Source organism: Anthonomus grandis, chromosome 13 (assembly GCF_022605725.1).
Source record: "Anthonomus grandis grandis chromosome 13, icAntGran1.3, whole genome shotgun sequence".
NCBI lineage: Eukaryota > Metazoa > Arthropoda > Insecta > Coleoptera > Curculionidae > Anthonomus > Anthonomus grandis.
In genome coordinates, this window is record NC_065558.1 from 17826241 (window position 1) to 18852848 (window position 1026608).

Sequence of the window (1026608 nt, forward strand, 5' to 3'; positions counted from 1 at the left end):
GAAATAAAAACTTATTCCAGTGTCCACCTATGCCGTGTAGAGCTTGGCATTATAGATCAGCCAACTGGAGAGATTTGAAACAGTTCCTCTCTTCGTTTTCTTGAAATCATGCCTGTGTCAGGACCGATGATTCTTCATTATGTGCGAGCGAGATTTCAGAGGTGATTTTGACAGGTAAAGAGGCTTATATTGCAAAACCCATAAAAAGCTCCTTAGATAGCAAATCGTGGTTCGATAAAAAATGCACCAAGCCGGTCAACAACAAAAATGCTGCTTATCGCAAATGGCGCTAAGACCCAAGCTTTGCAAACAGCGTAAACTTTGTTGCCTTGCAAAATACGTGCAAGCAGACGATCGATATCTGCAAAGAAAAATATTATGAGAAAGTAAAGAATAAACTTCTCAATGGTCCAAATGGATCAAGATAATTCTGATCTATAGCAAAAGCAGTTGTTCAAGGTTTCTGTAGGTTAAAAATTCCACCATTGACTAGGGAAGATGGTTCCATTGCAATGACCGCAATAGATAAAGCAAACTTGCTGGATCAGATATTCGCTTTAAACTCTACCGTGAACCCACAAGGTAAAACACTACCAGCTTTGCCAAGAAAGTCTCTAATGCCTCTATCTCTAATGCGGAATATGTCTTTTACTTCTTGAGTAATCCATGGATTTTATCTTTTATTTGTTTTAACTAATAAGGCAAATTTATGTAGAGCTTTCTAAGTGTTAGTAATAATCTTTAAAAATAAATAGCATTAGTACACCTCAGCGTTTAGTTTAATAATTTTTTCATGATAACTCATAATTGGAAAATCTCTTACGGCCTTTTGCAAACTAAAGTTATTAGTGATTATATAATTAATTAAGGTATAACAAATTTTTGTTATTCTTGTTTCTCTTGAATTTTTATTTCAGATTAAGATCACTGTAAGCCTCAAAACAGTTTAGGAATGTCACCCTAACTGGAGATCTATATAGGAAGTTCTATATAGGAAGATCTCTTATATATATTCTAACTACAAGTGTGCCTGCTATTTGAATCACAACATATACGTAATATAGAATTCAAATGAATATTACTTAAACAGTTGATCGAAGTTAGTTTTGAGACTGTAGAAGAAATGAAATGCTGGATATACTAAGAACTCTTTCAGTAGCACAACAATATTCATTTCATTTCATAACTCTGAAGTAGGAAAACATATAAAGTTCGTTTCACTTATCTCGAGATAATAAAATTCCTACTGAGTGTTGCACATATAATGCACCTGTTTCGTTCTGGATGAAGTCACAAGCTTTTTTCACGACTCCAAGGCGTGATTAGCTCTGCTGCCAAAAATCATTTTATTGACAATGAATTTAAGTTGTCACAAAAGAAATTATGAAATTATCATCGGCAAAATCTCAGTAAACGTTGACCGATAACATTTTCTCGTTAGTTATTTATATAAAGCAAAAACATGACTGGACCTAAAATAGATCCTTAGAGACTATCGGGCCAGATAACCCAATTAGCAATTTTTCGACGCGACAACGTTGCAAATTGCAACTGCAAATTGCAACGCAACTTAATTTATAGACGGAACATAGTTTACTGTAAAAAGTTATTATTTTAGCCCTAAATAACACGCGCGCCCTGAATTTATAGCGGATTTCAAAAAAAAAAAAATAAGTAATTTTTTTTATTGGTTACATAAGAGACCCGCTGTCGTTGTCCCTGGTTGGCCTAAAGCAAGAGGAAGATCGGATGGACCTAACCTAACCCTCACAGTACCGAGATAAAAAAAAATGAGTTTAGGGTTTATATTTATTTTACGCCGATAAAGTTGAGTCAAAAGGTACGGAAAATTATTTTAAATATTCGAAAGGGTTAAGGGAGGGATTTAGGGGTACACAATTGTGTGTCTAGGGAGCCAACATTAGAAAAGCACAATTGTGAAACAAAATGTATTACTTTGTATGGAATGAAATAAAACAGTTTTTATCTTTGGTTAAACAAAGAAAAACATTACATTTTAGGCAACGCATTCTGGACCAACTTTTGCACCCTTCTAACCTGCATTTAACTGGGTTCTTCATTTCTTCATTCTTTGGTTTGTCTGCACAGGGCAAACTGGAAGGCATTCTTCTCTTTTTTATTTCATTTCCTTCAACGCTAGTCTCTTCCTCTATATTTTCTTGGCATTCTGTTTCCTCCAATACACGCTTCTTAGTACCAGCAATCAGATATTCCCCAAGATTAAGTCTAAATTCCAAAAGATTCATAATATCTTTGCTTCGAAGGTTTTGACTATAACAATCCTACTACTATTCCTAAGTCGAACAAATGTAGGATGGCTTTAAGAGTCCATTTCCGGGTTCGAAAGAAAGATCGATAGTATTCCATCATTTGGGCGCAAACATCTACACCACCCATGTTTTCATTGTATGATTTAACAACAGCTGGGCAATGCCTGAACGTTTTTTTTTCTGTTTTATTCCATCTTTGCACCTCAGTTTCCGGCTGTCTTCCAGAAGCTGTGGATATCATTAAAACAGATTTATTATCTTTCCACTTTGTAATGCAAAGTTTATTATCGGTTCTAACAACTTCTTCTGACTCTCCCCTATTCATTAAACTGTCTTTTTTAAAATCAAACCCTTTCACTCTGTTGGACATAATTGTAGCAGTTGCATCAATATTCAAACTCGTCAATTTGTTAATCAAAGCAATAGTTGAAAAGTATCTGTTAAAATACAGTAACTATTTTGAGGTAATGTTTCTGCTAGACGCAATATTATTGAGGATCCCAAGCCTAAATCCCTATCTTTTAGTGGGGTAGTATTGCCCTGGTAGATTTTAAAATCCAATACCAGTCCGTCGGATGTCGCAAGAACGAAATTCTTCAGTCCCACTGGTCTTGGTTTATTTTTAACAAATTGTCGAACTGGACATCTTCCCTAAAAAGGAACAATTTGTTCGTCAATAGCAAAAGCTGTCTTTTCTTTTCTTTCAATGGCTTTACATCTATTGCGAACCAAATCAATTCCGGCTGTATTCTCCACAATCTATTCTTTTTTTGTTCCTCTTCTGATACGCTAAGATTGTCAATGACATGTAAATTTACACGTATCATGTAAAACCTTTGTCAGGTCATGACCCCAATCAATTAATGGGAACTTATATTTTCCATTCCAATACATATGTATCCTTGGAAGATGAATACATCCCATCAAAGCATTCATTCTGAAAAATTTCTTTATTTCTTGAGAGGTAAAGTTGTTTTCTTTTGCATTTTGTTGCAAGAAATACTGGGAAATGAAATTTGCGGCTGACTCAAAAAAATCATTATCCAAATATTTAGCAAAATATTCGTTTAGAGTTTTTACGATGGATGGAGTATAGTCCTCTTTTACAGGAAAATCCTTGCTTCTAGAGTTTCCATGCTTCCACTGGAGGAAATGTATGAGGGGTAAATTATCTTCTGAATTTGAAGAGCTATCAGCTTCATTTGGTGCTACAATTGGGATCTTTTAGTGAATTTCAAACTCATCTTCTTCATCCTCGGACTCTAAATCCGACCCAACTTCATCTAAAAGTTGAAACAATGCCTCCTCGTCACCTCTTAGATGGTCCAAATCAATAATTTCCTTACTTCTTCCTGTAACAAAGAAGTAATTGTATCCAACTTAATTAAAACCAAACCACGTTAACTCCCGTGGCTCACAATTGTGATATACATAACAAAACCATTCTTGGAATCAACAATTTTAAAGATATTTTCAATCTCTACAAACAATACACTTAATTAAAGTTTATTATACCTATTTAATATTAAGCACTTAATTTTTCCCCTAAATTCTATAAATAAATAATAACTTACTTCCACGAGCCATTGTTGAAAATAATCTGAAACTTTTCAGGTTATGACAAGAATGCACTCCTGGCAAAATAAACGATTTGCGCATGCAGACTTATAAAATGCACTATTCACAATCATGACGCACGGTTCTCTTACCTCTTATCTACCCAGATTAACCATTTTTTGATCCTTATAACACTAGTAAATAAGGAAGTCACAATTGTGACATCGGGTAGCATAAGGGCTAAAATTTTTATATTTTAATTATTGTTTGCAGTTTGTTGCGCGTATGCAGCACGTTTTTTTACAAACTTTACCTTTTCACTGCTATCTTCCGCCACTTCCATTGATTCTACATAATCCATATCAACTTCAGGTAAGCTAGTTGTAGGCATTTTTGCTTCCATTGCAAGTTTTTCTTGCGTCTGTAGTAAGTTGCAGAATATTTAAAGTCTTTATATCTCTTCATTTTTTAAAGCAGAAGGAAAATAATAAATCCCAATTATTCCAAGCAAAAAATGAATTATAAAAATAAAAATATAGATTAAGTAGGTTATGTTGAATTGAATATTTTTTCTTCCTCGTATTCTCTCTACCTTTGTTTTTCATCTTCTTCCTAAAACTCTTAACATGTCAAAAAGCTCCCTCTACAGCGAAAAATGCTTAACACAGACGATCAGGCAATGTAATACCCATTCGCTAACGATGAAGTAATGTTGTTCTTACTGTGTTTTTGATTTGAAAAATTGTACACGACTGCACGTCATTGTTGTAAGTGTAAATTACTACTGCTACCATCCATAGTAAAAAAATACGTTGTAAAAAGAGCAGAGTTTTACAACAGTTGCGATACAGGTGCAATACGTCGAAGTTTAGTGGAAAATAAATGTCGTTGCCAAAACCAACTAAATTTTGCACTGAAAACAACGTTGCAACTAGTGAAAATAAAAGAAATCTCAACTTAGGTGACTGCAAATTGTTACTTGGGATGTATCTCAAGCATATTTACAGCTTGTACATTCATTCATCATTGAATGGTATTCATTACTCATTGTGTTACATAAACGACATTGGTCTTTCTGATGACAAACTGGAGCTTTGCTTTGCGTCCTAGATTTCTAACATTTGTAATATCTAAGAACTTCTACATACTCATACACTAAATATAAATTCCAATCAAAAAGAACTCTTTTAGATCTCTCTTCAATGGTAGATAGTGATAGATCAGATATGTCTATATACCAAGTAGGATTGATAAATAGTCAATGTTTTAAATTTAGTGAATAGAAAAGCCCCAAAAAGTAATACTATTACTGACGGATCATATCGGATCTATAAGGAGGTGTAAATAAGTGTAGGATATTGTAGATTCAAAAGAAGGAACTTTAGAGCCTCTCTTACGAGACCACTTTATCTTTTGCGTACGGTTTTTTATCCAATAAACAGAGTCAAGAAGAGAAGAACCGAAGATTGATTGAAGGTGATTGGGCTTGATGGTAGAAAAGGCCTTTGCCATTCATACTGTAAATACTTACTTATTCAAACTGATCTAATTGAATATTGATCATTTAAAAGTCAAACACTACGAGGCATAAGGTTTCATTGAATTATTTAGAGTTATATTGGGGTTAGCATCTGACTTAGACATTACGAGTCAGAGCAGCCTATATTGGACAAATAGACTATATTGATTTAGACAGTAATTAATTTAAAAATTATATATGTATAATATTTATTGGCTTTTGAGAGTGATTTCTTTAAGTTGGAGTAGCAGTACATTATTCAAGAAGTAATCCAGGAATGGTAGCGTAATCGTTTGGTTACCAAAAGCTCTAGCAACATAAGGAAATACAAAATTGTAGGAGTATCCTTTTGTCCTAACGTAATTATGTAATTTTATTAAACAATAGTTAAAGGCAAAACAAGCATTATCAAATATTACAGATTTGCATCTTACAAAGAAACAAATTCTTCATTTCTTACTTCCTTATTATAGAAATCATACAACAAGTTTTTTTTTTTAATTTCATTTATCTAGTATATTACTAACAAAAACGTTTAAATGTTTTTTCGACATATCATTTGGTCTAGGATTCTTCAAACCTTTAAATACAACCAAGAAAAAACAAATACTAAGCATTAAACTATTTATTACCTACATCAAAACAACATTTTTGCCTACTCTCCTCCTACTGGCGATGTAGCTTTATCAGCACTCTCCATATCTCCTCCGCCTTCTTCATCTCCCTTTTCCTGACCCTCTCTTTTAGCATCGCCTTCATCAATTTCTTCTTCGTCGCTTTCCTGTTCCTCTTGGGCAGCTTCCTCAAGTACAGCTTCAGTTTCCTCAGCGGTTGCTTCTACAGCTTCGGCCGGTACTGATTCAACAGCCACTTGAGGCTCTCCGTCTTCTAGATTGTCTGCTGTCGGTTTGAATTTACCTATTTTAACTACATAAAAATATTAAACACAATTCATTTGCTAGGTTAACAGACTTACGTTTACGTTTGGACTTTTTCTTTAAATAAGTTATAATTTCGGCTTCAGGTGTATTATATCCAGGAGGGAAAAAGTAGGCGCAATCCAACTCTCCTATATCGACATCTCGACTTACATAGGACGGTCCTAATTCCATGAATTCCAAGAAAATATTCGGGTCATCTTTGACCAATTGGATAACGAGTTTTTCTTCACTAAAATAAAGTAATTTTCATGTTTAATATATTGTATCAATATGTGATTTGGTGAGATCATGGTATTCACGTGACTTACTAGGTGACAGGGGTAGCTCTAGCCTCATATTTCTCAGTCGTCTTCCCCAGTAGCTTTGCTTCCCCTGGCATATCGCTACTAAAGTAACCAAAACTCATAATTTTTCCTGGGTATTTGGTTGATAACTCAAATACTTCTTTGGCTTTAAGAAATAAAGTGTTATTTCTACGTAATAAAAAATAACTTCAAATTACCTTTAAAGGCATCATAAGCCACAGCAAGGTGTAAAGGCTGTTCCTTCAAATCAGGCATCTTAAAGGGGGTCGAAATGCTAGGAAAGAACAATTTTAAAACTGTTGCTTTATTAAGAGAGTTTGGAGGAGCCCAAATACCTAAAAACAAAATACTGGAATATACTTCATCTAACATAAATCTATGCTTTTCCCACCAAGTAAAACATTATTTTCCAACGCGTTTAACTCCTCTTCAGATAAATTTTGCTTCAAATCCAGCCAGTCTTTTGGTTTACCTCCGTCGATCCAAAGTTTCCTTAACTTCATTGCGGGGGATTTATCGTCTCCTGGCGGTTTTCGAGAATTTCCGTACACCATTTGAAGAACCACCTCATCTATATTTCCCGTTAAGTTTTCATTGCTGCGTTTGAACAAAAGAGCGAAAGACAAACGGTTGCTACCAAAGTCTTCGATGGTCTTTGAAGGAAACTTCACTTTGGAAAAGAAAAGAAGCTCTTCCAGGAGTTCAGGTAAGATTTTTACCTAAAATTAGGTAACAGTATGAGGAAAAGAAGTTTAAATTTTATTTCTTCAGTTTATTTTATATTTTTAAAGCAAATATATTAAATGTAACGTTGTGATACAAATTTTGAAATTATTATTTCTTTTTTCTTCAAAGTGCATGCTAATTAAAAAAGAAGCAAAAGCAACTAAATAATAAAATTATATTATTGGGATAATCCCTTTTTCTATTGGTGAAGATATAAAATCTTAATCCTTATAATATATCCGCCATCAGTGGCTTCTATAACCTCCTTTGCTTAGTTGCTTTAAGAATAATTGTCACCAGTCTTCACCATTGCATGGCTGCTTTCAAAGTATTGCTTCATCTATCTTGCTTTATGATAATTTTCGAGAATTATTCAATAACAGGTATAAGCTACTAATATCAAACTAAAACTAATATTTAACATATTGTAAGATATTTTAAGCACCGAGAAATCCGTTTCGGTTCCGAGTTCCGGAATAACACAAGTGGCACACCGCACGACGTCTCGAAGGTTAGCGAGAATCTTCCGGAACAGCGTTCTGCCAAGTATATAAGGAGCTGCATCGCCGATAGTTGTCAGTTCAGTGAAGTAAAGTTCGGAATATTGGCGCGAGATTTAAATGAGATATAAATAGTCATAAATAAATACAGTAGAAATTAATATTTCCAGTAGTCGTGAGTTATCGTGTTTTTGTACTGTAAGTGTGTAAATAAATTAGTTGACTATTTTCGAACGGGAAAAACCGCTACGTTGGTGTTAGGTGTGGAGTGTGAATTTGACGTCAGTCAACTGGACATTGAGGAAAACAAATAATAGTTAATTAAAATAAATCGGACTAAAATGTGTGAAAGCTAAAATGCCAAAGCTGTTGGATTTAAAAGTTATTGTGCTGAGTGAAAAGGAAGCGATAGGACGGGCAATAAAATGGTCTTGCAGGAGGCCATTTTACGCATTACTTGAGGAAGGCTGAGGAAACCCTATCGGTCGAATGTTGCAAGGTCTGGAAGATAAATTGCTAAAAAATTCCGCTAAACTAGAGGCTAAATTGCTGAAAAATACTGCAAAACTAGAAGAAAACTGTGTCACACTAAAAGAGAATTATCCCTTTACTGAAAGGGACATTCATTCATTAATGAAGGACAGAATCCAGGAAGTTCAAAACAAAATTGCAACATTAAACGTCAACATTGTTGATGAGTTGCCCTGTAGACATTCGGCAGTGGACCACAAGAACAAAGCTTGTGACAATACGAAATCTGTTGGACTGATGAGCCTCAAGCCAGCTCAATTTGATGGTACTACATTCTAAAATATTCATCAATGTCAGTTTGAAGCGGGTACAAATGCAAATGTGTGGTCGTTTAGGGAGAAGGCCATTGGCCTTGAGAAGAGATGCTGCTGCTATCCTACAAAGAATGTCCCTTGAAGAACAAGCCTACAACCACGTAGTGAGGCATTTGGAGATGTGATATGGCCAATTACATCTAAAATATGTTTACCACACGCAGTTGAAAAATTAATGCCAAAAGTGAGGAAGTTAAAGCTGCCAAGAGGCCGGTCCGGTGAATGTTCAACGTGTCCGGTGAATGTTTCCAGCAGAGAACGACTTCAAGGAATCAAAAGGTGGCAAAGTTAAGTGCAGCATTAGGGAGTTTAATGGAGGATGTAGTCGCCAGGACCGGAAGTTGGAGTGTTGGACATCTGGCAAAGCAGGTCACATAAGAAGACACTGTGTAGAAGGCGCTAGTTCTACTCCCGCCAATTAAAAAACTAAAGAAGGTCGACGCGAAGGGGCGATCATCGACCTGTATTCAGCAATCTCAGTAAAAGTAAATACCGCCCACGTTTCCTCACTGCAGCAACAGTATTTTCGTCCACGCGTGTGTGGATGGAACCCTCCGTACTGTGCTGCTGGATACAGGTGCGACAAAGACAATTATAAGACTCGACATAGTCCAATCTGGAGCTAAGAATCGGCAATTAAAATGGCTTTTAGAGCAGTGGCGGGGATCGAGCAAACGTCTATAGTAAAACAAACGTGACGTTCACCATACTTAGAAAAAGCTACATTTGAACATCCTATGATAGTGGGTAAGATTGAGGATAAGGTGATAATCGGAACGGAAATTATGAACACCCAGGGCTTCGAGGTAAGCTTTACAGGGAATCCTGAAGATAAACGATGAGGAACTTGTTTTACATCGTGAAAGGGTTACAGTGTTCGAGTCCTACTTCCGGAGGCAGCTTCGATACCAGAACGGAGCAAGATCGTTCTAGAGGGTTGCGTTGTGAGAGCAAGATCACAAATGATGAAGTAGTCATAGTCGAGCCTGCAATGCATGACGAGGCTGTTGGTCAAAGCATAGCACTCGAAAAGACTCTTATACGTGCTAAAGGGAGTATTCCTGTGAGGGTTGTGAATGTCAATCATTATTCTGTGCTGTTAAAGAAAAGCACGGAGTTAGGACACTGCTCTGCAGTTTGAGCCATACTTCGAGAAGTTGCGGATGTGCATATCAACCAGGAAGCCATTTTAAATGAATTAGAAGAGCTGGTATCGTCGTCGCGCACCGGTTTAAAGATCGAGGATCAAAGAACGAGGCCGATGTATTTGGTCCATAGATATCGAGACGTTTTTGATACTAGAAAGAAAGGAAGGACCAACATAGTTCAGCACGAAATCAATACAGGAAATGCTTGTCCTATTCGGCAGACAGCTCGAAGGCTAACAATGGCCAAGAGAGAGGAGACTGATAAAATCATTGTGAGTATAACCAAAGAAGGCGCCATAGAACCATCTAGCTGTTCATGATCTTTACCATTGGTACTGGTTAAGAAAAAAGACGACTCGACCAGATTCTGCGTAGATTACCGTGATGCCATTTCAACTGGGCAATGTTCCTGCTACTTTCGCTGATGGTAATGATTTTAAGTGAACTGTCCAGAAAGACGCGCTTGGTTTACCTCTATGACATTATTGTGGTAAAAAAATCATTATAAAAATCTAGAAGAAGTGTTGCTGAGACTACGAGTTCTGGATTCAAGTAGAGCCCAAAGAAATGTCATCTTTTTTGAGCTGTGCAGTTTTTGGGTCAAATCGTTTCCAGTCATGGAGTTGCAGTTGACAAAACAAAGATACAGACTGTCAAAAATTGGCCAGTTCCCAAAGACAAGCATGAGCTACACGGCTTCTTGCGATTATGCACTTACTACCAATACTATGTGAAGAGATTTGCGCAAGATTGTCGGGAAGCCTTCGATCACCTAAAAGAGGCTCTGACAAGCGCAACACCGAGCGAGTACTGTGGGCATAGAAGCCATCTAGGTCAGAGCGTAACTATTGCGTCACTTGCGAAGAGTTGCTAGCTATTGTCAAGGCGATGGAGCCCTTCTACAAGTACCTCTCTGGGAGGCAGTTCCTGCTGCTACTAACTAACAGCTTTAAAATAACTAATTCAGTTTAAAAATTCAGAGGGTCAAGTAGCAATATGCATAGAGAGGCTACATGAGTTTGACACTTAACACTGAGCAGGGTGAATCCATGGGAATGCGGATGCTTTATCAAGAAGACACTGTCCAGAGGACATTACCAAAGCGGGCAAAGCGGGAAGATGCTCAGTTGTTAGCCACCATCGCCAATGATACTTGGCAAAATAGGGATCTTATAAGAGACCAAGAGGAAGATTCCGATATCTAGTTAGTCCTAACTTGAATAAAAGAAGGAAAAAAGCCAACGCGGAAAGAAGTTATAAAAAAGCTTAGTATTCTCTCAATGTCAAGTCATGTGGAGTTCAACAATGGAACTCCCTAATTTTGGAAGATAGACTCTTGAGGCGGAAATGGTTGAAAAAGGAAAAACGGCGAATCGTTGTACCAAAATATCGGATTTCGGAATTGCTAGAGAAAATCCATGCTGATATGTCAGGAGGACACCTTGAAGTTACAGGGACCCTGGGAAAAGTGAGGGAAGGACTTTACTGGGTCAATAGCAAGATAGACCTAGGGGACTGGTGTAGGAAATGCTTTGTATGTGCGGCAAGTAATGGTGCGCAGAAAAAGCAGAAGACTTTGATGCGTCAGTGCAACGTAAAAAGGCTACAAAAATCAAGTCTTAATTTTTGTAGACTTTCTTAAAGTTTTTAGACTTTCTTAAAACTTTGTAGACTTTCTAGAATCTTAAATCAGACATATTTCCATTCAAGATGCCAGCGATCGGATGAAAGACGCGCATATGATGTCAATGCCAAAACGTAGATGTATGGCAACGGTGACTTGATTTGGCTCTATGACCCTAACAGACAGGAGGGTCTGTCATTGAAACTTCGAACATATTGGGATGGGCCATTGAAAACCATACTAGAAGCCATCAAAGATGTTTTTTACGAAATACAAAAGCTGCGAAAGAGTAAAGCTCGAGCAATTCACTTTAACCGACTAGCTCCTTATTGTGGAAACCACGAAGAGGCTGAGCCATGAGGCTGAGATTTGACATTTAATAAATTCACGGCCCATTCCCATCGTTCTAATGGCCAAAAAAATCGGTACAGCCACCGGTAAAGAGCGGCAAGGTTTGTTTACTACTCCAGCATTATATGCTCTGGCAAGGCGAAAGATTTAAAAATTTCCTAAGATACCTATAAGAATACCTGAGAGTGCAACAGAGTCGAGCAAACACTCAAGATAACCGATGAAAAGACTGGTAGAAAGATCTTCTACCTGGTTATTAAAGAGGCGTCATATCACAAGCCAATATATATAGGTGCCAAAATGCACAAGAACATTTGGGACGCTTTGTGTTCTATAAAGGAGGAGTTGCTTCCTCAGGATCGGAGAAGCTTAGTATTCCCCAAACTAGTATGCGGACTCGATAACTGGAGGGTAATACGCAGCCTGTTTAAAGTGGCATTTACGTCTATAGACGTGCAAGTTCTGGTGTGTTGTTATACTTTCCAATATCGTTCTCTGGAGAAAACCGTTGATTGTTATTTCTACAAGAGGTCTAGTTGCAAGAGGACAACCTTTTGCCGAGATCGACAATACCATCTTTGGCATCATGTGGGGATCAAATGCGCTTAGGGAGGATGCAGTTTAACGATATTTTAAACACCGGGAAAGTAGTTGATTCTCCGTTATTTCGAAATGATACAAGTGGCACACCGCACGAAGTCTTAAAGGTTAGCGAGAATTTTTCGGAACAGCGTTCTGGTCATTATGTAAAGAGCCGCATCGCTGATAGTTATTGGTTTTGAGTTCAGTGAAGTAAAGCTCGGAATATTGCCGCGAGACTTAAATCAGACATAAATATAGTTGTATATAAATATATAAAAACAATATAAACAAATATTTCTAGTAGTCGTAAGTGATCGTGTTTTCGTAGTGTAAGAGTGTATTTACACTTATTTTATTTATTTAAATTAGTTAACTATTTTCGATCATTTTACTTTACACCCAACGAATCTGAAAAAACGGTACAATATATTTCAAGATCCTTCTAAAAATAAAGCTAAAGCAAGTAAGTAGTTATTATTCAAATTAACGTATACAATAAAAAATATTCTGGAGCAGGAGACGACTTCACTTCAAAAGCAAAAGTAATGAAGTCAATATTATTAAAATTATAATAAATAAATGTAAGACAGTTATTCTGGAGGAGGAGCAGATCCTATTTCACAAGCCGTTGGTTCTTCAGGTACTCCTTCAGCACTTCCTGCTACTGCTGGAGATATCAGGTCTTGACTTCCTTCAATAGGTACTTCACCCTGTTCGGCTTCGGCTTTTTGACATACAAGAACTTCTTCACCATCTTCACCTTCCTTCACTTCACATTCTTCAGCTTCTTTTATTTCATCATCTTGATTTTCACTGGCTACTATTGACGGAAGTTCACTACCAGAACCTTTGAAAAAGATTTATTGATGCTAATAAAACAAAAGTTGCAAGAAAACCTCTACCGAGAGGCGCTGATGTTTCTGCTGTAGGTATTTGTTCTGGTTCCTCCTCTTCTTCTTCTTCCTCCTCCTCGGATTCACCCTCATCATAATCTTCAGGAAAGAATTTCTCGCATTCTGATTTACCCTCTTTAGCGTTTGGGGACATGTACAACGGTTCCAGTTGGGCCAAGGCAAATATACATTCACTTTTTTGTTTGGATACTTGAAGGACAAGCTTTTCTTCACTGCTGAGATAAAGAAGATAACCACATTTTTTTATAAGATGAGTACTTACTAGTTTCGTTCTTTTGGGGGAATTTTTTCAAGTTTCTTTAAGCTTTTGGCTACCACTTGGGCATCCTCAGGCAACTCGCTGCTGAATATTCCTTGCTTCATTATCATATTAGGGAACTGGTTGAGAATTGGTACAACCTATTAATGTTAAACATAGAGTATCTAGAACTGTTGATCGCTTATCAATACCTCATCCTTTTTTTTAATTGGAAAGATAACGGCTAAATGCTCTGGCTCAGGAGGTGGTTCTTCTATAGTGAAATCTGCAGTAACTTTTGGGAAATACATTCTTAAGGCTGTAGCTCTTATTTGAGGTGTTAAGGGAACCCAAACTACATGATCATGCTTCCGTGCTTCTATTAATATTAAACCGTTAGCAAATATCGACTTTTATTTTATTATAAACCTTTCTGTTCCTGTTCCTCATCTTCATCTAGAACTTTAAGCAGCTTTTTGGCAAAACTGTCAGGAGCTCCCGGAGGCTTTTTTGTTTGTCCGTAAATCATTGTTAAAATAGCATCGTCAATATCTTCAATGTCTGTTCTAGGAGCAACATTAAAAAGGATCATATGTGCTTCATTGTTGAAAAGCTCTTCAATAGCTTCTTCTGAAAATTCTTCTTCGACTTGAGAAAAAAAGCAGAGTTCTTTTATGGATGTTTCATCTAAATTGATCTAGGAGGTGGATTGGAGGTTGGGAGAAGATGGGCGATGTTAGGGTGAATAAGTACCTTTTCTGTCTGATTAATGTTAAGACCAGCTTCATCAAGGATTTCATTGAGGACCTCCTTGTATTTGTCTCTGGCAGAGGGAAAGACTAGGGCGCATCCATAATTAGGAAGGTTTGTCAGGATTTGTTCACACTCCTTTGTGCGCCTCTCCAACAATTCTTTTGCTCTTTTTCGGTCCTCTTTTTCTCTAAAAAAAATGGTAAGCCTATTCTTCATTTTTACTAACATTTACTCACTTTATCTGCTTTTCAATAATCTCTTTGGCATCGTATCTTACTTTTTCTTCGCTGGCCAAGTCAGTTATTTCTAAAAGAACACGATCTGTAGTTTGTCCATCGTGCTGGGCCTGCTCCTTTTTTAGTTCTTCCAGAATCAGCCTGGTTAGTTTGGGGGCGTCTGCTCCAAACATTAAGTTTACCATTTTGCCCTTCTAAAATATATAGTTGCAGATTCTTATAATGAAAATTATATGGTACCTACCGATACAAACATCCAAGTTGGTTCGCTCTTATTACGGAAGCGCTCTAAGACAGTTATCCCATCAGACTTGGCCTGCAACTATTTGTATTAAAAACTTTTTTAAGAGTCTCAGTCAGACATACCACAGCCAGATGAAGCATGTCTCCTCCCACCTCCAGCTTAATTTTTTTTAAATTGGCTTGCATACCCAAGCAGGGGCCGCACCAATCAGAATATACATCAATCACGATGAGTCCATCTTTTTGTAAAAGCTTTTCCCATTCGTCATCGTTGGTAACTTCGATTTGTAACTGTACTGGTTGACCTTTTTTGGCCATGTGTTCTCTTTAGAAGTTATTTTTTATGCCACAACACGCGCAATGATGATTTTTGATTGCGTAATGCCAAGGATTCTTAACCTTTTTGTGACATTGATATTTAAGTTGCTAGGACTGGTATCGATCAAACGTATGGGCCTAAAAATATATCAATTTGCTTATTAGCTCAAAAGAAGTTATTTCAAAATTATAATGAAATAAAATATTGATCCTAATATAAATTAATCTCTTGCAAAATAACTCCCTTGAAAGGCACTCTATTAAAGAAACCCCTCCTATACAAATTAATATAATATAAAATATTAAATTTCCAAGGTTACCTTTAATTACTCCCTATCGTATAGGGATCGATCAAATCCCCAAATTTCTGGATAACAGTGTTCTCCAGACTTAAATAATGAGATTTTGATTCCCCTCTCTCTCATAGCCAGCATGAAAGATTCTAAAGGGCAACTTTTTATTTTTTACTCGTTCTGGGCGCCCTTCGAGAAGATGAATGAGGTTATCAAGGTGAGCGGTTTCCCGAAGATCGTTTTGCAATATGGCCGATTGAACAAGTAGATTGTCGATTTTTTTCTCGTCCTCCTAAATCACAAAAAATTAATATTTTATCATATTATCTAGTATATTATATTTCACCTCAAAACTTCGCTTGATTTCAGTCAGCTCACGGTGCATATCAGTTTTTTCTTGAATGAAACTCTCAATACTTTTATCAATATCATCACTTATTCCTATACTGTTTAATAAATCAGCCCTGAAATATAGCACTTAAAAAACTACTTCATACGCTTAAGCTACAATTATTACCTATTGGGCACTTCCAAAAACTTCATTTTACTCTCCACACGCTCTTTTACTCCATTACCCTCTTTGCTCATTATACTACTATGAATACTATTGCCCAAATCACTAGTTTCTAAGGCAGCAGCTGCCCCTATGTTGCTTAAATCATTTATTGAATGATTCAGCTCTGACATATCGCCTAAATTACTGTCCATATCTAGAAAGAAAATATATTTTGATGCAATAATTATACAAGTCTGAAATGTCACCTGTTATGATAAGCTCCATCATAAGCGACAACATATTATCTTCTTTATTGGCATGATAGTCCTGAATTTCACTAGCCATCTGCCTTTCAGTATCCACATCTCCATCGCTTGTTTGAAAATTAAAAACTGGAAGATTTTTATCTTGCATAGATTCATCAATTCCATGTTTAAATGGTAAAGTATCGTATTCATGCATTAAATGCTTGGAATTGGTGGTCTTGTAGTTAATCTTTCTTAGCAGATCATCTTGTGTTTCTTTGTCACTCAGGCTGCAATATTTTGAGTAGCTGATGATGCCTAACAAGGCCTTGCTCTCGGGGTTAACTGGGTTAATAAGACTCATCATTTGCTCCTTAGAAGGTATTTTAATATCTCTGGCTCTTTTGTAGTAGTTTGACTCTGCATTTTCTATGAAACCTTCCACACTCTTTTGGCACACTATAGCGCTTAACGAAGTTTCTTCTTTAACGTTGCACTTGATTTTTTTAATCTGTTGTCGGGATCGAGTCTACAAAAATATAACAAATACTAAATTATCCAAAACCATTGATAAAACTTACTTTTTCCAGAATACCGCTAGAACCTTTTTCGGTTTCATGACAAAAGGTATTAGAAAAGTATGTCTGGAACCATTACATACATATATAACACTGAATCAACATAAATATTTTAAACTTACCACGTCTGTTAATACATCCACACATTCCTCAATATCATCGCTATCAGATATAGAGGCTTCTATTAATTCACTAGTAGTTTTATCACTAGGGTCATCATAATCACAGCTTTCACAAGTTATCGATAGCTGTCTGGTAATTCTGGATATCCTCTTAACCGTCCTGTTTTGTTCTTGGTAACTGGGCATGGCTTCGTCTATTGATATGTCATTTAAACACCAACCAAATTGGTTGTCCTGCGGGTGATCGTGATAGGTACCGTCTGTGTTATAGTAACGCATATTGCTGAGATCTGGAAATGTAGATAAATTAAGAATTATGTTTTATGATTACAAATGCTTAAAGTTAAAAGTTTAAAAACATTTTTGAGGTCAACCAACAGATCCGTTGTCGTTCTTCAGACAGGAATATCGTATTTCTATGTAATAAAAATCACTTTTTGAGTTAGTAATCCAAAGGTGGAAATAAATAAATTTAAAATTTATTTAGTTGGCTAGAATCCCAAGGGTGAATATTAAGCTTAAATGCGATTGGAGAGAAACTGAAGTGTATGCATATTAATAATATAACTGAATACTATGCATATTTTGGTTGTCGCAGACTTAAAAACCGGTTTCGTTTTTCATATGCTGTCATTGAATCAGACAGACAAGCAGCTATTGAGAATACTCTCAATATTTTAGGCGGAAGAGTCACTTATGGCTTCTTAAGACTACAAGACTAGTCTTGGTCTTCAATTAATATCATCTCATCAAATCATATCAATACCATGTTTATAGTTACCTTTATACAGGGTGTTCATTTGAAAACTTCCCACCACGGATTTATCGAAAATCACTGTTTAAAAAAAATGCTGAAATACGTCAAAAGGTTTGTCAAGGGGGACAACTTTCTAACCTAAAATTACTTCACCCCCTTTCACCCTCTGCTAATTTTTTTCCGCATTCTTTTCATAAGCGAACACAGATATCATAAGCGAACTGTATTTATTGTTATACCTGCTTAGTTATTTATAGTTGCTAATGAAAATAAAGAATTTATTTTGCCGTCAGTTACATTTGTGACAGTCTTGGAATAGTGAAAATTTATTTGTTGAATTGAAGATTTTACTTCCAAAATGGTTTACACAATAGAAGAGTGGAAATTATTCTAATTTATGGTGCCCAAAATCAATGTGCTCGGCAAACTGCCGTCACGTTTAACACCAGACATCCGGGGAAGATAACTTCGCATAGGTATGTTTTGGACCTTGTTACTAGGTTTACTGAAACTGGATCTGTTGCAAATAAAAAACGTGATCATCGGCGAATTTTGGATGAAGCCGCTTAAGTTGAAGTTTTGGGTCATTTTGGAATAAATCCTAATACTTCATTACGCAAAATTGTTGCTGCCATTGGTATTTCATTAGGCTCTGTTCACACAGTTACCAAATTTCATAAATTTCATCCATTCAAAACCAAAATATTGCAAGAGTTAACCGAAGACGATTTCGATAGGCGAGTTGAGTTTTGTGAAAAAATGAGTGAAGCGATTAATGATAATACTATTCATGTAAAGAATATCTGCTTCAGCGATGAATGCACATTTTTCCTAAATGGATTTGTTAATAAGCATAACTGTAGATATTGGAGCAATGAAAATCCACATGCATTTGTACAAGGGCATTCCCAGTACCCTCAAAAAATATATGAGCAGGCATTTTAGGAAATAAAGTGATTGGGCCATTATTTATTAACGGAAATTTAAATGGAGACATTTATTTGGATATGTTGGAAAATACCATCAATCCGCTTATCACTGAATCCATTGAAAACCAAATCGATGATGATGGAAACCCTATACTTGATGAAGCTGAAATATATTTCCAGCAAGACGGCGCTCCTCCTTACTATGTTCTTCCTGTTCGGCAATGGCTAGACGACGAGTTTCCAGATAGAATGGCCTGCTAGATCTCCTGATATAACGTCGTGAGACTTTTTTCTATGGGGTCATTTGAAATCTATTTTGTTTACTCCCCAACCTGAAAGTTTGGATGAACTTCGTCAACGCATCATCGAGTTTTTCATAATGGCACCAAGAAAAGGAGCAAAGGATAAAAACGAGTTAGATGAAGATGAAACACTACCCCGAATTCAAAATCTAGTAAGAAAGAGGGGTATGATTAATTCAAAATTATCACGTTTATTAAACGTTTATTTTAATTCTTTAACGGAAAGTGCTAATCCATCAATAATTCTTGAAATTGAATTGAGGTTGAAAGAAATAGAAACAAAATTGCTTACAGATTTTTTAGAGATTCATTTTGTACTCGAAGGTCTAGATCCTGATAATTTCACTAAACAGAACCTAAATAATTTTGAAACTTTATATTTTAAAAGAATTGCTGATATTAAACAATTTTTTTCAAATAAAACAGCTTCAAGTGATCAACAAGTTATACACGATGAATCCATTCATTCTTTACCACCCCATATTACATCCTTACGACGTCAGGTCTCTGTTAAAAGGCAAAACACAAAATTGCCTGTCATTGAATTGCCTAAGTTTTCTGGCCAATATGATAAGTGGCTGGAATTCAGGGATTTGTACACTTCTATAGTTCACAAAAATAATTGCCTTGAGCCAATCGAGAAATTTCAATATTTAAAGGCTACACTAGAGGGTGCGGCAGCACAATCAACTCAGGCTATTAACATCACAAATGAAAACTATGATTTAGCATGGGACATTCTTAGTCGAAGATTTGAAAACAAAAGATTAATAGTGCATAATCACATTAAATCCCTATTCAATAGTTATGATATAAGACCGGATTCTGCCAATTCATTTCGCAATGTACTAGACATTATTTCGAAAAATATGCGCTCTCTTAATAATTTAGGTGTTCTAACGAACTCTTGGGATTCATTAATCATATGTTTAGTAACCAGTAAGCTAGATGTTAAGTAAATCCGGGAATGGGAACAATCAGGCTTTGCTGAAGAACTGCCCTCTTTGGCAGAATTATATGATTTCCTGTCATCTCGTGCAGATTTCTTAGATAAGGTAGCAATGCATAAGGGTAAACCACGCAAAACCTTCATTGTCAATCAACCGTCAACTTATCAGAGTTCTAACTTATGTTGTTTTTATTGTAAACATCAGCATGCAATCTATCATTGTCCTAAATTTACTGCTCTTTCAGTAGATCAGAGATGGTCTACAATTAAATCACAAAAATTATGTGTTAATTGTTTGCGCAGTGGCCACAAACTAGATAAATGTCGGTATGGTCATTGTAGACATTGTAAACAACGGCATAATTCATTACTTCATAAACAGCAACCTTTAATTCCAGTTGAAGATGGCCACCTTGTTTCAAGTAAAGAAACTACTCAAGGTCAAGTTGCCTTATATAATTCAATTAAGAGTCAAATCTTACTAGCCACAGCAGTGGTGCAAGTTTTCGATATTCATGGTAAAGGGCGTTCATGCAGAGCCCTCCTAGACAATGCTTCAATGTCTAATTTTGTATCCCAAGATTTTGTGAATAAATTAGGCATAACACAATACAAAATTAATTCCTCAATCCTAGGAATTGGGCATTCAGTGTCTAATATTAACAAATCATGTCGAATTCAAGTCTTGTTATAACAACTTCAATGTTTCATTAGATTGTTCATTCCAGAAATCACAGGTGATTTACATAACACATATTTCAATCCAGAATGTCTAGATATTCCAACTAACTATCATTTAGCTGATCCAGCATTCTTTGAGCCCAATCACGTTGACTTACTTATTGGAGCTCAAGTATTTTGGGATAATATTTCTGCGGAACGCATTACTTTAGGCCCCAATAAGCCTATTCTGCAGAATAGCAAATTGGGTTGGTTGGTGTCAGGTCCCATAGGCATTCCTAACTCATCAAAGAATACCCTTTGTCATTTCTCAAAAACCTTAGATATTCAAAATCAGTTTCAAAAGTTTTGGGAAATTGAAGAGTTTTCAACCTTATCGCCAATCCTTTCAGAAGAAGAACTCTTAGCAGAGAAACATTTCATCGAAAATGTTGAGAGAGATTCAGATGGCAGATTCATTGTAGGGATTATGCTAAAGAAGTCTTGGGAGATACAAAGGTTCAAGCAACACAACAATTTTTATCCTTAGAGAGAAAATTACATAAAAATCCGAAGTTGAAGCAAATGTTTCAGGAATTTATGTCCGAATATCAAAGTTTAAATCATATGTCACCATTTATACCTTCTAATGATCAAATTTGTTATTTTTCTTCCCATCACCAGTCAGGACGATTTAGTTTCTATAATCTTAATATCTCGACAGCATCAAATCGTTTCGTCAGCAGATGTTTGCAAGATGTATAGGCAAATACAGGTAAAGCAAGAGTTTCGCCCTTTACAATTAATTTTATGACGAAGCGATCCAAAGGATGATCTAAAGGTTTTCGCTTTAAACACGGTCACATATGGTACGGCTAGCGCCCCTTTCTTAGTTACACGGTGTCTTAAACAGTTAGCATTAGATCACATCTCATCACACCCTCAGGCGTCAAAAATCATAAGTAAGAATTTCTATGTTGATGATTTGCTCGCAGGAGCAGACTCAGTGGAAGATGCAACTTGGTTATGCCTCGAAATTTCCTCAATTTTAAAGTCAGCATGTTTTGACTTACGAAAATAGAAGTCCAACAGCAAAGATCTTTTATCAAACATTGCACATGGAAGTTGTACTCCTGATTATTTCTTCGGGTCTTCAGAAACAAACAAAACCTTGGGCATGTTTTGGTCTTGTGAAACAGATAACCTTTCATTCCATATCGATATCCCCTCAAAAGTTGGGCAATTCTCAAAACGACTTATTTTGTCCGAAGTGGCAAAGATTTTTGATCCCCTTGGTCTTTTAAGTCCAGTTGTCATTAAAGCGAAAATACTTCTACAGATTTTATGGACACTAAAACTTTCATGGGACGAACCGTTCCAGTTGACATAGCCAAGAAGTGGTTACATTTCAGATCGCAACTGTTTAATTTAAATAAATTACAAATTTCAAGATGTATTTCAGTAAAAAATCCAGTCACTGTTCAACTCCATGGATTTTCGGATGCATCAAATAGTGCATATGGAGCATGTATCTATGTTCGAACTGTGGACGAATATAATAAAGTTCATGTCGAACTTCTTACATCCAAAACTAGGGTGGCGCCACTTAAGTCTTTAAGCATTCCATAATTGGAATTATGTGACACTTTACTTTTGGCACAATTGTATGTCAAGGTCAAATCTTCTTTAACTTTACAATTCAGTGAAGTCTATTTTTGGTGTGATTCGACTGTAGCCCTTGCGTGGTTAAGATATTCATCCAACACTCTACAGGTTTTTGTGGGAAATCGCGTTTCCACTATACAACAAATTACTTCAATTGACTCATGGAGATATGTCTCTACGGATCAGAACTCTGCAGACATTCTATCAAGAGTAATGCTACCCAACAACAATTCAGACATGTGGTTTCATGGTCCATTGTGGCTTCGTAAGCCATCTATCAATTGGCCCTTAGATATTTACATGCACAAACCAATAGCTGTTACAGAATTGCCAGATCTTCGCAAAATAACCCAAACATTTGTGGAAATCGAAAATCAAAATTTATTTCCTTTCCACAAATTTTCAACTTTCACTCGTATTACTCGAATTATGGCATTCTGCCTTAGGTTCATTTTTAATTGCCGAATTAAAAAATTCGATAGGCATTTTAGGCATTTGATAATATCTGAACTTCGCAATGCTAACGACATGTCAGTCAAACTATCACAGCGTGAGTCATTTTTTGATGACTATCAACAACTGTTAAAATTTGGGGTACTGTCAAATAAAAGAAGGCTACTCAGTCTCACTCCTTTTATTAAAGAAGGAATTATTCGCAGCAGTGTTATGTCCCAAGCATCACCTAACCAAGTTGATTCTTCAGCATGAATACAAAGTGCTGATACATTGCGGCTCTCAATTATTGCTTGCACACATCAGAGGTAATTACTGGCCTATATCTGGTAAGAATTTAGCAAAGCGAATTATCAAAGAGTGCCTCATTTGTTTTCGTTTCAATCCCACTTCACCTAACCCTATCATGGGTAATCTTCCAAGTTCCCGAGTCAGTCCTCGAATTCCGTTCTCTGATGTTGGCATTGACTATGCTGGACCTTTTCAAATAAAGGATCGAAAGGGACGTGGTTGCAAGATCAGCAAATGTTATTTAGCACTCTTCATTTGTTTAAAAACAAAAGCGATCCATTTGGAGCTGGTCACTGAGTTAAGCACGTGGGCCTTTCTTGAAGCTTTTCAGAGATTTATTGCAAGACGTGGTAAACCATTGAATGTTTATTCTGACAATGGTACTAATTTTGTAGGCGCATGCAACTATTTAAAGGAACTATGTACCTTCCTAAAAGGCAATTCACCAACACTTAAGGAAAATCTAGAATTATCTTTTGAAGTTTCATGGCATTTTATTGCAGCATATTCTCCTCATCATGGTGGTTTGTGGGAAGCTGGTGTTAAAGCGGCCAAACATCACTTAAAAAGGATTTTACTTAACACAATATTGACTTTCGAAGGTCTTTACACAGTAATTACCCAGATAGAAGCTATTCTAAATTCACGACCTTTAACGCCACTCTCGACAAATCCAAATGATTTGCAAGTGCTCACCCCAGCACATTTTTTAATTGGGCGATCACTTCAATCTGTTATTCACCCTGATTTACAGAATACTGCTATCAATAGATTATCTAATTATGAGCAATTAGAACTTCTAAGACAACAATTCTGGTCACGCTGGACCAAAGAGTATATTTGTAATTTGCAAACTAGACTTAAATGGAAGAAGAACCAACCGAACATTCAATTAGGGAATATGGTTCTTATTAAAGACAATCACTTGCCATCGTTTAAGTGGAAATTAGGTCGCGTTAATACCCTCTATCCAGAGAATGATGGTATTGTGCGCATTGTATCCGTGAAAACTATATCGGGTAACATTAGATGCACTGTTACCAAACTGTGTCCGCTTCCAATTAGTGACAATTGACATTTAGCAAAGTTGACATTGTTTAAAATAATTTTAATTTAGTAAGTCTCCATTATTAATAATTATTAAGTTCATTTTCATTTTTACTTCATTTATTTCAACTAACCTGCGTATTTTCATTTTTTACTTAGGTTAAGTCATGTTTTTTATGTTTGATTTGTATTCCTCTAGTTTTCATTGAAAGTATTTTTATTCTTTCAAGGTGAAGGGCATGTTAAGGTTTACGTTAATTAAAACACCTGAATCGTTTTTGACAGAAAAAAAAGTCATGTTGTTGTCAACTATTAACTAACGACGTCAAATAAGCCCTCCACTTTCTTTGCATATTAAGTGCATTTTTTAAATAAAGAAGTGGTTCACGATGGACTTGTTTGTTTAATTCAACTATAAAAAAATACAGTCCACAATTAACCCTTGCTGTTCCCAGCAGCAGAGGCACTACACAATTTGGTGATCCAGCAGCGGAGCAGCAACAAAACACAAGCTATTACTCGATACCCCTTGCTATTTAAAATTTTTAAGGGGATGATCCTGGGGGCAATGGGTGAAAGGGGGTGAAGTTATTTTAGGTTAGAAAGTTGTCCCCCTTGACAAATCTTTTGACGTATTTCGGCATTTTTTTTTAACAGTGGTTTTCGATAAATCCATGGTGTGAAGTGTTCAAATGAACACCCTGTATAGTTCTCTTTTGAATTTCACGAAGGAAACATAAATTATTCATGCTTTTTTTAATTAGTTATATTCTTTATGTGTGATCAAAAAATTATAATAGTCAAGAAGAAGACCAAATAGTTAAATTTAAGAAAAAATTGCAAAATTCAATTGCAAATTCCGTTCAAATAGGTTAGAAGCTAACGAAAATCTTTAGAACAGTAAAATATATTACGGTTCTATTGTTATATCTTATGAGAGTATTAGAAGCGATATACTTTCTTTAATTAATTCCATTTTTATTTTTCCAATAATTCTACTAACTTGCTAATTCTACTAATTGTGTATAAGAATTAAGAGTTTTTATGTCAAGTTTGCTCAAGACGTTTTAACATACACTTATATAACAAATATTTAAAATTATACATTGTTCCTAAGGCTTTATAATAGAAATTAATGATTTTATTGCTTAACTTAAAATTAAATCAAATAAAAAAATTAATTCTTGTCGATATTTAAATCCTTAAAATATGAAATAAGATACTTAATTTAATCCAATTTGTATACTTAAAAATCGGCGATGTTACTTACATATTTTTATGTCGTAAATAAACATAACGATTTTCTTTTTACAATGAATAATTTTTCTTTCAGTTTACTTAAAAATGTTATATTTCCCCTGGTAAAAATGTTTTACTTTGTACTGGACATTTTTTATGCTAAATTAAAATGTAATTTATTTATCTAATAAATAAAAGCCAAAATAACATCTTTTACAAATATATGTTTTAAAGTCAAATTTTTAAATTAAGATAGGTTGTGCCCTGTTCGACGGATAAGTTTTGTATTCCATAATTCTCTTTATGTTCCAGACAATTCACTGCTTTGTTCAAAATCTGTATCACTTTCTGATCCACTATCAAATCCATTTACATTAATAAGAAGCTGATCCACAACAATATCTACTTATGGTTCTTTTGAAATATTTCCATGTTAATTTTTTTAAGCATGCGCACAACGAGGTTTCCATTTGTCGGGTGAAAATTTTTTAAATTAAAAAAAAGTCATTACAGTATTCCACAACTTGCTTAAAAGTACAGTTTGCGTTCTTGTTTGCCAAATATCTCTTTAATTCAGCCCAAACAAACTCTTAGACTTAGATTTAGATGGTAAATGGTGGTAATCGTAACACGTCATAATTTTTTGCTTTAAAGACCTCACCTTTGGCTAGTGAAGCTTTATTATATTATATAATTTTAGCTTTTACATAGATTCATCATATGAAAATCCATTCTTGCATTTTCAAGAGTACATTTTTTACCTGTTACAAAATACAACACATAAAAAATATGTAGTGAATTAAGAAAATTATATATTGAATGAAAAATTAGAAAGTCGATTTGACATCATTGTCTGAGAGATGGTGAACTCAAACACCTCGCCTATGGTTTGCAGCTAGGCTTATTCTAGGCATTCAATGTTCTAAGGGTAACACAGTCAGTCAATTATTACAATAATGAAAATAACACCCTAGGTGAACACGGTGCATACTCTCTTATTAAAAAACTTATTACAACCCCTTAGTACAAGCGCCAACGCAAGTGGCATAAGGGAATAATTTAGCAAATTGTTTTTGGACGTTTACAACAGATTGGTATGCTTGACTAAGCTCACATTTGCTCAGGAATAGTAAAACTGCCATTTGCATTTTTTTTATTAGCCTCATCTTCCAAAACGAATTAATTAATTAAGGAAATTCTACTTTAGCTTTTTCTGAATTATTGAATAAAGAAAGAGTAAAATTCCTAAATTACTAGTTTCTGTTACTGTTATCAGCTTTCTAAACCAGATTCTTTTTCAACCAATACTGCTTTAAGTATAATTTTATATTTTTTTAAAGAAACTGAAATATTGCACTGGTGTTAAGAAAAAAAATAAAGAAAACATCGAAAATAAGGTCGCGGGTGATTACGAGTATATGTTTTTTTAAGAAATTTCTCTAAAGTGGCCAGAATAGATTTCTTCTAAGCCACGAAGTATTGTTGTTAAACTGTTTGACTATTACTCGGAAATTGCATGGTGACTGTTTTTGATGTTACTTTTATATTAAAATCAAGTAATGACCACATGACATCCTCATAAAAATTCATCAATTACATCTTATCGCAAACCATGATGCCTAACTAAAGGTAATAAAATAGAAACTAATAAAATAAGGAAACGTTAATTAAAATTGGTGAAAAATGTAATAGCTAAAACCCTATTGTAGTAGGTATGTACATAAAATATATACATTTTTATAGCTTTCGTACTCCTAAGCACTTTGCACCATACTTTTCTTTTCAAATTTTATTAGAAAAAGTTAAAAATATATATAAAGACTTACCTCTAAATACAGTAATCGCCACCAAAACTATAATTTAAGGCACCAAAACTCAAACCTGCCCTAACACAATAAATTCACCCAAACAACTAAACGTAAGGTCAAATGCCAAATATCACAGACATAGAGGGACGTAAACCGACCTCTCTTATCTAATTAATTTAGCACTCTTATTAGGAGCCAAACAAATCCGTCCTTTTAACGGCTTCGGTCGGGGGAAGGGCTGGTAAAAGGGTACTAAAAGGTATACGAGGGACGGTTTGAGGAATTTCCGAGGTAGTTTTGGGTAGTAGGGCGTTGTTGAAAGTTTAATTTTAGTTTGAATTTTAAGTTTAATTGGTTACACAAAATAATTATTTGGATTCTGAAACACACCTAAAAATTATATAGGTAGTTCACCTAATGTATTTGAATGATTTAATCTTATCTTAATAAGGTGCGATATGCAATTTTTTGGTGTTTTAGTTAAATTGATACTGTTTATGGAACGAAAGCTTTGACATGTAGTATATGATCAGAGATATTATCGATAATGTATGATTAGTATTTATTGTATATTTAGCTAATGGGAAACTTTTTACTTGTTTTGTTAGCATTGAAGGTAAATAGGTGAATACATAATTACACGTATGTCAATAAAAAAGAGTTCAATGTCAAAACTTACATTGTTTATTACTTGAGTACCTTTAGAACTACCTAAGTAATACCACGTCAATGTAAAATCGACTCTTAATAACGAAATAATTACTTACTAGTAATAAGACACTTGCCCAACTTTTGCACTATTAAATAAATTCGACAAATTAAACCATCTAGGTCTTTACCAAAAAATGTAACGCCTATGGTTTATTGCCACTTTATGGGTATCGACCCTTTCTTATGCCCCTATGCAATAGGAAATGGATTAAAATTCAGACCAATATTATCAGGAAAATTGAGCAACGTCAATGGTAAAAGTCTTAGTTTAAATTTAAAAAAATCATATAAGCGAGCGATCCTTATCAGGTATCTTCTAACTACATACTTGCCACTGCAAAAGTTTTATTGTCTATATTAATAAGAAAACATTTGTTGATTATAAGTAATATTCCAAAAAAAATCGATTTATATTAAGAATATTTCAAGGATCTAATTTTGATCCACTCCAAAATTATATATTCCAAATATATCAAGATGAACATCGCGTGCCACTATGTTAAATCTGCTTTAACAACTATATTAGAGGGATCAATTCTAAGCTAAAAAATAATTTTAAATTGTTTTGGAAATAAATTAACGATTAACGACGGAATCATAGCGTACTTAATTTTCTATTTTACCAAGACTATAAATATATATATATATATATATATATATATATTATAGTCAGTTTATCCAATAATGTTATTGAAAATTTCATCGGCATAAGGGTACGAATATACCAGCAATGTCGTGATGATCATTTACAAGATGTCTTGTTTCATAATAATAATAATAATAATAATAATAATAATAATAGTACTTAAGGGTTAAACAAGCACAAAGAATCGACCATCGGACCATGAAAGAAGAACTTCTAGCAGAATTTCAAAAAAGAATGAGACGGGTGCTGAGTACTGGACTTAATAGCAAAAATCTTTCTAAGGCAATTAACACATAATGCCTGTTTAGTGCTGGGCTACTCATTCGGTGTAATTACACGAATGGAGTAGAACGGATATTGCGAACTTACAAAGGAAAATGAGAACCCTTCTTACTAAGTACAAATACCATCATCCCAGAAGTGCAGTTGCGAGAACCACGCTACCACGATGCGATGGAGGAAGAGGATTTATCGATCTAGAAAAGCAATTGGATCAACAATTTTTTTAGAAACTCTGTGGATTCATCTCTCCATGCAGCTATTTGCCAAATAGAGGAGTTTACCCCACTTAAACTGAACAATAAAGAAAATGTAATAAACCATCAAACAACAAAACACAGAACTGGAAACGGAAACCTCTGCACGAAAGACATATTAACGAGCTCATGCAAGAAAATGTTGAAAAATGTGCGTCAAACTATTGACTGATGGGCTCAGGACAAATGTTTCCTGAAACAGAGGGTTCACTCTTAGCCATCCAAGAGCAAGTTGTTTCAAGGCGTAATTATCTAAAGTTTATAGCAAAAGATCCAGCTATTGAAGATCACCGATGTAGATACGGATGCCAAACATCTGAGACAATGCAGCACGTAACAGGAGGTTGCCAAATATTTGCAGAAAGTGATGCTATTAAATACAGCCCGAATTGTAAGGACATTTCTAGGAACCAACAACATTAATCCTTACCAGGAGCTCGATAACCTGGTAAGGGCCCCCACAGAGCTCATTCCCTTTGATATTTGAGTATTTGGCATGAATGAAGTTTCCCCTCTGAGAAAGTGCGAGCCATTTTGGCTGAGAAACGTAATATTAATAATAATAATATAAATAATAATAATAATAATAATATAAATAATAATAATAATAATAATAATAATAATAATAATAATAATAATAATAATAATAATAATAATAATAATAATAATAATAATAATAATAATAATAATAATAATAATAATAATAATAATAATAATAATAATAATAATAATAATAATAATAATAATAATAATAATAATAATAATAATAATAATAATAACAATTCAGGTTCAGATCACGTTCAAAGTTACTGGATTAAGAAATTATGGTCAACACATCAACAACTGACCGACCTTCTAAACGACGTAGTTACGAATCCCCAGAATATGCCCAATTTTTCATCGGAAGGAACATACTTCTTGTCCAAGGACTACCAAAACACTCAAGATCCGGCTAAACATCGGCCAATAACATGGTTACGCATACTCTATAAACTAATAATTACATCTTGCATTACACGACGTATTTACAGACATTGTGACCAGAATAACATCATAGCGGCTCAACAGACAGAATGTACCAGAGGTGCCATGGGGTGTAAAAAACAGCTAATTATCGACTCCGTATTTCGGGCATTTAACAACCAGAGAAACCTTTTCGCAGCATACATTGACTACCGAAAAGCTATTGATAAAGTTCCACATAAATGGCTTATAATAATAATAAGTACAGTTTTGTACAAGTACTTAAATTGTACAAAAGAGATAAATACATAATTTCATTTTTGGAATTTACTAAGGCATCTTGGCGAACATCAATAAAACTCCAGGTGCCTAAAGATAACTGCATTGGAACTAATATGATTCCTATTCATAGGGCTATATTCCAGGAAGTTTCATTAAGTCCACTTTGGTTTTGCCATAAACCCACTCTCTAGCCAACCCAATTCAAATAGGTAGGGATTTGGCCTAAAAAAGCATAATAGAGAACTAACAAGAGTAATTGAAAAATTCTTGCGGCAACACGAAATCAACTAGAACAGATGCTTAAAATAGTGGAAAGGTTCTCTGATGATATAGGAATGACCTTTGGATTGGATAAGTGCCGAACTGTGAACATTATTAAGAGTAAACTACAACCAGGTGACTTTCAGAGAGAAAACGGTCAGATAATTAATGCTATGGATGAAGAAGAATCCTATAAATATCTAGGAATGAAGCGGGCGTAAAAAATAGACCATAGAGAAATATAAAGAATGAGCTGACTACTAAGTTCACTACAAGAATGCGACGACTCCTTAAAACAACTCTTAATCGCAGAAACTTATTTAAAGCTATTAATACTTATGGAGTCAGTTCAATAATTTACTCTTTTGATAATATAGGATGCACTAGAATGGCCATCGACAACTTGCAAAGAAAGGCTAGAACACTCCTAACGAAAGCCAATAAGCATCATCCGCGCAGTGCCCTAGAACAAACTACGCTACCTCGACATGTGGGAGGAAGAGGAATGGTCGACATAGGGAAGCAGCTGACTCAGCCAATTAGTAACTTGCGATCATTTTTCTTAAGAAAGGCTAAAGCATGACTTTACAGACGACATTCATCATGCCGTATGTAAAGTAAATGACTCAACACCACTTAAACCACAGGAGCTTCAGCTGCCCATATACCATCGCACCGAGCAAGAAAAAATGCAAGCTTGGATGGGAAAACCACTACATGGAAGGCATGTTCACGAGGTTCAACAAGAGTATGTTGACAAAGCAGCGTTGAACTACTGGTTGACTTCGGGATAGCTTTTCCCCGAAACTGAAGGGTTTCTTCTCGCTATCCAAGATCAAGTAATACCATCAAGAAATTATTTAAAGTTTGTCGTAGGTGACTAGACAGTACAAAGTGACAGATGTAGGTGTGGATGTGAGACAACGGCATTTATTCGGCATGTTATCGGTGAATGTCAAACTTTTGCACCAACGGAATATAAAGAACGACATGATCTAATTGCAAAGATACGGCATTAAGAGCTAGCGGAAAAACTAAACCTTTTATCAGTAGCCAAGGTACCATATTATAACCGTAAGCCGGAAGCAGTTCCTGAAAATGAGCAATAGAAATTGTAGTGAGATCGCATTGTACTTACAGACCAACCAGTAAGTAACCATAGGCCTGACCTAATAGTAATCGATAAAATTTCTCTAGGAAGACAACCCTTATTGATGCAGCTATTCCTAATAATAACAACCTAAGAGCGAAATATAATAAAAAGATTACGTACAGATAACTAGAATACCAGATTCGAAGACAATGGGAAATGAGAGAAGTGCGGACAGCTCCAATTATTATGTCAACAACAGGAGTAATACCAAGGAGCCTGATCGAAAACATAAAACTGCTCAACCTTAAGGAAAGCATCTATAATCAACTGCAGAAGCAGACGCTATTATTCACATCTCGAATCGTCAGAAAGTTCATTGGAAACGCAGATAATGTCAACCAGTTTAGAAAAAATATGTAATTTTAGTTTAAGTGTATTTGTAAATAAAGGTAAAAAACAGAGTCCGATAACATGGAAAAGACTCCATCAGAGCTTCATCCTTCTGATACCTAATATATCTGGGATAAGTAAACGATTCCTCCTTCCCCAGGGGGGAGTGCGATTGCCGTTTGGCATGAAATCTGATAATAATAATAATAATAATAATAATAATAATAATAATAATAATAATAATAATAATAATAATAATAATAATAATAATAATAATAATAATAATAATAATAATAATAATAATAATAATTGGAACGATCAAAAAATTATTAGAAAGACAGTCCATTAACAAAAAGTAAATACGCTTTATGGATAACTGACAGTATAAAGTTTCTAAAATTACTAAGAAACGAGCCAACAATAAAAAACTTGATTATACATAGAAAACATATAGAACGGAAAACCTAAAAAAAAATATAGGTTAAGCAGTTATTAGGCAAGGAATTTGGGGCCGAAAGATTACAAGTATGAACAGACCTCAAAGTTGCTTGGTTCTATTAATTTTTACTAAACTTAACGAACTAAAATGAAACGCACAACGTTGGGTCATATTTTGTAAATAACTCTGTAAATGCCTAGGCTTAATGGCACAATTTCAAACATTACTCAGCTACGAGTTTTAATTAAGGTTCCTTAAAGTTAATGCTCTGACCGATAATCAATAACAACGAGTAAGAGTAAAACTGAGACTTTTTATTACTTACCGACAGAGTTTTATTTAAATAAAGTAATTATTGACTTTAATGCTGTTAATTAAAAGTTAATAGATCATCAAAAGTTAATAATTAAAACATTTTTCTATTCCAGGATTAATCTACTATCATTATTAGATATAATTACAATATTTCCGTGGCAGATATAAAAAAGCTATAAAGTGTAATGAAGGTAATCTAAAATATCCAACTCTACTAAACTAAGCCAATATAAATCATTATAGTCCATTATTCCTCCATCTCTCATTTAAAATTAAATGGGCCTAATAAAGCTAATAATACAATTTTCTGGTGTTAAGTTGACAAACTCAAAACATTTTATAGTATTAGTTACACAGGATATATCTATACCATATTCTCATATTTAATGCCAAAATATACATTAAGGAAGTTTAAGGGGCATTTGCTAAATTGTACATTCAAGCGATAGATAATAAATTCTTCAATCACCAAAGTAATAGTTTTATTCCATTGACAGATGATATCACGGTGTGGTCAAGGGAAATCTTCAATAGGCTCATCTATCTCAATGGATCAGTAAACTATTAACACATGGAATGTGATGCCAATTATTTAGTATAATAATAAAAGCAAAACTGGAAACTCTCTATATTGGGAGTAATTCTGTTCAGACTTTTGACGTATCAAAATTTTAGGGTGTTTGAGGTGAACGGTAACTTCAGTTTAAAAAACACATTGCGGAGTCGAGGAAATTCTCTGTCTTCTGATTGCTATGTAATAAAGGTTGTTAGGCAGGCACTTGCTTAAAAGATGGCTAGATTAGTTTTTTTTAATTTAATAATAATAACAATGGCGATAATGTTTATTTAGAATAATTTCAAATCCATATACAGCCAAATACATAAATAAACATAAATAAGCCCTGAAATTTTAAGCTTGTTAGGACAAGCAAAAATAAATAAAATCCGTAAAAAGTCCATGTAGTGTATAAAGTCACATTCGGTTTAGCGGTCATATTTTTCACAACTTTGACATGTCACAATCGATATTTCTGGTCCATTTGGGGGTTTTGCACAAGTTACAGGCAATTTATTTAAATAATTAAGTAAAAGTAGCAACAGTTCATCTTGACTCAAAACATGTAGTACATACCTACATTACAAACACAGTAATGGTTGTTCAAATTATTTTAAGCATGTTTCTACTTACAAAGCATATGCAATATTTGTCAATCTTTTTCAAAAATCCAGTTTTTTAATTTTCTTTTAAATGATCTCTTATTAACTATTAAGAGTTTTAGAATTTCTGAAATTCTGGAATTTATTGTAAAATTTTTCTGCTAAATAAGAAGCAGATTTATGGCCAATTTCTTTTTTTTAATAAGGAACCATTACACAGTCGAATAATATCGATAGTAAAATAGTAACTTTTAATAATTTAATTCAAACATGCTCCTTTTAAAAAAGCAAGAATTACTAAACCCCATCTAAAATATCTGAGGTACTTCTTTTTCAAAAACAACGCAATGAGGCATTAAGGAAATTAAAGGCAACAAGGGATATACAAGATTTGAAGAATTATACATTTCTGAGAAATCATACTCTGGCTACAATTAAAAGAGAAAAAAAAAGCATCTAAATCTGTTGTGTAACGAAAATAATAAACGTCAGCTTTGGTCGTCACTAAAAAAGTTTAACATTTGTAGAGATAAAAATAATACCAATATTCCGGAACACCTGTCTGATCAAATTAACACCTTTTTTTCTCATTTTCTCCAAAAATGTTAAGGTATTGTAGCCCCTTTATTGACAAGTATATATGCCACATAATAAATTGTTGTATAGAAAGAAGCTCACTATTTCCCCGATCAATGGAAAATTTCGATTGGTAAACCCTTATCAAAAGTTGCTAGCCTAGAAAAAAAAATTATAACGACTTGCGCATTATAAGTATACTTCCAGTAGTTTCAAAAATATTTGAAAAGGTACTTTACCATCAGATGGTTTGTTATTTTTTTGATAATGACATTATTCCGGCTACGCAATGTGGCTTTAGGGAGAACTTTGGTACCTCTGTAGCTCTACTAAACGTACTGGATGATATAATGGACGCTATTGATAAGCAACAAATTGCTGTTCTGGCGCTTTTAGATTTCTCTAAGGCGTTCGCTACAATAAATCATGCCCTTTTACTAGCTAAGCTTAAATATTATGGCTTTTTAATGGATGCTATATAGTTCATTGAGTCTTATTTGAATAATAGATTTCAGACAATATTTACAAATAATTCTTATTCCAATCAGGATCACATTTTGTCTGTAGTGCCTCGGGGTTCTATCCTGGGACCTCTGTTTTTCCTCGTGTATACAGCAGACATTCTTAAGTCCTTAAAAGTTTGTAAGGTGCAAGCGTTTGCTCATGATACGCATATATATACAACTTTCAAACCTGATAATTTTAACGAAGTGAATAAATCAATTATCTAAAAACCATAATTTAAAATGAAATTCCTCAAAGTCTTTCTTAATGGTTTTTGGAACAACATATATTAAGTGTAATAAATGTTCATGTGGAGGGCTCTAAGATTTCGGTTGTTGAAACTGCCAAAAATTTGAAAAAGCATTGTGATGTAAGTTGATTGTAAGTTGAGATTCAAGAAGCATGTTAAAAAAATTGTTCAAAAATCGCTTGCAGCTTTAAAATGATTTAATGATTGTAAAATGCGCATACAAAAAATTCAGAATGCCTGTATCAGATTGGTTTATGGCTTACGTAAGTATGATCATATTTTGCAATATTTTAAAACAATTAAATGGCTTAAAATAGACAATCGTAGAAGCCTTCACTTTTCCACTTTTTTGATAAAAATCATTATCGGCCCAAAGGCACTTGCGATTATTATTATTATTATTATTATTATTATTATTATTATTATTATTATTATTAATTGTCATAAATTGCAAAAATCCGGTTGCTCGAATAAGTTTTATTTTTTATGTAAAGGACTTTAGGAATTCATTTCTGAATTACAACTAAGTTTTTAAGAGAACAGTCTCTCGCACTTCCTCGACCAACTATTCCGTATTTTAACACATATTGCACTAGGGCATAAAAAATTGTTTTAAGCTTATCTACTTTAACTATTGGTTTTAAATTAGCAAATCTGGTAACAAGGTATCTAGTTTTTATAATTACATAGTTTATTTATTGGTCCAATCTTAGATGGCTATCTATCATAATGCAGAGATATTTGACATCAGTTTTGGGTATTGTGACGTTTCCATTTCTTTCTAGGGTGGAAAAGTTTGGTAAAGTATGAGAATAGGATGTAAACTGCAAAATTTTGCTTTGTGCTCATTTAGTGTTACTGCCTCAGAAAAAACTGGTGGAAATTCCTGATTTAAAATTAATTGGAAAGCTTAGTTAATTTCTTCCAGATGTTGAACCTCACAATTTGTCAATTCTAGTTGTTCTATAGTAAATGATTCGCCGTTTACTATAAGTTTTTAAATAATTGTTTCTATTTCTGGCTATTTGAAGATGTTTCAGTAAAACTTTTTGCTGCTCTCTGAGTTCAGGTGTTCTTTTCGTTTTTGGCAATTTTTAAAAATTTCTTCCTTTTTTAGGGTCCTTACAAATTCTACCAAAATTTGTCTTAGTTTTTTCAAGTTATCTTTACACAATCTACATAAATTACTAATGTCGGATTCCTCTACTACAACTTGTAGTTCATCCTTGCACAGCATTTTGACAGCTTTTCTTTCTACTTTTCTTCCTTTCTGTGGTGTCCTCTTCAAATCCAAAAAACAGTAACATTTTTCTTCTTGGCTTTTAATTCAAATGATGCTAGTTTTTCCTTTAAATACGTATTTTCTTCCCGCAAATCTACTACATTTTTCTCCAGATTCTTTACTTGTGTTCCTTGTTAACTTCCTATCTGATTGCCGCAATGTCTACATGAATATGATTATTTTCTAGTGTAATACTATTGCTTTGCTTGAATTGAATTGAATTGTCGAAACAGTGGGCTGCCAAGGCAGTTATGCATATAGGTCGTCTAATGGAGCCGTCATGCCCCACCGGGGGTTACCAGAGTCCAACGGCCTTAGAAAAACCGATAAGGCTCTCTGGTCTGAAGGACTAAAAGTCACTCGGTACACTGAAAGTGTTACTTAAGTATTTGAACCTGGCGCGCGTGAGTGCTGGGCACTCCCCGACTACATGGTCAACGGTTTCATCCTTCTCACAGCACCATCGGCATTCCGGGTTGTCCGCAATACCGATAGTATGGAGATAACTTCTTAAGTTCCAGTGACCGGTTAAAAGACCTGTCACTAGCCGAATTTCGCGTTTTTTTAGGCGTAGTAGATTTTTGGTGAGACAGGCAGATGGCCCACCTATGTTCGCTATGGACAGTCTCATACCAGGGGACTCAGTCCATCTTCGGTGGGTCCACTTGTCCAGCAGACCCTTCATTGACGCGACCGCAACGCATTTGGCGATACCAACTATGGGTTCCAGCCCCATCGGCACATTCGCGGATCCCAGTCTGGCAAGAGATTCCGCTTCCTCATTACCTGCATGGCCTGCGTGGCCAGGTATTCAAGCGAGCTGGACCCTGCAGCCAACCTGCACCAGTTTTTTCAGGACTTTTATGCACCCTAGTACAAGCTTGGAGGTTACCTTTGCGGCCGTGATATCCTTAATGGCAGCTCTGCTGTCCGAGCATATTGATACGACTGTATTGCGGTGTCCGCAGCTTAGGATTTTCTGTCCGCATTTTAATACAGCGAATACTTCGGCCTGGAAGACAGTGGCGTGCTCTCCCAGCGAGTATGCCCTACTGGTATGTGGGATCCCACCACAAAGCCCTGATCCAGCTCTGTTATTCATTCTGGAGCCATCTGTGTACCAAATGGTCCCCCTATTCAGCAATGCAGGTCTGTTGGAAAGCTGCCACTCCTCTCTACCTGCAATGTGCGTCACGAATCCCTCGCAGTCCACAGTCACTGGAGCCATGCAGTCACTGCCCATCAGAAGGAGAGGACATTCCTGTATGGCCCGTGACCAAATTTTTGCGTGACCGGTCTCGCCAGCACGTAGTTCGCCGAGGACGTATAGCCTGTACGCAGTCCTCATTGCCTCGAATTGCACAACGAGGTCCAGAGGCGGAGGACTTAGCAGAGCCTCGAGCGCTCTAGTTGGCGCCGTCCGCATAGAACCCGTTATTCTGAGACATGCAAGACGTTGGACTCTGTCCAGTTGAGCACGAATCTTTGCTTTCTCCGTACATGGCCACCAAACGATAGCCCCGTATGCGAGAAGAGGTCTCACAATGCGCGAGTAGATCCAGTGGAGGATCTTAAGAGACAGACCCCAGGTATTGCCGAAAGCCCGCCTGCAGGCTCATAGCGCGCAGGCGGCCTTCTTCATTCTGGTGTCTGCATGATCGTACCAGGAGAGTTTGGAATCTAACTTGATTCCCAGAAATCGAACTGTCCTGGAGTAATGCAGCTGCACGCCACCTAGAGATATAACAGGGGGGGTGCCAAAGTTCCTCACGTCTCCTCGTGAATAGTAGGAGCTCTACTTTTTTGGGGTTATTCCTGAAACCCCCCGAGAGGCACCATATGTCCACCATACGCAGGGCTCTCATCATAGGGCCCCGCATTGAGACGGCGTCTTTCCCCGGGCAAAGGATTACCAGATCATCAGCGTAGGCCTGTGTATATAGGCCAGCATTGTTTAAAAGATTTATCAGGCTGTCGACCACAAGGCACCACAAGGTAGGGGACAATACTCCTCCCTGCGGGCAGCCCCTAGCTGCCAACGTTTCGACAATCTCGTTGTTGAGCGTGGCAAATACATGACGTTTCGAGAGCATGGTCTCTATCCAGCTAACCAAACAGGGTTCTGAGCCGCGGCTCTCGAGTGCTTGGCAGATTAATGCGAAAGGGGTGTTGTCGAACGCCTCTTCAATGTCTAGAAACGCACCCAGACAGGCCTTGCCACTAGCCAGAGCACCCTTCACCTTCCTCACAAGGTGGTGTAGGGCCAGGTCCGTGGATTTGCCCGCCTGATAGGCGTATTAGTGCACTTTGCTTTCTAATTTTATTTGGGTATTATTAAAAGATCACTAATTGTTATTTGTTTTTCATGCATTATTTTTGAATAACGGTCGATTTAATACATAGTAGGCCCAGTAAAGCAGACCGCCAGTAGTACAATGCAGTACCTGATAAGCAAAAATCCATTCTGGTTTTTGTTTTGCACTTTTATGAATTAAAATAGGAGTTTATTGCTACTTACATGTAATAGATATTATTCTAGAAATCTGCCTTATCACTTTTTATGAAAATATTTGCATTTTAACTAGTGAAAAATTAGACACTGCTACAGAGAAGCACGAAGCACACTTTGCTCGTACGACCATAGAAGATCATTTTAAAGCACATGTCTATTGTGGAATACCATTTTGGCAAGCAGCACAAAATTTGCAATACCTGCTATTTGTGTTGCAAAAAAAGTCATTTGTGTGTTGCTGACATCAATAAGAGGACAATTCTTACAAATAATTGTATAATATTTTTTGATTTAATTTTAAATAGGCACACTTTCGTTTCTCACAAAACACTCGAGTGAAAAACACATTGACGTTATTTTTCTCTTGTCGAACACATTTGGGATATGATGGGTAGAAGGACAACTTTGAACACATACAAGAATTATGCGTCTTATTAAAAAAAACTATTATGTCAGATTTATTGAAATACTCAAATCAAAAAATATGAAACAAAAACCATAAACGATGCACTTAATTTTTTTTTAAATTATTGTTTTATTTATGAAAAGAAGTTATTTCAGACTTTCACTGCGAATGTTATTGTGACCTCATCGATATGTGTATAAATGCCTTTATTGAATTACCACAAAATCAAAAAATTCCATAAAGTTAATAATAATATAGAAATGTACCTAGACAAAATAAAAATATAAAAAAAATTACTATTGGCTTACTTTTTCCAAAAATAGAATCGGCAATAAAAGCCATGACATCTTATTTATTCACCTTAGATAATCTCGAGTTTTCGATTGATACTGGCTTTTGCGTGCCTTAATAATTCCTATAAGATAGATAACAAAGACAATAATTAGATCGGCGAGATAAAGATAATACCGAAAACAAACACCTGCTTTTTGTAGAAAATGTCGAAATCGAATCATTACTGATGATTGGTCTCGAAATCCAAACGCTTTGAAAATGGTTTTTCGTGTTTGAAAAACATGCTGGAATTCGAGACCTCAATCAGTTAGGTGGCTTTTTTTTCTTATCATGGGGGTTGAACCACTTTTTTCGACCCCGTGGTTATTTTTTTGAAAAAATAATTATATTTAATCGATATCTAACTTATCGCTGATGGTTAATTTTTATTTTTTTTTGTGTGGTGCGTGACTGCGTTTCTATTGTTTCGACTGGAATGATATATTAATATGTTAAAGTAAAACCTAGTAGTTACGTAAGTTATTTTTATAAATGCATTTCCTCTGTAAATAGGATTGTTGTCATTTTAATATAATTTGCCTAAAATTAACAACGTAGAGGTATAAGATCCAGCAGACTATAATTATATAAGATAAAATACAAGTATTATTACGCGCTTTAACACTCTTTTATTAGGTCGGGTTGTATCAATCAAGTGTATGTATGTATGTATGTAATGGAATCTTTGAGCTTAATTTTCACTGGTTTCTAAAAGTCTGATCAATTTAAAACTTTGCATACGTATCAAGGATTTGTCAGAAGAAATCCTATTGGTTTGTATAAAATTCCCACTTCTCTATACTTTTGTATGTTGTGTTAGAAATACGACAATCTATACAGCTTATTTTAAAACGGCATATCAATGTTATATAAAATTATAAAATACAATTTATTTAGGAGTTCTCTTAATAGGACTTCCAACTACTAATCAAATTTAATCGAGTTCTCTCCAATCTTGAAATTTTATCACCAAATTATCAGCATTTGATCAAGTTTATGTTCACGATTGTAAATACGCAAAATTCATTAGTGGTTTATAAAAAATTCAAAAATAATTCATTACAATCCTGTCCCTAGTACGAAAATAAGTAGGTGGTATGTGATTTTTACACAAACAATTTTCGATCCGCCCTTACTTCAAGATTAATATCAAGCGGAAACAGTAATAATTCCATATCTGGATTAATATAGAGGCTGTTTTATTAATATTGCGAAAAAAAATCCTATAAATCTATGTCGAGAAATGTTTAGATTCGTAAAAGTTTTTAAAAATATACCGATATTTAAATAAAAATTTGTTCGACATGCGAAATTTGAATGTGCTGTTAGTAGTTGTAACTACCTACATGGATTTTTACTTATTAGTACGTCATAACTTTGTTATGCTACCTTGAATTAAACCTTTAAGAAAAAAAACGAATTTTCCCCTATCATTCTCACGTAAAAAAAGATCTGTTGGTAAAAGCCGCTACGAGCCATTATTTTTTAAGTGTTTGGACTTAAAATAATAAACGCATTAGATTTTAACGATTCGGATTCAGGATATCAGCATTTGCATTCTAAATTTCAATATGTACATGCATTTTTTATTTTATTATTCAACGCACTTACAATACAAAATAAGTTATAACATTTATCCAAGATGTGCACCTCTCTCTATAGTGTAGGCCTTTATCCTACGACGCATCGATTGCCGAACTCGTTTAAATATTCCGGGTGTAAGCTTAATTGCTTCACAGGATGCGATAATGCGATTCCGCAGTTCTTACACAATGTTTACTGCACTGTAAAAACTTCCTGGAAAAATAGGACAATGTTCCTGTAAATTTACTTCTTTATTACTGGTCATGCTATGTAAATTTCTTTATTTACGTAAATGGCTTTTAATTTTTCTGAATTATGTAAAATTCGGATCTAAATACCATGAGATATGTAATTTTATGTAAACTTTACCTACTATAATAATAAAATTACGCAAAAACTACGATAATATCGTAAAAATACAACCAAACTACGAAAATTTGTAATTTTACGACAGATTTGTTGTAAATATACCAACGAATAGTAATGAAAAGACGCGAAAAAAGATGTAGTGCCATGATGCCGTCCCATACAAACGCAGAATTCGAGCCAATCGACAGGTTGCAACAATAGGATGTCCAGAGGTTTTTTCGCAGGGGATTTAGTAGGTGTTTACTGTTTAATACCATCAAAAGGTGAAATTTGATGGCTCTTGATGGTGGTGATTACGTGAATGTAATATATTGTACTTTTGTTTTGCTGGGTAAGTAAATATCGATATTGAATTATGTACAAATGTAGATAAAGAGTTGTATAGCAATGAAGGATATTCAACCTTCACTGAAGCTTTCGAGTTGTGTTTTTCTCTCTACTATATTTTTGGTGTAAAATTCCCCACACCAATTAGCACAAGCTTTGAACTAATTCAACAATACATCCTCAATGATCATCCGGACATGGGAACCAAATCGCAAAAAGCTACTTCGTCAAAAAAAAGTAATTGCGCTAATAAAACATTTGGCTGCAATTTAGGAAACTGCCAAAAAAGCAAACCTTTAATTGATCTGAAAACCCTAAAATTGTACTAAAAACTTTAGTTCTTTGACTATATTCATCACGATATAGGCACATATTATGCAAATGCATACTGTACTTATATTTAAATTAAAATGTATGGCATAGAGTTTCTTTTTTAGTTTTTATTTAATTCAAGATAAATTTAATTCTCTCAGAATTTTGATCTCACTTTAATTACTTAGGTGAATATACCATAAAGTTTTTTTATAAATATTTAAATTCTCTTGTAGGACTGTTATATATAAGTATCTTTTTTTAAAATAATTTTTATTTTGTGATAAATTCAGGTATTTTTTCTAGCTATGATAGATATAACTATCAGTAGATAAGTTTAGGTTATCTTATTTGTTTGCTGTTTAACTGTTTTGTTTTCTTTGTTTTGTAAGGTAAGGTTTTTTAGTATTTATATTTATAAACCTTGTTTAGGATAAGTGTACCTACATACTCGTATATTTATTGAAAACTTAGGTATGAGAGTACAATTAACAAAATTAAATATAATGCTTAAACGTTAATTAATAATAATCAGTTTGGTTAATATTAAAAATTATTCTTTTTACGTTTGCTGAGAAATAAAAATTTTAAGTTTCATAAACAACAGTTGTATTTATTATACATTTTAATATACATAAGTTCCTATTTAAAATGACGTTTTATAAAATTTGTTTAAAATGCTTGAACTTACTTTAAGGTGCTTACTACTATACTTACTTACTATCACTTATTCAAAATTTTCTAAAAGCCTAATTACTTGTTTGCTTTAATTTTATAGTAAACTGGCATCAATTTTACGAAAAATTTACAGTAGAGTTGTGGTAAAAAAATATTTAATCAGTAAAACTTTACAAGTACAGGGTTGTATTTTTAAAACGAATTTACGACATCTAAAGTAAATTTTCTTCTTTTTTTACAAACATTTTACACTGTTATCACAAATAAATTACAGCAAATTTATAGTAAAAAAGCATTTAGTTAGTAAAACATTACAACTTATAAAATTGTAATTTTACAATATATTTACGATATTCTTACAATATCTGCTGTAAATTTCCTGGTTTTTTGTCGAACTTTCAAAATTCAAGAATTTTACACAATAACTATCGTAAAATAAAGTATAACCAGTAAATCTATTTTCACATAAATGGCGTAAAATTACAAGTAAAAGTAAAATCGTCACAATTTTTAATAAATGTTTAGTTCAGTTCCTCATCGACCTACCCAACGATTCGAATACACTGCGTTCAAATAAACTAAAATGAGATGAAGTATACCATACATGAAGTATATTTGAAATCTCAACTATATCGAATATCATTTAAAAGTATAGGTAGTTAATTTTAAAGAAAACGACCATAAGCTTTTTAAGTAAGCTTTCCTCGGTGACATTTACCACTTCATTCTCAGTAAGTTTCATGCTCGGAATGTCTTACCATAAATCATATAGAAGAATATGGTCCGCAATATTGTCTGTTGACCCTAAAAAGGATCCTGGACCTGATGGAATTTCTTAAATTTTTTTAAAATCTTGTCCTAGTCCTTCTGAGCCATTGCATTTTTTATTTAATTAATGTATATTAAAATACAAATTTCCTATAGTTTAGAAAGTGGCCCAAATGGTACCTAGTTTTAAGTCTGGAGATAAAAGTTCTGTGACGAATTATAGACCAATTTCCTTAGTAAGTTGCTTTTAAATAACTCTTCTTTAGTCCTATGGTTGGAACCTTTAGTGTGACACTCAAATTACGAGACTGTTTTATCACTAACCAAAACTTTTTATTTTTACTCACTCTTTTTTTTTAAATAAAAGAGGTAATTGATGTCAATCAACATGCTTTTTTCAGAGAAGATCAGCTCTTACTAATTTGATATCATTTGCTCAGAACATAAACCAAAAAAAAATATGGAACAATGCCTCGAGACATGCGCGGTGTACACTGATTTCTCATAAAGATCTATTTAACTAATCGCTCTTAATATGTTGTAATAAATGGTGAAAGTATTGGCGTAAGTTCAGGAGTGCCTCAAGGATCTCACTTGGGTCTGATATTATTTTCTGTTTTTTTTTTAAATGTTGAACAGTGTTTTTCTATTTGTAATTACCTCTTGTAGGCGGATAACTTGAAAATATATGTATAAAGCTTTTAAAAATCAAATAGATTTTCAAACATTGCAGTCAGACATTTCTAACTTTGTACATTATTGCACTTTAAATAAATTATTTATTAATCTTGAGAAATGTCACTGTATACTTTTCTCTAAAGAAATCACCGCAAGTACAGAACAAATGTGATGTTTATCTTGATGGAACTTAATATGGATTGTATTAAGGATTTGGGTGCAACCTTGGATTCCAGGCTGTTGTTTGTCTTACATCAAGAGAATTGTATTCATTGAGGGATTGTAAATGTAGGATATTATAACTCAAATAACTACCGGTTTTAGTAAGATTTAGTCATTGTTTTTATTATATTATTCGTTGGTTTGGCCTATCCTTGAGTATGCAACAGTTGTTTGGAGTCCGATTTATCACAAATATAAATCAGTGGAAGAGTACAACGTAAATTTCCAAATATATTTTAGATTTAACCGACCTAAATTGATTTCTCGGTTATAGTGAAAACTTTACAATCTTACGGTATGGAGTCTTTACAAAAACTTAAATATTTTTTTGATCTAATTTTGTACATCGCAGAGGCTTGCTGTAAAAAATATTATTACTAAAACGACCAAGAGAAAAACCTGGAACAGTTTTTGTGAATTTCGATATTATACCTAACAAAAAAATATTTAATCTTTAAAATAGAGGAAAATCTGAAACTTTTTTGTTTGACAGTTTTTGACTCTTCGCTCACGAGTGGTCGCTTTAAGACTCATATTGCAGTAAAGATCCCAAGCCACATCTATTCTAAGAGCACTTACGCTGTTAGCAATTTTTGTTAGAGCAGGAACTAACTATTTAGAACAGTATTCAAAGACATTTGTGGAAGTGCCCGTAGGCTTATATAGATGAACTAGTCCTGCACCATCAACTACAAGTTCTTGGCACTTTATTGGATGTTCAGATAATGTAGTGTGCTTCTCAAAGATGCTCATTAGATCTGCTTTATTTCCAGGATGAATTTCACCGTATAGAGAGAGTGCAGGTGGATATTTTTGATTTTCATATTTAAAAAAATCTCTTAAGTCTAAGTCGCGAGCTGTACTTTGTTTAAAAAAGAACTGTCCTAGAATATTGATCGCAATGGTACATAACAATTTTTTTTGTTAAATTTATTTTATGAAAATAAATCAGGGAGTAGCCACCCCCTTTTAGGGGTTAATAATTGTTTTGACTGCTTTTAAAGATTACTATTACCGTTTTTTAACACCTGATCGTAATTTACAATGTTTTGAAACAGAATGAAAGCTGGTTTACTGACATTTGGTGAATAAATACATCTGAATTTTAAGGGGGGTCAGAATGGTGCTTCCACTCCTCCCCTAAGGGATGTATTTATAGGAACTTCGGGTAAAAATAATTATTTGAGTCTATAGTACATGTGTACCAAACACCTTGCTTGTATCACAATTTGCGGTTTTTTTGTAGTTATTCATGTGTACCGCTTCCACTATTATGCTTTCATCACATTCTTGGTTTCAGTTTTGACCTCATCCAATTGTTGCTTTAAAGAGGTAACACCATCCTCAACTTCGAATAACTTCTTTAGTTTACTAGCATATCCTTTACACATATATATGGTATAGAGCGGCTCACAGCAGCAACCTAGATTTATTTTAAAAAACTTTCAATGAGGTGGGTCTGATTAGTAAATTATAATATACTGACACTACGCTACCCCAGTATATTATAATTTAAAATAAGGATTTAACTTTAATTAAATATTATTATATTATAGATATATTTATTATAGTATGACCCTCTTATAAATACTGAATTATAAAAAAAAGAGTCAATATAATCCTGAACAGTTAAAGATTTTGTTTGTACTTGTTACTCTGCCCAGTAAACTAAAATTGCTGTCCATTCAAGACGTCAGTCCTGGATAACCAAAGGGCCAGATCCCATTTTCTAGGAAATAGGCAATCATCGTTTGTTTACTGACATAACTGTGTACACTCCTGATGGAAATCACGACAAAACGAGTTCTGCTCGCTTTGCACAATAACTGTGGCCCTTGATGCTTTTACCTTCCACATTCGTTTTTCGATCCTTGACTAAGGCTGGGGTATTTCGGATGACATCTCTTTGTACTGACTTATTTCGGCCAATATTTATACTAGACTATTAGTAGGTTGTAGGTTAATTTTAAATAATATTGTAACAGGTAATAAAAAGTCACAAAAGATGAGGCTTTTAAAAAACAATTTAATTTCAGTGGTTATACTGTAAACGAAGTTAGCAAATTCTTTCTAGTGGAAAAATCCACGTTAAGTGGTAAGTAAAGTATTTTGATGAAATGTTGAAACCTTGTACTATATGAATTCTATACAAAAAGTTTGATTCCTCTAGGACTAAGGAGAGAAATAGGTGTCAAAAGCAACAAAGAAAGCAGGATTGGAATTAATTGGAATGAGATAGTACTAGTCAATCTAGTTCGGCACAACACCAAATAATTTTAACATTCTGTGAAAGAAAAGCGTTACAAATTATTTATGTGACTACCGAATATTAATTTTATATCTGATACAGAAACGGATCAAAGATTGATGAATTTGAAATACAATGGAATGTTTATTTTTGGAAAGTCTTGGTATTCTAGACAGATAGTCTTGCAATATTCGATTACTGCAAGGGAAACAACCAAAGAATCTATTTATAAAAATAGGCGGATATTGTCAGACAGCCACGAATCAAGACACATCAGAGTTTCTGAAAATAGAAAACTTGATAAAGTTACAAGAGGATCTGCATTGGACCTGATCATAGTGGGTGCCAAAGAGATATATGCGTAATTTAATTAATCTGCGGAAAAAATAACCAGAATCCCAGAGATTGGGTGGTATGAATAAAAATATAGTACCTGCTAAAACTAGAAGTATTAGCATTTTCTACGAAGCATGTACTTCAAATCTAACAAAAAAAAATTTTTTTTTCGGTCCTTGCTACATCGAGTAGTATTTACCAAAAGTGTTTACTACCATTTGAAGTACCTACTAGATGCTACGATTTTCAAGAAAAATGTAGTATGTACTTAAGTTTTGCGAAGTTGCTATAAGTACATCTTCACTAAGAATACTACGGTTGTCTGCTTGAAAATGGATGGACTACGCAACAGAAAAATATATAACGTAGGACGTTACTACGATAATGATATTTTATACCATAAAATATTTCGGTAATTTACCAATAATTTATTATTGCTTTTAATTATTGTTTAAATTCTTTATTCTTTTAGGTTTAGTAGGGAAAACGTGGCTTACCTAGCTAACATATTTCTGACCGAAGTAAATGAGACTCGAGGAGGTGCTCTTACGCACATTCAACGAATGGAAGTTTTTTTAAGAAGCCTAGGTATGTTTCAGTAAAAATTAAATAAAATAAGGTAAATAATGTAATTTTGTTATTTTTGTTTAAGGAGACCCTTGATTTCAGCTAGGCGTTGGCCTTGATGTTAGAATTAATCAATCAACTGTTTTAAGAATTATTAATAAAGTGTCACATAAAATCTGTCGCAAGAAAAATCATTGGATTAAATTTCCGGCTACCCAAAATACATTCAATACAGCTAAAGATAAATGGGCAGCACATAACTCAATACCTTATATCATCGGTGCCATTGATTGCACTCACGTTACAATTTTAAAACCATATGTACCTACATGGCGACGAATATATTAACAGAAAAGGAGTTTCTAGCATAAATGTTCAAGCAACATGTAATAGTGCAGAAATTTTTACTAGTGTTGATGCTCCCTGGCCTGAATCTGCCATGATTCCAGAATTTGGTACAATAGTCCTACTTACCCTATTATGGTTAACAATGAAAAGAGAATTTGTCTTTTGGGTGATTCTGGATATGGTGTAACTCCTTGGATGTTGACACCATTTAAAGATCCCACAACAAACACTAAAAAATATTTTAATACAATACATGCAAGAGAACGTGTTATTATCGAAAGATGCTTTGGTCAGTTAAAAAAAAGATTTCCTATGTTAAATTACACCATTCGACTTAAAACAGATAGAGTAGGTATGTCGATATATCATGGCTTGATTTATTTTACATAACTGTGCAAAAATTTGAACCGATCCAGATGAACATTTTGATGAAATTGATATAGCAGAAGAAGTAGTTATGCCTGAATTATATGCTGAACCAAATAACGCTTAAATAAGACTCCGAGGTATCCAGTTTCGAAATGAAATTGCAACACTGATCTGCAGACAAGGTTGAAACAGTAAATATTTTTTTTGTTATTTAAATTATATATTATACATACAGGGTGTCCCACGACGAACTGTAACGATCGATTTCTCGAAAAGTAGGCTTTGGAAAATTTTGAAAATTTGGCAGCGTTGATAACAATTAAAATCTGCCAAAATCGCCGCAGTTCATCGTGAGACACCCTGTATATTATATTTAACTAGCTTATACCCGCGGCGTTGCCCGCGTAAAATATGTTTTCAATATTATTATTGTAATGTAATAATATTTTCTCTTAGGATTGTAATTTACCTGCCAATTTAATAATGTTATTAAATTAGCTTGTAGCTATATAAATGTAAAAAAATACAAATACATATGTTTATATATATTACTTATATATTATCCATACATTAATAAAATTAATAGTAAATACATCCATTTTTGTAGGTACCTATAAATTCTAAATAAATTTAAAAACTCTCCTGATGTCACGCGAAGTAATCCTCTACAAATTGCTCTACAGCTCCTGCTGCCTTTTCTACAGCTCTAGCGGCTTTTTCTTGAGCTATAGCAGCTTTTTCTTGAGTTACGGCAGTGTTGATTTGTTGAAGTAATGATTTTCTTTGTAAATTCACCATAAATTATTTATCATTACCAACTCCTTTATCAGCAAATTCAACGTCTTTACTAGTGCCTGCAGTTACAGCTCCTAAAACGATACAAAGTCAAACCTAATTAAATAAAAAATATTATATATAATAAGGCTTTTACCTGGCACTTTTTTAATCACTGGATTCTTACTTCCATTCCATAAGTCAAACAATTTTTGTTGCCACTGATTTAATTTCTTTCAAGTTATTTTTTAAATTTTGCTTTTCATATTGTTAACTTTTTGTGTTACTGTTATAAGTATGTGTTAGGTCTTTAAGGCCTCTATCATTGGTAGCCTTAATTTAGGGTGTCATTCTTTTGTCCAAAATAATTTTGTAGTCTTCCAGCATGGTGACAAAGGCTAATTGCAAATCTTCATTTTGCGACTTCTCTTGATCAGGCATTTCTTCGTCGGAAGACATTTTATATGCGTATTATACCGTACAATACCACAACGTAAATAAAACAACAAAATCTTGCAAGTTTGCCGAGTTATCGAAATGAGGTGATGCTAATCAATTGAAAGCATTTACTTCGAAATAAAAGTAGATACTACAAGAACAGTAGTAGATACTTCGACGTTCAGCAAATACTACCGGAAGTGATTAGATACTTCATATCGTAGTATATACTTCGAAGTAGATGCTTAAAATTGTAGCATAAGCATTTACTTCATTTTTATTCATACCACTCACTAAATAGCTTTAATCCCAGAATTAAAATTAGCTGACTAACTGAAAACAATATATATACCAATTAAAGGACAACTAAATAGAATTGAAATGTTTAATGAATACTTAATACTACTTTACTGTTCGTAAATTCTACATTGTAGAAACCTGTAATTTGCATATTCTGAACGCAGAAGGACTACAGAAGTACAGTAGATTTTTCGGATTGCGGACGAAACCAAGTGATTAAAAAAATAGAGGTTGTACTTCCCTATACTTGTTAATGCTTATTGACTTTTTCAACACAAGGCAACTACTATACAAAGACTTCAATTAGGACATTCATAAATACCTTATATCAATTTTAACCTTAACATCGTCTTCACTATTAATTATAAGCTTGTTACAAAAATAAAAAAAGTAAAGTTTCTCGAAAAAAGTCAACATATAGTCTCGAACATGAGCATTTATTATTACCCCACCTAGATGTAAAACGATCTATTTGAGGTAATATACTCATTTTTGTTCTAGCTACTGTCGACTACTTTTATCAGATGCAATCACCCAATGCACTTTGCAAATTATATCGTTATGAAAAACGCAATCTAATCTCAAAACTATTTCAAAAAATATCAGAGCGAAGTACGATTAGTAGTATATCGACGAGATTCTAATTCATTAAAATTTTTGCCATTTGGGGCAGCATAATATGTTTGATAATAGATTGGTACTTGGATGGAATTTGAAGGTTTAGAACTGAAATTACTTTGATATAACCTTTGTATCTAGTTGCTCCTAAAAGATATTTACAAACTGTTAATCCAAACTCGCTCAGTTCTGGGTTGGGCTATTGTAGGTTAGGGTTAAAAAAAGTACCGATATTGTTATTGATTACATTTATAATTAATGGATTCCCTTTGTTCCAAGAAACAATTTTTTATTAGATTTGGATGTATTATCTGTAAATAGTACAAATTTGGTTGATAATGCAAGTTGTCGGTGGGCTAGAACATCATTCAGGCTATTGTAAAAACTTATAATAGTTTGAGTGATGTTCGAGACTCCTCGATGACTTTTTTCAAACTCACTTTTAAATTTCTTAAGTTGAAAGGCATTTAAGATATTATTTAAATTTGTAAGTTTGCTCCACATAAAGAGTCAAATGGCTTAAGTAAGGAATGAAAAAATATATTATAAGCTCTACTCTACTCTACAATCTCTATGTATAAGAAACACACCCTTTTTATTCTTAACCGCAATTTACAATGCTTTTACCTCATTTGCGAACACTGTCTATTTGCCTTTGAATTGTTTTAAAGTTAAGCGAGTAAAATTAATTAAAACGCCATGAAGCTTCGTTCCTTCTGAGGATCCATGGAATAATTTCAAAATGCGTGCATCATTTTATATTGTTTTGGGTGATAGGGACCAAAGTTAAAGCAAACAATTACAAATGGTACCTGAAATATTCAAACTGCAAAAACTTATAGCAAAATATACTAAATAACCTAAAGTTGAATCCAAATAGAGCCATCAAACTGGATGAGCTACTAAGCACTAGACCCTATAGGTCAAACTTTTTGTTCTCTTATAAAGTTGGGCCCACCTGAACCATGATAAGGGGCCAGTTGAACGATGTTTTCGTGCAATTTTCATCTTCATTATCAAATGTTGGTGAAGAGACGAAAAATATGCCAATAATTGAGGGGGTCAGAAGCCAAGGGGTCTAAGTGACATTTTTTCAGAAATCGATCTAAGTGTAAAAACTGAAAGTTTTTACACTTAGATCGAATTAGATCGATTAGACTGAAAGACTGTGGAAGAGGTTAAGTTTTGCAAGTTTTTACAGTTTTTAAGTTGTTTTAAAATAAAAGTAAAAAGTTTTAAATAAAAGTTTTAATTAAATTTTAAATAAAAGTAAAACGTTTTTTTAAAATCAAAATGGTTACTTCTGATGAATACCAAAATGGTAAGTTCTCAATGTGCTATATAAGTTGTTAAAATATGTTTTTCTTGACGCTATTTTTTTTTTAAATTTTAGTTCCGTTTAGTGATAATTCCGATGTTGATGTGGACTATGTCCCAAATCAAAATAGTTCACAATCTTCTTCAGATTGAGAGCTTAGCATAACATAGGAGAACCTCAAGCAGGTACATCCAATAAACAAATACGAAAAATAGCACAGTGGAAGCGATCCGAAGCAAAACTAAAGCGGAACTCTGGCAAAAGGTACGTTGGACGGCGGGGTAAAGTTCATGAAGCAAAATCAGTTAAACCGTACAATCACATTTGTAGATACAAATATAATGAACATTTTACCGAAGAAGTGCGCATGTCTATATTTTCAGATTTCTGGGATCTCGGAGAGAAATAAAATGGTTGGGACTTGCAAACTTCATTCATTGTTTCATGTGTTTCTAGCATATTCCTAAACGACCCAATCGACTTGCAGTTTCTCAAAAAAACGTCAGCAAAATCATAACGTTGAAAAATTATCGCGTTTGTAAGCAGTTTTTTTTATGTACGTTGGATATTTCTCAAAAGAGGTTTCATAACGCTGTCAGTAAACATAAAGAAACAGGAATCGCCCATACAGATCAAAGAGGTCGTCATACTCCTAGAAATAAACTAAGCGAGGACACTATCAATTTAGTGAAAGAGCATATAAATTCCTTTCCTAAGTTTTTTAGCCATTATACAAGAAAGGATAGCCCAAACCGTAAATATCTATCTCACGAGGAACAGATCCTGTAAAAATTAGCAAATACCCTGATATTTTTAACACTCAGTTTAACCTTAGTTTTTTTACCGGCCTTACATCGACACTAGCTCAACCTGCGATATTTTAAAAATCAAAATAGATGCCCTAGATCCAGGTTCTGAAAAAAAGAGAGCCTTACTCCACGACCACGAGAATCATTTAAGGAAAGTGTCTTCTATTAAATCCTTGAAGAATTAGGCCACTACCTTAGCTTTAGCTAATTCTTTAGAATTTCCCCAAACTCGTCGTGCCATATGTTTTGACCTGCAAAAAACTCTATCGTCTCCATTTGTTACATGCTGCAAAGTGTACTATTTACGTCAACTTTGGATATACAACCTTAGAATACATGATCTTGCTACTGGTACTGGTAACATGTATACGTGGCATGAGGGAATGGCAGCGAGAGGGTCTCAGGAGGTTTTATCAAGTCTAATCAAATATATTAGATGTCTGCCACCAACTATTACTCATATAGACGCTTTCAGTGACAACTGCGGCGGACAAAATAAAAATAAAAATATAGTGAAATTCTGGACCTATATTGTGCAACATACCCACATCAAAAGCGTAAATCATCAATTTCTTGTCTCGGGCCATTCGTTCATGGAGTGCGACCAGGATTTTGCCCTTATAGAAAAATCAAAAAGGAAGCGTACAAACAGATTTACTCCTGATGATTGGATCCATTTTGTGGGAGGCGTTAGTCGCAAATTTTTTTGTGGTTAAAATGCAGTCTCAGGACTTTAAGTCAATATCTCCAATGGCGAGCTACATGAAACCAAACATAGTAGGCCTTAGTAAGATGCAATGGTTGCATTTTGAAAAAGCCGAACCTTACAAGATGTTTTATAGAGTCTACAACCAAGAAATCGCATTTAATATAATAGACCTAAAACAAAACAATACTGCTGGACGCCCAAGGAATCAGCCAACCACTGTAGCATTGCCAAATTTGCATGTTACCCCACCAAAAATCAAACTGGCCAAGTATCAGAATCTCTTGCAGCTACTACCTTTTGTTCCGTCTGTCCATCATAAATTTTACAAGAATCTGTTATATGAAGGAAAAACCTCAAGGCTTCAACAACAACAAATTAGTGTCACTCAAGAAGAGGATACAGACACTTACAGAAATTTTGAATCCTATGATGATTAATATGTTTTTCTTTACATTGAGTTCATGTTAATTTCTCCATTAGAATAAACATTTCTTTATTTTGGTAAAGTGTTATGTATTTTATTTTTAAGGCAAAGGGGTTTAAGTGACTGGCCTATGAGTTTTAACTCGCAAAAAAGCCTTACATAAACCAAAAAATGATATCTAGAATTTATGAAATGCATTTTTAAACATTAAAATTACAATATTTAATAAAAACAGAAATATAAAATATCACCGAATATTTTTTAATGACCAAAAACTTTAAATCAAACATTCTCAAAACTCCTTATTTGTTACTTGGACCCCTTGGCTTCTGACCCCCTCAATTATGGTTGTATACAAGTATTTTAGGTAATTTGCTTGGAATTTACTTCGATTCTCAATAGTGCGATTTAATCTTTTAACCATTCGGTTAGACTGAAGGTACAGCGAGGCTGATTGGGTCATATTGATTCCAAATAACTTGCATGCTTGTGACTCAGAGTTCCTTCCTTGGTGTGAATATATTTCTCTGGGGCACCAAATTGGCATATCCAATTCGGAAACAGCACTTCAGTCACTGTGGTTCCTTCTTTATTTGGAACGGGATAAACCTCAAGCAATTTAATGAAATTATTCAATAGCAAGACTAACAAATTGATTTCCGGAGCTGCTTATGGGAAAAGGTGGGATCATGAGACCAATCTTTTTTTATGCGTATGGCATTCCGCACCACAGGAATTATAATCTCAATGCGGTAGAGAACAAATATCTTGTTGTTTCAATTCCTTTTTAATACAATTTTGGTATGTTTCAATATAGGGTTTCAGGAAAAATAGGTAATGAGCATTTCGGTTATGTTTACCTTTTTCATATTATATTGTTAAGTTATATATGTCTTTTAGCAACCTTGCTATTTATCGTTTAGGCCTTCTAGTCTAATTAAATAATAGTTTATCTCAGGCTTTAATAACATTTAACTGGAATAACTTATTATTTGATCGCTATCTTCAAATTTGACGGTTCCAATTTCAGCATTACTGGCATGATCAAAAATATAGCGGGTTGAGAAGGGCATGAAGACTTTTTCCCACAAATTAAAATGCCAAGTCTAGAGTCATGCATTTCGATGAGTTCACTCATCACCATCAGAACTACATAGCTGGGATATTTACTTGAAAAACGTTTTTACTACTTAAATCATGATGCCACCAAACCGATACATCCTACAGCATAGTCCACACCTATACACATGTTTTTAAGACATTATCATAGATTAAGCCATCTGTTTTCAAAAACTTCCTTTTGTTGACTTTGTCTTTACATCACATACAAGCAATCTCTTCCATGTTTGTTTCAAGAGATCCCCCAAGGGATCTCTTGAAAAAAACACCAAATTCGAAGAATTTTGCTAAATTTTGGAGGAGGAAAGAACTAATGGCCCCATCAGCTTGGTGAGAGCTGTATATGGGCAATACGAATAGTTTGATAAGCAATATAAAATCTCACAGACCAGAGTGCTTAATTAACATTTTTAAGGCTATTGGCCTCTGTTAACCCTCACTGAGGCATAACCTTTATATGCAACAACCCCTCTTGAATGCCCATTCTCCTCAAAATTTAAATTTAAGCAGTGATAGAACGAAAGCCCTCGGACATCTCCAGTTGTGTTAGTAAAGAAAAAGGATGTATCCACCAAATTTTGTGTGTATTATAGGCGAATGAATGATATTACCAAGAAATGCCCCTATCAAGAATTGAGAAAACCCTGTACACGTTATCGGGGTCATAAAGGTTTTTACCGCTGGATCTGAAGAATGCATGTCAGCAGGTAAAAATATGCTCAAAAAAAAGAGGCTGCGAAAAGGAACTTTGGCAGTTTACAGGCATGCTCTTTGGGCTCTGTAATACTCCAGCTACCTTCGAAAAGCCTAGGAATAAAGTTACGTGGAATGGGTCGGGAAATAACCCTAGTTTATCTCGATGATGTCATTATACGGAAATAGTATATTGTATAAGTTTTGAAAAAAGCGCTTTGCACACAGGTGTGACTGTTTATTGTCGGAGCCGTTAGGCGAGTGGTCACCCGAGTCACATGTGGATGCAAAGTGCCGATTTCAAACGCGTTGCACCCTATACTTTTTCTATGACTGCACATTGCAAAATAACAAACATTCTTTGTAACTTTATTTAATTTTCCAACAATTAAATAAATATTTTAATTTTTTTATTTATTATTTGATAACAATAACAGTTGAACAATTTTTCTGTTTTCCTAATTTTTGAAATAACAATAAAATTAAATTACTTATTAAGGTTACAATTAATTCTAACTTATTTTCATAATTTTCAGTAATATTTAGAGAATATTCGGACGAATATGGTTGATTCACTGAGTCATTTATTTGTAAAGGCTGCAAAGGGATTTTTGAGGAAATATTGGATGACAACGGCCTCAAAAACTCGATTATTCCGATTTGAGAACTTAATTTTGCTATGATTTCTAAATTTGCGTGAACTTATTGTCTTTTTATTTTTCTTTATATTTTTTCTGATTCAAGTTATTATGTATTGAAATAAAAGTAGGTACATATAATATCTAAGGAGTAGGTATATACGAAACTGGAAAAATACACATCTTTTTAAAAAAGCTAAAGAGACTACATATCAGTAAACTTAAAATAAGTGAGATGTATTGACCTAACTCCGAAAAAATAGTAATAGATGATCATACCGTAGTTTACAGAAAAGACAGTCGACAACAGAGAAACGAAGTAGCAATAATGTCACAGACGATGAAGAACAACTCACTCAAACAACTCGAGAGCTTTTATAATGATTCAGTTCAGGTACTAGCGTTGATAAAGGGACACTAAATAATCATTGTTATGGGCGATTTTAACGCCAAGATTAACAAAGAAAAATAGGAAAATATTAAAGGACACTATAACTTGAGTATACGTAATGACAGACTTCTAACGCTTAGAAAAACAACTAAAATTACCAACACGTTGCTAAAACGCCGTCTATATACATGGAGGTCTTCTGCAGATTCACCTAAAGAAATTGTAAGAAATAAAATTGATTTATATTTGCATCGGGAAGAGGTATGCCAACTCTCTTCTGTCTACAAAAGGTAGAAAACTACCTACACTGGTAGGAAAATTAAGTTTGCGTTTTGTGAAAGTCAGGAAGCCCAACAGAACAACTACACTGAGTAGAGACAAACACAAACATGAGACCAAGAGAGTAAATATAACAAGTATTTAAGAAGAGGGAATGAAATCCGTTCAAGAGCAAGATGGTGTGGAAGAAATTAGGAGCAGATCTGGAAACATATTGAAAGAAGTACAAGAGAGTGAATTGAGGGAGATGAGAGGAGGAAAAAACAAAGACTCGTCCAGCTTTGTTGATGACATTCTATACCTTGTGAATCAAAAACGTTAGAGTAAGAATTAAAGCGAGAAGGAATACGACAGGATACACTGTGAAATAAGACGCTGAGCCAGACGATCAAAAGCGAAGCTGTAATGCTAATGAATGTAAAGAGATTGAAAACTACGAGGCAAAACATGACTTATCTAATTACCATAAAAAATAAAGCAAGTTACCATCAGTAATCGACTGACTCTAACCCACTATCTAGAAGACCAAGATAGAAACAAAACAAGAGGTCAACTACTTGATAGATGGAAATACTATATTAGGGAACTTTTTGATGATGCAAGATCTGAATATGATATGATTGGTGTTATGTTAGGACCATTAATTACTAAAAGCGAAGTAGAGAATGATTGATAAAACCCGACAAAAATAGGAAATCAATTGGATCTGATTATCTGAGCCCTAAAATCTTAAAGCTGTTAGGCGATAAAGGATTTATAGCCCTAACAAAACTCTATCTACAAGACCGGAATAATACCGACGGATTGGGTGAAATCAACATTTGTCATGACCCTGAAGAAAAAAAAGAGCAACAAAATTTGAAGACCATCGAACAATTAGTATAATGAGTTACGTCTTAAAGATATTTTTGAGAGTGATACATGGCAGGGTATATAAGCTTATGGAAAGAATCGGAAACACTCAGTTCAATTTTCGTAACGGCCTAGGAACTAGAGAGGTATTGTTATTGATAAAGTACGCCATGACAAAATGCTAATTGCAAATTCTAAAACCAAGAAATATAGATGGAAAAGATATCTGGCACCAGCCAGTATCGATCGTATGCTTGAACGCATTTCTCAAGACAAGAAAGTTGCATGGTTTGCAGGGCTTGGGTCTTAGCGCCATTTGCGATAAGTAGCATTTTTGTTGTTGACTCTCTTGGTGTAACCTTTATCAAACCACGATTTGCTGTCTGAAAGGCTTTTGAAGGTGTTCGGAATATAAGCCTCCATACATGCTAAAATTACCTCTAAAATCTCGCTCGTATTACAATACAGCGTATTAGAATATAAGGTTGGTGAAGAGCCGTCTCTTGTGGATATCGCTGGGTGGTCTATACAGGAAGCAGAAATACTCTGTGGAGCTTTCAATTGTTATTTTGAACCACATAAAATCAAACACTGGGGGTTCTAGACCCTCTTCTCGCTGGCAAGATATGTCGCTTCTAATGAAGACGGCTAGTCCGAAATTGTACCTAAATCGGGTATGGAGGTCGTATCCAGGATACAACATGTGAACCTAAAATGTGATACTTGTTTATTGACAGATGCTTATGTTCGTCCGGATGAAATTTCTGTAGTGTAATCAGGATTGGATATAGCCGATCTAAGTAAAAATATTGGTCTGGCCGTTAAAAACATAAAAACTGCTATACTCAAACTAAAACTAAAACTGAGTTGATCTTATTTTTCCTAAAAGATCTCAATATAGGTATCTTGGTCAGATTTGGTATAAGATTCATTGCGTGGACACCTGTCTCAACATTTTTGAAAGTTTTACTTTACCCCGGACTTACTTGATATTGTACAATAAATTTTGTTTTTAACGAGATCTCCTATTATAGCTTTGTGTTGTGGCAGCTTCGATAGGTTGTAGGCTTGATATTAATTTGTTACTACTATATTAATACTTCAACATCCATTTATGTTTTAACAACGTTATTTTGGATTGTGGTAACTGTGCTAGGGCTTATGAAGTTATAATTCAACAGAAGAAAGTTATTCGCACGATGATCTTTATACCTAGAATATCATCCTGCAAGAGATTGTGTTTCAGCTAAACATATTGATATTTCCTTCACTTCTTATTTTAAATAGCGTAAATTTTATTATGACTGATTTTCACCTTCTAGGCCATAACCGTAATAACAGTAGTCATGCAGTGCCGGTTAAACATCAACTATCAAATAAAGAATTTAGCGTCAAGCATGATTTTGAATCTCTATTCAGAGAAACTGAGGCTCTTACTAATGAAACTCAAAGAAACAGGGTCAACGTAAATGATATACCGATGATACATTTATTCTCACAAATAATGAAGAAGTTCTACAAATCCTAATGAAGAAGATTACGTTACTTGTACACAGTTTGGCTTTAGACTCAATATCATGAAAACAAAATATTTTATGTGATTATTGGGGATGATGGTATCGCTGTCCCGTTGGAGAAAGTTCATAGATTAGTGTTTCTAGGAAAAACATCAATGATAAGTGAAACTCAACTGTGGATATCAAAACGAGAATAAAAAAAGCTGGGGCCTTTTTTGTGAACGTAAAAAGAACGTTAATCTAACCATTTGACTCTGGAGTTGTGATTGAAGATGGCTGCTATATCTTTCCACCGAGATAATGCTCAAATGTCTAAAATTATTCGAGATGTCATATTGATGAATGCCGTTTTTATACCTTTTAAGTTTTCCTAACCCTAAACAACCTATGCATAAACAATGGCAACGTGCACTCGAGACTAAAATCTCGGATAACCAAAGGACTAATAACCCTTTTCCTATTTTCCAGGAAACAGGCAATCATCGTTTGTTTACCGACATAACTTTGTACCCTCCTGAAAGTCACAAAAACAAAACGAGTCACGTTAGCTGTCATTTACAATAACTACGGCCTTTGATGTTTTTACCTTCCAAATTCCTTTTAGAGGGCCCTTTGGAGGGAGAGACTGACGTTGGATTCCCGGCCTGACCACTCTCAATTGTGTAACCCGTATTCAATTATTTTAGATAGGGCGACATTCTTGCGGAGTCGGATTCGTTGGCGAATTTGAATAACCTTAATTAAGGTTTATTTAACTTTATTATTATAGAAGAGGTGAATAGTAGAAAGACAACTTTTGGATTAAGGGCAAGACGATGTATAGAAGTTTCAAGTGTTCTAAAAAAAATCGTCGATATTTAAAGAAAAATTAAAAGAAATTTATTAACCAAAACTTAACTTTATTAAATTAAACTTATATTTAATAAAATAACTTTAAATACAGGATGCATCAAAATAAAGGGAAAACAAAAAACTTCTTTCCTTTTAAGCAGAAAAATGTATTTTACGTAATTGTATTTTATATGGATTTTACGTAAACGTATTGACTATTTTTTGACGTATTCAGTTTTTTGTTTGAAGGAAAATTGTCCTATTTGTCCTAATTTTAACTGGGATACTGGATTAAATTTTTAACTTTTTTGAGAAAAAAGTGATATTCTAAAAATTATAACATTGCCTGATTGGCCATTTTTCGACATATAACATAAAAAAATAATATTTTTAAAATTGAAATATATTATTAATATGCCCAGAATGTTAAATTGGCGTTATATATCCATTGACAAAGATTTTGATTTTTTTATGACCTCTGCGTAAATATTCAAAATAAGTAAATATGTATTTTGGGTATTTAATAATTTCTTTCAGTGAATCCTAACATTATGCTGTAGGTAATGAATCCACGTAACTATAATTTCGAGAAAATGGCGCGTTAAGTTTTGATTCTACAAAAATATCTTACTTATATCCATAACTTTTGCACGTGCGGGATTTCCAAAAGCGTCAAGCCACTCTGCTAAATGCTAAAACCTAGAAAAAGCAACCTAAAACATGACTATTTTGTGAAATAGCTGTAAATGTGGTTATTAGACCACAAAACATTATTCCAACAATAAGGAAGTATCAGTTTATTGTATCCATAAAACATTACCTTATTAAGCAAACTTGTCTTACCCTAACTTTATACAACCCAGCACAATGCTAACTGGGTACAGTACGTTAATTCTTTGTGTTTTTAAACCTTCAGTCTCACCTAAGTTATACTTAGTACTTAGTGAAAGTGAATTATCATTTTACAAGCAAATACAAAAATAAAATAATAATAGTTTTTAATTGAGTTTAATAGCAAAAAATTTTTGGAAATTTTACAAAACAAATAGGTAAACCACCACCAATTTTAATTATAATTTTATATTAGTCTGGGATTTCTAGTTCACTGTCCGAATTACGGTTTTCTTGAACATTATCTTCAGGGGTCAAATTTTTATAAAATTCGTGATAGGTTGATGGAATGCTACCATCTTGACAAAGGTTTAATAGGTCCCTTAGTTTAGTTTGCTCTATTTTTGGTTGGGAGCAGTACAATCTTGGTACTTCTATAATGGCAGATGTATTTCTACGCCTTCTACGTTGAATATTCAGTGACTTAAAGTCATTGGCGCTTAATCGATACTTATAATAGATAGTTAGAGGCTCGTTTTTGCGGTACTGGAACCACTTTACTTTTATCCATTTCATTACTTCACGATTTTCCGATTGAGTTTTCTTCGTCATTACTTGACCACTATATTTCTTGTAATCAAGGAAGTTTGTATAATCTAATTCCACAACCTTGTGATATGGTTTGTTTATTTTTGCAATACGGGCGACCATGTACCATCCTTCTGGCGTAAAAACGTCAACTTTTCTTTCCGGGCATCTATTAAAGAGTGCACAGAATCGCACTCCATTTTTGAGTACCCCGATTCCATAAACTTTTATTGTTTCGATCGGTAATTCTTGTACGGCTCTTAGGAACATTGTAGAAATAACTGAGTTGCGATTCTGACTTGATGCTGTATCTGAATAAAGAGTCACTTCTTTCTTGGGTCCTAATGAAACTAAAAGTTTCCACAAACAAGTAGAAATTTCTGAAGCTCTTTTTGTACCTGCACCTTCATGCCACATGTAGTTTGTCGCTTGTTTAGTAGCAAGATCATATACCGTAGAATTGTCTTTAGCTTTCTTTTATAATATAGCTGCCCTACTTGCAAACTTGGCGTTAATAATATTTTTTCTAGGTCCATGGTAAAACAACTAACAGTCGGATTATTAACAGCTTCAGTCTTGCCATTTTTCTTATGTTCTCTAGCTTCTTCTTTTCGAATCAAATGCAAGTTGTATTCTTCCTTACACTTTTCTTTTTCTTTATCTGGCTTATTCTTGTGTTGAGTACAATAGTCACATTGATTCTTTTTTGGGGTGTGAAGGCCGTAGTTGAATTCTGAGACAAATATTGATATATAAAAACCAAGTTTTTCTGGCTGGGCGACGTGCTCTTCACAGTAATCCACGTAGTCTTGATAGATACAAGCCTCACTTAAACTAGCTGGCAAATATTTTCTTTTCGTGTTGCTTCGACAGTAGTGAGAAGCAACTACTGGTAATGATTTGATGTGATCTCTGATTACATTCTTAATGTCCTCTGACTTCTTATTGGAGGGTTCCTTGTGACCCCTGTGATCTATTTCAGTGATACCTGAAGCGGCTAACTTTTTTAATGCGGTTTCAACCTTTTTGCCGGAAATATTGTAAGTGGCCAGAAAATTTTTTTTGCACACTGGCCATTAGACATCACAGTGTATTGTAAAGTATGTGCTGGTTTCGTACAATCGCCACTGTACCTTCTTTTCACTGGAATACGGTTTGTAGTTCCTGGAACATTATCAATATCTTGCTGTACAATTTGCTCGATCTCTCCTTGTAAATCGGAAGCATCGTAAGGCGAACGGTTGAAGTTTTTAACTGGTAAGCTTTTAAGGGTATTCTGCAGATCCGAATGAAGTTCTCTGCCAGTTTCCATAGAATATGGGCTGTCAGTGACCGGTTCTGGACCGGAAGGAAAATTCTCAAGTTCTTCACATTCGAATGCTATTAAGGAATAGTCGGTAGTCCCTTGAGTGTTCTCCTTAAATTCTTCATATACGGCCATTGTCGGCTCCACATATTTTCAATATTATTCTGATTAAAATTAGGGTGTCTTTTTATTAATATGGCTTTTAAATTAAAATATAGTGCTGGAGTAGTTGATGTTGGAACTGATGTCCGATGTCTGGAAAATCCGATATTAAGGAATAAATTTTGGAAAGAAAGAAACGTAGCCGGGAATAAATAAACTGTGAATAAATTGAGTTTAGGGGAAAGTTCTTTGGAAGAATTGGTCGAGACCCAGGCAACCACAGAATACGTTAAAAGATGTCAAAATATGGTCATTTAATGACGTAGTCAGCAAAATGCCGTTTTTGTGACGGTAAAAAACGCACTTACATTAATGTTTCTAGAATGTCAATTTTGACCTATAAAAAATGGTCACTGATATCAAATGAGTTTTATTGTTATCAAATGATTCACTCTTTAACAAATCAGTCAAAGCCATATTTACATTTCTAGTAGTAGTATAGAAGTAAGAATATATAGAAGTATAGAATCGACCTGCCTTTTATCGGAATGGCGTCCGGTGTTGCCAAATTAGATATTTTCTGGCTAAATCCAGTGTATTTAATTTTGATTTAGGATAGTGTGGCGTGTAGTAAAAATATCATTAAGCCTTGGACAGGTTAAATTTATGAACAGAATAAATCATTCCTGCAAAAAAATTACTAGTAAGTAATTATACTCCATAAATTATCAAGGTTTGAAATTGATGAAATTGAAGTGTTGGTAACACTGCGCCTTAACCGTGTCATTTGTCGATGTCGATCATCTCAGTTATCGTCACGTGCTTTTCTGTTTGTAGATGGCGTTCATGATGGCGGCGGCGTCGTTGGTGAACTTGTGCATTTTGGTGCAAATTGGTGTTTTGTGATATTTATTGCAGTTATGCAGTACACTTATACGGGTAAGTAAGTATAAATAATCTGATAATATTGATTTATATCTTTCACAAGATAACTTTCCTTTATTGTGATGTTTTTTAATCTATTACCACCATACTCTTACAGCATTTTCGTCTGGCAATTGATAGTTGCCGGTTTGGGTTTTCCAGTTTTTTTTATAAAGCAGGGTCCAATCGTTATAACCTTACTTTGATATTGGTTTATTCATTTTATTATATTTTATATTGATTTTAGTACCTTTTGTATAAATAATAGTTGGAACGAGTATTGTATTTAATTTTGTTTTAGATTAATGTTTTTATGATTTCTTACTTTTCTAACATGTCACCGCATTGATCTCTAATAGCAAAACCTCTAGTCATGAAAGTGTTACTTGTTTAACTGCTATTGAAATATTATCAAGAAGTTGATGTATGAATACTTAAAAAAAGAATAAAAAGTGTTTAAAAAGGTTTTTTTGCATTTTGATTGTCAGTAACTTAATTTAAAAGGCCTTTTAGGCTCTTTAGAAACGCAACATTGAAAGAGTAGGTAAGTCAAAGTAACTCACGTTATTTTGATGCAACTTATTAACATGATTTTTGTAGTCATCATGGCGTCATGTCAAAACGTCATTATAGTCATTTGTTAACATTTTTGTCACGCTTTTGAAACGTTATTTGGTTGCCTGGGGATTGGTAACCAGCGGCGGACCACTGGTTGGGTGCTTTTCTGAATTTACCGGTGGACACACCAGAGCCCTATAACACAAACACTACAATTGTTACAAGTTTACAAGTTACAATTAATTTATCGTACCTACAAGTCGTGATGAAATCAGTAACACATCAGAAACAACTACAATTGTAATTTTTTTACAATTGTAGGACTACGCGTACATATGTATAACAGACTTGTTAAAATGAGTTTAAGCTGTTTAGGATTAAAAGTTATGGGTTGTTCGTTAGTTTGTTCGTTCGTATAAGCGATACGGTGAGAAGGCTGATTTCAGTTAGTAAAAATGTCGTCTGAACAAATTATTTTCGAAAGAAAAATGCAGTTATTGAGAAAAATTAAAGAAAACAAGGAAATTCCATTTGGTGCTTTCTCAGATAGACTTAAAAAGCAAGACAAAGTCGAGAAATAGAAGGAAATAGCCCAAGTAGCCCAAAGTATATGGTTAGTTTCAGTAGAGAAGGATTGGACCTACGTAAGAGATACTGTCTGGCAGAATTTGAAGAAATCTGCAATGGTGAGTCTTTCGTTATTGAGCAATCAACATAATTTATTTACAAGTAATTCTGACATTGGGTACTAAACCCATTCTAGATAAAATATACACAATGACATAATATACTATTTCGCATTTTGGCTTAAAATAGACAACGCGAAAAAAACAGGGACTGGTGGGAAAGGCATGTTAACGGAAATAGATAAGATGATTTTGGATATTGTTGGAAAGGAATCTCCAATTATTTGTGGACTTGGAGTCTCTGAGTCGTTCGAGGTAGCCCAGACTCAGTCAACTGTCCACCCAAGCAGACATGAATGTGGACCATCTACTTCAAGGAAAGCCAGTAAGTCATTCGTTATTATCAACTCGTATAGACTAGTATATGGGTTTTATGTGTCTTTTAAAATAAAAAGTACAGTAAAATGCAAAATTTTATATCAAATCCATTTCCAATCCATCCATCTATCCATTTCTAATTTCCACTTTTCAATTGTAGGAAAGAGAAAAGTTGTCGAAAGCACGGGTAAAAATGACGATAAAAATGAAAAGCTGAAACTACAAATTGAACATATAAAATTACAAAACTATAAAACCAAGCTGGAAATATTAAAATTAGAAAAGGACCTCGGGTTACCGTTTTCTGAATTTACCTCGCAGTTCCAAAATAACTTCCAATCAGAAAACGGCAAGACCTATTTATCTTTATAATAATTTATCTAGTACCTATAGTTTAGATATAGCTTAAATCCTTCGTTAATAAAAGTTGTTAATAAATGAAATAAATATTTTCGTCTTTATTTTGTAGATATATATATTTTTGAACTTTAGTATAGAAATGAAACACGCTTTTAATAAATTTTAGAGCACCCTATATACATATTTTACTACTAGAGTTTGATTAAATTTTTGTTATATTAAAATAGTGTAAAGAATTTAATTTCGGAATTGATACGCCTCTGGCGGCGGCAAAACGCTTTGTTATTTTCTGCACCTGTGTGTTTTTCGAATTATTTAATTCAGAAAATGCATATGATCTTATAATATAATTTAAATGCCAATATTTTCTATTAAACACGCGGTCGAATTTATCTTTAAAACCAATTTAAAAACAACTAAATTTTCTTTTCTTTAAAATATTAAAACAATAACAATTTATTTATGGTTTTTTATCGTAATACGAAATAAGAATCTGCAATTCCTGAATATTAGTCCGGTAAGCATTTTTAAAAGTGGGTTATGGCATTTATTGAATTATGGTAAAAAATACGGTCTTTAGAAGTGACGGTTTTCTCATCGTCAGGGTGAAATTATGTAATACCATGACTCGCTAAAAATGTTTTCAGTTACAACTTTCCAACGAAAAGTAAAAAGACAATGATTGCAAGATTTCTTATCCTCTTAGTATCACATTATTTCTACTTTTTGACTTTTAAATTACTGACTTAATGAGGGAAAAGAAAAAATAGGGTAAAATAAGTCATCATCTCCTTATACTTATCCTACTTAATTCAGTTCAATAATTAATCAGTTCGCCTAATCTAGCTTGCGCTCCAACAGGGGGATTATCATCGAGATGTTCATTATTTTCTTCATTGTCTGATAACTCTTCACCATCGTCTACCATGAAATCATCCGCATCCCCATCACCTTTTGAAATGTTGCATAAAGTGGCACAGCATTTAAAAACATTTGCAGCAAAAACAGGGCTCACGCGTAGGTAGTTCAAACAAGGAAATTTTTCTTTTAAAATCCCAAACGCATTTTCTATTACTCTTCTTGTTCGTTTGTGAGCTCTGTTGATCCTGTTGGGCTTGATTTAGTGGTTTTTCATATGTTGGTGTATTCAACCGTTGTTTTAGCGGATAAACTGAGTCTCCGAGAATCACCGAATTAGGATGGGGTCTCCAACCATTTTCCATTTTTCGAAATAAATTACTGTTACGAAGTACTCTTGCGTCATGAACACTACCGGGCCAGTTAGCACTAACATAATTTAATTTTAAGTCAGGACCACAAACAGCCATGCAATTAATTGAATGATTACCATGGCGATCTACAAAGGCTGGCTCATCTATAGTCGGGGCATTTATATTTATCAGTGTTCCATCGACAGCACCACATACTTCGAGAAAACCGGCGATGCCATGAAATCTTTAAATAATATCCAATGTATTTACACGATTTAGTCAAATTTTATATCATTTACCGCATTAACAGTGTCATGTACGCATCGGCACACAGTCATTTTTGAAACTCCATGCATATCGCAAACGCCATGATCCTGACCTCCATTTCCTAGCCAATGTAGAGCAATTAATATCTTCTGCTCTGGAGTCAATCCATACCACCGAATTGTGTTATTATTTAGCGCGGCTCCAATATCCCGAACAAGACTTTGACATTGCTGTCTGCTAAGACGGAACCTTTCCTTGAACTCGCCATCGCTAAGAAAATTAAAGTTGTCACTTTCCTAGTCACTTGACCACATACCGAGAACGAAAACTAATGTTCACCGTGAGAAAGTTGATATTAAAATACTGCGTTTACCGAATTTACCCACTGATATAAATGGGTAGAACATTATTTACAATTATTGTGGGAAATACTTTAACACAAATATACAAGTGCTGAAGTTGTGTTACAGAATACGTCTACATATGTAAAAAATCTTTCGTAATCACTAGAGCCGCTCAGGTAATTACAAGATTGTTCTGTTACGGAAAAATTACAAGTGTAGAAAATATTTTTACAATTGTATAACTTGTAGTGGTTGTATTACAGGGCCCAGGTTGTACCGGCAGTAGCCGAGGCGTTTGAGAATTAACCCGGTACAAAAAAGTCCCACGTTTCAAAATTAACCGGTGAACTCAGCTGGTTGCGACCGACGCGATGAGGCAAAGGATTAACCGGGATTTTAAGGTGGAATCACGGTCAATACGATTCTTCCTAAGACTTCTAATCTAATTTTGTCTTTTTGGCGGTTTAGTTTTTGTACATTTGTTGTTGCTCATTTTTTATTTTCATTTTTTGTGGATATTGGTAAGTTTATTTTAATGGTCAAGTGAGAATGGTACAATGATAACATAAAGCTTTATTATTTTTTTTTTAATTTTGTTTGTTTATTGGAACCGACAATAAGGAAGCATTGCAACAAAAGCTGGGACCCTTACAATAGAACCGAGTCATTTTCGTTTGGCTTTTAGTTTTTTTAACATCAAAACAGTGGCAACCTTTTTAACATTTTCCATAGTTTGTTTGGTTTGTTAAAAAAAATTAAAATATAAACATAGTCAGAAATCAATATTATTGAAACTGCCAAATGTCAAACAAATCCTAAGAGAATCAACCAAAGCTTTTCCGAATGTTTAAGTAACCAAATGGCAACCTGAGATCTACCGAACATTTTTTTGTTTAACCAGTTAATTTAACCGGTGAATTAATAGTGAATTTTGAAAAGTGCCCGTTGGTATCTTTACGGGTCCATACTTTAGCATAATTTTATTGGACAAATTTCATTTTAATTGATTGCTTGTATTATCAAAATATGGACCGAAAAAATAATAGAGATTCTCCGACATATATATCAACTTTAGTTTCCCCGAGCTTAAATATCTAGTTTATAAATTAAGAAACAACTCTTTGTAAGTGTACAAGGATAAACCTGCGTAATCCTCTCTGAGACGATGGCAAAATCATTATTATTAAATACTTGTCTCTTATTGGACAAATAGTTCTAAATCGGTAATTCAACCAATACAAAATTTCGTATCCGTATAGGAAGGTATATGAAAATTCACCTAATTCGACCTTGTAACCGAACAAATCAGGCCGTTCTAAACTTAATAATCTTCTACTGATACTATGCCAGCTATTAAGTGAGCTTTATATAAAATAAATTTAAATCTATATATTACCTGCTTTATTCACCCCCTTTTCACTATAACACTGATATATTATATACTACAATAAACATTTCAAATTCGCCCTTCCCAATGTCGATCATCCCCCACTGCCCTCCGCGCCCCTGTTGTCATCTCTACCCCGCCACCCCCGTCGCAAAGAGAAACTCTCACGTGGCACATACAGCCGACAACGTCGCGACGATGACGCGCCTCGACGCCAAGAGACGCCGCTCGTCGCAATCGATATAGAGCCGTCGCGTTGCGCGATTCGCTCGGCGTAAATTTACAACTATACAACCGGGAGGCCGATTCTAGTAGAAATTGCTGGTGTCGGTCGTGCCTGTCTGTTGGCTGTATACTGTACCATGTACATATCTTTGGGGAAAAAATGAACTGTATGTGTCCGCGAGTGACTGTAGATTAGCATGATTTAATCGCGTGAGATGAGACTGAAAGAAGGGGGCCCCGGCCCCCCGACGATAGTGACTTTTGTGACTGTATTAATGTGGTTTTTGGTTTTGGGGTGCCTCGGGGTGGTGCGTGGGGATAAGAGCAAGTCTTGTAAGTATATTATGCATGTATGACCTAGATGATGGTAGTTAAGTTCATTCAGGTGCGGGATATCAATGAAGTTCAGAGTTTTTCCAGTCAATCTGGAATTTGAAATCGGACAAATTTTAGAAATTTATGATTAAATGAAAAAAAAATTCCAGACTATTTATAGTTTTTTTGAGCTTTAGTTGCTGTATATTGTTATCGAGCACAAATACACCATATGATAATGTAAAAAGAGATCATATTGCAGTGATATCCAATGAATATGTTCAATGTTAATAAGGAAAAAACGTAAAAAACCGAAAACTAAATAAAATACTTTCTAAATATCGTCAACCGGGGTTATATCGGACGATATTTTTAATAATCTGTCTGTATTTCTTTTATTATACGAAATTAATGCTAACTAATGCATTCTATAATAAGAAGTTAACCTGGTAAATTTAATTACATAAAAAAATATTTTAAAAATTGTCTCAATTATATTTATTTATTTTTTAAGTGCATCCGATATAACACCGGCTTTGGGTGAATATCGGACGATTCCATTTTTACGTTAAAAAAGTACGCGTTGAGCCTGGTATCCGGTATAGGTTTGGTTAAAAACATTTATCAGACAATTAAAAAAAAAAGTTTTTGGCCATGTAGAGTTAAGAATACAGGGCGTTGTGGTAAAAATAAAAGTAAAAAACCAATAAAATGGAAATAAACGTCTTTATTCATAAAACAAACTTGTAGGCACATAAAAAAAAAACAGAAAAACTTCAAACGTTAGATAAGAAACGAAAAATAACATTCTGAAAACGCAAGTAGGTAGTTATACCTACTTGATCCCTTAAGTCTGTAACTGCAGACCTTCAAACACAAAAATACCGCGATGGATTTTAGGCGCAGTTAACACTGTGGACCTGTTTACGTTTGATCTTGATCTTGTCTTCAACGTCGGAAAAAGGAAGGAATCTTTGTGACCCTTATAGGATGAAAACATCTTGTCGAACTTGTCAACTTATCAAGTGTAAACTCTGTTACACTTGATAACGGTTGGAGATACTTACCAACCGAAACGTCGTGTTACATTAAATAAATAAGACAATGCAAGTTCGACAAGATGTTTTCACTGTACCATTGTCTACCACCTTCAAAAACACCCTTATAGGATCTAAGGCAATTCACATCAATATAACTTTTTGGAATCTTTTCAATTTGCGCCACGAATTCTTTGGTTGCTTCTTTCTTGGTCCATTCATAGTCACTAACTATAGCAAAACAGTCTTCTTGTGATGTATGTTAAGGTACTGGAAGTGTAATGTTGGATGCTTCCGATGGAGATTCATCATCCGGTACCTTAGACGAGAAGTCGTCGTTAACACTATTATTTTCTAAAAAGATCGCAGAGTTTGTAGTATAATCTTATAATGATTGGCATTTTGTTGAGACTTTAATGCGTCTTCTTTAATGATATCTGCTTTAGAAATAGATACAATTGTCGTACCACCATACACTTCGCATAAGTCTTCAAGATCCACCGATTTGCCAGCGGGGACGTTAATCTTCCACTTACCTTTAGCTGTAGTCGTGGTTTAATCCAAAGGAACAACAATCGGGTTCATCACTTCTGTAAATGATGCTCTCATTGCATCATCTGTGCCTCTTGCTGGTTGTTTCCGAGACATTTTCAAAACTTGTTCTGGATCAAATGGGATTATGCCGCCGGATGCTCGGAAACCAGACTGTATATTATTTGATATGCTATCCTTTGATTTTTCCAGCAGCGAAGGAAATACAGATTTTGGCACAACTTGCCAGGTTGTCGTAAATACGAACCTTCTCGCCCTCCTTTCGTCGCATGTATCGAAGGGCTGTTTTGAGGAACCAGTCCTTAAAACAAGGAGTATCGAACCATCCACTTAGCGTTCTGTCATATTGCGTGTTTTCGGTACCACCTTCTATCTAGTCTGGGTAGAGGTTTGTACTTTTGTACACAACGCATGGAGGTAAGCAAGTGCCATCTTCAGCCGCAGTAAGCATAACAGACATTGACATTTTAAAAATATCCATTATCCTTCGCGCATGCTTCTCTTCACAAGAAATAAAAACGAGTTTTTTACCGGAATCATCTATTAGATTTGTTTCATGCATATTAGCAATATTTCAGGTGAGACTCTCTCGATTGTCTCGTTCAAGTGCTCAAAATATTCTTTAGTCATGTTTTCTGTGATTTCAGCTTTCATTTATTTAATATTTTCACAATTACGGAGTGATAACTCATAAAGTGTTCCAGCCAGTCATCACCAGGTCTATTATCGCTAAAACATTATATATTTACGCTCTTACTGTATAATATACTTGCGCACGAACTTCTTGATTGCTTGCCTCTCAAAAGGATATCCGAATTTTCCTGCAGTAGTCATGGCATCTACTATCCAACGCTCTTCACTCACTGACAAAATTGGAGGCCTCCCGAGTTTGTCAGAATGCTCACCTCTGTAAATATCGTAAAGGGTGCTTTTTGACCCTCCGTGCATTTCTGCTGCCTGTTTGAATGAATATTCACCATATAATACGGCCTTCAATGCTATTTTCATGCTTTCTTAGGAATATTCGTGCCGATAAGGCGTTCCCAGCTTATGAAGGTGTTTTTGTGGCATATCCGTTATTATCTATGAAAAACATATTTTCAGTTAATTTCGATTTTATGCGAAAAAGAAAAACGCAAAATAAACTTTATGGTTATGGGGAGATTAAAAACAAATATTAATCCCATTGCCATGTAGCTATCATGCACAGGGTTCACAGGCCAGAGGACACTAATTGGCTGTCTCAATTTTAACGAAAAAAGTGACTCTAATAATTAATTTTTGTGAGATTACCTTGATTTTCTGATTGATCGCAAAGCACATGTACGGCTGATAGGTTATCTATTAATCTAGGGATATTTTTGTTTAGTAACCGAACTGTCACCCAACATCTGTAGCGCGCGCAATTTAAAGTACAACCACATCATCCGATATAATCCCTGCCGTCCGATATAACCTTGGTTGACGATATATTAAATATTACTGATTCATTTTGAGTTTATTCGTACAAACTAAGATCTTCACAATATCAATATTTTTGTATTGACATAAATGGTTAAGTCAGAAAAATCTGCAAAGTAGTATTAAAAAACATCTTATATTTCTATGTATAATATTCATAATATTTGACTGAATTTTGTAATAATTAAGTTTTTTTAGATAATTACTTCTGAGGCTTCTCTCTTTATTTACAGTAGAGCTTTTATTATTTAACTTTTTTTATAACAAAATATGATGGATCAGAGTCAACGACTGCGGGGAGTAGATAATATTACCACGATGATAAAATATAACGCTAATAGGCCCAAAGTTAAGTTGGCACTATTGCTAACTTCGTTATTATTGGAGCTACAAAGTCGGTTAAATAGACAAACTAGTAGTATATTTTCTGCTAATTACAATAGTGAAATTAAATAAAAATCGAAAAACGCGTTCGCGACTTATGTGCCAAAAAGTTCAATTTTTTTAATGGGGCATCCAGTGAGCAAAATTCTTAATCGACAGTAAATTGAATTCTAAACAAACGCTGTTATATGACCTTTTATCTTAAAATAAAAAATAATTGACAGATTTATAAAAATTTCAAGCAAACATGTCAACAACAATGTTTCTCGCTTATGAAAAGAGAAATGCGGCTTTCGCGACACCTTGCTACTTTTTAATGAAACTAAAGATGCACTAATTAAATATTTGCCATAGCTATCTTAGTTTTTTTGCTACAGGAAGATTTTGAAAAAATCTACTTTCAGGCATGCCCTGTAGCTTTGTTATTGTCAGATATTAAAAAAGTAAAAACTGATATTTGTAGATTTTTTTGCTTCGAATACAGTAGCGTATTTAAATTTTATTTACAGATTACCGTTTTTAAGATCTTGAGATAACTATTTTTTTAAAGGTACACCCTATATATGTTTCTAAAATTGGTTTCCGCTTGCCAAGAGCTTTTCAAAAAGATCGTATAGTTCATATTTAATTTTATAATTATTAATGTGACAAGATTACTACCTTACATAATTCTACAATTATTTACATTGATAATAGTGGATAGCCATGGGCAACCATGGTAATGCAAAAAACAAAATGATTAACGTTGTGTCATTATTTACATTTGATTTTTGAAGTTTCTGCTTCTCGAAAGTTATTCCGGGTTACATTTTCTCAAATTTAATGCTGATTTTTATGGTTGTTCGTTGTTTTTGTTTATTGTTATCGTTCTTGTTCTTACTGTTGTTGTTAATTAAATATTTTTTAATATGGCTCAAAACCAAAAATTTGAAACTTGAGAAATGTGATGTGAATACCTGCTTTATGCTATTGAATGAAAACGCAGACCAAGTATTAGAACTCTATCTAAACAGGTCGGTTAACCTTAGTCATTATCTTATTTAGTCATATACAGGGTGTCTCACTTAAGATGGATACAAGCCGTACGATTATAGTTATACATAGACGTACGTGTTAATTGGGATTTGATATTTTTCTCCTAAAGGTAAACTGCCCTTAGGACTTTTATTTATTTGAGATCTGTTAAATTATATTGAATCCTTATCCTTACTCCTTACCCAAGATTCTTATTAAGTTTGTTTTGGACATTTTTATTATTATTATAATTTTTTTAGTACATACTTTTGACGCCACTGGATAACAACTCAATAACTCTTTGACCAAACCACCATAATCTCTAATACATTTTTCATAAATCTTCCTATTTCTTAGGCAAATTTTCTGTAACTCTTGTCTAGAAAATTCTTCACATGCTTGTCTCATTCAAGTTTTCAATTTTTCTAATGTTTATGGATGTGTTTTATGTAGTTTATTTTTGTTAGCACCCCACAAAAAAAATTCACTTATATGGAAAATTTTCATTAAGCCATCTTCTTACAGGTACAGCATGGATCGGAGCGTCATTGTAGCATTTTATTTTTATATTTAATTTAATTTTTATTGTAACAAGGCAAATGCCTCATTCATTACTCAACTGAATCATAATATAGACTATTTTCATTTATTAGTTAAATAACGTAACAATTTTTGATGATACATATAACTAAAATACATTTTTATTGTTCATCTCAAATTTATAAGTAGTACCGCAACGCGAATTTATTAATGTATGGGATTTTGCTCTCCTTGCTTCCATTGTCCATGGGTATCTGACTTGACGTTTGTCTGCTTTGGGTATAGAAGGGGAATCTTTCACTTGTCAGGATCGGTATCGATTTTTATTTTCGACCTTGCCACTAGTGATGGGAAAAATCGCATTATTTCGATAATCGGATTATTGGGTTATGAATGAATTCAATAATTGGATTATAATTCGAATTAAAAATCGCTCCTCTGTATATATTGCAACATCGCAAATCACAAGACATATACAACTTAACCCCTATAAACTGTTTATCTATGGACATATATCAGCTGATCAATTTGTGACAAATAATTTTGTATTTTTTTGTTCCTTGATCATTAAACTGTTGCTGTTTCTTAAAAAAGTATATTTTAAATCTTAATATTTTTAGCTTTAAATTATTGATAAACTGTGAGAAGTCAGTATTCCTGTAAATAGTAAATAATGCTTACAATGAGATCCGGAATTTTAAAAAAATCAGTAGTTTGGCATTATTTTCAAACAAACTCGATGCAAAACAAGCCGTTTGTCACATGTGCAAGAAAATTTTAAATTATTCTTAGAATGATTTTATATAACCATTATTTACTAAATAAAATATGTTTATTTCTATAAAAAAAATAAAAGATTTTAAAAAAACTAAAAGAATTAATTATTTTATATTTACTTTTAGGGTAAATTACAATCTGAAATTGTATCTAAAAGTTGCGTACTTTCGTCCTACAGTATTTAATATCAAAAAATAATTATGTTTATTATTATTAAACACTGAATATTTTATAGAAAAAAAAAATAAATAAAATCTATTACTATCAATCATAAAGAATTAAAAAGAAAAGACATGGCAACGACTTGCGAGTGAACAAGACGTATGACGATTATATTTCATTTTTTAATTTTAATCTTTCCATCACTCATGCAAAATAATCGAATTATTTTTCGATAATCGGATGCTACCGATTATTTTTATAATCGAATTATGAATGATTTTTAATCTGAATAATCCCATCACTACTTGCCACTGATTTGGTTCCCGTGTGTTGATAGCAGCACACGTAAATTTTACACCCGCCCAGAGAGGGAAAATGGTGCAGGTCGTCTAAACTATGGCTTCCCATTTATTTGTTGGAACCCCTTTTCACTTATAAAGCCATAATTTGGTAATTCCATAACAGGATGATCGAGATTTAGTAAGAAACTTAGCGAGGTGAGTAACTGACAATTTCTTTATTTGCACCGGCGTGGTGACATTAAGATTTTTATTATCATTGGAAAATTTTATCAGGTTTTTTTTCCTTTGTCGTTTTCTCATCATTTCGATTACTTCTTATTTTTACCAGTGTCTTGAGGGTCTAATGGTTTAAAGTTCCACGACGTATTATCTGTGACACCAGCCTGGTTTCCAAATTACATGGACTGTGCAGGATTCTAACCCCATTATCGGCGGTTATGAGCCCCATCTAAAGAACACTTAAGACCGTCCAACTTATCTTAGTGAGGCTCCATGTGTCAGTGACTGCAAACGGACAAATTCATACCAGCTATTTTTATAATTCCTTCTTTTATGCTTACTTACTTTTATTATAATTAGTTTTACCCTTATCACCTTAACATTTTTTTATATTTTTAAATCATTAATACTTGTGTAAAACTGGGTATAATTTCTATTTTTAATAATACACACGCTTAATAAGGATTCATGAACTTTCCGTGAATATACAATATTATCATTTTGGAAAAATTAATTACATTTTATAGATTATTTATAGATATTTGCCTATAAAGAACAATAATTTAGTTTGTTACACTAAATAAAATGTAAATAAAATGGGTTATTGTTGGGAACTGTTGATTCTTCTTGCCATAGCATAGTCCAAATTTTTTTTACAGGAATTAAAATATTTTATGTTTCAACATTTTTTTAGTTTTAACAAAGCTAAGTGGCGCCTATTTTTTTTTTATTATTCTTACTGTGACTCATATTAAATCCTTACCTACGAACGCCCAGCCTCCAATAATTCTGAGCTACCATCTGCAATACTTAAGTGCAATTTTAACATTGTGCGATACATTATCGCTGAATATTTTCAGAATTCAATTTACAAGAAAACCAAGAATCTGGCAACATTTAAAATCGTATTGAAAAAGAAGGGTCCAATAATATGGTCTTACGTATATAATAATACCATACATTTACTTTATCAGAATATTGGTTTTTGCAATTAATTACCCAAGGGAGGATTCTCATTACTCCTATATCTAATAATCTAAGATAATACTATATCGTTGGTAAAAAATTTCGCCTCATCAGTAAATAATATTTTTTTAAATAGACTTCGTAAAATTTAGCCTGTATGGTTAAACAGTATTCCATTCTTCTCTGATCATCACCTTGTTGTAACGTGTGGAAAAACCTTGGTTTTAACGGTTTAATCGAAGTTCTTTTCAAATATCTTGAAACTGTACTCTTCCGCCTACTATCAAAGCTTCTTAAACTAAATGTTGGATTCAGCCGGAAGTGATTTAAAATTCTTGCATCCTATTGATGATTTCTTTGCCGTCTTACTTTCTCCTGTACCACCAAACCCCGCTGATTAAACATTCGATTTATTTTGAGGCACCGTGGTGTACGATATAAGTGACAGTTTCTCGCACCACTAATCTCACTATTTCTAATTTTTCTGCTAGACTCTAAAGCATATTCATACTGCGCCTTGGCTGAGGGATAACTGATGATATAATTGAGGCATTGGATCATGGACTTGAAAGTATTCTTGTACTATTAGATTACTTCAAGGCGTTTGACACTATCAGCGACTCTTGTTGGCAAAGCTAAGATTTTAAGCTTGGTTTTGACGTCGACTCATCACTTATTGCATCGTATTTCTCCAACAGGTTCCAAAAAGTGTTTGTTAATGGCGTGTACTCGAAGTCTAGTGCCATACTATCAGGAGTACCTTGGGGCTCTATCCCTAGTCCTCTTTTCTTTATTATTTATACGTCTGAACTTATAAGCTCTCTTCATGTCGGAAAGATACAAGCTTTTGCTGACGATACCCAGATGTGCTATCACTTCTCTTCAAGACTTTAATATTTAACTATTAATCATAAACTAAATCTAAATCTAAAGATCTCTCTAAAAAACACGGCCTAAACAACTATATTCCAACAGAAACCTTTTAAGTAGAAAGTTAATGGCAATTTTATGTGAAACTCTTGTACTTCGACTTCAACTATGCTGATTTTATTTATGGCTCTTGTCTTCGTCATGCGGATTAATATCGTATTCAAAAGATGTAGAATATATGTATTCATCTAATTTTTTATTTAAGAAAATCAGATCACGCATGACATAAAATTAATGAGTTGAACTGGGTCATTATGTCTAACCGTAGAACTCAACATTTGGGTGTTTTTATGCATGGTTTAATTACTAATTTAAAATTTATATCTAAATCTCTAAAAAATAAATTTAAAACCAATTTGGGCGTCCATGATATAAATACCAGAAATAAATTTAAATTTATTATTACTTGACATAATAGGTACAACACACAAGAAGTCTTTTACTTATAATGCGATTAAAACATGCAACTCCTTGCCAAACAATGATTTACTACTTCATAATTTAACTAAGTTTAAGTGAGGATTAAGGTTGTATTTGTTTAGAGAACTGTTGAGCTCCTATTTTTTAGCTCACTAGTATGGTGTGCTTCAGAGGTAACATGATGGTTGTATACGATTGCATACAAAGGTATTTGTTTGTGTACAATCTTGTTTTGGTGCAGGTTGTGAGTCTTATTTCTTCCCCGTGTTAAGTTTAAAGAAGGTTATAAGAATTTTTTTAGTGGGAACAATTATTTCTTTATAATACGTCATCTTTATATTATTTTTCTTTTTATTATTATGTATGATTACCGATATTTATTTATTATTTATTAGGGTTAAGTTTGAGTAGCCTTAGGCTAGATTTCGCCCTTTTTTCTTCTTTTTCATTTATAATATTTGTCAATACTGCATAAATTTTATTAGTCTCAACACCTAAATAATCTTTGAGAGATATTTAAGGAGAATTTATATATTCACCTAGATGGCGCTTCGATCCATAATGGTGCACCTGTGAGAAGATGGCTCCATGAAAATTTTCAAGATAAATGGATTGGTCGCAATAGCCCTTTTGTAGCATGGCCTCCTAGGTCTCGATTTTTTCTGTGGGGTTCTATCAAAAATATAGTTTAACCCATCCACCAACATTAGAAGAATTGAAAACTAAGAAAGATATCTAAAAACTTAAATTGATTATTATGTTGATATAAGCCAGTTGTTTATCCAGTGGCATCGTAAGTATGTACTTAAAAAAATAATAATAAAAATAAAAATGTTTTATTTTAATGACATACTCTGTGTCATTAAAATAAGTACTTCAGGTACTGGTTAAATCACCAGGTACAAAACCTTAATTATTGTTTTAAAGAATTTCTAGTCAATTTTTATACATTTGATCGGTTTTCCAATGCATTTATAATTGCTCGTATTTCGAATTTGAGAAGAATATACCTATTTCGTTCTGAACGCAATAGATTAATTTGCAGAAAGGTATTTTGCAGTGATATCCAAAGATCTCAAAATGGATGTAGCTGTTAGTGATAGATATAAATGGAATATATAGTTAGACTACTGTATTTAGGTAAAATATATCTTTATGAGCCGAACACTTTCCATTCCTATACTATCAGTACTAAGATTGATTGTGATGATACGATAAATTTCATATTTATGAGATATTAATTGAACAACAGCTAAAGTTTTAATAGTTATCTTATCATCACTTATCATTGTTTCTTCTAATAAGACGACAAGGATGTGAAGACACGAGAAGACGGACTTAAAATGAATGGATTTTAAAATAAACTCACCTAAATTCTAAAGACAACCCACATCAAACAGGCTAACCCACCTGATCTTTGGAAGAAGAAGTCGCTTATATTTTTTAAAATATCTAAATCTTAGGCGGGCCACACATCAAAGAAACATGAAATGTGAAACAAGAAACATGAAATATATTTCTTAAAATAACAACACACTGTCTTAAATAGGAAATTGCACATCGGCGTAATGCGTTTCATGTGACGTCATGGAGAAGCAAATCTCGTTGAAAGTTGTTGCATGAAATAGATTCTGTTCTAATTTTTTTTTAAGTGTTTACATATATTTCGAAGGTCTTTTCATATTATTTGTTAATTTGACCAAACATATATGAAAACAGAATGAAAGACGACGAAGCATTTAATGTGATGTTTGTGTTAGTGATTGAAAAACATGAGGTTCTTTATAATTATAAGTTGGAGAAGTATTCTAATAGAAACGCCAAGGAATCAGCATGGCAGCAGGTGGCTATTGAAGTAAAATATACAGGTGAGTGTTGTAAAAATATTTTATTAGTTATTTAGTGCGAATACATTTTAACTCAACATTTTAAATTAAACACATACTATATTTTGTCATGGTAAGGCCACTTCAATATTGGCATAATCTATTCCTTAATTGAACTGCTGCGATTGTTGGTCGACCACATAATTGTGATGAATATTTATAAGGTTTTGGGGTAATTGCATAGAAGTATCCGATAAAACAAATACTCCATCGTGTTTTCGGATAAAGTTGTATAGAACACATGCAGCTTTTACAATATTTTCAGTTTTATCCACATTGCATGTTATTGGTGTATTAAACACTCTAAATTTAGAACAGAGTTTTCCAAAGGCGCACTCAACACTTTTTCTCGCTTTTGAAAGGCGATAGTTAAAAATTCTTCTGTCATTATTTAAGGTTCTTTGTGGATATGGCTTCATTATTTCTTGTCTTAACGCAAATGCTTCATCTGCAATGAAAAATATTGGAAAAGGACCACTATTATCTCCAGGAAGTGATCTTGCCGGTGGAATATTTAATTTATTTTCATTAAGTAGCCTACCAATCTGGGAATTTTTAAATACTGCACCATCGCTGTTTCTTCCAAAATCACCTACTAATATTGCAGTAGAAAGAGAATCGGCATCAGCGATTGCCATTAAGACGATCGAATTGTATGATCTATAATTATAGAAAGCAGAGCCACATTTCGGTGGAGCTTGGATTCGCATATGTTTACCATCTATACTACCTACACAGTTAGGGATATGCCATAGTTCTTCATATCTCTTACCAATTTCCAGCCACATATTTTCTGAAGGTAAAGGCATATATTCTTTTTAGAGGTATTTCCAAATTGCTTTAGCTGTCGTTCACTACATATCCTATGGTAAAACATCTTGTCGGACTTACATTGTCTTATTTATTTAATGTAACACGACGTTTCGGTTGGTAAGTATCTCCAACCATTATCAAGTGTAAACTGACAGCAAACTACTATTCTATAGGCTTATATACTAGATGTGTGCAGCGATGTGGAAAGGAAAGTCATCCGTGAGAAGAGTTGGGAGGGAGGACACGCCTCTCTCTAGATCCTACACTGTCCTGAGAATAGAGGCTTCCAGATGTTGGGTATATATATAAAAAAAACATATCCTATGGTAGTTTCTCCTCTCATAAAGTAAAAGGATAGCGCTCGAAATGAACAACCCGTAGCGAGAAACCTGCAACAAACATAAATAGCATTAGTATATTTCCAATATAAATATCATGAATACATGATATTATTTGTTTCATTTCAGTTGAGGAATGTAAAAAGAGGTGGAGCATGTTACGAATTAGTCTCCTAAGACATCTAAGAGAAAACAAGAAAGTAAATGGCAGTTCTGGAAAAAAGAAGAAACCATTCTATTTAGAAGATGCAATGAAGTATTTGATACCATATACGAAAAGCCGACATCAAACTGGAAATGCGGAGTCTGATGAAGACGAGGTATGTGATAATCATTCGCAAACAGTCAAGCCTATGGCAATGAAGAAGAAAGTGTAGATAGTTCAAATATTGAAAACAATGATATTGAAAAAGAAGTGAATGAAATAGGCACTTCACACGCAGAAACGCAAAATTGAAAGTACTCAAAACTGGGAAAATTCAGCTGTAAAATATCTTAATGCCTTGAGTAATAAATATTATGTATATATAGAAAAGAAAGAATTATCCGTCGAAGAAGACGCCGACTTACTTTTCCTGAAAAGCTTACTCCCTGATTTAAAAAAATTAAATGATGCTCAAAAGAGACAGTTTAAAAAACGAATTTTTGTTCTTTATGATGACATCTTAAATGAAGACTGTGCGCATAGTACTGTACATATACTTTTTTAATCCCCCTATTTTTCTGCAGTATCAGTATCTTCTTATGACAGCAACATACAATATTCAACTGATAATGGAAAGCAATATGCGGACCTTGTTAATGCAACTGTTTTTCAATAAAATAATATTTTGAATTTTGTAACCTGCTTATATTAAAATATATGTTTAATTTTATTTTTTACTTACCTCAAAGTAATTAACAACTATTCTTCAACTCCTAAAGGCAGTCTGAAGTTCGTATCCTTTTTAAATAAATGAGTGCCGACCACAGAAACTAATCTAGTAAATGTCAATGCAAAGACATTCTATAAAATGATTGAAATTTTTCCGGATGATCATTTAATTCTCTTGATACTACATATGAACCATGTTAAAGGTTTATTTTGTTATACGGATGCACCCAATAACGTCGTTTCTTTTGTTTTTTATTATGTTTTGATAATAATAATATGGTAACAACAGCAAGTATTGCGTCGTCCAAACTATCATCGCTGTCCATTGAAAACTGAAACTAATGTTATTTTTGATTCATTAGTTTGTGTATCACCGAAACAGTTTCGCGTTGCGTATTTCATATTTCATGTTTCTTGTTTGACGTTTCATGTTTCTTTGATGTGTGGTCCGCCTTACACTACTGGCGAGCTAACCACCAAGCCTTAACACAACGAATCTCTAAAAACTATATCTACCCAACCATTAGCAGTCTAATTCCTCTAATTCTGGCAACACCGACCTACTAGCTATGATTAGAGGGCCAGATATTCAAGCAGTTAGACGACACGTTTGACTGTTGCTACTGTGAGACGATTTCTTAAGTAGATTTTTGTTCTTACTAATTATCGGTAAGAAAGTTACTTAATTCACATTTCATACAGAACCTCAGAGTCCTGGAGTGATAGCAATTGTGAATGGCACCTCCGGCACTTGGTATTCAAAGTACTGAGTACTAAGTACCAACTTTATTTTAGAAAGACATATTATATTCATGGTCTATATTCGAGTGATCAATGATGCTGCTTTTTAACAAAATTAATTTAAATATGATTCTGATACTGATAAAAAGATGCTTTAAAATAATGATATTATTGTGTTAGCGCTATTCAATCAAAATTATTGTCTGCTCAGTTTTAAAGGTTTCAACGAGTTATAAAATCAAGGTGGAGATTAGAAGGCCGAAATATTTTAAAATATTTTAACACTTACAAATTTATACAGATACAAATTTAGCATTTCTTTCCGATACGGGAGATTTTCATTGAATAGTAATAATAATTGGGTATTGTTCACTTATTTTGATGGAAAGAGCTCAACTCGCTTGAGAACTACTTGATCGAGCCACAGAACTAAATGTCCAAAAACGTGTAAAGTTGAATTACCTTTAAAGCCACACAACTACAAGATTTTCACAAATTTAATGATTTAATATTTAAATATGAAATCAAACTTACTCCTTCATAACCTAGAAGCTGACAAAGGATTCCATATAGAAATTCTAGGAAATGAAAACGGACCGACTCAGCAGCGTTGACATTAAGTTTGGGTGACATATTCTACTGATAAAGAAAACCAACAAATCAGACAAAACTGTTGAAGAAAATTACAACTAATACAAAGTTATTACCGTGGCTGCAAGTCTGTTTCATTATTATTGGTATTATATACCTAGGTATTATATACCTAGTATCTGAGGTTTGCTAATAAAAAAATTTTTTCTAGAGATTAGGTGGATTGCTCGAAATCCATCAATTTTTGGACTTCCTGCCTAAAGAGATATTTGTTCAGGATAACAATATATATAACATATCAAAAATTCATGAAATTTAACCGGTATCCAGTTTATATTGAATTGGTGCGGGGTAGAAGAAGAAATCTATAGGGTAGTTTTGAAAAAGCAGCGTCCTATAAAGAATCCTTTTTTAAAAACAAACAGTCTATGGTTAAATACATTTTTGAATTCCCCGGATATTTGCATGTTTTTTTATTATATGCTTAAGATGTATTCGGAAAATTTACAGTTTCAGAGATAAATTTAGTTTTCTTAAAAATTTAGCATTTGCAAGCACCCGTATGTCAAAAGTAAATAAAAATAACTGGTATAAAAAAATTACAATGCATTATATAGGGCTTTTTGGATGATCAACGTTACATAAGATCTTCGATTCCGTTATAGTAGAGACATTCTGTGTTAATCGTTGTAAAATAGTATTTTATTCCTATATTATCTATTATATCATCCAAATAACATTGTTTAATTATATATTGAATAATCTTTACCCTGCATGCATTTACCAAAATAATAATCTAGCCAGAACTTACATAACAAATTGAATATTTTTACTGCAAAACACTACTTTACTGAATAAAAAATATTAAATCCACTTTTATCTTATACATACAGGCTAAAAGGTTAAAATTACTCATGCAATATCTCGTGTAACCAATTTAAATAAACATAATAAGAAATAAATTAGAGAAATTGTTTGTTATTTATAAGTGGGTAATAGATATAATTTTTGTCGTCCTTATTGGGTTTGGCATGTTGTGATAACTATGAAAGTTATCTCTATAAAAATATTTAAATTAAAAAAAAAAATATAAAAATACATCGTATTTCTAGCTACTGAAAAGTCTACACAAAACGAAACCCTAAATACCATCTCTTCAAACGGCACAAAATTTATACGACCCTATCACTGTATTCATTGAGATTTATGAAGACAGATCCGAAGTCAGCGCTAACAGACTATATGTATGCTAATGCTACACTGATGGCGAATTTTTTCCGTATTACTGGAAGCATCGATGTATCGTTTACAAGGAAACAACATAAAAAACTTCGATGGTTATTAGGTTCAGAAAATTGGATTTATTTAGTTTTTTACTTTGCAATGACAACTTGACGATGTCAAGAAAAATGCACCCAGATGTTATTGAATATATTGTATTATTTTCAAATACTTGCTAAATATTTTATTGAAAAAACAAACAGTAACTACTATAACTTACCCATACTTACTTAGGTCTTAAGAGTTGGCAAACTTCTCAATTATTCGAGCAATTTTACTTTCTCATTAATTATTTAAATTCTTGTATCTTAAATTTTACAGGTTTATCCAGATTTAAGTTAAATCAAAAGTTAAAAGAAAATCTCAAATTTGTTAAAGCCCAAATTTTTCACTTAAATAAAGGTCTAGGGCGTAATTAAAAATTATCACAAAAGGGAATAAAAATACGGAAAAAATAAAAGTCAGTATTCCAATATGTTTACAGTCCAATCATATAATGTCATAGCACCTATGTATAGTGGAAATCATAGTATCAATTAATTTATTAATTGAACTGTTTTATTTACTACATAGTGGCTCACCCAAAAGTACATCTATAGTCGGATTACCGAACAGATGGAGTAAATGATGTGCGCGAAATATAGGCCCGCCCATCGATGCAACCTTGGCAGATTTAGACGAGGAGAATTATGCCTACTTATTTTAAATTATTTTACCGTACAGCTTTGCTTTGTAAGTAGCTTTTTTTAAAATATAATACGGTCGCCTGTAAAATGGGTCCAAACCGATTTTAAGGTGGTGCCAGGTAATGATATAATAATCCCTTTTAAGTATTTTGCTATGCAAAGTTATGTTAATATATTGGGGTTTACCGAAAAGGGATAGATAATCCTTTTAAGTAATCGTGCCAGGTCAATCATTTAGGGTGTAATTGGCCAGGTTCATCAGAACCGAGCGCTACCTGAGCGCTGGAAGTTTTACCTATAATAGTAAGGATCATTAAAAATTGTCATACCTGAGCAATAATTGAGCGCTCAGGCAGCGCTTTTTTCTGATGAACCCGGCCATTATAAAATATAATTTTATGATCATAATTATAAAATTGCAAGCTTGATATAAAAAAAATAATAATATGCTAAATTTTATTTTTTAATCAAGCAGGGCTGGATGCCAAATGGTCAAATTTTAACCACAACATTTTTTGTCATTTTCACGTATAAATTCGCTTATCCTGGGACACACTGTATAATAAAAATATTTATTACCTGCTGCTTCTGCTGTAAACTGGATTTTTTGCACTTTGTTGTATGCTGGATGCTCGTTATCACATGCTTTATATATGTTCATAATCACTTCCTTTTCAGCAATGATCAAATGTTTTCGTACTCTTTTCTTGGGGGGTGACAATGGGGGCGTACGTGGCGCGTGTGCCATTATTTGTTAACAAACAAATAAACACAATCTCAACTTTTTAATATTGCGAAGATTCAAATATTCGAATAGCAGAAAATTCAACCAAAACGATCTAAAGCCGCTCGACTAATAAAATTAAATAAAACCCCAGTCATGAACCCTATCGAGGCTCTAGGCCACACCTCCGGCGCAGAACGATCACGTGACCACTCCATCTGTTCGGTAACCCAAGTATATAAATAGGTTGCTGGCAAACGACATATGCTGCGTTCTCGATTTTGGTTGCTGGATATCGATCGGACGCTAGCTTCACACACATGCAGAATTTTTAGAAAAAAAAGACAAAGTGGCAACATTGGATTGTGGCATTGTAAAAATATAAAAGGTATTCTACGTTGCCAAGTTGCTTTTTTTATTGAGTTTTTTGTTAAGAAAATTATTTTATTTTAAAATGTTTGTTAATCAGTCTCAAAGTATATATTATTAGATAGCAAATAAAAGAAAATTTTAAAGAGTACATTTTTTAGCTGTTACAAAATACAACACATTAAAAAAATATTTAGTGGATTAAGTTAAATATATATTGTATGAAAAATTGGAAAATTCGATTTGACACCATTGTTTTAGAACTCAAACACCTCGCAATGTTCTAAGGTATCCAATATAGTGGGTTTAGAAGAACATTTATCAACAGGCAGAACTTAGAAGCCTTTAGACCTCTAACACTTGAAGGTAGAGAAATTTTGTTGTTGGAAAAAGTTATATATTTACGGGTTATACACTGGACTCTAATTTAAGATAAAACCAATAATTAGAGAAAATAGTCAAGTGTTTGAAAGATGACTAATGATAGACGAATGTATGAACAAATATATATATCAGAGTAGTGTTACCAACCATTAGGTATGCAGCTCTGGCTTTATTTCCAAAGACACTGCAAATTACAGCAAGACATAAGCTGAGTATAATACAAAGACTAACTTGTCTGTGTGAAAACTGGATCTACTTTACGAAGGTCTACTACGAGAACCTTGCTACTTCGCTTGATTATTGAAGGCAAAGCCAGACTGTGACTACAGCGAATGGGACATAACAACAGAAAACTCGATTTGAAAGAATTTAAGCAATCAGTGTGGATAAAATATTAGAAATGTTGTTGGATCACATGACTTCTAGATATAACTTTCATTCACCTTTCGACAAGTCAAAAGTGAAACGACAGCTAGGTTAAGATTTGTGGGGATTAAATTAAATACGGGTCAAAGACCGATAAAAGCGCAGGCGTTGCAACTTTTGTAAAAAAAGTCAAGAGATATTCTATCCAATTATGAATCTTCGATCTTTCTTTCAGATACTTGAAAGAGGCAGCGCTTAGCTTTACATCTTTAAGTTGCAGAGACGAATCACAGCTGCATATTGACAGACCTCATAAAAGCTGGGTGTGGTTTAAAAAGAAAGGCCTAACTCCCTGTGTAAGGATATGCCACATACAGCAATTCAATATTAAGGGCTTATTACGTCATTTGACTGGGAAAATTGGATAAACCTCGGTACAGTATTGATGTAGAAACAGATGACTCTGATTTGTTCTTGTATTTGAAAAAATCTCCGGGCACCACCATAAATAATGACGACGAAGACCATACTGAAATGGTTATCTAATTAGGTGATAACATTCTTGGAGGACTGAATATACTGTCCTCCATGATGTTTCATTAGGTCAGAAATATCTAAAAATTATGTCGAGTTTTTTTAAAAAATATCTGCTTATTTTGTTTTAATTTACAAAAAGTAATTACCTTAAAAACACGCCTTCATATTATCAAGGTCGTTAATATACAATGTATTAACAACCAAAAAGGGCTCCAGTTTATACAACAGTTCACTAATTTAGGAGATCCTTTAGTACATTACACAACCGATATACAACTACCAATGTGATAAGTATAAAACGATCCTATAAGTATGTGTTTAGAATTATTATACAATATATTTAACAAATATTTTATAGGTCTCTTATAACGCAGTCAAAATATAGTTTAAGATTAATTAGGCATCATGGTGGATCTTCTGACCCAAACAGGTCAGAACTATTCTAAGTCTACATTTCCTCTCTACTTATCGTAGTTCTGCACCGGACTGACGCGCCTTGGGCTATTACACCAAATATATAAAAAATCGAGCGGAGGGGGAAATGCTGCGCGTGGACTTACAATACTTCTGCATCCAATAAATATGGCTTCAAGCTATTATGTAATGTAATAAACGCATTTTCTCAAAATTTGGACTTTGGACAATAGTTCTGCATTGAGGCGACGATGTGTTCGTTCAATCGCTGTATAGCATAGAGTTCTTTCCAAATTATCTTCTTTTGAAGTATTTAGGAATATCCTTAAATCTGTAGGAAGAAGATTAGGAATAGTCAGATCATTTATTTTTTTTCATTAATCATTTATTTTTTCGTCATCAATTATTTTGAAGAGTTCGCTTAATGCAGATCGATTTATATTGAATAAAGTTGCCCAAATCTTAAGTTGTTCTTTATTTTATTTTTTTTTCAATCTCAGAAAGAGGGAGTATCAAATTTTTGTCGTCAATATCTGCGTATTCTTTATTTGCACTGCTGATGTCACTTTCTTTTTCCTTACCTTGTGCGATTTCGTTTGCTGCTGCTTCTTTAATATCAGCGTTGGCAATTGGGTCTAAAATTGTTGTTTCTTCTAAATTACCCACGTTGTTACACTAAAAAGAATTACCTGTGATTTCACTTGAAATTGAGAAATGCAATTAGTCTTAAGTAATATTTGGTACTTTTTTTACTGATATTTTAAAATGGCTACTCTTTTTTAATTGTTTCCTTAGTTTCCACTGAGACAATGTCGAGTTCATTTTGTAAACGCAACTGAGCTATATTTATGAATTCTTGTATTATTTTAGATATAAACCAATTTTATTAAACAAAACTTTAATCTAACAAAAGATAAATTTATCCCATGACCTCTATTGTAGCTATACAACGATTATAAAATACTTTCATGCTTATTGTGTAAAGGTTTTACTTTTGCAAAAAATAAGATTCTTGTTAGAGTTCTTAACGAACTTCAATACAACCAATCAACCATTTACACAACTTTTATTACATTTAACTTTTAACGGTGCTATTAAAAGTAATAAAATAGCTATGCAATTATAATATAATTTGCATAAAGTTCTTTTAAAATAATTTTAAAAAGGATTATATAAGACGTTATGCAATTATTATGCAATAAAATTTAGATCCTTACAGTATTCCCTTATCCTATAATATGAGTTGTAAGAACATCTATACAACAGTATTACAGAAACCTCTTTATTTTGTGACAAAATTGTCGTAATGATACGCTTTATAAAACAAAATGGTTCTTCAAGGGGCGCTATACGATAATTTCAAAATAAGTTCGTTATTTTAGGGATCTAATTTGCTAGTTGGGTTGTTTATGGCATTTTTCATTTAAACCTTTTAATTCATACAAAATAACATATACAGTGGTGGCCAAAAAAATTAGAGTGCCTGATTTTATTTGAATATTCCTTATAATATATTGTGCTACATACAGAAAAAAACAAAAACGATTTCATATTTGTACAACATATGCCATCGGTGATAAAAAATAAATACAGGTTATTCTTTGCCAGTTTAATTTGTAATTATAAATAAATAATTTGTTTTTTACACGTTTTATAGTGGACAAAGAAATAAGAGTACTTTTTAAAAATGGCCATAAAAAATTATAATTACAATGTACCGCAAAACAAACGACAGCATTAGATAAGCGAGTCAGTACTTGGTAGAATAATCTTTATTCTTGATGACGGCTGCGCATCTTCGTGGCATCGAATCGATCAACTTTTGGCATGTTTCAACTGGGATGGAATACCAAGCTTCCTGAACTTCCATAAATCTTGCTTATTTGTTGTTTTTTTACAAGCGACTTGGTTTTTCAGCTTCTTCCAAAGGTTTTCATTAGGGTTTAGGTCAGGCGATTGTAATGGCCATTCCAGATCCGAAACCCTATTTTGTATGAACCATTGTTTAACAATCCGTGCCGTATGTTTAGAGTCGTTATCTTGTTGATACACTCACCTTATAGGCATGTTTTCTTCGGCATATGGTAGCACTCTATCCAAGATATCCAAATAGATTTCTGTTGTCATGGTCTCTTTAATCCAAAATATGGGACCTACTCCATTGTGGGAAAAACAGCCTCCCAGTTTGATATGTCTACCTCAGTGTTTAACTGTGCCTATTGTATTCCTAGGATTATATTCCTCATTCTTTCTCCTAACGAATAATCTTTCATCTGATCCGAATAAGTTCATCTTCGTCTCATCACTAAAAAGAATGTTTCACCAATTTCTTTGAAAATTTTCATTAAAATTATTCCTAATAAATGCCAGTCTTTGTTTTATATTCTTTTTGCTTAGAAATGGGACTTTTCTGACCATTTGACCATATAATTTTTGGTCTTGCAAACGTCTTCTTATCGTCCTAGTGCTATTGCTTAGGCTTAAGTTTCGTTTTATAAATGTAGATGTGGAAAAAGGTTGTTTACTAACTTCGGGTACAATAAGCTTATCAGTCTTCTGTGTGGTTTTTCTTGGACGGCCTCGATTTTCAGGAACATTTTTCGTTTCATTTTGTGTATTTAAAACTCTGGAGATTACACAACAAGGCGATCTTTTAAGCATATTTGCAATAAATGCATAGGATTTATTTTGACTCCTCAATTGCAAAATTAGACGCCTTTCTTCGCGGCCACAATGCTTTGCGCAACCCATATTTACCAACGCGATGCAACGATTTTATTGAAACTGTCTTGTATTTATGGAACATATCACAAACAAATCCTTTATCTGAATAAACAGAGACCAAATAGTTACAATAAAGAAATACTCTTATTTTTTTGTCCACAAGATTTTCAAACAATAATGAAGAAAACTTGCTTTTAAAAGATAAGGCTTTCTTGGTTTGAATTGAATTGTCGAAACAGTGGGCTGCCAAGGCAGTTGTGCATATAGGTCTCCTAATGGACCCGTCATGCCCCACCGGGGTTTACCAGAGCCCAACCGCCTTAGAAAAACCGATAAGGTTCTCTGGTCTGAAGGACTTAAAGTCACTTGGTACACAGAAAGTGTTACCCAAGTATTTGAACCTGGCGCGCGTGAGTGCTGGGCACTCCCCGACTACATGGTCAGCGGTTTCATCCTCCTTACAGCACCATCGGCATTCCGGGTTGTCCGTAATACCGATAGTATGGAGATGGCTTCTTAAGTGCCAGTGACCGGTTAAAAGACCTGTCACTCGCCGAATTTCGCATCTTTTTAGGCGTAGTAGATTTTTGGTAAGACAGACAGAGGGCCCACCTATGTGCGCTTTGGCCTGTCTCATACCAGGGGACTCAGTCCATCTTCGGTGGGTCCACTTGTCCCGCAGACCCTTCATTGACGCGACCGCAATGCATTTGGCGATACCAACTATGGGTTCCGGCCCCATCGGCACATTCGCGGTGTCCGCAGCTTAGGATTTTCTGTCCGCATTTTAATACAGCGAATACTTCGGCCTGGAAGACAGTGGCGTGCTCCCCCAGCGAGTATGCCCTACTGGTATGTGGAATCTCACCACAAAGCCCTGATCCAGCTCTGTTATTCATTCTGAAGCCATCTGTGTACCAGATGGTCCCCTATTTAGCAATGCAGGTCTGTTGGAATGCTGCCACTCCTCTCTACCTGCAATGTGCGTCACGAATCCCTCGCAGTCCACAGTCACTGGAGTCATGCAGTCACTGCCCATCAGAAGGAGAGGACATTCCTGTATGGCCCGTGACCAAACTTTTGCGTAACCGGTCTCGCCAGCAGTTAGTTCGCCGAGGGCGTATAGCCTGTACGCAGCTCAGCAGAGTCTCAAGCGCTCTAGTTGGCGCCGTCCGCATGGAACCCGTTATGCTGAGACATGCAAGACGTTGGACTCTGTCCAGTTAGCAACGAATTTTCGCTTTCTCCGTACATGGCCACCAAACGATAGCCCCGTATGTGAGAAGAGGTCTCATAATGCGCGAGTAGATCCAGTAGAGGATCTTAGGAGACAGACCCAGGTATTGCCGAAAGCCCATAGCGCGCAGGTGGCCTTTTTCCTTCTGGTGTCTGCATGATCGTGCCAGAAAAGTTTGGGATCTAACTTGATTCCCAGAAATCGAACTGTCCTGGAGTAATGCAGCTGCATGCCACCTAGAGATACAACAGGGGGCGTGCCAAAGTTACGTCTCCTCGTGAATAGTAGGAGCTCTACTTTTTTGGGGTTAATCCTGAAACCCCCCGAGAGGCACCATATGTCCACCATACGCAGGGCTCTCATCATAGGGCCCCGCATTGAGACGGAGTCTCTCCCTGGGCAAAGGATTACCAGATCATCAGAGTAGGCCTGTGTGTATAAGCCAGCATTGTTTAAAAGATTTATCAGGCTGTCGACCACAAGGCACCACAAGGTAGGGGACAATACTTCTCCCTGCGGGCAGCCCCTAGCCGCCAACGTTTCGATAATCTCATTGTTGAGCTGAGCAGATGACATGACGTCGCGAGCATGGCCTCTATCCAGCTAACCAAACAGGGTTCTGAGCCGCGGCTCTCGAGTGCTTGGCAGATTAATACGAAAGGGGTGTTGTCGAACGCCCCTTCAATGTCTAGAAACGCACCCAGATAGACCTTGCCACTACCCAGAGCACCCTCCACCTTCCTCACAAGGTGGTGTAGGGCCAGGTCCGTGGATTTGCCCGCCTGATAGGCGTATTGGTGCACATGCAGTGGTTTGTTGACCAGGATGCTTTCCTTAAGGTACCGATCAATCAGCCTCTCCATCGCCTTCAGCATAAAGCTGGTAAGGCTGATAGGTCGGTACGATTTGGGATCTTTCTTGGTTTATTTATAAATTTTATCAAGTAAAGAGATTAAATTCTGGAAGAAAATACGTAGTATTTTATTTGCAAATTCTAACATATAGCGAAGCTAATTCAGTTTGATTTGAAATTTGGTATGCACTCTAATTTTTTTAGCCACAACTGTACATACGCATCCTGGATACTTCGACATATTTTTTATGAGACGACGGGATACATCAAGTCTTAAAAATATATACTAAGAACTATGGCTTAAAATTTTTCAACTCAAAATTTTTCAACTCAAAATTTTTCAGCTCAACTCTTCTATTCATATTCGCATTTTTTTCATGGCAACTGATGGCGCTGGGCGGGTTACATCCCGGAATATTACTTCACATCCCTTGCCTAAAGCTAAGTTCGTCGAACGCCATTATTTTTAAGTGTTTCCCGAGACTTTCTCACTTTGCTCACCCTTTAAAAGCCTCAAGAAAAAAGGGATAATGTAAGTCGCAGGTTGAAATAATCAGGTCCCCTTAAATTTTATCTTCGTTTACTTTTTTTATATCATGGACAAGATTATTTTTTAAGCCGTAAACGGCTTAATGCTTTAAGCATTTTCCCCATAAACAGTTTACAATAATGCTTTGTTAATTAAAATTTAATGTAATTACACAGCGTAGGCACAGGTTAAATTCATATTATGCTAAAGCGTGTACAGGAACGGTATTATCTTCTACAATAACTAAACTCTCTAAACAATTCCTTTGTTTCGTTTATTTAAGAGTTTTGGTCTGACGCATAAAAGTTTGATGTCAGTTTGCTCTTGAATAATTTAAAAGGCTTTGTGCTCTAAACTAACATAACAGTCGTAAAGCCATTTCAAGCGTCAACCATTTTTGCTTATAAGTTCTTGAACCCTAAAAACTTATTAGCATCAGTTTTTAAAATAGTATAATAACTTTTATTTGTGTGGCCAAACAAAAGTAAAAAACTCCAAGTCAGGGCCTCATTAAACATATATATATATGTTACGGCTAAAACACGAATATTGGATAATATTAGAATTACCCGGATAAAACCCGAACTATCCAAGCAAAATGGATAATGTCCGAAATATCGTTGTATTCTAGATTTATCCAGTTAATACTAGTATTTCCCAATGTTTCTTGGATAAAACTGTATGATGCAATTTTATCCAAAAAATTTAGGCAGTTCGGTTCCAGATAGCGCAAGAGAATAAGTGTCTTAGAAGTATCTTCGCATTTTAAGACGAGATTTAATGACATGATTCTTGAATTGATGTCACATAAAGATTTAAATACATCTTGTATGAATTCTATGCAGTATAGTGAGTTTTTGGAGTCTGTAAAAGCGGCGAAGGAAGTGAAATGTAAATCGGCATTACAGTATCGTCGATTGAAAAGATTTCACGTTTGTGTAATTGATGGATTTGGAAGACTTAGTGTGGAGGGTAAACCAAGTATAAGGTATTTTGTCAAATCCGAAGATATTTTTGATATTCTACATGAGACTTACGTGGCTATGGACATGGCGGAAAGCACCGTATGTTAAAAAAAAGTAAATAAAAAAAAATATAAAAATATATTGCAGGAAAGAATAATGATATACCTCAAATGTGTGTGTGGCATGTCAAAAAAACAGAAATCTATTAAAAAGGGTCTTATTGTCAATGGTGTTTTCAAAAATGAATAGTTAATGCCATGTTGACTTGATTGACGTGCAGTCAAATCCAGACAAAGGGTTATAGTCTAGACAAATTTCTGGAATATTTAAGTTCTAGAATCATTTCGTATTACTTTTTGGCAAAGAGTGTTTTTTTACTAATTTGACTCCGCTCAATCCAAACATGCCAGTTGCCAAAGCGAAATCGCAACCGGAAGTGAGATATGCAACATGGCGTGCGAAATGGCCTTAAAACCGTTTTTTTGTCGCTAAAACTCCATTGTTTGAGGTTGGGACGCGACCAAAGTGTTTTTTTAATATGTTTTCAGACATAAAGAATGCAAAAACACATAAACTAAGCATGTTGGTTAAATATATTTTCTTAAAAGTACATCACAAGCGGTTAAAATTGCACTTTTTGGCTTTTAGCAAACTGTGCAAGTATACTAGGACTAATGTTAACATTTAAAAAAATAATTATTTGTGTAAAAAAACTGTTTTTATTTGTTTAAAAAAAAAAAAGACTTAAGAAATATTTATTGTGTGATTCCAGAGTTTATGCAAGAACGTTTACAAGGAGTGCACAGTTTGAGGCAAGACACATTCGCCCTTCGGCAACTGCAATTTTTTGTATTGCAATGTCATTTACAATAACAAACTATTATTTCCTCGCACTTCTTTGGAATGGGATCCAGAATCATTAAAAGAGAGATAAATTGTTCCCTCTGCACAATCCAGCCACAGTCCTGTAGCCTAGGGAGTGACCTGTTTTTTAAAATATAGTTTATTTTTGTCAATTGTGTTTTTGGTACGCTTACCTGATAGTTGCATCTTTTCATATGCAGACGAAGTGCATCGGTCTTTTTGACAGCTCCAAACAAAAAATTCTGGGCACCGTTTGAGTTTGTTATGGTGGGATCCACCTATATAAAAACAGATTTTCTGGGTGTAATTTATTTTAATCTAGCTGAAAAATGTTGTATGTGCATTCTTTTACCTTATACAGTTTGACGACAAATTTCTCGATGTTTTTAAGGACGTCCTCCTCCAGTGGACACTGTTCAAGGCGTCCCAGAAGCTCGCAATTTGTCCCATAAAAAGCTTTCCATGCTCCAACTTTTGTAATAGACGCCAACTTTGACGTCTAATAGCAGCCCGTTATTGAGTGGAAAGCAAGAAGATGTGAAACTTGCTCCGGCATAAGCTTCCTGCATATATCATGTACAGGAATGTACTTAGTATCACGTGCAGTACCACTAATTACCCACAAATGCGAGCACTTCATTTTAGCAAAGTGGTAGATAAGAAGAAGCATAACGTCTGTATTTTTCGTCATCACAACAATTTCATCAGCAGTGCTGTGAAAGGCATGAAGAACCATGCGCGTGTCAGCTTCTTCGTGTGATGATTTCAGGTAGTCAACATTTCGACTCGCATTTGTAAATTGGACATGTTCTTCTTCAGTAAAGCCCCCGGAGGTAACTACTTCAAGATCGTTAAAGCTATGCTTCAGATTTCTTTTGGACAAAAATCTGCATAAGTCAGCCTTGTTTTCGGATAAAAACAAGAAGTTACTCCAGTCCTTTGGCAACGGTACGTTACAGTCTGTAATATTTCTGCGCACAGGAGCACAACCTTTTGATCTTTTTTATCTGGTTCCACCTTTAACTGATTGTGCACGGTATCTATCAAAGACTATGTGAACTTCTTTATATTTGTATCCATAATATAATATTCTTTTGATGAAGTAGGCAACATATTCACCAAAGGTTTCAACTTGATTTGGACGGCCCAAAGATAAGACAAATGTCATGCCATCAATTATGAGAACAGTGCCTGTTTTATCATTTTCAGGCAAATGTTTTGGGCACTCAATCCTTTTTACTAATTCTTTAACTAATGACACTTTTTCAGCTGTTCGAAGTTCACCATTCAACGAAGCTAATAAAATGGGCACCTTGAAAATTTTAAACTTTGAAATTTTGAAAATTTTAAATTTCAAAACAAAAATTTTGAAGCACGAGCTCTGGCTCGTGCTTCAAAATTTTTTTTAGGTCTATTTTTCTTCCGCCGTCATACGCAGATATTAACAGTCGGAGAAAGTTCTATCGCTATCCGCTTTCAATACATGCTTCTTATTAGCTTCCTGACTTATCTTTTTGGTGTATAGATTAGCCAATGTAAGTGTATTGTTTTTATGTAACGTAGCATGATAACTAACTGCAGTCTTGCCACTTTCAGGACTTTTGACAAGCCTTTGACGAACGAACTCTCGAACTAATTCTATGCCTCGTTGCTTTGAAGTCAAAAGGGCATTAGAAATTTCTGGTGTAGCTACATCTTTAGTCGCAATATTGTTTAGCACATTTGATTCATTTATAGTGGCAAGGTTATATGTTTCCATAACCTGTAAAATTGAGTTTTCATCATGTGCATCTCTAGAACGTCTTCCACGTATTTCTTCTTTATGACATATTTCACTTGGGGGTTTTTTAAATAAATTGTATGTTTGCTCCGATATTTTGCTTCTCCAGTGAAGAGACAGAGCCCATCGCTGTAGTGTTCTGATGTGTTGAGTTGAGTTATGTGAACTAAGTTTATTCTGTGTTTTTAAATTACTCATGTTATGTCTGAAAACATAAAAAGACCCTTTGGTAGCGTTTCTACCTCGAACAAAGGAGATTTAGCTGAAAAATTCGGTTTTAAGGTCATTTCGGACGCCATCTTGAATATCTCACTTTCGGTTACGATTTCGCTTTGGCAACCGGCATTTTCGGATTCAGCGGGGTCAAATTAGTAAAAAAACACTCTTTGCCAAAAAGTAATACGAAATGCTTCTAAAACTTTAACAGGGGCCGTTTTTAAATTTTTTTGTGACTAGACTATTAGGCTTATTATGGTCTACCAAGACCACTTAACAAAATTCGTGCAAATTAGGCCTTTACAAAGATGACTAAAGTAGTTGCAAAAAATTTACTAGATTTTTTTTTTGTATATTTGGAGCACCGTCCATTTTACAGTCAGATAACGGTAAGTAAAGTCATTTCTATGCAGGTAGTTTGGTAATTAATAATTTTTCTATTTATCTAATATACTTTTAATACTTGCGATGCTGCTACTTATACAAAAAAGTATTAGTCATTTTAATTTTAGTCACTTTGATTTTTTACTATATTCCGTATAAAATGTATAAGGGTTAGGTCTTTTACCATAGTAAGAAAATTTTAAAAAACCTTTATGTATCGTTCTGGATAAATCCATCACTGATCATCAGTCACCCTAAATGTTATTTTTTTTTAATTAAGTCGGGAATTTGCTAAGCGGATTATTGAGAAGTTGTGCTTAATGTGGGACGAGCTGAAAATTGTTCATGGTAAACCTAGACACAGTCAATCTCAAGGAAGTGTGGAGCGAGCGAACCAGGACGTCCAAAATATGCTTATGACTTGGATGAGCCACCAAAAAACTACTAGCTGGTCAGAAGGACTAATATTCGTTCAAATAGTGAAAAATCGGGCATATTATTAAGGAATTAAACTTTCACTGTATAAGGCAATGTTGGAATCTGAAACTAAAGTTGGACTTAAGTCTTAGCCTCGCTACCTCGAGAGGTAAAACGTTAATACTGGAATACATAATTTTAAATATATTTGTGTAATTATTAGAAATTATTTGGGAAAATTAAATATATTTGCAAGTTGAGTTGAGTCAAATATTTTAGCCTAAAATATTTTTATCTTTCCAGCCTACCAGTGAGAGAGGGTATTAAAATTGTCAAAAATTTTTTTGAGATACCGCCGATAATATGGTGTTTTTTTTAGCGTATTTTGACGTAAAACGAAATGCTATTGCTAAGCACAAATAATAATTATAGTGTTTTTGTATCTACATTTGAATTGTACCGTTTTATCCAATGGCCACTGAAAATATAAGACACACACGAAGTCATTAAACTTATTCGCGTTTTACCAAGCTAAATTGGATAATACGCAATCTAACCGGACAAAACTAGGTTTATCTAATTTCGGCTTCTAACCGTAACATTTATAATTGTTTAAAAAGCTAGACGTGTTTCGCTCCTATCGGAACATCATCAGGCCTAGACATACACCGACACAGATCACATTACAACTTTACTTTTAATGAGACACTGAGACTTGGAGTTTTTTATTTTTGTTATGTTTTTTTTGTATGGTCTCTTGGAGACAGAATAGATGGTATGTTTCTATTGATTTGTGTCGTTTTATACATATAAATTGTTTAAGTAATGTTTAAGTCAGTTACGAATAAGAAATAACATTAATTTACTTACTATATATGGCAAATAGGACAAAGAGTATTCAAATAATTATGTTTAGAAGTGCAGTTGCATGTAACAAAATTTGTCATATTTATTTATTAAATCTTGTTTTTTTACATATGAATTAGCAAAAAAAGTATAAAATTTTAAGAGTACGCGTAATTCATATTTAAGTTCTAAGGGATATTTTAAGCTAGCATTTATTTAACATATTTCATGTACACAGTGAATGAGGCAAGGAGTTTAAAACTATGTTGTCTTATGCAAAGCCGATTTTAAATCAGGAATACAAGAAATATTTAAGGTGTTAACTTTTTAAAAGCACAAAAAATTATAAGGTATTACCTAATACTAATTAAGTCACCATTAAAGTGTAAGAACTAACTTTTAATCTCGACAAGATTAATTTAATTAAGAATAAAGCTTTTTGCGATAACTGAAAACTCTAACCTACAAGTTCTTGGCTAATTGCGGCTTGGCTTACAAATGGGTATCCTTTTGACCAAATATTTTTTTTATTGTATACATGTGGTAGTATTGTATACAATAAAATGATTTTGTTTGCGAAATCAGCTGATTGCTTAAGGATCCATTTGGTGAATTCTTTTCGCTGTTCACGGTCTGCTGGCTGAAGTTGTTGAGTCAGTTAGATTTTGTAGGCATGCAGCTGCAAATCTTCGCTGAAGATTGCCTGTTATAATATCCAATTGCGCCCGATAACGAATTGACGTCTCTGACCTTTCAGTTACACTCTCGCGAATTCCTGTGATGTTTCGTTCTGGACGACCTTAACGAGCTCTTATCATGTGTTTCAAATCACTAACCGAACCAGTGCTTTAAAATTTTTTGATTATTTTGTTTACAGTAGAAAATTAGGAACATTATTTCGACCGAACATTGGACGCACTTTACGAATAGTGGTAATTAAACTTTCACAATTTTAATAATAATTTTTGACAATTAGGACGCGTTGTTCTACCATGTAATGCTTCATATTTATTAACTCCCATCTGTGAACTTTCGACCTGCCGTCATAATCATTATCACTGTCAAACATGGCGGGCAATTCAAATCTCATTGAAACACTCCTTAATTATTTTATTGACGAAAACAAAGGAAACACACAATCACGGTCTCACAATATATACTAAATGGCTACACGTGTTTTCCGAAACCCGTGAAACCCGACTATGACTGTGTGTTGTCTTTGTTTTCGTCAATTTTGTATGTTGGTCTCTTTGAGAAGAACGGATGAGATTTTTGTATATGTAAAATAATTTGATTTTAAATTTAATTTAGAATGGAATCAGGAAATAGATGAAATCATATTTTAGCATGACTAAAGCAGTAAATAAGTGTAATAATAAATACCATGTTTTTTTATACTTTGCCAATTTGAGGCCTTAGATACATCCAAAGTTTTGCTACTTATTGGTGAGATTGACCGGTCAATCGCAAATTATATGTGCTTCATTGTCTACTCTTCGTGGTTGCATGCCCTGCATAGGGGCTCCAGTAAAGACATCTGTTACCCAGCGTAGTTTCTTTCTAGTCAGAGACATTTTGTGAATTGCCTCCAATTTGTTTTGGTAGCTGAGAACTTAAGGTTTTGGTGCAGTGTATGCCACAGCCTAAGCCGGTTTGGGAATAATCTTTACAGATATTAGTGAGGCGTGCCATTCGCTTAGTCGTGCGTATGTGTAAAAAATATAAACCGTATCTTTCTTGCAATTAAACAACAACTAATCTAAAATTTATAAGATAGTCAGCATTAAAAGCATTAGAATAATAAAATCCTTTAAAAAAAAGTGTATAATAGTTATTTTTGAAGCAGATGGTAGACAATCCCTTATATCACTGACGTAATTAAAATAATAAAAATGTTTAAAACCTAAAACTCAACAGAAATAAGGTGTAAATAATAACATGATTTACAGGGTATCCCCGAAAATGTGGAATATCTTTCGGCTTCTGGTAGAAAATAAAAAAATATTATAGAACGTTGCTATAAAAAAATTTCCTATAGGCCCTTCCTACGAAGATACGGCCCCTTAAAGACGCCGCTGGAAATCGGTTTTTCTCGAATAACTTTTGGAGTAGTTGGTATAATTTAATACAATTTTTTCGTGATTAGCAGTACTAAAGACTTCTTAAAACGGAGTCCTTAAAACACATTTACCTTGTTTATTTTACCAGGGGCGAACTAGGTTGTATATTATAATGCTTACATTTTTAGCACTATGTGTAATAAAGGCTCTGAAATAATAAATATGAATAGCTTGAATCTTAAACTAAAGAAAAGGTACTCTTATTCATTATCGATAAAATGAACCGTTTTGGAGAAAAAAGTAATTAAGGAACATTCTTTTTAATAAAAAAGAACCTTGATATGTTCTTTTTTTAGCAATGCGATAGTTGTTTAAACAACAGTTGTTTCATGATTAGTGTCCCACTACTATCCAAACTATCATCTACTTCTTAACTATTCCATGATCTAGGTATAGTTGAGGAGTAATTGCATTACAGTTTAGGGTAAACTAACTAAACTAAATTTTATATTACGTGCAAAATAATCGTACATAAATCAAACAAAATAAAATAGGATACATATCATAATGCTTCTTTCTCTCTCATACTAAGATATAAAATTCTTATACTAACCTAAAAAAAGAAAACTTATTAGGAACAATAACAATATTTAAAAAAAATACACAAACAATATATTGAGAAGACAATATCCTAACTAACTAAATGCATTGAGATATTCTGTGGTGTCGGAATGATTTTTCAATCAAGATTGCAAGGCAGTCGGAACTATTCTGACACCTCTTCAGACATTGGTATGCTGGCACTAAAATATCTCTATGTCGAGTATTATAGCCCTGGATTTCCCTATACACCCTGTATGAACTCACATTGGTCTTCATGTATAAGATTATTAAGGATGTATTGGGATGGAGATGTCAAAATATTAAGACTTCTAAAGTCTTTTCTGTAGTATGCAAAATCCATACTACCTTCCTTTATAACCCACAAAATTCTTCCAGAGTGAGCATGACTCCAGATCAAGATGGATATGACATAACAAAGGGAAATAGGGCATGATATGCAGTTCTCAAAACATCAGGGGAAATGCGTTCAGATAGAGTGCGGAGAGCAAACAGAGAGCTACTAAGTCTCCTTGAAAGTTTTTCAATATAAAAATCCCATTTAAGGGTAGGGTGTATATACACTCAAAAATTTCATACAATTAAGATCCTCATTAATAACCCCAGTTTTCCTTCTATAACCAAATAGCATCTTTTATGTCTTATCATTGTTAAGTAGCAACCTGTTTGTATCAAACCAGGCTTTTGCACTCTCTTGCGATCATCAACCTCTCCATAGCTTCTTCCTGCGAACTGGTCGACAAAGATACGGTGATTTTATTCGCAAAATAGCTATAGCTCTCACCTATGATGTTATTAGGTAAATCATCTATGTAAATTAAGAATATGACCATAACCCTTTCTGCAGAAGACAGTCCTCCTCACAACCTGTTTGACTGAGTCCTGTTTGACAGATATGATTTTATTAATGCTATGCTTTACTCGGTAAATTTAGAAAATGCAAGCTTTTTAACGAGAATTTGATGGTCGACACAGTCGAATGCCTTCGACAGGTCGCAAAACAGGACAGCATTGTACTGTAGATCCTCAAGTCATTTTGATTTATTTGATTCGAAACCTAAAATACCCGGAACAGAGCTACTCGCCCTGCGGAAAAAAAAATGGACACTCCGTCAACATCCCACCAACCTGAAACAAAGTGACAATCTTCAGTACTATTGATTTCTCAGTAACTTTAGATATTACTGGTAGTAAGGAAATAAGCCTATAATTACAAACATCTCCCCGATCACCTTATTTAAAAAGAGGTACAACAACTGCTTGAAGTATACACAACAAACAACTGCTCGTTTCATATTACCCAAAAGATGTAAGTTCATGGTTAAATCAAGAACTACATCCTAGTTGACTATTTTTTGTTAAATAATTTTTTTGAAGAAATTATTGAATATCAAAGGTTTTTAGCACAAAGACAATTCTATCAAATATTTAATTTATATTTAGGTGTTCAACATTTACAAAATCAAAAAAATTCCTTTTCGATGGGGTTATAGAACTTAAAAATCCCTCCTTGTGTTATACGCGTTAAAATTGTTGATTCTGTTTGTTGGTTATTAGACTCTCCAATGGGATTATGAATTACATTATTTTTGTTTTATGATCTGATATATTCGCATCAAGAATTGAATATTCAGGTTATCTGGAGAAAAATGTATGAAAATGTTTTCAAGGCAGGAACTCACCCTTGTAGGCTCAAAGATGGTCTGTTCAAAGCCTACGCTGCCCAGTATATTTCCAAGCTCGTTGGCTTCTCTATTGAGCTTATTAAAAGGTCGAATCGAAGTCACATCGAAATCCCCTGCTATTAAAGTTTTATGATATTTCTTAAGGATGTGTAGAAGATTCTCCATGCCAGCTAAAAAGGAGTCAAAATGGGTAAGAGAACTTATAAATAGTTTTTATAAGCAGATTTAAACATGATATGTAAATACCACATGCCTTAATGTATTTTTAAATATTTACATTTAAAATTGAGTCAACATTAATGCAATTAAAATTATTATAATTATTACCAAGTTTTTTATAAAGATGGCTACAGCTCCGCCCCTAAGGGATGATCTTGCAAAATAGCTAATACAATTAAAATTCTCTAACCAATCAGTAGAGCGGATTTCTTCGTCCTGCAGCCAGTGTTCAGATAAGTAAACCACATGTCCTAAGTCCCTCCCTGCTATAAATGCTTCTATTTGTCCTCCTTTTTTCCTCAGTGATCTAATATTACGATGTAGAATGTTTATGGGCTGATTAGGTGTCAGAACTCTTACCTTATTTAGGTGGATTTTGGTGGCACCACATTCCTCAAAGGCTGGTTTACCAAGTGTCTCTGTAGGTTTAAAAAATGGTTTAGTGTCATTACTTTAGGCCATAGTTCTGGTTTCATCACTTCAGGTTTTCTTCCATTTGGTAGAAAAAGCTTTTGTGTCTATCACTTTTAGTTTTCATTTTCTCTCATGTTACACCCTTCCTGCAAGTTTATACTTTTAAGGTAATCAATTATTTGAGTGGCCTCTCTTTTAGGATCCAAGCCCGATAGAAATATCGCACCTTGCTTTTGGGAAAATAATAAGTTATCAGAGTTTTTGCATTTTAGTGGATCAGGTCAATTTTTCTTTTTAAAACAATGTTTTTTGTGGATACCACTGTCGAAGTTTTATTTATCTCATTTGTTTGTAATTTATTGATATTTTTGTTTGCTTCAGGAGCAGAAGTGACAGCGTCGACGTCGACGGGATCCACCTTGCCAGCTGGTTTGGACGTAGGTCATAGATTAGCTGGCGTATTTGGAGGGCAAGCTTTATTTACCTCCTGAAGTTTCCTAACCTTAATTTTGGATTTTCTTGCAGTTACTTCAATTTCCTGAAATTTTCTGCTAGCTTCGGCCAATAGACGATTGTTATCTTGCAACAAGGCATTCTGCTTTTCCCGAAGTACTATGTATTTATTGTACAGTTCGACAGGTTACTGACTTTTGAGTCGCAGATTAAATTTAACACGCAGAATGAGAATTTCTATACAGTTCTTAGAACTCTTTTTATAATGCTTGGACTGTCCAAAGCTTTTTTTATCGCGAAAGTCGATATTTTCGTCAGGACGATCTACGGGAACGTCATGACAGGTCGCCATATTGCTTTTCTGAGGGTAAAATATCCAGCAATGATCTAACATGAAAACTTCATCAGAAACATTACAAATAGGAATACAATAATAACGTCGTAAAGCGACTTACTAATGGTTTATTGCCATGTCTGCTGTGCGTCGTGTACTATTATCAGCTCCATACTATGCGACTGGTCCTATTCTATCAGATCCTTGTTGGGTAATAGAGTTTCAGTATCCACTGGCCAAGAAAATGGTTTTCTTTTACACATCACTTTCCAAAACGAGTTTCGTTGTAAGGTCCGACGTACAGAGCTGCCATAAAGGTTGGGCTTATAGCCTAAATATACCTAGGTTGATTATTAATGGAGAAACTAAAATTCGACCAGTTAATGTACTTAAACCTAAGATCTTAGTTTGTCTTATCCAGAGTTCTTTGATGTACTTCGTCTTCTTGTATTCTGCATAACATCAAGGCGGCGGCATAGCCAAAGCGACTCTGCTGTGAAAAAGATTACTTGATGCACAGCCTTTTCCTTTGCAATGTCTTTATCATCAGTAATGACATATCACCGTGGTCGCCACATCTTGCTGTCTCATATAAATATATCCATAATCAGTTAATTTATTGGGTTTTAACAGGTTTTTAATAATGTTATGTAGAATAGTTTTTAATAAAAATTCATCTATTATTGAGGACGACACCCATGTATACACAATATTTATAATATTAATATAATAATAATAATATTTTTTTCCCAATTAACAACTTTCCAATTCCAAAACAAAAAATATTTACAATTCCAGAACACAATGCAGAACACCCGGCATTTTTCCAACATACTGATTGTATCAAAAAAAATAGTACCTACGTACTTATCATTATTTACTAATAAATAATAGACTTACATATTCTGGAACACAATTAAAATATTCTCCATTTTGATTGATAGCAATCGCAGCCATACAACATATACCCGACACCGGTGGTATGGATCTCTAAACACTTTGAACAGAGAATCAGAATAATGTAAACGGAGAAATCAAAACTGGGTTCATTTTTATCACATTCCTCTGGAGAATTAATTCTATTAAAGGGATTAAATAACACTCGTGGAACTCACAAATCACAAACTACGTTTAAGGCAAATCATTAAACAAACAATTCAAGAAGGAAAATGAGAGGCTATCGAATCGATCCTAAATGAAATTTACTCCCTTCGGCTATTGGTCGAAGTTCGAAGCAAGTGTTACCACGTGACGTTTCCGTTCTACCTTTAACTGGATCCAAGTATAGCAAATATCGTGTGAAATAATTTTCATCTTGCAGAGAATGAAGATATAATTTAATTAATCTGTTGTGCATTTGAAAAAATGTTAATTAATTTCGCTTTAAAAAATTAAATTCTTGATAAGAAGAATTCATATTTGTGTAAAGGCACTTAATATATTTGTGAGAACATTATATGTAATTATAATAACAGAAGCTTGCAATTGATTTAACTGAAATATTTTCCCAATGTTGAATATAGCTTCTTCTTGAACCATTACAAATTTATTTTGATTTAAAAAAAAAGGAGTTACTTTAAATTTTAAGACAAGCATACATTTGAAAATAAGATTAAGGTTTTCTTATCTCAATATCGATACATTAAATTTAAACATGAGTACAGTTAATTCAAGATAATTTTTTTAGAGTGGCTTTAGTTTTAAATATAGAATAGGATTTTTTTTGTGTGTAATTGTGTTAACAATTGTTTATATTATTATACTGAAAGCACCTTAACTAATCAGCCACTAAACAAATATATGTCGATCTTAATGAACTCGAGGCTTACAGCCCTTCTTAAAGGTCTTTGACAATTTTTTTTTTAAGTTAAAAGCCTGTGATATATAATACCTACCATTAAAATAAAAGTTAAAACACCGTCTGGCCTGTCGTTCATAACACGGTTATATCCCATTATAGATCCCGACTATGATTTTCCCTGTTTCCCTTCCCACAAATATTCCAATGACACCTTTTGATTGGCCCTTCACTGGCGCCCCCCTAATATCGATCCCTTGTAGGTTAAAGGATCCTTTCCAGAAGAAAGTTCGTTTAACTTTCAGCTCGCACCTCTCGAAATCCATATTCAATGAAAATTGAGCCGACCTCTTTATTGGCGAACACGAGATGGAGATGCTGATATAATAGCCTATTGCTGCTGAATTGAGATATTCACTCAATACAATACGGAACAAAGTTTTCAAAGAATCCTCGATATTTCCAGAGTTTTTATACACGAAGAGGCGTAATGACTACTTTTTCCCTTTCGCGTTGTTTCTTCGGAGGGTGTCTTAAATTAAAAGCGAAAATGGCGGCTATAAATGCCGGAACGAATTACAACGGCACAAAAGTTGACGATTATAGCCGGCCTTAAAAATAAATGTTTGAAGACAGAGCCGGAGTTTTAGCTTTCAGATAATGGCCGGGTTTTACAATAAAGCCGAGAGGATTACAATATTTTATTATCTGCTGTTTCCTTAATATTATCCAATATTCTCTATGGAATAGTAGTAAGGCACGGCAGAGAAAGGAACACAGAGATGTAACAGCATAGTAAAATTCTTTGATGTTTTCGGTTTTGTTGCCTCAAGAGCGTTCTGTGTACCAAATATTTTATACAGCAAAAGAAAACTAAAAAAGTTGATGCAAATAGTCACATGTTATGCAACTTTTCATAGGTATTATCTAAGATTTTTTGATAATGTGAAGGTTGGTAGTGCCTTATTATCTATTAAATTAAGTAGTGATATCCTATTTACAAAGTATATGATTAAAGATAGCTACATATAGGGATTCTGACGAAGCAAGAATTGTAGAAAAAGATAGAAGAAGTTTATAATTTTTATGCTGTTTTTCGGATCTTTTAGCTTTTCCTGTCAAATGACGGCCTGCGATTATTCTATTTTAAATAGTTTCTGATTCCTTTTTGCAAAGACTAAATAGCAGATGTCCCGTTTAAAGCCCTATAATAATAATAATAATAATAATGACTTTTATTTCCAACAAATACATAGATATCAAAATAGTAATAAATTTGTCATAGATTACCTAAATGTGGCGCAGTCTAGCTAGTAGCTACTCTACTGTACCATACATAGGAATCCTAAATATTAATTAATTATTAACTAATGTACAGTAAATTTGTTATAATATATACATATATAATATATAATATAATATATGAGAGTAATGAATATAATAGCTTGAAAACTAAATTATTACCTAATAATAGTAGCACTTCTAACAAACCACCTAACAACAAATATAGCGATATCGTTAAAGCAAATTCTTCTGTCTTAATTGTTAAAAGTAACAACGAGAATACCAAGCAGGATGATGTTTTAAATGACATTACACATTCCGTTAATCCGGGTCAGATTAAAGCTTGCATAAACAATACAACGAAAATTCGTGGCGGAGTTGCAGTACACTGTCAAGACAATAGATCGCTGCAAACATTAAAAACTAGTTTAATTGCAAAAATGGGCAAAAAATATAATATTGATCAAGCTAAAAAATTTAATCCAAGATTAATCATAAAGGGAGTGCGTTTAGAAGGGTTAGATACACCGGACCAAATAATAGGCAACATAACGTCTTTAAATGATATCTCAGATTTAGCATCTGAAATCAAATATATTACCAAGTTAAAGCAACGCAATAACAAAATTGACCTTGTGATTGAAGTTTGCCCGGCACTTCGTAAGCGCCTTCTAGGAATAGGATCGGTTTTTGTGGGATGGAGCAAGTCAGTTGTGGAGGACTATCTGCGTGTTATTAAATGTTTTCGATGTTGTGCATATGGTCACATCGTAAAAGACTGTCGCGAACAAAAAGACACTTGTCCCAAATGCGGAAAAAATCATAAATTGAAAGAATGTATTTCTGAAGAAAAAATGTGTATTAATGCTGTTAAATTAGGTTCTCATAACAAACATAATGTAAAGTCTATCTCTACTAACCACTATAGCTTTGATAAAGATTGTCTTTCCTATCAGAAATATCTTTTAAAGCTTGGATCTCAAATTAATTACGAATAACTTTTTTTACTGGGATAAATAGCTATTTTTATAGTTTATTTTATATTTATAGTTTATAAGAAATGGCTAACAAACAATTAAATTCTTATTTAAATGTAGCCAATTTAAATATTAGATCTTTATTGCCAAGTTTTCCGGATTTTCTCAATTTTGTAAACAATAAATATGATATTTTGGGTATAAGTGAAACGTGGCTGAATGAAAATATATTAAGCAGTGCGGTTTCTATGCCAGGTTATAATTTTTTTAGAAAGGATAGATTAGACAGAGTTGGGGGTGGTGTTGGCATCTATGTCAGGTCAATGTTTCAGTGCGAAATTGTAAATATTAATGTTAATAATGTAAACTTTGAATTTATGCTCCTAAATGTTAAAATTGGTATTCACAATATTGCAATACTTATAATATACAGGCCCCCTAAATCGAAAGCGTTTGAAATTATAAATTTCCTGGAAGAAGTTGTTCCACATCTTTTAGTGACCAATGATTATTCAGTAATTCTCGGAGATCTAAATATTGATATGTTAAAACCTAATTCATTATATTCTATGCTTAACTCTTTTGGGTACGTACAATTAATAAATGAACCAACTCGTATAACAAATACTACTGCAACATGCTTAGATCCCATTTTTATCAATACTAAAGATATTTGTCATAAAAGTGGCACCGTTGTTTCAGGTTTAAGTGATCACAATCAAATACCTTTCTGCACTTTAAAATTAGTAGTTAAAAGACAAAAACAAAAATTTATAACCATCCGCAATTTTAAACATTTCAATGAGATATATTTTAGGATCGATTTATCACAGATTTACTGGGATAATATTTATTATCTTGAGGACATAAATAAAAAAGTTCAATATTTAGAACAAAATATTAATTATTTATTTAATATTCATGCACCCTACAGAACTATAAGAGTCAGTAAAAAGCCAGCTCCCTGGTTGACAGACACCTTAAGACTTATTTTAAAGGAACGTGATAAGGCTTTGACTAAATACAAAAATCACAAGTGTTTAGGAAATTGGAGATATTACACGGAGTGTCGTAATTTTGCGTTGGCATCAATAAGACGAGAAAAAGCTGCATATCTTGCAAGCTTGGAGAGTGACAAAACTGGTAAAAAACTTTGGAAAGGTCTAGAAACTTTAAATATTAAAACAACCAAGAATAATAACGAGCTGCCGTTTAATATATCTGATCCAAATCAAATAAATGATTTTTTTGTAAGTGTTTTTAATAAATCTGATAAATGTGTAAACAAAATTAACTTCTACTCCAGTAATAAATTTACCGAGGATAATTTTCATTTTTCTTTAGTAGACCAAAGTACTGTCGAAAAAACTATAAAAAATATTAGGTCCAATGCCTCTGGTGTGGATAACATAACTCGACGTATGTTACACTTATGTCTCCCTGATATACTGGATCATGTCACTCATATTATAAATTGTTGTTTGGAGGTAGGATATTTTCCTACGGCCTGGCGTGAATCAGTGGTATGTCCGATTCCCAAATCCTCCAGTCCTGAAAGTATTCAAGATTTGCGTCCGATAAGTTTGCTTCCCGTAATCTCCAAAGTTCTCGAAAGAATAGTCTATATGCAGCTGTCATCATTTTTAATGTCAAATAATATCCTCCCTTCCCATCAATCTGGTTTTAGGAAACATCATAGTACAGCTAGTTCACTTCTAAACGTCACCGATAATATCATGCGAGCTCTTGACAAAAAGATTTCAGCCATTATGATAGCCCTTGATTTCTCGAAAGCATTTGATGTCATCGATCATGATTTGCTTGTAGCGAAACTGAAATATTATGGCTGTAGTGAGGTTGTTTTGTCCTTTTTTTTAAATTTACTTATGGCGTAGAACCCAGAAAGTGAGGGTGAATAATGAATATTCTGCTTCGAAAAACATTATTTCTGGTGTCCCACAAGGGTCGATCCTAGGCCCATTATTATTTCTTATATATACTTCAGATTTACCCGGTCTAGTTGAAGATTCTGAAATACATCAGTATGGTGATGATACTCAATACATACATTATTTTGACTCTGCTAATTTTGATAACGTGGCGGATACTATTAACGCTGATCTGAACGTAATAAATCAATTTTCAAAAGAGCATAACCTTGTCATTAATCCTAATAAAACAAAAATGGTTTTGTTTTCCAACCGAGGATCACATAAAAATATAATGGAAACTGTTCACATTCAATTGGATAACGAAACTATTTTGTTCTCTAATACTGTGAAGGTTCTGGGACTTACAATAGACAATTCTTTAAGGTTTAAGGAACATGTTAATACTCTTCTGCAGAGGTGTTATTTACGCATGCGTATGCTTTATACCAATAAACACATTTTAAATTTTAAAACTAGGAAAAAACTTGTAGTGGCTCTTGTTTTATCTATTCTAAATTACTGCCTTATAGTTTATTATCCTTGCTTAGACCAAATAAATTGTTACCGCCTGCAACACGTGCAGAATACTTGCTGTAGATTTATTTTTAACCTCGGAAAGTTTGATCATGTATCAGACTCTATACTTCAGTTGAGGTGGTTAACGCTACCTTACCTATTCAAATTCTTCACTTCTACTTTTCTTTATCGATTATATGTTAGTCAAAGACCTGAATATCTTTTTGAAAAGTTAATACCAAGAAACCATATCAATATTATCTCAATCATTATCATCATTATTATCTTGTTATGTTTAATGATAATAATGATGAATAATGATTGTCTAATATTTGAGATCATTATTATGATCTCAAATATTAGATACAATATCTTGACCATGCCGCACCATTCCACGGCTCTATTCGAGCGATCTTTTACTTATAATGCCGTTAAGTTCTTTAATACTTATAAACCAATATTTAATACTTCGTTAAATGTGTATAGGAAATATTATAAACTTTTGTTTTTAAATCAATCCAGAATATAGTCTAGTGTTCTAGAAGATAAATACTTTATATATACTTGTTTCTTTTTTTGTTTTTTTTCTCGTTTTCTCCATTTAAACTGTGAATGTTAGGAAGGTTAAGAGTTAAAGAGTAGCTTTAAGCTAATCTTCGCCTTCTTGGAAATGTAGTATTAAGTAATATTGTAAGATTAATATTGCTTTTTTTTAGCTTTTTTAAAGACATATTATTATTATTATTATTATTATTATTATTATTATTATTATTATTATTACATATCACATATTATAATATATATTTAGCCACATAATATATTATTCTACAGAGTATCCACTGTTATATTGCATCCATCAAAATTACTGATGGCAACCATTAACTCAGTCAGTAGGTACCTATACTATCTAATTATTCTATATAATACAATAGCCGCTCTAATTCTACAAACAGATTAATATGTCCCTTAATGCGTTTTTTAAAATTAACTAATGGCAAAAAATTTAGGTGTCGCGGATTTGTTATAAAGATTCGCTATGTTATAACTAGAAGATCTTTTAAAAGTAGTTGTCGTGTGAAATGGAATTGTAATGACACTTGTATTACGAAGATCTAAGCTATGTATTTCAGAGCGAAACTTTATTTTTCGATATAAATAATCAGGATATTTTCTCGCAATTATCTTGTGAAATAAGACGACTAAGTGGAAAATACGTCTCTCATCCATTCTAAGCCATTGTAACTCCCTCAATTTAGCCGATACCCCTCGCTCCCGACCACGTAAACCTCCAATCAACCTCACACAGTGATTTTGAATCAGTTGGATTCGGTATATATCTCTTGCTAACAAACATGGTGCATAAATTACATCTGCAAAATTAAAATGGGATAGTACCAAAGAATCGCAAAGCAGTTTTTTCAAGGGAACTGTAAGTAGGTGTCTGTTTTTAAAAATCAGTTTTAAGTTTGAAAAAGCCTTCCTTATGCACATACTTACATGTTCACTAAACCTTAAACTCGAATCCACTATTAAACCTAAGTTCTTAGTGCAGTCCGTAAAGTTAAGTCTATTATTATTTAAAGTTAGTTGAATATCATGCAAATGTAAATTTTTTAACTGAGCTCTACCAAAAAGCATAACCTGGGACTTCAAGGGGTTTAGTTCCAAACAATGTTTATTAGAAACTGTAAAGAGTGTCTCTAGATCTTGATTCAATTGATTAACCCCTTCTACAATTTGATCTGGTCCAAAGGATTTATATACCTGTGTGTCATCAGCATATAAATGCACGGTAGAATATTGCAAATGCTTTACCATCTGAGAAGTATATAATATAAAAAGCAAGGGCCCTAAAATGGATCCTTGTTGAACCCCAAATAGCAACTGTTCAAAATCTGAGACTTTGCCATTGACCTTCACTTTTTGGCTTCTACCCTGTAGATAACTTTTAATTAGTTTAATCGAGAAATCAGTGAACCCTAAATATTTTAAGATTGCTAGTAGAAGATCGTGATTTATTTTATCAAACGCCTTTGAATAGTCTAACAGGATTAAGACAGTTAAATTATTGTTTTCGATACCATGAATTATATCGTTCGTAACTTTCAAAAGCGCTGTTGAACAACTGTAGCCTCGTCTAAATCCGGACTGTATTGTGGGCAATATGCTATTTTGTTGGACATAATCACGGATTTGATCGTTAAGGACCCGTTCTAAAATTTTTGATAGAGTAGGAAGAATACTTATAGGGCGCAAATCTTTTAATTCCATAGGTTTATTTATCTTAGGCAGAGGAATAACAAGCGAGCACTTCCAATCATCTGGAAAGCAAGATGTCTCTATCGCATAGTTTACTAAGTGCACAATTACAGGAATAATTCTGGGATAACAAAGCAACATGTCAATACCAATGTCATCACATCCGGTGGCCTTGGAATTTATTTGAAATAAAGCATCTTTCACTTCTTCGGTAGTGGCCGTCCTAAAACTGAAAACACACGAGTTCGATAAAATATTGTTCTAATAATAATTTAATAGCTAAGGGTCTGGGTTAATTTGTGGTATATCAACAAAATAATTATTAATGTCATTTACTGACCAACGGTCGATTGGAACTACCTTTTTAGATTTAAAAAAAACATTAAGATCCCTCATAAGTTTCCAGTTTTCTTTAGAACCATTTCGTTTAATCTGACTATTAAGGAAAGCCTTTTGTTCCCGTTTATTTGTATCAGAAACGTAATTCCTCAGTTGCCTATAAGCTTCCCAATTTTCGGCAGTTTTATTTTTTTTATATTTGGTTAAACATCTATCTCGAAGTGATATTAAAAATTTTAGATTAGGGCTTTTTTTTTGTAATATATATCCATGGGCTTTTCTTTTTTGTAATACGAGCCGTCCTTTTTGGAGCATAAGCATCAAAAATTTCAATTAAAATCGTGGTAAATGCGTGAACTTTCAAGTTAATATCCGGTAAATAATAAATTGTATCAAACGGAATAATATGTAGTTTATCAAGAAACTTTGGCTTATTAAAATTTTTAAAATCTCTACGAATAAAAAAATTGCTTCTAATCTAAAATCTAATTCACATTTTACAAAAAAATGATCAGAAAAGTTAGAGTTTTGATCAACATTGAACGAACAGATTAAATTATCTCCTGAACATATAACCAAATCCAACAGTCTGTCTCGAGGGTCCATGGTGGGTAGGCTGTTCGACCATTTGCTTTAGGCTTAAGGAATGTAAAATGGATGAGAAACGCTTTACATCGTTGGATAGGCTTGCCATATTTGCATTAAAATCCCCAATACATATAAAATTATCACATTCTGTTAACAACATAGAAACGTTTTCCTCAAACTCATCAAGAAAATTATTAAGATTATTACCAGGAGGCCTATAACAAACTTCACAAATATACACATTATGTTTAATTTTGTATTTTATCCATAACTGTTCTGCATGATTTTTACTTATACAATCAACCACTTCAAAATTAATACAATCCCTAAGATAAAACATTACCCCTTCACATCTATTTGTACTTTGATCGCTCCTAACTAAGTTGTAACCCGGGATTTGAATAATCTCGTCAGGAATTTGTTCAGTCAACCAGGTTTCTGATATTCCCACAATATCAAGATTGTCGTCTACAACGTATGTCTTAAAATTATTATATTTTGGTATTAAGGAACGAATATTAATTTGTCCCACTATTAACTTGCCATTCATAATCTAGATTTTAGTATAAACAGTAACTGCCAAATAAAGCTAGATAAGAGGAAAAAAAAAACAACAAAAAAAAATCGTTGATCGTCTGCTTAGATCATCATATTGTACATCTCTGCGAGTCGAGTTAATCGGCCTTGAGGATTGACCCAGTGACTTACGGCATGCTGCCGTAGTACAAGCATTGCAATGCCACGGTGACTTATTCTCCTTCATTATTCTGGCTTCTAACTCCGATATGTTACCACATGCAAGATGGGAAAAACCATTACATGTTCCACATTGCAAATTTAACTTTTTGCCGAATGCTTTATTGCACCGTCTACAATTTTTCGAGTGAGTCATTTTATTTAAATAAAGAAGGAAGAAAAAGTAAAAATAATTAACAACGGCAATTGCGCTTAAGGTTGATTCGCAGAATAGCTTCGCTTCTAATCACTGGCTTTAAGGTACAAAGTACAATTCACAGATTATTCGCTTTTTTATTAACTATAAATGTGCGTTTAAAAATAGTTCAGGTCTTATTTACCATCAAGTTCCATTGCAATACCATATACTCCTACTGGTTATACACATAAAACTATTTTATTTATTACACAACAATCCTAGTTCTTCAAAAATATTGGAGCACTTTAAAAACAATATATATAGCATTCAACGCAACGTTGCCAGCTCTCAGCTTTTTTTGTGAAACTTTAATAATTATTTCTGGCTATTTTTTAGTTTATTGAAAACGTTATGAACATGACTGCCCCTGTACAACCTATTTATTATTTAGATTAGTATTTTCTTTTGTATGCTACTTTTTGATACCTTTAATGTAGGCTCTCGTTTAATAAAGGTACTAGCAGCTCTTGTTCCAGTAAAATCATTAACTTTTTTATTTCCTAATATAATGGCTACGTTGTACCGCAACATAAATTGTACATGACTTCCCAGCTTCCATATAATATCGTAATGATCACTGCGTTATCTCAAGTTACACACGATATATTTGGGCTTTGGATAAAGATCAGGCAACTGTTTTAATTCTCTTAGATTTTACCAAAGCATTTGACATGGTGAATCATGAGACAGTCATACCTTTATTACATTATCGAGGATTTTCTCAGTCGGCCTTAACACTTATGTTATCTTTTCTTTCAAACCGCAAGCAAAGAGTTTTGCTAAATGGAAAAATATCGGAGGCACTTGACGTTATTTCTGGTGTACCACAAGGTAGTATTTTGGGTCCATTGCTATATACAATATACACATGGCAATTAACAAAAAAATTAACTAGATGTAAACATCACTGCTATGCAGATGATACCTACATTTATTATTCATTTAAATCCAGTTATGCTCTTGAAGCTAACCTTCATATTAATATAATTCTTAATAATATTTTTGCTGAAGTTCAAAATCTACTTTTAAAAATTAATCCAGCCAAATCTAAAGCTATTCTTTTTTGTAGTGATGCTCACCGGATTGATATTTTAAATAACTTAAGACTTGAAATGAATAACGATGTTATACAATTTCAAAATTCAGCCAATAATCTTGGGCTCCTAATAGATCATAAACTAAAATTTAGGGAGCATGTTACACTTAAGCTTAAAATTGGATACTCTGCTTTAAAAACTATATACTCGCAGAAGAATTACTTAAGTACTAATATAAAAAAAATGCTTTGTGAAGCATTGGTTTTGTCACCTTTCAATTTCTGCGACACTATCTATGGTCCTTGTCTTGATTGCTCAGATGCCTATCGGATACAAAAACTTCAGAATTCGTGCCATATTTCCCATAAGCTAAAGGATGCGGACTGGTTAAATATGTTCAATCGACGAGTATTACGTCTTATTTGTTTTTTTTTATAAATTTCTTAAGTGGAAGACTCCATCATATTTGCATAGAAAGATTAGATTCCGAACGGATGTACATAACCTAAATATTGGACGAAAAAATTTGCTTACTATTCCGGCGCACAATAAGGAATTATTTAAAAAGTCATTTTCATACTTGATTGCACACTATATAAATAGGTTTTAAATAAATGATTTTACATTGACAGAAAAATTTTTTAAAGTTAAACATTAAGCTGCTTCTCCTTGGTTAATTATGTGTATGGAAAGTCAGCGAAACTTGAATGATAGTAACAAGTTTTTTTCATTTTTTGAGATTAAATTATGAAATTATTGGTTGATTTCATTATTAAAACTTTAGAACTTCAAACAATAAACTTGCAGTTGAGATTGACAATATATTTTACCAATATATTGACCAAATATATTTTCTTGAGTGATGATCATTAACTAAACTTTAACGCAAAGAAAATCTCCTCTGTAGCTAATATTAATTATTTAATATACACAAACTAGAGTTTCTAATTATAATAATCTGTGAAACATCGGACCTAGGGAAGCTAAAAATAAGACTCTCTTGTATCTTTTTAAAAAGAAGTTCAAGAAAATCGAACGTAAGCCATAACTTTTAATAATGAGCCAGGGCAAGCAATTATCAACTATAAAGACTGTTATAAAACTTCTTAATACATTTTTGCAACACAAGTATCTAAAAGTTGGATCACGTTGTTGGATATTGCTGTGCCGAACTGAAAGTTTTCGGTTGATTTTTTTTTTAAATACTTACATAGGAATCTTGGAATCTTCTTTGGTAATCGATGACATGAAGTACAGCTTATAGTAAATATCAGCAATTGATATACAAGGTTTCCAAGACAATAAACCTAAGCGTTTTTTTAAGCGTATTTACAAGCCGTTGAAAAATTTTAATGACTTGCTAAAATATTTTTTGGTACAAACAAAAGTTTAGCAATATCGATTTTATTTTTTTTCTGATTTTATATCAAAACTAATAACACTTTTTTCTCAAATCTTTTTTTTTAATGTTTTTGCGTATAATATTTTTCATGATTTTGTTTCTGAAAGGCTTTGAACGTTGCCATAAATCGTTATACAATTTCCTCAATTTCTCTTCCCCTCATATTTTCTTTTATATCCTGATCCTCTTCCCATGCTCCCGTCAGGTATGTTCTTTCTTTTTCAGTAGAATATTTATTATTAATTTTTTTAATGATTGTTTTTTTTTATTTTTTTTGGCCTCAACAGAATTCAGGGAGCCTTCTGGGTAAGAGATATCTCTGTAAACCTGCAAATTATGGCCTGTTGGTCACCTCGCATTATTAGCTTTTTTATTTAGTTCGATTTTTTTTTGTTATTGGTAAATGGTGAAATACCCAATATTTAGTGGAATTTTGTGATATTTGAAATTTTGTAAAAGTGAATACACCTACCTATTAGTTTTATTCTTTGTGCTTAATTGCTGTGATTTCTTGGTGACTAATAAACTTATTATTCTTCTATCTTATTATATTATTCTCTATTATTATATTATTCTATCTTTTGTCTTGATTTTTTTTTCTAAAAAAAGTACTCTGGGTACTTGAAATTTCGAAGGGTGACTTCAAAGAGTTTGAAAAAAATACCTGCCAAAATCACCTCTGAAATCTCGCTCGTACACTCTTTTAAGGATCATTGCTCCTGAAACAGACTTCATTTCAAAGAAATAAAGCGAGGAACTGTCTTAAATTTCTCCAGTTGGCTGATCTATAATGCCAAACTCTACGCGGCATGGGTGGATCCTAAGTTTTTTATTTCTAGTTCACATGTTGCGGTTCCTAGTGATGCATATATGGTAATATTGTACCGAGAGAGTCAGAATCCGTCGTGAGAAACAGATCTAAAAGGCTAGCAAAGTTTTCCTGTCTATCAGGAACTCTGTTTCGTGGCCATATAAACTGCGTTAGCCGTGCTGACCGTTTGAAACTTCTTCCCGCTGGTAACATATGTTGGAGTCGTACCTAAATTGGGTGTAGTGGTCGTATCCAGGATGCAACATATGAACCTTGATTATTTTTGAGTTCGCTTTCATCTCTGCTAGAGCTAAACTGTAATATCTGTTTATTTGAAGATTGTGATGCACGGCGTTTATGTTCGTGTTTAGACTTCTTAGATTACATAGATATACTCTTAAATGTTTTACGCCTGATGGATCTCCAAGATTAGCTTAATCTTAAACCCAGAGATCCGAAGGGGGGGCTATTTTAATTCCAGAATATTTTGATCCAAAAATAGTACCATGACCCTTATGATGCTATTTTTCTTTACCCTGAAAACTGGATCATGGCGACGAAACTAGAGTTTCGTAGGGCCAATTCACGTCGCATAAATCCGATGCGCTGGTATCTCACCAGTCGATGTGTATGAATCACATCTACCACACATCGATTGTACCAACATTGAATATCATCGACTTTCATATTTGTATTCAACTTGCTTATATATCTGCATATCCTAATGTGCTACGTTTAGCTTTTTTTCTTCTCCTCCTATTCCTTCGGGGCATCCACGTAGTGAACTTACAAAAAAGTTATCTAGTAAAGGGAGTTTCACTAAGAGTGGAAGATTTTAGTGTTCAATAAAATATGGGTTTCTGTAGCAAAGTATTGAAATTTATTGTTTTAGAAGATATGAATTTGGGAATTATGCATAAAATAAAATACCTTGTAAATAGCCGCCTACTGTAATATGCGTCCCCTTCTGACGAAATTTTTAATAACGTTATTGTATATACCTGGTGGTATTCACTGATACAGCATCTAATTTTAGCTGTCAATACTTCGATGTTTGCATGCTTATTGTCATAAACCTGTGACTTCAGATAACACGCAACCAGAAATCTAAAGAAGTTAAATCGCAAGAGCGTGGAGGCCAATTCTGGTCACCAAACCAAGAAATGACGCGACCAGGAGAACTCGTGCAAGATCGTCAATGTTTTACGGGCTGTATGCTGAAACCACATGTCGTCAATATCAATAGCTTCCAAATGAGGCCAAAAACTACGTTATCATATTACGATAACATTGGCGATGATTGAGCAATTTACTATTATTATTAATTATTGATTAAGCCGATTATTTTTAGATTTTTTTTGATATGTTTAGGAAGCTTATCTTCAATTTATAAAATTAAATTAAGAATTTTTTTGGATGAGTCATTTCTTAACAAAGAAACATAGAAAATCATAATTTATATACAACATAAAGAAAATTTATGTTTTGCTGAATAATCACTTTTATATTGATCTAAAATACGAGTATGTTTACTTACTTTCTTAAAGTTGTTTACCAAATTGCCTCCTTTAATTTAGGAACTCTGACGTTTAAAACGAACTCTTAAATTATTGACTATTTAACATACAACTAATTTTGGAGAATCAAACTTATTACTACAGCATTGCCGCATTGTGAAGCTATTATGGTATCGGTATGCCATGATGATTCTTAGGCTTCATTCCTTATATTCCTTATATAATATATGATTACATAATGGTATCAGGTCAGAGGGTTTATTTTGTTTAAAGGTTTGCCTTGTCGATTTTTTTATACTACCTTTATTATAGGACTGTATAGTAACTTGTGTCACCATCTAACATTTTGTGTTGGTTTGAGATGGTATGGTTTCGGTTGGGTTAAACACATACCAGCCCCTACACTCTTAAATTTTACATGTCAATAGAGGCATCCTTACCAAATTAATTAAAAAAATAATAATTAAAACTTTTTTATTTGGAAAAATATATATAAACAGTATATTAGTAATACAAACATTGAGCAATATAAAATTCATTTACAACTTGTAACTTACACGAAATTCCGAGTAAAAACCGAAATTTATTCCTTTTAATAACTTTGGTAATAACTGCCGACTTTTTACTAAACTTTATGAACTGTTATCAAGTACGACAACACTGCCATATATTTTTGTGCAAAATTGACATATTGGAGAGTTTTTGTATAGCAATGCTCTGAAAATGACTTCAATTAGTAAGAAGGTATTTTTATTTTTTCGTGTAAAATATGGTTCACCCAAAATTTTTTTTGTTTTAAAATGTTCTATAAACCGTACTCTTTCTACCAAACAAACATATTTTTGAAAAATCGTTGGGTCTTTAATTGCTCAAGCACCACGTTTGCCATTTATCGTTACTCCGTTTTCGAAGAAAAACGGTCCAATTATTCCTTCAGGCCAAAATGCAGATGCATTGCTTTCTAATAAATTATTCGTGGATTTCTTAAGCCCTTAAGCGACAGTCGAGGTGAAAATAAACCTCATCACTGAAAATTATTTCGTTTGCTAAATCAGAAGGTTGCTTAACGATCTAATAGGTGGATTATCTTTGCTGTTCATGGTTTGCTGGCAGAAGTTGTTGAGTCAGTTGAATTTTCTAGGCATGCAGCTGCAAATTTATTAGTGTGAATCCGCTAAAGAGTTGTTGAAAATGAGCGTGTTGAAATGTAATTCTTCTGCCCAATGACGAATTAACGTCTGTGGCCTTTCTATTACACTCTTGCGAACTGTCGTGATGTTTTTTCTGAACGACCTCTTCGAGCTCGTATCGTGTGTGTCACATCATTAATCGAACTAGTTCTTATATATTGTTATCCTTATCTGTTATCTTGAATATATAGATTATTCTTTTCACAGTAGATAAATTAGGAACATTATTTTGATTACATTGGACGCACTTTACGAATAGTGCCAATTAAACTTTCACCAGTTTGATAATAATTTCTGACAATCATGATGCTTTGTTCTACGGTGTAACGTCTGTCTCTATGTTCACTAACTCTCATCTGTCAACATTCGATCTGCCACGTCATAATCATGTAATTTTATGACTGTCAAATCTGGCGTAGAATTTAAATCTTTTGATCTTATTGAAACATCCTTTATAAATCCAAAAGAGAGCATTATAAAACAGAAGATAGCCATTGCCCAACTAAGTAGTAAACATTTTAGCAAAAAATTTTTGAAAGATTGTTTAGGCTTTTACTAAATTGCTTTTAATTAATTTTAATTCTCACTACGGTGATTATAGATAATAACAATATGAACAAACCGATAGAACCTCTAAATAAGAAGGAACAATGACATTATTAGTGAATTATTGATTTGCTAAGTGAGAATACAGAATATTCGTTCAAAAAGTGCATATCTACCTAATATGTATGCTTTAATTACAAATTTTGCAACGTAAATATCACGTGGTTAATATTGCCGTAAAAGCCACCTGATCTGAATCATACCATGTTATATGGCCTAGGGACTGTTTACAAAACCTAAGATTATTGTTCACTGGAAGGTCAAGAATACTGGTGTGTTTAATATGGTTTGAATATTAGATTTTTGGGGTTAATATCTGTGACTAAGAGATTAAAGTCAACTAAATGAGTTTTTAATACGTTTCATGTCATTTCACCTTTTACAACCAGCCTATGTAATAAGATCAAAGAGGGGTCAAAAGTCAGCAAGGAGAGAAATTAAACAACCGGCTTGCACATCAAACATTTAATCATGCTTAATAACGATAGAAAATATAATTTTTCTTTGCTTGTTCGAAAATTAAATACGGAAAAGACCGTAAAAGCGTAAGACTACAAAGCAAAAAAGAAGGGCGGAAGTGATGGGGCGACGGGAGGGAGCAAAAATCCCTTCATTTGGGGTCGACGTCGTATTTCTCCCGAAGACCAGGACCCGGAGTGGTAGTATCAAGTGGGCTTAGAAAAGTCTGGGTCGCGTAAAGCCCTCGCTAACAAGTCACGTGACTCGCGGGACAGATAGATGCCCGAAACGTGAGGAAAAAGTTTGGAGGGGGAGGAGGGAGGGATCTCCTGATATGCTACTCTATCTTTTTCAAGTTGATGAGCTGACGCTGATGGTGATTTGCATATAGGGGGGTTAGTTTCATATTACATGAAATATGGGGACTGTTGGGAATATGTATCCCGACTGGTTCTTATTTTTTCTTTTCGTATACTTTATGTGATTAAATGATACTCATGCTCACTGTACTTATTTCTTTATTTTATGTTAAAGTGATTATGCAAACTAAACTGCTCGATAAGAGTTAGTAGGATATTGCTGTAAATTATAAATAAATTTCAATAAAATAAAGTTTTCGTGATCAGTTTAACAGAAAATAGACCCATATACTTACTTACCTTGGTAATTTGGTAAAGAATTGTTTTTTCTGAATTTTTTGTTGCTATTTTATTAAAATGAAACAAGTTGAAGAATTTATGGTTTATTATGTCTTTGGTAATATTGTAGTATGTATATCCCTTCAATATAATAATGCGACGTAAATTAACATTTGAAGAAGGAAATCGGACTATCGGCTCCAAAGTGGTCTTGTTCAACAAGAAGTTGCTAATTTGTTTAATGTATCATAAGTAGATTAGATCATCGATTTAATGACACTACTTCTGTGTTAGAAAGACCAAGGATTGGTGCTCCAGGAAAACCACAGCCGCACAAGACAGATTTGTTACACTAAGTGCGCAGAGAGAACCATTATCCACGTGTAGATAAATTTCGCAGCGCCTTTTTTATGCTACAAGAACAAGTGTTTCAATTGAAATAATAAGGCGGCGATCAAATTATGTAAATTTAAGATCCCAACGTCTATTAAGGCGGGTTCCACTAACCCATGACCACATGCGGCAAAGAAAAAATTGGATCAATGAATGAAGGTCTCAAGTGAAGTGCTCAATGGAAACATGAACGCAGAGCAATACATATGACTTGTCATTAATAGCAATGTACCACAATTTCATGCTGCTATCGGTCCAGACTTTAATTATTTAGAATTTAGATGATTATGCCAGACCTCACAGGGCTAGAGCTATTATTGATGCGATAGAAATGAATCGAATTCCTCCATGCAACCTCCAAAAATCAGCTCTTATCAGTTTTGAAAACCAGCGGATCATTGATCAAAATCCTAAATCATACCTGGTTCTAACTAATCGTAAACGTACAATTATCGAAATTTTTAGGTGTCCATATTGATTCCAAGTAAAGATGGTGCCGTCATAGTGATTATTTAGCCTACACCAATAAATAAATTTGCAATAAATTAGCCTCCTCATATTTTGCGGTATCTAAATTAAAAAAAAGTTAATTTAAATGCAATTCTTTTATATGTGCACAAACATGTTATGAGTCGAGTCTCCTATGGTTTTATTGTGTGGGGATTATCCACCGAAGTCAATAGATTACTCTTATTGCAAAAACGTATACTACGCATAATAATGGATGGTGCTGAGTGGACAACTCATGCCGCTCCCTTATTTGCTAAGTTTAATATCATGTCAATCTCCTCGCTTTACTTCTATAAATTACTGATATTCATTAGAAAACATGAAAACTATTTTAAGAATGATTCTCGTTACAACATAGGAATTCAGACTCGTTATGGGCTGGACCTTAGCATTCCATCACATACGAGTAATGTATCTTGTTTGAGAGTTCACCAATGCTCTGGGCATTCAAAGCATACAAAGCACTTCCCTCCAATATTAAAAGTATACACAATTTTAACTAGATATTATATACATATACTTTCAGAGTATATATAGAGATATTATACCGGATGGTGCGTCGCCGAGCGAAACATAGGAAAACCCATGTAAATTTTAAGGGGGTCAATTATTGGCTTCCCTGTACATTTTATACAAAAAATGTAACATAACTTTTTGAAGAGACCAATCTGGCAAACCCTTGTGCAAAGTTTCAAAAAATTTTAATAAGCGAAACTTGAATTATTCAATTAAATGTAATTGCAAAATTAGCAAATTTTCGGTTTAGGTAAAACCAAACGGGCACCAGTTAAATGAATATTGTCACTGACGTGAGGAAAAGTTTCAATAAATCAGTGACAGTCGATATTTGAAAACAAGTATGAATTATTCAATCGACGAAAAAATAAAGTCGAAATTATACCCATTTGTAAATACGTCATCCAGGTATTAAGTAATATTTGCGTCATCCAGTCACGTATGGTGTAGATATTTTTGCCAATCAATATTAGGTTAGAAACTTTACCATCGCCTTCAGAAATTAATAGTCTGCTATGTATTTTTATACGTTCAGAAATTAACAAATGATTTATTTTAGCAGCATATTATTATATTTTTATATTCGTGTATATACTTTCATTCCCAAAAAATTTAAAATAATCTTGTAGTATTTATTGTATTATTAACAAACTTAACAATTAACAAATATTATTATAATTAATCATAAATAATGGGACATAAACAACAAGTCCGAAACGGAATTGCACTTTAAATTGAGAATGTGATAGAGCGAGCCGCAGATGCAACAAAATTGAGCACAACAACGATCGCAAATATAAAGAAGAATAGGATAAAATTAGATCAGGATTACGCTGCTCATATATTTTCCAAGCAAAAGACCGCAAAAACCAAATCTAAAACATATTTGAAAAGTAGAATTCGGCACGAGCAGTAGACGTAACAAAAACGAGCTTACAAAAATTGTGAATAATGGTATAAAATTATTTTAACTCACTGGGAAAAATTTAAATACTGACAATTTAATTTACTTGTTCATGAAAAAAAACACATTAAAATTAAAATACCATTCCAAAAAATAAAACATACAAAGTCAAAAAAAACACGCCATATTGCATTACCAAGTTAATGAAATTGCAACGATATGAGTGAATACTTAAACGACGATCATAAAATAAAATTTGCTAGAACAAAAAAAGCTTAATCAATCTCGTCAGTATTGTCAGAGTCAGAACTGAAATCAGAGATATTGTCTTCGTCAGACGTAGTCACAAGTGGCAGAGTGTCATAGGCATCACACACTTGTATTGCCTCCCAAGCCTTTTCAATTACCTTTTCTGTATGAAAAACATATTTTTGCTAATGATCTATAGAAATTTCGTTTATTACCCTTTCCCATGTAGTCAGAACTTCTGAAGGTGACCCCTTAAAATTGGAAATATATTGATCATATTTTCGTTTACATTCCGACCATACCATTTCAATTGCATTAAACTGGCAATGATATAGTGGCAGTCGGAAAATTTTGTGTCTTAACATATTTACTAGAGCATTGTGGTTTAATATATTTACTAGAGCAGTTTCTGCGTGCAATACTCCATATTTTATCTTTCATGGCTTTTTCTGGAAAGCCAATATTCTTTTTCTTTAACCATTCGGTCAGTCTCTGCTTTGTCCAAGATTTTCTCGGGATTTCTTCTAATAACCCAGAATGGTAACTTGCACTGTCTATAATTATTAAATGACTTTGGGGGAAGACTTGGAACCAGCTGAGTTTTAATCCAGTTTTCGAAGTTTTTCCTGTTCATATTGTCATGATAATCTCCCGTCTTTAATCCACTCTTGAATATTAAATTTACACCCTTCATGAAGCCATCTTTGGTTCCGGTGTGGACCACGATATAACGATGACCTTAGAAATAAAAGATAATTTAATTCTCATCTTTTAGAAATCATTCTTCCAGAACATAAATTTAATATAATTAATAAGTAATGTTCAATGCACATACGAGTAGTGTATGGAGTTAAATTCCCTCATATTGTCTTAGAGAGAAATTATATGAAACTATAAAATTATGAAGTTAGAGGGCCCTTATAAGGGCAATAGTTTTTATTAAAAAAAATCTAAAAAGATAACCAGATAATTTTTACTTTTTACTTTGACTGTTTTTCCTTGAATCTGTGTGCTTGGTGTCATCTTGCCAGCTACTACGAAATGATCCCTTGCTAAAAATCCACCTCTCATCAATGAAAACTGGAGTAAAACCTTCCGGACCTACATTTCTATTTTTGATATACTCCCTTAAAAAATTGATTCTTAATATCTTATATTCTTAATTCTCAATATTTGGCAAGTCTATCAAATATTTTCTGTTATTTGATTTTTTGCACTTGAAGCCTATACTATTGATCCATCTTCTTAAGGAGGCAATGGAAAACTCAAAATATTCAATTTCTTCTCTGAACTTTTCTCTTATTGTTGCCAATATTACATATTCTTTTCTGGCGTACATAGAATAAATTGTCTCCCGAATTCTATGTTTCAAATATGTTGTAATTTTGGTTTTGCTGTCTTTTGCTTGAAAGATATACGGGCTGCGTAATCCTGATCTGATTTTATCCCATTCTTCTTTATATTTGCGATCGTTGTTGTGCTCAATTTTGTTGCATATGCGGCTCGCTGTATCACACTCTAAATTTGAAGTGCAATTCCGTTTCGGACTTGTTCCTTTTCCAGTTGAAAAAAAGCCAATATATTTAAAATCATCAGCTGCGATTGTTCATTTTTTTTTTTTTCAAGCACAAGAGGAAAATCCTATGTCACTCTTGGAGTGGTGCTTGCGCGAAGATATGTGGGCATTTATCTTGAATTGCTGTAGGTTGTATGCGTCGGGAAATATGTGAGGTGAAAGCCAGTTCCACAAAGAAGATGTTCTCCAGATGAATGAGTCCCGATACAGCGACGTCCTTGGGGTAGGCAGGTGGACTCTATGTTGATGAGCCGCAAATGCTAGACGCGTCCTTCTTGCCGGAGCAGCCCTGGGTGAAATCAGGCCTGCCAGCTCAGAGGAGCACTTACCGTGATAGTAACGGTAGAATAAACAGAGATCAGCCACCTTTCTCCTGTGCTCCATACTATCCAGACTCTTTGTCAGTTCTGGTTTGTCGATAAAAACAAATAGCTCTCTTCTGTATAGAATCCAGCAGGTTTAAACTATGCTTGGGTGCAGAGCTCCAGATATGCGAACAATACTCGAGGGAAGGGCGTATTTGAGCCTTATAAAGAGTCAGCAGCTGTTCTGGTGTATACAGTTTTTTCGTTTTGAAAAGCACTCCGAGTTTTTTGGAAGCCGCCCTGGCTACCTCATCAACGTGGCATGCCAGGACACACTGTTGGTGACCTCGACTCCTAGAAGATGTAAAGAAGATTTCATTGGCAATGTTTTCCCTGCCATAACCAGCTCCGGGCCACCAAGATTCGTCTTCATCGTAAATACTGCAGCCTGCGTTTTTTTAGCGTTAAAATTGACCAAATTGTTATCGCCCCACTCCAAGATTGCTCTAATATCGTTGTTGGTTGAAGCTACTTGTTGCTGCCTAAGATTCTGAGAACTTCCGGCTATCGTTGGTTTGGCGGACTTAAATGTGGAAATAAGTGTGCTATCGTCCGCAAAGCTGTAGATTGGATTGACAGTGGTTCCTAGCAAATCGTTGATATATACCAAGAAAAGGGTGGGGAATAAAATGCATCCTTGAGGGACTCCAGCGTTAATGTTAAATTTGTCGGAGAGGTATCCATCGACGGCTACTTGGATTGTTCGTTGTTCAAGAAAACTTTTGATCCAATTTAAAAATGAGTTTTGTATGCCGATAGAGGAGAGCTTGGTTAGTAGTCCCTTATGCCACACTCTGTCAAATGCCTTGGAAATGTCAAGAGCGGCTGAGCGGGACTCGCCGTGCTTCTCCATGGCCTCCGTCCACAAGTGTGTGACGTAGGCCAGAGGATCGCTGGTGGATCTAAGCTTTCGGAAGGCGTATTGATATGATCGCTGATTAGTCCAGATATCTTAACAGTTGTTGGTTGACTGCTTTCTCCATAATCTTCGATATTCCTGGAACTAGTGCAATCGGGCGGTAATTGGAGGGCATCGTCTTCTTCCCCTTTTTGGGTACAGCTTGCACTCGAGCAGTTTTCCAGCTTGTTGGAAATTGGCCCTGCTTATACGATGCCGTGAACAGTCTACATAAGGGAGGAGTCAATTCGTCTGCACAACGTTTTAGTATGAGGGCTGGAATTCCATCGGGTCCAGAAGCTTCGTAGGTGTCTACGATTTTAAGAATTTTATTTATAATTCGTTGGGGAAACGAAACTTCTCCCATCGATGAATTCACCCTTAGCAAATATGGCGGTGTTTTGCCTTGCAAGTGCAGAGTAGAATTGGACGCGAAGAGTTTAACCAGTAAGTTGGCTTTTTCCCTTGCTGTTACCGCGATAGAACCATTATCTGCTGTTAGGGGTGGCAAGGCCTACTTAGCAAATCCTTAACTAACGGCTTTCGATACCGACCAGAAAGATCTTTCCATTTCGGCACTTATTATTATACCTATTATATCTTTTTTTAGGCATTATCTAACACTTTTCGAAATAACTTTCAAGAACAAGTTGACAAACCAATATTTTTGATTGACAGTGACGGATATTTCCCATAACCTAGTATATAAAAGATGAATAATCATCAGACACCAATTTTTTTCAAAAGTTTGTTATCGCCGTTGTTTGGATTATGCTAAACAAAGATAAACAAAAATGACGTCATTACAAATGGGTATAATTTCGACTTTAGCCATAATTAAGTAAATAATTAACCATAATACAAGTTTAGATAAAAAAGTAATGTTAACGTGTCTTACTTTGAATGTATGGTTGTGAGATTGATAAAACGAAAAAAAAAAATTTCTTGTATTCGGCTGTACGTCAGATTTAACAAAGCCTTATAACAAATTGTTTGCTGGCGTCTGGTTTTACCTGAACCGAAAATTTGGTAATTTTGCAATTACATTTAATTGAATAATTTAAGATTCGCTTATTAAAATTTTTTGAATCTCTTCAAAAAGTTATCTTACATTTTTTCTGTAAAATGTACAGGGAAGCCAATAATTGACCCCCTTAAAATTTACATGGGATTTCCTATGTTCCGTTCGGCGACGTACCACCGTTGGGGTATCTTTCATCATCAAAGGTATCGCTGACATAGGAAGCAAAATACAATATTGGTGGAAGTAACTATATCAACGATTTGAAAAAATAGTTTTTCACCTTCATCAGCTCGAAAGTGAGATTATATATTTCCATACAGAATCCTAGATACATATAGTCAGTAAAAACATGTTTTATTTTTCAATTTAAGGATAAAACTATGATTTTGATTAATTTTAAAAATATGATAGATACATTTTTTTAACTAGATATCCTTTCTGAATAAGAACAAAGTTAAATTTAGTACTTGATGAATGAATTGAAATTTGGATAACCTGTTAATACAAAATTCATACAACTTTTAATGGTGTTTGAAAAGTTTTCCCCGGAAATTCAAATTACATCTGCTTCGACTATACACCTAAACTTTGACGGATTCCATTCCAACTGGTGGAGTAATATGTAAAACTTTTGAAATTAGTTTCTGTTAATGCAAATAAAAGTAGGAATTCTCGATTAGTTTTTCAGCATGTGGCCAAACAAGTAAAATATCTGGGAAATATGGTTTTCGATCGGGACTCAGGACTAGTAAATTATTTTTTTATTAAAATTACATATTTTTACCGTAGCCAAAAACTATTAGAAATTAATATATTGGGCAGAACATAACCGCGATGTCAAACACAATCCAAGAGAAAATCCCCGTCTCCTTCATGGAAACTGATGTGGAACTAAAGTTCGCCAACCATCATCGAAACTTTCCAAGAAAACGTGTTTGCATCGCGGCCTAAAATCCCCCATTGTCGAGGAACAACGGCGAAGTTTTGAAACTTCATATTTTGTTCCGTGTATTTCCTTTTGTACCAACTCCGTTTATTAAGAATTCAGCGGTATAATAGAGCTTACAAATAAAAGTTTATTTTATTATGCGCCAATTTAAATTTCAAAATTGTATGGCACCGCTAAGTGGTCTCTTAGGGGAGAGAGCGTTTATAAAATGTCTTAATAGCACTTTATGTAACACAGTTTGAGGTTTAGTTGGCTCATTTTCAACCATTAATAATTTTAAGTGGTTGCGATAAGATCGGAGAATAAGGTTAAATTTTAGCGAAAACTTTTGAAAAAATCATATCTCTAATTATAGATACAATGAGAGATAGGTCTACGTCCGAAAGCGCTTCTTCTTAGTACGCCTTCTTCTTATCGAAAGGTGGCGATCCATCTGACTTCTGTAAATTTTGGGTATTTTAAAATTAAACTTACATGAGCATTGACAATGCAATTCATTCAGCGAGCTCCACCATGTGTACAGCAAAAGATTGAGAGTACCATGAAACAAAAATGTTTACCATTTACTGTACTGACCCATCTAATAAAGATTAAGTTTACTCACCAGGAAACCTTGGTCCCCTTGATTCAGTCATGCCAACAACCATCAATATAGTTACTTTATGTTTACTAATAATTTACATATATATATATCTTGTTTTTTCGACGACTAGCTATTGTCCCCTAAAATAGTTAAGGCTACCCCAGACGCTCCACTGCCGCTAAGCTGTAATCGTCTCAACACTCGACAACTAAGGTAACATATACCGAGATCTTAGAATCCAAATGTGTCAATCGAGAAGATAAGTGATGGCCCTTAATAACTCACAACACCAACTCGAAGGACCTGCGTGCTCAGAGGGCATCCCTGTCGATTGCTACACAATTGACCACAACCTGGTAATACCTCGCTAAACAGCGACAAACTCTGGTATACCATAAAACTCTAGCCATGGACTAATACAACAACAATATAAAATATTACCCACATGTCGACATAATTAACCTGTGCACAAAACAATCACAACCATTTTAATATCCACCTAGTGGACAAACACCACCACACCTGGTCATCTTTGACCACTATACATGGCTCTTTATATGCCGAAGTGCTAGCACTCACTGACTCTTTTACTTCTTTGGGTCTCTCTCAATCTCTGCTTATATTATTATTTATGTTTAGGGTATAGATTTTCAAGGATATAAGATAATTATCGGGCGGTTGAGACACTTATAAACGAATACAAGGTGTTTATAAAATATACGTTTATTAAATATATTAAATAAAATCTTAGGATATTTTACACTTCTGTCATTTTCCAACTGATCCTTTGCCTTGTATCTTTCGCTTAATTATCACCCTAAGATGGTCATATTTTTCACCTGGCATTACTTGCCCAATGTAACTGGTCTTCCTTTCTTCAATAGCAACGAGAACTTTGAGTGGTCTCCTCTCTGTAATTGGATCGAGGGTTTCTCGTTCACACCCATACAATAAAATAAAAAATACATAGCATATAACCCGCACTATTTCATATTTATGAAAACGTTTCTCGCTTGTCCAATTCGAGCTTTTTTAGACCCATTTATTTCAAGGTTTTAACTTGCACCACAGTGCATCCAATAAATTTTAAGTTGTGAGGCATTGGAAAGGAATAACTTTTGAGATAAGAGAAACATCGTTTGCGCTAATTACTATACAAGGTGTGTACTATAAAAACCGCCAAACTTTAAGAGTTGATTAAACAAGTCATTTGCAACAAAAAAGTCGTATAACATTTTTTCGAAAAGTTGTTAGTTCTTCTCGTATTTAACATTTTTTGATTTTATCCAATTTCTTTGTTTTTTTTTCATATAATCAAGAATATCTCCGTTATTTTTACCACCACATAAAATTTGGATACATCATCTGAAAGAGAATTAAATTTTTTAGAAGATTGATATATTTAAGTTTTTGAGTAATTTTTTATACCGGGTGTTATCAGAAGTTAAATGTAACATTTGGGAAATGTGCAAAATTAGAGGTATCTTCTTCGTTGTCGTTTTTCTAAAATTTAGTAAATAAGGACATATTTTTTTTTCAGCAAAGACTACTGCATTTAATATGCTTTCCAATGATATACTTACTTTTGTGATAGCTATTTGTTTTCACAGCAATATCATGGGCAAAAGAAAGAAAACCACAAAAATTGAAAATTTTCAAATTTTATATTTCTTGATTGACCAAAATTAAAAAATCAAAATTTCATTAAACAAACCTAAAATTATAACAATTATTCAAAATGTCTTCCCTGTTGTTCAATACAATTGATGTACCTTCTTCTGACACTATCAACAAAAACGCGTTGAACTTGAACGGGTTAAGTTTAACGCGTTTTTGTCGCATTTCATTGCAACACACTCTAATTCGATTAATTAGTTCGTCCCGAGTATTAATGTTAATACTATACATTAGATTTTAATGTGCCCCAGACATAAAAGTCAAGGGGCGTAAGGTCAGGGCTTCTGGGCGGCCATCTTACCAGACCGTATCTTCGGATCCATTTCTTCCCAAAGCATTGATTCAAGGAATTTTGCTAAGCGGCTAAAAGGGGATTTCTTCCAGAAAGTCAACAAGGTAATTATTTAATAAATTTGAAAAGTCATTGGAATTGAGGCGATCAAGAGTATTACAGGCCCGAAAAGGCGACCTCTCATTAATCCTATCCATACGTTGACCCTTATTTCATGCTAAAAATGTAAAACAACAGTCGCATGAGGGTTTTCTGTATGCCATATATGGTTATTTCTTAAATTCATTATTCCGGCTCTTGCAAATGTTGCTTCATCTGTCCAAAATATTTGATCTGTTCCCCACTCTTGCAACTTATTCAAGTACCACCTACAGAATTGAAGCCTCACCTCACCATCCACTGGCAATAAATCCTGGACTTTTTTTAAATGAAACGAATGCAAATTATTTTTTTTAAGAACTCTATGTACAGTGGAATGGTGAATCCTTAATGCAGCACCAATGCGGCGAGTACTTCTAGATCTATCTTCTGTAACAGCTCTCATAATCGCAGGTTCTTGTCTTCAGCGTCGACCATTTTGACCACTTTCTCTAATCCGCAAACTTCGAAAGGAACCAGTTTCCCCACAGCGTCTGAAAACTTCTAAAAATATACTTCTATGGGGTTGCCGTCTATTAGGAAAACGAACCGCATACTCTCTTGCTGCCTCCCGCGAGTTTGCATTTGCGACACTGTAAATAAATAGTCGAAGTGAAAACTTAATGACTGTTCTTGTTAAATTGTATATATTTATACTTTTGTTTTAAAATTAAGTAATACATAGTTTGTGAATTTTTTTCTTTTGCGGATTCATTTCCATTTACTTTTGTAGTATGTCAATGTTCTAAACTTCAAATCTGTTTTCAAGAAAATATACTCACTGATATAAGAAGCGTTACAGCCAAAGGAAATATTTTTTTTACCGTAATTTTTTCGCAATGAATGTTAAAAAATTTACCAGAATTTCTAAAGACAAGGATTTGACAAATATCTCAAACTTTAGGTCATAGGACCATTAAATAAAATTGTCCGCTACAGATAATTTATTGATACCAAAGATATGTAAAATAGAATGTCAAATGAACAGTAATTTTTTCTCATCTATGATAAGTCCAAATAACTACGAAACAAAAAAATCCATGCAGATACAAAAACGGATCGTTAAATAGTAATAACTTAGTTCTCATTTTAAACAGGTCTACTGGAATTGTCCAATGTCCAAATGGCTCTTAATGATTGTTTGACCAATGACTTTTTATTTTCATAAGACGTCCAATATATTTATTAAAATGAAGATACAGTCTTCGATGAGAGATTGATGAATCTAGAAAAATAGGAGTTCAGTGGCTTTTCTCTTTTGTTCGCTCAATGGCTTTTTATACATATATTTTTTTAATCTATGGGCTTGAAATTTACCTAAATCCATAGATTGTCCCATATGTTTCTTAAGAAATGATAAACATCTGAGGGATCTATGAAAATATGAGTTCAATGATTTTTCATAAGTATTTGTCAAATGATTTCCTATTTTTTAAGTAGTGGAATTAAGAATTTTCCTAATTTCATGATACGTCATGCATATTCATCAAAATAAAGAAACCAGTAATAAATGTACTTACAAAAATATGAGTTCCATGGCTTCTCAAAAAAATCCATTATCCATTGAACTCAGGTAAACAAAGTATACTTTTTAAAAGATCTTTTGAGAGGCCAATCAAACTCCATTGTATAAGGATAATTAAAAATTCATTGCCTTATACGACATTATTATACAAAGGGTGTTCATAATTAATCCATGGACATTTCCACCTGGCTTGGACGAATGCAGGACATCCATTGATGTATGTATGCTGTTTGGGTAATAAGAAAAAAATTATTAATATATTTGGTGACGATGATGATCGATGTCTGCTTGTTGCACCTCATTCTAAGCAACTCGAACTTCGTGGATTAGCTGAGTCAGAGTCTGTGGCGGATGGTGCGAAGTGATTAGTCTCCACCCCATCATAACCCACACATGTTCACAAAACAGTAATGCCTGCTTTTTGAAGAAAGTCCGTAATATGACAAGCAAGATGGAGACGTGCGTTATATTGCTGAAAAAGAATCAAAAGGACCCTTTAGATTAGGTAGTAAAGTGGTTCGTAGGACATCATCAACATAATGCGCAGTAGTCATATTGCCTCGAACAAAAAAAAAAGGGGTAATCGACTACTATTCGGTAGGTGTCGATTACCCGATTAACCGATTACTAGTTCTCTACGGTAGCGTCTTACCCTTCTACAGCCATAGTGCGTACCTAGACAGAATTAAAAATGACATTATGCCGTTCTGTCTCCCAATGTTGCCGTTTTCTGCGTCAGTTCAAACGCTGACGACAGTGGTCGCAGTCAGGAGAAGCACTAACCGTGAAAGCTATGGAAAAAGTCCAAAAGCTCGAATGCGACGATAGAGTGTACGCATAGTAACAGGTCTACCTTCTTCTCCAAACCATTGGTCAGCCATTTGACACGTATTAGGAAAACAGTCTTGTGGGGTTAGTTGTTTAAAGCGACTATCTTAACGCTCTGTGCTGGTACGCATTGCTTGACCAGTTGGCCTTCTATCTTCTTCTATCTATATCCAAGTCACACACATTACCGTCCTACAGTACTATTAACACGGCGGCCAATTTCGCGATAGGACAAACCAACAACTCTGTCAAAATCGTTAACATGGTCATAATTTTAACGTCTTCGAACTCGAAGTATTTTGTTATGCTTAACACTAGTAAATGGACGAGCAATAATATAAAAATACCTGTACTAATCAGCTCGGACTATGCTTTCTTCACAAAAATTAAGAGGTAAGATTTTAAGAATTGTAAATAAAAAAAAAGATAAAACATTGTCGTTGTTACCATAGCATGATTTTAACATAGTCATTATGTTGCCGAAAGATCAAGTTAAAGAAATTATTTTTTCTGGGTGTAAAACTTCTTATGTTAGTAAGTATAGTTTCTTAATGTATCGTCTCTGATCTTTACAGCTTTCTTTTTGTTTTCATAATTATTTTATTGTTTTCATCTTTCAAAACATGCATACCTGCATCGTTGGTTGGCATTTCTTTAACTTTTCTGTATATCTAAAATGTTCCAAATACAGTGTTTTGTTTTGACTTTTCCGATATCTTTTCTGGACCAATAAAATTCTATTTACATTACTTGCACTTTTCCAAAATATTAGATCGTATCTTAGTTGATATGTAATGTTGGATGGCATCTACACTCGCATTTTTAGACACCACTTTTTAGGCACTATTCACATATGCTCTCCAATATAATCTACTAGCGACATTGAGACCACAGAAGATCTTAGCTATCGTTTAAATACACTATTGTCTTCATTCTGAAATATTTAAGTAAAAATAATTTTCTGGATAATTTAAAAACTTTGTTTACTGCGTTTGTTAATAAAAGTTGTTTATCTTTTTAGAGAATATTAATATGGTATTATCCGCATAGAAGTTGCCAAATTATCAAAAAATCCATGGACCGTGATACACCGTGTATTTAAATAAAATAGTAGAAATAATTATTCAAGCAAACATGCAACAGAATGTTTACAAGTTTAGCCAAGTTATTTATGGTAACGTATTTTTCAAATAATTTTTATTAATTAAAAAACAATAGTCCAAGGATAAAACAATATATAATTTGCTTACGCTTCTTATTTTTAGCAACGATTTTAAAGTATCCGCAAAGTCGAAACATCTCCATTCAAAAGCCGTTCAATTCTTTAATTAGTTTGGAAGTTTTCAGGAGATTCTTAAACTGAAACGTTACCCTGAAGAACTTTCAAAGATCGTTTAATTTTGTATGCACGGCGGTAACCTGAAAACTTACCTTAATTACTTTCAAAAATTGTTTACCTTTAAAATATTCAGGTTTTCAGTTTTAAGATGATATTTTTGAACTTTTAAAGTTTGCAGTTTTAACTGCGAGAGTCAAAGAAGTAGAGTTCGCTGAATTATAAGGCGAGCTGGTAGACTGAATAAATTGTTCAAAGCAATGTTAAATACTGTTAACGTTCGATGACTTTGCAATCATAACTTAAATTAAAATATTTTAATGAATCCTTTTAAGAAACTGTATATTTGTATGATCATCAACAAATTTAATATTGGCTCAAAAATACCCCCAAATCTTAACTAAGAAGATATTGTCATCATTACTTCAACCAAAGTTTTCTTAGTTGTTCATGCTTAACGATAATAGTTTTTTTCTAACTTCAACAACTTGTTCGAGGGTATATTCGTTAATTTGTGGAGATTGTAATGTCGGTCAGTCGGGTAGTAAAATATCTCTGTACCTCTTTGCCCAAACACGTAAAGCTTTACATGAGTGAAGTTGTAACATATATAAGTCTCCTGAAAGCAGAGTTTGGGAAGGAGTTAATGATTACTAGAGCCAAGAAAAGTCCTACACTTTTGTGTGTTAATAACGTTTAGTTTCTGTTGACAATGAAAATATTGTACTGTGCTATTTTTTTTTAATTTTCTGCTAGGTAGGCCTCTGTCTATTCGGCTTGATAAACATTGTTCATCCTCTTTAGGAATTCCGCAAGGGGTCTTCTAGGGGTCAATTTTATCTCTACTTTTATATACAATTTACAGCTTGTTTTTCATAACTGTCTTTTAAATCGATGTTCGACTTTACGCAGATGACACATAAATTTATTTAAATCCTTCCACAGGATTCTAGTCAATGTTGTCGAATGCAATTATACTATAAACTTAGAATTAAATTATTGAAATCAACTTCCTTACGTTCAATCAAAACGAATTTAATGCTGTTTGGGAAGAAATACCTATATTTAAACTGCTACTGCTACTAAATTATAATTAACCTACGAATTACTAAGAGTTGCCTTTATAAAATAATTTAATTTAGTTATATGAAATTTAGGATTGAGTGAAACTACCACATAGAAATGGTCAATCTCTTTAAAGATCACTTGTTCTGAGGCCTAGCCAGTGGTGTTTCCTGATGAATAGAAAAAAACATATATTATTCATCCATTTAAAAGTATTTCTAAAATAATTTTTTTGTTAAGAATTGAAAGCACTCGAAGCAAAGAAAATTTATTATAATCTTGTAAATATTAAATTAAATGATATTGTTAAGTTAGCTTAGGCACCACACATGATTAACATGGCGCTACGTCAGCACTTTAGATATTTACAAATAACACTCCTAGACCAGCAGAATCCTAAACAAAATAGAGGTGTTGACATAGACTAACTTGGTTCAAATAATAATAGCAGTAGCCAAGTAAAAGCAGATTCACCGAAACTTAAAAAATTGCAATTTAAATAAAAAATAAATAAAAACAAATTACAATGATAAAAAAGTGATAAAAATGACTCGCCAGAACCCTCACTTAGTAGTATTGCCGCATTCAGTACATACAATTTACTGACTTTTTAATGAAGGAAGAAAATCTTAATTATGGAATTAAAAAAAAAAATAATTACGATGAAAAATCATAACATAATTCCGACAAATAGTTCGTTGTGAAAACGAGGTTACTCATTGAGCTATATAGAGTAATTTCATCTGATCTGTCTAATCGCTTCCCATTTGCCTACGCTGCCCAATAAGGTCACAGGCCATTGACAAAATATAAATTTTGCAATTTAAATGTGACTTTTATAGGTTCAACTTTAACACGTAACTTTCCGATAATTTTCTTAGTACATGTAATACCTGATTATTCAAATCCACAACCAAAGGTTTGTTTTTAACAATATTACAACTTTTAAAAGGTCTAATAAAATAAGGACTACTTATCATTCTTTTATCAATTGCAGAAAGAATATCGAAAGAATTCTGCACTACACCTTTTTTAAAGCCGCACTGGCTCTCAAGGATAAGTTTATTAGGTACAAAATAGCATTCGTAGGTACAAACAACTGGTTAAATAACATCTTTTCAAATATTTTTATAAAGCTATTAAAATAGTGATTATCCTTTAATCGTTAAAACTAGAATGGTTAGTTGTTTTTGGTAAAGGCTTTCCTATTGATAACTTCTATGAGACCGACATATTGTTTTTCAATAGAGTAATTAATAATATGATAAATATATTTATCAATATACGGACTACACAAATTTATTATAAAAGGGGAAATTTCATTAACAACAGTTGCATTACTTTTAATTTCATTAGGATATTCATTTACTTTCAGGATATTAGCTAATGAAATGAAAAGTTTATTATATTGTAGCGATTTTCCCGTTCGTTAGGTGTGAATTAAAATAATCAAAACTTGTTAGTTTATTTAGACCCTTACACTACGAAACTCGATCATCTACACCTACTAGAAATATTTATTTTTTACTGTATTTGTTTACAACTATTTAGGTCCAATTTAAATCTCGCGCTAATATTCCGAACTTTACTGCACTGAACTGACAACTGTTTCACAGCAGCGACACGGCTCCTTATATACTCGGCAGAACCCTGTTCCGAAAGATTCTCGCTAACCTTCCACGCGTTTCGAGAGATGTTGTGCGATGCTCTCGCTATTGTGTCATTCCGCAATGACGAAGAACAGGTGACACCAGCGGCGTTGCCAATATCGTTTCACTATTATTAAAAAATTCTATTATAAAACCGTTTTACTACAATCTGAGATCACAATCTGCCGATGAAACTCACTCCACACCACAGCAAACCACCACACTTCTACATACTTCCCAAAATACATAAGAAGCAACTCCAAGAATTTGCCAATATCCGAACTTTCTAGGTTTTTGTTGAACATCATTAGACCAATGTAAGGGAACACAGAATCCATCGTCAAAAACTCAATCCACTTCGTCAAACTACTTCAGGCCACCAACATCAAACATGGTGACAGTCTAGTAAGCTTTGATCCTGAAAGTCTGTATACGAATGTATGCATCGAGGATTCCTTGAACAATATTAAGGAAATGCTCAGATATTACACGGTATAGCATGCAATAAAAAGTTCCTTGAAGAGCACGCTATAAGAACAGCATATTCTAAACCCAAGATGTGGTTTCGCTACGTAGATGACACATTCATCATCTGGGTCAAAAGTGAAGCGGACCTAGCGAATTTTCTGGAATACCTCAACAACATTAGACTTAACATTTTACGATGGAGTTGGAAACTGAGTCAACCCTACGCTTTTTAGACGTTCTTGTGAGAAACGATAACGGGCGCCTTATGACTTCAGTCTACCGCAAACCCACGGGAAGAAACCCCTTTGCAAAGGGCGGACACAATATGCAACAACACTGATGACTTTAAGACGTAGATAAAAAATATCACCAAGGACCGTCAACAAAGTGGGTACCCACTAAAGTTGATAAAACCAACAACGAAAAAAGCAGCGGCAAAAAAAAAGAGAATCACAGAGAAGATCACAAGAGCTACAGGAATCTTTAGGATTTTTAACGATCCCGTACATCAGGGAAACTTCAGAGAAAATCAGGAGAATCGCTAGGAAGTTCAACGTGACAACTGCCTTTACGTAGAATACAACGATACGAGGTTTAGTATTACAAACCAAATCAGAAAGCCTAGTGGATACCAAGAACTCTATAAATCAAATAACATATGAATGCGGAGAATACATTGGCGAGACAAAACGAGCCTTGAAAGTTAGGAAAAAGAAGCACCATATTTAATACCGAAGGTGCCGGGGATAATACCTTTTGACATAATGACATTTTAAATTTAGGGGGTATATGATTTTAGAATTTCCCACACGTGCTGGTCGGTTTTCTATATTCAGCCGCCCATTCTGGAAAAACAGTCGCTGTTTATAGTCGCTCATTTTGAATTAAAAATTGCTATTGCGAGTTTTTTCTGCAGATAGTATTTTATTTTACTCCTATCATCCATTGTATGTTCCCTTATCCGCCACCTGGAAACCTACCCTATAGGGGTTTCAGGCTTCCCCTTTATGGGGTATATTATATTATAAGGGGGTACTTAAATTATAATTCTCGTACTTATCGTGAAATTACATGATAAAATATGGTACGCACTCGTACTTAATAGTAATAGGGACGCAACGACAAATCAAGATATAGGGTGGCCCATTGAAAACAGTCCAGCAAGGTTTGGAATCCTTTTTTAAAAAAAATTAAAAAATGCTCGGACCCGTCGATTTGCGATTTTAGGGAGACAATTTTTTTTAACACTTTCAACCCCTTAGCATCAACTCCTTGGCGGGGGTTGCAACCACCCTCAAAATCCTAAATAGAAGTGCCAAGTTTAAAATTGTTTACTTGAGTTTTAGCAGTATGACAGCTTATCAAAGATACAAAAGATACAATACCATTAGTTAATACTTTTAGCGCTAGTTTTTAGAGGTTCTTGATTTACAAAACAAAAACGCTCGCACCCGTAGATTTTAATTTTAGAAAACCGATTTTTTGTTTAAATTCTTAACCCCACAACTTTAATTCCTTAGCGATGGCGACATACCCTTATTTTTGAAATAGGAAGGGGTGTGTTGTGATACATCTTTTGATAGGGCATTCAATTTTCTTTACAACACCGTTTTGTTTTTTAAATTTGAGATTTATTAAACGCATCGCCAAGCAATAGAATTCTAAACATTTTACTGGATATTGTAGGTGTACGAGTAAAAAATTGTTTTCAAACTATCAAAAATTAGTCAACATTCCGACTTTATCTTCAATAAACACGTTGATGTGAATTAGTTAAATCTGTGCTTTTTTTGCGATTCGATAAAAATGGTTTATTCTATTAAATGTTAATGGGTATTGCGGACAAAGTGGCAATTATTGAATTATACAGGGTGCGGTACAAAGAGCGAACTTTTTTAGGACAGGTAGTGGATTGGTCATTAGGGAAGGAAGGGGTGTGAGTCAGATTTCATTCGGTGCCTTCACTCAAAACATTTCAATTTAATTGAAATTCGGCTTGATAGGTCCCTATTTTTTTTAAAGAAAATGGGATTACCGTTTGAGAAACGTCTGAACCTTATGTTAATATGGTAAACACCTTCTTTATCCTCGACTTAGAAAGAAGATTCAGCAAGATGGAGCCACAGCATACACCGCTAGGGCATCCATGGCTGTTCTTCGTCCTTTGTTTGCCAACCATTTAATTTCAAAATTAGGTGACGTTTTATGGCCTCCTCCATCCCCAGACATATACAAGTGTGATTTCCTTTTATGGGGATACCTCAAGTCGCGCGTCTATGAAAATAATTTTCGTATATTAGATAACTTGAATGATGCAATTTTCCAGAAAATTAATAAAATCAATAAAGATTTATTGCAAAAAGTCGAGGCTAGTTTCTGCAAACGCCTTCAAAAATGTGTTGATGAAAACGATCGCTATATGCCTGATATTCTGTACCACAATTGAAAATCCATCTGAGTATTATCAAATGCTATGTCTTTGTGTATGTTGGTCTACCAATAAATTTTCACTAAAGCAAAAACTAATGATTTTATGATTATTTCAAAAACCTCCTATTCTTCTGCCACATCTATTACTTTATAAACAATCAATGTGCAAGGCTAAAGGCAACTTTATTTAATGAGAGACATGCAGATAAACAGGTACATCATGGTTACATCCTAGAGTTAGTAGCAAAATTTCAGGACACTGCTTCGGAGGCAAATAAAAAATCGAATATTGAAAATCCAGCGAGAAATGAGGCAGTAGATGTCAGTGTTCTCGGTGAAGTTAGTATGAATCCTACATTAAGTACACCAGAAAACTTTCTCATGTAACAGGAGTTTGGGTTGGTATTTTTACGTACTTTTACGTTTGAAATACGTACTTAGACCTATTGAAGAATGCCGTTAACCCAGCATTGATTGAAATTATGAAAAACGACCAACGCTACCATGAAGAAAATGCGATAATTTAGCAAGACGGGGCTCCTCCCCATTATGCATTATCAGTACAAAAGTTTCTGAATAAAACGTTTTCTAGGAGATGGATTGAGAGAAGGAGTGCTATCGAATGGCCCGCGAGATCACCCGATTTATCTCCTCTTGATTTGTTTTTGTGGGGACATCTGAAATCGAAAATTTATGCCACCCAACCTGAATCGTTAGAAGATTTACGGAACTGCATCATTCATGAATAATATAACCAACAAATGTAAAATGAAAGTCCCATGTTTCTTGGTTTAATGACTTTTTATTAATAATCATTCTAGTCTTACATTCGGTTTGATTTGAATATACTTTTTAACAGTTCAGCAATAAACTGGTGTCATCGTATTCAATATCCTAGGAAAGTTATTACCCCATTTATTATAATGCTTACTAAACTAATTGAAGGTAAATGTACTTATGGTAACCTAAACCTAACCTTGCAATATTTCCTTACAAATAAGACCCGATATTCTTCACGATTTTCGGGAACACTTTGAACAGTTACTGTACTGTTGTATGGAGGTAAACGGCGGATATTATTAATATTTATTAAGATAATGTGTAAGTACTGATTAATAAAATTAAATTAGATTTCTCTGGAACCCGAGTTCAAATTTGAAAAACACAGCGCTATTGTAAAGAAAATTAAATACGAACGAATTGAAGATGAAACGATGTATCACAACACACTCCTCATTTAAAAAATTAGGGTAAATGTCGTCCCCGCTAAGAGGTTGAAGTGGTGGGGTTAAAAATTTAAACAAAAAATCTTTTTTCTAAAATCAAAAATCGACGAGTGTGAGCGTAAATCAAGAACCTTTAAAAACTAGCGCTAAAAGAATTAAACAATGGTATTGTTTCAAATTCTTTGACAAGCTGTTATACTGCGAAAACTCAAATTAGCAATTTTAAACTTGGCAGTTGTAACTAAAAGAAAAAGACCTTTGAAATAAGCTATTACTTGACCCTCACTCCTAATTAAGATTTTGAGAATGGTTGCAACCTCCGCCAAGGGGTTGATGTTAAGGGGTTGACAGTATTAAAAAAAATTGTCTCCCTAAAATCAAAACTCGACGGGTCCGAGCATTTTTTAAAATTTTTCTAAATAAGGGGCCCTAACCTTGCTGAAATGTTTTCAATGGGCCACTCTGTATAAATGAGATCGCAATTTGTGCATATGTTATTTGTATTATCGCAGTAAGTAATAATTTTTCCAGTATAACTAATTTCTAAAAAACGATTTACTTATAATGTCAATAGGAGAGGGCTTACGACCATTTCTTAAGAAATACCAATCACTTTAGCACCATTGCACATAGAGATTTGCACATCCTATTTTTTATTAGGAAGGTAGCTTTTATATCGTGGGATTTAAGCTTCACTAATAGAATTTTCTGGTAGCCGATATCAAAAGCTATTGATAAGTCTATAAAGATTCCAAGTTGTTAAATCATTATGATTGGAAGAAGTTTGATAAAAATTGGCTAAAACACTTTCGGATACTTATTAAAAAGGTAGTTTTTTATAGACTTCTATCTCTCCCTACAGCTAACTTAAAAATAAAACGAATATTGACATTCAATTATGACATCCTATATTTCTCTCAAATAACAATTGATCTAGTATTAGACGTTTTACTCGCTTTAGCAAATAATCATCCAACTAGAAATCCACTTGCTCTTATCCAATCGGTTTCACACAATATTAATTTTATCTCTAGCATTAAATCGACCTGGATTGAATTGGATTATCTGAATTTGACCAAATAATCTAGTGTTCCCGCTCCTAATTCGATAGAACTGAAACCATGCACTCTAATATTGATGTAATGGCAAATATTCCCGTGTGCATCCCTGCATCGAACAATTATTATTAAATCTTGCTTTGTGGTTTTAGCTTGATTTTAAACTAGATAGTTATAAAATTAACCAATTCCCCTTCACATTCCATTTAAAGATAAATATTAATGATTTAACTTAATTAATTCCGTTAAATGGTATTTTATGTAACGTTGGCGGTAAGATTAAATCAGGATTTTTACATTATTTTTTTTTTGTGTGAGTGAATAGCTTTTACCAGATCAGTTCTAGAACTTCTCTCTTAGTACCCTCTATATAAAAACCAACTTGGGTAAAGTCCTATTATTGAAATTTGCAAATTATTATGGGCTCGCTGTAACTTACCAAATTAATTTAACTATAGGGATATAATTCACTATCAAAATCAGCCCATCAAAAGAAACCCCCCTTCAAAAAAAACACATAACAAAATAATCTTTTTCGTATTTTCCGGGTCATTTCGTAGTCAATATCGGCCCCTTGCTGTTTTTATCGCCTTTACTGCCGGCATTATACCCCGGACTCGATATTCCGGGCACGGAATTCACCACTCTGGATCCTTTTTTGGCGTCTGGTCGGCTATAGCAGCTACATATACTCTTCTGTTGCGCTTCGAACTCCCTCGACGGCCTTAATAAGACATTACAATCCTTTCCTGACTGATTTTCAAGAATGTATGTTTAAGGGATTGAGATGGTGGTTTTAAAATATGCATTTACCTGTACTTAAAACAATATTTTAGTTTTAAAGTGGCAATATATAGTCATTTTACCTATTGCTCAGAAATAGGATTAACAAATTTAAAATGTATGTGTAGATTCCAACTCGCAACATTTGGATTTCCAAGAAAATGCTTTAACCTCAGGTCAGGTTAACTAAACCAAATATATTAAGTTAACTAAGTCGCAGAAACTAGATTATTGAATAATTTTTATCAGATAGGTAACTCGATGTAAAAAACACCTTAAAATATTTATTTTTTTGCATTTTGTGGTCATTTTGTAGACAATTAGTAACGCACTTGCTCTTTCGTATCGCCATTACTACTATTTTATCTGAAGAATTATGTTCCGGACTCTATATTCCTGCCACGCAATTCACCACTTCGGCTGGATTTCGGCGTTTGGTCGGCTTTTGCGGCCACATATAATTTCCTTTTGTGCCTCGAACCTGGGACCTTAAAAGGATTGAAGTTAGGAGAATGCTTTTGGTAATACATTTTCCTGTGTTATTTTAATCGACCATTTTTTTTTCAAATTTTGCCTGTAATTGAGAAGTTTACATCTTTTTAAATCGAAAAAATCCTTTAAATTTGAGAGCTTTTAGAGGCACTCGATAGCGTCAGTGATGGCATTTTGCTAAAGAAACTTTATATTATTGCTATTATTTTAGATGTGCGTTAACGTGGTTCTCGTTATTCTCCTTTAGGATTCGGCTTTCGACCGACTCTTATTTCTGCTTTTGGTGGATGATCTTAAAATCTCGTAGCATAATCAGGATACTCTTCTGCTTCATCAGTCTGTATTGAATGAGATTATGTCTTTAAATGTTGATTTGAATCCTAATTTTTTGGAGTTATATTCTAGAAGTTGAATATAATTTCATTCGGAGTGGAGATCTAGGGGTAGCTGATTCTGAGATTAGCAGCGAAAAGAGACATTTTAGGCCCACTTGCTGAGCTTTAGCTTTTAAATATAATTATTTTATTACAGATTCTCACTAACACAAAAGAATGGAAACATATAGCAGCTGACTATGAGAAATTGTGGAATTTTCCGCATTTTTTAAGACCGCTAGATGGAAAGCACATTATGATGCAGTCGCCAATTAATAGCGGTTCCGAAATTTAAAACTATAAATATTTCTTTAGCGTTGATTTAATGGCCTCGTCGATGCGAACTACTGTTTTACTTTTGTGGATTGTGGTTGTCAAGGTAGGCTGAGTAATGGAGCTGTTTGGCGGAATACTGAGCTGTTCAAGAAAATTGAAAATAACGAAATACGTTTTCCTCCAGACGAACCAATTATCGGCAAAGCTTTGCCGTATGTGTTTGTAGTTGACAATATGCTGAAACCTTTTCCCGGTACCCATACAAAGGAAAGTATGGAAAGAAAATTTAATTATTGTCTCTTATTTTTTTATATTCTTATAAATTTAATTATGTGCGCGACGAACTGTGGAGAACGTTTTTGGGATAATGTCGTCGGTGTTCCGAGTATAAAGGAAACCAATGCTTTTACAACCAGACAAGGTTACCCTTATCACACTAACTTGCTGTTTTCTACATAATTTTTGCGCGAAAAAGTCGAGTTTCACGCTCAATTTATTCATCAAATGGAACTTTCGATTCGGAGATAGAAGGACAATTTGTTCCAGGAAATTGGCGCAGAGACCAAGAGAATATTACTTCGCTATTACCACTACAAAAAATACCAAGAAATTCAAGTATGGTTGCAAAACATATCAGACAGGAGTTTGCTGAATATTTTATGAATATGGGTAAAGTTTCATCGCAAGATGAATATTGTTAATACGCAAAGGTTATAAATATATGTATATGTATCTAAATAAACAATAAAACAGAACTTACCTCTGAATTGATCATATTTCTTGGTGTATCGTTCAGGTAGGTTTATATAAGTCGTCAGTACTTGCGCCACTTTTTTCACTTTGTTTCACTTTGGTCAAACAATTTCTGAAAATGGCCATTAGAGATTTAGGAAAAGAAATAATTATTTCTTTCTTATAAAGGTCCAAAAATTTAAAGGTTACCTCATTAGACCACTCCATCATTTAAAAGAACGTGCCATATTTTACCCAAAGTCGCCAAGTAATGTGGCGCGAAGAAAAAGATTTGCCAAGTTCCATACTTGGCGCCTTTGACATCCAGTGATTTAGCGACTCCGAACGGCAAGTACAATTAGTTGCCTACTGAGTTTCATGTAGTCTTCATATACACTACTCGACATTTGTCAAGTACTTGTCTAGTATCGCGTAGTGAGTAGCCGGCTTTAGGTGAAGTTACATGGACAAGTATAAAAACTAAAAACGTTTAGCAAGCGGCGTTTTCTTTATAAGGCATGCATATAATTTTTGTTTCTCTGGCTTATATCGTGGGCTTAAAGGTAAAACTGACCAAGTCAAAAATATCGATTTTTGGGATATGCAATTTTAAACTGGACCATAAATTTATGTCGTAATTATGAAAAAAGTTTGATTTTAAAAAAGTTTTACTTATGCGTTTATTTAAAATAAATTATTATCTTTTATTATATCCCTCAAAACATTTCAAAAAGCAGCCATTGATATTTTTTTTTGTCAGTTATGGCATTTTGCTAAAGAAACTTTAAATTAAAGCTATTATTTTAAATGTGCGTTAACGTCGTTCTCGTTATTCTCCTTTAGGATTCGGCTTTCGACCGACTCTTATTTCTGCTTTTGGTGGATGATCTTAAAATCTCGTAGCATAATCAGGATACTCTTCTGCTTCATCAGTCTGTATTAAATGAGATTATGTCTTTAAATGTTGATTTGAATCCTAATTTTTTGGAGTTATATTCTAGAAGTTGAATATAATTTCATTCGGAGTGGAGATCTAGGGGTAGCTGATTCTAAGATTAGCAGCGAAAAGAGACATTTTAGGCCTACTTGCTGAGCTTTAGCTTTTAAATATAATTATTTTATTACAGATTCTCACTAACACAAAAGAATGGAAACATATAGCAGCTGACTATGAGAAATTGTGGAATTTTCCGCATTGTTTAGGATCGCTAGATGGAAAGCACATTATGATGCAGTCGCCAATTAATAGCGGTTCCGAAATTTAAAACTATAAATATTTCTTTAGCGTTGATTTAATGGCCTCGTCGATGCGAACTACTGTTTTACTTTTGTGGATTGTGGTTGTCAAGGTAGTCTGAGTAATGGAGCTGTTTGGCGGAATACTGAGCTGTTCAAGAAAATTGAAAATAACGAATTACGTTTTCCTCCAGACGAACCAATTATCGGCAAAGCTTTGCCGTATGTGTTTGTAGTTGACAATATGCTGAAACCTTTTCCCGGTACCCATACAAAGGAAAGCATGGAAAGAAAATTTAATTATTGTCTCTTACGTGCGCGACGAACTGTGGAGAACGTTTTTGGGATAATGTCGTCGGTGTTCCGAGTATAAAGGAAACCAATGCTTTTACAACGAGACAAGGTTACCCTTATCACACTAACTTGCTGTTTTCTACATAATTTTTGCGCGAAAAAGTCGAGTTTCACGCTCAATTTATTCATCAAATGGAACTTTCGATTCGGAGATAGAAGGACAATTTGTTCCAGGAAATTGGCGCAGAGACCAAGAGAATATTACTTCGCTATTACCACTACTAAAAATACCAAGAAATTCAAGTATGGATGCAAAACATATCAGACAGGAGTTTGCTGATAATTTTATGAATATGGGTAAAGTTTCATGGCAAGATGAATATTGTTAATACGCAAAGGTTATAAATATATGTATATGTATCTAAATAAACAATAAAACAGAACTTACCTCTGAATTGATCATATTTCTTGGTGTATCGTTTAGGTAGGTTTATATAAGTCGTCAGTACTAGCGCCACTTTTTTCACTTTGTTTCACTTTGGTCAAACAATTTCTGAAAATGGCCATTAGAGATTTAGGGAGAGAAATAATTATTTCTTTCTCATAAAGGTCCAAAAATTTAAAGGTTACCTCATTAGACCACTCCATCATTTAAAAAAACGTGCCGTATTTTACCCAAAGTCGCCAAGTAATGTGGCGCGAAGAAAAAGATTTGCCAAGTTCGATACTTGGCGCCTTTGACATCAAGTGATTAAGCGACTCCGAACGGCAAGTACAATTAGTTGCCTACTGAGTTTCATGTAGTCTTCATATACACTACTCGACATTTGTCAAGTACTTGTCTAGTATCGCGTAGTGAGTAGTCGGCTTTAGGTGAAGTTACATGGACAAGTATAAAAACTAAAAACGTTTAGCAAGCGGCGTTTTCTTTATAAGGCATGCATATAATTTTTGTTTCTCTGGCTTAATATCGTGGGCTTAAAGGTAAAACTGACCAAGTCAAAAATATCGATTTTTGGGATATGCAATTTTAAACTTGACCATAAATTTATGTCGTAATTATAAAAAAAGTTTGATTTTAATAAAAGTTTTACTTATGCGTTTATTTAAAATAGATTATTATCTTTTATTATATCCCTCAAAACATTTCAAAAAGCAGCCATTGATATTTTTTTTTTTAAAAGTGACTTGGTCACTTTGTCCTTTTTATTAAAATTGTTAAATACAGAATTGGTTAAACAATAGAATTTATTAGAATTCTAGTTATTGGTACCATAGCGACGAGCTCGCTAAAATCCTTTTCCCAATTAGTTATGGGAGTTTTTTAAACCAAACACAGGATTTTTTACAAAAGAACTGATTTATACATAGTAAAATTAAATTTTCAAAAATTTTAAGTAATTAAATTAAAAAACTCACTTAATCTGAGTCTGATTCTGTATCACTCTCACTTGCTGTAGGTTTTAGGATGGTATTTCTCTTTTGTTTCTTAACTGGTAGAGCCTGGTACCAATTGTGATATTCTGGAGAAATATCGTTTTGAGTACAAAGCTTCAAAAGACTATTTTTTTTCTTCTCAGAAATACCTAACTGAGCCTTGTATAATTTTGGAATTACGTTGGGAATCGCATTTAAGCGACCTCATCCAATCACGTTAATCCTTTTAAATTCTATTTCGCTATAGTTATATTTAAAGAGAATTTGGCCCGGATTTTCTTTCTGGTAACGCATAACTTTTATTTTCAGCCATAATACCTTATCTCCGTTTTCATCTTTTAATCTATTTTTAAAAAAAGAACTTGTCAATGATTTTAAATCAAGAAAATCTGGAAACCTTAACTGCTTACATTGATAAGGCTCACTCTTTTTATTTCTAAGTCGCTTAGAACAAGCCAATCGGAACACATTAAGTAAATCATTCATAGTGAATATAGCAACATGTTTCCTGGCAGACTCAATAGCACTATGCATAGAGTCTACTTCCATGTAAGAGTGGCCCTTCTCCAAAAAGTTGTATATGGTCAGTAAATGCGTATTTTGAACAAAGTACAAAAATAAAGCGGCTATGTACTAACGGCGGTTTTGACCGCTGCAAGTATCTGAATACATGCTCATCTCTGTTACGTCTTTTGGAATTGTTCTTACCCACTCAAATAATGCAGTTCCGATTTCGGAACTCCCTCGTTGATCGTTAGTCTCCGTCCACGCGTAGCAATATGCGTTATTTGGTGTCGCTGCTTCATAGACAGTTAAGTTAAAAGCACATAATTTTATACTGTAATAAAACTGGGATATATCGGAGAAAGGAATTTGCAAAACGCATTGCAAATCAAACGTGATTCTAGTAAAATGCTTATTATTAGAAGCTCGTACCTTATCCTGCATCTTGGCAGCATTAGCTTTATCGCGCCGACGTATGTGTTCTTGATAATCCTCAATAGTTTTTTATTGTTCACAAGTGGAACGTTGATCTTTTTTAGGCTTGAAAAAAGCCAAATTATATTTACTGCAAAAAATACGTCGATACGTCGCTTCAGAGACCTTTGGCTCGTTATTGCTGTTACATGCTTCTATGTATAATTGATACATTTTTGTAATTGATAGGCTAGGGTCCAAGTACTTCCAATTATTAGATTTTCTGCAATAATGGGATTCAAGGGTAGAAAAACTTTCGATGTGGCTTTTAACTTTTTCTTCTAGCTCCTGGGAAGTTTTATTACCTGGTGCCTTATAACCACGTTGATCTGGTAAGTTAAATAAGCCATGCTCATTTACTCTAGGCATGGTCAACTGACCCGTGACTGATGCTTAGAGTGTTTAAAAAAAACTTTTTGCAAACACGGATTTCGTGAGCCTCTCTTTAAAAAAAATATGATCTGCCTGCTTTCTTTGCCGGTCTAGTTTCAGTTCAAGACTTCCTACACTTGGGTTTAACTGATTTTCCAAGGGCCAATATGTAATCATAATTTAATTGCCAGTAGATAGCACACATTTTTCAATCATCCAAATATCGTTTTTATTTATGGCTCTTTTCAACTGATCAAGGTATGATTTTTTCCACCTGCTCTTTTGTTTAGTTGTAGTAGATACATTGTTGTGCTCACCATCATGATTGTCTTCATCGTCAGTAGGATTATACTCGTCTGAACTACCTTCTTCAAATTCTACCACACCCATAGGAGAGTGCGGATCTTCATAAAGGTTCGCCACAAGATCACATTTTATAACTAAAAATAAAACGCAGTAATAACTAATTAAGTAATTTATAAAAAATTAGAACTAAAATAGAAAAATTATTATCAATTTAATATAAAGACCTTAATTTACACGTATGAATTCAAAATAGAAATAGGTACAAAACACACTTAATGCTCTTAATTTATAAGCACTAAAAACATATTTTTTAATAATACAATAGAAAAAAATTATACACACTTATAATAATTTAATAGTTTACTAACTTTTACTATTTTGATCAATTTTACGCTCTATTCTATGATGGGCTTTAAACATTCTAATCAATGTTTTTTTTTAGTTTCCTGAGGATTTGAAAAAAGAACATTCCTATTCTTTTTAACCGTTATTCAGGCACAAACTTGCACAGGATAATTAAAAAAAACAAATCCTAACCTATTTACTTAGTTATACGTATATAAAAAATAATAATACTGTATACATAGAACATAACAATGTATGTCCATACAGAAGAAGCTATACTTAACTATAGCAAAGAAAATATTTTTTATTTAAATTATTACAAGAATATTTACCTTCAGATACTGCTGGGGAAGAAGTTGAGGTGTTTTTATTTACAGGGGCATCCTGTGATGCTATAATGGGATTGATAACGGTTTCTCAATGACCCAAAACATTAGCAACATTTGATATTTCGTTAGTTTGGCCTATTAATTCCTCATACAGCGGGCCTAGAATTAAACAGTTTTATTTAAAAAAAAGAATATAAAAACTTTTTACTGACCTAACCTATAAAATGTAAAAATCTAATTATATCGATACAAAACTTACCTTCAGCATCAATATCAACAAGAGTTTTTGATTTTTGTAATACCAATTTAGCAATATTAGTCCGGGGAATCTGCACTTTTTAACAAAAAAATTGCAACCCGCAAACGAACGACTGGATATGGTAAAGGGGTTCATAAGAAACATAAAAAAAATAAATTCATACCTGTGGTAGTTGCGGGGTGGTTTTGCGGGGGTGAAAACTGAAAAAAAAACAGCTGGAGCATTTTTCTATCGAAAGTTGACGCTCAAATAAAAAGTGCTTAATGGCAAAGTTGTAGATAATATAAAAATCTATAATTTTTGTAGAGGGCACTTTTGAACATAACCTCAAAACGTTTAAGATAAATGCAAAAATTGCGAAAAAAAATTTTTTTTTCGTTTTTTATTTTTCATTTATCCAAAAATTATGCAATGTTCATAAAACTTGGTATAAATATACTCTTTAGTATTCTATATAATCTCTATTTTTTTTTCAGTACTATACAATAACAATTTTTCAAGAAATTCAAGTTTTTCGAAAAAATTACTTTTTTTTTAAACGAAATTTGTCCTTCAGAGAATTGTCCTAGGAAGTTCATATGGGGCTTATTTTTCTTGTTTTTATTTCTACTTTTTAATAAAATAAAGACAGGTTATACTTCCCATTTGAAAATAAGCCAAAAAATGCAAAAAACTGAAAAAATTTTTTTTGCAACAATGAACTTTTTATTAATTGTTAATAATTTACTAAAAATTTTTAAAATGTCAAAAAAGTAATAACACCACTGAATTCTACGAAAAAAAATACATAAGAAAATATATATTTCATCATGTAAAGTTCAATAGATTGTTTTATGCAGGAGACAATTCAAGCTTACCCCCCAGTATGTATCCCGTGCATCGACGCGTATTCTGTATATTACACTAAATCAGCCATATAAATCGATGTCGCTATATAATTATCGAAGGGTAGAATCGATTTTTCGAACTTACCAATTCCAAATCGATTTTATTAAACAAATATTGGCTACTTTTTGATCGAAATTAGCGGTTTTTACATTTTTCCATAAAAAATATCTAATGAAGTATGAAATAATTGTACAAAATTGATTAAAACTTTACAAAATTGCTGACAATTTATTGCAGTATTTGATTTTATGAATACATTATACATTTTATGATACAAGAAAATTTTTTACATTATGTACAGTTTATGTAATACGACGTATTGTTTTATTGATTTATTAGTCTTTTTTTTATTTACATGCTGTGAAACTTGTTCATGGTCGGACTCTCCAGTACAATCTGGTTCTTCAGCGTTTTCCGCATCTTCATAATCGCTGATATCAGAGTCTTCACATTCTTCATCATTTTCGGCGTCTAATGAGATTCTTGGAAGTTCAAACTCAATTAAAATCTCTTCCGAGTCACTGCAATCTTCCTCTATTTCATCGATATTAGAGCAGTTGCCTGTATCTTGGCAATTAGTGCACAATGATGTGCACGATAGCCTATGCTTCCTACACCCACATCGATTTGTACTGCAATTACCTTTGCAGGTGCAAAAGATTTTTTTGAGTAACTCTTCGGGTATCATCGTGTCGCTTGTGTATCGAGGCATAAGAATTGTACTATTATTTACGAGTGACTCTTTCCATCCCCACATGGTTGCACTTAAGTTGTTACCAAGCCACATTTGAAGTTGATGATATACTATGAAACAATTCAACTGTACTCTGAAAAATTAGGAGAGGGGATCTATGAGTGTATAGTACATGCTGATGCGTTGATTTCTATTTAACTGCCGTACTTAGATTATTATTTGCCTTATACAGACATTATTCATCTGCAATTCAATGATCTTTCGAAGGTAATCTCTTTCCGAGCTGCAACATCAATACCTATAATAAGTAACCCCAAACAGAAACGGGATATTACACATCAAAAATTTACACACTATATCGCGTTTTAATTTAGAGGTCCTGAAATATGTGAAAATCGCCGATTTCGATAAAAAAGTGCCAAATTGAATTGAAAAAAACCTATTTGGGATTGATAAGTTCGAATTAATTCTGCACGTCGATAATTATATAGCGACATCGACTTATATGGCTGATTTAGTGTAATATACAGAATACGCGTCGAGGCACGTGATGTATACTGGGAGGTAAGCTTGAATTGTCTCCTGCATAAAACAATCTATTGAACTTTACATGATGAAATATATATTTTCTTATGTATTTTTTTTCGTAGAATCTAGTGGTGCTATTACTTTTTTGATATTTTAAAAATTGTTAGTAAATTATTAATAATTATTAAAAAGTTCATTCTTGCAAAAAAAATTTTTCAGTTTTTTGCATTTTTTGGCTTATTTTCAAATAGGAAGTATAACCTTTCTTTATTTTATTAAAAAGTAGAACTAAAAACAAAAAAAATGAGTCCCATATGGACTTCCTAGGACAATTCTCTGAAGGACAAATTTCGTTTAAAAAAAAGTAATTTTTTTGAAAAACTTGAATTTCTTAAAAAATTGTTATTGTATAGTACTGAAAAAAAATAAAGATTATTTAGGATACTAAAGGGTATATTTATATCAAGTTTTATAAAAATTGCATAATTTTTGAAAAAACGAAAAATAAAAAACGAAAAAAAAAATTTTTTTGCAATTTTTGCATTTATCTTGAACATTTTGAGGTTATGTTTAAAAGTGCCCTCTACAAAAATCATAAATTTTTATATTGTCTACAACTTTGCCATTAAGCACTTTTCATTTGGGCGTCAACTTTCGCCGGAAATGGCGATAGATAAATGCTCCAGCTGTTTTTTTCAGTTTTCACCCCCGCAAAACCACCCCGCAACTACCCCAGGTATGAATTTATTTTTTTTGTGTTTCTTATGAACCCCTTTACCATATCCAGTCATTCGTTTGCAGGTTGCATTTTTTTTTTTCATGAAATATGGTACAGATTCCCCGGACTATATATCGAGATCTAGCACTCATTATAATAAATAAATCACAAAAAGCGGCAAACTTCACAGCGCAAAATTAACAAAACAACTGCAAACAGTAGTATATCAATGACTAACTATATCAAATCCATATGCAAAAATGATAAATTTTTGTCAGGTTACAGTGACCATGTCTACTTGGTCATATTAAAATCTGATATGCTATAACCAAAAGTGACTAAGTAGAGATGGTCAATTTAAGCTGATTTTAACTTTCACTTTAGAAAACTTGATCATTATTAACTTATTTTATGTACCTGCTTCTGAACCCTGGAGTGACTTGGTCAGTTTTTCCAGACGCCACTAAAAAGCACCCGATTCCCGTCAGCATTCGACTATCTCCGACTGTCCCATTCGGATATTTAAATATTATGTGAATGGTGGGCAACCAACAAAAGAGCAATGTTTGCTGCTAGAAGCAACGGTTTCTGGCAATAAGAATAATTAATGTAAATAATAATTAATGGAATAATAATTTAATTAAAATAAAAAATAGCGTTTCTAGAATAATAATAATTATTGATTCTTTAAATAAATTAAATAGAAATAAAGGATGCAAACAAGAAAATTGAATTAATTTTATACATAATACCCTAATTTAAGTATCAAAAAAATGCAGTTTGGTTGAACGATCCAATGGAATGGAAATTGAATTTTTTTTTTGAATAAATATTTTTAAAAATTTCTTTGGCCGGACATGGATTTATTTAATTTTGGATATTATTTAAAATTACTATAGTTTATTTTTAAGAAAGTGTTATTTGAAAAATTAATTTTTCTACTACCTTATAAGAAAATTTTTAATTTTATTTCCCTGCATAATTGAATTTTTTTATTTGACTATATCTTGCTTATTATTTTTTATGAAATTAATTTTTTACATTAAATTGTGCTTATTAATAAGAATGAAAGTAGAAAATGAAGTACTGTAGGAGCAGTGTCATTTCCTCACTGTGGATGCTTTTGCTGGATCAAACTTCACCCACTTAAGGAAATTATGCACGTTGCTCCCTTTTGTTATACAAATAACTATTATTTTTTTAAGTTCTCTATATGTGGACATATCAAAAGGAAAAGCCCAACTTAAACAACAGGGTATTGTATATTTAGAAAAAATAAATAAATGGAAAACATAATTCATAAAATATTGTAGTATTGTACTTTAATTTTAATCTTAAATATATAAATGTTATTAATCTTTTTGAAATAAGTACCTATTTTTTTAAATAACTTTTATACCTAGGTAGAGAGGTAATTTTGGTAAGTGAAAGCACAATGGATTTAATTAGTTATACTGTTATATAAATGTATCATATATTAACAAGTTTTATTTTATAAATGCTGCAAAGACATGTATATGACTGATTTGAAAAGAAACTTAATTATTTTATGCTAAAATACTAATTTACAATTCGCAGTTTCGATTAATACTCATAAGAAGAAACTGCAAGAAACTTATGAGACAGGTGATGTTTTTTCAAATATTTGCCTAAAACTTACATAAAAAATTATAATACACATATACATACATATATAGTAAACCTATAAAAATATACCTACTATTATATAAAAAAAATACTGATAAATAGAAAAAAATATACAATTAATTATTTTTATTTACTGCTCCTTCTTCTTCTTTGATGGAAAATAAACTTGTTTGTCCATTTTTCGTTTACTTGTATTTGTCTTATTTATCTGTTCCATTATTGATGTCAGTTGTCTCATGCACCTAGACATTTACAGGTATATGTTAATATATCTTATATAATTTTATAAAAAGATAACTTACTTATCATAAGTTTCATCATTTAAAGATCTTAAAAAGTTTGATACACTTTCAAATTCAATTTCTCTTGTTGATGGCTTGTTCAATCGTTGTACTGCTACTTGTTGATTTTCAGTCGTCTTCTCATTAACAAATGTTTCAATTTCTAGACTTTGGCTAGCTTTAATATTATTGAAAGAACATTCCCCAAGGAGTTCACTCAAAACAGAATCGCTTCCCTTCCTTTGCTCACACACCATAATGAATAATTGAAATTGCTACAAATTACCTCTAAAATTGCTGCGATTGCAACAATATACTTTTTCAATCTTGTCTTCAATTTTCCTTGTGCGAACAAGTGCATAGTTTGTGCTTATTTTATGCTCTCTTAACCATTCCTCAAATCTTTCTTCGCTGGAAAAATGGAAAGTTGAGGACTCTATTTTGATATCATGACTTAACCTGTAAATGAGCTTCAAGTCTTTGATAAGTCTCACAAGAATACTTAGTCTCTTTGCATAAGGGACAAGAAATGTGTGACTTTGGGTTATCTGGGAGCTGCTGCTTATGAATAACCTTAATATGTTTGTTCTTAGCTAAAATGGAAGAAAACATTTTACTGCATAAGTGGCACAAATTTTGGTTGATAGTTTGGTCCCGATTCTGATAGTTTTGAGTAGGGCCGTCCATCTTTACAGCTAAAATCGCTGAATTGGAATTAATACAGCTTTTCAGGTATTATTTTAAAACACTATAAGCAACAATATGGTCAATATTTCACAAAGAAACAAGTTCAGTATAATCGCAATAAATGATCAAATTAGTTGGAGCTTTTTTACGAAAGTAAACAACTAACAAACGCGGGAACATTCGTGTCGTTATTCTTGTCATTCACGTCAAACGACCGAATTTTTCTCCGAAGATACACGATCACCGCCTATCACTATATATTTGTGTTCTGTGATCACCGCCGGGAATCGGGTGCTTTTTAGTGGCGTCTAGTTTTTCCAGGCAAAGATATATGATTTTTTAGAGAGTTGGTCAAAAAAACAGAAATATGGCGATTTTGGACTTGGTCACTTTTACCTTTAAGCCCACAATATACATATACTCCTATTATATATAATATATGTTATCTAGTAAAAAATGACATTTATAAATAATAAAACCCAATACAACTTAAAATTTTACTTATATTCGTTTATTTTAAAAAAACAATTTAATAACAATAAAACGTATAAAATAACAGCATTTCCTATTTTTGAGCGCGCGACTCTGTTTCACTGGCTAATTTTCACGGCTCGTTCACAATTCAATCCCAGCAGCATCGAGAGAATCTCGTATCTTCGCCTGTTTCACGGTATTCGTGCCGAACTTGTCTCTCTTTATCTGACAAATATTAATTGTTGAACGGGCCAGGGTGCCGTGGAACGACTACCGTAAATATATACGGGAATCGATCATTAAATATCGTAATATATTTTGCAGTTTATTTTAATGCGTATATGTTCTATGTTGATTGTATTTTATACATACTCAATTTTGGAGCTTGACCAAGTAACTTTACCTAAACTATACCTTGTTGGTGAGTGATATTGCACACCTAAGATTATTATTATTATTATCACTATTTATAAGGTTTAATAACATTTTATTTATCTAACAAGTGCAAATATACACATACACACAGGAGTGCTTAAACAAGTCGCCTAAATTACTTGAAAGCCAGACAGGAATGCATTGCAATGTCATTTTAAGAGTCTCAAGAGATTTCGAAATGTAAAAGAAGAGTGTATGTAGCCTTCGCAGCAGACTAGACGAGGAAAAAGAGCCACAGTGGTGAATTCCGTGTCCCGAATATCGAGTCAGGGCCATAACGCCACGGATAAAACCGCAGTAAAGGCGGTACGAAACAACATGGGGCGATATTGACTATGAAATGAAATGGATTATTTTATTCTCTTTTTTTTTGGAAGAAAATTTTCTTTTGAAGGGGTGATTTTAACTAAAGTTAAGTTAGTCACCTTTTTGATATAAATAATTAAAAAATTTGCGGTACACGGTATCAAATAAAGAGCAGACTTAAAAAATCGTATAAAAGTATAAAGAGATTTATTTATTAATCAGAAAATCACACCTATTAGATTTTTAATATAATAAAAATCTTGGACAAGAAAACATTTGTATACCTAACTCTCCCATTGTCATTTTTACACTTAGACATAAGTGTAAAAAGTTATTACCTAAAATAAACAACTACTAAATTTCATTAACTGATTAAATTTTTTTAGGACTTAAATGTACTCTTTAAGGCCGAAACATAGTATCAAGTAAATACAGAAATCCAAAATAATATTTTATTTCTTGTATAAAGCTTCAAATAGGTTTCTGCGTACAACAAAAGTTTATTTTCGTTTTAAGACAAATTACGCTGACCCAGATCCGAAACTCTGGCATAAAAGCAAATCAATTTCTGCAATCTTGAGAAAGGGCTCTCAAATAAAACGCATTAATGGTAAACATACTGGCGTAGAAAAATCGTTTTTTTTTTTAAATTGGATAAGCATAACCCATGTTGTTACCATTCTAGTGATGGTACAAAACCATTCAATTAACTATAAATCTAAACGCGATCCATCTAAACTAAGTAATAAACAAATAGGTGCATATAACATGCGAATAAAATAAATCTGAAAATAAGCGAGCGACGCGACCTATGCAAACGTAGCATAATTATATTTCTTTCATGAAATCGAGTTCTAGAATATGGGATGTTCTAGTATCTAATAGTAATGTGGATTCGACATATTTGTTTCGGACATCGGTGTTTGAGAGTTATTTGTGCTTGATAATAAAGCTCTATGACATCTCTCTTAAATTTGATCTTTTATTGGTTAATTTATCATCCTACTGTGAAATGACGTTTGCTTACAAAATTTATATGCATCGAAAATAAATCTGGCAATTCACCATGTACGAATCTGTGTTTCTAATAAACTTTTATGAGAACATCGACGTGATATGAAAAATAAACTCTCGTATTGCGGTTTTACTGCCCTATAAGTAATAGACCTATAACTGATGCCGAATGTGGAGTTCATAAAATTCTTCACGGTATCCTATATCTATATTTATATTTATATACTGTGACTATAGTAAATGTATTTGAAGAAAAATTCCTATTTTTTAATGTAATTTTTAGATTTAGTAATTGTAATTCCTTATTTATCTTTGTCCGAATCTAAAGAGAAGAATAAAAAATGCGATAAAAGAACGAAGCCCTTTTACTCGACGCGCTGTCATTTACAGTTTTAAGGATAAAGCGTCGAAATTACTCACGATATCGGGTTAAAATTTTCTAATTTACTTTTAGATTTCATTTCATCCTCTGTTCTTGCAAAATTGCGGTGCTATATACTAGAATATACTATATATGAACTATATACTAGGTGCTATATTCTATCTGTACTAGATTTGCAGAATCTGTCGGTCAAGTTTGATGCCGTGCTGACAGTTTCAAAAAAGATACAGATATCTTTTTTAGAAGATGTCTCTTGGCCGGATTATTTATATCCAGTGTATAAGCTAAATAAAATGAATACTATAATAAATAAATAGAAAAAAAATTTCGGACACGTATTCTTAAATGTATTTTTTTCCAACAAATCTTTTTACATTTACAAGTTCTGTCATAGAATACTAGCTTTTATATTTTATATGCAATAACCTATACAGGGTGTTCATTTGAAAACTTCCCACCACGGATTTATCGAAAACCACTGTTTAAAAAAAAAAACGCCAAAATACGTCAAAAGGTTTGTCAAGGGGGACAACTTTCTAACCTAAAATTACTTCACCCCCTTTCACCCTCTGCTCCCCAGGGTCATCCCCTTAAAAATTTTAAATGGCAAGGGGTATCGAGTAATAGCTTGTTTAAAAGGTCTTTTGAAGTCTTTTATTTTGACGGTTGATTTTTTAAATCGGTCGATTCGTTTTCGAGAAAATTAGAAAAATCTTTGTTTATCTTAATTTGTTCAGATAGAAAACAAAAACATGAAAATATCAGTTTTTATTTCAATAAGTGTTCAAAATGTTGCCTCTACCTCAATTATATCCGCCCTATTTAGAAGTTCGATAATTTGATTGAGAGAATTCTTAATGTCTTCCATCTTAAATAACGCATTACTGAAGATGGTCTGCCTGGTTCTCTTTAGTGCTCTGTAGTCTCGTTCTCCTCCATGCATAGTCTGCATTCGGTGATTTTGCCAAGTCAATCCTATTCATATGGTGAGGTAGTCTGTAGTGGCCCGTAGGGCTTTTAGGTATTCCCTGGTAAGTTCCCTTATAGTATCTATTACCTTCTTTGTTGCGTCCGGTATGAAAGCCTTCTCATGATTAGGTCGTGATAATCCTTCCCAGTAGCGGTTTGCTTTATTATAACAATACAATACAATACAATACAATATATTACGGAAATTTTCACAAATACACAATCCAATTTATAGACACAACTTAAAAGTTATAATATAATTCATAGTACTAACTATAGAGATTTTAACAAAAATTAATGTGATTCTTATTTTTCATATTATCTCAATTAAAGAATAAATCCATTAGAATGAATCGAAAAATTTTGCTAGACCACAAATTAGGCCTGTGTTCAAAATGTTTCATTTCCTACATTGATACAAAGACAAGAAAAAAAGTTTTTGTTTCCATTGTAAGTAAATAAATATGTTATTCTACTATAAGGAGAAGAGGAGTGGAGGAGGCACAAGTAGTAACTAGGAGGAAATGAAAAATTCAAACAAAATTGCAAAACAAGTGAATCGACTTTCAGGGCATTATATTTTATGACAAATGGCAACTACGTAAACTGATAATCAAAAATAATTAAAAAATTCGCTTTAAATTACTTTATTATGAACTTTTTAAACTATTATAATTTCATGTAATAAACTGTGTTAGGTCAATATTTAAATATTTTTAGTTATGACTTTTCTCAATTTTTGTTTTTAAATTTTGCGGTAAAATCTTAAGAATTTTCGGAAGCAAAAATAATATATTTCTTTGCAAATGAGATTTGTTAAAAAATATTATTATATTATATTATTAATATAGTTTTCAAAGTTTTTTCACCATTTCGATAGCGTGCTCATTCCAGCGAAGATGTTGATCAATATAAAAGCCTAAATATTTAATTTTATTCGTTTTCTGTATACTTGGACAGGTACAAGTAGTATTTAATAAATTACAGGTTGTAGCATGAAATATTATATTGCTCGGGTTGATCGGCAGCCGTTAATGAAAATGATATAAATTTAGTATTTACAACGTTTAGGCTTATTTTATCGCTACTTATCCATTTTTGTAAAACCCTAAGGCCTTGTTCAGCTCAGAAAAATACATTTTCCCAATTTTTGTCTGTAAATGTCACTGCACTGTTATCAGCAAAGCAAACAATCGAGTCATTCTTTAGCAATTGTCCCAATTCATTATTATAAACTAAAAATAAAACTGATTTCAGGACTGTGCCTTGAGGTACTCCAGTACCAATGACCGTCCCGCTACTTAATGTATCATTACATCGCACTTTTTGGATACGATTTTTTAAATATGATTAAAAAAACACACGACCTCTCACCCCAATACGATTCAGTTTTCTTAATAGCAAGTAGTGAGAGACCGTGTCGAATGCTTTAGCAAAATCTATATAGATTGTGATGCATTTTTTATTTTGCTGCATTTTAGATAGTATATCCCGGTACCAACAAAATACAGCATCCTCATTGCTTTTGTTTTGCCTGAACCCAAACTGTTTACTATAAATGAGAATTTGTGATTCCTATGTTTAATGGAATTAAATAACCCTAAAGAAATCCAAGGTTTAATCCTAGTATATTTTTGTTTAGCAATAAAAGATTTGGTAGACAAATTTAAGTAATTTTCCAGGACAACCATAAATTCTTGATAAGCAGCCTGAGCATCGCTTTGACTTGTACAAGTTTCCCAAGTCTCTCGGGATAGGTGCCATTTCAATATTTTGTAATCTATTTTTTTTATAAATGTGACTTCCGGCTTAGTAATTTTATAGTTAAACTTCAATTTTGTAAATAAACCTGTCATATAATGATCTGTTATATCGGTTTAATAGATAAAAGAAGAGATTTTAGGCATAATTTGTTTACTGTAGCAGACAAATATATGATCTATACAACAGCTCGAAGAATCTGAAGTAACTCTGGTCGCTTTATTCAAGCTGGAATAAAAACCACTCTCGTTCATTAAATTTAAATATTTATTTGTTTTTAAAGAAGAATCATCTAAAAGATTGATGTTTATATCGCCTATAAAAATATCTAAATTATGGGTGCGCCAATTTTTTAAGTATTGCTAAGTCATTTAAAAATATATCCAAATTTGATGAAGGAGGTCTATAGCAATAAGTTATAAAAGCATCTACCTTGTTTATTTTAATACATATTTGAATACATTTAATCTCGAAGAAATTTATTATGTTTGCTCTATGTGATAATTTATTTTTTATATATACAATTACCCCGCCATTTTTATTAGTGTGAATAACTGTAAGTTAGTTTAAAATCAGGTAGTTCAAAGACACTTACCTCATGTTCTATAGCTATCTATTTTCACAGCAATATCATGGGCAAAAGAAAGAAAACCACAAAAATTGAAAATTTTCAAATTTTATATTTCTTGATTGACCAAAATTAAAAAATCAAAATTTCATTAAACAAACCTAAAATTATAACAATTGTTCAAAATGTCTTCCCTCTTGTTCAATACGTTTGATGCATCTTCTTCTGACACCATCAACAACCCGTTCAAGTTCAACGCGTTTTCGTCGTTATTCGTCTCGAGTATTATTGTTAATACTATAAACATTAGATTTGAATGTGCCCCAGACATAAAAGTCAAGGGGCGTAAGGTCAGGGCTTCTAAGCGGCCATTTTACCGGACCGTATCTTCCGGTCCATTTCTCCCCAAAGCATTGATTTAAGAAATTTTGCACAATGCCATTATGGGCTGGGCATCCGTGCATTTGAAACCAAAGTTTCTGTCTAGCGGATAAGGGGATTTCTTCCAGAAAGTCAACAAGGTCATAATTTAATAAATTTGAAAACTCATTGGAATTGAGCCGATCAGGAAGTATTGCAGGCCCGAAAAGGCGACCTCTTATTAATCTTATCCATACGTTGACTCTTATCTCATGCTAAAAATGAGAAACAACAGTCGCATGAGGGTTTTCTGTATGCCGTATATGGTTATTTCTTAAATTCATTATTCTAGCTCTTGTAAATGTTGCTTCATCTGTCCAAAATATTTGATCTGTTCCCCACTCTTGCAACTTATTCAAGTACCACCTACAGAATTGGAGCCTCATCTTACCATCCACTGGCAATAAATCCTGGACTTTTTTCAAATGAAAGGGATGTAAATTATTTTTTTAAGAACTCTATGTACAGTGGAATGATGAATCCCTAATGCAGCACCAATGCGGCGAGTACTTCTAGATCTATCTTCTGTAACCGCTCTCATAATCGCAGGTTCTTGTCTCCAGCGTTGACCATTTTGACCACCTTCTCTAATCCGCGAACCTCGAAAGGAACCAGCTTCTCCACAGCGCCTGAACACTTCTGCAAATGTATTTCTATGGGGTTGCCGTCTATTAGGAAAACGAAGCGCATTTTCCCTTGCTGCCTCCCGCGAGTTTCCATTTACGATATCGTAAATAAATAAGATGTCCCGATATTCAATGTTTGTGAAACTAGGCATTATTTTTTTAAGCACGTTTAAGTCAAATTACTTATTTAACTACTTTAAGTCGAAGTGAAAATTTAATGACAGTTTTTGTCAAATTGTAAATATCTATGCTTTTGTTTTAGAAATAAGTAATACATGGTTTGTCAATTTCCTTCTTTTGCGGATTCATTGCCATTTACAAAAGAAGGAAAAACTGCCTTTTTTCTTAAAGAATGAATATCCCGATATGTTATTTGTTTACGGTTCCTCTAATGGAAATTTGTGAAATTGTGTTGGTGCTCAAAAGATCAAGATATATAAAATCCGAAAATTTTCAATTTTTGTGGTTTTCTGTCTTTTGCCTATGATATTGCTGTGAAAAAAAAAAACAAATAGCTATCACAAAAGTAAGGATATCATTGGAAAGCATCTTAAATGTAGTAGTTTTTGCTGAAAAAAAACATGCCCCTATTTACCAAATTTTGGAAAAACGACAACGAAGAAGATACCACTAAATTTGCACATTTCCCAAATGTTACATTTAACTTCTGATAACACCCATTATAAAATATTACTGAAAAACTTAAATATCTCCATCTTATAGTAAATTTAATTCTCTTTCAGACGGTAGATCTAAATTTTATGTGATGGTAAGATTAACGGAGATATTCTTGTTTATATGAAAAGAAAAAAAAGAAATTTGATAAAATCGAAAAATGTTAAATACCAAAAGAACTAACAACTTTTTGACAAAATGTTATACGACTTTTTTGTTGCAAATGACTTGTATGATCACTTCTTAAAGTTTGGTGGTTCTTATAGTAGACACCCTGTATATACCATGTACAGCCCCTACAACCGTAAGATTATGTTAGGCGTATTTAGTTTTATGGTTGGATAATTAACAATCATTTTGTTGTGTGGCGCATACCTTTTACCGATGAATCCCCATTTACCCGTGAATAATAGTTACAACTTTCAAGTATGGTCAGACGAAAATGGAAACGCAACCGTCGAAACTAATTTTTAGCACAAGTTTTTGGTAAACATGTGGTGTGGATAATATTTAATTAGCCTACACATTTAAAAAAACGTCTCACAGAAGAGAAACTACCTATTTATTTTTTTTGCTAAATGAGTTAAAATCATTATTAGAGGATTTTTCCCTTCAATATCAGACTGCAAATGTATTATCAGCACGATGGAGCTCGTGCAGATTTAGTTTGTCAGATCAAGCAATATTTGGACAAAGAGTCTCCGGAACCATGGATTGATCGCGGTGGTCCCTTTAGTTGAGGAAGATCATTAGACCTCACACCACTGCACTATTATTTGTAGACCTGATTTAAAAAGTAGGTAAACAAATCGACAGTTTCCACTCCAAATACATGGATTTGTTAATAATGTGAACATGACATGGTGGTTACGACGCCATCTAGTACTAAACTTTTTTCACTTTACCGATTTCACTTGCGTAATTCTCACATGGCAGCGAGGGTGTCCCGTGAGCAAAATCAGCTGTTTTGTATTGTTGAACAGCCAATTGTCATTCCAAAATTGATAGCAAATTTGCGAATAAAATCATGCGAATAACCTTCTGAGGGTAAAGAAACTGATAATAGCTTCGCCTTTTGCTAAATATTGTAACGATATTGTAAACACAGAGAAACCAGCTGATTCTATATGTCATTCCGAAATGACACAATTGGTACACCTCACGACGTCTCGAAGGTTAGCGAGAGTCTGTCGGAACCAACGTTGCCAGATTAAAATTTTACTAAGCAGTAGGACCAGGGTAAAAAAAACAGTAGATTTGCCTATTTAAATGTAGAGATTTTATTGATTTAGAATACAAGTGTAAATTAAACAAAATACCAGTTTTACAGTAAAAAAACATAATGATATATTTTAAAAGGAGTAAGAAAAAATAGCCAACCTAATAATTAAAAAGAGTAGGTATTCTTAGTCACTCTGAATCACTAGAGTCGGCAAGTTCACAATTTTTTTTATACATTTGGGAATTGTGAAGCTTTATTACTTCTTTTGTTTCTGTGAAACATGATTTCTTGAATGAAATGAAACATGAAAATTGAAACATGATTTCCCTTTTGATTTTAACAAATAAGATTTACTATGAAGTAACCCTACAATACTCGTTGTTGACAGCTTATTGCGTTGAGAAGTCTTGATTAAATTTATTTGGGAAAAAAGCCTCTTAACATTGGCAGATGAGTGCGGCAAGCATAACAAATTTAAAACAAAGTTTAACAAAGTAGGAAACATTGGAGAATTGTCTTCAAACTTAATTTTGTTTACAGAGCTCCAAAATAATTAGTGCTTGATGGTGAATCAAGTTTTGTATTTCTCAATAGCCTTCACTCATTATCTAGCTTTTGTAATTCTGGTTCTTTGATCAAATTTGGAAAGTGCTGCGCTAAAGGAACTATACTAGGAGTTGTTCCTTCAATTATATTTAATGGATCTATAATAGCTAGTTTTTTAAAAACTTCATTATTAAAATCAAACCTTGAATTTATTTGTGTGCAACTTTCAATAAAAAAGCTTAAACATCTGGTGCGTAAAATATGTTTTTCTTCTTTTGTTAATTTTATTTCAGATATGGGAATTTTGGCACCCAAATATAAGTTCTCTAATGGTAACAAATTTTCGGGATTTTTAAAATTTACTTTTTCAGGAGGCATGGAAAGTATTATATCTCTTTTAATGAAGCATTCTAGCATTGTTTTATAGATAGTACATAAATTTGCATGTATTTTATGAATTTTTGGATCAGAAGATTGCATTTCTTTAGTCATATTATTAAAAAAATGGCAACACAAATTCAAGAAATTGTAAAAAACATTTTGTAAGCGGATCTTTTAATTTTATTAGAATGTTTTCCACCGTAAGAAGTCACTCAGTAGTTACTGCATCTGTAAAGAATAAAATTAGCGTGTCATATTGCTCAAGTAACGTTAGTACAGCTGATGAGGTCTTGTATTTGTGAAGTTTTGAAATTCTTTAAGTAACTCCACACGTTTAAGGCTATTGGAAAAACATGTATATATCTCTAACTATATCTTCAACCCCTCGGGGTAATTTTTCACAAGCAGCTGAAGCACATAAGTGAAAACTGCGATATATAACGCATTAAAAAAATATTTTCTACGTCTTCTTGCAATCTACTTGTGACAGAATTGTATTTTCCTATCATAATATTTGCTCCGTCCGAATCAAAGTCGATTAGATTCTTCTTATATGGTATTTTATTATTTTCAAAATAACTAATAAGTTTTTCATAAATGTTTTGTCCTCTAGCGTCTTTCAGGGGTATCAAAATTAGGAAAATGTCGCAAATCCTAATTTTTTTTAAAATTACGTTTAAGGATAAAAATATTTAATTTAAAAAACTTACTTCATACTGTCGTCATCAAAATACCTACAATTGTTGTTGTACAAACAATTGCTAAATGTTTTGTACACGATCTGTCGGTTGACTCATCGATAATTATCGAAAACTTGACATTTAAAATGTTTATTATATCCAACTCATTTTGTTTACCAATAACATTTTTTACGAGCGACCGCATTTAATTTGTTTAGTAATATCCGAGTCAGGACAGATCTCTCTTAATAAATTTGGCAAATGCTCCATCGCATTATAAAAGATGTTATGTTCAGCAACATATGCGGCTAAATGTAAATCAGCTTTCTTAGCGGCATTTTCAAGAGGTTTTGCCTTTTTAAAAACGCTCATTGATGATATAGTTTGCCGTTTTTTAATAGAATTTGCCAACTTAACGTGAACAGCACTTTCTTTATAACGCAATAGAATTGCTTTACCAGTGGAACTAATATTGATGGTTTTATTGCACACCGAACAATAGGCCTCATGATTTGTTTTACCCGGTTTAATCCAACTTGCTAAATCAGGATCATTTTTCCAATCCTGTTTATATTTTTGGGAATATTTGATCCTTTTTTTTTTGAAGGTTTACTAGTCGTGGAGGACGTACCCTCCTCTCCCGATAAATATAAATCTTCAGAGCTATAAATAATATATAACAATTTGCCAAAAATTCCGTGGATGATTAATTTAATAAGATTAATTGCCTGCTCATTTTAAGCCAAACTGTTGTTTTTTCAACATTTTTTTTGTTCCCTTAGCATCATCTTAAAAAAATACTACATACTTTCTTTTTATTTAGTTTACTTTAATTTTGAAAGAATATTGTTTATTAATTATTCTAATTTATTTATGTTAATCTCGGCAACATCGCTTTCGGAGGTATCCGTAATTTAAACAAAGTATGTACTGTGTGTTGCCTAAAAGCTCAAGGGGCTTTTAAATAATTAAATGGACTCTTGAAGTACTTTTAATTTATTTCAACATCATTAAACCTGTTTTTTATATTGTGTTACATATTTTATTATTAACAACACAGTTTACGTTTGTATTTAAGTATTTTATTATCAAAAAATGCATAAACAAAATCCAGTCTAACTTGACCTTGCTTTAAACAATCAGCGCATATCGATCTTCGGGTTAAGGTTCAGAGTTAAGGTTCAATATGGCTATTGTGCTGGAACGGAAAAGCGGCTGATCTTATTATTTTCAATATTCAAAATGAATTAAAATCATTATCATTATTGATTGAGAATCATATCATTATTGAAGGATTTTGATAGGTCCTGGTTTATGTTCTTTAGTCGTATATAATTATTTATGTAAATTTCCTAGCAGCTCTATTCCTTTTCCTGGTAAAAGGTACGTTGGCAACAACGGCAATGGTTCGATGGTAAGAGGTCACCAAGCACCAAGGTGAACCTTGATGCCCATCCATCTTTCTTTTTGCCGTGCGACCGAAGATCTGACAAGTCATTCTAATTTTGCCTAGAAAAAAGGGCGAATCAAGTAAAGTTTTCCATTTCGGGATGTGTTAATATTTTAAACTTACTTATTTTTCGCACTGCATCTACCGATGTAGTTTTCCTTTTGCTGACGGGCGTGGTTTATCTGATTTTGTGATTTTTGAGTTTTCCCATGACATCACGTAAGTACCACGTGGTTCCTTTGTAAGTGTCTTTAAATCAGGTATTCCTTCCTTTATTTAGAAATTCCTTCGTCCTGCATTGCTGCCCACTTTTCGATGATCAACTTTCTGATCAACTTTAACGAAGGTTGATAATTCTACGCCACAAAATATCTTTGATTGATATTTTTGGGGGGTCCTTCTTACTTATTGCTTAGTCCTTAGTCCTTATGTCATTTTGTCTACTTTTACCTGCCCCAACCACGTGATTGCTGCCATACCGCCTGACGCCAATTTCGACGCCGAGCCCTGCCTTCAATCTTTGCTATTGCTGCCATACTGCTTGACGCCATTTTCAACGCCGAGCCCTGCCTTCAATCTTTGCTGATAGCTGTCATACATTTGACGGTGTCATACATCACGCTCAAGGCCGAGTCAACGCCTTGACGCCATTTTCAACGCCGAGTCCTGCCTTCAACCCTTGCTGCTTCCAGACTGCTGACCTTCATCCTCATCCACCTAAGGCCATGCCTTCAGGCCTGTCAATCGCTGGATAATGCTTCCCTAGCATTCCTAACGCTGAGCAGGAAGTGTTTAAGCTGCGTGGCGGAGTTGGTAAAATTTCATCATACTTATATGAACTTGGTTTAATGATTTATTTATTCTATTTTGATTGATTGTGGTATTTATTTTTGTTGGTACACATATTTTGATTTATAAGTAGCCCTGTGCGTACTGTCTATTTAATCCTTTATTCCTGCGCAGAGAATTCATGAATTTTCCCCAGGTTTAACGTCATATAATTAATGTCATATTCCCATTTTAATTTAATATAAACCCATAGAGCTACACGTTCTCTTTGTGATATTTGAGTGTTACTATCACTATTTTCAGTATCTTTTTTATCCATTTTTTTTACCACTATCACACCACTATTTGTAAATAGTTGTAAGTATTTTATTGACCACACGGAATGCAATGTTTTAGTTGACATCTAGGGTATAAAATAAATTTTGTTAAAAAATTAAAATAAACCGTTTCACTTGAAGTTGATACCAGTCCAGACTATTGCTTAAAAAAAAACATAATTAAGTTTCTTGATTTACTTAATTATAAACAACATCTTTAATTATAAAATTTAAATAAACTTTAATTAAATTAAGTGGCGTCCAAAGATGAAATCAGTAAGTATAAAAAGGGAGGGATGATCTGCCCACCACCACGCTCACCAGACTAAAAGCTGCCGTGCATTTATGAGGCAAAAAAAATATCCATAGGGTAGAAAAATTGCCACACTGTATCAAAAAGTCTTTCAAATATCAATTCTTCCATCAGCTGTCGGTAAATAGGGATGAGCAGCATCAAACGCGTTAAAATAGAAAATAGAATAAAATATTAAAATAAAATGGAAAAAATAGAATAACAAGGGTATTAAAATAATTTATTTTATTTTTACATAATTTTTGATAATGTACTTATATAATTTAAACAGTAGATTTTAACGTAAAAACAGTAGAGCAGTAGATTGCATCTAAAAACAGTAAAACTACTGTTAAGACAGTAGGTCTGGCAAAACTGGTCGGAACAGCGGTTGTTAGATCAGTGAAGTAAAGTTCGAAATATTGACGTGAGATTCAAATAGTTATAAGTAAAAATAAATATCTCTAGTACTCGTGAGTGATCATATTTTCGTAGTGAAGTGTACCAAACAAAAGGGAAAAACGCTATAATATGTTAGCTTTTCAGCATCTTCTACCATGCGAGCGGAGCCGCAGGTTTAAGCTAGTTCACTATAAAACTACCACAAATAGCCTCAAAAATAGCTCAAATTTTGATAAATTATCCTAAAATAGATGACCTCGTTATTCTGGGACTCTCACAATCTAATCTTTAGCTTATATTTCATCTTTCTTTTAATAACAAGCAAGCAATGTAACAAATTTACCTTTCAAACATTATTAAATTAGGTACGTATTTTAAAAGAACGCCTTAAGCCATAAAGATGCTATTTATCCAAGTTATTTAGAGTTTAAATTTATGTTTAACTTTTGCAGGTGTTCCGAATTAAAGCGATCCAAAATTCAAAAAGCTTCCGAATAAATTCCGTAAATTTCGAATTTCAAAACTAATTAAAGAATCGAGCCGTTTGCGTAACGAAGTTGCCGGAATGAAGTTTTCAGAATAAATTTATTGTTCGGATAACTAGTTGCATTTTACTTAATTTATTTTACTGCACTAAATAATTTATTTTACAAATATTTGTTTGGTTCATTCAATAACACCTGTGCGGTTTAAACTAATTTAACCGTACTCGCAAACTAATTAATACAGCCTTCTACTCTTGTGTATAATAATGAAATGGGGCGGAAACAGCCTAAATCGCCACAAATTAATTATTTGAATTATTGATAGTTATTAACATATTTTGCAGAGCCTTAAGGAATAACGTGTTCTAAAATTTAAAAGTCTTCTTTTTTTATTTTTTTTTAAGGGGAAGATTTATCATGTAAACGTATACGCAAAATAACAATAAACTAGTTTTATTTTAATATGTTTTAACCCTGAAGAAACCAATAAATGCCAGAAATTGGCATGAATACGGATTTCTTTTTGAACTAACTAAGATTTAATAGGTAAAAAAATAAATAAAATATTTTATTAGTGTAAATAAATCCAATCGAAATATATAGAAATATTAATATTAAAAAACAAAACACCCTACTTAGTATACAGAATGTCCCGGTTCATGTGGGAAATCTCTCGGATCCAGGTAGAACATCGACAAATAATACCGAACGTTCCTATAAAAAAAGTTCCTACAGGCCCTCTTTACGAAGATACGGCCTCCTAAAGGACGCTGCTGGAAATTAATTTTTAATAAATTACTTTTAAACTACCCGGTAGAATTTAATGAAAATTTTAGGTGATGAACACTATTAGGACCTCTTAAAATGACATCATTAAAATACATTAACCTTGTTTACTTTACCAGGGGCGGACTAGGTTGTACACTTTAATGCGTATATTTTCAACACCCTGTATGTTAAAGTCTAAAAGAAATAAATTTGGATACCTTGAACCCTAGGCTAAAAAAAGGTACTCTTGTTCATTATCGATAAAATGAACGGTTTTGGAGAAAAAAAAAAAACGAGTCAATGTTTTTTTTTTATTTTTTTTAAATGAGATAAGTACGCCAATTTTTCAAAGACTAGAAAATTTCTATGTAAGTCATTTAATTTAAAAAAAATACATGTTTACAAAATATTTCTTATTTATTGTACATTTATTTCTTTTTTGTTATTCTTAACCAAAAAACTAAACATTAAAAAAACTAAAAAAATAATGTAAACCAATTGTATTGTACCTGACTTATTTATCGAAATTTTTGCATTTTTGAACGCATTATTGTTACAAACGTTGCTATACTCCAAATTTAGCATCATTTCAGCATACCTATCATTTAAACCTAATCTTTGTCAACATCATCTTTCATTTATCCTTTATTTGATAATATTTTTTTAATTTTTGTATTTTTTGGTGACTTTTAATTTAAATTACGTCAAAATATGGAGTTTACTTTTATTATGTATGCAGATATGCATCTTATGTATGGTCTGGCGTCTTGCAATGCATTGGAAGCAAAAAGATTGTACGAAGAAATATTTGCCAATCGTATTATTCCGGATCAGAAAACATTTTAACGTGTTGATCAACGTCTAAGGGAAACTGGTAGGTTTCTGTTTTCCACTTAATGAGGTAATACTATTAAATTTCCTTAATGCAATTTTAGGATGTTTTGAAAAAATAAAAAAGAATAATGGTGGTCGGAGGAGAACAGCACGTACAGTGCAATTGGAAGAAAATATTTTAGACGCTGTAGCTGACACTCCTACAACGAGTACTCGAAAATTACCGCTCAGCTTCATGCGTCCAAAACAATTGTACATATGGTACTTCAAGAAGAACTGTTGTACCCATATCACTTACAAAAAGTGCATAAACTACTGCCCAGAGATTTTGGTCCTAGAATACACTTCGCAAACTGGCTGTTAGATCAGCAGCGAAATAACCCTAACTTTATCAGCACGATTCTTTTTACGGATGAAGCAGGGTTTACCAAAAATGGAATTGAAAACTTACATAACTCGCATGTATGGGCTGATAAAAATCCCCGAGATACTATTATTTCTCATCATCAACATCAATTCCAATCAATAAATATCTGGGCAGGAATTATTGGCAATTTTTTGATTGGGCCATTTGAACTGCCACCACGTTTAAACGGAGAACTTTATTTGGAGTTCCTCCAGAGCAATCTTCCAGATTTATTAGAAGATTTGCCCCTTGCAACCCGCCGAGATATGTATTTTATGCATGATGGAGCCCCACCCCATTTTAGTCTTGCTGTAAGACACCACTTAAATAATACTTTTGAAAACCGTTGGATAGGTAGAGGAGGACCTGTTGCTTGGCCTCCTCGGTCTCCCGATCTAACGCCATTAGATTTTTATCTCTGGGGTCACCTCAAAACCTTGGTGTATTCCACCCCAGTCGATACTCGGGAAGAACTGCTCCAAAGAATTACATTTCAGTGTGATAATATAAAAAACAATCTTGGGTTATTATGGCAAGTACAGCAGTCCTCGATTCGTCGTGCCCTCGAATGTGTTAGAGTTCACGGAGCCCACGTCGAACCTACTTATGAAGTTTTTAATAATTAATTGTTTATTGCTCGTATTGAAGAATTTAACTTTTGTTTACATATTTGGTTTTTGGCATTTTTTTGTAAGTTGTTTTTCCTAATTTAAAAACATACACTCATCATAGGTTCTTTTTAAATTATTTTGTAAAAGTATTTTTTAGGATACTACTGTATTTTTAGGAACATGTATTGTTTGAAATTAAATGACTTACATCGAAATTTCTCCGTTCTTTAAATAACTAGCGTACTTAGCTCATTTACAAAAAATAAAAAAAAAAACATTGACTCGTTTATTTTTTTTTCTCCAAAACGGTTCATTTTATCGATAATGAACAAGAATACCTTTTTTTAGCCCAAGGTATCCAAATTAATTTTTTTAGACTTTAACACCCTATGGTGTTGGTGTTAAAAATATATGCATTAAAGTGTACAACCTAGTCCGCCCCTGGTAAAGTAAACAAGGTAAATGTATTTTAAGGATGTCATTTTAAGAGGTCCCTAATAGTGTTCATCACCTAAAATTTTTATTAAATTCTACCAGGTAATTTAAAGGTAATTTATGAAAAACCAATTTCCAGCAGCGTCCTTTAGGAGGCTGTATCTTCGTAAAGAAGGCCTGTAGGATTTTTTTTTTTATAGAAACGTTCGGTATTATTTTTCGATGTTCTACCTAAATCCGAGAGATTTTCCACATGAACCGGGACACCCTATATATAGCAGTACCAAATAATAGTTTAGATATAAAAGCTACAGAAAAATGTAATAAAAATCAATATTCAACAAAATACTTAGCAGATAATGCAGTATAGATTCAACTCATACAAGGTGTTCATTAATTAAGATGATGTTAAGAAGAAAAGTTTATATTTACATATTTCCTAAACCTCTTAGTTTTTAAACAAGTTAAAATTTAAAAAAAAAAGTAAGTTTTTATTTGCTGCGAAATTTTGTATACACTTTTTATGATTAAGAAGCAGTTTTTGGAGTGAAAGATTTTTTTTTCAATTTTCACCAGTGAAGACGAAAGGCAGACAGGTGAGATTTAATTGTCCAGAAGACATAAACAGTCACCTTTATCGTACTTACCTGATGATACTTACCATATATCACCGTCTAACCTACCATCCAAATAGCTATAATAATAAAGGCTTATTTGTAAAATATACCTAATTGAAAACGACTATTAAAGAATAATAAAACGGTTGTTTAAGCTTTTATAACAATACCATACAACATAAATCCTTCTACCATCGAAGAATTATATAAATTTTCCCGACCCAAAAACTTCTAATTAATAAACTCTGACAACTCAACCGATTCAAACGCTCCATACAGGAAATAAATAATCTCTTTTCCTTCCTCAACTCTATTTTCCCGGCAATTAATTAAAAAGTAAACGTGCCAGCTGGCAAACATGTGAAACATTATATCATACGCACCCCTGCACAAATTGTGTTGTCCCAAAAAAAAAACTACGAAAAAAGGGAAATTAAACAGATGAAAGTCATTAATTAAATTATAACTGCAACAGTCAGTGAACCATCCCGCAAGCTACGCGTTTATTAATTTGCAATTATTAGGCGTCGCTGTTTTAAAGTAAATTTGTTTTTTTTTGTTTGACATACCAGCTATTTTTAAAATTATCAACTTTGCGACCTCTTTTTTGTTATATTATTGGAAAATAGCAAAATAAAGCCGTTGTTAAAAAAGCCTTGGCAATTCCAAGCCAGACGGAGCAGATGCTCTTTAGTTTTAACGCTTCGTGTAAGAAACTGAAAATTAAAGATAAATATAGACAAAAGACTTCATTTTGTTCTTACTAAAATAATTGCCTGACTGCGAATTACCCGGAGCTAAAAAAACCTTTTGTATTATGTAAGAGCGGTATTTAATTTTGTTGTTTATATAACAGTCAGCCTACTATTTTATTAAAAATGTGTATTTTTTTATAGGAGTGGTTTAACTCGCAAGTAGTTTCATAGTTTAAAAACTAACAGTTATAAATTAAAATGTGATTAAAAACGAAGCAGCATTTTAAAGAAAATGTAATGCGCTATCAAAATTTGAACTCATATATACCATGCTTTCATTTTAAAACGACCCGTCCTTGCATCCTTCTTTATCTTTTTTAGGTACCTATCCATTTCGGATGTTAGCAAGCATCTTGGCAATTATAACTTTTTTTGTAACAGCTCGAAACAGGTCTACTGAGATTTTTTCAAACCAAGTCCGAAGTTCTGCGCAATCATGATTGTCTTATTTTTCCGAGCCTTCTTTTACCCAATACCTTGCAGTAGGGAGTATCGATCTTTATTTCTCAAAACATGCCAGCTATTCTTCTAGATCTTTTTTTTTATTTTTTTAGCACTTCTATGTTTGTAATGTGAGCTGTCCATGGTATTCTGAGCATTCATTTTGTGAAATACCTATACTACATTTTATTTCTTGTGCACTGCATCACTTATGCTAGTTCTAAGGTGGCAATATTGTTGAATATGTTTAATTTGAGTTACGTTCACATAGTGAGTCATCTCCATTCACTGTATCCTTACATCCGAGTAATGCAGTTCCCGTAGAACCAGCCTGAATACTATAGCAGGCTTTTTTTATATCGTTGTCTAAACTCTGATAATTGGGGTTGGATTTCAGAAAGGCATTCAGGATACTGTAGTTAATGTAAATGTAAAATAAATTAATAAACTGGCATCAGAGAAGAGAAATTTTTGACAACTTTTAGATTTACACTTCCACGACACACAACCAAAATCTTACGGCTACAATAGGTAACACACGAAAGTTATATGGGTTATTATTATATGGGTTAAAAACATTATTTAACCCACATCCTAAATATTAATATTTAAGGTCGCGTCTCGGCCTAAACTAAACGTAAATATAACAATAATCCCCGTCGGAGTTGGTTATATTACTTGTCGTTTAATACGCGATAAACCGTCTTTTATCCGTATTTCTTTAATTAGACAGGTCTTGCCAAAAATGATTAATATTTGCCTCCTTCGCCGTCTGCTACTTAAATGCCAATATAATCAACTCGACTAACTCGACTCAACTGCTCCCGTCGCACCTTCGCGCACGCATTGCTGCACAACGATGGTAACAGAATTGCCGTATCCGGCCAATCACATTATTCAATACCTACGCCTTAAACGAAATCTTGCGCTTTGCGCAACACTTGGTTGTTTCTTGGGATTCCAGTGGTAAACCAGTTATTTTCAAACAAATTTAAATAAAAATAAGTTAAGTAAATTTGCTTAAAAATTGAAACTAATCTTACATTCGGCCATCCCTGACTACGAATCCGACTCGTATTCAGTACCAGTCTCGATCCATTGTTGTTGATTCTGTATTCTGCACATGTAGATGTGTTAATTGGTCCCTCGTGACCACCAACTTTAATTAGATCATATCTTTCTTTAGGTTTCACCTTGACAATCTCGTAAGAACCTAGATATTTTTTATTTTTCATAGACTTCTTTTTCTAAAAGCTCTTTTACGTTCGTAAGGTCGTAAGATCTTCCTTAGTTCTCATTTTAGTTCCTATTAGACCTTCAAATAGAGTTGCTCTAATGCTCCTTTGCACAGTACAATTTAAAGCTCTTTCTTCGCCATCCAGATGCTTATACCACTTTAAAGGATCATCAATGGTTGCTTTTGTTAATACTAGGATTATTATTCTATTATTCGTTTCAATTTGTCCATTTCCTTTGTGGTAGTCGTAATATGTTCGATCGTTCTTCTTGGCAATAATCGCTAAACTCTTTCGTAGTAAATGCGGTACCTTTATCCATAATAATCCTATAGGGATTTTCAACATTTTTTTGTTGCAGCCTAAATTTATCTAAGATTTCTTTAGCAATCGTTGATTTAGTAGCATACAACCACACAAATTTTGAGAAATCATCTATTATAGCTAATATATGCTAAAAGTTCTTATTTGTAAAAGGTAATGGGCTTTAATGGTCAGCATGGTATGTATAAAGCGGAATATCACTTTTAATGATCGGATGCAATAAACCTTTTTTCTTGCCCTCTTTTTTGCTTCCAAGTATACAGGCAATACAATTTGCTGCACAAGATTGAATTTTTTCTTTTAATTTAAGAATTAAACAACTTCCTCAGTTTTCGGAACTGCAAAATCACCTATTTCATGCAATCTTCGAATAACTTCTTGTTGCATATTTTTTGGCACAACTATTAGTTCTAATCCATTGTCATATTTATAAAGAATATCGTCCTTTAAAATAAAATTTTGATATTCCTCTTCTCCCACAATTTTTCGTATAGCCTGAATGTACCGTCACCGTCTTTATTTCAGGCTATTCTAAATCGATGCATGATCCCATCTTCTTTTATACTTAATATAGCCATGACACTTGGATATCTGCTCAACGCATGAACGTGAGCCATACGATTTTTATATGAGTACTCTTCTAGGAGTAAAGCCCATCGAGCTACTCTAGTCATTAAGTCCCTTTTACTGATTGTGTCTTGAAAAGCAGAGCAATCTATTATGATTTTAAAGTGTCTACCCAGAAGGTATATTCTAAATTTTTTGACGGCTTCAATTATCGCCAGGACATCTAACTCATAGCTACTATATCGATCTTTGCTGGCATAGTCTTTTTGCAGATCTTTGCATCGAGCATGCACCGTACCCGTGCATACTTCCATGTAGTATGCAGTTGTGTCTCACCGTCCTGCCGGTAAATATAAAATACTGGTGCACATGCCAACATTTCTTTTAGTTTTAAAGCACTCCTTTGTTCTAATCAATCAACATCTTAGTTATGATCTCTGCAAACTTTGTAACTCGATTGAAGTGTGATAAGTTTACTTTAAGTCGAGACATTGTATACTTTTAGAGGCATCATTTTGTCCAGGACACTCCAGGATACCAACTTGAAGAGTGTAAGAGACGATCTTTAATAGAACATATTTTTAATCCTCATTCGCAATTCGATAAAGGAGGTTGTTTGCAGATTATGATTCCCTATGTGAATAGCTTAAGATACTTGATATATCTAGAAACCGAAGAAGAAAGAAAGAGTATGAAACAGAGCTATATATTAGGAAGATTTGTTCTCACAATAGTGAGGGTTCTAGCAAATAACATTATTCAAGATAAAATCAGATAAAAAAATTAGTCGAAGATATTGAAAAAGAACGAATGGATAGAGTGCTCAAGAGAAAATATTAAGTACTTTAATAGATGTTCTACTAGAAGCCTGAGAAAATGAAGTTCGTAGAAGAATAAATAGGAAGGGACTATTGATAGGGCAAGGTTTAGCTGTAACTTTACTGTGTGTTTTACCCGATCATGTTCCATAAGGCTGTCATGAAAGAAAAAGGGACGTCACGAATTTTAAAGGAATAAAATAAAATTAAAAAATTAATCCTTGACTGACAAAAATTGGAAGGGATTTTTATGTGATGTGTTATTCCATATTTTTAGTTCGTACATAATCTTCAATATTAATTCCTGTGAAAAAAGATGATATTTGATATTGATGCAACTTTTGCAATCTCAACTTTATTACTGCTTCCTTTGGAATATGTCGTTTAAGGTTAACTTTGCGGTTAAAAGTCCAAATTCAAATATAGATTCTTTCATTTAATGTTAATGTAAAATAAATTAATAAACTGGCATCAGAAAAGAGAAATGTTTGACAACCTTTGGATTTACACTTTCACGACACACAACCAAAATCTTACGTCTACAACAAGTAACACACGAAAGGTACATTATTTAATCCACGTCTTAAATATTAATAATTAAGGTCGCATCTCGGCCAAAACTAAACGTAATTATAACAAGTATCTTTAGTCCGTGGGGACCAATAGTACTTTTCTTACTTTTGTTAGAATTCACAAAAAAAAAAATTATCAACAATGATCCAAAAGATACCTTGAAAACGCGGTGGGGAAAAGACCTGCTAAGGCTCTGAGTTCAAACCTTAGCCTCGGTATGGTCTTCTGTCCAACTTTTTTTTTATACTTCGAAAAAATAGACACCTATAGTAAATACAGAAAAAAAAGGGACAGTTTTATTATATATTATCAGAAATAAACTTCATTTAAATATTACTTATGTGTTACAATACGCTCCGCTCTCAAGTTATAGCCAATATTTAATAATTACCTTCTAGCTTTTTATTTTAATACGTTAGTGGCATCTATAATAAATATGCTGAAACAGACTCATCATTAAATTCACTGTGTTCGGGTAAAAGTTATGGAGTATTCACCATAATATAAAGATAATAGCTGTTTTCAAAATAATTCTATTATCGTTTTCAAATTATGCTCCAAATTCAAAATTTCTTTTTATTCCTTCAAGGCCATTCAAAAAATTGATAAGTAAATTTTAAGAAAAAATAAAGAAAAAAACATTTGTATGTATTGTAGTAAGAAATTAGTGTCTAAGGATCTAACCGAAGATTATTTAGCACCGAATAGTTCTAAACAAACAAAAAAAATACGCATGAAAATACGAAATGTAAAACACAAATTGTAAATATGAAAGTAGGTTAATTAAAAAACGCGTATCTTCTCTTAACAATAAATACATGTGACGAATTAATAAAATGCACAAACAAAAATTATTTACAAGTATTTAACAGAATTAATTACTCTTATGCTCCAAATGATCGTTTCTAATCAAATGTCGACATTTTCGTCGCATGTCTGTAGTGGATACGTCTAGCCTCAGTTTCGCCTTTATTATTTCTGCTGCTGCGTTAATTTTTTGGATAAGGTGTTCTCGATTTAGGATTTCCTTATTTTACACCAGTTCTTTCATTCTTCTTTAAACATGGTAGTCGAAAGAAGTCAAATCGGGAGATCTAGCTGGCCACAATATCGGTCCATTCGGCCATTCGGCCTGAACATCTATTGCGAAAATGGTTGTTAAAAAAATCTCTTACAGTTATCCGATAATGGGCGGGACATCCATCGTTTTGGTATATGATTTTGAACTTATATCCAGAGGCACTTTATAATCGGGTAAGTTATTTCTTCAACTTTCTGGATAATTTCACCATTTAAATTATCTGGAAAAATATATGGACTGATTAAAACTCTCCCTATTACACCTGCCAATACATTTACATTAAATATTCATTGAAATAAAATTTGCTTCTTCATATGAGGATCTTCGCATGTCCAATAATGTAGATTGTGAAAAATTAGTAATTCCCTCGTGAGAAAAATTGGATTTATCGGTTTACAAAATTCCCCAATGTGTTATCTACTATGTCGGAACTTAAAATGATTCAACAAGAAGGAATTCTTCGAACAGAGAGCCCTTCCATGGGGGTATAATGGAATGGATAAATTCATTGTCTCAGAATGCAGAACTGTGCACACTTTCCATGGAAATATATGCAATTGATGCGCTATTTTCCTGATGCTAGTGGTGGGATCTCTTTCAATTTCATTTAAAATTTGCACTTAAAAAATTTTCATTTAAAAAATCCACTTCACCTGGATGTTGCTGGTTGTTTGCTCTAGACTCTGCATGATTTAAATTACCAGTTTCGTTTAATTTACAGTAAGTATTAGTGAAGACTGTACCTACATGAGTACATGAGGTACTCTTCTTTAAGGAAATCTTTTAGCATAAAATCTTCGAGCAGCTGCTGCGTTGCCCTCCGCTTTACCGTACATAAATACTATATCATTATTTTCAGCATTCGAAAAAGCAGCTATTGTAATGCACTCACAGATATACCGTTGACTCCTACTACCATATTTCAATTAGACTATTAAGCCCCATTGTCCAAGGTTCAACCTTTTTAAGAGGTGATAAAGGGGAACAGGGTCGGTTGAAAATGATTCTAAATGAAACTTACTAATAAAGAAGAATATTTTATTAGAAAAGGTTGATAATAATTAATAATATTACTTATTTTCGTCTCCAACTTATGGCAAAGTAACGAGATAGTTAAAAAATATTTATTTATAGCAGTATATAAGAGGAAATAAAATAAATAATAAAATAAAAATATTATATAGAATACAAAATAAAACTATGTCTTATAAATTCAAACATTGTGTGTTTTTAGTTAATAACTTATTCTAGCTTACTTTCAATTTAATTCTGTTTCACTGCTACTGTCATTGTTTAAACTTATTATTAAATGCTAAACATTGGTGTTTATAATATTTACTACACTTTTTAATAATTCCACTTGAGATGCATTTAATGTTGGGCAAGTACTATTTCTTCGAATATTCAATTTTACTTGATGCTATGTAAAATCAATGGAATTAAAAACACAATAATACGGAGGTAGACGCAATACTCTATGCCCATTTTCCATTGTCAGTTTATCAAACACATCTACACCTTATTTATTTGAAAAGCTGTTAGTACTAACTTGACTACTTGACGATTATGGTAATATAGGATATAGATAATAATAGCATTGTTCATAACAATAACACTATTATCTGGAATATTTTTGAGAAGCCAATATATAAACCAATCTTCAAAAAGTCATGAGTCAATGTCTTATTTTGCATTTACTAATCGTCTTATACTTAAAACCCATTTTAGATAAATTTTTCTTCTTAATAGATTCAAATCACTCTATTCTACACATTTCAAGAATCCGGAGTCGCTTTGCTTTCTCCTAGAAATTGTAGATTCCTCTAATATACCCTTTACAAAGGTGTTTTTCGCAAGGCACACTCTCGCCAGAGTTAAAATTAATTAATAATAAAGTTTGGTACATCGCAACCCAGCTAACAATGACACGTGAAAATGTCGTTATAATAAGGTCACCAAATGACGAGTGACATCACGAGAGTATGACGTGAAAATGACCTCCTAATGTCTCAGACAAAATACGTCATATTGAACACGTCACTTTAACGTATTTTCATATAATGGAAAATGACGTCATTACTACGTAACATTTTGGGAACATGAACAAAAATTAAAACAGTACATTTATAAATAAATGTATATATTTAGAAATATTTAACAAACATATAACGCAAAAAATTTAAATAAAACGACGATTAAAACAAAAAAATAAACAAAATATTAAAACATTCTAAACTCCAAAAAATTTTCTTTCACATTTGCTTCTAAAGCAACTCCGTCCAAAACATACCTGAACTATAAGTACTGTACATTGTACAACTCGAAAATAATGACGTTCAAATTAGATTTAAAATTCTTAAAACAAGCGCGAAATTCTATCATACAATAATTATTAATATTGTAGGTATTACATCAAATATATACACTGAAAATTTAACAATAAATTTTGTTTTTTGTTTACCGCATTATACTATGTATAATAGGAATAGCAACACAACTTTTTGCCTAAATGGTAAAACAAAGCATTTGCCAAAAATGTCATTAATTGACCAGATTTTAAAGTCTGACAAATGGTTTACAGCAAAAATAGTTAAGTGGTTAGAGGGATAGGGGTATGAATATAAATCAGAATAGCTAATAAATTCTTTTCCAACAACATAAATGTTATTGTCATCTGCTTTTAAAATGTTATATATTTCAACAAAGGCCTGATATACTTCTAAATAAATTGTTATACTATGGTTAAGACTTTACCAGAACCGGAATCTGCTCTTAACTTAGGAAAGCAAGGAGGTCTTTTTAGTTTTTTGCTAGGCTCCTCATGCGTAGAATCTGGCAAGCATCTCTTAGCTTTTAACCTTCTTTTTACAGGTAATGTTTCAAAGTCCGACTCTGAAGATTGTACCATATCAAAATGGTCTAGGGAACACATACAAATATGTTAATATTTTTGAGAAGATTGGAAATAAGTTAATTGCAATTTTTTTACATTATTCGAATAAAATAACAATATAATTATTAACTTTTTTTTGTAGATTATAATTTACTCATAATTTAGGGCCCAAATAAAAATAAAGAACAAAATACCATTTATTACTGTTTATTAAAAAAAATTATATAAATAAAAATTTACCAAATACAAATTAAACTAGTAGCCAGATGGTCCACCTCTATTATTAATAACACTTTGGCATCGCCAAGGCATACTTAAAATTAAATTATTAATTAATTCTTGGGGCAACTCCTCCCAAACATGTGTCACAGCAAGACGAAGCTCCAGAGCGCTTTGAAAAAAGTCAAATCGTTGATAAAGTTGCCTTTTTAACCAATCCCAAACATGCTCAATTGGATTAAGGTCCGGTGAGGTAGAGGGCCAAGGTAGAAGATTGATTTGATTTTCCTCAAAAGCGATTCGTACAAGCCGTGCTCGATGTGGTGGGGCATTATCTTGTTGCAACAACGAATTTGGGCCCATTTCGCGTAAATATGGAACATTTACAGGCAGTAGTATATTATTCCTATAACTTATTCCAGTCATTGTATTTTCCACAAAAATGAGGTTCGTTTTTCCGTCAGGTCTAATGCCACCCCAAAACATTAGTGATCCACCACGTTGCCTAACTACTTCCCGGGCATGACGTAAACGACTTTCATTTCCTTCCTATCTCCAGACACGAATTCTACCAGAATCAGGATAAAATGAAAATCGAGACTCATCCGTAAAAAGAACTGTGGCCCATCTTTCTTGATTCCAAGTAACATGTTCTTTGCACCACGTTAATCTTGCACCTCGATTTCCTAAAGTTAACCGAGGAACCCTTAGGGGTCTTCTGGCATGAAGTCCTCTCTCATGCAAACGGTTTCTAATAGTTTGCACTACAGTACAGCACTCGTGAGAGCTGCTGAACCAAAACAGAGGCTGTTACCGTGGGATTTCTTTGAGCTTTCGAAGTTATAAAACGGTCTTGGGCAGGTGTGGTAAATCGCGACGGGTCTTAATGCCGTTCTCTACATCATTTGTCTCTATATCTTGTCCACAAACGGTTAATTACACTGGGAGATGTATCCAAAGCTCTTGCAACGTCTCTTTGACTTGTTCCTGCCTCAAGCATTCCGACTGCTCTTAGCGTTTCCTCTCGAGTTAAATGTCGTCTTTCCATTTTTATTGAATAAAAACTAAATCACAATTGTTCGGTTGGAACCACAGAAAATGCGATATTGCGTTAGAATTTAAAAATTATAATCTGCGTTATTTCGACAAAATGTGCAAGTAGCAAAAAACGCTGTTCTGGCATGATATTTTGTACCCAAATATTTATTTTACTTCGTTGTTATTTTATTATTAAAGGTAGTATCTATTCCGTATGAAAATATAAATATATAAAAATTTATAAGGCGAAAAAAACTATTTTTCTAAGTGTTCCTTAGACCATTTTGATGTGTAATATCTGAAGTGTCCTCCTACTTCTTTAGTTTTTTTCTGGCCTTTTCCAGGTTGTCTAAATTAAATATACTTTATCACTAACAAAACATATGACAATAATTAAAAAACTAAATGTATTATCATGGTACAAACACCTTTTTTTGTTGGTTTTGGGGAACAGGCAGAAAACTGTTCTCAAAAATATTTTTAAATACTTATTGAACACATATACTGATTTACTCATGCATACATAACAAATTAGTAGGTTAACAAGTACACACCACGGTAAAAAAGCAATCTTTTGATAGGATACAACTTCCAAGGTTCATTAGGTTCTTCGGCATTAGTAAGAGATTTATTAAAAGGCTCTGAAGTTTTATAAGGGAGCCAAAAAGTATGCCTTTTTGTAGGAGTGAGCCATTTTGAGTGAACCAGAGCTTTTTCACTATTTTCGAGAAATTCTACACCTGCGTAAGCCTCCATATTCACTACAAATAGAAATAGAATATTTTAACAGAAACCAGTTTTTGCTTTTATGATATTGTTTGGTTGTGGTTTTCTTGCCAATAACAAACCCTTATTATAACCCCCCTTAGAATATCGGGTTCTATTTATTATAGAAAAGAAAAAAAATTTCATTATCTAAATTTAAACTTATAAGAATATTTAAATTTTCTTGAATACCCCACCTTTTGATTTCAAGTATTTTACTGGTCAAATTTAATCAATATTAGTTATTGTTATATATACTTGATTAACACTAAAATTTAAGTTATATTATACCATAATAATATTATTCTACATGATCCTATAAGAGATCATACACTAGGCGTTAAAGCAAGGAGAAAATATATAATGCAAAACCATAAAAGATTAAAGGTTATTACAGAAATAAAAACTTACCTTCGTAAGTTACACTTATATCAGAACAACGCAAACAACTCAAAATTTCAACCTCAAACCGACAAAATGCACGGAAAGAACAAAAAAAAATGCTTTATACTGATGAACAGGCTGTCAATGACAAGGGACAAGACATGTATTGCCAACACCACGAAAAAGAAACTTTAAAAAATAAAAAAACGGACTCATGATGGTATTGATTTGGCCGAATTGCACTAATTAGTAATTTGGCTAGATGTTACTTCTAAACCTAAATTATGTTCTTAAATAATTCGTATTTCCTGTCGCCATATAATTGCAATAAATATATTTTAATTGATTATAAAAAAGTTACAAATGTGTATGCATGTACTGAAGTCATGGCGTGTTTAGTTTCTCGCCTAGACTGTTCGATTGGTCCAGTCGCTTAGCTTGTAGAATTGCATTCTAAGGGTCTTGGGTTCAAACCCCCCACAATAGCAATTTTTCTTGTGATTTTTTAAGAAGGGAATAAAAATAGTTGAGCCAAATAACTAAATAATTGTATGTGTCAGTAAATTTTGCTGAAAAATTGTCGCCGCAAAAAGAGCTTTGAATGTTTTTTTACATAATATGCGTAATAGTTTATTTGTACCTAATGTAAAATAATTAATTTCATAAAGTTTTATGATAGGTAAAAATGACAAAAAACGTCGTCAAAATATCATAATTTAAAGTACGTCACTCTGACGTTATTTCCTTGACGTCATTATCTCGTGTCTTTTTAGTGATTTTTAGACCACTGACGAGTGGTCACGGCTTACCACGATTTAATGACGTTAATCTGACGAGCTCTTGCTAGCTGGGTAACTTAAATGCCTTCTTCTAAATGTGACCCCGCACATTTTTGCGCTATAATGCCACAAAAACATAATTTGCTTAAATCACTTGGTTACAATAACAACTAAACTATAGAACTAAATTGTCACACTCAATTTATTTTCATTTATATTAGACCCTAAGTATGTATCAACAGACGTAAATGTAGGTATAATATTTACAGACCTTAATTCACAAGTTTTAATTCGGACTAAACTTAAGTATACATATATACACATATTCACATTTGTTGCTATTAATTGTACCTACTTAATATTTTGCAATGTAGGTAAATATTAAATTTCTATGCTCTCACCACAGATATGATAAAGTTGGGTCTTTTCATGACACAACAAATAATTGGGGTTTTATTGCGGTCAAAAGATCAACGGTATATCTTTCAGTGAACTATAACAAAAATATCACAAAATAGGGGCAACGGACAAAACAATCCTACTAAGGAGCAACATCAACAACAAAAATAAAATTTTTAAAAATTCTGAACCACATCTTTCAACTGGTCTCAGTAAAAGAGAATGAGCATTTCTTGCTAGGATGTGATATAACAATAAAAAAACCAAAGATAAAGGAAGTTTTTAAAAATACTTGACCAAATATCTTATTTACACACTTTGCATATAAACTCGAAAATAAATACTTCGGAAATTCGTTTTGTACAATCAACTAAGTCATTTTTTTAATCATAATTATGTAGTATTCAATACAAGTTTTATATCATTGAAACACACATTCAAATTTACAATAAAAAAACAATTAATCAGATAAAATAATTAACAAACGGTTTATTTTTATGGATCCATCACCAAATTCGAAAAAACGATGATATCTCGAAAACCGTAACACTTGGTATTACATTATAAAGGATTAAATATGTTCAAAATAATCTCACCTATCACCCCCATTCTTATATACGTCGGTAAACCAAGCAATAATTGTATATTATATTTTAGTATTCAAAAACTTTCTAAAAATACACAATACTTTTTAAAAATAAATTAATACATAATATAATTATATTTTTACAACAATAAAACGCAATTCTTCGTATTTTTTAATTTTTTTAATTATTATGTTTTATATAAATTAAAAAAAATTCCCAAAGCTTATATTTAATTTTGATTAAATAAGAGACGTAAAGGATATAATTTTTAAATAATTAGGACAAAACCATTCCATATAAATAAATTCACTATTAATTGCCTAGCAAACATAGCCACTTCTGGTTAGCTACGTGACATTAGCATTTAATAATTTAACGTTCGTTGTCCAATAATTGTTTCAACATCGGTCTAAGGCAGTTTATCGCACAAAATTACAGTTTCTCCTACATCTCTCAATCTCCACAAATAACAAACCTGTATGTTCCATGGCAATAATCTTGGAACAAATGCAAATATCTTGCGGCAGTAACTGCAAACCGCCGTAACACGAGTTCGGATCCAATTAGCATCAATCAGAAGGATTCGGTGGTGTTAAAGGGCGCTAAAGCAAACATGAACGAGTGATGGGAACTAGACAGCCTTAAGCTGGTTTATACCGGTATAAAATAGGTTTCGGATTCGCTAACCTAATTAGAATTTTCTTTAAGAGGTATAAGGAAATCGCCATTACTTATCAGATATTTTCTCCGCACTTAATTTTCAGGGTTTTTCTTTTAATTACCAAAGCCTGCTCTAGCCGCAACAATTAAAAGGAGTTTCCCGGCAATTTCATAAAACTCTCTAAGAGCTTCGTCGAAGGGCATTACGCGAAAATATATCGGGGAGTGGAAAGTAATACTGCCACTAATTTCTAAGAAAGTGGTTTTCTTTGCGGATCCATTAGTTTTTTTTTAATCCGGAACTTTCGCGTAACTAAGTTAGATCTTCCGTATTTGTAAAAAAAGTTTTTTATATCTAGGTCCTAAATACATTAGACATAATGATAGAGCTACCCGCTTGAAATCTCAACTATTAGAAATATTAGCTAGGAGAAATAATAATATTATAATATTTAAGTAGATTTTTTCTCATTAGGGTTCATCCTTAAGAACTATAGCTAAGGTTCTTAAAATCATCGGTGCATTGCCATATCTTTCTTTTAGCTCTATTAGTATCGAATTGCATTATTTCTCCAAGAGACCACACAAAACAAATTTTTTTTTTCTATTAGTATCTTTGTTGTTTTTTTTTGTCAATATGCATTCGCCATTCTGGGTCATTTACTGTTTAACCCTTTCCGGCCCAGTGAGTCCAATTGGAATATAGTCGAAATCTGTAAATCAAGAGAATTTAAAATCACAGGTAGTATATTATAGTCTATAGATCACAGATGGCATAACAGATCGTGAAATATCAATTGACATTTCGATTTTTAGGTTAGGTTTTAAAATTTACAGAATCGTGTGTGGTATTGTTGTTTTCCAGTCAATAAAATCAAGGTAAGTTTTTTATTTTTATGTGTTATATTAATAAAAATAACATTAATAGATCATGAAAATTATGCTTAGATTGAAATCATAGTAAAAGTGTTGAGAATATGGGCTTAGACTATTATAACTCCAAATGGCATCAGTGGGCAGTTATAAACTGCAATTTTTATAATATTTTCAATTTCAGATGCCGGTTGGGCTTTCGGAAAAAGAAGAAAAACATTTGCTGTTGTTGCTAGAAGGGGACGAGTCGGATTTAGACGTGTAGTGTGTCTAAATGTTACGTGTAATTTTAATAATATCGAATGTGTTCCCACTATGGTAAACTTCTGGGCTTAACTGACAATTAGCACTGATGATGGCTCATACGCCGAAAGCGCTCTGCTAAGCTTTTTAAAATAAAAATTGCTCTGAATACATCTGGTTTGATTGATTCGAGTTTTTATTTTGGCTGGAACAATTATCCAACCAAATTACAATTTTTTTAAAATCTCTATTGGCCAAAAGAATAGCATAAAAGGTAGAAATAATCTCATGCATTGACCGTCCTGCAATGCCCTCATGCCATATGACAGCCCATGGATTATAGCTGCTTTTGGTCCCAACAGGAACAAAACTTTCATTGAAGTCAATGAAACGTGGGGCGAATATAATTTCCTTAAAGGTGTCCAACCGAGGCAGCATAATTAGCTAAAAATGTTAATATTTAGAACCATTAAAATATAATTAAAAGAAGCCAAGCTACACCTTCTGAAGATCGGCAGATACAATCAGTTCCTCAATGTTTTTTTCTCTTTGTGCATTACTGTCATATTTTTTCCGGCTTCGCAAGCCTTTTCTTTGTGTTCATTATACTTTGTGCAGGTTTCACATCCATCGGAATCACTTTCAGGGTGAGACACTAACTCTTTATGGATCCGAAATTTTTTACAACTCCATTCTTCGTTACCTAGGTTTGCAAATGAAATGTTCATTTCAGCAACTACTTTTCTATAAAGTTTATAAGAAAAGTTGGCATCGTATTTATGCTTAAAATCTTCATACATGTGTTTGATTGAAATGTCACTTGATAGGTATTTATGGTTTGGTGCATGCTCCCTGCGAAAGTGGGTGCCCTCTTTTATCAGCATTAGGTTTTAATTGAGAAGGATTAACGCTTCTTACGTTTTTTAAAATTCTGTCATTTTTTCTGAAAAACCAAGAGTTTTTAATAGAAATACCTTGCACACATTTATCGCTTCACCATTATTATTTTTTTAAAAATAGCTATATGTGTAAGTTCTTTTTAAATCATTATATTTAGCTCTATGCCTTTTTTTGTATTGATTTTTTAATGCAGCCGCTAACAAACAAGTTTCGTTCATTTTTCGACATTTGCCAGAATTGCTCATTAATATATTTTAGACTTTCATAAGTTATGTTTTTATAGCATTTTAAGTGACATTTACAAGATCCCTGAACAAAATGAGATGCTGCATACTGCTCCATTTAATTTTTTTTTCGCATCGCAGGTCCTTCATCATATTTTTTTCTTTTTCGTAGCGAGCCATCTTTTGTGTGAGTTTCCCTCCAGTTTCCCTCCCCTAGCTATTAATTGCATTGTCAATTATCTCTAAAATTCTCTTAATTTTGGTTTATCGAAATAATCATCATTTATATTAATTTTAGGAGGAATTTTAACGTCATCATCAATAATTGATTTTGATGGAAAAGAAAAATCTGTATCACTATCAGATGATTCAGAGATGCAATCAGGAAGATATTCTGGATTGTCGTCAGTATTAATTTTAACACATTTTAGTTTTCTTGAGGCAGACATCTTATGTTGAAGCTGTTTATTTAATGACAAAGTTAACGTAAGCATCGATTTGGTATTACCACTACTGCAACTGGCTCCCGACATCTATAATAATAAACATTTATAAAAAAAAAATTCGATAATACTTAATAGTAATACTTAAATTTTAAGCTATTTATTACTTATTATATAAATATCTATTATTTAATATATAAATATCTTACTCGTTTACACTTACTTATATGTAACTATTTGACATTTAACATTTTGAGTAGGTATAAATCTGTCAACCGTAAAAATAATGATCATTGTGGGTTTCTGTTTGTATCTTGCGACCTTCTTACTTTAGGAATAAAATCACAAGTTTCGGCTCAATTTTACAGCCTTTATTTCGTACTTTTAGGGTACGTAAAGTTTACAACAACAACAAATCGAGTGTTAACATTCCAATTTGACGTGATAACTTGGGCAATTTGCAGTTTTTAATAAATCGAAGACAATACGCAGTTACATTGACTAATTTATTGTAGTCGGAAAACTTGTCAAATAAGGAGTTTCTTACAACATGGGTGGAAGCAAGAACTATTGATTTGGGATTTATTTCCAGAATTTCTGGATCGTTTGTTTTACGACAAAAATTAGAAATATGGTCATCTTTGGGCCAATATTCTGTCGGCTTGGATAAAAATGATGGACCGTGCCACCACAATGAAGAATTTTTTAAATCTTTGGGACTGGTGCCCCTGGAAATAATATCGGCAGGATTTTCGCCTGATGCTATATAATGCCAGTTATTTATCTCAGTGAGATGCTGGATTTCAGCTACTCGATTACAGACATAAGTTTTTAATTGGCGGGGTTCTAAAGAGTGGAGAGTTCTAAAGAGGGCAAAGGCCTATTGTCGAGTCAGTATAGAAGTGAATTTTGTCAGGGTTGCAATTTAAAGCATTTATAGCCTTGTTCATTAAACGGGATAGGATTAAAGCTCCACATAGCTCAAGGTGAGGTAAGGTTACGGCCTTCAGGGGAGCTACGCGACTTTTAGCGCATAAAAGATTAACAAAAATATTGCCAAAAGAATCTAGAGAACGTATGTAAATTGTCGCTCCAAATGCATTTACTGAGGCGTCACAGAATCCGTGGAACTCAATAAAAATGGCATTTTTGATAGTGACTTGCCTAGGGATTTTGAAGTAATCGACCAAAGACAAATGGTAAGTGAAGTTTTTCCAGATTCGAAAAATATCGGGGGGAACAGGCTCATCCCAATCTATTTTTAACAACCACAATTTTTGAAGAAGCAGCTTGACCTGAACTACTATTGGCCCTAGGAGGCCTAGCGGGTCAAAGATTTGGGAGATTAGGGAAAGTATAGTTCTTTTGGTTACAGGCTTAGAGTTGGATTTGATGGTTGATGTATATATAAATAAATCCTCTTTGGAATTCTCTGATTGTCGGAAAGAACTACATGGGTGTCACCTTCAAGATTTATGTCTGACCAGACATCGGGTTCATTTGAACAGAATTTTCTTAAATCGTAACCAAAGTCCTTGAGCAAGGCAACAAGGTTTTTTCTGAGGGTAATGAGTTCCTCTTTTGTATTCGTTCCTGTAAGGATATCGTCAACAAAGCAGTCTTTTAGTAAAACTTGACTTTCATGGGGATAGTCCTGTGCTGAACGATCAGCTATTTCTTTGATACATCGAGTAGCCAAGTAGGAAAAACTGGCCATGCCGTAGGTAACGGTATTAAGCATGAAATGTTTAAGGGTTTCATTTGGGTTGTCCTGCCAAATTATGCGCTGTAAATTGCGCTGGCTGGCTTCCAATAAAACTTGGCGATACATTTTGGCGATATCACCAATGAGCACAAAGTCGTGCTTACGAAATTTTAAAATAATTGAAAAGAGATCATTCTGGACGTTGGGTCCGACCTTAAGTATGTCGTTGAGTGATAGTCCGCTACTGGATGCGCAAGAAGCATCGAAAACAACTCTCAGACGGGTTGTAGTGCTGTCACCCTTTTCAACACAGTGGTGGGGTAAATAGTAGGATGGATATTGACAACTAATGGGTTGTTGATCTGGATTTATTTCGGACATATGATCCATAGAAATATATTCTTTTATGAAATCGGTATATAGCCCTTTGATTTCAGGGGATTTACTGAACTTTCGCTCTAGGGAGAAAAAACGTTTTAAAGCTGGTTGTAATGAGTCACCTAGCTCAAAAACACTGGGTTTGGTAGGAAGGTTTACCATAAAATATCCTGTAGAATCAAGCTGAGTTGTGGCCTTAAAAAGCTCTTCACATTCGAGCTCTTCCCTAGAGAGAGTCGCACAAGTACCTTTAAATTGTTCTGTGGTTTCCTCAGTCAACCAACATTTTTCTAAACTATTTTGAAGTACATTGGTAGAGAAAAGCGACTGGGTTTGGGTGTTAGGATATGAAACATTGGATAGTAGCGATATTGGACCGCTGATGACATATCCAAGTTGGGTTTCTTGAAGAATAGGCCCGCCTCTGGATGTTTTTATTTGTTCGGAACCAAAGAGTTCATAAAACAAACCAGCATCAATCAAAATGTCAATTTCTGATGTGTGAAAACTGGAGTCGGCAAGAATTATATGGTGGGGAATTTTTAAATTAGAAATGTCAATAGGACACTGGGGTGTGAGCTCTATGATTTTGTCAATCACTAAAGCGGGCATTTTAGTTGAGAAATTACTAACTGTAGATCTAAATTCAAGGTGGGTTCGTTTGGTTAAGTCCGTCATGTCTGGGCCTATACCAGAAACTGTAATTTAAATCAAGAATTTTAAATAATTTCTTGCTGATAAAATTGGATTGGCTGCCGTTGTCCAAAATGGCCCAATGGGATTATGATTTTTGTCATATACATATAGGGATGCCGTAGACAAAAGGACAAAAGAATTTGGATTTTGGCTTGTGCAATGCAAATTCTGTGTATTTTGACTCATATTAGCTGCGGTTGAATATTCAGATTCATGAAATTGACCTGTGGCTTCATCAATAGGGTTAAAATTTGTGGCATGATGGCCTAAATTAGAATTTTCATAGACAGTGCTATGATGGGTGGCATGGTGACTTGGATTATTAGAATTAATAGGTGCAGCTCGAGAAGGGCTTGGTGAATTGGCATTTTGGCCTGGATTGGTGCTTCGATGATTTAACGAATTGTGGAGCTTAAAGATAGTACCTCGACTGGGCTGAGAAGGGTTGTGAGGCATTGACCCTGAGTGAAGTTGGTGGTGAGGCTGAAAAGAGGCATTACTGCTACTGTTATTATTAACATTAAAGCTAGCTGCATGATTAGGTTCTTGGTGCAAAAGTGTATGGTGTCTGCCTTGACATCTGCGGCAGTTATGGATTGACTGGCAGTCTCCTTGTCGGTGTCCTGGCCTCAAGCAGTTAGTACATAAATTTCCCTTTTTAGCCTCCAAAAAACCTACCTGATATAGGCAAATCTGTAAACCTTTTACATGCATAAATAAAATGGTTATTTTTGCAAATAGGGCACAATGAATTTGAATTAAAGTTTTGAGACATTAAAGTTTTATGGGTATAAGATTTTTAAAATTTAATTTGAGGTTTTTTTGTGTTTAATTTAAAATTTACAGATTTTAAAAATCTGCAGCGTTGGGATAAAAATTTTATAAAATCTTGAGTAGTGGCTTTATCAATGTCTTTGGAATACATTTCCCATTCTGTACGGGTCTTAAAATCAAGTTTAGTATTTAAAATATAAATTAATAGAGTACACCACTGGTCAACAGGTTCATTTAGGTTTTTTAGGGATTTAAAATGATTTTGAAATGAATCTAATAATTTTCTTAGTTGGGTGTGGCTTTCGTCTTTTATTATAGGCAAGTCAAAAATACATTTAACATGTGAATGTACAATTGCCTTTGGATTGTCATATCTTTCCTGCAATAAAGAACATGCAGTAGAATAACTGTGCTCTGTAGCTGCTAGGGAGCTAATTATTTGAGCAGTTTCACCCTGTAAAGTCGATTGCAAATAATAAAACTTTTCAATGGTTTAAATTTTTATCAATAAGGGAGATAAAGGTGTCCCTAAAGTTGCTCCAGGACTCATAGGAACCATTGAATTTGGGTAATGGTATGGGGGGCAAGCGTGGACCATATTGACCTCCAGATTGAAATAGGGGTAAAGAAGCCACTGAGTTCGGGCTAAACTGGTCACTTAGAGCTGTCACATGTGACTTAGTTATTTTGTCTAAAATTAATTTAGCATTGGTTATGGTACTATAGAATAACTCTTCGAAATCAGACCTCTCTTGATCTTGTTCTTTTGTTTCTTCAAAGTCATTTCGAAGACATATCTGTTCAATTTCCAATTGAATAGTTTCAAACTCACTAAAAATAGCTTCAATCCTGCCTAAACGGGTGGTTAAATCTATTTTTAGTGCAGGATTTTCTAAAACGTCACATTTTGTTTCTAAAAATTGTTGAAACCGACATATTTGGTTTGTTAAAGCGTCACGGTGACCTACTAGTTTGTTATAAGGCTCTATTTGTTCAGCTATTTGACCTTGTTCCGAATCATTTAGGTTAGAAGCGCTTTTTGACTTCTTTTTAGTCATTTTCGAAGTTTACGAGAGGCGTATGGCTTGTTTAAAAAATACAAAGGGATTGTATGTGGGTGTCTATGGTTAAATAAAATAAAATTGCATTAAAACATAAACACACTTGCGTCGTGGGCGGGTAAAAATAGCATAAATCAGGGCGATATAGCTAAAATATAGGTTAAAATACGTAAAAACGCAATAAAACATAAAAATGTGGTTCAAATAATTTCAATATTTTGATAAAATGCACGGGGCAATAAAATGGATAGGACTGACCTTAAATGTTAAATTTGTAATCTTCAATTTTGCAAGTCTTTATGAAGCTTATCTAAGCTCTTCAGAATCATTGTGCTACGAACTAGCTGGATTTATAAATAGAAATTGTAGTAAAATATAGTAGAAAAAGAAACAAGAATCGATAAAATACCAAACAGCAGTTCATTCAAAGAAAATATCCAAAATGTTTTAATCAAATTAGCGTTATCGCGAACACAGAAATAATACGTTTTAGTAACACGAATCCACTGGCGACATTAAAGGTCTGGAAATTGCCCCCGCGATGCCCCTTTTATTGCCGATGCCTGAGTGGGCGAGGGTAGCGTGACTCTACCCGTCATTTGCATTTTTAAATGACCGCCATCTGACTCAGCTGTTACGGGTTTCTTTGTGGAGAAAAATACGGAAGCCAGATACTATATCGGACAAATAGGCTCGCGAGGGCGATTTTTTTTTTAATAAAGTTCCTCGAAAACACATTAATCCGGTTTCGGCAGGCGGCTGACGTATTATTTGTAAAGCTATCTAGTTACACGGTTTTAAAAATTTCGAAATCTTAAGATTATACCCATTTCAAGACGATAATCACAATCCTAATTTTTTTAAGCTTAATTTCGAGAGGTCATTTTTCCATTTTAATTACAAGGCGTAATAAGTCTATTTTACTTTTAATTAATCTTATTAGTTTCCTTACAATTACTTTAAAGAAATATTGTAAAAGACCCCGCTCGCAGCTTATAGAAATCTTATTTTCGAAAAAAATTTTGATATTGTAGTATGTTGTATATTCTCAGAAATATAAAGCCGTCCTCAACCCTAAAAATCACCCCGATCAAACCAGATACTGCGTAACCCACTTAGCTCTAAAAACAAGTATTTATTGGAATATTTCACCTAAAATATTCAAATTTTGCCCCACACAATATCTAATTATCTATTAATTAAATTCAAAAATTGGCTATTTAACTAACTTTACAAATTAGAATGTTGAAGTACTATAATTAGAAAACACCAACTTTGTTTGAGTTTAAATTGTACACAGGGGTAAGGGGGGTATTTTGTTTACAAAAATATTCATCGATTCTCTGTTGTCAAGTTTTCACACACATTTTCAAAAGAGGAAATTTTCAGCTAGATATCAACACATATAATAATGTTAATTTAACTTTAAAGGTGTTAGATTTTGGATTAAAAATAAAAAATAGAAATAAATATATCTTATTTTAAGCACAAAAAAAGGATTTTTAAAGCAAAAAAAAAAATATTAACATTGAATTGTCGAATTGAATTGTCGAAACCTATGTCGCCCACCTATCTGCGCTTTGGCCTGTCTCATACCAGGGGATTCAGTCCATCTTCGGTGGGTCCACTTATCCAGCAGACCCTTCATTGACGTGACCGCAACGCATTTGGCGAAACCAACTATGGGTTCCGGCCCCATCGGCACATTCGCGGATCCCAGTCTGGCAGGAGAGTCCGCTTCCTCATTACCTGCATGGCCTGCGTGGCCAGGTATCCAGACGAGCTGGACCCTGCAGCCAACCTGTACCAGTGGCGTGCTACTGGTATGTGGGATCCCACCACAAAGCCCTGATCCAGCTCTGTTATTTATTCTGGAGCCATCTGTGTACCATGGTCCCCTTATTTAGCAATGCAGGTCTGTTAGAATGCTGCCACTCCTCTCTGCCTGCAATGTGCGTCACGAATCCCTCGCAGTCCACAGTCACTGGAGCCATGTAGTCACTGCCCATCAGAATAAGAGGACATTCCTGTATGGCCGGTGACCAAATTTTTGCGTGACTAGTCTCGCCAGCACGTAGTTCGCCGAGGACGTATAGCCTGTACGCAGTCCTCATTGCCTCGAATTGCACAACGAGGTCCAGAGGTGGAAGGCTCAGCATGTACCGCGTAACTCGGTTCAAACCAATTTATTTCCAACTCGTGTGAGTCATACCTACCATCCAACCACAAAAAAAATTACTAAGTCCAGACAAGCAAATTTTGTTTTAAAAGATTCAGAGATTTGGTGGCCGCCAGCTTTTAGACAGTGGAGAAGGTAGTGGGAGAAATTTTAATAAGAGCGCCACTCGATTTAAATATTTGACACCAAACCCTGATATATTATGATGGTAATATAAGCCCCCCTTAATCAAGAAAATGATGACCTATATTTATGCTTGTACCTAGATCCTAAAAGCTGAAAATAATTTGGGAATAACTCAAATAACAATCCATAGTTCCACCAGATTGTTATATTCATCCAAGAATTTACATAGTCACTTCCATTTGTATTTTGTAAAAAAAAATTAAATTCCACTGAGATATTTAAATTTAGATAATTATTCAAAATGTAATACTGTAGTGATTTTAAATAAAATAAAAAAATTGATAAAAGAACTAAGACTTACTTGAGGTATGCTTAATACGAGGAATTAGAAAAAAAAAACAAATTCGCACTGAACTACTGTTCAAGGGGAAAATCCAAAACGTGATCACGTGTTGTTTACAAGAAGTATATGTTTGGAGCCTAATTCACAATACCTCACTGGCCCTAAAATACCTTTTACAATCTCTAGTCAAGTTACATTAATCTAAATAAAACTTTTAAATAGTAAGGTTCGAATTTAAAAGCCTATTAATGGTATGTTGGTGCAATAAAACCTATTAACCAACAACCAACACTATGACTAAATATGTTATTTGTAGCAAATAGCCGATCCCTTACAAGGTGATCCAAGCTCAATGTCAAGATCAATTATGTCGATGCTCGACTCAAATGAAAACCCTCAAGTTAATGTTAATAGACTTAGCAAGAACCCCTTAACGTTTTTGTTTTACATAAAAGGAAATAAACCCAAAAAAAATAAAATAAAATGTGCAAAAACTTGCATGTCCTCTAATCTCTTGTGTATTTTGACTAAGGTAGCTTAACTCGACAGCTCTGGCACCAGTCGGCTATAACCAGGGTAACGACCACATGGGCAAGTCGATTTCAGGCAAGTTCCAATCCAAAATCGCAAAGCCACAGTACAATGCTCAGTCCAGGCTGTGTTGAGGCTCACTTCAGCCGGTTGCCAACAGTGTTGGGATGACCAGAAGAAACCAGAGAATAGGAAGAGACCAGAGAATAGGGGAGAGAATGAGAAAAAGGGAGAGGGAGGGGGAGGGAGGCCTCTAAGGTGGTGAGCGAGGCCTAGAATCTCGTTTTGTGGTTAGAAAATTTCAAAATCCCATAAATGGTGTGGGAGCAGCCGAATCCAAAAATATCAGGTCAATCTGAAATCCTCTCGGCTACAACTTCCCACTAGACGTTCATCAAATTAAACCCCAAAACTTGGGAGGAATATTTTTCCATTTAACCGAATTCCCGGCAAGATGAACTTAAATTTTCCTTAAAACCACAAAATGTCGACTGTTCTTTCTGATAACGGGATGGCTACAGGCTGGACAAGGAACTGACGTGTGTCAACAGTGAAGTGTGTCAATAGTCATTACTGTCAATCACAGTCACTGTCAATCGGCTAGTAGGGTTAGAAACCAGATGTCAAGGCATGTTTATTTACTAAAACTTAACCTGAAGAATTGAAGGGAAACATAGCAAGCAAAACTGGGGAGGCCAATTTCAAATTAATTAGGATACCTTGCCCAACATGATTCCGCTATAGAAGAAAGTATTTGTAAGTTTTCCTACACTAACGGATCACCATCTAAAAGGTCTTATTTACTCCACTCATAGCGCAATCTGTGGCACAACAGCACCCTCTAGAAGTCCCTCCATACCCCAGACATATACCGGCCTCGTAGAAACTCTTGACAAATAAATGAAAGGTTAGAAAATTCCCAACACCAGGTACATGAATAGGGGCGAAGGAAACATAATACGACCAACTCCACAGAGGTGTACTGACAGGATAGGGTAGGTAAATACATTCCTAAAAATAATCAAACCCCAAAAGCCTTAAAAAAATAAATTGCATTGCTATTAAACCCCAAATTCCATTTATAAAAACTGTAAATCACACAACCCTTCCAAGCCGATACCAAAAACCATAAACTTTTGCCCGAATTTATATGAAATCCCATGTTACATGCTTAGGGCAAAATCTGCATGTAACAAGCAGAGTCTCAAGCGCTCTAGTTGGCGCCGTCCGCATGGAACCCGTTATGCTGAAACATGCAAGACGTTGGACTGTGTCCAGTTGAGCATGAATTTTCGCTTTCTCCTTACATGGCCACCAGACGATAGTCCTGTATGTGAGAAGAGGTCTCACAATGCGCGAGTAGATCCACTAGAGAATCTTAGGAGACAGACCCCAGGTATTGCCGAAAGCCCGCCTGCAGGCCCATAGCGCGCAGGTGGCCTTTTTCATTCTGGTGACTGCATGATCATGCCAGGAGAGTTTGGGATCTAACTTGATTCCCAGAAATCGAACTGTCCTGGAGTAATGGCTGCACGCCACCTAGAGATATAAGAGGAGGCGTGCCAAAGTTACAACTCCTCGTAAATAGTTGGAGCTCTGCTTTTTTGGGGTTAATGCTGAGACCCCCCGAGAGGCACCATATGCCCACCATACGCAGGGCTCTCATCATAGAGCCCCGCATTGAGACGGCGTCTTTCCCTGGGCAAAGGATTACCAGATCATCAGCGTAGGCCTGTGTGTATAGGCCAGCATTGTTTAAAAGATTTATCAGGCTGTCGACCACAAGGCACCACAAGGTAGGGGACAATTCTCCTCCCTGCGGGCAGCCCCTAGCCGCCAACGTTTCGACAATCTCCTATCCAGCTAACCAAATAGGGTTCTGAGCCGCAGCTTTCGAGTGCTTGGCAGATTAATGCGAAAGGGGTGTTGTCGAACGCCCCTTCAATGTCTAGAAACGCACCCAGACAGGTCTTGCCACTACCCAGAGCACCCTCCACCTTCCTAACAAGATGGTGTAGGGCCAGGTCCGTGGATTTGTCCGCCTGATAGGCGTATTGGTGCACATGCAGTGGTTTGTTGACCAGGATGCTTTTCTTAAGGTACCGATCCGATCAATCAGCCTCTCCATCGCCTTCAGCATAAAGCTGGTAAGGCTGATAGGTCGGTACGATTTGGGATCTGTAAAATCGCTTTTTCCGGGTTTTGGAATGAAGACGACTTTCACTTGACGCCATAACTTTGGGACCCTGAGCAAGGGACGTCCTGATTAGTCTGACTATGTGTGGGGTTAGTACTTCTAACCCGTTTTGCAAAAGGCATGGATATAATCCATCCATGCCCGGAGATTTGAAGGGGGGGAATATCTTGATTGCCCATTTTACCCTCTCGTAGGTAATTATTCTTCTAGCAGTCTCGAACTCTAAGCGAATCGGAGCCCGAGAACAGCTAGGAGGATCGCGAGATGAGTTGGAGTCTGGGAGGTGAGTATATATATTAACATTATTATTCATAAAACCGCTTCTAAAACATTTGGAATGGCATAACCGCATGTCATTTTGTCAAACGGCTTTGTGTTAACATTCGGCATTTGTGAAGTTCTGCGTTTTTTTTTAGTTTTTGGTTGGAAAAGGAAAAAGATCTCATTTGAGTGATTTTTGTGAACTATTATGATGGTAAAAACTTGTGCCGTTTGTGCTGCACCATAGAAAAAAGGCAATTCATGTTGATCTTTTCACAAGTAAATACCTATACTGTCATAACATCATGATACTGTCATCATAAACGTAGAATAATTAAAACTTATTCTACTGAAATGAAAAACCACAACACTTTGCCCACAATAAGAAGATATGACAATAAACAGCATTCAGTGTTTGTAAACCAACCTTCGACCAAGACCTCACACATAATAGAATCTTATTGCAATTTTCAGATCAACACTGGCCAAGGTAAATCAAATGAGGATTTTTAATAGTATTCAACTGAGCTATCTAACAAAAATATTAAACAAAATCCTAGGTTTACTTTTCTCATCGGATAAGGGTTTTCCTTCTGTTTCAGATCGGGTGTGTGAGGAGGGCTACAGTCTCTATCTATTTTTCAGAATATATTGGTAATTGAAATTCGGTATATTTTCAGAATAATGTATATTGAATTTAAAATAAATTGTTTAAAACTATGCTCGAGATTTACTTTATCCTGACAAAAAAATTAGCTAATAATATTTAACATTTATCTTTGAAATTAAAAAAAAATGAACATGAATATTATATTTTTGTTCTAAAATAAAACCGTAATAACAAAAATTGAGAGTTTGCTAAATATACCTTAAATTATTGAAAAACGAAATGTATTAGTAGCAAAAACTGTAGAGGGGCATATTTAATGTCGACTGTTGCTTCCACATGCCCGAAAGATTGGTTGCATTCTTCTTGGTATGCCTAAAATTAAGTGACGAATGTATTATTGAGTTAATTAATTTTAGGTTAAAGGAATAGGAACACGACTTCGAAATGTTCGTCCAAGAATTTTCAATTGGGTTTGCATGTGGAATTAACACTGGCCGCTCTAAGACAGACATTTTTATATCATTTAGGTAGTCATTTCATTATTATTCTCGCCATTTTTTGCAGAAGAATAACATTATTTCCAATAAAATCAACATAACGCATAACAAAAATTTGCGGAAATTAATTAATATACCAAACAGCAGTTAAATAAGATTATAAGCACGCGCAACTCTATACGTGGCTCTAGAGACATTTCTACACCTTTAGTCATCCCACTTGGTAGCCTACACTAGAACTAAAGGTACATTATGTGGAACAACCTTGTGGTCTTTGCCATTGCCATACTTTTTTATAACCATCCGTGCTTTACAACCAACCGACCCGACCGTAGGCTAAATCTCGACTCATCAGTAAAAACGTATGTACATAGTTATAATACATAAAAATAGCTTGATATACGTTCAATAAACTAAAATAGGATAAACAATATTAATCAGTATATTAATCATACGTATTGTTCGCTTGTCCCGTTCAAATAAAGCAAACCATACACCTAGCCGATTTACGGCGTTTTAAAATAATTAAGAAAATTAATATAATTTTTAAGCAATATAGTATGGAAATCAAAACATTGCTGGAGCTGGTCCAAAGTTTATGGCAAAGCAACGAAGAAATTAAAGATCAAATAGGCAATCAACAGAAAGCTCTTACAAACGAAATAAAAAGCCTAAAGCAGGAACTTATTACGACCGTTTCTGAGATCAAAAAGGAGAATATAGCACTTAAGGAGGAGATAAAGGATTTAAAGAATTAGTTGGAGAAAGTTGAGCGAGAATCGAAAAGGTTTAAACTGATTGTGCACCGTCTTGAGGACCACCGTCTTGAGGACCAAAGGGACGAGGTTTCTGATCTGCGAAGTTGTTTAGACTTAATTAACAATAAACTAGGAGTTGAGTGCCGTTTTGGCGAAATAAGAAACTTCTTCCGATTAGGCAGATCTGTACCAGAAGAATATCGACCAGTGTCCTTAAAGCTCAATAACTATTTTTTGAAAAAGGAATTGATTTAAAAAAAAATAATAAGAGGTGGCGTGCCATTTTTTTCATCAAAAATATTTAGTTAACCTTACACGAACGTCACTGGTACAAATAAAAATTAATAGTGAGCCTCAGGAAATGCCTTTTAATGCATACCAAATTTTATTAAAATATCTACAGGGATTTTACAGGTATTATAAAAAAACATGTATTTTTCTTCAATCTTTACCACCCGGTACCTCCAATTTACCCTGAATTTTTTCGCATCTATTTATTTACACCCTGTATACTAGGAAACCTTGGTGTTCGAAATTATTTTGGCTGACTATTAATTAAAAAGCCGCAATAGTTACATTTAAAATATGTGGAACCCGGGGTGGAACCCAAACTCGACATTCTAAAAAGAATGGTACAAAATAACTAGTAAAAAAAAATTTGGTAAAAATTCAAAAATAACAATAAAAATCAAATAGCACAACGGACCAAAAATACGCAATAAAGTTCGAATTAACCAATTTCTATCCGTGTTTTCCTTCACGTAGGTGGAACCTTTTGGGTCTCTTATTGGCTGATAAAAATCACGTGGTTCCAACGGATCCGTTATTACGTATCAATGTGGACTTAGGCTTATATGGGTTCCGGTATATACAAGTAATCCAGAAAATAAAAAAGCCGATGAACTTGCAAGAAAAGGCTTTATGGCACCTTACATCGGACCAGAAACTGCACTGGAAGTGCCAAGAAGCACACTCGCAGTAAGATCAGGGACTGGGTGAAAAGAAAACATTAAGCTAACTGGACAGAAATCAGATTAGAAGAGAGAAAACATGTTTATGAACTTTAAAATAGACGAAAAAACTACTAGAGGCCTCATTACATTTAGGAGGAACAAACTCAAATCACTTATAAGTATCAGAACTAGTTACATGGTCGTTAAAGAACACCTGAACAGAATTGGAGTGTCTAATGGAGACCTTAACTGCCGAGAACCAGAAACAGCCCCACATGTAATGTGCAATTGCGAAGCCTTGTGCCGCAAAAGGCAACAACTATTTGAGAGAGATACATTGGACCCAGAAGCATTACCCAGCTACCACAGCAGCAAAAGACCTGTACCGGCTGGTACAGGACACCGAGGTGCTAAGAAAGGTAGAATAGATGTATATGGGGTTGAGCACAATTGGCATTTAGGCTGAGGTGTACTCGGGCATAATGGACAACCCCAAGAGGAAAAAAAATCAGATATAAATAGTAGTAAAAAGATATGGCGAAAAAATATTTCTAGTAGTCGTAAGTGATCGTGTTTATTAGCGTAAAGATGCTATATTACTATATTAGACATTAATTTGAATTTTTTGTGGTTACTTTCCTGAAGGAAGGTTATATCTAAATAAGTTTAGATTTGAATAACCATACAATATATTTACCACTTTTTTATAGTAAAATATCATAAATTTAAGAAATGTGATAAATAGCAAAACTGAAGAGTGCGACCGGTCCTATATCGCTGTCACCCGCAACTCCCGGAATTTATCCCGGAAACCGGAACAGAATGGAATCGGGGATGCAGCAGCATCCGCGGCAATTTTAATAACCTTTGCATATTCATGTCATTGACGGTGTTGTGCGAATAAAGCCGAAAGTTATGCGCGCTCTTCGCCCCCGTTTTTGGATGTGTGCAACGACGGTTATTGCCCATAAACATTTCCGTACTGCAGCATTGTTTTCGCTTCCCACTCCGCGTTGCGAGAAGGAATTTAAATTTATCGAGAACTTTTTCTCAGTTTCAGGTAAAACAAATATTAACTATGACGTTTCATTGCGATAAAATATCCTTTTAAAAGGATTGGATTATATTCAGCCTATCGATTTTCTGCCTAGCAGGACTGATTATATTTAAACCTATAAGAAAGACCCTCGCTGCTCCAGTTTCTCAAAAGGGGGAGATTTTAGTCCCTAACTGTAGGCCAAAATTGCAATATTATTACAAAGAAAAGGATACCTCTTTGGGTCAGGTAATAAGGTATACATCTTTAATACACAGTAAACATCTTTATCTTAAATTCTGTCACTATGAAGACAAAAAAAATATCTTTAGATGACCTAATTTTGGTTCCTCTTTTTATTTTCCCCGAGTCTTTCACAGCACGTCAAGTTGTAAGTATAAAAAATGGTTTCACGTTGATTAGGGATCTGTCTGGACTCGGCAAGTAAGAATTCCGGATTCAACCGGCCTGCCATGCAGGATAAGCCGATTTAATTAAGAAACTGTCATGCTGAGATGTGTATTTATGGTCTGTATTTTTTACAGGCATAAACTTGGCCTAAGAAATTCTAAACTTTACCGGCCAATATGGACGATATGAAATTAATAGCGAAACTTCAACCTTTCTAGTTCAGATAGGGCTTGTTGTTAATGACCCTTTAAATCGGAACTTTGGAAACCAGATACTGGCCTTTAATAACGAATTGCCCGCTATAACATCCGGTCTTTAATAGTGTTAGAAGAGGATATCCATGCTAAAGGTTATATTATAAAATAGATCTTTATAAAGATAATAATTTCTTAAGTGAACAAAGTTTAGAAAAAAACATTTTACGCTTTCTGTACATATTCTTGTAATTTTAAAGAAATCTGACCATATAGTATTAAATTATGCCTTATAAAAAAGGTATCTGATAAATAAAACAGCTTTAAAAGAATCTATTCTAAATATGCTAATTAGACATTAAAGGTCAACTGATGTTACCCAGAGTTAATTTCTCGTAGAACTAATAATTGATTTCTCAAGTAGGTTTGGTGTCAACTGGCGATATCGCTTCAAGCGTAGTTTCCAACTTAAAGTGGAGAATTGCGAATATAGTTTAGGCGCTATCTATCACCCGATTACATTCGGGTATTTGTGCATTTAAGTGGCCATATATAGATTTATGTTTGCATCTTTAATAAATGTACGTAATAATACTTTCAATGTTGGTGATGCGCTAAAGGTGGCGCAAGAATGAGATCCATAAAATATTAATTATTATATAGCAAAATGTAATTCATTTTTTTTAAGGGTCCTAAAAAGAAATTTTATTTAACAATGTGTGAGATGTGTTTACTTCGACTCTGAGCAGGGATGGGGTGTACAAATAGACCTGCTGCTACAAGGTAATAATGAAAATACCTTATCTTCATAAGATTTAAAGTTATAAACTTCAAAATCTTGCAACAAAAGTATTTATAAATATCCTTAACGCATCCTATTTTTTTGCACTATTTCATTTTATACTATTTTAGGCTACTATTATTGTTTCGAAATACTTAGCGGGGTGGCGACGAGTGTTTGGTTTGCAATGCAGAGCTGGGTTGTTAATGGCATAGGGTGTAGAGAAAATTGCAAAAATAGCTTTATCAGTTAAAATTTTCTTTACATTTTCTTCTTTGAATATATTTCAAAACGTAGTACGTATATATCAAAATAAAAGATGCATATCCTACGAATAGAGACATTTATAGGATATTCACACGAGGTAGAAAAGAACTTTAGGTACCACATCACAGACATGAAAAATGTCAACACAGGCCTAATTTTTAAGCAATTAGATTTTACAATAAGACATCAAGAGATGTTAGAGCTCTTAATCAAAAAAAAATTATATATGTAATTAGTATAATATGTAAGGCCTATTCTTTTTCGAATTCTTGGAGAAACGATATTTAATTTAAATGAAATACCCAAAAATTTTATTTTAGTTTTATCTTAATTTCAACTGTAATATGAGCCCTTTTAAATAATTTCTGGGTTACATGATTTATCTTGTAGTAGGTTATTTTTTTTTAATTTCATATATTCTCATATTTCGTTTTTAGTGTAGAAACCCTAATTTTTATCTGTTATCTATATAACATTTAATGTATGTAAGCTATTTATCTGTATTAAATAAAGAATAAATTAATAATTAAAAACGCCGTTATTTTTACCTCAAGGGAAGATCAGCTATGCTGTTAACCTAACTGAGCATTTAGAAAGACACAATAAGTCAAATAGAAAAGTAATATAAGAAAGGCAAAAAAGCAATAAAAACTTTAAAATATTGTACTCGTACAAAGAAAAATAATTACAAATATGTACATAAGATTAAAACTAACTTAGATTAGAAGTTTTAATCTTTCCTAAGATGCTAAAAAAATTACCGAAACACGTGTCTAGAATAAAATAAAGAGTTTTTGTTAGTGGTAAAACTGTTTTGTGAACTAAGTTTCACATTGTGTAATTAAAAATTACAAAAGTTTAGGTGACACAAAACCAGCGCTTCGTAAATTTTTTTTTACCTTAAAGTTAAGAACGTTTTCTAAACGTTGCAAAGATTATAATACGCTTTTAAAGATTATACCCAAATTTTTTATATTCCATAACAATTGGTATTACTAGGACCAAGTTTTAAGATGCTCAATCTTTAGCTGGTCCAAAGTAGATTTTGGATGATTTACTAGGATTCAGTTTCAATCATGAAGAAGTTTTAAAAACTTATAGTAGTAGTAGTAGTAAGGATGAGAGAGCTAGAGCTCGGCAGGTAGGCCTAAACAGTCCCTTTTCGGCAACCCCAGAATCACTCCCAATACGCGGTCTTTACTGAGTCGGCCCGTCCTTTTAATAAAGGTTTGCACGTTATCCCAGTCCAGATCTTTAAGATCTTCCCATTGAAGTGTCGTTGCTCCGAAAGTTTTTCTTCTCAGGCGATTCCACCTATCACAGATACGTAGTATGTGATATGAAGTTTCCTTCCCTGTACCGCAATTCGGACAGAGTGGGCTTTCTTTTACATTAAGAAGATGTAGATGCCTGTTTAGACTGTTGTGCTCAGTCATGATTCCCACCAAGTCTTTGATACTCTGTCGGGTCTTTGTTAGCAGTCGCCTTGCTTTATAGCCGTCAAGGTCTGGTATCATTTCCTTGGCCTATCTACATCCTTCTGTCCTTCTCCAATTCTTCCTTGTTGTTTCGCAGGCCCAATTATTAAGTGCCTGAGAGATTTGTTTATTGCTAAGGCCGAGACAAGGTTCGGGGCCTACGAAGGGGTCAACAGAACCCTGTCTTACCAGTTCGTGGGCCGCTCATTGCCCTCGACACCCTGGTGTCTTGAGACCTACCTCAGTCTCACTTCCCTGCGTGCTGCAAGCCTTTCCAATGCATCTCTGCATTTCTGGACTAGCGCTGAGCTGGCTCTGGGTTTCTAAATCGCCTTAAGGGCAGCTTGACTATTAGAATAGATGCAAATCCCCCGTTACCTTCCAATCTCTCTCGTTTGTTTGCTTCTTCGAGTATAGCAAAGACCTCCGCTTGAAAAACTGTGGTGTGTTTCCCTAGCGGAAACGATTCCACTGTGTTCGTTTCCATCCTGTACACTTCGGCTCCGGCTCAATTGGTGCTTTTCATCCATGATTCATCTATGTACCGGGCCTGAAAACCTGGAAACCATTTGGTTCTTTAATTTGGTTCACCGACCATTCTTCCCTTGTCAAGATTTCGACTTGAAACCCCTTCTTTAACCTTAGTTTGCCACTTTCGGTAGTCCGAATTGGTATGTTCTTAGATATCCTGAGAGCAATCGTCATATGGCCTTGTCCTAAGTGAACATTGCGCCTTAAAAACTTATAAACATTCATGAAGACTCCTGGACGCCTCAATTTCATCAGAACTGGCAAAAGAAAGGTGAACCAGCGTATCATCAGCGTATCTATGACTGTATATCACGAAAGCACTTCGACATGTTAGGGATACCAAAAAAACAAAGGACAAAGTAATCATTGAGGGTCTCTATCTACATAAAACGGCTTGCATTTAAGCTCATTATTTGTAACCTACTACGATCTCTCATGCCATTAACTGCGAACAAGCTGAATAGTTTTAAGACTAAAACCAAAGTAGAAGATTTTGCGCACAACAATGCCTGGTTCAGGATATCGACGGCCTTGCTAAAGTCCAACAACAACACCGCAGTTTCACCCCTATCTGCAGCCAAAAGAGTGTCATCTAAAAACTTTAACAATGCCGCGGCAGAACTAAAGCCTTTACAAAATTCAGATTGCAACATAGGTAATAAATTATTATTAGTGAAGTAATTAATGATTTGCCTATAAATAAGCTTTTCAAATACTTTAGACAGCACTGGTAGTGTACTAATTGGCCCGATAAGAGACTTAAGGCTATTAATTATTGGTAGCGGCAAAACCTTAGATATCTTCCAATGCGCAGGGTAAATGCTCTTTTGTATTACCATGAGAGTTAAGTCAGTCATCAAGGAAGCTTTTGAGGTTTTTCAAACTTAATGGATTGGGCTTTTTGGAGTTTGATTGGTTATTTACACTGCCGATGCCTTATCGAAGTTTCTAGGATATTTTAGGGTTAGTTATATCAGGACAATGCTAATTATGAAAAATATTTCAGTAAGTTTTGGTTTTTGAAGGACATAGTCATAAATCCAGCAGTTCACTTCGTAGAATGATCTTTTATAAATCTAAATTGGTAGAGTAGGCTTTATGAAGTGTCAAATTTGTCAATGCAAGAGGCTAATTTTTTAAGGTTATATAAATTACAACAAGTCAGGTTACTCGAGCGACTCTAAAAAATGCCCCCTCCTGCCTTCGTTCCTCGCTTTACCATGCAAGCGGTCGGCTTGAGTTTTCGCACATACCTTAATACGCCCACCTGGTGCAATACGTTTCTTAAAAGAATTTTTGCATGTATTTTTTTTTCAGTATATTATAATATAATTATATTATTATACTCCATATACTTTCCTTGTGCATTTAGTTTTAGTTTTACATAAAAAAGTAATAAGAAACGATCTATTCCACCTCATTTCAATAAAAATGAATTCTCTCGCGTATAAAAATAATCAAGTGTTCCTGAATTTGATTTCATTGATGATCCCCCGTGCGCAGCACAGCTAAAACGGTTGAGATTCAAGATCATTTTCACTTTAACATGGACTGCATAGGAAGTGGCCTTGTTGTAATCTATAGACGGTGGTTATATTAGGCTGACTTAAATAATGCTTCTTATGATATCTATCTGACTTATACAAAGATAGATTTTGTATAGATAATTATAGAAGAAGCCAGATTTGGTGAAGAAGAATAATGCAATAGAATTTATGAGATAGATCTATGACTTAATTGCAAAATGCTTTCACGTCCATTGTTGGAGTTAGGCCTTCTCCTAACGTCTCCAGTTCTCTTTCTCTCTGGCTCTTGCAAGCCAATTTGTCACTATTCTCTTCAGATCATCCGTCCATCGAATGGAAAGTTTGCCTCGGCTACGCTTGTTAGGTCGTGGTCTCCATTCCAACAGTTTTTTGGCCCATCCATTGTCCTCCATTCTAGCAATGTGCTTAGCCTATTTCCGTATAATGGTTCATTGTATAACGTCATGTACTCTGGTACATCGGCGTATCTCTTCATTTCTCACTTGATCCGTGAGGGTCAGGCCAAGCATTGATCACTACATTTGCCTATGTATTGCTCTTAGTTTCTCTGCTCCATAGAACCGGCAATATGCATTGGTTAAATGCTTTTTGTTTTAAGCGAATTAAGATATGTTCTTTAAGGATACTCTTTTTTTCCGTACGCTGCCAATCCAAGGTAATTCGTCTGTTTAGTTCTCAAGTTTGATTGTCTTTGGTTATTCTAATATTATGACGCAAATGTACATACGTGTCATTTGGAACCATTTTAGTCATGATTTTGATCTGTTCAACATTTATTGTCGCTCCAATTTCTTGTACTATATCGCTGAGTTCTTGAAGCATGTCTTTGTCTTCTCCTAGATGGTCTAAAAAAATAAGGATGTCATCGGAGAAGCGTAGATGATTGATGCATAATATAATATACTTTTTGTTGTTATGCTAACCTTTTAAATGCATACTGAAGACAGTAATAAACAGCTTTAACAACATAGTGTCGTATTGCCTAATTCACCTTTTCAAATATCTTGTTGATTGTAGGGTGTAGACTTACAGTTGTTGCTGCATTTTCATATATATTTTTTAATATGTCGCAATATCGGTAGTCGACTCTAGTTCTACTACATTGAGAGCCTTTTTAAAGTTAATAAATATCATAGCTAGGGGGCGGATATATGTAGTGGTCTTTTCTATCACCGTGTTCAAGTACTGCAGGTGGTGGTTTGTACCGTACTTTGAGCTTCCGTGGCCGATAGAAATCAAGCTTTGCCTCCAATCTATTTATTATAATTCTTGTGTACAGTTTATAAAGATGATTATGAAGACTAAATGGTCTATATGTTTCCAGGTACATTAATTCTCAATTCTTATGCAGAAGCATAGTTATTGAATTGTTCCATTTTGTTGGGTAAATCAGATTCTACAGACAGGGCTTAAAGAGTTGTTAAATCATGTAATTATTTTCTATTATTTGGTCTTCCTATCTTTATTAGTTCTGTGATTATATCGTTATCTACTTAAGATCTATTATTCTTTATATTTTTCAAAACAATATTTATTTTATATAGAGATATCTTCGAAATATCCTCAGAGCCCTGATTTTAAACCCTTCTTGGCAGATATTCCTCTGGAATTACTAGAATTATAAGAATATTCTTTACTGTATTAAATTTCATAAAATGATTGCACAATTTGTAAGAAATGTTCTCTGTTTGATGGGACATTGTCATATTTGTTCTTGAGTTTGAAATTCTTTTTTTCCACTTGTTAGTTTGCCTCTCGTAGCTTTCATACTTTTACTTTCCTCGATATTTTTGATGATTTTCTTGTACTTTCTTAAGTACAAACGTCACTTTTCAGTGTTTTTCTCCGTTTCATTTTGTGGAGCGTTTCCAAGATGATCTTTTCTTCCTTTGGGGGTCTATTATTGCTTCTACTATTGTATCGTTCAAAGCATTAAAATCATTTGATAAAAGTTTATTTTGAAGTATTTGGATGAGGTAATCCTTAAATTCTCGTTTATCTTTGGGCGTGTCTATGTCTTTGTTAGTTCCTTTTTAATCGTTTTGTGTCGTTTGTAGCTAATATTTTGTTCTATAGTGGCTCTTACGATTTGATAGTCGCCTTGTTTTGTAAATATATTTAAGAATTTTATATCCCTTAATAAAGGTCTTTTGTCAGTTATTAAGTAATCTATCTCATTTTTTGTCCTTCCATCTGGCTTCTTCCAGAACCATTTGCGCTAAGGTTTCTTGCAGTAGAAGTTGCTCATTAGAAATAATTTTTTCTCCAACAGAAAATTTAAAAGTGTTGCCACGATCATTTCGATTTAGACTGCCAAAAATACTAAAAATAAATCCTGTTTAGAACTCAATTAAATCTGAAATCTGCAAACACTATGCTAAACTTGACTTCATAAATTGTAAACTAAAATTGATTTATATTGACCTGTGTAAAGGCTACAATAGTAAAATCTTAAGACATTTGCTCAATGATATACAAGACTTGATCCTCACTAAAAAGAAAATAAAATACAATATATTGAGACAAAAACTGGATAATCTTATCAGTCATAAGAATTTTCTTCAACATAGGAAGGAACAAAATTCTCACAAATTCTCTTCATTTGTTTTTCATGATAGGGTAAAAAATTTGTCTAACGTTTATTTTGATAGAGCCGAAATGGACCTTCTCAAACTAGGCTTAAAACATTGTTTTATTAAAGAAATTTCCCAAATTGATTTACTTTAATTTTCAATTGAGCTTGATACAGTTATTAAATAAGTTTCTAACAAAATAAATTTAAAAATATCTCTTCGCAACTACCTATTTAGTATATTGCATAAATTTAAATCTAATTTTAAAAAATCAAAATCTTACTTAAACTCTCCAGAGAGTCCTAAAGTCCTAAAATCCATTAAAAACCAAATAAAAAACTATAATTTGGTGATCTCAAAAGCATGCAAGTGAAATTGCTTTGTGATTATGGAAAAAGCATTTTATATATCCAAAGTTGAAACTTTTTTAACTGAAAATTTGTTTAAACCACTAAAGTCCAGTCCTTTTAACAACTTTGTCAGAAAGACCTCCATTCTTATAAAACAATTTGACCATTTTTTAGAAGAACATAATGCCCAATCCAACCCAACCCCACGTCTTTACGGCTTACCCAAGTTACATAAAATGGGCATTCCAATAAGACCAGTAGTTAGTTTCAGCAACGCTCCAATTTCCTTTTTATCCAGCTTTATCCTTAAATTGTTAAAAAATTTAACAGCTTTCTGCTCTAAATTTTGTGTTAAAAATTCTACTGATCTTCTAAATAAAGTAACAGACTCACAATTGCCTAATAATTATCTATTGGTTTCTTGATGTAACTAATCTTTTCACTACAGTACCTAAATCTGAAAGTGTGAATATCATTAAAAATATCTTGAAGGACAAAATAAAAAACAATAACCTTATTTCCCTAATAACATTACTAAACAACTGCCTTAAAAATTTTATAAGCATTGGCAAACTTTATAATTTAAAAGTTTGCTTTTACATCATTAAAGAATAACAATTTTCTTATCCGAACAAAAATTCACTGTTGTAGTCTAATTTGTGCCACCAATTTATAACCAACTCGCACTACCGCACTTCATTTACGATAATAACATCTAGACCGATCCGTCGCTACTACCACTCTGATAAGTTCGCATATTATTGATTTTAAAGTGAAGTTGACTGTAGGTTATCCTAATTTGACATAATATTTTCCGCCATCTAAAAACCACAATAAAATATAAACAAAATACAAAGGAGACTAACGTGCTCCCCCTTTTTAAATACTGTTCGTCCTGTTTAGTGTTCTGTATAGTCTTAAGTGTGTCTAAATAAAATGTTAATTTTCATACTATCAAATGTGTTTCCACTATGGAAAACTACTGGGCTTAGCTGACAAGTGAGTACATTCCATTCGTTCACCTTTAGCTAGAAATGTTTTTTACGCATAAAACACTCAACGCATTTTCAGTTAGCACTGATGATGGCTCACACACCAAAAGCGCTCTGCTAAGCTTTTAAAAATAAATTGCTCTGAATACATCTAGTTTGATTAATTTGTATTATCCTTCAAGCAACACAGCCACTTCCCTCTTCCAAAAATAAGAGCTATTTCTAATGGATTTTTTTTGGTTCCTATTTTGACATTAAAACAGCCGCATACATCGATGAAGTGCGTAGGATTATTTAAGAAAGCTGCACTTACACGTTTAAATCATATCTGGTGCCACACTAACTTTTTGTTTATGAAGAACCCAACACCTCCCGCTGACTAATGTTGTTGTCAGTGGTAGTAAAATAAGTGACTGGGTTTTAAGTTCTCATGACCTTCAACAACTCTGACAATATCCCATCTTATGTTTTCTAATTCGCTTTCTATTTTAAAAAGACCTTTGTCAGAAAATAGAGTTTTAGTATTTAGAGTTGCAATTTTGAGAATTTTTTGTTTGTTTGAACGTCTCAATCTTGTAAAATTTGTGTCCTTTCCAGAATCCTTGAGACAAACTAATAAATTAATGTCAGAGTACCTATTCACCTGGGTTTTAGTTTCGTTTTGAAATTTGACATTTGTAAGGGTTTACGACCAAATACAATGCCACTGCGTGTTGGCAAGCTTTCATTTCAGCCGCCCAATTTGGGAACAGACGCTATTTGTGGTCGCCACTCTGGGTCAGTCTTTTATTTAAACTAACATTTTTTTTTAATTAGTGACTAATTATTACAAAAAATAAACAACCTAAGTCAAGCCGAAAGTAACGATAACCCAAATAAACCTAATAACTTTTGCGTAAAACTCTAACGTACTAAAGTACGCTAAACTTTTTGTTTTTTCATTCCACTCATTATAAAAGCTTTTGAGTAACGAGTATCCTATTACGTAAATCATCCCAAAAGATTTCAGAGAAAATTTTAACATTCTCGCCGACCCCGCCTCGACCTTTAAATTATCCAAGGTTCAAATCATATTTAATAAGTCAGCATTTCATTAGTGTACAGAGCGAGTAAGGCAAGGACTTATTAAATAATTGCTTAAGTGGGTATAAAGAAAGTTTTGAATTTGTCTCATTAAAATTACTTTTTTTATATGTTTTTCTATTAATATACAAATTATAGAAATTAACCAAAAATTATTTTAATTTTTGTCTTAAATTGTATATTTACAATAAACTGATTTTTAATTTGACTTGCTTCAAAATAAATTTAAATGACCTCTATTCCAAACATTTTTTTATCCATCGGCCATCCGCAAACCTAGCTACACGCTCAGCCCAATTCGATTTTAAATTTGGTATTCTTCCTATCACATCAGTAACACCTATCATTTGCCGTAGTTGGTTATTAGAGAATCTGTTTCCGAGAGAAAAACCCAGCAGCGATTTTTCCATTCGTCTTTACGAAATACGTATTTTATTTATAAACTGTCTTGTGAGTGTAAAAGTTACTGCCTTGTAGCTACTGGAAATACGCATTGAATAAAAACTTTACACTTTAGGCATGTAGGGATATTTGACATATCTTAATTTGCCAAAAGTGCCCCATGTTATCCTAATTCTGCGTTTTAATTTACAGGTCAGATTGTCTTTTCCAATGTATATTTCCTGGCCTAAATATTTATATGATCTGTTTTGTCTTAAAAAAACTACGACTCAGCGATATGCCTTTACTTATTACGAGACTGGTAATAAATTTTGTTTTATTACTATTTATATTAAGCCCCACTGTTCTCGACGCATTCTGTTGTCTTCGTAACATCTCTCTAGCGTAATCGATATGATCTGTGATTAAAACTATATCATTAGAAATTCGCAGATAGTTTAATCTTTCGCCGTTTATGTTTATAACCATTACTCCGAAATTAATTCTTTAAAACATATACTCTAAGAGTTATGGTACTCTTATACTTTTGGCGATAGGCATCTCTTCATTCAATGCGAAAGTCTTGAGTCTTTTTCATGTATTTTTATGTTGCATTTTCAAATTTGTTTTGAATTATATTTGTAATCTGTGGTCAGCTCGGTATACTGTAAGAGCTCGTACCATTTTCTTTTGACTTATAGTATCAGATGCCTTTTCATAGTCAACAAATACCAAGATAAGGTGGCTTGTTGCATTCCGTACATCGTTCGATGAGAGTTTCAAGTTCTCCTTTCTTATGGAGAATAATTATAGTGGCTCCATCTCACTGGGAGGGAGTTGTACCATTTAACATGCAAGCGCTTAAAAGTTTACAAATAGTTTGATGAAGAGTTTTACTGCTTTATAGCTTCAACTTCGATTTCGTCTTCACCTGCGGTTTTCTTATTTTTGACCCTTGGTTTTGAATTTTGGGTTTGTCAGTACCTAGTATTTGCTCTCTTGGTTCTCTGTATAATTCAGCATAAAAAGTCTTGGTGATATCTAGGATTTATTGTAGTTTCATCGTTTTACTGATATACATTTTCTGCCTTCTGAGAAGGTTTTTCGAAGGGACTTCATACTTTTAAGTTAGTCGCAATATAAACAATAACAAGAAACTTTTCGATATTTGCGAAAAAAACTTTTTAAATCTCTCGTTGAAAGTATTCTAGAATACTATTTGAAAACTTGAAATCCTTCTTGCATAACTATAGCGGAGATGATTATTTTTAGGCGAATTAAGATCACTTTTTAAAATTAATCTTTTGTTAGTTAAGTTAAATCTCGATGTTTATGTAGAATTAATAGAGTAATCGACTTAAGAATATACACACAGTTTCGTATGTCTTGAATATCATGTTGAGAATATTTAAAAAAAAGCGAATAGTTACCATATTCTGGAATCTCTTATATACCAAGCAACACCAAACCTATTTAATCCAGTAAAAAATTCTTGAATTAAAAGCTATATGTAGACCCTACACCTAGTTAAAATCATGACATTTGGTGCTCTAGAACTGGAGTTATTGCATTTGAAGTGACAATATGTATGTGTTTCAAGTTAGTAAACTTGTTAGACAACAATAAATTAGTCCACAACGACAAGAAATTTCTCAAAATTCAAGATTCAAAAGAGCCAATATGACCATTAAAGTAAATAAGACCAAAATTCAAATTTTATTATGATCCAGAAATCAAGCGCCAGATTGCCGAGACAAAGCCACCAATCCAGTAGTTAAAAGTGAAGACAATACTGATTTGTCCTGACAATTCCAATGTAATTATCCACAAATCAATAGTTTTACCCGGTCAATCCAGTACTTCAGTTTTTAAAGCATTTAGACCACTATCAATAATATTGCGAGAAGTTAACATTTGCGTAAATATAGTGTATTATCTCATCGGTCATTACTTGTGTAAATATTAAAATGTAGTCCTTTGGTTAGAACTTTTGGTGTGACACTCAAATCACAAGACAGTTTTACCACTAGCCAAACCTCTTTATTTCATTCTCGATATAACTGTTTCACCAAAGATGTTAGCATTGTTGGAAGAAGACTAGGACTAAACTAAAACTTCTTATTCATATTTATGACTTTGCTTTGCTGGTTAGTACAGTTGTCTATTTCTTTAAAACATGTTTAGCAAAACCTGATTTTTGAACTCTTACATATTTCACACGAACTATTTGTTCATTAAATCTAATATTTATTGATCTTATTTTTTATTCTATGTAGTTTTTATCACAATCAATTTACAATAAATATCATAGATCAGACTTTCCATTGATTCATAAAGGAGCCAACCAGAATCCCTGAAAGACAGGAAGACTAGTAGCCTCCTAGCAAAGGATCTGCTTCTCGCGACGGATCCCAACTCGTAAAACATTACTACACCTGTGCTACCAAGCCCTACAAATCGTGTCAACCTATCTGCAAAGAAAAATATGATGAAAGAGTGAAGAATAATTTTTTTAATTGCCCAAATGGATCAAGATGATTCTAGTCTATAGCAAAAGCAGTTGGTCAAGGTGTCTGTAGGTTAAAAATTCCACCCTTGACTAGGGAAGATGGTTTGATTGGAATGTAAAAGGCAAACTTGCTGCGTCAGATGTTTGCATCAAACTCTACCATAGATCCACAAGGCAAAACACCATCGAGTTTGTCAGGAAAGGCTTTTTCGAAGCCAGAGTCTTCCACCACAGATATCTTGAAAAAGTTTGCAAAGGCTTAAACTCTAACAAGGCCACTGTCTCTGATTCAATACCGCTACTAGTATTAAAATCAAGGTGATCATCTTTCTGCTCTGTTTCTCTTTCATATACACGAGGTCTCTTTTCCGGAGACTGGAAACTTGCGCGGATCAAACTGATACTCAAGAAAGGAAAAAAGACGGTGCCCATCAATTACCGTCCGATAACTTTAGTTTTTAGTTTTAGTTTAGTAGTCGGCATTATCTAAAATAATGGAAAAACTTGCAACCAGCAAATTTTAAAATATCTGGAGAACGCCAACATCTTTAGCGACCGTTAATATGGTTTTCGAAAGCACAGATCTACTGGCGATCTGTTGGCCTATGTCACGCATGTTTGGACCAAAGCGATCGAGAAATATAATATTTCATGCAATACCTTTGGATATTTCAAAGGCATCTGATAGGGTCTAGTATGAAAATCTTTTAAAAAAACTGTATTTTTATGGTTTGCCACCAACTATGGTTGCTTGGCTTGGAAGCTTCTTCAAGAAGCGATTTATCCACGTTGTCGTTGATGGATACATCTACGACGGGTTTTAAACTAATGCTGGTGTTACTCAAGGATGCATCTTTTTCCCTACCCTCTTCCCATTATACATCAACGATCTTCTTGGCAAGATTTAATGCCCGACATAATTTTGGAGTGCGGTGACTGCAGTCTGATTGAGTTTAATGCAGCTAAGATTTAGGCCGATTATTTACAAAAAAGGTTTATCTGCCGTCCCAAGCCTTATTATATTCGGGCGTACTTTAAAGCTGCCTTCGTCAGTTCGCTTGGTGTAAAGATTGGAAGTAATATGTCTTGGTATGATCATGTAGCGGGAGTAGCAAAGCTAGCATAAATATCGTGTGCATCTGCAGACGCCTGGAACGTCGCTATATAGGAACTCCGTTTTATGGAGGAAAATATGGGAAAAATAATTTGCTTATTAATAATTATCGTCATAACCATTGGCCCTATTAATTGTTTTACTTGAAACAATTAGTGAAGAATTAAAAAGTCATGTTTGGCTGAACAAGTATTAAATACTGACCACTTTGTAGAAAAATATAGATAACTTAAAATTATTGAAACCAGTTAATAATCGAAAATTAGATGCGAACGAAACTTAAGCAATATTCAAAAATGAAAAAGCCATTCTTAACAGTGATAAAGCTCCTATTTTTAAAGTCAATTGTAAAGTTGGTCAAATTTTAATTATCCACCACATATTTATCTAATTTGACACAGTGTAACTTTAACCTTTTTGATAATATGAATTTACCGACGAAAGGAAAGTATTTCGAGGATGTAAATGCGATTAAGACTTGCGCTACCATCAAATAAATATGTTTTATTAAAGAAAATTACCATTATTTTAAAAAAGATATATATACTTTATAATACACTTAGTATATTTCATAGAGAACGTATTTAACCACACGGAATGTATAATATTTCTCTCAAAATAAAAGCTTTTCAATGGATCAATTTCCCATACACAATAATCCGGATATTTCTATACCAAAAAATCACAAATTCCTTTGATGCAATAACAAAAGCTCACATCCAAAGAACCTCCTGTAAAAAAATCCTCGTATCGGCCCCCTAAATCAAATCAATTACAATAGAGCGGAGCCATAATAAAAACTTAAGCTCAAATTGCCGGTATCCGGTTTCCAGGACTGTGGAATGCCCGGGATTCGTTAAAGCACTCGCGATAAATTGCCTTTTTTATTATTGGTCTGGCGTGATTTATTTTTGGATAATAAAATATTTTTTTTTTATATTTGTTTCAGACTCGATGCAAACCCTATGCAAAAATCATTTCCTGCAGCAACTTTATAGAAAAATTGATGGCGCGGTACTTTGGAGCCAAAACGAACGGAATCTGGATTGCGTGATTACTTTTCAAACGCATTCGATTCTGCAGAGGTTTATGCTGAGGTTTGATGGATTACAGCTCGATTGTAATGATCACTTATATATTTATGATGGCGCACATGCTGTTGGGACATATAAGGTAAAAATTTTGAAGTTGTTTAAATATTTTGCTAGGAAATATATATACAGGGTGTCACTGAAATGGTGTAAAAAAACCCAGGGGGAAAAAAGTATAGGGCGGAAAATGAATATTAAGGGAGTTACGGGCACTAAAAGGATGATTTTAAAAAAGGTTTCTTTTTTAATTGTTAGCTTAAAAAACGAGGAAAAATTTCGGAAAAAGATCCTTTGCCATAAATTTTGACCCTAAATCAAATAGTGATACTGAAAGATTATTTGAAAAATCGAAAAGGGTAGTTTTTGCAAGGATAGGGCGTTGTTACATGAATAACTTTTTTGAAGTAATTTTTTTTGCCACGTGGGTTAATTTATTAAAAACTACATACTTTCCTACAAAAAAGGTACTCTTGTTGCACATCGCCCATAGCGATGGTTTTCGAGAAAATTGATGGCAAAGAGTTTTCTCTGTTGAGTTACTAACTGGTTAATCAACATAAATTTATGAGAGTTATGGTATATCAAAAGTAACCAAATAGTTATGAAGAAATTAATTGAAAAATCAAAATTTTATGATTTTTAAAACATTTATAGGCATTCCTTAATTCATTTATAATAAATGTTCAAAGTGACCACCATTTACTTCAATGCTCTTTTTCTCCACGATCTGCGTACCCTATGAAATATGCCTGGTGTCGTACGAATTTGAATGGAATAGTCAACAATGCGTTATCGTAGTTGCTGTTTAGTATCAATCGGCACTGAGTAAACCAAAAGTTTTCAAGTGGCACCCGAAGTATTAATCTAGTGAATTAAAATCTGGTGATCTTGTCGGCCAAACTTGTAGACTACGTCATATCCAACGCTTCTCAAAAACTTGGTTCAAATGATTCCTCACCGCTAGCGGAAAATGAGTTGGTACACCATTAGGCATAAAATACATAATCTGCCTCTGTGCTATGTGAATTTGTCCACAATAGCATAAAGATTTTCATCGGACCAGTGAGGTGTATTGTGGTAATTAAACATTCTATTTCGTGTAAGCCCAGATTCATCCCTGCATAAAACATTTACCAAAGAAAGGAGTTGTACCAGTTTTTTTAATAACCATAATTTTTGGTGGTAGATGTTGTCCACTTGCATCGCCCGGTTCAATACGACCACATAGGACTTTGAGGCGGCGTGAAGTGGTTCCATGGTCACGAATTTGTGAAACTCACACTTGAAACTCACGTTTCGCCGCCATGTCGATGTGTCCGGTTTCCAAAGGGGAAATGGAGAAGAAAAGTAAAGGCATGATGGCTCCCTCATGACCAAAACTTTCCGGAGGTAAACTCGCCTCCCATTCGGATCTCCGGGCGATGGCTGGTCGGGGGGGTCCATCAGGCGGATCAAAAAGCCTAAAAACCAATTTCTGCAACATCAGAGGCCTAAACACCAATATTAATGCAGTACACCAACACCTGCAATCAAATAAGCCTCACATTCTGGCATTGGCAGAAACAAAGGTGAAACCTTCAACAATAAATGTTCACCTCATTTATCCTGGATACGACCTACACACCCGATTTCGAATAAACTTTGGATTGGCAGTATTTGTCAAGGACGATTTGAGTTGCCAGCGGGAGGAAACGCTTGAACCTGCGGACTTCGACGTCATGTGGTTCAAAATAATAGCCAGTGGTGCCACGAAATTTATCTGCTGTATCTACAGACCCCCAAGCGACACCCAAAATAGACGGCTCTTTTTGAACCTGGTTGATTGCATTAACCATCTGCAAATTGACTACCCAAGCGCAGAAAATATCATCATGGGTGATTTTAACGTTCACAATATCACCTGGCTGCGCTTCTGCAACAAGAACGACGATGAAGGACGGGAAGCTGAGCTATTTGCCACCATATGCGGGCTTACGCAGCTTGTGGAGGAACCTACCAGAATTTCCGATCGAGACGGCGAGTTCGCGAGTCTCCTAGATCTGGTCTTGGCTTCAGACCCTGACTCGTACACAGTATCAGTACATGCCCCGCTAGGAACATCGGACCACAAATTGATAACAGTCTCTTGCCAGTTGGAGGTTAAAACGCAGGATCCTCCGATGCCGCGGAAGGTATGGCACTATAAATCAGCAGAGTGGAACCATCTTCGGGAATTTTATCGCTCATTCCCTTGGAAAGAAGTCTGCTTTAAAACCAATAACATCTCAGAATGTGCAAACCAAATTACAGAGACGATCTTGGCAGGAATGGAAGCTTATATCCCTTTTTCTACTAAATGCGGATTAAACAACAAGCAATGGTTCAACGTGAATTGCAAAAAGGCAGTAAACACTAAAAACGCAGCATATCGCAAATGGCGTCAACATCCTTCCATCGAAAATCGGAGGAACTTTTTAGCCTCCAGAAATAGCTGCAAGCGAATTATTGATGAATGCAAAGAGAGTCACAACAACAGGATCAGAAACAAACTGCTAAACTGCCCAAATGGAACAAGATCTTTCTGGTCGGTATCAAAAGCCGTTAGTCAAGGATTTGCTAAGTCGGCCTTGCCACCCCTAACAGCAGATGATGGTTCTATCGCGGTAAAAGCAAGGGAAAAAGCCAAATTACTGGGTAAACTCTTCGCGTCCAATTCTACTCTGCACTCGCAAGGCAAAACACCGCCATATTTGCCAAGGATGAATTCATCGATGGGAGAAATTTCGTTTCCCCAACGAATTATAAATAAATTTCTTAAAAGCGTAGACACCAACAAAGCTACTGAACCCGATGGAATTCCAGCCCTAATACTAAAACGTTGTGCAGAAGAATTGACTCCTCCCTTATGCAGACTGTTCAGTCTGAGCATTTTTCGAGCAGTTTTCCAACAAGCTGGAAAACTGCTCGAGTGCAAGCTGTACCCAAAAAGGGTAAGAAGACGATGCCCCCCAATTACCGCCCGATTGCACTAGTTCCAGTAGTATCGAAGATTATGGAAAAAGCAGTCAACCAACAAGTGTTAAGATATCTGGAATCATCTGGACTAATCAGTGATCATCAATACGGCTTCCAAAAGCTTAGATCCACCGGCGATCTTCTGGCCTACGTCACACACTTGTGGACGGAGGCCATGGAGAAGCACAGCGAGTCCCGCTCAGTCGCTCTTGACATTTCCAAGGCATTTGACAGAGTGTGGCATGAGGGACTACTAATCAAGCTCTCCTCAATCGGCATACAAAACTCATTATTGAATTGGATCAAAAGTTTTCTTGAACAACGAACAATCCAAGTAGCCGTCGATGGATACCTCTCCGACAAATTTAACATTAACGCAGGAGTCCCTCAAGGATGCATTCTATCCCCCACCCTTTTCTTGGTATATATCAACGATTTGCTAGGAACCACTGTCAATCCAATCTACAACTTTGCGGACGATAGTACACTTATTTCCACATTTAAGTCCGCCAAACCAACGACAACCGCAAGTTCTCAGAATCTTAGGCAGCAACAAGTAGCTTCAACCAACAATGATATTAGAGCAACCTTGGAGTGGGGCGATAACAATTTGGTCAATTTTAACGCTAAAAAAACGCAGGCTGCAGTATTTACGATGAAGACTAACCTTGGTGGCCCGGAGCTTGTTATGGCAGGAAAAACATTGCCAATGAAATCATCTTTACATCTTCTAGGAGTCGAGGTCACCAACAGTGTGTCTTGGCATGACCACGTTGCCGAGGTCACCAGGGCGGCTTCCAAAAAACTCGGAGTGCTTTTCAAAACGAAAAAACTGTATACACCAGAACAGTTGCTGACTCTTTATAAGGCTCAAATACGCCCTTCCCTCGAGTATTGCTCGCATGTCTGGAGCTCTGCACCCAAGCATAGTTTAAACCTGCTGGATTCTATACAGAAGAGAGCTATTCGTCTTATTGACAAACCAGAACTGACAAAGAGTCTGGATAGTCTGGAGCACAGGAGAAAGGTGGCTAATCTCTGTTTATTCTACCGTTATTATCACGGTAAGTGCTCCTCTAAGCTGACAGGTCTGATTCCATCCAGGGCTGTTCCGGCAAGAAGGACGCGTCTAGCAGTTGCGGCTCATCAACATCGAGTCCACCTGCCTACCCCAAGGACGTCGCTGTATCAGGACTCATTCATCTGGAGAACATCTTCTTTGTGGAACGGGCTTCCACCTCACATATTTCCCGACGCATACAACCTACAGCGATTCAAGATAAATGCCCACAAATATCTTCGTGCAAGCACCACTCCAAGAGTGACATAGGACTTTCCTCTTGTGCTTGTGTTTACCATAAAAAAAAACCAACAACAGAAAATGACATGAGCGGGATAGTCTGTTAGAGCCAAAGGTTGTACCTTTTGGGTGTGATATGGATACAGGAGTTAAGTACGAAGAGTCGTCCACATAGAATAGAGATTCCCTTCACATGTGCTAAAATGCGCTCTTCAATATCCCGTATATGTACCGTGAAATAACGGCCACGGTCTTTGGCTACCCGGTTTCTGGTTTCAAATGAACCTGTGTCTCTTGGGGCTGATGAATTCTCCCAAATATCGGTAATAAGTTACCCTACGATTTGGCTATTTTTGACATACAGGTGTTTAGTCAAAAGACGGTTTCCGTTCACTTTTCTATAAATAAAATGCATATCTGCCAGTTGATGCAAAGTGTATTCCATAATTTGTCAATATTTACTTAATTTTTTAACATATAGATGAAAATTTCCTCTTCTGAATATATGTGTAAACTTGACAACAGAGAATTGGTGAATACGTTTATAAACAAAATACCCCCCTTGCCTCTGGGCACATGTTGAACTTAAACGAAGCTGTTTAATAATTTTAGCCTTTCAGTGTTCTAAGGATGTTATAATGACATTTTTTCGGAGTTCGTATATTTTAGCCTATTATTTACAAAGTCTATTACTTATTTATTTTAAGTTATAAACTATGATGCCTGATTTAGTTATTTTATGACAATATTCTTAGCAGATTCTGGTAATTTTATTTACCGCAGTTTTGGTGTAACTAAAATACATTTGGAAAAAAATCTACTAAAAATCTACATCTTGTGATCTCTTCACATAAAGAACGCATTCTCTGATGTAAACTGACAGCAAGGTTGGTATATTAAGTTTTATGAATGCTATACCCCATACCCCTAATCCCTATACCCCAAACCTTCCAAAATTCTTACAGCTTTACGCTGCAACCTAAATATTCTGGCTGCAGAAGCTGATTCACCCCAAGCGCAAATCCCATAGGTCATGACCGAGTGAAATCTGCCATAGTAGGCATTTAATATTGTACTCTGAGATACACAATCATAGAGGTTTCTCAGCAAGAACACACTCCTTTTCAATTTTTCGGACAGATGATCATATATGAATATCCCAAGTGAGTTTAAGATCCAGATATAAGCCCAGGAATTTGACCTCAGACGGATTTCTGGAATCTTGAGTATTTTTCTCTCTTGAGTGTCTTTCATTGAAAATATTATTTTTTGAGTCTTATCCTGGTTAAGTTTAAGTTTGTTAGCATTAAACCAATTTATGGCCTCCAAATGTTTTTCACATGTGCTTGATCTCCAATTCAATCTATTGATCATGAATAGTCCGCGAAAATGTAGGAGGCTACACTAATGAACCTTGAGTTACACCTAGTCTAAAAAGACCCTTGGATGATAAAACCCTCCCAACTCTCAGCTTATGTGAGTACCCGTTTTGTCGCCCTTTTATGTAGATTTAATTTTTAAATATCTTTATATTAGCAAATAAACGTATGTTTATTTATTAGTTGATCAAACAAATAAAGCGGAAGTCAATACATAAAAAAGTATACGAAAACGATTATTTATTTAATAAATAAGACATTATGACTTCCTATTCCGCTGTTATTTAATCTACAGATTGATGAGAGTAAAGGATTCTGAAATTATTACGAAAAATATATAATTTTCTTTGTATATCCAAAATTAACTCGCTAGGTCATCTACTAAATTGATTTAAAAATTAAAACTGAGATCTTCAATTAATTTGTGAATATTTTATAAGTTAGTCTAAAACAATCATAATTATTTTAAATAAACTGTAAATATACATATATTTTAACACTACGCTGATTCAAAAATGGAAAATAAACCAAACGCTCATATTTTGTATTATTAAACGAATTAAATTTCCATTGCCTAAATAATAAATAGGTTTACTTAGGGCAAATTCGGTTATTGCAATATTTATCATATTTACCTTGATTGCATTACACGTTTGTGCGTCGATTTCGATAATACGTAATAAATTTAATATAAATTTAATTTTATATGAAACAAATAAATGAATATTTACGAGGAATAAATTGGAAACTTTTAAACGAGCACGGTTTACTAATAAGCGGAGAAATTAGAGCCTTAAGGATCGAAAATAACGCCCTTTATTAGTTTTTATCCTTTAAAAGAGCAAATTCCAATAAAAGTAGCAAAACGGGTATGAAATTTTAATCAGAAATGCGCGAGTGCCGCTCTTCTATCTGTTTTAAATGAAAAATTTCATTTCAACGCCGTTTGTAAATAAGATAAAAAGAAATTTTGCGGGAAATATAATTGAGGGGGTTATTAAATTCGACGCTTGGTAAAAACCTTTGACTAATTTTGTGGCATAAAATAAATAGTTTTAAAAGGATGAAAAATGAATTAAAAAGTTTAATGGATATATTTATTTCAATTGAGAAAATAAAATTTATTACCAAATACATATTAAAAAAATTAGTAAAAAAAATCGTAAATTTTATTTTGTTTTGTTTTATTTACGCCATTCAATAGAAATACATCCAATTACTGAATGGAAAAAAAATACATTTATAATCAATAACAATAAGGAAATGCTTAAAAAGAAAAACAATGAGAAAAGTAAAAGAAAAAAAAAACACTTTGTTTTATCCCAACACCAAGTTTTACTAAGAATAGTGTACTTTTTTGATATCTGCTATGCTACAGTTAAATAAGTCACATTGACCCTAAACAGAATTATATGTGTTACAGGCTCTGCGTAGTGGAGAAAATTTGTTTATGTTAGTCCTTGGTCTAGGTAGGTAAAATGTTTGTGAGTTTCTGGCTGATATGCGAGGTATGTGAAAGTTCAGTTCTTGTAATAATTCTGGCAAGTCGATTAAGTTGTTCACTAATTTATGTAGAAACTGTAAATCAGCAGATTTTCTTCTATCTTCTAAAGAATGAAAGAAAAATCTTTCCAGTAACCGTGCATGTGGAAAACCGATTTCTGGGTACACTCCATCGCATTTATAGCAAAGGAATTTTTAAATTTTCTCTGTATACCTTCAATCTCATTTATATGGTTTTGGTAATAAGGGGACCAAACTTGAGAAGCATACTTAAGTATGAATCTGACATATAAGAAGAATAAGATTTTTAGGCTGAGGATATTATTAAAATTATGAGAGTTACGTATTACAAAACCTAGCATTCTGTAGCTACGTTTGACAATATCTGTAATATGTGGCTGAAAAGAAAGAGAGCTATCAAATGTTACACCTAAGTCATTCAAAACTGTTGATCTAGGGACTGTGACATTGTCTATGGTATAGTCATAAATAATTATTTTTTTCTTTAAACTGAAAGAAACAACATTACATTTAGCAGCATTTAGAGGCAGGTTATTACTTTCACACTATGCATTAAGTTTGTTTACGTCACTTTGAAGTAAAATACAGTCCAAAATGCTGTTAATTCTATAAAAAACTTTTTTATCGTCCGCGTATAATAGACTATTTACAGAAAGTTCATCAAATATTTTATTAATAAATGAGTTGAAAAAAAGCGGTCCCAAAATTGAGCCCTGTGGGACTCCAGAGGCGGCAACAATCTTCGCCGAGCTTCGACCATAGCATTCTACGTACTGGGGGCGGTCACTCAAGTAGGATCTAAAAAGATTCGTTAGGCCGGAAGAAAATCCATAAATTCGATCGAAGTTGTTACCGAGAATGCCATGATCGAGTCGGTCAAAGTCCTTAGAAAAGTCCGTATATATGACGTCGACTTGATTTGTTGTGGTAGACCTGCCCTTCATAAAACCGTGTTGTCTACTGTCAATCAGATGTTTCATTGGTGGATATAAAGCAGTATGCAGAACACGTTCGAAACATTTAGAAAAGTTATTAATTATTGTTAGAGGGCGATAGTTTTCTATAAGATTTTTGTCACTCTTTTTGTGTACAGGGATAATTTTAGATATTTTCCAAAGATAAGGAAAGCTTTCTTGTTTTAACGCTAAATTAAAAAGGAAAGTTAATGGTTTAACAAAAGCTATGGCACAATCATAGAGAAGGAAAGCAGGAATTTTGTCGGGTCCAACAGTTGCTTTTGGTTTAATCGTTTTAAGAGCTCGTAATACTTCATCTTCCGTGAATCTGGATATAATGATGGTATCTGCAAATATGTTTTGAGCATTGTTGCCAGGTTGTGTAGCAGTGGAAGAAATATATGCACTTTTAAAGAAATCTGCGAATGCGTTTGCAATAGCTTGAGGATCAGACATAATCATTCCCTGTTGGTCAGTCACATTTTGAGGTAACAAATTGTTATTTTGTGAGCTTTGAATTAGCTTCCAAAAATTGTTTGGTTGGGAAAATAAATTATTTTCAAGATTAACACAGTATTGCCTGTGTGACAGTTCAATATCTTTTTTGATTTTCGATCGCAGCTCTCTAAATTTAGTTAAATCATATTGTTGATGAAAACGCTTATATTTCTTCCACGAGCTTTGTTTATTTCTAGTTGATTCAATAATTTCAGAGGTAAACCTGGGTGGATAGGATCGTTTGCGCCTGGCAGTTTTAGGGACACAGTTATCAAGACAATTATAAATTTTATTATATCTCGTCAGAACTGACAATGATTTGAGAACGTATACATTTATTTATTAGTTTACTGCAACATTACTAACTTGCGATTTGGCTCCCAATGTTTTAGGTTTAAAACAGCGTGTATGTTGTCATATTATTAAAAAATTTAAAAAAATATGTAGAAACTATCGACAGTGGGGACGCATTATTAGTGGGGTTAAGGTTTGTTGATAATAAATCGTAAAATGGCGTTCGGTTGCATCTCGGGAAGTATTATAGTAAATTTATTCTATATATCTAGGCTCAAACATCTATCAAAATTATTTCATAAATAGTATCCTAATAACACATAATCTGTTAAACAAACTTGAAAAAAAAATCCACGTTTTAATAAAAACGTTGAAAGATATACCGTACAGTAGTGGAACTTTAGCAAACATAAGTGATAAACGAGAATTTAGAAAAAAAACAAATGAAATAAATTATTTATTTAGTTTAGTCGTCTCTTAGTATCAAATTGACATAAACACCACAAACTTTATAAAAATAAAAGAAAAGGTTAAAATCATGTTTATGTCTCTGTCGTCACATTTTTAATTACTGTTCCTAGTTCACGTTTATCAAACCTTGCTACAAATTCTATCTAGTAATACCACCCTTTTTGCATTTGAAAAAACATATTTTGGGTGATAAATAGATTTATGCAACAGACTCCTTTTTGATAGTTGAATAGAAGTCCATATTTTGTAGGAGAATGTGTATATAAAGATTACAAATAGGGGAAGTCTTTATCTCCAAGAAAAATGCATGTAGGTCACTTAGGTAAATGTATTATGCATTTCGGCTATGTAAACAGCCATCATCAAATACTAAAATAAAATACAGGTAATTCAAGACAGTTTTAAAAAAGAGCTTATTCGCTATAACAATATAGATTTAGAACTTACCAGAACATTACAAAAAACATATACGTTCATCAAATAAAACAAAAATTACCCGTTATCAGGAAAAAAAAAACAACAATAAATAAAAGAATTAAAATTAAAAACATAGTACAATTAGGACATCTACGATTCAAAATATAAAATTTATACTTAGGACGATACAGATTTCTACATATTAAAGGAAGGTACTATAAGGAACTATTGTATATTAGCGTTGCGTTAAAGAAAAGATTTTAAATTTTGACTAATACAAATGTTATAAGGTGAAAGAGTTAAAAACAATAAAGGTAAAAGTTATTTTCAAGAGCTAATTGAATCAAAAAAGCGTAAACTATCAAACTTAGTTTGCTCATTAATGCATGTGCAGTCTGGGGAGTTTATGGTCCTATTTATTTCAAATGCTTCCAACAAGTCCAATTGTAACCCTTTCTCACAAACATGCAGAACCTCAGTGTTAGGTCAAAATCATGCCCAGACTCTAATATGTAATTCGCAAAAGGAGAATTGGTATTGTTAATAAAAGTATTTTTATTTCGCGTAATAAGTCTTAAATGTTCGTTGACTCTGACTTCAATTTTCCTTCCGTTTTGGCCGACATAACAGGTATCACATAATGGGTGGGAACAAGTTAACTTGTAAACTCCAGATCGGTGTGTTATCGGTGTTTTATCTTTAGTGTTTACTAAATATTTTGCCAAGTTGTTTTTGGTTTTAAAATAAATATTAGGTTTAGTGACAAATTCATTGAACTTAAAACCCTGTGCGACACTAGAAGAGACGTTGCCAAAGTAAGTAATAGATAGATAAGATCCGAGGGTGTCGGATTTACTGAGTAATGGTTTATTAAGTTTTTTGAAAAAATGTTTGTTGTATAGCTTCCTAATAACATTTATAGGATATCCAGTGTTTAGAGAGATTTGTAAAATTATATTATATCCTTGTTTGAAACTCATATCGTTTAGTGGAATATTGAACAATCTATGAAAAAAAAACAATTAAAAGCGACAAATTTTTGGCTAAAGGGATGATAAGAGGTAAAGGTTCAGATAGTTTCATCCTCGTATTCTTAATTTGTCCAATAGTGCTCTTTCTAACCACGAAATACATCTTTTAAATATGGGCCTAAAGTTCAACTTACCACATTTTGATTCAAATTATGTTTCTGAACAACTTATAATTGAAGCTGAAAAAATTCTAAAAACCAATGAACTTTACAAACCAGAGTGTGTGGGAGGGCAAATATCCTTTAAAATCAACAAATATTTGAAAGATAAGAACATTGATCATCTTTATAATAAGAAAAATAACACAGTTTTAAAACAATTAAAAAATAAGATGGCCAAAGATAGGTTAGTTTTAACAACAGCCGACAAGGTAAACTGTATTGTTATAATGAAAAAACCAGATTATTTATCTAAGGTTACTCAATTCCTAAATTCCAATAATTTTTGCAACCTAACTAACAACCCCATGAACAAGTTTATAGCCCTATTAAAGTTTACTCTTAAACAAAGCCAGTTGACTCTTGATTATTTTTCCATCTCCGAAAGAAAACTCATTCCCATGAATCCCTCCACTCCTCTCCTTTACTGTCTACCGAAAATACATAAAGCTAATTATCCTGTTCGTCCAGTAGTTGCCTACATGAATTCTCCTGCTTCCAGACTTTCTTCTTGGTTATCTTCTATTTTACCTTCTACGTCAAACTTCAACAATCCTTTTTCTATAAAAAATTCTTTTGAATTAACTGAACATTTATTTCCTATCCAGATACCACCCTAATTCTGGCTTATCTCTTTTGGTGTTACTAACTTGTTTCCGAGCATATCTCCGAGTGATTGCATTTCAATACTCAATACAATAATAAACTAATATAACTAATTACAATACTAGAGAATTACTTTATACTAACACTAATGTACCCAGTCATTTCATTTTGGATTTGTGTTTTCTAGTCAATTGTGTGCTCCTTCAAAACTTTTTTCAATTTGACAATAATTTTTTCGAACAAAAAACTGGATTAGCAATGGGCTCTAATTTGTCACCTTTTTTAGCCGAACTGTTCATGTGTAAACTAGAACAACAAATTTCGGAGCACCATTTAGGGTACTTCGAGGATAGATGGCCCAGGTTTTAAACTGTCATGATAACATTTCTATATGTTGAATTAGAATTACTGTTAATTTTTTTAACGAATCTTTATTGAGTTTATAAACATGTATTAAGCAATTAAATGCATTAAAAATAAAACTTATAATTCACAAAAAAAATAAAAATAGTTTACAAAAACCATCTCCCCCACGGTGCTGAGGTGAGATGGCGCAACGAAAAAAAAAGGTGTTTTGGCCAAAATGTCACTTTGTTTCGCAAACAACCACACCACAGTCGTGGCAAAAGTTCACAAACTTGGAGCAGAAATCGTGAAACCATTTGGAGCAACGCAAGCAATTAACCCAGTCGTCAGATTTTGTGGTTTGGGAATATATTTCGTCACAACCGGTGCAAGCTTGGTCATCGTTGTCCATATCATCTGAAGAGTCATCCAATGTCGGTGGCTCTAGATCTTTGTCTGAGGATGAGTCGCTTTTGGCAGCTTTCTCAATTTTCTTTTTGATCACTTTTGGCTTCTTCAAAACTGGTTTTAATTTACTGATCTTTATTTCTTTCTGTCTTTTTTTAAACGCTTTGTTCTTTTTTTCGCCAATTCTTAACTCTGTAGTTCAAATTTCCGCCAGCTGTTTGCTTGTTTTGCGAACCGAATTAATGTTAGCGGAAACAACTGGACCGGGTGAGATTATATCTAGCATTTTTCCAGGGGTACTTTTGACAGGAGTATTTGCATTAGTTTCTGTAATCGATTCATTTTGTTTTTCTGGTACAGAATCATCTTCAGTCTGCCAACTGCAGCAAGGTTGTTGATTATTATCAGATAAAGCTTTGGTAAAACTTTAAGAACTACCATCTGGAATTTTATTTTTAACTGCATCGGGAGCCTCAAGTACGATACTATTTTTAGTCAAATAGGCGTCATCTGGGATAGCAGAAGGATTAAATGACATAATTCCCGTAGCCTTGAATGCCGAAGTTCCATTATTTACAGTTGCAGACTTGTTCCATCCATCAGCAAGTAACTTTCCAAATTGTAATCTAGTGAGCTTTCGTCCTGGATTATTTTTAATATATAAACTGCAAGCTGAGTAGTAGTTTAATTTTAACGATCTAAAAAAACATCTATCTAGTGGTTGTAAAAATTGGGTCGTATGACTTGGCAAGCAAAGCAGTATGATGTTGTGTTCAATACAGTATTCTAGCATCTCAACGTTATTGCAGTGTGAAGCATGACCATCAAGCAGTAACAAAACTGTCCCTGTCGGCTTTCTCGGAACGAACTGATCTTTGAGCCAGATCCTTTCTTAACAATAACATGCCCCGGCCTATTATTAAGTTGTAAACCCGTCTCATCCATATTGTAGATGTGTCTAGGTTTATTCATAAGATCATTCTCGGTCATAGTATTTTTTAGCAGGTGGAAGTAAGTCTCAACATCTTTTTTGTTCATACCCAAGGATCGATAAATGGAGACCCCTTCTGCTTTTCTCACTGACAGCCTTGGGTTTCTCTGTAGAAATAACTGCAGCCACGGATAACCAGCTAATCTCAATACCTTATTAAAATTATGTTTAATACCCAGCTGTTCCGGCAATCTAAAAGCCATACTTCGCACATCAGTTCGAGTAGGAGAAAATCAATTTTTTTGAAGTTTTAGGATATGGCCAACTTTTTTTCAGCAGCTTCGCCTAACGTGGAGGAGGGTCCAAGAGGACCTTTCTTTATATTGTCTGCCAATTTTCTTCTTCATAGAGTGGTTGCCGGTACCCCAAAATTATGAGCAGCCTCATTAACTCCCATTCTATTTTCATTAACGGCTTGAATGGCGTCGGCTAACTGTTGTTCGGTCCAACTAGCCCTGGAACAACTTCCAGTACGCTTGTATTTGGTGGGCATACTGAAAAGAAAAATAAATATTAATGAGCCATCTTGCCTCAAAAATAAGTGAACCATCTATCCTCGTTGTGAGAGGAGAGATAGCGCACCTCAAAAACTAAACACGTTTTGAAATATGCCCTATTTTGAGGTTATATAACAAAACTTAAATGTTTTTACTTATCTGACACGATATTGTGAATCAAATTATTGTTACATTTAAAGCTCACTAGCACAAAGAAGGAATTCCGACAAATATTTTTGCACTATATGGATCACGTATAAATTGATATTGCGGTAGACATTTAACCGATGAACACAAACGGTGCGGTGGCATGCCTGATATGAACTGAAGTACCTCAGGGCACAGCCGCTCCCCTTTAACGTTAGCGGCGGCGCCGTAAAACCATTGCGCCATCTCACCTTCTGCGCCATCTATCCTCGAATTACACTATTTAAAAAATATATAAAAACATGGGTTTGCTACGTAGACGACATTTTTACTATTTTTAATGGAACCAAAGACGACCTAGAAAACTTTGTTGATTTCATTAATTCTGTTCATCCCAACATACAGTTTACCTATGAGTTAGAGAAAGAATCAAGTTTACCATTTTTAGACATTTTAATCACTAATCACAATAACCATTTTGAATTTCAAATATATCGTAAACCTACAGCAACAGATACAGTCATACCATTTACCTCTAATCATGCCTTTAGCCAAAAATTTGCCGCTTTTAATTGTTTTTTTTTTCATAGATTGTTTAATATTCCACTAAACGATATTAGTTTCAAAAAAGGATATAATATAATTTTACAAATCGCTCTAAGCAATGTATATCCTATAAATGTTATTAAGAAGCTATACAATAAACAGTTTTTCAAAAAACTTAATAAACCATTACTCAGTAAACCCAACACCCTCGGATCTTATCGATCTATTACTTACTTTGGCAACGTCTCTTCTAGTGTCGCACAGTGTTTTAAGTCCAATGAATTTGTCACTAAACCTAATATTTATTTTAAAACCAAAAACAACTTGGCAAAATATTTAGTAAACACTAAAGATAAAACACCGATAACACACCGATCTGGAGTTTACAAGTTAACTTGTTCCCACCCATTATGTGATATCTGTTATGTCGGCCAAAGGGGAAGGAAAATTGAAGTCAGAGTCAACGAACATTTAAGACTTATCACGCGAAATAAAAATACTGTAACAATACTAATTCTCCTTTTGCGAACCACATATTAGAGTCTGGGCATAATTTTGATCCGGGACCTAATACTGAGGTTCTGCATGTTTGTGAGAAAGGGTTACAGTTGGACTTGTTGGAAGCATTTGAAATAAATAGGGCCATACACTCCCCAGACTGCACATGCATTAATGAGCAAACTAAGTTTGACAGTTTACGCTTTTTTAATTCAATTAGCCCTAGAAAATAACTTTTACCTTTATTGTTGTTTAACTCTTTTATCTTATAACATTTGTATTAGTCAAAATTTAAAATCTTTTCTTTAACGCAACGCTAATATACAATAGTTCCTTATAGTACCTTCTTTTAATATGTAGAAATCTGTATCGTCCTAAGTATAAATGTACTATGTTTTTAATTTTAATTCTTTTATTTATTGTTGTTTTTTTTCCCGATAACGGGTAATTTTTATTTTATTTGGTGAACGTATATGTTTTTTGTAATGTTCTGGTAAGTTCTAAATCTATATTGTTATAGCGAATAAGCTCTTTTTTAAAACTGTCTTGAATTACCTGTATTTTATTTTAGTATTCGATGATGGCTGTTTACACAGCCGAAATGCATAATACATTTACCTAAGTGACCTACATGCATTTTTCTTGGAGATAAAGACTTCCCCTATTTGTAATCTTTAGACACCTTTTTATTATTTATTACATTCGAGTAATAAAAAAAGGTAATGGAGCATATAAAGAGTATTCGTTAATCATGTAACAAACTTCTAGGGTAAATAGAAAACTTCAAAAAAAAAAGAAATGTTCGTATGAACGTGGGTCCGGATATGGTTCCTCAGGGAGCTAGAGCTCTTTGAAGATAACCTTTAAAAACTAGTTTTCGTTTTATAGCTTCGGAACTACTTGAGCTACCGCAACTAATTTTGAGACATAAAATATTGTTAATACGTTTATTTTTCTGAACCTACTAAACAAAAATAATATTAACCAGAAACGTGGAAACCAGAATATTTGGTAAATTTAACTCTATTTCTCTAAGACATCAATTTCTGCCCATTTAGGTATCAGATTATGATACTTCTACGCGTTTTGCATAAAAAAAATCACTAAACATCACCGTTTTTGTCAAATTTACTAAAAGTAAATTAAGATATAGCACCAGAATTAATTATTTTACTAATAATGCTAAAGTTGATTTGCCAAAAAGCGATAGTAATAGGATGCGTCCTTAAATACAATTTTGTTCAAATTTACCATAAATTGGTGAATAACTATTAAAAAGTATTTTAGGTATTATTTTCATCGGAGTTATTAAAGTTAATAAACAAAAAAATAAAAAAAAACTTGTAAATTACGAAGGCTCGTCAGAACTGACAATGATTTAATAATATATGCATTTATTTATTAGCTTACTGCAACATTAATAACTTGCGATTTGGCTTGCAATGTTTTAGGTTTAAAATGACGTGTATGTTGTCATATCATTATAAAATATAAAAAAATGTAAAAAAATATGTATAAACTATCAACAGTGTGGACGCATTATTAGTGGAGTTAGGGTGAATCGTAGACTGGCGCTCGGTTGCATCTCGGAAAGTATTTTATTAATTTTATTATATTTAAGCTCAAACATCTATCAAAATTATTTCATTAGTAGTATCTTCAATAACACATAATCTATTAAACAAACTTGAAAAAAAAATGCATTTGTTCATAAAAAAATTGAAAGACTAAATAAACGGTTTGTACCTCTATCCTCATATTTTTAACTTATTTTCCAAGTTCCATTTTAGCAAATCTTGCTACAAATTCTATCTAGTAATACTATCTGCTATTTTTTTTTTGGAAATTTGTCACACCCGGCCTTCTTTAAGACCATGGTGTTAAGTCGTGGAAACTTAGAATCCATTAGAAAAAGCATTTGCCCAAGAATATCAGAGCAGCAAATTTTATCAGAAATTGATCGATGGTATGTTTGGTAAAATAGAAGAAGCACTTAAAGAAAAGCTAAAGAAAATAGAACAGGAACTTTTATCGACGAAGAAGACGTTGACGATTTGCGCATAGTTAACAAAACGTGACTACGCATGAAAGAATCCTAGGAGCATTCAACATGCCGTAATGTGCGCATCTTTGAATTTTAAAGTCCCCACGAGGAAAGGAAATCAAAGTTAAAGCAAAAGATTTCAAATTTTTTGCAAATACAAAATATTAACCTTTGTGAATCAAATATTAATAGATATTTTCACATTAAACAGAATATGAATGATAAGCCATCAATCGTGATGGCAGAATTTTTTAATGTAAACATAAACGATGTTGTGTAAAAAACTGAAAATGTCTGAAAAATACGGGTGTAGTTGACATGTTACCAAATTAACATGGACAGATGTTATTCAAAAGTGCTGTAAATACATTTTTAAAACAAAATCTGTGGTATCTACATGGTTATACCTATGTTAAACATCAGAGTATTATGCACAGCGTGCAACAGGATTAAGGCTTAAATTCCAGTTACGCAAGCTACCCTTTGGCAAATTATTATATTAATTACCATAAATTTATAGTAAAAATTTTTAGGATACTATAATTTTTTTGTTTGCTAAATTTTTTCTCTTGTTTTTTTTATTCTAATTCCATTCTTACTAATTTGCAATATGTAATAATGCCTATTTGCCTAGATGTGAACCTCTAACGATATACAGGGTGTCCGAAAATTACGCGTCAGGATTTCGGTGGGTGATTTTACATGAAAAATAAGGAAGATACAGATGTTAAAAAACAAAATTTTTTTTCAAATTTTTTTTAATAACTTTTTTTCTAGTGTATTGATTTTCGCTAAATTTTGCATGCATGTTACTAGTTTTTTTTGTATTTACTTTATTAATTTGACACAAGTCGTCAATGACAAAAGGCCTAAGCTCTCCTTCGCCTTAGGAAAATAACTTAGAACTTTTTTGTTTTAATCTTTTTATACATTTGGATGTCAAATTAGTAAAGAACATCAAAATATCTTTTAAAAAGGTACTTTTGTTGCATCATCTTAGAATTAACGTTTTCCGAGAAAAACGAATTTAAACATTTACGTACGTTTAATTAGAAATTTTGAGTTTTAAAATTAACATAGTAAGCCTTAAAACGAAACGCTTTAGTTTCCATGGAATGAGTTATGATATTCTATTACAAATTTTAACAAGTAATATCTGCAATTTTGATAATTTTAAAATCATTAAGATTAAAAATAAGATGAATAATAATATGTATTCCAATACAGCACTACATGATATACATTATTATTATGGTGCAGCTGGAGGATGTGCGGTAAGAGCGCAACGTTTGTACAGAGAAGCATTTCCGAATAGAAGAATACCACGATCGCAAATGTTTAGCACTATCCATCAGAGATTAGGAGAATTTGGGGCATTTAAAATTAGTCGACATGATGTGGGCCGTCCACAAAGAACTTGAACTCAAAGAACGGAACTCCGTGGTCTAAATGAGATTGAGGATAATCCTACTCTTAGCTTAAGATCAATTGCAACTGGAAAATATTCCGAAAAGTACAGTTTATGAAATTTTACAAGAGCATCCCTTCATTACCAAAAGGTTCAAGCTTTAAACCCAGAAGATACAGTGGCTCGACTTTGTCGAATTTTTGTAGGACCATTAGAATCCTTCATGACGTGCGACGAAAACCCTTATGTAGTTACAGAACAACGTTTTCAGAATAAATTTTCCCACAATGTGTGGGCCGGTATTGTCGACAATCATTTAATAGGGCTACCTTTTTTTCCGCAAAGGTTAAATCGTGAGGTCTACTTAAACTTTTTAAGAAATGAGTTGCCCAATCTACTGGATGATGTTCCTCTTTCAATAAGGCGTGAAATGTGGCTGCTACAAGACGGCGCTCCATCCCATTATAATATCAATCAAATTTATATCAAAATCTCCCTGAAAGATGGATTGGACGCGGTGGGTTTGTGCAATGGCCTCCCACATCGCCAGATTTAAACGCTATGGATTTCCTTTTGGGGTAACCTAAATCTCTCGTTTACAAGGTTCCTGTAAATCACCGTGAAGAGCTGAGACAACGGATTCGTTGGAACTTCCAGAGAAAAATTCTTCTTCAAAATTTCTTCAAAAATTTTTTATGAAAATAATACTTTAAAATTAAATAAAGTGTGTTATCGTAAATAGTTATATTGTTTAACAAATTACCCTTTAACAGTCTATGCTTTCAAGGCTTGCTGCGTTAATTTTAAAAACGAATTTTTTATTATTAAAGGTACGGTTAATGTCTAAAATCGTTTTTCTCGGAAACCGTTAATTCTATGATGATGCAACCTTTTTAAAAGATATTTTTATGCTCTTTATTAATCTGATATCCAAATTTATAAAAAGGTTAAAACAAAAATGTTCTGAGTCATTTTCCTAAGGTCAAGGACAGCTTAAGCCTTTTATCATTGACAACTATCATCAAATTAATAGGGTGAATACAAAAAAACACTGCACTAAAAAAAAAGTTATTAAAAAAAACAAATTGTATCTTCCTTAATTTTGAGTTTTCGAAAAAATTATATAGAAGTTTATTGCATTAATTTTTCAAGTAGAAGCGCCCACTGAAATTCTGACGCCTAGTTTCCGGAGACCCTGTATATTTTTTTAAAAATGCTGAGGTATTATACGTCTATTTTGCCTTAAAACTCTAATACCAGGATCAAAGAAACTTTTCTGCATTTTCGTTTTTTTTATTTCTCTTAGTTTTTATACTTTCATATTTCTCTCAGCTTTCATACCCATCTTTTCTTGTAATTTTTGGTCACTTAGGTATTACCAGGGCCGCCAAGAGAAAAACCAGGACCGGGTCTAAAAATTTACGAATAAACATTCATAATTTACTATACGAACATCCATAATTTCCTCAAGTGAATAAAACAAATCATGAAATATATGTATTAATTATGAAGGGTGTCTGATAAAATAGCCGACACAGGGCAACGGCATATTCTTCGCTCAAATGTATTACGATTTGATCAAATTCTTTATGAAAGTTTTTTATGAAAATCTCACCTTTTCAATTAATATTACTCTAAAAAATGATATCTTTGTCGAGTCGCTCAGAGAGACCCTTTTCGAGATAACTGAATTTTTATTTAAGTCATTTACGATTTGTATTTTTTTCTAGGGAAATTAAGTTTTTCATTTATCGAGATATGAGTACGCTGAGTACGTGTACTAGGCATGAAAGAGAAAATCTTAGCGCAACTTAACGAATCTCCTTCCATAAGTACCCGAGCTATAGCGCACTCGTTGCGAATAAACCATGTTCGGGTATGGTTTTTCGATGGTTCGGTTCGAGGTTTCACACTTCTGACTGAGGATTATCCCGTCGGATAGAATTTGCTTAGTGGTTTTTACAACAAACGAGGCGTGACACTGAATTTCCGTCCTTAGTGATTTTTACGGATGAAGTCACCTTTACCCGCGAAGGGATTTTCAACAGTCGCGACAGCCACGTATAGGCTGAAAAAACCACCACGCTATGCACTTGCACATGCAATCAACATGGTTTTCAAAAATGTATGGTGAATGCTTGGGCAGACAACAAACGCTTCCCGAATTGATAGAAAATATTCCCCTGAATGTCAGACAAAATATGTGGTACTAACCCGACGGGGCTTCAGGTGCCCGTTACCCGTTAGCCGTAATGGAACATCTGAACCAGGCATATCATGGAAGAGCAATTGAAAGGGGTGCACCAAATGCATGGCCTCCACGTTCACCAGACCTACATTTTATGGGGTCACATGAAACGCTCGTGTACAACACTCCGGTTCTAATAGAGGAAGAGTTAGTAGAAAGGATTGTTGCGGTTGCTGCTGAAATTGAAGAAATTCCAGAAGTTTTTCAACGTGTGCAGGAGGAAATGGTACGAAGCTGTCACGCTTGCATTGAAGCGGGTGGTCAGAATGTTGAACATCTTTTAAATTAAAACATGTTTTTTTTTAATAAACTCTCCCAAATATTCCTTGTGTTCTTATATCATTTGCTATATTACATTACACTGCGCGGACTTTAATGCGCTATTATCACTGAACGCATGCGCATGCGACTATGGGTTAATAAGTAAAAAACGTTTAAAATATCTACTCACTCTTACATTTTGGCACAATAGTTTCAGAACACCCTGTATATTTCTCTAATTAAATAATTTAAAACTGAGTTGGTAAAATAAATTTAGAAGTTCTATAGTTATTTGTCCATTTAGTTTTTAGTCCATTGTTACTTATTTTCAGCTTAAACGGCAGATTTTCAAACTAAAATTTTTTCTATGGAGTTTCATTTATCGCTATACTAATATTAATTTTGTGTGATCAGCTCTTTCGCATTGAATTTTAGATTTAATAATAACGTAATAGCAAACAATCAAGGATTACGTTCTTCTATTTAAACCAACCTAGAAATTTGCTTTAAAATAAGAAAATCATAGTAAATTATTTTCTACAATAGAAATTTAATCCCAGTTATCAAATCGTAAATTTCCAAAGTGGGACAACGTTTTACTACAATTTCGCCTGTAGTTGAACGTCGTTTATCATATTTAATGTGGGGCCTTATCGCGGCCGGCCTGGTCGGATGCTTAAATTTAATGGTAAATATTGGATTTTGTAAATTACCACTTTTTGCTTCCAGTGCCATGGTGGGTTATACGGAACTCGGTAATTTATCTATTATATTTACATTATACCAAAAAAAAAGGAACTGGGTTACTATTTAATGGATCAACAGATTCACCACGATATAGAACGACGATATAGAAATTATTACTATTAGATTCGATTATTACCGTTTTTATAGATTCTATTGTATTTTAGAATTTATTTTTTCTCTTATTTTCAGTTCGATTTGTCCTGCAAAAATACGAAACAAATGTTGGGCGCCATGTTTACACGTACCAATTACGTCACATTGAAATATGTTACCGATAGTTGGGGCACAGACACTAATGGATTTAAACTGGTTATTACTGCAGTTAAAGATCCAAGTAAGTTTTATTATAATATTATTTTATATATGGAGGTGCAAGAAATAATAAAAGAGCCACATCAAACTCCTTAACTAGAATTACGAACTGTATTTATGAAAATGCGCTTAGTTTTAATATAGAAAAATATTTTTGTGAGTCTCTGGTATTTTCCATATTAAATTACGGCTGTACTTTTTATAACCCTTATCTGGATGTTGCTACAATAAATTGCATTTAGCGACTGCAGAGAATTTGCGGTGAATTTGTATTTAACATTAAAAAATACAAAATTTACGTTGGTTGCCAATGTCAAAGCTTTGGGAATTACAGCTTTTAGTTTATAGTTATCATTTACTCCTGACAGGTGTGCCCAAGTACTTAAGACAAAAGATTTCATTTCGTTCTGACATACATCAAATACCTGTTCAACGGCATAATACATTTGCGCTTTCTAAATTTAAAAGCTATTCTTTTAAAAGATGTTTTTCATATGTCGGAGTGAAATTATGTAATATGATTCGTGCCTCGCTAAAAATGTGTTTAGTCACAAGTTTTAAACGAAAAGTAAAACACCAATATTTGCAAAAATGTTTATCCTCTTAATATCACATAATTTCTAATATTTTATTACTACATGTTTTATACTCTATAAAAATAGATAAATGGCGGATTTATTGAGAAAAAAGAAAAAATAAGGTGAAAGAAAAGCCTTAATCTCCTTATTGTTATCCTACTTAATTGTGATAATTTTTAGTTTTTTTATGCAGTTAATGAATAAAATTCTTTATTGTTGAGCTGGGTACATAATGTTGTAAGCATATACAGTGTGGTGACCTTAACTAGAATAAATTCAGTTAAAACTAATCAAAATTTATCTCGCAAAATTCCTGAGATCCGTCAATTTTTGTTTTTTTTTACATTTCAAGATAGTTTTTGTATTTTTTCACCTACAGGGGGGTCCAAATTAACCCCAACTTTTTTTTTCAAATGGAAAGCCACTTTTTTTAAACTCTCATTAAAAAGAGCCCTTTTTCTTGATTAAATTGCCCTATTTACTTTTGTGATTATTGAAAGGAGAAATACGAAAAAAAAAATAAAAACCATTAAATTATTAAAAAATGCGTTTAATGTATAAGATGCTCAAAATGAGCACCATTTACTTGTTGGTAAAGCCCAAAACGATAATAAAATTCGTTTCTGATATTTTCTAACACTTCTGGAGATATTTGTCGGATTTCTTGCCTGATACGTTCTTTAAGTTCATCTAGGTTTCCTGGTTTGCTCATATAAATTTGACTTTTCAAATGTCCCCACAGAAAAAAATCAAGTGGGGTGAGATCGGGAGAACGTGCCGGCCACTCGATTGCAACCCTTCTACCAATCGTGAGAGAATTGTCATCTAAATACTGGCGTACATTACGGGCATAATGTGGGGGAGCACCATCTTGTTGCATCCAGATTCTTTCATCATACAAATCTGGATCGAACTGACTCGGATATAAGGCACGTAAGACTGGAACTAGTTCATGTTAAAGAAATTCTAGATATCTTTCCCCAGTTAAAGTATCATTGAAGAATATGGGCCCTATAACTTGCCTGCCAATTATGCCAGCCCAAACATTAGTTTTCTGGGGATATTGTGTATTAGTTTCCCTTACCCACTGTGGGTTCTCATCAGACCAGTAGCGACAGTTCTGCTTATTAACATGGCCATTTAGGGAAAAGTAGCCTCATCAGAAAAAAGGATCCACTCCGAAGATATGCGATTTTCGTCAATGGCGTTCATCATTAATTCACAGAACTGAACTCTGCGATCTGGATCGTCTTCTAATAACTATTGAACGGTTTGCATTTTATAAAGTCGTTTGTTTGCACTTTTTAACATTTTTAGCACAGATTTAAGATGAATAGAGTTTTCGCGAGCTACTCTTCTGGCTGCAGTTACCGGATTTTCTTCCATCGCTAACAATACATTTAATTGGGTGTTTTCATCGATTTTAGAAGACCTTTGTCTTTAAACATCCCTCACGTGCCCAACTTCTCGAAATCTGCTTTTGATTTTACTAACCGTACCTTGGTTAATAGGTGGCAAATCTGGATATTTCTGCCTGAATAAGTGCACAACCTCTAGCTGAGTACGACTTCTCTCCCCATAACCAATCATCATTAAGATTTCAATCTTGTGGGATTCGGATAAATAAGGCATTTTTTCAATATAAGTTAACTTATTTAACAACTGGTTGAAATTCACTTTAACAGTGACACTACAACAATGTCAGGAAATGTCTCGATACCAATAAAATAAAGCAACACGCCAAAAATTTACCAACACAAAATATTTCGAGACTTTTAATAATTTAATGTTTTTTTTTCGTATCTCTCCTTTAGTTATCTCTCCTTATAATCACAAAAGTAAATAGGGCAATTTAATCAAGAAAAAGGGCTCTTTTTAATGAGAGTTAAAAAAAAGTGGCTTCCCATTTGAAAAACAAACTTTTGGGTTAATTTGGACCTCCCCTGTGAAAAAATACAAAAACTATTTTGAAATGTGAAAAAAATAAACAAAAATCGACGGGTTTCAGGAATTTTGCGAGATAAAATTTTATTAGTTTAACTGAATTTATTCTAGTTAAAGTCCCCACACTGTATATTGACATGCACGGTTGACGGAACTGTTAATGCGGAGAAGTTCCTAGAGTTTATATTTGGTAAATAAATGCTATTGTTCTTACTGTTTTGAATTTATTGACTTTTGACGTTTTTTTTTTAAATTCTTTTATTCTTTCTTTCCCTTATAATTGTAATTTTTCTGAAAACTTATTTTTTTTGCAGGTAACCTGAATGTCTCAGTAACAGTAGTATCACCAAGTAGCACCTATTTGTATAAGTTTGTATTTTTATTTTATTTCAATAAAAAGACAATTTACTATTAATATTATTACTTGGGGATCTGCTTATTGAGGACGATTGAAGTTCTTTTTTTTTATTTGAGAGACATGATCGTCAGCCTATTTAAAAAGTGGTTTATTGATCAATTGCTTTAAGTAAAATTTGTATTGTTGTGACGAATTCATGATGAGTTACTTATTTTGTTAGGTGTTAGGTACGTCACTTATAGTAGAAATCAATTTAGAAAATACTATCCCATACGCAACGTCTATTTTCTTCTTTCTATTTCTTTCTCCGTCCTGAAGAAGCCACAAAGCAGAAACACGTGTCGGCAGGTACTTTACTTGTTCTGCTTTCCATCTCACAAAACATTTCGATAAAACTATACTTCTAAAGTATTACTTTTGGCTTTTATTTGGGTGTTCAATTTAATCCCAAACAAAACAGTAGGTCACCGATGCAAACCCTTTGAAACCTATCTGTTAAATATGATTTAATTAGCCTTAATGCCATGTCAGACAACCCAATGTACTGCAGTACTGCCAACAACAGTTCATGGTTTAAAGTGTCAAATGCTTTAGAGTAGTCTAGCATAATAAGAACAGATGCATTTTTTAAATCTAATGATTTAAATATTGAATCAGTGACCTCAGCAAGAATTGTCTCACAACTATGCCTCTGTCTATAAATAAATTTATAAAATTATATTAAGTATTATTATTAAATATAAGTTATAAAACCGAATTGTTGAATAGAAGTCCATATTTTGTAGGAGAATGCGTATATAAAGATTACAAATAGGGGAAGTCTTTATCTCCAAGAAAAATGCATGTAGGTCACTTAGGTAAATGTATTATGCATTTCGGCTGTGTAAACAGCCATCATCAGATACTAAAATAAAATACAGGTAATTCAGGACAATTTTAAAAAAGAGCTTATTCGCTATAACAATATAGATTTAGAACTTACCAGAACATTACAAAAAACATATACGTTCACCAAATAAAACAAAAATTACCCGTTATCGGGAAAAAGAAACAACAATAAATAAAAGAATTAAAATTAAAAACATAGTACAATAAGGACATCTACGATTTAAAATATAAAATTTATACTAAGGACGATACAGATTTCTACATATTAAAAGAAGGTACTATAAGGAACTATTGTATATTAGCGTTGCGTTAAAGAAAATATTTTAAATTTTGACTAATACAAATATTATAAGATAAGATGACACAACTAAATATTTACTTTTATTTGTCTAAAAAATCACATTAATCCTTATTCTCCATCCTCGTCTTTTAAACAATAGGAGCATACTACTGTTTTAGAAATTTTAATTTCTGACTGTGTGGGACAAACAAATTTTTGACACTTATCATATTTTAAGGAATATCTGTTATCATTTCCCCGGCACTGAAAAAATCTACTTCTTTTTGCGCCCGCGTGGAGATTTAACTACTTCTTTTTTACTGGAACTCCCGTAGTTCCATTAGCTTGACACGTAGCCGCGGAAAACCCTCTACCATCCTCATAAATTCTTTCTGCTCGCCGAACAATATTATCATGGGTCAACATGTTACCTAGTTCTTCTAAAAAAAGTTTTCTTCTTATTTTCAAGTTACCATTAGAACTTTTCTAGTCTGGGTTTTTTGTAATCCAGATGACAAATGCATTATATGAAGCGACATTATGCCAATTAAAAAATAAACGTAGAGGTCATCTTCTTGTACATCTTTTGGAAGAGTACTCACGTACAATTTTATCCAAGCAATCGACGTCACGTTTTGTCTCATTATAGGAGGTTATTACATCAGGTTTAAATTTCAAATCCTCCCCCGCAATGTCATGTTGGTGATGCATTGAAGATAGCAGTACACATTTTTTGGGTTTCGTAACGTAGGACACTAAAGTAAGATTTCGTGTGAAAAGAAAATGTGAAGAATACATTGCTCTTTCACGAATATCCAGTAGCACTTTGGCAACTCTTTGCGAGTTTTGCGGACCGTCCCCATAATTGTTAGATTCTGGGACAAAAGATCTTCTGCTTATCAGTGGTTATATTTCGTTTACTACGATACCAGAGGCTTGCTAAAGTTTTAACAACTCGAGGTCCTTGATTCTTTTCTACTATTCCATTTATTTTTCCTAAATACACTTCAAAATTGCAGCAAAAAAATGTTCAGCATCACAAAGGGCCCATACTTTTATACCATATTTGCCCGGTTTACTTGGTATGTAAACTGTGAATGAGCAACGACTCCAGAAAGTTACCAATTGCTCATCAATAGTTCCAAAAGCTGAAGGATTGTAAGATTTCCTACAATTCTCAGTAAATATCTCAGTGATCTCACGAATCGGAGCAAGTTTATCCTCTTTTTTTCTCTCAGCCCTTGTAGATAGATCACCGAAACGAAGGTGACGTAAAATGTCAGTGAACCTATTTCTGGACATAGTAGCCTGATAAATAGGCCTGGTGAATGCGTTGTTTGTAGTCGACCATAAACTACGTACACTTTCTTTTGATTCTGGAAATCTGCCAGTAAGAATAAGGATTCCAAGGAAAGCGAGAAATTCTGTAGTGTCTACCTCAATCCATGACTCCATCTTGACTTCATGACTTTCATTATAGGTGTTTATAAAGTCTTTAGCTTTTTTGTTTGTGTATTTTATAATAATATCTAATAAATCATTAGAAAAGAACAACTTGAAACAGTCAATGATAGAATTTATATCTTTGCTTTTATCTGTGAGACCTTTATTTTCTTGCAAGATATTGCATGTTCTGAATTTTCCTGTTTTATGTGCAACAGTATACGATGTGCGATTATCAACATCGTATGACTGTTTATTGCTCCCAGTTTCGTCTTCTAATGGATCAGGTAAATGTATTTGTTCTTCCTCTAACTCTTGAAATGAAAGATTGCCGTCATTTATATCAGGCTCTTCATCCGAGGTATCCTCATCATCTGACAAATCACTAAATGCCTGTTCCAAGGGTATTTCGGTTTCGCACTCGTCATCTGAAGAATGCATCAATATTTCTAATAATGTATGAATATTTCGTAGAGTTCCTTGTCGGATAAACCCTTATTTTAAACCACATGGCACTTTACTATTTAATATTGAAAAATAAAATAATCCTCTCACAGTAACGTTCGACAGTAAACTGAACAACAAAGTAATAAATTGGAAATATTTGCAACTTATCTTGTTTAGATCTGTAAAATAGGGAGTTTTAGCAAATACCTATTTATCCCAAAACCGGGTCGTCGGTGGCCGATCCATCATTTTTTGAAGAAAAATATTGTTTTTTTCTTAAATTTTTACTAAATAAAGCATTGTTATGATAAAATTTGAGAATTCATGGACGCTCACTGAAAAAAAATCAGGGAAGCAAAAGATATTTCAGAATTTTTAAGTTTCGGGTAATCGAAGACCCATATGCGGTACAGCGAGGGTTAATTAGATTAAGACGTCAAAGTTTAAAACTATATAATGGTTTAATATTTTTCTTTTTTGTTTGAATATTACAAAAGATTAGGTATCATTGGGCGAGCGTTTCAAAAATTATTAGAAATAAGATTGGAGACCGCACCCCATCATAAACAACCCAATAACTTTAAATTGACTTCTTTTTATTTTATAATTTTTCTAAACCTTAGCTAATCGGTGCCGATAAAAATCTCCAAATACTCCAAAATCCAAGCCATTCTTCGTCTAAAATTGCCATTTTAATGGCCGAGATTCGCACATATTCCTACGATAATCGTGCACAATTCGCGAACCACGTCCGGGATCATAAAACATCAAGCGGGCGTGCGTCGGAAAGGCAACAATTTCGGCTGTCGCGACTGATTTACAGACTTTATAATTATCAAGGGCCTGTAATTCAACTTTAATTGCCCTCGAACCAACCCGCCCTCGGGCTCATTAAAGAGTCGCGGCATTTATTAGTAGTTTGGATGGGGGCGACGACGGCCAACCACACACATTTTCAGATTTTTTTTTAATAAAGCTATTAAAACTTCAAGAACTTGCAGAACAAATTAATTTAATGATAGAAAAGTTGAGTACGGGAAGTCTTTTCTCCACAAATAAAATGCCCATTCTAATGTCAGGAGTGATGCATTTTGGCAAGTGTTTCTTGGCATCAATAGACTCTAAATTATATTACAAACAGTTCAAAAAACATTTACGATCATTTTTTAAAACAGATGATTTTAAAAAATCAAGACTAAAATGATAAAATTATCAAAAATTTATAGAAAGGTACTGTATTTGTCTTTACATGTTCATAAACAATAACAAATAATTCTCGCATCTCTGATTATCAGATTTCTACTGAATATTTGGAGCGAGTGAGAGAGAACCATTGGACTGTGGTGTTACCGGGTCAAAATAAAAAATAAATATCTTTTAAATATTGGACGAAGAGTAGATCAACGGGTCACTCGATAAATACTAAATTTTATTATATGGGTAAATATTTCATATGGTGTACCAGAAATATTAAAATCTGGTCAAAAATAATTTTAAGAATAAAAAATTATTTATTGAATTTTTCGACAGGATGCAAAATATTGGGTCCAAGGCTTACTCGGGCCAGATATTTTTTTGCTTTTTTTTCAATCCTGAAGAAATACCGAGCACAGGAAAATTACAAGACTCAGGGGAGTTACTATTTTCTTCCAGGGTAATTACATTTTTAAGATAAGTATATAATAAAATACAAGATTAAACAGCTAATATCCTTTATTTTTCTTTAATAAGTAACAAAACATACTGAAATTCTTAAAAACAAAACATTATTAAGGTTTTTAAAAAAATAAAAGAAGTTAAAAATTTAAATTATAACATATTTGGTTTAAAAAAAAAATAGATAAGTTAGTGTTCAAAAGCGTCTACTGGTTAGGAAAATTTGTAAAAAGATATTTTACCCTTTAATGTAATGGTAGGCATAGGCAATATTGAAATAATTTGCTCAATATTAACAAAAGCCACATCCTTCTCATTTAAAAAAACTCAAAAAAGTCAAAAAAAGTTTATTACCGAAAAAAATAGTTATAAATATAATTACATGAGAAAATAAAATTTGACAGTTTTTGATAAAAGGAACTGCTTCGCGATAATATAAAACAGGCCTTAACAAGAAAATGACATTACAGATCATCATATTGAAAGTAAAAAGAATTATTGAATATTGAAAGTAATTTACAATGTTCAATACAGTTATGCATATCCGCAATATAAATCGAAAATAAAAGAGGTCCCAATATGGAGCCCTGAGGAACACCAATTTTCAAGTCAAGATACTTTGAGTGCTCCAAACTTCCATTGTTGGTTTTTAACATTACCGAATGTGATCTATTTTTAAGATATGAATCAGAAAAAGAAACCGTGGATTGGGAACAATCAAAATGTCCTAACTTTGCAAGGAGCATTGAGTGATTTATTGTATCAAATCAAGCACCGCCATGCAAGTACTTTGTTTATGTTCTTCGTTAAGTCTTATATTATCTAACATTCCCACCAGACTAGTAGTTGTACTATAATTTCTTCTAAATCCCGATTGCGTATCTGGAAGTGTACCAAAATTATAAAGTTTTGGTGAATATGCTTTTCTAGAATTTTAGAAACTACTGATAAAATACTTATATGCCTTATGTCTTTTAGTTCTTTTGGATTAGAGATTTTTGAAATGGGTCTTATAAGTGCTTTTTTCCAGATATCGGGATATATGTACATTTGTAAGAATGCAAGTATTTAAAATATTTAGAAGTGGTTTTTTACAAAAAGGTAGGCAAAGCTTGATATCATTTATACAAAGTTCGTCAGCTCATATAGCATTTGATTTTATGGTTTTAATCATACTGTTAATGCTTTCTTCATTAAGAAGACTTACATTTAATTCTTGATTACTATTATTCCATTTATTTTCATTATAAAAATTTAATTTGGTTTGTGATATATTATTGTTAATTTGGTTAACGCATTGAGAAAAATAATTATTTAGGACTTCTGAATAACTAAAATTACAAGGCAAATCGGCATACTTTGATTTAGTTAGATGTAGTTTATTAGCATTTTTCAAAAAATTGCGGTTTGTTTTTTGAAGTGTGTCAAAATATGATATTTTTTCCCGCTGAATAGTATGTTTTGTATAGTTTCGCAATTATCTATAATAGTTTAAATTTAACTCAGTTTTATTTGTTTATATTTTTGCAGTGCCTTATCTCAAAGCCTTATAAGCAATTTAATATTGTGAGTTATCCAGGGAGTAAATGGTTTATTTTTAATAGTTTTAGTCTTAATTGGCGCATGTTTGTCAACTAAACAAAGTATATTGTTGTTACATGGCACAAGTTTATCGTTAACGGAATTTATGTAATAGATACTATCCCAATTAAGTCTAAAAGCGTCATGCTCAAATAAATCTATATTATAAGCACTCTAATTCCTACATTTCATTTTAAAATGTCCCTCTTTACTTTTAGGAAACTCAAGACAACAGTATACTAAATTGTAATCACTAATGGTTTGTGGCAAAGACAACGAACCGACTCCATTAATTGGGAAAAGTTGATTTATAATAATGACATCAAGTACGGTACTTGTATTGTTAGATATATTCCATCTTGTAGGCTCGGGTATTACTTGATTTAAATCAAATGTATTCAAGACTGCTAAAAATCTGTCAGAAAGTCTACACTTCTTTAGTAAATTAATATTAATATCCCCCATAAAAACCACATGATCAAATAAAGGAACAATATTTGTAAATAGATCCTCAAGGGAATCAAGAAAACTGTTAATATCTGATAAAGTGGACGATATAAAACGGTAAACAAAATTTTTTTGCTCGAAATCTGAGTTGTTATGCTTAAGAATTCGAAGTTCTGTGGCGAGTTGTGAATCAGATAAACTTCAAAATTAACATATTTTTTATCATAAAAACTGACCCCACCGCCACGCCCTAATCGATCTTTCCTGACGAAATTATAACCCTCAATTTAATGTGCCAAGTTAAAAGTTATAGCAGTAGAAGCCGTCAACCAGGTCTCAGTCAATCCCAAAATGTCAAAATTATTATCAGTTATATAATTTACAAATTCATCAAATCCAGTATTAAGAGACCGAATATTGAGATGACGACATAAAAACTTTTTATTGGATTTTAATAATTGATGCGTATTAAGATCAAACTGGCCATTTCCGCCATTATCACCTATTACAAAACAAGTTCAACACAAGTTCCTATTACCCTCTGCCAGCACCCTACGCCAATGTCATGCCCCTGAAAAATAACTAGCTAACCTAGCCATATCCATAAAAGATAAAATTAAGAATAACAAAAAAAAATGCTACCACACATAAAACTATGCTAGGCATATATCAAGAAATAAACAAAAATGAAAGTAAATCCCTAATAGAGTCAGGTACTCCAAATATAAATTTAGTTTGTATATAACCCATTAAAAATGTTAAGCTTCAACCTTATAAACTAGTAACTGTATTCAATTTTCTTTTCAACAACAGCCTTCCTACTATACTACTTACTATGCTATTACAGATTGACAAAAAGAAAATTAATTGGCTTCTGCCAAAAAATTAAAAAATAAAGTAAATAAAAAATAGCATTATCATACCTGAAATGTCTTTTTATTTTAGAAACAAATTTTAAAAAATGTCACATTATTAATTCATTCTACAATCTAACAAAAAAAAACAAAAAAACATATCAGACCAAAAATAAATTAAATTATAGAAAATTAATCGCAAGAGCACTCTTACACTATGCCTTTTTTTAGATTTTCATGGTAGATTCAAAAGGCAAATCAAAAGAAATGAGAATTAACAGCGCATAGCCAAATAATATTTTATATTAGAGGTAATGTTTTTCTTAAATTATAATTAGCATAATATGGTTACGTTATAAATCTGCATTGAAAAGGAAAAAAAAATATGTGCACTGCATATATAAAAAAACAATAAAAATAGTACCTACTTGAAAATATACGGAAAGTATACGGAAAGTAGCACCCTCACTTATAACTGCACTCTGAAGATCCGCTTCCGAAGAAATTTCCACCTTTTTGTTTTCAGAAGACACAAACACTTTACCGTTTTTTGTTCGACAAATAGAGTACCAGAGTTTAAAAATTACATAATTTAATAAATGTAACTTTTATTTTGCCGTCTTCCTCATCCACTTCCCCAGAACATATCCTGTATACCCCTTTTGATTTTAATTCAACAACACATGGTCGGTCACCCAGCAAATAACGGGTTTTATGTATTCCCGATCCACCAGCAACAGGACTTTAATTCTGTACTCTCTATATACTCCCCGACTCTATATTCCTAGTAAACTCTATGTTTTCTGTGTTAGATTCATTTTCTGAGTTTAAATAAACCTCATCTACTGACAACATAGGCTTAATATTAAAATTTGAGGGTGTATAATTCAGTTCTCCCAGTTAATAATGTGAACATGAAACCTGATCACAAAAACAACTAAGAGGTTTCATAATAATCTTATTAGGTAAATAAATACTGCCACAGACTTGATAAACTCTTAATGTACCAGAACACACTAGAATATGTTTCTCGTGCTTTTTTATTATTAAAGCTATTTCTTCTATATTAGTGAGTAGAAAAGTTTTTATGGAGGGATAATTTTTTTCAATAACTTCACCCAAGAAGTAAGCAGTAAGGAAGAAACATCGTTACCGAATGAAACAAATTTATCGGCTGTTTTTTTACAAACTGCTCCTACACCATCTGGCGTACCTTTGCCATGACCGACTCCATGAAAATTCATTCTGTAGCAAGAGAACCTTAAGAACCTTAATGTTAAGACATGTTAATAATGTGTTTGCTGTGTTCGACAAAAGCAAATGCAATATTGATAATTTTGTAGAACAACTTAATAAATGTTTTCCATCTATTAAATTTACCTTCAAACAAGAAACAAATACTTTTAGATACATAACTAGTGACTCTAACCATTATTTTCAACATAAAATGGCTAGCATGCATTTCTTGGTACATCGTTTGGTCTCATGTCCTCTAAGTAATAGCAGATTTAATAAAGAAAAAGCAACATATAAAACAATTGCTAGGGTTAATGGCTATGATGATAAGATTATTGATAAGCTGATTAGAAAACATAGGCTTGAAGTTAATCTTAAAAACTACCACATTTCAAAAAGATGAAAATAAGCGAACTTTTGTTGCAATACCATACGATCCTATCTTGACGAGAGGCTTTGATAGAGTTTTCAAAGACATGAGAAGGTCTAAGAATGGTATATCAAAGTTCGGCCAAGTTACGAAATCTTTTAGGAAATCCAAAAAATAAAATAAAGATCAATGAAAAGTTTGGGATCTATGAGATCAATTGCAACGATTGTGATAATTAGTACATAGGACAAATCAGAAGATTAATTAGTGTCAGATTTAAAGAACATGTAGCTTATGTGAAATATGGAAGAGTTGAAAAGTCAAGTGTGGCTGAACATGTTTTAAATACTGGTCATTTTCTAGGGATAGACAACTCAACATTACATAAAACCAGTTAAAAACAATAGAAAATTAGATGCATACGAACGTTTAGCAATATTCAAAAATCAAAAAACATTCTTAACAGGGAAAAAGGTTCAATTCCTTATAGTCATAATTATATAGTTTAGTTAGTGTTTAAGATTTGTTTGGTCATGCTTCATTGCTTTTTCGCTTCGTTGCTTTTTCCGATATTAGTTACACCATTAGTATATAGGAAGTAGTTTGTAAGTAGTTTTAGTTCAGTTTTAATCTTCTCACGAAGATGGTAACATTACGTTAGCGAAACACCTGTCGATATTAAAAATAAAGAGTTTTGCTTAGTGGTAAAACTGTCTCGTAATTTGAGCAAGATAACCGTCATCCCCCGAAAATATAGGCGACTAATGTGTTGACTAATTTGAGCTCCCAAAATGAAATGCCTGAATTTATATACTATATTTTTCATTTTAATTTTTACTAAAGTCCATATGAATGACACAATCGTGTTCTGAAAGATTTTCTTTCAGTATTTCAATTAACTTTATACTGATGAACTATGTTTCTTTGGTGGCTTAGTAATTTATCAAGATTTTTTCTAACTGGAAAACAATATCGTTTGGGTACATTTTTAATGATTTTTTTACTTATTTTCTAATTTTTCGTTAGTTGAGTTGTTATCAATGATAGTTTCGGTAGCAATTTTCCACACAATTTTAAATTATATCTGTTACGATGAGTTACTTATTTTATTTGGTATTACGTCACTTATAGCAAAAAACAAATTAAATTAAAAATATAAACCCATTATGAATTCGTCACAACAATATAGATTTTATTTACATCAAATAAATTCTAAAAATGGATGATAACAAGAAAACGAAATTATACCCCAAGAATATAGAGCTTGTCAATTAAAATTAGAATGAACACAAAGACGTGTCTCGATATGCGCTTTTAGAGTATTTAACCCAAAATGGGCATAATCTACAAAACGTTATCGTATCGTTTAGCTTAGATTCCGAATATAATTTAAAGTATTTCTTATGTAAGTTTTTTAAAGTATCTAGCAATACCCGTTTTTGCTTTTTTACTCTTTTTCTGGTCACATAATCTCTTTTACCAGGGCAAATGCAAGAATTACTATCGTCCTGGAAAAATCGTTGAACACTATGTTTAAAAACGTTATTTATTATAGCTTTTCTTCGTTTTCGGTTTGTTGATTCTTCTTTTTGAAATATTACCGATTTTTTTGGGAATATTATATTTTGTACTATCTTACCAGTTACTACGTGCGTAAATCTATCGTTTTCTTTTAAAGAAATTAGGGTAGAAATATTTTCTTAAAGCTATTGTTTCATAACTTCTCCAAATAATAAAGTTCTTGTTACAGCTTTGGCTTCAGGAGGGAAACTTGTTACTAAATGCTGAACTTTGGTATTTGGGCTTAAGATATTTATTTTTTTTATTTCTTTTTTTATACGTTGTTGTCTTTTTTAGTTGTTGTTTAAGTTTAATAATTTTCTTTTTCTTTTTATCGAGTTCTCTATTGCGATTTTTTCTAATACGTCTGAATCTCTTCTTTGCTTCTAACTGTCGATTATTTTTGGGTCTTTGAACCTGAAAATAAATTTTAATTTAATTTTAGTTATTTTTTAATTTGTTTACTTACTTACTCTCTCATAAACTTTTGAGTTTCTTTTGTTAGAGTGGCATTCCTTTGACGAAATGCTATAAAATTGTCGCGCCAAACGGTTTTCCCTGGGAATCATGTCTTTTGCAGCTTTAACTTGTCGGATTCTTTTTTCTTTTCATATTTTATTTTGTTTTTCTGTTTTCTCAGTTCTGTTGGCATATCATGCTCTTTCTGCTTTTCTCTTCTTTTCTAATGTTTCTTCTCTTGACAGCTTTTTTACGTTCGTAATTTCACAATAATTGAAATAAACTGAAAATAGTTATAGAGTCAGATGATTTAGGTATTTGGTCCAAAAATTGTGTTTATGTAATTCCTCTGGTATTTAAGTTGCCAGGGAAATTACACCAGGGGCATTACAATTCGACCAATAAAATAGAATAATTCACTTATAAACAATTTTAAAATATTTTTAGTTAGTTAAAGTTTCAGACGTCTAATAATAAAAGAAGTTTTTGTTGTTAAAAAAATATATACTTACTCTTTTTTCTTTAAATACAATACAGGGGAATTATCAAGTGTCTGAAAAATACACGTGTTTACCACTGTTTACCACTGTTTACCACTGAATGTCACAAATCAACTAAATTCTGGCCAAGTATAGCATTTCTTTTAAATCCAAAAAAAACTTTATGCTATACTATTGCCAGCTATACAGGGTGTTTCAGAACTATGGGATCAAACTTCTAGGGGTTGTTCAATGCAACAGTAGAATCCATTTGAGTATAGGAACCCATGTCCGGAAATGTGTCACTACGCCACTACGGCCCTAAGACGCGTTTAAATTAGAAAATTTAGAAAAAATATTAATTACCTTAATAGTATCTGATGCATTTATTTTTCCCTTTTGTATATGATACCATCACAACAATTGTTCAAAAAATCTTCCTCCAACCTCAATACACCGATTTAAACGCCGCACATGATTTCGGCGGACTACACTAAAAATTTGATCCTCGTTTTGAATTATTTCAAATGCTGCTGTTATTCGTCCAATTAAGCCTAGCTCTGATTCTACTAGAGTTTCGTAGACTAAAGACTTTACATGTCCCCACAGGAAAAAATCGAGCGACGTTAAATCGGGTGACCTATGAGGCCAAGTGCTCCACCTCTGGCAATCCAACGGTGCCCAAACCGCTGAGCCAAATACTCGCGTACTTGTACAGCAAAGTGAGCCGGCGCTCCATCATGCTGAAACCACATTTGCTGTCTAACGTTTAGTGGAACATTTTCAAGGAGTTCTGGGAGAACTTCCTCCAAGAAACCCAGATAAATATGTCCTCTTAACCGTTCCGGTAGAAGGTATGGCCCAATTAAATAATAATCAACAATGCCTGCCCATACGTTGACAGACCAACGATTCTGATGTTTTCTTGGAAAAATTGCATAAGAATTTTCTTCTTCCCAAACATGGCTATTCCTACTATTAAAAATACCGTCTCTTGTGAAAGAGGCTTCATCGGTCCACAAAACATATCGTAAAAAATTTGGTTGTGCAATGATTTGATCCAGAAGCCATCGATAAAATTGAACTCTAGGATGATAATCGGCTGCAGTCATACCTTGAACTTTCTGGAAGTGGTAAGGATGGAGTTGTTGCTCGTGTAGTACCCGCCAGACAGAAGCGTTACTCGTATTCATATTCTTAGCCACGTCACGTGTGCTATTTGGTGGTTAATCAGCAACTCGCTGAAGAACCTCTTCTTCAAATTCGGCCGTTCTTACGGTTCGAGTAACACCAGTATCATGCATCTTGGTCTTAAACATGCCTGTCTCAGCGAGCCGCCGATGAACCGCAATAAAATTTTTGTATCCAGGATGCTGTCGTTCAGGATAACGTTCATGATACAACCGCGATGCTGCTCGTGCATTGCAGTTTGTTGCTCCGTATGCCAAATGCATATTCGCCAATTATTCTTGATTGGTAAAGTTTTCCATTAGCAGTAAATGTTTAAAAATTGTAAGCTATAAAATTTTTAAACATGACATTGAGAATTGACATTGATAAGCGTTGATTCTAAACAATTGTTGTTATGGTATCATGTACAAAAGGTAAAAATAAATGCAGCAGATCCTATTTAGGTAATTAATGTTTTTTATAAATTTTACCGCGTCTTAGGGCCGTAGTGGCGTAGTGACGCATTTCCGGATATGGGTTCCTATACTCAAATGCATTCTTCTGTTGCACTGAACAACCCCCAGAAGTTTGATCTCATAGTTCTGAAACACCCTGTACAGTAAAAGCATATAGATTTTTAATCAACATTAAAATACGAGGCTCTTTATAAGTGACAGGAAAACGTAGGACAAAAGCAATAAAATATATTTTTAGGAATAATTTTAGTTTTTTTTTTAACTATTTAGTCTTCTTATGCAGACACAAATACTATGTTTTAAATAAAAAATATAAGGCTGTGGTTCCTTTTGTTTGTTTAATATATTGTTTAGATTGTGTAAGTAGATCATAAAAGAGGATAAGCCAAAGTAATTACACTTTAGCATTTAAAAATTAATTTTTCAAAGAAATATTTTTTTTAAACCATTTATGTAATGTTGCAACTCTTATAATAATAATTCTTACCCACTAAAGTTTTCGACTAATGCTATTCGTGTAAAATGAATTAAAGCCTAGGACGCACCGAAACTTTCTTATTGAATATTTACCCATATACAGGCTCGGTTGTTATCGACATAGCAAGGGGGCAGACCATCAGAAGTCGCTGAAAATGTGATATATAAGGATAGAGGGTTAAACTTGTAATTTTTTTATGAAAATGTATATACTAGGTGCTGTGCTAAAAATTTGCACCAGTATAGGAAATGTTAATAGAAAATAGGGAAAAAAATTGTTAGAAGTCTAGTCCGAAGATAAAGGGTGGTCAGAAGTCGCTAATGTTTTCATGCAAATTGTTGCAAAAATTTTCGCAACAATTTTGTCAGTAGATATAATTCTGATTTTTTGCATACTTGATAATTGAAATTAAAGATACGTGAAAATCATCAGAAGGCTAGGTGAAAGAATAACGGAATTATTATTAGTAGAATGGGTATCTAATGAATATACAAAAAAAATCAGAAGACTGAATATTATATAAATATTCATAAATATTTAAATTATTTTATGCTTCCTTTATATTATCCCATCATTGTAACTAATTTATTTAATTTCAGAACATGCATGTACAGAATTTCGATGCAACCTGCGCGAGTTTTGCATCTCCACTGACCTGGTGTGCGATGGAATCAACCATTGCGCAGACGGGTCGGATGAATCGTCCAATAATTTATGCCAAAGTAAGAAAAGTCTTGAACTCTAATGGATTAAAAACTAACTCTTTTCATTATTTTCAGACAACGATACAAATACCATCCTAGGACTAGAAATGACCTGGTTCGTGGTAGTGGTAATTAGCACGGTACTGGTGGTACTCGTACTGGTTGTAGCGATATCAGTATGTGTATGTAGGAGAGGGTCGTGGCATAATCGACATGGAAATTCTGTGCAGCAACAGAATGCATCATATTCCTGTAAGTATTAATGAAAAATATGAGCAGAAGATCTAAGTTGATTCACAGAATTTTAATTCCTTAAAAAAGGTTGGCACAATATTTTGAATTATCATCAGCCTCCTCCTGTCATACCAACTGCTCTTCTACTGTGTTCAAAATTGATAAAAGTTGGTTTTTACTAATAATATGTTTAATAAGCTTTGAAATGCTATTTTTCATAAATCTGAAAATCTATTAACCACAGATTTTTTCAAATATATTTCAACTTCAGTTTTTAACCCTTTGCTATGTAATTTTATTAAAGCACCCCAAATCTATTTGTTTTTTCGCCTATGTGGTAAACGCATGTTCTTATGCATCATTAGTAATATTCGCCGCCGCTAACATGGTTTTATTATTTTTTGAATCCTTTAAATCCTCGTATATAATACATCTGTTTTTCAAAGAACGCCATCTGGTTGAGAAAACAAATAAACTAAATGATTGTTTAGATTGTTCAATTCAATTTTGAATTAAGCAGCTTTGCTTATTCTATAAATGATTTTAAAAAATTAAGTCGTTTATTATTATTATTATATTTGCTTGGTAGTATAAATTATAAAATTATGTGTGAAAGCTAGTTAGGTGTGTGTTTGGATTAAACATTCATGGGGACATTGTTTTGAATTAGAAAAAATGGCTCCAAAAAAACCACTAGGCTGATCAGTAATTTACCAATTAAAATATTGTTTATTATGAATCCGACCTTAGAATATCGAAAGGCTAGAATTACCATTGCCGTAGAACTATGGGCAATGTGTTCGTTGGCAACATCTCTAATGCAATAATGCCAAAGAACACCTTATAATATCAAGAAAATTTGTCACTTATTTTAATAGGCACAAAAAATATGACTGTTCCCCTTTAATAAAATATGAAGTATTTTTTTAAATAAGATACTCTATGATGAAGTGAATATTCAAAGTTAAATGAATTTAAGTTACGTATATTAGAGGAAAAGGCAACAACATCGCAACGCCGCTCGATTGTATTATTGATTCCACCGACACAAGAAATCTCTATCAGTGACGTCGTCCAAAAATATTTACATAATTATAAGATTGGTTGACTTACCTATAAGGAAGATCAATCTTAATTATTCCAGCATCGGAGTCCTTCTATGAAGCTATTGGTAGATCTCATTTTATGGCCTATCGACGCACAGATGTTTCGAAGAATTCGTAAAACAAACAAAGCCAAAAAATCTCTCTTTACCTGCTAACCCTAACTCAGTTCATTATGTGACACGGAAAATCGCATCAGCACCTTAGGGAAAATCCCAAAAATAATAATTGGGTGAGTGGGCCCTATCATAGAAGGACTCCGATGCTCGAATAATTAAGATTGATCTTCATTACAGGTAAGTCAACCAATCTTATAATTATTCATCGCATCTCCGTCCTTCTATGAAGCTATTGGTAGATGTTTGTAGGTAAGAAAAGCGATTTTTGTGCAGCAAAATATATTACTCCTAAAACCAAGTGTTACCAAACATCCCATAACAAAAAATTAAATTACTATATTAATTGAACAAACAAAAAATTTAGTCTATGATAACCTAGGTAAGTAAGACTAAATGATAATATAAGTAAGGCTAGATATGCTTATATAATAAACAACATTAAATTAATAACATATATTTTGTGTAATATCCTAAGTTGTTGATAATACAGAATTTGTAAAACTCTCAGGATTTTGTGCTAAGGGAATATTATAAAACATATTGAATACCATCGACTTCGTAGTCCAACCTGCCGTGTTACGGATCAGGTCAATATCTAAGCCTGCTTTGGCAGCTGCAGAAGTCGAAACATGTCTTATGCTATAACCTTTAAATATTGTCGTATCAATATTGCTTTTGTTAAGAACATCCTTTACCCATCTACTTATTGTCTGTCTAGAGGCAGGATGAAAGGGCATTTTAAAAGTTAAAATAAGTGACTCCTCTTGTAAGCGGTATTGAGACGTAATTTTTAAGTAATGTAACCTAGAAGCTACACAAAGTTCCGGTTTATTTTTAAAAAATGAATAAACTAAGTATGTGGTTTTTTTCTGCCTCTACCTGACGTCTTTAATCTAGCAGAAATTCGAATTTCTATCTTGTCAGGACTATTTTCGATATTACCTACTTCAATCTTCGATATTGTTTGTACCCTCTGACCCGATGTCAATAATAATAATGTGACTAGTTTTAAGGTAAAGTCTTTTATTGATAATTGAGACGAAGGAAAAAGAGATGTCAAATATTCTAAAACAAGGCTAGGGTCCCATGTTGCTGAATATCGGGGAGCATTAGGTTTTCTATTAAAAATACCCTTAAAAAATCGTTTTAGTATTCTTTCATCTTCACCTCCAAAAATAAAGATCAATGCAAAACCTGCTCTATATCCATTTAAAGATGAGTAAGGAAGACCCCTGTTAAAATTTTCAAGAAAAAATTCCAAAATGATATTAATATCACCATTATATGGATCTAATTTTCTTTCCAAACAGTAATCCCACCATTTTCTAAAACAGATATTGTATTGTTTTAAGGTGTTTTCTGTTATCGAATCTAACATAACCGGAAAAGCAGAATCCGTAATTCCCTTTCTTTTTAATGATTCCCGAACAATCTCCCTGCCACCAGGGAAAGAATCTTGTACAGAGGGTGTTTCTCTCTGAAAGCAGAAAAAATTAAGTTTTTATCTGGACCAAAAATTAAAGGTTCTTCTATTAAAAGTTCCAAAAACAAAGGGTACCAAGATTGAGTCGACCAATTAGGAACCCCTAAAATATCCGTAGTTTTATCCTGAATAATCTTTTGAATAACTTTATCAATTAATAAAAAGGGAGGAAAGGTATACAAATAATACGAACTCTAAATAATAGTGAACGCATCTACACCAACACAGTCTGGGTCAGGACCCCAAGAAACATAATCGATACATTTTTTATTACTTTTTGAGGCAAATAAATCTATATCAGGTCTACCAAAAAGTTGTATGATTTTAGAAAAAATAAAATTATTTAACTCAAATTCTGTATTGCAAGATCTATTTCGAGACAATAAATCTGCTTTTGTATTTTCAGTAGTATTAATATAAGAAGCCGATATTATAATATTTCTTGACTCGCACCAGTTCCATATGAGACGTGTTATATTATTTAAATGTGTATATGGAATACTACCCATCCGGTTTATACAGGCAATTGCTGTGATGTTATTTATATGGAGTAACATTTTACAATTTTTATTAGTTCTTGCTAAAGATTTAAGACCATAATATGCAGCACATAACTCCAGCCAATTTATATGTTTTCCTACTTCATCTCTATTCCAAAAACCTTTTGCTTCTATTTTCTCAGAAAATGCACCCCAGCCGGTCTCAGATGCATCCGAATAAATCTCGAAAAGAAAAGGCTGTGGTTTTATTAACTTTGAAGCTTTTGGAATTTTACCTAGCCACCAATCAATTTCTGGGAATATGTTTCTGGGGATAATCATAACTTTATTGAAATTGTGAAAATTCTTCTAAAGGGCTTTTTGTTTAGCAATTTCAAGAGGTTTTAAATGTAACCAACTGTAATCTAACGTAGGGGAAACCGCAACTAACTTTCCTATTAATGATGCAAAATATCGGATCTTTTTCTTCTTTTTTTAACTTTTTGCAGTAATTTTAAAAGAGCAACTACCTTTTCCTGGGGTAATGTAAAAACCATTTCATCTGAATTAAAAATAAAACCTAAAAATTGAATTTCCTGGACAGGAAATAATATACTTTTATCATAATTTATTGTAAGTCCTAAATTAGTTAGTTTTTGAGATTTTAACTACCGATTCAAAGCAAGAAACAAAACTATTTCCAAGAATCAAAATATCATCCAAATAAATAATAATTTTACAACCACTTTGCCTTAAATAGCTGGTTACAGCTTTTAATAACTTTGTAAAGACTAGGGGAGCTATACTTAACCCAAAAGGTAAGCAATTAAATTGATATAACCTATTTTCAAAACGAAAACGTAGGTATTTTCTATCTCTCTTGTCAATAGACAATAGATAATATGCATCTTTAAGGTCTAGTCTAGTCATATAACAACCACTGGAAATTAATCTTAGAGCGTTACGGTAATCCTCCATTTTAAAATGACGATTAAAAATAAAAGAATTTAATTTCTTTAAATTAAGAATAAATCTATAAGATCCATCTGGTTTTTTTGATTAAAATATGATGAAAGAAATTGACCCCTACTAGCATGATATCTAGATATAACTTCTTTATTTAATAGTTGATGAATAACTTCTTTAAAATTTTTTAAATTTTTATTTGAAATAAACGGATCTGGTATTCTTTGTTGGTGGGATTTTAAATTAAAAGGTATTCTAATTCCCTTAACCCACTGTAAAATCTGACTATTTTGAGATATCTTTTTCCATTGTTCTAAGGCATACTTAATTCCTCTTATAGATTTTGGAATTCTAGTTACCTCTAACGTTCCTGATAAAGTTTCCTGTTGTGTGGCCGATTGTACCTCTCTCCTTTTTTAAACTCTCTCCTCTGGCCCTTCCATTGATAGTCGACTCTGCTGGACGATGCTCTTCTCCCCCTGCTCTCTTCTTTTATCCTGGTCTTGGGATATGAGCGCTGGTAGTGGAAAATTACTTGTCGATGGTTTTGAAGGACCAGGCTTTGCAAGGTCAACTTTCTTGGAAACTGTCAAGTCTTTTCCAGCTTTTTTCATCTCCTGGCAAGATTTGACCTTGGAAATAAATTCCTTCCCAAAAAGAAACTCATCAATAGCAATTTTATTAGCTGCCATTCGGCCCTCTTCATTGATAAAAGGAGTTATTTCAAATTTTCTTTTTAAAGATATAGCATGATGAACATTGGACATTAATTGACCCGCTTCTATCAACTACTGCATTATATCTTTCGAAAAAACCTGCTCCGGGTTTTCAATTTTCTTCGATATAATCGTTCCTAGGGCTGATAGACTAGCTCCTACTTGAGTCTGTATTCCTGATAGGAAATGGTCATTTTTTAACGTCTGAGAATCGGTTTTAGTTAATTAATTAGAGCATTAATTGTTTTGCAGTTCTCTGGAGTAAGAAATTTTCGAAGTAAATCCTTCCTTACTTCAGCCGCTAAACCCTTCCGCACATAACAGGTCCACCTAACAGCTAACTCCTCATGGATCTTAGGACCAACACTTTTTTCCTCTAAAGGATTGTCCTTAAAATACTGTTCGGCATTGTTAATCGCCACCGGTTCTATAATTTCACTAGAAGTGTTGTTTTCCGGTATATTACTGAGGTTACCAGCTATTGGAGGGTTATTAGAGCCTCTATCACTGTTACTCTCCTCCGTGTCAGAACTGCTCTGAGAATCTGGCAAGTAAAGAAAAGTCTATATAATTATAAGAACTTAAAACATTGAACATAAATAAAAAAGTGTGTTATAAATACTGTTAATAGTCAAGACAACTAATACAGTATTTCTAAGACAAAGAAGAGTTAAAACAACTCTTTTTGTCTAAACTCTCGAAATATTCCTAGTCAAACCAACTAAGGATAGCGGATAGTACTGTAAACAAAAACATATGCAAAAAATCAGCAGAATAAGGTCAAACCAACCTTAATTATCTTGTAAATCAAAACATTTAACAAGAAATTAATATCTAAAAAAGGCATAAGATCAGAACAACCCTGCCTTATTACTATCTCTTATTAAGAAAAACAATTAATAAAAGACCTAATATTTTGTAAAAAAGGTATAAGATCAAAACAATCTGTAACCTCATTACTATTGTCCAAAGCATCCAAAAACTTTTTAGACCTCCAAAACCTATTTAAAATAAAAATATTATTAGTCTACCAGAATAAGATTATGAAGATGGACTACTCGGAGGCAAAAGCCTCTTCTCTAGATGAGCCAAAGTCGCCTTAATATCATCCACATCCCTGAGAAATTCAAATAATTTTCTTTTCTTTCCTTGAACCTTCGGCATTGCAATCGCACTATTATTTTTATCACCGAAAAAATTACTCACAAATCGGAATATCTGCACGCGACGGCACATTAAAATGAACTGAGTTAGGGTTAGCAGGTAAAGAGAGATTTTTTGGGTTTGTTTGTTTTACGAATTCTTCAAAACATCTGTGCGTCGATAGGCCATAAAATGAGACCTACCAATAGCTTCATAGAAGGACGGAGATGCGATGAATAATAAATATTTATTAATAATAGAATATGCTTTAAATATAAACAATATTACCGTTTATAAACTCTTTATGTTTTTTTAAGGTATTTCATTAGAGTCTAATAAAAAGCATTCTTATGGAAATATTTTATAATTCTTATAGATTTCTAAATAATTTATGTTTTATGGTACAAATTTTTAACATTTTAATATGTCATTTTTCTGCCAAGACAACAGAAAAATATAAAATCAGTCATAATAATAAAACCATGAACAAAACTGCAGTTTTTTATTCTTTTTAGCCTATTAATAGTATTTAAAAAATATATTTGAATTTAAAAATATAAAGATTCTTGTATTACACACACACTTCACATTCAAGTCTTTAAGTTCACAAAAATACTCAATTAAGACTTTTTTTCTTTCTCAACCAAAAAATAAACAAAACACACAGAACTTCACAAATACTGAATGTAAAAACAAAGCTGTCTCTTAAGATGATTTTTCGCGCATCGCTGAGCATTTGCTTGCAGTGTTGTCATTCAAATTTTTTAGAAGCAGTTTTAGGAATGAAAATGTTAATAATCTTATATTTTGGTTTGAAGATGATATTCTTGCGGTTAGAATCGGATATATATATATTTTTACTTTTTATTTTTATTGCAAAATTCAACACAAATAAGTTAAATTATCATAATTATACATTTGTGCTATAATTTCAAAACGAACCACCAATTAATAACTTTTTTCACCATTAAAAAAAACAATATACATGCTCCTAAATAACCTCTCCTTAGCGGGAAAGGAGCGTTAATCCCAATATATCTAAAGTCCCAAAGGTCCCTAAGAGTCACGTCAAACTGGGTTACAAAATTCAACTATTTTGCGAAAACTAAATAAACATTTCAAAAGTACAGAAGGATAGATTGGGATTAGTGATTTTCCCCAAAACAACCAAAAGACTACCGAGAACTCACAAGACTCCTCAAGGAAGAGAGAATGGAATTCCATTTCCTCTTCCTTAAAGAAGACAAAAAATGAAATGTTATCCTGAGAAGACTTGACCAAAACTTTAAACTGGAAGAAGTTGAGAAGGAGCTCAGAATGATGGGGTTCGAGCCGGAGGAACTGGCTTGGTTTAAAACCGGCCCAGGCCGTAGAAGGCCCACGGATCTCATCAGGTTCCTCGTCCCAATAGATCAAGAGGCTGTGTTCAAGCTTGAAAGCCTTTTGAACATTAGGGTCCGTGTCGAGCCTCTAAGGACTCACACCATCGATAACATGAAGCAAATTGGGCAGTAGCATCGATGCCAAGAGTATGAACACGTCATGAGCAATTGCAACGCAAAGCCGCGTCGCCACAAATGCAAGGGTAATCACTTTTATTCTAACTGTGATAAAAACAGAGCGGCCCCGGCGGAGTGTTGCAATTGCATCCGGTGAGTTTTTGGCGCTCCCCAAAAAACCCAAACCTAAAAAATCTAAACAAACAAAAAACCGACACCGACTCTACCACCAGGAGGGCAGAGCCAACGGCTGGCACTTCAACACCACATATGAAACGTCCCGAGTTTTCTATCAAGAATACAAACCTCTTGAATTTACTAAGTTTGACTGAAGGGATGTTAGAAAAAAAAATGACAACCTGATGGCAAAATTAGAAAAGCCAAACTCAAACCCGGCAATCAAGTTTCTTCTAGGAGTCGAGGTATAAGTCCTAACAGTATGCATTTCTTTTCTTCTTAGTTTGTTCCAAACCCAAATTCCATCCGTACCAACTACTCCAAATATAAATCTCACATAAAACCCAAATCACATGCCAAATAACCAAAAACAAGTACTAAAAACACCGTAGAAGACTAGTTACGTTCACACCTCCATCCGACCGTTTCTCATCAGCCAAAAGTTCCGCATACTGAGGGGGCCCGTAGGCTCTCGTCCAATAACATCACACCCAGACCTTATAAATACATGCAACCAAACCTTATCCCGTTTAGTCGATTCCTATGTTCCAAGCGCCTAGATGCGACCCAGAATTATAAAAAGATGGCGCCAAATCTCGACGACAGTACGGTCTCAAAAGACCGGCAAGAGCCATTTGATGCTAGCCCGGAAGAAATATAGTGCATAACAAGAAATGTTCATACTAACTTCTTCGAGAAGACCGACTTCTACTGCCTTTTTTCTTACTGGATTTTCAATATTCCGTTTTTCATTTGCCACCAGTTTCCCGAAATTTTGCCAACCTGTATAAGAAGGGCTATTTTAGTATTAGGAATTAATATATATATTTTTTTATTTGCCAATAACAGTGAATTAGTTATCTATTATTTAATTATTATTATTAATTGTTATATTTTTCTTATGGTTAGGATATTTTTAATATTGTCATATTTTTTTGAAAATATATAGGACATCCCGTAAATAAATATAAAAATTTATAATTCTTTTCTAATCGTTTTCTTTCCCTTTTTTTCAGTAGCCCAAATGTACGGCTCAAACGGTCATATGGCCGTAAAACCAATGAGCGGTACAGGAGACAGTACGACGAATCTGGCGGTGGACGGTGGCGGCACGACCACGTTGCCGCCGGGAAACTGGTGCCGCCCTGCGGGCCCGGGTGGGTTCCGCACGTTGCTGGCCCGGGGCCGCCTCTACTGCCTGGCAGAGTAGCCGCGCCGCCTCCTTCTGCGCCCGCCCCCCAAAACGGGGGCAGCGGCGATGCGCATCAAAATAATGCGCAGCAGAAGGACGAGTGGTTCGTCTAGCAGTAGGTAAGCTTAACTATGAATTGATGTAGAAATAGATGTTTGAAGATAGGTATGCTAATCTGTTATAGATTGCTACAAATTCCTAATGCAATTCAGAATTCCTACACTCATTTGAATACTCATGAGCCAGTTGAATTAAATCTAATTAAGTTGATAAGGTGGTATATAAATTTAAACGAGAATAACTGATATCTGTTGATTTTCATGGGATGTGATAATAATAATAATTTTTTCATCAGACTTTTGACAATCCGCTTAGTTCTTAACTTTATCAATATTAATTTTTTTTAGGTTTATCTTAAAATTCTGCAGTTGTCTTCTGGTCTAAAGTGAAATGTATGTTTGATTTTGAAACAGTCAAAAATAGCACCTGTTTTGCACATATTTTTGGCGCCCAACGCGGGGCCAATTAGTTTTTTGTTTGTGGAACTTTAGTTTGAGTTAAAATTTTGGCATAAAACTTTGAATTTTTGTTGGTTTGGTTGAGTTCTGCGACTGGTTCTGCAGTAAAACAAGGTTCATAACACATTTAATTTATTTACAGAGACTGTGTCCGAGACAAAACAATCCACCCTAAAAATCTTGAAAAATAAATTGTTTAGCCCAAAACGGCCGAACACGTCAAATTTAAAATTGAGGGGCCGACATTTGTTGTCATTTTGCATGACTCGTCGTTGAACGACCTTACTTGCGGGTAGATATTTTAGGTAAAGGGGTTTTAGTTAGATCTTCTTGATTTAGGTGCTTTACCATTGGTCCATTGGTGATTATGGTTGAAAGCTAATTCAGTCACTCACCCTGCGCCTCGATACTATCTCCAACTCCTAGTGTAGCAAATGGGCAAAGGTATTTAAGCAAAGGAAGTTGTGACATACCAATGGATTTTTAGGATCGTACTCGCCACTTCAAGACTGTTGTTATTCCAGATTATTCCCTCGTATTAATTTTAGGTACAGATTTTTCGACAGCCATGGGTTTTGTACCCGATATTAAGTGTGATGAATGGTGGTTTTCTGATTTGGCTGAAATTGCTTCTTTGAATATTTAGACCGATGATTACATCTGTTTTAAATAAGAACCAGGAGTATGGGGTGAGTGAGCTGTTGGATGAAAGTTTTGCCAAAATGGGTATTAAATTGGGTTGCACAGATCACGTAGAGATCAAAGAGCGATGGTATTGTATACCGTGTAAAGGATCAGTTTTAGCATATTGAGAAGGTCCTTGGGCATCCTCTGTTATTAGTATGATTCAGTCTGCCTCTGTGTAGACTATCGCAAGATTAATGCTGTCTGTGAGTGCAATAAGTATTCTTTTCCCCGAGTGAGTGATAATCTAAACAAACTTTCTCAGATCAAGTACAGTTCGACCTTAAACATCAAATCAACTTATTGGCAGATACCAAATTATGTCGTCCCTATATAGCTATTTATGGTTTCAAATCGCGGATTTTTCCAATTTAAGAGACTTCCGTTTGGCTTACGTAATGTTCCTGCTACTTGGTAGAGACTTATCGACATTGTTCTTGATGCTAAAAATCTCACAGAAATCAGGAGAACTATGGGAGCTTTTTCGTGGTACCGTAGGTTTATTAAAGACTTTTCAACTGCTATCGCTCTAATCACCGGTTTATTGTGGAAAAATCATAAATTTGAGTATACGTCTGACCGTGAAATAGTCTTCAGGAAGATGAGGAAATCCTTAGTTAGCGCCCTCGTTTTAGCTTCTCCTGTTTTTTATTTGGATTGCGTTGTTCAGTGTTATAGCTCTGGTTATGGTCTTGATAATCTGCTCGTTCAGCCTTATCCTTATGGTACTGAGCCGGTTATTAGTTACGTAAGTAGAAGTCTGACGAAACAAAAGCTAAAAAAGGGAGAGCATTGCAGGTTTATAGGTCCTTTCGAAAATTCCATACTTAGTTAGACATTGTTAAGTTTTTCGTGATTACTAATGGCCAAGAAGACCCAGATGACAAATTTAACTCCAGCAGTATTATTATCCCTAATTCATTGGGCCAAGAATATGTTGTATCTAATATGCTTTCTAAGGTCCTGTCTAAATTGGATATTCTGGATTCTGTCACTCTAAAACCTGTTATTAATAAATGATGTCGTGGTATGGTCGAAAAGGCTAACTCACATTCCCTAATATTCTCTGGTTGGAGAGAAATTAATGATGTAGGCTGTAAAAATATGTAAAATATTTGTATCCTGACTTAATTCTGGAGGTTAATAATTGGAAAGAACTAATTCCGAAGAAGGAGAAGTCAAAAATTATTGCTGAAGTTCATGAACCTCCAATTTCTATTCATACATTTGTGTTTAGTACAAAGCTAGTTTCGTTAAGTGTTGTGTCATTTGTCTTTAGCACAAAATTGATATTGGTTTACCAAAAGTAAAGATGGACTGACCAATCCTAAACCTCAAAGACCTTTAAAAGTAGTTTCTACACATCCTCTTAATCCTATGCCAAATATAAACATGGTAACATCTTTTTTCTAGCTGTGACCAAATATTTGAGCAGGTTTGTACTTCTTCATCCCCTTCCTAAAGCCACTTTCGAATCCATTAGGCTTTTCATGAAAATGCAAGTGTTTTTGCTATTTGACGTTCCTTCCATCATTCTGTGTGATCATGGTCCTCAACATCATGGTGCACCATTCAGAAAATTGGCTGAGAATTATAAGGTCTAGTTAAAGTCTCATGGCAACTATCACTGAAGGGCAAATCCCACAGTAAGGATTAATCGAACTATTAAAACTATTCTTAGCATGTATCTTTCTGACAATCATAGTGAATGAAATATTTATTTGGATAAACTTGGTTCTGCTATCTGCACATCTAACTATGATACCAAAAAATTTAACCCCTTTTTCATTAACTTTGGTAGGTGTATGATTTTTCGATGTGAAGAGCATAACAAGGATATTCCACTAATTCTTCTGAGATTGATCTACAGAGTAGTACTGAATTGATAGGTAATATGATAAGATAAGACGTCATTTAGAGGCAGCTAGAAGGAAGAGCGTTGATAGGTATATTTTTTGTTGCCGTCACGTTGGTTGAGTACTTCAGCTTACCCTATCAGCTGGTATATCGGAAAAATGATTCTTTATCAGATGCTTGTCAATTTTATACGAGGAACTTGGCTTTTGAGTATTTTGGACCTTTTATTCTCCACAAATGTTTGTCCCCTCAGACTTACGAGCTACGTGATAAATTTGAAAATTCTAAGGGTAGTTCCGATGCAAAAGATCTGAAAGAGTTACATCGAGTGATGTTTAGTAGGATATGTTGATCACAAATATCATAAATTTCTTTTCACAAATACCATCGTGATTTGAGACAGACAAGAATAATAACTATTTGGGCGATTAATAAAGTGTGCCCAACTGCTGGTACCATTAGATAATGGAAGTATCAAATCTCAAAAAAAAATTAATACCATTGATTATTTGAATTGATTTTTATTTTTATTTAAATTTGATATAAAATATCTTTTGCGAATTCCCTGTTTACATCAGCATGTATATTGTTTTTTGTTTTCAATTTATGACTAGTTATATGATATAGAGAGTGTAAAAATTTGATCCAACACTATTCTCTATTCAATTTAATGATTATGAAATATCGATTCTCTGGTTTTATTACAGTAGCAAAGTTTATTTTAAAAAAGTCTTAAAATTCAGTTCCCTGTTTAAAATAAATGAAACCACGAAACTATTTCCAGGAGGTCCCGGGTCGTAGCCTGCAGGGTGAGCCGAGTTCGTACCGAACCCAGCACTCGGCCGTTAGCACAGTTTTCTACGATACCGACAATCCGCGACATCTACCGTGAGATTGTTACTCTATTTTATATTGTCTTGTCGTTTTAGCTCCATTACGTGTGGACTCTTGAATTTTTACTATTGAGTATGTGAACGACGGTAATTCTGATTTTTAATTGTAAATGAAAGTGTGATGCCTGATTAGTTAAAAAAAAAACCTTTGTCTGTGTTAATATTTTATTATAAAATGATATTGGTAAGAGTTTGCGTAAAGCGGGAGTGTTTTTTTTGTTATTAAAAATGTATTAGCCCAACAAAAAACAAATTGAGGCTTGGGAAAAATTTTAGTTTAAATAATATTAATGCGAATCATTTACAGGTCATTCCACGACATAATTTCATGCTGTATATTTAAAGTTAAATATGTATGGCATAAAGCCGTCAACTTATTATATACACCATGCTAGTTGGAAGATTTTAACTATTAACAAATATATGATTTATATGATCTCCTTTTAATACATCAATAATAATAAAACACTCTTGCAGTCATATAATAAATTTATTCATCCCCCATTTATCCGACTTTATACAGCATCACCCGACAGACGAAGAAAGTTTCCATTCCCGAAAAATTCTTTTTTAATGAGTCTAAAAGTTTCATTCTCGGCGAGCAAGATCATCCCTCATAAAACCGTCCGCCCAGACGAAAAAATCCCGGAAAAATCCGGGGGTGCACTTTTAAAAGTTAAAAGTTTCTTGAGAGGCGTGCATGTATGGCCCGGAAAATATGTAGCGCACCAACTTTTTAATATTATCGAAGTTTGGTGCGGATGGGACATTTTTCATGCCCGGAAGGACGGGGTGGATGTTTTTCTATTCCGAAAGGATAAAAATATGTAGGTCGAAGGAATTTTATTGTTCTTACGTTAACTTTTAAGAGGGTTAGCACGAATTCGGAAGTTATTAATTCGGGATAAAAAAAGAGAAAGGCTGATTCATTTATATAAAATTAATATGTTTTCAATAATATATGTAAATTTTTTTTGTAAAAGCTAAATGTTTTTTGAAAGCCTTTAAAATATTGAAGGATTTAAACAAGTTATATTTACAATCTTGATGTTTTCCTGCTAGCCCAGAATAGCCTACGTAACTGGTATAGCTGTCAACTACACTGCCAGAAATATGATTCTATTTCTACTGACATTTAGTCTATTTAATTAGTCATCCCCATTATACATAGGTACAACAAATATATTTAATTTTAAGCCTTGAAACATTTAAGTCAGCTTCTGTACAAAAGTATTCCTCCAAACTTTTCGGTTTTTTAATGTTATTTAAGTGATAAAAGCGTAAATGTTTTTCAAAAGAATTCGAAGAGATTCAATATTAAAATTAGTGCTTACTTAACCAAAAGTAAAAAAAAAAGTTTTATATACTTAAAGTGGATTAGACTAATGGCTTAAAAAAATGATTTAAACTTTATTTAAAAAAATATCTTTAGATTTATTATGAAGAAAATTCATATTTTACATTATGTCAGCAGTTACAACTCCTTCAGTAGTTGTAGTAATAGCAAAACTTAGCTTAAATTGAATTTCAAATTTAAAAATTGCTTATTGGTATTAACATAAAAGCTGCAGAAGAAAAATAAAGCTAAAAACAAAGATACCTACTAAAACTATCCAAAGTATACATTTTAAAAATAATAATAAAAATTAAAATAAAAGAAAATGTGGGCTGTAACATGGTAACATCAGAAAAGTGTATAAAGGTAAAAAAGAATACGTAAATAAAACTAAAATGTGGCCAAAAATATAAATACGGACGTTTTAAAGGTTACGCTCAAAGAATTCGTTTAAAGTATCGAAAGCTTCACTCAGCAACAGCTTTTTCATCCCCTTGCTACTAAATCTAACGTCACATTAAATAGTTCGCAAATTTAAAGGTAGGTGGTTAAAAATCTTTTTGCCTCCATATATAAAATCCGCTCTTAACTTTTCAGTTTTTGGAATAGGAAGAGGCAGAAAGGAGGTATTGCAAAGGTTGTAGTCAGATAGATGATGAAGCTCATATTTATATTTTTTATAAACTATAGCAGCGGTGGTCCATTTAACTTAAGACATCGCAATATCTCGAAAACATGTATCCAGAAAATGTTTCATGTGAAATTTGAATGGTTTTCAGGGGCCATAAAATGACGTCAGTGGTTTGATCTTAAATGGACGTCTTTAAGGTCAAATGAAGGTCAACTTCACTTTTTTGCATAGAAACCTCTATTTTTTTAAATACTATCTGATTTTGCGTTAGAAAATAAGTTACTTTCATCTGACATTTTTTTACATGCGACCTCTCCTTTTCAAGATATTAATTCTTGATTCTTTTACCAATTTTTTCCTTACAATGACATTTGCCCTTGTAGGTGGTATCTGATGATATATCAAAAGGAGTGAGAGTATCTTATAATAGAATTTTATTATCAACGGAATCAAAAACTTTAAAATAAAAGGTACAAAGTTCAAATAAGAAATTGAAACAAAAAAAGTCAGAAAATTATTTCAATAAATGTTTAAAGTATTCACCTTACACTTCTATACATTTTTCGACTTGCTTTCTAAACGATCGATGAACAGAGTGCAGCATCTGTGGAGTTATCTGCCTGCAAACCTCCGTGATTCGCAGCTTCATATTTTCGGGAGTCGTTGGTGGATCGCGATATACGATCTCCTTGAAATAACCTCATAGAAAAAAATCTAAGGGCGTCAAATCAGGTGACCGTGGTGGCCAGTGGACTGCTCCACCGTGACCTATCCAACGTCCATTAAAGTCACGATCCAACACTTGGCACGCAAAGCGTGAATAATGTGCAGGACAACCATCATGCTGGTACCACATATTTAGTCTCAGACTTCTTCCAAAAATACTGGTAGAATCTCCAGCAAAAAATTATGGTATTTTTGGCCTGTAAGGACACCATCAATAAAATAAGGTCCTATGAGTTTATCATTGATGATGCCACACCAGACATTCACAGACCATGGCCGATGATATGATGCGCGCATGTTATGACGATTAACTACACCATAGTTTGTAAATGAAGTGAATAAGACGCGCATAAAGAAATTGTTATTTTCATGCAACTGATTTTGGGCCCATTCACAAAAAAACACTTGATTTTGGAAATCATTCCTGTGGAGCTCTTGATGTAACGACAAGTGATACGGATGAAACTTGTGGCGTTTCAAAACTCTCAGGACACTTGTTTTGGAGATTCCAGAAGCAGAAGAAATTGATCGTGAACTGACTCCGGGATTATGGGCAACTGCAGCTAAGACTGCAATTTCATTATTTTGACTGGTAATGCTTCTCTTTTGTGATCGATTTATCGTTCTCACACTTTCATCTTCTATAAAGTGGTTCACTACCCTATAAAATGATGCTCGCGATGGAAGTCGCCGTTGAGGATGTCGCATGGTATACAGTTCAATGGCTCTATTAATATTCCGTTCAGATTCACCATAAATAAGGACCATTTCAACTTTTTCATATATTGTTAGGCACTCCATAGTCACTTAACAAAATAGTCAAATACTTAATAACTTAGCGAATACTGTGAACCAAAATAATCTCTTATTTACCTTATTCATTAGTATTTATTTACAATCGCCTGAAATACCTGGAATAAAAACGTGAGTTCTGTTCACTATAGAAAATTTTCGCATCATAACAACTTGCATTGATCATTGATCAATAATGCCTTGTCACAACAATATTGAAGAATTGCTGAAGCAAAGCTATTCCTGTTTCTAATGTCATTGTCAGGGAAAAAAATCGTAAAAGGATCAAGAATTAATATCTTGAAAAGGAGAGATCGCATGTAAAAAAGTGTCAAATAAAAGTTACTTATTTTTTAATGCTAAACAAGATACCATTAAAGAAAAATAGAGGTTTCTATGCAAAAAAGTAAAGTTGACCTTTATTTGACCTTCAAGAAGTCCACTAAAGGTCAAACCAATGACGTCATTTTATGGCCCCCTGGAAACAATTCAAACTTCACATGAAACATGTTCTAAATACATGTTTGGTTTTCGAGATATTTCGATGTCTCAAGTTAAATGGGCCACCCTGTATTAACAGCTAATAGAATGTTTTAGAAACAGATCACGGCAAGGAGTATAAAATGGGACTCGACACAAAAAACAAAAAAAGATAATAAAAGAAAATAGAGTTATTACTTATTTAAATTGTTACGTGTAATGATGATAACAATATGCTATTATTGTGAAATCAACATGTAATATCGTAATTATTGAACTACGTACTACACAAATTTAAAAAAAAAAACTAAAGTTATATTTCTGGAAAACTCGAGAAGGATCTTACCGTGCTCATCTGAATATATGACAAAAAACTGTCCTCTTTGTCTGATAACAATACAAACTTATCAGATTGTTTAGATGGACCTTAAACACCACAAAGATAATCGTTAATAGAGATATTTAGTAACTCGTTCACCCAATAGAAGAATTTATTCTAAGTCATATTTAAATACTAGAGAGTCCCTGTTATAACAAATTTATTTTACTAGGTTTAGTTTTGGTGATACAATGGGATATTTGAAAGCTGAAATAAGGGGTTGGAATAATAGTTGTAAGACATACTGGTAGATGCGTGTTTAATTTAATCCCAATGTCCGACACAGCAATGCTACTCCGAGTAAAAGCTCCATCCTGTAAATATGAACATAGTGCAAATATAAGAAGAAGAGAAAGTTGAAAGTCTACTAAAGAAACCAAAGCACGACTCCCAACCTTTTGGTTTGGGAGTCGTGTTAAAGCGGACATTGAATCAGATTATATATCTCTAGTAGAAGTTGTAAGAGTGAAACTGCAGAAAGCTAAGAAGAAAATGATTCTTCAATATGACATGAAGGGTCTAGAGCAATCCCTTATAAAACAAAAAGCAATAAGTAAACGCAAATGTAAAAAATTGAAAGAGGTGAATGACATGTAGACGGAAATTAACGAATTCACCAAGATAATAGATTCAACAAAGAAAGAATTTTTAAAACTAAAAAAGAAATTTTGGATAACCAGTGAAATCTTAAAACTAATGGAACAACGAACAATACATAAAGGTGATGAAAAAGAATACAAAAAAACCCATACACATATTAAGAAAAAAAATAGAGAAGCCAAAAAAAGAAGCAGCAGAGAGAGGTGCAGAAATAGAAATACTACATACTAGACAGGACAGGAACCTTTAACAAGCGACGAGCTATGAACATCATAGAGATAAACGTAAAAATTATTATTGTCAAATATGATCTGAAAAATAGGTGAAAGTCATATATAGTAAAGTTTTTGAGAGAGGTACAGTACTACAGGCACCCATACTAATCCACGAGGTAGAAATAGCAATAAAACAAATGAAAAACAAAAAAGCAGTGGGAGTAGAGAATATTAAGGCTGAATTTCTAAAGTTGTTGGATGATGAAGGAATGGCCTGAACCGACATCTTCAACAGAATCAACAACTCTAGAAACATCTTCGAAAAATTTGCAAATTTTGGTTGCAATCAGAATTTATAACGTTGCCCAAAATACCTTGACCAAAAAAGTGTGAGGAATATCGGACCATCAGTCTGATGAGTCGTATGCTAAAATAGTTGTTAAAATTATCTACAGAAGTATTTACAACAAATGCAAAGAACAGATATCCGAAAACCAATTTGGTTTTATAAAGGCAGTCGGAACCAGAGAGTCATTCTTTGAAGTTTAAGCCCTAATGCAGAGATATTACCTATGATGTATGCGTTTGTCTAATCGATTATGAAAAAGCACTTATTTGCATTTCACATCATAAAATGATCAATATCCTGGAAGAGCCCGGTTTGGACGATAAAGACATCAAATTAATTTGAAATCTCTACTGGAATCAGCCAGCATGCTTAAGACTTGATGGAGATCGGACGGAACAGGTGAAATTACAGCATAAGATCAGACAGGGGTGTGTCTTCTCGCCTTTGATATTCAACTTTTGTTCCAAAAAAAAAATTCATCGAAGCCCTTAACCATCATAAATGAACAACGGAACAGTGCACAAGAAATGAAATGTCGTATAGGAAAAACAAGGATGGTATTTCACAAAATGTTTGCCATATTCAACAACAAGTTACAACATATCTCTTAAAACGCAAGTAGAGCACTTAAAATGCAATGTGTTTTATTGCATGGTGTAGAATTCTGGATAGTCACAAAAGCCACCACAAAAAATCGGATAGCATTTGAAATGTGGCTGTATAGAAGAATGTGCAGGATACCATGGACAGCTCACGTTAATACAATAATGAAAAAAGATCTACAAGTCATGTACACCATTAAGAAAAGAAAACTAGAATACCTGAGCCTGTTCTGATAAATAAATACCGATACTCCTTGTATTGTGTTACTGCAAACCATTCTTCAAGGAAAAGTCTCGAATAAAAGACAGCCTGGAAGAAAAATAACATCATGGTTGCGACACCTACGGACTTGGTTTGAGAAAGGTTTGTAGAACGATTTCGAATTGTTACAAAAAAAAATATACTTGCCAACATCATTGCCAACATCCGAAACGTCAAACCTCTTATAAAACAAAAAGCAAGCGAATACAGTAAACGCAGATATAAAAAATTAAAAGAGGTGAATAACATACAGGCGATAATTAATGAATTCACCAATGAAGCAGATAGATTCAACAAAGAAAGAATTTTTAAAACCAGTAAAGAAATCCAAAAATGAAATCTTTGATAACCAGTTAAATTTTGAAACTAATGAGATAACGAAGAATACATAAAGGTGATGAAAAAGAATACAAAAAACCCAGAAACATATTAGGCACAGAAGTAGAAATACTACATACTATACAGGACAGCTTTAACCTTCACAAAAAAGTAAAGAGATAACAGAAATATTTAACAAGCGACAAGCTATGAATATCATAAAGATAAACGGAAAAAATATTATCATCAAACAACTCTAGAAATATCTTCGAAAAATTTGCAAATTTTGGTTGCAATCAGAATTTATAACGTTGCCCAAAATACCTTGACCAAAGAAGTGCAAGGAATATTGGATCATCAGTCTGATGACATATGCTAAAATTAGTTCTTAATATTATCTATATAGGTATCTACAACAAATGCAACAAACAGATATCCAAAAACCAATTTGGTTTCATAAAGGCAGTCGGAACCAGAGAGTTTTTCTTTGAAGTTTAAGTCCTAATCCAAAGATGCAGAGATATTAACTATGATGTATACGTTTGTCTAATCGAGTATGAAAAAGCACTTAATTGCGTTCAACATCATAAAATGATCAATATCCTGGAAGAGGCCGGTTTGGACGATAAAGACATCAGATTAATTTGAAATCTCTACTTGAATCAGCCAGCATGCTTAAGACTTGATGGAAATCGAACGGAACAGGTGAAATTACAACATAAAATCAGACAGGGGTGTGTCCTCTCGCCTTTAATATTTAACTTGTACTCCAAAAAAAATTCCAAAGAAGCACAAAATTTCACGATTATTTCACAAAATGTGTCCCATTTTCAACAAAAGTCACTGTAAAATGCAAGTAAGGCACTTAAAATGCAATATCTTTTCTATTTTATTATATGGTGTAGAGTTCTGGACAGTTACAAAAGCTACCACTAAAGATCTGATATCATTGGAGATATCGCTGTATAGAAGAATGCTCAGGATACCATAGACAGCTCACATTACGAACATAGAAGTTCTAAGGATAATGAAAAAAGATTTACAAGTCATGTACACCATTAAGAAAAGAAAACCAGAATATCTGGGCTAATGTTATGAGAAATAAATATCGATACTCCTTACCGCAAACCATACTTCAAGGAAATGTGGCGAATAAAAGAGAACCCGGAAGAAAAATAACGTCATAGTTGCGACACCTTGACATAGACATGGTTTGAGAAAAGATCAGTAGAACGGTTTTGAGTTATTACAAAAAAAATATATACTTGCCAACACGATTACCGAAACGAACGACCGATACCAGAAGAAGAATAAGAAGAATGGGATATTAGTATTATCTGCAAAAATTAATTAATTGAGGCAACTCTGTGGAGAAGGAAAATTATGGACATACAATAAATAGAACCTATAAAGAGTTTTTGGTTACATCACAATTGGACAGGTTGAAGGTCTCTGAAATACCAACTTTCTGGAGGATATTTGATATCGATGAGTTAATAAATGCAAATCCAGAAATAAACCATAATGTCTCACTTCATCAGCACTAGGATGCTTTGACCTCAGAGTGAAGTGCACTGATCTTTATTTTAAGCATTAAAAGATATTTAACAGTCAGGTAAGCTTTTTATCTTATTTTAGGGAAATTAGATATTTTTTGAGCAATAAAGTCATATTTTCTATCCTAAAATAACTGAAGAGAAGAGAGTGAATAATTTGTGTAGGATGAGATCTTAGGATATTAATTCAGAACCCTTTTATCGCAAGAATACGTTATTTGTTAGCCAACTAATCCAAATAATCAGGTTATCTCTTTCAGACTGCAAGGCATATTAAAAAGTTAATTAGGGATTAATTCTTGTTGCATTGTCGAAGTAGTTTGGACTATTTCACTTCTTAATAGTAAAATCAGCCTAAGGCAAAATGACCTGCAATTTGTATCCATGAAATAACAAAATGGATAGCCCCTAACTCAAATTTTAACAGATACCTATAAAATATAGAAAAGTAAATTAAACCTTTTATCTTATTCTAATAATTAAATGACTAGTAATCATTTAAACTAAGTAACAAAATAGTTAGGAATAATTAGTAAGATAGTTATGTCAACTCAAACCATAAGAGCTGATCTAAGTGAAATTAACCAAGTCTTTATTATTACTAAGGACGAGATAGTTGGCGAGCTACTAAACGCTGAAAGCGTAAAAGATTATTAAATTCAAGATCAAGTAAAAAATTCAATATTATTTCATAGATGGTTTAATAATGAGAAAACTGAACCTGATGTAGTAAAAAATATTTAAAAAAGAAACCATTTTCTGAAGTAAAAAGATGGCAGTCTCTAGATTTCAAGTTAAGTGATTCCCATGCTCAGAAAGTTAATAGCCAAATAAGGGCGAAAGAGTTGGAAGTTAACAATGATCTCTTGTTTATAGGATAAGGTAGTTATTTCTATTAGATTAAGATTTAATTCATTTATCAGAAGTATTTCAAATCCTAAACTATTAACCTCTTCTCTTGAATTTTAATGCTAAACAAATTGTTAATAGATTATATACATATAAATAGCTGATAAACATTATAATTGAACATTAAAAAACCCAAAGACCTGGATTCTTACATATAGCATCAGAGATTATCTAAGTCGTAAAAGATCATTGAAAGTCAACAGGTTTTCAGGACTATCCTAAGAACATGATAGTTGGTAGCATACCTAGTCCAGATACAATTTAGTCAAAGTTTTACTTCTCGTCCAAGGACAAGGTCATTTTTTCTCTTACTTTAACTGTAAGAAATCTTTAAAAGCCATGGAAACCTTTTATTTTATTCTTGAAACGAGGTAATTGAGGCCTTTAGTTTGACCGTATGATTAGGCAGTAATATCATATTTTCATCGTTTTACTTTAACTAGAAAACGCCCGTAAATTCTATAGGTTTTTATAATTTTTCTTCGAGGCATCTTTTTAAGTTAAAAAAGAGGAAAAAGTCATTAGGTGTCAAATCTGTCTAATAAGGTAGTAATTCAAACCGCAACCTCTTCATATTGCAACTGTGAAAGTGTGAACTCAAAAACATTGACTTAATGAAAAAGAACTTTTTTGGACCGCAAACGACCAAAAAGTGTTGCATTGTAAGTCTTCTGTAATTGTTTTATCTTTCTGTAAATCAATTAATCTATCTAATGTGTTTGGAATCCCAAAAAATAATGAAAATAATGGTCATAATCTCTGCAGTCGATAAAATCTTTTGCTCTTTTTAGCAACTTCTTATCCGACGTTATTAATTGCTTTGACTGTCCATTGCATTGCTGATTCGACTCAGGAATATAGTGATGTGTCCATGTCGCATCCATAGCTATAAGTCTATTTGATAACATCAAATCATCGATGAATACTACCCAGTATTGATCTATAGATGATTTTGTTTTCAACAATCACGGCACTCATGGGGCACAAAGTTTTGTGATACACAAATGTTGCTGCAAAATGTTTTCTATAGTACCGATTAAAATGGCTATAAATTCAGTTATTTCACGAATTTTTATTCGTCGAGAATTGGTAACAATATGATATATTTTCACAATTATTTTTGATGTAGTTACTTTGACTTTCACACAGACATGTTCTTTCTCTATGAAATAATTAACTATCAGAGTGACTCAAGTTATCTAATATCCCAAATACCTTTCCATATATCTCAGCGAAATTTTCGAAATTCTTATTTGTTTCCAGTGTGTTTGTATAGAATCAATGTAGCAAGGAATTCGCCGTTAAGTCGTATGCTTTCCTTATATAATTTCAAATTTTTTTCTGTAGATTTATTTTGCCGCTCTCTTTCTATGTTTAAGAAGAGAATAAGAGATCCTTGTTCTAATTAACAAGAACACAGAATTAGAAACTTATCACTTTATTGTATTTCTGCTCTTGTATTATTTTTTAATTTTGTATTAGCTAAGTACACCTGAAACCCTTTGTAATTTGTGGATGTTCCTTTGGGTTTCGGCCTGTTAACATCGTCATTTGTCAAAATTAGTTTATTCAAAAATAATACTATTTAAAGTCGGTAAAATACAATGAACAGCATCCAATTAAGTTTTAATCTGGGTCGCGATCCACTGTTTCAGAGAGAAATACTGCTCGAAACTCTTTTTTTTCCCATTATTAAAAGTAATAATGCGTAATAGAGTAATAATAATTAAAGCTAAATATGGTGTGACGGCCTGCATTAAATAACTGTCATACCGAAACTAGAACATTGGATCTTACTGTAACTTTGTAGAGCTTTCTCAGAAGAATATAGCTACTTGTATGAATCACCCATATGTTCATCGTTGTTGTTATTAACAAAATGGCAAAATCGGGTTTGTCCTGGGGATGACTTATGAAATAAACTAAACATCTATATGCGGAGACTTATATGACATTAAAACCTTATTTCCTGACTCCAACTAAATGACCTAACTCAATTATTTTAAACTCATTAGCAGTCTTCTTCTGTCGGGTGCCATATTAAATGGAAGACAATACCTCTCATCATTCCTCACATTGCTTATCATGTAAATTATCAATAAATATAAGGTCTGATTGATTCACTTATGGCAAAGACTGATCGGCGCCATATTTAGACGTGTAGTGACGTCAGAGTCAGCTTTTTTGAACTGCCTGAATATTCTCTGGGTACAACCAAGAACCACCCTTCTCCGGTGTACCCTTATGATTAGAAAACTAACGGGAGAATGCTTGTTAAGAAAAAAAAAGACGCACACAGCCAACTTAGACAAATACACTATTAAATGTTGTAGGAAATATATAAATGTATAATACACTAAAAATCATGTTATATATTTATGGGCGAATCTCTTAAGAAAGTCTGTGGTCGAAGTTTCAAATTTAAAACAGGGTGCCAAATATCGTATTATGTATTTGCTTTTAGTTTGCACCAATAAATAAGGTCAAATAGTTCACATATCTTGCCGTATGGCGATTAGTCAAATTGTTGGGTCTAAGTTACACATATCAATTAATCACAGGGAAGCAATAATTCGTTCATATCTCGAACCACAGATTTTCAGCAAAACATTAATTGTTTATTTTTATTAAGTTCCAAAGGGACTTACTAACCTATTCGACTAGACTTAAAAAGGATAATAAAAAATGCGCGTTTTCGAGCAAATTCTATTTGTCTAATGTAACTTTTGACTTTGTATATGTATAGAAGATGAATATTTTAAGTCTCTACTATTCTAAGCTCTAGTTCTAGTAAAATTTTCTATGTCGATTTAAATATATATTGATTGTGTGGGGCACACGCGATAAAATTTTGGACGTTTTATTTTATTTTAAAGGTATTTGTAATAAAATGTTGCACCCATCAAAAGTTGCATTAATAGAAGAGTAGTACAGCGAAAATAATTTGCGCCTATAACCTTGCATTACCCGCGGGTTCCCATTAGCACCATTATTTGCAGGTGAGCACTATGCTCACTTATACTTTTCACGCCATATTTGCTTAAAAAATATATCATTGGGCAAAATAAATAAAATTTGGTTACTAACAAAATATTTTATTTTTAAAATTAAAAGAATTTTGGTACATAAAATACAACAAAAAATTAACACAAAGTCAAAATGCTCGGGTAAAAATGTTTAGGCTAATTAAACCTGAACTAACCTGATTTAAAAACTTAAAAGCTGACACAAAGAAAACAAAATATAAATGGAAATCTTACATACTGCCAACTTATTTTTAGTCAGAGTTAGATTTTACACATTCCGTGCATTAAGTAATAGTATGTTCTTTACAAATTGCTTTTAGGCACTTAGCACATTTCGAACTGGTCTTGCGGTTTTTCTTTCTTGGACAGTAAGAACATTTCGGTCTGGATTGAGGTACCTCCGGTTCTGTTATATCTAGTTTTTCTGTCAAAGGTAGGTTTATATATTGTTTAATTTGCAAGCTTAGAAGATATGGCAATGTTTGTGTTTCACATCGCATCATGTGATGTTTTACAAGCTGTTCTGCCAAACATTTCAGATATAATCGCCTTGGGTCTTTTGAATTCAGACTGTTGGATCTAAATATGACAAACCCGTTTATATCTGCAATATTGAGGACTGAAAAAAATACTGTCATAGGCTACCTGCAAGTGATTCTGGATACAGAATAAATGCTTTTTAGCTGATCTACTGTATCAACTCCTGATTTATTTCTGTTATATTCAGTTATAACTTTTGGTTTAAATGCATCACCTGATTCAGGATCAATTGTATCATTTTCATGAAATGTAGATAACAGCAAGACATTTTTATTTACCTTCGGAACATAGGACACTAATAAACAATCTCTTCCAAAAGCAAACATACTGCTACATATCTTTCTCTCTTTAGTTGCAACAAAGATTTGTGGAATTTCACGCTTGTTTTTGCGTATGGTTCCAATCAAAGTTAATCTTTTATTTTTTAGGAGGTCTAGAGCTAAAGGAACTAACGTAAACCAGTTATCATATGTTATATTGCGCCCCGAGTTTGCTATATGCTCACACAAATGATGTACTAAACTGGCTGGGCTGTTGTCAATCATAAATGGACCCTCTGGTTGTTTGCCAGCATAAATTTCCATTTTTATTGTGTAAAATAAACGGCTGGCCAATTGGCTCTTCCAATGCAATGCAATGCAATTGCAAAAATTTTTATTCCGTACTTGTTGGGCTTGCTTGGTATATATTGCCGAAAGCTACAACGTCCACGGAACCCTTCCAACATTTCGTCAATCGTACAGTTTTCCCCTGGAGTGTAACAAGCCTGGCATCTTTCTTGAAACTTTTAAAATATATCTCTTACTGGTGCAAGTTTATCGATTTTTCTTCTTTCAGCTCTGGTGGAAATATCATCAAAACGTAACGAGCGAAGTAATAAATAAAAGCGATTTTTGGACATTAACAGCCTAAAGAATTCAGGAGCTGTTGCATCAGTAGCCCAGAGGTTATTCAGATTCGTATGTCTTGATTTTAAAATGCCTGCCATGTACGAGATAACAAAAACAGCTTTAATTTCTTCAGCATGTGTATCCACAGCATCCCTCGGACGGGAAAAATTCTCAAGGATACTAGATAGATAAATATTTGTACATCGGACAATTTCGTCAATAATTTGATCCGGTATAAATAAATTCCATGTTTCAAACGACGTTCCGGTAAATGCGTTATTATATTATGGCGTCTAGCATGACTAGTTTTAGGCTTTCTGTTAACTTTCCAAATTGTTTTTCTGTCTTTACCTATATAATTTGGGCCATCTTCAGACCAACGCGTAGAAGACACAGAATCATCGGAATCGTCCGCGGATAACTCAGAGTCAGTATTAAAGTCCAAATTATTTTCGACACAGTCTTCGTCACTCTCTACATTTTCTAGTGGTTCTTCTGGAACTCCGTGTTCTCTAGCAAGTAGCTCTTCTTGCTCCAGCTCTTCAAAGATTTTTAAAAGTCTTGCTTCTTCTTTAGCATCCATGTTTAACTCGCCCACCTAGAAAACCATAAAAAACACAACATTACTCCGCAAAAACACAAAATAAAATAGTTCGTTCTTACAGAAATATCTGACAAAACTGACTAACACCGGTACTCGCAGGTAAGCAATTCGCTCACTTTCCGACACGCACGCACTAAGGATTCATGTAGTAGAACTAAACACAAGACCTTAAGCAGCCACGGTCACAAAATATAATTCAGCTGGCAAGGAGCGCAACGTTGCCGTTATATTTACAAATAATGTTTTGGCCTATTCACGTATATTTTTTTTTCTACCCGAAAGTTTCTCTTTATTTGAGCAATAGGAGCTACACCACAAGTGGTAGATGCTATGGTAACAACAATATTATCTAGCCAATTTACAAATATAATATCGCCATTTTTGTCAATTTTTGAGGCAAAATCTCCCTTTCTGGCATTTTTTGAAAAAGTTTTTTCATCAGACAAAATTTTTGGGAATCGTAATGGCTCTCATTCTTTCGGTTTCATCATATCCTTATTGTTTTAAATTAACAAGAAATTTTTACGCTTGTGAATAAATTATTCATATAAAATTGATACGTAAGATTTTCTTATTTTTAGGAAACTCTCTGAGCATATTTGCTAATGGAGCTGTAACTTTTCCGAAAGTAATGTCATCTTCTTTGTTTAAGTTTGGTCCTTTGCTTGATATAAGTAAAAGCTAAGAAGATATCAGAGGATAAATTTAAAGACATATTAAACCCAAATTTGATGCGCTTTCCCCATAAATTGCTTACTTCCATGATGGCCGTAGTAGCGTATCATAGATTCATCGTAATCCAGACTTTATTCTGTAATAAAGTGCCTCAGAAAATTGCGTTTCAATTTATTTATAAGTGGACATAATTTATACATTGGCATTGTCAGCAAAATTCAAAATTGAATAACTTAGAAAAACCGGTTTCTCCTCGTAACATCTGTCACCATATCGTTTTTGGAATTCCATTAAAATGTCTTTCCTGGTATTGTATTGTATCTGCTTAAAATTAGGATAGTCCATGACGGCCATTGTAAAAACACAAAAAATACAACACAGAAAAATATATTATATGTTAAAATGTACAAGCATTTACACAAAGTCAAAAATAACACAAAATATCTTAAATTAATACTAGGTATAAAATTCTAAATAAACCTAAATATTTTTCAAATATATGATCTACTAAGGGCGTAAAAATACTACATGTCTAAGACTCCAAGTTCATAAAACTCTGAAGTACTATAGGACGCCTTTTTAATTAAAAATCTGTTTTTGAATTGGTTAGGGAAAAGTTCCTTAGCTAGTGAAGGTAATTTGTTAAAGAGTCTGACACTCAGCAAATCAGGTTTACCCTAGTACCTCTCCAGTCTGCTATAGGGTTTAAACATATTGAACCTTCCTTTAGTATTGTGATTATGGACGTTTTAATAAGTTTTGTATTTATCCCTATTATTTTTATATAAAAAAGATTTTCCAGGATATATGTATCAGCAACAGTTTATATACTTCACTGTGTAAAAATAACCCTGCAATCTTCTCTATACCTTAGACCCCATTAGAAACTTATACCTTTTCTCTACAGCCCAAAAACGCAAGTCGAATGTGATGAACCACCCCACTCTAAAATAGCATAGGTCATTTTACTATGGCAAAATATGCACTTTTCAAGGTTTCCTGAGATATATATCCCACTAGACCCCTCAAGGCAAGAACTGCAGATCTAGGCTGACCACACAAACCCGTAATCTGAAGCTCTTAGATCAACCTCGAATTCAGTTCCACACTAAGAAACCTAACAGATTCGCATTAGTTACCATTGAATTCTCTTAATGAAAAGACCATCCTTTAATCCGTTCTGCTAAATATTTAAGCACAAATTTGACACCTTCAAAACTAAAAGGAAGATCATTCATAAAATCAGAAATGGGATTGGACCCAATATTAATCCCTGCGGTACCTCAATATCTAAAGTTGCCTCCGCAGATAATATTGAACAACTGTGTCAATGTTATTTTTGCTGAAATTATTGGACTTTTCTAAAAAAAAAAGAGTGGGTGACACATTCAAACGCTTTGCTGAGATTGCAGAAAAGGGCACTAAAGAAGTCTACGCACTTAAATGAGCCAATCGCCGTATCCACAAGATCAAGAATCCCCATAACAGCGGTCCTCCCCTGAAGGTCTAAAGCCAAGCTAACGGTCACTCAATAACTTGTTGTTTTCGAAGTATTGAACAAGTTATCTTAACATGATATTTTCACATATTTTTTACATAATGGGCAGCAATAAAATTGGTCTGTAATTTGTAACTTGGTCTTTGTCTCCCTTCTTAAATACAGGTGTATTAAGAGCTCTCTTTAAGACCCTTGGAAATACACATTCATGGATGTACCGACTAAAGAGCTTTATGAGAGGAATGAGAATATTAATATATCTGCATCCTTCTTATTTTTTAGTTTTGATATTGCGTCTCTCGTTTCATTATAACATGTTTTTTTATGTTCAAATGTATGTTAGACATAGAAGTTACATTTCTCAAGTATTGAAGTGGTGGAGTGGCAGAAGTTGTAATATTATTTATTAAGTTATGAACTATCTCTGCAAAATAACCATTGAAATCTTGGGAAGATATATCACAGTCAACAGCACGTTTGTTTTTTGACTTACCTTATTTGGAATTTATAATTGGTTACTGGAAGAGTCTATTCCTCTATCATTAGCTACCATTTTTTTATTTATAGCAGTCCTATTTCTATTTTTAAATCTTTTGAACTCTATCCAATCACTCACTGCATTACTGCTTTCAGACCTCATTCAAGAAATTCAGACTCTTTTTGATACCAATCTTAAACAAATTAACCTACTGTGCCGTTAATCAGATTTTACAGGAATTTCTCTTTACAGAAAAGATTGTAAGTACGCAACCTCTAGGAGATCCATTAAAACTTCAAATTTTTGTTCGATATCAAACTCTATATAGTATCAATGAAATCCCAAGATACATTTTCAATGACTTTGAGTTAGAGTTTGAATGATTCTTTTTCAAGTAATACATTGAGTTTAGATGTACTAAAAAAACTGATTTGTTGACCCAAATTATATAAAGATGAGGATTTAATATCTAAATTGAGAGTGAGTCAAACTTAAAACTAACAAACATGTTGTCTAAGCAAGCCTCTACACGTGTTGGCTGAAAGATTGCTTGATATAGACCGTTTGACTCCAAGAGATCAAGAAGTGTAAGAGTGATATTCTGACTGGTGTTTAAAGGCATGTTGAAATCTCCAACCAGGACATTGTCCCTCGCAGAGAGAAAAAACTAATATCATGGTACCTCTCTCAATACTATGTACTCTAGTTGAAAAAGCTGCAACTTTATATTGCTCCAGTTTAAAAGCGTTTACTTCATTGAACTTTAGCAAATGTCCAGTTAGGCACAAGAAATCAAAATTTAGTTCAGCTATGCTTCGAATTAATGCATTTTATTTTTAATTGACTGGATGTTGTAGTAAGATCAGATTAATTCCAAAAAGATCGATTCGTTGATTCGATCTGTCAAAAAAAAGTTCAAATAGTTCTGCTAGCGTTTTATTTATATATTCGGAGTAATCTGGCTTTGATTGAAAAATCTCTATAATATCGTCTCGATATCGTCTTTTATGTATGAAAAAGATGCAATCGGTTAATGGCTTCATGAATATTACTCAGTTGGCTCAGTTAATCAATCCTTTCATGATTTCGGGCAGATCATTTATGTCCGCTTCGTTATTTTCATCGCTAGATTCTTCATCGATAAATGTTTTACTGTGAGAGCATATTCTCTAATATAGAGCCATGTCTATCAAATATCAAAAAATTAAACTTACGGTATTAGAAAGAAAAATACTGCATGGCACTATGATCACATAGAACTTTGAACAAAATTGACGTAGGAAAAAAATATAACGATACAAATAGGTAGTATATTAGTCTGGCGTTATCATAAGGTAACAAAGAAAACAACCTAACCTAATTAATAAAGTTTTATATGCGTTATAGTTATCAAAAATATGATACAATATCACAAATTCTATAATAAACAGATAATTTAGTACTTACACGAAATGAAGTTCTACTTTACTAAAGGGGATGTCCATGAAAGACGTCCACAGACTAGGGGGGCAGGGGAGTAATCAAACCATGTCAAGCGCATACGAGAACTTTTTGAAACTCCCGCCAATTAATGACTTCCCTATAAGACGTCCAAGAGGAGAAGGGGGACCAAAACAGCCTGATTGCGATTTTTTATCGGCAAAATTCAAAGAAAATAATTGAATACATATACAACCATACATATTCGACAATTTATGTCTAGTGCCATCTATGAATTTTAACGTTACTTACAAAATTAAGCCTGCTTTACATAAAGTCTTCAATATTCAGCGCAATTTAGATACATTTAAAGTATTCTAATTAAAAGTAACGAATTATTATTTTTTATTTGGCGTACAAATTAAATAGCAATATATTCCAAATAAATCAGGGGAATATATTCATATTATTAATATCAGGTTAATAAATGCTTATCAGATTGTTTCATCCAATTAGGTGCGTCAATATAAAATTATTATTTGTAGGGGCATTAAAAATTAAATTATTTAATGTCAATTCAAGAGGCAAAATGTTCATTATTAGAAGATTTATTAATTTGGGACCCAGCTACGCCATAAATATAATTAGGTTTGCTTTTATGGTAAATTATGTTTTGCTATGTACTTAAGTTTATTGAAACATTTAAAGCTAAATATATTACAAGACCATGTTTTTAGTTGGGAGCGCACACTGCTATATTGGGTAGAATTACATAAAATACGCTTCAGAAACATGTTGCGTAACAAAAGGGGCATATTCGAAATTTCTAGTAACTGAAAATATGGTTAATAATATATATATTTTTTTAATTTATAAGATTAATTAATTTTTGTTGCATTTATTTATATTAAATTGCATTTCGATAAACAGTTATTGGTACATTAAAAATTAAAGGCTCACAATTAAAATATTCATGTAATGGGTAGCTTTTATAGGGGATATGGTAGGTCAATTTATAACATTAATGCACATATCTATACGCTAATATTAAACGTTTTCAATTTAATTTAATTTAATTTAATTTAATTTAAATGAACATTTATTAGCATTAAATTCTAAAATTCAAAGATCAAATTTTTTGTTTAATCGGCGAGTTAGTACCAGTTTATAGAGATCTTTTATTGGGCGCATTTATAGGATGGACGCAACGCGATGTTATTGACGTATAGTTTACAGGTTTTATTGGCTGCTATATTCTATCATTAACGGTAATCTTATTTATAATATTGGGGCCGTTAAATCGTTCTCCTATCATCCGATAAAAATATATTAACAGGTGGTTTTAATAAATTGCTTTCTCCCTGGATAATTAATTATTAATTTATTGCCGCATAAAAAATCACAAGTTCTACTAGCGACTGGCATTTTATATTGAGGATCTTAAGATTTCTTCGTGCCTATAATATATCTGCTAGGCACTTAGCTTATAGCCCAATGAATCGGGTAAATATATTTATATTAATTTCAGGCTACTAAATGCCCAATAGATTGTTTTCACCAATTTGATGCGTAAATATAAATTTATTATTTATGCGCGCGTAAAAGTCATATTATATATAATAGCTGCTGTTGAAAGTCCAGTATTAGAAGATTTTTGTAACTGCCATATAAAGATTACTGATCATGTTTTTAAGTTAAATTATATATTGCTATGTACTTAACACTTTAAACCACATAGACCCTCCACCAATCCACAATAGCCACCGAGGTGGAGTACGGCTAAAACTAAATGTTCTATAAGGATAATGACGAAAGGGCAGGAGGTATTGATTTACTTATACCGTAACATGGGGATACTTTGATCAATTTTTTTCTACATTTGGGATTCTAGCTACTCTAATATGGTTTTACAGTAATTAAAAATAACCTTAGCAATCGGTTTTATTTGATAAACATGCTACAAATAAATAAACTTTGAAAAACTACATATTTTCGAGAAAAAAAATAAAAAATTATGTGATCAAAGATATATTTAAGTTGGGGATACTTTGATCATCAATTTATTTTGTATGGATTTGTAAAGTAACCCCTTTTAAAAAGTGCCTTGAATTAATAAAATGTTTTTAAATTGTAGATTTAGGCTATACAAAAAACAAAAACTTAAAATAAGACCATTTTATTAATAAAAATAGTTTTCTGTTAATAAATAATAAAAATAAAAAACTCGCTTTACTTATGAAAAATATATTTAGCAGTTACATATTATTGAGCATAAACCATGTCAGAATTATTATCATTCATTCGAAAACATAAACAAAAGAAAATACCACTTCGAAAATACATTAAAAAATATTATCTAAACTTCAACGACAGGAATGCTGGAGGAAAATTCATAATAAACATTCAGATCTTCGTCTAATTTTGCAATAATATCCTCATTTTTGATCACAGAAATATCATCCGGCACGAGTTTAAATTTGGTTTTGTTTGTACTAATAGCTTTAAGACCGGTAACTAAAATCTCGGGATCTATTTCAGTAATCTTACATAGATATTTGTAAGTTTTTTTGCCTCTCTGCGAAAAAAATTTTGTCAAAATATATTGGCCAACTTCATATATATCAAGCTTTTCTGAACGTAAAGGCTGTTCTGAACTTTTATTGATTTCCTGTCGAAGCTCCAACAAGTTCATGTCGTCTTCGCTGTCAGAAATATTATTTAAGACTGCTGTAGGAAAACTATATCCAGGTGTAATGTTATCTTTCTGAGCTTTTACTGATGCCGTAGATATACTACAACCAGGTGCAACATCTAACCGTTTCTTCTTCCTTTTTGGTTGATTCGGATCGCCAAATCGCTGCTCCTTTAACATTGTAGTAAGGGCGCTTTCTACGTCAGCAGTAGGATCTATGGCATCGGTATCCCCCCCTGGTATCGGTTATCGGGTAATTTTGTAAAAACTTGTTCTCGGTCTAGAGGGTAAATACCAGAAGCACTAAATGAACTTATTAAATTACGTTTGATCGCTGATTTTATTGAAGTATCAGACTTCTGTCGTGGAAGTCTTGCATCCATATAGTTCAATGTCTTATTTAGAAGTTTAGCAAATGTGTCCTTAGGAACCGTTGAGAGTCTTAAGTTTTGCAACTTCCATTCTGAAAGTATAGCTCTCCAGGATGCTTTTAATGGCCTGAAAAATCCGACGTCAAGTGGTTGACAAAGATGAGTCGAATTTGGAACGAAACAGATGAAATCAATTTCATTTTCTGCACACAACTTCGTAACTTCGGGATCCATATGGGAAGATAGGTTATCACCATTTAAAGCCTTACGCCCATCTAAAGGTTTTGCATGGGGAAGAAAACTGCTTAAAAACCAATCACGAAATGTTGCCCCATCTAACCATCTACTTGGTGTTCGGTTAAATCTAGTCCCTAGACTGCAACATGGCTTGTTTACAACATGGGAGTCCTTTTGGGCCACCCTTTTTCCAGGAGTCATATAAATGTAGACTTTTAAAAATCACGTATAGAGGTAATAGAGTCCCATCAGCGGACCCACATATCATAACGGTAGTGCAACTTTTTGAGTGGTTCATAACTTTCTCAGGGTATTTTACGCCATGCCTATAAACACCACGTTTTTTCCCTGGATCATCGGAAAGATTCGATTCGTCATAATTAAATATATTTGCACTGGGAAGATCTCTTATTTCCACTTCTAGATTATCATAAAATATATTTAAAGTTTCTTTGGACACCGCAACCTTCGCCCTTTTTATGTTAGTAGCTAATCTTTGCCCGTAAGAGTCTTTGTGCCTGTTTAGAAGACTATATGTCTAATCAGCACCAGGAATATTGTTTTTAAATTGATTAACAACTTCACCCTTTTGGTCTAAGTAATACTTGGCCAGCATCCTTATGTCCATGAGACTTAATGGAAATCCCCAGTCTGCACATTTTGAAGCCGCCTTCAGTATTGCTATTTCCTCGTGTTTGATAAAAATAGTAGGACGACCTGGTTTACTAATATGTTTTCCCTTGTACTTATTATAGAGAGTTCCAAAAGGAATATTAAATTGCTTTGAAGCTTCTCGTATTAAGCATATACCATCCACCACTACTTTCAATGCATGCTCCAGCTTTTCAGGAGTATAATTTATATAATGTCTGCTCCCCAGCACCCTTTTATGCTCGCGAGGCATTTCTGGAAAGAAAAAAATAATAATAATTTAATAATTTCTGGAAAGATAATTATAATATATGTTAATGGGGCAACTTTGATTAAGCGATCAATGTTACCCTATAGCCCCGTGGAACAAACATGGTTCTATAAATAACCCTTAACTTAAATTTCACTAAAATCTTTTTGAAATCTACTAAGTAATACACATTAAAGTTAATACAAGAAAGAACATAATGGTAATATATGTACTTACCTTTATAGCCTTGAAGTTTGCTGACTTACAAAAACAGAGCAAACCACGTGTAGACTTTATGATAATATTTTTTAACATCGATGCACAATTACGGCGGTGTGCGACTCTCAACTAACTGGCTTAACTAATGAACCAAGCAGATGTCCAGGTTCATTGTCGTACTGTGGGAAATGGTGGGGGTATGATGGCGCAACTATTTTAGGAAGTTTTGATCAAAGTTTGACCCGTAATTAAAGTATCCCCATGTTACGGTCCATAAAAAACATACCGAAAATATCGAACAAAAAGGAGTATAATTTTAAGAATCATTTTGCATCTTGAATTTGAACACAAAACATAGCATTAAAATAATTTAAATTAATACATTAACAATTGATTATCCAGACGAAGAAGTCAAAACATTTTATGAAGATCCAAACGAAGCAATTGGGCAGTCTATCACAAAACACGTCGCGTCGTAATTATTGGCCACTTTAATTCCAAGTTAGGACACGAAATAAATAAAACTGAAACGGCATTGAGCTGTTTCAGTCTATCACAGATATCGACAACGAGTTAGGATGCTTTTCAAAAAAATGGGTAACTAGAAACGAAATAGACTTTCTAATTACAAACAACAGAAATATGGCGCGTGATGTGTCGTTCCTTAACGACTGCTGCAATAGGAAGTGATCATAGCCTAGCCAGAGATAAGATCACAACAACTCTTAAGAAAATCAGAACTAAAACAATAAACAAAAAGCATCAAATAGGACTCCTATAGAAAATACGTAGTGTTATGAGGAGACTGTTTGAAATAGTCGTGAGGAGGCAGATTTAAAGAAAATGAACAAAGAAACAATAAACTATTGCCTGTTAAAGGAGGTAAAAAGTGCGAAGGAAAGGAAGATGAAATCAGCAGAGGCACAAAGAATCTTATGACGTTAGAAACTTAGAAACGTAGAGAGCTGAAGAATGAAATCGACACAAGCAGTGACGAACTAAGACAGTTAAATAGAGCTATCAATAAGGCTAACAAGATACGTAAGGCACTATAACACCACCTAACCACTGTCATTAAAGGAAACAAAAGGTTTAGGGGGGAAAAGCTTAAGAAGAGTTCTCGCTACGGACAAGAGAAATATGTCCAAACTTGCAGAGAGGACAAGGACAAAAACATTAAATAAGATGAGGTCATGAAGACCGTGAAAAAGTTTTACAGAAAGCTGTACAAAGAAGCGAATAGAAACGAAGTTGAATGTTAAGATCAGGAAAGGGAATCAAAATCACTGAACGAGATGAAGAAAAAGAATGACCAAATTATTATTGAGGCAGTTAGGGTAGGAGGTCAAACCTTACTAAAGGTGCCTCTTAAATGCAGCAGCACCGTCCAAATTGGACAAAATAGTAATAATAAAAATGCATAAAAAAGGGGATATGACTCAGTTGAGCAACTGTACGCCGAATAGCTTGTTAATCCACTTGAACAAGCGATTTATGAAAATAATCGCAAACGGCTAATATCAAAACTAGACTTCTACCAGTTTCCTGAACTAGCCGGTTTTGGAAAATATGGAATAAATGATCACCTACAAGCCATCGAAACGCTGATTGAATAGTCTATTTATACAATAAACCTTTGATCTTGGTGTTGACTTTGAGAAAACTTTTAATTCTGTCAACCAAAAAGCAATGGCTTAGTGTATAGGTACTCCTCCCTCACTGAATATATTCTGTAACCATGCTACAGCTTGTGTAAGGCTTTACGAGGATACCTTCTATTGAAAGATCGCGAGGTTCGCCAGGGAGGCACTATTTCTCCAAAGCTATTCGCAGTCCTGGAATAGATAGACCGGAACAGAATGGGTATTAATACAGACGAAAATTTTTTAACTAACTTCAAGTTTGCCGACGATATCGTACTTATCATAGACAGGTTTGACCAGGCACAGACAATGCTGCAAGAATTCTTCACTACTGCAAAGGGGGGTTGGATTCCAGATAAACTTTTCTATAACTCAAATCATGACCAACCTAAAAAACCACGCCAAAAATATCTAGTATAGTGAAATGCAAGAACATCAATCCAGTAACTTCCTATACGTATTTGGCCCACGTGATGAAAATCGGTAGGGATAACCAAACATGCCAGTTAATAAGAAAAATAACCCTAACTTGGGCTGCATTTGGAAGACTGCCAGATCTTTGTAGATCAAGTATTCCAATAAGTCATTTCCAAAAGAAAAATGTTTGATCAATGTATTCTGCCTGTAATTCAATATTGTGCAGAAACTCTAACGTTAACAGAAATAACGATTTCCAAGTTACCCAAAAAGCAATGGAGAGAATAATGTAAGGGACATCGTTGTATGATTGGATTTTTAATGCCACCATCCGCAGGCAATCAGAAGTAGCAAACTTTGTTGGATAACTACCCTAAACTGGACCTGGACTAGCCATGTAGCGAGAACAAACAATGACCGACATAAAAAGATTGATAATTAACTAGATACAGTCTAGATACAGAATGTATAAGATTGGGGAGCATTATGTAAAATATACTTTAATAAATATATTTTTTATTAACGTAATAAAAGCCATTTACCTAATGCTAGAATTTTCTAATAACATGGAATTCAGTATTATATAATTTAATTTTTGGGCGCATTATATCTTAATTCATAAGATAAGTTAATTATAGGTATTTATTGAATTAATTTATGTTAAATTGCACTTTGATAAGCAGTTAATGGTTCATTAAAAATTAAACACTTACTATATATAAAATGCTCGTTTAATTGATAATTTATTATTGTAATTGATATCTTTTATTGGGCATATGGTAAGTCAATTGATAAGATTAATATATGTCTATAAGCTATTATTAAAGGTTCTAAGTCATATTAAAATCTAAAAATTAACAGATTTTTTGATTTTTAAATATGTGTCAATAAATTTATTTATTTTGTTAATTTAAAACTATTTTAAATATGTTTTATTGTGGTTTTCTATTTGTAATATTTAAGCCATAAAATAGTTCTACTACCCCTACAGAAATAAACTAACAGGTGACTTATAAAGTAGCTCCTCTTTGGAATATTAATTTATGGGCGCCTCAAAGTTCGCATGTTTTCTGATATTTTTTTTATCAACATTCTTAATATTTACCAAGGAGAAGTTTTAGAACGTTAAGTCTAGCTTAAGGGTTTGAGCAACTATTTTATTACAAATTCCTTTACGTACCCTAGAAATGATGAAATTTTTGCAACCATTCCTTACTACTGTAATAAATCTTATTCTTGTCTCGCCAGTTATAAGCTCCGTTACTCTATAAAAATAGTTATTAATTAAGGTTTCATACAATTTTTTACTGCAAACAGTCTATACATAAAATACTGTAAGTTTGTACACATATCTTTTAGACCGCTTAGAAACTGGAGTATTTATATCATAAATAGGCATGGCTTTGTCTCAGCGTTAGCTTTGAACTGTATAAAGTGTTAGGAAATAAATGAAGAATGGTTGCTAAAAAGCATCTTTTAGCAACCAATTTTCACGAGGAAGTTTTAATTTTTTGCTATCAAATTGTTAGAGAAATAAAAATTTTAGATTTAGGATCAACTTTGGCGGCTTGTTTTTTGTTTTAATATGTAAAACTTTGCAAAAATAGATCTCATATTAAAATAAAAATAAATATATAAAAAAGCACGTAAATATGTCCCTGGATGTTGTCCCTAAAATATGTATCTGCTAGAAAAATTTGTAATTAGCGTATGTACTATTGAAAGTTTATATAAATTTGCATATGTTAGGTAAATTTGTTTTCTTTCACATTTTTCAGCTTGAATTTTAAGAAATGACAATATTATTTAAAAAAATTGATGTTTTTTTATTAGCATATTTACTTCCAGATTTATCTACAAATAATTGTATTATCTCTTAGTATATTTTTTGCAATTATACTGACTAAAACATGACATATTACGTTAGAATCCATATCACTCCAATAAAAAACAAACAATATCCGATAATAATTTTTAGGATCTACAATAAAATTTTGTTGAGCAATAATTTTATAGGCAATTAGTTTTTTATATGAATCTTATAATTTTAAAATGGATCATTTGCAACTGTTGACCAAATGTTAGAAAATTTTACAGTCCTTTAGTAAAATACTCATATGTGTGTTCTTGATAGAGTACAGAAAATGTTTATTTAATAAAAAATACTTAACTAATGTATGCGTTTTATTTATGGTGCCCAACAAAAATTATTTTATTTGATTCATTTTTATCTGCAAAATAGTATTTTTTTTGTTTGTATTATTGTTGATTATTAATTATTAATAAAAATAGTTTTATGACGCATTTATGACAATTATAGAATTTTTATTAATAATGTTTCTTTGGATTTTTATAGCACTAATTAAGACGTTCTATATTTTGTACCTATATTTTTACGAGGGTGTTGTTTATGTTATTAGCAGATATTTACTTCGTTAGCTTATAATACGAACCAAGGCGCCAACAAAGTTGCGACCTATAGTGTTTTAAATGCTTTTGTAGCCTAAAGGCAGATTCCCATCTAACCAGCATCGAGCAGCGCGCCACAGAACAGAGCAGCGCAGCACGAAGCAGTGTTTTCTGGCATCAATTCCCACCTAAGCAGCACGAGACAGTATACACAGTGCAACGCAGCACAGAATTTTCAGTTTTTGGTTTTCTTATTCAGGTCGTCAAGATATCTTCATCAGACGATTTTATATTTCTTGCAGTTGCTTTATGCGATGAATTTAAAAGGAAAAAGAGAACTAAACGAAAATATTGGATCCATGACATATTTCGTGCAAGATTGAATGAGGGCGAATTCCATACACTTTTCGGGCGTCTCCAGCAAGATGAACAGAAGTTCTATAAGTACTATCAAATGTCCTCAGAAAAATGTAATGAACTATTCGATCTTTTGCGCATTTCTTTGACGAAACAAAATACTAAATTTCGGCAGAGCATCAGTCCACAAGAGAGGCTAACTGTTTTTCTAAGGTAAGCAAATGATTGATTTAATTAGTCCAAACATTTATTTTGAAGTGATATGAAAACATAATTTTTTATTTAACGCAACAAAATAAACTGATTTTATGTTTGATAATATGATTGTAAAAATAAACACTAACTAACAAAATAGTCCTAAGAAAACACAAAGAAAAAATAAACTAAAAAACATATCTCTTCACAAAAATGGGCAAGATTAGTGAGGTGTCTATGAGTGAGGTAATTGAGTTGCGAATTGTGAATAGTATGTTTTCCCGAAAAATGTAGACGATTTATCTTGTACAGAGATGTGTTGTTGCACTGGCGGTCAAGTTTGTACAGATGGTGGATTCTGCATAGGTGACTGTATTTGCATTGGTGGCTGAAGTGGTACTGTCTCATGAATTTGGGATGGTGTCTGATTGTGACCCAGTATTTGACTCTCACTAGAAGTTTCTGTTATTAAAGAGGAGGAATTTGATAACATTTGCAATTCGTATGAATTTACTATTTGAAATACTTTATTTTTCACGGTAGCTTGGCACGGTTGCTGCTCTCTGGAAAGCGTCTCTTAAAGTTTTCCACCTCTGCTTACAAACCTCGGCTAAAAAAATGTGTAATAGTATTTAACTATACGCGGAATATAAAAATATTTATTTATTTAACAAGGGCACGAAATGAAAATTCGCACACAAAGTTGAATGTATTTCTCGCACTAGTATTATAATCAGTTAAAAAACAAATACTATTTTTAACAGTTGTAAAAAAATATATTTTTATATAGAATACATTATTAAGTATGGTGTTCTTTTTCAGGTTTTTGGCAACAGGGGCAGACTACCAGACACTTTCTTTTAACTTGGAGAATAGGACACTCCACAATACATAAGATTATAAGTTATACCGCCAATGTTATTTGGGAGACTCTAGGAAATATTGTAATGCCACAACCCACAACAGAGTTACTTCGGTATTGTGCAAACAAATTTGAAAGTACTTGGAATTTTCCTAATTGTATGGCTGTGATAGATGGCAAGCATGTTACTATACAAGCACCTTCCAGAAGTGGATCCTTGTATTTTAACTATAAGAAATCATTCTCAGTAGTGTTATTGGCGATGGTAGACGCACAATACAGGTTCATTGCCGTGGATGTTAAATTGTACGGTACAAATAGCGATAGTGGAATATTTACTGATTCGAATATGGGAAAAAGTCTTAAAAATGGAACATTTGGAATGCCTAAGGATCGACCAGTTACTATAAATGGGGAACCTTTACCACATGTAATAGTGGGAGACGAAGCGTTCCCTTGTAAAACTTATTTAATGAGACCTTACTCAGGACGCGGATTGTCACAAGATAAAAGAATTTTCAATCATCGTCTCTCCAGAGCTCATAGAGTCTCCGAAAATGCCTTTGGGATTCTTTGTCAAAAGTTTAGAATATTCTTAAATATAATAGAGATTCACCCAAAAAATGCAGATAAAATAATTTTATCTAGTCTCTGTTTGCATAACTTCCTTAGAAATGAGAATGTCTTCTTGACCGTACTAGAGCAAGAGAGAACAGAAAATGAAGCACCAGTTTTTACAAGTATATCTAACATTGGTGGAAAATGCTCCAATGGAGCAATCAAAATAGGAGATGCATTAAAGGGATATTTTAACTCTGATTCAGGGGCAGTTTCTTGGCAAGAAGATGCAATTAATATAGGAAATGCTTAAAAATGTTAAATAACTAACTGTAAAGTCATTTTATAATTGTATGGTAATACATAAATTACCCGTTACTTAAAAAAAAATTAGTTTTAATAATAGTGCCTATAACGATAAGTTTATCAATTTTTTCTCCGTCCATAGTTTAAACCACAGCATAAAGAAACCAGCAGTCGCACTTCAATAAAAATACATTGGCTTGAATAAGCGAGTTCGGTGCATGTGTACTAACGCAGGCGAGGCATTTTTGCTTATAGTAGGGATGCCGCTGACACTCGCTACGGTCCACGCGGCTTTTGCCTTGGCTAGAGCCGGACTTAAACATTTTTTTAGATGTTATTATCTTGTAAAATAAAAATACCTACATAGTACAAATATTGATTTTTTAATATAAATAAAGTTCATACATTAACAAAATATTTAAACAAAAATAAACATCGCATTTCTACATCTAACAACGACGATATAGAAGAATACGTGCAGGAAGTTAATTAGGTATGTACCATAAATTTAAGAGACCATTCTTTGAGTAATTTTAAAACACAAAGTTCATATAAACATATGTCCAGAAATTCTTCGTTCTCAATATACAGGGTGTTAAAATTTAACAACAACTAAAATATATGCCACTGACTTTTGTGCAATTTTTATTATGTTCTGTGGATTATACAAATAAAACTTTTCTGTCTCTTGAATTTTTTTCGTATCTTGCTTAGTTAATAATAAATTCCAAATGAAACTTTTCCCCAAATTCCTTGTGTGATCCAGGGATATGCAATTAAGTGGACTTTTTTTTTTTCGAAAAATAAGCGAGATACGAAAAAGTTGTATTTGTATTTGAGTAAATCAAATAACATATTAAAAATGGCACAAAATTCAGGTGCCCCAATTTTTTTGCCACAAATATTTCTTCAGGTCCCGTTCGAGATTACACTGAACCTAATAAATTTAATCATGTTAGGGGTAAATTAGCTCCTTAATGTTATAAATAACACCGCCAGAGAACTTGCGGACCTATGTTCATATGAACTTTTTGTCTTAAAATTACTCAAACAATCGCCTGTTAAATAATTTATGGTACATACTTAATTAACACCCTGTATAGTAACGCTTTTAGATTAACATCTGAGTAGTTTAAGGATAACTAATTATACAAATAAAGTAATATTTCAAAACAAATAGAAACTCTTAGGCCAATAAATAAAGACAAATAGTTGGCAACAATTCAAAACAATTCTAACATCTGCGAATTTTTGTTATATTATTAAGTACCAACTAAAGTAAAAGTATACAATTTTGCAACTCTTTTAAATATGGCAACACTGTTAAAATTGCAGAAATATAAATAATGTCCTTAAAAATAAAAAAAAAAATTACATTGCTGCAACTTTAATTGATGCTTAATTATGTTATTTAAGCCATACAGCCAAATTTGCAGCTATTAAAAACTTTGGCAAAGTCAATTATTTTGCTTCATTAATAATTTTTGACAAACCCCTCTTTTAATACAAAAGTTTTTATAAAAAACGCTACGCTTTGTAAAAATGCTATTAAAATAGTCACTAAGTACGGCGCTGAACTAGGCGATACACCTATGAACACAGTTCGATGAACAGTGAGCTCGGCATCCGGAGAACATGGCTGCGGCATGGCTAAGGATGCTATTAGTTCGCTTACATTTTCGAGCGGAGTGAGACTGCTGGTTTCTTTATGCTGTGGTTTAAACTAAATCACTTCAGACTTTTAAGAAATAAAAACAAACAAGTTGGAACGAATTGCTGCCTGCGCGCGAATCTTCCAATTCCCACTTGTCCGTCAATAAGCAGAGCGGCGAGTTTACGAGCGACATTCTGCGTGTCAATGCTTTACGGATATTAAAATTTTGCAGCGCCGCGCTGGTCTGTTCGGCGCTGCAACGCTTTGCGTAGGTAGAAACGACCCCATTGAATTAGACGTATCCAATAATTGTAAGCAGCATTTTGCTGCTCTACGTCGCGCCGCTTGATGTTGCTTAGATGGGATTTGTCCTTTAATCAAGTTTTTTATTGGCGTAAATTTTTTAAAACGGTGAATTTCTCTACCTCTCTTTTGGTTAGGTCACAGTGACTCAATCATTATTGGTGCATAAATATTTATTTATGTGTACATTTTCATATGTCAATTACATTGGTAAAAATTAATATGTGTCAATTATTAGCATATGAATTTTAAATTTTGATTATTTTTACGGGAATTAAAAATAATATGTAAATCGTAAATAAGAAAAGTAAATAATTACTACATGATAGAAAGAAAACCTTGTGCTCATCAATTATATTTTATCTAATTAATAAAAAAAAAGTTATTTTATTTGATTAATTTTTGTCTGCAAAATAGTATTTTTTTGGTTAAATAGAAGTCCATATTTAGTAGGAGAATGCGTATATAAAGATAACAAATAGGGGAAGTCTTTATCTCCAAGAAAAATGCATGTGGGACACCTAGGTAAATGTATTATGCATTTCGGCTGTGTAAACAGCCATCATCAGATACAGAACATTACAAAAAACATATACGTTCACCAAATAAACCAAAAAATTACCCAATAAAATAAAAATTACCCAGGGTAATTTTTTGGTTTATTTGGTGAACGTATATGTTTTTTGTAATGTTCTGTATCTGATGATGGCTGTTTACACAGCCGAAATGCATAATACATTTACCTAGGTGTCCCACATGCATTTTTCTTGGAGATAAAGACTTCCCCTATTTGTTATCTTTAGTATTTTTTTGTTTGTATTATTGTTAATTATTAATTATTAATAAAAATAGTTAAACGCATTTATGAGAGTTATTGAACTTTTATTAATAATATTTTTTTGGATTTTTATAGCACTAATTAAGACGTTCTATATTTTGTACCTATATTTTTACGAGGGTGTTGTTTATATTATTAGTAGATGTTTACTTCGCTAGCTTAAAATACCGACCAAGGAGCCAATAAAAATGCGATTTATAGTGTTTTAAATGCTTTTGTAGCCTTAATCAAGTTTTTTATTGGCGTAAATTTATTAAGACGATGAATTTCTCTGCCTCTCTTTTGGTTAGGTCACTCAATCATTATTGGTGCATAAATATTTACTTATGTGTACATTTTTACATGTCAATTACATTGGTAAAAATTAATATATGTCAATTATTAGCATACAAATTTTTAATTTTGATGATTTTTACGGGAATTATAAGTAATATGTTAATCGTAAATAAGAAAAATAAATAATTACCACAAGATAAAAAAAAAACCTTGTGCTCATTAAATATTTTTGTTTTATAAAATTATTATGTCTAACTTATTAAATTTTTAATAGAAATTCCATTTATAAGGTATATATCAAAACAAATATTATTTATCTATATTTTTTTTGTTGTATATACCGATAACATCCCCATATTTTTTAATTTCAAATAATTAAAATCTACATGAGAGTAAAGAAATTTCACAATATTATAATGTGTGCTCAGTGAAACATTATTTTTGACTGCAAAAGTGCAAATTTTCTTGTGGCGTCTTTAGCAGATATTAGCAATTATAGATAAAGAATGCGCCCATAAATAATAATAGTCATTAATATTTTATTTAGTTGTATTATTCATACAAATTTTCAAAGATTTTAAAGTTCATTGCTCGTCTTAAAAAACTGTTTAGCGCATAAAATTTCAGAGAGATACTGACTACTGGCGTTTAAATAGGTAAGTTCAACTTATTTAAATTATATATATTTTTTATAAGACTAATATTGTTTCATATGGCATTTTATAATTCTAAAACATTGGTAAGTTATTTGGAACTATTCATCCAAGATCAGATAATTTTGTAGTTCTATAGCAAAACATCTCGTATTGATATAATAACAACTAATACAATAAATGCTTTTGTTGTTGTATTTATTGTTATTTATTAAATATTAAAATATGATATATTTTTACATGCTTTGGTTCTTTATGGCACTAATTAGGACGCGCATGTAATAAGTGTATATCTATATTTTATGAATATTTTTACGTGGGTACCGTTTGTATTGTTAGCAATTTTTTTTTATTAACTTAAAATACGAAAACATGCGCCATATAAAAATGTGACACAAAGTTAAATCCTTAGTATCAACCAATCTTTTAATGGACATAAATTTATAAGGGCAGTAAATTGATCGTCTTTTTTAAGTATTGACTTATTATTGAGTTATTTTATTTGAGCCTTGAGTTTAAGTCCCAAAATTAGCTAATTTTTGAATGTTCGACAAGTTAGAATTAATCTGAGTGGCAGTCGATAAAGCAACTCGAGCCTAAAAAAAAATATGCGCCCGTAGAAATGTTACAAATAGTATTTAACTCCTTTCGCTGTATTAACCAATCTTTTATGGATGTAAATTTATTAAGGCAGTAAAATCCTTATTACTACTTTTTTGACAAAATATTGCCAAAATATTGTCAGTTTCTCAAACTGACATAGTTAAATTTTTGTACATGCTTATGTAAATTATGACCATAACAATTTATATGCAACGGTTATTGGCTTAAAAATGTTTTATAAAGTTTTAATAGGAATTTTTACCAGAATAAGAAATATATGTGATTCTTATATAAAAGTAACACAAAACGTTAACACTTTGCACATACTTATACTTTAGACCAAGGCAGCCAGAACACCGAAGGAAAATAAGCAATCGCAAAATTAAAGGGTGTTTCAATAAGATCGCAAGATTTGAATTGCGCGCCATGTTTGACAGTCATAATGTCACATCATTATGACGTGACAGATCGAAAGTTGACAGATGGGAGTTAGTAAACATAAAGCATTACACAGTAGAACAACGGGTCCTGATTTTCAAAAATTATTATCAAAATGATGAAAGTTTAATTACCACTATTCGTAAGTTGCATCCAATGTGCAGTCAAAATAATGTTCCTAATTCATCTACTGTTAAAAAAAATAATCAAAAAATTCGAAAGTACTGGTTCGAGTTAAGCTTGTGAAAGTACTGGTATGATATAAGCTTATAGGAGGTCATTCAAAACAAATCATCACGGCAGTTCGCAAGGGTGTGGTGGAAAGGCCAGAGAAATTAATTCGTCATCGGCTAAAAGAATTCGACATTTCAACACGCTTTCTTCACCAAGTTCTTATTAAATATTTTCAGCTGCATGCATACAAAATTTAACTGACTCAAAAACTTTTGTCAGCACACTATTTCAATCCTTGAACAACCTGTTTATTTTTACCTCGATGGCCTCGTTAGTAGGCAAACTTGTCGCATTTGGAGCTTAAAAAACCAATGATAGATTTATCAGAAAGCAATGCATCCACGACGTTGCTGTCTGGTGTGCATTAGGTCTAGACGAATAGTTAGACCGTTTTTTTCGAGAACGAAGAAGGTAATGTAGTAACGGTTAATCACAAATGTTATCATGCTATGATAACACAGTTTCTTGTGCCTCATTTGAAAGCTATTAATTTTGATGAAATGTGGCCTCCACAGGACGATGCCACGTGTTATACTGCCCAAAAAACAACGACAATCTTGTACGAGCTTGTTCCTGGTCTTGTCATTTCCCGATTTGGTGACCAGAATTCGCCTCCACGCTCTTGGGATTTAACCCTCCGTTGGTAACGTTGGTAATTGTCACAAGATTGGTAAGCTGGGGTATAGCATACCCCAATAAAAAAACAAACATGTTTCGAATATAAACTAAACATTTTTGAAATATTATCAATAAATAATGTTTTTGTATTGGTCTGAAAGTAAATAAAAATAAAACACATGACAAATAACCAACCAAAAAAAATATTAAACGTTTATTTTCAAAAGACCTACATTTTTACAAAAATTTCAAACAAGACGCAACCAGGTATTAAAAATATATTATTATTTTCAAAATATTTACTTAAAAATTAATTTTCGATTAAGTATATACTAAAAATAACTAAAGAAAAATATAAACTAATACATTGCTTTATGTTTTATGTACTATCTATAGAGCTACAGTTGTCGCATGTTTGCGCTGCATGACTCAGGCAAACAAATTTATTACAGGCCCTACAAGTGTAAAAAGATTTGCGATCTTTATTTCTTGGACATATATAACACCTTCTGGAAAATCTTTGCCTTTTTGTGTCTTCTCCAACTGTTGTTAAGACAATTTCCCCCTATATATCGGAAATCTTACGTCGCACTGCTAGACTTATTCGAGGATTTGCAAAACTCATTTGGAACGGTTTAACTAAACTCAAAGATAAATCTTTTAGAAAAATGTGCCGTTTTAGATTTTCATTCGTATTGCAATTAAAAATTACAAAAGCGTTTATAGCAGCTGAGTTTATTTAGGAAAAGAATAGAGTTAGTGGCCACCTGCGGCTATTCCTTGATACACTATAAGTGGCAGACAATTGATCTACCGCAACTACTCGTCCTTTTATCATGTTGTAAAACATTATTATTTCTGGTTTATTTTGGTCCCTAGAATCGGGATCAATTGTGTTGTCATGATGGAGAGTTGATAAAAGAAGAAAATTTCTATTTTTTGTTGGAATATAAGAGACCAATGTTATGTCTGATTGAAATACAAATTTCGAACTTCTTTCTTCTCGCTTTGTTGTGAATAATTCGCCAGGAATTTCTCTTTTATTTTTTCTCAGCGTCCCTACTGAAGTAAGTTTATATTCTTTTAGTAACTTCATTCCCAAGTCGTAACTTGTAAACCTATTATCAAACGTTATGTTTCGCCTTGTTCCCCTAATTGGTTCTACCAATCGCAGAACTATATCAGCCGGTTTGTTGCTAAGGGCGTACGGACCTTCGGGCTGCTGGCCTACATATGCTTCTAAGTTTAGTATATAAAATGTCTTTGAGTTTACAAGTGCAAATACCTTGAGGCTATATTTAGCTGGCTTGTTTGGTATGTACTGCCGAAATCCGCACCTACAGCGAAAAGACTAAAAGTTTTTCGTCTATTGTTAAATATTCCGAAGGTACATAAGCTGCTTGAGAGTTTTCCACAAACCGATCAAATATTGCCCGAATTGGAGCTATTTTATGAATTTTAAGTCTTTCCTCCCGAGAATCTTTATTGTCGAGCCTCAGGCAGCTTAGTAGGAACCTAAAACGCTTTAGGGGCATCGTTGCTCTAAACATGTCTATACCGGATCCATCGCTAGCCCAAAGCTCATCTAAATTTAACCTACTAGCCCTAAAACGACCACACATATACAATAGTAGTCCAATAAGGGCTTTCATTTCTAAAGCTGTTGTTTGTTGTACGATCGATTTGTCATTATAGTTTTGGTCCCGGAAGATGGATAATAATATTTTCCTGACATGTACGCACAGCCTTATTTCCTGGATTAGCTACTCATTTAGTTTTTTTTGTCAACTCCCCATAAATACCTTGACTTTACTTCAGGCGAAAACTCCTCGACAATGTCATCTTCTAATATTTCTTGCTCAGAATCAGACTCCTCAGAACGCTGGCTAACGTGGTAGTCAAACTCGTCCTCAGAGCCGGATTCAATGGGCTCCTCATCAAGTATTTCAAGTACCTCTGATGAATTATCCGAAATTTCCCAAAGCCTCAACAACTTTTCTTGCTCTTTTTCATATGACCATCGAGCAGACATAATATCTACAAATGAAATTCAAGGTAAACAAAAAATATCAATAGAGTAATAATAATAATTATTATTATTATAGGTTTATAACATATTAATATTATACTTAATTTGATATCTAATTATATATCATTTATATATAATATGTCGTACTTACCTCTAAAAGAGTCAAAGAATTAAAGAAAAAAAATTACAATAGTAAGCTGGGGTATGATATCCCAAATCACTTTACTTGCATCGATCAAAGCTCACACGCGACTGACGCGCTTTAAAACACGTGCTTTCTATTACTTAACATTATATTTAAAGGTACTTACGAGATGGCACTACGTATTTTGCAACGGACAAAATTATAGAGATATTAAATAGGTTGGGGTATGATATACCCCACCTTACTAACGGAGGGTTAATGTCTTTAGACATCTAACTGTGAGGTTATCTGAAGTCATAGCCTTTAGATGGTTACAGGCTTTTAAAAGCCGAAATTAGATGCTGCATCAATAAAATACCACCACATATATAGAACGGTATACGTTATTGAAAATTTCATCAAAAATATACGCATATGCCAACAAAGCCATGGCACCCAATAAATATTTTAATACTTTGCTAAAGAAAACCATGTTTCATTGAACACTGAAATCTTGCGATCTCATTGAAACACACTTGATATATGGGATCATGGACAAGAACGAATAATCAATTTATGTAATCAGTTCTAGTGCCTTACGTTTTGGCGTAAAAATATAACACTGAAGAAGCATAAGCTGCTCGTGTGATATAACCGGAATCAATAGAATTTTTAAACAAGGAAGTTAGCATGGAACATTAAATAATTGAAGAATGGGTTATTCGGGATATTCGGGAGTCAAAAGGCCGAAACCTACAATAGTATTTCTCATTAATAATTTAATTAATTTTTAAAAACATACTACTTATTACTATTGTTAAGAGAGTTTCCTAAGCTTCAGTTATTTATTGCTAAAATGTTCTGTTGTTAAAACACCTTATTTAGGCTAAAAATCAAACTTATATTAAATGAGAAAAATAAGGCATCTCTTTACAAAACCATTTTTTGCTCGAGAGAGAGGGAGTGAAAACTGACATATCATTTTTAAGCAACCAATGCTACGAAGGCAACGTAGTAGCGGGTTTTAAAAGTAATAAAATTGGATGTTGCCACACTGACTTAAATTAAACATTATTTTGTCAAAACACAACACAAGTTACTAACAACTAAACATTTTACGCCTATACAATTTTTGTTTATTCGTCCCTGAAAAAATTGACAAGATATTTGTTTCTGCTCAGGCATCTGTAACGTGCGGAGGATGCTGCAAACAATACGCGCCTAGGTCTTAATAGCGACTAGTGAGGATACCTGTTACCTTCTGATCCGAAATAAATTGCGAGTTGTCCTTATAACTGAGAAGCTATTTTTTTGCAGTGATGCAGCAAAGATATGGGGGTATGTTTTGATTAGCTCTCTGATGCTCGTTATAGTCAGACCCACGAAAGGCTCCGACCCTAGTATCTTAAGAGCAGCGGAACTGGCTAAAAAATCATCTGAGTAAAAAATAGTGATGCCTATTATCCGATTGATGGCAATGTCCTGGATTGTGTAAGGTTTTTTTAATGCAAAGATTTGCGAAGCAGAGCTTCACACTAGCCTTTAGCAGAGAATGCTAATTGCTTCTCGCCAGAAGCCCACTCTTTGCAGGCCAATCTCCGCATTTATATTGATTTTAACAAAGCGGAAGCGAATTATTGTGGGCAAGACGACCTTCGTGGCACAGAATTATCTCCAAGGCTCTAATGTTGAGGCATGTCATTCTTTGAGCATGGTATAGTTTCCGACTAAAGCTTTCTAGTTTTTTTCTGCTCAGGTATAAAGCAATATTTTGTGTGTGATAGTGACAAGTCTTAAAAAGTGTTTTATTATCGATTACGCGACCTTAATCCGCTTGACTTTTATTTTTAGGATCACCTAAAGACTATGAGGTATATAACCGAAGTTGCGAGTGAACAAGAGATAAGAAATTGAAAACGTGCTACCCCCGAGAAAATTCTACTGCACCCTATTTTAGATCATACGTGTCTCGTGAGTAATTATGTATTGAAAATCATCGAAGAAACTTCGAACAGTTACTATGATAATTGAATGCACATTCAGTTTCATAGAGTTTAGATTTTTTTGTTTTTATTTCAAATAGTTTGTTAACTCCGTAAATAAAAACTATTTTAATACCTTTTTTTTCATTTTTAGTCATTATTTATCATTCACAATCATTTTCCAACTTTATGCATATATGTTAAGAATCACTCTGTATATTTGATTCGACGAACTATTTTTATATTTATTTTAAGAGGCGAGACGTTACTCTTATTAGCATTATTACACTTGATTTTTATGTCGAAACTATTGACACAAGAAATAGCATTTAACTGCAACAATGGTGTACAGCACAATTGAACGTGTAGAAACGATTTTTATTTATGGTAAAGATAATTAATGTTGGTTAAGAGCAGTTAAAGTATTTAACTAGAGGCATTCAGAAAAATAAAACTTTCGTGTACATTCGCTAAGTAGTAGCAACATTTTACGAATTTGGTACTATCGCAAATAAAAGAAGGGATAAACCAACATTACTAGATGAAATACTCAGACAGCAATAAATCCTACATTAGCAACCAGTCAGGCAGCTACAGCGATCGTATCATCCTGCGAACCTGTAAGAAAAGTACCTACTTAATTCAAATTCTTCAAGAATTTGATTGCGATGGAAAAAGAATTTAATATTTTAAATTTGTAATAGCCAGAATTACTGTATACCTCAGCTCAATAAAAATAGTTGCTTTAGTGTTGAATACACCTTCTTCCATATTAGTTGATATATAAGGAAATGCAATTATTTGTCCGTTTTTTATAGAAGAAAATTGAAATAAGGAAATCTATGCTGATATTCTAGAAAGATCTATCAAACTTCTGGTAGTTTATGAATTAGACAGTCAGAGAGACGCATACGGCAATTTCTCTTTAGTAGAAAATTTATCTCATTTTCAACAAGCTGGGGAATGTCGTCATTATATAGTTCTAACTTGTTTTTGAAAGTGGTAGACAATGGTAATGTAAAAACGGGTAGTTGGACTGACATTTTCTTTATAAAGTGTTTTTAAAGTGTAAACTGAGTGTAAACTGAGTTAATCAGTTTACACTTAATAACGGTCGAAGATACTTACCGACCGAAACGTCGTGTTGTACGAAAACAAAGACAATGTCAGTCCGACTACCCGTTTCTATAGTTCCAACTGTTAGGGATTGGTTACAAAATTATATTAATCAATGGATTTATATGAGGGGTTCTGTTAAATGGCCTTTAAGATCTCCGGACATATCAAGTTTTGATTTCTTCCCCTGGAGCCACCTAAAAATCTGGTCTTTTTAAAATGCAACCTGACTTAACAAGGCAACTGACTGATCCAGAAAAATATATTATTTGCAAATGTGTACGTCAGAGATTTTTCATTGTCCTAAAAAAATGGAAATAATTTTTCTTAAATAAATAGTATAAAATACAATTTTAATTTAATTTAGTAATGTTTTATTAAATAATTCAAAAACTACTACATCGAAGGTAGCTTTGTATGTTACTATTGGAAAGCATTTTTGAACGCTCTCACAAGCTGAGGGTGAGGGCTGCCATTTGGGATAATAAAATTGCGTTACTGTAAGTGAAGGGGTAAGTAAAAACATGCAAGCTATTATATTATTTTGTTTTCCCTTTCCTACTGTAAAAATTTATAAGGCATTTCTTGTTATTTTTTCAGATATAGGCATTGTAAGTTTTCAAATTGTCACCCTGCTTGTACTTTCCTATATATCGATGATAACTTTTCGTAATTTGTAAGTCTTGACATTAAAAGAAATTCATTTTCATATTTTTAGCAGCCATAAGATATCGTCTTTATAAAAATGATTTTTGATTACAAAATCATTAATTTTATTATTGAATTTTAGTGGTGATTGGCTTAAAGTATTGTGTTAATATTTAAAACTTATGATTTATCCGAATCTTAGTACTAATAATTGCCTTAAACATACGATCTACGATACCCATAAAAAAGTCAATCAAAATATTACGGTCCCTTAGCAAATTACTTATGTTTATTCTTTATAAAATACAAAAAAGAATTTTTTTTTTAAAGTACCTTTTTGTAGCAAAAATACGCTTCTTTAAATTAATATACAGTGCTGCTCTTAATTGTCCCCCACCCTCTTCTTTTTTGGATGCGTTTATATAAAAATTTAAAATTTAGCACACATCATTATTAACTAAATACTACTTTTTGGTTCCTAACTCATTTTGCAAAATTATAAAATGGCGGCAGGATGCCATTTTGAAAAATTATATTAAATAGAAAAGGGGATCATGCAACACAACGTTTAAAAGCTCCCACTAAATGCTTTATGCTCCTACAATATTAAGTCATTACTTCGACCCATAGAATCTTAAATCTCAATTCTCAAATCTTAATTTTTTTCATAAATACCTAATATTTTTTTAAATTGTGGCTTGTATTTTTGAAAGATTTTATTAAAATTTAATAACAACTTTCCTATGTGTTTTTAATTGCTTATTAAAAAATAATGGAGAATAATTATTAACTCAAAGACCATTAGAGAAAGGTGAAGGACAATATTATGAAGAAAAAAGATTCAGGTAGCAATTACTTGTTCAAATTTAAATATTAAATATGGTGCTACTTTTTGGTATAAGCGCTGCATTGGTAAAAGTATTTTAGATTGTTTGATCAGAAGCAACTATGTTGCTAAATTTTCAAAATCTGTAAAAATATTTTTTTTTTAACACATTTAAGACTTATACTCGCAATTACAAAAACTTTTCTTGTAATTTTTTTGTAATAGCGTGGGAAAAAATCACAAGGTTTTAGTTTGTATCTCTCAAAAATCGGTTTTACTAAAAAAATTATTTATTTGCAAAAGAGTAAATTCTATTGTACTATATAGGAGTAAAATATAAATCCAAAAAAAGTATCTATTAAATTATTGATTTTTAAAGCAAAAATATCGTTCTACTTCTTTTTTAGTAATTGGTGTTCCTAATCTATTCCATTAATAGATATAAAACTCTAAGCAAGTACAAAAGCAATTAGAGTTATACAAGTACATGTGCATACTGTAGAGAAGAATGATCAAGAAATTGAAACTTAGTTGGTAAGTTAGAGTTATTAAATTAATTTTCTCAAACTTGCGTTTCCACTATTTTACACTTAAATGTTGATTATTGAAAAATTTAAATAAGAGCGTGCCATAGCCATTTAGGTTATGCCTGACACCAGCGACCACAATGACCACAAACCGGAATAAAGAATCACTACCTACAGACATCCTTACACAGAATTTTTTTATTTATAGAAAGTATCATATTAATATTTTTTTAATTTTTTTTTTGTTTAATTTATTGACCTTGTGCTCAGCACATTTAGTCACGAAAAACCTCTATATAATAATTTTTTAGTACTTAAACTAAATCGGACATCACAAACGACCATGCCAAGTCTGGGACCCACCGCGCTGCCGGGGCCGGCTTTTTAATTTTTAACTTGGAACTATGAATAATATGTAGTCAACTTGAACAAATAAATTAAAGTATTTTTCAGTTTATTTATACTATAATTAATATGAATGGAATTAATTGCAATGAATATACAAATAACTATCATAAAAATATATATCAGTTATCCAGACTTACACCAAATAACGAACAATGATGACACTTGCCTTCTTACCAAACACATCATCATTCAAGTTGGATTTTCTCAAAAGGTAGTAAAATGATCTCAATGGAACCAATTGCAATGGATCTGAAAAAAAAATCCTTAAAAATGATGTTAAGTCTACATTTAAGGATTTTCTAGTGATCTAGACTTAAACCAAATAATACACTATAACGTTTCTTTCATTCTTACCAGTCAGCCTTCTATTTTTTTTACTTTACTAAAAATTATATTTGAAACGCACTTCGATTAAGTAAAGAGCAAGATTAAATGTTCTAATTGGTATAATAGGTTGGCCTGTATTTGGCGTGCTGAAGCGCGTGCTTTCTTGCCTTTTTTAACTCTACTTATGATTTGATTAGATTTTAATTTATTTTAATTATTGAAAGTGGCTCAAACATAATTGAATATCTTATGATTTACGCTCATCAAAAGTCGTTTATAAAGATATAACTTTTAACTGCAATCTAAATTTTTTTAAACTTTTAAAGCAATAATGTGTAAGTAAAACTTGTTAAAGAATGGGACTGAAATTAAAAATATTTTAATAAATCATAATATTTTACTGCTTTGATTATTGCATTTATTTTTTTTAAATGCTACACATGCATATTGCAGAAAGTTATTGAATATCAAATGTTAAGCAGATATGTTTTTTCTAGCTTATTACTTTATTAAATTTTTTTAAGCATTTAATATTTTATTGCCTAATTAAATACGACTAGATGCTTACAAAAATTAGCAACCCAGAAATCGAAAAAGGAAAAAATCTTAAATGCTTTTATGAGTTATATTTAAGGTAACTCTAACCGAAAAACGAAATTGAACGTTCAAGAAGGTATTATGATATTTAGATCTTTAAGGTTTCGTTTCTCTAAGGAATAAAGAAACAAAAAGTGGATTAAAGAAACAAAGGGGGATAAGGCCGTCGCTAAACTGTAATCTCTAAGGGATTAACTCCGTGAAACACAATATTTATATTACCGTTTACTTTTCGTACAGTAGTTAATTCGTAGGGGTTCATTTTGGGGTTCGAAATGAATGGTTCGTTAATATATTACATATCAAGGAGCAAAATGCGGTATTTTCTAAGAAGTGTGAAATTTGTTACCGGATGATACGAGGGAGTAGCTCTTTACACGAATTATTATTCAAGGCCTTATTTATCACTTCATGGGACATAAGTAACTTTCAAGTAGCTTATTTCTATTCGACTTAATAAGGATTTAGCGTATTCGCCCCGTTTAAGAGATGTTAAGCATTGTTGAAATGTTTTATGAAAAAATTATGAAAAAATTGTTTCAATCTAGGTTACGTTTATTAATAATAAAAAATTGTATGTAATACGACTCTTTGATATGGAATAACTAGTTAAACTCAACTTGACAGTATTTAGTCGCAGTCTGTTTTTAGCACATTAAACCTCCAAAAAGTTCAGACAGCTCTAAAGAAATAGGTAAACATTAATAGTATTTACATGTGCATCAGTAAACGCCAATCTATAGCATTTAAGTGAGATAAATAAGTAATTATTAAATAAAATATATAATAATAGACCCAGGTTTAAATCCTGCTATGAGCAGTAAAATAGTTCGATTTAAAGTCCTGCTGAACTGCTTAAACTGATATGCTTTAGTAAATAGAAACAAAATAAAACCGGTAACCCAAATTGAGAGATCATACTGGCTTAATCTAGTAAAGATAGTACATTATGATATATCCGATCAAAGCCTTTTTGAAAATCAGTGTAAACATGGATCTAAGTATGAGCATTCATTGATTCACAAACATGACCAGGCAGAGGAGAAAAATTTGGAAAACAAGATTGTCAACTAGCAAATCCATGCCGATCGATGGAAATGTTACTAACACAAAATAACTTTTAAAAATTTCAGTATTGCATTAAGATTGGCCTGTAATTGGTTACCCGATCAGAATCACTGACTGGGTGATGTATTAGCAATCGTCCCGAGTTTACACTGTTGCTAGTATTAAGTTAAAAATGTGGGTCAGCTAGGACACCAATTCAATTCAAACTAAAAAAACTAGTTATAACATCGATATCAGATGTCAGTATATTTTTTAGTGTAATATCGTTCGAAACCTTTTGGGTTAGTATAAATTTTATTAATAAATTAAGTATTAACTTTGGAAATATCAAGGTAAGGTAAATTTCCCGAAATCAAGAGTTGATTGACGTCAATAAAATTAACGACGGCGGCTACAGATTTTCCGCGAATGAATAACGCAACAGCATTTAGTATGGGTTGCGGTTCTGTGATAACCGTATTATTCCACGAATTTTAGACTGACTGATGTAAGATATTACTTTCAGAGTTTAATATATATGATTTATAATTATCATGTATTTTTAGTTTACTGATACGTCTAAGAGAAAATGCTATTGCACATCTACTAAGAGGTATCTTTCTTAGAAGTTCTGTTACTTGCTTTTAAATCTATCGCTTAAGGCAAGGCAGTCTTAAGGATGTCCTGCCCAATTTTTCCAATGCATTTACGTAGAACATCTGTCATTGTTTTTTCTTTCTCTATGCGTACACCGTACTCTTATGCATGCAGCCTTGCCAGGCCAATCTTATGCATGCGTATTTTAGTCTGGAGTGACCACTATAAACTTCTATTAGGACTATTGAGTATTTCTTACCTAATCTTTGATTTTGTTGTGTTATATGCAAAGTCTAAAGTTGGTTATGGACCTACCTAAGGTCAGTTTTGGCACCAGACTTCGCTCGGATGCCTCTTTATTCCCTTCGGATTCAGCTTTTCCCAGTTTTCATATGCATGATTACTCTATACTTGCTAATTATGCCATCGGAAACCAGTCTCTACTCTTAAGTGAGTCTTAATGCCATTAAGGTATATGCGAATTTTGGACTTTTTTAGCAAAATCTTGCTTTATTTGTTCTTATTTTTCTGCCAGGTGTGGATCATCTAAGATATTATGTATGTTTTTTGCATTATAATCGATTCTCATAACACCATGACATTTGTTGCCATATACAGGATGTTTCAGAACTATGGGATCAAACTTCTGGGGGTTGTTTAGTGCAACAATAGAATCCATTTGAGTATAGGAACCCATGTTCGGACATGTGTCACTACGCCACTATGGCCCTAAGACGCGTTTAAATCTAGAAAAAATATTAATTACCTTAATAGGATCTGATGCATTTATTTTTACCTTTTGTATACGATACTATCACAACAATTGTTCAAAATGTCTTCCTCTATGATTTCGGCGGACTACACTAAAAATTTGATGCTCGTTTTGAATAATTTCAAATGCTGTTATTCGTCCAATTAAGTCTAGCTCTGATTCTACTGAAGTTTCATAGACTAAAGACGTTACATGTCCCCACAAGAAAAAATCGAGCGACGTTAAATCGGGTGACCTAGGAGGCCAAGAAACTGCTCCACCTCTGGCAATCCAACGGTGCCCAAACCGCTGAGCCAAATACTCGCGTACTTGTACAGCAAAGTGAGCCGGCGCTGCATCATGCTGAAACCACATTTGCTGTCTAACGTTTAGTGGAACATTTTCAAGGAGTTCTGGGAGAACTTCCTCCAAGAAACGCAGATAAATAGCTCCTGTTAACCGTTCCGGTAGAAAATATGGCCCAATTAAATAATCGTCAACAATGCCTATATATCCTCAAATGGATACGTTGACAGACCAACGATTCTGATGTTTCCTTGGAAAAATTAGGTAAGGATTTTCTTCGTTCTAAACATGGCTATTCCTACTATTAAAAATACCCTCTCTTGTGAAAGAGGCTTCATCGGTCCACAAAACATATCGTAAAAAATTTGGTTGTGCAATGATGTGATCCAGAAGCCATCGACAAACTTGAACTCTAGGATGAAAATTGGCTGCAGTCATACCTTGAACTTTCTAGAAGTGGTGAGGATGAAGTCGTTGCTCGTATTCATATTCTTAGCGACGTCACGTGTGCTATTTAGCTGCCGATGAACCGCAATAAACTTTTTGTATCCAGGATGCTGTCGTTCAGGATAACGTTCTTGATACAACGGCGATGCTACTCGTGCATTACAATTTGTTGCTCCGTATGCCAAATGCATATCCGCCAATTCTTGATTGGTAAAGTTTTTCATTAGCAATAAATGTTTAAAAATTGTAAGCTATAAAATTTTTAAACATGACATTGAGAATTGACATTGATAAGCGTTGATTTTAAATAATTGTTGTTATGGTATCATGTACAAAAGGTAAAAATAAATGCAGCAGATCCTATTTAGGTAATTACTGTTTTTTATAAATTTTAACGTGTCTTAGGGCCGTAGTGGCGTAGTGACGCATTTCCGGACATGGGTTCCTATACTCAAATGGATTCTTCCGTTGCACTGAACAACCCCCAGAAGTTTGAACCCATAGTTCTGAAACACCCTGTATAAAACAGCTCTTTTAGTTCCATTCTGATCAGTTCTATAGCTAAATTTCCATTTGATACAGTATAATGTGGTATTTTATATTTACATTTGATCTTTGTAGTCTTAACCTATAGGTAAGCATGCAAAGAAATTAAATCCTCCATGGTCGTCTGTACTAGTAAGCAGTAGACAAGCCAGTCTTTAAACTCTTTTTTGTGCTAACTGCAAATCTATTTATTTTATCGGTATGAATTAAATGAAATTATTAAATTTATTATTCTAACTTATTAAAGGATTAGGATAATACATTTTTCTTAAGCACTGTTTATTAGGTTCACATTACAAAAGTAATTTTGACGTGCTTTCAAAGTATCTTTTTTTAAGTTTAAGTAAAAAAAGTGTACATTTATGCTTTTTAATAGTATTTGGCTTTGAGTGCTGCTTGAGTAAAAGTGTAATATATATAAGGATTTGAAAAATCATATACCTAGAATCGCTTAACTTTGATAGGTACCCAATAGGCTGTACATTATTCACACACGATTCAGGACGATAGGTACTTTAAAAGATACGAATGAAGTGGAAAGTGGCCCTCTTCTTATTACAGTGATTCTAGAAGTCAATATACTGCCAAATAACTCCGTAGACGTTTCTCGAATATTAAATCGGCCTGGAGATCAGAAATTCAGAGATCTTTTGGCTTAAATCTTGTAGTCTAAAGTTTCTTATTCTGAGGTGGTGTTATTATTGGTCTCTTTCCAGAAATGTTTGTTCTTCAGCAATAAGTAGGAAATTTATTAGGACTAGGAAGAAGAGGATAATGGTTAGACTAACTTTTGTCACCTGAATAGGTCCATGGCTGATTTTTTTTAAATTTCTTTGTCAAGTTTAAAGGATCATAAGACATTCTTAAATTCAGGTCAATTATTAGGTTGAGCAGCTCAGTGTAGTAAAATTTGTTTTTACTTTTATGCTAGATTTTAATTTCGAAGTCCTGGATGTGTATAGTACAGCTGGGGTTGAGTTCTAAAACAAATATAGTTTTAAAGAACATAACATTGGTCTGCACAGCTTGGCAATTTAAAGAGTGTTTTGAGTACAGCATCTAAACTTTACATTAGTTTTCAAATAAACTACAATGGAGCTATTTTCTTTACAGATGTATGTTTCTGTAGTCACTTCTCGACATTTGGCATTAAATAATATGAATAAGTGTTTGCTTAAGAAAAGATATTGGTTTTGAGGAATGATTATTTAATATTTGAAATTTAAGGATATATGTAGAAGCAGAGAGGACAGAAATTTAGAGTTTTACAATAGATAACTTTACAATAACAATAATTTTATTTTTCCACATGTAGTCCTTTATTTTGATAATTAGTCCTTTTTTTATATTATATTTGTAATGTTTTTTTTCATTAGAAACATCTTAGAGTGAAATAAGGGATTTTTTTTAAATTATTTTATTTGAGATCAGCTACAATACCTTCGGGAGCAGAGGGAGAGGTTGTTATTTATTATTGTTGTTACAATATGTTGTGTAAGTATCACACCAAAGGTTTTAATCATAGGACTATTTTTAAGTCAAGAGTCAGTGATTCTTACTCACAGGGTAGGTGCTCTGATGGTACTCCTTTATTTTGCCTGAATTTATGTTCTTCCGTAATTGGTTATCTTCATTTTCTAAAGGTACTCTCTCTTAATGTCCTGTAATGTTAATTATCATTGTAATCTCTTTTTTCTGTAGATTATTAAGTTTTTTCATCTATTTAAGCAAGTAAGATGTGAGTCTTTTTACCTGTCTCTGCCAAGATGTATTTGCTGCTCAATGTGACCGTTTCTGCTATATTTTCCATATGAGTTTTTTTATCAGGTGTCCTAATGAAAGAACTCGACAGAATGATTTAGTCTCACAGAAGATGGTCTGAGCTCCATCTCTGACAAGCTGGTCAGCGTCAACAAATTCATGACCTCCGTCTCATGTTGTGGTACCTTGTTAGGAAAAGTCTATTAGCCAGGAGTTAATTATGAAGAAAAAAAGCGCTTTTAGGGCAGCTTGGCTATTTAAAAGCATATGAATCTGTGCATCTTTTAGGCATTTTTAGCACATTTGGAAATGAATATATTGATATAACTTTTATATGTTAACTTCTGCGTGTAAGAGGGTGGCAATGTGCCCTAGGGATGCGGATATTTTGCATATAGGTTCGTAGATTCTTGCTTCGACTCCTTCGTTCATCTTTAATTTATTAATATATTAGATTAATGACCCGCTTTCTAATGTTTAAGTTCTTATTCTGCATTGTGACATCCTTCAATCACTACTTTTAAGGAATAATCAAAATTAAATTTTGATTCCGTTGTATCTGTTGATTATATCCTGGCCTCCATTTGTCTGTTTTTAAGAACCTTAGTGTAATCTAATTATCTGACTTGAGGTTTTATGTTTGACTGATGTGCGTTGTTGCAAGCCTCCTTTTCTAAGTCAACATGCCGTCCACCATACAAATAAGTATATATTATAACTAGGCATAGATTAGACCTCATATTTCATTAAAGCGAAGTTGGCATATTGTGATTTCTTAATAGTTCTTTCTATATGTGAGTTCCGCGTTAGTTTGTGGTTAACGATACCAGAATAATCTCAAACCTCATCAATAGCCGCCCGCGTCCACTAATATTAATTAGCATAAACCTAATCGATTATTTGTCCACTTTTTAATTATTTTATATAAGACGTTATCAAATGCTACCTCTATTTCTAGAAAAGTGGCATACAGTGTCACTTTGCTCTCAGTCTCTTTCTATTTCGCGTACGAGATAATATAGAGTAAATATGGTGGATTTTGATGGTTTGTAGGCAAATTGCCTTGCCTGAAATGGAGGTGTTAATATAAATTTACTCCTGAAGTTCCTATGGATTATATTTTCTATCTTTTTAGGAAGTAACGAGGGTAGGCTAATTGGTCATCTTCCAATCTGTGATTTAAATTCCACCTTAACTTGCCTTCACATTTTTGGAATATAGCTCAGTAAATATGGAATATAACTAAAAAAGTAAGTGGTCATTACTTTTCTGTAGCAAAACCAGGAATATATTATCTACTCCCGGGGGTCTTTAAACCCTTTTTGTGGATTGCATGGTGGTTACAGTGGGTTCTTTTTCTCCTTGAGTTAGCTCTTTATTAGAAATTACCGTCGATTTAGAAAAGTGTTATAGTTAAATTTTAAAACTTTTTTAGAAGTCTCAGCATTTTGTATTATTGGCAGTATCTTTAAGCAAGCCGATTTCATTCGTGTATTCGTTGGCAACATCTTTTTGAAGTTTTATGGCTATGGTTAGTTCATATATCCCCTTATAGAAGGATTTCAACATGCTTCCCTTAAATTTATGTACCTCATATTAATTGATAATTATTGCCTTGCTGCATTGGGGCTAAATTTTTTTAAAGCATACTCAAAAATAACATCAATTAAATTAGGGGCTTGGTATATGAATATAATTTTAGGCCACGTTGCACTAGAGATGTTCAACAATCCCTGGAAAATCATTATCAGATTAGAATGGCTCGCGATAATATTGCTATAAAGCCTAATGCTAATTTTCTTAGTTTTTTTACCTATTAAACATTTAAGACATTATATTTTTACTCAATTATAATTTTCATAGATTAAAGTCGTGTATTCCACATTTCAAATTTTTTAGAACACCCGAATAATTAATATTTTAAGCATAAATCTTAAACTAACTTTATTTTGTCGTTTTTCTTTACACAACATTAGGACTAGGGTATTTAAAGTACCCAAAGCTCGAATTCTATTTTAATCTCAGGCTTTAGACATCACCAAGTAGCTAAATCTAAAATTAGGTAATTATAAAATACTCAAAATCTAAGGCCACCTGTTACATGCATAGCGCAATTATTTCGAAATTAAGTAACACTTTAAAAACTAACCCCTTTCTTTAAAACTAAAAATTTATATGGAGAGGTCATCGTGCTAGACACAATTTATTTTTACGTACGTATAAACATAATACATAACATGGCTACTTATAATATAAATAAAAGAAATAATTAACAAATGTATACAGCATTAACTTCTATGTCAAAACAACATATAAAAAAAAGAGACCAATACTCATATTGTTAACTAATTAATAATGATTGCAATTTGTAGTTAAGTAAGGAGAATTTTGAGTTGTATCTAAGTTCTTGTTTTAAGCATTGCATCTATTTGCGCAGCTTCAGTTTTTCAATGACATCTCACAAAATCTTTTTTTTGATTGATAGTCTTTAGCAATGACAGTTCTTAAGGTTAAATTTATTTTGAAATATTCTCCATATCTGTATAAGCCTATGGTCAGATACTTGAAGTTCGTTTCTTGCGTATAATTTTCCAAGTATACCCATATTTTCTTCTTTCCATTCCACGTTTCTTGGTATAAAACGCCCTCTGCCTACATCTGGAATTCTAATCAAAACTACAGGAGCAAATTTTTTATTAGACCTTGGATCCCTCGCGTATCTTTATTTTTTTAAATGGAAAACATACATAGTTTTCCAGTTGCCCAGCACTAAACAGAAACATAATAGTGAATATTTTGTCTACAAAATATAAATAAAAAATTATTTGAAGATTTTTCTATATCTAAGTTGCTAAAGACGTCTGCATTAGAATGGTCATCTAGTTTATTTTTAAGCATTTATTTTTCCAGTAATGGTTTAAAGGACCCATATATGGATAAACTAGATCATTTCATATGCAAACTCTACCTCATGCAGACATGTGGTTATACCTCTATGAAAGGCTCTTTTTTTTAACTGGAAAAATCGTAATCCGTTAGCAGAATAAATGCTTCTGATAACTGCCTTCCAAGATGCTAAAATATTCTTAAGCTCCAGGCTTGCCTTTCTGTATTTCCCTAGCTTCGAGAGTGTCTTGGTTTACCATGAATTATTCAGCACGCTTGTTTAACCCTTATGTGACTGGAAAGGTACCCGGGTACCTTTTCAGTTTTCAGATATAAATATCTTTTTAACTCACCTTCGATGAAGCTTGTAGTTTTGTGACATTTTTTATTTTGGTTTTTTTAAGTTATTGTTAAAATTTGAAATTATTTTTTTTTATTTTTAAAGTAAATAAGGTGTAAAAAATGTTCACCCATAGTTGACTGGATGGTTACCCGGGTACCTATACTAGGTTTACAATACTAATAAAATTTTTAAGAGTTAAATTCATATGTTTTATTATATATACAGTAATAAGAAGTCATAGAAAATTACAGTGAGGTACAAATTAACGCAACATAGCAAACAAACACTTAAAAACACTAAAAAACATTACTTATGAATTACAGTTTTGACAAATAGTTTGAGCCACTGAATGCTCATTACAAACTGGTTTGGAGCACGATTTACAGGCTTTATGAGTTTTTCTCTGTTTATGGGTTTGCTCTCGGCATATTTTGCAACTTTCAACCACCTTTACACATCCAGATGCATCTCGTTCACAAACTGCTAGTTCTCTAACTGGATTATCTAAAGGAACAGGCATTCGTCGGTGAAGTACCATTTCTATAGCCTGATGAGTAAAATGATTACCAACAACTTTTGGAATTTGGGATCTTATTTGGATACTTGACAAACACAGCTCATTACCAAGATCTTTTAAAAATCGCCGACGTTGATCAGTAGCTTTGAAAGAAGGATTAGGTTCCTTGTATATACAATAAGAAGCTAAACTAGCAACGTCAATTATTGAAAAAAAATGCTAATAACCAGCGATTTGTTCTACGTTTGACAGTATATTCACATAGCATTTGGTCCATAGTGTCAACACCGCCTTTAGTTTTGTTATAATATCTGTTAATTTCAGGCTTTGCAACAGAAGTATTATCTACTTCGCCTGTTGTATGCATAGTTGATAAAATAATTACTGCCTTGTTTTTTTTTGGAACATAAGAGCACAATGTAGCATGTTTGTTGAATGAAAAAATGGTTGAATTTATGACTCTATCTTTTTGTGCTTGCATATTGGAAGGTAAAACCGTTTTATTTTTTCTAACTGTTCCTACTAAAGTCATATTCCATGAATTTAAAGTACGAGCAAGTTGCAAACTTGTAAAAAAATTGTCTGTTGTTATATTTCTTCCTGATCCCTTATAATGTGCAACTAAGTCCAATACTGTTCTCTCACCAATATTTGCATGACGTTCAACACCTGGTGGCTTTCCGGTATATAGCTGACCCTTTAGAGGATAGGAATTTATCGCATCACAAGCCCAAAAAACCTTTATTCCATATTTCGCTGGTTTCGAGGGAATGTACTGGGTAAACTTAGTGTGTTCTCTATATGGAAATAATTGTTCATCTACTGTAATACACTCTGTTGGCCGATATTTTTTTGCCAAATTTGAACTCAGCATAATCCAGATATCTCGAATTGGAGCTGCTTTATCTGTCTTTGCACGTTCTATACGCGTATTCTGGTCATCAAACCGAATAAATCTTTTGAAGTGATCACGAGGCATAGCTGCGCGAAACAAAGGGAGCGAATCCATCTTCCACATTTCAGAAATATGTTCTTTATTGAACCTATGTAAACCAGCAGTAATTAGAATTCCGAAAAATGCATCTAGTCCTACATCAGTAAATGGAATAAATACTTTTGGAGAAAATATTTTCGGTGGCTTAGTTGTTGCCAATACCCTTTGGTTATATTCCTTCCTAACTCTATTCCCTTTTTTATTGCTATATTTTAGAATCAGGGTACACATATCTGGGAATATAATAGTTTTGAAAATGTCTTTGGGCGTATATAAACAACTTAAGGCTGGTGCACCACTTTTTTCACGCAAAATATTTCGACCTACCGTTTGTCGTTGTGGTGTAGGTGAGTCATTCCACTGAGTGCCATCTTTACTAGTTCAATGGAATTGTGAAGCTAAATCTGGATGAACATCATCATCATCATCATCAGACTCCGAATCTTCTAGCTCTACAACAGGATCGTTTTTAACATCAGAATCCTCGCCCTCTCCATCTGACAGTTGTGGAATATACTCCTCTTCATCAGAAGCAATAAATGGCTCTTCTTCTTCCTCACTTAGGTGTTCTAAGGCTTCTTCTAATTCCGAATAGGTCAACCTATTATAATATTCCTATTATTACTTAATTTACCTCCTTTTGTACTCTGTATTAACTTTGACATTTTACCTATTATGTAAAAATAATAAATATATTTGTTTTACCTTATCTTCCGCCATCTTCCTCTTGCACTATCGCTTCGACTAGGACCGGCCTCACTATCCGACATTTTAACGTATAAAAAATACTTTAGATTTAACGAAATTCAAACTCTACTCAAGTAGGTACAACGCGTTACGGACGAATATGAACTGATCTTGTGCAAAAACATAAACAGTCCGAGGCGCCAGAGATAGAAATAAATCCACACAGATGTGCATGTTTATAGTTAAGGGTAGAAATTCACAGAAAAAGCCACGGCCACAGATGTGCAAGTGCAAGTGCGAAGTAGCACGTATGCGCAATAGCACGTGCGGAGCTATTTACATCTGTGCCACGGCTCTATATAAAATACATAGTAGGTACCCGGGTACCCACGCGGTCCTTAGAAGCAGGGTTGCCAGGTGCGGCGCATTTGCGCCAAAGTGGCGCTTTTAAATTTCAAATGGCGTGTAAAATTTTGGTACATGCGCCGGGCGCCTAAAGTGGCGCTTTTGTATTTTGTATCGTGCACCTTGATTGTAAACTAGTCAAAAGAAGCATTGGTTTTGGTTGGTTCTTAATACTATTAATTTCATAAACAAATCCAACTACCAAAAGGGATCGTCTGCCATTCGCCTTTGCATGAGCGTGAGCTTAAGCTGGACTTTAGCACTACAGATACTTATGACAACTTTGCTCGTCAACCGTCAAACCGTGACAGTTGTTATGTTGACAGTTGACATGGCGGCAACATTATTGTTTGTGGTTTGTGTTTTGAATTGAGATATGATTGATTTTGCTCTATATAAAGGATGTTTTTTTTTGTTAAATATTTTAGAATATTTAATTTAGAAATATGTAATATTTTTGTTGTCATTATTTTTATGAAAAAAGTTATTTTGTAGAATTCCCATTTATTTTATTCCTATATTTTTTTAAAATAAAGTATATGAGTATTTAAACACATTTATTTCTGATTACAAAAAAAAAACAAATTAAAATTAGTTAATTACTATTAAATTTAATAAAATAATAAATATGTATTACCTTTTGACAGGACACAAAAACTATTAAAAAATTAGCGGGAGTTTCAAATATTGGACAAATGTGGATTTCCTTTTATAGTTTATTAGTTTACTTTATTAGTTTCCTATACCGGGTGCCGCATCTCATTACGCACCATAGGAATTACAATGCAAAAATAAAGAAATAGAAATTCCTGCTTTCCTAATTGCTTTAGCTAAAAAGTTTATAGGACCTTTTTTGTAGCAAATTAATTTTGTTATAAGAAGGTATTTTTATAAAACAAGATATTTGAATCGTGGAGGCAAAATTGTCGAAAATATTCTTTCCCTTTTGTCTTTCCATCACCTGTTTGCTAATTAAGAAACAAACATTACCTTTTTTTAAACTTTACAGTATCAAATTTCTAAAATGATTTATTCTATACAGGAAAAAGTAGAGATGATAAAACTTTATTATTCTGTAACTAGTACACGGGAAATAAGTGCTTTATTTATAAAATAGTTATGAAATAGTGTTATTATTAGTTTAAACTTTGTACAGTAGTTTATTGCAAATAAATATTGTTGTTATTACATAATATGACAGATTTTTGAAGTTTCAAAAAAGGTAATGTTTGTTTCTTAATTAGCAAACAGGTGATGGGAAGGGAAAGAATATTTTCGACGATTTTGCCTCCACGATTCAAATATCTTGTTTTATAAAAATTCCTTCTTATAGCAAAATTAATTTGCTACAAAAAAGGTCGTATAGACTTTTTAGCTAAAACAATTAGGGAAGCAGGAATTTCTATTTCTTTATTTTTGCATTGTAATTCCTATGGTGCGTAATGAGATGCAGCACCCGGTATAGGAAACTAATAAAGTAAACTAATAAACTATAAAAGGAAATCCACATTTGTCCAATATTTGAAACTCCCGCTAATTTTTTAATAGTTTTTGTGTCCTGTCAAAAGGTGGCGCTTTGGTGGCGCATTTTAGTGTCAAAACTGGCGCGTGACAGTTAGTAATACCTGGCAACACTGCTTAGAAGGTGTTTTTTTTCCCAGTCACATAAGGGTTAAGGAAGCTGCTGTGAACTCGTTTCCATTGTCGCTTTGGAGGATGCAACGAAGACATATTTTATATATATGTCTATTCATACATAGAATAGAAGACTCCACAGCTATTTTATATTCAAAAGATTTTAAAACCCCACATTTTGGCTCTAAAAATTTATAATCTTTTATTCCGGTTCTGCTTGCATTCTTTGCATTTTCATGACAAGTTTGCATTAATTTATAAACGCAAATACAAGAGCGCTAGTAAAACACGTGTCAACACAATTAAAGCATTGACTACTGACACTCCATGCACTATTCCGCAAGATTTTTCGCGACAGTTTTGGTCGTTTCGTTCCTTAGATTAAGCAAAAAAAAAACGTTCACCATTTTTGAGCTTACCGCCCAAAATATACAAAAAACCTTTTAAGATCTACCCTTAAAGAAAAGGGAAATTAATATCTATTAATATAAATATTTTTTTAAGAATAGGTTCTTTTCTTTTAATCTTTCTTTTTTTTTTGATTTGCACAAAGTGCATTTACCTATGAAAATTACTTCCTAAATATCATTTTTTTGAGAATTTATATACGCGACTTTAATCTACGAAAATTAAGATTGAGCCAAAAAACGACCATTGGTTGTCAAATTTATGTTTGAGCCCTTAATATTTATACAAGGATGTTAAAAAAAAATTAATTTTTTCCTATTTTTTTATAATAACTTTCTTTTTGTATTGATTTTCGCCAAATTTTGCATGCATGTTACTAGTTTTTGACGAAAGGCTTAAGCTGTCCTTCACCTTAGGAAAATGACTATAAGTTTACATATTATTAACTTTATAGGGAATAAATATTTTGCAATAAAGGAGGTGACATGTTAAGAGGTATGCCTTTTAAAACATTTATTATTTACTAAGTGTAAAAAAATATTTTATAAGATTTTTTATAAAAAGAAAATAGATTTTTTAGGTACCATTATGTGACAATTTAAAGTCTTACAGCGGCTTTATTTAAGGAACTAAAAAAATAAAAATTTCTAAAACAATTTTTATAACAGGAATGAAGTACCTGACTGATTTTCACTTAACTCTTCACCTGAAAATGCATTGAAAATACTTTTCAAACGTGCCCTTTAAAGCTACCTTGAATGTAGCAGTTTTCTTGTTAATTAAATATAACGTTTATAATAAAATAATTAAATCAAAATTATTAATCTTATTAAATTATTTTCAGTATTTTCAATATACTCAATAACAAAGTATATTTTCAAACTTACTTGTAAAAGTACTGACGACAGTTACAAATATTTCTCTGGTAATAGCTCCACATTCTTAGAATATTCTTTCCTTTAGTTGCCCGGTTGAGGCAGACTGAGTCTTGGAAAAAACAAATTTAAGATGGCTCCGAGGAAGAAATCAAAAGATGATAGGTCCGGGGATCTAGAAGGACCTTAAGGATGATTATTTTGAGGAGGTGGAACATTCTGTTAATAATGTAGTAAATTTTCTTCTTGAGATAAATTGTCGTGTGCGTATCTCTAATTCTCTGATACATGAAATATTGGAAGTCTGATACATTTCTCTAGCGTGTCAGCATATATTTCACAAATCATATTTCCTTCTATAAACAATGGACCAATAATTGCAACTTTCAATATACCAGCCCAAATATTAATTTTATGGGAGTATTGATTTGTTCTTGATTCCAGTCATTCTCATCATTCTAGTGACGAGAGTTTTGTTTACTTACATACCTATTTAAAAATAGGTCTACAGCAAATATTTTTGATTTTTTAAGGTTTCTTTAGTAATTCCAGCTATCATATTTTTACAAAATTCAATTTTATCGGGGTCATCGTCACCATATTGTGGAATAATTTGCATTTTCAAAAATAATATTTGTATTGCTTCGTTCAGTACTCTTGTGGTATTAACTTTATAGTATTACTATTTTGCCAAGAGTGCTCATAGTAATACTGTAAAGTGCGATAGCTCACAATTATTGGAGGCTTGGGATTGTTCGAAGGTTCACTTATGACTGGCTATTAAAGAATCTAAACTTGATTATAACTATTAAATAAGAGGGCGCCTCTTAGTTTTTTTTTATATTGAAAGAAAACTAAGAAAAAGACTTGGTATATAGGTTTCAATTAGTAATTAAATGATCCTGGATAAGGTAGATTTAATAAGGCAAAAAAAATATCTTACAATACAACCAAATTATATTTACATCAAAGATATGTATACACCTCATGTTCTAATCTGTTAAATGTTATTAATTTATTATGAATTAAAATATGAATAATATTGATATGATTAAAATAAGTTTGTCAAAAGTAACATTTAAATTATGATTAAGCTACTAGGTAGATTTCAGCACTTAAAAAATAAATTGCAATAATTAAAATTTTTAGTATATATTTGTATTACGCAGGAAAAAGTTCATGAACCTTTTTACCTAAGGCATATCAGCCTTAACCGTGTTATATCTACTTAATTACCAAAAAGGGTACTGAAAAATACTGAACAAAAATAACTAAAATGATAGATAAGAAATTGACATATTAAATGATGATATTGATTAAATATTTGTAGCAATAAATTGAAATTAAAGGTATATTAAGTCAATCAAGACAAATCTATGGTTAGTAATATTTAAATAAATGGAATAAACTGGCCTGTATATTTCTCCAAGAAATGAACGGCTAGCCTTCAAAATCGAGGCTGTAAATGTATCCCATTTGTAGCTTAGCTATCCGGACTGGAAATCTCTAATACTAGCTCTAACTCTGGCTCCAGCTCCATCACTTTCAGCAATTTCCCGGGGAAATCAAAAGTCTGCAGCCATCAACAATTAAAGAAGAATAAAGAGGAAAACGGAAAAGTAAAACCCGAAAACAACGGTTGCCATTGTATTCACTGTCCATTAAAAATGAATGGCGTTAAAAAGGTGACACACTCACCTTGCTAAGTTTCATTTTCTATCCATCAAAATCTTGGGCATCCTGCACCAGAATTATGAATTAAACGGTTCCCTAAAGAAACAAGATTAAGGACTATAAATTACAAACCATATTGGCCACTTCCTACTTCACAAACTTCGGAAATAAAAAACTGGCCTTTTACGTGTGCTCCTACCTGCGACACGGGAACAAGTTCTCGAAAAATGGACCAGTACCGACTAAATCAGTAACGACCTCACCTCTCGCCTGAGCTGTCAATATTAGCCAATCAGAGAAAACATTAATTAAGACCAATCAGAAAAGTGACAGACCGTCAACAGAAAGCATGGATAATTAAACCAGGAGAGTAATGCGTTACAGTAGTAATGTGTCATTGACAGTATGAATTTAAAGAAATATGAATAAAAGAAGTTGACTAAAATTATTAATGTAATTATTGAAATTAATGAAATATCAATGGAGCGTTAGTAAACATAAGGAGTAGAAAAATAAAACGCTACACTCTTGAACTATCACCTTTTATTTGCGACAGTACCAGTTTCTTGAATTTGGCCGCTAGTTAATGTGCGAATGTGCGCGTATGAGTTATAATTCTCTTCGGCCTCTGGTTAAAAACTTGAGCTGTTCTTTGTAAAACTATAAATATATTTTTCAAAACCGAATATTAATTATTAACTATACCTAGTACTTGTATTTACGCCTAACAAAGCACTTTTTAAACATAAGTAGCTGTAGCTAAAAATTTACTATTTGGCACTATTTGAATTTTGGTTGTCAATAAAAATTTTGTCGAAGTTGTAGCTCCTGGATAACCGGAAATTTTCAGATTAAACTGCAAAATTTTTCAAATAATAAGTGAACATTAGATCAATGGATTGCTAAATAATGACAAAAACAAGAAAGTAGGTACTGAAAATTGCAATTTATTATTAAATTACTTTAACGTGTCGTTATTCTCAGAATAGTTTATACTGCGTATATAGTTTTGTAAATAGGATCGTATCAAAAAAAAAATTATTTGTAATTCTTAGTATTTAGTCATATACCTAGTTAATATCGAATTTCTACCGTTGACTTGTATCATGTAGTTGTATCATGTTCTCTGCTTTTTTCGTTCTTTTTATCAGTGAATACACAAGATAGGAACTAGCTTGTAATTTTTAGTATAAATTAGGTTTAGCTGGTAAGTTTTGAAAAATAAATTGTTTGTTTCTTTTTACAGTGGATCTGATGATGCCTAGTATGGGCGAAACACGTATAATCCTCTGACTTTAATCTAATAAATTTGAGACCTATGACTTAGTTCATTACTATTTAATGTAAGCCGGTCTCTTTGAAAAAAGATTGTCTATTTCTTGGAATAGTTAATATCGACTTTATAATATCTGAAACTTTCCCCTTTATACAGGGTGTTTCAGAACTATGGGATCAAACTTCTGGGGGTTATTCAGTGCAACAGAAGAATCCATTTGAGTATAGGAACCCATGTCCGGAAATGCGTCACTTAGCCACTACGGCCCTAAGACGCGTTAAAATTTATAAAAAAACATTAATTACCTAAATAGGATCTGCTGCTTTTATTTTTACTATTTGTACATAATACCATAACAACAATTGTTTAAAATCAACGCTTATCAAGGTCAATGCTAGACAATACAATTTTTAAACATTTGTTGCTAATGGAAAACTTTACCAATCAAGAATTGGCGGATATGCATTTGGCATACGAAGCAACAAACTGCAATGTACGAACAACATCGCGGTTGTATCATGAACGTTATCCCGAACGACAGCATCCTGGATACAAAAAGTTTATTGCAGTTCATCGGCGGCTCGCTGAGATAGGCATGTTTAAGACCAAGATGCATGATACTGGTGTTGCTCGAACCGTAAGAACGGTCTAATTTGAAGAAGAGGTGCTTCAGCGAGTTGCCGATGAACCATCAAATAGCACACGTGACGTCGCTAAGAATATGAATACGAGTAACGCTTCTGTGTGGCGGGTACTACACGAGCAACAACTCCATCCTTACCACTTCCAGAAAGTTCAAGGTATGACTGTAGCCGATTATCATACTAGAGTTTAATTTTATCGATGGCTTCTGGATCACATCATTGCACAACCAAATTTTTTACGATTTGTTTTGTGGACCGATGAAGCCTCTTTCACAAGAGACCGTATTTTTAATAGTAGGAATAACCATGTTTGGGACGAAGAAAATCCTTATGCAATTTTTCCAAGAAAACATCAGAATCGTTGATCTGTCAACGTATGGGCAGGCATTGTTGATGATTATTTAATTGGGCCATATCTTCTACCGGAATGGTTAACAGGACCTATTTATCTGCGTTTCTTGGAGGAAGTTCTCCCAGAACTCCTTGAAAATGTTCCACTAAACGTTAGACAGCAAATGTGGTCTCAGCATGATGGAGCGCCGGCTCACTTTGCTGTACAAGTACGCGAGTATTTGGCTCAGCGGCTTGGGCACCGTTGGATTGCCAGAGGTGGAGCAGTTTCTTGGCCTCCTAGGTCACCCGGTTTAACGTCGCTGGATTTTTTCTTGTGGGGACATGTAAAGTCTTTAGTCTACGAAACTCCAGTAGAATCAGAGCTAGACTTAATTGGACGAATAACAGCAGCATTTGAAATCATTCAAAACGAGGATCAAATTTTTAGTGTAGTCCGCCGAAATCATGTGCGGCGTTTAAATCGGTGTATTGAGGTTGGAGTAAGACATTTTGAACAATTGTGATGGTATCATATACAAAAGGTAAAAATAAATGCATCAGATCCTATTTAGGTAATTAATTTTTTTTCTAAATTTAAACGCGTCTTAGGGCCGTAGTGGCGTAGTAACACATTTCCGGACATGGGTTCCTATACTTAAATGGATTCTACTATTGCACTGAACAACCCCTAGAAGTTTGATCCCATACTTCTGAAACACCCTGTATATCAGAAATTTATTTTTCTTTCAAATACATAATAAATCACGAGGTTTGTTGTGAACGTTGAACATCGTTTAAAACACATAAAACAATAGTCATTAACTAGCCAAAGGTACAAACGCTATCCAGGCTTCTAAATACTACAAAAAGATATTTTTTTGCTGCAAAAAAGCATATACTGGGTGTATATCCATATAAAACCAGTCCCTATGAGAACTATTTCTGGTACCTCACCATCATCCGGCGAAGACAAAAGCTAAATCTGTCTTGGCGTACGTCCGCCGCCTTCAGTTCGGTTTCGATACGACGAGAGGTCTGTACCGGGTCGAGAAACAACCTCTCGAACACGTGCGATAAAAATTACGACGAGAAAATACTGTTTTTTTTCTTGAAAATGTAGTAGACTATACGGAGTATGTGAGGATAATTTATTGATTTCAGTGACTTATAAAACAGTGAAAATGCATTGTGGGAAAATTTTTGTTTTGGTGCTTTTAGTGGTAGTTAATTGGGTAGGAGTCGAGGGTAAACAACATAGGAATAAAGGAGGTGGCAAGCATAGTAAGTGGAAAAAACATATGATTTTTTTTTCGGTCAAATATTTATATAGTTAAAAACAGTGAGTGATCCATGATTATTCTTAAAAAATCTATAAATTTTATAGGTTTTGAGAAAATGAAATGCGCACTTTGTATTTGTTGTTTGATGATAAATAAATAAATCGATTTTAAATACAGCCTGGCATCTCTTAGGAACTAACTTGATCTCTTATAGGGCATTATTAATTTTATCTTTTTAATATCTTAGTAGTAGAAAATGAAATTCTTTAAGAATCTTTTCATATTACCATTCCTTTTTGGCGCCCAACGCATCTTCAAAATATATTGTTTTTTCTAATGGTTGTAATAAAGAATACGTATGCCGGAGTTAGGCAAAAAAATAAAAATTTCAACTTTACACAACGGTTATAATTTAATTAATACTTTCATCACCCTAATAATGAAATCATCCAAAAATCTAATTCTACTAATTTCAGGCTACTGAATGAGACAACGTATGGTCTAATATCACCAATACTACTTATGATCTAAACAAAAACTACTATGGTCCATTCCCACACGCAACCAAAATGTTCATATGGATATATTTTAGAAATAAAAAAATTAGGTTTATTATGGCTTGTAAAGCCTTGGGTATATTGGCTATTAGCAATCTTAAACTATATGAAGAAAATATTATTTAAGGACCTCAATCTGAGAATGGAATTTCAACTTTAGACAACGATTATAAAATAATTAATACTATAATCATCCTAATAATGAAATCATAAATTAAATGAGATCATCCAAAAGTCTAATTCTATTTATTTTAGGCTATTAAAGGGGACAACTTATTGTCTAATACTATCAATACTACTCATGATCTAAACTAGCACTACTATGGTCCATTTTCTATATATTTAAAAAATAAAGAAATAAGACTTGGGTATATTAAGTATTAGTAATCTTAAACTATTTAAAAAAATATTGTAAGACCTTAACCTGAGAATGGAGCTTCTAATTTTTAATTATAGTTACCATTTTTTAAGGATTTGTTTTCAATAAATCTTCACTAAGTAGATCACCTTTTCAAGATCGGTACAGTGTCCCGAATTTCAGTGTCCAAACCTTCCCAGCACATTCTGTGCTTCGAATAATGCCTAATTTTTTTTATAACCATATATCGAGAAACACTTATTTTTTGAAACACTTTAAGGTTTTAAAGGTTACAAAAACGGTTTTGAAGTTATAACTTTTTTATTGCTTAAAGATTCGGTAAACGGATTGATGAAAGATTTTTTAAATTTTTTATCAATGGTATCTGTGCGAGATTTTTAATTGAAAATCCTCAAAGAAAAAAGAGTGGTCAAGCCTCATTATGGTCAAGCATGAGGCCCACAAAAGAATCCATTTATTAAACCACACCAAACATTAGCAGAAAATTCTTATTAAAATGCTCTAGTACATGTAACATGTGGGTTCTCATGGCTCCAGATTCGCAAATTATGGTAATTCAGTTACTAAGCTGCTTCGAGTCAACCTAGCTTCGTAACATCGCTTGTCCATAATTTTTTTCTCATTTTAAGTTCTCGTTTTACTCTACTTGACACAAAATTTAGTTACAAAAACTGGCGCATTTATTGGCATCACCAGGTTGTAAGTCTTGAACTTGCAGCATCTGAACTTTTTTTTGTGATCTCCTTATAACGCGATGAACCCTATTTTAAAAAGTAAAAACTGCGTTGCCATAACACGTCTATTATAAAAATTATACAGGGACGTGCCCTGTCTTCACCCTTGATTAATTTATATTCAGAAGCAATTTTTTAAGAAGCATGAAAAGAACTGAAGATAGATATAAAGGTTAATGGAGGCAGGATTCAAAACATCTGTTATGCTCAAGACGGAGTTTTGATTGCCAAAAAAAATACATGATCTACAACAACTAGTCAAGGTGGGAGGTGAAACAATAGGTCTAAATGCCAACACCAAGAAGACAAAATTGGTGATTATCGTCAGGAATCTAAATGCATTTGAAAACTCCAGCATAACTTTTAATGCAATGCCCATAGAAAGAGTGTAGAAATTTAAGTATCTCGTGAGTTGGTTGTTTGAAGACTGGACATCGGATACCGAAGTAAAATATCGCATTGAACAATTCCGGTGAGCATTCCTAAAGATAAGGAAGGTGCTTGCCTGCTCCAAGTTTGACCTTCACTTGCGACTAAGATTCATAGAGTGTTCGTAGTTGTTTGGTCGGCGCTTATCTATGTTATGGAACTTTGAAATGTGGGTGTACCGCAGAATCCTTAAGACACACTGGATGGTAAAACTGATAAATGAGTAAATTTTTAGACTCGTCAAAAAGGAACTTGAATTATTTGAGATCATTAAGAAGAGAAATACGCGGAGTGAGAGATACCAATTCTTGAAAAAATAAATGAAGAAGAGCAATTGGAAGAAAAAACATGTCATGGCTGTGTAACATCAGCTAGTGGGCAATGGATACATAATATGTAGTCACTGATACACGCCGCAAGGGTAGAGAAGCGATAGAAAATATTATCGCATCAACATCCCTTATTGGAAGAAAAAAAAGTTGTACATTTTAAGGTACTCTTCGAAGACTTAATATCCTATCGTTGTCAAACATATTTAAAATTACGTTCTAATGACGTTAATTTCTTGGATTATTTTTAAGTCCAAAATTTCTGAATATTAAATGTTTTAATAAAAAATTGTTTGTAAGGTAATCTTCTAATTGGGAATTTTCGTTGGCATTTCCGTACTGCTGCATTTCCTTTACATAAATCATAAACGAAGTAAATATCAGCATGCTCAAAGTTACTGAATAGCACCATATTCAAATCTCTAATGAGGCCAATACCGAGCCTTTGAATAAACTGTAATGTACCTAAAGTGTATTTACACTAAAAGCTTATGTGTTTTACTCTAAACACATGGATGAACCTAGCAACTTTTTTACAAAAATGCAACCCTATTAAGATTTGACAGTAGAGCATTACTACCTACTGAAATTTTAAAACCAATAGAGGAAATTTCAACTACGTTATAATAGGAATAGTTTTTATTTTTTACTTGATGATTGACTCTTCGTACTTGCAACGTACGAAAAAAGGCAGGGAAAATAATATGCACTTTTGATAAAATTTAAACAAATCTGACAAATCAGAAAATGCTATTAATATGATATGCCAAAAAAATATCACTTTATATGTCAATAGAGTGAAACACAATGATTAATGCGACCCCTATTGACAAACACAAAAACGAACTTGTGTACACCTTGATAGCTGGAATACTTAGGCATTTTGAATGAACATTTCCAAAATAATTAATAATCTTGTGTACTCAGATTTAATTAAATCATTCATAAAATAATATTACTTTCACATAAATCTTTCATTGCAAAATTATATTAAGTAACTCTTTTAAAACATTGCAAAATGTTGCCTTATGAATATTGCGCTATTCTTAGTTAAATTAAATACAAGTCTTGAAAAAATATAAGATAGGAGAGTGATTATTGCTTATCATAATTCTAGCATTCTATAAGTAAACTGTGATAGGAACTGATGAAACTATTGTGAACAGTTTTAGTATATTATTTAAAAAGCTTATAAAGTAAGATATTAGCCACTGACAGTAGTAAAAGATGTATAGAGTATGTTAAAATGGAAAAAAGGTTAATCCTGTTTATTTATATGTTATTCTTTTCCCAAAATTTTAATTTTAAGTTATGAAGCTTATTGATCACAATATCGGCATTTTCTTACTAGTACTCTTCCGGTGAGAAAAGAAATTAATGGAATAAAGCTTAATGATAAGGAAAGCACTTGCGAAGCTCGTACAACAAATCAACGATAAAAAAATACATACATAGCACTAAAATTAAATTTTATGCTATGGTGAAAATATATATTTACTTTAATATATTTATTTAGTGATTAAGAAAACCGCGTAGAAGAAATACGTAAAGAATTCTTCTTCTTATTTCGTCCTCTCCTTACAAAGGTTGATGATCCATATACCTAACATTGACCTGGATACGGCAGCTCTAAAAATCTCCTTCGAAGTGTACGCGAACCATCTTCCAGCTGATCTTCTTTCCTGAAAATTTCCTTCAATTACACCGCCCAACAGCATGTATGTTGCATGGAATATTTTTATGATTCTAGGCTTATTTTTAATGCTGATATTAAATAATGTCATCAGTTTATATGTGTCAGCTCTAGTTTTTGAGTTAAAAGGAGGGAGTATTTTTTGGGAATTAAAAATACACTCAACGTACAAACATTTTTAACTACAAGAACTATACACTCAGGAATTGTCTTTTATATGATTTTCTACTAGTTTTGAATGAACTGCTACTCTGAATACTCCAGCAAAAATCGGCCAACATATGTGCATCCCAGCGACCCTGAAATCATTCCTCCATGGTTCGAAGATCTTGGTGGAATCGTTCACCCTGTTCTTCACTCATGTCACCGAGATTTTCAGGAAAATGGTGTAAATGGCTGTGTAGGAAGTGCACTTTGATGCTCATGTTACATCCAAGTCGCTGGAAGTGTGACAACATCTCTTCGACGTGCGCAATGTAATCATCACCCTTCCTATTACCTAAGAAATTTTGGATAACCCAAACAAAGGAATCCCATGCATTCTTCTCAATTTCTGACATTGAGCTGGTGAAATTAGGATCGTTTACCAACTTGCGAATTTGTGGACCATCAAATATACCTGCCTTGAGTTTTTCTGAACTTAGACTTGGAAATTTCCTTGAAATATATTTGAAACATTCACCATCTTTATTTAATGCCTTAACATATTGCTTCATTAAACCTAGTTTAATGTGCAGGGGTGGCAATATGATAAGATCTCGTGGCACTAGAGGTTCATTTATAACATTAAGACTACCTGGAAGTAGTGCTTCCCTAGAGGGCCATTCTTTTTTTGACCAATGTTCTGATTTTGCTCTACTATCCCATAAACACATAAAACAAGGATATTTAGTGTAGCCTCCTTGTTGTCCTAAAAGGAAGTTCACCATCTTAAGATCAACGCAAATCACCCATTTATGATCGTTATATTTGATTTTGTTCATGACCAGTGCTATTGTGGGGTATTCTTCCTTAACTTTAGTTGAATGTGCTATTGGTATGGAGCCTAGTTTATTTCCGGTGTGCAATAGTACACACTTCAAACTCCGTTTTGACGAGTCAATAAATAAACGCCAATCGATTGGTTCATATTTCTGCAAGCCCATGGCAGTCATTAAACCAGAAATATTAGTACAAAATACAAAATTATCCTCCTCAGCGAAAAAGGGAAGTAAGTCTTTTTCTCGAGTGCGGTAATAAAAAACTTTAGTTTCTTTAGTTAAAAGATTTCTCTCTTTTAATCTGGAGGCCAATAATTCAGACGAAGTTTTGGATAGTCCAAGGTCTCTAATTAAATCATCAAGAGCACTTTGATCGAATGGTTTTGGTTCAAAGAGATTTTCTGGAACAAACTCGTCATCGCTCATGCTACTCAGTTCATTCAATTCATCAGAACTTTCTGTAGATGTAGATGGTAATGGTAAAGATGTATCTTTTGAGCTCCTTACAGGCCTCACAGCTGATGTTGATGTGGGGTAAATCCATTTGGAGCGGTTCGTCTTGTTGATTCCTTTTATATTAACAACGCAAAAATAGCAGTCATCGTGATGATTTAAAGGTTCACGCCAAATCATTGGGGATTGGAATTTAAAAGAGAGTCAAGTTAGAGTAAAACTGACGACAGATTCGAAATCAGATGCCTCGAATTAGTAAACAACAATAAAAATATTTCAGTCAACATAAAATAACCTTCGATTTGTTGTGCAGTGTTATCAGCGTCAGTAATTCGTATTTTTTGCCTCTCATGATATGGCCTATGTATTTTCTTTTTCTCTCTTTAACGATGTTTAATACCTCTTTTGCCTTTTTCATTCTTCCTAATACCTGTTTGTTTGTAACTCGATGAATCCATGATATACGAAGCATGCGACGACATACATACATCTCAAAAGCCTCGATCTTTCTCTCAGTTATCGGATCAAAAGTCTAGCCTTCACAGCCGTTTAGTAAAACACAAAAGATACAGCACCTGACAATGCGCATTTTGAGCTCTTTATTCTGGTTAAAATTTTCCTGGCTTATTCTATTCTAAAACATATCTCCCGCTTCCGATCACACAGCGAGTTGATTATGGTGCCAAGATATTTGAAGGATGATACCCGTTAGAAATTTGCTATTAATCAGAAGCGTTACGGTCATATTTACCTTGGAAAAAACAACTAATTTGATCTTGGAAATGTTCATGTGTAGTCTGAATCGATCACTGTGCTATGTAATTTATTCCATAATTTCTTGTCTCGAGAGACTAGTACAAAGAGCGAAGTCATCCATGCAATAAATATTCAGACATATAGAAAAGCCATAGAATCAGGTAAAGTAGACGCAGAGGTGCTTAAAAATTCTCACAAATTAAGAAGGCAAAGGCCTAGAGCTTATAGCTGAAATATTTAACACCATCTATAGTGCAGAAAAAATCCCTTCCGAATTTCTCCTCTTAGTGTGATGACTACCGTATAATTTATCTGATGGCCCAGGTCTTCAAAGTATTCTTAAAGTTAATCCATACACGGATTTATAAGAATCCAAACAACACAGATACTTACTAAAGAAGTATTTTGTACGTACGCAGTAGGTACCCCAAAAGACGTATTACGTACTATGGACGTATATAGGACGTCCACTTTCCGCATGATTTTACGTCATAATTATGTACGTACTTTTGGGATATTTAATGTCATGTATTGGATATAATATGACGTATCTAGGATGTTTAGTTTTTTTTTGTGTGGTAAAATGTATTAAAAAAATAACATTTATAAAAACTAAATTTATATTGAGTATAAAAAATATATAAAAATATAAAACAGAACATGTATATGTCTAAAAAACCAAACAAAAAATAAAAGTTTAAGAAAATACAAAAGAAAACATTATTTGTTCTTTGCAACTACTGTGAAATACAGTCTTCAATTTTCTGTGTGCTTCCAATCCCTGCTCGTAGTGCTGCAGGTTAAAATTATATTTTAAAATAAGCAAGTTATCATTTAAATAATTCATTATTACTAAAATGAATAACTAAGCTCTTACTATGAATTGGGTTAGATCGTAGTAGAGCCTTCCTATCACTGAGTGAACAATAAAACTAAATTCAAATATAATAGTAAAATGTTCTTAAAGGCCGAATTTTGATAAATCCAAAATTCCCAGTTGTAAACTTTTATTACAAAGAGATAACGCACGCCATGACGCCAATACTGCCAAGTTGACTGAAAGAAGGGCGTTCGTTCTTACATCTGTCACTTGTCTTAAATACTGCCAACAGTGTCAACTACACAATGTTCCAATTACTTATTTGACAGTCAGTGGGGGCAACAAAAACAATGGGTTGCTTTTGCGACCGATCTTAATTATTTTGATATATTATTATGACAAATACTTCATTATCTATAATTTTCAGATATTTTAAAAATCTTATACCTAATTACTTTTTGATCAGTCAACATATAAACTAACTAAATTTAGAGGGTATGTTAGTAAAAAAGTTCTTTCCTGGCACATAGTTTTGTGTATTAACAAAAATTTATATGTACATGTATGAACTGCCACAAATCGTAAGTAATGAACGAACTACGTATCCAAAAGTACTTACTAAATATGTTATTTTATAACAATGGACGTATGGAGATAAAAATTACGTACCTAAGACGTATGATGCTGTTTGGGAAATGCGAAGAACAAATATGTAACAGTCAATTCGGATTATAGAGTGCTAACACAGAGATGTAGGAACATAAACATAGATGTTTGCGCTTGTCTAATTAAATATCAGAAGATGCTAGAGATATTATCAGCAATTGGAATTGATAGGAGACACATTACAATTATATACATTTGACAGGAGAACTTCGGATGCCATGTCAATAAGAAAAACAGTACGGAGTGGAAGATATGGACGATAATAGATTGGATGGAATCGGCATCACTAACATAAGATATGCAGATGACACCATAATCCTAGCAGATAACAAATCAGACTTTGTCACCATTCACCTCCTTGGGAGTCTCTGATCGGTCATTATCGAAAAGTTTCTCTACGTATTTCCTCCATGTTTTCAATTTTTCTTTGATTACATTCATGATCTTATTATTTGCATTTCTGAGGATTTCCACCTGCTTTTTTCTCTCAGGTCTTTTACATTCTTGGGCACATTGAAGAAATTGTGTTTTTACTGGTTTAACTCAATTTCTCGGACAGACACAACGTCCTTGCTTTTCTACACTTCCTCCTCACGGTCCTGTTTAGCTCTTTAGTTTTTAGCGGTATTTTATTGCACTTTCTTCTCTCCGTCATAAGTTCCAGAGTTTTTTCAACCATTCTTTGTGTTTTTTTTAAACCCAATGTCCTGTTCCTGAACTTTTACTATGGTATTCTTTATTTCATCCCACGTATCCTCTGTGTCTAGTTGTTCTGATGTAGAAATTTCGTCTAAGTCTCTCTTAAGTTTTAGGCCTATTATTGTTTGGAATTCTTTGTCGGTTTCTCCAAATCTATTTGTATATTTAAGTTGCTGTGTTTCACTTTTGTGTCATAAAACGTTTCATTCTAAAATCCATAACAACCGGGTACTGACATTTGTTCCGGGATATGTTTTTACTAATTTAACGTCTTTTTGATTTCGAGACCAATCATTATATAATCTCTCTAATTTTGTATTATTCTATCCTGGTTATCTGTGAGTAATATCCAGGTACATAAGCGCCTGGGATGTTGCTTAAGGAAAGTATTGGACATGAAAAGATTATAGTCTTCGCAAAACTGCACAAGCCGATCACCTCTAGAGTTTCTCTTAACATCAACGCCATCTGCACCACATATAACTTGCATTTAGATCTGTTATGACTATCGTAATTTTTTCCCTTTTTAAAGAGTTTTATTACTTCATCCATCTCGCTTTAAAGTAAATAATTAGGAATTTATGAAAAGTAAGTATAGAAAAGAATGTAAATGATAAAAGAAACTAAGGATTAAGAAAGTAAAGTACAAGACATAAAAAATGTAACCATCATACTAAATATTACATTCATTTTATGGGACAACAAAAGAACAATGATGCTAATTATATACTATTACTGAAAAAGTAATATAATTAAAAAAAAATTGCTTACAGATAACATAAAAGACACTCGGAGGTATAAGGTTTCTGACTTCTATGAAATAAGTGGGATAAACCACACCTACCCTTATCTGTAAGGTATACCGTCATAAATTACCAGTTGTAACCCAGGGGGTTGGATAAATCTTTTAAAAGTCATAAACGGCGTTAAAATATTACCTGTGTTCATAATCTTTATATATTTAAGATCAAATCTGTTGGGGAAATCTGTGAATCAGCAGTAAAGGTGGTCTTGCGGCAAAACACAGATGTTTTTATATGGTTCTAACTACCTGTTTATCTTAAAAATTTTATGTTAAAGTTCAGTGTTAATGTTAAACATACAACAAACATTTGCTTATTTACAGGAAGTCTGATGATTGTTAAACAACGTCGGTTAACTCTATGAAAGTGCTCGTTAACTCGGGGAAAAATGAAATGACATAATTACGCGAGCAATCCGCATTTGCGTATGTAATTATTAATATATTAAATGTAATCCCATGGCTGGTTTATTATTCCTGTCCCGTATTGAAATAAATTGACATTCTCGGAATTATTACTCGTGCATTCGGGCTTAACGTATTTTAATGGACGACCACCAAAGAAGGAAAAATAGTACAACATCGATTTTTTTAATAATCAAATTAAATAATCACTGACCCCAATAACTTAAATAATATTGCGTTAATTAAAATTTAATAGAAGCGAACTAAAAATAGACTTCGAAAAGCTGCACTGTCTAGTCTGGCAGTGATTTAAAAATATATTGGCAGACTACTGCGTCCATGAACTTATCAGCAAGCTATTTAATCTGATGCCCAATTAATATCGGATCAGTCTGGAATATCTTGATGATACGCCGAAGTTGTTTTAGTTATAAATCAGAAAGGCGTAGAAAAAAGTTTTATAAGAGATTTATGTGCATTTGGGTTTTCAAAGCATTAATGAATTGAAGAAATTAAGTTTATCTATTGTTATCTTGACTACCGGGTGGTGCGTCGCCTAGCGGAACATAGGTCCCAAGTAAATTTTAAGGGGGTCAATTATTGGCATCCCTGTACATTTTATAGAAAAAATGTAAGATAACTTTTTGAAGAGACCAATCTGGCAAACTCCTGTGCAAAGTTTCAAAAAATTTTAATAAGCGAATCTTGAATTATTCGATTAAATGTAATTGCAAAATTAGCAAATTTTCGGTTCAGGTAAAACCAAACGCGCACCAGTGAAATGAATCTTGTCACTGACGTGAGGAAAAGTGTCAATAAATCAGTGACAGTCGATATTTGAAAACTAGTATGAATTATTCAATCGATAAAAAAATAGCCATAATTAAGTGGCATTATGCGGGAAACAGTTTTACAGCAGTATCTGAAATGTTTTCAGTTTATTTCCCCACCAAGCCCATTCCGTCCATTTCAACTATTAAACGTATTGTCAATAAGTTCAAGTCCAAAGGTACCATAATAAATAATTGTAAATGTTCAACTGATGATATCGAAAATAGAGCCAAAGAAAGAGAGAACAGAGATCTTAATATTCTAGAGTGTGGAGGAAAACAAGATGGTTAGTACGAGATTTCTTGGGCAAGAGGTAAATAAATATCATACAACGGTATTGCGCACTTTAAAAAACCCAAATATTATTCGTATAAATTCGAAAAACATCAAGAGCTGCAAGAAGGAGATGAAGAGCGAAGTTTTGAAATAATGGAAAGAGGAAATAATGATAGGATTTTTTTTTTTAATATTTGTTATACCGATTAATGTACATTTACCCTTAACAATAAACCAAATGTTCAGAATTGCCGGTATTGGAGCCAAGAAAATGAACATCGCTTTGTTCATACTCGGACACAATATTCCCAAATCCCAAATGTAATAAAATTTCCCAATATCAACTTAGTAACGTTAGAAATGAATTTTATGATCGGTTAGGATATTGTTTAGCTGTTAATGGGGGGTTGTTTAAACATTTCATTAATTGATGTTTTTATGTAATTCTCTATTATTTTTAAAAGAGTTATTGTATTTTATTTTATTTTTCCACACTTATAATAAAATGAAAGTAAAATATTAAGAGTTCTGTTCGCTCTTTTTTCGGATCTATTTTCGATCTTCTGAGTTAAACATTTACAGTTATTTATTGCAATGTCTTTGGACTTGAATTTACTAATAATAGGTTTAATGGTTGAAATGGACCAGATAGGCTTGATGGGAAAATAAATTGAAAATATTTCAGATACTGCTATTGATTTAATTAAATTCTAAGTATGATAAAATTATTTTTTTAATAATTGATAATCATAATTGTTATTGGTTTAACTTCATCGTTATATTAAATAAAAGTTTAGATAAAAAAGTAATGTTAACGTGTCTTAGTTTGAATGTATGGTTGTGAGATTGATAAAACGAAAAAAAAACATTTCTTGTATTCGGCTTTACGTCAGATTTGACAAAGCCTTATAACAAATTGTTTGCTGATGGCTGGTGTTTGATTTTACCTTAACCGAAGATTTGGTAATTTTGCAATTACATTTAATTGAATAATTTAAAATTAAAACGCTTATTAAAATTTTTTGAAACTTTGCACGAGCGTTTGCCAGATTGGTCTCTTCAAAAAGTTATCCTACATGTTTTCTGTAAAATGTACAGGGAAGCCAATAATTGACCCCTTTAAAATTTACATGGAATTTTCGTATGTTCCGCTCGGCGACGCACCCCCCGGTATACTTAAAAATATACTGTATTTCAAATGAATAGAAAGTAATAAAATGTAAATAATCGAGATTTTTATGGCCATCCGTGCGCGTAGGTAAGCTTAGTACCTAGTTAATGAATTAAAAAAGGGTAGGGTTTGAATGTTATAGGAAGGGTACAGGTTGGTGCAATTTTTTAATGTAAGACACATTAGTATAAAATTTAATACACTTATTTGGAAAATATTGGTAACTTCACTGTGCTTCCGCCAGGTAATCTGTCGGATGTAAATAAATCAATTAGCCTGGTAATAAAAACACAGACTATAAATATTACTTTAAAAGTATCAAATATAGTGTGTGCTGTTACGCTGTGGTGTTACATATAACACGGATCAGAAGTTATGCAGAAATGTTCCAGAATGACTGAAATAGGAAAATCTATCATTTATAATCTATTGAGGAAAAGAAAGGCAGGACAAGTAGTATCTCCGAAGCATTGTACAGGAAGACTAGCCAGAGTCTTTGATAAAGATACTGAACGTGCAGTACAAGCATTGCAAAGCAATGGAGCTTGGCCAAAACTGTATGATTGTATTGCTTTGATGAGTAAAAAAACTTTAATGTATCACTTTAAAAGATATGGATTTTGCATAGGAAAACCATAATCGTAAATGAGTTCTACTGGAAAGAAGTAAACGATTTTTATCTTGATGAAACCTGGCTTAACAAAGGATATATATTTTTTAAAATATGGCAAGATAAAGAGATAGTGCCTGCCAAGAACGCATGGAAGGCCTGTTAACGGGAATTAATTTGCCATCAAGAAAAGGGAAAAGACTCATAATTACACCTACTTATTGGAAGTGAAGACGGCTTGGTAAAATAAGACTTGCTGAAGTTTGAGTCGAGTTGTACGGTAGATTATTACGAGGAAGCAGATGTTTTCGAGGCTTATTTTATAGATATGATAACATTTCTTTCAGGTGGTGGTCTGGGCCAGTGCTAGCCACCATTCACGGCATATAAAGAAGACCCCCATTACATCCTGAAGAAAACAAGAAATTATGGATTGGCTTACTGACAAGAATATTGAGTTTGAAGCCAAGATGATAAAAAAAGAGTTACTAGCCATAGCAACTATTCGCAAATCTCGCTATTAAAAATATGCCGTGAAAAATATAGCGGAAAACATAAAATTACTATGCTGCGCTTACCTACCACCATATCATTACGAATCAAATCCTATTGATATAATTTGGGCATAAGTGAAAGGATTTGTTGCAACACAAATCCACTAATATCAAGATAAGATTACCACTTATAAAATGAAAGACCTTAAAGAGATGACAGCTCTTCTTCAAATATGAGGATTATATTTTTTTATAATTTAGTTATGTATTATTTATATTTAGTATTTGTAATATTTTTTATTTTTAATTAGGTTATTTAATTAATGTTATTTTTATTTAAATTGTATGGTAAAAAATTTAATTTTTTATGATTATGAATATAATATGTATTATTTATAATTATTATTACTTTGTCGTACCATTTTCAGTATTTATCTGAGGGATAAAGTAGAATAAGCTCATAAACCATCCATAATCGGGAAAACCCGGTTGGTACTACCTGAATTCCTTAAAAATATTTAATTTTGCAATGCGAACTATGGAAGTGGCATATATTATTGAAGGGTCACCCGGTACCCTTCCTGCATACTTAATAAGGTTTTATTACTCTCTACCTTTATGAAATTGAGTATAAATGCAATACTCTATATACGGATCTTTTAATTATGAATACGCACAACAAAGCATTTAATAGTAAGCTCATGCTTTTCCATAGCAGCAAAAAAAGAATCCATCTACATTAAATTGTATAAGAATACTGTCGTTAGATCCTCAAAAACAAAACAATTATTATTATATTTTAATTTATAACAATTTTTCACAATCACCACGATTTTTTTTAACATGTGGCAATAATGCTAGCATGATCAAAATAAGCAGGAAGAATAAAAAACAACACATTAATTGTAGAAAGAACAACTCATACCTAAAAAGAATTAGGAAACAGGAAACTTTACAGAAGGACTAATAGAGAGCTAACAGCATTGACTGGGTATCGAGTAAATCAGCGCTACATCAACCTAATTAAACATATACCAAAAAGCCACGGCTAGCGTAATACTTTTCAAACAAGAAACAAACAAATCCTTTATACAACGAGGAGTACTGTAAAGAGACACCATCTCTCCAAAGTACATACGACTTTCTGGAACATACTTGTAAGTAGACAGACCTATTCAAACGGGTGGAAGCTCAACAGATCATATCACAGACTGGAAGTCATTTAAGATTTGCAGACGATGTCGTCCTCAAGCCGGTCATATGGATGATGCAACCGAAATGTTGGAAAAGCTCTTACACGTTTTTCTTGAGATCAGACTGACCAATCATTATGGCCAAGACATAAATACAGACGAATCAGGTGTGGACCGTGAACGCTACTGGTTGCCTTAACAATCTAGGAAATGTAATGCGCATCGATGAACTCCGTTCCCTACACAGCGTGTGCAACGTGGCGAATTTCTTATTCTGGCCCGTGTCAGTGCGTTTCCGTAACTAAGTAAGTAAAAGCGTTTTGAGTCGCCCACGTGCAAGCCAGAAGTGTTTTTCGTGTATTTATTAGTTGTGTTTTGTGATTGTAATAGATATAGGCTGTGCAATATGAATCGAGACACAATAGAAAATATGATTGAATATATAAAGACGTTTGATTCGAATATTAGAGTAATTAAATCCGACGAATCCACACTTATCTTACGAACCACCATCGAACAAGATCTCAATATTACTACGAAAAAATGGATCAACAACTTTTCTAGAACTACTTGCACAGAATGGATTGTAAACAGAACATATCCTAAAATAAAAAACCTAGATAAGAATTCTAGAAAAAAGTCACTTCAAATTTATTTCAAGAAATTTGCCAATAAATGTACCACACTAAATGCTACTAAAGAAAGCGACTTTGAATATATTGTTAATTCTGAGTTCGACGAACATATTTTATACACTGTTAACATTCAAACAAGGCAATGTGATTGTCCAGATAGAGCAGGAGGGCAATTTTGTAAACATTTGTGCGCAGTTTACAATAGTGATGCAAATCTATTGCATGCTCCTGATTTGATTTATCAAGACCGCGTTGAGTTAGCGACATTAGCTTTAGGTAGTGGAGTAGACAATTCTTTTTTCATGGGAATGGATAATGATTCAACAAATAATGATGATAACAAAAAAGCAACAATGAGTTCAACAAGCCAATGGAAGCAAATGATATAGCTGAACCTATATCATATGAAATGATAGAACCTACCTCAGATCATAATGAATTCTCTGCTGAATACCAGATGCAGCTATCAAAACTTAAATTAAATCTAAACAACTTTTATAATTTTGCTCAAGGGAATCAATCTAGATTTATGCTAGAACACATTTCTAAACTTAATAAAAAAATTGAAAATATCGAAAATGTTGACTTGTTTACTAATATTTGCACAGGCATGTGTAATTTTAAAAGAACGAGAAAGATAAAAGTGCAACCTACTTGTATTGCGCGGCGTGCCACTAAAAGTTTACATCCTGCGCTAGGGCAATACAGGCTGGTAGGCCTTCAAAGTTGGAAGTTTTAAGGAACAAAAAGAAGAGGTCAAAAAAGATGAGATCTTTAAGTAAAAATATTGATCTTAATAAAACAAATGCCATTGGGCATGAAAGTAGTCATTAATATTTTTTACTGCCTGTACCTCATCATGTACAAGTTGTGGTCATAAAATTAGAAACACCCTGAAATTATAAAAAAATTTATTACTCTAGCAATTATTAAGGAACTAATAGCGCATTTGGAAACTTCAATCCAATAATTCTCAGTTGTCGTGTTTTACAGAGGTCTATTATATTTTTTAAAACATTGTTTTTAATTTTGTGGCCACCACTGTATACATATTTTTACAATTTTTATTCTTTTGTTAAATAATAAATTAAAATTAGCTTAATAACGAACGTTACCACAAAATAATATTATTTTTTCTTATGTTACTATGCTGTTTTGCTAATATTCTACAATAAGTAAATAAATAACAATAAAACAGTACGAATAATCTATATTTTATCACCTTTGTAACCTACATTAAATTATATAATACCAATCAATGTAAGCATCACTTTGTTGCACACGCTGTGTAGGGAACGGAGCTCATGGATGCGCATTACATTTCCTAGACTGTTAGCGCAACCAGTTGCGTTCACGGTCTAGGAAACGTAAAAATGCAAACCGTAATGTTTCTATTAATGGACAAGATATTGAGCAGACTATATCAAATAAATATTAAGGACATAAAATTGGACTAGACCAAACTTGTGAGCTACCCGTCGAATATGATTCACTGAGTAGCTGCCTCTTCTTACTTATGGCGCGGAAACATTAGCTGCGTTTACAACGCGCGGATCTATTAGGTCCATGGATCAAATGATAGACTAGTTTTATTTAGTACAGCCCTGTTTACATAGATTGATTTTGAGGATTATATTAGTGCAGGATTACCTCTAAGATCAAAATGTCAGTTGAAGGGAGTTTATCAGTTAAGACGAAAAATCATAGGACATAACCTCTAAATCTTTAAAAGTGTTATTGTTATTAAAAAATAATAAAAATAAACCAATAATTTTTCTAGGCTTACGCTTGTCCTTCTTTTCCTCTTATTCTTTATACAAAAAGAAAAACCTCCTAAGCTAACATTCAATAAAATGCTAAACTTATCATGTTGGTACTTCAAAATGACAAGTTTGGCAAGCCTAGGACATCATCAAATGATTGGTACACGCGTTGTAAACGTAGCTATTGACACTTATAAGAAAGGTTGTAGATAAGATCCGCGTAACTCAGAGAGCTATGGAACGCTGGATGTTGGATGTCTCTCTTGAAAACACAAATAAGGAAATACGTCATAGAACAGGAACAGTCGATGCTATAGATAGAATTGTTACATTAAGATGGAATTGGGCAGGATACATTGTCAGATTATTTTACAACAAATAAACAAAACGTATGGTAAAGTGGAGGCGAAAGCAGCAAGGTTTCTACAGTAGAGGCTGCCCACCTATATCTAATGGACTGACGACTTGAGTAGCAATTGGATGCAGGACGCACAAAATAGAGACAGATGGAAAGAAATGAAGAAGAGCTATGTGCAGCAGTGAACACTTATAGGTTAAGGATGATAAATAGAGCGAGATCTACATAGGCAAAACTTATAGTAGAAATAAAGGCAAAAAATACATTGAGGCTAATCGCCATCTGAACGAAAAAAAGGTACGTTGTAATAATCAGTCTATGTTGTAATAATCAATAATCTTTGGGCAGTACGACTGGATGCTCTAGACCAGAGGAAATATAGGATTTGGGATTTTAACACAGTTGAGTAATATACTTGGAAGTAATGGTATAAATTTTCCATACCAATTGTAGTAATTATTTTAACTTAGGTGTTTTATTCGTACATTCCCTGCCAAAGCAAAAATCGCCATAGTTGTTAATTAAATTGATCGGACCAGTTTATTAAGATTTATTAAATATAAAATAAACAAAGTCTACGGAGGAGAAACTGCAAGAAAACGGAGTGGTGAACTCAAATTTTTTAATTACCTACATTAATATAAAGTGCAAGCTGTACCCAAAAAGGGTAAGAAGACGATGCCGTCCATTTACCGCCCGATTGCACTCGTTCCAGTAATATCAAAGATTATGGAGAAAGCAGTCAACCAACAACTGTTAAGATATCTGGAATCATTTGGACTAATCAGCGATCATCAATACGGCTTCCGAAAGCTTAGATCCACCGGCGATCTTCTGGCTTACATCACACACTTGTGGACGGAGGCCATGGAAAAGCACGGCGGGTCCCGCTCAGTCGCTCTTGACATTTCCAAGGCACTTGACAGAGTGTGGCATGAGGGACTACTAACCAAGCTCTCCTCAATCGGCATACAAAACTCATTATTGAATTGGATCAAAAGTTTTCTTAAACAACCAACAATCCAAGTAGCCGTCGATGGACACCTCTCCGACAAATTTAACATTATCTCCCACCCTTTTCTTGATATATATCAACGATTTGCTAGGAACCACTGTCAATCCAATCTACAGCTTTGCGGATGATAGCACACTTATTTCCACATTTAAGTCCGCCAAACCAACGACAGCCGCAACTTCTCAGAATCTTAGGCAGCAACAAGTAGCTTCAACCAACAACGATATTAGAGCAATCTTGGAGTGGGGCGGTAACAATCTGGTCAATTTTAACGCTAAAAAAACGCAGGCTGCAGTATTTACGATAAAGACTAACGTTGATGGCCCGGAGCTGGTTATGGCAGGGAAAACATTGCCAATGAAATCATCTTTACATCTTCTAGGAGTCGAAGTCACCAACAGTGTGTCCTGGCATGACCACGTTGCCGAGATCGCCAGGGCAACTTCCAAAAAACTCGGAGTGCTTTTCAAAACGAAAAAATTGTATACACCAAAACAGCTGCTGACTCTTTATAAAGCTCAAATACGCCCTTCCCTCGAGTATTGCTCGCATGTCTGCACCCAAGCATAGTTTAAAGTTGCTAGATTCTATACAGAAGAGAGCTATTCGTCTTATCGACAAACCAGAACTGACAAAGAGTCTGGATAGTCTGGAGCACAGGAGAAAGGTGGCTGATCTCTGTTTATTCTACCGTTATTATCACGGTAAGTGCTTCTCTGAGCTGGCAGGCCTGATTCCACCCAGGGCTGTTCCGGTAAGAAGGACGCGTCTAGCAGTTGCGGCTCATCAACATCGAGTCCACCTGCCTACCCCAAGGACGTCGCTGTATCGAGACTCATTCATCTGGAGATCATCTTCTTTGTGGAACGGGCTTCTACCTCACATATTTCCCGACGCATACAACCTGCAGCGATTCAAGATAAATGCCCACAAATATCTTTGCGCAAGCACCACTCCAAGAGTGACATAGGACTTTCCTCTTGTGCTTGTTTTTACCATAAAAAAAATCGTATTTTTGGTAAAGATCAATGTAATTAACTAGATTGATTTCATCGAAATTCAACCAATCAAAGGCCAAAATCTTTAGGACAAAAAATATTAAGTAATTATTATTAAACTACTGTAAGGTATATTAAAGAAAAAACACAATCAGTTACTAACCGAGTTCTTAAATATTTAGAGCAAAACTAATAGAGAGAGCACCACACTGGCAAGAGTTATGTTCAAAGTACTTATGGTAACATATCAGGTCAGGCTGATGCCATCTAGGATAAAGAAATGCGTTTGATAATATTGAATCAATAGAGCCAAAGGGGGACAGAAAGTCGATAAAACGTTGGTTAGATGGATTGGCTGGATGTCTTAAGACAGCGAAAGTTAGAGGATTTGAAATTTAAACTCATCACTATAGAGAAATCTAATGAAAAAAAAATTGCATAATAAAACAAATTTTATGGAATTTTTTATCAAAGTCTTATAGAATGACGATCATTCTGACTTATAAAATGTGGCTGCAGGAAAATAGTATGAATGTAAGATATTGCTTTTGTTTATACTTAATAAAAATAATTTGTGTTTTTGGTAAAACCCAATTTAATTAACCATATACTTAAACGCAATCTATCTAACTTAATCAATGGTTAAACACGTAAATAGCATACGAAAAACCGCACGCGGTCTATGCGAACTTAGATGTAGATATGATAATTCTCGTGCCTAACATTAAATCGTTCGTTCGATAACTAGACCAATTTGGCTTGTGCAAATATGAGACTTTAAACTGGATCTACACTACTCTAATATTACCAAGCTATTCGTGAGTTTAGTATAGTCAGCTTCAAGACTACAAGTAATATAAAAACGCAGAAGCTATGCAAAATGCAAATGTGCTTATCTGGGTATAAAAAAGTTCTTCGTAGGATCTCGTACACCTGACGACTTATGAAAATTCTAGATTGGCAAAACAATTAACCTAATTTGACTAAACTGTCATCGCTTTTTATGGTTAATAAAGTTGAAAAAATAAAACTATGGAAAATATATAAGAGTTCTGAGCTGACGAAGGAGGAAATAGTTAAATTAACATTTACTAAAATATTAAGGAACCGAAATAATAATATTATTAGGGAAATGAAGCCAAAGTATTAAAAGAAGCATTAAAAGCTTAACGAGTTAGAGAAATTGAAAATAAGCTATAGGGTAAAAAAGGAAATGCAAGCCATCATTTTAGCTGTACGTTTATAGTTCCTTAAGTGCTTTATCTAATTCGAGTATAATAAGCTTGTATAAAAAATAGACATAATGTCTATATCGCAATGTGCCGTGACGTTCAAAAACAATTTTTTTAGCAAGCAATTAGGTATATTGAACTCACAGTATTTCAGCTCATACTAACTTTCTACAATAAATTATAATCAAAACAAACCACCCATAAATGGCTTTATTTTGTACGGTTTAATTAAATCACTGTGACAAATTTATAACGTATAAATTTCACCTGTTAAAAACGACACAATCAAATCGAAATGCGGTTAATTCGAGGGAAAAATAATTAAAATAACGAGTTTATATAGGCTTAAGTCGTGCGGTACATACTTTTCAATTAAGATATTTTACACACACGGCCGCGGTACTTAACTAAATGTAATCTGTAGTAGTACTCTTAATTATCATAATTTCTTAATGGATTTAATGGCTTTGGTTGATGATTGATGCAATTAAAAGCTTAAAGGCTCTTAAGAAATTTCTTCTTCTATGAAAAAAAAACACCAAAGAAGAGCCGTCTCAAATATGGGCATTCAACAAAACAATGCCCCTCTTAAATGACAGAAAAAAGGTACCATATTCGGCTTACCTTTGTAACTCGGTTTTACGGCCCTAAAATTTGAAATTTACGAGCTGAGGGCTCCGAAGGTATTCGAACTAAGGCGCTAACAGCTTTCCGACCTTTCATTTGGAGTTGTTTGTTTTTCTTTATGGTAAAGTGTAACATGAGAGGTTCGGGGAATTTGATCTTGTTTGAAGACATTGTTTGAGACAAAACGTTGTAATTTAATATAATATATAGAGAACTTTTTGTATAAGGAATTTAGCTATGTTCAGGTTCTACCAGATTGCTTTAACGTTTTGCGTTTGATTCCTTTGATATAATGGCAATTATTTTTTTTTATTTTTAGCATTTTTGCAGTTTACTCATTTAATTAGACTCTTAAAATAGTATTAATTTTTTCCTATTTTCATCCTGTTTATTAGCTTTTAGAGCCTTAATGTAAAATGTGACAGCTTTTCTATATTTCCTAAGCGTCTAGATACAGGATTAGTTGGCGGCAATCTATTTGTTGTAATCACATTGTATATTCTTGTCGTCATTTTCTTGTCAATATCTTCAGAGTATCCAACTTAAGACGATTTTACATCTCTATTTAAACTTATTATAAAAATATTCAATATTTTTTGATCAAGATAAAAAAGTAACGGGAATTTTGATTAATATGTAATCACAATTGTAATATTTAAAAATTGCGGATTTAAATGCTTAAAATGAAGTAAAACTTTAACTCATTTTAGTTTTTCATGATGATGAATGAATCATAAGCCTAAACCTTTTTGTTAAATATTTAATACTTTTAGTAGTAAATATAAAAAAAATTAAATGGAAAATCCTCTAGATTTCTATACTAAAAAAATTCCTTTTTTAATCGACCTTCGAGAGCCAATTCATTTAGCGTTTTAAAATCTGCAAAGAAGACCAATGATGCTTTTTATTGCTATTCAAAGAATTACAAAAATGTGCCAATTGTGCTTTAGAGAAAATTGTTGTTCTTTTGAACATGTGGTTTAAAAATTGTTTTTTTTTTTAATAAAATAATTTTTTTGTGTTTATTTTATTGTTACTTTATTCTATAAAACTATTGTTAGAAACTTACTGTTATAAAAAACTCGTAAATATTTTGAAAATACTTTTGTAAAAGATACCTATTTGCTAGGTATCTAATTCTTCGTTGGTAATATATATTTTTTACTATTATTATGGCCTACTAGGGGAAGTCTACCTAAAATGGGATACTTAAGACTTGGGCGTGACAATTTTTTTCATAAATTAAATTAAAGGCGAAGTGAGACTGCCATTTAATTTTTGTGACATTATTTTATTAAACGTAAAAAAAAAAATTACAAAAATAACAGCACATTCTTCTAAAAAAAATAGTTAAATTAATATAAAGAATTTTTTTTATTTTTTATGGTAAACACAAGCACAAGAGGAAAGTCCTATGTCACTTTTGGAGTGGTGCTTTCGCGAAGATATTTGTGGGCATTTATCTTGAATCGCTGCAGGCTGTATGTGTTGAGAAATATGTGAGGTGGAAGCCCGTTCCACAAAGAGGATGTTCTCCAGATGAATGAGTCCCGATACAACGACGTCCTTGGGGTAGGCAGGTGGACTCGATGTTGATAAGCCGCAACTGCTAGACGCGTCCTTCTTGCCGGAACAGCCGTGGGTGGAATCAGGCCTGCCAGCTCAGTGGAGCACTTACCGTGATAATAACGATAGAATAAACAGAGATCAGCCACCTTTCTCCTGTGCTCCAGACTATCCAGACTCTTTGTCAGTTCTGGTTTGTCGATAAGACGAATAGCTCTCTTCTGTATAGAATCTAGCAGCTTTAAACTATGCTTGGGTGCAGAGCTCCAGACATGCGAGCAATACTCGAGGGAAGGGCGTATTTGAGCCTTATAAAGAGTCAACAGCTGTTCTGGTATATACAGTTTTTTCGTTTTGAAAAGCACTTCGAGTTTTTTGGAAGCTGCCCTAGCGATCTCGGCAACGTGGTCATCCCAGGACACACTGTTGGTGAGTTCGACTCCTAGAAGATGTAAAGATGATTCCATTGGCAATGTTTTCCCTGCCATAACCAGCTCCGGGCCATCAACGTTAGTCTTCATCGTAAATACTGCAGCCTGCGTTTTTTTAGCGTTAAATTGACCAGATTGTTACCGCCCCACTCCAAGATTGCTCTAATATCGTTGTTGGTTGAAGCTACTTGTTGCTGCCTAAGATTCTGAGAACTTGCGGCTGTCGTTGGTTTGGCGGACTTAAATGCGGAAATAAGTGTGCTATCGTCCGCAAAGCTGTAGATTGGATTGACAGTGGTTCCTAGCAAATCGTTGATATATATCAAGAAAAGGGTGGGGGATAGAATGCATCCTTGAGGGACCCCAGCGTTAATGTTAAATTTGTCGAAGAGGTGTCCATCGAAGGCTACTTGGATTGTTCGTTGTTCAAGAAAACTTTTGATTCAATTCAATAATGAGTTTTGTATGCCGATTGAGGAGAGCTTGGTTAGTAGTCCCTCATGCCACACTCTGTCAAATGCCTTGGAAATGTCAAGAGCGACTGAGCGGGACTCGCCGTGCTTCTCCATGGCCTCCGTCCACAAGTGTATGACGTAAGCCAGAAGATCGCCAGTGGATCTAAGCTTTCGGAAGCCGTATTGATGATCGCTGATTAGTCCATATGATTCCAGATATCTTAACAGTTGTTGGTTGACTGCTTTCTCCATAATCTTCGATATTACTGGTGCAATCGGGCGGTAATTGGACGGCATCGTCTTCTTACCCTTTTTGGGTACAGCTTGCACTTGAGCAGTTTTCCAGCTTGTTGGATATGAGCCCTGTTTATACGATGCCGTGAACAGTCTACATAAGGAAGGAGTCAATTCGTCTGCACAACGTTTTAGTACTAGGGCTGGAATTCCATCGGGTCCCGAAGCTTTGTTGGTGTCTACGCTTTTAAGAATTTTATTTATAATTCGTTGGGGAAACGAAATTTCTCCCATCGATGAATTTACCGTTGGCAAATATGGCGGCGTTTTGCCTTGCGAGTGCAGAGTAGAATTGGACGCGAAGAGTTTACCCAGTAAGTTGGCTTTTTCCCTTGCTGTTACCGCGATAGAACCATCGTCTGCTGTTAGGGGTGGCAAGGCCGACTTAGTAAATCCTTGACTAACGGCTTTCGAGTCCTACCAGAAAGATCTTGTTCCATTTGGGCAGTTTAGCAATTTGTTTTTGATCCTGTTGTTGTGACTCTCTTTGCATTCATCAATAATTCGCTTGCAGCTATTTCTGGAGGTTAAAAAGTTCTTTCAATTTTCGGTGGAAGGATGTTGACGCCATTTGCGATATGCTGCATTTTTAGTGTTTACTGCCTTTTTGCAATTCAGGTTGAACCATTGCTTCTTGTTTGATCTGCATTTAGTAGAAAAAGGGATATAAGCTTACATTCCTGCCAAGATCGTCTCTGTAATTTGGTTTGCACATTCTGAGATGTTATTGGTTCTAAAGCAGACTTCTTTCCAAGGAAATGAGCGATAAAATTCCCGAAGATGGTTCCACTCTGCTGATTTATAGTACCATACCTTCCGCGGCATCGGAGGATCCTGCGTTTTAACATCCAACTGGCAAAAGACTGTTATCAATTTGTGGTCTGATGTTTCTAGGGGGGCCTGTACTGATACAGTATACGAGTCAGAGTCTGAAGCCAAGACCAGATCTAGGAGACCGCGAACTCGCCGTCTCGATCGGGGATTCTGGTAGGTTCCTCCACAAGCTGCGTAAGCCCGCATATGGTGGCAAATAGCTCAGCGTCTCGTCCTTCATCGTCGTTCTTGTTGCAGCGCAGCCAGTTGATATTGTGAACGTTAAAATCACCCATGACGATGATTTCTGCGCTTGGGTAGTCAATTTACAGTTGGTTAATGCAATCAACCAGGTTCAAAAAGAGCCGCCTATATTGGGTGTCGCTTGGTGGTCTGTAGATATAGAAGATAAATTTCGTGGCTCCACTGGCTATTATTTTGAACACATAACGTCGAAGTCCGCAGGTTTAAGCGTTTCCTCCCGCTGGCAACTCAAATCGCTCTTGACAAATACTGCCAATCCAAAGTTTAGTCGAAATCGGGTGTGTAGATCGTATCCAGGATAAATAAGGTGAACATTTGTTGTTGAAGGTTTCACCTTTGTTTCTGCCAATTCCAGAATTCGAGGCTTATTTGATTGCAGGTGTTGGTGTACTGCATTAATATTGGTGTTTAGGCCTCTGATGTTGCCAACAGTGTTGGGATGACCAGAAGAAACCAGAGAATAGGAAGAGACCAGAGAATAGAGCAGAGAATGAGAAAAAGGAGAGGCCTCCAAAATAGAGGACAAAAAATCAGTAAAATAAACACACAATCAATTCTATGGCCATTACCAACATGTTGCTACATACCCAAGGTGGTGAGCGAGGCCTAGAGTCTCGTTTTGTGATTAGAAAATTTCAAAATCCCATAAATGGTGTGGGAGCAGCCGACCAAATCCAAAAATATCAGGTCAATCCGAAATCCTCTCGGCTACAACTTCCCACTAGACGTTCATCAAATTAAACTTCAAAACTTGGGAGGAATATTTTTCCATTCAGTCGAATTCCCGGCAAGATGAACTTAAATTTTCCTTAAAACCACAAAATGTCGACTGTTTTTTCTGATAACGGGATGGCTACCGGCTGGACAAGGAACTGACAACCGACCAGACAGTGACAGGTGACACTGACAGTGAACTTGTCACTCTCTCTCTTTGACACGATCTGATCCTGCCTCTTGGTGCAAACTATGCGGAGCCTCACTTTATCAAAATAGAATTTCCGCAATACCACAGCAAAATGATACTGCTCGGATACTAAAACATGGAAAACTAACAAAATTTTCCCAACGGGGCTACGAAATTCCAATTTTCCTCTTACGTCGCTCTGCCTGATTTATGATGCTCCGTCATCCGCCAAATGGAAACCAAACTTTAATGGGAAACAGCAACACTGCCAAACCTCCACAACAACAAGTGTGTCAATAGTCATTACTCTCAATCACAGTCACTGTTAATCGGCTAGTAGGATTAGAAACCAGCTGTCAAGGCACGTTTATTTACTAAAACTTAACTTGAAGAATTGAAGGGAAATATAGCAAGCAAAACTGGGGAGGCCAATTTCAGATCAATTAGGATACCCTGCCCAACATGATTCCGCTATAGAAGAAAGTATTTGTAAGTTTTCCTACACTAACGGATCACCATCTAAAAGGTCCTATTTACTCCACTCATAGCGCAATCTGTGGCACAACAGCACCCTCTAGAAGTCCCTCCATACCCCAGACATATACCGGCCTCATAGAAACTCTTGACAAATAAATCAAAGGTCAGAAAGTTCCCAACACCAGGTACATGAATAGGGACTAAGGAAACATAATACAACTAACTCCACCGAGGTGTGCTGACAGGACAGGGTAGGTAAATACATTCCTAAGAATAATCAAACCCCAAAAGCCTAAAAAAAATAAATTGCATTGCTATCAAACCCCAAATTCCATTTATAAAAACTGTAAATCACACAACCCTTCCAAGCCGATACCAAAAACCATAAACTTTTGCCCGAATTTATATGAAATCCCATGTTACATGCTTAGGACAAAATCTGCATGTAACAAGGTTGAATTGTTGTTAACAGTTTGTAACTTTTGCTCAGATTTTATTATAGGATTCGGTAATATTACATCATTAATTATGTTGACTCTACTGCATGAAGGTAAAATCACTAAACTCTGATCAGGTTGTGAAACTTCAGTGCTATCTGTCGGAGCAAACAATGAACTCTGTTCGGGCTCGGGAACATCAGTGGGATTTTTCGGAGCAAACACTTAATTCTGATCAGGCTCTGGAACATCAATGGGAACGGCTGGCGCAAACATGTCTTCCGTAAACACATGTCTATTAATCGGAAAAAGTCCGCTTTTTTCGAAACTATGGATTGCTGTTAAAGGATTTGCAGCCCTTAGATATGCTATTCCAAACAATTTTGGCACGTGATAAGTTGATATAACATGTCCTGGGTTGTTTCGTAGATAAGTTTTAACTTCCTGACTATATAAAGTAAAAAGAGGGGCCATAAATGAAACATCAAGGGGTTGCATTTTATGGCTGCAGTGTGGTGGAAGACACACCATAGTCGCACCATATTCTCTTGCTTTGTCAATGACAGCTATGTTGTGCGTTGTGTTTTGTGACCGTCCAAAATTAGCAGCGATGGATTTTCTTTTGACGAAGAAGTGCATTTCAAGAAATGGTCAAACCATTTCTCAAATAAATGAAGCTCCATTCAGCCGGACCGGTAACAAGCTGCTATGGAACCTGGGGGAGCCCCATTAAGAAACTCCGCCTTCATATGAGCTCGAGGATAAACTATTGGGGGAATATATGAACCTTTAGCATTCATGCAAATAACTGCGGTGCAAAGCGTATTTGTCTCGGCGGAAGTTAGCGTTCCTACTTGTTTTCTTCCTCTTAAAGCGATCACTTTTGATGGTCGGCCTTGCACAGTGGAAACCCCTGTCTCATCTACATTCCACACTCTAGCAGCAGAATAATTATGTTTGTCTTGTAAGGCTTCATACATGTCAAAAAAGGAATATACATTTTGTTTATTGAATCCCCTGGCTCTTGCCGCCGATGTTTGTTCTGGTACCCTCAGAGATAAATTATTTCTTCTCAGAAATGAGTTAAGCCACACCCAGCCTGCTTTTTCTTTAGCGGCATTAAAAAAGTTTTTTAAATTATTACGGACTGCTAGTTGGTAAGCCAGTGATCTCGCAGCACTTGTAGTCAAGCCAAATAGCATTGATTCCATATTTTTTATATACGATACCAAATCACGTTCAATTTCTGGAGAAAAAGTCATTTGTCGTTTACCCAGGCCTTTTTTTGAACCTTGAAAAACTTTATTAAAATGTTTAACTCTTCTTTCTAGTGTACTCTTTGGAACCGAAAAAACTTTTGACGCTTTCACGTATCCATATTGTCCAGATGAAACCGATTCTATAGCTGCATCCATTGCTTTCTCACTCCAGGATTGCCTGTTAGTTTTCATATGGTATGGCGACATTGTTGGGAATTTTGTTATCTAAAAAAATTAAAATGGCAATAATTTCTGGTCAATCACAAAAGAAATAAAAAACTAAAACCTTTGAAGTTATTAACTTAAGTAAAATACATATTTTTATTTATTTATTTGTTAAATGAAGCCAAAATAATTTAGTGATACCATTATTTTTATGCGTTAATATAAAACGGGATACAATTAATATATTGGTCTAAAATAGGACAGTGGAGGTAAAATGGGGTATCCTGTTTCACCTAAACTATATACGTTTAATAAAATTAAAATATTTTTCACCACCTAACCTCAAATAATATTAGAACCGCTCTTTTACCAAATATAAAACAACTGGTAGAACTATTATATTACATGCTTTTATTATTAAAATATAGCTACACAAAGGTGTTATACTTACGATTTTTTAATTTTACGTTTGTAACAACAATACCAAAGAGCCGAAAATGCCGGGAATTTCTGTGCAGCAAGTAAACATTCTAAGGACCTTAGTTATATGGCTGGTATCTCGTTTTAGCAAGTATCCCATTTTAAACAGAATTCCCCTACTAAATTATGCATTTAATTTTAAAAATCGTAATTTATTAGTGTATTTATGAGAAAAAGTGAATAATATTATACATTTTTGAAACGGTAGAGAAAATACCGATTTTAAAGTTTGCAAATATACAGGTTGTTTTTAAAAACACATATTTACATTTACAACAGTGTATTCCACGGAAAAAAATATAAATATATTATATTACCTTTCCTATAAGGTGAAAGGAGAACGGAGATACCAGGCAAGTCTCAAAATGCAACATTTTCAATAATGCCCCATATCCTAAAAACTAAGAGGGCTTTGAAAATGTTGTTAAAGGCATCTTAGGTTTCAAGAAAAAGTAATACGCTATCACAAAACCGCATCCCGTTAACGGTAAAAATAACGGAGATACCCTGCAAAAGTCCCAAAATGGGACACCCTGTACTTAGAACTATTATCTAGTAAAAGAGTCTTTAATTTATTTGCATTTTTTGTGACATGGTAGACTTATTTTTATAAAAATTAAAATGAAAAATACATTTTTATTTTGAAACTGACAACATTTTAAATAAAACATTAATTGACCTTGTGCCTTGAGCAAATTTTGACGTCTCATAGGAAGACTTGAATTTGAGACATCCTGTATATTTAATTTACATTCTAATACAACTTATTCCCTCAATGATTTTATGGCTTCGTTGTTTATTTCGCAATGGCGAAATTTATTTTAGGCATCTCATTACGGCCGATTTGCATACAATATGTAAGTCATATAAGGTAGGGTAAGTCGCGCTTTTCTATTTGCGATTCTCGGTAATCTTAAATCTTCTCTAATTTTTTTTAGTCATACGGGTATGTAGATGTTGTAATGCGTGACTGTCTTTGTGTTAAGTATCTTATTGGATATGCAAAACGGTTGGTGAGGAAATAAAAAAGTGCGAGTCGATTTACATTAATTCTACTTAATTTGGGCTTACACTCATACCCTTCATATTATATAAATGCTCCCAGACTACTTTGGTTAATATCTTTTTTAAGTTTTAGTAATTTAATCTAATTAGACTATAGTTTTAGTATAATTTAGGAGAGAATGAGTATTGAGCTTCACTATTGTTACAGCAAAAATTGGCATAATGAGCAAATTTAAATAATATATTTATTGTTTTTTCTTACCAATTTAATTGGGATTTTCATTAGATTAAAAACTTTAGATGTTATTATTTATCAAATTCTTTAAATTGATATTTAAAACATTTTCTATTTGATTTTCTAAGCAAACTACTTAACGCACATTTTGCACGTAAGGGCTTTAAAACATTAAATTCTCTTAAGGATTATCAAGAGATTTTCAGGTTAAGTGCATAGCTTCGAGGCTTTTTGCGGTAGAGCTACATGAATCTAATTTATTTAACTGAGCGGCTATTATTTAGAATTTAAAGAGGTTTGCTTCAACAATAACAAAAAAAGTCAAAACAGGTATCCATTGAGCTCTTTTATGGAACTAGACAAAGCTGCCCAGGATAGGACATTGTCAACTTTTTTGCTGATTCTTTTTTTAATCTGCCTATTCTTATGGCAAATATGGAGTATATTAATTTCAGATATCTTTAGGATGCTATGATGCCTAAAAGTTGATAAGGCTCTTGGTCCTCATAAAATTTAATCTTCTTTTTATTTTTTATTAGCATTTTTTAGTCAACTTACGGACATATGCGTCTTCCAATTCTGATTTCCACCATCGTCTGCATCCAAAGTACTACTCAACCATATCCAACTGGCCGATGAGATGCGTAGACGAAAGAGTCAAAGAGTGAGTGTGCAACAGGGACAGAAAATGATAAACCTAATACAAAATTTTAAATTCCAAGGTTTTGACTGAGATTACACTTGGTATACTTTAGCCGTGAAATTTACAAATTTGCGCAACTTTTAGTACTAATATTTTAAAATAAATATAATATCTATTATAATAAATAAAATTCATTTATTGTAGCCGATGGTTTTTAAATAACTTAACATTATATTTTTAATTTAAAACATAATCATAATATACAGCGATGATTTTCTATTTAATATTATAATATAATGTTGAAATAAAATAAAGGTTTTATAATTTTGATTCTTTTTGCAAATTTTAATTCTTCTAGGCGTCAGGGAAAAATGATTTTTACTTTTTTTTTAAGAAAACTAAACCGCTTATGATAATACAATAGACACACGATACATAGAGAATCATTTTTTTTTATTAAAATGCTTATTTAAAAAAAATTAAAGTTATAAATAATTGTTAATGTTACATATTTTTTTGTCCTAAATAAACATACCGATTTTGACAACAGAGTAAAAGATACCAATGTTTTACTCTGTTTGTACTGGACTTTAGAGGGTCTCCTGAAGGTATAAGGTCGCCAGGTTAAAATTCTTTTGCCATTTATTAGTACACTCTCTTGCCACATGTCCAACATACCTTTAACTTCTCCGCATTTTGGACTACATCTGTTATATATTAATGTTAAGTCTAAAGCATTCGGGGTGGATAATCTTAATATTACGTTAATTCAACTATGCTGTCCTTTTATTATACCATTTATTTTACATATTGTTAACGAGTGTATTAATAAAAACTACTTTCCCAAATGCTGGAAAGAAGCCTTTGTGTTGCCATTGCCGAAAGTGCATAATCCAACTGATTTTAGTCAATTTAGGTCTATTAGTATTTTACCAACGTTTTCAAAAATTCTCGAACGCATTCTAGACTCTCAAATTCGTAGTTTTCTTAATAATAATGATATTTTACCACCTAAGCAATCTGGATTTAGAACAAATTATAGTTGTACTTCGGCTATGGCGGACGTTATTGATGACGTAATTCGGGCTAGGGATGAGGGTAAGATTTCTGCTCTGGTGTTGTTGGATTATACTAAAGCTTTTGATTTCGTTAGCCACTCAATTTTAAAGTCTTTGTTTCATTATATTGGCTTTTCTGATGCTGCTATTAATTTAATTGCCTCTTATTTAAATAATAGGATTCAACGTGTTAAAATAGATAACGACATATCTGATCCTTTGGAAGTTGAAAGTGGTGTGCCTCAGGGTAGTATTTTAGGACCCTTGTTTTTTATCATTTACACGTCTAGATTTTATCTTCAATTAAAGCATTGTGCCCATCATTTTTACGCAGACGACACGCAGTTATATTATTCATTTTTACCAGGAGATTTTAAAATGGCTGAGTTTAAAATTAATCAAGATTTACAAGCTATTTGTGATGTTTCTTCAAAGCATTTATTAAAATTAAATCCTTCGAAGTCATCTATAATGTTCATAGGTAATCGAACTAATGTAAATATTATTTTAAATGGTATAAACATTAAATTGGGGGACGAAAGAATTCCAGTTGTTGACAAATGTAAGAGTTTGGGCCTTATAGTAGATAATAATATTCGTTTTAAACATCACGTGTCTAATATTCTTAAAAAGGCATATCTTGCTTTGAAATTAGTTTATTTGCATAGACACTATTTAAGTAAAGATATTAAGAAGCTTTTATGTGATTCATTGGTCCTTTCACAATGTAATTACTGTGATGTAGTGTATGGCTGGTGTCTTGATTATGAGGATAGGGGTAGACTGCAAAAGCTCCAAAACTCTTGCATTCGACTAATATTTGGCATTCGTAGGAGAAACCGCATTTCCCATAAACTTCACGAACTTGGATGGCTTAATATGCATAATCGAAGAATTGCTCATTCTTTAACTTTTTTTATAAAATTTTAATATATCGTAGTCCGCCCTATCTCTATCAAAAAATAACTTTTAGAAATGATGTACACCATTTAAATTTAAGAAGAAATATTATTCTCATTCCGAGACATTATTTAAACTATTAAACATTATTTAACAGTTATTTAAACGATCATTTTTTTACAATTTTGCTTATCAAATAAATTCTTTAAATTTGGATCCGGACCAATTATTAATTTCTTGTAATACTTTTCGTAGGAGGATGATTGTAAATCTAATGAATCAGCAGGGTATATAATTTAAGTTCTTTTTTTTTTAACTTTTTGAATGGTTGTTTTCTTAAGTAATTTATTACAATTTTTGGTATTGGGATCATTTTATTTATTTATTTATTGTCTGCAATAATTTTTCTATTTTTTGTTATTTAACAAAAAATTTAATCTGTTTTTTGGGTATTTGCAGTGTGTATTGTTTTGCTTGATGTTAAACTGTCAAATTTAGAATTTAGAACTCTTATGTAGTATTATGTAGGTTTATTAGGTATATGATTAAAGAAAGAGCTGTATTTAATCAGTTATTAGTTAAGCGTTACTGTTAATGAGCGTTACTGAAATTACCATTTTTTTTTAATGAAGTGTGGGGCCACAATGTTAAAGACCAGAATCTGCCATGGCAGAATTCTGAATTTGTAGGCCTTTTATTTGCGTAAATTTATTGCTAGATTTTGTAAACTTGTATTTTTTTTGTTTCTTCTATGCAAATAAAAAATATTTATTATTATTATTATTATTATTATATTTTGATTGTTTGTCTAATCCATTTATTTGGTTTTGGTCATTTAAAGTTATTCCCAATATTTCTCGCTCCATTCCATGCTTACCCTTTTTTGCGTTACTCTAAGCGCTAGTATCAGATTATTTGATGTCGTTGTTCAATTTTCCGATACGTATCAAATTATCGGCAGAATGCACATATTATATACTTTTCTTTTGTTGTTAAATGTAACTTTTTTGTTTTTTAGTTTGCAAAATTCTACCCAGAATGACTGTATTCTTGTATCTCCACTGTTTAATGTTCAGCTTCTGGTTTCCTACCTGGATTATACCTTTCTTCATTTATTAAGCATTACTTTACACTACAAGCGTTACTTTCATTTTACTGAGGTTTATCCTTAGTCCAATTTTTAGAGACTCTTCATTTAGTCATCGTGTTCTCAAATTCTGTAGGATCTTTTGCCATTATGATTATACCATCTGCATAACGTAGATGGCTTAAGTTTTGATCATTATTGTCGCGTTCTTACTAATCCAGTTTTCTAAGACAGGCTAATGTGAACAATTAGGGCCATAGAGTGTCGCCCTGTCTAACTCTTCTTTTCAGTGTGACCTGATTGGTTTTCATATCTAAGTAGTAGGTAGTAGTTCTCTTGTATTAGTTGTGAGTACCTACTATCGATCCTACAATTTCGCAGTGCTCTCTGAACGACCCAATGTTCAACCGTGTCGAATGCCTTTTCATAGCCTATAAAAATCAGATTCAAAGGAAGAATTCAAGGCAAGAAATTCAAGAATTTTATGGTAAGCAAGTGATCCGCAGTTGAATCCCTTACGTAAACGTACCTGTTCCGTTGATACTCATCCAATTTTTGCGTAGAAAGGTGCATTCTAGCAGATTTGAAAACATTTATTTAGGTGAAGTCCCTCTGTCCCAATTGATATTTTGTTGAATGACTTTGCTTGAATAAAATTGCATTCCTCATGGGTAAACAGTACTTGCGCCAAAAATCGTAACTTTTGTCTTATACTTTCGTTGACTCATTTGCACAAAGATACTCTTTAAGGAAAATCAGACAGTAATAGAACTTGCGTATATACAAGATAGGAAAAAGAGTGATTAAATTATGATTTAGAATATGCCACAGAGTTTAATGACTATTGATTAAAAAAAATGAGCATATTTTTAGTTCTTATCGCGGGATCTTCTTTTATTGCATTAAGCATGGTCTTCAACTGAAGAAGTAACTGTTTCAGGATGTTCGTTTTAAAAGAAACATTCAGTCTTACTAGTCGTTGATGTTCGCGTGTAAGCCTAATGTGATCTAGAATGAAGCAATTTACATAACGTTCTTCGTAACAGGCTTATGCATTGTATTTGGCAAGAAGTAAAAGATTTACTGTAAATAATAAGGATACCATGCACATATTCTAGAATTAAATGCCTTGGTGAAATTGCAAGAGCTACAAGCCGAATGAAAATGTTCAATTATACTCATGGGCAGCGATGAAATGGCTTCAGTAATAGTGAATAGTAAATCATCTGTAGCTTATATCTATAAAAGAAAGGACCTAGAAGACGGATTTTGAATAAAGTGTACATGGATGGTTGGAAAATAAAAGATAATATGCCGAACCGCAGTGGTATATGAAAAAAATTAGGAAAATATCATACTTCCTTAAACAAACTAGATAAACAGTGTGGCAACTTAAACTTCCATTATTTACAGAATGTATTAGTTCTGTTTAATAATGACAATAATAGTAATAATAATAATAATAAAATAAATAAAGTAAGGAATACTAAGACTATTGGAAGACTCAACTAAGTTTTACACACAGCGAAAATACATTGAAGACATCAATAATCGATGTAAAAAGGGTACTTTCCAAGGAGATTCTTTGAGACCACGGTGATTCTCTTTGGCTTTAAATCCTTTATCTAATATGCTAAACCATAGTCAGATGGAAAAATCTTGTCGGACTTGCATTGTCTTATTTATTTAATGTAACACGACGTTTCGTTTGGTAAGTATCTCCAACCGTTATCAAGCGTAAACTTGATTGAAAGTGTAAACCAGTTTACACTTGATAACGGTTGGAGATACTTACCAACCGAAACGTCGTGTTACATTAAATAAATAAGACAATGCAAGTCCGACAAGATGTTTTCACTGTACCATTGTCTACTACCTTCAAAAACACAGTCAGATGGGTTACTCTTTAAAGACATATCGAGAAATACAGTATAAAGTATCAGCTCATCTGATGTATATGGATGACACAAACAATATGCGGGTACGCCTGCACATCTACACATATAAGATCCTTGCTCAAAACCACTGCACTGTTTTCCAAAGGCTTATGCATGGATTTTGGACTAGACAAATGCAGAACACAGACAAAGCTAAAAGGCGTCCACAGCACCACTGGACTTAAACTTGAAAGTAGATAATAAATCATGTCGACGGAAGAGGATAAGATATACAAATATTTTAGTTTTCAGCAATCGATCCGAGTCCATCATAGTGACACTAAACAGAATACCACACGAAAAATGACAAATTCCAAAACTCACCATCCGAAATCATCAATGAAACGAGTAACGCTGTCAAGTGCTTATAGTAAAATAGTACTTAATATTTTATCTCTCCGTGATAAACAAATAGCCAACTTGTAAAAGGACTTCAGAAGGCTGAAATTTTTACTTTTTATAAAGCGGCTACTTTGGAGATATATTCCATCAAACCTAAAGGCCGCTACGTCAAAGAACTTGTAGAGAAAGTAAACCAAATGCAAGTTAACACCTGGAAATAAAAAGGCCTGCATGGAAGACACCCTCATGAACCCAGTGCCGAAAATGTCGATATAGTTGCATCGAACTACTTTGACTGACTCATGGGGATCTATTCCTGGAAACCGAGGAATTTTTATGCGCGATCCAATATCAGTTATAGTTAATAGTTACGCGAAACCTTTATTACATTGTCAGATATCCCGCGGTAGTAGATGATAGATGTCTCTGCTTACCAGAAGGAATACAGCACATCAAAGCAGGTTGTATATCCATGGCCCACACCGAATATCTCCATCGTCAGAACTGTGTAGTTGTTGGTGGATATAATTTACTATTATATCTATCGGAAACTTACTTAGAAGTTTCAGTTCACGCGCTCCAATGTCCCTTACTATCAATATATCCCGGAAATCTCCTGAAAATTGAACACCATCGATTGTACTGGGATAGAAGTGTTACTACAGAACATAACTATCATAGCTCATCGACCAGATATTATTTTAGTTGACAAAGGAGAAAGAAAGACTTTTTTGATAGACATTGCTATGCCTAATACATATAATCTGCTAAAGACTATTACAATCAAGCCGGCAAAGTATTCCGATCTTGCCTATGAGATTTAATATCAATGGAGGCAAGAAAGTGTTGTTGTTGTTCCTTTCTCGCCACCTTCCGTCTCGGGGTGTTTTGCCATATTTAATTACAAAACTACAGAAATCAGCTATATTAAACTCCTGTAATATCCTATGAAAACTTAATAATTTTCAATGGTCAATGGCTACAAATCAGAAATATCAGAATTAATAGTAAATGGGGTCATACAGAACAACGCAGTATATTTACTCCCTTCTAAGATTACAAAAAGAAGTTAGCCCGATGGAGAAATGTAAAAAAAGCAGAAGAAGAAGCGAACCATTCTTCATAACATCAGCTTAAATAAAGAAATTTTTGACTGGACAAAACATCGAATTGATGGGTCATCCGCTGTTCAGTCCTGATTTGGATCTAATGACTTACCTATTTTTGTTTACGTATCAAAAATTAATTACGTGGTCAATGATTCTTTTTCGGGTTTTTGACACCCGAAGAAGCGGTTCATGGATCCAAACGCATGTCGTTACAAATATTATTTTCTCCCATAAATGAGGTGCTTTTTCCTCAAACAGTGAACGCCCCAGGACAATTAGGGTTACCTTTTTAAAGGAATCTGATGTTTATAACATAATTGGGAATACAAAAAAATTAAAAAGTAATAACAGCTTAAAGAACATATCGATTTCTTTTAATAAGACCCTTAACAAATAAGTTTTTATCAAGAGGTTAAGGCTAATCTTAACTGAAGGGTTAATAGCGGTGAATTAAATAATAAAATTAATAAAAATGTGAATTAATTAATAAAGTAATAAGTATATTAATGGAGTGCCTAGGATTATTTCTTTAAACTAAATAAGTCACCCTCTTGTAAGAACATAAAACCATTTTATTAACAAAATGTCTGTGGTTTAAATACAAAAGTAAACGAATTCTGTAACTCTGTCTCTGCCAGTTTTTTTGCTCTTGTTGGGTTAACGGAAACTTGGTTTCAGGGTGATGTGTCTAGTTTTGAACTTTTCCTGACTCTTATTTGGTCTTTCGGTCTAATATAACTTTGTTGGCCTGCGACGTATCTACGGGTGGGGAGTACTCCCTGCACTTAAACAGGAATAAAGGCCAGTACCTCGTAATTTTTCTGATATTTCTCAACATTTCTCTTTAATTGATATAGTTGGGTATAAAATTTATGATAAATATTTTGTTTTAGCTCTCATAGTCATTTATTTATTGCCCTATATATCTATTAATTATTATGAACAATTTTTAGAAACTTTAGTTCTACATAAAAGTATACAAAACAGAAAAATTGTAATCATAGGAGACTTTAATGCTCCTTCTTTCGCCAATGATCAAGATGTGTGGAACTCCAGAATTGCTGCTCTTCTTAATTTTATTTATATTTTAAATTTAACCCAATACAATACAATATTTAATTCAAATGATAGGTTAATAGACCTTACCAATGTACCATGTTCTGTTGCTCAAGACGACGTTTCATTATTAAAAGTGGATAAACATCATCCCTCATTGCTTTTTAATTTAAACTGCAATTTTTCACATTATAATCAATTTGAACTCTATAAAAATGGACCTAAGACATTTAATTTTGGAAAGGCTAATTTTCCATCTCTATATAACGCAATACTTGAATGAATTGAATTGTTGAAACAGTGGGCTGCCAAGGCAGCTGTGCATATAGGTCTCCTGATGGACCCGTCATGCCCCACCAGGGCGTTACCAGAGCGCAACGGCTTTAGAGAAACCAATAAGGCTGTCTAGTCTGAAGGACTTAAAGTCACTCGGTACACTGAAAGTGTTATCCAAGTATTTGAACCTGGCGCGCCTGAGTGCTGGGCACTCCATGACTACATGGTCAACGGTTTCATCCTCCTTACAGCACCATCGGCAATTCCGGGTTGTCCGCAATACCGATACTATGGAGATCGCTTCTTAAGTACCAGTGACCGGTTAAAAGACCTGTCACTAGCCGAATTTCGCGTCTTTTTAGGCGTAGTAGATTTTTGGTGAGACAGGCAGAGGGCCCACCTATGTGCTCTTTGGCCTGTCTCATACCAGGGGACTCAGTCCATCTTCGGTGGGTCCACTTGTCCAGCAGACCCTTCATTGATGCGACCGCTACGCATTTGGCGATACCAATTATGGGTTCCGGCCCCATCGGCACATTCGCAGATCCCAGTCTGGCAAGAGAGTCCGCTTCCTCATTACCTGCAGGGCCTGCGTGGCCGGGTATCCAGACGAGCTGGATCCTGCAGCCAACCTGCACCAGTTTTTTTTCAGGACTTTTATGCACGCAATACTTAATGCTGATTTTTCACGAAGGTATGATGCACTATCAGTTGATTAAGCTTGCGGTATTCTTTACGATAGTTTAAACAGTATTTTTTTAAGTACAGTTTTAAAATTGACATTACCATTTAAATTTGACGGGAAAAAAATTATTCTGAATGGTAAACATCGGATATTATTGTATTAATTAGAAAAAAAGGAGCAGATTTTAAGAGATATAAAAAGTATGATTCCAATTGTAATTACAATAACTTTAAAGTCTATAGAACAATACTTAAGAATCAAATAAATGCTGTGTATCACGGATTTATCCAAAAAATCGAAAGTGACAGCTCACACTTTTGGTCATTTATACGAATGAAAAAGGGTAAATCCCGAATACCTGGTACTTTAAAAGATGGGGATAGAGAATTTTCATCATTTAAAGCTATTGTTGAGGCATTTTCAACATTTTTCCAAAGTGTTTATGCAGAACCTAGTAGCTCCGTCGATATTGACCCTGTTTGTCTGAAAAAATATTTCTGATATTTTTTTTTACGCGCTAGTGAGTAAAAAGTGAAAGTTTACAGACCCTGGGAAGTGTGTTAAGTGAGCACTTTATGCACTTTAGTAGAAAAAATATTTTTTGTTTCTTTTTCCTCTTTGTTTTTTTTTTGTTATTTTTTTATGAACCTTATCAAGATTTATTTGTTTTTGTATTTCCTGTAATTGGGTGACTTACTTAAGGAAAATATATGACTATTTATTTATTTATTTATAGAAGAATACATGTGAACTATGAAAGAGAAAAATTAAATTGAAATGAAGAGGTCTGCTAGGAATTTAAATCTTTTATCCCATAGTGTTTTTCCCGTTCATTAGGTGTAAATTAAAACAACCAAAAGTAGTCAACTAATTTATGTACACACTTATACTATGAAACACGGTCACTTACTACTATTCGAAATATTTATTTTTTCCATATTTGAGGAGTTTGGTTGGATATATCCGGTATATATCCAAATTTTGATAACAAAAGCGGATATATTCAAATAAACAAGTTGTGCGTATTCTATTGCACTTTTTATTATCTATTCCTAGTAGCTTGGACGTTAAGTTATGATTCCAGGCGCTTTTAACTCCTGTAAGACCAGTCAACTAAAAGTCTAATTCTATAAAAATGACTGTTCTAAGTGATGGCTATAATGCCTTGGCATTGTTAGTCTACCTTTGAACCCAAGATTTAAATGGTTTACGTCCGTCCTAATGCTTATTTTCCTATAGAGGTATATCGGTAACTTTTTATTAATAAATTAAAAAAATAAGAATGTAAACGTCGTATGTTATGTATATTAAGCCGATTGGTGGATTTAAAAATAAATTGACTTATACGGTTGTATTTACGTACCTCGTGTATAAGTCTTAAACGGGGATTTTTGTAACGTTCTGGATTCTAGGCATACAAGTGCCATAGATTGTATTGCAATAATTTAATTGTGATAAAACGATAAAACTTTCACTAAGGAGTGCTTTAAGTCTTCTTGTCAAAGATTTTCTATGTTGGTAAATTCACTTTAACTTAAATAAAGGATTACTTTTATGTAATCATTAGACATCTATTTCAGCATTTTTTTCAAAAACAAAAAATCAGTCTTGGAAGTTGAAAAAAGAAAAAAAATTATATTCCTAGGAACAAAATGCTGACACTGATTTTTCCAATAAAATCGTTTAGCATTTCTTCCAAAAGTTATTCAAAGAGAAGAAATGAGCCCTGGAATTTGGAAAAAAAACATTTACATTCCTAGGAATAAAATGCTCATATCTTGGAACCTAAAGAAGGAAGTTAGAGACTTGGAAATTGACACACTTATTGAAAAGTAAAAAGATATCTCAAGTATATACACCTTTAGCACCTATAAAAAAGCGTAACAAAATTTGATGTTTTTTTTTGTGACTCAAAAAATTTTTTTATGCGTCTTTTTGAGTGAGTTGGATCTGGGGTCAAATAAAACCCAGGTTTTAGATTTTAATATTGCTGACATTTTGACCTATATTAGGGCGATAAAAAGCAAAAACCTTTTGTCTATAAACATTATCCTTTACAGCCATAAACAATGTAGTGAACCTCAGAAAATGCTTATAATATGCAATGGTCTTTTTGCGTCTAAAAAAAAGTAGAATTAACTAAGTTCATAAAAATAAATTAACTATTCATTCAATCTTAATTATTAGTGTTCTTTTAGTGTTTTAAGTTCATAAGACATCCATTAAGACATCCAATCATTACAGCAAAAGAAAAATACGTTGAAATATATTCGGCAGTGGGTTTGGTAAAAACACTGGGCCCTGACTGGTAAATGTATAATGTTAAAGAACTGGAAAAGGTATATAAAGGCAATTTCAGAATGCAAAACAATTCAATTAAAAAAAAAATTGAGAATGAACATAACAAAACCACTGTCAAAATTAAGATGTCTTAATTTTATCGGTTTACATCACTGGGTGATACAGTTTGGGAATTACTTCTTAATAAGGGAAAATCAGAAGACAACATACAGCTTAGCAGGCTACCATTAAGTAATTCTATGCCAGAAAAAAAGTTTAAATCATTTGATAGAGCGTTTTGGGGATGATTGACAAAACAGGGAAGATTTTTTGTGGTAAAAAAACCTATTACATAGTAATAATACCGGAGCCAATGTGGATACTTCGCTAAATTTTAAAACTCAAGAAGAAAATGAGCTATGCGATTGCCTGCATGAACAAAATGCAATACATATTTAATTTTCCTTTTATTACTTTTGTCAAATTAATTAAGTTGATCCAGTTTATTTAAAGAGAAATAAATATATATTTTTGCTTACTATGTCTCATTTGTGTGCAAAAACGGATATATACAAACTTTTATTGCTAATAATGACGAATTGTTAATTTTTTTTTGTTTCTTTTTATGATAATTATTTGGTCAACCCCGCTTAATTAAAGCTATTTTTTTTAAATATTACTATTTCTAAATATAAATACACAGGGTGTTTTTCGTGTTTCCTGAAAATTTTCTAAAGGTGGATACATCCGGTTATGAACGCGAACTTATTTACAACTATTTATATCTGGTTTAAATCTCGCGCCAATATTCCGAACTTTACTGCACTGAACTGACAACTGACATCCAGCGGCGATGCGACTTCTTATATACTCGGCTGACCATTCCGGAAGATTCGCTGACTTTCAAGACGTCCGTCGTGCTTTATGATTACTTGTGTCATTTCGGAATGACGGAGAATCAATGATGGAGTTTGCAATATCGTTAAAATATTGTATGTGAGTATAATTGGCTTGCAAGATCTTTAGGTAGTTAATGTGGGTAGCAATGAAAAATGACTACTTGAAAAGGCATCTGTTGGTCTATCTGAGTGGAAAAAAAACTTATTAGATATCCGGATTCATAGGAGATATCAGACCTCTTACAATGAACGAGTTTGATAAATGGATATTTGCAGCAGGTAGATAACTGATCACATATCAGTAATAACTGATTACATATTAATAAAATTATCCATAATAAAATGTCATTGTTCCGCCAATGTTTTTCTTAGCCTAATTGGACGCCGACATTTCTTCTTGGTCATGGTTTTATGCAATCAGTCCGCGGCATATGCCAAAGGATTCTTCTTATTTTTCGGCCCTGCGGATTTTCAGTAATGAGGCTACTTGGCCGAGAAATTTCTTTTTCCTTTCACGTGCGACGATTTATACATCGCTGGACATTTTTCGAATATTATGCAGACAAAACCAACCTCGTCAATATTATTCAATAACCTTTCCGAGAATCCCATTACGAACCGCTAATCATTCTATTACGTTCTTTTGTTCTACTCCTTCTTGATGATTTATTTAAGTTTTTGTTAAATGTGCATCGCCTTTTTTGCTTCTTTTTAACCGCCTTAATGATCGCAAATTGTTTAATGAACCCAGATATGACCATAACGATACAATTAAGCGGCCATGTTACATTTAACGATATATTTATGGCTTTTAATATTATGGAATCGATTGCCACTATCTACTCCATTTTATCTTCGAGATTGGCCGTTTAATAATGAGTTTAGATATCTTTGAAATGCGGGACTGGGCGAGGTACTTAACGGCTTTTCATTACAATGTAGGGAGTTCTTTGGGAGAGATTTTTCATTTTCATGATAAAATCACCTATTTATTGATAATCATAATGAAAAATGTCTATAACTTAAAAACGCTTATAGTACTCTTTTAACGGAAAACTTATGTTCTATATTTCAGTTTTTTAAGAAGAATTGATTTGCTTTGGTTCATTTATTACCGCAATTAGTTAACAAATCTATGGTTCAATATTTTATACTGCGTTAAAAGAAAATAATATCCTATGTGTGTTTCTGGATCTGGCAAAGGCATTAATTATTAATTATAAAATTCCTTTAAATGGTTTAATAGCATTGGAATCGATGGTTTGACCTTATGACTTTTTAACAGTAACGTAACAGAGATGATGAACGTAGCTTCGTAGATAAAAGTTAGTATAGAATTTATTTTACATTTATATAAATAACCTATTTAAAATTATTGCTACGTTCTTATTTATGAACTTAAAAAGTACAGATACAACGGTGTTTTTTTTATATCAATTCCCAATTAAACGTTGAACTAAGCTGCGAACTTTCAGGAATATACAGCTTAAAATTATGAAGGTCAAAACTTTGATCTTGGTGAAACAAGATAAATTAAATAATTGATGTAAAGAACACAAAAAACTGAACTAAAAAAGAAATTATGTGCTAATTAGTTTCGGTTTTCTGATGGCATTTTCTACATTTGTCCGTTGTGGCATTTGTCATCTTCATTATGAATTTAATGTAATTACTTGTACTAATGACTTGGTCGTGAATAGCTAGCATGAAACGCTCAAGAAAAAGTTCTCCGTTTATCGATTATTGAGTTATAATATCTTCTATGAAGTTCTCTTTGAGACCATTGTTCTTGTTTATGCGCATCAGAGAGAAATGTTCAAAGGCGAGTAATTTCTATCAAGACATTAAGAAAACGAAGAGAAGCTTAGACGAGTGCGCCTTTCCGACAAAGAATTCTCTGAGTTTAGGCACCTGATTTGCATGCAGATTATTAAAATTGACCAATCTGCGTCCACCTTCTCTCTTTGGCAATATCATTCAAAGATTTCTAGACTCCTTTAGTTCTGTATTGCTCCATTTGAAAATACCGAAAGCATACAACAAAGCAGGGAGAGCATATGTGCTGATGGCGTTTATAAGATTCCCTCTATTTAGTTGGGATTTCGTGAGCAACTTAACTCGTTGTTTATATTGTTCCGTAACTCTTGAATTCGCCTGTTTATGTTCGAGAAGTGTAACCTGCTGGGAGCCCAAATACGAGTTTCACCAATCTTTATTGCTCGAATGATATCTTTATTCGGAAGCTCTGTATCACCTTAATTTTTTTCATTTTTTAAGGTTTAGGATTTTACATTCCTCAAGGCTAAAGTCCATATCGATATCTATTGAAAAAGTACTGGTGACTTTAAGAAGATTATTATTTATTTTTTACTTCCCTCATATACATAGGTCCATGTATAAAAAATTAGAATCTGATAACGGATGTTTCTATTAACTTTAATGTTAAATTCATATTCTGTGCTATTTGCCATATTGGAAAGAAAGTTCAAATCATGAACGAACCAAAGCGGGCTAACTCGTTCTTGTAGTCTAAAAACGGAGTATTTCATACAATTTTTTTATTATCAATTACTATTATTATTAATATTTCTTATGTGTAGCTCGCTATTGAGCGAACTTGTACGAGCCGTCGGCCTAAGCAAAATGGCTTTAACTATTGAAAATTATTAAGTTTTCATAAGATATTACAGGAGTTTAATATAGCGGATTTCTGTAGTTTTGTAATTAAATATAGCAAAAGACCCAGAGACGGAAGGTGGCGAGAAGGAAAAACAACAACAACACTTTCTTGCCTCCATTGCTATTGAATCTCATTGGCAAGATTAGCAGATTGTGTGTATTAGGCACAGCAATATTTATCAAAAAAGTCTTTCTTTGTCCTTTGTCAACTAATATGATATCTGGTCGATTAGCTGTGATAGTTCCGTTCTGTATATATAACACTTCTATCCCAGTACAATCGATAGTGTTCACTTTTCAGGAGATTTCCGGGATATATTTATAGTTAAGGTCATTGTAGTGCGTGAACTGAAACTTCTGAGTAAGTTGCTGGTGGATTTAATAGTGGATTATATCTACCACCAACTACACAGCTACACAGCCTACACAATTCTGACGATGGAGATATTTAGCGTGGGCAAGGGATATACAACCTGCTGTGACGTGCTGTATTCTTTCTGATAAGCGGAGACATCTATCATCTAATACCGTGGGATATCTGACAATATGTTAAGGGTTTCGAGTATTTACGCACACAAATTTCTCGGTTTCTAGGAATAGATCCCCATGAGTCAGTCAGACTAGTTCGATGCAGCTATATCGACATTTTCGGCACTGGGTTCATGAGGATGTCTTCCATGCAGGCCTTTTTATTTCTAAGTGTTAACTTGCGGTTGAATTTGGTCCACTTTCTCTACAATTGCTTTGACGTTAGTCGCCTTTAGGTTTATTGGGGTAAATCTCTCGTCCGGTAAAATAGCCGCTTTGTAGAATAGAAAAAGTGTGGCCCTTTGAAGTCCTGCAAGTTGGCTATTTGTTTATCCCCAGAGCGATGAAATAACAAGTACCCCTATACCATGAGTTCTTGGTGTTACCTGTTCTATCGCTGATTTCGGATGATGGGTTTTGTACTTTGTCATCGTTATTTTAGTATTTCTTGTAAGTTACTCTTAATACATTTGACTTTTCCAAACGTATGTGTCATGTTCATGGCTTTGATCATATTATTACCATTTAGTCTAGATTTCAAGATGTTATTAAGGCGAATGCAGTATTTTCGTATGGTATTCTGCTTAGTGACACTATGATGCGCTAGGGGTTGTTCAGCGCAACAGTAGAATCTATTTCAGTATAGGAACCCATATCCGGAAATGTGTCACTACGCCACTACGGCCCTAAGACGCGTTTAAATTTAGAAAAAATATTAATTACTTAAATAGGATCTGATGCATTTATTTTTACCTTTTGTATGTGATACCATCACAACAATTATTCAAAATGTCTTCCTCCAACCTCAATATACCGATTTAAACGCCGCACATAATTTCGGCGGACTACAATAAAAATTTGATCCTCGTTTTAAATGATTTCAAATGCTGCTTTTATTCGTCCAATTAAGTCTAGCGCTGATTCTACTGGAGTTTCGTAGACTAAAGACTTTACATGTCCCCACAAGAAAAAATCGAGCGATGTTAAATCGGGTGACCTAGGAGGCCAAGAAACTGCTGCATACCTCTGGCAATCCAACGGTGCCCAAAGCGCTGAGCGAAATACTCGCGTACAGCAAAGTAAGCCGGCGCTCCATCATGCTGGAACCACATTTGCTGTCTAACGTTTAGTGAAACATTTTCAAGAAGTTCTGGGAAAACTTCCTCCAAGAAACGCAGATAAATAGGTCCTGTTAACCGTTCCGGTAAAAGGTATGGCCCAATTAAATAATCATCAACAATGCCTGCCCATACGTTGACAGACCAACGATTCTGATGTTTTCTTGGAAAAATTGCATAAGGATTTTCTTCGTCCCAAACATGGCTATTCCTACTATTAAAAATACCGTCTCTTGTGAAAGAGGCTTCATCGGTCCACAAAACATATCGTAAAAAATTTGGTTGTGCAATGATGTGATCCAGAAGCCATCGACAAAATTGAACTCTGGGATGATAATCGGCTGCAGTCATACCTTGAACTTTCTGGAAGTGGTAAGAATGGAGTTGTTGCTCGTGTATTACCCGCCAGACAGAAGCGTTACTCGTATTCATATTCTTAGAGACGTCACGTGCGCTATTTTATGGTTCATCGGCAACTCGCTGAAGCGCCTCTTCTTCAAATTCGACCGTTCTTAGGGTTCGAGCAACACCACTATCATGCAACTTGGTCTTAAACATACCTGTCTCAGCGAGCCGCCGATGAACCGCAATAAACTTTTTGTATCCAGGATGCTGTCGTTCGGGATAACGTTCATGATACAACCGCGGTGCTGCTCGTGCATTGCAGTGCCTTGCTCCGTATGCCAAATGCATATCCGCCAATTCTTGATTGGTAAAGTTTTCCATTAGCAATTAATGTTTAAAAATTGTAAGCTATAAAATTTTTAAACATGACATTGAGAATTGACATTGATAAGCATTGATTTTAAACAATTGTTATTATCGTATCATGTACAAAAGATAAAAATAAATGCAGCAGATCCTATTTAGGTAATTAATGTTTTTTATAAATTTGAACGCGTCTTAGGGCCGTAGTGGCGTAGTGACGCATTTCCGGACATGGTTTCCTATACTCAAATGGATTCTTTTGTTGCACTGAACAACCCCCAGAAGTTTGATCCAATAGTTCTGAAACACCCTGTATTGAGACCGCGTACAATTTTTATTTTATTGTACAAAGATTTATAGTATATTATGTATTTATGAGTATTTATATTTTATTGTTTATGTATTGTGTTTTGTTCTTTTTTGTATATCTTTTTACTATTTGCTTTTTCTTCAAACTTTGTAATTTTTTTTGACAATAAAGTAGATTATTTTTATTATTATCATTAATAGCAATTTTCTTTAAAAAAATGAGTCAGAACTATTGGGCATTTTTCGATTGGCCCTTTTTTTCTACCAGAAAGGCTAACTAGAGAAAGTTATCGCAGGGTTCTTCGAATTTGATGACACTTTTAGAAGAGATTGGAGTTAAGGACCTAACGATGCTCTAGCACATCTAGGCTTGGTCGCTTGGCAGTATTTGAATATTGCATATTTGAATCGTTTAGAGCGTTAGTAGCTCGGGTAGACATGCAATCTTGGAATCCACGATCTTTCGGTTTTTTTTTATCTGGTGTTATTGGCCCCAGAGCTATGATCCTCGGACTTAAATTTTCTCGATTGTAATTAAAAACTTGAAATCGCATTATCATAAGAAACATGTGTAAAAGAGTAGGTTTTCTTTGAAAGTTTTTGTACCCTTGTTTAAATATATATTAAAAACGTTAAATATAAGTGCTATTTATACTTGTCCAATTTACTTTTGTTTAGAGTTCAACGCTTTAACGACATGTTAAAAGTCTATTCAGGTCAGCTAACCCAAATTTTAATTTGGAGAAGGGTGTCCACTTAAGTTATGCTTTAATTTAAGGAAATATTATTTTATTCAATTTTGTATGATTTTACTTATGTTTCAGCTTTCATTAATTTTATCAAATCTATAGCACCAAATAAATTATTAATTGAAATAAGAAGAGAAATGAGTGGTGATGATGAGAAGTTTGCTTTCTCACCTAACATCTTTTTATTTCTTTTTATTACATAAAAGACACTTACATATTCAATATTCTATATATACATATTCTATATAAAGACACATACACATTCATTTTATTTGCATAGGCATTGATGTAGTTAGAAGTTGTGAAAAACAAAACATAGTAAAAGATGATCTCAATATGCTCCTAAAAGCTGGTTCAATATATAAATATTTGTCAAGACTTGGAAAAAAAATATTCAGGCTTACACTTTCCAGCACACGTTTTTTAAACTCAAAAGTCAGAAATGAGAATGACAACATTTTGGACTTGGTACTCTCTTGCTGATGTCATTTAAATGGTAAGCTGCCTGGAGTCAGATTTATAAAGTTTTTTTTGTAATTAACTTTTTTTTTAGTTTGAGTGGGAACTTTGTTAACAGTACAAAATTCAATTCTAATATTCCTTTAGACATGCACTATAATTATTTAAAAAATGCCTCAGATGCTGGAATTGTGAACCTTTTTGCAAAGCACTTTAGTTATATCCATACTGACAAGATCTTTACTTTATCCAATGAAAAGTAAACTCTTGACATTCCTCCACATTTCAATATCCTCTATTTTTAACAAACTGCTAAAATTGGATATCTTTGGGCCTCCGTTCTTGGCAATCTAGTTTATGTATACCCATGGTGTCTGGAGACAATCCGAAACATTGAAATTCTGATTCTGAACTTTGAAAGAAGTGAGCTATTTAAATATAATTTCATATTTAGGAAAAGCCAGTGATATATTACTTTTTCCTTGAAACATATTCAGTTCAACTCACGAATGCCACTGGTAATACGTAATTAATTATTTGAACATCAAAAAATGCCTCTTAATTCATAGGATACTAAGTGTATTTGAATTTTAAAAAATATTACTTTAATTTTACGACCTATATCTCAAAACTGATTACATATATTCATATAATACCCTTTTTTCTTATTTTTATTTAAGGAACACCCTATCGATTTTTTTGCAAATATTAAATAAACACTAAATTATTATTGATTATTATGAACACAGAACTGTAAACTTTATTAAAATCCCAACGAAAAAAGGCAGTGGCCTGAGTATTAGCATTAAGTGTGTAAAATCCTTACCAATAAGGGGTCATTCAAATCCGATTTCTCACCTTCGCTGTTCAATTTATTCGGTTATTAATGGCCTGACGGCCTCTTAAGATGTTCAATACCGTTTAAGAGTTGCAAATAAGGCCCGATTCTTACCATAAGGAGTTTGTGCACCTGTATTATTGATGATATATTATGGCTGACCCGTTTATAGGTCAATTTATGTTCGCATTTAAACGTTGGTAGTAATCATTAGTTCTTGTCCTTTATACAAGTAATTTGAACCCGAAAGAGAAACTCTAAATCGCTTAAGAGCCCTCATTGTCTTGCTTCCGTAGATGTTGCCGCTTGATTACCTGAGATAATCACCAAAGAATCTCCGAAAAAAATCTGGTATACAATTATATAATTATAAATTAGTTCAAGGTTGTTTGCGGACCGTTAATTCATGAAATCTACCTTTCGGATTTACGTCTTTAGAAGTTGTTGGAATATTTTATAAACCACCGGAGTGGCAAAGACATATTATTGTGGTATCATCAACTAAAACCATGAGATGAGGGTCACTGACTTTCGACTTCTTTGGTCTGTTATGTCGTCCCGTTTGCACCATAATAGGAATCATACCGTACGAGATCATGTTTCCGATATCATGGGAATTGTTCGCGATCATGATGATGATGATGTCGGTTTCGTGGCCTTGCCTTTGCACTTTGGTTAACTTTATATTATCAAATGATTTGGTTGTTATTGAGCAGTACATTTTTTTATTTCGTTGCTAAACATTTGTCATTAATTTTTAATAGATTTTCTTTTGCCTCTGTCTCTTGTAGGCCAAGAAACAAATACTTCCGAAGTTTTAGGAAATTTTTGATGAATGAATTTCGACCAATATTTTTAGTCAATTTTATTTTCTAAATAAACTTGTAAATTATTTCAAAATTTGTACAAACTGGATTATCTAGCAAGATTTGAATTTTACGAAGCATTGTAAATGAAATATATTTTTTTTATTTATTACAAAAACGACATAATATACGTACACAATGCGTATCCCAAAAGACGTATTAGGTACTATAAACGTAAATACGATGTCTACTTTCCGCAGGATTTTTTGGAAATTTTCGGTCATGTATTGATTACAATATGACGTACCTCGGATGTTTACATGACTCGTTTTTTTGTATAATAAAATGTATTTGGGAGAAAAATAACTAATTTATAAAAACTTAAAATATATTAATTATAAAAAAAATTAAAAATATAAAACAAAACATGTATGTGTCAAAAAAAACAAAATCAAATATTCATTTGTTCTTTGCAATTATTGTGAAATACAGTCTTCAATTTTCTTTGTTCTGCCAATCCCTGCTTGTACTGCTGCACCTTAAAATTATATTTTTAAATAAGCAAATTATCAATCAAGTAATTCATTACTACTAAAATGAATAAATGCTCTTACCCTTAATTGTGCTAGATCATCGTAGATCCTTGAGTCGATTAAGATAGCCCCCCCCCCCAGTAGCAATAACTATATGAAAACTAGATTTGAATTTGGCACTAATTTTGCACCATTAGTTTCAAATTTTGCACCGCTAAAGGTGAAAAGATATGACGAATTTTTATAGGGGGGGGCTTACTTTATGGTAACCCCCTCCACAAAAAAAATCATTTTTTTACTATGTCATTTTATTCTCTGAATTTTGCACTATTTTGCACCACTATTTTCGAATTTTGCATTGATACCATTAAGGAGATACATAGCTCTAAAGAGTCTCTCTCAGCCCCCCCCCACAAAAACTTTTGGGCTTTTTACTATGTCATTTTATTCTACGAATTTTGCACTACTATTTTTGAATTATGCACCGCTACCAGCAAGGACTACATAGCTCTAAAAAATATCTATTTAAAACCCCACCAAATTGAGCACCAACGCACACGTATAAGGCTAGCCGCATATTGAACGTAGGGCATCAGAGCACAGAACAGCCGAGACAGAGCAGAGGAAAACTATTCGTCTGCTCTGCCTCTGCGACGAGCGCATATTGAACGTAGAACATTTGCATGTCGTAGCTATTTGTTTTTTTTTGTTATGTATATATTTACCTATATTGTCATATAAAGAGCATAATTAAATTGACGGTACCTATTAGTTATTAGAATTAAATATGTCTACAGAAGACGAACTTTGTTTAGATTCAGAATCGGATTCGGAAATCGAGAATATTATGTTGTGTTTCTATTTAAAACGGCGAAAAAAGTGTTTAGGTGAAAGTACTCATTTAAAAAAGAGAAGAACGCATGGAGAATTTAATTTCTTAAGTGGTTTAAGTGACGTTCAAATTAAACAATATTTGTACGCATATAGTTTTTGTGACTTTTATCATATAATACTTTATTTTTCCGCACGAGTTCAATTAGGAGTTTCATTTTTTTACAACAATAGTTGCCACTCTGCAGAGAAAACTGTGCACACTCCACAATCGACAGAGGCCAGACAGAGTACTCTGTTACTATGTCTCGCAGGCCTCGCCTCTATTACGTCCAATATGCGGCGTTTAACTTAATTACGTGTGTTACAAAATCCTCTGCTGCCCTAGGCTGTGCTGTGCTCTGCTGCCCTACGTTCAATATGTGGCTAGCCTAATGTTTCTTTGATGTTCGCCAAAATACCGATATTCAGTCAGCTTGGCGCTCAGGCCATTCGGGGAAGCGATGCGGTGAGCTTCAACCACGAAATCACCATCCACATTTGCATACGCATGGGTATGCGAAGCTGCCCACCGCATGTGTGCTCAAGTCTGAATTTGTCTTAACATTGGTATTGTTACTTTGGCAACACTGGTATTTATAGACGCGTGTGAGATCGCGAGGGTTTGTTTGCATTTTCAAGGCAGCTAAATTGTTAAGTGTTAAGAAAGACCTCAATTCTATACCGATAGTCACAGTGACAGTATTTTTTTTGACGGATTATTTTTTTTTAACTTTTAAGTGAAAACAGTGTGTTTAGATACTTTAACTGTGGTAAGTGTACAAGATAATGCTCCCAAATTCCTTTAGTTACGAATATGTATTTATTTCACAATGGTTCTATAACTGCGAACTGAAATAGTATATTCTATAACAAGTGTGGCATTAGCAAAATTCGTAGCACTCGTAGACCCGTTCCCCTCGCCTTACGGCTCGCGTAACAAAGTTTTCTACTCGTAGAATTTTGCTAATTCCACACTTGTTATAGAATATACTATTTCAGTTCGCAGTTATAGAACCATTGTGAAATAAATACATATTCTTAACTAAAGGAATTTATCTAGTACACTTACCATAGTTAAAGTATCTAAACACACTGTTTTTACTCAAAAGTAAAAAAAAAAAAATCCTTAAAAAAAATACTGTCACTGTGACTATCGGTATAGAATCGAGGTCTTTCTTATCACTTAACAATTTAGCTGCCTTGAAAATGCAAACAAACCCTCGCGATCTCACACGCGTCTATAAATACCAGTGTTGCCAAAGTACCAATAGCAATGTTAAGACGAATTCAGACTTGAGCACACATGCGGTGGGCAGCTTCGCATACGCATGCGTATGCAAATATGGATGCTGATTTCGTGGTTGAAGCTCGCCGCATGCATCGCTTCGGTATCTGAATATCGGTATTTTGGCGGACATCAAAGAAACATTATACATGTGCGTTGGCGCTCAATTTGGACGGGTTTTAAATAGAGATTTTTTAGAGCTATGTAGTCCTTGCTGGTAGCGGTGCATAATTCGAAAATAGTGGTGCAAAATTCGTAGAATAAAATGACATAGTAAAAAGCCCAAAAATTTTTGTGGGGGCGGGCTGAGAGAGACTCTTTAGAGCTTTGTAGCTCCTTACTGGTAGCGGTGCAAAATGGTGCAAAATTCATAGTATAAAATTACATAGTAAAAAACCCAAAAATTTTTGTGGGGAGGCTGAGAGAGACTCTTTAGAGCTATGTAGCTCCTTACTAGTAGCGGTGCAAAATTCGAATATCGTGGTGCAAAATAGTGCAAAATTCAGAGAATAAAATGACATAGTAAAAGAATGGTGGGGGGGGGGGCTAACTTTATGGTAGTAAATATTCGTCATATTTTTTCACCTATAGCAGTGCAAAAGTTGAAACTAATGCTGCAAAATGGTGCAAAATTCGAGTCTAGTTTTCATATAGTTATTGCTACTGGGGGAGGCTATCGTAATCGACCCTAGATTCTTCCTATCACTGAGTGAACAGTAAAATTAAATTCAAATGTAAGTGTAAACTTTTATTATAAAGGGGCAACATAGGCCATGACGCCAATATTGCCAAGCTTTCTCAAAGAAGGGCGTTCGTTCTGGCATCTGTCGCTTGTCAAGACATGCTTGACAGGCATTGGGGGCAACAAAAATACTGGGTTGCTTTTGCGATAGACCTTGACAATTTTGATATATTGTTATGACAAATACTCCATAGTCATCATCTATAGTTTTTAAATGTTTTGAAAATCCTATACCCAATTACTTTTCTACCAGATCAACATGTAAATTAACTAAATTTATAGGTTATGTTAGTCCTTTCGAAATAGGGCATCTCGATTTGGTAGTTGTTGTCTAATTTATGCCAAATTTGTTGACTTTTTCTAGCAAAGCAAAGAAGCATGCAATTCGTGTTTTTTCTGTTTGCCCTACTGAAATTAAAAATATAACTAAGAAGTATTTAATAAAAATTTATATATTTTTTTCTTATTTTTATATAATCTATAGGAGCTGAAACATTTTCTAGTTACGTCCGCAGGAACTGAAACAATTTTTTAACTTAACAATAAATTGTTAAGTTATGTGTGAATGGTTCATGCCTGAGTTAAATTAATTGTTTGTTGAGTTGAGTTTATAATTATGGTATAAAACATAAAACCAATATTATATTATTATAGAGGCCTTATTATTTAGTTTTAGTCTCAACTCTATTTATTTTCTTGTTTGCACACACAGATTTTTGAAATCAATTGTGCAGCCAATTTATTGTAAAGCTATTGTTATTAAAATATTATAAATAAGCAAATAAATAAATTGTCAAAAATTACTATATAAAAGACAATTTTCGTAATAAAATTAACTATTATTTTAATTTTATTAGTGGGTCTATACAATGCCGCATTGTTTATAAGAAGCTCACGACAGAATGACAGATATAAAAAACTATCTTACACTAATTTTAGAAAAAGTTGTGTCTTTCTAGTTGTGCACTGCAATTTGCCTTTATTCAGATTAAGAAAAGCAACACAAAGAAAATTTAGAAAAATTTAATATGCCAGTTTGCTAAATAAGATGTAATTAAAATTCTTCTATTTAGTAACTACTAGAAGTAATTCCCGAGCTTTTAGAAAATGTTCTTTTGGTAAATTTAAACAATATATATTTTCAACAAGATGGTGCACCAGGATATAATGCAAATATTATTTGTCCATTCCTAGAAGATTCGTTTCCGCAGAAATAGATAGGAACCAATGGTCCCATAAAGTGGCCAGCAAGGTCTCCTGATCTTTTTATTTTAGATTTTTTTTACAATTGCACAATAACAGGTATAAATGGAAGCAATTTTAAACAATTTTTATGAAACATTGGGATACTATAAAAAAGAGTTATAAAATAAAATAAAAATAATTACTATTGCTTTTTTTTAAATTGATAGCTCCATAATAATCTGTCATTCTGTCATGACAATTTGGCATTATTTTTACAGGGTGCGGCATAATTGTCTTCCTGTTTTTAAGGCTTAATAAAAGAAATATTATTTGAAATACAAAGATTTTATTTTTTTATTTTAAAAGTACAGCTAAAATATTTTTGTCCTATATGGTTTTAAAGAGAATATCTGGCAAGTGCCATCCACCATTATCGAATCATTGATTATCAGCCGCTCAATACCGAAAGTTTTGCTTGTTTACCCAGCCAGATAAGTAAAAATGTGCCTCGTCACTAAAAAAAACTGCGCCCTGAGGTAAATTTTGAAGCATAATTTCACATGCAGCACGTCGATTGTTTCCAATCACGTTCTGATAATTCCTGTGCCAGAACCATCTTGTATGGATGAAAACGAAGATCCTTGTGAAGAATTCTTCGCACAGTGCGGTCAGATAAACGAAAGGCAGCTGCGTGTCTCCGTGCAGAACGTCTAGGTGACCGTAAAAATGAGCATCTCACAGTCTTGATGTTTTCGGGTGTCCGAGCTGTCTGTGGCCGTCCACCTCCTTTTTTGATAACAGATCCAGCTTCTCTGAAGTTCTTGACCCACAACATAATTGATTTTCGGTCCGGGACTCCTTTATTTCTCGGAATTTGGAACCTTATCCGGAACGCCCGTTGCGCAGCAATAACTGACCGATTTTCGCGGAGGTACACTTCCACGGCGAATGCGCGCTGTGCGTTGGTCCACATGATGCTTCAGACTAAAACATGTTTAAACAAAACTGTTTCCCATACGGCTCTTAGTGGCGGTACCCCCACTATTCTGCGACGCCGCATGGCATTACGAGGGAAGGTTAAAAATAGGGAGACAGTTATGCCGCACCCTGTACAAAGACGCATGACCATGGCCTACTATTAAAATTAAAATAATAGGTTAATATTGCGAAAATTGTCTCTTATTTTGTTGTTATATATTATTATATATTTTTAAAAAGGAAAAAACAAAGCGAATATCTGTATTTAAAAATATACAAATATTTAAAATAAAAAACTAGGCATATTTCTTTTCATAAAAAAGAAGCACAGTAATGCGAAAACCGCATGGCTCTATCTTCTATAATAATCGAGGTAACCTACAAAACTTTTTAGATTTGGACACCCTGTACATAATTATATCACCCTACATTGTGTAGATAACTTTCTGCTTGGCGCATTTTTTCTGGTATAATATTCATAACTATATTTTTTGTCTTTGTTTCGAAAAATGCATTTATTCAAAAAAATATAAAATTAATTCTTGTAATAATCAGTGTGTGTATATATGTGTGTAATAATCATTAAAAAACTTAATATTTTTTTAAATTTTCTTAAAGTTTTATCAAGTTTAGAATTAAAAAACCCATAGTTACATAATTCTGATGTAAGTTCTACAGCTAAGACAAAATCTAAATTAATTTCCTATCAAATCACCGAAAGTTTCTAATCCAGATCGATAATAACCTGTACGTAACTTATTCAAAATTAAATTCATATAGTTTTTTGAATATTAGTCTCCTCATATTATATACATCCAATCCTAATAGACAGTAGACTAGAATTACCCTTACAATACCTATATTTCTTAGTCTAAGCTTGACTTATCTCTCCTATCAACTAAAGAAAGAAAAATGGCGCTGATAATTGAAAAAGGGAAGTTTTTAATTGAACCTTGTCGCCATACCCTCGCACCTCACCCCTATTAAAACCTCGTATATCACCGCTCGTTGGGGAGCTTTTAAATTATTTTGGGTGGCAGATTTATAGTTTGTGGTTTTTCGCTTGATGTGGCCGGATAACGATTTTTATTTTCGGAATCCCGACAACCGCACCGTCTATCGAACATCTTCCTTCAAAGCTTGACCTATTCTCCGTCTGGGTTTAAATTTAGGTTTGATGAACAGATGCGTGAAAATTCGGAAAAAGTTCTCATAAGATTAATGTTGTATTTATCTTTAATACTGCAAGACATTATTTTTAAAGCCATGTCCAGACAATATTGATGCGACGACGAACATATCCTGCATCGCACCGTAAAATTTATAGATTACAAGATTGGGTTTCACCTTGGGACGGGGCACTTAAGTTTTAAAAGTAGCCAGGGAACAGACGGAGGTGTCAGCTGTTCATCCTGCATCCAGGTCAACAGATTTACAGGATTTACAATAAAAAGTCAGATGTCAGCTTTAAAATTTAAGTTTATTTTTACCAAATACTGTCTTTATGTATTAAAGTATACTGGTTCAATATCTTATGCCGCAATGATTTCGTATCTCAATTAGACGTACACTTAAGGCAAGTACAAAAGCTCCCTGCCCATAGAACGAAAATACCTTCGCTAAAATGCCACGGCAATATTTTCCAGGATGCAGTTTCTTCCTCGCTGGCCCCGGTCTCATTAAAACCAACTATTATGGTTTATTGTACACGTGTGCCAGAAATATAGTCCCTTTTAGCTTACCCAGGGGCGCCAGAAATGTTCTTGATATTTTAGTTTCGCATCATTAGCGTACAGGTATAGATAAAAACTCATTATTATTGACTATAAATTGTATCTGTTTAGTATATGTTTATTTTTTTTAAATTGAAATATCTTTTTTACGACTTTTAATGATCCAAATATTGTTTGTCTAATTTGGAGCAACTTGGGTTTATTTTAAAGCATTTTAACTTAATACGTCAGATTTGAAAGAAGTCTGCAGTAATCGTCATATTATTTAAAATCAATGTAGGGTTTAGATAGTTAAAAGTATTTGGAACTTTTTCTTATAAGTTCAAATAATTTTTCTTGTCAAGCTTCAACATCTAAAACTGAATAGTTTTTACTAAATTATTAGTAGTAGTATATTAGGTAATTTCCCAAACAGCACTACATATATGTGCTAAAGACGTATTTTGTACTACATAATGTACATACACAGTACGTACCCCAAAAGACGTATTACGTACTATGGATGTATATAGCACGTCCAATTGCCGCACCATTTTACGTCATATGGACGTATACTTTTAGGACATTTTACGTCAGGTACTGGACATAATATGACGTATCTAGAATGTTTACACGACTCCTTTTTTTGCGTGGTAAAATGTATTTGGGAGAAAAAATTACTCATTTTTAAAAACTGAAAATGTATTGATTACAAAAAAAATATATAAAAATATAAAACAAAACATGTATATATGTCTAATAAACAGAACAAAAATAAACGTTTAAGAAAATACAAAAAAAAACATCATTTGTTCTTCAGAACTATTGTGAAACACAGTCTTCAATGTTCTTTGTGCTTCCAATCGCTGCTTATAGTGCTACATATTTAAAATTATATTTTAAAATAAGCAAATTATCCAAATAATTTATTACTACTAAAATGAATAAATATGCTCTTACCATGAATTGGACTAGATCGTAGTAGATCCTTCCTATCACTGAGTGAACAGTAAAACTAAATTCAAATATAATAAGAAAATATTATTATAACATGAATTTTGATAAATCCTAAATTCACAGAGGTATAAACTTTTATTACAAAGGGACAATCCACGCCATGGCGTCATGACGCCAATACTGCCAAGCCGACTGAAAGAACGGCGTTCGTTCTCGCATTTGTCGACTGTCTTAAACACGGTCAATAGTGTCAACTCTCTCATGTTGCTAATTACTTATTTGACAGTCAGTAGGGACAACAAAAACACTGGCTTACTTTTGCAACCGATCTTGATAATTTTGATATATTATTATGACAAATACTCCATCATCGATATACCAATCATATACCTAATTGCCTTTTGACCAGATCAACATGTAAATTAAGTAAATTTATAGGGTATGTTAATTCTTTAGAAAGAGGGAATCTCGATTTGACAGCAAAGAAGCATGCAAATATTTTTTTTTCTGTTTACCCTATGAATTTAGAAATATTGAAACTAAAACTTAGAAGTATTTTATAATTCTTTCCTGGCATATAATTTTGTATATTAAAACAAATTTATATTATTTTTTCTTATTCTTACACAATCCATTGGAGCTAAAACATTTTCTAAGTATCTATACGTACATATATGTACGTCCGCGTGACGTAACTAATGTACGTACGAACTACGTATCCAAAAGTACGTACTAAATACGATATATATATTTATGTCCATACGTCCATGGACATAAATATGACACAAAAATTACGTCCCTAGGACGTATAATGCTGTTTGAATTAATGTGGTTTAAAGAATACTTAGTGGTTTTCATCGCTAGCATAAAATAAAATACAAAAATCTCATCCATTATTCTCCATACAAAATTAACGAAAACAAAAAAAACACAAAGTCACGGTCTCACAACATATAATTACAGGCTACACGTGTTTCGCTCCAGCTAGAACATCATCAGGTCTTTAAAAGCCTTACACATTTCACACTTATTGTAAATATGTGTATACAACATATAATTACAGGCGAAACACGTGTAGCCTGTAATGATATGTTGTGAGACCATGGCTTTGTGTTTTCTTTGTTTTCGTCAATTTTTTAATAAAATTTAAAACTAGAACAAGACACTTTAGTCATCTTTTCATTACTTGCGCAATATTTCAGTGTTCAATGAAAAATGTTTTTTTTTAATATTGAAATATTTATTAATTTAGAAAATATACATTTGGGAATTATGTATGAAACAAAATATGTTCTAAATAGCCGCCACGGCTTTGCCGGCATATGCGTACCCTTTTAGCGAAATTCTCAATAACGTTATTGTATACATGTTTTAGTATTTAATTGATACAGCCTCTAATTTCTGCTTTCGATGGTTTATTGGCATAAACCTGTGACTTAGATAATCTCGTAGCTATAAGTCTAAAGGCGTTAAGTCGCAGGAGCGTGGAGGCCAATTATGGTCACCAAATTAGGAAATGACATGACCAGGAGCAAATTCGTGCAAGATTGTCAATGTTTCATGAGCGGTTTGACATGTAGCACCGTTCTGCTGACCATATGTCGATGTCGCCAAGATTAATAGCTTCTAAATGAAATACAAGAAACTGTGTTCTTATAGCACAATAATGTTCATCATTGCTCCATTAACTCCTTCGTTTTTGAACAAAAACAGTCCAAATATTCCTCAAGACTATAATGCAGATCAAACAGCGACATGTTGTGAATGCATTGCCTTCTGATGAATCATTCAGGTATTTTCTAAGCCCCAAATGCAACAGTTCTGCCTATTAAAAAAACCATCGAAGTGAAAATAGATCTCATCATTAAACATGATTTTGTTTGCAACATCAGCAGGTTGCTCAGGGATCCAATTGGTGAATTCTCTTTGCTATTCATGGTCTGCTGGCAGAATTTATTGAGTTAGTTGAATTTTTTAGGTATGCAGATATTAATCTTTAATCAGAATTCGCTAAAAAGTGCCTGTTGAAATGACCAATTAACGTTTCTGGCCTTTAAGTCACACCGTGACAAACTGATGTTTTGATGTTTTGTCCTAAACGACCACTACGAGCTCATCTACCACTAGCCGAACCAGTACTTTCCAATTTTTTATTATTTTTTTCACAGCAGATGAATAAGGAACCTTAATTCGACCGAACATAGGACGCACTTTATGAATAGCGGCAATCGAACTTCAGCCAGTTTGATAATCATTTTTGATAATCAGAACGCGGTGTTCAGAATTCGGTATCGTGTAATGCTACATGTTTACTAACTCCCATTTGCCAACTTTTGACACGATTGACGTGACAACCTGTCATAATCATGACATTATGGCTGTCAAACATGGCGCGCAATTCAACTCTTGTCTTCTTAGTGAAACACCCTTTATTTGCTGATATTTGTTACATTGTTATTTGATGAATATAATGAAACATTTATTGTTGAATTCAAACTAGTCTAAATCATGTTTACCAATCCAATGTACTTAAAAATGATTAAGTCTTATTTAAGAACAATTCGGTATATTTTATTCACTTTTGGTGGATGGAATAAAAATTATTCATCCATTCTAAATTCATGTAACTGATCTATAATTTTCCATTTAACCTATGCTCCATAATTAAGAGTTTATCCTAACTTTTCAATTTTGAAGAAATAAAGAAAGTGTAATAATTTAACAAACTTTATTGGATCAATAAATCATTAAAAGTAGTAAGAACTTCTACTTATGAGTAGTGAAGTAGGATTTACGGCTTTGCATCTAGCTCTCGTGGTATTTAGGATATATGGAGATATTTTGATTATACCGCATATCTCACGACGATATTATTATAATGTCAAAAATTCGTAAACTGAATCGTTTTTAATGAATATGACTCAAGTGACAAACCCGTTTTCTTGAAAATAGTTTAGTCTGATCCATTTAATAAATCCTTCTCAATTCTCTTGGATATAGCAAAACTACTCAGCATTTAAAATCTACTAAAGTCGTTTGTCATTTTTAATGTTAAATATAATTCTCCAAAAAATATTGGGAACTAGTCCTTGTTAGTTGAAAGTAACTTGAGTTATTAAACAAGTCAATTTAGTTGGAAAAGTGATTTAGGCTGGTTTAAAAAAGATATGATGCTTTTTATTTACTACTTGTGGATAAGCAAAAGCTGTATATTATTCAAAAATTATTTTATTGGTGAAATTGACATAATTTTATCATATAATGAGTGTTTTTTACAGATATACAAAATAAAACAACACTTAAAAATTAATTCATTAAGAGGATATTAGTAATGGTTACCTCGAAAGTAGCTTAATCGGGAAGTCTAATTTTCAACCACTTTATCGAGCAACTTGGGCCGTATCTCAACAATAACGCAGCGAATGTTGGCTTCCCAGTGATCCAATCTGTGTGGTTTCACATATCCCCAAAGAAAATAATACATAGATGTGAGATTACAAGATCGTAGAGACCAGTTAATTCATCAAAGGTTTAACACAATCAATTGATTATTGCGTGGCACGTTGCACGTTTAACTGAGAAACCAAAAAATCTGCAATCATGGTTCTATACCATTCTTAATTGACGATTACATTCTAGCCGGCATCAAAAGGTTCTGGGTTTTATCCACTCCAAATTTGGTAATTTCGCCTATTTACGTAACCGTGAAAACGTGGGCCAAGCTGAATATTATTTTCAGTCCATTCACCGATGCGCATAATGGTTACGCGGTTTGAATTCATACACAAGTTGGATCTTATAAGCTCCCAAGCCAAGATCTTTTCGCAAAATCTTCCACAAAGTTGATGGACCAATTGCTGTGCACGATGGTGGATCGATTCATTTGGGTCTTCTTCAACACTACGTTTCATAGCAGCATTAACTTCTTTTGTGTGCACTGTATGGCGTCTTTCAGAATACGTGTTATCAAGTAGAATATGCGAGGTACGAAAACGATTTATAGTTTTTCGAATAACTTGCTCACGCGGATGGACGATTATGTCGACCGTAAAATGAACGTAGCGCATGGTAAGTTAACATATTGTAAGCTTCGAAGTAAATTCATTTTGAAGTAAGACCACAAATATACCGCCAACCGCCAATTGCTAATCACTTAAAACTGTGTTGCCAATTTAAACACAAAAATTAAAAAAAAAACAGTTTTTATATTCCTTGTTGATAACCTTGAAGACTGTAGTCCCTAAAGTAGTTGTCGAATGGTTTCAATGTAAATTAATTTACAAAAGTTCAATAGCTCATACAAAGAAGTAAATTTTGTGAAAGCGATATTAGTCTAGTGTTTAGATTAAAAGTTAAACCATTATATTGACTCTTTTGGAAGTTTTTGATCTTAATAGTAAAAAATAAAGAGATATAAGTTAGAATAGTAGGACTATATCATTTTCACTTTTAAATGCGATCTTGAAAAATTTTGTTTATATCACTGATGTGAATATTTTAATTCAATGAAAAATTGATATTTTAAAATAATATCATGAGTAAAAATGACGTTTGAAGGTATTTTGTTAAAAGCTTCCATATTATTTGTACAGTGCATTCACGATGGAAGGAACCAATTCATGTTCTTAATAAACATTGTCACTCGAGCATTTTTTACAATAAAAATGTTGTATACAAGGTACCTCAAGTAGAAACTATGGCGTCAGCATTATTTTTTTTAATAGAACACCTTATATATCATGACATTTTACAATTTTACGATATATTCTGAATATTTTTTTATAGCATACTATATGTCTAAAGTTAGCGGTTTGTCAAATTTGACTTAATAGGCTAATGAGACATACGATATTAAAAAATAAAAATATATACAATATTGATTGCAACTGTTCAGTTTGTTGTCCATTTACTTCAAAGCATTTTTTTTAACGATAAATAACTTCCAATTGCATATACCACTTGCGGATAGATTACTCTAATTTATCGTCTAATTTTTTGCTTTAAATCATCCACATTATTTGGTCTATTCACAAACATCTTGGACTTGAAATAGTCCTTTGAGAAAAAAATCTAATGGGGTTAAAGTATGGTCTATCTACTGCGGAGTGCGCAAGCGGAGTACGCGTTGCGTCGCGTTTATATTTGCGCTTGCAGAATCCGCATATTACATATGGTGGTCTATTTAGAATACGTACTGCGCAATGCAATATAATTTTGTTTACATTTTTATTTATTAGTTTCTTTTGGAGTTTTGTTACGAGATGTGCTATGGACAAGAGAAAAAGAATATTATCTTTGCTGCTAGAAGAAGAGGAAAAGGATGAAGATTTGGTACTGTTTTCAATATTAGATATAAGGCGTGAAGTTAGTAACTTATTTAAAAGGAGAAGAACTGAAGGAACTTTTAAAGTTCTAATGAAAAACCATTTAGAAGAAAACGAACCAAAGTTTAAGAAATATTTTAAATTAAGTAAGTTGCAATTTAAGGAAGTTCTGACATAATATCGCCTTTATTGGAAAAGCAGCCTAACAGCTTTGTTCAAGATCCAATAAGTGGATATGAAAAATTCGCTTTAACTCTTAGGTAAGTAAACAGTAATTTGTGTCATTATAGCATTTATTTAAAAAAATCTGGTCATGTCTTAAAGATTAAGTAGAAAACTTGTCCCATCAGAAATAGCGTCTAAACTGCTAGACTGAGCCTCAGAAATATCGTCTCTTGGTATACTATTTTGCTGATAGCAATAGGGCTCGCAGGAATGGTTTGCCTGCTTATTATGAGAAATTGAACGGTATTCCAAGTCGGTAACAATTTGGCGAACTTTAGCTTTTGCCTCAACTGCTAGGTGGGGAGGAAAAGTCATTACAGTTTGAGCCATACTCTGAAAAAATGTCATTATCGGATTTGTTTCATGCGTAGTAATGGGTTCAGATGGAGCTCCTTAGAGAATTTGCAAAAGTTTTTTGGATTTGTCATAATAAAGTTGCTTTTTATTCAATTTTAATTTAAAAGCACGTGATTCTCTCACCGTAGTTTGTTTACAACTGCTGCGGACCAGTCGTCGAAATCGCCTCACGTTCAATAGCGACGGACGTGCGCAACGGACGATTGCGTAGCGTGTGCGGAGTGCGCGATACATAGAACAGCCGCATTTATTTACACACGAATCAATCCATGCGGATTGCGTACTTCGCTTGCGCACTCCGCAGTAGATAGACCATACCTTTATATCAGGTGATTTTGGTGCGCACTCAATCGGTCCGCTTCGTCCAATCCATCTGTTAGCAAAGTTGCATCAATTGAAATTGTCGAACAGCTATGGGAAAGTAAAGAGGTTCCTCATCTTGTTGAAACCATAGCTCGTTACTATAGGTACGTCAATATCTTGGGGATCAGGAAAAAAGACAACTAAAGCAGGGATAGTTACACTGTAGAAAGTCCAAGTAGCGCTCTCTGTTTAATGTTTCTTCGAAAAAAAGGGTCCAAGGATTCGATTTTTCACTAAATATGTCTACTTGAGACACCATAAAACTACAATATTTATTGTAAAGTATTAATTATTATTTATTGAATCAAATGGACAACAAATTAAACATTAGTTGCAATAAATCTAGAATAAATGTTTTTGTTTTAATTTCATATCTTTCGTTAGTCTGTAACGTCCTATTTAACAAACCATTGAATTTGGACATAGGTAGTTTGCCCAAAGTATATATTAAAGAATTAAAAAACATCATAATATACAGGGTGTTCTATTAAAAGAAATAAATGTTAACGCCATAGTTCCTACTTCAAGCACCCTGCATAGACATTTTGTATTTGAAAAAACGCATAAGCGACAATACTAATCGATGTGTTCAAAAAATAAGAGAAGAAAAAAATAACTGAATTTTGAATTAATTTGTTGCTTTTATCGTGAGTGCACTATATTATCCATACAAAGTACGCTTTATTTTTAAAGCGTACTAGTTTTTACTAACCTAAATTCCTCATATGTATTACTTACTTCGAGTTATGTAAAATATTCTATAACATAGTACCATTTTAAGCCAATATTACAATAGCAAGAAATATTTTGTGTACTTTTATATTTGAAAACATCTCCCTGTAACTGCTATTAAATCTGTCGCAAGACTCATTTAGTTTCTATGAGATTTGTCTAACAATAAACTAGATTTATGTTATTAATTATTATGTGATTTAGTTTAACTCGTTGGATGACTTATACCCAATTTTGTTAACAATAATTTTTTTAGGCAGATTCAAGTTCTGCTACAGTAGTAGCAGAACTAGTAGGTTCGACTCGTTCGTAGTTCGTAGTAGCACTGGTAGGTTCGACCCCTGAAGTATTTTCTAATGAGATTTCCTTTCCAATAACCCAGATATCTCAAAATCGCTAGTACCTAATAATTGACCTATTTAAGGCTTTGCAGTAATCAAAAGAGAACAAAAGTTGCTACTCGATTATGATCGCTTTTAAAAAAAAATAATTTGAGTCTTATAAAAACTAAGGAAATAAACTTCATAGATAAAAAAAAGCTTACTAGGAGCAAAAAATTGCTAAAAGAGGTCTATGAGATATTTAGGATTAATGGTTAGTATTAACGGCTAATTAATACGAATAAATTTATTTGAAATAAAATTCTTAACAACTGGAACTCTTGTAAACATCTAATAGATCAAATATTTCAATAAAGTATACTTAGATTCAATTTCTCGCTTTTGATTGTCGAAAAACCTAATATTTATATTAATTTCCTTACAAACCCTACGCCGCTGTTATCCACTCTTTAACTCCCAATTTGCTCGTTTTTTGTCTGCAAATTCCTGAGGTGGCTTGGCAAAGAAAACGAAAATTCCTGGAGAATATCAAATCGGGAAATTTATATGAGCGCGCTGACAGACCTTTTTGGTCCATGTACGAATACATACGGTTATGTGTTTTGGAAATAGGACGCTCAAATTAATGGTTAGTCATTATTAATCCTGTCATCTATCACTTGTTAAAATCTGCGCGTTGACGAAAAGGTCTAATTTTGGAAACATAAGCCGTTTTACAGCCCCCTATAATTGCTTAACAATCTCTTCATACCGTAACAGGTGTGACAATCCATTTATCACTTAAATATGCCATAAAAATTATGAATGGCCTCAGTTATAAGGGTTTTTTGTCACCGCTTTGCGGCTCGTATAAAATAGCTTTTCTTGCAAGCCCGATATTTACCTGCTGTTATATTTTTTTTTCTTTTCTCGCTCTTGCTAGCTGACTCTCAAGAGTTACTGCCTTTTATTGCGAGAACGCAAATTCCAAAAGTGGTACTCGTATCTATATGCCGCGGCCTGAAAAACTGTAACTTATGGCCGCTTTATGGTTGAAATATCTTATGAATACCGGTCAACGGCAAACGCTATTAGGTTTGATTAATTTTATTACAGAGTTATGTGCCCTTTAGTCGAGTAAATGATCAAAATGTGCCGCCGACAGAAACGTTCAATATTTTATAACATCAATGTGAAACAGAAAGTTATTTCAGTTATTCTTAGTTAGTTAATTTTGTTTTTAATTCCTTTAAGCATTCTGAAAATAAAACTTTCTTATCTCTACCTAGTCTAACACTTCTATGCTCTCTACCAACTATTATAGCTCCTTTTCTACTGGTAAATATTTATTGTTAATAGTAATACAAAAAACCTAGAGTATACTCGAGGAGACGTAACTTTGGCACGCCCCCTGTTATATCTCTAGGTGGCGTGCAGCTGCATTACTCCAAGACAGTTCGATTTCTGGGAATCAAGTTAGATCCCAAACTCTCTTGGCACGATCATGCAGACACCAGAATGAAGAAGACCACCTGCGCGCTATGCGCCTGCAGGCGGGCTTTGTCGGTCTCCTAAGATCTTCCACTGGATCTATTTGCGCATTGTGAGACCTCTTCTCACATACGGGGGATATCGTTTGGTAGCCATATACGGATAAAGCGAAAATTCGTGCTCAACTGGACAGAGTCCAACGTCTTGCATGTCTCAGCATAACGGGTTCCATGCGGACGGCGCCAACTAGAGCGCTTGAGACTCTGCTGAGCCTTCCGCCTCTGGACCTCGTTGTGCAATTCGAGCAATGAGGACTGCGTACAGGCTATACGTCCTAGGCGAACTACGTGCTAGTAAGGCCGGTCACGCAAAAATTTGGTCACGGGCCATACAGGAATGTCCTCTCCTTCTGATGGGCAGTGACGGCATGGCTCCAGTGACTGTGGACTGCGAGGGATTCGTGGCGCACATTGCAGGCAGAGAGTAGTGGCAGCATTCTAACAAACCTGCATTGCTAAATAGGGGGACCATCTGGTACACAGATGGCTCCAGAATGAATAACAGAGCTGGATGAGGGCTTTGTGGTGGGATCCCATATATTAGTAAGACATACTCGCTGGGAGAGCACGCCACTGTCTTCCAGGCCGAAGTATTCGCTGTATTAAAATGCGGACAGAAAATCCTAAGCTGCGGACACCGCAATACAGTCGTATCAATATGCTCGGACAGCAGAGCTGCCATTAAGGCTATCACGGCCGCAAAGGTAAGCTCCAAGCTTGTACTAGAGTGCATAAAAGTCTCTCTGGAAGCTCGTCTGGATACCTGGCCACGCAGGCCATGCAGGTAATGAGGAAGCGGACTCTCTTGCCAGACTGGCATCCGCGAATGTGCCAATGGGGACCCATAGTTGGTATCGCCAAATGCGTTGCAATCGCGTCAATGAAGGGTCTGCTGGACAGGTGGACCCACCGAAGATGGACTGAGTCCCCTGGTATGAGACAGGCCAAAGCGCACATAGGTGGGCCCTCTGCCTGTTTCACCAAAAATCTACTACGCCTAAAAAGACGCGAAATTCGGCTAGTGGTAGCTAACCGGTCACTGGCACTTAAGAAGCCATCTCTATACTATCAATATTGCGGACAACTCGGAATGCCGATGGTGCTGTGAGGAGGATGAAACTGTTGACCATGTAGTCGGGGAGTGCCCAGCACTCACGCGCGCCAGGTTCAAATACTTGGGTAACACTTTCAGTATACCGAGTGACTTTAAGTCCTTCAGACCAGAGAGCCTTATCGGTTTCTCTAAGGCCGTTGGGCTCTAGTAAACCCCGATGGGGCATGACGGGTCCATCAGGCGACCTATATGCACAACTGCCTTGGCAGCCCACTGTTTCGACAATTCAATTCAACCTAGAGTATAATATCTTCAATATTAGGGAAAACGGCAAATATTACTTCTACCTATTCTTCTTCTTCTTCTCCTTCTTGATTTAAAGTATTTTCTTCATCTAAAGTAGTTGGTCTATGCAGCGAAATTTCTGATGACTTATTGTCAAATGTTATACAAGTAAAACACCAAGCAAAAACGAGTTTACTATCAACACTCTAATCCTACTAGATTTTCTAATGATTTGAACGTAAAAGATAAGTTTATTCTTCTAAGTCTGAAGAAGGGCGTCAGGTCTGATAGACTGCATTTAGGCAGTTATTTTCTTACCTTATTTCGTAATTTCTTCTGCTTGTGCCTCCAGGATAAAGTTTTTGTATTTGGGGATCAATTGGTCTTCTGAGACCCGAGAAGATTTGAATAAAATATTTTATAAATCGATTTATTTTCATCTCTCTGTCTATGATTTGTCTATTGTTAAATTTTCATTTAACTAATATTGACGATTTAAAATTCCTAATTTTAATTAGAAAAATGCGCTATTAACTGCATCATTAATTTTAGGGAATCCGATAAATATAACAAAATTTTCTTTATTTAAAGTATTTTCTTCATCTATTTTAGCCAATCTTTTTAACTAGGGAGGTTAATTTCACTAGTCTTTCTCTAACATGCCTTGTTTTCCTATTAAAGAAATTATTCCTAAAGGCGGATGAACCATAAAAGGGTCAAGGGCATGGAGATGCAGAAAGTAACGGGAAACCACTGCATTAAAGATCCAAAGGGATATGCCCAGGACACAATATATTAACAGACTTTATTATGGAAGGAAAACCTGTAAAAATTGGCTCCAGACCAGGTAAGGAGTTAAATCACTAGGAGGTGCGAAGATCCCTTGCCTTGACATAGTAAAGTTAAAAAACAGGATTGGAACTTGAAATGTATATATGTACGCACACTGTATGCAGCGGGACAACTCGGACATGCAGTAAAGGAAAAAAATTGCTGTTATAATAGTACTAATTGTTAAAAAATTAACATCTTGGGAATCAGCGAAACAATATGAGCAAATAGTGGAACGTATTTTCAAGACGGGATAATACAGGGTGTCCATTTATAAACTGACACATTTTAACTGCTTATAAGTCGAGAACGAAAAATGACAACAATGTGCGGTTTTCACAGAACTTCATCAATATTTTTAAAGTTTTTTTGACAGTGTTGCCAAATTTCAAAATTTGCCTGAAAAAGGAGGAAAAAAAATTCATGATTTTCAAAGGTCGATTTCTCAAAAATTTTAAATGTAACACCCTGTACTTTTTAATTTCACATAAAAGCCTGTTTAATCCCCTTTCCGAAAATGTATAAATTGTCTTAAATTCATTATTTTTTTTTACAGAGCCAATTTTAGTAAATGACACCTTTTTGAAAATTTTCCTACAATAAATACATATTAAATAACATTCTCGGTATCAAGTGACAACAATAACAATTGTAGCTTGTCAAGGAGGCTGTGAGTTGCACAATTTATTTTGTGGGCTTCAACTGCTGTCAAATCTTTTTAACGTCATTCGTTGGGCAGTCCCAATAATCTGATTTCTATGTGTATTTTTGCATTTTTTAAAGATTTAAATATGTTTACCACCCGGGAAAAGGCACGTGTTATTATTTAGTGAATGCAAATCAGTTACGCAGACGAGAAGAAGATTTAGGCTGATTTTTGAAAGGGCTCCACCTTCACGCAATTCTATACTTCATTGGGTAAGCCAATTTTCCCAGGAGGGAACAGTTAAAAGAAAAGTTAGAACAAACCTAAATGCACAAGATAATCTGTTGGATGATATTTTGCTGGTAAAAGAAGTGTTGTCCTTAAACAATAACCAAATATCTATTAGGAAGATAGCTCAAACGACAAATATGTCAAAAAGTAAAGTACATAAAATTCTAAAAATAATTAAGTTTAAACCCTACAAAATTCAAGCTTTCCAAAAAATAGAAAATTGCGCCCTTGAAAAAAGATATTTAATGTGCGAAACACTACTAGATCTTTTTTGAAATCAGCCGAATACCAATTTAATAATGTCTGATGAGGCAACATTTTACATCAGTGGTCGAGTAAATAAGCATAACTGCCGAATTTGGGGAGATGAAAATCCTTAAGTGTATAACGAATTTGAAAGAGATTCTCCTAAGCTGAACGTTTGGTGTGCAGTATCGAAATCTAAAATTTACGGGCCATTTTTTTTTCAAGAAGCAACAGTGAATGGAAACAATTACACCGATATGTTGGAAAAAAATTTTTATCCTCAACTTCAGCAGGATGGAATTTTAGACACGGTCTACTTCCAGCAAGACGGCGCACCACCACACTTCTCCAGGGTCGCAAGGGATTCCTTAGATATTACTTTTGGAAACAGATGGATAGGGCGAACAGGTCCAATCGAGTGAGCACCTTATTCTCCCGATCTAACCATTCCAGATTTTTGTATATAGGGATATGTAAAAGACCGTTGCTACAGTCCAACCCCAAGAAATTTGGATGAACTGCGCAACAACATAGTAAACGTTTTCAACCAAATTACACCGCGAATGCTACAAAACGCCTTCGGCAACTTATTTCTCCGTCTACATTTGTGTTCCGCGCACAATGGGGGTCATATTCAGCAGCTAATTTATTAGCTATAAATTAAAATTAATTTCTTCAATTGTTTGTTGTTAAAAATGTTGTAATTTAATACATAGAATAAATACTTTTTATAGACATGGCAATAGCGCAAATTATTTAATTATGATGATGCTAAAGCGATACGTAGGCAATTACCAGAAAATGTTCATCAATCACCGAATATGTATTCTAGCAAAATTTTCAAAAAGGTGTCATTTACTAAAATTGGCTCTGTAAAAAAAAATAATGAATTTAAGACAATTTATACATTTTCGGAAAGGGGATTTAACAGGCTTTCATGTGAAATTAAGAAGTACAGGGTGTTACATTTAAAATTTTTGAGAAATCGGCCTTCGAAAATCATAAATTTTTTTCCTCCTATTTCAGGCAAATTTTGAAACTTGGCAACACTGTCAAAAAAAACTTTAAAAATATTGATGAAGTTCTGTGAAAACCGCACATTGTTGTCATTTTTCGTTCTCGACTTATAAGCACTTAAAATGTGTCAGTTTATAAATGGACACCCTATATATTATTATTGGGGTGCTGAAGAGACTCATCTCATCATAGAAAGAGAGTAGGAATATTGATAAAAGGTTCACTCAGGAAACACGTCAAAAACGTCGTACTCTACTCAGATACTACTGTCGCTGCAAAAAATGGGCATCCCGATAGACATAAGCATAACACAAGTTCATGCACCCACAGCTGATAAAGCAGAACAATTCTATAAATAACTGCGAGATTTAATGAGAACAGTAAAAAAATTAAATCTGTATATTATTCGGTGAATATCAGGCAACACACCTGTAAAGGAGAACATAGAGCAAAACTGGAATAACATCGAATATCTGGAATAAAAAAAGATGCAAGCTATAAAAGAGGGGATGACGATGACGAATGAGATTCTGGATATGATGAAGGAAAGTAGATTTGCAGAGATTAATATACTGAAATATAATGAAATCCATAGAAATATTTGTCATAGAATTAGAGTTTAATTCTCTTACACATCTAAACAACGTCAAAAAGCAGAAAAATTACATGAAAAATATAAAAGTTTCCACTTTGACAAAATACTAAGAGAACACTTTTAATAAGACAATATAAAACTAACTAGATCCTAAAGGACTCCCAGGACAAACGTAAGGTGTGGGAAACCTATATATTCAAAGATGCACGAACCTTAAAGCCACAGGTTAGGTTTGTTGTGAGTGGAGCTTGTGTACCTCCACTATGACATTAGGTCTATTGTGGCTCATTCCTAGGTGTTTATTCTTCCCCAATCAAGTCCGCCCTCTTTAGGAGTTCGATAATTTGATTGGGACAAGCATTCTTAATGTCTTCTGTCTTAGGTAAGACATTGCCGAAGATGGCCTGTCTGGTTCTCTCTAGTGCTGGACTGTGCAGTCTCGTCCTTCTCCATGCATCGTCTACATTCGGCGATTTCCGCCAAACCAATCCTATTCATGTGGTGACGCAGTCAGATGCAGTGACTGGTATACATTCCCATTGGGGTTTAACTTCCTGTTTAGTTCGTTATGGTATCTGTTACCTTCCCTGTTGCGTCCGATATGAAAGCATTCCATGGTTGTGTTCTCGTAATTCCTCCCAATAGCGCTTTGCTTTGTTATGCACCAGGGTAGTAATTGTGTGTCTTGCCGAATTGTAGGTGTTGCGACTCACCACATTTAGTAAATATATACCTTAAAACGTGTTGCTACTCAGGATAACCAGTGAATATGTACTTTAAAAGACTGATGGATTCTTGACTTTAAATTGGGTGAATCTAAGAACGATTTCAACTGTGCTGCACGATTTCTATTTGAACTGTGCTGAACTCTCGGGGGAAGCAGTTGCATTTGTACGGTGCTTAAACGAGCTCGAAAGGGGAATTCTAAGAACCAAACTTCGTTCAATTCGCTCCAATCAAGTGCCCTTTCTGAGAGCCGTTTGGCTGTGTGGATTTGAGGTTAGGTTACACAGAACCGATGCGACCCTACGAGATAGTTCCAAAATAGTTGCACTGGATGCTAGCTTACGAATTTGCTCTGATATAGTCGAACAAAAAACCAATCCGCACAGGGTCAGAGCAAAGCGAGTCAAACACGCACTTAACACTACTCTTTCTTAATTTCTGCCAGTCGAAATTGTCATTCTATTCGAGTTCGTATTGAGTGCAGCCAGTCGAAAACATCATATAAAGCACAGGGTCAAGTGTGACATAAATGACATATGAATATAAACGGTGAATAACCAGAATAAAAGAGGAAGATTTAGTGCGTCGCTAGTTTGGTCTCTATACGTCCTCTCTCTCGATCTCTCTGTTTTTCATCACCCGATACGCAGGAAGTGTGCTGTCTCCCCGGTTTTTAGTTATATTTTTTGTATACTAAGATTACGTTAAAACAAGTGTTTTTGTTGCAAACTTGCTATAAATTAAAGTATTCATAACGCTCGACACTGTCTATCATTTTTCAAAGGGTGGGTGAACTAAGCAAATGTGATAGAGTCAAATCCCTCATAAAAATTAGTAGCAGTAAAGCGCAGCGGTATGTTGGAACATGCAAACCCCAATAGTAGGCAATGCCTAATGCTGGTCTGGACCTATCAGGTTGGATTCTGCCCTTTTTTTGGCTAGCTTGTCAGCCGCCTTATTTCCTGTAAGCTTAGTACGTCCCGAAATACACGCTAGGGTAATTTTGTTCCTTTCTTGTAGTATTCTAGATTTTGATGGTTCTGCTGTTAAGTTGTACTTGGTTAAGCATTCTTGCACAGATTTTAATCACATGTACTTCCGCTTAAAAGATTGGTGAGTATTTCTCAAGGCAGATAGATATTTCTGTCCTTGGGTTAGTGCAGTATATTCCAGCTTCTATTCCAAAATAAGTTTGGGAGCCGTCGGAATATACTCGGATGTCCACTTTCTCTAGTTTCATTCGTTTCTGATCCCAGTCGGCTCGGTCTGGTATGTTGACCGCGTATGAACTTTTGCTTAATATTCTTCTTGGCGTTAGGTCTGATGGCATATCCAGTATACTGGGATTGCACACCTTCTCAAGCAGTTCAGTTGATTCCATCCATACTTTGTTGGCCGAAATGCAATTTGTGATATGGTACAGCCTGTAAGTGGTTTTTATGGCATCCCCTTGCAGGGATAGGTACAAAGGGGTCAGTCCAAGTAGTACTTCCATGGCGGCTATCGGGATGGGTCTGATCGCCCCCGTTAAAAGCCACAGGGTAAACTCCTCATATTAAAGGCAGAACTTCTGTTTTTCTATGCACTCTCAGCACTATAAGAAAAAGGGAGCTGGCCTAGATAATATACATGCTGCAGTGCTGAAACTAATAAACACTGAAGCACTATGCAGACTTGTCAATATCATATAATCATGGCAAGATCCCAAGTAACTGGCTAACCTCCACCTTTATTACTATCCCCAAACAATCACATGTAAAAGCATGCGAAGACCACTGACTTATTACCCTTAATAATTCATAAGAGAATGTACCAAAAGTGTGGAGAAAGGTTACGTTTTTTACGCAAGACATAGTTGGGTTTTAAAAATGACCTAGGCACGGTAAGAGGCTCTTTACTGCACCAACAAAAATACGTTTTATATGCTTCATGGAGTACCAAAATTCTTTTGACGATGTGAAACACGATTTTGTAATATGCATCCTACGAGAAGCTGGCATCGATGAAAAAGAAATTCAGATAATACACCAACCAAATAGCAAAATGACAAAGTCACATTATATGGATAACATAACTATATCTAAGGAATTTCGACAAGAATGCGTATTGCTATCGCTTCGTTTTAACATATATACGGAAACGGTATTTCAACTAGAGGATAATCCAAAGAAAAGGGACCTAATATCAACGTAAACAAAACCAAACTGATAAAAGTAAGCAGACAACCCCTCGACAATGCAGAACTCTGTATCAACAATAACCAGATCGAGAGGGTGAGTAAGTTGAAATACTTAGGCACAACACTGAACGTCATATAATACAACGACGAAGAGATAAAAGTAGGCATAGCAATTGCTCAAAAAACTTTTATGAATTTTAATGCATACCTTTTGCGACAAGAGATACCATTTGGGCTCCGCCATCGAGTGGTGAAGAGTTACATATGGCCTATGCTGTTATATGGAGTGGAAACCTAAAGACTAATAGTCAAATCCCTATAAAGGATAGAGGCCTTTGAAATGGGGATCCTGAGATTACTTAAGATTCCCTGAATAAAACATGTAATTAAATCGAGGAAAAAAGAAGACCAAGATGAAAACAACACTCTTGGCTACGGAACTGGTGTAATATAACTGATGCCGCCAAAATAAGAAGAATAGTAGTCTGAATCTTGAGGCTGTTATGATCGTGAGTAATTCCTTAAATAACTTAACTTTAATAAAAAATACTAAATGCAAACGACTTTTATTAACTTTTAAGTTACAAAAAATAAAATACCTAAATACAATGAGAACACAAAAAAAATGTGTAATAAATAATTGACCTTCCTTGGTTGCACCAAAAGTATCAAAGACAGCTCCCCAGTGCAGGTCATCACCCAGAATATATTTTATGGTCGAATTGATCCATTAGAAATTGTCCTAATTTAAATTTAAATTTATTTATATTAGGAATCTTGAAATTGTCAGGTAAGAGATCTCAAATATAGCTGTTTAATGCCGTGGTACAGTAAAGGCACAGCGTGATTTTTATGGTACCTTCACGATGTTCCAGATTTGTTACCTTCAAATTTAATTAGGAGAAAAATGACTATTTCAATTGTGGTATGTTTTCAAAAGTACTCGAATAGGCGAATGCCGAACATAAAACCTTTAGGTATTTGAAGATATTGACCAATACATTATTTTATTTTACATAAAAAATTATAAGAAAAAAAAAGGTTTATTTGTTAATTTAGTGTGCAATTAACAAAGAAATTACCTACTTCAAATTTTTGATTTTAAATGGTTTCCTTGTCTGAATATACTAAGACTATCTGACCTAATGGAACCAAAATGTAAATTTCAAACATTTAAAGTTATCGTAGAAATCTTTTATTACATAATATAAATAAAATTTACGATTTCTTTAATCTTATGTCAAAATACTATTATATCGTAAGCGCCAAGAGAGTTTTTTTTGTTAAGTGTTATGTGCAAAAACGGGTTTCGCGAAACGGTCCCCCGGAGCTAACTCGGGTCCGCACGCCGGTCAGTTTTAAAGATAAACCATCTCGATCAAGCGCCTCATGACGTTGAATGGTCTCGCACATTATAATCGCGTGTCTAACACCGTAATTCTTATGTTGGGGACGATTACGGTTATTTATAAAGCAGTTGCCGACATTCAAGTTCTTTTTTTTTCTGCAATTTTACCCTTTCATAAATTTACTTCGTATTACTTCAGCGAGGTTCTAAACGTATTTGCTAAACTTTAACGTAGCCGATGAAAAAAGGTGAACTAAGTGTTTTACTATAAGTGATGCAAATCGACAAAGATTTCAGACAAGCAGTAGGTACTAACCTTTTTCAGAAGACGACTCAAATCACAGTTTGCACTTATGTTTATTCAGTTTAGAAGAGTTACACCCATTATTCTTTTTTCCATTGCTCCTTGTGCAGTTTGTAACCTATAAATAATATCTTTTAGAACTCTTTTAATCGCCCATGTCTCCGTAAGTTAGGAATACATATTGTTAAAACATATGTTAAGAGATTATACTAATCAAAGGTTCGTGCTCTGAAAGTGGTTGGGAGATCTGAATAAAAAACTCTCTAAGTCTTTCAAAAGTTGACCAAGCCAACGATATTTTTCTAGATAAATCTGCTTTTAATAATTTCATTCTTTGACCTTAGTGGATATATGAGTCTGTTTGTTTTAGCTTTGTGTTATTGATTTCGATACTTATACTCTGAGTATTATTTTCGTTGGTTTTGTATTTAATTTTTCGCTGTTTATTTTAAGTCCTACGTTATTTAAATTTCGATTTTGTGCAAACAGAACGATATCGTTCCAGAATCTTAAGTATCTCCATTTATCTATATCCCTTTAGTGTCTCATTAAATTTTCTTTATCATGAAAACATCTTGTCGAACTTGCATTGTCTTATTTATTTAATGTAACACGACGTTTCGGTTGGTAAGTATCTCCAACCGTTATCAAGTGTAAACTGATTGATAACGGTTGGAGATACTTACCAACCGAAATGTCGTGTTACACTAAATAAATAAGACAATGCAAGTTCGACAAGCTGTTTTCACTGTACCATTGTCTACCACCTTCAAAAACAGATTTCTTTATCATATCTTCTAATGCAAGCATAAACAATTTTGATAAAATGAATTCGTCCTATGACCTAAAAAAATTTGTTGATTTCATTAATTCTATTCATCCCAACATACAGTTTACCTATGAGTTAGAGAAGGAATCAACTTTGCCATTTTTAGACCTTTTAATCACTAATGATAATAACCATTTTGAATTTCAAATATATCGTAAACCTACAGCCACAGATACAGTAATACCCTTTACCTCTAATCATCCCTTTAGCCAAAAATTTGCCGCTTTTAATTGTTTTTTTCATAGATTGTTCAATATTCCACTAAACGATATTAATTTCAAAAAAGAATATAATATAATTTTACAAATCGCTCGAAACAATGGATGTCCTATAAATGTTATTAAGAAGCTATACAACAAACATTTTTTCAAAAAACTTAATAAACCATTACTCAGTAAACCCAAGCCACCAACCAGCTATGTCGGCTAAAGCGAAAGGAAAATTGAAGTCAGAGTCAACGAACATTTAAAACTAATCACGCGAAATAAAAATACTTTTATTAACAATACCAATTATCTACACATATTAGAGTCTGGGCATAATTTTGATCTGGGAATCTTGAATCTTATGAATCTAAACTTAAACTTGAATCTTATAAATCCTAATACCATGAAAATGATCTTCATTTAAATTTTTGCTCGTATTTACTTAATAAATTTAGTTAAAAACATTTTTATTATCACTCTATTATCACTATTTTTTTCTTCTTACTTTCCTTCCATGTAAAGTGTTTCCATATTAATAAGTACAACCATCTATAAAAATCAAAATATAGATGATTTTATAAGGGTTTGTAATCAGCAAGGGCTTATATAGTAAAAATATATTATTCATAAGCAACAAAGACAGACAATTCACAATAATTCGATTTTGAGAAACAGTGAACCAAATACCTTTAAATAAAAATAGTGAGACCATTATTCACGTATTAAATAAGGAGGAAGATACATCGCCTGTTCCAAATGATATACTCAAGAGTCGTTTACAAATCGCCAAAAACTAGTCAATCCGCTATACTTACACGTCAAACGTCAGCGTCGTCAACTAATATATTTTTGTTGGCAACACTGAAAATGTTCAGAATGACCAACATTAATAGGACACAACCACTATAAAAATGGCGGCCCCCAGGAAGTGGTCTTTGGGTAACGTCGCCATATGCATTAGCAGTCCAGGTATATTTATTTACTTCGTGGGCTCAGAGTATCAAAAGCCTTGCTATAGTCAAACATTACTAGTAATGTTAGTTTATTGGAATCAAATGCTGATAAAATATCATCAGTTACAAAGGTCAATGCCGTACAATAGCTGTAGTTCGATCTAACCCCTGATTGTGTCACTGGTAAAATTGAGTTGTCTTTAACATGTTTTTGAAGCTGTATTTCCATTACTTTTTCTAACATTTTTGATAGCATTGGAAGAATGCGTATTGGTCTCAGATCGCGTAAGAAGATTTAACGTCTTGGGTAAAGAGCTAACTTTCGCTCTTTTCTACATTGAAGGAAAAACAGAATTTTCGAGACAGAAGTTAATGACATGGACTATCTTATATTATAGTAGAAAAGGCAAGCATAATCGGAAGGTAAGTATATTAATTTCATCAATGCCCGTGGCAGTAGTTTTAATGTTATTAATAAACTTTACAATATCATACGCCGACACGGCCAAAAACCTAAAACTCATTTAAAATAAGTAATTTTTAACACTTTTGTAATAACTTAGAGTATTTTTATTTAAACTAATTTTTGGAATAGAGTTAATAAAAAACTGAATTTTTTCAAATTTTTTATAATCTTTAGGAATATTATTTCTATTATGTGTATTTTTTAGGTTAAGTAATTTTATTGAAGATCAAACATCTTTTGTATATCGTATAGACAGCTCACAGCAGCAATAAAACGCACTCCACTAGAGCCAATTGGCACACTTCTTGCAACTGATCAATTTGCACCAATCGCACGGAAAGCCAAACATATCTCCAGGATTTTTTGGTAGTTCCTTAAAAACGCAGTAAACTGATCAGTCAGAACATTGTCCAAATATCCTCAAGATAAAATAATAACTAGTAACTACTGGTAACAAGAAAGTAGCACAGATAGTCCGAAACCCAGTGTTTCCCGTTAAGCGCACATGGTGGCAAAAGCCACAATAGTCCATAGGGACATAAGGTGTCCCACTCACAACATTCCTAACATGGTGTCAAAAAAAGTTATTACTAAAAAGTGCCAATTTTACTCACAGGCACAAGAAATGGTCTCATGAATGCAATATGAGCAAAATAAAGGCACAGATACAAATGTTACCTAAAAAAAGCTTGGTTAAATTTGCCTTGAAAATGCAAAACAAACACGCATTTCCGCGATTTGGTTTTTTGCCAAAGCATTCTACAGGATTCGACTAGATGACCTAATCAAAATTCTAGACCACTAACAACATCGATTACAGGTACCAAAGAATTATGCAGGAACCGAACAGCAGAAGTAAAACAAGAATAAAAACGAACGCCTGTCTAAGGAAGTGCAAATCAATACTGGTATATCAACTTCATTATAGACCAAATCTTTGAAAATATCAAAAAAGTTAATGCTGGTTATAGGGTGGACAATTAAAGATGCAGACGATGCGATTCTCATAACAGATAATAAAGGCAATCTACAATGCCTGTTATACAACACGTAAGTTATAGCACACAAATTTATTATGAGTATCACAACAGAAAAAACACAGTTATGAGTTATCTCTGAAGAACCCATAAGGTGTCAAACTGACTGTCGACAAGATAATTCAGCAGGTGAAAAAATTCAAGCAATACATACTTGAAAAACTCAAATTATTAAAAATCCTGTAAGAAATAAAAAGTACATCTTACAATTAAATGCACAATGGAATAAGGTTAGATTACAATAATAAGTTGCAAAAATAAAATAGAATAAAACAAGAGTTTTTTAATCTGGAGGGTCGAATCGAGTATCCTTAGATTCATTTTATTCATATTGCATCGTTAGATCACCAGGCTACACTAACAATATCGTAATACATCAACTAAGGTGATAAATTCAGGTTGTTGAAAATCAAATGTGCCTCAAAGTTAAAACCATCATTGGAACAAAATACAACTAACCTTTCCTTGCTTTAGTAATTTCCATATTCTCCAATAAATCAACCATATAAAAGTATCCGGTATATTGGTGGAATGTTGGCAGAACACAGACTGATTTTGTCTGTAACATTGACTTTATGTCTTTATTCTGTTTTTTACCTACTAAGTTAGTTAGAGAATATGGACTATTTAAGCAAAACCGAGAAGTATCGTATGGCGAAATAAAGTAATGAGTACAAAAAGCAAGCAGAGGATTTACAAAGATGCGAAAGAGCTATTTTAGCGTACGCCAAAAAAAACAGAGCTGCAACATCAGAAATAAAAAGAAAAATAAGCACGATCAAAATATAATTTAAAATATTAGTAGCCATGAAGGGTGTTACAGTCAGTGATGAATGAATAAGTGATGAGAATAAGGATTCAGGATATCAGAGAAGAACTAGAAATAAAGGATTTGGTAAAATGGGCTAGAACATGCAGGAGTTCTCTTTTTAAATATTAAATAGGATAATTCAGGTTCGTATCATAAAATTTACTAATATTCAAATTACACAATGGTTCATTTTGCATAAAAAATAAAAACACAAGTGAGCAAATAATATTGCTATGATTAACAGATCTCCAGTAATTATTAAAACAATCAAATTTAATAGGAAAACAGTATTTTTCTTTTTACTGCAATTTAGTAAATGTTTAACTTAATAGTCCCTTAAAACTTTTTAGATTTGTATTACTTTATTTAATTTTCAATATTTTTTACTGTATTAAATTAAATAAGTTTAATACGTTGTTGTATAAATCCTAAAGAAACCATTAAGCCACCGAAAATAGCCACCGGACAAGGATTAATCTTTCACAACTTAAACCGTAATAACATACATCAAGTTAAATACCCGCTTTCATCTTATTTTTATTTCTTTTTGCGGCCCAACACTAATTTTTTATCCGATTTGTGCAACAATGCCTTTTGTGCCGGGCGGCTGTTGAAATGTCTCTTTGTGGTCCCGTTGATCTTGTATTTATGGTTTTGTTAAGCAAATTTGTGGGTTAATTAGGCGAGGCTTAAAAACTACCGGGTTTGGTTGGCTAAAAAGGTATGCAGACTGTGGTCCCTAATTAATTATTAAATATATTTAATCTGTGTATACGGTTTTTTTCATATTACAGTTTTAAGCGCAAAGTACAATTACAATTAATGGCAGCTTGTAGAAAACGTTTAACAGTCACAGATCCCTTTACAAACCAATGAACTATTAATAAAACAGTTGGAAAAACTACCTTTTACGGATTTTAATACCACAACCATTGCAAATAAAAGATTTTCTTATTTTATTTATTTATTTATTAATGCAAGACCATTTACAATAGTTTAATAGATGAAAATTCTAAAGTCTATTTTTAAATGCAGTAATTATGAAATAAAAGAAATTATTTGCTTAGTTAAACTATTAACTCTCTTTAATAAGTCTTTGTAACAAATTAATTATCATAAACCAGTTAACTAAGACAGGGAAGGTTAGTCATTTAGATTTGGAATTTACTATAAGTCAACCCTCTCTAATAACCTTAAAAAATAGGTTTTCTTTTTTTATTTATATATAAATACTGACATACCCATACGGAATAATTTCTTCAATATGATTTTTTTGGCACTGAGGTAGTCTTATATTAATAACGAAACAATACCATTTGCAAGAATTTTTATACACAAGTTATAAGAAAAAAATTTATAATGTGTTTCGCGACCTTGCAGCTCATCGAATGCTTCTTCTTAAGACATAATCTAAGAGTGCATATTAAGGCGTATCATGACCTACATTATCAACACGAATAATAAAACCTAATATTACAGTTTTTATGGTTAACATAGATTTGTAAATTTTGATTGACAGACTCTCGGCTTAACCACATAACACTATGCAAATGGATTTTTGAAAATGACAACCCTAACTGGGATAGAATCTGGACAATCATCTTCGCCTAAGAATATGAATCCTAGCTGGAGACGATAATCAGGATTTCTTTTAACCTAGTAAACTTGGAGATATGAATTTTGAAGGAAATATTCTTGACTCAGCACTCAGCTGCATGCAAAGCGGTTTTTAAAAATTACAATTCTAACTGGAATAAAATTGCGTAAAACCTCTATATACGTCTAGGCATCGACAAAATGAGATGATAGATGTCTGGTTGTGGCATATCATTCCAAGCAACTGGAACTTCAAATACCCCTTCAAATACCACACATGTTCGACCATACCAACATGGAGACGTGCGTTGTCTTGCTGAAAAATAGCGTGTAGATGGTCCTCTACATAAGGCAGTAATGTGGTTTGTAGGACATCATCACTATAACGCGCAGTAAAATTGCCTCGAATAAAGAGAAGGGGTCAGCATCAAATACATTGTCACGCCGTTTTCTACGGTGATATCTTAGCATCTTACGACAGAATCATGATTGGTCGCTGAAGATGACATTATGCCATTCTGCCTGCCAATGTTGCCATTCTTTGGTCCAGTTCAAACATTAATGAAAGTGATACGCACTTAGAGGAAGCGCTAGTGATCTCTACTCGAAGTAGCAAAACGGTCTCTTAAGTTTACTTATCTAAAGCGCCTATCTTGACGCTCTGAGGTACGCCTAAGATGGACCAGCTGGCCTTCTTCGTGTTTCTCTACCTCCTGCTATCCATATCCAATACATGTAACCGTCATTGCAGTATAATTAAGAATGCAACCAATTTTGCGATAGGACAAATCAACACCTCGATAGGCCATAATTCTACCCCTGTTAAATTCGCAAACATGGTGATAATTTTGTCATCTTTGAACTCGAGGCATTTTGTTTTGCTTAACACTACTAAACAGCCGAGCAATAACTAAAAATATCTGTACCAATCGGCTCTCAGAAAATGCTTTCTTCACAAAAACTAAGAAATTAAATTATCATGGTAAGCAAAAGCCAAAATAAGACGTTGTCATTGTTACCATAGCATCCTTTAAATATAGTCATTATGGTACTGAAAATTAATGTTGAAGAAATTATGCCATCTGGGTGTAACACTTCCTATGTCAGTGAGTATACAGGTTGGCGAATGGATCACTACACATATATAGTTCCTAACAGGCGAGATGTTGCAACGCCGCCGCCGCGACCGTACGATGGTGTTCGAGGTTCGACCTCGGTTATTTTAAATTTTATTTTATTAAGCGTCTGACGTCGGTGGGGGCTGTACCTCTTGCGGTAAAATTTTAAAAAATATTACGCGGCATTGGTATAATATTGTTTTAATGCAGGAATTATATATGTAAATCCCGCAAAGATTCGTAATTATATTTTTCAAAACAAACAATTATTTAAATAAAAGACTCAAAAACACCTCTTTCTTTAGCTAAACAAAAGGTTAACTTATCGTAAAAGCTATTTCTTACTTCCAAAAGGTAAAATGGAATTGGCAGATTCAACAATTTTGTTTCTCAACTCCTCTAAATTCGTTGGCCTACTATTACCATCTTTATAAATAGTCTTCTTAAGATAACACCAAAAATAAAAATCATTTAGTGACAAATCAGAAGATCTCAAAGGCAATTTAATATTGACAGTCCCGCTAATAGGGCGGTTAGGGAAAGTATTTGTTAAAAATTATTTTACCCTAACTGCATTATGAGCAGGAAACTCATCTTGTTGACAATAGACTGATTCCAGGTCTATATCCTCCTGGGATCCAGAGGTGTTTTTTTTAGGAAAAAAAAAATCCTTTTAAATGTCGTTTAAAAGTGTAAAAAGAAACAACTTTTGTTAATAACTTTTTTTATTTTTTTTTATAGTTAACAAAAAAACTGGTGTCCATTGGGTCTTAATCCCTAGAAAAAATAGAATAAACAAAAATATTTTAAATTCTTAAAATAAGAAATACATGTTTCATTTTAAACTAACATTTTAAAAATAAAAATGTCAACATAGCTTAAGAATTCAGAAAATACTATATTTCTGCATGCAAAATTAAAAAAAAATACGTATAAGTTTTACTGAAAAAAAAATGAAAAATACAGTTATTTCAAAATTGTTTAGAATTAAACTCTTTGAAATAGTTTCTATTGCTTGTTATGGATAAAAAAGTTTCGCACGTATCACAATAAAATTTAGTTTTTTTATTACAATTTTTTAATTTGCATCTTACAGAATTTTTTATCTCAGAATCTAATTCAGGAAAATGTTCGCGTTTTTTTCTATTAGTTGAATTTGGAGATAAAGAGTCAACCATGATATTTCCTGCTGGGTTTTTTTTAGTAGATATACTTCGTGGCATGTCTATTGCAGCATCAGGCTATCTTGTTAGCAAGTATGTGGCAATCTCTATTTTGAATTCAAGAAATTGCTAAACTTTTCGGGGATGTGTTTTAAAAAATGCTTTATCTCTCCAATAAAGAACCCAACAGTTTGCCATTGCCAAATCAAAAAAATGGAAATTTGTTCTTACTGTTCATTTTCTTGACCTTGCTTGAATTCTGTAGTAGCTAATCATTCTATCTATGAGATCAATTCCACCCATGCAGTCATTGTATTTTGCCACAATTTCAGGTCTTGGGACTTGGATATATTTCCCATCTTTTTTTGACCATTGCTTGCACTCATTGATTGGATATGTTGTCCTGGAAGTAAAGTCTCTACTAACCGAATAACAGCAGACGGCCCAATGCCAAGATTTTTAGCTGTATTATCGAAAAATGTATTTTTGCCTTGATACATTTCAAAATCTACAACAAGGCCATCAGGAGCAGCACATACAAAATTTTTCAGTCCTTCAGGGTTGGGTTTACCTCTCGCAAACTGCTTCATGTGACAAATTCCCGTGAAAGGAATCATCTGCTTGTGTGCAGCAACAATTTTTTCTCTGGGTAGCTGCAAACATCCTTATCTCACCCTTTCTAAAATTGGACGTACTTTCCAAAATCTATCAGATTTACGATTATCTTCAGAGATGTCACCATCTACCATAAGTTTTAAATTGCTCCTTATCGCAAAAAATCTGTCTCTGGCCATAACATCTGCAATCGCTGAAACTCTAGTTGTTTTGGCCCAGTACAGTCTAATCCTTGGATACTTTAAACAGGACATTAGGCATACTACGCCAAAAAATTGTTTTATCTCATTTAACGTAAGTTTCAGAGATAATCCTTTTAATTCAACATATCTAGCATTTGTACAGTCACACATTGTTTGAAAAAGTTGATCATCAATATACATTGCGAGGTAGTCTTTTGCGGCCCATGTACTTCGACTTTCGCAATCAGATTCAGCAGGAGAGGAATCTCCAAATTCCTGAGGGGAGAATACAGGATTTTTCTTCCAAACAGCTCTCCTTGAAGAAGTTGGAACTTCATTGGAAGTTGCTTATTTATTTTTAAGGACACTAAGAGGAAGGTTGTCCTCCTCATCTTCACTGCTAGACTCAACATTTTCAGCCTCATCTTCTTGCTGGTTGTTTTTAATATCCAGATCTTCAGTTTCCCCTTCGTCGTCGGACATTCCACAGTCTGAGTCGTCCTGGATAAGATTCAAAATTTTCTCTAACTTTTCATCGTCTTCTCCAGGCCTCAAAAACTTTTTTCGGCCGAATACAGCTAAAACAAACAAAAAGACGGTAATAACAAATTGTAGTGATTAAGTCCCAATGTCCATTAAAACGGACAGGTAATGTTTAGGCAGATTAAAGAAAAAACAAAGGACCAATAAAAAAACTATTTACGTTAAATTGTTAAATAAACATGATATTTTAAATTTCTCTATAAAAAACATAAATAAATTACCAGATGTAGAGTACATACCATCATAGGAAGTACGGTGCCCTGTCGCCATTTTTTTTGTAAACAAACACTTGCGTCACCTCTCAAGAGTCTCAAGCACGTGGCTAAACTGACGAAACTTATATTCGGTGGTTGCGCGCAAGCACTTAGAACGATAACCGCGCGCATATTACCAGATATTTCTAGAAATAAGTGGATTAAAAATTTTTGTTTGCGTGTCCATTAAAATGGACGCTGGGTCTCAGGAGGAAATCAGGGAGGAGTTGAACGCCAGGAAGAACTCGGTTCTGTAGCAGCTCATTTTTACTAAGTATGGAACTGAAAATTTCTGTGCGCACTTACCTGAAACCAGTAATCAATAATAGAAGGATTGTGTTTACTATGCAATGGACAAAACTTATCTGCAAACAAAATGTTTTTAAAGGAAATTTTCAGAGAGCAAAAAGAGGTCAGATAAAAATTCGTTAATATTTATTCACTACTTTCATGTGAATATGGATAATATTAAATACCATAAGTGACCCGAAATTTATCTTGATTAGTGATTAATGTAGTAAAAAAACATCTATTTCTAGTCTTAACCTAAATAGGACTTCGTGCTTTATAACATATTAATCTCATTCTTTTCCTAAATACGACAAATTAAAAATTCATGGAAAAACAGTAAAAGTGTTCTAACAATGTCGTGTATCAGACAGAACCACCTGCCGCGTTATCTCCGTATCCGAGTTTGCGACATTTTTAATACTTTTAGGTCAGTTTTAAATTTCCTGCTTCCTCGGGGGCGACTTTGTCGTTTATTAAAATAGTTTGGGTCTCCGGGGCAAAATTGCTCCTTTCCTTTGGGAAATTTATATTCTTTACGGTATTCCGACCAATCCTGAATCGGTAATTTTATCTCGATGAATTGCTTAAGGGGGAAGCGAGAGCTTTTGTTTTATTTCTAATATTTGAATCGGTATTGGATTCATTATTCAGGAACACAAAAAAAAAATTAACCTTAAAGGACGCCAGAGTTTTAGCTACATATTTTATTATGTAACCATTTTTGTTTGTCGTAATTTACGTAATTTTTTACTGAAAATTTATTTGTAATATATTTTTCACGCGCGAATGAGACTTTTACTCTTTTCGCTCAATATTAATAATTAAATCAGGTGATCTAGAAGTCCTTACTATTCCCTTTTAACTACTCAACAGGTATAATAATTTTTAACGCTCAATGTATTTAAAGAAACATATTTTGCTTAAACAATAAAAAGTGGTTTATTAACTGATACTTTTTGTAAATTTAATAAAATTACCACAATCTATGTTTGATCAGAGAAGAGAGCTGTTAAGTAGCCCTCAGGGTATTGCCAATGCATTTGTCGATTACTTCCAGAGTTCTTACACTACTGGTGATTCGCCGCAAAATAATGTTGATATAACTCAAAAGCCTTATGTACAGTCCATAATTTTGTCTGATTTCACTGAAAATGATGTTTTACTGGCCTTAAAGACTATCAAGCCAAAATCAATAGTTGGCCCTGATAAAATACCAGCTTTTCTCTTATATGATTGTGCTTGTATTTTTGCTAAACCGTTAACAGTTCTCTTTAATCTGGCTCTAAAATAAGAATGTTTCCCGAACCTCTGGAAGTCATCAAAGATAATTCCAGTACACAAAAAAAATTATAAAAATCTCATCGAGAACTATCGGCCAATTACAATAATCAACAACTTTTCTAAATGTTTTGAACGTGTTCTTCATTCGGCCTTATTTCCTTCAATGAGGGGTCTTATAGATCATCGTCAACATGGATTTATAAAAGGTAGATCTACCACCACAAACTTAGTTTGTCTTACAGAACATATATCTGAGTCAATAAATGCCAGGTCACAGGTTGGCGTTATTTATACAGACTTCTCGAAGGCTTTTGACCGTCTGGATCATGGTATTCTTCTAAATAATCTTGACCAAAACTACGATTTTTCTTTTCACCTAATACACTTTTTTAGCTTTATCTTACGGGTCGTCTTCAGCACGTGGAATGTTATGGCCGTAGTTCGGCTCAGATAGTTGCAACGTCTGGAGTTCCACAGGGCTCCATATTGGGGCCGCTCTTCTTCAACACATTTATTAATAGTATATCGGAACAGCTCACTGTAAATAGTTTGTTATATGCGGATGATACAAAATTATATTATGGCATCAATAGTATCTTAGATTGTATGGAATTGCAAAATAATATTAATCTCCTCAATGCATGGTGCAAAAATAACAATCTTCCTCTTAATGCTGCCAAGTGTAAAGTTGTTTCTTACTCTTTGAAGAAAAACCTGAATATGTATGACTATACTATGGACAGTGAGACTGTCTCGAGATCAACGGAGTTCAAGGATTTGGGGGTGACATTCGACAGCACTCTTTCCTTTCAGCCACACATTCAGGACATTGTTAATCGGAGCTACAGAATGCTGGGTTTTGTCATTAGGAACGCACATAGCTTTAATAATATCTTTAGTCTTAAAATTTTGTATTTTTCTTATGTGAGATCAATACTGGAATATGCTTCTTCTGTGTGGTCACCATTTTATATAAATAATATACATGAACTAGAAAATGTTCTGCGTAAATTATTAAAGTTCCTTTCATATAAATGTGACGGAGTGTACCCAGAAATTGGTTTTTCACATCAACGCCTACTAGAAAGGTACTCCTTTAGTAGTCTTGAGGAGAGGCGAAAATCTGCTGATCTGAAATTTTTATTTAAACTTCTTAATAATAAAATTGATTCGCCAGACTTATTACGACATGTAAATCTTCATGTGCCCCGCATATCATCTAGAAATTCTGACACATTTTACCTATCTAGACCTAGAACGAATATTTGTAAATATTCTCCAATGCGTAGAACATGTGGCACTTTTAATTCTGTTCAGGATCAATGTGACATATTCAACTGCAGTTTGTCCGAAATTAAAAGAGTGCCCTTTTCCTAGATAGTAGACATAAACAAAATTATTTTTTATTCAAGTATTGTATAATATTGTAGGAAACTATTGCTATTAATAATGTATTCCTTTTTTTTTTCTCTAGTTTTGAATTGTAATTTGTATAATATTGTATTTTTTCCCCCACTCATTAATTGGAATTTTTTCTGTTGAGTAGTGTAATTAAAACAAAATAAAATAAAATAAATAAAAATTATGTTTCAATTAATCACAAAAATTAGAGGAGACTAATGAGGGTTTTATCTTTCAGCGGATGCGCTATTTAGTTTCCTTTAAGCGAGCGCTTGTCTTAAATTTTACGAAATCAAGATTTAGCCATATAAACCGTGAGTTCTGTATATAAAAGTTAAAGCATTGCTCTTAGGTAATTAATAATTAATAACTACTAAACAACTAAAATATATCTGTTTTTCTTAAAAAAAAAATTAAGTAACACTTTAAATGTTAATATTTTAAAACTATATACAGGTACGTATTTTATGAAGGTTTTATTCGATTACTTACAAATCTTGCAAACTACCTCAACTGCAGGATGGCTCTTGCATGTATAGGACCAACATCAGCAACACATCATTGATGCTGAGGATCTCTTCTTCTCCAGTGCACATGATCGACAAACACCACGTTTTAAAGGCCTCCTTTCTTCTTCTGTTGTTGATTTCTACTATAACTCACTTTGAGGAAAGCACTTATATCTTGCGGCAAATGTTTGATGTTTGATCTGGAGGAAATATGCTTTTTCATTATGGTCAATGTCAAATTTTTTAGAAAAATGTTTAGATCTTTGCGTTTCTTTCCTAGACAAGCAAATTTGTATAAAATTTAAGCATTTATGCCGCCAATATTTATAAGAGACTAAAAGACTAGACACGGTCATCTTTTTGTTATTCTAGAGATAGAGTAAGCAGCACACATTTTATCGAGTAAACGCACCTCCTTTGGTTTCATTGGAGACCAGTATAACCTGAGGCTTTTTTTGGTCAAGATCCATTTCGTTTTCATCATGTAAGGTTGAGAGCAGTATCACAGATTTACTTTTTCGACGTACATAGAAAAGCATAATCTTTTTTTTTTAATGAATCCAACAGCTCTGTTTTTGTTCGACAAAAATGGTCCTGGGAATTCTGCTTTGTTCTCTTTTATTGTTCCAAGTTTTCTTCATAAGCAAATAAACAGCAAGTGGTACACTTGTGTACCAATTATTGATGAATTAATTCCAGTTTGAGTTTTCTATTGAAATGACTAGACGCTTTACAATTTCTGTTGAAGTATTAGTCTCCGCATATGGGCCATCGGGTTGTTTTCCGCAGTATATTTGTAGGCAGGATGTGTAAAATTTTTGCCATCGATTAACGCAAACATCTTATAGCGGTAAATCAAATATTAAAATTATTTTTTGATCATGTTAATCAGTTCCTACAAAAGGCCTATTTTAATTTAAAATTACTTTATCAATAACGGTATATTTTTAATAGAAAACTTAAAATTCTGTTGTGCGACTCATTAATATTATCACATTTAAAATACTGTGATATTATTCACGGACCCTGTATAACTGCAGCTGTATCGAATCTAATACAGAAATTACAAAATTCCTGTATTCGCTTAACATAATATGGCATTCGCAAATATGAACATATTAGTCATGCTTTCAACCAATCAGGGAGGATATCTATGAGTAAGAGGATTTGGTGTGTTTATATCACAATGTCTTGTTTCTTAAATCTCCGCCATACTAAAATTCGATTTCGAACTGAAATCCATAATATAAACATAAGGTTTAAGGGTAAGTTAACGATTCCATCAGTGCATTTTACTTCCCTGTTCCAACGATCCTTTTCATATATTATTGCGCAACGTCTAAATGATTTTCCTACAGTTGTACTTGCTATGTCTCCAGCTAATTTTAAAAAAATATGTAATTAACACTAAGTTACGGGCAAGGTATATCGACATTTGAGAGAGTATATAAATAGCAATCTTCTTCTTTCTTTTTATTGTATACTTAAGAATTATAAAATTATATATGAATATTAATTAAATCAAAAGGTTTTTTAGTATATACTTTTGTAGTGTTCAATTTAGGTATTAGAGTTAAGTTAAGGTTAGGTAGTTGAACAGTTAGATGAAGTATGTGAGTGCCTAGAGTTGTTTTTTCTTTAATCTGAATGAGTCACTTTCTTGCAATAACATAATTCCATTTTATTATCAAAATGTTCGTGGTTTAAATACAAGAGTAAACAAATTCTATCACTCAGTCTCTACCAGTTTTTTTGGTCTTATTGCGTTACCGGAAACTTGGCTTCAGGGTGATATGTCCAGTTCTGAACTTTTTCCTGACTTTTATTTGGTCTTTCAATCTTAAAACTTGTTGGCCTGCGACGTATCTACGGGTGGGTGAGTACTCCTTGGAGTTAAACAGGAATATAGGCCAATACCTCTTGATGATATCTAATGATTATTATGAACAATTTTTAGAAACTGGAGTTTTACATAAAAGTATACAAAACCGAAAAGCTGTAATCATAGGAGACTTTAGTGCTCATTCTTTCGCGAATGATCGGGATGTGCGGGACGCCAGGAAAGCTGCGTTATTTAGTTTTATTGATATTTTAAGCTTAACCCAATACAATACAATACAATACTTAATTCAAATAAGAGATTATTAGACCCTATTATATCCAATGTACCGTGTTCTATTACTCAAGATGATTTTTCATTATTTAAAGTAGTTGAAAATCATTCACATTATAATTAATTTGAACTCTATAAAAATGAACCAAACACATTTAATTTTCGATAGGCTAACTTTTCAACTCTATATAATGCAATATTTACTGCCGACTTTCACTAATGCACGATGCAGTATTAGTTAATCAAGCTTGCGATATCCTTTACGATATTTTAATTCTTTACGGCATTTTGTTAAGCATAGTTCCATTCAACAGGAAATAAAATATCCGTATAAAAATCCGTAAATATTATTGCATTAATTAGAAAAAAGGAAGAAGCTTTTAAAAGTATTATTCAAATTATACTTACAATAATTTTAAAGACAAGGTTTACGGAACCAGGCGATTTCCGTTGCTGTGATTGTGTCCCTTTATGCAGTCAACTCTCTTTTTGTTTTGGGTGAAAGCTTCCACAAAGGTATAATGGTATTGCAGTAATAGCTCGTGAGGCGTGGTCTAGACAGCACAAGAACTGTCTATCTGCACTCTGTGTGACACCGTCTTATCAGTTAGGTTACTACTGATTAGTTCTGCTACCATGGTTATACCATATACTATTTGAAGAATACTTTACAGCCTCCACATTGTGATTACCTAAAGACCTCTAAGGTATACGCCACAGCCTGAGCCTGTCTCAGATTTAAATTTTACCATTCGATTGGTAACCATGCCCTGTATTTTGATTCTGTAGGATTTTTGGATGAATGCAAAGGTTGGTAAATCCACTCTAGTCTAGTAGTAGTAAATGCGAGTTTCATCATATTTATATTGATTTCTATAAAGCGAAAGCGAGTCTTTGTGAGAAAGACGAACTCCTTTACAATAATGTCTAGCGACCTCAGTCTTTACTAGATATACTATTCTTTAAACATGGTGTAGTCTCTGACAAATTGTGACCTGATCTGCTTTATGACAAAGGTTTTATGATAGCAGTGTATACTATTCAGATGATTTTTATTCTTTCTGTAATCTATTTGTAATTTAAGAGGTATAATTAAGTTTGCTGTCGAGTGTCACATCAAAGAAAGTTTTCAAAATAAAACTTATAGTTGGTGGTTGATATAGGGGCCGATAGAGATGTGTTTCCTCTTTTTATTAAATAGCACCATCCTAATCTTTTATGGTTAATAGATATAAAGTACTGCGCACATCATTTCGTTGTTATTTTAAGAGCTTCTTTCATGCGTTTAATGCGAATGCTCAAATTTGCCATTTAAATAATAACTCAGTCATCTGCATAAGCTATGCTATCCGGCGTTCCATAGACCACGTTCTTAGTAGAGGTGATTACACCGCTTCCTGCGGCCTCTAGCCACCATTCCCTTATGTTTGACACTTTGACATCCTTCATACTTATTTGTATAGCTCTCTTATCAAGCATATAAACTAAATATAATAAACCAATCAAACTTTGACAATAACAAAAAAGTCAGCAGAGTTGAGAATAGGCCAAGGAGAGAGGCATGCTTAGAATCACTAAAGGAGACAGAATTCCAAATAATACAATAATACAGAGAGCTAACGTCAATGACGTAGTTGACCACATGACTGGAATGAAATGGAGATGGGCAGGTCAAATGGCGAGAACACTAAACGACAGGTGGACTAAAAGATATTGGAATGGCGACCTCAAGAAGACAAACGTAACAGAGACAATTGCTGGGAATTTGATAATGACGGTCAAAAACCGAAAGACACAATGAAACTTAGGGAAAATTTATGTCCAGCAGTGGACAGTAATCGCTAGAAGATGATGATACTGATAAAAAAACTACTCGAGCAACTTTTCTGGGGCACTTCTTGTATTATTCGAGTGGCTGATTTGTCAAAAGCACCTTCGATGGTTGATGTTTAATCTTTTGGTGAACTTTTGTGCTATATGCGTGATGGTTAAGGAAAAGTTGGTTAGATGTCAAGACTTTATTTCTTATATATTTTGCGCACAGCTTTTCCGTAAATTCCAAGTAAAAGAATCATAAGCTTATAGGGCAATAGTCCAACTTCTCTGATTTTAAAAGAACCACAACTTTGACTTCTCTCCATGTCTTGGGGATATATGTTAGTTTCAGAGATGCCTTAAATACCCCCAGATGCGGTAATAAATGTTCCAGGCTCTAGTAAAAATGATGGCAGATGTCCTCAGCTCCCTTTTCAAGCGGGAGATTCCAGAGAGTGCTTACTTAAGTATATTCTCGAAATATTATCTTAATTATCTGATCGGCGAGTAGGCAATCCATATCTGAAGGTAAGTAAGGTACCTTCTCCATAATGTTGAAGGTCGAATCAGGAGGTGCGTGGCCAAGATTGGTGGCGTGCTTTCTTGGAGGTTAGCAGCAAATGTGTCATTCTCCTTACTTGGATTTTCTATTTCATTATATGACTCTTTAATGAGAGCTTTCTGGAGTCTAGTGTTTCTACTTTATTAAAAACTTTCTTTGAGTCAGTTCTGAAATAGTCCAGTTCTTAGCACCATCAAACAGAGATTTTATCGAAGTTTTTATATCGCCCTAATTGATATTACTTTTTGTTTGACTACAGTTTGGATGCTAGATGTATATTGTACCAAAGCCTGCTCATTGGGTGTTTGCAATTTTCCAAACAGAGTGTCTTGTCCAGACCATGATAATAAACAGACCTATGGCTTTCTCTAGGTTTCACAGGAAGGACAGGGTTATAGTAACGCTCTTCGTAATAAACACTTGATTAATTACTATCACCTACAGTTAATTATTATCAGTAATTTGAGTCATAACTAGGCTAGTATGGCATAAGGGATAAACTGTTATTCGTTTCTAACTGAACTTTTCTAACTTAATTTTCTATAATTTTTTGGTTTAAAGTTATCTTAAGGTCATATTTAGTTATTTTTAATTATGGAATTTTAAGAAAAATACATCTGTAAGAAGATGGTTTAAGAAATTTGGAATCCGTAATAATATAAAGACAAGTCTCTAGGTATTCACGATGACAAAGAGATAAATAAAATTATATGAAGATCTTATAATTAACCAAAGATTTATCCTTTAAGAACCATACAAGTATTTAATAAAACCCTGTGCACAAAAAGTATTAACATCAAAAAAGTTTAATATTTTCGACCCATAAACTTAAAGAGCCAAAATATCACTCGATTTTCTCGGTCTTTCAGTTGAAACAGGCAGTGGGTGGTGGATATATTAGCCCCATATTTTACCTGTCAGTATAGTTTTTCACATTATAATGGTTAAATGAATGTTTGGGCGAGGTTTGCTAGACAAGAAGACATGTTATTTAACAGAATACGTTTCTACTAATAAAAAATCTTCATGACCCCTTTGGAGAGCTTTTCTTTGCCCGTTGATGAATGGTTTTTTAATTGAATTTAATAAGATGGACGTATAACCGGAGGTACGCCGTTGATTTACGAGCTCTTTGTTTTGTTTGATTTTTTTTCTGGCCTGATTTATGCAGACGGTTGTTTTACATTTTCAATTGAAACCGGCACCTAATAGATAAGTCTTGCATAAAACATCTGTTCTTGTTAATTGAGGAACAAATGATTTAGAGGAAACTCGTTGTAGGTAATCGTCTTTTTTTAAAAAGATTTTTTCGAGTTAAAATTTTCTCCCATAAAAATTTAACTTTTGTTTCTCTTGAAATTTGTTGCAAATAATCAATTTTTTTTAGAAAAAATAGTGTTTACGATTGTCATCTTGTCAAAGGCTTTATATTTACATTCGGCATTTGTAAAGTTCTATGTTTTTTTTTAGTTTTTGGTTGAAAAAGGTCTCGTTTGAGTGTTTTTGTGAACTATTACGATTGTAAAAATTTGTGCCGTTTGTGACGCACCATAGGAAAAAGACGATTCAAGCCGATCTTTTCACAAGTAAATAATGATACTATCATAATATTATACTAAGAGAGAACCGTCATCATAAACGTAGAATAGGACTATGGTTTACTGACTGCAGGCCTTACTATATATCACAAACATAGATCAAACCTAGCTACAAGATGGCTGAAGAATAGAGAGATATATGATAGAGTATTACAAACCAAGGTGTCAAATGAAAATCTTAGGACTTACCATTGGAATTGGAATTGGATATTATAAAGTGTGTTTTTTTTTGCCATTTCTACATAAGCATTTGGCACTATTGTATATTTTAGCATCAGACATGTTGCAACCAAACAAACTGCCCGTAGTTCCACTGCATTGCTAATTCTAGCCTTTCAATATTCTTAGGAAATACCAGAAACTCATTTTGCTACTTTAGATTCTAAATAATGCAGTGTATTTATTTTTATATTTTTAATAAAATCAGATTTTCTCTTGTGGACCTTATATTTTCTTTTCTCAGACAGTCCCCAAACAAAACATTAAAAACTCCCCCAGTTATAAGTAAACACGAAGTTTACGCCGTGGTTCTATTTTATAGAAAGTCTATCCTTGCCTGGATCATTTCCCAGTTCAGTGTGCCTCTGTACTGAACAAATAAGCCTGGAAATTGTTTGTTTGCTTATTTAGGGTCGTTGGGTAGCAGATATTTTTAAAGATTTCGGTATTTTTCCAAGTGTGCGTAACAAATATCATTTTTATTTATTGGTTACTCAGGGTATGGTTAAGAAAGTCAGCGAAACTTGATTGATAGCAACATAAGTTTTTTCATTTTTTAAGATTAAATCATGAAAATATTGCTTGATTTCATAATTAAAGCTTTAAAACTTCGACCTAGAAACTTGCAGTTGAGATTGATAATATATTTTCTCGAGTGATGATCACTAACTAAACTTTAACGCAAAGAAAATCACCTCTTTAGCTAGTATTAATCATTTAATATACGAAAACTAGTATTTCTAATTATAATAATCAGTGAAACATCGGACCTAGGGAAGCTAAAAATAAGACCCTCTTGTATCTTTTTTAAAAGGAGTTCAAGAAAATCGAACGTAAGCCATAACTTTTAATATAGAGCTAGGGCAAGCAATTATCAACTATAAAGACTGTTATAAATCTTCTGAATACCTTTTTGCAACACAAGTATCTAAAAGTTGGATCACGTTGTCTGATATTGCTGTACCAAACTGAAAGTTTTCGGTTGATTTTTTTTAAAAAAGCTTACATAAGAATCTTTGAATATTCTTTCGTAATCGACAAAATAAAGTAGAGCTCATAGTAAATATCAGCAATTGATATACAAGGTGTCCAAGATAAAGAACCTAAGCATGGAGATACAGTTTAGGTTGAATCAGGAAAGAGTTGCGTTTTTTTGAAGCGTATTACCCGTTAAAAAATTAAAAAATTTTAAAGACCTGCTGAAATATTTATTGGCACAAACGAAAGTTTGGCATTATCGATTAAATTTTTTTCTGATTTTATATCAAAACTAATAATTTTAAAGGTAGATTTTATATCCGACGTTTCGTTCTCAAATAAACAAAAAATCAACTTAATTTTTTATACAGCCCAAAATAAAAGCGCCCCTTCTTCTAATTCCATTTTCATTACGAACTTAACAACGTATCTTGCCTAACTTAAATTGCTATTATATTAGTCAGTTTTCCTTATGTTGCCAATAAAATATTAATACAGACGATTTTATCTATATACCCACTAAGTTATTCTTCAGACTACAGCTACGTTAAATAGATTTTTTGAACATATAAGTGCCAGAAAAATTGTTTTATTTTTGGTGGTCAACAAAAATAAATCAGCCAAAGAAAAAGTTTTCATATTTAGTTTAAAAAAGGCTGTAGTAATTTATAGGATTGTAGCAGCAATAGGAGCTTATTAATAAATTAATAATTATCATTAATAAATGATTTACTTGCTATGTTTAACTAAGATTGTTAAAGTTTAAAATTAATTATTTGTTTGTGATTAAGATGTAATAAAGGAGATTTGCTCAAGTTTTTTTTGAACAATCTAAAGTAGTCAGTAAACCGACCTTTTAATTTATTTCATAAACCCCAAACATTTTATTTTATAATTAATACATAAATAATAAATTAATGAAGTGTAAGTAATGAACGAAAGGTGAAACATAATCGAATAAATTAATAAATTAATAATAAGCGAATGATGATGGATGAGATCGACGTTGGTTGGTGAATAAAGTTAAAATTATAGGAGTAAAAATTCAACTAATCGGAAAACCTTATTTATCGAGTTTTTAAAAGCATGACCGCGACCAACAAAAAATCTTTTGACATCATTTTATTATGTGTTACTATTATTTTTTTTTCTTATTGCATTTATTTTAATAACAACACACGTACATCAAAACTTAATAAATAAAGGAAAATCCAAGGCGATTATATTGGAACTATCGCGGCTTTATTAAACTATCAAAAATCTTATGATATATTTTATCCTCCACTAATTTCCTAAATTGGGCAAAACTGCAAACTAATATTCTTACGTCACGGCAATGCTTAACCTTTTCCATTTTCCAACAATGAACACAACAGATGCAGATAAGAAAGGCATAAGCTCAAAGTTTGGCCTTAATCGGCCCGATTTTATCTGCCGTTTCATTTGTCAAGAAATGTCCGAGGAGTTTTGGGAATATCCTCGTATTTTAACGTTACAGCTTTAGATGCCTTATAGTTAAACGGATTGTAAAAAAAATTATACATTTTATGTAATTGTCTTCATAGATGATTAGGGGAACTGTGCTTAAGATGACTATTGGGTGAGATGGCATAGTGCATATTATATCTGTTTTAATATTCACGCCACAAGCCCCAAAATGTCATCTGCACATTGTCTCCCAGATGGCGTTATCTCTTAAAACGTCTGTGACCGCCAGCGCGCGTTGTTTGGCTGTTGTGTGCATTTGTTGATTTTTGTTGGTGGAAAATGTTGTTGTGTTGAAAGTGTCTGTGCCAATGTTGTGTTTAAGTATTTTGACATGAGCTGTGATTAAGGTGCTTTATGAATACTAGAAAATAATGAACATAACCTTAAGTTTTAAGGCAGCAAGGCCTGTCAATATTGTGTAGCTATTGTAGGATAAGATGACATAGTAACCATCGGCTTAATTGACCAAGATGTTTTACGATGAATAAGAATATTTGAAAATCCTATTTATTTTTCAGGATACTTGGCATCTATCAATGAAAGTCTATACGTTTCTGGTCACAGGCCATTCAAAGCGTCAAAGAAAATAAAATGGGGTGGCTAAAAGCTTCTAAAGCATTTAAAGTACCACACTTTAAGAATGTTCCTGTAAATCTCGGTCGTGATTACTTTTGATGTATAGAATAAAAGAGGTGTTATTTTGATGTTCAAATAAAAATCCAATTTTTTAAGATAAATGCTCGGATATTTATTATAAAGAGGAAGGTATGCCGTTCATACTGGAAAATAACATCATCCAAATAACCACCATGACCACGCCTACAGGCAGTAATCTTTTCATAAAATTTTCATAACCAAATCGCAAAGTACCTAAGATACCCTCAGGAATTCCCTCTTTGAGACCTTAAATCGACGCTGGACTGTTTGTATAAACCTTCTCTTTCACGTGGCCCCAAAGGAAGAAGTCGCAAGGTGTTAAATCACAAGATCCCGGTGGCCAATTGCGATCACCTCTCAGAGATATCACAGGCCGGAAGCATTTCCGGTAAAAGGTCAATGGTTTCGCTGCTTGTGTGCCACGTAGCACCGTCTTGTTGAAAGTAAACGTTGTCCAGATCATTTTGATCCAAATCCGGCTATAAAAAATCATTAATTATCTTTCAAGAGTGCAATCCATTCACCGTAACTGTTGCTCCAGGCTCTTTTACAAAAAAGTAAGGTCAAATGATTCCGCGGGACTATAAAGCGTACCAAACAGTTACACGTTCAGGATAGAGAGGCTTTTTAACAATATTTTTTGGATTTTCCGAGCTCCAGATGCGACAATTTTGCTCGTTACGAAGCCACCGAGGTGGAAATGGGCCTCATCACTCAACATGATTTTTCGATCATTTTCGTGCACTTCAAGGATCCAATCAGCAAAGACACGACGTTGTGGATGATCGGCCGGCTTGAGGTCTTGTGTTAACTAAAATTTATAAGCCTTAAGATCCAAATCTTTATGCAAAATACGGTGTAATACCGTTTGTAGAATGTGTGGAACGTCCAAAGAATGACGAGGAATGGACAAACCTGGGTTTTCTTCAACGCTTTTGGCTACAGTAGCAATATTCTCAGCTGTTCTTGAGCGATTTGCACAGATTTTATTCTTCACTAAGTTGTTCCAGCAACTCGAATTTTCCCACCAATTTCTGTATTGCGGTCAAGGGACAAGGTACTTCACGACGACCCAAAAATGTTTAGGTTTTACGAACCGTCTTTGCCAAATTTTCACCATTTTTATAGTGAATTTTAACAATTTCAATGCTTCGTTAAAGCGTGTATCATTCCATTTTTAATAATGGCGAAGTTTCCACTTGTCAAATGTCAAAAAATGACAGGTTTAAAAGTGATATACCGAAATACCGGGCTATTCAAAATAACCCCATTTATTGGAAAACTTTATAGATATAGAACAACAATTAGTGGAGCATATACTTCATTTTGAACACAGATTCTTGGATTTAACACCACTGATGTCAGAAAATTGGCATATCAATTTGCCAAAAAAGCAGAATTAGCTAATGGATTTGACGAAGATAAACAAATAGCTTTGATGATAAACAAATGTCGGGATTGGTTTAAAGGGTAGGAAGAGCTACTCTCCAATCTCATTGAGGGTACCTGAAGCCACTTCCTCCGCAAGAGCAAGAGCAGGAGCTTTTAATAATCCTCAGGTGATAAAGATTGATCTTTCAGGACAGTTAATAACTCATAATGATACTCCACCCACAAAAATTTACAACATGGATAAAACCGGCCTAAGCACCGTTTATAAGAGCCACCGAAAATATTTGCCCAGAAAGCAGGTTGGTACATTAACAAATGCAGAATAAGGCCTGTGTGTCTCTGTCGCTGTATGTGCTAATTCTGCTGGAAATTTTGTTCCGCCTGTTATGATTATACCAAGAAAGAACTATAGACCGGAATACTTTATTGGTGTACCGCCAGGAACATTGCAGCTATGCTACGATACTGGTTCCATGGTTGGTGACATAATTGTCAAATGCTTAAGAAATATTGTCAAATCTACTGCCTGCATTGCTACAAAAAAAGTTATTCTAATATTTAATGGCCACTAGTCACAAGAATCCAGAGGCTCTGGAATTTGTTAAGGCCAATAGAGTCATATGGCTGAGTTCACCGCCGCATTGCACCCATCGGATTTAACTACTTGACTTGTCATTTTTTGGACCACTGGATTCATAATACAACCGAGAGATGAGCACCTGGCTAAAAGCTAACCCTGGTAAAACTGTACGACTTTACCAAATGTCCGGTATTTTTGGGAGAGCTTATGGATATACTGCCACGGTCGGAAATATTAGTATTGAATTCAAACAAACCGCAATTTATCCGTTGAACCCACATGTCTTTCTGGATCATTTGCTTCTGCCTAGCGAAGTATTTGACAATGTTTTTATGATGGAAACGTATGATAAAAACTGCGAGAAGCAAAATGATGAAGATATTCCTAGAACTTCTGTTTTGAGCTTAGCATAGTATAGGATGAATCCAATACCAGTTCAGCATGATTGTCAAGTCGTTACTAGATCGTCTGCCACCGAGGAGATGCTAAATTATATTTCTCCACTTTGGAAGCGAACTATCGTTCAGGGTGATTCCCATGCCGAACCTAAGGAAGTTTTTACGCAGGACGCTGATGATGACTCGGCACGCCTTTATTGCAATGAATGATATAGTAAATAGAAGGCAGGGAGCACTGGGTATGTTGCCAAATATGTAAGCGCTGGTGTCATATATTTTGTGCTGTCGTTTCACCACAAGCTAAGATGTTCAACTATGAATTGTGCATCGGCAAATAGATATATCAACTTAGAAGTTGTGTGTCATCTTAAGTCATCACCTTTTTCCAATTATTGAATTTTCTAAAGGATCATGATTCACGTTGATAATACATAACTTTAGATTTATTAAATAAAATCTTTATATTTTCAAATATTTGCCTTAAAATAAAAAGTATGTTACCCTAGGCACAATTTCTTAACAAAATAGAAAAAGTTATATAACCACATAATTTATAAAATCTAATTTATTATAAAACTCTCTACCGAATTCACCCCACGTCCTCCTTTATCTTTAAATAATATGTTAGAAGCCGAAGTATGTACCATTGTGCTCTTTTTGGATAGCGAAGGAGATGGCTGATAAAAACCATTAGGAAAATTATTATTTTTTAGCCTGGAGGTGGTGCCCATATTGAAATAAATCGATTGAGATAAGCTGAAGATAAACACTCTCAGAAAGTATATTACCTTTATCTCCCACGGCTAGCCTCCAAGAATGTTTTTCTAAGTGATTTTTTAAAATATTATATTTTAGATCACCCATTTTTAGTATATTCTGAAACCCATATAACTTATATAGTTAATTAATTACACTTGCACAATGAAAGTATGTGTAGAATTAACCTTTTAATAGCACTCGCAATTTTAAAATCAAAGGATTTCCTTATGCTTTATGTGTCACAATATGACAAGTTATATTTATAATTTCTCATTAACTAAGTGACAAGAAAGAAGTGAATACGTCACAAAATAGATATTTATGTAACATACCTACATATCAATTTTTATTTGTTGTAATCAAAAAGCAGCGAAATTATAGAGTTATTCTGTGTCACCTGGTATTGACATACAGTTTTAACACAGTATAAATATTTGTTTTTTAATTTTTAGAAACTGTTGTTATATCTGTACCTTATTTCCTTTTTGACGTCATGTATAGCTGAAGAAAATCAAGCAACAATGGTTTATACTCTGCAAGAAATAATTGAGTTGGTGGCTCTTTATTACGAACAAAATAAGTCTGCTAAAGCAGCGGCACGTGCTTTTAATGCTAATCATCCGGATAAAAGGGTAAATGATCCTTATGTAATGAATTTGATGAAAAATTTGCCAGAAACAGGGTCAGTACAAACCAGAAAATATGAAGTTCAGCATCCAGTGAGAAATAAAGTGGTAGGAATTTCAATGTTGAGTCATGTTGAGATGAAACCTAGTACATCTGCTCGAAAAATTGCTACCGCATCTGCCGTGTATAAAAGTACCGTTCACAAAATTTGAAAATTACACAAATATCATGCCTACAAAATCAAACATGAGTTAAATGAAGATGATTTTGATCGTCCTTAGTGATAGGTTAAATCGTTTGAGAAAATTGCTGTACAATGTCTGTTTCTTGGAAGAATGCTCCTTTTATTTACATAGTGCAGTCAATAGACACAAATATCAATAATGGAGCGACATTAATCCTCATTTATTTCGGGAAACATATACGCTTCGACCTCAAAAATTTAATAATAATATATGGGCTGGTATCCTGGGGGATCATATTATTGGACCTATTTTAATTAATACAAATCTTAATGCTTGTACTAATAGAAAATCATCCTATTAATAAAAAAGGTAATTACTCGGAACTTCTGCAGGACGGTCAATCCAAGAATAACTAAGTTAAGAGTAACTGAGAGAACAAGATGATAACCTTCTAGAAAATGAATTGGTGTTTCGACAAGATGGGGCACCACCACATTATGCTGGTGCCGTTCGTCATTTTTTGAACGACGTATTTCCTGGACTGGAAAGGTACCTTGCTAGATCTCTCGATCTTACCCCTTTGGATTTTTTAAGGGGTCATCTCAAATTCCAAGTCTTTACCAACTCAAAGTCAATTTTCAATTTATCAATTCAAAGTCTTTGCCACAAAGCCTGACTCTCTGGAAGTTCTTTGAAATAGAATTGTTAACAAATGTCAGTTTATAACGCCCGAAATGTTCACTAATATGCGCAGATGTTTTAAACACCAATTTTAACATTTAATAAAATAGGTGTTAATTTTTCTTTTCATTAAAGAAGTCGACGTCTATTCGAAGTATAGTGGAAGCCTATGAACTGAACTTTAAAAATAAAATTTAATTATTCCTTAACAAGCTATAAAAGGTTTCTTCTAGCGTATGGTTTTGTAAGAGCCAGGAAGGAAACATAATGATTTGAATGAGTGTTGCATTAAATTGAGAATTATTCACTTCTAGATAATATTTCCACCATAACATGCTTATTTAGACTCTGATTACTTTGTTAAAAAATTATTTTAACAAGACCCACGTGTGTATTTCTCGTATATGCCTACTCTGATTGGTATTGAATAAAATTCCTTCTGCCCTAACTCTAATAACAATTTTTAACTTAATAAAGTGTATGAAATTAAAAATTCTTTAACTAACAATCAACTATCCACCTTCCCACCATCAAGGTACACCTCTGATCAACAGTGCCGATAAGACTACGAGGGTGGTCCCAAAAGTACCCGACCCAAGAAAGAAAACACGAAAATTTTGGAAAAAAAAATATTTATTTTTCAACATAATCTCCTTTCAGCTCTATACACTTTTCCCAGCCAGGTTTTATAAGTTCGATACCCTTTTTATAATAAGAACTGTCTTGCGCCTCGAAATAGCCATTAACTGCAGACATCACTTCTTCATCGTTGGAAAATCTCTGACCACTGAGCCAGTTTTTTAAGTTTGGAAACAGAAAATAATCTAAGGGAGCTAAATCTGGCGAATAGGGTGCATGAGGTAGCAATTCAAACTTTATTTCGTTAATTTTAGCCATTGCAATAACGGACTTGTGAGCTGGTGCATTGTCTTGGTGAAACAACACTTTCTTCTTAACCAAATGCGGCCGTTTTTGCTTGATTTCTTCGCTCAAACGTTGCAATAAGTTCGCATAAGACTCGCCGTTGATAGTTTTACCTTTTTCAAGATAGTCAAGGAAAATTATCCCTCGCGCATCCCAAAAAATCGACGCCATGACCTTGCCTGCAGATGAAACGGTTTTCGCATTCTTTGAAGCCGGTTCTCTCTTTTGAATCCATTGTTTTGATTGTTCTTTTGTCTCAGGTGTGAAGTGATGGACACATGTTTTATCTATGGTTATAAAACGACGCAAAAATTCTGCTTTGTTGCTATTAAATTTCGCTAAACACTCAAATGAAACATCTTCACGACACTGTTTTTGCTCGAGTGTGAGGAAACGCGGCATCCATCTTGCACACAGCTTTCTTGTGTCAAAATTTTCAGTTAATATGCGATGTACCGCACTTTTTGAAATGCCTACTATGTCCGATAGCTCGCGCACTTTCAGTCGACGATCATCCAGTACCGCTTTGTGAATTTTCTTTAAAATTTCTGGAGTCGTCAGCTCATTTGGTCGACCACTGTGATGCTCGTCTTCGCAGCTCGTACGGCCTCGTTTAAACTCTGCTACCCAATATTTTACTGTTGTTAACGAAGAAGCAGACTCACCCAGAGTAGAATCCAGTTCAGCTTTTATATTGGTTGGGCTGAGGCCTTTCAAATAAAAGTATTGTATCACATAACGATGACCAATTTTCTTCATTTTCACAAATTCGTGGCGTCTTCAAACTTGAAACATATGCTTTATAGATTTTATACTTTCTAATTCACTGATATTTTTCAAACTACTACCGACAGCTCTAGGTAAGGCCGGGTACTTCTGGGACCACCCTCGTATTTCCTACAAGTAGTTATCGTTCATTTTTGGCTACGCAAGTTTAACATACAGATCAGTCTCCTTCCTATAGTCTCCTTGGCTATGAAGAATGAAGCGTCGAAATAAAATTGATAGTAGGTTCCTTACTAATCTTCTTTTTTATGTTATTGGCGACTTTAGTTGGCTTTAGAAATGGCGTGTTGACTGTGATGAATTAAAGAGGGTAGATAGTAGATTCCTTGCTTACATTTATTTATTTTTTTACAAATTTCCTTAGAGACTGTTGCTCTCATTAAGGCCCTCATTCTTAATTTTTCATTCACAAGCCAGCAAATTTATCAGCTGAATCTGCATATTTTCTTTGAATTCATTTATCCTCTTTGTCTAGAGCCAAACCAACCTAACCCAATCGAACCCAACCCGGGTTTCGTCGATAGTTTTGGGCTTTGTTCCAGATACCGTTGCACTTATAATTTGTAAAATACATTTTCACACAATACACAAATAATCGCTTTTGTTTGCTTGTTTTTGCAGCACTTAAAACTAACATTTTCAACAGCATCATTTTCATAAGCGCACGCTTTCAGTTGAAGCCATCTTGGAATCTTTTGTCTCTTTTGAAAATACCTGTGCCTTGTCCCCCTCGATTACCTCATCTAACCTATATGATTTTACAAGGGGTCTTTCAGAGAGTCATCTCTCGCGTAGATATTGGCTGTAGGAAACAATTCTACTAAAATTTTCCATTTTCTATTCTTGCTATGCAAATCCGGTTAATTGCCAACTTATTATAAAGGAACTCAGCCTAATTAACTGACAAGCTGTTTGTTTTTATTATTAGATTGGCATACATTTTAAGAGATCACTGACAATTAAATCAAGCCTAGTACCAAGTACCTAAAATTTGAAAAATTTAAAACTATGAAGATATATAATGAAATAATTTAAATAGCCTTAAATAGGGCCCAAAGTTTACTCAACTAGTAAAAACTCGACTCTAGAGCTAAAACTAGTAACTTGAACTATAAAATAAGATTAAAATACTAGAAAAATTTGAAAAGTAATTAAACTTTTCATGACGTTATTCTGGGACATCCTGTACAATAAATAATTTAAAATGACCTGAGGTCTCTTCTACATAGAAAAATGCTCATCATCATTTTTTCTCAATCCTAAGGTTTTTTTGGGTACATTTTCGTAAATTATAATTAAAAACCTAGCGTTTGTAACCCAAAATAACTAACTACTTTTATACATATCTGAATTTCCCAACCAATTCCTTATCTTTCAGGAAACTGTCACTCTTTTACAAAACTTCTGGGAATACATTGCTTCCAGTTAAAAGATAACTAGCGTGACTGATGGTTTTACTTAATTAGTTAACCTCTTTATCTTTAAACAGCAACCAAGATTTTAATCTTTAGTAATTAACAGTAAGCATACGCACGTCATCAGGTTTAAGACATTTAAAAATCTGTTTATATGATAGAAAACGATATATTGTCTATCACGCAATAACAAATTGCCAATATTAAGAGATAGATTGGCTAACAAAGAACACATCCATCATTATACCTTTGAGCTTTGTAATTAATTATTCACGAAGAAGTAAATCTTTCGTCTTTGACAAGTACTAATAAATCGATTAAAGGTTCCGTTTGATGTTCCCTTAACTTTGAGGATAAAAATAACATTTCCAACTGCAAGAATCAAAACTCGTTCTGTGCTTCGTCAGTTTCGTTTATGTTACCTTTAATTTGTTTATTTTATTATGGAGGCAGACGTTGCTTTAGGTCGGTACTTTTGGTGGGCATCTGTGGTTATATAAAGGGTGTTTTATGAGATTTTGCTCCATTTTGTCTAATCGAATTATAATATAATTTAGTTTTCGCTATCGATAATTTGAATTCTTTCATTTAAATTTGTAAAATGGGTCTTTAATCTTTAAATTATCACTATTTTCTTTAAAAGAATAGAACTTTTAAATAGACGATCCCATGCAAGAATTATTCATTGTGGTTTAACAGATAGTTGGGTAAAGGATAATTTTAACTTGTGTGATAAGAAAAGTGAAGAGTATAATTTTGATTACCACAAAAATATGCAGTCACATATTATACGCATACAGTTTTCTTAGTTATGTTTCCTGTTTTGGTTGTAATCGCAGGGTATAGTCGGCACGCTTTACCCTAACACATAAGTAATAAAAGTTAAACTAGGTTAAGAAACCAGCGGCTCTTAAACAATTTTTTTATTTATATTTTTATAAGATTTATTTAAATTTCATGGGTATTAGTATTAATTTATATGGGTGTAAGTAATAATATTTAATTTTCTACTAAAATAATAAAAAAAAGACCTAAATAGGATAAAAAAACTTATTATATTTAAAAAAAAAACGTTAAAAGATGCACACAGAGGAGCAAAAATATAAACATTAAAAGAAGTTTAGTCTGAAATTAAATACATTAAATTATGTTTAATCTGATTTTGAAGATATGTCAGTGTCGGAATAACTAGGTTCATTAAACAAAAAGGAATACGATGTTATTTTCCCTACGGAGACATGGCTTAGGAGTGACATCCCCAGTAATATTTTGGAAATTGCAGACTACACATTTGTAAGGGTCGACAGAACAATTATTCGGGGAGGCGATATGTGCATACATAAAAAACACACTTTCTATGACGGTTTTGGAAATCGATGCTCAAATAACTTCTCATCTTAAGTATTTATTTTTTAAATTTAAAATTGGAAATTTGACCCTTATTGCGGGCGCTTTTTACAAGCCGCCAAATATTCTATATCGCGTATTATCCTATATTTGCCCTATAGCCGATCATATTATTATAATGGGAGACCTAAATATCAACTTTTTTAGTCTTAACAATCCATTATCTGTATGTTTCGAATCATATTCACTTACACAAGTACTTAATGAACCTACGCGGACTAAAGAACATAGTAGTACCCTTATTGATCCAATTTTTATCAGCCAACCCGATATCGTCACTTCCTGCGGTACACTGTCTACCAATAATTTGTCAGACCATGAGTTGGTATTTTTGGAAATTAATTTGAAAACATGTAAGCCGCCACCAAAATTTATTAAATATAGGTGTTATAAAAATTTCGATATACGCGCATTTGAACATGACTTACATAGAGCAAATTGGTTTAAAATTTTGCAAACTCATAATATCGACGAAAAAATTAAAATACTTAATGAAATAATTTTAACCCTTTTTGAAGTCCATGTGCCATTAAGGGAGGTTAAAGTCTCAAAAAAATCGGCTCCGTGGCTTAATAACGAGGTCGTAACGGCACAAAATAAACGAAACTTAGCTTTACAACAATAATTTAAACAAAACCGCTCAAATGAAAATCGCCTCTTATACAACCAATTTCGTAACAACCTAGTTAAAATAGTAAAAAAGGCGAAAAAATAATACATTGAAATACATCTGTGCTCAAAATAATCCATCTAAAACCTGGAAATCTCTATCCAACATTGGCGTTACGACTTTCAAGAGCTACAACTTGCCTTCTCATCTATCCAACCCTGATTCTATAAATAATTATTTTGGATCATTTCTTCAGAATGTTTCTACCAGGTACTGAAAAATCAACTTTTAACAAAAATAATACATGAAACAAAAACTTATCTTTTAATTTTACTCTTTCCACTACAGAAGCTATCCATAAAGCTATACACTCAATAAAAATAAATGCGCAAGGTACGGATAACATACCTGTTTCCATGTTAAAGTTATGTAGCCCCTTCTTAGATACATATATTCTACATATAGTCAATTGCTGTATTGAACAACAATATTTTCCCAATTCTTGGAAAACAGCACTTGGCAAACCATTAGCGAAAATTTGTAATCCTGCATCTTTATCAAATCTTCGAATTGTAAGCATTTTGCCAACACTTTCAAAGGTATTTGAAAAAATCTTATACGATCAGATGTATGCGTTTATGACCGATCATCATATTATTCCGGATAACCAATGTGGCTTCCTCAAAAACTCTAATACATCTACTGCCCTAAAATCGGTTACAAATAGCATTATCGAGTCAAATGATAAGAGACTGGCCAGCCTTTTGGTCTTATTAGACTATTCAAAGGCTTTCGACACATTGGACCATTCACTTCTTTGCGCCAAACTTCACTATTACGGGTTTAGGGATGATTCTGTAAACATTATTTCTTATTTTTTGAGTGATCGATCCCAAAAAGTTTCGTACAATACACGTTGCTCTAAAACTATAAAAATTCGATCTGGTGTGCCCCAAGGATCAATTCTGTCTCCGCTACTTTTTATAATATATACTGCTGATATTCTTCAATCTACTAGTTACTGCACAGTCACTGCTTTTGCTGACGACACACAGCTTGTATACAATTTTGACACATCTAACTATGTCGATGCGGCGCAGAAGGTCAATCTGGACTTGGAAACTATTAGAACATTATCTTATCAGCATAATCTGCAACTTAATTCAAGCAAGTCAAAACTTTTATGTATTGCCAATAAAAAAAACAGCAACATTATTATGAAAAACGTTGATATTGTGTTAGATGGCTCAAAACTCCCCTATGTTACTTCAGCTAAAAATCTTGGACTAATCCTCGATCAAAATTTACGTTACAGCGAGCACGTTAAGCATTTAAATAAAAAAAAATGTCCTTTCTCTTAAATTAATATACAGGCAAAGACATTCGCTTAATTTTAGATTAAAAAAAAATACTGTGTGATAGTCTCGTCCTGAGCCATTATTCGTACTGTGATTTTATATACATGCCATGTCTTCGATTAGTAGAAAAAGAAAGAATCCAAAAAATGCAAAATTCTTGTTGCAGATTAATATATGGTATTAAAAGGAATGAACATATATTACATAAAATAAAAGAAACTAAATGGCTTAACATGTCAAATAGGTGCGAGCTTCATTTAGCAAATTTTGTACACAAGATTGTTACAGTACCATTATCAACTTCTTCAATAATAAAACTAAAAAATAAGTTTATCCCTAGGGGTAAAGTACATAATTTGAACATAAGAAATAAAGGATTCTTCACCATGCCTACATTTAAATCAACTTTTTACAAAAGATCTTTTCTGTTTAATTCTATTGAATTATATACTAATATACCTAATGAGTTTAAACTTTTAAATGTTAATAAATTTAAATATATATATTTAGGGAATATCTATTTCAAAAACAATCGTAGAAGGGCATGCCATCATGTACATTGTACATACAGTCCTTTGGCCTTAGATTTTATATAGACAAACAAGATTCTTATTATTTTATAAAATGTATTGTTTGATCATATTTGATTTTAAATGGACTCCTGCATCTATATAACCTTATATATTCTTTAAATATTCTTAATATTAAATTAAACTACATATTACTTTGTTGATCTCTCCCGGCAAGACTCTATAAACCTCGTTATTGTTATGTTTAACCTATAAGTATTATATTATAGTTTTATGGAATAGAATCTTAATTTTATTATTGTTAGTTAATGTAATTAAAAAAAAACCATATGCTATTTTTTCTTTTTGTGGTTAAGTTAGAGTAGCCTTTAGGGCTAGACTTCGCCATTACTTTAAAATCTTGTATTTATAATGTATATTTATTGAAATAAAGTCTTATTATTATTATTATTATTATTATTATTATTATTAATACTACTTGAATAGTCATCTGGGCGTATAATTATGGGTCGTATCTCGTCTATCATTTGCTCGGTTTGATAGTTTTTAGCTATAATTTTGTCTGTGTGATTTATAGATTTTCTCCATGTTTATTCTTTTTTTGAGGTCAGGATTCTTTTCATAAATTAAGAACACTTACTTCATCGGTTGTTTTGGAAGCGTGCCTATCATAATAATTTTTTGCTATGCTCCAAATCAACTCAATTGGATTATATTGGCAGTGGTAAGGCGGTAATCGCAGGACTTCATGCCCATATTTAAGAGCCATCTCATCAATCACGTACTTCTTATTATGCCTGTACGTTTTACATCTTTGCAGCTAATCAGCCTTTAAAAATCTATCGTCATGAGCAATATTTTTTTGCTCTAGCCACGTTTTTATTTTCTCTTTCTTTAAACTGCTAGTGGAACATTTCTCTTCTACTCTGTATAAGGCATTAACCAAATCTATAATAGAAAGATTTTTCAACCGTTTGAGGAGTTTTCCTTCAAACCAATGTTCAAAAATATCGGTATCTATATTTCCGTGATAGAAAATCAGGCTAGCATCAGAGATAAAGCCCTCGTCATTTTCTGTATGTAGCACAATGTACCTTTTTCCACAACTAGATCTGCTGCTGGGATAGCATTGCGTGCTACCATCTGGCCATAATGATTTTGATGAGTTCCTTTTGGGAAAATCCAAGTTTCGTCTAGAAACACAAATTGTTTGGGATCTTCCGAGTTTTTATTTTTTAGATATTTTCTCAGAAAATTCCATCTTTTTGTCACTACATGTGAAAATTCACACAATACTGTCCGATTATGCGTCTTTTTGTAACGAAATCCCAAACTCTTTAGAACTTTTGCCAAACTAGCTAAACTAATGTCGCAAAGTTCTTTGTCCTTTATTATTTGTAGTACGGCAGTCATCGTCACGAGTTGTTTACTTTTATACATGTTATAAATAATGGTTCTAATTTCGCTCTTAATTGTTTGGGGTAGGTCCAGACTTTTTGGATGCCGACGTATTTTTTTATTTAGTTTGTCCAGTTCTTCTTCGTCCATATTGCAAATCTTATGTAAAGTGCTTGAGATCTGGCATGTCCTCTTCTTTACTGCCAAAACAGTTATTTTTAGTTATTTTTTTCTTGTTTAAAATAATCTTGTACTTTTAAAACTAAACGACGTTCACCCGAAGATAGATTCCGATATTTAGCAATATGTTTGTCTTCTTGCAAATTAATAATTTCAAAAATTAAAAAATTACAAAGTAAATTTAATTAGTACTCTGATGATATCACTTCAAAATTCCAAAAGGAATAGAATGTTGAAAGTATAGATCATCAAAGTATTAATTTGTCCAATCAGGCAACTTATCACCTTTCAGGTACACAATCCTCTTAATCTTTTTTTTTGCACTATATTTGGGTTTTGTACATTTCCCAGTTATAATCATTTTTTAACCGAATTCTACCTTTTTTTTTACTTTATTAAATTTATAATAAATATTAGGTTACATTAATAAATAATTATTTTAAGTATTAAAAAGCATTTCTTTAAAAAAAAATTAGTTCCCTTTAAAATAATAGCCAATATTACATTAAATACCAAAAATGTTTTTAAACCCCTGGTAACAGTCGTCCAAACCGGTACTCAATATAAACAGTAAATAATACGGCGATAAGTATTTGATTGTTTAACCGGTCCACTTATACCCCGAGATAATAAAGGGTAAAACGAGCCGACTATACCTCTGTTATTTTTAATGATAGAACTTTCGGTTTTCCATAAACCTGTGCAACCTTATTATGAAAATAGTAATGCTGCAAAGAGAATTAAGGCCGCTTTCACACGGGTCGGTGTAGCAGCGGTCTGGTAGCGGCGCAGCAATTACCGTAACAATGCTCTGCCGCATTATCTATTTACATGAGGCAACATATTTCACAGCAGTGTAGTGAACATGTCGTCGTCTAGTGATGAAGAGGACATTGTGTTATTGTATATGTATTTTAAGAGATTACAACAGAGAAAAAAAAAGAAAACATTGGGTGCATCCATACATTGAAAGAAACTGTAGGTTATTTGTTGCCGCTCAAGAATTAACTTTAAATGATGGAAAATTTCAGTCAATGTACAGAATGAGAAAAGCTTCATTTCAAGAACTTGAACAACTTATTAGTCCAATTATTCGTAGACAAAATACGAACATGAGAGAATGTGTAAGTGCTGGAGAAAGGATTTTAATAACTTTGCGGTAAGTACTATGAATAAAACAAAACACACTACTCTACATTATCTGTATTGAAATTCGAGAAAAAAGAGTAAACATTTGGTGCTACGGCTAACCCTGATTGCGCTGTCGGAATTTCATTGTAATAAGTTTCTTCTGGAGAGTGAATCGGTCGATCAGGAGACACAAAAGGTGTTAGTACAGAGTGGCTGGTAGATGGTCTTTCGAATGAAGATGAGGAGGATGGATTGAATGTAGGTTGAACATTTTGCGATTTTATTTCATCAACAAGGATCATCAGTTTAATTTTAAATTTCCTTTGTTGTTCTTCTGTCATACTTTCCAGGTCAGGTAGCATGCTTAGTAAAAAGTGATGCATGTGGCTGATTTTTTCTTTATTTTCAGAGTTCTCCACATCTTGAACCTTTCTTGTTTTTGCTTTTAAGTAGTTGACAAATGTTTGCTCACCTTCTGTATTGTAACGTTTACGACATCGAACGGTACTCATTACGAGGTAGATGCTGGCGTCGCTGATAAATGTTGCATTGTTTTCTATTTTACTAATGATGCAGGTCGCTTTGTTTCTGTTAAATTAAAGTCGTCTCACCGAGAATTTTCATTAAAATTTTCATTTGAAGGTGAGTCTTCTGTTGCTAGATTTTCACAACTACGGTCTTGATCAGGAATAGGTTCTGGGACATTGCCATTATTTTCGGAAGTATTTACTGCTTTTACATAAGACAGTATAAATTGCAAATAATCCTTAAGGTTATACGGTTTTTTTGGTTTAGAACCACTTGGAGGGGTCTTCATACTTCGAAGAAATAAAGATCTGATGTTGCGCCATTTTTCCTTACACTCTTGAACTGAAATAAAAACAAATCAATTTGTAGAAATACAAAAGTTATATGTTTGATTATTTCTTATTAATTCTAGGTATCTTGCCACGGGATGCACTTATTCTGCTCTGGCCTTACAACTACATACACTACCACTCAATTGTTTTACTTGCGGTTTGTGATGCATATGGCTTATTCACAATGATAGAAACCGGCTATGCAGGCAGAAATAATGATGGAGGAATTTTTCGTGCATCAAATTTAGGTCAGCGATTGGAAAGAAATGGTCTAAATCTACCCGCTAATGCCTGTTTGCCACATGATGAGAGCCAGGAAAAAGTACCATAGAATGCAGTTTTGGCATGGTAACTCAAAAATTTAAGTGTTGCTAACCCCCATAAGGTGTACAAAAATCTCTAATATTATAAATATAATAAAATGTGTTTGTGTTTTACATAATTTTATACGAATTAAAGACAGGACGTGGTATTCGACACCAACATTCGAACATCGACTGAATACCGCAGTTCAAAACTATAATTTGCTAGAAGAGATTATTTGCATAAATCCTGCATCTTCTGGAGCTACTGTTCGTAATTATTTAGCAAATTATTTTATCAATCTGCATTCTGCATTCTATGGAAATAGTACCATAGAATGCAGTTTTGGCATGGTAACTCAAAAATTTAAGTGTTGCTAACCCCCATAAGGTGTACAAAAATCTCTAATATTATAAATATAATAAAATGTGTTTGTGTTTTACATAATTTTATACGAATTAAAGACGGGACGTGGTATTCGACACCAACATCCGAACATCGACTGAATATCGCAGTTCAAAACTATAATTTGCTAGAAGAGATTATTCGCATAAACCCTGCATCTTCTGGAGCTACTGTTCGTAATTATTTAGCAAATTATTTTATCAAGCCAAATGGTAGCATCCTATGGCAGTATAACTATTGTTTATAAGACTAATATAAAAAATGTTTTTTTACCTGAGAGGTTTGTTTTTTTTGCCACTCTTTTCCATGCTTTATCCGTAATATCTTTCCGCGAATATTCTGCGATTTTGTAGTTATAAAGACACTCATATTTTTCTATTTCTTGTGCTAAATTTATCTCGTTCGACATTTTCAACTTCGAAACACAAATATAAACAACTAAACATACATGCGGTATAAACCATTTACCGCCTAAAAACTTGCAGATAAGCAGCATGTAGAAAGCATGTCGTGCCGAAATCTTGTTGCGTCGACTCATGTGAAGTCAAACATTTGGTTATATAGAAGCGACATTTGCTCTGCATACCGAACGTCTACTGCACGGCTGTTGTATCGCTGCCATACCGACCCGTTTGAAAGCGGCCTAAGCCAACACGTTTTGCGTCTGAGGCACAGACAGAAAACGAAAAATGTTACTTTTTAGGGCGATATCATAGCTCACACCCTGTATAAGATAAATAAAATGTGGAAACTGCTTTGGATATAGATTTTTGCCTAAAACTCATTAGCATGCTTCTAAAACTTAGAGACGTCCTTTAAGAATTATGGCCCTTAATTGGTCTTTTTTTTAAAAGAACACTATATTTTCGATGAATTGTCTATTTTTTCTCTTTAAGATTGTGTATAGGCACTTTAGATTCTAATAAATACTCCATAAAGAAAAAAATTAATATTTAGCTTATCATTAATTAGATAGGATTTGTTACATATCTTTTAAAAGATAAGTAGTAAAAATTTTAAATTAAAATAATTAAAAATTTTAATTTGGCGCAATGTCTAACTTATAACCCTTCAATAATAGTCATTAAAAAATAGGGTCATCGATTAAAAAAAAAATAATCCAGGAGATCATACCTCACATTTAAGACACTTTGTATTTTTTACACCCTGTATATTTTTTTACATTAAAATAAAGGCAATATACTAAACGACGTGTTCGAGCATATTTCCAACAAAAATAACATCTTTGATCTACTAAATTTATTTCAAGTTAGAGACTGTAAAATAAACCTTTATGTCATATTTTTTACTATTTTGAAATGCATTCATTGTAATTTTTTTTGAATATGAAATTTATTTTCTGAATATGAAGCAGGTGAAGCTGTATAATTAACAGAAATAAAGTAAGAGGGCGCCATGATCATCCAAACAGCTTGCACTGAATTTACTGGTTTTTTAGAAGCTTATTTTTTAAAATTTTAATTTTTTTGGAAGTTTAACGTATTTTTACGTATAACGTATCTTTGCCCTCATTAATTGTATAGATCCTTCCCTAAAATATAAATTATAAAGAATTTAGAGACTAATCGTAGATATTTTTTTAAATTTTATTAATGTTTCTGTACGGCCTGCATACATTTTTTAAAATTTCAAATATCCGAGTCATTGTAATATATAAGTATACTATAAAAAACTGACAGATTTTAAATCCATACTTATAAAGGTATACAGGGTGTCAAAACTTTTACCCCTATTATCTCGAAACGGGTTAGGTTTTTATAAAATCACTGGGACACGTCAAATTTATTATCGAGGGAGAACAATTTTTATGTAGAAATCACTTTGCCTCTTTTAACCGCCTACCACCCAAAACCTCCCTCTTGAAAATCTTAAATTGCAAAAGGAGTTGAGTGATATCTCATTTAAAAAAACTTTTTAATCGCTACATTTTGACACCTTATTTTTGAAATTTGAGTGGTTTGTTGCCAAGTTTTAATTACGTTAAAGCTAAAATTATTTATTCAAACATGACTTTTTAGGTTAAAATTTATTTTATTAACACGTTTGGTTTATAAGGTGTTTAAAGTGTTCTCCATTGTTCTCCAAATAAAAATAAAGTCTATTCTTAAATTCTTCTCGAACATTTTGAAACACCACCACTTCTGGAAGAGTGGTATGCTCCTATATACCCCTATAATTCTTCTTTTTAAATCGTCGATATTACCAGGCAGAATTTTTTAAACAGCCGTTTTTATATGCCCCTATAAAAAAAATCTAATGGCGTTAAATCTGGTGATCTAGCGGGCCATTTTATCGGTCCCCGTCGAAATGGTGTCTCAAAACGTGATGAAGTTTGAAGATTCTACTGGAAGGAGAAAAAAATATACTGATTTTGTTCATATTAACTGTATTCATCACTGTTAACATTGTAATCGAATGTAAACATGTTGCAAAAGAAACCTACTGATTTGATTTTGTTAATATTTTTCATTCATTCAACTAAATTTAATTGAAAGAAATATCAGGGTTTGTTGGAAGTGAGAAAATCAACTTCAAAAGACTTTTTAAGGTGATTTATTAGGTGAGCAAGAAGAGCATAAAAATTCCATATCCTCAAAAATCTTTGAAAAAGATAATTATTGAATGTTATCTTTCTCTTTGGTTAGGGAATCTGTTATTCAACTTCTTTCGCACTGGCTGAAAATAATGCGGTGGAGCTCAATCTTGCTGATTGTGTAGTTCGTTTTCTTGCAAAGCGTTAGCCATAACTTGATTTTCCAGTTCAGTTGTTATTAAAGGATCAATTACATCTTTAAGTAGGTTTAAGCTCTCCAGTTAAGTTTTCTTCAATAAACAACGGTCCTATAACAGCATTTTCGAAAATATCGGCCCAAACAATAATTTTTTGTGACCACTCTGTAGCATCCTCTTTAAAAATGTGCGGATTATCGTCACTTCAGTTTCGACAATTCTATTTATTGACATGGCCGTTTAGGAAAAAGGTACATTCATCACAGAAGTAATTGTTGGTTACCAAAATTTCACGAGTGTTTATTAAGTTGGGCATGCTTTCGCAAAACTCTATTCTCCTATCAAAATCGTCCTCATGAAGTTCCTGTAAAATCTTGTACGGATGGTATTTTTGTAACTTTAATGCTTTTCGTACAGTTTCATGTGATATTCCAGCTAAAAGTGCTAGTGTACGGAGAGAATTGATGGGTTTTATAATGAATGTTCCGAACATCTCTACTTAAGCATTTTCATTTAAAATACGACAATTTGCCCCTTTTTGTTTCCAACAGAACTTGTTTCAGTAAATTTAGTCCAAAATGTATCTGACTTACTATAAAATTACGATTACTGTTATTAAAAACTTCTGCCTTCTGCCTGCCGTTCTTCTTGCGCATCTTCCTTATTCGCCATAAACAAAAATCTATAGTTATAACTATAGTTACTAACAGTAATACACAAATAAGCGCTATAAATTTTAACTGATTTAAATACCTAGTGACATTGACTGGTAGGAAATTAAAAAAAAAATGCTATTTAACCTAATAACCTATTACTGTTTAAAATTTTCGAGGGGGAGGCTTGGGGGGGGTAAGGAGTTGAAAGAGGCAAAGTGATTTTTACATAAAAATTATTTCTTCTCGCTAAGAAAATTGACGTGTCCTAGCGACTTTATAAAAACCTAACTCGTTTCGTATAATAGGGGTGTGAAGTTTTCAAATTGACGCCCTGTATATACACCTGCAAATAAACGTCGAAAGTCTAAATTAGTCAAGTAAGGATTTTTTGTATTAAGGATTATTGCAGGTATTAAAGGGTAAAAGGAGGAGAGATGGACCACATTTTAAAAAATTAAACATGCTTCTTAATAAAAAAAATTATAAAATTGGAAAAAGTATATATAACATAACATAACATTGGTATTTCTTTTGGTATAATTAGGAATTAAAAATATTAATTCTAGGCACTAAAAAATATACATAATGACAGGTATGCCATTGGTCCATCTATCCTGCTCTGTGGAGATGAGATGGACCACTAGGGGTAGGATAGACGGACCATGCTATACTTTCTTTTTTTTGGTGGCTACAGTTTTCCACACTTATTGCAAAGGTCAACGAAGCCAGAACAAGTTTCATGTAACAAACGTTTACAAATGCTACATTGCAGCCATTCGTCTTTTTTAGACGTTTGGTTATAGTCCTCCTTGCAACCGACATAATTTTCTAAATCACTAAAGTTTTCTTCACCATTGGAACTGTCATCAAGAGTAACGTCATTTTCAGACACTGAATATTCGTTCACCTTTCTCTTACTTTTTAATTTTCTTACAGGTTTTACGTGCATTTTGAGTTGTGCATCTTTCTTATTTTTTATAAATTCCTTAGCTGTTATCTCACCGGATATTTTTTTACAAACTCTTTTCACTGCTGCAGATAAAACAGGTACAGGCGTTACTTCATCAAGAGCCTTTCCGGGAGTTATTACCTCATCAGGTACTGATGACTTGTTAGGGTTGATGGGTGAGGCTTTTAGATTTGGAATTCCGGAGGGGCCTGGTTGAGAAAACTCAGCTCTAACTGATAAGTTATCCGTCTGGACAGTCTGTAATGTTTCTGTTTTAGGACTTTCAAGGGGTGTCTGTGTTAAAAAAGCATATTCCGGGATAATTAACGGATTAAATGGATAAATCCCAGTGGATTTAAATGCAAAGGCCGCATTTTAAACAGTTGCTGAGTTTCCCCATGCTCGACAGCTTACCAAATTGAAGACGATTAAGAACCCTGTTTCGGTTATTTTGAACCATAAAACGGCATTCAGTGTAAAAGTTGCTTCTAAGAGATTTAAAGAAGGAGCGATCAAGAGGCTGCAGGTAGTGAGTGGTATGCGATGGTAAACAAAACAAAATTATATTATTTTGCCAGGAAATTCTAGTAGGTTGGTCGTATGGGACGTGTGGCCATCTACTATTAGTAAAGTTTTACCCGAGGGCTTTCTTGGTAGAAAATGTGTTCGTAACCATTCTAAAAGAATCTCGCTATTAACGTAAGCAGATTTTTCCGACATTCTAATTTTAGAACCCGGTGGCATACCTTCATGCCAGTCTTCTTTTTTATTTTTTTCTTTGAAAATACCATATGGGGGGATAAAAGTGCCTTCTGCGCTACGACATGCTATGACACTAATTGTCTCACCCTTTTCCCCAGGGCTTACGCTTAGAACACATTTTGATCCTTTTTCGGCTAGTTTATCATAAAAATTGTGTTCAGTCATAATTCTCTGTAGATCCGAAAAGTAATTATTAACGGTTTCTCTTGACATTCCCAAAGCTCGCGCAATTGAGGTGTTCTCGGATTTTCTGATTGAGATTTCAGGTTTTCGCTTTAAAAACAGTTCTAACAATTTTTGGCCAGCTTTACCTAAAAAAGACGATAATAAATTAGCAATGTGGTTTTTATTTTTTTTTAATATACCTTCTTTTTTATTAAATTTAATTGGAATCCCCAATCGTTCAGCTAAATTAAACGCCATGATTCTTACTTCTGTTCTGGTGGGTGCAAAGCCTGCTTTTTGCAGTTTTTTTATGTGACTGACATGACATGACTGACACTGATATTTTTGTTTCGACGTTTGAGCCCAAAGAACAATCTGGCCCCAGACGATTACAGCTATCGATGCTATTTGCTTTTAATCTGCGCTTAAAAGTTGTTTTTGGGATCCCAAATGCTTTCGCGGCTTCGCTAATGCCCATACCACTATTCTTCACAGCATCAACTGCATCACCTAATGCTCTAGCCGTCCAAGAACCTCTTTTGGGTGCGTTTTGTTTTCAGATATATTTATTGGGCATAATCCTAAAACAAAATAGGCTTGTCCAACTCTCCTCCACTTAAGTGGGCCATCTATCCTCAAATAGGAGGATAGATGGACCAGTGTCTAGCTTCTAAAGTATGCCGATTAGAGCTATGATTGGTGCTCTCTAGCACACCTTGTATATGGTGTTTAAACACTAATCCAACAAAAATCGGTTAAACTTACCTGATTTAAAAAAAAATAAGATTCTCAAAACTGATATAAAATTTTTGCACGTGGTGATTTCAACTATCGTAAATAACATTCGCGAAGGTGCGTTATAATGCGTTCCAGTCGCCGTCTCAAAGGCAACTGACGCTAAGAAACAGAACGGGACAGGTTAGTCTTGCCCTGTTGCCAAACCTTGCCGAATATTTTGAGTGGACCGTCTATCCTCCTGGTCCATCTCCCATCCTTTTACACTATGTCAAAAAATTAAGATAAGTATTTAGTACATAAAATCTCTTGTATAAGAATGCCCCTTAAATCAAAGAAAATATTAATCAAATCTTTGATGGCAAATATAATATTTTGTATTAATTCTAGAAAAATTAGTAGCATATAGTTTGAGTATTTATAACGAAGTATTGGTATTTAAAATTACCTGCCAAAAGCTTTCAAAAAGTTCCTTCCAACTTCAAACTATAAAATCGTAAACTTTAGAGGGTAGTCTTGGACTTGGATATATCATTCTGAATATCAAATAATCACTTATTAAGAACAGCAAAGATACCTATACCGATTTTATAACTAAATGATATATTGGATATATACTTGTGTAGTGTAGCTGATTAATCTACAAGTTATAATTATTGCTGCATCAGGGAAAAGCTACATTAGAATTAAGCCAGATAAAAATTTGTACATAAGGATAAAAATAGTAAAGGATTTGCGAATGGTAAAAATGATTTACTATTAGAAAGAATATTACGTATGTACAAAGAACAAACTACAGTGATAAAGCTTTGAAGCTTTTACTAGCTTACGTAAATAACTAAACTTTAAATTAACTGTTTTCAATTAATTACAGGTGGCTTTGCTGCCTATATCTATTGAGAGAAAACAAATAAATAAACGGAAAAAAAATATTGATAATTTAGTGAAAAATGCGAAACTCAAACAAAAAAATCACCGGTAGAAGTAGGAAGTTGTTCAAATGCCTAATTTTAAGGAGTACCTGTTAAGTCAACAAGCATGTCGCAGTCAAATATTTACGCTCTCAAGCCGAGAGAGTCGAGCGAGCGCTCGAGTGGACAAAATTCACACGGATTTTTTTTTCTTGCTTTTCTTGTTGTTCTCGTGAAGAAGAGACAAGAAGAATCTGGTGGGTAGTTGATAATAGGATGCCGACGATGGAATTTATAATCCCTTACATAGAAGAAATAATATTATACGATCTTAAATTATTGCATATCTTAAGTACAAAAATGGAGGCAGGTGTTAAATATACAGGTAACGAATAACAGAAAGAGAAGCCATCTTATCCTAAACTCTTGATTATAAAAACATTATTATCATTAAAAATACTAAAATAAAAATTAACTTATCTTAAGTTCAGCATAGTTCCCTCTATACAAAAAATGCATAAAAACCATGTTTTTGTGACTTTAACTTTACCAAAGTAAAAGTCAATACTAGATAGGTATGTTGGTGATACCCTGAAACAAGCAACTAATTACATTCGCAAAAATGCACTAAATTTACTAACGTATAAAACCCTAAAATCCTTTAAAAGTCCGCTAAGAAGTCGAATAACAATTTTATTTAAACGTCTCTATTGCAACCTCACAGTTTTGCATGCAAAATGTCTAAGAAAATGGCTAACTTACACTTAAGCCGTAACAGGAGCAAATGATTTTTTAAAGTCAATATGATTACAGTACATTAAAGAGTGGCATATTTCTTATAGGATAACACATAAATTAACACTTACCCTTTAAAATTACAGCTAACACAAAAACAATCAATTTATATTACAAAAATTATCAAATTTAACGAGGTTATTTACCGGCAAGAACGGAAAGTTTTGCTAGACGTAAACAAATGAAACGAAGCGCGGTACAGACCGTGCGGTATGGAGGGAATATTTCACAGAGCTGTTCGACACGATTCGAGACCTCCCCGTGAATTGGTAAGTTAATGAACAATTGTTAGAAAACTATCACCAATTTACCTATACCACCAACATACCTTACCTTACGCTATTTACCGAACTAAATTATTACTAAATTTTAACGGAAATTGGTGCTGTGGTGTTTTCCCAAAGCAAAGATAATTCAGGATTGTCTGGTTCTGCTAATAGAGTTAGAGACATCGGTGCCCTGCCTTACAGTTCCCATATCTGAGGATGTACTTTGTTCGTCTATTTCTGATGACGATGATTTGAATAACACCATTGGGGATCCTTGAAATTCATATTTTACTTCTCACTCTGCTTTAGTACCTAAAGAATCATTTGGTTGATAGTCGTGGTCTGACCCATCATTGCTGTCGTGTTACGGGTCCGGTTCTTCTTCTGGAATATTCCTCATATAATTTGAGTAACGGCTTTCGTTCGCGTTGGTCATTGGAACTACATATCTGAAAAAATTCAAAACAAATATTCAAACTTTGATAACACCCATATTGATTGAAAATAACTAAGCAAGAAATCATACACGTCGTAGACATTTAAACCCACGTACCTATAAAATCACTGTTTGGCCACTGTATGGTCTCTTTCAAGTTACTCTCAAAAAAACTTTCTTTTGTATACGTTGTTGAAAATATTTATTTGACTCAAAAAAGTTCAAATCCTATGTTAAAAGTGGCAGTAACAAATAGTTTTTATTATTTTATAAGGCAAAAAGAACACCGTTAGACATGTTGTCGTTTTTGGGCTAAATAAAATAAGATGTCATAGAGCGTTGTGCCACATTTAACAAGTTCGAGAGAACGTCAATCAGCGCCGCTTTCCTTCAACGTGTTAAGAATGGCAAATGAATAAATCAATATTATTGCATAGGCATTAGTTGTCTAAAAGAGATTATCCTGATTAATTTTGGATTTAAGTATTAATTAATCCTGGTTTGCAAGCTGAAACCTTCTCTTCGAGTAGTCTGGTTTGTTGAAATCTCAAGTGCTTGTAAACCTTCCAATTGTCCATAGTCTATATTATGTCACCATTTCGGAACTGAATGTCTCCGTCTCTAATGGTATCCTTCTTGATGCTTAAATTGAATTGAATTAAATTGTCGAAACAGTGGGCTGCCAAGGCAGTTGTGCATATAGGTCTCCTGATGGATCCGTCATGCTCCACCGAGGGTTACCAAAGCCCAACGGCCTTAGAGAAACCGATAAGGCTCTCTGGTCTGAAGGACTTAAAGTCACTCGGTACGCTGAAAGTGTTACCCAAGTATTTGAACCTAGCGCGCGTGAGTGCTGGGCACTCCCCGACTACATGGTTAACGGTTTTATCCTCCTCACAGCATTTTTACAGAGGTTTTATCCTCCATCGGCATTCTGGGTTGTCGGCAATACCAATAGTATGGAGATGGCTTCTTACGTGCCAGTGACCGGTTAAAAGACTTGTCACTAGCCGAATTTCGCGTCTTTTTAGGCGTAGTAGATTTTTGGTGAGACAGGCAGAGGGCCAACCTATGTGCGCTTTGGCCTGTCTCATACCAGCGGACTCAGTCTATCTTTGGTGAGTCCACTTGTCCAGCAGACCCTTCAAGACGTTGGACTCTGTCCAGTTGAGCACGAATTTTCGCTTTCGCCACCAAACGATAGCCCCGTATGTGAGAAGAGGTCTCACAATGTGCGAGTAGATCTAGTGGAGGATCTTAGGAGACAGACCCTAGGTGTTGCCAAAAGCCCGCCTGCAGGCCCATAGCGCGCAGGTGGCCTTCTCCATTCTGGTGTCTGCATGATCGTGCCAGGAGAGTTTGGGATCTAACTTGATTCCCAGAAATTGAACTATCCTGGAGTAATGCAGCTGCACGCCACCTAGAGATATAACAAGGGGCGTGCCAAAGTTACGTCTCCTCGTGAATAGTAGGAGCTCTGCTCTTTTAAGGTTAATCCTGAGACCCCCTGAGAGGCACCATATGTCCACCATACGCAGGGCTCTCATTATAGGGCCCCGCATTGAGACGACGTCTTTCTCTGGGCAAAGGATTACCAGATCATCAGCGTACGCCTGTGTGTATAGGCCAGCATTGTTCAAAAGACTTATCAGGCTGTCGACCACAAGGCACCACAAGGTAGGGGATAATACTCCTCCCTGCGGGCAGCCCCTAGTCGCCAACGTTTCGACAATCTCGTTGAGCTGGGCAGATACATGACGTTTCGAGAGCATGGCCTCTATCCAGCTAACCAAACAGGGTTCTGAGTCGCGGCTCTCGAGTGCTTGGCAGATTAATGCGAAGGGGGTGTTGATACTTAGAGTGGCATTTATTAAGACCTGATTTCATATTAATGTCACTGAAGAATTTTCAAGTGATGTCCAGCAATTGTCGCATTTGTGTCATCTATATAGAAGAGGTGGGAATACAATTATTGGTGTTTCTATTGGACGTAATTTTAAAAATAATATTATTTACTACAAAACCAATATGTTTTTACTTCCATGTTTCTGTATTTAACAAATATATTTTTAAATAGAACAATATAAATAAGGATACCTACAACAAAAGAATATCGGGTCGTTACGTGATGCATTGTAAATAACAATAACGTGCATAGGCAATAGAAGGAATTGAAAAATCAATATCAAGAACGACCGTAATATTATATCAGTTAAAACAAAATATTCCAATAAAATTTTTCAATGACACTTCTACTAATAAGACTTTCATTAATATAGTATTCCCTTGACTGGTGTTCGACCCACCAGCTGCCCCAAATCGGATATAAGAAGAAATCTTTGGCATGAGACAAGGCGGAGAGGTGGTTTTTGTCGCACGAGACAGTCGAGACGCCGGCTGACTCATCGAACCATGATGTTTTATTATATGGTCGCAAGCATTTATATATTATACCATCGTACGTACACCGTCATGTAACTTTTCTTCTGCTCTTTTTTATTTCTTTTGCGATGGCGGCTTTGTGACCAAAAATTAACGAGGTCACTCTCGTTACACCGTGAGAAAATTTACTGTTTTGGGTGTGTGCGCGACATTTGTTTGTTTGTTTCTTTGATTGACTATATAAGCACATAAACATATTTGGACTGGTTAGGATACTTGAATCTAATCATAAACTTTGCTTCAGAACGGGGCGTCAAGTGGTACCTCTTTAAAAGGGCCTTGTCATTCCCTATACAACGCTGCTTAGTTTTTAAAAATCGAGTCACGCGTTCAATAAATATGGGCCCTTGAAGGTTAAACAATAATGTGTGACGAAAAATGCAAAAAGCGATTTAATGCATACCATGTTAATCAAGTAAATGCTCCAAGTACTATTCGCCAACGTTTATACAGTGATACAAATTATCTTTAAACCATTGCCGAATGTTTAGAAGCATTTGCGGTGTCAGTTCGCGACATACGTTAATAATTCTTCTTCGCAACTCTTCTAATGTAGCAGATGGAGTTTTGTGAACTACGGATTTTATGTGTCCCCACAAGAACAAATCTAAGGGACCTAAGTCGGGTGGCCGAGGTGGCCACTCAATCCAGCGTCCTGGAAAGCTGTCATTTAAACAGTTGCGTTCATTTAGTGAGAAATTTGAAGGAGCTCCGTCTTCTTAGAAAATCAATTCCTGTTTATTGTATACGCGGTCCTCTTCTATGATATTTGTTAGAGCTGGGTCGATGGCATTTTGTAACAAATCTAAGTACATATCGCCTGTTAAAGTTCCAGGAAGGAAAAAAGGGCCCACAATGGAATTTTCAAAAATACCAGCTCATATATTTAATTTCTGGGGGTGTTGTGTGTGCGTTTCGTGAAAAATCCTTGGATTGCTGTCAGCCCAATAACGGCAATTGTGGCGATTCACTAAACCGTTTAGGAAGAAGGAACACTTGTCCGAAAAACACACATTAAATATGAAATACGACGATCAAAGTCGTCTTAATTCAATTCTTGCACTAAGCGAATTTTAGGGATGGAACTTGTACTTCTTCAATACCCTTTGGACACCTATTCACGACAAACCCGTTGCAATGACCAATTGTCTTGTACTTTCCATTACAACTTACTCCAATACTACAATCTCCATAGCTTCATGAAACCCTGCATTTTAAATTTTTTTTTTAGTGAAGAAATAGTCCATACTTGCAGTGGAGTCGTAGGTTAAGATAAAATGAAAATCCTTCAGTCTCCCTCCACTTATTTATTAAACATTTGGTTAACTTAAAATTCCCTACATGTTTCGGATACAGTGGTGTCCATCATCAGGGGTAAAAGGTTCAAAATTGTGAAATTAGTTTAAAACAGTGCTTGTCAACAACAGAATTGTCTTTTAAAAAAACTCTATAATCTCCACTCTTTCTGCAATTGAGTACACCATAATTAATAATAAATTTAAAGGTTCAAAAATTTTTAAACCCTTTAACCACAAATCAGGTATCTAACAAAACTACTTGATCTAATTTAAACGTAAAAAAAGAAACCAGATATTCTTATTCACTCAATGTGTTCTCGCATTCTTATCGTTTGTTTACTTGAAATGATTAAATTAGTGTTTCGATTTAAAGATGTGTTCTATGTTCACTCTGGGTTCAGCCTCACTCTCTCAATGAATTTTAATGATATCGTCACACATTATTGTTCAATTTTCAAGGGCCCATATTTATTGAACGAGTGACTCGATTTTCAAAAACTAAGCAGCGTTGTATAGGGAATGACAAGGCCCCTTTTAAAGAGGTAACACTTGACTCCCCGCGTTCTATTTGAAAACAATTAGGGGATGTCACTCCCGCTTAGGAGGTTGAGTTTTTTGAAATGGTTTTTATGTCAAAAGTTGTCCCCCTGACAAACATACTTTATATAAAATTACCTATATATAAAATTACCTATATAAAAGAGCATAATAGTTGCCGTGTGCCGATCCCAGCAGCGCAGCTAATTGGTTGAGTTCAATCCCACTCTTCAGTTTAAATCCCAGCTGTGGCATGGTCGTTGGTATGTGTCTGATTTAGTACATAAGTGTAATTCCATAAAAAATATAATTTCGTGGCTAAAACACTTGTAAAGCCCATCTACCAGAGAAAAAAAATTGTCGCCTTGTGATATTGTGATCCTAAATAAAACATTATTTCGATAGGTTGGCTGCTTATAAGCAAACAAAAACATCAGTTTTTGAACAAACTATTTACTGCAGCTATATAAAAAAAAATTATATTGAAAAATTATTTTACGACTTCTCCTTTAGGTTTTTTATTGCTAAATTCTCATTAAGAAATTCTAATTGTTATACCTTCTGATTTGCATAATGCCATTAAGCTCTTTATAGATTTTTCCATCCTGAGCAACAACCGGCGTCTAACTAAACACCGACAATTAAAATACAATGTTCTAAGTTTTGACAGCTCTTCAATGTTTCCGTAAAAGTGGTAGGAATAATAACACATTAAGCGGACGCTTTTCGTGCGAAAAACACCAAGCTGCCGCGAACATTATAATTCATTTGTCGTCCGTCGACGTGCATATCTATAAACACTACGCAATTTGCATACGCCCATTTAGATGCATATTTTAAAGCGCCGCAAAAATCAGCTTTTTTCTACGACATTTCCGTTGAACGTTGAACAAGATGGTATGGTGAAACAGTCGCCCTTTCGGCGTTCCTTTTAAACAGTTTTGCTACTATGAAAATTTTAACAGCTACACATTTGATGCCAAGCTTTTTACGACCCACTAAATTATGAACGTTAATTTTATGATAATTTAAGTCAACATCAAATTCTTACATTGTTGCTTGTTAGATATTATCCCTAAAGACATTTGAGCAATCTTCAACCCGCTAAATCTACTGAAACTTATTATATTATAGGTTTTGAATTCAAAAATGATAATCTGTATGTTCAACTTAATGCGATGATGATCTTTTTAGGATCACCAATAATATTTAGATTGATCAATGTACAGTTTACGCAGAATAATTTTTATTATGGTTAATATATGTTTAACTCTTTCTTTTGATAATAAAGGTGCAAATCTTCTTTTAAGATCTTTATCGTCAAACCTAGAGCGTAACCAACTAAGATATTTATCAATATCTATATTATTCTCAGATTGGTCCTAAGATACCTGCTTTAATTTTCTGTTTACTATTGTCCGAACATAATATTACTATAATATGAAATAATGTGAAATAGCTTTCCTCCAATATGTGTAAATAACACCCATAATGTGATTCGTTCCGTCCTTAATATTAAAAATAATCTTTATTCAAGTATAAGTACATACATGTGTACATAATTTTTGCAGCTGATTTATATACTTATCCTTAAGGAGAAGTAGACATTCCTTCAATAAAATTTAAAAAAAAAATTCCTAAAGCTAACAAATTCAAGAAGAAAAATATATTTTTTGTAATCTATTATAAAACCACATGATGTGTGGGTACAAAATTTGATTATTGGCGGAATTAGCTATTAAATTAAGAAGATTGGGGCAAGAACGAGACATAGTTTCTAATATGATAAGAGAAAGCTGAGATAGAGCAGACTTGTAGGCCAGAGGGTAGACTATTAAATACTTTAGCCAGGTCATATGTAAAAGATCGAAATTTCTCAAATTTTGAGGATTGATGTCTAGGTATGATGATCCCATTGTATCGCAAATTAAAGGTATTAACATCTGTCCTGAATGTGAGTTCTTTAAACAAGTATTGAGGAGACTTTAACTTTATTATTTTATGATACAATACACATCTATGAATAAAACGTCTCTGTTTCATATTTACCCATCCGGTGGCCTCTAGTTTATGACTTGCTGGTTGTCGGCGAATACCATGAATAAATCTTAAAGAATATTTTTGAACTAATTCTATTTTCTCACAATACTCTGCAGTTAAACAAGGTCCATAAACAGCATCACAATGATTAAAAACAGAGAGAACCATTAAATCGCAGTTTTTTGATTAAGGAAATTTCTGGAGTTATATAAGGCACGTAGATTCCCTATACATTTTTTGAATGCACATAGAAATATGTTTTTCAAACCTTTATTCGTTATCTAAATTAAGCCTCAACTTTTTGAATTCTGCTTTTATCGGAAGAATCTCATCGCCTCTCTCTATCTTTAAGATAACTCTTTTAGTCTAATGTTTTACATCAATAGGCCTCCCAAAAACATCACAAGGGATTTAGTTGGGTTTAAGTGGAGAGATTTTCAGTTACAGAGAGACGACTATGAGCCAGCAACGACGGCGAAAAAGAGTTATATATTTGAGTGTCATCTGCATACTTGTGTTTTTTGCAGTGTTTTAAAAATTTAGGAAATTGGGAAGTATATAAAATAAAAAGAATTGGTCCTAAAATTGACCCCTCAGGGACACCTGAATTAACGCCAAGATAATATGATTTATTGCCAGTCAAAACCACCCTTTGCTGGCGATTCATAAGATAATTTTGAATGAATCTGATGAAAACCTATATATTTCAAGACTAATAATAACGTATCATGGTCTATGGTATCAAATGCCTTGGAATAATCGATTAGAACCAGAATAGTACAATTACCTTTATCAAAAGATTTAAAAATGTCATCCGTTACATTAAGAAGAGCCGTAGCACAACTGTGACCATTTCGAAAACCTCATTGCGTGGCGTCAATCAACTTTTCGGACTCCACATAGTCTACAATTTGATTCTTCAGGGCTCGTTCAATAATCTTAGATATTATTGGATAAATGGAAATGGGCCTTAAGTCATTAAAACCCTTTACAATATTCGTTTTTGGGATTGACATAATATCAGTTCGTTTCCATTTAAAAGGAAATAGAGAATTTGCTATGCAATTATTTATTAGATGACAAATATATTTTAAAATAAAAGGACAGCAAATATTTAAAATTTTACATGTATTCCATCAGAACTGACAGTCCTAATTTTGATTGGGGTTAAATATTTATCCACTTCAGTTTCTGAGAGAATAAGAAATTTAAAACAACTCAAATTTTGCACCAATTTTACGAGGTTTTTCATAGTATGTATGAATTTCAGCAGAAATATTACTTGGGAGTATGTTATTCACGATAAAAATTATTAAAGTCAATAGGATTAAATATCATACCAGATAAACTATCTTTTTTTTGTTTTGAAAAAATAAATTAAGATGTTGCTCTAAAAAGATTTTTTCTCTCTACGTATCAGCTTAGTAATACAGTGAATCCCAAAAGTTATGTCTAAATTCATTTAAAATTCAGGGGTGTGTTCGAAAAAAAAACGCTCAGACCCGTCGATTTTTATTTCAAGTTGTGCATTTTTGTACGTGAAGTTTGTATATACAGGGTTTCTTAAAAATAAATTACGACCATCAACTTCATTTTTTCAAATAAAAGCACCTTTTTTTTATTTCATCCTTAAATTTCGCGTGGAATTCTACGTAAGTCAACAGTTATCAAAAAAAAGACGATCCATGTGACAAATAAAAAAAGAACAAAAATTAAGTTAAATGTTCAAAATGGTTACCAATCACGGCTTGACAATATCCAAGGCGATCAATAAAGTCTCGTTGCATATTTTCAATCATTTCCGGAGTTATGGCGCGCACTTCTCTGCGAATTCTCTCTTTCAAGTCGACTAGATTATTTGGTCTATTAACAAATACCTTCGACTTGAGGTATCCCCACAAAAAAAAGTCCATTGGTGTTAGGTCAGGCGACCTAGCAGGTCATTCGATGGGTCCTGTCCTTCCTATCCACCGATTGGGAAAGGTTTCATCCAGAAATGTACGTACAGTGGCAGCATAGTGAAGAAGAGCGCCATCTTGCTGAAAAATTAGTTCTTCGTCAGGATAGTCTGGGTCCAATGGATTTGAAAATAAAGCAAGTAATGCTGGAACTAATTCAAATTGGAGAAAATCGAGATACACCTGTCCCGTTAAAGTCTGTTCAAAGAAAAAGGAACCTATTACTCTTTCGCGCACTATTCCACATTATACATTTAGTTTTTGAGGGTACTGGATGTTTACCTCCATCATCCAATGCGGATTTTCTGTTGCCCAATATCGACAATTTTGTCTGTTCACACTACCATTCAAACAGAGCGTGGCTTCATCGGAAAAAATAATATTTGTTACTAAGTTAATATTTAGATTGTACATGTTTTGTAAGCGTTCACAAAACTCATTTCGCCTATCGAAATCGTCATCAAATAACTCTTGCACACTCCACACTTGACAATATCTGTTTGGCGTACAACTGTCATACAGTTTTTATGAAAATACACGGTCACCAGCCAACAATAAAAAAACACGAATGAATGTTGCTCTGTATAAAAATTCTCAGAGATAAGGTGACTCGTAAGGTGAACTTCAATAATAATTTTTGGTCGTCTTTTTTTCGATAACTGTTGACTTTAGGTATAGGACATGATTTAATTTTATTTTATTTATCAAATACAAATAGGATGTTAACAGGCCGAAACCCAAAGGAACATCCACAAATTACATGGTGTTTTAGGTGTACTTAACTAATACTTAACTAATACAAAATTTTAAAAAATAATACAAGAGCAGAAATACAGTAAAGTGCTAAGTTTCTAATTTTGTGTTTTTGTTAATTAGAACAAGGATCTCTGATTCTCTTTTTAAACATAGAAAGAGAGCGGCAAAATAAATCTACAGAAAAAAAATTGGAATTATATAAGGAAATCATACGACTTAATGGCGAGTTCCTTGCAACATTGATTCTATACAAACAGACTGGAAACAAATGAGAATTTCGAAAATTTCGCTGAGGTATTTGGAAAGGTATTTGGGATATTAGATAACTCGAGTCAATCTGATAGTTAATTATTTTATAGAGAAAGAACATGTCTGTGTGAGAGCGCCGTGTTTCAAGTGAATATAATTGATATTTAACTCTAAGTTCTATTAAATTAGCATGTAGGTTAAATATACCAGTATTTTTAGAATCCAAAAATCTTAAAAATTTATTTTGTATTGTTTCCAATCTGTTAGCATGCACCGCATATTGCGGAGCCCAGACGACAGAGGCAAAACCCAAACGACTATAAATGTAGGCAAAATATAATGCTTTTAGAGAGCTATTAGAGGTTAGCCTACTATTTCTTACAATTAATCCCAGCATTCGACTACACTTGATGCTTAAGTAATTAATATGTTCTGCGAAAGTTAGCTTTTGATCATATATGACACCCAAATCCCTCACTTTATCAGTCCTCTTAAGTAGAATTCCATTAAAATTATAGTCGAATTGAAATAGGTTAGTATTACACGTAAAACTAATGAATGCGCATTTATCATAATTAAGGTAAAGTTTATTTCTCTGACAATACTCATAAAACCTGTCCAAATTATTTTGTAAGAGAAAGCAATCACCGAGATTATTAATGGAAGCAAAAATCTTAATATCGTCTGCATAAAGTAATATTTTGGAGAAGGTAAAACATTTTATAACATCATTTAAATAGATTATAAATAGTAAGGGCCCCAAGTGGGAACCTTGAGGTCCGCCTGAGATAACTGGATACATGGAGGACTGGTGGCCATGTACAGTGACATACTGGGATCGATTAAAAATGTACGACGCTAACCACCGCAGGAGATCTCCATGAACAGCAAGTTTCTGTAATAAAGTGTTATGATCAATATTGTCAAATGCTTTGCTGAAGTCGGTGTACACAGAGTGTGCCTGCGTCTGACAATCCATTGAACAGAGTATATATTCCGAGTAAACAACTAAGTTGGAATCAATTGATCGTTTGGGAAAAAAACCGTGCTAGTACATGATGCATGAAACATACGTAGAATTCCTCGCGAAATTCAAAAATAAAATTAAAAAAAAGGTGCTTTCATTTGAAAAAATGAACTTGATGGTCGTAATTTATTTTTGAGCAACCCTGTATATACAAACTTGCGTACGTACAAAAATGCGCAACTTGAAATAAAAATCGAGGGGTCCGAGCGTTTTTTTTTCTCGAACACACCCCTGAATTTTACTTGAATTTAGACATAACTTTTGGGATGCACTGTATAATTTCTAAGTTCTTTATATTCATTGTGTGATTTCACAGTCTTATTCTTTTTAAATTAAAATTTTGCCTTATCTCGAAATTTTATCATGAACTGTACATTCTGCGCTATCCATGGATGTTTTTTTTGCGTTAATTTGAGGGCCTTTATAGGAGCATATATGTTCATAAGCAAATTAATATTATCATTAAAAAATGTTACTTTGTCATCAATATTATCCAAATCAAAAATATTCTTATTCCTTAATTATTTTAAGTGCCGTACTACTAGATTAATCATTAATGTATAATAATGCAGACTTTTATTAAAATGTTGCCTTAAATCTCTAATTCCATAAGTCTCTGATATCTTAGACCTATTTTGAACCAGGTCCAAGACCTAAACTTGAGATTTAATTTCTTGATCCATTTTGCATAATGCTTTACTTACTCTTCATCATTTTCAATTCCAAGATCAACGTTTCTTTTTTAAAGATCACCGTCGTCAACTCTAATAAGATCTTTAATTAAGATCTTTCAACGATTAATCTTAGATAGTGCACCAGTGCATTTTAGCATTTTCGCTTGATAGTTTTTAACAGTACGAATATCACTGGATTGATCGAGGTGGACCTCACGTATTGCCTATTCGATCCTCGGACTTTTCCTATGGAGACACCTAAAGTCATTAGTTTATACTACTTCAGTGGAAGATGTAGAAGATTTAAGAAATCGGATGATTGCTGAATGTTATGCAATCAAAAGCGATCCTAGTGTTTTTGAACGAGTTCGGGAAACGATGAGGAGAAGATTAGATTCTTGCATCCGAGCGAGGGTTAGTCATTTTGAATATTTTTTGTAGATTAATAAACATTACATGTAATTTTTGGTAATGAATAATTGTTATTGTCAAATAACATGTGGTGGTGTCTTTTTTGCACCCCTCTTAAAAATCATAAAAGGACAAAATATCCTTACAATATTCCAAGGAATAATCCCTTAAATTTTGCTGCATGTTTAGTAAACACCCTGTATAGTGATGGTCATCATCAGCTCTGGCTTGAAAATTTATAACATTAGATATCAAAAAGTCTTGCTTTCCAGTATTTCTCTTCTTCTTAATAAAAGGAGAGTTAGGTTGACTATACAAATAGTCATATTTTTTAGAGGCATATTTCCATGATTGGTTGCTTTTTTTAAGTCTTTTCAATAGGAGCGTATACGTGGTCAGCTTCCGTGTGTATATAACCTCTTAGGAAAAATTGGTGTTCGGCAATTTTTAGTTTGGACAAATTTTTAGTAGCCACAGATAACTAAGCACATTATTAAAGTGCTTAATTGCGGTTCTGGCAGGGGCAGCTATCGGATCAAATAATTAGGTGTTCTATGGTAGATCTAGCAAGGACACTTACTACCTATTTAATTAGTGCTGATGCGATTTTATTGCCCCTCCAGCTTCAGATTCATCTCATGCTAAGCAGTAGGATAAATTATTTATTTAGTCAGAGTCAGACTTAAAGTTCACAGCTGTAAGTGATAGAAGCTTTCATTATTGGAGAGGTACGGGGTGGGAAGACATTTCTGAAGATCTAGCATTATAATCTTAATACCGTAATTTTAATTCTTGCTTTGTTCTTTATAATTTTTCTTAATTCTGTGTCGCTAATTTTCTTCCTTCAAATGATTTTCATATTCCTACTAAATAACTGTTTTTTTGTTTCAATTCTTCATTAATCTTTAAGTCTCAAGATAAAGCTATTTATTGCAAGTATTAGGTGGAGGTTTTTTAAACGACAAATTAAATTCTGTATTGAAATATGTTTTATATATCTAAAGCTTGGCAATTTGATGTTTGAGAATATGATCCTCTCTATATTTAGCTTAATACAACTTGTACATTTTTTCTTTTCGTTCTGGTCCTAAATATTGTCATGTAAATAAGTTCAATGGGTTTTGACTCAACGTGCGAATAAATAAATTGATTTCTTATGTCCGAATTCTTTTCTTATGTCCTCACTCCAGTATTTTTTAAAAATCTATTTTCTTATAGCATCGGGAACCCTTTTGGCGCTGTTTTTCTTCCAAGAAGTGTCAAGGCCAATATGGTTTTTCTTTTTTTTTGTTGCATGTTCTTCGCCTTTTAAAGTTACTACTGACCTTTTTGTGCTTGGCCAGTTTTTGATCTGTCTTTTGCATTTTCTTAATTTTATTGTTAGTTTTTCGTTACTTTTTTATTACTTTCTATTGTTTTATATTTGACTACTGTTTACCACGTTTCGATACTGGAAGTAGTAAAATATGTGTCAGGAGATACGTCTTTTTACCCCACTGATATGTGGAGATACTATATTTTCAAATCTGAAAATACAGGCAATCCACATTAACTTTTGGCATTATAAAAACCGAAGAAATTTACTTAAAAAATATTATTAACTCCATATCGGTTAAAAATGGACTTACGACTGTTTACCTCTCTGGTACAAAACTGGAAAGGCCTGGTTTGGAGTTTTCCTTGGGTCGGCTTGGGATTAATGGACTTTTTCTTGGAAAACCTGTGATGGTGAGGAATTAAAGGTGTCTCACAGTTTAAGCTCAGCTGATGACTAGTTGCTGCAATGAGATGTTTTGCTGCTCTATATCAACTGCTAGGTTTAGAACACAGATTTTTGTATAAATTCACTTTTAAATCTCTCGAAAAATTCATCCATTATCCCAAAGATGCTGGTCATACACTTTTATAAAAGGTAAAAAACACGAAATCTACAGCATCACAAATACATTTAATAAAGTAACGAAGGTTACATGTTTCGCTCGACTAGAGCATCATCAGACCTAAACAATAATTAAAATTATGTAACCCGAAAAAAGGAGAATTCATCAAAAATTTACCATAACATACACAAAACACCTGATATATAAGTAAACAAAGATAACAATAAAGTGGCACTATCTATGTACAAAGAACTCAACTAGACAATCAAATCACTTTATACATTTTAAAAATCTAACCATCATTTAAGAGTCTAGAACTACTTGAGGTTATTAAAAACTAGGTGGCCATCAAAATCAAACCTTTCATTAACACAGGACAGATCTGGGCTTTTAAAAGCTTTACTAATCTCCATTGTCTCCAACAAGTCTAGTTTTTTACTTTTGTTGCATTAATGCAGTATTTTTATATTTTGGCTATCAGGAAAATCATGTTTGGAGTCGAGAAGGTGATTAGCAAAAGCTGATCTGGTCACTGTGATTTCGGTATTTTAAAATTTATTGTATTGGGCCTTGTGTTCACTAATCCTAGTAGAAATCTTCCTACCAGACTGGCCGACGTACACTGCAGGGCACTCTTTACACCTAATCTCATAAACTCCTGGAGAAGATAGCGGGGGTAGTTTATCTTTAGTTTTAATTAGATGTCTTTTTAAGGTATTATTGGTTTTAAAAGCTGGGGTTATGCCAAAGGGAGAAAAAAAGCGAGATAGTTGTGATGAAATTGGTCCAAAATAAGTAAACGACCTAAAAGTTTTGATATAGTTTGTTTGTTGTCTGATAAAATTAAATGATAATTTATACTTGTTCACATACTGAAAATACATTTTATATATAGGTTTAAGAGGGAAAAAGTTACTGACTGCTAGTTGTTTAATGGTAAGGAATTCTTTTTTTTTAAAGCTTCACGAAAAAGTGGGATGTTAAAAAGTCTGTAAAATAAAGAATGGAAAGCAGCAAATTTATGTGAGGATGGTGATGTTGAATTATATTGTATAATATTATCTGTTGTTGCTTGTTTACGAAATATTTCAAAGGATATCTTATTTCTTTCCCTCTTAAGTAATAAATCTAAGAATGGTAAGGTGTTGTTCTGTTCCCGTTCGATTGTGAAATCAATTTTAGAGTGAAGAGAGTTGACATAATTATGGAAATTTGTAAGCTCTACCTCACTTCCATTCCAAATCAAACATATATCATCCACATACCGTTTATAAAAGATGATTATTTTTAAAATTACTGCTCATTATTTTTGATTCTAAGTTGCTAAGAAATACTTCACTACGAAATGGTGATAAACAAGAGCCCATTGCTAGTCCTTCTTTTTGTTTGAAAAAACGGTTGTTAAATTGGAAAAAATTTTGATCTAACACAGTAGAAAGAAGCAAATATATATTTTCCACCAAAAGTGAATCAAGTTTCTCCCTGAGAAGATCTTTGACTAAGACCAGACAATCAGCGGGTGGAATGCTTGGAAATAAGTTTTTCACGTCTAGCGATATAAGCTGGGCTGTATCTGGAACGTGAACATTCTGAATGCTTTTGGCAAAATTCACTGAATTTGTTACCGAATATGGCGCTTTGAAGTTTGAGACATTTCTAAGAACGTTGTTAAGCCAAGATGATAACTGGTAACAAGGGGAGTCAACAAAGGAAACCACAGGTCTAATTGGCATGCTAGTTTTATGGACTTTTGGCAACCCATATAATAGAGGTGTTTTAGGGTTCATGGGATATAGTTTTTGATTTGTGGAATTAAAATATTCTAAGGTTACCAAGGTCATGTCTAAGACTTTTTTTAATTTAATAAAAAATGGACCTGTCGGATCTCTGTCGACCTTTTCAAAGTCTTCTGTGTTTAGAAAATCCATTACTTTATTTATGTAATCGTCTCTTTTTAAGGCAAGTAAGCATGATCCCTTATCGGCTTTTGTGAAAACTATATCGTTGTCACTCATTTTCTTTTTTATAGATCTTAATATTTTGTTGTTGTTTTGATTTATTCTCTGTTTATTGTTAAGGAAACAATTTTGATTTAAAAAGGAAATTATTCTTGCTCTTAAATCTCTCATTGATAGTTTCCGGGATGACCAGGAAAATTTCACACAAACAGATTTACAGTGTTAAAGCTCTTAAAGAATTAAATGTGAATAGGGATGTACTAAGCCATATCCATTTAAACCGGAATGGCAATAAAAATTTTGGCAATAATTACTTCTTCTCAAATTACAGAACAAATAACGACTTACGGTATAAAAATTCTCAGAAACATGATACCACCTTACCGATTCTAATCTTTTCTAAACTAATCTGGTTTACTTCTATCCTTTATTTACTGTATAATAAACTACACGGCTCATTTAGACGACATCCTCGAAAAATGTCCGTAAAACCATAAATCTCTTTACCTGAATATCGCTTACAAAAAGCAGGCGAAAGAAGACAACGAAAAGAAACAAAAAGACCGATCGCCTTCCTGGTGTAACTAATTTTACCTGGCGCCGGATCCCACAAAAATGTCAATCTATTTTCTGTCGTCGTCGTCGCCGGATTTTCTTCACTTTTTTTTCACATTTACGTTGATCGATTTTTCGTAAAAATAACGCATGTGATTCAAAGCGAACAAATTGACTAAAGTAACAAAACAAGGGTATTGTCTCAGCCACAACGGAAATGGTGGGTTTGTCTCTCATCCCACACCATTTTCGAACTATATTAACATGCAAATTACCAAAGAGGAACCCATTGATGATCCGTTAATGGGCCTTTAACCTCATTTCTACTAAATAAAAGCGACACGCACACGTATTCACGTGATTTTCCTGGCTTGATAGATATCGTTCGAAATTTATGCGCATACAGTTAAGAAACTGCACCGAGTCATGACTGCCAGAATCGAAGAAATCCCTTGACTGATTTTTTTTTAATAATTATATGCGGTTTTGCGTGGGTACAGACAAAGCAGGTCTTTTAACTCCTTGTAAACGACTTGTAGATGTTGGATTATGGAAATAATCGGTGGTTTTGCAGGTCACCGTTAAGGATGATTTTTAAACTTTTATAGTCCAGTCGTGCTTAGTGAAGAAAGTATCCCTTAACAAAATATTGATGTTCGAGTAATTCAGGATAAGATATCAAGGGACAAGAGAAGAAGGTATATCTGGTAGATAAGTAGTAACGCCTTTTTAAATCTTTATTAATAAAAGACGATATTTATAAGAACAATGACAAGGAATTTGGTATCTGTTTTATAGATATACGAAAAAATGTTTTAATATGAGAGTCCTGGCGAAACATTTCCTTTGTTGGTTTTCTACGGATGATTTTTTATTGATTGATCCTGATCTAGATTCCGTCTCTCATTCACGTATAATAACTAAGTATCATATGAGTATTTTCGTCTTTGATACACATTAGAGGTTCTTTCCAGATTACTGTAATTACTAATCTTAAGTTGCCAAGGTATCATTTAAAATAATATACTTTGTTAAAAGAGTACTTATAAATGAGGGAGTATGGTCTACATATAATGCACTAAATATAAGTATAAATTCCATAATAAATAAATTTAAAAAAAAAAACGCTTAGCTACGTCAATTGGTCGTTTCATTTGCCTATTTTCTTCAATAAAAAAAAATATACAGGTTGTGTCATGTAACAGTGGTCAATAGCAACTTTTTTATTTTAAATGCGACACCCTATATATTGCTCAATTTGTGGTTTTTCAGAATATTCTGGAAATATTTCACGCACAACGTACTATACCAATTTTCAACTGTTTCGGAGATATTAAGTGTTTTTTGAATTATTGCAAAAATTAACAATTAAAACAAAGAAAATTATTTGATTACATAAATTCGTTACAATATACTCAAAAACTAATAATACTAGCTGTCTCTTAATTAAACAATAAATAAAACATTAATATAAGAGATGTCCAATATGCTCCCCAGGAACGTTCTGGCCTGGCAACATTCTAATGTTAAATAGAAATTTCTATAATGTTGCTTATAACATCGCAGGCGTGACTAAACTAATAGCAACCGTTGTTCGTTTTTTTAAATCAGCTAAATAGAGAGGTTTAGTTTTGACGTATTTCAATAAAAAGAAATCCAACGATGTCAGATCGGGGGATCGTGCTGGCCATTCCATCGGTCCTCATTTTCCTTTCCACTGATTTAGAAATATTCGGTTGTAATACTGCCGAACATTGATTTGAAAATGGAGTAGTACTCCTTCCTATTGAAACCGTATGATATTAGCTAGAACTTCTGGGTTTGCTGGATCAGGATATAAGTTTGTCAAAGTTGGCGCGACATTATTTTCGAGAAGTGTTAAATAATTATCACCGTTCAAATTGCCATCGATGAACAAGAGATCTATGATATGTTCTCCAACAATTCCTGTCCAAACTTTTGAACATAGCGTTGCTTTTCGACCAGAAATTTGTGGATTTTCCTCATACTCAAGTGTTATAATATAATATTTTGTTATCATACTTATTGTGTTCGCAGCTGCTTTTTTAACCCCTTCAGACCTGACTTTTTTTTAATGGCAAAAAAAATATTTTTTTTCGAAGATTTAGCTAATATGACACTATCTGAATTCATTTATATAATTTTTTTGATTTTTTTTGTTTATTTGTTTGATTGTACATACCCATGTACATAAGGTGCGGAATTAAAAAAAAAGTTAAGCAAATACATATTTTTTATTTAGGCACAAAATAAAGAAAATGATATAATCCTATTTGGAAGAATGGTGGAAAGTTAAAAAGCAGTTTCGATTTTTAATAAGACACAAATGCACACGACACTTGTCACAAAATATATGTGACCTTCCTTTACATCCAGCCACCTTGCATATAGTACAGTAGCTTCTTTTTTATCATCAAATTGGGGCATATGATCTACCCTATCCAACTAAACTTCAACGAGTGGGCGAGTTTCCATTTTTCTTCTTACTGGATGAGGAGACGCGGGTGGGGTAGCACTAAAGGATGATGATGGTCAACCCCGTTTATTTGAGGGAACCTTCTGACCCATTTTTATTAGACTTTCAGCAATCGTTATCCTGAAATCGAGTAAGTCCATAATTTTTTCTTGGAACATTACAAGGTTGGCAGTCTCTTTTATATTCCAGCCAGCTGTTAACCAAAGGAAAGTTAATCATATGCATCGTAACTCGCAGTGTCCACTTTTTTGATCTGATGAATATTCTGTATAAACTTATTAGTTGATCTAAAAGATCGACTCCTCCCATGCTGGGATTATATATTTTTTTACCACACACGTTTTATCCCACCGCTTTGCTTGATCTTCGAAACCTTTACCTACGCAATTCGATGCCAGACAAACAGTTCTATTATCTAACCATTTTACGATAACTACGCGATCCTCGCTAACAACTTCTTCGGAAAATCCTCTTGCTTCTTTTTTGATATCTCTATCGCTCATAACGGGAGGCTGAAAAAATCTGTTTATTCTTATAGTCCCAGCAGCAAGTATCTCTTTCTTTTTTAACTTAACAAGAAGCAAATAGGAATTGAAGAAACTATATTAAAAAACAACTGATGGCCTGGTTGAGAAATCCTGTGTGCAAAGTGAAGAATTACACTAGCTCCCTGTCCAAATTTTTGAAGATTGTCTTTATTTAAACCAGTTGTCTTTCCTTGATAAAACACAAGGTCATAAGCTTCTCCACTTTTTCCACATAACACGAAGACCTTTATTTCTCATGGACATGGTTTGCCTTTTATATACTGTTTTATGTTTATAGATCCAGTGAAAGGAATCATTTGCTTATCAAGACAAAGTTGACTTTCGAGGTTTAATTGCAAACATCTTTTTCTGATAGATTCTATAATTGGCCTAACTTTAAAGACTCTATCTTTTGATTCAGTTGGCTTTTCCAAATTATTTACGAAATGAAGACAGCTGCGTAACTGAAAAAACCTATCCCTTGACATGTTTTCCAAAAAAACATAATTTCTTAGGGTACGATCCCAATACATTCTAATTCGAAGAAATTTATTCAGGCATGCAATCATGATATGAAGAGCTAATAAAACTTTTATTTCAGATTCGGTTGTTGGTCTAAAGTTTTTGACGTTATTTTGCAATGCATAAATATTTGTATACATTGACATTTCCTCAAATAGTTTTTCCGGAATATACCTCAAGAAATATTCAATAGGGTATGCAGGCTCAATTGGGTCTATATTACTAATGTCTTGGTCTTGATTCCATTCTTGTCTTATTGTTTCAAATTTCATTTTTTTCCAAGTAACCCCACTTTTCTTTTTCTTTATCTTAGCTGCTACTACTAATAAAGATTCGTCATCACTGCTGGAGTCATCGGCACGGTGTTGGTTTCCGTTTCTTTCCTGAAGTTGCTCATCTATCTTTGTCAGAGTGTCAGGTTCTACTCTTGGTCCACCGGGGACGGTCACGCTTTCTAAAATATCGTCTTCGTCTTTATTTTCTTCAATTTCTTCAATATCCGACAAATCGCCATTTTCAACTAAGTCGATAAGTTCTTGTATATCTTCTGGGTTTTCAAGGCTATACTTCTTCTTATATGCACTCATTTTTAAAATCAGCTTACTAATATCTAAAAGAAAATACAATTTACAACTTACAACACTTCATACCATGTGTATATCTACACGGACAAGTCTTTATACCAATAAAGACCGTTTGTACATACAGGTGTACCTGAACTTTTAGACAATAATAATTATAGAAAAATAGTCAAGTATTTTATATAAAATAGCAATATGAACTTTATAAACCTCTACAAACTTTTCACACTCATTTTTCTTCAAAAAAAATACAAAAATCAACATAAACCACAGAGCTTACCTTGAATCGATAATGCGCAATAAAACTAGGTCATGTTTTTGTTTACTACTTCACATTTTGTCTTATAGATGGCCCTAGAAAATGGTTTTTTGCGTGGTAAATATGTACATAAAGAATTACAATTGGTATAAACTATGAATGCTTGCGGATTGATTTAACAAATAATCAATAAAGTCAGTGTACATACCCATGTACACCGGGTCTGAAAGGGTTGCTTAAAGGTCTGCTTTACTGTCAATACTAGACAACAAGAGACCAAATACCCGAGAAATGTATTCCATTTGGCTGATGCACACTGTATATGTAGAAAAGTTAATGCTAGTAGTATCTTCTTAGTAGCTGTGGATGTCTCCCTTAACTCTTCAATAGGAAAATAAATCTGCCTTTAGTTATAAAGTATCTACTTTATTCAAATTTGCTTCCGTCGCAAATAGTATGGGTTCACTTTTTAAGCATTATCAGCTTTTATCCACCTAAATTTCTCACCGCCTATCATTCCGCCATTACTCTAAGACCAACTATACGGAATTACTTGGGTACCGAATTCGATGTCAATTTAATGAAATAAATGAGGTAATTCAAAATAATATGAGAGAAAGTGACCCTGATGCTTGTGATGAATTAAATTTTTCAAATGAATAAAATATACCAAATTACTTGGATGCCGAATTCGATGGCAGAATAATAAATAATTCATTAAAAATCGAGCTGTTGCAAGAGAAAATGCATTCACCTGATGCTGTGTTAAACGTTTTATTTAATCGTAGCACACTTAACATCAAGATTTTCATGTAGGTTTCAGCGGCTCAATGTTCCAAATTTTCAAGAAACGATCGAATTTTCATTTATTATAGGATACATTATTCCTTTCGTACGTATAGTATTCCGTAATTCCAATCCCTCTAGCAGTTAGATTTCTGTCAACAATGATCGATAGCGCCGCAAGGAAAACATTGAACAAAATAGGAGCCAGGACGCAGCCCTCCCTAACTCCCGTCTCAGTGGAGAACGGTTCGGAAAGCTCACCGTTTACTAGCACTTGTGCTTGATTACTTGTATGTAAATTTTCGACCACTGAGACGAATTTATTTGGGATTCCGACACGTTTTAAAATGCACCAGAGGATTTAAATTAAAATCACCCGTGTGGGGTTCAGGTACGGTTGTAGAATAACCCCAAGGTATTGTCTGCCTGTCGTAACAGGCGACTAAAAGACAACCGAGTCTCTGCCGGTATAAGCAGATTACCTTAGGACAATCCACCATCATCGTCCTCAAGGAAAGAGTAGGAAATGACTCTCATCGCGTCCTGATTAGGAAGGAACTATCGTCGCAGACCGTCTGTGCCATAGACCTCCTTCATGCGATAGCAACTGGGTAGCAGGCGACCCTGATCTGGTTGTTTCCGACAATACCACAGTCGCAGCCTACATTTGAAGATGACCAACGATTCATAGGACAGAACAGGACAAAACAATCCGGAGGTAAAATACCCTCCCACTCGGATCTCCGGGGAAGGGTGCCTGATCGAACGAATTATCAGAAAGACTACTACAAACGTAAAACCAAAAACTTATCCTTAGCTACCTGGAACAGCTGCACACTCGGCTACTCATGCACAATGAAGAACGGCAGTTATAGCAGATCAACTAAACCGCCTTAATGTGGACATAGCCGTCCTTTCTGAGTCCCATCTACTCGGTGAAGGTTCTTTAACCGAACAGAACTATACCTTTTTCTGGAGAGGTTATCCAGAGGATGGTAGAAGGCTGCACGGAGTAGGCTTCGCGATAAAGAACAATATAGTCAAATCACTCCAACAACTACCTTATGGCATCTCCGAAAGACTTATGCTGCTCAAATACCAAGTGGCTAATGGTAATTATGTTACCATTATATCGGCTTATGCAGCAACACTGGACGCAGACCTTGAAATAAAGGAAGTATTTTATGAAGAACTCAACAACATCTTAAAAAGAATACCAAGGAAAGAACATGTTATTCTCTTGGGAGATTTCAATGCCAGGGTTAGTAAAGCAGTTGATATATGGCCAAAGGTTATCGATGCCCACGGAATCGGAAAAGCAAATTCAAATGGAGAGTTGCTATTGGAACTGTGCACAGAACATGACTTAGCCATAACAAATACCTTCTTTCAAATGGATGATAAATTCAAAGGTACTTGGTGTCACCCTCGATCGGGACATTGGCATATGCTGGACTACATAATAGTACGCCAGAAAAATCTAAACAAAGTGCAAGTTACTAAAGCCAGAGTTGACGTATAGTGCTGGACAAACCACCGCCTGGTCCCAGCTAACTTAAAAATCAACTTAAAACCAAGGTATAGGCGTGGCAACAGTAAGAAAGTCAACAAAAAGCTTTGCCTAGAAAAACTCAAGGATACAGCAGTAGCTTCGCATTTTCGTAGCAAAATTAGGGAAAATCTTCATGCCGATAATTTCCCACAAGATCTAGAAGAACACTGGGCTTTAGTTAAACAAAATCTAATGGACATTAGCAGCTCAATTCTGGGAACCATGCCGCGCAATCATCAGCCAGACTGGTTCAAAGAGAATGAACTCCTGATAAAACCTCTATTGGAACGTAAGTACGTAGCTCAGGAAAACGCTCTTAGCAATCCTCAGAACATAGCTGCGCAAACGAAGCTTAGAGATACTAAAAACGAACTCAGAAAGGAAACGCGAATGCTAAAGAACAACTAGTGGGCAAACAAGGCGCGCGAAATACAGCAGTTCGCAGATGACTGAGACTACAAAAAGTTTTTTTCAAGCTCTAAAAGGAGTGTACGGTCCTTCCCGCCGAAATATATGCCCAGTAAAAGACACGCACGGCAATACTGTTAAGGACATAAAAGATATCATGCTAAGATTATTTTTTAATTTTTTGATAGCTGATCGAATTTCTTCCGCAGATATTGGACCATCCAGTTCGTGTGCCGTTTCATATTGTGGAATCATGTCTATCACTTTGAGGTCAACTTCGTTTGATTGATTAAGTACTGTGCAATAGTGTTCCCTCCATCTTTAATTAAAAAATTTAAAACGTCTTAGAGCTAGAACAAGAGAACAAGAGTGCGTTTTATCACGGATCTTCAATATGCAGATGACTGTGCGTTGATTGCGTACATAGTAGAAACTCTTCAGGAAATTCTTGCTTCTTATGCCTGGGCATACCAAGCCTTAGGTCTAAAACTAAACACGTCAAAAACCAAGCTTCTTATAACTCCTGCATCAGATAATCTTTAGCTCATACCCATGACGAGACTTTGGAGCAAGTTGAACGCTTTAACTACCTAGGTAGCGTATTTAGTACAAAACTAAACATAAACGACGAAATAGCAAACAGAATTAGCTCTGCATCAAAAGCGTATTGGAGTCTTAAGGATCGAGTGTTTTACAATCATAATCTGAGTCTTAAAACGAAAACGGCAGTATATAGAGCAATAATTGTACCAACGCTATTATATGGCTGCGAATCATGGATCCCATACAGACGACATATAAAGGCTCTTGAACAATTTCAGCAACGGCAACTGCGACAAATGATGAGAATCAGATGGTTTTATAAAGTTTCTAATAATGAGGTTCTGAAAAGATCAAACTATATAAATATTGACACTATGGTACGAAGGGCAAGAATGAGATGGCTGGGTCATGTATACAGAATGGACGAACGGCGCTTACCAAAATCTCTTTTGTATGGAGAACTAACAAAAGGTGCAATGAGGCCGGGAGGCCAATACAAACGCTTCAAAGATTTCGTCCACAATGATTTAAAGCTATTGGGAATTGAAAACAACTGGGAAGAGATAGTCAACAATCGTGCCCAATGGAGAAGAGCGATGTCCGTTGCTCCTCAACTGATTAGAAGAACCCAAAGACCGGCTCTGTAGGAATTTCCGTGTGATGTTTTTGGCCGGATTTGCAAATCTCGCATAGGATTGTTTAGCCATAGTAAAACTCACCAAAGACTGTAGCTTTACCTTTAGTTTAGATTTATCTTTTATAATGTAATTATTTTTTTATTTTTTACTCGGTAATCGAGCTCGTTTAGGCGTAAAAGATAGGCAGTACAAATGAACTAAATAATAAAAAATAGGTGCTTTCTTTTACGTTTATTTCCGTTTTATTCTACAGGTCGTTTTGTGTCAAAATTCGTGAATAAAATAAATTAAAACCCTCTTAGACAACATTTTAAATCGGCGTTTTAATCACCAAGAAAACGCATTCTTCGTCATTATTTTCTCGACTCGCGGGGCATATTTTATGTCATTACGTCTTAAGCGGTCATTAGATAACTCCTGTGAGAGTACCGCTTTAAGAACTGTTATCTACTAATATATCTTAATAGAATTGCATTTAGGGAATTAATATGTCGTCTCTGTATTACTTTATTTCGTTGGACTCATTTAAAGGCATCGCGAGTCTAATCTAAGAAATCCCCTTATTTGAAATTCATCGGTAATCGCTGGCATCCGATTTCGAAATGATAAAAATGTCATCATTGACACCTCTGTGGAATATTTCGATATAAAATCAGCGAGATTCAAAGTAATGTCTTCCGATGTATTAATGGAAGAATTTAAGATATTTCTGTTATTTATTATAGAGGACATGTTCCACAATGTTTCAGTTAATCTGTAATTATATCTTAACGGAGTTTTGACCTTTCTCCGCGGCACGCTAACTTTATTATTATTTGCTTTGAAAAGACCGGGAGAGATTTATATTTAATAACTATCAGTGGCGGTACAACAGTGTCTTTAGCGAGCCCAAATTAAAATTTATAATAAATAATATTGATTGAATAGCATAAAACAAAGAAGAATATTTTTACTCTAGCATCGAATAACTGTGATCATAGATCTGATAAAAATCGCATCTATCATTTGAATTCTGGTAAATTATATCAAAGCATTAAAGTATTAAACATGCCGTACTAATTAGCCAAGTTTAATAGTTTTAAAGCTTCTAATGCTTAATCGCTGCTGACTTTTTCCCATTGTATTAATTTATTTACTGAGATCTTACAAAGTTTCAGGATCTTTTTCAATGAGCAACTTAAATCAGCATGCGAATAAAAAGTTGACATATGACAACTATATTTACGTATTCTGGTGTTCGAAGTAGGAGAAATGAAGCTGTTCAAAGATGGTTTTGATGAAATGAGCAGTCACGTTCGAATAATATAGTTTCCGGTCCGAACTAATAAAACAAACGGTGCTAACCAATAGCATCCTTCTTAAAAACAGATATTTTTTAAAAATAGAATCACCACTAACAGGGGGTAACTCTTTCTTGATTCTGCTTTCAAAAAGTAGTTAATGGTAAGATCTAGAATTGTGAAGTTTGGCCATATGATGTTGCTAAAAACCTAATAAGAAAGGCGCACAGCTGCACAAAAACCTTCAGCCTAAGAACCCTACCTATCAATCATGATTCCGTGGATATTTTTCTGAGAAGGCTCCTTTTTAGCTTAATGGCTTGAGTGACAAATTAGTACTTATTAGTATATCATAAAAAGCTATCTGGAGATAAGCAAATCTCTGCTTTACTATGAACTATCTAGAATAAGTTTGGTCTAAAGATTTTGATTTTTTTAATGAAGCAGATACAATTTGCAAAGTTGAAAAGTCGCAAATCTTTACAACATTGCAAAATGTTTTTGCCTCATCATTCATATTACACTGTTACAGTTTTTTTTTGTGAGCATAACACTTTAACTCAATGTATTCAAATTTCAAATATTTTAATATAATTTAATAAATCTTCTGTCATTTATCAAAGTCTTAGATTAGTGGTTAGAAAAGTCGAAAGCAAACAGGGTTTGGGCTTATAAGAAAGGGTAATCTCCATAGAAAAATCAACCATAGTTGTAAAAAATAATGACCTAGACTCCCGAAGACCTGTGCTTTAGGTGTCTTTTCTTCTCGTACTTATATAATTGCGAGCAATATTATCATAAAAGTACCTCAAGGCCCTATTCTTAAACTCTGCCTGATCATGATCTAAATCGGGAGATCTGGTACCAAAAGCTGATATGAGTCCTTGGTACAAGATGTTCCTAACCTCAAAATACATAGAATTTGTTAGATAATAAACAAGGATTCAAAGATATGATGTTTTAAGATTTTTTACTTTTAAGGTTTGTAGTTAACCTGATGTTTCAAACTGCACTCTTGTATCGCAAAAAGTTGTGAGCACTAAGCTGGGTAGTCCAGGATGAATGAGAATATTTTATAACTTCTTATTTAAGAAATTTAATTTTGACTTTTTTTGACAAAGCTCAGCCAAGCAATTGGTAAGATCCAAAAATGCTGAATACTAATAAAATTGTCTCTATTGATGAAAATAAACGTTCCAGTGATAAATGTTAAAAAAAATTTATATGTACACCATCTCTACCTGGGTTTTGAGGAAGAACGTACTACCTTAGCCTTAGGTCTGGATCCGATCAAGGCGTTTTTTTTACATAATGTCCTTCTTTGCAAACTGACCCATTATGGCTTTTAGATAGACAATATTTAACTATTAACTTCATACTTGTCAAAATAACGTTCGACCTTAGAAATGGTAAGACAGTCAGGTTCTAAGTCAATCCTTATTTTTATGAACGACCTTGCCTACCTACGGAAGTAGAAAAGCTGACTTTTTTGCAGATGACATTATCTTAAAACATCTGTTTCAAATAGATATCTGTGCAATTAGGGAGGCTGCTGTGTCGAAAAGCTTTGTAAGTTTATGTACCTGACAAGAAATCTTTCAGGATATATATCTAAACCTAGCAGTATTAGCAGAATATAGCTACCTCAGGTCAGTCATGAACTATGAAATTCTGGGATGATTCATCTCACGCTACTAAAGTTTTTGAATTATTACAGTGCATAAGGCTTAGTGCTGGGTTGGACTATCGAGAAGACTATAAATAGGCGTTGTGAATCTGCAGAAGTTGACACCTCTCAGTGCATACCTTTTGCATGTTACTCCTATTTCAAACACACTTTTACAAGACATTTTACCAAAAGTAGTAAAACGTTAAATACCATTACAGAATTGACTAATATTTTACTTCCATTAGAGACTGAAACTTCATAGCCACTTTTCTATTTACTTATATAAATTTTTACCTTATTAATAACATTTTTTTTGCGAATCATTAAGCACAATTTTGATTTTTAAAATATCATCGAGTGACATCCTATGACATCATTTTTAACCATGACCTTGCCGATGTATTTTCCAGAAACCGAAAACATCGAATTTAACGTGATTTTTCAGTTTGTCAAATGTTTAATTGAAAATAATGGATCCTTTTAATATATTATTACCATATACTCTCATTTATTAATGTTTCATTCTTAATTGGTTGGATTTCAGATTTGTTAAATCCAGAAAAAATGGTTGCTTTGCTTGTGGGTCTTTAAAGACAAGCAAAGGAAGTTTTTGATCGTACTCCTATTCATATTAAGACCTAGTGTAAAAATCTTGGACAATCGATAAATAATAGGATTTTTTATGAAACAATAGCATCCGGATTTAGTACCTTACATCAATTTAAACATTTTCAACCCTTGTCTAAGGCTCTAAGACCCTTCGGCTAAGTAATTTTTTAAAATCAATAGAATTCAATAAATTACCCAGACAACATTGGCAATTAATTATAAAAAAACAATACTCTTCGTCTTACATATTATTGTTTAATATTAACTAAAACAGTTAACAGTAGCGTATACATGCCTGGCTAAAGAACGTCTTGAGTGCAATGCAATCTAAGAAGTCACAACACAGGAACCATCGTCTTTTTTTTTTAACGTAACATTTTACCTATAATTTTCTGTTGGCACTCAAAAAGTTTGACCAGCGTGTATAAGGTATGGCACAGTGATTGACGTATGGAGATGAGTAGATGAATAATAAAAAAAAAGAAAGGACAAAAATTAAAAAGTAAAATTAAGGACGATTTCAGTTTAGAAAATAACCAATTTATTGCAAATGTATTTAAATGGCAAATATATGTATAAATATATCAGAACACAATATAGACATTAATGGATGGATATATATTTTGTTTTATAGCAGTAACTATTTATTAGGAATTAAGTTCATATTAAAGCATAATCTTGACTAGGTTGATATTGTTGGTACCTTGATCTTGCATTGTGAGGTTGTACAGGTGTCTGATTTCTTTCGGTTGCCTTGGCCAATGTCGATCTGAAAATTAGAATGAGACTTTATTATGTGTGATGTCTTCAATAGTCATTTGAGCAGAATTTGCTGCTCTTTCTTTTCACATAATTTTATTGTAGGAAAAGTGTAGTGAATCTTCATTTCAATAAAATAGTAAACAAAGTAACTATCAAACCCAAATATTGATTTTCTTCTCAAGACCTCTTTAAGTTTTATTGTGGCTGGTACATACTTACAATACTACTTATTTCATGGAGGAATTGTCTATATTTTCAGCAAAATTCCAAGGTTGACAGATGACTTAAACATGGTAAAATCTGAAGGGGATCCATTTCGACAGATTTGGGTTAATGGGTCATTTTTCAGCTGAGAGTTGAAGACTTCAGCTGGTTTCGCTTTGAGCGGATTAATAAAGGAAATACCTTTTCTAGGTATGATTTATTTTGTGAGTTAAATTAAAGTTTTGCCGAGGGCAGTTTTAAAAAAACAGACTAAAGAGTTTTTAAGGTTTCCTGTGTTATTTTGTCATAAAAATTCCAAAGCAAAGCCACATTCCAACCTAGGCCTTTTTTTTCTTCCTTCTTCTTTTCCTAGTTGTTCCCTTATAACTACCACTTGGACTTCCTCATCTATTTCAATTCATCACTGATATTGTGAAGGATTTGATAGAATTTGATCGTGTGAGCCCCATCGAACACACTTCAGCTTCTTCTGGATATCCTGAAATCCATCACAGAGTGTAGTACTGGCTGAATCACTTTGTCCAACTACCACAGCAGACACTATCCTTTCTGAGACACACTAGATGAGCCCCATGGCCGTCTAGTCATTAACCAGGGCGAAAACAAGGACCACAGGTATCACAGAATAATATAACCATTTAGAAGTGTAAAACAAAGGCCTTACACATTATTTTCGCCATAGTTAGTACTAGCGCTTATAGCGCTAATAGCTAGTTGAATAGCGCTTGTTTTTGCAGACTAATGATGAATTTTTCTGTTTAGATCTGCTCATATTTGATCTACTACATATCTATTCTGATTGGATGATGCCATAAGTTTAAAATTCTTTAGTCTGAGGTGCATTATCTCAACCTTTACAAAACTCTAAATAATATTTGCCTAAAATTAAAGAACAATAAACGGATCGAGACAGATTTTAAAATGGTACACAAAAAAGGTTAAGCGTTCCCGTCTCACTCGCTGGAACTCTCGAGGTGTCATAAACGTAAACCAAAAGACAAGGGGGCACATGTGAACATGACATGACATACGACTGCAATGCGTGAGAATCGATTTTGAATTATTATTAAGAGAAACAATGAAAAGAGCCGAGACCCTTTTTTTTTTCTTGGCGTGTGTAGGATGAGAAAGCGGCCCATATGTTATATGCCAAATTATCCCTTATAAGAAAAAAGATATAATCCTAATTAATACGTTAATTATAACAGCAAGTTTGCTCTGCTAATGAACATCAATTAAATGGGCACCAATTTATCAAACTTGTGCTAAACTGAGATCTAATTTACAGATTAAAGTCGTTTATTAGGGGCATCGATCATATTCGAAACGATAGTTTTTTTTGTTACACGTCAGTTGCAAGTAGACCTAACCATACTTGGGCAAATCTTTTAATTATAGCGCTTTTATAAATTGATTTTTGTTTTTTGTTGTTGTTCTTTATAAAATGTGTGTAAAGCATCTAAATTTTAAGAAAATTTAGAAGTATGAACAATCTAAATGATATTGCGCGTTATTCTGTGTTCTTGATTTATGTAAATTTATTATATCCCTATTGAAAAACCAAAAAAATATTCCTCAGGCACGAAAATAAAAGAGTTAAAATATGATAGCAGTAATAAAATATTAAATATCTGTTTTAATAAAAGGGTTCTTCCTTGTCCTAATTAGTGCCCTTCCCTTAATGCCCCAAATAAATTACTACTTTTCGTAAGGAAAATCTTATTTTTTTATCATATTCTTATTTTTTTGTTCGTTTGGTTTCAGAAACTATAGAAATCCAGATTCAGAAATACTGGATCTGATTTCCGTCATCAATGAATCTTTTTACAAGTTAAAATCACTATTGTGGTTTTTATATCATTTTTATGCATTGCTTTTGACTGTGTCATTCATCTTGATACATAAGCTTAAGTTGCCCCGATGAGAGCATGAAAGTAATATTATCATATCTGAATATCAAAAAACAGTATTGCATTAGCAAAAGACGTAAATATTGATGACTCAGTTCTAGAATCTTTTATTTTTCCTTATATTCATAAAGAACCTCTAAAACTTTACTATTTCAAAGAAATAGATCCTTTATGCTGATGACACTTTTTTGCAACCAACTGTCAACAGGATATAAACGATATGATGATAATGCCACAAAAGAGTGAATAAGGTTGAAGCAGTTTTTTAAAACATCTTTCGTCTTTGTTCGCTGCCTTTCCTCCGTTCTGTTATTTCACTGTTCCTCTCTAGTCTTTGGTGCTCATGACATTCTTTGTTTTCTGTTCAAGTTTTCTTCGGTCTTCCTCGTTTTCTGCGATTTGGTGGTACCAATTTCATGCTAATTTTCGGCAATCTTGTTTCTTCCATCCTTTAGATTTGTCCGTACCGTATCAGCCGTTATTATAATACGTATTGTCCTGGGGACGTACTATATTAGTCTCAAATATCCTGCGTGGGATGGTCCAAAGAAATTACTGTGGGATGTCTCTTGGACGTCTTGGGTGGGATTGTCAAATTTAGGATATTCATGGAAAGTCTCTTGGATATTTATATTTATATCCCTATACATATATTAAATATATATAATTATATATTTCAAAAAAATTTATAGTTTTTTAGTAATCATAAATGTAGGTTTTGGAAAAATTGGAATTGAAAGGAACACCAAACATACAAAAAAAGGCTCCATGTACTATTTTCTTTATTGACTGAAGTTTCCCTAAGAACAGTACGTTCCTAACTAATTTTCAGGCGACACAACTATAAAATAAAATTCAAATTTAGCGCCTTATTAATCCGTTTCCGTCTAGTTCTACTCCATGACATGGAGAGATCGCTGTTGTCGTTGATTCTCTCTGTTGTTGCAATGCACAACAGAGAGAATGTGCAACCTCCATTTCCTTTTTAGATTTGGAAAGTTTAATCCCTAGCGGTAACTAATTTTTTATAATAAATAACTGATTTGTTTTGCGAGTTTTGATTTCATCGCTGTATCGGTGTTTTGTGGTCGCGACGACAAGCAAAAGTGATTTTAAATTGGAGGTTTTGGACTGGACTCCCTCAACTTTAGCTTTATTCTAAGGTGCCACAGTATAGTGCTGTAAGAAGGTTAGTACCTGAATTATATTTGAAATACCTAAAGATGCAAAATCTTTCCGTAAAGGAACTTCATTCAAACATAAAAACTGACGCCCATGCAAGTAATATTTTTTTGTTTTGGAAGGAGTAATGCTTAACCCAAAAATTACACAAATTAAAGTGAAAGAAAAAAGAAAGAAAAAACGTGAAAAATAAAAATCGTAACTGTATAATTAAATTAAAAGTATCTACTATTACTTTTATATCCTATAAGTATCCGAAAAACGTAAATATTGTTGTCCCATATACATCTACTCGATACCCAATAAGTCCCCCATACGTTTATAGTACTATCCAAACGACGTCTACTAGATCAACTTGGGATGATCCCTGGGACGTCCCAAAGATTTCATGAAATGTCCCTGGGATTTATTTTATATCTCATTTTTGCATCCCTGGGACGTCCAAGGGACTGACTTACGCTGACTAGGATCTCCTCGTATCATATATTCCCATTCGTTGTCGTACATCGTTATTTCGGATTCTATCGCTTCTTGATATAGTCGCTTCAAGCTTTCTATAATTTTCTTCCATTATTCTTCATGTCTCTGCTCTATAAGTTAAACTGCTTTTAATGAGTGTTTCAGATATGTTGTATTTACGTTGTTTCCCAATTATGTTAGTCCATAGTACACCATTTAGAGATCCTATAATTCTTCTGGCTTGTGAAATTCTTTTCTGTATTTCTCTATCGTCTTTTCCAGACAAGTCAAGTTCCACACCAAGATACGTGTAAAGGTTGCAACTAGTTCTTTATCTATATCTAATTTTTGGTGAATTGATGGTTCTGCTCCTATCGGAAGATATTTCATTTTCTGTGTATTGATTTCCAGTCCCCAGTTAGTACACTCTTTCTGCAATTTCCGCGCCATATATTGTAAGTCGTCTGCTATGATAACTTGGTCATCAGCAAATTGTAGGGTTTAAAGGCAAGTATCTTTAATGTCGATCCCCATGGGATTACACTTTTTCTGCCATTGATACAAAGCTCGCGCTTCATAGATTTTAAACAATGCACAGCAGCCTTGACGTAAACCTCTAGGGTAATGTTGTATAAGAGTACGCACTTAGTGAAAACTCTAAAATAATTTCTCAGTTTTAGGCAAGTGTAAATTTTTTAAGATTTTATATTATAAAATAATCACAGTCAAACATGTTATATTATACATTGTAAGACAAAAAGGAGATGCACCAATTATTACTCTGTCGTATTAATGGGTGCGTCTGTTGTATTAGTGGGTGTGTCTGGAGTATTAAAAGGTGGCAAAATCATCATCGTTAAACTGATCCGGATTACAGGGATATATTCCGGAAGCTCTGAATGAGTTTTCTGATGTTCCAATATTGGCGACGCTGGTGTAAGCTTGGATAAATAGTCCGGCCACTTGCATCTGCGTTATTACCTTTTCAGGGTTAGTTACCATCCACTTATCATACTCTCCACTGTAAGGACACTTTAATGGGCCAAAGAAACCAATATCTACCAATATGGTAGAGAGAGTAAATCAATATAGTTATCCCTCTAGAAGTTTATTGCATCTAGATCGCGGTGAGAGGAATGGTTGTCGAGGATCAATAGTACTTGATTTTCGGCACTAGGTTTGCTGTAGCTCTTGAAATGCCGCAACCACTGACAAAATAATTCTTTGTTTATAAACCCAGAGTCCGATATCATTTTGCAGGTACCAGTAGGTGCATTTAAAAAGAGCACATCTTTCATCCTTTTTCTGGGAAATATAGCCGGAGGAATATATGTCCCCGTAAGGGTAAAACAACATACCGGTGTAACGAGCTGTCCCCGATCTGCACTAGCTACTTTCCCGACCAGTTTTTTGCCTTTGCTGGATAAAACCTTGGGTAATTTACTGGGTACTGTGGATACTCCTGTTTCGTCCACGTTGTATATTGAATTTGGTAGGTAGGTTCTTTTTTCATAAAGAGTCTTAAGATGTTTAAAAAACCGATCTACCTGGCTTTTATTGAAACCCATTATTCGACCCGTTGAACATTTATCTGGCTGCCGAAGTACTATTTTGTGTCTTTGACAAAACCCTTTTACCCACGATTCACCTGCCATTTTTATAATATTGCTGAACCTGTGCTGAAGTTTGTTAGCTTTAGCAAACTTATAAGCCGCTATTTTCAAATCTTTCTTGGTAATCCCATAAAATCTAAAATCCAGATCCCTTACTTGTTGGGCTAAGTCAGCCTCAATATTTAAAGGTACATCTGTTTTGAATCATCCTAAGAAGCTGGGGATTGTTCCTGCTTTTAACCGTTGTCTTAGTGTTGCTTCATTTATTCCCATTTCCCTAGCTATACTTTTTTTACTAAAACCATCTGTAATTTTTTGCCTAATCTCTTCCATATTGCCTTCTGTAAACACTAGCTTCCGCTCACTTTTTCTTTTGTAACGGCTCATTTTCAAATTTGTTATTCTGAAAAAAAAAACGTTGATTTCTATGCTATCTTCACTAGAGCTTTATTACTTATAAGATTACGCACTGCAAAGTCTAAGAAGACGCACTGCGTACTCTTATGCACTGCTTACTGCGAGCTCTTGTTGATAATTTTAGATTTTGCTTAATATCTTCATTATTAACCTACTTCTTGCTAAATTTTAGCCACACAAACAACAACAATATTTGAAAAAACATACAATAACGTATACTAACCTGTAACGTTCGCAAGTACCTCACAAAATACTAATTATCAAGCAGCAATAATTAGATCGCCAACCCATGCAAACACTTCTCGGCCATTTTTAAGACAGGTGTGTCGATAAAGTATATTTCTATTTTTGTATCCAGTGTCGTATGCTATTTGGAACATGACTGACTGCATAGATAATTTAATAGATGGCGATATGTATTAAAAATAAGCCTGCGTACTCTTATACTCATGCGTACTGTTATACAACATTACCCTATCTACCGAAAACTCTGACAAGTTAGTACGGATTTTTACTCCTGATAATGTTCCATCGTATAGATTGTTAAGAGCCCGTATAATAGAGTTACTAAGATTGATTTTGCTGCAAGACTTTCAACAACTTCTTAACAAGGACTGTATTTCTGGAAATATATGCATGAACATAAGACGGGTTTTTTGGTTGATGCCTGACCTTTTTTGTATAACTTGTTTTAAGGAAAAGATGTTATCCGTATACGTTCTTCCAGCTCGAAATCCTGGCTGTTCTTCTTCTTAATTATATTCCTGTTCAATGAGATCTCGGATAATTCTCCCATAAAGCGGCTCATGGTACTACTTACGGATATACCTATTTAGTTTGATTATTCCAGTTTATTACCTTTCTTATGGAAGGACGATATGCCTCTTTCGATTCTACAGGGATAGAATCTTTATTAAGGAATTGATGCACCAATTGAGTTGTTGAAACAGTTTTTCTTACTCACAATTGATTAGTTCAGTCTGACAGTTTTTTTTAATTTCGTACAACGTTCTTGATGTGGTCAATATTAACTATAATTGTGTCACCCTCTACTACCACATCCGTAGGTGTGTTCAACAAATATTTTTCTCAGTTTTTAAGTCAACGGTCTTTGATAGTCATTTATCCATTTCTTTGTTGATATATTGTAGATATTTAGGTTATAAATTTTGTTTTTTTATCGCAAATATTCAAATTAAAAAAATAATTAATATTTTAATAATCAATAAAAGTTTGCAACTTATCGTAGTTTGACGGACGTTATATCGCATATATCTAGATTTTAATCCGGACTAAATCCTGTACAGCAAACTAATATTTTTATACTCATATATTGCAAAGGCGATCATAGGAAAAAATTATTTAATAAATACGTTTAAAAAAAAATTCTTGAGAACATACATATTCTGAATTATAATATTACTAAAATCTATTTATCCAACTAAACAGAATTAAAAAAAATCTTAACCCATAAATCTCTGTTAAAAAAGTAATAATTTATCCATCTTAAGGGCCGCCTAATTTACCAGCTTGTCCCTTTGATAAATCCACTTTTAAAAGCCACACACTTCGGGTTAGTCTGTGCCCTTCGTCCCGACAATGAGGGCACACCCCATGTGGCTTAAACTGACAGGGAAAAAAGTGGAATTTCTCTGGGACATTCGAATAAATTAAGTATTAAAAAAAAATCCAATTAGTCGTTCATGCCCAACTGGGCATTAGCAATAATTCCTGTCATGCGGCATAAGAATTTGATCTGAGAGCGGTTGTAAATAACATCTCTTAACCTTATTAACAACGTATAAATTCCAACTGAGAGAGCATTTACGGGGCATTAAGTATGATTTTCCTTGGCCGCCAGGTGCGTAGTCTTCCGCCCTTTTTTCGCGATACAAAAGGTACTCGAGATAATCATTTAATTGGCTTAAGTGTGTCACCTGGATTACGAAGGAAGTGGATAATGAGGTTGGAATTATAGTTTACGCGAAGGGATTAAAGAGAGTGTTAATAATAGCAGTGAATGCATCATGCCGTAATATTAACACAAAACTTTAAAAAAACTTTTACGAGATTAAACAAGTAATTAGCAATAAATATCTTGCGAACTGTTGTTATAACAACCAATGCACATGCCTTAACCCAGTAGTAGGTACATCAGCGAAATTAGTATTTTGCGTATTAAACAATACGCAACTGAGTGCTACAGGCCATTTCCTGATGATGCTTCTCTTTTCTATACTCATATATCAACTGTAGTTCCTGATCACAATCTTCTTGAATGTGATTTGTGGAGGCGCAGGAATATCTAGCAGTGTATATACACGATAGTGTATATCGTTTGTACTAAAGCCAGCCATTCATGCCGAATATAAATGTTCCACAAAATTTCTAAAAGATACCTGAAAATGAACTATTTGATTTGATCCTGGCCATATGGAGTATCGCACAAGTCGAAAGATCTTAAGTGGCTTAATATGTCATCGAGGAGAGAGTTACATTATGTGGTATTTTGCTACAATATTCTTAAGATGAGGTACCCATAATATCTTTTGGATAGGGTGATATTTAGAGCTGATATTTATCATCAAGCTAATGTTAGAAATAGGCGGCGTTTATTTCTAACACGACATCGATAATATTACTGACCTTTCGCTAATGACAAACGGCTTCCGAAAATGCATGAAATCTAAGCTTAAGCTCCAGCATATTATTTAAAAACAGAGCAATGCATTTAAAAATATGAATTTTGGATTTGTTATAGGTTTTTATTTTTGTGTATTTTTTTTTCATTTTATTTATGTAAAAATATTTTAAATGTATTTCCTGGAGTTTTGTGCACTATTTATTTATTTTTCTGTGGGTACTTACTATTAGATACTTTTTTTGGATAAATTATTCTACTTTATAGGCTACAACAGCCCTCAACTGCGTTGAGAAGCTAAAATTATGCCTTTTATTTCGCATTTTGTCTGTAATTTTTTGTTACACTGATGTTTTTTTTACAGATTATTTTATATATTATTTATATAGATTATTATTATTATTATCCTGAAAATTTGTCTATTTAAAAAGATACCTAAAAATTTACTTGTTTGATTTAAAGCCCATCTACTTCTAGCAGAACTGATAATGAAAGCTATTCGTGTGTATTTCTGTACTACATACTATTTAACGGAGATGGTCATCTTAAAAAAACATAACCAAGCGACTGATAGTCGAAAGGCGTTCTATACCAACATATTCCTGAGGGGTAACTCATGGTAATTTTTTATGAGAGTAATTTATTGCTTAACTTTGGGATCTTAAGCGCACTTTGCCATGTAAAGGTTTTTCAATAAGGGCCCAATATTTCAGTGTTCAATAAAACATGGTTTTCTGTAGCCAATTGTTGAAATATTTATTGATTTAGAAATTGTACATTTAAGAATTATGTATAAAACAAAACATCTTATAAATGGCCGCCACGGCTTTGCTGGCATATGTATACCCTTTTGACAAACTGTTCAATAACGTTATGGCATAAATGCAGTGGTATTTTATTGATACAGCGTCTAAATCCGACTTTTAATGCTTCGATGGTTGCAGACTTATTGGCATTAACCTGTGACCTCGGATAACCCAACAGCCAGAAGTCTAAAGGCGTTAAATCGCAAGAGCGTTGATGCTAATTCTGGTCACCAAATCAGGAAATGACACGACCTAGAGCAAACTCGTGTAAGATAGTCAATGTTCGTCAATGTGGCAGCGTCTTGTCGAAACCACATGTTCTCAAGATCAATAGCTTTTAAATCAGGCACATAAACGTTGTTATCGTAGCATGATAACGTTCGTAATTCACCGTTGCTGTATTACTTTCTTCGTTTTTGAAGAAAAATGGTTCAGTTATTCTTCCAGAGCATAATGCACACCATACAGTGTCACGTTGCAGATGAATTGTTTTCTGATGAATTATTCCTGGATTGTCCAAAGTCCAAAATGTGACAGTTTTCTTTAACGAAGCCAATGAAGTGAAAATGGGCTTCATCACTGAAAATTATTTTATTTGCAAAATCAGCAGGCTGCTCAAGGATCCAATTGGTGAATTATCTTCGCTGGCAGAAGTTGTTGTATCAGTTGGATTTTATAGGCATGCAGTTGTCAATCTTTAGTGAGAATCACTGGAGAGTGTCTGTTGAAATGTCCAATTCTTGTGCCCCATGACGAATTGTTATTTCTGGCCTTTCTGTCACACTCTCGCGAACTGTCGTGAAGTTTTGTTCTGAACGACCTCTACGAGCTCGTATCGTGTATTTCACATCACTGGCCGAACCAGTACTTTCAAATTTTTTGATTATTCTTTTTACAGTAGAATATTACGAATAGTGGCAATTAAACAAGACGCATTGTTCTACCGTTTAATGGTCTGCTTACTATAGCGGATTTTCAGCGTGGAATGGTTCTTAGTTGGTATTTACCAATGCGTTTCTGCGATTCTGGTTTTAACCAAATTAGGGAAAATGGCGTTTGTTATTTACCAATTATTACTCTGCTTTAGACTTGAGTTACTCTTTCCATTATCCAGTCCAGAAAAAGGCTATGTGTAGATTTTTAAACATTTACTGAGGATTGTGGTAGGGTGTGCGCCTTTTATTAATTAAGAAGTTTACATACCAATTAGCTTTAAATTATTAAGGAGAAAAAAAAGAAAAAAAGTGATAGTTGAGGTTGAGGAATTGAAAATGGAAGTAATTTGCTTGATGGTACCTATGTTAGACATATTATATTATATTACATTTGTTACACATATACACGGAATCACCTCAAATTTTGAAGTAACTTCAACTGTTACTAAAATACTAATAAAAATGCTGTTCGTTGAAAAGAAACTGCATAAAAAACTACAAATACGACGTAAACAAGCAAAAGCAAATTTAGAAAACAAATAGAATTTATTTCTGGGTTTGACGAAATTTCAAAATAATGAAAAAAGTCAAAAAGAAAAAAATTGCAGTTCTTATGCAGTATTGCCTCTTGCACCTCTTATGCAGGCTTCAATATGTGCTGGTGTGCTTCTAATTAAATTATACTTGGATATATTTTGGGGTGTTTCCAGGATTATCCTTTTGATCTCTTACTCGTATTTTCACATGCTCCTATAAATTTCCAATGGAATTTTAGTCCAGGAAGTGCATTATCTTGCATAAAAATTTAAGCATGTCCAATGGCACCTCTCAAAAGTCTGACTACTCGTTCCAGAATCAAATCCACATACCTCTAATCCGTTACCATCTGCTGAAGTGGTATCAATGGTGTTCTTGTTACCATTAATATTTCTTTCCAAAACATTGCAGTTTTTCGTTTATATTTTGGAATAGATTTCGTAACCTGGGGTCTAGCTTCTCTTCCTGGAGCTCTGAGAACCCAAATTCGACGATCGACTGTACTTAGGCCAACTCTGGTCTCATCTGAAAAATGTCTTTTTGAAATTACATTTTTCCAATTTTCAATAGTTCTATTTTGGTTTATTACTAATTCAATCGGTAAATTTCTATTTGCCAGGTTAGCTCAAAAGCCCGTAACTATCTTTTGCTAAATAGACATCGCACACAAAGCCCTTTTCGTATGGTTTCAACGGAAACACTCAACGGTAGCTTCCAGAAGTTGCCGTTTTAGATTTTTTTTATCAATCTGGCATACAAAACGGTCCTGTTGTTCGGTTGTGACTCTTTGTCTAGGCCTGTTCTTAAGAACTCTTAGATCTAGATATCTGTTATAGGTTTTGGAAACTGCTCCTTGGGTCACATCTACTACTGCTGCTACTTGCCTTTGCGATATGCCTTGTTCAATGAGAGAAATTATTTTTCTCCATTGCACATCTGTTAGTCCAAAGTAATATAATGTTAACTTTGGTTAGATAAAAATAAACTTACTAAAGTAAAACGACTTACTATACTGACTACAAAATGTGAAATTATTGTAGTTATATTCGAAATGTTTGTCGTAACCCTGCTTGTTTATACCAAATATTTGTTTGCCTTATCCACTAGCAAACCAAGTTCTTTTTGAAACATTTTTTGTCTTAATATAGAGTAATTTCATATAAGTTTGGTTGTATGTATATACATATTGTATTGTTTTATATTCCGTTACCAACTTAAGAAAAATTAAATTAAAAGAAAGAAAATGTAAAATTTATTTCGGCAATAAGGTGTTTATAGTAAATTAACATGGCCATATTCATTATATAATATAAATCCAATAAAAGCAGAACAGTTTATTCGGTACAAACGAATGGTTTAAGCTCTGGAGGATCAAAAATTTCAACTTAATTTTTTAGTCAAACAGAAAACAAAAACATCAACTCTGTATTTGCTAATAACCAATTCATTTCAGCGACTCTCTCTTTAGATCATCATTTTTAAGTGTGGGGAAACAATACGTCACACTTACCTGTCAAAGTTGTCAATTAAAAGAGTCACCGCGGCTCTTACCAATTTCACTATAAAAACTAAATAAACATCGGCTTAACTCCCATCTGTCAAGTTTCGATTTGCCACGCCATAATCATGTAACATTATGACTACCAACCATAGCGCGCAATTCATATCTTGCGTTCTTATTGAAACACCCTTTACTTCTAAATCTTCTTCTCTACTGTTAAATATAAGTTTGCACTCTTTTATAATAGCACAATTATTTAGTACTGCAAATCTTACGCAATAGCTCTTGTCTTGTCTTGCTCGACAGATGGCTCTGTTAACGACAATTCCTTATTGCCGGTAGGAAAAAAAGGTAAGCTTTTAATGAACTATCGCATCTACCTAAGGCAGGATTCTTTTTGTTGAAAATGTCACGAAAGACCTCTTGGCTTTTATAGCGCATCAGGTCGAGTTATCAACTTCTAAGCTAAGTCACGTCATAAGTCCATATAACATAAATCGATCCTGTTTTCCATTTATCAATCTTATTTTTAGGATTTGTAACGATATTATGCCGTCTCTGTGATAAACATTATACCAATTTTCTAACTTGCATTTCTTATTGCAGATTTAAAATTCCTAAAGAACCATCGAGGCATAGGGAACAATGTCAGGAGAAACGCAAACTCCACAACAGTCGGCTTGTGGCCATCCGTTTTCAATTTAGCCACAAAAGCTGACATTGTGGCTAACGCCACCTGTGGCTCGGACTATGTGCAAGAGTTTTGCAGACTGGCAGAACCGGAAAGGTAAAAGAAACATCTGTTTTAGGTAATTTTTTTAATATTTTTCTTTTAAGGTGTGGAATATGCGATGAAAACAGTGCAGACCTTGGAAAAAGGCACCCTATTATTAATGCCATCGATGGAACAAATAGCTGGTGGCAAAGCCCACCTCTTAGTTATGGAAAAGAGTTCGAGTTTGTTTCCGTTACTGTGGACTTAAAGCAGGTAAGCGTTACATCCATTAAAGCAGTATTTTAAAACTTTTTGAAAGTATTCTGTTTGACTATATCTTCATTTGTTGTTCAATGTCCACGCAGCTATGACATATTTAGTTTTATAGTCCCTGTATTTTTAAAGAAAAATACACTTTACTATAACGACAATGTAAAAACTCCTTTAAAAAAGTTTATTTTTCTTATTATCTGAATGTATTTCACCTACAGTTTAAATCCCTTTTGTTCGACCCCTATTGTAGCAAATTACGAACAGTATCAAAGAAAAACAAGGCGAAAGCGAAAGCGGCAACACATAAAACGAAAACAGTGTTTATTAGCGTGAGAACTCGATAAGGTGCTCTCTGGGTCCATTATACAGCTCTTGTTTTTGGAGTGATTTTTTTCTTGAAATACTATAATGAGTTTTCGAGGGAGTAAATTTAAATAATAAAGTAACATTTGAAGGATAATAAAAAAATCACTTTTAGCCACCCGTCATAAATCACGACAAAGCAAGAAAAGGCAGGACCCATATACGAGCAAAAAGTAATAATTTACGGTTATTTTATTTATTAGCTCCCTGAAAAATAAATTTGTATTGTACTTCCCGATGGTAGTAAAAAGGCTATAAATTTTTACGGACAGGGTTAAAAGTCGTGAACCGCTTTGGCGAGGGTCTTTTTTTTTTGGTGCTTGGGGACACCGTATATGGTGGGCAAGTTTATTGGTGTTACAAGCGAACTGGTATGTTAGTACGGTGCTAAAAATTTACTAGCTCCTTCCCACGCCCCGTATGGGATCTGTATTTTATGTATTTTATAGTACCCTGTATGTGATTATATTTTTTTCAAAGGCCTACCGACAAAATCTAGATAAGTAGCTAAACTGGGTAATTTTTAACCAATTTTGGGTCAAATAATTTAGGTAAAAATAGGAAAAAATAGAAAATCTAAAATAGAAGCCGATTTTAATTTACTTCTGTTCTTTTTCTAAATCTATCAATATCATAATTCTTAAAGCTATTTCCACTCATCCGAGCTTTTCTTTATTTTATTCTACCAGCAAAAATAGAAAAATAAGAACCATAAAGCAATTAAAGGCTTAATCTGGTAAATCAATATGCACCAAGGCAGTTAACAACAAAAATACTGCTTATCGCAAATGGCGCCAAGACCCAAGTTCTTATAACTCAATATTTCCAAGTGTTGCTACATATCATTTCATAGAGGTTCGAAGAGATTCAATTCTACATATAGTATCCTTGGTAAGTCCTTGCAGTATATGAATGTAGTCAAGGATTTGGGCGTGTTGTTCGATGAGTATCTGAGATTTGTTCATCACATCTCTAAAATAACTTTAAAGGGACTAAGAGTGTTGGGTGCTGTAAACAGGTATAGTTCACATCTCTCTCTGCAAGCCTATAGACTCCTTTATGTCTCACTGGTTAGATCTAATCTTGAATTCTCTTCAGTAGTGTGGTCTTCTCTATATCAGAATTCAATAGATATGATTGAGAGAGTGCAAGATGGATTTTTACGGTGTACCGCATTTAGAATGGGCATTAGCTTTGACGAGTACCATCGTGAGGACATGAGAGTAAGACTTAACCTGGATACATTGGCCAAAAGACTTGTGAACGCTGATCTTTGTTTTGTATTTAAGCTGGTTAATGGCATGATTAATGCTCTTGACCTTCTTTCTAAAGTAGGTCTCAATGTTCCAAATAGAACTCTACGCAATTTTGACCTTTATCATTTTCCTATGTACAGAACTGAATATGGCCGTCATTCTCCTATCGATAGATCTCTGAGTGTCTTAAACGCTGATAACATTGATTTTTGTAGTAGTTCACTGTCCGTTTTTAAGAATAGCCTGAGCAGACTATGGCTCTAATGGTGTCAACTCAGTTTTTAGATATATATATATATATATATATATATATATATATATATATATATATATATATATATAAATCTTTGATATTTTTTTTCTTTAAGTCTAGGGAGAAAATAATGTGGCCAATAATGGTGTCAATAAGATGGTCACTGATAATTCCAATACCGACATTTAAAGAAATCTGTTCTAAAAATTATTTCTAAAAATTATTTTGTACTAGGCCCGTAAGCTATTTTCGGTCCATATATTTATAATTGAATTTTGAGAAAAACAAGCTTTATCAGTAGATAATGTTTGACCTAGAAAACCTGAATTTCTTCTTATTTTACTTCGTAATCAATAAGGAAAAGCTAGTAATAAGGGCACATCTCTAGATAATATAGTTCGGACATATTGCATGTGATAAGGATATAGCTGCTAGTCTCTTAAAATCTGCCACACAGTGACATGGTAAACATTCAATTCTTCAGATATTGTCCGAATGCTGATATTAGGATTTGGTTTAATTTCATTTAAAATAGCTTCTTTAGTTTGAACTGCACGTACAGGCTCCCAATGAAAACTGCCTTGAAGTTGCATGTTTCAGAAAATCGAACATGGAAACGTACAAGTTTTTTCGTTAAATATTACATGCTGAGAATCTTTCTCCATTTCATAAGAAAAATGCATATCAGCCATTTTTCTTTGTTCAGTTTGAACCATTTTGGACAAAAAATAACCCTCAGAAATGAACAATAGATTCATACGATTAACTACAATTAACAATAGGAATACCTGTCAACAAAATCGATTGATAATAACTATCGACCTGTTTACTAAACGTTGCAATTGTTTTCCAAAGCAACTCTTAAATATTATCTACTACGTAATTTTTAATTACTTAGTTTAAATGTTAATATAATGCAATTTAATTAGGTAATTACTAAAATTTATTGTTACTGTAACATAATTGTTGAAAAAATTACAAAATATAAAAATTTCCGAAAAAACCTTTCCTTATTAGATGTGTAATTAAGTGTATTTAATTTTTTTCTTAAAAACTAAGTAAGATACTTAAGACAGCCATTTTTTAAAGTTTAACACCCTGTATCTCGTAAACGAAGTCGCTGCTGACACATATTTATTTGAAGAATCACCTGTCATATTTACTCCCAAATACAGTCTTATGCCGATGACACACAAGTGTTATACGTCTTTAATCCTAAACATTATAATAATGCAGAAACCGAAATAAACAGTGACTTATTCAACATTTGTCAGTATAGTGGAAAGCATGGACTAAGGTTAAATACTGATAAAATCAAGGTCTTGCTCTTTACATCAAGCCCCAAGTTCATCCACTCTGAGTGGATGAACATATCCACTCAGAGTTTCTCAATGGATACGTTCCTCTTGAGATGGAGGATCAGCAGCTTGTCTACTCGAACACAAAAAATGTGGGAATTATATATGACACAAGGCTTATGTTTGAGGATCATATTTCAACACTTATATATAAGTTTATAAGTTTTATACGCACACAAACATATTTTGAATTTTAAAGTGCGTAAAAATGATGTGAAACATATGTTTTATCAAAATTAACTTACGGTTTAACTCTCTTTTACCCCTGTCTTACTCAGGTTGAAAAAATGCGGCTTCAAAGGATGCAAAATAACTGTTGTCGATTTATTTATGGACTCAAGAAATTTGACTACATTTCATCAAAGATACAACAGTTGAATTGGCTGAATATCGAGAATTTGTTTAAGTATCTTCTTTTAATGTTTATTTACTAAATTCTTGATACAAACTTGCTTTTATATTTAAGTAAGTGTCATCCATAAATTAATATTTATGAATGAGACCTATCAGCGCTCTGTTAGAGTTAGAAACAAGTTAATTATGCCACAATATACTATTGCATTATTTCAGAGAAGTTTTTTGTTTATAGCTGTGTTATTATATAATAATTTCTATAATTATTTTCATATTTCTAATCCTATCTCAATTTTCCGAAAAAATATAAAGAATGTGTTGTTGTTTCATCAAAATGTGTAGTTAGTTTTTTTCAGTTGGACTAAGATTACAGTTTTACATAGCATATTTTAAAATACATTGTTCAACTTTTTGTGGATCGTAGTAATAATTATATGTATTGGAGAACGTATTTATTTATTTTTTGTATAGACATTTAATAAATGCGTGTATAATTTAAGGGTTAATTTAAGAGTAGCGGTTTAGTGACTAAACAAGCTAGAATTCGCCCTTTAAGATTTAATAATATAATAGTGTTGTTATTCTTAATAAAGATAAATATAAATAAATAAATAATAACATTATTTATTTATTTATATTTATTGTCTATACTTAATTAATAATTTGTTTATTTTTAAACTACTATATATAGTAAATATGAAACAGATTTTGAATTATACAAGGTTCAAGGAAGTATTCATGATAAAATAATTTAGATTTGAAAATTAGTGAGTAATATTTTTTTATCAAATAAATACACGAACATTATTATTATTAATAATAAATAGTTTATTTCAATAAATAAATACAATAACAACCTTAAACAACACTATTGTTAATGATGATAATAGGCTGGAGCAGGGGCAGCAGCAATAATTTTCTTATAAGCTACTGGAGCTTCAGTTGGGTGTCCTTGTTTTTCAACTACAGCATTGAAACCGTGTCCATCATCAGAGTACTTGACAATTCTGACAGTACCGTCAGCTTCGTGAAGGGAGTACTGTCCAACAACTTGGTCTCCATCACGATGCTCCTGTTGGGAGTGGAGGTCACCGGTATGAACATCTTCAATGTTGTAAGCAAACTCGTACTGGGCTGGGGCATATTCTTCCTTATGAGCATCGTAGGCAGCATACTTGGCTACAGGAATGGAGTATTTAGTTACAGTTGGTACGGCAGCTACTTTAGCAACAGGTGCGGCATAAGATACTGGAGCTGGAGCATAAGAGTATTTGGGAGCAGCCTGGTAGACTGGGGCAGCTGGCAGAGCAAACTTAGCTACTGGCAAAGCGACCTTAGCAACAGCAGGGGCAGCGTAATATTGAGACGCGGGTGCAGCAACATATTTGTTTAAGTGGGAAGGAGCAGAGTCGATGTGATGGATGGAGTTGTGGTTGTCGTTGAAGGATGAATAGGAAGTGGCCTGATGGTCCACTGGAACTGCACTAGCAAGAGCCAGGGTGGCACTGATAAGAAAGATCTGAAATTACAAAGTTTTTATTGCAAAAGCGTAATGTTCTATAACAAAATTGGTAAATGTAAATGGAAGTTTTTATTTAATTAAGTTGCGTACAATTTAAAATTTTTCTAAAAAAAACTTTGATTATTGAAAAGTTTCTCAAAATCAAATGAAATTAACATATGGTGCAAGGCAGGGATGATAGATAAATAGCTTGAGTAGGAACAAAAATGCATCAAAAGTTAAAAAAAAAAATGCTTAAAAACTAAATTAGGCAGTAACTAGTCTTCTATTTTAATATTAGTTAAACGTACTAATTAAATTTATGAGATTCGTATCTTGTATAAAATAATGAACTAAAAGATAAAATTACCTATGTTTTATTGCAGTTTCAAAATATTCATTAATTATGTGAAATATCAAATTTAATTGTGCAGTTCATTTGTTTTCATTCTCAATAAAAGATAAATATCCAGCAGTAAAATTTTAACTAAATTAAATAATACTTACTTTGTACATTTTGAGATTAAAAGTTGTTGCTGTTTGTAACGACTTGACTTCTACAGTGACTTAAGTAATTTTGCTTCGCTTTTTATACGAATTAGAACCCCACCTAACGACCCTAAAATATACGCCTTTAAATTACTATAAATCATTAGGTAACCTCCGATATATTTGGACATATCTGTCTCATAATATTTGACCCCTTTTTTATGAAATACAGTCAAGGCTAAAAGTGTAAATTGTACCAGTTTTTCTAATATTATAGATAGCTTAGGGCGGTCCACTGAATCAATTTAATAAATACTTTCAGATTACAAGTAGACTAATTTACATACGGTCATGTATCAATCGTATTCAATAAAAAAGTACTCATATTTTCTAGTGTCTTAGGTTTAATTTTACAACTAACCCCATCTTCTAATATTTAAATATACTAAGGCAAATTATTTAACGCTATCAATTTTACATTATATAATGTAAAAACTTATATATCAAAAAGACATATCTTTTTATTGCGTTGTATTATTTAGGCGATACTTTTTATATATTACGTAATTAAAATACCAAATTACTCTGTAATAATCCATTAGCAACAGTGATAGTATCTAGTTTTTTAGTTCTGAAGCCAGCCTAATACCCCACCTACATCACTGCTAGTAAAGGTAATGAATATTCTATATCTTTCAATTTTATTGTTATTATATTAACTTTCTAAAAAAGTAATAAATCTATCTAGAGGCAGAATAATTTTTTGATCTCGGACTATATTTTATCTATCCTTAAAATAGTCCTTTCTATTATATGTTGTCCTTATTATTATGATTTCTCAATAAAATTTCTTATTTCGTAATCAAAAATCGAGTATATATCGAGTATATATAATCGAGTATCGTCTTCGCATTATACAATGTGGTGTTAACCATCTAAGGCTTAGTTTTGTAACTGAGGTGCAATCATCTTTGGGATGAATCCTTTACCAATATATAAAATGTGAATTTTTATTTATTCCAAAACATCATTATACATTTCAAAACAATAGAACCGGTAAAATTCGCAAGCTTCGTAGTTATAGTAGTCAGCGGCCAACGAATGAACTATGTTTTAGGAAGAACGCAGGATGTACTGAATATATTTGATATACGATGCAAGAATGATTGTCAATAGGTTAGTAGCTTGTCGGCAAAGACTAAACAAAACAAATAATATTCACGAAAGAAGGTAAAGACTTGAAAGTCATTGATAATTAATGAATGGCTTGGAGCCATACATCAACAAAGCAGATCTAGAAGATTGTGTGGTATAAATTGGGGCTTGAGCCCAAAAATTAACTTATAGCTATACAAAATATAAATAAGATCCATGCCTATGCATTACCGGAGCCTAAGAGCTAACAAAAGCTGAAAAATAGTCAATCTATGACATGTTATCGGACAAAGTGATTCCTCAATACTAACTTCAACAGACACTTTTCTGTAAGAATCAGTTATAGAGAGGACTGGGAGGGTGGCCATCCAATAAAAGCAGACCTCGTCTGATTCACAGCCGGCCAAATGACCGATCAAGTTTCAAGAGCTGGTATATATAATGATTAGTCAAAATTTTTTCATAAAATTGGGGTGTTATGTTTATTGTCATAAACAGCTACGACTTAGCTGTTACATGGTTTACACCACATTGTATAATGCGAAGACTACTCGATTTTTGAATACGAAATAAGAAATTTTATTGAGAAATCATAATAATAAGGGCAACATATAATAGAAAGGACTATTATTAGGATAGATAAAATATAGTCCGAGATTAAAAAATTATTCTACCTCTAACTGCCTCTAGATAGATTTAATATTTTTTCAGAAATTTAATGTAATACAATTGAAAGATATAGATTATTCATTACCTTTACTAGCAGTGATATTAGTGGAAGCGGTACACATGAATAACTACAAAAAAACCGCAAATTGTGATACAAGCAAGGCGTTTGGTACACATGTACTATAGACTCAAATAATCATTTTTCACATCAGATCGAATTTAAAGCGACGCAAAGAGGAAGGAGAAAATAATCTTTATATAAGATAAATCAATGGTTCCCCCAGAATTGTAGCAAAAAACTAGATTCGCCTTTATTTTCACATGCTAGTGATGCCCACTTAACTTGTTTTTATCAAAATGTTCGTGGTGTTAACACTAAAACCGAGACTTTTTTTCTTGCCGCCATTGCTCAGGATTTTCACACCATATGCATCACCGAGACCTGGTTGAGGCCAGAGTGGTGAAATATTTCCAAAGACTTATGATGTTTACCGGTCGGACCGAAAATTTGAATCCGTAATTGCCACACGAGGTGGCGGAGTTCTCTGTGGAGTTTCTAAAAACATTGTGTCTGAAAAAATTAGTTGTTTGATTTTTGCAACAGTATTGCGCCCTCTATCGATGTTGTTGGCTGTAAATTTACTATTAGGTTACAGATATTTTACATGATTGTTTTGTACATTCCACCATCTATCACATCTGTAATTTTCGAGCAATTTCTGGATCAGTTTACACTTTTAATATCAAAGCTAAACCATAATGTAATAATAGTGGGCGATTTTAACGTGTCTGATTTTTCTCTTAACTCACCTACAGGTAATCATGTTAGTCAAAAGTCTATTGCTGTGAATAATTTTGCTAACACTTTTAATCTTGTTCAGTGTAATCACATCCTAAACTATAATAACAGACTATTGGATCTTGTTTTATCTAACTTCACCTGTACTGTTTCGCGTAGTGACGTGCCTTTTGTCTTGGAGGATTTGCATCACCCTGCACTGGAAATTGATTTTACCGTCTCAGGCCAACGTGTCCATAATTTTCAGCTTAATAAAAACTTATCTCATTCTTTTAATTTTAGAAAGGCCAACTTCCATCTCCTTTATGACTCGATCCTTGAAGCTGACTGGTCTACTGTGTATTTATCCTCTAACGTTAATGATGCATGTGGAGCCCTATATGATATATTGAATGGCATATTTGCCGCATACATTCCTCTTAAGCAGCAACGTAAAAGAAGATTTCCAAATTATTATTCTCGATAATTGATTAGGAACATTTATAGGAAAGAAAAGGCTTTCAAGGACTTTAAAATGTACAATTCTCCATTCTTTCAAAATAAATTTCATTCTCTTAGACGCCTTATCAAACTACAAATACGCAATAAATATAAGTTGTATATATCAAACACCGAAAGGAATATTTCTTTGGACCCATCTAGCTTTTGGAATTTTATTGGTTCTAAGAAGGCTGGCACCAGGATTCCTGGTATGATGAGGCTACCCGATGACGTGGTAATTAAAGACCCACAAGACATAGTTGACGCTATTGCACTGTTCTTTGGTGAGGCATTTATACAATCAAATTTCATTAACCATTCGTCGACGTCTGATAATGTGCCCCACTTTGACATTTCCAACGTTGATGCTTCCCAGATTATTTTGGCCAGTAAAAAACTCAAAAATAAGTTAACATCTGGTGTAGACGGTGTGCCTAGCTTCTTGGTTAAAGATTGCATTGGTGTTCTGGCTGATCCGCTGACCTACATTTTCAACTTAATACTGTCAACAGAACAAATCCCTGAAATTTGGAAGACTGCTAAAATAATACCTATTTTAAAAGCTGGGGACTCTGATCAAATCGTGAACTACAGGCCAATCTCATTACTTTGTAACTTCTCAAAAATTTTCGAAATTATCCTGAATCGGTCGCTATTTAGTCACGCAAAAGAACTCATCTCTGTAGACCAGCATGGAATTTTTAGCGGGCGATCTTGTGTTACTAACTTATCCTGTCTGTCTAGCCACATCTGTGAATCACTTGATGTTAATACTCAAGTCGATGTTATTTATACCGACTTCCAAAAAGCCTTTGATCGGATAGATCACTATATTTTGCTGCATAAATTAACTCAGTATGGTTTTTCAGGGAGATTATTTAATTTATTTCATTTTTCATTCATTTCATTCCTACTTGATTGGTAGATCTCAATATGTTGAATATGAGGGCTTTAAATCGAAACTTTTTAACGTAACGTCGGTGTGCCACAGGGCTCGAACCTAGGTCCGCTCCTGTTTAGTTTTTTTATAAATGACTTGATTGAGTCACTCACTTGTCATAGGCTGGCTTTTGCCGATGAATTGAAGCTATATTTAAATGTATATGGTTTGGAGGATTGTGTTTTTCTTCAGAACTGTCTAAATACATTGGAGGTATGGTGCGCTGTTAACAGGTTAGGCTTGAATGCGGCTAGGTGTAGTGTGGTCAGTTACTTTAGATCAAAAACACCCCTAAATTTTAATTACTTTATTAATGATACTATTTTGAGTAGATTAGAGCAAATTACTGATCTTGGTATAACCTTTGACTCTGCATTTACATTCGTTCCACACTTCAATAACATAGTCAAGTCAGCCCTGAGAAGGCTTGGGTTCATAATTAGAAGTTCTCAGAGTTTTACTTTGGAATCTACATTAAAACTGCTTTTCTGTTGCTTTGTGAGATCAAAACTGGAGTTTGGCTGCACTATATGGAACCCGCTCTATCAGAATCATGTTGATCTCCTTGAATCTGTTCAGCGTAGATTTGCTAAGTTTTTGGCCTTCAGGCAGGATGGCATATATCCGGTAAGAGGGTTTGATCATCGGCAACTATTGGAACGCTTCAATCTACATCCATTACATCTCAGAAGAATGATCTTCTCTGTAAAATTCCTGCATGGGTTACTGAATGGATTCATTGATAGTCCTGTACTTCTTTCTGGTGTACGTTTCATGGTGCCTAGGCTTAATGCTAGACATCCCCTAACATTCTTTCTGCCAAGGCCTCATACTAACATCCTGTTGAAATCACCACTATATACAATATGCGCTATATTTAATCGGATCTGTCACATGTGCGATATAAATTTCTCTCCGGTTCATGTGATTATCGATATCTTGGTGGATCATTACTCTTGGGATTAGGGCCTATGTGTTTAAGTTATAGTTAGTAGGTATATTGCAGTTAATTTAATTTAATTTTGTTGAATATGTGATTATCATGTTAAACTTTTATAATTGGGTTTTTATATTATATTAATAGTTATTTGTTCTAATTTTTTGGATAACTTTTGAGAATGTGACTTTACTTTACTCTTTTTCTTTTCTTTTCATTCTTTTAGGTTTGTTTGTGTGTGTTTTTTTTAACCATATTTTTCATTGTTTTGCAACTGTTTCCTGTTATTGGGAAAGTTGCCTGTTGGAAATAAAGGCTAATAAAGGCCTATTATTATTATTATTATTATTATTTTTACGCGAAGTTCCTATAAATACATCTCTTAGGGGAGGAGTGGAAGCACCATTCTGACCCCCCTCAAAAAGTAGCAACCCCTAAAAGGGAGTGGCTACCCCCTGATTTTTTGAAACTTTAGCGCAAAAGATAAATGTTTAAATTAGTAAATTTTTATAAGATAAATTTGATGCAAATTAAAAAACTAGAAATTTTAGAAGCGTTTGTGAGGGGGGGGGGGAGGGGGAGAGGCACCCTCTCTTGCACCCCTACCGCTCAACTTACAAGAAACAACAAAAAATTGTTATGTGCCATTGCGATCAATATTCCAGGACAGTTCTTTTTTAAACAAATTGTGACTTTTTATGCCCTAAAATATTATTTTTAACGTATTTTCCCTAAATTTAAATATTTGCAGGAACCAAGAGCACGCCACTGCATTACACGTCTACTTGCGACGGATAGCAAGTAGCAAAGTCGAAAACGCCTATTTATTTTAAACGTGTTCAGTCGGTTGTCGGTTGTGTGTTGTGTTGATTTTGTGGTTTATTAATATGGGGTGTTGATTTTTACTGTTTAAGTTAGTTTGTTAAATATTATAATAATGCCAAAAAACAAGTTAGTGTTGGCGGTACCGGAACCAAATACTTCTCATATAGTAGACTGGGAAGTTTGCTGTTTATGCCAAGGTGGGAGAGGCGTTTTTGTCCAGCAAATAATGTTATAGAAACTCAAAAAAATAAGAAGTGTATCTCTTTAGCAGCTAATTTAGAACTATTGAAGTCCTACGGATATAGGCTAGAATCGAGTTTAGTGGTGGACAAATTAGATGGGGGTAGCGGTGTTTTAGAAACATTTAAAGCAAAATGCGCGAAATGGTACAAGTCGTGCTCTTTATGATATCTAAATCCCAAGTTTAACGTCTTGTTAGAAAAACAGATAAACAAAGATGTAATCGGTACCACCGAAGAACAGTTAGATGCTAAACCCGTTAAAAGAAGCACTAGATCGTCTGTCCCTTTTATAAATGTGAAGGAATCATTTTGTATATTTTGCAAGTGCCCTGAGAAGTGGAATGATCCTCTTCGTCAATGTGCTACAGACGACGTTTTTAGTAACATTCGTAGATGTGCCGAGACTTTGTGTGGCAATATCTATTAGCATTGCTGGCCGAAGGCGACTTGTCTGCGCAAGAAGGAAAGTACCATCCACAGTGCCTTGCACGTATGTACAATAAAACGAGAAAAAAGGCATGCGAATGTGCAGCAGATGAAAATAAAATCATGTGTGAAGGAATGGCCTTTGCCGACGTTGTCATATATATTAACAAAAAGCTTAAGAGTAGCTCCAATTTTGTTTTTGCAATGGGCGACCTAATGCGAATGTATAAGCAACGTCTAGGCACATTGCTTGGTGTTTCCGAGCAAAAAATTAAAAAGGAGCATGAGACCAGATTTAGGCAGAAAATGCTTGCACATTTTCCTAATTTAAGTGCCAAAAAATGTGGTCGTGAGTACACATTAGTGACGACTAATGCTAATTTGTTTTCTGTGCTGGATAAAGAAGATCAGGACGAGGATGCTTTGTCATTTCAACACTTCGTCAAAAGACTGCGACGAGCCATTGCCTCTGCAATGCAAACCTTTATATTTAGCCGACCACCCCCAGAACAATGGGGGTGGAAGAGGCGGGAAGATGGTTCTCTTGAGCCAGTTTGGTCGCAGCTAGACTGGATATGGGCATCAGTTAAAGAGCTGGATAGGTGTTAAGTTGTCAGTCTTGTAAGTCAGTAAGTTGTAATTATTGTATTCTAATACTCCTTTTTTATTTTTATAAAGGGAAGCAATAAATATGAAAATCTCTGAATAGAAAATGAACAGAAAATCAATTAAATTAGTTGAGGAGGCAAGAAGAGGCGCATTTTAGGGGTGCCTGCCTGCGTTCGTAGCACCCTCTAAGACCATATTTTATTTTAGTTGTGCTATAACTGGGATAAAATACCTATTATAACTAACATGTTTATAACTAATACGTTCGTCTCTAAAAAAAAATTAGTTGGTAAACTTCCCTTTTAGGGGTTAAAACTTATTTTTTAGTCCCTTTAGGACTACTAAAACTACTGTCAGTGTCTATTTACCAATCACATGACTTTCTAACAGGATAAATGCACGCTTACCTACGATTTGTAAATAAATCTATTTAAATTTTCAGTAAGGGGTAGTTATACTCCCCATTCCTCCCCTAAGGGAAATTTTCGTAGGAACTTCGGGCCAGAATAATTATTTGGGTCTATAATATACATGTACCAAACGTCTTGCTTGTATCACAATTTGCGGTTTTTTTCTAGCTACCGCTTCCACTAATAGGTGGCTGGCTTGTGTGCGTAGGAAGGCCAAAATAAAGCTGAAATAACTTGTAAGGACTTCGATGCGGAAATCAATTCCTTAACTTGCAATTACAAATCTCTAAAACATAAGGTTAAAAAAAACGATGCCATTTCTCCTCTTTCTACCAACTAGAAGTCGACCCAAATTTGAATGTAGTTCATATCGAGATGTGGCTTATAGCAATTTCCCTCTCAGCGGCAAGCACAAGTGGAAAATCGGCAAAGCGTTGTCGTAGTCTCGTTAACTCAAAGCTTTGCATATAAATTTCTGTTACTAAACATTAGGGATTGAGTTTGCCTTACAAAAAAAAAATCTGCTACCTTAATCTGTAGAGATTTGTTGTTGCACCTCTTAACTATGTTAGAGCTCTTCAACCTAGATTCGTCTTAAAAATAAGAGTCCAATGGCGTGACACTAACTTGTGGTCTCCCAAACTCTCAAACCTAAGCCTAATACTTCACAGTGACACCACAAATATTTAGAGAGTTCTTCTTGTTTAGCCTATAACTAGATCTATATCATATGATATAAAAAAGATCAACATCATTAATTCTAATGTTAATGATCAAACAACTGTAGTCTCAGCTTCCTATCCGATTGCGTTTTTATAGAATGTAATTATTAGTTAATCATAACTGATGACTAAATATTGTATGTTACGTATTATATATCCTATATATATTTTATATTTGTTACTTTACTTCATTTCTGTGAACAACACAGATAAAAGAGAACGAAAATTTAAAAGTCGACTAGATATTACAAAAGAAAATATGTCAAAAAGCTTGGACCAGCTGATTGTAACTAAAGGAGCTGGTTTCAATAAATCTGTAATAGTTATAATAGAGAAATCTTGATCAGTCTTGACTTTAGACTGACAGACTCGTGCAATCTTAACTTAAAGTTTTCTTTGAGCCTGTTTAATAGGACTTTTTGTTGAAGTATCAAAAATTGAGAATTGTCCCACATCTTAATATATCAACCTCCACGTCAAGCTACTCTCATTAAATTGATGCTTTATAGGATGACCAGGAATATTCCTATCATAATACTTACTACCTTCCGGTTATAGCTTAAATAGTCTGTGGTAAAAATGGCGTTGTGGATTTTTATGAATCAGCTATGAAATTCCTTTATAATCCAGTTTTTGTTATTGACTATAAAAAGTCCTCCGCATTGTCATGGAATGGCTCGGTACCTATTAATTTGTGGGTTGAGTTTTTTCTATCTAATTTGTCTAGTTTTTCATTTCCATAGTGGCCTTCGTGGCCTAGTGGTCATACTAGAGCTACTGGACATGGCTACTATACTCTTCAAAGCACTTAACGGCACTTGACTGTCTGAATATAATATTATATTTTTATGTTTGACATTTCTATCTTAAATATACATGGCGCTAACTTCTGCCTTTTCTGAATTCTTCAATTTTATGACAATATTTGCTTTTGACTTACCATCTCTTAAAACTTGATCGGCCATTTCGCAGGCTGTAAATCAGACTAGCTGTGCTTTTATTGGATGTCTACCCTACCAGTCCTGCCTATCACTGATTTTTATAGAAGTGTCTGTTGAAGTTAGTATTGATGAATCACTTTGTCCGATAGCATGTTATAGATTGACTATTTTTCAGCTTTTGTTAGCCCTTTAGGCTCCGGTAATGCATAAGCATGGCTCTTATTTATATTTTATACAGCCGAGTTCATTTTTGGGCTCAAGCCCCAATTTATATCACACAGTCTTCTACATCTACCGAGAGCAGATGTTGTTTTGCAAGCCATTCATTAATTATTAATGTTTTTCTTCTTTAGCTTCTTTCCTGAATATTAATTGTGGTTTGTTTAGTCTTTGCTGACAAGTACTCAACCTACCTCAACCTATTAACAATCATCCTTGCACATTTGATAAACTAAATATATTCAGTACATTCTGCGTTCTTTCTAAAACATAGTTCATTGGTTGGCCTTTGGTGGTTCTTACCTCAACAGAAAAGTGGAATTTTAGTGGTTCTACTGTTTGGGAATATATAATTATGTTTTGGAATAAATACGAATCCATATTTTATATATTCGTAAAGGATTCATCCCAAAGATATATAATAATAGAATAATAATAATAATAAGCCTTTATTTCTAACATAAGGCAACTTGTCCAATAACAGGATACAGTTGCAAAACAATGAAAAATATAGTTTACAGAAAAAAAAACACAAAACAAACTTAAAAGAATGAATGAAAAGAAAAGAAAAAAAGTAAAGTCACAATCTCAAATGTTATCCAAAAAATTAGAACAAATAACTATTAATATGATATAAACACCCAATTATAAAAGTTTAACAAGATAATCACATATTTAACAAAATTAAATTAACTGCAATATACCTACTAACTATAACTTAAACACATAGGTCTTAATCCCAAGAATAATGATCCACCAAGATATCGACAATCACACGAACCGGAGAGAAATTTATATCACACATGTAACAGATCCGATTAAATATAGCGCATATTGTATATAGCGGCGATTTTAACAGGATGTTAGTATAAGGCCTTGACAGAAAGAATGTTAGGGGATGTCTAGCATTAAGCCTAGGCACCATGAAACGTACACCAGAGAGAAGTACAGTACTCTCAATGAATCCATTCAGTAACCCATGCAGGGATTTTACAGAAAAAATCATTCTTCTGAGATGTAATGGGTGTAGATTAAAGCGTTCCAATAGTTGCCGATGATCAAACCCTCTAACTGGATATATGCCATCTTGCCTGAAGGCCAAAAACTTAGCAAATCTACCCTGAACAGATTCAAGGAGACCAACATGATTCTGATAGAGCGGGTTCTATATAATGCAGCCAAACTTCAGTTTTGATCTCACAAAGCAATAGAAAAGCAGTCTTAATGTAGATTCCAAAGTAAAACTCTGAGAACTTTTAATTATGAACCCAAGCCTTCTCAGGGCTGACTATGTTGTTGAAGTGTGGAACAAATGTAAATTCAGAGTCAAAGGTGATACCAAGATCAGTAATTTGCTCTAATCTACTCAAAATAGTATTATTAATAAAGTAATCAAAATTTAAGGGTGTTTTTGATCTAGAGTACCTGACTACATGACACTACATTTAGCCGCATTCAAGCCTAACCTGTTAACAGCGCACCATACCTTCAATGTATTTAGGCATTTCTGAAGAAAAACATAATTCTCCAAACCATATACATTTAAATATAGCTTCAAATCATCGGCAAAAGCCAGCCTATGACAAGTAAGTGACCTGTGGCATACCCGACGTTATGTTAAAAAGTTTCGATTTAAAACCCTCATATTCGACATATTGAAATCTATCAATTAAGGAATCAAATAAATTAAATAATCTCCCTAAAAAACCATATTGAGTTAATTTATGCAGCAAAATATAGTGATCTATCCGATCAAAGGCTTTTTGGAAGTCGGCATAAACAAATAGCGACCGATATTCATTCAGGATAATTTCGAAAATTTTTGAGAAGTTACAGAGTAATGAGATTGGCCTGTAGTTCACGATTTGATCGTTGAGACACGATTGAGTCCCCAGCTTTTAAAATAGGTATTATTTAAGCAGTCTTCCAAATTTCAGGAATCTGTTCTGTTGACAGTATTAAGTTGAAAATGTAGGTCAGCGATCAGGATCAGCCAGGACACCAATGCAGTCTTTAACCAAGAAGCTAGGTACACCGTCTACACCAGATGTTAACTTATTTTTGAGTTTTTTACTAGCCAAAATAATCTGGCAAGCATCAACGTTGGTGTCAAAGTGGGGCACATTATCAGACGTCGACGAATGGTTAATTTTAACGTTCTCTTTTCTAGGCTTTCCATATAAATTTCTGTTAGGTGTTAACTAGATATGAAGATTGGTGGTTGAGTTGGCTTCATAGACAAAAGTCCTCCGTCTTTTTAATTAGACTCCAAAGGCGCGACACTGGCTTGTGGTCTCCCAAACTCGCAACTCTAAGCGTAATGCTTCACAGTGAAACCATACATGCTCAGAGGTTTGTTCCTTCTTTTAAAAGGATCGGCAAAAATTATTGTCTGTGGCTGTATTTGTTTAGCCTATAAGCGGACCTACCATTTTCTATAATATCTTCCAGTTATGGTTCAAATGGTCTGTGATAAATTTGGGTGTGTAAGTTCTTATGAGTCTTTTTGCATGTCCTTGTCATAGAACACTGTGGCATAATTCCCCAAATTCATATATTTCTTTATGTAGGGATTCTGAAACTTGTTTGGTTATTTAGTGGGCTGTGATTCAGACTAGATCTGCTTTTAATGGATGGCCACCCTTCCAGTCCTTCGTTCCAATTCGCCCTACCTCAACAGAAAAGTGCCTGGTGATGTAGTATTGATGAATCATCTTGTCTGATAACAAAATTAAGAGATACATATGCTAGCGGCAGCTTTCAGCTTTAGAACATTGTAGTGAATGGTCGTTAATTTGGCATGAATTGTTTAAATGAGATGCTTACTTTATGGGCGCCACCTGTTGTCGGAATGTATTTAAGTATATCAGAAACTTATAACTGGTAAAAGTTTGCTATGAATAAAGGGTTAAAAGAAATATAACACTTAGTTAAACACAAAATAAACTTTAATAAGTTTTAATATTAAGTAGACATTTACTTTTAATATTTTCATATAACTGTTATAAAAATAAACAATCACCAATAAACTCTTACTCCAAGTGCCCTTACTGCAACTGGAGACTGATGTAAAGATTCTTACAGTACTCCTATGGAAGTTTTATCCAGGCCAGATCACACAACTAGTCGTTAGCAACCGGAAATATTCCTTACAACAGGGCTTTACCTTTGATTAACCCGGCTTTACCAACAGACTTAACAAGAGCACATGTTAGGTAATGGTATGGATTGATAGAGAGGTTCCGTAGAGACTCAAAAGAAATACGTGGAACCTTAGTATAGTTTACACAAAAAATCGACAATAAGAAGGGCTTACCTCCAGACGTTAGGAGGGGCTAAGCATTAGTAAGTTTACATTATGGTTGACACAACGTCTTAAAGAACGACGAAACTACGTGTTTTCTCAAAATATGGCCAACTTTCGGCTTATTAGGAAGGTGTTTCACTCATCAGAGTCCATTAACTTTCCGGAGCTCGCGCGCGGACCCTCACTCCGCAACTATTTTATTTTGTTGTTAATTTTAACAATCGACAACCCGCAGCGCTGTAATATTAAGTATCTTTCTATCCCGGGTTCTCCTACAGTCAGTGCTCATTTGTGCGTTGGTGTGTGCGTTTAATGCCCAATTATAGCCACTGCGGACTGTGAGTCCGCGCCGCGCGCGAGCGTTAAATTTAAATATTTTTATGCGTTTTTTTTTGTTAAACTTGTGCAATGGTGAGTGTGAGCTTTTATTATTAAAATTTAAGATAGATTGTTATTATATGTATACTTTTATAGATGGCGTGCTCCTGGAGTCGAGAGGAGGCTCGTTTGCAAAAGCTCATGCAAGAATGTTTGGAAGCAGATGATGAAACAGACATATTGCCATGAGTAGAGGCAATTACCAACGTGAAAGAGATGCAAAAGACACGGACATATTAGAAATACAAGCACTGATTGGATTGCTTTATTTATCAGGGGTATTGAAATCTAACCGACTTAATATTGAGGAAATATGGACACAGAATGGTACTGGCGTCGAGCTTTTTCATCTAACGATGTCCCAATGTCGATTTCGATTTCTGCTAGATCATTTACGTTTTGATGATTTGGCAACTAGAGACGAACGAAAACAGACTGACAAGCTAACCGCCATCCGGACAGTGTTTGATACAGTTGTTGGTAACTTTCATTTAGTCTATATACCTTTTGAATGGCTAACAATAGACGAGAAGCTAGAAGCATTTCGGGGGCGTTGCAACTTTAGGCAGTACTTACCTAGCAAACCCAATAAATATGGGCTAAAAATATTTGCTATTGTAGACGCCAAGACTTTCTACTCCTGCAACATGGACGTTCACGTAGGATAGCAGCCTGAGGGTCCATTCCAAGCGAGTAATTCTCCCACTGCAGTGGTGCAGAGATTGTGCCAATCAATAAAAGGAACCTGTCGTAATATTACAGTTGACAACTGGTTTTCCAGTATGGAGCTACTCAATTCCCTTCAGTCCGATTTCAAGCTAACTTTATTAGGTACAGTTAGAAAAAACAAAAGGGAATTGCCACCTGAATTTTCGAATCCTTTGGGTCGTCCACTTTTATCGTCCATGTTCGCCTTTCGTCATAACTGTACTTTAGTATCATATACACCAAAAAAGAAATCAAACGTACTGCTTTTATCAAGTATGCATTTTGACGATAAAATAGATGCTTCTACTGGAAAACCAGATATGATATTGGACTACAACTCATCTAAAGGAGGTGTTGACTGTGTGGACAAGCTATGTGCGTCTTATAACTGTGCACGTAATATAAAAAGATGGCCCATGGTTGTGTTCTATTCGTTACTCAATGTATCGGGAATAAACTCTTTTGTTGTTCATTCAATAAATAATAATGAAAGTATACGACGAAGAAAGTTTTTGCGATCTTTCTCATTTCAATTAGTGGAGGGCTATATTCGCCGTCGAATGACGCAAACTATTCCTAAGGCTACGCAGTTGAGAACAAAAGAACTTTTCGGACTGGAAACACCTACACCTGAGGCCCTACCCGCAGGACAACGTGGACGTTGCTCATACTGCGATAGAAAAAAAAATAGACCTTCTCGTTTTTTTTGTGTTGAATGCCACAAATGTGTTTGTTTAGAGCATTCACTTGTTATTTGTCATGAATGCCGCTCAGAATGAAACACATTTTTATTTTTAATTTCTAGAAAGTTTTTATGTGTTGTTAAATGTTTATTTTAATTTTTTTGTAGCAATAAGTTTTGTTAAAATGCCAAAATCAATGTATTCGATGAATAAAATCTTAAAATAAATAAAAATTAACTTTTGTTGCCAATAATTTTTAGAAATATGCACATTTGAAGGCTGCGGACTCTGAGTCCGCATGCGAGCGTCCTTTCCAAAATACTTAGCGCGAGCTCCGGAAGGTTAAAAAAGAACTAAGATGGTCGATAATCGGACCTGCTAGCTTACAATTTCGGGAGATAATCCTCACTCATCATTAACAATGATCCCAAACATAACCAAAATAACACACTACCAAAGGATTTTCTGCTCAAGTAGAAGGTAAGCATTAGAAAAAACAACGTCAACAAAGCCGAGCCACTTTAAATTGAAAAGAAGCATACGCTAACCCACTAAATTAAAAAAAGGAGAAGCATGATCATTCATTATCTGAGTTTATGACTAAGTATCAACGGTGAACTCGATTTAGAGCCATCTCGTGACAAGAGTGGTAACCTACTTCCTAAATCCATAAATCACGGAAGAAAACCGCTTCAGTTTTGTTGTGCTGTATACTGGCAACCAGTAATACCATAAGCTTAGAGAAAGATTTATAGATATTACTCATCACCGAAACAACTTTAGCTATAGAGAAAAAGGAGATTCGAAAACAACCTGTATCTTATTTATGAGCGACATTTTACTGAGGCATATTTAGCTCAGTAAAACATTGACATTTTCACGAGTTTAATCTAGAATTGCTTATTGGCGCCAGAATTTAAATCTTTTTATTTTAATAAGCAACCAACAAAAGTAAAAACGCTACAATATCATAGATTGACTTGACCTTTTGATATTCTTCTATTTTTTAGCTTTTATTTGGCCTGCAGTGGAGCTTTAGTTTTGTTTGAGCCTGCATTAGACCACCTTCATATCTGCTTGTATAATGGTGTAGATTGGCGCCTTCATCGTCAATGTAGAGGTTGTTCTCATGGCTCCGATAATGGATGAGCAAGCTAGCGAACATTAATATTTTGTATAGTCATAAGTTTATCTTTGGGTTCAAGCCCCAATTTAAATAATATAACCTTCATTATCTCATCTCTCTAGAGCAGATTTTGCTTTGAGAATGGCCTCTTTCCAAAAAATTATTTGTATTTTGATAAAATTGATTTGTCCCGATAGGCTACTAAACTATTGAAAGCTCCCACTCTTGCTCCACTTATATACTTAATTATATTCAGTACATCCTATGTTCTTTCTAAAGCATAGCTTTATTCTGACTACCATAACCAAACCGTCTGCAAAGCCAATGCATTTTTTCATTTCTTAATCTTATTAGAACTGATGGTCCTTTTTTAGGTTACTCTCAATCCAGTTGCAAAGAGTACATGAAATTCTCTTTCGCGTAAAGTGCTTTGAAGAGTGACGCTCCTTTCATGTTTTGTAATATTGCTAAGGCTATTTCTTTGGATTATATGACTTTGAAAGGAGTCTGTTTAGCTTATACAGTGCGATTTGTGTAGATTTTCTGGCTACATGTTATTGCGGTACTTAAGAAAGAAATTTGAAAGTGGTGTACTTCATTCTTCCATTCGCTTAGCTAAAAATTAAATAGCAGACAAACTTGCAAAATGCAGTTTTGCTGAATAGGAATATGTCTCATTTTTAACTCATTTTTAGATGGTGCACAAAAAATAAAAATTCACATTCTTAAATCGGTAAAAAACTCATCCCAATATAATTGACCTCAGCTACAAAAGACCAATATGTCTGGTATAGGATACAAAAGGTATGAGAGCACACAAAAGGCACATAAATCTGGTAAAATTGTCGCAGGCTTTAACGTGACACTCTAATCACAAAACGGTTGCATAACTAACCAAGACTTTTCATTTTATTCTTAATACGTGTTTCGGTAACGATGTTAGCACCTTCGGGAGAGACAAATATACGAGAACTACTTACAAGTGGCCTTGTAGACTAAAAATGTAACTAATAGAGTGAAAAAACCCTGTGAAGTTTGGTTGAACGAAGTTTAAACAATGTTGTTGAAGCTGGTGCAAAGTTATTAAGAATGTTAAATTCTTTCTTATTAAAAGACAATAAAGACTGAGATGACTAATTTTCAATGATGTTAATTAATTTTCATTCTTGTGATTTATCCTTACAACTCACGAATTTTTTAGTTTTTTATTTAGTGAAGAAAATTTGCTTTCATATTTATGGTTACTGAACCTTGTTTGAAAATGTTTCGTTTAAAATCATTCCATACTGGATACTCTAAATCAGTTTGTCTAAAAGTGAGTTTTTTAAAAAGTGTGTATGCTTTTAACTCTAAAATGCTACGTTAGCCATACAAATGTTTGGTCTCTAAATCTAGCTATTTTTGATTAGCAAAAACATGTAGCTTTTGTGAAATATGGAAAAGTTGAAAACCCAAGCTTAACCGAACATATTGTACATTCTGTCCACTTTGTGACCACAAGAATAGACAACCTAAAATTACTTAAAATAGTTAATAACGAGATATCGAGAATTAGATGTGTAAGAAAGTTTAGCAAAATCAAGAAAAACATTGTTAATGGGGATAAATGTCCAATCATTTATAGTCAATTGATAGTTTAGTTAATGTTTAAACTTTGTTCAGCCATGCTCCATTATATCCATACATATGTAGTATATAAGGCCATTTGAACGTAGTTTTAGTTTACTTTTAGTCTTCTCCCGAAGAACATCGAAGCTAACATCGTTAGCGACAGACGTGCCTATACGTGGGTACTTCTGAACGGTAAAAAACTCGGAAGTGCAAGAATTTAAGTTCCTGGACTCTTGCCAGTTTTTAACACCAAAGATATAAGAACCAAACCAGTTAATATACCTTTCTTTACACTTTTTACCAATTCTTATTCGTAACTGACGTATTTATTAAGGCCCGGTTTAAACTTAAAGAAGATTTGTCAGAAGGGTCGTGTCTCGCCACACACAGCAGGGCTTAAGGAGCGTCTCTCAATCAACGCCTGTCTTCTTAAGGGTAGATTATCTTTTACGAAAAAAAACATTGTAATGTTTGGGTTTGACAAGTGCTACGGGGGTGGCATGATTAATTATCGGCTAGCTTAAAAAAAGAACAGGAAGTAACGTGTAACCCTTACTTATATTGGCCTTTTAGGTTAAAGATCTAAACAAAAGACTCGTAATAGTGACTTTATCAGAAGATTTATTTCGATATTTAGTTGCGTATCAGCTCGTGGATCTCTACTCGTGATATTGTTTGATCTGTATCGACCGAATTGTTGTCTTCCATAAAGATCTTTTATCTGATATAGCTTAGAAAATAAATATGACATTTAATGTTGAGAAGTTTTTTGATAAAAATTTGTTAATGTATAAAATAATGAAGACTCATGGTTTGTTAAGCAGGGAAGACAACTTATGTAAAAGAAATTTAATATTAAGATAACATTTAGGGACATGATTTCTTATTAGGACAAAAAATATATAGAATTCACGTAATAGAATTTATTTTAAATAATTCCCTAAATAATATGTAGAGCTAATTAAAATAAAAATGGCAAAATTGAAACTTTGTATCCAGAGGCCGCGTCTACTATTAGTGACATTTTGATATCACCTAGGCATTCTTAAAATTAAATGATCAATATCTTATTGAGGTAAATTCTCCCAAACATATGCTACAGCCAAACAGAGCTCCTCGGTATTGTTGAAAATTTCAAATCGTTAAAGAACATAATTATCTCGTAGTAAAAGGTTGATGATATTTTAAGATGTGCTTAATATGGCGGTGCATTATCATCCGTTTCTCATTGCGTTTTCAAAAAAATTAGGTTTGTTTTTTTAATACTTAGGCTATAGCCAAGCTTGCTACCTGGTCGCTGTGACAGAAACGTTGCGATCCAAACGCTGTATTAAAAAATCTTTGTATCTGGCGGCGCTGATAAACCCGCGACAGCATTTTTTTACTTCATTTCAAGTTAAAAGATGGAAGATGGTTTACTGTTAGCAAATATTATTGTGTCGAGGTATTTGCAGAAAAGCGAAGGAAAAGAAAATACAGTATTCATTCATTTAACACACAGAGGTGTGAATTTGTAACACATGTTCTTTGTTTTTCTCAACATTATTGAGTTCATCCCAGTTTTGTACTACTATACTACTTATTTCGATTCACAATTTTCCCCTGATATCCCTATTAGACTAATCATTTAACTTTGTATTCCAAAGGGGTGGCCGTGTTTGAATTTCATTTATAAATAATTCAGTATCAAACATTTTTTTTATTTCACCTTTCATACGTATTCTCGCAAACTCTACAGCTATGAACACATTGACATTGACATTGACGTATCCTGTTTTTCCATAGCCTACTCTATTTACAAAAAAAAAGGACAGGCTATGGTTCTTCTAATATTAAATGTCGCTTTCGGAACGCTAATATGACCATCTACATTGAAAACAATAGAGAGCGTTTTTGTCGCGGCGTCTCAAAAACGTTCATTAAAGCGTTTTCAAAATCAGTCGCTGTCGCTGGTCGTAAGCCTAGCCACCTACATAAAAATTAATGCAATACACAAGTACGTCCGAATCGCAACGTTTCTGACGCAGCGACCAGGTCGCAAGCTTGGCCGTAGCCTAATACCATCTTAAAACACTATCTATCCATTGTGTTTCTTGAGACCCGATTTTTTCCAGAATCAAGATAAAAATAAAATCGACATGCATCTGTAAAAAGAACTGTTGTGTGATTTATAGTTAACCAGGGGACTCTCAGTCAACTTTTGGTTACGAAGTTGTTTTTAAAAGTTTGACTTAAAATCGTTGATCGAGTGTTCGTCTGACTTTTCCCAGGGTTAAAGTATTCCAACTTTACTTAGATTAAATATCCCTAGCCACTTTTAAATGTAATTAAAACTTACAAAGGAAGCAATTTTGTTTAATGGGTAACGTGATATATGTGGTTTACAAAACAATTATCGTATTATCGTAATGATGTAATTATATGTATTGATGTAAGTTTTTGTGAATCTATCTTTGGTCCCTCCGTACCTCATGTATCTTAATATGCCATTTTTATTCATTTTTAGTCGTTTTAACCCTTAACCTTGTCTGAGGCACTAGATCTATAAGATGTTTTAAAGTAACCCCTTAATTTGTTATCCCTGATGATGGACATGTTATATGTCCGAAACATGTCGGATTAATATTTTTTAAATAAATTTAGTGGAGGATGACTGAACTATCTTTAGTTACCCATTGACCTATTAACTCCACAGCAAGATTGGACTATTTCCTGAAATTTGTTTAGTTTAAACCAAAACAAGTTCGGCAGTGCATAAAGAATACAATGTGGTATTTCGACAAAATGTACAATTAGCTAAAACGCTGTTGTAGTTATAAACCATGGAACCTCTCACTGGTATATAATTTTCTTTTTTCTGCATAACATGATTCTTTGCTTATTTTACAAATATTAGTTTACTTATAGAAGCAGATACACTAAAAAGGCACAGATAGATTTTAGAACTAAGTAGCATTAGTTAAGTCACACTGTAAGGCTTCTGATCATTTTTTTAAAAGCCCTCTTCGCGGCTTATTATCATAACTGGCGCAGTCGGACGGAACTTTGTCAAACTATATACGACCCATATCGCGGAATCGGTCTATTCTAACGGCTTGTCGGCATCGAATTCCATCTTCTACCGAATCTACGAGGGGCAGCCCAGGAGTTAGTCACACTTGGACACTTCGACCTAATCTATTGGGAATCGAACAAGCGAAGGTCCAACCTCAACCAACATAGACATAGCAGCTTGTAAGCAAACATATCGGCTTTTATAGGCAACATAGAATAGGTTAGTCTAAGAGTATGTACTATGTAGTTCCTCATCGTTAAATTATTACTGTCCCTCCAACATATAAGAGCCAAAGTGACCTTTAATGATCTGACAAAGGATCCAGAAGTGTTGTTAAATTTAAAAAAAAATAAAAAAATAAAGAATTAATAATTATAATTAATCAATAACCAATTTATTACTTCAATATCGCTTTTATTATACTTGGATTAAATGAAATTTGAATGGAGGGATGGGTAATACCAGGGAGGAAAAAGGAGAGTCAAGGTATGGGAAGTGAGGGTTAGAAAATGGGTACAAGGGAACCAATGGAAGGAGGGAGACTTACTATAGACTATAGAGACAGCTCAGGGGATCTTCTCAAAGGGAAGCCGACTAGCACTAACCACTTTGGTAGAGTGGCGTGGATTCAACAAGAGATCAATAAAATATAAGCGCCACCTGTTTTATCATAGATGGATAAGAAAATCCCGATGACCAAGAAAACAGGAAATTACTAAAAGCACTATACCTATAGACCTGAAAGAAAATCTCACAAGGAAGAACAGATTATGAAACTATTCAAAACAACGGTGTGGTAGTAAAATCTAATAATGAGAGTGATAACAATGTAATTTTGAGGTTAGTACTTAGTCTAATATACTACAGTAAAGCTAATGAATGTTACTAGGACTTTGGTTTACTGGTTACGTTGTTTTACTGACTGCATGGTTCACTAAACGTCACAAACATTGATCAAACCTGGCTCCAAAAGGGTTGCATGATTGCGATGGGGGACCTGGGTGGATCGGTTTAACAGTAAATGTCAATGTAGATGTTGTAAACGTTATTGGAGTAGATGAGTGAAGATTTCTACCTCTTATAATAGTGGATAAAGACCATACCGGGGGATAAAAAAAAAGCCTGAAAGTGGAAGAATACCCAGATTGAGAAATCGCCAATAGAGTAAGTAGATATAAGCATTGATGGTTAAACTTAATGGTATGCGTGAGTCTACTTATATAAAATTACATGTGTAATATGTAGATTATCAGAAACCAAGATGCCAAATGAAAACATTAGGACTTACCAATGGAATTGGCCTTTTCTCAGGAACACAAAACTGGACACTTAAACAAAGAACCTTGAAAAAGTTGGGATTTAACTACACCACTTATAATCCTGCACTATTGCAGTATGGCATTTAGTATCCACAAACTAAAATACCCAAAAGGTGAGTTTTCAACTTTTCATTGGAGTAAAATCGGCAAAAATACCAAGAAACAACCTTCTTCAAAGGCTTGTTCTTCAAGACTCCTAGAGGTCAAAGATTTTCACGCCAGAAATGGTTTTAGTAGGGATATAGGAGAATGAGCTGGGATCTTATTGGCTAGGATATGACTTCTGACATTAGTGAAATCAAAACAATTAAAGAAAAATTAATGTTATGATTAATAATTTGAGTTTCATCATAAGGGTTGAAAATTATTGATATCAAAAATAGAATTAATACTGAAATGATAACTGTTTATTTTTTTAATTTTAGCACTAGAATAACTTAGAAATTGCCTCTTAAAGTTCTTTAATCGAGCTATGCTTACGCTAACATTTTAGATTTATTTTATTTTCTTATTCTTTATGTATCTGACGAACATAAACTGTAAGTGTTACCGTGAAACAGGTGTCGAGAGTAAAATAAAGAGTTTTGGTTAGTGGTGAAACTGTCCCGTAATTTAATTCCTTATTCTAAAAAAAAACTATATATGTAAATAATAATAGGAAAAAACATAGAAAACTGCTCTCTATATAAAATGAAATGCTTTAATTCTTACAATTTAATCACAACTCTAGGAAAGAAAATAAGAAGTCAAATACTTAGTTAAGGCAACATAATAAAAAGTAATCTAAAATCATTAATGCAAGAACAAATGACTATTTCCAACTAACTTTAATAGTTTATTTCAAGAAATTAAAATAATAATAATAATAATAATAAAGCATTTATTTAGCATTAAAAAAAAGCTACATATAAGTACAAGTTTGCCTTATTAGTCTTATCACAATAGTAGAAATAGAAAAAAAAACAACATTTGTAAATATGTGAAAATTAAATAAAAATAAAAATAAAAAGTATAATGTATGTACAGGACACAAACAAAAAGAAACAAGAATAAACCTACAGTACCTAATTCAACAAAAACATTATTAATACAAATACAAATTTAATACAAATACAAATACCAGGGGGCAACAATAAAATTAAACAAAGATAAAACTGAACTTATTAACAAATAATAAATAAAATAATTAAAAACGGGCTAAAATGTGTAAAACTAAAAATAAACATGTAAAATATTTATATACAGGATGAGAAACAAAAGAAACGAGAATAAACCTACAGTGCTAAGATGTATAAATAAAATAAATAAAAACGGGCTAAAATCTGTAAAATTAAAATAAACAAATATAACTATCTGTACTAACAGTTATCTAAAAGAAATTTTCTTAGGAGCCTTTTGAACCGGTTTAGATTATCACAGTTTTTTATTATCACAGGTAATTTGTTAAATTCAGATAATCTCTTATATAAAACCGAGTTTTGCATTTGGGTCGAATTGCACCGTTCCAATAAAATAAAATCTGTACGATTTCTCGTATGATAACTATGAATATCACTAAATACCTTCAATGCATCACACAAATAGTTAGGTAACAAATTATGTTTAAGTTTAAAAACAAACAGATACACATTAAATAAAACCCTTTGCTTCACAGACAACATATTCAAAACATTCAACATACATTTAATTGGCGTATACCAACTACATTTTAAAATTTGTCTCATAGCTCTATTTTGTATGTTCTCCATTTGGTTTATTTTATACTAAGGTAGATTAACTAAATTAAAAAAGTCGAACAGAATTGTAAGTGTGGGAGAGCAATAATGATATAGAGTTTTAGTTTTGTATGCATGCTTAAGTTTTTACCTATTCGAGTTATAAAACCGACTTTTTTTGAAAATTTTCACATTACATAGTCAGCATGGGCTTGAAAGATTGCAATCCAACATTATGCCTAAATATTTAATATCCCCATCATAAGTAATATTTTCCCCATTTACAGCTATGTGCATATTTTGGATTTCCGCTTCACTAAGCTTTGATTTCTTTCTAAATATGCAAAATTTGGATTTATCAGTATTTAAACATAGCTAATTAACACACAGCCAATCAAAAATACGCTCCAAATCATCATTCTTTCTGCATTTGTTGTAAGTTTTTACCTATATTATAAATCATTGTGTCGTCAGCAAAAAGAATAATTTTACACATAAGTGTTACTCTAACCATATCATTAATATAGATTAAAAATAACAGCGGACCCAAAACCGTTCCTTGTGGTACACCATATTTACCATTTACAGACTCCGACAAACAATTTTTATAAGACACACGTTGAGATCTTTTATTCAAGTATGACTTAAACCACTTTAAAACAGTATTCTTGATTCCTATATGCTCTAACTTGTTTATTAAAATACTCCTATCCACTGTTTCAAAAGCCCTCTTAAAATCAAGAAAAACGGCTAAGACATAGTTATCACAGTTAACGGCCCTAAGAAAATCATCACACATACCAACAACAACAGCCTCGCAAGAATGGTTCTCTCTAAAACCTGATTGGTTAGGAATAATTATTTTATTTGAATCACAGAAGTTTAGCATATGTTCTTTAACAACAACATCTAAAACCTTCTCATATATTGGCACCGTATTTATTGGACGAAACTCATTATATAATTTCGTGTTATTTACCTTAGGAACAGGAATGATAGTTGTTAATTTCTAAGATTCTGGAAAAACACCATTGCTAAGTGATGTGTTAATAACATCTAAAAGACGATTACCAACTGCATATACTACGTCACAAAGGACTTGCTTAGAGATGTCACACTCACCCCCACCCAAATTTTTTAGGTTTTTTATCATTTCCTTTATTCTAACCATTGTTAATTTTTCAAAATTACTAAATATTCCACTATGAACTGTGGGTCCAATATAAAAGGGTACAGCATTTTGTGGAAGTGGTATATCCCCAATTATACCGTCAATGCTATACACAAAATACTTATTAAATCTATTAGCTATGTCTGCCTCTTGGTTGATTACTTCTGTTTCAAACCTGATTACGTCTGACAATTCTTGCTTTTTCCCAGGTAAAAGAGTTTTAAGGTTTTTCCACAGTTCTTTTGGGTTACTTTTATTTAAGTCTATTGTTTCTGCGTAAAATTTTTCTTTTTCTGTTCTTATTTTACTTACAATGATATTTCTTTTCCCTTTGTATTCTTGCCAATTATTTTCACTTCCACTCATAACAGCTCTTTTGTATAATAGATCGCTTTCACGCATCATTTCTTTTATTTCAGAAGTAATTCATTTTTTGTCGAGATATTTTTGATTTTGGACTATCTTTACCCTGGGCCACATACGATTAATAATATTTTCAATATCTCCAATGGAAGAAGTAGCCAAAATATTTACATCAGAAGCATTATTATTCCAAACAGAGTGTGATAATTCTTGTTGTAACTCATTGGGATCATAATTTTTAAAAGACCTCTGAAATGTAATTTTTTTATCATTTTGAGTTTTTTCTTGGGAAAGTGTTATTGAAAGAATTGAATGGTCGCTGATTTTAGGCGTAAGGTGAACTTTATATTGGAGATTTTTATTATTTGTTACGATATAGTCTATTAATGTTTGGCTTCTTGGGACTCTTCTAGTAGGGGTCTGTACTATTTGATAAAATCCATTGGTATATATAACATTAAATATTTTGTTGCCATAAAATGTGTTTTTCAATAAATCAAAATTAAAATCGCCTACTATTACATTTATCCCAATAAAGTCACAAATTTGATCTAAATGATTATTAAAAAAAATCTATAAAATTTGCATCATCTTTCTGAGGCGGATGATATAAAACCGAACATAAATACTTCAAACCAGACAAAGATATTTCGAGGGACAATAACCAAACATAGTTTTCAAGACATTGAACAGTGACAATCTTATATCTAATATCACAACGTATTAATGTCATAACCCTTAAGTTGAATACTAAATCAACTTAATTCTGAAGATAAATACTTTTTTCTTCTACTCGATGCTATCTCATGTAACCATATTTTTTTTAAAAATATACGGTGTTTTCGAGAAACTTCAAATAGCAATAACTATTTCAAAAATAAACAGCTTTCATCCATCGATTCCTCCTTGGGATCTCCCGATCCCATTTGATTTCAATCTAGAAAACTTACTTCTTTTCGAAAGAAGGTCTTAGGTATTAAAAGCTACGCAAAAGAAAATAAAGTTATTTTTATTACTTAAATGCCTATTATAGAAAAAAACAGTTACTTACTTCACCATCTCTGACAAAAGACAAAAAACCTAGATAAACCAAAATAGATGTTAGTTATACCGCATTCAATTCCAGTTATTTAAATTTTTGGTACTAACGAAGACCATATTATTCCGTTGAATGGCACCGTAATTGACCCTGATTATGAACTTCATGTTTGAAACGTAGCTATAAACAATCAGAGAGACTCAGAAACACTCTACAAAACATCGAATTGGCGTAATTGAACTTATCGCTGTCTACCAATGAAGTCTTACCAATCCACTTTGACAATTTGGAAGTGAGCTCATTAGACCTAAATGAAGCTAAACTTATGCAGAAAATTGTGGAGATTACTAATAGAATTAGTATTTAGGCCGCATTACTCTATGTCCTGCTAGTAGCTATATTTAGCTACTTCATACTCCCGAAGTTAGTCATACCCAGACTATAGAACCAAAGAAGATATAAAGAAGAAGCCGACGAAATACTGTAGAGAAATAGTCATATGACCTCGCCACTCCTATACCATCCGCAAGCTTGCTTTTTAGCAGGGAGAAGTTATGAACCATGGAACCTCTTAATAATATATAATTTTCTTTATTCTTCATAACATTATTCTTTGCTTATTTTAGTTATAGGAGAAGTTACACTAAAAAAGACAGAGATATATTTTAGACTGAGTTAAGTGAGTTAAAAGTCAAACTGTAGCGTTCAAACTATTTTTTTAAAAGCCTTTTTGTGGTTTACTATCATAACTTCTTAGTAGATTTTGCTGTTTCGCTAGTCTGCCTCATTAGATACATTTGGATGAAAAAAAGCAAGCACGCGAAGCAAAGAAGTTCGTCAGTTTGTGCGAAGCGTTTCAACATTCGGTTTTTTTCATTTTGAAATTTTTTCTTTTTTTGTGAAACGTCAAATTTTAGTAAATGGGAAAACAAGAAGAAAATATTAGCGTTGATGGATAAGAGAATAATTTAAAAATGTGTCAATAAAGCGTATTGTGAGATGTTTCATTTTAAGCTATTGAAGAAACGTTTAAAAATTTTGTGATGATCTCTATCTTTTATAGGTGCCTATCAATGACTTTATTTTAACTTATTCTACAGGAATATTTATTAATAAGTCTAATTCTTTTCAAGCGTTTTTTTAGCGTTTGTATGGGGCATATTTTGGATCATACACTTTTCGTTGTTCATTTAAAATATTGTAGCGTCTTTACCCGTTCATTAAGTGTGAATTTAAATAATCGAAAATACTTAATTAATTTATTCACACTTCACTACGAAATCACGATTACTCTCGACTACTAGAGATGTTTATTTTTATTATAATTATTTATAACTATTTAAGTCTCGCGCAAATATTCCAAACTTTACTTTACTGAACTGGCAATTGACTGACTGGCATTGGCGATGCGGCTTATGTACTCGGCAGAACGCTATTCCGGAAGATTCTCGCTATGCTAACCTTCGTGCAGTGTGCCACTTGTGTCATTCCAGAATGACATAGAACCAGCTGGTTTCTCGGTGTTTAAAATATCGTTACAATATTTTCACGGCTGCCTCGTGAGGCAGCCGCGCGAGGCTGCTTTCAAATTTATATGTTTTGATTGTATTGATTATGGCTACGAAATATAGTCTTCCCAAAAAGCACAGATATGTACTAAAGACGTATTTTATACGTAATCCACGACATACTATACGTATACAGTACGTACCCCAAAAGACGTATTACATACTACAAATGTATACAGATTGGCGAATGGATCACTACACATAGGTATGAAGTTCCTAACAGGCCAGATGTTGCAACGCCGCCCCCGCGACAGTACGCTCGTGTTCGAAGTTCGAGTTCGATTATTTTAAATTTTGGGTTGGTCGGGTTGGGGCTGTTTCTTCTTGCGGCAAAATTTAAAAAAATATTACGCAACATTGATATAAATTTTTTTTAATGCAGGAATAACATGTGTAAAACCCGCATAGATTCGTAATTACAATTTTTTTATGCTGTGCATTGCATATTTAAAATTAAAGCGTTATTCTTATTAAAATAAAATATACACTGTAATAAAAATAGTTATTATTTTATTATTATTAGGTACAATTTTGTTTCTCAACTCGTCTAAATTTGTCGATGTTCTCGATTCGTCCTACTCTAATGTTGAAAATAGACTAAATCCAGGTCTATATTAGGGAGGAGTTGAAAGGCAGGATAAATTTGTTTTTGTAGCAACTAAAGGTATTTTTCGGCGCTCAAAGAACCATCAATGAAAAATGGTCAAACATTTAATTTTTGAGGGTACTGAGTATGGAACTGAAAACGTCTGTGCTCGTTTTCCTGAGACTAGTAGCGAAGAATGGAGGGATTGTGTCTAAGAAATTTTAATTTTTATTTGCCTTTTCCATCATGGTTTCACAAAATGACATTCTTTACTACTGGTCTTCAAGAAAAACGTCAGTTTTGGAATATTAAGAAAATGTGTATTCATGTTTTTTCCAAATACTCGTCACAGTCAGTTTTATAGTGCATACCGAATTCCTCTCCAACACTTCTGCTCGATCGTGTTGAATCTAAAACTAAAACACTACAAACCATTTCTTCCCGCCGCGCCGTTCTATGTCCTGGACTCTTTCAATAGGTGGTTCTTGAGCTTTGATGTGCATATTTCTACATTCTTGGAGGCAAAAAGATGTCTCAAAATTTAACACGACATTTAAAATAATTTTAGCACAAGGAATCGGCCTATTTTTATAATTTACTAAGAATAAATCCCTGCAGTGTACTGCCGAATGGCCTCCATAAAACCAGTTAATCAATTAAACTTTTTTGGAAGGGGTTTAAACAGCCATAATGATAAATATTAAAATAGCGGTTTAGGACTCAATAGTGGAGTATGCAATGACACAGCAAAATTAAATCTGCTGATTGTGCCATGTCGAAAGTAGCAAATCAGACAGACGATCGGAATCCACCGCGCCGCTTATTAAACAGAAATTATATGCCTAGTCTACTATTCGCCAACCTGTATACGACGTCCATTTTCTGCAGGATTTTACGTATACTACATAAGTACGTACTTTTAGGACATTTTATGTCATTCATAGTTTCACTCTTATAGTCACATTTCTATAGTCACAATAGTTTTTTCTTTAATTAAACAGTTAGATTTTCTTAAGGTACTTACTTAATATTAGACGGCTTATGTTTAACTTTTGAAAATTATCTTTAAATATCCGGCTAAGCCACCTATAATTTATTGCTAATTTGTTGGCAACTAACAAACTTAGGACAAAGTTTATTTTTTACAAAATATACTATACAGTATATTTGGAAACTTTGCTTAGAATTCTTGCAACAATCTAGAACTTCCAATACCAGAACATTTAGCAACCTAAAAATGTAATACATCAGTTTTGTATTTATTACATGATGTTGATAATATTATTACATAAAATTATATTATGCTAAGAAATCTATTTAATCTAGCATAGAAGAACGCAGCTTTCATTGTCTTTTTTTTATTTCTATACGTATACTGACATGATAATTTAACTATAACATTTCTTATAAAAACTGAAAAAAAAACTTGAAAACCAGATATTAAACCAAATGATAAAGTGTTAAAAAGAAAATAAAATTAGGTTTAAATACAAGTGAAACATGTTATTTATGTTGTAATCATGTTATTCTTTCAATTATTTTAATCAACTTACCGTGAAAAATATTGCTACTAAAATAAGTAAATTTCTCCTACCATGAATTGGGCTAGATTATAGTAGATCATTCCTATCACTGAGTGAACAGTAAAACTAAATTCAAGTGAATAAGAAAATGTTATTATAAGCCGAATACTTTGATAAATAAAAAACTTACAGGAGTGTAAATTTATATTACAACGAGACAATCGATGCCAATAGCCAAGTGGAGTAAAAGAACGGCGTTCGTTTTCGAATCTGGCACTTGTCTTTAACATTGAACAGTATCAACCTTGCTTTTTCATGTTGTCAGTTATTTAGTTGACAGTCAGTGAAGGCAACAAAAAACACTGATTTTGATAGATTTGATATATTATTATGACAAATAGGCCATTATCTATAGATTTTAGAAGTTTTGATAGTCATATGCCTAATTATTTTTCTACCAAATCAACATGTAAATTAACCAAATTTATAGAGTATGTTAGTCGCTTGGAAAGAAGACGACACTGTTTTGACAGTTGTCTAATTTAAATCAAATTTGTTGTCCTTTTCTATCAAAGCAAAAAAAGCATACAAATGGTGTTTTTCTGCTTACCTTACTGAAATTAGAAATATTAAAAATAGAACTTAGAAGTATTTAAAAATACGTATATATAAAAAAAAAAATTTTCTTTTTTTTTATTGTTGTATAATCCACAGGAGCCAAAACATGTTCTTATACGGTGCGAGTCTGTAACTTGGAATAAATTCGATAGTAAATAAATGAGGTCGTGTTCGGAAAAACGCTCGGATACGTCAAGTTGGGCATTTTTTAAAATAAAAATTTTTTATACAGGATGTGCCATGTAGGCGGAGCTAATAACAACTTTCTTATTTTAAATCGGATACCCTATATGCTATTATATTTTTGGATTCTCCACAAAATTCCAAACATTTTGATACACACAGGGCGTTAAAGAAAACGTATTCCATAAACTTAAAGAGGGTTCTTTTAAATCTTCTTCTTTAATAAGTATTCAAAATGTAAACCATATACTTATTGGCAATGCCCTAAAGGTACTACGAATCTATTTTAAATGTTTCTTATGCATTCTGGAGAAATGTTTCGACACTCTTGCCTTCAACTTTTCAATATTTGCCGGCTTGGTCTCATAAACTTTGGATTTCAAATATCTCCATAGGAAAAAATCCACCGAAGTCAAATCGGGTGATCTTAGTGGCCATTCAAAAGGTCCTCTCCTGCCAATTCATCTGCCTGGAAAAATAGTATCCAGATAGTTTCGAACAGGTCTTGCAAAATGAGGAAGCGCACCATCTTGCTGAAACCAGATGTTTCTATTCGGCATATCGGCTTCTATTGGATCAGGGAATAGAACAGCTAGATTTGGAATTAGGTCTTCTTGTAAAAACTGTAAGTACCTTGCTCCATTTAAATTTTCGTCAAAGAAAATTGGGTCTATAAATTGATGACCTAGAATTCCTTGCCTCATCCAACATGGATTTTCGTGTGCTCAATAACGGCAATTTTGACGATTTACTTCTCCGTTCAGCACAAATGTCGACTCATTGGAAAAGAGTATGTTTTCTGTAATAAGATTATTATTTTGCAATAATTCCATAAATTGTTCACAAAATTCAATTCTTCTATCTTCATCCTCCTCATTGAGTTCCTGGAGGATTGTTAGTTTATAGGGATGAAATTTTTCTGCTTCAAGAACCCTGACTACTAAAGACTGACTCACTGCCAATTTGCGCGCTACCTGCCTAGTGGGAATATTAGGATTTTCTTCAATGGCTAATAACACATTAATTTTGGTGTCTTCATTAAGCGCAGATTGACGAGAACTAGTTATTTTTCTTACGTGACCATTTTTCCGAAACTGTTTTTCAATCTTGCCTATAATACTTTGAGATATGACTGGTAAATTAGGATACTTTTATCTGAATAAATGCAAAACTTCATTTTGGGTTCTTGTTCTTTCTCCGTACCCATTCATCATTAAGATTTCAATCTTTTGCTTTTCACTTAAATAGCCCATTTCGTAAAAAAAATAAAAGAAATTTAAATCTGATTATCCGATAGTTAAGGCACGTCTTGTAGCAATGTCAAAATTATAAAAATGCCACATTAACGTATATTTTTTGAATTTAAAACATTTTTAAAATAAAAAATCAAAACCTAAAAACAGATGAATAAAGGTATGGCATGTGATACATTAAAATGTTTGGAATTTTGTGCAGAATCCCAAAATATAATAACATATAGGGTGTCCTTGTTAAAATAAGAAAGTTGGTATTAGCCCCGCCTACATGGCACACCCTATATCAAAAAAATTATTGTAAAAAATGCACAACTTACAATCTCAATTGACTTGTCCAAGCCTTTTACCGAACACGCTTCCATTTATTTATTACCGAATTTATTCCAAGTTACAGACTTACACTGTATACAAGTATTTATATGTAAATTTATGTCCGTATCTAATGTATGTACTAACTACATATCCAAAAGTACGTAAATACGTTAATTTTATAACAATGGACATATGGACATGCATATGACATAAGACAATTGATGCTGTTTGGGTCTTATTACGATTTCCTTTAACTTTCGCTTTCCTATTCAAACACAAAAAGCTATTGTATCACCATTTCCTTAACAGAAAATTGTATTAAATTGACCAGCAAATTAGTGCCAACAATAGGCATCAAGTACATTAAAGGCAAACCGCGATCGCCAATTAACCGACCCATGTGCATACGTCCATAACAATCGCTCTTGTGGATTTATTTTTGCGTCTCTGCGGCTCCCTAGAAATCCGATAAGATTGATATCGAAGTCCGGGGATAATAACAATTATTGTAGTGCCGTCGCGACCGACAAACGACACAAATAGATTCCTCATTTGTTAAAGAACTTCGACCATGGAAATGCTTTAAAAAGATAAGGTGCATTATTAAGGCTTAAAAGAACACGTGCCCTCTTACCCGTTTCTTTAGAGGAACACCTGAAGCACGCGTGCATTGTTGTTAATACAATTATTTTCCATTTCCTTATACTGCCGGGCTTTGTAGACCTATAAAGTGGGTAAAAGAAATATAATCGCGTGCGTCATTAAGTTTCGCAGCCATATTGTATTGCTGCCTTTGCTCTGGCGATTTAACAAATATATTTAACTTAAACGCCCGGGCTAATCTATTAACATTACGGATTAACATTACGAATAATATGACAGACTGAGGAGCAAATATTGATAAAAAATTGTCACATGCAATGCAATTTAATCACTTTATTGTAAATGTGAACAAAAGTAAGTTTTTATTTTGAGGATTGTAAGGTATTCTTATTTGTAAGTTTATTATATTTTACCGCGAAATGAGTTTGATGATGCGTATTACGCTAATTCTTAAAATTTAATTGATGTTTAAACTTGAAAACCAAATATACTATTTCAGGAATATAAAGCCAATGCGGAGTTAAAATACCATGGCTCAGGAACCCAGTGGCGAAGCGTACGAGTAGACAAGGTAGACACTGTCTACCCAAAATTATCCAGTTATTTGTCATTAATTTATCACGTAATTATTTCATGTAATTGTTGAATTAAAATTTTAAAAAAATAACACAGAACGTAGTTGCTATCCTTACTATTATTATATAGTATCTAAACATGATTAATCCGAAGGCGCACCCCGCCTGCCGCACCGATTAAGATAAAAATACAGTGCTGACACCCAATTAATGTATACGAGCCCCAGAAAGACACATTGATATTTGTCTTCCGAAATTTGTAGCATATCGAACCAAATACGCATCAAGCAGGCTACAGAGGTCCGGCCGCATTCAGCCTATTACGTATGCAAAAATTATTCGCGGGGAAGACATTCGAGCTTTTGTCTATCGAAGTCGACCAGCTATTTTATTATGCTGTTGAGGGTTATTGTTTATGGACACGCTTGATCTGGTCAGCCGCAATACATCTTCAGTTTTGTCTGCATTTGGTGGGGGCGCGTGCTATAGTAATTTAATAATTAGTATTTTTATTTTTGGGTGTATAGAAACGGTTTTTTAGTGGTTATTTATGAACGACTGTTCGATATTGGCAATTGTATTTTAGTTGTGTTTTTTTGTAAGTAGTATTTATTTTTATCTATCTATCTTTTTATGCTAGTAGTAATTATTTATTTCTTTTTTATATCACTACATAATTTTTCTCTTTGAGTAAATATTTCATGCGCTTTCATTCTGTATTTCATTAAAGTGAATAATATTGAAGACATATTTTTTTCTAATTAACGATTTTTATTGTTTGTCTACCCGAAAAAAAAGTTCACGCTTCGCCACTGCAGGAACCGAAGACTAAGGAAAATATAAAAACAGGGATAAGGACAGAGTGCAACATAATTAGTGTAATTGCTAAACGCATATTTTCAATAATTCAGTTCAAAATGATTTTAGATAGACTATTCAATAACAAAAAAAATCATCAGACCTATCTTTTATATTAACTAAAACAACCCTTATATTCAACTCTATTTGAACAACATATTATGTATCCTGTCAGTAGATATTGCCAAATGGTGAAAAGTTATCTGGAATTTGAACTTATTCTAATAGAACTATGCATAACAAAAATGTTTATATTCTCGGCGAACAATCTCTATAAACTATATACTCAATACATATACAAGGTGGCTAATCGAAAACGTACCGCAAGGCATTGCAGGGTGGGAAAAAACTCTTAGGCAAAATCCAAAAATACGTCTAGTGTGTTTGTCAGGGGGACAACTTTTGACATAAAAACCATTTCAAAAAACTCAACTCCCTAAGTGGGGGTGATATCCCCTAATCTTTTTTTAAATGGGACGGGAGGTCAAGTGGTAACTCTTTAAAAGGGCCTTGTCATTCTGTATACAACGCTGCTTAGTTTTTAAAAATCGAGTCACTCGTTCAAGAAATATGGGTCCTTGAAAGTTAAACAATAATGTGTGACGAAAAAGGCAAAAAGAGATTTAATGCTTACCAGGTTAATCAAGTAAATGCTCAAAGTGCTGTCCGCCAACATTCATACAGTGATACAAATTATCTTCAAACCGTTGCCGAACGTTTAGAAACATTTGCGGTGTCACTTCGTGACATACGTTAATAATTCTTCTTTGCAACTCTTCTAATGTAGCAGGTGGAATTTTGTAATTTAAGGATTTTGTGTTCCCATAAGAAAAAATCTAAAGGACTTAAGTCGGGTGACCGAGGTGGCCACTCAATTGCGCCCGTTCGTCCTATCCAGCGTCCTGGAAATATGTCATTTAAATAGTTGTGTACATTTAGTGAGAAATGTGGAGGAGCTCCGTCTTATTGGAAAATTAATGTCTGTTCATTGTATGCGCGGTCCTCTTTTATGATATTTTTTAGAGCTGGGTCGATGGCATTTTGTAACAAATCTCACTACATATCGCCTGTTAAATTTCCAGGGTAAAAAAAGAGCCCACAATGAAATTTCCAAAAATACCAGCCCATACATTTAACTTCTGAGGGTGTTGTGTATGTGTGTTTCGTAGAAAATCCTTGATTGCTGTCAGGCCAATAACAGAAATTGTGGCGATTTACTAAACTATTTAGGAAGAAAGAACACTCATAACCGCAAAAGTGCAAGCGACGTTAAAAGTCATCTTCACTCAATTATTGCACTAAGCGAATTTTATAGGGATGTAACTTGTATTTCTTCAATACCCTTTGGACACTTATTCGAGACACACCCGTTGCAATGATGGCCAATTATCTTGTACTTAGCGTACTATCCATTGCAACTTCCCCCAATACTGCAATCTCCATAGCTTCATGAAACCCTGCATTTCCAATATTCCTCTTTTTGTTGTGAACTGAACGCGTTTCGCGAAACTTTGCAACCAATTCCCAAACAATTTTCCCAGAGAGATGTTTCTCAGGATGCCATTGATTAAATAAATCCTCGACCCGATTTCCACACTCATTGGTTAAAAAAAAAGCTGAATAATCTCTACTCTTTCTGCAATTGAGTACACCATAATTGACAATAAATTTTAAGATTCAACAATTTTTAAACAGTTTTACCACAAAAAAGGTATCTAGTAAAACTACTTGACCTAATATATATAATTATAATTCAGCAAATTTTTATTTAATTAATGAACTTCTTGGGCAGGTTAATTGGAATTATGTACTTCAACAGGATTCCCTAGATACTATGTTAAATATTTTTTATGATATACTTTATTCAGTTATACATATTGCTGTACCTTTAAAACGGGTGTCTCGCGGGCACTTTCCAAAGTGGTTTTCTCCAGCTCTTAAAAATTTGGTAATTTCAAAGAAACAGGCACATAAAGTTTTCAAAGATTCGGGTTCCAGAGATGATTATATTACCTTCTCAAGCTTAAGATCAGAGTGTAAATTACTTGCAAAAGTCCGTTTTGAACAATATGTTTCCGAATCAGAAAGAAATTTAGTTGATCACAGTAACATAAAGAAGTTCTGGTCTTATGTAAACTCTAGAAGACTAGGAAATGATCTACCTTCAGAAATGTTCTATAATGATAAGCATTGCCTTCTTGGTCCTGCCCTACCTGATCTCTTTGCTGATTACTTCAAAACAGTTTATTCAACCAAAAACTACCCTGTACCTGAATCTTTATCCTTCAATAATATCAACATAAGCAATTTTCACATAAATATTTCTACAATATACAATGAAATTTGCAGCTTGAACACCAATAAGGGTCCAGGGCCAGATGGCATACCACCCTCCATCCTTAAATCATGCAGTTTTGTTCTGTCTCATCCACTTTTTATTTTATTCAATAAATCATTAGAATTGGGAGTCTTCCCTGATTTTTGGAAGACAAGCTACTTGACCCCTATACATAAAGCAGGAAACAAGGGCGACGTAAGCAACTATAGACCAGTGTGCAACTTAAACGCTATTCCAAAACTATTCGAGAAAATTGTAACACAACATCTTACATCATTTTTGGGTCCTACCATTATATCAGAGCAGTTTGGCTTTAAGACCAGGAGATCAACAGAGCTTAATCTATTGACTTATGCAGACTATCTGGCGAGCGTCTTGGATAGGGGTGGCGAGGTTCACACTATCTATACCGACTTTTCGAAGGCGTTCGACAGAGTCAATCATGAGATACTTTTGAGTAAGCTTGGAGCCGCGGGTGTAGGGGGAAATTTCTTGAGATGGTTTCGCAGCTACCTATCAGATAGGTCCCAAATTGTAAGGGTCAATGGCTTCATGTCCTATGAGCTAAGCGTTCCCTCAGGTGTTCCTCAAGGATCACATTTGGGGCCGCTTCTTTTTAATGTTTTTATGAACGACATCCACTCATGTTTTAAATATTCCAGATTCTTATGTTTTGCAGACGACCTGAAATGTTTTCTAGCTATCTCCTCTCTTAATGACTGTGTCAATCTACAGTCAGATCTTTCCAGACTGGAAGAGTGGTGTGTTCAGAACTGCATGGATTTGAATCCAGCCAAGTGCTATAGTATTTGCTTCTCCAAGCGTAGAAATACCACAACATTCGCATATTCCTTGTGCAATAGACCCTTGTCGAATGTGACAACAATTAGGGACCTTGGAGTCATATTCGACTCATCTCTTACATTTAGCTTTCATATATCTGAGATAGTAACAAAAGCCCTTAAAATAATAGGTTTTGTCAAGAGATGCACAAGAGATTTTACAAATACCCCTGCTATACGCATGCTCTACTGTACATTGATCAGACCTTTGTTGGAGTATGCCTCCTCAGTCTGGAGTCCTCATTATGCCTGCTATATTCACAGGTTGGAACAGGTGCAACGGAGAATGCTGAAATACCTGGCATTTAAATCCAAAATTGATCCTGTTGACAACTACCATTATGATTACAGGGTTCTGTATGAGCTGTTTTGTCTTCCTCCTCTTGTTGTTCGTCGGGAACAACGGGATTTAAAAAATTTGTATAACCTTCTGACTGCTTCTGTAGATTCACCAGACCTGCTATATTCAATAGGTCTAGCAGTACCTACGAGAAATACAAGGTCAAACAGCCTTTTCTACCAACCTTTCTGTAGAACAAACATCAAGTACAATAGCTTTATTGCTAGATCAGCCAGGCTTGCAAATAATAGTGCATATCTGAACATAGATTTCAATATAAGTCCAAGGCGCTTTGCTAAGTTTGTTGAGGATTTTCATGTGTGACTTTGTATATTGTTGTGGGGTTTTTGCTATTCTGTTTAATTGTGTGTACATACTATTCATACTTCATACTATTGTGTGCTGGTTTAAACCAATTTTGGAGGTGATAATTGGGTTCAAGGGAGTGAAAACTGAATTTAATTAATTTTATTGTGTTCTTTTGTTGTATATTTTTTAAGTTCTCCTGTTGCCATTATTTATTAATCCTGTTCTATTCTATGACTGTGATAGTGATGGGTTGTGAATATCAAATGATAATTATATAAAATAATACTAAGTATAAATTGTTTGAGGTTATAAATTATTGTTATTGTAAATTATGCTATTTCTGTAAAAATGGGTAATGCCCGTAAATAAATAAATAAATAAATAAATAATAATTTAAACGTGAAGAAAGAAACCGGATATTTTTATTCACTAAATGTGAGTTTGAAGCAAAAACGACAAGTTCATTTAAAAGACAAAAAAATGTTTCTCGCATTCTTATCATTTGTTTAATTGAAATGATCAAATTAGTATTTCGACTTAAAGATGTGTTCTATGTTCACTCTAAGTTCAGTCTCACTCTCTCAATAAGTTTTAATTATATCGTCACACATTATTGTTTAACTTTCAAGGGCCCATATTTCTTCAACGAGTTACTCGATTTTTAAAAGCTAAGCAGCGTTGTATAGTGCAAAAACTAAATAGCAAGACCTTTTTAAAAAGGTATCACTTGACCATCCGTCCCATTTGAAAAAAATTAGGGGTTTTCACCCCCGCTTAGGGGGTTGAGTTTTTTTAAATGGTTTTTACGGCAAAAGTTGTCTCTCTGACAAACACACTTGACGTATTCTTGGATTTTGCCGAAAAGTTTTTTCTCACCGTGTAATGCTTTGCGGTACGTTTTCGATGGGCCACCCTGTATATCTGTATCGCACCTCAATAAATATACTACATATAACTTCAATCTCTCCAACGAATCTGAAAAACTTATTAAGTTAAAATTTGGCCTTTGGCGAATAGCGCCATGCTTTTCAGTATGCACTATATGTACAATGTAGTAAATTAGAATTTTACTCGTTTTAATGTCATGTTACTTACATAATACGATTTACGGATTTTTTAGTTATTTCGTAGTAATATTTTTTTTTGACTATTTTTGAACTGGTTTCTGTAACAAGATACTTCAAATGGCTGTAACGTATTAAAAAAATGTCCAGTGCCTGAAACAAAATTAAAACGACTTCTAAAAGACATAAAATTGGAAGAAGTAACAAGTGTGCAATAAGAAAAATTCTACACGAGTTGAGAGCTTTGTATCCAAATCTGGTAGCTGAGAGGAGAACGAGTTTGGCTTTACAAGTATATAGTATTTGAATTCCATACATTTTGGACTTATATGTATTTTTTACGATTTGTATTAAATTAGTTTTTTTTTTCAATTCATATTTGTCTGAGTGGCTTACGTTTTCAGATCTAGTGACCCTAGTTATTGTTTTGAAGTATGATTTATAGGGGGTGCCACAGGTACTTATTCCGAAACAAGTTCCGAATGCATATTCTTGCCCTAATTACAGAATGAAGCTATTTCTATCAAAAATAATATTGTAACGATATTGACAACGCCGTGAATACCAGTTCTGCGTCATTCAGCAATGACATAAGGGAGAACACTGCATGACGTCTCTGAAGATGGATGGAAGGTCAGCGAATCTTCCGGAATTATGGTCAGTCGAATATATAAGGAGCTACGTCGCTGCTGGGAATTAGTTGACAGTTTACTTGAAGTTCGGCTCAGAATATTGGCGCTATGTTTAAATCGAACAAAAATCGTAGTAAAAAAATTCGTTATAAATAAATACTTCTACTAATCGTAAGTAATCGTGTTTAGTTTAGTTATAAGTGTGTATAATAAATCAGTTGATTATTTTTGTACATCAAGTATTTTAATTCACAACTTAATGAATGCTAAAATATTAAAATGTATGATATATTTCATAATAGCCGTATAAAAAAATATTTTGTCAAAATTGGAAAACATTAGAAGTAAAGCCAAATAGTTAAAAAAATTTATTTTCACATAAATAAATGTGAATATTTGTGGCTATGTTCGCTAATAAATTAGGAACTATAATTCTGAATCGCTTGAACATTCAGAGGCACAGTTATTAGTTTTTAGCCCAGGAAGGTTTTAGGCATGGAGTTATTTGCAAACTTGCTATAAATTTTGCAATGACAATTGGCTTTTTAACAGCTGGTTCTGCCCACGGGACGATCTTGCTGGCACGTACCAACTACGCAAGTGAAATCGGTAAAGTAAAAAATATGAATGCTAGATGGCGTCTTAATCACCATGTTACCTTTACTGACTGAGAACTCTTCAAAGCCACTCTTCCAATAAATCTTTCGCCTTTTATTAAAGGCATTAGCATCCTATCCCATAATAAGATCAGTATCTATGAAATAACAAAAAGTGTTTAACCTTTATATCGTTTTTTCTTATAACCAACAAATTAACGTGTGCGGTTTAAAAATTGTAATTATACAGGGTCCTGCAACAGTGCGTCGGTCTTCCATGAAGCCTAAAAAAATTAGGTTAAATTTTTCTAACCTCTTAAAAAATTTTTGGGACCTGATAGCGCATAACTGGAAAATATTTTGAAGTATACAGGATGCTTCAAAAAAGTAGGGCGAATAAGCAGCATTTTTTTAAAATGGAATGCCATTCTTTATATTTATTTTTAAGACCGTCTTAGGCTACCTAGTATATGCGCTAAATATGGCTGCTTTGTCATGCGCAGTTTGACTGCAATATTTTTTTTTATAAAAAAAATCTAAAAATCATTTAATTTCATCTTAATACTAGAAATGTTAACTCAATGTCAATATTGGACCTAATTGGGATTCTACAAGAATAGAGAATTACTTTGATATAAATTGTTTCCTTCTGTCATATACAGGGTGCTCGTAGTTAGCAATCATATTTTACGAATTTCAAAGCTTCATTTCTCGCTTTTTTTTAAATGAAACACCCTGTATAATTTTTAACCATTTAATGAAGATTTAATACATGAACATTTTTTATTATGTAAACATATTAGCTATTTTTAGTCGTTTTTAAAATATTCACGATAATAATTAAACAAGCTTATTAAAAATATTTATCATTTTATTATAATTACATTAAGTGTTCAATATGTCCTCCGTTTTATTCAAAACATAAATTAATACGTTCCTGAAAACTTCTTTTTACTTCATGTAGCATTTGTGGAGTTACTTGAGCAAACGCATCCCGTATTCTCTGCTCCATATCTACTGCCGTTGTAGGTGGATTTCTACTATAAACAATTTCTTTTACAAAACCCCATAAAAAAAAATCTAATTTTGTTAGGTCAGGTGATCTGGCTGGCCAATTAATAGGTCCATTCCTTCCAATCCATTTTTCCTCAAAGGTTATATTTAAATATTCAGTGACATTTCGAGAAAAATGTGAAGGAGCTCCGTCCTGTTGAAACCACATTCGGTTTCTAGTAATTAATGGAACATTTGCAATCTAGCCAGTTCATTTTGTAAAAATTGAAGGTACATTTCTCCATTGAGATGACCATTAAAAAAATAAGGACCGATAACGGTGCTTCCAAATTTTAGTCCCTATTTAGATGCAAGATGTAGTTTGAGATGGTTAACATAATATTAAAACAACAAAACATGACGAAATATTACGTTCTATTGCTTCTTAAAAAGTTTATTAATACAAACTAATTTAGAGGCTATTACAAAGATATTAGAGTTAATAAAAAAATATCAAAATGAAAATTGAAGTTTGAATAATTAAAGACACTTAATAAAAAAATTTAAATGAATATTAGCGACCTTTAAAAGAAAAAGTGTAATTAATATTAATGGAGTAAGTAAGTTTGAAATTTAAATGTAAGTAATAGAAATTGTAAAAATATTTGTTTATGTTCACAGTCGATTAAAAACGCTTAACAACAATTCCTTACTTATTTGAGCATAATTTTTAGTTAAATTCTCTTAACCCACATGTACGTGCAACTGTACGTATAACTATATATACCGTAATAAATCTTCATAAATTTTTCCAATCACATGATACAAATAAGGCAATTTCGGTTAAATTTATGGTGTTTGTATAAAAGCCATCTCGCATCTTTCTTATAGCACACACATGACATAGATGCAGGTAATTATGGTACTCTGTAGCTATTTATCTTACAGGTGGCAACCGTCATGACCACCAACGATTCGCATCATGCCTTTATTCGGAAACCGTTCTACCATAAAAAACGTACGTTTTTTTTTAACTCAGTTTCTTTATTAATCCTAATGCGAAAAGGTAAAACATTTTCCCAAAATTACAACCGAAATGCGGGCACTTGAAGTCTGACAGCTAATGCAAAACAAATAACAGAGGAACGTTTTTGCTCGACTTACCGAAACTACTACACAAACAAATAATAGGATTAGATTTTGAGCCCTGGAGCGACAATTTAGCCAAGTATGAAACGAGATCTCGTGAAGCGACGATGCTTAAATCGATCAGGCGTTTGTTGAGCCGCTAAAGAACAGATTTTGTTCAATGGGCAGGAACCGACAATGGAAAACGATTTGGGAGTTAGATTTATAATACTTATTTAAGATGCACTTTGGATTCATTTATTTTACTTTTTATTCCCTAACGTCATTTTTATCTTGTCACATTGGTAATAAATCAACATTATATGACAAGGGGGATCCCATAGTCACAAACAGCACAAATATGCTTGAAATTAATACAGTGCGAACGTAAAGGTTGGAATAAATTCATTTAAAATTCAGGGGTATGTTCAAAAAAAAAACGCTCGGACATGTCGATTTTTATTTTTAACTGCGGGTTTTCTTACTATAATTTTATGTATACAGGGTGGCCCAAAAATAAGTTACGGTCATCAATGTAATTTTTTTAAATGTAAACACCTATTTTTTATTTTAGATTTAGGTTCTACATCAAATTCTAAGTACATTTCATGTACCATGTCCTATACCTAAACTCGACCGTTGATGATTGAACACAATAAAAGGCTATTTTTGGAAGAGTTATTTATATCAAGCAACCTATCAGTTATTGTTTGGTTATTTACATTTGTGGTTGGTGTTTTTGATTCTTAACTTGTCACAATTTGTTGACATCAAATAATTTTGAGTGAATTTAGTTTGATTTAGATGCCTAAGCAAAGTTTTGCTAGTGTTAAGTTTATCAAAAGATAAAATTAAAATTTCAAAAAATGGTACGTCTTAGTGAGCGAGAGCGAATAGAGATTTTGATGATCATTGGTTATGGAAACAGGATGCGCACTCAGATGGAAGTCTGTGAAATTTATCATGCCAAGTATCCTGATAGGCCACGTATATCTCAAAGTACTGTCAGTAAAATAGAACAGAAATATCGGGATTTGGGTCATGTCAGGGATAATTATACGAAAGGTCGGTCAAGTATATCAGAAGAGAAGCAACTAAATGTTTTGCTGGCAGTTGAAGAAGATTGCCATAAAACGACTCGCAATATTGCGTTAGAAAATCAGATATCCCAGACATCCGTCGTTAAGTATTTAGGTATAAATAAATGGCACCCTTACAAAGTTCAATTGGTTCATGAACTAAATGAAGATGACCCAGATAGGCGTTTAGAATTTTGTGAGAGACTTATGGAATGTGCCATGCTAATCCACAATTTTCAAAAAAAATTGTATTTTCTGATGAGGCAACGTTTTGTCTTCATGGTAGTGTAAACCGGCAAAACTGCCGATATTGGGCTACTGAAAATCCGCACTGGATGATGGAGTGCCACAGCCAAGTCCCTTAAAAAGTAAATGTTTGGGCGGGGGTGATTGAAAACAGGGTTATAGGGCCCTTTTTCTTTGAAGGATACTTGAATGGTGAGAGGTATTTAGAGTTTTTAGAAAATGACTTGGTTCCATACCTTGCCACTTTATACCCCGATCCAGAAGACCCGGATATATTAGATAATTCCTTATGGGGCGCTCTACATATTTCTGAAAATAAGTTCCAGACTTGTGTGTGAATCGGTTTATTAATCGCAGGGTAGTCCTTTATTTATCATCAACCGAGATTATTGTTATATTTAAAAATGAAGTGTAATTTATTTTGGGATAAATAAAAAGTTTTTAAATTTGAATTTGAATTTGAATTATGGTATCAGCAAGATGGAGCTCCAGCCCATTACACTCGTCCCGTGCGCCAGTACCTGGATACCGTTTTCCCTGGACGTTGGATTGGTCGGAGGGGTGCAATTGTGAATGGCCGGCCAGATCGCCGGATCTGACTCCTTTAGATTTTTTTTTGTGGGGGTATCTTAAGTCCAAAGTTTATGTTAATCGGCCAGACGTTGAAGACTTAAAAATTAGAATAACGGAAGAAATAAGATTGACAGAACCTTCTGTTATCGATAACGTTTTACAAGAATTTCAGCATCGACTGGGATATTGCCAAGAGGTTCGTGGCAGCCATTTTCAACACTTAATAAATTAATTAAAATATTTTTATCTATTCTTGCTTGATATAAATAACTCTTCCAAAAATAGCCTTTTATTGTGTTCAATCGTCAACGGTCGAGTTTAGGTATAGGACATGGTACATGAAATGTACTTAGAATTTGATGTAGAACCTAAATCTAAAATAAAAAATAGGTGTTTACATTTAAAAAAATTACGTTGATGACCGTAACTTATTTTTGGGCCACCCTGTATACATAAAATTATAGTAAAAAAACCCGCAGTTAAAAATAAAAATCGACATGTCCGAGCGTTTTTTTTTTGAACATACCCCTGAATTTTAAATGAATTTATTCCAACCTTTACGTTCGCACTGTATATAGCACACTATACTGGGTGTAAATAAATAGATGCGAAAAAATTCATGGGCTGATTCTTGGGTTAATTTTAAGGAAAAAACTTTATATGAAAGTATGTCCTGACTTTTGAGATACCGGGTGGTAAAATTCAAATTCAAATTCAAAAAACTTTTATTTCCACTTAACATTGTACATAAAAAATTATTTTTTTTTATTACAAGAATTTACACAATGCTAAGAGTAATGCAGACTAAACTGCGGTTATAAAAACAACCGATAACACATACACGCGCTAGCGCGCATGTGCTGCTCAGACCGTTAAAACATACTAACCCGATTACAACTAAAACAAAAATACTTTCCCAATTATAATTATTTAGAAAATAAGTTATTAAACCCTAAAAACATATAAAAGCTAGAAACAAAAAAAATATAGGGTAATAATTGACTATATCAATTACATTAATATAGGTACCATTTGTGCATGAGGCAGAGAGGAGGAGCAACACGACGCAAAAACGAATAGGTATTCCAAAATGAACCATTTAAAATTGTATTTTTATGCCTACAAGATCAACAAAACCCGTGTTGATTTAAAAAGTAAGAACTCAAAAATAATATGGTTGCAATTAAACAAAAATATTTAAATTACATTTTTAATTAAAATTTGGTGGTGTGAATTTGTTAAAATGCCTATGTTAGTTGAAAATTAGGAAGAATTTCTTTAACATATGCAATAAATTTCTTTGGTGAACTATTGATCAGAATTGCCGGTATTGGAGCCAAGAAAATTAACTTTCGGAAATTCGTGGGAATTATCGGACACCATATCATTGGACCCTTTTTTATTGACTATAACCTAACAGCTGAAACCTATTTGGACTTATTTTAAAATCAAATTGAACCCGCCTTGGAAGAAGTTGTTCAGGAAGATCAAATGATCTGGTACCAAATGGATGGTTGCCCAGCCCATAATGCCCGTATGGTTGGAGAGTGCTTGGAAAATGCTTTTAACGGCAATATTATTGGTCCACGGTACTTTGGCCAGCCAGGTCACCTGATCTTTCACCGACTGACTTCTTTTTGTGGGGTCATTTAAAAAGTATCATTTATAAAAGTGTAAAATTTGAGAATCTAAACCAGTTACAAAAAGGCTATTTGGTTAAAATGTAATAAAATTTCCCAATATAAGCTTAGTAACGTTAGGAATGTATTTTATGATCGGTTAGGATATTGTTTAGCTGTTAATGGGGGATTGTTTGAACATTTGATTAATTGATGTTTTTATGTAATTCTCTATTATTTTTAAAAATTAATCGATAATAATAATTGTTATTGGTTTATCTTCATCGTTATATTAAATAAAAGTTTAGATAAAAAAGTAATGTTAACGTGTCTTACTTTGAATGTATGGTTGTGAGATTGATAAAACGAAAAAAAAACAATTCTTGTATTCGGCTGTACGTCAGATTTGACAATGCCTTATAACAAATTGTTTGCTGGTGGCTGGTGTCTGGTTTTACCTGAACCGAAAATTTGGTAATTTTGCAATTACATTTAATTGAATAATTCAAGATTAAATTTTTTGAAACTTTGCACGAGGGTTTGTCAGATTGGTCTCTTCAAGAAGTTATTTTACATTTTTTCTGTAAAATGTACAGGGAAGCCAATAATTGATCCCCTTAAAATTTACATAGGATTTCCTATATTCCGCTCGGCGACGCACCACCCGGTATATAATCATGGTGAAAAAATAAGTCCCTTAAATATGGCGGCTGACCTGATTTAATTATTTTGTAAAATAAATTATACATATAACACTTCCTTCTATTTTTCATATTTAATATAAAATGTGAATATAGATAAGGAGTAATGTGCTTCCTATACGATATATTAAAGCACGGCGCCCACTGAATCGGCATCGACCGACTCGGCACGGTCGGTACAATCGGCCGGATTTGCTTCACATGCATTTAAATGGGGCCGCGCGCACTGAATCGGTTCGGTACGTTCGGTCGTTTCGGTTTTCTCCGGCGACGATCTCATATTGTGGGGAGGGCAACTTTTGCCGATTGCACCGAAAGCCTGCGACTATTTTAACTGCATTTTTTTGCATAGAGTGAGGAACTGTTTCAAAGAATTTTAAAAACCGTTGATTTGATAAATAAGAATTTAAAGAAAACACAAGGCTCAAATTAAATAACATAGGAAGTTATCACGATGAATGCCATATTAAGAGACTGCAACCTCTAGTTTTATATTCATCAAAATTGGCGCATGCCTTGTACTACATGTTAAAACTTGTTGGTACATATTATAAAATTCTGTTATTATAAAAACAGGGAGACGAACATAAAAAAAAACTAGTCCACACTTAATACATATTTGCAATTATGATTTTCTTCTGAAAGTCGAAAAAAAATGTAAACTTACTTGAATGTCAGTGCCAGTCGTTCTTCCAGCCAAATCGATTTCTGAAAATTTGTCTCTTGTTTCAGAATTTTTAAAAGTTCATAGAATTTGGACGCAGACATTCTAAAATATTTGAAAAACATTGCTTCGTCCTCCAGCAAATTATAAAGTATATGATGATATTCTCCGAAAACTCTTCTTTTCAAAAAAATATCATGCACCCAAAATCTCCTATGCTTTTCTACCGCATCTACTTCAGCACAGGCTACTGCAATCATAACATCCTCTTCAGAATCTGAGGAACTACTCATTTTTTTTTTAACGCTTAAACAAGAGCTTAATCACAATACTTCTATATGCTCGAATAGTCGAACCACTTTTAAACGTCGTCGTATCTTCGTTCTGCCGATTGTATGAGCGCTAGTTACGGACTGAACGAACCGAACGTGCCGAACCGACCGAACAGATCTGATTCAGTGGGCGCCCTCCTTAAAGGAAAAACGCATACAACTATTTTGCAGCTTTTGCACCGTCCTTAACAAAGATACGGTTAGTGAGTCGCCATGATACTATTACTGGCAAGATAAACCCACTTGGCGATGCAATTTCGTTTGACTTTGCGCATGACGTCACTCGATGACAAAAATTCTGTTTGTCGGTTGGAAAAGCAGTATTTTAAAGCCTTTTTTATTTAACATTACTTATTAAGTATTATTATATTTTGTTATATGAAATATGCTATGATTATTACAATAGTATGTAAAATATTTCCTTAATAGTATGTAGGATTCGTGGATCCGTGCAAGGATAGTAAAGCCTTATATAATATAAATGCCTATATTGGTTTTGGATAAGGTTTTTATTATTTAAGGTATTTTAATTTGAAAATAAATATACACAATATGAAACGTCTGAAGGCTTGTTAATTAATAATAAATTAATAATACTTTATAGCCAAAAAAAAAGGATTTATGGTTTTTATTTCACTTTTTTTTACTTTAGACGAATGCCTCTGCAGAAAAATATCAGTGATATAATATGTACATATTTTATTATGTTGTAAAAAAAATAAAACAAAAATAGAGGATTGATATACAGCCTATTGTGACAATTAACTTTCGTAAAATTGTGTGCGCTAAGTAAACATATGAGTACCCATTGGTTGTTGGTAATAATAGTGTTACCAGTAAATGCCAAAAGAAAATGCATGATGCCATTGATGACATACAACCAATTAATTTCACTTTCTTAAGTATCTATAATCTATATTTTTTTAAATTGCTTATGGGAGACGTGTTATTAAAATGGTTTTGTAATCCATTGTCGGCAAACTTGTTTGTCCTTTGGAAATCTAAAGAATCGGCAATCCGAAACTACCCCCCTTTTTTTGTTGTTATTGCTTGAACAACCCACAACTGCACAGTACACCACGATAAAAAAATTTTAATCATTATAATTTAATAAACTCTGCCATATTTGTCACACAAAATACACACAAAACAAATAAACCATGCCTTAACCCTAAATCCATCGAACATCTAAAGCAAAAACGAAACGTCATATTAAAATGTATATAATATATAAAATATGTAAAATATATATAATGTATGTAAAATATATATAAAACTCTGTTTATGTATTAAAAGCTGTTCCTGGGGAAATTTGTCATCGACTGACGTCAGGCGTGCGAGAGAGATAGGCTCATCTCATGCGCGTGGGTTTATCTTCTCGAGTATTAGTATCATGGTGAGTCGCCATACATAATGTCTGCATAAGCATAATCCACCAAAGACAGTACAAGCGAATTGCAAAGCAAATATGACCGTAAGTTTCTTACATTAGAGACCTGACAGTTATACCTAATAATCGCTGGTTTTATTCCATATATTTCGGGGGCAGTTTTTAGAGCTCTTTAAATGTTGACATTTATTCGCAGATGTGCTGGTGTGTTTTGGAATATCAATTCTATTCATTTACTATATTACTTCCTTGTGCGCTCTCATTATGATATATAGGTTCAACATATTAAAAGAGTTCAACACAACTTTTTTAAGCTTCTACAAACAGATATTGTTAAGGCAGATTTATGCTGTAATTAATTATTAAAATGCGTGGACTATCATGTGATTGAGAAGACCCTGCAAATGAACATTTTGCAGACAAGACAAAATTAGGAAGATGTTCCTACATTCTCCATTATCTATTCGATTCGATTATCTCAACAAACTCGACAAGTGGTTTCTTGTCATAATCCCACATATAGAAATTACTATGATTTTATAGCTTCGCCTAGGGTGGCAAGTTTGGCTTATGAATATATTTAAGATCTGATGGACCTACCAACTTTGGAAGATACCTTAGATTTTATGGTAGATGATTTACTTTAATGTTACCATATCTTTGTGAATGTGATGATAGTTATTAACTTGTCATTACTATCTATGCATTTCAGAATTTCAAAATTTCATATCTATACCTTGTTACATTTTTCTTGTAGGTTAAGTTAACATAGTTTTTTCTACTTTAAAATATTGAATAATTTGCCCGTTGATTACATTAAATAAAATATTAAAAAAAAAATAAATAAAATTTTATCACCATTGACACTTTGCAAAATTTCTTTCGATAAATAATTTATAGTTTTCAAGCAATGAGGATGCTAATAGTAAATATGGCTATTAGAACTTAAGACTAATATGGAGGTGTCTTAGCCGTGTATAGAGAATTTAAGAATGTAATCATGTTTCAATTCAATCATATATGTTTGTTTCACTTTATCTTTTGTGCTATAAATATGTTTTTATTTTATTTATTTTTTATCGGTTGCTTATACAAATGGTAAAAAAATTATGATACGAGATTTATGCGTAAATTCTTTGATTTTTCTGTTTATTTTGAATTTAAGTTAAGCTGGTAAAAAGTAATTCTTCCAACTTACATTATTTTTTTTATTATACTTCAAGATACCCTTTTAAAACCCATTTAACTTTTATTTAGATGACGATATAAAGCGGACCTTTTCCAGTAAAGAAAAACGACCCTAATTCTCTAAATTTCAACCAGTTTCCTTTTGATGTTCTCGCCAGAGAGCCACGAACCTTTTTAAAAGGACCAGTGATAAATGCGCATAAAAAATCTTTTTTGAAACACGTTACTCTTCTTCCTTATCGTACGTTCTGTTATTTATGACTTTAGTTTCGTATATTTTACCTTTCGGGATTTGTTTCATTATATAATATATTCAATTTTTCATTATATTATATCATCATGCCGGAAACTCTCCACTAGACTATAACTGTTGAATAAATAAAAGTTAAGGTCGTAAGTCACAAATTTAACGAGTCTATGAAGCCCTTTTCTCATTCAAAATCCCTGTTTATTTAAATAATAAGCCTCTTCTAGTCGTTCGAGATGGAATAATGCAGCTAATGAGGTTGGTTTTATACCAGTGGCGTACAATTGAAATGGATTGTTGTGGTTATGTTACTAATGTTTTCGTTGCAAGAATTAATATTTTCTAACGTTTGTCGATGCTTCTCAAAATTTACACTATTACGCAGATTTAGAACTAAAAATCAGGGAATTGAAAATTTATAAGAATTTATTATGGTGCTAGCGCAAAGACGGTACACAGGTTATGAAATTCTTAGTTATCGAGACGTCACATTTTAAAAGTTACAGCTTTTAAAAAATTGGAAAAACAATGAATTAAAGCTGTTCAGTTTAACAGTAGATACTTTTAGTATCGAAGACCATCAATATCGGAAAATGTCATTATACTAGCTTTTATTAAAAAGTACCACTAATTCCCACATCCCCTGATATTAACAATATCAAGGTATTTTGATGACGAAAAATTATAAATTGAAGTAGAAGGATTCTGCAAATTTGTTGTATCTTTGGTCTACACTTTCTTCTTGCATCACATCATGCCGTAATTCCTGATTTAAGTGGGATATAAACCTAGAAATATTATTTGTAAAAATAACCTTATTTGTGTAGGATCAGCGCCTGCAAAGTTACAGTTAGAGTTTTTATAGACTATAAACTGTTTTTTCGAACTAAATACAGATGTTAGTAAAGGAACTACTTTATATTAAAAAATATTAAAGCCTCCTGATAAATATATACTAATTACTTCAGTTTTGTTGATATTGAAATGTGACTAAGCAACTTTCAAATTTTTTGTCAACTATTTCTGTTACAATTAACTTTTTCTACAATATGGTCTTTTCTGCTGAAAATTGCTGTCCGTCAACTTCAATTTGCTCCTCAAGAGCTAAAGCTCTTTATATTGTAGTTATATAGGTGCAGTTTTTCAATACCATTTTCTTGTAACTAATTTTCCGATATGCAGAGGATATTAGGGGTAATTTTTGTAAATAAAACTTCTAGTTTTAAAGGTATGTTGTTCACACTACGTATGTGCTGATACCTTAGAGCATTGAATACACTAGAATAAACATTGGCTGCTTTGGATTGAGCGCAACATCTACACAGGGGGCAGAGGGGATATTTTGTTGATAAGCATGCTTAGTATTCCATGTTGCCAGTAATTGCTCAATTTTAACAGAAGAAAATAAAATGATATAATAAATTATTATAATTAGCAGAAACTGAGTTGCATTATTTATGATAAAGCAAAAGAAATAGTAAAACTCGTTTAATAACCAAAACTATTTTGTACTATATTTACACTAAACACTAATAATAATTAATATTTTAAATTTGGATTCTTTAAATAACCAAATTTCCACACCCAGCGGCAACGCTGTAGATTTTGCCCTGAAATATTCTCGTGATAAGGGTATTTCTATTTGGCAACTGCGCTCGTTGTTTACTTTTGGATAGTGCACCTTTCGTACAGAATAAAAGGATGTTTTAAGTGGTTTTACTGCGTTTTTTTAATTAGTATTAATACTTAAAACTACTTTTTTGGTTGGTCACATATATTGGAAAAGAGGAAATTCAAATTGTTTCTTTTGCAGGGGAGTTAGGTGTCAATGGTATTATCCTTCTAGGTTGTAATATAGAAAAGGCATATTTGTGAAGTATCTATTGAGTATTGGATACTAAAATATTAATAAAAATGTGTAATTAAGTATATTATTATAATCTAGCAAATTTATTACTTATTCGAACCCGAAATGCTGCAAAATTAATGTATGCAAAAATGAAGGTAGTATTTGGCCGATATCCAGCAACCAAAATTGAGAACGCAGCATCTGTCGTTTGCCAGCAACATATAGTCGGCGTCCATTATTATTTAATCAATATAATGCCCGTATCTCTTGGAATTCCAAAGGAGTTTTAATAATTTTTTGTCTAGATATTAACAATGGATAACTAAATGGGTTTATAGTGGGTATAAATCGCGATAAACTAAGGATTTTTGTAAAAATTTATTAAAAGGTTAACTTCCGAAGGATTTGAATTAAACTTTCTTCTGTAATATATAATAAATATCTAAACGGATTTGAGATGGTTGCAAACCTCTACAAGCGAAAGTTTTTTGAATAAAAATTATTGAGTTAGACGTTATAAACGGCTATAACTGCCAAAGAATATAGATAAAACTTTTCCTTATAGCCGTTAGGAGTTACATAGCCCTTTATATTTTTTAACATTAACAATTCAATAATTTTTTACCAAAAAACTTTTGTTTGTTGAGGTTTGCAACCATCTTAAATGCCCTTGAGATATTTATTATAGAAAAAAGATAAAATCAAATCCTTTGGGAGCCTTTTTCATTTCTTTAACACAACCTTCGACTTTTAAAGCAATTTTCACAAAAATACTTTAGTTTGTAGAGGCTTATAACCACTATAAATCGATTTAGTGATTAATTGTTAATATCAGGAAAAAACATTTCTTGTGAATTTCAGCAGATACGGGCATTATATCGATTAAATAACAGCGGGCGCGGACTATAAATAGGTTGCTGGCAAACGACATATGCTACGTTCTAGATTTTGGTTGCTGGATATCGATCGGGCGCTAGATTCACAGATATAAAAAAAATATCTAGAAAAACAACACACAGTGGCAACGTTGCTATTTTACGTTGCCAAGTTGCTTTTTTTTTCATTAACTTTTTTGTCAGGAATCTTTTTTTTATTCTGAAAAATTTGTTTTTTATTCTCAAAGTATATATTATTAGTCAGCAAATAAACGAAACTTTTAAAGAGTACATTTTTTACCTGTTACAAAATACAACACATTAAAAAAATATGTAGTCGATTAAGAAAATTATATATTGAATGAAAAATTGAAAAGTCTATTTGACATCATTGACTAAGAGATGGTGGACTCAAACAACATCGCCTATAGTTTGCAGCTAGGTTTATTCTAAGCATTCAATGTTCTAAGGCTGCGATATAGTATACAGGTTGGTCGTAAAGTAAGGAATAAATTTATTATCTCGTAATTTTTTCTTATTAAATCGCTCGGACCCGTAGATTTTTTTTTCCGAGAATATTTTGTCAATAAAATGTTATACAGGATATCTAAAAAAAACACATTTTTTTAAACTGCAACTTACTTTTTTATTGCATTTTTGGATTGCCCTTACAATTTAAGCATTTTTCATGTAGCATGTGCTAAACCTAAGTCCAAGCGTTTTGGAGTTATTCTCATTCAAAATTTGAAAATTAAAAAAAGGTCATGAAGAAAAAAAATAAAATAATTTTTAAAACGTTTTATTCTATTGAAAACAAGGCTTCGTAAACTTAACAATAATTTTATTTCAGCAAATACTCCTAACTAAATCTAAAGAAGTAAATCTAAGAGAACTAAATCTAAAAATCAAAAATAACAAAAATATTTTATCGTATACATTTAAGATAATAAGATAATAAGAAAATTATGATTTTTTACTGACTCCCAGTCAAATAAACGATTTATGTTGCGATAAATAATATTTTATAAGTTATTTCGGCAAGTAAACCATTTATAACACTACTGTAAATAATGTTGTTTTCGGCTACAACAAAATATTTTTCCTTTACTGATTGATAAAGCATTAAAATTAATGAGGAGATAATTGATTTATAGTAGACGAGTCCTTAAAGAAATAAAATAATTTTTTGGCATAATTATAATCGATGAATCCTTTACATTTACCAGCAGAATATTTGTATTAACTAATTTCTTGTCAGTAAAACCTAAAAGTCACTAATCAGATAAATATTTTATCGTAACTATTTAAAAGTGAATTTATCATTTTCATACACTAATTCCTCTTTACTGACCGTTTAATATGACTGCTATAAATAATATATTTTTTTTATAATTTTACTATCATTGTTTTGTATCGTTAAAATTGTATGGCCTTTTTAACTGGCTTTATGGAAGGTCCGTCATCCTTATTATTAATATATTAATTGACAAAATTCTACTTATTTAAGATCCCTAAACTTTCAAAATAATTATTTTGTGAATATTGTTAATACTTTTAAGCTTGGTAAAAGCAGAAAACTATTTTTGTTGAAGTCAGTTGAAATGACCATAAAGATTTACTACTTTATTTTGTTCTTGACTTTATATTTATGTTATTAACCGACTTATATGAAACTGTCATTAATTGGAATTAGAATTTTTTTATCAGAATATATATTGAAATATTAATGAAATATTATTTTTATATTTCATTTTTGAGACTTAAAGTACACAAGACTAGTTTTCCGTTTCCTTTAAAATCACTGATAAGATACATATTTTATGCTATACAAGTCAATAAGGAAATAAAATCTTGCCATAAATATATTATCGTATATATTCTGATAAAAAAATTCTAATTTCAATTCATGACAGTTTCATATAAGTCGGTTAATAACATAAATATAAAGTCAAGAACAAAATAAAGTAGGTAAATCTTTATGGTCATTTCAACTGACTTCACGGATGTTACGAGCTGTTAAATTATTTGAAGAATTTTTCATTATATTAAGGTAATGGGAAAATTTTTTAATTGTTAAATCCCTTTTGATCTTTGCTGTGATAAATGCTATTCTTATAGGCCTGCAACAAAAAAAAACTATTACTGATTTTGGGTCAGCAAAAAATCACTGACCTGCTAATAATTTTATTTCATTTACTTTGATTAAACTTTTTTTAGGGTTGAAATGGTTTTTACCTTATATTCAGCCAGTAATGAGCAAAATTTTATATTGTTCTGTATCCATTGAAAATCACTGTAAATCAAAAAAAATTTTGAGTTTAGGTCAGTAAACTTTAAATCATTGCTAATATCATATTTCTATCACTTTTAAGCTAGTAAGGAAATAAGTGAATAATTCAACTGGTTTTTGAAATTCAAAAATTTACTGCTTAACATGTTTTGCACATTTAAGACAATAAATGAATAAAACAGTTTCCTACTAGTTCTGGTATTATGAACTTTTATATGAGAATTTTACAGCATTGAGCCCAAAAAGATGAAAACATGATTTTACTGTGTTCTGGTTGACAAAAACAATAAAATAATTTGATTAGTTTAACGTCGGCGAGTATAAGAGATCTCTGATAAAGTAAATACTTTGTCCTATCCAAGTCGAGAAAGAAATATTTGTTTATTTTGTATTTGTATATTTATTTCTATAATATAAAAATTTACAAGTTGTTTAGTTTAATCTAAACATTAGATAGAGTTTCACTAAGAATCTCAATCTTTTAAACATTTGTATGTATTTATCAGAAATAAAGATAAAAATGATCTGAAGAAATACTATGACCTGTAATGTCTTCTTCTAAAATGAAAGATTTAAAATTAGTCAAGCCGAGTAGCCGCAATTATAAAATATTTGTATCCAAAGGAGTTTAATATTGTAACGTAATGTGCAATATTTATATTATCATAAGGGTCCAATAAATTAATATCATTATATGCCATACATATATATTTCAAATTTTGAAAATGTAGTTTTTCTAGATCATTTTAAGTTAAAGGTCTAAGTTAAAAGTTTAAAATAGATAAAGTTTTATATGCACATGTTATACCAAATAATACATTGTCAAGATTAAAGCACATACTACCCAAAGTTACTCTAGAAAGAGACAGATTTGTTATAGAAAATATCAAATCAAAATAATCTTTAACTAAAATTGTAACACCATCATTTTTGTTATGGCTAAAAAGTCTCACTTAGTCCCATTTCAGGCGTTATTTGACGTATTTCTTGACGGATGCGTGGTTTTAAACCATCTAGATTTGCCGGTTGGCTTTTAAATACTTCTCTTTTAAGGTATTTCCATAAAAAAAAGTCTAGTGGTGTTAGATGGGGTGAACTTGGCGGCCGCTCTTTCCAATCCACCGGTTTGGGAAAGTGTCGTGCATATAAGTTCGAAGTTCTACAGCAAAATGGACAAAACACCATCTTGTTGGAACTAAATGTTATGGTATAGCAACATCTCGGGAAAAAGGGTAGCCAGAGCTGAAACAAGTTCTTCTTCTAGAAAACTCAGGCATCTCTCACCTGTTAAATTTTCTTCAACAAAAGAAAGAAGAAATACCTAATAATAATGAGACCAAACAACTCCACTTATTTTCCATCGGGAAAAAATATATTTTTCACTAAATTTGGATTATCCAAATATATATTTTGCGAAAGCTTACAAAATGCAAGGCGCCTCTCAGACTTTCCTTCTAATAGTTTTTAATGAACTTGCATCTTATAAGGGTGGTATTTATTCGTATGTAGTATTTTAGAAACACTTTTCGAAGATCCATGTCCTTTGCTACCTACCTAGATGCTACATGCTGATTATCTCTGCTAATAAAACTTCTAATTGCTTATTTTCATCAACTTGGGGATGATTACATCTAGAAACATCCCTTACATGACCGAATTAAATAAACTTCTGCTTAATTTTGCTAACTGTCGATTGCGATATTGGCGGACGATTGGGGTATTTTTGATTAAATAACTCACAAACTTCCTGAAGCGTTTTTACTCGATTACCGTAGCCAATCATTATCAAGATTTCGATGCGCTATGTCTCAGTAAGCCGCAAATTAATGTAATTTAGTGTTAATAAAAACGAAAATAGACTGAAAATTTAGTGAAACGTTACCAAAAAACAAACAGAACTGTCAACCATAATAACTATTGACTTTAATTTTTCTTTTGTTTCCCGTGTCAAAAACCAGAACCTACTATGGAGCTTTGCCGAAATATTGAATGTTTAAGTTCTGAATTAGAATAACTCCAAAACGCTTGGAATTAGGTATATCACATGCAATGTGAAAAATGTTTACAATTGTAAGGGTAATCCAAAAATGCAATAAAAAAGTAAGTTGCAATTCAAAAAAAAAAATGTTTAGCAAACCTTTTTTGAAAAAAAAATAAAACCGACAAGTCCGAGCGAATTAAAAAAAATTCTTTTTTAAGAAATATTGAATTTATTTTTTACTTTTCAACCACATTGTATATGTTTTGGGGTTGGTTCTTATCCAGAAAATTTCTACCCACTAAAAACTAAATCTTTTAAATTAATTTTTTTTTAAATAGAACATCCTGTATATCATGACATTTCACAATTCTAAGATATATTCTGAATACTTTTTATATCGCATACTATATGTTTAAAGTCAGCTGTTTGTCAAGTCTTTGCTTTAAATTATCAACATTATTTGGTCTATTTACATAAAATTTAGACTTCAAATGCCTTATATGAAAAAATCTAATCACCCCATCAACCCACCTTGGTGGCCATTTAATTAGTTCTCTTCTTCCAATTTACCTGTAAGGAAAACTTGCATCAAGAAATCAACGATCGGTGATGGTAAATTGAGGAGGTGCCCCGTGTTGTTGAAACCATATCTCATTACTAGGTATATCAGCCTCTTGTGGATCAGGAAATAAAACAACTAAAACAGGGATAAGTTTAAACTGTAGTAAGTCCAAGTAGCGGACTCCGTTTAATATTTCTTCGATAAAAAAAAAAGGGTCAACGGATTCCATTTTTCAAAATACTTGCTCACACATTAATTTTTTGAGGGCGCTGTGTGTGGTATTTTTGGGTCCAATAAGAATTTCCAATGTTAATGTGTTCATTCAACATAAAGGTGGCCGCGATCAGTAAATATAAAATACAATGCTATGTTATAAAAGATCAAAATAAGTATGCATTCATTAAAAAAAAACTAAAGCCTAAATTGAAAACATTACAAAAGTTAAAACATAAAATGCTACACAATCTAAAACTCGGAGATTGTTTTGATTTTATGAGTCAATGTGCAATCTATTACGTAACCCTCTCACAGTGAACACAAATATTACTATAGCTGATCCGCCCATGCGCAAAATAAACATCTTAAATAAAATGGATGACTATAGAAAAAGGAATTTAAGCATTTCTGGAAAAATGTCATTTCAAAGTTGTGGTAAAACGGTCCTAAGCTCAGCCATTGTTTCGTTAACGGGTCTGTGTTCATCTAACCTTCGCTGCAATATGTCCCAAGCGTGTTCGATGCAATTAGGGTCTGGAGATAATGCAGGGAGTCAAGGATGCGGAATTCCATTCATTTCTATCGCATCAATAAGCTCCAGCTCTATGAGGTTTGATATTATCATCTAAAAAATGAAAGTCTGGACCGACAGCGGCATGAAATTCTTGTACAATATTATTAATCACATGCCGCCTGTATTTTTTTGCGTTCATGTTTCCATCGCAAATGTAAAGGTCAGTACGACCATTAAAACATATGCCACCCCACACCATTATTGAACCTCCTCGGAAAGGGTAGACACGTCGAACAGGTCCTCGATTTCTAGGTCTTCTAGGCAGGACCCTTCCTCTAACTCTTCGACTATCCGAAAATCGGGCATATCTGGATTCATCTGTGAAAAGCACATACCTGCATTTATTGACACAATTTACGTGATCTTTAGCCCACTGTAATCATTGATGCATGTGATTTTGTGTTAGTGAAACATACCTTAATAGACGTCGGGATCTTAAATTTACACTATTTAATTGGCGCCTCACTGTCTCTATTGAAACGCTTGTTTCTGTAGCATTAAAAAGACGCCGCGAAAGTTGTCTACAAGTGGATAGTGGCTTTCTCCGCGCACTTAGTGTAGCAAATCTGTCTTGTGCGGCTGTGGTTTTCCTGAAGCTACCTTTCTAATACAGAACCAGTTTCGTTAAATTGATTACTTAATCTACTTATGACACTTTGCGATACATTAAACATTTTTACTGACGACATTTTAGTGACGCTTCTACTGACCTACTCTTTGAATGATGCGTTTCTAAAGAGCCTAAAAGGCCTTTTAAATTAAGGTGCTAAAAATCAAAATGCAAAAAAACCTCTCTAAACATTTTCCAACAATTTTTTATTTTATTTTTTTAAGTATTCATATAGGGTCTACCAATAAGAATGATATAAGTTTAAATTGCTAAAAAATAAAAACGAATTGGTTAATTTCTATGATTGATGTTTCATGTTGTAGTTTATTATGTAACATTATGTTTTAAATAAAATATCATTAAGATGTCCGCCTCGGCTACGGCGGCAGACGTTTAGACGATGAACCCAATTTTCAATCACTTTTTCTAACAAGTTGGGCTGAATTTCGCGAATAACCCTAGTTATGTTAACTTTCAACTCATTGATGGTTTGAGGATTGTTAGAATACACCTTCGACTTCACATATCCCCAAAGAAAAAAGTCCAGGGGAGTAAGATCACAGGACCTTGGAAGCCAGTTGATATTGCCATGTCGCGAAATTATTCGATCTTCAAAACGCTCTCTTAATAAATTAATTGTGGCTCGGGCGGTGTGTGATGTTGCTCCGTCCTGTTGAAACCAATTCTGTTCGAAGTCTCCACCATCAATTGCAGGCCAAAGAAAGTTTGTTATCATGTCGCAGTAGCGCTCTCCGTTGACTGTCACAGTACGCCCCCCTGCATCCTCAAAAAAGTATGGACCGATAATTCCACCGACATGCAAACCACACCACACAGTCACTTTTAATGGGTGTAATGGCACCTGTACTAATTTCTGGGGATTGTTCTGACATCAGAAGCGGCAATTTTGCGTATTGACAATGCCACTAAGACAAAAATGGGCTTCATCTGAAAAGATGATTTGATTCCCAAAATCGGCATTTTGTTCCAACTGCAACAGGGCCCAGTCGGTAGACGTTCTTCACAAACCATGGTCAGCAGGCTTCAATTCTTGAGTTAGAACCATCTTATATGGATGTAGGCCTAAGTCTTTCTTCAAAATGCGCCACAGAGACATTGGTGAAATGCCTAATTGCTGAGAACGGCGCAAAACAGACACATTGTTATTCGCGTCAACACTTTCTCTTGCAGCGGCGATATTTTCAGCGGTCCTTGCACTTTTTTGTCGCGTTGGTGGCTTATTATCCAGAAGAGTGTACTCCCGTTCAAACTTATTAATTGTGCGCCTTATTGCAAGCTCAGAAGGCCGTCCATGATGGCCAAAATCTTCTCTAAGAGCACGATAACAGGCTCTAACCGATTGCGCATTATATACGTTGCTCTTGACTTAAACGATTCATGATGAAATGTCAAAGAATACTTAACACAACTGACGCTTGATCTGTGTTTTGACACATACCATTTTGCGTACATGGCCCACTAAACTTCTATCACTTCTATTGGTAGACCCATTACATCAATTTCTTGATAATAAAATGGTTATCTCAATAGCGGTTAAGTAAGCGGTGACAAGTTAAAAAAGTAAAAAATCAAAAAACATTATTCTATAACAAAATTAAATATAGTATTCGTTCCAACTATTATTTATACAAAAGGTACTAAAACCAATACAAAGCATAAATATTAAACATAATAAAATGTATAAACCAATATAAAAGTAAGGTTATTATAATTCCGCCCTGCATTATAAGGAAACTAGAAAGATCAAACCGGCAACTATCAATAGTTGCCAAACGGAAAGGCTGTAAGAGTATGGTTGTAATAGATTATAAAACATCATAATATAGAAAAGTATAAATGTTGAAAGATATAAATCAATAGTATTAGATTATTTATACCTACTTACCCGTATAAGTGTACTGCAATAAACATCACAAAACACAAATTTGCATCAAAACGTAGAAGTACACCACCGACGCCGCCGCCATCATGAATACTATGCATAAACGGAAGACCACGTGACGATAACTAAGATGATCGACATCGACGGACGACACGGTAAAGGCGCAGTGTTGCCAACACTTCACTATCATCAATTTCAAACCTTCATAACTTATGGAGTTACTAATTAGTAATTTTTTTTACAGGTATGATTTATTCTGTCCAGGACTTCGATTCTGTACTTAGTAATGTAAATATGGTTTTGACTTATTTGCAGTAGCGAAGCGTACGAGTAGACAAGGTAGACACTGTCTACCCAAATTTATCCCGTTATTTGTCATTAATTTATCACTTAATTATTTCATGTAATTGTTGAATTAAAATTTAAAAATAAAGACACAGAACGTAGTTGCTCTCCTTCCTATTATTATATAGTATCTAAACATGATTAATCCAAAGGGGCGCTTCGCCTGTCGCGCCGATTTAAATAAAAATGCAGAGCTGAGCCTCAAAAAGACACATTGATATTTGTCCTCCGAAATTCAAATTCAAATATATTACTTAAAATTGTACAGTATTGTTACAAAGTTAGTGTTTGTGCCCTAAGTCACAAGTGACTTGTCGGGACACAGTATTTCAGAATACAATAATAATTTAACAATAAATTTGAGAGCTTGTTATAAAAACCAAATTAAATTAACTTAGATTAAATTTTTAAAAGTAATATTTAAATTAATTCATGTTTTTATTCTATCATTAATAGTATTTGCAAATATATCTGTAATTATAACATTTTGTTTACATTAGAAAAGGTAGCTTTAATAAAATATTTTCATAGTTACACCTGATCCATTCGGTTATGCGTATATTAAACAGTTTTTTTCTTATAGCCTTAAAAGCGTGTGGTATAAAATTAAAGATTCTTGGCCCCACATAAGATATATGACGTTGACAAATTGTAAAATCTACCTTAGTCAAATAAACATGTTCTCTCGTAACAGATCTAGTAATATTAAGGCGTTGGGGTAGAATCTTATAAATGTTTTTATTCTTCATAAAGTTAAGGGTGCTCTTCAGGTAAAGTTCTCTTACAGTAAGAGCACCACTTTCCAAAAACAAATTAACTGTTGGGTATCTTTTTGGTTTTTTATTTATTATTTTTAGTATATATTTTTGAGTGATAACCAGGTTTGTTAACATTGTGCTACACGCACTACCCCAAATTCTTATACCATAATTTAGAATGGATTCAACCAGAGCCTGATAGACCATCTCCAATAACTCACGAGGCATAAATTCGCGTAGTTGATAAAACTTATAAATTGTTTTCCTTATCTTTTTTGTTATGTAATCAATGTGCATATTGTATCTTAAATTTCTATCAATATAGACGCCGAGGTATTTTGTGTACGAAACTGAAGAAATCTTAGAATCGCAAGTACAATTTTCCATCTGATTTGCAAAACAAGGATAAGTATGTATAGTTAGTTCCACAGGTTCTTCTTGTTGATTAGTGTTATAAATCGAGAAATTTATAAAGTGGGTTTTATTACTATTTGGAGTTAGAAGATGCTGATCCGTCCAAAGTTTAATTAATGTGATATATTTTTCAGCTAGCTTTTGCACTTCTGACCATGATTTTGCTTTTACTAGAATTACTGTATCATCAGCGTAACAAATAATAGAACAATTTATTTCAGGTAAAATTCTTGTAAGGTTGTTTATATAGATCAAAAATAAGAGTGGCCCCAGGACTGTACCCTGTGGCACACCACATTTAACTGTACCCATCTCTCCAACAAGATTATTAATTTTTACTTGCTGTGTTCGATTACTAAGATATGATTCAAAGAGTGCTAACTCAGTACCTCTTAAACCTACGTCACCCAGTATTTGCAAGAGAATGTGATGTGCCACAGTGTCAAAGGCTCTTGTGAGATCAATAAAAATGCCTAAGGTCTTATAACCCTCATTAAAACCATTCAATATTCGCTCTGTTAATTGTTGAATTGCATCTTCAGTGCTCATTTTACTTCGAAAGCCAAATTGAGAATCTGACAATAATTTATTATTTTCTAAATGTTTTTCCAATTTAATTTTAATGCACTTTTCAAGTAATTTATTCAGGGTACTCGTTATTGCAATAGGCCGATAGTTTTCAATGCACTGGCTGTCACCAGACTTAAATATGGGAGTTATTATGGAGTTTTTCAGAATATTTGGGTAAATGCTTGTTTTTAGTACTAGATTTATCATGTGTAGTAAGGGCTTCATTAACGCTATATGATTATCTTTAATTACCAATGCAGAAATACCATCGTTTGTACATGAAACCTTGCTTTTAAGAGAATTTATTTCCATTATTAATTCATTTACCGTGATTTCCGAGAAACTCGCTGGATCACAAGGAGTAGGCTTACTAAACACATATTTATTTTTAGGTATTTTTTCACTAAGGTTTTTCTTTTAATTTTAAGTTTTTTTCACTAAGATATTACAGTAATAGTTCAGAAATGTTCGAGATATTTTGTCCTTTTCAGTTACTTCATTACCATTTTCAATTATAGAGTTTATAATTACATTTTTATTTACGGTTTCGTTGGTTACTTCCCTGATGGTTTCCCAGATTTTTTTTGTATCGTTTATGTTTGTATTTAATTTATTTAAAAAAAATTAATTTAGCTCTTTTAATTAATTTAGTGAGGACATTTCTGTAGAGTCTGTAAGTTTTTTGTGTTTGAAAATTTAAAGGATGTTTCAGGGTCAGCCTCCTTAGTTTATCGCGATTTTTAATGGAATTGATGATCCCAGAGGTAATCCATCCTTTTTTTTTACGAGTGTATTTTATAGTTTTAAAGGTGGTACAATTTTCAATTATAGTTCTCATGGTTTTAGCAAAATTATTCATGCAAATATTTGGGTGATGATGCTTCTATTCGAAGCATCTAATCGAACCAAATACGCATCAAGCAGGTGACAGAGGTCCGGCCGTATCAGCATTCAGGCTATTACGTCTGCGAAATTTACTCGCGGGAAAGACATTCGAGCTTTTGTCTATCGAAGTCGACCAGCTATTTTACTATGCTGTTGAGGGTTATTGTTTACGGACACGCTTGATCTGGTCGGCCGCAATACATCTTGTCTTGTTTTGATAAATCAGTTTTGTTTTGATAAATCTGCATTTGGCATTTGGTGCGGGCGCGTGCTGTAGTAATTTAATAGTTAGTAGTATTTTTATTTTTGGGTGTATACAAGGTGTCCCGGTTCATGTGGGAAATCTCTTGGATCCAGGTAGAACATCGAAAAATAATACCGAACGTTCCTATAAAAAAAAAATCCTACAGGCCTTCTTTACGAAGATACAGCCTCCTAAAGGACGCTGCTGGAAATTGGTTTTTCATAAATTACTTTTAAACTACCCGGTAGAATTTAATAAAAATTTTAGGTGATGAACATTATTAAGGACCTCTTAAGATAGCATCCTTAAAATACATTTACCTTGTTTACTTTACCAGGGGCGGACTAGGTTGTACACTTTAATGCGTATATTTTTAACACCCTGTATGTTAAAGTCTAAAAAAATACTATTTTGCGAATTTCTTCTGTCAGCTGTCATTAATTGTCAGTTTTTTATTTGTTATGTTATGATTTGTTTATTTTAGCCTCTAAATAAAAAACAATAAACAATTGTTTCTTATTAACTATTTGTTTTGTGGTGTGTAAGCTCTGTGCACAAACTAACGTAAATAACAAAGTACAGGAACAATAATCAATAATGGAATACGAATGCCAACTTTATGTTTAAAGTACATTATGTAAGGCCATAAATATTAATTTCTGGTGTTTTGTAGATCTATTGTGACATTTGTAAGAAAATGGTAAAAATTAGCTCTATGTGCCAACATTTTCAGGTACAGCATATTGAGGATGAGACTTCAGGAGGTGGCAGGTTTACGGTTTTTATAATTCATATGCATTAAAAAAATTACATAATATTATCTTCGTAAATAATAATTATAGTAAAAATGGGCATTCATCACTAAATTATCTTTTTATAAGTGCAAACGGCTAACAGTAACTGTTGTAAAGTAACACAAAACATCAACAAATAATAATTCTAGGTTTACGCGAACATTTTTAAATCTGGATTTGACACATTCTGTCAAAAATCCGCGAAATTTGCCCTAGTCAGAATGAAGCTTTATACTCACAAATGCATAACAAACTCTTATCAAGTAGGTTCTAAAATTAAAAACTGCTCAAAAATAATAAGATCTACTTACTCTCTAAGAAATCACATAAAAAATTAATGTTGACGTTATAGTCTTTTAATTGAGAGACCCTGTAATCAAAATTTCTATTAAGCAACTAATCTCTAATTATTATCAAATGGACAAAAAATTAAAAATTAGTTGCAATAAATCTAGAATAAATGTTTATGTTTTAATTTCATATTACGTTTTGTTAGTCTGTTACGTCATATTTGATAAACCATTGACTTTAGACATTTTGCTATACAAAAAGAATTCAGAATATTTCATAGAATTGTAAAACGCCCTAAATGTACAGGGTATTCTATTTAAAAAAAATTAATGTTGACGCCCTAGTTTCTACTTGAGGCACCCTGTATTGAATTTTTTCATTTTAAAAAACGCGCAAGTGACAATATTATCGTTTTTAGTGAAATATGTCCATGTTCTTTCAATAAGTTGTCTATTTTATAATTTTTATTGGTCGTATTAGGCTTATGCGCACATAATAAAGCGTAGAGCTTCATAATTAATATTATATAATAATGATGAATAATTAATGCTTTATAATATTATATCTAAATTTTTCTTTTTGATTCGTCAAAATTAATGTTGTTATCTTTGAGCCAATTTACTATTCCACCTTTTGGCGAGAATTTTGTAGGCACTTTACTTGCTAATACAGAGTGATAGGGAGCGTTTTCCATAACAACAACAGTCTGTTCTGGAATTTTTGGCAACAATTTTTCTTCTATCCATTTCGTAAAATTTATTTCGTTCATTTGCCCGTGATAATCCCCCGTAGATCGATGTGTCCAAAAAATAAAAGAAGAAAAAAAATACTTGAATTTTAAATAATTTTCTTCCTTTCATCGTGAGTACACTGTATACCTACTATTGAAATGAAGTAACACAGGTAACTTAAACTCTCGAAAATAAATCCCTTTTAAATATATTACCCAAAAGAAATTAATTTTCCAGGAGGAGCCCTAGATATCCCGGGGTAAATTCATGGCTTATTCATACAGGATATTGATAATATTCGGGGCCATAAAGAAACCCGTTTGCGATCCACTTTCGGACCGCTTTAGATAAAAGCCTTCACCGGAAATACGGGAGCAACTATGCAAAACCTGTATAATGTAAAATTTAGGAGCTTCTATGTCGAGAGGAAATTAGTTTTTGGGGATATTTAAGGCCAAGGCAGCTTGTGAAGAATTTCAGCCTGTAAATCGATCGAAATTATCTGAAACATACGCGCCCAATTGAGATTAATAAAAAAAAAACGTTTTCCCAAAACCGATCCGGAACGGTACCCCGTAATTTTTCTCGATCACCGGCTACACATTACAGATAATTTACCAATCGGGGCGTCATTATTGCCTTTAATGGAGATATTTTGCTTAATTAAACTCTATAATACGCGGGCATTTAGAGCGGCGATTTTATGGACAATTTTTTGATATCAGGGTGGTCCGTATTCTACATATATCAAAATGGTCTAGGGGACAAGGAAAAAAAAACCGTTTTATTTTTAGAAGAAAAAATTTGTTTTCAAGATAAACTGTGTTTATTATTTGTTGGACATTCCTTTGAACATAACTGATCACATTCATCTTGTTAAGTTATTTTTGTTGATATTAAATCAATAATTTTTAGTCAATATGCAAAGGCAATATCTTGATCGTGAAACAGTTACGAGCTGTCATGAACATCCGCGGCATTACAATAGCTGGTAGCGTGGATAGGAAGATTATGGCAGATATTTGAAGAGACTGGTTAAGTGAGATAAAGACATACTGGTCGAACAAAAGTATCAGAGCTAGAGGAAATCCATGCCGGTGTGTCAGGAGTATGTCTTGGAGTAACAAAGACCCTGCGAAAAGTAAGGGAAAGATTTTACTGGGTCAAAAGCAAGACAGAAGTAAGGGACTGATGCAGAAAATGCGTTATATATACGGCAATTAATCACCGAAACTTCAAATATCGTAGGATGGGCCATACCACGTGCTGGAAGTTATCAATGATTTTCTTTACAAAATACCGCCGCAAATTTCAGGTTATTTACTTTAATTGACTGACTCCTGAGTCGAGTTTGATATTAAATAAATTCATGGCCCACAATTCTAATAGACGAAAAAGTACTGCCTGACCTATTAAGTGCAGCAAGCCCTCCCTGTTCCAGCTAAGTATGCTCTGGCACATTGTATAGATAATCATTTACAAACATCTGGACGAATAGCTGAGATTCTCCGTAGAAAATTTGAAGTTTTCGAAAAATCAAGAGCTGAGTCGGTCTAACCGTAGAATCGAGCAAGCACTCAAGATAATCGATGAATAGACTGGTAGAAAGATCTTTTACCTGATTACAAAAGAGGCATCACATCAGAAGCCTGAAGAATCTATAAGGACGTTTAAGACGCTTTGTCTTCTCTAAAGGAGCAGTTGCTTCCCAAGGATCTGAAAAGCCTATCAATTCCCAAACTCGCAAGCAAACTCGATAACATGAACTAGAGAATGATTCGCAGCATGTTAGCAATGGTCTTTAGGTCTGTTCTGCGTGCAAGTTCTGATGTGCTGTTATACTTTCCAACGTCGTTCTCTGGAGAAAACCGTTGATTGTTTTTTGTACCTGAAGTCTAGTTGCAATAGACGAACCTTGTGCCGATATCGACATCCACCATCTTTAAAATCAATTTCGGAATAAAATTAGTTTAGGAAGGAGGCAGTGTAGCGATATTGGTAACGCCGCTGGTGCCACCTTTTCTTCGTTATTCTGGGATGACCCAAACGAGCACATCGCACGGCATCTCTTGAGACGTGTGGAAGATTAGCGAGAATCTTCTGGAACAGTGTTCTGCCGATTATATAAGGAGTCGCGTATATAATAACCATATTAATATGGTTTTTCTACCTTATAATAACTCTTGGATACTTTTAAAAAGGACATATTTTGCCACTTCTTAATTTGCAGCCGGAATATTTAAAAATTATGTATATATACCTCTATAGAATAATAAACCTTTGTTCGAATATACTTCTCATATTTTCAAGCATGTCCTGAGTTATTTGTTTACATTTAGCTACAGTCCGCTCCCGAAGATATTGAATGAAAACGGGCTTCGTAAAAAAAGTGCATACCATTATATATTATATTTTATATAAATTTATTAGTGCATATATATACAGGGTGTTCCATTAAAAAAAACATAAGTTTGGCTTATAACTCAAAAACAGTAAATATTAAAAAAAAAATCTACGCCACTGCATTCTACGGAAAAAAATCTATAAAACTGTTTTTATTACATATTCGATAAGTTAAAGAATAACCGAAATACAAGGGGGGTCCCAAAATGTCGAATTTTCAAAAATGGCCTATATCTTAAAAACAAAGAGGGCTTTGGAATTTTTGTTAACGGCATCGTTATTTTCACGAAAATGTAACACACTGTCGCGAAAACCACATCACGCTAACGTTAAAAATAACGGAGATATCCCGCAAAAGTACCCAAAATGGGACACCCTGTACAAACATCCTAAAAACTAAAAAATTACATATTGATAAACTATAAAATTTTTTAAAAACCCATCGAAAAATAACATAAAGGGCTTAAAAATAAGTAAAACTGCTGCCAAAAACACAAGTTATAGGAAGTAAATTAAACAATAATAGAACAAACGTACCCAACTAGCAATAATAGTCCCTGATTCTTGTTAAAAAGTATTCGCTACTAAAATATAGTTCCTGAATCCACTTTGCTACTTAAAATGTTACTTTATAGAACATAGTTACTTTAAAGTATAATTTAGAAGTCGCTATCTGGTTCCTGCCACTAATATTTGTGGAAGATAAGCACCCATATATTAAGTGGCAACGGTTCACTTTCAAGTAGTATCTTGGAACTACCCGAATCTTTACAAATGCCACGATAAAAGACCAGAAACTTTATAGTCACTTATTATGGTAGCAGTTACTTATAAATGTTACTGTAATGCCTCGAAATAGTTTTTGTTACTTTCTACTAGTTCCAAGATAGTTATTGCCACTATGGTAGGATACTATGAAGTGGCTGCCCCATACGCCTTGCCACTAAAAAGTCGCCGGGATTAAAAATCGGTACTTTAAAGTGGCCGTTACTTAATACACCCCACTAAAAGAGCAAAATAATAGATCAGAACCACAAAAATATCAAAATTTTCGAATAGTGTTACGCTTGTTATAAAATTTTATTATTTTAGAGTACAGTAAAATGCCAAAGGTAAATAAAAAAAAGTTTAGACATTCCAGTACCTTTTACCGGAGAGTTAAACAAAAACGGAATGTTCCAGAAAGCGAATTTCAAGAACCCGAAAATCTATTTTTGCATGATCCTGTAATGCTGTTAGATCAACATAATCCCGTTGATGAAATTTTAGAATTTCCTTCAGGTGACTCTACCTGTGAAGATCATATTAATTTAAAACCTGGAAGTAACATTAAATCAGAATTAATTCAATGGGCTTTAAAATACTCAATTCCCCACGTAGCCTTAACGGATTTGTTAATTTTATTAAAAAATGAACTTAAGCTTGAAGAACTACCTAGAGACAGTAGAACTTTAATTGGAACACCAAGCTCCTGTTCCATAGTACCAATGGGAGATGGTCATTTCTGTTATAATTGGATCCAAAAAAACTTGTATCAGCAATCATTTTTAACCGAATTAAATAGGGATAAATATATTTCTTCTATTTCTCTTATTTTTAATATTATGGACTGCCTCCGTTTAATAGTCCTCCTTTACAATTTTGGCCAATATTACTCAAAATACATGAATACCCTAAATTAAATCCAATGGCTATTGATATTTATTGTGGACCAACGAAACCCCCTCTTCAGGAATATTTTAAACAATGTAGAAGAGCTAAATATCCTTCTAGAAAATGGACTTTATTTAATTAATAGAAAAATTAAAATATTGGTTCGATATTTTGTGTGCGATGCTCCAGCTATTTTAAGTTTTATTAAAGGTAAGTATCACTATTATTGTAAAATGTTATATATTGTTCGATAAATAAAATATTTCTTTAAAGGCACACTAGGCTTTAATTCAGCTCATGGTTTAAAGTGTACAGTGATAGGAGTCTATGATAAAGGTGGAAGACATATGTATTTCCCAAATATTAAAAATCCTTATTTAAGAATAGACCAAAGTCTCCGAAATCAGTTGGATGAAGATACTACGTTTACGGTGCTGGTAAAAAAAAATTATGCAGATTTTTTTATTTTGCCATTTAAATCGTCTAACATAAATATTTATGAATGTAAGCATAAAAGTAAAAACGATTTTAGTTTGCCTAAATCATACCGTTTAGACCAAATAAAATGTAAATTATTTGCAATCGAATGGAAAGACAAGCTTGTATTTTTTCCTTTGCTTCATATTTTAAAAACTTAACAACTAACGAAAACTCTGTTTTTGGGTACATAAAAATATATATTTATTTATTATTATGATTACCCTAAATAAACACTTAACACTAAACAGGAACTAAAATAATAATTATTCTTTAAAAAAAGTAAATTAAATTCTTGCTCTTTGGCATATAAATCAATTAAAAAAAATCACAAAGAACATTTAAAACATTTTAAATAAATAATGAAAACTAGCTGGGTAGCTAAGTGCATAATATATAATATGTAGATATATAAAAATGTATATGTATAATTATGATTAGTAGTTAAACTTTATTAGTAAGTAAACAAACACTTAACACTAAACAGGAACTAAAAACATTAATTATTCTAGTCTAGTAAATGTAAACTCTAGTAAAATAAACTCTTGCTCTTTGGCATAAATAGCTCGGTTAAGATAATTCTATAATATACAGGGTAATTTTAAAGTTAAATCATTAATTCTAACTGTGAATAGAGCTTATTAAAATAAACAACTTTTTCAAATTACTTTTTTTAAATTTAAAATAAGCGAGATACAGAGTTTTAAAAATTGCGTTTTTTATTACTTGCTCTAGAGCCTCTTAAAGTGATAAAAAATACAGTCTTTAACACCCTGTATTTCACTTATTTTTCTATTTTTTTTATAAAAGTTATTTGAAAAAGTTGTTTATTATGAGTTTTATACATAGTTAAAATTATGACTCAACTTAAAAGTCACCCTGAATAAATATCTTATATAACTGTTTCAGAATCAGAAGAATCTTCATTATTGCCTAATTCTTCTACTACTATCATATCGTCAATTTGATGAAGTTCTTCAACTTCTCCAGTAACGTGATTTTTCTTATATGTTTCTTAATTTTGCTTTATTTTTCTTTGGTATCTTTTTTTTGCGTGTTTTAAAATACCATCTTTTAAAAATGTTTCATGCTTTTGCCAATTATATCGACTATCACATTTAAGCAAAGATTCAAAAATTATATGTATTAAATTTTTTAATGTACTGAATGAACTTTTATCTTCTTCAGTCTGTTTCTTTTTAATACCTGTCCAAGAATAGTACGTTAAAACTTTTGACGTGAAAAGGGTGTCCATAATTTTGTATCCCACTTTTGAGGCTTCAGCCTCTCCAGTGACACCGTCAATATTTTTTTAATTTGGAAGTTGCTCTTTTAAATTTTTTGTTGTGCTTAGGTCCAATTCTAACTTTTCAATATCTTCTTTACTTTGTAAAGGAAATAAATAGTTCTGCAAAAGATCTATTAGACTAGACTAGACTGAAACCTGGAACTATAAAGAACAAGTAAGGTAAGGTTGTTATAGTGGCGGCGCGGCGTGTCTCCACGATATCGAGGCGAGCGCTTCTGAAAGGTGGCGTTTTGGTTGCACGGGAAACTTTATAGAAGAGTGTTGCTTTATAGTCACTAAAAACCCTTGGCAATACAGTTTCAAAAGAGTTCCTGTATCGATATAGTCACTTCTGGGTAGTTACGATTGTTACTTTAAGGTTTCAAATGGGTAGTTTCGGCCTAATTATTCATAATTTTTACCACTTTATAGTAGCGTATGGAACTTTTTAGTAACTTTCAAGGTATCGGCCATATTTTTTGAAGGCTTACGAGGTAGTCTCCAAGATTAACTAAAAAATTATGCATTTTTTCTCAAAATATGCATTAAAACCTTATATCTGTTAACCATTTTTGACCGTAAAATACTTTTGTAAGATACCAAGCAATGATTAAAAAAATTTGAAGAAAATTTCGTAATATTATATAATTTTTTAACATAAATAAAAAGGTTAATTCAGATAGTTGGTGCGGCGCTTCAAATTATTTTCATATAAACCTATAGTTTTAACCAGTAAACTCAATTGCGTCGATAAATTTACTTTCATGTTCCTAAGAAAAACTTAAATCAATATTATGAAAAATCATAATATAATAAGTAAAATGGGTGTTTATGATTCGTTTGTCATCATGCCATTTTAAAACAATCTTACAATTTCATAAAGGTGGCGCTGGTGAAGATGTTCGAAAAAGCATTAGTTTGCCACGAATTTGTGACCACGCACTAACTAGGCAGCCTCGTGGCATCTACGTATCTGGGACGAAATTATCTACTTTATAGTAGCACAACAGAGTAAATGCCTTAGTGGCAGAAACTACCCAAAACACTACCCAGCTACCCAAAATCATTCCCACTTTTTGTCGCAGCCTCGTAGCATCTTACAAATATGGGATGTGGCCGCCTAAGGTCGCCGTCCCCTCTATAGTTTCTTTTAGAGTCGCAATATCGTTCCTGCCCACTATAAATGCTAGTTGATAGTAGTAGAATCTTTTAACCCAGCAGAATGTAGGTATCTAACTGCTTTTTTTAATCACAAAAATTATGTTCACTTACCCCTTGTTGCTTAAACTCCAAAAAGGCATGCCATAAGGATGATGAGACTCAATAACAGTGGAGTAAACTGAACGTATACCCACTCCTTCAAGCTCATGTCTTGCCATTCTTATTGCAACACATCCAGACCATAATTTTAATGCAAGATTTAGGATATGATCTTCGAATCGAAGGCGATCAGCAACGGTACTACCAAGGATCTTACAGTTTTCTTTGTTTTGCAAGGTGGACTCTTCACTAAATATCATGCCCTGGACGTCACACTTAAGCCACATAATAAAAGTCTTTCTTACATTAAACACTAGCTAATGCCTAAGTGAGTTATATACAGCAAAAATAATAGTGGTCCCAACACTGAATCTTAAGGTACCCCAGACTTACGAGATCTAGAACCAGACAAGAACCCAGATACTGTAACTCTCTGAGTCCGATGGGGCAATACAGATAGAACTGGCGTAGCACAGGCGTGATAAGTCACGCCACCGTCACGTCACTTTGACGCCACGAGTGGCCTACACTAGTGGTAAATGTCAATAATATTCCTTCTTTTTGTCTATTTGGTAAAATGCGGGATGATTATTTATTTAATACGAGTTCTGTGAAAACGTGCAACAGTATGCAGTTCTATACGACTATAAAAGGTCGGTTTACTGCAATAGAAGTGCACAAGATCAAGCATGGGAAAAAATATCAAATAAATTCAGTGAAAATGGTAAGTATGTACCTGTTTATTAACAAAAGATGTTTAAACTCGTATTTACATTAGAAATTATACTTTTGTTTCAGTAACCGAGTGTAAAGACCGCTGGAAAAACATACGAGGAAGCTACTCAAAATATAAAGCCAAATTAAAAACAAAATCAAGGCACAAAACGAGTCAAAGAATATTATTTGGCCCGACATCTCTCCTTTTTGGATCCTTTCTTGAAGTCTTATAAGAGCAAAGGCAACGTGGATCAAGAATCTGCCGATGCATCATCGAACCACCACGCAGCTGAAACAAGGTCACAATCTAATGAGTCTAAAGACAACTCTAATGCTGATGTACTCTCACCTTATAACATTCTATCCAGTTGTTCCTCTCGGTCACCTGTACCTTTTTCCAGTACGTCTATCGATGATCAACCGATAGCAATGAGGACACCTAAAACACTACTACAGAAAGAAGATGATTTTAGAAAAAAAAAGAAGATAGCAGCCTCAACCGCTATTAATGAGCTCAACCAGCAAGCTTACCAGTACTTTGAAAAAAAGCAACAATTGCTGGAGATCCAAAACAGCATGAAAACGAATGCCACCATCGATCCTCCTGACCCAGACCTGGCGTTTTTAGGTCCATGAATTCTGTTCGGAAACAGCGTTTCAAAATTGGGATTTTGAATTTAGCCGAGCAAGTACTATCCTCAACCATTCCTGAAGAACTTATTTTTCCCTTTATCATCGAATTGTAGTTTTTACTTTGGCTGCTTTGTATTATATTTTGAAAATTATCATTTTTTGTGTACACAAAATTGTAAAAACCTTTTCGTCTCCTTTTTTATTTCTTTATTCTTCTTGTTCTTCTTTTTCTTAATATTTTACTTCCAGTTTTTACGTTGGCGACAGAAGCACTATAGTATTTCTTTTTGTTTCATACTTTCATGCATTAAAACAACAAAAGAAAAAGAGAACTTTAAAACCGTAACGTGAGTTCTTAGGTTCAATAACATAAAAGCTCCATTATATTTATGGGGTAAACAGCTCTAAAGGGTAAGAGTTTTGCTATGAAACTAAAATACCAATAAAAGTAAAAGCATCTGTTATGGCCATTATAGATATCTAAATTATCCATTATCCCGTAAAACACCAATGATGCAAAAAATATCCGTTAGATTTTTATAAAATCCGCTCTTAACGATTTATTACATGCCGAGTTTTAAAGGATACAGTTTAATCTTAAAGTGAATTATTATTATTTATATTCACTAAAAATAAGGCATTTCTCGTAAACCCTAAAAATACCCACGCACAATTATTTATTTAAACCCGAGTTAAACCTTTCGAAAACACGGCAAAGTCACGCGTTAAGTCCTAAACAAAACCGTCTTAAGTGGTTAAACGAGTGTTTACACACATTACGAGAGTTCGCGGGTGGTCTGAAAATGATTTCCTATATTATAATATGCGGTTTTACTATCTATCAACAAGATCATTCTCATCAATATAGATATAACGTGTTCCGAACCATTAATCATAAGTCGTTGGTTACCAAAAAACTAACAAGCTATTAGATAGGACAAAAATACTCATGTTCCTTAAGATAACAATCTAAAACCACTTAGGATCTACACATTATCTTTTGCTCAATGGAAATCAAGTCGGGCCTACGTCGATAGCGATCATAATCGGTGGGAATTGAATTTGTTTCAGTACGGTATTAAGGCTAGGTTTATTTAGGAATATTAGGACTAAGGCTGTATTATCGGTTTTAATTGGTCCTATAATATTTTTGAATTCTGATTTCTTTAGAGGTGAGCGATCTTTGGTGATATAGAGTTAAAAGCGTATCAGTAATATTTATGTTTTAGCAGTCTTAGATTTAGAGCTTCCGTAAATATTACCAACATTTTCACAGAGATTAACTAAATAAAAATTATTGTATCGCTCTAACTTAAGTCAACAGTTTTTAATTAAGGTCTCTCCTTGACCTAGCGAGTCTATGACGTAACTAAATTTAAATCGCCATGCCTTATAAATCCAGTTTAACTGGAACCTTAAAGATTTTGTTTAATTTTTTTGTTTTTATTGAATATCGGTAAAAAAAACTTCAATTGTAAATAAGTTTGAAGCAACCATCAATTGTATATTTTGCCAACGTTTCGATCTCTATAAGAGCATCCTCGAGGCTATATATTGTAGATTGTCCGCATTAATAATAATTACTGTTATATACAGTTATTATAACAATATAAGACATTTTTTATATTTAATATACAATATAAGAAACTCATAGGTCCTTCCGTGCTCTACATTATTTTTAATGTTACTTCTTTTTTTCTTTCCTTTATCTTATTAATAACGATCTATGTATCTCTGGAAGATGAATTTGGGCAATATCTGTACAGTAGCACGGTAGGACTCATAAGTTTCTTGTATTGATTATGATATTACAGTTATAACCATTAACAAAAACGATCTACAATATATAGTGCTGAGAATGATTTAATAGAGATCGAAACGTCGAAAAAGTATACAATTGATGGTCTGAAGTAGTTTTTTTAACCTGTATCTAACAAAAACAACAAAATTAAGCCAACTTCACATTTTAAAGTTTTTTTTTTAAATGTCTAACTGCATTTCAATTTGCCTACAAGAGACATGCGGATTTTCTACTAGGGCTTGCATAACAAGCATTTCATTTTGTGGATTTGCCCCTGTTTTTTGTCCTTGTGACATTTCATAATTTAAATTTCCAGTTCTTTCAAATCTCTCCTTTAGTCTTTCGAATGCCAATCGATTTGGATGTCGTTCCGCATCCGGATATCTCTGTGCATAAACTCTGCTTGCCAGTAAACAATTTTTCTCACTTGCACCCAAACAGTAAATCATTTTCACCATATCCTCTTTCGAAAAATTCATTTTTAATGCAAAAATGTTTCGCTTTAGTGATAAACTGACAACACTAAATCTTCTGTCAAAGTAATCGCTTGATTTTTGTGCAATTGTTAAATTAAAATCTTTTAAATTAAAACGCGACTATTGTGGATTTTAAGGGCGAAATTAGGAAAAATTGTAAAAAACTCAATAACTATTACAGATAGGGATAGGACATGCTTAACAAAAAAGAAAGCTTATCACATTGTGAACATTTTAAGATAAAAAAATATGGGTCATTCCATTTGAAAAAAATTAGATATGGTTGTTTACATTTTTTGGTTTTGGATAGAGTATTGCGAACACCCCGTAGAATATTATCAAATTCTCATAGGACCATAAAGTAAGTGTAAGTATGCACTAACAACCTACAAAAGATTTGGCTTGTAGGTTCCCAAATGAGTGAATTATTTTTGTTTTTGTGGAGACGTGCAAACGTCGATTTTTTGATAAAATACTAAATATCTCACAAACGGGTAAGTTTTGGTATAGACGATGCTTGATAAAAGGTATTCAGATTTTTTAAAGCAATCCAAAAATGCATTAAAATATAGGGTGTTCCATTTAAATTAAAAAAGTTGTGTGTCATATCACATTTATGAATCACCCTGTATATCCAAAAATATTTTTATGTTATGCACCTTAGACAGTAAAGTAACTTTGTATAAAAAAATTTTTTTTTGTATCAAATATCAAATTTTTGTCGTCAACAATCTATACATGGAGGAACCATGATCTTGGCTAGGCAAACAATTGAAACGATTTTTTGTAATATTGATAAGTATGATAATCTTCTGTTAGAGAATGTTTTTGAATTCTCTCTTTCTTTTTGTAAGCGTTTTAATTTATATATTCTTTGTGTTTATAGGCCACCTACAGGAGATATTGCTATATTTTTGGACAAACTTGATTCTCTTTTATCCCAGTTGTCCCTACACTCTAAGGTTATATTGGCTGGTGACTTTCATATCAACTACACTCATGAAACCTTGCCACGTACTTCTCTTTTAAGTATTTTAAATTCTTACGACTTGAAAATGCACGTTCTTTCTCCCACACGAATAACTTCTTCATCTGCAACTACAATTGACTATTTCTGTACAAATTTTGATGATGTTTTATGCACAGTACTCCCATCTGGTATTTCCGACCATGAAGCTATTCTTGCTAAAATGCCATATAATACTGTATTATCTTCATCTCATTATATGGGAAGAATTTTCAGCAGGAGAAATTTCAATGCTTTTTCTGCTGCTACAGCTTCTGACTTACTTACTTTATTTTTTCAAGTTCTGTGTGATAAGATCAATCAGTGCTTTCCTAAAATGAGGCTTAAAACTAAGAAACGAAAACCATGGGTTACAAGAGGCCTTAGAATTTCAGCTAAAAACCTCCGTTCTTTTGACTAAATTGTGCAAATATACCACAAATGAAAATATCCTTGTATATCATCAGAAATACCGTAGTCTGTACAGAAAGACAATTAAAGCAGCAAAATCTAATTATTATAGGGATCGCTTAAATATGTCATCAAATAGGCAAAGAGAGTGTTGGTCGATTATTAATGATTTTAGACACTGCCATAGAAAAGTATCTGAACCGGAGTTAAGACCTGACATTTTAAACGACTATTATTGTGATATACCTAATATCTTGCTCAAGGGCATTCGTAGTAACATTGATCCCTTACACTATTTTCAACAAGTGTCGGTTGAGCATTCATTATTCTTCCATCCTGTCGATCTTACCGAAGTAAAAAATGAAACCAAACGCCTAAAAAACCATAAATCATCTGGAGCTGATTGGATATCTTCGAGGTTGTTACTCTTTTTGCCTGATTCAGCCTTAAATGCTTTAGTTTCTGCCATAAACAATTCTTTACATATTGGCATTTTTCCTTCATGTTTAAAAGAGGCAGTGGTTATCCCTCTTTATAAGGGTGGAGATTTGGATCAGCCTTGTAATTTCCGTCCCATTTCTATTTTGTCTACCCTCTCTAAGATAGTTGAAAAACTTGCAAAACGCAAAATTTTGTCCTTTTTACATCACAATGGCATTTTGTCTGCAAATCAGTTTGGATTTCAAGCCGGTAAAGGGACTCATGATGCTGCTTTTAGCTTTTTGGAGAGCGTCTATGTGTCCTTGAATTCTGGAGAGTCATCGGCGGCAGTGTTTTGTGATCTATCCAAAGCATTTGACTGTGTGGATCATGGAATACTGTTATCTAAGCTCGATAAATATGGCTTGCCTTTTTGGGGTTTAACTAATAAGGGGCTACTTAACATTGTCTTTGTTATTCAAAAAAAAAGCAGTTAGATACCTGTGTTCTGCTAAGTTAAGAGATTCTTGCAAACCCCTCTTCATTCCTAATTCCTTCAAAAATCCTAACTTTTTTTTCACTCTTTATCTTAGAAACAGCTGCTCTTATTCACAAAATTCCCAAACTACCCTCTGACACTGGCCATTTGACTCGTCGTGTAAATGATGTTCCCCTACCTATTCCTACGTCTTCCCTTATCAAAAACTTATTAATTTACATAAGTAAAAAAATTTACAATCATGTTCCTCTATGTGTTAGACATACATCGGATGTTAAGAAATTTAAAAGAGAATTAAAAACGCTTTTATTGGCTAAGGCATATTATAACCTGGATGACTTTTTTTATGATAGGTTTTGACCTTGGACCTGTTGGAAAGTTTTTTTTTTCCTTTTTTCTTCTCTAGTTTTGTCAACAAGTTTACCTTTATTTCGTTATTGATTGTTTTATTTAGTTATCTTTAATTCAAGTATGTTCAAAAAGTTTTGTCTTCTTGTGTTTAATTTTGGTCATTGTTTTGTCAAATTTTAAAATTGTATTTTTGTTTTGTTTTTTTTAGCTTGTAGGATGCTTGTACACAAGATTATTCTTACGTAATATAGCACATTTTCTTTCTTTCTTTCTTTCTTTTCTTTCTGTATAAGGAGCTATCGTCCGTTATCGCACCAATGGGACACCCTGTATAATATTGCTCTATATATTTCTAGTACCAAAATCGCTTTCTACGTAGTACCAAAACTCATCTTGCACAAGACCGACAAATATGTATTAAAAGGAAATAAAAATAATAGGAAGACTTTACAACCTCTTTCTCTATTTTCATTCCGAGGACTGTCGATAGCAAGCCGAACTCAGTCCGATCAGTAGGTAGATCAATTGGATGTAGTCTCTCTATATGTGCGTAATATTGTTAAAGCCTTGTAATGCGAATGCAATATGCAGCTTTTGGTAAGCATTTATTGAAGTAAAAATGACCTTTTTTAATTAAAAGCATAATGCATAAGGCATTAGAGGGCATTGGATTAGTTTACTTGCTATATACATACATATTAACAAACAAATTATAAGGATTAACCCTTTCGCTCACTGTGCACACATTTGTGTACATGAATTTATCATCATCCTTGTATAAATTCAGAAAGGAATTTATTGTTTTGCTCATAGTGTCAACATTTGTGTACATTAGGATCTTACATGTAGTATAGATGCCGCCCTCTAGGGGCTTTCAATAAAAGTTTGTTACTGTAATTTTAACAGCTGGCGAGCAATATTTGAGTAACGCGTGCAAGGTTATCTGGTAGATTATTGTGGTGTTTTGTTTGTGATGAAAATAGTAAAAAAAATAAAAACAAATTAATAAAAGGTGGTATTGTAAGTGCTAACAGTAATCCATTCAGTTTTTTTCGCGGAAGTACATTTTTTTGTCTTTGAAGACACGTACACATTTGTGTACACTGTCAATCAAAGAAGTAAAATTACAAGGTAAATTTAATCGTGCCTTTTTCTTTTTTATGTTAGTAAATAGTTAAATATTATAGAATCCTCGTTTATAATGAGCCGAAATCGCCCGCTAACAGATAAAGAACTATTAGATTTAATAGAAGCCGGATTATCAGACATTGAAGGACTCAGTGACGGCGAATTCAACGAAGATGATGGCTTTGATTTTGATCCTGGTATATTACTTGGAACTAGTATATAATGTGCGTAGCATATATACTTTTTATCTTGTAGAATTACAAGCAATGAGTGATGAGGAGGAAGGGGCTGAACCTGTTCCCAGCACACCTGTAACTCAACAACGTGAAGAGACTGAGCAGCTAGAATAAGCAGAACCTAAACCTGTTCCCAACATAATGGCAAAAACTCCACAAAACTCGAAGAAATCCAATATAGAAGACTATTTGGTAAACAATGGTCTTTCAAAGAAAAAGGATATATTTCGGCGAAAAAATGTGCAGTATATCGCTCCACCGATAGAGTGGCACGTTAGAGAAGAAGAACCAGTAGTTCAGCTAGAAAGTCCAGCGTTTTTTTTCTGTAATTATTTTGCAGATATTTTCCAACCCATGATGGAATATGCAAATCTTTACGCTGTTCAGCAACAAACCCGCTTTGTTCCTACGACGGTTGAAGAACTAAAAACGTTTGTAGGAATACATATCATCATGGGTAATCTACATTACTCAAGAATTAAGTTATACTGGGACCATAAATTACAAATTCCACTGATTTCCAATAATATGACTGTTAACAGGTTTTATAAATTGCGACAACATATTCACTTCGTGAATATTCACGAAAGACCGGACAACAGTGACAGACCCTTCTATTAGAATCAAAATTGTGTGTGGACGAGTAAATGGTGCCGTTTAAAGGCAGTTTGAACGTCAAGCAATACGTCAAAAACAAACCCAAACCATGGGGAATTAAGATGTTTGCGCTATGTAGCAGCAGTGGCATCTTGTATGATTTTATAATATATCAAGGATCTACTACTGAACTTGACCCACAGCAACTTGATGTATTTGGTTCGGGTGCTGCAGAGGTACTAAAATTATCTGAATGAATCTCACACCCTAGGGTACAGTTATATTTTGACAACTATTTTTCAAATTATAACTTACTTCAGTACCTTAGAAATAGGCAAATATATACAACGTGTACAGCAAGAGCTGAAATATACGAATATAAAAGGTCGAGGTTGTTCCGAAGAAATTATTAGCGGGGATGGGGAAGTCATATTGACAAAATGGTACGACAACCGGCCAGTTGTAATGGCATCAAATTATATGGGAGTTGGTGATAAAGACCAGTGTCGGCGATGGGATAAAAAAGGGAAGGACTATATTTACGTTTCAAGACCACAAGTAATAAATAACTACAACTCTAATATGGGGGGGTGTTGACAAGATGGATTTCCTTATTACCTTGTATCTTTATTAGGTCTAAAAAGTGGACTCTGAGAATGTTTGCTCATGTCATAGATATGGCATGCGTAAACGGCTGGTTGGAATATAAAGAAAAAGCTGCTAACTTGGGTGTGGCTAAGAATGATGTCCCAGATTTGCTTCACTTTAGAGCCTGTGTTGCTAAGGGTTTTTATCTTGGCAGGAAAAACGTCTACTAGGAAGAGGGGGCGACCAGCAGCTGATAGTCCGGGTCCTTCAACGCCCAAAGCGTTTAAAGTAAGACCAGAAATTAGACCAGTGGCCGAAGTTCGTTTGGACAGACTAGAGCATTTGCCATCCATTGATGAAAAAGACTTTGCATCTAGGTGTAAAGTAGCAGGCTGTAAAGGACGGTCAAGAATTTTATGCCAAAAATGTAACGTTCACCTGTGCCTTACAAAAAAAAGCAACTGTTTTGCAATATATCATACAAAGTATTTTTTTGCTTTAATTTATCTTTTATACCAATGTACACAAATGTGTACATAAAAAAAACTAAAAACAAGCAAAAAAATAAAAAAACTGTTTACGTCAAAAATTTTCAAAAAAATTAAAGAGTTGATTTACAAAAAACCATTTAAAAGAAACCAAATTTTTCTTTTAAAAAATGAAAATTCATGAAGGGGTTAAATATTATCATTCTTATTCTATGGATGTAACCTTAGGTGTTCATTAAGGTGCTTTTTGTGAACGGTTATTTTTATGAACGGTGTCTTATTTATGCTGATGAGATTAAGTATTTTGTCACAATAAGAAACTGTTCATGTTAAAACTTCAATCTGAATTGAATTGATTTTTAGACGAGTACTGTTCCAACAAATTGACACTAAATATTCATAAATGAAGTTGTTATTTTTAATAAAAATATAAATGCTTTTAAATAGACATATTTGACTGTTAGCTAATTTTTGTATATTTTTCTTTCATATTTCATTACTTCTAAGTAGATTATTTTAATTTATGAATTTTGATTTAATAGGATGCTACTCAAATAATTATGTTAAAGAGTCATTTAGAAATCATGAAATATTCCAAATTCAAAAAAAATGAGTTTCATGTATTGGGCCGTTTGGTAATAATTATGTTAACAATATGATTAAAATCCAAATTCAAAATAATGTGTTGCCAATTGTTAAAGAATTAAAAAATCTTGGCCTAATTTTAGACTAATTTTTATCATTTGAGTCACATATCGCTACTAAGCTTCGCATTGCATACATGCAGTGAAAGAGTTTAAATAAGTTTAAAAACTTCTTACCATGTAAAGTAAAATATAGCGTATGCGAAAATCTTGCGCTGTCATTAAGGAGATTAAGGAGATATTGTTTATAATGAATCACTTACAGGAATGTTCTATCGTAAAATTTAAAAATGATAAAACTGCTGGATAATGTTTGCTTATAATATTTCATATAGATCCCACATTAGTCCTTATTTAAATAATAATTTTATTTTAAATCAGGAGATATAGTCATATGTTTAATTTTATTTATAGAATTCTCAGAATAGGTCAGCCAGTGTATTTAGAGGATTTATTTAATAGTTTTTATCATAATTATAATAAACAACACATTGACAATTTTAGAGTACCATGGCATAGGTCAGCTAATTATCAAAAATCATTTGAGTACATTGCAACTAGGTTTTAGAATAACTTGCCAAGGTCAAGACTTTTAAGCAGCAAAAGTTCTCATTGTATATTAAAACCATGTTGCTTAATGAGCCTGTGAAATATGTCTAAGTAGTGTTTTTGTTTCTTCTGTCCATTTCTCATTGAAGATCTTGCTGGTTCTTAGCTTCCTTATTGTGCCTGGTGGTTACAAGTATTAATTTCATTAAATTTAAAACACTTAACTTTGAGGATCTGCACCTTCCTCTGTGCAACGTATGCATTAGGGTGCGTATGTTATCGGTTTTTTTATAATGGCAGCGCAGGTCGTTTTCACTATATTGTTAATTTTTATTTTTAATTGGTGAATAAAGGTGGTTGAAAAATTTCAATTTGAATTTAAATTATCATTCAGGGTGTTTCAGAACTATGGGATCAAACTTCTGGGGGTTGTTCAGTGCAACAGAAGAATCCATTTGAGTGTAGGAACCCATGTCCGGAAATGCATTACTACGCCACTATGACCCTAAGACGCTTTAAAATTTATAAAAAACATTAATTACCTAAATAGGCTCTGCTGCATTTATTTTTACCTTTTGTACATGATACCATAACAATTGTTTAAAATCAACGCTTATCAATGTCAATTCTCAATGCCATATTTAAACATTTTATAGCTTACAATTTTTAAACATTTATTGCTAATGGAAAACTTTACCAATCAAGAATTGGCGGATATGCATTTGGCATACGGAGCAACAAACTGGTTCATGAACAAAGAGGTTCATCGGCGGCTCGCTGAGACAGGCATGTTTAAGACCAAGATGCATGATACTGGTGTTGCTCGAACCGTAAGAACGGTCGAATTTGAAAATTTGAAGAAAAGGTGCTTCAGCGAGTTGCCGATGAACCATTTAATAGCACACGTGACATCGCTAAGAATATGAATACGAGTAACGCTTTTGTCTGGCGGGTACTACACGAGCAACAACTCCATCCTTACCACTTCCAGAAAGTTCAAGGTATGACTGCAGCCGATTATCATCCTAGAGTTCAATTTTGTCGATGGCTTCTGGATCACATCATTGCACAACCAAATTTTTTAAAATATGTTTTGTGGACCGATGAAGCCTCTTTCACAAGATATAGTATTTTTAATATTAGGAATAGCCATGTTTGGGACGAAGAAAATCCTTATGCAATTTTTCCAAGAAAACATCAGAATCGTTTGTCTGTCAACGTATGGGCAGGCATTGTTGATGATTATTTAATTGGGCCATATCTTCTACCGGAACGGTTAACAGGATCTATTTATTTGCGTTTCTTGGAGGAAGTTCTCCCAGATCTCCTTGAAAATGTTCCACTAAACGTTAGACATCAAATGTGGTTTCAGTATGATGGACCGCCGGCTCACTTTGCTGTACAAGTACGCGAGTATTTGGCTCAGCGGTTTGAGCACCGTTGGATTGCCAGAGGTGGAGCAGTTTCTTGGCCTCCTAGGTCACCCGATTTAACGTCGCTCGATTTTTTTTTGTGGGGACATAGTCTACGGAACTCCAGTAGAATCAGAGCTAGACTTAATTGGACGAATAACAGCAGCATTTGAAATCATTCAAAATAAGGATCAAATTTTTAGTGTAGTCCACCGAAATCATGTGCGGCGTTTAAATCGGTGTATTGAGGTTGGAGGAAGACATTTTGAACAATTGTTGTGATGGTATCATATACAAAAGGAAAAAATAAATGCATCAGATCCTATTTAGGTAACTAATATTTTTTCTATATTTAAACGCGTCTTAAGGTCGTAGTGGCGTAGTGACACATTTCCGGACATGAGTTCCTATACTTAAATGGATTCTACTGTTGCACTGAACAACCCCTAGAAGTTTGATCCTATAGTTCTGAAACACCCTGTATATAACGGTCATTGTGGTTCAAATTTAAAAAGCTCTGTTTGTAGGCCACCTTTCGAGACTTTGTGATAATAAAAACTTTAATTCTTATTTTAGAAATGGCTATGACCCTAACGCAAAGCCAATGTCTTTTTTCTGATGATCTTCTGTATAAGGCTTACAACCTTTTAAGCCATATTCTCACATATTCAAATACATATTGTTGCCTTTAAAAAAATTATAGCCGTCATTAAAAATAATTATTAGTAATTACAAAAGAAGAGCCCATAATCTAAAGTCAAAAAGCATCAATTTAAAAAGCAGTCGCTCTCGCGAGGCCCTATTGTTCCCGAAAACCGCGACTTAAGGGCCCCTAATTATTTTTGCTGATTTGGATATTTTGATCGATGGGAAAATGCTCGACTAAAATATCTTTCAGATGAAGAAATTTTGCGCAATAATCACGACCCAAAATCGCTTCATTATAATAATTTATGAAGCGGCACTGGGGCTTTCTCTCCCAAAAAGTTGCTAATTTGATCATTATCGGAGATATCATTATAAAATATCTGAAAAAATTACGTTTGTTTCGCAATATTTGTTTAAGAGTAGAAAACTAATTGACATGCTAATTTTAATTTTTTAATATCTTTGTGAAAATTCAGTTTTTATTAATTTTTACATATTAATCATTCTTTTACTAGAGATACTGCGAATTTAGCTACCCACTGCCTTACAATTACTAGTAAGACAGAATTATTTTTCGTCTAGGAGATATAATAAATCGATGTGTACCCTATTGGGCTTATATAAATTTTATTAAATATATTACATCATCATTGCTACTTTTTTATCTGTTCAAGTGATGTTCAAGAGTTAAGTGATACTGTTGTTTTTTTCTTCGATAAAACAGCAGGCTTTTTAGGGTAACCTAAAATATACTATAAATATACTAAGTTGTAAAGAATATTAAAAAACAGTAAAATTTTAATATACAAACCAAATAGATCAGAGAGTGAAATTGACATTTTAACCAACCAAACACCAAACAATTAAATAAAAACAAGTTGGGATTGGTGATCTAACCCATGCAATAGTTGCGGCATTTGAGGCCAGCTGCCTACTAAGCTACTAATCCGAAGTCTCTCGAGTGCAAGAAATGCCTGGTATAAAAACAGTACGGTAAAACACTAAGATACTACGCGCAGGTTTTTTCGCTGAGCCAAGCACTTCAAACTCACCACCGACTGGGATACGTTCCAAGTAGCCCAAAGCCATTATAAGAAGCCACTTAGGGACTCCAAAAGACAGTTCTGGAGGTGATTTAACGATAATGTTGAAAGTACATCTTCTGCAAAGTACTGGCTGAAAACTGTGGTGTTAAAATGGGAGCGCTCTCACTTCCACAATGCGGCTTTATGGCCAATGAACTATCTTAGAGATCTTAAAAGTTACGCTACGCATTCTCTTTCCGGACTCCAATTCGTTTCACGAACCACCCCTCAGCCCTTGGGCTCCGTTCTATACTAAGCAGGAGACTGCTAGGAAAATAACCACCTACAAGAGGGTGAAATTGGCAATAAACTTATTTCCTTCATTCAAATCACCGGCCATCATTGATGCATTAAGAAGGCGTGGATATTTATCCACGATTACACTCTCCAAATCTTACAGACCGATCAGCTTTATTAGTTTTCTTTCAACTTCATTCGCTTTACTAGGCTGATTGATCGGTACCTAAAAGAAAGCATCTTAGTTAAAAGGTCACAGCATTTGCAACAATATGCCTACCAGACTGAAAAATATGGACCTTACACCACTTGAGATAGAAGAAGTGTTCTCTGGAAAATAGAAAGAAGCGTTTGATAAAACCCCGTTCGCAATTATTTGTGAGGCTCACTGTTCGGTCAGATAGATAGCATGGTCCCTACCATGCTTTCGCAGAGCTATCTATCTTCCAAACTCTACTTATAAGAAGATTATTAAAATGATGGTAGTTAGAGATTGTTCTTAGCGAGGAATACTATCTTCTATTCTATGGTATTTAGTGATTGACCGCCTTACTAATTATCTAAATAGATTGGTCTTATACACACAGGCTTATGTTGATAACTTAATAATCATTTACCCAAAACAGGACCCCGCCGCCAGTAGTGCCTCTTGCAGGAGCTAATGTTTAAATCCAAAAAAGCAAAGCTCCCATTTTTTACAAAAAATCGTAACTTTAGCACACCTCCTATTGTGCCTCTGGGTGGTGTGCAGCTAAAATTTTCTACGGCAGTTCAATTTCTAAGAATTTAAATTTCAAACGTTTGAAAAGAATTTGGAACCCAATTCTCATAGAGCTGTCACGCAGGTATCAAGATCAAGAAGACTACCTTCTGGCTTGCAAGAGGGCTATCGAGAGTACCTGGTATTTGCCACTTAAACCTTCCATCCCTGAATGTTGTGGTGCAGATTGAGACAATGAGGACTGCGTACAGGCTACATGTCTTTACTGAACTATGAGCTGGCGAAATAGGTCATGAAAGATATGCATTTGCGGACGATAGCACACTTATTTCTACATTTAAGTCCGCCAAACCAACGACAGCCGCAAGTTCTCAGAATCTTAGGCAGCAACAAGTAGCTTCAACCAACAACGATATTAGAACAATCTTGGAGTGGGGCGATAACAATTTGGTCAATTTTAACGCTAAAAAAACGCAGGCTGTAGTATTTACGATGAAGACTAACCTTGGTGGCCCGAAGCTGGTTATGGCAGAGAAAACATTGCCAATGAAATCATCTTTACATCTTCTAGGAGTCGAGGTCACCAACAGTGTGTCCTGGCATGACCACGTTGCCGAGGTCGCCAGGGCGGCTTCCAAAAAACTCGGAGTGCTTTTCAAAACGAAAAAACTGTATACACCTGATCAGCTGCTGACTCTTTATAAGGCTCAAATATGCCCTTCCCTCGAGTATTGCTCGCATGTCTTGAGTTCTGCACCCAAGCATAGTTTAAACCTGCTGGATTCTATACAGAAGAGAGCTATTCGTCTTATCGACAAACCAGAACTGACAAAGAGTCTGGAAAGTCTGGAGCACAGGAGAAAGGTTTCTGATCTCTGTTTATTCTACCGTTATTATCACGGTAAGTGCTCCTCTGAGCTGGCAGGCCTGATTCCACCCAGGGCTGTTCCGGCAAGAAGGACGCGTCTAGCAGCTGCGGCTCATCAACATCGAGTCCACCTGCCTACCCCAAGAACGTCGCTGTATCGGGACTCATTCATCGGGACTGAGAATCTTTTTTGTGAAACGGGCTTCCACCTCACATATTTCCTGACGCATACAACCTACAGCCATTCAAGATAAATGCCCACAAATATCTTCACGCAAGAACCACTCCAAGAGCGACCTAGGACTTTCCTCTTGTGCTTGTGTTTACCATAACAAAAAAAAAAAAAAAAAAAAAAAAAAGATGCTCTTCCAACTAATGGAAGGGACTATATGACACCTGTAGTAAACCATAAGGGTTTCGTATCCCATATAGCAGGTAGAAAGGAGTTGCAGGATTCTAATAAGCCTACTTTACTAAATAGGTGAACCATCTCATACACGGACGGCTCCAAAATAAACGACAGAGCTGGTGCAGGCTTCTGTGGCGATGCGCCACATAGCAGCAGAATCTATATGTCACTGTCTTCTATGCTAATGCATTTGCTGCGTTAAAATGTGAAAACATTTTAAAATGAGAATCCTGCAACATAGTCGTTTTAATTTGTTCGCATAGCAAAGTCACAATTAAGGCTATTTCGTCTATAAATGCTAGTTTTAATTTTGTACTGGAATGTGTAAAAGGGCCTAGAAGAACTAGTGAAGAAAGGCTATTGGCCTATGGTAATATTTGGTAAGGCATGACAGGTATATCAGAGGACAGATATAGTTAATAGCCATCTGGCTGTTCGATTAACTCAATTAAAGAAAACCTAAACAAACAACGAAGAAATGAAATATGGATTTGGGTCGGATAGTGAATAACGCATGTACTTAAAGCAAACAAGATCGATAAACAATATCGCATTCATCCAAGCAGGATAATAATATTAATTAACTGAGCTTTTTTTGTAGTGTGTATTTCTAATATACAAAATTTTTTAATTTCTTTCTTAGGTGCCGAAACATCCATGTATTAACATTAATACATAAATTAGAGGTTAGTTCTTAATAGGTAAATGCTAATGAGATAATGATAGTGGAAATGTATTTTTGCTTAGTAAGGATCTTACACAATACAACTGGGAATCTATTGTATATTCTCTCTTAATACCCTTCACCTCCCAACCTTCTTTATTTTTTTGTCAAACTCTAGTTCTCTATTTAAGTTGTTATTTATTATGCAAGTTAATACATTAATTTCTGTATGCAGGATCTGAGTTAGCTACATCTATATTTCTGTCTAAGCTCCGGCTGTATAGGTACTTTATTTAGAACGGATGAAGGTGGGGAGAAGAGACCAGCGAACAATTAGTATGCCAAAAAAATTTAACCCTGTCCATCTTCATTCATACTTTCCCTAGGTAGCATGTCATCCTAATAAAAGAAAGCAAATCCTTCTAACTGAGGTTCCCAAATTCCTCTTTTGCAACAAATAAAACCCCAAATCCTATGAAATAATAAACTGTTTCCTAGACGCTGCGCAACGAATGCACACTGAACTTTGCATCCTTCGTAATAGTAGGTGCATATTGATTCTACAGTCACTCGTGATGACTGCAATCCGATCCGTGTACCAGATAACAGATCTTTGACTTATCTGCAGTTGTTGTTTCCTATCAAATTTTGGTTAATTTTCTCACATTCTTATAGTTCATAAGATAGTTACTTTCTAATTATTTATTATAATTAAGAAGGATCGCAAATCTGATCCGAGAATGCATCCCCTTTCTCATTCTTCTTCATATGTCCTATGTCCTAGGACTTAGCGTAACCAAATTGTTTTTTTTCTGCCTATTTCGTATAGTAAATTTCTAAACTCATCTGAGTATATTTGGACTAGATTGGACTATTAGAGTATATAATTATTTCCTTCTGAGGGTCCTTCCTTACACATATTTTTGTACTCTTTGAACAAAATACTGTTTACATCATAAGTGTTGAATATGATGTTTATGTATCAATTGGATTAGCATAAGCTAAAAGTTTTAGTTTTTTTTTCCTCTTAAATATAAGAGGCTTAGATAAGGTGATTATGGGCGCCCATGCACAAATTTTTCCTTAATCCAATGATTTTCTACACGCAAAACATTGTCCATGGACAAAACCCAATTGGAGAACTCTCTTTTTCTTTGAATATCTTCTGTAATAACTAGAGATTCCATATAAAGACGCTGTGGAAAAAAAAATTGTATTTTATTTGTCACAATTTTCTTTTTTTTTTCTTTCAGATTGCCATATTTTACACATAAGTATTTTAAGAGACCCTGTATATCTGTATATTAATCTTATTAAATTTCTAAAAATAGTAGAGCCATCTTAATAGTCCTATGGTTCTAAATTTGTTTCATTTTAGATTTTCATTAATGTACTTTGCGTCTATAGGTAATTATTTTTAGTTATACGAGCTCTATTAGCCTCTTACCATCAAAATTTATTTGGGAGTTAAACCATATCCAAGAAAGCGAATAAAAATTATGACCCGAATAATAATAGACATTCCCAGATTATCTAGAGATCTGTTATGTGGTTCGCTTAAAGCAATAAAATCACACTCATCTCTACTACCCTTCAATTTCGCCATCTCGTGTGCAGCCAGGCTGTGATTAACATTAATTTGTAGTATTTTGATGGTCTTTTTTTTTGTTTGTATTGTTTTATGTGTTACTGTGAGGCTTCTTGGTTCTCACCCGATGCAATGCTGCTCTAAAGACCTGACATGCTCCCGATCCACATACATGTCCTCTTCTCTCACAGAGCGGGCAAAAAGAAACATTTGAGCATTCGCTTTTTTGGTGTCCGTCTTGTGTACATATTAAACATAATCGTGTTCTATCGAGACCTTTACGCTCGTCTGAACGATGTCCATATTCCCAACAGCGGTAGCATTTCAATACTTCTACCCTTTCCACCACCCGGCACATGTTGAAACCGATTCTAATTTTGCTTTCGTTTAGGATAGCTGTCGAGTCTTCCGAGTCCATTTGCACTGTTGCTGTTTAATTTCCAGTTTGATTTGGTCTTACAGAACGAACTTCAATGTTTTGCGGGAATCTCAGCTTGCGATTGGTTGAGTCTGTCAGATCTCTTATTATGTCCTCTTTAGTCGCTAGCGGGTCTATACCTGTAATATGTAGATCATTCCAAAGGTGACTCTTTAATTTTCCAGCCCCATCTCTTTCCTGCGCCGTCGTTATTAACAGGTCTTTTGCCGTCTTTCTAGTGCTAATCATCTGATTAATTACTTCCTTCTCTGTAACCTTTTCCTTTAGTATTTTCAGTATGTCAGCATATGATCCCTGCCCACTCTGTATTAAAATAGCCTCATGCTCTGTCTATCCGAGGCCTGGCACCCTCTTCACTTCTTCCCATGCATGCGGCAGCTATCTTTCGAAACAGGTTATTTGGGTTTAAACCTGGTGGTTGTACTATGGTGATGTCCTTGTTGTTTTCTGTGTCTACCATCTTTGACTTGATGTGGGACAATATATTAAAGATAGCCTTTTCGCCTTTGGCATCTTATCTGCTGTGGTCAAATAAGGCAAGGGTCACCTTTTTATTGAAGTGCATCTTAGTTTTATTGTCGTTTTCTATAGAGACCGTTTGTTCTAGAATAGTAAGTTTTCCTCCATCGCATTCTTCTTTTTTGCCTTCTGCAGCCTCTGGATACCTATTTGGGTATCTTTTGCAATTTCGGGTTCTGTGTATTGGGTTTGCATCACAAAACAGTATTAGATTTCTCCACCTGTTTTCGAATGGGTCACCCCTCTCTGTTTTAATATTGCTCCAATTTTCTTCAGACCATTCTAGGTCCTTTATTTTGGCAAACTCCTCATATTCTGTTATTGAGCCTGTGAGGGTGTGTTTGTCCAGTTTTTTTTCTTTTGCTTCGCATGTAGGGCATTCTCTAATATTGTTTGCCGTTTTTGTTTGCATTTCGGCCACCCAACCCAACCCAACCCACAGTGAAGTTTCATAAAAAATCAGTATGCAGTATATAATCCGTATATTCTTAAAACTGTTTACTTAAATGTTTCTGGACAGTAACAATAAATTTTTCTTTGTATTTAAGAAGCATTTTTAGTAGTGATTTTTAAATATTGGATTCGTTTGAATTATATTAAAATAGGAAAATGATATATTAAAAAAACATATATTTCTAAAATTGAAAAAGAGTAAAAGAGTAAATTGATTAATTAAAAAAAAAAGTAGAAATAAAAGTTTAAAAGAAATACAAATAATAGAAAATGTAATCCTTCAAAAGAACACTAGGATATTTCGCTTCCAGTAGAACAATAATACAACGGATGCTATACATCATGTGATGCGTACCATATTAATAAGGGTACAGCAAACTTCTGAGATCTTTCAAAGGCATTCGATTGGGTCAATCACCATAAATCCTATTAAAAAAACTTCATTAGTATGATTTTTATTATTTTGTCTTTATTTTTTTCTACTTTGACTTTATTTTTAAGTCTATCATAGATGTATCATCAATAGTATCATCTAGTCTGTCTATCATAAATGTCTTTCGTGAACCAAATATTCTATTCTAATATTCTTCGGTAGCTTATTCTTGGCCATTTTATCGATAAAATCGATCTAACCGATTGACATTAAATTATAAGCTTTTCTTTTTAAAATAGAATCTAGAAAATTAGTAGATCATGCTCCAATTGAGTGAGGCCACTGACACCAAATTGCTTGAACCCATTATCGATGATATGATTAAATTTCCTTTTTATTTTTTATCTTTAGCCTATAAATTGTATGAAAACATTATTAGTAATAAAAATCCTCCATATGCATATTACATTTTCTGGGTAGCATTCAAAGGGTTCGCTAGCATTGGTCTTTTCCTACTAGGATCGAGTATTTTCTTACGAGAATGAAACAGTAGCCAACGCTTCTGTATGCACTGTATGTGTACGTGCACACAGAACGCGATTAAGCGATAAGCTTTGCTATGAGATACGACGCTATGTGATGCTATGCTTTTGATTACTTGCTATATTTTGGTTGTGTTTTAATAGAAGGCGATAAACAAAAGCGTAGTAACTTTCAAACCTCTGCCTGCGTCAGTTCCAGCTACCATGGAATTATTATTATTAGAAAATTCATTTTTACGATATATGTATATAAATAAAATGAAAAGTAAAAAAAAAGAAATGGGTACATGAAATTTATCGTGAACGATTAACCTACGGAGAATTTCATCATTTGTTCTCCGAATTAACCCTATATCCTGACAAATTTCGAGAATATTTCCAAATCTGTTTGGAAACATTCAGACTTATTGAAAATGGTATAACACCATTAGTGGAAAAAGTGACAACAAACTGGAGGGTTCTAATCAGCGTTAAAGAACACCATGCCGTAACGTTAAGGTAAGAAAAAAATGCTTAGATATATGTGAGTACTTAAATATTTTATTTCAAATTCGTTACAGTTATTTTAGAAAAATAAAGAAATAGAAATGTAAACGTATAAAATATGTCTTTTTTCTTCAGGGGAGAATTGTGTAACAACTATTTGTTTCTGTGGAATAAGCGGGTGTTGCCACAAAAGTGTATGTCATTTGAGGCTGATGAGTTGGCATATTATTGGCAAAACTTATATTTTCAACATGGTGCTCATTCACTGTGGCTTGGCAAAGCAGTTCCTGCATCTTGAGACAAAACCACATCTTTATTTCAAAACGCATTTTTTTTAGCGGTGTATGGAAACTCATAAGAAAGTGATAGTCATCATCCTGAGTAATCTGAGATTGTGTCCATAAAACGGAATTATTTGCTTTAAGAACGTCAATTTTTTGTTGCTCTAATTTCAAAAATTCTTCAATATCAAAGTCTCTTTTCTTTTAGCTGCTCTTTTCGCAGGACGTTTTGGCGGATGCCCACAGTCAGTTGGTTCTTGACGTACATTTTTATCTGAGCTAGTGGTTGCAATAGTTTGGTTATTGTGATCAGATAATAGTTGTTCTGATTCAATTCTTTCATCCGGAATAACAGATGTCTCATCGACGATGTCATCAGGAAATAAATGACCATTGGATACAACTTCGTTTAGTTGGCTTGCGTTATCGTCAGTGGGTAAGTTGCCAGTTAGCTGTCTTGGAGTCATTTGATCCTTAAGGAACCATAAAATCTTAAAGTAAGCCACTTTGAACTAAAGTTTGAAGGAGTTTTATCTCCAGGTTTAGGTTTCGGCAACTTCTTCAACTCATTTCTGAAGACATCTCGTAAAGATTTCCATCTTTTTTTAGCTGCTTCTTCTAAAAAAAAAAGAATAAAATTGTATGTTTTAAAAAGAAATCTTGTTTTTATGAATCAATTATTAGTTAAAAATTAACAGAAGAATGTTCACATATCTCTTAACAGATAATATCACTACAGATAATTCACTAAGGGCCAGTTCTACAAACATGGTATAACTTTTTTCCTGAAGTAATTACTATGACAATGATTGTTGAGACAATTGTAATTTTAGCAATTATTCTAAAAATAAACTTATACCATGAACTGGCCCTAAGTGATAATAACACACTAATTGATTCTCCTTTTTCCAGGTTTCTGGAGACAGGTGCCTCTTCTAGACGCCTAGCATTCTCTTTTCGCCTTGGCGTTTCAACTGTAGCAAAGATAGTTAAACAAACATGCGAAGCAATATGGAAAGTTTATGTTGCTACATATTTGCCGGTCCCGACGAAAGAAATTTTTAGTCGTTCCGCCTCTGACTATTGGAATAAATGGAATTTGCCCCATTGCGTCGGCTATTGATGGTAAACATGTAGGAATTAAATGTCCGGCGAATTCAGGAACAATGTTTTACAATTATAAACAATATTTTTCCATCATTTTACAAGCTGTGGCTGTCGCCAACTACAAGTTTCTGACCATAGAATTGGGTGCATATGGAAAACAAAGCGATGGAGGAATCTTTCAGTCATCACAAACATATGCTTTGTTAAAAAATGAAAAGTTTAATTAACCCAAGACAACAACATTTCCTGATTCAGACATAGAATTCCCATTCTATTTGATTGGAGATAAAGCATATCCGTTGACACATTTCTTAATAGGACCATTTCCTCGAAGGCAACTCACAAATGAAAATGAGAATTTCAACCGTAGGCTATGCAGAGCTCGGAGGTGTGTGGAATGTGCATTTGGTATTCTAGTGGCTAGGTGGAGAATATTAACGAAAGCAATAGAGACCGACCCTTCCGTAGCAGAAATCATAATTAAATGCGCTTGTTTGCTACACAATATTATAATATACCGAGAAGGAATCCATGATTATGATATAAACAATCACGAACAAACTTGCAGTGACATGATCAGCCAGCCTGCCTCACGTGTAAATAACAGAGCGTCAAAACAAGCATATGAGTTAAGAGATATTTTGAAATCGTATTTAGTAAACCACTAATATAATTGTTATTATATTTCTCATAAATTAAAAAAAAAATTTAAATATAAAATAAACTAGTATGTAAACACCATGTTAAACTTACTTGAAACGTTTAATTCTGCAGCTACCTCCTGCCATAATTTCTCAACTTTGTCCCGATCTCGATAGCCTTTGTTTTGTTGATCCCATAGTGGAAGAAGCACTCGGACTGCATTTATACGGACAAATATAACTAGACAATAACTAGCAGCGCGAGGACCCAAACGATTAAAATCAAACTTGCTTGAAAATCACACAGACGCGCGAGATCGCGTTGCATCGCATCGCATCTTAAAGCAGCAACAAGCGCGCTGTTTAAACGCTTGCTTTTGATTTTAGAGGTTTGTATTAATCGCACCGCATCGCTTGTAGCTTAATCGCGTCCTGTGTGCACGTACACTATAGCAAACAATTCTAAAACTTAAGAAATCGTTGAATATTTAACTGACCTTGAAGAAATTAGTACTAGGAGTTCTATTCTCCATCAATTCCACCCCAACCCAACAGTTGCCTATGATTTAAAACCTCTTTCTCGTTCAATTCCAGTAACAGTCTTTCCCCTCTTCTTTTAAACCATTAGATCAAAGCAGCAAAATATTTAGAGCAACTTATTTTATGCTTGTTTTTTTAAGTAAGACTACTTATTAAAAAAAAATTATCCTTATTTAAATGTAAAAGTATTTGAGGATTTCTCAAAATTTTACCATATTTCTGGCTGAAAAAAACATATCGATTTTTCATTAAATTCAAATTAATTTTCATTCAATATTATTAAAAATTAACTGTATCTACAAATAATAATTAAGCACTAAGAAAAGCTACCATTTTTAAAATATTATATTTGCCAGTTTTTTTTAATAGTTTGTTTTCTATATACTTTTTTAATTAATAAGTTAAAAAGTGGCTGGGTTAGTCAGCTATTATTCTCTTATCTTATACAGTTCCCTCCTGCAGGTATGTTTAACCTACTAATAAAAATATAAACTCTAAAGTTCCGGGGCTAAACTAAGCCCTAAAAGCATGAAGCATTCCCGACAGGATCTGAATATTCTAAGTTAGGAACTTCTAATAAGAAAATGTCCAGAATACCTTGGCAGAGCTTCAACGCTTGTCGCTTGTATTATCATATTACGAAAGTTAAGCAGATAAGCGAGAGGAATTTTAAAATTTTAATAAATATTTTTAAGTCTCAAGCATTATCCATGTAATTGTATATAACTTAAAATCGCACAAAATATCTAAATATCCTTTAATAGTTAAATATTTTCGCTCTACTTTAATGTTTTTAAAATGTAATATTTTCTGTCAAAATAACGTACTAACGATATTTTCCGCACCAATCCATAATAAAAATTTTACGCTTTACATTACGCGATGATGAGAAATCGATGGCTCCTAACGAATTTGAAGGAGTAACTGCTGATGGAAACAGGCTTATTGAATTTTTATGGCTCTATTTTATAAAATGCACGCCAAGGGTCGATGTACCGTTAATGTAGTCCATTAGGTAATAAGTTTTTAGTATGATCTTTTTTTAAATAAAATATTTTTTATTTATTTCAGATATACCAAATAGCCTACATAAAACTAAAGTCAGCAATATCTCCACGACCAGCTGTATGGGTCCTAGAAAAATCTCTGGATAACCAACGCTTCGCACCTTGGCAATTCTTCGCTAGAAACGCAGAGGAATGCCAGCTCGAATTCAATATGACAGCAACCAAAGGCAAACCTCGGTATTTCACCGATACTGATGTAATTTGCACCACGTTTTATTCCAAATTGAAACCATTAGAAAACGGAGACGTAAGTATTATTTTATTGCATAATTTAAATGGCTTTGATACACATTTTTTTTAGTTAAAGCCATATAGTATCATTACCGCGGCAAACTAATAATAAATAAAATTAATTTGTTTTTATCTCACATTCTTGACCCAATATCGAAATTACATCCAATTAGACGCTTTCAAACTGGAGGACCCCTGCGGAGTCTACTCTATACCATCCAATTAACATTTCCGTAACCTTATATCTCGAATTTAAGTAGAATAAATCAAGTTAATAATTTTTTCTATACAGGTCTGTCCGATAATAAAATAAAATGTAATTTAATTACCGCTTTTGGAGGTTAAAAATTCAATTTGCGTCGCGCTAAATAAGCTTGGGGGCAACGTGAAATGGCCCTACAAAATGTGACAAGGCTATTTCACATTTTCCCCAAACTTATTTAATTTTTATTCTCGGAGTAAGTTATTATGGCTTATTCTTGCTTTTTTTATTGCCTGTAAGGGGAGAATAAGGGTGCAATTAAATATAATTGGCTGCTTTTATAGATAAATAACTCAATTTTTAGGAATAAAAAATTCTTTTAGGGGTGGGTTTTTTTTTATCAAAGTATACTTAAAAAAAAAGTAAAAACTACAGGCCTTATTTCTAAAGATACACCCAAGAATAATTCGTTGTATAAATATTTTAATGTTTTATATTGATTTCAATGTTTTCTATTGAAAATGTGTCACTAAATTAACTAAGGACTGTTTTTTTTAGTTTTTATTAAGTAAAACTTCTATAAGTTCTTTGCTTCGGGATTGTTAAATAATTGTAACAGTAATTATATTTTTATTTCAGAAACTCGAAATCCGCAGTTTTGTCTTAACAGTTAGTTTTCTTCTATATTTTGTTTTATTTTTAAGTTAATTTTATTTTCTTCAATACGAACTTAATAAGTATACCTGGACTGCCAATTTAATGAAAAGTAAATGACCAGTACTAGGTGGCCGCCATTTTCCGTGATTGTGTCCTTTCGATGTTGGTCACTCTAATAAATTTCAGGTGTGCCAATTGTAGGGATGTAAAACAATTAAAGTTTTTGGGAGGCTATATTTAAAAAAACAAAATAAAAAGCTACATTTAGTTAAAAATAGATACGATAAGATAGTTGTGTTATTAGATCTGAGTATTTTTCCTGTACTTCTTTAAGAATTTCGTTAAAATTTATAAAAGAAAATAATCCTCACCTAAAATGAGACACAGTTTCAATTAACTTGGGATATATGCATGCACTTTAAAATATGTTTTATTATTCTGATAAATTTAAATCTTATAAATCCCAATACCATGAAAATGATGATCTTCATTTAAATTTTTACTTCTGTTTACTTACCAACTTAGTCAAGAACACTTTTATTTTATTTTTATTTTTACTTTACTACTTATACTTTCCTTAGTGTTAAAATTTATTTTTTATTTTTTTTCCTTAGTGTTAAATGGCTTAGTGTTCAAACTTGCAACTACCGTTAGAGACTTGGGTATGTTACTGGATATAGTAAATTGACATTTGTGCCTTTTTATGATTAGATTATCAATTGGTAGCAATCTTAGTTTTGTTGTGCGTAACTCTAGTAAATTATCTGTTTTTTACTTATAGATGCTCTACTTTTTAATTATTAGTTCTGGGTATGAATATGATCGTCTGTATGGTCACCTGTTTATTTTAACCATGTGGAAACAATTAAAGCCGTCAAAAAACATTTCTGCAATCTCTAGCTTAAAAGACTGAAGATATTTACCGGAATTTCCTTATTAATTATAATATTGTAAATAATATATTTAATATCTATAGTCATAAAGTGAGAAGGACTTGTTCCATGTAATATTTTATAAAATAATAAATGGATTTTTGTATTGCTTTGATATTTTGGAAATGTATGGTACATTTATAATGTCAATTTTCAATAATAGATGTCAGAATTCTGCTATGTTTCATTTGTCTTTCCGTTAGGCTTATTACGGTTCCTTTTCTTCAATCACCAGAATTATAAGAACATTTAATGAACTTAATCTTGAGCCCTTCGTAGATAACTCTTTTAATTTATTCAAATTAAAACTTAAGGAATTAAGGTTTTTGTTCATTTCCATATTATTGATAATTAATATCTTATTTGGCAGTTATTGCTATTGTTATTATTATTATGTATTTTTTTATATTCTTGTAACTTGGCTTATCTCGTCTATCCCTCGATAGTATTTCACATTGATATGTTACTTATACCTAGTACATTTCTCCTAAAATCCAGTTCGTCTGCTTATTAGTATTACGATCAACGCTGCACCAATTCTGTTTTAGGTCCTTTTGAAAAACCATTGGCAGATTCACTTAATGCTTCTTTTACTAGTATTAGGTTGTACTTCTTGAAAATTACCATTTTTGTGCTTCTTTCTAGCTGATTTAATTTGAAGTTTTCATGTTAGCTTGTCATATATTATGTCAATAAGGAATATTTAGAGCATTTTCTGGTCACTAGAACAAGCTTTCAGCTGCGACAGGCTAAGACTGCTCGCAAAGAGATTCGCAGGTCTGAATCTCTATCTGATAAGAATGTCCTGATCATCTTTTCTAGTATTTTTCTCTCTTACGTAGTCTAAGAATTTATTTTCTAAAAGGATACTTTGGAACTTCATATTAAGGCATAAAAGGGAGCAATCACGGAAAGAAACTGCTCTGAGCAGCTCATGCATTAAGCTGAATAGAGCAGTTTACTCTCCATTGCTTCTATGCATTCGGTCATGTATAAGCTAATAAGCTAAAGTATCCAAACAATAACTTTTTAATAATAATAATAATAATAACGTTTATTATTTACCATGAAAATTACATAGAATATAAACTTACAGGTGTATTCAATAATTGAGGTAAATAAAAGCTAATGTATCAGACTCCTGCATTGAAAATGCAGGTTCTATTCTACCTACATAGCTACAACATAAAAAACTTTTGAAACTAAACTACTTTTTAAATAAAACTAACGAATTAAACTAACAACTAATAAATTAAACCAACCACCAGACATAATGTACATACATCACATCTAGGTAGTTGACGATTTGGTACAGATTACAACAATACAACAATTAAATACGGAAGAATATATCTAATACTAGCCATTCAATTACAATTTCTAAACAAGAAAAATGAAAAATAAATCTTCTAGTTCTAATATGCATGTCACTGATTATCCAATAAGATTTGCCTTACTTTTGTTTTGAATCTATAAATGGAATTCGAAATATCAGTTATATCGGGTGGTAGCGCATTAATGATATGAGAAATATTTTAAGAGAATGATTTTTTGAAAAATTGATTTTTGTGTTTAGGAATAGTTAAAGATTTACTTCTTAAATTTAAGTGATGAATGTCTGTCCGAAATGTAATTTTGTTGTAAAGGTAGGGAGGACTGCGGTATTTAATAATTTTATAAAATAGCACACTGGAATGTAGCTTACGTCTATTAAACATATTAAGCCACTTAAGATCATTAAGCTTATGTGATACATGACCTCGCCTATTAATGCCATAAATAAAACGAATACAAGAGTTTTGCATTTTTTGAACTCTATAGGAGTCTTGACCATCTAGGCAAGGTCCATAAACCACATCACAATGATTAAAATTTGACAATACAAGAGAGTCGCATAGCTCACGTTTAATATTCAGATCTAAGTAATGTCGATGAGGGTACATGGTTTTTAGAGCACAATACGACTTTTTAAGATTATTTGATATGTGTCCACTAAACTTTAGCTGTGTATCGAGTGTTAAACCCAAGCTCTTGGTGCTCTCAACTACTTGAAGTTTTTGATGTCCAACAAACAAAGAAAATTCTTCATAAATAGTCCTTATTTGAACGTTACTTCCAAAGAGAATAACTACACATTTTTTAGGGTTTAATTTTAACATATGCTTACTAGAGACTTTAACAAGTGCATCAAGATCAGCATTTATATGGTTCAAAGCAGTTAAATAATCAGAAGGTGCAAAGAAGTGATACAACTGCGTATCATCTGCATGGAAGTTGTACTTACAGTATTCAAGATATTGAGGAAAGCATGTTGTATAAATACTAAATAGTAGTGGCCCCAATATACTACCTTGAGGCACCCCATTAAGAACTAAAAGACGACTTGAAAAGGTTGCATCAATTTTTACCATTTGAGACCTATTACTTAGAAATGACTTTATTAAAGCTATAGCATGATTTGAGAATCCTATGTAGTGCAGTAAGGCTACCAATATTTGATGATTTAAAAAATCGAAGGCTTTAGTAAAATCTAGCAATACCAGAGCGGTGACTTTGTTATTATCTCGGACACGAAAAATGTCATCGGTAATATCTGCCATTGCTGTTGCGCAACTATATCCACTGCGAAATCCAGATTGCTTAATGGGTAATATTGAAAATCTATTAATATGGTTCCTTATTTGTACATCCAATACGCGTTCTAATATTTTAGACATAGTTGGTAGCACACTAATGGATCGAAAATGTGTATAGTCAGTAGGGTTACTTATTTTTGAAAGGGGTAAGACAATGGCTTCCTTCCAACAACTGGGAAAATAGTTAGTTTCTAAGCATTTATTTATTATGTGTGTAATATATTCGCAAATATGAGGACAGCAAAGCTCAAGAAGAGTTATGTTAAGACCGTCTGATCTAAAGGCTTTACTTTTTATTTTTTTAATTATGTTAAATACCTCATAATTTTCCACTGCTCTGAACTGCAAAGAGAAATCTATGTCACTTTTTTTATTGGTTGAATAAAAATTTAAAAGTTCCTGATCTAAAGGCTGGTTTGAGATAGTAGAGTTTATAAAAAAATTGTTAAATTGATCAACATCATTAAACTGCATCGGAATATCTTTTTTGTTAGACGGAGTTAGTTTATTAAGTTCCTCCCATTTTTCTCGAGTACTGCAATTTTTAAATTTATGCTTATAATAGGCTTTGCGTTCCATTCTTATTGAAGCTGTTGTTAAGTTTCTTAATGATTTATAATATTTCAATTTTTCTGGACGTTTAGTGCGTTTAAACTGCTGAAGAGCTGCATCTCTTAATTTCTGCATTTTCTTAATATTCTCTGTAATCCAGGGTAGGAAGGGTTTTTTAGGCAATGTAATTGTTTTAAGAGGAGCGTGAATATCAAATAGGCTAGTTATAGCATTGTTAATAAATACGACTTTTTGATTAACATCAACGATATTGTAAACATTATTAAACGGTATCGATTGAAGGTCATTTTTAAATAGGTTATAGTGATAATTAGATTTCTAGAAATAATAGTTCTTGGTTTATAATTTAATTTGGCCATTTGTATCTCACAATAGACTACGAAGTGGCTTAATAACCTAGTACCATATCTATACCGGGTGATGTAGCACCAAGCTGACCATAGGAAATCCCATATAAATTATGATACTCTCAAATATTGGCTGCCCTGTATATCTTACAGAAAAACTGTATTAGACTTTTTTAAAGACTCGAGTAAGACAAGTCATCATACCAAATTTCATTACTTTTTATTAACTGATTTTATTAATGAGTACAACTAGGGTTATCCATTTTATGCTTGGGAAAGTAAAGTTAAACAAAACACACAAGATATTCAGATGGAGACGAAATTTTTATTTTGTTTTAAAGATTGAATCATTCCATTATATGTGAACACATTTAAATGTCCACCGCGGGACCTCTGACAAACTTCAATCCTTTTAAGAAAATTTTTAATCACTTTTCGGAACATTTCAGGTGATATCTCGGCTAGAACTTCCCGAATGTTGGCTTTAAGTTGTTAAAGAGTTTGAGGGTTATTGCGTAGACACGATCTTCGAAAAAAATCCAAAGGTGTGAGATCACAGGATCTTGGGGGCCAAAAGATATCACCTAATCTTGAAATTAAACGTCCTGGAAACTTCTCTTGCAAAAGACCTCGGTTGGCATGTGTTGTGTGACTTGTGGCCTTGTCCTGTTAGAACCACATGTCTTCCAGATCTTCTTCTTCGATTTCTTTCCAAAAATAATTGGTCAACATGCTTCCATACCGCTCAGAGTTTACTGTTAAAGCTCTCCCACGATTGTTTTCAAAAAAATACGGATCAATGACACCACCAGACCATAATACACACCATACAGTCACTTTTTCGGGATGTAAAGGCCTTTCTACGATCACCTGAGGATTTTCAGAACCCCATATGCGGTAATTCTGTTTATTTACGTAGCCACACAGTGTAAAATGAGCCTCATAACTGAAGAAAATTCTGCTCGAAAAATGCATTAGCAGCTTGTTGTTCAAGCACCCAATTTGCGAATGTTCTGCCTTGTCCATGGTCTGTAGGCTTAAGTTCTTGAGTGAGTTGGACTTTGTACGGATGGAGCTGTAAATCCTAATGCAAAACTCGCGTGTTTGTGCCTATAATTCCTATGCCTTATTCCTATTCCTAATGACTATAATGAATTTAAAGATATTTATTGTTTTGACTATAAGTTAATGTACATTAAACCTCATGGTTATTATTTACCTATAAATAATTAAATATCTTAAATTATGTTTTTTTTTTCAAAATATATATTTATTATATATAAAATTACATAAAATATCAAATAATTTAAATAAATAATACCTATTTTTTAACACCTGATAAATTTGTTTTGTTCATGTAATGTAAAATTTCCTGTAATTTCCAAAATTTTGTATTTTTTCCAATCATCCTCACTTTTTTATCAATATTTTGACCACACTCAACATTCTATGTAAAAATTTTCAAAAAAAAATCGGTTTTTAGACGTTCCTTTAACTTTACCGGACCCCAAAACTCGCCACAGTGAGCCGTAAGACAAACCCACATTTTGAGCACGCTGAGGAATTGACAAATTTGGGTCTTCGTCCACACTTTGAACCACAGCAACGATATTTTCAGCTGAACGAACGTTACGGAGATGCACGTGCGTTATAATATCAGTACAGATCCAGTCTCTTGAAATTTTCTTACTGTGTTCGAATTTGTTTGCTCTGTAGGACGATTATGTCGACCGTAATCAGCTCGTAAAGCTCTAAACGTTGACACAGGAGAAACACCATTTTTATAGAACAATTTAATAATTTTAGTACGTTGTTCGACTGTTAAACGATCCATATTTATAAATGACAAACCTTCAACTAAAAAAGAACCCGACACATGACGTTTAGTTCTGACAGGTGTCAAACGGCAGGGTTGTACTTTAGCCAACCTCGAATTGGATAACCCGCTACTTACAAACAAGAAAACAAAACAAAGCAAACAGAAAAATATTAAAAATAAATACAAAATAATTTTTTAAACATTAATTTTTCTTAATCAAATAGTCAAACAATTCTTTATTTACCGCCAAATAATGTCCTAATAAGTTGTACACGTGCCGTTAAAATTGCCATTTTTAGAAATCATTTTTAGAATTTTTTAGTTCCTCTGCATGTGGATAACCCACATCTATATAAATAACACTTTGAATGTGACATCACAGAAAAAAGTCGTTTGGTAAGAAGTCCGGGGCCTGGCTGGCCAATTGGTAGTGTAATTAAATCCAATTACGCTTTCACTAAATACGTTTTGAATATATTCCCTGACTTTTTCTGTGAATTGTGCGCAGGACAGCCATTTAAAACCATCTCATTTTTAGGTGCAACTTTTTCAAATTATGATCCAATTTGATTTTATTATTGTTCCAAAATGCGTCTCGTCCCAAATATTTTTCCAAAAGAAAGGACCAATAATTTTATAAAGAAAATTACCTGCCTAAATATTTACCTTCTGGGGGTACTGGGTCCTTGTAGGAACAAATCTGTGTTCGTTTTCTTTACTCCAGTAACGAAATGTTTGAAAATTTCTCTCATTATTTAAGGTAAAGATGCATTCGTTCGTAAAACAAACATTTCGTAACAAATCCCTGTGGCTATTCGCCCTTTCCATAAGTTTAAAACAGAAATCTGCTTCTCGCATTTAATCGCCTTCCCTTAGTTCGTGATGTTTTTGATATTTAAGAGCATGGTATTTGTTTGTGTATAGCATGTATTTTTTTAAGTGTGCATAATACTTGTACTTTAATCTTTTTCTATAACTTATCCAAGAGTTCTGCGCTAATTTCTTTATTTTCTTCAATATAAAGTAACATTTCAAAATCTGAATTATTTTCTCCAGCACTGCCATCATTATTGTTTTGCTCTCAGCATTTTCATTTACTAATTACTGTACCCTTGGTCTTAAAGTTTTTAACAATATTCCGCCCTGTTGTTTTACTTGGAATATATTTCAAATAAAATTCCGGCCATTTCAAGCATGTGGACGGGACCAATTACAAGAGAATTTTTGTAAAAAATAATAATCCTTTCATTATATGTTAATTCGAAGTTAAAATTGTAAAATAAACACTTCATTTAAAAGGTTGCATTTGAATTATAAAAAAAGCTAGAACAAAAATGTATACAAGTAAATATTTTTTTAAATATTTGATAGTTGTGGACGGGACTTGAGAAATCGCTGCAAATTTTGTCATTTTGAAAAACCAGAAAAGGTTCTGAAGTTACTGAAGTTGTTTTCACAAAAAAAATAATTTCTCATGGTCAAGGGTAAACCACTTAGTCCGAAAAAATTATTTTAAAATAAGTATGTATTGAAATGAATAATAATATAAGATATATGATTTTTTTGGTTTCACAAAATACTCTAAAAATTTTAAAAAATATATTTTTGTTTAAGAATATCATAAACTATTTAAAAGAAAACAATGACAATGTTTAAGTGTTAAGCATACATTTTTTAACTAATTATGAATTAATGTTTAATATTGGAAATTTTTTATAAGATTTTTTAATGTGTTTGACCAATTTCTATTATTTTATCTGCTAATGGCTTCAAAGAATGGCACGAGTAAAGATCTGGAATGGGCAAACAATTCCATCGACTGGTAAACATTTCTTCAGTTTTTTAAATCTCTTAATAATGCAATAGATTTTTTAAAAGCAAGTAACGATAAGACCACTATAAATCTGATATATGCATTGTGTTTTGTAAAGACCATCTTATATTTAAGAGGGTGATACCTGGACCCATTTTAAGAAAAAAAGTCCCTATGAACATATTTTCTAAACGTCTTAACTTTTGAGATATAGGGTGTTAAATTTTTCAAAAAAAAAAGTTTTTTAATGATAACTTAAAAAATATTATAGACATTTTTATAAAAATTGGTACATGTATTCTATGCCTCAAGACGCATTTTTTGATATGCAAAAAAAATATTTTCTCTGCTAGTAGCGTCCCTACAGGTCCTCTATTAAATATTTTTAGTGAAAAAAATACTACGCCACTGCTTTTTCTAAAAGTAAAAACTATTTTTAAAATCCTCAATCACTTTTTAGCAAATTTGATTTCTTCAAAAAACAAAATCTGATGCCGTGTGAAAATGTTTGTTCGTCGATTGCAAGCAAATTAAGGGATCAGATTTATTACAAGAAATATGAAAAGTTAAAAAAATTAAATAATTTAAGAAATGAGAATAAAAAAGTCTCTACAAGCACTCTTATGTGACTAAATTGTTAAGATTTTGAAACCGAATGCTTTAAAAGAGATAAGACTGTATGAAAAAAAGGAAAAAACGACAAAAAATATTTGCTATTAACAGGATTTATTCATAGCATAAAACGCAACATGATGAATTTTATTTTTTTAGGCAAATTTTGGTAATTTATAAAATATCCAGTTCGATTGTTGAGCAGTTTTATTAAGAGGTAACTTGTGTAGTTGTTGTAAAGTACATATGCCTATCAGAGAAATTCACCGAAAACATTTTGGAGTCTTTTCGAACACTATTCTCCATGTAGTACCACTTAATCATAGTTATTTTTCCTTGATTAGGGTAATAATTATTCATAGTGACCACTAAATTAATAGATGACAACACTTTGACATAATATTTTGATAATTTGAGGCTGGTGGTTTCATATTTTAGATTTTTTCAAATAAATTTTAAGAAAGCTTCTTAGAAAGTAATGAAATTTGGTATGTTGGTTTACCTTACTCGCACCTTTAAAAAAGTTTAATACAGTTTCATAATTTTTATGGGATTTCTTATGGCCAGCTTGGCGATGCACCATCCGGTATTTATTGACTGGTCTTTTCTTTCTTGATTATCGTTGAAGTTGTGCTCTGTGCCACAAACCGAAAACTTGAATTTATTAAAATCTGTTTATATTAAAAATCTTTAAGGGTAATTACAATTATTTTAATAGTAAACTCAGTTATAATATTGATACATACATAGAGTAAAGAAGCGAAAGAGTTAATCCGAATTAATGAATTATTAAACAAACTGATTTTTTTTCTTATTTACAGGTTTTCATCTCGTTAATCGAAGGACGTCCAGGTGAAAGCGAAGCAAGTCCTGAAATCTTAGAATTCACCAAAGCAAGATACGTGCGGTTCAATTTTAAGGGCCTACACGGAAATCTGGATTCTGACCGACTAAAGAACGATCCCTTAAGGGACAAAAAACTTTTTTATTCTATAAAGGACATTGATATTGGGGGACAGTGTGTCTGTAACGGACACGCGGAAAATTGCCGACATAATGTGGCCAGTGGGGTAAGTACGTTTTAATGTTATTTCTTCGGGAGCTCGTATCTTTTAAATCACCCTGTATTCGCGACATTTCTTTAGTCCTAACAAGAAAACCCGATTGTTCGCTCTAAAGACAAAAGATTGACAAGATTCCCACACGATAAGTATCGAATAAAGTCCAAATAAGTACTCAAAGCGCATTTCTGGGAATAACGTGACCAATAGGTTGGCGCACCGGTGTGCTTATATGGGTAGTCTGATGACCGGTCGAGACCAAACTGAGACACTTGATCGGCTTTTATCTTCTTGTACTTTGAAAAAATTCTTTTTTTCATTAGGATATATTGAAAATGGAGTTTTTACATTTTTTTTCTTATTAATAGTAGATCTATTTCCTTATTGCCATGAGAGTTATTACCATATAGAGTATGAATATATTTGGTTATTTATGTATACTTACCTATCCTTTTTTTTGTATGGTGTCAATAGAGTATATAGTAAATTTTAACTGAGAATTTTAATAAGGTTCCTCTTTTTTTTTCGTTTTTTATATCGATATTTTTTTGAAAGCATAAAAATATTCATTAAAAACCATGATTTCTCAACAAAATATAAAATGAATGTTAAATGCATAATTTTAAATTTCAACGTCAAATATTAAAAATATAGAAAAAAAAATAAAATAGTAATGAGCTAAATAATAAAAATTTCTAAAATTTTCACCCATAGTACACGCAAAACCAGTAGTCAGCGAATTTTCATCTTGGTAAATCTTAGTGGATAAGCCAATGCAACTATATTCCACAATATAACTAATTTGTTCTGTTATACTCTACCACATATTTGGTTGAACAGCTAAAAAAGCTAAAAAAGGACATTCCAATTCGCAATTGTCTGCGGCTACTTTTGTGTTGCTGATAACACGTAGCTGATCCTCAATAGGTAACAGGAAGTTTTCAATCCATAAAATGTAATTTCGAAGTGTTTTTTTTTCTAGACCTAACCAGTAGCATAGGTTAATTAACGCAATCTAATTAATTTTTTTCTGAACTTTTCTGGAACTACTTTGGCTTCTTTGATTTCAAACAGCTTGACAGCTTTTTTAATATTATTGTTAGTATTAACGCCTCAAAACCCGGACATTAATAGAATCCTCCAAATTTTCCTTTACATAGGTTGATAGGTTTCATATAGAGGTTCTATATTTACCCTGAAACTAATATTTGTATATTATACAGTGTGTGTCGGCCAAATGGAATAAATTAGCTAATAAATAGACGGGAGCGTGTTGGAAAAAACGCTGGAACACGTCGATTGGTTTTTATAGTTGCGCATTTTTTTTCATTAAAACTTTTTATACAGGGAGTATCAGATAACGGTGGTTAATACCAACTTGCTTAGTTTAAACATAACACCCTGCATGTTAATTAATTTTTAGATTTCTTAGATCATTTTAGACATATTTTGTATACAATGTCCTATACCTATCTTTAACTGTTTCAGAAATATTAAGTAAAATTCAAAAAATAACATTTAGAAAAGAAAATTATTTATTTGTCGAAAATTGTTACAACATATTCAAAAACTTATACATAATACAAACCTAAACAATAATGTCAATATAGGAGATTGACGAAAAACAAAGAAAAACACAAAGTCACGGTCTCACAACATGTAATTAAACTACTACACGTGTTTCGCTTTAGTTAGAGCATCATCAGGCCTTTAGAAGCCATCCACACACTTCACAGTAGATAAATAAACAATAATTTTGTATGTTGGTCTCTTAGAGCATAATGGATGAGTTTTTGAATGTAGGAGATGTTCAAAATGCTCGCCACGAATGTCTTGGCAACACCCTACCCGTAAATAGAAATTTCTTCTAACGTTACTCAACATCTCAAGTATGATCGATCTAATTGCCAGGGTTATTCGTCTTCGTAAGTCAGCTAAGTCAGTGGGTTTAGTTTTGTATACAATAGTTTTCACATATCCCCATAAGAAAAAGTCTAATGGCGTGAGATCGGGAGACCGTGCTGGCCATTCCATCGATCCTCGCCTCCCCATCCACCGATCTGGAAATATTTGGTTGAGGTACTGCCGGACATTTATTTGGTAGTGGGGTGGTACTCCATCTTGTTAAACCCATATCATATTCGCTGGAATTTGTGGGTTTCCTGGATCAGGATACAAGTTGGCCAACGTTGGCACTACATTATTTTGAAGCAATTCTAAATAATTATCGCCATTCAAATTGCCTTCAATAAAAAAGGGACCTATGATCTGATCTTCAATAATTCCTGCCCAGACGTTAACCTTTTCAGGGTATTGAGTATTGTCTTCTCTCGTCCAGCGAGGATTTTCCCTGGACCAATAGCGGCAATTTTGACGATTGGCATGACCGTGAAGAGTAAAGGTGCACTCATCAGAAAACATAACATGTTCTAATTGGATCACATTGCCATCATTTGTTCACAAAAATACATTCTCCTGTCAAAATCGTCTTCCGTGAGCTCCTGGGTGGGTATAATTTTATAGGGATGCATTTTGTTTTCTTTTAATATTCTAATAACTGATGAATAGCTAATATCGAGTACTGGGGCTGCTTTCCGAGTATGTGGGTGTTCCTAAAACTCAAGTCTCAGTCTCAAAATATCTTTTTATATGTATTAATCTGGTAACATGTTTCGCTAATAAAGCATCATCAGACCTACAATAAACAGAAAATCACACGTAACTACAATAAAACCTTACACTAAAACAAAATCAAATATTAAAAATTAGTTAAACTTACCTTATAGCTAGATGGCCTGCTAACTACTGACAAATAAAATTTAAATCTGAGAATACTCACATATTTTATAATAAAAACAATAACATGGCACAAAAATTCAACGAAAAATGTAAAAAATATAAAAAGGAAAAAACGTGACAGGTGTAAGTATTTGAACCCACGCTCTAAAGTCGATCTCGGTGAAACACCAGACCGTTAACCACACGGCCAGCCCTGCTTATGAATATGAGAGTCAAAGGCATATATGCGTATCGTGAGCAGAAACAAGAGGTTAGATAAGATTATTAAAGATTAGGTTCTTTCTTAGCGAGTTAGTCGTTTTGAAAGCTATGGAAAGGTTGAAAGGCTTAAAAAAAATTATTTCTAGTAAAGACGCTGGATAAAAGTGACATTCTATCTAAATCGGGTGTATATTGTCTTAATTGTAGGGATTGCCCTGCTGTTTATGTGGGACAATCTGGAAGGAGAGTATCCACAAAAGTACAGGAATACCTAAGCCTCCTTAATAAGTTCAAGGACACCGACACCACAGAACCTAAGTCAGCATTTGCTAACCATTTATGATCAACGGGTCAAAGTTTTTCCGTTTCTAAAAATATTTCCATTGTTCACGAGTGCCCTAAGGGTAAAAAGTTGGATCTATTGGAGAAAAAATGGAAATCACCAAAGCCAAAAAGAGTCCAATTTTGACATGCGTTAATGATGTTTTCACCTTTGAGCCAGGACTTATCTTTAATAATCTTATCTAACCTCTTGTTTCTGCTCACGATACGCATATATGCCTTTGACTCTAATATTCATAAGCAGGGCTGGCCGTGTGGTTAACGGTCTGGTGTTTCACCGAGATCGACTTTAGAGCGTGGGGTGGGTACTGGACATCGGTAAATAGTAAACAGGAACTACGTCAACGACTTACCAATTGCATTGGTCAACAAGATCCTTCTTAAATACAAGCAGCGACAACACATGCTGTAAAACACAGGATTTTAAAGTGCTTAGAAGTCAATAGCAAACATTTTGTAAATTTATTGTAAATTACTTATAATCACGTGTTCTTGCTACAATTTTGTCAAATTATCGATGAGTAATTAATAGTTTCATCAAAACTTCATTAGAATAACTATTTCTTTTAATTTCAATTAATCTTTAGGTAACTATTTTAAAGAAACACCCACGAGTATTACTATTATTATTGATCAAATAAATGTAACTGTCATACGTCAATATCAGAGCATTGTTTGGTCACGACCTTTCATGGCCACCTAAAGCAAATATTTCAAAATATTCCGATTTTTACATAAACTTGCTTTTATTTCAGAAACCAAACTACTTAAATAAAGAAACATAATACCTCGTTAGAAAGGGATCTTAATTTCATTTTAGAATATGTTATAATATACAGGGTGTTTTATTTAAAAAAATGATCACTTTTGACCAACGCTGTATAATGTAGAACAAATTTTTATCGTGAATACTAATGTACAATACTTCCGTAAATTATGCTTATAATTTCAATTTTCTGCGAGTTACAATGCCGTAGTAATAAAAATTTGTTTGGAGCTATGTTTTGGTCAAAAAATAAAGAAAATAATTAATTTCAAAAACCGCTAAAAATAGGTATAGGAATACCTGATACAAAAATAATCATAAAATGATAGCGGATCAAAAAATAAAATAATATATAGGGTATTCCATTTAAAATAACAAAGTTGCTAATACTTTTTGGTATAAGCGGCAACGCTGCATCGCTAAAAATATTTTTGGTCGTTAGATCGCTAGCTAAAATTCATGATGCCAAATTTTCCAAAAAAATTCTATTTCCCGTTCTCAGTAAACGTCTAGGTACCTCTCTGTAAGGTACCATCAACCATCAATCACTCTGTATAATGAATAAGCAACTTGAATAAAAATAGAAAACCTAGAATTTTTTTAAATTTAAACACTAAACATTATTAGTTAAAACAAAATTAATTACCGCTTGACGTTAGTATACGTTAGGTTAGGAATGCTTTATATAAGTGCATAAACAAAAAAATAATAAAAAGCACAGACAAAAAAAACAAAAACAAGGACCACATACACAAATAACTACTCCTAGTGATCAAGAATACGCTACATAATAGATTTTATAATATGAAAAATTTTAAATTAAGCCTCATTATTGCAAATATAACAGATATGATAAATTGGTGAAAATTTCAGTAGGTTGGTTATTGGGGTGGAAAGATAAAGAAGAGTATGATGTCTGTTACTCTTGAGGAACCGTATTTTTCAATAGTAACTCTAGATAATCTAGTCATTGTGAATAAATTAATATAAAAGCAGAAAAGCAAAATATTTTCTACAAGTTTGCAGAGAATAAGCATCAAATCTTCCCAAGTAAATTTTCATGTATAACAAACACTCTGAGGTGGCTACACTCGCTCATACATATAGAAAAGCACTAAAGTACACTTACATCAATATTACCCGTATAAAATACAAATTCTTCAACGGCTTTTTGATGACGATTTTGAGAAAAGAAATTTTTCCAGAGAATTTTGTGAAATAATGATCAATTTTATAAATGAAAACCGAAATATTTTACGGAATATTTTCTTTACTGATATTGTTGAAAATTTGCGAATTTTTAGAGGTCACACGCAGTGTCCAGACAAGATAAATGTTTGGGCTGGTACTCTTGAAAATTCTATTATAGGACCATTATTTATTGATGAAAATCTAACCGGCTGCATATAGAGAAATCCTGGCAGAAGTTTTTCAAAATGTTAGAAAGGAGTTTGAGAGCAGACTTTATAACTGTTTGAAAAAGACTGGACAACATTTTGAATATTTTATAAATTAAGTTACCGTTTCTTACTTTTGTATGTTCTATTTCATTACAATAGTTATTCCTAAAGCGCGGATTTATAAAAATAATGTTATACGTAGTTTCTGATGGCTCAGCTAATTTGAACATACATACATATAAATTACAAGAAATGAAGCCCTTTGGTAACTTTTTTTTCGTGCCATTTTGCCTTTTTTTAGTTTTTATGCATATTTTTTATTTGTGCTTATTTTCATGCATATTTGGAGCAGAAGTGATATACACACAACCAAACTTATATGGAATCACCTTGTATTAATACGAAATATTTTAGTAAGATATTTTTTGTTGCAAGCAATAAAAAAGTACAAGTATTTACTCTCAAGGACAGGCAGATTAATAATAAATAATAATGTTTTACCTAGCAGTGTCGATTTTACTGTTTCACTTGCAAGTCGCATCAAATTTATAATTTATTTATTTTTGAAAACTAAACAAGAATGCCATACATTGGGCTATCGGAAGTTCAGAGGGGAAGAATTATTGCTCTGGCAGAACAAGGCATGGCACAAAGGCAGATAGCTAGAACGGTGGGGGTTACACAAGGTGTTGTTTCAAAAACATATTCAAGATTTCTGGAATTGGGAACCTTAAAAAACAGACCAAGGAGAAGTCGTGAAAGAGCAACTACTGAAGGGCAGGATCGCTTTTTAGCTCAAATAGCAAGAAGAAATCCCACAACATCTCATCCAGAGCTTCAAAGGCAACTTTTACAAGCTACGGGTGTGAGTGTTTCTGTCGAAACTATTAGAAAAAGACTTCGCGCTGGGCAATTATTTAGCAGAAGACAGTTAAGGATTCCAGAACTTTCAAGGCAACATAAAATTGAGCGTTTAAATTGGTGTTTGGAGCATGAAAATTGGGATATTGAAAATTGGAAAAATGTCTTATGTTCGGATGAAACCAGAATAGGACTACGATCCGATAACCGGCGGATTCGCATTTTAAGAGGTAGAGGGAGACAAGCTAGACTTCGTACTGCCAAACCTATCCCGAAATACAAAGGAGGTACTATAATGTTTTGGGGTGGAATTATGATTGGTGAAAGAACTCCTTTAATTCCAATTCGACAAACCCTAACAGGTCAAAGGTATGTAGATTTGGTATTGCAACCTGTAGTTAGGCTCTGGCGAGGTGGTTTTGGCAATTTTTTTTAATTTATGCAAGATAATGCTCCTCCACATACCAGCAGAGTTGCAAAATGTTTCTTAGAAACGGAAGGTATTGCCGTTTTAGAGTGGCCTTCTTGCTCACCGGATCTTAATCCTATAGAGCACTTATGGGATAAGATAAAAAGAAAGATTAGAGCTCGCCAGAATGCTCCTGGTAACACTGAGCAACTTATTCAAGCAGTTTTAGAGGAATGGACAAATGTTCCCCAAGAAGACATTGACAATTTGATAAATAGCACGCCTCGTCGAATTCGTGCTTGCATCGATGCTAGAGGTGGCAATACTGATTATTAACATTTAATTTTAAATTAACTTTCTTGTTAAATTGTCATATTCAGAAAAATCATTTTTATAGAAATCTACACTTTTTGTTTTTTGTTCTATTATTGTGAAAATTGTAATCAGTTTTATTATTTTTTTTTTAAACTTGGTTTTGAAAAAGTGCCCTTTAATCCTCAATGACTATTTTTTTAAATAAATTCCATTTTACGAAATTACTGGGTGATTCCATATAAGTTTGGTTGTGTGTATATATGATGCATATTTTGCACTTCATGTGCCAAAATTTTTTTCCTGATAAATAATCTGATCTTATTTTAATAATAGGGAAATATTAAGCAACTAATCCCCATCACAAAGCTTATTTTCCTTCCTTAATAAATGGCCAACACACGCAAATATCTAGTATATCCTTCTGCGACCATTACGTCGCATCGTATCGCACGTTCTGTTTTGGATCAGTTCGGGAATCCCTGAAGGAGAGGCCAATCGAGAAATTCATAGTTTATATTTTGTTAGTCAGATCAGTGCGTGTAAATATTGTTTATCGTGTAGGAGATTCGTTCTTATTGCGAATTTACTTGCCGACGTAAGATATTAAATCACAGAATTAGCTTTTAAAGTGAGTTATTTATTAACATTTAACAAAAATAATGCCAAAAGAAAACCAACTGTGAACGAATGGATAAAGAGGCCATTCAGAATTAAAGTATGAAAACAATAAATTGTTTTGCAGAGCTTGTATAAAAACGGTAAGTTTTTTATTTATTTTGTGTTTTTAAAAAACAGCTCATAAAAGATGATTTTTGCAGATAAATTGCGAAAAAAAATATAATATACAGCAGCATTTAAAAACTATAGGACATGTAGAAAACTTAAATAAAAATTAAAGATAAATCAACTCAACAACAAACTTTATTGGAATCAATGGCCAGCACATCTACACAGGATGAGCAAAAACAATTTTATTTTGATTTGTGTAAAGTTCTGGTTTCCTGCAATATTCCACTTTATAAATTAAATAATAGTCAAATATTTATTTATTTATTTATTTATTTAAGTACAAGGCTCTCCTACAGATAGACTAAGCAATCCAATAACAGGAAAGCACAAAGTATCTTATGAATTTAAATACAAGTAAGCGCTTTGCCAAACATTACATTTTCACCAAACCCAACAAATACACCAAGCAATATAAACCAAACTAACTTATTTAATAGTACCTCTTATAAACAATAAAGAAGCATATATTCATATGAATAATGACAATAGGGAAAAAAAGGACAATATTTATCGTTATTTACGAAATTAGGTAGAATTTTTTAAGTATCGCTTAAATGAAGCCATACTGGAGAAAAATATATCATCATTCAAATTAGTTTCTTGAAAATTATTAAAACTACGGGCGCATCTGAACAATGGAGAGTTAGACAAATAGTTTGAAGAATATCTTGAGATGCTAAAGGTCGATCTATTACGCAAAATATAAGGATTAACGTTGATATGTAAATTTTCCAGACAGAAAGGGCAGTCTATTAAATTATTAATAATTTTATAAATCAATATTAAATCAAAATTGTTTCTACGACTCTCTAAGGGCTTCATACCATAAAATTTTAAGTTATCATAGTAAGTAAAAAAATGTCTCTGTCTATTAAAGCGAAAATTTACTATATTTACAAACTTTCGTTGAACTCTTTCAATTTGGTCAATATATTTGTGATACATCGGATTCCAAGCCACTGTCGCATATTCTATAGTAGGTTTAACGAACGCATTATATAATAATATTAATGATGATTGATTACTAAAACCCTTTGTAATTCGAGTTATAAAACCTAGATTTTTTAGAGCTTTCTGAACAATGTTTTCTATATGAACGTCGAAGAGCAGTCTGGAATCCAACGTCACACCTAAATCCTTAATAAACTCCACATACTTCAGGATAGTGCCCCCGAGATAGACATCACATTTGTTTTGTGTCTGAGATAGTTTTCTGCTAAATAGTATAGAATGGCATTTTTCTGGATTAATAAATAACTTATTTAAGGTACAGTACCTTTCAAAATTTGCAAGATCAGATTGCAGGGCACGAAAATCTGATACCTTCTTGATTGTTGTAAAGATTTTTAGGTCATCTGCATATGCAAGATATCTACAGGTAGAGAAACATTGACCAATGTCATTTAAAAAAATTGAGAACAAAATCGGTCCCAAATGAGAACCTTGCGGTACTCCTGAAGTTATGGTTGTACAAGAAGGCTTTACTCCATTTACGACAACGTACTGAGAGCGATTTGTTAGATAACTTTTAATGAGTTTGAGCAGGGCCCCGTGCACACCGAAATTCTCCAACTTCACGAAAAGTGTAGGATGATGTACCTTATCAAAAGCCTTGGAAAAGTCAGTGTACACGGCACAAGTTTCCAGACCTCATTTATATCAATATTGTTAACTACAAAACATTCTTGACATTGACTAGGCTCAATTAAAGTTGGTGTATCAGAAGGTTCAAATACTCCACTAAAATACTTAGAAAAGAGTTCACTAATGTCAACACAATTTGAAGCTTCCTGATCATTAAATTTCATTTTTATTGTTAAGCTTTTAGTGTTTTTTTTTGTTGTGAAAAAATGACCAGAAATATTTAACGTCTTTGACATTGTTTATTTTTAATTAGATAGATTGTGTGTTTGGAAAACCATAGAGGGTATTGTCCCTTATTGATCTTAATTCTAGGGATGTGGTTAATAACAATGTTATCTAAACCAGTATAAAAACATGCAATGTTAATATTTACATCTTTAGATAAAAATAATTTGTCCCAATGAGTAGAATTAATAATTTCATTGATAGTGTCGTAATTGGCATTATTAAATTTTAACTTGGTATATGAATTACTAATAATGTTTTTCTCCGATATTAAATTAACATTTATATCCAAAGACATGTGATGGCTATCTTCAGGCACAAATGGATCCATACTTTTATTTACAATAACTTTTGTAGAATTAGAAATAATAAGATCCAGAATTTTATCACGAGCATTGAAGACGTGATTAAATTGCTTTAGATTATTAAAGTAAAAAGCATCAGAAAATGCTTTGCTGCAAGGATCAGTGGCGTTGATAGGCAATAAATCCTTAACATTCGGTTTTTGTGACCATATTAAATTAGGTAGATTAAAGTCACCCATTATTAAAAAATAACTATTAATATTAGTGCTTATAATATTTTCTAGTTTAGACAAAAAGTTTAGATAGTTATTTACTGCCGCATGAGGTGGAATATAAACAGTGCATAAAAATAATTTTCTGCCCCCCTCTATAGTAACGCTCACCCATATGTCTTCGATTATTGTGTTATAATTACACCACTTAGAGACAAGTATTTAGTTCCTTTCTGCAGAAATACACTGGTAGACATATTCCAGCCGAATCAACTTCGCGCAAAAACTATATTGATCTAGTTTACAATAATATAATACAAGAAATTAAAACAAAAACAGTATGCAACTACATATGCTTTTGCGTAGATGAAACGACGGATTCACGTGGTCGATACATGGCTCATTTAATGATTGGAATATTGAGCGAAGATAACTCAAGTAATGCTTTTTTAATTAGCTCAAAGCAGCTGGACAAAACAAATCATAATACCATTACTAGATTTGTTCATGATGAGCTAACAAAATTCTTTTTGCCAGACCCTATTCCTAGTGAAAAAATATTGTTTTGTATCAACATCTAGTCTATTGTACATGTCTAGCACATGGATTGAATCGGGTTGCTAAAACTACTTGTACCCAGTTCCATTTGGTAAATAGTTTGGTAAATACAGGAAAAAAGATTTTTGGAAAAGCACCATTAAGAGCTCAATTATTTCGAGAAAGGATACCAGGTATACCACTACCCCCTGAACCCATTAATACAAGGTGGGGTACTTGGCTGGACGCTGCTTACTATTATGCTAACCATTTTGAATCTTTCAAGGAAATCATATTAGATCTTTCTGAATCCTCCTCCAAATCAATTTCAAAGTACCCAAAGATAGTCAAAAATGAAGAACTTAAGCAGAATTTGGCGTTTATTAACACAAACTATAACTTTGTAAGCAAGGCCATCACGCAACTTGAAGAAAAGGGTCTTGCTCTAGTCGAATCTGTGGAAATAATTGAAAATTTTAGAAATGATTACCTAAAAGTACATGCTGGACCTGGAAAAATAATTTATAATAAGCTTTATGAAGTTTTAAACAAAAATACAGGGTATGAAATTTTAAAACAAATTTCAAATGTGATTAAAAGAGATTTTGTTGAAGACCTTGCTATATCTGATGCTGCTTTAATTCCGAAATTTAAGTATGCTCCAATTACCAGCGTAGATGTTGAAAGAAGTGTCTCCCATTTAAAACTTGTTTTGAGTGATAGAAGAATGGGCTTTTCAGTGGATAATTTAGAAAAACATTTAATTATTGCATCATTCAAGCATGAATAATATGTTTCTTTTGTAAAAAAGATCATTATTAATGATGCGTTAGTTTATATTATCAAAGTTAAATAAAAACTACCGAAAATTTTCATTGTCTTATTTTTTGCCTAGTACATATTTCAGTTTTAGAAGTATTTCATATTGTATTCCTATAGTGCATTTTTTAGTTTTTATGCCATTTTTTATGCTTATTTTAAATATTTTTATGCTTATAAATCCGCGCTTTAGTTATTACTTAAAAAAATAAATATCTTTACGGTTTTAATTTATTTTTTTATAAAGTATAACAAAAAGATAAAGTATGTGGTATCTCTAAAAAGATAATTAAAAGACCTGTAAAATGAGGTATAACTCGACTCCTCTTTCTATTTAAAATTTTAGAGGTTATGTCCGCCCCCACCAGAGGGCAATTTGATTGTAAACTAACCTAAAAAAAGTTCCCCTGAAAAATAAATTGGATTTGTCTTCGGAAATTTTTAAATTTTATAGAGACGCAGAAATATAGAGGGTGGTACCTTTTTAAATTAACACCCTGTATGTATATTTATCGCAGTTGTATTTAATACAAAGTATTTTTACTTTATCGTGTATGGCTTTTTTTTTTAAAAGTATAGAAAAATTAACTTCAGCCTGTGAAGATAATTCGCCAACAAAATCATTAATAACCTGGTTTTTTACTTTTTATGAAAAGCATCATAACATAAGAAATTTACGAAAAGTCATCTTTAATAAAATTAATGTTTTATAAGTTAATACATCTATTCTAATAAAAAAACTAAAAGGAATTCCCAAGTTAAATTTACTACATCAATTATTTCAAATAAAGGATACATTAACTTAATGAGTTTAGCCTCATAATATTTCATAACATTTATTGCATAGTAGATGCTTTAGATTATTATTAGGAAACTATAATTCCTCTATAGTCATTATCCAATGAAAAAACCCTAATTACCACTAAAAGAAACCATTTATTCTATTTCTTACGTCCGATTTTTTCCTTGATCGACGGATAATCCGCGCCATTCAAGCCGATATTAGTTAGGCATTCATAAAATATGAATTTTAATTGAAAGGGGAGGAATTTCATTAGAACCCGATCATTATCTCCGAATAGAAAATCGCTTCTAGAATGTTTTGAGTTCACTTCGCGACTGGCAATCCGGCCAAGGAAAGGAAGAAAAGCAATAAAAGTTTGCTCGAAAACAGTGGCGGAATCCAATTTTAAAATCGTTCCACGAGCCTTTTCATTTTCGAGTGTCACGCAAACTGCCTGGATCTTTTATATTATTGAAATATTTCCCAGCGGGGAGAACGAGTTATAATAGAATGTTTTCGTGATGTTTTTTCAGGGTTGGATCTTAAATGACTCACGAGTCGGTATTTGATAATTTGACTTTTCTGTCTCTCCCTTTTACATATAACTCAGCTTACCTTCTGCAAACTTCCCCACTTCTTTTGAACTTATTTCACAAGGAACCATTTTTTGACCTACAAATTCATTTAGTACTTGAAATGCACTCGATAACTGTTTTCTCTAATTTTTTTGGTGTGTAATCGTCTTTCTAACGAACCATTATTCTTCTCGAGTTTGTTACCACCATTCTTTTTGCGATATTGGTTTGATAACTTTAAGCATCTTCCGGCGTCGATTCGATTTCAATACACATGGTAAATTCAAATGGTTAAAATTTGGAATTAGAGGCAACTTAATTAGCAGAAAAAGTTTACCAACTTACGCCTTTTATACGTGGATTTTATGACGCACTCAGTTCAGTTCCACAGACCTCAAAGGAAAATATTTCGTTATTTGTTAGTGATAATTATAACAGCAAAATATTTCATGACAACGATTTACTTCCTACATCATCCAAAGAGGTTGAGAAAACTATTTATGGTTTAAAATCGGGTTCGGTTGGGTGCGATAGTATTTCTTTAAAAATGTTGAGGTTTATAGCACCTGACCTAATGGATCACATAACTTTTATTACTAATCATTGTCTTACTACGGGTACAATTCCTGATAATTGGACTACAGCACATGTGGTTCTAATTCCAAAATTGTCTAATCCTTCTAAACTCAATGATTTTTGCTCTGTTAATATTTTCGAAAATATTGGAAAAAATTCTGGCAAAACAACTAACTTTTTATGTTGGTAAAAATAAAATTCCTCCTATGAGCCAGTCTGGTTTTCGACAGTGTCATAGCACTATACTATACAGATCGTGTTTTCGTTCGTTACTTATAAGAAGCTGCATAGAGGTGAAATTTTGCAACGTCCCGGGTGTATACGAGTGCCTGCGACAGAGCACCGCCCCGGCCGGCTCGAGGATGGGATTAGAAAACATCTGACTTTCATAGGAGCTGCGTCGTTTGGCGACAAAATGTCCCAAAATATTACGCGAAAATCCAGGCATATTTAAAATATTTATTTTACAGGCATGACAATGTGTAACATCCGCATAGAATTGTAATGTTAAAATGTTTAATATGATAGCATAATATGATAGTTTTGCATAATGAAAATTAAAGCGTTATTCTAATAAAAGATAAAATATCAACTCTGATAAAAATATAATAAAAAATCAGAAATAAATTTCTTATAATAATAAACAAACTTAACAACATATAATTTTTTAAATAAAAGGCTCAAATAAACCGCCTTCTTTCGCTAAACAAAAACTTAACCTATCGTAAAAGCTATTTCGCACCTCCAAAAGAGTTTCAGGTAAAATGGGATTGGCACCTTCGACAATTTTATTTCGCAATTCCTCTAAATTTGTTGGTCTTCTAAATCCATGCTTGTAAATGGTCTGCTTAAGGTAAACCCACAGATAAAAGTCATTTGGAGACAAGTCTGGAGATCTAGGAGGCCATTTAATATCGCCAGTCCCACTAATAAGGCGGTTAGGAAACGTATTTGTTAAAAATTCTTTTACCCTAGCCGCGTTATTAGCAGGACAGCCATATTGTTGAAAATAAACCAATCCCAGGTCTACATCAGGTAGGATTTGAATGGCAGGAAGAACTTAGTTTTGCAGCAACTCAAGGTACTTTTGGGCGTTTAAAGTGCCATCAATAAAAAATGGCCCTATAACATTGTCGCTCAAAATACCTGCCCAAACATTCAATTTCTGAGGATACTGGGTACGAAACTGAAAACTTCTGTGCTTGTTTTCCTGAGACCAATAACGAACAATGGAAGGATTGTGTTTGCCATGTAATGGAAAAGAGGATTCATCAGAAAACAAAATTTTTTTTAAAAAATATTCTTTTGCATTTGCCTTTTCCATCATGGTTTCATAAAATTCCATTCTTCGCCACTGGTCTTCAGGAATTATTTCCTGAGTTTTTGAATACTTGAAACATTTGTAACCATATTTTTTCCAGATACGAGCAACAGTTTTATTGCTCAGTCCCAGTTCTTCTCTCAACACTTCTAGTGGACCGTTTCGAATCAAGTTCTAGGGTACTGCAAACCATTTCTTCACGCCGTTCTATATCCTGGACCACTTCAACAGGTGGTTCTTGACGTTTTGTGTGGCATTTTTTACAATCTTGAAGACAAAAAGATGTCTCAAGATTTGTAACCACATTTAAAACCGTTTTTGCACAAGGAATTGGTCTATTCTCAAATGTCACTGGAAAACAAATCTCTACATTGTACTGCCGAATTGCCTCCATAAAACCATCTAATTAGTTGAACTCTTTAGGAAGGGATATAAACAGCCATAGTGAAAAAAATATGAAAATAACGCTCAAAAATTATTAATGCAACGTGCAGTAACACAGCAAAGTGAGGTCTGCTGACTCCCGGTTCAAAAAATAAGAGTTTCTTTAAAAAATAAGAGATGCCTTTCTTATCTTGCACAATTTACAAAAAATAAACATTTTCTTTTATATGTCAAAAGATATCGAGGGTCAAAAAGCAGGACCTTGTAAGTAACATTTTGGAAATTTTTCAGGAGAGCAATAAAACTGTTTAATTTTTGTAATAAAGTAATGATTTTTTTCATACATTTATTGATTTAGCAGGAACATAATGACATCAGTCTAGAAAAAAATAATCATTTTCTTTTTTTTATAAAATAAACTACATTTAAGAGGTACCTACTGTGCCTAAATAATACAGATATGAGGAATTGCATTCTTAAAAAACTACGAAAAAAACACAAATAAATTTTGTGTATTTATTACAGAAAATAAAATAAGAGAATATTTTATTTTCTGCAAAGGAGTATTAAACATTATAAAAATTTGTGTACTAATACCCTAAACCTATTTTCTTACATAATTGTGAAGTAATAACTGTAAAGTTTGTGATCTGGTCTTTTTCTTAATTTAAAAACAACATCTTTTTATAAAAGTATTTTTTATGTAACAACCTAATACAAATAAAATTAAATTAAAAAAAATGAAAAATAAAAGCTGACAAAACTTTTCTTGGCAAAAAATTTTTACTTGTAAGGCAACTGTTCATAAAAACTCCAACAATCTTTAGGAATTGTAGCCTTAATGCTCTGTAAATTATCATACTTTTTTTTCGTAATTGGAAGAGGCGATTGGTAAAGAGACGGAAATATTACATTGTTAAAGTCAAAATTTTTTGGTCTTGGGAAAAGGGCTGAAAGTCTTCGTCAGAAAATGTTAACTTTAATGAAATTTGCCCATTACAATATTGTAACGCTCTATATCATTATTCATTCTTGAAGGTCGAATCGAGGCATACTTTAAACAATCTTTATGGCCGTAGTTTTTGAAAAACTCGTAGCCCATATTCTTTACCAAATAGGGATTTTTAATACGTGCTTGCTTAGTGATTTTTAAATAATCACTAGGTAAATAGATTTCTTTGTTTTTTAAGCAGGTTTCAATAGCACTATGGACAGAGTCACACTCCATTTGAGTGTGACCCTTTTCCAAAAACTTTTGCGTAATTGAAACATCATGTTTCTCTGATAAATAAAGAAGAGCATTGGCGAGCACACTATTCCTATTTGGCGCCGTACAGCCATCAGAATAAATAATGATAGGTCTTTTGGTCTCTTGGGTTATAAGTTGCTCTTGTAAGTAGTTTACTAAAAAGGAAGCATAAACAGATGCTTGCCCATCGGCAATACTTTCGTTAAACCAATAACAAACGGCTTGGTTGTTGACTAAATTATAAATCGTGAAGTTATGGAAACACAATTTCTGTGTATAGTACAACGTGCTAGCTAGTATTTGCGGAGATAGCTTTACAGCTTGCACATCCATGGTAATCATGTGAAACTCACCATTTATTGCTTTCTCCTTATCTATTTCCTTTTCACGTCTTGCTGATTTTTTTTTGTCAATGTGTTCCTTATATTCTTCCGTTTCTATGTTTTCGTTCTTATACTTAAAACAGACATCACATTGGTCCTTTCTAGGTCGGAATATTGAGATTTTCATTTCGTCGGCAAGTTTAGTCATTGTAATAATTGACATTGGATTTTGCCCCTTTTCTTGGCATTGCCCCATGTAGACACGGTATAAATCCGATCATAACTGAAAAGACTATTCCAAGTACATTCTGTTGGTATCTTTTCGACAGTAATGTGAAGGAAGCTTGTTTAAATTTTGAAGAAACTCGGTAAGAAAGTTTCTGTCATTTTTAAAAATATCTTAGGTACCTGCAGGTAATAAGGCCTGTCGGGTAATAAGGCCTATATTCAAAAAAACCGCTTTAAATTAATCGCAAATCGATTGCGTTGGGTCCGCGTTTCCTATTGGTCCATTTACAAACGACATTCGAACGGACTACCCGCGTTCCTCGCTTTCGGGCGTCAGTAAGTTCCAACAACTTGTGTCAACGGGTCGCCGCGTGTGATATTATAATAGGGATACAACGAACAAAAACGTAAGTATTTTTAGTATTTATAATTGTATTTTTAATTTATAACTGCAGATATTTTGGTTAGACTTTATATTTTGTGATTTCAATAGTTTATTAGATTAAATTTAGCCGACATAATTTAAATAAATTTACATAATATTTCGTCATGGATGGGTAATAAGGCCTATAAATAAGCTATAGACCTTATTACCCTCCATGTAGGCCTTATTATCCTCATGACAAATTAATGTTTTTATTAACATATTATTAAACTTCTAAACTATTCTCGTTTTATTTTCAGTGATTTTTAACATCATGCCTCCTAAAAGGGCACCTTGGTGCGAGGAGGATTTAATATCAGCAGTTCGATCTGTTCAACGCGGTACTCTGAGTACATATGGGGCTGCGGCAAGGTTTAATATTCCCAGAAGAACCATTAGAAATCATGTTCAGAATGGAATCCTAATAAAAAGACTAGATCATAAATCTATTTTAAAAAAAGAACAAGAAGCTGACCTGGTTAAAAGAATAATAAGATTTAGTGAAATAGGTCTACCTGTGACTCCACGGATCCTTCGTCGATTGGTATTCAGATTCTACGAAGATAATAAAATTGCTCATCAATTTAATACAACTTCAAAACTTGCTGGTAAAGACTGGCTAAAGGCTTTTATGAAGAGAAATCCTGTAATTTCTAAAAGAAATACACAGTTTATGAATCCAGCTAGGGCTCAAAAACTTAATAAATTTATAGTTGATGATCATTTTTCAAAAATAGGGAAAATGTATGATGATCTTGATATAATTAATCACCCTGAAAGACTTTATAATATGGATGAAAAAGGATGCCGCTTGACTATTCACCACCAGCCAACCGTTTTAGCTAAGAAAGGGGTAAAAAGTGTTCACTTTTAATCATCAGAACATGCAGAGAGTGTGACAATTGCAGGATGTGTCAATGCCCTTGGAATACCAATACCTTCTATGATTATTTTTAAAGGAAAGAGGCTAAAGCCAGAATTATATTCAAATTCAAATTCAAAATTGTTTATTTTGCCAAAAGTAAAAAAATACATGTATCATTTAGTTACACATAAGATATACAGTTGACAAAAAAGGACCAATTCACGATTACAAAACCGGTAACAGTGGCCGCTGAGCGGACGCCTGCGAAAGGACCCTTAACCTAATAAATAGCTACTATAATAAATACAAAAAATAAATTTAAAAAAATAGTACATTTAAAGTATGCAAAGAGAAATAAATAAAAAACTACTTAATAAAATAATTCCCAAAAAAACAAAAGAAAACAAAAAGACAAATTAAAAATAAGAGTTCTGAAGAGAATGGGAGTGAATATGATAATTTGCCACCAGGAACTCAATTGGAAAAATCAAGTAAAGGCTACATGACTAACGAACTTTTTAAGAAATTCCATAAGCGCTTAGTCCAGGAACGTGCCTCTTAGTTTTTGATAGTGCAGCTTGTCATCTTGATTTGTCAATTGTTGATGTTGGAGACTCACTTTATATAGATCTTTACTGTTTGCCATCAAATACAACACATGAGCTTCAACCCCTCGACAAATCTGTATATCGTTCATTTGAGCATCATTGGGATAATGAGGTATTATTATATCATTATATATATATTATTATATTATTATCTAAATGCATGACACATAGTAACATTATAAACGGTTTTAAGGCTACTGGTCTGTTTCCATTAAATCCCGAGGCAATTCCAGTAACAGCATTTGCTCCTTCAATTCTCTCAGACGTACCGGTACCGGATGATACCAACAAAGAAAATAGGCGTCCACCTGAATCTCCTCAACCTGGTCCTTCTGGAATGGCATCCAACAAGTCTGGCAAATTTTCCTATTCCAATGTTTACTCTTCTGACTCGGATTCGACTGATGACCATATCCCTCTTGCTGAATTAAAGAGACGAACAACAAAAGTCACTTCTTTTAATGAGCTTTTGCCCACACCAGTAAAAACTAATGAAAAACCTAAAAAAAATCGAAAAAAAGCTCTAAACTACAAAAGAACTCCAGTCACTAGAGATCTTTTTACCGAGGAGAACAAAAGTCGTGCCAAATTGAATAAAGATATTGAAAGCTCCAGGGAAAAGTTAAGTACCGAATGGTATTGCCATAGATGTGAGGAAGACAGGCAGGCCAATATGAGGCAGTGCAGCAAATGTCTTAAATGGTACCATGAGGAATATGTTTGCTTAACAGTCAATGACATGGATGATTTTGAGTGTCCCGATGGCTGCTAAACTTCGCCCAATTAACGAGTTGTGCCATTTTTATGTATAGGCTTTATTAGACCTCCATCGGATAATAAGGCCGATTTGCGTTATTTTTCTTAATATTTATTTTTTGTTTTCTAGTTTTTTTAGAGATTATTTTTTTAAGTTTGTTAAAATTAATATAACCTTATAAGCACTTTGGTGTATTAAACTAAATATTAACATTACAGTCTTTCATTTTATTCAATTTTTTTCTTAGCTAGGCCTTATTCCCCTCAAGTACCTTTGTCGTTTTTCTCTCCTGCTTATATCAGTTTGGTTGCTACTAGCCATACCATTTTCAGAGTTCATCGCCCAGGATCGGACGATACAGGCCAGGTACGGACCATTCTCCGAGATTAAGGGTATTCAAGTACATTTTCTTACAAACAGTAATGCATTGATTACCGATAATAAAAGAATAATTTAGTGTTTGGGATCTACGAGATGAATCGATTGGATTCGACGGCCTCTTTTTATCGCATACTTTGACAGTATTTTCAACAAACACTTTTCGCTGCTCCCAAGTCATTACTTCCCAGAACTTCTTGAATAACTTTTCTCGATCCTCGTTTAAAATAAAAAAACATTTTTTTGTAGCATCCTCCACTTTTTCTTTTTTGTTTAAACACTTACACCTTTTTTTTATCTTCCTTTCCTGGCGATTTTTGTTTTAAAACGTATTTTTTTGATTTTTGGGCTTTGTGAATCCCATGTAGCTTTTGCCTATAAGCCTTAGTTTTTTACTAATAACCCTTTTATTGTATCCTTTTCGCTTTCTATTTTCATGATCACCTACAGGTTGTTCTTCTAAATCGCTATCCTCTTCTGAAAGTTGCCCTTGCAGTCCTTCATTTGAATTGTCTTCGACCATACTTTCTTCTGATGAGTCGGGGTCATCGGGCTCCATAGTGGCGTCGTAATCAGGATCAGACAATGTGTTTTCTTCGGGTACGTCATCCGTAAATGAATTTGTAACGCTTTCACCCAAACTGGCTTCCATAGAGTTTGTTTTAAGGATGGGATCTGATATCGTAGCTTCTTTGATTTCCATATTTGCCGTTTGATCGGGAGAGGTGCTGAGAATTCCTGGCTCTAAATAGCTTTCGAATACGACCTCCGCATTATTGATTAGTTCAAAAATATCCTCAGGGCTTAGAATTTGGTCCAACTCAAGCTCGAGTAAAGACTCATTGTTAAAATCAGTTATATTTGACAAGTTCAGGTCATTTTCTTGTCCTAGGCATTTATTTACTGTATTTAATTCATTTGAGTTTAGATTTTTAGACATCATTTTTCATGGCATCATTTTTCTTGCTCGGCTAGACATTATAATTGTATTAGTAGTCTTAAACAGCAACTCGTAAGCGGTAATACAATTTAAATTTTAAAAAATGCAGGACCTCGTAAGTGTTACCTAGAAAAAAAATGTGGTTTAGGTAAAGAAAAATTATATTTATTATAAAATAAATTAAACATAAACTACTAACAACAACTTTAAAACAACTATTTTCAAAGTGATATAAAATTTTAGCTATTTTAAACATCTTACCGGCCAAAAACATAAAGCACTTCCACGAACAACAACAGGATCGGTCGCTAACAAGAGTTAACTGACAAATACGAGGTAATGCTTTAAAACTGATGCGAATGTAAATACGAAGTTATGATTTTTGCGATTTGCCGCTAAAATTAAAAACTGATTAATATCTAACTTAATCAATAGATGCCACCATCTATTCTACGCATAATGGTATATTAAAAGTAATTTAGCCAAAAATGTTAGTTACGAGGTCCTGCGTTTTGACCCTCGATATGCTAAAACGAATAGTAGGTAGTATATTGCCTACTATATTATGTCATAGTATAGTAGGCATGATATACCTCTATACTATGACACTTGTTTATTGCAAATGCACATTAATATGCATTTGAGATTTGATTAACTAAAAATAAATCTAATGTTTAAATTTATATAATAATCTGTAATACAACATTCTTGTTAGGCAGATGTTTCAAAATTCAATGGGGGCTATAGGTTGGGTTTGCCGCCGCCCATGTTAAAAACCCTAGATAGACATGCAAATTAAGCAGCAAAGATGTTGGTCGTGTGTAGCAAATCCCACCGACTATTATTTACTTCGAAGGCACGCAATATATTGTCGTAAACTGAAAATACCAGTATATGCTACAAAATTGCGTATTGAAAGCGGATAGTTTTACGGTCTATTATTATGTACACCTACCGGTTGACTTCCTCGTGTTTTTTCGCCTTAGCATGTTTTACAAACCTATACTTTCGCTAATGAAGATATTAACGAACTTGAAAAAAAATCCTTTTTACAGATTACTCATTTTTTTTTGTGAGTTAATTATCTTATTTTTTTAGCATCCTGAATGCGAATGCCAGCATCATACCTGCGGGCCAAATTGCGAAAAATGTTGTCCATTGTTCAACCAGAGACGTTGGTCACCAGGTTCATCGAGAAATTTGCAAAATTGCATTCCATGCAATTGCCATGGACATGCCAAAAGTTGTTATTTTGATGAGGAAGTAGATAGGGCTGGACTAAGTCTAAATATCATCGGGGCTTATGAAGGAGGTGGTGTTTGTGAAAATTGTACGGTAAGTTGCACACACCAGTACTATGATTTATGGACAGTGTGGGCATGAAAAGCCACTTTTCTCTTCGTAATTTTTGTTTATTAAGCTATATCGGTAAATAGACGGACCTAAAAATTACAGTATTAACTCTCAAAATGATAGATGAGTTCCACCTTAACAAAATAGTGAAGAAGGGCTTTCGTATCATTAACGTCATTTATTACCTCAAAAAGTTAATTTGTGAAATTGTTTGTGGTTTTGGCAGTAACAACTAGGAGGTCTCACCTACGAGTCGTCATTTCATTTAATTTTTTACCCAATATTTTTTTATGACAAAATTAACTGGCAAGGGGTTTACATTTATTTACAGAATTGTATTCTAAATTGATCAATTAGTCCTGCTACTTTCATCTTTTAGTTCGAAAGCCGAAATAACGAACATCTTCTCTGCCGTGTTAAGAAAAAACGCCTTACCTGTTGAACTGGAAAATGTCCAGGAGAGAGTGAAACATATATAGAGTTGTAGCATCTATATTTTTAAACAAAAATAGTTTGAGGCTAATTTAAAAAAATAGTTTAAAGAGAATATTTCTTAAATTGGGCAGTTTTACACCCTATTTCATTACCAAGTTTAATAATTGTAGATGAGGCATTTTTGATACTTGTGTTAATTGACTTAAAACGCTTTATGTACGCATGAGAGGTTTTGGTATCATATTAATAGGTTATAGACCTGCATTTGTTGCTTAAAAAAACCTTATCTATCATGAGGAAGTTTTTAAAAATTCATTTAATAATGCAAAAAACTGTTTTATACACGCTGCTTTAATTGAATACATCTAAACAGGGTGATTATAAAATAATAACAAAATAGGAAAAATAACTGGAATGATTTATCAGTCAATATCCTGAGACAAGTTTGTAGCTTCATTGGAAACCGGCAGTTCCTCCCAAAAATGTCTTCGATTCTCAGGCATCAAAGGGCATAACTTTTTTATAATATCAGCCTTTCTCGATTTAGTGACACTTTGAGATTGTGATCTCACATTTGGTTCGGTTAAATTTTTCAGATATTTTGCTGTTAAAAAATTTACCTCGGTGTAATGAGAATTGTATTCGTTAGAATACCATAAACTAAAGCTGCCTCTTTCAAATTTTAGTTTGACAATATCACTAAGGTATGGTCTTGGTGAATACTTCTTAATTTTCATCAATGAGCTGTGGTCTTTCCAATCTCTAAAGTCACTTAGCTCCATTGATAGGACTTTTACATTTTTCATCTTGACTTGCTCGATGGCACCTTGAAAATCATTAAAGTCGTAAATCTTCCCTCCAGCTCCGGTATTTAAAGACGAACCATAAGAGTTCATAGACTGCTCCACCTGATGGTGGAAACTGTCAGCAGACATAAAAGAATATCCTGGTTCAAAAAAGTAAATTTCTAATACATTTGCAGCAATATCTGATGAGTTAATGATATGTGCCAAAAAAGAAAATAAAGTCCAATTTTTATTCTGTGCAGCACAATTATCAAGCCAGATTTTAATGGACAAAACATCACGTTGGCTAAGCAAATATTTATGAAAAGCGCTGCAAAGCTCTTCCTTTTTGCGTCCCGCTAATCCCTTATGCCATATTACAGCTGATGGGCCCAATGTTTGTTGATGCTTTCCCACTGCGACAAAACTCTCATTAAACGCAATAATTCTTTGGGTGAACAATACCTAAAAAATATTATTTTTAAAAACTTTTTAACGACCTTTTTCACAAATGGATATTTGGGTAAATTTATTGAAGTACCAGAAAAGAACTACTAAAATTTAGTAGTTCTTTTTAGTTTAATTAAATGGGAAGAACATATAAATACAACTACCAAAGAGAAGAAAAACACAAACAAGAATAAAAAGAAACACATTTTTTATAAATACCTGCTTAAATGTATCGATGCGAGGAAGCATTATGACTTTTTGGAGGTCTGCGGAAACACATATTTTCATTGGCGTCCATTCTGTAGTAGACTCGCCATCTTCTCTATATTTTTTTCTTGCTTCGGTGGCCTTTTTGATGTGAGCATTCCACTTTTTGCAGATGTCACATTTATCTAGGTCTAGGCTATTTTTGGTATGAGTTAAGTCATGTTGTCCGAACACCTCACACTGCTCGCATTCTTCGTGGCCCAGCTTTGCAAACGAAATCTTCATTCGGTCTCTAACAAAAGCTCTGTAGGTATAATAAGAACAATCAACATTATTATGCTTTTCTATAAAATATTTATGCATTTGTGTAATAGTGATATCAGAAGGAAGATATTTACGAAGTGGTGCATGCTCTCTACGGTAATGAGAAACGCGGATGAAACGAATTAACATGTCTTTCTAGCAATTCTCGGTCAACAATTTTTCTGTTTGAATGTTTACCTCGATTATCATTTATTGTTATGGAAGTCGATGAGTTTTTAGAGGATATTGATGATTTAATAATTGTATTATTATTTTTGGTGTAACCAAGGGTCGTTAGGAAAAATGTGCGACAAGCGGAAATCATTGTTCCTTTTTTATCTTTAAGCAAAAAATTATGTGTATTGTTCCTTTTTGATATGCTGTCCTCAGATGGAACAATAGTGGTGGTTCGTCGTTTAACAGCAATTTGCTCAATGCTTTGATTGACAAACATATGTCTTTTTTTCCACGTAAGGTTCCAGTATTCTTGATTCACCTGATGTCTGTTCCTGGTCTACTTTCGTAAAGCATTTTTTCTTACACGTATTTGTACATGGGGGCAACAAAGGATGAGAGTCTCGTAACTTGTCTTCCATTTTTTGTTTTTTAGAACCTCTTGATTCACGACATCTCTTTCTTTTACGCAAAATTCCATTTTTTGTGTACAACAAAATTCTGTCTTCATCTTGCCCTGTATCTTTTTTATTTTGATTTTCCCCCATGTCTGAGTTTTCTTTGTTTTCCTCTGTGCTTGCTTGATTTTCTTTTTTCCTTATCTCCGCTGCGATTTCCTGATGTTTCTCTACATTTATTTCGTCCTGATTTTCTGCTATGTCTGTTTCGTGTTCAATTTCCTCTATAATGATTTTCTCTTTAGTTTCACCCTTGATTACCCCTGTGCCATATTCATTTGTATTTAAATGACTTTCGAAGATAACATCTCCTTGACCATCACTCAGTAGATTAAGATATACATTTTTCTTCTCTTCCAAGTTCTTTCCTAATGTCTCATCAACTACTGTAAAATCATGAACCCCCACTGCAGGTTCAGTAAGAGCTATTTGATTTTCACCTAGGCCAACGTCGGCAAATAATTCTTCAAATTCTTGTTCTATTATATTACATACTTCAATATCTTTTTCCATTTTATCTGTTTTTCCGGATATATCTGGTAATTTTTTATCATCAGAACTTAAATTATTATACTCAAATCTGCTGTCAGGATACGCAACCCTATTTTTCAAAGTCAAAATATGATGATTTTCGCTACAAGCAATTGTGTCTTCTTCATAACTATTTTTTAATTTGACATTATCATGAATAATAATTTTTGGGCACTGAACATTGTTATCATCGTTGCATAATGGTTGCTGGGACAAGGTGTTTAGGTTTCTTTGTTGAAGTATATTTCTAGCAGGAGACATACTATTACTACGAATTGGCATTGGTGGATCACTATCATCAAAAATCATATCCGAAGGTTCAAAATTTTCAATGAAATCGAGCTGATGTTCGCGATATTCTGGTTCCATCGCAATATCCCTAATTACTGCCAGTTTTGCCATTTCTAAGATTTTCCTGGCACGTGACATTCTATAAGTTTAATATCGATATCAGTTGTTAAAATCTTTTAATATTACGGTTAAAAGCAAATTTTAGAAGAAAAAAAAAATAGAAACTGTATTAACTAATTAAAAATTTTAGATAATATAACATTTCTATTTTTAAGGTGGGTTCATACAGAAATTTAATATTATTTTTCCTCTAATCTAATTTAGGACTTGATTTTATTTAATTTTTAAGTGTTTATGCAGACATATTATTTTGATTTGATTTAATATTTCTATCAATGAAATAAATATATTCTGGTCACATGACCGCTGCCAAGGGAACTGCTGATTTTTTAGCATTTAAAACCAGCAGTTCCCTTTTTCCCAGCAGTTAGAGTTAGTTAACTTTTAAATTACTTCTTAAATTAGATCACCTGCATAAATGCCTTTATTTATTACCATTGGTCTAACCTTTTTGCCATAAATGAACCCACCTTTAGTTAATTCCAACAATGACAAAAATATGCTTTATGCAAAAAATTAATAGCATGAAACATTTACCTGTCTGATTCCTTATGGTGAACAAGTCACAAATTAATAATAGTTACAACACTTACAACAACTTTATTTTAAACTTTTGATAAATTAGCAAACATTCAATAAAGTCAAACTCGTTCATAGTCAAAACGATTACTATGTTTTGAGGCGCAGTAAATGCGCCTTAACTGCAGAGTATACACGATTATTACGCATGCGTCGTAAGATAAGGCATTTTAAATTAACACGGTTCTAAATGCAGCGTTGACTTGAGGCGTTATTGTAACAAGTTGAGGTCTTTTTCGTTAATATTTGTAGATAGGGCACTCTTAAATAACATAACCGTTAGATTTACACTTAAGGTGGATTTTTAAATGGCCATTATTCCCAAACCAAGGCAAGATAAGGTGTTTTTGTTTCTCATTTAATTAGAAAATACCTTAATCTTTTTAATGGCACTTAAATCTCAATTTTGAAAAAAATGTAGTTAAGGCGTTTTTTCTTAACACGGCAGTACTATAGAATGGACTTTGACTTATTTACACTCACATCAGTCTCTTTTTAATTTATTACTATGAGCTAATACATTGATTTCCACCCCCAGGTATTGCTAACATCTAAGTTTGCAATACCTGTATATTGAACCCACTAAAAATACTCTTTTCTCTTCAGGATTTTACCACAGGAATAAACTGCGACAAATGTATCTCGGGATATTTCCGCCCATTTGGAGTTTTACCTCAGGACCCCAATCCATGTGTCAAGTGTGACTGCAGTCCTTTTGGGACTACTGAGCAAATATGTGTTCAGGTAAGTCTAGAGCAAAGTAAATAATACATTCTTGATTAAAAATTCATAGCCTTGATCACTGTTATTAATAGTCACTACCAATATATACCAATATGGATTTTTTTTTTTAGTATGGTTCTCTAGCGGGAACATGCAAATGCAAACCTGAATATGATGGGCCGAAATGTGATAAATGTGCTCCTGGTTTTAGGGGCTACCCCCAATGCGAAAATCCTTGCGATCCTAAAGGTGTAAAATTATCTCTAGAAGATAATATGTTAGATGTTGAACAATGCACTTGCAAGGTAAGAAATATTTGAGTTGTTGTAAAAGTAATATTTCTAAAATAATTTGTAGCAAAATGTAGAGGGTAAATTTTGCGATCGATGTAAACCAGGATATTTTGGACTAAGCTATGACCATCCTGGAGGATGTTTATCTTGCTACTGTTCTGGGGTAACTAGTTTATGCGAATTGGCCATTGTTAAACCTAAAAAAGTAAGTAGTATTTCAAAATACTATATCGGCAGCGATATTTAAATAATTCTTATCCAGATTAACAATCTGCAAAACTGGCGCCTAACCGACTTAGATGTGACCGCCTTCGAAAATGTCACCGTAAGTTATTCTGGAATATTTTCAACTCGCGAAGGCAGCGATGGTGTTACTCGCTATTGGTTGGCTCCGAAAGAATATTCTGGAAATAAGTTGGAGAGTTATGGGTCAAGTTTTGAATTCACGGTGCGATGGGATAACTTCCGAGGAGATACTAGCGGTGGGCCAACTATTGGACCTGATATGATCCTTGTTGGACAAAATGGCTTAAGAATAGGTAAATTAGAAAATGTTTGAGAAAATATGATTTTGAATATTATGGTTTTTATTAGGATATGGAGACGACGTGTACTTCTCCGGAAGCCATGATTTTAAAATTCCGTTAAACGAAGGGAGTTGGTACGTAGTACCGAAGGAAGTCCACCAAATAAATACCAAGATGAACAAGGACGAGTATCATGGAAGTTCTATTAATAGACATCAATTTTTGAGTGTATTAGCTGATGTTAAATATGTTTTATTGAAAGGTATATCAGTGACCCCTCTAATTTACAAATGTTTTAAAACACACTTTTTAGGAACTTTCCATACTGATCAAAATGAAGCCTTATTGGAAGAACCAACTATGAGTTATGGGTCAGAGGAATTTAATTATGATACTGGAAGTGTCGAAAAGTGTTCGTGTCCCACAGGTGAGCTTCAATTTGTTGGTTAATTATTTTATAAACCTTCAAACAATTATCTTTAAAGTGATATGGGACAAGAATTCTTAAATGATATTATAGATTTCGTGAATCTTTGTGTTTGTGTTTCAATTTCTATTTTATTGAGTAACTTGCCTAAATACCCATTCCTAATTCTATTTCTTGCATACAGGTTATATGGGCTTATCATGCGAAAGCTGCTCTTTTGGTTACGTCAGAATTATCCCAGACAATCAAATTGCAGATAAAAACGGTTATTGTGCCAAATGTGATTGCAATGGTCACTCAGAGACTTGCAAAGAATCGGGTAAGTTCTGACAAGGTTTTAGTGAATTAAATTGATAGAATAAGGGAAGTTTAAAGTTATTTCAGGAAAACTTCCAAATTTTGCTAAAATTAAAACTACTTTTTTAGGCGAATGTTTCTGCGAGCACAACACAATTGGTGAAAAATGCGAGCGCTGCGCAGCCGGATATTACGGTAATCCTCTGCGCGGTACTTCTGACGATTGCAGGAGGTGCGCATGTCCATTAGAGAACTCAGAGAATAATTTTAGTCCTAGTTGCCAATTGGATTTTTTCAATTTGTACAACGAGGGTGGATATGTCTGTACTCAATGCCCTAAAGGGTATACCGGGGATCATTGTGAAATGTATGTATTTTTTAGCTGGTTTTCGAAAAATAGTCGTGCATAGACAATACGAGGGCAGTGTACATTTTTTTTAGAAAATCTAGGAAATTGCACTCTTAGCATCACTAATAGTCTACTTTCAGTACGCCATTCCTTATTAGATATCTAGCAAAGTTGTAGCTACATACATTGATTGGTTTTATTTTTATAGCCGGTTAAAAAAAAGGCAATAACAAATTGTACGTATTAAAAAATATAAATAAAACGACCTTAGAGTTCTAGTAAACATTTTGATTTAAAAGGTATTAATAGCTGATTTAGATTCAATTATCTGCTTCTACATTTGCAATAGTTTATACTTGGATAAATGCATTAAATATTTCGAATCTTATACTCATCTTAAAACCTTATTATATCTTATCATATTTCATATCTTATACTAAGGCTATGGATAAGGGATAAAGATCATACAAGTGTACGCATCAGCAACAGATTATGACTAATAAGTAATAGTGGGCTTCTACGAAGATATATATTTGGCTATGCAGCAGTACAAAGTGCATTTCACTTTCCTTGTAGAAGACACGTACTTTTGAATTTTATGCTTTATCATAAAATTTAGGCTATGAACTCTTCTTCCAAAAAGCACCCTAGGGAAAATAGTACTAGATTAACCTCACAACAAAAAGTTAAATTAATTTTATAATTTCTGACAAAAAGAATGTTGTCCAAAATGTTACCGTACTACACGAGTTCTCTGTAGGCACTTACCATCTGCAAGTCTCGTTCTTATAATTTTCATCAATAGCTTGTCAAGATGGGATAAAAGGCTAATGCGGGTCTGCAAATCTGCTAGTTCAGACTCCACTTTTAAAATTGGTGTTCAAAATGAGGATCATTTTATTCAGCTAAAAAAACCAAATACTTGGCCAGCTAATACTCTAATTGATGATCTTGAAGTGAGTCCATTGTAACCGCTTCCACGACGTCTATGGTATTGGCTCGGATGAAACTGAAGACGACCTCTCTGCTTTTAGATCATTTTTTTTCATCTGAAAGACTTTTACGGCTTCAAAAAGTTAGGGAAAGTCATGCTAACTATTTTTCTAGCGGTTCCCCATCTAGAAATAAAAATTATTAGATAAAGTGACGCGAAAAGAGGTTCAAACACCCTCTGATAAATCGGACAATAGCAAGCTTAGTGTATTTCTACTTAATATTTTATTGGAACAGCTAAATTTTCCAGAAATTGTTGCTATAATTGAACATTGGTTGAACATAGATGAACCTGTCTTTATTAAAAATTACACTACAATAGCAAGATTTAACAGAAGTAATTTATCCCATGGACGTACTATGATAATGTCTACAATCACCGATTTTTCACCAGTAACTCAGTTTGATAACTTATTATCTGAAAAAGTTTTTGAATTTTCCATCGTTCATCATAAGTTATATGACCTCTATATTGTTTGTGTTTATAGAACATCCGACGCTGATGTACAGACTTTCTGTCTAAATCTTCTAAGCTTGCTAGAATCCATGCCTCTAAAAAGTAATATAATTTTGTGTGCCGATCTTAATATTGACTACTCCAGTGTATATGTTGCTCAAGAATCTCTTCAGTCTATTTTCGATTCAATGGGTTTTTGAATACATGTAAATTAACCAACCAGAATAACTAAAAATAGTTCCAGCACCATTGACTATATCGTGTCATCTTTTACTCTGAACTTCGTTGATTGTATTGTTCTCAATTCAGGTTTTTCTGACCACGAAGCTGTTTTGGCCAGAGTTACTATTGACACTTTAAGCAAAAATAATTTTCGTAAATTAGGCTGTGATTTTGGTAAAAATTTTTTTTTGAAGTTCAAGAATCTATGCCAAACAGCTGACTGGGGTCTTATCTTTGATGATATCGATGGTGAGTTTTCTAGATTTGTAAAGACTTTGTCAAGTATTGCGAATAAGTCCTTTCCTTATAGACCCATCAAAATTAAGCATCATAAACCCTGGTCCACTAAAGGCTTACGTGTGTCTGAAAGAGCATGCTTCTCTTTATCATACCTAATAAAGCATATAACAGCATATTTTTTTATAATTATGTAAGGCTATACAGAAAATTATATCGAAAAGCAATAAAAGCCGCAAAAGATATTTATTATAATTACAGGCTGGCTAATTCTGGTAACGTTGCTAAAGAAACATGGTCTATTGTTAACGAATTCTTCAACTAGCAGTATCCCCTCTTCACCTGAGAATCTTAACCATTACTTTGTAAACGTGGCTAAAAACCTAGTTATTACTATAACACCTTCTTATGATCCACTTTCATATCTCTCTAATGAAAACTTACAGAGTTTCTTTTTTACCCCTGTACTAATAACAGAGCTTCAAAGTAGAATAAATGAAGTAAGAATCAAATTATCATCTGGTACAGATGGTCTTACTCTAAAAATTTTCTCAAATCTGTCTGATAACACCTTAAACCATCTGAGAAACCTAATTAACAAATCATTTCAAAATGGGGTCTCTCCTAACTGCCTTAAGCCTGCAATAATTATTCCCTTGCATAAAGGAGGAGACAAAGAGCAAATTATCGTCCAATCGCTCTCTCTCCAACATTATCGAAGATCATAAAAAGATTGGTTGAAAAAAGGCTATTATCATTCCTGTCTAAATATAAAATACTAACTCCCCAATCCCCATCAATTTAGCTTCTTGAGTAATAAATGCATTAATGATGCTATGTTCTCCCTTTCTAACAGTGTTTACTCCAGTATAAACAATCATCATTCAACAGGAACTATTTTCTGTAATTTCTCCATGGCTTTTGATTGTGTGAACCATACTATCTTGATCAACAAATTACAGCACGATGGGTTCAGAGAAACGCCTATCGGATGGTTTAAGTCCTATCTTAGCTACAGAAGTCAGCTTGTAAAGGTTGATACGACCATGTCTTCTAGGAGACCAATAGAATGTGGGGTACCTCAATGTTATGGCCCATCTTAACATTAGCGGCAAAATCTGTCTCTTTGCCGATGATACTAGCTTTACATGGAGCAATCCCGATGTTGCGGCACTTCATGCAACTATTGCTAAAGATCTTATCAACATTAAATCGTGGTGCGATTTGAATCTTCTCTGCTTAAACATCTCAAAAACTAAAGTCTTATCTTATAAAGGTACTATTCAACCCTTTGTACTTAGCAACACCAGCTTGAACGTTGTTAAATCTGTGAAATTTTTGGGACTTATTGTTGACAGCTCTTTAAAGTGGGAATTACATATCGATGTTTTATCTAAGAAATTAAGTTCAGCTTGTTTTACCATAAGATCAGTTTCCAGGGAATTAAATCTTTCATCATCAAGAACAGTGTATTATGCCCTTTTTGAGTCCCATTTTCGTTACGCCCTTCTATTCTGGGGCACATGCTGTGCGACTCAGTTTGAGCGCATTTTTAAACTACAAAAGAGAGCAGTTCGCTATTTACTCGGACTTGATAGTCTTGGCAGTGAGCAAGAAATGTTTAAAAGATTTAAAATATTAACTCTTCCATCTTTATTCATTCTTGAATCTATTTACTTGGTTCGTAAGCATATATCAGGAATTCCCAATAGACCATCTCGCAATTATTCACTTCGAAACGCAGAGCATGATCTTTATGTGCCAATCCCAAGGTCAGAATTAATAAAAAGCTCTATTCTTTACGGAGCTAAAAAAAATGCACAATCATCTGCCTTTGGAAATTAAATCATTGACATCTTTTCCTCGATTTTGCAATGTTTTGAAATCATATTTACTGCAGAGAGCTTTATATGAAGTAGATGATTTTTTTTTAATATTAATTTTTGAATATCATGCATTATTATGCTGTAGAATAGCAACATTTTGTATTGCTAAATTTCTATAAAATTTTTTATGACTTTTTAAATATTGTCTTAATGTTTTTCACTGTTTTTGTTACTTTTTTTACTTTTTTTATTTTACTTTCTTGTTACTATTTTTATTTACTTTCCTATTTTCTTACTTTTTACATTTAGTATAAGAAATTTTACCAGGTACATTTTACAGGTACATGTCTTTTGTACCCAGTTTTGTATATATTTATTTAGTACATGTATTTTGATTTCTATATTTGTGTGTATTGCTTTTTATGTATAGCTTTGTCTACAATTTTTTTTAAATTTTTGGACAATAAAGCATATTTGATTAATTGATAGAGGGATAAAAAGCAAAAATAGTATCTGCTCCTCAGGTAAAAAATGAGCATCTATCAAAGATCATGCGAAAAATAACTTTAAATGTTAAGAGCTTAAAAAATCTAAAAGAGGAGATCAGCAAAAATGATCCAAAATATAAATATATCTTACAAAAAAGAGGAGAGAGATGAGTGAGAGAAATACACGGCAAATTCCGTTATACTGAAGCCAAATCAACAAGGATGTCACCAAACCAGTTAAAAACGATATCAAAAAAACGGAGCTACAGAGAAAAACTAGCGAAGGTAAGAGAGACATTTGCAAACTACTTTATAAAAGTCGAACAATAAAAACTAATAAAGAGGATAGTCTTGAGATTGCAGAAGACTTTTATAAAGAGCTTTATAAAAACACGAGAAACTTGAAGATGAAGCCGAAAATTAAAAAGGTAGGATGTGTTATCCCTGAAATAACAGTTAATGAATTTAAAGCTTGTCTTTCTAAAATTCCAAACCATAAATCACACGGAGACGACTGTATAGTTATCGAATTAATTAAACAAGGAGGCGATACTTTAACACGCCTAGTTAAAAAACTCTTTAGCGCATGTCGTCTGAAAAGTACAACCTCCTCTTAATCGCACAGTGATTGTCCTTATGCACACGAAAATATCGATCCGCCTTAGCCTTTTATTCCATCTTGACAAGCTATTCATGAAAATCATAAGAACGAAACTACAAAGTTGCTCGCGTACAGGCTGGATTCCGTCAAGGTATTGGCACAAACGATCACTTGCAGATTGTTAAAACTCTAATAGCGGAATGTGAAGAATATAATAAGCCACTTATACTTGGGTATATTCGTACGAGTAAAGCGTTTAATACTATACGAGAACACCGAATGCTCCTGAATGACGATCGATATGCTGCAATAATTGGGAATATCTACGAAGAACCAACTGCATTTGTAATACTCCAAGAGGGTACAAACAAATTTAAATTGAACTCGAAGTTTGGCATAGTGAACCGATATCGCCAAAGTTATTCACGACTTTGCTGAAATACGTGCGTAAACACATAAATTGGGACAATATTGGCGTAAGCATAAATGGAGAAGATCTAAGTCATTTAAAATTCGCACATGATATTTCTTTTAATATCAGACAGTATTGACAAAGCCACATAAATGTTAGAAAGACTTCGATAAATTTAAAAAGAGAATAAATAAATACATATAATTATTTTTTATTTCGAAATGATTTACAATAAGTAAATATTGGATATTGTCAGGTACAAATATATAAAATTTCAAAAAGTACAAATAGAATTAAAAATATAAAAAAGAACTAACACACATAATCTTAGCATCAGTTTGACAATAATATCATATCTCACAATAAATCAGTGTTCAAATATTCGTGAATTGAATAAAAAGCATTTCTACCTCCAATTTAAATATATTTGAGTTTCGAATCTGTTTGATTCTGATCGGTAGTTTATTGTAGAGTTTAATAGGTAGTACTAGAAAACTATTTACCACACGGCACAATCATGAGATGGAATATTAATACTAAAATCTTTTCTTAAATTATAATGTTCATTGTTATTACGATTAAGGCTATTTAAAACAATTTATAATTTTACGCTATTTAAAACAAAAAGTAAAGGGATGTCAATATTTAGCTGAGTAAACAGTCTCTTGCAGGACGACATTCTAGATTTCAAGAGCATTGTGCGATTAACCTTCTTCTACTCAATTGGAGTTTCATTAGTTCTAGCACAGTTACCCCAAGCCAGATTAGCGTAGTTAAGACATAAATGAATGTAGGAGTAGTAATATAGTAGGAAAAAATAATTATTGACCCTTTTTCGAAGCTGCAATAATACAAAGCAATGATAAGAGATCCTCTTAAGGACATAATTTATTTGATAGTACCAAGCAAGTCAAAAGTCAATGAAAACTCTCAAACATTTTGTGATATGTGCTGCGCAATGGAATTTTCACCAAATCTGACTATTATACTCTTATTGAGATCTTTTAAGGAAAATAAGATCAACTCAGTTTTCTCTTGGTTTAGTACCAGTCTATTTCTAATACAGTACTTTTTATGCTGCTGACTTGCATTTCTGTTCAGATCGGCTGTATAGACTCCCGAAGACACTTTAGACGTGTCTGTAAACGCGATCTATGAAGAACGACAGATGACAATTTTCAGAGCCAATAGAAAAAATACAATTTACAAAAATTATAAACAAGAACGGTCGCAGTAAGCTACCCTGAGGAACCCCACTAGAAACGATCAAATACTGTGAAAAAATCTTATATTATTTTTATTTATTACTACCCTTTGTGACCGGTTGCTTAACAAAATCTCTCAGCCTTCTGAAGGAATTTACTCGTATGCCATAATGCTCTAATTTAGAGATAAGTAAATTAATATTTATAAGGTCAAAAGCTCTTTTTTAATCAAAAACAGGCAAGCAGTAGTATCTTCAACTAGATTTCTTAATATTTTATTATATGGTGCAGCTCTTAATTCTCCCCCCCTCTTTTATTAAAATAAAATAAATTCTACATTTTTATATAGACGCATCTTTTGAATGCGTCTATATAAAAATTTGAAATTTGGCACCCATCATTAGCAACCTAAATACTACTTTTTGGTCCCTAGCTCTTTTTCCAAGAAATTTAATTAAATAGAAAGGGAGTCATGCGATACATCGTGTGAAAGCTTCTACTGAATTCTTTATGGTCTTAGAATAATAAGTCATTACTTCTACACATTGCAAAATGGCGGCCTTTCAATTATTATATATAATATTTTTCACATTTTGATATAATTTACTGCACCTGTTCAAGTGCAATTTGTTTATAGGTGTGTTGTTGTTTGTTGGGCCTCTCTTTTCAGACCAAAATTTGATAGAGGACCTTTACTTAATTATGTTGGAAAATGCAGTAAAACTACTGGTCCTTGAGTTTATTATTAAAAAAAACCATAAATTTGAGTAGAAACAGTTGTTCTTTAGCAGACATATATATATAATATTTGACTCATACTTACCCTAATCGGTCAATTAGTCATCGGTGGGCCTACCGTGTGGCCAGCCAGGTCGCCTGATCTTACACATCTGGATTTTTTTTATAGGGTTACTTGAAACAAAAAGTCTACGTCACCTAGTCAGAATCTATCTTCGCTCTACGTCAAAGAATAATTAATGCATGTCGCAATATTGATGTTGCCACTTTCCAAAATATTCGTGAAGAGGTCTCGAATAGATTATTTTACTATCTTGAAAGCAATGCACATTTTCAAGATTTTGTAGTGAAATAGTTACATTTCTGTGTTACCTAAAATTTTAAATGAAAATGCAAAAAACAAGATTTTGAAAAGCTGCCATTTTGCTGTAAGTAGAAATAATTCCTTAATATTCTAGGACCATTAAGCATTCCGTGGGAGCTTTCAAACGATGTATTGCATGACCCTCCCTTTCTATTTAATTTTATTTTTCAAAATGGCGTCCCACAGCCATTTTAAAGTTTTGCAAAACGAGCTAGGAATCAAATACTAGTATTTAGGTTGTTTTTATTTTTATATAAATGCATTCAAAAGATAAAAGGGAGGGAGAGGACAATTAAGAGCTGTACTGTATAATGCAAGTGCAATTGCGTATTGCATTGATACCCTTTTTCGAAAACCGAATTGATGCCCATTGACAAACTTTTTACGTTCCAAGAAAATATTTCAAAAATTTTGGATAAAATGGACAGAAGTACAATGCCCCGATAATTAGACACTTCCTCTTTATCCCCTCTTTTGTGAATCGGCCAAATAATTATTTTTTTTTAAATTCCATATTTCATCATTTGTATTTCATAGTCCTATAGTTTACAACATAATCTATGATGTACTTCATAAGAAAACATGGTATTTTAATAAATCCTGCCGAATACTTAGATGAGACGGACACAATTATTGGTTTGACGTCTGTAAATAGGATCCAAAAAATAAGGTAATAATAATTTTATCATTTTCAACAATGTAATTATCCTTATTATCTAATTCTAAATTCTAAAAGTAAGAGTAAAATTTAAAATTTTCTAAGAATATGTTAAACAACTCTTTAAATTTGCGATTTAGATCATGATCTTTTTGCAAGACGCACCAGAGTTTTTATTAAAACAACGCTTATATAACGTTATATTTTCCTTTTTATTGATATTTACACAAAAGGAAATCTGAAATCCTCAAAATCTCAAAATCAAAAATGGTTAGAATAACGATCAATATTACGAAGTCCCAATTTGTGACCAATATTGTGAAGAGTGGAAAAATTCTAATGATAGGCGGCGAAATTGAACATGTAACTAATATCAACATGTAACTAACTAATATCATTTAAATATCTTAGTTATGAACTCCGTATCGACCGAAAAAATCAAACAACCGAGATTCAAAGATGTATTTATATAGGAAAGTCCCATAAGAATAAAAAGAAAAGCATTTGACCAATGCATGCCAGTGATGACATATGGAGCAGAGACACTCACTTTTACTGAGAAGATAGTAAACCAAATACAACGCAGCGTGCTATTAAGAGGTCAATGTTCGAAGGATCAAAACCCAAACAAGCAAATAAGGCCAAGGTCTGATGTTGCAAATGTCATGAAAAAAATTACTACTAAGTGACGGTAGGGGACGTCCATTAACAAAATGAACTGATGATATAAAACGCATCACACCGAACTAAATACAGTCGGTGCAGCACCACTATGAGTGGAACAGATAATGAGAGGCTTACATCTAGTAGTGGACGTAATTGGCCCTATAATAATGATTATGATCAACAACAAATCAACATCGCTGAAGACTGTAGAAGTCATAGATAAAATCCACGGTAAGGTGTTAAAACTTATTACGCAAAATAGTTGAGGCTATAGGGGTTTTAAAAGAAACGGTCATTTTAATTTTGTATAATATATTGAAAAAAAAAAAAAAATCGGCGAGATTGATAATAATTAAATGAAGAAAAAAACTCTTTATTTATCAGGATTGTGCCTAACAGCGCAGGTGTAGCTAATGGCTAAAATTCAATTGATCGTCTTCACCAGGTTTGCCACGACTGTTTTGTTTTTAATTCCTAAATACTAAACATCATTATTAGATCAGCTAAATGAGAAAATAAAAGAAAATCATCTCACTTTTAAAAATGAAAAAATTCCTTTGGCTCTAGGATAATGCAAAAGTAGAAACGTGCCCAGTTCATTGGCTAAAAATTGGAAAAATGAAGTTTGAATTGATAGATGAGATCTGGCCCCTCCCTAGTGACTTCTTGTTATCGCCAAAAAAATGTGTGTTTCAATATCAAATGAGGAGGTCGCTTACATATCGTTAACCCCAATATTCCTTTGGATTAGCAAAGATAATCATACTTTTCTAAAAGCCTAAGCAAAAAGCTTAAGGTATATATACCAAAAAAATGCCCAATATTATTGATTTATTTTTTTATTGACCTGCCCTCGTAGTTTAATATTTTAGACAGTTCAAAGCGTTTTCTCGATATTGACATATTTTTTTTTTATAATGTCTCAAAATAGGTAATAATTTAATGAAATTAAATCTTGTACATTTTGCATCATATGTAATATGCTATTACCACTAAGGATCATATCTTTATATGTAAACTACATTACAAAAACCGAAAGACTGCATATCAGACACACCAAACTTGTGACACAAGTTATGTACCAAATATTTCACATTAAATGCCTTGATTTGAAATCGATTAGCCACCTTTAGCTTGCACACTTCATCAAAGAAAAAGTGGGAACGACGGACTTTATCCGATGTTTCCCAATGCTAAAAACCAAGGACATTGCACATTCCGACTTCAAAATTGGTGTACAGAACTTAAATCACTTAAAGCAGCTGAAGTAAGCCAGTCTAAATAAATAGTACCACCTCGCCCAAATCTAAGGCTTCCCAGTCTAAGTCTAAGCCACACTCTCCAAACAGCCATAACCTGCCACATCGCTCAGTTCCATCAACATCTGCTACAATATCCAGAGGTTCAATCTTTGAAAATTAGTTCTGATAGGGAGGCCATTGCTGCCTCTAAATCCCTGGCAACAGAATTATTAGAGGTTGATTTTGTCATCGATAATAATTCAGTGGCGAATAAAGCAGCAAATATGGACCCGTTGACTCCACCAATGGTGCGACTATCAAGAGACTCAGATGCGACGGATGGTCGCTATTTATTGGGCAGACTGAGAGACCCTTCCATCTTAAAATCTCTTAGGCTATTCCTTACCTATCTGCATGATCAACCCTCCAGTGTGTGTTTTGAAGGACATACCAACACCAGCATCCGATTGGCACTTGCATCAGAGGGACTTCCTGGTGACGTGGACTCTGCGGAGTCTCTACTTTCGTTACCATGATGCCTATGGTATTGGTCCAACTGAAGTTGAAGCAGATCTGTCAGCCTTCAGGTCCTTCTTCTCATCAGAAAAGCTGCTACACCTTCAAAAAATCAGAGAGAGTCATAGCAATTATTATTCTGGTGGATCACCCGCCAGGAATAAAAATTTTTAAATCACTTGACGCGAACAGAGGATGAAGCACCCTCTGAAATACTGGACAATGGCAAGCTTAGAATTTTTTCTCTAAATATTCAGTCCTTAGGACATAAAACTAATGATTTATTTCTTTTACTAGAAGAGCTTCATTTTCCAGAAATCGTTGCCATAACTGAACATTGGTTGCATGTTGGTGAGCCTATGGTGGTGGATAATTACACTACAGTTGCCAGATTTGATAGAACAAGTCTAACTCATGGAGATACTGTGATATAATCTACTAGCAACGACTTTTCAATGGTAACCAAGTTCGATAATTTAGTTTCTGAAAAAGTATTTGAATTTTCCATTGTCTACAATAATAATTTTAATCTTTACCTTGTCTGTATTTACAGAACACCTGATGCTGATGTAAATGTTTTTTTCCAAAAATTACTAAGCTTGCTTGAGTCCCTGCCGTTAAAAAGCAAACTTATTTTATGTGGCGACCTAAACATTGATTTTTCCAGTGTGTGTACAGCAGTAAGAATCTCTCCAGTCCATTTTCGACTCTTTTGGCTTAATCATGCACATTAAATCACTTACCAGAATAACTAAAACCAGCTCTAGTACAATAGATTATGTCGTATCTTCCTTTGAGCCAGATTTCGTCGATTGAACTGTCTTAAGTTCAGGTTTCTCAGACCATGAAGCAGTGTTAACAAAGTTTTCCAAAACTAAATCTAAAAGTAAAATGTTCCACGCAAATTAGGCCGTATTTTCTGAGATATTTTTTTTTTACATTTTAGGCACCTTTGTCAATCAACTGACTGGAATATTCTCTCTGACGACGTTGATTCAGAATTCTCTAGATTTGTAAAAACGCTATCTAGTCTTTCTGAAAAATCGTTGTCCTATAAAAATACCTTGCAATCTCGTGTACTATTCTTGGTAACGCAACAATTGACGAAGTTAATTCTGTAAAGTTTTTAGGGCTAACTGTTGACAACTCGTTAAAATGGGACACACATATTGACTCTTTATCAAGAAAATTAAGTTCCGCTTGTTTTGCGTTAAGATCAATTTCTAAGGAGCTTAAGCTGTCTACTTCTAGAATAGTTTATTTTGCCCTTTTTGAATCGCACCTTCGATACGCCCTTTCATTCTGGGGTACATGTAGTGCAACTCAATTTGACCGTATTTTTAGACTACAAAAGAGAACTTTACGTTATACACTGAGACTTAAATACAGAAGTCATTGCCAGCATTTCTTCAAAAAATTTCAAATATTAACTCTTCCATCTTTATTCATATTTGAATCCGTTTGTCTAATATGCAAACACGGTTTAGCATCTGATAGGCCTTCCCATAGCTATTCACTTAGAAACACGGAACATGATCTATACCTGCCTACCCCACATTCAGAGTTGGTTAAAAGTTCCATATTATATAATGCAAAAAAGATGCACAATCATCTGCCATTGGAAATTAAATCCATCACATCTTTTTTTGCATTTCGTAAAGCATTAAAAGCATTCTTACTGGAGAGAGCTTTTGAAATTTCGCATTTGAAATTTCGCATATCATTGATTTGAAATTTCGCACTAGCTGATTATGTAGTTTTACTATCTGTACATGTTTAGGTATACTGCTTTGTGTAGCTATTTTAGGATTTTTTATAATGTTTTACTTTTTTAAACTTTTTTTACATTTTTTTTACCATAGAGAGATTTTTTAATGATTTTTTTTGACATTGTATACATTAAATTGTATATATTGTAGATATTCTATTCTATTTATTTATTTTATTTTGTTTTGTTTTTCTTTTCTTTAATTGTGTTTTGTTTATATTTTTGTGTCCTTTTTGTTTTACAGCTTTGTCTATAAATTGTAACAATTTATTGACAATAAAGCATTAATTGATTGACCTATTAAGGAAAGCGAAGTTGTGGGTTCTTGCCAATTGAATATGAAACACATCGTAATGCACAAAAGTTATTTTTGCCTCTTTGTTAAATATTAAATGTGTCTTTATCTCACAAGCGAAATAGAAACAAAGAATAAATTAACAACTTAGATTTTTTACATATTATCTTTGGGCCCCTTCAATTTATTTCTACTTGACTGGGTAAGACTCCATCGGTTTCACACCAGTTAAGAGTACCAAAATTCAAGTTTTTTCATGCGCTGTTTTAAAAGAAAATTCTTAAGACTGATTGAGAAAAAGAAAGATATATCAAAATATACTTTGTTACTGTTATGAAAACACATTATTTAGACGGATCGAGGAACCGAATCTTTAACAAACAAACCTAAGAAGGCTTTACGAATAAAATCATTTTAAGCTCACTATAATATATATAATATATTATATATTATTATCTGGTATTATAATACCAGAAATTCATTTAATTGAAAAGCAGGTGAAAATTTATAAAATAAAACACCGCAGTGGAGATTTAAAATAAGGAAGCTACACTACAAGCAGGTGAGCAGAATGGGTTCCTAGATTGGACAGCTAAATGTTTACGAAAATCTTGAAATCCTATAGTATGTATATTACAGTTAAAGTAATAAAGTGTTTATTATGTATATTCTTGGGTTAATATATATTATATAATTACCAAAGACAGTGGTAAATTTGACAAATATTAATACAGTTATTACTTTCACTGGTCATTTTACATATTTTCCAAAGGGTATTGGGATTGCAGTTCTATGAAGTTCCTCTCGTGGTTACAATTTTTTAGTTACAGATAAAAAATATAATAGCCTTAAAATTGATTTTTATCTCGTCTAGTTGCGACGATGGATATTTTGGAGACCCAACAGAAATCGGAAACAGTTGCAAACTGTGTGATTGCAACGGTGGTCAATGTGATAGAAAAACTGGTCAGTGTCTGGCTTGTAAAGGAAATACCGAAGGTAAACTTTTCATGAAACCATTTAATCCAACAACTAAAAATTCACTTGGTTTATTTAGGATGGAAATGTGAAAAATGCAAACCAGACCACTACGGTGACCCTGTCAACTTAAACTGTAAAGCATGCGAATGTGACCTTATTGGATCAGAATCAAAACAATGCGATAACGTAACTGGACAGTGCGTTTGCAAGGAAAAATTTGTTGGCAGGACTTGTGACCAATGTGAAGTAAGATTGTAACTTTAGTTTTTAACATATACATAATAAGTGATCCTTTTTATTCTAGTTAGGATATGGCAACGTTTCCGCCCTCTGTCCGCCTTGTAACTGCAACACCATAGGATCTAAGTCCGGATTATGCGACGTCCATACTGGGATATGCGAGTGCTTGCCAGGAGTTGACGGTTTCCGATGCGATGCCTGTCAAAATCTACATTGGGGGTTTTCAGCTGATGGATGCCAAGGTAAGTTTTTTAAATTAAAATATATGTAAGAGTTTAAAAAGCTGATTAATCTGAATCTAATAAGTGAGAAGAAGAGGGATTTAAAGGATCAGTTATGCTAATGCGGGCAATTCGGAACATCTGCAAATATTCGTACAACTTTGAGGCGTTTAGGTATTAAACGAATTAAAAAAGCAAAAGTGAATATAAAGCGAAAATACCCTATATTAATATGATGAATCATATTTAATGAGCCAATTTTTTATACAGAAAAATATATTACTGGTTATTGTAGTATTTTAATCTAAGTAACCAATTACATTTCTATTATTTTTTCAATAGAATTTAGTAGAAGAATTTTCATGAAAACAATGAAATAATTTAGGGTAGGTTTTTTCTGCATTCCGCAATACATTCACTAAAATTGACTAAAAAATATTTCTTAATGCTTAGTGAAGACTTTATGTCAAAGTAGCTACTGCTAGGTAACAAAGATCTCAGATATTAAAAGAAGTGTTGCGTTTTCCGGGATTTAAATTTAGGTAATTTGTTTTATTTGCTAAGTATTCAGAGTCTGTGATTTGATCAATCCCTAAAAGCAAAACTAAAAATTAACGCTAATACATTGAAGAATGTCTATAAAAAAATTGTTGCAAGTGATCAGCACACTACTCCCTCAATTTAGGCTTATTTTTTTTAATATTATATGTTTTTAATTATGAGAAAAACAGAAAGAATCGCGTTTACCTAGGTATGAGTTTATATTGGTTTATAAGAAAAAAGCTGGTCTTTTTGTAAAAAGCAGCGATATAAATTGAAACTGTGAATTATGCTAATTTATTTCCTGAAAAATAGGACAATTAATGCATTTTATCACCAATATTTGCGAGATAAGTTGTTTACTAAGTTAGATTATTACAGTTCAATAGGTTTCTTTGTCAAAGCTAATGACCTAATATTTGGTTTGATAATTTTAACGTTGTTGAATCAATTATCTTTCCATTAAATTTACGTTTGTGATGGAATATATTGCAAAGCTAACCAACCTCTTATCTTATGAATGCCCAACACATGCCTAACTGTTAGAAATTCTAAGTACTCAACCTATCTAATATCGCTAATATATAAAATAAAATACATCTTTGACAAAATCTCTAGTAAAAAATTCCCTCATGTAAAGTATTTTACATTCTGGCCATGTTCAGCTTACTTTTCTGAGTACACGTTAATCTTTGATATAGCAACATACTAATACTTTGCTGCTATAGACTAGCCTGTAAACGCATTTTGCTCTTGCGTCAATAATTCATTGTCTTCTGCGACGCAGTACCTTACAAGTGCAAGTAATATGTTAGAGAGTTTTTGGTTCCTCTTTGTAAAGACACATCAGATCTCCGATTAATACATCAATTCTAATCAGGTGTCTCTAATTGCTATATATTCTGTTTGAGCTCTATAATAATCGTTTGTTCCTTATAAATATGGGAAGGATTGGATGTTGTTCGTTTATAGAAAATTTCATAAACATACTCCACGTTCAACTTTTTGTATTTCTGTTTAGTGAAATTGGTGTTGTTCTAACCCTGTTCATATTTCTTTGCATGTGGTACTTCTTGTAATCCCTGATGACTTAGCGGTCCTGTTTTTCGCTCCAAACCCTCAATTTCTCATTACCTGCTACATCGCTGTGATCGGGTATCCATATACGTTCTTCAGTTCCAGTTTCATACCAGCCTTGACGTAACCCTTGAGTTATCTCATTAAGAGTCCTGCATAATATAGAACATATTATTCAAGTATTGCAAATATTGATATCCGAACAAGATATCCTAATAGATGGAAAATCTATTCTCATGATTTTCTTCAAAAATTCCAGCTTCATCGGTCTTTGATTTTTCTATGTGCTAAGTCTGATCCCCAACAATCCTACCGTTATTCTTCTCCACTCGGGTACTTAACTTTCAAGGGTTTCTTCATGCATGAATGAAATGTATACCTCTAGATCATGAGATCCATTCTCATAATGATATTATTTCTCATAATGTTTTATCCTCATAAATTATCCTGATTTCTGTCAAGCCAAGTTGACTATTGTTATATCCCATCCACATCGCAGTCTCAGTATAGTTTCGCCTCGAATCAAATGAAGTGGTTTAATATTTCCTATTATATCCTTTATACAAGCTTCTTTTTTTTCTTTTGCTGTTTGATGCCGTCTTCTCATTAAAGATTGGCGACCACATTTCTGAATGCGTCCCTATCTCGTGCTACATGAAAATGTTCTTCAACATTCATTTCTGTCCACTTTCTTATATTACGAAGTCGGGATTTTTTCTTTCTTCTTTCTTTCTATTCCCCTTTTCGCCTCTATTTTTCCCTGCAGTATGTTTTGTAGTAGTATATGTTTGTCGTTGCGCAGAATATGACTTAATATGTACAATATTTTACTGATCTTAATAATCTTTTGTAATTTCCTTTCATGTCCAATATGCCTTAGTACGTCTTCATTTATTATTTTATATATCCAAGGTATTTAGAATATCGAAGGATTTCAGCTTTTTGACAGCTTGGTCTTTTAAGATCGAGGTTTCCATCCCATACAGTAACACCGGCAATACTTCATGAACCTTAATTTTATTCGCAGGCACAAACTTTTCTTTGTGAACATTGAAGAGTATCCCTAGGTATTTGTATGTTTGTATATTTAGACTCACTTTACTTGTTTTCCATTTAGTGTGATCACAGAGTCTTTAGTTATTTGTATGACTTGTTTTTTCTCTGTTATTGGTAATTCCTACTTGTATGCTCAGTTAACTCTTTCTAGTAGGGTATGTAGCTCTTCTGCACTCTTCGCTATTGTTGCAGCATTGTCTGCGAATCTAAGAATTTTAATTAGTGTCTCTCCAATATTCACCCCTTCTCTTCTCTTATCTTCTCCAGCGCCCTCTGAAACACAACTGGTAGTATAAGTTAAGCAATTGCGGGGGTAGGACGCAGCCGCGTCGGACGCCTTTATTTATTTAGTTTCGTTCGTCTACATATCTTCAAGACTACTGCTGTTTGGCTTTTTTATTATGTATATATCTCTTTGATCTAGATTAATACTCTTTGGGTTCTGGACAAGTTGGTCATGTTAGACTTTATTAAAGACCTTCTGCATTCGATTGAACAGACGAATACAATATTATTGCTCTTAAATTAATGCTATTAAAGATATAGAAAAGGTTTTAGCACTGCCTCAGCATTGACATCCGTTCTTGACCATATTATAAAAGCGTTCGACGAAGGTCTTGTTATTAATTTGATTATGCTTGATTTTTCTCAGGCTTTCGATACTTTAGATCATAATTTTTTACTGGCTAAACTCAAATACTATGGCGTTGACACCAAAGCGATTAAACTTGTCGAATCTTTTCTCAGAGATAGTTCCCAGAAAGTCAGCCTGCATGACTCCACTTCTAGCAGCATATCAATTAAGTCGGGAGTTTCCCAAGGAGCCATTCTGTCTCCTATTTTATTTATTATTTACACCATTGACATAATAACAGCTCCGTCCTTTTGTAGCATGCAGGCATATGTTGATGATACCCAAACCTGCTTTTCTTTTAATCAGCAAAATATACAGGAGGTAGCGCAAAAGATAAACGCGGATCTTAACAAAATCAATTTACTCTCTTTTCAGCATAATTTTAAATTAAATAGTGAAAAAACGAAATTATTATGGTTGGGAATAAAGCTAAGTGAGAATTTATCAAAAACACTTTAAATTTAAATATTAATAGCTCAAGTTTATCTTTTGTGCCTACTGCAAAAAGCTGGTCGTAACAATTGACGAGAATCGTAGGTTTCATGAGCACGTACAAAAAATTATTAGAAAGGAATTTTATGGCCTCTGCTTAACCGTTATTCACAAATATAAATAACAAAAGGTTAAAAATGCATGCTGAAGAGTTATTTATGGAATTAATAATAGTAATAATAATAATAATAATAATAATAAGCAAAATTTATTATTTTTCAATTACAATACTATATAGACAGATTTACAATAATATATACGGAAAATAGTAATACAACATGAAAAATAAAAGGCAACACCTTCTTTGTAACTAAGAAAAGCAAAATGTAATTTTCCACGGTTGAACATATTTAACCATCCTATATCCTTAAGCTTATGAGATATATGTATGATTTCGGTGACGAATTCCAAAAATAAGACGAAGGCATGCATGTTGCACTTTTTGAATTCTACGAGAGTCGACTTGATCTAAGCATGGTCCATACACAATACCACAATGGTTGACATTGAATAACACTAAAGAATCACAAAGATGCTTTTTTAAGTCTTGACCTATGACTTTTCTTTGGTTATAGATAACTTTACGTGCACTATATGCTTTCTTTAATTTATCAGTTATATGCTCATGAAATCGAAGATCAGAATCAATAATAAGACCTAAGGATTTCAAAGTATTAGTTATTATAATAGGGGTGTCATTAATTTTTATTTTGAGTTCCTCGCTTATTCTAGATCTGTGGCTTTTATGTCCTCCAAATAATGTAACTGACGATTTTGTAGGGTTTAGTTTTAAATGATGTTGTTTGGAACCTGTAATTAGATGTTGGAGATCGGTATTAATATTTTGATTTACAGATGTTATATTATTAGCGTTAATGTGAAATTAAGGCTGAGTATCGTCGGCGTACAAATGGTAATTACAAAATTTTAAAAAGTCTTTGAATCGGCAAGTATAAATTGTATAAAGAAATGCTCCTAATATACTTCCTTGAGGGACACCCACAAATAGAGGTATAGTATTAGATTTGGAACTTTTCAAAACTGTCCTGTCGACGATTACTCAAAAAAGAAGTAAAAAACTTAACTGCACAATTTGAAAAGTCGATATAATGCAAGATAGAGAGAATTTCATGATTTATGAAATCAAAGGCTTTTGTATAGTCTAGCAAAATAAGATTTAAATTTATCCTCATCCCACGCTTGAAAGATATCATCTCATCATCATATCGTTTTCGAAAGCCTGACTGTTTTAATGGCAAAATCTAAATAAAAAAAAAAAACACGAACCTGTATATCTGCAATTTTTTCTAATACTTTAGAAAATGTTGGAAGAATGCTTATTGAGCGCAGATCTTTCAATTCCTTAGGTTGCGATTTTTTTGGCAAAGGTGTGACGTAAGCATGCTTCCACATATCTGGAAAATATGATTTAGTTATACATTCATTTATTATATGAAGTAATTAAGGAATCATAAATGGACAACAAAATTGAATCATTGTAATATTAAGGTCGTCGCATCCGTATGCTTTACTTTTTATGGATAAAATAGTTCTCATTAACTCTTGTCCTCTGTCACAACCCTCAAACTAAAAATATTTTGAGCATTATTTAAGATTATTTATATAAAAGTCAGGTAGACGTTGGTCTGGTTGTTGAGGATAAGTGCATGTCGATGAAAAAAAGTTATTTATTTCGTTAACATTAGATAGATGCGTCGGAATGCATCTTTGCTTATTTTTTGTAATATTAAGTTTTTTTAGCTCAGCCCATGTTTCCTTATAAGATAAATTATTACCGTTAAATTTAGTTCTTAAAAAAGCCTTTTTTTTCATTCCGACGAGCTGCTGTTGTAAAATTTCGTAATTGTTTGTAATATGCGTAGTGATCTGGGTGTTTTAAAGTTTAGAATTCGCAAATATGACCATGTTTCACACTTCTGAAAGTAACTGGTTAAATATGAAAAATCGTCGAAGGCTTCATCTATCAAATTTTGTTCATAAGTTGCTTAATGCCCCTGAATCGTCAAAAACTTTGAAGTCTAAATTTTTACTTAGGAGAGTTATACATAATAGAAATGTAAGATACCGGCATCGCTATACTGTACCACAACTTAAAACTGCTATGTTTGAAAGATCATTTATATATAACGCTATCAGCATATACAATTTAATAACGGATAATTTAAAAACTTTTAATATCAACAAATTTAAATTTAAGTCGCAATAGTTTGTTTATGGACATACAAACAAATGGATGAACTTGCTGGGTGATTTGTGGTGGAGGGGGCCTGACTGCCTATTGGAGATTTCGACTTGTTAGTTTAATTCATTTAATATCGTTGGTTATTTTAATCTTTCTTTTCTCTATTACCTTAGAACAGCAATATATAGCCAGGAGTTGGCAAAATGACGGGTATCTTATTAAAATAATATTCATGTCATATAATTTTTTTATGCGGATAACTTTTACAGAAATGCGTTAATGGTCATAATTTATAAAATTATGTGGAATTTAATATAGTTAAGTGAGAATAGCAAAAAGCCACACAAATATTCTTTTATGTTAACGTATCAATATTTTGTTTTTTTGTAATTTATTAAATAATTAATAAAAGTCGTTTATTATTATTATTTTGAAAAAAAAATTGCTTCATATTTTATTAAAGGAGTATTGTATTGCGCTTGTCAAAATAAGTGATAAATTTGTATGATATTATAAAGTGCCTTTTTTTGCCATTTCTACATAAGAATTTGGCATCATTGCATCAGAGATGTTGCAAGAGAAAAAACTGCCCATAGTTCTTTCTATAGATCTTTATAGATCTTTCTTCTTAAATCGTTATTTTTTCTAAATAAATTTCTTTAAGCGACTTTGGCTTTGCTTATGCTTAATATACATCTTGTTGATATGCGATTGATTTTAAACTATATCTAATATTTTAGCTGGTTTGGCAAATATTCGCCAGCAAATGTTTCTTGAATGAACCTGCCGCAGTAAATAATCGCGTGCGCTCCGCGACACGTGTGGGCACCGGAATAATAACATGAAAGAGCGGAGGTACTTCAAAATTACCGGATCGCATGCTAATCAGTCAAAGTAGAAAGTAAATATACGGTGCGCGAATATAGCGGAATTGCGACTCGTTGACACTCCTACATTGTTTGTCAGTTTTTTTTTGGCGGTGGTTTGTAATTACAGAGGCGTGCGAAATGCTACGAGATGAGGAGAATACAGCGGTTGGGATGATGATGAGCGTGTTAAGGTTAAAAAGTTTCGTAACGATCTCTTAAAGGTTGAAAATTTAAGAAATATTATCATTTGAAAATCGGTGTCGAGTTTCAATCACCAGCTTATTATGCTTTAGTCTTATGACCTTTGAAATCCAATACTTGTACTATTGATTCCCAAACATCCAACTATGAAACAACCGTTAATAAAATTTCACATAGTGAAATTATATGAGTTGAAAAATAAATAATAATCACTAAATTATTTTTTTTTTTAACTTATATTTCAACTACCAAAATGCCCATGCTTTTTCTAGGTTAATATTTAAATTTCTTGGACAGTCTCTATCTTAGTCAAAAAATTAAATCGAAAAATGAATTGAAAAATTGATCTATATTAAATTGACCTTTATTATTGAATAATTTATTACAATGACTACGTTCCATCATTAAGTAAATCCTGACAAATATGGATCAGTGGTTTATTGTTTGCTTTCTTATTATTAGTAATCAATACAAGCCTATCCTTACTTACCCTAATCCTAACCTACGTAACCTAATCCTAAGTTACTTTAAATTATTCTCAGTATATTTTTAAAAATAGCTTTAAATAAGTAAATATATTTTTAAATATTATAGAAATTGTTTTCAATTTAAAATGAATTAAGTTATATAATAAAATACGATTTTAAATATTTTTTTTGATTCCACAGGTATAGCCATTGTAGGTTTTCAAATTGTCATTCTGTATAATCATGGAAATAATCATAGTCAGAAGAGGCTCTAGAGTATTTTACATGGAAAAAGAGTATAATGGAGAAGCTTAAAGGCCATGGAAGTTTTGTTAAATTTTTATGACTGTTTGCAGATTATATAATAATAAGCCTTTATTTCCAACAGGCAACTTGCCCAATAACAGGAAACAGTTGCAAAACAATGAAAAATATAGTTAAAAAAAAAACACACACAAACAAACCTAAAAGAATGAAAAGAAAAGAAAAAGAGTAAAGTAAAGTCACATTCTCAAAAGTTATCCAAAGAATTAGAACAAATAACTATTAATATGATATAAAAACCCAATTATAAAAGTTTAACAAGATAATCACATATTCAACAAAATTAAATTAAATTAAATTAACTGCAATATACCTACTAACTATAACTTAAACACATGGGTCTTAATCCCAAGAGTAATGATCCACCAAGATATCGACAATCACATGAACCGGAGAGAAATTTATATCGCACATGTGACAGATCCGATTAAATATAGCGCATATTGTATATAGTGGCGATTTCAACAGGATGTTAGTATGAGGCCTTGGCAGAAAAAACGTTAGGGGATGTCTAGCATTAAGCCTAGGCACCATGAAACGTACACCGGAAAGAAGTACAGGACTATCAATGAATCCATTCAGTAACCCATGCAGGAATTTTACAGAGAAGATCATTCTTCTGAGTTGTAATGGATGTAGATTGAAGCGTTCCAATAGTTGCCGATGATCAAACCCTCTTACCGGATATATGCCATCCTGCCTGAAGGCCAAAAACTTAGCAAATCTACGCTGAACAGATTCAAGGAGACCAACATGATTCTGATAGAGCGGGTTCCATATAACGCAGCCAAACTCCAGTTTTGATCTCACAAAGCAACAGAAAAGCAGTTTTAATGTAGACTCCAAGGTAAAACTCTGAGAACTTCTAATTATGAACCCAAGCCTTCTCAGGGCTGACTTGACTATGTTATTGAAGTGTGGAACGAATGTAAATTCAGAGTCAAAGGTTATACCAAGAACAGTAATTTGCTCTAATCTACTCAAAATAGTATCATTAATAAAGTAATTAAAATTTAAGGGTGTTTTTGATCTAGAGTAACTGACCACACTACACTTAGCCGCATTCAAGCCTAACCTGTTAACAGCGCACCATACCTCCAATGTATTTAGACAGTTCTGAAGAAAAACACAATCCTCCAAGCCATATACATTTAAATATAGCTTCAAATCATCGGCAAAAGCCAGCCTATGACAAGTGAGTGACTCAATCAAGTCATTTATAAAAAAACTAAACAGGAGCGGACCCAGGTTCGAGCCCTGTGGCACACCCGACGTTACGTTAAAAAGTTTCGATTTAAAGCCCTCATATTCGACATATTGAGATCTACCAATCAAGTAGGAATGAAATAAATTAAATAATCTCCCTGAAAAACCATACTGAGTTAATTTATGCAGCAAAATATAGTGATCTATCCGATCAAAGGCTTTTTGGAAGTCGGTATAAATAACATCGACTTGAGTATTAACATCAAGTGATTCACAGATGTGACTAGACAGACAGGATAAGTTAGTAACACAAGATCGCCCGCTAAAAAATCCATGCTGGTCTATAGAGATGAGTTCTTTTGCGTGACTAAATAGCGACCGATTCAGGATAATTTCGAAAAGTTTTGAGAAGTTACAGAGTAATGAGATTGGCCTGTAGTTCACGATTAAATCAGAGTCCCCAGCTTTTAAAATAGGTATTATTTTGGCAGTCTTCCAAATTTCAGGGATTTGTTCTGTTGACAGTATTAAGTTGAAAATGTAGGTCAGCGGATCTGCCAGGACACCAATGCAATCTTTAACCAAGAAGCTAGGCACACCGTCTACACCAGATGTTAACTTGTTTTTGAGTTTTTTACTGGCCAAAATAATCTGGGAAGCATCAACGTTGGCAATGTCAAAGTGGGGCACATTATCAGACGTCGACGAATGGTTAATGAAATTTGATTGTATAAATGCCTCACCAAAGAACAGTGCAAAAGCATCAACTATGTCTTGTGGGTCTTTAATTACCACGTCATCGGGTAGCCTGATCATACCAGGAATCCTGGTGCCAGCCTTCTTAGAACCAATAAAATTCCAAAAGCTAGATGGGTCCAAAGAAATATTCCTTTCGGTGTTTGATATATACAACTTATATTCATTGCGTATTTGTAGTTTGATAAGACGTCTAAGAGAATGGAATTTATTTTGAAAGAATGGAGAATTGTACATTTTAAAGTCCTTGAAAGCCTTTTCTTTCCTATAAATGTTCCTAATCAATTCTCGAGAATAATAATTTGGAAATCTTCTTTTACGTTGCTGCTTAAGAGGAATGTGTGCGGCAAATATGCCATTCAATATATCATATAAGGCTCCACATGCATCATTAACGTTAGAGGATAAATACACAGTAGACCAGTCAGCTTCAAGGATCGAGTCATAAAGGAGATGGAAGTTGGCCTTTCTAAAATTAAAAGAATGAGATAAGTTTTTATTAAGCTGAAAATTATGGACACGTTGACCTGAGACGGTAAAATCAATTTCCAGTGCAGGGTGATGCAAATCCTCCAAGACAAAAGGCACGTCACTACGCGAAACAGTACAGGTGAAGTTAGATAAAACAAGATCCAATAGTCTGTTATTATAGTTTAGGATGTGATTACATTGAACAAGATTAAAAGTGTTAGTAAAATTATTCACAGCAATAGACTTCTGACTAACATGATTACCTGTAGGTGAGTTAATAGAGAAATCAGACACGTTAAAATCGCCCACTATTATTACATTATGGTTTAGCTTTGATATTAAAAGTGTAAACTGATCCAGAAATTGCTCGAAAATTACAGATGTGATAGATGGTGGGATGTACAAAACAATCATGTAAAATATCTGTAACCTAATAGTAAATTTACAGCCAACAACATCGATAGAGGGCGCAATACTGTTGCAAAAATCAGACAAACTAATTTTTTCAGACACAATGTTTTTAGAAACTCCACAGAGAACTCCGCCACCTCGTGTGGCAATTACGGATTCAAATTTTCGGTCCGACCGGTAAACATCATAAGTCTTTGGAAATATTTCACCACTAGATATCTCTGGCCTCAACCATGTCTCGGTGATGCATATGGTGTGAAAATCCTGAGCAATGGCGGCAAGAAAAAAAGTCTCAGTTTTAGTGTTAAGACCACGAACATTTTGATAAAAACAAGTTAAGTGGGCATCACTAGCATGTGAAAATAAAGGCGAATCTAGTTTTTTGCTACAATTCTGGGGGAACCATTGATGTATCTTATATAAAGATTATTTTCTCCTTCGTCTTTGCGCCGCTTTAACTCCGATCTGGCTGCCATAAGCTCATTGCGCTGCCGAGGCGTCATGTCTGTCTCGATGAAGAATTTACCGACAGTCTTCAATTTGTTCTTCAAAACAAGCCTAACATCGTCTGTACCACCAAGGATCACCCTAACAGCCTGCCGCCCATTACGATTCGGCTTCCCAAATTTACTAACAGCCAGCACATTGACGGTAGTTTCGCACAAGTCAGTCAGCAGCTTCTTAGTCTGGACAACATCTTTCAAATCAGAGTTAAAAAGTATAATGTTGTTGGCCCTTTTCTGGCGCTCATGCAGCTCACTTAGGATGGCTTCGTCGATTGGCGCGGGCGTGACACTCGTGCTAGGAGCGGAAATAGGCGCAGTAGATGCCCGACAGCTGTAATCTGCTGAGAGAGCAGGCAAGTTATGCAGGGTTTCTTCAAGTACAACAATACGTTGCTCCAATGTGACAGTTCTCTCGATGGATTCTGAGTTGTAGTTGTGCATAGTGGTTTCCAAATCATTTATTCTTTTTATTAACTTCGGAATATTAAATAAACCTTCCCTGCAGAGGGGACAAGCAAATGGCATCATTCTCGAAACCATGACAATAACTCTAATTTCACTGGAGGATATGCTACCACATTCTCTGCAAATAACTTTCTTGCAGAAATCGCACGGATATCCAAAAAGTTCATTTTTGATTTCCCTGAATGAGCAATTCTTACTGCACATATAACAAACTCCACTACCAGACATTTTTAATAAACTTGAATTATCGATATTACCAGCCCAGCTCCACTTGAAGATTGACAGATGATGTGGATAAGAGCACACATGTAATATGGCAGCCAACAGCTGATATGGATAAGTGCGCCCGGTAAAAACAGAACACCTTAATACTTCAGCCCTAATTCAAGCGCATACAACTGGAACAACAGCTGGTGACCCAAAACTAGACACGAGAGACCCGAATTGAACGGAAAAAGGCGAATGAATCACTTCCCGATAAATAAAATCGAAAAAGAAAAAAAGAAAAACTTGTTAACGCTGTCAACTTTGACGTTCGGTGATTATATTACTTCTATTCATCCTTTCATTATTCAGATGGCGCTCCTTGAATAAACAAACGGTGTGTGCCTCTGTCCTCAATTTTTTTAATAAGTTTTCCTAGTAAAAGATTTGTAAGATTATATTTTATTGCGAATTCTTTCTAGTAACACTAGTTCAGCTACCATGGTATTAAGTCGTGGAGACCTGGAATCCATTAGAAAGATCTTTGCCGGGGAATCTCAGAGCGGCGAATTTTATCAGAAATTGGTCGATGGCATTTTTGGTAAGATAAAGGAAACAGTTAAGGAAAAACTAAAGAAAATGAAACAGGAACTTTCATCGACGAAAAGAGAAGTTAACGATCTACGCATAGCTAATAAAACTTTATTACGCATGGTAGATTCCTAGGAGCAGCATTTAAGGCGTCGTAATGTCCGCATCTACAAAACAGTGACCTTCGTGAATTAGATATTAACAGGTGTTTTCGCATGAAACAAAATTGCCGGGCCATAATGATAAGCTACCAATCGTGATGGTAGAATTTTTCGATATAAACAAAAAATCTGTGTTGTTAAAGAACCGAAAACATCTCAAAAATACGGGTGTCATGTTACAGGAGAATCTTACTAAAATAAGACAGATGTTACTCAAAAGTGCCGTGAATAAATTCTCAAAGCAAAATGTGTGGTGTGTACATGGGTATATCTATATTAATCCTGGAACAGCACAGTTATTTTATCTTACGTACACTGCAGAGTGGGGTCTCGGAAACCCCACTTGTTTTTTACGTTTAAATAACTATTATTCAATGTTTTTTTTATGTGTGGATTACAGAACAAAAAACATTGTTTTATTATCAATAAATGTTTATTAAAAGAAAATTCATAGAATCACAAAAATAAAAATAAAAAATATATGTAAGCAAATGCCTTCTCTTGCATTTTTTACAAATATGAAGCTATAACAAAAAAATATAAATAAAATATCAACAAAATGTAACTAGTCTCTCAAAAAACCTTAAACCTAAAGGAAAACCAAAATTTTGTAGCGAGAAAACTATTTTGTTTTCTTAGCCAGGCACTTCAATTTTTGTTCTGACCTTCACAACATAGTTCAGGTTCAACATAGTTATATAAATGTATAAGGTTTGGTTTTCCAGTTACAGTACTAAGTGACGCATCAGAATGCAAACTTGATAAAAGCAGTACGTTTTATTTTCCTTTAGTGTGTATGAGACTAAGGTTTTGTTTCTGTCAAAAGCAAATAAGGATGTGCCTACATCTTTTTTCTGTATAAACTTCAGAGGTATTTCTCTTTTATTTTTTCGCAAAGTTCCAAGGATTGTTAGCTGATACTGTTCCAACATTTGTTCACTTCACTCACATAGAGGTATTGACGTGAACCAATTATCAATCGTAATGTTACGGTGAGTACCGTGTATTGGTTCAGAAAGTTTTCTAACATAATATGTAGGTACTGGCTCATTATTCTCAACATTAACTTTTCCAACGTATGGGATAGCATTGAGCACATAAAATGTTTTTGAATCGTTAATCATCATCACTTTCATTCCGTATTTATCTGGCTTGCTTGCCATGTATATGGAATGGACATTTTCCTCGAAAACTCACAAGCTGTTCATCAATGGTGCAGTTCTCATAAGGCGTATAGTATGATTTCCAGTTATTTATAAAAATATTCCATATTTGTCGAATATTAGTGAACTTGTCTACCAGTTTTCTAGCATTTCTGTCCATTTTATCGTCAAATCTTAGACAAAGAGCTATAAACTGAAATCTTTGCTGGGGCATGGTTGCCCGAAATAGTCCATTGCCGTACTTTATTGACCAAAGTTCATCTAAATTACAATTTGAGACACGTAACGCACCAGCAAGAAACAGTAGACCAATGAATTCCTTCAATTCTGACGTATTAGTTATTTTTTTGTAACTCTGAGGCAAGCCGCTCTGACATTTCCTACGAATTTCCTGATTGGTATGCAGTACAATTATGTCCAAAATCTCCTCGGTGAACAGTAAATTCCATGATTCGACAGGGCTGTGAACATTTCTTTCCTCTTTCTTTGGGTCGGGCAAATGTAAAACAATGTTGTCTCGTCTTGGACGTCCTTGGCGTGCTGGCGCCTGTGTGGGTCAACGATGCCCATTTTTTCCAAGTATATTGGTGACATTTCTTTGTGACGTACTAGGGCCTCCTTGTTCTTCCTCTTCATCTTCACTTTGTTTATTATCGGTGTCAGACTGTTGTTCAAGAACATCGTTTTCTTCTTCATCTGATAAGTCTCCAAAAATATCTTCAATGATCTCGGGTTGTTCCTCATTTGTTCACAGATTTTCAGCTTGAAACTCTAACTCTTTTTCCGTTAACTTACGACGATTTTCTCTCTTAGAACTATCCATATTAGGAAATGACAAAAAAATCACCTCGAAACTTTAACAGTCGTTAACTGCACACTGGGGTCTGACGTACCCACAGATCCACTAATATCGTAATTGCAAAGTAATGGATTAACGTATTCGGCGTAGCGACTGGCTCTTAACGCGGTCAGCTCTCTACTAAATTTACGTGAAACGGTTGGTTAAAAAACGCACGCCTGCGCGAGTTACATTGAACAACTTGAGCGCCTGGGTTTTTTAGACCCCACTGTGCAGTTCTAGCGTTAAACATCGGGGTATTGTGCACAGAGTTCAGGACGAAGATGGCTTAAATTCTATTTAAACAAGGTACTTTTTAGCAAATCGTTATATTAATTACCATAGATTTATAGTAAGAATTTAGGGTAGTGGAATTCTTTTTGTACTATTTTTTTTCCTTTGCTCTTGTTATTTTACCACTGATTTGCAATATGTGTTATTGCCTAAGTTTAAACTTATTATATATATATATATATATATATACTTTTTTTATATGTGCAAATATGTTTATATGTTATACGTCTATTTATTTGGCCTTTTAATAACTTTAATGCGAGGTTCAGAGGCACCTATGATAAACTTTTTTTTGTTTATTTTTTTTAGATTTCATACTTATGCCCATTTAACCTAATTTGGACATTTTTTTTTCTTTTTTTTTAATTTGATTTATTTTTTTTTATTTTGTTATAATTTGTTGGTCTGCTGGGTATTTTTGGTAAACTGATATGGAAGCTTATACGGTTCAAAATGTTAATTTTGAGCATCACCATCATCATAAATGTCCGATCACTGTTTACAGGCTTTGATCATCTTGTAAATTTAATTACGTTAACCAGTACTGACATTATGTGTATTTCTAAAATCTGGCTGAGCGATTCTGAGGCTGATCATTCTCTGATACCGAACTACGAATTATTTGTAAAAAATCGACGTGGTAGGGATGGGGGCGTGGCTGTCTATGTACGACAGATTTTTAAAAGCTCTTTGGTTTTTGCTGACATTAACTTTTCTGATGATTAAGAGTGTTTATTTATTAAAGTAAATATAGACAAAACAATTTTTCTTGTTGGTCTATAGACCACCAAGGTCAGATTTAGGGCGTTGTGTTTAATGTTTTGATGATATATTATCACATGCATGTCTACAGTATGCGAATATTATTAACCTAGGTGATGTTAATGTTAATCATTTAACAAATAATATTTTTCTTGATTGTCTTACAGCCTATGATTTTACTCAGTTAATAAATGAGCCTACTCGTATTGCTGGTATGGCACAAACACTCATTGATGTTATCTATTTTAATAAACCCTCAAATGTTACAAGTACAGCAGTACTTAACGCTGATTTAATTAGTGACCATCAAGCTATATTCTGTAAAATAAGATAAAAACGAAACGAAACTCTATCGCAATTTTAAACATTTTAATAAAATAATAAAAATTATTTTTATAAGGACCTGAATAAAATTGTGTGGGATAATGTGTACTATATCAATAATCTAGACGACAAAATTTAGTATCTTACTAGTAATATTTGCTCATTATTTGATAGACATGCACCCTTTACGACGTCAAAAAAAAAATTTTTTCAGTTTTTTTTGCTTCAATTTATAGCCCATTAGGTAGTTGTTCGGAAAAAGTTGCTAATTTTTAGAACAGGCAGTTTAAGCATGATCTAAATTTTTCATTTTGATTAGCCAAAGTTGAGGAAATTTCTAAAGTAGTCTTAAGCCTAAAATCAAATAAAAGCACACGGTTGTGATTCAATATCATCGTCAATGTTGCAACCCTGTATTTCAAAGCTGTCTCCACATATTACGCATATTATAAACTGTAACCTAGAAACTGGGTATTTTAAGAAAGATCAGACTTTTTCAAATACCAAATAAAATATATAACATCTGGAGTATCTCAGGGATCTGTTTTGGGACCTCTTTTATTTCTGATGTATGTTTCTGATTTGTTTAAAGTTGTAAAATACTGCCAGATCCAGGGGTTCGCAGATGATATGTAAATTTATCATTCTTTTAAAGCTGTATCTGTATTAGAGGCATCAAATAAAATAAACGACGATCTTTTTAGAATTTCCTTTTTTTCCTCTCAAAATAATTTAAAACTCAAGCCTTTAAAGTGTTATGTTATGTGCTTTACTTCTAAGAACAAAAAAAGATTTGCATCGGACGGTTTAAAGTTTTTTGTGGGAGGTAATAAGCTAAGTATGCTTAAATGTGCAAAAAATCTTGGATTGCTTTTGGATGATGAATTGCGCTTTAAGTTACACATTTCTAATGTCATTAAAAAGTCATACTATTCTTTAAAGCCATTGTATGTAAACAGAAATATAATTAATTATAAAGTAAGGAAAAAACTATGTGATTTTTTAGTATTACCTATTATGAATTACTGCAATATTGTTTATTTTCCATGTTTAGACAAAATCACTGCGTACCATTTGCAAAAGCTGCAAAATCAATGCTGCAGATTTATTTATGGACTGAGAAAGTATGATAGAGTCTCTGCAAGGCTATGTGAACCTAGTTGGCTGCGCGTGGAAAATCTATTCTCTTTGCAATTGGCGGCTTTTGTACATAGAGTGCTAGCGTCGTCTACTCCTCCCTACCTCCGCAAAAAACTTACTTTTCGGAAAAATTTACATAAAGCAAATTTAAGATTTATAAATAAGTTGTCAATTCCTAGATATCAAACAGCTTTCTTTCGTCGTAGTTTTCTGTATAATGCTGTGGCAATTTACAATGACCTTGTTTCAAATCCTATAAAAGAAATGTCAGTAGCGGGTTTCAAGAAAAAACTAAAACTAAGCTAAAATAATTTTGCTTACATTTTTTAAATAGGTTAAGTAGGTTAGTCTTTGGCGAGACTTCGCCTATGTACACTATTGAAAAGTACAAAGAAAGCCATTATTTATTTATTTATTATATTTTCAATATTTTCGCACATTGTAAGTTTTTGCATGTCTTTTTAAGTTTATTATTTTAAGTTTATTTTTTAAGAATTTACAAAAATCATTGGATTAAAATCTGGCTTACATGCCCCAATTTTAGAGGGCAAATAAATAAATAACGTCTTTATTATTACTTCATAAGTGAATACAATGTGCATACTCTAAAGGGCTCAACTGGCAAAATTTAAGCTTGTGGCCACTCATCCACTTAACCAATCGCGCCGAACAAAAATGAAATAAAAATTAAAACAAAACCAAAACAAAAATACATATTGTGACTTACAACCAATCAATGAAAGATAAACGTAAATAAAAATATTTAAATTACTAAAAATCTAACAAATATTGTTTTCTAATTCTAGTCTAGTGGAAACATTATCAAATTTTCTCAATTTATATATGAATCTACAAGAAATGTTTTAGATACATTGAATTCTCTTTTTAGTTACAACACGCAAGAATGGATAGTATACTATAAAACAATAAGAATATATTGACATGATAAGTGATTCACATAATTTATTTTTAATCTTTTTTATATGTCTATTTCCATATAGCATTTTCATTTTCATATAACTCTTCTTTAATAGGGTTGAAATGTGTTGCTTAAAAGTTAAATTTACATCAATATATAAGCCCAAGTTTTTACCATAGCTTGTAAATACCAAAAGTTTGTCATCAATAACATTGATTTTTATAGAGAGACGATTTAAGAGATTATTTTTCTTATTTCCTGAACAAAAAAGGTCGAAGCTAACCAATAGTTGTGTGTCATCAGCGTATGACTGAATATGAGAGAGAGAGAGACACGCTTGAGAACATATCAGCTATATAGATAATATACAACAAGGGCTCAATAATAGATCCCTGGGGTACACCAGAGATAATATTTCTTGGTTAAAAAACAACTCCATTAAATCCAACAAACTGCCTGCGGCCTTTTAAATAACTCCTTAAAGAAATGGCATGGTGCATCATTAAATCGATAAAAAGATAATTTTGCGCACATCAAATCATGATCTATGACATCAAAAGCTTTTGAGTAATCTAATAGAACTAAAATTGCTGCCTTTTTCGAATCTAGTATTATCACAATATTGTCGGTTATATTTAAAAGAGCCGTAGTTGTACTATGATTTGCCCGAAAGCCTGAGTGTACTGGAAAAAACCTATTTGTTACAAAATATTCTGTTATCTGAGCATGTATTACTTTTCCTAAATTCTTAGAAATAATGGAAAGCAAGCTTACTGGTCTCAAATCTTGAAAAGTTTTAGGATCTGAAGATTTTGGCAAAGGATAAACAAGAGAACCCTTCCAGTTACTTGGAAAATAACCCCCTCTCAAGGCAAATTATGATATGTGTAACATAGAAAACAATGAAAACATGAAGATAACTTTTTAGCATTTGCAGTGTGATCTCATCGATGCCAGAAGCTTTTGATTTCATATTTTTAACATAGTCATATATTTCAGATGGCAGTACTAGCTTAAAAGAAAAATTAATTTGATTATTTTTCCTATTGCTACTATAATACATAATTTTACTATTGCAATGTTAGGTCTAGCATTAATGTAATTTAGTTTTTAACGAATGCAGCGATTAGGATGATACAGTTAGAAAAATTTTCATTTGTGCATATTTTCTATTAAGTTATGTAAGCTTATTTTTCAAAAATGGAGTAAAAAACAACAAACGCAAAATGCAAACAGAGTGCATACCAAAAATGGAAAAAAGGCGCGATTGAAATAGCTTTATTCATAAAAAACCACATTATTCAATTATGGAATTTTAGGCCGGTTTTAAAAAACTAGTTTATTAAACTGTTAACTTGATACCATCAAGTTAAAATAAACAAATTAACTAAACAAATTTTTTATACAAAATTCGATAACATACGATGATGGAAATAAAGCAACTATTTTGGTACAAATTATATTACGGAGAAGCGTACTTAAAACTACAAGGAAGCTTGCATTTTTAGTTAAATTTAAATAAAATTAATTGAGTAATAAATTATTTTTAAATGCATTTTAAAATATTCAAATATTTATTGCGATAAAATAGACTAAAAACCAACTTCCGCATTATCTTATATTGCTCGTTTTTTATATTTGTTTCCTAAATTAAAAATATTTATTTTGATTTTCTGAACTTGAAAATTATATATTTAAAAAATTATATATTTAAAAGAGCTTAGTAAAAAATAACAAAAAACGAAGTGTGTTGATTATTCGACCAGAAGAACCGGCAGTATCCGAACCGCTCTCACATTATTCAATTTGAAAGAACCGCGTTGTATTTCCGAACGAATGCGCGATGTTTCTGCTGAAAGAAAACGCGGAACAAATCATCGTGCACCAATGGCACGAACATTGCGAAATACTTTATGGATTCGTATGAGTATAATGGATGTGCGAATGTGTGCTTCTTTGGCTGTTCCATATGGGAATTAAGATGGTAATATAAGATTACTGTTGTATACTGTTTCTAATAGTATGAATTATTATACCATTCGTATTGTGGCAGTGACATTATTAAGATTTTGAACATTACGTTTAAAGTAGAACCAATTAGATTAAACTAAAAATTAAAAGGAATGAGGATTAAATACTGGAAGGGATTTATACTATGTTCGTTTATCTTTAAGGAATGCATTTTACCCTTAAATTATAAGTAATTATATTATTGTTATTAAAGGCCAACTGAATTATTTTAGATTTGCGTAAAAAATATTATAACTACTTTTATTTTAAGTTTCAAACTAATGTAGCAGTGAAATTTTATTAAAATAAGAAATGAAAAATTAAATATATACTTTTACAGAAGCACAAGAAATTGAACTAACTAACTATATTAATGATTTTAACATTAGAATATTTGGTATTACCTCTTTGCAATGCCGAAAAATTGCCTACGAGTTTGCTGAAAAAAACAATATTTCACACCATCAGTTCAACAAAACTCTAAAGCTAGCTGGTAAAGACTGGTTAATTTCTTTGATGAATAAGCGCAAAATCAGCTTAAGGATCCCTGAGTCTACGTCCATCGGACGTCTAGGATTTAATCGAGTTGAAGCGATGAGATTTTTTGATTTGATTCGGGAACTTAAAATAAAACAAAATTTTACGCCTGATCGAATATATAATGCAGACGAATCAGGTTTGTCCACCGTTCCAATTAAGCAGCCCAAAATGTTATCTCTAACTGGATGCAAGAGAGTGGCAGGAACACGACTGTTGTTTGTGCACAAGGATCGTACGTTCCACCCTTTTTTGTTTTCGCCAGAGTGAGAATGCGTTCTAAACTGTTACATGGATGTCCTCCTAATTCCGGAGGTATAGCTCAACAGAGCGGATGGATGAATACAGATGCTTTTGTTCAATACCTTCACCATTTTATTAAATACACCTCTCCTTCTAACAAAGTGCCCGTTTTGATAATTGTTGATAATCATTCATCCCATTCATCTTTAGAAGCAATCAATTTGTGCAGAGAGTTTGGAGTAATTATGGTTGGTTTGCCTCCTCACACAACTCACCGATTGCAGCCATTGGATGTGGACTTTCTTGGTCCTCTTAAAAGCTTCTATAGCCAGGCCTGCGAACATTTTTTGTTGGATAATCGCGGTAAATCTATTACAAACAAAGACGTAGGACAGCTGTTTGGAAAAGCCTATTTAAAAGCAGCAAATTTAGGAACTGCAGTTAAAAGCTTCGCTAAATGTGGAATGGAAGCCTTTGATCCGGATGTTTTTAGTGACGCCGACTTCGCACCAGCTTCAGTTAGTGAGCGCAGACATGTCACCGCAGAAGGAGTGTCTAGTGAAGTTCAGGCTAAGAAAAGGAAGTGTGAAGAAAAAGCAAAAATGAATGTTGTCAAAAAGACTTTTAAAAAAACTATTAAAGAGGCCCAAAAGAAATCTGATATTTTTGTCCCAGCTGCGAAACACTGAGCCTCCAGTTGAATATTGGATAAAGTGCGATGTATGCGAAAATTGGTGGCATGAGGCCTGCACGAGCTACGACAACAGAAGTGTCTTCATATGTGACGTTTGCATGTAATCGTATATATGTTCGTCATCTTACCCCACCATTGGGGCAAAATGACGAAATTGCAACAAGTTTTTAAATTTCTCATTTTTTTAGTAATGATTTGTTTTTTAATTTATGATTATTTTATGTTCTATGATTCTATTATACTTTTGAAAACCTTAAAATTATATGTAGTTTATTTTTTATTTTATTTTTTACCATAAGCTCGTCAACTTGCCCCACCTTACACTACTAAGCCATATGATGGATGTCAGAATACCTAAACGCAGCTCAACTGTGTTCAATGAGGCTCAGACCATGGGCTTGAAGTGATTCATCGAGGTTTTCACAATATCGGTGATAAAAATGATATGAAATGGGAAAGTGAAGGATGCAACTATTGAACAAATAGATGAGAAACCCTAAATGGTACTTACAAGGGGGTAGATAACAACAACCACATATTTTTCATGTGTGTCATTAGTGAAAAAAAATGCGAAGTTGTTAAGTTAGAATAAATAGTTTGTAATACCCAATATTGGTTTAGAAGCACATACCATTTAATATAACAAGAATACAAAGCAAAATAATAGACGAAGGGTCCTGTTTACTTCACAATCTTTATTTCAAGAATCCCGACGCGTTTCGGTTGTTAAACCATTGTCAAGGGAAAACTATTTAAGTAGTTTCCACATTCCTGTGAATTTACTGTTTTTTAAAATGTTCTGTTAACCGCATTTAATTCTAGATATCCCTGTTAGTAATAGTATTAAATATCTGTGTATATAGTACTTATGTAAATTTTTTAAAAAACCAAAATTCGTTATTGTTTTGTCGGTGTGATGACATTTTTTTAGATTGATGTATTGTCAAGTTATGTGTGTGCCATTTTTTGACATTTTTATGGACATTTTGTAATAATATCATGTAAGTTTTACTATGTTTTTAATTAATTTATTAGTTAAATAACAACCTTTTATATTTTACTTACATAGTTTTCCCTTGACAATGGTTTAACAACGGAAACGCGTCGGGATTCTTGAAATAAAGATTGTGAAGTAAACAGGACCCTTCGTCTATTATTTTGCTTTGCATAATGGTACTTCACCCTGGAGAAATTTATGGTAATCATATAACAAGAATATTTAATGACAATTGACCATTGACATTTCTACTATTGACAACATTATAGCTAAATTATCGTATAAAATTTAAAACAGGAAGCGTTTTAAGTACTAAAAAAAAGAAAACTCATCAAGACTTTCGCTTACTAAAAGGGTTCGAAGATGCCAGGAGGTTGGTGGAGAAAACTTTGCATAGTTTTTGTTGTTGTTTTGCTTTAAATAATTTAAAAAAAAATTATAGAGTTTATTTACAGGAAATCACCTTTTTTAAGGGTATTTTTTTTACTATTCCCTGTATCTTTAGGCATTGGGTCAAAATTTCTAAAGTTTTGATCTTTTTTAATCCAGAAAGTGTATTAATTATCTGTCATAGAATCATTACCTCAAAATACTTTGTCATAAGTATTTTGAGGTATTAATCAAGTTTTAATATTTTTTTATTTTAGATTTTAAATGGTCAATATTATTTTTTAAACGTCAATATCCCACATTAACTCTCTTTTTTCTCTCTCTCTCTTGAGCTTCTCAATGCGATTAAACCTATTTAGTGCCTCTCGGTTTGTTTTTTAATTAGTGATCACAAACGAGAAGAAAAACAAAAGGAAAATATACGAGCGTTTAATAAGAGGACTGCTCCAAGCCATCGGTTTATTATTGTTTTCTTAAGTTGGCGTGAAAAGTGTGTTTTAGCTTTTTGAAAAATTGTTTGTTTTTCAAGTTTAAAAGGGAAGTTATCTAGGCCATATAGACTATTTTGAAACATAAAAGTTAATTAGGATTTCAAAAGAAATGGATGAAATGAACATAAAAGTAAAAGTATAGAAAAGCATGTGATAAATAAATATAAAACTATCTAAATAATTATAACTTGCTTTTTACAAATTTAAGTAAACTTACTATTAACTTGTTAATAGCCCAGTCCCTAGTTAATTTTCAATATAAATTCATTTATTCAAGTACCTTTTATGATTTAATCTTCTAAAAGCTTTAGCATTTTGTAAAACAAGTAAATATCGGCAGTTCGTATGGGTTTAAACTAGTTACTGGGTAACTTTTATTTTTAGAAATACTCAAAAGATTTGTTATTTTGAAAAAAAGTATTATTAATTATTTCCAAATTATTTCTGGTGCTGTATCTTAACCCATTAGTGCATGAGGTTACTTTTTTATTTTTTATAAATGTTTTGATTTTTCTTATTTATCAAGGCCTAAAAGTTACAATACTACAGATTTTAATTTATTTTTTTAAACCAATCTGCCAATATGACATGTCTCCATTATAATGGACTGTATGCATTGCTTTTAAATAAAACAATAAAAAATTAAAAAAATCTTTTATTTTAACGACTTATTGTAAATACAAAATAATTTTTAAATAATTGTTATTACGAATAATAAAGTTTAAATACAGTTTAACAGTATTTAGGATGTAATCCTATATTATATTTTTCACAAATAAAGTTTACTTTTTTATTATATTGTTTACATCTTCTGTGTATTTCACTATATAAAACGATATGTCCTATATTATCAAGCCTAGCATCTGACGTTAAATTAGACACTCGTCCCCGTATAGGAGCTGTCCCATATGTTTGTAGTAAGGACTGGGGAATTTTGTTCAAGAGCCATGCATTGGAAATTGATACATCTACTAGATAGGCAAATATTGGCCAATACCATTTACGCTGCCTAATCCTACTTCTATGAACTCCAACTAAGTTGTCAATTTTGTCCACACCTTTTATTCCAATATTTTAATTTGCAATCATCTCCAGTTGATCAAGTTGTTTTTTAGTTTTAGTATCTCTGCACCAGCGTGAAGTCTTGACAATTCTATTTTGGCAAAAATTTGAGGCTACTGAAACCACTATATTATCGTTCCATTTCACTAGCAACACAGACTCACCAGCCATAAATTCATACGCGCCTCTTGGTCTTTTATTTCATAAATTTTTTTCAGAAAATTTGCAACCCTCCATTGTTTTCTTGCGAACGGTACCAATTGCGCATATTTTTAAATTAGAAAGGTGGTGAAGTAATGATATGCTAGTAAAATATTTGTCAAAGTAAATTTAATAACCCAAATCGGATTTAATATTAGCATTTTTTAGAAATGATGTAACAACATCTGCACCAAGACCAAATTTATAATCATTTTTAGATTTGCCTGTATATATATCAAATGTAACCCAATATCCTGTACTGCTGCAAAAAACCCAGTTTTTGTAGGCAAATCGAATTGGTTTGTTCTTAATAAATTGTTTTGCATAGTGTTTACCGTAATACGGTATCATACTTCCATGAATAGAAATATTTTCTTCCAACCCTCCGTGTTTTCTAAATTTCTCGTTAAGGTGTACAATTATTGGTCGTAATTTGTACAACCGATCTGGCTTTGTAAAATGATTTCAAATCAATTAAGTCCAATACTTTTATAAATCATTTTTGGAACATCATCGGTACTTGACCAATACATATGTTTATTTGGGCATTTGCTATACCCGGATAATAGTATGGCGCCCAATACTACATATAATTCATCCTTTGTAAGGTTGAAAATTTTTTTTGTTGAGCATATTTATTCGACTCTAAAACAATATGGTCTTCGTAAACAACTTGGCAGTGAAAGCATCTCCTGAAGGAGGTCTTGGTGTGCAAGTTTAATTTATTTTGAGATTATAGCATGTAACGTTTGCAGACTAATTTGACTCACTTCGTTTCCTTGGTACTAAATCGTAAATAGTTGTTAAAGTTGAGGGATTGTTGACTAAAGTAGTTGCTAACTGGCTTTTTATAATTGAAAGTGGTATGTTGTCACCGTCTTCATTTTCCGAGTCATTATACCTAACTTCGCAGGGTTGGTTTAATATACCTGTACATATACGATTCGGATCTGAAGCTGCTTGATCTGGTTATCGCTATCTTTTTTCGTATCACCTGTTGTGTCCTCTGATGGTTGAATATATATATCAAGTTGGTTGACATTCAGGTTTTTTTATTTATTTATTTATTAACGGTATCCACCAATTTTACAAAAATAAAATAATACAAAAGATACTAATATTAATACAACTTAAGCTAGATAATAGTAAGACATAAATCAATGTTACAAATTATTTTAAAAAAACCTGTTAAAGTCACGAGTCACTAGTTAACTTAAGAGAACTCCTAAAACTGCTAAAAGAAACGTGCAAGTTAAGACTATGCCTATCGAAAGAATGTTGCATTCTAGTTATCGGATTGTGCTGTCCATAAGAACTACTATCAAAATCTACATAGAAGAATTTTTTCAGTCTAGTCAATGTTTGCGCCCGAAAATTCAGCCTATTTAAAAGATAATTACAATCAGTCATGCCAGGTATTAATTTAAAAATAAAACACAAGTCTGAATTATTACGCCTTAACTCAAGTGGGTCCAAAGAGAGAACTGACATGATCGACTTGTTATCAGTATGACTATTAGCTAATAGAACCTTAAGTTTAAAAGAAAAAATTTTTAAGAATTTATTTTGGACTTTCCCAATGTTTTCAATATGCGATTTATAAAATGGAGACCATACGGAACTAGCATACCTCAAACTAGAACGGACTAACGAACAGCACAGAGCTTTATAGACAAAGCATGAGAGGTTTATCATATGAAATTATTTTATCTGAAAGTCATGATTTTTTTGAAAGTTTATGGGTAAAAATTTTTATTAGTAAGGAGCCATACATTTTCGGCATAGTCTATAGGCCTCCAAGTTCAAATATTCAGAGTTTTTTTTTTAACTTTAGAGGAAACACTAATTGACATTTTTTCAAATTTTAATAGTATAACGTGTCTAGGTGATTTTAACATTGATATATCTAAATTAAATTACAGTCATGCAACTCAGCTTATTTCTTTGTGTGAAACTTTCGATTTGAAGCAACTTATAACCGAGCATACTCGTATGACCAACAACACTAGTTCAATTATAGATCTTATTTTTACAAATCATGTTGGCATTTTGAAATCTGGCATAATAAGCTCTACATTTTCTGACCATTTTGGCGTTTTTTGTGAATTTAATGTGACGGAGTCTATTGTACAACCGCACATTGTATCTTATAGATCCTTAAAAGATATAAACCTAAACAACTTTCAAGAGGATTTGGAGGCTGTTCCATTTCATTTAATATATGAATTCGAATCCATAGATGATAAGATACATTTTTTAAACAATAATTTACTCAAATTATTCGACAAGCATGCTCCTATTAAAACTATAGTTGTTCGAAAAAAAAAAGATTCCCCGTGGCTGACAGATAATATTAAACTATTGCAAAAATTAAGAAATAAGGCATTAAAGGATTTTAAAACAACTAAACTGCCAGCTAAATGGAATTATTACAAACAGCTTAGAAACTATACAACAACAGCGATTAGAGCGGAAAAAAGGGCTTTTTATAGTGATAAATTTGAGAATTGTACATACAAGGACAAGTGGCGTGAACTAAGAAAAATATTGCCATCAAAGCAGAAGCAAATTCCTAAATCTTTTGTAAATACCAACAATTTTAATTCATATTTTATAGATAGTACAAGAGTGACAAATATTGATAATTGTGATGAGTTAATTAATTTTTATGATCAGAATGCATTACCAACCTTAAATAAGTTTTATTTTCATCCCACTGATTATAATACTATTTCTGCAATTATATTACGTATTAAGTCTAAAGCATTCGGGGTGGATAATCTTAATATTACGTTAATTCAACTATGCTGTCCTTTTATTATACCATTTATTTTACATATTGTTAACGAGTGTATTAATAAAAACTACTTTCCCAAATGCTGGAAAGAAGCCTTTGTGTTGCCATTGCCGAAAGTGCATAATCCAACTGATTTTAGTCAATTTAGGTCTATTAGTATTTTACCAACGTTTTCAAAAATTCTCGAACGTATTCTAGACTCTCAAATTCGTAGTTTTCTTAATAATAATGATATTTTACCATCTAAGCAATCTGGATTTAGAACAAATTATAGTTGTACTTCGGCTATGGCGGACGTTATTGATGACGTAATTCGGGCTAGGGATGAGGGTAAGATTTCTGCTCTGGTGTTGTTGGATTATACTTAAGCTTTTGATTTCGTTAGCCACTCAATTTTAAAGTCTTTATTTCATTATATTGGCTTTTCTGATGCTGCTATTAATTTAATTGCCTCTTATTTAAGTAATAGGATTCAACGTGTTAAAATAGATAACGACATATCTGATCCTTTGGAAGTTGAAAGTGGTGTGCCTCAGGATAGTATTTTAGGACCCTTGTTTTTTATCATTTACACGTCTAGATTTTATCTTCAATTAAAGCATTGTGCCCATCATTTTTACGCAGACGACACGCAGTTATATTATTCATTTTTACCAGGAGATTTTAAAATGGCTGAGTTTAAAATTAATCAAGATTTACAAGCTATTTGTGATGTTTCTTCAAAGCATTTATTAAAATTAAATCCTTCGAAGTCATCTATAATGTTCATAGGTAATCGAACTAATGTAAATAATATTTTAAATGGTATAAACATTAAATTGAGGGACGAAAGAATTTCAGTTGTTGACAAATGTAAGAGTTTGGGCCTTATAGTAGATAATAATATTCGTTTTAAACATCACGTGTCTAATATTCTTAAAAAGGCATATCTTGCTTTGAAATTAATTTATTTGCATAGACACTATTTAAGTAAAGATATTAAGAAGCTTTTATGTGATTCATTGGTCCTTTCACAATGTAATTACTGTGATGTAGTGTATGGCTGGTGTCTTGATTATGAGGATAGGGGTAGACTGCAAAAGCTCCAAAACTCTTGCATTCGACTAATATTTGGCATTCGTAGGAGAAACCGCATTTCCCATAAACTTCACGAACTTGAATGGCTTAATATGCATAATCGAAGAATTGCTCATTCTTTAACATTTTTTTATAAAATTTTAATATATCGTAGTCCGCCCTATCTCTATCAAAAAATAACTTTTAGAAATGATGTACACCATTTAAATTTAAGAAGAAATACTATTCTCATTCCGAGACATTAAACACAGTTATTTAAACGATCATTTTCTTACAATTTTGCTTATCAAAAAAATAAATTCTAATAAATTCTTCAAATAAATTCTTTAAATTTGGCTCCGGACCAATTATTAATTTCTTGTAATACTTTTCGTAGGAGGATGATTGTAAATCTAATGAATCAGCAGGGTATATAATTTAAGTTCTTTTTTTTTAACTTTTTGAATGGTTGTTTTCTTAAGTAATTTATTACAATTTTTGGTATTGGGATCATTTTATTTATTTATTTATTGTCTGCAATAATTTTTCTATTTTTTGTTATTTAACAAAAAATTTAATCTGTTTTTTGGGTATTTGCAGTGTGTATTGTTTTGCTTGATGTTAAACTGTCAAATTTAGAATTTAGAACTCTTATGTAGTATTATGTAGGTTTATTAGGTATATGATTAAAGAAAAAGCTGTATTTAATCAGTTATTAGTTAAGCGTTACTGTTAATGAGCGTTACTGAAATTACCATTTTTTTTTTAATGAAGTGTGGGGCCACAATGTTAAAGACCAGAATCTGCCATGGCAGAATTCTGAATTTGTAGGCCTTTTATTTGCGTAAATTTATTGCTAGATTTTGTAAACTTGTATTTTTTTTGTTTCTTCTATGCAAATAAAAAATATTTATTATTATTATTATTATTATTATAAGTCTTGATTGCATCTAGTTATAAATCCTAGATTTTTATACGCTTTCCGAACTAACTTTTTAGCATGAGACACAAATGTCAACTTAGAATCGAAAATTACTCCAAGATCCTCAACTTCCGCTACCCTTTTTAAAATTGGAATCTATACTATAATCAAACAATGTAAGATGTTTGTTGATGTTTAACTGTTTTTCATCCAAGTTGTTTGGAAAGAATGACAGAAGTGGTAAAAATAGGAGTTTACAAAATTTTATGTACAGAGCAATGTCAAAATAGTCACAATGCAAGAGAAGTGAAAATAGGATATATGACGAAAAAATTAAACATTTGCTAAAGGAGCTGAATGGAAAGGACAGGTATTTAGAGAGATTGCGTAGAAATAGTCAAGTATTTGAGGACGAGGTTTCACAGGCAGAAGCTAATTTTTCTTTGCATATTGCAACTTTAAATAAACAAAATAATGGGTTAAGGAATGAAATTCAGAATTTAAAAACTAAAGAGAAAGGAGTACAGCTACAAGTGGATTCATATACTAGGGTAAATGAGGAACTTTCAGAGAAGATAAAAGAGCTAAGTGATCTTAATCAAAATTTGATTAATACCATTACAATGCTTGAAAAAGAAACTAAATATCACAAAAACAAGATTAAGAGTATGCAGACAGAGATTGAAAGCTTAAATTATATTAATACCCACATGTTAACATCAATTAAAACTCTTGAAGCGGAGAAGTATATCCTGTCTATGAATCGAAACGCTAGCAGTAACTTAAAAGATTTGACGACTACAAATCTTCAATCAAAATCTACAAACTGCTTGGCAAAAGCGCATTTCAACCCACGAGCAAAATCGAATATACTAATTTATGGTGATTCTAGTGCTAGAGGTTTCTCTTCTCTCAGGTATTCTGAGCTCGTCATACAACACCTGTGGTTATGTGTTTAGTAATGTTACAGCCCAGACCTTATGTAATTATGCGTTTCCTCTAATTGTTAACTATACGAAGAATGATGTTGCTGTTGTTGGTCTTGATTTTTCTTGTACATTGCCATCTTTTTCCCAAATGAAATCCTTGCTATCAATGGGCAGGATAACTAATGTAATTGTTTGTATTAAATGCAATTTTAATAAATGCTCAAAAAGCAGATATTACAATACAATTTATTTTATGAATTCTTTCATCTGTAACCGTAACTTTTCTGTAAGAATAATTACTGATTTCAGACAAAATTTAAGGTACCGTCACTCTGCCAAGTCTATGTGCAAACTTTTATCTTTATATGTTAAAAATACTTTTCTGTCATCCAAATTAGTATTAGCATCTTTAGGTATTAGCAATGGTGGGATAATCAGCAATACACCCTTGATCGAGGGTAGGTCTTCGGTTACGCCTCAACTAGACCAATCTATAGACACCCTTGCTATTGGATCTTCTTTTTTAATAGAAACTCCCACCATAATCAAGTTGCCCTAGCATTTCTTAATGTTCAATCTGTGCGTTCAAAACTTAGTGAATTGGGACTATTTTTAGAATCGGTTTTCTAAAAATAGTCCCAAACATTTCATTTTCCATTCGGAAACTTTCCTAGTGTGTTAATTCTTGTTGAACACTGGTTGAGGTCTGACGAGCCTATTGATATCCCTGGTTATGTACCAATTTTTAAATTTTCACGCAAGCAATATACACATGGTGGTACTCTTATTATGTTAGAGAAAGCTTTTTTAACTAAATTTGTGTTTATTACTATTGACAGATTTGATCATCTATTGATTGAAAAGGTGTGCGAGTTTTCTATTGTATTTAGCAGTAAGTTAAATTTGTATATTTTAGGATTGTATCGATCTCCATCTGGTAATTTAGATTTGTTTTTAGAAAAGTTGGAGATCCTCTTAAGTGAAATTTCGGTTAATGCGATGTTGATTCTGACTGGCGATCTTAATGTACATTTTTTAGACAAATTAATGGATCAAATCGAATGCTTTTTAATCTGTTAAACTCATTTAATTTTAAGATGCACGTGGACCAAGCCAACCCGGATTTCAGCATTTTCTTCCTCACTGATAGATTACTTCTGTACGAATTTTAACCAACACGAAAATCTAGTTTTCTATTGTATTTAGCAGTAAGTTAAATTTGTATATTTTAGGATTGTATCGATCTCCATCTGGTAATTTAGATTTGTTTTTAGAAAAGTTGGAGATCCTCTTAAGTGAAATTTTGGTTAATGCGATGTTGATTCTGACTGGCGATCTTAATGTACATTTTTTAGACAAATTAATGGATCAAATCGAATGCTTTTTAATCTGTTAAACTCATTTAATTTTAAGATGCACGTGGACCAAGCCAACCCGGATTTCAGCATTTTCTTCCTCACTGATAGATTATTTCTGTACGAATTTTAACCAACACGAAAATCAGTGTACAACAATCAATGCCGGTTTGTCTGACCATGAGGCAATAGTGGGATTAGTAAAGCTTAATAGTTCAGCTAATGAGAATAAGTTTGGACGCGATAGACTTTATACTAGAGCTAATTTGTACAAATTCTCTTTGCTTTGCAATATGTCAAGTTGGAATAATGTATTGACTACTGTTAACCCACTGCATAGCTTTCATCAAATAGTATTAAATAATTTTAACACTGCTTTTTCTGTTGTCAGTATTAAGAAATGAAATAGAAAACCTTGGTATACTAAGGGTTAACGAGTATCTGGGAAAAATATGCGCTCCCTTTTTAACATTAGGAAATAGGCTATGAACAATGCAACATTTTTAAATTATTATAACAGATACCGCAAGATTTACAGAAACTCAGTCAAAATGGCTAAGTGGGCCTACTTTCAAAGGAGGATAAATAATTCCTCCAACAGAGCAAAAGAGTCTTGGAAGATTTTAAATGAGCTAAGGGGCAAAAATAACGTCTTGGTTATTCCAAGTACCTTAGATTCAAATGTCCTCAATTCCTTCTACTGTGATATTGCTAGTAACCTTGCAGCCAATCTCTCACAAAAAATTGATCCCAGGAGCTATATCAGCAATGTGGTAGTAGCCGAATCTTTCTTTTTTGCCCCCACAAGTATAGAAGAGCTTAAACAGTTAATGGTTAATATTAAGAACTAGAGTTCATCAGGTTGGGATGGGCTTTCTCTTAAAATATTTTCTGCTTTACCTCTTGTTGCTTTGCAAGTCTTGGCCGAGTCAATTAACTTTTCATTTATGTCTGGAGTTTTCCCAAAGTGCTTGAAAAGAGCAATGATTGTTCCTCTTTACAAGGGTGGCGATCGCGACTGTCCTTCTAACTTTAGACCTATAGCGTTATTGCCTACTTTAGCCAAGATAGTGGAACGGCTTATTAAGGTGAGAATGGTTTCATTTTCAAATAGGTTTGGCCTATTGAGTCTTCAGCAGTTTGGCTTTCGTGAGTCTGTGAGCACAAATGATGCTATCTTTAGCTTTCTAGAGCACCTGTACAACCGACTGAATGTTGGTGAAGTTGAAGCAGCGGTATTGTGTGAGTTATCCAAGGCATTTGACTGCGTGAGTCACAGAGTGCTGCTGATGAAACTGGAGCTCTATCGTTTCAGAGGAACTGCCCTTGAGTGGTTTCGTTCCGACTTATCAAATCGTGTCCAGGCTGTCAAATTTAATGGTGGTATTTCTAAGCAACTTAATGTAAATGTGGGTGTTCCGCAAGGATCAGTACTTGGTTCTTTACTTTTTCTCATTTATGTGAACGATCTACCACAACTGCAGGTAACTGGCAAATTTACATTGTTTGCCGATGATACCACCATCTTCTGGCACGACTCTGATATTTCTCAAATGGAGGCCAATATACGTACAGATTTATTAAAAATAAAAGACTAGTGTGATGCAAATTTTTTGACATTTAATGTTTCCAAAACAAATATCCTTAATTTTAAATGTAATACAAATGATATATGTTTAAATAATGAAGCCATCACCATGCCACCGTTCAGTAAGTTTTTGGGTCTTTCCATAGACAAGTTTCTTAAATTTGAAGACCATATTGTGAATGTATGTAGAAAAGTCTCATCAGGCTACTACGCCCTAAGAGTTATTGCCACCAGTCTTAATTTCTCCATCGCCAGATCTGCATACTTCGCGATTATCGAGTCGCACCTTTGATATGGAATTTGCTTTTGGGGTTCATGTTCAAATTCACTTTTTAGCTCAGTGTTTGTACTCCAGAAAAGGGCCATTAGATATCTATGTGGGGCCAAGCCTCGTGACTCATGTCGCCCGCTTTTTGTAAGTCATAATATTTTAACCCTGTGTTGTATTTTTATTTTGGAAACAGTTTGCTTAGTTTTTAGAAAATATAAACAGGAACTCCACTTAGGAAGCCACTATAATACACGACAAAATTATTTGTTGAGGCTACCCATTCCTCATTTTGAACTTGTCCGTAGCTCTATCATATATGGAGGTAGAAAGCTGTTTAATAAACTTCCACTAGAAATAAGACAACCTAAGACTGAAAAAAGCCTACGTACAAGGACGAAAATATTTCTTGCTAGTAAAGCGTACTATAGTTTAGGTGAATTTTTTAATGATTAGCATTTAAGTATTTTTCAAAGTTTTATATAATTTCATTTTATTTTAAATTAGTTTATCGTTTTTATTCCTTTAATTTACAGTCTATTGGCTTTGTCTACAACTTCTATGTTTATATTGACAATAAAGCATTTTTGAGTTGAGTTTGGATTTGACTGCGAATTCTTCCAAAAGTTATTTAATAACACTTCGGAACATTTAAATCTAAACCATTAAGGTTGCACCATTCATAAAGATTATGGAAGTCATCCTATAACAATTGACATTGAACATTAGAATCAATAGACAAAAACAATTTTAAATTATCAGCGAATAATAAACATTCACAATTTCTTACAAATAATTCTATATCACTAACAAAGATTGTAAAAAGCAACGGACCCACATGTCACCCCTGAGGAACGCCACATACCACAGAAAAGCTGCTAGATAAGAAAATATTAAGCCGTTTACATTGCGATCTACCCAGTAGATACTCCCTTAGCCAACAAATAACATTTGATCCAAAACCCAAAGCTTGGAACTTTGCCAGTAGAAGCGCATGATTAACTCTATCGAATGCCTTCAAAAAATCCGTATAAACAGCATCAACTTGTGAACCCTTACCAAAAGCATTAAACAGATAATCTTCCTAACATATTAAGTTAGTAACAGTTTAGTAGGTTCAAAAGAATAAACGTACTAACAATAATTTAAGTCCCAACATTGGTTGCGGTAGCTAAAGCAGTTCCGAAGCTATAAAACGAAAACTATAATTTTTAAAGGTTATCTTCAAAGAGATACGTTTTCTACCTACCTTACAAGTTTATAACAGGATCAAAGGAACAGCCTGTATATAAATATGACATTACTAATACCTACAAAATTAAATCTACTTAAATAAATGATTATTAAATATACATTTTTGTCTAAAGGGAAGTTAAAATATTAGAAAGGTTGACTGAGCTGAAGAATGGTATTGACCTGACGCGTCAATAACCTTCTGTAATTCTATCAATGGTGATGATGGTAATTTTTCTATAAGCTAAGACGCACTAGATAATAAAAACTGTTTCAATAAAAAAGAGAAGATATGACATCAAAAATGGTTTAAACAATTGGGGAGAAAATGACATTGTAGAGCGTAGAAAAGTGACAGAGGAGAATTCAGGCAGATACAATCTGAGAAATTATTACAAAAAAATAGAAACAAGATAAAATTGACTAGGATCAGAGTTTAAAATATTCTGTAATCTTTCTAAGCAACATTTTCTTTGACTCTCCTTTAAACCGTCTCGTACATTACACTCTACGAATCTAAGAAAGAAAAGGGTTAAATATTTTTTCCTTGTATAGTAAGAGCTGAATCTGGAAGAGGCAAGATTGTCACATGAGAGCTACCTATAAAATGCTTGGCAGATTTTAGAACTATAGATAAAATAGCATGTTTCAAGTATGAATAAGTGTAATAGTATTTCAATTTTACTGATCCATATATAAATCTTAATGAAATGATCATTATTGTTAGAACCCTATAGATATTAAAAGAAAGAAATTAGAAAATCACTAGATTTTAAAAATCAATTTTATTGAAGAAAACCAATAATTATTAAATTATCTGAAAATGCAAAGCATCTTTAGCATGTAAATGGAATTACAGGTTGGAAACTAGTCTGATGCAAATGATTCTTACAAGCAAAACTAGATATTAAGATCATTTACAATGAGAAGGCATAGATTCCTTCTAGGCCTTTATTCCATTTGCTAAGCTTTCCACAATATCATAAAATTTTAGTAATGTTTTTGCAGCAGTTTAACTGTACGTTATTTATGAAGAACTACACGAGCTTTTTTTATGAAGTAACTAAATGGTTATAATTGATGACCTGGAATTTAAATCGATCAATATATTATTTATGTAAATAACATAACGACATTACATGATGGGAAGATAAGATGATTTTTCATGAATGTATATCTTAACAATTTTAATTTAAAAATCTCGTCTTGATATTTTTATTGTATATTTTTTTTACTGAATAAATCCTCTATTTATTATAACATCCGTTTTTAAATCTAACTGTTTTTATATTGGCGGTTAAAACGCGCCCATTCGATCCGCTATTTCGGAATCGTTTTACGACAATGATTTCGATAGGCTCGATTTTCAAGTTGAATTAGCGAATCCACTTGACTGGTTAAAAAAAGCACTCGACAAGTACCAAAAGCACTTTGAAAGCCCCGCATCTTTTATTATAAATTTATTTTTAGTTTGTGATGGGTGGGTGTGTTGAATTGACTTTCATCTTGGATTTATACTTAGTTTTAATTTTCTTTAAAATATTGGTTCTTGATATATAGTTTGACGTAAATGACCCATATATTGACGTACATTAAATTTAAGCGAACTGCAGGCTCGTTACGAAGTAGCTTTCGGCATTCTTTAAAGGTGTAATTTACTTGTAAATCAATCTGTTGCCATTTCAACCTAACAACTATTATTAAGGCTTAAAATGATTTTGGCTCGACCATAAACGTAAATGCCGAATGTAATTCTATTGATAAATTTTCAATTTTTTAAATTTTGGTTTAAATCCAAGAGTAAATTGGGTAGTCGATCAGCCTCAAGGTAGAGAAACGTAATATTTATATGTAGAGGTAAAGTTCATTTTAAGCTATCCAAGTTATTTGAGAAACCTAATTATGTGGTTCTTGCCAGTGCTTTCATTTCAAAACAAATCACCCTTAATAACAACAAGTACGCTCGTACTTTAATCAGTTGGGACCACTAGAAATGTTCCTTAATTTTCATCAGTAAAAAGTTTTTTTAATACAATTCGAAAATTCATTGAAGATTGTTGAGCAGTCGCTCCGGTAATACTACTCACCGCGTTATATTGGATTAGATTAGATTAGAAACGCCTTTATTGTAACCTCGACGAAGGGCAGCAGAGCTGTTTACTTAACCGAGTATGTAACATTCAATGTACAGGCTTAACCAACATACTTCACAAAATAGCCATCAGTACCTTAATATACTTATTCAGTAACAAAGACTACTTACATAGATAAATAAATTCTGACTGAATTGCAAAAAAATATATATACAAAAAAGAAATAAGTACTAAAGTAATGTTCCAATATGTTACATGAGACATATTGGAACAAATCAAATTATTAGGTAAGTGAATATTTTATAATTATAAAAAAAAAATTCTGACAAGAAGGTGAAATTGCTATTGATGGTTTTCCTGGAGGAGAAGAGCTTTTAGTTTTTTCTTAAAAGGCAGGTATCGGTAAGTATCAAATATAAGACTCGTGTTATAGGTATTGTAGAATTTAGGAACAAGATAAGAAAATGACCGTTTAAACAGTGTGGTGCGGTGGCATGGTAAAGTCTAGTTCAGAGATCTATTAGAATCTTTGATGTGTCGCAGATGCCGCACTAACTAGTCCGTGCCCCTATGTCATATTTATTTTCTCATAATATACATGTTTAAATGCAAAAATTTTATATTGTTTATTTATAAAATCATTTTAAATATACGTAAAACTCCATGTCCATGTTTTACACTATTTTTTATTTTTCTTTCGAAAGTGTCAATTTTTAGAAAGAAAATAATATAAAAAAATGACCGCGGACTAACATTCAAGCATCTTATAAAATATTTTAAACACTTCCAGCACTCACAGACTTCTGAACTCTTTTTAGCCAGTCTATTAAACAAAGATAAAACACCTGCGTTTTGGCGATTCCTACTTTAGGCTGTGCAAGTGATTGTGTATCTCTCTCTCTATCCCACTGATTTTGAGGATTACGGGGCTGTACTCAAATAAATTTTTGGGTTGTTTTTGTATTACTTTCGTCCTGTTTTTAAATACATCTTTAAGGATGAGTCTATCGCCTTTAAAATAGTTGTTGGATGGGTCTATCACCTTTAATAGTTGGGAGGGGGGTCATGTGAGATTATTATTATTTGATGGGTTTTGCCGGTTTTACTTTTTACACGTTTATGAAAGTGGAGAATTTAGAATTTGGCCTGTATTCGTCTAAATTTTTTGTAGTTTTTACTGTAAGGAAGTTTTTTTTTATTTGTGTTTGTGGATTTGTTTTGCTATTATACCTAAAGACCTTAAAATATTTCGATTGGAAAAATAGGCAGGAAAATTTGGCAAATGAAGAGAAAATTGTTTGTGCGGGTTTATGGAGACCATGGGTGCACAAGAAAGACAATAACATTTGTGATGAAAAGAATAAGAGTGATCTGGACGGTGATTTAGACTTACATAGTTTTAATAGTTCATTTTCTAGTATTGAGGAATCAAGGGAAGTAAAAGCTACAGGGGAAAATCAAGCAGTTTTAAAACGTAATTGTTTAAGTACAGACACCAAACAAATTTCACCAAACATTTTTCACTCTCGTGTCACAAAGTTTTAAACGAAGATCATTGTGCGCGAAACCCACACCACCACCTCAAGAACGATGGTCAACTCGGTAAAATGTATACCTATTTACAGATAATGATGTACTCGGAATATTATCAGATATGTTTTACAAGTTTTGAATTTGGGGTTTTTGGGGTATCATGCTTCAGAGAACCATGATGTGATAGGAGCTCCGCTCTAATTTAAGTATGCTTTAATACATAATATGACTGCAGCACTTGACGTAAAGACTTATGTACAATTTTTCAAAATTTTGTAAAAATTGAAGAATTTTATCCTAAATAAACCCTAAATACTAAATTTCAATCAAATCGGAACCATAGGAAAAAAGTTTTGATTGTCACGGGACCTGAAAACTCAATATTTTCAAAATTTGTTAAAAATTTATAATTATTTCCTAAATAAACCTCAAAAACTAAATTTCAATCAAATCGGACCCCATAGAACAAAAGTTTTGATAGTCACGTAACCTGAAATGTCAATATGTCAAAAATTTGTTAAAAATCAATAATCATTTAATAAACCCCAAATACCAAATTTCCATCAAATCGGACCCCATGGAAAAAAAGTTTTGATAGTTACGTGACCTTAAAACACAATATTTCACACATTTAATAATTATTATGCCCTAAGTCAACCCTAAATACTAAATTTCATTTAAATCAAGCAAATAACCAAAAAATCCCACATAAAATAATAATATGAATTTTTGTCTAGTCGTCTGTGTCGTATGAATATTATAATAGCACATGGTAAATTCTAAAACGTCAAAACTTCAAAGATTTATGTCAAATAGAAGAATTGTGTCAAAAAGAACACAATTTGGTTGATGCATATATTCGGATTGTCTAGACTCCAGAGAGTCTTAAATATTTCCATACTAATTCCTGAAAGTTTTAAGCTATTTTAAGCAGTTTATTAATGAAATTAGGAAGCAAGTCCGAGCCGATTCATCCAAGTTGACGCCATGTTGCCAAAATCCAAAAGTTTAGAATATAAAAAAAAGGTTTTTACCTTATCATTTGTACAAGGAATAATAGTAGAAAGCTTTAGGAACAGATTAACATCAATTCTGGACTGATTCCGATCGGTTTTAGTAGTTAAATTTTGATGATAAAAAGGGTCTTTTTTCGGCGAAAATCGCCGTTTTCGTTGCCATGGGTGCCTTTGAGAATAGCCAGCGAGGTGATTTTTAGCGATTTTTCACGCTTGGTACTTTTTTGGCCTAAAAAATACTTTTAGGGTACTTGTAAAAATAATTAGAAACAATTAATTTCCAAAGTCAAAATGTTAAAAAATTCATAATTATTCAAAAACGGTTTTACTTAGAAGTACGGTTAGTATTGCGTATGTTTGAAGTACGGTTAGTAGTGATCTTGGCAGGAATGGAAGCTTATATCCCTTTTTCTACTAAATGCGGATCAAACAACAAGCAATGGTTTAACCTAAATTGCAAAAAGGCAGTAAACACTAAAAACGCAGCATATCGCAAATGGCGTCAACATCCTTCCATCGAAAATCGGAGGAACTTTTTAGCCTCCAGAAATAGCTGCAAGCAAATTATTGATGAATGCAAAGAGAGTCACAACAACAGGATCAAAAACAAACTGCTAAACTGCCCAAATGGAACAAGATCTTTCTGGTCGGTATCGAAAGCCGTTAGTCAAGGATTTACTAAGTCGGCCTTGCCACCCCTAACAACAGATGATGGTTCTATCGCGGTAACAGCAAGGGAAAAAGCCAACTTACTGGGTAAACTCTTTGCGTCCAATTCTACTCTGCACTCGCAAGGCAAAACACCGCCATATTTGCCAAGGGTGAATTCATCGATGGGAGAAATTTCGTTTCCCCAACGAATTATAAATAAAATTCTTAAAATCGTAGACACCAACAAAGCTACTGGACCCGATGAAATTCCAGCCCTAATATTAAAACGTTGTGCAGACGAATTGACTCCTCCCTTATGTAGACTGTTCACGGCATCGTATAAGCAAGGCCAATTTCCAACAAGCTGGAAAACTGCTCGAGTGCAAGCTGTACCCAAAAAGGGTAAGAAGACGATGCCCTCCAATTACCGCCCGATTGCACTAGTTCCCGTAATATCGAAGATTATGGAGAAAGCAGTCAACCAACAACTGTTAAGATATTTGGAATCATCTGGCCTAATCAGCGATCATCAATATGGCTTCCGATAGCTTAGATCCACCGGCGATCTTCTGGCCTACGTCACACACTTGTGGACGGAGGCCATGGAGAAGCACGGCGAGTCCCGCTCAGTCGCTCTTGACATTTCCAAGGCATTTGATAGAGTGTGGCATGAGGGACTACTAACCAAGCTCTCCTCAATCGGCATACAAAACTCATTATTGAATTGGATCAAAAGTTTTCTTGAACAACGAACAATCCAAGTAGCCGTCGATGGATACCTCTCCGACAAATTTAACATTAACGCTGGAGTCCCTTAAGGATGCATTCTATTCCCCATCGTTCGATATATATCACCTTTTCTTGGTATATATCAACGATTTGCTAGGAACCACTGTCAATCCCATCTACAGCTTTGCGGACGATAGCACACTTATTTCCACATTTAAGTCCGCCAAACCAACGACAACCGCAAGTTCTCAGAATCTTAAGCAGCAACAAGTAGCTTCAACCAACAACGATATTAGAGCAATCTTGGAGTGGGGCGATAACAATTTGGTCAATTTTAACGCTAAAAAAACGCAGGCTGCAGTATTTACGATGAAGACTAACCTTGGTGGCCCGGAGCTGGTTATGGCAGGAAAAACATTGCCAATGAAATCATCTTTACATCTTTTAGGAGTCGAGGTCACCAACAGTGTGTCTTGGCATGACCACGTTGCCGAGGTCGCCAGGGCGGCCATCAACATCGAGTCCACCTGCCTACCCCAAGGACGTCGCTGTATCGGGACTCATTCATCTGGAGAACAACTTCTTTGTGGAACGGGCTTCCACCTCACATATTTCCCGACGCATACAACCTACAGCGATTCAAGATAAATGCCCACAAATATCTTCGCGCAAGCACCACTCCAAGAGTGACATAGGACTTTCCTCTTGTGCTTGTGTTTGCCATAAAAAAAAAAATTGCAAAACATTCTCCTCATTACAGGCTACAAACCGTCCATAAACCATTAGGCTCTAGGTGGCGCCACTAAAAAGTTGTATCAAAACTGTAAAAAAAAAGGTGTGAAAAAGAGCATTTTTGACTGAACATTGCTTACTCTGTATAAATGATAGCGTTGAATTTAATACGCCCTTTTATTCGGAATGAATGGAGGTTTAATCAATCTTAATGAATTTTTTTAAATTTTGTACCTGAAAAAACTAAAAAAAAATAATTTTTAAGGGTTTTTTAAATTTTTCTCTAGAAGGAATTTTTTTTTTAAATACTCTTTATAAAAATTGTAGTTCCCGATGAGGCGCACATATCTTCTGTAAGTCATTATTTCCGGAAAGGTACCGTTAAACCGTCAGAGGGGCATCAGACATGTCTGAAACTTTGGACTTTAAAAGCAAATACTTCCCGTATGCTAAGAATAAAAGGCCCTATACTTTTTACCTTATTCCTAGGTCCAAGTGAAGTGTAATCGATCCGTTAAATTTCATAAAATTCAAATAACCGTTGCAACCTGTATCGAATTCCATTGACCAAAAACGAAGAAAAAACATTTTTTGAATTTAAAGGCGTCCTTATCCTAAAAATAAAAAAAACAAATGAAAATTTGTTAACAATCAGGCTGTAGCCTCATATTTCTAGAATATAAAAAGGTAAACCTTATTTCTCTACCCCAAACACAAACAAAGTTATAAGCATTTTTATCCTACGGGTACGAATTTTGTGCTAAAACTTCCCTGCGCGACAGCAAAAAATAAATAAATCGGTTTATGTACTAGCGAATAGTGAGCTAAGATGTCTGGCATAAATATAATAATGTTATCATGTAATAAATATAATAACGTATAAATATAATAAATATAATAATTATTATTTCATCGACGTCATACTTTGATATGTCAAATGGGTATTCTACGAGTATATAGTGTTAAACATTATTTTAAAGGGCACACAATCTACCACCCAACGATGTATAAAAAAGTAAGGGTGTAAAAAGGTGTTTAAAAAATTAACAATTTAAGTGCTCAAAATGTGCTCCGTTATTTGCGAGACAATAATAAAGACTGTTTTGATATTCCTCACGAACATCGGCAAGTGTTTGTCTGCTAATATCTTTAAATTCGCGAGTAATATGATCTTTTAAATCATTAATATTTTCAGGTGAGCCTCTGATACCCTCAAGGGAAAAAATCTAGTGGTTTAAATCTGGTGACCGTGCGGGCCATTCAATCGCATCACGCCTGCCAATCCACGTCCCTGGAAACTGTTCATTAAGCCATCCTCGAACCATCAAAGCGTAGTGGAGGGGAGCTCCATCGTGTTGGAAATACATTCGTTTTCGGAATTATTTTCGTTTAGTATCCCAACACCATTTTCGTCCACTTGGTTTTCCAATGATAGGACGATTGAAGGATATATTGTATTTTCGAAGAGGTCTAAATAAATTTGTCCAATTAAATTTTAGTCAAAAAAAATAGTCCGATAATTTCGTTTCCATAAATTTCTGCCGATACATTAATGTTTTCAGGATACTAAGTATGATCCTCTCGAAAAAGGTGTAAATTCTTATTGTCGCAGTATTTACACTTATGCCAGTTTACCAGTCCATTTAGAAAAAAAGTTGGCCCATCACTGAAGCAGATGTTCTTTACTAAACAGGGGTCCTCGTTAATTCGCTGACGCATCAGTTCCCAAATATCAATTCTCCTATCAAAATCTAAGAAAAGGGGAAAAACTTTTTTTTTTCAAAATTTTGTGTACAGAACCTATTGAAATATTAATTAAATCTGCGAGTTTCGGGATAGATAATGTTTGATCCATTGCGAATTGTCCCAGTACGTCAGTTTGGCATGCTTTATTAACAAACCTTTCCTCAGAACACTTTGTATTGCAAACAGATCCCGTTTCCTCAAACTGCCTTACCAATTCTAGTACATATTTGGACTTAATAAACTGTATATTAGCATGCATTTTTACTGGTAAATCACTTCAATTTGCATCAATTTTTTTGGCGAAGTAAGATGGAAAATTGTTTGCCACCTACCAAAGTTTAAGTTGATAAATGTCTTACATTACTATACATTTTTGCTTACTATTCGTTTATACGTCAATCGATTTTGTTTTTTTTTTTTAGTTTTTCTTTAAAATGATGTATCATACTTAGGGTAGCCATTTGAAATGCAAATGTTTGAGGCCGATAAAATATCCATTATACCGCGACATTTTTGGTCACTATTCGCTTGTATGTCAACCGATTTAATTTTTTTGGCACTGTTGAGTAGACATTTTAATGCTGCTTACAATAATGTATTACGCGATGGGGTTCCCATTTGACATATCAAAGTGAGATTAGTTGGAGGTGGGGAGGTGATTGACAAAACTTTCATCAAAACTTCAGAAGATTGGGACAAAACGTGACAAGAACAATAACACATAGCAATACAAAATAAGAACTAATATAGGATTGGAAGGGTTTTATAGCCGGGCAGATATAGTAAAAATAATAAAATCAAAAAATTGACACTTGGCCGGCCATGTGACTAGACTTACAGGTAATGCTATAGAGCAGTGTTACTCAAACTTTTTTCGTGATGGAACTCTTTTGAAAAACTAAATTTTTAACGGAACCCTAAACTCTAAACTAAAAGCAAAAGCAGTTATATGTGAATTGTTTATTAATAATCATACAAAAAAAGATATAAACTGTAAGTAGTGAGTTAGTAAGCAAATAATAACACTAAGTTCATTTAATGCGAGGCAGGTAATTGTTTTTTATTCCTTATCAACTGAGTAATGTCAGGCTTGATAGAAGAAAGTTGAATTCTGATGTCTGATTCGGCATCCAGTTTATTGCGGTATTTTGTTTTTGCAGCTGTATATGCTGAAAATCCTGTTTTACACAAATACGTTGTTGGAAACGGCAGAAGAACATTCAAAGCTTCTGTGGCAAGTTGTGGATATTCATCACGAACCCTGCACCAAAAATCATTCAGTGAAATTGTTTTGAACAATGATTCCATGCTTGTATCCGATGTCATTTCTAGAAATAATTCATAGATCTGATTTGACATAGTTTCAGGCTTCTGCAATTTAGATGAAAAAGGGTTTTGAATCCATGAGTTTATTTTCAGTTTTGTATTCTGTTCTTCAGGAAACTAAGATTCAAAAGTCCCTTGCAGATCATTGAGATATTGCACCAATTCAACAAATATTTCATTTTGAAATATTTCTGTATCACTAAGACTATGGTGACTAAGGAACTCACTTAGCAATGAAAAGCTTTCGATTTCTCTCTTACCAAAACATCCAAAAATCTAATTTTCTTTTAAAGACAGTTGTTTTGTTGTAAGCATTGAAAACTGTTGTCTGTTTTCCTTGTAGTGACAGGTTTAATTCGTTAGGTTTTACAAACATGTCTGCTAAAAATGCTAGTCTAAATAACCATCTTTTATCGGACAAACGGTCTTTTAGATTAAAAGGAACATCTGTAAGAAAATCTTCTGTTCTTAGTTCAAAAAGCCTTGTCAAAGTTTTACCCCGAGACAACCATCTCACTTCAGTATGGAGCAATAGTGTTTTATGATCGCTACCATAATCTCCACATAATATTGAGAATAATCGGGATTGTAGTGGACGTGACTTGATAAAATTAATTATTTTTACTGACTCATCAAGAACCAATTTTAGATTTGGTGGCATTTTCTTAACCGCCAGTGATTGTCTATGCAGGATGCAGTGGCAGAAACTACAATTTGGCGCTTTCATTTTTATTCGCGATATTGCTCCTGCTGTTCTACCTGTCATTGCCTTGGCTGCATCGGTACAAATATCAATGCCATCATTCCAATCGAGACTCATCCATTTGCAAGACGAATTTGTTATTTTGAAGCCGTGAAACCAGTTCTTGTTTTATGTTTGCTGCGATATCCCCAATTCGGCGCCTAATTGTATCGTTCGAAAGCGGCACTGTAGAAAGATGCTTTACAGATTTTTCGTCGAGCATACATTTTGTTATGTCTACCACACATGGTTTTATTATCTTTTCAGGGATAGTGTACGCTTCTCCTGCTTGGGCAATGCGGTAACTAACCAAATACGATGCCTCCGGGGCCTTTTTATTCACAGTCTGAGTCGCACACGTCATAGTTTTTTGGCTTCTTAATAATTGTTCTTTTTTACGTAGAAAAAATTCTTTACTTTTGTTTTTAAAGTCGGGATGTACAGTTTCTAAATGTCGGCGTATCTTAGCAGGTACCATCGAACTATTAGGAAGTAGTTTGCTGCACAACATACAAAGAGGTGAGCCGTTGGAATCGACAAATCCGAGATTAATGTATGATTCGTCATACTTTCGTTTTTTCACCTTCAGTGTGTCATTAGATGTTTTACTACTTGAACTTGAAACCATAAAACTAGAACTTGATGCCGTCATATCACCTTGATTTGAATTTGACGCATCATCCAAGTGAACCACATTTTTTGCAACACCTTTAAGCCAGCGCTCTATTCTTTTTTAACACTAATTTGATTTGGTCAATTTTATGACAAATAGTACAAATACAAGATTTTACAACCACTACGAACAACAACAAGACAAGCGAACATAAAATACTGAGCGCGGTGTGAGTAAATTTTGCGGTACGTTGCTTGATTAATAAATTCTCCGCGCTAAACAATCCTACTTTAGCTTTGTTTTGGTTCCTATTTTGGGATGATTCTAGAACTGCGTAGAACTCGTTGCGCCGTAAAGTAAAATTCGGAATCGCTCCCGTTTCAATTCTGCATGGTATGGAACCCGAACGCTTAACGCACTGACAGTAAACAGCTGATTCTGATTGTTTATTTACTAAACACAACTTGTTTTGAAATTTTGAATATTGCTTATTGCTTTGGTTTTGGACCTTTTTAAAACTTTTTTAAATATTAGGACTGGAATAAAAATGTCAATAGATTTAAAAAAAAAATCAATAGATAATTCTTAGGTTAAGTGAAATTTATCTACAAGAAAAACAATAAACATTAAAAAAGCATAAAAAATTACTTATTTACAGTGCTACAACTGAAAGAACCCTCGCGGAAAGAATGCGGCAAAAAAATATTTTCGTTTTTGCAACGTTGCCACTTCTTCTCATAATTTATTATACTAATATGTCTTATGTATTTATTATTACTTTTTTCTAACTTAAAATTACATATTTTATAACCCTTCACCAAAACACGCAGTCTGTATTAAAAATTATACCTAATACTCATACGTAATCTACATGATTTATGCAGCGAAGGCGAAAATCACCAACATCATAATTCTTTCATTACCCGAAAAAGTGTCTCGGCTGGCAACAGAGCGCACAGATGGTCTTGCAGGTGCTCAGTGGAGGCGGGCCCCGAGCGGAGACGTTTCGTATCTGTCTCCTGATTCGTCCAGCCATACACGTGACCTACAATGGTTGTTTGGCACGCGATACATTTCTATATTTTAGGTTTAAAGACTCCTTGTCTGGTTATCTTGCCATAGGCGCGCGTAGAGATTTTGGACGATTTTGCGACATTTTGCGACGATTTTAGATATTTTATTTAATATTTATTTTTTTATTTAAGACATTAGATATTTTATTTTCCTTGATTACGCATTAATGAAAAAAACTATGTTGTGGACCGAATAATTCGGACCCATGGGCATGTTGCTCTTCGCACACCTCCATACATGTGCGAATTAAATCCAATCGAATTGGTTTGGGCGCAACTAAAAAATTATATTCGATCTCACAATACAACGGGTGATTTGGCAATGAAAAATTTGGCACAGTTAGTCCAGGACGGAATTGAGTCTATAACTCCTTTACACTGGGCAAACTGTTGCAAACATGTCATGGAGATTGAAAATAAATTCTGGGAGACTGATCAAATAATGGAGGAAGTCGAACAACTTATTATTACGAATGCTGGTGGTAACGATGATAGTGATGACGATTCTTCTGACAGCGACAAAGAAAGCGACAAAGAAAATTATATACAAGCCTTAGGTATTTATTTGCATTATTCTTTATTTAATTTTTGTTTAATATATGATTTTATTTAATTTTTTAGAAAACGTCGACCAAGAACCTGGTTAAAACCTATTTCTAGTACATATGGGATGTGTGGTGGACAGAGTTAATCTTTATTAATCTGGCACACACATGTCAGGGTTCTAGATTGACTTGGCAAAACTAGAAAACTAGTCAAGAATAACAAAAATAGGACGGCTAATTTTTACTTTAAAAAATAAAATCCATAGGAAAAAAATGCCTAGTTCTTTTTTATATTACGGTCTGGTAATTTGTTGATTTAAAATGTTAATTGTTACAAGTCAGTGAATATTAAATATTCTCTTTTTATGACTGAAAATGGTAAAGGAAACAGTGAAATTTTACTTAAATTATTTAATTCGGATAGAAATTCAAATTTAAATTTATCAGCAAAAATTATTAATCTGAAACCAAATTCGTGACAAATTTACAAATATTAAATATTTTCAGGAGGTATGTTTTATTCAATTGACGTTATCGCGAATGGAATCAGTCATTTTTACCTAAAACCATACAGAAAAAAGTTTTTTTCGAAGCCTTTTTTCAAATCTGCCAAAAAGACACTATAAAACTTTATGAAATAAATCGACAAAATACGTCAACTGAGTAATTAATTGAAGTTTCCAAATGCACTATTAGTTCTTTGGTAATGGGTGAACTATTAATTTTGTTTGCAATTTTAGGGCATTGCTCTACTTATGGGCGATAGTGTACAATTGTATATGATATATCCTTTAATATAAATATAATTTTACTAGATACAATTTTTGACTCTTAATATGCGATTTAAACTTTATAAATATTTAATTTAAAAACGAACTTCTTGTATAACCTTATTATAAGTTTCATATTATTTTTACTTAATCATTGTGTAAATTATTAGTCCATTTTTAACTGTTTTACGTGAATTTATCATATTTATTCTAATTAAAAAAATAATATTATTAAATTAAAAATAAAATCGCCCGCCACTGAGGCAGCCGAATTTCTTACACAATTCGCCTCTGCCCCCTCAGCCGTTGTTACGGTTCTCTCGGTTGTAGGACTGTACTTCTTCTTCTTCTTCTTCTCAAATTTGGTGAAGTCGAGTAAAATTGTAAGGATATATTTTTTGCGCATGTGCGAACTGCCTGATTCTGAATTGATCCCTACTCTCGAGCAGGGATTTTTGGACGATTCTAGGACAATTCTGAACCGGTCCAAGAAAAAACCAAAACACCAAACTTTCAATTCGGAATCAATTCTAATATAACCAAAACGCATAAAACAATCTGCGCATGTGCAAAACAATTCTAAGACGATTCTAACAGGAACCAAAACAAAGCTTTTATATTATACCAGCAACCATCGAATCATCTCGAATTCCTCAGAAACTTCGGAGAGCCAGACGATTTTCTCCGAAGTACGCGGCGACGCACGAGCACGAGAAACAGCGCGACGAACCGAGGTCATTTGATTGCTTATAGTCCGGGGGCGAATGGTGGCGTACGAGTATCGCTATAACATTTCGATGTAATAGGTTGGGCATTTACTTAATAATACATATTATATTAAATTTTCGTATATGTACCAGTAACACCTATAAGTCGGGCGTTTCGTTTTGGTTGTTTATTTTTATCTTAGGTAACTTTATTCTTATAGGGTCCACTTTAATGCATGCATTCATTCATTATGACTGCTGGCGAAGTTCTACCGGAGGTTTCGCGGAGCACACTTTGAGTAACGCTGCTATAGGGAGAGCGATAGACCTGCACTTACGATCATTATGATTTCGTTATTATTGAAGACCTCATCACAATAAAACTAGAATTAGAAAAGTTATTAGAACAGAAAAATTTAACATATGCACTAGCGAATAGTGAATAATTTAAGAGCCAAAAAGCAATGAGTTAAATTACCTTTTGCTAATAAAAAATAAGTCGACAAAACAATAGATTTTTTCAAGACATTTTTATTTCTAAGACACGATTTATTAAGATTTAGTAAAAGTCTATTAACATAATTTATTACATTATTTTGGTAAATCTATAGCCAAGAAACGTGAGGTCTGAATTGTATGTCCTACAAACCCCACACTTTATAAAACATCCCAGATTTATTATATTTCCTCGGCTCGTTAATATAATAAATTATTTTAATGTGTTGCTAGCATATTTGATACTTCACGCATTTATTACATTTATATTAATACGGTTTCAAGTGTCCACTAAGGTTCCGAGAAATATTCTATTTTAATGCTAGAATTGTTAAACATGAGACGGAGAATTAAATATAAATACTTTGTATAATATACAGGATGTTAATAAGACGTTTATTTCCTAATAAAAATAGTCCAGCCGAGGCTGTAAAAATATTTTTGGGAAAATAAGTCGTTACGAGTTGACATTTTTTTCAAAACATTAAGATTAGTTTTAATTAAGCGTGACAGTGAAATAGGTTGTCGGCTTTTTCTACATAAGATGATAAAATATTTTCTTTTTTGAGGATAATTAGGGTACCACCCACGGTTTAAGCCTTGTTATTTTCTTAACAACTTTAGGAACTTAAGAATTAAAAAGCATAACTTAAGAGACCTTTTTAATCATAGATATCAGTTCCTCATTTCAATATATATTTCCACAATTCATCAGTTTATATCTTTGCCAGATAGAAGCCAAAGAATGTTATTTAATAACTCTTCATCTACAGTTCTTATAACAATAAGCATTTTACTTACTTAATATTTTATATGATCGAAACTGGTACTTTTGATAAAAGCAACTCCGGCTTTGATTTTTTTCTAATCCTTTACGTACACTTTATTATCTGAATGAATAATTACACTGCGGAACAAAAAAAAAATCTGCGGCATTAATTTTGTTAATTATTTTTATAAACACTTAGATTAGTCATGCACAGTATGCATTTACTTTTTTTGGATTGGCTCTAGTTCGTGAGATAAAAGAGACAACATAAGAAATAATTAGGCTTTTTTTTATTTGAGTATTCATAAATAAATTTTGTTATCAGTTTACATATTTTTATTGACCCTTGAAGTGATCAGTTTATGTCTTATTTTAAGTATAAAAGTTCTTTCTATCGCTAACAGTTCTGACCCTAACAGTTTTTGTTACATATGTGGCAAACATTATTTTCAAGTAAAGAAAAAATATCACAGAGTTTGTCTACCAAGCATACTTATGGGATAAACCTTACACAGAAGAATAAATGGACGATGTTATGCAAAAATCGACTAACCCATAAGAACATAGTTTTTAGATAATTGAGTTTAAAGTTTAAATTTAAATAATAAATCAACAGGTTTTAGAAAATTATTTATTTTATTTTCTAAACATAACATTGGCTATCAAAAATATAATGAGTAGTAAAAAATACGGATTCAACTGTCACATATGACAGAAAAGGTCATCAGATGTGGCTTAGGTCATTTTTGAATATTCAACATTCGTATATAAGTGAAATAAGCAAAAATGAGCTCAAAATACAAAAAAAACCTAAAAAACATTAATCTTCAAGAAAACTGTCATTTATTTCAAAGTCTAAATTTTCCCCAAGACCTTCAAGGTCCTCGTTAAAATCTTGCCCTGAATTTGACTTTAAAAAATTATAAAACACTTTAGCATCCTGGCGAACTGGCTTTAATATTTCTTTTAAATCTTTAACTTTTTCTGTAGATAAAGTTTTACCATTGGGCCATGACAGAGACAGCCTAACTTCCTTTAGAGTAGGTATGCGACCTTTCGTTTTTTTCTCAATGTTTACTTCAGAATAAGATTCATCTAGAATGTTATTTTTCATAAATAAAATTAACGGCTTTTCTCTTTTTAAAAGAATTTCGTGAGTTTTTAACCAACTTATGCCTTGACGATTAATATCATTTCTATTTGTGACAGCTTGTTCCAAATTTTGCACTGAGACGAATTCTTCTTTGGTCATTCTATTAACAAATTTATTTTTATTTCTGCAGGTCTTTACGATACTAATGTAATCTTGTTCTGTGTAGTCTTTGCTGGTTCTTTAGGGCACATTCCACGTCACCAAAGTGCGAGTCGTCGGGTAGAAACGAATCTCCTGATAGTAAAAACTTTAATCGGATCTCTTTCAAAGAGACATGATTCTGCAACAAGTGTATTAAGAGTAACACTAACTTGATACTCCTATTCTGGCCACCGCACGAGTCTGACCATAAATTAAGTTTAGTAACTGGATGCTTCACATTTTCCATAATAAACTTACGAAGGCACGAGCCAACTTCTTGAGTTCCCCTCCCAGCTTCATGCTCTAGCCATACATTAAAACTCCCTTACGTGTGCTTCCAACAGCAATACCCAAATTATAAAGATTTAATTGCCTTTTATAGTACACGATACCCGTCGGTATCTTAGGAAGTGGATGCGTCTTTTGTAAATCAAACGTTATAGTTTCTGTATTGGGGTCTTCACGGGAAATTTTTATGTCGTTGTTCATCTCTGCACGCAAACCTGCTGCAGTTTTAAGGTGTTTCTCATGGTCTTTTTCTATTTGATATTTGCCTACGTCAGAAAAGTTGAGCTGGGCTTTATATGTGTCACATGTTTTGCAAGTATCTTTATGCGGCGTTTTAAATCTTAAATTAAAGTTTTTGTGAAATATTTGTTTATACTTTGACAGGCTCACAGGATTATTACATGATTCTTCATACAACGAATACATTTTTCTAAGATTTAATTCGGGACTTAAAAACTTGGATTCGGTTTGCTGTCTGCAATAATGGGATACATAAGTTGGAAAGGAAGCTATATGTCTAATAATTTCTTGCGTTATTAATTTCAATGCGTCGTTGATCGATTGCATTTTTGCCTCCACTTTTAGTGCCTCTGTTATCTTTTATTGTCGAATCGCTTTTAAGCTGGTCTAGCGCAATGCGAATGCGATTTTGATTAATTTGCAATGTTTGAAGTATTCTCTTTTTGCAAACTTGTATATCTTCAATAAAGTATATCCTAGTCTTTGATCTTCTTGAGGTTTCTTTTTTTGTATAGGTCCTTTTTTTATCAATTTCTTTTACACAGGTATTTAGTAAAACACACCTTCCTTCGAATGTTCCCATGTCCCAATATTGATCAAACAGCTTCTTTCTTGTTTTAACGTCCACTTTTTCTGAGCATTTTTTTACGCATGAACATCTAAAATTAGCATCAAATACTTTTGGTTCAACAGTAACGTTTTTCGCAGTTATGTATCTTTGGTTCGTGTTACAAAATTTTTTTCTGTCTTCTCTTGTTTGAAATTCATTCTTTCTTTTTCTTACGCGCCTCTTTCTGCCTTTAACGGAATTATTGCCTTGATTTATGCCTCCAACTTGTGATACATCTTGTTTATCTGACCTGCTATCGGATGGTACGTATTCACTTTCTGATGGCTGAAAGGGATCTTCATCACTAGATAAAGGCGTGTTACAGATATTATCACTTCTTCGGTATGAGAAACGTTAATAATTTCCTCATGAAGCAGGGTGGAGGATGGGTCCTGTAGCCTGGAATTAAAATACTTTTTCGCACTTGCGGGACGAAAAGTGCACTTTTCGTCCCGCATATATAATCGGGACTAAAGTGCTACTTTTAGTCCCTAAGGATTAAAAGTGCTAGTTTTCGGATCTAAAGGATCTTCGGACTAAAGTGCTACTTAGTCCCGTATAATCGGGACTAAAGTGCTACTTTTAGTCCCTAAGGATTCAAAGTGCTAGTTTTCGTCCTTAGGGATTAATAGTGCTACTTTTCGTACCTAGAGATTAAAAGCAAAACAACCTTGAAAGAAGGGACAATGTATTAATCGTTTTTCAAAAATGGTCTATTACACATATGTGGGTTAAACCATTTATGCAAAATTCTTTACCGGCTGATACTCGGTTTGTGGGTTAACACATTGTTACATAGATGGGTGTTTGGTTGGTTAAACCATTTTTGCTTTTCGTTAATCGTCATCTAAGCTGCGTTTTGCGAGGAAAAGGTTATTTTTTAGCAATTTGTGGGTTAAATGGTTTTTGCATAACACCGTCCAAATATTGGGTGCCCAATATCGTAAGTCTTGTGAAAAATCTTTGCGATACTGGAGTCAAGGAGGACTAAAGGGCTTGAATTTGGAGTATCGATGATATGGACTGAACCAACTAGTCATTTTATTTTTGTGCAGTGTGAAAGGTATTAAGCGGTATAAAAAACGTACTTGGGGTATCCTAATGTGAAATAGGCTAAACCCCCAGTATTGCACAGCAATGATTTGCCAATTCCACTATTTTCCGGAGCATTTACTACAAACTGTGATGACGTTGAAATGTTAGAGGTGTCAGACAATCAAACAAGCGACAGTAAAAGTGAGTTCGAAGAAAGTAGCTCTGCAAAACAAGGGGCTCTTCTTGCTTCCAGACAACAAGAACATTGTCCTCAACCTGGTGTTACTATTACATCCTTTAGGACCAGGGAGCAAGACCTTCTTTGTTTCTTCGTTACTTTACCGAAGAAGACGGTCGTGTATTTTGTAATAATGTTTCCGAACTCTTAATTAATATGGGCCTTCCCAAATAGAAGCCTAAATATTGGAGGCTTTTTATAGATAGCTTAAAAAGAAGTCTAAAGTGTATATTGTTGCACAATGGAAATATATTTGCTTCGGTTCCAATCGGTCATACTACCGAACTAAAAGAAGAATACCAAAATATTAAAATTGTTTTAGAAAAGATTTTATATGCACAATATCAGTGGTCAGTTTGCGTCGATTTGAGAATGGTGAATATTTTATTAGGCCAGCAAGGTTTATATACCCCTGTTTCTGTTGTCTATGGGATAGTCGAGCAAAAAATGAACATTGGAATAGAAAGGTTTGGCCTTTAAGAGAAGCTATGGAGGTAGGAAAAAAAATTTGGTTTATGAACCATTGATAAGCCGAGACAATATCCTTCTTCCACCACTTCACATCAAGCTTGGCCTAATGAAACAATTTATCAAAGCTCTTGATAAGACTGGTGACAAATATGTGTGTCAAAAATTTACAACTCTCAGTATGGAAAAATTGAAAGCCGGTATTTTCGATGTACCGCAAATCTCATAAAAAACACTGAATTTATAAACCATATATGACAGAAACTGAATCTGAAACATATAGCTAAGTTTTGTTAGTAGTCAAATATTTTTTGGGAAATGACAAAGCACCAGAATATCCAGAATTAGTTGCTAAAATGCTACCAAGTTTTAAGAGATTAGGAGCTAATATAAGCATTAAATAGCATTTTTTACACAGTCATTTGGATAGATTTCAGAATAACGGTTTCACCAGCACATTAGGATAATGATATAAAGATACCAAGGTCGATGGGACAGCCACATTATGGCAGGCCACTACTGGTCCTTAATAAGGGAATGTCCTAAGCAAAAACATGCTAGAAAATCTCAATTGAAAATTATAGTTTTGAGTAAACAAAGTCAAAGTCAAAATATACTTTATTTGCTAAGTATACAAACTTATGCTAAAAGCTTCCTAATCCTAGAATTTATAATACTAGTATTTATTTGGTTATACAGGATATAGGACAAAAACAGAATACAGAATCGATTTTGATTGTACATAGAAGCATATTTCATATAAACAAAGAAAAAACCGAAAAATAAAAAAGAAAAGGCGAGAACCAACATAAAACAAGAATAATAAAACAAAAATAAATAAATCTGATCAACAGATATATAATTAATTTTAAATATTAAAATGAGTCGTTAAAATACTCTTCAATGCTGGAGTAAGCTTTTGGTAAGATTAATTTCTTTAGTTCTCTCCTAAACTTTTTAAGGTCTGTAAGAGTCCTAATCGGAAAAGGAACTTAATTAATTATTTTACGACTAATACATATAAGAGAGTTTCTCGTAAGTGAGGAGGTGGGGATTGGAAGAGATAAGTTGCCCACTTGACGAGTATTATGACTGGTACAGGATGGTGGACTTACGGACTTATGTATGAGTGTTGCAGTTTCCAATATAAAGAGTGAGAAAACTGTTAAAATTTTTTCCGTTACAAAAAGAGGCTGACAAGAGACTCTCAGACCAACACCACATAGTTACCTTAATGCTTTTTTCTGAATAGTAAAAATGATGTTAAGGAGTCCCTTGGAGCACAAACCCCAAAATGGCAACCCATAACGGATATGAGAGTCTATTAAGGCGAAATAAACTGAACGAGCAAAAAACCCCCCAAGTCATGCCTGGCAACCCTGACTACAAAACAACCAAAAGAAAGTTTAGCAGCGAGGCCCAAAACGTGGTTGTAAAACCTTAAACTCTCATCAATGAAGAGGCCGAGAAATCGACAATAATCCCCACAATGTAGTGGGCTCTGCTCATCAAACAAAAAACCCTCTACATTACACTTAAAGCCCAGAACAAAAGTCTTATCAACATTGAATACAAGCTGATTACAGATGCACCACTCTTTAATTTTGTAAAGGTCCTCTACTATGGGAGATCTTACTACTTTTTGATCTTTGTTATGCCACAGAATTGTAGTATCATCGGCAAACTAAACCACTAGTCCATGCAGTGATAGAGAGCTTAAGTCATTAACATATTATACAAATAAAATAGGACCTAACATGTACCCTTGAGGTACACTACATTTAAGGTTTGCTATCCCTGACAAAACTCCAGATGCAATTACCCTCTAGGTGCGGCCAGACAGGTATGACTTCAACCACCCCAAAGCCACTCCCCTAAATCCGTAAAAATCAAGCTTTGACAGCAGTATTCCATGATCCACACAATCGAAGGTCTTGCACAGATCACAGAACACCGCTGCTGCAGCCTCCTTGGAGTTCATAGATATGATACACACTTTACAAGAATCTGAAAATGGCATCCTGCGTGCCCTTAGATGACTGAAATCCATACTGATTAGGGGACAGCACATTTTTGCAAGCCGCTCAAGAACCTTGGAGAGGGTAGACAAAATTGATATGGGACGGAAGTTAGAGGGTCGGTCCAAGCTACCACCTTTATGAAGAGGGATAATGATAGCTTCCTTTAAACAGGATGGGAAGTCGCCCTGAAGAAATGACTGATTGATTGCCCAAACCAAAGCACCTAAAGCGCTCGCAGGCAAAAGTGACAGCAGACGTGAAGAGATACCATCGGAACCCGAAGACCTATGATTCTTCAAGCACTGAATTGTTTCACGGACCTCGGTGGCATTTACAGGGTGGAAAAAGAATGATTGGTTGATAGCATCCGATTAAGATACTGCAATGGATCGCCGTCACTGCTTTCAGTAACTTCTTAGCAACATGAATGAAGCTAACGTAAACAAAAACGTTGACAACAAAAAAGACACCGAATGGACGGAAATTAGGAGAAAACCAAAAAAAGGTTAAACAACAAGACAGTGGTCCATGCAACCCCGCGTCCCGAACCCATTAGAGGATCAAATGAAGCAGATTCTGTGCTAAAGGCTGCTCAGAAAACAACCACTCTTTTTGTTTCTGGCCTGGATCCAAGTACAAAGGAGGAAAATATTTTGAACTTTTTGGAAAGTAAAAATTTGAGAGACCAATATTTCTGTGAAAAGATGAAAACTACCAAAGAAAAAAGATACAGTTCTTTTAAATTGATAGTCCCACTAGAAAAGAAAAAGGATTACATGTCTGCATCTGTGTGGCCACAGGGAATTATTGTAAACCTTTTTCAGAACCTTCAGCGCCAAAACCCAAAGGCAAGAGTACACCCTCAAAAACAATAAAAATCATGCATATAAACACCCGATCTGTAAGAAACAAAGCCCAAATGCTTGAGGCGTTCTTAGAAGACAAGTAATAGTAGTAATAGAGTATTATTGGTGGGACTCTGCACCACCATAAGGTATGTAGGCCTGTGACCCAAAGAGGTATGTTGTCTTTCTTTGAACTGGTTTCCTCATATAACTGAAATTTTGTGACAGAGGAGAGTATAGCTGTCAAACCGATCAGAGAAATACAATAACTTGGTTTGACAATAACCTAAAAGCCATGCGGGATCATCTACAGCTGCTGAGTGGAGTGTCTCGACAGTGCAAAAACAGAAATTTTGAGGGGGAGTTTAAGGACTTTCAAAAAGTTTATAGAGCTGCTATATAGGAGGCAAAAATAAAAGCCAATGATAAATTCATCTCATCAGCTTCTAATCCAACCAAGGCCGTATGGCAAGTTGTTAATAGTAGTGTAGGTACGTCAAAAACGAAAAAATCTCATGAAAGTAGTTTAACGGACGACGATTTCAATAATTTCTTTTCACGTATTGCCCATGATACTGTTAGAGACATTCCACTGTCGCGGGGTGACCCAATCCAAAGTCTCTCTGTTCTGGGTATGCCGGAGAATGTGTTCTCTTTCTCTCCTGTAACATTCATAGAAGTAAGAGAGATTATTGATGGCTTAAAAAATAAGACTAGTCAAGACATCTATGGGCTAAATGTCAAATTAATTAAGTCTGTTAAAAACTTTTATAATTAAAAATATAATAATCTCAAAAATCTTTGAAAAATGTATTGCTGCTCAACTTGTGAAACTTTTTGAGGGTAACAATCTTTTCACATCCAGCCAGTTTGGTTTCAGAAAGGGTAAAAGTACCACTATGGCCATTTTAGACTTAGTTGATTACTTGTTAAATGCTTTTAATAACTTGCAATATGGCAGTGTCTTGTTCTGCGATCTGAGCAAGGCATTCGACTGTATTCCCCATAACATTGCTGCAAAAACTTTCTAGATATGGACTAAGTCCCAACAGTGTTAAACTTCTCGCTTCCTATCTGGCCAATAGAGATCAGATGGTAAGTGTTGGTGGGGTGTCATCAGCAAAAAGTGGGATAACCATAGGTGTTCCCCAAAGATCTGTTTTGGGGCCTATCCTCTTTTTGATCTATATAAATGACCTACCATTAACTGAACCATCTGGTAAATTCACCATTTTTGCAGATGACACAACAGTGGCATGTGCCGAAGATACTCTTGAGACCGTGGAGAGGAAATTGAGAGTATTGCAGGGGGGAATTCAGGAATGGTTTAACATAAACCGATTGCATCTCAACGCAGACAAGACCAACAAAGTTATTTTTTTCTCTGAGACCAGCTGACATATCAAAGGATTTTTCTATTAAGTTTCTGGGAGTTTTATTGGATCCTCTACTTCACCGGCATTCCTACATTAATATTGTTGCCGGAAGGCTAAAAAGATCTATATATGCCCTTCGTCGCCTAGGTGAATATTTATCTGAATCTGGCTTAAGAACAGCCTATTTTGGCACCTTCCATCCCATAGCCACATATGCTATTCTAGCGTGGGGTCATGCCCCACAAACAAAAAGGTTGTTTTCACTACAAAGAAGGGCAATCAGAATTTTGGGTAGGCTGGGTTGCAGGGAGGATTGTAGATCTGTCTTCTCTATGAAGGGAATACTTACCCTACCTTTCGTATATATATTGGAAAATCTTTTATGGGTACACAGGAATAGGGATCGGTATAAAGTACATGGTGATATACACAACTATGGTACTAGAAACACAAATAGGCTAGTTCCAATTTACCAACGCTTAACAAGGTGTCAGAGTGGTCCCGGATTTCTAGCTGTTAAGTTATATAACAAACTTCCTATCGACTATGTGGATTTAGATTTGGAACATTTTAAGAATAAAATAAAACAAATTCTAGTCTCTAATGCCTTCTATTCAACTGAAGAGTTTTTAAACTTCACATTCTATCTGTGATATTAAGTACCTACCTATATATTGCATTTTATTTAAGACATATTGTGATTGTGTATTATTCATAGTATGTATATCAATCATTGTGTTTTGATTTTAATTAGTTTTATGTAGTGTTTTAGGAAACATTTTCTTATCAATTTTTATAAACAGTCACCCTATTTTTTAACTTTGTAATTCTTGACTTGTGTGAATAATACTATTTTGTATATTGGCATTAATAAATTGATTGATTGATTAAACATTAGAAAAATTTGAAATCATCGGGCCCCAAGTCCGATTCAACCAACCGCCGACGAGAAGACTGCCTACGTTCGTTAATGATTAACCAACTTTCCTTCTGTCTGTTATCGGACGAGTCTAAGCGCTCATTGTAATACAGTTCCTTTCTGACTCTTATTAGATGCGTATAAATTTTCCGATAATCCTGAAAATAAGACCTGATGAATTGATTGTCAAGAAGTCAGAATACATATTTTTAGTTTTTGTATCATTCTTAAAAAAGTTCAATAATTTTTTTTTCTAAATATATTGACACTTTTCTTTAGGTTTCTTCAGTAAAATAATTATTACTCTCTATCTCAAAAATTAGAGTGAATTTTGTAAATCTGATATTGATTTAGTATTTAGCATACTAGTCTTATAAAAAATTGACTTCAACGTTTTAGGCCGCAGAATCACTGTAGCACAGTATTATATTTTAACTTTTTTTTTTTTAATTTCAGTTCCTATTTATTTCTTTAGCATCGTGACTACAGTTACATTATTCCCTAAAAAAAGTTTTAAGATTTTCAGAGTTATGTGGTTTGACCTACTCTCAAAATATTCATAATTATAGTTTACATATATATAATTATACAGTTATACCCAAGACTTACTCCCCAAGAAAAGAAATGACTGTGATTAATTTGGATTCTTTCTTATTCCTTTTATACAGCTGCCAATTGATCTACATCGAGCTTTAATAAGCGCACTGCCTAAGCTTGACCCACTTAAAATCCATAAAAAAACCAACAGCACACAAACCGAAAAAGATAAAATAAAATCGTATTAGTTAAAAGGAAGTCAATCATTTTCAATGGGTTATCGAATAATAATAATCTGCAGCTGGCAAAAATTGCGAAATAGGCCAGAACTTCCTTGGTTTTATGTGTTTATATGTATTGATCTGCACGGACTAATGTAATCCAAATATTCTAAATACCGGGAGTTAAATTAGAAACGTGTGTTTACCACGGCTTTGAAATATGTTAGATAAATAATAGGGCAGTTGGGATATCGGTATTTAATGTATTAATTGGCTTTATTTTTGGCCAAAAATATTGAGAGATATGTAAAAATACACACGAATCAAATTCAATTTCAAGATATCGATTCACAGGGTATTCGGAAGGTAGGTGGAATCCTTTAAGGGGATGATAGCAGATCTATTTTTGACATTTTAAGCGAAACATGTATAGGTCGAAATGCGTTTTTACTTTTTTTATTGCAGCAACGTTTGCATGTTTCTCATTAGATACCCAAATTTCATAATTATTCGGTAATACAGTGCATGTTAAAATTGATATCTGAGTTTCAAAATTGATTTTAATTGGTCTAATGTTTTAATTTAAATTTAAACAAATACTATAAATGAAGTTATAATAAAAAGATAATTTAATTTAAGCGTCATAACTCATCTAACATCATTTTTAGACCTTAAAAGAGTTTATTTTATGAGTACATTAATTTTTATTCATATTTATTTCACATGTAAGGTTTTCCGCGAAGAAATTCAGATAAAAAAAAATACGTTTATTTACAGTAGTAAAATGTATTAATTTCAGAAATTAAGAAAAGGCAATTTTCTGAGTTTAAACAAATTTTGTGCCAGCAGTTGCGGTTATACAAATTAGGCAATAAAAATTATTAAGTGATAGTTAATTGTAAAGAGAAGTTTATAGGGAGATTTTGTAGGTGAAATTTTAGATCTTTATAATCTTAAATTTGGTTAATGAAGCTAAAAAAATTCCTTTCAAGACTAGGATTAGATACCCTATTATTGGAAAAGTAATTATTTTTAAACTAGGCCATTATTAGATAAGTACTTAAAAGTAAAAAAAATGCGGGATTTTAGTCTATTTAGAGGAAGCTGTTCTGTAATTGATAATCCACGATTTGACCAATTTAATTTACTAGTTTTTATATCGTTGTAGTTCGAATATTTCTTAAGAGCCAATATTCTCAATTCTTTGGAGAAATAAATCAAATCAAGTTGTAGATTACAGTTAAATATAAATGGTTTACAATAAAATAATTCAAACGGAAATCGTTTTTTAGTAAAAATTTGAATACGAATTTAATAGTAATTTTTTATAAGTTTTAAAAAATGATTCAGCTCTAAAATATGCACATAATGACGGTCGCTTTCATTTTAAAATGAAATAAGTCGTAACAAAGTAAAGAGTTTTTTTTTTTTTTTGTATGGTAAACACAAGCACAAGAGGAAAGTTCTATGTCACTCTTGGAGTGGTGCTTGCGCGAAGATATTTGTGGGCAGTTATCTTGAATCGCTGTAGGTTGTATGCGTCGGGAAATTTGTGAGGTGGAAGCCCGTTCCACAAAGAAGATGTTCTCCAGATGAATGAGTCCCGATACACCGACGTCCTTGGGGTAGGCAGGTGGACTCGATGTTGATGAGCCGCAACTGCTAGACGCTTCCTTCTTGCCGGAACAGTCCTGGGTGGAATCAGGCCTGTCAGCTCAGAGGAGCACTTACCGTGATAATAACGGTAGAATAAACAGAGATCAGCCACCTTTCTCCTGTGCTCCAGACTATCCAGACTCTTTGTCAGTTCTAGTTTGTCGATAAGACGAATAGCTCTCTTCTGTATAGAATCCAGCAGGTTTAAACTATGCTTGGGTGCAGAGCTCCAGACATGCAAGCAATACTCGAGGGAAGGGCGTATTTGAGCCTTATAAAGAGTCAGCAGCTGTTCTAGTCTATACAGTTTTTTCGTTTTGAAAAGCACTCCGAGTTTTTTGGAAGCCGCCCTGGCGACCTCGACTCCTACAAGATGTAAAGATGATTTCATTGGCAATGTTTTCCCTGCCATAACCAGCTCCGAGCCACCAAGGTTAGTCTTCATCGTAAGTACTGCAGCCTGCGTTTTTTAGCGTTAAAATTAACCAGATTGTTACCGCGCCACTTTAAGATTGCTCTAATATCGTTGTTGGTTGAAGCTACTTAATGCATCCTTGAGGGACTTCAGCGTTAATGTTAAATTTGTCGGAGAGGTATCCATCGACGGCTACTTGGATTGTTCGTTGTTCAAGAAAACTTTTGATCCAATTCAATAATGAGTTTTGTATGCCGATTGAGGAGAGCTTGGTTAGTAGTCCCTCATGCCACACTCTGTCAAATGCCTTGGAAATGTCAAGAACGACTGAGCGGGACTCGCTGATTAGTCCAGATGATTCCAGATATCTTAACAGTTGTTGATTGACTGCTTTCTCCATAATCTTCGATATTACTGGAACTAGTGCAATCGGGCGGTAATTGGAGGGCATCGTCTTCTTACCCTTTTTTGGTACAGCTTGCACTTGAGCAGTTTTCCAGCTTGTTGGAAATTGGCCCTGCTTATACGATGCCGTGAACAGTCTACATAAGGGAGGAGTCAATTCGTCTTCACAACGTTTTAGTATTAGTGCTGGAATGCCATCGGGTCCAGAAGCTTTGTTGGTATCTAGGCTTTTAAGAATTTTATTTATAATTCGTTGGGGAAACGAAATTTCTCTTATCGATGAATTCACCCTTGGCAAATATGGCGGTGTTTTGCCTTGCTAGTGCAGAGTAGAATTGGACGCGAAAAGTTTACCCAGTAAGTTGGCTTTTTCCCTTGATGTTACCGCGATAGAACCATCATCTGCGGTTAGGGGTGGCAAGGCCGACCTAGCAAATCCTTGACTAACGGCTTTCGATACCGACCAGAAAGATCTTGTTCTATTTGGGCAGTTTAGTAGTTTATTTTTGATCCTGTTGTTGTGACTCTCTTTGCATTCATCAATAATTTGCTTGCAGCTATTTCTGGAGGCTAAAAAGTTCCTCCGATTTTCGATGTTGACGCCATTTGCGATATGCTGCGTTTTTAGTGTTTACTGCCTTTTTGCAATCCAGGTTGAACCATTGCTTGTTGTTTCATCTGCATTTAGTAGAAAAAGAGATATAAGCTTCCATTCCTGCCAAGATCGTCTCTGTAATTTGGTTTGCACATTCTGAGATGTTATTGGTTCTAAAGCAGTCTTCTTTCCAAGGGAATGAGCGATAAAATTCCCGAAGATGGTTCCACTCTGCTGATTTATAGTGCCCTACCTTCCGCGGCATCGGAGGATCCTGCGTTTTAACCTCCAACTGGCAAGAGACTGTTATCAATTTGTGGTCCGATGTTTCTAGGGGGGCATGTACTGATACAGTGTACGAGTCAGGGTCTGAAGCCAAGACCAGATTTAGAAGACTCGCGAACTCGCCGTCTCGATCGGGGATTCTGGTAGGTTCCTCCACAAGCTGCGTAAGCCCGCATATGGTGGCAAATAGCTCAGCTTCTCGTCCTTCATCGTCGTTCTTGTTGCAGAAGCGCAGCCAGTTGATATTGTGAACGTTAAAATCACCCATGACGATGATTTCTGCGCTTGGGTAGTCAATTTGCAGATGGTTAATGCAATCAACCAGGTTCAAAAATAACCGTCTATATTGGGTGTCGCTTGGTGGTCTGTAGATACAGCAGATAAATTTCGCGGCACCACTGGCTATTATTTTGAACCACATGACGTCAATAACGAAAGAACCAGGACAAAAAATTCAACAAAAAAAAAATTTGCAAATTTTCAAACCGTCCACCATATTGTAAAATACAGTTCTCAATTTTTCTCTAAAACCGATAATAGCTGCTTCAATTTCCGCTTGCGGAATGGAATTTAAAACATTTTAAATAGGCTCTATCATATTTTTTCTTATCATGTGTCGTGTTTTACACACATTGTCCTTAATTCATTCCCATTAGTAATAGTCTAACATAATTAGATCGGAAGATATTGATGGCCATGGGAGCAAACTACCCCTCCCAATTCAGCGATCTGTGTAACTGTTACTTAGAAAATCACGCACTTTTTGAGAATAATGTGCTGGGAAACCATCATGTTGATTTAAATAAAATCTGTATTGTTGTGACGAATTCATACTGAGTTCTTTATTTTGTTGTATATTACGTCGCTATTATTCGTAGTAAATATCAAGTTAGAAACTACTCATACGCTCAATTATTGAAGAAAATAGATTTATTCACGTAGTTAGAAGATTTAAAATTTTTATAATTTTTAACAATACCTTTTGTTGTATTTAATTTAATCTTAGTTCTAAGTAAATTATTGTATTTAGGGATTTTTGAAGTTACATTAAATTAAATTAAAAGAACTCGTCCATTATCTTAAAGAGATCTACGTAAGTAGAGAAAAAATAAAATCTCCAAGTCTCGGTCTCAAAACATCCTATACACTAGTTACGTTTTTCCTTATTATATTTTTTGTTAAATCTCTGTGCCAAGTTATTTTTTTTTTATTATAAAATATGTTGGTATTTTCCGATTCTAAATTTTATTTGTCAGTACTTAGCAGGTCATCTATAGTTTATAATGTAATTTTAACTAATTTTAAACTTTTATTTTGTTTTAGTGTAGGCTTTTATTGTAATTACATATGTTTTTCTGTTTACTGTAATAGTAAAGTGCTAAAGTCACTTAAAAAAATAGTGATATCTGATGCGTTTGATCTGTATAGAGCAAATAATTGAAAATCGTTTTCTTTAAATTTAAAATTCGAAAGTGTAAATGTTACTTCATTTTATTTAATGTTAGATAAGTACCCCATCGGTTGTTTTGATTAAATCTTTTCTTCAGAATAAAATACATTGTAATTTGCAAGTTTAAATGTGTCCAAGCAGTTAAGTTGTAGTTAGAATAATGATATCAACAGAACAACTGAGACCTTCAATAAACACCATAAACTCTTCAAAGTTTTTACCAGGACTGCGAATATTTATATGAATTAAGTTTAGTATGTCATTTTTTCCAGAATCAAATTTAGACGGAGATATATTTGAAGTCAGTTCGTTATGATAGATCAACAATCAACATATGCGGGACGGACTTGTAGACCCTTAAAAACATGCATAGTCGAGGACTTCATTCCAAAATTCTTCTACAGGTTAGGTTACCTCTAAAAACTACAACCGACTAGATTTTCTTAGAGATATTTATATCACCAATGAGTTCATCAAAAATCCCTCTTGTTTAAATATACAAGTAAATTTGAACAGATCTTACGTTCTATTACATAGGAGACTGCACAACTACAAATTTTATAAGCATTGGTAAATTCTCTAATTAAAAGTTTCTCGACAGACAGAAAGACATCTAGACCGATCTATCGCTACTACCACTCTGACAGGTACGCATAACATTGATTTTAAAGTGAAATTGACTTTAGGTTAACCTATTTCAACATAGTATTTCCCGCCATCTAAGAACTACAATAAGACTTCCGCGTCAACCTATAGCCAGTCAATACGTGGTCGTTCTTTTCCTTTACTATTTTTAGAATTCCTTTCCTAAACCCTTTCCTACCCCTTCCCGTTGGATATAACCTGCTTTTAAGAATTAAATTTAGTGAAAGTATCAAGCTCACTTCCGCGTCATCCCTCACCCAGTCAACACTTCCCAGGAACCCTTTCTTATACTCTTTCCTGCCCTTTGCCAGTGGTAGCTGAACCTATTCATGCCGGTAGCCAGGCCGGATGCATCGTGGAAGAAACGTCACCGCGCATTTCACTATTAACAATTATGAAAATTATCGATTCGGGAAACAGCCCGACGGTTTTCCCGAATTTTCAAATCGTGCTGGCAGATTGTCTTGTAGCAGAGAGATCAAGTCCAACTACCATAAAATACTAACGTGAGAGACACTAACGTGCACTCCTTTTTAAATACTGTTCGTCCTGTTTAGTGTTCTGTTTAGTCTACCGTCTTAAGTGTTTTTAAATGTACTAAGTTCCTTAGAATAATTTTGATACTATCAAATGTGTTCCCACCATGGAAAACAGTTCATTTAGCTATAATGATTTTTACGCATGTAACACCCAACTCAGTTAGCACTGATGATGGCTCATACGCCGAAAGCGCTCTGCTAAGCTTTCAAAAATAAATTGCTTTGAATACATGTGGTTTAATTAATCTGTATTGTACTTATGGGCAAAAATCACACACGTAAAGTTAATTTTTTTCTCCATTTGTACACTATGAGCCCCATCCAGAGCACTTACCTGTCTAAGCCAGAGTTCCCGATTTCTGCCAAATTCCCCACAAATACTGCAAATGCCTTCGTTAACTTTGTGGTCTGAATTTTCTTCTTCATAATCACAATTATGGTAGGCTAACATAGTGTTCTGCTTAAGATTAAGTTTGTGACATATGGTATTCGGGTTTTTTTCCAAAAGAACGCTAGCGTCATTGAAGCTCGCAAAAACTTGTTTATTACACTTTTTACTTTTTTCTAATCTATTTTCTGTAGCCTTTGCTGTTGCAAACTTTCTTTTTCTTCTAAAATATCCTTCACAAGAGTGGAGGTAAATATTTGGGAGTGTTGCCTTTTTTGCTTTCGCTGCTTTTTTGGTGAGCTACTCAAGAACATTCGTGAACTGGTAATATTTCTTCAAATGATAAGTTCTGTCTTATTTCATCTTGATTGAATGACCTTATTCTTTCTTCTGTTATATTGTCAACCATTTCATCCTTCCTATTTTGCATTTGGTTGTTTCTAGAAATTGGCCCCTTTAAGTTTGTGGGTTGCCAATTTTCAGCGAAACCAAAATTTTCTGCGCTGAAAACGTCCGGATTTACAGGAAATATTCTCATTACCTTTATTGGCTTTTTCTATGGTTGCAACTCTTCCGAAAGCTCTATTAAACAAATCAGCAATAATAATGGGTGTAATTTTTTTCTCCTGGATGACTCCTCATAAATTTATCCAAATTGTAACTTGCTTTTAGAGGACCATAAAAAGTGACGTCTAGAGGTTGTGCGATGTATGTGGAGGAATCGTCAGAATAATAATTCCCCTCTGTTTACAGAAATCGTGAATATTTAAGATGAAATGAGTAGAATGATTATCAAGTAATAACAAAACTGGGTCTTCTTTTGAACTTTTAACACAGTTTTCAAAATGCTTTTACCATATAATGAATAATTCTTCGGTTCCACAGAGAGACGCTGGAGATCCATTTAACTTCTTTTTCTAGTGTAAATGAACATTGGCGGAATGTATATTCCAGAGACGCTAAATACAAACATGCTGGTTTTGGTTTTTCGCTTCTCCCAACTATTTAGAAAATCATTTCTTTTTTGACCTTTTTTGCCAGAAATTTTGTTCGTCGTAATTCCTGTTTCATCAGCGTTAAATATTTTTGCTGCAAAAAAACTTATATATTATATAACAATTATTGTAGTGTTGTAATCATGTGACTTTAATGTTTGTGTAGATCCAGTTTTAGTCCCTTTCTTATGCAACTTAATATGCCATTTTTATTCATTGTTAGTTGATTTAACCTTTTGACCTTGCCAGATGCACTATAGCTTTTTATATGTATTGACGAAAACCCTCACTTTGTATCCCTGATGATGGACATGTTATATGTCTGAAACACGTAGGATAAATAGTTTTTAAATAAATTTAGTGGAGGATGACCAAAGCACTTTTAGTTACCCTTTGTTACATTTATCCATTAGAGAGGTTTGCAAAAAAAAACTTAATTTTGTCTTTGTTGAAAGCTGTCAGATTGTCATGATTTTCGTTTTCTTAGTCTAATTTCTAAAGTGTGTCATAAAAATCCCTCTAACCAATCATGACCTGCTGAGCACTCTTCGTTTTTAAACCGAGTATTCACATTATTGGATTTTGCAAAAATGTAGCCGCTTTGTATTGCAAAAATGTAGCCGAACTTGCACTGACATAACTCTCGTAACTCCGTACTGCACGGCCATTTTCTATGGCTGCAAGGGCTGCCTGGAGCGTTTTGGAAGTCCAGGAAGCGCTCGTAGTTTTTCTTAGACAGTGCTTCCGTAAAGTAGCGGATAAATTCAATCAAAATGAAATGCACCGTTTCGGAAAAATAATGCCCGAACCCGTCGATTTTAATATTAGGTTTAGGGTTTTTGTACGAGGAAATTAAATATACAGGGTGACCAAAAAAAAAGATATGACATCATCAATATGTTTTTTAAATGGAAACCACTATTTCTTAATGAAAAATCGGAAAGAACGCATTTTTTACAAAGGATATGGTACACATGAATAGTGGTTACATAAGCAATTTTAAACGAAAAATGATGATAAAATGTAAAATTAAAGAAATACTTATCTAAGTTAAATGTTGGTATTTTGGTTTTTTAGTTGTTGTTGTCGTTTTTGTTGTCGGTGTCAAAAAGTGAGTGTATTTTGGTGCAACTAATTGAAATATTTTTACATTTGCAAGTGGTGTTTATTCTTTGTGAGAGACGAAAGCAGCGTCATCCTGCGTTTTATTAGTAACTACACTTTATTACCTACTGTTATTGTATGAAATATGAGAAAATTAACCGAACGAGAAAGAATCGAAATCTTGTGCATGATTGGTTTCGGAGATATGTTGCATACTGAAAAGGAGGCGGTTCAGTTGTTTAATGCAACTCATCCTGATCGGTCGCCTATTAGCCAAAGCATGGTAAGCAGAGTTGAAGTAAAGTTTCGTGAATTCGGGCATGTTCGGGATACTCAAAAAGCTGGTCGGTTCCGTTAACTGTCCAAGATAATCCCAAAGCCACAATCACAGGCACGGCTTCTAACGTTAATATATCGCGATCTTCTGTGCATAAAATATTAAAAAAAAGCAAAGTTCCATCCTTATAAAATATTCTTACTTCAAGAGCTATAGCAGAAGATGATTTTGATCGCCGAAATGAATTTTGTGAGCAAATGCAGCAATTATGTAATGATGAACAATAATTTTGTAAAACGGATAATATTTTCTGACGAAGCAATGTTTACTCTAAACGGCCATGCGAACAGATAGAAATGTCGATACTAGGCGACCAAAAATCGTCATTGGTTCATAAAATGACATACAAAAACCCTCAAAAAGGCAATGTGTGGTGCGATATAGTGGAAGGAATAGTTTTAGAACCTTATTTATTTGATGACACTCTCACTGGTGAGGGGTATTTGGACTTTCTTCAAAATGATCTTACTCAAGTCCTGATAACTTTGTATCCGTATTTGGAAGAAGCCGACATGCACCAACGTGATCTTTTCTTTCAGCAAGATGGAGCTCCGCCATACTATGCTTTACCCATTTGCAATTATCTAGATGAAGTTATTTCAAATCGTTGGATAGGTAGACGACGGTTTATTGAATGGCCACCCAAATCGCCAGATTTAACTCCTCTCGATTACTTTTTATGGGGATACTTAAAAATTAAAGTATATGTCACTAAACCAGCGAGTTTAGAAGATTTAAAGGAACAAATACGCCAGGAAGTTAGAAATCTTACTCCAGATGTCATTGACAACGTTCAAAAAGAATTTTTAGCCATGTTGTTATTAAACCCATGTTGGTATTAAAGGAAATGAAATGGCGGATAAATATGCAAAAGAAGTTACAGATTCAAATGTTTTTGCGGCAAATTTCTATTTACCATATACTAATATTTTTGCTATGCAGTAGCAAAAATACCAAATACTTAAAAACTGACAGAATTGCTTGAAAGTATCTTTTAAAGGTAATTATTTTAAAAAACCTACTTCCCAAAATTCATAAGAAACCCTAGTTTCACCACAAGAAACTAATAAAAATTTTATACGAATAATTTCTCTCCTAAGAAGTCGACACGGACTTTACCCAGTGCACATGAACAAGATAAGACTTAAGGAGGATGATAACTGCTTATGCGGCGAAATGGGTGATTTAAATTATTATATTCTGGGTTGTTCTCTTCATTGTAATCAAATTAATATTCTATATTCTAAATAGTAGAACAGGTAATACACCCGTTTAATGTAAGTACCATAATATTGTCAGAAAATAGCTTTATATAGAGAGTTATAAAAATTTATTGTGAAAGAAATCATATTAATTTAAAAAATAAATAAATCAAAAAAAAATTACAAATAATTAAAAAATATATAATAAAAAAAACTAAAACAAAAATGAATTAATTAAAAAAAAGATGGAAAAAGCAAACCAAAAAACGAATTGTAGTAGAATAAAGATGATGCACAGTTACCTTTATGTAATAGCATTAATTTTAGGGTGTATAGGTTTCATATGAACTACTCAAAACGAAAAATGAGCCACCACACCATAGGCTTATATTCCACGTATTTTGTAATTAAACGAAAATATTATTTTACAATTACAATGTATAGACTTCAGTCTCATTCGTACAGTTCTAAACAAATTTTTTTTGTGTGAGTATCCTTTAGAAAAAAATGTAGACATTTTCATGTTATGAATTCCTTATCAACGCATATTAAATTTACGCCTATTTTTATCAACCTTAGTTAACATTTTATGGTGAAATCATGAATATTGATGTGCTAGGTAGAAGAATACGCCGTAGAATGTATCTAAATGAAGTTGAAATCGCTAACGTTATTTAAGGAAGTTTATTCCAGAAGAAGAGTCGTAGAAATTCTGAATGTGAGTCGGGCCGCTATAAACAGAGCATTGCCTCGGTATTTAATTTATGGCATTATCAGAAGAAGGCCCTATCCTTAACGTCAAAGGGCCATATCAGCTCGAGAAGATCGTTTATGAAGTCTGTGGGCGATTGGAGAACGAACCACTACTGCACACGCGCTTTAAAATCAGTTAGCAGCCCCAACGGGAATCAGAATTTTTGATCAACAGTACGTACGATTACATGCTAGAAGCCCGATTAGAGTGCCTCGTTTAACAGCAGAGCATTAAATAGCTCGAAGAATTTTTGCCGATAATAATCGTCATTGGACAATACCACAATAGAGTAATGTTTGGTTACGGAGTCCACATTCTGCTTACATCACAACCATGGACGAGTTTGGGTATGGCAACGTATGGAACAGGTGAGCGGTATTTGGGCTTAGCTGTGCAAGAAACTATTTGGTTTGATGGAGGGTCTATTGGGCTGGTATATATTTAAATGGACGCACCGACTTAATTTAGGTAATTGCAAACGGTTCCTTAAAGGCATTACGTTACTTAGAAGAAATTTCAACACCAGGCATGATTCCTTTTGCGGATAATATGGGAGCTGATTTTATTTCATAACACGATAAAGCTAGGCCACACGTCGCTAGAATAACAACAACTTTTTTAAATGACCATAATATTGAAGTTATGGAATAGCCGGCTAATAGTTCAGATCTCAATCCCATCGAACATCTGTAGGATTCATTGGGACGAAGATTATTGGAGCGGCAGTCTATACAAACCATCCACCAACTTGAAGAACTTCTTATTCAAGAATGCAACAACTACCCCAGGAGTTGATTAGAAACGTGATGGAGACCACTCACTGTGCTGAAGTTATCGGAGCCAGAGGAGCGCATACTCACTACTAAGAATAGTTTTAAGTTCCTGCCTTATTAAAAGATGTAAAAAAATATTCATTAACTTATTGAAATTTGAATTTTTTGTTCGTAAATAACAGATCCCACAGGTTTAAGACATTTACAATTTTAACACTAGTCTTTCACAAATAAAGGAGAAAACGATAATTTTTTTTTTTAACTATCAAACAAAAAATTATTTTAATTTTTTAGTGCCTCCTTTTTCGTGTTGAGTAGTTTATATGTAATTTGGTATTCTTGGTAACAGAATTTAACATCTTTATGTAAAGTATTTACGTGTTTTTAGTTGAATTTGGTCTGATCTCGGTAGACTTAAAATATTATTGGTGTTAAATTTGAACTCATTTTTTTAAATTTATTTGTTTTTTTCCTACTTTATCATAAAGAGAGAAGCTGGCCAGTTTGTTTAACCAGTGCCAAAAAAAAAATTAATAAGTAGAACTGGTGAAATTAGGCGGCCGATATTACTTCTGGGGCCGGTATTCCTAAACTCTACTTTAAGTCCAGAATTCGTTTTTGAGTGAGTTTACCTAATACACACAATAATACGAATACATGAGTGCTAGAACTTATAATTGAAATATCACTTACAAATATGTGCGAACCTTTTGATGATATTATTTTATAAAATAGTCTGCATTTATAAAAAATCCAATGATTATCAAAAGACTGGTAAGAAAAATTGCCAGAAAACTGACATCATAGCTACGAAAAAACTAGAAAATATTTTAATATACTGCAGTAAATTCCTAACCCTTTTCCGTTTGATAACCTAAATCCCAATACTCATTAAATACTGCTATTCAAATCCCCATTGATCCCGTTAACTTAATTTTTTTGGCGGTGGTACTGAACGTATTATATGAATGTATTCCACATAGAGCACCTGCCCAAGTCTGTCCGGTTGGTTCTTCTCCTGCCAGCATCGATCGTGAAAATCGTGAGCAGCAGCAGGAACGAAAATCGAAGTAAGATAACAGGAGTACGGCACGCGTTTCAGTCGCATCTGGTTGTGCGAGAGCGCATGAGACTTTTCGTATTTTAAATAGTTTAGCGCGCGTGATTTTTTTTAATTAATATATTTCTTTTTGTGAAAGTGATGCGGTTTTGTGACTTCCGAATTTTAGTTTTTATGGTTTTATAATTTATTTGCATAAATGATTTGTTTTAATCCCAGCAGTGAATTTGTTAAGTGCTAAAAGGTATTTTAGAAAGTCCAATTTATTATTGAGAAAGAAAGAAAAAATACTTATTAAAAATGGTTGATATTGCTGTTGAAAACGTTAGACATATCTTTTTAATAATTTAAGTAAAATTTTATAAAGAGAGTTCTTAGAAAAGAAATTAGAGGTATTCTAGTAAAGTTAAGGATGTTGCCACTATAGACAAGATAGTTACAACTTTGACCATTTTTTTTCTAAACTATATTTTATAATTTTATTTGCTTTATTTAAGAAGCCTATTTTAGGTTTTAAATCTGTTAGAAAAAAAAATTAATAAATTTTTGCTGTGCTCATAAGGAATATTATTACACATTTTTGAATAAGTTAAAACAATTTAGTTTTAAAAAACTACTAACAGAAAACATAACTATTTGTTTCTCGCCAACGTTTCGAATTGTATTTAATTCATCTTCAGGGCTCGAAGTCGTAGTTCTTTATCGATAAATTAAAAAAACGCATATAACAGGGACAAAACCGTAGATAACATTAAAAGGCGGTTACGTAGAGGAGGAATTACAATTAAAAACTGATAAAATATATTAAATGGAAACAAACCGGTAGACAAGAGAAGTTCACTACTAGTGTTTTACCTAGTTGTTAACACCCTCACTAGTTTAATGCCATTTTATAAATTTTTTTATATTTTATCAGTTTTTAATTGTAATTCCTCCTCTAGGTAACCGTCTTTTAATGTTATCTACGTTTTTGTCCCTGTTATATGCGTTTTTTTTTATTTGACGATTGAGAACTACGACTTCGAGCCCTAAAGATGAACTAAATACTATTACAAATAGTTTTCTTTAACAATTAACCAATACACCCACAAAATACCATTTCCAATGCAAAATCTCTGGTCACAAAGTCACAAGAAGAAAACATAACCTTAACATTTTCGGTTGTAACTAAAAAATTCAAGGCTTTTCAAGATACTCTGAAGATAACTTATTAGAAGTTGAAATGTCGAAACCGAAAATAGCCTGCATGAAAGTTCCGTAGTCTGCCGCTATTAAGTCATAAGTTTTAACAACCTTCGGTATATCTAGACTTACTGGATGAAGTAATTATTCTGAGGTCGAATATAATTCTATTTAAAGGAAATCATAGAAATCTGTTTTTCTATATAGATTGACATTTGTTGTTATCTTCGGTATATAAAATATAATGCACAAATTTAATAATTTTATTGCTGATTACCTTTAACCCATTCGCGGACAAAACAAAATTTTTTGGGGTCTTCCTGGGACATTTTTTTTTTTAGAATCGGCATGTCTTAAGGTCATAAATTATATGTCAGTTAGAATTTTTTTGTTTGTGGTGTTTTTTCGTAAAGAAACAGCCAGACTGCTATTGCAGACCTGTCCCTTTGGATAACAACTTGCGTTATATAGGGACAAGACTGCTTATGCAGACAATATATTTATTGAAAGGTTGCATAGGTACTACGAAATAATATATCATGTATAAAAATAAAAGTTTTTATTTACAAAAGTAAGAAACTACAAAAATATTAATTCATATGCTTATAACATAGGTATTACAAAAACCGAAAATTTTCAAAGCATTGCCCAACACATAATGGAGGTTGCGTTTCGCAAACCTTACATCTCCATGATGTCTGCCCGCGTTTGTCATGCTTAGAACACTCCCGGCATCGCAGGAAATGACTTTTGCGTTTAGAGTTGGGCGGGGACTGAAACTTTTGCAGCTTTTGCTGCACCTTGGTTCACCAGTTTTCTTCCGTCTCTCAAATTGTTTGGAATCCCAAGTAATCCCCTAATGATACTCTCCCTAAATTGAAGTAAATTTGTTTTTGATTTTGTGATATCTCGATACAGCAAGAAACTATTTATAACTGTAACATCTAACATGAAATATCACCTTTTTGTACCATCTGATTGATTTTCTGGGGCAGCTATATTAGGAAGTAAAATGATCACATCTGTCTACCCCTGACATATTCATGTTATATTCGTGAAATTTGGTAGTAATGCACAAAACATCGCGCTTGTCCTTCCATTTGCTGACATACACTTTACCATTTCTTTTCCAAATATGGTCGCCTCTTTTGAGTTTTTTTGTACTTTTGGGTTTTGTTTTCGATTTGATCTCAAAGTACCTGTCCTGTGAGTTTTTCTACGAAGGAGAATTTTGGACAACCCCACGCTATTATAATAATTGTCCATTATCAAGTGATGACCTTTATCTAAAAATGGCTGCATTAGTCTGAATACCAATGCCTGTAGCTTGGAAACTTCTCCATCGTCCCGTTTTCCTTTATATATTTCAATGTTATGATTGTACCCATTTGGAGAGCATAATTCAAAGAATTTAATTCCATATTTGGCACGTTTATTTTTTATATATTGCCTAAAACTCAATCTGCCTCGGTGCAATAAAAGCGACTCATCCAGTGCTAATGCCTCTTCCGGGAAAAAGGCTTTTTGATAATTGCGTATCAAAATTTGTAGCAGAGAAGTAACTTTATTCAGACGATCGACATTTCCTTTTTCCTTGGTTCAATTGAACGCCCGTAGTAATTGCTCACACCTCCTTCCAGTCATTACGTTGGAAAATATGGGATGATAGTAAAGGGAGAATATTTTTTGCAGAGTTGGAAAACGTACTTGGGCTTGAAGAAGTGACATTTCTTCAAAATTGGTGTTCGGAAATGATGCAATTCACGCCTACCTTGCATGGGGTCTGTTCGTTTCCATTTTTTTCCCATACTCATTAGTGCATGATGTCAAAAGATCCATCACTTCATCATCCCACAAAGTTTTGAAAACTTCCAGTGGTGATGGTACATGATCAAATCTTAATTTGATCCCAGCATTTGCGTTGTCAAAGTTGAAATCCGGAATGTCTTCAACGTCGCTGTGCCATTCCTTATCGCTGTCAGACTGATTAGAGCTTGGCGATGGTAACGAAGGTTCTGCGTCATTCGATGCTGAACTGATATCCTCGTTCTCAGAATACTTTACTACGGTACTTTCTTGAGTTTCATTAGAGCTATTATTTGATGGAACATAGTCTTCATCCCCACTTTCAGAGTTATGATAAAGATCCTCATCACTTTGTTGACTAGCCTCATCCGAACTAGACGATGCTGATTCAGCAGTCTCGACTTCATCATAAAACTTCAACAGCCTTGCTTCTTCTTTTTCGTCCATTTTTCTGCAAAAAAAAATAGAATTTTACTGGTACTGCCGAGACAAGTAGCTAATATAATACAGAAAGTCCATTCACAGTATGTACTTGCCTAGATTTTCTGGCGAGGAGGGGCTCATGCAATGAGATGTTTTTTATCTGTTTTGGTTACCAAAATCTATACACATAAAAAAATTTTGAACCTAACCTAACTACCACACAACGAATTTTCGGGCTACACAGCTGCAGCTACATAAGAAAAAACGTGTAAAAACAAAATATTATACTGTGCCCTAGTTATTTATTATGTGCACTACTTTTCAATGTTAGTTTTCTATTATCACCACCAACTCCAGATTGAAACTGGCCAAAACCATATGTAAATACAATTTCCAAAAAAAAAATGAGCTCCTACTACTTATTTTTCACCTCTAAAACTTACCGAACACAGGTGCACTTTATTGGGACACAAACCACGTCTGATTGTCTAACCTTATGTAGATTTTGTCTGCACTTGCAGTCTTGGCGCCAAAAGATCAGCTGTCAACTGACTGTCAACACATGCGCAGGTTACATATATGCATACTATACGCTTCGTGGGACGGTTCTCAGTATTATTGTAGTATTTAGTGGGACACAACAGATCTTTCTAAACCATACTACACGCTAATAACGACTGCAATTGAAGGCTTGTCCTCTGGGGACGATCAAATTGCGTCTTCATATGCAGGCGTGTCCCTGCACGTCTGTCTGCATATGTAGACGTGTCCGTGAATGGGTTAATGACTAAGTTGATAAATAAAATGATGCCTTATAAAATAATAAACTAATTTTGTTTATTTAAATTATAATATTGAGAACATCCACTACATCCTCAAACATATAGGGTTTAATAGAATAAGATGCTGATCCTTAAGGATGTTAATGCTTAGGTAATTTTAAGAAGAAAAGTTCAAATAAAGTTTTGAGCTACAGAGTGTTGAAAGTTGTAACTCTTCAAATTTCGAATCAAATTTAGGAGACACTGTATGAAATTTTTTTAAACTATTTTAATATTAAAGTACCGCTAGACTTCTAGAATTAGAGTTGTTATACTTTAATTCTAAAATAATGTACATATGTTTATGTTTTTACATATGTTTATAAAATAATTTTTATTTCAGGAAATTAAAGTTACCCTAAAATCAATGGGGATTATAAAAAGAGGTTTTATTTTACGGAAAAGCAGTGGCGTACATAATATTTTTTTTTTACATATTTAGTCTTCGTTCCTGTACGAACGCCACTAGTTAAACCTTAAAAAATCCCCCACATTAAAAAATGGCTGTTGATACTCAGAGGGTGGGTGCAAAATTTCATAAACATATCCCTCTCAGTCTAAGTTAATAAAGTTATGATAAAGAAACGATTTTTTTCTTAAGATTTTAGCACCCTATAGCTTAAAAGTTAACCCTTTCAGTCACGAATTATGAACGCTTTGTGAATTTTTTTTTGTGGTTTTTTTAATTGTTGGTAATATTTAAAAATTTTTAAAACTATTTGCAGGTTTCTATGACCTTGGATAGTCAAGGTCAGAGATGTACACTATAGTGAACACCATGACCAAGCACTGACAAAGTGTATATAAAAAATACTCTATAACTTACTTTATATCAGTTTATTTAGTATGAAAACCGTGAAAACAGTTTTCTCTACTTACACAAAGAGATATATTACATTTAGAACATTTTATATATGTGCGGGACTTACACTGAGCTTCTTTGCACCTCCCTATTTTGCCACAAAATATAGGAAAATGGCCGATATTATCAAAACGTACATCTAAGACAGGTCTAATTTGTTTATTGGTTTGAGTAGGTATCAACGGAGTGTTTTGAGGACTTGCCGTTGAAGTCGTTGGTCTTCCTCGTTTCTTTGTAGGTATTTTTCCATATAATATAAGAGATTCAGCCAAATCTTGACGACAATGAATTAGATCAATGACATTTTTTTTAGGTACACCAAGCTTTTCAGCATTTTTCTTATACTCTAACCATGAATTTAGAACAGCCATATCTAAGGCATGTAAAATAAGTCGAACCGTCCATTTTCTTGATCTAATAAAGTACCTATAAAGGGAGATCAGAAAATCGCACTTATCCACACCTCCCATTCCATTATTGTAAAGTGACACTACTTTTGGTCTTCGAACTTCTATATATTTTTTGTTTTTCTTGTCATGTGGAGAAACTCCAACAAAATTGGAACCAAGAGTAACCACACTACTGTCGACCCATTTGGTCAAGATAACACCGGCATTTTGACACATGAGATTTTCCATGAATCCTCTTTCTAATTTTTTTTTTTTCTGACGGTCCGTAAATGGTGGCTTGGAAAATCGATCTTTTCGAATCGTCCCGGCTGCATAAATTTGCTTTTTAGATAGCCACTCAAAAAGCCAATACGAGCCGAAGTAATTGTCAAAAAAAAGATTAGATTGTAGTGGCATCCGTTCTGACAATTGCATAACAACAGCAGGTCCTTGGCCAAATAATTGGTATTCGGTTTTTAATTCTGTAGCGGCACCCTGATTAATGATAAAATCATAAATTGTTCCAGATTCTCCACATAATAAAAACAACTTTATGCCCCACTTTGTTGGCTTATTTTTAATATATTGTTTTATATTTAGGGAGCCTTTGAATGGAACCATTTGTTCATCCACACTGTATACTTACGGGATCCAACAAGTTGAACCTTTTTTTTATGGAGTTATATAAAGGTCGTATTTGCCATAGACGATCTGCGGAATTTTTGTCTCCCTCTGTAGTAAAATGCATGTTATTTCTTATCTTAAAAAATCGATTCACAGACATATTTTCAGATATTAGAGATATAGAAAATTTTAGCTCCCAGTACATGCGCACTCTTGGATAACTTAAATTTCCCATAATAAGCAAGATTCCAAAAAATGTCTTCAGCTCAGGAACGGTTGTGGCTGGAAAGTTAGCTACAGCCTTTTGTACTGCGTAAAAATTTGTTTTCTCCATACAGGACTCTAGCAATTTGTCAGTAAAATATTTGGAAAAAAATCCAAAGGTGATGCCAAATTTCTTACCTCGGATTGAGAGGGTTGAAAAAAGTGAATTGAAGGTGACATTTCATACATTTCTTTTATCCACCTTATATCTTTTTTTTGTATAAGATTTTGTGAATCAAAATACTGCTTGGCATATTCAGAGGCTGTCTGGCAAGAAGCAACTTCAGATTTTTGGGAGCTTACACTCGGGTCTGGGATGGCTTCATTGAATGGAGAATCTTCCAAGTCATTGAGACAAGGGCTAGTAGCACTCTCAAAAAGTTCATCTAAAATACAAGAATTTGTTTGCAATAACTCGAAAAATAAAACTTTTTTTACGTTATTATACCTCTTGAGGATACATTATCTATTTCTTCCCAACCGTCGTCATCCTCTAACCCCAATTCCTCTAACTCGGAATCATCCCCATTGATGAGTTCAAACAACTCGTTGTCCCCTAATGGTTTAGTCCAATGTCTGTCAGTCATGACGTACACTATAATGTACATAATTTTAATTCATCATATCTACTTATCTAATAATCTTTTTGCAAAATACTATTATTTTGTGCTTACCTGATCTAATAATTATTATAATATAAATATCTAACGCCTTTTTGTAAAAAAATTGCGTAAAAAACTTTGTAAACATTAAAGAAGCACGTGTCTAATGAGAATATGTCGGGCAACTGTTCACACAAACATCAATATTATCAAACGTTCATATTTGTACTTGACGCGACATTTAGAGAATTAAAGTGACACCACAACACTTTCGTGTACAGCGTTACCATCACCTATTCGAAACCAGCTACACGGATTAAATCTTATGAAAGTAGGCGTACACTGTAGTGTACACCATGACTTAAAGGGTTTAGGACATAGCTTTTTTTGAATTTTTCTTCTTATAATTACCTAAGGATTAATACCCTAAAGGATTAGCGTCTTATTCTATAACACCCTGTATTTTTTTGACTACGGGATCAATAAGTTTGAGGATGATGAAATACATCGATGTGAAGGCAAAAGCAGAATTCTGCGTTTTTTATTATTTTTGTAAAATACTTCCAACCCAACTATCCCTTTGAGGCCGGATTTATTTATTTTTTAACTTTTGGTGAAAATTTTTGTTTTGCTCAATTAACTAAAGATTATTTAATATGTTTTTAATATTAAATCTTTTTTTTTGCATATAAGTTAGTTACAATGAGGTGTGCTCACTGTAAGGACACTAGACAGATAAACAAAAAAAAATTGCCAAAAACTAATTTTTTATTGCTAGAAAAATACATTGATTATAAAAAATGTATTTGGTATAATATTGTCGGAAACAGTTTTTCTTATCTGAAAGGCACAGGGCAACATCACACCTAAAAAAATAACAATAATTAACTATGTTTATTTATTTATCAATGTAATATCAACAGCTACCTTGTACAATGCCATCTTGATTTGTGAGGTTCCGCCTTGGTACTACAAAAAGCACATCTTCCAGGCTTGCCATATAGAGGTATGTGGGAACAAGAGTCGTACCGAATTTCGTATGGTACAGTACGTTTGAAACCCATTTTCGGTAAACCTTGTTCAGCTCCCACAAGTCCTAGGCCCACTAAAAGTCGAAAAAGTTTTAGCGAAAGTTGCCGTTCTTTTTTGATACAATATGAATGCATTTACTAAGGATAAATCTATGAGATAGAAAAAAATTCTATGCCATCACTTTTTCGACTTTCGGTCAACCTCATAGCTCATAGAGTTTTTAGCATGTCCGTCTTATCCACGTATCCCATATGCATTATATTTCTTTACTAGTCCAGGACAAGTAACATTTTCGGCGGAACTATCTTTTTTTTGCGGGAAACCCATTGATTTTTGCATGGATCCAGATAATTAGTTAAAAAATGGACTGGCCTATTATCCATCCATTTCAAAAATGTCAACCCATCAGTGCTAACTCTCCAATCGAATTCACCCCTTGTTATCTGCTTGTCATCTAATAGATCTGTTGGTAGATTCTTTTGATGTTTTCTGACGGTATCGCAAGCGTAAATCAACTCAGTTTGCAGTTGTTTTTGCAGCTCGACTGAATTAAAATAATTGTCAAAATATATTTCGTACCCTTTTCCAACTAAGTCCCTCGTAAGGTCTCTAACAACTCTACCACCAAGAGACTTTTCAGTCATTTGACCTATTTTACCAGTGTAAATCTGAAATCGACATACGTATCCTGAATTTTCGGAACAAATCCAAACTTAGCCACGTTTTACTGGTTTCTTTGGCATATACTATTTTAGGGAGCTTCGTCCTTTGAATCGGATCATCGACTCATCAATAGCTTGATGTTGACTTGGTTTCAAAGCATTTTTATATGTATCAGTTAATACACCTACCAAAGGCCGTAATTTGTAAAGCTTATCAAAGTTTTGGTGATCACGGCCAGGCTGTACAGAGTTGTCGTTTAGGTGCAGGTTGGCAAACATCCATGAAAACCTGTCTCTTGACATTATTGAACTTATGAATGGATCTCTCATTTCCAATCGTGAGGACCAGTAATCCTTGTAGCTGAGTAGCTTTTTTATGCCCATTATCAAATTTATTGCAATAAAACCCTTTATTTCCTTTACATTAGTAGGCGTAACTGCATGACTATTACCTCCGTTTCTTTGCAAGGCATATAAGTTAGTTTGAAAAGCTATGTGGTCTAACAGATACTCAGGGAATATATGCAAAAACATGTCGGTAAAGGTTTCTATATCGGTGGGAATGTTTGGTCCTATTTCTTCTCCAAATTCTTTAAAATTTCGAACACAGTGTGAGTTGGAGTTAGTCCATATAGTTTTTTTGCGAATTTCCTGGGCTCGTATTAGTGGCAAAGGTAGCTCATCCTCACTGCTCCATTCGGCTAAGTCAGCATCAGCATCTTGGGACAAAGTATCATTCCCAAATTTAATAGGCATATTTTCTATGTCAAACAAATCAATTGCTGGCGACGCCGCTGCCGTTGGGCCTAGTATTTTTGCGTCCCCTTCAATCTCATCTTCAGTAACATCTCCTAACTCCCTAATGTTGTCACAAGGAATTTCTTCCAAATAATCATAGAGGTCATTGGAGTTGAGATTTATAAGCTTGTTATAAAATTTATCTGTAAATAAAAATATAATCCTATAAAAAAAACCGTTAAAAAAATACTCATGAAATTTTGAGAAAATTATTTGCCTAAGAGACTGGTGTCGCCGCCCTGAGCACACCATATATTTTCTATAAGACTAATACCTTTTTCTCAAAATTGCATTCTAGCGATAACATAAATATCATCCTAGATATTTTATTTCTAATATAAAAGCAAATCTTACCACCCATGGTCCCAAAAACTCCTCTAACAACCAAAAAACTTGTTACCACAACAATACCACGTGCGAACATTAATATGCAAACTGTCCAAATAATACTCGACTCTTATTGGCGCTTAAATTTAGAGGAGCGACACGCTTCCGCATACGTCATCAATGATATCTTCGCTGTAAGCACACCACGACGGTCAGTAAAAAATAATTTGTAAGTGTCCTCACCGCAGGCACACTAGCATACAAAGGGCTATACAGTTCTTTCATTTGAAAACTAAGCACTCTTATTAACTTTAAAAAAAAATACGTTAATTTAAAATTTAGTAAAAGTGTGGTAAAAAGCTTGGGTCGCAAATATACAATTAGGATGGATAAAAAAATTATTATTATTTAAAAGTATCAAATTTTAGAGTAATTCGAAAATTGTAGAAGAATACATCGAATTTGGCCACTCGCTACAGTCAGTCATGTGTATTCAAATTTTTTGAATATAAAATTCAAGAATAATGAAAATTAATTAATTTATGTCAATTAACAAACATATTTAAAAAATAAATTTAAATTTTAAGTACTCCTCATCAGTATAAAAGGCTTTGTTGGTAAAATTTCCTTCATTCGTCTTTAAATTAAAATTTAGCTCTATTAGGAGTTTTTAAATTAGGAAGAAATTCATAGAGAAATTTTCTTGTCCAATACCCTGACCAAGTTTAATACCTGTTGAGCCTCCAGTACGCTCTAATGGGTTCACACTAATGTCTGGTATTACAATAATTAATTTTCTGGTAGATTATGGTGCACATTCTTCTCACTCTTCTTAAAGAATACAAGATTCTTAAAAATATAGAGGGCGGGGATAGTAAGAATTCTCAGAATCCTATATGTCCAGCTACAATTATCTCTATATCCATGATCCAAGTCCTGCAACAATTCTCACAGCCTGCATTGCAAACCAAACATTCTTGGCATCTCTGCCAAATACCCAAAGACCAAAATTGCATATGATAGGTGCGAGTGAAAAATTACATAGTATGATGCTTGCAAGACCTCACAGGAAACACCTGATGCTAGAATCTTTAGTACAAATTTTTTGATAGTTTTTTAGTAAGTTAATCAATGTAGTTTGGAATCCAAGTGAACTTAATTCACATCTTAAGTTCTTAAAAAAAAAACAACCATGTGTGGTTTTGCTTCATTAAACAAAGCAGTAGTTTGTTAACATAACCATTCTCTGGTGATCGACTGTGCCAATATGGAATCCTCAAGAAATTTCAAGTGTATCAGCTATGAAGAAGATCGTGGTATCATCGGCAAAGAGCGGGTATTAATTCTTTATTTCAATGCTTGTCTCCTTTGATGTATAGTAAAAATAGTATAAGTCCAACGGCAGAGCTCTGAGGAACACCAATATTAATAATATTGGTGTTCACATATAACACTCTTTTTCGATAATACCCCAAAAACTTTCAGAGACTGTGTTCTGTTTTCAAGGTATGATTGCATTACGTTTTTTCTCTAAGGACAGACTATGACTTCTGTCTCAGTTTTCTAAAAAGCATCCTATGGTCCATACAGTCGAGCGCCCTACTCAAGTCACAAAATACTAATAAAACTATAATAGTCATAAATATACACGAAAGCATTCAAGGTTGTGTAATACCAGGTGGTTCTGGTCTTTTTGAAACCAAACTGTGTTTCCGAAAAGCAACTGTTGCCTTAACAAAAATACTAGTTATTTGTAGAATTTTTCAAATTATTATATGATATTTATAAACAAGTTTAAAACTATTAATACATCAATAACTTTTTTTTATATTTTTAATATATCACCTAATTCTCGTTTACCTAATTTAACTAAAAAGCCTAATTTTTTTTCAATAAACACGTCGTATTCTACATAATTATTCTTAACATAATTTTTCGCTTTCACTTATTTTTTAGCATTTTTCATCATCATCTTAATTTTTTACACGAATTTTTTGTTTGTATGATCGATTTTTCTTTTCATAAATACATTAAAATTTTATATGAAAATATATAAACATTTCTACATTTTTATGCTAATAATTATTTTAACTTTTCTTTTCATCATATTTCCGAAACGTAACTCAGAGGTTTTCTTGTATTCCTCTTAAAAAAGTTAATTTTTGTATGAAATGATACTTTCTACTTATTTTGTTCTACTTGTGTAAAAAAATCAACAAAAACTAAACAAACTCTAGAATACATTAATGTACTCTAACATGAATATTTGAGCCCTATCCACACTATATTAGAATTGCTATTGCATGTCTAATTTAATAGCTAATAGAAAAGTATTTCAAAACTTTTGATTACAGCTGAATGCGAAAATTGCTTACCCAGTACCTCACTAAGCAATATAGAAATAAAAGTTAACTAAATATGTAATAAAAATCAACCAAAGAAAAATGACCGATATTAGTCTTATTGGGATATGAATCGGCCCATAATTACATAGATTAGCCGTAGAATTAATAAAGAAGTATATGACCAGTGCTGGAAAACGGGAAATAAAATCTGCAAGATTCAAAGAAAAGACACGAAGAAGAATACTCTAGGAAAAACGTTATTTCCGATAGTCTAATACAATATCTCAAAGGCACTTGCTTACATAACCATAATTCCATCAGCAACATTTTCAATGTGGAATTTACAGAGTTTCTTCTATTTATTGAAAATCATTTCATTGTCTCGCCTTTTCAACTAGATCAATAAATAATCCACTAAAATTTCGTCTATTTTGCTCTTGTCGCCCTTTAATTACCACGTCTAAAATTTTTGAATGAAAGAGATATCGCACGTCCCGAACAAAAGTGTATTATTTCAAAAGTGACAAATTTTACAGGAAAGGCAAAAATATAATTTTCAAATTTTTAAATTCTTGTTCCTCTTTTGTTTTTAATGTAATTCAATTGTTATTTTGCAAAAAGTTTGAAGATGGGTCTAATATATAACACAAACAATTTTTTTACTTTAACAAAAAAATATTTTTTTTTTGGGGTTTTTTAGAGTTTTATTTCGAAATAATACGCTTTTGTTCGGAATTTTTTTAGAAAATAGAACTGTGTTGATTAATAATAATCGGTTATTATGGTGTTTTTTTTTATAATATTATTATTATTTCTTAAGAAGTTTATTTACTTACAAATATTTTAATTAAACAACGAGAAATGGAAATAAACTTTTATTGATCTTCATAACTTTAATACTACCTTAAAAAACAAATTTTGAGTTTTACAGCTTACATTCTTAAGCTTAATTAGGAAATAAAATGCTTTAACTTTAATACAGCTTTAGACTTAACTAGGAAAAAATTTACTGAAATTAACTATAAAATAAACAAAATAAGACCAAGTTATTATTCTAAAAATTCCAAGCTAAAATTAAAACAAAGAGTGAATAATATTTTGGAATGTATCCGTTTTCTAACAGGAATTTAAGGTCCTTTTTTTTATTTTCATTTAAAGGAAGTTTAGAAGAATATGCTTTGACTAATGTAGGCACCTTCGGGACATCACAGTCTGTTCCCAAGTCCAAATCAGAAAAAGATGTTTTGTAAAAATATTTAAATGGATATGCCTTTTCGGCTTTAACTACACGAAAACTATTTATAAAAACCTGTTCTTTCTTAGAATTAACTGTGAAATTACTTCCAAAATCAGTCATTAGTTGCTTAACATTGTAAAAGTCATCATGTGTAAGCTCCTTGACGTGGTATGGAGTTCCTTTTTTTTGGCCATTCTGATCATAGTAACAAATTGGTACAAAGATCGGACCTGATTTTAAAGAGAGGTAACCTAAAGTAAAGCAAAGTTTTGTATAAACATAATTAAACGTAAAACAAGGCAGCCTAGAGTTTACCTGCTTTTCAATGGTCGAGTGGACTGAATCTCCAGGATTTTGAGTTTGGCCGACCACAAGATATTTATGGGTAATGCTTTTTATTTTGAAGTTCATTACGGCATACATAAAAACTGCAATCACAAATCTAAAATGAAAAAAAACTAATCAAATAAAAATTCACATGTTCACAATATTTATAAATTGTTTACCTATTTTTTTGTTGAGCTCCGCAGTTATCACTGTACAATCCTATTTCCAATTCTTCCGAGTCACATCTTATAGATTTTTCTTGTAGGTATGACAGCATACACGATTCTACTTCTGTCGCCCCTTTTCCTCCCTCACCTTCATGTCAGACATAACAATTTGTTGCATCACTGGACATCTCTGCTATTGTAAAGTTCATGGTATTTAATTTTGACTTATAGTAAAAAACCGAAACTTGTCCCTTGGGAATTTGAAGTAATGCTTGCATATCAAAGCAAGCTACGGAATAAATGTCATTTATTTTTGCCTTATCTATATCCAATTCATTTCGACTAAGAGCTTTTTCATTTTGATGTTGTTCATACTCTTTGTTTATTTTTTCCTTTTCTTCTTCATTTGCATTTTGATATACGTAACATAAATTACATTGATCTTTTCGCAGTACAAAAAATTAGATATTAAATTCCCTGTTAAATATATCGGAGTACATGTGATAGTTTGCAAAAGGCTTGTTTTCATTTTTACATAATGATGCATAATCTCTGCAATTGATTTACCTCCGTCGATAAATTCTTTGCTAGTTTGCGCTCTGAGGTAGTGGCTTTCAACACGTGGTATTGAGTTAATATGCATTCTAACACCTTCTTTTAACCCATTGTCAACTTTAGAGTGATTACGGTGTTTGCCTCTAGCATCAGGTTCTACAGTTCCATAGGATGTTCTTTTTTTTTGAGCAGTATCAATCATTCTATCGTTAATATCCAAAGTCCACTTCAAAAATTTCTTGCAAACTCTCATTTTGCTTTTTTCAATGGTAAAATAATACGCGTAATTAAAACTTCTTTTAGCTGTCTCTTTTCTATATTTTGGTTAAATTTTATCCGAATGGCGAATAATAAACTCTCGTTTTCCATTTATATCGTTTATACTATAAAATTCATTAAATAATATCAGTCGCTGATCTGCTGTTATTTTTTTGCTGCATTCATATTTGCATTTTTCCCCAAACTGAGCCTTAACAGTTTTTGCAGAAATAATTTTTTTTTGTTTGCCCGTTGAAACATATTCTTTTCCAGCATTTCTTAACCGTTTTGTTTTTTTTTTTGTATTTATTCGCTTTCATTTTGAAATCTCTTTCGCGTCAGTACCTTTTCTTTAACTTCATTTCCTGTAATTTGTACTTCCTCAACTACAACAGTAGAAGAAGGTAACGGAGAAAAAGTTGAGGACTCGGATGAGGATGATGAGCTAGAGTAAGATGATGTGCTAGAACTATCACTGCTATCAGCTTCATAGTTGCGATCTTTTACGCTGTCATCGTCATCCACAGATAAATCTAATTCTGTGTGCTCTTCATAGTTCATTTAATTTTGATGGTTACTTTTAAAGTCTGTCGTATTAACCGAGGTGTTAATCGCATTGTAAGTATCTTCACAAAAAATATTATTTTCATTGACCCAGTCACCATCAGATAGATTATTTAGCACGTAAGAGTTTGTACTTTCTGAATTTTCATGCAAAATGTTAAGATCGAATTCAATTTTATTTTCTTTATTACTGTAGGTCTCAATGTTAAATGGTTCAATTGATATTAGTGATTCCAAAGCTTGACTATCGCTTTTCGAATTATTACAAAAATCGCTAGTATTTTTTACCAATAAATCACTCTCTAAATTGACATTTTCAAGTTGTGAATAGTTTTTACCCACTGAATTTTGAACAAAAATATTAGGATCAAAATCATTATCTACTTCATCATTATTTATTGGTCTGATTATTTATTGGTTTTAATACAGCGCTAAGCATTTTTTTAGTTCTATTGCTAATGCTTAGACTCTTGCTAGAATCCATTTTAAAAGTACCTGAAACAATAAAGATTAAACATTTATTTTAATAATTAATTAAAACAAAAAAAGGAAGAAAACAATTTTTTTTAACCACATTATCTAGAAAAGGTCATTCCTAAAGAAAGGTCTTTGATTTAACAGTAAATAAATTAAATTAAAAAAGTATAATTATAAATTTCATAGATTAAGTGTAAACACAATAAAAACATGCAAATAGATTTCCTTCAAGCTTTATAAAAAATGTAAAATTACGCATAAAATTGTTTTTTGATTAAAATCTTTTCTTTTGTAGGCCAAAATCAAGTTTTATTATTTATTATCTGTTATAAAAAGCCTTTGATAAAAAAAAAAATTATCAAATTTTAATGTATCAAAAATATAAAATAAAAATTATACATACCAATTAAACTTTCTTCCGGTCAAAACTGTCGTATTTCAAAAAAATGCACTATACTGCTAATAATCTGTGAGTACTATTATAATTTTTTCCGTACAAAACTGGAATATTTCAAATGATTCACTTTTGGACTAACAATTTTAATACATACATAGCCCAAATTTCCGTTTAAAAGTGTAATATCTCGAAATAATACTCTTTTTAATGGAAAAGGAGTGATAATTTTATGGGTTATTTGAAAATAATGCGCTTTTGTATTAAAATCGCTTGCAAATTCAGTGAATCTTTTGAGATAATACACTTTTATTCGGAAACAATATACCCGCCACGTGTTAATCAAAAAATGATACTGTCTTACACGGAAATTCTAACGGTATGGCCTCAGGCTATTTTATGTCTTTCGCTGGTGACCGAATTTTAAAATATCAATGTTGCGGTTTTGCTGGATAATAGAACAGGTATTTTTCTTGTTATTTCCGTAAAAAAACGAAATTTGAAAATTTTCGAAATAATACAATTTTGTTCGGGATGTGCGATATTTAAAGAATAGCACGGTTAAACACTTTCGAACATCATTGGATGAATTGCATTCAATTTAAATGTGATTTTTCAGAAAAATAAAAAATCTATAAGTTTCGTAAGCGCTAGTATAACTGAACTGAACTTTATCGAAACTAGTTTAATTCAGATTGTAAAAAAATGTTTGCTTTAATACATCCAAGACCCCTGACCTTATTTTCTATGTAAAACGTTAATATTTAGCGGATCTAATTTTATCAAACAGATTTTGTTTTTATTGCGTTATTTGTTGATCAAATATAGTCGGTGATCTAATTTGACCCAAATATGGTGCATTTTTGCCTTGTGTACTTTAGACTTTTATTTTGTTGACATTTAATTGTGTAATAATTGGCAGATATATTTTTTTAATTGTCTATGAATGAAGATGATTTGATTCATTGAAACATTAAGAGGACTTTGTTAAAATCATCAATAAAATTCATCGAAATTAAAAGAATAACTTACTTTCAATCAAATGGAACTAAGAATTGCGTTCAAGATTTTGATATTGTTAATAATTAAATGAAGATTAAATTAAAAAAATTGAAAAACAAAATGAACTAAATGGTTAGATTTATAATTTAAATTGGCCAGAGAAGTGTTGTTCAAATATTGTGAAAGTAATGAACATTATCCTAAATTACGAGAGAATAGCTTTTAAAATTTTGGATTTAGAAGACGTTAAAGATGATAAACTGCGTCAAACAATTCAGAAAAGTTATGAAATAAAAATATATATTCATTATATTCAAAAAAGTTATATGGTATAGAACAAGAAGGAAAACTATGTTAATCTAAAATTATATTAATCTATAATCTAAAAATTAAAAGTAAAGAATAATTTAAGATACACTATTTTTACTCTTCTAGAACCAGTTCAGACTAGTATTCCAAAATTGATTTTATCTATGGATTTTTCTCCTTCTAAAAGATTTTCCTAGTACATCTATCTCATATGTGTTCTATTGAATTGAAGTGCGGCGACCTAGCTACCCAATTCATGTTATCAATATCCATACTTCCAACCTTCCTATACACGCTGAATGTAGTTTAGCATTACCATCCAATAATATCAGGAACTTATTACCAATAAATGGGGCAAAAGGGAATGCTATTAAGAAAAGTCCGTAATCAAGCAGCATTTTAAGTACATCATTAAAAGATATCACGGTCAGTATGGCAACTACACTTGATTCCTCTCCAAACACGAACTGATTGATTGAAGGAGTAACCAAAAATATCTAGGTAACGAATGTTTCAGTATTTAGCTTGAGCTGATTCTTCTATAGAATATTGCACTCAGATCATTTATTTAGAGTCAACTAAGGTATTTTCTGGCAAACGCTAATCTTGCAGGATTGTATTGCCTGGTGAACCAAGGACCAGTTGCTGCTCTTTTTGTGTGCAGTTCTTTCTCTCTTTCTCAATGTGTGCAGTTGTTTATTGATTATATTTTTCTACTGACAAGTTCACTACAGAACGCGCTCAGCTTCCTTTAAAGATCTTATAAGTTCTTATTATTCTTTAGATAGACCGTATCTATCGTTCCGAAGTCTCGCTATCATCAAAGCTATGCGGATACTGCAGGTCTTAACAGTTGGTAGTTGTTGCAATTGTACCATTCTCATGAATTCTTCAATCAAGAATTCCTTCTTTTTTAAATGGATGTATTTTGCTCATTATTTTTCTCTGGATAATAGTATACAGTAACTGGTATCTGGCTCTTTTTATGACATGTCCCAAGTATTGCAGTTTGTGCTTCTTAATATTAAGTATCAATTCTTTCTCATTCTTCGCAAAACCTCATTTGTTACTTCTGGTATCGAATTTACATTCGATGGTATTGATATTTTTCAATGTTTACTTTTCTATTTTGTAGAAAAGAACCGACAGCACATATCAATTTATTGACCAACCTGGTCAATAAATTGATATAGATAGATAGAATTGGTCAGGAATATTTTGAATCTGTATTCTGTACGCATTCTATTATTCTGTTAATTAGTATCTAAAGATCTTCCGGAGTTATTGCAATTACAACCGTGTCATCGGCATATCTTCCGTTGTTTATTGGGATGCCATCTCTTTTAATAGGTATATCTTGCTCTGAACCTTATGAGTTATATACTGCTAATGTTTTAAATGTAATAATTCCTTACAACGTTTGATACTCTACTAGGTTACTAAAAGTATCACTTTTTGTAGTAAAAAAGAAAAAAGTCATACTAGTGTTATTTTTAAAAAAATATTATCCAATCCTGTTGGTATTCTAAAAGGTGGTGCTTCGATAATAAACTTGGCGAGAAAATTTTAATTTATGTGCAATATTTAAAACTACATTAATCTGCCCATCTCTTTGTATGTTTTAACCATGAATTATCCTTTCTTCAATAAACCTAACGCAATAATATGTCATTTTGTTCATAAAATGTAATTTTATCGACAAGTTTAGTATGATGCATCATAAAAAATCCAGGTCCGTACTTAAAAAAAATTGACCACTTTAAATAGGCACATAGAAAAATCAATTTTAAAACTCTGAAAATACTAAAAATTTGCATATATTTGCAGATTTAAAATATCTGGCAATTTTTTCAATATCTTGGCGCCAATTCCTTAAGCAATAAATTGGGCAGAATGGTTTTAACTAAACCGACTTATTACGAAACATAGTAAGTTCAAAAAACACGCATCCTGTATAAAAAGATAAAATTGAATGTTGGCTCTTTTTGGTCTGAAATTATTTCTTGTAAATCTACTCCTAACTATCAATCTGACGACCTTTTGTCATCTGATTTTGTAGATTTCCAGCTATAGTTATGCGATTTCCTTAAAAGGTTTGCATTTGATGCTGTTATTTCTCTGGAAAGGCCTTGAAGTTATTCTATACCATCTGACAGACAGACCCCATTCATTAAACATATTAAAGATTAGACAACATATAGAATGTGTGCAATTATTTATTGATTATATTTTTCCACTGACAAAAGTAACTGCAGTCAAAAAGAAATTAAGTTAAATTAGTTTTACCTTTAAAACATATTAACCAAAGTTAAAATAAGCTTTATTGTTTAGAAACACAAAATATTTATAACAAACGTATTATAAAAATATTGAAGTAACCAGTAAAAGAAAAAAACAAAAATACACTAAAAAAACGCTCTGGATACCAAACAAATATCTAAATATACTTACATCCACATCTGAACTAAAAAAGCAATAACATAAAACTAAGCTTATGCAACAATCAAATAACAAGATAGGCTAAAATTTGTTTAGAAGGTATTTATCAGTGCTGTAGTAAACTTTTTTTAGCATCAATTTTTTAACTCCTATCCTAAAAAATTTATAAGATATATTCTTTCTAGGCAACAGTGGAAGATGGTTGAATATCTTCTTATTGTGTTACATGATAGATGTTTGCATTAAAGACATTGTGAGTATTGGCAATTCTAGAGTAAACGATGAATGTGAATAATTGAAAAAGTCGACCTCGGTGGCACCTTGGGCAAGTGTACACGAGGCAATCGTGTGGTCCCAGGTTTAATTCCTGACATGGCCATAAGTGTTCGTTAGGTTTAAGTTGCTGGTGCTAACTGATCCTATTCACGCTGGTAAGCAGGTCGGATGAAGCCGGATGCATCGTAAGTGAGGTGACATCTTACATTTGCAAGTTTTAATATTATGAGTAGTTATAGACTTAGTATTGTTAATAAACAAATCGTATTGGCAAAATTGCTTCGTAGCAGAGCCATTAAAAATAAATGATTGAAGAACACTTTTTATGTGTTAAAGAAACAGTCTCAAGTATAAAAATGGACGGGAGTGTTAATATTTTTAAACTAGTAAAATTTGGCTTACAAGATTTTATATGGTTAATCAGAGATACTTATAACTTATGGCACGCTTTTGCACTACAAACACTCAATTAAAGAATATAATAAGAAGGCCGAAGGATTTCCCCAAAATCCAACCATTATCTTTGGTGTGAGTCAACCAAAGTATATTAACCCAACCATCCTTGGCCACTGTTACATTTAAGCGGTTTCTAATCACTCTGATTGCGAAACAATCTGATGACACACTAGAGTACAACCGCTCAATATGTTTGTCGAACTACCATCGCTAATCAGTCCCAAGAATTTATTAGAACCTGTAAGAGACTGTGCACCCAAGCACAGTTAAAATTTAAAATATATGTCTTTGAAACATTAAATGATAATGAATTACAGTCGCACCATCTTTTAACATTTGCCAAATCCTGGTCAACCATTTTCTCAAGAATAGTGGTATCCTTGCTGTGTCAAAAAAGAGTAGTGTCGTCAGGAAATGAAGTGCACTGGCCATCCTTGATAATTCGTGGTAAATCATTAATATAATAAAAATTCAGAGATTGGAGCGACAGAAACTCAATGGTCTCAAATTATGTTCATTTTTAGGGAGATCACAAGGGCAAAAAGGTCTTGTGTGAGTGATGTTTTTACCCTTGAACCGGATTTAATTTTTAACAATATTTATCACGATCTGGATAGCACGTAAGTTTAGCGCTTGCCTACGAACCCGATGGTCGCTGGTTCAATTCTTGACTAAGTCATATTTCACTTTTTATTTTATTTCTTGCTTTATTTCAGTTCTCCCGTTCAACTTAACCTCATTCTGCTTGTTTTGTTTACTTTTATTTTATTTAGTTTTGAAACCGGATTTAATGTGAACGTCAGCATTATTTTTTAAGGATTTATTTTTTGTTTTAACCTAACTGTTTGTGGTGTTAAACGAATAGCTTTACCGGTAAGTCGTATCTCAACATTGTAATTTGTTTCTATCCATTGTTGTTTTTTACACTAGGGTTGCTTTCTACTTTTAGATCTGATGATGCCTTAGGGCGAAACACGTGTAATCGTTTTTTTTTTTAAATAAACATAATTTGAGACCATTGACTTTGTGTCCCTCTAATCTCTGAATTTTTAGTATTAAGAGGTCTCTTTGAGAAAAATGGACTACTTTTTTGAATTCATTAATATAAGTTAATATTAAGAGAGGAGCAAGAACAGACCCTTATGGCACACCGGCTGTGACAATCAACACCCCAGAGTCATCCCCGACAAAACAAACCCTTTAATATATATTCGAAAGATATGATGAACCACTTTAAAATAAAGCCCCTAAAGAGACATACTTCAAATTTCTGAAGCAGAATACCATGAAATACACAATCGAATGCTTTGACCAGGTCACAAAAAAGAATCCGATATCCGAAGACAGGATATCCGATATTAAGTTCCAGATAGAATTTTTTAAGGATATGGTTATTATAATGGTAGTTGAAAATGACGTAAAAATAAATCTTTTGTCGACAATAAACTTGCCGACAAAATTCTAATTTATATACAATGTTTACCTTAATAGTACAATAATCTACACATCTCTTTGTAATACACTGTTTTAACCATAAATTAGCATTTCTTTAATAAACATATTGTCATATTTTGCTCATAAAATTTAATTTTATCGACAAGTATGATGCATCATAAAAAATTCAGGTCCGTACTTAAGAAAGTAGATGAGTTTTACAAGGCCCAAAAAAAATCAAATTTAAAAAAAGTTGTCTTTTTCAATATCTTTGGATATATTAAAAATTTCCATATATTTGACAATTTGAACTATCTGGCATTTTTTCAATAAGGCGCCATTTTATTAATTCACAATATGGAAATGGTGATGCAACTAGAGGCAAGCGGAGTCAACCTGCTGATCTAAGAATAAATAAATCAAGGTAAAGCGTTTTTAGACAAAACATTTACTACCACAAGAGAGATAGTAATCTTAGAGGAAATTTTCTTCTCTGTCTGTTCTCCTCCTCTGTGTTACATTTTCCATCAATAACTTATAAAAAGTTATAGTCATAAATAGTAATCTGCTGTTGATAATTCAATGAGATAATAAAAACAAGAATATCAACTCAAATATGTGAGAACGATATAACGATAAAATGTCAATATATTAAAAAATTGTACTTTTGCCATTCACCAGAAAAAGAAATCTAGGTGGCTTAGACCACCATATTAAGTACATTTTTGATGAGAAGGGCAACACACATTGGTACTAAAACGCTGAATTTGTACTAATATCATTAAAAAACCATTAGGGGAGCAAAAATGGCACAAGTGAACTGAGATATTTTGGCTTTTTTATGGCTATAAGATATGCAGGAATTTTCTTAAAAAAAAAAAGAAATGCCCTATAAAGACTAGGTGTTACACAATACTCTTAGTACAGCAGGTCCTAAATATATCAAAGAGTTAATATCGAATTCTATAAATAAGGTTACTTATACTATTAGGGAAGATAAGTAAGATAAAAGATCAGAGGCTTTTCCTCTTATGCCATATTTTTCTGTTTAAAAAATAGGTAGTTTTCTATCCAGGCATTCATAAGCTTTTGATAAATCTAGTAGCATTCCCAAAAGTTCTCCCTTTTCCAAAATAATAAAAATATCAGTATTTGTTGATTTGTCCTTTAAAAACGAAAGTTGACAATGGCTAAAAAGGGTACCATTTTTAAAAAAGTCTGCTAATCGAGAGCACATTGCATGTTCGAAGATCTTAGAAAAGCCAGGCAATAGCCTAATAGGTCCGCTGTTTAAAGCAATGTTTAATCAACGCCAGTTTTAAACTATCAGGGAATATTTCAGATTCAAACGAAGTATTTATGACAATATAAGTTCGGTTATGTAGCTCTTTATGATACTAGTTGAAATCTCATAAATTCCACTACTATGTCTATTTTTTATTTTCTGTGCTCATAAATCTCATCTGCTGTTACGTGGTTCAGAAATATTGAATGTATGTTATCATAAGTATAAAAGGGCATTTTTAATAAGCTATTTACCAAAGTAGGAACAGTAGAGAATGGTTGTTATAATTATTTGCAATTTGTTCAGGTGATCCCTCCAATCTTATTTTACGGTTTACTCCCATTCCATTAATTTATATACATATTGTCCACATACATTTGGGCTTATTGTCTGATTTTTATGCGTTAAATTCATATTCTTCAGATCGGTCACTAATTAACAAACTGTCATAAATCTGTTTATGATTGACATATATTTTTTTATATCTAAAATTCCTTTTTGATAACATTAATAAAATATGTAGTCTATTCTTACAAGCTAAAATATTAACATCTATTAACACGTGTTGAGAATAAAATAAAGATATACAGTGTTTGTCCTCAACTTTTCCCCTTTCATTAAACTTTCATTAAATAGTTTCTTGTAATTTCATAAACTCGCCTTATTGTTTATTAACACCCTGACTACTTTATATACATCTGACCGCTTTATATACCCGTTCCTAGTCCTGTTCCCGCAACCGATATAAAAGGTGATTTTTATTTTTATTAGAAAAGAGGTGTCTGTAACTTATATATTTTTAAATCTCATCTAGTTCATGACCTATATGGTTTAATATAAACCTGTAAAATAGAACTGCGCCTATATACTCCATATTTGTAAATACATTATCTATGCAACTTGCGGATTAGATCGTTGTTTTTGTATTTTCTTTGATGGTATGTACCTTAGAACATTGTAAGACGAGAGTTAATAAACAACAACTTTATTTGAGTTCAATATGTGCTCAGGAGCAAGTACGGTATTTTATTTATAAACATATTGACTGATTCTCTGTTGTTAAGGTTACACACATTTTCAAAAGAGGACATTTTCAGCTATATGCTAACGCATCTAGTAATGTTAATATAAATTATTGGTGTTAGATTTTGGATTAAAAATAAAAAGCAGAAATAGATATATCTTATTCTAAGCGCAAAAATAATATGTTCGAAGCAAAAAAAGGCATATTCCTAAAAGCAACTCTTCAACAAGCTCTTGTCAAACGGTGTTTTTCTTTAGTTTTTTGGTTAAAAAAGGTAAAAGGTCTCATTTGAGTGTTTTTGTGAACTGTTACGATAATAAAAACTTGTGCCGTCATTATAAACGTAGAAAAGGGGATCATAGAAATAAACCTAAATAAGAACTTACTAAAAAATCTATAATAATCATAAAATATTTAATTTCCTTAAAAATGCTTCTTATTGGATAAATGTTTTTTGACCGCGTCACGGGTAAAGATTCCTTGTGTCTGTGGATTCAACAATGCGATAGAGCGGCGTTGCGATGTTGTTGCGTTTTTTTCTAACACACGTTGTCTGTATTCATTTAACTTTGAATATTGACTTCTTTATAGAGAATCTTATCATATTTTATTGAAGATGAACATTAGTATTGTTTTGTGCCTGTCAAAATAAGTGACAATTTTTTATGATATTATAAAATGTTTTTTGTCGTAAGCATTTCGCATCATTACATCAGAGTTGTTATAAGCAAAGAACCTTAGTTCCATTGTCGTGGAACCATAGTTCCACGACAATGTTAATTCTAGCCTTTCAATGTTCTAAGGTATGTACTAAATTAAAGGACTTTTAATGATTTTATTTTAATACAAAAGCTAATGAAATTTACTAGAAATTTGTTTATATATATTTCTGATATTTTTTGTAACAGTTTTATGAAAAAAAGAGAATTTGGTCGAACACGCCAAAATCAAACAAAAAAAATGAGATTTGAGAAAAAATTATTTTTTTATATGGAAAATCCATTTAAGCAGTAATTCAAACGACTATTTCAATTCGATATGATTAAATTTAGCGCCTATAACAAACAAGAATTGATGATGTTCTTTTGGCAAAACGTCAGCAAGTTTAAATTATTATTATGTCAAGAAAGTGTTCTCTATTTTGCTACAGAGCTTTAACTAACTTGAGATTTTCTTTATTTTTAAACGGCATCTTAATAAGAATAAAATTTTATCACTCTGCCATAATTAGCTTTCTTGTATCTTTTACGGTTTCCGAAATTAAAAATTTAATACCCTGGACGTAGAAAAGTTTTCATTCTAAAAATTAATGTTTTATTTCAATCACCTGCGTAAAATTGCACCATAATTTTTCTCTTTATTCAAACCGCTTTAATAAAAGCCTTCAAATCTATTTATTCTAAAAATGCATAAAACTCTTTGTTCCCATTGAAACGTTAAATCAAACTTTCGTCAAAGCCGAGCCAATAAAACATAAATCCTGGACGATTATATTTTTACACGCAACATCTACTCCTTTATTTGATGTCGGATGAAATATAAGTCACGACTTTTTCTCTAACGAGGTGTCGTATTTTTTGAAAATTAATTAATTTTAATCCGGCACTGGAACCAAGACTTTCCGTTCAACCCGCCTTCGTTATATTTAATTAATAAAAAAGAGTTAAAAATCCGCAGAGAAATAATGAAGGATGCGAGCGCGGGATTTTTTTAAAATTAAGGGTATCGCGTTTCGGTAAATTATTAGGTTCGGGTGTACATATACCACCAAAGCACTTCTAGAGCTCGGTCGAAATAAAAATGTCGGTGCTTTTACCTTACTAAAAAATGCGTTTCTTTATAGGGTGTCAACAGGTATGAAATAAAATATCCCGCCATAATTACAAACCGAATGCGGTTTGAAAATAAATTGCACGGAATCGACATTGAAATATGTGAAAAGCCACCCGGCAAAATTAATGCAAGAATTGTTGTTGCTCGGCCGTTTTGCCTCGTTTAATGCCCCGGATAATTATTAAGATTATATGAATAAATATCGGTTTACATGCATCTAATTGCCGTACTTTAAAGACAAGGGCCATTTGCGACATGCCAAACGGGAATTTTAATATTTTGCGGTTTTTTTAAATGACAAAATTTGTTCGTGGCCCTAGGAGTTTGGAAAATAAACATTTTTTAATTTTTTTTGTACTTTCAAGATAAGTGGTTAAGCTTCTTTTGAATACTGTAGGTAGTAATCTACATTAATCGTTTAATCTTATGTAATTGAAAAACGGAACTAATATCTTCCATATAAACTCCTTTCTTGTTTGTAATCGCCAGTTCATACTCCCAAACGAACTCCTAATATATTTGAAACCTTCAACTGTGCCACATTGAATCATGTATAATTTCTTTCTGAAATAAATCTAACACTTATTTGTAAATCTTTTTTTTAAATATCGTGACAGCATCAGTGATATTACACCAGTTCCAGATATTACGTAGCCGAGAGTGTTGTTTTCGTCCTAGTCCTCTTTTTTTTTATATATATTCTATAAATAGTTTTTACCTATACTTAGGACCTCGAAGAATATATTCTAAGTAGGCTGTTTTCCATTGTTTTACGATGTCTAGCAGTTGTAGGTGTATTTGTTCTCTGTAAGACTTGCTCATTGGTTACATGTCCTATCCAGGGAATCATAAGTAGTCTTCTCAGGATCCACATATTTTAAAGACCTCTATCCTTTGAAGAGATTTGACTTTTGATGATCAGGTTTATGCTCCATTTAACAGTATATGCCACATGTAACACTCGGCGGTAAAAGGTGGAGCCCTAATGTTACTTCTTGTCGCAAAAGGTAGGCATTGAATCAGATAAACGTGTCCTATCGATCTGATTAATGCCGATATAGATTTCTGCGTATTTAATTAGTGAACTATGAATAATGAGTTCGTAGTTTAGCTGTTTGGTTCCAGTATAGTTTGTGTATTACTTGAATATCTTTTTCATCAATGCCAGCTTCCCATAGAATAGGTATTAAAAGATCCTATTTCACGTTTTCGAAACCCTTTTGGTAGTCGATCAAGCATATAAAAATGTCTTTTCGTTGGTCTTAGCATTTTTATGTAAGCAGCTGCATGCAGTACGGGACCTCTCATATGCCTAAAACGTTTTCGAAACCAAACTATGTTTCGCTAGATCTTTCTTCGCACTTTAGGTATATTCTCTTAAAAATACCTTTTAGAAATGCTTTTAGTACATGACTCATTAGGCTAATAAGTCGGTGGCCTTTGCATGTTTTTGCATTTGGTTGTTTAAGAATAGCAACAAAGGTGAAGGGTAGTTAATTGCTCGGGAGCTGCTTATTCTTATATATATTATTAAAAAATATGTATACTGCTTGAGTGTTTATTAGTTTAACACTTTAACGTGTATATTGTCTAGGCCAAGTGCCTTTTTGTTAGCGGGTTAGGAAGGGCGAGAAGACTTTTCTTCACAAGTAAAAATGCCAATCTTTTTATCAAGAGTAACCGCTATATTATAGCCACTCCATTTCAAGAATGGACTTCATTTTGCCTTTTTGTTTTTTGGTGCTGAGAGTGCACATATGACTTCTGCTTTTAGTATATGTGGTATTTTGGGCATTTGCTAGGTGTTAACATTCGTGCAACTTCGAATAAGCCCGGTATATAGGTTTCCCACAGATTACATATGTCCTAGAAGTCCTTTAATAAGATTTGGTTATTTTTAGTGATTTTTGAGGTATTTTCCTTCTTAAAAGTGTTGGTTATCTCTTTTAGTTTTTGGTGGAAGTAGAAACTGTTATGTTTTTTGAATAATTTTTCTCCTTCTTCATATTGTTTCTGTAGATTTCAGTATATTTCAGTGTATTACCATTTGCTTGTCTCCTTTTCTTCATCATATCTAGGTCTCATTGGTCATATTATAAAATTATTATAAAGCATATATTATAAAAATTAAATTCATTTGACTATTTATGTTAGTTTTTTAATTTTTTTTAATGTTTTTTTTTGCAAATCTCTTAATTTTTCGTTTTCAACCTCCATGGAATAGTTATTTTAACTACAGCCTTAACAATTACCTTAATGAACATATTTCTGTTCCTAACACAAGTCAAAACACTAAAATCTGTATCCAACAAAAAACCACAACTACTTACTACTGTAACCAAGTTCACCTAAATCCAGTAGGTAATAAAATACGTAAAATTTAAGCGCTCGTCCAAAATCTCAACTAATGATGTAAAACAAAACAAAATTAATCAGCAACAACAACTATTCAGCCATATTGAAATTCACGTGTTTATACTTAATGTTGAGCAAGGATTGCACCGTTGCCGTACTTAATTATAATTTTAGAAATACTAGAGAATTGGACTCAAGCTATCCCGTTTTTTGCATTCATTTAGACGGAGATGGAAGAATATTTTCTCCTGATCTATTGCCTGAAGTCTGATCTATTGCCAGATACTTAGATTTGAACTAATTTGCAGAATTACAAAAGTTGATGCGTTAACTGACGAGTGATGAGATATATTTAAATAGAATTTTATTTTATTTTAAAAAAACAATATGCTTATCAGTTTAGAAATACCCACATTTAATTAAAATCGTTAATTTTAAATATTGAGAAAAAATTAAAATATTGCATCTCAGACATCCCTCATCACTTCAATCAAGAATTAACACATCAACTAAAATATTATTTAATTTAAATTTGGTTCTCAAGACATTGCTTAATTAAGATATTTAGCTATAGATACTTACCAAAAATTATAAATTGGCACGATAGATATGGGACCAAATTTTAAATAAAAAAAACAAAACTACATTTTTTTTAACTGTTTTATTTTAAGATGAATTAAAATAAATTTAGCAAAGGGTTTTAAAATGCATAAAAAACTTACAATATAAATTAAATACTCCAAACTGTAAGTATGGTATTAATAAGACCTTTTATGTAAAAAATAGAATTTTTACAGGTATAAAGCATATTTTAACTGAAAATCCTAATTTCTAGAGCTTCATAAAAATTATCTGCTTTTTCTTGTTTTCATAAGTGTATAAAACGCATTATAAGAAATATGTAACAAACATACCTAATTAAAAAATTAAACATATATATTTTTTAACCATCTATACAATTGAAACAAAATAATATATATCCACATACTATGGAAAATAAACAAATAAATATTATGGAAAACATAAACTATTATAAAGACAGAAACTGGTCCTATCTCTTGAAATAAATCTGGCTTCTGATTGTAAATAAGTTAATTAATAATGACTAGTTATAACACAAATACATATGTGCATGTTAATATTCATGTTTTTTCCACACGTTTGTAAAATAATTTATTAACCCAGGACTCAAACAAACTACAAAAAGCTATAAATTTACTTAAAAACTTTAAATTGGGAGATGATCATGAGGCTTGGCTTGTTTTCCACCCAAAGAAAACTTAAAAAAAAACAATCGTCAAAAACGACAGTTAAAATGTCATTAACGTCACTATTGTCATATTTGATGTACGTTAAAAATTAGACAATCAGAATCAATCGGTCATCTTGGGTGGCAGACTATTCCGCCCCGCCACATTCAACCTTCAAACCGGTGGTATTAGTAATACACGTAATATTATTAATATTATTAATATTATTAATATTATTAATATTATTAATATATTATTAATATTAGTAGTACAAGGATCTTTTGAGTGGTTTCAGTGCGTTTTTTAATTAACATTAATAGTAAAAACTCAATTTTTGCTGAAAAATGATAAAGAAGTCTGAAGTGGGTCACATATATTGGAAAAAAAGGAAATTCAAATCGTTCCCTTCACAGGCGAGTTAGGTGTCAATGGTGTCATCCTAGGTTATAATATTGTAAAAGACGGCATATTTGTGAAGTATCTATTAAGTATTGGATACCAAAATATTAATAAAAATGTGTATTTAAGTATATTATTATAATCTAGCAAATTTATTGCTTATTTGAACCCGAAATGCCACAAAATTAATGCGTGCAAAATTAATTAAAAGGTTAACTTCCAAAGGATTTCTTTTTTCTGCAATATATAATAAATATCTAAACGTATTTGAGATGGTTGCAAACCTTTACCAACGAAAGTTTTTTGATTAAAAATTATTGAGTTAGATGTTATAAATGGCTATAACTGCCAAAGGATATGGATAATAAAACTGTTCCTTATAGCCGTGAGGAGTTACATAGCCCTTTATATTTTTTAACATCTAACAATCCAATTATTTTTTACCAAAAAACTTTTGTTTGTAGAGGCTTGCAACCATCTCAAATGCGTTTAGATATTTATTATAGAAAACATATTAATTCAAATCCTTTGGGAGCCTTTTTCATTTCTGTAACATTGGACTTTTTAAGTAATTTTCATAAAAAAACTTTAACATTCCAACAAAATATTAACATTCCTTGGGAATTTCAGGAGATACGGGCATTATATCGATTAAATAACAGCGGGCACAGACTATAAATAGGTTGCTTGCAAACGACATATATGCTGCGTTCTATATTTTTGGTTGCTGGTTATCGATCGGGCGCTAGCTTCACAGATATGAAAAAATATCTAGAAAAACAACACAAAGGGGCAACATCGGAAACGTGCATTGTAAACATAGATGTATTCTACGTTGCCAAGTTGCTTTTTTTTCATTGTCTTTATTGTGGAAATCTTTCTCTTCTGAAAAATTTGTTGATTACTCTCAGAGTATACATTATTAGCTAGCAAATAAACGAAACTTTTAAGGAGTACCTTTTTTACCTGTTACAAAATACAACACATATAAAAAATTTGTAGTGGATTAAGACAATTAGGTATATATTGAAAAATTGAAGTCGATTTGACATTATTGTCTGAGAGACAACAACCTCGCCTATGGTTTGCAGCTAGGCTTATTCTAGGCATTCAATGTTCTAAGCTTGAAGGGGACTTACATTATTAACAGCTTGAGGCTAAGTATTTATGTTTTGTTAAAACTGTCTCCTATAACGTTCTCCTATTGTTATCTGTTAATATTATTCTCACCATTCATAAAGCAAACCAAGCTTGATATAAAACTCATAATAATTTATTGACCAAATAATTTATTGATCCCACTTCACATAGCTCTTCTTTCCTGAAATTATTTCCTAAAATTGTTGAAATTTACAAAATAATACCTGTTAACAGAACTTCCATTGACGTAAAAATTTGGTATGTAAAACAAAATCCGGATGCAATAAGACGCCCTCACATTTACCTATAAACAAGCGTAAAAGCATTAAATTAAACAAAACTTAAGGAGCCGTTCAGTTCACCACCCGACACACTTAAACCAAGAATTTAGTTTTTTATTTATTGAATACTATATATAGCTAACTTTGCTTAGTGGCAACATTTTTAAAACATGAAAGATTTATTATATATAATAAATTAAAATTTTACATTTTTAAGTAGCCATAAAATTATTTATATTAACATCAAAGCAACTGCTAATATACCTAACTAGCAAAAGATGTCCTTAAAAACCTCCTGAAAAAAATATGTGGACACAACTAACGATTCTAGTGCCGGTACTATTAGTGCTCGTAACATCACAGTATCAACCCACTCGCAACACAGTGACAGTGCGTCGATTCCGAGTGCGAGAACGTCTTAAGAACGTCACAATAGATTGGAGTAAACTCTCTCCGGAAAGTAGAGCGCGCTGTAGACGTTACGCCCAACAATACTACAATCCTCCCGCGATAGAATTTAGCCAGTATCCGCTCTACTATACCCCGTCGCAGTATATAGGACCCTATGTGCCCTCCAAGTGCTACAATTACTGTCTGTATTGTCCCACCAGCAGCTGTAGACGCAGGTGCAACGGGGTAATACAACCTAGTCAACATAATTCAGGTACTTGCGCAGTAGAGCGTGCTATAGAAATTCCGTGTAGCTTTATGACTCTACACCGGAAATTTGGTGGCTGTTGTAGCGAAGCTTAAGCTTGATCATTCATCGTACATTTTAGGTTATGTGCAAGCGCAAATTGTAATTTCATCGCCCGACGGTACTAAGTTTCCTACTAATTTGACAGGCAAGTATTTTTTACTTTTATTTGCTTATATCATTTTAATATAGAGTTGTAGATGATAAGCATGTTGCTCTTCTTTCATAAATTATTTAAAAAAAAAAGGAAATAGTCGCACCACTAATAAGATACCTACAGACTTCGGTTTATGTGTATCATATATGACAATCAATCAATTTTGCTACGCACATGTACAGAGTCCTAATCTGAAAAATCAAATTCAATGCAAATATTTCTGAAACTTACATCTCATACTCTCTGAAACATAATTAGCAAAGCGCAATTTGGTACAAATGTTATACAGGTAGGGGGAACTATAACCATTATATTTTGGTTAAATGGTGAGTCACACCTTGAGCCCGATGCACCTCAACCCCAAAATTTTAAATAGCCTCACCCCTTTTGTGATACCTTAAATTAAAGGTCTTTTAGAGTACTATTCATCTGCACAAGAATTTTTCCTATATTTTATACAGGGTCAAGAAAAGGTATAAGTTAAATAAAGTAAACTCTTTTTTTTATGAAGTGTTGTTTTGCTTAATAAGATGCCATTTTGGGCTTAACAAAAGTTTAATCTATTTTCAAACTTATTTCTCACATTTTAAAACACTTCTCTTGTAATCGATGCACATTCTGTAATAATCCATTGCCGAAAATCGTCGAGTGATGCTGGTTGCATTTTAAATATAACGGTTTTTAAGTGACCCCAAAGAAAAAGTTCAGATCTGGTGATCTCACCCGCTATTCCATTGGACCTCTTCTCATAATCCACTGAACTGGGAATGCATCATGTAAAATTTGCCTCACAGGAAGAACATAGTGGGGTGGCGCTTTATCTTGTTGAAAATGTAATAAATCTTTGTTTAGGTTCTTACTTATGGTTCTGATTTTCTATTTCTTCAACAATTTTAGGTTGAATAGTGGTTTCCAACATTTCCAAGTAAGTTTTGCCATTAAGGTTACCATTACTAAATAGAAGCCCGACATCACTTAATATTCCCGCCCAAATATTGATTTTTTCTGGATACTGTGCCTGTCCTCCCTGAAAACATGCGGTTTTTTATTAATCCAGTATCTACAGTTGTGTTTATTTACAGAACCATTTAAATAAAATGTGCATTCATCCCTGAAACAAATAGTTTTTAGCAACTCTTTATCAAGTACTCTACGCTGAACTCTTTTATTGGTTTTCCACCGATTTTGAGAACCATAAATACAGGGTGTTTCAGAACTATGGGATCAAACTTCTGGGGGTTGTTCAGTGCAACAGAAGAATCCATTTGAGTATAGGAACCCATATCCGGAAATGCGTCACTATGCCACTATAGCCCTAAGACGCGTTAAAATTCATAAAAAAACATTAATTACCTACATAGAGTCTGCTGCATTTATTTTTACCTTTTGTACATGATACCATAACAACAATTGTTTAAAATCAACGCTTATCAATGTCAATTCTCAATGTCATGTTTTAAAATTTTATAGCTTATAAGTTTTAAACATTTATTGCTAATGGAAAACATTACGAATCAAGAATTGGCGGATATGCATTTGGCATACGGAGCAACAAACTGCAATACACGAGCAGCATCGCGGTTGTATCATGAACGTTATCCCGAACGACAGCATCATGGATACAAAAAGTTTATTGCGGTTTATCGGCGGCTCGCTGAGACAGGCATGTTTAAAACCAAGATGCATGATACTGGTGTTGCTCGAACCATAAGAACGGTCGAATTTGAAGAAGAGGTGCTTCAGCGAGTTGCCGATGAACCATCAAATAGCACACGTGACGTCGCTAAGAATGTGAATACGAGTAACGCTTCTGTCTGGCGGGTACTACACGAGCAACAACTCCATCCTTACCACTTCCAGAAAGTTCAAGGTATGACTGCAGCCGATTATCATCCTAGAGTTCAATTTTGTCGATGGCTTCTGGATCTCATCATTACACAACCGAATTTTTTACGATATGTTTTGTGGACCGATGAAGCCTCTTTCACAAGAGACGGTATTTTTAATAGTAGGAATAGCCATGTTTGGGACGAAGAAAGTCCTTATGCAATTTTTCCAAGAAAACATCAGAATCGTTGGTCTGTCAACGTATGGGCAGGCATTGTTGATGATTATTTAATTTGGCCATACCCAGTGGCGGCTCCTTCTTAGGGTCAATTGGTCAATGACCCCCCTTAAATAATCTCATAAAAATCCCAATTTTATTATAAATATCTTTTATCTAAAACTTCATTGTGAATTATAAAATTCTCTAAGCAGTCTGCATTGGCAAAACAAATAAATATATTATTAACGTCGCGCCTCGCGCGCATCACAAGCCCGTGGCTGGGCCGTATTTTAAATTGTCCCTATACAGTTCTTATGGCTTATGGAGAAATGCATGTAAAATAGAACAAAGAAGGCAGATTAGCATTTCGTGGGCGGGAGTGAGAGTCACCTTTCAGTCCTATATCGCTAACGTAGTCGACGGCCCGACTGGATGAATGTTTTCAGTTTTGTTTTAAATAGTTACTGTTTGCCGCCCGCACGAAATAATTGCCTTAAAATCTGCTGGAACATTAAATTATGATGTTCCAGCAGATTTTAATTTAAATAATTATGACGGCTTGAGAAAAAGGAAAGTGGTCGACCAAAACCAAATATGAATTTAAAACAAACAACAAAGGATAGGGGTAAAGATATTCAAAAATATTTTAAAGAATCAATGTACAATTTGTGTGATTGGATTTGTGGCTGCAGTGTGAGAAATTTTTTTGCTACCCGTCTTTACTATTTTCGAATGACGCTGTATGGGCGAAAAATGGAGTAATTGACATTAAGCATTTAAAAGTGAAAATTACAAAGCTTGCTTCTTCCACTACTCATATAAATTCATCAATGAGTTACGCAAGTTTAGGACGTGTTAACACAGTCTAACAGTTGAAAACTATATACTTTGGTGTTAACATAAGACAGCAACTTGATAGTGTATATCGTAAATCTGTGCATGACTTTAATGAATCGGTTTCTAAAAATAGGTATATTTTAAACAAACTAATCGGCTGTGTAAAATTTTGTGGAGTTTTCGAAATTGCATTGCGCGGTCATGACGAAAGTATCAACTCCAATAATCCTGAAATTTTTCTGGGCCTTATCGATTTTGTTTCTGAACTGGATTTAATGTTTAAAGAACATATTGAAAGAAGTACAGTATTTAAAGGCACATCAAAAACAATTCAGAACGATATTTTCGAATCAATGTTAGCCATTGTACATACTCATATAATTAAGGAGATTGACCAGACAAATTTTGTGGCAATTCAAGTAGATGAGACCACAGACAGCTTCAATAAAACGCAGATGATTGTCATATTGCAATATGTATTAACTGATTGCACATGAAAGATTTTGGAAATTTGTTAACCCTCCAGATGCCACAGCACAACATTTAACTAATGTAATATTGGAAGAACTTCAATTATCAAAAATTAATCAAGCACCTGAAAAATTAATTAAACTGGTAGGAGTATAAACAAAAATTAAAGAAATATACCCAAATGCACACTTTATTGCTAGCACTGCTATGCCCATCAACTTATCCTGCAAAAAGCGGCGAGTCAACATAAGCCGATAAAAATATTTTTTGTAAATTTATACGCATTTTCGTCCTTTTTCGGCCGATCTCCAAAATGTACGATGGTTATGGGTAGAGTGGTTTCGATAACCTGTTTATACCCTTTTTCTTATATTTTTATTTAAAATATTTACTCTAATAAAAAGGCAAAGTTAATTTTCGGCAAACGATTTAAGCATTTAAAGTTATTTTTACCCTTAATAGGGTAAATATCTCGGTAAATATTATTGAGTTTTATCTAAGTCTGTATTTTTTATCCAAAATATAAATGACAAAAAGATCTTTCAAATACTTTAAAAAATCAATAGTTTGATTTGTTTTTTTCTATTAGAGTAAACTATAAGTTTTCAAACCAAAATGACCCCCCTGAAGATTGACCCACGAGCCGCCACTGGCCATACCTTCTACCGGAACGGTTAACAGGACCTATTTATCTGCGTTTCTTGGAGGAAGTTCTCCCAGAACTCCTTGAAAATGTTCCACTAAACGTTAGACAGCAAACATGGTTTCAGCATCATGAAGCGCCGGCTCACTTTGCTGTACAAATACGCGAGTATTTGGCTCAGCGGTTTGGTCACCGTCGGATTGCCAGAGGTGGAGCAGTTTCTTGGCCTCCTAGGTCACCCGATTTAACGTCGCTCGATTTTTTCTTGTGGGGACATGTAAAGTCTTTATCTACAAAACTCCAGTAAAATCAGAGCTAGACTTAATTGAACGAATAACAGCAGCATTTGAAATCATTCAAAACGAGGATCAAATTTTTAGTGTAGTCCGCCGAAATTATGTGCGCCATTTAAATCGGTCTATTAAGTTTGAAGGAAGACATTTTGAACAACTGTTGTGATGGTATCATATACAAAAGGTAAAAATAAATGCATCAGATCCTATTTAGGTAATTAATATTTTTTCTACATTTAAACGCGTCTTAGGGCCGTAGTGGCGTAGTGACACATTTCCGGACATGGGTTCCTATACTCAAATGGATTCTACTGTTGCACTGAACAACCCCTAGAAATTTGATCCCATAGTTGTGAAACACCCTGTATAAATTATTTCAATTCTTTCAGCTATACTGTAAACCATTTTGAGCCGCGGAAAATTTACAAGAAGATATACAATCTTTTTAACAGAGTTTATTTTATTTAACTTATACCTTTCTTTGAGCCTATATAAAAGTTAAGAAAAATTCTTACGCGGGTGAATACTACTCCAAAAGACTTTTAATTTAAAGTATCATAAAAGGGATGGCGATATTTCAAATGTTGGGGTTAGGGTGCATCTGGCCCAAGGTGTGACTCACTCTATAACCAAAATATGGTGGTTGTAGTTCCCCCTACCAGTATAATATTTGTACCAAATTGCGCTTTTCTAATTTTTTTAGTTTCAGAGATGTTTGCATTAGAAGTTTTCAAATTGACACCATGTTTGTTACATTAGCGAATATCAGAATAGGGTGTCATACATCAATTCAACTTATATTCCCCAGTCGCGCAGTCTGTGGCTAGCTTTAGATAACTCGCGTCACAGTAGTGTTGCCATATGTTTTCCTTCGTGCGGTAAAGTTGAAATGCACTGATATATACAATGTTGCCATATTATGGTACTTTTGTGTAACAATATAAAAACTTTTAAAATAGATAAAAATTATTTCAATTTTACAGTTTCAGTCCGGATGTAAATGCATCTATATAATTTAATAGGTTTCCCAATTATCTAGTTCATTTTATTGCGTCACCGCACAAACTAATTTATAATTCAATGGCGTTATTGTTTGATGCCGCCCATCACGACGAGGGTCACAGCATCATGATCATTTCAAACAAAATGTTAATGACCATCTGATAATAATCCATCGATCCGATGACGAAAGAGATTAAACACGATATGGCGGCATAATTAGGGCCTTAATACTTTTTTAGTGAATAAATTTCGGAGGGGCTGGACTCGATCGTCGTTCATGCAAAGAATTGATTTTTTTCGATAAGTTAGATTTGGTCTAGCGTAAATGTTCATCATGATGAAATGATTCGACTCCATATCTGCTAATGTGGAGTTGACTAATGCTAGTTAATTGATGCATTAAATGTAATCATTAATGTATCAGTTTTGACCAAAGTAGCATTTACTTTTTTTTATATGTTTTAAATATGGGATTTTATGTAAAATTTCCTGATTTGATTGTTCTGTCTGCGATTATTTTACTAAAACTGTTTCGGAAAGGAGCAGTGCATTTGATCTAGAGAGTTTGATCTATAAATAAGTTTAATCCTTCGGTCAAAGAAAATAAAAAATCAATGTGCCGTGAAAGACATTGATACAGCGTGTAAATCCTAATTTATTTGAATAGTTGATTCTAAAAAGTCGTCCAAAGCAAGTGAAGTCATATTTCAATAATCTGCATATCTTTGGTTTGAAGTGACACTTTTTATTAAAAACCATTCAAACTCAAATCATCCTACCCAAAGAGACTCGCTCTTCGAAATATTTTTTTAATAATTAACGAACATATTGTCAAATATCTCCCAAAAAACGATTTAAACTTTCCTACAAGTGTAGACACCTTGCCGATACGGTCAGGCAAGACAGTTGGACGGCACCGAAGCAGCGATGACGAGCCAATGATCGTAGATATCAAAAGCCCGGCAGCTTTTATGTAACAAAAACTAATTTTAACTTTTCCAGCGGTGAGGGGAAAACCGTCGTCGCTTAAACCGTCAAATTTATAAATCCACCATAACCTTAATGGAGGACACACTTAATGGAGGTCTTACAAAACTTAACAGCATCACAAACCTGATTTTATCGCTCAACATATTGCAGTAACAACATCAGCTTATTGAAAATAGAGAATATCATGAGCCCATGATAATATGTTTTGTCAATTATCAAAAAGCGTTTGATTATATTAAATAGGTTAAACTTTAGACCATCCTGATAAATCTGAGAGTTCCTGTCCATCCTTACATCCTCCCTTATAAAGAATAAACCAAAGATTCTCAAATTAATTAAGAGTGGAACGAGGAGCCTGCTGTGTGTTATCATCTGACCTTTTTAACATATATGGTGAATTTGTGGTAAGAAAGTCCTTAAATGGATGGTCTGGAGGCATAACAATATTCGGGAAAAAAATCACCAACTTAAGATTTGCTGACGATACCACCCTCATAGCAGCGACAGAAGAAGGGATAGTAGAACCTTGTAGACGAGTGGAACATGAAAGCAACAAAGTCGGCTTAAAAATTATTTAAAAAAATACTGATATTTACCTCTAGACCAATATGACCTAGTAGAGAATTTCAACTACTTAGGCTCTACCATAACTAGCAATGGAAACTGCGGGGCAGAAGTACGAAGGTGCATAATTATAGCAAAAAGCGGAATGAGCCAGCTAACAAAGACCGCTCGATCTCTCAAAATATAAAACTGAGACTTGTTTAAGCTCTCGTCTTCTCTATTTTTTTATAACGTGCTGAAACTTGGACTTATCGTGCTTCTTAAGTCAGAAAATGGACGTCTCTGAAATGTGGTGTTAGAGGCGAATGTTGCAAATATCTTGGACAGCTCATCGCACTAACGTTCTTAACGGATTCTTCAGTTTTTCCCTCATATATACCGCTCAGGTAAAAATAATTTAGAGAGACTTATTATATCTTGGATTGATCTGAGTGGAAGGGCACGAGGTTCATCGCCGACTAGGTGGACCGATCAATTACAATAAAACACGGCTCTCTCATTTTATAAAGCTTTTTGAGATTCAGAGTATTGATATTTCATCAGCAATGATGGAGCGACTGAAGAGAGATATTTATAAAGCATAGAGCAAGATAAATAAAAAGAGAAGTTAATCACATAGAGGGCATTACGTTTACAGTACGACCACGGTATACCCTTTGAAGCTTTTTGAATTACTTAAAAAATAAATGTACCTATATTTCCGCAGCTTGGTACAAAACCGACTGAGTCAGGTCAAGAATAATGAGGGACAGATGAAAGGCGGCAAACTTAAATTTAAAGAGTATAAGTTCTACTCATATAATGACCGGAACATCTCGTAAATTATTAGAGATTACAAAAAGGTTACATTCATGTAATTATGTATTAGTCATGTATTCCTATTACTATGCAATACATTACATGTGCATATCTGTGTAAAACATGGTTTTAGTCAACTTTTTCTGAGCAAAGCAAAAACAAATTTTTTGGCTCTAGTTATTACTCAATGTTCGTAATAATTGATAGATTTTTATATTTCCCACTATTTAATTATTATTTACTATTTTACTTTTCTGGAGGAGCACGCTTATTGTCTTCTAGGCAAAGTATTTGTTGTTTTGAAATGCGGACAGAACATTCTAAATTGTAGACACCACAACAATACTGTCGTATTACTCTCGAAAACGAACAGCAGGGCCGCCATTAAGGTTAAGGCTATTATAGCGAAAAAGGTGAACTCCAGGCTCGTACTGGATTGCATAAAGACCCTGAAGGAACTGGTGAAGGTGTGCTTGAGGGTTCGCTTGTTTGGATGCCTGGCCACTCAGGCTATGCCAGAAATGAAGAAGCGGACTCTCTTATGGTAGACTGGGATCTGCGAAACGGCCAGAAGGTCTTGAACCTATAATCGATATAGCCAAATGAGTAGCTGTTGCATCAAGGAAGGGTCTGCTTAACAAGTTCATTCTCCGGATATTGGCGAAAGCACCTGACATGAGACAGGCTAAGGCACACATAGTTGAGTTCCCTGCCTGTCTCACCAAACAACTATTGCGCTTAAAGAGACGCGAAATCCGGCTAGTAACAGGTCTTTTAACTGGATACTGGCATTTGAGACGCCATTTCCACACCGTAGGTATTGCGGACACCCTGGAATGCCGCTCGTTTTGGGAGGATGAAACTCTAGACCACGTTTTTGGCGCTAGGTTCAAAGATCTGGATAAGACAATCTCTTTACCTTTCAAACCAGAGTGCTTCATTGGTTTTTTCAAGAACTCTGGTAATCCTCGGAGTCCATTAAGAGATCTGTGTGCAGCCCCATTTGGCTGCCCACTATCTTACAATTCACAATACATATTATTATATTTTTTCTAGATTTAATTCCAATATTGACATTATTGTTGACCATAGATTAATACTTCTTTGAACGGAAATGCTCCATAAACGCCAATAGACACCGAACCTTCGACTGAATGTCGTGCCCTCTGAATGTCAAGGAGTAGAATTAACTGGAAACAAAAATTGATTCGTGACGTCAGAATAGCGGGAAATTTGAAATTTGATTATGTATTGCGCCTGAATATCGCTCCACTATACCGTGCGCTTTTAAACTTAGTGGGAAATATGTGGTTCTTTTGGAGACTACAGTAGACAGATTGAAAAAGTGTTAAATTGGGATTTTCTTTATTAGGGCTTTCTTTAAATAAACTCCATATTCAGTTATCCGTTAACCACTTCTTCTACTTGCGTTTATAATTTCTGAACAACCCATATATTATTTCTCACTAGATAAATAAGGTCTTGGTTTAAAAAATTGAACAAAAAAAATATACAGTTATACAATCAAAATTAACAGTTATACACTCTTGTTAAAAACAATAAATAAATTATCAAAATTCGTCCAAATTCTATTTTGTATAAACTCACAACTTAATTTAGTAACTCTGTTGTATGAAGAGCAAAGTGCTGTGTTGCAACACCAACAATGAATGAAGGAATATCACTAAGGAATTACCCCGTACTCGACTCACAAGCAATGTTCCTTAGTAAATATTATAAATTAAATAACTCAAGAAATTAGCAATGAAAGAGGCAATAGATTTTTGCCATTTCTCCATTTGCCATTAAAAATTTCCTAGATTCTAGATTTGTATAGAATCTCTCCAAAATTGCTCATGCATTGAAATTGTTAAAAGTGTTCTTCTCTCAGGGTTGGCGTCAGCTTCAGAGTAAGTTGCGACATTGAGGCAGTCTATTCAGAAATAAGATGAGAACCTTTGTTATGTGTATTGAGCTTCACTGGTTAATTTATGTTAGTCCCTGATGTCTAGAAATAGAAAGCTTCTTTTCAACTATTAATTGTTAAAATCAATTGAAATCTTACTTCATTTTGCCACATTATCTATGTAGGATTCTACTGTATTCCTAAAGACCTGGGAGCAGTTTTTAACCTTCATTTCATTTATTTTTTAAGGTACTACAGGACTATTCATTAGCTTGGTGCAAATTCTGTTGTCAGAGGCTTCTCTACGTGATCAAAGGGGGTCAGTTTTTCATAATCATGGTCTGAAAAAAGACTTTTTAAATGAAATGCCCTCTACATCTTTGAGTCCAACAAACAGTAGTGTCAGTCTAAGAGACATATTACTAAGTTAAGTGTAATATATTTTTACTATGATAAGGATAAATTAATAATTAAAGAGCTTAGCAGCAACTACCCAAGCAGTTTATCATTAATGATTACCATTAAAACTTACCACCTCTGGTGGAGCACACAAGACCATTCTAACTTATCTATTATTAAGCCTGGGTGATTAACTGAAGGTTTATTATCTGGTTTAAGGCCCCTCCTTGAATTGGACATGAATAAATCAGGAGTAAAATAATTTTCGCATATGTAGAATTTCAAATAGAATTGTACTGAGATTTTCATGATTTCGAGGCTTAAGAAAGTATTAAACATATTGGGCCTGGTAATAAAATCAGGAAATCTGTGTCTTTTGCTGTCCACAGATATAATACAGCAGCTTTGTTTTTTCAGAATCCATTTCTCACTTTTTTCATTTACATTTCGCTTTACACTCGATTTTCAAAAAAAAATTGCAAATGAAATGTCGCCAATGATTATATTTGATTCAAAGCTTTTTTATTACTATTTTTTTAGCCCACGTGGTAGCAAACTTAAGTAAAAAAAAGCCACAGAACACTAGGAAAAATGATGTACAAAATCTGAGAACAAAACAATTTTGTTAAGATTTTTCGCAAAATTTGAATAATGAAAGTTAGTTTGGTTATAAAAAAATTGAATTTTGGCAGAAGTCAAAAGAAAACGTCTGCAAAATTTTGAAAGCTAAAAAGAACAGCCGGATTTTACAGAACATATCAGATGCTTGACAGTCGATGCAGTCTTAAGCAATATCAAGGCCGTAGGTTCGCTTTCTTACCGCCATCTATATGCCGAGGAGTAGAAGCTTCTTCGGTATTCTCTCGATTGCCCAAGCTTTCAAGGCCCTGTTATTGACACTATCATTATCAGCTGTTAACTCTCACTGCTATAAGTGCCGCCCTAACTAGCCATTGGAACGAATAAAACTGTCAAGTCTCAAGACCAGGACATGGAACTGAGCAATTAATCCTTCGCCTTATATTTATTACACTATCTATATTTCGAACTGAGATTCTTAAAAATTATATTCCACTTTTCTATTTATTTAACTTTAGACAATTTTGTAAATGAATGTAATAAACTGACAATAATGACAAACGAAGTAAAGATTGGCAAATATCGGCAAAAGCAATTTACTACAACCAGCTCGCCGACGCAGTCAGACAAGACACTAAGACGACACCCAAGCAGCGATGATGAGGCCGATGATGACAGACATAAAAGCCGCCATAATAAAATTCAATTTGAACTTTTCAAGCGACTAGCGGACAACGTCATCGCTCACGTCGTCAACTTTATAAATCTAGCTTTATCGGATATGCTAATCCACGACACGATTCTTTAGAACTATTACTTGAATTACTTCAGATTCCACCACGTAACACAAATAATTGTTAGTATTTCGCTTATGAATTTTAAAGAATCGGATTGCTGAAGGTGCAGTTTTCCAGGCATAAAAACTTAAAAATGTACATTTTTAGGCCTTTCAATTTAAAATGACAAATATCAAAAAACTAAATATTTCGAACGAATTTTGAACTTATTCGCATCATCAAGTCTCTTTTTTACAACTTTACGTTGATTTACAAAATGGGATATAACTTTTTTTATTCAAAGTAAATATCCAATGTTAAGTTGTATTTCTGATAAAACCGAAAGCTTTGCCAACATATTAAAAATGTCAACTGTTGAAGGCCAAAGAATGTAAGTTAAGTTATACATCGTCCAGATATATCTGCAAATCAAGCCTTACGAAAGTCATAAATATAGTAACAGAATTGACCTTTATCCCAAACTGCGAACAAGATTATCAGAAAAAATAATAATTTGGAAAATGATACTTTGGAAAATGAGGTCTCTGTAATTTGATCAAGATTATAGATTAAATTACAGACACCTCATTTAAAGTTAGAGTAGATAGAATCGTTGAATTGCTTAAGTGAGCAAATGTTAAAAATATCCATCATTTGATAGCAGCTTGAACTGAATTCTAAATATTTTATAGTGATGGATATAAACTTCACTTTGTTCTTGCTTGCTAGGCGATTTCTATGACTCATATACGAAAGATTCTTTCACCGACGTTGTCTCTCGACAACCACCATAACAACTTTTATGTATCAATTACCATACATATAGCATATTAAGTAGAAATCACTCTTTCAGGGAAAAAACAAAACTGGCCATCCACATAGCAGACTAGATTTTATCGGGCACTTCATAAAACGGCCGTTTAACCAAAGAGTAAATTTGAATATTTCAAATGCCTTTTTTAGTGCCGAATTTATGACGTGTGCGTCCAGTTTTAGTGGAAGTGACCGTAAAATGATCATTTAGTAATTTCGGAGATGCTGCTCTCGATAAGCGAGCCCAGATTTGCGTTTTATTAAAATGCCGCTAGGATTATTGCTTAAGTATGCACAGTTAATGTTTTACATGAGGTAAAAAGGAAAATTATCATAAAAGAGAGTTTTAATGGGCTTTTGAACAAAATTTAATCAATTATCTTAATGGTTATATAGATAGATAACGTTTGATTTATCCTAACAAAATACAAGGCCAAAACATATTTTAGTTTTTTACAAGAATTGGAGAATAACAATACAAACTTGAATAAAATTGGTATCGTATGTATACAATTTACTCTGGTGACATCGAACTTGTCAGTTAGTCATGATTGAGACATTTTTTTCTCACAGCATGATAATAAAGCTCTTGGCAGGTCTATACCCATGGTCGATTTATAATTCATGCCCATTTCGCTATATAAAATCTTGTTTGGTAGATTACTTAGGGATTGGCAGCATAAAAGCAATGGTCACTTTCTATCATCATCTGTGATACATTTTTGTGAATTGCTATATTCTTAGAACATTGAAAGGCCTTTCGATGTTCCAAGGCTATATTATATGTATTTTTTTAAAGATTGTGGATATACTATATATACTAGGTGAAAGATTACTAGGTGAAATTGGTCACGCAAAAATCTGGTCACAGACGGTACAGGAATGACTTCACCTTCTGATGGGTAGTGACTTTATGGCATCTGAGATAGTGGACTGTAAGAGTCTTATGTTCCATGTCGGAGGCAGAGAGAAGTTTGCATTGGTAGAACTACAATGGGCCTACATTGCTGAACAGGGGTACCATCTGGTATACAGATGGTTTCAGAATTAACTATAGAGCTGGTGCAGGGTTCTGTGGTAAGGTCACGTATACCAGCTTTCTTTTAGGTTCAAGTCTTTGCTGAATTGAAATGCGAACAGAAAATCCTAAATTGTGGACACAACTTGTAAAGTTGAGCTGAATAGTTCAGCTTATCTGACTCCCTTGCTAAACCAGAATCTGCGAAACAGCTGGTATGCCCCGAAACTATAATCGGTATAGCCAAATATGTAGCTGTTGCATCAATGAAGAGACTGCTGGTAAGTTAACACTCAGCAGAAGGAGGGAAGCATTCGGCATGAGGCAAGTTAAGGCACATATGATGGGTCCTCTGCCTGTCTTACCAGACAACTACTTCACTTAAAAACATGCGAAATTCGGCTAGTGATAGGTCGTTTAATCGGACACTGACATTTAAGATGTCTTCTCTGCACCATAGATATTGCGGAAAATCCAGAATGCCGATGGTATTGGGAAGAGGATGAAACTGCAGACCTTGTTATCAGAAAATGCCCAGCATTCACGAATTCTATGTTCAAATATCTGGGTAACACTTACAGTTCATCGAGAGACATTTACAAGTCTTTCAAACCAGAGTGCTTCATTGGTTTTTCCAAGGCTGTTGATCTGGTAACCCTCGGTGGGGCACAACGGGCCCATTAGAAGACCGTGATAATAGTCGCTTTCGCTGCCGAATTCTGAATTTGGCACTGCTATATCAATTAGAAAGATTTTCTTTTGGGCTTTGTTTATTAAGATTATATCTGGTCTGTTTGAAGTCAGCGTCCTATCGTCCTATCGTCAAAACAGTTCTGTCCCAGTAGAGGCGAAAGTTGCCATTTTCAAGTACAGTTTCTGGTTTGTACTGGTAATAGGGGCAAGTTTCGCCAATTAGATGATAAAGTTTTGCCAGTTTTTGATGATTAATTTTTGCCACACAGTTATGTCGGTGCAGATATTCGGCAACTGATAGAGATGTGCATCCTGATGTTATATGTTGAATTGTCGTACGCGCAGGCATTTTCGACATCGATCGTCGATTACTTTCTCTCATCTTTAGTAATGTACTTAAGGTAATTTCTTATAGCAATTACTTGGTCTTGTATAGCCATCAATGCCATCATAAAGCCTTCAGTTTCAGGAAATAGATCTCCACGAGTCAACCAGTAAAAAATAGTTTCATAATTTTAGTTCGACGTTTCATAATCGACATGTTCGGCAAGTTCGTAAGGATGCTTTCCGCGTATTGCCTTCTGCTTTCATGTGTTAACTTTAATGGCTGTGTGCTCTGATCTTGTTACAGTAATATGTTCTGCTATACCTGCACGGAGATTCAAGGGTGTGTATCCGTTATCCGCTAGCACCACTGCTCTATGAAGAGAAGAGGTCTCCCTCATAGCGAGGAAGTATTTCTGAAGATCTGCTACTTGTTTTTTGAAGAGAAAAGAAATATCAGTTAGTCCTCTGCCACCCTTGGATCTGGGAAGAGTAAGTCTTTCGATGGCTGACTGAGGGTGGTGTGCTCGAAACGTCGTGAGGGTTGTTCTGGTCTTCCTTTCAGTCTCCTCTATATCAGTCTTTGTCCGCCTAATGACTCCAAAAGAATACGTTAAGACAGGGATAGCGTAGGTATTAACTGCTTTAATCATGTTCTTACCATTCAGTTTAGTTTTTAAAATTTGCTTAAGACGATTGATGTATTCCTTTTGGAGGTTCTGCTTCATTTTCTTGTACTCTGTATGGGCTGACTGATGTACGCGCAAGTACTTATAAGTTTCCCCTTCTTCCATAGTTCGAATGAGACTACCATCTTGTAATTCAAAGTTGTTGGTGTTGTGTTTACCTTTGATAACTGTTTGAGTTTTGCATTTATCGATACCAAAGCTCATTTTAATGTCGTGGGAAAATATTTCAATTGTTCGCAGCAATGAGTTGACATGCGTTGATGTCCCAGGATAGACTTTTATATCATCCGTGTACATTAGATGTGTAATATTATATAGGTTTTTCCTGTTATCCTTAACGGTAAATCCATGTTGACTTTGATTAAGCATATGATAGAGGGGATTCAGAGCCAGACAAAACCAGATGGGACTCAGGGAATCTCCCTGGAAAAGGCCTTGTTGTATTTTAATAGGCTCAATCGCTAAAGTTTCATTTCTGCAGTTAAGATTAAACTGTGTGGTCCAGAAACCCATCATATGTTTTAATAATGTGATAAGCGGTGGAGCGACTTTATGAATCTCAAGGACTTTAAGTAATGTAGAAGTTTCTCTGCTTCTGTATTGCTTGTTCCATAATTACAGTGTCTATAAGTAACTGTTCTTTACATCCTTGAGACCTCTTAATGCAGCCCTTTTGTTCTAGAGCGATAATTCCGTGGTCTTCGCAGTGCTTATAAATTATTTTTGCAATGCATGCTGTAAGCAGTTTATAGATTGTAGGCAGGCCTATATTTTGCAGGATTTTCGGTATCGTTATCTTTTGGCATTAAATATGTTAGTCCTTGCAATGTAAGTTGCTACTGTGGTTGGTTCCTGCAAAAATCTGTTGAAATGACGAGCTAAATGTGTATGAGTGCATTTAAACCATTTGTACCAAAAGTTATGAATTCGGTCGTTACCAGCTGGTTTCCAGTTGAAGGAATTCTTCACTATCTGCCTCAACAGCTCAGGAGATATTATCAGCTCGTCCACTGGTCTTAGTTCTTCCATTCTTGTCAATCTCTTTTTGTATCCAGGGTGCTTCGACATTATGAGTTGTAGGTACGGACCAGATTGACTCCCAAAACTCCCTGACTTGTCGTATAGATGGTGGTTTACCGCTGTCGTTATTGGTGACATTTCTAAGCCTCCGATAAAACTGTTTCTTGTTGTTCTGAAACAGCCTATTGGATGTTTTCCTAAGGTTAGATTCTTTATATCTTCGAGGTCGTTGTGCAGCAATGCTTAGTTTTTGTTTGAGAGTGTCTAAAACTTCTGCTATATTATGATTGGAAGGGTTATACGTGGCATGGGTTTTGTTTTGCCGCATAACACTCTCGACTTGCTTGGTTAACTTACAGTTTCTTTGTCCTTAAATGTAGGCGGTGAGTTGGCCAATATCTTTCCTAAGTTTGGTTATTTTGTTGTTTCATCACCTTTCATAAGGTCGGACATGTTCTGTTGTGTAGTTTGTATCCGAGTGGTTTCGGACGTCCGATTTATTCATTCTGATAGCGGTTACAGAGCAGTATGCAGCTCATTAAAGGTGTTATGTTCTTCCAGATATTGTGGAAGGATTGTCGTATCTAATAAGTTTACCACGATAGCAAGTTGCCTGCTGCATTTTTGCTTAGGAATAACTGGTCGCTTTGTAGGGTCCATAACTGAAAATTCTATCAAAGCCCCAATGAAAAAAATCCTTACCTTCTCCAACTGAGTATTATCACCGGAGTCTTGGTTTTGTACTATTCGATCCGGTGATGGTGGAGTATCTATATTTATTGATGAGTTGTCGTAGATGGTATACTGCAGCGTTTCAATAACAGCTGCTGAATTGTACGTAAAGTAGGGAGTTCTAGGTACCTGTTGACTGAAGCGCAGTTCTTGATCTGTTACAGCAGCAACTTGATCGTGGTGGTATAGATAGTCATTTTGACATAGTAGGTAGGTTGCATGCTGCTGTAATGTGTTGGATGGTTTCTGGCTTATCCCCACACTTTTTACACCTGCCATTTCGGATCTCGGTATCTTTGACCATGTGTTTCATTCTCTTATTTCATATTTTATTCTTTTCAATGTTTTATTCTTCTTCACTTATCCCAGATATCTCATATATCAGAAGGATAAAGCTCGCACTTATCGAGTTTAGGGGTTTAAAATAGGAAGGAGTGAGGTTAATCAACTCTTCACCTTGCATTAATAGTTTTTGCTTCAGATCGTAAACAATACAAAGCAGCGATAATAAATTATGCTTTTTCTTATTTGCCATCTTCCTTTAATTTTTTGGCACATGTATATGATTTTTCATCGCATAACTTTGAACTACAACTCAACCATATCTAAGTGGCAATCCTTTGACAAATCGCAGTGTTATAGCCGATTATTATAATCGAGATCATCAATTTATTAATAAATGTTTCCTTAAAGGTAAATATTACCCCACCCATAAAATAGCCAACATAATTTTCAACCTCTTAAAAAAAGAAACCGAAACAGAAAGATTAAAACTATTCTTGACGCTGCAGATTTGGGAATTTTACGGAACACTATATTAGTCATAGTATGAAGACAAAGGAGGTTCCTACATTAAAAACAATTCACAAAAAATTGTCGAAGATACTGGCTATCAAGGATATAGGGACTCTCCGTAAAGAACTCCACAAAATTGAGAAATTTCGAAAATCAATCGAAAAGTGCTAATGGAACATCAAACCATCAAATCTCTTAGGATTGAATTTCTTTAAAAAATGCATCAGTATAGAGAAGAAAAGCTCGATATACATGGACGAAACTTATATTCATTCATCTCATACCCACACTTAAGGATGGAGTGATGAGAGTATGGAAGGTATTAAAAAACCAGTAGGCATAGGACTTATTACAATGCATGCAGGTGGTGTACATATTACAAGAACTACAAAAATTATAAAAAGTGGGTTTCGGAGAATCTGATTCCAAATTTAAAACCAAGAACTGTAGTTGAAATCGATAGCTTTATCAAAGAAAGCGGAAATGCAAGAATGGATTTGCATATAATGAATCTATGTTAAAGAAAAAATTATAGAAAATAATAAAGCTTCACAAACCAAAGTATAAAAGGTGACATGTTACGATTGCCACCATATCACCCAGATTTAAACCCAGATTTAAACTTAGTTGAGTTTGTTTGGGCTGCATTAAAAGGATATGTACCAAACAAAAAAAACTATGTTTAAAAAAACCATCAGTATCCATATCTTAATTTATACATTTATATTGATTTTTTCTAAAAAATAATATTTTGTCTTTTACTGACCATTATTTGACTTTAAAATATTATATGGATTTGTTAATATTATTTATTAGAGAAGTATTACATTACATTAAGTATATTACATTAAAATTTAACATCAGGTCCAGTACAAACAGGATAAGAAAAAATTTCTATAATACATTTTTGTAAAATGAAAATCGTTATGTTTATGTAGGACATAAAGATGTGTAATATTTTCGTAACTGGTTTTTTATAAGTTTGAGATATTTTTAAAATAAGCATTTTATATAAAAAAATTTTCTTTAGTATATCTTGTATTTATTGGGTTATTATAACCGATTTAATTTTCTTAAAAAAAAGGTAAAGTCGTTTTTTCATGACGCCTAAAAAAATTAAGATTTTCGAAAACAAAAAATTAAAATTATAAACCTTTATTTTATTTCAACATAACATTATAATTATAAATAGAACATCGCCTTTGTTTATTATGAATGTTTTATATTAAGAATGTAAGGCCACAATTTAAAAACAATCGACTACAATTATTGATTTTTATTTACTATAATAAATATTATACTTATTTTAAAATATTCCTAAAAGTTATGCAAATTCGAAAATTTCACGGCTAAAATATGCCCAGTGTAAACTAAGTTAAAACTTGTAAAATTAAAATGTTGTATTAAGTTTTATGTCCCTATTGCTCTTCTAACTCATTTACTCTTTCATCTGCAAATTTCATTGGCCAGTTGGATATGGTTAAGTTGTAGATAGTTTTGATTTTGTTACCTTTCTTCACACTTCTCTGTAGACACCAGTGATAATGCATTTGCTTACGTGAATATAAAATAATTGTGCCTCTCCAACCAGATAAAATACACTTGTTGTAGAATACACACACAAATTGATGGAGTTTCGTGATTCTAGATATGTATATCAGAAATCCCTTTGGTTTACTTTTCAGCCACTTTATGTCATAGTTACATAATCAGTTATTAATTCCCACACAACGTGCTACATAAAAAATATAAATTAATTTTGAATCACTTTTTCATTATAAACATTAACTCTTATCTATGTCAAATCTGGTTAAAGTTAAAGAACCCAGAGCCCTTTCACTTAATCCATAACATCCTGTAATATTAAAAAATAGCTAAAGTTTATATATCTAATAACCAATTGCCTAGAAGATGTGGTAAACCTCTTATTAAAACTGATGAGAGATTTTATAACAGTACAAATCAGTTGGGCAAATATTTATATTAAAACGTAATACAAGATGTTTCTATATATACTCTCATCGAGTGCAAATTATTTGGTTTAGAGCACACAGTCGGATGCTTTCGCGATATCAGAAAACATTTTGTCTGAGTATTTATTTACGACTGCTGTAACCTTTTCCCAAATGAAATATAGTCACGAACACCATTTATTTGGTATAGGAGATCTATCGCTTTTACTTTTTATAATAGCAATCCATATATATAAATATTTCTTGCGTGTAATATATTTTTAAAAGAGGATGAGAACACCATCAAAAGAAGGGCACGCCCATAATTTTAAAAGTAGGTGGGTACCAATCTTTTTTTTTAAGGGTGTTGTAGTCATTAATCAAACGGTATTAGAAAATCTGATTAACATTAGAAAAAAAAACGAACCATACACATCGCGATGAAATGACATAATGATAGTACCTACCACATCGATGAAAAGTTACACACATGCGATGGTACTGGGAACGCCCGGGGTCACCATTGCGAGCACCACTTCCGATGTCTCGAGGTATTCATTAGGTAATACCGATTCGATGCAGGTCTCGCCAATCGAAAACTGATGGCGGAATTTCACCTCTAACATCTTATTAGAGTTTAGAAGAGTTTTGGCAAAGGTTGAAAGATATAGAAAGACTAATCTGAATTATTTCTTTCTGGTTTATGCTAACAATGTAAGCTTTTTCGTTTCGTTTTTCGGAATTTAGCAAAGGCCTTTGACTTTATTCTACATATATATATATATATATATATATATATATATATATATATATATATATACATATATATGTATTCGATGCTATTCATACCGATTCGATGCTATATATATATATATATATATATATATATATATATATATATATATATATATATATTGTATTACTTTAAATTATAAACTAATACAATTTATAGCGGGTTAGGAAGAGCGGGAAGACTTTTCTCCACGAATGAAAATGCCAATCTTTTTGTCAAGAGTAATGCATTTCGATGAGTTCAGTTATCATCATCAGACTCAACAATGTTTGTGATGTTTGTTTACAGCTATGTAGTGTAAGAGTCTGATGATGATAAGTTATCCTGATCGAAGAAACCAATTTTGCGAGCAAATGATGAACATTTGCAATAATAACCGTCAGTTTGTGTTACGAGTTTTGTTTTCGGATGAAGCAACTTTTTGTTTAAACAGTGTCGTAAATGGGCAAAATTGTCGGTACTGGTCAGTGTCAAATTCATACTGGGCAACTGAGGCTCATACACAGTACCGTAAATCTATTAATGTTTGAGCTGGTATCGTGAAAAAAAAAATAAAGTAATAGGGCCATACTTTTTCAAAGAAAACTTAACAGGACAACGCTATTTGAATTTTCTTCAAGAAGATAAGATAATTTGTGGTTTCAGCAAGATGGCGCACCGCCAGATTTCTTTTAAGATGTCCGTAATTACTTGGATACAGTTTTCCCAAGAAGATGGATAGGACGAAGAGAGCCAATAGAGTGACCGGCCAGGTCACCAGACCTAAAACCCCGCGACTGTTTTCTATGGTGGTACCTGAAAAGTAAAGTTTATATTGAGAAGCCAAACAACGTAGAAGATTTGAAAACTAGAATTAGATATGAAATTAGACGTATATCACCCTAAATAATTTATAGTGTTTTACATGAGTTTGTAAACCGTCTTGCTTTCTGCCAAGAAGTAACTGGGGATCAGTTTGAACACTTGATACATTAATAAGAGTTTTCACAGTTTATAACATTTTATCCTCCATTTTATCTTAATTTGTAAATAGACGTACTTACTTGCTTTCTTGTTGGTTAAATGTAAAAATTTTTTTAACAGTTAAGTTTTGAGATAAGGTGTGATGTACGAAACTTGCTTGGAATTTCGCCTATATTTCATAAATACAATAAAAAATAGAGCATTCCATTTAAAAAAATGACCGATAACGTAATTTTTTTTGTTCCGTCCTGTATACAAAAATTTATTTGAAATAATGCGCAACTTAAAATAAAAATCGACGGATCCGAGCGTTTTGTCAAAAAATCATGTCTCTAATTTTTATCGAATTTATGCAGAACTTTGGGCGGTCACTGTATATCGCTATAAGCAAAGTCAAAATCACCTACCAACTTTAGCTAGTCGCCTATTTGTTCACGGATTAAGTTGTAGTAAGTTCTTTAAAGTTTCTTTTAAAAATAACTAAGAAAGAACCAAGTAACGTTTGCGGTAATAAATTCATAGCTTTGGCAGCAGTATGGAAAATAGACCTTTTAAAGATTTCTTTACGATGCCTAGGAATAGAAACTCTGTGATTATAACACAGAGGACGACCGCGCACATCTACCCTAAATTCAAGCTTCTTAAATCAGTTTTAGTTTTAAGAATTTTAAAACAAAAAACATGTGTGTGCAGCTTTCGACGATTCTACATATTTAGCCACTTTGCTCGTAAAAAAGGTGTAATATGTTCATGCCTACGGATTCCATAAATTAGAATTTTAAAACCTTTTTAACATTTTTTTACTTTTGAGTGATGATTCCGGAACCGTAAATCCCTGTCAATATCCAAACCTAAACTTTTCGCATGAGTCACGCAAGGAATAACAACATTGTCGATTTGGAGATTCAAGCGTTTTTGGACGGGTTTTCTTGAGATATTTTTACCAAATAAGATTAATTTCGACTTTAAAGTGTTAAAATTTTTAGTTGGTGTTTGGCAGAAGTTAATGCAATACTCTTTAGGGGAAGATTTATGCGCTTATAGCAATATTTATAGCAACATCTAGTTCATTTGGAAAAAATGAATAATATAATTGAGGGTCATCCGCATAAAGGTGGTAGTTACAAAATTTAGGGTCATTTATAAAGTTGGATGTATAGATCGTATAGAGCAGTGGTCCCAATATACTTGAATATATAATAATGAAGAATTTCTATAGGAACATGGTGATTTAACATCTCAAAAGCCTTACTGTAATCTAGCAAGACAAGAGCACTAATCTTTCCATCATCAATTGATTTGATAATACTATCCGTGACATCTGCCATAGTGGAGGAACACCCAAAACCCGGACGAAAACCAGATTGCTTGGGAGGAATAACATTAAAGTTACATGTAAATGACCTAATTTGTTTCTCAATTATTTTCGCGAAAATCTTTGTTAGCGCAGGAAGAATGCTTATAGAACGACGGTGAATCAGATCGGTAGGCTTAGGGACCTTAGGCAAGGGAATTACGTGAGAATGTTTTTAGCAATGTGGAAAGTAAGCAGTTTCAATGCATACATTAATAATATAAGTAATGTAGGGAATGATATGAGAGCAACATATTTGAATTAAAACAGAGTTGAATTGGTTATTTAAATTTCTCTTTATTATTTTTACTGATGTTAAAGAGAAAAAATATACATATATATTAAAATTGTTTACATACACATCTGTTACAATATTTTTCAACAAAAAAACCAGTAACAAAATGTTTAAGTCTTCCTTCGGGACCCTTATCAGAACACACTCAATAATAAAATATTCACTTGTGATATAACTCATAGTTCATTGTCTATTCAGATATTCTTTGTTTATGGTACCCAAATCGCCTGGTGACACCCATCGATTTTATTGAATGGTAATCCATCTCTTTGAGCAGGCTCGCCGGCAATAGCCACACAATCGAAATAAAACCATTTATTATGTCTATAACGTGTCGTAATTCTCTCTTTATGTACCTTTTTGATTTGTGAGTGTTTGTTGATAAACGGCCTCCCAAACATGTGTAAGCCGCAACCGACTTGAAAAAAGAAATCGCGATTTGTTTGTTACACTATAGACCAAACAATGACTTAGATAAGGTGGCCATCTGGTCGAGCTTATGCACTACTTTTTTTCTTTATTTGGAGATCAAGTGAATTTATTATTATATTATTAATCACATATTTAAGGCATGGCGTAACTTTTATTTCTATAGTATAACTTTAATTTCTTAACAAAAGCGAATACAAATATTTAGACCCATTAGTCTCACATATAGTGTAATTAAAACAATTGAAATACCGATTGAAAGACATGTCAGGAAAACTTCTCTTCAAGAGTAGTCACTACATAAATCAGGCAGATCTTGCGAAAGTGCACTACATCAATTAGTAGAAAGAATATAAGCCGCAAATTATAAAAAAGAGAATGCTCTTGCAGTCATTCTAGACACTGAAGGGGTGTTTAATCGAACCTTAGTTGAATCTATAACCGCAGCTTTATCAAAACATGATATAAAAAAACTATTGATAGATGAGTTAACAATATACTTTGAGAAAGACAAGTGCAAGCCACCCTAAATGGTGATTGTAAGTGGTTGTAGACGAACTTCAACCAATAAAGGCATATACAGTAAGAATATACCCAGGGGTATGGTGATGATCTTGGTATACTCTTTGAAAGGCAAAATATGACACATTTGTCCAACAAAATACAAATAGTAGTAAAAATCATAGAGGACTAGTGCAATCGGGTGAACTTCATGGTTAATCCTAAGAGACCTGTACTCGTTTCGTTTGCGAAAAGAAGAAAGATAGAGGATCTGGCCAATCCAACTATCTTCGGTAAACTTCTGAAATTAGCTCAGAAAGTTAACTTTGGTATCATTCTTGGCGCTAACCTGGATACGCAATAAACATAAGCAGAATGGCGTTGATGGTCACCAAACGAGTAGTAAGAAATAATTGAGGACTTTCATCTCATATAGTACAATTGCTTTACACTACTGGGGTAAGAACCAAATTAACCTACGGCACAAGAATTTGGTGACCAAAAGATAACTAAACCAGAGCGAAAACAGAACTATCCAAGCTCCAAAGACTTGTTTGTCTATGAATTACACAAATGCAGGCCAACTGCTGCCATGGAAATTTCATGATAAATTGTTCAGCCAAATAGTAAAAATAGACCAACACTGCTACATACTGCTCCTGTGATTCTTCTTGCATATATTTCGTCTGTCTGCTCCTTTACTTTGTATTTCTTTAAGTCAAATTATAGCTTCCACATATTTTGCTTATATAGTTGTGGAGTATTAGTAGTCCCACTTTAATCTGACTATATCTGAACTATTGTCGACATCCAAGAGCTGCTTTACTTTCTCATTGTTTAGAGCTTCTTACTACTTCTTCTTCTAGGTTAGACATGCTGTTAAAACATTTATTGTTTGCCAAAACCTGAGAAATCGTGTAGCAAAATCATCTTAAAGATTGGGAATGGTTATTGATCTCTGGCCCATTAGTCGAAAAATACCACGTAGAGAAACTTGCATACTACTACGCTCTTTTATTTTCATCTAATTGCAATTCTTTCTTGTTTTCTTTAATCTTTATTTTTTTGCGCAATTATAGACGTCTCTGACGCTTCATTTATTTTCCTACATGCTAGGAGTATTTTTAACGGGATACTATTCTGGTATTTTGATTTACTTCAGCGTTCCATTTTGGATTTTTTTCCACATTGGAATGTTGGTGTTTTTAGAGAGAAAAAAAAAATTCTCAACTAGCTAGAGTTTGTAGTTGTTACCGCATGTATCTCTAGCTAAACCTCCCATCACTCAATATTTAAGAAATAGTTCAATAGTTAAGAAAGAGGCTAGAATGGGATCATACAGACTTCAATGTAATAGCAACTGGTATAAAAAACTCACTATAGGTCATACAAGAATAACAAACACAATCACAAACTCATTCTTAGAGATGAGCCGTGGCACTAAGACGATCAAAATTAATATGAAAAAACCGTTCCTAACCCAGCTTAACTGGGAGGATAAAACGAAACAATCACTTATGACACACCAAAATAATAAGTTAGTATGGTATATTGATAGATAAAAAAGGATAGTGGAACAGGAGCATGAATATGTGGCCTTAGAGAGCCAACTTGTTTGCATCACTCGGGCAATATATTACAGTATTCTAACCAAAAATTCATGCTATAATGATGAGGTTAAGCAAAAACATGGGAAGAGGCTCAACAAAGACATAACTATCCTTACAAACAGTCAGTGAAGCCTCAATAAAAGCTGAAACATCTGGAACTGTTTACATCTCCTTAGTCTGGCAAAACGAAATAGGGTAACCCTTGCCTGGGTGCCAGGACCTACAGGTGTAAAAGGCAATGAAAAAGCTGACTCCCTAGCAAGGGGAGTCAGCTTATATGATATGAATATGATGAAAGATATGAAAAACCATTTATAAGCTCTGAACCTGTATTTAGCATAACAAAAACCTCGGTCCACGGCAGTTTTAAAAAAAAGGCTAAAGAGACTCATAAAAACTACTAGAACCAACTACCGGGGCTGATTCATTTCAGCAAAACAATGCTGAACGGTCCATCAGCCATTTTTCCCTGCTACGTACTAAATCTCAGTAGAAGCTTACTTAGAATAAAGACATGACTACTCACTGGGTACTGCACACTGAGAAAACACACATAATATGAATATTCCATGAAGAACCTAACCTTTAGACTTTAACCAGTGTAGACTTTGCGAGGAGGACGATAAAGCATTCTCATATAATCTTCGAGTGTTCTGCACTTGCTCGCTGGAGGAAACAGAACCTACTGAAAGACAGCTTTTCTTAGGAGGAAAACTCACAGAAAAAACTCATAAAGAGGCTACTGCGCCTAGCAAAGATAAATGATCTTTTAAGTTGGGAATACTGCAACAGGAGATACAATAAACATTTGGCTGCAGTGTCAGGGATTTATTAAGACCTAGCTCTGTTGCAAGAACAAATCAACCAATTAATCAAATACAAAATTTATTTTTGTTTATTCCCGTCATAGTCAGTTTTCGTAAATACCAATGATAATTTCAACATCTTTAAAGTCAGTTCTTCTTCATCTGCGTCTGATTTTTTGCAGTTTAAATATTTCACGAAAAATCGGTTTTTCAACTTCCTTTTGCAAGTTCCTGTAATTGGACACGAAATATTCTTTTCTGCTTCTTACAGCAGTTTTTATTCATCCCTATCTATATCTTTTTCTAGTTATTTCGGCACCAATGTGCGGACAGATTTACATTACTAGTTCCTTTTTCTTACTTAGGCTAAGGCATATACAACCTTGTACAGTGACGTCATCCAACTGCTCGTGACTTTGTCTAATATTGTGAACGGAATCTGAATCTCAGTTATAAATTGATGGAAACAAGTTAAATATATCGTGTTAACTCTTTGAAAAAAAATCTAAAAAAAATGTGGTACCTCTTAATAGGTATGTCGTTTGAGTTTAAAAAAATCAGCCCAAATATGGGCTGAAAAATGGCATTAACAACAACAATAGACGGCATTTAACGGTAGAGGAAACATACTCGATTTAATGAGACTAGATCTGCCCTGAACCAGGCCTAGAAAGAGCAGACCTAGATCAAGAGGACCTTAGAATAGCAAGAGGGACTAGGATGGATCCTAAAAAAAACTTTACGATTCGTCTTACCCCTCGGGCGGTTTTAAACCGATTAAATGAAGCAAGTTTTTTCGTGTCTGGAGACCAAGAAATTCAGGACTTAACCGATTTGTTCAAAAAGTGCATCCATTTGGAGGTGGAGATATAATGGCCTGGGGTGGAATTTTCGACGAAGGTAGAACGGGTTGTATGTGAAAGTACTATGATGAACTTAATGCCCGCAACATCATTGATAACTTGGTAAATGATTATTGTTAGAGTTTGAAACCCATTTTCAGATTTCTGGATAATAACGCTCACCCGCATAGAGCCAGAGTAGTACAAGAACGGCTATCATTTAATAAAATTAATCATTTAGCATTATCCCTGCTCTCTCCAGATTTAAACTGTATGGAACAAGCTCGGCAGAGTACTAATTTCCCACCAATTTCCAGTTCAGGACGTTATATCACTGAGGCAACTTCTTCCATATTTATGAGATATCCTCAATAAAAATGGCTTGGATCATTTAATTTTATGTATGCGTCGCCGAGTTCACGCAGTTATAGCCAAAGTGCAATAACTCGTTATTAATATGTTTTTTTCTTTCTGATAATCATTTGTTTTATTACGTTATTAGAGAAAAGTTAATTAAATCATAAGAATTTATTTTTTGAGCAAAAACAAAATTGGATTATTTTTTAAAAGAAAGTAAATGTTTGTTATATTTTTTTGAAAACTTTTTTTTTCCAAAGTATTTAAAATATTCTTTATTTTTAAACCAGCTTATGTTACCTTTTTCATATATTATTGCCTTAAATAGGAACTTAAGCCAGTGACTGTAAACTATTTCGCTAGTCATAATAATTTTGTATTCAGGAGCTCCTAAGTTTCTTCATATTATAAAATTCCAATTTAATTACGTCGCGAATTTGACGTAAAATTTGTAACTTTTTGGATTGTTTAAAATTTTTAACTTTTTGGTCTGACGATCGGAGGTTACCCAATTATTGCAAATGAGTATATCCAAAATATCACAATTTTTGTACACGCCACCACGATTAAAGTACATTATTAGACAGCTATTGAATGCCTGTAAAAAACGTAGTTTCCAAATAACTGCTTTGCTTATCAAGTGTACGTATAGCCGCCGCCATAATTTGTTTAAACAATGTAAATAGAAGGTGGCAATACTGTAAATACTTGGTTGTGATAGGTAAAAAGCAAGCATTCAAATTCAATTATGTCTGGTGGCGATTATTACTGATCTACTATCCATTCAATAACGACTAGCCTCTTATACGCTTAGTCTGTATTTTAAAAATCTTAGTTTTTCAGATTTTATCCTCCGGAAAACAATTTACCATAAAAGATGTGACAACTTCGAACGCTGCTTTTACCTACCCAAAAATGGTATAGGTAAAATGTAGGACATCAGGAGTTTTCTTGGCTTAAAGGGCTTGGCAGATATTTGTTGAATTATCAAAAGCTTCTTTTACGTCCAATAAAAAGATCGATTCTATTAGCTTCTTCTCTTTTAGCTTCATTAGGAAAATAAATTCCTGTTCAAATTTTGTAGGAGGCTGTGCTATAGATTTTTAGAAAAAAATTAAATGGTGAAAATAATATTCAATAATTTTATTGGCTGGATAGTAGGCATTAAACCTGGTGAAATACAGTTAACATAGCAAGCAAACAAGCAATGCAGACATAACAATAATACGTGCCTTAGAGCATCGATCAAGTACTTTTTCGCATAGTACTGCCACAGTACCGCCTCGGTTTCAGATAACAAATGAATAGACCGTTTATTTATCGCCCTTGTAACGCATAAACATTCCTATGCGAATAAGGCACGATCGACCGCAAACCAGATGATGATGATGCTGATGATTTCTTCTTTTACTTGATTTTTAATAGATTCACTGGTACTTTCTCTCTTGTCTTACACTTGAAAAAAAATCACATCAAATAGGAAGTGATCGGCCGTACCAGTTTGACCGTAATTTATGGGTAGCCGGGATGATTTAAGGGCCCCCGGAAATTTTCCTTCTTTACTTCCAGTGCGGTACCGGGTTCGATATGAGAAGGAACGAGGCGAGATTACAAAGTAGCGACTTGCCTACCTGCGAATGATTTGTGGTCCATGGCAGGGCGAATTTGTTAGCCAAAGTAAACAAGCAGGTCGGCGATTTTTCATTAAAGGAATTTATGCGGACGGACGCTGAATGGTCCATAACTCAATCGAGGCTAAATTATTCGAGCCATTTAAATTTTAAAGTATAGGGGTCTTGAATAAGGAATCGAATATATATATATATTTAGTCTTCGGAGTATTGGGGTCTTTTTACGAAGACGGCACTGACCTGAGATGAGATAAGATGATGATATAAAAGCAGTTCCGCAAGAGAGGCAGGCGCGTACTGCGCATTGTGAGGAGGTAGGCGTAAAGTATTAGCGAAGCGAATAGGACACTGGTCATCCTTGGTGGGGAATTGTGCTAATGGGTTCGCCGGATCTTTGCCGTGTGATGGCTAGTAGAGACCGTGGAGTCCAGACACCAAACTGGGTAAGCTGTGTAAACTATGTACCGAGCGGCACTGTTCTAGGACCTCCAGGGTAGATTGTTGTACAATGCCTAAATGTGTATTTCAGGTTTATTATTAGCCTTATTAGGACACGAAAAGAAAATGCAGCGTTACATCGCATAAACTTAGCTTTAGTACTGAAGGATAAATAAATGTCACAATTGACAAAATTATTTTACCCTATAAGCTTATTTTAAAAAAAATACAATAATACTTAATGTAAAATTATGAAATTAAGATTATGAAAGAAAAGAAATAAAAATAGCACTACTTCTGATATTATCTCGCATATACGTATATACTCAGTTCCCAATTTCAAATCAGATCAGTGATGGTGGCTAGATAAGCAATTTTGCTAAATTCAATTTAAAATCTATGAAACTTTTTACATATTAATAAAAAAAAATCTATAAATTGCGGTGAGCCAATAAATTGAGGAAACCAAGCCTAAAAGGGGTACCTGAAATTTTGAGTCTCTCCGATTGGCAGTAGGGCCCAGCTGGCTCCATTGTTGGTAGCTATACGTCTCGGCCAAAAAGAGCCAGCAGTAGATCAACTGGTTAAGAGGCTTCAAGAATGTCTAGCAGATAGTAAAGGGCAATAGGTGTAGCCCATTGGAAAGAATGCAGGTTGCGGAGGTGATTATCCAAGCGACTGGATGTGGTGGCACGTGGAATGAGCAGGTAAGGTAAAGGCAGTAACAATAAAAAGTGCAGCAAAAGCAGAAGCACGGGATAACAGTAAGTAAGTTAAATTTTATAAAATTGCTCTTTGAAAAGGTGGATCCATTGATGTTATATTGAATTAAACCGAGAAGCGTGCAAATAAGAAATTAATTAAATGGAAAAATAGGAAAATGACTTGAATGTGAACATGAATGTGAATGTGACATGTGATAACTTACCGAAGATGGAATGTGGCCTTCTCTGGGGTTTATTTAAAACAAAAAGAAAATAGGGAGCCCTATAAACTCTTAGGCCTACTTAGTGAATCAGTAATTAAGCTAACCTAGCACATACTAGTAACCACAAAAAAAATTAGGCCAAGATAGGGTCTACCTTTTCACAGCCGCACTAAACAAAACTATCTGTCGTACTTTACTATCAGGTAAAGAATGACCTATTTTATTGCACACTATTTTAAAATTAAAAAAATAAATTTTTTTTGAGTATGAGATAAAAAGTAGCAGATAGAGTATCATTGTTTTCAGAATCTTTTTTTCCATCAAAATACGTAATAACACACCAAGTGTCCCATTTAAAATAAAAAAATTTGTGTCAGTACCTGTTAAACCGGAAGTGATGGAGAACAATAGAATACGTCAAAAGATCCCCTTATTATTATATAACTATTCTGTCGATATACTAAATTTCATTTACCTATCTTGAAAAGTAAGAAGTTTATTAAGTGTTCCCTTTTTTCTATGTCACCCAGTGACATAGAAAAAAGGACTTGATTTTGACTTTTAAATAAATTATTTAATGAAACTATGGTTGAGATTTACTAAGATTAATCAGTTAATTGTTTAATATTTTTGTGTTTGAAATTAAAGAGAATTAGTTAAGCAAAACAATTTCTAGTTGTTGGAAATTAAACGTGTAACAAGACTTAAAAGCTGATATTTCACGCAGCTGCGAACACAGGGAAGCAAAGTCTCATCATGACGGCTGGAAGTGCGTGCACAAGTCGCAATCATGTAACAAGCCGGCTTAGAGTTATTATTCCCATACGTCCAAGCCAACGAGATGAGATGAGATGAGATGGGATGAGTCCCGGGCAGGGGTTGAATCACCAGAAGGTGCAAAGAATCTTCCAGTTTGACATAGTAAAGTTGAAAAATAGGATTGGAGCTTGGAATGTACGCATACTATATGCAGCGGAAAAACTCGCAAATGCAGTGAAGGATATGAAAAGATTAGACATTGAGTGAAGAAAGACAAATAGCGGAATGGGCTCACAAGACGGGATAATATTATATTATTTGCGAGCTGAAGAAAATGATACTTAGCATAGAAATGGAGCGGAAATGATAATAAAAGACTTACTCAGGTAACACGTCAAAGATTTCGCACTCTACTCCGATAAACTACTGTACATAGACATAAAGATAATACAAGTTTATGCACCTACAGCCGATAACCTCATCGATGAAGCTGAACAATTCTATAACAACTGCGGGAGTTAATGAGTACAGTAAAAAAAGAAATCTGTATAATACTCGGTGATTTCAACGCGAAACTAGGACGAAACTCGATAGACGGCATTGTGGGAAGATATGGACTTGAAAGGAGGAATCAAAGGGAAAAATGCTCATACAATTCTGCAAAGAGGAACAGTTTGCCATTACGAACATATTCTATAATCTTCCACCCAGAAGACTAAACACATGGAAATCGCCTCAAGATGATAAGAGACAAATAATTCGTAATCAAATTGATTACCTCCTGATCAACAAAAGATTCCAAAATAACATTATAAGAGTGAGAGCTTATCCCGGAGCCGACATTGCATCAGATCAAAAAAACTAATATTGATGCACTTAGAAACAATGAAAAACGTAACAAACTAAGGGATGATTTAAACAAGAGAATATCAGACAACATACCTGCCGAGGAGAACATAGAGCAACAGTGGAATGACATCAAAGTAAACATACAAGAAGCTACAGAGACGGTCTCGTTAGTTTTTCGTTTGTACTTAGTGAGTATTGCTTAAATTTTTAATTTTCGAAAATGGCCATGCGATATACCAGTAAAGAAAAATTTGACATTGGAATGTTATATTACATGTAATAGGAATGCAAATCTTGCAACCGCCAGATATTTGGAACTGTATCCTGGGAGACAACAGCCAGGTCCAAGACTATTCGCTAGGCTTGTCATGAACCTTAGAACTCATGGAAGTTTTGAAATACCAACGCTAGAAAATTATCAAAGGGACAATGAAGCTCGCGATGAAAACATTTTAGAAAAATTTTAATGCGAACCCGAAAATATCGACCTGAAAAGCTACACCTGATATGAATATACTAAGAACTACCATTCCAGGAGTCCTTAAAAAAAAAATATCGTCCATATAAGCCTACTGTTGTTTAAGGTTTAAGGGATATAGTCTACCCAAAACGATTAGAATTTTCAAACTGATTTGTAAGGCAATGGCAAGAAATACCTAATTTCAGCAGGCAAGTTATTTGGACTGACGAGACGTTTTTTAACAACTGCGGAGTATTCAACAGGCATAATCGTTATTTTTAGGCTACTGAGAATCCTCATTAAGTGGCTGAACGTAGGCTACAAGTGAGATTTGGATTTAAGGTATGGTGTCGTATGTACGGTTACTCACTCCACAAAATTATTTTTAAGTAAAATGCTATAATTGCTTTTAGATAATCATCTTATTGGGCCCTTTATTTATAACCAAACACTGACGAGTCAAAGATATTTAAATCTTTGGAAAGATCAGATATTACCTGCCGTAACCCAGAGCTATAATACCTGAAGAACAAATACGGAGTGATGTGTGGTTTTTAGGATGGGTATCCCGCACATAATACTCGGGACGTACAAAACTTGTTAACGCAAGCATTTACCAATAAACTTATCGCGAACCGCGGTGCTGCCCCTGGATTTTTATCTTTGGTGATATGTTAAAAATGAAGTTTACCAGTTTGCACCTCCTACGACTCTCGAACAACTAGAGAACAGGGTTCGGAATATCTTAAATAATATAAACAGAAACACCCTGCGCAAGGTAACTAGAAATGTTTTAAAGAAATGTGAACAATGTTTTAACAAAAATGGCCGTCATTTTAAATAGTTGAATTTAACATTATTGTTACAAGTAGTTAATTGTTTTATTTAGAAATTACGTAAAAGTATAAGTTAGCAAATTAGTAACTGAATAAAAATTGTGTGTATGACAAAATGTTAATAAAAGTTATGGCCAACTCAAAAAATAAACTATTTAATTTTTTGACGTAAACATAAAATATTTTCATAAAGTGTTATGCATCATTTTAAAGGGAAAAAAAGAGTTTTTTAATTTAGCAAAAAAAAACAAAATGGTCGCCATAAGAAAAAAAGAATTTGAGGATGGAATCTTAGAACTGAAACGTCGAAAACAAAAACCGAATTCAGGTATGCGTTGTCCTTAAAAAGTTGTCCAAATAATGTTTCTACAGATTTTAAAAATATGTTGAAATTAAAAAAATACAGCCTTTTTCAAAAATGCAACTTTTTGATTTTTCCAAATATTTCAAAATCGGAAAAAGATAAAATCGTTCTGAAAGCGGCACTAAATTGGTAACTAAATGCCCTACAACTTTCCCCATTAAACCAATATTCTATTTCTTATAGTTTCCAAGATACCTATACATGTACACCCAAGTTGGGCCAAACTGTATATGTAATCATTTGACGCCACCAGTCTCAAATCCTGGTCCCAAATATTTTTATATAAAACAAATTCGACCCATCAAAAACCAACATTAAAATCAATTTTTTCAACTGCACAATCACAGGTTGCATCTAAAAATGTATGACCATTGTGCACCGACAAATAACATATTTCCCAATCGGATGCCGCACGGTTGCACCTAGCCACAAGATCTATTATTTTTCGAATGTAAAATGAATTAAACAAATTGATTATCGAATTTCGGCTTGTTGTTTTTGGCTACGAGGAATTTCTCTTCACGGTTTCAAACAGATGCGATGGGTTCCTTTGATATGCAAAGTGAGAGAGGATATTATGATGGTGATTTGTAATAGTTAAGTGGGTAGCAAGAATTTTCTAAAGGTCTTAATAAAGTAAAATGTTTTATAAAAACGTAAAGAGAAAGAAGAAGAGACATAATTAGAACCTAGTGTTTGTAATTAAGGTGGCCTATTTAAGTACGTCCCTGTAAAACCACGATCATAAACAATCCTCCAGAATGGGCGACAAAAGCTGCATAATATAAAATATAATTAAGGATCGCCCGACGGTTTCCGTGTTTCTAGAATATTATGAAATAACCGACATAAACACTGGGAAAATATAGAAACTAGGTGCAAAAGGTGTCTGGACGTGCATTCGCAACTTCCTGGTGTAATTTTATTTTGTCTGTATGTTGATGGCATCCGCGACTAATGAAACGCGGGAACTTATAGCTGGGAAAGTTAAGCGAAGTCACTTTGATGGCGAAAACTAGGTCTTTGAGATGGGCTTGCATGATCTAGTTAAATTTGACAAGAATAAATTAGCTGAATGAAGGAACATAGGTTTAGTCATTTGTAAGCTTAGCTACATTGTATAGAAGCCTAATGTGTCTAAGAGTAAACACTTTCGGTGCCCATTTACAGGACCGGCGTAATATTTTGGCAGTCAGGCGGCATCCAAAATCCGATAAACTCTTTAAAATATTGAAGCGTTTTTACCGTTCGTTAAGGTGTAAATTAAATACTCGATATACAAAAATAGTCAACTGATTTATATTTTACACGTTCTCACTAAACTCGATCACTTAAGACGACTAAAAATATTGACACTGTATTTATTTACTGTTATTTATGTCTTATTTATGTATTATTATTTACTATTATTTATGACTGGCTTCCTGGCGCTGATCCGGAAGATTCACTTAGCTTGCACGTATCTTCAGAGATGTCATGTGATATGCCCGCTTGCGTCACCGCGATGATTCCGGAATGATAAGGAACAACTGCTATTCGCGGCGTTAACAAAATCGTGATAGTGCCCCCTCGCTAAGTTCATTTCATCACAAAATGGTCCCAAAAGTGGTAATTCTCGATATCGGCATAGGGTTCCCCTCTTGCCACAGGATTTCGTAGAAGTAACAACCTACTTCAGAGAACAACGTTGAGGAATATTACAGTCCAAGATATTGAGTCCGCACGCGAATTCAAAAATTGCTGGGCTTTTCAGCTCCTCAGCAAGAAACTTCTATGTTAGAGAACACAAAGCAACCCAGCCGTCTTTATAGGTTGGCTTCTGATGTGAATTCTCTTTGGTAGCTAGGTAGAAAATCTTTCTATCGGTCTCTGTATCGGTTATCTTGAGTGCTTGCCCGACTTTAAGACCGACCGGTTAGATCGATGCAGCTCCTGAATTTTTCCGATTTTTTCGCGGAAGACCTCAGCTATTCCTCTAGATATATGTAAATCTTTTCTGGTTGGATTGCCGTTGGATGCTTAGCGTCTTCGTGATTTTCATAATAAAAGGCAGTCAATTGAATTGAATAACTCGAGCTTTACTCCGCGGTGGTTTTTGTATTTTGTAAATAACATCATTGATCGCTTCCAGAACTTTGTATGGCCGATTGGCCTGGGATGCCAGGATGATTGAAGTTTCTTAGAGTCATAAAGCCAAACGAAATCACCGTTGTTTACCTTTGGTTGTTGTACCTCTGGGCTTTTGCATTGACATCATCATCTTCATTCGATCGCTGGTATCTTGAATGGAACCGCGTACTTGACTATGAATGACATCCATTTTTTTACGCAGCTCACTGACGTAATCCTCCTCGTTAATATCGGTTCCTCGTGGGCAACCAAACTTCAAATCGTATCAAAGACAGAGTTCTCTTCTCATTAGTATTCAAGCCAGAGACTCTCCTCTGCTTTTATGGATGGCCGATTAATAAGCCAGTAGGAAAAAATTAATAAGTTTATCTCAGTCTCTTTGGTGGCTAGAAACTACTTTGGCCCAAATACCGACTAATGATTCTATTTATGCGTTTCGCCATGTCATCTGACTGCAGTAATTCTCGTTCTTGACTCCAAGCGTCTTATAGATGTTCTGGAATAAGCAATTCAAAGTTATCTGAACTAATTATATTTAGAATTTTATTCTTGGTCTGAATACCAAATATCTGTAGCTCCAAAGGTATTTCAAATTGCAAATCTATTATTTTATTAAAGTCGACGATAGTAGAGGTCCTCTGGTTTAGCAGAGACTCAACCCATTTAATAAAGTAGTCCATCACGACCACGATGTATTTATTTCCTGATTCTGATTCGGGAAACGGACCGGCAACGGCAATAGCAATCCTTCCAAGAAGACTTTCATATTAAAGTATTCTGCTTTCTCTGCGGCCCATTACTTACCGTACCAATTGCTTACGTCTACCTTGCCCAAAGTCTTTGTTACTCCAAGATGTCCAGCATGTATTTTCTATAGCAACTCCAAAATTCCACCGACATTTAGACACAACCATTCGCCTTCTTTCCTCTATGCCATCGTGGTCAACTATTTGCCGCGTCAAAAGTCCATCTTCCAAAATTAGGGAGCCGCATTGTGCAAAATATGACTTGACATTGTGAGAACACTTACCAACTTGGCAAGTTGGCTTTTGACTTCTTGGCTTAGGACATCCAGAATAACCAATTATCTCTTATAAGATCCAAATTTTGCCAACTATCATCGACGATGGTAATTCTTAACAACTGAGCATCTTTCCCCTTTGTCCGTCCTCCTGCTAATAATGTTTGTAGTTCTCTGGACGGGGTCTTTTTGCTACGGCTTGCTGAATACAGGTCGATTGTCTCTTCGCATTTCTTAGGGAGTTGAACTACCGCTTTATGAAGAGTATATTTTTATGTGACCTGCTTTGTCACATTTGCAACATTCCAACTTCCTCTCCTAGCAGCTACGTCCTCCAATCGCATACCTAGTGATTAGCTTTACCGATTTCTTAAAGTCGTCTTCTCCTGGGATTACTTGCCGGACAGGAGCCAGGCCCTTGTTCGCGTTCCTGATAGCTTCGAATTTAAGGGCCCGTGTTAGTGCATCTACTAGTTTAGGTGGATGTGCTAGTAGTAAGTACACCTCATTTCACCATAGCGGAGTCGATCCAGGAATGTTTCAACTGCCAAACGTTTCATGATTCTCTCCGGAATATCTAGATATGCCAATAGAACCAAAAGCGCAATCTCAGTTTAAAATTCTTGCTAGGATTTTCCTGAGTTTTGATAGTGGCTTTTCAACTGCATGTGGTAGACATGTTCCAGGTGTGATTGGCCATAACACAACTCTAAATGTCTCACTAGGTGGTATGTCGTTCTTGCATTTCAAGGGAGATTCTTGGTAGGATGGCGGCAGCATCTTCTCATGTGATGCATGTACATACCTTTAAATTAAGGCGGTTTGAGGTCATCAGCCCAACAGATGCCGTATTGATACACACTTCGTTTTTTTGGTCCACTGCTAAAGGTCTACAGGACAGCTCATCGAAAGTGTTGACGTCCAATGTTGTAACTCTGTTTTGAATTGAAACCTTTCGTCCACCAATGAGAGAATCCGCTTTTCTACTGAAGAACATTTTTCCAGAACTTGTTCTTTAAATCCTTCTTGTTTTCCAAATTTTTTTCTTCCTTCCTGGTTGGCTGAATTTTCTTCTATTTTTGTAGAGTTTTTCCGCAAATAAGTTTTCAAGCCTTGCAACATTTGATCGATATCGCTTGCACCAGCAAAAGACTCACTTGACCACGGGTCGGGAAAATTCGCGAACCTTTCACGTGTCCCATTAAATGTCGTGCAATGTGCCCGCAAATGATGAAAAACAGCTGATATTTGCGGCGTTGCCAATATTGTTAGAATATTAATATTATGAAGTTTTCAAGAGCTCAGAATATTTGAGTAATATTTGCAATATATATTAAATTATGGTGGAACAATCTTAATCATTATATTTTAAAAAAGCTACTAGTGAATAACATAAAACTAGAATTAGTGCACTTACTTGTTCACTGTCGATAGATCTTCAAAGGGGGTCCTCCCAAATTCAGTAATGTTTATCAACAAAAGTGATTTAGTCAATTTTCTAAGCATATGGAGATTATGACATGTGTCGATTTCTGTACTTTACTGCTGTTACTACTTGCTTGAGTTTTAAAATGTGCTTTTACTAGGTTATAAAAGTAGTCCGCTTAAGCCACTAAGTTTAGGATATGCGTAAATACATGCACTGGTTTCTAATACGTATATAAAAGAACATATCCAAAAATAAAAACCCTAATACGTATATTTAAACCCAAAATAAAGCCAAGACTGAACAGATATCTTTCAAACTTAAAAATAGAAGAAATATGCATACAAAATAACAGAAATTGTGCAAAAATTCCGAAAAATAAAAAATATGTAGGGTGTTCTATTTAAAATAACAAAGCCGTTGCCAGTTTAGAGAAAAAGGGACAATTAAAATACCGTATAATTAAATTTATTTTTTTAAAGATAGAGGTTTGAGGTTTTACCTCTAGTCAACGTTGCTAAATTGTTCTCGCAAAATATCATTAGTGAAATGAAAGTAAAAATTCACTTGCTGACACCATTTAATAAATGAATGAATATTAAAAAACCGTAACACTAAGCTACTCAGTAATGGACACTCTCATATATCTGCTTGATTCTTAGAAATCCATAATTTTTATAGAGTTCTCAACAACTCACCACCACACGTGCACTACTATGTAAAAATTTGAAAAAAATCTATATGTGTATAGAATTAGAAGTAACTGAGCATTGACGACCATTCATTCTTACACTACTATGTCTCAGACACACTGTTTGTTCATGCGCGCTATGTCCATCGGAGTAGATTTGTGGTGCATTTACGCGCAATTTTAATTATATCAATTAGAAAAAAAAATAAACAAAAAGTATGAATTCGTATAATACGATGGAATTGGTGTAGGTTACGATTTGCGAAGGGCATGATGGCAACTTCAATCAACCAATATAATTTAAATCTAATGAGCTTCATGTCTTTTTTAGCAGTAGTGCATTCGATCACTCCGATTTCTCGTTAATTTTTCATAAATTTAGACCGATGGTTTATACTTCTAACATTTATTTTTAACTCTTAAATTGTCGCTGGACTATTAGCGTAGATCTTTCACATGACCTCAAAGGAAGAACTCACAGGTTGTCAAATCAAAAGACCATATTCAAAGCATAACGATAGCACGATGATTTTTCAGAAATCATTTGATCATTTAGTTGATTTTCAGTAACAACGGGGAAGATATACTCGGATAGATCGTTTTTCGGGTAGGTCGATGATCTGGTCCAGATTTTTTTTTTATGTACATATATTGGCCATTCAAAGCATAAAAGTGGTTAACTAACTAAATAAATTAACTTAAGTTTTTTGCATGAATGGATTCGTTATCGAATTGTACATGTCACTGTTCTTTTCATTTTAGAAAAAGAGCTATTGTTTATTAATAATATTGATGCAAAGTTTACTTTGCTTAAGAGAGTCAATACAAAATAAAATTTTGATTTTCTCAGATTTAGCTTAAATGCAGTTAACTACATTTATGCTTTGTACGGCAGATATGTGCACACATGTTTTCATCAAAAATATTATTTTAATTATATTTCTATACTTATTTTACATAGTTTTGACTATTTTCTAACTTAAAAATGGAGTACACGCAATTCAGAATACTCATGTATATAAGTCATAATTAAAGTATAACATTCTTCAATTTTATGCGATATTTAAAAATCCTCTATACAGTTCATGTTCCATTTCATACAATGAAGACGTTTCCAGTTGCTTCTGCATCAATGAAAATATTTTAAATAGATACAGCGTTGGCATTCTATATAGTCGTAATTCCCCTGTATTGAAAGGTTACGAGTCCAGACCCAAGCAGTTATGCTATTATATCTAACTTAACGCATAATTCAGTAAGCTGTCTTAAAGGTAATAAAATTAAATGTTTACTATAACCGCAAGCGAGGAAACGAACATAACAAATCACTTTGATAACGACATGCTCATTGCCAAAAAATATTCATACGTATATCGTCCGCTATAAATTTCGAACTTGCATTTCCGACTGTACCGTTGGACTTCGGGATAATCAACAGGACCGTAATATTATTGTAGAAATAATTTCCCTCTTCCAGCAAACTGTTTGGGTACCGCAGAGAGCAGAACAAATAACTTAAGTAATTACCGAAGAATTTCAATTTCAATTTGTTTTTTTTTATACGGGGATACACGTACAAGAGCGACAAATTACAGGGGAAGTTGTTTATTTAAGCTCCAATTTTGTGTATATGAATAGATACCATAATAATTGGTATTATATTACGAAATTCTTTCCATCATCTGCTGTCAGTTCTTAGATTGATTAATTAAGATATTTCAGGCTTGTGCATGCGCGTTGCTCCTGATAATGATTCAAAATGTACCAATATGAGAAGAGTTTTTTTTATGAAAATACTTTGTGAAGTAATGAAACAATTAATATTTCCTATTTCTATCTAGGCGACAATTTCGTAGTTCAAAATCGGAAGTTATATAAAAATTATCAATAGTTTAAATTTCAATGATAACCTTCGTTTATTTATTACCTACCAGACTCACATCTAAGTAATACTTCTCATATTATGGGAGGATGAAAGGATACATCGTCTATTAAATCCTAATCGTATTTTAGACCGATATCTCATTTCTCGATGGGTTTCAATACATCGTTAAAGTTTATTAAAGAATGAAATGACATCTTTTCTAAAATACAATTTTTTGATTAGTAGGTCTTTCACAGCAGTATTTTGTGCTCCACCTAAAACTTTTGACTGAGTTAACCTCTACCATTACGGCTTTAGGACATCCCCCAAAAGTATAATAATTTCATCATTGTTAATAATCTAGAAAAATATACGAATTATCTGCAGGTGATACTACACTTCTTTGCTAACTAGACCCAAATCTGATTCGCAGACTGCACATCTTCAAGCTAGTGGCGTTGATTTGAGTCCGACCTACTATTATTAAATTTTCAAAAACCAAACTAATGTGTTTTAAGGGCCAAATTATGGACCGGCTGGTAAAGTGTCTGGAAAAGTGATTCTGCTGGTAACTTAAAAAAATTTAATTATGAGCTTGTTGTTTGTCTTACCAGCGGGATAATTCTTGCTTACCAGTAGAATAAGTTTACAACAGGAAAAAGCAGCGTATAAAAGGTTTACTAGGAAATTTATAACCTCAAATTTTTCAAAGAGTTGGAGGTTGCATAGTTTTGCAAGAAGTTTGTGTATAATATTCTAAATTTTGTTTTTAATCTGTATAGGTATTTTGTTATTTTTTATCTAGTTAAATCTTTCTTTATTTAATATGATAATGCTCGACTTAAGGTTACACCCTTCCTTCACCTGCCCCTCTTTGCTGGCTATATCACTATTATATGACTGAGAAATGAAAACATACATCTAAGAAATCCCATATAGGTAAACGTCAAATTTGAGCCACTATATTCTGTCATTTATCATCATCATCATATCTTGAAGGCAGTCCCTTAACACACAGTGTTATTAAATTATAAATTATTTCCTCATAGGTGGTAAGAAGTGTTATGGGTACACTACCGCCAGCAGTTTTAAATATTTTCTGTTTGTTTTTGGCTACTTTTTTTCTTAGATCTTTTTTTATACCCTCATAGGATTATTCAGGGTTCGAACCACCCCTGACATAGAGTTTTTTACATTAAACTCTGGTGTCAATTTTTCCTAGGCTTGATCTTTGTCTTTCCAAGATGTTGCATCAGTCTTTTTTATTCAATTGTACCCGCATATTGACTTACTAAATTACAGAGCAAAATAACTTCTTTTTCAGAAAAATTTACCGCCTTCTTTTTTTATTAGGTTATTGAGACATCCTCTAAAGAAAATTTTACCAAATTCACTGCAAAGTATACAGTTTCTAAAAAGCTGTGTACTGTGATTCACTGGCAAATGTCTGGTCGGATACTTACAAACAATTAGCAAAAATGCAAATACGTATTAATACTAGTACTAACACCACTAGTACCTTGTATACTCGTATGTTGTTGCCAAATTGTAAACCTTCTGCTACTTAACAACAGGTTAAAATTTGGTTCATAATGCCTCCTACAGCTATTTTAGGTTTACCAAGAGGATAGTATTTATCTGCCTGATAACACACAGGAACTTTACCAGCTGGTCCGCAATTTGGCCCTAAATGTAATAATATTATTATGGCTTATTGCCAACTGAATTTGACAAAAGGACATTTTGTCAAGGAACATTGTCTTGTCAAGGACAGTGTCTATATATCGATGACTTATCACTGCTTAAGTGTCATCTGCAAATTTAACCAAGAAGCATCAGAACTACTCATAAAATATATAATGCAAATCAATCATCAATATCAAGAACAACAAAACAGCATGATGTTATCATATTTAAAGATAAGTTAAACTCTCTGGAATTGGTCTATTACATGTTATCCAATTTAAACATGAGATTGGGTTATTAGCTCCTTTTAGTTTTTGATAAGGTATTTCCTTGGTTATATCAAAGCTTTTGTTAATTCGAAGTAGATAATAACAAATTTTAATGCTTTACCTATACCAAAGGATTTTAGTATAACAATCATTTGATTTTATAAAAACCTATGATCAGTAAAAAAAATCTATTTGAGTTAGGAGTTTAAAGTTCCTTTATATATTGCTTTTATCAAAACTAGAAAATGTGGAACCGATTGCTAAAGGCGCCTAGTTATTAATTTTATTTATTTACCCTGTTGTTAAAAATGGGGATGATTTTTGAAATGAATGAGATACGAACTAACTACTTTTTTGGAAGGAGAGAGAAATTAGTGGTTTGCTTATAAAAGATGTTTTAATTGATTTAGGAAATATACATTTGGCAATTATGTTTAAAACGTACCCTTTTGACGAAATTTTCAGTAACGTTATTGTATACAAGTAATCGAATAACTCCACAGCCAGAAGTCTAAAGGCGTTAATGGCAAGAGCGTGGAGGCCGATTTTGATCACCAAATCGGAAAGTGACACGATCAGGAGTAAACTCGTGCACCTGTGGCACCGTCCTGCTGAAACCACATATCGATAACGTTTGCCATTCACCGTTACTGCATCACTTTCTTCGTTTTCGAAGACAAACAGTTCAATTATTCCATGACAAATTGTGGATACATTGCTTTCTGATCAATCATTCATAGATTGTTTAAGCCTCAAATGTAATAGTTTGGCCTATTAACAAAGCCATCGAGGCGAAAATGAGCCTCATCACTGAAATTTTTTTTTCAAAATTCGCTGAAGAGTGCCTGTTGCAAAGTATAGTTCTTGTGCTCGATCATGAGTTGATGCATCTGGCCTTTCTGTTACACTCACGCGAGCTGCCGTGATGGTTTATTCTGAAGGACCTCTACAGGCTCGTAGAGGTCCTGTGTATTTCAAATCACTAGCCGAATTAGTACTTTTTTTACCAAATTTTTTAATTATTTTTTTCAGTTTTTCAGAAGGTCAAAATAAGATAAATTAACCTATATGTTTTAATCCAATTCTTAACTATTTCTAAAAGTTTTTTTTGTAAATTTTTTGAATAATTACGTTCTCTGTATTTTATCATTTTTTGTTAATACCTATTTTAATTGACTGGTAGTTTTGACAAGCATGGATATCAGTTTGATTGATTCTGAGCGTTTCAATTTGAAAAGAGCAAAGTTTGCATTACCTCAGACATTCATCAATAGGGAGTATGCTGACATGATATTCGTGTATGGTTTCTGTAATGCTAGCGCATTACGTGCTGTTGATGAATACTGACGTCGTTTTCCAAATCGAAGTATTCCTAATCGAAAAGACAGTTTTTCAGACAGTTTTTGCAAATGCTCAGGAAATAGGAATGTTTCCAAGCGTAAGAATTAATTCTAAACGAGAAGAGGGACTAAATATGGGAAATAAAGAAAATGTTCTGGAGATGGCTCTAGATAACCCGGGTGTTAATACGAGGCAGATTATAAAAGAACTTCTTTAACATCTTTAAGAGGGTGATTATGGCTTAAGGGTTCAATTTTGCGAATGGATCCAACAAAATTGAGGCCTACATAAACACATTTTATTTAGCGATGAAGCTCATTTTACCCGCAATTGAATTAATAACCGACACAATGAACATCGGTGGTCAGATGAAAATCCTCATGCCACGTTTAAACGAAACTTTCAACATCGATTCAATGTGGAATGCTGAATGACCAGTTGCTTGGTCCTTTTGTATTAGATGAGCGTCTTACTGCAAAAGGATATTTACGCTTTTTGGAATACTATTTAATACACATGTTGGATGATGTTCCGCTAATTGTTCGACACCGAATGTATTTTCATCACTATGGAGCCCTGACTTATTTTAGTCGCCGAGTGCGTAATTTCTTAAGACAATCAGACAGACATTTTCCTGACCTTAAGTTTGGACACCGAGGTCACCAAACTTAAATCCACTGGATTATTGCCTCTGGGGGTGGATGAAAGCTCTAGTGTCCAAAACACCAGTAGAGACCATAGAAGGACTCCACAATCAATTTTTTAATTCCTCAAATATTATTAAAAACAATTCCCAAACAATTCCAAAACATGCAACACGAGCACTTAACCAACATGCTGCAGCTTGCCTTGAAGGTGGTGGGGGTATTTTCAAAAATATTTTAAATTAGTGGAATTTGGTTTTTTTTTAATAGTATTTGTGTTGCTTTTAAAATAAAAAATCTTACAAAAGAAACTTCAGAACCGATTATTTTAGAAACGGTTGAGAATCAGAATTAAACATACGGGTTAATTTATTTTATTTTGTCCTTCTGAACATGTTCCCAAAATATTTCCCTTCCCTCCCGAAACATCCTGTATTTCGACCAAACCTTGGACGCACTTTACTAATAGTCACAGTTAAACTTTCACAACTTTGATAATAATTTTTGACAATCAGAACGCGTTGTTCTTCTATATAATGCTCTATGTTTACTAACTCCCATCTGTCACGTCATAATTATGTGACATTTTGCCTGTCAAACATGCCACACAATTCAAATCTTGCGTTCTTATTAAAAAATCCTTTAGTTCTGCTGCATAACCTATTGTTTCCAAATAGATGACTCAGGCCAGACAATTGTTTCTTTGACACTTTTCTGATTATGTGATGTTTTAATATTATTTACAGGCTGTAAGAAAAATAAATTAACAATATACAGTTATATGTGCTATTCTATTACAACATTATTGTTGCTTTCACTGTATAGGTTATACTAATAATAAAATACTGATTAAGTTAAATACATAATTTTGTATATTTTTTACTCTTGACAAACTGATTATTTTTTAAACAGTATTTAAATTCTCGATTTGCTTGGCTCATCTCAAACTCGTTCCTCCAGTTATCTTGTCATCGTTCAGAATTACCTGTATAAAAACACCCACTCGTCCTTTAAATTCGATTGATACAACATAAAATTAATATATCGTATATCCGTTATATCATAAATGTTAGAGAAATTATTATTTACCACGTACTGTGAAGGAAATATGAAAATGACAACTACCTACGCGAATTATATTGATTGGAAGGATGAGTTCGTTTTGGCACATTCGTAAGAGAGATAAACATTAATAATTCAATGGATGCCTCAAAAGACGAATGTAAATTTTTTTATACCAGTCCAATATCACGTCCAATCGTTTCGACGCAAAATATATACGCTATTTCAAACAAGCAACAACGCAAATTTGATGTTTTTTGCGCACCATGAGGTCAAAAAAAGGAATGATACTTGACATGTTGTTTTGAACTGTCACTATTGTGATAAAAATGATATTCGGCTGACGCAAAGGAAATAAGAAAATGACTAATAATCTGAATTGATCAAATTTCCATTAAGTTGAGTAAGAAACATCTTGTTTGAACACACCGATTAATAAATAATTAAAGCAAACTCCGGTATGCGTGTTATGAAAATATTTTATATGTATGACCCAAATTAACAGAAATAATAATTATTAATATTAATTGTTATTGCTTTAGGAAGGCTTGTTTGTAATAATTTTAAATTGTTTAATAGGCTATAATATATATTGAGATAATGACACTTGCTTAATAACATCTGGTCGGTAGAGGTTATCAGAATGGTGATACACTGCTTTAATATCATGCCGGAAGATTTAATTCATGATTTTCATTTAATGAAAATACTACCTTTAAATAATTGCTGTATGGAGAGTGTTTGTAAGGTTACAGGTGAATATGTGATACCTGCTACTATATATGACTCATCTGGTAAAACTTATAAACCAGAAGAAATTATATTAGCTTTTGCTGACTTTTTCCGACTGTCTATAAAAATTTCAAATTCCTATGCTGCAAACAAGTTTCTTTTCTTGTTCCTCAGATTTCGATGGTACATCTACAGCAATTTCCAGGAAGAAATTATTACTGCCAGCGGGCAGTTGAACAGGAAATTGATCACAGGCTCTGAATTTCAGTTATATGGCTAAGGACTGCAAATTTATACTATACATCTCATAAGTCACATTCTACTAATCTAAGGTTAAAAAATGATAATCCGGTTCCGATTAATATCTAAATTGCTAAATACAAATTGCTGCTAATTTTTATAATACAGTCATCATATGTAATTACAACTTTCAATTAACCAACATGGCTTTTTCCATTTCTGCAATTTTTCGAATTTTATTTATTTCACTCTTTGTCATAATCTCTAGATTTCAGTAAGACATTCGACCAAATAATTCATCAAATGTTACTAAAGAAGTTTAATAATCGTTAAAGTAAAAGCGTTATAATTAAAGGCTTTCAAGATCAAGGTTTTTATCCTCACCTCTGATTTACCACTCTAATCTAAGGCTACTTATTTTCAATTTGCAAAAAACGATTTTATTTTCATTAAGATTCAGGATACGAATCTTAAAGATTCGTATCCTAATAAGATCTTTTCGCGTATTAATGATATTGCAAACTGTCCCTCTTCTAAGTAGGTATTGGTGCGCCAGGCATCGGTTGAGTCTCAATACCTCCATTCCCAATGCACGGTCTCCACTGAGTCTTCTTAATAACGGCTTGCACGTTTTCCCAGTCCAGATCTTTAAGATCTTTCCATTGGAGTGCCGTTGCTTATAAAATTTTCTTTCTCAGGTGACTCCACCAATCGCAAATTCCTAATAATATATGGTATGAAGTTTCCTCCACTGTACGGCAATTCGGACAGAGTGCAGTTTTTTATACCAAGAAAGTGTAGAAGGTGTAGGCTTAGGCAGTTATGCCCAGTTAGAATTTTCACTAAGTCTTTAATCCCCTCTCGGCTCTTTGCTAGCAGTCGCCTTACTTTAGAGCCGTCATGATCTGGTATCATCTCCTTGGCCTGTCTACATAATTCTGTCCTGCTCCAATTCTTCCTTATTTTGCCGGTATGTGCTGCCAGTCTTTCTAATACGTTTCTGCACTCCTGTACTAGCGCTGAGTTTTGAATCGCCTTGAGGGCAGCTTGACTATCAGAGTAGATACAAATCCCTTCGTTACCTGCCAATGCTTCCCGTTTGTTTGCTACTTCAAGTATAGCATGCAAACAGCTTCGCTTGAAAAACTGTGGTGTGTTTCCCTAGTAGAAATAATTCCATTTCTAGAAATGATTCCCTAGTAGAAACGATTTCATTTCTACTAGGAAATTCGTGTCATCCTGTACACTTCAGCTCTAGCTAACTTGGTGCTTTCCGTCTACGACCCATCAGTGCCTGCAGACCCTTTATGGCCTTGATTTGGTTCAAGGAGCCCATTCCTCCCTTGTCGGTATTTCCACCACCCGAAAGCCTTTCTTTAACTTCATATGGCCTTGCCCTAAGTGAACAATGCGCCATTCTCCGCTATCCTTTAACCTCTTATGCGCCGCCATATTCTCACTTTCAATCCAGACTGGGAGTTCCAGTAGCCCAAGAAGAATGTTAAGAGTTCCACAGGTGTTGTTCTTATGACTCCGGTCATTCCCAAACAGACCGGTCTTTGCAGACCAACCAATTCTTGGGTTTTAAGACAATTAATCTTTGATGCGGCTAGCCTCCATACCATGGATTCATATAAGACCCTCGGTCATGTGACTGCAGTATAAAGCCACTAAAGAACATGGCGCTTACTGGGTAGATTGACATAACAGGCTTATTCTTGGTTTGTAAAGGATACGTGTTTATTGAGAAATATTGTAAGATTTTTGCATCTATGCTATCCCTTTTTTATATCTATCACTTATCACTTATTTCTGTTAATATTGGTAAATCTTTTGTTGTTTGGTGATCTACTTTTATTATTGTTGTGTTGCGTGTATTCGGAGTTCTGATTAATGATGGAATCTGTTTTTAAATATATTTAGATTCTCAGACAGCTGTACTACCAAAAGTATTTATTTTGTGAATAAAACACGCAAAGGATGGATAGCTGAATTTAAGAACCTTCTTCTATTATCATCATCCAACTTTCTGCGTCCAAAGTTGTCATAAATTATTCCAGTTGTGTCAGTGCTGAGCTTCTTATAGCCAGTTGCCTGCGATTTTTTTATTATCGTATGGGTGGTCTGCCTCTACTTTTTTTGTCAACTTGTGGTCTCCAGTCTACAATTTTTTTGGTCCACCACCCATCAGCCATTCTGGTCACATTGCCGGCCTAGTTCCACTTAACTCATGTTATGCGCTGGATAACATCCGTGGTGCCTGTTCCCATTTCCTCATTTCTGACTCTATTTCTGAGAGTCCCAGTAGCATTCCATTCCATTCTTCTTGCGGCTACTCTGAGTTAGGTTTCTGTGGTTTGGGTTAAGGAGAAAGTTTCGGTACCGTAAGTCATGATTGAGAGCACGCCTTGGTCGAAGGTCTTAGTTTTTAGATGATTTGATATGTTGCTCTTAAAGATGTCTGAGATGTGCAGCCCATGCTAAGGTAATTTTCCTTTGGAGTTCAGTTATTTGTATATCTCTGGTAATTTTAATTTCATGGCCTAAGTTGTTATATTTGTGGACTAGTATTATTTCGTTACCACCGACTAAAATTTGTCAAGAATTACGACCGAATTCTGCAACGGCATTTAACTCAATAATCATGATTCTAATTTCTCTTAAATGGTTTGTTATTAGAACTATGTCGTCGGCAAATCGTAAGTGGAATAGCGTTTCGCCATTTAAACAGATTTCCTGGTTTCCCCAGTCTAACTGCTTGAAAGCATATTCCACAACTGCCGTACAAAGTTTGGGAGTTAACGTGTCCCCTTGTCTTATCCCTCTTTCGACTTTTATATTACATTTTGTATCTTTATGCCATCTTATAGGGGATTCGCCTTGGTGCAGACATAAGTTGAACAGTTTCTTTATTCTCTAAAAGTCTGTCCGCACCTCCGCTATTTTTTCTTTAAACTTTTATTATCGCAAACAAAAATGAGTTATTTTGTAAATCAAATTACTTGTTGCTGCTTTGTTGCTGAGATGCAAGGTGAAAGTTAAAAGCTGAAGCATAAAATACAGAACATTTTCTCGGATTATGATTATCAAATTACAGTTTCAGATTACAGTACACAGATTATCAGTTTGTGAAAACCTCAAACTTCTATTTTTAATAGTTAGGAAGTTACCCTGCAATCAAAATGGGACACATGTGCTAAATAATTCAAGTAATTAAATAAATGTTCCTCTACTGTTTAAAATTAATTACTTTAAATTTATAATACTTCAAGGCATTGTTTTTCTGCATGCTCCCATTAAAAACACTCTTATTCCAGGTGTGTTGCAGCCAGTTCAAAAATACCTCATGACCTAAATCTGACCCCGGAAACGCGCTCAGACATGTGTACAGTCACTTATATTACATCTAAATAAAGATCCGGTTTAATTAAAAATAAATTTAATCGAATTTAATTAAACCCGCGCCTTTTCATTATTATTTATTGAAATCTAGAGAGGCCACAATCCAAAAATCAATCAGCCGAATTTTTGGGCAGCGCGAGTCAATTGCTGACGTTAATTAACATTAATAAGACCCCGGTTTTAATTAAGCTCTTCGGATAAATTGTTTATCTATTTGTCTAATTGTCGCACGCCAGACAATAACAATTTAAATTGATTAAATTTATATGGTATTAAAAATTAGGTACTTTATTTTGTATTAAAACTTCAAGTCGTCTTTCTACTGGCGGAAACCCAATTAACTTTCGCTTTTCACGCTTTTTGGAGTTATTTATTTACAATTAATTTGAAAATGTTAATTAGTTACGCCAACATCTGCCAACCAGAATAACCGCGTATTTATTGATCTTCAATCATGTACCTATTTTAAATTTAACCTAATGCATCTAGACAACCTGAAAGTAAAATTTGTATTTAAATCCATTTAAGGCGCAGATGATCTAAATAGATAATTTAGATGTTACAGCTATGGTTTTATGAAATCATATAAGATTGATTGATTTGATAGAAAAATGCTTAAGTGTAGGTGTAATGTGATGGATTTAATGTACGTTTATATTAAAACGCTATATGTATATAGGATATTTTAAATAGCGTATGCCACTATTGATATCTTGGAAACTATAGGGAGGGTAGAAAAGAGGGCTGCTTTTCAGCAAATATTTTTTTTGTGGTTATGTGAGCACGGTTTTACAAAGGATAAAACCAATGGCTCTGCAGTGATGCAATTTTTGGAACAATTTTATAAATATCTAGATTTTATCAAAAAGTGTATTGGCTTTTTTGTGGACTTGAGTAAGGCTATTATAGATAAGGCTTTGATAGATCATTCACTCCTACTTTTAAAATAAAATTATTATGGTCCTAGAGGCTTGGTTGGTGTTTGGTTAGAGTTTTACCTTAACAATAGATAACTGATTGTTAATATTGGGGATAAGCTACCTTCCTGTAAAAATTGGTGTACTGCACGGCTCTCTGCTAGGGCCTTTACTATACTTAGTTTTTGTAAATGAATTACCTATAATTGTGGATAATCCAATAGATTTGGTTCTGTCAATGAAGTAGTATTAAGATTGCGTGCTGTCCTTTGTGCATTTAAAGGTTGGTTTCTTTAAAAAAAATGCGCTTAGATGCAGATAAAATGGTTTTTGTCAATTTTATATCACGAACATCATAAGTAAATTAAAATTTTACATTGATTCTGCTTTAAACTGGAACTCACACTTACATAGATCACTTGTTTTCTAAACTTGCTACAATTTGTTTTACTATTTTTTTATCTTAGAGACCTCTCTAACCAAAATACTGTTTTGTCGTATTATTTCGCTCACTTTGTATCGCGCATAAAATATCCGCTTATTTTTTAAGGAGCATTTAATTCTAATATGACTAAAATGTTTCGAATGCAATGGAAAGCCTTAAGAAATATTGCTGCTGTAGGCATTGGGTATTATTGCAGAAACTTATTTCAAAAATATAATATTCTCACTCTTCAGGCTCTCTATGTACTAGAAATATTAATTTATTTAAAAAAAATTGAACAGTTTTGCGACCATGGGAGACATTACAACTATACACGATTATAACACAAACACCAATTTGCATGTGTTTACTGTAAGACTGTTTACTAAATTACTTATTGCTATACAAAAGATGAATTTTTCTTCGTTCAAAAATAATATTTCAGAGTCTCTGTGTAGTTTTGGCACCCTATGACTTAGAAGAATTATTATTAATGGATCTGGCCTGATCTCTGGCCATCTTTTTAATATTTGCATCTGAAACATTTTATGCAAGGTGTCCCGTATCTCTATGTTGAAATTTTGGGAGTATAAAGTAAATGCAAATCTCGTATCTCCATTTTTATTTATTTCAGAATTACATGCCTATAAATGTTATTTGAAAAACTACAAATAAATTCGTGAAATAAAGAGAAATAAGAACTACAACATTTTTTTTCGAAGATCAAAAATTCAAACTGTTTTATGATAAATAAAACACTTATTCTCGGAACATAAATATGCGTGCTCCTCATTAGTAATAGTACATACAGGGTATTTCAGAACTATGGGATCAAACTTCTAGGGGTTGTTCAGTGCAACAGTAGAATCCATTTAAGTATAGAAACCCATGTCCGGAAATGTGTCACTACTCCACTACGGCCCTAAGACGCGTTTAAATTTAGAAAAAATATTAATTACCTAAATAGGATCTGATGCATTTATTTTTACCTTTTGTATATGATACCATCACAACAATTGTTCAAAATGTCTTCCTCAATACACCGATTTAAATGCCGCACATGTCGGCGGACTACACTAAAAATTTGATCCTCGTTTAGAATGATTTCAAATGCTGCTGTTATTCGTCCAATTAAGTCTAGCTCTGATTCTACTGGAGTTTCGTAGACTAAAGACTTTACATGTTCCCACAAAAAAAATCGGGCGACGTTAAATCGGGTGACCTAGGAGGCCAAGAAACTGCTCCACCTCTGGCAATCCAACGGTGCCAGACGGTGCCAAACCGCTGAGCCAAATACTCGCGTGCTTGTACAGCAAAGTGAGCCGGCGCTCCATCATGCTGAAACCGCATTTGCTGTCTAACGTTTAGTGGAACATTTTCAAGGAGTTCTGGGAGAACTTCCTTCAAGAAACGCAGATAAATAGGTCCTGTTAACCGTTCCGGTAGAAGGTATGGCCCAATTAAAGCGTTGATTTTAAACAATTGTCGTTATGGTATCATGTACGAAAGGTAAAAATAAATGCAGCAGATCCTATTTAGGTAATTAATGTTTTTTATAAATTTTAACGCGTCTTAGGGCCGTAGTGGCGTAGTGACGTATTTCCGGACATGGGTTCCTATACTCAAATGGATTCTTCTGTTGCACTGAACAACCCCCAGTTGATCCCATAGTTCTGAAACACTCTGTATTCCTACAAATCAATAAGCTATCAAAACAGGAACTAAGAATTATTGACATTCAAGTGAGCAAGTTTAAGTGCAGCCCCAGCTTCTTAGTGACCCACGTTTTCTTTATCAAAATGCTCCATCGATTTTGTTCTCAAGAGTGCATTTTGTGCATGGATGGCCACTACCGTAGTGCTCGTCAAGCAGTTATCGAATATCTATTATAATATTTCTGGAAGTATACAGACAATTTCGGAAATGTGGTCTGCGTGATTATCTTTTTAATCGGGAAGTAAACTTGCCAGCAGACTTGAATTAACAAGTACTAGATACTGTGGTAAGGGATCCAACTATTAGTGTTCGTCGAATCTATAAACAAATCGAACTACTGCGAATGACTGTTGGGCAAATTTTAAAACGTGAAGTCTTATATCCGTATCATTATCGTAAGGTACAAGGTTTGTTTGAGGCAGATCACTATACTAATCTAATTTATTCTACCTGGATATTAGGACAGTCCCGTCCTAATATTTATTTCTACAGAACCGTCCTCTGGCAGATGAAGCGACATTTACGAGACGTGATATTACAAATCTAAGAAAATCTGCATAGAGGGAAATCATAAAATCCAAAAGCTGTACTTCCATGTAATTTTCAACATGAATTTTCTGTTAGCGTGTGGAATGCCCTAATTGATGACTTGTTGCTTGGTCCTGTTGTGCTTCCTACAAGGTTGAATGCGAAGACTGAGCTTCAGTCACTTGTGAACAAACTGCAAGGACCTTTGGAGCATGTTCCACTGAATATTCGCCTAGACAATATGTGGTTCCAAATGGAACCCATTGCATTTCGGAGTTGCTGTACGAAATTGGTCTGGCCATCAAGATCACCCGATTGCAATCCCCTTGATTTTTATTTATGAAGACGCATAAAAGATTTAGTATATGCGAGAGTTTCAAATACAAGGGAAGAATAATATAAATACGACAGAATAGGGGCCAAATGCGGATAACTACGTCATCTGTTGGCTTACGGGCACAAGCCTGCATTCAAGGAAGTGGACATTTTGAAAATAGTATCAATTAACCTTATTTCTAAATAAAATTAATCTTTATTAACTTTACGATTTTTTTAGTATTATCTTCAAATATCGTACATAGGCGTGTAACTTTGAAATAAATAAAAATGGATATGAAAGTTTTACGTTTTTTTAACTTGAAAAGAAGTGTACTTTAAATTCCCAAAATTTTTACATAATGATACGGGACATTGAAAGACTAGAATCAGTAAATAACAATTTTATTTCAGTTCAAAATGTGTTCAGGGGCAAGGAGGTGTTTTGTTTACAAACATATTAACTGATTCTCCGTTGTCAAGGTAATACACATTTCCAAAAGAGGAAATTTTCAGCTATATATATATATATTAACACATAATTTAAATTATTTGTATTGGATTTTGGCTTAAAAATATTTTTTTTTATGAAGAAAGTAAATTCAGTCATAAAATATTATAAGAAAATATAATTACGGGAAAACGAACGCATAACTAAAGCAAACTTTATTCAAACACATAAAAGACTTAACATATAAAGTTACTCTTTTCACAAGATGTTTTTCTGATATAATTTTCCCTCTCGCTGAGCAAATAATAAAATATAATCCATAAATATGTATCCGCGATATTTCAAAAGCGAGATTCCTCCAGTTTGACGTTATTTACTTATGTATAATGTATACAATGTAAATGCAACTCGGACATGGCTTATGTATCGCGAGCAATTTTCTGCTGACGATTACGATTTTAAAATGCATGAAAAACGCGATCCGGACTTAATGCAGCGACACTCAAAATGTTACGTTTTATAATTTTAATGCCTAGTTTTATAAATTTAATTGACAGTTTAATATAATTTGTATTATTTTGTTCCAGCATGTAACTGTGACCCAAATGGCTCGAAGTATTCATCGTGCGACCCATCGACAGGCCAGTGCATTTGTAAATCCCATTACGAGGGAAAAACTTGTGACAGTTGCAAGGTAAATGTTTATTTATTTACACATTTTCACGGATAACTAAATTAGGATTATTAACTTAGGCAGATAGCCTAACCGAAAATTTGCTAATTTTGCAATTACATTTAATTGAATAATTCAAGATTGGCTTATTACATTTTTTTTAAACTTTGCACAAGGGTTTGCCAGATTGGTCTCTTCAAAAATTTATCTTACATTTTTTTTTATAAAATGTACAGGGAAGCCAATAATTAACCCCCTTAAAATTTACATGGGTTTTCCTATGTTCCGCTCGGCGACGCACCACCCGGTATATAATCCACATAGAATCGTAATGTCAAAATGTTTAATATGACGGTCAATAAAGGTCACCATCAGATGCACCGATTGATTCCCCAAAAGTTTTCTATTCAAAGATTTTTTGTAGCGCCCATATTTCCCAAGATTTTTGGGTGTGTCCATACTTTTGGGACACCCCGTATGTATTATCAATCACATAGTCCTATTTAAAACTGTGGGCACTTTGTTCGGAATATTTATTTGTTTTTTTTTCCATATTCTTCTTAAGTATGTAGAACACAAAGGTTGATGTTGGCAACCCAGCAATATTTAACGATGTCATGTGTATCAAACCATGTTTCATCTAAGTATATAGTGTTTCTGTTGGTGTCACGACGTATTTTAATTTGGCGCAGGTATTCTTGCCGTATTTCAACAATTCTTTTTGATATGATAATTATCTGACTTTCCTATTATCCCAAATAATTGTCAATATTGGAACTAAGTTATCCTTATAAAAGCTATAAACTGTTCACCAAATAACATGCTTCTCTTCTTTTTCTTTAAGCGCTTAACAATTGGCAGTCATCCTGGATATGGTGGCTTGGCTCATTGCTGCTTCAAATAGTTCAGTAATAGTTTTTGAGAACCGTGTGCTTAAGTTTTTAAGCCATGATATTTTCCTATTTCTCAATAGTATTCCCCCATTAATTTTCCTTGGAAAATGCTCGTTAAAAGGTGATATTTGCTTTCGTTTCTCATACGTCCGAGGTACTCAAGCTTTCTTCTCCTAATGGTGTTTATTACTTCCAAGTCCTTTGTCTCTATCCACCCATGATATACTCAGTATTTCAGGGTTACCGCGTACAAATTCATATGATTTGTGTATTTTGTGTTATCGGCCACTATGGTCGCGCTGTAGTCCTTTTTGTCCTCGGGTCATATAGTATATAGTTGTAAAATTGATTGTGTATTACTTGTATATGTATATATTGGGCAAATAAACAAGTTTGATTTGATTTGATGTGATTTGAGTATCCTCCTATAAATCCACATTTCAAAGGCTTTGAGTGATCTTTGTGTTACCTTGGTTAATGTCAATGACTGCATGCCATAGAAAAAAAATAGAGAAAATATAGCATCGGAGGAGTTTGATTTTGATGTTGTGGTTGTGACTTTTACAGTTTCGCTATTTGGTTAAAAGCGGCTTTTGCTTTCTCTATTCTACATCTGATCTCCTGTGAGTTGTCCCACATATCATTGATCATGGTTCCCAGATCATGCAGATCAGGTAAACTATGTTACTCTGTCTATTGGTGTATTGTTGATCGTAAACCATATCTTCCACCAGTTTCTCTACTGATTACCATGATTTGGTTTTACTAATGTTAATTTCTTATAAGCCATAGTTACTGCTGGGGTCTTTTATTTTGTTCATTATTTGTTATAAGTTCTTCATGTTATTAGTGAAAATCACATTATCTGCGTATCGGATGTTTATTTGGTTTCCATTCAGCAAAATTCCTATGCAGAGCTTTTTTAAAGCTTTCCTCCAAGTAGAGATTAAATATGAGTGGTGACAGGATGCAGCCCAGTCTCCTCGAAGAATGTTTACTGTATTGGTCATCCATATGAATTTTAATTGTAGCTGATTGATTCCATTAAAGATTTCAGATGATTCTTATATCTTTATAATCCATTCCTATATTCATCAAGACGTCTATCATCTTTTCGTATTTTATTCTATCGAACGCTTTTTAGTAGTCTATAAAAAAGGCAAAATTATCACAGCTCATAATCCTACAGTGCTGTAGTAATATTTGTAGACAGAAAAGTGCATCTCTTGTACCGATCCCGTTCATAAATCCAAATTGTGTATATGTGATACTTTTTCCTCACAGTAACTTGATACGATATAAAAAATATTGAGATTTCATTTATTAATTACATGTTTTTTTATGATCCGTGTTACTTTAGTTCGTTCTAATAATAAGTAAACTAAGCAATTTAGAAAGGCATGGTCAAGGAGCTTCCATTCTATTTATAAAGAATGCTAACAATGTACATTTAATAAAAGATCAAATCGCTAGAATTAAGATATGCAAAAATCGTTTAACTATAATTGAAATGCACATCCTAAAAGACACACCTATATAGAAAACACTTATAAAATAATAAAGCAACATGCATACCTAAAAAACAGTTATGCGTGGGAAAAATTTAAAAATGTCTTTGTTTCTTATTCGTTATTGGTAGTCTATATAAGGAAAGTTTAAAATCGAAAAAGTGTATCTCTTCCCGTTGCCTAAGTTGCCTTGTAAAAATATTAGACAGAAGCTTTACTTACTGAGTATTACCAGTTAATTCCAAACACGAAGAGTCAAATACACGTTTAAGAAGAAAAGAAAATAAGCCACTTTTTTAACAAAAATCTTATTTAAATAAAACTCAGTACTACATCAAAATATTAAAATACGTGATATTTTAGTTTTGCGCACAAAACTGCACACCTCTCTCAAGACCTAACAGGTAACTAATATACTCCTTACGATCATCAGACGAACTGGTGCGTGATTTTTTAAACAAAACCAATTCCGAGTAAAGTTCATTGACAAAGTTGCCCCACCTGTCGAATTTTCCCCACTCTCCCCTATTCACGAAACGACTGGACATGTGGATACAGTAAAAAAAAATGCTTTAATCTCTTTTTCTTATGTACTTTTTTGGTGGAGAGACTGTCATGGGGGTTTGTTAAATAAAAATCTTTAGAGCAGGGCTAATTGTTTTATATTGCTATGTCGTATTTTTTTTAATATATATTGATCCAAGCAAAATATTTAAGCGCGTGAATTAATGATTTTTCCATACCCAATAAAATTGAAGTTAATTTTATGTCGGTAACAATTTTGAAAAATGTTAGATTGAATTACAAACAAATGTCAGATTAACTTTTTATACTTGTTACGCACTAGTGTGTAAAAAAATAGCAATTATACCTAAACAAATAAATTACTACCTTAAAAGGGTAAACTTTACAAACCCTGGAGTGTGTAAAGTGAGTACTTTACGCACAGCAGTAGAAAAATTATGTTACGCACTAAAGCGTTAATTAATTCCGTTTCTCGCTTTTTCTGTCTCGTGTGTAAATTCCTTTTTTTTACGACTAAAATTTTTCATTCATAAAAAAGCTCTCGCATATGTATGTAATATATGTAACTATTGTAGCGTTTTTACCATTCATTAAGGTATGAATTAAAACATTTTATGCACAAAAATAGTCAACGCATTTATTTACCTACTTACACTACTAGAATATTTATTCCCGTGATTTAAAAGTCGCGCCAATATTTCAACTTGAACTCGGCGGACCATAGTTTAGAAAGATTCGCCAACCCACGCGTCTTCAGAGATGTCGTAAATACTATTTAGACGAAACTCCCGTAAGAGCCAATAGAACACAGAATGTCGAATGACTGCTGCGCCCTCTGAATATCGAGGAGTAATACTAACCCGAAATGAAAATTGGTTTGTGACGTCTTAACAACGGGTAATTTAAAATTTGATTATGGCGCCAAATTTGAATTTCGCTTTACTGTACCGTGCGCTTAAATTTAGTGGCAAAAGCGAGGTTCTTTCATAAATTATAGTACGAAAATAGAAAAAGTAGCAAATCGAGAATTAATTTAAATAATTTATTTAATTAAATAGTTTATATAATATGGGGACAAAAAAGTCCCAATTTAACACTTTTTCAAGCAGAGGCCCATAATTTGTGCCTCTTTCTGTTTGCGTGCTATACTTTCTGAAAGACCCATACATTTCCTACTAGATACATAGGTCTGGATTTCAGAAATGAAACAAGAAATATTTACAAAATGTACTACTATAATATGAGAAGAGATTATAGCAAAAAATTCACGAGTTATACAATAAAAATTAACCGTTGTACACCTTTATTAAAACATTAAATAAAATATAAAAATTCTTCCAAATTCCATAATGTAAGTATAAACTTACAACTTTAATTAGGAACTTTGTTCTATGAAGAATAAACTTTGTAAGTTAGGGTTTATTCAGGGTGTTACAAAAGGTTATAGTAAATGTACAAAGGACAATAAAAATTTAATAAAATCACCAAAAAAATATGTAGAAGAATATGCAGTATTCAATTCACCAGTAATGTTCCTTAGTAAATATTATAAGTTAGATAACTATTAACAAATGAGCAATGAAAGAGGAAGAAGTAAACATTTTAGCAGCAGAAATAAAATATAAAGTATAATGTAAAGTGTTCTTTACTAAATATTATAAATTAAATAACTACCAACAAATTAGTAATGAAAGGGGCAACAAGTAAATATGTTAAACGTAAAATTTACAGGAGTTACCTTTTTTCTATTTGCCTTTAAAAATTTCAGACTCCAAGATTTGTATGATACAAAATTACGCATGCATTGAAACTGCTGAAATCGCTCTTCTCAGGTTTGGCGTCGCATTTTGAGTAAGTTTTGACATTAAGACTGTCAAAAAGTCTATACAGAAGCAAGATGAATTCTGCTCCATATTAAGCTTCACTGGGTAATTTATTTTGGAATCTAATGTCTAGAAATAGAACTCATATTTTGAAGTATTAATGTTTAAAGTCATTTAAAAAAATAAAATCTTACCCTATATTGTCCGCCTAGGGTCCTATGATATTACTAAAGACGTAGGTGCAGTTTTAACTTTTAATCCATCAGCATTTTCTGTTCTCGACTGCTGCTCTATGTGATCAAAAGTGGTCAGTTCTTTATAATCGTGATCTGACATTTTTAAATGGAATATCCTATACATCTTGGATAGAAATAAAAAGATCTTATTTTATAGATTCCAAATATATCATATAAAATATTTTGCCACACAACAGTGGTGTCAGTCTAAGAGACACATTACTAAGTTAAGTATAATATATTTTTACTATGAAGAGCCTGAACCCAAATATTAACATATATAACATATTGCACCTATTAAAAAACCCGGCAAACTGTGTCTTTTACCATCCACAGATTTAACACATTAGCTGCTTCTTCAGAATCCATTTCTGATGAATACATTTGTTGTTTACATTTGTACTTGTCATTTTCACAAAAAAAGTTTATTGCAATAACTATTTATGCAAATGCAATGTCGCCAATGTCTATATTCGATTCAAAGCTTTTACTGTTTTTATCTCAATTTCTTTACAAAAATGTAATTCTCTGCTTCTTTAGAAATTTTCCTGTATATCACGTGTCAGCACATCCTTATGAACATTAATCACAGTTATCAATCAATCACAGTTAATCACACAACACACTAAACTAAGCAAGTGTGTGAAATATGAAAACAGATTAATTTTGTTAAGATTTTTCGCAAAATTTGATTAATGAAAGTTAGTTTTCCAGCAGAAGTAAAAAGAAAGCCTGTACACGCTAAAGAACTATGAAAAATGGCGGCATTTTATGTGATATAGTTTCATGCTTGACAGTCCGTGCACCCTAGGTAAAAGCGGTAGTTTAACTAGTTTTGCATTCTTAGCGTCATTTAAATTTCGAGGAGTAGAAGCTTCTTTGAGTTCCGCAAATCGCCCAAGGCCCTGGGTGTGTCCGTTTGGGTCATTCCGAAATGATGAAAAGCAGCTGATATTCCTACACTATTTTTATCCTATTTTGTTTAATTTCATAAACATATGTATTTTTCAATTATAGCCTGGATATTGGAAAACCTTAAAAAAAGACTGCATCAAATGTCACTGCAACGAGTTCGGCGCACTGGACAGCGTGTGCGACCAAGAGAACGGCCAATGCAAGTGCAAACCCGGCATTACCGGACAAAATTGCGACCGGTGCATGCCCAATTATTTCGGCACCGTCGACACGACTTGCATAGGTAAAGTACAAACTAATAATTTATCCCTATATGAAATTGTAAAATATTTATAGTTTGATTTCGAGGCGCCTTTATAAATCAATTCTAGCATGACCTTCTTTAGGCAAAAAAAACCACTTTGCTATTGTAAAAATGACAAAAGCCGGTACGGAAGAAAGTGGATGTCAAACGGCGAAACGAAATATACAGCATCAGGCTGTCAGTTTTGCGGCCAATTAAAATCGATCTGTCTATCAATCAAGGTATAAAATCGGAGCTAGTGGAACAGTCAGAAGCGGACTGTGATCTGGGAGTTTGGATTATTTATGAAGTTTGGAGAACTAGAGAACAGTTATTAATAATTGGTTTTTGTTTTGACCAAAAATGTAGGATGGATTTAACTGAATGCAACCAATAGGCTGTAACTCTTTAAACCCTTTTTTTTCTGAAACGTTTGAACTCGGAACAAGTTTAGGTAGAAATTTGTTTAATTTTTCAATTAGTTTCAAGTTTTTTCTCTATGTGTTTCTTTCAGTAGTTTTCTTACGTAGAAATGTCTGTTTTTTTCTTATTTTGGCATTTTGCACAAAAAGTAACTTTTCTCTAAAACATTCTTTTCATGAGACCGAAAATTTAAGAGAGAAAATGAAAGCCCCCAATTTTTATGTTACAAATAAAAAGATTTGTATTAGTAAGCACAATAAAACATCCTCTGTTAATTTTCAACGTTATCGACTTTTTCATTGGTATTTAATTATATTCTTCTACTAGAAACTTAAGAAACCACTTTAAAAAGACTGAGGCTTTAAAAAGATTTTTTAAACTATTCTAAGTAGAGATGGTTCTAAGTAAATATAGAAATTATATTCACCACATCTCATAATTCCTCTAGATTTTTCTTTTTCTTTTTATATTGGAAAAAATCGAGAATTGGATAGCTTTGTGACCTCTGTAAATATGTATTAGGTAGAAAATGTTTTGAAGTATCTCCAACTGAAATATGTACTCTTATACTCTCTATACACAATAATACTATATGATATTTACAAACTGTATGCTCCAAAGGTCAGGGATGTTATCCTGGTGATTGCTCGCATTCAGTTGCTGACTTAGTAGGTCAGTTTTAGACTCGTTCAGCGACTCGTAAGCCCACTAGTTTTTTTGAAGCGATCTTATAAGTAACTAAATTTTTTATATTATTACTTAACATGATTAAATGATTACCTCATGTTCCTGTACTAATATTATGGTATAAGTTATTTTGCAAACTTAAACTATATTTATGTTCTGTGAAAAATTTATTTTTAAGCTTTTATAGTATGTAATTATTAACTAATTTTCTTGGTGAAATTTCTCTAAAAAGTTTTTATCTCGGTTTTTGTGATGGAAAATTACAGTTTTGGGGAAATGACAGACATGCATGTAATGTACGTGCTTACAGTAATTGTTATGAAAATCCTGGTGTAAGTACCAGGACTATAGCAGCTCGATTAGGGGATAATCATTACAACAGCACTGTGTGGCAGGTTCTCTCCGAACAACTTTTGTATCCGTATCATGTTCAACGTGTGCAGGCATTACTACCAAGAGATTTTCTGCCCTGTTTGCGGTTTTGCCAATGGTATTACGAAAAAGTTTATAATAACAGAAATTTTAATAAAACCATACTTTTTACGGACAAAGCTGGATTTCGGCGTGATCGTATTGTTAATTTTCATAATACTCATGTATGGAGTGACGAAAATCCCCATGCTTACGTACAGTGTCGTTACCAAGAGCAATTTTTTTAAATGTGTGGATGGGTGTTTTTGGTGACAATTTAATTGAGCCTTTCTTTTTACCCTTAAGATTAAACGGCGAATCTTACTTAGGATTTCTTCAACAAGAATTGCCCGTATTGCTGGAAGAAGTTCCTCTAAATGTACGTAATCAAATAACTTTTATGCACGATGGAGCCCCTCCTCATTGTAGTATAGCGGTTAGAACTCATCTCAATATCACCTTCGGAAAATTGGGTTGGAAGAGGTGGATCGATTCAATAGCCACCTCGCTCCCCTGATTTAAGTCACACCTTAAGAGTTAAAAAATAAAATTGTAAATGCTTGCGAAGGAGTGAGAAATAGACCTTGAATTTTAGCTCGAATGCGTCGTTCAATGATTCGTCGAGTGAGAAAGTGTATAGAAATGGATAGTGGACATTTCCAACATTTGTTGTAGTTGTTGTTGCAATAAAAAGCTCCTAGAAATGTTTTTGATCTTTGGTTTTAGAAGGCACCTGTGATTTTTTCCCAAAAAATAATAAACCAGTTTTGTCCAGTGGCATGCAATAAAACGCTTTTTTTAGTCGAAAACGAAGTGAGATACAAAAAAAATACAAGAGGCAAAAAAGTTGTATTTTTAAATGCTTAATCAAACAACAAATATTAAAGTTGAAAAAAAAGGGAGTGGCGTAGATTTTTTGCCAATAATATTTGCTAAGATGTCCCCCGGGACGCCACTGAACCTTATAGTTTTAATCTTATTAGGGCTAAATTAGCCTCTTAATACAGCAAGTAATACTGCCAAATTTCAAAAGAATCGAGTAAATATTTTTTTTAATATTAATAAAAAATTAATATTTAAAAAAAAATTTATCACCCTGTACCTTAAAAACTGTGCATCTTCGTTCTTTTTCAAATTTCAATACTTAATATATATTTTGCCAGGTATATTCCATGGGTTCATTATGTTTTTTCACTTCATATTAACTTCATATTAACTTATAATATATATTTATAACCCTAGTTAAAATGATCTAATGTGTTTTACTTCTGAGTGAGAGAGTATGACTGCGACAACTGACCATACACAGAATCCACGAAGCCGGCATGATAGGTTTTCTTTTTCAATTAAGTAATTTAACAGGGATTCTGTACTCTATCCAAACGTAGTTGTTTAAAATTTTAAAATCAAAACTGCCCAACAAACTCAACTCCCTAGAAATATCACCTCTAAACAGGTTAGCCTTGTCGGACTATTTATGACATAACAAGAAGTCTTGAATGATTATCTGCGCGAGATTAAAGCTAGATTCGACTCTACCTTGACCGATATAAAATCTGAAATATTATCTCTACAAGCAGTTCCTTCAAATTCTAATAGCACAGATATTGCTGCACAGCTTGTAAGTATGAACAGCAGTAATATAGTATTGAACGAGATGGGTAAATGACAAAAAAAGGCCATGTAATCTAATGGTCTTTAATTTTCTAGAGAAGTGAGAACAGGAGGACAAAACTGAGACTTAATCGTTCTTGTTCCAACTAATCCAGAGTCCCTTGGGAATCAATGATGTATCAATCAAATTTATCAATGATTTTTTTTTACCAGGATTGGCATGAAAAACAAAAATGGCTATAGTTCTCTAAGAATCAGACTAAGTTCACCAGAGGAAGTACGCAAAGTGCTCCGAAACAAGAGAAACTTGAACATATCAAACCTAACTAATCAGCAACGCTAAAATCTAAACAAATTTAAAACTGAGATAAATGACAGGCTGAGAGGAAGTGAGAAGGATCTCACAATCAAGTATACCAATGGAGCTCCTAGAATGGTGTCAAAAAACTCATAGACACTCCTTCAGGCCTGTAAGTCTATTTCACAACTTATCGGTGAACAGTTTGGCTTTGTTGCTGATTGTTCTACTGAGTTAAATCTTCTAACGTTTGCTGACTTTTTGGCCAGTTCCCTGGAGGAACCACATGTTACTATATAAAATAAAGAGAAAGGGCGTTGATGGATGCTTGCTATGTGATAAACATCATACTTGGTGAAACTCAAGTTGTTCGAATCGAAGGTTACCAATCTAGAGAGATTCATGTGCTATCTGGTGTGCCACAAGGGTCACACTTAGAATTTTTGTAATTCAATATTTATATCAACCATATCTCTCATTGTTTTCGTCTTTGTTCTTCGTTTTTTTTTGCTAATACCTTGACAATGTACCTGCAAGTAAAATCACCTGATGATTGTGCTCGATTGAAAGATGACTTAAAGGGCTGCTTGCTGAAATAATAAGTCGATATTGACCATTCTTACTAGGCCAATAACAATATCTTTGTATCTATTCACAGTTCACACAAAAAAGACCTAAGGTATTATAATTGATAGACAGTTAAGTTTTATAGCTCCATATCTGAAATTATTTAAAATGTTAGGCTTTGTAAGCAGATGTAGAGATTTTTAGAGCATTGACTCCATTCGGCTACTGGTCATGTGTCAGTCTTACAACATCCATATCCCGAATATCAAGCGAGTTCAACAAAAATGTCAAATACAGGGTATTTCAGAACTATGTGATCAAACTTCTAGGGGTTGTTTAGTGCGTGTGTGAACAGTAGAATCCATTTGAGTATAGGACCCCATGTCCGGAAATGTGTCACTACGCTACTACGGCCCTAAGACGTGTTTAAATTTAGAAAAAATATTAATTACCTATATAGGATCTGATGCATTTATTTTTACCTTTTGTATATGATACCATCACAACAATTGTTCAAAATCTCTTCCTCCGACCTCAATACACCGATTTAAACGCCGCACATGATTTCGGCGGACTATACTAAAAATTTGATCCTCGTTTTGAATTATTTCAAATGCTGCTGTTATTCGTCCAATTAAGTCTAGCTCTGATTCTACTGGAGGTTGGTAGACTAAAGACTTTACATGTCCCCACAAGAAAAAATCGAGCGACGTTAAATCGGGTAACCTAGGAGGCCAAGAAACTGCTCCACCTCTGGCAATCCAACGGTGCCCAAACCGCTAAGCCAAATACTCGCGTACTTGTACAGCAAAGTGAGCCGGCGCTCCATCATGCTGAAACCACATTTGCTGTCTAACGTTTAGTGGAACATTTTCAAGGAGTTCTGAGAGAACTTCCTCCAAGAAACGCAGATAAATAGGTCCTGTTAACCGTTCCGGTAGAAAGTATGGCCCAATTAAATAATCATCAACAATGCCTGCCCATACGTTGACAGACCAACAATTCTGATGTTTTCTTGGAAAAATTGCATAAGGATTTTCTTCGTCCCAAACATGGCTATTCCTACTATTAAAAATACCGTCTCTTGTGAAAGAGGCTTCATCGGTCCACAAAACATATCGTAAAAAATTTGGTTGTGCAATGATGTGATCCAGAAGCCATCGACAAAATTGAATTGTGTCTTAAACTGCCTGTGTCAGTGAGCCGCCGATGAACCGCAATAAACTTTTTGTATCCAGGATGCTGTCGTTCGGGATAAGGTTCATGATACAACCGCGATGCTGCTCGTGCATTGCAGTTTGTTGCTCCGCATGCCAAATGCATATCCGCCAATTCTTGATTGGTAAAGTTTTCCATTAGCAATAAATGTTTAAAAATTGTAAGCTATAAAATTTTTAAACATGACATTGAAAATTGACATTGATAAGCGTTGATTTTAAACAATTGTTGATATGGTATCATGTACAAAAGGTAAAAATAAATGCAGCAGATCCTATTTAGGTAATTAATGTTTTTTATAAATTTTAATGCGTCTTAGGGCCGTAGTGGCGTAGTGACGCATTTCCGGACATGGGTTCCTGTACTCAAATGGATTCTTCTGTTGCACTGAACAACCCCCAAAAGTTTGATCCCATAGTTCTGAAACACCCTGTATTTTAGACATTGTCATACAGGATAAATCATCCTGGAACCAATCTCCATTAACCTAACTATTCGTCGAGGAGGTTTTAATCTAAGAGCTTTTAAAACCAAAAGAAATCTGAGAGACATATCAGTTTTTTATGATATTCTCCATTGCTGTAACTTATTTCCGCAATTGTTAGCGAATAGCGCTATTCATATAACATCAAGGCAGATCCAATAAGTTATTTCCTTTCAAAGCCCTGCACATAGAACCACCTAGGCTTTAACTCGGTCCTGGCAAGAACAGCAAAACTCGCGAACTCACATCACTCTTCTAATATTGTTTTCTTTGATGCACCTGCCAGATTCAGGAAAAATTGTGCATAAAAATTGAGCTGTATGTATACAGCTCAACCAAGTAAACTTTGATGCCCGTCATCAATTGTAACATATACAGCTTAGTTATAAATGATAAAGTTGGGTGAAAAGTTTTCAATCTAATCTCCATCAAGATTAATAAATTTCACATAACAGTAATCTAATGCAGTAATACCATTTTTATAAGTCGAATCTGATTCTAGAATCTGTGCGAATATGCCATCGTAATGGCAGATGAATCAGCAGGTACATTGTCGTGTGTCGTGTTGAAAGGCTATTTCCTTTGCCAAATGAGGTTCTTTAGGAATATTAGAAGACCCACTTTAATCTGACTATGTGTCTAAACCATTATCCAAGTACATTATTTTCCTTTGTTTTACTCAGTCTTTGGAGGTTGTTTTGGAAGTTGGTTGGTTGTTCTTGCTGGCTATTTATCTTGCTCTTTAAATATTTATTGTCTGAGAAAGTCTGATAAATTATTTGAGAATCTTCTTACAGATTGTTGATCTCTGTGTTTGATTGTTGTTGACTGTGCTGCATTACTTTCATACAAGTTTAGTGAACTCTTTATTGCTTTTAACTTATTGGAGCCACTACTGGAATGTAGAGAATCCACGACTATCAAACGCTAGTATAATATTTAGAAATAGCTTATCTACGACAATTGTCGATTAATGTATGGTGAATTATTGGAGTTAAGCTAATTGACCCTTACTTCACTGAAGGAACCCTAGATGAATCAAAATGAATGATAATATGTCTTTTGAACTTGGACATTTTCATTATCTGTATTTAATATTCTCGAGCCAAAATAAATTCTTCTAGGCTTCTGACCTCGTTCGCCTACTTCCGGTGCACTTTTCCTTATTGCTCATAAATAACAGACGCAACAGGATCGTTAGATCTTTACAGGAGATCGTTTCGCATAATGTTCCTCTCGCTCGCAAAAAAACTTACTAACAATCAATCTGGCAATAACGGCAAGTCCCCTACTGTTTTGCTAACCAAATGTTGTCAATGATTTTGGCTACGTTTACTTTTAATGTTTAAAACCGTATCTTAATTTTTATATAATTAAAACATTCAGGGTACCGATGAAGCGAAGAACAAGTAGCTTTTTTAGCTAGAAACTGAATTTTGACATAGGCTTGACGTTATTTTTCCAATTTCAGAATGTGAACCCTGCACCAAAAAAGGCCACGTATGCGGTAAAGGAGGCAAATGCCTCTGCCCACCCCTGACCATTGGTAAAGAATGTGAACGTTGCACTCTCAATGCTTGGGACTACGAACCCCTAAAAGGATGCAAAGTAAGAACAAAATTATCTCTCCACTCACGATTTTAACTTCTATAACTTTAGGCATGTAACTGTTCCCACACTGGCTCAACGTCCCTCCAATGCGAGAAATTTAATGGTTTTTGCCCATGCAAAATCGGCTTTGACGGATCTAAATGTGACAGATGCGCTTTCGGATACTACGGGTACCCTAATTGCAGAAAGTGCTTGTGCAACTCGGTTGGTACATTGGAGACTGAATGTCAAAATGGGTTGTGTCAGTGCAACGAGGATGGAAGGTGCAATTGCAAAGTAAGTTTTATATGGTAATGTTTTGTCGGTGTCTTTAAGTCTAATGTATGTTTTTATTTTTGTTGCCGCCACGTGCAAGAAAATACGCCTCTTCATACTTTTTTTGGCAGAGATTTTGTTGGTCGTAATTCCTGTTTCATAAGCGTTAATATTTTTGCTGCAAAAAATCTTATTTGCAAAAAAAACACAATTTTGTCTTTGTTGAAAAGCGTCATACGATTTACGCTTGTTGATTTTGGTTTTCTTAGTCTCATTTCTAAATTGCATCGTAAAAATCCCTCTAACCAATCATGACCTGCTGAGCACTCTTCATTTCTAAACCGAGTAAAATTATTGGTATTTTATAACTATTATATTATAAAATAAAATATTGATTTTGCAAAAATGTAGGCGCTTTACTGAACTTACACTGGCGTAACTCCAAAAAAGAGCTTTGCAAGATTAATTATTTTTTTACCAATGCACGCTCTTGTTCTTGGGTAAATACTGGACAGCGTCCCAATGATGGCTTTGTTACTCGGCCATCCCTGCGTCAATCTTGAAGAGTCGCTCTGGGAATGCCTACATTTCATAAAGCATCTCGTACTGCACGGCCATTTTCTATGGCTGTAAGGGCTATCTGGAGCGTTTTGGAAGTCCAGGAAGCCTTTTGGAAGTCGTAGTTTTTCTTAGACAGTGCTTCCGTAAAGTAGCGGATAATATCAATAAAAATTAAATGGACTGTTTCTGAAAAAAATCCCAAAGCCGTCGATTTTAATATTGGGTTTAGGGCTTCTCTACGTGGAAATTAAATATACAGGGTAACTCAAGAAAAAGTTTCTCAAAAAGCTGGTCGGAGTTCAATAACTGAAGAAGATGAGCTTAACGTTCTGTTAACGGTCTAAGATAATCCCAAAGCCACAATCACAGGCATGGCTTCTAATGTTAATTTATCTTCTGTGCAAAAACTATTGAAAAAAGCAAAGTTCCACCCTTATAAAATATTCTTACTTCAAGAGCTAGCGGAAGATGATTTTGATCGCCGAAATGAATTTTGCGAGCAAATGCAGCAATTATGTAATGATGAACAATAATTTTGTAAAACGGATAATATTTTCTGACGAAGCAACGTTTATTCTAAACGGCCATGTGAACAGACAGACTGAAAACCCTCATTGGTTCACAGAATGCCACACACAACACCCTCAAATAGTCAATGTGTGGTGCGATATAGTGGAAGGAAGAGTTTTAGAACCTTATTTTTTTGATGACATACTCACTGGTGAGGGTTATTTGGACTTTTTTTAAAAAGATCTTATCCAAGCTCTGATGACTTTGTATCCGGATTTGGAAGAATCCAACATGCACCAACGTGATCTTTTCTTTCAGCAAGATAGAGCTCCGCCACACTATGCTTTACCCGTTTGCAATTATCTAGATGCAGTTTTTTCAAATCGTTGGATAGGTAGACAAGGGTTTATTAAATGGCCACCCAGATCGCCAGATTTAACTCCCCTCGATTACTATTTATGGGGATACTTAAAAAGTAAAGTGTATGTCACTAAACCAGTGAGTTTAGAAGATTTGAGAGAACAAATACGCCAGAAAATTGATTTGATTACCATAACTTTATCTTTCCAGGAAAATGTTCGTGGTTCAAAATGTAACATGTGTAAAGTGGGTACTTTCGGATTATCAAAAGAAAATCCAAAGGGTTGTAGGGAATGTTTCTGTTTCAATCGTAGTGACGATTGCGAGGACACAAATTACAATTGGGACAAGATCAGATTCGAAAAGTTTGAAAATGGAATTGAAAATAACGAAGCGGTAAGATTTAGAATTATCTATTGATATACGAATGTTAATCGGAGTACAATATTCTATAGATAAGTTCGGATACCATAAGCCTTCCGAAGCAATTCATGGGCGACCTAACTACCTCCTACGATGGCTACCTTAGCGTTAATGGTACAGGAGGGCGCTTTAGCGTCTTTCTCACCGGTAATGGTATTTCCCTCCAATCGGACGTCAGCACTCATGAGTTAAGATTTAACGAAAAATTTTGGACAGTCACCTCAGGAGATCTCTTCCCGACATGCCAGCACGCGCTGACTAAAGAATGCTTTTTGGTGGTTTTACAGCGGGTTACCAGTGTTGTAATTCAAGGCCAAGGCATGGAGTGAGTTATGAAATTTCTTGTATATAGAAAGCTTTTTATGTCACTAATGATTTATAGGATCGTCGAAGTGCTACTGGACTCTGCTAAACCTTACATCCCATACAATAGAACAAGTCATTCGATAGAAAAGTGTGCGTGCCCAAATGAATACACCGGCCTATCCTGTCAAAATCCAAACACCGGGTATTATCGGTATTTTCCGGAAGAGAGTGACGTCACTAGAACGTCTTGGATAGACTCTGTGATTGGGGCGGCTAGGCCATGTGACTGTAACGGACGCTCCAGCCAATGTCATCCAGACACTGGATTTTGTCAAGTGAGAATTAGTTCGTAATTTAAGTAAAATCAGAAATATATCAATGTATTTTTAGAATTGTAACAATAATACTGCAGGGAATCATTGCGAGTTTTGCGCAATTGGTTTTTATCAAGATTACGTTGGAAACTGTCAGGCCTGTCTTTGCCCATCTGAAGAGGATAACAATGCTGAAAGTTGCGTAGCCAAAAAGTTTGGGTTTGTTTGTCACTGTAAAAAAGGTAAGAGTTTATATATAATTTGTTTTCAAAAACACATTTTAAAACTGCATATGAGAATAAGGTATGTACCATCATGCCGAAAAGAAACTGGTACATTCAAATTTAGGTAGAGAATTAGATAGGGTCTACTAGTCTATTATAGTAAATCGCATTCCTTGGGTATGGTATGCATATTTACGCATTATGAATTTTTGGAGTTTTACATTTTTATTTTTCGATATTTATTTTTATTTGGAACACATTTTATACATAAACCAAAACTAACTAATATATTTTTTGATAATATGGAATAAAAAATTATTAATACTTAGTAAGTGCACCGTCGTTATCGATTACAACTTGCAAACGTCGTGGCATACTTAAAATTAAGTTTCTGGTATATGCTTCGGTTATTTGGTCCCATGCGTCATCTATCTTTAGGCGTAATTCATTCTGATTTCTAGGCCTACAGTTATCTTTATACATATATTTTGCCATTTTACCCCAAACGTTTTCAATTGGGTTGATATCAGGGCTTTTCGAAGGCACCGATGGCACCAACATTGTTCAGGATATTGCAATATTCTAAGGTATTAAGGATTCCCTACACTACTTGACAAACGCCTGGTTATCTAAAACTAATCTAGGCCCAAACGTTTATACTAAAATGTCAACTTTGATTAGTCTTATGTGTTTATCTTTAATCATATCTCGTATTAGAAGGCCTGTAAACGCGAATTTTGCCATTATTGCACGATTGAAAGGTTTTTTTATCCGAAAATATTACCGTTTCCCATATGTTGTTTTGCTGTGCATATTGACAATGCCGGATTTACAAATATTTCACCTTACGCCCTGTGTGAAATGTCGCCCTAAATAAAAAATTCCGCGCCACTATGTTAACTCCAAAAGCGTCACTGAAAATACCATTATTTGTAGTAGAGATCAAGGCTTAACTGAGTCAAAACGGTCTTAGTTTAATAGGTCTATAAGTTTAAAAATCGAGATCTAAAGTAATAATTATATTTTGTTATAATGTTATAATTTTAAGACTATTTTTTTATAACTTTTTGGGTTGACAATCCATTTAACATGGGATATGTGGAAGGGAATCTGCGTGACCCTTTCCCTTGTTCCGGTTTATTCGGAAAATATATGATAAAAAACTAGAGGAATTTGTTATTTATTTTAAATTAAAAGTACACTTATTTTTCTAATTATTTTTCGCCTGGATTTAACAGCAGCGAATGAGTTTATAATCGTATTAAAATCTAAACTATTGGTTAATTCAGATTCTACTGTTAAAATTGTCAGAGCATTCAACATTGATCTTAGGTACGTTTTTAAACGTTTAAGGGTAGAAAATGAGAGTTCTGCTGAACAAACTGTGACCGCCATAGTGACGAAAATACGTAAGGCAATGTCAACATTGGGGAAAACAACCTCCAAATTGTTATCCCGAATGTGTGAAAGCATTTTAGGCAACGAATATTTTTCACTTTTTGCTTCTTCGTTTAGTAGCTCCGCAAAATGCAAGCATTCCATTGAGAATGTGTCTTCCAGGTCATCCTTATAACATTGCTGTAGATACTAGTACTTTCAATTAGCTCTCCTTAGGTACTTTTTTCTAGATGGAAGAAGAAACGAAATTTTTTAAAAACACTTTCGTATGCTTCCCACCTTTTTATTAGTTCCATAGCAAGTCTGTCCAGAATAGGAAAATACGTGTCAATTTTTAAGTGATCTCTTCTTGTCAAAACCGTGTTGCCCTCTCTTTTTTAATCTGGAAAAACTTTGCGTTTTCGATTTCTTTGAAGATCATCATCATATTTTTCCTTCATAATGTTTTTGGCTTTATCAAGGTAAGTCTCGAACTTGGTGGTATTTCGCAAAAACTAAATTTATTAGGGACAGAAACAGTTGAGTTACGTCACCTGTATTAATGTTAATGCTTTGAAGGAGTTTGTTCGTTTTATGAATACGTTCTAATACGGATTCCCAAAAAAAAAGCCATGAAAACATTTTCAAAACGGTTTAAGCGACGTTTAATTCCAGCCGCCTCTGAATGAACCATTAGTTTCTCGGCAGTTCTTCAATTGCTGTCAAAGCCTTTAGGTAATCGCTCCAATTTTCTTGCAAACTAATCAGAGCATCATGCCGAGCGGACCACCACCTTGTTACATCTACCCGTTTAGGTACTTTAGCTCCAGGTTTTAAATTGGTAAATAGTATTTCCCAGCGACGAGTAGATGCCGAGAAAAAGGTATAGAGGTTCTGCAAAGTATCAAAAAATTTCAATGCTTCCCTAGTACATTCTGCCGAGCAGAAATGCTCCACTGGATTTCCGTTCGTAACATATCTAATAATAATAGATAATTGATCAATATGTGACACATGAGTCAATTATAATTGAATAATATTTGGCTTTTTAATATTTGGCTATTTAGAACATCACTGCCCATAAGTTTAATAAATTCTTCACATATTTGGAATGACAGGTAAGACGTTCTGCCACTTCCAGGATTTCCATGTCCAGATTTTCCATATCAGCTCTAAACACATCATAAAATTCCCATTATGTCTATTACCAAATTTCTTAACTGTTCCTCGAATTGATAGTCCTCTAGAAGCCAATTTCTTCGTTACTGCCACGACCCGCTTTAATACATTCTTCCAGTAATCTTCTTCAGGTTTTATCTGCTGGAATAATAAAGAATTAACTTGATTTTTCTTCTGCTGACGCCGCAGTAAAGTTATTTGACACCTGCCGTGTTCTTTGGAGTTTTCATGCAAATTTAACATTTTATTTACATTACTCCAATCGTTTATACCATCAGTAGCCATTTTTTAAGTACCTACGAAAAGCCGACATGGAATACAGAACAGACTTTTCTTGGAAACCGAATAAATTAAGTATTTTCGTGGTTGCACTTCTCCATTAGCAAGTTTTCGATTAAAAACGTTTTTTGTCAGACACCTCGTTTTGTCCCCAGTAACAGTTTTTGTGACTGAAAAATCTGCATCGATTACGCCGATGATCCTGATGCTTCTAGTAGTTTAGATATTGATTCTAAAATAAACAATATAGTTTTAGCATACCTAATAAATTAACAGTTCACATTAGATTTTAAAGCGGAGGAATATACCCAACCTAGATATACTATAGTGATTTTTTAAAATTTACACTGATGTTTAAAAACAAAGATATTTTACGTATATTTTCATTAAATTTTATTTAAAACTACCAGCACCGGCATAGACAGGTTTGCTATACAAAATAATAAATATTTTTACCAATACCAAATTTAGATAAAAGTTTCAGCACAATACATTTTTATTTTTTTAATAATTGCTTTTGTTATAAAATATCCATATTCCATACTATAAGCTACCTATATAAAAGGATTATTAACAGCTAAGTAATGCTAATATACCCAGTGGCATATGTGAAGGGGATGTCCGTTCCCTCCGAGGCGCAGTGAGACTCTCTTTAGATCGTTTATTTTTTAGATTATATTTACTATAAACTCATAATTAACACAAAATACATAAATGTTATTTTACAATCATTTTTACCCAATATCACATTTAAAGCGTTTTTTTTAACGAACTACATTTACCAATGTGTACGCACCTTTAATGCGGTCGTCTATTCAGTCATTCCTATTTATCACTCACTTCTTATCACAACCATGCAGAGCGTCTTGTAATGTGATTGTCAAGCCACGGAGCAAAAAGAGGCATACGAGAGACAGAAAGAGAGACGAGCGAAAATGTTGGCGGGAATTTGACAAATATTCACGAGGGTTTTTTTAATTTTTACTGTCGTGTATATGTACTAAATCTTCTTCTTCTTCTTTCAGCAACCCTTCACAATCCACTCCTGGACATAGGTCTCCCCTATATTCTTCCATGTTTCTTTGTTCTGTGCCAGTTGGTGCCATCTGTTGCCCACTTTGTTTTTGACATCATCGAGCCATCGTAACTGTGGTCTGCCAACGCTGCGTTTATGTATGCGAGGTCTCCATTGAACGATGTGTCTTGACCATCTCAAGTCGTCCTGTCGGGCGACATGTCCTACCCAGCTCCATTTCAGGTGGGCTATGCGTGTTATGACGTCTTCAACTTTAGTTCTTTGTCTAATACTCTCATTTGTGATATGGTCTCTCAGGCTTATTCCTAGCATCATCCGCTCTATGGCTCTTTGGGAGGTCCTAAGCTTGTTAGCTGATTTAACAGTGAGTGTCATGGTTTCCATTCCGTAAGTCATCACGGGCAGTAAGCAGGCATTGAAGACCTTTCTTTTCAAATTAATTGGAATAGTTTCATTTCTCAAGACGTGTGACAGTTGACTCGTGGCTGCCCATGTCAAACGAACACGTCTGTTTATTTCGGCAGTTTGATTTTTTTTGCCCAATTTGATGCAATGTCCCAAATATACATATTCTTCGACGTTGTCAATAATTCGGTCTTCTATATGTACTTCAATATTGTCAGGTGACATGACTTTTGTTTTATTTAAATTCATGGTTAAACCTATTCTTTTCGATTCTCTTTGAAGTTCTGCCAACATCTCCTGTAATTCTATTATATTCTGGCTAAAGAGTACTATATCATCCGCAAAGCGTAAATGGCTCAGATGTTTGCCGTTGATTTTGATGCCTCTCTCGTTCCAGTCCAGAGTTTTAAAAACGTCTTCCAGTGCCAGTGTAAACAGCTTTGGGGAAATGGTGTCCCCTTGTCTTACTCCTCTTTTTATTTGAATTTTGTTTGTTTCTATCTCTTCCGAGATTTTAACGGTGATTGTCGCATTTTCGTATATGTGTTTGAAAAGTTGCTTGATACAAGCAGCTTCTCATGTACTAAATACTAATTAGGAAATAATCATTTTGCGCTCTATCCCATTTTTTTTAGATTTTTACGGTCCCACCACATCAAAATGAATTCGTATAAATGCCACTGAATATTGAATATACCTATTTACCTAATATCATAAGTTTACCTGCATAAGTTTCGATCGTTTCATCCAAATTTTCAGTTGGTATAGGTAAATTAGTATCGGCACAATCGGCAGTTATCTCAGGAAAGCAAGCAACGGGGTTGGAATTATACTCACTAGAGGTTAAAGGTTTATTTAAAAAAAGTCTTTAATGTTTCTTGTTTTGTCTAAAACAGCCTGAACCTTTCTTCGTTTTTCTTCAGCAATGGCTTTGTACTGCGTCCCACTTAATCGCTTTCGTCCGTTACTCATGATAGTTAAATTTAGCTAACTAAATTTTTGCAAAACTTGCTTCACACAGCACAAAAATAGGAATTAAAGAACGATAAACCTACAGAAAATCGGGCACATGGCAACGGCGGCGCGGCTTATAAAAAGGGCTCGCATCCAATATAGCTATTTTATCGATCGATTTCAATATGTTATTTTTAAAAGTTTTCTTTTGTAAGTTTTATTCTTAAAAGTTAAAATTTATTAATATATGTATATATTATAATAAAAATAATAAAATAGATATTCTTTAAAATTTGCGGCCTCTCAAGTTTTGCCGCCTTACGCCTGAGCGTAATTGGCGTACGGCACTGCATATTGATGGACAAATTCTAATCTTCTCTGTTTATTTGCTTCAGTCAAAAATATTTGATTTGTTGCATAACAACTTTTAATTTCCGAATTTCTTATCCTACTACGAGCTGTATCAGCAGAACCAGGAAAATGCGTGTCTTCTTTCGCCTTTATTGCTGTTTCAAACGGATTGTTTCTTAAAAAGCCAACTAACTCTCTATCTTGAATGACGTTTGAAATTTTTGGTCGACCAGAACCTGGATTTCTTACAATAGCTCCATATTCTGCAATTTTTTCCTTAGCTAAGGAAACGGTATTTTTACTATGCCCAATTCTTCTGCGATTCTTCTTATAGGAACTCCATCCATCAGACGAGTGTAATATCGCTTTTTGTTGAGGAGATAATGCAGGCATTTTGAAAGAACGATTTTGTTGACGCGACTGTCACAAAATTAAATTAACTTTGACAACATCAAAATATATGATTCTAATAAACCAAGAGATTTAGGAGATTTTGCTGTCTCAGTTTTTTTTCGGCACGATAGTACAATATACTTTGTACTGAATTATTTGTAAGGGTTTATAAATTATTTTGCAGTAGAAATCCCTTATCCCTTCCTCAATATTTGGAATTATTTTTAAATTCTCTTTTATCAAACATCAACTATCTTCTTCAGGTTACACTGGTTCAAAGTGCGATTCTTGTAAGGAAAGCTACTACAGAGACACCAAAACAAACAAATGCGTACCCTGCAGCTGTAACTTTTACGGAAGTTATTCTAGCGTATGCAATGCCAATGGAATGTGCGAGTGTAAGCCCGGATTCCACGGAAATAAGTGTGGCGAATGCTTGCATCCTCGCGAGTTTATTAAAGAGGGAGTTTGCACACGTAAGTCCTTAAGCATCTGTTCATAAATATTCATAAATAATCTTTTATGGCTCTCTAGCTTGCGATGAATGCACCCAACTGCTCTTTAAGGATCTGGACCGTTTATCCAAAGCTTTGGAAGATATAAAGGATATTTTTAAGGATGGCTTGAGCGCCCCTTGGAAGTTATTGGATTCATTAAAAACAAGATATAAATGGACAAATAAGAAATTTGATTATAGATTCCTTAAGACAAACGAAATTTTGCTGAAAGGAAATATTAGCGGAATGGAGGATGCTGTGCTAAACATTGTGACAAAGGTGGATGAACTTAATAAGGATATTGCTCTAAGTATCAAAAAAGCTGAAGAGAATATTAATAATTTAAGCGAAATGCAACAATTTATAAAAGGCATTGAAGGCAACCTGTCCTCCTTAATTCAAACTTTAAGAAATTTCGGAAAGAAACATGTTGATGTCGAGGAAGCCTTTAACAAAGCGACAACACTTGTAGCAGAGATTCGTGAAACAATTGATCCTTTGATGCAAGAAATTCAGGATTATCAGCAACCAATCTTGGCGTATTGTGATAAAATTCACAGAGAAGTCGAGAAAATTTGTCACAAAAGTCCCGAGCTGCCCTATGAGGACTTAAACGATATTAATAATAAAATTGATGAACTTGATCTGCTTACAAGAGAGGCAGAGGAAAACAGTGCAGTTGCCGAGCTACAAAACGATCAAAACAATGAAGCTATGCTGAGACTACAAAATTTAGTCAAAAGCATTGAAGAAATGGTTAAAAGTTTAGAAAAGTCCACTGAAAAAAGTCAAAAGATGGTTGAAGGAATTAAAATCTCAATAGATAATTTGGAAACTAACATTGAAGCGATGGAAGAGTTTGATTTTACTATAATGGATGATTTCAGCGAGAGGATCGAGAGCTATGAAGATGAAAGGCCAGAGTTGGAAGATTTAGTTGATCGGGCTTTGGTGCATGCCGATGACCTTAAGGGATTGGTCAACAGTAGAATTGGGTAAGTGATCCATTTCACATTTGTTTAAGTTGAAAATACAAATATTAATTGCCTTTTTTAGTCTACTAAACTTCACAAGAGACGAGACGGAAAAAATACAAACCAGCACAGCATACAACGAAATATTTGAAGGCATAAGTGAAGCCAAGGATCGAGCCAATAAAGGTCAAGAAGTCTTAAAAGAGGCCATCAATCTTATGTATCCCAAAGACAGCGATAGACTTATTGATAAGGCAAATTTGGCTCACTCCAAATCAGATAGATTGGCTCATCGTATTACCAATATGAGGGATATTTCAAATAGTAAGTCACGTTACACCAGTAAAATTGTAGTTATGAGAGTTCTAACATATGGCAATACAGATAACGCTCTACGCCCAATCATATACAGTCAATAAGCATAACGAATGTGCAGAAATCAAGTACACATGCGCTTCGTGATTGATAGGGGTAATATGGGGAAAACCGACCAGACGGGCAATACTACCAGGCCTTTTTTGATTTAAAAAAACCTTTAAAACAATTTTACTACATCGACACCTGTTTAAAAGGTTTAAAATAAATTAAGTGGTAGAATTGCTAGCGTAGCTAGGTTTTAAAGGACCAGGAAAATATTATAATTATATTTTATCCCATTTACGGCGTCAATAACGACTTACCCGTTGGTGTTTGTTGCTAATTCAGGGCCGGCCAGATTCTTTTACTTCACTGCCACTCTGTCTCTAAATCACGTTTTTTGGGAGATGCTTATCGGTTCGAAGCACAGACAGAACAGAACCTCCGTATGGAGGGGAAACGCGCACCTGTCGAAGTCATCATTGACGCATGCACGCGTTACAAATTCTAATTGGTCAAATTCAAAGTCGGATTCGCGGTGCATTCAAAAACCTCTCAATGCGGCAATTCTAAACATTCCGCCCGCCAAAAAAAATACTTAATTTTTTTCAGTAAAATTAATTTAATCTGATTAAAGTTCTGATTAGTTTACCTGATTAAAATTAATTTTAATCAGGTAAACTTGAAAAAAATAATCAATAATCAAGTGCATAAACGTCACGTGATCCAGGTTTACATAGCAAAACCTTTAATAAACAAAAAAACCAGGTAAATTAAAATTATATTTCCTACATTAATTGATAAGAACAAAAAAAAAACTACAAAAAAAAATAAACAAAGGAAAGTTGCTCAAAGTTACTGAGACGGCAAAGGGCAGACCTTTACTAGCGGTCGATCCAACAACCCTTTCGCTGTACGAACTTGCACAACTCTAGGAATATTATCGGGACTGGAGTAGTTCCTTTCCAATCTACCAATAAGCCACTTAAGAGGGGGTTAATTATTGTCTTTAATTACGACAAGAGAACCAATTTTCGGAGAAAGGTCAGGTATGGTCATTTATTGCGTTGTTGCAATATATTTAGGTACTCCAAAGACCAACGCTTCCAGAAGCTTTGATGCAGTTGTTGAATCATTTGCCAACGTTTTAAGCGATTAATAGCAACATCAATTAGTGACTCATCAGGAGGAGCGGTAAGAGCATCCATAGTAAGGAAGTGACCTGGAGTCAAACATTCCAAATCATTGGGGTTTGGACTCATTTCACAACATAAACTGCCTCGCATTATGCCAAAACAGTAGACATTTTTTCAAAAGTTAATATTTGTTGGCCTATCACCCTAGTAAAATGCGTTTTCACAGATTTAACACCCGATTCCCACAGGCCACCGAAGTGCGGTGCGGAAGGTGGGTTAAAATGCCAGCGAATTTGTAAGGTTTCCGCAGAGGATTGAATAAAGGATGAAAGCATTCGATAGGCACCCACAAAATTAGTACGTTGGTCGCTATACATATCAGAACATCTGCCACGACGTGAAACAAAGCGTCTAAATGCCGCTAAAAAGGATTCAGAGGACAAATCGGACACTACTTCGAGGTGCAAAGCCTTGATCGCCATACATACAAACAAACATATATAGCCATACATACAAACATACCCTTTTGGCTCCGAACACCTCTACGCTTAGACATGGTAAGAAATATGGAACCCATATAGTCGACACCACAATGTGAAAATGGTTTAACTAGGGAGACACGAATCTTAGGTAAGTCACTCATGAAGGGAGAAAACGGAGTCGGTTTTATTCTATGACATCTAAAACACTGGGACAGAACGGAAAATAGCGCAGGCGTCCGCCCACCCTGAGAACTCCATGAGTATCCATAAACGGGGCAAGTTTTCTAAAAGGTTTAGGGGTAGGTAACTTGGTTTTTAGACATTTCATTTCTTCAGAAAATCTTTTAGCTTGGATACATTTAACAATAATACATAGCTTGATATGTCTCATCAGCACTTGAAGTATGAGACAATGGAAGTAAGCGTTTCTTTAAGCCCTTATCCTGAAACCTTAAGCAATAAGCTACAATGTATTGAATGGTTTTAAAAGAGGAAAACCTTTCGAGCAATATAGTTACGACATCTGGATTTTCTGGGCTAGTCAAATTACAGATAACTTTGCGCTCTTTTTGAAGCACCATTGCGTCATTGTTTGGGTGAAATTCAAAAGGAGTTGGCCACGAGTCTTGAGATAATTTTAACCATGGAGGGCCAGTAAACCACAAAGGATGTTCGAGCAACTGCTTTGGTAATAAACTACGGGAAAGGCAATCTGCAGGATTCTCTGCACCACTGATATGAAACCACCTATTGGGAGGAATTTTATCTTGGATCTATCAACTGCTTCTGAAGTTCCATAATTTCGTCAACCCCGAATGACCAAATCCAATAATATCGTCAACAAAAGTTGACTTTAGAAGAATATCACGAGCAAGAGGAAATTCCTTTCCATAATCCTCTACTAGTTGGTGTAAGGTCCGGATGGCTAGGTATGAACTACAATTCAGACCATAAGTAACTGTACACAACTTATATTCTTCAATAGGTTCTGAAGAATCAAATCTCCATAGAATCTTTTGGTATTTAAAATCCTGCTCATGGATGCAAATATTCCTATACATTTCACGAATATCAGTACTAAACACGATGGGAAAAAATCTAAAAGTCAATAAAATGGTGATAATATAATTTTGAAGTTTTGGACCTGGTAACAAAACATCATTTAAACTAAGATTATTTGACCCCTTGGCTGATCCATCAAATCATCTCTAATTTTGGGAGTTCCATTATCATCTTTGACAATACAATGGTGAGGAATATAGTATGAAGGGTTTTCAGAAGAAGTACAAGGTATCATGTGGTTTTGGTCTAAATAATCTTGCATAAAATCATTATACAGGGTGCGAAGGATTGGATTTCAAATTAATCGGTTTTCCAAAATATTAAAACGCCTCAAAGCTTGATGCCTGGTATCCCAAGTCAGGGCATGCTTGTTTAAATGGAAGGCGTACTACATAACGTCTGTCAGGTCTTTGAGACCAAGTAGAAACAAAGAAATCTTCACATTTTTGTTCCTCAGGACCTAAAGGTACCCTATCAGGTATGTTTTCAAGCTCCCAAAATCTGTGCAAATTTACATCGAGAGAACTATGAATTGGGATGGTACTTGGCACAGAGGTACACAATGACACAAATTCGTTCATTCGTTGACCGCTTGCGTAATCTAGAAGCCAGTATTGTGGCCACCACTTTATCTTATGTTTAGGGTCTGTGGTAAATTAAAGTTGTTTTTCCAGCGTGTTAATGTATTTTTTTGTCCCACAAAATAGGTAAATATGTTAAAATTATTCTAAAATAGGGCATTTTTTTGATGGTATATTTTAGATAACACCTTTTGAAGTATAAATTTTATAAATTTTTCCATGTAAATCTTTTTGTTTTTTTGTAGGTTAGGTTAATGTAATCAGACTATAATGTCGGGTAAAATCGACCATACTGATCGGTTTTACCCGACGAGGTTGGTTTTACCGGATTATTAACAAAGTTTTTTTCTCTTAATACATTTGTCTCAACATGCCTTTTAAATACCACAGGCAAACTAATCGAGCTTCCTGGAATATTGAAGTGATGACGTCAGCCATTAATGCCGTTCAAACTAATACTTTAGGCATAAGGAAGGCCGCCAGAACCTATAATGTGTCCTATGAAACTCTACAAGATCGTCTTAGGGAAAAGTTGATAATGTAAAAAAGCGCCTTGGAAGGCAGACAGTATTAAGTCCTGTTCAAGAGGAAGACCTAGCAAACTATATAATTAAAATGCCTAAAATGTTTTATGGATTGTCTAGGTTTCAAGTCAAGAAAATTGCATTTCAATTTGCACAATCTAATAATATACCTAATAACTTCAATAAGGAAAAAGCAGTATGTGGCAATCATTGGTAATATGGTTTCTTGACGTCGTCCTCAGATCTCCCTTAGAAGACCTGAAAGTACATCGCTAAATCGAGTTAACGGACTTAACAAGAAAGAAGTTGATTTATTTTTTACGAATCTCTCTCAAGCGTATGAAAAGCATAAATTCAGAGCTGACCGCATTTACAATGCAGATGAAACTGGAATAACTCCTGTTCATATTCCTCCCAAAATTCTAGCTGTCAAAGGACAACGTCAAGTTGGCGCCATTACGAGCGGGGAGCGTGGCAAACTAGTTACTGTGCTTTGTGCCATGGGTGCTGCGGGGGACTATATTCCCCCTATGTTTATATTTGACAGAGCAAGAATGAAGTATGAGCTTACGAACAAAAATTCTAAAAATGGGTGGATCAATGAAGATCTCTTTTTGGAATGGCTTCAACATTTTGCTACACACACTAAGTGCTCAATTAATGATAGGGTCTTACTTATTATCGACAACCATTGCAGCCATTGCACATTAAATGTCTACAACTTTTGTCACGCTACCTCCTCATACATCACACAGGTTGCAGCCATAAGATGTTTGCTTTGTTGGGCCCTTAAAAACCGCGTATAATCGTGAGTGTGATTATTTTTTTAAGGGTCGAAATTATCAAAAAATTGATCAGAGAGATATTGCTGAATTATTTAAAAAAGCATACAATAAAACAACTACAATAGAAAAAGGCGTAAAAAGATTTGAGACCACAGGAATATTCCCAATGAATTGAGAGGTAATAAATGAAGAAGAATTTGTTGTCATTGAAGAAGAGGAAGGAAACGAAACACAAGAAAAAGTAAAAAACAAAACATTAGGCAAGAAACATAACAATATCGACAAAGAAAAAAAACATACACATCAACTACTGATATGAATAAACCTCAACCAGGGCCATTTGGATTGTGTCAGTTCAAGAAGCCACAGCAAAATAAAAGTGATAGTTATTCCAACGATTCGGAAGAAAGTTCACCGATGAGGATACCGATAATGAACCAGACAGGACCATTGGTACAACTGTTTCATTTGAAGATATTCAACCAATGCCACGCTTTTTAAGATCGGTAGAAAATAACCGAAAGAAAGCGCACTCTCAAAAGAAAGAAGTAGAAGCTAAAGGCACAAAAAGAAAAATAATAAGCAGTGGTAATCAGAACGAAGAAAAAAAGAATACAAAGAAAGTACAAAAACTGGAAGAAGCGACTGAACCATGTACGGAATCATATGTACGGAAATTTGGAAAAGATAAGGAATAGTGGGTGACCTGTCCTTGTGGAAAATCTTCGAACGCTGAATGTAGCGGGGTGGAAATCACACAGGTGTATATATGTCATGTTTGCCAACCCTAAAGTGGTAATTTTTCAGTGTTTATTTAAGTGTATTTAGTTTATAAGATAATTTGTTTTCCAGAATTATGTTTATTTTATGCCTATTAAACGGTATAAGCAAACAAAGGCGTTTATACTGTTTTTCTCGTTTTATATTGCACAGTCAATATAACCCGACCAGGTGGTGGATATTACCCAACGCATATGGTTAATATCGACCAGATATGGTAACACTATTTTTTTTAATAAAACTTAAACTTTTTTAAAACATGTTTTGCTACTTATGCATTATTTTCCTATTCCCAAAACTAATTTTTTTTTGAAAAAATTAGGACCCAATATATTATTAATAAAAATTATTTTTTCTTAAGTGGTCGATATTCCCCATACTCCCCCTAAAATAATTGTATTTAAATTTTACTTACATTTAAATGTTGAGGTTTACCATTTGGATGGTTTTCTTTGAATGGCTTAAGAATTAATAGCTACGTTTACAACGCGCGGATCTAGTAAGTCCATGGATCAAATTATAGATTATTTGTATTTAGTACCACCCTGTTTACAAGGATTGATTTTGAGGGTTAAATTTGTCCAGGATTATCTCTAGGCTCAAAATGTCAGTTGAAGTAAGTTTAGACGAAGAATTATAGGATATAACCTCTAAATCTTTAAAAGTGTTATTGTTTAAAGATAATAAAAATAAACTAATAATTTCTTTTTCAAGGCTTAAGCTTGTCCTCTATATTTCTTTCTTTATTATCGTGTACAAAAAAAAAACCTCCTAAGCTAACATCCAATAAAATGTCAATGTTGTCATTTTGGTACTTCAAAATAGGTCCTAGATGTTTACACCGAAAGAAACTTAATTTAATCTACCCTGTTTGGGAAGTATCAAATTCGCGTATCATATTTTAGTGTGCTGCCGTTTACACGGAAAAAATAGTCCTCCTGACGTCATTTGATCCAACTATTAAATATTTGGTACCCCTGTTGTAATTGTAGCTAATGTAAGCATAAAATTAATGACACATAATTTAGTAAAATAATAATGTTTAATAATATCAAGAGTTCTAATCATCACAGAATATTCATATTAAGCACATTTTATTTAAACATAATTTAGATATAAATTTGTCCTATTTCAGAATTTAACTCTTTACAAAACGACTTGGACACGTTCAAAAACAACATTATAGACAGTGGTCGTTTCAATAATGAACTAAATCGACAACTATTAAATCTGGAATACCAGCTAACTTCAAAAGGTGACATGGTCAGTAAGCTGCACGAAGCCATGAATAACAGTAGTAAAATAGTCAATGACATGCGCCGAATCGAGAACGATGTCTCTGAACTAAACATCACAACGAGATACGATTTGTTTAATGAAAAAGATGGATTTTTTAATGCGAGGTCTGAAGCAGAACAAGGTACTAAGAAATGGTTAAACTTGTTGTTCATGATGTTTTTTAATATTTTTTTTGTAGAAATTTTTAAAGCAAGTGAGTCTGTAAGGGCTGCCATCAGAAAAGTCAGTGCTTTACTAGAAAGTAACAAAGAAATAGACGATAGTGCGATTAAAAATGGTAAAAAAAATCTGGATCGAGTTACTTTTAAGATTGGCGACTTGCAAAATAAGATTTTGTATGCCAGGCAAGCGGCTGAATCGGTAAGTTATCAATACTTCGAAAAATTAAATATTTTGGTAGCACAAGCCCTAGATAATTAGCTGAATCTAAAGACTAATTATAAAAATATACCATGAGTATCTTCCGTATCTTCCATATTCTTTATCTGCTAGTGCTCATTTAACATTTTACAGTTACGTCTTTACTTCTACCATATTCATTATTATAATATAATGATAGTATTTACGGGTATATGGATTATATTACGGTGGAAACTGTATCGATTGTATAAGAAGGCATACTTAATAATCTTTCGTTATCTATCGTTAAAAAAAATTCTCTTAAATATTCTCTAAAATTAGGAAAAATTACTTATAATTTCAAAATTTACGGCCCTTACTCATCGGACATTCTGTATATAATTTTTATGACTTTTAGAACATTGAAAGGCCTTTTAATGTTCTAAGATTTAGTACATCTTGTAATATAAACTCGGTGGCTTTTTGTAGTGCGACCATTATTGATCTATTATCGTCCTCGTCAGTAGATCCTCTCCACTCGGTTTTTTTTGGTAGAATCTCCTGTGCTCTAGTGCTCCACAATTTGCAATCAAGTGTTCATTCGACTCCTCTTTCTCATCGCAGATGCCTAGGTCAGATAAGCCCATTTTGTATAAGTGGCGGTTGCAGGTGTAGTAGCCTGTGAGCGCACGAGCTGGAGTTCGTAGACTTTTCCTGTTCAGTCTTAGAGCTAGATCCGCCCTGACAGCGTCGAAGCTCAGGAACGTTTTAGAGCGAATCAATCCATTAGCGTCGTTCAAATGTTGCAACATCCTGGACGATGTCTATTTCGCAATCTCTCTTTTAAAGCAACATTTGTTGAACTCAAAAGATTGGGTAATTTCAATAAAGTTCCCCTTGGCCTCTTTTTTTGCGTAGTAAACTTCCCAGTAGTAATCTGGACCTATATGTACAGCTACTTAGGGTTCTAAGAACCGATTGGATATCTAATAATATCTTAACCCATATTCTCCTGTGCGCTCTTCCGAATAGGATCTTCACAGTCTCCAATATCGCGTATATTTCTGCGTGAAAAATGGATGTATCTTTGCTCAGCGTTATGGATTTGTGTGGTCTAGGCCCTATTATTCCTGCTCAGCTCCTTGGAGCGTACCATAACCGTAACCGTAACCACCTTGGGTTTGAACACCATTCTTCCTTTGTAGGGAAGAGGACGCTGTATTCTCTATCGAAATAGTTTATCGGGTCCGTCTAGTCGTCTGTCTGAGACATATCAAGTATATTCCAGATTTCCCTCAGGATTGAGAGATGGCTAGTAAGATAAGCCTTAAGGTTTTCTGTCTTGTAGATGGAGATTGCTCTCGTGGCTGCCTCAGACAGTATTACGCATAGACATGCGAGTCTTCTGCTCGGTTTTCCTCCACCATAAATGGAGGAGGGTTTTCCACCCCCCTACAGTATGGTCTCACCATCTGAATATATCCAATAAGTCATTTTGGGGCTAGGCCCCAGGATCTACCAAGTAGTTGTCTTGCCGTCCTCGTAGCTAGTTCCAGTACTGATTCGAGGTGCGGTTCCCAGGTGAGATTTCTATCCAAGACGACATCCAGATATTTTACCCTCTCCCTGGGAATGAGCTCGATGCCGCTCATCCAAAGACTGAAAACGTTCATCACTCTTTTCCTGGTAAATGGTACAATGACCACCTTTGCCAGGCCTATAGATTGCCACTTCAAAGTGCACCTTTTACATGTCGTGTTCAGGGTATCTTGCATCCCTACCCCGCACTGTAGGCATCTGTTAACCGCAGTGAAACTGAGATCTGTGGATCCAAATGAGGCCCTAATCGGTCTTTGGTTCAGCATGCAGCTGACCCATCTTAATATAACTAGTTCGGCTTCTTTATTAGAGAGTGCTGTTTCCTTTGCGAGGAAGTCCGTGTTACCGCAAGCTTCCTCAATGTCCATAAATGCGCACAGAGCTATTTCCTTGGATTCCAAGGCCTTTTTTCGATATCCTAAACTATTTCATACAACAACGTAATAGTTTATTTGTTGCCCTTCTGACAGGCAAATTGGAGTTCATACAACAGTCTTATGGAGAATACCTCTATCTTAAGGTACTTTAGCGTAAAAGAGCATAACTTAATGCCGTATACTTACTGCTAAACTAGCAATACACCACAGAATAAACGATCTCAGAGAGATCGTTTATTCTGTGCAATACACTACGCGCGTCCAGTTATGGATTAACGAACATTGCATATGCTTTAAGATACTATATAATTTCTATGGTCGTCGCTTTCCATATCCCTTTCCATACCCAGTATATACATGATTGAAAATAATTAGAGTGTTTCAGCAAGAAATGTTCGGGAAATAGGATATCAGGAAAATACGATCTTATTAAATATGTTCAGCGAGGTTCCGATCTTTATAAAATCTTAATCAATCAGGCAGTAGAACCGTCTTTTTTTGCTGTCCTATTTTCGAATGATTTCTCTACTATTATATCTAAAGCTCTAAGGACATAAACAATAAGATAAAAATTAAACTGTTTCTTAATTATTCCTAGATAAATATTCCCATGGGCCTGTCAAATTGTTCGATGCTCTACTCCATCCCCAAGACAGAAATTTTCAAAAGCTTAGCCATTACCTTCAAATGTACCAATTGCCAACTATTTAAATGGGATCGAGGTGGTATTAATATTAAAATTAAAAACGGCAGGGCAATTTTGAGTTACTCTATTGACGATCAAAATGACGAAATCACCACTGATAACGAAGGAGAGGTAAAGACAGAAAAGACCTTGTTGGTTCAAAGGTATGGTGCAAGATATTTTGTTTAAACGTTCAGGTGATATTTTATTCGTTTTTGTTTTAGAGTGGGTTCTTTGTTACAAATGAGACTGGACGAGGATAGTTCTTGGAAAAGTGCCAGAATTGGCTCTAAGGTCCTCGTGGTGGATCCCAGCGATAGATTCCAAGTTGGAGATGGATTGCCTGTTCAGAATAATGCGTATATTTTTAAATTTACTATTAACGATAATAATGTTGGGCTGTGGAAGTTTATCCAGACATCTGGACACTGCAAAGGTGTTAAGGAACGGTAAGTCATGCTAACATTCTATATAAAATTTTTTAAACAAATACATATATTTCAGTTCTGATGAGAAGATTGTTGCCGGGGCTCAACCCTTTTTTTCTGGATATGGTTACAAGAAATATGGAACTGCACCGTTATCTCCGATTAAATTCGCTATACCGTTTTATTTCTCGACTTTTGACGATAACAGCTTGATTTATTTGGCGCATGATCGTGAGGTAAGAACCAACAATTAATTTAGCGGATCTTCTAAATATTTAAAACACACACCTTTAACCTACAAACCCTCTTGTAATAAAGTTTCATTGTTATTATTTTGTTTTTTTTTTAAATATACAAATAAATATATTCTGGTAGTTTAAAGATTTACTTAGGAAAATTTAGTGATAGAAAACTGGTTCCATATCGACGGTCCAAAGGTCGTAAAGTACAAAAAAATTTTTTTTTTCTCACTTTTCAGTTGCTAAGGTTTGCGAGCATTGTTAAGTGAGAAATTCAAAATAAAAATAAAAGTGTATACGAAATTTATATTGCTTACAAATTATCCTTTCTGAATGAAAGAATCGCGACGAAATGCGAAATATCAGGTTCACTCAGAAATTATTCTTCAATTTATACAGGGGAATTGACATCTTTATATTCTATAATTTTTTAAATAAGTCTAAATATTACATTATCATATTTTCTAATCTCTTTTGTTAAAAAAAAAATAAAAACTTGGTAAAGATGATTTTAAGAACGTAAGTAGATACACCCATTTTCACGTGATAATTTAACTGCTAAGAATTAAAACAAAAATTAAGTTCATGCTTGATATTTCAAGAAGATCACAATATATCGTATAGTATTGCAACAATGCTCTCCATCAGCTGCGAATCGTGATGAATTACGTCAAGCACTATGGTAACATGTTCTATGGGAATAACCAAATTAGGAGGTATATGAGCTGTCTTCTATCTCATATTCTGTTCTATTCTATTAATTTTTTCTTTAACTTGAATTTTTAGAGTTTTTTTTTGTATTTTTACATATATATCTTTTTTTGATTGGCTGAATTGTTTTATTTAACAACGTCAACTGTCAATATTGCTGGTGTCTGTCAATATGGCATAATGGCTGAACATATGTATTTCTTAGACTACGCAGTAGATACATCAGGAATAACGAAACCAGCTAGATAAATAAATTATATGTTTGTGCTTTTACTAGCATGTATATGTACTTTTTACTAGCAAGTAAACTTATACTTATTCCAATGATGCAACTTTTGAAAGTCAAATCGAATGGATAAAGTAAAAAAATCAATGTTTTATATTGAACTTAAATTTGCTAAATTGCCTGAATTGAAGATAGGAAATCAGAAAAATAAAAATTCGTTTAATCCACTAAACGAAGTATTTCTACTTATTATTTCTAGAAATTATCATATTTACCAGATAAATATTCACCAAGCATTTTGATGATTATTTATTTAATTCCGGGCAGATTTATATAAAAAAAATTATATAGTTTATTATAACAATCATATAATTGATTCCAGTTCGACCGCTCTTTGGTAAATGATGATGATAAATAAAAATCATTAAATAATGAATACCAGGAAGATATGAAATTTTGACCTGAATCATAATGGTATTTCTAGAACAAGTGTAGAACAAGCAATATTCTACAAGAGTAGGATAGTAGTATTACAGAATGGGTCTAGGAGCGTAGATTCTTGATTTTTACCAATGTTAGAGAATTTACTTTTTGTACCACTATCAATTCAGTTTTGCGTAATTTTGTTTTCAATTCATTTTTAATAGTTTACTTTCTTTATGTTTTAAAACATAATTGTTATTTGGCGCCCCGCCATAAAAGTAAAAGCAGAACATACTATATACTAGGCAATGTAAGCAAATTTTGAAGCCTAGAAAAAGCGATAAAAGCATAGTCTAGATCTGGCATAAGTCTATTACAGAGCGGAAAACTCGCCTATGTGCATAAGTGATATTGTGTATAATATTGGTTGATCATCCCCCATCATCATCACCATCAGCCATTATCTCTCCACTGCAGGATGTAGGCCTGTTTTAATCCAGTTTTTACTGGTTATGGCTCGGATGTCGTCCGTCCATCTTTTGCGGGGGGTCGACTAATTGAGCGTTTTGTTATAATAATCTTTTGGTCATCTTTCCTCTGGATGTCTGGCTTAGTGTCCTGCCCAAGACCTTTTAGCATGGGATATTTTCTTGATGATGTCAGTCACATTCGTTTGTCGATGAATGTCCTCGTTTCTTGTATGGTCGAAAGGCCTATGCCCATCATGAATCTTTCCATAGCTCTTTGACTTATCCTTAGTCTGTTGGTGCTTCGCCTTGTTACCGTCATCGTCTTTAAGCCAAACGTCATGACCGGCAAAACACATTTATCGAAAACGTCTCTTTTTAGACTGTTCGGAATTTTACTCTTAAATATAAAGTCTACCAAAAGCTGCCCATCCAAGTTTGATCATTTTCGAAATCGCGGCTGTTTGGTTTTCTTTGCTCTTGAGTCTCATGGCATGCCCCTCATCTACATATTCTTAGACGTTTTCGATTTTTTGTTGATTGAGTGTCATTTGTCCTTCGTTTCTGATTAATATTCAAGTTTTGAAGGCCTACTTTTGCAGATGCGTGATCACTCAGATATTTCTCTCTTCTCTCTAAGAACGATCTCGATACCGCTTATCCAGAGACTGGAGACGTTCATCACCCTTTTCCTGGTAAACGGTACAATGGCCTTTTTCGCCGGGTTTATAGATAGACTCTCTAAAGTGCACTTGCATTCGTTCTGCAATCATCCCCGCATAGTTTCCCCTGATTATTACGGAGATATCATCCGCATAATTGATGGTCTTGTGTCCTCTCCGGCTAAGGAGCCTGACCATCGACCAATTAGAAGGGGAGATAGAACCGCCCTGTGGGCATCCCTAAACCGCCATGACACTGAAATCCGTGGATCCCAGTAAGGCTCTAATCGACTAATATTTCGATATCCTGAACTATTTTGTACAACGTCGTAATAGTTGATTTGCCCTTCTGATAGGCGAATTGGAGTCCATGTAATGGGCTCATGGAGATTACCTCTATCCTGAGGTAGTGGTCCAATAGTTTCTCCATTGTCTTCAGCATAAAAGACGATAGACTAATTGGCCTGTAGGACTTGAAGATTCCGGAGATCTGTTTCCACCCTTGGACATGAGTATGACCCCTATCGCCCACTAACTCCTTGGAAAATATGCCAGCGTTAGGTTTGATCGAAAGATGTTGATCATCTCCTGATCAAGGATAGTATTTCCTCTTGACAACAGTACCGACGCAAATCGTGATTGATGTAATTTTATAGGCTAAGCCCGCTCACCCCGTCATCCCTTATCCAAATCCTTTCGTCTATATAAAGATTACGTAAAAGTGTAATAGTAAATTATTGTAAATCGTAAATATAAAATGTATATCAAATTAATAAATTGTAAATGTACATATGTATATACTCGACTTACCCAGTAAGGCACAAAAGGAAGGTAAGAGAGGTTTTGCAGCTTTATGATATACACGTGTGTTTAGTTGCACTGCTGTGTCTAGTTCGCCCCTCGTCTGTACGTACCGTACGTACACATTTTTGGCGGTGTTTTTTTCTTAATCTGCCTTTGCATCTCTCTCGCACAGGAATGTTTGCATATTTTTAAATAAGAATTAATACGGGAGAGGATTGATAAGAAGGAAGTAAAAATAGGTGATGGAATGCAAAGGCAGATCGAGAAGAAAATGTAGGTAGTTCAAGTTAAGTACCAAGTAAAAGTATGAGAAAATGTAGCAATAAAGAAACCTTAAGTGCAAGAAATACTTAAGTTAAATTAATATATGTAAATTATGTAAGGAATATGATAAGAATAACTAACGTTCTAATTTACTATATGCTAAATATTAAATTTATTTGTAATAGTGAGGACAAAACATGGTTCCCTTAATATTCTTTAACCTTATAAACAGGTGCCGTTTCTTTATTCGCATTGGCATTAAGCAATCTTTGCCTGAAAGATTTGAATTAAAGGCCGACTCTATTGGCTATGTTTCCAGGCATTAATATCAAAATATATTTCATAAATATTCATTTAATATTGACAACCATAACACACATTCTATAGACCCTCTGAAATATCAATGAACATCCTAAGAAAATTTAGGAAAGATGTTCTATCACTGTCGACCAAACCAGAATTACAAAATATCAATAAGAAACATTTCTAAAGAAATAATGCAAGAACATTTCGTCAAACTTTTGGACTATTCTCTGAAATATAATGCCGACATTACTGACAATAATTGGGTATAACCGGTCGATATGGGTCCACTGTCAGCAGCACCTTTGACAAATAAACCCCAAACTAGTATTTACTACTATAACTAAATATTAGACTAAATGAATTCATTCTATTTTAATTCATTTTAATTGATTCATCTTGCAGCACCCCTCAGCATTCATAGCTCTAACGCTAGAAGATGGCCATTTAAAATTCAACGTGCGCCACAATAATGGAAAAACCGTCAGTTTGAAAACCAATAAGAAATTTAATGATGGCAAGACTTATTCTGTAGATATTGCTATGGTTTATTTAAATAAGATGCAATATTACACCCTGGAAACTGAGAAGAGTCAGGAAACTACTAAAGAGAGGCTTGATAATAACGCTGTATTCCGGTAAGTTTAACCTGCATATAAAATAGTAATAAGTTTAAACGAATTGCTTTTTAGAATCAAAAAGGCCGTTCATTATGTTGGTGGAGTTGCTCCAACATTGGACACATCCAGTCTTAACGTAACCACAAGGTCATTTTTGGGATTCTTGCGCCCAAGGGCACAGTTGAGCAAGGAACTGATCTCGTCAGGTGTTACTGAAAAAACTGGAGAGGTAAGTCGTTTAGTTTTATATCAGTATCAGTATTTTGATCAATATTATTTTAGCTTGAACTTGAAAAAGCCTGGTTTAATGGTAACGGTACTCTCGAACTCTCTACCAAACTAGTTGAGAGCAGAACTTCTCAAAAGTTAGAATCTATTGCGTTTATATTAAGGCCAATGAACTCTAACGCTGGCCTAATGGATATTAAGCATTTTGGAGCGGTACGTTTTTCTTTATCTTATATGCCGTTTTCAAAATATATTACTTATATATTACTTACAGATAACTCTCTCAGATCGTCTGATTCAAATTAATCTCAACAATGGTGAACATTACCTAGCAGATAAGCGATTAGCAATGAACCTTAACGACTACAACGTGGTGTCCATCATGTTCAAGTCTGGAATGATCAGTTTAAGTGTGAACGATGAAGACGAGAATCTCTACAGAACTAAAATTGGGGCAGTTTATAATAATGGAGATAGATTGGATATGACCATTGGAAGCGTCGAAGGATTTGACTCGTTTCATGGAGGAATTAGCGATCTTAGTTTAAATAACGGGTAAGAATTTTGTACTGAACCGATAGATGAACCTTTATATGTAATAATCATATAATTTCATTAAAAACGTATCAAAACCCTGTGCAACTAGCCTGATGTTATAATGTTAATGCTAAATTTCTAAAACTATTTCGTGGCAATAAGGTCTAATATATTATACTATTTTCGACTCCTTTGATATAGTCATGCACATACTCACCTAACAGTATAATGAAAACTAGTTTACTACCATAGACTATGGCGCCTCATCTTTTAATGCGAATTTCGCTAACTTACTGTTTCTAATTCTTGTTTCTCTTTTCATGAAGCAGTACTAGCTGATTTTTTAATAAAATCCGTGAAAAAGTGTTTATATTATTCATTTATCTCAAACAACTGATTGGGACTTCGTTTCTGATGACGTTGATACTGAGTTTTCTAGAGTTACTAATTATTGAATTGCCTTTGAATATCTTGCTATGACATCAGCGATAAAACCTCTAATATATAGGTTCTACTTGGAAAAACATGAATATTAAGGCACTACTATTTTGTTCTTTGTCCAACCATTTGGACTTTCCCACGTCAAACTTCTTTTAGGTTTAATATCCGAAATATCTGGAAGATTTAAAAGTCAAAAAACATTTATTGTCTTAGATACTAGAAACATACAATATTAATATGTTCCGACCAGTCCAAGTGTTTTAGAGAGACTCTCTAGATGATTCTGAACCCGACAGAAAGTTGCCTTCAAAACTAAAAACAAATTTATTTGGCTTTCTATATCTATTATGTATGTTAACCATATCAGTTTTCGCATGATTTAGCATTAGTTTATTCGATTAACAACAATTATTAATTTCAGTTAGACATGACTGGACCTTGCGTTGTAAGTTTACCGAACCGATCAGAAATAACAGCTCAGCATCACAGAAAATGAAGATCTTCGCACTTTTAATAAATTCTGCTATTTATAAAGACTGTAAAAATAAGCGGTCCAAGTACACTACCCTGTGATGTACCCAGGTTCATCACAAAATCTACGGATTGTTCATTTCCTATTTTTACATCAAACAGCCTATCGGTCAAAAATGACCGAAACATTGAATTAAAATTCCCTGTAATTTTATTCTCTCCAACTTCTCACTCACAAATATTGAGTCCACTAAATCAAAGGCTCGCGAGATATCAAATAACAATAGCAATAACAATATGTTCATTTCTATCAATGCAATCAAAAATGTGCTGTGTCATTTCTACTCCAGCACTCTCTGTGGATAAGCCTCTGCGAAAGCCGTATTGGTTAGAGCAAAAAACGCTATTCGCATTAAGAAAATCAGTTGTTCTATGACGAATCACTTTTACAAACATTTTTGAGAACACACTGAGAATAGGTCTATAATTTTCTATGTTGCTTTGTTCACCCTTTTTAAAGATTGGAACGACTACTGATCTTTTTAAATGGTTGGGAAACAAGCCCTTTTCTACCGAGATATTGATAATTATAGACAGTATTGTTGAAAGTTCATCAACACAAGCTAACAAGACACTGGAACGTTGTCAGGTCCAGTGGACTTTTTGTTGGGTAGAAATTTTATAATATTTGCGATTTCTAGAGTAGTAGGCATAAAAAACATCGAGTTAGGGACATACTTCCCATAAGTACATGTGACAGATGATGAGCATCAAAATAAATCTGTAGTTTATCGTTTACATCTACAGAAAAATATTTACCAAATTCATGCGCAATCTCCTTATTATTTGTTAATGTGTTTTCCGATGTTTTTACCTTATTTATTGTACTATTTTTATTTTATTTTATTTTTTTTTATTATTATTTTTATTATTATTTATATTATATATATATATATATATATATATATATATATATATTTATTAGCTACACTTGGTATATATATCTAAGGACTGAGTTGACACCATTACAGCCATAGTCTGCTCAAACTATTCCTAAAAACGGACAGTGAACTACTACATAAATCAATGTTATGAGCGTTTAAGACACTCACAGATAGGAGAATGACGGCCATATTCAGTTCTGTGCATAGGAACATGATAAAGGTCAAAATTGCGTCGAGTTCTATTTGGAACATTGAGACCCACTTTAGAAAGGTCAGGAGCATTAATCATGCCATTAACCAGCTTAAAGACAGAACAAAGATCAGCGTCCACACGCCTTTTGGCCAATGTATCCAGGTTAAGTCTTACTCTCATGTCCTCACGATGGTACTTGCCAAAGCTAATGCCCATTTTAAATGCAGCACACCGTTAAAATCTATCTTCCACTCTCTCAATCATATCTATTGAATTCTGATATAGAGGAGACCACACTACTGAAGAGAATTCAAGATTAGATCTAACCAGTGAGGCATAAAGGAGTATATAGGCTTGCAGAGAGAGATGTGAACTATACCTGTTTACAGCACCCAACACTCTTAGTCCCTTTAAAGTTATTTTAGAGATGTGATGAACAAATCTCAGATGCTCATCGAACGACACCACACGCCCAAATCCTTGACTACATTCACATACTGCAAGAACTTACCAAGGATACTATATGTAGAAGTGAATCTCTTCGAACCTCTATGAAATGATATGTAGCAACACTTGGAAATATTGAGCCTCAACCCGTTCATCACTGACCACTCACACAAAGCATCAAGGTCTTCCTGAAGTTTGGCTATATCATTCACCTGCTTAATCTGCATGTAGAGCTTCAGGTCATCAGCAAACATACTTACAGAACTATGATTGATCACATTAACAATATCATTCACAAATAGATTGAAGAGCAGAGGGGCACAGTGAGATCCCTGAGGAACCCCTGAGACTACATTAGTAGATGCAGAAGTACAGCCATGCACCTTCACACTCTGAGTTCTTCCTATCAGGAAACTCTTTAGCCATTTTAAGAGGGAATCATGAAAACCAGCACTTTTCAACTTGGCCAGCAAGAGACCAAAGTTCACCCTGTCGAAGGCCTTGGAGAAGTCGGTATAGACCGCATCAGTCTGAACCCCCCTCTCCAAAGCCCCCAACAGATATTGAACCAAACTGCTGGTTGTGGATTTCCCAGAAGAGAATCCTGATTGTTTTTTACTAATGATTCCTTTGCATTGCCATGTTAGCTGACCGCAAACCAAACTATCAAACAATTTGGCCAGTGAGTTTTGAATACATACTCAATATCCCCCTTATTGCCAGCCTTAAATATCGGCATGATGAAACTGTGCTTCCAAGCTTCTGGAAAGGAGTCCTGTAAAGAAATATTAAAGATCATCTGGAGAGGCCTACTAATTGTTTAAATACAGTTCTTTAAAAAGACATTAGGTATATTACCTGGCTTACAGATAAACTTCTTAGGTAATTTCTGGATCTTAGAAAATACCTCCGAGAGAGTGAAGCGTCCAACAATAATATTCTGGGAACCAAATTCAAGAGAATCAGGAATGGGATAAGTAGAGTTGTCGTAAACTGTAGCAAAAAACTTTGCAAACAAATCAGTAATTGCTTCCCTTGACTCTGCCATTTCCTGGCCCAAAAACATCAAATTTGGAAATGCTCTTTCTTTTGTCATCGAGAAACCTCCAAAAGTAACGACTATCATCCACCACTGACCTCTCCACTTTACCAATATATTCACTAAAGCAACGATCGTGTTCTACTTTACATCGAGATCTAAGGGTCGAAAAACGAGCATAAGAGTCAGGTGAGGGAGTAGACGTATATTTCCTGTGTGTAGCCTTCTTTTTACAAATTAAGTCTTTAAGTAAAGGACTAAACCATTTAGGAAAAGATGAAGACCTTAGTCTCTTTTTAGGAACATACAAATCAAGGCAATCCTGTAAAATATTATTTAACTTACCCGCAGCACCATCAACATTTAACCCATCAAAATCCATACTCATAATAGCCCCAAAGTCGGCATTCCGAAAATCGAAATAAAATTCATCAAGCATTAGTGAAGATGAGTCAGTTTGAATATTAATATGATAAGAAACGTGGTGCAAACTATTACTAAAAATTTTCTAAACTATTTCTACTATGTTTATTATTAAGTTTGTTAATAAGCTCCCAGCTTGCTTTAGTTTTGTTTTTAGCATCATTTATTAATTTATTGTTCACCTTTATTTTTTCGCATGAAGGCTGACATTACTCGTTTTTTTTCTTAACCAATTAAGGTTTGCTAGTTCTTCCCTTTGTTTTAGTAGTCTATCGGTGAAATTTATTTTGTACATTAATTTTCGTTTTTTCCCTTGTTTCATTGAAAAAAATACATTAAAATAGCTCAGTAGTGTATCAAAGAAAAGTAATATTAAGTTAGTTTTATCAGTTTCAATAAGCAAGTCATTCACAAAAGAATCGAGGCTTAGTTTAAAATCTTCCATAATTCTCTTGCTAAAATTCCTAAATAAAAAGAGGGTATTAGAATTCGGACTAAAGGATTCTATATTAAAAGCTATTAACTGGCCATACTGATCTGAAAATCCTAGTTCAAAATTAATAGAATGAACAAATTCATTATTGGTAACAACATAATCGATTATTGATGAAACAGGTTTGTTATTATACTCTATTTCAGAAGTGTATAGAGCAATAAACTGGGGAATTCCGTTCTGTTTGGCTACATTTCGTGGTAGTTCATAGGCGCAGGTACTTATAATATTTATGAATTTAATTTTCACGGATTAAATGCCTTTATTTTGAAAGAGATTATAATTATATATTCACGAGTTGGCTGATTTATTAAAGAATTTAAATTTAATGAAAAAAAGAGATCAAACAACATTTTTTTAGATGGTGTTTCTTCTAAAGCTTTAATATTTAATTCTCCACATAAAACTGTTTTTTGAAAATTGTAATGCTTTACTCAATACCTCTGATAAAATTTCAAGGAAAAAAATAAAAGATGGTGTCGGTGGATGATAAATATTTAAAATAATATAGTTATTTATTTTACTTAACTGATAAATTATTCAGTTTAGATAGCACTTTTGTTTTTCCCACATACATATCAGATACAAAAATGACTGAACCACCATGCTCAAGCTTATCTCTACAAAAGGCACTCACCAAAACATAACCATTCACATGAGCGCATTTCAATTGTTCTTCAGTTTGCCAGTGCTCAGTAAAACATAAAAATATAGGTCTTTTGGGGAAGCTGCCTAACAACATATCAATAAGATTTATCTTGTTACTCAAAGACTAAACATTTAAATGCATACCAAAAGCACTAGACTGTTCTATAAAGTATATGGGAGATTATCTGTGATTCATATTATTGGACCCTGGCACAAACCTGAAGATAAAAAAATTATAATCATAAGATAATGAAAAATTCTCTATGTTGTTGCCAAGACTAAATCCAGAGTTTAATACGGTATCTACTTGAGGTTCCAAATGATCGCCTTCAGACAAAATACTATCTGATATAATACTATTCGACAGATTATTCAAACCGGCAGAATGACAGTTATTGTTGACCTCTATGGGGTTAATCACTGTAATTTTATTCAGATCTTCCACCTCAACTTGTGAGTTTTTATAAAGTGTTATATTTTGATTGAAAGTACGCCCTGCAGTATTCTGTTTTCGCAAAATCACGTTTCGTTGACATTCGCTGAGATACTTTTAGGTTGGAAAGCTTTAGAACTCTAAAATTATTAATTTCTAAAAAATATACATTACTAGTATAAGTTTGCCCTTTCTATAAGTTTACCTAAATAGTAATTAAATCTTTTTGTAAGCAGTACATATTTTGTAGTAGAAAATATTGGTATAGTCATAAAAATAATATTTGTATTACAACAATTTTTAATTTTACTAGCAATAAATTTGAAAGATGGTTTTCGGTTTAAGTCCAGGTAATTTTTTCCAGCCAATACGAATACATAATCTTGAGTAGTAAAGTTTTCACCTGCTTTTTCATATCCTGCATACCTATAATTCTCAAGATGATGATTTCTGGCCAACTTGTCGCGTAGATATTTTCCATGCTCGTCACTAAGAATTAATATACATTTTCTTGATGCAACTCTTATATTTGATTTATTATTAGAGACATAAGAAGGCAAATTCAATGTTTGGATATCTAAGGCTATTTTTTCTATGTTAGTATTTGCAACACTATGAATCATTGCATGAACTATGTATCTTTCAAAACTCCCCTTGCAATCTGTAAATTTTCATCTAGTATCTGGAAACTTTAAGCTATGACGCCACATCGGTTAATAATTAAGAACTTGCATCGGCTTCTATATAAGAGCTTTCTGAATTAATATTTCGATGTTCTAGTCGAAGAATCTCTTGACCAGTACGATTTCCTGCTATAAGTCATATTAATTTATTTTTAATATTATGATTCCTATTCGAAGGCGATTTCCTATTAATAATTGTATAAGATTATACCATAAAAGGGAATATCTGAATCATAAAATAATAATTTTATTTTTTCGTGGCCCATAGCTGTTCACATTCACTATAATGATTATGTAATAAATTTCAGGTCGATAAGGAATACTTGAACGTTCTAATGCCACCATTGTAACATACATATTTAGCAAGCTTCTTTGAATTATAATAATAATTTTATTGATTGATTTTTTTCTTGGAAATTCAATTTAATTAGAAATTCATTATTTAACAAGATAAGGACGAATCAGGTTCGATAACAATCATTTCTTGATAAGGATTCCATCACTACGATGCATATTTACTAATTTCTATTAAATTAAAGGCTTTTTTGAATCATAACAATGATTTGTGAAAAGTTGTGGGGGGTGGGTGGTGGGATGAGGGTAGGATTAATGAAAAACGGGTTTTTTGCAAAAAATAATTGCCTTAAGGAAAAAAGTTTGTAATTTACTAAGGAAATTCAAAAAAAAATACCATTCAAAAAGATTGATTTGATAAAAAGTATACAAAGCTTTCCATGCTGTATATAAGTGATTAGAAATAAAGAATAATATAGGATAATATAAATTATAGTTAATTTTCTGTTACTTGAAAGAGTAAATTATTTAATACATTATATTTTTTTTTGTAAGCCAATTATTTTATGCAATAAAAACTTGATATTGATTTTATATTGAGTTCTAACCAATATTGCAATGTCATGACTATATCAGCCTCAGGTAAGGACGAAATCATAATAAATTACTACATTATCGTAGTCAATGATTCTTGAAAATTACTATAATGTTTTGTGTAATAAATTCCATGTCGATAAGGGCTTATCTGAATCAGAACTTCATTTTACTAATAATTCCTGGTGGATTATCCTTTACATTCGTTATGATGATTTCCACTACACTATAAACTATTATAAATCTATAATTTCTCATTGTAACGTATAAACAAATAAGATTCTTAAAATAAAAATGTTAAAAATGAATAATTTTCCAGAAAACTACCATTCACCTCCAAAACGGTAAAAGCCTTTACAAAAGTCGAAATTGGACGCGAAGATCCCCTCATTCGTCCTACCACGGTTACCCTTAAGGACCTTAGTACAGTGACCAGTGATGAGTCGTCGATGCAAAACACGGAAGGGTGCGCTACCACAGCCAATTATGTGACAGATCCGACAGCAATCAGTTTCGGCGATCAACCGAACAGCTTTTTAAAAATCAAAACGTCATTTTGGAAGAAGGACTTTAAGTTGGAGTTCGAATTTCGGACGTTATATGAACACGGAACGATATTTGTTTCAGCTGTAAGTATTAATTTGCAGGGGGTTAATTTCAAAACTTGGCTAAAAGAAATTAAAACAATTATCGGGAGAGAATTTTTTTGAGAAAAATTTGTTTCGTTTCCTTTAACCATCTTACAAAATTTTTAAAGGAGGTGTTAAACAACAACCTTTAAATGACCCCAAAGAAAAAAGTATATGACCTCAAATAAGGCGATCAAGGTAGCCACTCTATAAGCATCCGCTTTGCCCTTGTCATCCATTCAAAATCATCATTTTCATCTATTGTAAATCCATTATGCGGGGTGTATTCTTATACCTATGGTACCTAACGTTCCAAGAAAAAAAAGTTCTTATGAACAGTCCAGAATTGCTTCTATTTTAAGATACAGAGAGTTAACGTTTTAAAAAATCAGCCTTAAGACGATTAAGTGACGTTATTAGTTAACGTAATAAGGCGCTTATTTAGCTTTATTACTTCAAATAACTAAACTTTTATTATATGATTGTCTAATCATTATGAGACCACAGCCATTTTATTGGGAAAAAGGTAAGTACGAAATTACCTTTTTTGTGGTTTTTATATTTTTTTAGATAAAGGAACTAAAAACACAACTTTTTGATTTATTGTGTTAGTACTATGGAAAGAAACACATTAAACTTCTATCCCTTTTTTACCATATTTTTGCATACCGCATATCTGTTTTTTACAACTAATGTATTGTAGCGCGTTCCTGTTCATTAGAAGTCAATTAGAATATTTGATGTACAAAAATAGTCAACTGATTTATTTACACAATTACACTACTAAACACAATGATTTACGACTAATATAAATATTTGTTTTCACCGTATTTATTAAATACTATTTGTAGTAAATAAATACGGTGTCAGATTTAAATACCTCGCCAATATTCCGAACTTAAGTAAACTGAAGTTACTGAACTGTCGAATGTTTTCCAGCTGCGACGCGGCTCCTTATATACTCGGCAGAATACGGTTCAGAAGATTCTCTAACCTTTCATGCGTGTCCAGAGATGTTTTATTAAGGCATCGGCGATAGTAGAGGCTTCTTGGTTTGGTAGAAAGTACGCATCAGCCTATTGGCTGAAGTAGTCCATCACGACGATGTACTTATTCCCTCTTCTGATTCGGGAAACGGACCAATAACCTTAATAGCCCACCTTTCAAAGGGTCTTCGCACGTTGTACTGACGTATCAAAGCCTTCTGCTTTCTCTGCGTCCTAATACTTGCCGCCCATGCAATGCATTTCCTGCACCAGTCCCTTACGTCTGCCTTGCTATTGACCCAGTAAAATTTTTCCCTTGCTTTTTCTAGGGTTTTGAACTCCTGACACACCGGCATGGATTTCATCTAACAACTCTGAAATCCGACATTTAGACACAACGATTTGCCTTCATTCAGCCATTTTCCGTCGGAATAGTTTATCTTTCAAAATTAGGGAGTTTCATTATGCCCAGTATGACTTAACATTGGACGAATGCTTGGCAACTTCATCCCAAGTTGGCGTCTTTTCCTCTTTTATCCATGTTAGGACTATCTGAATATCGGATCTTCTTCTTGGTCTCTTATAAGTAATATTTTTCATAACTAATAAGTATCATCGACAATGGAGGTTCTTAACAACTTAGCATCTTTTTCTTCTACCCACTGACAATCCTTGCAGCCCTCCGGACAGAGTCTTCTTACTACGGTTTGCTGATTACAGAGCGACGATTGCCTTTTCGCATCGACCTTCTTTAATTAGCGTTTTCAGGAGGGTGAACTGTCTTACGAGAAATCTGGATATGCCAGTCAAACCAAATGTGCAATGTTAGCTTCAAATTTTTGCAAGGACCTTTCGGACTTCTGGCATGTATTTTTCAACTATGTGTGGTAGACATTTTCCAAGTTTGACTGGCCATAACGCATCTCCAAATACCTTACGAGGTGATCGTAGACTTCGTGTTCTTCTGGAGACATTCTTAGCAGGATGGCAGCAGTATCTTATCGAAAGTGCTGATCCTGTTCTCTATCAATGAAATAATTTCTTCTTTTAATTTATAGTTGTCTGGTAAAATCTTTTATTTTAAATTGGCAGAATTCTCTTTTAGCCTCTCCCCAAGCTCACTTTTTAAATTGGTGAGTGTGGCACAGTTTTCTTCCGATTCTGCAGGACTTTCTTTCATCTTTGCCGTATTTTCCAGTAATTTAGCTTCCAGATTGGCAGAATTTTCTTGCAACTTTACTTTCAGGTTGGCGTTATTTTCTAGAAATTTAGCTTCCTAATAAATATAAATAGACCTTGCAACATTAGACCGATATCGCTTGCACCAGCAAAAACAAGGTTGTCCAGGTCATCACCTTCCTCAAGTTTTATTTTCCTTTATTTTCCAATTTCCATCGTATCGCAGTTTTTCCCATTCGTTCCAGGTATAAATTAAAATATTTGATGCACAAAAATAGTCAACTGATTTATTTACAGACTTACACTCCTAAAAACGATCGCTTTTGACTACTAAAAATATTTATTTGAGCGAGTATTTATTTGCTACTATTTATGTCCGATTATGTCCTGAACTGCCAACCTCCTAGCGGCGACGCGGCAGAACACTGTCCGGAAGATTCGCTGACCTTTCATGCGTTTCCATAGATGTCATGTGGAGCGGTGTACCCGCTTGTGTTATTCCGGAATAAATCCGTTTAGAATTCAATCTATATTATCACTAAAATCTAATCATTATGGAAATATTGACATTAACAATTTGTTTGAACCTGATTGTGAGACCCTGGGTGATTTTCAGTTCGTAGATACTCATTTAAGTTACTCTGAGCAGAGTAATAGTGTGTTATCCAAAATCGTAGTTGAAGACTCAGATACTGAAACTATAAGACCTGAGTTGGCAGTTATAACTTATTTGAGTGGATATTGCTGCTATAACACTTCAAAAAAAACATAAGTGCGATTTTTGTAAAGAAAATCTTACCTTTAACCAACCTTGTATTGTAGAAGATTCTTATAATCTAATTCAATCCTTAAGTCGTGGCGCTCTTTTATATCCTCATGATCAAGTAGTAGATTTAGTGAGTGTATACATACATTATATTTAAAAAACTAATCAATAAATTTGAAGAAATATTTCTGGACATCTCCGTTAAAGTATTTTCTTTGCCAATTGTTTTTTAATTATCTTATTAAATATAAACTTTTAACGCCTTTTGAGGAATGCAAAAATCATTCAAATACTTAAAATATTTTGCTTAGTAGCATTGCTAACACATTTCTTAAAAATTATTGCTCTAAACATAAGTAAGGGCGACAAATATGGAATACTTTTTTTAAAACTGCAAAATTATAAGAAATTTTTTATTTTTTTAACACAAAAATATTAAAAGTAATTAAAAAACATGTTATATGAAGCTATTATAACTTTGTAAAAGTAAGTAGTAATAGTAACTTTGTATTTGTAAAAAATAAAAAAGTTTCAAAAATCGTAATAAAAAAACTAAAATATTAATATTTCCCTAAAAACTAAACTATATACTAAATCTATTGGCAGAAATCGCAAATATAAATGCCAGATACATATGAGGTACATTGCAAATGACACCATGAGTTGCAGGATTTGCACTGTATCCACTGTTTCTCGGATTTTTTGCTTTCCAAAAACTTTCCACCACAAAACAAGCACTCTGGATTACCAGAAACATCCGGAACTTTTTCACCATTTTCGCCAGTACATAATGAATCATCTGAGTCATCATCTGCCACAAAGTCTTCTTTAGAAGAGCTACTTGATTTTTCTGAACTGTATCCCAAATTTTTTGTCTTACGCTTAGCTTGACTTCTTGATCAGATGGCTGTTGACTCCCTGTGCTGGAAGTATCGGAATCAGTCAAGCTTGTTTTGCTCTGCCCAATTTGTTTTTTAACTTTTGAAGTTTTGATGTAGTTGAAACAGATGCTTTTGCGGATAATTCCAATTCTGTTTTGTAAGGTGACGCAGTTATTACGGCAGCTTTCGCTGCTTTTCGTCCTTGGTTGCTGGTTTTTTTACAAATGATTGGGACAGAGACCATCTCAGGAGTTACAATATTTGTTGGTGGCGTCGGATTTTCAGTATCTTGAGGTACAACAGCATCAACTACATCTTTTTCGATAGTTTCGGAGGCAAGAAAGTCAGATTCACGAAAGACATTTGGATTAAGGGGAAAAATTCCGGTGGCTTTAAAACCATTAACAGCAATCTCACCACGCTGAACTCTTAAATAAGCCTTGCCGAAAATTTCCATCACATCAAATGCAGTTACTGGTCTGGCATTTTGTCGTACCCACATTCTTATCTCCTCACTGTAATGAGCTTTGAATGGTCCCATAAAAGATTTGTCAAGGGGCTGCAGTTTATGTGTTGAATGTGGCGGTAAGCACACAATCGTACATTATTTTCTCTGGCCATATTAATGACATCAATATTGCGAGTATGCGAGTTATGACCGTCTAATACAAGCATAACTAGACTTTACTGTCGCTGCTACAAAGTGTTCAAACCATTTTGTAAAAATGTTATTTTGTATCCACCCTGATGGATGACATTCGATGTTTGTCCCAGGTGGAGCCCCCTTTGTAAGCTGCGGGATTAAGTTTTTTCTGGGGAATATAACTAAGGGTGGAACAAAATTGCTACGGTAATTAGTGAGCCTCGTTCTGCGGAAGTCATGCTACCAATTTGTCGTTTACCTTTACGTGCAATTACTTCTGGTATCTTTGAAGGCACTATAGAGAGACCACTCTCGTCAACGTTGAAAACGCGGTCTGCTGAATAGTTATGTTTTTCATATTCATTCGTTAAGATAGTAAAAAATGACTGAACGTTTTCTTTGGAACTAGCAAAAGATGTGCCTGTAGGTCTTCTAAATGACAATGTATGTGAGTGCCGTCTCATAAATAGCCTAAGCCAGCCTTTTCCAGCTGTTTCTTTGCCAAAGGGATTTGGCAGATTATTTTTAACAGCAAGCTGATATGCCGTATTCCTTATGTCGTTTGGTTAAGCCAAAATAATTACTTTCCATATGAAGTAAGTACCTTATAAGTTCATCTTCTAGTTCTTTTGTAAGCACTGTTGGTCGACCTACTTTTGTTTCAGCAGAGATATCTGGATCTTCGTTTTTCTGACAGTGTCTAAAAAGAGCTGTTTATTACTTTTTTTTGCTTTTAGTAGTTACAATATAAAGAATTTACAAATAAAAAATTTCAGTAGTTACAATATAATTGTTATTGATATATTATTTAGTATAAAAGCAAATTTAGAAATGCTTTTATAGCAACAAAATATCACTATTTTAGTCTTCTTAATGGGATACTAATATGGAATACTATTCCATATTTGTGGCTCAAAAAATTCCATTAGTGACCCTCATAACCTAAAAAGATATTTCTATGTTAAAAAACAAACTTACCTAAAAACTATTGTAAACTATGATGTTTGAACTGTCACAAATGCACAACAGTTTGAATAAAAAATAAGTATTTTATCGCTAACACACGGAAACAGCAAGATCTGCAAAACTTTTATGATGCCGCAAAAAAAACGACTATCCATGGTGAGGCAACAAAACAAACTAGAGACGGACGGATCGAAAAAAAACCTTAGATGAATGCACTTCGACACTTTCAACGTGCAATTAATAGACGGCGCTTGCTACTTTTTCTGGTTTACAACTATTCCATATTACTGAGCTATTCCATATTTGTCGCCCTTACTCTAACAATAAAACAATAATCAACTGAACGAAGAACAGGGTATTGACGGCGTTGCAAATATCGTTAAAGTATTGCCATATAAAGGATAAAATCAAACGCCTACCTACTTCCCGAGAGGATACAAAACACGAGGAGGGATATCGACAACCTAAACAAGCCACTTTATGCTTTCCATCTAGAACTAACATCAACCTTAACCATTGCGGACTAAGTAACCTTAGACATGCATACCGAGAGAAAAACTGAATCCTTTAGGAGTGGCAATAATTGCAGCGACGAAATCGAAACCTCACTACTGCTAACACAGTTAATATTTTAAACGACGCACTCTGAGGCAGAAGCAAAAATATGTGTTAGTCAAAAATCCAAATTTAGTGTTTGCATCGACAATTCATTCGTTTAGAGACGGAACGGTTCTTAAGAAAGCTAAAGCTCCACTCCCATTTTTGAGCAGTTTGAATCTGGGCGCTAAAATCTCTTAAGTTTAACAAAAATCTGATTATTTAGAATCCCCTAACTGTATGATGTTCCAAAGATCATCAAGCCTTATACACAGCATAAAGAAACCAGCAGTCGCACTTCAATAAAAATACATTGGCTTGAATAAGCGAGTTCGGTGCATGTGTACTAACGCAGGCGAGGCATTTTTGCTTATAGTAGGGATGCCGCTGACACTCGCTACGGTCCACGCGGCTTTTGCCTTGGCTAGAGCCGGACTTAAACATTTTTTTAGATGTTATTATCTTGTAAAATAAAAATACCTACATAGTACAAATATTGATTTTTTAATATACATAAAGTTCATACATTAACAAAATATTTAAACAAAAATAAACATCGCATTTCTACATCTAACAACGACGATATAGAATACGTGCAGGAAGTTAATTAGGTATGTACCATTAATTTAAGAGACCATTCTTTGAGTAATTTTAAAACAAAAAGTTCATATAAACATATGTCCAGAAATTCTTCGTTCTCAATATACAGGGTGTTAAAATTTAACAACAACTAAAATATATGCCACTGACTTTTGTGCAATTTTTATTATGTTCTGTGGATTATACAAATAAAACTTTTCTGTCTCTTGAATTTTTTTCGTATCTTGCTTAGTTAATAATAAATTCTAAATGAAACTTTTCCCCAAATTCCTTGTGTGATCCAGGGATATGCAATTAAGTGGACTTTTTTTTTCTCGAAAAATAAGCGAGATACGAAAAAGTTGTATTTGTATTTGAGTAAATCAAATAAGATATTAAAAATGGCATAAAATTCAGGTGCCCCAATTTTTTTGCCACAAATATTTCTTCAGGTCCCGTTCGAGATTACACTGAACCTAATAAATTTAATCATGTTAGGGGTAAATTAGCTCCTTAATGTTATAAATAACACCGCCAGAGAACTTGCGGACCTATGTTCATATGAACTTTTTGTCTTAAAATTACTCAAATAATCGCCTGTTAAATAATTTATGGTACATACTTAATTAACACCCTGTATAGTACGCTTCTAGATTAACATCTGACTACATAGTAGTTTAAGGATAAATAATTATACAAATAAAGTAATATTTCAAAACAAATAGAAACTCTTAGGCCAATAAATAAAGACAAATAGTTGGCAACAATTCAAAACAATTCTAACATCTGCGAATTTTTGTTATATTATTAAGTACCAACTAAAGTAAAAGTATACAATTTTGCAACTCTTTTAAATATGGCAACACTGTTAAAATGGCAGAAATATAAATAATGTCCTTAAGAATCCAAAAAAAAAATACTACATTGCTGCAACTTTAATTGATGCTTAATTATGTTATTTAAGCCATACAGCCAAATTTGCAGCTATTAAAAACTTTGGCAAAGTCAATTATTTTGCTTCATTAATAATTTTTGATATACCCCTCTTTTAATACAAAAGTTTTTATAAAAAACGCTATGCTTTGTAAAAACGCTATCAAAATAGTTACTAAGTACGGCGCTGAACTAGGTGATACACCTATGAACACAGTTCGATAAACAGTGAGCTCGGCATCCGGAGAACATGGCCGCGGCATGGCTAAGGATGCTATTAGTTCGCTTACATTTTCGAGCGGAGTGAGACTGCTGATTTCTTTATGCTGTGCCTTATATTTCTCTTAGACCAAACATCAACACTATTGATTGGATCTGTAACATATCTCCTTGCAAGCATTTTTTCACATTTTTTAAATCCACTTAGTGGAAAAAGCTTCGCTCCTTATTGATCTCATGTGGTCCAATAATTAAAACCCATGAAATTAGATGCACATAATATTCTGGTCAATTTTGATGTCTAATACAACGCTGTTTAGAAGAGGTTTCGGACAAGCTCAGAATTTTTTCAAATGAGGATCTACCTTTAGATCTGTTATGCCTAATAGAGAAGCAGGTATTGCAATGGGTTTGCTTGAGTTGGGTTGGTTTCTCCTGCTGTAGTCAATATCTTTATGGAACACTTTGAAAAGAAAGCTACCGATTTATTCTGCTGAAAGCAAAAAATATGGAAACGGTATGTTGATGATACTTTTGCCAATTGACCACATAAACTACTCACTTCAATACTCGGGTAATAATTGACGTAGAACAAAATAATGGTCTTCTTTCTTGGACATTCTTATCAACAAAGTTAGAAGGCCAGAAAGTTGTATTCCCGCTGAGACGCTACTGGACCTAATAATTAAATGTAGTTACAGCTAAAATAAGTGCCTTATTACTTCAAATAATTGTAACGATTTTTTTCCTCAAACGTCAACACGTTTTGTTTCGTCACAGCATCTCAGTCGTTCAGCACCTCAGGTGACGAAACAAAACAACGAGCTAGTGAATCACCCTTATTGAAGTTTCGTGGTTAGAAAACACCCTGCATAATGATTACCAGTCTCGAAGAATATAATAAATAAGTCTTGACAATATAGGAAAATGGAATTATACCCTGAGAACTATCATAATTACGGTATAGTTAAATGAATGAAACATCAAAATAAAGGCATTAAAAATACCTTTCAAATAAACTTTTATCGCTTTCTATTATGAAACAAATTTTACTCCAAAAGTTCTCCCCCTCTTGTGATGATAACACCTTGTAATTTATTTTTTAAGTAAATTGTCTTTTTAAATAATTTTTTTTTTCTTAGGGAAGCTCCGCACCTTTACAATACAACTTGCTAGAAATCAAAAACGGCCTTCTGATCTTCCACGTAAACGGGAAACGGAAAAAAATTCCCAAGAATTGGCCGATCACATTTACAACGAAAGTAAATGATGGTAAATGGCATCGGGTAAAATTGGTCAAAAAAAATAATAAGAAATTGCAAATTTGGCTGGATGGTGAAGCGAAAAAACCAGTAAGGATCCCTAAGACAAACGTCAGGGCCGAAATTTTCTTTGGAGGCATCCCAAGGGATTACGTGATTTCGGGAGATTTGGTAAGAATATATTTTCATGGAAAAAAATTTTGGTTTTCATTGAAACTTTTTTAGAAGGAGAAAATACGGCCTTTTAGAGGTTGCTTAAACAGTCTACAGATAAACGAGGTACCTCAACTGTTGGGCAAAAACACCAATGATATCATCTACAGCAATATTAGGCAATGTTTCCCTAAAATTGAGGAGGGAGCCTATTTTGGAGGCGACGCATATGCCATCTATAGTAAGTCATTAAATCTCATAACACTTTTATCACATAACATAAACTTCTTTTTTTACTTACCCAGAAGAGGGATTCCGTATCAACAAAATCCTAGATCTAACAATCCAATTCCGTACCGCAGAACAAAATGGAATTCTGATCACCATTTCGAACGATCAAAATTATCCGGCCTTATCGGTTGAATTGCAGAATGGTGCCGTGGTAATGGCCGTGGATTTGGGCAATGGAATGCAAACGAACGTCACTAATAATCTGGACAGTGATTTTGCGTTATGCGATAACAGATGGCACGAGGTGCGAGCAATGTATTCCAGTTCTGAACTCACAGTCAACGTGGACGGCATCAGAAAAAGTTGGGTGCAGAGCGACGTCGATTCACTTATGGATGCGATTAATGCGCCGCTGTATATTGGAGGATTACCAGGTAAGGAATTCTCGATGTTTTTAATAGTCTTAAGTTGGAAGTTCCTTCTTTGAGACTTAACTTCGCTTGACCTCTGTATGACTTAAAACTTTTACTGATGCATTATCAGAAAGTTTGTTTATTCTTCTTAGTCAAGTACTACATCAGGTCTCCCTGACGTTGGCAATGACTTAAGCAAGTCTTTCTCGATTCTGTGCCGATCGGAATAGTTTCTCTGCGCTGTGTATACCGGTCCATTCACGAATGTTGCTCAGCCAGGAAGCCTGCTTTCTTCCCACTCCTCTGCGTCTTTTCACTTTACCCATCATGATCAGTTGTAGAATTTTGTACCGCTCTCCTCTGAAGACATGTCTAAGATATGAAATATGCCTGCACTTAACTGCACTTAACATTCGTCGGTGTAACCGCATCTCGAACGATTCTAACCAATTATTTTAATTGGTCAGATCTCTGCCCGATATAGCAACACTGACCATGTAGGATTTTCCCATTTTCTATCGTAATTTTAGGTTCAGATTGTTATGGCAGAATAGTGGTTCCATTTTTTTGTGTTTTCTACACTGTATTTCTATATCTGGATTTAGATTTTTGGTGATATACCATCCAGGGTAGTTAAACTGGGTTAATCTATTTATATTTTTCATATCAATCTGTTGTGCCGTATCAGGATGTGGTTGTCGACTGAAGACCATAAATTTTATCTTGATGATATTTATGTCGAGCGTCATTTCTTGTCCTACTGGGTTTACACAATGTAGTAGATGTTGCAGGTCTTCTAATTTGTCACTTAGGATGACAGTGTCGTTGACATATCGTATCATATTTATATATTCTCCGTTAATTTTTACTCCCACTTGACTTGCTCTTGACTATCGCGTTTAAAGATTTTTTCTGAATACATGTTGAAAAGTAGTGGTAACAGTATGCAGCCCTCGTAGAATTTGGCTTTCTTCTGCATGCTTTCCGTTCAGTCGTACTACTACTTTCTATCTCCAGCATAAATTTTTGATAATTCTAACGTCCCTGCTGTCTACTTCCATGTTCTTTAAAAAAGCTATGAACTTTCTGTACTGTACTCTGTTGATGGCCTTCTTAACACACAAAAATCGTCCTTACGCTGGTCACGACATTTTTGTAGTAGTATGTTCACAGTACCTCTCTAGTTCCCAAAGCGTTTCTAAATCCGAATTGGTGTTCATCCTAATTTGCCTCACATTTGGATCTTATTCTCTTGCAAATAATTTTAAAAAGATCATCAAGGTTTGGCTCATAAAGCTTATTAGTCTATACTCATTGCATCGTTTTGCTCGTTGTTTTTTTCTTTTGAATTGGAATGAATAGTTATAATATCCATCCTCTTCCAATTTATTCCTCATTTGTAGGTGAAACCTCTGGAGGTTTTTGTCTGGCAGAGTTTATTGCAAATAGAACCTCACTTTTGAGAATTTCTGGTCCTCCGTCTATATCAGCGTAGTCATCGAAGTTGGATTCATGCTCTTATTTATTTATTTGAACCATATTCCAAAGATTTCTTTTTCATTTAAGATATTTTTGCCTTTAGTGTCTAGGATATTAGTGGTATTTTTATTGTCTAAACCAGCCACTTTTCTGACCTTTTAATATCATTGTCACATTTATTTTCCAATTCTTCCATTTTCTTAAACTTCTTCATCCAGTTTTCTTTGGCGATACGAATGTATTACACATATATAGGATGTACACATGAAAAACTATCAATGCAGAAAATGCTTTAGTTAAAATATCTATCAGAGAAGTTGGTGGATCTGGAGCTACCATATTATTAGTTTAGAGTTTTGAAGGGTGAGTCGCCCTCTAAACGCATTCTACCCAGAGTTTCAAATGATGTGGGAAACTTTTCTTGTGAAGATGAAATTAATTAAAGAGACCGTTAAGTTTTGACGAAAGGGAGTGGTGCCATTTGAATGTTAGTGTAAGGAGGCTTAGGGATGACAGGACAAAAATATGGTGGTTCTAGTTGTTCGAACCTCTATCAGAATTATTCCAATCCGCATTTTACAAAAATTTTGCAAGATATCCAAATTGAAACTTTTCAAAAACACCCTGTATAAATAATTAGATATGCTCAGGATATATTTTACATGATGAAATATATTACAGGCATATGAATTAAATATTCTTAAGGTATGCGACAGATATTTTTATCATATATTATAGAAGATATCACTCATATATTTTATAGCGACCTTGGATATTCCCCGAATATGCCGATACACGTTTTATTCTTCCTAAATAAAAACCCAGGATAAATATCAGTCGGGACTTGTGGTTTGTTGGTTGTTGATTATTACACGTGTACATAATTCACTTGTAATTTAGGGTCCCAGACTTTTGAACTAACTTTCAATTTTCACTTTTGCTCGAGGCATTTGAAGTAATTTTAAGTTTCTTCTAGGTAATTTTTTTCAGTCATTGAATCTCTCAGAAATTGGAAATACCTTTTTGGCAATTTTCAGGCTTTTCAGAATACTTTTGTATGTATTTCAGATATTTGACCTACTTTTTACAAAAGTCGTCTTAAAAGTCATTGATCTTATTATTAGTCATAGACTGGAATAAGAGGCTTTTAAAAAATGTTTTTATTTTCTTCCACTCATTTAACGTTTTTCACGAATTGGAAATATTTTTTCGCGATTTCTGGGCCTTTGGGAGTAATTTTTTTGATTTCCAAACATTTGACGTACTTTTTACGATCTTACGTAATTTTTGCCCGAAGCTTTCAAGGACATTTTTTAAATTTGTTCCATGTCTCCAATTTTGTTTAATGTCTTTCAGGAACTGGAAATTATTTCTAGTGCCTTCATTCTGTAACTACGAACAATTATCAAAATGATATTATTTCAAATTGGTTTGGCAAATATAAGAAAAGCCTTGAATATTTCCTTGTGCAGAAATATATATCGTTGATATTGTAGCGTTTTTCTCGTTCGTTACGTGTGAATTGAAACAATCGAAAATAGTCAACTAATTTTAAGCTTTACTTCATCAAACTGACAAATCATCAGCGATGCGGCTCCTTATATACTCGGCAGAATGCTGTTCCGGAAGATTCTTGCCAAACTTCGAGACGTCATGCGGTAAGCCACTTGTATTATTCCAGAACGACGCATAATCAGCTAAATTATCGGTGTTTATAATATCATTACACTGCCCCCTCGTCCCAAAATGATTACAAAGATGGTGGATGTCAATATCGGCAGAAGATTTCCCTCTTGTAACTGGACCTTTTGTAGAAATAACTATCAACGGTTTTCTCCAGTGAACGACGTTGAAGAGTATAACAGCACACCAGAACTTGCACGCCTGTAGACCTGAAGACCACTTCTAATATGCTGAGAATCATTCTCCAGTCCAGGTTATCCAGTCCACTTGCGAGTTTAGGAATTGCTAGGCTTCTCAGATCCTCGGCAAGAAACTCCTCCTTTAGAGAACACACAGCGTCCCAAACGTAGGTCGGTCCCAAACATAAGTCGGCTTCTGGTTTGACGCCTCTTTGGTAACCAGGTAGAAGATCTTCTACCAGCCTCTTATCGATTATCTTGAGTGCTTGCCCAACTCTAAAGAGGGACCGACGCAGCTCTTTTTTTCAAATTTTTACGAAAACTTCAGCTATTTCTCCAGACATTTGTAAATCCTTAGTGACGCAATGTACCAGAGCATACTCAGCTGGAGCAGTAAAAAAGTCTTGCTGCACTTCACAGGTCACGCTGTACCGACTCTCTCAGCCATTAGAATGATGGGCCATGAATTTATCGAATCCAATTCTGATTAATGTTGCCACAACTTAGTGCCTTCGTGGGTTCCATAATAAGAAGCCAGTCGGTTAAAGGGAATGACTCGAGCTTTACCCCTCAGCGGCTTTTGTATTCTGTAAAGAACAAATTGATGGCTTTCAGCACTTTGTATGGCCCATCACAATTTGCGAAAGTAGTCTATCACAACCAGGATGTACTTATTCCCTGCTTCTAATTCGGGAAACAGACCAGCAACGTCAATAGCAATCCTTTCAAATGGACTTCCTACGTTGTACTGACTCATCAAAGCCTTCTGCTTTTGCTGCGGCCCATTACTGGCTTATTTACTATTGACCCAGTAAAATTTTTCCCTCGCTTTTTCCAGGGCCTTTGTTACTCTAAAGTGTCCACCTGACACACCGCCATGGATTTCCTCCAGCAACTCCGACATTTAGGCCCAACGATTTGCCTTCTGTGTTCTTTGCCGTCGTGATCAACTATTTTCCGCCGCAAGAGTCTATCGTCCAAAGTTAGAGAGTTCGATTGTGACCAACATGACTTGACATTGAAAGAATACTTAGCAACTTCTTCTTCCCAAGTTTTTTTTTTCTACTTTTACCCAGATAAGGACTATCTGGATATCGGGATCTTTCTCTTAGTCTGTTATAAGATTTTGCCAATTGCGCCATTTTGCCAAGTATCATCGACGATGGTAGTTCTTAATAACTAAGCATCTTTCTCCTCTGCCCACTGACAATGTTGGCAGTCGTCTGGATAGTTATATGCATTCTCCCAGCTCGGTGTTCAGTGTCAAAGTTAAACTCCTGTAGCCTCAATCCATCTTGCTACTTTACCCTCCGGATTTTTAAACTGAAGGAGCCATTTTAAAGCTGCATGGTCAGCTCGCAGCAGGAACTTTATCCCAAAGAGGTACTTGTAGAAATGCTCCATTGATTTTACAGCAGCTAGATTCGTTCGGCGAATGACGCAATAGTTGCGCTCTGGCTTAGACAGCGTCTTACTAAAATGACTAATGACTTTTTCTTCTTGGCCATCCTGGATTTGGAACAACACAACTACTATGCCGACATTGCTAGCGTCAATAATGGATATCTAAAGGTAGGGGATAGCTTAGGATAGGTGCGCTTGTCAGCGCCTCTTTTAGGTGTTCGAAGGCTTCCTGACAGTTTTAGGACTATTGGAATTTTCGTTCTCCTTATCTCAGACTGGTCGATGGTTTTGCGATATTGGAAAATCCCTCCAAATAGTGTCGGTAGTAAGCGCATTTTCCCAAGAAGCTGCTTATCTTTGGGAATGGGATAGTCTTTGATACTCTGGACGTATGCCTTATCAATAGCAACTCCTTTACTGAAAACGACATGACCCACATATTGCACAGCTTTTCGAAACAGATGACATTTCTTTGGGCTTAACTTTAATCCGGAACCGCGTAGCCTTAGGAACACTTCTTCTAGATTTGTCATGGGTCCTCAAAACAATTTTCCTACCACAATAATGTGATCAAGGTAAACCGGACAAGTCTTTCAGGACAGTCCTCTTAAAATAGTGTCCGTCAGCCGTTCAAAAGTGGCAAGGGCATTGCACAGTCCAAATGGCACCACGTTATATTGCCATAATCCAGCACCCACCGTAAAAGCCGTTTTTCTCGATCTTCAGGGACCAACTCAACTTGCCTGTATCCACTTTTCATGTCTAGCGAGGAAAAGATCTTCGATCCCGCCAGGGTGTCATCAATGCAAGAGAGAGGATAGCAGTATTTCTTCTTTACTATCGGTGAAAACCCTAGATGGTTCTATGACGCCTTCCTTGCCCATACTCTCAATAATCTTATCAGCGTCCTTTTTCTTGGCCAGTAGCCTTCGAGCAGTATGATTGGATAAGCATTTCCTGTATTGATTTTGTGCTGAACTACGATGATCACTTCATCTTCAATATCAGCCACTATAACAGAATGTTGGAATGTAGCTTTTCCTATGGTGAACGTAACGTTTGTTTCATTTGACACTCGATCCTCCGTCGCCTGGCGTTTGATTGTTAAACCCACTACAGATTTTACTATTTCGGGTCTTTTTCACACCTCACTGTCTTCCTCACATTGAGCAAGACAGTGCGGAGGGTTCCAGCCACACATGCGTCGACAAAAACACTGTTGCTATGATGCTGCAGCGAGGAAACCTGGGCAGGATTTACTTTTACAGGGGCTTGCTGAATACAAGTCGACGATCGCCCCTTCGCGTCGACCTTCTTAAGTTTTCCGGATTAGCGGGAGTGCACGCAACACGGGACAATGTCTTCTTATGTGACCTGCTTTGCCACACTTCCAACATTCCAGCTGCCGGTACTGGCGGCTACGTCCTATATAACGTCCCTAATGATTTGTTTAACGGATTCCTCGAAGTCGTGCTCTCCCGGACATAAGCCTTGCGTGACTGTACGTGTTCTTGGCAGCTTCGAAGTCAAGGACTTGTATTAGTGCATCTACTAGCTTAGGTGGATGTGCTAGTAGTAAGGCCTGCCTCATTTCACCATGGCGAAGTCCATCCAGGAATGCTTGAACTGCTAAACTTTCCATACTCCTTTCCTGGACAGTTGAATATACCAAACGTGCAATATCGGCTTCAAATTCTTGCAAGGATTCCCCTGATTTTTGGCACCGATTTTTCAGCTGCGTATGGTAGACATATTCCAGGTGTGACTGGCCATAACGCATCTTTAAGTGCTTTACTAGGTGGTCGTACACCTCTTGTTCTTCCGGGAAAAATCTTTGCAGGATAGCAGCAGAAGCCGCTTCGGCAAGGCCGCGTTATTTCCCGTCGTATCACAGTTCGTTTTTTCCAGCTCAGCAACTTTTAAATCCACCAGCTTTGGCACATCACATACTTTAGTCCGATTTACTTCAATTCACACCCAACAACTGACATCAATGTAATATTTTTCCCGTTCGCTAGGTGTGAATTAAAACAATTGAAAATAGTAAACTAATTTTGTTTACACACTTAACACTTTACACACGAAACCACGATCACCCACGACTACTAGAGAGAGATATTTATTTTTACTGTATTTATTTACAATTATTTAAATCTCGCGCTAATATTCCGAACTTTACTTGACTAAACTGACAACTCATCGGCGATGCGGCTTCTCATATACTCGGCAGAACGCTGTTCCGGAAGATTTTCACTAACCTTCGAGACGACGTGCGGTGTGCCACTGATGTCATTGCGGAGTGACGGATATTTTTATTAGTTTTAAATGATTGATGATGTAACGGGAGCCATAAAACGGGGCATACAATTATTTTTTTAAATTTAAGTCATTTTTTTGTATACATAAATAACACTTTACTACATTATAGAAAGCATAATACAGTATACTATTTTTTTTAGATAATGCACCTGCAGGCACTTTAAAAACAAGAGAGAATTTCAAAGGTTGCATAAAATCCGTAAAAATCGAAAACGAATCAAAAGACTGGACCGAAATGGAGGAACTGAATAGCGTCTTATTAAGCTCCTGTCCTGTTGTACCTGAACACTGACAGATAAATTAAAAGCATTATAAACTGGTGCCATCAGATGATTTATTGTAAATATTCCTGATTTTTAATTAAAATTAATTAAATGAAAGTATTATTTTACCAATAAATAGAATGTCACGTGTATTTAATAGTCACTGCCAATTTAAATGTATATAATTTATTTTTTGTACAAAGTATTATTTATGACACTAACAAATAATATAGAGTTTTAATTAGGTAAATTTTATTTGTAAATAGAGTGTTTTGTATATATTTACATGTAGGAAGTAGTAAATTTATTTATGTAATAAATTTTTTTACAAGTCTTTAATTATGAATTTATTTATTTGTTACAATTCCCAAAATAAAATAAATAAAGAAAACAGTTTTTCATTTATATATACAATTTGTATTTATTATTGTAACAGTAAAAATCACAAATCAACAATTTACTTGATCACTTCAATCTTTGGAGATCAATATAACAACAATGCCTCCCAAAAACTTGATTTACATTTGACTGTAATAAAAAAATAATGTATAAAGACAAAAAAAATTACTATACCATTTTCAAAGTTAGAACTTAAAACATAAATAGCTTAAAAACTAAATAAATTAAGACTAGATGGGTTTTACTTCTCTTTGTTTAAGGCTTGAATAAATTCCTCCAGTTTTTCTTGGATTTGTCTCACTCGTTCTGAAACGAAGTATTAAATATTTAGTGTTTTTTAGAGACCGCAGTTTACTCGCTGCTTGCCTAGCCTAGTTGAATCAACGTTAATAAATAAAAGCTTTCTTAGACAAATGTATTTCGTAATTTGTCTACGTTTACCTGTACGAGGCCGTTTCATTATAGTGTTAAGACATTTAATTGTTTTAAATAAAGTGTTTTGTTTTCACTACCTAAAATTAAGATAGTTCGAAAAATTATACAGTGTGTCCCACTTAAGGGTTAGCCACCCCTCTAAAATTTTTGTTTCTTGGCTAATTTTCAAAAACTTTTTTTTGTTGGATAGATGGCCAAAAATGGCACTTATGAGCCAAGTTCGACATTTAGAGAAAGGTCCTACTGTATTCAAGTTTGAAGTGCGAAAAATCGAGAAGTAGTATTAGCGATATTTATTTTTGAAAAATGGTACTGGATTATTGTTCAGGACCACTTAAAACATAAGTGTACCAAATTTGGTTATGATAGTATACACGGTGTTGAAATAAATTGGAGTCAAATTTTTAAAAGGCGCAATAACATTCTTAATCAAATACGAATATTTTTTAAATTTTTGGCTAATTGGCATGGGTCTTGAGAACACAAAGGTTGGAAATATCCTTCAATAAACAATAATCGATCATATTATCATACTATTTTGGGCTCAGTTTGTTTGTTTTTTTATGAGTTTGTTTGTTAGATTCCAAAGATATGATTGTGTCCGGTTAAAAATTATTTTGTGGGAATTTTACCCAAGTATGCTATGAAAGAAAATGTTCCTGACAGTTTGTCAAAGTTTTCATGCATTTAGTTTATTTTGACTGCTTGTCGAACAATTATGGGTGATTATAATTTAAACGAAAGAGTTGAAGTAGTGCGGCTAGTTGGCGATAGAGTTAGAACATTTCGTGAAGCTGCGGCGGAATTTAACAGGAGACATCGTGGTAAAAACATCCACCATTCAACAATAGCCAGAATAAACTACGGGTTTGATCAGTCTGGTTCAGTAGGCGGAGTACGTCCTCATTTACATCGTAATCGAGCAAATAATAATAACCAAATAATTCTTAAATACTTTAATGCTAATCCGCAATCTAGCATTAGAGTTGCAAGTGCCAACTTAAATATTTCCAAAAATTGCATATGGAGGTATTTAAAGAAAAATAACAAGAAGCCTTTCTAGCCTATATTCCTTCACACTTTGAAACACGGGGATGAAGAACGCAGGATGGAATATTGTTTGTGGTTACAAGGCGAGTATTTGGCTAACCCTACATTTTTGAAAAATATTTTATACACCGATGAGGCAACATTTACTACAAACGGCATTGTGTCATCTCAAAATATTAGAATGTGGAGTACCGTAAATCCCCATTGGGTGATACAATGTAAAAGGCAGTATTCGCAGAAAATTAACGTATGGTGTGGTATCTTGAACGAACGTATAATCGGGCCGTTTTTCTTTAATGAAAATATAAATGTACTTAAATTTCTTTGATTCCTGGAAGGTGATTTTAGTGACGTAATCGATGATTTGCCGTTAGCCGAAACAAGAAACTTACACATACAATTTGACGGTGCGCTTATCCACAATACAGTGGTAGTGCGGAATTGGCTAAATCAGAATTATCCGAATGGATGAATAGGACGAAACAGTCCATTAATTAATTCAGTGGCCAGCACATTCCCCCGACCTTTCTCCCTTAGATTTTTTTTCTTTGGGAACCCTTAAAAACAAAGTGTACAAATTAAGACTGCAAACTCTACAGGATCTTTGTAAGCGCATTAGACAAGAGTGTAATGAAATAAGCAGGGTACAGTTAAGAAGGGTGGTAGTAAACAGCCGAAGACGCATAGAGAAATGTATAAGAATTAATGGAGGATATATTGAAGAAACTAATATTTAGTTTTGTGGCATTAATTTTTAAATTTCAGTGTTAGCAAAGATAAAATACTAGTAGTATTATTATCTTTGGTTTTAGCTAATTCCTTAAGGTAATTATTTTCAGTTTTTGCTGCTTAGTCTACATTACATTATTAAGTAACTAGTGAAGTGTGAATTGAAACCTAACAATGAAATAAAACTAAAAAATGTATAAATGAAGTTGTATTATTGTGAAGCCTAAAATAGTATGATAAGATAATCGATTATTGTTTATTGAAGGATATTTCCAACCTTTGTGCTCTCAAGACGCATGCCAATTAGCCAAAAATATTTTGTATTTGATTAAGAATGTTATTGCGCCTTTTAAAAATTTGACTCCAATTTATTTCAACACCCTGTATACTATCATAACCAAATTTGGTACACTTATGTTTTAAGTGGTCCTGAACAATGGGCTTGGAAAATTTAAAAAAAATATATATATATATTTTCCCAAAAATAAATACAACATAAGTTTATAAGAACAATGACGTTTATTTCAAGTTGTTAGGGTAAGTATTTGCATTAGTTATAAGGCTGCTAATCTGGGGTTTTTTATATCTCCCGAGATTCCGTCCCAATTACGCGCTACGTCATAGACGCCGACGCGACGCGACGGTGTATTATAGAGCGCTCGCTAGCCAGCCAGCCACACCCTAGGGCCCAGGCGTTATTATGACAGGGTGATTTTGTTTGTTGACATTTTGACTTTTAACTTTTATTATTGACGTATTTTGCTTGTTGACTAATTACAATGGAGCAGGGATTTGTTCGTGGTCAGTCAGACAACTTACCCATTATATAAACAATATAAAACTATAAATTCTATTCAAAAATAATTAAAAATAACCTTTTACTTTGACACCCTGTTTTTCAAAAACTAGGCATTTTTCTTAGACAAGGAAAATGAGTGGACCTGTAATCACGCACCTGAAACGAGCTGCTTGCCACCAAATTTGCAAAAATGTCATCTGACAATTATTCTTCCTACGAAATTTAAATCAAAACACTGAACATCCCACTTTGATGTAATATCCAAAAGTATAGATTTAACCAAAAATTTTACTTAAAAAAAAACCAAGAATATCTCTAAATACACTCAAAAACAAGTAAGTGTGTCACCATAATGCGAGAAAAATTCGGCTCACTTCGTTAACATTGTAAATATAGGCTAATACCGGTCCAACCATTTTCCTTGTCTAAGGCGTTTTTCGACATAGAACATTATGTACATATGAACTCATTAAAATACAATACAATATTTATAGCAGGTATGTGGAGCAGACATTTGAAAAACACAAACAGCATAAACATGCATAATAATATTAACAAAGCATGCGCGGTCGACATGCTAGCGTCGGTCGTCGCGTCCACTTGGGCGCCTGTGACGTATCATCCCGGCCGCGCTGGTACAAGGAAAAAATTAAACATGGCGTATTTATTCGAACTTTGAAAATTAATTGTGAGGTAACTATAAATGCTAGAGAACTGAAATAAATTGCTAAATTTAAGTTAGAGCCTGCTCTTTTTTACTAAAAAATAATCGAACTGTCGTTTCCAAGCTCATTATCCAGTACCATTTTTCAAAAATAAATATCGCTAATACTACTTTTCAATTTTTCGCACTTTAAACTTGAATACAGTAGGCCATGACCTGCTTTCTCTAAATATCGAACTTGGCTCATAAGTGCCATTTTTGACCATCTATCCAACAAAAAAAAGTTTTTGAAAATTGGTCAAGAAACAAAAATTTTAGAGGGGTGGCTAACCCTTAAGTGGGACACACTGTATAATTAATATAGTTAAATTATTATTACACAAGATCTAAAATAATCAATATATTTATTTAAGATTTGGTGTATAAACTCATTAAAATAGACCCAAAAAGGAACATATTACAGTCAATATAGCACTTGAATTGTCAAAAAACTTCCGAATTGTTAAATCAAAAGTGCCTTTGTTTGTGGCTCATGTAAAAAGCCTAAAATCAAAAAGAAGGAATCTTCACTCCTGCCGTGTTTTGGAAAGCTCAAAAAAATTTTTTTTGTTCTGATTTTCTGGCTAAACGGTAAGTTCTACAAAAAAACGTACATTACAAGAAATGCAGAGAATTCATTTTTCTACAATTCACTCTTCGACGCGAAGCTGTACAACCAACTTGAAAAAAGTTAGAGGAAAACGATAGATTATGATATTGATATGATAGACGCCAAGCGATAGAACGATCTATAGAAGTAGACGAAGTACAAATTACAATTGTCTAGAAACGCTTTTGTTTATGATCTTTATCCAAATAGACTCGTAATTAAGTAATAAATATCTTTATATAAATATAAAAAAATGAAAACTAATAGTTAATACTTACTTAATTCTTCAGCTAGAGTAACTCGCCTTCCTTGCAACAACTGCACCTTTTTATCTTGATCTTGACTATAATCATCTAAAACTTCCTTAATTTCTTTATCTAACCTCCTTGCTAAAAAAAGGCAACACATGTAAAAGTTCTCAATTTTTCATAAATTTATAAATAATACCTTCCCTATTAGTAATTTGTTGTCTAAGAGCATTAGCAGTAACTTTCATCATCTGCTGTATCCTATGAAAGAGCACCACATCCGCACAATCCACGTCCATTTGTTGATGGTACAGATAAAATGCCTTTTTACAGTCATAAGCCCTACAAGTCGTCTTTATTTAAGATTTCATTTAGACAATAATTTTAATAATTTACCTGAGAAGGGCCTTATTTAAAAAGTGCCTCCTATACACCGCGTCCCATACCTCTCGAACAAATTCATTGTCTACTTCAATGTTGTTTCTTTGCAAATTGTTTCTAATTGTTGTTAATTCATCATATGATAAAGTAGGGGGGTGTTTCTAAAAGGAAATGTAGTAATTAAAAGAAAGCGAAACGCTTTGTAGAAAAAAATAGTAATTACATGGGTGTTGGGGCAAATTTGTGAAAACGTTACTAAAGTACGTCAGCTTAATAGGTATTTAAATTTAATCAAAGGAAATCAAAAATAAATTTAGATAAAAAGTGGGTTTTAACTCTTTGTCTTTAAAAGGATGGCTCTTTGCCGTATTAATAGTATGGTGTGCGGAAAAATCTTTTTGTTGTCAAAAAATTATAAGACTGCTGAAAATTATTTCAAAGTTTCGTTATTTCAAAGAGGGTTTCTTACTATATGACAAAAATCCCGGGCACTACTTCAGGGGCGTAACATACACGTTTTTTAAATCAAAAGTTTTGGTAAAAATAAAAAACGTGAACCTCCCTTAGGAGGTCTCTTAAGACAACGGCTTAAAGGATATTTCACTAGAACAATCATTGGTAAAGTGATTTGTTGCTCATAATTTTTGAGCTAACTATCACAAGATCATGAAAATTGGCAAACGACATAAGTATTACCTTAGGCATAATCCTCATAAACGGAAAAAAGCGAAATCTGGAAAAATCTTTTTTATTTTTTTATGACGTTATTTAAAATCATATAATAAAATAAATAAGACTGTTAAGGGCACTTTTTCTAGTACTAGATGACGTTTTCAGAATTAAAATACGATGCTTCGTTTTTGAGATACTCGTTTTTTGTCAAAATCGGCCCTGAATTTCCCTTACCTTTTTACCATTTTGTTGAACTATATTTTTATAAAACCTATGCCCTGTCAAACTTTTTTATTGTCAACCGACTTAATAGCAGAAACTGAGAATTTCCATAATTAAGAAAAAAATTGTAATACGGACCTGTTTTTTTTTCTTTTAATTATAAGTACCGACTTATTATTAATAAAAACTAATGCACTCCATGATTTTATTTTATAAAATACCTATGACATATCATCAAATTTAATATTAAAAACTCACGTTTTTTACAAAACAGTTAGAATTACCGATTATATAAATAACTAAATAAACTATAATTTAAACATGTTTTAAAAAAACTACTGTAACAAAAAGCAAAGAAATATATTAGTAAATATGACGTACCTTTTGTCGAATCTTGCCCCCCAAAAAGTCAAATAATATTTATACTTTTAACACTAATTAAATTTTGATTATAATAAAAAAAAACTACATGAAATGCTCAAATAATCCTCCTTCAACTTCGATGAAGCCGATGATCCGCCAGCGCAGATTACTCGTGACTGCCCGTTGGATCATTCTTCCTCTTGCCCGTAAATTTGTAATTTCTAGAGTAAAATTGTGGCATAAAACATTTATATTTTGAGGACTTAAATACATGGTCTTTTAAATATCCCCATAAAAAATAATCAAGAAGTGACAAATCGGAGCTTCTGGCAGGTCATTTCCAATCCACTTATTGCAAAAAGTTTGATTAAGAAACTGAGACACAGCAATACCATTATGTGGTGGTGCGTCATCCAGTTGCCACCATAATAGCTGAACAATATTTAACAGCTCGTCATCTAGGGCATCAAATATATCGATTTGCAGCAAATTTAGGTATCGTTCGGAATTCAAATTTCCATTATCGAAAACTGGCCCTAAAATTTTGTTTCCCTATAGCCTAATCCAAACATTAAACGACTTCCGTCCCTGTCTTCGAATTTGCTGATTTTGATACGGATTTTCGACTGCGTAATAAGATTTGTGTTAAAAAAAACACTCGTGGAGAAATTGCATTCATCCGTCCCTATTATTTTATTCAAAAAATTCTCATCTTCAGGTAACATTGCATTAAGCCAATTGTAAAATTCAAGCCTTCTTGCGCTGTCTCCTGGCTTAAGTTCTTCGATAATATGGATTCTATATGGTCGACACCTATTTTTTTTAAACTCTCTGAAACTGGATCCTAGGTATATTCAGTTCCAAAAAAAATTTTAGAATTAAAATACGACGTTTCGTTTTTAAGATTCCATCATCAACTTTTTTTTTTTAAATACGGCCCTGGATTTCTATTACCTTATTTTGTTTACCTACATTTTTTAAAACCTATGACGTATCAAACGTTTTTATTTTCAACCAATTTAATAGCAAGAACTGAGATTTTCCATAATTAAAAAAAAATCCTAATACGAACCTGCTTTTATTTTTTTTATTTTAATTAAGTATTATTTAAGTATTTAGTATTGACTATTATTAATAAAAACTAATGCATCCCGTATATTTTTGCAATTGGCAATTTCATCAACAACTATCAATAAGCTGGCGAATGTAAGCAAATGTGGAGGAAATTCAACGCGTTGATATTTTTTGATCGCCAATATTAAAACAAAATTAAAAAGGCGGCGTTGAAATAAACACAAGATAGCCTTCGTTTGCCGTCAAAATATGACATGCGCTCTCCACCTCGCGACTTTTCAACACAAAATACAGTCCTAAAATTTTACCAAAATCGTTGGGACCACATAAAGGTCATAAAACGTTTTACGACTGTCTAATTTATATTATACAATACTAATAATACCAAACTTTTGCAGTCTTAGGGCCTGGAATAAATTTATAAAAGGCATAACATTGCGTTTTTTTAAATTTTAGGCTTGAATTCACAAAAAAAATAGCTATATTAGGAACAACATCAAGACAAATGCTTCAATATTTGTAAATATTATATTTTCGACCTTGTATCTCTTACGGTTTCCGTATCATCCCAATGATGAGGGTCGAATTTGGGCCACCCTGTACGGGCTCGCAAACTGCAATCGCGTTGAACAAGACGCCGGTCGGAAAAAATTGTTCAGAAAATTCATAATTCATGGTGTAAACAGGATGTTTGAATTTAAAATACACGCATGTTCGAAGACCAAATGTGGATGATGATTTAGAGAGACGTTTGCTTCAACGTGTTGAAGAAGAACGAGGTATTAGTACTAGATAAATCGTTTTAGAGGAAGAAACAAATCACATCAAAATCATGGCGATCTTAAAGGTATAAGTTTTATCCCTATTATTATCAAAGAGTTCAAGGTTTGCTTCATGTGGATTACGCTCCAAGAATACATTTTGCACTTGACTAATTCAGAAGTGGCACAGTATAAAGAACAAGACAGTAGGTTCACTCTCTTGCGGCCGTTTGAAGTAGGGACTTCTAAACAGTGCCGACTTTTTTTAGGCGGTCGTAAATCATTATTTAGTTTCGACGGCAATCCTTTACGATACGGGGGGTGTTTGAAACATTTTTAATAAGGAATATTTTCGTACATCGCGGCGGGCAGCGTGTAATATATGGAATTTTTTGAAATTAAAGGCACTTTGTATTATTGTTAAAATGAAATTGAAAAAATATTATTAAGTATCTCTTTTGAAGAATAAGAAAAACACTTGGTAGATAGCTTTAAAATTAAGTTTATTAGAATGTACACAATTAAATCTTAGCTTTACGTTCCTTTCATGCTCTTTTCTTAACTGACCAAGAAACTACCTACCTAATATTACATACACTTAATTAATAATAACTTCGTTAATATACCCATTTTTTAAATATTTAATAAAATTTACATAATAATGTGATAACAACACTCAGCATATGGAACTCGGTAAGAGTGAAATATAAAAAGGCAGTTAAATAAAAAAAACTTATTAAATGCCTAATTATTTTCTTTTTAAATAGGGGATGAAAGAACAAACCACTAAAATTCAAATAAAACGAAATTAGGTGTTTTACAACCTAGAATTCATATAAATATGCAAAATGAATATAGTTTTACATTGGGGATTATAGTACACATCAATATTTTGAAACCTAAACCCTTAAAAACCACCCTTAATGACGAAAAAAATGCAGTTTTAAGTATGGTTAGACGGTATAAGTGGCTAAAATTTATATCATTCAAATGATTGCAATGCAACTAATAATAAATCGGATAGCTTTCACTATTAAAAACCACCACTAATAACAGAATATTACCAAAAATTTTGCTATTTTTTAGATTAAAATTACGATTTAAAAAAAATATGTACTCTAAATCGCTGACACTTTTTGAACATATTATTGGTACCTATATATAGTCCATTGTAGAAGGCTACGCTTTAATTTTTGAAATAAATACATAATTTTTTATGATAAATTTTTTTAAAACTGCAATTATTTTTATTTTATTCCTAACTTTTTTAATTTTTATGCTAATGACTTACAATCAAGTTTATTTTTAAAGTTTTCGATAGCACATACTTGAAAAAATGTGCTAGATATTTGTCTAAAAAACGTTTTTTTTTTATTATTTCACGTTATTATTTTACGTCATTATATTTTGTTATCTAAAAAAAGGGGTTATGTTCACACAGTTGTATCTTAGCGCCTATAGCACCTAGATAAATCAAACAAAAGCCAATCTTTTGTTTTTAAACCAACTTTTGTTTATTAGATTTTTTTGTAGGATCTCAATTTTCCGAGATATTTCAGAAATACTGAAGAAAAGCGTGTATTTTTTTCTGTAAACTAATCCATTTTTATTTAAAAAAAAATGTATATCCCCTTTTACTCCTGCAGCCATCTACGCAACATATCGCCGGCATTTTTAAAGTACAAAACTTCCGCACAACGCTATCATAGTTCTAATATTGAAGACGCCCCTGTATAACGCAGTCGCCACCGGGCAGCAAAAAAGAGTAGCATCAGAAAGCGAGTGAGAAAGGCAACATTTTGGGCGGCGCTTAGAGTGATCCTTCTATTCTAGTTTATGTTCGGTGGAAGTGGGTAGAAAATCAGAAATTATTTATACTGTCCATCCAAGAGTTTACGGAATTTACACAAAACTTACGACGAAAAAATTTCCAGAACATGCATCAGAGCAAGTTGACATCCTCATACCATTATTCAATCGAGAGATCAGCAACGTTTGCGGAGGGATAATTGAGGACCTTATAAATGATTATATTTTTTGATCTCAGATGTTGACAGGAGAAGCATACACATATTTTTTAGAAACAAACTTTCCCGTATTGTTTCAAAATGTTCCAATGTGGATAATGCACGATGGTGAACCTGCACATTTTTGCGAAACTGCAAAGTAATTTTTGAATGAAAATCTCAATGAATCTCCCGACCTCAATCCGTTGGACTTTTATTTGTGGGGTCAGATAAAACGAATTGTTTACTCCACACCTGTTGGATCTTCGTGGGCGAATTAAAAAATGGATTCAATCAGATTCGCAATTTCAAAACATTCGGTATTTGCCAAAAAGTAAAGAGGTCTCTAAATATTAAACTATGTAACTTTTCAATTTAAACTAAATGCGTTTTTATGAGACAAGACGGGGATTTTTAAAGATTCCAGGACTGCCTTATTTTTTCCAATATCAGAATTTCATACATATGACAGATTTTCTTCAAATGCTCTTTGTTCGAAAACGGCAAGTTTAAGCGACTTTTTGAGAGAGTACCCTTTTTAGTTAAAATTTTTGCATTCTACGAATTAGGCGTTTCCATGTCAAATTTTTAAACAACAAAAGAGTTGTAGCAAAAAATAACCATGTGTGCCGCTGTACAGTTTACGCCACTGACAATTTTAAAACTTCGGTTTATGAAGATTATACCTAATGTAATTCTTCTGCCAATTTCACGATTTTGTAAAAGCTATCAGCAAAAAATGACTTTTCCAAAACCATCTTTAAGTGGTCGTCTCTTTCTATAAGAGGCAGTTTAGGGAAAAAATATTTTAAAACTTTTGTCTTAAAATAACGCGCATGTTATGCCCCTGAAATAGTGGCCTGAATTTTTGTGTATTTCTGTTTATAAACAATAATAATATTCCTTTGACTAATGACAGAGGGAGCGATCTATCAAGTTCTGCGAGTTTTTTTCTATATAGTTCCAAGATACTTTTTATTAATATTCCTTGAGACTTTTTTACTAATACTTCGCGAGTAACAATGTTCAGATTCCTGCATTAAAATATCGAATTTATGATTATTCGGATAATTTTTAATTAATTAAATTAAAAATACAGGACCGTATTTAAAGAAATAAAATTTGAAGACGTCATGTTTTAGAGCGAAAGATGTGGGATCATTAGTCTATTATACCTCTAAAAAACGTTTTCTTTTTTTTGAAATAAGCAACGCAATAAATTTGGGCATTTGACACAAACCAACCCGTATCTCAGAAACTAGGAATACGAATTTTGCCACATGGTAAAAACATCTCAAATGAACACTAAAAATTGCAATTTTTATGTAATTTACCGAGTTTTTTACGAGTTTTTACGTTTTGGAGCGGTCAAGAAAAAACACCGATTCCCCGTTTTTATTTCGACCACTTGAAGACTTAATTATAAAACCACTTGAGATATAGACAAAAAAAAGATGCGAAAATAAAATTTTAACACCGTGCATCTTATTAATTATGAGCGGAATTTTACTAAGGCATATTTGGCCCAACATGGATATGTTCACGAGTTTAACCCAGAATTGCTTTTTGACGCATTCATTAGCGACTACCCTGTATATTAAATACGAAAACAATGAGCAGTCAGTAGAAGAAAGAATCTTCTGCTTTTGAACATCTTCCTTATTGAATTGTGGTACGGAAAAAAATTAAATTACGGTTGAAATGGTTTATAAATAAAATTATTTTGTTAGTATACCCTATTATCCACCACCTAATTTTTACATTACTTTCTTATTAGCTTCGGCATACTACCTACTTATAGCTAGCCTGCCCATTGTTGGTGGCAAATATAAGAAAATATAGTTATTAATTAAAAAAAGAACTCAAAAAATATTTCTTTAATTTAAAATTTCTCGATAATTTTGCAATCAAACTCAGCAACGTCGAAAATATTTATCCGAATTCTTTTAGTCGCAAGAAAAAGAATTACAAGACAGTACAATAGGCTAGAATTACATAAAAATCACTTTTACACTAACCTCATTCGAATACAGTATTCGATCCAGCTCGCTTTTCACGTGGTTTCTCCGGGTCTGCACCTCGCTCTGATACTGCCACCGAAGCCATCTCTCCTTTGCCGAAGGACCAAGCAACTCTTTTAACTCCTTTTCACTTTCCTTGATTTTCTCTTTAACGCTCGCCTCGAGAAATTTCACCGCTTGGTCCCAGTCCCGCTTGTCCGCTATCGTTCTGTCTTCAAGGGTGTTAAGTTGGATCACCCTTAACATGTCCGAAGCCTGGAGGATTAAAAAATCAATTCAAATTGTAGTCAATGAACAAATAACTGTTTTATGTATTCTTTTAAATAGATAGATACAGTGTGTCCACAGAGTGACTTCCAAAGAGAGAAAACTTTAAGAAACTACTAGAAAATTGATTCTTTATAAAAACCCTTGCTGTGCTCAAACGACCCAGAAGCATCATATTTTAGGAAATTTAAAAAGAAAATCACGAAATAGCGCGAGGCGAGTAGACGTGTCTAATTACGCTCCATAAAATTTACGTTTTAAAGTAGTGAAAACAAATTATTTAAACGGCATTTTTTCAAACCAATTTATTTCCAACCCGTGTGAGTCACACCTACTATCCAACCACAAAAAAAAATTACTAAGTCCAGACAAGCAAATTTTGTTTTAAAAGATTCAGAGATTTGGTGGCCGCCAGCTTTTAGACAGAAGGTAGTGGGAGAAATTTTAATAAGAGCGCCACTTGATTTAAATATTTTACACGAAACCCTGATATATTATGATGGTAATATAAGCCCCCCTTAATCAAGAAAATGATGACCTATATTTATGCTCGTACCTAGATCCTAAAAGCTGAAAATAATTTGGAAAAAAACTCAAATAACAATCCATAGGTCCACCAGATTGATATAATCATCCAAGAATTTACATAGTCACTTCCATTTATATAAAAAAATTAAATTCCACTGAGATATTTAAATTTAGATAATTATTCAAAATGTAATACTATAGTAATTTTAAGTAAATAAAAAATTGATAAAAGAATTAAGAGTTACTTGAGGTATGCTTAAGGCGAGAAATTAGTAAAAAAAACAAATCCGCACTGAACTACTGTTCAAGGGGAAAATCCAAAACGTGATCACGTGGTGTTACAAGAAGTATATGTTTGGAGCCTAATTGACAATACCTCACTGGCCCTAAATACCTTTTACAAACTCTAGTCAAGTCACATTAATCTAAATAAAACTTTTAAATAGTAAGGTTCGAATTTAAAAGCCTATTAATGGTATGTTGGTGCAATACAACCTGTTAACCAACAACCAACATTCTGACTAAATAGGTTATTTGTAGCAAATAGCCGATCCCTTACAAGGTGATCCAGGCTCAATGTCAAAATCAATTATGTCGATGCTCGACTCAAATGAAAACCCTCAGGTTAATATTAATAGACTTAGCAAGAACCCCTTAACGGTTTTGTTTTACATAAAAGAAAATAAACCCATAAAATTCAAATTAATAAATCAACCCCCAACCCTAAATCAAACCGTTCAATAAGAGAAAAATAAAATAAAATGTGCAAAAACTTGCGTGTCCTCTAATCTATTGTGTATTTTGGCTAAGAGAGCTTAACTCGACAGCTCTGGAACCAGTCAGCTACAACCAGGGTAACGACCACATGGGCAAGTCGATTTCAGGCAAGTTCCAATCCAAAATCGCAGAGCCACAGTACAATGCTCAGTCCAGGCTGTGTTGAGGCTCACTTAAGCCGGTTGCCAACAGTGTTGGGATGACCAGAAGAAACCAGAGAATAGGCAGAGACCAGAGAATAGAGGAGAAAAAGAGAAAAAGGAGAGGCCTCTAAAATAGAGGACAAAAAAAATCAGTAAAATAAACACACAATCAATTCTATGGCAATTACCAACATGTCGCCACATACCCAAGGTGGTGAGCGAGGCCTAGAGTCTCGTTTTGTGGTTAGAAAATTTCAAAATCCCATAAATGGTGGGGGAGCAGCCGACCAAATCCAAAAATATCAGGTCAATCCGAAATCCTCTCGGCTACAACTTCCCACTAGACGTTCATCAAATTAAACCCCAAAATTGGGAGGAATATTTTTCCATTCAACCGAATTCCCGGCAAGATAAACTTAAATTTTCCTTAAAACCACAAAATGTCGACTGTTCTTTCTGATAACGGGATGGCTACCGGCTGGACAAGGAACTGACAACCGACCAGACAATGACAGGTGACACTGGCAGTGAACTTGTCACTCTCTCTCTTCGACACGATCTGACCCTGCCTCTTGGTGCAAACTACGCGGAGCCTCACTCTATCAAAATAGAAATTCCGCAATACCACAGCAAAATGATACTGCTCGGATACTAAAACATGGAAAACTAACAAAATTTTCCCAACGGGGCTACGAAATTCCAATTTTCCCCTTACGTCGCTCTGCCTGATTTATGACGCTCCGTCATCCGCCAAATGGAAACCAAACTTTAATGGGAAACAGCAACGCTGCCAAACCTCCACAACAACAAGTGTACACTAACGGATCACCATCTAAAAGGTCTTATTTACTCCACTCATAGCGCAATCTGTGGCACAACAGCGCCCTCTAGAAGTCCCTTCATACCCCAGACATATACCGGCCTCATAGAAACTCTTGACAAACAAACCAAAGGTCAGAAAGTTCCCAACACCAGGTACATGAATAGAGACTAAGGAAACATAATACAACTTACTCCACCGAGGTGTGCTGACAGGATAGGGTAGGTAGATACATTCCTAAAAATAATCAAACCCCAAAAGCCTAAAAAAAAAATAAATTGCATTGCTATCAAACCCCAAATTCCATTTATGAAACTGTAAATCACAGAACCCTTTCAAGCCGATACCAAAACCCATAAACTTTTGCCCGAATTTATATGAAATCCCATGTTACATGCTCAGGGCAACATCTGCATGTAACAATATCAATCCATATTTAATCCGAGGTGCTGCATAAATTATCATGAGCCCAAAAGTTACTTACTGACCTAAAAACTACCACAGTCGACTTTACTCAAGCCGCAAAATGATAACATTGGCAACATGGCTTTCAGATCCGTTTTCATTTCAGTTCTCATGGGACTTAATGGGGATCGTTTGAATTCCTCTTTTAAATTTGAGTTTTTAAGTGAAATTTCGGAAAGGAAAGTGAATGTAGTTATTATTAAGAACTTACTAAGTCTTAGTAACATCTCCCAGCCAGTGTCGGTGTGTTATATGCTATTAAAACAGCGATAAATGGTTATAATGGTTATAAATGGTTATAAGATAAACACCTTGTTTGTAAACAGACACAGGTGGAGCCGGCCGGCTTCTTAACTGGATCATCGTGCTATTTATCGATTATCAAGGTTATTTTACGTATCACTTTTAAGATTTTTGTGTTGTGCTCTTATCTGTGTGATTTGGGATTTTTTGTGAATATCTTGCGTTCCACTAAAACTAGAAACTTATGCTTAAGAGCCAAGGTTAATATTTTATTCACATCAAAAAATGTAGGTGGCCAAAAGTATGGAAACTTTTTTAATGTGTATTTTTTTTTAAGAAACCAGGAACTATAATAAAGTTACTCATATTGTGATAAAGTATATATAATATATTACCTAACTTAACATATTAATTTGAAATTAAACGTATTATAAAAAGAAAATGAAATAAAATTAATATTTTCTTGGCCAAAAGTTTGGAAACTGAAGAAAGTTATTTATATAAATTACATCTAAGTCAAAATCTGCTAATATTTTGTGGCATATCCCTCCGAATTTATTACTTCTCTACATCTTCGTGGCATAGAATCGACAAGTCTTGCACAGTCTTCACTGGAAATGGCAGCCCACTCAGTTTGCAGTATTTCCCACAGTTGAGCCTTGTTTGAAATCGAATGGTTTCGAATCTTCCTGTCCAAATAATCCCATAAATTCTCTATGGGATTCAGATCTGGGGACTGTGAAGGCCAATCCATTAAAGCAATGATCTGTTCATTTAACCAGTTTTTCACAAATTTTGACTTGTGTTTAGGGTCGTTGTCTTGCTGAAACAACCATCTCAATGGCATTTCCTCCTCAGCATAAGGCAACATTTTGTTCTCCAATATGTCTTTGTATAGAAAACGGTCCATTATTCCATCAATTTTAACCAGGGGGCTAACAGCTGATCGGGAGAAACAACCCCACACCATTACGCTTCCACCACCATGTTTCACCGTAGGCATTTGGTATTTGTGGCTTTCCCTTGTACCTTTTGGTCGGCGGACATAACGTCTCCCGTCACTCCCAAATAATTGAAACTTACTTTCGTCACTAAACAATACAGCATTCCAATTTCGGTGAGACCAGGTAAGATGATCTCGTGCAAATTTCAAGCGATCCTTTCTATTTTTCTTTGATATTAGTGGTACAGTTAGTGTTACAGCAACTCTTCCTAAAAGCCCCACTTCATTTAGCCTTCTTCTCACCGTGCGAGCAGACACAGAAATCTCCATTTCACTCATTTCTCCAGAAATGTCTATAGAAGTTTTCTAGTAGTAGTTTTCTAGTAGTTTTCTAGTAGTTTTTAGTAGCCCTTTTGGACAACTTTCTTGGTCTTCCTTGCTTGTGGGCTACCGAAACATTTCCTCTCTCTTTAAATTTTTTAAATATTTTTGAAACAGTGTCTTTTGAAATGATTTAAATTTTACTTATTTCAATTTGTTTATAACCCTTCTGGTATAGTTCAACTATTTTACTTTTTAAATCACTAGATAAGTATTTACACTGAGGCATAATGCCTGTCTTTACTCAAAATCGTACCGTTAAACAGCTTGTAGTAAACAATTATGATTTTTATAAAGGTTTCCATACATTTGGCCACAGATAAATAACTCCTCTTTCATCAAAACTAATAAACAACATTCTTTTGCTTTACCTCCACTAGAATTTCTTTATTTGCTGATAAGCTGTTTATTTATATTTTTGAGAGTTTTCGCATTGCGATATTTTCTGCATTTTTTAAAAAAAAGTTTAAAGTTTCCATACTTTTGGACACCACTGTAGATGTTATAGTGCTGTCTGAAACTTTTAAGGTGGAAAATTTGAATATTTTTTAGATTGAGGGATTTGCTTTTTACAATGAGTCTTCAAATAATAAAAACGATGGATTAATATTGTATATAAAGGAAAATAAATATGTTGAATGTAAAGTATTTGAAACAAATATATTGAGATGTCTTTTAAAACTTGATGAATACTGCTTATATGGAATAACAGCTTGGTACAAATCAGCCAGTTCAAATGTAAATGTTTTTAGAGGAGCTTCAGAATTTCTTTGATGATTTTGATTGGCAAAAAACAGAAATTTTTGTGGAGGGTTTAAATATAAATTTAAAAGATTATAGGGATTTTAGTGTTAACATTTACTTAAATTACCATAGATTTCTCCAGGGTGAAGTACCATTATGCAAAACAAAATAATAGGCTGTTCCTGTTTACTTCACAATCTTTAGTTCAAAAATCCCGACGCGTTTCGGTTGTTACCATTGTCAAGGAAAAACTATGTAAGTAAAAATATAAAAGGGTGTTATTAAACTAATAAATTAATTATAAAACATAGTAAAACATGATATTATCATAAAATGTCCATAAAAAGGTTAAAAACAAAGGCACACACATAACATTACAATACATTAATATAAAAAAACATCGCATCACACCATATATTTACAAACAATAACGGATTTTGGGTGTTAAAAATTCCATATGGGTACTACATTATACACAGATACTTAATACTAATACGAATAGAGACATTTAGGATTAAACGCGACTAACAGAAGATTTTAAAAAACGATAAATTTACAGGAATGTGGTAAACTACTTAAATAAATTTACAATCTTGGCCGCTTCTCGGTAGTGGGGGTTAATGGGTTCGTTCAGACAATTAACTTGTGTATTTATTTCTAGTTTTGTTATTTCTAGATTTTCTAATATATTTAATTTTTTGCTTTTATTTAGGTTAAAACATATGGAACTTTGAAACTGTCGTATGTATTAAATGAATGACCTGTTTTTCTTAGGTGTATTCTAAAGGCGGATCTTCTCTCATTAGGCGACTACTTCTAAGTGTTTTCAAATGTTTTTTAATTCTTAATTTGAAATTTCTGCCGGTTTGACCAGCATATTTGGCTGGGCAAGGGTCGCATGATAAAAGATAAACGCCACTGCATTCCAATGCCATGTGGGTGAATATATTAAACTGGCCCACCCGATAGAAAAATTCAAAGACTGCCACGTACCGCAATTTTATGCCTCAATAAAACATTTGAGAAATTAACAATTTTCTAAAAAAATTAAAATTTTACTTTTTTGACAATTTTAATGTTTCAAGAGATTTTCAAATAACTACCATTTCTTTATTATTAAAGGTAAAGACGTGATTCAAAGCCCAAACCGATAAAATTTAAAAAAAACACTCTTAGTCTATTAATTAGTTTCGATGAAGCTTTTTTGCATTGCGTGATGCCACAACGCCAAATATAAGACCGATTTCGGCTGAAAAATATTAAATATCTTGAAAATTCGTAGCAGTTTATACCTATTAAAAATAGCAAAGTTAATTTTAACCCCAACAAATAAAACACCTGTTAATGTATATAGTCCGACCGTACTATAAATCAGTTACTAGACAATATGACCGGACTATACGGTATTAAAGATTTAACCCTGAACGAGTGTGTCACGATTGCTGTTGTCGTACTTACAGTTCTTAGAATCTGATTTTATTTTATTTTTAGTTATCTCAGTATTGAGCCGGTGCCCGGTGCCTTTGTAATACGTTTTGCCGCTAATAAATGTTGTTATTAAAACTAACCGTTGGGCTTTTATTTAACAGATTATGGGCCCAGACACAGTAGTTTTTCGAGGGTAGGCTGTTAATCGGTCGGTTTTCCTGTATTTGTTTTTAAAAGGTCGCGTTCGTGGCTTGTCCGAGTTTCTGTTGTTTAAACCGTTCGAGTCGTGGAAATAAACAACAAGAACACAGTGCAACAAAATGGCCGTAAAACTAGACTGTGGCAATATTTCCAAGTTTGATAGGTCAAATTTCCAGTTGTGGAAGTGCCGAACCTTCTGATACAACCAGCCAAGAGTGGAAAACATGGGATGCAGGTAATTCCAAGGCTTAAGTTATTTTACTGTCCACAATTACTCAAGATCAGATCCAGCATTTCATAAATTGTGAAAATGCTGCTGAAATGTGGAAAAGGCTGATGTCCATTCATGAGCAGAAAACGGAAATTTCGAAAGAACTGTTATGGCAGAGGTTTTATGAATACAAAATGTCCAATGATACAAAAATTGCTCATCATATTTCTTCAATTGAGCTGCTTGTACGGCAACTCAAAGATGTCAAGGAAAATATTAGTTCCAGTGCTATATGTTCCAAGGTAATTAATAGTTTACCACCAAGGTATAATGCTTTTCATTTTGCATGGGACTCAGTTAGTAGTGATCAACAAACATTTGAAAATCTAGCTGCAAGACTGCTAAAAGAAGAGACTCGAATGTCTAATGAAGACTCAGAAATAGACCCCGTCTTGCTTGTCGGGTAGAGTTAAGCTAGAAGCCAGCAAAAATAAGATTAAGCAAATATACAGGAGCTTAAAAGAAACACAACCTGTAAGTATTGTCATAAGAAGGAGCATTGGATAAGAGAATGCAGAAAGCGAATTTTTGATTCAAACAATGACAAAGGTAGAGGCTCAGGTTCTGGTGGTGTCTCCAAATCCAGCTCTGCATATATATGATGTGACATTACATTTATGTACTTGTCAAGCTCCAATGTTAAGAAAACTGAATGAATATGTGACTCGAATTTAGATATGACCAGAGAAAAAGATTGGTTTTCCAAGTTAGAACCTTTGAGTGAACCCATGTTTGTTAGAATAGCAAACAACAAGATAATTGTTGCTGAAAGCAAAGGTGTCATCCAGATCTAGGCATTTGTTAAAGGTCATTGGTATGATCGCACAACAAATAATGTACTTTATATCCCAGAACTAAGCCATAGCTTGTTTTCAGCGGGAGCAATGGCGAATAAGAATTTTACGTTCCGCTCTGGTAAAAATAAATGTGAATTTTTAGAATTTAATGGAAGTGTTTCATGTGTGGGTGTCCGTAGAGAAAATTTATGGATTATGCAATTCCGACCAAAGCCAGTTCCAGAATGCAACCTAGCTCAGAAATCATGTTTAAAATTATGGCATGATCGCCTTGGACATATTAGCCCTACAGCAATTAAGAGGACAGTTGATCACTTGACACTTGAGCAATTTTTCTGTGATGCATGCCAGTTTGGTAAACAAATAAGAAAGTCTCACAAAGTGTTACATCGAAGAGTTCAAAGAAACCAGGTGAAATGATTCACACAGATGTTTGTGGCCCAATAAACATGTTGTCTCCAAGTGGATCGAGGTACTTTGTCTTGTTCAAGGACAATTATAGTGGCTATTGCAGTGTCTACTTCTTAAAACAAAAATCAGATGTCCTGAGCAAGTTTAGGGATTTTAAAGTGCTTTTAGAAAACCAGAATGGGAACAGAATCAAAATCATGAGAAGTGATCAAGATTTTCTTAAGAATAGTGGTATATCACATGAATGTTCAGCCCCATACACCCCTCAACAAAATGGTTCTAGTGAGAGGCAGCTAAGGACCATTGTAGAAAGCGCAAGGTCTATGCTTATTAATAAAAAGGTTCCACAGGAATTATGGAGCGAAGCAGTAAACACTGCTGTATATGTTCTAAATAGAATAATATCAAATTCGTCGAAGAATCTAACCCCATACGAACTATGGTTTGGTCAAAAACCTGATTTAAGCACTTGAGAGTTTTTGGCAGTGCAGCTTATATGTTGATACCATCTCAGTTTCGTAAGAAGTTTGATCCAAAATCAAGAAAATTACTGTTTGTAGGTCCTACAAGTTAAGCTAGTAGGTTATGATGGATATTCTTCCAATTACAGACTATGCGATTCAGAGAAAAGAAGAATTGAAGTAAGTTGTAATGTAAATTTTAATGAAATGGAAGAGGTAGAAAGTAAAGTTGAAACCTTTTCATTAAACTTTAATATCATTGAAGAACAAGTGAATCAAGAAGTGGACAATCCAGAAGATATTCAAGAAAATTACGTAGATGAAAGCCGCAATACACCACAGACCAGTTCCTATGAGATAACATGGATAGTGAACACTCCCGAGTTTGGTGTTTCAGAGGATGTTTCATTTGATGATCCAGAAGATAGCAACCATGATGGAAGGCAGTTACGAGATAGAACCAAACTTGCTAAGCCAGATTATTTTGGTGTAGCAAACTACTGCGAAGTTTTGGAGCCTATAAACTATGACAATGCTATCAAGTGTGAAGATGCTAGCAAGTGGCAGCGAGCAATGGAGGTGGAAATGGATTCACTTAAAACAAATAATACATGAGACTTGGTGAAGTTACCTGAAGGTGCAAAAGTGATAAGACAATAAGTGGGTTTATCGTGTTAAAACTGATTCAGGTGGTATTCCGCTGCGTTATAAAGCTCGTCTTGTTGCTCGTGGTTTTATGCAAGTAAGAGGCATAGACTATGAAGACACTTTCGCACCAGTAGTGCGATATAACTCTGTACGAATTTTATTGGCTTTAGCAGTTAAAGGATTTAAAAAGTGGTAATTTTGATGTACAAACTCCATTTTTATATGGTGACTTGACAGAGTGTGTGTTTATGAAGCAGCCTACAGGTTTTGAAAACAAAACCCCAGACTTGGTTTGCAAGCTAAACAAGAGCTTGTATGGACTAAAGCAATCTCCAAGATGCTGGCACCGTAAGTTTGTTTCCTTTCTTAATAAATTTGACTTTAGACAATTGAAAAGTGATCAATGTGTTTTGTTGATAACTTTGCAAACGCAGAAATTTATCTAGCAATTTAAGTAGATGACGGACTGTTAATGTCAAAATCTGAAAGTGCTATAAACAAACTAATAGAAATTTTGCAGCAAATGTTTAAAATCACTGTATATTTAAACAATAATAAATTACACTTTGTTGGTCTTCAAATTGAACAAGATCTTGTTTCTGGCACTATTGCTATTCATCAAAAATTTTATATTGAAAAATTGCTTAATAAATTTAATATGACTAATGCCAAGCCTCTAAAGATTCCTGCAGAACCTAGTGCGCCTTTATCCGTAGGCAATGTTTTAAATTGTAATAGTTCTTTACCCTATCGTGAGGCTGTTGGCTCATTAACTTTCTCAGCCACAACAAGTCGCCCAGATATAACCTATGCAGTAAATCAAGTTAGTAGGTTCTTTAATAATTGGAGTGATGAACATTGGCAGGCTGTAAAACGTATTTTTAGATATTTGAACCATACTGCACATTATAAAATTGTTTATAGATAGACTTTACAACCTGAGTTGTTGGGTTATACTGATGCAGACTATGCTGGGTGTTTAGATACACGTAAATCTACTAGTGGCTATGTTTTTATACTTGCAAATTGTCCAATTACTTGGAAGAGCCAAAAACAAAATGTAGTTGCACAGTCAACCACTGAAGCAGAGTATTTGGCTTTGGCTCTTGGTGTTAAAGAAGCTTTATGGCTGGAAAGTTTTCTTAAAGAACTTGGCATTACAATTTCAACAGTAAAACTTTTTGTTGATAACCATTCAGCCATAAAACTTACACAAGCTCAGCAATTTCATAATAGAACACAACATATAGACATCAAAGTTCATTTTATTCAAGATGAATGTGAAAAGAAAAATATTTCTGTCAATTATGTGAACTCTAGTAATCAGTTGGCTGATTTATTTACAAAAGCTCTTTCCAAGACGGTTTTTAATAATTTACTGGATAAGTTATGTTTATCAAGTTAGTTATTAAGATGTTTGTCAATGTCAATTAATTTGGTAAGACATATTCTGTTGTTACTTATCTGAATCTTTGATGTTTCGTTTTGTATTAGTTAGTATAAGAATTATTCTTGTTTTGTTAAATCTTAAATAAGTGGGAGTGTTAATGTATATAGTCCGACCGTACTATAAATCAGTTACTAGACAATATGACCGGACTATAAGGTATTAAAGATTTAACACTGAACGAGTGTGTCACGACTGCTGTCGTCGTACTTACAGTTCTTAGAATCTGATTTTATTTTATTTTATTTTTAGTTATCTCAGTATTGAGCCGGTGCCCGGTGCCTCTGTAATACGTTTTGCCGCTAATAAATGTTGTTATAAATAACAACCGTTGGGCTTTTATTTAACAACACCCTGTATATTTAAAAAGTAATAAAACATACATTTAAACCCATCTCTATCATCTGAGATATTTTTCCTAAGTATCTTCAAAAAAAAAGGACTTAAATAAACTTTTTGCATACCTTATCTTCCCACTTATGCCTCTTCATGGCCTCATTAACCACCGCTTTCTTTAACTGATCGAATATATCGTCATGTTCAGGGGCGTGTTCGGCTTTTTGCATAAATTTCTCGAATTCGGCTTTTAGACTTTCCCAACCGCACTCCACTGATTGAGCGGGCAGGTCCGATTCGGCCCACTGACGTAGTTTTATATCCACGGCTGTATTAAAAGTCTCTAAAAAATACAAGAATATCATTGGAACTTCTATCATGGGAAATCGTACAACATAATCTTACCCGAAGACCCAGTTTGTGCAGCAGGAAAGTAAATATTTTCAAACACGTTCCCGGACACTTTTTCCCAAATATTTAGCAACAACCTCTCCTCCCATTCTCTAGGACTGACTTGTGACAAGTTCACCACTTCATCCAATATTTCTCCACGGGCTCTTTCGAATAATTCATCTCTGTCCTGCTCACGGAGTCTAAAAAAAATAAAGTTAATAATGAAAAAAAGTTGATTTTTATCCCACTTACCTGGGGAAGTTGTTTTTCCATTCAGTCTCCAAATTGAACCTTCTGGCTTTAAACGCGTCTGCTTGTTGTTCCACAGTTTCCTTAACCATTTTCCAGAAACAATCCGCCACAGCCAGGCTTAAATTTCTTGTCGTAACTTGGGTTGATTTCACTTGACTATCCCTATAAAATACAGGTTAGTGTTTTTTTTGTAATCAAAGTGGTTGATTTGTCAAGATCAATACGTAAAAGTGTGTTATGTATTTGTATGTATACGTGGGTAGTGAATAATTTAAAAACGAATATGTCATATATAAAACATGTCAAAAACTTGTTTGGTTTAGTACCTACAGATACATCTGAAGTTAAAAATATGTTTTATATACAGGGTGTTACAAAGTTCGGCGCAAATATTTTAAGAGCATATTGTTGGAGTCAAAATAAGACTTTTTTTCCAATTAAAATGTATCCTAAGATGCTTCCCCTCAGAGCTACAGCACGAGCAAATTGCTTGAAGAAAATCGATTGTTTGGAACTGTAACTAGAATTATGCATCAATTATTTTGAAAATTTGCATGTCCCCCTTTTTTGGGTGCTCTTTTTATTCTCCGCCCCAAAAATGGTGTAAATCCAATTTTAGAGGAGGATTCAGAAGAGCTTAGCCTTCTGATAGCCCGTATCCTATATTTCTTATAAGAAATTTAACAATCTAGTAACACCATCTAGTTAGCCATGAAAATCTAAAATTTTTGTTTCTTGTATTTTTTCGATATAACTAAGTATTTCCGAGAAAATCGCTGATAAACGAAAGAAGAGAATTTACCCGATTAAACTATCAAATTAGAAAAAACGAAGTGGGCTGTGACTGCTTTAACTTTTGTGAAATCAAATTAATTTTATCGAAAAAATGCAAAAATCGATCATTTTAGATTTTTTCATTGCTAATTAGATGGTGTTCTAGATTTAAAAAATTTTTATTGGACGCATAAGATATGGGCCATCATAAGGGTAAGCTCCCTGAAGCCTTCCCTATATTGGGTTTACAGCATTTTTGAAAAGAAAAATATCAGAGGACCCAAAACAATGGGTACTTGGAAATATTCAAAAGATTTGACGCATAACTGTAGGCAGTGTTTCAAATAGTCGATTTTCTTCAATAAAGTTGCGCGGGCTGTAGCTCTGAAGGGGTGCATTTTAGGACACATGTTTATAGGAAAAATACTCTTATTTGAACCCCAACAAGAACTCCCAGGGTATACAAAGAATTTTGTATACCCTGTATATAAATTTTAATATCTGTGGCTATGTTGGGTGATAACTTAAGAACCACAATACAGATTCTTGACTCCTGTAACATACACTACCGCTCAAAAGTATTTGCCCACATATGACTGTTTTAAAGTTATAACTAAAAATAATAAATCCATCAGTTCTTCTTATGAAACGATTTATTTATAAGAAAATGAAAATAAACAATACATTTTTCAATTATTTAAGTTTAAGAAAATCAAATTTTGGATTCATCTACATGTCCGCCTCGATTTTTAATAACAGCTTCACAGAATTTCGGTAGTCTTCTAATTAATTTGTCCAAAGTTTCCTGAGGCATCATGTGCCACTCTTCTTCGATGATCCTCCACAAGTCTTCTTTTGATGTGGGGCATGATTTTCGCAGTTGTCTATCCAGTTCATCCCACAGTAATTCGATAGGATTGAGGTCCGGTGATTGTGGGGGCCATACCATAACTTTCAGAAGATGTTGCCTTTGTAATTAACCTAAATATTGCTTGCACAATTTCGACGTGTGCTTGGGGTCATTGTAATGTTGAAAGATTAAGTTTTCCCCAATTATTCGAGTACCAGAAAGAAGTACATTGTCACTTAAAATTGTTCTTCGAATTCTTTTTTGAAGAATTCCCTCTATTCTAATTAGATCGCCCACTGCAGATCCTCCGAAACAACCCCACACCATCACCAAACCACCACCGTGTTTAACTGAGGCCACCGTACAGTTCTCAGCGACCCTTTCATTGGCATAACGGCGAACAAAAACTCGCCTCTTCGTTCCAAAAACCTCGAATTTCGACTCGTCACTCCAGAGAACTTTCTTCCAGTCATCAATGGTCCATTCTTTGTGTGATTGGGCCCACAGTTAAGTATTTCCTTCTTATTAACATCCTTCAGTAGCGGTTTTGATACAGCTAAACGTCCTTTAAGACCAGCATTATAAAGTCGCCGTTTAAGTGTCGAAACACTGACCGCTTTTTTACGCTCCTTGTTGATTTTTGCTGTGATTTCAGGGGCGGTAAGGCGTGTATTGCGTTTGCTTGTAATTATAATATTTAAATCCTCCTTTGAACTTGTTGCCTTTGGCCTTTCCCATCGAGGTTTGTTGCTAATAGTCCCTTCTCTGGTGAATTTCCTAACATTATAATCGACAATTTGCCTTGGAATTCCCAAATCCGTCGAAATTTGTCGGTTAGTCTTTCCGTCATAAGGCTGGAAGGCCCAATGATAACACCTTTTGTTTCTACCGATAACTCTTTTGTTTAGCCATTTTAAAGAATGTTAAAAAACCAGCAAAGAAACGGTGACAATGGTCAATAAGCAAGCGAAATTATTTACCAATGTTATACAAAATCAATTCCTGAAGACTAAACACCATTAAATTATTCAAATTTCATCGGAAACGAGCTGTAAACAGATTAGTTTTTTAGAAGTGCATATTTTCACTACATTGTTATTTGCAAGACTATTTTTAAATACTCAGTGTTTTGCAACGAACCATAGTTGATAGGTATGCTGTTGAAGCATATATGCAATTTACAAAAGAGATACAATCTAAATATCTTTATACCTAAGATAAGATTTTTGTATCTAATTTAAAATATTAAAAAGAATACATGGTGGGCAAATACTTTTGAGCGGTAGTGTACAATGATTTAATAAAAACATATTCACAATCTGAAAAATAACAGTTCTTAATTAGAGATCTTAGAATCACTTCTTCATGTAATAAGTAAAACCTGTAAAACAAGATAAGCACCCTATAGCTTTACACCCACAGTGGTAACCCTTATACAAAACAGGACCTAAAAACATTATATGTAACCGCCACATAACTTTAATAACATGTTTTGCAAGGATTTTTGAAAAAAAGTCTATAAGACAGACTACTGAACTTTTTTGTTTGTCGCACAATTTATAATTACAAGGATTGCAGACGGTAGCTCATAATTATTGGAGGCTGGGCGTTCGTAGGTTAGGATTTAATATAAGTAATAATAATAATAAGTTCAGCATAGCTGCTATTAACCGAGCATACATACAAAATACATAAGATTAAATTTACATAATAGCAACTTAAGGTACTAACTAGGCAATGATACTTTTGTAATTATAAAGATATACAGAAGGTAACATAAGTGTAGGAATGACATTTTATAAAATCACTAAAAAATTTTGACATTCTATTGCGTAAGTATATTGCTTTTACCAACTAACAATTTAAACTTGGCTAAGTAAATGTTGCTTATATTTTTTTTTAAATGTCAAAAATGGTAGGTCATATAGTTATAAAAAATATCAGTGTGAACTAAGAAAACTTCCTACCTACTGATCATTTTAATTTCAGTAAAGATGACTTGGACTATGTTCTGACAATTAGAGGCAACAGTTCCCAATAACAACCCATTTTATTCACACAAACCCTTATTTAACTTTATACAATACATACAATTTAATAAGAATTTTATCAATAAATACTATTTACAAAATAAGATTAAATTACACTTTAAATAAATGGTGGCTTATGGGTATTTAATGATTTACTCAATAGTTAATTTAAATGAAATAAAACACAATATGAATACCACAGGGAAATTCATGAACCTTGTTTAGTGCATGTAGTGTTGCAATGAAATATAAAATATAGGTTATACCCAACAGTTTTACAATATTAATAAAGTTATAAGTAGTATTAAAATTTAATAACGAAAATTTTTATAACGTAAGAAATTAATAGCAATGTCAATGAGGCGAGGAGGATATAAACATATAACCCAATGTTATATAGATAAAGAAAACTGGTCTTAATTCACCTGGTCTCCAGCTACATGGAGCCTCACCAAGATAACTGGCTGCTTGAAGTCTCGATTGTGAGAGATGGGGGATCAGGTGGAGCTTGTGGAGAAGCCAGGTTGTTCTGGAGTCACTCGTGGAGCATCACAGAATTTAACACCATCACATCCTCAAGGTGAAGCAATCGAAGAAGAAAAAAAGAAAATGGAGAAGAAAAGAAAACCGGAAAACGAAAACCCTCGCTAAGTTTCCAATCAAATCTTGAGCATCCTGCCAAGAAATTACCAAATTTGGTTGGGCCGCAAACTTTTACGTGTGCTCCTACCAACACACTAGTGAAGGCTTCTGAGTCGGTGTTTCGACGCAGTGTGTCGACACATTAATACTGTGTCGTGGTATCGATAATTATATACACGTCTTATCGATAATTTCGACACAGTGACACAGTCCGACAAAGTGATGTTAAATGTCAAACGACACTTATGACACAAAACTTTAAATGACACAAACAAAACTTAATACAAAAAACCGTTAGTGTTAATGATACATTTTAGACATTAATTCTAGCATCAAACACAGAAGGAAAATATAACTCTTCATAAATACAACATTTGTCCATTGGATTCCCATAGCCAAACTGAATTGGCCAATAAAGCTTCATTCAGACATCTGTCTGAACCTAGTTTGAGAGCGTTCTGCTAGCCGATACGTGCGTTTAAATTAGAGGTTATGTTTTGTTTTTGTTTCATTATTTTCTGTCGGCATCGGCGGTTATTGCTTTTGAATGTTTGGCGAGTTTGTTCAAGGTAATTTTGATAGTGATTTATTGTGTTGTGTGTCGCTTATTTTTGGTTGAACCTAATGCGAGTATAGTATAAAGTGTAAGTCGTATTTTTATAAAAAATATATTAATATTTAAATCAAAACATTAATATTTAGATTAAATTTAACAATTTATGTTTTCACCTAGCACCTGCCAATTATAATGATTGTATATCAATATTTCTTATCAATTTATTAATATTGAGGAATTCTTCAACAAGTTGGGATAAGACTCTCATTTAAAAAAAATACCTTTCTCTTTCTTTCTTATTTCTTATTTTCTTAAAAAAAAATTATCTCTTATTAATAAACATAAAATTTCCTTAAAAAATAAATGTATGTACTAATTTAATTAAATTAATTAAGTACAAGTATTTTCCTGAACATTAAAATTATTAAATATGATTTTAAATCTGGGCTTTATTAGTTATAAAAATACGACTTTGTTTTTCTCAGTTTCAACGCTAAATAATGTCGACAGAAAGAAGTGTTGTTTGGGACTATTTTACACAAGATGTTAAAGATGGAAGTAAAGCTAAATGCAATTTGTGCTCATCTGTTTTAAAAATTAATAAACACTCCTCAACGTCTAGTTTAACACTTCATCTCAAACTAAAACATCCTACAATAAACTTGGCAGAAAGTCGTAACCGTAGTTTTGAAGAGGAAAATGAGGAAGAACATAACAATCAAGGTAAATTTTCGCCTAATAATAATAAAAATAATAATAATGGTAACAAAATGATAACAACTTCTTGTGATGATGCTGCTCCATCCCAGGTTATCAAAAAAAGACAGGATCAGATGAATATTACTACATTTTGTAGAAAATCTCTTGGTATTTCAAAGCAACAAAATATCGATCAGCAATTTTTAAAGTTTGTTGTATGTGATTATCAAGCTTTCAATGTCGTAGACAGTAAAAACGTTCAAGAATTTGTCAGTCTGTTAAATACCAATTATCAACTACCCAGCAGAAAAACTCGCTCAAATAGTTTGCTATCAGCTGCCAATGAAAAGTGCCTCGCGCTAGTTAAGATAGAAATTGAGAAAGCTGAATATATAGCCATTACTACTGATGGTTGGACTTCCCTAAATAATGAGTTTTTACGCAATAACTGGTCATTTCATAGATGGTAACATATGTTAGATGAATCATAAAATCTCGACTTCTATCAACTTTTTGGGACAGCATACATTCGAAAATATCATTGAGCAATTGACATCAACATTGTCACAGTGGAATGTGGAAAATAAATTGGTAGCATGCATTACAGACAATGCAGCCAATACGGTAAAAGCTGTCCAGTTAGGAAAGTGGCGGCATTTTCCATGTTTTGCTCATTCCCTCAACTTGGTGGTGCAGCAAGTTTAAGCCAAATTAGTAGTACTTTACAAAGAGTAAAGACAAATTGTAGAGTTTTTCAAACGAAGTTGCTGAAAGAACTTCGAAGTCTTTGAAGCAACAGAAAAATTACAAAATATCCAGAAGAGAATAGGATGTCAAGTACTAAAATTAAAGCAGGATTCCCCCACTCGGTGGAATCCGACATTCGACATGTTCAATAGGGTCAATAAAACAAAAGAATCCAAGCCTGCCGCCCCTCACCTCTGGAGACTGGTATGAAATTGAAGAATGTTGAAAGAATAGTTGAAGTAACAGAATAGTCGAAAAAACTGTTACTTTATTTAAGGTTGCAGTATTAACTAAAAATTTAATTGCGTACTGTAATCGTTTAAAAAATAATACTTTCGAAAGCTTACAGGTAGAGAATTTTGTTGGGAAGCAAGATTTTTAGACCCCAGATTCACGCAATATGGTTTTCACGATGACAATATTTTAAGACAACCCAAGGAAAATATAATTCAAAATAGCATAAAAATTCGAAATGCTAATAATAGTGACAACAACAAAAGCAATGATCGCGAATCTGTGGCATCAACATCCACGCAGACGCAGACACAAAAGTCAAGCAGCATCGGGACTGACCTTGATTTAACAGTCGGCAAACTTGTCGAGAAGAGTGAAAATACTAAAGCAGCCAGTATCACTGAAGTTGACAAGTATTTTTAAATGCCACTGTTACCCAGAAATAGCGACCGCCTTTCATGGTAGAAAGAAAATAAACACTTGTTTCCTAGCCTTTTTGAGCTAATGAAAACAAGACATCTGCATCCCAGCGACATCCGTCCCGTGCGAAAGAACATTTTCGAAAACAGGGCAAATAATAACTGATAGAAGAAATCGCTCAAAAGGTCGCAAAATTGGCATTTCTGCACAGCAGTTTGCAATGATTTCAATATTATAATCTCATATCTGCCTTGTTTTTTTTTTGTTTCTTTTTCGTTAGTTTTTTTTAAGGTTTATTTTTGTTACTTTTAGAAATATTTTTTTATTTTGTCGTTTTTTAAATTTGGTTTATTAAACTTTCCTATTTTTATTTATATAACATTTTGGATTATTAAATGATGTTTTGGTGTTTGAATATTTTGGAATTTAATTAAAATCTATGGAATAATATATTTTAAATTCTATACAAAGACATCACAAAGAACAAAAAAACATACCGTAAATGGTGCAGCTTAGTATGTATGTATAGGTAACCAAGAGGCAAATCATCAAATTTTCCGACACAGAAGCGTACAAAGGTTCTAAAGTATCATTTTATAGTACCCATCCCACTGTGTCATTGTGTCGATACACTGTTTCGAGATGCAAGGTGTCGAATGAATCAACACACACAAAAGTGTCGATTTGCCCATCACTACAATACACGGCAACCAAGTCCACGGAAATTCCAAAAGTGAAAATCGATATTGACTTTGACAAGCGAAAGACAATTAAGAAGCAGAAAGATTAGGGTATTTCCTCAAGTTAGGAAATCCGCGTAGCGACACTAGGACTACTAATACACCGGACACGTGTTCCACTTATTAATTTGAGATGAGCAAAAAATGTATTTTACTTACATTAATCATTAGAAATTGTTGGTTTATTTACTTTATAATTAAAAACAAGTGATATTATGAGTTATTTAAGCAATGAATGGAGCACTGACTTAATTTTAATAAAATCAATTTAAATAGAAAAATAAAATGCTACATTTTTCTAATTAGCAGAAAAACAATATGGGTTTTCACCAAGGTGTAGCACTGCGAATGCCCTATATAAACTTAATTTTGAAGTACCTAATCACATAACAGCAGCAGAAAATATCTTGAGGTCTTCATTGATTTGGCTAAAGCATTTGACACTGTGTCACATAAAAAACTTTGTGACGTGTTACGTCACGTTGTTAAGGTTAATAATATTCTAAGTAATGAAAAATGCATTGATAACTACCAAAAATTTCAAAAAAATTACCTAATATAGAGATATTTTAAATATATTCTTATATTGAACATAACAGAATAATTTTATTCTCACATATTTCAGTCCATTCTGCATCTTTCAAAAAAGTCACTTCAAAGCAGAAAAGGTCTTGCCTAAAGTTGAAAGCCCTTACTTCATATTTTTTCTCTAACTATTTGGTAAAGTCCATCATTCCATCTACTAAATTCTTTTTAGTACTAAGTAAAACTAACATGTCAGACCCTCCCCAGTTTAATTATCCTTTCTATGAAGCTGTTTCTGTAAAATGAGCTTATGTGTAGCTAACAAAATAATATTATGTACGTACAGTCTATTATTTTATTGAACGTCTTCATTCTCTTCATTTTGGATTATAAACTATTTTACTAGTATATCAAATAATACAATTTTGAAAGTTGTTTTTAAGAGCTTGTATAAGAACTAAATAATTTAACAAAAATGCACACATAGGTTTAGCTTCTGTAAAACTTTGTAATTTTTTTAACTCTAAAAAATTTTGTAAATTTTTTATAATTAAGTTATTTATATAGTAGTTGTATTTAAATTTGCCAAAGTTTCGCCAAATATTTAATAATATAATTAATTTATATATTTCAAGGCACTAAAATACAATAATATAAGATTTTTTACATTAGAAGTAAAAAATCTACGAAAAGAAATCTTAATATTAAAATATATTTGGCAAAATGTCGGCAAATTTAAATACATTTTGACTGTTATTTACTGATTTTAAATGTTATTTTACATCTAGTTTTTTAACTTACTTGAATAACTTTGAACTTCTAAAGAAATTTTCTTCGTAATCCTTAATTGTTTGAATGGAATCATCTTTCCGCCCTCTACCGGTTACTACAGCAAAATATCCAAGCGCCTTCATTGGAAATAGTTTTCCGGATAAAATTTTTCTTATCTGAAATAACAAGTGGTTTTATTCTAAGGAATCTAAAAATTAAATTTTGGTCAAGGCAGAAAAACAGCTAAAATATATGTACTTATTTTTACAATTTCTAAACATGATAAGCTGTCTCAGACCCAGGTATCAGGAGGGTTCGTAATGCAATGGTGCTTGTCCTATGTGTCAGAGTAAGAAAATGAAATACTGAATAGTGTTCAGTTCTATTTTTAAACTTTAAATGGCTCTTTTAATAGAACATAAAATAAAAATGATAACATGTATCACCTCAGACATCATTTCAATATGTTCGGAATATTTACTTTGCAATATACAGGGTGTCCCATTAACAATGGTAAATATTTTAACAGCAGATTCCTCTCATAAAAATAATGAGGTTAGGTTAAATTTTCCTAGTCCGAAAATGAAATGCAACCAAGATACAGGGTGATAAACATATTTTTTTTTTAAATTTTGCTCATAACTTAAGCATTTGTTCTATGTTTTTAATGAAATTTGGTCTGTGGGGGTTTCTTTATATGCCAAATATAAAACTTTAAATTTTTTTAAATCATCTCATAGAGGACGCCACCAGCCTTATTTTAGTCTTTTTTTAAACTCCATAACTTTTTTACACTTTGTATAATGTAATGTTTTATTATAAATTTCTATTCTGCAAGTGTTTTTCCTTAAAAAAGGTATACCTTAAAAATGTCGCTAGGATTTACCGTTCTCGAGATATTTGGACTTAAAACTTGCAATGCGCTCAAGAAAAAATGAATATTTTTCTACTTTAGGTTGAAAAAAAAAATAAGTAGGCTGTGTCTAACAAAAAAATGAAAACAAACAAAGTCACTGTCACTGTCACGATTTATGTTTTTTTAGTTGCTGTGGCGCGTTATAGCTCACACGATTAGTTACTTTATTACCCTTTATTGCGTTATTTTTGTTAGTTATTAATAGTTCTGTTATTAATTGTTACTTGTTGCGTTAGTGTTAGTTCCAGTAGTCTTTATTTATCACTTTAGGTTAAGATGCCTAGACATCAATATTTTTCTAATTCGGAAATGCGAGATATGGTTTGTGTTTATGCCCAAGCAAATTACAGCGGTCTAAGAGCTTGTCGACGTTATGCGCAATTGTATCCAAATAGGAGTCAGCCAGATTTTAAACTCTTTAAAAACGTTTACCAGAGACTTGGGGAAACGGGTTCATTCAGGTCAAAGCGAGATGTTGGGCGTCCAAATATACGTAATGTGATTCAAGAAGAAGAATTGTTAGTCCAGGTTGCTGAAGATCCAGAAATAAGTGTAAGGCGTATGGCGGCAAGAACTGGAATTAATAAGTCCTCGGTTTTAAGAACATGCGCAGCAACAATGTCCGTATATTCGGCATCAAACATGACCGAAATGAAAATGTCCGAGAAACCGTACTGTCTATATTAAATAATAAACTAAAATTGCAGGTTAACGGTAGCGAAATAAAAAAATGTCACAGAATTTCGCCAAAAATTCCGGGCCGTAAACCGCCGGCAGTGCTTGTACGGTTTTGTACTGCTGATGTCCGTTTGTCGGTACTCAAAAGCAGAAAAATGTTAAAAAACACCGGTGTTTACATTAAGGAGGATCTCACTAAATTACGGCTTACTTTATTATACCGAGCAATAAACCTTTTTACAAACAAATTTGCGTGGGTCTCTAGTGGCAATGTTTATGTCAAAACAAGTGATGGTTCGGTGCATCGTGTAGTCTCGGAAAGTGATTTAATCAACCTTAAAAGCAATGTGGGGACTGAATAACTTAAGAACAAGTCCGAAACATCAGGTACTTTTTTATATATGATTGGCTTACTAAACTCTTTTTGTTTAACTTTACGACAAACTAGTTTTTTTTTCTTTTTGTTTTGGTGTAGGTGTAGGTATAATCCTTATATTTATTCTTTATTATTATTATTAAACTAACTTATTATACTTAGGAATATACGTAGTTAGATAGTTTCTTGGCTAAGATTTTTTTTTATAACCAGAGAACTTCAGCTTTTATTTTATACAGATATATCAATTTATTACAAGTGCATAACTAGTAAGTACCTAAATCTGCAACAACTAAGTATATATTATTCCTAAAAACTTATAACTAATCGCAATATTTTATGTCGTTAAAAATAGCACATATTAACTGTAGATCCCTGCTGGCTCATTTTGAGGATTTTAAGAATGATTATTGTAAAAAGGACTTTAGCCTGATTGCAGTCACCGAAAGTTGGCTTAGTCTTAATATTGATAGTAGTGCAATACAGATCAGTAATTATCAATTAATAAGAAATGATCGTCAAAATCTTAGGGGTGCTGGTATTGTTGCCTATGTCCGGAATGGTTTATCATATGAAATTATTTTATCTGAAAGTCATGATTTTTTTGAAAGTTTATGGGTAAAAATTTTTATTAGTAAGGAGCCATACATTTTCGGCATAGTCTATAGGCCTCCAAGTTCAAATATTCAGAGTTTTTTTTTAACGTTAGAGGAAACACTAATTGACATTTTTTCAAATTTTAATAATATAACGTGTCTAGGTGATTTTAACATTGATATATCTAAATTAAATTACACTCATGCAACTCAGCTTATTTCTTTGTGTGAAACTTTCGATTTGAAGCAACTTATAACCGAGCATACTCGTATGACCAACAACACTAGTTCAATTATAGATCTTATTTCTACAAATCATGTTGGCATTTTGAAATCTGGCATAATAAGCTCTACATTTTCTGACCATTTTGGCGTTTTTTGTGAATTTAATGTGACGGAGTCTATTGTACAACCGCACATTGTATCTTATAGATCCTTAAAAGATATAAACCTAAACAACTTTCAAGAGGATTTGGAGGCTGTTCCATTTCATTTAATATATGAATTCGAATCCATAGATGATAAGATACATTTTTTTAACAATAATTTATTCAAATTATTCGACAAGCATGCTCCTATTAAAACTATAGTTGTTCGAAAAAAAAAAGATTCTCCGTGGCTGAAAGAAATGGAATTATTACAAACAGCTTAGAAACTATACAACAACAGCGATTAGAGCGGAAAAAAGGGCTTTTTATAGTGATAAATTTGAGAATTGTACATACAAGGACAAGTGGCGTGAACTAAGAAAAATATTGCCATCAAAGCAGAAGCAAATTCCTAAATCTTTTGTAAATACCAACAATTTTAATTCATATTTTATAGATAGTACAAGAGTGACAAATATTGATAATTGTGATGAGTTAATTAATTTTTATGATCATAATGCATTACCAACCTTAAATAAGTTTTCTTTTCATCCCACTGATTATAATACTATTTCTGCAATTATATTACGTATTAAGTCTAAAGCATTCGGGGTGGATAATCTTAATATTACGTTAATTCAACTATGCTGTCCTTTTATTATACCATTTATTTTACATATTGTTAACGAGTGTATTAATAAAAACTACTTTCCCAAATGCTGGAAAGAAGCCTTTGTGTTGCCATTGCCGAAAGTGCATAATCCAACAGATTTTAGTCAATTTAGGTCTATCAGTATTTTACCAACGTTTTCAAAAATTCTCGAACGCATTCTAGACTCTCAAATTCGTAGTTTTCTTAATAATAATGATATTTTACCACCTAAGCAATCTGGATTTAGAACAAATTATAGTTGTACTTCGGCTATGGCGGACGTTATTGATGACGTAATTCGGGCTAGGGATGAGGGTAAGATTTCTGCTCTGGTGTTGTTGGATTATACTAAAGCTTTTGATTTCGTTAGCCACTCAATTTTAAAGTCTTTGTTTCATTATATTGGCTTTTCTGATGCTGCTATTAATTTAATTGCCTCTTATTTAAATAAAAGGATTCAACGTGTTAAAATAGATAACGACATATCTGATCCTTTGGAAGTTGAAAGTGGTGTGCCTCAGGGTAGTATTTTAGGACCCTTGTTTTTTATCATTTACACGTCTAGATTTTATCTTCAATTAAAGCATTGTGCCCATCATTTTTACGCAGACGACACGCAGTTATATTATTCATTTTTACCAGGAGATTTTAAAATGGCTGAGTTTAAAATTAATCAAGATTTACAAGCTATTTGTGATGTTTCTTCAAAGCATTTATTAAAATTAAATCCTTCGAAGTCATCTATAATGTTCATAGGTAATCGAACTAATGTAAATAATATTTTAAATGGTTTAAACATTAAATTGGGGGACGAAAGAATTCCAGTTGTTGACAAATGTAAGAGTTTGGGCCTTATAGTAGATAATAATATTCGTTTTAAACATCACGTGTCTAATATTCTTAAAAAGGCATATCTTGCTTTGAAATTAATTTATTTGCATAGACACTATTTAAGTAAAGATATTAAGAAGCTTTTATGTGATTCATTGGTCCTTTCACAATGTAATTACTGTGATGTAGTGTATGGCTGGTGTCTTGATTATGAGGATAGGGGTAGACTGCAAAAGCTCCAAAACTCTTGCATTGGACTAATATTTGGCATTCGTAGGAGAAACCGCATTTCCCATAAACTTCACGAACTTGGATGGCTTAATATGCATAATCGAAGAATTGCTCATTCTTTAACATTTTTTTATAAAATTTTAATATATCGTAGTCCGCCCTATCTCTATCAAAAAATAACTTTTAGAAATGATGTACACCATTTAAATTTAAGAAGAAATACTATTCTCATTCCGAGACATAAAACACAGTTATTTAAACGATCATTTTCTTACAATTTTGCTTATCAAATAAATCCTTTAAATTTGGATCCGGACCAATTATTAATTTCTTGTAATACTTTTCGTGGGAGGATGATTGTACATCTAATGAATCAGCAGGGTATATAATTTAAGTTCTTTTTTTTTAACTTTTTGAATGGTCGTTTTCTTGAGTAATTTATTACAATTTTTGGTATTGGGATCATTTTATTTATTTATTCATTGTCTGCAATAACTTTTCTATTTTTTGTTATTTAACAAAAAATTTAATCTGTTTTTTGGGTATTTGCAGTGTGTATTGTTTTGCTTGATGTTAAACTGTCAAATTTAGAATTTAGAACTCTTATATGTAGGTTTATTAGGTATATGATTAAAGAAAAAGCTGTATTTAATCAGTTATTAGTTAAGCGTTACTGTTAATGAGCGTTACTGAAATTACCATTTTTTTTTAATGAAGTGTGGTGCCACAATGTTAAAGACCAGAATCTGCCATGGCAGAATTCTGAATTTGTAGGCCTTTTATTTGCGTAAATTTATTGCTAGATTTTGTAAACTTGTATTTTTTTTGTTTCTTCTATGCAAATAAAAAATATTTATTATTATTATTATTATTATTATTAATAAAATTATGTTTACGGATGAAGCGACTTTTTTTAGAAACTAGTAATTTTAGAAACAAAAATTTTTGGGATATTGCAAATCCAAACCTCATTACTGAAAGACACTTCAACACGAATTTAAAGTTAATATTTGGTGTGGTGTTATAGACAATTTTTTTAGGATCTTACGAGCTACCTCCAAATTTAAACGGTGAATTATATTTAAACTTTTTAGAAACAAAACTCATTGATTATTTAGAAAATTTGCCTTTAAATCTGCGCCAAGATATGATTATTATGCAAGATGGCGCTCCTGCGCATTTTGCTAGACCCGTGAGAGAATATCTTAATGCTAATTTCAACTGGATAGGACGTGGAAGTCAAAGACCTTGGCTCGCACGAAGTCCTGATTTCAGCCCATTGGATTTTTGCGTATGGGGATACATGAAATCCATTGTTTACGAAAATCAAATAAATACAAGGGAACAATTATTAGAAAAAATTCAAGCCGCTGCTGAGTCATTTTGAAATGAGCAATTATTTTTTAAGATTCTGCGGCCTTTTAATAAAAGAATTTTAAAATGTCTTGAGACAAATGGAGGTCATGTGGAACATTTACTGGCAAATATTGATAATTTTTATTTTTAAGAAATTATTTAGGTTTTATATTCTTATTTATAAATCATTTAAAATATAATATAGCAATTTAAATATTTTAAAATATGGTTTTCATGTCTTTAAAATCTTTAAATGTAAATATCTAGAAAAAGAGTAATCCTAGAGACATTTTAAGGTATACCTTTTGTAAGCAAAAATGCTTGCAGAATGCATATTTAATATAAAAAATAAAATTATACAGGGCGTAAAAAAGCTATGGAGTTCAAAAAACCACTAAAATGTGACTGGGGGCTCCCTCTATGAGATAATTTAAAAAAACCTAATAAAATTAGATTTGACATATAAAAAAACTTCCAAATGCCAAATTTAGTTAAAAACAAAATACAACTGCTAAAGTTATAGACAAAATTCAAAAAAAATACTTAATGTTTATCACCCTGTATCTTGGTTGCATTTCATTTTCGGACTAGGAAAATTTAACCTAACCTCAGTATTTTTATGAGAGGAATCTGCTATTAAAATATTTACCATTATTAATGGGACACCCTGTATATTACATACAGGGTGGAATTTTTAACCGGAATAAATTCAGTATTAGGGAGCCTTTATTTTCAGTTTAACAAATGTTTTTCGGTCTCTATAAAATTTACCCTCTTTTGAGGGTAGAAACCACGCCAACTTTTTTTTTCAAATGTGAAGGTATCTTTTGTGTGGAGTCGTTGAAAAGGGAATAAAAAAAGGAATATGACCCACTATTTACTTTCGCATTTTGATTAGATAGGGAGCTAGAAAGAAACAAAAATCGAATTTTTCGACAAAGTTATTTTATTGTAAGTATTGTCGGAAATGTTGCCCATTTTTTTCTTGGCAAAACCCTAAATAAAATTCATTCTTGACATTACGAATCATATCTGGAGTTATTTGGCGAATTTCGTATGTAAGTCGTTGCATAAGTTCATTCAATTTTCTGGTCTTATATGTAAACTTTCGTTTTTAGGTAACCCCAAAGGAAATAAACTAGAGGATTAAGGTCCGGCGATCTTGGCGCCCATTCAATGGTACCTCTTCTTCCTATCCAGCGGTTTTGCAAAAAACTTCACTAAAATAGTGTCGCACGTTTTGGGCGTAATAATAATAATAATAATAATAAAACGTTTATTAGCCACCAATACAAAAAAAAAGCATAATTACAGAAGGTAATATGATTATATACATGGAATTGAATATTACAATATTAAACAAAGAGAGCATATTAAAAACAATAGGTTATATAAAGAATTTAGTTAACACAAGTAAGGCAACTAAAAAGCCATGCATTCAGACTTCCAGAAAAGAAGGAAACAACTTCCTGGATTCTGTTAAGGCTTATAATAGAAGAAGTGAGAGAAAAAAAAAACAATTCTTATAGACAAACTAAAAAAAAACACAAATAGGTAGGCATATACTTATGAGGGGAAAAAGCAGTAGGGGGAAAAATGGATGAAACGGAATGAAAAAATTCTTCTTTTTTCTTCTTTTTTTTTTTAAACAGTTAATTTTTGAATAATAAATGTTAATAGAATATTTTACGTTGCATTCAGTTAGTTAGCATGTGCGTAGTATTTTAATAAAGAAAGGCATTCAAAAAAAATTAAGTTTGATTTAAAAGAAGAAGCTTGGTTTTTAATTTAAAAGTTTTTTCAGTGACAGTCAAATTAATTATTTTGAACTCATTAATCAAATTTGGTACGACATAAGAAAAGGATCGCTTAAAGAGTTCTTTGCTATGGCAAGGAATTGTTAAAAGATTTTTACGTCTTATATTAAGATTATGCACATCAGTACGATAGGTAAGCTTTTCAAGTAAATAAGGCGGAGTTTTTGATTTAAGAATTTTGTAAGAAAAACATAAAATATGTAATATTCGTCTATTGTGCATATTTAGCCAACCTGCTTCTTTTAATTTATAAGAAATATGTTGCCGTCTTCTTATACCAAATATAAGTCTTAAGCAAGAGTTTTGAAGTTTTCGAATTCTACCTGAGTCGGAGTTATCGAGACATGGTCCATAAATTGTGTCGCAAAAATTTAACGGTGATAGTACTAAAGCATCACAGAGCAGTTTTTTGATACTTGAGCTTAAAAAATGTCTTTGACGATATATTGTTTTTAAGGCAGAATATCCATTTTTTAGTTTAAGGGTAACATGTTCTTTGAATCTAAGTTTATAGTCCATTACTAGTCCAAGATTTTTTGCAGAGTTTTTAAAACTTATTATATTGTTATTAAGGTGTACATTTAAATTATTTAAAATATTAGTTCGATGATTGTCACTACAAAAAAGAATAGCTGCTGATTTAGTGGGGTTAATCTTTAGAAGTAATTTTTGAGTTTCTATATTTAAGGTATTTAAATCCTCATTTATATATTGATTAGCTTGGACAACATTAGTGTGATGAAATGAATAAAATAGCTGGGTGTTATCTGCATAGCAATGGTGCTTACAGTGTAAAATTTTTTTAGTAATTTGTGAAGTATAAAGAGTATAAAACAAAGGACCAAGAATGCTACCTTGGGGTACCCCAGAGGTAACATCCAGTGCATTTGATTTATTGTTATTAAGCACTACTCTTTGTTTTCGATTAAACAAGAAAGAAGACACCAATGCCAACGCAGACTCAGCAAAACCCATATATTCTAATATAGCCAGTAATATTCTGTGATTTACCATGTCAAAGGCTTTAGAAAAATCTAAGAGAATCAACACCGTAGCTTTATTTTTATCAAGTTCCTTAAAAATATCATCAGTCACTTTAGATAAAGCGGTTGCACAACTATACCCCTTACGAAACCCAGACTGGTATTTAGGAATTAAATTATTTACATTTAAATATTGAACTATTTGATACATAACTTTTTCTAATATTTTTGATAGTATAGGAAGTACAGATATTGAGCGAACATCATTAAATTCAACAGGATTTTTTATTTTAGGCAAAGGAATAACATTGGCTTCTTTCCATTGATCGGGAAAGCAGTTTTGTTCTAAACATACGTTTATAATATGAGTGAGTGGTTTAATTATGGCAGGACAACAAAGCAAAATCAGGGTAATGTTTAATTGATCAACGCCAAATGCTTTAGATTTAATAGATTTTAAGTAATTTATTATTATATCTTGTGTCACCAAATTAAATTTAAATTCAGCCAAATAATTTAACCTATGGTTTTTAAAATACCCAACAAATTCTTCGTCAGGGTTATTATTGTTTTTGTTAATATTAGAAAAAAAAATATTAAGTTTATCTACATCTTGCATAAGAGGAGGAAGTTGTATATTTGATTTATTAGAAATATTTAGTTTATTAAGTTCTTGCCATGTTTCTTTGTTATTACATACTTTAAATCTGTGAGCCAGGTATGCCTTTTTTTCCGCCCTAATTGAACTAGTTGCAAGATTTCTGTACTGCTTATAATTTTCCCAATCCTCGCGACTTTTGGTGTTTCTAAATTTACGTAAAGCCGAGTTGCGAAGTCTTTGTATAAATCTAATATTAGGAATAATCCAGGGACAATATGGTCTAGTTTTACCCTTTACGTTTTTTATAGGAGCATGTAAGTTAATTAATTCTAATAAAGATTAAGTAAAAAAAAAAACTTTATTATTTAAATCGGCCATATTGTACATATTATGCCAGGGAATCGATTCAATATCAGACTGAAATAAACAAGTGTTGATATTTTGTAAATCTCTATAAGTGAAATTATAAATTTGAGGCTTAGGTATATCAAAGTTTATGTTGCAGTAAATTAGCATATGATCCGATATTTCAATATCCCTTATTCCACAATTCTCCACCGACTCTAAATTTGAGAAAAGTAAATCAATTAAAGATATAGTGGTGTTGGATATTCTGGTAGGGTCAGTTATAAGCTGTTGCAAACCATATAATTCAGTAATTTCGCTTATTGAAACCTTTAAATTCAAATCTAAAAAATGTATATTAAAGTCGCCCAAAAGTAAAATAGACTCATAGTTAACATAAAAGTCGGTCATAATATTTTCAAGACGGGAATAGAATAGATGTATGTCGCTCTTGGGAGGACGATATATATTACCAATTAAAACTTTTTGATTATTTACTTTTAATTCGATCCAGACATGCTCAAGATAATCGCATGTTTCCTTAAGAACTTCACGATAGTCGATACATGATTTTACATAAACAGCTATACCACCTCCCCTGCTTAATCGATCTTGCCGTATGAGACTATAATTTTGCAATTCTATGACTTCGTTGGTAACCCCTGTATGTAACCATGTCTCTGAAACCCCAATCAAATCATATTGATAACTATCTACATGTACTTGAAAAATATTAAAATTATTTAAGATGGACCTTGCGTTAATGTGTGCACATGAAAACATTATTTTAAAGCAAAATAGAAAATTTTTTGTTAAACAATTAAGGTAAGTAAGTACAGGAAAGGGAGAAAAAAAAGGGAAAAAGGGTTAGAATAGGGAGTATATGCTTACAAAAAAAGAGAAAAAAAACAAAATTAAACCTAACAACTATCTATAATTATATACACATACATACATATACATATATTATGATATGGATACATATATTATGAGCCGGAGCACCATCCTGTTAAAACCATATTCGATTATCATGAAGATCTGCTTCTGCTTGATGAGGAAATAAAGCAGTCAAAGCTGGCATAAGCTCTTGTTGCAAAAAATTAAAATATGTAGTGCCATTTAAATTAGCTGGAAGGTATATTGGGCCAATTGACTTGGTCGCCAATTATGCCTGCCCAAACATTAAGTTTTTGCGGACACTGAGTGTGTGTTTCTTTTATCCAATGATGGTTTTCTGTAAACCTTTTCTGGTGATATTCAAATTCTTGTAATACTTTACTTATTGTTTGAGGCCAAGTTTGTTGTATTTCGGCTTTAATTCTATTTTTTAATTCTTCTAAACTTTCAGGTTTATCAAAATAAACTTTGGATTTTAGATAGCCCCATAGATAAAAATCCAATGGGGTTAAATCTGGCGACCTTGCTGGCCATTCAATAAAACTCCCCCTTCCAGTCCATCTATTTGGAAAAATGTTGGTAGGGTAATCTCGTACTGTTCGCGAATAGTGTGGGGGGGCGCCATCCTGTTGGAACCGTATCAAATCTGCCGGTATAAATGGGTTTTCACCATTTGGATAAAGTGCAAATAAACTAGGTACTACCTGATATTGAAGCAACTCAATATTTTACAGAGGTGTGCCCTTAATAAAATAGAGACCCACAATTATTGACGTGCCCACAATTCCTGCCCATACGTTAAATCTACTTGGGAAATTGTGTGTGACTTTCCATACTCCAGTGTGGATTTTCTGGTGCCCAATAACGAAAATTTTGCCTTTTTACAGAACCATTTAAAAAAAACTTGTCTCATCGGAAAAAACAATCTTACTTAAAAATTGTGGTTTTGCATTACATTTATTCATCATTATTTCGCAAAACTCTATACTGCGGATGTGATCATTTTCAATAAGCTCGTGAGTTAAATGAATTTTTTATGGATGCCATTTATCCCTATGCAAATATTTTAGAACACATGATTTATTAACGGAATGATCTGCAGCAACTTGTCGAGTTGATTTATGTGGATTTTCTTATAAATCTAGCAAAATATTTAATTGTCTGTTTTCTGGAAGCGCGGGACGGTCCAGGTCATATTTGTCTATAACATGACTAAAATCTTTAAACTTTTTTCAATTTTGCTTACTACCGAACGTGTTATAGGCCTCTTCGGGTACTTATTAATACTTATAAACAGATCGCAAACTTCGGCCTGTGTTCGAGTCTTGTCGCCATATCCTACCATTACCAAAATTTCAATTCTTTGTTCAGTTTGTCTTTTTCAGTTAAACGCGCCATACTTTTAAACTTTGCAACTGCACTTGACACTTACTGACATTTTATGTAAAGTAATACATACTGTTTCCATGCGATTAAATGGTGACAAGGTGTCAACAATCAAATATACCTGTTAAAAAACTATGAAAAAACATGTTTGAATATGCTCAAATGACCCAAACAGTTGCAAATTTATTAATAATGTTAGTATTAGGTATAAGTCATGGTATACAAAATATACTTAAAATTCTATGCAAACTTCAAAAATGGAATAAAAAATAGGTGTTTCCATTTAAAAAATTGAAGTTGATGGTCGTTGTCTATTTTTGGTTCAACCTGTATACATGAATTCATCATCAAAAAAAATTGACGTGTCCGGGCGTTTTTCGAACACGCTTCCATTTATTTATTATCGAATTTATTCCAAGTTACAGACTCGCAATGTATATAATACTTATACATTACTATCCTTGTCGTACGTTGTGGGAACTCAAGTTTCTTTCTGAAGGGGACAACTTTTACGCAGAAAACATGGCGAAACTTTCAACCCATAAATGGGACTGTCATCCCCCAATTTTTTTACATATGTATAAGTTTAATATTCGCGCTATTACAAATTTAGTTTTCTCACATACTCTTTGGAAACAAGTAATCCTTGCACTTCCTCAAATCAACCGTTTACCCGTATACATACATACAAATAGGATCTTAAGTTTAAGTACTCTATAATCTTAGAATTTCTCACATGATGACCAAATAAACCAAGAAAAAACCGAAAAGGCAATAACTCAACATCAGAATAATATCAATATTTTTTCATTCCTCCCGCACATTCTAAACTTCAAACCTCACCCTATTAGGATCCGCAAGATTTTCCTCAGCCATATCCACCTTCGTCAGAACAAAAATCGTTCTTTTGCCGCTAGGGTCGCAACTGGCGACCAAATCAGTCACGTTACTTCTTTCGGCGTCAACTGAACCGTCCTGCAGAAAAAAAATACTAAAAACTGATGCTAATGGCCTTTTTAGTGGCTAAAAATGTACCTGAATGCAAAGAATAATAGCGTTGGGATTGCTCATATAAGCCTGAGTCATTTGCCTTATGCTCTCTCTTGTGTCTGCAGCCATATCTGTCGTTTGGGTCTAAAATTGTAAAATAAATGTATATTTATTTCTAATGTTCAAATTTACTTACTGATATGATGCCAGGTAAATCGACTAGCACCATCCTTTGAAGACCCGGACCTGAAATGCAAATAAATTTTAAATTACACTTACATCAAGTAATTTTGCTCAATCAGCTTAAAGTTTAAAAAAAAGTTATTTATACACAGGGTGTCCCATAAATAATGGTAAATAATTTAACAGCAGATTCCTTAAAAAAAATTAAATTAATTTAAATTTTCCAGTCCCAAAAGTCAAAGACGACCAAAATACAGAGTGATAAACTTAACGTATTTTTTTTTTAATTTTTGGCCATAAATTTAGCTTTTATTCTTATTTTTGAACAATCTATGGTTTTTTTTGATGTGGCAAACTTTAAAGTCAACCTTTTTCTTTAATTATGTTATAGAGGGGCCACCAGCAAAATTTTGATTTTTTTTTAATTTCGTAATTTATTTAAAGTTGGCATTTTAAAAATGTATTGTGCAAGCAGTTTTGGAAATCGTATATTTCAAAAATCTCGTTACGATTCATCCTTTTCGAGATATTTACATTTCAAGTTTAAAATGCATTAAAAAAAATCACAGTCATAAACTAATTAAATTGCTTTATTACACTTCCAATGAATAACAAAATACCAAAGATAAATAAAAAATATTAAATTATCAATATTTGGCAGTAAATGATGGACATAAATTTGATAGTAAATGATCTTTACTGAGAGAGCGCAGAATCTTAAAAAATAATTGCTCATTTTGAAATAAGGAAGAGCTTGATTGCTCTTTCAGTAAATGATCTTTACTGAAAGAGCGCAGAATCTTAAAAAATAATTGCTCATTTTGAAATAAGTCAGTAGTAGTTTGAATTTTTACCATTAATTACTCTCTTGTGTTTATTGCATTTTCGTAAAAAAATTATCTTAAAATTGAAATTTATATACAAAAATTTAATGGTGAAACTTCGTGCGAGCTAAAATCTTCGACTTCCACGTCCATATCACGGCGCATATTCAAAAGTAATTCTTCTAAATAATAAGTAAGCTTTGTTTGTAAAAGTTTAAATATAATTCTCCGTTTAGATTTCGAGATAACTCGTGTGGCCCAAAAAAAAATTTTTATTACACCACCCCAAATATTAATTTTAAAGTGTCTTTCAGTAAGAAGGTTTGGATTTCAAATATCCCAGGAATGGTTGTTTTTGAAAATTAAAAATTCTCGGTCACGTAAAATTCGTTCATACGTAAACATTTTTATTTATATACGATACAGTTGGCGCTTGAACAGTAAGCTTTACTGATTAAACTACTCCAAAATTTTGCTCGATTATACCTCAGAAATAGAAAATTAATATTTGTTGCTTTGAGTATTTGTGAAGTTATTATAGCAGTTATTTGCAGTGAGTTTTTTTAGTGGAGTCATTTAGTCATTATGGGATTGTCAACTACATATATTCGTGAAATAAAATCGATAATTAATGGCATTTTTAGCGAGAAATATCTGGAAGAAATAGCAACTAAGATAGCAGTTATGGTAGACAAAAAATTTGAGGAGCGTCTTAATGCTCAATTAGAAGAGTATTCTGAAAGCCCAAAATGAAACATTGCGCAAAATCGTTGACACCAACGAACACTCTACGCGCAGCTTAAATTGACGAATTTTTGGAATGGCCCGTGAAAATAATGAAAATGTACGCAGCAAAGTATTGAACTTATTTAACCGGCACCGAAGGATTAATATTGAAAGTTGTGAATTAGTTCAGTGTCACCGTGTGACACCTCGAGTATCTACGGATAACAATAAAGAGATGAAGCTCTCGGTTCAATTATATGGCCACTTATGCTTAATACAAGTTTGGTTTAAGATAATAATTGTCACAACTTATTTAGCATTTACATATATATATATATATATATATATATATATATACATTATTTTCACGGGCCATTCCAAAAATAAATAAATAAAATATATATTATATATATATATAAATATCTATATATATATATATATATATATATATATAGATGTGAATGAGGAGCGGTTAGTCATCTTAGCGCAGTCATAAGTAAGCTTTGCAACATATTTTAACCTAAATCGTATGCTTATGTTTAATAAATGCTTTTAAAAATAGAAATTGCGATTTATTAAATAAAATTTGCGCAGTCGGTAGGATCCTATCGGAGGATATCTGTGAACATCATCGTCGAGTACAGATAGAGTAGTCACGGGTTACGTAAGTACGTGAGTGAGTGATCCCTTAGCCATAGGCGTGGATACAGTGCTTAGTGTCTGGAAAGTGCGATTACCAGTAATTCACTCTTCTGTTTTAACAGCTTAGTAAGGATCAAGAATTTAGTTGCTGAGGAAGCTGAGTGATTCCTGGCTAACAACCCTCGAATAGTGATACCTCGAATAGCCATTGCGAGTAGCCAGTAAAAAGAATTGGCATAGCTAGCTTCCAAGACAGGTGGTGCTTTTACTACAGTACAACTGTTGTTGCAGACACATCATTTGATACAGGTCAGAAACTATAAACTTTTTATTGTACGGTACAGAATTGTTTCTGTTAGTTGGAAAACCTGTTATAAATTGTATAATTCATTTTTGACATTATTCCATTTTGTGAAATTTTTTTTTTGATGTTTAGTATGAACTCTAATGAAAAAAATTAACAATAGACTTAGTGGCATAACTTAAAATAACCTAGATTAAAGAGTTTAGAGGTTACGTCAAATAGTAATTTTCTTTAGATTCTGGCTTAAACCAGCTTAATTCCGAAATAGCAAATAATACCTTATCATCCTTTAATTTAGATAGTAATAGTTTAGGTATACATTTAAATTTAGACAATGGTAATTTAGTAAACAATAATAAAATGGCTGAAGCATTAAAATCAACCGTTGCACTTCTCAAAAGTTCTGATGGTCAAAAATTGAGATTAGAGACATTTTTAAACGAGATTAAAGGATGGCTTGAGCTGCTCTATGTTTTTGAGTACTATGACAGAGGCAGAGGTTATTACCCTGATATCTACATTAAAAGCAAGTAGTGCCCGAGGAAAAGATGGAATTATTTGTGAGTCTTTCGTTGTCTTTATTTCTACAAAAAAATAAAACATATTTTCACTGAGCTTGATCATGATTATAGCACCCGTTATAAAAGAAATAATGAAATACAATCATATTTTTTTAACAAATCTCATTTGCAAAGAAATATATTATTTTTGGTTCCGAAAATTCTTAGAATTTTACCGCAAAATTTAAAAACAAAAATTGAGGGAAACCATAACCAAAAAATTTAAATATTGAACTAACACAGTTTATTACACGAAATTATAATAGTTTTAAAAAGTTACTGATAAAGTAATTTAAAGTGCATTTATTAATTATTTTTGATTATCAGTTTACGTAGTTGCCATTTGTCATATAATTATAATCGGAAATTTTTCCTAATAAACTCTTAAAGCCAAAAAATAGTTCCCAAGGCATTCAACGATAACGTAAATCATAGTTACTAATTCACGCTGAGAGTAACTAATTTTGACACAAATTTACTTAAACATGATGGTTAATTTACTTGAACATGAACGATAAGTAAATATTATAATTGACATACGTCACACAATAAAGAATAAATGAATCATATCCAACTTTTTTTTCTTACTAAAAAGTGTTTGAAATAGAACTGAACAGTGACAAAATGCTTGTTACTCTGATTCCATAAAATATTTATTAATTGTTTTCCGTCATAAGTGTCGTAATACCTATGAAAAAAATATGTAATTTTTCCTTTGAGAACACATTTTTAGAAAACGGTTAGAGATAAAGGTAAACTTGTTGGTATCAAATTGAAGATAAAAGAATGCTCTATCAAAACGCGTTACTAGATACAGGGTGTTTGTACGTTTAAAAAAATAGCGAAAAATTTAATTGAAAATATTATTTGAGTAACAATTTTGATCACCCTGTATAAAAAATATAAATTTTGGAATTTCAAAAGATAAAATCAACTTAGCCAAGGACTCTACATAGATTTTTCAAAAAGATAAAAAACATCGGTGGTAAATATTAAAATTTAAGTGAAACATTAATTTTCGTGGCACAATTTAATTTATTATTTAAAATATGTATTGTGTAAACAGTTTTGCTTAAAAAAGGTATACTTCAAAAATCTAACTACAATTAACTCTTTTCGATATATTCACATTTAAAGTTCTTAATTCACTCAACAAAAACGACATTCATAAACTATTTAAATTGCTTTATTACACTTCGACTGAATAATACAAATATTTGCTAGTAAATGATCGATATGATCTCCATACATTTTAAAGTTCTTTTACTGAAAGATCGTCGAATCTTAGGAAATAATTGCTCATTTCGAAATAATTCAGCAGTAGTTAATATTTTTACCATTAATTTCATGTATCCCCATATGCAAAAATCCAATGGGTATAAAGTCTGGACTTCATGCGGGCCCAGATCTTCGACTTCCACTGATACGCAATAAGTAATAATAAATAACAATGACCGACAGAACTAACAATAAGAATGCAATAAAAGGTAATAGATCACGTTACTAATTGTTTGTTTTTGATTTTTCATAATAACTCATCAAAGTAACTGACAAGAACAAAAGCCCTAACGGTGACAATGACATTTATAATAATTCATCTTGTTAGGCACCGCCTGCTTAACAAATATTTTAGGCTGAAGTAGTAAATTTTATAAGTGTCGAGAAAACGAAGTAAAATTTACATTTTTAACATGAAGACCTGTAACGTCAAAGTGGTTCAAGTTAAAGCAAAACGACTTTTACATTTCCACCTTAGAATATTAAGACCTATCCTAAGTCCCACACTTTAACTGATGGTTAACTTAGCTAACAGTATGGTTGATTGACCTAAGAATTGTACATAGTAGTATTGGATAAGCCTAATAATTATTTCAAGGAATGTAAATGCCGTTTTGCTTTAACTTGAACCGTTTTGACGTTACACGCTTCAAAATATTAAAATCGTCAGTTTCTTTAAAACTTCGTTAAAACTTTTATGCATAACCTGGAGAGTAAGATAATGTGCAGTACCTTTGCCGAGGACATTGTGAGACTCTCTACATCCTAACATAACTTTTACCTTAGAAAAAGAAAAAGACGGCAAGCTTCCTTTTTTAGACCTTTTGCTGACTAGAGATAACAACAAAATCACCTTTGATATTTATAGAAAACCTTCCTCGACGGACAATATTATCCAGTTTGATTCTAATTCCCCGTATTCTCATAAATTTGCTGCATTCAACTCCTTTTTCTACCGGTTATTCAAAATACCATTATCAACAAGCGCCTTTCAAAACGAGTTAGCTACAATTAAACAAATTGCAGTAAATAATGGGTTTCCATTAAGTATAATTAATAAAATTTATTTCAAATTTTATAAGTATAAGCTCTCCTATAATTTAATAAATAACACCAGCATTAAAAGTTCTAGATTTCATTGCCTCACTTACTTTGGTAGTATCTCCTCCCGATTGGCAAAATTTTTTAAAAACTATAATTTACAGATTTCATTCAAAACTTCAAACACATTATTAATTTAATAAGCTCGTAAACATTAAAGATAAAAGAGAACCCTTATCCCAATCGGGAGTCTACTCCCTTAACTGCGGAGACTGTAATGCCGTTTACATTGGTCAGTCTGGAAGGAAAATAAAAACGAGAGTGCAGGAACACTTGAGAGAATATAATAAACACGAAGATACCGAAATCACCGAGACGAAATCGGCTTTTGCAAGTCATTTATTGTCCTCAAAACACTTTCCTTCCATCCCGGAAAATGTAAAAATCCTTCATGAGTGCCCCAAGGGAAAGAAGCTTGACTTATTAGAGAAGATGGAGATCACAAGGGCAAAAAGGAGTCCTGTACTGTCTTGTGTGAATGATGTTTTTACCTTCGAACCGCATTTAATTTTTAACAAAATTCATCAGGACCTGGATAGCACGTAAGTTTTGCGCTTGACTACGAAACCGATGGTCGATGGTAATGTTTGTGGTGTTAATCTAATAGCTTTACCGGTAAGTCATATCTCAACATTGTAATTTTATGTCTATGCATTGTTGTTTTTCTACTAGGGTTGCTTTCTTTTTTCTTTTAGATCTGACGATGCCTTAGGGCAAAACACGTGTAATCGTTTTTAAAAAATAAACGTAATTTGAGACCATTGACTTTGTCTCCCTCCAATCTCTGAATTTTTATTATTAAGAGGTCTCTTTGAGAAAAATGGACTACTTTTTTTATTTAAAACTTGGGTTTTCAAAAACTAAACAGCGATGCATATGAAATTAAAAGCCCTTTCTAATGAGGTATTGATTTCCCATTTTCAGGGAAAAAATTTTGGGAAAAAATGACGCTCATTTAATGAATTAAAGACTTTGTTATACTTTTGACCTCAAAAATTGTTCCCCACCGACACAAACTTGACTTATGTTTTGATTTTGCCCTGCGAGAAGCTTTCGATGCGCCACCTTGTATATTTGAACCGCGAGTTTTTAATAGATTATTCGATATATCCGACCTTTTTTTATACATAAGAATTCTGGAACGATGTTATCTTTGTGAACGAAAAGACTTGGCAATCGACACTTTCGTGCTAAATAAAAGTTTATCGTCCGGATAACATCCTATACGATCCTAAATATGTTTGTCAGAGACCCCGAAGTGGACGATTCTTAGTCCATGCTTGTGGTTGGATGTCTCTGAATGGTCCTGGAGTAATTTGGTAAACTCTATTTGTAATCTGGCAGGAGATCAGTATAGGACCATTCTTGAAAATATGTTGCTGCCGTCCGTTGACGTCATCTATCCCAATGGCTTTAAAATAATTCACGGCAAGTCACCATTCATTCATCACCTTACGTGTTATCAGGAAATGGATTGGGCGACAAGAAAATATGCAGATGCAAGTGGACAAACTACTAGACATTTTATGCCAGATCCATTTTCCTTTTTTTATATTTTTCATATCCATTAGTATTTTTTCAATTTGAATTATGTATAACTTTTGTCAGTCTGCTTTTAAAATATCAAAACATTTATTAGATATTCAGTTTTTACAATTTTTTTTTTCTAAAATTGTCTTTTTACTTTGAGAAGTAAGGTATAAGTTGGCTTATTTTGTTAATCTAGATAAAGACAATAAATTAAATGTCAAAAACGTTCAGTATATTCAATAGGTAGTGGGTATCGAATTCTAAAGTAATTTCATGTCGTAAAATTATATGTAGGTGTTATTAACATAAAACAAATGTATTAAATTTAAAATAAGGAAAATAACGCTTCCTGTCAAATCCCACACTTTAATTCTCACAAGTTTAATTTTTCTATCACAAACTATTTGGAATTACTCAGAGGACAGTAGTTTTATTGTCACCCAGTATAATATATCATTTTGAGGTGTTCAACTGATCCAATTTATGTATTACCTATTTCACAAAGATAATTTTTTTTCTATTATTATTGTTATTCTATTATTTTATTGCTATTCTATTATTATTATTATAAAAAATAATAGCACTATTGTTGTTACACTACTAAATCGTGAAAACTCTTTACAAACATAGAGATTTTTTTGACGTTAAAATTCGCCTACCATAAAAATTAATTTATTCTAACAGAAATACTGCCGTTTGGTGGGGACAAGTGAGCCGCAAAAGCAAGGCGTGCATCTCAGCGCGGCGTTGCCAGGTTTTTTCCGTTTCAAGGTTTAGCCGCAATCGAGCACTGCGATATTAAATCGACACGCTGTATACAGGGTGATTTTCAACCTATGCGCATAAACTTGAGAAATGATAGCTAATGAGTAATAATGAAAAAAAAATGTAGTAAAATATTTTTAGTTTTGGAGGTATCCATATTTTTTTAAATAAAAAACGTGTATTTTTTAACGTGTTTAATTTAAACTAATTTAAAGCAACTGTTCGAAGTTGTTTCCATTATTTTCGATACAGACTTGAGCTGGTCGAATCCATGAAGACGTACATGCACGGGCCAAACCAGGCTGTAGGCGAATTGCGTCACTGGCAGCTTTTATGCGATGTCGAAGCTCAGTATCAACTTCGTTTACATACACCATTGTTTTCATATGACCCCACAAATAAAAGTCTAATGGATTAAGGTCAGGCGAGCCTGCCTAATCGTTTTGCCTAACGTTGAGATTCACATTTTCAAGGAGCACTGGTAAATTGGTAAATTGCACACGCAAAAATTCTAAATACCGAGCACCAGTCAAACGATTTTCCAGAATAAAAGGTCCGATGGGCGATGAGCATCCCGTTCAGAATTCCAGCCCATACATTTACAGAAAAACGTTGTCGAAAGTATGGTCTCCGTGTAATATGCGGATTTTCCAAGGCCCAGTAATGAGTGTTATGAAAGTTGAAAATTGCGCGTAAAATTTGCCTCATCCGTAACTAAAATGTTCATGGTATAGTTTGGCCTTATCTGCTGGTGATGTAACAACCACTCACAAAAGTGTACTCGAAGCGGCAAATCTCTTGGAAGTAGGGCTTGTACCCTCTGCACATGACACAGGTACAGCAACTTGCGCCTTTAAGTTTACCAATAACAAAGATTGCGATATTCCAAATTGAGCTGCAATTGTCCTAGTGCTAATTCCAGGTTGTTCTTCCATAACTTCTAAAATACACTCCTCCAGATTTAGAATGTGCCTAGGTCTAATAGCTCCTCCATTTTGTCCAGGCCGCGGCCGCAAATTGCCAGTTTCTCTACCCCGCTGAATAACACGTAAGAAAGCCCCACGTCTCGTGTGATATCTTCGGGGAAATCTTTGGGCATACAGATCAGCTGCTGCCACTGCATTCTGATGCGTTTCTCCGTAAACCAAAACCATGTCGACAAGTTCTTCGTTTGTAAAAATGTGCGCCATTACATTTGACGCTTTTATTTTGTTCGTGTGAAAATAACGATCGAAAACGATCACAACCACCAACAAACTAAGTACTGCTAAAGATTCCAAACAACAAATTCCAAACATTATGACTTGTTTACTATCAGTTGACAGTCATCTGTTGACATTTGTTTAACTTTATTTCGGAAACCAAAAATATTTGACTACATTTTTTTCTCATTATTACTCATTATTGACCTTCATCTACCATTTCCCAAGTTTATGTACATAGGTTGAAAATCACCCTGTATTTGTAATTAATTTTACAACATTGGCCAAAACCTAAATAAATGAATATCATCTTATTTATTTCTAAAAACCTGCTATAACAAATGCAAATCCAAACGTTAACTCAGATAATGGTTTTTCTAAATATTTCTCAATACTTACCCTTGACAGTCATGGATATCACTTCACTGGAAACAGTCTTCCCTCCCTTAACACTATTTCTCATTCTCAGCTCTACTTCCCGTCTCAGATCAGCCAAATCACTCTCCTTAGTCAAATCAAACTCCCTTGAAGAATCTCTGAACTGGGCAACATGGTAAGGCCCTTCTGAAAGGGTAACTTTCACTGGCGCCCTAAAAACACATTTTATAAGGGTAAAATGATGCTTTAAAAATGTCTAGAGACCTTGTCATCATCTCTCCGGCACCCCTGGGAAAAATTCTGGCCTGAGCGATCATTTCCAGCACAGAAGTTTTACCACTGCTTTGGTCTCCCACAACGACCACACGCGGAAGTTGATCTTGGGTGTTGTAGCCGCTATCAAAATCAGCCAGTTCGTCGAGAACTTCGCTGTACATGTCTATTAAACTGCGCTTAATTTTTTTCATGTTTGGTTTACGACCCTTGAAAAATATCCTGTTTTGTTTTAAGGCCACATAAATATGCCTTTTGCAAGTAATTTTTTACCTGTTTTAGCAACAAATTCTGTTTCCTTAAATCCTTGTTCTCCTTTTCCAACTTCTCCAGTTCCCTTTGATATTTTATCTGGGTCTGCATCATCTCCTCTTGGATTTCGTTCAACCTTTGCTGTGATTCTCTCCTTATTCTATCCTCTTCACCTTCCTGTCTAGCAAAAGGTCTTGCATACGCCACATTTTTTTCTATTATTTCGTTTTTGATTTCTGAAACAACAGCAAGAAATCAGACACAAGTATTGAAACTGTTGGCCTTCATACCTGAGTACATTCGTTCAATCAATTCACTTAGTCTGAGGCTTGCACCTAAATAAAAAAAAATCAAAATAAATATTAAAACAGGAACATAAAAAAATTGATGTGATGTAGACAGAATGTACTCAAATATGGTCAAAATTATTGACACAAATTACCTTTTACATCACTATTTTTTCCATTTTGCTCAACTTTTTCTGCTGCTGAAATGGCATCATCAAGCCTCTGGTCAAACCAGCTTCGAAACTGAGTGTATTTGGCCTCTGATAACGCTTTTATTCTAGGATCTACAACGCAGTACTTTACATAAGCTTTAAAAAGTGTATATTAATGAAATACCGATTTCAATGTTGTTTTTTAATGAATCCTTGAACTCTATAAGGTTCCCCCTCCACTGCTGCCACTTCTCATTATCGGGCATCACCTCGTCAAGCCATTTCAAATCTGGCAGCCCTTCTTTCCAATCATTATATTTCTAAAATGCCACTAATAGTAATAGCAACAAGCTGAATAAAACAGCTTACCTTATTTAGGGCTCCACCCCCTGCCACAGCTCCCCCAAGCAGCAAATAACGGATCTTAAGAACTCCTCTAAGTGCCCTTACTATGAACATTCCATATTCTCGTTTCTGGAATTTGTAGTGATTGGAAATTTGAGGTCTGGAACGGTCTACAGCTCGTCCACCCCAAAGGGTAGCTATATTTCTTTGAATACGTGTTTGGGGTTCATATTTGTAGGGGCGGTAAGAATAGGAACTTATAACAATGCGCCTAGAAGGATATTTTCGTAAAATAAATTGCTAGAGACATAAAAATGATGAATAGAGATATCAATTTAGGTGTACTCTTCTGTCCTACTTCATAAAAAGCTTTGAAAAAAAATTATGTTGTAGTGTCTCATTTATACATACAAGCACCTCCTCATTTCATAATTACAGGGACTATTCTAATTTTGTATATACAGATTTTCTTAATAACATTTTTAAAATTAACTAGCAAAACATACTGATGTTACTACTGAAATAGTAATATTTTTTCAAAAAAATATTACAGATTAATTTAATATTCACGCTCCTCTCAAAACTTCAAAATTTACTAAAACTAAGGCACCGTCGATTACTGATAATATTCGGTTCATGATGAAACTACGACAAAAAGCACTTACGAAGCCTAAAAAACTAAAAACTGAAGCATCACTTAATGAATACTTTGAGACTTTTTTTACGCTTGAACAGGAAGTTGAAAAAATTATATTTAGCCTAAAATCTTTCTCGATGTCAAATTCAATTTTAGTAATAATTAAGCTACTTTCAATTTATAATGAAATTTCACTTCAGAATAGGCTTTTGCTGCCTTTGCTTTTCAATGTATTTGTATTTTGATATAGGTTTTTATAATATTTAAGTATTCTTTTGCCAACATTTTCATTTTCATTCATTTCTTATTTTTCGATAGGTAATAGTGGGCGTTCATTGTTTTAAGTGAATTGTTTTCGTTATTCCTTTTGTTAGTAGGGTTAGATAGAGCAGCTTATGGCTAGATCCCGCCATACCTTGATATAAATTTGTTACGTAATATAAACGTATTAATTATTATTAGGAACGCCTCTCTGATGGTGCATTTCTGCGTGCTTCCATTCACTATATAGCAAAATTCACATAATCAACCATAAATTAAGGAAAAAACTCTACGAAAGTCTTGTCTTTCCCATGATTGATTACTGCTATTTAGAATATTATGCCTCTTTAGACTTACTTACGAAAAATAGATTGCAGAAAATTAAAAATGCTTGTTGTAGATTTGTTTGCGGAATTAGAAAGTACGATCATGTTTCTGAAAAATTGATTGAGCGAGAATTGAGCATAAAGTTGATAAATTACATACCTATGCCTATTCAATTCTGGTATACTGACTACTTTTTTCCACATCACCCCCAATATATCTACGATTAGACATCGCTATAATGCACGCAACGTTGCCTTAAGATACAGTCATAGATTTAATATACCTCGTTTTCGTCACGCATTTTTTAAGAATAGTTTCTCCTACATCGCCCTGTCTACCTATCACCCGCTTAATAATAACTATAAGAATAATAACTTTAATAAGCCTATGAAAACTTAGCCCTGAAACAATTTGTGCAGGTTTGCTTTTTCTTTTCAAATTATGATCATATTAACTGCCATGGAATTGCTAGCAGCTTTACACTTTATTGTGCTTTACATCGGATCTTTTTTAATATAGTTCTCAGTATTAGCTATATAATCTTTATAAGTCAAATCGATATTTGATTTAATGGTGGACCTTAATGATTTAAAGACATTGTAGTCAACAATGGATTTTGTTCTCCATCTAAATTTTTCCTTTAGGTCTTTTACAATTTGAGAGGTATACCAACTAGGAAAATATTTGCTATTATGCTTTTTAACCAAGGGGACTGATTGCGTAAAAGCAGTATTTAATTTAGTGTAGAAGCTAGATACAGCGTCATTAACATCAACTATATCATCTAAGAAGTCGCATTGGATCTCAGAAATAGGCTGATATAAAATTGGAAAATTGGCTTTTCTAAAGTTATAGCCTACACTCTTAGAGTTAGACTGAAATTTATTTTGATTCTGGATATTAACTCTTACAGAAATAGAAATAGCAGGGTGATAAGAGTCTTCAGGAACTAGTGGAAAATCCCTAGTAACCTGACATATACATTTTAATAGTAGCGGATCAAGGATTCTGTTGTGAGTATTTGAGATTGAGAGTGTTATATTGATACTATAAGTCAAAAAAATTACAAAAAACCATGCAATAACGTAAATTTCCCATCAACTCCCTGTGGTAGTACCTGCAAATTAATGTTAATGTTACCAATGATTAAGACCTTACGGTTGTGTACAAAATTTAGAGTTAAAATATAGTTATAATTAAAGATACAATTCCGTGGGCCAGTTGGGTAGCCCATAACAAACAAATACAAAAATAGCCTTAGAGTCCATTCCAATCTTGCAGCAGACTGCATCCACTTTGGGGATTTAAGTTCTTCTAAGTCAATTCTGGTTCAAGGCAAATTATTTTTCACACCAAGTAACAGCACTCCACCTCCACGAATAACACCGAGAGCATTCACGTCTCAATTCTCTCCGTATGATAAACCGAGTAGTGGCTGGTGAGATATTTATTCAGAGTTTATGATCATGAACTATTCATGATCATAAACTCTGTCCTACAACCATGTCTCAGAAGTAGCAATAATGTCAAACTCGCCTTCCGACACCGATTTATAGAAAACATGGATGTTCATCAAAGTCAAAGTCAAAAAAAATAATAGTTATAAATATAATTACTAGTACATGAGAAAAAAAATTTGACAATTTTTGGTAAAAGGAACTGCTTCGCGATTATATAAAACCGATAGCGCAAGTTGCGTGAAACAGGTCTTAACAAGAAAATGACATTACAAACCATCATATTGAAACTGAAAAGATTATAAACAAAAAAAAATGTATTAACCTAAAAAAGAACAAAACTAAAACAAAAAAGGGCAGAAACAAAAATGACAAAGCAATTTGGCTGGCATGCGACGGAAGGCAACAAGAAAAGACAAATATTTATTAATATTTGGCAAGTTATTCCACATTGTAACTCCGACAACCGAAAATGACTTGTGGAAGTTACTTGTTCTATTCTAAAACTTCCACCATTATGAGTATTATTACTAAGTATTATATAAGTGTAATTTTCTTCTCCTTTCCATATTTAAAATAGAATTTATGTTTAAATAAGGTGTGATATGCTCCCGATAGGCAGTGCCATAAGAAAATCTTACACAGCTATTTTGCAATTTTTGTATAGACCTAGAATAGTATAGAGTGTATAGACCTCAGATGTTATAGAATTAGAATATACGATATCACCGTAGTCGACTAAGGAAAGAATAAGGCTATTGCAGAGATAATATTTAGTTTTACTCTTTAAGACATTTTTGAATCTGTACAGATTTCTGAGATGCATATAACCTATATTTAATTTATTCTTAATGTGTGTCTCAAAAGAAAGGTTAGGATCTAAAGTCAATCCTGATATTTTCACTTCATTTACAACTGGAATTTTTTCTCCATTAATCTCAATATTTATATGTCTATATAGGTGTCTCAAAACTCCTGCATTACAGCCATATAAAATGATAATTAGATTTAGCAGGGTTAATTTTTAAGTTATGCTCATTGGAATAATTAACTATGTTTAGTATATCTGATTTAATTTTTTGCTCAGAAATATTAAAATTTAAGAAATTTAATGACACATATATCTGAGAATCATCAGCATATTATTGTAATTTACAATGCATATCCGCCACATAAAACAAAAATTAAAGAGGTCCACTAATTTTCAAGTCAAGATATTTTGACTGCTCCAAACTTTCATTGTTGGTTTTTACCAACACCAGATGTGATCTATTTTTAAGATAGGAATCAAAAAAAAGAAACTGGATTCGGAACAACCAAAATATCCTAACTTTGCAAGGAGAATTGAGTGATTTACTGTATCGTACGCTTTGCTAAAATCAAGCACCGCCATGCAAGTACTTCGTTTATGTTTTTCGTTAAGTCTTATATTATCTTATTTGAATTTGAATTTGAATCTAACATTCCCACCAGACTAGTAGTTGTACTATAATTCCTAGAATTTTTCTAGAATTTTAGAAATTACTGATAAAATACTTATAGGCCTTATGTCTTTTAGTTCTTTTGGATTAGAGATTTTTGAAATGGGTCTTATAAGTGCCTTTTTCCAGATCAGATATCAGGATATACATTTATAAGAGTGCAAGTATTTAAAATGTTTAGAAGTGGTTTTTTACAAAAAGGTAGGCAAAGCTTGATATCAATTATATAAAGTCTGTCAGCTCCTATAGCATTTGATTTTATGGTTTTAATTATACTGTTAACACGTTCTTCATCAAGAAGAATTAAATTTAATTCTTGATTGTCATTATTCCATTTATTTTCATTGTAAAAATTTAATTTGGCTTGTGATATATTATTGTTATTTTTAAGAACTCTAACATTCTGGTATAGGATACAAAGATTCCTGCTAGACAAGTTTACTAGTTTAAATGTTGTCGCTTACTGGTTACTATTTTCAGGGTGCCATTGGTGTAGTTCCAATCCCTCAGATACTTCCTAATATCCCTGTGTAGTTGCAATGCTTGCATTGCTGCGGTTTTGTCATTTGAGATAGAAAGATGCCCAACAGACAGAGACTTCTTGATCTTTTTAGAATTTTTGATAATTAACATGATTGCAGGTCAGCATTCATAAAACTTAATATACAATGCTTGCCATCAGTTTACATCATTACATAATAATATGTGTTCGTTATGTTAAGAGATCACAAGATGCATTTTTAATTCACAGCGATATTCACAACTATCAAACTAGACACTGCAACAGTATTGTACCATCTTATTACCGTGTATCAAGGTTCCAAAGTCGACCAAACTATAGCTGTTGAATTATTCAATAAACTGTCAACAAACATAAAAATCTTGCAATACAACTTTTTTAAAAATGCAGTTAAGAAAGAACTATACTCCAAAGCCTTTTACAGTTTACAAGAGGTCCTACAACCCTAGAAATCTGCTATTATGTATTGTACACTATTTTGAATGTTTGTATCATTTTAAGTAAATAAACTCCTGGACAAAATTATCGCACCACTTGATTTTTAGAGATTTTTTTTTTAATAAAGATAAAAAAATAAGCAAACTTATAAGCATTGTTAACTATGCATTATTAATTAACAAAAACAATTATATTCTATTTAACAAAACGAGATTTGAGTAACTAAATTCAATACAAGGAAAAGCATCGATTTTCACTAACTTCAATTTTGATACAAAAATAAAACAATAGAACCATAATGAATTCTTAATAACGTGTATTGCCACCTCTAGCTGCAATGACCGCTTGAAGTCTTCGCAGCATTCCTCGTATCAAATTATGAAAACTTTCCTGCGGATGTATTCTCACTCCTCACGAGCAGCATGTTCCATGATAAAGCATAAACATAGTTTTTGTCCAGTTCTGCTTTTTATATGAGAAAAGATATTATAACTGTTTTAACTGATATTTATTTTTATTTAAATTTTCTTGACAAAATAATTAGTGGTGCGATAATTTTGTCCAGGAGTTTAATTAATGTTTGTATATTGGTCTGTTATTGGTCTCTTGGAATTTTGTAATTTTACTTCTGTATAGTTTGGGAGGCTTTGGGAGGTATATAGGCATACATAAATACAAGTATACATAATTGACTTGTGTGAATACTTTGTATCATGACATTAATAAATTACTTTCCTTACTTTACTTTACAATATTAGCAGAGCTACAAAACCACTTTAATTGGACTGCATTTATTGTCTGACTCAACGGGAGTCTCAACGTATTTAGACAAAAACGGGATCAACTACTAAATTAGAGACATAGCAACTAATAACTTCCATAGCCAAATTTTTCAGATTGTCTATAGTCTCAGGACAAATAAAGTCCATAAAGTTCGTTTTTCTGTTTTCTCTGTCATTGTATTCACAGAATAATTCATTGATGCTGTTAGCATTATCACTAGAGGGAGAAGAGCTAGAACTAGAGTTTGTAGAAGATTGTTTGAACATTGTGAGTTCCTTTTCAAAATGAGAAATTGTCTTTGTTCAAAGGCTGTTGTTCTGCTTTAGAAGTTCATTCTTTTCTTCCATTTCATTAAGTAGTTTTTTTAGATATCTAATTTTTACCTGAGAAGACTCAGATCTTAAATTATTAAAGACTTATTTATCTGGAGCAGTGCTGTCAATTAGCTTAAGCTTGTTGAATTTCTCCTCTTTGTAGAATGAGCACCACAAAATGCATACACAAGATTGAAGTAAGAAGGTACCTAACACAGTAACAGTCTTGATTTTCAAGCAATTTCTACAAAATGAGTGGGAACAGCTGTTATATTCCGACATTTCTCATAATTTTTGTTGAAAATAATATATGCCATAAATTAGGTGGTGCTATGATTAATTTTACTACAATTTACTAAAGTAAATTTATGTTGTGGTTATTGTTTGTACAATTTAATAAATTTCAATTTTATAAATAGCATTAAATCTGTTATGGAAATCTGAATGTATTGACATTTGTTATATTTTTTCCATTTATTTGTTGCATTCTATGTCAATAGGACAACTGAAGAAATGAAATGAGTATTTTAATTTAATTTAAAAACTAATTTTCCTGATATTAGTGTAGCTGTGGTGTATCAGATGGATAGGTGGTAATACCAAAATCACTAAGATTTTATTTAGTAGTAGATTAGCCTTTCGCTAGACTTTGCCTATGTACATTACTGGAAAGTACAAATAAAGCCATTATTTATTTATTTACATATTTATTTAAAAATACACACATATGTAGGTATGAAAGTTTTGGTGAGACTTAAATTTTTAGGTTTTCAGATCAAACATAGAACAGATAGAAAGAGAAGTAGATGGTATTGTCCTATGAACAAAAAAGCCTATACAACTTAGTAAAACGAATATTTTAAGAAAGTTTAAGTTTGTTAAGACCTATAGTGAGACTCCTAGGATAGCTTTTTGTTCAAAATAGTCAAAAATAGCTAAAAAAAACTTTGGATTTCAAAGGTGATATAACCTTACAAGAGATATCAATGTAAAATAGTATAATAATGATTTACTTACCCAAATTTGCCCCTTAATAAATGTTCCATTTTGAAGTTGTACAGTTTTTATAGCATGCTACAAGACTATTTAATTGCTAAAATTGTAATTTTAAATAAATTACCGACACCTTTATTTCATTTACCCAAAAAAATTTATGATTTTTTTTGAAGTGTCAAACTTCGTCAAAGTCAAAGTGACATTTCATGTACGCCACTGGAGTTTTCTCTCTCTCACCTGGATTTGTCCGTCTCTACGTTGTTCTGGATTTTGCTACCGAAATATTTGAATATAGCTGCGGGTAAAATGGATCGATATTTCATAAAAGGGAAATTAAAACGGCGTAGTGGGCGGCCATATTAGATTTTCAGCTTAAACGTTTGCCGAGAGATGGCGCAACTAACATGTTATTTTTAAATCGTTAGAATTAAGGCTCGGAATCAAACTCGGTTTATTCGAATATTCAAATATCGAGTTTTTGCAAAAAAATTTATTCATTTCAATAAATATTCGAATATTTGAATACTCGAATATTCGCATATTCGATAATTTGAATATTCAAGTATTCAAATATTTGAGTATTTAAATACTCGAATGATTAAATATTCGAATATTTGACGAATGAACATTTAAAGAAATGCTAAAAAGGGAGTTTGAAAACAGATTTAAGGAAATTTGCGTAAATGTTTTCGTTGCTAAGGGAGGGAATATTCAAATTTATGATTAATGTACTATTATTGATCCTCGTTTTAAAACACCAGAAAGATATGTAGGTGCACTATTCAGCGTTAAATTGCACCTTAAAAATTTATTGGAATCAGGTAGTGAACCATTTAATAACCAAGATTACCAACCAGTCCAAAAAAGACTGCCTTGGATATTTTGTTTCCCAATGAACCATCAATCAGCTTTGATGAGGTAGATTCATATTTTGCTGAACCTATTTTACCTAAAAATATGTGTCCACTTCAGTAGTGGAAAAATAATGAAAACAAATATCCAAGGCTAACCAAATACGCAAAAAAATACCTTTGTATTCCGGCTACTTCAGTACCTTCGGAAAGGTTTTTTCAAGTGCTGGAAACATAGTCACACACGCAAAAACATCGTGCTTAAAGGGTGACAATGTCAAAAAATTATGTTTTCTTAGCGCTAATTTGTAAAAATGTATTTCTTTCATTTTATTATTTTGAATTTTGAGTCCTCTTCTTTGAAGTTTAACAGAAGTTTTTTGTTTTGTTTTTTTTGTAAGTAACTATTGTATATAAGTACCTTACTTGTTTCGGTTTCTATGCTATGAATAAAAAAAAGGTCTTTCATGTAATTTTTGTTTTTTTGTACCTCGTAAATTTTAGTAAAAAGTTAATTATTCTTATATTTTATAAAATACTTATATTAAATATTTTTTACAAAAATAAATTCAACAAATATTCGAATATTTGAATACTCGAATATTCGAATATTTGTATGAATACTCGAATAGTGAATAATTCAAATATTCAAAAGAAAAACGAAGTGAGTATTCGAATACATAATTTTCCAAAATTCCGAGGCCTAGTTAGAATCGTCGCACATAGGAGTATTTCATCAATCTGGGGGGCCAAAAGTCCGTTTTCCGAAATCGGGCCGAAAAAGATTTGATACATGTTCTTAGGTATCCAAGACTATAATGCATCAAACCCAACTGTTATTTATTGTTTATGCCTTATCAACCCTCTTAATTGTCACTTTAAGGTTAATAGCTTGTGAGGTCTATATCTAGTTAAGGTCTATATCTGGTCTATATAAGTGTTTAGAATGAAATAAATTTAATAATTTTTAATTTGAATTGTGTCGTACCTAGATTATTTTAAGAAAAGAAAAGGTTTTGGAGTCTAATACAACAGGTAAGTACTTACAAACTGCATTTTTATTTTTTTACATTTATTGTATACTTTCTTTGGTATTCCATTTTTAAGATGATAACCTTTTAGTAATAAGCATTTAAAAAAAAAATATATATCAAAAATGATTAAGTCAAAGTGCCGGGATTTGCCGGGCATTGATATTAACATTTTTGAATAGCCTACATATTTGTCTTCTATGGTACAAAAAATAAATGTCCACTTTATTCAACTTTTTGAACTAACGCCTTAAAGGAGGGAGGAGGACATCTCAAAATATCGACAATTTTAAATGTGACATTTCGTGATTTTTTCATGTTTTAGCTGCATCTGGCTTTGAAAATATGACACGTAGGATGCTATTTACATTTGTCAGGGAGTCAGAAGGTGTTAATATAACAGAAAAATGCAAAAATCTGGAAGGATACATCCTTAACTTTGGACCATTTTCTGATGAGGATGAAATAAAAGTAAAACGAGAAATTCGTCGGTTGAAGTCTGAAATTGTATCAAAATGGAAAAAGTCGTATGCTATATGGGATAAATTCAAAAAGAATAACAAAGGATGGCTGAATGGAATCATTTCACTTTCTAAACCTCTGAGCTCGTCCTCTCAAAGAGTTGGCCGTCCAAAAACAAAATTCTAATTATGATCTAAAAAAATAAACATCATAATAATAACCAACTTAAAGAAAGTACCGTTCAGATTTTAAAAAAATACACACATATCTATTTATCATAATGTTATATTATTAAAATAAAAAAGGAATTAGGTTCCTATACTTAATTTATAAAAGTTTACTATTACTACTAGTTATTCTTTGAAGGAAACTTAAAATCTCCTGCCGCAACCTACTTCGGTCCAGCTCTGGCATTGGCAGCTGCATGTCGTAAATAAACGTCATTAATGAACCGCGACTCATTTTCCTCAAAGCAGGTCTGAAATGCCTGTCAAATGTTATCATCATCTGCTGTACGGTGTTGTTCGGTAACCCAATATATGCAGACCAGGTTTTTCTTTGTAGGACACTTAAAATTTCCTGCGGCAACCTGCTTTGGTCCCACTCTAGCATTGGCACCTCCTGATCCTGCATTCCATAAATAAATGCAGTTAAAGTATCGCGACTTATTTCCCTCAAAACGGGTCTTAAATGCCTATCAAATATATTCACCATGTGCTGTTCGATGCTGCTCCTTTCAGATATAACGTATCGGCTATTATCATTTGCAGTCATTTTCAAAATTATATTTTCGGATTGAAATATTTATAATCACGGGTATATGACAACTAACTTTGTTTTTGACATATTTGTCAATAACGCAGAATATTTGATTTAATAACACATATTTGCTGTAAGTGGATGGTAGATACATAGGTTTTTAAACCCAATTATTAACCGTTTTGTTGCTTTTCTTTTCTAGATAATGAAGGGAACTTATCTAAGAGGCAGTACGAAATTATAAGAAATTATAATCCATCTATGTATCCATGCTACAGTAAGATCCAAGAAGTCAAAAAAGAGTGTTACCCCGACAAAGAATGTATTACTGTCACCGAAACTTTAGCAGATATTATCCTTCAGAATTTGATGGATCACACTGTATCCAGATTACTGACAGATCTTTACGAAGTAGTTAAAACGCTTGACGAAGAAGAAAGAAATGTCTTGGAACTCATATGTAAATGGAGATGCGATGGAGCGCGACAAGCGCAATTCAAACAAAAATTTGTATGTGACTCCGACACGGACGCTAACTTGTTCCAAAGCTCACTTGTCCCTTTACGGCTTATTTGTTCCTTAAATGGAAAAATACTATGGCAGAACCTCACTCCTTCATCTCCTCGTTATTGCAGCCCAATCAGGCTGAGATTTATAAAAGAAACCGCAGATGTGACAAGAGAAGAAATATCATATATCAAAGATGCTTCAAAAAATTTGAACAAAACAAAAGTCCAAATGAAGGAAAATATTGCTTGCGAGGTATAGCATACAATGATGTTGACCATGGTCGATGGAAAGGTGAGTAAAAAAACAATAATTGAAAATGTTTATTACTATTTTAAGAATTGAACCCGAAACATGATTATTAGGTTTTATTATACAATGAGGTGCTACATATGTGGCTTAACTTCAAAGGATTTTAACTGTATCCAAAAAAAGCGGACAGTTAATGTGGAAACTTTTGAGTTTGGTTTATCTATTCTTCATGCCCGAATACAATTTTTTAAAGCTGTTTTACATTTACAAAAGTGGCAGCTCAGAAGCGATGAAGAAAAAGAAAAAGTCAAACTCAGGAAACTCGCAATCCAAAGCGAATTTAAGTCAAAGATGGGTCTCATTGTAGATGTCCCAAAGGCAAATTTCGGCAACACGAATAACGGCAATACCAGTAGACGATTTTTTGCAAACCACGAACTGTCTGCAGAAATTACTGGTATAGACGCGACATTTATCTTTCGCCTGAAAATTATTCTGGAAGTTTTGTCGAGTCAGCATGAGGTGAATACGAAAAAATTTTCGGTTTTCGCTACAGAAACGGCAGAACTTTATATCCAGCTGTATCCTTGGCATCCGATGACCCCCACGCTCCACAAAATACTTATCCATGGGCCTCAAGTGATAAGACATGCTTTGCTGCCAATCGGACAACTGTCTGAGGAGGCTGCTGAAGCGAGGAACAAATACATACGCCTCTATCGCCAAAACTTCGCAAGAAAATTTTCTCGACAAGAATGTAACGCGGATATATTAAACAGGTGAATTATCTTTATTTAGTACTAATAATAACTGTTATGTACCTTCTTTTTTTACAGACTTCTTCTAAACTCGGATCCTGTAATGACGGGAATGAGACCGAGAAGAAGAAAGTTGTCGGAACCTTTCTCAAAAGACACCATTTCAATGCTACACAGTCGACTGTATTTAATTAGTATTTACTGTAGTATTTTTGTTGTAGTATTTACTGTAGTTGGTATTAATTAATATTGTAGTTAGTATTAATTATTATTGTTGTAGTTGTCGAAACCTTTCTCAAAAGACACCATATTATTGCTACAGTCGACTGTATAGTTAATTAGTATTGACTGTAGCATTATTTTGTAGTATTGACTGTATTAGTTGTTATCATGTTAGAAATATGATTATAAACCAAAAATAATTTTGGTCGCCCAGATTGATGAAATACTAAATGTGCTTACTAAATGACTAAATACTAAATGTGCGTCGAAGACTAGCGCCACTGATGAAATTGAATTTATTTTGTTGAATGCCTTTATTTTTATTTTTTGCTTTCCAGAGAACCTTGCGGTATTTTGAAGCGTGTCGTAATAGACAAGCTGTTTGAAAGATTGAAATATTTTCGTTTTTGGTTTAATATTAGTATCATAGTAGTTAATTAAAAAAATATTTGAATATATTTTTTTTAACCGAAAAAAAATATGAAAACTTTATATTACATTCTATACAGGATAATCTTAAAATCAGGCAGATACAAATATCTCTATTCTTGAAAACAGTATTGAATTACGAATGTATAAAACAAAGATGTTGGGATTTTCATCAAATATTTGTGAAGGTTGTGCATTGTTTAAAATTTGTTAAGCGTTTTCGCAGTATCCATAGAAGATGAAATAGAAATGTTTGGGCTGGTATTATTGGAAATTATATTATAGGACCATTATTTTAAAGTAAATCCTTTTTAAATCTTCGAAATTAGCAATTCAAAAGATTTAAAAAGAAGTATCACAGCTGCGTGTGGAGAAATCCAAAAAGAATTTTTTCAAAATGTTAGAAAGGAGTTTGAGACCAGACTTTATTACCGTTTGGAAAAGAATGGACAACGTTTTGAACATTTCATAAATTAAGTTATCTTTTATTATTTTTTTATGTTCTTTCATTACATTTCATGATTACTTAAAAAAAATATCTTTACGATTTTAATTTGTTTCTTATAAAGTATAAAGGAAAAAATTAATTATGTGGTATCTTTGAAAAGGTAATTAAAAGACAAAATGTTAAAATAATACCTATTTTAAAAGCTGGGGACTCTGATCAAATCGTGAACTACAGGCCAATCTCATTACTCTGTAACTTCTCAAAAATTTTCAAAATTATCCTGAATCGGTCGCTATTTAGTCACGCAAAAGAACTCATCTCTGTAGACCAGCATCGATTTTTGAGCGGGCGATCTTGTGTTACTAACTTATCCTGTCTGTCTAGTCACATCTGTGAATCACTTGATGTTAATACTCAAGTCGATGTTATTTATACCGACTTCCAAAAAGCCTTTGATCGGATAGATCACTATATTCTGCTGCATAAATTAACTCAGTATGGTTTTTCAGGGAGATTATTTAATTTATTTCATTCCTACTTGATTGGTAGATCTCAATATGTTGAATATGAGGGCTTTAAATCCAAACTTTTTAACGTAACGGCGGGTGTGCCACAGGGCCTGAACCTGGGTCCGCTCCTGTTTCGTTTTTTTATAAATGACTTGATTGAGTCACTGACTTGTCATAGGCTGGCTTTTGCCGACGATTTGAAGTTATACTTAAATGTATATGGTTTGGAGGACTGTGTTTTTCTTCAGAACTGCCTAAATACATTGGTGGTATAGTGCGCTGTTAACAGGTTAGGCTTGAATGCGGCTAAATGTAGTGTGGTCAGTTACTCTACATCAAAAACACCCTTAAATTTTGATTACTTTATTAATGATACTATTTTGAGTAGATTAGAGCAAATTACTGATCTTGGTATCACCTTTGACTGTGAATTTACATTCGTTCCACACTTCAACAACATAGTCAAGTCAGCTCTGAGAAGGCTTGGGTTCATAATTAGAAGCTCTCAGAGTTTTACTTTGGAATCTACATTAAGACTGCTTTTCTGTTGCTTTGTGAGATCAAAACTGGAGTTTGGCTGCATTATATGGAACCCGCTCTATCAGAATCATGTTGGTCTCCTTGAATCTGTTCAGCGTAGATTTGCTAAGTTTTTGGCCTTTAGGTAGGATGGCATATATCCAGTTAGAGGGTTTGATCATCGGCAACTATTGGAGCGCTTCAATCTACATCCATTACATCTCAGAAGAATGATCTCTGTAAAATTCCTGCATGGATTACTGAATGGATTAATTGATAGTCCTGTACTTCTTTCTGGTGTACGTTTCATGGTGTCTAGGCTTAATGCTAGACATCCTCTAACATTCTTTCTGCCAAGGCCTCATACTAACATCCTGTTAAAATCGCCACTATATACCGCTATATTTAATCGGATCTGTCACATCACACATGTGCGATATAAATTTCTCTCCGGTTCATGTGATTGTCGATATCTTGGTGGATCATTACTCTTGGGATTAAGACCCATGTGTTTAAGTTATAATAATAATAATAATAATAATAATAATAATAATAATAATAAATGTCTTTTATTCAAAATTTACAGATGTAGTTGACAATAATAATATTCTATAATTAAGTACCCGAGAAGCAGGGCGCAGTCTAGCTAAGAACTCTACTGAACCCTACTCAACGGTCATAAACTTAAGCTACAATATAAAGATTAACTCTATTAAATTCATTAAAAACCCAAATAAAGAACAATATATATATAATTTAAATAAATAATAAATAGCTAAATATAAAAGATTGACAAAAATAAAATAAATAATTAAAGGCCTAAATTACGGGTTGAAGGTTAAATGTAAAAGATATTTCTTAAACTTTGATTTAAATGACTTCTGATCTAAAGTTGACAATTCAGTTGGTAGGTTATTGTAGAGTTTAATGGCATTGTACGTAAAAGAACGTTGAAACATTGCAGTCGAATGACGAGGAAGTGTCATCCTCTCCGGAAATCGGATCACTCTTGTGTGAACGTTTAAACTAGGAACAAATTTATTCCGTGAAGTGGAGGGAAGGGAGGGGTTTAATAAAACTTTAAACAAAAAATTACCTAAGTGTAACTCTCTGCGCCTGTCCATCCTCAACTAGTTAAGCTCTTTAAATGTGTGTGAAATGTGATCGTATTTTCGTAATCCAAATATTAGCCGTGAGCAAGCATTTTGAACTTTCTGAATACGATTTTTATCTGCAATGTCTAAGCAAGGACCATAAATAAAATCACAATAGCTGAAGTTGGACAGGACCAGAGACTCACAAAGCATTTCTCTCAAATGAAAACTAAGAACCTGACGACTATTATATAAAATTTTCAATGATAAAAATGACTTCTGAATTAACAATTTAACATATTCACGAAACCTCAACTCAGTATCCAGGACAATGCCTAAATTTTTTGCACGATCCATCTTGGGAAGAGGAACATCATTTAATAAGATATTTAAATTATTTTTAAGAAAATCTTTATTAGGTCCAAAAATCATAACATTTGATTTAAGAGGGTTAAGTTTTAGATTATGGCAAGAAGAAAGCTGGTTAAGTAAATTCAGGTCATGGTTTATTAAAGAAGATGCATGCAAAAAATCCTGATGATTGAAGTGAAGATAAACCTGGGTATCATCGGCAAAAGCTCTCAGTTTACAGTACTTTAATGATGTAAGTATATCTGAGGTGTAGATTATGAATAATAATGGTCCTAGGATTGACCCTTGAGGTACGCCTGATAAAATTCTAGCTTCTTCGGAAAATGAATTATTTGAAAATATTTTTTGAAATCTGTTATGAAGATATGATTTAATCAACATTACCGAACTATCGAGAAGTCCATAAAATTTCAGTTTCGCCAATAAAAGTTCGTGATTGATCGTGTCAAACGCTTTCGAAAAGTCTAACAGAATCAAAGCAGTAGACAACTTTTTATCTATTGACGTTATTATGTCGTCAGTAACTCCAATTAGGGCAACATCAGTACTCAAATCCTTTCTAAAGCCACACTGAGTCTCCGGGATAATTTTATTCACACCGCAGTACTCAATCAACTGATTATACAGAACCCTTTCGAAAACCTTTGACAAAGCCGGCAATATACTAATCATTCTCAGATCACCATAGTTAGTTGGATTTTTTACTTTCGGAAGTGGCTTACCTATTGATAATTTCCACTGATCAGGAAAATAACTTTGTTCTATACAACAATTGATTATGTGTGTAATGTAAACATCTAAGAAGGGACTGCAATATTTAAGTAATTTGGCACTAATTCCATCTACCCCCGAAGCATTTGTTTTTATACCATTTAGTATTTTATTAATTTGAGAAACACTAGCTAAATTAAAATTAAACTGAATATTGTCGTTGAAAATATTTTGATTGTTTTGAAAATTAATTTTAGAAGAACAGTCTGACGTATTCTGCAAAAATTCACTGAAAAATGAGTTTATATCTTCAGGATTAAGTAAATAATCCGGAATATTCAAATAATTATTTGAACAAACATTAAAAGATTTAAGAGTCCTCCAGGTTTTTTAAATATTTTTTTCAGCGCATATATTAGATAAATATAGTTTTTTTTCCCTTCGTACCATAGACAACGTAAGATTTCGCAACCTTTTATAGTTTTTCCAGTCGTGTACATTTCGGGACCTCTTGAATTCTCGAAGCGCTGCGTCTCTTTGTCGCATAAAAACCTTAATATTTGGTGAGAGCCAGGGCGCCCATGGTTTAGTAATCCTTGCTGTTTTAAAGGGGGCATGCCTATCGAAGATATAAAGAAGGTATTCATTAAATAAGGAAATTTTGTTGTCAATATTTTGCTCGTAAATTATATTATGCCAGTTAATTGCACAACCCCCGAATCACTGATCAAAGACTCATCCGTTACAAATATTGGATCTAGAAGTGATACACTTTTCCGACTAATTCTAGTAGGTTGATTTATAATTTGGATTAAATTAAAATTGTCAAACAAGGATATTAAAGGGTTTGTTTCATTCAGTAGATTCATATTAAAATCTCCCAGACATATTACCTGCTCAAAAAAAGGATAAATAGATGAAAAAATATTCTCAAAGTCATTAACTAATAAATTAAAATTAGAATTAGGAGGTCGATAGAAGACGCAAAAACAGTAATATTTATTTCTGATTTTTAATTTAAGAATCAAATATTCTAAAAAATGTGTAACAGTAAACTGCAATGAAACAATTTCTGGCGAATAAGTGCTCTTAAAATAGACTGCAACACCTCCACCTCTACCTACCCTATCCTTATGAACAAACCGGTAACCAGGAATAGAAAAAACCTCAACATCATCATCATCAGACAGCCATGTCTCATGTAAGAAATACCATATCAAAGTCATATTTAAGTATTAAATTTTTAAACTCTAGAAAACCCGTAAATAAAGACCTTACATTAAAATTCGCAACTTTAAAAAATAAATAATTATTATATTTAAGTTATATTAGGTATATTGCAGTTAATTTAATTGTGTTGAATATGTGATTATCTTGTTAAACTTTTATAATTGGGTTTTTTTATATCATATTAATAGTTATTTGTTCTAATTTCTTGGATAACTTTTGAGATTGTGACTTTACTTTTTTTCTTTTCTCTTCATTCTTTTAATATGAAGGCTTATTATTATTATTATTAAAATAACAGCGAGCGCAGACTATAAATAGATTGCTGTCAAACGACCTATGCTCCTTCTCGATTTTGGTTCAGAATATCGATCGGAGGCTAAACTCCACACAAATTATGTAGATTTGACAGAATTGACAGTCACGTTTATAAATGGTTTTTTGTAAACAATGCATTCAGTTGCTTAGAAGTCTTAGAATATACTTTAACTGATTTGAAACGATAGATAAACGATTTTATTGAATTTAAGAATCAGCAAAAATGGTAAGATATAACATTTCATCTACAGAATTCAATATTTTGATATTAACAACTTAATTTTTTGTCTAGTTGCCTCTTTCATTGCTCAGAACAGCACAAAATCATCCTATGGTAAGTACATAAAACAAAAAAGAAATAATATAATGTTCTTATGAAAAAATAACCCTGCAGTTGGTGGAACTAAAAAATGGTGAAACCTACAATGGTCACTTAGTAAGCTGTGACAACTGGATGAACATTAACCTCAGAGAAGTAATTTGCACTTCCCGGGATGGTGACAAGTTTTGGAGAATGCCCGAGTGCTATATCAGGGGCAGCACCATAAAGTACCTAAGAATACCTGACGAGGTTATTGATATGGTGAAGGAGGAAACTCACACAAAGAACAAACAGGCTCGGGATCAGAAAGGTGGACGAGGAGGACAACATCAAAGAAACAGACCTGCGGCAAGAGGTAGGAAGGGTTTTGTCAAGTTTATGTGGCTGTTAGAAAAATGTTTTATTTTAGGTAACTTTGGAAACAGGCAAAATAAACCTGGTGGCCCACAAAAGTTGTTTCAGAAAAACAAAGCAAAGCCTACATAAGAATTTCTACAAAACTTATATTAGGTGTTTATGACTACTAAGAATCAATGTGATTTTTTTTATTGTTTCTGACTTTAATATATTTTTATGTTGATAGGCATTTCATAAACAAAGTTTTTATTTTACCTATGAGCCCTAACAACTATATATTGGAACAACTGGTCATTTTACGAATAAAATTTCAGTTTACCTTAATTCTTTTAATTTATTTTTTTTTATTTAAAAATAATAAATTAATAACATTTTTTATGTTTTTTATTTATTTTTATTTAATATATCAACGGGCTTTGGCTCAATATTACAAAAAAATATAAGAATAATAATTGGATGATTAAACTAACCTAACCCAACATACAATTAAAGCTTAGAATATAAAGATTACCTATAACTTGGAACAATCAGTCCAGAGAAAAAAAAAAAAAGAAAAAGACAATACTTATAGTTAACACAAAGGAACAATTACCATCACAATTCACAACACCTTATAGTTCTAGTTTAAGACAGTATTATCAATTAATAAGATTTAATTTCTTAATGAACCCTGTGCGCCCCTCAAAGCAATCAATTACATCAGAATACTGATTAGCCAGCCTAACAGTCCTTGCCAGAAAAGAATTGTGACCATAATTTGTGCGGTGTGTTTGGCTGTAAAAAGAAGTAACTTGCCTTGTTGACCTAGGTGGAACATAAAGACCTATTTTATTAAGAAGTGCAGGACAAAAGCTTTGAGAGTGAAGGATGTTGTAAAATACTTTCAAATCTTTATGTCTACGACGAGTTTCAAGACTTCTCAAATTCAATGAGGCTTCCATTTGCTGATAGTCCAACTCATCCTGATAATTTATAGGTACTCCATTTTGCTTAAAGGCAATATATCTTAAGAATTTATGTTGTACACTTTCAATCTTATGAATATGATTATTATAGTATGGAGACCAAAGACAGGAACTGAATTCTAGATGAGGACGCACAAGTGCACAATAGAGCAAACAAATAGATGAAATAATATAAAAGTCCCTTGAGCACCTCTTGATAAATCCAAGCATCTGCAGAGACTTGGTAACTGCACCTGAAATGTGCGGAATATAACTTAAAGGGCTATCCAGTGTCACACCTAAATCCTTAATATGAGAGACAGATTTCAATATGGTGTTACCAACAAAATAGGAGTGGTTTACGGGGTCTCTATTTCTTTTAAAGGACATTGAGTAACACTTTCCAGCATTTAGATCCATACCATTTGTTGTACACCAATCAACAAGCCCATCCAAATCCGATTGGAGTCTGAAACAGTCCTCCAGAGACTCTAAGGAAGAATTTTAAATCATCTGCAAAAAGAAAAAAGAAGCTGTACTGAAAGCATGTTGATATATCATTAATGTAGAGGTTAAATAACAAAGGCCCTAAGTGGGATCCTTGTGGGGCACCAGACAGCACCAAAATCTCCCGAGACTCAAAGCCCAGAACTCTAACGAGCTGCGTTCATGGGCGAAGTTAGGGGGGGGCTTGGGGGGGCTTAGCCCCCTTTAAAATGAAATTAGCCCCCCCAAAAAAATTAAAACGTAAAAAAACAGAAAGTATAAGACTTAAAGAATATGTGGTTGAAGCTTCCACTTCCGCAGTACACGAAGAAACGTTCTTAAACTCACCTTTGATAAAAAATGAGGCACAAAAGTTTTGGCTAATTTCAATTTATTATAGGTCTCTCGACAATATAATAAATCATCTAAAAATAAGATTTTCTTTCGAAAGTCAGAAATTAGCTAAATCTGAGATACCTTTTTAATCGATAGGGAGCTATTAAAAGCTGAAATGACCGTTATTGGGAATTGCATAAATAAAAGCCAGAGCCACAACATTACCATTTCTGATATTAAAGATGTATTAAGAAAAGAGACTTTTCCAAATGCATATACCCTTATGCAAATAGCATTAGTTTTGCCAATTTCTTTAGCATCCTGCGAACGCTCTTCTTCAATGAGAAGAATTAAAAATTGGTTTAGGTCAACGATGGGTCAGGATCGATTTAATTCTTTAGCACTAACCACTCTTAGTATTGAAAGTGGTCTAACAAAGTCATTGTCGCCAGATGAAATTTTAAAAGAGTTTTTAAAAAAAGGAAATCGAAAAGTTTTATTAGAGTAGTTATAAGATAATTTTATTGGATTTCATTTTATTTAAGGACATTTTTAATAAATTTTCCTTTTACTATTTTTGAAGAATTATTGCGTTTTATTAAAATGATATTGGTTTTGAAGGTGGCAGACAATGGAGAAGTAATATCTAATTGTCGGATTTGCATTGTCATTAATTTAAACAAAGTTAAACACGACGTTTTGGTTGGTATCTCCAACCGTTACCATAAAAACTGAATACCATATTAAGTGTAAACTGTTAGTTTACACTTAATATAAGATTTTAATATAATAATGGTTGGAGATACTTACCAACCGAAACGTCGTGTTTAACTTTGTCTAAATTAATTAAGTCCGACAACTAGATATTAAAATGATATTATTTTGAACTTTGAAATTTTTCTTGAAAGTTTAATTTTTTTTAAAAAACTAGCGACTTTTGACTTTTGCTGTGTATTCAATATACTCCAATACATATACAGAATAGTTCATACATTATGGATATTGCAATAAAATTCAGAAACGTGTTCCTTGGATGAAACCTAATATGAAAATAAAAGTAAAAGAAATTCATGATATTATGTATATAGTACAGCAAATTAGAATAGAAGCTGTTTAAGACTATTCTTTTTTTTCAATAATTTTAACGACTTATAAGTGAAAATGAAGGTGCCCACCAAAAAATTTGTTACCTCCGGCGGCGCCTGCGGCGGACTTATCTTTGATGGTCACCCCCTCACCTCTTCGTGTAACTCTGCCCCTGGATGGGGGCTTTAGCCCCCCCATTTTTGAGGCTCTAACTTCGCCCATGGCTGCGTTCGACCCACCAGGTAGGACTCAAGCCATTTCAGCAGTGGATCCCCAATCCCTGATCTTTTCAACTTAAAGATCAAAAGCCTGTGATTAACCCTGTCGAAAGCCTTGGAGAAGTCGGTATACAAAGTTTAGAGAATTATTTTTAAGGTTTAATAAAATTTTGATGTTAAATAATATTTATTTAATTGTTTGATAATAAAAAAATGTTGACAACTAGATATTGAAACATGGGTTGGTTTTGCTCAAATTTTTCCAGTTTTATTAGCATGACGCGAAGATGGCTTTGAATAAACAAAAGTAAGTAGTGCGTTGTCAACAATAAAAATTTTGATGCGTCACTTGACCATTAATAATCAATTACTGTTATTTTTATTACGAGTAAAATACAATAATGGCTCGTGGAAAACCTACTGATCTAAAAGTGCGAGAAATTATTATCCGGCAGTACCATAAAGGGAAAACAATGCGAGAAATCATCTCCAGTGAATTAAATGTTGCAACAACTACTATATTTAATATAAATAAAAAATATGGTGAAACTGCCAGTATTGGTGTTTGCGGCAAAAGTTTAGGACGTCCAAAAGTTGTTTCTCAAAGAAATGTAAGGAACTTGATTAAAATTTGTAAGTCGGGAAGAAGAAATACTCTAGGAGAAGTAACTGCAAGGTGGAATAGAGGAAGTGGGATAAATGTTTCCAGAGAATGCTGCCGCAAATATATCCACAAGAGCGGTCTTAGTTTTTATAAGGTATGTTTAATAGGCTGTTCTGTGCTATATTATTTTCATTTTTCTCATTTTTTCGCCTAGTCCAAAGAAAAACCATTGTTAACGGAGACTCAAAAAAGGAATCGTTACATTTGGGCCAAATCAAAACTCTCGCGGACTCGAAGAAAATTGGAGCAAAGTTATTTATAGCGCGACGAAAGCAAATTTGATGTCTGTGTCGGAGATTATCGAAAGCGTGTGATTCGGGACAAAACAGAAGCATTCCATAAGAATTGTCTTGAAAGGACTGTAAAGTTTCCACAGGGCATCATGGTGTGGGGTTGTATGTCAGCTAAAGGGTTGGGAACGTTACACTTTATTGATGGCATAGTAAATGCAGAAAAATATCAAGACATTCTCGAACATTCGCTTTTACTAAGTGCAGCAAATTTATATCCATCTGGAGATTTCATCTTTCAACAGGACGGTGCCTCATGTCATACTGCTAAATCTGCAAAAAATGGATGGGGGAACATAATATTAAAGTTTTGTCACACCCCTCTAGCAGCCCGGATCTCAATCCAATCGAAACACTTTGGCACAAAATGAAGCAACGCCTAAGAAATAGTCCGCAGCGTACTTTGCCTCAACTACGTGCTAAACTACAGGAAATATGGGATAGTTTCACCCCTGAATTTTGTGAAGGTCTAGTTGGTACAATGCCTCATAGAGTTCAGGCTGTTATTCAAGCTAAGGGCGACGTTACGCCTTACTAATTTGTATTTTCCTTTTTTAAAACTCACTTGTTCCAATATTTAGTTGTCAGCATTTTTCAATTATTTACCAAGTAATTAAATACTAAATAACTTAAAATATATAAATAAATTATAAAAACAATATTAAACATTATAAAAAAGCTTGTTCATTTCGATTTATGATTAAAAAAAATTTTATAAAATATTTTCGCTAAATGGGCATTTTATTTCAAAGTAACTGCTTGTTCCTGTAACATATAGTTGTTAGGGCTCGTATATGTTTTTAAAACTAAATGATTGATATTCTCTTTTCCAGGTAACTCTTGTCTAATATTTGAAATTTTTCGTTTTCAAAAAGTTTGAACTTTATAATATAATACCCAAACATTAATAGTATTAATAGACATTTTTACTATCAAACAAACTTTTATTAATTATATTGTGTAAAACGAATACTTTAAAAAATGCCTACTATCTATACTATCCAATCTTGTTTCAATTTTCCTCAATTAAATAATACAACAGCAGATAATAATTTGGTGGAATTGCACTTTATAAGATTTAAATATTCTATAACAAGATCAAACTATTAAAAAATCTATACTTTAAAAATAAATAGGCTCATGCTAGAAAAAACAATGGAATTTAATAGATTTATAAATAAAAAGTCTAGTACCGTAAAATGGGGTGAATAGGAACAGTTTCGGACTTTTCCTACTCTGTTGCTAACATGGTAGTCACCTTTTTGACAACAAAAAATAAGGAATCTACAGGTCTCAACTTGTAGATCAAAAAGAAGAAAAAAAGGAAATGTGCTATATTACGTAAGACAACAAAATCTTGTGTACAAGCATCCTAAAAACTAAAAAATTCCAAATTCACTTTAAATTTCAAACAAACGTAACATCTAAAACACAACAAAACAGATTGAGAAAAAAAAAGCATCTTTTTGATAAATTTGATTAAAAAATAAGTAAAGCTGTCAATAAAACAGAATTTAGAGGAAGTAAATTAAATTATTTAATAGGAAACAAAACTAAAACACTAAAATGATGTCAGAGCAAAAGGTATCATTAAAAAAATCGTTAAGGCTGTAATATGCCCTGGATAATAAAAGTGATTTTAATTCCTTTTTGAATTTCTTAACTTCTAAAATTTGTCTGATACATAGAGGAGCATGGTTGTAAATTTTTTTGCTAAGGTATATAAGTGAGTTCTTGGTGAGGGAGGATGTAGGGATTGGTAAGGGAAAATCGTTAACCTGGCGAGTCATATGACCAGTGTTAGAGGGAGGTTTAGGACATTTATGAATAAGAGTAGCTATTTCTAAGATAAAAAAGAGTTAGGATTTTTTGAGATATAAAGAGAGGTTTACAAGAATCTCTTAACCCAGCGGAACATAGGTATCTAACTGCCTTTTTTTGAATCACAAAAATTATGTTTAATCATCCCTTGTTGCTTAAACCCCAAAAAGCACGCCATAACGAAGATGGGACTCAATAAGAGAAAAGTATACTGAACGTGCAACTACCCCTCCGAGCTCATGCCCCGCCATTCTTACTGCAAAGCATCCAGAGGATAATTTTGATACAAGACTAAGGATATGCTCTTCGAAGCGAAGGCGACCATCAATGGTAATACCAAGAAACTTACAGCTTTCTTTGTATTGCAAGGGGGAGTTTTCACTAAATATAAGGCCCTGAACGTCACACTTAAATCCCATAATAAAGGTTTTGCCCACATTAAATACAAACCTGTTTGCAGCACACCACTCCAATAAAATCTTAAGACCCTTAAAAACCTGGGCTCTAACATTATCAGAATCTCTATGATTCCATAAAATGGTGGTATCATCAGCAAACTGAACCACTTTGCCCTGCAGTTTTAATGAACCCAAATCATTTACATAGAGCAAAAATAATAGTGGTCCTAACACTGAACCCTGAGGTACTCCAGTTTTAAGGGATCTGGAATCGGATAAACATCCAGATACTGTAACTCTTTGGGTACGATTGGACAGATAGGATTCCAGCCATTGCAATGCCACACCTCTAAAGCCATAATTATTGAGCATAGACAGCAGTATTCCATGATCTACATAATCAAATGCCTTGGATAAATCGCAAAACACTGCCGCCGCGGACTCTCCAGAATTTAAAGACACATAGACACTCTCCAAAAAGCCGAAAACAGCGTCATGAGTCCCTTTTCCCGTTTGAAATCCAAACTAATTTGCAGATAAAATGCAATTATGTTGCAAAAAAGACAAAATTCTGAAGTTTTTCAACTATCTTGGAGAGGGTAGATAATATAGAAATTGGACGGAAATTACAAGGCTCACTCAAATCTCTACCCTTATAAAGAGGGATAACCACTGCCTCTTTCAAACGTGCTGGAAAGATGCCATTATGAAAGGAATTGTTTATGGCAGAAGCTGAGGCACTCAATGCTGAGTCAGGCAAAAGGAGTAGTAATTTTGATGATATTCCATCAGCTCCAGCTGATTTATGGTTTTTTAAGCTTTTAATTGCATCTTCAACGTCAGTAAGGCTCACAGGTTACATTTTACATTAATAATATAATGCCAAATTCCTCGTTCCGATATACAAAAAAATATTGACTTTAAAATATTAAATTAGGGCGGCAAAAAGTTAAATCCAGCGCTGCTTTCATCTTAAATTCTTTGCTATAATAAAATACCCACTTAACAATTCCTTACAACTACACTGCGTGCATAGAAATCGGCCCACTGTAAACTTTTGACTTTAAATATATATATTTTTTTTAAATTATACATCAGATCAAAAAAAGAAATATGCTGTTTGAAAGACAATTTAATATCCTTTAATATGAGTATAAATTTATGAAAACTTATTTGAACATCCTATCTTTAACATAGTAAAATTAATGCATTAAGAAAATTAGGCTTTTTTATCATTAACGTAAATAGGGTTATTGACATATTCTTGTGGAATCTTTAGCCACTCTTCTTCTACTGCAACAATAAGCTCTGGGATCGAGTTTGGGGTACGAGTATCTAGCTCGAATTCTTCGTTTTAGCTCATCCCATAAATGTTCGATCGGATTTAGGTCAGAACTGTATGCTGGCCACTCCATAACCCGAAAACCGACTTCTGCAATGTAATCTTGTACGATTCTTGCGTTGTCATGCATAAAGGTAAATTCATCTCCAATGTAGTCGACGTAAGGTACCACATGAATTGCTAAAGTCTCCTCGATATACCTAGCAGCCGTTAAACCTCTTTAAAAGTTAAGTAAGTCTTTTAAAGTTAAAAAGGTCGGTTCGTGCTTCTATAGAAATTGCACCCCAGATCATGCAGGAACCACCTCCATAAGCACTTCGCTCTTCAAAGCAGCAATCTGCAAATCGCTCTCTTGGTCTTCAGCACACTTTCCTTCTTCGGTCGCTACCATTGAGGCATATTCTGGACTCATCTGAGAACAGAATAGATACCCATAGTTCCAACGTCCAATTCAGATGATCCCTTGCAAAACGCAGGCGTGCTTGCCGATGAGCTGGAGTAAGTTTTGGACCAAGCGCAGGTAGGCGCACTCCTCGCACCTCACGGAGCTGTCGTTGCACTTGAACGGCATTAAGGTGACGATTTCTTAATATTGTTGACACAATAAAGCGGTCATCACGAGCGGTTGTAAATCGCTTCCTACCTGTTCCAGGTCGCCTATGAAAGAATCCAGTCTCCTCATAACGTTGGCATACTCTTCGAACCGCTGCGGGAGTCATATCCAATTGCCTAGCAACAGCTCGCTGACTAAGTCCATTTTCGATTAAAGCAATAACTTGGGGGGCTTTTTGTGATGTAGTATGCATTAAATTAACACACTTGAATACTATTGAGGTTATGAAAAACGAATAATATGCAAATTTCAGTTGCAAACGCAATAATTTCATTATTTGACAAATTTGTTATATTCGTTACCATCACCACATAAACACGGTTCATTTGTTTACCGGTTGCTGCGCATATAAACGATAAGCCTTCTTGATAAATTTCTACTCACATTAAAGGATATTAAATTGTCTTTCAAACAGCATATTTCTTTTTTTGATCTGATGGATAATTAAAAAAATATATATTTAAAGTCAAAAGTTTACAGTGGGCCGATTTCTATGCACGCAAGTTTATTTACACCTATCAAAAAAAAAAACAAATTAAGACATACAAAAATAGAAATCAAGGAAGAAAAAACCTGGTCTTTTTTTTCAGGTATGCAGTGTTTATCCTTTTCGCCAACGGCCCCAGCCTAATTATCCTTATTTAACACTCGATTTTTTAGCACTACTAGACACTAGTTTGGTGGTAAAAAACGTTTTACGAAATCTCGTCCCACTTTTCCTCCATCTAACATACTAACTAATATGTTGATAATAAAGCATGGGCGCTAACCCCAAAAAAAAAACAAATTATGTGTAAATTATGTAGAACATTGATATATTACAATATTTATTCAAACAATTTTGGACAAAAAATTAACAATTGGCTTTATATTTGATATCGAGGAAGTCTATATTTGATTATTGGTTACTGTTTTTTTTATTCCCACATGGTGTCCAGATTTCCTTGTCATTATGGAGTAATTCCATTATTTTTAAAGTTAATAGAAACTAAAAAAACTGATTCTTATAAATATTTTAACACAGAACTCGATGGCGTATTCAGGTTTTTTTGCATCCATTTTCTAAAAAATAACAGATTTACCCCGCAATTGCAACAAAATCTCTTTTTTTTCGCAAATTGAAATATCCGATTTTTTTTATTGAAAATAACCCAAAGTTAAAGCTTATATTGGTAATTGTTTTAATTTTTGTAAACAAATCAGTACTTACGGCTAATTATTATTTTTACAAAACGTTTATTAAGAATATTTAACAGAATCATTGAAAGATCGATAACATCAGTAAAACAATAATTGGTTGTGTGTATTAAACTATTCTGCACTATTTGGTTAATTATTCTAGGAGTCATTTACTATACCAAAATATGCTGGATGAATCATAATAAAAAGTTCCTTTTATTATGATTATATTTCACTATTCAACCTGTATATTTGGCACAAAACAAAGTATCAATGTATGAAATTGTACAAAGTTGATATTTACAAGTTTATTTACAAAACTATACAAACACTAAAAAATAAATCAAAATCAATCAAGAGTCCACTACTATGATCCTATTCTAAATATTGAGTTGATATGGATAAGTACAAATAGCAACCCTAAATATTAATTTACTTACCTACTAGGTAAAATAATATATTGGAAAATGTAAGCCTAGATAATTTATCTTATACAGTGATACAAATAATTTGTTGACTGTTGGTCAGATCACACTCCCAGCTAAGCGCTAATATAAAATCCAGTCCCTAGTTGGTTTTTATCCATTTATGACACCTTGGATTATGAGTTAAAGATATATTATGACCGTGACTCTTTGGACAGGTTATAAACATATAGCTCAATATTAAATAATACTCATTTAGCAAACCAATTTCAATTAAGAATTAATAACAAGCTATTTTTTTAACTTTTAATAAAACCTGGGAGGTTCACTAAACATTTATTTAAATAAAAATAATTTAATATGGCAACAAACACTTACATTTACTACCACTTTATTTACAACTTAAATTCTAAGAAAACCATTTACAATATATCTAAACATTTTTGGCCTCATGTTGTCTTAAAAATTAATAAACAGAAATTACCCCTCATTTAGTGTTATTCAATTTTAAAATAATTAAGCCAGTTGAGGAGTGTCTTTTCAAAAGAGGATATTCACATTTTTGGGTTTTGTTATACTCTATAACAAAAGTCACTATACTAAGTCTTGAATCCGTTTATCTGTGCTAAAATTCATATTTTGACTATCATAAACCGAAACAAAACGTGATATATCCTTAGTAAATTACTTTGAAAAAATTGTGTTCTTCTCAAAAGGGGATTTACTATTTTGATTTTTCTCAAAAGGTGATATTTACATAAATTAATATTTACATTTCATTGTTTACATGTTTGGTTTAAATTTTATTATACTTTAAACTAATTATGTAAAAAAGAACAGATTATATTTAATGAGGGGCTTATAGGTCCTACGTTCTAGGCAGTGCGGTCTTGCATTCCAACTGTCATTTACGTATCTATAATGTTGCAGTCAGAGGCACGATACTGTGCTTTTAGCCACTCACTTATTTTCAAAGAAAAAACGTGTGATTGTAGTGAATTATATAGTCAAAAACGCCCAGTATATACACTTATTCATCGGTCACCTCTATTTTGCTAGATCAGCTTTTATATATTATAAATATATGTAATCGTAGTTTTTAGCTCATTCTTTATATCTGTAGTCTAAGTACATCATGTCACTCTGTATATTCAATTATAATACAAATTTAAAAAATAAGAATTCCACCACAAAATATATAATTGGCGCAGTCGGTAGGATTGTGTCCGTTGATAAGTGCTTTCCATCGTGGACAAGAAACCCTTCAACGTGGAGTCTCAACCCCTTCAGACACAGTCCAAATAGAAAAACCGTGTGGTCTAGACGTGGTGTATGGTGTATGGGCACAGTAATAGAAGAATCGAGAAAGGTAAGTGCCACTTATAACGTCTGCCGAAATATAGCAAGTGGAGATTCTTATTAATTCTGTCATTGCGGTGAGTGACAATTGACACTTTAATAAAGCAAGGTTAAGGTATTTTGTTTTGTAGAGTTTTGTTACGATTTTGTCAGATTAAAGCCGGAAGTTAAATAAGGGTGAGTATTTTTTATGATTCTATGGGTCATTGGCTGTATTTTGAGAGATAAGTGAATGCTATAATTTTTGTTGTTGTTGTGGAAATTTAGAAAAAATTTTAATCATGTGCAGTTGGGTAAAATGGATACCTGGGAGGTGGGTAAAACGGGACCGTTTTACCCGTTTACCCAACGCCATATATAGGCATGATATATTTATTCTATGACAGAGGCTAAATTGCTGATAATAATTTTAATCAATATGCTGTTATTGAATAAAAGTTCTATACAGCCTAAATTTTATTTATTTAAATTTATTATGGCTTAGCTTGGTATTTATTTTTTAGGCTTTACATTTTAATATTAACCTATTTATTTACTTTTATTAGCTTGTATCTATTTTCAGATGCCTCTTACAAAATTCCTACAAAATTAAATAGATTTTAAACAAAAAAATATTACCCAACTGCTAAAAAGACAGAGTGAGATTTTTATATAATGAGTGTTTATTTTTTTTAGGCTTACAATGGGCAAATATAAAAGAAAAACTAATCGACAGTGGGATGAGGAATGTATGCAACAAGCCATAGAAGAGGTTCTCGAAGGAAGAATGGGTTACCTTAAGGCTTCAAAGGAATTTGGGGTACCACGAACAACAATTGCAGCCAGAGTTGATAAAATTAAAAAAGGGACTGTTGAACGAGAAAATTCGGCGAAAAAAGGACTAGGGCGTCACAGACCAGTTTTTTCTGAGGAGCAAGAAGCAGAATTGGTGCAACACATTTTGCATATGGAATCAAGACTTTTTGGATTTACTTTAAGTGACCTCCGAAGTTTGGCTTTTCAGTTAGCAGAACGCAATGGATTAGCTCATCAATTTAATAAAAACAAAAAAATGGCAGGTAAAGCTTGGTTATACAAATTTCTAGAGAGACATCCAAACGTTAAACTTCGCACACCCGAACCAACATCATTTGCTAGAGCTATGGGCTTTAATAGACCAGCTGTACAAAATTTTTTCTCTTTACTTTCTGACGTGCTTGAAAAATATAAAATACCGCCTGGGCGGATTTACAATGTCGATGAAACAGGTATAATGACAGTGCCAAAGAAAAGATCCAAATGCTTATCGCTGCGTGGGAAGAGGCAAGTTGGCTGCATATCTTCCGCTGAACGCGGTGTTCTGGTTACGGTGGAAATTTGCATGAGTGCCACTGGTATATTTATGCCGCCTGCCTTTATTTTCCCAAGCAAAACCAGAGCTGCTAGATGATGCTCCTCCTGGTGGTACAGCCTTTTTTCATTCATCAGGCTGGATGCAAAAAGACATATTTTTAAAGTGGTTTAATCAATTTATTGACTTTTTAAAGGCCTCTACAGAACAACCTGTCCTGTTACTGTTAGACGGACATACAACCCACACAAAAAATATTGATGTAATAAGAAGAGCTAGAGAATGCGGTGTAATAATGCTATGCTTCCCACCGCATACAACACACCGGTTACAACCACTAGACATTAGTTTTATGTCACCGGTTAGTACATTTTATACGTCAGAGGTTCAAAAATGGATGCAACAACACCCAGGTCGGCCAGTTACGATAACCCAAATTGGTAAGCTTTTCGGAAGCGCATACATGAAAGCTGGTAGCATCCAAACAGCTGTAAATGGGTTTAGAAAAACAGGCATTCAACCTTTTAATCCAGAAATCTTTGAAGACTGGATGTTTGAGCCAGCTGAAACTACAGATACACCTGTGCACAATCTTGCAGTTCCGATCGAAGAAAATAGGCGCCCTTCAGTACGTACACCATCACCAACTCCACAAGACCAAGTTACAAAGGAAGAAGAAATAGGGTGTGACATGGAAAATATTGAGAATTCTCCAAGAACATCGCCAGATCAGATCAGACCAGATTCTTCAACACCAGAGAAACCTCGCCAACCGCTTGCGGATAAGGAAACATTGCAGAATATCCCTTCTCCTATTTCCTGCAGAAACTTTTATGGAAATGCGACTCCCTCATGTTCGTACACTACCACCAATTTTCAAGTAACACCTGAACAAATAGTTCCAATTCCTCACGCCGAAAGAAAAGTAAATGCTAATGACAGGAGAAGAGGAAAAACGGCTCTGCTAACTTCAACACCGTACAAAGAAGAACTGGAAATATCTATGGAAAAGAAGCCCATTAAGAAACCCAAACTAAACCTAGAAGAAAATCAAAAAGTAAAGAATAATAAAGGAAAAAATAAAAATAATAAACCTGTCAACAAGCAAAAAAAAACAAATGATAGAAAAAAAGAAAATTGACAGCAGTTCAGAGGAAGAGGAAGAAAATGATGAAAGTTGCATTTACTGTACAGAGCTATACTCGAAATCTAAAGCTGACGACGGTTGGGTTATGTGTCAGGACTGTCGACATTGGGCTCACGAAGCTTGCGCCGGAGTGGAGACTGATGATGGGCCGTACTCATGCGATTTTTGTCATGGCTAAATTAGTAATTTTAATGTTTATTTACTTTTAAGGATTTTATAAGACACCTATTTTGTTCTGTTTTTAACTTCATTAAATTAAAATTAACGATTAATATGATTTTTTAATTATTTTTAAACACCATCCCATTTTGCCCGACCAGGTGGGCAAAACGGGATACTTTACATTTTTTTAAAAATATATTTTTTTCTATGTTATAATCAAGATAATGAAGAATAACAATAGTTAACCATAAAAGAGAGTCAATGAGGAAGTTCCAGGTAAAAAATTATGGATATCATTAGCATAGTTAGTAAGTAATGGGTTAAAGCACTTTAGGTATCCCGTTTTAGCCAACTTTCCCCTACTAAAGAAATGGTTTGAAGACAACAATGTGCCCCTTATGAAATGGCCCGCACAAAGTCCGGATCTAAACCCGATAGAAAACCTATGGGACCCTTTAAATAGGAAAATCAGACAAAAAAATAAAGATAAATTTAGAAACCAGGATGATTTGTTCACAGCTCTTCAAGACGAGTGGAATTCCATTTCAGCAGATTATATTGACAGCCTAATGAACTCTATGCGAAGTCGGGGTGTGTTGAAGTTATAAAAAATAAGGGTTTTGCTACACATTATTAGTCTTTGTATGTATAACTAACTAATACATTGTGTATAAAAAATAAATAAAAAATTAATGATCAAATACACTAATATAAAAATAAATACAAAAGACACTTTGTTTCTCCACTTTTGTCCGGTAGTGTATGTATATTTGTTGATGTAGCACCTTCATGTATGTGAATATGAAATACATAACTATATAAAGAATATTTCTCCATTATTTATTATGTTCATATATATGTGTAATATTTTCTTCAATACATAATATGTACATAACATAGATAATGAACATAATATAATATGTATTATGTACACATATACAGGGTGACTTTTAAGTTGATACTTTTTTTTTAACTGTGTATAGAATTCGTTAAAATAAACATTTTTTTCAAATAACTTTTTTCGATACACTCAAAAACAAGGGACATACAGAATAAAAAAAGTGAATATGGGTTTGTTCTTCATCGTCTGTTTATGTTTAGTTTTTGCTCGAATTTTTGTATTATCGATCACGCATTATACCGATCAGTTGTTTAACACTTTTGGTTTATTGTTGTTAATTTTAAATTTGCAAATCCTAAAAATGGCACATCGTTATGAAAACAATGAACTTGTGAATATGTTGCATATTTATGGAGAGTGTCTTCAAAGTGCTGCTGCTGCTTCGGTATTATACGCAGACCGCTTTCCTTTGCGGAATCATCCTACACCCAGAAGTTTCATAAATCTTATTCAACGGGCTAGGGATACTTGCGATTTACGGGAACATCGTGGAGGGCATGCAGGAAGAGGAAGGAGACCTGAAAATGTTCATAGGGAAGAACAAATTTTAAATCTCATTGAAGAAGATCCAACAACAAGTACTCGAGTTGTTGCAGGGCAGGTCGGATTAAGTCAAACAAAATTATGGACAACATTGCGCGAGAATCAATTTAATCCCTTTCACGTTCAACGTGTCCAAGCACTACTGCCTGAAGACTTCCCCCGCAGAGTTCAGTTTTGTGAATGGTTCCTACAACAACATGAAAATGATCAACATTTTTCGAACAAAATTTTAGCCATGGACGAGGCAACATTCACCCGAAACGGAATTAACAATTTTCGAAATACGCATGTTTGGTCTGTTGATAATCCCCATGCAATTCGCAGAACCAATTTTCAACACCGCTTTTCTGCTAATGTGTGGGCAGGAATTGTGAATGGGATACTTGTTGGACCATTTATCTTACCAGACCGTTTGACGGGCGATGTTTATTTGGACTTTTTGCAAAATAATCTGCCTGTTCTGTTAGAAGACGTGCCACTGAATATCAGGCAAGCCATGTGACTCCTGCAGGATGGAGCACCTGCCCATTTTAGGCGAGAAGTGAATTTTTGGATATAAGTTACCCAAATCGATGGATTGGCCGAAATGGACCAGTTGCATGGCCACCAAGGTCGCCAGACCTAAATCCATGTGACTTTTTTTTTGTGGGGGTATATGAAAAGTTTAGTTTTCAAGACGCCTATCGACACACAAGAAGAACTAATAGCACGTATTGAGCAGGCTGCGGCAACAGTTAGACAAAAACCGATGTGTCTATTGCGTGCCGTTACGGAACAGTGGTTACGTCGAGCAAATCGTTGTGTTGAAGTTAATGGTGACAACTTTGAACAACTTATTTAAATTAGAGAGGACCGTATTGGACTCATTTTATAACATTTTGGGAATGCAATTTTTTTATTTTTCGGTTTTTTGAATAAAGTTATTTGAAAAAAATGTTTATTTTACCGAGTTCTATACACGGTTAAAAAAAAAGTATCAACTTAAAAATCACCCTGTATAAGTACACTTCGGATTAACCGGCCAGGTATGCAGTCCCGAGGTGACCGGTTAAGAGAAATTCTACTGTAATGACATTTTCAAAAAATTTGGCACACTAAGATTATTGGGGCACGATTGGATTCTAAAAGAAGTAAAAAGCTTGGAGGAATATTATAAAAAAGTGGATGGTATCCAGAAATTTAAACGAATGATTTTTATAAAAAAAAAGGTTCGAGTTACACCGTTGATTTAAAATGCTATGAGAACTATAGATTTGAGAATCCGTTGGAAAAACCTGTAACAATTCTTAAAAAGGGAAAGAGGCACCGTTCATTAAGCGAAAATAAAAAAAAACATAAAAAACTTGCCGAACAAACAGTTTGGTGATGAGTGGTTTAATTTGGAAGAACTACAGTGGTACAAAAAATTAATAATTGATGATCCAAATAGTGCTTCCGAGGTACAATCAAACCCCGAAATGGAAAATATGTGTGATTGTCTTACAGATGATATAGGTGAAATAAAAGTTTAACAAATTTTCAACTTCTGATCGCTAATATTTTGTTGTTTTGACCTAGAATTTGTTTTGTTTATTTTTGATAGCGTCTAAGATATTTGTAATAAAAAATATTAAAGATCTGCTTCATTTTTTATTATCCTGATAAAATGTAGTTAAAACAAAAACTCCTACTTCTTACTAATAATAAACAAAACAAAAGGGGATATTTACAATTAGTTTAAGGCAAATTTTTGGAAATTTCTAACATCAAAATTAAAAGGCATGATTTTTTTCTGAACATTGTGTTTTAATAGTAGGTTTATGTACTTTCTAAACAGTAAAACCACTTATCCGCAAATATTTTCGTATTTGTTCTAACAGTTTTTTTGATTTCCTGAAAAAAAAAAGATAAGATGTAGATATCCCCATTTGAAAAGACACTCCTCAGTTATCATTGGCTATAAATTATCCAAGACCTAATCCCAAAACACTATTAGGATACACCAGTATAACCAGTCCTTAACTGCAAATAATTCGGAACAAGAAACAATTATATCACCTCAAGCAATCTTTCCACTCCATTGATTAATTCTTGAAAAAATATTCTACCTGCCTAAATCTCATAATTTAACTAGGACTCTCAGCCATGTCATGGTCACCTCCCTTTCCTTCACCTACTCCCACCCCTTGTAACGTTGGGGAAGGACTATCAACTGTCCTAAAGGCAAATCCTGGAGAATCTGCGCTTGAAAGGCTTTCAGGTGTTCCTACTGAACTCAGTGAACCTAAGATATTAAAAAAAAAATTATATTTACACACTTGGTCTATTTTTTTACGAAAACAGGAAATTTAGCATCCTAAGATAGGTTACAGGACTTCTAAAATGTACCAGGAATAACATCCATAAGACATCCATTTTAAACCACCATTTATTTTTATATTTATTGCCTCGTTTCGATGAGGGTTTTACGGCTTTATCAAGCAAATTTTTAAAAAATTAAATTCAGTCTAAAATAGTATTATTCTAAATTCAATTTTAATTTTTTTAGTGTGTCATATTTTAAAACGCAAAAAATAATTTCTTGACTCAAAATATTTTTGTAATAATAATCATGTCTGCTAAGATTTTGGGTTTCGAGATCATTTCGGGATCAGTGAAACAAAAGTCTAGTTTAACTCAAAATAGCAAAAATCATTGTCCAAAGTTGCTTCGTTTCTTAGTTAAAGGGTGTCAAATTTTAAAATTGGTTGCTATTAGAATATACGTATTAAACGTAGTGCAACCTAGTTATGTTTTGTTAAACAAATGGAGAAAGAAAAGTATAAATATTGTAAAAAACCTTGTAACCGAGTAACTGCCTAAAGTGTGAAAAGTGCTTATCAACATTTCATAGAAGTTGTGGAGTGCAGACAAGGGTTGTTTCTGGGGAAAATACGGTTGTTTGTTGCGTGGAGGAGACTCAAGAGAAAAAATGGATAAACAATTGAAGGAGGAGATGAAATCTTTATTCCAAAAGAAATTCAAATCTTTTGAGGAAAAGGTATTACAAAAATACGAACAACAGATGAGTGAACTCAAGAGACAAGCATTGACTTTATGTCGCAAAAGTTTGAGGAGCAAATGATTTTGTACGACAATTGCATGGAGCAAAATAGGAAAATTGTGGAGCAAAATACGGACTTATGCAATAGAATTAAGTACTTGGAAAATAAAATTAATAATTCTGAGCAAAATGAAAAAGAAAATAACATTGTAGTGACCGGAATTCAAGTGCAGGAAAATAAATCAGTAAATGAAATTACCCAAATTCTGTTAAGTTCTATGGGACTAAACTTAAACTCTGAAGATATTGTTACTTCATATAGAATAAAAACACGAAACGACGAAAATCCTATTATAATAAAATGTAAATCGAGGGAAGTAAAACGTAAAGGTTTTCAGCACAGAAAGGCTATTAAAAAATAGGCAAATTTGGAGGGCCAAATAAACAAATTTATTTTAATGATGAACTGACAAAATATAATCAAGAACTATTTAAAGCGGCCAGGGAATATAAGAAAAAAAAAAATTTTAAAGCTGCATGCTGCTTGAATGGTAAGATATTTATCAAAAAAAGTGATGTAGACAAACCAATAAGAATATTTTGTAAAGAGGATAGATATAGAATATTTTGTAGGAGGAAGATGTAATTACTTGGTCTACAGAACTTGGTTTAAAAATTCACTATGTAAACATCAGAAGCCTTAGAAATAAACTTGAGGAGATAGAAGCATTAGTCAAATTACATATGGAACCAGATGTATTAGTATTCACCGAGAACTGGATTTATGAAAATGAAGTTCACTTTTACAGCCTTAATGGATATAAACCAGAACATAATTGTAGAGAAAAAAGGGGTGGAGGTATATCGGTTTATATTAAATCAAACATAAATTATGAGGTAGAAATAAATAAATCCTTGAATGGCTGTGACTGGTTGACAATAAAATTAGTAAATCCTAAAATTAAAATAATTAGTGTTTATCGGCCCCCCTCATCCGACGCTAGATTGTTCATCAATGATCTGGACCAAATGATGAGTGATGTTAAAGAGAAGACAATAATAGTGGGTGATATGAACATTAACCTTTTTGGTGACAGTGACTTGGTAATTGGCAATGCTTTTGAGTTTATCAACCGTACAGAAGCAACAAGAGAAACTGTAAATACTGCAACACTCATTGATCACACTATAACCAACATATTAAATTTAACTAGCAATGTCGAATACTTCATGCAAACCATGACGGATCACAAAATACAAAAAATAGAGCTTGACGTGGCAGCAACAAATAATACGCAAAAGCAAAAAATTGAAATTAAACATGTAAAGTCTGAGCGTTTTAAAATATTATTAACAGAAAAAATAGAAAATAGTGAAATAAATAATTTTGAAACATTAATTAAAATAATACAAGAAGCCAAAAAAGAATCAACTGTAATAAAAACAATAAAGGATAGAAATAAATGTTGGATCAATGAAGAATTTCTACGATTAGTTAGGCAGAGAGATAAAATATAAGTACAAGCACAGAGAAATCCTAACAACATAAATATAAGGGAGAAATTTAGAAACTTGAAAAATCAGTGTGAATCCCTCAGAAAAAAATTAAAAAATAAATTTGTAAATGGCCAGATTGAACAGGCAAGTGGAGATAAAAGAAAAACATGGCAAGTCATAAATAATACTATACACAATAAATATAACAGGAGTGATAACAATAATATTAAATACATACAAATAAACAATGAAAAAATATATGATAGCCAGGAAATTGCTGATACCTTAAATGATTACTTTCTAAATGTTGGAAATGAAATAGGGAAAACAGTTGAACAAGAAAGAATGGCGGTAGGATTGGACACTATATTTGAGGAGGAGGCTCAAGACAAAACTATCTTTTTAACACCATGTACACATGAAGGAATCAATGAAATTATAAATGAACTAAAAAAAAATGCAGCTCCTGGGAGTGATGAAATTACAACCTCTGATATAATAAATGTAAAGACCTTGGTAATACCTATCCTGGTTCGCTTGTTGAATGAGATGCTTAGTATTGGATGTTATCCAGTACTAAGAGTGTTTAAAGGTAATAAAAATCATACCCATTCTTAAAGCAGGAAATCAATATGAACCAACAAATAAAAGGCCTATAGCTCTTATTTCAGCACTATCTAAAATTGCCGAGAAACTAATCAAAAGAAGGATAATAAAATTTATAGAAAAAACTTTTAAATTTGATCCACAACAATATGGATTCCAGAAATCTAGCAATACGGAGGCGGCAGTGATTAAACTACAGGATCATATAACAAAAGCTATGGATGAGAAATGTATAAATTAATAGAATCTTATCTGGTGAAACGTAAACAGTATACAAGTGTGACCAACAAAGAAAATAAACCCAAGGGAATATCATGGGTGTACCACAGGGATCTGTCCTAGGTCCGCTGCTCTACCTTATTTACGTGCACAGTCTGTCAAAAGCCACCCTTAACTGTAGATACATAACTTTTGCTGATAATACCGTTTTGCTGTTTGTCGGTCTCAAAACATTAGTCAAGGAAATAAATGTTTGTCTAGCCAGATATCACAAATGGTTATTAAGAAATAATTTAAAAATAAATGTAAACAAAACTGTATATATTTGTGTTTAGGAATAAAAATAAAAAAATAAGCGAAACAGACATTAAAATAAACAATAATCTAATTAAAAAAGTTGACTGCTGCAAACACCTTGGACTGTATATTGATGAAGAATTAAATTACAAAAATCACGTCTGTCATGTACAGAAGAAACTGTCCAGTGCTTGTGGTGCTATCAAAAGATATGCGAGTTATTTGACTGATGAAATGAAAAGAGCGGTGTATAATGCGTTGTTTAAATCACATCTGCAATACATGGGTACTATTTGGGAATCAACAACGAAAACTCTGGTAAAGAAGCTTCAAAGACTACAAAATCGGGCTATAAAATACCTTTATAATTTACCTAGGTTGTTTCCTACTGCTCAATTATATAAAACATACCAATTTTTAAAAGTTGAACAGATAATAAGTTTGGAGCGATGTAAGTTATTAAAAAAAATTATAAATAATGAACTTAAACTTAAGGTAACTTTAAATAAGAGTAGTGACTTTCACAATTATTTAACGAGGGCAAGACAATGTGTTTATCTAACAAGATCAAGGACTGACAAGCGGAGGAACGGTGTAATTAGCCAGTCAATAAGGTGCTATAACGAACTTCCACCATTTATTGTGAATATAAAAAAAACTAGTGTGTTTATAAAAAAACTAAAAAAACATTTGGCGGAATTAAATGCTGTGTCTGAATGACCTATTTTGTTGAAACTAAAGTTTTATATTGGAGAAAATTTATATAGTTTTGGTATTTTTTGTTTTGGGGTTGATTTGTGGGTTAAAGGGATAAATATTGAAAGTGTTAATTTTTTTTTTATGGTTTATCTAAGCTTATATTATCATGTATAGTTAACTGACTATTTAATTTAAATGTTAAAATATTCCTAATGAAGGACTTGTTATCAGTTTTGTAAACTGTTTTAAGTTCAGTAATAAAGTTTATTAAAAAAAAAAAAATAATCGATTTTATTTAATTTTTTTCATATTTTGCGACATAACACTTAGAAAATTGGTACCTACGGATTTTTTGGTATGAGAAGCTCAATAATGGGTATCTTTTTACTGTGGCCGATAGAGGGCATTCCATACTGCACTGTTGATGGTGTGAAATGACCATAACTTTTTTGCTGGTGGTTTGTGTAAGTGTGGTTTTTATTTCTTTTTGTAAAGGAAATAATTTCTCTAACGCTTTTCAGTAAAAAAGGTACTTTTGTTAGAACCCGCTAAAATTACCCGTAACTAAGATATTTCGTGTTTTAGTCTTGATGCCTCACCGGAATAATATAAAATTCTAATAAAAATTTTTTTGTGTTGAAACTTTTAACGTAGTTTGTAGGAAGATTTTTTTTTAATTTAATGAGAAACAACAATTTATTTAAAGTAATTTTAATTATTATATACTTTTAACAACTCTTTAATGAGCTCCGTCAACATGAATACACATACTAACACGGCGTAAAAAGTTAAAAAGTACTCTTTGAATCTTCTCATTCTTCAGTATGTTGACTGCATTTTGAATCCTTGCCCATATAGTCTGGCAAGTCGATCTGAAACAGCGGCAGGAATGTGGGCCAAAATATTCGACGTTGCCACGTTTAACCTCAAAACGTAATTGTGCGGGACTTACTTTCTAATAATATGCAATATAAGATTTTTTACAATCACAAGATATAGAGGGTAAAATGTTAAGAATTATAATCTAAATAGTTATTCCATCTTGGCTTTAATACGCAATTGTTTTACCATTAAATATGGTACAATTAAATGTTTGTCCAAAAAATGGATCATGTTTAGTAAATCTGGCAACATTACGTTCCACCTTTACATTCCTACTTCTACTCCTCTACTTCTTGTATAATGGGGGTCAGCCATTATGAACCTGAAGGCTTGTAATTGGTTTCCCTCGCCGCACGTGTTTTTGTTATGAATTATTTCGACAGTTCATTGGACAGCGTCTTTGTCACCTGTTTACAATCCTTGCTGCCGTTTCAAAACATTGATTACTATTGAAGGGTGGACAGTGGCGTAGGTTTTATCGTTGATTTTTGGATTCCGTTTATTTTAATTATTATTCTAATATTGAGTTTTTTAGTTTGTTTTATTATTGTCTACATATATACGAATAATAACATTTATTATAATGAATAAATTCACTGAGGGTAAGGTCCTTCAAAGCAAACGAGGAAAGTGATAGCAAACGTTTACAGGTAAGTTATAATAATTTATTTTAAAAAAAGTGAAATACATTGTGCCTCTTAAAAAAAAACAGTAGTTTATATTATATTTTATTGCTTTTTGTATACCAACTATGCATTCAAAATGTTGTTATTAGGATTTGCGATGAAAAAGCTGCAATTAATTCGATGAAATTACCTCTTAAGCGTAAGCTTGATCGCGTTTCCCTTTATACCGGAGTCTCCGTATCATCTGTGAGAAAAATTCACAAAGAAGATGAAGAAAGGCGACAAAATAACCCTGATGAAATGTTAGCCAGTCCAGGGAAAAAACGGCCACGGAAAACTGTCGTCGAAAAAGATGACAGTTTTCATTTTCAAATAGTTAGGCATTGTATCACCAGATTTTACCTGGAATATAAAGTGGTTCCGACAACTAGAAAGTTGTTAAGAAAATTTAAAGAAGAGGCAAATTTCTCTTATTCCAGGGAAACGCTTCGGCTTTTATTAAAGTCAAATGGCTTTTTTTGGCGTAAGTGTCAAAATAAGAGGAAAATCTTAATAGAGAGGCCCAATTCTTTCCTGGAGATACAAATATCTTCGCGAAATACGAAAATATCGTGAAGAAGGCCGAAACATTATTTACTTGGACGAAACTTGGGTGGATAACGATTTGACGTTCAAGAAATGTTGGCAGAGCGATACGGTTACTGGTGTTTTAAAAAATATTAATTCAACGGGTAAGCATACAATACAAAACAGTGTGTATAAGTTACAGTCTTATATTTTTTCACGGGCAAGGACCCGTTAAATTTGAGAAATATATATATTTTAAATGATATTTTAGGTCGGCTAATAATTGTTCATGCAGGTTCCGACAAGGGTTTTGTGGACAATGCCTGTTTAAAATTTAAAGCCGGAAGGTGATTACCATGGCCAAATGAATAGGGAAATGATTTTACTAGATGGCTCAAGGAAAAACTTCTCCCAAATATAGCTGCCAATTCGGTAATAGTGTTAGACAATGCTCCTTATCATTCGGTGCAGGAGGATAAAACCCCAACAAAATCCTCTTTAAAAAGAGATATAATCGCCTGGTTAACTAAGAAAGGTAACTATAACAACTTAATTAAGCCTTTTGAACTGATAAATTTTAAATTTTAAATATATAAATGTACCTACATAATATGTACATACACGGTGAGCTAATGAAAACTTTCCACCCCAGTTTCTTCAGATATTTTCTTTAAAAAAAATTTTTGATGATCGTTTTTTGACTTCAGGCGAACAAATTTATTTGGTATTTTCAATCCCTTAACTCTAACTCCCATGCGGTGACTATCAACCCCAAAATCTTAAATAGGAAGGGGTGTCGAGTGATACCCTTACCATTTAAGATTTTGGAGTTAATAGTAACCCCTGCGGGGGGTTAAAGTTAAGGGGTTAAAAATACCAAATAAATTTGTCCCTTGCAGTCTAATATCGATTTTTTTTTAAGAAAATGGCTGAAAAAAATGGGGTGGAATAAGGTTTATCCTGTATATTATTATGTATTACATATACTATATGTTATACGATGCAAGTGCCAGAAAATTTTATCTTTTCGATTTAGTTTTACACCACAAACCACCTGGTGACCAAAAAAAATATAGTATTATAAGGTCCCATGGGCATACTCCATTAAGAACACCGCCTTATTTATGCGAGTTAAACCCAATTGAATTAGCTTGGGCAAGACTCAAATTTTTAATAAGAAGTCGGAATACTACTGGCAATTTTGACATTACAACCTTAAAGGAGGTTACTGAGGATACTATATCCTCGATTTCCGAAAATGATTGGCAGAAATTTTGCCAGCACGTCAGAACTGTGGAGGAAAAATTTTGGGAAACTAACCAAATCATGGAAGAAATCGAGCTCCTTGTTATCACAATAGGAAATGAGGACAGTGACACTAATTGCAGTAGTAGTGAAGACGATAGTGAATACGAGGCTGAAGGTAAAGAAGGCTCGCTTATTTCACCAGTGAAAAAGAGTGAAATTTTCGCATAAAAAAACATAAAAATTCTCGTTCCTAGTTTAACCGAACTTTTATCATTGCCAAAACGCTTATGCTGTTTGTTTTTTATAATCTATACCAGGTGGCTCATTTTAGTCGACGTTTGACTTTTGTTTTGTTTTTTTTAATGACCTTCAAAATACACGTACTATTGCAGTGACGCGGCCCCCTGTGACCTTAGTAACTTTTGTTTAAACTTTGTTTTCAAAATTCGGCTTAGCAACAGAGATATTTGCGTGCGACCCTGTATACAGGGTGTTCCACAATCAACGTCACAGGCTATAACTTTTTTATTTTTAGGTATATGTTTTTTTAAATATATTTTTAATCGCTATAGGATCACTACTCAAAATTACTTAAAAAAACTACCCCCGACAAATTCATTTTTGGGGGATATATTTGTTGGGGGTAGTTTTTTTAAGTAGTTTTGGGTAGTGGTCCTATTGCTATTAAATTTTTTTAAGTTATTAATAAAAATTTAAAAATGTAAAAGTTATGCCAGTGACGTTGATTATGGAACACCCTGTATACCAAAAAAAATAACTTATTTCTAAAACCATAAAACATACAAATGAATAATTAATTAGGAAAATATATTTTAAAATTATTTTCCTTAAATCGAATTTAAATGCTTCACATAATACCACACGCCACTGTCCATTTTATGAATGAAGTCGGCCATGTTGTCTCCACTACTGCATTCCCCTTACCTCAGGCCGAAGTGTTTCAGATCCGTCTGCCACACTGTAACTCTTCTTCTGAATCTTCTGTATTATTGTTCTAGAGTACACCATCATTCTTAAAAACACCCACAAAAAATAATCTAATGGAGTCTAGTCTGGTGAGCGTGGTGGCCAGTTTACAGGAGCGTCATGTCCTCTTCCAATCCATTTATTTGGATATTGGTGATCCAAATAATTCCGAACATTTAAAGTGAAATGCGATGGAGCCCATCATGCATGAACCACATATCTTGCCGAAGTGGTAATGGCAATTCTTCTAATAAATCTGCCAGTTTTTTGTAAATATTGTAAATAAGAACAGTTAGCCTTGGTGGTAAAATTACAGGACCGATTATTAATTGCCAATGATTCCCGCCCACAAATTGACCCTAAACTCATGTTGAAAATGAGTTACTTTAGTGGCATTGAGATTCTCATCAGCATAAAAATGTTCATTATGAAAATTAGTTACACTACTTCTCGTAAAGTAAACGTTCATCTATAAACAAAATTTGCTTCGCAAAATTTAAATTTTGTTGTCTGTTTCATTGACAAGTTGAGAGCCTAAACGTTGCTCACAATCCGTAGTCAAAAAGTCTTGTACCTTTTGGAGGTGGTATGGATAAAGCTACTGTTCTTTGAACCACATCCTTAGATGCTCCTACTTCTAAACCTAAGCATCTGGTGCTTAATGTAGGATCTTTATGGATTTTTTCAAAATTTGTTCCTCCATCTGAGTAGTCCTTATCATACGATGCCGTCCATAATTGACAGTTACAGGAGCAACACTGCCGGTTTCGCGAAGGAGTCTCTCAATAGTAGCAAATGTTTGATGATTTGGTATACGTCGATTTCGAAATCTTTGCCCAGATAACCTAACACTTTCCCGGCCATTTCCTTCACAATACCCAAAAACTAATAACATAATATTCGTCGTTTCTGCAAAACTGTATCTTTTAGTCATTTTAACAAATTAGAAATTTAATTTTTGCTATCAAGCTTAAAACGCCTTATTTATTTTCGCACTAGCAAATTCTCACTGAAACACTTGAAATTGAAATTGTCGAAACAGTGCGCTGCCAAGGCAGTTGTGCATATAGGTCTCCTGATGGACCCGTCATGCCCCATCACCTGAAACACTTATTTTACCAAATGAAACATTGCTTTTTTCTTCCAAAAAAGTTATGGCCATTCGATACCTTCAACAGTGCAGTATGGAGCACCCTCTATCGACCACAGTAAAAGGATGCCCGTTTTCGAGTTTTTCATACCAAAAACTAGGGTTTTTTTACAATAGGTAACAATTTTCAAGGTGGTATGTCGCAAAATGTTAAGAAAATTAAATAAAATCAATGTTTATTTGTTAGATTTAACACCCTATAACTAAGAAACGAAGCAACTTTGAAAATTGCTTGGTAAATTGCTTTAAATCGGCATATTTTGACCTCAAAAATATGTCCTAGGTTTTGGTACAGACCTTTTAGAGACACCCTGTATATCTCACAAATTTGAAATCAAAAAATGTATTTTTTTCAATTTTACTTTCATAGTACGGAGACCAAGTTATACTTGCATACTCTACTATACTTCTGACAAATGAAATATAAAGCTTTCTTATACCAGAGAAGTTTTTTAAAATCTTTAATATTCCTAACAACTAAGTCATATATTTTATATGCTCTGTTACATTACTACATCTGGAAAATTTCATTTATAGTTGGGTTATTTACCTGGTAAAGAATTGGACGTAGTAGTTAATAATCCCCTACTGTCACTAGATGAATAACTATATACCCTCTTAGGTCTTGGACTGACCGAAAAATCTACATCCCTCTCATCCAATTTACGTTTGGCACCTCCAAAAGTACTTGGGCGCAATACAGGGCTCTCACTTCGCCGTATAAAACTGGTTTTGCACCTAGTGGGGCTCTGAAAGCCATAACCCCTAGTAGGAGATGGTGAATTGCACATAAAACTATTTGGTGGTAAGTTAACATGTATTGGCCCCATTCTGTTTCCCTTATGCTCTCCTCCAGACGAGGAATCGGGCATTAAAGTCAGATCTTCACATGAGTGTGATATTTGCATAGCACTATGGATTTCTTTTTCATGTGCTAGCTCTCTGGAGTTTGAGGTTACCTCTTGCTCTTCTTGGCGAAGTTGATGAATTCTTCTTAAGCCTGACACCTAAATTAAAAATTGGATTTAAAAATAAAGTTGTTGAGAAATCTCTAATGATGACTTACTGGTGAACCAGGAACTTGGCTGAAACTTGTGCTGTGACGGCGGTTTCTTGTTGAGTTAGCAAATCCAAATATATTAGCAAAGCTGGTAGGATTGCTGAAATTTTTAGGGATATTGATCATTATGATGACAAATAAATATTGCTAAACAGTAATAGAAAGAAAAGTAATATGTTTTGTGATTCTAAACTTTCTTATCTCAAAAGCCAATGCATTTTAAATCATTGCAATTCAATGAATAATTGATATAAGTATGTGTAAGCATAAAAATTTAAGTACTGTGCACCTGATATCAGCATTTAATTTTATTTAGTATTTGTGTTTAGCTGAAATGTTTTTTTTAACACAAAATGATTAGCAAACTTTATATAGCAAACTGGCAAACTTCATGTAGGATAAGCATTTTTAACATGCTCATTACTAGATTATCTTGGTAATTGAGCTTAATAGATAGATATTTTAGGTTAATTTCAGATTTTCCCTTCAACTATGTTTTATGAAATTTTGATTACATTTTCTTCATGTTCGAATAAAACAATGTATTTCCCACCAACATCCAAATATGTTCTTTTACTTGTTTATTTTTAGTCGCATGTAGGAATGTTGTTCCTTATCAACATTCTTTAATATACTCAAGTATGTATTTTGAGATAAAATTAATAATTGACTAATTTTTGTTAGTAATCAGAGAAAACCATTTGGTGCAACAAAAATTGATGCTAAAATCCAACATTTCAAAATTTGTAAAAGGCTTAATAACCTAAATCAATAAATTATAGGACTTAATGTTCGTCATAACTGTTCATGGTTATAGTTAAATAGAATTTTAGCCGAATTGTTTATACAGAATTGTGTCTTTAAGGTTTAATGGTTCAAGGTTTTATCATATGGTAGATGCCGGATTCCTCAAATCAAAAGAGCAAATATTCAACTACTCAAAATGAAAAAGGAGACACTATTTTAAATGATAATTATTATTATAACGAGAAATATTTTACGATTGAAACTTTTGGTGTGTACTCTCGACTAATTCTATATCAGGAAAGTAAAGGATTTTTCGTTGTTGTTTACTTTTTTTTACTAAACTTGCTAGAGCAGTGGCATTGATCGAAGTAGGGTATTCAAGGTGTCGTGTAGCCCAAATGCTTAGTGTAAGTCATTCTGTAGTTTCCAGTGCTTCGAATTGCTACCAAATTTACGGCATAGTAAGAAGAGCCCCTTATCCCAATCGACAAAGGGCAACCCAGAGAGAATATTGTTTTTTACGACTTTAGGCAATTAGGAGTCGCACCGCTACTGCTAGAACACTGCAAAATCGCCTTATAGAAGCCACGGGAACGCGAATTTCGGAGCAAACGATACGAAACCGACTTCACGAAGGACAACTCCGTGCCAGACGACCTGCTAGAGCCCCTAGATTAATTCCAGCTCATCGAGCAAATCGTAGAAACTTTTGTGAAGAGCGTCTTAATAGGAATTTAGAGCAGTGGGCCAATGTAATGTTTATAGATGAAAACAGATTCATGTTACGCAATAATAATGGGTGTGTTCGTCAGTGGCGGATTTGACGGTGAGGCAAGGGAGGCGACGCCTCACCTTGCATAAATATTTAAAAAAATACGATATTATATAGTTGCATTAGTTTAAAAAATGAAAATCAATTAATATTTAAAACCTTTTAAAATTAGTTTTGGTAAAATAGTAGTATGTATATAAATCCGGTAAAACCTATTGGTCAGCGGTACCTTCCCGTCGCCTCAATATTTAACTTTATGAACGTGCTCTTTGAGCTATACCCGCCCGCGCAATCACAAAATATCGCCACCAAATGGTCCAATTGAGGCAAAATCTTCGCTGTCGCCAAAAACCAAAAGATACCCGGTACGAAACGATTTCAAAGTTGGAAGAGCCCGCTGGCAGTCAAGTGGCTCGGCGGGCGGAGAACAGCACTAACAGCCTAGAAAATAGAAAATTTCTATGTTGTTTTTTTTTTTTTTTGAATAAACTTGAATTATTTGTCTTTGTATTGTTTGTAGTGTTAAGTGTTTGTGATTTAGACTTTACAAAACATTTTTAATTAATTATAAAAAGTCATGGCTGCGTTTGGCCCTAAATATGACCCATTACTTTGTTTGCTAGAAATTCCATTTTCCAGTAGAACGGAAAATGAAAAAAGGGAAATTTACTATTGGTAGACCTCAGCCATCTTTATGCAATTTGAAAGAAGATAAAAGATCAAGTAAAGAAGACGATGATAATAATTTGGAAAGGAGTAGTTTAATTTTCATGTATGGTAATATATTTTTTTTATATTTTATCTTTTAAATATTAGTATGTAGTAAACTTCTACTAATAGCGTATTATAAAAAATAATCATAATATATAATATTTATGTTATTATTATTTTTTATTTAATAATACTAATTATTTTTAAGAATAAAATAATATATTGTTATAAAATCTAATTTTAATATTTATACATATACAATTTTATTCTTGCTTCCTGTCATACATGAAGTTCCAAACCACATATACTCAACCGATTTAAAGTAAACCTACTTATGCCAAATAATGTTTTTTTATGATTTTTTTAAATGACTAAATATTAGAAAATAATTATTTTATATTTATTTATTTCAAATTTTCCTTAAACCATTTTTTTTTAATCTTAAACTTTATAAAAATATAGGTCGATCAACCACAATAGTACCAATTACGTTTCAGGCTCAAAGTATTTTCGTTCCTTTCAATCATCTTGGTACAATACCCATCCTTGGTTGTGTGGGAGTATATGCTCAAAAATTATTTTGTTGGCCGTGTGTTCTTCTTTCACATGTAAAGTCTGTCTGGGTCAAAGAAGGATATTATGACCTTAAAAATTTGCAACGGTCAGCAAAAAAGCATGCGGAATCAGGCAATCATTTAACATCATTTATGAATTTAAAAAGACTAGAAAAAAACATGTCAACAATAAAAGATTTACTACAGGAAAATGTCTCACATTGTAAAATCATATACAATGAGAAAGTTAGAAAAAAACAGAATGTTACTTAGTAACTTAATTGATACCACTATACTCCTAGCAAAACAAGAACTGTCATTTTGTGGTCATCGAGAGGGTGAAGGTTAGGAAAATAGGGGATACTTTATTGAAGTTTTTAATTCCAAAATAAAATATAATGAAGAACTACGAAATCATATTAAAAAGCTTGGAAAATCATTTTGTTTCAAAACCATTCAAAATGATTTAATTTTTTGCATAAGTGAAGTAATTAAAGAAGAGATTAATCAGCAACTTAAAGACACGAAGTTTTTTGCCGTAATTGTAGATGATACCACCGACATTACTGAAAAATCCCAGTGTGCAGTGTCACTAAGATATGTAGAAAAAAATCTCTTAATATTTATGAACGATTTTTGGGTTTTTACAATGTGAGTGATGACCGAACTTCAGAAGCCTTATACACATTAGTTGCCAGCGTTTTAGCTCGATTTAATTACAGAGAAAAGCTCGTGACACAGTGCTATGATGGAGCAAGTGTCATGGCTGGTCACATTAACGGTTTGCAAATGAAAATTAAAAATGATGCTCCTGAAGCAACTTTTATTCACTGTTCAGCCCATAAACTAAATTTGGTGCTTCAAGACGGATGCAAATCTATTAACGAATGTCGAATATTTTTTGCTACTTTATCTAGAATCCCTAATTTCTTTCATCAGTCGGCCAAACGAACAGTGGTTGCAGACAACCTGATTGCTAAACGAATCCCGTCCTTTTGCGAGACCAGATGGGCATCCCAATCCAAGATTGTTTTACTACTAACAAATGAATACCTCAACTTTATCTCCGTGTTTGAAAATATTATGAATGATCGATCTTTAGGTGCGGTCTCTATTAATAGTGCTAAAGGATTTCTAAAATCCAGATTTTCTTTATGACATTTTACAATAAAAACTAAATAAACTGTTAAAAACTGAACTGAAAATAATATTTGGCGATGAACAGTTTTCAGGCTGTAGTCCGCAACAAATATTTAATATTCTCACAAACGACTTAAAAGATGTTTTTCCGTATACAACTAAACTTATTATGCTCATATTAACTTTACCTATTGCAAGTGCAAGTGTGGAAAGACATTTTTCTTGCCTTAAGAGAATAAAGGCTACCTTCGTAATACTATGAATCAAGACCGGTTATCTAACCTTGCACTCTTGTCAATCGAAAAGTCGCTTATTAATGATATGACTAGTTCCAAAACAGACGGAAGAGGACTTTTATGAAAAAATTATAAAAACTTTTTTAGTAACTAAAAATCGATCCCTTGAGTTAGTTTTTAAAGTTTAATTTGTTAGCTTATTTTTCTTTTAAAATTTGTTATTTAGGTCTGCTATAGAGGTTAATTTTTGGTTTGTTTTCGCATGTATTAAATACATTACAATAATAAATAACTATTATAAACGTTGTATTGTTCGAAACTTTAATTCTTTAAAATGCTTTATTTCAACTTAAATCTTTTTTTTTCCAAAAACTAACAAATTTATAATGATAGTTTTGTTGGAAATAAATTATCTAAAAAATCGCGGTTTCTTATAGCCTTATTCTGCAAAAAGGAGTTAAAAATATTTAAATAATTTAAATGTGGGTGTATTAAATTTTTGGTCGTTTTATAATACCTGTTACAGTCCATTCCATTGTTTTTAAATTATACCCATAACTTGAAAATATATTATAATTAATTTTTGGGGTTCGCCTCACCTACCAAAACCCTCCAGATCCGCCACTGGTGTTCGTGTATGGAGACGTCCCGGTGAACCATACTTGGACGACTGTGTGCAGGAAATTGTTCCATTTGGAGGTGGATCAATAATGGTATGGGCCGGTATAACTTTGACAGGACACACGGACCTTGTGGTATTTCGGGAAGGGACTTTAACGGCTATCCGTTACATAGAGGAGATATTGGAACCTCATGTCGTCCCATTTGCCCAAAATATGGGCACTGAGTTCATTCTACAGCAAAATAATGCCAGGCCACATGTAGCCAGGCTGGTGAGAAATTTCCTACAGTAGCACAATATTAATGTCAGGAGATGGCCAGCTAATAGCCCGGATCTAAATTCTATTGAGCGTCTCTGGGATGAACTGGCAAGACGTTTGAGACCCTTCCAAAATCTGAACCAAGTCGCAGATGCTATTTTAACGACTTATGAGCAGTTACCACAACAAATAATCGGAAATTTAGTGGAAAGCATGTGCCGTAGTTCTTAGAGCCAGATGTGGACATACTGATTATTAATATCTACCCTTTTTCTTAATTTTTTCCTTAAATAAATTTTATTTATTTTTGACACTTTAATTTGTATTTTTTTAATCGTATTACCAAACAGCCTTTTGAAAACAATAATTAAGTAAATTTTAATAAAGGCACCTATAAACTATTTAAAAAATATAAATGTTTGACAAAATAATACATAATTTTTTTACTTATTGAATTTTAAAGACATGTCTCTATATTCATTTTGAGTAGTTAATGTAGTAATGATGGTTTGCAGTTGATACAATAACCTGATAGAAATACTGGAAGATTGCATATAATAAAACATGCTTTTTTTTCTTTTGGAATGGGTCCCATTATACAAGTCTCTTTTAATAATCAGGGGATGTTTGGCTATTGACTGATTTCAATCAAAACACTATTGCATAGATATTAAAAATTTCGTTGAAAACTTAACTAAACATTATTATGAAATGAAGCAGATTCTGTGCTAAAGGCGATTCAGAAAACAACCACTCTATTTGTTTCTGGCCTGGATCCAAGTACAAAGGAGAAAATATTTTGAACTTTTTGGAAAGTCAAAATTTGAGAGACCAATGTTTCTGTGAAAAGATGAAAACTATACCAAAGAAAAAAGATACAGTTCTTTTAAATTGATAGTCCCACTAGAAAAGAAAAAGGATTACATGTCTGCGTCTGTGTGGCCACAGGGAATTATTGTAAACCCTTTTCAGAACCTTCAGCGCCAAAACCCAAAGGCAAGAGTACACCCTCAAAAACAATAAAAATCATGCATATAAACACCTGATCTGTAAGAAATAAAGCAGAAATGCTTGAAGCGTTCTTAGAAGACAAGTCATTTGATATTGTTTGTCTCTCGGAACATTGGCTTAAACAGGAAGAAGCAGAAGTTCTACAGCTTGGTAGTTACAAACAAGCTAGCATATACTCGAGAGCATATATACTAAGAATTGTTTTAAAGTAACAGATTATGATGTAAAAATGTTTTGTGTAGAAAAATGTTTTGAATGTTGTGCAGCATTTTTAAATCACTTAAATGTATATGTTTTAGCAATATATAGGTCTCCATCAGGAAATTTCCAACAATTCATAAATTCAATTGAATCAATTATAAATAAAATTGGTATACATAAAAAAAAAATTTTTGTGGGAGCTTTTAATGTCCACTTCAATACTGATCAGCAGAATTTCCTTGACCTTTCTGACATCATGGGGAGCTATGATTTTAAACAAACTATAACAGATTATACAAGGGCTGGAGCTTGTCTGGACAACATTTTTATAAATTTCAGTACCGATTCCTTTAAATCCAGTGTGTTTGATATTGGGGTGTCAGATGATCTTGGACAGGAGCTCGAAGTGATCGTTGAGAGTATTATTGGTAGGACTCTGCACCACCATAAGGTATGTAGGCCTGTGACCCAAGGAGGTATGTTGTCTTTCTTTGAACTGGTTTTCTCATATAACTGGAATTTTGTGACAGAGGAGAGTGTAGCTGTCATGACTGTTTCAAAATATTTCTATCTTCTCTAGAAAAAGCATAGGTATACTCAATCTTTTCCCCTAAAAACATATAGGGTGAGGACCGATCAGAGAAATACAATAACTTGGTTTGACAATAACCTAAGGGCCATGCGGGATCATCTACAGTTGCTGAGTGGAGTGTCTCGACAGTACAAAAACAGAAATTTTGAGGGGGAGTTTAAGGACTTTCAAAAAGCTTATAGAGCTGCTATACAGGAGGCAAAAATATATAGATAAATTCATCTCATCAGCTTCTAATCCAACTAAGGCCGTATGGCAAGTTGTTAATGGTAGTGTAGGTACGTCAAAAACGAAAAAATCTCATGAAAGTACTTTAACGCCTGACGATTTCAATAATTTCTTTTCATGTATTGCCCATGATACTGTTGGAGACATTCCACTGTCGCAGGGTGACCCAATCCTGTTCTGGGTATGCCGGAGAATGTGTTCTCTTTCTCTCCTGTATCATTCATAAAAGTAAGAGAGATTATTGATGGCTTAAAAAATAAGACTAGTCAAGACATCTATGATCTATGGGCTAAATGTCAAATTAATTAAGTCTGTTAAAAACATTATCATAGCTCCAGTAACAAAACTAATAAACAGATGCTTCAGGGAGAACACTTTTCCAGGTGTGCTCGGATCAGCCAAGGTAATACCTATTTTTAAAAAGGGTGATCCTGATAGGCCCGAGGACTACCGTCCTATCTCCTTGCTGCCCATAATTTTTTACATCCAGCCAGTTTGGTTTCAGGAAAGGCAAAAGTACCACTATGGCCATTTTAGACTTAGTTGATTACTTGTTAAATGCTTTTGATAGCTTGCAATATGGCAGTGTCTTGTTCTGCGATCTGAGCAAGGCACTCGACTGTGTTCCCCTGTTTTCAAACTTTTTGTTTGAAACAAAAAGTTTGTTTTCACTACAGAGAAGGGCAATCAGAATTTTGGGTAGGCTGGGTTGCGGGGAGGATTGCAGATCTGTTTTCTCTATGTACACAGGAAAAGGGATTGTTATAAAGTACATGGTGATATACACGACTATGGTACTAGAAACATAAATAGGCTAGTTCCAATTTACCAACGCTTAACAAGGTGTCAGAGTGGTCCCGGATTTCTAGCTGTTAAGTTACATAATAAACCTCCTACCGACTATGTGGATTTAGATTTGGAACGTTTTAAGAATAAAATAAAACAAATTCTAGTCTCTAACGCCTTCTATTCAAGGAAGAGTTTTTAAACTTCACATTCTATCTGTGACATTGAGTACCTACCTATATATTGCATTTTATCTAAGACATATTGTGATTGTGTATTGTTCATAGTATGTATATCAATCACTGTGTTTTGTTTTTAATGAGTTTTATGTAGTGTTTTAGGAAAAATTTTCTTATCAATTTTTATAAACAGTCACCGTATTTTTTAACTTTGTAATTCTTGACTTGTGTGAATACTATTTCGTATATTGGCATTAATAAATTGATTGATTGATTATTAAAATTGGTTGTAAGGAGTGATGTAAGAAAAGAATATTCTCGAGAAAGAGCCAGAAACTTCTCGCCAAGAATTTTCTAAACTGTGAGTTTTTTTTGTGAGTAATTTTTTTCTTCTATTACTTCTCATTTCAATCAATTTAAAAATTACAATTTCTTTGTAGGAGGATATGTACATATATTGTTTTTTCCAATTCACATCATAGGATATTTTTCTCAAATGCCCATAGTGTTGCTTATGAAATGTTTTTTCGCTTTGGCCGGCGGAGAAATCCCGCGAGCCACGAGGGAATTTAAAGTCTTAATATTATTTCCCTACCACAACATCTAAAAAACAAAAGTTACCAAAAAATTAAAAGAAGCGTAGCAACTGGTTGTTCGAACTTAAGGAGGATATTTTGAAAAACTTAATTTCATCTTCATGCATAGATGCATGCACAAATTACAGTAATACAGCTAATACAACATCTAATGTGAAAATACAATTTTATAAATATCTAATGAATCAGTCAACTTTACTTAAAATTGTAAAAACCATTCACTCTAATGCAATTGGTGAAGACGCTTTTTCTTTAAAAGATGTACATCTCTGTATGCCTTTTTGTTTAAAGACATTACTTAATATTGTGAACAGTTGCATTTTACAACATTTTCATCGTACAATCTTGAAAAAGGCAATTATAAAACCCTTAGTATCAGATCACTAATCCAAAGGAATTTAAAGACCTCAGGCCTATAAGTATATTGCCATTAGTATCCAAAATCTTGGAAAAATGCATTCACCATCAAATTTGGGCATATATTATATCACATTCTTTAATTCCTGATTGCCAGGCAGGTTTTAGAAAGAACTTTAGTACTTCTACCAGTTTAGTTAACCTTAATGAAATCAGAAAAAAAATAATTAGGGGCGAAGAAAAAGGTTGTTAGATTTTAGTAGAGCCTTCAATACTATAAGTCACGAAATGCTATTAGCAAAACTTCATTATTTTGGATTTGGATGGAGTACATTTTTTTAGGTCTTATTTAGCTGGCAGGGCCCATCACGTAGTTCTTAATAAGGAATTTTGCACAGAAATATCCGTTACCATACTGTACTGCAAGGTTCCATTTTGGGTCTATTGCTCTTTTGTTTATATGTTGCTGACATGATATCTTGTGTAAAACACTCAACATTACAGCAATATGCGGATGATTCTCAAGTATATCTTTTATTTTCACGTCAAAATCTTCCTATAGCTCAATTTCAGTTTAATCAGGATTTAAAAAGTATTGATTAACTTTTCACAGGATCACAACTTAAAATTCGAAATCTTTACCTACCAGTAGTCAACGAGGTCAAAAATCTGGGTGTGTATTTTGACACTTCAAACTCATATCAAAATCTGATACAACTGCTTTCTCTATACAAAAACTCCGAAATTGCTGTATGCGTTTTGCATTCTAAATACCATTTAGGAATCATATTACTCCCTATTTAAATCACAATTTTATTTTAAATATGAAAAATTGTAAAAAATGCCATATGTACACCTTAATTGATAAATAACATTTTAAAAACTGAAGAACCTCTATATTCAGTAAATAATTTTAAAAATCATCTTCATGTGTATAACACTAGATTTATAAATTTATTTAGAGTCCCACAGCATAGAAACACAAATTTTCCAAAATCTTTTGTTTTTGTAGACTCTCAACTTGGGAATAAGTTGCCTGAGCATGTTAAACAATTTTCAATAGGAGTATTTAAAAAAATATATTCAAAACTATCTTCTTGAAAAACTGCAATGGAATGTTTAATTTCATTTGAAATAAATACAATTAATGTTCAAAAAACCATGAAAATGGCTGCATACATTTTTTTATAGGGCTTTGGTATTTGTTCACCTCCATCTAAATTTTCTTTACAAGTAGCACCCCTTGCGCGTCTACCTACCTCCCTCTGGTATTTCTTTTACTGTTAAAAAAAAAAAACAAAAAACGTATTATCATAAATTTGTCTTAAGAAAAGTACTACTTATATTGCCAGGTTAATAGTTATTATTCATTGTTTTTTATTTATTATCCTTTTTTTAAAAAGGGCCTTGCAGCAAGACCCTTGCTGGTTTCACCTGTGCTAATGCTTTCATAATTGAGGCATGGTCCTATGATAAATAAATTTATTTTGAATTTTATGCATTGGAATTTGAAATTATTAGCATAATTAATTGTGCATCTAATCAAAAATTTGTATTTATTTTGTAGCTACTTTTTAAAATAAACTGCTCATTATTATTATTTGTTTCTGTGCTATATTTGGACGAAGACACAGAAACTAAAAACTTATAAAACTTGATTTTAAAACTTATTGGCTCACAACTTAAAATTGATAGACCAATCCATGACTGAGCATGAAAAACGAAATCCCGCAACTTCTTATAACTCTGTTTTTGAAGGTGGTAGACAATGGTACAGTGAAAACGTCTTGTCGAACTTGCATTGTCTTATTTATTTAATGTAACACGACGTTTCGGTTGGTAAGTACCTCCAACCATTATCAAGTGTAAACTGACTGCAAACTACTATTCTATAGGCTTATATACTAGATGTGTGCAGCGATGTGGAAAGGAAAGTCATCCGTGAAAAGAGTTGGGGGGAGGACATGCCTCTCTCTAGATCCTACACTGTCCTGAGAGTAGAGGCTTCCAGATGTTGGGTACATCGAAGCTTGGCTGGCTGAAGATCCCCTGATTCTGTCAAATGAAAACTGCCTCTACGAACTTCCTCTTCCGCCAGTGCTGTTCCTTGTGCAGAAACTCTTTTCACGGATGACTTTCCTTTCCACATCGCTGCACACATCTAGTATATAAGCCTATAGGATAGTAGTTTGCTGTCAGTTTACACTTGATAACGGTTAGAGATACTTACAAACCGAAACGTCGTGTTACATTAAATAAATAAGACAATGCAAGTTCGACAAGCTGTCTTCTTATAACTCTTTAAGTATTCATGGTCGAAAATTTAAACCTCCCTGACTAATGGTTTAAAGGCTCGGTGGTTCAAAAAATAGACCATATTTTGATGTTGCTTTGCAATGCGCTGCCGCAGCACAAAATTTAAACCCTCTATTGGAGGTCGCTCCGTGGACATTTTAACGTTTTTTTTTTAGTCTGGCGGTTAGATTTCTTATTCGGTGGATAGCAGCATTAATGAAACACCTGTTACGAATTAAATTTTGAGGTTAAAATAAACAAAAGTTAGTTATCTGTATCTAAATTGATAAATACTATTAGATCCTGCAAAAAGTGATAGCTTACATCATTCCAGTAAGTATAGATATTTAATAAAGTATTGTATAGATATTTTATTAAGAAAGAAAAATCCATGCTGTTGGAACCGTAAATATTAATCGTCATCATATGCCAAAATTTAATTTTTTGCAGAGTGTTTCCAAAGTTATCATGCAACATAATTTTTAAGTACCCAAGTTTGTATGAGTTTTTAAATAAATCTGTTATCTTACTCTTAGTTTTCAAAAAAAAATTTTTTGGCTCCACTAGGTATTTTTTCACCAACTAAATTAGGTGCGGCTAAGAGATAAGGACATTGGAACCAGGGTAAGCTAATGATAGAATCAGATTCTGCAGCTGAAGACAAGGACTCATCTTTTTCAGATTAGATTATATTTTCTATATGAATATGCAAAACATTGCTGTTTCTTCTCAGAACTTTGTTTATTTCATGTGTTCTAAAGTACATTTAAAACAAAACGGAATATTAAAAATAACAGAATTTTATATTATATATATCTGGAGATAAAAAAAATGTTTATAGCATTTAAAAATACTTTATCCCTAAATATTTTAAAGTGAAGATCAAGTTAAATTATTTGTTTACAGTTTCATAAAAAAAGCTAATAATTTTTAAGATATTCTGTGCCTTATGTTGATGTTAACACATGATTTTTTTATAAAATTGAATTAATAATTTTACAAGCATTCCAAATATTAGGTAGTTTTTAGGGTTTCAATTTGTTGGGGACAGTTTTTTTAAGTAATTTTGTGTAGTGTTCCTATAACTATTAAGAATACATTTTCTGAAAAAATGTTTTATTTAAAATTAAAAAAGTTACATTAATAAATGAAACACACTACTTGTATTCAGCATATAATAAATAAAAAAATTGCTGCCTAGTGCTTTCGTGCTTTATACTGACATACTCATTAAAAAAGTAGGTATACACCTTGTGATGTTGATTATGGGACACCCTATATATTACTAGTTATTTTTTTCATTTGTTATTAATTAAAAATAGTTTAGGTCTGTAAGTTTTTTCTTTTTTAGATAATTGGAATAATAGATAGATAATCACACTTTGTTAATTGAATATGGCAGTAAATATTAGGAAATAATTAGTTGCTTATTAACCCTATCAATTTGACAGACAATGACAAAAGGCTCTTAGTCAAAGAAATAGGATGGTTCATATTATTTGTAAGACTGCACCTTATTATATTACAATTTTATTTCCAAATACAAATACAACAAAAAAATCCTTTATCTTAAAAACTAAGAATTATAGACCTACATGTTTATATAAACTTTTCATCTGAAAACCAATCATATATATAATTTTATCAAATATATCATTTTAAACAATGATACAATTTGTTTAAAATCTTATTAACCAGTAAGGACTTAATAAGTAATAAACCTTACTCATTAATTAGTAAGGTTTTATTAATATATTTTCAATTATAAATGAATGTTCACTCTGTGGTAAAGATTTTTATTCTAATGTTGTCATGATGATCAACACTTACTTTTACAAGTTTTTTTTTCTTTGACAATAACTATTATCTTTAAAAGCATTTATGATGAATTATATTAATTTAAATTTAGTACATTTATAATATATTAGTATAGTCATAGTCCCTTTAATTTTTCCTGATACCCTATGAATAAATAGTAACTATATCTAAATCCTATACAAAATAAAGATTCATTGTACTTTAAATTGTTTTTATAATTGACCTAAGCCCAAAATACCCGCGAAACCAGGAAATGAAAAAAATTCAAAAATATGTCCCCCTTTAAAATCCAATATTTTGTCAACCCTTAAATCTTAATTTATATTTATTTACCTGGGAGTAGAGCTGCTAGAACTGGTGGCAGTCATCGTGGAACTAGTGACCTCATTAATCATCGGAGCGCTGGAACACCTTTTTAAGGGACCTGGGGCATTTCCAGGGGCCCCATCAACGTCCATTGCCGAGTTGGAGGACGACATGGTAAAGCGGTTTTCTCAATAGCATTTGACCATTACTTTCGCGATTATTTACGTCTAGTTTGATTCCGAATTGTTAACTGAGCTTTTAAGAATGGTTTGGGAAACTTTTGACACAAATTAAGACTGGAAAAACAACACTTTAGCCAACTCTTTCCTGCCACCAAAATGGAAATACTGAACTCACTCAACTGATTGAAGGAACTGTCAGTGAGTGTCAAAAAAAAATGGCAAAATTGCCGGTTGTCGGGAGGAAGTACGCATGCGATTCTGTAGGAATCTGCGTATGGAATCCGAGAACTTTAAAGCTTACACAATAAGTGGCGCTAGTGTGGTAACCATTGTAAAATAGCAACGTTGCCTATGTGATTTAATTGTAATAAGATTTTGAGATTTCGTAAAATTTGAATATAATTAGTATACAGTAGAATTCCTCTTAACCGGTCACCTCGGGACTGCATACCTGGCCGGTTGCCGTTTTGGCCGGTTAATCCGAAGTGTACTTATATCGACGTGTTTAAGGCAGAACGACACAAACGCCAAATTACAAATTTTTCAGGAGACACAAAATACCGTGTAACATTCGTATTTATTTTTTTAAAGCATTATGTTTGTTACTAAAAAAAAGAATTTTTTGTTGTTAATTTTTTTTATAAATTTTTTTTGTCTTAAGTTGATAAGTTAAGCTGTAATCTTAAAAATTAGGATTTTTTGGCGTTTATGCCAAACGTTATTGACTTATGGTGTTTATGCCAAAATGAAATAGTCGCTTGTGCCAAAACATGTCTGTTAATGGGTGTGTAAATTGGCGCTTATCTGGAGATGTGCCAAATTACTTTTTTAACACAAATATTTTTTTTTTTTTGGTTTTTATGCCAATTAAAAACACAAATTACTTTTGAATATAATTTATAAAAGAACATTGTTGTATCATAAAATACATATTTATTTTTAAAAATTGTAACAAGTATTTCTTATAAAAAAATAAAAAAAAAACAGTTTTTTTAGAAAATAATTTGGTTTATATACATACATAGTTTAATAATAATAATACTCGTATTTTACAACGGACTAGTTAAAAAAAAAACAAATTCTCAAAATATAAAAACAATTTTTTTTCCTATACATTCAGTAGAAAAATTGATTAGTTATTAGATATTATGTACGTTAATAATAAATGAATAGATGACATTGATGATGAATACGATGAATATTTAATCTTATTCATCATCAATGTCAGTCTCATTAAGTACATCAGGTACTGATCCAGAACATTTTAAGGTTAAATACTCTGAGTGATACTCAGGCCTTATAACTAACTCAGTGCAGAGTTTTTTTAAATCATTATATTTTTTTAAATTAATTGGCATTTCCTCCTTATAGGCTACCTTAAGAATACCTGATTTTAATTTCAAAAAGACTAGTTCTTCTTTGTTTTCTTTAAAAGAGTAAAAAACCCTAGCATTATAATCATTTTTAGAAAAAACTGCTTTTTTAATTTCCGATATTTTTAGTTTACGTGCTTTTTCAAAATTAATGCTTTTAAAGTTCAGAAAATCTGAGAATTTTTGCTTGATAATTATATAAGGTTCTGGATTATTTCTGGCATTACGAATAATAGTGGGCCATTCAGATGGCGCTTGTACTATTTTATTTTTTATATTCTTTTCAATGACTGCATGTATTGAATCTACAGGCATGTAGGTGTGGCCTGCAATTAAATAAGTAACAGACACTTCTTCGACGGTAATAGAATGATTTAAAAAATATCTAATCATTAAAAATAAAAACTTATTTTTATTTTGCCCTGAGCAATTGTCGCAGTACATTGATATTTTTTTATATTTAGCAGTGCTATCTACGTATTTTAAATAGTGTAATATGTTTGAGCAAATTTCGTTACTACCCCTTTTTACATCTTTTTCTTCCCATAAGTAACAATAGCCTTTTTTTATAGTCGATTCATAAACAGACAAGTTATAAACTGCATATTTTCGGGAAAAACCTAACAGCATATTATCCCCATGAGGAATAGCTAATACCTTCAGGAGATCAAAACTTAATATGAGTTTTCTTCTCCTGACATTTTTTATTCCTCTAGGAAAGTTTGCTTAATTGTATCCTTTTCCTCGATATGCTCCTTATAATTTTTGGTCTCTGCTTCAGTCTTTAACTCCTCGCTTAGATTTTTAAATCTCTCGCATTTTAGGCATTTATCTTTTTTTGGGACGTGAATTCCAATGTTGTAATTTTCTTTTAACAAATTCAAAAATTTTCCCTTTTTTAAAAACTGGCGATTATTTTTTTGTTCAGTAAAAACATACATTTTGTAAAGGTTATTATAGCTTTTTATATCAGCAGGAAGATATGTTTTTGAAGATGAACTTCGGCAATAATGCGAGGGCACCGCTGGCAAAGAATTAACAAATTCCTTGAAGTGTTGAACATGTTCGGTTTTAGTCTTGTTAGACGGTACATGGATTCCTCGCTGATCAGGCTGTGGAAATTTTTCATACTCCTTATTATTTAAAACAGTTCTCAATAATCGCACAGTCACAGATAAAGTTGCAAGTAAAAACTGCCTGCAAACGCGTGTTGGTATACTATTTTTTAGTATACTATATTCCACTGTCATTTTTCTATTTTTAAAATTTTTTGATTTACGCCGTCTCTTAATTGAACAAACCGAAGTACAATCACTAATAAATCGTTTCTGCTTGTCACTATTTGCCAAGCCTCAAAAAAATCAAATATAGATTTTCTTTCTTCTTCAGAAAATAAATTACAATCATTTTTGCAGCTATTTTTATATCTGCACGGGTTTTCCTTTATTTTTTTTCACAAATTAATTTTCCTGAAGTGCTTAAGTATTTCAATCCCAAATCTTTTTGTTTCTTGCGTTCCTCTCGTTTGCTGACTGAGTTCTTCTTAATCTTTATTGAAATAGTTGGATCGCCAGGATCGCCTTCATTTATTTCTTTCTGAATGTCACTGCTATTTTCTTTATCATTTTCGTCTGGAAAATATTGGACTCTTTTTTCTTATTAGGTTTTTCAAAGTCTTTTTCTTCATTTTCGGAACTGCTCGTATTTTCCCCAATTTCATAGTCTTCATCAGAATCTGTAGTAAAATCAGTCTCAATTCTGGCGGTTGTGGCATTAATATTGCTTAAACTGTTTATACTAGGTATAGTATCACTTAAACTTTTATCAACAGTAAGAAAGTCTAATGGAAAGTCCAAGATATCTAACTCGTTATGAAATATAATTTCAGAAGGAATTTGATAACTAGTTTCCGCACTGGCATTTTTTTCCACAATAACTTTTGGGCTTGGTCCCAAACTATTTATAATTTCATTGGTGTTTTCCAAAATTATCACATCCTCTTTCAAAGCTGCGTCGAGGGGACAAACTTCATCGAGGACCTCTACCAGCATGCTATTATCCAATTCAACATTTGACGACATTTGGCAACTAGCATCAGGATCATCTTCTTTATTGTTTTTTGCAAGTTTTAAAAGCTTTTGTGTTCTTGAATGATACATTTCTAAAAATTAACAAAAAAAATCGATAGTATAGCATAAAAGGCATAAGCGCCATTTATAAAACACACAATATTACATGATTGTAGCAAGAAACTAATACACCATTAGTTAAAAATTAATCTTTTTGGTAATTTATATACATTAAATACCGAAAACTTCTAGGACAAAACCTTTTAAGGCGAAAAAAAGCATTAAATCATTTGCATTGAATAGCATAGGTGTAATGTCGCTTGTGCCAAACAAAAAGTACTGCATGCAAATTGGCATAAACGCCACATTTTTAAAATCAGATTTGAGTGATTAGGCAGATATAATTGTTATTATAATTAGATTTATCTACTCGTCTGTCAAATCCTTTTATTTAAAAGACAATTTAAATCTACCTTTAGCTCACAAAAACTGCCGATAAACACGCACGCAGGCACCTGTGTAAAGCTTATGACCGTCTGGCGCTTATGCCAAACAAAAGTGGGTGGGGGGGAACTCTTGTCGTTTGTGCAAATTTTAAAAGCATTTCACAACCAAACGGATTTTTTGTGGCATAAGTCTCAAACGTTATTAGATGCGGAATAAAAGCCGCTTTAATTTGATGTAAATAACCAATTTTTGAATTTTTGGTGCTTGTGCCGTTCTGCCTTGAACACGTCGATATATATTATGTGTACGTAATACATATTATATTATGTTCATTGTCTATGTTAAGTACATATGTATATGTATTGAAGAGAGAATTACACATATGAACATAATAAATATAAAATAATGGAGAAATAACTATTCTTTATATAGTTATGTATTTCTTATTTACATACATGAAGGTGCTACATCAACAAATATACATATGTATGAAAGTTTAATATGTAATTATTTTTTGAAAAAGTCTGTGATTTTCTTCTGTTTTTTAACCTTCAGTGAATTTCTGAATACGATATCCCTCTATTTTCTAATCACCAAAACGTCTAATGCTGTTGACTCATGTTGCTGCTCAATGTATTTTAATGCAAGTTCCATTACATTTTTGGCTTCTTCATGAGCAATCTTCATTTTCTTTCCTCTTCAATGTCACTACTCTCATCATTTGCCTCTGGTTCTTTGGTTGCTAAATCTATGATTTCTTCATCATTCAAAAATTAATTTTCAAGGTGATCGTCACAACTTATTATCAAATTGTCCACATCTTCTGGTTGCATGCTTCGTTACCCGTTAACTTTTGAAGGTCTTGTAGAGTGGATTTGTTTTCTTCTTCTTCAGTCCCTGCAATATTCGAGATCGCAACTAGATTCTCAACATCGGGCCAAAGTTTTCTCCAAGATTTAATAAACGTTGCGAATAAAGAGGGCATTTCTTGAAATGCTGTAGCTAACATATAGATAACGTCCGTGATATTGATCTTTTTGATGACTTCTAAAAGACCTTTGTCTTCACTCTCCGAGTGTTGCAGAATTTCAGAAACAAGTTTACGCCTGTATCGTCTTTTTAAGCTTTCGATCACTCCTTGGTCTATTGGTTGCACTAAGCTTGTCACATTAGGAGGAAGATAAACTTATTTTATGGTCTACATCGCATATGAGGATAGGTTGGAGCATTATCTAACACTAGAACTGCTTTGTTAGGCAAGTTAACACTTTTTAAACAAACTCTTAATTAAAACACTCTTTAAACCGGTCTGAATTCATCCACGCTGATTTTCGTGACTTTTAATAGGAAGGGACGATGGATTCAAGTTTTTTAATGCCCGTGGTTTAGCAGACTTGCCAATAACGAAAAGAGGAATTTTATGAGTTCCCGCTGCATTCGAACAAACGGCCACTGTAATACGTTCTTTGTTCTTTTTAAAGCCAGAGGCAGACTGTTCATGACTGCCTAGAAAAGTTTTTTCTGGTAACATTTTAATTTTTAGCCCGGTCTCGTCCATACTATAAACTTGTTCTGGAGATAATTCCCCTGTTTTAACCATTTCACCAAACTTGGTCTTGAATTCTGTCGCACCTGAAGTATCAGCAGACAGTTTTTCTCCACTTACATGAGCGAAATGAATTCCGTGTCGCTTTTTCAATCGATTAAGCCCACCATCACTTGCCACAAATTCGTCTCCATTATTAATCTTCTAGTGGATAGCCAGAGCTTTTTTATTCAAAATTGGACCGCCAATCGGTGTACCTCTTCAACGTTCCTGAAGAAACCAGATCCACAAAGCTTCATCGACGACCTCGCAAATCGGTTTTTTTCTCGTACAACGGCTGCCCAGATTCTTATCAGATTCCATTTTCGAACAAAACTCCTAAATCGAATGCCTATCTCTTCGCCAGTCATTTACAGTGCTTTTTCCAACATTAAATTGTGCACAGATTTTCGCTACAGATTCACCATTTTGGTGGTAAATGTTCCCCACTTGCATCGCCCGGTTCAATACCACCACATAGGACTTAGGTGGCGTAAAGTGGTACCATGAAACTCACGTTTCGCCGCCATGTCGATGTGTCCGGTTTCCAAAGGGGAAATGGAGAAGAAAAATAAATGCATGATGGCGCCCTCACGATCAAAACTTTCCGGAGGTAAACTCGCCTCCCATTCGGATCTCCGGGCGGAGGCTGGTCGGGGGAGTCCATCAGGCGGATCAAAAAGCCTAAAAATCAATTTCTGCAACATCAGAGGCCTAAACACCAATATTAATGCAGTACACCAACACCTGCAATTAAATAAGCCTCACATTCTGGCATTAGCAGAAACAAAGGTGAAACCTTCAACAACAAATGTTCACCTCATTTATCCTGGATACGATCTACACACCCGATTTCAACTAAACTTTGGATTGGCAGTATTTGTCAAGAACGATTTGAGTTGCCAGCGGGAGGAAACGCTTGAACCTGCGGACTTCGACGTCATGTGGTTCAAAATAATAGCCAGTGGTGCCACGAAATTTATCTGCTGTATCTACAGACCACCAAGCGACACCCAATATAGACGGCTCTTTTTGAACCTGGTTGATTGCATTAACCATCTGCAAATTGACTACCCAAGCGCGGAAATCATCGTCTGGGTGATTTTAACGTTCACAATATCAACTGGCTGCACTTCTGCAACAAGAACGACGATGAAGGACGAGAAGCTGAGCTATTTACCACCATATGCGGACTTACGCAGCTTGTGGAGGAACCTACCAGAATTCCCGATCGAGACGGCGAGTTCGCGAGTCTCCTAGATCTGGTCTTGGCTTCAGACCCTGACTCGTACACTGTATCAGTACATGCCCCCCTAGGAACATCGGACCACAAATTGATAACAGTCTCTTGCCAGTTGGAGGTTAAAACGCAGGATCCTCCGATGCCGCGGAAGGTATGGCACTATAAATCAGCAGAGTGGAACCATCTTCGTGAATTTTATCGCTCATTTTCTTGGAAAGAAGTCTGCTTTAGAACCAATAACATCTCAGAATGTGCAAACCAAATTACAGAGACGATCTTGGCAGGAATGGAAGCTTATATCCCTTTTTCTACTAAATGCAGATCAAACAACAAGCAATGGTTCAACCTGAATTGCAAAAAGGCAGTAAACACTAAAAACGCAGCATATCGCAAATGGCGTCAACATCCTTCGATCGAAAATCGGAGGATCTTTTTAGCCTCCAGAAATAGCTGCAAGCGAATTATTGATGAATGGAAAGAGAGTCACAACAACAGGATCAAAAACAAACTGCTAAACTGCCCAAATAGAACAAGATCTTTCTGGTCGGTATCGAAAGCCGTTAGTCAAGGATTTGCTAAGTCGGCCTTGCCACCCCTAACAGCAGATGATGGTTCTATCGCGGTAACAGCAAGGGAAAAAGCCAACTTAATGGGTAAACTCTTCGCGTCCAATTCTACTCTGCACTCGCAAGGCAAAACACCGCCATATTTGCCAAGGGTGAATTAATCGATGGGAGAAATTTCGTTTCCCCAACGAATTATAAATAAAATTCTTAAAAGCGTAGACACCAACAAAGCTTCTGGACCCGATGGAATTCCAGCCCTAATACTAAAACGTTGTGCAGACGAATTGACTCCTTCCTTATGTAGACTGTTCACGGCATCGTATAAGCAGGGCGAATTTCCAACAAGCTGGAAAACTGCTCGAGTGCAAGCTGTACCCAAAAAGGGTAAGAAGACGACGCCCTCCAATTACCGCCCGATTGCACTAGTTCCAATAATATCGAAGATTATGGAGAAAGCAGTCAACCAACAACTGTTAAGATATCTGGAATCATCTGGACTAATCAGCGATCATCAATACGGCTTCCGAAAGCTCAGATCCACCGGCGATCTTCTGGCTTACGTCACACACTTGTGGACGAAGGCAGTTGGAGAGGCGGAGCAGATGGAGAAGCACGGCGAGTCCCGCTCAGTCGCTCTTGACATTTCCAAGGCATTTGACAGAGTGTGGCATGAGGGACTACTAACCAAGCTCTCCTCAATCGGCATACAAAACTCATTATTGAATTGGATCAAAAGTTTTCTTGAACAACGAACAATCCAAGTAGCCGTCGCGCTACCACTCCGACAAATTTAACATTAACGCTGGAGTCCCTCAAGGATGCATTCTATCCTTCTATTCTAAGGGTGGGGCCCTTTTCTTGATATATATCAACGATTTGCTAGGAACCACTGTCAATCCAATCTACAGCTTTGCGGACGATAGCACACTTATTTCCACATTTAAGTCCGCCAAACGAACGACAGCCGCAAGTTCTCAGAATCTTAGGCAGCAACAAGTAGCTTCAACCAACAACGATATTAGAGCAATCTTGGAGTGGGGCACTAACAATCTGGTCAATTTTAACGCTAAAAAAACGCAGGCTGCAATATTTACGATGAAGACTAACCTTGGTGGCCCGGAGCTGGTTATGGCAGGGAAAACATTGCCAATGAAATCATCTTTACATCTTCTAGGAGTCGAGGTCACCAACAGTGTGTCCTGGCATTCCAAAAAACTCGGAGTGCTTTTCAAAACGAAAAAACTGTATACACCAGAACAGCTGCTGACTCTTTATAAGGCTCAAATACGCCCTTCCCTCGAGTATTGCTCGCATGTCTGGAGCTCTGCACCCAAGCATAGTTTAAACCTGCTGGATTCTATACAGAAGAGAGCTATTCGTCTTATCGATAAACCAGAACTGACAAAGAGTCTGGATAGTCTGGAGCACAGGAGAAAGGCGGCTGATCTCTGTTTATTCTACCGTTATTATCACGGTAAGTGCTCCTCTGAGCTGGCAGACCTGATTCTACCCAGGGCTGTTCCGGCAAGAAGGACGCGTCTAGCAGTTGCGGCTCATCAACATCGAGTCAACCTGCTTACCCCAAGGACGTCGCTGTATTGGGACTCATTCATCTGGAGAACATGTTCTTTGTGGAACGGGCTTCCACCTCACATATTTCCCGACGCATACAACCTACAGCGATTCAAGATAAATGCCCACAAATATCTTCGCGCAAGCACCACTCCAAGGGTGACATAGGACTTTCCTCTTGTGCTTGTGTTTACCATAAAAAAAAATTATCAATCCGCTTTAACACTTTTAAACGTGTATCCATCGAAACCACAATTCTTTTGCGCTTTGCACTCATTGTTAAAGAAATAGTTGTTTTGTACGTACCCACAGCATTTTCAATGTACCCTCAGCATTTCAATCAATCAAAACATTTTTGATCATAATTCCGTAACCAGCAGAGCAATTTTAACATTTTTTTGTAAACAGACTTCATATTTTATGTAGATTCGTATTTAAGAATAAAAAACACGTCATTCCATTTAAAATAAGGAAGTGACCCTCCCCCCTCTTAGGGGGGTGAAGGGACAAATGTCAAAAATATCACAAAAAGTGCCCCCCGGTATACTTGAAATGTCACCAAAATATCAAAAAAAAATTTGCAGCCGTTTTTGACATATCGCATTGTAACACTTTAAAAAACTCACTTTTCAATGCACTCAAATTACATTCATAAACTATTTAAACACCTTGAATGCATAATAAAATACAAAAGATAAATTTAAATAAAAATTATGAATGTTTTCCAGTAAATGATCGACATGACTTCCATTTGTCTCAATACATTTGAAAATTCATTCTTTTAATGAAAGGTCGCCGAATCTTAAAAAATAATTTCTCATTTCGAAATGATTCAGCAGAAGTTAATATTTTTACCATTAATTTAATGTATCCCCATATGCAAAAAACTAATGGATTAAAGTCTGGACTTCGTGCGGGCTAAGGTCTTCGACTGACGACTTCCACGTCATACGCAATAAGTAATAATAACTAACAGAACTAACAATAAAAACGTAATAAAGGTAATAGATAACGTAACTAAATGTGTGAGTTTGAATTTTTATACCCACATGACAATGACATTTATAATAATTCATCTTGTAAGGCAGCCTACTCAATAAAATTTTATTTTGAGCGCATTGTAAACTTTTTGAATGTAAATATCTCGAAAAGGGTAAATCGTAGCGAAATTTTTGAAGTGTACGTTTTTTAAGCAAAACTGTTTGCACAATGCATATTTTAAATAAAAATTAAATTATGCCAATCCAAAAAAGTTACGGAGTTTTAGGTTAATTGTTCAAATTTTGTTAAAAACGGAAAATAAATGCTGAATTCAAATTTCAAAAATTCAAATAAATTGTATTAAGTTTATCACCTGTCTTTGACTTTCGGACTATGAAAATTTAACTTAACCTCATTGCTGCAGTTAAATTATTTACCATTATTTATGGGACACTCTGTATAATTAAGTCCATATCGATTATATTGAAGCCCATAATAGGGAATGCGGTCCAAACACATTTTAACTTATCCAAAATAAACCAAAATTATTTTTAGTGCACTGCAATCTGTCCTTCGGAACAGCATCCAAGCAAAGAAAGTTCCTATGTATTGCAGTAGTTAAAGACGAAAAATGTCAAAGACTCACATAGTTTTTTTTCATTTTGAAGTCAAATTTGAACTGATTTGCGCGAAAGTGCTTTCATTTTTATGTAAGTTTTTGTATATGCTTATGCTTTCTAAATTCTAAAATTTGTACTCAAGTAAAGTCCAAGGTTCTTTGCACATTTTAGAGATTGCTGCAATGCTGCCCGGCTATTTTCAGAACAAATAATAGTATCTCAGTTTTTGAAGCATTTATTTTCAAATTGTGATCAGCAGAATAATGTAGTATCGAGCTCAAAAGGGTCATCAACATATGAGAATGTGAAGCACTATCATACATGTGAAATGTAAAGAATAAATACAAATAAGAGCCAGTATCGAACCTCGGGGTACATCAGATTCTATGACTGCCGTACCAGAAAACGCTTTGTCCACGCGTACTTTTTCTTTTGATTTTTTAGATAGTTAATGAAAAACTGTCAGACCGCTTGACAATCGGTCAAATTGATCAAATCTAAGATACAAATACAATTACAAAATACAATTTGGAATACAAAGGATACGTATTTCAAGAGAGATGACTGATGCAGATCATTATTGGTTGAATATATCTGAGCTTCCAAAAAGAATTTTTAAAAACCATTTCAGCATCATCTGTAATTTTTGAAATGAGTTTCAAAGTCTTCTCTCGAACCAAGTATACCCCACGATAAATGACTTTAAACTAAAGACAATATAAAATGTTTAATTGATTAAAATCCATACTTTAAGATACAACAATTGGAAATTGGTATTGATGGATGCCAAGGTATTTGATGGATAAATTTTCTGGAATTTCATGATTTATTCATTTCATTTCATGAAAATAGCGACCCAAAAAAAACCAATTAATTGCAATAAAAAGTTCCAATTAATTGCCGATTGTCAGTCGGGTTTCAGGAAAAATGTTAGCACCACTACATGCCTTGTCAAAACCGACGATATTAGATTTAACGAGGAAAAAAGGATCTAACCTGTCTTACTTTGTTAGATTATAGTAAAGCCTTTGACACTATAGATTACAACTTATTACTCTCCAAATACATTATATTGGCTTTTCGAGTAATACCATTAATTTATTTCAAAGTTACCCTTTTGATCGATTTTGTTGTGTAGTTATTAAAAATAAAAACAGTATTCTAAAATCAAAGTTTAACAAAATAGGAAAAGGCGTTCCTCAAGGTTCAATTCTATCACCATTACTTTTTTCACTATTACTTATGTTGCTGACGTGAACAAATCACTAAAACACTCTCAAATTCTTCAGCATGCAGATGACTCTCAACTGTATTTACCATTAAACTTTAATAATATTCAACAGGCAGATTTAAATGATATTGCTCTATATGCACATTTAAAAATGAATCCCTCTAAATCTCAAGTAATGATCTGTTATTCGAATTATCAGATTAAAGAGCTCGTCAAAGACAATTTAAAGATGGTAAGAAATGTAGGAATGTTTATGGACTGCGAACTAAGATTTGAAAGTCATATCAATAAGAAATTAAAATTGGCATATCTTAGATTAAAAAATATTTTACACTTAAAAACATATCTTTCCTCAAAAAATCCCTCTCTTTCATTATGGAGATGCTGTTTATACTCGATTTCTGGTGTACTTTGTAGAAAAATTCTAAAGTTACAGAACTGATGTATGCGATTTGCCTACTCTATACCTTATGGACATAACATATCACCATATCTGAAAGAGAACCAAACTCTCAATTGTTCATAATCATAATACTAGGAGTAGGAACACACATCTATTTAAAATTTTGGGTCATCGAACAGCAAATTTTCAGAAGTCTTTTCCATATAATGCCACAACGTTATGGAATAATCTCTCAATAAATACTAAAAATATGTCAAAAAAGAATTTTGCATAATATATAAGAGAGTTTTTGCTAGAATCACAATAGAACGCAAAAGTTTTTATACATATACTTAAGAACCTGTCAGTGTTCCTGAAGGCCCTCTCGGATGTCGCGGATCAGTCCTCCCTTGTCTGTCGGGGTACCATCGAGCCAGTTTCGACCTTTTGCGCCCCATACATGTTACTTTTTATTTTGTTTCTTTTTCTTTATGAATACAATTTTTTTTACCAGATATTTTTTCAGCCTTTCGTTCTGTTAAGTTTCTAAGTTTATTAAATGTTAAGTATTAGTAGTAGTAGGGTTGTATCACTCCTAGCATACTTAGCATACATACCTGGCATACATACTTCTAGCGTTGATTGAATATTTGACCAAATATTCAATCAACGTTACTCGTTTATGAATGTTTATTGATTCTTTCTCGACCAAAATACCAATGATAAAATCTAAAAGCTATAAGTATAACATATCGTGTTTCGTACTCACCTTAAATAACTCTCAGAAGGCACAAATTCACAAAAAAACAACAGGATACATAAGCGGTAGGTACGATTTCCCGAAGCAAATCGATTATGACTGATTGCCAGCATCGGCAGCATCTGTGAATCGCCCAGATAACGCCGTAACTCCCAACGCCTTGAAAATTTTAATTTCGCATGCTTATTAAGAGCATCCATCAGCACGTGACCAACTCGGATTTCAAAATATAGGCGATTTTTTGGCTCACCCAACATATGGCAACACTCAGCGGAAGGATGAAGGGAAAGGGTCATTTCAAAGCGGCGACCAAACCGATAGGTTCTCGCGTGTCATATAAATCTGGTGAGGATGGCATAGCATGGCGCGGGGAATTATGAAACTTGAATAATGAGACATTACGATTGTCGATTATTGGCAAAATTTTTCTTTGAAATGGGGTGCTCGATCCTATTTCATATAATTTTTTTTTTGCTACAATTATTATTAAACTTTTTGCGAGACTTTTTGTTAATGATGTACGGGAGAGTTTTTAAAAGGCATTTTTAAAAAAATATAAATTTCTTATACAAAATCTATGTATAATTGTTTTTTTTACACATCTTTTTTAAACTGTTATACATTTTACCCTAATCTTATTGAAAAAACAATTATATACATACTTATATTTTAAATTTTATTTTAAAAAGTACAGTTTTATATTTGCAAAAATCTATTAATATACCTATTTTAAAATTAAAATGTTTTTATTTTCTCGATGGATTTCTTATTTCCAGTCCTCTACTATATCGCGGGTCGATAATTTCCGGTAATAAACAATTGTAATAGAAACTTTTTAATTTTCCTATCATTTTGTCATTCCAGAATGAGTCCTGCCGCCAAATCTGAAATAATAAATTCGTTATACCAAATATCTTACTACTTAAAACAAAAAGCTTACCTGTTCTACCAGCATCCCCATAGGTGTCCATAAAATAAAATAACAAAAATCTCTTTTTGTGATATGAAGCTGGCCTTGGATTTGATAAAAATAATCATGGTTCTGTTTTAAATGCATCTGTCCATTTTCATCAAGGGTGGCAAACTTGATTATTTTTTTATTGATAGCTTCTGTAGGGCTGATTGCTGAAGCTGTTGATGGGCACTTTACTTCTACTAATCCTCTTGAGCCAACTAGCCCATCAGGGCTAGCAGCCAAAGCACAACATTCGGAATCAATAAAAAGACCACACATTTCAACTTTTAAATTGTAGGTTTCCTCAAATTGTTGAATAGCAAATGGTTCTTTTTCGGTGCCATACTTAGTGTGTTTATTGCCCCGAAACTTGGAATAAAGAATTGCTTTTACTTTATTTTTGCAATTTGTTTTTTCTAGCATTTTGCAAATATTTCCAAAATTTGACGCTGTAAGCCTTAAACTCCTTTCTTGATACCACTTTGGATTTCCTCCTTGTCCTCTGGTACTAATCTCTAAATCCTAAATCTCATTTTCATTTTTTTCGAGTTCTTCTAAAAATTCCTTTTTTTTTTCTTCAAATAAATTTTCTTCCATGTCTGGCTGTATGCTATATATATACCTCCTGATCCCCATAATCTTTATCAGGAAGCGCAATTGATTTATTTCGTTTTTTAAATAGGGTTTTTGGTCTTATTTTAAGAGTATTAATACGTCTTTGTTTAACTCTATTAATAAATTTTTTTGTATGACCAGAAGGACTTTTTTCAGCAATTGATTTAAAAATTTGTTTGTGGTATTCTCCGCTTCCAAGATTATGGTAGGGCTGCAGCTTCACACCGTATTTGATAAGACCCTCTCTTTGAAAAATTGATGCGCTTTCCGCCAATAAACTTGCATACCACAGAGTTATAATGTTCAGCTACATTATTGTCCATATTTCTTAACAAACTGGAAGCATGCAATATGAGTCTATTTAGACAAACTTCAATGTCTTGCAAAACCCCACATGCCTTCATTTCTTCAATATAATTTTTTTCTCCAAACTTTTTATCACATCTAAAATATCCTATGGCTGTACAGTTTAGATGCTCTCCAAATACGTGGGATGGTATATTTTTTAAATCTTTAGTAAGATATTCTAAATTTAATACTAAAGCTTTTATCTTCTTTATTTCTTTGAGTAACAGCCATTGCAACAGCAGTTCTCATCCTTCGTATATTGTTCAAAATATGTTTGCGCAGGTATGGTGAAACCGGATTATTTGTACTGTTGCTTCTTTTTTTACCTAAAATAAATAAAGAACAATTAATAGCTTTTTCAAAAATTAATGCCAATGATAAATAAACTTACTAGATATTTCACGCAATTTGGAGCAAAAATTTCTTAATAAATGATTCCTGCACTCAATTTTCTCCACATGTAAACTTCCATATGGGCGAGCCTCGATCAGTTTTTTATAGACGCTACTGTCACCATCCCCAACAAGTCTTTTATAAATAATATTATACATGTCAATACTTTTTCGAAATCCTTCCACAATTATGTCGGATTCCATACTTGTGGATGTATTTGACCAGTTCTTATAACATGTATGATCTGGAATGACTTCCATGTTTTTGGCACTGGCGTATGCACAAAAGCTGCAGTATTTATTTCGGATTCCAAGAAATAAAAGTTTTCCGGTCCTCTGTCCAATTATACAAGCCTAAAATACAAAAAAATCAAACAAAATTAAGTATTTAACTAAATCATAGTAAACTTACAACTCCTGAAGGAGCATCATAATTAACATTATAAGACCTTTTGCTCCAAGCACCATCAGCCACAACAGTGATACAGGGGCGATTATATTGGTCTACTTCTTCTAATTCTTTGGCCAATAAACTCTCTTCTTGTGCGGCTTCCTCCATTGCTTTCCAAGCCGTTTCCCTTATCTTTTCTCCCACAAACTCATGGTGCTGCTGATATGTATTTGGAGACATAAAAGGGACATCCAGTATGGCCATAAATTCTTCCGCGGCAGTAAATCCAATACCCGTTGAAATGGTTGCTAAGGCTGCTGCGGCATTTATGTCCATGGATGTTTCAGACTCATCTTGAGTAAACAGATTGAGGTATTTTTCTAAATTGCACATTTTGCACTTTAGTAAGATTGAACTTTTTAAGCCTTTTCTATTTTCCGTCAAAATGTTCATATCTGCAATTGTGCAATTAAATGGAGGGTGTCTGGATAAATTCTGGATTTCTTTAAAAAGCTTCTGAATATCTACGATTCTCCTTCCTTCTATAACGTAGTCAGTTATGGTATCAGGAGATGTTCTAAAAGTAATATTTTGATATAAAAACTAATAAAAAATAAATAATTAAAAAACTCAACTAGTTAAAAAATAATAAAAAAAAATATGGCCAAAATGAAAGTTTAGTTTTTATCATGAGTTTAGGTATTAAGCTTTTCATCGAATTTTTTAAAAATAATTTGTTACAAACCATTCCATATTCACTTTTTAAACAAATCATTAAAAAATAAGAAATATGGGCCAATTGGGTACATATTATGTACCGGGTGGGCAAATAAGAATGTTCACCGGCTATATCTCAGGCCCTAATAATCGTATTGCCTTGAAAAAAAAATGTTATAAAAGTGGCCCAAAAAAAAAAGCCGGAAATTATTTTGAAGTTCATTGGTCGGCCGCTAGAGGGCGCTACAGCTTCTTTAAATCTTAAAATTGCATTTTTGCCAAAAAATCTCTAACAACCTACACCTCAAAATATTATATTACTATTCTAGAAGAATTTTCTCACAAAAAAGTTTTTACAAAAATTTCTGTCAAATGTCAAATAAAGTGGTGGGGGGAGTTTTTATCTTGAAATATAAAAACAGCTGAAAATCGGCACTGACTGAACCGATTTTTTTTCAACAAATTTTGTTTAAGAGTCCTTTGTTGCTTTATTTTTTCTACCAAAAAAAATTGTCAAATTACTTTCCCTAAAATACACTAGAGGGCGTTTACTTGTGATTTACCCTTTCTGATGGATTATTTAAAGAAAGTCAAATGCAACTATATATATTTTCTTACGTCATTTAAAGCAGGGAACAAAGCCTTACTAGCCGGTGAAAACCGCATTACGAAATCACTTCTGGTTATACCGGAAGTAGGTATCAACTTTCTTATTTTAAATTACACACCCTATATATTATTTGATTTTTAGATTTTACATAAAATTCCAAGAAATTTGAAGTATCATCTGTATACTGAAGTATTCCTGCTAAAAATTAAAAAATCATAAATTTTAGTGAAATCATTAGTGAATATTATTTATATGTTTTTGGTTTAGGTATGTACCTAATATAAGTAATAACATATCAAGTTTTGAAAAACTTATTATAAAAATATATAAGTGCTTTTCGTATTTGTTAATATTCAACCTACATAATTTATTACATTACTATATATTAATATTTTTTAACATTGGGGTGACACGGGAACGACGCTCACCAGTAGATCTTGGATCGATAAAGCATAAAGCAATGCTGCCAAGTATGCCGAGACGTAGTTAATATTCTAAAATTTGATGAAAATTGCCATATTTTGCTATTACACGTTTGCTAGGTTTATTATTAAAAATTTCATAAAATGTTATTAGGGTTAATTTCTTAAAAACGCATTTACTAGAGGCGAACTTATTTATTTTTTTATATTTTTTTTTATAAAAAAAAAATATCAATATTTAAAAAAAAAAAATAAACAAATAACTTCGCTTCTTCTGCTAAATATTTAAAAAATACTAGTGAAGATCTCATTAAAATATCTTTTAAAGCAAAAGAGTTATCCATGTAATAGAAATTAGGGGGTGATGAACGCTCTTAAGTCACACGTATGGGCCTATCTTAAGTTAGGCCTATACGTGAGATTAAAATTTGAACTTTTTTGAGATACGACCAAAGAAATAAATAATGGAACAGCCAAAATATAAAATATTGATATATGCCCGTTCGTGAGATAAAAATATGAGGCTTCAGTAATTTTTTGGCGGGCTTAATTCAATCTTTAATTTTTCTGAGATACGCCCTTACGTGATAAGACAGACGAAATAGATGAATCTCTTAACTGGCAAATGCATATAAATAAAATTACACAAATAATTCTCTCACTCATACCATGCATATATAAAAGTAGGAGCTATTTAACACATAAAACCAAAATTAATGTATATAATGCCTTTTTCTTATCACATATAAGATATCTTTTACCTATATGGGGTACATGTTGTAAAACAAGATTTAGTGATGTGCAAATAACACAAAATAAGGTACTTAAAATAATGTTTAATTATGAGATAACTACACATACAGAAATCCTGTATAGTGAACTAGGCATTTTTAATTTGGAAAAACTGTTGATTCTTGAACAATGTAAATTAATGTATAAAATCTTAAATAAACAATTAAAATGTAATTCCAGTATAACATTCTCCAACGAAATTCACAGCTACAACACCAGATCTCAATCCAACTTATACGTAGTATATAGTAGAACTACAATATACAGTATATAGAAGAACTACTGTAATATAGGAATGAACAGCCCAATTGACCGCGCACCTAAGACATGTAATGAATTACCTAATAATTAAAAAAAAAAAATTATTTGTAAGTAAATTAAAATATTTCCTTTCTACATAGTATATTATAGTTTTATATCATGCTTTTCTTTGAAGTCCCTTCCCCCATTTATTTTTTGAACGGGTCAAAAAAAATTTTTGAAACTTGGCATAAGTAAATTGGTCTATAGATACTATTTTTCACTGTAAACTAGGTAGTTGTAAATTCCAAGATGGCGGCTGGGCGACATCTTGAGAAAAAAATTTAAATAGAAAGGGGGGTCGTGTGGTACCTCATTTTAAAGGTCTCAATGAGTACTTTATAACCCTGAAATATTAGACCCATATCTTAACGCATTTCAAAATGGCGGCCTAATAAAAAAGTATTTTTTTTTATTTTAACGTTTTACATTTTTATGATTTTTGAATAGGTAAAAATCAGTGTACGAAAATAAATGCGTCACTATTTTATTTTGACATAAAAACGACAGTTCTAAATGTCAAAATAACACATAAGCGCCATCTTGAATAAATGCATTAAATAGAAATCTTGTGTTACCTCATTTAAAAGGTTTTATTGACTACTTTATTGAGTACAATTTTTATTTATGGAGCAACGCGTAATTTTCATGAGACTGAAAGGGTTTTCAACGAACGTTTTCCTGGTCGTCCTATTTGCCGTAAATATTTAAGGGAACTTGTAAATAAATTTACAACTACTGGTACTGTCCAGGATAAAAAACGCCCAGGCCATATGTCTATTTCAGAAGAAAAGCAAGTCCAAATAATTGGCGAAATAATAGAAAATCCCCAACATTCTACTCCAACTGTTGCTGATATCTGTGAAGTTTCAACTTCGACGGCATGGAGAGTTTTAAAAAAAAATAAGTTTCACCCATACAAGATCCAAATGGTCCATCAACTGACTGAAGATGATCCTGACCGGAGAGTGCAATTCTGTGAAATTATGGCAGAGAGCGTAGAAAGGCAACCTACATATGTGCGCAACATTTGTTTTAGCGACGAATGTACTTTTTTTTTAAATGGTAATGTCCACAGACAAAATTGTCGATATTGGAGTGATACCAATCCACACATTTTTCGTGAAACCCGATCTCAGTATCCGCAAAAAAAAAATGTATGGGCAGGAATATTAGGGAATCATATCGTAGGGCCGCTGTTTTTAGAAGAAAATTTAACAGGTGAATTGTACTTAAATATGCTGGAAAATGCTATCGATCCTCTCATAACAGAAATTGTTGAGGCTAATGTACAGGGTGTCCCATTTTGGGTACTTTTGCGGGGTATCTCCGTTATTTTTAACGTTACCGTGATGCGGTTTTCGCGACAGTGTGCTACTTTTCCGTGAAAATAACGATGCCGTTAACAAAAATTCCAAAGCCCTCTTAGTTTTTAAGATATAGGCTATTTTTGAAAATTCGACATTTTGGGACCCCCCTTGTATTTCGGTTATTCTTTAACTTATCGAATATGTAAACAAACAGTTTTATAGATTTTTTTTCGTAGAATGCAGTGGCGTAGATTATTTTTTTTTAATATTTACTGTTTTTGAGTTATAAGCCAAACTTATGTTTTTTTTAATGGAACACCCTGTATATATATGCACTAATAAATTTGTCTTCTTTTTACCTTTTCAAAAATATATAATGGTATGCACTTTTTTTAAGAAACATATAAATAAATGACAATTTTCTAAAATTAAGGACATAAATTTATTAGTAGGCCATGAATAACAATAACAAAGATAAAACTTAGACAAATCACTAACAAAGAATTGGATTCATTGCAAATACATTGGATGCAATCAAAATATACCTATTGAGACAAAAGCATATTATTAAAAAAAATACACTACAACAGTATAGCTCCAATTTTTACAACACAAGCTTGTTTTGTAGCATAAAGCAACAAAACATACAAAACAAAAAACTCAACTGTATTTAACAAAAAGAAAAAAAAAATTAAAGGTAATGTTCAAAATGATGACCATTCTCTCGAATGCAAAATTGGCACATTTTTGTGATTCTTTCAATGGCATTAAATAGAACCATTGGTCTCCTTCGCAGATTTTGAAAGGGTAAGTTAATTGCCTCTCGAAGTTCGGCAATTCCATCATAACGTGTTTTATACACTTTATTTTGTAGATACCCCCATAAAAAAAAATCCAAAATTGAAAGATCTGGAGATCGTGGGGGCCATCTTACAGATCCATTCCATCCATCTTTGCGGAAAATTATTCGCAAGAAATTCCCTTACTAGCCTTGAATTATGACTAGGAGCACCATCTTGTTGTAAGTAAATTGCATTATATTGTGTTAGCGGAATATTTTCTAGCAGTTCAGGAATAACTTCCTCAAGGATCTCTAGGTATCTACGTGCTGTAAGACCTGCTTCAAAAATCCTATTTTTAAACTAAACTTTTAAAATAAACTATTTTTCTGCCCAAAATAAAACAAGACACTCCAACTCCAAAACGTCCCTGTTGTGCCCTTTCGAACAATAAATACTGATTTTCTGTTTTCCAATTCCTGGTATTGTGACGATTCAAAATACCCGCACTTGAAAAAAAACATTTATCTGACCAAATAACAAGTCTGTCGAACAAATCATTAGCTTCGATTTGTTGTAGATACCACCGGCAAAACAGTGCTCGGCGCTCAGCATCGCCAGGATGCAACTGTTGCACAATACTAAATTTATACGGATGATACTTGTATTTTTTTAGGATCCTTTGAGCATTAGTTTTTGACATACCAATATCTTTCTCAATTTTTCTGCATGAGGACGAAGGTGTTGCTTCAATATATCCCAAAACATCTATTTCTTTTCTTTCCCTATTCTCCTTGTTATAGGTTTTCGGACGCGGGCGAACAAAGGTTCCGTGTTCAACTAAATTTGCTTTTAAGCGAGCAATATCAATAACATATCTCAATAAAGGGTTGTCGCCTCTCTGGATATCTAACAAACACAAACTTATAATCGTAATTTAAATTTTAGTACCCATTATCGTTTACTTACCTTTGAAAATATAACGCCGAAGCTTCTTCAGAATTTTCGTTACTTTGTATAAAACATACCAACATATCATATTTTTCGTAATTTTCATACGCTGCCATTTTTCAAAGAATTTATTAAATAAAGAAAAAAACAAATACTTACAATACAAATATTTGACTTAAGAAACCGTAAAATTTAAATATTTGACATTTAGTTGACTTTTGTTTTGTTATCAACAAGAGTCATGACCTACTAATAAATGTATGTCCTTAATTTTAGAAAATTGTCATTTATTTGTATGTTTCTTAAAAAAAAGTGCATACCATTATATATTTTTGAAAAGGTAAAAAGAAGACAAATTTATTAGTGCATATATATATAGGGTGTTCCATTAAAAAAAACATAAGTTTGGCTTATAACTCAAAAACAGTAAATATTAAAAAAAAAATCTACGCCACTGCATTCTACGGAAAAAAATCTATAGAAATGTTTTTTTTACTTATTCGATCAGTTAAAGAATAACCGAAATACAAGGGGAGTCCCAACATGTCGAATTTTCAAAAATGGCATATATCTTAAAAACTAAGAGGGCTTTGGAATTTTTGTTAACGGCATCGTTATTTTCACGAAAAAGTAGCACACTGTGGCGAAAACCGCATCACGCTAACATTAAAAATAACGGAGATACCCCGCAAAAGTACCCAAAATGGGACACCCTGTACATGAATTTGACATGGAAATTACATTTCAACAAGATGGTGCTCCTCCGCATTTTGCCAGGAATGTGAGAAATTATTTAAATGATAATTATTTTGGTCGTTGGATAGGTCGTCGGGGTCCTATTGAATGGCCAGCTCGGTCACCAGATTTAACGCCGCTAGACTTTTTTTTGAGGGGATACCTAAAGCAAAAGGTATACGAAACAGAACCTGCCTCAATTTTTGAGCTACGACAAAGAATCACTACTTTGTCAAAATATTGAGGCAGATGTATTTGAAAATATTCGACGTGAATTTTCAGATAGGTTATTTATGTGTCAAGAGGTACAAGGAAATCATTTCCAGCATCTTTTAAATTAAATATTGTTTTTCTTTTGATAAATTGTTTATTTGCTAATTGTAAGTTAGTATTTCAGTGTATTCTATTAAAAACGTTAATAAAATCGCAACAGTGTATTTTTTTGGCTGTTACTTTTAGACAGGTTATTGAGACCTTTAAAATGAGGTACCACACGACCCCCCTTTCTATTTAAAATTTTTTCTCAAGATGTCGCCCAGCCGCCATCTTGGAATTTACAACTACCTAGTTTACAGTGAAAAATAGTATCTATAGACCAATTTACTTATGCCAAGTTTCAAAAATTTTTTTTGACCCGTTCAAAAAATAAATGGGGGGGGGGACTTCAAAGAAAAGCACTGTATAGTTTATTAGAAATAGGATTAATATCGTATAATAATGGTAATAATGGTAATAGTGATAGTGGTAGTAATGGTAATATAATGTACATTATTTATCTTGGGAATAACACTAATTTTTGTTGAATATTCTACAGTTCTCGAGGCCAGAGCTACAGTTATGTTCATATAAATAGCACACTTTTCTAAATTGCGATAAAAAATATTAAATACCATTTTCTATTTTTTTTATAATATATTTAGCTTAGATGTTCTACAAAGAGTTGTATTTAATTAAAATTAAAAGAGTATTTTAAATATATAAGAAACATAACAAAAAAACTAAAGAAATGCTGGCCATTTAAATAGCACACTTAAAAAATATTTACTTTCACCAAAACCA

The 1026608-nt window shown here is 33.4% G+C and overlaps 10 protein-coding genes and 1 long non-coding RNA gene across 17 annotated transcripts; 4 read left to right on the forward strand and 7 right to left on the reverse strand.

Annotated features, from left to right (window-relative positions):
* Window positions 1-5977: 5977 nt before the first annotated feature.
* Window positions 5978-15225, reverse strand: LOC126744182 (uncharacterized). Its single transcript, XM_050451542.1, has 14 exons — window positions 14897-15225; window positions 14775-14846; window positions 14531-14724; window positions 14295-14481; window positions 13971-14238; window positions 13754-13920; window positions 13566-13702; window positions 13292-13518; window positions 12983-13236; window positions 7005-7332; window positions 6811-6948; window positions 6617-6758; window positions 6344-6537; window positions 5978-6294 (listed from the first exon to the last, which is right to left on the reverse strand). Exons 1-14 carry the CDS (start codon window positions 15089-15091, stop codon window positions 6023-6025), a joined length of 2775 nt encoding a protein of 924 aa, XP_050307499.1. The 5' UTR covers window positions 15092-15225; the 3' UTR covers window positions 5978-6022.
* Window positions 15087-39625, reverse strand: LOC126743743 (uncharacterized). 3 transcript variants are annotated; one of them, XM_050450958.1, is made up of 8 exons: window positions 39558-39625; window positions 16826-17115; window positions 16707-16769; window positions 16147-16654; window positions 15902-16094; window positions 15731-15848; window positions 15412-15676; window positions 15087-15229 (listed from the first exon to the last, which is right to left on the reverse strand). In XM_050450958.1, exons 1-7 carry the CDS (start codon window positions 39589-39591, stop codon window positions 15482-15484), a joined length of 1401 nt encoding a protein of 466 aa, XP_050306915.1. In that variant the 5' UTR covers window positions 39592-39625; the 3' UTR covers window positions 15087-15229; window positions 15412-15481. The 3 variants fall into 3 exon arrangements, with proteins under 3 accessions (XP_050306915.1, XP_050306916.1, XP_050306917.1); XM_050450959.1 differs by lacking the exon at window positions 39558-39625 and adding an exon at window positions 26944-27300; XM_050450960.1 differs by lacking the exon at window positions 16707-16769.
* Window positions 39626-69258: 29633 nt separating this feature from the next.
* Window positions 69259-303896, forward strand: LOC126743748 (uncharacterized). 3 transcript variants are annotated; one of them, XM_050450966.1, is made up of 7 exons: window positions 69259-69538; window positions 221822-222045; window positions 243921-244065; window positions 261347-261469; window positions 261527-261703; window positions 270387-270681; window positions 303063-303896. In XM_050450966.1, exons 1-6 carry the CDS (start codon window positions 69421-69423, stop codon window positions 270578-270580), a joined length of 981 nt encoding a protein of 326 aa, XP_050306923.1. In that variant the 5' UTR covers window positions 69259-69420; the 3' UTR covers window positions 270581-270681; window positions 303063-303896. The 3 variants fall into 3 exon arrangements, with proteins under 3 accessions (XP_050306923.1, XP_050306922.1, XP_050306924.1); XM_050450965.1 differs by lacking the exon at window positions 303063-303896 and adding an exon at window positions 274406-288408; XM_050450967.1 differs by lacking the exons at window positions 69259-69538; window positions 303063-303896 and adding exons at window positions 215621-215792; window positions 274406-288408.
* Window positions 79922-82194, forward strand: LOC126743751 (uncharacterized). Its single transcript, XM_050450970.1, has 2 exons — window positions 79922-80152; window positions 81451-82194. Exons 1-2 carry the CDS (start codon window positions 80005-80007, stop codon window positions 81696-81698), a joined length of 396 nt encoding a protein of 131 aa, XP_050306927.1. The 5' UTR covers window positions 79922-80004; the 3' UTR covers window positions 81699-82194.
* A 33438-nt stretch (window positions 303897-337334) lies between the features above and the next one.
* On the forward strand, window positions 337335-886442 carry LOC126743741 (laminin subunit alpha-1). The gene is made up of 42 exons (XM_050450955.1): window positions 337335-337580; window positions 502687-502867; window positions 502918-503068; window positions 606456-606698; window positions 617095-617343; window positions 639469-639705; window positions 644663-644800; window positions 644911-645084; window positions 645137-645277; window positions 645335-645611; window positions 645667-645861; window positions 645913-646026; window positions 646211-646345; window positions 646453-646690; window positions 660234-660358; window positions 660417-660586; window positions 660645-660822; window positions 821339-821445; window positions 827427-827607; window positions 834781-834917; window positions 834969-835196; window positions 836817-837002; window positions 837062-837354; window positions 837412-837670; window positions 837726-837891; window positions 844111-844323; window positions 844382-845339; window positions 845401-845642; window positions 852161-852445; window positions 852503-852684; window positions 855238-855488; window positions 855549-855773; window positions 855829-855988; window positions 860257-860489; window positions 860544-860700; window positions 860754-860912; window positions 860974-861254; window positions 868659-868968; window positions 877860-878150; window positions 878205-878373; window positions 878438-878797; window positions 885981-886442. The coding sequence occupies exons 1-42, from the start codon at window positions 337481-337483 to the stop codon at window positions 886130-886132; spliced, it is 9231 nt and encodes a 3076-aa protein (XP_050306912.1). The 5' UTR covers window positions 337335-337480; the 3' UTR covers window positions 886133-886442.
* LOC126743749 (cuticle protein 8-like) lies at window positions 507457-508827 on the reverse strand. Its single transcript, XM_050450968.1, has 2 exons — window positions 508661-508827; window positions 507457-508171 (listed from the first exon to the last, which is right to left on the reverse strand). The coding sequence occupies exons 1-2, from the start codon at window positions 508667-508669 to the stop codon at window positions 507527-507529; spliced, it is 654 nt and encodes a 217-aa protein (XP_050306925.1). The 5' UTR covers window positions 508670-508827; the 3' UTR covers window positions 507457-507526.
* LOC126743745 (uncharacterized) lies at window positions 640533-642568 on the reverse strand. Its single transcript, XM_050450961.1, has 2 exons — window positions 641613-642568; window positions 640533-641408 (listed from the first exon to the last, which is right to left on the reverse strand). Exons 1-2 carry the CDS (start codon window positions 642051-642053, stop codon window positions 640581-640583), a joined length of 1269 nt encoding a protein of 422 aa, XP_050306918.1. The 5' UTR covers window positions 642054-642568; the 3' UTR covers window positions 640533-640580.
* LOC126743752 (uncharacterized) lies at window positions 775469-846252 on the reverse strand. 2 transcript variants are annotated; one of them, XR_007662974.1, is made up of 3 exons: window positions 845999-846252; window positions 776047-776228; window positions 775469-775989 (listed from the first exon to the last, which is right to left on the reverse strand). It is a non-coding gene; the product is annotated as an uncharacterized LOC126743752 (long non-coding RNA). The 2 variants fall into 2 exon arrangements; XR_007662975.1 differs by lacking the exon at window positions 845999-846252 and adding an exon at window positions 826089-826189.
* Window positions 886443-886497: 55 nt separating the features above from the next.
* Window positions 886498-950747, reverse strand: LOC126743742 (dynamin-like 120 kDa protein, mitochondrial). Of its 2 annotated transcripts, XM_050450956.1 has the most exons (20): window positions 950581-950747; window positions 943370-943616; window positions 943185-943320; window positions 943004-943132; window positions 942852-942896; window positions 942583-942797; window positions 942301-942518; window positions 942058-942248; window positions 932740-932789; window positions 932589-932687; window positions 932397-932528; window positions 919551-919696; window positions 910533-910694; window positions 910293-910480; window positions 910016-910230; window positions 898574-898831; window positions 891473-891618; window positions 891276-891418; window positions 891107-891217; window positions 886498-886808 (listed from the first exon to the last, which is right to left on the reverse strand). In XM_050450956.1, the coding sequence occupies exons 1-20, from the start codon at window positions 950607-950609 to the stop codon at window positions 886744-886746; spliced, it is 2925 nt and encodes a 974-aa protein (XP_050306913.1). In that variant the 5' UTR covers window positions 950610-950747; the 3' UTR covers window positions 886498-886743. The 2 variants fall into 2 exon arrangements, with proteins under 2 accessions (XP_050306913.1, XP_050306914.1); XM_050450957.1 differs by lacking the exon at window positions 942852-942896.
* A 10356-nt stretch (window positions 950748-961103) lies between these two features.
* On the forward strand, window positions 961104-961936 carry LOC126743766 (U6 snRNA-associated Sm-like protein LSm4). The gene is made up of 4 exons (XM_050450984.1): window positions 961104-961254; window positions 961321-961362; window positions 961423-961705; window positions 961760-961936. The coding sequence occupies exons 1-4, from the start codon at window positions 961252-961254 to the stop codon at window positions 961834-961836; spliced, it is 405 nt and encodes a 134-aa protein (XP_050306941.1). The 5' UTR covers window positions 961104-961251; the 3' UTR covers window positions 961837-961936.
* Window positions 961937-970692: 8756 nt separating this feature from the next.
* Window positions 970693-1003590, reverse strand: LOC126743730 (P2R1A-PPP2R2A-interacting phosphatase regulator 1). The gene is made up of 4 exons (XM_050450947.1): window positions 1003249-1003590; window positions 989818-989911; window positions 989302-989758; window positions 970693-979214 (listed from the first exon to the last, which is right to left on the reverse strand). Exons 1-4 carry the CDS (start codon window positions 1003392-1003394, stop codon window positions 979057-979059), a joined length of 855 nt encoding a protein of 284 aa, XP_050306904.1. The 5' UTR covers window positions 1003395-1003590; the 3' UTR covers window positions 970693-979056.
* Between the last annotated feature and the right edge of the window lie 23018 nt (window positions 1003591-1026608).

Excerpts from the sequence above, each read along its gene's own strand:
- LOC126743748 (XM_050450966.1), top strand. The coding sequence starts at position 69,421 with ATGAGACTGAAAGAAGGGGGCCCCGGCCCCCCGACGATAGTGACTTTT. Across the intron at positions 69,539-221,821 it reads TGGGGATAAGAGCAAGTCTT|ACTCGATGCAAACCCTATGC; the intron begins GTAAGTATATTA and ends TATTTGTTTCAG. Across the intron at positions 261,470-261,526 it reads GTCCAATAATTTATGCCAAA|ACAACGATACAAATACCATC; the intron begins GTAAGAAAAGTC and ends CATTATTTTCAG.
- LOC126743742 (XM_050450956.1), bottom strand. The coding sequence starts at position 950,609 with ATGGAACATTTATTAAGGGGCAAATTTGG. Across the intron at positions 943,617-950,580 it reads TTATTAAGGGGCAAATTTGG|GCGCATTGTTATAAGTTCCT; the intron begins GTAAGTAAATCA and ends ATATCCTTCTAG. Across the intron at positions 891,218-891,275 it reads ACAAATTACTAATAGGGAAG|CAAGGAGGTTAGATAAAGAA; the intron begins GTATTATTTATA and ends GCCTTTTTTTAG.
- LOC126744182 (XM_050451542.1), bottom strand. The coding sequence starts at position 15,091 with ATGGCCAAAAAAGGTCAACCAGTACAGTTACAAATCGAAGTTACCAAC. Across the intron at positions 14,847-14,896 it reads ACATGCTTCATCTGGCTGTG|GCCAAGTCTGATGGGATAAC; the intron begins GTATGTCTGACT and ends AAATAGTTGCAG. Across the intron at positions 13,519-13,565 it reads CCCCCAAAAGAACGAAACTA|CAGTGAAGAAAAGCTTGTCC; the intron begins GTAAGTACTCAT and ends TCTTTATCTCAG.
- LOC126743741 (XM_050450955.1), top strand. The coding sequence starts at position 337,481 with ATGCATTGTGGGAAAATTTTTGTTTTGGTGCTTTTAGTGGTAGTTAAT. Across the intron at positions 835,197-836,816 it reads ATGGAAGGTGCAATTGCAAA|GAAAATGTTCGTGGTTCAAA; the intron begins GTAAGTTTTATA and ends TTATCTTTCCAG. Across the intron at positions 868,969-877,859 it reads GAACGATATTTGTTTCAGCT|GGAAGCTCCGCACCTTTACA; the intron begins GTAAGTATTAAT and ends TTTTTTTCTTAG.
- LOC126743751 (XM_050450970.1), top strand. The coding sequence starts at position 80,005 with ATGAAAGACGACGAAGCATTTAATGTGATGTTTGTGTTAGTGATTGAA. Across the intron at positions 80,153-81,450 it reads TATTGAAGTAAAATATACAG|TTGAGGAATGTAAAAAGAGG; the intron begins GTGAGTGTTGTA and ends GTTTCATTTCAG.
- LOC126743766 (XM_050450984.1), top strand. Across the intron at positions 961,363-961,422 it reads CAGCACAAAATCATCCTATG|TTGGTGGAACTAAAAAATGG; the intron begins GTAAGTACATAA and ends ATAACCCTGCAG. Across the intron at positions 961,706-961,759 it reads AAACAGACCTGCGGCAAGAG|GTAACTTTGGAAACAGGCAA; the intron begins GTAGGAAGGGTT and ends GTTTTATTTTAG.
- LOC126743730 (XM_050450947.1), bottom strand. The coding sequence starts at position 1,003,394 with ATGTCGTCCTCCAACTCGGCAATGGACGTTGATGGGGCCCCTGGAAAT. Across the intron at positions 989,759-989,817 it reads GCCAAGTTCCTGGTTCACCA|GTGTCAGGCTTAAGAAGAAT; the intron begins GTAAGTCATCAT and ends TTTTTAATTTAG. Across the intron at positions 979,215-989,301 it reads TACGTCCAATTCTTTACCAG|GTTCACTGAGTTCAGTAGGA; the intron begins GTAAATAACCCA and ends TTAATATCTTAG.
- LOC126743743 (XM_050450958.1), bottom strand. The coding sequence starts at position 39,591 with ATGGCTTTTATTGCCGATTCTATTTTTGGAAAAA. Across the intron at positions 16,655-16,706 it reads CTAGCGGTATTCTGGAAAAA|ACTCGATCCCGACAACAGAT; the intron begins GTAAGTTTTATC and ends ATATTTTTGTAG. Across the intron at positions 15,677-15,730 it reads AAATCAAGCGAAGTTTTGAG|GAGGACGAGAAAAAAATCGA; the intron begins GTGAAATATAAT and ends TTTGTGATTTAG.
- LOC126743745 (XM_050450961.1), bottom strand. The coding sequence starts at position 642,053 with ATGTTAATTCGTTTCATCCGCGTTTCTCATTACCGTAGAGAGCATGCA. Across the intron at positions 641,409-641,612 it reads GCATCGATACATTTAAGCAG|GTATTGTTCACCCAAAGAAT; the intron begins GTATTTATAAAA and ends AATATTTTTTAG.